Source organism: Emydura macquarii, unplaced genomic scaffold (genome assembly GCF_026122565.2).
Source record: "Emydura macquarii macquarii isolate MOO-44397 ecotype Brisbane River unplaced genomic scaffold, CSIRO-AGI_Emac_v2 contig_67, whole genome shotgun sequence".
Lineage (NCBI taxonomy): Eukaryota > Metazoa > Chordata > Testudines > Chelidae > Emydura > Emydura macquarii.
This window is the reverse complement of record NW_027130204.1, coordinates 7,378,793-8,532,225: the sequence shown is the minus strand read 5'-3', so window position 1 is coordinate 8,532,225 and position 1,153,433 is coordinate 7,378,793. Positions and strand designations below refer to the sequence as shown.

General features: G+C 41.1%; 10 protein-coding genes, 2 long non-coding RNA genes and 1 pseudogene across 32 annotated transcripts; 7 read left to right on the top strand and 6 right to left on the bottom strand.

Annotated features, from left to right (window-relative positions):
• Positions 1-8,945: 8,945 nt before the first annotated feature.
• Positions 8,946-19,933, top strand: COMTD1 (catechol-O-methyltransferase domain containing 1). Its single transcript, XM_067539430.1, has 7 exons — positions 8,946-9,083; positions 11,816-11,949; positions 13,959-14,064; positions 15,074-15,192; positions 15,592-15,646; positions 17,611-17,744; positions 19,510-19,933. Exons 1-7 carry the CDS (start codon positions 9,002-9,004, stop codon positions 19,657-19,659), a joined length of 780 nt encoding a protein of 259 aa, XP_067395531.1. The 5' UTR covers positions 8,946-9,001; the 3' UTR covers positions 19,660-19,933.
• Positions 19,934-46,246: 26,313 nt separating this feature from the next.
• On the bottom strand, positions 46,247-68,007 carry VDAC2 (voltage dependent anion channel 2). Of its 2 annotated transcripts, XM_067539418.1 has the most exons (10): positions 63,471-63,624; positions 63,039-63,099; positions 59,045-59,116; positions 57,079-57,128; positions 53,433-53,585; positions 53,295-53,347; positions 52,496-52,723; positions 52,213-52,363; positions 51,088-51,145; positions 46,247-48,062 (listed from the first exon to the last, which is right to left on the bottom strand). In XM_067539418.1, the coding sequence occupies exons 2-10, from the start codon at positions 63,076-63,078 to the stop codon at positions 47,971-47,973; spliced, it is 897 nt and encodes a 298-aa protein (XP_067395519.1). In that variant the 5' UTR covers positions 63,079-63,099; positions 63,471-63,624; the 3' UTR covers positions 46,247-47,970. The 2 variants fall into 2 exon arrangements, with proteins under 2 accessions (XP_067395519.1, XP_067395509.1); XM_067539408.1 differs by lacking the exons at positions 63,039-63,099; positions 63,471-63,624 and adding an exon at positions 67,893-68,007.
• A 15,823-nt stretch (positions 68,008-83,830) lies between these two features.
• SAMD8 (sterile alpha motif domain containing 8) lies at positions 83,831-119,977 on the bottom strand. 2 transcript variants are annotated; one of them, XM_067539395.1, is made up of 6 exons: positions 119,816-119,977; positions 101,622-102,211; positions 95,796-95,891; positions 94,102-94,219; positions 93,083-93,233; positions 83,831-89,920 (listed from the first exon to the last, which is right to left on the bottom strand). In XM_067539395.1, the coding sequence occupies exons 2-6, from the start codon at positions 102,194-102,196 to the stop codon at positions 89,616-89,618; spliced, it is 1,245 nt and encodes a 414-aa protein (XP_067395496.1). In that variant the 5' UTR covers positions 102,197-102,211; positions 119,816-119,977; the 3' UTR covers positions 83,831-89,615. The 2 variants fall into 2 exon arrangements, with proteins under 2 accessions (XP_067395496.1, XP_067395488.1); XM_067539387.1 differs by having other exon boundaries at positions 101,622-102,207; positions 119,816-119,944.
• A 5,052-nt stretch (positions 119,978-125,029) lies between these two features.
• LOC137147329 (dual specificity protein phosphatase 13A-like) lies at positions 125,030-130,987 on the top strand. 2 transcript variants are annotated; one of them, XM_067539355.1, is made up of 4 exons: positions 125,030-125,565; positions 125,902-126,119; positions 126,941-127,052; positions 130,701-130,834. In XM_067539355.1, the coding sequence occupies exons 1-4, from the start codon at positions 125,399-125,401 to the stop codon at positions 130,702-130,704; spliced, it is 501 nt and encodes a 166-aa protein (XP_067395456.1). In that variant the 5' UTR covers positions 125,030-125,398; the 3' UTR covers positions 130,705-130,834. The 2 variants fall into 2 exon arrangements, with proteins under 2 accessions (XP_067395456.1, XP_067395451.1); XM_067539350.1 differs by lacking the exon at positions 126,941-127,052 and having other exon boundaries at positions 125,034-125,565; positions 130,701-130,987.
• A 4,391-nt stretch (positions 130,988-135,378) lies between these two features.
• LOC137147349 (dual specificity protein phosphatase 26-like) lies at positions 135,379-142,349 on the top strand. The gene is made up of 3 exons (XM_067539365.1): positions 135,379-135,527; positions 139,710-139,933; positions 142,141-142,349. The coding sequence occupies exons 1-3, from the start codon at positions 135,379-135,381 to the stop codon at positions 142,347-142,349; spliced, it is 582 nt and encodes a 193-aa protein (XP_067395466.1).
• Positions 142,350-146,459: 4,110 nt separating this feature from the next.
• LOC137147368 (uncharacterized) lies at positions 146,460-151,199 on the bottom strand. The gene is made up of 3 exons (XR_010918198.1): positions 151,161-151,199; positions 147,403-147,458; positions 146,460-146,595 (listed from the first exon to the last, which is right to left on the bottom strand). It is a non-coding gene; the product is annotated as an uncharacterized lncRNA (long non-coding RNA).
• Positions 151,200-168,013: 16,814 nt separating this feature from the next.
• Positions 168,014-174,543, top strand: LOC137147360 (dual specificity protein phosphatase 13B-like; annotated as a pseudogene).
• A 51,674-nt stretch (positions 174,544-226,217) lies between these two features.
• DUSP29 (dual specificity phosphatase 29) lies at positions 226,218-257,832 on the top strand. Of its 2 annotated transcripts, XM_067539335.1 has the most exons (4): positions 226,218-226,256; positions 240,543-240,769; positions 252,677-252,897; positions 257,585-257,832. In XM_067539335.1, the coding sequence occupies exons 2-4, from the start codon at positions 240,594-240,596 to the stop codon at positions 257,830-257,832; spliced, it is 645 nt and encodes a 214-aa protein (XP_067395436.1). In that variant the 5' UTR covers positions 226,218-226,256; positions 240,543-240,593. The 2 variants fall into 2 exon arrangements, 1 of the variants encoding a protein (XP_067395436.1); XR_010918179.1 differs by lacking the exons at positions 226,218-226,256; positions 252,677-252,897; positions 257,585-257,832 and adding exons at positions 243,742-243,829; positions 245,893-246,210 and having other exon boundaries at positions 240,646-240,769.
• Positions 257,833-268,825: 10,993 nt separating this feature from the next.
• On the bottom strand, positions 268,826-446,564 carry KAT6B (lysine acetyltransferase 6B). Of its 7 annotated transcripts, none has more exons than XM_067539326.1 (18): positions 445,019-445,052; positions 440,085-440,164; positions 437,961-438,838; positions 361,817-361,925; positions 357,077-357,192; positions 356,739-356,820; positions 353,927-354,059; positions 346,631-347,562; positions 345,550-345,671; positions 343,616-343,731; positions 341,971-342,112; positions 337,961-338,122; positions 328,657-328,750; positions 289,818-290,049; positions 286,908-287,067; positions 286,010-286,276; positions 284,291-284,588; positions 268,826-271,581 (listed from the first exon to the last, which is right to left on the bottom strand). In XM_067539326.1, the coding sequence occupies exons 3-18, from the start codon at positions 438,579-438,581 to the stop codon at positions 269,099-269,101; spliced, it is 6,069 nt and encodes a 2,022-aa protein (XP_067395427.1). In that variant the 5' UTR covers positions 438,582-438,838; positions 440,085-440,164; positions 445,019-445,052; the 3' UTR covers positions 268,826-269,098. The 7 variants fall into 7 exon arrangements, with proteins under 7 accessions (XP_067395427.1, XP_067395376.1, XP_067395411.1 ...); XM_067539275.1 differs by having other exon boundaries at positions 347,180-347,562; XM_067539310.1 differs by having other exon boundaries at positions 347,507-347,562.
• A 32,898-nt stretch (positions 446,565-479,462) lies between these two features.
• Positions 479,463-968,235, bottom strand: ADK (adenosine kinase). 4 transcript variants are annotated; one of them, XM_067539239.1, is made up of 11 exons: positions 968,002-968,235; positions 950,285-950,359; positions 920,873-920,926; positions 804,986-805,064; positions 719,254-719,426; positions 714,688-714,796; positions 613,363-613,533; positions 557,930-557,965; positions 549,689-549,803; positions 510,002-510,088; positions 479,463-480,577 (listed from the first exon to the last, which is right to left on the bottom strand). In XM_067539239.1, the coding sequence occupies exons 1-11, from the start codon at positions 968,061-968,063 to the stop codon at positions 480,453-480,455; spliced, it is 1,086 nt and encodes a 361-aa protein (XP_067395340.1). In that variant the 5' UTR covers positions 968,064-968,235; the 3' UTR covers positions 479,463-480,452. The 4 variants fall into 4 exon arrangements, with proteins under 4 accessions (XP_067395340.1, XP_067395361.1, XP_067395351.1 ...); XM_067539260.1 differs by lacking the exon at positions 968,002-968,235 and adding an exon at positions 967,745-967,787; XM_067539250.1 differs by lacking the exon at positions 968,002-968,235 and adding an exon at positions 961,195-961,246.
• A 300-nt stretch (positions 968,236-968,535) lies between these two features.
• Positions 968,536-1,002,229, top strand: AP3M1 (adaptor related protein complex 3 subunit mu 1). 5 transcript variants are annotated; one of them, XM_067539191.1, is made up of 11 exons: positions 968,547-968,692; positions 974,491-974,577; positions 975,531-975,628; positions 991,204-991,479; positions 992,084-992,255; positions 993,677-993,814; positions 996,550-996,635; positions 997,306-997,439; positions 998,346-998,550; positions 999,526-999,670; positions 1,001,202-1,002,229. In XM_067539191.1, the coding sequence occupies exons 4-11, from the start codon at positions 991,207-991,209 to the stop codon at positions 1,001,300-1,001,302; spliced, it is 1,254 nt and encodes a 417-aa protein (XP_067395292.1). In that variant the 5' UTR covers positions 968,547-968,692; positions 974,491-974,577; positions 975,531-975,628; positions 991,204-991,206; the 3' UTR covers positions 1,001,303-1,002,229. The 5 variants fall into 5 exon arrangements, with proteins under 5 accessions (XP_067395310.1, XP_067395292.1, XP_067395275.1 ...); XM_067539174.1 differs by having other exon boundaries at positions 974,404-974,577; XM_067539183.1 differs by lacking the exon at positions 968,547-968,692 and adding an exon at positions 970,626-971,417 and having other exon boundaries at positions 974,404-974,577.
• Positions 1,002,230-1,002,598: 369 nt separating this feature from the next.
• Positions 1,002,599-1,095,826, bottom strand: VCL (vinculin). 4 transcript variants are annotated; one of them, XM_067539160.1, is made up of 22 exons: positions 1,095,480-1,095,826; positions 1,065,929-1,065,999; positions 1,055,900-1,056,050; positions 1,053,939-1,054,047; positions 1,046,281-1,046,403; positions 1,043,527-1,043,687; positions 1,036,111-1,036,201; positions 1,034,063-1,034,210; positions 1,031,163-1,031,316; positions 1,028,914-1,029,089; positions 1,027,661-1,027,851; positions 1,024,295-1,024,494; positions 1,023,522-1,023,650; positions 1,022,728-1,022,877; positions 1,021,919-1,022,027; positions 1,019,140-1,019,442; positions 1,018,402-1,018,526; positions 1,016,996-1,017,181; positions 1,012,974-1,013,183; positions 1,010,560-1,010,763; positions 1,009,283-1,009,387; positions 1,002,599-1,005,221 (listed from the first exon to the last, which is right to left on the bottom strand). In XM_067539160.1, the coding sequence occupies exons 1-22, from the start codon at positions 1,095,645-1,095,647 to the stop codon at positions 1,005,075-1,005,077; spliced, it is 3,411 nt and encodes a 1,136-aa protein (XP_067395261.1). In that variant the 5' UTR covers positions 1,095,648-1,095,826; the 3' UTR covers positions 1,002,599-1,005,074. The 4 variants fall into 4 exon arrangements, with proteins under 4 accessions (XP_067395261.1, XP_067395232.1, XP_067395241.1 ...); XM_067539131.1 differs by lacking the exon at positions 1,012,974-1,013,183 and having other exon boundaries at positions 1,036,111-1,036,204; XM_067539140.1 differs by lacking the exon at positions 1,012,974-1,013,183.
• A 19,602-nt stretch (positions 1,095,827-1,115,428) lies between these two features.
• On the top strand, positions 1,115,429-1,152,546 carry LOC137147268 (uncharacterized). The gene is made up of 4 exons (XR_010918173.1): positions 1,115,429-1,115,547; positions 1,115,627-1,115,695; positions 1,150,578-1,150,695; positions 1,151,551-1,152,546. It is a non-coding gene; the product is annotated as an uncharacterized lncRNA (long non-coding RNA).
• The last annotated feature ends 887 nt before the right edge of the window (positions 1,152,547-1,153,433 follow it).

Genomic DNA, 1,153,433 nt, shown 5'->3' with positions numbered 1-1,153,433 from the left:
CCCAAGCATGCCAGTAAGTGTGTTCAGGACCCAGCCAGGAGCAGGCACCACCAAGATTAATTTCCTTCTACTGTACATAAAAGGACTGCGACAGAGGGATGGGTAGAGGATTCCCACCTATCCATCACCACCACTGGGCTACTCGGGATCTCCTTTTCTGTTGACAACATCAGGCGCACTGACATACTGGCCTGTGTTGCCTGTTCCCAAGTAACCCAGAAAGAGAGGGAGGGTTATACCAGATCAAGCCTCTGTTTTCAAATATGAGCGTCAAAGGCCACATTTGAGTATTTAAGTAAGAGATGGGCCTAAACAAATCTCCCTGCCCTGCCCACTCTCGATTTCACCACCACCCAAACGCCAAAAAGCCCTGAATCTTTTGGCTACTCAGAATTCACATCTGAATTTTGCAGCTTAAGAACTTCTTTAATTTAAATGACACTTATGTGTCTAAAACAGGCGCTTTACAGACCTAAATGCTTATTTGAGCCTGTAACTCTACAGAGACCTAAATGTGCTCACAAACCTCTCATGCTCTTATTGGCCTGGGACCTAATTAGCTGTGAAGCCCTCCTCCCCCATTTCCTCTCCCTGCCCTTGCGATGCTGCTGCATTTGTGACCTGTGGTGCCTTGCTAGTAGGAATCCTCTCAGCTCACACAGAAGAAGGAAGGCTATCTGGTTTTTTCCAAGAGTGGCCCTCATCTTGGGAATTCAGTCCCTTGCTTGATGTGAAACAGACACTGCCTGGAGGGTTCATTGAAAAGCGCATGTGTTTTCTCTGGGATGGAGGTGAGAGGTAATGGGAAGGGTACAGTCTTTAGTGAGGATGAGTTGTTCTTACATGTGATTGCTTGGCTGGGTGGTTAGTTTTACTGTGAATATCAGGGTTGTTTGGGGCTGGATTTGTCACTTTTTGCCTCCACACTGTGCATTCTCAGCTTAAACTGGAATACTTAGAACTTCACAGAAAGTTTTGTAGGAATCTAAATAAGACACCTGATTCTGCCAGGTATGAATTTGGCCCTGTGAGTGGTCCAAAACTGCATTTTGCTCATCATCATAGCAGTCATACCTGTGTGCAATGGCTCCAAAGCCCTACCACAAGCAGGATGCTGATGACTCATGGCAGTCTCATCAGCTGCTTTGAGTAATTAAAAAAAAAGTTCTTGACTCATATCCTTCAGCAACAAACCCTCTTTGTCAGGAGAGCTGCATTTAACAACAGATCTGCCAAGCTGACCCCTCAAACAAATTTTTTGTCTGTATTTCCCCTGTGAAGCTCCATTTGTGGGTTTCAGTCCTTGATAGTTGTAGGTTGGTTTCAGAGGATCCATTAGCTTATTTTGCACTCAGAATTATGCTGGTTAGCAGTAGCTCTCTCCCCTTACTATACCTGCACATCCACAGTGGAAACCAAGTCTTATAATGAGATGGCATAAAGTAGTCGTATATATTCAAAATGTTGGCCTCTAAACATGTAAAACCTGAAAATATTTACCAATATGTCAAAGTGCTTCTAGCTGAAAACTGTTTCTAAAGTATTCACTGTTTGCAAGTTTAATGGCTTTAGGCAAACGGATTCATGAATCCCCAGTTTTGTTAGGCAAGAGCATTTGAAATGTTGATATACTTTCATATCTATTTCAAGGCTAAGATAACACCCTTTACATGTTGTTAGTGAAAGACATACTTTAAAAGCTCCTCCAGAAGCATGAATGCAACAGACAGTGCTGGACCAGATGGAAGTAACAGAACCAGCTTAGTTTGAGTCATTGTTCACATCCAAAGTCTATGTTAGGAATGACATTTCAGCTGGGTAAGGAAACATATTAAGGAAGCTCTGATAAACTTAGAGTTTGTCTGATAATCCCAGATTCCTTTGCAAGTCATGATGAGCATTTGGGGAAAGTATCAGGACTTACTCCAAATTAGTGAATTCAACTACCAGATGAATGCTTTCTCAGCAACTCTATTTAGTACAGATTGGAAAGATCATAACATTCCCACTGTTAAGCACTCAGAAGGCAAAATGTTGACCCTCCAATGAACAGCCATTTCTAAAAATTTAGATGAAAGAGAGCGTGAAATGAGCATTTAAGAGGAAGATAGTTGTATGTAGATATATACCAGTAAATGACACACACTGCATGATAAAGTAAAACATATATGCACAGCACCTTTGACCAGAAGAACTGCTGAGTGTACTTCCTGCTGTAAATGATAGTACTCGACAGTTCCATCTGCATTAAGACAACACACACTGCAACAGAGATAGAAAACAGGTTCTCTCATCTTGTCTTTTTTACATAAAAAAGTTTTTAAAAAAATACAGACTTCGTATGCTACCAAACTCTTATATAAGTTTTCCAGAGCAGTGCAAGAAATGTTATGATATACATGCATCATATAGAATATATTATACCAACAGTACTTGAAATACTGATTAATACAAAAAATAAAAAAATAAAAACCTACTACATTAATTTCAACCAGCCAGAACCTTCTATGAAAGTCTGCCACAGCAAAGATAATAGAACAGCTAAAACAAGAAGAGTCCTGTAGCACCTTAAAGACTAACAAATTTCTGGGGGCATAAGCTTTCATGGGCGGCAACCCACTTCCTCAGATGCATCTGACGCGTCAAATGCATCTGAGGAAGTGGGTTGCCGCCCATGAAAGCTTATGCCCCCAGAAATGTGTTAGTCTTTATGGTGCTACAGGACTCTCGTTGTTTTTGCTGTATACAGACTAACACAGCTACCCCTCTAGAACAGCTAAAGCAGGGGTGTCAAACTAACTTGCAATAGTGGGCCACACTGCAAGAAGATTAACTTAAAGGGGGCCATACCATGGCGGTTTCTTACTGTCCGCTGAAATATCGTGCTGTGTCCTCCCTTTCAGTGGCTGCTCGCAGCCTCCCCCGCCACTGAAAAACCTCTTATCCTAACTTTCGGCAGCAGCCCCCCCTGGTATTCCCAGAGGCAGCCACTAGGGGGCCGAAACTAAGAGGTTGTCAGGCCCTATCCAGGACACAGGGGCCAGACTAAAAAAAGAGCATGGGCTGTATCCGGCCACCTGTGTGCCAGACCAAAAAGGTTCTGCATCCAGCCCACGGGCTGCATGTTTGACACCCTTGAGCTAAAGTCTTCTGGCGTATATATGCCTTATATTTTACGTGAATTTATTATAATTTTCTGAATGGAACATGTCTCTATCCTTCATCTCCTTTTTCCTCTGCACCTTCTCTCACAAACATAGTTCAACCACTATTTCTATGCTGGTAACTCAAAGATCTCTCTCTCTCTCTACTCCAGGCCCGTTTTCCTCTGTCCAAATTAAAATCTTGGCCTGTCTCTCTGACATCTCCTTCTGGCTGTCTAGCCATCAACTCAAGGTCAACATGGCTAAAACAGAGCTCCTTCCCACCAATCACCATGGACACCACCACTACCCCACCTGTCACTAAGGCCTGTAAACTGCACATCACCATCTTTGACTGGGACCTCTCTCTAAATTCTCACTTCCAGACTGTCTAACTGCTACATTTTTTTTCTGCAGAGCATCTCTAGGATATGGCCTTACCTATCCAGCCACACAGGTAAAATTCTTGTCTAGGCTCTCATCTGGTGTCTGACTTACTGCATCATCCTTCTCTCTGGCCTTGGCAAATGCGGTTGTGTTCCGCTCATATCCATTCAGGATGCTGCTCCAAAGATCACTTCGCTCACCCATCACCCCTCTCTGTGAATCCCTCCACTGTCTTCCCCTCCTGCTTCTCTACTGTGCCAAACTTAAGCCACTAGTCTTCACTTTCAAGACCCTTCATGTCCTGTCCCCACCCCCTCTATCCATCATCTCTCATTCACTACCAAGACGCTGGCTGTCACCTCCAATTGGAAGCTGACATCTGGCCATCAGCCACCCGTTAGATTTTCAGACGGGCACCTATCACGCATGGGAGAAGCTTGTAAACATCCACAACCCTGCCCTCTTATCCTCCTTCAAATCCCCTCTTAGAACTCTCCTCTTCTATCGTGCCTATGGAAAAGCTTGACCACGGTTAAGCTGCAGGTGTGCTGAGATCACTGCCTATCAAGCTGACAAACATTGTCTCATTATTTCCTTGTACTCCATCAGTCTGTCTGTATCCACTGGCTGTCTCTAGTCTTATACTTAGTACTGTTATTGGGAAAAATTTTGCAGAAGCAGTGTTCTATTAGAAAATGATGTTTCAACAAAACCAAGAATGTTTAGGAAATCTCATTAATTTAATGAAATGTCCTGGGGGAGGGGGAGGGGAAACTCTAAATGAATTTTTTGTTTTGTTTTGGAAAAGTTTCAAAGTTTGTTTCAAGATTAAATTTGTAGTTTCATTTTTATATTTCTTTTATTAATTCTTCCAGTATTTCATGACATGCCAGTAGTAGTGGTGCACAATGCGACATCTTTATCAGAGGGCATAGGCTTTTCCCAGTCCTATCTGCAAGGGTGCATGGATGGTGGTCTCTGAGGCAGTCAAGCAGCCCATGCTCCCACACAGATGGATGGTTGTATTCACTACATGTGGAGGATTTCATGATTAACAAAGACATGATCGGCTACCCCCAGACAAAGCAGCCCTATGCCTAATTAAGAAGAGAGGCCCCCCCATCCAAAAAAAGAGGTACAAACTCTACTGTTGACCACTGATTGGCCAGCCTTTGACTCCTGCTCCCCAGGCTCCAGGAAGGTGAGCTCTTCATGGCTTCCAGTAGCTTCATGGCTTCCTGGGGAAGTCCCCAGGCTTCCTTGTGCTTCAGGGACCGGGTTCCAGGGAAAAGGGACCTTCCTGAACCGCTGTTACATGCCTTGGAACACTATGTCCACTGACCTAAGCACACAGGGGAACAATCCTGCCCTCACTTACAACCTGTGCAACCCTACATCCTTCATGGGGAAGTCAGCTAACTGAGGTAGTGTTGCATGTAAACAAGGGCAGATTTTGCTTCCAAGTCTAATTCAGGCAGGCTAGGGTATTTATCTGAACATAACAGCCAGCCTTAGTTCAGCTGCCTATTCCCCCATTCACTACTCTCCTGCTAAACTTCTACCAAAACATTAGAGTGCTCAGATAATCACAGGCACATGACATGCCTGCATCCAAACTAATTCACCTGACAGCCAACGTTTCCTGTTCAGTTAGCCTGTCACTGAGGTATGTAAAATGGAAACAAGGGCTCAGAAAAGTGACTGGCTGCTCTCTATTCATTTTAGGAACTCTAACTTTTTACTGATTCTGAGTTATATCCCAAACTTCTATACTTCAGTGACTGCCAAGAATAGTTCAGACACATATACATCAGACAGTTAACCAAAGGAAAAACTACTAGACCTAGTAGATTAGAGTAATTACTGCTTAGCAAGAACATTCAGGTTCCAGTTCAGGAAGGTACTTTAGCACAAGCCTAACTTAAAGCATGCAAGTAGTCCCGTTACATGTATGGTCCCATTGACTTCAATCAAACTACTCACAAACTTAAAGTCAGACACATGATTAAGTACCTTGCTGAAATGGAGCCTGAAATCGTAACGCAAAGTGTGCTCATATACAGAAATGTACAGAAAGGGTTGAAATTTACAGACTGTTCTATGGAAACACAAGTATATCCGGGACGTAGTAAATCTCTCACCAGAATTATTCAGAATAACCACTGGATGGAGCTACACGGTCACAAATCTGATTTATAGCCTGTAGGAGAGTTAGTTGCATGGTGATTTCTCACACACTTTTGTTTGTCTTGAAAAGGATGTCTTTCCGCTTCCTTGATAAGTCAGCTATTTAAAAGGAGGACTGAAATGCCTTCATTTACAAAAGCAAATGAACACAGAGAAAGTGGTGAGATCCCAAATCCAATATTCACTTATGTAGTCTTAAAAAACCAAATACATTTTTAAAAAAGTGAGCTGAAAGATTTTGTTTGCCAAGACCTAAGATCAGATTTCTTGTGTTACTCATACAACGGGTGAAGCAGAGCAGATTGTTTGGTGTTTGATATAATCAGCTGTTGTAAGAGAATGCAGAGCTCTGAACTTAAGTCTTTGTAAGTAAGGTCTAGTCTACACCAGATAGCTATAACGGCAAATGCTCCTAGTGAAGACATAGCTCCCTGGCAATAACATGCTTTTGCTGGCATAGTTTATACAGTTCCCTGAATGAAAGGAGCTGTACTAGCAAAAGTACTCTTTTGCCAGTATAAATAATGTCATTAAAAAACACCACCACACCCCTAACCGATATTATACTGCCAAAAGCTTCTAGGCCAGTTCTAAGGAACTGATTTTTAATTATCTTGCTCTTATGAGTTAGGGATGTGCCAAAAACTGGAACCTTTTACCAACTTCCATCCCATCCCATGTCAGCCCTTCCCTATCCTGCAGCAAATTCTATGTGAGCAACATCCTGTTCCATTTCAGTTCACCTTAAAACATGAAGTTCTCCTCTTGGGGGAGAAGTGTAATACAGGCTCAGCTTTCATCCAGGCTCGTGCCCCTTCTTGAGGCAGTGAGGCCTACTGCACCTCAGTAGGAGCAACTGACCCTGACAGGAAAGGGTAGGTAGCATTTCCAGTGTGACTCTCGAGGGCTGTGCTGGGGAGAACAGCTTTAGTTCCCACTGGGAGGGGAGGGGTACACTGGGAGCCCCTCCACAGAGTCTGGCACCAGGATGCAGTGAATCAGCGTGCATTTAGAAACCACCACCCAAACCCTCTCAATGCACACACACATCTCTCCTCGTGAGGGGATGAGAGAGGATGAACCACGTACAACAGAAGTTAGTCATGATGCTTCATACACTAGTGGCAGATGCTCAGGTAGCATGGTGAGGAGGGTGGGCTAAGAACCTGACTAGAACAGAATCAGAGCATTTCTCTGGCACCTTGGCCAACCCTACTGCTTACTCAATCTTGGCCAGTCCTCAGGCAGTGGGCAGCCCCTCCCTGCAGAAGGAAGTTGAGGTTGCCATACACCATCAGACCCTCCCCCAAGTGGCATACACTAGCTTCTGCTAGCGCAAACCAGTTCACCTGGCTCTTGGGCACTCACTCCTTTGCCTTTCCTTTCCGGTTTGGTCCCTTTCCCTGCTTCTGCTGACGTCCCATGAGCAGAACCCTGCCTGCAGACTTGAGCTTTTGCTTATAAGGGACAATAATTTTGTTAAACAGTGGTACGGGACTGGCTTTTTCTCTGCACTGCCTGCCTCAAAGATAAAGTCACCTCTCCTCTCCTTCTCTGAGGGACAACAGCTTGTCCCTTCCACCTTATTTCCCCCTCCCCCCGGGTGTTACAATGATTTGCCTTCAAAGATGGGCATCTAGAGTCTCTGCACCCAGCTGATACAGGGCAGAAAACAGAGAACCTAAAGGAACTGGGGATTTTAAGATCACATTGTGGGGACCATGGGACTGGGAATCAGGAGACCTGATTTCTGTTCCTGACTCAGGCTGACTTTGGACAAATCACACCACCTCTCTGTGCTTCAACTTCCCCACTTGTAAAATGGGATCATAAGGGTATGTAACGGCATACCTCTCCACCCAGGAGCACACCCAACTGGCCACACGTGGCACTCCCTGCCTCAGTTTGCCCTCAGCAGGGTTTTCTGTCTCTCCCAGGGATTCCTGTGGCTCAGCCCTCTGGGCGGGTTACTCTCAGCATTCAGTCCCCTGCCACGGTAACAGAAGTCCCACACAAACAAAAGATTCTTCCACCCTCAATTCCTAGCCCCTCCTGGGTTACTTCTAAGTCTCTGTGGCTCCAGGATGGAGCCCTGAATTCCAGGTTATTCTCAGACCCAGCCACTCTGGGACAAAGCCCTGACTAGCAAGTTCCTTCCCTGGAGTCTTGCCAGGCTTTCCAGAAGAGCCCAGCTTGTTCCCTGTAGCTCCACCCCCAAGTAGACTTTTCAGAGCCCTGTTATGAGGCCCAGGAGAGTCAGGCTGTCACCTGACCCCAATTAGTCCAGTCCCCTTAGAATGGGAGGAAGCTAAGAACTGCACAGGTGGGGCTGATTGAAGAGGGCTGGACAGTCCCTGCCCTCACAGAGCAGGCCTGGGCACCCTATTACAGAGTACTTAACTTCTTGATACAGTTGGAGTTCCTCAGAAGAAAGATGCTGCATTGTTTATTATTTTTACATGTACTGCATTAGCACTTCCAGCTGAGCCTGCTTACTATCAAAATAGACTACACAGACACAGAGTGGGAGGGGAAAGAGAGAGAAGCGCTTTGTGCACGGTCACATAGCAGGTCCGCGGTAGAGCTGGGACTAAACCCAATATCTCCCGAGTCCCAGTCCAATGCCCCTACATAACTGAACACTATTACGTCACAGCTACAATAAGCGATAGCTTGCAGTCCTTGACAGCATTTTACACCATCTTGTTTAATTTTGAGAACCTCCAGGTGCAAAGTTGTTTGTTCATCTTAACAGAAACAAACACCTTGTCTATAAAACAACAAATATTGCAGACCGCTATAGACACGCTGCTAACTATTTTTACACCTCCCAGAGCCCGAGGCTGCTGCAAGCCAAAGCAGAGACTTCCCAGTAATTGCAGAAATTAGATTCCACTATTGCCTTGGAGATTGCTTTGGATTCCCTTAGAACATTTAAATGCTAATTTTGCAAGCACTGATTTGTAACTTGAGTTTATTAGGATTTCATGCCTCATGTGGAGTGCCTCACTTTTCTACTGTAAGATGCTAACGCTCATAAATAAAAATAACTACAGCAAGGCTTATTTTTTCTTGCCTGTAGATGTTGCTCTTCCCCCACTGTTGTTTGTGATCATCACGTGGGTGGGACTTGTGCCCGGGTGGCAGGCCCTGGGAAACACGTGAGGTTAGATAAGGAACCCTAATGTACTCAGTGAGTTAGTGTCATTGTCCTTAAAGCTGCAGCACCTAACAACATCCATTTTGAATCTTGCTGTTATTTCCTTCTTCCTCCATTACTCAAAATGCCCTTTTTCAGTATAACTAAAGAAATGGCCATTGGAACCGCAGTCCTGGGGGTTGCTTTTGCTACTGGAGTCTTAGCAGGTAAGTACTGCTTTATTCTCGGATCTATAAAATCTAGCACGCCTTCTCCATTCCCAAGCACATGGCCAGGAGTTAGTTCGCTCTCCTTGGAAAAGAAGGAAGCAGCAGTCTGATTCAACCTGCAATTACCAGCTGTGCTCAAGCCAGCTGCATTTTACCACCCATTAAAAAAAGGTGTGTGGATGTGTGTTTGAATGTAATTTACTAGGTGCTGGGAGAGGGGCAGAGGAAAAAGGGATGGAATTAACTCTTGGAGCGCTGCTGGCTTCTTAGCCACAGGAATACTTAGGTGAAGATGCACTATATTGTATAGGGAGAGAGAGCAGCTCTCTTTAGACGTCAGTGTTGTGGTTAAATGTTTCAAAAGACCTGGAGAACAACAGTAGCCTTTGTAATCAGGCTAATGGAATCTTATGCCTCAGGTCACAGGCCAACAGCTCACAGGAGTTCCCCTAACACTTGTCCCCAAGCTCACTCTACCCCATAAAGCACCGGCCAGATGCATGCTGGCTGGTTCCTCTTCCGATGTCAGAAACTGGCCATTGCCAGAGACAGGATACCAGATAAAGTCCTGTTCCCGCAAGGAGGGTGGCTGGTGTGGACTCCTTTGCCTGTCCTAGGGCTCTGCATGGGTCTACACTAGCAGAGCTCACTGTAGGATTAGCGCTTATAGGAATCCCTGGCAAATCCTGTTCACATTGGAAAAGAGTGTGCTGCACCTTCTGCAGTATTGCTAGCCCCAAGCATTCAAAAAGATCTCTACAGGAGATTCATGAGATTTCTACAAATCTGATTATTTGTAAGCCAAAATAAAATTTGGGTTCTATTTGCTTTCTGGGTTCTGATCCTTTGAGGTCCCCATGTTCCAAGTTTTTTCTCTGCAACCATAAGGGTGAAATTTTTTTTTTTTTTTTTTAAATGAAACTTGAGATTCTCTTGAAAACATCTGACTGCAACTGGGACAAAGACTTATGGGAGTTGGCAACTCGTTCCTATTTCATAATAGCGTGAACCACAGTCCAGGATCCAAACATCCCCAGTATAAGGAAATCAGGATCTGGGCTTCAGCTTTGCAGTTTGTACTTTTGTCTGTCCTCAATAAGCTGAACAACAAAAGCAAACTTCTACCCCAGGGGTTCTCAAACTAGGGTTCAGGACCCCTCAAGGGGTCACAAAGTTAGTGTGGGGGGTCACGAGCTGTCTGCCCCTGGGCATGCCGGGACTGTGGCTGTCAGCTGTGCATGGCTGACAGCCAGGAGCCTTTCAGAGCTGGGTGGCCAGAGAACAGCAGCTGCTGGCCCAGTGCTCTGAAGGCAGTACCACCCCAGCAGCAATGCAGAAGTAAGGGTGGCATCACCTGAGGGGGGTCATCACAGACTGCAATATTTTCAAAGGGGGTCCCAGCAAAAAAAAAGTTTGAGAACCCCTGTTCTACTTTATTTTGTAGTTTTTTTGTTGTTGTTGATGTTATTTATGCATGGGACCCTGCTCACAGTGAATAGCGAAATGGATCACCACCTCTGAAGATCTCTTCCTGAAAGAAGAAGCACAAGCAATGGGTTATAGACCAGGATTTGACTGAGCTCTGGCATTAAATCTATGAATGCTATTAAGGTCCCAGTCTGCCTGCATAATCCACTACACCACCGTACTGCAATAGGCTAGAAAGCACACCTACCAATAGCTCTTCTGCTTAGGATTAAAAAGCCAGTGTCTTAGGAAAGCTGCTGAGAGTCGTCCCAGCCCTCCCCTTTGTGGCGTGACTGCAGACAGTCATGTATCATCCTAAGCATGTTTGAAATTGCCAGCTTAGTGTCTAGGTCACAGCTTTTTCTTTTAGTAGAAAAGGAGCAGGTTTACACCCATCAGCTGGGGTGAGAGGAAGCACAGTCTGAGGAGATGAGGGGGGGACTAGGATGCTCGAGTTCTATTCCTCGCCCTGTCACTGACTCATGTGGGGACCTTGGCAAGTCACCAAACCCCTCTGTGCCTCAGTCTTCCCCTCTGTAAAATGGGGATAGTGTTAGAAAAATGCTTTAAGATCCTTGAATTAAATATGGTATCTCATGGCAAAATAGTATAATTAGGGAAGCTGACTTGCCCATCATTCAAATATCTGCAGCATAGTTTGCCAGCCCCTTGATAACAAAAGAATTAGGTTTCAGGGCTTCTGTAGCTCTACATTTAAATAGACACACAATTTTCCCTAAACTCCAGCCTGCAAGATGGGCAGTCCCCTCTTACTGGCTCTACAATAATAAATCCACTGGATGATGTAAAGCTATTCCCGGTGAGGGATCAGGATCAAACTCCTGTTCCAAAATGAATTTCGGGTTTGGTGAGAGATGCCATCAGACCGGCAACCCTGCAGACCTCTCCCCTTTTTGTCAGCCGGGCCAACAATGCTGGTTTCCTACACTGCCACGGCAATGTGTTCCAACCCCGTCCTAGAGATACCACCTATCAGGTAGGAATCTGATACCTAATACCCTTTGTATCAGCCACTGAACGACATCAGTGTCAACTTTCAGTCCCTGCAGAAAATGGCCTGGATTTGAACAGAGGTGAATAAACTCTAATCCCATCGCCAGTCCCCCGAGCTGTCTAGCCCCTTAAGCTTCATTTTCATTTGGGTTTTTGCAGAACAAGCCTTCAATGCCCGTTTTCTTGGGCTTTATTTACTCAAGGCACTGCAAACTTTTTACCTTTTAATATCTTAATTTTTTTTATAGGTAAAAAATATCCATCTTTAGCTTTTGGAATTCCCAAGTCATCCAAGGCTCTTCTTGGAAAAGGGAGCCCACTATTGCAATACGTATTGGATCACTCTCTGCGGGAGCATCCAGTCCTAAAGAAGCTGCGACTGGTCAGTGTTTTTCTCAAAATACATTTGGTGGAGCATGGTGTGTATGTGATACTCCTATCAATGTCCCATGATTCATAGAGTCCATGGCCAGAAGGAGCCACTGTGATCAGAGTCTGACCTCCTGTATAACACAGGCCAGAGAACTGCCCCGAAGCAATTCTTGGACCAGCGGTTTTAGAAAAAGCATCCAATCTTAATTTTAAAATGATCACTGATGGAGAATCCACCATGACCCTCGGTAAATAATTCTGATGGTTAACAACTCTCACTGTCAGAAATGTATGCGTTGTTATACTTGTAAAAGAAGAGACTAGTAGGATCTTATTTAGGGGGACAAGCCAATACACCCCATTTATTGTAAATGTAAGAATATCAAAAAGCAGTCACATTCACACACACATTCACAACCAAGTAGTTCTGCAAGCTGGTGTGATACAAGTACCAGTCCTTTTATGCGTTGCTCGAGCCAGCCTAGTGGCCAACTAGACTGGGCACGAGGAGGGAGCTAGGCCTCTGTCGGTCACGAATCCAATGCTCCAGATGACAATTGCAGAACAAGACCCAAAGTTTCCATGTTCTTACCCCATCTTTTATACTTGCTGGCTCTCATGTAAGTCTATGGGCCTTGCTGTGTCATGCTGCCTCTAGGTTCAATATGGTTGTTAATCACCAGCTCATTGCAAGCATGACTATTCTCTTAATTCTGTACTGTTTGTTCCCAGGGTGGATCCTTCTGTATTTTAGGATTGTTTATTTGCACTTTAGAGTCGTTGATATGCATTCTTCATCCTTCAGGGTCAGGATGGTGGTCTGAGTCTTTACTCCCTTTCTGTTGTTAGAGCAGTTTAGGTTGGGTCTTTTTATGCCCTGCACATACATTCCCCCCTCCCTCTCTCCCTCCCTCCCTCTCCCTCTCCCCCTCTCTCCCACACACACACACACACACACACACACACACACACTTTTAGGTTTGATAGTAGAAGTTTCAGGAAAGAGTTCACTTCAAGAAACTAACAAGTCCACTTATGCCACACGCAACAGAACTATACCATTATAACGGTAAAGGAAAAATCTCTACCTCTATCTCACTTACACAATAAAAATGAGGAGTCTACATCTGATTTGTTTGCACAGCTCCTGGGGATGACTCACATTGTTTCCTGTCTGAATTTGTCTAGCTTCAACTTACAGCCATTGGCTCGCATTATACATTTCTCTGCTAGATTGACGAGCCCATAATTAAATATTTATTCCCCGCCAGGTACTTACAGACTGTAAACAAGTCACCCCTTAACCTTTTCTTTGTTAAGCTAAATAGATTGAGCTCCTTGAGTCTATCACTATAAGGCATTTCAATGTTGTCTGTGCTCAGTACACTGATCTGTTAGTCCCTAAAGGACTGCCCAGATCCTCAGAGGTATTGCGATTTCCACTAGTGAAGTGCTTGACCCAGTATCACCCAGTGGGCCAGTGACATAACCCAGAATGAACCCAGGTCCCCTGAGCCCTAGGGCAGGGTAGTGCCTGCCTTATCCACTGTGCCAAACTACCCCCTCCATAGTCATTGCATATGCATAAAAATATTTAAATCTAAAAAAATGTATTGATGTTAAAGCCAGAAAGAACCATTATGATCCTCTAGTGATAGAGGACCATAGAATTCCAGCCAGTGATTCTTACATCAAGCCCATAGCTTTTGATTGAGCTAGAGCATGACTTGTAGAAAGACAGCAATCTTGATTTCAAGACTAAGTGGCAGAGCATCCCCTATGTCCCTACGCAAGTTGCTCCTGTGGTTACTCACCCGCACTGTTAAATTTGCCTACACCCATGGTAGCTGCTTATAAATGTAGCACCTTTGATAAATTAACAAAATTTGCTTCTCTCGACCAACAACAATAAAACCCAACCCTGAGGATCACATTGAGTTCTTGGAGTCTGCCTGAAAGAGCAGCTTAACCGTAGTTTTTCTTTTCCTGTTTCATTTCAGTTTTACTGTTCTTTTCTAGCTCACCTTAGACCATCCCTGGAGTAGAATGATGGTGTCTTGTGATCAGGCTCAGCTTATGGCAAACTTGGCCAAACTCATCAAAGCCAAGAAAGCTATTGAAATAGGTAAGAATACATGTTTCCTAGGGCATCACCCAACACCAATCATTTGGAAGCTGAATAAAGATAGTTCCCTGCATCACCAAGCCTACCAAAGAGCACTGAGGGTGATAGGAGGTTGTCAGAGCAGGACTCCTCAGTTACCTTCCTGTCTCTGACTTTGGCAGGCTGCATGACCTTGAGCAAGTCAAATTTTCAAAAGTGGCCACTGATATTGGGTACCCACACTGAGACACCCTTTCCTGATTCTCAGAGGTGCTGAAAATCCCCACCCCCCGCTGACATTAACTGCAGTGGTGAGGGCTCAGTGCTTCTGTAAATCAGGCCCCAGGGGCCACAGTTTTGGAATTTAAAATCAGTGGCTACTCCTGAAAGTGTTGGCCCTGCCTCACTCCCTGCCTCAGTTTCCTCATCTGTACAATGGGGAGAAAACCAACCTCTCGGGGGTGTGGTAAAGCCTAATTCAGCACTGACAGTATAGCAGTGTGAGCCGCTTACATGAAAATCCCCATGGAACTAAAGCAGAAGAAAGAAGGCTTCTCAAACCCCTGTTTTTTAGGGCTAGGGAACCCACAGCACAATCCAGCTAGTCAGGTGGAGAACAACAGACACGGCCCACCATTCCCTTTATAGGGCAGTTCAGGACACAAGGATTTAGCGGGCCATGCTGGCCATGCCCTCCCCACTTTCCTCTTCCTGTTTCCCTTAGACACACCTAAAGTCAAATTCATGCCATACAAGGTGGTACTCTTGAGTCCAGGACTAAAGAAAGCTGTTAATTACTTGACAGACAAACTGTGAATTTAGCTAGAGGACTAAGAGTCCACAGCCACTATTCTCTTGGGCTTCAGCAGCGACATAATGCTACCATGGTAACAGGGACAGACAGCATTAATTCTTCAGTGATTTGGGATCTTCAGCTCTTTTAATTCTTTAACCCAAAAATCCTCCTTGTCCACATTAAATCACTTTTTAGGGTAGAAAAAGTCTTACTTCTTTCTCTCATCTTTTCTAGGTGTTTTTACAGGCTATAATACCTTAAACATGGCACTAGTCTTGCCAGATGATGGCAAAGTTGTCGCTTGCGATATAAATGAAGATTATGTCAATATTGGAAAGCCACTGTGGAAAGAGGTAGGTAATCTCTGCCCATCCCAAAGCGTGGTATGCTCTGAATGGGAGTGCTCAGAATTGTATGAGCATGTTCCAGGGAGGCTGACCTCTGTTTCCTTCTAAGTCTTAAACGTGTGCTTGCGGCAGTTACAGGAAAGAATCAGGTCGTTAGAGGGTTACCCAATTTAACCATCCAAATCCAGGTGCCACAGAACTTGAGCATTCACTTTTATATAGGCTGGGTTGAGGCAACTTGGTAAAGTTGGCCTGTAAATTTGATCAAATGTTATATGCATTCTGGAAGTAACAGGGAGAATAGGTATGGGATTCCCCAACTTTATTTATGCGTTTTCTGAGTGCATCCCAATTTAAGATACATAATGACTACTTCCATTGAATCCCTTTCCTCTTTCATTTCAGGCAGGAGTGGAGCACAAAATAGACTTGCGGATTAAACCAGCAATTCAAACACTTGGTAGGTAACTAAATATGAAAAGTAGAGGCTGAAGATTAGGCTGGAGAGGAGTCTCTCATGTGAAGTCTGAGATTAGGAGTTATATAGCAAAGGTGAACATGCAGTTTCATCAGTCAAGGTGGGTGGATTTTCTGTTACATAAAAGGAAATTTAGGAAGACTTCAACAGTTCACCTGTTTCCAGATACTGTTAGAGAGAGGGATGATAATTGTTCCTCCACCATCCATTGTTACATTGGTCACTTACCTACACAGCCCATTGCTTTGTTTAATATAAAAAGAGCTATTGTCTTGCTGCTTCTACCATATGGAAAGCTGCTTAAGATGGATTTAAATTGGATGAAGCCCAATTTCTCTCCCATGTAGTGTCCATTTTAAGCGAGTATCTGTTTATTCTAGGCCAGCAAAGTCTTCTCCAAGGAGCGAAAGATTCAGAGGGACTCGAGAAGCTAGTATACAATCATCAGAGGCAGGAAACTTCCGATCTGGGAACATGCAGTTTGGCATTCATAGTCAGGAGGAAGCAAAGCCTTTCAAGAGCATGGAAAAGGCAGATGCAGAACAAGTTCGTATAATAGGAAGCACTGTCTAACAGGGGAACAGCATTAAGGAGGGAAAGTTGGTGTCAGAAAGGCTATTTATTCCCATTGCTAATGTCACTGATCCATTCCACCAGCTTATGCTCCTTCTCAGCCCACACGCTGCTTTTCAGAAGCAGTGTTTTTAAGAGAAATAACTGTTCTGAAGCAGCCTATCCCAATCACACTGTAGTACCCACGGTGCCGTGTCTTCTTAGTTTGACCAACGCTGCTGTCCTGCCTGGTAGCTAGACTAATGCAGCACGTCACCCATTCTCTTCTGTCACAAACATTAGCCCTGCCTGGGTCACATTCTGCCCTCCAGCAGACCTATACAAATTCTTTGATAACAGTGGGGCTGTGTGGCACAACAAAAGGCAGAATCTGACTTGCTGACTACAGCCCCATGCAGAAAAGGCCTCATAAGGTGGTCTCCAAACCAAGAGGGTACAAAGCAATTTGAGAGGGGGAGATAGTTTGCTTGAGCTCCTTGCTCCTTCATAGTAGCCCTCTCAACACCCTACCTCTGTGTGGAGGTCACTACGGAGATGCTGCAATGAGGAGTGAGATTCCAGATTCGAGCCCCTCCAAAAACACATGGTAGTGGTGGGTGGGATTGTAAGCAGCCAAGGACTTCTCTCTCAGCGTCTAGTGCCCAGGGGAGGATTAGAGAACCAACAGATTCAACCTGTTTGCAGCTGACAGTTCCAATTTGGAGCTGTCAGCCAGAGTGTGGTGTAAGAAGGTTTTAATAGATCCACTTCCCCCTGTTATGGCCTAAAAAGGGGAAATGAAATAAGAGAAGCCTGAGAAAAGCCCACTGGGTGACCACCACTTGCTACCCTCTGTGATTACACTAAGGATATGCATTCTTCGGCAAAGTCTGCCAAAGGCCTTCTGTGTAAGAATTCTGCATGACCCAAGTTACAGCATATTGGTCAGCAGTTGATTGATTGACTTGAAAATTCATTTAACATCTAGGGTCTCTCTACAGTTGACAAATTTCTAACCAGCTTTATAACCAGTTCAGCTAAGCCGATTTTAAAATTAACTGGATAAGTAGCATAAACCCTGTTTAAAGGAGCCTGACCTGCTCTTACCGAGCCAAATTTAGGAGTACCATGTCTACAATCTACACTATGGCTCTGGCGGCTTTTAAAATTGGATAGTAAGCTTCTCCAGACCCTTGTAGACTATGAGCCTTCAGAGGTGTTCATTACCTTCACTAGAAGAGAAAATTTTCCAGTAGCTAACCACATGGGTAAAAAATGTATTATAAGGATATCAAAACACTAAACAATAGCAAAGCCTTGACACACATGGATTGTCTCATCCCTTTATTCAGCATTAAATCAGGGCATCACAACATGCTTTGTTTCCTGTCCAGATGAACTACTGGCAGATGGTGAAGCTGGGACCTATGACTTCGCTTTCATAGATGCAGATAAGGAGAGTTACAACGAGTACTATGAAAAATGTTTACGTCTCATAAGGAAGGGGGGAATAATAGCTATTGATAATGTAAGTATTAAAATGGGGGTGATTGCCTCTGGGAAAAGTCACATTAGGTAGTTCCAATAACAACCTTAATTCTGACTGAGGGGACATATATCCCAAACACAGCATTCAGCTTCCAGGTCATCTAAATGTGATTTAAAAAAAAAAAAAAAAAAAAAAAAAAAAGATTGTTCTATTTACTTATTAGTGATAGCTAATATCTGCAGTATGTGTAACTAAATGACCCTGTACCAACCTGTATATACCTACACTTCTACATCTATTTTGCCCGCTCCCCCTCCTTCCCCCCCCCCAAACTGCAGAATACCAACATCTTCTCAAACTAATCAGGCATTACACAAGGAATGTTTTATATAGGATATTGATATTTGACAGTCATATCCTCCTACATTGCGTCTGCTACTATGTAAACTGTTCATAATACCTAAAACCCCATTTGTTTTATTCATCATCTGTTAAAAGTGACTTCCAAATACTTTAGATAAACTATTGAACTGTATTACTCAAAAAAAAAAAAAAAAAGAAGAAGGGTCAGAGTTACAGTTGTTTTAGGAATGTGTCTACATTTTCCTATGTATCCCTGTTTCTCTTATGTTTAACTTATAAATAAGGGCTGCTCTTTGCAAAACTGAGATATGTTGCATTTCTCTAGAGCTTCTGTCCAAAGATGTCAAAGTACACTATAAAAGTAGGGAGGTATATAGTTGCCCCCCAGTAAATAGATGTGACAACTTAGACAGAGGCCTAAATTAAGCAAAGCATTTAAACGTGTACTGGAGTCTAGCCCTATTCAGTCTAACACTTAAGCATGAGCTTAAGCTCCATTGAAGCTAATAAGATTCAAGCACATGCCTAAAGTTAAGCGTATGCTTAAGTGATCGGCTGAATAGGGATTGACTGCTGAATCAGGGCCAGAAAGATAAGTGACTTGCCAAAGGTCACAAAGTCAGGGAATAGATCCTGGACTCCCAGTCTCTCTGCAGTATGCTGCCTCCATGTGGTGGAGTATTATTCATATAAATGCAAAATATGATAATGCTGTTCAGCCAAACACCTGATTTATCAAACTAGTTCTGTGGTCTGATGCACTGTGATAACCAAGGGGTTGTCTACACTACCACAGTCTTGACTGGTATAGCTATGTCAGCCAAGCCCCCTAGTGGAGACACAGTGTAAGGCAACAGAAGGAGTTCAGCCTCCTCCCTGTACGACAACATTAGCTAAGCCAACAAAAGCACTTTTTCTGTTGGCATACTTATGTCTCAGGCTAACTGTATGGGCTGGGGTTGTGCTTTTTTCTAATGCTCCTAGCCAAAAGAGCTAAACCGGCAAAACTTTGTAGCATAGACAAGGCCTAACAAAAGACATTTAAAGGGGTTGTCAACACATGCTTGCACTGGTTGAGTTAGACCAGTGTGAAAAGCTGTGTGGACAGACTTATGTGAATTTAAATCAGGCTTATATTGATTTAGCTCTAACCTGTTTTGATTGGCCTTAAAATAAGCTGAAATAAGTCTGGATGAAACTGCAGTGTGTCCACACAGCCTTTGGACTGGTCTAACTTAGTCAATTTAAAAATCATACCGTTAGTTAAACAGTTAGAACTCTGTCTGAGACAAGTCCATAGTCTTGTAAACTGTAATGAGAAAGTTCTCTCCTGAGTCTACATTTGCCTTCGGACCATCGGCACAATCCACAGCCTAGTCAGATGTAGTGTGCACCTTGCACATGAGGGTGATTGTGTCCGTGTGATTCTTTTTTACACAAGGTTTTATGGGGCGGGAAAGTATGTAAGTCAAGCAAGGACAACATAACCCAGAGCCTCCACCACCTCAATGAGAAGATCCTCCGAGACGTCCGAGTCAATATAAGCATGATCCCAACGTGGGATGGAGTGACACTAGCATTCAAGCTATAATGAGAGAAAAACCCTGAGCAGTGGAAAGGAGACAGAGAAGCACCAAATCATCAGGCAAAACTAAGGTGAAACACTACCAAGAGTAGCCTCAGTAATTTGAATCAGAGTCTCAGCAGAATAGCATAACGCTATAAAGGGGGGAAACAGTCCTTAAATCAACCAGAACAACTACAGGGATCGAAATACAATGTTAGAAAAGGGATTTATAATCAGATGTATTTTAATTTTGTATCATAATAAAAAAAGAAAAAGCTGTGGTACGTTGTCTTTGTAAGAGACAGGTATAGAAGGTAGTAATCTCCTTAAAGGCCCACTCCTTCAAGGTGCTGAATGACTTTCCTATTATTTGTATTATGAGATACGGACATTACGCACTGTAAAGAGCTTACATCTAAACAGGCCAGACAGACAAGGGGTGGGCACTGAAGTACTGAAAGATTAAGGTGACTTACTCAAGATCCCACAGGGAATCTGTAGCATTGCCAGGAATGGAGCCCTGATGTCTTCAGGCCCAGTCCAGTGTATTAATGAAAAGACCATCTTTCCTTGGAGTTCATTGACTTGAAGGGGAGTTAACAGTACTCACCACCTCCTAGGAATGAGCCCTTAAATCACACTAGAAATGGAGCCACAAAGCAGCATGAGTAACCTGGAGAGGAAAGCAGCTGTAACCTAGCACAACGAAATTTATGCATCACTGACAGAAGAGCGAAAAGGCCATGCTCCCGACAGAGCTGAGGATGGGCAGTAGCATAAATTAGCATTGCCAGGAGACTGGTGGGGTGGGAGGATATGTACTTTAGTTAGCATGGCCAGTCCACAGTTGTGTTACTGTTTCTGATTTAATCCAGGCAGAGGACATAGCAAGATGCATGCTGCTGTTCCTCTTCATCTTAGTTATTGAAGAAGTGGTGGGGGGTACACAATGACGGCTGCCAATGATATTTAAGATTGGGAAGACTAAGGAAAACAAGAGATGAGTACTGTGTGATCAGGCTGTGAAGTCCTGTAAGATCAATTTCTCAAACAGCATGGAGCCTGTAGCATAGCTGTGCATGCCCAGTGCTTGATAGACTATCTCCTTCTACAGCTTGTGTTTTCTGAGCTGCTAAGAAGCCATGCAAATAAGGGTGTTCGTATCACGCATATTGTGATAGAAACTGTTTCCTCCCCTCCCATCTGTTCCAAAACATCTGTCTCAATTTGTGACAATGGCAACTTGCGGATGGGGTAGGATAAGACTTTTTCCCCTTTACTCAAGAGCTGTGAGGATTCTACATGCTTCCAGCAAAGCTGGTCTAGTGACATTCTAGCTATCTAGGTCCTGATTGCTGTTGGCTGAGTTTGTCATTTGATTTGTCTTACATGAGTCAAGAGAGACTTCTGTGTGACTTGTCGACTATGACCCTTCCTCAAGAGACAGTCTACAATCCCAAATAGAAAAAACTCAAAGCAAACGCTGCTTGACAAGTATTGAGGTTTTTGGGGTGCTGAAATTGAAGTCCTCCTCCAAAGAGGAGCATTAACAAGTGGTTACAATTATTGCTGGACAGCGTGAGGTGCTTTGGAGCTGCATTGGATCTAGCTATGAATGACAGTTCAGTAAGGAAAACTCTACAGCTTCCAATGTAATTAGAAAGTGACTCACAGGAACTCCCTCTGCTTATTCACAGCATTCAGTAGGTTAGGAGTCCGAGCGCTCAGAGCCCACTACTCTGTTGATCCAAGAGCTTGTGTACTGTTCACCAGAACCCTTCATTCCACCTTTGCCAGAATTTACAGAAATGTGTCAGAAATTTCTGATTTACAGAAAGCACGGCGCACATCTGCCCTCTGGAAAACAGGCCCCTTTAAGAAACATCCTCCGAGGCACTCAAAAAAATCATTAACCACTCTTGAAAATCTTAGCCCAGGTTCTTTTCTGCTTTTCACTGTGAGTGATGACTTGACTGGCAAGGACCCTGCTATCTGAACCCTACATTTTTGTGAAGGGGGACTGTTTCAGAGGTCCTACCATAGAATCCTAGAATGTAGGGCTGGAAGGAACCTTCTAGGAATCGAGAAGTCATCTAATCCAGCCCCCTGTGCTGACTAAACATGCCCTGTGTTTTGACCTTTCCTCAGAGGTCAGGTTTTCTAAACCTTATACTTTTGTTGGTCTCCTCTGGACTCTCTCCAGTTTATCTATATCTTTCCTAAAGTGTGGTGCCAAGAATTTGATACAATATTCCAGCTGAGGCCTCACCACACCTAAATAGAGCAGAATAATTATCTTGCGTGTCTTATGACACCCCAGAACAAAACTAGCCTCTCTCATAACTGCATCACATTGTTGATCCACTGTAACCCTAAATCTTTTTCTGCAGTACTACCACCTAGCCAGTCATTCCCCCCATTTTGTAGTTGTCCATTTGATTTTCCCCTTCATAAGTGTAGTACTTTGCACTGGTCTTTACTGAATTTCATCTTATTAAATTCAGACAAGTTGTCCAGTACATCAAGGTAGTTGTGAATTCTAATCCTGTCCTCCAAAATGTTTGCAACACCTCCTCGCTTGGTATCATCCATAAATCTAAGTAGTATACTCCATTATCCAATCATTAATGAAAATATTGACTAGTATCAGACCAAGGCCACACCTCAGCAGGATCTCACTAGATACATCCTCCCAGCCTGACAGCAAACAGATGATAATTACTCTGAGTACATTTTTTCAATTCACCTTATAGTAAGCCACATTCCCCTGGTTTGCTTATGAGAATGTCACATGGGACTGTGTCAAAAACCTCATTAAAAATCAAGATATATCATGTCTATATCTTCCCCCCCATCTGGGCCAGTAACACTATCAAAGAAAATTAGCATGGTTTGGCATGATTTGTTCTTGACAAATCCATTTTGGCTATTACGTATCACCCTGTTACTCTCTTGTTGCTTACAGATTGACTGATTATGTGATCTGCCTGTCTGGTATCACAATCACAGACAATGAAATTATTGTCCTTGGATAGTCTATTATCTGATGTTTCCAAGGCTGGCTAGCCCTCTGCTATTGATAAAATGATGTGGGGGTAAGAGTGAAAGACAAATCATCATAAAATAAAAAAAACCAGGGTTCCCTTCTCTCAGAAGGGACATGATTTGTGGTCACCAGAGGTGCCACTTGATTACAGAGAACTCAGCTGGCTATTAGTTATGGCAGCCGTTCCGGCTGAAAGGATCATGTGGAATGCTGGATGAGACGTGCATTTTTCCGGCCACTGGATGAACTGCTAGCCTATTGGACTATGGAGGTGGATCTCTCTAGACCACATTGGGATCCAAGTAGCTTGTAAACAGCAACTCAGATTCAGGTAAATTAATATTCTCAATGGGCACGTTGGCCACTTTACTCGCTATAAAGGTTCATATGTTTTCTGAGGGAGTCTGTTTCAACTCCAGGAAAACAGGATTAGATCAAGCACAATAACGCACAGCATGGTAGGAAAAAAATAGAGCTGCTAATAACTTACCTGTCATTCAAGAAATTACTATAAACAGGAACTCATTTCTCTGGAGAGTATGCACCAAGTGATTTTTCATTGCTTGCCACATCGTACTTTAATCAGCATTTAATTTCCCATGTTGCTGTCTATGGGCCTTCCATTAATACTCTGTTTTCCACTCTGTGCTTCCAACACTGCACAGTAAACGAGTCTCCCTGGGCTGCTGCCTGGACTATCTTAGGGACAGCCCATCCAGATTCTGAATAGGGCCCCCAGTTCAGCTACGCACATCTAGCATAGGAGAACGCCCATTGACCTTAGTAACAACCAAAGAAGAAATCTAAGTGCCATATACCATCCTACGTTGGGAATTCATTCTGTGCTGTGCGGGTACCCATATGCTACAGGCATGGTCAATAAAGCTCATAGCAATGTGTCTTGCTGTTACATTTCAGTGCTTTGATTTAAGGCAGCATATCTCAGCCTTTTCAGGTGAGTGACTCCTCCTCTCAAATCAAACATTTTCACATTCTCTTTACATTTGCTATAAGAGAGTAAAGAAAGTATTGATAACACAGATACATCTGTAGAAGTTATGCACATGTGTTTCAAGAGGTTCACAGAGAACGCTAGCCCTTGATGAGTAAGGTGTAGAGGAAGTGGGGCGGGAGGACAAGATTTTTTTTGCTTTAGATTGCACTAGTATTTTCAAGGTCTCTGACTGCCACCCCTCAGACTGCCTTTCATGAACCCCAGGGGTTGCAACCCACTGACTGAGAAATCCTGATGGAAGGAACTCCCCCTAACTGGGGACTCAACCATGAGGGAGATAAATGTTGTGGGAATTAGACAGAGTTCAGCTGTAGAAAATTTACACAATGTTTAAGAGCATTTTGTAACTTTGCAGTACAAGTCTTACTTTTTAATCAATCTCAGATACAGTGATACTGGATTTGCAAGGCTCTCCATTTCTGTCTAAAGGCATCTGGAAGCATCTAGCAAATAAAATCCTTAATCCAAGCAGCCCAATCCATTTCAAAACAAGCAAAGAGAAACCCCTCCCATGAGCCCAGAAGTAAACGCTCCAGCCACCCACCAAACTACAAGGGTTACTAACATTTGAACTTCAGTTGGAAGGCTGTCATGGATGTATATGGAGGGAGGAGGGCATTGCAGACATGCCTCTTCAAAGCAACAGAATCTCAGTTCTACGACATGTTGAAAGCTTCCCATGCACTCAAATGAATCCTGGAGGTAAAGCTTTAAAAAAAGTCAACAAATATCACGAGACTCATGGTAGAAGTGCCAGAGTCGACAACACAGCTCTGACTGCCAAACTTTTAGAACCACAATGAGGTCTGACAAGGGACAATTGTTCAAAACATGGGTCTTAGCCAGTTTCCCCAGTGCCCCTACTGTTTGCTCACATGATAGGTCTGTTTAAAGAAGAGGTAGTATTGTCTGGTAATTAGAGCATGGAACTGTGACGCAGAAGATCTCAGGTTCTGTTCCTGGTGCTGCACCCTGATTCAGCAAAGCACTTTTGCCGCTGCTTAAGTGCTTTCCTGAACTGAGGAGTAATTGCTGTGGGTGAAAGTCAGGCCTGGAAGATAGCTGGGACAAGCTATATACACAACTTAAGTGGGATGTAAATTGGGTATAGACTTAAGTCCTAGCCCTCTTTCATGTGTGTCCCTCAGCAAGTCTCTTCACCATGCTGTGCCTCAGATTCCCCATCTGCACCAAGGAAATGATACCACTTTCCTCACAGGTACGTTGTAAGGATTAGCCCTTAATGTCTATAAAGCCCTCAGCTGGAAGATACTAAATGAATGCAAACAATGATTATATAGCTGCATGCTGTTCTTTCCACATTCTGTATTAGTGACTTTATTTTTTCTAAAAGCAAAATATGTATAATAAAATGAAATAAAGTTTGCAGACACCCCATCTCTGGCTGAGAGCCAGGACATGCCAGCACATATTCTTGCTGCAAGTGACTGAAGGAAAAGCCCTTTAGGAGATATTAACAATCTAGTTTTCTCACTGACTATGCTTCACTGGCTGAATACCCTATATGTAATTTATTTCAATGAAGAACAGATATTAGATTTGGACACTTTGGAGTCAGATTTCTTTGTCAGGTGAAATATCAGTCCCTGTTTACTGTCAATGTTAACAACATCAGGTCATCCCCTTGGGGTAAAAGCAAGCATCTCACTTACCTCTTACATCACTCTCTGGGCTGTTGCAACCTGGTGAGCTGGTTCTGGCCCTCAAGCTGTGCCTTTTAGTGATTCCACCCCTTTCAGGGGGAGACAAAGCAGTCCAAACAAGAGGAAATTACTTCCTGCCCATGCAAGGGAGAGGGAAGCAATCCTTCAGTTTCAGCAGCAACCTCAGTTCCTACTCCTCAGTGCGAATGAAGGTCAGGGCTTGATCCAGTTGGCATTTCAACAAAGAAAACCATCTTCTTCCTCAAAGAGCTCAGACAGGCAGCATTTGTAAGCTCTAGGGTCAGTGAGTACCAGGGGGTCCCCAGCATAGGAGCTCTGAGCCCCTGGCTTTGCTTCTGAGTCCCACCCCTATTGTAACAAGGCCAACAAGCTTGTAACCAAAGGCCACTCTGTGGTACCCTGCTCCCAGTTTCTCCCATCTTCACAGTCCCTTAACAACTCTCTCTCCAGCAGTAATAAAAACATTCCTGGGGTCCCACTTACTGAGTCCTTCACACTGGCCCTCCAGGCCCCAACCCCAGTTCAGTCCCCCTTCTTCCCAGAGCTACATCCCAGATGAAAGTCTCTTACATGACCAGAGCTCAGCCCCCTTCAGTCCTCTGGATTCTAGACCCCCAAATCCTTCTCTCAGTTAGGGGCCTCCAGCTCCTCTCTGACAGAGCTCCCTTGCTCACAAAGGCTTCCCTGCAGGACCCTGCACTCACTGTACAATTTCCTGGCCCTATCCAGAGCCACAGGAAATCACCCTTCTCTCTCTCAGCTGTGGCTCATTCTGTAATCAGGGTTGGCAGGGGCAAGTGACCCTGTTACACCTCACAGCTGCCACTGGTTGGGGCTAATTGTGATCAGAGCTGTCGGGGGAGGGTCATCTGCCCCACCAGCCGGAGGCATAATGAGAAGTGTGACACTAATCCCCACAACACCTTTTGGATAACAAATTCATTGGAAGCTTCTAGAAACTTCTAGGTTTTCCACCTAGAAACCTGAAGGGTTAACACACCTCATTATAAGTAAAGTCCTTGTCTTGGATAAATAACATTCATCCTCACATTGCCTTCTGTGGTGCTCTCACTTGATGCTTGATCTGCAACTGTGAATTCTCTTTTTCAGTTCCTCCTGAGTTGGGGACTCGAAGTATGAACAGCCAGAAGCCAACTCTTCGAGCAAGATTTTTGAAAGGGAGTAATGATTTTGAGTGCCCAAGATGAGACACCTTAAAGAGGCCCAATTTTAAGTAAATGCTGACACCCCCGCTCTGAAAATCAGGGACTGTTAAGGGGTCACACCCAAAACACTAGATAATTTTGAAAATCTTGGCCCAGAGCAGTTATGTGACATGATCTTGACTGGTCATCAGACAGCTCAATTTCCCTAGATTGGTAGTAAGATCTCAGATATAACCTTTAGCCTTAGTATTACTAATGATGATGATAATTAGTGTGATGTTTGCATGCTAAGTGCTGTCAGCAGAAGTGCTTGTCCCTGTAGTAAATCAAAGGATGGAAGACTGGCTGCCTTGAGGAACTTACAACTGAAGGTCCCAAACATGCAATAGGGTCCATGTAGCAGCTGCATAAAGCCTCACTGACTTCAGTTGGGTACTGCGAGGATGCCGGCATTCCCACAGAAGCCTCACTGAGACCTAAATAATTTGGGGCTTTTTCATCTACACTGGCCCTGAATCGGTGCCTGCGCTAGTTGGAAGGGACATTAATGTGTGTTTAATCATTTGCATTAGGGTAGCACCTCAAAGCCCAAACTGAGATCAAGGCTACACTGTGCAAACAGATCGTGAGAGACGATCCCTGCCCCAAACAGCTCGGACTCTGAACGGACATGACATTCATCCTTTTTCTCAGGGTATCATTCTCCCCATGTTACAGATCGGGGAGCTAACATACGGAAAGACTGAGGCCCAGATACTCAAAGAACCTTTCGGGAGCTGGGCCTAAAGTGCCAAGTAACTGAACCAAAATCTTCAGAGTCCCTGTCAAGTTCCCGTCTTTTCTTTTCTCCCAGAAATGATACAAGTTTCCTTCTGTTCCCTTCATGCATTTGCATATAATCTGTGAAAAGTTTTCTGTGAAAAAATTAATTTTTGATAACCAGCTAGTTAAAAAAATAATTTCAAGTGAACATTTTCCACTAGCTCTACTTTTCAGCAGGCCCCATAGTTTCTCTTTATAACCTAAGAACTGTCTCATTTCACCCACAAGGTCCCTCCCCCGTGCTATAGACAGACACTCATTTTGCTCAGATGGAGTCTGCTGCGTGGATGAGGCTAAATTTGCATGCACAAGGCTAGCGCTTTGCTTCTGCTCTGGACGCTGCTCCATTTTAAATATGCAGAGCATCATGCCAGTGTTTAATCAAACCTGTCTCCATCCTGATCACATAATTACCATTAGAAAGAACAGCGGTGTGTCCCTGAACTATAGATTGATGAGCCATCTGTAAACTGAAACAAAGACCAGAAGGAAGCTTAATTGAATCAAATATTTAGAATACATTACACTCTATCTTCCAGTTATTCAGAGCCTGGCCTTCTCCTCAGACTTCTGTCTTGTGTGTCTGGAATTCATCACAGTTAGCTGCGTTTAATCCTGAAACCTTACTACAAAGTGATGGCTGATAACATAGAATTATGGTTTAATTCAAGTGGTGAATCAGCTTTGGGGAACGTGTGGGGGCAATGAGGATTTATGCTTTGATTAGGAGGTAAAAAGCATGGTTCTTATGTCCAACACTAGTGGCAAGACCTGACATCGAACCTGCTACGGCCCCTAAAGTAACAGCCCTGATCCTTTAGTTCAGGCAGTCAAAAGCACATGCTCTTAGGTGAAGAGGTCCTGAGTTCAGATGACTTCACCAAGGGCATCATTACCCAAGCAAAGAGCCCAACGTTTATGAGTTATGTCCTTGGCATCAACGGGCACAAGAGCAGACTGTGATTTTAGAGGTTTGGCACCCAAGAGTAAAAAGTGATGCAAAAATGGAGCTAAGCCTGCAATCCTTCCTCAGGTGAGTTGAGGTGGCAGGATTATGCCCAATTTAAGTGCAACAATGTATATGTTACTGCTCTTTATTATTAATAGAACCGTAGGACTGGAAGGGAACTCAAGAGATCTTCTAGTCTAGTGCCCTGCACTCAAGACAGGACCAAGCATTATCTAGACCATCCCTGAGAGGTGTCTGTCCAACCTACTCTTAAAAATCTCCAATGATGGAGATTCCACAACCTCACTAGGCAATTTATTCCAGTGCTTAACTATCCTGACAGTTAGGAAGTTTTTCCTAATGTCCAACTTAAACCGCCCTTGCTGCAGTTTGACCCCATTGCCTCTCCTCAGAGATTAATGAGAACAATTTTTCTCCCTCCTCCTTCTAACAACCTTTTATGCACTTGAAAACTTATCATTTCACCCTCAGTCTTCTTTTCTCCAAACTAAACAAACCCAATTTTTCAATCTTCCCTCATAGATCATGTTTTAATCATTTTTAATTATTTTTTTTTGCTCTTCTCTGGACTTCCTCCAATTTGTCCACATCTTTTCTGAAATGTGGTGCACAGAACTGGACACAATACTCCAGTTGAGACCAATCAGCACAGAGCAGAGAGGACGAATTACTTCTTGTGTGTCGCTTACAACACTCCTGCTAATACATCCCAGAATGATGTTTGCTTTTTTGCAACAATGTTACACTGTTGACTCACCTTTAGCTTGTGATCCACTATAACCCCCAGCTCCCTTTCTACAATACTCCTTCCTAGGCAGTTATTTCCCATTTTGTATGTGTGTTCCTTCCTAAGTGGAGTACTTTGCATTTGTCCTTGTTGAATTTCATCCTACTTACTTCAGACCATTTCTCCAGTTTGTCCAGATCATTTTGAATTTACTTCTATCCTCCAAAGCACTTTCATCCCCTCCCAGCTTGGTATCATCCACAAACTTTATAAGTGTGCTCACTATGCCATTATCTAAATCATGGATGAAAATACTGAACAGAACTGGATGTAAAACTGATCCCTGCAGGAACCCACTCAATATGCCCTTCCAGCTTGACTGTGACCCACTAATCTCTGGGAACAGTTTTTCAACCAGTTATGCAACCACTTTATAGTACTTCTTGCATTCTCTCCAGCATTGGGAAGAAATCCACAGCCCTATTGCCTGCAGCAGCAATGGACAGGGGAAGTGTGTTATAGAATAGAACTCCTTTCCTAGTCTAGAAAAACTCAGTCAGGATCTCATCCAATATCCAAGACTCCCATTGACTTCCATGACTACTGAATATGGCTCTGCATTCTTCCTGTTCTCTTCCACCACACCTGTACCACAGAGGGCAAGGTTGGACCCTTACTGTGGTATTTCCAAGGAAGCAGTCTCAGCTTGAAGTCAAACCTCAACTAATATGAAGAACCCTACATGTCCCAAGCTCAGGACTCCAAGGGCTGGCCCCCAAAATAAATGCTTTTCTCTCCCTTGCATACTCTTCACCCCAACACTCTAGCTACCTAAATAAACAGCAGCATCAAGTGTCAACCAATGGGTGAGCAAACCGGGTTAGATGAAGTTAGAACTCACTCATGTCCCAGAGCTCTAACCCAGTCTCACAAAGGTTTGCTTTCACTGTTTTTCATTATCTTTGTGGCTGCTGAACTGCTCAGAGGCAGAAGGGCTGACAATGCTACCAGTTCGGCTGCTTTTCATGAGATTTCCAGCCCCATCACAAGCAGCCACATCATCAAACAGTAGCTGACCAAGTCTGTGCTCACCAGATTTTCAGATGCAAGAACAGTGGACATGGTTGAGATTAGCATCAGGGGGCCATGGACTTTGATGGAATTAGTCATGCTGGCATAAATCTGGACTGAGATCGCAAACTGGGCATTGTTAATAAAACAGGGAGATGGGGAATAAATCAAAGCACTGGTGGAAAGATTTATTCTGTCTTGTCTCTGAACAATCAGACAACATCAAATACACAGTGAATTCACTTCCAAATGAAATGCTATGCTGGATTTGTTCCAGATCATCCAATTCACAGCAAGTTATATGCAGGAGTTAAGGTAAAATATTATCTGCCGCATTTTCACATTACCCATGGCATAGTAGTTTGCTTGTGTCATAAGTACAAACAGGTGCATCCCTGCCATAGCAAACACAGGAGCTTCTGTGGAGCTGTTTGGCTGATTTCCACTACAACATTAGGGAAACTAAAAGTGGAAATTCCCTTTCTTCTCTTGTTGCATAAGGTGTTCCCCAGCCTGCTGTGTGCCACCCCAGAGCTAGCTGCATTTCATTAGGGCTGTATGTACTGCACTGTATGTTCTTTGTGATTTGATTCAGGATGAAAGTTACTGTATAAATACAAAGCATTCACCCTATGTAACTCCAATCACACAGAAATTGATCCCATGCATTTGCAGCTACTCATGGGTTCTAAATCGCCTGTTTTATTGTAATAATTTTAAAGGTGACACTTTGAAAGGGGAAATGAACAAACATAAAACATGTAAAAGACGGAAATGAATGTATGATTTCAAACAAGCAGTTTATCTACCTTTTTGCCTCAGCACAATACTACAGGGAAAAGCACATAACTAGCTGCTTTAATATTTATTCCTATTATATGAAAAGTAAATATTGCTGATAAGTCACTGCTTTCCATGATAAGATTTCATATTTTAGACGGCTTTAAATTAATATAGAAGCAAACATTATCTTTTCCTCTTATTCATATATTTCCCTAATGAGTTCCAAGCAAATTGTGCCTACTTATATTTTATGATTTTAAATAATTAAAACATTTTATGAAAACAACTAAAATTCTCCCCAGTGTTAGCAGAAAGATTATTGATTGAGCAGGTCTCAAGCTACATGAAAAACCTTATTTTTTTAGCTCAAAGGCTCATAATTCTACTTCTACTTACCTACTAAAAACAAAGAAATTCAGTGTTTTTCTTACAACAGTCGTACGAGTTATGCTGGGTCGGGATTTTTGGACCATCAGAAACTTGCAACATTTTTTGACATTGCAACATTAGATTTGCAGAAGACAGTTAATGTGTCTTACCACCGATGTTACCAGTCCAGGGTATGTGTGGAGTGTAAACTTACAACAGTGTGGTGTTCATTAACCAGATTAACAATCTGCAGTATGTTAAAAGTGTTGAGTTTGACCAAAATCCCACCTCTTGGGCCTAAGTCTCTGTCCATTAAAATCACCAGGCACATTGTCCGTGACTTCAGCAGGAACAAGATTGGGCCCTAAAATCAGTACTTAGGTATGTAAATGCCTGACAGTGTGCACCAATGGATAGGGCACTGGACTGGGAATCAGGAGACCTAGGACTATTCTGCCACTGACTTGGTCAAGTCACTTCACTTCTCTGTTCCCTCTCCTACTCTTTTCTTTCTTGTTTATTTATATTAGAGGCTTTTTAGGATAGGGACTGTCTCTTACTAGGTCTCTATAGAGCATCTAACACAATGGGGCATTGATCTGAGTGGGGCTTGGTATAGGAGAACCTGTAATACAAACAAACAATACAGCATCATTTGTATTGCAGTAGCACCTAAAGGCCCCAGCAGAGATCAGGACCAAACAGTGCCAGGCGCTGTACAATTAGAGAGAAAAGGTGGTCCCTGCTCGATAGAGTTTACACTCAGTCTGACTGAAATTCTCCTCTCAGGAGTTTAGGGGAAAGAATCCTTAGACCCCAACCAGGGAAGGCTACTGGGCTACAAGAGACCCCCAATTAGAGGTCCCTGCCCTCCTCCCCTATGGAAAAGCCCAGTAGAGTTTAATAGAAAATTAGAATCTTTCTACAGGCTTTTGATTTAACTACTTCCAGTCTGAATTTTGTCTACCTTCAGCTTCCAGCTATTGGATCATGTTATATCTCCCTCTACCAGACTGATGAGCCCATTCTCAAATATTTATATTTGTTCCCTGAATAGCTACTTATGGACTGCAGTCGAGTCACCCCTTAGCTGACTCTTTTAAGCTAAATTGGCTGAGCTCCTTGAGTTTATCGCGGTCCCATAAGGCAGGGTTTCTAATTCTGTATTTATTCTTGTGGCTCCTCCCTGAACTCTCCAATTTATCAACATCCCTCTTGAATTGTGGGCACCACAACTGGACACAGCAGTGATCACACCAGTGCCAAATACAGAGGTAAAATAACCTTTCTATTCCTACTGGAGACTCCCCTGTTGCTGCATCCAATTATTATTGAATCAGATTGTCCCTCTTGGCTCATAGTGTTGCACTGAGAGCTCATCTTCAGCTGATTATCCACCAAGACTCCAGATCTTTTCAGTATCCCCCATCCCCTAGGGTCCAGCAGAGAGCCTACTTCCATGGTACGTGCCCCGCCATGTCCCCTTTGTCCATAATTCACTCCACAGAGGACATGGATTTTGAAAACTTGTCCTGGAAAATGCATACAGCCTTCACTTTCTCCCTGTGGATAAGGTATTGGAAAAGGATGGTTTCCCCTGCTATTCACAATGCCATGACAGCCACTGCCTACATTAGAGAAGTGCATAAAGTATGCCTAGTTTTCTTTTCATGCCATTTAAGCAGTTGCATGTATGGAGACGAAGCCAGCATCATGCAGTCACCCAGCTCTGCTGATGGCTGGTGATTCATGGATTTGCTGTGGACCAGCTGGGGTCCATGGACCAAAAATTGGGAACCAGTGGTCAAAGGGCCTGATCAAAATCCCAATGAGGTCAATTCAAAGGCTCCTGTTGACTTTATTGAACTTTAAATTATGGGACCACTGTTACTCTGCTGTCTCCTGGAGCATGCTTGCCTTGCAAAGATATCTTTGAACTCCTTAGTCTCTAGCATCAGAAAATAATGATTCCCCAGGTAAGTTATATGGAGAGCTAGGGGAGAAATGTCCTGTGTCCTTGTTCCTCCTCTCGGAAACGGTCTAGCTGGTGAGACTCAACAGACAGCAGGAGATAAGGCTGGGCATGAATCTGCTCTCTGGTGTTCTTTAGTAAGGAAGGTCCCTACCGAGGGACTTTATGGCAAGTTTTGTACAATGAAAACAGCCCACCTTGTCACCGTAAAGTTAAACTAGAAAAAGCCCCTAGGTTGGACCCCCAAACTACTCACATGAAGCCTGGTGAAGGCTCCATGTGCTTTGGTGAGAGATGGCTTTGCGATAGAAGGTGGGATGCTGCTAGTCATGGAATACCAAGATCTCCCTCCTAGCTCTCACCTCAGCTTTATCATTCCTAATTTTGAACTACACTGGGGTTGAGGGGCCAGTGGGGAGATTAAGATCTGTCCAAAGTGCTGAAATAAGAACTAATGGAATTTTTAGTGGCTCCGGACTTCCATTTGGCTGACTTCTTGGTAACTAATTAGTTCTTGGAATGAAGCCATTACGCTTTATAAAGCTCTTCTTTGTGTGTGGAGAGAAAGACATGGGCTTTCACTAGGGGAAGGAAGAAAACCAACCACATTCCAGACACAGAGAAATCTCTTCCTTAGATACAAATCAGAGGCTCACATGTCTAACAACCTGGAGGATCTTCTAAAAGCACTGAGTGAGATATGTATATTTTAAGCACTGTTTCCTGTTGCATTTTTATCTCTCTCACTTTTGAAACAGAGGGAAGTCCCATGATTCTGACAAACATGACCTCAGTTAGTTTCATCAGACTAAGAATGGCATTTCCTAATATACCAGAGATTTATCTGGCTGCTTCTCGCACCCCAGCTCCCTAAATCAAAGTGTCCACTCAACAAGTGACTTTGTAGGTACCTAACTATGCGCTTTGCTCATGTTGTCTGCACCAATAGGAGGAACCAGGGAGGGAGTCTGGGGTTATTCCAGAGTCCTGGTCAGGAATGTGGAGGGAGACGTCTCCAGGATATTACACACCTCTGGCTGCTTTCCTCTCTCCGGGACTATGGAGCTGGGGTCATGGTGAGTGGTTCTGGGAACTGCTCAGGAAAGTACTTTGTGTTTCCAGAAAGAAAGAGCAAGTAGGGAGGCCTCAGACTGACCTTAGGAAAGAAAATCTCCCCAAAGACATAAAAATTAAATTGGAAAGTGGATTTATTTTGAGAACAAGAAAGAAGGGGCAGGGGATTTATTTTAGCCTTGCCCCCTCACAATTATGTCTTCTTTCTCTGCAACTGTGGACAGCCTTGGGGCTGCCTCTCTGCCACAGCTGGGATTGTCTGCAAAGAGCAGTTCAGTCTGCCAGATCCCCGTGGGAAGGGGACCCTCTCTGCATGTTGATCTCCTCTGCCCCATGGAGAGGGGAGTCAGCAGTCTCTACGGCCCCACTCCCACTTCCCAGGCGGGTCTCCATGCAGTCCAGGATCCACATACAAGTAGGAGGCTGGGGCAGTGGGTGAGCACAGTCTCCCCCACAACCCCCTGAGGAATCCAGCTTTCCATGGAGCACCTCCATGCTGTCTGGCTCCTGGCCCCCATTCAAGGGAGGGCTCCAGACACAACTATAGTATGTCAGTGTGGCGCCAACAAATGGCATTAGGGTTCCATGTCCTGCCTCCATTGTGGAAGCACAGGGGCTCCATGAATAGATCCACCAGGGTCTGCAGACACTATCGCCATACACGCGCTGTGTTCAAAACAGGGGGACTTAGCACCATTCTAGCCACCTGCAGTTTTTATCTGATTATTGACACCACTTCAGCCTTCTGGGCACATCCACAGACTGTTAGCATGCCATTTGCACAGCATTTGCCTTCAGTGTCCTCTAGTTGTCTGCATGTCAGGCACCGTAAAATACCTCTGCCAAGATACTTCATCCATCTTTTCAATGGAGTATACTTATTAGGGTCATTCCAAAACAGAAAGCCATAGCTAACCGTGCGGCTACTGTGCCATCATATGCTTTAGATCAAAGAGATTAATAGAACCAGAGAGAAATTGCAGGGCCTTATGTAATTTTCTTTGCAATAGCTGAACTAGATTATATTGCAATGTGCCTCAATGAGATTCCCAATCCACAGCAGCATTAATGCTGTAATCAAGTGTAGTTTGACTGTTATGCTCCACAGGTCAAACTTACTTCAAAATGATCTGTGCGCAAATAGCTCAAGTTACAGTATAGACTGGGAAAGACAAATCATGTGCTGTCTTCCAGACTGTACCTAGCTAGACTTTCACCACAACCACTTCCCAAGATCCCATTGGGAACTACTCCAGCCAATGGGCAGAGCCTCCATATCACCCATCTGGCTCATAGGGCCACCGGATCTATGTAAATAAGTGTCCAAAGGCTCGTCCTCATCATCTGCCGTGATTGCTGTTTGCTAAAATAACTTAGTAAATGGCATGGTTTAATTCAATTCGCGACCTGTCATCCATTGACTACCATTCTGTTCTTCTCTTTTACAGATAAGAGATTTACCTCTGGTTTCTCCAGTGAAAGCCCAGGTTTTTTGCCTGTGCAACCTTAATTGGGCCTCTTGTGCAGACCCATTAGGAACGGCCTTTCATGACATGATCCCACGCTACATTTTCCAGAGGACTCCTGCCTCATTCCGTGCACAGGATGGACGATGCTCAGCTCATGAGCATCTATTCAATATTTTGTTTTCTCCTCCAGGTTCAAAGCATGGCCCCAGGCCTTGTTTACTGCACACAATTCGAACCTGGCTCTGACGACAGAATTATCCGCTGCTTCATGCGCTCCTGCGTGTTGCTCATCCTTACAGTCTCAGAGCGCTCCCCAGACATTAATGCATTTATTTGCCCAACCCCCTATGAGATGGGGTGCATGTTATTATCGCCATTTGACAGATGGGGAACTGAGGCACAGGGATTAACGTAAAAAATATCCAGTAATTCTGGGTGCCCGATTTGAGACACCCACGCCCTAATTTAGTGGAGCACTTCACATTATAAAGCCCTTTATATGTTCAAAGCATAGGTCTCATTGGCTTCAGCTGTGAGCGCTCCGAACATCTGTCAATCATAGTTGAGAGGCTCAAGTCAGGCACCCAGAAAATGAAGAACACATAGTTGGAGTACATCCACACTATGGAGCTGGGGGAGTCGCTGATTCCCAGACATACTCAGCAAGCTCTCAGTGAGCTAGTGCACTAAGAATAGAATGCAGATGCAGTAGCACGGTCAGCGAGAAGCAGTAGCAGGAGTTAGCTCCCTTTCTCCAGTCTCTTTGCCCAGCTAGTCCCAATTCTTCTCCTCCTGGTTCCTCATACAATCTGCTTCTCCCCTCCACCCTGCCTCCAGTTGCCCCTCTATCCATAATCCTTCCCCACTGGTTCCCAGCCCCAATCTCCATCCCCGGCTTCCTCATACAATCTCAGTACATCCTCCTTTATCCTCCCAGTCTTTGCCCAGCCACTCCCAGTCTCCCCACTGGCTCCTCATCCAATCTCATTTCCCTACCACCACCTACTGACTTCCAGACCCCACCCCAGGTCCCAGTTCCCCCTCCACCCTGATTCCTCGTCCCAGTTTCCCTCTCTCCAATTCTCACTGGTGGTAAATGACAGAACTAGAAGCAATGGTCTCAAGTTGCCATGGGGCAGGTCTAGTTGCATATTAGGAAAAACTTTTTCACTGGGAGGGTGGTGAAGCTCTGCAATGGGTTTCCTAGGGAGGTGGTGGAATCTCCATCCTTAGAGGTTTTAAGGCCTGGCTTGACAAAGCCCAGGATGTGATGATTTAGTTGGGGTTGGTCCTGCTCTGAGCAGGGGGTTGGACTAGATGACCTCCTGAAGTCCCTTCCAACCCTAACATTCTATGATTCTATGATTTCCACCAGCCTCAAGTCACAGTATTTTAATGGCAAGTCTCGTATTAAGAATGTTAAACAGAAAAAAACAAAAACAAAAATATGAAAGGGCCATTTTTAGACCAAAATATAGGGTGTGTAACTACAGATTGAGAAGGGGGGTTTACAAAATCTAACAGCATATTTTTTTAAATATCAATGAAAACAAATGTAGAAGCCAAGATTCAAACCCGAGTCTGCAAACACATCAATACCTGAATAAGTTTGCTCACATGAATGGGTCTAGTCTGTGCAATGCCACTACTCTGGCGAGTAACGTTACTCACGTGGTGAAGTGTTTGCAGGACCTAGCCCTTAAACAGTGCCCTGCAGTGATGTGAACACAGTCTCAGAAGCAAGGGGCTGGTGCATGAGAACCTGAAGGTGAATCTGACAGGTTCATGAAAATGAAGCTGACCATCCAGTTGTACTGCTCAAGCTGAATTAAATGCAAAAACAGCAGAAAGTGCATTTGATTATTTAAAAAGGTGATGTTAATTATATAGATTAGGTAACTTACAACATTTATGTTAGTTTTATATTGAGAAGGGCCTTTAATTTTTATGAACTACTAAATAACAGTGCAAAATAGACACCTGGAAGATTCAGGACTGGGTTATTCATCAGACCAAATCAGGAAATTTTCTGTATATTTATTTCATATCCTTTCAAAGGTCACTGACAACTTACGCTCTGCAGTAAAATGCTCTCTCATTCTCCCTCAGTCAGGGAGCTTCTCAGCTACAGACTGAAGATGCACTTTCAGTAGGGAGGAATTATCAGGGGAGAGGTTTTAGGTGCCGCAGGCAGTGTTGCCATGCACAGAGGTTACAGGAGAGTGAATTTCTGCTGGACAATATTTACATAGTAAGGACCAGATCCTACATCCCTCACTCACATAAGCCGAAGTCAATGAGACAACTCACATGAGGAAGAACTGCAGGATCAGGCCCTTGAGTGATTACAAAGAACTCAGCTACACCTTATTACAGCATTCATTTTAGCTTCCATCTCACAGATATACATAATTACATCATTTACGTTAATTCTAGGCACCAGTAGCCTTCTGCTGTTCTCTCACGGTTACTGCCAAGCCCCAACATTCGTAATGCTGATTTCATCACACTGGGGTTCTCGAAAACTTTCTACCAGCTAAAGAAACTGACCCCACAGAATTCCGAGTTTCTTCCCTTCTGTTTCAGATGAGCACCCCAGTCTGAGTTGATGGCACATAATTTAAAAACACGGGTCGTACATTTGGGTCTTCGAAGGTTGAGAGCTACTGTGTGAAAAGGAGCTAAAATTCCCTCTATGATTTAAAAAATATACCATCACCAGCAGAAATAGAGCTGGCAGCTTTGGAGGCCCAACTTGGGAAGGTCAGACTTACTTTCATTTCATCCCTCTGGGATGCAGAGGGACAGCAAATATCCCAGGGACCCCCACAGCCACCAATGTCCTAAGATGGACTGAGAAATGCCATAGTTTCAGGGTACCCGCATGAGTCCAACAGTTCTCCCTTAGGCCTCCTCCTCCATACCATGGCAGCCCAGCTTCCACAGGAGTCATGTTCCCACTGCTTTCCTGACTGCCCCGGACTAACTAACCGCTGCCCTGTGTCAGAGATGTTCTGAGGGTTAAAAGCGTGAAGCAGGATCCTGCCAAGATAACACCAATGATGTGAGCTTCCCCTTACACAAAGGTTGCAGATTCCAGAGGGTGTCCTTCCCTGGCCCAAACTCCCCCCACCCTCAACCCTCCACGGACACACACAGTCACCTTCACCCTGAAAACCTGGAATACATGCACAATGCCTATGTGCCTACAGATCAGGGCATGTGTGTGATGATGTTACTTAGTCTCAACCATTCCTCATCCACCATAGCCACCAATACTGGAAGAGGGGGTGGGCTACATGATTTCCAGCCCCTCTGTGCATAAGCGAAGAGCATGATTTTTTCTTAAAAAAAAAATAAAATCCCAAATTCCCCCTGCTCTATCAGAACAGATGATCTTGGCAGATTCTGGGTAGCAAATACAGTGACTGACTGACAGATTTTGAAAGGAAATCTTAAACATTTGTAGTGTGTCATCCAGCATGGTTGCAGTACATCTGCTTGCGGGCTAAGGTGGATCCGGTACTGCATTTATGGTCTCACTCCCATTCTGTGCTTGAGGAAGAAATTCAGGCAGCAGGAGCGGAGAGGACTGTGGAAGGGGGAGGAAGTATTTGGAGAAAAATTACACTGACTGCCCTCTGGCGGCTAAGATCTTAACTGGCAATTTGGATGTATGATTTTAATGGGCCAGACTGTCTGCAGCAATGGTGCTGAGCCTTTCCAGACAACTCTCCCTCTGAAGCCTGAGCCACACTGCCTAGGACTGAAGCATGTAACTTAGCTTCGCGGGGCCCCCTGTGACATGTGACCCCGAGGCAATTGCCCTGCTTGCCATCTCTTAATGCCAGTCCTGTACTTGTAACCCCCCAGGTTGAGAAACACTGATCTAGCTGAGCTGATGTACCCCCTGGAAGATGTCTGCGTACCCCTGGTGGAGAACCATGGTTCTATAGGACTCAGCACCCTCTTGGCATTTTTGCTGGACTGTCAAGATTTTCACCCTATGTACTGCACTTTTTGGAAAATCTAGCCATGTATTTTGGGTCCTCATTGGAGCTGAGCCATTCTGAGAATTCAACCCCCACCGGGGCTTCAGAGATCATTTGAAGATCTGGCCCTGCATGGCAAACTGAGTGTAAGAAGAAGCTGCCTGAACCTCACTCTCTTTCAGTGCAGTATGCTCACTCCTCGTACAGTATGCACTCCTTACAGCTTGCCATACACTGGGGTACAAAGAGAAATTACAAGACTCCAGCAATGCCTTTGTGCTCTCCCACTGTTATTCTCCTGCCAGTCAAGACAGGCTGTGACGCCAGTGTTGAGAAAGGCACTACATTTAGAAATTAAGTGCCAAGGAAGAATGTGATATGAGCTCACACTCTTACCTGCACTGTTTCTCTATGTAAAGGGCTAGGAGAAGAAGGCCGCATCAGGAGAAGCTACAACTTCCGAGAAGAATTGCCCCAGTGAGGGACGTGAGTTTGAGGAAGAGGATACAATAGTTATGGCTGCAATGTACCAATAGCTAAGCCAACCTAGTCACCAAGGCCCCAAGTGTTGATCACTACTATGAACTAGCGCTAGGAAGAAGAATAAAAGGGAATGATCAAACATACGAACTCCAGCCAAACTACACGTAAAAGCCAGCTGCAAACCAGTTTGAACGCCAAACAATCCAAACCTAAAGAGGACCCTGTGCTGAAAAAGCTTAAGCCTCAGCTAAAAATGAAAGATACTGCACCTCTTGCAAGACAAAATGCTCTGCCAGATTTCCCATGGCCTCTCTCATACACACAGAAAGGTCCTAGTTGCCAATACTGGGTCAAGAGCATACAGCCAGCTAGCGCCAACAGCATCACTGCTATGTTTATGGCTTGTTGTTAGTTAAATACACTCTCCTAAAAGCTGCCTCAGTCACAGTGGAAACACAAATGACCCATCCGGACACCCCATCAACCTTACCTGGTGCTGTCTTCTGCCAAGGAAGGACCAGTGACATGCCACCTCTTTTCATAAAGCCGGATATTTACAGCCCACAGACACCTCCTGGCACATTTGTGTAGCCAACTGTCCTGCTCACTATTTTCATGGTGAAAAGGCAGAACTACTGCTCCCTAAAATCTTGAATGACTTTCATGGGGTGCAATATGAAATCGCCCCTCCACACGCACCAGCACAGCAAGCAGCAACAAGCCATTCGATGCTGCAGCCAGCTTTTGTCCTACACAGAGAAAGCAACCACTCCTGCTGAGGAAAAAAAACAGAATGGCTTCAGCTGCTAGCCCCCATTGACCACGTGGGGTAATCTCAGCCAACCAGAGAACCAGAAATGACACCATGTGACTTTCATGGGCCATCATAACCAACCTACTGCACTCAATTCAGAAAAGCAATGCTAAACATTGTCAAACTTGCAAATTTGACCGTACCAACAAACATGCTTTGTGAAATTTTGTGGCTACATTTTAAAAATGTAGTATGATCACTTCCATTTTGTGAATGTAAAGAGTAATTTTAATTAAAAAAATTATTTATGACTCTGGGGCTAGTGCCTATTTAAGAGCCCATTTCTGGAAGGAGAAGGCCCATGACATTGAAAACTCAGGGCACGTTTGACTGATAGAAGTGTGAGCAAAGATTACTACCTCATAAAAAAATCCCAGGTCATGCAGGCAGACTCTTGCACCCAAGAGGATCTGATTGCTAGATTAGGACCTAAATTGGTCACTGCTGAGAATTTTTCCAGACAAGGACAGCTGCGCTGTGAGAAGGGTCTGTTGCAATGCCATCATGTTGCAATGTCACACAGACTTTTGTGATACAACAGTAAAGTACTGTGGCAACACCATCATGTTGTGATGCAATGCCACAACTTTTGAGATAACCCCACCCCAAATGCACTTATATGAGAGTGAGACCAAGATTTCTGTCATGCAGTATTACCGACCCAAGCATTCAAAACTCAGGAGTCAGGCCTCGCACATCACTAGCTTGACAGAAATCTTTTTTAAAGTAATAAATGTTGGGTTCTGGTTTCTGAGTCTTTAGGGTATATGCGCTTCACATCTGCAAGCTTTTCACCGCACCCCTGAAGGCTAGAACTTGAATGAAAGCTGATTCTTGTGCAATCTCTTGATTTCAGCCTCTGGAGTGTCAAGAAAACCACCAAATATCACAGGATTCGCAATGAAATACGCGCAACGGCAATAGTAGCTCATGTTGCCATGCAGCATCGCAACGCAATATCGTCAAGGACCCCAAGACTTCTTGGCACGACCCAAACCAGAGCCCCAGTTCTTCAGTGAGCGCTGCGTGGGCCGGGGTCCCTTCAGGCTCAGGAATCCAATCATATACAGGGAGCTCATTTCAAGAGCAAGCCCTTGGTGAGGTATCAGCTTATGTGACCAGCATCAGGCCCAGAAATACTGGGTGGGATGGCATCGCTGAGCGTCATGGCCTCCTGCACTAACCAAGAAAGAAGATGGGGTGATATGAACGCTCCAAAAAATGGGCACTAAAAGCAAAAAACCTCTCCAAAATACAGTTGCTGGAAGTGTTTGTTCTAGAGCAGGGTTTTTCAAACGGGGCTACGCGAGCTCTCGACGGGGGGGGGTAGGCAAGAAAAAGCCTATAATGGCAGATGGTGCATCATGTTAGCCGTGACAGACATTTTCTCCCTGTTTTCAGAAGTATATTCTGACCCAATCTCAGATGGGAGTCTGTGGTAGACCACATTATTTGGAGAGGGGGGGGGGGGGTGCAAACTAAACCATTTGAAAATGGCTGTTCTAGGGTAATATTCCCTCCTTCTGTGTTAAAAACTGATTCGACTGGTTCAAAATCGGGCGTAATGGTGTGGAAAAATGTTTGTTTAAAAATAAATCCACGCACTCATGTACTAAGGAAATGGTCTGAGCAATAGCAAAGTGCCACAGAAAGCAGGAAGCTGCTTCGGTACTTTAGCATATTCCTGAGGGAGAGGCGAAGGGGAAAGCGATCGGCCAGCAGATGGCACAACTGTTCCATACTGGAAGGTTGTGCAACTTGTAGCAGCCAGCTTTACTCCTAAATAAAGAAAGACCCGTTCCCAAGCCTTGAAAGCGTGTCACATTCCCAAGAGTGCGCAGCTGGGCCCAGATCCTGCAATCGGACCTGTACAAGTGCCCACTCATTCCCACACAAATGCCTATCGACCTCAACGGGGGGGAGGGGCTCCCACCCATGGAGTAACTTGGAGGGGCTCCCACCCACGGAATAACTTGCAGGACTGGGGCATGAGCAATCACTGACTAGTCCAGTCAGCTAACGCTGCTTTAGCCAGGAGCAGATAAAAGGTGCCATAGCCCTCCCCCGCTCGCCCCCCCAACTTCCTGCAGAAAAATATATCAGCTTAGTACCTCTTCCTTAAGCATGGCATATAGCCGTCAATATGAGTCTGCTTGCACAAATACATGTGGCAAATGAAGATGTGATTAGCATTGTTTTTTAATAGCACTCCTATGGCAACCTAGGGGGATAAAGTTCATTAGGTATGTGCAAGCTGCTGCCTCCACCCAGCTCCTGTTAACAGTCTTGGTTTCAGACTGCCACATGCCCAGAGTCATTCAGTGTTGCACATCCAGTCAGGGCACTGAGCTTTTATAAGACTTGGACTAGCATGTGATTATTGGAAGGCTAACTTGCGTATACTCAAGTATGTAAAACCATCACACAATTGCAAAAAACAGCACAGAAACTCAGAGATGAGTCCACACAGGAGTCTGTTGGTCATGCCCACAGATCCAGGCACCTGTTAAAAGTATCTAGTGACTTCTGTGGCTATTGAGTATTTAGGCTACAATCCTCAGGCCACAGATTTTTTTAGAGCAGTGTGCCCTGTTGAGTTCAGTGGAGAATTCTGCTGTAAAAAACATGGCTGGGTAAGATATGGCCCATAAACAGTAAAGCTCAGATGTTAGGAGGGGAGCCACATCCTAACCACGCATGGGCTTTAAAGAGCCCGCTGTACTTTTCATAAGGAAAATGGCTAAAGGTATAGGTGAAGCCAGGGCATCCTAGCCAAATTCTAATTTATGAAACTACATTCCGGCAGCCTAAAGTTTTCATTGACTTGTGTTCTTCATCTTCTAAAGTGTTGGGTATAGTGTTGCTGAGTACGGTTCCTTTCCAGCCCAGAGGTGGCTGCATTTCAGCAGTAAGTGTCATGAGGGTGCTCTTAACCAGTAGGTGAAATAAGCGCTTGAGTCTCTGGAAAGCACTTGGGCACTTTTCAGGATGACAGCAATTCTCCAAAACGCAAGTCCCGCATCATGCAAAGAGAGTCACACGCACAGCTGCCTAACTCCACGCACTGTTGAGTAGGTCCCGCTCATACAGTAAGGCTTTGCAGAAGCAGGACCTGTCTGTATTTCTAAAACTGCCCCTGCCTGACATCAAAGATGAAATTGCAGCTGTATAATTCAGTTTGCTTCTTTATGCTCCATGGAGAAAACAGGGAGGGTCGCTGCCATACCGAGATAAAGCAGCATTCCTGCACCATCCCTAGCCGCAAGCACCAATGCTGGTTCACTCAGAAATGGGAGCAAGCAACACCTGCAGGCGCTTCGTGATTGTTTCTGTGCCTGCTTCTTGGAGCAGCTACTGACTGGGGCTCTGCACATCCTAGATCTCCAGCTCAGCACCAGAAAGTCATACAGACAAGACCATAAAACCGAGCTATTACTTTTCAATCCAAAATCATACTGTTAAGCAGCTAGTCCCGGGAGAAAACCAAGCAAGCCTGAAATCACATTTTAAGGTGTGTGTCAATAGTGCCACTGCAATTGCTAGCAGGTACATTTTTACCCACACTTGGGAAGGAAGTGTGCTTTAGTGGTTAGAGTAGCAAATTGGACCTTTGAAGTCTTCCTTCCATTCCACCGGGTGTTTGAGGTTGGAGAATCAGGGCCGTACACAGGAATAAAAATTTGACCCCTTTTGGAGGGGCACATTCAGTACCCACACCACAGTCCCAGGACCCATGGGGCTCCCTCTCCTCACTGCAGCCCTGGGGCCAAAATAGCTCACCCTCTCCCTTCCTCCCCCCTGGGCCTGGAGGAGTGCTGTGCCCCCACTTACCCACCCCCATGCACCCCCCTGCTCAGAATTCATCAAATGCTCAGAGATGGCTGCTGAAAGGAGCTGCACGTAGGCAGTATTACGTCCAATTCAAGTGTAGGGTGCTCAGAAAAGAGCAAATGCCAGAGTTCACCAAGATCGACATTCATAGTCATAGACATTCATCCTGGAGTGGCAATGGCTTTTGTATATTAAAACAATAATGAGAAGAAATTAGCCAGCAAGGACTGACCGACCCATAGGGAGTGTGTGTGTATAAAGCTTTTAGATCCTCTAAAAAAGGGAATTTACTATACTTACTACTCCCCTCCCCCTACCCCCAGAAGAACTGTTAATCTAGAATACTGACTCAGGTGATACACATGAATATTTTTGCAGGCCAGCCCTGCAGAGGAGATGCAGCAAAGATGTGAAGAACTGTGGCTACAGTTACACTGCAGAATAAGAAACCCCACAGCTGCGTCTCAGGGTCCAAGGCAGCTGATTGGGGCGCACAGCACAGGGCAAAAATAGCAGTGTAGAGGTTCCCACCCAGGCTGGAGGCCTGCCTCTGAGACCCTGGGCTCCAGCCCCACCAAGAACCTCTACACTGCTATATTTTGCCCAATTGCATGAGATGGACTCAGTTAATCCAGGCTCCGAGACTTGCTTCTTCATGGGTTTCTTGTTGCTTTTTTGTTTAATTGGGGTTTTTGGCGCATTGTGCACCTACCCTGAGTCTGAACTGTGCCTGCTCCTGGCTGCAGCAATGCCAAGGCTGGTTGAATAGCTACAGTACTTGTACTTCCAGGTTTGCCATTCAGGAAAAATACTTTCTAGCACCATTAATATTCATTTGCTAGGAGAAAAATGTTGAAGTTGAAAGATATAAAGTGATTCACATAAAGTGGAAGAAAAACAATGGCTGCAAGGTTTCCTCTACTCACTTTCACACAGCAAAAAAACAAAAAAGCAGTGGGAACAGCTCAACAGATGCACTTTTCAAAAAGATAGCTTGAATATTTGCAGTGAAGAGTTGCCCTCAGTGTGCATTGGGTTCCCTGCTCCACACATGGTGTTAGGAGTACAGCAACTGAGATCCTTCATGAAGGCAAATGGTTTTCAGGTGCTTTCCACTACATATATGTAAAGCTTGCAGAGATTTCATAAGCCAAGTCTTAGTGCAACCCAAAAGATTCTAGGCACACTTCTAGCTGTACTGCAGCAGACTAACTAGCAAATACATATGACTATTTGTGAGAGTGAATGCAGGCAGATGGTTGGTTTTGGCATTTAGAGTATTTCTGTACATTGGTCTATAGCTGAAAGAATTACTGCAAAAGTCAGTCTTTAAACCAATTTAATGAAAATACAAGGTTTAAGTATCATCTTAAAGTCACCAAGGTGATTGGGGACGAGTATAACAAGTTGTGTGCCTTAGTTCAGCTCAAATCCAATGTCTTATCTCCCCTTTTATATGACCTGAATACTCAGTGTAAAATCTCTTATCACAGGAAGGGTAAACATATAAAAAAAACAGTAAGCCACCCTAATGACAATGGCGACTAGTAGGAAATGCTAGTAAATAGTTAAATAGCTTAAGTCTACACATTACTCTAATATCCCGGAAGAGATGCTGTCTTCCAGGCTGCTCTTCTCATTTACACCAATTTAATAACATCTTTAAGGGAAGGCTAGATAGGGCAAAGCACATAAAACGTGTACAAGGGGAAGAATTTCCCTGAGACAGCCCCTGAATGGGGGTGTCTATTATAGCAGCATGTGACTGCACAGCCCACTGTATATATTTACTGTATTTATAAGTCCCCCAATTCAAAACTAGAAATGTTGTGACCATCAAATCAGGCTGTGTCTCCATGGTAGGAGGATCACTGCCCCTTAAACTGCTGCACTTGCATTTCCAATACTCTCCTCTAGCAAGGTGCTCACTCTTCCAGGTGGAGCTGTATTCTAATACACATGAAATCGTTTTAGCACTTGCATTACTGCAACAGCTTCAGGAGTTACCTCATTTAAATCACCAGATACTTGAAAAGAACTAACATTATCAAAAGAAAAACGCAAACTTAATCTTCTATTTCTCACTTGAAAGATTAAAGTAAAATCACTGTTCTCTTTCACACACAATGAGCAGAAGCTTAGCAGTCCTGCCGTAAATGGACTAAGCAGGGGCTCTCATGGCCAGTCGACTGGCTGCAGAGTGGAGGCTCCACCCAGTACACACACCAGTGGGAGAAGTAGGGGCCATTTTTCAGGTCAGATGATGCAGTGAGTTTATTGTTCTCTCCACAGCAGCAGGCACCGAGTACCGGCCAAGTGCACTTTGTCCACAGAGGGATGGAGAACTGAAGAATAGGGAAAGAGGGCCTTGTCAGGCCACAGGCTCCTAAGGGAGTTCCCATCCATTCCTCAACAGAAACCTGCCTGCTTCAACATGTGGTCAAAAGGACTGGGCCCATAATGGAAGCTCATAATCATTGATGACTGAGGTGTGTGGCACTACAACAATTTTTATAAGTAAACTGAAGTTCACTGAGCCCTATCAATATCTAAACTCTTAAAATATTTGGAGGCACAAGTATGTGTGTGTGTATTCGTTTTATTCATAATTTGAGTTGTCTTGGGATACCAAAAGTATTTCTAATTAAGGTGATTTAACAAAATTGCTGACCTCATTTCATAACATCCACTGATCCATTTCTCATTCAATGGCAATATCAAAATGTTAAAAGGAACATAAAAACAAACATGCACACAATTGTACAGTTTTCATAAAGGTCTATTTCATTATTTGTGGGTAGCGCATTAAACAGTTAAATACATTTAAATAATGTATAAGTGACTGCACTAATGCAGAATTGATAACTAGATAGGTAACCAATTGAACTAGAAACCAGCTAACAAGTAACTGTCTAAAATACTTTGAATACAGCTCTTGTTCTAGGTCATCCCTCTTGGAAAAAAAGCCTGCTGATCACATTGGAAATACATTTTTAAGGCCAAATTCTTCTGATATCCCTCCCCTGCAGCAGTTTCTTTAGCTGTTTTAAGCTTCCAACTCCAGGCCAAGACCAAGTTTATGACCTCCAGAATTGATGCTCTTTCCATCTACCAGGGCGGAGAGTGTAAGCTTCACACCTGTAAGATTAAAACAATCCTGTGTTAACATGTAATCTCAAAGTGCTAACTACTGTGTCAATCAACAGTTCTTAGTTTCATCACAAATCCAAGTTAAATTACAATTACTTTCCAAGGTAGTAATTAATTAGTAAACCACATTCTAAAGCAATTTCCACTTACTTACATCAAGTCCATTAAGCTTTTAAAGGAAGTTATACAAAACTAAGATCAACAATGACACATAGGCACCAAATGACTATTTGAGGACTTTTAAAATGAACTAAAAAAAATGCAAATTTTATATAAGTAGCACATTTGATATAGTGGACTTATGAGATTATTTATTGACAAACTAATACGGAAGTAAACTGTTTTATATATTATGGCTCACACAAAGAATATGCCATGTATGTGAGATTTTCATTTATTTATTGTAAGATAGAGGAAGGTTTAGAGATACTGCGCAAGAATATTTTTGCCCAAACAGAACACCAACTTCCATGAACTTGGGAAAAAATGTGCAATTTTAGGAATGAAGCTACCTTAATCCTGGCTGTTTAAAGAGCTATCAGCAACCATTAAAATCAGACACAAGACCCTTGGAGGAAGACTGAAGAAATTCGCATCAACTTAATTAAAACTAACCCCCTCACAGATACATACACAGAATCTGGAAGTGAAGTATTCTTTTGTCTGAGCCCACAAGTGTCTCAGCAGAAAAAGAGGCCAGGTTCAGTAAGCTAGGGTCCCTTTCTGGCTATCCTAATCAAATCAAATGTCAATTGAAGATCCTGTATACTGAAAGTGATTTAGGCTATGACTACCCTACAGAAGTTACAGCTAGTGCAAATGATCTAAGCCGATGGCAGAATTACTCCAGCTCCCGCAAGCGGTGGTAGCAATGTCAGCAGGAGACATAGCGCTGTCCCACTGGTGCATGGGTTTGTATAACTTATGTTGCTCAGGGGTGCTTATTCACACCTCTGAGCGAAATAACTTATAATCGACATCAGCTGTAATTCATAGATAGCTGTAGACTCCACTTCCTTCCCCCCAAACCTCCATCCGAACAAAGGAATGCTGGCACAAAGGGGTCCATTTATAACTCTAATTTGACATCCAGAAAGCATTTTGAAGCAAGCTAGAAAACATTAAAAACCAAACACTTTTCTGGCCTTCTTAATGCATAATAAAGCAGCTAACAGGAAAAAGCCCAATTTTTCAAAAGTCAATTGCAGGTGTAAGGTTAAATCTACAAGAAACTCAAATAATTGGAAATGCAGAAGTTACATACTAAGTTACATTAACTCTGTCCCCCACTTGACAATTTCATCTTCCCTGGTTTCCTCCTGCTTTTTTCCAAGGGGTGGGGGTGTTTTGGATCAAAGATATAGAAAAAAAAATCCTCCAGCCTGTGCACTACAATATGAACAGCCAACGTACTTACAGAATTTACAAAGGGAAAGTGTGCCCTATGCAGCACTGGTTTATACTTGACTTCATGTCTCCATTGTACACATGCTATATCTGTCATTTGGATCATACACTTGCACATGGAACTATAAGGAATGCTCAATATTAGATAGACTATTAGATAGAATCAGGCCCTTAACAAGGAGTGGAGGATTGACTACCAGTTCCTGATTAGACAAATAGTATGAAGATAGTAAAATAGTTTGCTGAGTAAAGAAAGCACAACCAGGAGACAATTAAGAATAAAGTATTCTATTTTTAGTAGCATAACAAAGTGTTTCTAAATTGATGGATAAAGCAATCAGTTTTTCAGTGCACTGATATAGAAACTAAGAACAGCTCAGCTACCTTTAACTGGGTGTATAAAGGATTTGGAAATTCTCAGTTTTTAATCCTAACGTTAAAATTTTCTTATTGTGTGTTTTTGCAAACTACAACTGTCCTGAAAGGATTTCTATCTTTAAGTTAAGAATACGAACAGACTTTTATCTGGGAATTTCCTTAGTTTTTACAACAGAAAGAGCCATCTTCCTCCTTCCGCCCATGCACTTGTCCTATGATTTCCTCCTCCTACCCCCCCAAAAGCAGTAGCTGCAATCATCCGTATGCAATTGAAATTGATAGGCATCTCTTTTTGTCAACCGTGAAGTCAAGACAGGATCTATATCCTAGTCAGAGAGATGAATCCCAACATGATTTAATACACTAGCTGTTAAACTCTGTTGTCTATACCAAAGTTGCTTAGTTTTTTAAGCAAAACTATGCTGAATGAGTCCGCTCCACGAGACAGCCACATCTTGTACGTGGTGTTAGTGCTATTTGGACAGAAGCTACTCAACTCAAAACCAAAAAGAGGTCAGGTTTCTCTCATGTAAGTTTCATGTTTTAATGGTTTAGTTATTCATCATCATGTTTTATACCCAGAAGTCATGAAAACTAGCAGCGCAAATGGACAATCATTGAGAACAATATTGTTATGAAGGTATTAACTGAACACAGATAAACTACGTTGGCCGGTGATCAAAGGAAGTGTAAGTTACTGCACTTGCTTAATAACTTCATAATAGTTTTAACCTGAACTAGATCTTCAAAAAAAAAACATTTTTCACTCTGCTGTAAGAAGCTGATTAATGGATACTAGCAAGATGACAAGCTGCCATTTTCTATGAATGATAGTTAGACCTTCCAGAATACTACCAACAAAAATGTTCTTGTTATATTAAGATTGCTATATCTTGTTTGTTGTCATAGCAGCGTAACACTGCATTGAAAGTTTGGAACACATGTAAAAATCAATCTCCCTGGAAAATGAAATGAGGACACACTTAGCCCTAAATATTCTAGAAGTACCATTGGATTTAACCAAGCAGAACTCAAACTCAATAGGAGATTCTCCCTTTCAATCTATATTGGAGGCAAACAGATTGCAGATTGCTTCTCTTTCCCCTCTTCAGAATGGCTATCAGCTTTAACTGGCATATATGAGTGGTAGATATTTCAACAGCAGTTCCATGCACAACACATAGGAATGCATTACTGTGGCAATAGGATTCATTTATGTAACATTTACCTGGCCTCAAGGTCTGGGTGTAACCCACTCCAACTAAACTAGAGTTGTTCACTTTTGCCTGCAACAAAATGAAAAGCTGGGTAAGAAGTGGCAATTCAAAGAAAACCATAAAACAACATTCTCTGCTATAATCTTGTGGTAACTAGAACAGTGTCACCATCAACAAACACCACAAATTTAAACCAGAGTTTATAATTCTGCAGTATCTTTGTACCTACAGGATATACTTCTTATTTCCAGTATACCAACCAGTATCACATCACTACCACAGTCACCACCCTTCTTATCCCAGAGGGAAAGTAATATAATTTGTGAGAGGGCATGCCAAAAATTCACCTTTCGAACCATATTCCAACATAATCTGTTATCTGAAACCTTTGTGTAGGACTTTTCTAGGAAGTGAGCCAATTCAACCTTTTTGATGCCTCTGAGATGAATTTTATCAGAACAATCCACATCATCATCTAATGGCCTCCATTGAGGAAACAGAATGTCATCATTTCACTGAATCAAGGAGTAACCACTTAGTTGCTGGGCTGGTATATTCCCATACTGACCATGACTGTAATATTCTTAATCAATAGTATGTGCAACAGCACGAGAAGTTCAAGTTTGCAAGACTCTTATTTAGACCCAGTGATATCTCTTGCCTGACACTACCCAATTCAAAATTGAAATTACATTGGAGCAAGCCAAGCTCTATTGTGGATGTGTGTATGCACAACTGACTATGGGATGGGGTGCTAACTGGTGCAATAGAATTCTCAGCATGGGAACCTGCTGCAGTTACCTGAAAAACTGCTCTAGAGTGATTGAATTTAATGTGTAGAGCACTGAATTGTGTTACTTTAGGCATAGTTAGGAGGCCTTCTATAGAAAAAGTAAATCAGATACTTAAGGGGACTCTGTTGTATATAGCTAAAGTCACATACTTAACCAGGTATAGTAGTTAACATCTGGGCTATCAAAGACTTTTACATTAGTGATACAGAAGAGTAAATGGCATACTTCTTGACTGTTCCATATCAATATTTATACCACAATAAAAAGACATCCAGTTGTATATTTATACAGATTGGGGGAACAAGAGCAGGGCTTAAATCTTTTCCTTAAAGCCATACTTACAGAGATAGAAGCAGAGGAATCCAACTGGTATTTAGCGGCAATGCCGAAACGAGTGCTGTTGCTGCCTGCTGTCCAAGCTAGATTTACAGCAGTATCAAGATTGTCACTCACTTTCTGGTAAATTGAGCCACCAAATTCTGACCCATCATTGCTGCAAGGCATTTTCAAGTGAAATTAAATTACATGTATCTAAAGATATAATATAAAGCCTTACAATTACATTTAGCTTTTACAGTTTTGCCTGTTACTACAAGCTTCGCAAATACAATTCTTTAATACTCACACGTTAGTGTGCAGTTGGAAGTCTCCAGTCTTGTAACCCACAGAGAAGTTATTCCTTGTCAGCTTTGATTTGGCACTATCGAAAGTCATCTGATAACCAGCAAGCCAACCCTCGTAACCAACAACAGCGGAAGCATGGATTGCAGGTCCAGCAAAATCAAAGTCAACATCACAACCAAGGTTTACGCATTCACGTTTATAAGATGACTTAATTTTGCCACTTTTCTTTCTGAAACAAAAATTATTTAAAAAAAAAAAAAAGACTTCATTCTTCCTCTAAGTAGTAAAAATTAGATTTACAGTTACTGGCAGTAGGCACACAAAGGCCATTACAGATCAAGTGTCAAGTATGGGCAAGACATAACTGACCAGCCATGGAACCAAATACAACAACCCATTAGAAAGCTTTGGAAAAAAACAAGAATTATACATCTGGAGATTAATGAATGAAGAGACCTCCTCGCTCCTTTATTTCCCTCCTCCCCCAAATTCTCTCAATAAAGTATTTTCTTATATTTGGGCAAGTAGAGCCCTGACTACTGTTCTAATAAATCCAATCCTCTCAGAGAACAAACTATCATGGTGGGAGCAAAACATTTTATATCAATCCACCAAAGAGCCACATTCAAATAGATGTAGCAGCCTGTGTTAACAGCAGTAATTTTGGTTCACCAATTTCAAGCCATATACATACTCTTCATTCAGTTACATTAACCTATTAAATATTCATTTACATGCAAAGTTATTCCCCTAAACACATCCAAAAGTACTATCTAACAAAAACAAAACAAAACTCTTACCCCGTGTTTGGTGAGAAGGTCGTGTCAAATGTCAGCTTCAAACCTTTGGCAATCTAATGAGGGGAACAAAAGCTATTAACTTAGATCTCTACTGGTTAAATGAAAAAATTAAATATAAGTAGTATGTCAATTTGTTACCTGGTCTTCAATCGCAATTTCTGTTCCCAGAGTGTTATCTGTGTTCCATTTTTCTGTGAAAGTCAGACCATACTCAGCCCATTTGTATTTGGTCTCCAAGCTCCCATTCACTTTCCCTGTGTCTGTGTTTGATGAACCAGATGTTGTGAATTCCTAATAAGACAGCATAGGTTACTCCAGAGTTGCACACACACCAGAAAGTCACACATCATAAAGGTATCTTTTTTCAAACTTAAAAAACCCCCAAAACCTAAACATTACACAGCCATAAGGTAACATTATCCTCTTCAACCAGTTTGAGTTAAATAAAAGAGAGTGAGAAACGACTTGCTAGAAAGGATCTTCCAGATTTTCAAACTTGACTAAGAAATTGCAGTGTGTGCGCTGATACTTCAAAGTTCAGAAATATAAAACCCAATTCCAAGTGCAATGGACTTCCTTGCCTACACTTGTTTCTGAATCAATTTGTTTCAAGTCATTGTTTCCTTAAAAAGCAGAAAAATATATTTTTACAAGTACAAAGGTGAGTTTGGTGCTCATGTTAGCAAAGCTATATTAATAGCACTGATTAAAACCAAGCACAGCTCAGACAGCATCCCAGACAACTCTGCCAACGTGCTGCAATCCTCATATAATACTATTCCCGTCCTTCGTGCCCAAAAGACTATCATGCTACAATTGTGAGATGGCTCTACGCAGATATTGTAATTAAATAAATGTCCAGGGACTAGAGAAGAAATGTTATAGTTGTAATTGAGAAATGATTTGAACATAAGTCTCTCAGTGAAAGGGCAGCACTAGTCTGCTGGTTCTTAAGCAGGGATATTCATAACCACACAAGTGAATCATGTCTCCAAAGTAAAAATATAATTACATAGGGAGACCATTTATGTTTGAGACTGACATTAACTGATAGTAAGTTTATTAACAGACTCCATTCCTTACACAGAATTATGTATTTTAGATTCAGAACTCTAAATATATAACTGCTACACTAAGTTATTTTAAATAAACATAGTCTTTATATTAAACATCACCCTAGTTATTAAAACTGAAGTTTATAAACATTAGTTGCCTCTCACTATTTATGCTCTTTACTTTTTGCATCTGTCTTCTTGAGAGAATGAAAAGACTAGTCAATATCTACTTTCCAAACTTGAGCACAATGCTGTTGGCTAGCAAATGCTGGAGGGAATGTTTAACAACCAGTCTTTCCACTGCGATTTTATTAAGGATATGGAAAAATTTCTAATGGTCTTAGATTTGTAAATGGTTTTTAAAACGTCAAAATTTTGACCCAAGATATATCTGACTGGGTTTGTCTACATGGTGCAGCAATGTACACTAAATGGGTGTGAATTCTAAAGCACACCATAGTGTAGCACACTAACCGGCCCATGTCAACCCTTCTGGCATGCAGTAAAAGTTCCCTACTGCAAATGTACTAGGGAACTTTTACTGCATGCCAGCAGGCTCTACCAGGTCCAGTTAGTGCGCTCCTCTAGTTCACACCCCTCTAGTGTACAGTGCTGCACCATATAGACAAGCCCTGTGTTTCCCCCTATGCCCACTATAATCAGCTATGTAGTCCTTAAGGTACAACATGTATTTTTATTATTAGAGGGTGCATTAGGTTTTATTAAAAGAGTATGTTTAAACCAAGCATTTCTGGAGTATTGTATCAATCCCACCATACACTAAAGGAATATTTTAATATTCCTGTAGACAAAACATATATGAATCCCAGAATTAGATGCTAAAGATCTATCTTAGCTAAAACAAAAAACTTAAAATTGATGAAATGAGGTAGCTTTATATGAAACAAATTTACTTTGGCTAAAATGATGTTTACTTGCAGCATATTATTTAGCCACTAGATGTAGCAAAACACAGAGTTTCAGACAGGGTGCAGTCCTTAGTAAACAAGGGAAGAAAAAGCTGGAATTCAAGTTGTGTTGAAGCCTGTTTCCCTGTAGCTGTCGCCTTTTTCTTTAAGGAATACCTACTGTTTAAGGCAGGCTGCAATTCCATAAAACAAGTCTTCAGCCTTTAGTTTCTCTCTATTATAGTGATAATAGTCACTACAGGGTTTGCTGATATATCTATACCAGGAGAACACTTCCTGAAACCACACCCCTAGTGCAGAGAAAACGTCTACCGGCAATGGTTCTTTTGGGGGAACAGGTTCAAGCTGTACCAGCAAAAGGAATATCTTCTATGCCAAATCACTTTTTCTGCGGATATAACTGTATCTATCTTAAAATAACTATGTTAGTCAGGGGTGTGATTTTTCTCCCACCTCCCACCAACAAAGCAATGTTGGCAAAACTTTTTAGTGTAGACCAGGCATTACTAAGATGTTTCAAAGGCTAGACATTTTCAAGAAATATTAGTATGACATAAGGGCCATCAGCCTTTATTCTTCAGTTTGTAAACTTATCATGGGCTGATTCAGAAAGAAACATCCCCTGAGAGTACAATACTGAACGTGTCTCCTGCTCAAGGATCCAGTATGTCAGTGTCAGGACCAGAGTGACTGGTCAAACTATTGTTTCAATGTTCAATAGTATGGAATCAGATTTATAGAAATGTAGGGTTGGAAGGAACCTCAAGAAGTCATCAAGTCCAGCCCCCTGCACTGTGGCAGGACCAAGTAATCACAGACCATCCCTGACAGGTGTTTGTCCAACCTGTTTTTATAAACCTCTAATGATGGAGATGCCACAGTCTCCCTTGGAAGCCTATTCAGAGCTCAACTACCTTTATAGTTAGAAAGTTCTTCCTAATATCTATCTTAAATCTCCCTTGCTGCAGATTAAGCCCCCTATTTCTTTTCCTACCTTCAGTGGACATGGAGAACAATTGATCACCATCCTCTTTAAAACAGACCTTAACATATCTGAAAACTTATCAGGTGCCCCCCTCAGTTTTCTCAAGACTAAACATGCCCAGTTTTTTTTTTTTTGTTTTTTTAAAAACCTTTCCACATAGGTCAGGTTTTCTTAACATCTTATTTTTGTTGCTCTCCTCTGGACTCTTTCCAGTTTGTCCACATCTTTAAGTGTGGCCACCAGAACTGGCCACAGTACTCTACTGAGGCCTCACCAATGACAAGTAGTGCAGTCACTTCCCATGTCTTACATACACTCCTGCTAATACACCCCAGAATAGAAGCTGTTTTCACAGATGCATCACATTGTTGACACATTCAATTTGTGATCCACTATAACCCCTAGATCCTTTTTGGCAGTACTATAATGGTCTGAGATATTTACAATGAGCACAAGTAGTACCAATAAATATTTGCAGAAAACAAAATGAAATTTCTATATTGTCTGATATCAATCTTACCTCTAAAAATGGTTCTGCTGTTCAGTCATTTTCACACACAAAATGAATGACAGCCAACATATACCCTATCTAGCACCTTTACAAAGACAACAAAACAACTACTTCTGATTACTGCATGTCAGCATACAGGGCAATGAGACTTACATTTGGAGTTGCAGACCTCTATTGCCCTCTGAAGTGTACTGTGAAGCAAAGACTTATCAAAGGATTCTGTCAACTAGTTACCTTTGTCCATAAAAGCTCCCTTTGATAAGCAGGAAAGATTAACAAAAAATATTGTGAATTTAAAACTCACCACCCCGCTTGCAGACTTTGTTTTCACGTCCAGTTTCACCAGCCCAAAGCCTTAGGAAGAAATTAAAAAGTGCACTGTAATAATTTCATAAAGTGTGTGTATTTTTCTAAGTAATAAATTTTAAAAAAATACTTCAACCATTGGCCAGAGGACTATAAATCCTATGAACATTGAAACATCCATAATCAGTATTGAACTGACTAATTTTCTCTCAAACTTTAAAGTGAAAAAGAGAGAGCAGAGGCCAGTTTATCGAACACCAATGATTACTAGGAGATATTTTTTCAGTTAACTAAATGGAAGTTTTTTGCTTCTGTTCTCCACAAATTCAAAATTTGTGCTCTTTCTGGCTTTTATGCTGCCACCAGTAAAAGTCTGCAATCAGAATTTATCTTAAAGTTAAGTTGATGTGTGAACCAGAATAGAATCAGTTCATTCTATAGCACCGTTGAGTCAACAGAGCTAACAAAGGTTAGTGACTCAAATAAGCTAGGAAATAACTCCAAATACACAAAGGGAATAGATTTAAGTAGGTGCCATTTTTATATAGTCACCCTTCTGACAATTAGATGTACTTTATAATATATTAAGAAAATAACTCAATTTATGGGTTTTTTTTCAGAAATGTCACTCTTACATGACAGGATAAGCATTACAAATACAGTCACTCCCACCCATTCTCCTAAAGGATGCTCAATACAAGAATCCACACCAGACAAGTCAGTTGACTTATTCAACTTTAAAATAATCAGGAATTACACACACAAGGGAACCAGTCATATCCTCTACCTCTCTGCCACTGTAAGGCTGCTCCCGATCATCGTCTAGTCAAGTCCAATTAAGTGTCTCATGCAGCAGGCTTCCACCACTAAGTTACTTTAGAGATCTGTTAGACTGTTTTTAAATTTGATATTACTCCTAGTTAATTTGTATTACAGTGACAACCTGAGGCCTCAGCCAAGACTAGGGTCTCACTGTGATAGATGCTGTCCATATGAATAGTAAAAGCCAGTGCCTACCCTGAAGAGCTACACAGAACTATAGTCTAAATAAATAAGTGTGAGGGGAAAAAAAAGAGATCATATAAGCAGAAGATTGGGAATTGAAGCACACAGATTACGATCCCTATCCTGCAATACACTCTGGCAGACTTCTGTGCTCTGCAAAGCCCCAATGAAGTCCATGAGGTTCCTAGAGTCTGCCTCGCAGGAGCTCATTGAAGGATTCTGACCTGCAATGTAATCCCCCAAGGTCACACAGGCATTTTAATACCAGAAAGTCATGTTGCTTTAACTATATCTGCATAACTAAAGCAGCACAACCCCACAAGTATGAATGCAGTTATACAAGTATAAAAAGTACTTTACACTAGTATTAGTTCTTCCAATACAGGAAGGGGAACCACCACCAGTATATGGCACCTTTACACCATAACAATTGTGTCCACACTAGGGGTCATAAGTATAATGGGGTGGAGAGGGTTGTGTAAAACAGATACAGCTGAAGTCCCAATAACCAAGTTATTCCAGTATAACTTTCAATTGTAGACCAGACCACAGGAGAGCTGGGAGTTGAGACCCAGTTCTTGATTCCCAGTCAACTGCCTTAAGTGCAAGACCACACCTTCCTAGTAGTACTTCTATAAAACCCATTCCTTCCTTGTTGTTTACATCCTTCAGATATTTACCTACTTGTTTCCCATCTATTAACTTCTAACTAGCCAACACGTGCATGTCTGTCTCTCTAATTTTTCTTCAATGTCAGTTCCACAAGGCCTCCAATCATTTTGCTGCTCTTGGCGTGAACTACCTCCAATTTGATTAAATCCATGAGTTTATCCCAGCGTATATAGGTGCACACAAATTAACATTCCAGAATACATGCAAACTAAAAATGTTAGCTTCATGTGCTTCAGCAAAGTGACATTTCTTTTAAAAAAAAATTCAATATAAAGTATTATTCCTACCATATCCTTTGTTGAAGATATCTCTGGCAGATTTGCCAAGGTCTGCGTATGATGGAGGGATTGCCATTGGAGCTGGAAAGACAGAGTAACAGGCAAATTAATATTGAAACGTGTAATATAAAGATAGACAAACTATCCTTAATTAATTTTAAGCCCACTGTCTTCCAGCCAAAATTTATATATAAACAATTAAAAACAGATAGCTCAAACTAAAACAGTACATAATGATATTATTCTGTGATACACCTACAGCTTTTCATAGAAATATTATTTCAAAGTGGCATGGGTTTACCAAAGTGTAGCCTGTTCCTCCCCAAGTGAATTCCAAGATGGATTTCCCAGTGTTTAGTTAAAAAGTGAATTGCTCCATATTTCCAAATACCAGAAATTGTAAAAGTTTTCAGAGGAGAAAGATGCTTTTCTAAACCGGAGCACTGGACAGTTGTAGGAAATTGTGGTGAAGTCAACAGACTCTCTATACTCAACAGGATTCCCAGAAGATATTTTTGTCAAAACCCCACCAGATTTCCCCTCCCCCTTCCATTTTTTCAAGGGGGCATACAGGACTGTGTATCTAGTTTACATCTCCACTTGGCTCTGTATTTTAATACTAGATATCCAACTCAAGGAGAGAGATTCAAAAACACTAATAAGGTTAATAAATTCAACAACTGTTCTGATAACTGTTTTGATAGAAATCCTATACCCCCACAATGTGCAATGAGAAAGCCAAATCTTTTGTAGCTGACAACACCTCATCATTTCTATCACAATTTTTTGTGAAATTTGCAGATGTCAGTTATTTTAAAAAGTATCTAATGACCAATACAGTTACTATAGTTAATACATCCCATTACTATAAAAAAGCTGCATTTATTTTCTGGTCCAGCCTCTCATTCACTCATGCTGGCAAGAGTTGGGAGCAGTGCAGAGGAAATGTGCTCAGGACTTGCTGAAGAAAGAACTCACCATGTTGCTCTGAAGCAACTTCTGTAACAGAAGCTAGGTTGATGGAATCTAAGTTGAGCTCCCCAAAATCAATGAGAGCTATTAGGAAAGTGAAAGTCAAATAAGAGCTTTTATTGGGGAATGTAAGGAAGTTTGAGCCTTTACAAGCCTGTGGGGGAGCAATTGAGGTCCGATCAAACGGGTGGAGAAGCACAAAGTTGGGAGGGAGCCTTAGGCAGGTTAGGGATGTCTAAAACACTTCTCAATTTAACATGATTACCACCCACTCCTTTCAGACACCCACCACCACCCAACTCCTCATGTTGGCCTTCAGGACTATCTTTCTCTGCAGACATTCAACAACTCATCATAATGCAAGGCTGTTATCTCCTTCAATGGGAGCTTTCCCATAGACTTCAGCCAGAAAAGAATCAGACCCTTAAAAGGGTCATTGTCAATTTGAAGTGTACATTTTCATATTTCCACATTTTAAGTGTTTGTGTATTCCCTGGTCTGGTGTAAAAGTGCCAAAAACAAAAAAGGAAACTACACAGGGGAAACAGTTGAACTGACCAGACTAGACAAAAAGCACAAAGTATACAAACTCTATTCTCTTTCAGTTGTAGTGATCTTGCATTACAAGTTAAAAATTACAGTTGTCTAAAATTGTACCTTTTAAGTACATGGTGTCTCTAATGAGGAACTAACACACAGCTGCCTTCAACATGCCACCTGTTTGCCTCCTTATTGAGTCAAGTGTACAAAGGAATTTGCTTCCTTATTAATCTGTGTGCCAGAATATTCTATGCCTCCATTTTGTTTTGTAGGAGAGGGCACTAAATTGTCATTAATTAGGTTTCAAAGATTAACACCCTATTGAAATGAACAGGGCATATCACACTTTATTTTTTAAAAATGGGTAAATTAAGTCCTGCAGAAAACAATGGGAATTCCATAGTCTTTTGGATTTTTGGAAACCTCTACATGCCTTAAAGCACATGGGATCAAAGCAATGGTGCAAGCATCCACACTTTTTCAGAATGTTTCTTTCAAATTTTAAAGTTCCAGAAATTGCTATTGTACAGAGAAATCTCAATATTCAAGAACAATTAACAGCCATAATAATACTTTGTTTTGGAACGTAACATTACCTTTCTATGGTGCTAGCACATTTGTCAAGTGTACCTGTGCCCATCTTTCTAATTTAAGCAAATAAATCTCATTTTGGTAGATCCACCTACAGCCCAGCTATCCCTTAGGTAAGTGTTCTAAACTCTAGGCCAGCTCTTTACTCTGCAAAATAGTTGGATGTCCTTAATAAAGAATGGAATCATCTTGCCCTTGCATGAAGTTTTTTTTTTGTTTTTTGTTTTTTTTTAAAAGGCAGGTACAAACTAAGTCATTAATATTTATAGATTAAACAGTAGATCAGATAAATACGGAAGAATGTTTTAAGAGCTCGTTTGAAACTGCTTTGACTAAGAAGTTACAAGTTGTAATACACAACCAAAACAGTTTAAAAAGCTGCATTAGCAGACTAGTTACCACCTTTAAAGAAAGTTAGAATATGGTTTCAATTGTTTATAACTGTACTGCTGTTGCTCTGATTGAGGTATACAAACAATAAAAGATGTTGCTATTTTTCATCCTACTGTCTACTGTGCAGCCAGACTTACAAGAACAGTTCTTGCTGGTGATTAGTATTTCTTCCAAACACCACCACCCAAGGAAAAGCTACTTCTGATTTAATTTTTATAGTAATCTTCAGCATCAAAACATTTTGGCAGTGATAAAATAAATAAGACTTTTATTTTTAGTAGTACAACTTAAATTCAAAAGCACAGTCTCATACTATAGCAGCAGATGACTTATGCTAAACAATGAAGATGCCATGGAGGGTTATTAGCGGAGGTAGCAAAAAATTTATAATATTACAGGTTAGAAAGGTAATATGAAAATGATAATGCTAATTACATTACTGTAATAAGCATTTGCATGGGGACATACAAGTTGCTGAATATTTGTTGCATGTCCTACCTGCAAATAAAAGGTGAATCTAATTGTATGAATATCACCATAATTATTGCTCAGGTCTTAAAATGCAATCTAATCTGCATGCCTGTCACTTTTTGTTTTAGGTTAGTATAGATCAAATGAGGGACCAATAGTTAACTTGTGTCCTTGATGCTTTTATAGCCATCTTTCCTGTACTGGCACATTCAATAAAAGAATTGTGCTCATCAAGCCTATACTTCCCCACCCTCCATTCCAATTACCAAACCAACCCAAGTGAAGACAGAAGCAGTTTTTTCAATCCAGCCTTAAACTGTCAGTTTCTTTAATTAAAATTTATATTAGCCATGTAGATTTCAAAACATTATACTTCTAAATCCTGGATACTTATGAAGGGTAAGTTTATTGAGAGAAAGCAACCATTTGAATGAGCTTCCTGAATGTGACTGATGCAAACAGCAGCTCCACCCTGGTCTGTGGTTTCAAGGGATCTCTTTTCCCCTGTGCTTTCCTGGAAACACGGGGTCACAATCCTTGCTTGCAAGAAACCCCAATTAAGTTTTTCCCTTTACCAAAGAAGGAAGATAATTGGTGATTGAATCACCAGATAAGAAAAGACTCTGAAGGTGCCATAAAGAAATACAATTAGTGTGCAATGTTACCACAGTACACCTTTCCCTCAAGGTATTCTGTTTCCTGTCTAACTCCTTCACACCCTCGTACTAAAGACGCCTTGAGGAATTCTTAGAGGACAGATGGAAATTTAAGACAGCGGGAGGTGGATCGCGATGAAGAGCAGATTGAATCAAAACGTATTTTTAAGCAGATAAAAAAGTGTCTGGCCCCCAATTTTAGGAAGCAGGGATCCTGGTTTTCATTCCAAAAGGTTGGACCCATCAAGAGCGGGCGCCTTTTTCAGGAGAACGCTGGGCTGACCTTAGCCCTCGGTGGTCGGTCTGAATCTTAACACGGCTACTCAACTTATCCCAACCTGACTTAGCCATAGTCTTGCTGCAGTTCTTTCCCTACTTACGTCTCGGAGCCGGAGGGGGACATGACGGAGGATAAGTCATAGCTAGGCCAAGCTAACGAATCTACAAAGAGGGGGGGAAACCAACATCCAAGGGTGAGCGGGGTGTGTCTGCGCACACTGGGCTGCCCCGCTACGGCCCCGGCAGGGGACGGGCTCCCCCCTCTCCCCGGCGCAGAGGCCCGGCCAGACACGCCGCGGCTGCAAGGAGAACGCGGCCATCTTAGGGCGTCCGCCCGCCCGCCCGCCCCTCCCGCCGGCCCGGCCCGGCCCGGCCCGGCTCGCCCTGCTCTGAACTCGCCTCGCGCCCCTCCCCCACTCCCCAGCCCGGGCTCCCTTCCCAGGGGAGCGGCCCGCTACCCTCCAGGGCAGGGCTCGATCCCCATCCCGGGGAGGGGGGCGCGCCCCCACTCAGCCCCTCCCCAGCCCCGTCACCTGGCCGGCCGGCGAGCGGGGGCTGTCGGAGCAGAGCCGGGAGGGTCTTGCCGTGGGGAGGCCGCGCTGGCTGCGGCCGCTCGAAAGGCTGGAGGGCGAAGTGAAGGAGACAGTGAGAGTGACCGACGACCCGCCCGCCGCCGCCGCGCGCGCGCAGGACCCCAACGAGCCGGGGCCGCCCCACCAACCGCCTGCCCCCCCGCGGACCCGGGCAGCGCCCCACCCGCAACCGGGACACACACCCCTCACCTCACCCCACCCCCTCGGGGCGAAGCGGGGAGCCCGGCGGCGGAGGGCGAAGAAGGGAGGCGGCCGCCGCTGAGCAGGCACCGCGAAGGCAGCCCCAGGCAAAGGGGGGGGGTCCTGTGGACCATGCGGGGCGGAACGCCGAAAGGGAGGGGCCTGTAGGGGCGGTGCGAAGGTGGGGTGGGCGGGGCCTCCAGGGGCAGAGAGCTGAGAGGAGGAGGGGGGGGGAAGGGAAGGACGAGCAGGTTGTAGGGGCTGGTGCTTGGAGGATGCTGCATGGAGGATGCCCAGAGACGGGAGAGGGAGGCTGGGGGAGGAGAAAGAAAGGGCTGTAAGTGGGCATGGGTAGTATGAGCCCCTCACAGCCGCATCTCCCGCTCCCACTGCCCCCAGACTGGGAGGGGAAGACCGTTTTTGGGTAGGGATATGTGCGGAGTGTGGACAGCTCTTGTATTCATGCGCCCTCGAACGTTTTCTCCTCCATGCATGCAGCCACCCCTGCACCAGGCCTTCCAGTTCAAGTCGCTCGCTTAAACACCCGCACTTTCTTTCCAACGGACTATGAAGCTTTCTGCCATTTCTGTATTGCTGCATTACTGCAAACGGACTTATCAAAAACCAGAGGAGCGGCTTTGTCCACACTAGCACTTATGTCGGTCAAGGGTGTGAAAAAAACACTCCCACCCCCCCATAGCTCCTGTCACTCCTTGGGAGTGGTTTAATTATGCTAGCAGGAGAGCTGTCTCGCATCAGCATAGAGCCGTGACAGGGGAGACCTTATAGTGGCACAGCTGCAGCGGTACATCTGTGCTGCTGTAAAGTCTGTAGTGTAGACAGAAAACACTGGATTTTTTTTTAAATGCACCACCCACTGCAACACATCAAACCCCAGTCTCTGATTTTTATTTATTTATTTATTTATTTTTTATTGGTGAGACAAGGGGGCAGTTGCATGCTTTCAAAGGCCTGTGTCTTATTTTCCCATCCCTTGTTCTGGGAAGCTTTGCATCTGTGATGCACATTAGCAAGGGAAGTTAATCTGACTGTGTAGTGGAGACCAGCTCTAAGTAGGGAATCTAGCGTCAATTTTAACTCACCAAAACAAGAGGCCTTTGGTGTGTCTGGCATGGTACAGACCCTAGGAGTATATGCTCTAAAACATAGGACGTTCAGGGTGACAAATGTATTGCTATTTAAATAAAGAATCAAATGAAGTCAGCAACACCCCCCATTGGGATTTGGGGGACATGAGAATAAAGGTAAGTGTGCCATTATGGTGCTATTTTTGTAAGGGCATATGATCAGAGTGGCTACTTATCCCTGAAAAACAGGAAATTGTTGGACTTGGTTTCAGGGCCTGTCCTTGCTTCCAATTTACTACACACACACAAAAAGTCACTGCATTTTGTCCTGCTTTCGTAACTCTTTAATATGCTATAAGCAACATAAAGGTACCACCAGGTAGCTAAGCAAATGAATCTGACATGTACCTCAAGGATTGCACTCCCACCCCACATCTGGTGGACTGCCACCCTTTCTTTTCCACTGTCCCTGGTGCACAAATCCTCCCCACCACAGCTGCTGAAGCCTTTTCATGCACACCTCCCTGACACTCCACCAAAACCATCCCCTGTGCTGCCCTCCTCCCCTGCTATAGTGGTCCTGGCTTTTCCACTTTGAAAATGTGGGCACCCTATACATAATGTAAGAACACAAAAATAACGAGGCAACTGTCCTGTAATTGTTTCTGGAATATGTATTAGCTACGATTCCTCCCCTCCAACCAGTGATCCAGAAGTACTGTGGTCTAAAATGTTAAAAAGCATCAGTTAGGTCATTGGCACCAATAGCCCAGCCAGAAATCTCTGTTTACCGTGCTCATCGGATCACAGAGGAGATGCCTTTCTAAGAATGGAAAGCAGAGCTAGACTGAGTCACATGACTGTTCTGCAGCAATCCTTGTAATCGTGCCCTATGACAAACCCCACAGCAGAAATCGCTTAGTCACCAATACAATATTTTGCTGGGCAGAGGAACTGTCTGTATAGCACAGCTGGTTCCTAAGGTTTCTATTCCCCTCTAATAATACTGCCTTTTTAATTTATTTGGGACACAAAATGAGGTTCCCACAAGAGAATATAATTAATTCACTATGATATAATAACATGATTCATAATTTATCAGAATATATGGCACTAAAATAATATTCTGGATTATAGAAAATAGAGCCGTTTAGGAGCTGGGTCCAACATATTCCTGTCTGATATCCATAAATGATGTACAGAGCTGAACAACTGGATAAAATTTTCAGGTCCAACAAATTCATTCATGCAGGAGGAGCGATCAAGCTAATACAATTAAATAAAGAAAATGAGCATTTTACTGGAAAATCTATTAATGAGTTAATACTGAAAACACACACCAAAAGAGTGAACAACAATTAGGGAGAAGCATGGGAGGAGGAAATCAGTGTACTGGAACATTAATTAGAAATAAATAGATGTCTTGTTAAATACAAAATGGATTGTGGCATTAATTGTAAAGTAGTCCATTATTTAAAGCCACTTGGGGCACCAATCAGCCAGTCTCAACAAACTTCTAATCCACCTACCTGAAATCAGGCTTTTTTTTTTTTTTTTTTTTTTAAACTATGATATTATTTGGTTTTATTCTTAGAAAGCCAAGGATGTAAGAAATAACTGCCCTACCCTTAGGAAATGATGATGAATCACCTCTCTTTCACGAGCAACATAAAGACCAAATCTGAAGCAAGACCTCCTCCCCTTTGTATCAGCATTCTATTAAGGGTATAAAAACCCTGCATCCATGCCTCAGTTCCGCTCTAACTACAGACCCATCCTTTATGCCTTCAAAGTATTGTGGAAGGAGAGTCACTGTGAATCTGCAGAGATGATGTATTTGGAAAATAAAGTTACTATGGTAGGTAACTTCCTATTTCTTCATAACATTACCACTGCAAGGTCTGAGCCATTGTCACAACATACCGCCTATTCCCTTCTCTCTAAATTGGCTTTCCTCCACTATCTGTACCATTCAGCCAGTTCCTCCAGCTTATATTTCTTAACCACCACCACTTTGTGTGGCTCCAGGCACCAGACTCTATGATAATGCACATATCTGATATCAGTGAACTGAGCATGGGGTTAGTTGGAGGCAATTGTAGAGTTGTCATGAAAATGTACCAGCTCATGCATAAACTCTTTTGAGCCATTACCATGTTGATGATATTGAAAAATATTAAAAAGTGATGTACTTGCACATTAAAAAAAGAAAGAAGCAGGTAGAATTCATATCTATGCCATCAAATAGCTTGGCTAATCTGGAGATAGTGCTGAACGTTCGTACAAATAATTTAGGGCTAAAAACTGTAAGGACTTTGCAGATAGCAATTATCAAGTGTTTGACAGCCAGGAAATGCAGAGTTGAGGATAAACTAAAAAGAAAGTCAATCATAACAATTCAGCTAGGGTACCCAAATGACCAGAACTCTGCCAAGCACTTGCCCGCACGTTGAATTGTCCTGGTTTACCTAACAGTGTGATTTTAAACTGATTTCATTAAGCTGGTGCAAAAACTACCCATTCTTATTTCACTTTAATCCAGGCTTCTTTTGGTTTAGTTTAAGTCAATTAGGAAAAGGTTTAAATTAAACCAAAATAAATCACTCTTCAAACTAAAGCAGAGTGAACATGTAGGGTGTTGCACCAGTTGATTTAAACTTGCACAAATGCACATATAGGGATTGGCTATGCGCACACTAGTGCCAGTGGTTGGCTCTTGTGGGAGGGGGAGCAGGAAGGAAGATGATTCAGGGATTCCAGCTGGGAAGCTAGAATGGCAGCAGGAGGCTAAAGGGAGAGCTGGAGCACTTTGCAGTTCTGTAGCCAACCTGAGCTGGGGGAAGCATAGGTGCCCTTAGTGCTACCTATAGGATCATTGGGGCCGAAGGAAGTTGGACTCCCTTTGCTTGTATTAGGCTTTACAAAGGGCAGCACTGCTGGTGGGTGCAGGTTCTCCATTATCCACACATATACAGTCAATCCAAAAGCTCTCTATTCTTTCATAAACAATAAGAAAAAAGGAGGTGGGGGAAAAACTTCTGGTGCAAGAGAGATTAGACATCTAAGGGAAGGGGATGCCTGAGCTTGTACTTACTTCTGCTTTTGTGTTTTTCTTTGCCTGACAAATCCTTTCTCTTCTTTTTCTTTTTTCTTTTTTCTGGGGTCGCCATTTCCCTGGAGGTTTTCCCCTGTGCCTCAGGGAGTAGGTTCTGATCTGACATAGGTAAACATTGCTCTGCTTTAACTCCTGCACGTAGTCTGTTTTACTAAGGCTTTAAGGTGGCTAAATTGGTGGGCTTTTCCCCCTTGTAGGAGGAGCCATTTTAGGGGGAGCTGCCAGGGGGAGGGGTACTTTGAGTTTTCTGTTTTCAAAGGGAGCACAAGATTCTGGTAAAAGCACAGTCTAAGAACATTAAACTTGCTAAATGTTAATAAAAAAAAACTATAATTATCCTTTCAGTGGTAAGGCTCATAGGAATGCTGGTTCAGCTTAAGCACCCAGTTTCCCTAATTCACTGACATGAAGTAATGAAATCTGTATGATGTAAATAACGTGTGTAGCTGTTTGCACCTGATGTAGCAGTCAGTAAACATGCGTAGAAGTATTAACCCCTGCTGATTGGTGGTGTTTTTCCTTCTCTCATTTCTACTTGGATTCTATACAGCACTAATCATACTCAGTGCTTTACAAACATTTGCTATTTAATCCACACATCATAGTCATGAGATACTATTATCCCCATTTTACAGCTAAGGAAAACTGAAGAAGAGCGCTTAAGTAGCTTCTCCAAGGTCGCAGAAAGGATCAATCAGTATGAAAGGCAGGCCGGAATTTAGGATTTCCAAATTTCCATTCATGTATTTAGCCAACACGTCATAACCTGTTACTATTTTTTCTATTACATTTGTGGATACTGTTTAGAAGGTATTATTCTTTATATTGCCTCTATGGATCCAAGTGCACATGGGATAGCAGTTGGATTTATAGCAGGTAGACTTGCTAATGGGCTCTAATTGAGGTGCAATTAACATTTAAGACCAATGTACTGGAATATGTCCCCCAGTTAACAAAAGAGGGGAAATATTTTAACAAATGAGGGAAAGTATGTGGCATGAGTACGTGTTAGGACCTGAGATCTCTGTACAGCCCTATAGAGCAGGACCACAGAAGGAGGGATAGTTTTCTGGCCTACTGAGGCAAGTCCTTCATAAACTTCCAGGCATGTAGGGAGAGGAGGGGGTTGTTTTCTAGTTTCCTGGTAGGGTCACTAGTTATGATGGGAGGGTTAAAGCTTCCTTTTCCCTACTACATGCCGCTGCAGGGTGCAGCCTTTAAGAGGTTGCTACTTCAACAAGCTTTCCCCCTACTTTGTACTATGCTAAGGGCCTGTAAAGGGTTAATTTGGCGGTGGACTAGTATTTGAATGAATGGCTTTCATTTGACTATATTCTTCCCAGTCACCCACCCTGTTACTACACTTATTCACCTGCTAGCTGGTGGTTTCCAGCTGAAAGTCTGTTAGGGCACCTTGGTCCTGCAAACACTGAAGCATGTCATTTTACGCATGTGAAACTATTCCCAGCAGTAGAGTTGCACATGTGTTTTCAGGGTTGAGGTGTTGGAATCTAAGGGAGCTGAGCCAGACTCTCCCCAAATCCTCTAATAGTCCCAGGAGAAAAATGAGGCTTTCCTAGCCATCTCATGCATGTTTATTTGATTCAGTTGTGTTGCCATGGTGTAAAAGACATCAGTGGGAAGTTTGTACACAACCCTTAGAGATTCTAATGAAAACTGCACACAGATCAGTGAGGAGGGGGGTGGTTATGATTCTTGTTAATCAACTACTCCAGTTTAAAACATTTCCTTTTAATCAATAGGTTTAAATCCCTGGCGTTGTGTGAAAAATAGTAGGTGTATAACAAAAATTGAAGGGAAACTTCTGACCTTTACAGCTTTAGGCCCTGGTCTTGCAAACATTTACATATGCAAAGTCACACATGAGAGAAGCCCCATTGAATTGTGTGTGTTTGCCAAATGAGGGTCTTTGATTGTAAGCTCCTTGGGGTGCCTGCAATACGTTACCCTTAAGTCAGGCTACCAAGTATTGTATCAGAACAAAGGATGGTGGCTCATACTACTCTAACACCCCTCACCCAGGGAGACGATTAATGAATTTACAACATCAAGCAGAAGCCATAAAATTGGTCTGAGAAATGTCAGACTTTTCACTTGTCTAAAGTTTTTCCTGGAAGTTGTAAGAGGATAGATACCCTGCCTCAGAAAAAGCTCCATGGGCTAAATGAATCCTTAATGTAACGCTAATGAAATTCCACCATAGCTGAATAAGCTAAGGTTTTCTAATCCTTTGTCTTGGAGCCTGATCCGGTCAGATGCATAGTCCTGCAAGATGATGAATGGTCTTGCAATGCACACACCCACTGAAATCAGGAGATGTTGAGGGTGCTCAGCACCTTGCAGAGCCAGGACACGGTTCCCTGGACATACATCAGGGCTTGTCCTGGTTGAAAATGCTGCAAGGAAGCTTTATGTGAGAAGTTACTTTAGACAAGTATTTTAGCCTGTTAAAGTTAAGTTTAGACTTTAAGAAGTGTGTTATACTTGTATTTATATGTAATAATTTCTGTTTCCATTGTTAGTCTTGCTCAGTATCTTTGACAGTAAACTATTGTTTCACTATGACTATATCTCCCTCATGGGGTAGTATAAAGGACCTGATCCTAAGTGGTACCAGTCAAGCTGTGTGTATATTGTTCCCTTGGTAGTTACTATGAGTGTCCAGTGATGTGGGCTGGACACTGGAGGAGGACTGTACTGTTCAGGGTCACTCGGAAACTGAGGGACACCAAAAGTTAGCCTGCAAGGCAAAATGAAGGCAGGCAGAGTCCTGAGGAGATGGGTTGGATGGCTAAGAGACTGAAGGTCTCAGGGGGCTGACACCCAGTTTAGCACTAGCAAGTTTCTGTCTTGCTGAAACAGGAGTTAACACAGTGACTCACAGTCCTGGGCACCCCAAGAAAGTGATCATTAGGACACTACAATTTATACATACAGGAAATCAAGGACCAACAGGTAAGAATAAACAATCTTTTATTTCCAGAAAGGTAGGGTTGAGAGAGAGAGAGAGAGAGAGAGAGTGTGTGTATATGAGAGGAATGCATCGACTCTGTGTGTGTGTCTGTGAGAGCAAGGGTTATTGGAGAGCCCTCACTCTGTGCGTGTGTGTGAGCGCATGTGTGCGCACACATGCCTGTGCCCAAAGTGCCTCAACTGTGGCCGGCTACTCACTGCAGCTCTTATGAGAGGAGGTTACTCAATGCTTCCCATTACAAGACCCACGTACCTTTATTTGTAGCTTTTCCAAAAATTCAGGCTGAACTTTCCCAGCCTAGGTGTCTGCCTCAGGCTTAATTTTTTAGAGAGAGAAGCAGCAAGTTTCAGTAAAGATGGTTCAGCCATTACCAAGCACAAAATTATGACAAAACACATTGTTTTGCCTATATTAAAAAAAAATTCTTACAGCTGCAACATTGAGACGCTCCCTACTTTGGAGCAAAGGCCTGGCCTTTGGTAAGGGGGGGGGGTTGCCTGGTGTTAGGAATGTGCCTTTTGCTATTCCTGTGAAAATCCACCCACATTAAGACAAATTATAATCCTTGAAAAAAGCTCAGTTAGTAAATGGTCAGGAGAGCCTTTGCTAGAGTTTGGCAATAAAATCTCTGATTATTCAGTCTGCATGGAAGGTACTCCATCATCTCATAGCTTCTACAGAGCACCAAATAGCATGTGCACCATCCTCCCAGAGCAACTTTCCCATACTCTCTATGCTCCACCTACACTGAGGAGGAGAAGAATCAGCTTGACAAAAAAGCAAATGGGTGAGGAGCCAGGCCTGTTGAGGGTGTGGGCTGAAGCCAAGGAGTCTGGGGGGGAGAGGGGAAACTGGGGTCTTTAGTGGTGTAGGGAGTGGGGGACTACTAGGACTGGCTGAGTATGGGATTGGGAGCCAAGGGTGAAAACTGGGACAGTGAGGAAAGGAGCCTGGGACCTGGAGGAGTCAGAGGCAACTTGAGATTGAATGATCACATACTGTGTTTTCCACAGGACCCTTGCCTCTTTCAATGCAAAGGATAGACATGCTCAGAGGATGAATCAGGGCTGCATAGCAAAGGGGGCTGCTGTCTGCAGGGCACCAGCTTCGTTAGCTGCCAAAACTGGAAGATGTGACGTGCATGAGGCAGGGGCTGGCACTAAGAGATAATGACAGCCTCATGGTTAAGGCAGTTGAAGGCCGCTCCTGGAGAACTGGATTCTAATCCTGCCTCTGTGGAAAAAACAATATGTGGTCATTGAGTTAAAGACTCTCTCATAATGTATAAACACAAGGGGATGAATTAAAGTTGCACAGATTACCTTAATTTTCTTATTTCCTAACTTTTGAGTGCTTGACTTTGCAACCTTAAAAGTATTTTAATGTACTATTTTTGTGCATAACATACATTTAAAACTTGATTTTTTTCTTATAGCAGTATAAATAAAATTATACAGAAGAGTCAAGGAATATGCCAATTACTCTTCTGTATTACCCATGTACAGGTCTTTGATAGTCCACATGTTAAAAACTAAAACTAAACCTGTTGACCTATGTGATGTTATGTACATACAACAGAGTCCCCTTAAGTATCTGAATTAGACTGTCTAGAAATCATGTCCTCAGTATGCCTACAGTAACACAAATCAGAGACCTATACATTACATTCATTCCCTTTAGAGAGAGGTGACTCCTCAATTTTTCAGGTGCCTGCATCGAATTTCCCTGTTAAGAACTCTGCTCTGCCAGTGAGCACCTACATCTAATATTCAGCTGTGCACAAGCTGTGTACAAGTATCCATAATAGAGCTTGGCTTGCTGCAGTTTAACTCCAATTTTGAAGTGAGCAGTGTCTGTGTAACAGATGTCATGCAGGTCTGGCATAAGAGTCTTGCAAACCCGAACTTCTAATGCGGATGCACTTACTATTGACTGAAGTTTAGTTTACACTACAAAATTTTGCTGTCGTACATATGTTGGCTAGGAGTGTAAAAAAAAAAAAATCACACCCCCTAGTCAGCATAGATATGTTGCTCTGGTGTAGATGCACTTATGCGCTTCTGTTGGCTTAGCTAATGCCATTCAGGGAAGCAGTATAGCTATTCCAGCAGAACTCCTGTTGACTTATTCTCTCTCTCCACTTGGGGGCTCTGCCAGCACAGCAGCGGAGGCTCTGTAGTGTAGACAAGCTCTTGGCTTCAACAATTATGATGGTGGTCAATATAGAAATGTAGCATCCTAGTAATTAAATGGCTACTCTTTGATTGAATGAATCGATCAAATACTGTTTCTTTAACAAATACCATTAGATGTTGTGGCTTGTTCTGATACACTTCATCTCAGAAGTATCAAAGGTTGAATTGGCTCCCTTCCTAGAAAAGGCCAAAACAAACATTTCAGGTGACAGGGATTTTGTTGGAATGTGGTTTGGAAGGAGAATTTATACCCGCCCACTCGAATTATATTCTCTTCCCTCTCTCGTAAGGAGTGTGTGGTATTGTGATGGCTGTGGAAGAAATGAGAGAAGTGTACCTAATAAGTACAAAGATACTGAAACTAGAAAATATAAACTGTCTTAAGTTTGTGATAGCTGTTCTTGGTGGCTGCTATTCTAATTATTACAGGATAATAGCAAATAACTTTGCTTGGTGGTTTTCTTTCCGCTGCAGCTTTACTCAGCTTTTCACTTTGTTGTAGGCAAAAGTGAACAACTCTAGTATAAGTGGAGAGGCTTACATCCTTTTTGACAATTGCACAGACTGTCACCCCAAAACGCCTACTGAATTTTAGAGTTTTGTTTGGTTAAATCCAATGGCACTTCTGACATATTTAGGGTTAAATACATCCTTAAGTATTTTCCAGTAGGATGGGTTACAAATTCATGTTACAAACTTACAATGCAGTATTGTGCTGCTACGACACAAACAAGCTTAATGCTGTAGTAATTTTGATTTAATCAAGACTATTTCTGTGGACAGGATCCTGGAAGTTCTAGTCATCATTCACAGAAAACGCCCACTTGTTGTCTGGCTGGTATCCATTATTCAGCTTCTAATAGTAGAATAAAATAACTACAGTCTTTCAAACTCTAGTCCTTACATTTACCAATATTTTCAAGCATCCAAATGGATCACTGCCACACAGCAGGCTTATGTTTTTGCACATATTTATCATTTCATACATCCAGCATTTTGACCAGGGTTCATTCAGCTTACAAGGCAAAATACCAAAGAATACTGTACATTCTATACCGCCTCTAGATCTTAAGATGCTCATAGATTATGACCATCTACTCTGGCCCCACACCATCTATCTGTCCTGGCCCCACAGGAGAAATTGTAAGAAATGGAGGACTATCAGTGTTCAAGTTACTTAGCCTGCATCCTCACTTCAAATTGGGCACGTTACAAGCCTGAGTGAAACCAGCACATGAGCACCAACTCATAACCCAGTTGGGCAGTTAGCCCAGGCTTAAAGCAGTGGTTCTCAATCAGGGGTACTCATACCCATGGGAATACACAGAGTTCTTTCAGGGGGGTACATCAACTCATCTAGATATTTGCCTAGTTTTACGATAGGCTACATAAAAAGCACTAGCAAAATCAGTACAAACTAAAGTTTCACACAATGACTTGTTTATACTGCTCTATATATTATATACTGAAATGAAAGTACAATATTTATATTCCAGTTGATTTATTTTATAATTATATGGTAAAAATGAGAAAGTAAGCAATTTTTCAGTGTGCTGAGATGCTTTTGTATTTTATGTCTGATTTTGTAAGCAAGTAATTTTTAAGTGAGGTGAAATTTGGGGGTATGCAAGACAAATCAGACTCCTGAAAGAGGTACAGTAGTTTGGAATGGTTGAGAACCACTGGTTTAAAGCACTGCTAAATTTGGATGAGAGGGTTTTGTGTGTGGTTGGACAGGGGGTTAGAAGCAAGGAATTGTCTACACGGGGAAAATGACCAACATAACTTCCGCCTGTGAACACTCTATTCTGAAATAAAAGTGAGACTTTGCTTCCAATTTATTCCAGAATAGACTGTTTATATGTGGGAGTTATACCAGTATAGCTGTAGGGGAAAGTTAATCCACTGTAACTATGCCAGTCATTTCCCTTTGTAGACAAGCTAACTCTGTAGTGAAGACACCTCCTAAAAGAAGCAGAGTGAGAGCGGGAAGGTGTAATTCCCAGCTTGAATAGACATGCTTGCAGTAGCTCTGATCCAGCTAGTGCACTAAAAATAGCAGCATAGCTGCAGCAATGCTAGCAGGAGCTGCTCCAGCATTTAACATTGGAGCTAAACACAGATATAAATGTTTGTTTTATACTTAGCAATTGAGATCAAAGGGGGCCATTCAAATGAGTGAACTATCTAGTCACAGAAGCTCATATTTTATTGCTTTTTTATTTAAGATGAATGGTCAATGCATTCATCTTTAAAAGGAGACTATTTTGTATGCACAGTAACTGGATTCCAAAAGGTTTCATGAGGATTTTCTATGTGATAATGTGTATATACAAGAGATTGCAAAAGCTGGTAAAAGTCTTGACATTCAAGAATACAATTTTTAAGCACCTTTGTATTTATAAAATAGGCATTCTAATTAGAGATATCTGATTGACTGGTGAAGATTTTACATGAGTCAAGATTAATACAAACAGTCCACTGAATATCCCAGAGCAGTTGCTGGTTCCAATCCAGCCTTAACAGGGACTAGAGTATTTAGCATTTTATAGTTATTTTGCATAGATGTGGAATTGGTGGCTTAACCCCTGTTCATGGTGGCTTGCTGTCCACATAAAAAAAACACAATCATAGCCTGCCAGCTCAACTTAAATGTCAAGAGAGAGATGATGGAGATTTAACACCACTGTCACCAAAAGCGATTATCCCTCCAGATCCCAGTTGAAGCTCATCTACCAGATTGGCTGCCTTAGACTGAATTCAGAGTAAATATTACAATTCCGTAATGCACACTCTCTCCTGCTATCATTTTCCTAATATTACTCCCCTCTAGAACCAGGAACAGAGTCCATGATTCTTGTGCAAGGAATGAATGGTTGTGAGAAGTAGAGGGGTGAGGGAGGAGGTCAACAAGCATGTGGAGAAAGGTAATCCAGCGGATATAGTGTACTAGGACTTTCCAATAGTCATTGACAAGGTCCCTCACCAAAGGCTCTTAAGCAAAGTAAGCAGTCATGGGATAAGAAGGAAAGTAACTGGTTAAAAGATAGGAAACAAAGGATAGAAATAAATGGTCAGTTTTCACAATGGAGAGAGGTAAATAATAGGGTCCCTGTGACATACCAGGGTAAAATCCAGACTAATGAGTAGCTGTTTCACCCCTGCAAAAACCTGGGTGCCCTTTACAATGCCTTGCAGCTGTAGCCTCCAGCCTGGACAGCTCACAAATAGTCTCCAGCTAGCTATGTCTGTGTGCGTGCTGCAGCCAGCCAGCCAGACCTTGGCTCTTACGAATTTTGGTTATACTGCAGGGTGACCGCAACACACTCCCAGTCTTAGATTTCCCCCCAGAAATGTATGGACTGTACTGCCCAATTCTCACCTAGACAATACAAGTTTATATAAAGCCCATTATTTCTTTAATAGAAATGATATGCACATAATTTGCCACCCCAAATGGAGTTTCCTAAACACTTCAATTTAAACATGCTGGATTAAATAAAACAAGTTGATTAACCACAAAGAGATCGATTTTAAGTGAGTGCATGTAATGAGGCATAAGAGTCAGAAATAGTAACAAGAAAATGAAGTTTAAATGCTACTGGTGCCTAACTATATCAGATTCAAGCAAAGTTTCTCACCATGCACTTTCAGCAGTTTTACTGACCAAACTCTCTAGGTCAGGACCCCTCCTCCAAGAGATCAACAAATGATTCCTTTGTCGCTTCTGGTGCCATGAATGCGATGGGCAGGGAGAGAGGGGGGACAAGCCTTAGGATATTTATTCCTCTTTTTTATAGTGTCAGTCCCTCTCTTAAAAACATTTCCAGCTGAGATTCAAGAGACAAAGAGTCTATATAAAAGGATGTTCACTTCTGCTTTTTCCTCATCTGTTTGAATGTCCCGTTTCCCTTCCTGCTTAACGAGTCCGTTTACTGCTTAAATGCAAATTAAGCAGAACACACACTCCCTGGTTTGAGACAGACCTGTTTGCCAACCTCAGTTGGGAACATGTGCTAATAATACCATACAGTGGAATCTTGTAATTTCACATACAATGTTGCCACACACATTTTAATCAGGATAATAATGACCAGCTAATTATGAGTTTTCAAATGATACTTCATAAGAAATACTTCATACAAAGATTACTACAGTCGTGTCTGGGGTGTGAACACTGAGATACATTCTATCATAGACCTCCAAGGAACAGTACTGGGATCTGTTCTGCTCAACATATTAAGAATGACCTGGAAAAGAGGAAGAACAGTCAGGTGGCAAAATCAGCAACAGATACAAAATTACTCAAGATAGGCAAGTCCAAAGCTGACTGCGAAGAGTTACAAAAGGATATCACAAAACTGGGTGACTGGGCAATGAAATGGCAGATGAAATTCATTGTTGATAAATGCAAAGTAATGCACATTGGGAAACATAATCCCAATGATACATACAAAACAATGGAGGCTATGTTATCAGTTACCACTCAAGAAAGATCTTGGAGGAATGGCAGCTAGCTGTCTGAAAATATCTGCTCAATGTGCAGGAGGAATCAAACCAGTTAACAGAATGTTAGGAACCATTAGGAAAGAGATAAGACAGAAAATATCATAATAGCACTTCATAAATTCATGCTATGCCCACATGTTGAATACTTCATGCAGTTCTGGTCACACTGCCTCACATCACAACCCATCCAATGTGGAAATACTTCTGTCATAATTGCTACATCTTGCACAGGCTGTTCACTCAGAGACCCAAACGCCTGCTGGTGAAAGCAAAGGATCTCTGTTGAGTTCAATGGAGTTAATCCCATATATGCTGTATTTGGCTCACTGGGCAAAATTCAGTGGTGATGTATCTGACAGTATAAATATGTTACACATTAGTAAGTATGCGTTACATCGACTTACACCTTGAGAGGGCAAAAAAGGAAGGTGTAGCAGGAAAAGCAACTAACCAACTTGTATTGAAACCTGACATGGTTGCTACTGTAGTGTTTGAAAGGAGTTTATGAAATAGCTACATCGAGGAACGGAATAAATCATGGCTTCATCCAATATGCAGACAACTAGGAAATCACCTCCTTTGCTAAATAAAACTATGTGTTTATTTCTACATCACTTTTGGGTTATGGAAATGCACAGGTCAAGCAATAGCAAAAATAATTTTAAGAGGATGCACTGAGTCTGAACATTATCTGTGAGCAGCATAAGAGAAGAGGAAGAAGGCTGTCTACTAAAACCATTATGAACGAAATCAGTAGAAAAGGTCCTGGGAGCCTTGAAGTTCAGAGATGTGATTCAGTTCAGCCCCTTACAGTGATAGAAATCAGCTATGAAGTTTGGATTCAAAGCTGAATTCAAAGGTGTTAGGATCAGAGGTGGTGTTTCATATCCATATGTCATTTTTAGGGTCATTTTCAGAAGCAGTCTGTGCATTTCTATCCCCCAGTTGGCGCACATGATTTTAGTCCACAGATCCCCAGATTTGTACCTCCAACTACCTGATTTCCATGCACAAGTGTCATTGCTATTCATAAACACATGTATATACCCACACACAAAAATATCGTTCATGCAAAGTTGCAGGCATAGACCTAGAGGCCTAAATCTAATTTGGGGGATTGGATTTAACCACCTGTAACCCAATATTGTAGCTGGGTTTGGACAGGATGATCTCACCAGTATTTTATTTTATTGTATTTTATTTACATGTATAGCCAACTGAGTTTAAATAATCTATAAAAAGTGACAGCTAAGTGATCTAAGAGCCTAGACAACTAGGATATATTGCTAATATTAAACAATTCAAAAAATGAAAATTAAATTAAAGTCTATGTACAAGCAATACACACTATTCAAAGTGATAGCCACAAGCAGATTTAAAGCACATATACAGAGTATTTCAAAATAAGTAGGTAGGTTTCCTCCGGATGGATTGTTGTAACAGTCCATACACAGAACTAACCCAAAAGTTGCCTGAAAGGCAACTAAACAGTGAGGAGATGACATTAAAGATGCATGCGAAACCTTAAGTGCACATAGTTTTTCACATAGCCCTCTTCTGGTTCATGGAAAAAACTTTTATAAAAGCAAGAGCCACAGTGGCCAGTACAGTTAAGCATAAGCATTTCCACTCTAAGCTCATATTTTTCAGTTGATCGTAACTTCCTGTATCTTTCATATTCTGGTCTGAAATTTTCCAGACTTGCTCAAAGGGGATTTTCTTCTCATAAAATCTGAGCCTAAATGGTTCAGTTGTTTGTTATAAGAGGGGATGGGGGAAGAGAACTTTCCCCCACTATTATTAAAAAACTCTTCCAGTCTTTTTTTGAACGACTCTGTAGCAGAAACGGATGGGGTTTGCGAGCAGGACCCTGCCATGGGAATAGCCTTGAGAGGAAATGCCTTCGAATGTTGTGATGAGATCTGGTCTTGTTTTGAGCCATTGAAAATTTGAAACAATAAATTTCTTTTGGTAACCTCATACAGTGCGCCAACAAAGAAAGCATTTTATACACATGCTTGACTAATTTAGCTGCATGATGAAACGTCTAGTCAAGAGTATCATGGCTACTGCACACCATTTAAAATAGAGAGAAAGGATGGTTTTCCAGACTGGAACTAGTTTGGGTTCAATACCCCGATATGCCATAGTCTTCATGTGCGACTTTAGTCTACAGTAGAACCTCAGCGTTACAAACACCAGAGTTACTAACTGACCAGTCAACCATACGCCTCATTTTGATCCAGAAGAACACAATCAGGCATTGTGCCTGTTTCATTTAAATGAAGATGGTTAAAAGCAGCAGTTTTCTTCTCCATAATAGTCTCAAATCTGTATTAAGTCAATGATCAGTTGTAAACTTTTGAAAAAATACCTGTGTTTTATTCAGAGTTACGAACAACCCCTATTCCTGAGTTGTTTGTAACTGAGGTTCTACTATAGTTTAATTCCTTTGCACCTCATCATTAAAATGGGGTGTGACATTTCCCGAAGTGCAATCCAGGACTGGTGAATTGCTGTGCGTTCCTGGAACCCTTCTTATGCTGCTCTACTATGAGAACTCCCACTCCTGGGCTCTTTGTGCACAGCCTCCAGCAAACAAGTAGCTCCCAACTAAGTGAGTGTTTTTAGCCAGCCACGCTTTGGCTTATACAACAGAATGACCCCAGCTAATACCCCAGCCCCAGCTGCAACCCTAGGAACCTCCATCTTACACTGTTCAGTGCTGCTCACTGAACAATGCAAGCTCATACTAGTTCATCAATTTAACAAAGAAAGGGGTATGCACCAGCCTTGTTACTCTCAGTGAAGTCTTCAACACACTTCAAATCAAATGCGCTGCTTTAAGTAAAACAAATTTATTAATTACAGAAGGATTTTAAGTGATTATCTGTCAAAGGGTAACACCTCAGATTTGGTCAGGATAAACAAAAGCAAAACGCATTCTAACTTAAGCTTAACATTTTCAGCAACCTTACAAACTTAGATGATTCTCACCACAAACTGGCTGATGATTCCCTTCAGCCAGGCTCTACCCTGTGGTCAGCACTTCAGTTGCTTGGTGGTGTTTATAGATGGAGGTGGAAGAGAGAGCATGGCAAAAATCTCCCCTTTTTAAAATGTTCCTTTGCCGTTCTGGGGCTTTGCTGTCCCACTTCAGGGTCAGGTGACAAACGTCTTTGTATGGTTTCATCCATGTCCCAAGTCAGTGAGCATTACCTTATCCTGGCTTGTTTGTTGATGCCAAGGCCAGTTCTTTGTTCTTGGAATGCTGAGCTGGGTTTGTTCTATACACGCCTTAATGAGGTACAAACTGCCTCTCTGCTCCTGGAGAGTTTTGCCTGGATTTGTTTCAAGCCATGAGGACACATCTTTGGGAATTTTACATAGTGGAGCATCTTAACCACACACAAAAGTGCAACAAATATATTACTATGACAATAATGCTCAGTAAGTCATAAGCATTCCAAAAACATCTTATATGACACACTTTGCATTAAACACTACACAATTACAATATAAGGGTGACGATGGCGGTGCAGGGTGTCACATGGGGACAATACTTCCTTGCTCCAGGCTTTGTCTGTCTTGTCCATTAAGATTGTAAGCACTCGGGGGCAGGGACTCTCTCTTACCATGTGCCTGTGCAGACTCTAATACAAGGAAGACTTGATCTTGGCTTGGGCTTCTAGATGCTACTGGAACCTAAATAATAATACGAAGGTGCAAACTGTTAGAGAAAGGTTTCTTGCAGACCTCCTAAACAAGAAAGATTGAGGGAGGGTTTCTGGGCCTTTGTTAAGATCTCTAGAAAGAAGCATGTACTGTTTCTTTAAATCTAGCTTTTAGAAGAAAGCCAGGCAGAAAGGAACTGGGGAAAGTTCTAGGCAGAATTCCACTGCGAAAAGGGGAGACAGAGGATTTGTTTGGCTAGTACCATTTTCTTATTATAATTGACCTTGTTCAGTATAAAAGGGAAAATGACCCTCTCCCATAGCAGGAAGGCTGGAATAGGGGTTTATATTAGTCTCCCTGCAACAGATTGCTTTACCAGCCTTCTTTAGTTTTCTCTTCTCAGTTTCCTGTCTCTGTTATTGTGCATGAAGCCATTCACAGAGGACTGATCACCCACCGCCGGTGTTTAAACTGCTCACATGTCCCCTCTGTTGGCTCCTGTAATTGCAAACATTGTCTCATTAGCTTGAGTAGGCTACCCTGAATGTATTTGTGCTCTGCCTCGAGGGGCCAAAAGCTCACACTCAGAATGGATGTACTGTTTCCCAGCTGCAGACACTGAACCATTCTTTATGCCAGTTCCTGGCTTACCCTCCTGGAGTACCTCCACCATATTCCAGTAGCAGAACTGGCAACCCCACCACTGCAAAAATCACAAGTCAGACCTCCAAATACCACGTTTTCTTTAAAAAACACAAAACATGTTGTAAGCGGTTTGATTTTTTAAAACTCTCCCTGCTTCCAACTCCCTCCCTCCCATGTGTGTGAGAGACAATGAGCGTTGGCAATTTAGAGCGAGAAATACAACTTTGGCCCCCACAGAGATTAAACTGGGGCCCCAGCCCCCACACTGACTTTGCACCAGGTGCCCCAAACCAATTCATGTTGAGCTCCTCCCCGCCCCCCACCACACACACCTGCCCCTCCCCTCCCAGCATATGCAAGGTCTTCATCCTGTCCCAGGCCTGGGGAGGGAAAGCCAGCTTCAGCGAATCTTCACTGTCCGCTCCTGGGATGGTGGTGTAGGGACAGAGAGGAGAAGCACAAAGCAGAGTGGCCCATTATTCATAAAGCTGGGAGAAGGGAGCAAAGTCACCCTCAGCTCTTTCTGCTCCCTCTTCTTGTCCTTGTGCAAAGGGCTTGGGCTGTTCTCTCCCCCACAGCTGTTTCCTGCAGCAGCTCTGGCTTCTCTTCCCCAGGAGGCAGGGCCAGCAGAGGGGCAGTCTGGAAATCCTGAGCCTATCTCCAGCAGGGGCCAAAATCTGCTTTACTTGTGTAAGTTCATGAGAGTTGCAGACATGTTTCCCTGCTGAAGACCTGAGGATTGCTGCCCATAAGGCTATACCATGAGTGTGTGTGTGTGTGTGGTGGGGGGTGGGGGGGGGGAGGGGAGAGGAGAGGACTCTCTGCAAAGAAGGCATTCCAGCTCCTTGTGGCTATTATTTCAAAGTCAGCCTAGTTCAATCTGCAACATTTGAGAGCTTGCAACATCAGCTAGACAGCAACAAGCTCAGACATTTTGGGGGTCCCCCTCCATTTATATAAGCAGCTGTATAGAATAAGGAAGGCTTACATTTGTGACTATTGGCATACAAAAGCTGCTGCAGCTGACTTGCTGGACTTACCTGGTTCACCCTTGTTTTCAACTGAACCTGATGCACTGTGCCATGCATGGAGCATACTTACAGGGGGAGCTGAGAGCAACCATCTCATTGAGAAGTACTAGTGCCATTCTACCATGCTTTGGCATACATTTAAAATTTGGTATGCAGTGGGGTGTCACCTGCCATAGACGTGCCTTTTCCTGACCCAGTGAAAATTCACCCAAATTCAACCAGCTCATAATTGTAAAATCTGAGTTTGCACATGCTCAGTAGAGCCTTGTTGGATTTTTGCAGCTAAATTCTCCAAAGATTGTCTGCACTGAGCATGCTCCATCCTAGGGTTTCAGGAACAGAGCAGGAATTACCCTGCAATTCCTCCTCCCTGAAACTAGGTTGGGGGACACTGACACCATGCACAGGAAATGAGGGCATAAAGACTCTCTCTCCTGTGCTCTGTGTCCCTCCACCCTCATTTGTATCCAGGCAGCAAAGATGAGGGGGAAGCAGCTACACTGGAATGCAGAGGAATTAGAAATTGGGATGTGGAAAGACAGGAAGAGGAGGTTGCAGAAGCCAGAGGGTGGGAATAAGCAGAGGAGGAAGGGTTAGGTGCTAATAAAGGGAAGTGCAGATGGGGTTGACATGAGTAAGCAGACAGAGGTCAAGTGACTCATCCTTTATGACATTTCAAGTCTGACTGTACTGGGGCTAGGTGTTGAGTCCTGACACCCAGTCCCCCATCCTAGCCACCAGGCCAGGACATTTTATACTTTTACCAATGTAATATACAGCTTTGGGGCCCATCACCAATACTCACTAGACACTTAACCAGCCACTGAAATTTAAAATAAAATTAAAAAAAAAAAAGCAGTCTTCAACCATCTTTCAAAGATTTTATTTTTAATACTTTTAAATATTTGTTTTATTACAAGATAAAAATAATATATTAAATAAATCTGGGTTTAATTTTAGAGTCAAAATAATATATACTTATTTACATTACTGTGCTTCAAACTTCACTGCCACAGGAACTTTCAAACCTTCAAGTAACACTATTTTTTCTGTGAGGGTGGGAGGGGGAATACTTAACTAGAAGATTCATGTTCAGTGCAAAGAAATGTTTTCCTCAAAATTCTTTAAGTACTAGTTTTTATATACATTGTTATACTAAGCACAGTATATTAATGTACTTTGTAATTCCTCTGTAGAATAAATCACTTACAACTGAATGAAAGTGGACAGTAAAACTAAATTACAATGAAGTTGCTACTTAAATCATGGGGCTAATACATGAATTCAAAATGCTCTACTTTTCAAAGCTTATCTTAAATTCTTACACAACTACCACAACTCTGTTTTGAAAATGTATATGAACTAGAACAATGTATAGTCCATTCCCTTGTAGCATACTTGTGGCTCAAACGACGAGCATTTTCAGGAATTACAAAATGGAAAATGGATTTAAATTAGTGTTAAGATGCACATTTACAATGAAGGAGAACTATTTTATAGGTTAATTCCATGTCAATTTTGCCAACATCAAAGCACTGTTTTGATCAAATTATCATAAAAATCAGACAATCTTTCAAAATCCCTCTATGTCTCAAAGGAACGTCGGAAAATACATGTATATGGATTATTAGTGGTCTAGTGATTAATCCTTGATGCAAAAAGGCTTCTGTGCTGGCAAGGTAATTCAGAGTTCATGTTAGGTCATTGCTGGGGTATCTACCAATTACAAACTGCCAACCCTACAAAGTTTTGTTGGTTTTATGATTACCATGGGTCAAACTTTCTTTTAAAGAATCCTAAAATTGTTCAGCATAAAGCAAAAATATGGCAAAAGCCTTTGACAAATATTTTAGAAATAGAAATAAAAATAGAAAAAAAGAATACAGGAAGGACAAATGACTAATTATTCATTACTTTTATCCTGTGGTACTTGAAGTCTACAAAAGGACATTCATTAAACTCAGACAATTCCAAGTAACTTGATTTTGCTGTACTAATAAGAAATTGTGTAACTAGTAATGAAAATGTAGCACTGTAGTTTGCAAGTACCTAATACTGCTGTTCTAATAAAAAAGTTATGACTAAGAATACTGTTTTAAATGTTGATTATTGTTTAACACCACAGTAAATTCCACTAATACCATTCCCTCAAGTGTTATTCTTTTTTGCACCATATGAAAAAATAGTGTTAGCCATATGGGAAAACAGAACAATTATGTTACACCAAACAATCTACACATTTATAAAATAGCCAAGTTTTGGGGTTTGAACCTTGTAAAACAAGTTTTTATTTACTATATTAACATGGGCAGTTGGGATTTCCAGCTCATTTTCACTGAGCTCTGCTTCTTAGAATATCGAACTACCAATACCAAGACCCTAAATTTGATGCTATCACTACAGAAATGTCTTCATTTTGAGCATGTGTTTATCCTAGATAGTCTACTTGAACATATTTTCTATCTGGTGCATGCAGATTTAATGCGACCTAAAAACGGGAACAAACTCATGTGCCCTCATAAATAAGAGGGCTCCGTTCTACAAGGTGCTGAGTGCACTAATCCAGATCCAGGAAAGCACTTAAAGCATGAGTAATCTCACTGAAGCTAATGGTCTACTCCTGTGCTTAAAGTTAACCATGTGCTTTGCTGGCTCATGCTGCTTGCTTAACACCTTGCAAGATGTGTCTCGAAGTCAGTCCTGAAAGTTTGAGGACTTGGGGGCCTACTTAAATGTTTCTGCTTATTTGATTAGAAATTTCAGAACTACGGAGTTGTCCTGTTTTTGCTGAAAGACTCCTTAATAGGAATAGAGAAGTGGAGTGGAAGCTGAGAGTCCTCATTTGAAAAGCAGAGGTGTTGAAGCTTTGTTAAAAAGATTCTCTCCAAAAGACTGTCAGGAGTCTGCATAAAATGGTTTTAAAGAGTCTGATTAAAAATCCTTTTATTTATGTTCAGTCTCTAGTAGTGTCATAATCCCACTAATTTTCCAGTCCTCCAAGAAATCCTCCAGCAAAAAAAATAAAAATCAAGGCCTGATATTTTGCGCACATGAGAATTCACATGTAGCTTTCAGCCTTCCGAGAAAGGGTACTTTTCCCTTTGCGTGTCACCTTTATTACATATGCCAAAAAATCTAAGCCTGAATTTACACCTTTGCCTCAAGTATTCAGCCAGAGAGAGTCCCCTCAAGGCCTCAAATTAGTACTACAGCCAAGTTAAAAAGGACAATCAGTTTTTTGGGGAAAAAAATTACTTCCATCTGTAAATCTGACTCTATTGTTTCAGTAATCTCAGGTATGCCTTGTAATTGAAAGATTAGAGAAATGTTCCTCTATTTGGTTCAGTTTATTTACTTTGTGTGTTTGCAAGTACATTTATTAGTCCATTTCCTGAATTTATTCATCATTTGTATTTCCTGTATAAAGCATGAACCTGATGACATCACACATCCTGTTTTGAGAGGGAACTCATGAACGGTTCTGCCCCAGGTTCTGTAAGAGGACATTTGCCAGAAACAGCTGCAGATAAGCTGAAACAGAAGAGGCAGAAGGCAGGTGTGTGGAGTCATAAAAAGGGAGGCATAGCGAGCCTGAGCATGTTTAGCATTATTGCTCAAGTCCACCCATTGTGCTGCAAAAACAAACACCAAGTCTTGTTAACAGCAGGGAACAGAAAAAACTGTATAAAACATTTTTAAAATTATGTACCTCACTTTAAAGAGTTAGCTATCAGACACCTGACATTGCTCCCCAATTAATTTCAAATAATTCAAGTTGCTAGTATCCCTTTAAGGGCCAACTCTTGTTTTAAAACTCAGAATAAAAGCACCTGAAATATTTTGTCTTCTCTTTATAGTCAGAAATTGATATGAGCTACTACATTTGTGTCTATTGGCTGATATGCCTAACCACCAAGAGACAAAAGGATTGGCAGTGTTTTAATATCCTTCCCCAGTTCTCAGGAAATCAACCCTGCACGCTACCAATATTGGAAAGATTCTTAGCAGCAAGAGGATCAGTGTGTGAACAGGTAAAGCAACGGTGTATCAAAACACCCTATTTTTGTAAAAATATTCAAAAAAAACCAAACAGCAATACTGACTTCACTATACTTTAGATGTAAACAGCAGCTGAAAAATAAAGCTGGAGGCAAAACAAAAGGAAGGTTATGCTTCAGAAACAAAGATTTGAATTTTAAGTATTACATGTAAAAACTTTGAGATGTCATTTTAGTTTATGTAAACACTTACGATAAATTATAGAATGTTTTGCTTTACTAGACATGACGAAATACAAGAATGAAAAACATTTTACAATTCAGACACAGCGAAGCTGGTCAGTAGTCTGGAGCTACTTTCAGAGTCAACAGCTTTGCATTTTTAATTTTTTTCCCCCTAAAGTATCAAAAACCTCGAAGAATACAAACCTGGACACATTTTGGAAACACATTCAAGTGTTACAGAAATAACACTGTTAAACAATGGCCCAATGAATTATTGGGCCGTGCAAAAGCAAGTGTGTGTCCATAACTGAGGATTGTTTTATACCAAAGTGCCAGAGAGGAATGTTCAAATTGCCTCTTCCAATCAGGAAGGCAAGGGCTGCAAACAAACATCTTTTATCATAAAAACCTAAGTCCTTGGAGACTAAAGATTCTTTTGTGCAAAGTGTCAGCGCATTTCCCTAGTTTAGGTGCTGGGATCATTCAGCAGGTTTAAATGCTTTAACATTATAGCAAGTTTGTTAGAGAATAGATAGGAATGTAACAGATATTAAAGTCTGTAGAGCAATATAACTTACACTAGGGGTGCTCATGCATTTGGTACAGATACTCTAGGATCTGGAATTCATCCAAGGAAATGGAACTAAATTAAGTTGCAAACTTTTAAAAGAAACATTATGAAGAGTGGGTAATATATCCTCTGGTTAATTATTGGTTCTAATTCCAAGGTCAAAGTAGCTTTGTAAAGGCCCATGAATGTAGAGATGGAAGACCATACTAGACTGTGGAGCTTCTAATACCTATCTCAGTCTTGAAAAATTCTACTTGACTGGGTAAATTTTTTGTCCTTCTTGACAAGCAAGTATGTATTTCAGTTTTGTTATAGTCACTGTGAAGTGGAAGTGAATAGTTTGTATCAGGATGGCAAATTTTCATGGACATTTTTCAGTGCTGACATTACACTACTACTTCCCATACACTAGCCATTCTGAAATTATGTGAATTGAAGTGATAATCACTAACATTTATACTCTCAAATTAACTACTATCCTCCATTAAATCTGAGTAACTACAGTTAAAGCTACCTTCTTGCACAGAAAAATATATGGATAACGTTTGTAAGATCACTAACAGGTGTGTGCTTTGCTTGCACACAATACTTCAGGCTCCAATTCTAATCACTAGTCTTTTCACAAGCACAAAACAGGATCACTCAAAAAAGTGATACTTATCAGAGAAGTTAAATCACTTAAGATACTTTAACTTCTAGTGTCATAAACAAGCAGCTTATTTGTAACAACCAGTCTATTTTCATAATTGCTAAGACTTAAGTATAAAGCATTTACCATATATGCAGTTTGTCAAAAAACCTTTAGGCATCCCAAATATATGCAACATTTGCTGATACCAGATGGATTGGGACAAGAAATTAAAAAAAAAAAAAAGATTAACATTAGCATTATTTCTGAAACTTGCTATTAAACTTTTCCTGAAAGTAAAAAAAAAATCACTACATGCATTTCCCCATTTATTTATAAGATAATTTAACTGTTCTATTCTTCTAGTGGTTAAAGAGTTGCTCATAAAAAGCATGCATAGGGTAAAGTGTTTGATAAACCATACAGAAGGAGTTATGATGTGACTCTTAAACACTAAAGCTATGTCACCTTCATTTTCAAGAGATGTAGTTTTTATTTCTAACCCATTTATTGAAATGCAACAAGGATACTTCCAAGTGCTGGGACAATGGCATAAACCGTTTATTCTGACCAAATAAATCATGTTCAAACACAATATTAATAGCTGGCAACCGCCAAATCAAAAAAGCCGGTGGTTTCATTTTTGGCATTCTGTACACACCCCCCACATATATTGTCTATTATACCTTTTTCGAAGTTCTTATTTAAGATTTCTAGGAAACCCTTAGTAAGGAACTATACTACTTTCCTCATTCTGAGGAATTACTCTTCAGAATCTTGATTTTGTATGTGTACACACCTCAACTAAAAATTATTTAATATTATTTTTACAAGAAAGTCAGTGGATAATGAATTAGTACTTGGTATTATTTGTATAGGCAGACATTCAAGGTACCAGAGATCATCTGGGCCTCAAAGTAAAAATCAGGTTATCAAACATTAAAAGTAAATTATTCCCAACCCTAAAGCATTTTTGTAGAACCATCCAAGGAGAAGTCATTATTACATTTCAGATTCAGAATGATTTATGGGCAACCCCTATCCTCCTAGCCTTATATTCTACCACCATCTTGGGAAGTACGGAAACCCAAACTTTGTGACTCAGAATCTAAGAAGTGAGGTATGAGGAAACCACAGGATGGAAAAAGTGATTTTCTTATTTTTCCAGCTAGTTCTGTAGAGATTTAATTATGGATACTTCACGCTAACTTGGATTAAACCAGGTACTCTTCATCCAATTAACCTTCTCATTAGTGTAGGCTTTGAAAAGGGCCAGCAATACTCATTAGGAACTGTACCATTAACATTGCATTCAAAAAAAGAAAACATTGGAAACCAGATTCTTGCTCTCCTACTCTGCTGATATGCTCTGGTATTAGCCAATGTGTGGTAGTACAAAAAGAGTCTTGTGGTGATGTAGAAGGCAATGAAGACATCTATAGAGTAATGTTCATGTGCAGCCAAAATGAAGAAGATTCCAAAAAGATTCAGGACCCAGGATAAAGTATGCAAGAAGTTCCAGCTTCTTGGTGTATCTAGCAAAGGACAAAGTATCAAGTTAAAAGATTCACCTAGAATGTTTCACAAACCAAGGTTCTTAGCAGTTTACTACACCCACTCCTATCAGACACCAAAGGACTGAACAAATAATGGGTTGGATCCCGTACTCATATGCACAACCTAAATGAATTTATGAGAATACTTAATTCAGAGTTATGAAAATTAATCATTTCACTGATCACTGAAGTGCAACAACCACAAGGATGAAAGGTAGCATCCGTTTAACAGTTCATACAAATATTATACAGACGAGCCCTTTGTGGCACCATTCTTAATCCCACTCTCACCTGCTCCTGCTATTAGGGACAGGACCCGTGGCATCCCAGTCCTACTGCAGGGCTCTATTACACAGTAACTTACGGAATGACTATCATCAGAATACCTTCTCCAGTGGCAACTATACAGAATATAGATAGGTATAGCATACTTCTAAGAGAAGTAAGTTTCCAGGTTCGCCCATATAACCAATTTTGAAGTAATTAAACTACAATTCCTAGTCAAGTTAATTCTCTTAATTTGTTGTTTAATGCATTTAAAAAAAAAATCACATTTTGAATTACTAACATTACTTAATCAAGTATACCCATCTATAGCAGAGCTTTAGTACTTCAGTATGCATTAAGTTCTATTTTTAAATGTTGCCTCTTAAATCCATTGCACAACTTAGTCTTTGTAGCCAGCATTTTGATTTGTACTCAAAGGAATTAAACACAAAAGTTCAATATTTGTGTTTCATGACCATCAATCTCAATTCAAAGTAATACTAAAACATTTATTTAGAGTCTTGTATTATACAAGACAGAAGGCTATATGTTCTATACACATTGCAAGCAACAAACATGATTAGAAGTGTTTAGGACAAAGTGGATATTAACTCAATTCATAGTAAGTAAAGTATTAAGATTACTAATTTAGGGCAACAGTCTGTTTTGCTAACAGTGCTGCTATGGATAAATGGTGGAAACAAACATACTATGGCCATCAGATCTGCTGTGTTTTAGCTCTGATTTGTGCATATATTTTAAGAATCTAGTGACTAATAATTAAGGACAGCATCAAGTACTGCATGAAGAACAGTCAAAAACCTTGTATCTTTGTCAAGTTTTATTTTCTAAATACTAGACTCATGCTAATACTATAGCAGTTTATTGTATCTATTACATAACCATGGTTTAGTATAAAATTAATAAATTCTTAAACAGTGAGATACTGTGCTATTGCTCTGCTATTCAGTAAAAATAAAAGCATCTATGTCTAATTATGCCTCAGTAAACCCTCCTAGAACTACAAATTAAGACATTACAGCTGCTTCGTTTAGAGAGGCAGTTGTGAGACATGCATGTAATAAAAATCCTGGATGAATGTTTACCGTGTCACCATTTATTCCAGTCCATCTGAGTAATGGTATTCTTTTGTGTAGCCATTAACAAGATTTTCTCCCACCTTAGGTTTGTCAGTTGCCTATCAAAGTGATATCTAAGCACCATAGTATAGTAAAAGGACTATAGTCTTGTTCTCTCCTGAACAAATAGTATGTGGGGGTTTTTTTAATTGCAAACAAAGGTCAATACTTTTTACTCACCCCGAGGTCCTGACATACCAAAGTTGTTTTTTTTAAATCTACTTTGCATTTTCAAAACACACTTGGGTATCCCTTTTGTCAATCCTCTTTACACATCTTTAACATTCATAATGTGCTTTTTACTTGTATATTAGACCATTTTAATATGCACATGCAAGGAGTTTGACTAGTTCATTATAAACTTTATTTTAATTTAAAAGTTTAAACAAATGCAACTAAACTGAAGTGAGAAATATTACTTAAAAGGGTCCCACAGCACAAGGCAGTGTCTGTCATATAGCTAAATGTATACAGTGTACTCTTTCAAAACAGTACATTAAGAAAATGCCAAGAGGTACCAGCCCACAGTTAGAGGGCTGCTATTCAGACACACCTTGTAAGAATAGAATAATGGCCATGTACCTACCATGCTGTTTCTCAATATACTCTTATTCCCCTCTGGCTCTGAAGTTGCTCTCCACTGACCTTCCGCTCAATTTTGCGTGCCTTAGCAGCACAGAAAATTCTACTTGAATCCCAATCACAGAGTATGCCCCTGCTTTAAAGATCAGGATTTAAATCTACTGCTGGTGCACACAGAGCAAAGAGGCAAGAGAAGACAATGCAGGAAAGAGGTATGCAACACAAGAAGGGAGTGGGAACTGGATGGGAATAACACAAAGTGAAGGCGACTTCTAAAACAAAATTGAGAACACACTGGGGAAGCAAGAGACAGGGAAAATAGGAGCATGGGTAAGGACAGTCGAAGAAGAATGGAAGACCATGCTCTACAAGAAAGCATCTTGAACACCAAGTTCTAATCTATGTTTAGTTCTTTTAAAAAGGTCTTAAATTAAGAACACTTAAAAAGCATGGCAGTGACACTGTAGTTGAAGCTGATACAACACTTCCATTCTTCACCCCAGTCTTCATTTGTTCAGATCTTTTTAGAAAGTTGCCTTTTGGGCTGAGGTTACCAATACCCCACCCAATTGCTTCTGTGCCCGAAGGTACTAAGAAATCAATTTAATCAGCTCCCATATGGAATGTATGCTCAGGCTCCCCCTCTGTAAACACCTTTGCAAGGAGGGCTGGAAGACAAGTAGGAAGTGTTTGGGGGCCATGAAAAGCAGCTGTGTGCATCCTGAAAACCACATGTTTCACTTTCCAGTTATTACAGGTCAGATCCTTCATTAATTATCCCACTGCAGTTTTTCATTTCTGGCACCCAAAATGCGCTAGGTACTGTAGATGCTCAAGTGCTTGTATAGAAAAAAGTCTAAAGCTAATCTTATCAAACACCTTTACATGCTAATCTTTCAGGACACTTAAGATTCTGCAATGATTGGCACATACTGGCTAAGATTGGTTCAACTGCTCAGGGACAGTTCTTCTTAAGTAACTTCCATCTCCAGCTCAATACTTATCATGAAAGCTTTCAGTCATAAAAAGAGAAAATTTTGAGAATGGAAGAAATAAAACAGGGAGGGAGTATGCTTCTTGTTTCCTTAATTACAGTCACGGTCACGTCTCCATGATACTCATGCGTGTTTAGACATTGTCATTGCGTACTTACATTCAGTGACAAAGAAGTTCAGCATTGTCAGGACAACAGTATGGCCACTGAACATGTAGTCTCCACACGTATGTACTCCAGTGAGTGTCATTCCAAAACCACTCCATATTGCAAATGCTCGCTGAAGTTTTGCCCACACGTTGCCATATAACTAAAATTAAAATAGCAACATTAATATTTACAAGCCATTGCTAAGAATACTTTTTACTATAGTCCAAACACATCTAACAGAAACTCAGCTTCTGCCTCGCACTATATATATTTAATTCACACTCCCAGTCCATTTTTAACTTTTACTGCAAATACAGATGATCAGAGCAGCCCATGGATTCTGTTTTGGCATAACCAGTCACATTAGCATTTATAAACTATAATTATAGAGGTACATCAAGTACCTCTGATAAGTACTTTATCTTAATTCTATGGTTTATTTAATCCATAACTATAAATGATTCAAATAATGGAGTTTCCACCAGTTCCCTTGAGGATTTGTTCCACAGCCTAATAAGTCAGTCAAAGTTTTTCCTGATATTCAGCCTAAACATTTTTCATAGTTTCATTTCTAGTTTTAGTCTTATGCCATACACAAATCTTCTCTCCTTGGTGTTTCCATCCTTCAAATACTTGGCAGCTGTGTTTAATTTTGGTAAGCTAGATGAGGTATAAATATTTACTTTTCAGTCATTCCTCATAAATCATTCCCTTCAGTCACTCAAATGTGTTCCTCTGACGAATTCTCGTCTGTTTGCCTAGTATACTACCCTGAAAGCCTCAAAACAAATTTTAAGCCCTTTCTAACAAAAGCCCTATAGACGCGACTAACAACTTCATGACCCTTGATGTGATGATGCCTCTGTACATCAGGGAGTCGATATTTAACAAGCAGAAATTTGCTGCTGACTACCTGTCTGCTTACAAGTACACCCCAAATATGACTCTACTTATCACAAAAATGTTAACCTAATTGAGAAGGTTAAACCAAAACCAGCAGAAAACAAAATTTAAGAATATTCTTTTACCTTTCCAGAACACTGCAGATGCTGGCCTGGCACAGAGAGTGAGGTAACAAACATTGTAAAGCAACGCAACAAGAACACTGTCCCCATTAGGCTACACAATCTGCGTAAAAGTATAGACCTGGGAAAACACAAAGGGATGCAAAAGTTGTACAAGAATTCAAATACTTTTGCACATTTGGTTTTGAATGTAAGATAATTATGAGAGATTTATAGCTTTTTTTCCTAACTTATCCCCATGACATCATTTGGATAGTTGTATCCAAGATTTTTAACGGGATACTTATTTCTTCAATTACAACTATTACTTCAAAAGTTAGTTTAACACCATATTAATTTTTAATCTTTCTTTCAACTAGCAATGCTGTTTTATGTTCTGGCATCTTACTAAAATACTCACTTTTTTAAGGAAATTGTGTGTCATGGTGAAAGTCTGACCGACAGAGATAGTAAGGTCACTGCATAAAAGGTTCAGAAACCAACATGCCTCTGAATATAGTATTTAAATCCACAAATTTGTCCATAATAAAAAGTGACAAAGTCAAGGCTCAGTAATGCCAGCCCCCATTTCACAAGCCTATTAAAAAAACATGATTCTTCATCCATGTCTGGTATGCTTTTGGGGTTTTCCTCTCAGACTTAGCGAACATTTACTCTATCTCCGATTCAGTAAAGAGACAAAACAAATTCTTCTCTTTTGGAACAACAATCTTAAATGGAGGTCCTACAAACTAATAGGTTCTTCAACCACAAGCTGTCCAGTTAACTCCTTAGTGCTGAGATGAAATTTTTCAAAACACTAACACAGAATACAGCAATACTAAAATTAGTTTGACCCTCCCAAATTTATGATCACTTAATATTTATCTGTTTAAGACTGGCAAGCCAATGACTCCTTTGTCCTGCTCATGATCCAAAAAGGAGCAAAAGTGGTTTTTGTCTGCCTTGCCTCTTGGGGAATAGTTAAAGTTCTGCTTCTCTAGAAGACAATAAAAATCATTTCAAATCATCAAGTCTAACCCAACTACAATGATATTGTTTATTCTAAGTATAAGGTATGTAAAGCTATGTTTCTTAGTTATCTAATGAGAACTAAGTCTGCTCTCAACCAGGTATCTGCTAAACATTTAGAGAAGAAGTTCAGAAGCTTCTGGAAAAGAATCCTGCAGAAGGACACACTGAAATCCTTGGATAAAGAGAATGTAATAGTTGGAAGAAATGTCTGCATTCCCTGCAAGCATAGAGCCAGTCATGGCTAACAAATATCACTCATCTCTCAGTCTGGGGACATATACACCTTCCTATAAAAAGGTTGGTCATTTAGAAATTGTGGACATTCCAGGGCTCAGGCGGGGGGAGGGGAGGGAGGATTGGTTTTGATGGAGTCCCAATTCAACCAACATTGAAAAACAAAGTGGCAACAAACAAACACTGATGGAAGTAAAGTAGCACAAAATAGTGGTATCCTCAAGGTACAAAAAAGGAAAAAACAAAAAGGAATTCTTCCCGGGAGGTGGACGGAAGAATTAAACCTTGACCTCCTCGTGACATCTTAATGATGTAAGTAACAGAATCATGTTTAAAGGTAAATCTTTAATACAGTTATTATGGTGGACTCCAGTCACAAATCGATCTTTGAATTAGGTTGCCAACAGATGTTTCTGAATTAAGAGTTATTTTAATTGAAAACACCGTACCTGTGTCTGTGAAGGAGGAGAACCAGGAGCCAAATATAGCAGAGAATCACGCCACACACTTCAGTCATGGCAAAGGCCCAAGGTATCCTAGGAACACTAAAGCAGAGGGAAAAAGTTAACCTACATAACAGAAGCTAACTTTTTTGAATATGGGTGTCTTAAGGTAGGCACCTGAATTAATGACCTATTTTTCAAAAATGTTGGGCACCTGCTGCTCCCACTGAGGTATACGGAAGCTGCAGGTGCTCAGCACCTTTTGAAAATGAAACCATTTAGATGTGTGTAAGTACCTTCACAGGGAGAAAATTACTAAAGAGCTCTTTAACCTAGCAAAGAAAGGTGCAACAAGAACTGATCACTGGAAATAGAAGGCAGAAACTCAAATTGGAAATTAAGTACAAATTTGTAACAATGAAGGTGACTAACGGCTGAAAGAAAACACCAGTGTAAGTGGGGAATTTTATTTATTTATTTATTTATTTATTTTTGAAGTCTTCAAATGAAGATTGGATATTTTTCTGAAAAATATGCTTTAGTCAAACAAGTTATTGGGCTCAATGCAGGTGTAACTGGGTAAAGTTCTATGGCATATTATACAGGAGGTCAGATTAGATAATCTAATGGTCCCTTTTTGCTCTTAAATATATGAATCTACAGACACTGAAGTTTTAAAGTTTTAGCCATAGTTTCTTTGATACTATGATCTTGTATTGCATTCCTCTGAAACCGGTAAAAGCTAACACTCAAGACTTCCACGGCACAAAACATTATTTCAACAGTAATTCATTATTAATTCCTTAGGCTTTAGTGCGTTTTTTGTTTTTTTTTTTTTTTACCCCTCTCCCAACCTCTTCTAAAACATTTTTAAGAGGACATATGAAATGAAACTGATCAATGGCCAAAACCCTATTGTAAAACTCAATATTTTACATGGATTTCCTACCAGAATTTCTTTATTTATCTTAAGGTTTTAGTATTTTCTTTTTACTGAGTTTCCAAAACAGTATCACCCTCATCTTGACATATTAACTTACATCATGGATCGCTTATATTGTAACAGCAATAAAAATCTAGTCAGTACAAAGTTCTTAAAACGCTTCCATTTCAACTTACAGTTTAAAACATAGTAAATCTCTTCAGTGCAGGACAGGACTATCAAACTAATTATGTGATAAATGCTAAGTTAAATTTGTAATTAGGGTTCATAGGCCAGGACTTTTAAAGTTAGGATTTAATACACTAATCATGGCAAAAAAACACCCATGCTGTGCTATCTTCTCTCAAAACTAAGACCTTGTACTGCTTATTCTACACTTAACTATATTTATATTTAAGCACACTGTCAGCTTTTTATTTAATACCTCTTACAAGGTCTCCTCTGCTTTCTTTTATAACTCCTTTTCCTTCACTTCATGCCATTTTCAGTTTTTGGGTTTTTTTTAAATCAATGCTAATAGTGCATTTTTACCTGCATCACTATCTTTTCCCCTTGTCCCTTAAATACTTTTTGATATTTCCCCACACTTGGTTTTCTGCCTCATTCTTCCCTTCCCCACAGTATCCCCCCAATCTCCTATTTCTTATCTGCTTGATCTCTGATTTACTCAACCCATCAGCACAATGTGTGTTCCTCACCTAGGGCAATCATTCCCCAACTTCTTCCTCTCCTCAGAAAGGAGGCAGCAGCTCCACAGCCTTCTGCAACTCATGGACACATTCACTCGGACTGAAAAGTTTTTTTAGACCTAAAATTTAGATATATACTGGGATTTTCAGAGAAGTTTAAGTGAGTTAGGTGTCCAATTTCCACAGAATTTCAATTGGAGTTAGGTGCCTAAATCTCTAAGCTCCTTTGAAAATCCCAATCAAAGACGTATGCAGTAGGAGAGAGATACTAGAAGAACTTAATTTCTGTCTCCATGCATTCTTACACAAGTCCTCACTCAGACGGCACAGTCCTGAATGTGATGTACATATACCTAGATGAGATAGGAGGGAGACACCTATTAGATGCAAAAACTTAATCCCTTGGAAAGGGTAGAGAAGCCTAAAACGCCTAGAAACCCCAAAACTGTTCGAGTCCTTGCATGATCAAAACTTTTTGGTACAGGTTTTAATTTAATATTTAGTAAACCAGTACTTTGCACTTGTAATTCATTGAATATTTACATTAATGAAATGTCACACCACCCAGATGAGGTAGGTAAACTGAAGCTTAGAAGTTAATCAACTTTTCCAAAGTCACAAACAATGAGTAGAACATGAAATAAAACTCAAGAATACTACCTATTCCCATGCTTTAACTAACAGGAAAATTTCACATTTTAAAAGCTATCATTTTACAAGCACTTAAAACATGCTCAACACCATATAAAATGCAAGGACCACAGTCCCTGTGCTGTAGTATTGTGCTGAAAAATGTGGAGGGTAGAACAGTTTGCACAGTTGGTAAACACCTACCACAATCCCAGATATAGGAGAAAAACCACCAAGGGTATGTCTTCACAACAAAATACCCCTGGCACTAAGAACAACCAGGTAGAGGTTCAGGCTATTCTTAGCACCATAGTCTGAGCCCAAATCTGCACACCCCAGTGCACTGCTTACCATGTTAATGGGGTTTTTTGGTTGTATAGACATACAACAGTAGTACTGATTAGAGCATCAGTTAAAAAAAAATTAGAGAGCTAAAGGTAAGCTATTGCTGGCTGCAGAATAAAACCTTTCCAAGACAGGCCAACTTTTCACTTGTCCTCTTGGTGTCCCAGCTATTGTATCCCAGTAAACTGTTGAGAAGATACAAAGCATTTTTGAAAATTAGATTTCAATTACAGAATGATTGTGTATGAACCTCTTTAACCTTGCTTGTCAAAGTGTTACAGACGTTCTTTTCCCAGAGAGCTGGTACTGCCAGTAATTTGCACTTCACAATCTCATCAGAACAGAATTTCAGTGGTTTCTCACAGTCACATGTCCCCTTTGCTACACAAAGGTATAAAAAGCAATTACTCAGACACTGGCTCTGTTGTAATCCTATGACAGTGTTTTGGTTGTTTCTGCTCTCAAACATTCTCCACCGTACCTCCTTCCAATACTGTGATTACAGTGCTTCTGTCCTGGGAATAGACTCTAGTATTCAGTATTGTCATAAATCTCGTTCTCCTTCACCCATCACTTGCTGAGTAATGTCTAAATTAAATTTCAGGTTTTGCAGCCTTTACTGATTAGTCTATTGACTTTGATGAGACTAACTGTGGAATATAGACTATGTGCATGAATAAAGGCTGCAGGACCGAGCTCCTCCTGATAGAGATCAAGTTTTATTTCTGTGCACTTTCTAATAAGTTTGTAGCATAGTGTGTGTGAATTATTTATTCTACATCAAACACACATGGCTGAACAGAAACTAAGTAGCTCTAGCAGTTGCACACTAATTTAAAGGAAAAACTTAATATCTTGTGGCATTAATATGAGTACTATAGAATCTACAACATTGCAACTTTTACTACGTAAGTATTCATTGCACCAGGGACAGCCTACCGGCCAATTTTGTTTCACAAAGTTGTTCTAAACCAATTTTCAAAAAATGAGCTATCAAAGAGAGAGACATGATTACAGCCTGAATGTCACTCCCTATAATTAATGGCGCTTTCACTAGCATTCAATCCACCAATGTAACAAACCCATCTATGCATATACTCCAGACATTCAGCCATCAGTGGGATGTTGGGACTAGGAGCGTTGAGAGAAATAAAACTACATAAATAAGCGTTCTCCAAAAACTTCCTCACTCAAAACAAGTGAGACTTTATGGCAGCACCCATGTTTAAGAAAAGTGTGGGCTGTTTATAAACAGCAGTTTACCATAACCATTTACCACCAAATGCAGAATCAGAATATGCAGACACATCCAGGCAGAGTAATTATACCTTCTGGCTAAGGTGGAAAGTGTATGACAGATGATTGCTAAAGTGTGGTAATGGAAAGCCTGGAAGCGATTTCTACATCAGTGGACCTGAAGTTTCTCATTACATCCGGGTGAGCAGTCAGTCACAAAAAATAATTTCCAGTGTAAACAATCTCTTTGAAGCTTCCCTCGGCTCCTTTTAAAATCCCAGTCTAATTGTATTATTGTACTTCATTACTCTTAAGTACCCCGGTCTCTACCTAGTGATAAAGGGAGTAAAATACCAGTTGGCTCAACTAATCTAGGATGAAGGAAGTTGGAGAAACAAGTTATATATTAGCAACGCAGTTTAAGCATTTTAGAAATCACAACTCTGTATTTGGTCTTCAGTGATAGCAGATGAAGAGTCAATTAGCCTCCTCCACATTTGTGACTTTCTTACAGTAAGTCTTTAATCTCCAATTTTCACCACAAACTTTATCCAATTCAAAGGATAACTGAGAATAAAAGAATATTATTTGGTTACAATAAAGTTTCTTCCACTACCGTTGTGTGGTTTGGCAGGAAGCAGTTCAGTTTTATCCTACACAGAAATAAAAGAGAGCTAGTAGTATCAAATACAAATAAACTGAACCTGATATTAACACTTAATTACTTTATTTCTCCAGCATGCCAGTTCATCAGTTGTCAAGGACTGCCACATTTTTCAGCATGTTGTACACATTGCATAGCTACTTCAAAGATTATCACAAAGTGGCCGAAAATCGCATGGGAGAAAATGTTTTAAACGGCAAAGTTTGCCATTTACTTTAGTGCATGAAGGTGACTAATCTTGTTCAAAAAGCAGCATGCCTCAAAGAATGAGATTCAAAAAACAAAATTCTGCAATTCTGAAAATTGAGCTGAACATATACTGAATATCACAACTTGTAATGTGTGTCCCTAGAACTATACTGGTACTGTTTTGGCCCAGCCTATTTAAAAAGATTTTTAAAATATCTCATCGCAAAGATTTGCCTATCCATCCCACAATTCATATCATACTGTGTTCCAGTAACACTCACAATATGCTGATACTGTTCAAACACAAAGGAGTAGACAATTCCTACCTCAAAGCACTTGCAGTCTAAAACACAATCTCTTCCACTACCCCAGTTCAGTGCCTTGCTTTTTCTCCATGCTCATGCTCTGCTCTCATGTTTGCAATACAAATGTGCCATCAAATGCAATTTACTTGCAATTCTGTTTTGTGTAGCACCAGCACAAACTAAATTAAATTTCACAGCTAATACACAGAATGGAAGAAAGGGCAACACAGTGGGAAAGAAGAACACAATAAATCACCTGAAAGTGAAGCATCCCAAGGGGAACAGGTTTTTAAAACATGACCTAAGCAGTACTCAGGCAGAAGGAGATCTCATACCTCAGGTTAATGGAAGCTCTGTCTGCTATGTGATAAATTACAACAACTTGATATGATAAATTACAATAACTAGTGTCACTTACAAGACTTCAGCAAACATGGGAGAAGGGAGTTATGATTCTTTAAAACTCAATTTACTTGGAGTGTGGGAGGAAGGGACAGTCAATACAGGTAGTGTGCACGCCTTTTAAGTAACTATTTAGCTAAGCAAATATAACTAATCACAGCAGTTTTCCTTTAAAATCCAGCTGTATAGTAGTAACAGCGACACAAAGTCAACTGCTCAATTTCCTTCTTCATGAAAGCCTATTAAAATTATAATCCTTTAAACTCTTGTGAATTGGAGTACATTACAACCTAGACAGAAATGTGATATCCCAATGACATGTTAGATACTGAAAGTTTATGAAAAACATTAAAATTCAAATATTGTCTATAAAAAGTATGAGACCTTTGTGATTTAACACCATCTTTCTGTTTCCGAACAAGTACTTACCTGTCTAGAAATATGTCTGGTAGCGGTGGATATGTCTGCATGTCAGGTACTCGCTCATGTACTATAACCATGACAAATGATGTAAAGCCAAACACTATAAAAACATATATACAACTTATGACTGTTTTCCAGTACTCAGGGTCCAGTCTTCGCATAGAATGTTTGTTTTTCCCATTTGTGTATTGGTACTGATCAGCATTCAGGTCAGTAATTGGTCCACAGTCCCGTGATACTTCACCATTACAAAACCAATCCGTACCTTGAAGGGAGCCAATGGTAGGAGACATTGTGCCAATGGGATTATCGCTGTTGTAACCCAACTCTTCTAAAACCTCAATATGCTGTTTCTGCAATTTGCGGATTGACAACATTAGCCTTTTGATATCCCCCAGGACTTTGATTTCCAAAGGAGGGGACCGCAAATCATATTCAGTCAGTGTCAATAAGGTAATTCCATCCAGTCTGTGTCTATTGCACAAAATGTCCACATACTCGCAGAAGCCTTCTTCCTTCAGCCATTTGGCTACGTTTTTAGTAGTCCAACGTCGAATGCAAAGCTGGTTATTTCCTGCCATTGTCTTGCTCTCTACCTGCCAATAAAAAACATTAATTATATTCTGGAGAGAGATAAGGCTCAAATGTCCAAAAAAAATTCCTAAAGAACTAATTTATACACATAAACCACACTGTGTACTCATAATTATTGAAGAAAAGATTTTATTAAAATTATTTCCCTTGGGTATTATTAGGATGTAGATCCACTATTAAATGAATAGTAAAGGTCTAATACTTATTTTGAAATACTTCATGATATTCTCTGAGCCTACCTACTACTTTGGATTCAAAAGGACTTTTTAGATTCATTTCCTGAATCCTTGAGGTATTTTGTAGAATTCTAACTATTCAAAAAAGTTAACTAAAATCACAAACACAACAGGTTGTACTGAACTACTGCTAAGCAGAAGATAATTATTCCTTAATCAGATTCCTTAATCCTTTCTGTATTCTAAAGCATAATTTAGTTCTTACATAAGGGCATCAGTCAGTTTGTTTGATTTGTTTTCCAATGGCAAAAACTTTTCTGTTTAGATACCTATTTCATCACTGCACTCTTCTGCAGGGTGCAACTTGTAAGCCAGGTAAAAACATAGGCAGACACAATGCAAACTTCCTGACACAACTTTACCATTGACTTCTCAGTCCTGTCCTGTAACAGAGTTATTTCAGTCCTGATCTGACTCATTAAGACAGTGCAGTGTCCAGTCACATTCTGCTTGTGATGTACAGACAGAAAATAGGATGAGATCAGCTGGCTTTAATTTATGCCCCTTTCAGAGGTGAACACAGATATCTCAAACTATATACCACTGTTAACCCACTGCACTATCTAAGCTACTTTCCTTTTTCATTGTCTGCCACTACTGCCTGTATCTCAGAACTCCCCCAATGCCTGACAGCACTGATTAAGATCACTTGAGCTCAGTTTCTCCCCGGAGATTCCAGATCATTCCTACTTTCACAAGATTGTTCTTGACGTTTATTCCTCTCCCTTAAACTTGATTGAAAGAAAAGTCTCATTTCAACATTTTATGTAACAAGAATGTGACAGGGTATTTTTCCTTGTCGATAACAGAGCATCTCGACCAGAAAAAACTTCATTTTCTGTCCAGCTGTTCACAGCTATGAACTGCCATTTCCAAGAAGAAATCCACAATTCTTGGAGCATCCTATTGCAACATAAAGAGAGAGCCTCTGTATCAACATATTTCACTGTTTCATGGAGAAGATATATACTGTAATTATATAATATATAGGGCATAAGAGCTATCAACAAGGATAAGGCTAAATATCTATAATGCCTAAGGATGCCTCATGCTAATATTTTGCACATTCAGAGTAAGCACATTTTAATTTATCCATTTCAACTACAGTAACAAAGTGACAGAAACGTCAAATTGTTTTATATTGCTGCAACAATCATTTATGTTCAATTATCTTAAATATTGCTGTGAAATGTGTTACATCTAGCTCCAAAAGAATCCAAATCTTCTTTTAAAAAATGATGCAGTACTGCGTTAATGATATTACAAAAAGGAAAAGAAGATTTATGCTGTTGAGAAAATTTCCAGTAATCACCGAGATCTTTTTGGACTATGGAATATTACTCAAAGGAAACGTAGATGTCCCAATGCCTCTGACCTGTAGAACTAATTACTCATCACACTACACAATTTTTCTATAATGAGTAATTCTGTATTGGCTGATTAGGTGAGCAACTATTATCCCATCATCTGTACTTTTATCAACATAAAATAGTAAAAGCCCTCCAAGAAGTTGAAATATTTATTTTTGAAGGCTTATCTAGCAAATCACATAACTAATCTAAAAAGTTAAGGAAAAGAAATTCAGACACAAATTCCTAGGAAAAAGTGAACAGATTAAAAAAAACAGGAAAAAAGCTTTTCAAATATTTAAGAACTCTCAAAATCAGTAGTATGCCTTTTCATCTAAAACATACTTGTGTACACTTTGCATTTGAGAGGTTCTGTACAGTACATGGCCCAACACTGTACAAAAACAAAAGTAACAGGTGCCATCAATGAGTAAGCAAGAGCTATAAAAGTGGGAAAATTAATGTGAATAACTCAACCATGGAGAAACCAAAGAGATATATATTAAGCTATTCATCTAACACATTTGCAGAGTACTAGAGAACTCAAGATGTATTTTAGTTTGAAAATAGAAGCAACAAACTAAATCTATTTCTATCAAATAAGAAACCAATACTAAACTGCTGACATTTAGTGACCTGGGAGACAGTCAATGGAAAAGGAATGAATACTTAAACACAAATTTTCACGTAACTTCTTTGGATTACACTCCCCATGAGATTTTGGTTCATGTCATTTTTCCATTTAAAGGGTCCCTGTAAACGTAATCACATTACTTCCTGAAAAATTTATTTCTAGTATTGTCACACACAGCATTCATGATTACTGTAAGATGTCAAAATTTTCTGTATTTTTGATTTGCATCTAATAGCACTGTGACCCTGTATAATCAGGCAATTTTCTCTTTTTCTTGAGTGGGTCTCACTTAGCAACAGGAGAGAGAAAAACATTTTATAGGAAAATATGACCATATAACTAGAAGCACCATTCTTTGACCAGGTGTAGCATCTGAAACTACTTGTGTGTTAGATTGCAAGTTGACAGTATCTCTAACGCAAAGAGATAATATCACAAATGAAATACTGCACGTACAGTTAATACTGACACAAACCTAATTAAATACTTTGATTCAAATGGTGGCCAGGGCATCCATAATCCATTGCTGGCAGTTTTTTTGCCATGCAATTTGACTCCCTATATCCAGTGGTAGAACAATGGGATTTATGTACTTCAAACCTTTTATACACCATTTTGAAGAGTGACATCATCAAGTAATGAGGCTGATCTGCATACTGATTAATTAAAATAGGTGCACTATGATTCTGGTTTGCTTTATCAGTGGTAGATATGTTAGTTCATCTGACATCCCTAAAACCATTTTTTTTTTTTAAATATAGTAAGAGTTAACTATATGCCGTGTAATGTAGGTCTAACTTTTTCTAATTTAAACTGATTTGAGTAAAGTAATTTACACAGATCATTATAAGAACAGCTCATTCCAGTTATTGACAGTCTCTTTCACTGCCTTTATTCACTATAAAGAAGTTGCAATATTTTCCCATCAAAATAACCTTACTTTTTCTACTTCAATACACAGCTATTAGCAGCAGGCTGCATTATGTGGATCACTAATTCCAAATTAACTACTGTATTACAGGATTTTTGTTTTGTACCAAAAACATCTTGCATTAATACCTACAAATTGTTTTTCTATCAGTCACTAACCTGCACTTCTAATTGTTCCTGCTCAGACACAGAGGCAACACAAGAAAGTAAAGGACTGAAGTAGCTTCTTCCAATACCTCTTCTAGCAGATACTGTGTACAGCCTGAGGCTTTGAGAAACAGTAAAAACTTAGACTCACCAAGAATTCACTCAAAAATCCACGGATTTTCCTTGTCAGAAAGCAATTCCTCAGGATGAACTCAGAAAATTTTGCTGAATCGCAGAGAATTCAGTTAAAAATTATCACCACATGTTATAACACTAGACAGTAACATCTCTCCCTCTGATGTTGCAGGACAAATGTAACCCCTCAAACTACTTGTAATAAGAGTGATTTTATAATGCTGAGCAAGCACACACCGATACATCAAAGGTCAGTACTGGCAGGGCTGTGCCTGGGAAAAGTCTACATCTAAAGTACGATGCAACTGATAGGAGCTACTTACTAATTTCAAATGCATAGGAGAAGGGAAAACTGAGCCAGGGTATAGGAAGATAAAAAACGGCTAGAGAAACAAATCCTTATGTGATGATGTGGAATTAATATTTTTTCCCCCTACAGCTTTTACCCAATTTCAACAGTTGCAGTTAATTTTGGTTCAGTTATCTTGCCCAGTTTGTTTGTTTGAATGAAAAAAGCTCCTTTTCCCCTTTTGATTTATTATTCACAAAGCCATTTTAGTATGCACAATAAAAATAATTCTGCTAATGTAATATAGCCTACTTCTAGCTTCTGGAATCCAAAGTAAAAAAAATGTCAATATCCAACTGCCAAGAATTTGGTCATCCACATCTTTTATTTTTACAATAATTTAAATTGTGAATTTGTAGCTTAATGAAAATTGCCCGATTGGAAACCCTGACGGCACAATTCCTCTAGCCACACAATGGTCGGCATCAGCCACAAGCTTCCCTTGCTCTCATGCCTCAATCTGTCCTGAGAGATGCACTCATTTTGCCTGAGCATTCAATAACTGCCACTCTGCTCAGTCCACCAACAAAATGGCCAATTAAGTGGTTGTGACAGTCTCTAACTTCGACACTTATATGCAAGGAGCTGAGCCAAAAATCACCACACTTGCTTTCACAAGAGCCTAACAACCAGCATATGGCAATAATTTTTTATCACTACGGATACAGTCTGGATTCCAAAAACCAGCGGTGAAAAGCCTCTATATTCCATTACCTAGCCTCCTCCCCTGCAGTAAGCTTTCACAAGAAAAAAGTTTGAAAAACTATTTAAAGAGTGATTGTTTCCAATAATGTTTTTGCTATTCCTGACAGCCTACATGTTCACGCACACACCGAAGAGCATATAAAGAAGTTCTGCATCCAGAACATCAACTTCAACAGTTTAGAGCCTAATAGCAAGCAGAGTGAACAAAGGCAGCATATTCCACACAAGACTAGTTTTGGATATCAATCCAGTCCTCATACACAATGGAAAAACAATGTACAAATATTTACAATACAAAACAGATAAGTAAAGGCAATACAATAGAAGACAGCAGAGGAAAGAGAGAGAGAAGGGAAATTTACTTAATCCCATATTTATGAAGCAAATTGGATTTATATATAAACCTGATTTTGGTAGCTAGATCCTTAGACACTTTCTAAATTCATGTTAATAAATATTTTTAAAAAGACTAAATTTGCAAGGAAAGCTTCAGAATGACAATAGATAACAATTAGTCATGGATATTTATCCATCCTGGAGCCCTGTTTTTATTTAAAAAAAAAATAAGATTTTTAAAATTTTTAGAAAGAAAAATATTTAATTTAAAACTATTTACAATTTAATCTGAAATTATGAAAACTTATGTTAAAGTCTAAATTTACATCAATCTATTAAGATCATTTTCATTAAACAAATAGAAATAAGCAGGACATGTTTGTTGTTCAAGTTTTAAAAAGTCAAACCACTGAACTGGGGGAAGTTATTACCTAAGCACCTGGAACCAGAACTGACTGAAGTGCTAAACCAGCTTTTGACAGCCTTTCATTTCAGTTTGTTCAACTAGTTCTGTTCAATAAGTAATCAACTGAAAGTTAAGAATCCAATTGGAAGTTAAAAAGCAGGAAAACTTGTTTTCCTCTTCCAATCTATTAATAAAAATTAGGTGCCAGATAATGAGCTCTACTAGTTCTAAAGTCTTGAAGGACATGACGACTAGAAACAATCTGTCCAATTCATTAACTAATTCCTTTGTTTAATACATCAGTTGATTTTAAATGAAAACTGTGTTTTGATAAACCTTTTATAATGTATCCAGCACAATTTAGGGTAGTTTTAGTTTAAAATGTTTTAATTAGTTATTTTTGTAGATTTTTAATTTAAATTTCAAATTCCAAGCACAGATTGACACAAATCATAAGTAAAACACACTAGTAAATAAGAAATGCAACAAACACTATTTTCTAACAAAATGGAAAAAATAATCTGAATAAATGTATCAAGCAATTATCTCACTTAAATAAATATAGCCTATCCTCCTAGTTAACAAGTACCAACTTTAGCATAAAGGCTCCTTTAGGTGCAAATCAACACGTTTTAATTGATACCAAACAATGAGAATCAACCTTTTAGAAAATAACTAAAAAATACAAATGCAAAACAAGATTAATATCAATGATTTAAATAAGTTTTAATAATGATTTAAATCACCAAGCAGAAAGCATTAATTATTTAAATCCACCCTGTAAGGCTCAAACTCTTCTTTAACCCACTCCTACTGATTTTCATAGTTTTATTCCTCACTCAAAAAATCAGGTTCTTTATATCATGATCCATTTGAGTGTTAAACTAACGAGTAACATTTTAAAGCTTTTGCAAAGATGGAATGATTTTTCTGATATGCAAGTATAGTGTAAAAAGTAATCCAGGAAAAATTCCTGGCCTTCTCTTGAACTCTATTTGATGTACATAATACTAAAATGTAATTAAGGCAAGGCAGACTTCAACTTATGTCTGAAACTGAAAATCTTAAGTAATACAGAAAATCCTATCACCATGTTATTTGTGTGCTCCCCAAGAAAATCAGGTCTGCAATATGATTCCTGAAGGAATTAATGAGTTTTACTCTTCTCCCTTCACCGATAGAAAGCATCTCTGACCGGGAATGTGTGTGTACATGTGTTTTCCTTTTCATTCTTATCTCCTTCCCACCAAAAACTGACTAATTAATGGGGAATCCTTCAAGGGAACTCCTTAATATATTGGTTAGACTATAGCAGGCACCTAAAGAATTTTCTACTGTTTAACTGCACAGAGAATGGATCTCCTTGGCATTAAACATTGAGCTTACCCGGACTTTGCCTTCCAAATGTCACCACATACAGTATATTGTAAAAATCCCAACCTATTGTGCTTGCACAGTCAATAGCCGATTTTAATTTTATCAAACAATGTGTGCCACTGTACGTATGAGCATGATCAAGCATCTGGTGGTGGACACAAACTGGAAAGGGGAAGCACATGCTCTTGTGCATAACAAAATTATAAGTTACACCCTTATTTTCTTAGTAAAACCTTGCTATTGTACAGTTACTACAAAACTGCTGATCTGACAGTCAATGGCATTGTCAGCAACACTGATTTAGGTTATGCTAAGCAAGCAGTACTTTATATATACACTTTATGAAAAAAAGCTAAGTGACCTTGTATCTAATGTAGTAACCCACCTTGTGCCCTAAATTTTGAACTAGAAAGGAGAAATTGCCTTTTTTGCACTACTCTTCAAAAAGTTTCAGTGCTGAAAATAAATGAGTTTTCAATAGATTTTACTTCCTAAACTACTTGATGTTTTACAGAGGAGTTATACCGCTAATTCCAAAGTTCAATTATGTTTAAAGAAAGCTTCTTTAGTTGGTAATGTCTGTACATAAAATGGACAAGAAAGTATTAAAAAATTACTCAAAGCAATGTAAGTTGGCTTCACAACCAGCAGAAAGTGAGTATGTTTTGCATAAGCTGAATAGCATACTAACCTCTACTTTATTTTTACACCTTGTTAAATTACATGGGTTGGCCAGTGCTCATTTGATCACTGAAATGCTTGACCTCTAACCTATAAACCAACTAAGACAACACTTTTCATTTAGGTATAACTGGAGGCACAAGCAGTGACAAATGACTTCGAAACCAACTGAGTACCCTACTTCCCTTGTCAGAGTGTAACTGACATGTATGTGTTTGAATTGTATTGTACCATTCTATTAATGTTTGTACAAACACTTAGTCATTTAAAGCACTACCTAAGTGCCAAATAATTATATTCATACTTCAAAAAAAAAAAAAATTACTTAAGGTAACTACTTTTCTGTAACTGCTGTTCTTTGAGATGAGTTGCACATGTCCATTCCACTATAGGTGTGTGCGCCCCTCACACACAGTTGTTGGTTTTTTCCTCAGCAGTACCCATCGGGGCGACCCTCCAGTGCCTTGTGCCACTGCATGCAGGTATAAAGGGCCACGCTGCCCCAGCCTCCCACAATTCCTTCCTACTGGAAAAGATCTGAGAGAGAGGGGAAGGAGGGCAGATTGTAGAAGGGACATGTGCAACAAATCTTTAAGAACTACAAATATGGAAAGGTAGGTAACCGATTTTTCTTTTTCAAATGATTGTACATGTTCATTCCTCTGTAGGTGACTCACAAGCTGTTTGAATTGGAGGTGGGCTTGGTGTCTACTTGAACAGGGATTGTAGGACACCCATCCAAATCTGACAGTCTCTAGATAGATGAGAGATGGCATAGTGAGAGGCAAAGGTACAGACTGAACAACAGGTTGCTGTCTTACAAATATCCAGGATGGGCACACAAAAACCACAAAAACTGTGGAAGCCACCTGTGACTTGGTTGAGTGAGCTACCACTTTACTTGGAGGTGCAATATCAGCTAATTGGTAGTACAAACCAATACAGTCAGAAAACCAGGAAGAGATTCTCTGGGTGTATACTGAGTGGCCATTTACTCTGTTTGAAAACAACAACAAAGGCTTAGTCCAGTCCAGGTAAAAAGCCAAAACTAACATTTAGAGTACGGAGCTTTTCTTCCCATTTATTTGAATGAGGTTTGGAAAGAAAGTTGGTAAATAAATTGCTTGATTAGTGTGAAAACCAGAACCCAGTAGTCAGGAATTTTGGGTGAGGTCAAAGGAAAACCTTCTCCATAAAGATAAAGGTATAGGAAGCTCTGCTACTAAAGCTTGCAGCAACCATCTCATGGCTGATGTTATAGCAATCAAGAAAGCCATCTTCATAGACAGGTGTAACAGAGAACAAGTTACTAGCAGCTCAAAGGCAGGGGGCCATCAACTTTGATAGAACTAAATTTGAATTCCACTGGGGAACCAGGCTGTGAACCTGTGGGCATAATCTGCGCAAACCCTTTAGAAATCAGATAGACACAGGGTTTGAAAAAAATAGATTGGTTATGCACAGGAGGGTGAAAAGCCAAGAGAGCCACCAGATGGACTCTGATGGAACTAAGAGCTAACCTTTGTTGTTTCAGAAGCAAGATTAGTAAATCGGAGCCTGAGTTTAAGGGATGCCTCTTATGAACCAAAAGAGGTCCTTCCATTTAGCAAGGTAAGCAGACCTAGTTGAAGGCTACCTACTAATTAGCAGAACATCCTGCACTCCCTTAGAGTAATCTCACACTGAGGTTGTAAACCATTAGGTATCCACTTTGCCAGGGCAAACTCCAGAGGGCCTGGAGTTTGGGATGAAAAGGCAGCCATGATCTTGGGAGATCACAGCTACATCTCTCAGGAGTGACGGCAGATCAATAGGGCTAGTAGAGTCAAAAAACAAATATTGATGGGCCCATGCAGGGGTTATTTGTATAAGGTGACTGGAATCTTGCCTGACTTTGGACAAGACTTTGGCAGGGAGTAGAACTGGAAGGAAGGCATACAGCAGGCTTTTTGATCAGGGTAAGAGGAAAGCCTCTGTCGGAGAACCCAAGCTGCAACCTATTCAGGAACTAAATAAGATGACTTTTTTTCTGCTCTTGTTGCAAAAAGATCCACTTGGGGAGTCCCCCATAACTGGAAAATGGACTTGGACACATCTGGGTGAAGAGATGACCTGTGAATGACCTGCTCAGGAGGTCTACCAGAGTGTTTTGAACTCCAGGAAGGTAAGCAGCTTTCAGGTTGATGGAACTGGTGATGCAGAAATTCCAAAGGAGGATTATCTCCTGACACAGTTTTGTTGTTCAGGCCCCCCCCCATTGTTTACACAGAACATGGCTGCTATGTCATCTATGAGCACCAACAAATTCTGCCCCTTGATATGCAGAAAGAATGCCATGCAAGCCTAACGGATGGTCTGATGCTCCCTGATATGTATATGGAGACTTAGATCCTGGGGAGACAAAAGACACAGAGTCTGAAGAGAACCTAAGTGAGGTCCCCAACCCAGATCTGATGCATCTGTGACTAGAGGGAGTGATTGTTGTAGAAGGGCAAAGGGAACTCCCTCAAACATTTGCAGGTTTTACCCATCAGTCCAGGGAGGACAAGACCTGAGTAGGTACTTAAAATCACCATGTCCATATGACAACAGGATGGTGAATACATTGAGGCCAGCCAACCCTATAGTTCTGAGGTGCAACCTGGCATGCTGCACCATGTAAGTGCATGCCACCATGTGTCCCAGAAGTTTGAGCAGTTTCGAACCATAGTGACAGGGTATGCCTTTAGATCTAGAACAATAACCTGCGTTGTTTGGAATATTGGCTCCAGCAGAAAAGCCTTGGACTTTATAGAAGACAGGACCGCCCCCAATAAATAATATTCTTTGAACTGAAGTCAGGAGAGATTTCTCAGTAGTGATCAGGAGTCCCACGACTTCGAAAGTGGACTGAACGTTAGCTACACTGGAGAGTACCTGAGACCTGGATTGGTCTCTTACTGGCCAGTCGTCTGGGTAAGCATGGACACCAAACCTTCATATGAATGCTGCTACCACAGCCGTGCACTATGTGAATACACAAGGGGCTGTTGATAGTCCAAAAGGCAGTACTGCGAATTGGTAGTGGGGATTCATTGACCACAAATCTGAGAATCTTTCGGTGGCTTTGGTGAATCGCCACGTGAAAATAAGTGCCTTTTGAGAGCAGCATACCAATTCCTGGGATCTAAGGAAGGGATGACAGATGAAAGTATTGGGAATAAAATCCTTTCCCTCTGAATGACAAGGAAACTCCTCATGAGGGCCATACAGGAAGGAAAAACTGGACTTCCCGAAGTAACATGCTCTCGTGACAGTAGTCCCTGAAGACCGACAGAGAAGATGGGAAAGGGGGGGGAAATAAATTGAAGGGTGTATCCCACTTTCAACATGCTTAGGACCCACTGATCCATAGTGAGGTGAGTCCCAGCACTTAGGAAGCGGAACAGGTGGCTGGAAAAATTGGGGTGGGGACAGATGGTACTCTGTGAAGTGGCAGACAGCTCATGACCAAAAGGTCAGAATGATTTTTTAGAGGACCCTGTCTGCCTACCAATATTTTGAAGAAATTCCTTCCCTGGATAAAAAAGGAAAACATGTCATATGTAAGCAGTGCAAGATGACGACACCCAGTGGCAACTGGCAACTCTGGATTTCTCTTACTGCAGCTTTCTGTGCCGTATACTTGGGTGATAGATTCTAAACCTAGTTACCTAATTAAACAAGATATAAAGATTAGCTAAGCTAAAACTTTTTTTTCCTAGCAACATCCAACATAGCCAACAGCTTGGGAATTTACTGGTTAAATCACATTTATACTAAAAGGTGCAGAGAGAGTCTTGAAGAAAGATGCATTGCCAAGTGAATTATTTAAGTTACTAACCAGTTGATCCACATTGTTCTTCAGACATATCCACATCTTCATCAACATTTTCCCCCAATAAGCATTTCTTATTATGATGTTTCATTCTTGCAACTAGGACCTGCATTTCCTTATTTTATTTTACATAATACATGCCCCTTATTTTGGAACATCATGGCCACAGACCATAATAGTGATACCATAAATCTATTCCCTATTTTACTTCAGCATAACTCAGCTTTCCCAAAGGAACCCCATCCTATACTTGTTCTCTCAAAAAAACAGAAGTGCCAGTGAGTTCTATGGGGCTTACTCCAAAATTAAGTGCACTCTCAGTGCCGTCACTCTTAGCTTTATTGGTAATTTGGAATCGGATCTGCATCCTTGCTGAAAAAATGTAAATGAGTAACTGAATAATAGTGAGAAGAACTGAGAAGAATGACTATTCAAAATCATTTTTGAATTTTGTTTCAGGATCCCATTTAAGCATAAGAAATTTTGACTTTCACTGTCTAGCTGCAACAACTTCAGAGTCATCCGTTGGTACTTTTAGCAGCAGCGCTGCAACTAAAAGTATTTCAGAAAACAGAATCAGTAGCAAGCAAAAGATTTCAATCATCGTTTCAATCAGTAAACCCACCACCATGGATGGGTTTGTAGTAAGGACCAGCAAATACCAACAAGACACCATAGATTAAAAGATTGCTCGGTTCATTTATGCCACAAATTCTCCTTTGCGCATTGTTAACAATCAACACTTCATTGACATATTTGAGTCCTTACGACCAGGCTACACTCTATCGGGTAGAGCAGACATTGGTGGAAGGTTGCTAGATAGTGTATGAGAAGGAACTGGAACACCATGCAAGAAACACTGAGGGGAAATTTGCCAGTGTAAGCCTTGATGGATGGAGCAATGTACACAATGATCCAGTAATATGAGCCTGTGAGACAACAGAAGATAGGGTTGCATATCTTTCAGAAACAACAGATACATCGGGAAATGCCCACACAACAGAATATTTAAAACAAGTAGCAGTGAAAGCTGTAATCAACTGTGAACAAAAATTCAATTGTCACGTGCACAGTTTTGTTACAGACAATGCTGCTAATGTGGCAAAGATGAGAAGATACTTAGAAGAAGAAACGAAAGGATGCTCCTTAATATATGGCTGCAGTGCCCATTTAATGCATCTTTTAGCCAAAGTCTTAAGTACATCTTCTCCAGGAATAAAAGAAAATGTCACTGAAGTCGCGAAATACTTCTGTAACAACCATTTTGCTTCAGCTTCACTGAAGAGAGCAGGAGGATCCAAACTAATTCTCCCTCAAGATGTTCAATGGAATTCTGTGGTTGATTGTTTTGAACAAATTTATTAAGAACTGGCCTGTTCTCATAAAACTTTGTGACAAAAACCGTGATAAAATAGATGGAAATATCTCATCTAAAGTATCTAACATTGGATTAAAGAGGAATGTAGAATATCTCCATAGCCTTAAACAAACTTCAGAGAAATTGTTGCTGCATTGCTGATGCTGTTGAAATTTGGAAGGCACTTCGAGACATTGAAGAAATACCTCACCAGAAAGTTAAACTGCAGGCAATAAAGAAACAAATGGAGCAAGCACTAACTTCATTTAATTTTCTTGCTAACATTCTCAACCCCAGATATACAGGTAGATGCCTAACTTCTGAAGAAGATTATGCTGCCGTGGCAAGGGCATCTCAAAAATCACTCCTCAGTTATGCCAGGCATAATAAATTTCAGGGTTGGAGCGGAACCATTTAAACAGGACATGTTTACTGATGTTTTGAACAAAGTCACTCTCCTGAATTGGTGGAAATCATTAGTCAGGCACCTAGAAACAGAGATCCTTCAGTTGCTAAGCCAACTTTTCACTGCAGTAGCTTCCACTGCAGGCACAGAGAGAATATTTTCATCATTTGGTATTATTCACTCAAAGCTAAGAAATCGACTGGGAGTTGAAAAAGCAGGAAAACTCATTTCTGTTTCACTCTGAATGGGAGTGGGAAAGATGAGAGCTAGTTGTAGAAGTTTTAATGACAGCATACGTTTAGTGTTGTGATGACTTGTCTGTTAGAGTTAATAAAATTTGAAAATTAAAAAAGTTTAAGGACAGCCATCAGCCGGCAACTCAAGAGACTACTGCAATTGACATGTAAAATATTTATGTAACATTTAAGATTTAGTTTAATAAAATATAAGTGCTATTGTGTTTGTGTGTGTGTGATTTAGTTCTTACCATTCCTAATGTACTGCTGCTGCATTTGCAACTTGACACAGGTAATGAATATTATGTATTTCCTAAATTAATAAAAATCAAGTTATCTAAAAAATTACACAAAATATACCCTCCGAGCTGTTGTAAAATGCTGTATTGAGTTATAAATTAACATGTTTTAGTGATCAGATTTGCAGCATTGAAGAAATATGTGAAGTATCAGTGGGAATCTTGGTTTAAATCAATGATTTTCTCTTGGTGATTTAAATTCATGATTTATTTATTTAAATCACCTTGTTTTAAATCAATCTACCCTGCTACAAGGACTCCAAGATAATTAAATATGGAGAACAGTTTAGGTAATTTTTAAAAATACATATTCCATACTGAGCAGAATGAAGCAATTCCTTTGGAGATGTTCCCTGCTAGTAGGAAAATACATACCAACTATTGTAGCTACTTGTGTATCCAAAGGGCAGATTTTTAGGAACCAGTTATAACTTGTATTTATTCCTGTAAACATAACTTGGTGCTTCACTGGAGCTAATTATTTTGCTAGGTACAATGGTTATCCTGTGCAGAAGGTACCATCTTTCAGAGAAGTAGAACAGAGATCCTAACCACTTACGTGTGACCTAAGATCACATGTCATTTTTTGCAAGAGCAGAGGTGAATAGTCTCAACATGTGAATACTGTTGCTACAATTTTTTCACATGTTGAGACTATTTCATTCTCCTGAAGTCTCACTGTTCTTCACTTCCTACCCCAAAACATTGTTAGCCAACTGGAAAATGTGTGCTACCCAGATTATGTGGCATTAGCATAATAAGTGAAAAAGTCCCTTACACTATCTGACCCAGGCAGTGGCTCACAGCAGCCACTAACTTCAATGAGGTTCACCTGTGCAGTCCTCAGGGCAGGGTCAAGGCCCACATACGTAAGAGAATTTCAGAATCAGCTTCAGATGTATGAATTTCACATAATGCTGTCAATGATAATTATGAATTGAGAAAGAGCTGCACATAAAGGAATTCTAATATGAATGTCGGCATGTAAACAAATAGACACTGATCTGTGTCAAATAAGAAAAAGATTGTCACACCCAAATGCAGAGGGTCCTTTAAAAGGCTGGAAAGAAAATAAATCAAACTGAGCACATATAAAGGAGAAAACAACTTTGTTAGAATCTTAAGCAAATTTAATATTTGTCCATTCATTCTGCCAGCACCTAAACTGTCCTAAGGGAGTACATGCTTATGAGGATAAATAAAAGATCTACCTGTAACCTATGGACAAACAAGAACAGCAGCGTTTTCATCCTGTTTTTGAACAGGATTTTAAGAAGTTGTCAAAGTCAGAAGACCATTCACTATATTCTCAGACATAAGAAAACAAAAGTGTAAGTTTTTCAGTGTAATTTCCTACGCTTTTAAAAACACACACACACACACACACACACACACACACACACACACACACACACACACACACACACACACACACACAATATTCCATCATGTAGAACTACATTGATCTCCCTGTGGCTCATCAGTAGGGTTGGGACCTTTAGATTCAGAGCACAGACCTCTAGTACTTGAGCTATGGAGTAACTGGTAAGGAACAGGCTGTTATCCCCCAGGTGGACCAGCCTCTATAGGGGAATGAAGCATTTTGCCAGTGTGCTTCACAGCTATCCGTTAGACAGCAGAAGCAGCGTTGAGACTCTGGAATCTTGGGCTTATAATTCCAGGTTCTGGAAGGGAGTGTACTCTAGTTACATAATCATGAATCCTTCTGCCCCTGCCCCATCTTCGGTTTCTATTCTCCTTTTCACCCTGGCTCCTACCCCCATCCTCAGATCATATCTCCAGTTCCCTTCCTACCCCTGTTTCTCTGCTACTCCTATTCCACCTTCCTCCTGATTCCTTCCTCTGTCCTCTCTCATCCTTTGCTCCTCCCTCCGGCTCTGTATGCTCTTCTCCCTGCTTCGCTCCTGCCCCCTCCTATTGTCACCAGTACCCCCCTCCCCCACCTCCTTTCCATGTTCTTCTCCTGAGTCTGGCTGCTTCCTCCTCCACATTTCTAGGAACTTGGGGGATGAAGGAGGGTGTTAATGAGAGCAAATGAAGCTCCTTACTCTCAGATTTTGTGCTTGTCACTACAGCAGGCCCTGCCTACTGTGAGGAGCAAGACTAAGAAAAGCTCTGTTCAGCTCTTGCCACCCAGGGTTGGACCATGCTTGATACAAGGGGGCCGTGCATGTGCCATCTAGCTACACGAAGGAGCTCTGTGGGTATTGAGTACACTCAGTGCAGATCGAATCGTCCGAGAATTTAGCAGATAGCTTTTAGCAAAGCTGAGCATGAGTGAGTTGCTAATTTTCTGAAATTTATAAGCAGGAATTAAAAAAATTTAAAATTGGCTTAACTATTTGTAAAACAATAAAAGAGGGAGATGGGACACTAAGGCTCCCTCTAACAGTGGCTTTTTCTTCCATTTGTTTATAAAGTTGGGAAAAAATAGCCACTTTTGAGATACAATTTCAAGAGTTAGAAATTAGCAAATTAAGATGCTTGTACATGACTTCAAAGGAAACTCAACTCCTCCATTTAATCACAGAACCAAAACAGTATAGGCAGAATTAGCACAAGCTTCTCCACAGCATCTTTCTTGCTATGTTATTCAAACATGACCTTCAGATGAAAGGACCAAGCTGTTCCAATTTTTTAATTTTCTCTTAAGTATGTGAAAGGAGAACCCAACTGGTACCAACTAACAGTGTTTTCAGAAAAAATTGGAATATCACATCATCACAGTAATTATTCTTGGTCATGCAAATAATGACATCCTATGTTATCAGAATGATACTTCTTTTTCATTAGAAATAATTTGATATAAAGAAGCCCAGTGACAATAATAAAACCAAATTAGGTCAGCTATCTTTATAAAGTCTAAGGATTCCTATTGACTGTAGCATCATAACTGTCAAACATTCACGTTTGTTTGCATGTATGTATGACACAAGTCAGTTAATTAAAGATTTTGCCACCTCTGTGGTAAATATATATCAAAATTTTCCAGGAAAGATTTTTCCTTCTGACCAGTGTTAACATAAAACTGGAACAAAGTAATTTAAAATAAAATTAACATGACAAGTCACCAAAAACTAGGAACATTTAAAGTTAAGATTGCTATGACAATCTTCCTCTTGTACACAAAGCAGCATATGTTACAAATAACTTGTGCAACTAATTTGGAATTTCCTTGACAGACTTTTTTTTTCAATTTTTAAAAAAATATTTAAAAGTTTGTCAAAACTTTGGTGCTACACCAATGGATAAACTGGCTGCACTTAGTATGCAATGAAACTCTGACCTTGAAACCAAATCTTTTGTGGATATAGCATCTCCTGCATCTTATTCACAATAGATTATCCATGTGGATCTGCATGCAAAGAAGGCAACAAAAAGTGCAACAGACCAACAAACCTCCACACAACTGTACTATGTATCCTAAAATAGGCACACTCCAAAACAGATATTTCATTTAAAAATATTTTGCCATTTTTAATTAAAAATACATGACCATACACGGTAAACAGAGAAATTAATTTTTATTGGTTTGAATTTTGTAATTATTTTTCAAGTGTCCGGGATTGCGTTTTAAATTTTTGTTCTTAGGGTCATAGTATTGGGCAATAAGGACTATAATATTACACCACCAAATTCATATCGCCCCACCGCAGAGAGGGGAAGTACCGGGTGTTAATCTGATCCTACACACACAATCTCAGCCAGATCAACAGCCTGCGAATAGTGACCACATCGCTCCCAGAGAGGGGGTTTCACACGGAGACTAAGGGGCCAAGCGCTGTGCTGCTGGGGGGGAACGTGGCTTGTACATTAAGTGAATAAATACAGAGAAACCTGTCCCCAGCACAGAGCACAGGAGAGCAGCAGGCATCTACCACACACAGGTGAGAAGATGGAGGGAAGAGACTCCCCCCCCCCCCCAAGGGATGACTAACTGATTCAGACTCCCCCCCGAGAGAAGCCCCTTCCCCCAGGCCAGCCCTCCTCCACCATCCTCCCCCAGCGAAGCCCCCTCCCCAGGCCAGCCCTCCCGGAGCCGAGCCAAGCCCCGTCCCAGCGCAACCCTCCTCAACCCCCCCGGAGCCGAGCCGAGCCGAGCCGAGCCGACCCCTCCATTCTTCCTCCGCGTAGCCCCGCCCTTACCTCCCCGCGGGCCCGTCGGCGCTCTGCGGCGATGTGGGGACGGCAGGCCCCGCTGGCGGGGCGGCGGCGGCAGCTGGCTGCCCCATCAGACAGAGCAGAGGGACGGAAGTGCCGCCAGCGAAGACCGAGCGCTGCAGCCCCGCCCCCGTCCCGAGCGGAAGGGGAGGGAGTGAGCCAGGGAGGGGGCAGAGCCTAGCTGCGGTTCCCGCCCTATCAGCAGCGCTCGAGCGGGGGGCGGGGCCGTGGCGCGCTGTCCGTTAGCCCTGCATGGGCGGGGCCGTGAGAGCAGCAAGGCGGGGGAAGGCTCCGACAGGGGCCCTTGCCCTGCAAAGGCTCGTGGCTCCTCCCCCCCCACGGTCAATGACAGCCTGCGGCCCCCCTCCCTGGCTGCAGTGACCCTTCCTGGGGCACCTCATGGGGCGCTGCCCCTGGCGGGACCCGCTCAGGCAAGGCAAAGCAGGAGGTGGGCATGCTGCAGCCCTAGATGCTTCCCCACACTCTGTGCTGGTGAGGCCTGGTCTAATGCCAGCTGGGGTCCCTACACCCCGCCAGACAACCTCTGTGATGTCCCCAGGGCACGGATTCTTCTTCACTTCCTGCCCTAAACCACCTGTCCTCAATACCCCTGAGCAGCTGCCGCCTTCCACGCCCAGAGGTGGCTGCCTCTGCTGGGAGGTGCGGAGGAATCAGCTGTGCAGCAGCTGCGTAAGAAAGGTGCTATCTAGAGGGATGCTTTTATTATTACTTGAAGTGTCAATCTGCATGAGAAACTGCTGCCTCATGCTATGGCACAGCTGGGGCGCCAGACAGGAGTAAAAGTAACCCCCACTGGCCCTTTAAAAAAAAAAAAAAACTTTTAAAAAACATTAAACTGACCCTGGAGATCACGCTAAACAAAACACCCTTGAAATTAAAGAGTCCATTAGTTTTAAGAAGGCTCCACTTCACTACACATTGTAGGCGTGACACTGTCAAGTGACTGAGTCTGCTTTATAGCTCCTTTGATCTGTGAAAGGGCATGCAAAACCCAGAGATGGGATAGCAGTATCTTTTCTGCAGGTTGAGGGCATGTTTACACTACAAACTAAAGTCGACTATGTTAGGTTGGCTTATAGCCACCACTGTACATAGTGCAGTGGTTCATGTCCACACTGCCCTCCTTCTGTCAGTGGTGCATGTCCTCACCAGAAGCCCTTCCACAGAGTTAAGAGGGGCAATGTGCAGAGCTCAGAGCCCAGGCTCTCAGCTCTGCACAGCTCCAGTAGCATGGCTGCCATCTGGGCTTTTGGGGAGACAGGCGGGCATAGCCCTGCTGGGAACAGGGAGCCCAGGCAGCAGCACAGTGGGGAGCCGGGTGCAGGGAGCCCCTGAGCAGTAGCCTCCCACCCATCAGGGATGACATTCCCACCAGTGAGCAGCTCCACCGTGAAATTGACAAGAGTGACAGCCAAAAGCTGAGATAAGTCACCCACAGTGTCTACAAACACGGACACTACATCGCCCTAACCAGGGTCGGATTTGGGGCAGACGGCCCAGGTGACCGGCTGGGATACCAAGCTCGAGGGGGTGCCAGGCTCGCGATGTTGTTTTTGTTGTTAGCGACAAAAAGGAAAATAGAATGGTTGAAGTAAAATGTTTCAGGTATTCTGTGAAATGGGCTACAACTGCAATAAAAACAAGGTATTCAAAAGTTAAACAAATGGGGGGGGGGCCACCATTTGGTCTAGGGCTGGCCTGAACTACCCCATCATGAGCCCTACGCCGCTCGTGGAGGTGAAGTTATTATGTGGGTGTAGCAGGGCACTTACATCAGCAGGAGCAAGGCTGTAGGGTGCACACTGACATAATTAGGTCGATGTAAGCTGCCTTACAACCACCTAACTGTAGTGTAGGCAAGATATGTATGATGAGAAAGGGCTCTTACAAATCTTGAGCTGATGCAATGGAAAAGCTAAGTGAGAAGCATTGGTTTCTCCCTTTCATAACCTGGAGGAGCACCAGCAGAGCAGGACTGTACAGAAAGTGTATAGTAGGGATAAGAGAGTAAAGGAAAAGGCCCTGCAGGAAAATATGAAGGGTTTTCATCCTATTTGTATTTCATTATAACAAATACAGACACTCCTGCCTGTTCTCACTTTTGTAAAATCAATTTTGATAATCCAGTTTGATATTTTTGACTCTCCCCTATACATTATCTAAAATTAAAAAAACCCAGATTGGAGACAACGGAAGTGCTGAAGATTTCTGACAAGCATTGAGTAGAATTTTCCTCAGTCCCACAAACCTGCATAAGAATAATCTTATTAAACTCTGTAATACATGTATATGTATTAGAAAGAAAAAGAAATATCAATAAACTGGTCAATAAATATATCAGCCCTCGTCCCAGGGCATGCTTTCTGGATACATTTGCTGAAAACACTTGCTGTTTCATCTAACCCTATTGTCCACTTTCACATCATGGAAACAATTACAAAAGATTTCTTTATCTTTGAGGTGTGTCATTTTAGCTGAATTACTCTTCCTGGCACCTACATAAGAAGAAATGAGTAAACTGGCAGGTAGCCAAGAGCTCTCAGTCAGATGTTTATTTGAAATGGTTCAAAGAGCAGGGGTGTACAGCTCAGATAACCTGTGAGATCCTCATGAAGTATCATAACTTTAGGGGCCTTCAAAGTTATAAATAATCTGAGAAAAGGGACACCAAGGCAAAGTTATGTAAGAGGGAAGACTTTTTGGAAGCATAAGTTGTCCAAGAAAGAAATTACTTTTGCCGATCAGTCTTGTTGCTAATATATATTCATATATGTTAATGTGTTCTAGGGAACATCCACAGCTTTCCTGTATTGGTTATATAGTCACCACCACACTTAACAGAAGCTTAATAAATTCTAGCTTCTGTAGTAATAACAAGCTTTGGTGCTAATATAATTCCATTGAAGTTAATGGAATTACACCCGCAGAGAGACTGGTCTGTATCCTTGAAGCCTTTCTTTTCTGAGACCTTTCATTTATAACAGTGAATCTGATTCTGCAATCCTTACATATGCGCAAATCCCAGTGAAATCAAAGGGAATTTGGCATTGCATAAAGACGGCAGAATTAGACCAAGGTGTTAAGTCACTGAACATTCCAATCAAAATTGTTCAATTACTTTTAATTGAATTAATGTTTGTTCTGGAACAAAGTGTAAGTATTTTGTCTGCTCATTATTTTATGTCCTGATCTCAGTTCAGTGACATTGTTGCTACACAATTTTGCTATTCTCTCTCATCCATGTCCTCCAGTCCCTCTTTACTATCTATGCTGCTATCATCCTTTCCATGTAGCTCCTTATCTTTTTCTCTGATCAATTTTAATGATTTAGTTTCCACAATGAGCTACTACAGTCTCCTGAGTTTTGAGGGGATACCTCCTCTTTCCCTGCAGAGTCTTATCAACCTCTGCTAACACTATAGGAATTAGACACTGTTTAGTCATCATGGTGGTTCTGTTTCGTATGGATACCAGGACTAAGCTGGGAGAGGATGGCGGGTGCATTTTGTGTGCGACTTCTTGGCAAAGACAAATGACAATGAATGAGGCAGCCTGGATTCTAGGATAAAGAGCCTAAAAGTCCATGGTTCAAATCTTGCCCAGGACACTGGTGACCAGAAAGTCAGTGCTGTCTGACAGCTCTTTGGTCTCCGTCCAATTGCTACTGGACAGGTCTCTAAGTCCTAGGAATGTTCTGGATGATAAACTCACAGGACCAAATTCATCAATTGCTTACACTGTGCTGAAGGTTACATATGTGTGTGAATTTGCAAAAAGAGATGTGTGTGTAAATTGGTGGAACTAAGTAATTTAACTCACAGCAATTTCATATGCAGTAGGTATTCAACACGACCATAGTTTACATGCCAAAAGAAGGGGTGTAGAAGGAAAAGAAATTCACAGGAAAGTGTAAGATAAAGCAGGACAGGATGCTTTCTTACACCACCTAATGGTTGCATTTTCTGCCAAAGCACTCTTCATGCTCACGCTATTTTTTTGCACACACCACCCTTTAGTGCTAAGCTGGTGCAATTTACACTACTTTGCCACTTGCTCTTGTTTTCTGACCCATTTATTGCTCCATGCATAACTTATAGCACTGCATAAGACACTCAGTGTATGGGGCCTAGAGACTTCTATAGCTGTTGCACTCACTCACACCAAGTCTGAATTTGGCCCACTGTATTTTGTAGCTTTAAAATAAAAAGTTGCTCATTTATGACCAAAGTACAGTTTTGGGGATCCTTTTCCCTCTACATTAATTGATTGATAGTAGTAATAGTTTCCCCCTCTGTGGTACAATCTGGGACCTTAATTTGCTTCGGTCTCCCCCAAGCAATTGAGCAGGTGGTGGCCTACAGGTAACCCTCAAAGCCAGATATCATCTTGTAAAAAAACTCTTATGGTAAGTGTGCCTCAAAAACTTTTCTGAAGCAGCCAGCTCTGGAGCTGAGAGGTTACTTCAGCCACTAGGTGGTTCAGACCGTTGACTTCCCTACTGCAGATGCTAACAAAGGTGCCTTTCTAGTAATACTGCCAACCCATTAAAGATGCCAATTAGTTCCAGTTGTAACAGTGATTTTTTTGGAAACTGGACTGAAACCACTAATTTACATAAGGCCTCTGAACAACCTTCAGATACTAATTTCAGTCCTTTTGTCCACATTTCAGTTTAGGTACCCAAAAAATTCCAGTCTCCCACAGCCAGCCCTGAGCCTTCCAGTTCCCTACAGATTTTAAATACTTTCAGACTATTTCCAGTTGAAGTTGATATTTCTTGTGGTTTCCAGGGGTTCGTACTTAGGGTTTAATTCTATTCACTGTTCTCTCCCTCCTCCCCCCTTTACTTTTGTTTGTCAGCAAGGGATTGTTCATACATATGTTATGTTCTTTCATGCCTATTTTTTTTTAAAACAGCCTGTGGGCAAAAACTTGTACGGATGGTCTAAGGAAATTATCACTCATTTGAATTTATGAGGTTTCCACAGCACCCAGAGGATGTTGTGATAACCAACAGGCATAGGCAGATTGCATCAGAAGTTCCAAGACTGTTGTGGGGAAAACTGTCATAGAGCCCACAGAGTGGCTGTACAAAAAGCTGGGGGAGGGTTGAGGAGAATGACGCCAGCAGCCCACTGGGAGGAGTGGGTTGCTGACTCCTCATTCTGTTGTGGGAAAGGAGAGCAAGACAGCCAGGAGGGAAGTGGTGCTCCAGCTGCAGAGAACAGACGAAACACTGAAGACAAATACACTCTTCTTTAGCTCACTGTGTCTTAAAACATTTTCCCTCCTTTAAATGATAATTGCACTGATTAAGCTTTGCCTTTTAGTGCTGTTGATCATTTAATCGCTGTCTCGGTGATGCCAGCACTACTGCATTTCTTTTATAGTGTGTTGAACTGGATGCGTACCATGCTGCAGACCAGCACCTGTTGCCACCAGTCTCCATGAGTGAAAAATGACAGCTGGGAATGTTGGCAAAATTCAAGTAAACAAGGCAGTGTTGGTTCAGTTTCTCAGATTTCTGAGAGCAAAATTTCTCTTTTAATGACAATGGCTGAAGGGGATGTGTTGCTCTCAAAGGACCCTGAAGCTTCTGAGTCATGCACAGCTGAGGTGCCTACAGTTAAAGACCTAGAGCAGCTTTTGAATACTGGGCAATCATCTTGTAACCACACTGATGAAGTATGGCCTAACCTCTTCTTAGGAGACCTGTAAGTATAACTTTATGGAATTGCTTGGTAGAATTTAAGAGCAAGACAGTCCTTTTTACCTCTTTCAGATTGCTTCAGTTCTTGTACTCCTGTTTATTATGAGCATAGCTTATGAATATTGCATTGAGGCAGTTCTTGGTTCTGCTCTTTGATGAAGGTTTGAATAATGCAGTCCTTTGAATCTATTTTGGATAAAATTACAATTGGGTAGTTAATTGTTGTGCAGTCTGGAGAAATAATGCCTTAATTTGTGCCCTAGAAAATGCAACCACAAAAGATGTCCTACTTTGTAAACATCTCTGCAAATCTATTTGTTTATGTTTGTTTTTTCCTTAGAGTTACAGCTCACAACAGATTTGGTTTATGGAAGATGGGCATTACCCATGTTTTAAATGCTGCCCATGGCACAATGTTCTGCCAAGGAGGCCAAGACTTTTACGGCACTACCATTGATTACTATGGCGTGCCAGCCTATGACCTTCCAGACTTCGACATCAGCCAATATTTTTTCTCTGCAGCAGAGTTTATACATAAAGCCTTGAACACACCAGGAGGTATGAAAACATTGCTGTTCAGTTTGGTTTTAGATTTCATGCTGTTTTGACAGACTAGTCCCACAAGTGTGGTCAACTCAGCTCCATTTGGAGGGTGATACTCAGGAGCACCCATCACCCACTCTTTGGAGGGGGAGTGCAACCTGTGCTCAGCACCCCGCCCTCCCCCTGCTCTCCAGTATCTCAAAAGAACCAGGGGAGAATGCAGAGAAGTGAAGGGGAGATAAAACACTAGTAGAAAGACAGATTGGGGGAGGGAAAAAAAGGAGAGAAAATCAAGGTGAAAATAGCTGGGAAGAAAAGCTGAATCTAAAAGAGGAAAAATGAATATTTAAAATGGATACAAGTTACTGATACCATGAATCCTGATGAGAGCAAAGAATGAATTTACAGGATCTAGAAAGAACCTATGAGGCTAGGACAAGAAAGAGGAAAGGGGGGAAAGTATAATGATGCATAGTTAAAAGATCTTTACAAAGATAGCCCTGTTTTAAACCTATTTTATAATGTGATTTGGCCTGATGCTATTTGTTTTCTGTATAAAATGCTCATAGACATGATCCAAGAGTGATAAGAACGGCCCTACCGGGTCAGACCAATAGCCCATTTAGCCCAGTATCTGGCTTCCAACAGCAGCCAATGCCAGGTGCTTCAGAGGGAATGAACAGAACAGGCAATCATTGAGTGATCCATCCCCTTTAATCCACCCCCAGTTTCTAACAATCAAAGGCACCCAGACACCCAGAGTGTGGGGTTGCATCCCTGACCATGTTGGCTAATAGCCAGTGAACTAATCTATTCTTTTTTGAACCCTGTTATAGTTTTGGACTTCATAACATCTCCTGACAATGAGTTCCACAGGTTGGCTGTGCAGTGTGTGACAAAGTTCTTCCTTTTGTTTGTTTTAAACCTGCTGCCTGTTAATGTCATTGGGTGAGCCATGGTTCTTGTGTTATGTAAAGGAGTAAATAAAATGCCTTATTCACTTTCTGCATACCAGTCGTGATTTTATAGACCTTGATCATATCCCCTCTTATCATATTCCAAGATAAAAATTGCAGTCTCTAATCTCTCCTCATCGGGAAGCTGTTCCATACCCGTAATCATTATTGTTACCCTTCTCTGTACCTTTTCCAATTTTAATACATCTTTTTTGAGATGGGGTGACCAGAACTGCATGCAGTATTCAAGGTATGGGGGTACATGAATTTCTATAGTGGCATTATTATATTTTCTGTTTTATTATCTATCCCTTTCCTAATGGTTCCTAACATTTTGTTTGCTTTTCTGACTGCCGCTGCACATTGAGTGGATGTTTTCAGAGAACTATCCACAATGACTCTAAGATCTCTTTCTTGAGTGGTAACAGCTAGTTTAGACCCCATCATTTTATATGTTTAGTTGGGATTATGTTTTCCAATGTGCATTACTTTGCATTTATCAACATTGAATTTCATCAGCCATTTTGTTACTCGGTAACCCAGTTGCGTGAGATCCCTTTAATTCTTCACAGTCTGCTTTGGACTTATCTTGAATAATTTTGTATCATCTGCAAATTTTGCTATCTCACTGTTTACCCCTTTTTCCAGATCATTTATGAATATGTTAAACAGCACTTTCCCAATACAGATCCCTGAGGGACATGACTAATCACCTCCCTCCATTCTGAAAACTGACCATTTATTCCTGCCCTTTGTTTTCTGTCTTTTAACCAGGTACTGATCCATGAGAGGACCTTTCCTCCTATCCCATGACTCCTTATTTTACTTAAGAGCCTTTGGTGAGAGACCTTGTCAAAGGCTTTCTGAAAGTCCAAGTACACTTTATCCACTGGCGCACCCTTGTCCACATGTTTGTTGATCCTGATCAAAAAATTCTAATAGAATGGTGAGGCACAATTTTCCTTTACAAAAGCCATGTTGACTCTTCCTCAACAAATCGTGTTCATCCATATGTCTGATAATTCTGTTCTTTGCTATAGTTTCAACCACTTCGCCTAATATTGAAATTAGGTTTACCGGCCTGTAATTGTCAGAATTAGCTCTGGCCTTTTTTAAAAATTGGCATCACATTAGGTATCCTCCAGTCATCTGGTACAGAAGCTGATTTAAATGATAGGTTACATACCACAGTTAGTAGTTCTGCAATGTCATATGTGAATTTCTTCAGAACTCTTGAGTGATACCATCTGGTCCTGATGACTTATTACTATTTAATTTATCAATTTGTTCCAAAGCCTCCTCTATTGACGGCTCAGTCTGGTACAGTTCCTCAGATCTGCCACCTAAAAAGAATGGCTGAGATATGGGAATCTCCCTCACATCCTCTAGAGTGAAGACCAATACAAGGAATTCATTTAGCTTCTCCACAATGACCTTATCATCTTCCTTGAGTGCTCCTCTGGCACCTCAGTGGTGGAAATGAGCATTTTACCACCACTGGATGCAGCTATACCATGGCTGAAATAAATTAACTCATAATGCTGATCAATACTAAGCTAGATGAACCAGATTCTGTGTCGCACCTGTGTTTTGTTTGTTTATTCATTTTTCCTCTTCATGCTTGTATACTGCCTTAGCTGGTCTGTTGTCTCAGTGTTATTATATATTGTGTAAAAAAAATAAAATAAAATAAATAAATAAACAAACATAAATGTGTAAAAGGATAGACAGCCTTATCTGACAGTCCTTACTCATGTGAGGAGTATCATTCATTGCTAAGGAATTCCCCCAACACGAGTAAGGGCTACAGGACTGGGCCATGAACAATAAAACTCAGCACTACAGCAATCTTCAATGCCTTGTATAAAATCTGTGAATAACTTCTTTGTTCAGTGCCTAGCATAAATGGGCTGAGTCCCTAGGCACTACCACACTAAAATAACAATTAACAATGGTCCACAAAGGGCAGATCCTCAGCTGCTGTTAATTGGCATTTCTCCATTTACATCGGTCTGGCCCAAAAAGAAAATCACCCTGGGTGTCAAGGCAAATTGCTTTACTTTACAGTGGCAATAAGTCTCTTATTTATCTTGTTACTTAGCTTAAGTTTGTTCCATCCATCCAGGCCCAACCCTACAACCCTTATTTACAGGGGTAGTCCCCTTGAAATCAATGAGCCTGATTCTCCTCTCACTCATACTAGTGTAACTTCATTGACTTCAAAGGGGTTGTTCGTGGTTTACACCAATGTAACTGAGCTCAGACTCTGTCCTGATTGGAGTTCTCATGTGATTTCATAGATTCCAAGGCCAGAAGGGACCATTGTGATCACCCAGTCTGACCTCCTCTATAACAGGCCAGAGAACTTCCCCAAAATAATTCCTAGAGCAGATCTTTCAGTAGAACATCCAATCTTGATTTAAAAATTGTCATCAATGGAGAATCCACCACGACCCTTGGTAAATTGTTCCAATGGTTAATTACTCTCACTGCTAATAATTTACATCTTATTTCCAATCTGAATTTTTCTAGCTTCAACTTCCAGCCATTGGATCATGTTATACCTTTCTCTGTTAGACTGAAGAGCCCATTATTAAATATTTATTAACTAATTAGATTGAGCTTTTTGAGTGTATCACTAAAAGGCATATTTTCCAATCCTTTAATCATTCTCATGGCTCCTCTCTGAACCCCCTCCAATTTGTCAACATCCTTCTTGAATTGTGAGCACCAGCATGGACACAATATTATAGCAGTGGTCACACCAGTGCCAAATATAGAGGTAAAATAAACTCTCTACTCCTACTTGAGATTTCCCTGCTTATGCATCCCATGCAGGATCACATTAGATCTTTTAGCCACAGCATCACACTGGCAGTACATGTTCAGCTGATTGTCCACCAGGACCCCAAAATCATTTTCAAAGTCACTGCTTCCCAGGAGAGAATCCCCCATCTTGTAAGTATGAGCTACATTCTTTGTTCCTAGATGTATACATTTATATTTAGCCATATTAAAATGCATATTGTTGGCTTAAGCCCAATTTACCACGTGATCCAGATCGCCCTGAATCAGTGACCTGTCTTCTTCATTATTTACCACTCCAATTTTTATATCATCTGCAAACTTCTTCAGTGATGATTTTATGTTTTCTTCCGGGTCATTGATAAAAAATGTTAAATAGCATAGAGCCAAGAACTGATGCCACTGGACTATGACAGTTTCCCATTTACAATTATATTTTGAGAGCTATCAGTTAGCCAGTTTTTAATTCGTTCACTGGGTGCCATATTAATTTTATATCATTTTTGGTTTTTAATCAAAATATCATGTGATATCAAGTCAAACCTCTTACAGAAATCTAAGTATATTACATCAACACTATTACCTTTATCAACCAAACCTGTAATCTCATCAAAAAGAAGTATCAAGAATGAATCAGTATTACTTATGTGAGCAGGACTGGATGCCAGATTATTAGCAGTTCATATGATGTATCTACCAGGGTTAGAAATCAGGCTTGTTAACCTAACTACTTTGTTCAGCATCTTGAGGATTTTTCCTCCCCTTTAATTTAAACTTCATTGGATATATTGCTGATCTTCCATGGCCATAACTTGTTTTCATTTTTTCTTACCAGCTAAAATTTTGGTGCATTGTGCAGTTGGAATAAGCAGGTCAGCTTCCTTGGTGTTGGCATACCTCATGATAAATCACCACCTCTCATTGGTCCAAGCCATCAAAGCAGTGAAGGAACATCGATGGATTTCACCCAATCGAGGGTTTCTGAAACAGTTGCGAAATTTGGACATTCAACTATGTCAAACAAGAAACTGTTGATCAGTGAATGGATCCAAAATATATTTAAGTCACTTTTTAAATGTCTTGGAATGTTTTCATGAACATTTGGTCTTCAAAACCATTGCACTTATTAAATGTATCTAATAACAATACATATTGGCAACAAATAAAATAAAAACACATACTAGAAAAACTAATGATAATAAGAAATAGTACTTTAAGTGATTTTTTTTGGTACGTCAGGCCCTCTAAGAAGGGCACAGGGTCTTCCTAACTTATGCCTCATCTACTCTAGTAGATGAATAAATTAAACTGGAGCAAAACCTTGTGTAGCAACTCTTAATTTCATTTAAACCTGGCTTACGTCAATGTAGCCTAAAAAGGAACCGAGTTCATTTGACTCATTAGTTAAGCTAAACTGGTACAAACCAGGTTTAAATCAAAGTAAGTGTATCTACATAGCATTTGATACCATTAGTTTTTAAAAATCAAAACAAACTATACCACTTTTAATATAGAAAAAGTATTCACATTCGGCACCACTGATCTATCTGGAAATTAGCCAGTTACCTTGTGGTGAACTGTGAAACAAAGCTAAATCTGTTTTTGCCCTTCATTTCTTCAGAATGATTTATTGATTAGATGACCTTATAATAACTTTTCCCCACCAGATTAAGTAAATACATTTCTCCTTGGTTTTTTTTACATTTGAAATATCAGGACCGATCAGTTCCCTATCTTTGCTGGAGGTGATTTACAAGGTCTTTGGAGGGCTTGAATAATGATAACTAAGCACCTGCGTCTCTTCTATCCCACAGTTTTGAGACTTGATTCATGGAGAGTCTAAGAACTCTGGAACACTGCCCGAGAGTTCGGACAGCAGGAGTGTAAATAGCAGTGTGCACCAAAGTGCTATGTTATAACTCCCGTGTGTGGATGCTGCAGGTGCAAACTAAAAGGTACCTAGTTCACATTAATGGAATCCTCTTCAAAACAGGACTACATGAACGCAAACTAGACACCTTTTCGTTTGAACCTTCACCATCTACATGTGGGAGTTACAGCGCTGTTGTACTTGGGGCTCTCTGCTATTCACATTCTCATGGTCCAAACTGTGGGGCAGTGAGGCTTGGATCTTGATTCAATGCAGCACTACAAATGTGCTTAAAACTATGCCTAGGTTCAACATGAGCTTAAGAGCATTGCTGAGTCAGGGTGTGAACTCAGATCACAGCTTTGTGACAAGACGATTCAGGTTCTCCAAAATCTTGCTAAGGAGCTCCATGGAAGAGAGGCAGGGGACACTTTGTAATGTTAAAAAAAAAACAACACCACACAAGCAGAAAATGTTTTGAAAAGCAGCAACTGCCTTAAACCAGTCTTTTCATACATCAGAAAGGTGCGGGGGATGGGGGAGGGGTGGTGACGGATGGTGTGGAAATTTGTTTGCTTTGAAGTTCTCCATTAGGGTTAAAGGGGATTTGTGTGAGTCAGTGTTTCATTATAATTTATCACTCATTCACATTACAATAGAATTCAGCCTTTGGAAAAGAAAGCATCAAAAATATAAAATATATATGAGTGGAATAATGTATCTTAATGGCTTTCGGCTGGGCAAAATGACCCACGTGATTGAGATTAATGGAATTCCCTGTCAGGATAATGCTTTGCATGCGCCCTAACATCTGTCCCAAGGAGGAACAGCTGCAGAAGCTGTTCCTGTTATAAATTAATATTTACTGTCCCGGATAGCTCTTATCCTAGGAGAGCACTATTTCATGAGCAGCATGGATGAAAGTACAATGTGAAGCTGAGCAGGACTGGCATCCATAGCAGAAATAACACAACAATGTTCTCCTGTCAGAAGAGCTACCCCTGATGGAGGGTCAGGTCAGTTAGAAATCATTATTTTGTATTTGCAGAGTCAGCATTTTCTGCATTTACTATTTGCTCATACAGGGCCCCATCCTTACAGACACTGAGCATTACCTTATTCTGGGAGTAGCTCTATTTATTATAATGGCACATCTTGTGGAATAAGGCACCAATCAACAGGAATAAGGAAGGTAGAATTAGACCCATCTTATTTTAAGGGGAGAACACCTTTCTGCAACCTACCAGGAAGAAAACAAATTTCCTCACTACCAGTCATGGCTACTCAAGAGTCAAGAAGTGATCCTACATTACCATCCTACACTCACTATTTTCCTCTAGTAACTGGGAGACCTATTATTATTGCCAGTGACTGAGTTTTGCAAATTAGCAGGCAAGTGAACAAGACCATATATACCAAGTGTACTGCACCACAACTTGTACTCTGTTCATAGTGGGTACCATTTTTAAAAGCATCTAAATGACTGAGGACCCTAAGGCCCATTGAAAGTTAATGGCACATAAACTCTTAAGTCACTCAGGGAGATATTTTTAAAGGTACCTAAAGATGCAGATATATGCCTAGTGGTGTTTTCAAAAGCACTTAATTGCCATTGATTTCAATGAGAGTTAGGTGCCTAGGTGCTTTTGAAAATCTCACTGGATGCCTATTTGCATCTTTAGGTGCCTAAATACCTCTAAAAATCTGACCCTTAGGCACTTCTGATAATTTTATACATAAGGCCCAATCTTATGAGGTGCTGACAACCATCTGCTCCACTAAAATTAACGGGCAACTGCACTCCCTGTTCCAGCACTTACAGTCACACAGTCATAGAGTTTAAGGCTAGAAGGGGCCATCAGATCATCTAGTCTCAGCTCTTGTATATCACAGGCCACCCAGCACACACACACACACACACACACACACACACACACACACACACACCCACCCACTAATCCTAATAACCAAAATGAGACCAAAGTATTACAGCCCAGAGGAGATTAAACTAGTATGCGACACAGGCAAAGAGTAGGAGGGACCAATCTGACTCAGGGGAAAATTCCTTCCTGACCCCACATATGGGCATCAGTTAGATCCTGAGCATATGAGCAAAAAATAGCCAGCTAAGCGCCCAAGAGAAATAACACTCAGTGCCACTGCTGAGCCCTGGCCCTCCCTGTCCAATGTCCCATCTCCAGCCACGGCAATCTTTGATGCTTCAGAGGAAGTAGACCAAAAAACCAAAACCAAAACCCAACATTGCTGGGGTATATGTGTGGAAAATCCCTTTCTGATGTCTGCAGGTGTCCAGCTGACACCCTGAAGCATGAGCTTTTAGAAACATAGGACATAACCAGAAGGGACCTCCAGGACTGCCGAGCCCTGCCCCCAGCATCACAAACAATCTTTTTATACAGTCCCACTCATAGGTTCTCTGCCCAGCCCTGCCCCAATCTGTTCTTTCTTTCCAGATCTTTCTTTATTCCCTTTCTTTTATTGAAATGTACCTACTCCTTACTGCCCCAGGATGTGCTTGGAGAAAAGAATCCAAATCCAAAGCATACATTTATAACTGAGCCTCTCCAACAGATGGGGCTATGCCATGTCCTATATAAAGTATATATAGGGGAAAATTCTCACCATCCCACACAAAACTCTGATAAACAGTCTCTGTGTGGGCATCCTGCAGATGGGGTCTCTGGCTATATAGGATCCCACAGTGAAAGAGGTTAGGTTGGCTCCTGCATTAGACAAGAGCTGGTGATACGAAGGCGGTTTTCCTTGTGCTCACCAAAACATTTTCCCCATCTTATACAGTAGGTAAGTTCAGGACTGGCTAGACTCCCTGGTCTTTAGGGACTTTGGAAGTTCCTTGAAGGAAGCCTGGCCGATTTCCGTTATGATGGGAGCAAGCTGTGCTTTGTTAAACTTCACTAGCCATGAGTGACAGGAGGTCAGATACACAGGTGATGGCCTGGACATTCCTGAGTTTCCTGGGTTTCCATTTGGGTGATCAAAGGGAGTGGGTGTCATTCCTGGTTCTGGTTACTTCAATCTCAGCAAAGCTCATTCTGATCATATATTATTATTTTGTAGTTAAAGATAGAGAAACTTGTAAGCATAGTGGTGACTATTCCTTATTAATTGTATTTAGCCTAGATAGAGTCACATAAATCTCCAGTGGACGCTTATTGAAGTTTGTTTATTTTGGACCTCTCTCTAAAATAACAGTCTCTCTGTTTCCTGTTTCAATTGACTTCCACTAATGCTAGAACACTCCCATATGGACATAGCACTTGGTGCTGGAAGAAATAACATTTCTTTTGCAGATAGATCTGGTGTCTCCTCTAACTTACAGTAACTTTATTTACTTCAGAAATGCAGTGCAATATTTTGATTAACACTTGTTTATTGCATAATTTGGCATTGTGTCAGTTAGGTTTCCATTCCAGCAGTGACATGGTGCCAAGTCGATCTGAGGGGCTGGAATAAGGCATGCCATATTTAAGGACATCCAGCTGTTTGGAAACATCAAGTGTCAGAAAAGAAAGCATAGTTTTGCAAGAGCTCCACTGTCAATTCCTTAACAACATCTGACTGGGTCTCAGATAATCTAAATCAATACATAACCAAAGGGTCAATGTCTGAAGATGGTCAGAAGCTTTCAAACAATCAACGTTTCCAATCTGCCACTCCTTCCATCAAAGAGCTGGAGTACGTTTTGGATAACTGCAGGATAGAATTAAACCATGGAGATGAAGTGTGGCCTAACCTGTATATAGGTGACATGTAAGTGTTATTTGAAACGGAGCCATTCTTTATGACTGGTGTATGTAATATTTGTCAATGTAAGCTGTCTCACTATTTTACTTGGTGAGATCTGTTAAACAATTAGTAGTCTTAAAATTGACTTAGATTAGAACTGGAGAATTCATTACACATTAAAGAAAGGATTTACAAAACCCAGGAATACAGTTAGAAAACTATTCTCATCTGCAATATTTTCTCTATTATTTTACATTATTTAACTATTATAATTTTTTTTAAATGTATTTTACAAATACTCCAAACTGTACCTTCTCAAATTGTGTACATAGCGGTGGCACAGAGAGCTCTCTAGATTTGGTATAGAATATTTCTCATTTCATAAGCCATGTTTTGTTTTTCCCCAGATTTCTGTGACATGGATATTTTCACATTAAAACAATTTAACATTCTAAAATTTGTTTTTAGAGCAAACATATTCAGGGGAATTTTTTTTGCTCAGAAATATGACCATTTTTTAATTAAACTAGACCCATTACAGTACTAACTTTTGGTTAATAGGTTTTTGAGGAAGCAAAGAAACTACCTGCCAGCATGGCAGGAGTTAAGGATAGTGTTTGGGCCCAACTAGCCCCACCTTGTTATACCAAGGGATAGAAAAAGAGACACCCTGGCCCAAATCAGGGCTGACTGGTGAAGAGGCAGGAGCTAGCTACCACCCTACCTGAAAGGAAGGATCACTAGTCTGCCAGCCACGGCTGCTATTCGGTCTCCCAGCCAAGGGAGACTGCAGAGGAGACCTCGGAGCCTCCATTGACTGGCTGAGTGAAGCCCAGTGACATTGTGGCGTTTGGCTTCACGAAACTTATGGCTGCCCCACCCGAAGGAGCCTAGGACTGTGGCAGGATGTGGCCCAAGATCAATGAGAGGGCGTCACAGGAGGCAAGCCACCCCAGCAAAATAGACTATAGGAGCCATGCCCCAAACTGAAGGGTTGTTAAGAGGCGGTAGCCCAGGGTGGTGGATATTGACTCCCTGCTTGGATTTAGATTCCTGTTCAGGAGTCAACTCTCACAAGGCCCTGGGTTGGGACCTGGTGGAGTGGGAGGGCCCAGGTTCCCCTACAACCCACTGTCTGAAAGACTGAGGCACCTTGACCAGGGAAACAAGGAGCTCAAACTCAGGCATGCCAATCACTACGCTAGCCGGCCCTCCAAGCACCCTCTTACAAAGTTAATATTTTTGCTCTAATTTGGAGCTGTGATAGGTACACCATTCTTAGCTCTTGACTCAGCAAAGCACTTAAGCACATGATTAACTTTAGCTATGTTCTCAAGTACCATTGAAGTCAACAAGATGTAAGAATGTGCTTAAAGTTATACGCGTGCTTAAATGCTTTGCTGAATCAAGGCCTTAAGATAGAAGATGAACTTTTTCTTTTAAGTCCAATTTTAACCCTTCCCTCCAGCTCCCACAGAAGACTCTAACCTTCCTGACATTTTCTGTACTGCTTCTCACTTCTGAGTGGAGTTTTTCTGGGAACTTTGGTAACATTGAAAAAAGGAAACAACTGTTTACAGCTAGACTTTCCAACTCTTAGATTTTTCAAAATTGCAGAATTTCTGTAAAGCAAGGGAAATTTTTGGAGGGTATCAGCTGAACTCAAGTGAAACTTGTTTAAACCTTAAAGTCATTTGTTAGGAATGTACTCAAACTAATCTTCCTTCTGTTATAATGTGTGATTATATAGTTCAAATTTTGTTCCTATAATCCCTTGTGGTTTTGTTCAAAGCTAGACTCTAGTCCTTTAGAAATGTGATATTGTTCACTAGGGCCCTGATCTAGCAAGGTATGTAAGTGTGCGCTTAACTTCATGCTTAGTCCTAGTGGGACCATTCCCTTGCTTAATATTTGCTAGCTCAAGCCATTTGTTAAGTTTCAAAGGTGGATAATTAGGCCCTGAGCAGAAAGCCCTTTGCATGCAGAACTCCCACTGGAATTTATTAAAATTCCACACTTGGAGGGCTTTCTGATCTGGAATCCTAATAGTGAAGTGTCATTAGGGGCTGTGCAGCTGGAAGAGAAGGGTTTTATTCCTGCCCGACAGAAGTCACCTGCATAAAGCTCTTTGACCGAATTTTGTGCAGGGTGGCTAGGCTTTCTCTTTGTGTTTGCTTCTTTCTGGTGCATAAAGGAAACATTTATTTTGCCAACTGTGCAAGTCTAGAACCCTGTTTTTATACCAAACAGGTTCTCCTGCACCAACAACAGGCTGAAATAGCTGGAAACAACAATCATGATAATTACCATAAGAGAAGAAAAAGACCTACTAGTGATTCTTTGGCCACATTTCCCTTTGGTTATATTCTGAACATAGGAAGTCAGAGCATAAAATAATGAGCAAGCATGTGCTGGGGAAACAAGACCATATGTTTTAAAAATTATAACAATACTTTACATTTCAAACTCTGCACGTCCGAATCATGAGTTCTAACCTGCTTTCCAAACCTGTTGAGTTTGAGGCCAGTGATCGTGCAATAGTGTAACTGAGGCTTTGTCCATGCTGACGATATGCCACAGTTAGTCATTGGTGGCCATTTTTGTCACATTTTTATTTGAAAATGCATTTATTTTGTTGAAGAGTTTAATAATGTCAGGGGAAATCTTTATTCTTTCAAGAGTGAGACAAACTAATCCTTCTGAAACCCCAGGTTTCTATTCACAGTGGAGAACAGTGACTACATATGCTCTGCAAAGATCCATTGGATGAAAGTGCTGCTGCTGCTGCTGCAGTAAAAAACTGATCCGCTGAACAAGACAGCAGATCTTGAATACTGAAACAAAGCACAGGAGAGTTTTATTTAAAAATTGAAATGAGTATAAAAGCAAAGCTACAGGGCTTAATTGGAATTTATCAAGAACTGCAGACAGGATTTTCCCCTCTATTGAAATCAGTAGGACCATTTGCACCAGCATCAACTACTCTCTGGAGTAGGCATCTTCCTAGGAGGTGGGGAGCGAGGAGTGGAAGGGAAAGAAATAGGGGCTCTGAATTTGGAGCCCAATCCAAAGTCCACTGAAGTCAATGGAAGTTGTTCCATTGAATTCAATAGGCTCTGGCTCAGGCCCTTTCTGAGCAAGCCTGTGCCAATAGAGCTTAATTAGCATCAGAACTGCACCATATGGTACAGTAGTCCGTAGCACTACTGTAGATTTACAATTTTGACGGCCTGTTTCCTGGGAATTAGCCCTGTATAATCACTAAGGAGGCTTCATGGCAAGCTGAAATGAAAAAACAATCCAGAGTTAAGATTATATTTTGCTAATAAAGCATTTTTCATCTTGAGTTCAAAGGAAATTTGGTGGCTAGCCTATATCATACTGTGCAAACAACCTGCACCTCTCGCCTTTAAATCCGAATACTAATGACCAACTACTGTATGCTGCCCTTCATCACAGAGGATCCTTAAGTGCTCAACAAACGGACAATTACATTGATGTACCGGCATCACCCATTATGAAAAGCGGTGCCCTTTGGGGTGGAAGGTGGAAGCCTTTGAACAGGGCAGAGCAATGCAGCATAACAGTTCAGGGGAAGATGCCCTATGCAAATGAAGCTCAGTGCCGCATTTTAAGCAGGCAGAATGTAATTATCCATTGGAAGTTAGCCAGGTTCCGTGGGCCTCTTGTCCTACAGAAATGCTGTCTGATGAGATTGCAGATCAAGGCAGAATGGCGGCGGACCAAATTAAAAGCTTGTCTATGTTCTTTCAATCTTGGGAGGTGCTGAGCTCACTCATGAATGGAACCTCCTTGTAACGTGCCCAGAGCCAACAAGTCCCTTTGATTTCAGTGGGAATGGAGGGGGATTGGTCTTTCACAGGACTCGTCTTATAATTCTCATTGAAACTCATAGGGACTCACACACAGAGAGAGGAGGCTATTTTCATCCACACGAAATCTTGTTCCACATTTACATGCCATTGTATATTTTCCACCTGCAGCAACTATGTGATCAGACTAGAAATCACAACTTTCTGGCTCAGCCTTGGTGTAATACCATGCACACAACAGATCTCAAAAGTGTAACAGACCCTGAATGGCTTGGTGACATTCAGGGATAATAATGGGCATCAGGAACTTGCCACATTAGACTCTTTCATTTAATACTTTCCCTTGTGAGCTTTTATACCTCATTCTTGGCAGCTCGGTTGCACATGACAAGGAAAAACGGAGGAAACTTGACATTACCTCAGTGCTGAATGCTACACATTCCACATGGGAAAGTAAAGGAGACCACGCCTTCTATGGCCAGGAAATCCATTATTATGGAATCGCTGCAGAAGATTCGACCGATTTTAACCTGGGTGTGCATTTCCACCCTACCTCAGACTACGTCAACAAAGCACTGACTGCTCTGAATGGTAAATGCCTCTCGATGATAATACTCTGTGCTTATGTAGTTCTTTTATCCCAGGCTCACCAGCTACTATACAAACATTACCCAACACCTCTGGGAGCTCGACTGTGACAGGGCACTCACCTCTGGAGCGCCTCCAAGTGGCAGGGTGTGGTATCACAGTTCTTTTCTTGCCCCAGCTGTGCCCACAGGCCAGCCTTGGTGTGTCTTCAGTGGCTTGGCCCTCTGGCCAAGTCACAAAGTCTGAATGAATGCCCTTCAGAGAATTCGAGTCCAATATATAAATGGTCTATTTTGCCTTCACTAGGGTCTTCAACCATGGCTCTGGGCCCTTTAAATTCAGCCCTTTGTTCCAACTACCATGTAAGCTCTGTCCCTGTCTTGGGGTTTACACCACTTTACCTGTAGACAGTAGAGGAAACCTGGGCCTGCCCGTTACTCTGGGTTTCCAGACCAGGAACCCAATAAACAGCAGCCATGTACTGCTCAATCCAGTTAATTGCTGCTTCTACCCTGAGTGTCTTTCTACCTTGAGCTTCACCCTTAGCTCAGGGGTTAGGTTCTCACGTCCTCTCTCCCGCTGCAAACCTAGCTGTCCACAATGCAGCCAGAACTCAATACTCTGGTTATCCCGTGACCTCCTGAGGCCAGAGATGCGCACCTTTCCTCACCCCTCTGGTCCCAGCCAGAAACTGGCCAATTACAGTCCAGCAGCTCCTTTGATCTGGGCTAGCAGGGCCCTGATTGGCTGCCTCCCTTTGGGAGGAAAATGGGACACCAAGAGGTTAAATAACACACCCAAAGTCACACAGCAAATCCGTGGCAAAGCGAGGCATCCAGACGCCACATGTCCCCTTGTAACCACTTCACCACATTCCCTTTTTTTTTTTTTTTTTTTGAACAGAAGGAAAAAGCCCTCTGGAGGATGATGTAGTTCAGAGAGTGGTCAATATATAAGAGCCAGAATATGAGGGCACCACTGTTTTTTAAAATCACCCTGTGTTGATTCATTAGAACACACGTGCACATGAATCATTACTTCTCAGTCTACAAAACAGCCAAGAGCAGATGTTGCAATGAGGTGAGGTTGTGATACCAGCTATCAGAGCCATTGACAGGGTCCAGGGTCATGCTGTTTCCTTCTGTTATAAATACATAAGGACACAGGCCAACAGTGATAACAATTACTGCTCATTTATGGAAAGGATCACTAGTAATTAGAGGGTTAGTTGTGGAGCTGTACTTCAGAGCAGATTCAACCCAAAGGAGAGGGCAGGCAGTGTCCCCCCGTGACTTCCCTCGAAAGGATCCACAAGGGAAGATGGTTATAGAAGTGGGGGATATGCTGAATAAGCCTGCAAGCCTAGACATACCCCATCCCCAAGCAGCACAGCTTATTTTTGGGCCATGATAATTCCTTCTAGGCCCCTTAGTGGAAGGAAGGTTGGAGCCACTTTCTGCTGCTGCCTCCCATGCCATCTGAATGGACTTTCTACCTCAGGGGCCATTCACCAGCAGAAGATGGTTTGAACCTGAAGGGAATATAGCTCAGAGATGGCCAATATCTAGTGGACTGTGAAGTCTGACCCCCTCCATTTACTGCAAGTCTTCTTGCAGGCTGCGATTTGTGCACTAGCTGTCTAGCACTAGCACTAGCACTAGCTGAACAACACTGGGCCAGGTAAAGCCAGGATAAGAACCGATGTGACACAGTTGCAGCTTGGGTGCCATACTTATTTTAACACTCAGGAAAGGTGCCGGATGCTGAGCACTGGTCTCTAGTTATCCACAGGAAATGGCTGGCACAGGCAACAGCAGTAGCACAAACGCCTCCCACAATACCCCTTCAATATGCCTCAGTGCCTTTACTGAGGGAGTTTTTCTGGGTCAGAGAGCATTGTTTAGTCTCTGTGGCCCATTAGTACTTGGCCTCTCTGCCAAGACAGCCAATGGTGCTGCAGACTAGCACTGCATTGTGAGCAGGGGATACATGTCCACAGTTAACTTTCCTCAGACCCCACCCCCCAACCTATTTCGTATGCTGGAGGATGAACAATTGTCACATTAGAATGTTTTTTGGTCATTGATCTGGGCTCTACACAAAGCAGGGCCCAAGCAAGACAAAACAGGGTAGTCCCTTCTTAGTACCCACTGTGACACTTCTGAGCAGACTGGAGCAGCACAATTCATCTTTGTAGTCTCTCTTTTTCAGGAAAGATATTGTGTCACTTTGTGTTCTTTGTGAAAGCAGATCCATCGCCTTGGTGCTGGCTTACTTTATGATCTACCATTACTTCTCGCTGGCTGACGCTGTCCAAAGTGTTGTCCAGCACCGAGCCGTTTTACCAAACCCAGGGTTCCTGAAACAGCTACAGGATTTAGATGTTGAACTGCAATACAAGACAAACCGGTGTGAGTTCATATAATATGGGGGAAGAAAAAGATCAACAGTGACTAAAAAACATGAAGTGTCCCAGAGCATTAATGGAAGTAAAAAGAAGATGAAATGAATATGAACCAAAGCTCTGGTACCAAAGTCTACCTCTCCCCCAAATTTTGTGGATGGGAGGATTTCAGAATCTGAACCCAGATCTGGTTCTGAATTTCACATCTGGCTCTTCACTCTCTCTGTAACAGGCTTAACCCTAACCTTGATCTGAACAATCCTGAGCTTTGGGCCATTCAAAATCAGGATCCAAATTTGTGGTGTGGGCTTGTCTCCAAGAAGCAGTGAGCTATCTATCATCTGTTGAGTCTCCATTTGTATCCTCTGCCCTTCTGGGATTGATCCCATATTTCACAGTAATCCTGGTTGAAGAGAACTCTGCAACAACCCTAACTCTTTGTTACGGTGCAGTTTGCTTTAGCTGATAGTATGGATGGGTAACCCTCATGGAGTCCGAGGATGCGCCACTATTTGTGTGTGTGTGTGTGTGTGTGTGTGTGTGAATGTTTGGTTTTTCTATAATTTAAACCCATGGCTTCCCCATCGCCCAACGCTGATTCCAAAAGGGAGAGTCAATTCAAATGGGTGGGTGGGTGGGAGGGGGGAATAAATTTCTCCGTAAATTTCAGAATTTATGCTGTATATGAGGGACAGAAAATCTATCAAACGATAGGCTGGCCTGAGTGGATGCCTTGCCTGCTACAAGTGCACTGTAGTTATAGCTTTTACAAATCACACACTCTTTCCCCCCCCCCTCCTTTTTTTTTTTTTTTTAAACACACTCTTGCTATATTTTCTTGTTGCTCCGTCCATTCTCTGTTCCATTTTCCCCCAGGGATTTTTTTCCTCTCTTCCATTTTCCACTCTTTTTCCAGCCTCTCCTTCCCTGAAAGCAAACCTCATCACATTCAAGTCTGAACCAAACTTGCAAACTCACAGGGTTCCCAGGGATTTGAAATATCAGACAACTTGACTCATCCCTGGTTAATATGGACCTGGAACATCCCTGCACGTACTCACCTGGGGGTGTCTCCAGGGGTAGTTCTGCCAGCAGTGTCTTGGCTTGGCACTGCCCCAACACCTTTATAGAATCTCTTTCATTGTGGCTTGATGGAGTTTTAGGCTGGAGCAGGGGCCTGGCCACCAGCTCCGCAGCACCATCCACAGAAGCCTGCCCAGATTTCTGCATTGAACTGTATTAACTCTCTATCTCAGCTACTCAGCAGCTGCAGGGAGATGCTGCCTGCACCAGTGCTGTGATGTCACAGAAAACCACAGGAGAATACAAAGATGGATGGGAGTCTCTTTCCTATGCATTACTAGGATCTATGAGGTTGGGCTGCCTCTCCCACACCCCATTAGGAACCACTGGCAGGAAACTCTGCACGTAGAACCTTAGGGAATTTTCTCTCTTCTCTTGTGGACTTCTCCATGGAAGAGGCTGGTCTGGTCCACAGATATCTTGGAGCTCACCCCTTCTGATTGTTCATCAAAGTCTGACATTGGTGGGGTCTGCACTGTGCAACTACTCTGGCTCTGTGTCTAGTTTTGGTTTTGTTGGATATATTTTGTTGCTCAGGGTGTTTTTGTTTTTCAAAGCCGGACTTTCTTGTGTAATTCCGCATTGTGCGTGTGTTAATACCAGCATAGACCAACTAAGTGCATTTGTTGGGGTGCTCTGAAAAATATATATATTGTCACTTTAATGTGGAAACTTCATTTATTTGGAATGTGTATACAATTACACTGTGGTTTGGAAAGCTTTGCTTTTGACAGTTTATCTGAGTGACTCACATTTTTTCTCATTCAGCAAATATCCTGGGTGGTGCTGTTGGGTGTGGTTGTGGTTTTTTTTTTTTTTTTTTTTTTTTTTTTAAAGAAACAGGTGAAAAGGCATCTATTTTCATTTGCTGGGGATCAGGACAGTGTCAGGCTTGCTGCAAACACAGCTGGTTATTGCAGGAGCATCTCTTAGATGCAGGAAAAAAAGTTTAAGACAGAAATCTGGGGTTACTGACTCCTGACATTTATCAAGGCTTGCTTGAAGAACGACCTGACAGCTGCGTATGGCAAAACCTGCTTTCCTGTATGCCCTGTAATCAGTTTTCAGACTCCTGCATTAATTCACATTAAAACTGAAGTGAATTGATGAGCCAGTTACACATCTACGCTTTCAGATGGGTTACATTTCCCATCCACTGCAAGCCGTGGCAGCCATGTACAGCCTAGTACAGATTCATCAGCAATGATAACATGACTGTCCAGATGCCAACTGTTCCCCAGCCAATTCCATTCCATGGAGCTGTCTGTCCCAGCCTGTAGCCATTCCTCCCCACATATTAAAAATAGGTGTACATTTTATTATGTTAAAAAACAAACATCAAAAAAGCAATCACTGGTTGCTGCCTCTGGGAGTCTGTATCCTCCAAGGACTGTTCTCCCTTGCCCTAACCCCTTTGTTCCCCTACCCTCCTTGTCAGCTGTCCTACTGTTCCATCTAACGTTAGCTCACAAGACATAAGTCCCTTAAGACAGAGGTTTCCTCTTTCTATTATCACCTATAAAGCACCAGACACACCTATGGTTCTATATAAACAAATAATAATCCTCAGACCTTCCACTGATCCCAGCCCTTTTACCACCCCATCTCAGTTTCCTTGACCATTTTCCTTGATCCCATATTTTGTGGAGCTACCTCAGCTAAGAGGCACCACAAAAATGCATCGTTATGATAGTCAGGGTCCAGACACACTAAGAGGAGAACAGAGGGACAGAACCCCAAAGAGTAAGCAATTGAATGATATGGGTTTTTTTGTGTATAAGACTATGTCGAATAAGGTCCTTGATGAAAGCTTGTAATATTCGGAACTTGGTCATTATGAGATATTATACCCAGGAACCGACAAATGATGGGCCACTAGGGTTAATGGGAAAACACAGACATCCTGGCTAGAATTTCCACACCCTAAATAATCATGAATCATCATGGTAGGAGAAAAGTGGGGGGGGGGGAGGGGGAAAGAGGCAGCGGGGGAGGGGGGTAGCTTAAACTTTTTATCCAGAAACTGAGGTGCAGAAAGCTTTCCATGAAACTCAGGATTCCCTCTGACCAGTGGCACACTGGGAAACTCTTCAAAGACAATAGCATATTAGAAAAGAGCCTGAAGTTGTGTCTTTATATTTATTTTCTGAGTAACTTGTCTGTGTTTGCTTTTCTTTACAATTTCATCTTTAAATCTGTGATATTTCCATTACATTAACCTTTTGGTTTTGGTTTTTAACCCCAAGCAGGCCTCGGGTGTGCAAACTGTGTGGAGTGTATGTGCCAAAGGGAACGGATAACTGGGGAGCTGGTTTCATGTCTTCAGGGGTGATGAACCAGAGGGAAAAAATCTGAGGGTCTGATATTAAGAACTTGGGATAGATGGCTTTGGGGAAACTTGGGACCAGAAATGCTGTTGGAGTCACCCTCCGCAGAGTAGCTAGGCTGGGGGGAACCAGGGTGAGACCTTTATGCTTGTGGGCTGGCTAATGGTGTCTGGGCTCTAAGTCACAGCAGCCTAGCATGAAGGGACCCAAGATTACAGGGCAGACAGTGGCAGAATCCCTTACTGGTCTGGGTGATCCCCAAAACATCCCAGTTAACAGAGCATCCTGAAGAAATGGAACATGGGTTTAGAGAGCATGAGGCCACTCCCGCCACAGTACAGCAGCAGCAGAGGCAGCGCTGAGCTGTGGGGAGGATCTGTGGAAGGGGAAAGCAGGAGGGGGGGGAGGAAAAGAGGAAAAGACTAGGCGAGGATGAAGAGCCAGTTGCCTTTTGGAGAAGGGCCAAGCATCTGTCTATAAGGATGGAAGGACAGGAGGGCAGGAGGTAAAGGGCATTTTTAATGTTTAATTAGGGGTTGCGATACCGAGCCATCCTCCTCCCTGTTGCCATTTCAAGGTGGTAGCAATCAGTGGTTGTTACCATTCAGTGGCTGCGGGGTGGCCCGTGTGAAATAAGGCAAGGGGGCTCCAGTTCCTACCGAGCAAGCATCCATATCACTGAAACCAGCACTAGTGCTAGAGCTTAAACATTCACCTTTGTTGGCAGTTCCCAGAGGACAGGCCCAGGACCAGCGGTCTGTGGAGACTGAACTCCCCTCTAGCCCCAAAAGGTGGTCATGGAGGCGCTTTGGCCGGGTGACATGGGGAAGAACGCATTGCCACTGCCCCGGCTGTACCTGTTCTGGGAGGAAACATAGGACTTCAGTCTCCAGCACTGCCAGTTCTGCATCATTCATCAAAACAAATAGTAGTTTATGTTAGATAAACCAGTGGGGGATGGGGGAGATTAAATTTGTTTTCTGTACAAAATCAAACCTTACAATATATTCGGACTCAGCTCAGTTAAAGGGGAGTCTGGTTTGCGTCTTTCCCCAACCACTTGTCCATCCTCACTTCTCAACATGCATGAGATACGCCTTCAAATTAAAGTCTGAGGCCCCAGTTCAATAGTCCCCATCAGCCCAGCATCTAAGCATTGACTTCAGTGGGAACTGGACCTTTGTTCCATGTTAGGTCCGTGTTTCAGTGCTTGGACAGATCATGCTGAATTTAAGCATGTGCTGAACTGGGGTCTGGGAATGAAAGCTGAAAAGGGAGCCAAAAAATTAGTAAAACCAAGTGGAACAATCACAAAATATGATGCCGCTACAGATCGTGGCTGGCAGATCAAAGCAGAGTTGAGTGTCCAGGTCCCAGGAATTAGGCACCTAATTCCCACTGGCTCCTTTGAAAATCCCACCCCAACACTATTACAGCTTTTTAGCTACTGAGCATCCTACTTAGAATTGCCAAAAAATTTTCTTCTTTTTATGCCAAAGATTCACGCTTTCAGCCCCCCACGCCTCTCAAGCATATTGGCACAAGTGCCTGGGACCCAGCACTGCAAGAAAATCTGGAGTCTGAGTGGTTTAATTTGCATTTTTTGTTTTACAGGTACCACCACACAAAGCAAGACTAGCATTTTGCCCAGCTCCGCTACTTACCCAGCAGACAGGCATCTCTCATTTCATTTGTCAGCCCCTTGTACAGACATGGGGAACTGCAGTGACAAAGAAAATTCAAATGAACTCTTGGAAATGATGCCTCAAATTCACAGGATCAGCTACATTCCCCATTCTCTCTCCCAGCTCCCTGCCCCTCACCCAATAGTTCTCTTCTCAGAATGGGAATGGGGAAAATGTAGTCACAGATCCAGATTTTTAAAAGTGTTTTGGCGTTGTGCTCAATGATGCAACATCTAACTGATTTAGGAGCCTACATCTAAGTTTCAAAAGGGATTTACGACTTAGGAGTCTAATTCCTATTGACTGGCGATGGAATTTAGACTCCCAAATGACAGGAAGCTCAGCAACACCTAAACACCTATAAAAATCTGGGCCACCATGTTGAGACAGTGCAAGCAGGCTACCAGGTTGTCCTTTTACCTCTGCTGATTACAACTGAAATCCTGGAAGACCAACGTTGGAACAGTTGGAAGGAGTTATAGGTCAGGATTGTAGAACCTTAGCAAAGCTATATAAAGAAGCACCCATCCACACTGTGTGCGCCTCTCTACAGATGGAAACTAGCTAGGGTGACCAGCTAGCAAGCAAGAGAAATTGGGATGGAGGTGGGGGTGTAATGGGTGACTATATAAGAAAAAGCCCTGAATATCAGAACTGTCCCTATAAAATCAGGACACCTGGTCACCCTAAAACTGGCTAAAGTATGAATTTAAACTCACGGGTCAAATTCATCCCTGGCGTAAACCCACCCAACCCCATGGATGAATCAGGCCCACTGTATCTGAACTGATCCCTTATTCAAGGGCAGTACGGCCTCAGAGACGCACATAGTTGGCAGCTTGTCACAAATTAAAACAGAACAAGAACTGCAAGCCATGCATGACCTCTGGCTCAGAGACAAGCCTCAAACAAGACACAATATCCAGTTGTCTGGTGGAAAAGAAACTTCCCAGGATTGGTCTAACCAAGAGATAATTGCAATCTATCAACTGGCAGGTACTAGTTTTCCATACATGTTATACCTACTGCAGATTGCCTGCTGAGAGCCGTGTGGGCAGACTTATGCCTGCTTGTTATTGGCAGGGTAAATATCTCTGCCTTGTGTCACTGTGGCACAAAGCAGCTGGACCATTTTGAAATCATTTAAAAAGCACTATAAAATTAGGGCTCCGGTGTGCTTATTTTATGATTTGCACGAGCAGCCATTGCCTAGAGAGAAATTATCCTCTTTATTTCCAAGGCTAAAGGTTCTTTTAGCATTCATCAAAATCAAAGTGCACCCCTGATAACACAATGGGCTGTTTTTATCTACTGCAGCCTCTTTCCCTTCTGCATAATTTCACATTTGAGATCTCAGCACTTCCCATGTAACTCATTTCATTGTGTCTGAGATTGTTTTCACCAGCTGGACTTGTATAGTTACAAGAGAGATTTACTTATGCTCGGAAACATATTCTTTCCAAAATTCTTGCTTCTTGTATTCTTATAAAAACAACTCTGAGTAGGCTTGTTATCCCATCCTTCCTGGAAGCCTGTTAAACTCTTGGCCTCAGTGATCCGCAAAGCCACTTCATTATTGGCCTTCAAATCCTTCCATAAAACTCTCCTTTGCCACAAGGGCTACGGAAACACTTGACAATGGTTAGGCTGTTAGTGTGCTCAGACCACTGCATCATGTGAACCAGTATTGTCTCATTGCATCATTGTTCTCCCTTATGGGTCTCTCTCTGAATCATCTGTTGGCTTATATTTAGATTATAAGCTGTTTGGAGCAGGAACTGACTTTTGTTCTGTATTTGTACAGCACCTCGTACAGTGGGGTCATGGTCCATGGTGGGGACTCCTATTCATTACGTTAATACAAAAATATCTTGTGGCAATCAGTTCCCCCAGGCTAATTAAGCGGTGTGGGTGGGTGGGGATATTTTTCAAAAGTATCAAGTCATTAGGTGCCAAATCTCCATAGGCTTCCATTTGTGCCTTTGACAAATCTTCCCCCATTAGGGAAAAACATTCCTTGGATCAATTTTAAATTTGACATCTTTCATTTTAATTGAATGTCCCTTTGTTCCTGTTATGGAAATGAGTGAATAGAAGTTCCCAATCAATCTTCTCTATATTACTATATTATATTTATACAGAGTGATACCAAAGAAGTGCAAGAAAATGTGGAAGGTAGAAAATGAGTTGTTTGGTTGCTTAAAAACAAAAGGTGTTAACTATAGCAAGCAGGCACTGCCATAATTTAAAGTTCCATTAGGAAGCATAGTCTTTATGGGATTACCGTTTTACTGTGAACACGTAGCCCATACTTGAAACTCTCAGCTACAAATGTGATTGGGGGGGGGGGGGAGGGAATGGAGAGATCTTGCATGTCCATGTTGGAGCTCAAAAGCACCCTCCATTTCTCTTCTGGCACCCTTCAATATAGTCATTTTGCTTACGTATTTATAGGGCACCAATCACCATAAAATCTAGATATGAAATACAGATTTAAGATAAGAATTAACACCTTGACTATAAATCTATAGACTATAACTTTCAGCTCAGCCTCTTAAATCTTGGCACCTGTCTAGACGAACACAGAACACAGCTGGCTAGGAAGGGGAGATTTACCCACCTTGTAGTGAGAATTAAGGGTCCGTGTGGACCCTGCTGTGATGCACTAAAAGTTCTTTGGTGTGCTTTAATCTACTCCTGTTTTAAAGCAGAAGCAGGGTCCACATGAACAGTTTATGTGCGGCAGGCTAGTTTGAGGTAGATTTACACCCCAGCTTGCTGTGAACTAAATTTTCATATAAACAAAAAAGAAAAAGGTCGTCCAGTGGAGGCAAACTGTACACAGAGTCCAAATGGTGCCAATGGTGATCATCAGGAGTTACAGGCGTGCTCTGCTATATGGAGTTAGTAGATAAGGTGCCAGCAGAAAACAATCCAGAATATGTAACAGAGCATGGCTACACTGCAAGGGAAGATGTGACTGTTGCATGGGTAGGATTTTGTCTAGATAACATGGGTAACAACAAAAACGTAGATGTGGTGGCACAGACTTTAGCAAGGGCTAGCTACTCTACAGGCTTGGCAACAGTATTTGATACTGCTGGTGCCAAAGAGAGACCAAAGAACGCAACTTTAGCAGAACCAGCACTGAACTCCCTGCTTTTGGAACAGATTTGCCCTTCTGGATCAATGCACTGGTCCCTCTAGCCTGAGATTCTGCCTTTGGCACTGGTCACTTGCAAGGTTGTCAGAGAGGAAGGGAACAGAGAGAATCCACAGTGTACCCAACACAGTCTCTGATCCAGGAACGCACTTAAGTGTGTACTTAAATTTTAGCATATAAGCATTACCATTGAAGCCAGTGGGACTATTCACATAATTAAGTTAAGCACATGCTTAAGTACTTTGCTGGATCAGGTTTTAATTGTTCAGTGCTGCATAGGAGGGATGAGCAGGTTGATTCTAGACCCGAACAAGTAACCTAACACAATCCCTGAATGGGAGGCTGAGAGTGAGTAGGAAATCTGTAAAATGTGGACTACACTGTAGTACAGTAGCAAGGGCAATCACCGTACAAGAATAGTTCCGCCCTCCAGAAGACAAACTGGGCTCCTATTGATGAACTCAATGGTACTGCTGCTTGATGAGTCATTAGCAATATATGCCATAAGCTTATAAAATGCTAGCAGATCCTGGGCGGAGCAGGGGGGTAGATTCATTCAACAGAAAGAAAGCACCTTGGCATGCAGAAACACCCTTTTCTTCTTGCTTCTCTCTGGCTGAGGCTGTCCTCCACCTTCTTGCTACCACTGTGAAATGAATCATGAAAAGACCCAGAGTAATTAATTTGCTGCAAGCCTGAAAAGCATACATTGATTGTTCAAGGCGTGAGTTATAGACTCAGGAATATACTGCCATGGCATATATTTTGGAACTACCTATTCATAAGAACTGTACAGACCTCTAGTTACTAGAGATGGGACAGAGGTTGGAAGTTCCGATCCTGGTATGAAATTCCCCAGCATTCAGGCACTTTCAGATCCAGGGATTCGGTTCAGCTTGTTTTAGAGAGGCCAGACGAGAAGCTTGGAAGTAGAGCTGAACGCTGCCCGAGTTCAATTACATCTAGGGGTGGGATTTTGGTTCAGGCCCATCTCTGGCTCTCTCTTTATCTATCCTTTACAGGCACAGAGTATTTAAAATTTCAATGTTGAAGACAGCTGTAGATTTTAATTCACATATATATACGTGAGTGTCATCTGCAAAACTGCAGCAATTAAGAACATACGAACAGCCATACTGAGTCAGACCACTGGTCAATCTAGCCAAGTACCCTGTGGCCAATGCCTGGTGCTTTAGAGGGAATGAACAGAACAGGTAATCGAGTATTCCCCTGACTTCCGTGAGACCTTTCACGTACTTGGAGCTGAGTTTGATACCTTGGCTGAATATAAGTACTATACTCCGGAATCTGTTGTCTGCTTTTTCCTTCTGTGGTCCTACAGCGACACCTAATGGTTGACATTGTAAATCTCTAGCATTTATTCTTACCACCTGCCTTACATAGACATGCAGGTTTCTGTAGTACAGCAACGTCTGATTCATTCAGAGGAGAAGTCCAAATTCTGTTTTACATAATGGTTCATGGATTGGGTTGTACATTTAGGACTCCATACTCCCCTCCATCCACAATGGAATCCTCACAGGTGTCAAAGGGAGGTTTGCACCATGATTAAGGGTGAAATACAGCTCTTATGTAGTAACTAAGGCCCCACGTTTTCAATGATAACTAGTGATTTTGCATGCCCGTGACAGGCTTCCTTCCCTGAAACAGTCTCTCCCTCTCTTTTGAGGAAGATCCTTCAAGTTTCTCTCATCCATCTCCCCTGGGGCTGGCTGCAAACTAGAGTTACCTCAGACACAAAATCTTAACAGCAAAAGTCCTCTCTGCCACTTTTCTTCTGGGAGTGGTTTTCCATCCCTCTTCTGCAGCCTGGGAAGGGCACTCCAGGTCATTCCTTTCTCTCTGCAGGTAGAGGCCACTGGCAAACAGGCCCTCTCTGTTTTCCCCTCCTCACAGGGAGCTTTTTGTGCTGTTTCCAGGGTTTTGTCTTGATTGGTTGGGTGACTGATTGACTGGGAGAAAGAGGGGGGGTCCTCCCCCACCCTACACCACAAGGCTTTGTTGCCCCAGAACCTTTGAAAGTAGTATCTACTTCCTGAGACTCAGTCTTCTTCCAGAACCATCTTCTCTCTCCCCTTGTCTACCCCAACTGTGCCCAACATCATCATTCACTGGAGACTACTCAAACAGAGACACCTGGACCCCATCCCTCCGTAATTACTCTTTTCCCTTAAGGGTCAGTATACCCTATTATAATGCCCAACACAACATAGGTTAACAGGGCCTGAATTTCAGAAAATGCTGAGCATTCACCATCTGAAAATCAGGCACCTTTAAGGTTCCTGAAGTTGAGCACGTGGAAACTGAGGCATCCAAAATCACTAGTCACTTGAAAGTTTGGACCTAAACTTTTAGATTAGATTTTATCATTATTATATGCCTCCTTGCTGCACCGGGAATCATTCAGTGGGAAAGCCTTGCACCTGTAGGACCATGGCTATTTCTGCCTTTTTTTCTCAGTCTCCCTTTCCCTTCCTTCCCTATATTTGTGTCTCTCCTTTCTTCTCCCCTTCCAACAACTTCTAGTCTCCTCCACCACCCACTGGCTTCACGCCCATCTGCCAAAATGATTGGAATGCTGGTCAAAAGACAGTAGGAGTGAGCAGAATCACAAAACATTTCAGAAATGCTTCTTCTTAATAAAATGTTCCAACTAGCTGTAGTGGGCAGTAGTGGAATAGTCCTTTCTGGTCATACACCTTGGATCCAAACTTTATAGGACCAAGAATCCACTCCTTGACAATGGTCTAGCTTGGTGGATCCATGGAGCTTGTCTTAATCCACCCTGGTCTTGACAATTTTAATTTACCCTTTCATCCTTGGCCATCCATTCTCCAGCAAGGAGGCTTGTACACAACTTAAGTTTGAGATTTCCTTAACTTGTAAATAATGAGAATACAAACACGTGACTCAGAACATTTGAGGAAAGCATTTTCTTCCCTTAACTCCAAGCAGCTGACCTGATTTTGCTCAAACCTTCCAAATCAAATTTCAATCCTGGGCTGTGACCTGGCATGGAAAATATCAGCCTCCAAAAGCAGTTTTTCTTCTAAGAATGTTAGGGACAACGGAAGAAGTGAAAGGGAAGGAGGAAGAATGGAAACTGGAATTCAACCTCATCTATAGTTTCTGTTACCACGGAAGCTATTTATAGTACATTTATCTTCAGTACACATACAATACGGGGGCATTTTAGCTTCTCTCCATAGTTAAGGATATAGCCCTGAACCTGATTTTGACCATCCCCTAACTTCACCACAGTTAAAGCAACCTACCTGAAATGCCACAATTGCTCTCTTCTATCTCTCTAGTCCTTAAATTGCATCTGGGCATCTCATGAATTCAATACATTTATCTTCAAAATATCTATGTGAGGTAGGAAAGGATTAGTATCCCCATTGTACAGCTGGGGAACTGAGTCACAGAGAGACTAAATGACATGGCCAAAATCACAGAGGACCTTTGGGTCAGAGCTGGGAAAGGAACCCAGATCTCATGACTCAGTTTAGGGCCTTAAGCGATCCTTACTCCATCATATTCAGAAAAAAATTCTGAGGTAAATCATACAAGATATTTGGGAGCTATATGAGCTTTTAATTCCATCCTAGACCACACAGGCATTATATGGTGGTAAGAATCGTAGAATAGGAAATTAGTAGATTTGGTGCTTGACTTGTCCTTCACCCTCTACTTTTGCCAAATAGCACCTGCTATAGAAGTCTTTAAAACTATTGTCTGAGATTTTCAGAGCAGCCTAAATCCAATTCCCATAAACAATTAAGTAAGATTAGGCATCCAAATCCCCTAGCCAGCTTTGGAACCTGTCCCGTAACGTTCTGCAGTGTAATGTGTGCACATGAGCTACTGTTAAAACTATTGTCGAGGGCTGGCTTGAGGCAATGCTAGCTGGCCCAATGTCATTGGTAGGTTAGATAAAACTAGTTTCCTAGCTCATGCACAGCAAAAAAGAGGCAGGAAATGAAATGCCATCAACAGGTTGAAATTAAATAGTGAAGACCTGTGGGGGAGCTACTGTATATCTGCTTGACTGTCTCTTCCAACATCTGGAGATAGCTTCAGTGGGAAGTTGCAGCTCTGAGATGCCAGAACTGCTCAATTAATTTTTTTTATAGCCACATACACAAGAGAAAGTTCCAAGAAAAAGGGGCTTAATGGGGTGAAAAACCCAAACATTTGACAGTGCAATCAAACTCGAGGAGGAAAATTTATCTATGCTTCCCTGAATATTTCCTTTCCTTGAGTAATGAGATCCACAGGTCCAGCTCTCCCTGGAGACAAACAGATCATCCAGTACTGATATGGAAATGGACATTCAAGGATTTGGGTTTGTTGTCATTAGAGGGAATTTACCATGCTCTGCAATAGGAGAAATTGCTTTAAACATACATTGAGTAAAAAACCTCAATAATCTGTAATTTAAGAAAGTAGAGTTCATTTAACCTGGCTGTGGAAGTTCTCTCGACTGGCGGGACCTTCAGTAGGCGGGGCATTCCTCTCCTAGCATTGACAGACAGATCTGGTGTTGCCCCCAGACAGCAAGCAGGCTGAAGTACCCATTGTAACGGATCTGTTGATTTTGGCACCGAGTGGAATCGGCGTTCTCAGTTACCTTGTGCATCTTGCTTTGTATGTCAGATGACCATGAAAAGATGCATTTTAGGAACCCTATTTAAATCTAAAGCTTCCTTGATGGTAAAGAAGCATTCGGCTAAACCATCAAATCATAGATAACTTATTTTGCCATCTCCCTGGCAGTACCAACTGTGACGCTCCAGAAATGTGGTTAGTGTCTGGGAATCCTCTGAACAAGCATTTTCTGTATAAGGAGCTAAGGAAGGCTCCTGTATTTTATACTTCGTCTTGTTGCCTCCTGCATTCATGGTGTAATGTGATGTCAGTCTGACTACTTGTGTCTGATGTACCAAAAGTTTACACCTAAATTCTCTGTCTAGGTTTTCATACCATGACAGTTACCGTGGTAAGTAGGATTCCTGTGGTGGCATTTGGACATAGGGCTACATGGACAAAAGAAATAATACTGATCCTGGTACCAACACAACAAAAAATAATGTTTTCCAGTGACTGCCTTATTTCTGACAGAGAATGAAATGCAGCTATTCATTCTTGCAACCATAGGGTCCCATTGAAACTGATTTCAGCCTGTTACGGCCTGGCTGGCCTTTTGAGGCAAGCTGGCCTCAGCCTTGGCCATGACTTAGCAGCCATCCCTCAGCCTCTCTGATGAGCTGGCAACATAATAGCTAATTAGTGACCTGCTGGGTGTAATGAGGCTTAATTAGAAACCAGCCCCAATGAGCCATGCTGTACACCTGGGCGGCAACTGATTAATTGCCTTCTGGTAGATGGGGAAGATCCTGGAGAAAGGAACAAGGGGAGTTCTCCTCTGGGAAGAACTTGAGGAAGCCAGGATGAGACGCCCAGAGAAAGCAAAGTAGGTTTTGGTGGGGGAGCCAAGATAGTGGAGCTCAAGAGGGGCAGAAGTACTACTACTTTGGATACTTGATTTTTGGACTTGGAGTTGAACCTTTAGTTACCACGGAAGGGGTTTGAACTTCATGTGATTTGGCCTGAGGGCTGAGTCACAGAAGCCCTGGAATCAGAGGCAGACAGCCTGCAGTAGGTGCTGGAGCTGAAGATACTGGTGACATCACACTAGGCGCTCCGAGGGGTATGCAGAAGGCAGAATCAGAAAATGGACCCCTTTTTGGTTTTAGATTTGACTTAGAAATAAAATCATAAAAGTGAGCTCTGATTGGAGGATTTGAATCCAGACTATGCAAATGGATTTAGACACAAAATCCTGTTTGGGTCATCTCCAGTAACCACCCGTATTTTTCTCTTCCTCTGGGAAAGAAAGCACCTTCCCTTAAGCTTTTTTCCAAATGGCTTAATTCCAATTGCTAAACATCTTACAGATTCTGTTTATGACCCAAAGACAACTGCAACCACAGACAGATGCTGAAGCTATTGATGCATTCTCAGTGGAATGAGCCAAGCCTGACTGGTAGAGCAGAAGTCTTCCTTCCCCCACTAGCAGAAGCTAAGGAATAAACTTTTAACTATCCAAGTGAAAGCGGACACTTGGAAGTAACAAAGAGCAGCTTCCATTCTAGACAAACTTAATGCAAGTCTTAAAAAGGTATTCAATGCACAGGTGACGGATATATTAGAAAGACAGGTTTCACCAACTGATTTCAATTTATGCAGTTTAGTGAAGTTGTCAGAAACAAACACATCCAATCTTTCTGGGAACCAGTCTGTAATACAAGACTGGGAATATTGCAACTTTCTTGGCCATCAGATACAAATATCTCTGTTGGAATACATTTAAGGAATGGATTAATAAAAACAGAAAAAATCATATTCCTTTTTATTTTGGCTAATTATATTATGTCCTTGACTATTGAATAGTCTGCCCTGGTACAATGGATTTCATTCACCAAGGATTTTCACCACCAAAGGAAGAACCAGGCTGAATTGCAGCAGTCATTGCTTCATCTAAGAGAAATAAGCACCATTGCAAAACTTCTCTATGACAGATCATTACTTTCCACATTCATTTTATGACTATATAGTTTATCAGAATTAATCCCATGTGTTTCTCTCACCCAATAAATGCTGTCTTTTGTGTGTCAATAATACCTTTCTTTTAAAAATCTAATCATGATTTTACTCTATCATTCCTTTTTAAATCTTTCAAAATTATTTCTTCCTGCCATCTCCTGGCCAAATGAAGTATTACAGTGTTTCAGCCAAGTGTGCACTATTCATAATAGTGCAAAACTTCCTGTTTTACAGGCCTTGCATTTCTTAAATTTTTTTTTTTTAAACAGAAAAAGAGCTCCAGGTGAAATGTTGATAATCTAAATTTTCCATATAATACAAATGTGTTACATTCCAGTGCAACATAAATACCTTTAAGAGAAGTTCCTCTTGCTAACATTTCTGCTTTCAAGAACACACAGCTCATCAGCATAAAACATCTTTGATATCTGTAGTTATAATTCCTGCCCGTATGCAGAGCTATGAATCAAACTGGGGATCTTGCACTATGAACATACAGAAGCTGATTTTTTGTTTAGGAACTCCCTATGTAATCATGGCACAACCTGTGTGCTGCCTTAGACCAAAAACCACAACAAACCTATATTTCAAATATATACTGTTATAGATAATATACCACACCTCACTCGAATGCACAATTATGTACTGTTGCTTAGATGTTCTAAGGTGTGAGGAGTAAGAAATCAGCAAAACACCCATGATCAGCTGTCTGAAAGACATATGTATATTACTATGCGGCAGTTTTTATTTATTAGAGCTAGGGAAATTATTTCAGCAAAAAGACTTTCAGTGAAAAATTGCCTTTTTTCAAAAGTGAAATATTTTGCAACAAACAGACATTGTTGAAAAGTTTTGGTTTTTGCAAAAGACATTTTTTTAAATTAAAAGCTTTATTGAAAACATCCCCAAATATGCACTGGTCTCCCCCACGTCAGCATCCTCTCTGTGCAGTTGCCTGCCTGCTATCTCTTCAACTTCACTTTCAAGTTTGTTGCTTTTCCTGGTAAACACCCCCTTGTATGTGTGTGTTCTGCCCAGAGCAGTCCATGCAAATAACAGCAGAACCTGACTATAACATCTGAATACATCAAGAACACAGGGAAAAAAGATATTTGTTCTTCCAATGCCACATCACTGATTTCTCCTCCACTTCTCAACAGAAGAGCGAAACTATTCAGATTATTTTAAAATTCATATTCTGCAATGATTCTGACACACTGAATGCCGCTTCCAAAGTGCTAAGTGCCATCATCACCTACAGCTACCAATGGAGCTGAGAGAATCCTGCATCTCACAGAACTGGGCACTTAAATTACAGACTGATTAGATATATAAATATATATAGTTCACTATCTGTTGTCCATAACACGTGAATATGGATTTATTCTTCTAAATAATAGGCCAAACCCTCTCACCTCTGAACTTTGGGGGAGTTCAGATTTTGATTTGGAAATCTCATTCTCAGGAATTCAACATCCAAGGTTTTGGTTCAGCCCATTATAAAGCTATGTAGTTAGGGCCATGTTTTTAAGCATCTAACTCCCATTGGTGTCTAACTCCCTTTAAAAAAAATCTTGTGCTTAGTTCTGTAACTCATGCTGTGCTGGAAGACTGAGGGTTCAAGGTGCAAACAATGATGCTTATAACATGATGGGAAGTTGTTAGTTGTACATCATAGATTTTGAGAGGAAGGATGGCCCAATGGTAAGCGATCTAGCCTGTGACTTGAGAAACCAGAGTTCAATTCCCTGTTTGTCTGCAGCCTTGGTGTGACCTTGGCCAAGATGCTTTTTTCTCTCTATGCCTCTAAGATTTATATTCTGATAGCTCCTAGAGGCCCTAACTAAGATCAGGACTCCATTGAATTGGGTGCTATATTGCTAAACATACACACAGTGACAGAGAGTCCCTGTCCCAATGAACTTGCAACCTAAACAGACAAGCACAGAGAGATACAGTGTTTTGCTCAAGGTCACACTGCAGGTCAGTGGCAGAGGAGGGTATAAAAACCAAGTCTCCTGATTTCCAATTCAGTGCCCTAGCTAGTATACAATGCTGCCTCCCTTATTAACATCAGCAGGAAAACAGAAACACCCTTATTAAAAATTTTTTTAAAGGATTTAAAAAAAAAAAAATCTGTAATCCTATTTAAAGACTGTGATATCAGAAACCTGCTTTAAAAAAAATACTCAATTAAAAAAAACCCCAAGTAAAATCCAAGTTGAGAGTGTTCCTTGAAGGATGTATTTTGTCCCAACATTTTCACTGCCAGGATACTTCTCAGAGTAGAGGTTTTTGGAGTCTTTTCATTTGAAATGCCAGCCCAGAGAGTTAACAAAACTGTGCACACTTTAAGAAGACTGTCTTTCTCATGCTCATCCTTTCAAGCAGCAAAGGAGGGAAGGGCACTTTGAGCTGTCGCTCCCAGCTCCTTTAAAGTAAGCAGTAGAGAATGCATTCGCCGTACTGCTGAGCAATATCAAAAGCCTTTACCTGTGCCTTCAAATATTCTGAAATCCTGCAAGCTTGACATTGTTGTCATCTTTTTATTGACAGCATCAGCCGGAGGAAATCGGTCAAGGAGTAAATCAAGTAGAAGTAAAAGACCCTTTAATCCACAGTCTCACACATCTGCACTGCCTGAAGAAGGGTAAGTGCTTTAGAACCTTTTTGAATGGCAGGATATTAACATGCTTATTTGTCTTTCCTTCTGCTTGCCAGACTTTTCCTTTCAATCTTTTCTCCCCAATCGACATTTGTATCAGAACTGATGTACCTTATGCCTATTGACAGTTTTTGACACTGATGAAATCTGAAAGCTGTGACAGCACTTGGTGGGCTGTTAGCAATATCAAGGTCCCTTTATTTCTCTTGCTTTAGCTCTAATTCTTCCAGCCTGGGGAGTACTTTGTCTTAAGGGTATCCTCCTTCTTGAGCATGTCGTGTTTTGTTCCATTACTGTAGTTATATAAAACCAGAGTGAAGTTCCTACAGTAAATAAACTATTAGCTTGATGGTGCTGTTGTGCTTTCCTAATTATAGAGTGTAGCACAGCTCTGACTGCTGGCTGCAAAACTTCAAACCACAGCTATTTCAAATCAGGGAGAATCAACAACTTAATCCAGTAGTACACAGCAAAGCTGTAGGTTTTATCCAAAGCAATGGTGCATTGGTCGTGACTACGAAAAGAACTAGAGGTGGGAAAAAAACACTCTGGACTGGACGCGTGATGAGTTATCAGCAGCCGAGTCAGAGGGGATGCCAAGGGTTTGTGGCACGGCCAGGCATTGCACTAGTGACAGATTATTACATAGCACACAAGTACGAGTTGCTGAGGTATAACTATTTTTTCTTCTTTTAATTGCAAATTGAAAAGTTGCTCCCCTGTTAAACTCTCAGCCTTGCATTTGTCAAAAACAGGATAAACCGCTAAGTCCCCATTTTTCAAAGTCTTCCATGCTGCATTTCAAAACTTTTTCACTAGAGTCTGCCATGTTGCTGTTCAACAGAAATGTCCATTAACTCTGATGCAAATCCCTCTGATCTGAACCCCAATAGAGTTCTAGAGGAATATTCTTAAATCCTACAGACTTTAGTAGAGACTTTCTTTTCTTTAAACGTCATCATTGTAGTGGTCATCAGGAAGGGCTGGTTTGCTGAGTGAGCCAGCTCAATCGTGTTTCACTACCTGCTCCTCTGGAGGCAACTAAAGTGTGCAAGAATCACAAGAACCTTCCAATTGTTCTCCAGAAGCCTCTTCCCAATTATCCATCCCTTGTGACCAGCGCTCACGCATTCATTGAGTGTATGGCAGTAATGGTGGAAAGAGGGGCCTTCCCAGGGGAGAGAACACAGGTGTTAACATATCCACTATCAAGTGTTTCCTACTAGCAGTGAAAGATACAGCTAGGATGGGCTCTTCTCTGCCAGGCAGGAGATGCTGTAATTCCATGGGTGAAATCCTGGCCCCAGTGAAGTCAACAGCAAAACTCCCTTTAGCTTCAGTGGGGCCAGGATTTCATTCGAAGGGCTTGGTACATGAACAAATCCTCTTGAAAGGAGACTAGCTCAAAGCACTATAAATGAACTGTTAACGTGCATTAGCAGGTTGCAGATGGACAGTCAGAACACAGCAGGCATGTGCAGGGTAGAGTCACACCCCAGCTTGCCCTTAGTGTCACATGGCCAAGACATGGGCATTCATGCCTAGTGATCAGAGGAGAGTCATGCCTAGTGACAGAGTAGATGTTGCTAGTCAGGAGTCAGAGCCCAGGGTCAGAACCAGAGTCAGAGGTCAGGAATTGGATCCCAGGGTCCGTACCAAATTACCTGGAGTGAGGCACGACGGGGCAGGAGCAATCACAGCCCTCGCCAAATGTCTTGAGCAGCCATTGAGACGCTGTGGCAGGAGCCAGTCTGCTGACTTGTCCCATCAGTCAGGTGGTGTTGTCACTCAGGAACCTTGCTACAGGTCAACTCTGTTCATTAGGTTGCCTGGAGACTGACTCTGCTGCAGGCCCTGGTTCCTGACACTTAGGGGATGTCTACACTGCATTTAGACACACACGAGGCTCAGACTGCAAGGCTGTTTCACGGCGGTGTAGACTTCCGGACACTGCAGCCCCGTGAGCCCAAGCCAGATGGCACGGTGTCTAATTGCAGTGTAGACCTACCCACAATCTCTTCCTCCCTTGGGTACATGTAGCTGTGGCTGGGGATTGGAGGAGTGTCTCCATCACACCGAGCAACCCTTCTGGCTGAGTAAGGAGTAGTGTAAAAGGAAATAGGCAGCCCAGGAGGATTAGTAAGAGGGCAAAGAGTCGTTCACCTCTTGGGTCCCGATTCAAATCTAGACCAGGGCCAGTTATGACCATGCTACCTCTCAGTCTAATTAACAAAGGACAGGGGTCCACATCAGAGCTGCACCGGTTCTGGCATTAACTGGCAAGTCTCAGCAGAGACATCAAGAAGGTAATGGATAGGAAGACTCAGATATTCTCCCACTCAGAAAGGGGGCTTAGGTGCATTTGGAGGACAATTGGGATGCGTGTGTCATGAGAAAAAGCTTGCAGTGTGGTTCCCTGTTTTGTCCGTAAACTGTGATTAAAGGGGGAGACTGTATTCTCCAGATGCATCAATCTGACACCTTTCCTAAGAACTAAGTTCACTTTGAATAATTAAAGCACTGTTTGTTTTTTATTCTGTTTTTCTCTTCACTCAAAAATAATTAAAACAGCATTAACACAGCACTGTATTAAAGAGATTCTCAAAGAGTCTGAGGGACAGATTCTGCTCTCTGTTACTCTGGTGCAACAGAGAGGAGAATCAGGCCCGAAATATTCAGTGAGAGCAATGAACTTCTATTGTCCCTACTGTCTGAGCGTTGGCAAAATACAAGCCTATAAAATATGATGCAGTCAGGCAAGAAAACAATATTGCTCTGCCAAGTGCATGGGCTATACAAGGGTGAGTGCAGGATCTTATTTCAAAATCCCTGTAGGTGCCTCATTTAACCATCAGCCATAACTTGCTTCTTGCTTTCAATATCACTCGGTATTAGAGCTGCAGTGAACTGCTGGTGAGAGATTCTAATTCCTGCAAACAAGCCCCTGTAGGCTTGCATGGAAAATACAGTGTTCCTCTTTCAGTCGCCTGCTAGGTTCCCATCTGGCTGCTTTAACTTTGCTATTGCTTTTAAATGTGCCTGTTTCTGCACATGTGGCTCTGGGTCCTGCCTCAAGAGGCTTTTGGATTCCCTGAGCTCTGGATTCTGGCCAAAATTTCAAGAGAGAGAGATTGGGCCTTCTCTTGAGGAAAAAAAAATAGTTCAGATTCCAGGTTACAGTCAATGACTAATTCCACTGACATGATCATTTTCCTTGGTTCTTTCCCTGACTGGGCTCTTCCATAACGAAGACAAGGCATCACAGGACGTATTACCTGAGAGCAAAGGGCAGGCAGTGGAAAAGGTGAGTGCAGAATGAAAAGATGCTCAGGTAGGAAAAAAGAGGAAGAAGAAGAAGAAGGAGGCGACCAATGTCCAAGTGCTGAAACAGTAAAAAGAGCCAGGCTCATTAAGTGATGATTTCAGGCTTGGTGTTACCGTTTTAATCTTTCATGTTTTTAGCTATTTGTATTGGTTTTACTGTCCAACTTCTGTTTTATATTATTTAATATTTGTATTAGGCTTCGATCAAGGGCTCCACCGTGTTGTCTATCGTTTGCTATGACAAATTTACAATCTAATTTAAGACATTGTTAACTAAAGACACCTGTGCCTGGTCTCTGTTACTTATTCCACCTGTGTTATCACCAGTGGAGCTGCACCACTGAGGAAAGTGCTAGTAAAAGGAGAGGGAAAGGATGCTCCAGTAGTTAGGATGTTAGCCTGGGACCTGCTAAAGCCAGCTGCAATTTCCTGCTCCACCACACTCTCCTTGGGCAAGTCACTTAGTTCTCCAATCGGATGATGGAAATAATAATACTTACTTGTCACAGGACTGTTGAGGACAAAGACACTCAAAAGTTGTGAGACACCAAAATACCTTAGACAGATAATACACTTGGGAAGATAAGGCCCTGTAGTCACCTATATGTGCTGATTGCTTGGGAAATGAACTAGCACCTGGCTTGCTAATTTAGTATTTCCCACCTCAGCAAGCGACAGACTTGGAGTCTGGAATAAAATTAGAGGTGCTGGCACCACTTCCTGAATACCTACCACAGGGACAGGGCTTTGCCCTCAGGTCACAGGGTGGCTCCATAGCTACTGCAGAATGGATCAAATATCACTGCTCTGCAGACACAGGGCTCAGCCAAGGCACGACCAGTTAGGATCAGTGCTTTGTGCATTTGTAAACTAATGCTTAATAAAATCGTATATCTATATTTAAAGTGCTCTCATGCTCTCTGTGAAGCCAGGAAATAAATCCATCTGGGTTGCATTTAAGATTTCCACCCTGCCTCAATCCTCTCCTAAAGGCACAAGCTTGTTAAAAAAAAAAAAAAAAAAACAACCCATGCAGTAATACAATCCTAAAATGTTCCCAGCTTCAGCCTAGTTTTGGAATTAAAATTAATCCTCCCTAATTTACCTTGGGCTAGATCTTTGCAAAACCAAAGTTTCCTATTTAAAGTCTTCTAAGATTGAGCAGCTACATTTTTCTCTCCAGAACTTTAATTACAAGGGACGATACCTTCTCACAGTTGCGGACTGTCACCAAAAAATGGACCAATTTCAATTAGCCATGCATGGCGGTTGACAAAAATGTAACCAGCAGCAGCACTTCTGCCAGCTTTGCAGCTCAGTCTTTTAGTATCTTAAAAAAAAAAAACCCCAAAAGCAAACCCACACACCTCATCAAAATCCCAGGTCTTCAATTAACATTTTCATATTATTTTCCTCATTAGTGCAATCATCTGGTATAATTATTTCAGAGTTTACCCTACAGGCCACACAGACGAATTCATATCAAGGTCAATGCAGCACAAAACAGAGCGGAATGGTTAGGAGTTACACTCCATGTTGATATGAGGAGCTTGCTTGTTTCATATTAGTCATGTGGAGCAAATGATGTTGCAGACTTCCTGGGAACAGACGAACTGTATGAAAGGGCACTTTGTAACAGAATGTGTGACAGGCCACGAAATGGTGAAGCAACCATTCAGCACCAAGGGCCCAGTCCTGCAAGGTGCAGAGAGCTCCTCGGATGTCAGGCCCTGACCCATGATCATGGGAGAGGGGAGAAAAATGTAAAAAACAGACTGTAGCAGAAGACTAAAATCACACAAGAGAGATAGGACAAAAAGCTGACCAAAAGAGACCCCTTTTAGATTCCATCTCATTTGTGCCTTGTAGTTTTTGCTGGACATCTCCCTACAATATGTTCCAGAGTGCTTGATCCAATCTGCTTTAAAATATCTTAAAGTGATTGAGATTCCTTGGAAAGTCTAATGGAACAACCAGCCTTGCCACTAGGGAATTTCTCCTAACCTACATTTTCCCTTTGCTTAATTTCATCTTATTACATATTAAATGGTCTCCCCCATGAGATCTCCTTTCCAGAGGAAGGCGAAAAAAGTTGTCAGTGCTCTTGAAATTAGCAAGAGAGAGAGAGGGGAAAAAATCAAATGTAGGCTAAAATCTCACAAAGAAATATACCTGGAGTATTCAAAAGCCTGACATATTGTCTGCATTTTCCCCCCACAGGTGACAATGAGCTTTTCTCAAAATAAATCCCTTCTGCTATTGTTTTTTATATGCCCCAAAGCGGTCTATGTTGTTGAAAAAAAGAGTATGGTGCAAAACCTGGAAAATTATAGCGATGAGTGTAAACTTCAACCCTGGGCTCAGGTGTCCAGATACTATAAAAATGAGCAAGGTATAAGAATCTATGCAGAACAGAATAGATTCAAAGTGCTCCTAGATTTGGGCAAAATTTAGCTTTGGCTCTCTATTATATCTAAACCAGACTCCTCAATCCAAATAGCCCTGCGCTTTGGGAAAAGTTTGGATCTGAATCAGAACGTCATGAGCTGATCACTGGTAAAAGTTCAGCGTTTTTTGGAGGTGAGAATTATAATGATTCCGTTGGGACAGATAGTTTTGGCATGACAAGCTGTGCAACTGTTGCCAAAGTATATAATAAAAGAGACATGCCTCAGGTATCTTTCGGAGGTAGGGAAGATCCAGCCACAAGAGGGCCACTGTCTGCTAGGGTTTATCCCCTATGTCATTACTGATCTGGCCACAGGTTGCTGAATAGCATGGTGCTGTTCTCTTTTCCCACATTCTCCTTTACCATGTGCATTGCTGTGGCACTCACCACATGGTAGCAGTTTTCCAAACACAGAGAAAGACATGGCCCCTACTGCAAATAACTCACAATCTAAGCAACCACATGATTGCCACCTTTGCCATGAGTAATAGAAATGAAAGAGTTTTGTAGTAGGCAAAAACGAATGAACTTAAATGAATGTATTTCTTCAGGGAGCCTGACTGCACGCCGGACTCAAGGGCATCAGGTGGATGTGTTCTGAAATGTTAGTTTGTCACTAGCATCACTTGGTTGAGGGAATCATCACCCCTGACCAAGATGACCTCATCATCCCAGAAATTATTTAAGACATAGCAAAGACAATTGGGAATGAAATTTGTGCAATCATAATCGTAGATAGATATAAAAGTCCAGTCTAGTGCAGTGTTAACTAATAAAGTTTTCTCTTGCGTACTCATCTGAAACCTCACAGCTCAGTGGGACATCGAGACCCCCGGGAGAGACTTTTGCACTACAACAGCAGCAAATGTCATTGCGAAAGAGATGTTGATACTTAATTGCTTCCTCAATGTGTGTCAAGGAAGACGGGACAGGGTGTAACAAACCTCATACCAGGCAAGAAGGGTGGTAAAGAGCATGTTTGGGCTCAGGCAGTCCTGTTCCCACCCCACCCCCACACCTGCAAGGCATGCCAATCTTGGAAAAGAAGCCTTAAAAATGGAGAGGCTCAGTTCAGAAGACCTCAGCCCAATGAGTTCACAAACCTCTCACCCTCAGCTCCCAGAGGCCTTTGGTTGACTGTGAACACAGAGCAACAGGACATATGGCTGGAGGCTCCAGGCCAGGCAGAGAAGCTGGAGCCATTTATTTCTGTGAATTTCTTTTCTTTTCTTTTTTTTTTTTTGGTTACCTCAAGGGTGGAGACTAAGGGCTGGGCCCCCGGGCAGACCCTTGCTGAGAATACGAGCCCCTTGAGGAGAAGGTACAGACATTGTAGGAAGTAGCCCAGGGAAGGATTAAGAGGTCTGAGCAGACAGACCTTAATCACTTGCCACATGGCTGGAAGCCGGAGTCAAGGGAGGAAGTTCCCCTGTGCAGCCTCACCAGGAGGACTAGCCACATAGAAGAGACCAGAAGGACTACTGAACCTGGACCAGGGCCATCAAGGTTCACAATCCTCCTCAACTTCAAGTGAGCTTTCCCCCAGCTTGGATGATGTTTCCCCTCTGTGTGGAACATAATGAGGTGTCTCTGGGCCACAGTATTTAAGGGGCCTGTGATGGAACAGACATAGAAACTGAACTACTCCCTTGCGTCTAAAAACGCCACCTCCAGCGTAGGGTTTTGATCCATTGCCGCTGCCCATACTGTACATGGTCTGTGGATACATTATCCTTACATAAATTTCAAGCCGCCTCCCCAGCCCCCTTCTCAGCCCAGGTGGCAATGTTTGGGAAGATGCCAGGTAGGGAAGTTGACACTGACACTTTTCACCACAGCTGAATTCATTTTCCGCACTATATAACGCAGCAGAACACCAGTGCATAAAGCATCACGTGGGTATAGAGATATTTACCCGGAGCCCTTGGACAGGTGTGGTGTTGGTAGCTTTATCTTTATACCCGTGTTCATCACAGTGAATGATATACTAAGGCAGGATGCTGTTGCTGAGGATTACCTGGGAGATTTAATCCCCAGTGCATTTGGAAGAGGCTGGGCTTTTCCCCTCCACAGCATTATTTGACAAGAAATTACTGTACTGTTTTATGACATTGCTTTCCTGAAGGACAAAATCCATACCCATATAGTGACAGTGCAGAGGGCAACCCTGGTGTCTGGCTGCCTTTAGCAACCCCTTCGGGTTCAGCTGTACACACTGGTAATAATAATGCACTATTATTTGGAGGGCAAAGAAGAGGACTACCTTATAGAGAATATTAGTTATATATGAAAAGCTTCTCTTGATTTATTTCAGAAAGGCTGCATGCGATGCCACTTGCGTGAGTGAAACAGAAGAGCAGGCATGGTTCACACCAAGCACTATTCCCCTGCAACAAGTAGCCAGGCAGCATGTGAAATGCCAGCACTATCTGACCTTCAGAAGTTGTCCTGGTCTGACAATCATTTGGACCAAGTCTGGTCAAACCTGTTCCTGGGAGACGCGTAAGGGGTTATTGTAAGCTTGACATACACACATGCAACTTATTCATAGTCTGCCTGAGCTGTGCTTTCTGTATTCCATGGACCACAATGGATTTTAGCAAAATAAATAAAGTTTATTTATTATTTGTATCATGAACATTGACAACTGGGTCTTGAGGGGCTTCATCTGCTCTCCAAATTGAGGGATTGAATTAATAAAGGAAACAGTTTAGAACAGACGCTCATTTATCTCACTTTATTAAAAGTGGACTCATTTAGTTATGGTATAAAACTACTCACTAAAGTGACATTCAACAGCTATTATTTTATCTTTTAAATCTAGCCACCCCAAATAAAAACACGTGTCTATTCCCCTCTGTATACAATACTGCCTAGAAGGCCCCAACTGAGATCGCTGCCTCATTATGCTAGGCATTGTACATATATGTGTCAAGAGACAGTCCCTGCCTTTAGGACCTTATGCTCTAAATAAGACAGACAACGGGTGAGAAAGGAAGTATTATTATGCCCACTTTACAGATGCATAACTGAGGTTCAGAGCGATCCAGCCTCAGGAGTCAGAATGAAAGGAGGACAAATTACCCTAATTAGATGGTAGGGAAGCCTGCAGCTGCAAACACAGAATTTGTCTGACCAGCTTATAACTAAATATCACAACATATTATAAAATTACTTTGTACTTGTGGCAAAAGAGACCTTTCTATGCTGAGTTACTTTGCCTCTCTCTATCAATCACCAGACGGACACTTCTGTCTATTTATCTAAATCACTTTTCAGCCGAGAATCTTAAAGTGCTTTAAAGACATCATTTAAGCATCACCATTTTATGTGATAAATTTTATCCCCATTTTGCAGATGGGAAATCAGGGAGGCCTGGAGCTGGGAAATGACTTGTTCAAGGTCACCCAGTGAGTCAGTGTCAGAAACAGGAACGAAACCCAAGAAAGAATGGCTATTTTCAAAAACTGCAGCTCTTTAAGGTATTTTGTTCACATGGATCCTACCTCATGGGGCACATGTGTACCAGAAGTGGGATCTGTGTGGACAAAGGAGAATCTTAAATAATACCCCTGCTCTAGCCACTGAACCACATTCCCAGTGATTAACTACAAGGAAGGAGTTACCTGAACAACTGGTATCTCACAGACAGGTCAGTACTCACATCTCCCCTTCTTCCCTGATATGCAGCTTAAGCCTTCTCTCCTCTCTCCATGCTCCTTGCCATCACCAGTATTACGAGTTGCTTCTCCCTTCTCCTGGCCTGGGGTGTATCCTCACTGCCCTGTGCACAGGGGGGCTGTCCTTTAAGAAAAAAATCACTACAACTAGCTGGCAAGGAGTGTGAAGCCCAGTACATGAAAGACAAGTACATAAACAGAAACCCCAGCAAAGGAACACCACACCTAAAAAAGCAACATAAAGGGAGACTTTACCGAAACAGAAAAATAGGATATAGGGTACAGGAGAGAAAAGAGTTAAAAGCTGGACAAGTGGTCAGGCCTAAATTACAGGGAACGGGGCAAACCTTGTTTCTGTTAATTGGTGTGAATTTTAGTTAGACTGTTATCTTTTTCTTCTTTTCCTCCCTTCCTGGCCATCTGTGCTGGGAATGAGGCACTATCACCATTTCTGAGTAAGGCCTTGGTGGGAAAAAAGCATTATCTTCCTTCTCCCCCTGGCACGCCTTTACTTCAAAGAATGTTAGTGTAAAATGTATAGGTTTTAAGGTGATGTGCCTGACCTCTGTATGGTAATCCTGTGAACAACAAACAGGGGCGGGTATAATTGTATTCATCATGTAGTTGTTAATATTCATTTTATAGGTGTCAATGTAACCAACTAAGGGTCTATGGGGAGTTGCTGAAAATGTATACATTTACATACTGTTATGGATAAAAGAACTGTAAAGTAACCCCCTCGTTGCTCACTCGTGGCGGCGAGGTGGAACAAACAGGCAATACAAAGTTCCGTCTCCCCAATCCACCCCCAGGACAACCTGTTTGGTTATTTCTAACATAGGGAAGGAAAGGGTTAAGGTTAGCTAAGAAGAATTAAACAAATCCCTCACCTCCCAACATTCAACTCATCCCCGCCTCCAGCTCCCTCCCTACCATCTTCCCCAGGCAGATGGCATACTGAGGTTGAATGCTAAGATGGAGTGTTGTAGCACTCGGCTTACTTTATTTTTCACCCCTGGGTGGGTCAGGGATTTCCCCAGACTCCTTCCAGGCTTGCTGGTTCCATGGTCTAGAATCTGGTGAGAGTCTTGGCTGGCTTTTGATGCCAGGTTGGATCTCGGTCTCTGCTGCATGTTGGTTACCTGGTGCTGGAACTGCCCGATCAATGCAGCTAGATCTCACAGCAGAGCAAACACTCGCTTTTGGGGGAGTGGGAGCTGTGTTTTCTCTTCCCGTTTCCAAGCTCAAAACAGAAACTAAACCTATCATCTTGTGGAGTCAAGCTGTCCCCTGGCTTGTCACTGGCCCAGTGGACTGCCTCTGTATTAGCCTCACCAGGAATTTCTAGTTCCTTCTGTCCCCACCCCGACTCCATAGATACTGGGAAATGGGATCTCAGGCTCTGGTAGCAGTTTCAATTGTAGTCCTTTTGGTAGGACCCCCCTACAGCAGCGGTTCTCAAACTGGGAAGCAAGTCCCCTTGGAAGGGGCATGGAATGTATTCAGGGAGGGCATGAGAAGCTTTAGGAAAGAGAAAACTTACTGCACACATTTTACCCAAAGCAATGAATAAGTAGCAAAGCTGATTCCTCCAGACATACCAGGTCCTCAGATGGTGCTGTGCATTTTGATGGATTTCTGTTAAGCTTGCATAGTCGTTGCCATCTGTATGTTAATCCGTTTGCTATGACGTGATGTGCACATTTAATTGTAAGCATCGACCACAATGGCAGTTTTGCTTTTGCTCTTGTTACAGTGGATCATTGGCTGTGTTTGAATCAATGCCTGACTGTTTTTAATAGTTAGGGAGAGTTGCATGTTGATTTAAAAAAAAAAAAAAAATCAGTGTATGTACTTGTGTGGTGAGAAAGGGCGCAATCAAATAAGTTTGAGAACCACTGCCCTAGAGGTTGTCTAGTGCTCCAGGAGCAGGCAAATTCCAAGTGGGGGTTACAATACTGTATCACATTATGCAGGAGCCATCTCTCTAAGACCAAGGCAATATGGACTAACAGTTGTCTGTTAGTCATTCGCCGCCCTGGAAAGCGAGCTACAGGACCTGCATTCTTCCCCAGGTGCGTGGCAGTAACATTAATTTGCGCTGTTTTAATGCAGAATGTCAGCAATGATCTCAGTGAAACCGTCATCATCTTTCAACAGATGGGCTACTCAAAGTAAAGCAACTCTTCAAAGCCTTGATATAACTCATCCTTAATCCAGCCGATGGCCATACAGTATCAACACAGGAGCCAGATATTACAAAGATCTGCAAGTTACATACTATGGAGTAGGAGCGTTCAATGACCCTTCCCTTTATGTATCTTTTTCTATGATGCTGCTAATTTCAAAAGCCTTACTCACACCAGGAGGTAAGGAAGGTGTTTGATATTATGGGGAATGAAATTCAATAAACAGTGTCAAATGTCTTCTTCTTGTACCAACCTCGTTAGTAAGGCCCTGATTCAGCAAAGCCCATGCTTAACTTTAAATGTGCCCTTAAGTGTTTTGCTGAATAGGATTTAAGCACTTGCCTAAAGCTAGGCATGTGCTTAAGTACTTTGTTGAACGGGACCTATAGCTCTAATTCAGACTATTTCAGTCAGTTAAGCATGAGAGGCAACATCAACTAGTGGACTGAGTCAAAGATGGGGGGCCTGATCCAACGCCCATTGAAGTCACTGGGATTCTTTCCAATCAACACCAGCATCATGGCCTAGTTGCTAGGAATTTTTTAGGTCTAGTGTTCTCTCTAATCCAGATGGGCTGTGTGGCCTTTGGCAATTAGTCACTAAGGATCTGATCCTGTGCTCCACTTCCTCCTTCTGGAAAATAATGGCTCAGCACCTCACAGGCCTGGGCCATCAACCTCTTTGCATCGCAGAGTCTCCACAAGTAAAACAGGGATAACAGTCACCTACCCCTTGCAAAGGTGCTGAGAGAGTTAATATTCATACAGTACTTTGGAAAAGTAATGTGCTCTCTCAGTGCTAAGTATAAATAAAAAAAGAAAGAAGGTGGTGTAGTAACATGGGGAAAATAAAGGTTTGTGCTTGACTGATACTTGGAAATAGTCATTACTGGGATTATGAAATGTTAAGGTGTTAAATTTCATGTTCTGGGAGATGCAATATTTGTAATCTTTCCCCCATTTCAAAAGAGTAAGAGTTAAAGATTTTTTGTTTGCAGCAACAGTTGGGAGCACAAATTTCAATCATGAGTCAGAGGGTTTGATCCTCAATGGCTTGGCTAAGGGCTCCAAAGCACCATGGGAAGAGAAAGTCCTCCACTGTATTGTTCTGGTGAGGGCACACCTTGATTACTGTATTCAGTTCTGAGGTATCTCAGTACCAGAAAGCTTATCAGAGGGGTTTCAGAGCAGACAAACAGAATACATAACAGGACAGCAGGATTTGACTTCAGAGGAAAGATGAATAAATAGTTTGACTGAACAACAGCTAAGAGAGGGAACATGATAGGGTCTCACAAGTACATGAAGGTTGTAAACCTCAAGAGGAGTGGAATTGTCTTACAGGGATAATAAAGGTACAACCTTGGAGTAATGAGGTGACAGTGAGAGAGAAAAAGGTTAAGCAGTATTAGGATAAACTTCCTGTCCTGAGAGCTATTAGTCTGCAGGATAGTGTCCCAAGGAAATTGATGGACTCCCCCCCCATATCTGGTAGAGTTAACGCTATTCTGGAAAAAGCTGTTGACTAGACTAGGTAGACCATAAGTTTTTTTTTCTAAGTCTCTGTAAGTCTAAAAGCCTTGGTTCGAGGAACATTTGAACCACTTTGCCTACAAAATGAAGGCAGAGACTTTTACTGTGAGATTAGAGGTGATTCCAAGTTTAAAGGTTTCATATCCCATTATCAACCTTCTGATGGTTTCACCTAACGAGGTGCCAGGCAAGGACAACATGGAGGTCAAAAATACCTATCAAGATGTTACTTCCTTTAAGCCCAGTGTGAAAACCACAGATGCGGGAAGAGTTGAGCACAGGAAAAAATAATGGTGGTAACATTGTACTTCTCAGTGGAGCACTTTTAAAATATTCAGTCATTAAGCCGCACAGCATACTTGTTGATGTACACTAGGTAACATGGACATCTTACAGCCAGGTGATATATAATCTTTCTGCACATCAATGTAACTTTCTGAAGGTCACCGTTAGGGCTGGTTGAAAATTTTCTATCAAAACTGTTTACATGGAAAACAACATTTTTTACAAAAAGCACCTGCCTTCTGCAGAAAGTTTCAATTTTGTGTCAAAAAAACAAATTCCAGAAAACAAAGTAGTTTGATTTGGAAATGACAATGGAAATTGTAGTTTGTTTTCTTTACGTCCCTATTGTCCTCTATAGGTCATGCTTCCCGATGGACAACATCTCCCATGATGCACCATGGCCAGGAAGTCTCACGATGCACACCTTTCCTCGCCAAGATGGGAGACCCTGATGTATCATGGGAGATGTAAGGGGAAAATGGGAGCACAAGGCACTCAAACTATAACTCCCATGAGGAACTGTGGCACCATTTCCCAATTGAAATATTTTATTTTGGGGGCAAAATATTTCTGTTTTTGGCCAAAATATTTCAGCATTCAATTTTTTTCCAAAAGATTCCAAATTTTCCATAGACAAAAAAACCCCATTTTTCAAGCAGCTCCAATCACAGGGAGTCCATAACAGAACCAAGAATAGTATCAAGGAATCCTGGTGGCCAAGTCCTTGATGTAAGACCTAGATCCCACTCCCTTCCAGTATATGCTTAGTAGTATAGCTATTGCTGTTAATTATCTGCGGATGACCAGAGAGCTTCAGTGGCCAGAACCAGCAGCATTTCAGGATGTGCTAATAGTGAAAAATCTAGCTATTTATTATAATAATTGGTTTTCAAACCTCCTTCTGGTTGTTTTGACCCTTCTTTTTCTGTCTTATCTTGCGAGATCTAAAGTCTCCTGGGGCATGGGTTGTCTCATTTATTTGCAGGTAAAATGTTTGTTCACTGTGCCATGTGGATAAGATGCTCTACATCTTTAGGGCTTGCTTTCTTTTTTAATGATCCATGAAAACAAGACGCTTGTGAAGGCTTTAAAAATGGTGGATTCTCACAGAGATCCTGAGGATTTCTAAGCCAGTTCCAAGACCTGGACATCAAATTAAATGGAGAGAAGAAAGGAATTAGAGAATCTGCCAGCAGAGAACCATAATACAGAACTGCAGAGAGAGGATGCAACATTATCAGTATCTCATGTATCTCTTTTTAAATGCCTTGTGTTTTGCAAACTAAGGGCATAAACTGAAAATGCCGCATAACACATTCTATATGTAAATGCTTATTTGACTTTATTATCTTTACATTTTATGAAGCCTATCTAAATTCTACCTGCAGCTCAGTTGGCTATGGCATTATTCACTCCCTGTCCTCAGCTGTTGTGAGAGATTGCTGCAAACTGTTAAACAGCTGCCAAGCTCCACCCCAGAGGTGGCTGCATTTCAGCAATGTATGACATTTATATTAGTCTGCAAAGCGTTAGGATCCTTTGGGGGGTAAAAAGTGCTTTATTATTATATTATTTCCACTGCAGTAATGCCTACGGGCCCCAATCAGGGCCCCCATGGTGCTATATTGTAAAGTAAGATTGTTACTGTTTTGAGGTTTTAATGTTAGCATCTGTTTGTTATAGGGTATAACATTTTGTGCAGCAGTCTAAGCCCCTTGGCTGGGGCATGGAGGCTGTTTAGATACAGAACAGCTGGGAAATGTTGAAGCCACTCTCTTAAGAAACAATTCCAGTCTGTTTTCTGTACTCTTGCCCCTGGGTCTTCATCAGTAGGGGATTTTCATGAGAAGATCTTAACTTGAATGGATTTTCATCTGCTCTGGCTGCTCCCCACCAAAAGTCAAGCAGTTGATGTAGAAAATGATTATGCTGTTATAAAGGAGGAAGCTTGGAAATGGGCTAAGGGTCTCTCATTAGGTCTGAAAAGATGATCCAACTTTGCAACTTTAGTTTCTGTTCCTTTAGTTACAGTTTCCCCGCTCAATATCAATATTACTTTTGCAGAAAGATCATGTTGTGCAGTAGTTGCCCATCTGTACTGAGGAAACACAAAGAGAAGGCAATGGGGCCCTAGATGGCTAAGGGGAGTGCTCATAGGCGCACAACCTTTAGTCTCTAGATCCCTGGAGAAAGTCTGGGCCAGCATAGCTGTGACCCACTGTCACTGTCATCTGATGGCTGCATGCTGGCTTGTCATTATGTGAAATGAATCTTGCCGTCTCAGTCCAGTCCCCAGTAGACAGGCTTCCCCATCACAAAGCCAGCACCAGAACTGGCACTGATAAACACCTTTGTTGCCAGTTTCAGGAATGAAAAGGCATGGATACCAGACTACCCTGAGCTGGTTGCTCAGGGACAGGGCTGTGGCAGATTAGTAGGGCAGCATGAAGGAGCATGCACGGCTACTCTCCGTGCGGTCCATGAAACAGATTTCAGCCTCCTGGGCAGTCAGTGCAGAGCTACCCACAATTACAGAGTTTTCTGTGATTACCATCCCATCTGCCTTAGCCTACTGAATGGATAAGGAACTTTGAAGTAAACCAGACTTCTTTTCTGAGCATTCAAGCATGATCCTGTTCCTATGAAAGTCTATAGCAAAAGTTCTTATTGACTTCAGTGGAGGAAGGACGGAGTCTTTCAGGCAATGTTTTCCTCCCAGGTGAACACTGCCATTGAACCCTGAAGGAAGTTGCTGAATAGCAAGATTTTGCCCTTTGCTCGGAAAAAGGTGTGGTAAGATCTTTTCCACAGGACATTCCTTGCTCTGCCCAGCACCAGAACCTAAGGAGATTAATTCATGTACAAAATTTAATATCTTTGTTGTTGCATGTTTACATACCAGCACAAAACAGCACTGTAAAGAGAACCAATATTTTAATACCTTTCCAATTAATCCCCAATTCTTAAGAAACTGGTTGGTGTGATGGACATATCGGTGTGTCACAGCTGCTGTGGTTATTCATTGCTGTGATGGAAAAATTCTACATGGACTATAAAGCGTCGTTGATATTATAGCCGTGATGATTTACTATAAGGCAGTTCATTCTTTTCCATTGAAGAAAGTCTGGTGCATTTTCCCAGCATTGCTGATTTGTTGGGAAAAAAAAATCACTAGAATGGTATTTACCCCGTCTCTCTATTAACGAATTCCAACCCGAGGATTTGCAGACTTCCTATAAAAGTTCCCGCAATAAGTATACTCTGTGGGAGCAGGATGAGAAAATCTGTTAGGAGCTCTGTAGATGGCAGTATAAACCTGAGACTCAGCAAACTAAACACTGGATAACATCTACACAGCACATTGAAAATCCTATATACAGCCCACAAGTTTTCCCATCACTCTTTCAAGGAAGCGAATGCGCCTTACTGAATGTGCTCCATTAGAGCCAGAATTACCACATCTCAAGATCATTAGGAAAGCTTTCTGTCTCCACCCTGAAAATCTTAATACAAAATGTCTTCCTGTGCACCGTAATAAGCTGTACACACGGTTTTATATATATCTAAAGCAAGCAATAATACAACCAGATTGGGACAGATTTGTTGCACACCAAACACAGAGAAAAATTAATTAATTAATAACTTTTATTCCCTATGCGAGATGAATTTTACTCCATATTGAGGCACAGGGCTCATCTCAGGATTAATGACCAGCTGGAAGGAACAGATTGGCCCAGTCTGCACCTCTGGCTATTAATTCCATCTGCTCATTAATCCTCAGGAAATTCCCTGCATTGAACACTTTTCTGCTATTTTTATCTAGAATTCTTTGAAAAAAAGCGGTAGGTGGATGGGATATTTTATGGCACTGATAGATTTACTCAACAGCACGTGGAGTCCTACATGAAAAGCTCAGATTCTTAGGTGATGTAAAATCAGTGTAGCTACACTGGCATTAGCAGAGATATAACCATTTGCACCAGCTGAGAATCTGATCCCATTTAAACCTTAGTTTCTGTCTGCTATTGTCTCAGCTGCCTTTCACAGGATGATGCTTGTAGATCCAAAGGTGGAATGAGATCATGATTTATAATTAACTTAATTAAAAATAGAAGTTGAATACCCTGAAAGTAGCAGGCAGGCTGGAAATCTGCTCTGTAAGTAACATCTTAGGAGGAAGCTAAACGACACCATTTAAACAAAATTAATCCAAAACAGCACAGTGAAGGAGCTGCAACTTCAAGGCAAGTACTTTTAAGTTTGTTTACAAACCAATAACACTAAACTTAATACATGCACTGGGCAGCATGAAATTAATCATAGGCAATTATGTGAGCGGTGGAACAACTGCAGCTTTTCGCCATATTATGATTTGCATTGTCATTCTCAAAAACTGAAACATTTGTGAAGCTTTAGATTGCTTTCCAGTTGGATTCCCAGGAGAAGTAACTTGCACTGAAAAGGATGATTAAAACTTAACATTGCTTTTCATTTTAGTCCAGAGAGGGCATTCCTAATTTAAATAGTATGTCCTGTAATAATATCCTTCACAACATTTTATAAGGTTTTCCTGATCTGTGTTGATGTTTATAAGAGATCTTTTCAGTGACTGACTGAATATACAGGGAAAAAGGGATACTGATTATACACAAAATGCTGTCAAATTCACAAAGTAAATTGAAAAAAGAGAGTGAAAAAAATTTGGTAACTCCTTTCAATTATAATGATCTTAGGGGTTACTTAAAACCAAAGCAGAATTTTCAGAGAGAAATGTGATTTTTGCAATGACAGAATCCCTTGTAAATTGCAATCATTGAGGACATGCACATTATAGGGCTGGGAATGTGCAATTGAGAGCAAACAGCACAGAACTAGGAAACATTTAAATTAATTCCTGCTCAATACAGACCAGCAGACATTACTGTCTGGGCTAAGGGGACACTGTCTATCTAGGTATTTATAGCATGGCCCTCACTATGTAAGAATTTAAAGGACAACGCCAACTGAGCACACAAGACATCATCTGCTTCTGTCAAGATAAAATCCTGGGGGAGATCATCCCCCTCGCCCCGATCTATGCATGGAGGGCTCCTTTATATACAGATCTACTATCTTCTGTGTAGAAGGGAACTCTGACACTTTCGTGGTATTGCTCACTCTGCGCCACTCAGGTCTTTCAGAGCTCTCTCCATGCAGCCCTCACTGGGATAGGAGGAGGAGACGGAGCCACAGGCAGGGCCAGGGAGATGTAAATCATTCCCCCTCTAGCTCTGCGGAGTTTACTCATAGAACCTGAAGCTGTTTTACCTTTACTGTTACCCTCCTTGACCCTCACCAGGTGTCCCGGGGCACCCACGGATGAGGGCATGCCTGGTAGCAAGGCTCCAATGCAGCCAGACTGCTAGGGGCCACAGCAGGTGAAAAGGAACAGGTCTCGATGCAGAAAGCTTTGGCCTCTGTCCTCACCATCTTCCACCTGTGGGATCTGCCCCTCTGGCTTTTTCCATGGAGGCCAAACTCCAAACCTGACCAGCCATAAGAGGGCAATCGCTGAGAGGGAAATGGGTCCTGTAGAGCACATTTGTTTTCATTTCTAATAACCTCGGGTTATTAAAGTGACAAGCAAAGGCAGCCTTTAAAACGTAGGTGTAAACACATGACTGCCCTTTTAAAAATAGAGATGGCTGCTGCTTCACTCCTCCCCTCTTCTCTTAGCTTCATGCTCTCTCTGATCTTTCTTTCACATCTTCCACCTGAAGGTTTCTCTTCAGTGTGGCTGCTTGCCTTTCTTTCAGAAGCAATATCCACTCTCCTTACTCAATGCCCCTGTTTAATGATTCCATTCTCCTGCTGTCTGCTAGGCAGGGAGCAAAAGTTGCAGGACTGGAGCTGCCTTTGAGGTGCAGGTAATTATTATGTGCATCTGTTATATTGTGATCTGTGTCTCAACAGGTGGAAAGCATGCTGCTGCTCTGATAGATTTGCAGTGCTCTGCGTTCTTGGCTTCTCTTTATTGTGAAGCTAGTTGTGTGCGGTTTCTAAAATAATAAACAGCCTTTCCACTACCACAAAACCCCCTGGTAAATATATTTTATCAGAATGAAATATTAAGGATTTGAAGAGTTATTCATTGAAAGAAAAATATGAGCAGTAAGATTGGGGAAGGAATGGAAGACTGGTTTGCTTCCTCTCCCTGGGGCCTATCAAGGCAGCAGTGCCTGTACTTTAGAGTTGGATAGTGGGGAATTACTTAACCCAAAATGATGGAAACAATTCAATCTATCATAATATAGCATGAATGTTTCTCACATTACATATGTTTCCCATTCTACAGGCTATATTCTGCACAACTACATATGCACAACTCTCATCAACTTCAGGGCAAATTGTATCGGAGACCAAGTTATGTCAGGCTGTCCTTCGAAAGCATCTCTACGGTTTAGCTGATGAGCACTCACACCTCTGTGCTAAGGACTGTGCACAGAGCTTGTCTGATTCCCAGTGGTGTAGTTCTCAGGGGTCCATACAAACATTTTGTTTTCTGAGTTTTGCTTTGTGTTTCATCTACTAACTTGCCCAAAAACTCAGAATAAAACAGACAGAATTGCCAATTTTCATTTGGTTTGGGGCTCATAAGCCATTGAGTTTCCCATGGTTTGGTGCAGAGCTGATTAAGAATTTTCAGAGAGAATGTTTTTCATCATAAAATGCTGTTTCGACAAATCTCCTGATTTTTTTGGGGGGGGGGCGGGGGAGGGAGGAGGGGATTGAAAAGAGAAGTTTTGAAATTGTTAGAATATCCTCTGCTGACATTTTTTTTTTAAAGAAAATTTTAATATTCTGATTTAAAATAGCATTTTGTTTAGAAATGTCAGATAATTTATAGTCAAAGTTAAAATAAAAAAGGCTTAATCGAAATGCAACTTTTACAGGTTATTGAAATGAAATGTTTCAGTTGGCCCACTCAATTTTTTGGATTACCCATTCACAAAAATGTTCAAGATTTCAACTTCTTGTCTTGATTTGGGATGGGAAAATTTTTTGATATCTTGAAAACTCTTGTGGGGCAAGAAGGTTGTTCCCATCGAGCAGTAGTTTGTTCCTGATATCATAAAATCAACCCACGCTTGTCTAAAAATGCTGTGATCTCTCTCTCTCTCTCTTTTTTTTTTTTTTTTTTTTGGGGGGGGGGGGCAAATCAGGTCCATGATTCAGGCTGTTAAGGAGACCCCCAAGAGGCTCCATATTCCATTTCCTGACTCCCAGAAATTTCACGTGGCTTTGGGATTCATTATGAAAGATTGACACTACTCTAATCCTAGCCCTAGATTCCCTGCAAGACTTCAGTTCATCCCCAGTCCTCACACTACAGAGTACCAGTAGGGGGCAATTTGACCAGGGAGGTTTAAATTCTTCCATATTCTCCAAAAAGATATGCGATAACACAGCTAAAAGAGGAGACCCTTTGCCCTGTGAGAAAATTAACTTGGTCTGAATATCACTGTTGGCCTACAGATCTACATGAAGTCCCAAAATGAAGCTATGCTACAACTCTACTTGTAGTATATATTGGTAAATGAGATCATTGCCTTTCCATTCTCATTCCAACTATTTCCCCCATAATCCCAGTTTTAAAAATATTTCAAATCAAGGGATGGACATATGCTTTAGTTGTTTTTTATCAACATTGTTCCACTTAAGATATTGATATATCTATTTATTTCTACATATGTATAGCTATTACAGGGGGCCAAATTCTGCTCTGTTACACCCTAGCAGTGCAACCCAACTGGCTTCAATAAGATTACATCGGTGTCACTGAGAGCCAGATTTGCCCAGAACATACAGTACCATACCTTGATTGTCCCCAGAGTTTAGAACAATTCCAGTCCTGACTTAGACCCTAATTCTACAAGTTGCTTTACATGGGCAGACTCATCAGGCCCTTCTCTTGCTCACCAGATTGTTTAATAGCCTAATTCTTACTTGATTTATTATTAGTCACTAACATTTTATGATTACTTTTTTCACTGCTTTGCAATGGAAGTGATAGGCCTAGTGACCGTGTTGTTCAGTGCTATGCTCTGCCATGAAAAAGACTCTGGGCCAATTCCTTGGATCTTTCTCTGGTGCCTCAAGTTGCGAGCCTTGAGGAGGCACAACAATGAGCTCCAAGATTGGATAAATTTATGGTTTACACACAGAGTTAGAAACAAAAAACAATTCTCAAATGCTCTCCCTGAAAGATTGCAATGTCACACTACTTTATATCTTAGAATGCAGAACCCTAGCACACAAGAACCAACAAACAGTGAGAAATAAAGCAGGCTGCTCCCCATGGCAGAGGGACAATTCAAGTCACCTTGCTCCAGGCTGGCTCTTTGCAGACTGAACACTGAAGAACCAGGTCACACACTTCACTACAGAGCCCCTAGACTGTCAGCAGGACCAGGAAACCCCTGACTCAAAGTGATAGCTTGTCATTTTAACATAGTTTTCAATACACCACAATAAGCAGCTGACATCTCTTTGCTGTGATGCCTGTAGCCAGTCTAACAGCAGTCTCAATAGGCTCAGAACAAAGTCTCATCCAGCCCTCTGTGACTGAAGGGAGGTTACTGCAATGGGGGCCACAGGGACAAAGGGTACAAATGGAAGAGCAGCTTGAAGAGAACTCGCACAGAGCATCACTAAAAGGAAACAACACTGAAAAAAATCAGGAGGGGTTTCTCTGTCAAACCACTTGTAAATACAGTTATAAAATGCATGGTCTAGGCTAACACTGCCTCCTCCAAATGTTAGAATGTCACAGGGGATCTAGTTATTATTTATTATATGTTCTGAGGTAGCTCCCAGGAGCCTCAGTCATAGCTCACGACCCCACTGTGCTAGGCACTGTACTTAACAGTCCTTGTGCCCACAGAACCTATCAGCTAAGTAAAGACAAGAGAGAAGAACAAATGGGTACAGACAGTTGGAAGTACAAGACGACAATTTGAAGTTAGTCTTTGAGATCATTCTGTAACCACATAAAACCTTGCTGTCATCAGTTTAACCACAGTCCCAGGCCACTTAGACCATTTATATCTCACACAGAGACCACATAACATTCACTCTCATACACCACTGTAAGTGTGGTCAGAATTCAGATCCTTTTGCTCCAAAAACAGAGGTCCCTACCATTTACGTTTACAGAGAATTTCCTTCAACTAAAGCAGCATTAGGGACTGTAGCCTCCTTAGGCCTCCAGTCACTAGAGGGAGACATGCCCTTCAGACAGTTGGTCATTGCATCCATTCGAATACAGTGGAACACTATCATATTAGCTGATACATTGCCCCCAGCCTAATGATGCCTTTTTTTAAAAAAATGGCCAACTACTGTAGCTCTTAACACAGCTCTTTCAATAGGTATCATTCCTTTCCAGGGTAAATATTGTTCTTTTCTCCCTTTTGCTTGTACGTCTGTTATGTTTTGGATCATTTTTATTTTTAACTGTTAGTTATTTTAGAAATGTGGTAAGAATTAATCTATAATCAGGCTGATCTAAAACAGAAATATTTTGAATCCAGAGAACTAGCACAAATGCTGGGATGAAAGTAACCCACAAGGCAAAAATCTGATCAGTTCCTACAACAGGCTTAAAAGTGAGATTTTACCATGATGGCAAAACAATTTGCATAGGTAGACTGGGATTTCATTTATTTCCTCTGTATTTTTTAGACAGAGAACCAGCAAATCCCAGTCTGTTCAAGCTCAGTTTGACCTTTGTACTAAATTACTGTATTATTTTTAGTTCTCAAATGGTGCATTACTCTATACCCAGGCATCGGATTATAACCGGCCAGTATTTTAATGATTTAGGAGTGGTATCTTGGATTGCATGGGTAGCATGTGCATTTGGTCACTGTTATCAGAGAAGCCTTTATTGCTCCATACCAGTGAGCACTGAGACTGAAGAGTCTCAAATTCCAATAAGCTTTAGCTCATAAACCTGATTTAACAGGCGGTCAGGTTGGCACTCAGGCTCAGATCATAGCCCTTACTGTGGGAATAAAACAAAACAGCTGAATTGCTTCTGTCTGTTATAAGTCTCCCATAGTAAGAGGATTTCCATTCCTCTCTACTGTTCCGTTTCTACCTCACAATGGGCAGGGAGGTATCAACCTTTGCCATTCATCCATCCAGAAACCTGAATGACAGGATGTTGCTACAAGTGGGGAGCTCATCTCCTTGCCAGAAGAGGCCGGTGGAAGAAACGCACTGCTGGAACCACACTTCTGAAGGCTCTCTGCTATGCTGAATCTTGGCCTTTGCGAGGGACACATGCTGTTCGGATTAGCGGGAAGAGCGGTGAAGAGCCACTGAGAAAGCAAACTCAGAGGCAGTCACTGCATTGACTGCAGGCACATGCCTACTTTATGATGAGGTCCCACAGCAGCGGCAGCAGGAAAGAACAGAGAAGTTTCCCCAATTCTGTCTGGGAAGGAGCCAGGAATCTTTGAGAGCAACACGTGGAGCTATGAGGTTTCAGTGCTCAAGGGGGGGGGGGGGGAGGTGTCACATCTTCTTTGGTTTGAGTTTGGGTTTGCAAAACCCCAATTTCTTTCTGAACTTCAGGGTTAAATGAACCCAAAAACTCAAACCAAACCTCAGCCCAAAGCACCGTTTTGGCATGGGGGTCATACAGAAGCACCAACTTTCCCACAATTTGCACCTCAGACCCTAAACTGGCCAGGGTCCCTGGGAGATTGATGCAGCTTTGGACAAATCTGTCCCAAGTTTTGGACTTTGCCTGGATTCAGGTTTTACTACAAACATTTTGCAGCGCTCTGCCCTTGGCTCAGCTAATAACCTGTGGTCACATAACTGCTCATTGGCTCAGTTTCCTCATCTGTAAAATGGCAATAAAGCCTACCTCATAGGCTAAATTTAGTGATGACTGCCATAAAATGCCAATTCTTAACCTACTCACTGTCAACCTCCCGCAGTTTCCTTTAATTCCTCCTACCCCCCAACACACTACATTTAAAAACCTCCCTTCCGTGTCAATACAGAGATACCCAAGTCATCCTTTTCCTGAAGCTCATAGCACAGAACTACGGGTACACTACAATTCACAGCAAAGGCTATGGGTCAGGAACTGAGGGCAGCAATGCTGAAGATAGCCCTAAAGAAACAGACAAGGCAGGAAGCAACTTGCTGAGTGTCTCTCACCTGCTAGTAATGACCTTAACAGACAGGACAGTTAGCCCCTTGTCTTTTGGCAATTTTTACAGGGCTTCTCTGCAAGAATACCCAAAACAAACACTGTCTGCTAATAAGATGGTGTACATCCTGGGTTCTCCAACTGGGGGTCACAACTCCCAGCAGGGATGCAAATAAATGTCATGTGAACAAGCAACCAGTGGTCACAACACTTACTAATTGAGACAGCGGGAGGTCCCAGCTAGATAAGAGAGAGACCTATCTAGGGGCAGAGGATACATCAACCCATCTAGATATTTGCTTAGCTTTACTACAGGCTACATAAAAAGCACTAGGGAAGTCAATACAAACTAAAATTTCATACAGACAATGACTTGTTTATATTGCTCTATATACTATACACTGAAATGTCAGTAGAATATTTATATTCCTATTGATGTATTTTATAATTCTATGGTAAAAATGAGAAAGTCAGCAATTTTTCAATAATAGTGTGCTGTGACACTTTTCTATTTTTATATCCGATTTTTGTAAGCAAGTAGTTTTTATGCAAGGTGGAACTTGGGATACACAAGAAAATCAGACTCCTGAAAGAGGTACAGTGGTCTGGAAAGGTTGAGAGCCACTGGTGCAAGTGAAACGAAGCCATCTAGTCACTTGCAGTTCAAAACAAAAATCAAAATGACACATTTCTTCTACGAGGTAAGAGTAGTTGTATTCCTTACAGGAGGCCAATGGAAATTTATTCTAGCATTACACTCACAAGATTGACGCACTGGATGAGAGAATCACTTTGGAAAATAGCAAGGGCCTGATTTTGACCCTGCTCATGCTTATGTAAATTGGAAGTAATGCCATCAGAGACACTATAGTTACCCATGTAAAACCTGCGTACAGGAGGTGAGTTCAGAATCTGACTCTACAGGGAGAGCCAAATATGAAGCAAGCATCTCTTCAAGTGGAAGTCTTGAAAGCAGGAAGAGTAAATGTTCTAGCTGAATTGTACAGTTTCAAACTATTTGGCTCATTGAGATAAGCATTCTATATTTGGGGGAGCATCTAAATTAGAGGTGAGCCTCAATGAACTGAGATCCAAACCTTCTCCAAGCGTGGGGATATTTACATGTTTGGAGTCAGTAGTAGGAGGACATACTAGCCATGACATTTGGATATGGATGCAAATTTCCCAAAGTTCAAGGAGATGGAACTGGAGCTGGGATGCCAAACCACAACTCTCAATCTTTTCAGGCTTTTGCCACTCTAGGGGCAATGTGTAAAATGTCAGCTTGGACAAGGACTGATTTGCCTTGCAAAAACAGTGAAAACAGAGGCTCTCCCACTTCTGACAGAGTGTGAGTATTCCTCAGGTTTCACCTCCATGAGGTTGTGACCCATAATTCACCAATGGCATCACTCCAGTAATGGAAGAAGATGTAGGGTAGGCAGGACCTGGGCAGGCATTCACCATCATGACCTCCTACAGATTTAAAGAAACAGTGCACCACACATCCTTACAGCATCCATGCGTTTTTTCCTGCAAGAGAGGCCAATAACACTAACTGGACAATTCAATGAAATTCTCAGAGATTACTCAGTTGTAGTCTAAATATTTAATGCAACAATGTGGCAGCCCACACAGGGGTCATATTATCCATTTTATCAGGGTCCAAAACCAAGACCCACAGAAAACTCAGAGCAGAGTAGCAGAGCAAGCAAAACTCTGGGTTTTAAACTTAAAATGGCAGCACATACCTCTACTAACCCCACAATCGCACAGAAGTCAGCCTTCCTAAATACACAAAGTTTGTCTGGAGGGCCAATTTAGGTGAAGGGCATGAATTATGGACTATAGCTATGATCAAACCTATGAAAGGTAGCTCCTCACTTTTAGTCGTTTGAGATACCAGCATCTGAGCTGGGCAGGGTAGACGTCGTTCACTGTCACACTTTTCATGCAGACTGAAGTGCTGTGCAGATAAAATGTTTGTGATTCCTGAATCACTAACAGTTTCTATTTGGAGTTTTGTGCTGCTGTGCGTGACTACAGTATCTGATCACCTTCCACATAAAGCTGACTTCCAGGAATATCTGGTTCCTCTCCCACTTCAGGTAAAGCTAGGCTGGGCTAGGATTTTTTAAATTTAATTTAGTTTTTAAAGAAGGGTGGTTTGAAGTTGTGAATGTCACTCTGGATGTGGTATAAAAGTTTTCTTAAAGAGGAAGCAAGTACAGCATTTCCTAAATGTGAGCAGACTACATTCATCTACTCTCCTCCAGAAGCTCATTCCAAAGCCAGATCCTCTGAACCAAGGATACGTTTTCACCCGGTTCTCACACGCTTCCGCCTGGGCATGGTCCCTGAGGGGTACAACTGTCCTGGGGGTTGAGGGAAAGAAAGGCAGTGTGTAACATGGCTGGGTGCTGATCCATTCCTGGCTTCGAAGACTGTGACCAAAGCCTTAAACTGTGAGCAGAAGCTGACGGGGAGCCTGTGGGGTGTCTGGAGCATGGGCTTGATGTGCTCATGGTGACCTAAATCACAGAGGAGGTGGCAGATGGATTTTGGACCAGCTGGAGCCTTTGGATGGTTTCACATTCACAATCACCACATCTGAAGCTGTGCCAGAGCCGAATCAGTTCACTTTGCTGTTCAGATTGATGGGAGTGGAGGGAGCTAAGCAGGTCCCTGAATCAGGGCCCTGTTGGGATGCATGTGCAGTCATAACAGTTTCTTACAGAGTGCAATCCTGCAGCCGTTCTCCTGTACTTGCTTTGCCAAAAATCCAACCGTCTTCAATGGGCTGAGGGGGGATTGACTGCAGGATTTGGCCCAGGCTGCTTCCTTCATTTGCCTGCCAAGAGCTAAGTTCAGGCCCTCGGGGTTCTGTGTTTCTTGTACTCCAGCTGATGACCTCATGAACACCTAGCACAGGGGAGGAACACAGCTCCCTGCACAGCTTTAAATGTTTGTGTTTCCCTGCAAATGCCAATGGCATCATTGACACCTAAGGGCCTGACCTCCGGTCTTGGCAGGTAAAAGCCTTTCGGGTCACTTTACATTGGGGTTCCTGCTCTTGATGAATATTTATTTAATGATAGCTCGATGGCTGTAATTAAAGTTACTGTAAAGCACAGTCTAAAATGCACTAGTAATAAATTCTTAATAGCTGATGCTATAACAAGCCGTTACAAAAAATACATCGTAATGTGCAGATTGTTAACACAAAGTCTGGGCCTGTTTAATACAGGGCTTTAAATAGTTACAATGCACGCTATTAAAGTGACACATAAAATTCGTAACTAGTAAATAAAGGGCCCAATTCAGCAACAAAATATTTCCAGGTTGCAGGGGTGCATAAGCCGTGGAAAATTGAGTTGTCTGTGTTCGCCTTCTGCCATGCTCCCCATGGCTATCTACTGCAGTGAACTGGGCCCAAATGAGCTACTCTTATAAGAAAGGGAAGTGTTCCTACCACTTCTAAGTAACAGATCAGACACCTGATTCTGCAAACCCTTGCTCACATGTAGGCTTTGCACAAGGCGTCTCACTGAAGTCTGTGGGAATGCTCACAAGAGTAAGGATTTGCAGGACTGGGCCCTATTACGCTTAGCATACCCATATAAATCATCTTAATTCAATGCCTCAGCAAAGAGGGTCTGGTGTCCTTTTCCAACCCAGTTCACTCATGTACAGTAGAACCTCAGAGTTATGAACATCAGAGTTACGATCTGACCAGTCGACCACACACCACATTTGGAACCACAAGTACACAAGCAGGCAGCCGCAGAGAGAGAGAAATAAAGAGCAAATAAGTACGGTACCGTGTTAAATGTAAACACTAAAAAAAAGGGAAAGCAGCATTTTTCTTCTGCATATAGTAGTGTTTCAAAGCTGTATTAAGTCAATGTTCAGGTGTAAACTTTTGAAAGAACACCCATAACGTTTTATTCATAGTTATCAACATTTAATAGTTACAAACAACCTCCATTCCCGAGCTGATCGTCATTCTGAGGTTCAACTGTATTCATCAGACACCAGCCCAAAAACACACCCCTGAGCGACAGAAGTTACACCACCAGAAGCACTGGCGTGGAAGCTCTCCCGCCAACATAGCTACCACCTCTTGTGGAGGTGGTTTTATCATACCGGGAGAGCTCTCTCCCGTCAGCATAGAGCAGCTACACGAGCGGTCTTACAGTGGCACAGCTGCATTGGTACAGCTGTAGCACTCTAAACTCTGTAGTGTGGACCTGGCCATAGTTTCAATCCCACCTACATTACCTAATGAAACCATGTTTTAACAGTGGCAGGCAACAGCATTTTGTAGCCATGCCAACAGATGGAATGCTCACCATGGCAGGTAAGAAGGAAATGGCGCTGTGATTGGAACATTGCTCTCCCAAGCCAGAAAAGGTCAGGGGGAGGAGAAGTTCCATCTGCTTTTAGCAGAAAAGCAAGAGCTGTGTCCCCCAAATTTTAATCCCTGACCGTGCCCTTCAGTGCAGTCAGAGCTGCAGTGCAGGCAACATCTTTGCTCAGCCCATTTCCACTTAAAAAAGCAGGGAGATCAACAGTCGCAGCCAGCCTTTGCAATTTACCACACTATTACCGCACATTAGAGTGAATTCTCTCCACATCTCCCCTTCAGTGACTACATCTAATACTCATCAGTAGAAATACAGCAACTAGCTGCTCTCAGCAGAACATTTGATACTGTATCTATAGAACAACATAGACCCATCTGAAAGCACTTGCTGTCTTATCTCTTGCAACATTCAAGATCCCTGGGTATGATCCCAGCTGACTGGCCCACAGAATCATTGGGAGGGGGAGTCAGGTCGGGGACAGGTCATACGAGAGGCATGGTTTACAGAAGGGCTGTGAATCCACAACTCCAGCTAAAGTCAATGTGAGCTGTGGTGAGCTCAGCACCTCTGGAAATCAGGCCAGATAATGATGCCCTTATTGACATTCAGGTAGTGCCTTACTCCATCAATGCTTCCACTGCATTCAGCAGGACGTCACATGGAGTAAGGCAGTGATACTCAGCCTAAGACTCGGGAGCCACAAGTGGCTCTTTAATATGCCTCGTGAGGCTCTTTGCAACACAAGATATTAAAACATGGTGTGATTTAATTATTAACCATTCTAAGCTATTAACCAATCAGGAGGCTTTTACTATGTTATTAACCAATTGTAGAATACTTGGTCATTTTGTCATTTTGCTGTGAGAATTTTAGAGAGAGTAAATGAAACAACAAATTCGTGCTGCTATGGCTCTTTTGGGTAATTTTGATCGCTAATTTGGCTCCTGAGCTCTGAATAACACTGAAGTAAGGGCTACTCAGTGTGAGTAAGGGTCTTCCAATCTAGCCCTGTATTGGGACAGGTCACTTGGTACAACTACAGTATCCAAGGAGAAGACAGGCAAATGTTTCACTCTCAACTAAGCAACTCAAAAGTATGTTGGGTGAAGATGGATCTAGCTCACATCCCTCCAAACATAGGTACCACATTGTACTGTGAAGAACAGGCCACGGAACCGGATTCTGCAGACACACCGGAACATGTGGTCACCTTACACACAACATACAGCTGGTGCTAAATTTGTCAATCTGGGAGTCCCTGCTAAATTTGGAAATGCTATTCAGATTACATCGTCCAGCTGCTGGAGAGATTTTCTTACAGACAGTTGGCTGCTCAAATACCTTGTGCATCTCTGGAAACTGCCGGTGTCTCAGCTTTCAAATACAGCCAGTCCTACCTCAATCATCACTGTCGTTGATTCACACTGTGTCTATCCCATAGCACTCCCAGCAATCGATAAATTATGGCTCCAGAGAGACTATCCGGTTAAACAGCAAGAAGGAAGAATGATGACTGTAATACTTGTCATGCGGAGACATAACAGACGAAGTACAAAAACTTTCCTCAAACATATGTTATCATGGAATAATCTTTCCAGGGGATAGGTTTTCTGAAAAGCATTTGTGACTTTCCAAGACATAATTGTTAGCAGTGTTGTTGTAGCCCTGTTGGTCCCAGGATATTAGAGAGACAAAAAGGATGAAGCCGTGTCATTTACTGTACCAACTTCTGTTGGTGAGAGAGAGAGACACTTTTGAGCTACCTAGAGCTCTTGTTCAGGTCTTCAGGTCTGGGAAAGATACTTAGAGCATCACAGCTAAATACAAGGTGGAGCAGATTGTTTAGCATAAATTAACACATGTTGCAAGAGACAGTTCAAGGTGAAGTAGGCATGTGCAGGACCCATGGTGTCTGCAGGTTTTGCATCTGTGTGGCACCAGATTCTGTCATAACAGATGCAAAACCTGCAGACATATCTCCACTGCTATAATGATCGATACCCCCACAACACACTTTTCAAGATCCATGGGTGCTACACATGCCTATCACAACATGTGCAGTACCCTCATCCAGTGCACTAAATGCCCCATCAACAATTTAGGTGCGTGAAACCAGACTCTCACTATGTTCGTGAATGAACTCTCACAGAAAAATGCTAAAAAAGACAAAAGCACTGTGTCAACCATCGGCGAGCACTTTTCACGAAACGATCACTCCATATTGGACCTTTCAGTCCTCACCCTCAAAGGAAACCTGCACAACACATTCCAAAGACAAGCCTGGGAGCTTAAATTCATATCTCTGCTAGACCCTAAAAATCATGGACTCAGTAAAGACATTGGATTTATGACTTATTACAACAATCTGTAACCCACTAACCCTCCTTTGTCCTACAACTGCAGAGATGTGAACTGCCTACTTTACCTTGAATGATCTGTTGCAATGTGTGTTAATTACTTATACTAAACAATCTGTTCCACCTTGTATTTAGCTGTGACACTCTGAGTATCTTTCCCAGACTTGAAAAAGAGCTCTATGCATAAGTTCTAAAGCTTGTCTCTTTCACTAACAGAATTTGGTCCAATAAAAAAAAAATATCACCCATCTTGTCTCTCTGAAGACATGACCTGTACAAACCTGACATGCCCAACTTTGGCCAAGCTCAGAGCTTCATCCTGCTCTTTTACAATCACATGTCAAATATAGTCCATCTGAAGTGCATTCAAGTTGACTTTTTAACTAAAATGATAGGGTTACAACATGTCCGAGTCAAAAACACATGAGTAATATCTTTGCAGGATGAACATTAAAGTGTTTATTAAGTTGGGGAAAATATAGTATTCTACAAATGCATAGACTAACAACTACTGATGCGATTAAAACACTTAAGCAAGGATGCTGATGTCCTGATATTTTACCAAAATTTCTCCTCTATCTCACCAGGAAAAAAAAAGCACAGTGAAGGACCGATGAGAACTCTGTGCCGGGGCATTGGCTTCACATGCATTCAAAGAACACAGTACCACCTACTGAAACACCAACACCATTTTGTGCAGCACAGTGTCCTCTGCTAGCCTTAATCTGATACAGCAGTTTGTTTCAGTGCTGACTCAAAAGGATCAGTGCCACTTAGTCACTAGTCACCCTGCCCTATTATTTCCTTCCTATTTAGCCAAGTATTATGGCTACAGATAAATTGGGGGGAAAGTAATATGAGTTTCAAAAGGAGTGGGATCTATGTTAGGGGACCTTACCTCAAAGGCCACTCCTTATTGTGGCACCGAACTGTGCTAGTTACACCACCATGCTTCGGGGCATCCCAAGGGTATGGCTACACTACAAAATTATGTTGACTTAAGTTACGTCAGCATACAGTAATTAAATCACTTTTGCGTGTCCTTGTGTCAGCGGCACCTGTCCCCATTAGGAGCGCTTGTACCAACTGTACTGCCAGCATGGGGCACTGTGGGATGGCTTCTGAAAGCCAGGAACAGTCGTAAGCAACACAGTGTCTACACTGATACTGCGTCTACCTAACTACGTCAACACTGACTCTACAGCTCTTGTGGAGGTGGAGTTATTAAGTCAGTGTAGCAGGGCAGTTATGTTGGCAAAAGCAAAATTTTAGTGTGGACACTTACAGAATTAGGTCAACATAAGCTGCCTTGCATCGACCCAACTCCATAGTGTAGACCAGGTCTGAGTTAATGAAAATGGTACTGGAGAATCCACAACAAAGGCAGTCCAAAAGGACATTCTTTGTTGCTTGTCTGCATGGGAAGAGGGAAAAGGCCATCCCACCCACCCAAATGGTGCTGAAGAGACAGACTCCACTTGGGCATTCCCATGAGGGGAATGAAGGAAAACACATGAAATGACTTCAAGACCTAGCATCAAATGAAGCTGTTTTCCTGTGCCTATTACAAATCAACTGTTTTCTTGTGCCTATTACTTTTGTTACTCAATCTTCCCCCTCCATTCCATCCAGACTCCCTTGTTTGCCTGTAAGCAATGTGGGGCAGGGACTGTTGTTTACTATATGTTTGTATGTCTATACAATATACTATATGTATATGTCTAGCACAATGGGCCTCGGAACTGGTTGGCCTTTAGATACTACCATAATGCCAATGCTAAATAACATCAATAATTCTCCAGGAGTTGTTGGGCTAGATGCTGGAATCATTGGTGACATCTATGGCCTGTGTTCTGCAGGAGGTCAGACTAGATGATCATAATGTTTCTTTCTAGCCTTCAGATCTACTAAAGGCTTGCCTGATTGCAATTCTCCAGCTAATATATATTAAGTAGATTTATATTTAATTAAATTATATTATACAGTTCAGTTAAAATTACTAGCTCTAGCATAAAGTGATGCAAAATTAATTTAAATACAGTGCTAAAATCTCTCTTACATGGTTGAATAATTACTGTGATACAATTTCAATAGGGCAAAGATCAGAAATGTTTCACATGAAAATCATTAAGAGCATCCCAACTGGATAGGCATTTAAGACAACATAGCTCAATACGTATAAAGTTAACCACAAAAGCCCACTACAGAAATAGAGTAAAAAGATTTAAAAAAGCGAAGTGAGATAAGTTACACAAGCCAGTCATTAAATATATATTTTAAAAATTATTTTACAATAGTTTTGGATAACCCACATTATTTATAATCCATGTTTTCTCATATTAATGTACAACCATGCTCTAAGCAATATGCCTGGCTTATTTCAGCTAGACACAATAACTTTATGCATTTCATTTTATTTAAAGTGTGCATTAAACAAACTGACAAAATTAATTTGCATGTGTGAATTTAGTGTGTGAAAAAGTGCTAGACTGAAAGCTAGAGCTAAAATAGTTTGGAGTGAATAGTTTATTCAGTAAATCTTGTCTTGTTTTTTGTTTGTAAATTTTCTCTTGGAAAATTACTTATTCTCTTGAACGTGTTCATTCTTTATCATTATACATGGAATGATTTCTACAAACAATTTTCTATCTATAGATCATTTGTGATCAATTTGCTACAAGTATTCTGTTTTTGAAATTTGAGCAATGATAGCTAGCTTTGATTGGACACAAAAGTCACATGACATGATTCTATTCCCTGACTGGATAAACATGAGTCAGAATCAGGTTGCAGGTGGGAATATTTGTTTGCATGAATTCAAGATTTGATTTCTATGAATTTACTGTAATACTCACTGTTTCAGTGAACATCCCTGCTGGTAAACTTGTTTGCTGGAATACAAAGTGGGTGTGATTACAGCTGGAGCTTATTTGAGCACAGTTGTGGAGGGATTCAGCCATCTTGTACTGAAAGTCTTGGAGACAAACAATCCATAGGGTAGGTACAGCACAAATTTCCCTGTACTGCCTGGTCAACATGCCTCTGCTCTCTTCTGGAACGATCACCTCTCCATCAGCCTTTTTCCAACATTTGCCTAGCACTGGTGCAGCTCCATCAGTCATAGCATTGGTGGAACTGCTAGGGAATGTAGGACTGCAGGTGTTTTCACCATTCTGTCATGCTCTGATCAGAGTTAGACAATGGGGTGATAAATAAAAGCTCATGCTTGCTCTGTTTTAGTGCTCACAACACCAACAACGCAGTTGTAGACAAGGCCCCGGGGCAGAAAAGTCTCCATGACCCATTCAATCTTTGGTCTCGCTGTTTGTGATATAGGTGCCTCTGCACTGACATCCAAGCAGGATTTTTCAGAAAATACTCTATTTGTATTTTGAAAAACTACCTTCACCTAATATAATTTAACAGTCCAATTCCTGGAGGGGCAGTATAGATGAATTTCAAGCCACCCTGTTCCCAGATCTCATACACCAACACAATCCCCACACAGCTACCCGGAATGCTCACAGGACAGCCTATCATTCATCACAACTCTATGGCTCAGAGAGGCAAGGTTGATAGGTCCTCCTTTGGCTCTCAAAGGCTTCACAATATTAATTAAAGTCAACAGAGAATTTTATGCACTGGAGAGAGAAGTGGGGTGGGGGGGGAGGGGAGGGAAGGATGACAGGAAGCAGTAAATAAACAGAGGCCAAAACAGCTGAAAGAAGCTTACAGAGAAGTGCCCTAGGGTGCTCATCAGCCTCTCTGCAAGGGATGGGATATGTCAAAGGCAGGGAAGGTTAGCTGCAGCTATTATGAAGTAGGAGGGACTGGGGGAGCTGCTATTATTTAACGGAATGACAGATGGTCTGGTGGTTAAGACACAGGAAATGTTTTGTTCTGTTTCTGCTGCAGACTTCCTTTGTGACATCGGGCAAGTCATGTATATGTTTGAGATCACCGTCTGGATTTAGGGGATGAACTGACACACATACACGCCTGTGTGCATGCACGTTCTGCACATTACAGATCACAGCTTCTTTACTCTACCTCTGGCCATTGGAAAAAAAGGCAAATTTGAAAGATGTGATATTATGGGTGGGAATAAACATCATTAGCCCTGGAAAAAAAATCTCAGAAGCCTCTCACGAGAAAAAAAGAGATACAAGACTTGCTTTTAAACCCACAGTCTACTTCAGTGCCAGCAAGCCAGCAGTCTGAAATATTATACAGCACAGAGGAATTAAGGGCCAGATTTCTCAAATAAATCAGGTATGCAGTTGTACATTCAGTGTTCAAAGTAATTAGCATGAGAGTGAGGGAGGGGGAAAAGGGTTGCCACTTCTTGAGCTGTGTCAGCTCCTTCAGGCCCCCTTAGGGGAGGGTAAGTTGCACCTGCTTTCTGCCAGTACAATGTGTGTGTGTGTGTGTGTGGACTCCCTCTGTGGTCAGGAGGCATAGACCCTGTGGTGCAAATCTTTAACAGGAGGGTTTTCCATAGCACCACAAAGTTAAGTGATTGCAGACTTACACAAAGGGTAATTTGCACCTAAGGGTCTGTTCTGTTTCAACAGTTGCAAGTTTGCACAGCGACATTGGCCCTAAACAGCAGAGTAATTATTAAAGTAGGATGTATTTGACACAAAGGTCCATAGATACTACACCCTAGGGTTAGTCCCAAGCTGCAAAGTTTGGACCTGGATTCGGAACACCCAGAAGTTTAGAGGCTATTGGGAAGATTTGATCTGGCCCATCATAAAGATTTACTTGGGCTTTGAAAAAATGAGGTCTGTGTTCGACTTTCAAAACCATCCCCAGAGTTCAGGGAGTTTGATCTGGACCCATTTCTACTACAGTGTGTGCTATTTACAATTAAAGTCAGCACTGGTCGTGCCCCAGAGAAGATAGAATCCATTGTAAATTCTAGCATGGAGAATGTACAAAGGAATAAAATAGGAGAACCAAGTTGATTTACAGGCCTTCTTTCCCCCGGATGATGATAGTACAACTTTGCCCACAAAGGAAATAAAAAGCCTTTGTGGGTACATTCCGGAATACTGAAAGTGGAACAGTTAAGAAAATACACTATATTATTGCTGCCCCATGGAACTACAGTATGGGCATAAGGTAATCACAGATGAACTAATCACAGCTAGAATTGATATCAAGTCCTACTATTACAGCGATAGAGATCTGAATCCATGTGCCAGCAGGATTGCTGGGAATGGAGAAAGGGCCAAATTCAAAAACACATGATTTTTTTTTTTTTTTTTTTAAAGTAACAGAGTTTGGTACGTATACAAACAAGACGTCCTGGAAGCACAATTCCCTGAGCTACACCAACTTAGCAGCTAAATATCCAGAGCCTGCGCAGGAAAGAAAGGAGGGAGGGGTGTGTCATCCACATCTTTTAGAAGAGGAGGAGAGGGGAAGTAGCTGCATTTATTTAAAACTAGTGATGCACAGCAACATATATGTTCCAGGGCCATTCATTTTAAAGTCAGGATATACCATGGTATTTTTGTTTGAGCGAGAAACTGTTTAGTAGAACTGCCCCTTCTTATGACTAGTTAGTTCCATACAGCTTTTTACAAGGGATTTTCATTAACTTGTTCATCCAGGAGGATACTGAATCACATTTAAGAATATATGACACACAAACACACTGGTTTTTTTAAACTGCGAATCCAATACTTTATCTTTAGAATTACTCTTGAAACCAAATTCTGCTTTGTTACACCACTGTAAATCCAAGTAATGCCACTGAAATCAGAGTTGCTCCAGATTTACGCTAGTGTAACTGAGCAGGAGACGCTCCCAGAGGTGTAGGTTTGGTTTTGTTTGACTTCAGTAGGAGCTGTATTGTGTCCTTAAGTGGGAACTGTTTTTTTAGTTAGGGAGCATCCTTGAACTCCTCCCCACCAATACTATTCTGGAGCATAGATAAGTACAGTAGCAGCCATCACCATCAATGTGCAGCCTTTTAGATCTTCACTGTCTTAGAGAGCAGGTATCCAGAGGCTGCTGCTATAGCCAAGCCATGTGAGCACCAGTTAATGAGGTGTCACCATTTCAGCTTCTTTGGCTTGTGCCCTGCTTGAAAACTAGCCACTCCATACTTGCATGGCCCTATGACACACAGTCAGTACGACTTTTGGTTCAATTGACAATGTAACTACCATTGTAGTTTGAGAATCCCCATTCACGGGTCAGCAAGTGAGATGAGCTTCCTCCAAGCCAGCTAATCCATGCAGCCAGAAACGTTTCCAGCTGATCCTTTACTGAACTTGTTTACTTCAGATAGGAGAAGGCGCTAAAGGAGAACACCACCATGAATATCAATTTTGCATGGGAACGTGTTCAATTTGCATTTTTTCAGACTATAACTAAATGCGGATGCAAATCTGCAGGTTTTGATAAAGTCTGCAAAAGGAGAAAAATAATCTGTGGCCATAGATGAGAGAAGTCCATGGAAAATTATTAGACTACATGCAGAGAGAAAGGTTTGCAAATACAGGATTTTACTTTTATTGATCTGTGCTCTTATTTTGAACAGGCAGATGAAAACCATCAATTAACTCATTGAAATTATGATTGCTCACAGAAGACCATTTTTCCAACATCAAGCTGGTGCAAATGATTTAACAAGGATTTTCCTCCTTGAATCTGCCACAGGCTCATAAGGCATGTCACTTACCTCCCACTTTCCCCACCTGATCACAATTCTTGTCTACGTTTGTGGAGCATTTTCAAATCTGCAAATAAAAAGCACTATACTGTATGAGTTTGTCTACACACCACAGCAATGTGCGCAAGAGGGATGTGATTTCTAAAGCACATCAACGTGTTGTGTACTAACTGTCCTGTGTAGACCTTGCTGGCATGAACTAAAAGTTCCCTAGGGTGCATTAATGTAGAAATCACATCCCTCAAGTGAGCATTGCTGTGTCACGTAGACAAGCCTAAACACAACATGGTGAGTAGACCTTTGCTGTTATTCAGCAGATAGTAAAGAAATAGAGCATTGATTCTCCTCATGGCTTTATGGTACCGGGTAAAATGAAACAAGTGATGAGAAAAACAAGGGTAAGTGAGACAATTCACAGATGCGTAGAGTAGGCCAGGTCCTCAGCCGTTGTACATTGGTGTTACTCCACTGAAGTCAATGGAGCAAGGCCCATTTACACTGCCCAAGGAGCTGGTTCACGCTCTTAACCCAAGTGAACTCTATCCTATAAGGAAGCCAAAGCTAGCTCAAGGCAGTTAGCTCAGTTAATGATGGGCAACAAAAAAGGACAATAAGATCTTATGTGCTGTAATGGTCTAATTTGTTTAACAACATTCAATTTTCCAACTTGAATTTAGCCAACAAAGTTGAAATTTGCAAAACTGATCCCTGGTGTAAGCCCTGCCAAATCAGCAGAGTTACATCAGGGATGACTTTGATACAATAGCCATAATCCGTGGTTAGAAAGGAAGTGTTATTGTTCCATGCAAATCCCAGCCAGATGACAAGTTATTGTCTGCTTCTGCTAAGAACAGCCAGTTTGTGAGAGACATGCTGTACAACATTTCAAACATGAAATACAATATTTAATAACATTAGAAGCAAAGTACCCCCACTTGTCTTTGGCTGATTCCCACTGCACCAAAGGGAACTGCTGTTTGAAAGAAGACTGCACTATATCTCTCTCTCATTACAAATCAGGCCAACTGCTTTCTGGAGCGCATGTTAAAAACTAGGGTTGAGCAAAACTGGAGAACTTCAGCATGGGATGTGGGTTCGTCTGTGGATCAAAAAGTTCTGCCAAAAGCCAGAACACAAAACACTCCTCCTTAATATGGGGGAAAAAAACAACAAACCCAAACACTAACACTAGCCAGTGCCTAATGAAGCAAGTGCCCTTCCACCCAACCCCACCTACCAGGTCTTTATCCACCCCTGGCAAGTCTTGCTTTCTCATCATTATGCTGTGGGAGGCATGGATACCAGATGCCAAGGTGTCTTTGCTAGCTGTTTCCCTGATAGAGGGCTAGGTTATATTCTGCCTTCAAGAGTGCTCAACTCTGCCATCATACCATTTCAGGTTCTATTCAACAAAACAAGTACAATACATCACGGTGAGTTCAGATTGCACTTACCCCATTTATATCAACTGCTATCAAACAAGGATCAGAGCCTGTGAGAAGAGCTAAATAAGAAACATGGCTTTTGTTTCCATACTCAAGTTTAACATTCATTTGTTTGCTGCAAAATAATCACATAGTAAATTAAAATCCTCTTTCATTAGAGCAATTTTACACTAATTAAATTTTTTCATGTGCATGATTTATCTGCATCAAACAGTCACTTTATTGTCAGCATACAGCATTCATCCTAATCTCTGTGCAACAAAGGATAACAGCCTGGAATAAAGACTGAAAATATGAAGGATGTAAAATACCTTAATCTACATGATGAGTGCTTCAGAAAACTAGGCAGATTGGATCTAAAGCCAATCATAGGCTGGCCTAGTATCTTGGTGGGACACCTTCAAAAACTAATAATTGAGATACAAAGGAGTAATTTAAAAAGTGCAGATATATTCAGAGAAGCAAGTATGAAAAAGCAGCACTTACTTATGGCCTCCTTCTTCTCTTTGTTTTTGAGATATATCTACTCATTCACTGATAAAAATCTAGTTTTAGCCCTTAGCTCTCAGCCCTGCATAGGAGAGTCAAGTATGGGAGAGGGAGCTCTGGATGTATCCTTCTTCTGCATTCCTAACAAAAAAATGTGTTAAGTAAGTTCCAGTGGTGGAAACTTTCATGGTGCATGAGAAGGAAAAACTACAGCTTGATCTCCAGATCCCAGATTGACCAGGCATATTTGAGATGGAAGTGTCACTGAGAGAGAATAAATATGGAACCCAACATTTTTTTTTTAAACACAGAGTCGCTTTGCTGATTGCAGTGTCAAACTCCAACGGCAGACTAGCACGTGGCAAGCCAGGGGATGAATCTACAGCTGCAGAAAAGCTACTTCGCCACATGGACCCTGCTATCATACACTACAAGTTCCACGTGGGAATTTTTAGTCAAAGTCAAAGCACACTATGGATCTTTCAGCACATGGAGGCAGGGTGCACACAGCACAGCAAGTTAGTGCACCGTAGATTCACACCTTGGCTTGCTGCTGGCTAACTCGCCGTGTACACAAGCCTAAGATAAAAAATGGAGTTCTGCCTGACAAGTATGAGCAGAACCAAGTACAAAGAGACTCAGAAGTGTCTCCTATTCTAATCATTCTGAATTTCAGGAACAGACCTAAACTATTCCAAACCAATAGGACCTTCTTTCTTGGATGCAGCTCAAACATGGACTTTTTTATTATTATTTCTAGAACTTCATAAACATGCACAGTGTTTTTCAGACACCTAAAAGAAAGTGTTCCCAGTTCCTTCCAGGAACATCCGTTCTTCGAAGATTTCCATCATTTGGGGCTGGGGTCTGGAAGAATTCCAGGAGTTTCCCAATGCCACTAACTCGATGGTTGACCTTGTGCAAGCAACTTAAGCTTGGATTTTAAAGGAACAAATGGGAGTTAGGCACCTGATTCCCACTTAAAAATAACAGGAGTTGTGTGCTTAACTCCTTTAGTCTCCTTTGAAAATCCCAGTCCAAACTTACCTTGGTCTTAACTGCCCCATCTGTAAAATGGGGAGAGCAATGCAACACCCATCTACCTTCCAGAGGTATTGTGAGGATTAATGGTTGCAGAGAACTTTGAAAATGAAGCACTCAGAAGTGCAAGGAATTATCTTTTAAAGGCCATTCCCTTTACTCATATCAAATATTGCCCTACTTTGCAAATACTCCCATTGATTTCAATGGAGCTACTCATAATGTAAAATACAATTGAGCATGAGAAAGGATATCATGATTTGGCTCACAATAATTGCCTAAATCCATATATGGAAAGGAAAAATGATAATACAAGCAGCAGCTGTCTTTTTTAAATTGTAAGATCAATATAAGAGACTTTTTAAAAAAGTTTTTAAGCCTAGTCCATATCTGCTCTCGACAGAGCTGAGTTTTTGTTACTTCCTGGTAATCTATATTTGTCCTTTTCTTTCTATTGAAGACATGTCTATATTTAGGGGCAGGGCTCAGGTTTCTCATGCCAGGATAATGAAAGGTGGCTGTGTCATCACATACAGGTCATTGTGAAATTAAACCTTCTCTGACCCTGCTGACAAGAAGAGGTTTTAAACTACATACTCACTCTCTCTGAGCATGTGACTATGTGACTATAGGAACCGTTGCTATAAACTCCTTAAATAAAACTCTGTCACACAAGAAATGGAATATGAGATGAAAGCCAATGCACAAAGTACAGGCTATTAACAGCCAGGGAGATGGACACAGCAAACAAGTTTTTTTGGCCAGACAAATTGATATCATTCAGACAGGGGTATTTTTGGCCTGCTGTACACCAAAAAATTAAGTTGGCTTACCTACATCACTTGAGTGTGTGAAAAATCCACACCCCGGAGTATCGTAATTAAGCCAACTTAACCTCCAGCATAGACAGTGCTAGATCGACCTAGCTACTGCCTCTCAGGGAGGTGGATTACCTACATCAACGGGAAAACCTTTCCCATCAACACAGGTTGTGTCTACAGGAAAGCACTGCAGAAATGCAGCTATAGTATAGCCCTTTGCATTGGTCCTTGAGAAGCTAAGATGCTCAAACTAACCAAGGACATAAACCCTGATGAGCTCTAGGCTCCACAATGACAACATCATCAAATATGCCTGCATTTTAGAGGTTTACAATAACCAGGATGGTTATATTCTGCATCCCAGGGACAACAAAATGGGATATTTTCTACTCCATTGGGATCAGTTCTCACTTTCTTGTGGACATAAGTTGTAATATATTTTAACAGTTTCTGGCTGAGCTGGATGAATAGTATTTCATATGTAGGAAATTTGATTAAAGTTTAAAACAAATTAAAACGCTCGTCAAGAACGATCATTTTGGATTCTTTTAAAAAGCAAAATTTTTTCACAAAACAAAATTGTTTTGTTTAAAAAATTTCTACTGCAAATTTTCTAACTAAAGCATTTCAAGAATTTTTGCAAGGGGAAAACAATTCCAAACAAAATTTCAACCATCTCTACTAGCAACAGAATACAGGGGTCAAGAGTTCCAATCTGACCCTGGTCAGCAGTGACAAAGAGGTGGTTCTTAGCCAGCTGCTGATTAGTGGCTGTTGGAAAATGAGTTGGTCTCAGTCCAGCTTCTATAAAACTCCCATTCCCCATTTGTTTGGGCTGGATCCTGAATGGTGGTGAGTGCTGAGTTGTGTTCCCACTAGTTTAAAGAGCAGAGAACTAGCCCTTTGTTAACAATTACAGCTGGTTGGAATATTTTTGATTGGGTATATTTTGTAAAAATACGCTGTTTTGTCAAAGCCAAAATACTTCACAGACGCGTACTGACTTCATCGAAGTTTTCAACAGGTCTAGGACGTACTCTCCAGTCACTTCCAGAAAGAGTGCGAGAGCAAGAGAGGATCAGCCACCTAACCTTTGCAATCCAAAACGGCTGTTTTGACACAATTTATTTTCAGGAAAACATCTGAAACGTTTCAGTTTTGCTCCACTGTGGACTGAAAACCAGTTTCGAAACTTTGATATTTGTCTTGAAACAGAATGGTCATTCCCTGGCAGCTCCGTTAGCAATCTCAGCAGAGAAATCAAGTACAGAACAGCTGTGGAAAGTGAACTACCCAACCATGCCTAGAGAAGGTCTTTCCGGGGCAGGGTGGTGACACACGGGGGATTTTGCTATACGGTTCTTCCCATAGTTTGCACATTTCATATTAAAATCTGTGGCATATTTGAGAGATTCAATTATCCATTTTTAAAGTTGGAAGGAAGGAACTGGATGTCATAGGAATAGCAGCAATCGCTAAACCCTTGTTGTAAAAGGAAAAAGTGAAAAGAAGTGTCGGGAATTTTTGAAATTCAGAGTTTTTCAGCCAGCTCTACTAGGTAATACTGCATCTTTCCACACCCACTTTCACAAAAAGGTTCTCTGCCCACACGGGCAGACCTGTGATCCAAAGAGCCTTGCAGAAAGATAAGTGTTGTTCCCACTGCTACGGATGAGAGAACAGAAACACAGAGAGTGAAGGGCTGGATCGGCACCTTGCAATTAGTCATGAGTACGTGATAGCATGTAGCTGCTCTGTTGCTGAAGCAGGGCAGGGACCAAATGGTAACTCAGTCACAGTTCAGTCTCTACTTCCTCATTTCATGGTCGACGTAAGCTGTTCCAGCCCTTCTTCTGGCATGTCTCACTTCCCCCACCATGCTAGCTTGCTTATTGGGGGAGGATCCACCACCACTCCTTGCCCACTTGCACAGGATGGGGAGTAGGGTCAGGTAATGTGGGGTCAGGCACAGGTCCTTACACCTCCTTACTCCTAGCGTGAGCCAAGTCTGTGCATCTGGGCTGGCAGACTTGCTCACAGATGCAGTGTAGACATATCCTAAATTTGTCAGTCCCCAGTCATCAGTCTATGCTCCCTCAGATACTAGGCCTGGTCTGATCATGAAAGCCTAGAGGCTGCTGTCTGCAGTGAGTTTGCCAGCCGTAGCCCACCATGCTCAGGCTGTATGAACTCCATCTGCAGATACGGTGTATAATAGTGACACTCACTTTCTCTTTTTTAATTTTCAGGCAGAGTATTAGTTCACTGTGCAATGGGGATCAGCCAATCAGCAATGCTTGTACTTGCTTTCTTAACAACCTGTGAAAACAAGACCCTTGTTGATGCAATTCAGGCTGTGTGTAAACATCGAGGGGTCTGTCCCAACTCTGGCTTCCTCAAGCAGCTTCAGGAGCTAGACATGCAATTAGTGAGGGAGAGAGGAAGAGGAGCAGATCCGCTCAGACTTTAGACGGGGGACGTCTTCCGATTACAGACCAAGAGATACAGGTTGCCTCCAGGCAAGATTTCTCTCTGCAAGATAGAGGAACCCGGACTACGCTGCAATTGACTGGAGAACTCCATACGGAGTGAGCAGGGAGAGGTTTGATGAGGTGCCTGCCAATCCAAAAGAAATTGGAAATAAAAAAAAGTGTTCAAAATATCCCGGCTTTGCAGCCTGGAACTGATGCTTTACTTGCACACTGCATAAGATATAGGAAACTGTTGGGTCTCAATTCAAAAGTGAAGGGACGCTGTCAACTTGGAATAGGTGCTTTTTATGAAAGTACAAACGAAAGAGAGAGGGAGAAAAGAAAAACTAACTTATGAAAGAGGGATGCGTTTTCTGTAGTGGAGTTTAAAATTTCACCTCCTGCAGAAATACAAGCCAGATCCTCAACTGGTGCCCCACATCCCATTGGCAAATGCAAACAATACAGAATTTTCAGTCGACGGCAAATTAATTTGATGTGATGTTTTTCTGTGAGAGTTCTTAGAGGCTTGCAGTTGTGAAAGCGCCGTGCGGCTTGTCTTTATAGCACTGTGGATTCCGAGCAGGAATAGAGGGGCTGTCTCCACTCACCCAGAACTGCAGGGTTTTTTAACCTCCACGCAGTAATATTTTTACTGAGCACAGCCCACTTCCTCTGTGTGTTTCTCACAAAGTAATGTGAAAACGAGACTTCCCAGCAGAGCTGGTGGATAAACTCAGGGGATGTTTTCCTTTTTCTAAGCATTAGTAAGTCTTTGCCTCTGATGCTAAAGATTCGTATCCTCAAAGGGATCAGTTGATAGAGTCGATTTTGTTTCCACTGTTCAGATAGGCTAGCTGGAAGAGGATCTATCCACGGGGGAACTCCAAGGAAATGGAGTAAGTGGCTGGTAAGGAGGTCACCATTAATGATGAAAAAAATCCCTGTTGTATGTGCACTGGTTCTCAAATAGGGGACGATCCCTCAGGGGGTTGCAACATGATTATGTGGGTGTTGCAAGCTGTCAGCCCCAAGCAATAGGCGCAAGGCTGTGAGCCTCCTTGCTTCATCCCAGCAAAGGAACACGGGGGGTGAGCAGTTACACACAGATACTGCTCAACCCCCTGCCAGTATTCCTCCGGGTGCCCCCTATGGGGTTGTGAGTTGGGAAGAGAAGCGAAGAGCTATGTCAGGGCTCCCTGCATCCTGGTCACTTTCCCCACCTGGCTGTGCTGTGAGGCGAGCATCAGGAGCAGCTGTTCTCTGCTCACCTCTTGTGCAAACCAGGTGAAGAAAGTTTCTAGATTCTCTCTCTTAGCATGCAAGCAAGTACTGACTCTCGGGCAGACATGCTGCGCTGTTCGCAATTTTGGTTATGGAAGGCATTTGATTAGAATCAATTCCTGAAGCAGAGTTCCCCCTTGGGAAGTAGGCGTTGGAGTTGGGTGAAGATACCTGGAAGAAAGAGTTGCCTGCATGCTGTTTGACCATCTCAGGACAGGACTGGTGCACGTGTGTAAATAAAGCAAGTTACAGAGACTTTAACCAGACTCTGCGTCACCGATTGAGCCCCCACAGGGAAGCTGACCTGCAACATCTCAGACATCTCCCATCACTTGACAGGTGACACCATGGGCACCAGTACAAAGTATTCCTGGATAACATTCAAAAAAACACACACAGAGTTGATTTACCCTTTGGCAGAAGGACCCAGAGAACTAAAGGAGGCCAAACTGCAGGAGCTAAAAGTGCGTCAATAGCATCTCACGGAGAAGAAAAAGATAGGGAAAGCTTTTCCTCTCCCATAGTAGTCAGGCTGGCTCCTAGCTACTCCCCTGGAGTCACTAGTCCCCATTCTGCCATAACTTCCAGGTGCTGGCAGGCAGCTAGTCTCCCTCTTCCTCACTTTGAACTTGGTGGTATCACATCACACTTCCCCCTGTTTCAGGTATTTTTATGGGTATAAAAGGTGCTTGTCCACCTGCTGAACACACACAGCAGCCAGGAGGGTATCTACTAAAATAAAGGCTGCAGCACAGGTGCATCTTGGAATTAATATTTTATGAAGATTAAGCAATCATAACCCTTGACCCACATGCGTTACACACACTGGTGGCTTGTTGCCACTGAGCTTAATTACGATGCAGGAATCCATTAAAGTGCCCTTAGCGTCAGGGCAAAAGTAAAAGAGGCGCTAGGGTGTGGTTCCATATTTATTATCACTCCATGGCTTCCAGATCCCGTGTGCAAAGCTTGCTAGGTTAGGCAGCTTTTCAAGCTGCCGGCTCTGCAAAAGCAACTTGGGAATCCGAGAAATCCAGCTGTTATTTCTGTCAATTCTCACCAGTAACAGGGAATCTGATGCTAGAACCTAGCTGGCAATTTTGCTGATCATACACCTGGGGGAATAGAATCCCACTCACTCTGCCATAGGTGAACTGGCTCTGTTATGCCAGGTCCAGCAAAACTTGTCTGCAAATTTACTAAATGTTACTTGTGAGACACACAGGCAGCAGATACCATAGGCTGAGTAAGGAGGTAGCATTTTTCTGTCCATAATGGCAATTGCACAGCTCTTCTTCCCACCCACATTTAACATGGCACTATGTGAGCAGTAAGGATGATTTCATCAACATCTGTTCATCCTAGGTACTTATATGACCCACCACAATTATTTCAGTATGACAGCCTTGTGATCTTCAATGTATATATCCTCAAAATGCCTCAGAGGAAGAGAAGTACTATTATTCCCATTGTACCAGGGGGAACTGCGGCACAGAGAGGCCAAATCACTTGCCCAAAGTCACACAGGATGTCTGTGGTAGAGCAGGGAATTGAGCACGTCTCCCAAAAACCTAAGGCAGCTCCCCAGTCCCTGAACCATCTTTTCTCCCCTTATGAAGATATGTAAACAACCTCTCTTGCTCTCCCTCCCAGACATATGTCAATGAGAGTAAGTATAGAAAGGGTTGCAGCAGACATGTCTGTGCTGCATTATTCATTCTCTGTTCTGCACTTCGGGTTTTATTTGTAAAAGAAAAGAGATTATAAATCTGCCCTGTGAAGAGCCAAGGAGGAGAGGCTAGTGACTCCAAATAAGTAACATGAAAGGATCAAGGATAGGGGCTTCACACGGGGGTGATTCCCCAAAGAGCAATTAAGGGCATTGCACAGATGTACACCATCTGGGGAGATGAACATGTGACTGAGGCAATCATGACTGCTATGTCCATTGGTCTCTTCACACCCAGGTACACTAATCCATATCATCTCTTCAGAACTACAGATGCAAAACTTGCAGACATATCTCCAGTGCTACCATGATCTATATCCCCAACATCACACCTTTCAAGATCCATGGGTCCTACACATGCTTATCTCATCCAGGGCATTAAATGCCCCAACAAACAACTGTGTGGGTGAAACCAAGCAACCACTATGCTCTCGAAGGAACTCGCACAGACAAATGATAAAAGACAATCACTCCATATCTAACCTGTCAGTTGTCATCCTCAAAGGAAACCTGCACACCACCTTCAAAAGACGAGCCTGGGAATTAAATTCATAACTCTGCTGGACACCAGAAAACAAGAACTTAACAGAGACACTGGTTCTACAGCTCATTTACAGCAATTTGTAACACCTGCTGATGCTTAGATGTATGCTTCATTTTAAGGAATCTCCTACAACATGTGTGAAGCCCTTATGTCTAACATGTCCCAACCTTGTGTTTAGCTGTGAGGCTCCAGTTACCTTCTCCAGACTGGAGGAAGAGCTCTGTGAAGACTGGAACCTTGTCCCTTCCACCAAGAGAAGTTGGTCCAAAAAATTATATTACCCTCTCCTCCCACCTTGTCTCTCTCACATCCTGGGACCAACACGGCTACAACAACACTGCAAACATCCATCTCTCTAGGGTAGTTTCAGGGCTGTTGTCACAAGGAGAACCCCTCTGTAGGGTTTTTCTTTGTATATGTGGTGGTTGCTTTTGCTATTCCTCTTCTGCAAACTGCCTGCGCTCTGACACCAGAACATATCACACTACTAGAACACTAAATATGACCAAACCCTGTAATGCCTCAGCATGGGAAGGACCCGCAGAACAGGCTTAATTTGAGCACTCCCCAGTATAATTCTTTGGCATGCAACTTGCTACAAAAAGCTACATTTGCTCTTTGAATATAATACCCCAAGAACACAACATCCTTGAGCAGTGATTTATTTAACAAATAGAACTCCCATCTCCCCACATGTACTGAACTTATTGCTCTGGTTTAACAAAAGGAGCCAGGGTGACTATTCTTCTATTTGACAGAAATAACAGCCTGTACCAGATCTGAGTTGCATTCCCCTTGTGCTACCAACTGCTCTTTCCAGGATTTAAAAGCATGCCAAAGCTCATTTGCTCATTGTTAATTTGCCCCCATTGTTGCTTTTCATTCCATGTGTACCAGAGATAGCTCTGCTTTTGAGGAGTGCCATGCTTTGGTATGAAGAGCTCACATGCAGGATATTCTCATACTTTGCAAGATCACTTGAGTTTTGTTCACAGTTAGGAATGTACATGCATCTATTAGAATCATGTCAAGCTGGGGTCTTGGTCCCAAAAGGCTTTGGCCAGTAAAACTTCCTTCAAACGTCTCCGGTTTCATTGCACCTTATGGACTGGATCCACAGCTGGTGTAAAAATGAGTGTAGCTCCACTGAATTTGCTATTTGCAATGCACAATGAGAAGTTATATTGGTTCTAAAGAAACAATAAGCACCAGCACCTGACACCGTCTCAATTAACTATTTTTAATTTTGCACGTACGCACTCACCACTCGCGCACACAACTCTATTTTATAGAGCTCTCCTGTAAAAATGCTGTGGATCTGGTCCTACATCATCTCCTTTTACTTATGACACCACAACATTCTTCTGCTATCATCTGTACATGGAACAGTCACATTCCTTCAGTTTGCCAAACAGTCTCATTTCTCTTCCTTTCCTCCTAAAAATATCACTTCTTTTAAAAGATGGTTATTGGCAGAAGGGCAGCTATCACACAGAGGCCTGCTTCAACAAAGTTTTCACGTGTTACCCCAATCTTCAATAAGGCTCAGGTAGTCTCAGTTGAAAGCGGGGCTCATATCTGAGTCTAGAATTCCCCTAACCATATCCTTGCCTGCATTTCCATAGCTCTGCCTCAGTTTTCAGGCAGCAGGAAGATGTGGTTTCCAACAGGGAAGAGAGAATATTCAGAAAGAGAATAAAAACTATTGATTAAAATATTTAAAATCAAATTGGTATATAAGGATGACAAATTGAATGCATTCGTAGATTTCAAATCTGTTTTTGGCAAAATTACTTGGGAGAGTAAACATCTCACGCCAATACAAGCCCCCAAGGGAAAATAAAAATATTCCCATAATAATAAAAATTGAAAATCTGCACAAACTCTCATTAATCAACCAGGTATTAAAACAGGTACAAGTTTCAATTCATATTTCTTCACAGTTGATTTAAAAGATAATTCCTAACTAGTGCCCAAAATAGCCTGACTCTCTTAGAGTACTGCCAGTCTGCAGTGGACAAAATCTCCCACAAGCTACAGGATCAGGCCCTGACAAAGGTGGGTAAGGTGCTTAGAATTCTCAATGCCCATTGAAACCAACAGGTCTTGATGGCACTCGGGGGCACTTAGCACCAGAGAGGATCAGCCCTAGGCGGGGAGCACCCAAGTTATGAGACGCCAGAGATACAGGATCCCCATAGCTGCTGTGGTTCTGAGCTATTCATGCTGTACGATATGTAAATCAATACTTCGGCAGATAAAAGCTAGAGCTGAGTTAACATATATTTGGATTCATCAGAAGTGTTTACTCAAATAAAAAGCTCAAGTTGCTTCAGCTGTGTTTGCTCTCTTTTGGCATTGCTCCCCATTAATATTTGAGCAAAGGAGCTTGATTCCAGGACTGCTCATTGATGCAGCCAGTTTTAAGTAAACATGATCAGGCAGCATTCTTTTGACTCTCACTGGAAAACTAATTATAAGAGGTACACTTATCCAATCAGAGAACAGAGGCAGCACCATGTGACCTCCATGTCCAATCCAATGAAAGCTAGCCAAAACACCTCACTTTTTAGATACAGAGTATCTTCAAAAGGCCACTCTAATAATTTTCAGACCAAAATTATTGACCAAATCCTTTTCTATGCATATTTCCTGAATAGCAGTAATGTTTGCAATAACCATTTCAAAAAGAGGAGGGTTGGGATTTTTAAATGAAAAAGTTCAAACAATTTTTCATAAAATTGTTTTTTAAAAAACATGCAATTTTTCTTTTAACCAAAATCCACCTTTTATTTAAAAAAAAAAAAAAAAAAAAAAAACCAACCAGCTTGAGCTACAAATTATGTGTTCAGCTCTACTGACAACTGACTGATACTAGAATTATTCTGACACACTGTTCAAGAGAACATCTGTTTCCACTCTGACTCCTTTAACTTTCAGATGTAAATAACAAAAGCTTATTGTCATGCTATGTCTTCCATCTCCAGTTGGCAACAGCCTCGTTATTATGAAATTATTGTTACGCTGGATGTTCTGTTTGTCAGTTTATATTTTCCTTTCGTATCTATTTTTAGGTGCTCATTAGCATTCCTTGGGCCCTCTCCTATAAATCTTAAACCTTTATAGCACATCTTGACAATTCATCCCATGAAGCCAACCTCCAAGGAGAGGAAACCCAAACCACTTCCCCCTGCTTAGCTGAATAAGATTCATATTCATGTCTTTTAAACTTCAAACTCAACATTTTCCCATCTGCTCTTTATATACAACAGCCCTTTTGCGCTACCAATATTTTATTCTCCATTCATAACTCTTTATTTCTCCCAAGAGGTTTCCAGATGCTTTTTAGTCTGCTGTGCTCATGGAAGACTTGGATTTTAAGTTCACTTTTCTCTCCCTGCACCCCGGCCCCCTTCAGGAAAAAAAGGTACTGAGGTGGCTGAGTGGCCATTACGCCCTCAAAACATAGCAAAGTCCAAGTGCCACACTTTGTTCTTAATGCAATTTTTATCTTTCCAGAGTTATTAACCAACACCACAGACTATCTAAATTAATTTTTTAAAAATGTATTTCATTTACTTTTCACTATTTATGCTGTTTGTTGACTTCCATTTCAGTCAGCTTGGAGAAAGTTGGGGGGAAAAAGGTTCCACTGCACAATTTCAACAACTATTGGCTGTACATTGTTGGGGCACGGACACAACTTACATCGGAGGCAGCTGAACAAACAGTACAGGGAGCACTTCAAAAGACTTTGCTCTGTAAATTAACTCAGAACTGCTCCAGGATCATCTTGACCTGTTGACCTGGTGGTAATGCTGGTGGCTTTCTGACAATTCATTGCCATCTACCTGTCTGTATGGGCAGTCATATCTAGATCACCCTGTTCATAATGATGGTCAGGTGGTGCTCAGTGGTGCTTCCTCCATACTGCCTGACAGAAATTTGAGAAAGTGCTAGCCTGCTAAAATCAGAAGAATTATAGGATACCAGGAAAGGAATCATGGGAGTTTGACCCCAAGTCCCAGGGTTCCAGTAGGTATCCCACCGATGTATCACAAGAAAAACTGAGCTAGCAGCAGAACATTGCATCATAGTATACCTGGCCAGAAAGCAGAGTGGTTATTTTCAAAAAAACACAGAGCTGCCTAGTCACAATGTCTCACAAAGGAGGCAGACTAAGCCAACATAAACAACACAGTGTGGACACATTGTTTTAGTGTCGTTATACTGGTAAAATGATAGCGGGAAAAATGATATTGGAAAAACGTTTCCATCTAGACAAGCTTCAAGAATGGCACGTGGAATCCCTTGCTGTGCCTTCATATTAACACTTCATTTTAATTCAAGATGGGCACGAATCACAAAATACAGATCCTAATCCAGATTTCAAATGCCCTGAATGCTGAGGTTCTTTGGACCTGAGGATTTTGATTCAGCCTACTCTGGTAATAGCAGCAAATTGAAAATGGATCTGGAATCATATTTGGAATCAGATACACACATATAAAACACCACTAAGTTTTGTGATCAAGAACTGCAGCGTTGCCAGCCCCAAGTGTTCAGAAATCATGGGAAAGGACTCCCCAAATCATGATATCGGTTTATAAGTCATGATATTTGGGGTTCTCTTGATTTACCTTTAAGGTTCACTGTTTAGTGCTTTCCTCTACAAGAGAAACTGACTTCTTTTACAAAAATGAAAGCTGAGTGTCTCTCATAATAGAAAAGAAGATTTAAGAAATACCCCAATATGAGGTGCAATAAAATTGCAAGGGTTGGAATGTTGACAACTGGCATGTCACAAAGATATACTGGTGCTAACACAGATAGGAACACAGGCTGTTTAAGTTACTTGGCTCTGCCCTAAAATTAGAAGCTCTCAGGCAGGAATACATATATATCAACATTATTGACTTCTAGAATGCTGGGACATTTATAGTCTATTCTTTAATTAGCTACCCTGAGCTTTGCTCAGGAAGCTTTCAGGATGGGACAACCTTTGATATCAGTAAGGTTGAGGTTGCTGGTTGTATCCAAGATGATTCCCAGCAGAAAGTGGAAATCTGATCAGCCCCCATGTCACAGCAAATAAATTGATGGAACAGATTTTTGTGTCAATTTACAAACAAACAGGGGCATATCTAATCAAGTTTTTGACCTCTAGAAAGACCATATAATAATAATACGTATACAAGGCATTAGGCTTTCCTAGGGAGATTTTGATACTTTAGCCCATCAGTTCTTGTGTGAATTGCCTGGTGTTGAAGCCATCTTCTCAAAAACATATGCACACTTATAAATGAATCTTCTGTTGTAAAACTGGGAGAAAATGACTTAGAACAATGTTTTGATTGTAGCAAATGGATTCCTTTGAAACATACAGTTCTTAGTTTCATACACTGAACTAATGGTTGTTTTTGTAACTAATATCATTAATATTTTATAGCATCAAAAAATCTAATTCAGAGAAATAAAAAAGGTGTTAATATTGTCAAATACAAGAGATGAACCTGAAGCCACATACTTCACAGATGGATTTGAACTTCCAGAGGTTGGAAGGACACATGATTTGGTGTTCCAATTCACTTCCACCTCTAACCGCTACCTTCTTCGATTTGAAACATATTCAAATCGTACTACTTTACTGGTATTGCTCATCTCTGAAGTATCTGCAGTATTCATCAGTAACTAAAAACTCCATTAGCACCATTGTATGATTTGGTGGGCTAGACCAGAAGTTCTCAAACTGATTGGCGGCCAAGTAGCTATCTCCCTGCTTTAAAAAACAGATGACTTTGGGGACCAGCAAGAGATGAAATGAAGAGCAGAAAGAATCATCAATGTAATCAACTTGTGTTTGTGTTTAAAACACAAAACAAAACAACACAACACCCATCACCTCAAAGTCAACTAAATATATATGTTTATTTTCGGAAATTCTATGGCCTGTGTTCTACAGAAGATCAGATTAGATGATCACAGAGGTACCTTCTGGCCTTGGAATGAATGAATGCATAAATATTTTCCTAATATTTCATCTGAGCAAGTGTGGCAGTTGCCACAGGGATGTTACATGATCATGTATGTGAGGGGAGCAGTCCCTGAGACAGCCTCCACTAGGGAATGCAGGCCACACTATGAAAAAGTGTGAAACTTCTCCTATAAAACATTACTCCCGAAAGCTGCAGTGTCTTCATAAAGGTTTCGAATGTTACACAAGCTGTAATAGACTGTTGCCAAAGTCTTTATTGTCTAGCACTGACCATGGTGGAAGAACTAGGATTCTGAGCCCCCAAGTGGAAGAACCATTTATGGTCACCATAGATTACTGCTGCAAGATCAGTATCAACATTGGAATCTTTTTGAAAAATGCATTCAGATGTCTTTTGAAAATATGTGGTCTGGCTCAACCAGACAATACTGGGTTTGAAACAGAAATGATTGGGCAACGTTCTCTGGCCTGTGTTACACAAGAGGTCAGTCTAGCTGATGATAATGATCCCTTCTGTCCTTAAAATCTATTAAATATCCTGATATTTCCTCTAGATATATGTCCCAAACTGGATAGCCTTCTCCCCCAACCCCCAACTTCCCCTAGTCAAATTGATACATGTTCCTTCTAATGCACCATTGGTTATATCATAAATAATGATTCCTTCTCATTCCACAAATCCTTCCCCAAATAAACAAACTCCTTACAGTTGTTGAAATACAGAACAAAAATAATCCTGCCGTCATTTTCAGGTTAAAATTGGTAACGTCTCTTTATGGATACATTATAGAATGGAGCTGAGAGTTCACAGATATAGATCATTTAGTATTATTATATACCACAGAAGTAGAAGAATAGTGAATGAGATTGTCAGCCTTCCAGGTATAATTAATCAGCCACACTTATGCACTGTACACTGCTCTATAATTCTTATGCAATGTTAAAATCTTCACATTTGTGAAGCAGGCCAGTCTCTCTGTAGCCCTTCCAAACGAATACATTAGTACTTAAGGACTTTAGGAATATCCTTCTGTCATACCATTGCATTTCCATTAATGCTACAAAGCATCTGCATTTTTCAAAAAATCTATTCAGCACATTTTATTTCAGTGGATACAGAAGGATGCTAATTTTGATACTGATGGTTGTCTTTGTCTCTCCTGCAGCTCATCATTTATAAAGGTAACAATACAATTATAATGGTGGTAATAATTTTACAAATGGAAAGCCTTTCATTGAAAGAACTCAATGTGATTTACAAATCTTAAGGCTCATAACGCTCCTGTGAGATGACTCAATATTATACCTAAATTACAGATGGATAAAATGGGGCAATCAGATGGGTAACAGAGAGATTAAATGAGTTTCCCAATATCAAAGAGAGAGTAGCAGAGATAAGAACAGAATCCAGGAGTCATGACACCAGACTATGCTATGATCAGTAGACCACATTAGCTCCCACCCAAATGGCTTCACAATCCCTATAAAAACATATTTGAGTGGAAAAAGTACAGTAACAAACCTCAAACTATTTGTCTTTAGTTTTTTTATAACACATTTCTGGAAGCTAAGATGCGTGATGCATTTCATGGTCTAGCAATGCAGTCTCTTAGAGATTTCCATTCTGCAAAGGAAAAGCATTATCTAGCTCATTTGTATCTCAACCAAAGTCACCCATCCCTGGTACTAAATAGATCCAGTCAAGCCTCAATGAATCAAATGCTTTATTTGATGTCACCGAAACTAAGATGCAACTGCTGTTTTGCTCAAGGTTGTCAGAAAGCTTTTCAGTAATCACTTTCAGACAGAATAGATGCTTAATTGTTCTTATTTCCCTCCAAGAAAAAAGTCAGCTTGCTCTTCTTTAATAATTCTCTCAGATTTCATTTTTAATCTCTTTAGAAAATTACTAGGAAAGACCTTTGATGTATGTGCCAACCAAACTCACTCATTCCTCAGTAGTGGATGGAGTTGAGAGGATCTCCCGTTCTTATGTCTGAGGATGATAATTATTACTTCAAAGCCCTTAGGCATTTTTTAGCTTTTCCTGATTTCTTTACAGAGTATGTATTCTGTGGGCCACCACCACTAAGACCCATAACCAACTGTATCTAGATGCCAACTATTAAGACAGCCTTGACATCTTTCACAGTACAACTCCTCTTTCTACTTCACAGCTTCAGAACAGCTCAGTCTGAACTGTGTATTTTCCCATGCAAGGGTGTACCCTATATCCGATGTTTATGGTGTATAGCTCTTCAAAGTGTTCTCATCTCAGGCTATGTACACACTGACTGCGGCAAATTCACTGCCGTTGGATCGATTTTTCTGGATCACTTGAGCGGCAGTGAAAGCACGTTCAATCGATCCAGAAGTCGATCTACTTAAACCACCTCCAAAACAAGCATAGCGTTGCGTTGACAGGAATGCATTTCTTGTCAGCGCAGCACAGTGGAGACGGTGCACTAAAGGGAAGAAATGAAGTCGACGGGAGTTACGCAAGCTACTCTGTATAGAGCTCCCCTGAGACTTAGGAAACTGACTGCCCTCAGGCTACAAGTCTACATTACAGTTTTGCCAGCATGCCTATGTTGACTAGAATTGCGGGGGGAGGGGAGGAGGAGGAGGAAGGAGGGGGGAAATCCACACACCACCCAGGAGCCATAGCTATGCCAGCAAAACCTCTAGTATAGACACAACTACAGCAACACAAGATAGCCAGCTTAGCAAATATTGTTCAGGGAAGTGGTGTAGCTATGCTGGCAGAAGAATTCCTGCCACCGGCTTATGATGCATCTCCAGTAGGGCGCTCTGTTGGCACAACTATATCAGCAAAGGCTCTGTAGTGTAGGCAAGCCCTCAGAGAGAGAAGCAACTGTAAGGCTTGCTCACCCTAAGGCAGCTTGGCTATTATGCTGTTGAGACTCAAAAGTGTCCTTGATAAGTTTTGATGTGTTGTTTAACTGTTTTCTTTTATTACATTACATATATTTTGTTAATTCTGAACTGAGTAGAGATCCCAGCCTGACGGTGCTGCAGATTATGTAATCACAGGCCAATTACAATATGAGTAACAGCTGGGGACAGGTATAACCTCACACTTCAGGGTTGCTTGTATCTTCCTCTCAAGCATCTAGGAGTGGCCACTTTTGATGGCAGGACACAGGACTATATGGACCAGTCTGGCAATTTCCACGTTCCCTTATAATTCTCTGCCAATGAGCCTGAAATCTGCACTGAAGGGATAACCAACAGCAATATAATTCCTAGCCATTTACTTTGCGTTTGACTCAATTTTGGCATTCAGAGCATCACAAGAGGTTACTTTGACATGAAATGTGCACTCAGCATGCCTGGACAAAACTTTTAAATTAGAGAGTTACATTCAAAATATCAATTTCTTTTTTTTTTTTTTTTTTACATTGTGTTGAGGGAATAGATTGGCCAGTGTTTCTGAAATGAAAACCTCCCTGTCCTGATGCACAGTGAGAGGAAACAGACTGTGGCAATCTACCAATTTCTCACCCAGAGGATTGATCAAGCACAGTGATATGTGTAATGTTAAGGGGGAGGCCATCCTACTGGTGACAACAAGATGTATTTTACTAACCATACAATTCAAATGCTACACAACATTGGTTTCAGCAGTGAGAGGTACGCAGGGCATCCGGATATAAATAGTTTAGTCATTGGTCAATGCTCCCCTCTTTCAGGGTCCATTCAACAGCAGCTCCTCTCTTGGAGTTGTCCTCCTGAACACCGACTAAGGCTAGATCTACACTGATGGCAGCAAATTCGCCGCCATCAGATCAATTTATTCCAATTGACTGCATGGAAGTCGAGACCCGCTCAACTGACCCGGAAATCAACACTACTAATCCACCTCTGCCAGGTGGAGTAACGCTGCGGTTAGTGCAAGTTAGGAAGTCGACGGGAGATATACAAGCTACTCTATGTAGCTTGTGTATCTCGCATCGACTGCCTTCAAATTTCACGGCAAGTGTAGACATAGTCTAAGAGATAGATAAGCCTGTATTATAACCCCCAGCCCACCCCACCCCTCCCCCGGCACTCCTCCTGTTCCTAGAATGCTTTGTTAAGAGGTGATTGACAGGCAGTCCTCTTTCCCCAGTCTGCTTTATACCATGACCTGAGAGTCTATTCTCCATGTAAGGTCAAATCTCCCGAGGCCTTGTAACACTGGGAGAAAAGAAGAGCCCTAATGGCCCTTCCCTCAGGGCTCTAGACTAGAGGCCCTACCAAACAAATGGCGAATACCATAAATTCAATTTATTAAAAGGCATGGTCTTTTCTTCCTAATCCTTCCTAATCCCCAGAAACCATTTGCTCTGTCCCAGAGCCCAGGTACTGCCTTACAAATGCAACCATCATTACAAGGTTACTTGCATTATGCTGTAGACAGATGCAATGTACAGCCTAGACACTCTATCCACTAAAGCCCACAATAGTAGAATCATAGAAGTGTCAGGCTGGAAGGGACCTCAAGAAGTCATCAAATCCAGTCTGTGCTCTGAGGCATGACCTAGTAAACCTAGGCCATCCCTGACAGGTATGTGTCAAATCTGTTCTTAAACACCTCCAATGACGACGATTCCACAACCTCTCTTGGAAGGCTATTCCACAGCTTAACTACCCATACAGTTAGAAAGTTTTTCCTAATATATACACTAATCTCCCTTGCTGCAGATTAAGTCCATTACTTCTTGTCCTACTTCAGTGGACATGGGGAACAATTGATCATCATTCTCTTTATAACAGTCCTCAAAAACGTTAATGACAATCATGTCCATGTCCCCCCCCCGGTCTTCTGTTTTCAAGACTAAACATGCCTATTTTGTCCAAAAAAGCTTTTCCTCAGAAATCAGGTTTTCTAAACCTTTTATCATTTTTCTTGCTCTCCTCTGGGCTCTCTCCCGTTTGTCCACATCTTTCTTAAAGTGTGGCATACAGAACTGGACACAGTACTCAATCAGGCCTCACTAGGGCCGAGGACACATAAATCCCTTCATGATAATATCAGAAGTTGACAAGAAGCTCATAAATCCTTATCAGCTTTCTGTCTGTTACGTTACGTGGATAAATAATACCTATAGCTATATACCAGAACATTTGGCTCATGATTGGCTGAAAAAAGCAATGGAACAAGAGTTTGTCCAATAAAAGGTATTACCTCACCCACTTTGTAGCTCATGTAATGAGAGAGGGAGGGAATACTTTTGTCGAAGGTTTCCACAATTCTAAGATCAGGTGCACTGATTGCCAGTCAGGTACCATCTGTAGGAAATGAATGCTGATTATTTAACTCTGAGGAGTTCAACTAACAGAAATTTGCATACACCTCCTGTGTGGCTCAGAAATTTTTTTTTTTTTTTTTTTTTTTTTTAAACGGTACTTTTCATTTCATATCCCCTTTAGAACATTATGAGTTGGTTTATTTTGTTTTTAATTTATCCTTAAAATTATGGTCATAATGAAGAGCTTTCCAATAAATTTCCAATCAAAACATTCAACAGGTATCTAACAATGTGTGTATACACACACACGCACACCCCCCTCATGTTTCAACAAATACCCTGAAACATTATCCTTTAGGAAGATATTCACATCTGCTTTGCCTTGGTCAAGTATTTTCAGTTCTTGATTCAATACAATTTTGATTTCTACCTTCATATAAGTCAATGCCAGCTATCACAGTGCTCATGGTACCCATTTCTCATTGGGATAACGACTTGACCCTCCTTAGAGAAAGATCTTTATTACAAGTGTCTATCAGTGTTAGACTATTGTAATTACTGAGGCTACTTTATACCATAATCCCCTAGCGTGTCAGCAGCATGCCAGGTATACCGCAACTCATAGGCAAGCACTGTGGGACTTCAGCAGCTAGGCTTTCTTGGTGCTAGCCTTTATCCTCTCTCTCTTCAGCCTTTGAAAGAAATAACCTTTAAAAGACAACAACTAAAGGGTTGAATTTTTTTAATTAAAATAAATTATTTTGGTAGTGATTACAATGTGGGAGAGAAGGAACAAATTAAAACTTAGACAGTAAGCAATGTAGAGCAAGGACTGTCTTTTTGTTACACATCTATATAAGCTCATAGCACAACAGTGCCCAGAACTCTGACTGGCAATGCCTCCATACAAATAATCAAACTGTGTCCTTATACACGTGAAATATTGTCATACAAATTCTAGGCACCACTGTGTCTGCTTTAGTTGACTTCAGTGAGTGTCAAGGGCACTCAGCATTTTACAGAACTGGGCCATTTGTTTTGAACATGACTGTCTCAATCTGCAATAATCAAAGAAGTTGTAGCTGTGCCATAGCTATACGTCTAGTTTAAAGACTGCTTGTCTGTGCAAAAGGAGACCATCTGGATTTGCTTTATGGTTAACTTAAAAAAAAAAAAGTATGTATATATAAAGTTTCTTAACTTTTGCCAAAACAACTTGAAGCATAATGGTTCCTGCATGCTGTTCGCATTGCAGTACAGCTGCAAATTTCCATTAGGATAATCTTATATAATTATATATGTAATCTCCCTATACAATTGTTTAAAACCCTGCTTCTCCAAACAACAGCGTATTTTGTAATAAAAAAGGAAATCTTCCAGTTAGGAGGAAAGAAATCTTTTCAACCAGGACTTCATTCAGAGTTTTTATTTTAAAATTCAATAATATTAAATTTTCAAAATGTCAGATTTTTCCAACTATACCTCTGGTGTGGTCTGGCCAAAAAAATCACTGTGTTGTCTCTCCCTTCTTTCTTCCTTACCCAGTTGATTTAAGGGGGGAAACGCCGTGCTTCTAAGAATTTTGTCACATTTCAGCTTTTACACAGGTACTAAGTTTAAAAAAACATGCACTAAAATTTTACATTGTTGGCTGCTATTTCAAAAGAGCCTCCCTGCCAAAGACATGACTAAGATCATGGCGAAGAAGTGGAACAAACCGCTAGGCCCAGGGGGGCAGGAACAATTTGTATAGTGGGGGTGCTGAGAGCCATTGAACCAAACTGTAAACCCTGGATATGATGGAATCCAATTCAAGCCACAGGATGCAGCAGCATCCCATATCCCTAGATCCTGCCCCTCAGAACTAGTCAATACAACATTCACTTCCCAGATAGTTAAAGACACAGAAGAGAACAATACGGACCACGTCAACTCCATTCTTCCCCTTCCATATCTCAAAGCCTGGACACATGGGATGTAAATCCTGAAGTAAGAGGCAAAACTTCCTCTAACTTCAATGGGGACAGGATTTCCCTCCACGGTCCCCATGTGAAGCAGACCCACAGATTAAATTTGCATAGTTGTTATGAACCCAAGACAAGTGAGAGTTCATAATGTAAATTGAAGTGGTGGTAGCATGAAAAGAAGTTACTGGCGTTTGGGTAGATTTACATCTGTTTTAGAGGAGGGAACATCATCACTCTTCTCTTTGGATGTTAGGAAGCCAGCACAACAGCTGCAGAAAGCAGTTCAAGGTAGGACTGATGGACACCGAGGATGCTATCAGTGTGTTCTGCAGTTTTCACTCTGAACATTCTCTCCTCTTTGCACAAATTCCTCCTTACCACTCCCTCCCAGTCTCCAGCCCCCTCTTCCTTAGTCTTTCCATCTATTCAAGTCCCTCCTAACAACCTCACTTAAAGAAATTAAGCAAACAAACAAAAATTGCAGAACTAACAGGACATTTGCTGCTACTGCACTGTTTCCTCTGCTTGTATGTTCCCCTTTCCCCATACCTATTTCTGTCTTGTCTATTTGGACTGTATGCTCTTCAAGGCAAGAATTGTTTCTTATTGTAGTTTGTACAGTGCCTTGCATAATAGGGCATCATTTCTTGGGTGGCTCCTAGCCACTATTATAATAAAAATGATAAATAATAATAGGAAGTGTTGCATAATTTAGTGTTTTGGGTACTAGAGCTGACCTGGCTGCTTTGGTAAGGAATGTCAATGTGTCCAACTACCAGCTTTTTCAGAGAACAGAGAAAATCTGTGAAACTAGGTAAGACCAGAACAGAGCACTAGATCATCTAGCCTGACCTCCTGTATTATACAGGCCATTGCATTTTACCTAGTTACCCCTGTATTGAGCCCAATAACTTGTGATCTGAAGGCATCAAGAGATGCAAAATCCTGCCATTCTCTTAGTAGTTTGTTCCCATAGTTAATCACCTTCTTGATAAAAAGGTGCCTAATTCCCAGTTTGAGTTTGTTGCGCTTCAGATACCTAACTGTGAGAACAAAGGAAATATTGGCTACGTACAGGGCTATACCCATCATGATAAAGCATGGTTTAGGTGGTCACTTGGAGAGTCTAGCCAAGACTAGTTCAAAACTAGATCTGGGGTGTCCCAGCTTCTGGGTTCCCAGTCTGAGATGCTTTAAAAGGCCCTGGTTTTCAGAGATTGGGCGCTCAGTGCTTTCTGAAAAAAATCAGGTTATCCCTTTATGCTCTTTCAGCTTGGTGACCCAGAAGACGAAGTACCCAAAAATCACTAGTCACTTCTGAAAAATCTTGTCCACAAAAGTTGCTGAATAAAAAAACAAAGCTAACAAGAACACACAACTGGCCCCCAAAAGAGAACCCAGGATCCTGGGAATTGAAATCCACTTCCAAACACTTGTTTTGATTCTAGAGAGTTGCAGCAAGAGCTTGTATTGTTTTGACAGACAGGGAGACAAATAAATACATCTGTTTCAGTTTAATATTCTTGGCCCTAAAGAAAAAAAGAACTATAGCACAAAACTGTCATGCCATCACTCTGACATCGAAAGGTCAAACTTGCTGAGTTACAGTTTAAGAATGGAAACATCCCACCACCCATAGGTTCAACGGTACCCACGTTACATAACCTACTCTAGTGAACACGGCCTGTTATATCACTTTACCTCCATTCCCCCACACTAGGTTGGTTGCCGGGATAAAAATGAAATGACCAGAGCAGTACTTTCTGTCACATACAACATATATTGCCTTCTCCCCAGAAGGGAGTTAATTGGTTCAACAACCTTCTGAGGTAACTTGGAAGGCCCAGCAGGTTTAAACATCTAAGATGTTTTGTATTTTAAAGGCCACTATCTGAATAATTGAATAGGAAGCTTGATTGCTTTGTTGCAGTACTCCCCAAACTGCCATGTCCAGGGGCTGGAGGGAGCGCTACCCAGCCATGCTCTGCCCCCAGCTCCGCTCCAGCCTCAGCCCTGCTCCTGATACCCACTCTAGGCTCTAGCCACCAGCTCCCGCTCCTGGCCCCCCATCTCAGCTCCTAGATGAGGGGAGGGCACAGACACATTCTATTACTGGTAAGGGGGGGGCATAAGAGGAAAAGCTTGAGGACCTCTGCTCTATTGCATAGTAACTAAGTTTGAATAACCTGTTCGGCTAAAACAGAAGCAGATCCATTGCCCAGAACTCAAACAGAAACTCTCTATTATTGCAGTAGCACCCAAAGGCATGAGTCAAGTCCAAGGTTCCATTGTGCTAGGCAGGGAGCTAGATAAAAGTATGCAAAGACCCACTCCCCCCTCAAAGGGCGTTTGTAATCTAGAAAGAATAGTGCTGCTGCTCCTTCACTGATAGCAGTGCCCAAACTAATTAGATGAAGGCTAGTTCAGGGATGCCTAAAGCACATGGTGCAGTTGAACCCCGTAACTGCAGTGTAAACCTAACCTGAATCTCAATGAAAAAAGTCAATGGGACTTAGCTGCCTAACTTGGGACTTGGATACTTCTGAAAATTGGACTTGGTTAAAATTTTCCAGAAGTGTCAAAATCAAATCTATACAGTTTTTAATATAATTTGCAGGGTGTGTTTTCCCTACAAAAAGGATAAAGAGTCCACTTTTGCTGTTTATCTCCCTCCTTCCATGAACTATCACTAACTGGCTGAATTCCTGCAGGCACTGTGGCAAAAGTGAGCCTTGAGGAGGGCCAGGGAGGAGGAATGTGCGCCCTCTATGGATTAGTTCAGGGAGGACGTTCCTGCATACAAGGCAGTGGTGGAACATTTGTGAGGGAAGATGAGAAAAGGGTGGCTGAAGCTGGCACAGTTGATGGAGAAGAGGAGAAGGGAAGCAAAGCAACGCACAATAATAGCTATTAATTTACAGAGAGCCCAGCAAAACCTAGAGCCTGACCTCTTCTGCAGCCCCACTGATTGCCCTGGAGAACTCTATTAGCTATAGAAACAAAGGTCTGTGCTTTTGGGGTTGCAAGTCCTGGGCTCAACCTCTGCTAATGACTGTGGTGCACGTATGTGGTCGTCAGTATTGCCAGCTCCCAAAATTCAAAAACATGTGTCAGACGTCAAAAAAAACCCAATGAGATTCTTTTAAAATGGGTTTTTGAACTCCCCCTGCCCACCTTCAGGGTATGCACTTGTGGGGGATGAGGGGAAGGCAGTTCATGTTGCCAACTCTCCCACATTTATGTAGTGAGGAAATTCTGGCTGCAGGAGTTCTCACTGACACCTCCAATAGTGCGGGGCCTCTAACCCCAAAATCCTACTTCATTAATTTTATTCCCCCTCCCTCAGCTCCACATCCTTTAGCCTAGCAATTATCTAACGGCTGAGCTGCATATCAACTTTGCCCACCATACAACTCCACACCTGCCCCTTTCCCCTCCACAGGTTTCTGCTCCTATTGCAGCTCCAGGGGTTATTTACCTCCCATTCCAAGGCTTCATGGGGGAGGCAGCTGGAATAAGTTCCTCTTCTTCCTTTCCTAGAACTGGGGCGGGGCAAAAAGGTGAAATTCCAGGAATTCTTCACACCATCTCTCCCGTTCCCAGGCCCAGTGCTGCAGGGACGGAAAAGAACAGAGACCAGTGTGGTGCCTTGTGGGGAGAATTCTGTTGACCTCCTGCATTAGCCATGATTAGCTGCTCCTCCTTCAGAGGTGGGGAAAGCAGCCAGTAAGAAGTGGTTTTCCCTTGGGCCCAGCTTGACATCGCGTGAAGGCTGGAGCATTTGATATTGTAGTGAGACTGGCTACAACACAGGCCAAAACCGTCATTACTCACAATGAAATTGCACAGTTGGGAACAGTTTATTACCAAACTTGTCTAACAAGCTGAGCATATCATGTACTAACCTAGTGCACGTGATCATAACTACCTCCAGGAGCTGGTTCCAGTGACAGCTACTTGTACAGTTCTCCTTTTGCTCAAGTGGCAGAGAGCTGAAGTGATGGCTTCGAAGATCCCAGGTTCGACCCCCATTGACCACCACGCAGTCATACGTGTATATGGTCACAGTTCATTACACAAGGTTTTAAGCTTGGCTCATAGAGGGGAAAATGGTGATCTTGTCAACAGTGAAAGAATGGTGCTTGGAAAGGGTTTCAGAAGAAAGATACGGAATTTGGCTTTGGCCGTGTTACATTGAAGCTGACAGTAAGACAGAAGGAATTGTAAGACAGAAAGAAAGAGGGGGCTGAAGTGTGGGATTGTGATGAGACAACTGTGGAAAGGTAGATCCACAAGTCCTGCCCATCACTAACTACACTCCCTCTGAAATCATAGAAGATGAGAGTTGAAAGGGACCTCAGGAGGTCATCTAGTCCAACGCCCTGCTCAAAGCAGGGGCAACTCCAACTCAATCACTGACATGTAACTATTCTGTACCTAGGTGATAAGAAGACACTGCACTATGGGCAGGCCCTAGATATGGCTTCGTCCTGTGCTAAGGAACGTCCAGTGCCATCTCCGCTTATAATTACTTGCTTCTCCCATAGCACCCCCAACACCCTTCTGCCTTTGCCCGCACCCCTTCAGGCTGTTTGGGAGACTTTGGGACTCCTGTCCACATGGACTGGGAAGGCTGCAAATGGAGCTGATGTTCATCCTTCCAAGCAGGGAATGGTCTTTAAGGAATTGGATATCTACTGTGGGTGTCAGTGCGGGAGCAAGACAGAACAGCTGATGAGAAAAATCTGTTTAACAAGTCAAGTGGGCGCACGTGGTGAGGAGCTCCGGAGATCCAGGAGACCTGCACGGGTGCAAGGCCACCTCTGCTCTTGTGGTCCATTATCTTGCAGGCATAAAGCCATTAGAAGCATCGTGACTACAAACAGCTGTTAATTACTTGTAAAATAAAGCCAGGACTAAATTTAGCATCAGGACTGAAAGGGGAATGGGAAGGTAAAAGCTGCCTTCTTGTTTATTATTATAGCCCACATGTAGACGTCACATTATCTTATTCATACTGTGACTGACCACAGACTATATAACTAAATGGCAGGTTTAAGGTTTCAGGTCACATCAGGGAATAGTTTTACAAGCAGATGTAAAGCTTCTCCCCATAGAGTGGGTAGCACACAAGGTCAGAGTCAGCAAATCCTACCCTAAAAATAGACTCTGGTTTCAAAGTTAGTAAGATTTCCTGTGTCATCCTGCCACACTTCATAGAACCAAGCTACTTAGAGTGCCTGCCTAAACCTTACAGGTAAGCCTAACCAATATCAACTTTGAACCATGTTTCTTATGCTACCACTCTTCCTTTTAAAAACTCTCTCAGCAAATCATGGCAAGAACTGAGAGCTGGCAAATCTTTCAAGGTAACTGATAGCTTCATAAAATTGTTATAGAGCAAAGGCATGAAGAAGTTTAGAATACATTTTTGGAATAATAATAATATAGGGCCAGTGTCTTTTCAAAATTCTAATATGAAGAGACTTATAAAAGGAAAATTAGCTAAAATAAATGTGTTTACCCTAGAGATACAAATCCCTTTTAAACCTGGATTTAAATTAGATTAAAAAGATACCAGAGAAAATCCCGCTTCAGTTTTACAGGTTAATGTTTTGTGACACTCCGTCCTCCCCCCACTTGAATATTTTGTTCATTCTCTGATGATCGCTGCTCAAATATGACTTTTCCAGTTCAGTTACAGAGTCTATGAAATGAGAATGTGGTTTTAAGTTTCTTGGGCACTCTCAAGACATTCAATGAAACCGCAACTTGACCTGTTTTAAATGAACCAGTTCAGTCAACAAAGAATGAGAGCAAATTTTATTTTTTAAAAAGGCATCAGAGGTTTAGAGATTCATTGAAATAGCTGGTTAGTTCAGAATGTACACAGCAGGAGGGTTTGGGAAATACAACTCTATCTAGCTTGAAATTGTTTAAAAACAACTACATTCGACGAACTATTTTACAACCTCAAAATTCTTCAAACTTGAGGATATCTGCGTGATACAAAGGAGCTGAATTAAATGACAATTTCTGGTGAAGGTTGGAGGGGATAATAAATATGGATCATATTCTCATGAGTGCCTCCATTTAATATAAAGTGGGAATCCTAGGATTAGTAGTTATGTACTTACAGTCCTTGTCTGCATTCTTTCTGGGCTCCCAGCTGAAGAGGAGGAAACCAGCTTTTATAGGGGCTTCAGAGGGGTAAAAAAAGTTTTCCTCCTGCCTGGAAATATTTTTTAATAAATTCTAAATCTCAAATATATTTTAATCAGATGTTAAAAAAAAAAAAACCCCCGAAAATCCCAAACCACAGTTCTTTGCATTACTGCTGCAGGGTTCGGTAAGCGCCAGACTGACACAGGGTGGCATGAAGTTCTTTGAGGCTGTTGCTCAAGCAAATCGTCATGAGGACGATATAACTGGGAGCAGCATTTTTCAGCTTGCAATACACTTAGCGAAGTAACCCATCCCAAAGGGTTTTTCTTTTTGTAATTTACGTACTGTTCGCTCTTTGTGCCAAGTACAATCTTTGAACCTAGAAAGCAAAGTGCTGCTTACATTTTCAGCCTAAAGTAGACAGTGCACTTCAGAGATGCACACTGAATTCTGAAATGAGAGCACTCTGCCATGTAACCACCCTCTGCTTAGCAAAATGAGCTGCACTGACATTGATCAAAGAGGGTAAGTGCTTGTCTGCCCAGACCAGAAGTATGGAGGGGTAACATCCCAACTACTGCCTGGAAAGGAAAGTACAGAATATTAGCCAAGAAATCAGGGAACATACTACACTACCTTTCATTATTCCTAAAGAAAGAAACTTGGCTTATTTAGGACCATGATTGTGTTTCCCTTTAGCATATCGCTAAATTAAATCCAGATCTGTTGCATACCCTTGAATACATGAGAACTTGTCATTCTGATCACTTGATCTCAGATATTTCTCTCTCTCTCTCTCTCTGACACACATTCAGAATGTTTGCAGCAATATTTTTTCCCTTTATGTAGATGTTATATTAAGCAGAATTAAATAAGAAGCCCTCATGTTGCATTTATATGGAGCGTGATAGGGCGAGCATTTTACTCATCAAGCCAATGGCAAAACTTCAGAGTTTTCAATTGTAAGGCCACAATGGACCTCAGTGGGGCAGGATGATATGCAATGAACAGGGGGAAAATCCATATTTTAATCCTCTACAGTAGACAAGGTACAGACATGAATGATTTATCATAATGTTCACTTCATGCGTGGAAATGTTTCTACAAAAAACTCCTCGGTTTTCACTGTTTTCATCATTCTGCCTAAGTACAAATGGTAGTAAATAAATTCACACCCTGGACTCTTGGGGTGAAATCTTGACTCCATGGACATCAATGGGATTTTTGCCACTGATTTCAGCGGGTCCAGGATTTCACTCCATGTGCATTGTCCTGGCCCTGAAGTCCACAAGGGACCTTTCACTTTTGCTATTTGATTTTACATGGAAGGCACCCAGATACCATGGTGATGGACAGCAATATAAAATCTTAATGGACTGAAAAATGCCTGTCTTCTCTCCTGAATTGTTTCGCTATTTTCTTTCCTTCACACAGTGCCTTGAAGATCTTTACACACGCACACGCACGCACGCACTGATTCTAGGCATTTCCAGAGGAAAAAAATGGAGTAATACTGAGGATGTAATGTCCTCAGAAGTCAAGCCATCACTTTCACATTTGGGTGAAGTAAGTTAGGCATCATCAGTCTCCATATTTAAGCACCTCGATAAAAGTGGCCTGGCTATCAGAGATGCTGAACAATTAAACCTCCAGGTCCTTGGAATTTCTGAAAGCACAGCTGCTTTTACTAGGCATTTAAATAAGAGGTAGGTGCCCAACCTAATTATAGCATCTAAAACTACAGTCATGCAAACACTTTTGTACATGTATAACTTTGATGATAGATTTTAAGGGCAGAAGGGGCAAGGGTGATCATCTAGTCTGATCTTGTGTGACCTGTTGAAATCAGACATGTACATTTGCAGGATTAACCCCCAAGTTTGAAAAATCTGGTCTCAGTACCAGATTGTTGAATTCCATTGTATAAACATCCATCACTGCACTGTTTTACTGTCCTGCCTTCATGAGTAAGGGATTGTCTTCACTGCAGTGTTAACTCACATGCAGATAACTTAGCCAAACTCCTCTTGAGTTAGCCTAGCTCAAGAGGTCACATTGCAAAACACTCAAGCAGTGCAGTGTTTGTATTAACAGGACAGAATCAGAGAGTCCCCACTGCATTACTGGGTTCATGGTCAGCAGTACTTGTGCTTTAATCCTCACCTGGGATGGGAGCTCAGGCTTGAGGCTTCTGTGTATGGATGGGAGCCAAGTTCGGGACAAAACTCAAGTTTTAACTCAAGCTAACACTGCAGTGACAACAAGCCCTAAGTGTCCTCACTCGTACAAGTCAATGCGGCTACCCATGCGAGGAAGGTGACCAGATCTCATTTGGGAAAAGCCTGATTAGTTCGCTGTGGACCTTCCCCAAGCTGGTTTGACTGATTATTCCCACACCAACACTGCCCATGAACTAGGAGCCACATATCTAGTCACCTGCTTTATATTTTGGAGACTTTGGGAAAAGCTGACAACATGCCAGGCCTTGTCTCAGAAAGGAAAGGAACATAATTATGGGCTTATCCCCCACTCATGTTGCTATCTTCCTCTTGGGCCCTAGCTTGACATTTAGTCACACAGGGTGAAATTCATGTCTGATACAAGGTCTAGGCACCACTTAATGCCTCCCCAAAAGGGCTGAGTTTTGCCCATGGAGCGCACTTGTGGGGTACATCACTACACCTTGAAGAAGAGGTCCTCTAACCTCATCTCTGCATCACACTCTCATATCAATCAATTCTTCATTAAAAAAAAAAGTACCAGGTCCGCCTCTTTCAGCCTGTAGCCAAATGGAAGAAATAAAATAATGGAGCATTACTATTTTTATTTGTATTACCGTAGCACCTAGCAGCCCCCATCATAGACCTGTTCTACAAACACAGAACAAAAAGACAACCCTACTCATCAAAGTGCCTTACAAACAACCATGTTTCCCAATACCGTTGTGAAGTGGGCAGTATTAACCCCATTTTACAGCCCTGGAAAGAGTCAGACAGCACAGCTGCCCACAGCAGAACCAGAATTAGAACTCAGGAGTATCTGGTACACAATCCTGTGCTCAAGACCACTAGACAGAGCAACATTCTTCTTTACAGCCCACAAGCATCATGAGAGAGGTGCTGGTGTCCACTAAATCCATGGCATATGACTATAAAAGCTACCAGCCTTTACTGCTTTGAACCAATGTCTATCAGAATCAGCTGATGTCTCTTTAGTCTTTAGAAAACTGTTGCTGTTAAAGACTGGAGCTGTGTCTACATGACAGGGTTATGCTACGGCACCTTAACTATGCTGCTACAGACCTTGTGCTATAGACATGGCCTAATTGTGCCCCTGACAGAAGGGAAATTGGCAGGAATTCTTGCTGTTTAGCCATGGACTGGGAAGCCGAAATGGCTGCATGTCTGTGGACCCTTAAAGAGAATGAGGAACTAGACAGAGTAGAAGGCCAGATGGAAAAGATTCCTTGCAGCTAGGGAAGCCGTGTGGTGTAGTGGATAAAGCATTGGAATCTGAGTCAGGAGCTTTGGGTATTATTTTTGGCTCTCCCATTGAATGGCTGTGTGATCGTAAGTAACTCATTTCCCCTTTCTGTGCCTCAGTTTCCCTCCCACCTTTTGTCTTGTTTATTTAGATTTTAATTTCTTTGGGGCAGTGGTCATCTCACCATGTGTTTCTACAGCAGCTAGCACAATGGGTCCCTGATTTTAGCTGGGGTCTCTAGACTCTTTCACATAGATAACACAGGCAGAGAACTAGCAACAAGGGTGCAATGTGTCAGACAGCGGTAGGCTTGAGAAGGTTTTGTCACTATGTAAGGGCAATGAAGAGGAATCAGTTGCAGAGATGGGGTGGTTGGGTTTTTTTTGAGAGAGCTGAGGACACTTTTTTTTTTCCCCCCCCCTTGCATGAGTCCTATTTTCTCTGTATCACAGATGTCTGAACATGAATCTCACTGAACAAATTGTCTGGCATCTTAGCGTGCAGCAGTAAAATTTATACAGTATGGCGAGCCAAAAGTATTTAGAAACAATAATACTTTGCACTTACAGAATGTCTTGTATCCATGGAAGTATCAAAATGCTTTAGAAACATTCAGCAGGGCATGTAAAACAAGGGTGAGGTATCTACACGTCATGACTCGAGATCACCAATCTACAACTTTCGCATCCAGATCTGAGCTCTAGCGTTCAGGGATGTTTTGTTCCCCTTTATAGATGGGGCAACTGACACACACAGAGGTATTAAGGGTACAATTTCCAAAAAAGGCCACTTATTTTGGGACATACATGACCTGATTTTCAGAGGTGTTGAGCACCCACAACTCAGTGGAAGCTGCAACTGTTCAGCACCTCTGAAAATCAGGCCTCGGGTGTCTCAGATTGGATACTTTTGGAAATGTTGGCATTTGTGACTAGCGCAAGGCCACACAAGTGAGTCAGTTGCAGACACAAGACTAAAAATTCCTGACTCCCATTCCCCTGCTCCACCCACTAGACCACACTCTCTCTCTGAAACAGACATCAGATAGCCCGGCAGACTGGCTATAACAATACTGCAGACCTGCAGACTTCCCTCAAATAAACAACAACAAAAGATGAACTACAAGCAATTCCATTTGGCAACTGTGGAGTGGAGAGTGAGCGTAAAGAAGCGATTCCTTTGCATAGCCTAATGCATGCTGCTTATCCAAATTAGCTGCACAATTACTTCTATCAATGCAAAAATAGTTGAATGTTTTTTCTAGTGCACAGCACTTGAGAGAGACTTAAAATGCAGTGTAATTTGCCACAGTGTATGTCCTGAAGTGGTTTGCTAATGAAAAGAAGATTAAGCCTCCATTATTCTGAATTACCATTTTGTGAAATCACTAACAATATTTTCATTTATATACATATAACCCAAGCGGGGGGAAATATTCCTTCCAATCAAATGCTTAATAAATAAAATTCATTAGCTAATGTGCACTTTGCTCTTATTTATGCAAAGAAAGATTAGGGTATAGAAATTCTGGCATCTGCAATTTTATCACCTTGTGTCTAACAATAAGTTCCTCACAGTGTAATTCATAAGCAACAGTTTTTGAACCTAATGCTTATGTGCTGGTTTGCAGAAGGGGTGAACCCCGCAAATGACTCAGGGTAGATAGGGGAAATCATTTAGGACCTGATCTCATGCAAGGAGCACCAGCCTCTCCTCCCACTGAGCGTTGGTACTGAGTAAAGACTAACTACTGATTAAAGAACTCGTGGCTTGACTCTAAGGGACTAGATGGCACTCGGCATCTCAGGCCCTTCACGTACAGCCATATGTTCGACTCTTCAAGACAAGGGGCAGGAGGGCAGCACAAGAAAAATAATAATACTTGACTCTTCCATAGCACTTTTTTTTCCTCCATACCCATTTTTCTTTTCTCTGCACCCATTTTGCAGTTGGGGAAACAGAGGCACAGGGAGATGACGTGACTAGCCCAAAGTCGTACAGCAAGTCAGTGACAGAGCTAGTCCAGTACTCTCTCCACCCAGTAAATAGCAAACTGGGCTCAAAGCATACTGCTCAATGTAAAGGAACTTACTTAGTACAGTGACACAGCAATTTCTTCTCCCTGGAGCATACCCTAGTTTCCCCTCTATAAAATGGGGATGATTATTATTTAATATTCGTACTGCAGAGGCAACTAGGCACACCAGTCATGGATGAGGGTCCCATTATGCTAGACACTGTACATAAATGATGGTCCCACCCCAAAGATAAGAGTGTTCCCCTTCCCCCCCCAAAAAAAAATCTATTGGCGAAAACTGACATAAAAGTAGCAAGTATTGTTATTCACTATTAATAGGAGAAGAACACAGGTCAGAGACACATTCCAAGTCTGTCCTATAAAATAGTCCTAGTTCTTTTTTAAAAAAAAATAAACTGACTTTTCCTGCTACAATTTCTGATTTGTCTTAGACATAACTTATCTTTATATTTGAGACAGTATCAAGGGGCAAGAGAAGGAAAAGAAATCCAACCAGTTTTTAACCTCTAATCTAAATTTAGAGTGTTGATTTGGGAAGCAATCCTCCCTTAGTTTTGTCTGTCTGTCTGTCATACATGGAGAAACCAGTAAAGGAGTAGATTAGACTTGTTTATTTCTTTGAAGGACACTAACCTTTCTTCCCAAACAAGTAGTTGGCAGTAATTAATTCCAGAGCTTGTGTAGCAAGCCAACTTTTTACAACTGAAACGACATTATTTCCTACTTAGTCTAGAATCAAATCTGAAATATATATTTTATTAGGGGAGTTTCAATGGATGCTTCCTTGTATTGTAATTTAATTTAAATCTCCCCACAGCAGAGAGCATTGGCAGGGGATGAAAGCGCATAGTTTGCTTGAGAGTTCATGAAGGAATATGGCTTCCCAAGATAACCAGCAGAACGGAGTGCGTCTCAGAAAAGGTTCCATTTTCAGAGCGCTAACAAAGCTTAAAACCGAAACAGTATGTTGCAGTACCACAGATGATCATTTGCAGATGTAACTATCCAGTTTTAAGGCCTGCACTTTAAGTGCAAGACTCTTGATGTAACAAATCCATATTCTGTGGCCACCAGATATAATTAGTAGGGACATCTCTCTCTCACACACTCACACAGGGAGCCGGGTCTAGAATCTTGCTCAGGCCCCTCAACAGCAAAATTACAGGCTTCCTCCACTTGAGAGCTCTCTCTCCTCACTAGCACCAGCAATAGGTCCTTTACCCTCAGAATCTGCCACTAGCCAGGCACAACACTCCTCTCTCGCACACAGAGCTAGAACACATATTGGGATCTCTGTAAATAGCGTTAGATGGCGATTAGACTGGTAGCGTTAGTGTGCTTTAGCCACTGGAAGAAAGCGTTCTTTTCTTAAATTATTACGGAAGGTGTAGAAATAGAACTCCATTCTACTAAGGGCTGCAAAATACAGTGGAAGGCAGATTTGCCAGACATGTGAGTCCCTACATTTCCTTACAAAACTCAAGAGGCCCATTTAGCCAAACAACTAGGGCCAGTCTTAAGGGCGGGTGGGCAACCAGGACAAAAGGCCTGGGCACCGACTTCCTAGAGTACCAAATCAGCAGCAGAGGCCAGGAGGTGGGGGGCACATTGCTCAGACTTCCCCCCGCCCTCCTGCCTTCTCAGCTGGTTAGCCCTGGATGCTGAAGGGATGCGGGGGGAGGGGGAAAGGACAAAAATGTGTTCCATCTTGGGTGGCAAAATTCCTAGGGCTGGCCTTGCAAACATCGTAATCAAATTTAGGAAGTTTGGCTGAAAATTGGTGTCAGTTTCCAAAGTCGGTGCACCTCTGATCCCTTTGGGCCCTCCCTGAGAGTTCCCCACATAAGTCTCAGGTCTCTAGCCATCAGCTTTCTCAGGTCAGGGTCCAATGTTCCTCTCCTTCCATACTGGGAACTTAGACTGCAGATCCTTGCAGTTCTCTGTGATCACCTCAGCAGCCTGACCGTAGCTCAGAACCTGCAGTCCTGTTCTGGCTTCAGGCTAGCCGCTGCCTCATTTTCCTGTCTCTGAGGCTGTATCTCCCCACCTTCCCAGGAAGGACGCACTGCCTGTCCCAGCCTCTTTCCAGGCAGAGTTTTATTCTTCAAACATTGCAAAAATATCGAACACAAAAAGCAGTTCCTGTGCCCACTCCTTCCTGCTCCCAAATACTTTCCCCCTCGCTCTCTCACAGCTGAAAGGAAGACACACCATTCCCTTCAGGGCTTATCACAGGAGCCAGTCTTCCTCCTGGAACTCCTCTCAGCTGAGCCCTTTATAGGTATCACCTGACACCTTCACAGCTGGACTGTTAATTGAACAAGACTGACTGGCCTCAGGTCCTCAGGGGTGACCAGCCAGCTTTCATAAAGCAAAGCACTATTTAATCAAACAAAAGCATTACAAAATATACTTAATAATAAACAGCTTATATTACATGATGTCCCCCATCTTCTCTATGGAGAGCCTGGCAAAGGATTTCAGGTGCTCTCACAGGGCCTGCACTTCTTGGTCAGTCTCATGCCAGTTCTTGGATCAGGTGAGAGTGACCTTCCTCCCTACATCAGAGTGGGCACTTTTGAGACAGTTTTCCATTCTCTGGAACCAGGTGAGACCAGTCCATGCAATTTCCCCCAGTGCAATGAGGCTTCTCCTGCCTAAGGACAGAAGAGTTTGCATTCATCATTTCCCCTCTCTCCTCACAGTGATAATTCCCACAGGAAACCCTTTAGCTCTCTAAGAACCCAGACTACAATCCTAGCCACCTACAAAGATACAGATCACCTTTATAAAGCCGATGCCATAGTCTTTGGACAGTCCATGTGTCCATAATTTCTGTCACAGCTGGATCCCAGGGCTAGTGAAAACGAGCTGATTTCTGAACAAAGGTGCACACATGCCAAGCAAAGAGTGGCTTCACAATCCTGCATGTGCGTCAATAGAAAATAGCCTTTTTGTTGAATTTTGTGGAAAAGCAACATTTCATAGGCACCGTTCCCCTCCCCCCAAAAATATCAGTGAAAAAATCCAATGGCTAATCTAGAGGAATTTGGGGGAGCCAGTCCAGGATAGTTTGCCTGCAAGGAGGGTGGGTTTCTAGCCCTGTGAGGCACAGTAGGCTGACACTCCTGGGAAGATGGAGTCCTATTCCACCACCTCCCTCTGTTACGAACCTCCTTCTCTAACTAAACTGCCATCACTGCTGCCTATTGCTTGGCTCATGGCCAGCAGTGAGGTCTACTGGTTGTAGGAGGAGAACTGGTGGGTTTACGGTCATGGCTCACACACAGAGAACCGTGCAGACTGCTCCCAAAACCAGAGGCACAATTCATTCCACTGTACTCTAGGTGGGCTGCAGACTGGCTCGGGTTGAACACTTCTCTACAGAACCTCCACATTTGATGTGGAGATCAGCTGCACAGTCAGTGTAACATTCTGCAGGCAACCCACAGAACAAAGGCTCTCTCTGCCTTTGGTAACCTTAGGGTCCATGAAAGAAGAACAAGAGACACGTTACAATCCCTATGTCCTTTGCAAGAACCTGCCTATGACATGCTGCCTGGATCTATGGGACACTCATCCTTTTTGTAGTGTGCAATGTCTTGGAGGCAGCATGGGTATGAAGCTAAAATTGTGTCAATTTGGACTGAATGCGACAAATATATATTTACCACCTGCCAATTACTCCCCTGCTTTACCGGGAATGTATCAGGTCAATAAAGAGGTTGCTCTTTAAAACATGTTCTACCTAATTAATAGCTTCATCCCAGTATAGTCCAGATGGAAATTACTGCACCATGAAATTTCCCAGGAAATGTTTTGTTTTTTCTTAATGTGACTAGACTAGTTTGAAAGCAGTGGGAATCAGAGAGCCAGACGTTCAGCTGGTGTAAACTGGCACTATTGCGTTGTAAGAGTGGCTCAAGCTTCTGACAGACAAAGATTTCTGCTTGCTGCACAGGCTTTGGCTAGGTCAGGATTGAAATAGGTTTATTTAGATCACATTAACTAACATATGCTAACTAACACATTCGAAGGGTGTGTCTTCACTAGGAAAAAGGCATGTTCTTACCAGCAGTTTGTAGTTTTCACGTGCGTTAGCAGGTCAGGTTAAAGGCTAGGCTCATAGGGTACATCTACACTGCAGTGAAAAAGAATCTGCAGCACGGCACAGTTGCCTGTGTCAGCTGATTCAGACTCGTGGGGCTCAAGCTGCAGGGCTATAAAATTGCAGTGTGGACATTCAGGCTCAGGCTGGAGCCCAGGCAGTGAGATCGAGGCTCTCAGACCCTGGGTTCCAGCCGGAGCACGAAGGTCTACATTGTGATGTTATAGCCCCGCGAGCCCAAGTGCCTGGGGCTCTGAGACTCAGTGCCCCTGGTGTTTTATCGCTGTGTAGACGTCCCCTTGGGACTCCACTGTGCTCATTAAGATTTTACCTTGAGTTCACTAACGCACATTTTAAGAACACATCTTTTCTCCTAGAGAAGACACAGCCCTAGTAAAAGTAGGGGAAGGAGAGAGAGAGGGAGGAGGGGGAGAGAGATGGCAGTCTGCTGCTGAAGTACCACCACAGTAATTGTTGAGTCAACGCATGACGGCAGTCAGGCAAATTATATGGGAAAAGAGTGATTTTTAAAATCACCCAGCTCAGGAGGGTGGGACAGAGTAACCAAAAACTTCAGTCCTCTACGAAGGGAGAAGGAAGAGGAGGAACTGGAGTCTGAAGAGATACAAGAGGCTGATTTTCCAGAGGGTAACTTGCACATGCTGGATGTTAAAGCTGTCAGCACTGAGGAACGCAACTCTGCAAGGATCCCTAAGACTAGAGCGCTTATTACCCAGCTTGTTTTCTTCTGCAATAAGAGCTTTGCAGTTCCACAACCTCTACTAAATTGTTTTAGTGAGGGGGGTTATCTCATTCTGACTGTTCCTCCCTCTTCATGCCTTCCATAACTCATAGTCATTATTGCCTTCTTCCACCATCAGAGTGTGAGTGAGTGAGAGAGAGAGTAAGTGAGTGTGTGTGTAAAGAGGGAGAGACCCTGAGGGGAAGTGAGAGCCCTTGAGCTCTTTATTACCCCTCACCCCTCACAACAAAGTGGCACTGAAAGGAACTAGGAGGAAGGGGGAGCTCTGACATAACACCCCCGTTTGAGTGCCTCTCCTAACCCCAGCTGGGAGCATTGGAGGGCAGGCGCACAGCTTAAGGGAAGCTCTGGTCTTGGACATATCTATGGCCACCCATTACCGTAGCATCTATTATTGGAAAGATCACTAACGACTTCTCTTTTCCCATCCTGCAGGGGAAATAAGCCAGTTCATTCGTAGGGAAGGTTTACCATAGAGCTGATCTAAAATTTCCTGCATAAATGTTTTTTCAGTGGAAAATGGCTCCTCGACTATATAGAAATGTTTGCAAAAAAATTATTATAGGAGACTTTTGGGTTTTCATTAAAAATCTGTTGCTGAAAAGTGGCACCCTTGGTTTTGGGGGCAAGGAGGTTATGAAAACTCAGATTTTCAATGAAAACTTTTGACATATGAAAAATATCTGGCTTTTAACAACTTTTTTTGCAGGGAAATTTCCCAACCAGCTCAAGATGAGTTTTCATCTGCTAGCATTGCTTTGCAAATGTGTGTTGAAAAGGAGGGAAAGCTAAGTTAAAGCTACAGAATAACCTGAGCTAGGTCCAGTGGCATAAGTACTAAGTATCCCCTCTCAGAAGCCAAGCTAGAGACAAAATACCCTGAGGAGAACCCATGTACTATAAACAGAACTGTCTGTGTCTATTAGCTGGCAGAGAAGAGAGTGTATGAAAAAACCCAGACCACAGGGAAGCCATTTCTTCATTCTAAGAAAAACTGGGGCAACAGCAACAGCTCTTTCTTAGCCCTTTTAACTGCATGACAGGGCAGGTGGTGTATAGATGCTGACCAAAGCTAAAGGAGAGCAGTCTTGTGATCCTACATCATTGGAAAACTAACAACAGACTGGTGATTAATATCATGATGATGTGTGTATTAATACTATGTAAGGAAATACGGCTACTTAATGACATGATACTTTGCAGTCCATTAACAAACATAGTGAGAACCAAGTTTCCCCCAGACAGAGCTATCTACCTGTCTCTAATGAAATTAAGCAAGGCGTGACAAAGACTATGGAAGCACTATTTACATATGAATCAGGAGGGGGATGGGAAATCCACAAAAAGAAAAGAACAACATGAGGTCATCCTGAGTCGGGGGACAAAACAATGAGTTTGGGAAGATATAAGAAAAGAGATGAAGCCATCGCAGCATCCATCGCTGGTCAGACACAAGAGGCCAGTTTGCAAACTAAGCTGGGTCCTTCAACTAAGGGGTTGGAAACTCTGAGAACAAAAGATTGGTAAGAAATCTACCTTGAACCAAAGCTGTGCCTTGTTAAGTCTTAGCCATTAGAAAGCATATTTCTACATTTTTGGTAACCCTTTCTTCCTTTATTTAATTTATTTGGCATCCCTTAACCTATGCCCTTTTGTTAATAAACCTGTTTTACCTTTAATCTAAACCAACTCAGTGCTGTGTTTGAATGGAAGTGATTGTTAACTCCAGTAAATATGGCAAGCAGCCTGGGTACTGTCTTTTTCAAGGAGCAAACAAACCTTATTATTCCTCTAAATGGTCTGGAAAAGGGCTAGACATTGCAGACTGCGTGATTTGGGGAAAATTTGGGGGAGCTGGGGTCATCTTGCTAGGTATAACCAAACTCAGTGGAAGCTAGTGGGGGACTGTTATGTTGTAGGCAAGCTGCTGAGGTCAGAGTGCTGAACCAGGATTGCACAACACACAGAATATTCATCTGATAGCTTTTGGTGTCTGGGCTAAAGTCACAGCAGCAGAGCAGTTAAGGCACCCAGGGTTAAAGGGCAGGCAGTGACACAACCCGTTACTGGTCTAGGTTGCCCCCTAGAACATGGTGGTCTATGATCACAGATGAGAATTAACGCTCCTCTTTGGCTGAAAATTGCTCTATTTGTTTAGCACGCAGCTTTTGCAAGCATGCAGGCTGCAGCCACTCTTGCACTCATGGCTGAAGAGAAGGTTCAGTTAGTCACACCAGTTATTAGTGCCCTGCAGCAAAAAGGCAAACTAGCATTCCTGGAAACATTCACTTCTATGTTCGGTATGCAGAGTTGTGTTAAGATTTTGAAAGAGTGAAAGAGGGGCACCCAAAGGCCAGCATAAGGGACAAACTCGGCCGCTCTCTAGTTTGCCGTATGTTAGATAAAAGTGCATTCCGGGGTGACTAACACCCTGGAGCCCAAATCTTACAGATTATAAAACCAGAAGGGTCCATTGTGATCATCTAGTGTGATCTCCTGAGAAACCATAGAACTTCCCTAATTTAATTCCTGTTTGGACTAGAGCAGATGGTTCAGAAATAAATCACATCTTGATTTAAAATTTCCACTGACAGAGAAAATTCCCTTTCATGGCTCTTTGGAGACTTGGGGGTGGGGTTTTCAGAAGCACTTAAGGTTGGCTGAATTCCGCTCCTATGAAAGTCTGGGAGGAGAATTGGGCCAACACTGAGTGCTTTGGAAAGTCCCACCCTTTATTTGTCTTCACTGCCAGCAAGTTTATCCAATGAGCTACTTCTAATTCCTCTCTCAAGGAAGCCAGCAGGACAAACTAATTCCGATTGTGGGTCTGTGTCTGCCAGAGTATGTCTATCCATTTAGACATCTCCAAATCCAGGCACATTGGTTGTGCTGCTCTCACAAAGCATGGGGGCCCCTTTGCTGGAGTGGACCTGGCTTGCTTTGACATTTCACCCAGCTTCATATATTTTTTGTGATTACATTTTAGTCACTGTCCTGTTCCAAGTATCAAACGTAAGATAATCCTCTGGGGAAAAAGATGTCTTCAGCGGGTTTGAACATCAGGAAGAGAAGCGCGTACATGGCAGTCAAAGTGGACCCTGATGGAGATTACTGTACACCCGGCGCGTTTGAACTGGAGCGGATCTTCTGGAAAGGCAGCCCAAAATATGCTCATGTCAATGAAGTCTGGCCCAATCTCTACATTGGAGATGAGTAAGTGATTGACACAACATACCAATAGAGCCATATGGCACAGGAGTTCCTACCTCCACTCTCCTTTAGCCAGCACAGAAGCCACGGATGGCAGTCCAAACCAGTGCTTAGTATAGAAATAAGGGCACCCCAGCTCTTTCAAGACACTCGAAAGCCAAGATTTCCCCTTCTTGTTTTCAAGCACCACAGCCCAAGGAAAAGCCATGCAGGTGTCTCCCATTATCAAGGGCAACAGGAATGGTGCAGCAGTGACAGCAGGACAGGCTGCAGCATTTGGTGGGTAGGCAGATACTATGTTTAGATGGTTAATTTCAAGGAGTAATTTATCATTTATTACCAAGTGAAAGGCCCTGGATTCATGCTGAGTGAAGGGTGCACAGGTTGGGAGCACAGGACCATGGTGGCTCTGGGTGGCTTTATCCTGAAATGAATGGTTGGAAGCGATTGAAGAGTCTTCCCAAAAACTGGAAACATTTCAATGTTTATAAGTCAGAGCCTGGCCAGAAGGAACTCCTGTGCGTTAAAAGTGTCCAGAGTATAAACAAATATGTCCTTATTCATAGGGCTAGGATACTTTGAAATCATTTTCAGCTGCAGGATGCATCTCAACTGATCTTAGCAAATAAATTTGAAAGCACAGGATTAATCTGGAAAGGGCTATATTACAGAACTGGCTCCATACAACAAGGAAAACAATCAAACCTGTCTGCAGAGCAGGAGAACTTTTCTTAACCCTTAGGCACTATTGGTCGTATTCCCATTTTCCCCCTACTCCCTTTCCTAATGAGATATTTATTTTACATCACTACTAAAAGGCACAAGCTGCAGCCCCACCAACTCCAAAGTATTCATAATATTTTCAAAAGGTCCTAAAATTCATCTGCGGCCAGCTTATAAAAATGGAAAGATAAACATCTTTTTAAAAATGTTATTAGAGTCCCAATATCGTTGACCAATTAATTCCATGGTGCCAGAGGCAACAGAAAGACCCACGAGAGACCTGAGCTATAAGCATCCAGGGGCTAACACTTTACAGAAGAAAAATCATTTTTGCAAGTGTGGGGATAATCTGGCCAACAAGCTCAGGGACAAAGGGGAGAAGTGATTACGCATTTCTTGCTAGATCTTTGTTAACCCAAGATTCAGCAAAAACTGAAAGGGCTCCATTGCATTCACGTGGCATTTTCTTTCCCTTTCCTTGTTTAAAATCATCAGAGAATTATTTTTAATGTAATAGGTGGAAGGATTCTCCACTTTTCTTTGTGATGTGGCTTCTTCAGCTCTGGCCCTTTAAGCTGCTGCAGAAAGGCCCAACTGGCCAGTCAGAACAAGACTTGGAACAAACAGGGTCCCTAGAAACAGGCCACCATCTACCAACAGTTATTTTTCCAATTACAATTGTTTTTGTAATTCTGCCTTGTTACCCCTCGGATTTGAACAACATCCATAAGATATATACTAAGAATAAAACACTTCACCACTAGAGCAATTAATCAGGGAAACAAAAAGACAGACGCCCCACCACCTTACATGAGAATATTCAGAGATATGTTTTTCACTTAGCTAGGGTTGGCTGTTGAGAGTGTATCCTTTGGGGGGCCGATCATGCTAACTACTAAGAAAATGGGGTGAGCTTTGAAGAATAGGTGGGAAAGGGTGACATGATGGTAGCACTCCAGGTAAAAGCCATAGTCAGAAGAACTTGCTAGCCCATACCTGAAGCGTGGGCTTCACAATGAGATAAATACCCCCCGCATTAGAAGGGGGGAAAGAAAGCCATATGGGAAGGAGAGATTATTGGGGATAGGGAGGAAAGGAAAGAAATAAGGGAGTGATGGAAACATAAGGATTGGCTTCACTAGGCATATGGCCCACAAAAAATTAATTCTTTAGGTAGAGCTCCAGGTCACATAGGGCTCTCCCCAAAGACTTGAGGTGCTGGCCAGCTCAGCCTCCAGTCCCCAAGGATTTGGGACATGAACTGATCACCAGGCAAGACTCTGGCTCCATTACTGGGGGAAGCTGGCAGTAAAGCATTTCATTTTAAGCAAGTGAAGTCGAGGCTGCAGAGAGGATAATGGGGCAATATAATCCATTTATACACAACTCCACATCCTGGCACATTGGCAGTGCTCCTTTCGGTGTCAAAATGTGGATGCTCCTTTATTAGAATGGAGCTGGTTTTCTTTGACACTTATGTTCCCTTTTAGTTACTTTCACGTCCCAAGTATTGAACACAAGATAAGTCCCTGGGGACAAGATGACCTTGTCAAGGTTCACAAACTTTTTTGACCCAGTCTCCTCCTCTTATTTTTGATCAACAGCTTCCACCCTCAACTCATCGGTGTGCCTCTGTTTAGGGCCTGGTTGAAGCACTGGTCGCCAAATAGCTACTGTGGAAATGGCAACAGACGTCAAGTTCATTTCGCATCCTTATCAACCATGCTAAATTATGGCCCCTTAGAAGAATTTAGTGGCACGCTCATCACAAATCAAGTACATACACATAGAGTTTATCTTCCAAGCCGCCACATCTGGGCCTCATTCCTGCCTTCTGCATTTACAAGGTTAACAGCGACTGCTTATGGAAATGCCAATTAATTATCCTGACTACATAACCAAAGCATTGTCCTAATACAACGCAAGCTATCCTGGAGCCCTGGGAGGCCACTCTTTCCTTTTGTTACCGGACTTCACTGCAGCTGTTTCACAGAGGCACTGAAATCCCCATGAGGCCTAGCAGGCCCAGAGTAATCAAAGCCTTAAGTTTAACATCCTGTGCTCAGCTCCAATTGAAAATTTCCTCCAACAAGTTCCAGAAATTTTAAAGACCAGACCTTGGAAATGATAGGCGCCATCCCAGTGACAGGAACAGAAACAGCCTTTTGGTTCCTCCATGACCAGAATTAGTAACATGTAAATCATCTTCAATAGGGTAGGGAGCTGCTTCATTTTGTTTCCTTCTTTTACAGACCACTGTTTGATTCAAGGCAGGAGTCTTCTTCAAGTGGCCTGGTTGACTGATCCCTAGCCATGGAACACAAAGCATAAATAAAACAGGTGCTCAAAGGGAAACCCAGCTCCTAGAACAGAGCCAGAAAGTAGAGATGGTAACTGCCAAATTACCCATTACTCTGGCTGTGATTGTGGGTTCCATCCAAAACTAAAGAAGGGCCTATTTTGTGGTTCCAAAGTACCACTCACAAGATTTCAGCTAAAGATGATAGTGGTCTCCTAAGATCTTGGCCTCACCTCACTTCATCCCTACCTCTGATTAGGCCTCAGCTCTGAACCCTAGCCAAAACCTAATCCATATCTGAACACTGTCTCCTTGGCCTGTCTCTACCAAAAAGAGAAACTAATCAAGAGATCCCCTCTTACATAATACATTGTAAGACTAACTTCCAGCTGCGAAGCTCAGCCAAACTCCTCTAGTTTTGGTGAAAGAGATATTTCATTATAGTTCATCTGGTAGAGCTGACAACCATGCTTGCTACAAGGGCTGTGGTTTGAGAACTTACTATGGCAATTAAGCTCGCAGGTAGCACACACAGAGAAATCATCTAGAAGATAGGGGACTGTTAATTAAGCACACACTGAGTGTTTAGCCACCCATTAATTGACTCCCTCCTCTTCATCCCCCATTCCTTAAGGATTTTGTCTGGCAAAGTGATGTCTTTAGGTATTTCAAAATGGCTATGTTTAAAGAGAAAGGCAATTTGGATTAGTTCAGAAGAAACCAGATGGGATTGGCTCATTGCAATGGATAGCTACATAACACTGTTTAGAACATACGACCTCTTAGGACAACCACTGGTCTTAATCACATAAGAATAGAAATGTTCCAGGTCACGTTGATAGTGACCCAGGCATTAGAAATTTGTCCACAAAAAAAGTGTGTGTAGGGATTATTTTATTTTAAAAAGAAAAAGAGACACGTGAAAAGGTTTCACTGTGTATTGGCATAGTCGTCTGCCGGTCCTAGCAGAGGCTTTGTGAGCCAGAAGTTAAATACATAACTCTATACAAAAAAATATCTCGGGGAGAAAAAGTGATGATGTGGACTTTAGCTTTAAATGCCAAGATACAAGCGACACTGGCAGTTTACCATTCCAGTCCTCACAAATCATTTTGGTCTGCAGCTGATTTGTAGCAGTTGAAGCAATAAGGAAGAGCGTCAAAGTCTGAAATTAATTGTCTATGTCAAAAATGTTTCAAAACTCTGATGCTTTTGATGTGGGGAAGATTAAGAGGAGTTTCTTTGCCTAACACAGCATCTACAACATTTCAGTCAGCAGATTTGCTTTGGGCACTGGATTGCTCAGTGAACCCTGGCTTTCTCCACTCAGCAGCTGATATGAGTTATTCTGATTGTGAAGAACTTGCTAGCTAGTTTGCTGAGGGGAAAAATTGCTCCAGTTTGTGCATCCATGGAGACAAGGCAATGCTACATTATCTCTATTTAAGCTTCAGCCAGCAGTTGTTCTCTAGATGCGGGAGATGTTGCAGGAACGGTAGGCCCAGTATTAGTGAAGATTGTCAACACCTGCCTTAGCAATGGCAGGTTGCCCACTACTCTTAAGGAAACAGAGGTATTGTCTGTATTCAGGAATTCCTCATTTGACACTGAACATCTGGCAAATTATTGCCCTGCCCTTAGTCTTCCCTTGGTGGTTAAAAATACTTGAATGTTTGTGAAGAGAAACTCCTTGCACAGTACCTCATTGCCTCAGATTTCCTTGACTCTTGTCAGTCTGAGTATTAACCTGAGTATGATATAAAGAAAGCGGCTGTTTGTGATGCTCAATGATCTCCTTCAGGTGATGGATAAAGATGAGTGTCCATAATGATATTAGATACACCTAGTCAGATATCACTGACTATGAAATGCTGTTGACTTATCTGTTGGCCACAGGAGTAGACAGTGTTGCTCTGTGCATTTCTTGTTGAGAGACCTCAGAAAGTAGAGTTGCTTTGCTCTCCGCAGGGCACTCAGAAGATTTAACAGGGTTCCAACTTGTCCCTCCCCCTTTAACACACATGTGAGGTCATTAGGCACATGGGTAGTGGTGTCTTCAGTATGTGGATGACACCCGGCTTGTGTTTCTGTCTCTTCTGACCAGATGGCGTGGTTGAGTGTCTTCCCCAGTGTCTAGCTGAGACTGAAGCATGAATGAAGGCTGGCTTGTTGGTGCTCAAGAGAAAGATGCCAATGAGAGAGGTGATGTTGGTGGATTGGGAAAAAGAATTGAATGTGAAGAGCGGTAGTTATTTTATTTTGCAGCATGGGTTAGTTAAGTGTTGCTGGGATGAAATGGAATTCTCTTTGCTATGAATTTTTATTTTAAATGAAGATCACAGGAAGCTAGAGCCTTGTATAAGGCACCATCTTTTTGTCCTTGTAGAAATCTTCAAGAAATAAATACTATTCTTCAAGGAAATGACTGAAATGGAATTATATTTTTTGATTGCCTAGTGCTGAGTTGGGGGAAATGACCCAATGTGTTCTGATGTGTGCATATAATCCAACATAAAAAAGGAATCTCATCTTCTATTTCCCCCATATAAGGATCATTCCTATATCAAGTTCTCCTTTTTGTCTCAGAACTTTACAAACATAGATCTGCCTTATGTTCCACTATAAAGGCCTTGATTTTGTAAAGAGCTGAGCCCTGCTTAAATGCTTTGCTGCATAGGGATGGACTTGAGCACATGTTTGACTTTTAGCATGCACTTAAGTGCTTTGCTGAATCAAGGCCACTGTACCTAGCCTATCTCTTTTTATTAAAAGGCCTGGGTTTTTACTCAGGGACCCAAACTTTGCTCAATTCATCCCTTCACAGACTGAGATGTAATGTTATTTTCCTAATGATCTCCCAGCACAGTACTTCAGCTTCCCTGCTTTGAAGTGCATTCATGGCAGACATTGAAGATCATAACAGCTTATGCCACAGAAAAAGAAATCAAGAACTAAAACACAGCTAGTCCAGAAGCATAAAATAAAAGCAATTGAAGGATAAGTCAAATGCCCAGTTTCACCTACACCAGGCATTTAGAGCGAACTTTTCCTGGCATTGTGGCTTTATGTTCAATTATTGCCAGAGAAATAAAAATATCTGTCACATTTACAAGGCAATAGCAGCATCTATGGAGAGAGGGAGACAGAAAACTCTTAGCTGGACTATTAAACTCTAGTTGTGAACTAATTATAAGAGGGAGAACGTCTATGGCATGTTCTAGCTCAAAACGAACTAAGGATTGAATTATAAATCCTTGCACAGGGTTTATAATTCACACTAACAGCCTTTGTGTTAGGTCACTAGCTGCCTTACCCAACTGGCAGCTATTCATGTTTTATGTATTCTTTCCTTCCATCTAAGATGCTAATACTACAGTAGTGCTGAAAGAAGTAAAGGGAACAAAAGGAAACCCCCCTTTGTGATATACCCAAGAGTTCCAATGATTTTGAAATACAAAGGAGCTAAACTATGAACTGAGATTTTCACAAGTCACTCATGACTATGAGTGCTTCCCCAGATCCGTCTACACGAGAGTAGTTGTGCTGTAAATCAACGTAACTCCTTGCCAGTTATCTGGAGTTAATTGAGATGCTTGTAAATTCTAATGTGGGCGCTGCACAATTGTTTGTTCCTGGTCATGGTTGTGTGAACTCTGACCAGGAACAAAACATGTGCATTCACAAATGTACGTGAGCTTTTATTTCAGAATTTACAATCATGTTAGTTACAGTAGAACCTCAGAGTTATTAGCACCAGAGTTACGAACTGACTGGTCAACCGCACACCACATTTGGAACTGGAATATGCAACCAGGCAGCAGCAGAGACACTCCCCGCCCCCAAAAAAGCAGGATTATGGCCTAGATACATCACAGGATGTCTCTTCTCTATTGCATATCTATGATTTAATTCAGAGGAGAAGAGGGACTTGCAATGATAACAGATTTTGTTTCTCTCACTGTAAGCATCTGTAATGTTTAAGATGGATCAGTTACTTCTCTTCATCCAATCTCAGTAGAAGAATGGCTACATAAATAAATACATATTCAATATGCCTCTGCTAATATAAGGGGTTAGTCCAAACTGATCAAGAAAAATTACACCAACGCTTCAGTCCATAAGATAGGTAACAGCAGGCGTCAGGAAGGAACTCCATCTTCTACCCCCAGCCTCAAAATATGCTTACCCAGGAGGCCCTGGGCAATAAGGAAGGGCAAAGAGGATTGCTTTACACTGAAACTTCAGGGATAGCATATTGCCAGGACACTGCACTAAGTGGGCTTAGTTCCAATAGCTTAGGCCTCCAGGCCCCTCAATCTAAAGAGCCCTGGGAGGTTTCATTTAAATACTGTAAGGAAGTGATTATGCAGATATGATACCATGCTAATTTGGGAGCGACTATGCTAAGGCCTATTTTAAGCCTTTTGTTTGCCTCAGCACACACTAAATGTTTCCAGGAGCCTAAGTAGACTGACTTAGCTGAGTGCTGATGCAGTTAATAAAAAACACTGCCTTCTGACAAAGGTGACTCCTGTGTGCTCACTAACCAGTACGGCCACTTAAACACGAGATCTCAGAGACATGCAGCACACTATAATCAAGGTTCTCTCTTGATATACTATCTGCTTCTAAGTTGACTGCAGTGTTGTTGTAGCTGTGTTGGTACGAGGACACAAGCTTTCGAGCTACACAAAGCTCTTCTTAAGGTTCTTTGTCATTCGAAAGTTTGTCTCTCTTACCAACAGACGGGGCATGTACAGGAATTTAAATTGGACTGCTTTTGGAGGGGCACATTAAACAATCATCTTTATACACATTAAGCCATATTAACATATGCACAACATCTCATGCATAGAAATAAACAGCAGTACACTTACCATTTCAATGAAAATCCATGTGCCATGGAGCCATCTGAATAAATGTATTCACAGCATCTTCTGTGTTAGCACTGTTGGTTAAGTCAGTCTCTACTGCAAAAATTAACAGATGCTGAAGACGAGCTTCTGTCAGGTTGCTATGAAGTCAACTAAGGATGTGTTTTTTAATGCTAAAACATCTTTCTGTAGTTGCAACAGTAATAGGTAGAATTGCCAAAAGCACCAATAGGTCAAATACATAGGATACAGAAGTTCCAGGTCATGTTCTTTACAGACTTTCATGAGTTCCGGAAAAGATATTGCACAGTCCGATCCCGGAGCATTTAAAATAGGCTCAGTTTGGTGTGCAAATAAATCATACTGCATTTCAGGAACTCTGCACTGAAATTCTTCATTCAGTTTCACAAGTGCTTCTTTTCCTTTTGATATATTAAGTTTCCAGGTTTTTTGCAGTGAGATAGGCCACAGATTTGAGTATTACTGTACTTTTCTGATTAAATCATCTGTTGATTTCACTTATTGCAGCATTGAGTGCAGGGAAAAAGAAACTGACTTTATATTTCTCTTCTAAAGATTAAAAAGGTAGGATTCTGTACGACTCCCGTAAAAATGACACAGAGTTTTTGCCGGTTGCCTTTTCCTGGCATTTGCAGGTTCAGTTCAGTAGCCCAACGTTCAGCTTTTATGAAGTATTCATGGAACTTTTTATCTGCCCTCAGATTGCGCAAAACTTGTAAACAACTCCCTATTGAATTTACTGGACTGCAACTGAACTCTACCATTAATCCACCGCGAATACATGCACATACTTAACGTTATGAGGGGAACATGTGCAAACCAAGTACACATGCATCCATAACCTCACATTATGGAGGTATATGTATGATCTAACTGAGTTTATGCACACTCATAATGGCATGCTCTGAGGAAAAACATTCACTTCACTCTGTGAATGCCAGTGATAGAAAGCACAAAAGGCAGTGAATTGATCCAGAGACATACATATTTTTAAAAATGATTATTGGTGCTTGCCTCCACTTGAGCACGCCCCTGCCAACAGAAGTTGGACCAATAAAAGATATTACCTCCCCCACCTTGTTTCTCTAAAATCAGTATCTAAGGCATTAATATCTGACAATCTCGGGACAACCCAGTCAAGGAATCAGGGAAATTAGATTGCAGATGAATGTTGCAGTGTCAAATGTTAATATGTCTGTCATGTGATCCATTGTTTGGCACTGTGTCTGTTCAGAACAACGACGACAATGAACATTGTTAATTCAACTGCTTTTCATTAGATTGAGCTGCATTTGCAGAATCCAAATGTGAACATACTTTTCATGGACAGTTAATCTTTATTTTTCCATTGACCCTAACTACAATGTGGTCCTACTTGCTATTCAGCAAGGATTCCACTTGCAGGGGTTCTAACTGAGCACAGATCTGTGAGCTGAAAGCATTATTTTTTTCCACGTTTCCTGGGCCAAGTCCGAAGAATGGAAAACAGATTTTTTAATGGAACCATCACCGCAAAACAAAACCTGAAAGCAGAATCTGTGTTTCACCTCAAGCGTGGCAGAATCAAGAGAGTAGGCTAATTCACCTACCTCTGCCTTCTACCTAGGAAATTATGTCATCTGTTTTTAAAGTATCAATCTTTTTAATAGTATTGTAGCTAAGTTACATCCACACACAATCCCTAAAGAGTGGGTCTCTAAAGTTGTGTGAATAACTGATTTTTCGGTTCACTGGCAATTCTGGGGAAAAAAAATTAAACCATCTCGGGTTGTCCCAAAAACAAATTTAAAAAAAAATTTTCAGCAAATCGAGTAGTAAGAAAAAAACGGTTTGGGGTCAAATGAAACATTTTGTTCGACCTCAAATGAAATGCTTTGTTTTGATTTTGAGCTTTTAAAATGTTTTTTCATTTGTAACAATAAAACTGGAGTAAATTTTGATAGTCATTTTGAATCGAAAAACTGAAAGTTAGTATAGAAATAAAATGTTTTGATATGTTTGCAATTTTGTAAAAGTTTTTTTCCCCCTCTAAAACAATTCGACATATTCTACACAAAGGCACAAAATGTTTCAGTCAACCCAAATCTGCATCCCTCCGCCCCAAAATATTCAATCAAAAAATTTCACCCTGCTCTCTCTGGCTCCTCCCAGACAGGAAAGACCTGGCCGTCTCAGGAAGTAGTGCTGAGAGGAAGCTCGGGAGTGAGCATACTTCCTGCCTGGGGAAGTAGGTGAAAGTGTGTTTGAGCTTTACTGACAGTAAGAGGCACCGCTGACGCTGGGCTCTCTTCCAATAATAATGCCTTGTCTCTATTGCTCACTGAGCTCGTGTCTATGTAACTGTTATGGGAACTCTGCGTGTTTGTGCTAAGCCACCAAAACAGAGAGCCCATGGTAATGCAACATTAGAAACGGACACGGCTGCCTTACCTTGTGTAAAGCACCCAGCTTATCAGACACGGCTGCTAAACAATAGTCTTGGGCGGGAGCAATTGGAGCGACATGCCTTGATACAGCAGCAGTTCTTCTGCATCTCTTAAGGATTTCTGAACAGTTCTCAATCACACTGAGTGCTTTGGTACAGTGAAGAGCAACTGAATTTCCTTTTTCTATCTGCCAGCCAACAGGGTTAGGAAGAAAGGATAAAGAATTCATATTAAGCATACAGGCTGCATCATGGTGACCAGTATTGTCTCAGTGTTTCCTTGTAGTACCCTATCTGTCTGTCTGTATTCATCTGTACTTTACTGTCTTATATGTAAGCTATGTCTACACTACAGAGCCTATGGCAGCATAGCTATGCTGGCATAATCCCCTAACTTAGATGCAGTGTACGCCGACAGAAGTTTTTCTGCCACTGTAATGACCCAAACAACATTAACTAAGCCAACAGAAGCCCTTTTCCACCGACATATCTGCCTCTACACTGGGGGTTAGCTTAACATGGCTATGTCATGAGGGGATGTGGTTTTTCACACCCTAACCAATATAGCTATGTCAGTATATGCTTTTAATGTAGATCAGACCTTTGACTGTGAGTTCCTTGGGACAGGGAACCATCTTTTTTTTTCTGTGTTTGTACAGCGCCTAGCACAATGGTGCCGTGGTCCATGACTGGCACTCCTAGGCACTAGGGCAACATTAATAATAATAATAATCAACAACAGGCTATTCTCATTAACAGGTTTACTGGAGGTCAGATAACCACTTGTCCTCTCCTCAGCATGTCTGGCTGCTCTGAGCATGGATAGGGCATTGCACATTGGCATTGCACATCCTGACCACTTTAAGAGGCTTGAATATTCTCAGTTTCATTTCTCCCTCCCCGCCCAAACACCCTCCTCATCCCAGGAGCCAATTCCTCTTCACTCCAGAGGCTGATAGCTGACCTCCAGGTATAGTGCATTTATCTTGAGACAACTTAATGTGATCCATTAGTACATGGCAGTAAGGAGGAAACTGATAGGCTTCTAGGCCTCCCCTGGACACATGATCACGAACAAGTTTTTCTTCAAGTGTAGAGGGGGAAAAAGCTCAGTGGTTGCATTTATTTCAGAGGTGGTAAGAGCAACACGAACCCTAGCAGAATTTAATTCTCACTTGTAACTGACTGTTGGATTAGTTCTGTAATATTGAATGATGGGAGAGAGAGTGTCAGATGGTTAAAGGCAGGTCTGGAAGGAAGGATTCATGCATTCTGTTTCTAGCTCTGCCACCTATTCAGTTTGTGAGCTTGGACAAGTCAACAACCTTTCTGTAGCTCAGATTTCCCATCTGTAAAATGTGTAGAATCAATAACTGCGAGGCGGCTCAGTTTGTTTGTGACATCCTAGGATGAAAGGTATTTTATAAAGGCGGGGAATCAGTCTGTTTCTTTGAAGTATTGTCAGTGTTGCAGTAATTTATCACTTACAAAATAAGAGAAATATTTCTGACCTGCTGCAGCGGGAGGGAATGCCATTCAAATAGCTGACGGTGACGTTTGTTTAACAGGAAAACTGCATTAGATCGCTACAGTCTTGAAAAAGCTGGCTTCACCCACATCCTCAATGCAGCCCATGGTCGGTGGAATGTGGACACAGGACCAGATTACTACAGTGACATAGCCATCGAGTATCATGGGGTAGAAGCAGATGATCTCCCCAGCTTCAACCTCAGCGAGTTCTTTTATTCAGCTGCTGAATTCATTGAAGCTGCACTCCAAGATCAGAGAAGTAAGGAGGGGGTAGAGTATGGGAAGAAAAACCTTGTTTGCTATGATTGATCTCAGTGTACATGAGGATTATTCAAAAGCAGCCAACTCCCCAGGGGCGAAAGAGGCAGAGAAAGCACAGGAAAACAAGCAATGGCTAATAATGGAGCTGGTCATTTCAGGGAAGTCAGTGCTGATAGGGGGTTCAGGGCGTCTCTCCGCTGTGTCAGCCATTCAAATGCAGTGGGACTTGGTAGCAATCTAGATCCATTTTTCCGGATCGATCAAGCGGAAGTCGATCTATTAAAACCACCTCCAAAAAAAGCGTAGCGCTGCGTCGACGGGAACACATTGCCCATCGGCGCAGCACAGTGGAGACAGCGAACTAAAGGGAAGTAACTCCCGTTGACTGCAGCCGAATTTTGCCAGCAGTGTAGACCTGCCCCAAGAGTCCTTGCCCTCTGATGGGCCATTATTATGCAGCTATTGATCTCCCTAGAAGACAGGTGTCCCTAGTGCAAACCGCACTCCTTTGAAGCAAACAGTCTCAGGAAGAAAGTCATGAACTCAAAGGGTCACTGAGCTGGTCTGTCATTCCTAGAGGTGATCCCTCTCCAGTTAGCCAAGGCCCATTAGCAGGGCATCTGCCCAGGCTGTATGTATCCTGTGTATCTAGGATTCCAGTCTCCAAGGCTGTCACTTCAACATTTCTTACACTAAAAGCATTATATTTGCTATATAGACATATAAAAGCACTTTAGTACTTTTGCCATCAGATCATCTCCAAGCTGTAACAGGGATTTATTTTTGCCATCTTCCAAGCAGTAGGAGACTGAAATCACTTTGACAGCAAAGATCTGGAAACATTAGTTAAAGCCTTTGTAATTTCCCAGCTTGATTACTACAATTCATTATTTGCTGACCTCCAGCAGTGTTGTAGTGAAGAGTTTAAGCTGATGTGAAGCACCACAGCCTCGACCCCACACTGTCTTTCAACATTTACTCCCGTTATTTTTTTTTTTTTTTAAATCTCAACAGGGTGTTTTACCAGGAGCCAGCAGAGAAACTTAAGATTCTCCTGCTGACCTACAAAGCTCTTCATATCAGAGGGCCACATATCAAGTTTCCAATCTCTTGTCAACTTTTGTTCTTGGCTTTTTCTATCAGCAGCCGCTGGTTACCTGGCATGCCCCCAATAAGCAGCCAGGTCTTAAGCTTTCAAAAAGTACAGTCCTCAGCTACAGAATCTGCCTCTTAATAAGGCAGGAAAATGATAAATCATCTCCATTTTAAAACCCAAGTGCCAATAACATGGTGTGCTTCTTTAAGATTTTATATTCTTAGAAGGAAGAGAGGCCCATTTGTGAAGGAAACTGCCTAAAACTGGCAAGACTACACCCAAGTATTGGTTCTAGAAAGGGTGGGGAATAGTTAGATTTTCTGCATGGCTGAAAGCATCTGATCTCTAGCTTCACTTCCCCTAGAGATGGAATTAGGCACAAGGGGCTTGTCTATACAAACATTTAGTTCCTGGCAAGCTGTGGTGTGAATCTACCCCACAGAACCCAGCATAGTGTTAAAGACATGGTAAACACATAGAAGTCATGCGAGAGAGACACCGTTTCAAACAGCACTACATTACTAGGGAACTTTTAATGTACACCAGCAGGGTCTGCATGGACCCATTCGTGCACAGCACGTTACTGCACTTTAGAAATCAAACCCTGGCAGTGAGCATTGAGGCTCCATGTAGACAAGCCCTGAGAAGTCTGGCGAATTCTCGTGTGCTGATAAACAGTAGGGGAAGATACTTGGTGCAGTTTGCAAGGCTCAAGCATCAAAGCTTCTGGTTTCAAGGCTGTATCAAACATCCACGAAGCTTTGAGGCTTACCCAAGCCTAGACGCAGCAATGAAGCAGAAGCCTGACTCAGGGAATGGAGTAATTAATTTATTAAAAATACTTCTGAATTCAAGAGTAACCAAATGTGTAGCAATGACACTTCAGTATATAGCTGTTCTTCTGGTGGCTGCATTGATAAGGTGTTTTAACAACAGGGATACACAGTTGTGTTTTTTTCTTATGTGGGCTTGCGAAATAAAGATAACCTGTAATAGCCATGGAGAAGAAGAGGACGACAAAAAAGCTCAGAAACTCGTGTGGGCAAAGGGCACTGAATACATGTTACTCACACCACAGCCAAGTATGCTACCAGTAAGCCTCTCCTGCCTGTCCACATCAACATATGTGAATGGTCATTTTAACATATTCAGCCAAACTCGCACTTGCAGTAGATTAAGGGCCCTTTTTTTTTTTTTTTGCTGGTACAGTGGCTTCAGAAGTATTCCAGCGGGCATTTTTCCCATTCAAATAGCGAGCTGCAGTAGTAGGACATGTGAAGAGATGAGAGAATGCTAGCCAGGCAGTACATACTCCCGTCAGTGCAAGGAATCAGCCTTAAAGAAAGTGTAGGCAAGAGTATGTAACTACACTGTTCTATAAAGATCAGTGTCTGTTTAGCCACCTGGCACAGCAAGCTGCCACCTTTCCATGTGCCTAAATTAATTCCAGGCACCCTAAGAGTATAATAATCCAGAAGGTTTGTCTTGCTAATGCTCTCAAGGTTCCTAACCCAGACTTTGGAATCAATAGTAGAGGAAAGATGGTACAGTGGTTAGGGCACCAGTTAGGTTTGATTCTCTGCTCTGCCACAGACTTTCTGTGTGACCTTGGGCAAATCACTTACTTTTTCTGTGTCCTGGTTCCCGATCTGTATGATGGGGATAACAGCACTTCCTGACATCACAGAGGTGTTGTGAGGATAAATACAGTAAGATTGTGAGGCTTCCAGATACTACGGCCATACAAGGAGCTTAGTTAAATAGATTAGCACCCCAAAGCATTTGACCAGCTACACACAAGCAGGCATCACTTCACCCACCAACACACTGTACTACTGGGCCCTATAGGACAGGGCAAACCCCTGCCTTTATGAAAAGTCCTCTTGGATTTTTAATGTCCATGCACAGCAGACAGGATCTCCATCCTTGCCATTTCCAAAAGAGAACCATCCAGTGAATTGCATGGGCAATTCGTTAACATGGCAGAAAATGCAGGTTCTCCTCTTGCCACTGATGCCCAGAATTTCTTCTGTTTCCCAGCTCCCTAAGCAAAACCTTCATTCCTCTGTCTTTCCTCCCATCCGTCATTTATTCCACCTTTCTGCCTCGGCCCTTTTACAAACAGGAGACTGTAACGAGAAGAGTGAAGGGGTGAACAAATGGGAGTTTTCATCCATTTGAAATATTTAGAGTCATGATGGAAGGGATTTTCCTTTTCTGTTATCAGCAAGGCTGGAAATTGGCCAAGATGCCTCTCAAACGTTCGGATGGGATTAGGATGCAAGCTGTGACCATGAATCCCCTAGCACTGAGAGTTCTCGCTGGGTCCGAGACACAGCAGTGCTGCTCCTGCCAGGACCCCCCCCGCCACTCCCAACAGCATGGAGAGAATTGCTAGGAGTCCAAGGCTGGCACCCCACAGTTCACAAAGGGGAAACACTGCAGGCCTTGTCATGGTATTATTTGACCATAGCAGGTTGTAGCAGACAAAGCTTCAGGTGCTGCCTCTATCAGGGTACATCTACACTGCAAAAAAAAAAAAAAACCCCAATCAGCCTTGGCAGTGAGTCTCAAAGCCTGGGTTTACAGATTTGGTACAAGTCCCTGTCTGTCAACCTGGGCTCTGAGGCTTGCTGCCATGACTTTTAAAACGCAGCGTAGATGTACCCCCAGTGTGCCACCCTTCTCCTTCCATGACACAAAATTCAACTCCAGCTTTTCTCCTCCCAGGACTTTGCATCCCAGAATCCTTTGCATCAGTTCCTGCAGCAGCTCAAAGGATTCCTGATTGGACCCCATACCACTCACTCTCCTCCTCTGGCCCCCAGCTGCTGCTAGTGGGGGATGTTCCATGTTTATACGTTCATGTTACAACAGCACTGAGAGGCTCCAATGGAGATTGCCACCTCGTCGTGCTAGGGATGCATGTACACAGTAAGACACAGCCTGGATCTGAAGAGCTAAAATCTAAACAGACAAACAGGGTGGGATGAAAGGAATCATCATCCCCTGCTGAGGCACACAGGAAGTCTGCAACAGAGCAGGGAATTGAAGAACTACTGGGCCATCCTTCCTCTCTGGCCCCTGGTACTGGGGGTGAGCACTCCACACCTTTTCTTCCTCCGGGAGGGAATGAGTATATGGGCCATCAGCACTCCGCAGGTGCTGCCCCATCCCCCGATAGCAAATACTCCTGTGCTTCGCTCATTCTGCCCAAGACCATGGATCAGGGGGAGTCCAGTAAAGGGGAGGCCTGCAGCGTGACCATTCTGGTTATGTACTGCAGCATTGCAGCCCATCCTGCCTGGCTGTAAATTGACAATCCTCCAGGTGTTAAAGCACAGGACTAAGTGTGAGGAGATCCAGATTCTATAATGGGACTCACTGGGTGACCTTGGGCAAGTCACTTGACCTCTCTGTGCTTCAATGTCCCTGCCTGTACAAGAGGATATTTACCCGCCTTGCAGGAAGGCTGTATAGCATAATCATTAACTGAGCTATAAAACACCCAGGTCTCTGGGCAGAAGGCACCAGAGAAGGGGAAAGTGTTTATTATTTGTAAATCTGAAAGCCTTCTCTGTATTTGCAGACAAGATTTTGGTTCATTGTGCCATGGGACGCAGCCGATCTGCCACCTTGGTCTTGGCTTACCTGATGATTTACAAGAACATGACAGTGGTTGATGCCATTGAGCAAGTGCTGAAGCACCGATGCATCCTTCCAAACCGCGGCTTCCTGAAACAGCTGAGAGAATTGGACATAAAGCTGGCTCTGGAGAGGACAAACGCCAAGAACGGCATCCAAGCCAATGGAGAGAAGCATGGCACAGACATCTAGCATTCTTCACTCCCTGGAAAAAAACCTTGCAAGTGAAAAGTGGACTTGGAAAACAATACTGTCAAATGTTATTTGTTACCAGTACAGAGGAAAGAATCAACGGCATTTGAAATGCCTTAATGGGAATCTCAGGTGTGAGATAAATGGAGAGGGGAAGCAATCTTGTTGGGGAGTGTAACACTTGTTTTAGTGTGGTTCTTCAAAGCTCCGCTGTGCAGAAGAGAACAAGGAGGGACTTATGATGGAGGTCAGTGGCTCTATATGAACTACAGGAGTGTGCCCAGCATGTATGGGATGGGATAAGTGTGCAAGACCATGAACTGTGATTCAGACCCAACTGCAAATAGTTACTGCTGCCCTATTACAATAAATGTTGAGCAGCCGTTATTTTAATAACGCTTGGGAGGGGCTACTTTATCCCACGGAAAACCCATGTGTAAAACATAACACATTTACTTAAGTATCCCCACCCCATGGCCTAACACACATTTCATAAGGTGTTTGATGAATAAGGAAGCATGAGCTTTATTTGCATTGCCATGGATTAGCAGAACCTTTCCACATGGTCATGTATCCTACAAGAAGAGCCAATTCAGCATGCAGTAGCTTGTGAGTACATGCAGTAGGATCCAGAGAGAGGGACAGGAGACCTATGCACACATGCAAAGCCTGTGTCAGAGCCCATAGCTGCAATCCTCCTTTAAACTGACTGAATGAACTGAGGCGGGGTAGAAAAAGGGACTTTGGGTTTAGCTCCTTGTACACAAGAACGAGCTCCTTTCAGACCCCAAACTCCTATTTCCAGTCCTGCTGGAAATAAACCAGAGCTATAACACCAGTCCTTACTGAAGTTGCATCTTTGGAGTCTATTTGATAAGGCCAAAAGCAAACGTTCATGGAAAGGGTCAGATATATGATTTGTATCTAATCCAGAAAAAATAAAACTCTGCTTTTCACAGTCTGCTTCTCTGAAGATGCCCAGATTTTACTCTGTTCCCACCTTCCCAGCTACTACCACATCCCTGTACTGTTTGATTTGCCAGAATATAGTTGACTATAACCACTCAGAACAGTTTAGGGGCTGGCCCCCATCTCTTCTCCCCAGCCTCTCAGCCCCCAATGATGGCAGTTCTGGGGACACGTCTTCTGTTTGGCTCTCTGGATTCTACCCCACCTCTATGCTAGTCTGCATAGGTTCCCATTCCACATTCATCGCTGCAGCATCTGAGCCCCTTCCAGGGATCCATTAAGCAACAGACTAACATCTGTCACATCTGCCGGGGGGGGGGGGGGGAGGGGGCTGTGCAGGCAGAGGACTCTGCTTCATTCCAGATTTTTTTTTTTTAAATATACACACACAGTCCATGGTATGTTTAGATTAGAAAAGGCAAGGTCAAAGAAATACACTTTGCGCTGAGAGGTGGTCAGGTTTGGAATGATCCTTGGCTCCTGCAGGAGCTCATTCTGCAGTCTCAGCCCAGCTCCCGAGAAGCTCTGTCTCCTGCACAGATGAGCTTTACCCTTATGGTAGAAGCTTCCAGAGAACACAATTGCTCAGCAGCTCCTGTGGTCCCCTGCATTACTTCTCTTCCCCAACAATTCCTGCATCGCTAAGCACCTGATTCCTCGCTCTCTGCCACCCCTCACCCCATTACTCTAGCACCAGACACGTGTTTCCCCTTCCCGTAGGGAAGTTGCACTGTCCAATGAAATAATCACAAGGCAGGAGCCAGGAACCCTGAGTTCTATCCCCAGCTTTGCCACTGGCACAGTCTGTGACCTCTGGGACACATCACCAGCCAGAGTGCACTGATGAGCTGGGGGAGAAGAAAGGGTTCCAGGAGACTCTTCCCCTCCAGCACGCAGCTGTCATTTGGCTGGCTGTGCAGTGGAGAGGGGACATGGATATTGCCAGCCAGGCAGCAGGCCCCAAGAGAGGCATCTCTGGGCAGGCCTGGGAACTTAGTCTATCCATCCCCAGCCCCCTCAGTTTCTGAGAGGTGTAATCCAGCTCCCAACTTCTCTGCCTAGGTTTCCCCCTTTTATACACTGGGGGGATAACACCTGCTTCGCAAGGTGCTTGAACATGAACGTTTGCACAGCACTTTAAACAGGAGGTGGGGGAACTGCCTTGGGTGCCATTAACTAGCTCTCTTCCCTCTGAACTACTGCAGTATTAGGTACCCATTTCTCCCTCACTGGGCACCTTTTTTTATCCCTCCATTAACCCCCACCCCATTAATGCAGTTCTAGGGCATTTTATATTCCGGGCTCCGTACCCGAGGCCTTCCTCCCATTTCCTGCTGAAGCGAAGCTGTTTGGCAGAGTGATGCTTTGAAGAACTAGCAGGGAGAATCCCGCCTGCCCCTTGAATGCACACTGCCCCATTTGTCACAGTGGCATGAAGTCTTGGGATCCTGACTGACTCATCAATGTGGCTAGATGACATGCCAATCCCAATAACTAAAATCCCTTTTCCACCTCCAGATCGCTGTGAACCTTTGCTTTTCCCTCCGGGATAGGCTCACCAGATATCAAGTGTGAAAAATTAGGACAGGGGCTGGGAGATCATAAGAGCATATATAAGACAAAGCCCCAAATATCAGGACTGTCCCTATAAAATCTGGGGACATCTGGTCACCCTACTCTGGGACTTGGAACAAACTTCTGGAGGAAAGGAGATGATTCCAGAGTCCAAGTCTTTAGGAAATGCTGCACTTGCTTCTTCTTTAAAGACTTTGCTTCCATAACTGACAGACACAACTTCAAACCACCCCCTCTTCCACCATCCACTCCCACCCAAAATCCTACCCCAGCAGAGCTTACTATGACCTTAAAAGAGAGAAGGAGCCAGAAACTTCAGGAAGTACAGAATCTATTTCACATGAAAGGGGCTCAGATGCTACAGAGATGAGCAACAGCACAAAATCCTAAAATAGATAAATTAAATGACACAAAGTGAGTGCTGGAGGGTTTCCTGACTTGGAAGCTGCTAGCCAGCCAGCCATCTCATTTGTGCCACCTCCTGCCTTCTCCGTTTCTACTCTCCTAACATGACAAGCTCCAGCAGAGCAGAATTCAGAAAACACACAGATGAAGAGAGTCACGGTCCAATTCTGCAGAGCAGCTTTTGGAGTAGGGCACAAAAAATAAAATAAAATAAAAACCAACAGCAACAAAACCACACGTGCACAACATCCCCTGAGCAGGTCAGGAGTGCAGGCAATTACAGCAAAAATATGAAATACAAATACTCTATACACAACTGCCAAAATAACACACAGCACATCTCTTGTATATTTTACCATCTAGTTTTAATAGGCTCTTGCTAAATGTTCAAAATGTCCAAAACTCATCAGATATGAGCCTTCTGAAATTAAAGATTCTGTCTACCACACAATTGACCAGGATACAAAATACCTGAAGAACTTAAGAGAGAAATTATTGCTATGGGCTTAGTTCTCCTGGAGCAGCCCTGGAAACAAATGAACTGCTTAAATAATATATGCTCTTCCTCATGCGCAAACTGCAATTTCCTGTGGGCTGCTAAGGAGTGGTTTATGCTTAACATTACAAATAACCGTGCTTCAAATAAAAACAGTTTTAATGAGGTTCTGCATGTTTGCTTTATTAAAGAAAAACACACACTATAGAGAGAGACAGGGTAGGTTAACCTGAGAATGGAAAAATTTACAAACTACCATGTTGTTTTCATTATCCAAGACAGAGCTGTTGCTATGCTCTCAGTCATAACTGTATATATTCACGAACAAGGAGCTGGGCTTAGGCCACGCTACAAAACATTCCTGTGCTCAAACGTGGCTGCCAACAATTGTGTTAAGATACAACAGGCGCCCATCTACTCTGCCCACTAAACCCTATTCAGCACGGGGTCACCTAATACTAGCTTTGGCAACTACATTCAGACATGGTGACATCTTCCAGGTCTTGCTGGTCTTCCATGTAGTCAATACAAAAGACTAAAACCAACCACATGACTTCCTTGCCTTATTTACACCCTCAACAGGACACTGTCCCCAGAAGTTTGCTCTTGTAACTCAACATCTCAATTAGAGAGCAACAGAGCTTCATGGGCCAGGGAAATTATTGCCTCACAGCACAGGAAACCAGGGCGCTTTCTTGTTCTCTATCAGGTGAACTACAAATTAGGATGCTATAGGGAGACTATGGAATCAAAGTGGGGAGAGAGCTGAAAGTGGGACACAGCATCTCAAGCAGATGGGGGAGCCTCTGTCTTTGAAGGCACTGAGAAGCTGCTCTTTTGGGGTGTCTCAGAGGAGAGGCAGGGTCATACCACGTTCCTGAGCATCCTTATCTCATGCTGTGTTCATGTAAGTATCGCTCATGGACTTTACAAACTGCCGGTTGCTAAGTGCATTTCAAAGATGTATTTTTGGATACTATTGTTTGTGCCTATATGGTACCTGCCCTCAGAACCCTCATTTGCTGCATCACAGATGCTAAACTAAACACAAACCAAATTACCAACAAGCAATGGGTAGGCACCATCTGCAATCAACTGCATTCATGAGACTACTGATCCTGGGGAGTGGGGCAATTTTGGTTTTTAGGCACTAGGCAAGTATACCAGGCCGACACTGATGGGGTTTGCAAGATTTCTATCGCTTCTGTGTTTTTCAGCAATACACAAACTGGCTTCAGGATGAATCTCACATACCATGAGGCCTTTAAAGCTCGAAATTATTCAGTTTTGGGACCATCGACTTTGGAACCACATACGGTAGATGTTACAGCCACTGTGAACCTCTTTCTCGAGTAAAGAGCATTTCTGTTGACCCTGGGACAGTGGAAGGGCAAGATGAACTGGCTTTGAAATACTGCACTCCCCCCCCATTCATGTTTGTATTGTTAGTGGGGGAAAATACACTTCCACCACCCTCCCATGGGGCACAGAGGGCTTTTGACAACAGCAGAACTGGTCTGTATTCACAGTACGGGGTTGGGCGTTGGCAGGATTCCAGAAGCTGGCACTCGGAACCCCAAGGCACAGGTGTGTTTCTGCAGGGGAAGGTACACGGGCTGGTGGCTCTTCTACTAGGCACATTCTCTGGTGTTTCTTCCCAGAAGCCCATGGAGGGGTGCTGTGGCGCAGAGGCAGTGGTGGCAACCATGCATCCTATTGATGCTCAGTAGCTTGGGAGAAAGGGAAGGTTTTTTTTTCCCCCGCAGCAGGCCTCCCTAGCTCACAGCTGGACTACTCTGACCGGGCAATTGGAACAGTACAGGGCCACACTGCGGAAATCTTGAGGGCACAAGAGTACAGTATAGACAGGAGCAGAACAAGCTTCTCCACGAATGGGAACACCAAGGGCCTGCCATGGTGGTGGTTTACATGACACGGACACCTGACTTCTGGGACAACACTAAACTCATTACACAGCGGCCACCAAAAAGCCACCAGAGATAGGGCAGCATTTCTTACCTGTTATGATAAGTCAGGTGACCAACCATCAGGTTCATGACCAATCCCCCAAGGTCTCAAAATCTAGCTAATGGGTGCACCTGGGCTTTTTGGAGCTCAGTCAGGAGAGCCACCAACCACCTCAGAAAGAAACTTCTGGGTCTAAAGCATTCACAAAGGCTTTTTGCAGGAGATAGTTTCCTTCATTCCTCCCTCTCAAAGGCCTCCAGACTAATTCCTTGGCGCACCTCCCTTTTGACTGTGTGCTGGGGCAATGAATCAATTTGGGACAGCTGACCCAGTCCTACTATTCTGACAACCTTTGCACATAAGGGACAGCTGTAGACTTTGCTCTCTTCTGAGGAAGAGTTAAACCCTTCTCCTTGCCAATCAGGCCTATACATCCCACCACACCTTCTCATGGGTCCTCGTGTCGACCGACCATGAAGACAGATGGAATGCATCATCGTCTCACTTTCACACTGGTAGGTGGCAGCCAGTGAGGGTCAAACAAAACCCCTTCTTCCCTCAGCCAGGGTACCAGCTGGGTCAATTCCTGTCCTCTGCCAATTTGGAGGCTGCCATAGCTCAAAGTGGATTTGTAGCTGGTTTGTTAGTAGGTTCCTTATTGTGAAAAAACAGACTTGAAATTATATTAAAACAAAGCTCTCTTGGGTCTGAGGGATGAGTGAGTGTCTGCACAAGTCTTACTGGATTACACCAAGGAACAGACAGGTAAAAAATTCCATTTCCTGTGATCTGTTTGCTACTGATGGAGATCGATTGGGTTTTTAAACAGGGATTTCCACCAGGGATAGGCAGCAAATGCTGAAATTACTAAATGTTTTAATCTGGTACTACAATGGATCATGTGCTTCTAAGACTACAGGCCTGAAGGCTCACTAGCTGCAAGCTGTATCCAGTAACTAGAGCATCCCTTTTGTGCAGTGGTTCTCAACTGGGTGTGCACCACACACTGGCTCTTCCTTATTTCTAGCAGTGTGTTGCATTTAAAGAAACTTTAAAATATTTCCATAGGTTACTTTTCAACATAAGCAAGTGCTGTACTTGCATGCGGGATGTTCTTTCATAGTCAATGGGAAAAGTGTCCACGTATTAAAATGTGGCCCATGCTATGAATACAGCTGAGTACCCCTGCTATCCTGTTTGTTAATAGTGGGAAGGGACTGCCACGTGGCAGTCTTGGAGACAGATTCTCTGTTCTCTCCACAGCACAGAAAGAAGTTTAATGGCTTTTCAACTTAGATGAAGATGGCCTATTAGCAAACTTATCAGCTCGCAAAACACAGGATCTGAGTCATTTGGCTATTAGGAATCTGCAAGTTGCCATTGCACCATAAAGATAAAAAAAAAATTAACAGGACACTAATTTTCCTGAAAGGAACTGACGGAGTCCAATACCTGAGAGCTCTAAAAGCATCATAGGAAGGGCCAAGTTCGTTGGTCTCCATGTAAGGCTGGAAAACTCTTCTGGCTGCTGCCCCTAACTATAGATCTAGGAAATCAGTACTTGATCCACTGAGTAAAATCAACACAACATTCTGCACAAAAAGAATGAAAATTAATCATCATCATCATCATCATCATAAGGGTGTGGGAAAGGGAAGGAAATATAAAAAATGGTGCCTGAAGAGGCAAACTCAGATGTCACATGGTCCTGGGGGAAAATGGCAGAGAGCAGCCAGCCAGAGACTCTTGCTGGCACAAGCAGGAACAGGAGCAGCCAATGCAGAGACCTCCAGACACTCCAATCAAACCTGTAGAAGTTCTGTCTCTATCCCAGCTGTTCACTCCAACTCCTCCCCCCACAGCCTTTCCCCCTATTCCAGACTTGTCCCTTCTTATCCTCACCTCTACTCCCCCTTTCCCTTTTCTTTCCATTCAGCTCAGTCCCTCCTATGTAAACCCACCCATTAAAAACCCCAAAACCCTAAAAACCGTGGAACTAACATGTTTGTCGCCATCACGTTGATCACTCTGTTGGTGTGTTATTGTTTTTTCCCCATCTGTCTTGTCCAATTAGACGATATTGTCTCACTGTTTCCACGTACTCTCCATCTGTCTGTCCCCATCTGCTGTCTCTTGTCTTATACTTTAGATTGTAAGCTCTTTGGGGCAGGTACTGTCTTTCTGTTCTGTGTTTGTAAAGCGTCTCGCAGAACAGGGTCCTGGGCCACTATGATAATACATACAAATAAATAATAAATAATAATAATAATAAATAAGAGGTAGGAAGCAAATTGGCTGAGAAAGAAACAAACACCCGACTCAAGACAGGTGTTTTGCTGTATCCTGATTCGTTGCCATCTGCCTGACAATGAAAAATGACTATGCCAATGGTCTGCAGGAGTGGCAAACAAGCAACAGAAAGTACTTTTTCTATAGCACCTTCCATCAGAATATCTCAATGTGCTTTTACAAGCATGAGTTAATTAAGCATCTCTCTCATTATCTGTATTTTAGTCGGGGGAAATGAGACACAAAGAGGTTAAGTGATATGCCAAGGTAACATACAAAGGCATTCTGGCACAGCCAGAGATAAAACCTCGTCTTGCACATTAGCCACCAAACCCTCCCCCTTCATGACCTCTTTGATGATTACTGATCATTTGTACTGAGAGAGGGAAAGTCTTCACCCGCCATTACCAATCCCCTGAGCCATCCTGTCCCCAATAATCACTATAATAACTGATTTACTAGTCATGAGTATGCTTCCTATGTGTAAAAACAATCAAAAGACCTTTGGCTGCATCAATTATCTATTTCTGTATGCTTAGCATGTACATTTGTGTTCCCTCCATTACTATGGCATTTTGCTGGATTATGCCACTGCCACCATTCTCATTATCTATATATGCATAATATACCAAATGGAGTTTTGTATCAGCCACTCTGAGAGCTGGTTAATTTACTGGTAAAAACTCATTATGTGCAGACATTGGGGACAGTGGCCTTATTAAAGCTTTTTGCATCTGGGAGTGATTACACTATATATGCTTTTTGTTGATATTACATTCCTTCCAACAGGATTAGCTCCCAGGTTGGGTCTGCTTTATTTGGTAAAGCTAATCCAAACTTAATGTGAAGTGTTAATCACTTACTATTGATTGACTGACAATGGATGGACTGAGCAAAACTGGCATCTTGGGGAGAGTGGTGTTTCAGCGCACTGGGACTCAATGGCTTGCATGTCAAGTGGGCTCAGTTTACAAATGAATATTTGGCCACAGCAGGAGAGTTTTGCCTATGTAGTTTATTTCAGTCCTCACTCCCAAAGCAAAATAAGCTACACTGGCAAAAGCACAGTTTTGCCAGTATAACTGCATCTACACTATGGTTTTTGCTCCACAGCTATGTCAATCAGTGATCACGCCTTACCATGCTCCTGATCAAAATAGCTTTTCAAGCACAAGGTGATAGTGTAGGTCTGGTCTAAGTGCCAGCCATACAAACTTGCTGGAGGTTCAGACTCAGGCAGTTTCTTTCCATCTTGCACACTACCAGCCATAATAAAAGGTTCTGCTGTCCTCAACAGGCCCTCTTTACATTCTAGCAACCCCATATTCTTCTAATTATTCCTACAGTAGCATCTGTGCAACTCACGGTCTCCACAGGTAACACTGATTACAAGTCAGCAAATAATTCTGTTGATGCACTAGATAGAAGAGACTCCAGCTGATACTCTCTTTGCTATGTTGGTTCTGCAGGGATAACAGGAGTAAAAAAGAAGTCAACATTTCTTTGTTACTATAGTGAGAAGAGGTGAGAATATGGCTGATGCTTTTATTACATCTACCATGTTTTTCAACTGAAACTATGGAAAAAATCAATATATCAATATCAGCTTTAAGTGTAGAAACATCTTTAGAAATTCTCATAAAGATATTCTTTTTTTGTGGTTTTGTTTCACGTGCATCTGAGCTTGATTTTGACAGACACACATTTCATGATGATTACATTTATGAGACAACATTTTCAATTTTTATGCATCTACAATTGCCAGGACAAAGTTGTTTAAATATGGAAAATTGCGAGGAAAGTACAATTCTGGACATTCAGAACATCTCAGAATCTGGATAACTCTCCACTGTAACTGAAGATAATGGTCAAAAGGACAAAGGGAATGCAATTTTAATATTGAGAGATAGCTCAGCACAAACACTGTATACACTACAAAACATCCTTGTAACAAAGTAATTTTTTGGAAAGAAAACCACTTTACATTAATTAAATATTAAAATTCTGTCATTTTTATATATGTAATTATTCAATATTTTGTTTTATTCAAGTTTTTAAAATTATCCTAGATATTTTTATATTCACAAAGTATATGCAATTGTGAAGCATAATCTACATTTAGCCTTTAAAGGCCTAATCCAAAATCCATCGACTTTAAGGGGCTTTGGATCAGGCCCTCTAGTCCGAAAGATCTGTAAAGAACACCGTAAGGCAAAGTGATAATTCCCCATGCAACATCAGACTATGACAAGACACAAGAGGCTAAAAATGGCTCATCATAATTTATTTTATGTTAAAATGTACAGCTTGGGTTTTGTTTTGTTTTTTAAGTGACTGACTAAAAAGATAACAGATAAATACAAGAGTGTCACTGAGTCCTATTTTACACATGTATGAAGCCTCTTCTGCTCGGCCCTTACAGTCACTCTGTACAGGTACAAAGGCTACAAAAAAAGGAAGCAATATAAACAGACACATAACTTTTGCCTTTTTACATGCGATCTGTAAGCTTAGTTTGAACTATTCACACGCTACTGCTCTATTTTTTTCCCTTTAAAAATAACTTCAATATTTTATAAAGATAGAAAAATCTACAGATGGAATGAAAATGTAAAGTTAGAGGCATTTCCATAAAATAGCAACTTTACACCAAATTCACTATTTTTTTAAAATCTTGCCAAGTATTTGGACATAAGTGAAAATGTTTCAAAACATGACAAATAAACACTGATATGCTTCATTCAGTCAACAGAAGTCTGCATTTATAAAACAGAAAGCTGCCTTTTTATTCCACCCCCCAAAGAAATCAGTCACCAAAAATGGAAAAGAGTCTCAACTTTACACCAAACATTTAGCAATAAAACCCTTTGAACTAACCAAAATGTAAATAGCTTTTACAGCTTTTTTTTACTTTTACAAGTTTTATAATTAACAAAAATATAGTTTTGTTTTTTTACCCTCAAACAGGGTAACCTAATCAAGGCAAAAAACTTAAGAAATGGCTTACTGTTAAGCACAACACTTGTACAGTACTACAAAATGCACTGTCACTAACAAAGACATTAGCGGCATGCGGAAGTGTCACCTTAAGAAACAAAATGTACAATAAATGAAATGCTAAAAGGCATTTACATGTGGGGGAAAGGGGAGAGAAAGCTCCAGGTCCAGTACTAAGTTTTGGAGTCTATGTATCCACATTTTTAATGGGAGCAGGCACATAAAATGGCTCTGAACCATTGGCTGCCGTGTAATTGCAGTTCTCTGGAAGGGAAGAATTCTTTCTACGAACTTCAGTTAAAAATTAAAAAAACAAAACAAAAACCAAGACAAGCCCCACCCCCTCAAACAAAATCAACAAAAAAAGAGGTACAAAAAGAAGAAAAAAAAAAGAAAAAAAAGAAAAAAAATTGTATAAGGCTTTCTGCTGCATACAGCTTTTAACATGGTGCCAACAAATGTTTTTGCATTCACACCAATTGCTGGTTTTGAAATCATACTCGCCAAAAAGATATTTGTGCAGATCAATCCAGTATGCCAATTTGGTAATCTGACTCTCCGAAGAGCCTACCTTCTCATGTAGGATCCATTAAGAGATTGTTTAGACATGCCAGTATTCATGTAGCCATGATGTGCTGGAGGAGTGTACATCATGTTACTGTGTGGTGTTGTCTGCATTGGTTGTTGTGCATATGGCTGAGTTCCCATCATTCCCATCTGCATCTGCATAGGGTATTGGGGTGTTTGATTCATATATCCGTGGTTACTATGATATCCACTGTTCATCATGGGCTGGGACATACTATATCCATTCATAGCATTAAGGGTGTTCATATTCATGTTCACTGAATTGACATTATAAGCTGGGGCTGGCATCAAATTTACACTCATATTCATACCACGTTGCATCGTTAAGGTCCGTGCAGGTCCTTGCATGGCCACGGTCTGTGAAGTACGCCCATAGATTTGTGACTGGTGGGCTGCTGCCGCTGGGGGCAGAGGGGCTGATTTGGTTCTCACAGACACATGGCCTTTGCTGGCCATCTGAGTTTGCAGTCTTTGGGTGTGGGATATTCCAATATTTGATGCTGCCATGTTACGCTGCAAAAGGGGAGGAGGCAAATTCATGGGAGGTGGAGTAAGATTAGGGGGTGGGGTCATAGTAGCCTGTGCTTGGGGTCCTCCAGGAACAGTGTGTGGAGACTGAGAAAGCTGAACAAGCCCTGTGTTACTTAAAGGTGTGGATAAAGAGGCACTGTTTGCATAGGAAGTTACAGCAGCGGAATGGCTGTAAGGCAATGAATGATCCATAAGTGTGTTAGTTAACTGTTGCAGTTTGGCAAGGCTAAAGGTGGCAGAGGGCTGTGGGTAATGCCCTGCTCCAAATTCACTCTGACCCATTCTTTCATATAGGCCAATGTTGGCGTTGCCAGTCTCTGGGATTTCAGTTAACTGCATAGGAGGTGTAAAATTAGCAGCCATGCTGCACTGAGATAACTGTTGGTTGCTGCTCGGTGGTCTTTCAACAACACAGCCTTGAGGAGATTTTACATTACAAGGAGGAGGAGAATTGATGTTGGTCTGTTGCATCATACTGCAGCTTCCATTAATATTAGACATTTGCTGCGTCACTGCACAGCTACTCTGTGTTAGGTTACTAGATGTAAGGTTGCTATATGAGCAACTGTTTTGTGAAGTGTTGTTACCACAAATACTACTTCCCATTGTAGAATCGTAACTACTTGGGTTTTCATAATTTTCCGTTGTGCTCTCAATGCTTCCTAGATCACTAAACCCACTATCCACAACTTGTTGTGAATGATCAGAAACTGACGGGACATCCATCATTGGGCTGGTCTCCATGTTCTGTAAAGATGGCACAGAGATGGCACTTTGATCTGGGCTTATTTGAGCATAACTGTTCTCTAACGGAGGAACGTTTGGACTATTAACGGAACGAACTGACTGGCTAGGATGAGAATGGACAGATGACACAGGGCTACTGTGGTCAGACTGTTGGCAATCATCCAGTGTTGCTATTTGTGGACTTTGGTCAGTACGAGTATAATTCTGCAGGCTTCTACATGCCTCTTGTGTCTCTGAACAGTCCTGAAATGCATCTTCCTGTTCACTTGTTTCCTGGGTTAGAGACTGAACTGCTTGTACTGTCTCTGAATCTATCTCCATGGTTTCAGTATTTTCTTCCTTGAAATCAGAATTTAATTCTTCACTTTCCTTTTGGTCCTGATTATTATCTGTATGATCCTCACCAGATTCAGGCACAGGCCCCGAATCTGCAGTGAGCTCCTTATTTTCACCTTCACACTCAGCTGCAAGGTCAACACCACCACAGTCCATTAAGTCCTCCTGACTGGAATTACCAGTTTGTACATTTATGTCTAAAAAAGATTCCTGGTTCTCTAGCACTTCTTTGAAGGCTTCTCCTGGTAACTCCTCTTTCTCCACTTCTGCTGAACCCATATGGCTATCATCCTCATCATCTGCATCATGATCCTCATTGTGAGACGCTTCTTCCTCTTCCTCCTCCTCCTCCTCTTCATGATCATCCAAATGCTCGTGCTCATCTTTTTGCACATACATTTCCTCTTGTGGGTCTTTACCTTGATTTTTGTCACTAACATCGTCCTCTACATTTCTTTCTTCTTCCTCTACTTTCATTAGATCATTTTCTGTGACTTCAAAGGGTTTGTTGGGTGGCTTTAGAGGCTCAGGTTCCAACTCTTTTACCTCGTCTTGAGGCTGAAAGTTCTTAATAGGTTCTTTAATCTCCTCCTCTGCAACGGCAGGAACTTGACAGGGCTTGTCTTCAGATACTTCCTTTTGTTCCTCTATCATTACCTGGTAGTCAGGCTCCATCGGAGTCTCAGGTGGCGTGTATAAATTAAGTTTAAAACCAGGCTTTCTTTCTTTGTTCTGCCTCCATTTAGATGGACCACGCTTCAGTCCTTTGGGCCAGCCCTGTTTACACCTCAAAGGTTCAGGATTGTCTTTAGTGCTTTCTTCCAAGACAGATACATCCTCTGTGTTGTCTTTGGGAAGCAGAGAAGAGAGAAAAGAAAAAAAGGTCTTAGTTTGCATAAACAAATCCATTTCCATCAATAGTCAAAATTTATTAATCTAAAATTAATGTATACATTCTTTTAAAATACTCTGGATTATTAAACAAAAGTTATACTGCTAGTAAATAGATACTTTTAATCTAACCACATATGATAGCGAGCAGGGGCAATATTAACTATACACACACACTTCTTCCCATTCAGTAAAACTGCACAAGAGTTTTTTACACATTAGAACATATTAGCTGAATAAATGTAGTTAGGCACCTTATTGGTAGCTTTGTGCAGCCTCATAACTATATATGCATTTAAAATGCCATCTGATACTTCTTGAAAGTATTATAAGCAAAAAACATTTTTAAACTAGAGGAAATGTACCCTACAAACCTTTGATTAATATAAACTGTTTCCTCACCTTGTGGTATTTATAACATGAGGTGGGACAAATATAATACAGAGCTAATGTGCATAGTAAAACAGAATGCTACAAAGTTTGCAATTGTTAATCTCTCCCACTAGCATGATAAGTCAGCCCCCATATGATTTTACATACAAGAGCTCACATACGTGCACTCCTCTATACAGTAATACGTACCTTCATAACAGATATGGAAAGCATGACTACATCCCTTTTTGTTATTGCAAAAATGATACCGAGCCTGGATATACAAAGATGCTCTAACTCTAGGGAAAGAACAGCTACTGACCTTCACAATTGTTGTTCCTCAAGATGTGTTGCTCATGTCCATTCCATATTGTGTGTTTATGTGCGTGCCACATGCATTGGTGCCAGAGATTTTTCCCTCAGTGATATCCGTAGGATTGGCTCTAGTGCCCTCTGCGGTCACGCACATATGTGCCGGTACAGAGAGCGTCATCTGCCCCCATGCCTCAGTTCCTTCTTGTTGGAACTCAGACAGAGTGGAAGGAGGGTGGGTTGTGGAATGCACATGAGCAACATATCTCAAAGAACAACAGTTACAAAGGTCAGTAACTGTCCTTTCTTCTTCGAGTGCTTGCTCATGTCCATTCCATATTAGGTCACTCACCAGCAGTGTCTCTAGAGGTGGGGCTAGGAGTTCATGGACATGCCACCTGCAATACTGCTCTGCCAAAGCCCACATCGTCTTGGGCCTGTTGAGTGAGACTGTAATGGGCTGCAAAGGTATGGACTGAAGACCAAGTTGTGGCTCTACAGATGTCCTGTATCGGGACCTGAGCCAGGAAGATCACCGCTGATGCTTGGGCTCTTGTAAAGTGGGGAGTCAGCAAAGCTGGAGGCATGACTCCTGCCTGCTCATAGCAGTCTCGGATGCAGGCAGTGATCCAGGATGATATTCTCTGGGATGATACCAGTAGATCCTTCATCCATTTGGCAATCACAATGAACAGCTGTGTGGATCTGAGGAAAGGCTTAGTCCTATCAATGTACAAAGTCAGTGCTCGCCTGACATTGAGCATACGGAGACACCTTTCTTCGCTGGAGTTGGGGGGCTTCGGAAAGAAGACAGGTGGGAAAATAGCCTGGTTGACATGGAATTGCGAGATCATCTTTGGCAAGAATGCCGGGTGACGGCGCAGCTGGACTGTGTCGTTCTAGAACACCATGTAAGGGGATTCGGAAGTCAGGGCTTTGATTTCCAAGACTTGCCTTGCTGAAGTAATTGCCACCAAGAAGTCAACTTTCCAAGACAGGTGTAGAAGATAGCAAGATGTCTGGGGCTTAAAAGGGGGCCCAGTGAGGCTTGATAGGACTAGGTTGAGGTCCCACTGAGGAATCGGGTCTAGTACCGGTGGAAAGAACCTCTCCAGGCCTTTGAAGAATCTGGATGTCATCTCATGTGAGAAGACGAATCCGCCCTGATTAGAAGGGTGATAGGCTGATATGGCCACCAGGTGTACCTTAGTTGACAATAAGGCTAGACCTCGTTGGTTCAGGTGGTTCAAGTAATCCAGAATGGCTTGAAAAGATTATTTAGTCGGGGAGATGTTCCAATCAGATGCCCAGAAGGTAAAGCGCTTCCACTTGGCTAGGTATGAAGCTCTGGTGGAGGGTTCCCAACAGGACTTGTTGGACTTGAGTGGAGCAGGCTCGTTCCTCCACACTTGGCCATGGGGCATCCATGCCATTAGGTGTGGGGAGGCTAGGTCTGGGTGCAGTAGTCGACAGTGATCTTGAGAGATCAGGTCTGGTTGGGAAAGAAGGGCCCACGGGGGGGGACACTCATAGATCTAGCAGCATCCAGAACCGGGGCTGGAGAGGCCATGCTGGGGCTAACATTATGACTTGCGCTTTGTCCCTCTTGATCTTTATGAGGACTTCAGGCATGAAGGGAATTGGTGGGAAGGCGTTCATCAGGTTGCCCGACCATGGTAGGAGAAAGGCATCAGAAATGGAGTTGCCGTTGAGCCCTTGTAAGGAACAGAAATGATGACACATCCTGTTCCATTTGGTAGCAAAGAGGTCCATTTGGAGAATACCCCACTTCTGGAAGATGGACTTGGCAACCTCTGGGCATAAGGACCACTTGCGGTGAGAAGAAAAAGACCTGCTGAAGTGATCTGCCCATGTATTCCCGGAAGATACACCGCCTCTATGTAGATGGCGTGACCCATCAGGAGGGCCTCTTGGGAAAGGGCTAGGGACCGGGCTCCCCCTTGTTTGTTGATGTAGTACATTGAGACCATATTTTCCATCAATATTTGCGCTACCTTGCCAGACAGCTGGGGAAGGAACACCTTGCAGGCCCCTCAGATCGCTCTGAGCTCCCTGACGTTTATGTGCAACACCAGCTCCTCCTTGGACCATAGGCCCTGGGTCCTGAGGGTTCCGAAGTGGGCCTCCCACACTAGATCCGAAGCATCTGACACCAGTGATACCAGTGTTGATTTTGTTCATTTATTAACAGTCCCAGCACTTGACAGGTGGCTCGGACGACCCCGATGCTTTGTTAGACTTGCACCTTCAAGCGGCCCTTGATAAGCCAGTTGTCTAGGTAGCGGAAGACCTCTATACCCGGCCGTCTGAGGTACGCTGTAACTTCCACCATGCATTTTGTGAATACGCATGGCACTGTCGACAGGCCAAAGGGAAGCAACATGAATTGGTAGTGCTGCTTTCTGACCACAAAAACTGCAAGAATCTTCTGTGGCCTGGAAAGATAGAGATATGGAAGTATGTATCTTTTAGGTTGAAGGCGGCATACCAGTTTCTCAAGATCCAGAGAGAGAATGATGGGGCCAGAAAGACCATACGAAACTTCAACTTCTTGAGATACTTGTTGAGGCCACGCAGATCCAGGAAGGGCTGCAAGCCCCTTTAGCTTTTGGGATCAGAAAGTAGCAGAGGAAGAACCCTCTTCCTCTACACTCTCGAGAAATTTCCTCTATGGCACCTACCCATAGGAGGGCGTGCACCTCCTGAGTAAGAAGTTGCTTGTGAGAAGGGTATCTGAAGAGGGACAGGGTTGGAGGGGTGGAAATGAAATAAACTGAAGGATGTACCCAGCTGTCACTGTATTTAGCACCCACTGGTCCGATGTTACAGCAGCCCAGACCAGGAGGAAGGATGCAAGGCAGTGCAAAAATAAAAGGGAGGCTGGATCCTGGGTAAGGGTTAGTAGGTCGCCCCTGGGCACACCTTCAAAAGGCCTGTCTGCCTCCAGAGGTGTAATGGATAGAGAAGTACTGGGGGGCAAAAGCCGGAGGTTGGCCCTGGCATCTTTTATAACCCATTTTTCTTTTTGTATCGTTCACATCTGGATTGGCCCCCGAATCTCTGTGGCTGTTGAGGCTTGAAGTTCCTCCTGGCGGATGACAGGGTGCATAGACCCAAAAAGCCACGCTGCTTGTCTCATTGACACAGCCAACGCCACTGTCCTGGTCACCGAATCGGCCATGTCAGAAGCTGCTTGGAGGGAGGCCCTGGCCACAAACTGCCGCTCCTCCAGTATAGTCTTAAATTCCTGTCTGGAGTCCTGAGGCAGGGAGTTGAACAAAGTGAAAGAGTGCCAGATATTAAAAAACATGGTTACTTACTAGTAACTGTTGTTCTTCGAGATGTGTTGGTCATATGCATTCCAATATAGGTGTGTGGGCGCCCCGGGCCCAGATTCCCCGAACTTTTTTCTCTTAGCAAGCCCCGTAGGGTTGGCTCAGGTGCCCCCTGGAGTGCCGCACTCATGCCACAGTACATAGGGCGCTGCCAACCCCGCGGGCCCTCAGTCCCTTCTTTCTGCCAACTCCGACAGCGGGGAAGGAGGGTGGGTGTGGAATGGATATGAGCAACACATCTCGAACAACAACAGTTACTGGTAAGTAACCTTGTTTTCTCTCTTTGAGTGATTGCTCACATCCATTCCAATATAGGTGATTAAATAGCCATACCTTGGAGGCGGGTAGGAGTCAACGGTGAGTTGCTCTCAAAAGCATGGATCTGCCGACGCCCGCGTCCTCTCTCACCTGCTACACGATGGCATAGTGGGACGTGAAGGTGTGGACCGATGCCCAGGTCGCTGCTTTGCAGATGTCCTGGAGCGGCACTCGCTCCAAGAAGGCCGCGGATGAGGCCTGGGCCCTGGTTGAGTGCGTTGTCACGGGTCCTGGAAGCGGCACCTTCGCCCGCTCGTAGCAGGTTTTAATACAGGCGGTGATCCATGTGGAGATGCACTGGGTGAAGACAGGTGAGCCTTTCATCCGGTCTGCCACTGCCACAAACAGCTGTGTTGACTTCTGGAACGGCTTGGTCCGCTCAGTGTAATAGGCCAGGGCTCGTCTGACATCCAGCGAGTGCCATCTCCGCTCCTCCTCCAACCCGTGCAATTTAGGAAAGAACACGGGAAGGAAGATATCTTGGTTATAATGAAACTGGGACACCACCTTAGGCAGGAAGGCTGGGTGGGGTCTCAGTCGCACCTTGTCTTTGTAGAAGACAGTATGGGGGGCTCCGAGGTCAAGGCCCTAATTTCAGAGACCCTCCTAGCCAATGTAATGGCCACCAGGAAGGCTACCTTCCAAGAGAGGACAAGCAGCGGGCATGTAGCTATGGGCTTGAAGGGGAGTCCTGTCAACATGGCGAGAACCAGGTTCAAATCCCAGGGAGGCACTGGGTCACGGACCTGCGGATACAGCCTCTCCACCCCCTTGAGGAACCTGACTGACATGGGGTGGGAGAACAGGGATCGCCCTTCCATTGGCTGGTGGAAGGCTGAGAAGGCCAGCAGGTGTACCCCGAGGGAGGCCAGCACCAGGCCCTGGAGCTTCAGATGGAGCAAGTACTCCAAAATCGCCTGTATGGGCAAACAGCTCGATGGGATACCCTGGGACTCCGCCCAACAGGTAAAACGCTTCCACTTGGCCCAGTACACCACCTGAGTGGAAGGTTTTCTGCTACCGAGCAGAACCTGCTGGACCTGTATGGAGCAGGCTCTCTCTCCCTCCATCAGCCAGAGAGTCTCCATGCCATCAGGTGGAGGGATTCCAGGTCCGGGTGCAGCAGGCGATCCTGGTCCTGGGAGAGCAGGTCGTAGTGCCGCAGGAGCGGCGTGTCGATGTACAGGTCGAGCAGCATGCTGTACCAGTGCTGCCTCGGCCAAGCTGGCACAATCAGTATGATGTCCGCTCTGTCCCTCTTGATCTTCAAGAGGACTTTGGGCAGCAGAGGAATGGAGGGAAATGCATACGTGAGGGTCCCCATCCAGTCTAGCAGGAACGCGTCGGAGAGGGAGCCTGGCTTGCGACCCCAGAGCGAGCAGAACCTCGGGCACTTCCTGTTCCAGGACGACGCAAACAGGTCCAGTTGGGGAACCTCCCACTTTTGGAAAATGAAAGTCACCACCTTGAGGTGCAGTGACCAGTCATGGCGGGGTAAGAACGACCTGCTGAGGCAAGAGGTGAGAGGCAGCTAAATGAAAATTGTGCCTCACTGCTAAGTCCCATAGTCGAATGACCTCCTGGCACAGAGCCGAGGAGCGCGCCCCCCCCGCCTGTTCACCTAGAACCTGGCCGTCAAGTAGTCCATGAGGACCTGAACCACCCTGCCCCTCAGGACACTGAGGAAGACCTTGCAGGCCAGACAGATCGCTCTGAGCTCTCTGACATTGATATGGAGAGCCCTCTTGTCTGGCGACCAGAGCCCTTGAGTACTCAGGTCCTTGCTGATATGGGCCCCCCACCCCACATCTGAGGCATCCGTTATTAGAGTCACTGAAGGAGCCAAGTCTCTGAAGGGAACCCCTTTCAGAACCATCCTTGGGTCCCGCCACTAGTCCAGGGAGGACAGTACCTGGGTTGGAACCGTGACAACCCTGTTTAGCGAGTGCCTGGCAGGTATATATACTAAGGCCAGCCACCCTTGGAGAGGTCTGAGCTTGAGGCGAGCCAGCCTCACCACATATGTACACGCCGCCATATGTCCCAGCAGCTGAAGGCAATGCCTGGCTGTCATCGTGGGGGACCTGTGCAACTCGTCAATTATGGTGGCTATGGTCTCGAACCGAGGCCGTGGGAGGAAGACCCCGGCCTGGGTGGCATCTAGGGTGGCCTCTATAAACTCTATGTGCTGCACTGGGGTGAGCGTGGACTTCTGCTCGTTGATGAGCAGCTTCAGTTTGGTGCATGTGGCGCAGGTGAGAGTCAGGCTGTTCTTCACATGGGCCTTGGACCGATCAGCCAATCGTCCAAGTATGGAAATATCTGAACTGCCCTGTGGCGCAGATGGGCCGCTACCACTGCCATACATTTCATGAAGACCCTGGGGGCAGACGAGAGGCCAAAGGGCAGGGCTTCAAATTGGTAATGTCAGCCCGCTACCACAAATCTGAGGAACCTTCTGTGGCCGGGGAGGCTAGTAATGTGGAAATATGCATCCTTGAGGTCGAGGGCAGCATACCAGTCCCCTGAATCTAGAGCGGGAATGATGGAGGTTAGGGAAACCATGTGGAACGTGGTGCGTCTGATAAACCTGTTCAGACGGTGGAGGTCTAAGATTGGCCTTAGGCCCCCCTTGGCCTTGGGGATTAAGAAGTACCGTGAGTAGAATCCCCTCTCCCGTTCCTGTGGAGGAACTTCTTCTATCGCTCCGAGCAAAAGCAGAGAGTTGATCTCTTGCATGAGGAGCTGCTTGTGAGCGGAGTCCCTGAAGAGGGGTTGGATAGGTGGAGAGTTTGGGGGACAGGCCATAAGCTGGAGGGCATAGCCCCTGAGGACTACCCCGAGGACCCAACGGTCCGTGGTGATGGTTTCCCATTCTGCGTAGTACGGCCCTAGCCTGTGGGCAAAGGGTCGGGATAGATCCAGGGGGAAGAGAGGAGTGCCACCCTCATGCACACCGTAAAAATAATTTATTATTGTTATTGCCCTTACTTGGGCCTTGCTGAGGCCCCGCCGAGGACCCCTGGCGGTCGCGGCGGTTGGGGGCCCTATAACGGTCCTGACCCCTCCGCAGTGGAGTACATTTTGCGGCCGAACATGTCTAGCTTCTTACCATCCTTGTCTTTAGGGGTGTTACCCTGGCCACCCGGTGGTCTCGCTGATTAGCGGCCTCCACCACGAGTGTCCCCGGGGCGGGGTGATTATAAAGAAAGTCGAACCCTTCCTTGGGAACGTAATATTTTCGTTCTGCACCCTTACAGGTGGGGGCCACCGAAGAAGGGGTCTGCCAGAGGGTCCTGGCAATCTTCATCACCCTCTTGTGAGCAAGCAAGGCAACTCGAGAGGGACCTGCTGACCCGGATACCCCAAAGAGGGGGTCCTCCTCCTCCGACATCTCTAAGTTCCAGGTTTAAATTTCCTGCCACCCTTATTAGCAGGTCCTGGTGGGCCCGGAAATCAAAAAGGGGGGCCTTGCGGTCCCGGGCAGCCACCTCTTCAGGGGATGAGGACAACGACTGTGGAAGGGGTCCTGTGGAGGGGCCTTCCTCAGGGTCTGACCCCTCATCTGAGGGGTGGCCCTGTTCCAGGTGGGTTGGTGGTGGGGGCACTGGTTGGGCCACTGAGGAATGAACAGAAGTGGTCCCTTGGCCCATCTGGGCACCCTAGGGCCCCCAGTACGGCCACTGCCAGGGGCCCTGGGGCCACGCCGGTGCCGGCATCTGCACCTGCTGCGTCGTGCCCGGTTGGTGAGTCTGGGACCCAGAGCCACTGGACCGCCGTTTGTGGCACTGGGGTGGTGAATGGCCCCGGGACGATGAAGATGACGACTGGCGGTGCCGACATCTCCGGTGCCATTGAGGGGACCGACTACTAGAGGAGCCGGATGACTTCCTGCTGTGCCTCAAACTCTTTCGGTGACGTTTTCCACCTCGGGAGTAGTAGCGGCATCGCCTGTATCTGTGTGACGATGAATTGGAGCGCGATCACCTCCTCGGTACCGAGGCGATCAGTGCCGGTGCCGAGGCAAGCTGTGTCAGCACAAGCGGTGCTGAGGCAGACGGTGCCGGTGCCGAGGCAAGCTGTGTCAGCACAAGCGGTGCTGAGGCAGACGGTGCCGAGGTTGTCAGTGCCGGAGTCAGCGGCGGAGCCAAAGTGGCCGTTTCCGAAGCAACCGGTGCCGAGGCGCTTGATGGAGTTGCCAGCACTATGATCCGCACCGGTGTCAGGGATCGGTGCCGAGCCAGGCTCTGTACCGAAGTACCGGAGCCGCGACCCCTGCGCGAGGTGGAGCTGAAACGACATTGCCTCTCACGTTTGCCTCTCGACCGCCCTCGGTGCTGTGGTGTCGAGGAGCTCGACGACTCAGAGTCAGAGCTAGGAGGGGAGCGCGCACTCTCTACCCTCCTCGACCGTCTGGGGGGAGACCTCAACTCCTGTCTCCTACACCCACCGGGGCAACCCAGCGCGGGTTTACCCCGAGACGCCAGTCCCGGAGCCCTCGGCCGAGGGGGGGATGGAGGCGTGGGCAGGCCCATGAGGGCGCGTGCCGCTGCGAAAGCCTCTGGCATCGACGGCCCTTGCAGGGGTGCTCTCCCACCCCCAGGAGTCGTGGGAAGCTCCCTGAGAGGAGATGCCGGTGCCACAGTAACCTCCACTGCACGTGGTTGGGGCATCTCCTGTGCTGCTCCCTGCTGTACCGGTCGCAGAGAGGAGTTCACGTGTGCGGCCTCGGGCCGCTGCTTCTTCTTCGGCACCACAGGTGTCGGTGCCGGTAGAGCGCTCTGCACTGAGGAGACGCTTGGTGCCGCCGGTGAACGTGATGGCTCGGAGTCTGGGCGGAGCGCGGACTCCATTAGGATGGCCTTTAGCCTGGCGTCCCGTGCCTTTTGGGTCCGCAGCTTGAAGGCCTTGCAGATCTTGCATTTCTCACATCTATGCTGCTCTCCGAGGCATCGGAGGCAGCGATCGTGAGGATCACTTATAGCAAAAAGCTTTGCACACATAGTGCAGGCTTTAAAGCCAGTGGAGCCAGGCATGGCTCAGCTACAGCCCCTGAGGGCTGCTATCTAATTACTTAACTTGTCTAACTTAACACTAATCTATCACAATCAACTGTAACAAAGAACACTAAGTACTAAGGGAGGCTACTTGAGGTATGCAAGAGGCCAACGTTCCAGCAACCGTCACAGGCGGAAAGAAGGAACTGAGCGGGGTCAGCAGTGCCCTATGTACCGCGGCATGAGTGCGGCACTCCAGTGGGCGCCTGAGCCGACCCTACGGGGAGTGCTAAGGGAAAAAAGTTCCGGGAATCTGTGCACGGGGTGCGTACAGACCTATATTGTAATAGATATGAGCAATCACTCAAAGAGAGAATCATATCTTCCCAACAGGGCTTGTTGGTTTGATATACACAGCTGCAGACTTGCTGTCGAATAAACCTTTCTTCCAAAAGGTCTAACTTTTTTGCCTCTTTATTCTTTGGGATGGAACTCGCCTGCCCCTGCCTGTCCCTTTTGTTGGCCACTTTTACCACCACCGACAGGGCATCGGTGGCCCGCACTTGGCCGTGACTGATGTCTTCGTGTTGGGGATTGTTGCGGGGGCCTCATCGCAGGCTTGCCTATGGATGGCACCACAGTTGATGGTACTAGTACCATGTCGCGGTGTGGGGCCCTTTCCTCCCGAGGCATCAGAGGCATGGGAATTGTCAGGAGGTCCTTCACTCCAGATTGATCGGTACCATAAGATTCTGGGGGCCCTTGCTGCTCCCAGAAGCCAGTGGTGGTACAGGGTTGGGCTTGGGGCCCGAACGGGTGAGGCTGATGCCACCCCAAGCCTGGTGGGGACAAGTGGCCCAGCACTGGTCTCACCTGGTCACCTGTGCTCTTCCTGTCCCTCCTTGGATTTCTTCCTTTGGCACCGGGGATGCTAATTGGTGCTGAAAGGAAGTCAGCACCTAGGGGTGCTCCGCACCGAAGCCGATGTACTAGGGGCTGAGTCACACTGGCTCGGCTCTGAGGCCAATCTAAGTACCGACTCCTTTAGGAGAGCTCTCAGTCTGATATTTCAACCTTTTTTGGTGCGAGGCTTGAACTCTTTACAGATTCTGCATTTGCCTTGCACGTGAGCTTCTCCCAGCCACTTTAGGCAACTCTGGTGAGGGTCGTTGACCAGCACAGGTTTCTTACATGAAGCGCACGGCTTGAAGCCCAGAGACTGGGGCATGCCCCGCGTTTGTCAACTGACAATATGTTTAAGAAAACTAACGCTTAGCAAACTAACTAACTTAAACTACATACACTAATATAACTAAGGAAAACCACTGGTTTGTAAGAGTTTGCTGGAGCCAGAGAACGTTCCAGCACTATTACGGGTGGTAAGAAGGAACTGAGAGGTAGAGGGCCAGTGGCACTCTATATACCAGTGCATATGCGTGCAATCCCAGGGGGCGCTAGAGCTGGTCCTATGGATACAACTAAGGGAAAAATCTCTGGCACCAGTGCATGTGGCGCACACACACACCTAATATGGAATGGACATGAGCAAGCACTCAAAGAAGAAGTACTATGCTGAGTCTGATGCACAGAAATTGTTGCTCCAATGCTGAAAAAAGGAAAATATTTTTTCCTCTTCACAAGTGTTTTACAATATAAACTAAAAAGGAGGGGGGGGGGGGGGAGATTCCACATAAACACACATTCTGAAACAGACCTAAATAAAACAAAGCACAAACAAATTAAAAAAAAAAAATCAATTAATCACAAAAACAATGAGAAAAATATACATCAGTGTTGAATACTGCTGCCTTCAAAGACACAATTTTATAAAAAGCGTTTCACTCTTAAATTCCCACTGAAAGGGTTACTCCAAAAGCACTCCAACAGTTGGCTAATGCAATAACAAGACTCTTAGGTCTCATCTACACAGAAATACCAGTACAGTGAAAGCAGTACAACCCCAATTCTGGGGATGCAGTTTTATCAAGATAAGTGTGCTTATACCAGCACAGTTTATTTCTGTACAGGAAGGGGGAACTATACCAATTTAAGGCACCTTTACACTGGTAAAACAGCATCCACACTAGGGGTTGTACTGGTTTAACTACTGGCAGACTATCACACCCTTAAGCAACATAGTTTTACTGGTATAAAAGCTGCGTGCAACCCAGGCAGCAGATCTCTCAGTTGAACACAAAAATAAAACTTCCTGGTATGTCCTGCAAACTACTGCTTCTCCAATACCAAAGAGACATCTGCAGCTTCTGAGAAAAAGGTGTTTATATGTAGGAATCCATATTTCATTCCAAAGTTGGAATTAAACTAATGTTTCATCTAAGAGTTAAGAGTGAGAGAGATGAGGATTCTCCCAAAACTGCTCAATGGTGAATTCACTTTACATCCATTAGCTTTCCAGCTGGGCAGTATTCTTGAAATCAAACTTGGTGAGCAGCTGTTAAACGTACATTAAATAAATTGTTGTGCACTTTTTAGGGAAGACCTGGGACCCTAGAGCCAAACATCTCTGTACAAATCAACAGAAGAACCCAGGACTCTGGCAGTCGTGCCAAGGCTTAAACAGCTCCAGGCTATTTTGAAAAATGGAAAGGGAATCTCTGGGTGCTCATGGTGGAAAAATGCGAGGTCTCAGAGTTTATTAATATAGCACTACAGGATTGCCAAACCAAAGTGAAGAGGGCACATTGTTCCTGGGGAATGATGTAAATCTCAGTAATTCTCATAACTAAATTGCTGTCAATGCTGAGTGCAAAAAAAGTCATTGGTATAAACTACCTCTCGCTTTTCGTAGATAAAGGTTTCACGAAACAGAAACTAAAGAGAAAGAAGCCCCTGGTTTTCCTTGGAAAAATATGACGAGGCCTGTTGTAGATATACAAAAAAAAAATTTTTCTCTTTCCCAAATGGTCAAAACACAAATGTATCCCAAACTGAAACAAAACCTCCTAATTTTCTCCTGAACAAGAATAATGAAGTGAGGTTAATGTACTGAACAAGCTATAACAGGCCAGAGAGAGCAGAAAAATGAAACGTTACAAATACTGAAAAAAGAGCAACATGCCTCAAGCTGTTACACAAAGCAAGCAGATAAAATGGGACTAATAGCATGAAGCGTATCTCACAGGGATGGAGCATTAAAAATGCACGTTATTTTGATCTTGAAATATAAAAATTTCAAGAGCTCTGAAAAGCTGGTCACAAACCTGCTGGTTAACTACAAAAGCAAGTGTTGCCCTTGAAAGCCCAAGGGACAAGTTAACTTTAACACAGTTTTAAAATAACGTTCAACTTACTTCTACACTGAATATCACTTTTATAACCATGATTGTCTTTCTCCTCCTTGTCCTCCTCTTCCTCCGGGTTCTGCCTACCAGGTTGATACTGGAATACTTTTCTGATCACAGGCTTTAAGTCATCATCTTCCCCATCTATCTCACAAGTAGGTTCCAGCTGTGGCATGGGCCGCTCTTCATCTGAGTGATCAAAGGGCTCATTCAACACCTCTGTGGTTTCAGAAATTGTCTCTGTTGTAACACTGCTATTAACCCTCCTGCGTTTACGACCCCTTTTCTTTTTCAAGATGAAAGGTCTCTAAAAAATAATTCCAGAAATATAACAATGAACTGTTAAAAGTCTAGGAGAAGTTACTTAACTTGGTACACAGAGAATGAGTACATTTTTGTAAAGTGAGTTAACGATGGTCTAATCCATTCATCAATTTAAAAGTTACCTTATGCTACACTTTTAAATCTACGTTACTGCTATATACTAAATCCGTACAGTTAAGCAATGAGCTTGTACCGTATGAGACAGAATGCACAGTGTGGTCTTTCTTTTATGAAGGTAAAAATTAACATATACAGTTTATTGTGGCTTACAACCTTTACTCTGGTTAAATAAATAAATTCACAGTTGTAGTATGTAAAATATTTATAATTACCAACACCTGGTTATACGCTTATAGGCTCATAATTCTACTAACAACATTTGCAAGAATCAAATGTACATCTTACGCTTTTAGATTTCAGATTCCAGAAAATTGTGAAGCTGCTTATAAACAAACAAGCAGAAAATGATAAATAGACCAGTGCCAAGAAAAATAGTCCAAGTCTCACACTTGGTGTAAACAACAACAATATGGTACGGAATGTTACAGTTCAGCAGCTGTAGAAAAGAAGGGTCTGAACAAGGTTCAGCTAAAATTTCAATGACTTATATTTCCATTGTCACTTATTCATGTCAAAGATTCACATTAACTTATAGTTCTCTAACCCAAAATATACACAACGGGACACGTTCATCTATAAATTCTCACCAAAGCAATGTAAATACATGCATTAAGCCAAGTAGCTTAATGGTCTTAAAGGGTTCTTAAATTATTAAGCTAATAAACATTCAATGTGATCACGTAATTTTCAGCAAAATTAAATTAAATACTCAAGTTTAAGCAGAATTTAGGGGATTATATTTCTTGGAATAAAGAGGCTTTGTATAATAAAATAGAAATGTAATATTTTGAGAAAAGTTTTTCTTAAAAAATACATTTGCTTCATAAACATATCTTGCAAAAGACATTCTTATCCTACTAATCTTGTAACAGGAGAAAACACGTAATAGATTTGACTCCATCCCAAAGGGGAGGGGGGAAAAACCCAAGTGAGGGTATGGAAGAACCAATTGAAATGTTTAATCAGTACCAACCCTGAACAGCAGAGGGCAGTCAGTAATTTCAAAATAAAATCTAATTCTGACGGTTAGTACCATCCATTTTTTCATAATACGGAAAAAGCCAAAAGGAAAGCCAAATTGCAGAGAAGAGAGAAAACAGCTATGAACTAGGAAGAGTTCACTGTGCAAACCCAGTTTAGATAAAGAATCAACAGTGACCAATGCTGGTGAACAGAAAAAAACTGCCTTTTTTTTTTTTTTTTTTTTTTTTTTACATCTTTTTGACGAACATAGTTCGATCATAATGGGTTCTGAACAATTTGAAGTGCTAAAAGGTAACATACCTTCCTTTTTATGGCCAGCGACTGTGGTTTTGTCAGCCGGGGAGGTGAACTTTGATGATTCTCATCCCCATCATCATCCTCACTGCTTTCTTTAGATTGCTCTGTGGATTGCCCTCGCTCCCCAACCACTGCCACACTCTCTGGAGATCGCAAGTATTTATTTTTAGATTGTACTTTTGCAGGTGATTGCCTACTATTAGCTCTTGTGCAGAATATTTCTTGCTCTTCCTTTTCCCAGCAGCTAGCTTGTTCCATCAGACGCTCAGCCTGAAGGGTTGGGGTTAAAATAATGGGTCACTGAAACAGTATTAGCCATATCCTTAAGTTTAGCTCTAAAGAGTTACAGTAAGTCAACCTTGATTAGCACTCCTGCCTAACCAAGCAACACCATTTCAGCTCAATCATCTAGTAGCTCCTTTACAACAGTTAGGATAACAAACCAAAGAAGATTGCATTTCATGGGATATTTAGCACTATTAATGATGCAGCAAATTGATTTAAGTCCGTTAGCACTACATTACATGCCCGCTGACATGGATCATTTTGAGCAAATTCATAAACACAAAGAATCGATTGACACTGCAGCCTTTGAGCTCTGCAGCAAATCTGATCAGATTCCATGCCCCAAGACTACTTCAAGAGCAGTAAGTACAACTTCAAGACAAGTGAGACCACATTTTAAGTTCTCATATTCATTTTTCAAAATTTACTGTACAGCCTGCAAAAACCCTGAGTTATAATAAATTAGTGCTAAAGTGTTTCACAAGCAGTTTTCCCCATAAGTAAGTATCTGACAATGTTAAACAATGCTATATTTAAGACGGGCTAGTACTGAATTGTAAAGACTGGAGAAGAAATCCAAAGGAAAGGAATTCAGATTGACCATGTCTGTTATTACCTCTTTTTCAGCTTCCCTCTCTTCTTCAGAAACTGCAGCGTTAGAAACAAGCAGTGGAGTCCAGCTCAAACTTTCAGGGTCTACTTCGTTGACACGTGGATTAGCTTTCAATTTCTCCATGTGGCTTGAGATCAACTTTTCCCTTCTAATGATTACAAATCTACAATTCAAAAAGGACTTTTGATTTTAGGAAAAACATCAAGATAAAGCAAAACAATCTAACAGCTTAAATCTCCTGAATAACTGCTTTGGAAAATAGAGGAATGGGTAAAAAATAAAGAAGGAGATGGAGCCAACTAGATACATATTAATATACCTTACATGCATGCTGAAGAAACTCATTCTGGTGTTTTTATTAGAAAAAAAAATAAGCATAATAATTTACAAGGTAAAAGACAGGTATTTAAACTGGATTTAATAGGAAAAGAGAATGCTCCGGCATCAGCTGATTTTTACAGACATGTGGAAAATGTCTGAGCATGGACCCCAGAGCTACCTTGCCCATTCCTGCTGTAACTCTCCAATTTTGATTCAAAATATATTAGGATAATGCAGAATATACATGGCGCCATAGATCTTAAAACTGGGAAAGTTAGTGACCAGAGTATCAGTCCTGTAAACAGGCGGGAAAGCAAATTACAAATACAGGTATTTTAATAAAAAAACAAAGAAGAAATAATACATAAGAACAGCCATTTTGTGTTAGACCAATGGTCTATCTAGGCCAGTATCGTGTCTTCTTACAATGGCTGGTGCCAAACACTTTAGAGTGAATAAATAGAACAGGGCAATTTCGAGAGATCCATCCCGTCATCCAGTCACAGCTTCTGACAGCTGGAGGTTTAGGGAAGTATGTGGTTGCATCCCTGCCCATCTTGGCTAAATAGCCATTGATGGACCTATCCTCCATTAACTTATCTAATTCTCTTTTGAACTCAATTTTACTTTTGGCCTTCACCATAACCTATAGCAATAAGTTCCACAGGTTGACTGTGCCTTGTTTTAAACCTGCTGCCTATTAATTTCATTGGGTAACCTCTAGACTTCTTGTGTCATGTGAAGGAGTAAATAACATTTCCCTTTTCACTTTCCCCATACCAGCGATGATTTTATAGAACTGTCATATCCTCCATCCTCTTTTCTAAGATGAACAACTTAAAAAGCAAGGCAATCCTTTAGTTTTCCTTGAGACCCACTTCTATCATAACACCTGTAAGAAACTTAATGAACTGAAGGGCATAGCTGGCACCTTGTATTATTTCATATCTATCTTGTTATGTAGAATTATTTGGGGAAGGGGAGAAATTGCACAGGTAGATGTATATAAAAACCACATGTATTTGATTTAATTCCTGTCTCCCACCCTTTGTGGGCCACTTTTTAAGTTTGGACGTTGTTTGGGGCAGTAACTGTGGGCCAAATTCTCTGCTGTTGTAAACTTGCACAGACCCAGTGAAGGCAACAGAGAGCATCAAACGTATACCAACAAAGAACTTGGCTTTGTGCTTTCATATCTGTTCATGCCAGTGCAACAGGGCTCTGATTGTGGCTGTTGCCTATGGATGCTTCTCTCATGGTGCAGGGGATTCTAGAAGGAGGGCACACTGCTGTACAGACAACAGAACTATGGTTTCAACATCAAAAGTCTGGAACCTGACACAGAAAACACAACACTCTAATCCTGCAAACACATACACATGTGACTATCTTAATGCACCCGAGCACACAACTGTTCACAGGCATGAAGTTATTCATGGTGCTGAAGTGTTTGTAGGATTGGGCCCTGGTGAGATTATTTCGTTTATCAAGAAGCATCTATTTATAAACTACAGGCATATACTATTATTTTTAACACCACATCAAAAACCAACCCTGGAAAAATAACACTTAAGGATTTTCCCAACTCCTTATATAGAGAGTCTCCCTCATTATCCTACTCATTCCACCCAATCAGGAAATTTTATCTCATGGTTTGTTTTCATATATGTTATATTTTAATTTGCTGTATGGCTAGTGGAGGCTGTGTGGCCTAAAATACAAAACAATGCACTGAACGCAAAATATAAACCAACACAGTGTTTGGGGATTGTCATGGTTCCCTTCCCCAGCACAAGCCGACTCTTAACTTTCTTTAACAAACCTTCTCTCCAAAGCACTCACATGCTATGTCACTCTGCTTGTTACTGGCTGCCAGCTAGACATCGAGCCACTGATCACTACCGGCTGAGCCTGATGATCTAGCCAGCTCTCTATCCATTTTATAGTCCATTCATCTAACCCATACCTCTTTAACTTGCTGATAAGAATACTGTGGGAGACTGTATCAAAAGCTTTGCTAAAGTCAAGGTATATCACATCCACCGCTTTTCCCCACATCCACAGAGCCAGTCACCTCTTCACAGAAGGCCATCAGGTTGGTCAGGCATGACTTGCCCTTGATGAATCCATGTTGACTGTTTCTGATCACCTTCCTCTCTTTCCAGTGCCTTAAAAGGGATTCCTTGAGGACCTGCTCCATGATTTTTCCAGTGATTGAGGTGAGGCTGACCGTATCTAGTTCCCTGGATCCTCTTTTCTTCCCTTTCTTGAAGATGGGCACTATGTTTGCCTTTTTCCAATCATTAGGGACCTCCCCCAATTGCCATGAGCTTTCAAAGATAACAGCCAATGGCTCTGAAATCACATCAGCCAACTCCCTCAGCACCCTGGGATACACTGCATTGTTTTGCTTTCTCTGTGCATCTGATTAAACTTGTGTATAGTCAGTTAGGTTCTCTGGTTTGTGTTTCTTTCACATGGTAGTGAGAGGAGAAAAACTTGAGGTTTTTTGAACTAGGAAAACATGATTGTAAAACAATAATAATCAGTGACATCATAAGTACCCTCCAAGTAGTATATGGCTTTACTGACCTGTCTTCCCTCCTGTCTATCATGCTGTGCTGCTGTAGGGTAGTGGCAATATCATGTGGACACATTCCAGTGGCTCGGCTCATTCCCTTGATGCTGATCTGTTTTTCATGGTGGCAATAAAGGTATTCTAATATGACACTTTTCCAGTAGGCCAAGTACGAGAGACGACCCAGATCAGACAGTGGCTTTTCAGGGGACCCTGCTTGTCCCTCTCTTCTAGAAAGTAAATAACCTAACAGAGGGAAGAGAAAGAACATTTTATTGAAGCAACTCACTTTGAGAATTTAGGACATGTCCTATTAGAGAGACAATGCATAACAGAAATGTCAATGTGACCCCATGCTATCAAAATAAGAGAAAAATTCAGAAAAGTCAGAAAGGCTGTCTTTCTCTGTTCCAGTAGCTTCTAAGAAGGTTTTATGGAACTTAGTTTTATGAATTTGTTATAGCAAACCTCAGATTCATTTGTGTGAATTAATTTCAAACCTGCATCAAAAATGTTTTTAAATCACAGAAAAAATAAATTTGCAGGACAATAACTTGAACATACACACTATCACTTAGACCATTTCATGCAAATAGTGGAAATCAGGAGCTTAAATGGAAGTCCTTACATGGGACCATCACAGGGAGTAACAGTCAATTCACTTTTCCTTGGAAAATCCTACTGACAGATGTGTATTGTCAAAAAGTCACCTTGATTGAAATGGAATAAGCAATGCACAATATAACTTGTGAGTTAACCTGAACTTGTGTGAAATATTTTTTTAAATGCCATCTCCTTTAAGTCAGCTGTAAGAACTTTCAGTTTGCTACAGTTTTACAGCAATTAGCTTATTTTGCTGTATAATAAATAAATAAACAAACAAACAATCCTATTCAAAACTGTCTTCCTCAATATATACCATGTAGGTCTCAATGGGATAATCTAGGCTACTCCACTAGCCCCCTCCTCAATTTCAAGAAGCTTTAAATTATTAAACAGAGCAAACCTGCTTAAATATAGTGAAAAAAATCTGGAAGCTATTATTGTAATTAAAAACTACTTAAGAAGAGAGAAGAAATGGTATAAACTAATGATGTCTAACTTTCCCTGATTAAGTACTCGTTTTAGTTTCACATTTATGAACACTATTCAAATGTAGACCTTAAACAGCAGATACTTATTTTTGAGATTACATTGCTCAGAGAGTGTCAAACTACAGTCCAGCACTACCTCTAGTTTTCTCTCCTACAAATAACTTTCTAAAATGGCTTGATGCTTTAAACTTCAGGATCCAATTTCTTTAATTCTCAAAGCTCCCTGCAAATGCCCTTTACCACAGCCAACTTTGCATATCCCAAGACAAAATCTACATTTTCTCCATTACATTTCTGATTTCCCCCCCACACTACATTTAATTAGAATGTTTTTGGCTCTAAATTAAAAGCCAGGTGGTTAACATTTTGGTTACTGAACGCAGTCATTCTTATGGACTTACTTCCTCACTTTTCTGCATACTTCACGCTATACAAATTAATATTTTAGAGTGTGAAACAATAGTCTTTGTTTTTCTTCTGTTATGAGCCCCATCAGGGCTTGCCAACTAGAAACTGTATGTACACTGACCACTCTCTCACCTCTGCACTGCAAAATATCCATAATACAGAAAGGCAGACATGTCATTATACACATGATGATCAATAACATCATAGGTGCCATTTAGGGTGACCAGATGTCCCGATTTTATAGGGACAGTCCCGATATTTGGGGGTTTTTCTTATATAGGTGCCTATTACCCCCCATCCTCTGTCCCGATTTTTCACACTTGCTAGCTGGTCACCCTAGTGTCATTAAATATTTATGTAGATATCTACTAGTGTGTTAATAAAAGGATTTATGAATAATGAAGCCTACTAGTCCATTCTGAGAATTTCACACCACAGGAAATGTAAAACCTGCCTCTACCTATGGAAACCATCAAGAAACTTGAGTCAATACAATCTGTTCTATTTATCGCGCAACTGCCTTCTCATATAGTGCTACTTACGTCTTATTGCAGTGAGGTAGCCTATAACAATATTCCCATTATATACAGTAGTGCCTTACAACTTCTGTTGACTAAGGAACATTTCCTAACAAGCTGAAGCCACTGTGCATACAGAAGACACCAGTTCGGAGACTGATTGTATTTGGTCGTTGTGTATTGGCTAGATTGAAGACCAAGAATAAATATCTTGCTTCAGACTTGCTATAGCACATCCTCTCTTTAGAGCCAATACATTCTGTACAACATTGGGGAAATTTTTAGCTGTAACTGATAAGAACTCTAAACCAGCTTACTTATGCTGTAAAGTAAGATGAGCTTTGTATTTAATGTGCACTAGATGTCACCGCTAATCAGACAGGGTGTGAACTTGCAGTGCAAGAAATGATTAGATGGTTTTATATACATGCAGAAGGAGAATCTGGGTTTGGATCTGGATCTGGATATGAAGTATCCCATAATGCAGAGATTGAAGCTGGTTAAATTACAAAGTTATTTGAAGTTGCCAGCTAATGCATAATAACTTAAAAAGATACTCAGACACTACGTATTATGTTGTTTTGCTTTTACTAACATCAAGCCTTGTATTATAGTGTTACTGCTCTGTGTATATTGCCCCAAAGTATCTTTGCATATCATTATGGTTGTATAGCCTAGTGAATAAGAGCACTAGACTGGGACTCAGGAAACTCAGTTTCCATTCCCAGCTGTGCCATAGGCTTGCTGGTTGACCTTGGGTAAGTTAATTAACCTCTATCTCCATTTCCCCCACCTGTAAAATGGGGATAATGAAAATACTTCCTTTATAAAAGCACTTTGAGAACTACTGATGCACAGTGCTACATCAGAGTGAGGTAGTACTTATTATTATTAGATCACTGAAAATAACTTTACAATTTCACCAATTTATACTCTGGAGCACAGGATCCTTCTGTTTGCTACATACACATACTCCCAGAACCTTTTACTACAGCCTCGTCTACATTAGGAATTTGTTAATTACACCCATTCCAGTATAAGTAACATGGAGGTAGCATCGGTGTGAATTTTCTCCCTAAGATTTTGCAGTATACACATAATAAAATGATAAAAAGTTTAGAAAACCTGACCTATGGGAAAGATTAAAAAAACTGGGTATAATTAGTCTTAAGAAAAGATGACTGGGGGTGGGGCAACCTGATAAATATGGTAAGGACTGTTATAAAAGAAGACAGTGATTAACTGCTCTCCATGTCCACTGAAAGTAGGACGAGAAGCAAGTGACTTAATCTGCAGCAAGGGAGATTTAGGGTAGGTATTAGGAAACCTTTCTAACTATAAGGCTATTTAAATATTGGAGTAGGTTTCCAAAAGAGGTTGTGGAATCCTCACCACTCTAAGTTTTTAAGAATATGTTAGGCAAACACTTGTCAAGAATGGTCTAGGTATACTAGGTACTGCCTGTGCACAGGGAAATAGACTAGATGACCTCTCAAGGTCCCTTCTAGCCCTACATTTCTATGATTCAATGGCCTACCTGTATCCAAGATGCTCACATCTCATTACTGTAAAAATAATTTGACCTTGCACTGTAAATAGTGCCAATTAAATACTAAGTTCATCTTACTTACAGCATACACAATTTAATTGGTTCTGTGATTTAAATTACATCTATTAAATTAAACTTACCAAACAGATGCCAAATAATTGATCTAAGTTGCAGGTAAATAAAAAACATTGATCTTGGTAGCTCGTGTTTTTATCCTGAAGCATCTGAAATGAGTACAACATGCCCCTGTTAAACAGATAGCCCCAGTGCTGTTATCTCCATCTAGTCCTAATAATGGATATCCTCAAAATGACGACCTAACAGATTCTTTAAGGATATATCCCATGATTTGAGACTAGGAATGCTGGCAATGTTTGGAGGAAAAAAGCACAATAAATGAAGTATAATCAGCCATTAGTAGATACTGTTCGACAGTGAAGCAAAAGTAATACTAGGTCTAATTTAGTTAAGAAAAGAGTCCCTTTGCTCTCTTCACAGGGATGTATGGTGTCAATTAAAGTCTATCAGACCCATGCACAGTAAAATGAATATCCACAACAATATTGATATTTAGCACTTCTAGTCCCGTCACCAGTTTTGAGAAACCATTTGTCCATGCACATTGAGGGCCCCTAGTTTTGTTTTATCTATCTCCCCATTACTACTATACTTCATCAACGGAGGAGAGTAAGATTCTATACTGGATGGGGGGAAAAAGCTGTATAATCCTTTTTAATTAGGAAAACTCTACTCCCCAAATTTAAGAGCAGAGATGACTAGCTCCTAAGGATTCCCATTAAAGAAATTATCGCAAATGCTAAAGTCCTCTTTCAATTTGTTGCAATCCTCAGTTTTAGATACTTAATTCCTTTGGGATCCATCTGAATAAGAACTTATCTAAGAAAGATTCTGTAGAATGATTATTTAAAGCAATTAATTATACATGTAAGTAATTTATTCTATACCAACACAATTCTGCCAAAAGCAATCCTTTTAATATTTATACCACCGTTATACAACTTAAGAACACAATCTCTCTTCTCTGGCCTCCATGCTTAAACTCATAATTATAGAAGGGCTGATATTGCAATGGTCCAGATTTTGAACACTATAAATTTTGAGGCAGTCTCGGATTCAGTTTGGCTGAATCTTGACTCGCCAAGCAAGTGACTCAGTGGCTTACAAACATTGTATGAAAAAGGCAACCCTGATCCATCATTTTTGGATCGAATTCACACATGAATATAAGTTTTTTTCATAGAATGTTTCAATATCCCAAGCTAGGAAAGTATTAAGCCAATCGTACCAAGTCTCTTCACTGACAGGGTCATAAATCTGAGCTCATATATATATATACAAGTGTGGTCGATTCTATTTCTTTCAGAGATTGTGTATGGTCTCAGGGAAACAACACACCACATTCAGCAAACTGAAGCAAATTTTCATTTGATTTGATTGGAAAATCATTCATTCTTTCTGGAATTGAGACATTTTGCCTTGCACCTTTCTCTCTACAAATGCCAGATGCAGTTCACACTTATTCACAGTGTTCCAGGGCCTGGTCACGCCTTTTCTGCCCAGTTACCATTCAAATACTTTCAAAGCTATATTGAAGTAATGAAATCTTACTACATATTTAAATAAAAGTAAAGTAAAAACTACGATTGCTGTCTACATGGATTCAAAATGAGACTATCATAGAGATGCCCAAACAATTTTTTAGATTGCGTGGGACTGGGGGAGATCAGTCCCAAAAAGCAAATCAAGTGACAAGTAGTACAGAAAAAAAAAAAAAAGTAAAACAGACAGAAGACCGTTCCCCTCTACAAAAATTAGTAGTATCTATTTGGGGACCATAGTTATGAGCGTTGTTCTATCAAAGGGTGCTTCTGCAGAGGAATGAAGTTCAAGCCAGTAGGGCTTTATAAAGATGTCCATGCACTAAGAAAGACAACCAGGTAGCAATCTTGCAGATGTTCTTCATGTGGGGGCTGACCCCCTTTCTGCCCAGAAGACTGTCGTGGAACATGTAAAGTGGGCTTTGATCCCTTCAGGAATCTGTTTATCTGTCATTGAATAGGTATTTCAGCATACATCACCCAATCAACCTACCTATGTAGACTTTAATTCCGTAAGCATTTAGGGTGAAAGGAAACAAATATATGTACCAAGATAAATTTCTACTGCTCATTAGCACATGCCATGGTTTTCCTATAGTGTTAAGGGAACAAGGCTCTCCTCTGATGTGTGGAAAAGTTAACCTTAGCAATGAATTAATTAGGAGTATGATCAACACCTTGTACAGGAGAAAGATGAAATAATCCTTGGGTCTTCTAAATGCAGAGGTTTCAAAATTTTTGAAAAAAAGTGATAGTAACCAGGAAGCATGTCTTTATGCAGAGGAAACCTGGGGAAATAGATGTGACTGGCTTGAAGGGATACAAGGATTGTAGCACTTTAGAAAGATCTCAGGTCAAGAAGATAGAACTAGCTGCTGTTAAAATCAAGGAAGGAAGGAGGTACCTGAAGCTCCCTTGTTCCCTTAATACTGTACAAAAAACATCCTTCTCCTTGTACCTGCTAATTTGAACAAAACATCCTTATCCTGTCATCCCATTCTTATCTTACGAGGTGTCGGTATGTTCTTGTACCGTCTCTTAGGAATGCATTTACACAGTTACTTGAGAGATTTGTTTTGTGCTATCCTCGACTGTCAAGAGTATGCTTACATGGTATTAGCTAATACCTAGTGTGTTATTTTGCCAAGGCCAGGCCTACTCTGGTTCACAGCCTTTGGTTCATACTGTTAGCTATACCTAGCGCTCCAGCAAGGCCTACGAAAGGTAGAGTCTCCATCCTGAATTTCATCTTCTTCACTGAATTGTTCAGTTCCTCTTGAGGTCTAAGATGGCCAGGATATCATGATCCCTTGTGCTCCTCATCCCGTATGCAGTTAGAGAGGAAATGCATGCCTCAAGGGGGCCAGACCTTCCTCTTGGGAATACCCAAAGAATGGATACCTGATTCCTTGCCAGGTTACTATTATTCAACTGAGACCAGCTATTCAGGTAATTCTGAAGCTGTTTTTCCCTTTTGTTGTGGACTTGAGTAAGGAGAGATTGGGGGGCAGGATTTTTGGACTTACCTATGAGGAATCCCTGATTGGTGAAAATGATCTGGCATGCTACATCTCAAAGTAACGAGAAATTATTTGCTCTAAAAAAGAGGTCTCTAGGCAAATCTTGGCTGCTGTGGGGGATGGATGCAGAGGCCTCCCTTCCCCCCCCAAACAACCCATCCACACTCTAAAGTCCTTCTCTTGGCAGAGCATGACTCCGTAGGCTGACAGCAGTTGCAGCAGAGCTTGCTTTCTGAAATTCCTGAGGTCTCCTCACAGACGGAGACCTCTTACCTTTCTGTTAGCTCTGCCGTTATGGGGGAAGGAAGGACAAATAGGAGAAGGAGCTTCAAGATGGTCCAATTTGGTGTTCAAAACCCCAGGAATTTGCTCCTGGAATGCTATTGCCTAAGGCAAGAATGCTGACCACCCCACTCTGTCTGCAGTGTTGAGGCAAAAAATGTGGGTATGTGGAATGAAGGAGCATGGCCAAAACCTAAAGCCATGTCTGAACTGCTGCTGGTATCTGCAGGAAGAGAGGAACAAAACAGAAACTGCTTTCAGGAAGAGGCCAGAATCTAGAATGCATGTTTTAGATCAATCACCATCTAAACCAGTCCCTAAGTATGACGGTATTTTTAACTAGCCATTTGATGCACTCAGCACACTATACTGAGGCGCATATTCTGGAAAGCGTCTCCTAGCACATACTGTAACGCTGGACTCAGCAGACTTACAAACTGGCATCTACTGAGAGACTTGCAGGAGTGCTCGAGGGAAAACACTGATTTTAAACAGGGCTGGCGTTCTTTCTTCAACAATGCCAGGACAGATTAACTGGACTATGTGAATACTCATTTATTAATAGACTTTAAATGTATCACTCTTTTCAACAGTATCCATTGTGTTTAGTTAAATATATAATATAAATATATAGTCTTGTGGAGAAAGAGGTCTCTTCCAAGCCATCGCATCTTCTTGTTAAACTGAGATTTTGAGGGTTTTATGGAATTTTATGTAAGGCTACCTATTGGTGGAGTGAGGTAGGCCATCACAGTTGCTCCCTCTCCAAACTTTATATAATACTCCCAAACTTTCTGATAATATGCTGGACATAGATTGCTTTTCAAATTTTAAAATTAAATATAAAAAAGGGAGGCCCCTAATTCAGGACAATCTCACTGAGCTTCACCAAGATCAACAGATGGAACTGTAAAGTTTGCTCCTCTACGCCTCTTTTCCAATATTGCCAACCAGTCTCACCAGCTGCATTCCTTACAGAGCCAACAGGAGCCAAGAACATAGGCTGTGCAGTGGGGGCAACAGAGGTGGAAGAGACTAAAAAAGTCAGCCAGGGTGTGCATTGAGGTTTTGAGAGAGCAAGGTTTACACAATATGTAAAGTGGCCAAATTAAGGTTTATTGATGCCATGGTGGTGTACCTTTGAGGGTTGCCCTGTGATCCATCTATGTAGTTTAGGGTCCTTTGGGATAAAAGATGCCATTTCAAGTAAAATATGAATTTATATTACTCCAAACAAAAGTCTTGGTTGAAAGAACAGTAGTGGTTCCTTGAGTGCCTTTACCACCAAACACACTCAGAAAAAACAGGAAACCAAAAGGCTAAGACTCCACACAACTTTCACAACCTACAATCATGATTTTACCTTCTCCATATTGCCTCATTCACATTCAGCACAACCATGCCTCTTCCCTACACCTGCATCCAAAAAGTGTGACCCCAGTACTTATAATTACAGTTAAGGCTGCACTTTGCATGTGCCGGGAGAAGGCAGAGACATGCATGACTGGGGGGCGTGGGTGAGACTGAATAGGCTGAGTAAATGCAGAGAATGTGAAATCACAGATTGTAGGTTGCATGGGTTGTATGCTTCACTAGTGTTTCCTGTTTGTTTGTTTTATAGTTGTGCTGATGGTAAATGCACTTGAACAACCTTACCTGAACTTCAACAAATATTTTTGAAGAGAGAATATATTAAACAATCATTTCTACTTGTAGGCCACTTTTTAATCCCAGCAAATCCTATCAGTATTAGATTTATAGTAATATATTAAATTAAACATATGGATCACTTTTATCTGGCCCAGAAATAGTCAGCTTCTAGATGGGTCAGTGGCAGATGGTTAACAGCAACACTAAATATTTAGAACAAGACTATTGTGTCCAATTGCAATTAATTACAATTTAGGAAGGAAGGACATAAGACTGTATTTGACCATGACACCAGATTTAACAGCTCTTCTCTCATGAAAGTGCCACAAGATATTTAACTATCACAAATTGCTAGAACAAATGATTAAACAATCAATTTATAAGCCCCTAGAGGCTAAAAGGGTTATAAGCAATAGCCAACATGGATTTGTCATGAACAAAGCATGCCAAACCAACCTAATTTCCTTCTTTGACAGGGTTCCTGGCTTGGACAGGGGGAAGCTATAGACTTGATAGATCTTCGTTTTAATAAGTTTTCACTGTTTCACATGACATTCTCATAAGAAAACTAGGGAAATGTGGTCTAGACCACTGTTTCTCAACCTTTTAAGAAGCAAGTAGCCCCTAACTTCTGAAAATTGTAATAAGTACCCCAACACTCAATTTTCCATGGGATTTTATATTAACAGACTAATATGAACCATATGTTGGAAGAAGGGCTGAGTATATAAGGCCGTGATATGACAGATGTCAGATCTAGTGTGGGTAAGGTTACCACCTTTACACCACAGGTGCACAACTCAAGTATGTACCTGGGCTAGAGGTGATGTTGGTCAAAGCTAGGAGACTTTGAGCGGTATGCCGATGCTGAGGAATATAAAGCGCCATGCCAAATTCTTTGCCATAGATTTGAGGAGGAAGGGGTGAAAGAGAGACAGGAAAGGAGGGCGAGAGAGAGAGAGAGACACACACACACACACACACACACACACAGGAAAGAGGATAACTGATCAAATATGGGGCTGTCACAGAGCAGTGAAATTGACAAGTTTTCTGGGCACTACGCTTTGAGCCAGGTAGGGGGGCTGCCACCTGGGCAAGTTGCAGGCGGCTGCTGCCTGGCTGCTAGCCCAGGAGGTGGGCGACTGCTACCTAATCCAAGCTGGGGTAGAGGAGGCTTCCGCGTTGTCTAGGACCTAGGGATGTGGGCAGGCAGCTGCTGCCCATCTTCAAGCCGGGGTGCTGGAGGCTGTCCCTCGGCTTGGAGCCAGGGCACAGGTAGCTGCCACCCATCTCACGAGGCACAGGAGGCTGCCGCCGGACTCCCACTTGGGACCTGGGACCCAGCAGGAAGTGGGTGGCTGCCACCTGCCCCCCTCAGAAGCCGGCGGCTGCCACTCACTTCCCATCTGGGAGCTGCGAACGGATGGGAAGCGGGCTGCTGCTGCCTGGCTTCCCCAGAAGTTGGCAGCTGCTGCCCGCCTCCCCTTCACTCTGTTTTTCCCTGGGTACCCCCTGCCAGTGTCTTGCGTACCCCCAGGAGTATGTGTACCACAGCTTGAAAAACTATGGTCTAGATGAAATAACTAATAAGGGGCGTGCAAAACTGGTTGAAAGACTGTACTTAAGGAGTAGTTATCAGTAGTTTGCTATCAAACTGGTGGGGGGGATGTATATAATAGGGTCTCAGAGAGGTCGGTCCTAAGTCCAATACTATTCAATATTTTCATTAATGACTTGAATAATGGATTGGGGAGTATGCTTATAAAGTTCACAAATGACACCAAGCTAGGAGGGGTTGCAAGCACTTTGGAGGAGAGGACTAGAATTCAAAACGACCTTAAACTGAAGAATTGGTCTGAAATCAACAAAATGAAATTCAGCAAAGACAAGTGTAAAGTACTTCACTTAGGTAGGAACAATCAAATGGACAACTACAAAATGGGAAATAACTGGCTAGGTGGTAGTACTACAGAAAGACTTAAGGGTTATAGTGGATCACAAATTGACTATAAGCCAACAGTGTGATGTAATGGAGAAAAAGGCTAATACCATTCTGTGGTGTACTAACAGGAATGTCACATGTAAGACACAGGAGATAAGTGTCCTGCTCTATTCAGCACTGCTGAGGCCTCGGCTGCAGTACTGGGTCCAGTTCTGGGTCCCACACTTTAGGGAAGAAATAGACTAATTGGAGAGAGTCAGGAGAAGATCAACAAAAATGACAGAAGTTTAAGAAACCTGACTTATGAGAAAGATTAAATAACTGAGCAGCATGCTTAGTCTTGAGAAAAGAAGATTGAGGGGAGGGCAGGAGAACAGTCTTCAAATATGTTAAAGGGCTGTTATAAAGAGAACAGTGATCAATTGTTCTCCATGTGAGTTGGAGGTAAGACAAGAAGTAATAGGCTTAATCTGGGAAGATTTAAGTTAGATATTAGGAAAAACTTTCTAACTATAAGGGTAGTTAAACTCTGGCATAGGCTTCTAAGAGAGATTGTGGAATCCCAGTCATTGGAGATTTTTAAGAATAGGTCAGGGATGGTCTGGGTTTACTTGGTCCTGCTCAGTGAAGGGGGTCCCTTCCAGCCCTATATTTTATGATTCTATAAGTGGCTAGGACCCAGGTTGCATCTCATGTGAAAAAGAGCACTTCCAGAAATATAATGCACCCTAAAACCAGTCTTGGCCAGTGTTTCAATATAAATTCTCAGGGTGCATCCTGCCATTGAATCACTAAAGCCACCTCCTGTGGCATCTTGAACTTCGCTCATACATATACTAATCCAGCCCAGCCTTGCTTAGTTTGCTGCATCCGACAGTATCATAGCCCAAAGCATGACTGCAGGCTATTCATTTTATGTGGTAAATGAAGGATATGGCTCTGATCCAGTACAGCCATTCCTAGCTTCCTATAATGTGAATATTTACATTTATGCTGTTCCTTTTAGGATGACAACATAGAAGACTGTTTCTTCATTCTTATGGAGGACCTTAAATGTGACATTTTAAAATCTGTTCTGACATTCTCTTTCATTGCATGTCACACAGTACATGGGAGCATCTGGCTCTCAGATAAGAGAAAGTTTGGTTATGATACTTATCTGAGTCTAAAGAGGGTATAGCTTGTTCACCAAGACTACTGCTTTACATCTGCCACTCAAATCCTCATGTTAAAAGGGTTCTATGTTATTCAAGGTCATTTCCTGAAAGAATGCTACATCACAGATCATATGTTTCAGATATTTCATTATGCAATTCTAACGAGTAACCAAATAACTTAGACATTCCATGAAATGTAAAATAAGAGACAAAATACAGGCAATCCAGAGAAAACTAACACACATTTCCTCACATGACCTTTGGGTTTTTCTAAATATTTAAGGTCCTGTTTTCATTGTAAAATAAATTTAGTTGGACATGTCTCCTAAAGGAGTACACAGTGATAAAGTTAATATGTTGATATCTAAATTGCCGTCATAATGTTGCTATGATGAATGGGACCAGTTCCCATTTCTCAGAGCTACTGTTTCTGACTGGCTTTCTGCAGATTTTGCTTGACTGCAGTACACTGGTTCACATTCAAAAGAGTCTCTTTTCATTCATCAAGGCTAGAAACTTTAAAAATTAAATAACATATAAATTCTGCAGAATCTGATGGAGCCACCAGAGAAATGTATACAGTGTGGCAAGCCGTCGGCTCCCCTCTAGCGGGTCCCACGCTTGTACTGTCTGTAGTGGGCCAGGGCGTCTCCAGTCATCCCGTCTTCCCTAAGGAGGGGAGTAGGGACCCGGGCCCACCTGCTCCTCCGGGTCCCAGCCCAGGGGCCCTATGAGAAGCAGCTATGTGAGCTGGCACCGTGGTCCCAGCTGCACTATCTTCCCCTGGGCTAATTTTCCCCCTCCTTTTGGCTCCTTGAGCTGCGTACCTTCCTTTGTCCACAGAACTCTGCACTCTGGTCTGCTCCTCCACTTAAGTCAGCACTCCTATCCACTCGACAGCACGGCACTCCTACTCCTCCAGCTCGCACCCTGACTGTTTGGGGCAGAGGGCTTTTATGAAGCACCTGGCTGGTCCTTCATTGGCCCCAGCTGCTCCTAATTGCCCCCTAATGGCTCTTAGTCAGCAGGGAACAGAGCCCTGAGCATTCTGGGGCTCACATACCTCCCTTCCACCACACTCCTACTGTCCTCGCTATATCACAACAGTCAATACCAACTCAGACTGAACCTTGGCAAAAACTTACAGCTTGCAGCATTTTGTTTTGATAAAAACACGTTTGTTTTTCAGTTAGGCAAGAACAAAAAAAGCATTTAAAAAATGAGCCCTCTGGGCTGAGACTCATGTCATCTGCCTTTCAGCTGGGATGGAATTCTCATGTCAGAATTATAAAACCCTGGAAACCAGAGATTACAGTGGAAAAGTCAGCACAACCTTAACTCTGCCTCTGTCACTGGGAAGCAATTTAATATATTAAGCAAATTAATTCCCTCAAAATATATTAATAGCATTCAGCAAATATTCGCCTCTTTGTAATGTTTAGATTACAGTAATTGTCCCCTTCTGGGAAACCTAATGTTACTCTGAATAATAAAAAAAAACAACAAACGCCAACATTCCCAGTCTTTCAAGTAAAGAAATAAATAGTTAATAAAACTCTGGGAACTAAGAGGGGGTTGAGTAGCTTAAAGTTCACAAATAAAGTGTCCTCTGCAACAGCTGGCCATCAGAAACATTTTGAGAGAGGGAATTGCAGGCCTCCATGTTGAGAATACCCCCTATGCTTTTTTAAAAACAGGGTTCTCTCTTTAGACTTGCACAGGCTCAACAAATGGATCTAATAAGTAGCTTGAGAATAAATCAGTACAAACCAGTTACATTGCAACCACCACCCTGTACTGCAAATAAGTATTTCAAATGGAGCCTGACATAGGAAATCAGATTATTATTATGGCCCTGGCTAAATGCTGGGACAGACCTAGAACGACTGTGTCCTAGGACATAATAAAGTAACTATTTCACAGGTTAGATGTTCTAACATTTTTTTATATCATCCAGATTTCAAATTTTGAAGTTCAGCCAGTGAAGTCCAGGCCTGAAAACAAAACAAAACGTAGAAATGTGTGACTAAAGATAAATAGATATTTTGAATTTAAATCCTTATTTTGCTCTGCTAATTACTTGTGGATTGAAGCTAGATAGCATCCTGCACAGCTCTGTTAAAGACAGATGGTGTAATTGTTTGACATACACTCCATTTAAATGTTAAACTCTTCACTTTATTTAGCTAAGCCCATTACTTATGGAGGCATGTGTGATTACATCAAAGAAAATTGATACTTAATCTCTCAAGTATCAGTTTAGAATTCCACTGATGTCAATCATCCAGATATGATAGCAATAAAGTAGTGGATGATGCAATAGCATGACTACATCCACAGTTCCATCTCTCTGTGTTCAGGCTTTGCGTCTCATCATGCTATCTGAGGCCCTAATCTGTAACAGTGTTTGATTTTCAAATGGGTGTAGCCAGAGAATTTTATTTGGGGTCTTAGATATAATAGGAAACTGAACCCTTTGTTCCTTTTGCGGCATGCTTACATATCCTTTTTGGTATATTCTATATGGCCGGGACTTAACTACTGTTCACTGGATGCCAAACCATGGTTTCAAGCCTCTCACTAATCTGTTATGATTCACATCTCATGGAGCAATAGCAATAGAGAACAATAATTATTTCTTCTTTAAATAGGAAGATGGAAGGAATGGAAGTTCTGGGAGTCTAATAGAAGAGAAGTGCAGGAGTCTCATAGCAGGGTTGATGAGAGGAGTTTTAAAGAAACTCGTGTTTCACTGGGGAATTTTTCCTTCCTGCATGTTTCTGCCTGTAATCAGTTTACTGGAGACCAGCTTTCGAGCCACACAGAACTCTTCTTCAGGTCTGGGGAAAAAAGAACGGTGTGTGGCTCAAAAGCTTGTCTCTCTCACCAACAAAAGTTGGTCCAGTAAAAGATATTACCTCCCACACAGTCTCTCTAATATCCTCGGGCCAACACGGCGACCACAACGCTGCATGTAATCAGGCTGTCAAAGATCACCTCCCACTTTCCCCTCTGAGTGTTCTGAAAACTCACACGCTCCTCTCACAGATGCCATTTCTCTTTGGATCCCAGCCCACTTTCTGCTGCAAATGATTCTAATGGTATCTTGATGGAGACACCACATGTAAGCATGGTCAAATTAATGTCATTTTTTCTTACCGGGCTGGAGAATGATAGTTAAAGCTTATCATGGTTTGAAATTTTCAAATTTATTTATTTAAAAACAAACAAACAAAAAAAAGAAATATCAGGGGAAAATTTCACAAACATTTTCAGTATTCTCCGCTCCTCATTTTTTAAATACCTCTTTGCACGAGGAAAGAAAATATGATGAAAGACCTAAGCTTCCAGACTCCCAAAAGGCTTTTCATTGTTTTTCTGAGGGCAATTTAGAGAACTGTACACAAGTCAGTAGCACAAATGTAACCCATTATTCTCTAGAACCAGAGGAATTGCTCCTACAGGAGACAGTAGTAATTTCTAGGGCAGTGGTTTTCACACTGGAGTACGCTTACCCCTAGGGGTACACAATCTCTGGTCAGGGAGTATGCAAGAAAAATCCTGTCATGGTAGACAACGCATTTTATTTAATAAGATTTGGCGATCTAATCAGATATTTTATGACCCTATCTCAGATGGGGGTACGTAGTACACTACATTATTTGGAAAGGGGAAGCAGCCTAAAAAGGTTGAAAGCCACTGTTCTAGGTAAATTAAAAGAACAAAACACAACTGATGTGTGATTGCACATTTTTTGCTATCCAAAATGTAAGACTTACAGGTGTCACTGCTTCCAGGTACTTTAGTTGACTTCACTGAAAACGAATCAGGAACACACTCTAGTGGGCTATTTCACAGAAAGCATCATGGTGAAGTTGTCACTTGGGAGGAAGACACATGTTCTCCTCTAGGGCACAAAAGGAGGCAGGGAAGGCTTAGCTGCATTTCCCAGAATTATCTCATATTTATATAACACTACTGACTGGAAGAGGAATTCAGATTCTGAGTTGTCAAGATCAGTCCAAGCCAACTGTGATTTGAAGTAAGAGAGAGAGTCACAGGAGGAATACCCTGAACTGATACAAACTGGGAAGTCTGACACGAGGGAGTATTCAGAAAGTAAATTTAACCAGTACAGGTCTGTTCAAGGCACCTGCAAGTGGAGACCCCTGGATTGTGGGTGAGGGTGCACTGAAGAATCTTCACGCTGACAAGTTAGCAGTAACCCTACAACACTGGGTGCTGCAGCTTAGCAACAAGGCCCAGAATCTTGATGGCGCGAAGCCTGTTAGCTCACAGAGCAGCCACAGATGGAGGGTTCGGGAGAATATCACAAATTACGGCATATTCGAGTCAAAGACTACTTTTCTGGGTTGACAAAAATAAAAAAAGGAAGACGACACATACCAGAAGAAGGTTATGGATCCTGCCTAAACAACTGTGGCTAGCAGTAGGCACAAACCACCTTTTTGTATATACATATTTATTCTATTTTTCTCGATTTATACGTGCCTCTCTCAAACTCAATGCAAAACCAGCTAGGCACTTTGTTAAAAACAAGACAAAGAAAACATGAAATCACCTCTTCATCTTGCTTCCACACATCACAAATTGTGTCAACAGCCAAGCTACTGGGGAGCTTCTGAAAGGAGCTGTTGAGATAACTGGATAACATTAAAATGGCTTTCTATAAATACATCATAATTGGGTCAGACTGATGCCAGACACACAACGTACAGGTCCTTTTATAAAACAAGAACAGAAGGTTGCACTCAAGTTTTGAAGAAAGCTTTTTAAAAATTCATAAGGGCACTCAACTCCCTAGAAGCTGGAAAAGAACATGCCCTCTTACTGACTGGTGTTTGAGGATGTGCATCTCTTATTAAAGAGAGAGTAGGAAGGGTTAATGCCTAAGAATCTTTGTTGCTCACTACACATGTCCCTCGAAATAAATTAATTTTTTTTAAAAAATAAATTAGCATCACCACTGATTCCCTGAGTTATGGTCTTAACTATGGCAAGATCATCCATACTGGAGAGAAGCACAGAGCTACTCCATTACCCAAAAGGTGCAGCAATGTGCTTGTGAAGCAAAAGGAAGTCTGTAACAGAGAACAAGGCTACATGAACGATGGCTTGCCATTCCATGAGAAATGTATAATTGTCTCCTAATGTTTCTTTTATTCCCTTCAGCATAGTCTCATCAACGTAGCTCTGAACACTCCCCCTCCAAGTCCTAGGTTCTTTCCCCTGATCTATCTCTGGGAATTGCTCTTTTCTTACTCATCTCTGCTTCTGCAGCATTTCTTCCATAAACTGCCTCCTAGGCAATATGGTGTTGCTCACTTTTCAAAGGCCAGTCTCTGGCCTTCTTCCCTATAAGCAATAAAGTGAAATTTACAAGTCTCTCTCTCTCTCTCTGAGGCACCAAGGAACAGGATTGATTTCCCAAAGCAGAAGTCTTGTAAATTTCAATTTACTGCTTGCATATAAAAACAGAACAGAAAGGCATGCTATACAAAAGCTCCCATCACATCTCGAAAGGCTTCCTATCAGAGGAACTGTGCACCAGTTTTTTTTAAAAGGCTATTTTAAAACCCCATAATAATTAAGTCAGGATTGCAATGACATTTAAAAACTGGAAAATGTAAGTAACCGGGAAGATCCTAGAAAAAGGTACACACACATTAAGAAAGATCCAGATTTGGGCCTATTAACCCTGACAGCATCTCCTAAAAAAGCTTATTTAATTCTTCTCACTCCTAATACGATAAAATCCTACTGTATTGGGGGACCAAGTTACAACACAGCAGAGCCCTGACACGGTTAAAGAATTGTTCAGTCTTGCCTGCATAAACAAGACCAAAGCATGTTTTAACTATGTTATCACACTACGTTGGAGACCTGGGGATGTGGCATGATTCAGTTCTGTCTACACAGAACAACTAGTTTCACAGAACTAATCCCTGTTTAAAATTCTGTCAGGGTATTATGGTGTTGTAAATCAGATCTTGTCAAACTAGTAATTTATTTCATTTTGCAGACATGGAGCTAACGTTTCCCAACATTGCTAGTACTGGTTCAATTCCGCCAGCAGAAGCAATAGGAGGATCACGGATATAGACAGGCCTTCAGGTTACTGGCAGGGTTGTAGTTGCATGTCATCTAACCCTGCTCATAACACAATATGCTGGTTAAATGCCAACCTGCTGATGGCAGCTTTCGTACGCTCGTGCTCCCACTGGTGGAACTGGTGGTAGCAATGGTGAGAAATTTTAGCAGCCGAATCCTAGATTGGACAGGACTTTTGAAAGTCTGATGCCATTTACAACTTGTATTGTTTCCCTGAGATAAAAATCAAAAGCTTTGTATCATCTTTTATAGCACATTGGTGTCTCAAATCAATTTACTCCATTAACTGCTCATGCTGCAAAATGAACAAAAGTAGTTACACATAACTGAATTTCTCTTAACCCAGCACAGTAAATTTCCAATAGCTCTATTTTATTTTGAAAAAAGATTCGCTGATGTGACAAGATACTGCACTTCAGCAATATTCATCTAAGCAGTATTCAATATAAGTAGTCAATAAATTTCTCCTACTGAATTTATCTTCAATCTTACTAAGTTCAGTGTAAGGAACATTTAAACTTTGCTGTCTGTGCAATACATCAAAAATCCTTTTAAACATAACACTTTCTGTCAAGAGCACAAAATAGACAAAGGAAAGACTTCACCAAGGGGCACTCCACTTTCATACATTGACATCACCTCCTGAATATGAATACTATTTGAAACTGGACATTTGGAGAACTAAACAGTTTTATGCTTTTCCTGCTAACATCTTAAATGTTGTTCACACTTTAACGCCATAAATAGGTTTCAGACATAAAACTGATATCCTCTTACCTTGAACAAGGTTTACTAACAGCTGTTTAAACAAAACTGATGAATGGACAAAATGTCTCATGAGTATTCTGACTGATCACTTGTCCAGGGTGATTACAATGTAAAGGGAAACATTTGGACTTCAATTTAGTATGCAATTAGCCAATTTATAAAGCTAGCCAATATTCAATTAATTAGTACAACAAGGGCCATGTGATTCTTATGCACCGAAGCTGATTTTGTAGGTAAGCAAAGCAATATACTCTGAAGTTCACTGTGCTTAATCTATCTGCCACTGCAGTCACAAATCAGATTTCTGCTACTGATAGGAGTCTGACTGAGGAATAAATGTCTGTCCAGGAAGTGAATTGCACCAGGCACTATGCAAGGAAAATAGGTTTGGAAGAAGAATCTAAAGCTTTGAGGCACACGAGTATTCAGTCCGTTAAGAACTGCAAAAATTAACCTCTCAAAAATTTAAGCAATTAAAAATAGCTTTAATATTGAAACTTATTTCTGCTGTAAAGGTCATATACCCTGTATTTCATTGTCCTAGTTTGCTTAATACAACTACCTAAGTCTGCTATTTGTACAGCACAAACAACAATAGCATTCAGATGCTAACATGTTAGTAAAATCATAAATTCACAACGCACAATTACACAGCACTTAGAGCTGATCTAGAAAGATTATTAATAAAACTTTTGTAATACCCTCAACAACTCAAACCTGCCAATCCCAGCTTCAGGTGTGTCTGCCTATTATATACACATACAGAAGTACTAGTACACTTATACACACAGCATCAGAGCAGACCTGTGTCATTTGAAATGGTTCTCACAATGAAGATGGAGTTCAATTACTTATGAAAGCTTTTCAGATACACACACTACAGATGCCATCAAATTGCTGAAAACCCTGAGCACACAAAAGAGCTGCAACAAAACCAACTGCTGCCAAAACTTGGGAACAGCTTGAGATCTGAAACTTTCTCACACAGAGAGGCTTCTCACAGACTAGAATTCGGCCTTTCTGAAAAATAAAAAGTCAGCACTATTTTGCGTTCAGAAGATTGCTCTTAAATAGTCTTCTGAACTCTTATTTTCTTTCCAACATTTGATTTTTTAAAAACTTGTATCATAGCAGTAGAAAGTATTAAAAAGAATCCATCTAAAACAAAGGAAGAGAGGATTAGTGAATTTTTCTCAAAAGCACGTTCTGAGCTCTTATACATCCCTTTTAAAGATTCCCAGTAAGTGAATAACCAGTCACAGAAAGTTTAATAAAAACCTGCATGATCTGAACCTAAGTTTTGTCTACAATACAACCTGGTAAAATAAATCCTTAATGTGCAAAGTAAGAACTGAAGGCATTTGGTGGAACATGCTATATCAAACAAGAGCTTTGAAAGCAAAATAGCCAACACTGGTAACAATTTTTATGATGTCTTTCATTTAGATGCTAGTGTAAGATATTTTCACAGCATTTTAAATTATACTAAGAGTCAGCTTTCAATCCTGTGCCCTAACAAATAGTTGTTTTTAAAATGAAACCAATAGTTTTAAGTTGCTGATGCAAGAGATGATTAGAAAAGCAAACAATAAGAAAATAGGTAGATAGCACAGTGCACTCTATATTGATGTTTCAGCACAGAATTTCAAGCTCAAAGTAGGAAATAGTGAGGAAAAGAAATAATAGAGAAAAATTCAGAAAGGCCAAAAATGTGATATTAATAAGAACAAACTCCCCAAAAATATGACTTGTTACCATTTTATTTTTCATAAATATTCTGTCATATTTATAGCAATATTTTACATGTGTGTGTATCCACACCTCCCATTTGTGTCAATGGGGGGGACTGTCAAAGATTGAGGATCTTAAATAGGCGTTGGTATCCTTTTTGAAGCTGCCGTAAGAATGCTTTGAAAAGGCCCACAATGCCAGGGTCCTTGTAAACACTGCTACTGAGAAAAAGATAGGTCAGCTGTAACTTGAGATCCTGAGGTAAGTGAACAACCTGCTACATTCTCTTTTCTTCTTTGTCTGGTTAAAGAAAAAGCTTTACTTACTTTGAACAGAGGAAAGCCAAAGTTTCTCTCATTATTGTTACAAGGAAGAATGGTAGCTATCACTCCCTTCTACATTCTCAACTAAATGCAGCACAGGGGGGGCTGAAACCTTTGGTTCCTTTATAGAAAGTTTCATAGAAGAGGCTAAACAAACTCTCTCAACTAAGGGAAGAAAGGGTAATGAAGACAGCATTAAAGTCAGAACAACAAAAAGCTCCCTTTGAAAAATTAATTGGCTAACATTCACTTCACCTGTGCCAGTTGCCAGTAAATCCTTCACTTTTTTTTTTTTTTTTGGTCTACACAAAGTGGACTAATTAGAATTGTAGTGAGAGAGTAAGTGAGAGGGGAGGAATTACAGCACCTTTGAAACCAAGACCACAGTGCATGGAGGAAATCCTTCTCTCTCTGCCACCAGGAGGAACAGATTTGTCAGAAGGTTAAGCAGTTCAAAAGATCATTACTGAGGCTTAATTCTTGTCCTGGATTTTATGCCATTTTAGAAATCCATTAATGACTTCAAACACTGAGATGTTTCTAAATAATATATGTAATTGTAACAGTTGAATACATGTCATTAAGAACTGCCTTACATTCTGGTGCTCTCATGATGTCCAGGGCTCAGCACAACATCTGTGACAAAATATACCAGATTGTTGATTTGAAGATGATGGACAATGTGTCATATTTTTAACAAACTCTGGGGACTACAGAAGGTAACAGGGCACTTACTATTAGATAACCCATATTTCCAGGTAAGCTTTTTATAATCATTTCAACTGATAAGCCTGTCATTCCAAGACAGAGAGAGTGTCTCTAGCACTACTGAAAAACATTCAAAGAGTGGCGGTGGGGGCTCGTGACAACTCTGTAACCAAAAGTCACATCATGGTGGGGAGAAAGGGGCAAATACCCTATGTGATGCAACTTCTGGGTCTCACAAATCCTATATAAAACTTCCAATGGCTTTTGTACCTGAAGAAGTTAGAACTGGGAACCACGCAGGGTTGCATGAGGTCAGTTGCAAAATCCTTGCACTCCAGTCTGGCATTATCTGTCTGCTAAACAAAGATTAAACCAAATTGCAGTGTATAATTATGAGTGCCAGGTAAGAAGCAGGAGTAAAGCAAAGAGTTGAGGGCACAGAGGCCTCACCATGGATTCTCACTGTGGCACCCAACTAGCTAGCAAATACTGTAATCAATACGAGAGCTGTGTGTTAATTTGCCACACAACTACCGTCATGCAGAGAAACAGCAAACTATGAAACACACTCTGGAGGGCTTAGTCTCAAGGTGTGGTGCATCTGACCTGCCAAAGGAATACAGATGCTCAACAGCAGCCTGCAGGGTACAAAAACACCAGACTCCAGAAACTAGACCCACCTGATGAAAGTGATTAGGAACCTGGAGGAAAAGTGAAGCAGCTAGGGAGGAGAAACCAATTTTCCAAATTAGCCTTTTCTTCCTAACTATCATTTGTGAAGGGCAGAAAGTCTTGACTCCAAGGGCTTACCTACATGGGGACATTCAAGTTCTCAGAAGTCAAGTGGCCTTAAGTTTGCTCTATCTTAATCCACCTTCACTGCAAACTAAGGCCATTTCACTTCTGAATGAAATCATCCACAGAGGAGTTTAATGCACTTTTACTATGTGCATTAACCTTACAGCTTTAGCTAATTTATCTTAACTTTCTTGAGTGTTGCCATGTACACAAGCCTTTAATCCATCTAAGGAAGGAGATCAACAGACAGATGTGTTTGAATTTCTTTTGCACCTTTATAGAAATGTACACAGAGAAATGGGTTCTGATACAGGCCTTCTGTGCACCTTGCTGGCTGGCCTGATGAACAGAGTGCAGCTGAGCAGGAGCTTATGGCTCATGTAACTGCAGTGCACAAGGTGTGCTTCCTTCACTCTCCCTGTGGGCAGGGAGAGAAAGAAAAACCCAGCTGGAAGCTCCCAGTTCTATCTGTATCCTGATGGCTTCTTCCCCTGAGGCTAGAGTGGGGACATGTGACGATCCTAGGATGGCTTCTCCTTCCCACTCAGACCTGCATGGAGATAGGGAGCGATTCTGGCCTAGAGGTCGTGGAACAAAGCTAGGAGCAGAGAGCAACCCATTGCTCCTTTAAAAAGGGAGAGGTAGACTGAAAGTAGAATGGCCTATGTGCCTATAGATAAGAGGAAGGGAAGGAGCTGGGTGGCTTAACTGGAGCAAGGCATGCAGGAGAAGGACCTCTAAATGTCTCTGATATATGAATGGATACATGTGCACATGTGTGTGATGAAAGAAAAACAAAGTGACAGGGAGAACATGAACACAGTGAGTGATTAGGTGGAGAATGCAATGGGTGAGGGGGAATAGGGAGAGGAAGGAGAATGAGGAGCAGGAATTGGAGAGAGAGAGAAGAGTGAGGGAATGAGAAAGGAAAGGATGAATCAGAGAGAGAGTGTGTGTGTGAATGAATGGGGACAGGTAGACTGAATGTAGGTGAGTGCTTAAGTGAAGGAGAATGTATATGTGGTGACACGAAGGACTAAGAATTAAACCTGCATACAGAAAGGCATTCTACACACAGACAAAAAAAATCAGAAGGAACATAGTTGAATGGGAACAATCCCTTGATCCCTCTGAAACCCAAACTGAGGACAGTGTCTAGAACAACAAATGTCACAGAACATTATTTAGGAAAATTTATATAACAGTCTAGTTTCATCTGTCTGACCCAATCCTCATTGTTAGGAAAAATACTTTTATACACCATAGCATAATATGCTTTCCTGTTTTTCGGTCTGAAACCGATGAAGATATTTAAACAAAAACAAAACAAAAAACAACTTTTAAAAGGTAAAACCAATTGAATGAAAGGAGTTCAGTTTGAGGTTTGCTTGGCGGGACCTGGGAACAAGGTATCAGAACAAAAACAGCATGTAGTCGGTATGGAACACAAACATCTGTATGAGTTCCAGAGGTGTAGCTGTGTTAGTCTGTTTTTAGCAAAACAACAAGAGTCCTGTGGCACCTTAAAGACTGACAAATTCATTTGGGCATAAGCTTTCATCAGATCTGACAAAGCGGGTTTCTGCCCACGAAAGCTTATGCCCAAATAAATTTGTTAGTCTTTAAGGTGCCACAAAACATCTTTATGCCATTTTCCCAAATTCTTAAATCCTCTATTAAAACCTGGAAATAGCAGACTTGCTGCATTCATATGGAATTCTTATCGTTTCAATAAGTTTCTTAAGGATCTTTCAGGAGTCATGCTGACAGAGGAAGGGACTCAGAGTTTTTATTCGAGGTAATCAAATACCAAAGGTAACACGTTGATAATTTCTACAATAGTCTGTTAAGGGAGGAATAAGTTATTTTAGTGAGGGTGCTGTCTTGTTGAAATGTCTCCAGCAACACGGAAATTAATTCAAAGTGCTAGATTACATACAGAATCATAGACACAGAGGATTGGAAGGGACCTTGCAAGGTCATCTAGTCCAGTCCCCTGCACTTATGGCAGGACCAAGCACTATCTAGACCAGCGGTTCTCAACCTCTTCCCTTCCCCCCTCCCTCCCCCGAGTACCACTCGGGGAAAAAAAGGGGGGGAGGGACTTTCGGCGGCGGCGGGGTTTCGCGGCGGGGGGTTACATGGAGGGAACAATGCCCTCCGCCAAAATCCGTCCGCCGTTTGCCCCTTTTCGGCGGCAGGGTTTCGCGGGGATGGGTGGGTGGGCACTTCCGCCGGCGGATTTGGTGGCGCGGTACGGCTCACGTACTACCCAGCCTTCTTTGAAGTACTGGTTGAGAACCGCTGATCTAGACCATCCCTGACAGGTGATTGTCTAACCTGCTCTTAAAAATCTCCAATGATGGAGATTCCACAACCTTCCTAGGCAATTTATTCCAGTGCTTAACTACCCTGACACTCAGGAAGTTTTTCCCTAATGTACAAACTAAACACCCTTGCTGCAATTTAAGCCTATTGCTTCTTGTCCTATCCTCAGAGGTTAACAAGAAAAATTTCTCTCTCTCCTCCTTGTAACAACTTTTTATGTACTTGAAAACTGTTGTGTCTCCCCTCAGTCTTCTCTTCTCCAGACTAAACAAACACAATTTTTTCACTTTTCCCTCATAGATCATATTTTCTAGACCTTTAATTATTTTTATTGTTCTTCTCTGGGACTCTCTCTAATTTGTCCACATCTTTCCTGAAATGTGGCACCCAGAACTGGACACAATACTCCATTTGAGATCTAATCAGCATGGAGTAATTACTTCTTGTGTCTTGCTTAAACACTTCTGCTAATACATTACAGAATGATGTTGCTTTTTTTTGCAACTGTTACACTATTGATTCATATTTAGCTTGTGATCCACTATGAACCCCAGATCCTTTTCTGCAGTACTCCTTCCTAGGCAGTCATTTCCCATTTTGTATGTGAATAACTGATTATTCTTTCATATGTGGAGCACTTTGTATTTGTCCTTACTGAATTTCATCCCATTTACTTCAGACCATTTCTCCAGTTTGTCAAGATCATTTTGAATTTTAATCCTATTCTCCAAAGCACTTGCATCCCCTCCCAGCTTGGTATTGTCCACAAACTTTATAAGTGTACTCATTATGCTATTATCTAAATCATCGATGAGGACACTGAACAGAACTGGACCCAGACCTGATCCCTGTGGGACCCCACTCGGTATGCCCTTCCAGTTTGACTGTGAACCAGTGATGACTACTCTCTGGGAATGATTTTCCAACCAGTTATGCATCCAACTTACAGTACTTCCCTCTAAGATGTATTTCCCTAGTTTGTTTATGAGAAGGCCACGCAAGACAGTATCAAAAGCCTTACTAAAGTTCAGATATACTACATCTCTATCTACATCTACCGCTTCCGCGTCCCCCCCCCGAGGCACAAGCCTTGTTACCCTGTCAAAGAACACTATCAGGGTGGTTTGACAAGATTTGCCAAATGCCTGCTGTTTTCATGAAAACACTGCAGTATAACTGGACTGTGTGATTGACTATAGAAGCATATATGTAGGTCCATAGAGAGGTTTTTTGTTTTTTTTGTTTTTTTTTTTAAATTAAAATCTGTAACCTTTCTAGGTCAAGCCTGCCTACTCATCCAGTCTACTGTAAAGCCAACTTTGCCTATCAAATGCCCTGTCTTTACTGTTATCATGTGTTCAGCCTTCCTTCTGGTTGCTTTGAATGCCAGCAAAGTCAGCACTGAGACATAGATGCTCTTGGATTAGAACAGTCTTCTTCATGATGTCTGAAGTGACATACTGGATTTCTTTTACCATTCTGATAAATGCACAGTGTCTTGAAGCTACATAAAATGATGCTGAGAAATCCCCAGAGGCTTATTTTCTTGGAATAATCATAAATCAATAAAACTTGTTTCAAAATTCATCTTTAAAAGAAGTTACTCTCATCTATATCTCAGCTTGACAGGATGCTTATTACTGGTTCCTTCGGGAAGCCATGCTCTTGCCTTTGGGTCAGCAACATCATCTGTTTTTGTAAAGGGACATGAAAGCAAAACAGGCATTTAGTACTACCAGGGCTCCCACATAAACTCTCAGCCCTTCCACACATTCATCTCTCCCTCAAAGAGGAGGCAGATAACCACCCATTTGGAAGTTATAAGCCTGTCATCATCTTATCAATAAGAATGACCAGTATATGGCTAATAATGTCCTTTATTAGGATGCATGAATAAGAAAGCAGGAAGAAGGTCAACAAAAACTACGGGAAGATGCTTCTGTTTAGATGACCACACACAATTTGAAACATGAACCAGAACATCAACTGTTTCCTTATTCAAATCATTCAGTCATTAAATCAGATTCCTGTTCATATACCAAGACAGAGGCAAAGCATGTTTTGCAAGCAACTTTTCAACTGCTGTCTGTTCCAAGCAGAGGTTGTGTCCATGCTGTATTTCCAGTCTTTGCTATGCAGACCAGTGAAGCCTCTGCACTACACTGCACAAATTCCCCTCTCAATGCTTGCTTTTTAGTAAAAATTCATCAGGTAATATCTGCACTCAAAGGCAGATTTATTCCCATTCCCCACCTAAATCTGATGCTGGAAATAATAAAGAATAAAAGTTAAGTGTTTTCTTTTATTTCTTTTTAAGATAAAATATCCAAAAATCAGAATCCCACATACTATACAGAGTTATTTTCCAAAGCCAAAATCTCACATAATGTACAGTGGGTTGTTTTCCATGGCCAGATTAAGGGCTTCAAGGTGTATCTTTTCAAAAAACTAAGAGATGGACAAAAACAAAGCCCCACATCCAAACACCATAAAACTTTGTAGCTCGAGGCTCACTCTAAACAGCAATTGGATATTAAAAGTCAGTGCCTTCTGGAGGCTCCACAACTCTGCAATAGCTAGTTTATCAGACACATATAAACCTTTCATATATGTTTTCTCCTTAGGAAAGTGCTGTATTGCAGAATCTACTTTTAATGACTATTTTTCTGAAATCTGCCTTGGTTTTCAGGAGAGACACTGGATGTGAATTTATTCAATTACAAAACCCATACTTGTGTCCAACTGCATTTTATCAGCACTGTTTTCAACCAACATTTGCAGCGAGACGAGCACCAGCTGTGCAGAAGAATTATACAGTGCAGCACTGTATGTAACAAATCACTTGCCTCTGTCTTAAGGAAGTCATTCACTGCTGCTGTCTCCTCTGTCCTTTCAGTGTTTCTCCTGATATTTCGGTATCTTCATTGGTTATGCTGACACAACAAAACCAAAGTACTCTGTGGACTCCCCACACTGGCCCTGACTAGGGTGACCAGACGTCCCAATATTAGGGGGCTTTGTTTTATATATGCAACTAAACTCCCACCCAAGAAAAAAAAGCTTCCCAAATTTTCAAACTTGCTATCTGGTCACCTTAACCCTGACAGAGCTGAATTAGGCTAGGCAGGCCCAATCAGCCAATTAATCTGCAAATAGGGGAGATGCAGACTGAGTGGAGGGTGCTAATTAAAAGAAAGTTGACTGTGAGGAAACAGGTGGGATTTCTATAAAGCCAGGAGGTTGGGGGAAGGGGAGGGCAGGGAGGAAGCCTGCAGTCTCTCTCCCTGAGGTAAAGGAGAAGAAAGGGGAGTTAGGAACCCATGAGGAAGGGTTTACCTAGTACACCTAAGAGAAAGAAGATCTGACTAGGAAGAATGAGGAAGGAGAAGCTTAAGGAATCATAGTAGGAAGTAGTCTAGGGAAGACAGCAGTAGGGTTGGTGAAGTCCCAGATCTGAACTGCTCTCCGTAGGGCCTGGCCTGGAACCCAGAGTAGGGGCTGGGCCTGGATTCCCCTACTATCCATTGCACAGTGCTGTTGTTTGGGGCAGTGAATGGGAGAAGTGTCTGAGCCACAGTGGAAGTGACATAGTCAGGGCAGTGTGTGTGTGAAGACTTCCTGATGCTGCATGTGCAGAGGGACATTAAAAGGCTCCCCCAAAAGGGGAAATCACAGTGTGGTCTGGCAGGAGGGCTGAGTCACAAAGCAGCTGAAGTGTGACTCTTGAGCAGATGGAAAACTGCAACAGTGAAAGAGAAGAAAGGGGGCGCTGACTTGGGTGGAGCTAATCCCCAGAATCAGCAAAAGGAGGTGCCAGCCAGCAGTGAGTAGGAGCACCCCATGACAAACTCTCAAAGCATGAAACAAAGTTCATTGCCACTCAACTTCTACATTGTACTGCTTTGTTCATTTTGTGGCATTCCAACATCTTCCCATTGAAGTGAACCCTTCATGGGGGAAGGACCTGGTTGACCTGCACACCCCTCATCTATACAAGCGCTATGTACCCCTATGACGCTGTGCACATAAATAAAAATAAAAACTAGGGGGTCAGAATTTGCTGATTATTAGAGGGCTGCTAATCCCTAGACACCAAGCATACATTCATATGAGTGCTATGTATGATTAGTCTTACATTTTAGTTGCTGGGTTTCACACTCCTATGGTATTTTATCTGCCTTTTTCGGAGTCACCGTAGCAATCTTTGGACAACATTTTCTCTGTTCTGCCTCTAACTATAAGGCAATTGGTGATCCTCCCTAGGAAGATTTATAAAAACTTATTGTATATTTGGAATGGGAATGGTGATTTGTCAACTGCTTTCAAATCATTCTTCGGTCATATGCTGTCCTAAGCAATGGGAAGACAGTTAGTCCATTGCTAATTTCAATTGGTATTGTTCAGGTTAGTTCATTTCACTTATTGTGAGTATAAAAATCAATTATTGCTTTGTAACAGGGATAACAATCAGAGTTACCTGGTATGCAGTTAAACAAGACAAGAGTTATAAGTGGGCAGCTAAAGGCAGGGTGGGCTGGGGAACAAAACTGCAGAAGGAGAAGAGAAAAGGAGGGAGGGCAATATACAAGAAGAGAAATCAGACTTAACTCTGGAGAGCTTATCATTTCTCTATAATGAATCAGATATCTCCAAAGCCAGGACTTAATTTTCAGTGTGCAGTCACAGAATATTTTGAGCAGCACCTGCTCTGCTTTTCCACCCAAATGGCAGGATGACATAGCAAAAGTTGAGAATGGATCCCGGACCCAATCATATTCCTCCATGTTTATAATTGTAAAGTAAACATTGAAGTAGTCTGATAAAGTTGAAACTTGAGCAACAATCCTGTCTCTCACACAGCAAATTGTCATGCTGTTAGGATCCAGAAATTCTGTTAGTAGCAGAAACATATCTAAGATTCCACTGCTCAGTCTAGCTTTCCAAATCTCCACTTTCTTCTGAAATGCTGCAGTCTTGTCATTCACCTCAAGTACGGTTGTAACGCCCCCTTGTGTGGACATGTTTAGCGCATTCATCAAGTAAAAAATGTCTGCGAGGCATGTAAGCTTCGCCATTCATATCGGGTCAGAAAAGTTTGCGGCGATCTTGCACAGATGTGCACAGAAAGAAAACCTAGCAGCTCTTTGCAAAGCTCAAAAACTTATTCCAACACTCTGCTGCAAGACAGCCAATGCACTTCCATATGAAACAATAATTTGTCATGTCCTGCACTCATTTCTAAACACAGCTTTGCAAAAAAGCATGAATTCAAAAGCCAGGACGTTACAAAATTCATCAGAGTCATAACTGTATTTAACACATCATGTAATTCGGGTTCCTTTTTTTTTTTTTTTTTTTTTTTTTTTTTTTAAACGCAAGGGCTTGGCAATGCAACATACAGTGTGTTAAAATTAGCTGTGGGTTTATGGTTGCTATTTTTGCTACACCATCACTCCTATTGTCTGTCGTAGCGGCAGCACCATCCATTGCAAACAGCAACACACTTCTCGCAATTCAGCGATTCAACGTTCATGAAATCCTCCAATAATTTGAACATTTCCTGACCTGTTGTCTGTTCTAAATTCTAAAAAAATAAAATCTTCCAAAATTTCCTCCAGCCAAACATAATGAACAAAAACAAATAATTGTGCTGCATTACCAAAACCAGTTGTCTCATCAAGCTGAATTACAAACTGTTCACATGTACATAGCCTTTCAGTAAGCTGGCATTTTACATCATTTGTAAGCTCTTCAATTCTCCTACTAATTGTGTAATTAGAAATTGGTATGGCCTTAAGTTTCTTTGTTGGATCTTTGCCTACCATCACCTTACACATTTGATTCTGGAAGAATCAAACCTGATGCATGACATGAAGATGGTGGCGCATTCCCCAAGTATGTGTAATCACAATGGTGCTAGCAATGCTATTGCACTATTGCCAATGTTCAAGCATGGATGCAAAGTACTTGCAATGCAAAATTCTCTAGTGTAGAGAAGGCTGGAATGAGTTCCACACAAACAGAACTTTGAAAAAGCTCTGCCCTAGGCCACTTCTGGCTGAACTTGGTGAGCTACAGCCAGCTTGTTGCCCACAGGGCTCGATTAGCACAAAATGCTCAGCTCACACATATGACTGCCCCTCCACCCCTCCAGCTGAGGTCACAACATGATGTCGTCATCATGTACAGCCTAGAACCCTGCTCCATGTGACCACAATTTGTTCAACACCATATGCTCCTGTGGATCCACCCTAGGATCTCAGGTACATAGCTGTGCCTGGAAGGTTCTCCTGCTGCCAGGGAGGAGGGGGGAAATCAGCTACCCCAAACCCTTGCAGCCAAGGGCCCTGGGCAGACCCCAACAACCCTAACAAAGGGCCGTAAATCCAGCCCTGCACCTGCCATCCTGTAACGGTTTAGTAGTGGACACCATGGTACAGCAGTTTGAAGCAAGATCAACTTAATCAGCTGAAACAATGTGGTATTTTTCTTTTTAGGCAATCTAATAATAAATCAAGTTAAAATTTAACCAGATTGCGCAGGAAATGGCTAGGGTTTATAATGTACATAAGCAGAGCATAGGCTATAAACGTCATCAGAAAGACAGCATCACAGCAATCTGGAACAAGGATCAGTTCTAACTCAGAAAAATACCACCTACCAAATGATTATCACTTCATGTACCAGCTGGGATTTTACCTGATGGTCTCCCATCCAAGTACTGACTCAGCCAAGTCCTGCTTAACTTATTGTTCTGCGGGAAGGTGGTACTGGCTGCCATCAAGTAGGTCTGATCTATAGACAATCCCAATCACAAAAACTGATTGATAATATATATATATATATATATATATATATATATATATATATATATATATATATATAATAAATAAATAAAAGGAAGAAGGGAGCTCCTGCCACAAATATTCAGGACTTCATCTTTCAGGAATTGTTTTAAAAAGAATATAAAAGTGAAAATTGTGTGTGTGTTTTTTCCTTCCGCTTGGGGGCATGGTTATAGAGGTTTAAGCTCTTGCAACAAGCCATCATATAAAAGACAAAGGCATTGTTTAACTTAGGAAGACTATTAGAAGCACCTGTATGAATTAATGGTCAGTGAGACTGTCTAGTCCTACATTCTTTATATTGGCTCGTCCCTAGTTATTTTCATTTCTGCTTTTCTAATTAGGTTTGCTCACACTGCTCCATATGCATTCTTGTCAATTTTCCTGTTAAAATAAAGTTATGGTCTGCAACCATACCACTTCTGTTGCAATACCATGCTGCACAGTGGTTAGCCAATACTCGAGGTCTGGGCAGGTTGTCTCTGTTGGGAGTGTAGCCGGGAGGGATGGTTCCCCTCTGAAAGAGACCCAGAGGGAGAACCAAACCCACCCTGGCTGCTAGAGCCCAAGAGAAGATCACCTGACCGGAAGCAGGGAGGCGGGGCCAGGCCTTTAGAAGTCAGGCGGACACCATCTGGCCGGAAGCTGGGAGGCGGGGCCAGGCCTTTAAAACACCGGCCTGTGAGCTCAGTCAGGCGGGGCCGGCCGAGGGAGAAGGATGCCTCTCCCTGGAGGCTCCATGCTAGAGCCGGGCCCGAGGCCCCCGCTGAAAGGGAAAGGCGGTCTCAACCCCCGACTGGGGACTGACGGAGAGCCTGCCTGAGTCCCCTGTTGCCGGGGAATCGGATGGGAATCCACCGGAGTCACCTGCTGCCCGGGAGCCAGAGGAGGACCCGCCCAGGCCGCCTGCTGCCAGGGAACCGACGAGGATCGACCCGAGCAGCACCGAGCCTGGGACTCAGAGACCCTACCAGCCCTACTGGGGGCCGCAGGACCTGGAGGAACTCCCATCCGAGGAGGAGCCCATGGAGTTGCCCGAGCTGCCACCGGTGGACAAAGAGGGCCTGATCGGACTACCACATCCCGGCAGCCTGGAGGAATCAGGTACCTGTGGATACGGGGAGGAAGAAGCCCAGGGACAGCCCTAAACAGAGGCTGAGTACGAGCACCTGGTTGGCGTGTTGCGGCCGGAGCCCCGCCAACACAGTGACGGGTACCCCTGCCACTGCTAGGGCCCTGGGCTGGGACGCAGTGGAGACGGGTGGGCCTGCGTCCCCCTCCCCCCTTCCCGAGCCACCCCGGGAGACCCTCACCCTCCTCACCATCCCAAACGCTAGACTGTGTGTTGCCTCGCCAGTCCTGCCTATAGGCCGGGCACTGGACTGTTTGTTGCTTCGCCAGCCCTGCCTAGGGGCCGGGCGCTAGACTGCTGTTTTCCAGCCCTGCCTAGGGGCCGGGGCGACGGACTATTGGCTCGCCTGCCCTGCCTAGGGGCCGGGGCGACGGACTAGACTCCCACACCAGGGAGAGTGTGGAAGAGTGGTCCCCCTCCAGAGAGGACTCGGAGGGGAAACCCCGACGCTGGCCCCAGAAGGGCACATTTACAGGAGGAGAAATCAATGATGCAAATCAAGTATTTCTTTTGTGCGATCCTGTTTACATATGAAGAATGTAGACAAATACATGTTTCCCTGAATCCACTAGAAACAAACAGCAGGCAGTTTCCTTGCGTAGAAATCCAAGCCTGCCTTTTCAGCAAGTACTGTGCCCATTAGAAGCTATGTATCTTGGCTTCCTCCTAGGTCTACACACATCATTGCTCCTCTCACTGGCTTTTGCAGCTTCCTGCTTCTTTCATACACAGACGCACATCGCTGCAACCATTCAGTCCCCTGATCGCCTGTGTTTAACAACTGGTCCCAGGAAAACCCGTCAGCCTACATGGCTTAGCTTTTGATTGATATTGCCATCCATCCAGTGGCTTCGGGTGATTGTTTCATATTATTCCAGATATCACTACATAAAGGTGATTGCTCCTCCCCATCTATCCTGAAAAAACACACCCATCAGTTTTTGTGATTGGGATTGTATAGAAAGAAAAGAAAGAAAAGAAAAAGGAAGCTTCTGCCTCATGAATATTCAGGATTTGCTCTTTCAGAAACCTGCCTTCACTTACCACCACACCAAACTCATCTCTTTCAATTCTCTAAAACACACGATTTGACAAATAACCCTACCCCTGTAGACTAGAACACCATCACAATTCAGGGACAACATCATTACCCAAATTAAACACAAACATCTATATTTGTTGGCCCAAATTTTGAAACACGTGTTTGAAGTTAGGCACCTAAATAAAAGTAGTCTGGTTTTTGTTATGTGCTGAGCACCTAACAGTTCCCAAAGAAGTCAATGGGAGATAACATGAACATCCCATCTAAAAAATTAGCTACCTACATTTGGATTTGGATGCCTAATTATAACTATTCTATTTTGAAAAGTTTGGTCATTGGTTTTCCCAAAACAAAATAGCATACGACAATGAGTAACAATTTTATATTTGTAAACTGATATTCTTCTAATGGCACAAGTTGGAACAACAAGTAATATTGTTGGAATTATTCCAAATAAAAGTGGAAAACACTATCTGGAAACTAACACATGTAATATACTGTAATATAGGAATATTTAGTAAAGTATACTGTGCATAATAAAAAAAAGTCACCCAAATCTTCTTCATAGTTAATAACGTTTTCCAAAAGTCTTACTTTTAGAAGATAAAACAAGTTAATCTCAGAGTAAGCAAATTAAAGATAGTCAAACCAAATCTGAGTTTATATATGAGCAGTTTTTCGATCTCAACAAACAGCTTTGAAGTGTATATTGCATTTCCTGGGCCACACCAAACCTGCTGCAGTCAAGGATCAGACCCTTATTCTGTAAACATACATCTTACCAGGCTTTCAAAAACCAGAATGGACAAAGTGCATACTGTCTTTTTATAGAACACTTCCATTGAATTTAATTATCACATCCAGTAAGACGTGAAAAGAGATGTTGGCTGAAGGCATATTCTTGATTTACCTTTTCATCCATGTCATTTAATGTTTTAATATAAAACTTCTTCCTCCTTCATAATTTGGTCTGCCTCACCTCAAAACATACTTTTTCACCTAAGAGAAATATTTTTCTCTGTGGGAACCTAGGAGCTTGAACATAGTATTATACTAATAGTTATAATCAGGTTTAGGAACAATAGTCATTTCAGCTCCACTCTCTCACTCCAGAAACAGTTTATTCCAGGTAATCTAACTGAAAAATGCAGCATGGAATAGCCATACAAATAGGCTACTTACACATAGCCAGCTGTACATTAACAGATGTTGAGAAGGAAGGGACAGATAGTAAAAAGACAAATATAGATCCTTTATATAATTTTAAAATTTATTTTTGTAGTTAAAAACCTAAGCCATTTTCCTTTGGGAATCACATGGCAAAAATCAACCTGATCTTTTGCTAAAGACAAACTTACTCGATGAAATCTAAGGGCTTGTCTATACCATCATGAAGTTTGGACACAAGGAGTGTGTCTAGCAGTGCGCACCATAGTGATATGCTCTAATTCCCCAGGATGGATGCTGTGGGAGCAAATTATAAAATTCCTAATTCATGTGAATTAAGTCGTCTTCAAACAGGACTATATAATTGGTAAGTAGGAACCTTTTACTTCACAGCCCAGCATCCACATGGAAGAGTTACAGAACATCACTTTGGCACGCCCTGCTATTCATGCATCCGCAGTCAGAACTGCGGGACATTGTAAACACAGCCTAAATAAAAAGGTCTCCTAGACATCAGCTGCTGCACAATTCAAACTATATGTGATTAGCATGTATTTTAAAAAAACTAATACGATGCAATCAAACTATTACAGCAGAATGGTTGTAAAATGACAGCAGTCCAGTGATTTACTGTCTCCTGAGAAAGTTTAACATCAACAACAAAAAAAGGTCACCTCAGTAGAAGCCCAGGCAAATATGAACAGACAGAAAGTTATACGTGCAATGTTAATGTTTATAAAATGATCTACATAAACCATGAAAGACATTTCTGCTGTTTGTAAGCAATAATCTGCTCATTGTTTTGAGATAATTATCTGATATGTCTGTAAACTCCAAAGCTGTGCAGCTGTTTCTGAACAGCATGATTCAGTGAGCTCAATTTTTATTATTTTGGGCTACCAACTCTGCTGGTTGTCTTCATGAAGTCAACAGATATCAATTATCACTTCACAGAATCAAAGTATAGGGAAATACTATGGTGCGACAATGTGGTAAATTAAGACTTTTTAGTAATAATCGCTATGTCAGAATTATAACCCCTTTGAAAAAGGTACATTAGAATGAAACATTCTGCAGAGCAATGTTTCAGGTAAGTGCTGCTTCTAGTATTCTAAACTTCAACAGTCATTTTGTGCTGATAGATTAGGAATGTGGGGGGTTAATTTTACCCCACTCAGCAGAATATTAATTGGGCCACTCTACTCCTGCTAGTTGTGAAACAGCATGTTTCTCTTCAGAGTATGTGATAATTAAACCCCTTATTCCCAGAATATGTGGCAAGTTAACAGAAGGGGGATATGGAGAAAGATGGCAATCACTCCTGGACATTTCAAGGAGGGATAGGAGTAGGAAGAAACTTGTAGAAAGGTCAGGTAAAATTAAGAAATAAGAAGAGAGAATAATATAAGTCAGTTTGTTCCTTCTTTTAAGAATACTCTCATGATCCATCAGTCCAGATGAGGGTATGGCCATACCAGAGGAGACCCCTACTCTGTGGAGAATGAAAAACAAACATGAGATAAGAGAGCTTCTCTGAGAGCATGTCTATACTGCAGTTAGCCCCAGTGATTTGGCACCTCCATTAGCCTCGGTGTGAACAGCCGCACTGCCAAGACATACTCGAGTTACCTTGTGTCCCTCTCACTGATATTCTACACCTCCATGTGCGTCTCACTAGAACTTCTGGGGACCTATCCTATGGTTCTTGGTGATGCAGTAAGCTGAGCTGCTCTGTGATTCTTCCCCAATGAAGTGTCCTTCTTGGCACAAAGGGAAAATTGTGGGAAGGCTTTAGAGGACTATCAGCACTAGAGCGATTTAGCCTGCATCCTCACCGCAAAAAGGGTGGCAGTTACCACGAAGTGAAAATGAATCATAGACTGTGCTTGTTCAACTGGGTAGAAGGTACCACATAACTCATGTGAGAGGGTTGTGTGTGTGGATGGGGGAAGATAAGGGCAACACTTGAATAAGAGCCTGGGCTAATTCTTCAGTGAAGTCATACCCTAAATAATCTCTGAGAATGAGAAAAATTCCAGGGATCTGATGTGCTGCAGGTTCTTTACAGAAAGAGAATTTGAACACAAACTTCAGCAGGGCTACCTCCAAAACCTCACTGGTATCTCCAGATTAACAAATACAGGAAAGTAATCAGGAGGCAGGTGGAAGAGAGATCCCATAAAATATATAGTGCATTGAGTTCCTGTGCATGTCACACTCTCCTGGACTGAATTAAATGAGAAAAAACTCCCTTGTGCTGTGATCCAACTAGAGCTCACCAGCTAAGCAAGGTTGTGCCATGTCAAGGCTCAGCTAAGCGAATGCCAGGAAACACCTAAGTTTTGAGGTGGTGTTGGCAATTCAGTAGGAGTCACTCTACCTTTTTTATCAGTGTGAAATAAAAAAGCCAGCATGGTGTTATTTGAGGGTGTGGGTGTTTTACTATATGTACCGTCTTTCAGATAAGGCACAAAACTGAGGTTTTGACCACCTATGATGATTGAAAGTTCAAACATCCCTTTTCATCAGAGTAGAGGTATTAATCCTCATGCCTGGGCCCAATTCCAACTCAAGTAACCACCCTCCTAAATCCCCCCTGCAGTTCAACAGTATATGGTATTCTTCACTTCCTGCCCTAAAATGTTGTTTAATCTAACTGCACAGTTAGACAGCTGTTATGTTCCACTCCACTGGTGGCTGCCTGTCAATGGTGAATGAAGTGATCAGTATCTATCTCACTGGGGTGTTGTGAAGCTTAATTGTTTGTAAAGCTACTGGATGAAAGGCACTGTAGACACAGTATTTTTATTAATCCTAATCTTTTTTTTAAAAGCAGTGTGGTCATGAAGTGTAGAATGTTTCAAGACTGAGAATGCCAAAACTTTATAGTCAAACTATTGTCTTAGTCCTGCTGTTATACCATAATGTATTTTATTTACACTTTCATCCACTTGTATACCCCTTTGAGGTAGGAACCCTATTATTAGAGCCCTGTGAAATTTTTTTATTTATACATTTTTCATTTTATATTTTAGGAATTTTGTTTTATTTTGATTTATCGTGGGCGGCCCATTGGGAAAAGGGATTGGATCCTGCCCCTGGGGTGGGAGGCCACTGCAGAGCAAGCCCGCCCTACATTCACTCTGCAACAGCAGATCCTGTCCTACCAGGCTGAGCCCAGCTCCCCCACTCCAGGCATCCAGGCACATGGGGTCGCATTGCCACTTAGGTCTGGTCCAACTGCCTCTCCAAATTTGAGTGACCATTTGCTAAAAACACAGGGATTTACCTATTATCTTAACTGCCTATGGTGCCATGTACTCATACAGTGCTTTGAAATCACAGTGAAATCTCTATTTCCCAACATATGCTAACCGGGCTTCTCTAATCTCTCTCTAAATGACATTACAAAGTCAGATTTAAAAGCACAGAAGGCATTTAGCTGAAACATTTATCTACAGAATTTAGTTTTAAATTATACTACGATTTAAAACTGAGAGGTTTTGGGAGATACACGGATACATTTAAACAAATGATTTTTAGGCTTTTCAAACAGGTCAGAGGTACAAATTTGCATAATAAAGCAGCAAGCAAGGATAGAACCATGAATATCAGTTTATATATTTGCTATAAAGAGCAGAGTTTTCACAAGAAAAGATAGGTAATGAATTTCCTTTCCCCTGTGCCTTTTTTTTTTTTTTTTGAAGAAAAATTGAAATATGTTCTCTATTCATAAGAATTGTTCGGCTAAAAATATATTACAAGTTAAAAAATATAGAAAGGGGAGAATGCCTTGGACTAACACCTTCTTTAGCTTTAATCACAAATAATTGCCTCTTTTTGTACTAATGAGCAGCGCAAAATGGAATGTAATTTAGACATTCATTCAGCGTAATAGCTTTGTAAGCTAATATTACTGCAGAGAGATCTATTCTCAATTTCCTAGAGTACAACAACAGAGCAGCAGTAAGTTTTTCACTTCAGGGAGCTTTTCCACCCTATGTAAATATAAACAGAAATCCCATTATCTATTGATAAAAACAACAAAGCAGGTTAAATAAAGTTTTATATGTTACTGTTTCCCATAACAACCATCGGCTCTGTGGCTCATGAACGTAAATAAAGCACTTCACTTACTGAAATCAATGAGAAACCTTCCAAATCCTTGCCTTTGATATTGGGGCATGATCATTATGCAGGAGACATTGTACTTCTGCTGGCAAAGCTTTTCCTGAGGGAAGGAGAAACAGATCAAGTATGTCAAAGCACTGCTGAAGTGGGCAATTCCCTGCACCTGCCACTGTCCTTGTAAATATTCCAGAATGGTTAACAGACATATCCAGTCAATACCAATGCAGAATAATTCTAAGGTATTCATTAATTATAAGTGGAAAAATATCAATCAAATGCACCCACTAAAATAATTCTTTTTTTTTTTAATTTAACTAGTCAGCACCTTAAAAATTAAACATAAAATCCCAAAGGACTTGCATAAACAATATAATGAAGGTTAAGTGCAGAAAGGAGGGAAAAAAATTTCATGCCTCACTGATTATTGTGTCAGGGATATATACAAGGGGAAATAATATACACACACTTGAAGAAAAAGTTAGGTTTGCAGCAATTGCCATGTAAAATAACTCAATGCTTTTCACCTACATTTTGTCTTCTACCTTTTAGCAAATACTTTAAATGCTAGTACAATTGTGTAATTGAAATGATATAGTTTTTTCAAAAGCCAAATGCATTCTCCTCTGAATACAAAGCGAAGGCAAAATGCTTGGGCCATCAGAACTCAGCATTTCAGACAAGACGAAATCACATGACTATGAACATGATAGAGACAAAGATTACACTGATTGCCTAAGACAAAGGGGAAAGTATGCAAACAAACTAAACTAGGAAGCAGTTCTTGTAATATAGCCTGACAGATCTTTGTTTTTTAAAAATTGGATGCAAATTGGATGTAGGGGCAGTAAAGCTTTAGCAGAAGTATCCAAAAAAAAAAAAAAAAAAAAAAAAAAAAAGCCAAAAACATCCAAACAGAACAGTTCTGAGACAGGCCTCTTCCTGTATTTTGTAGTATTGCAATTAAATATAAGTAACTTTTTTTAAATTAAGACAACTGCATCAAAGACCTAAATCAGACCCCTGAAGACATATTCAAGAGAAAGCTACAGCAAGCACAGATTTGACAGGAAGCTATTAAGGGTAATACATCTACGTAGATGTCAGAATAGTATGGGAATCGTCATGGTCACAAGTGGCAAAAAGTCTCAAACCACGCTCCTTCTCTTACGAAATTTGACTGCTCCTTTGCGACATTTCACAGAAGTATCCCAGCTAATATGCAGATGTGTGCAGAAGGTGCTCCTTAGTCTTTAGCATGGCCCCAAACCCCTTGAACTGACTGCCATAATATGTACTGTGCAATATTACTTTTTGCCCACAAAAGGACACTAGCTACAGAAGACTGAAAAGAAAGGGATCCGATTCAGGAGAGCACTCCAACATGTGCTAAGTCCCACTGAAGTCAATGGGATTCAAGTACATGTTTCAGTGCTTTCCTGAACTGGTGCCAGGAACAATATGACAAAGATAAGAGACTGGGCAAGCTATTGAGAAGAAGGGGATGAAAAACCAATGGGGTTTTTGTGGGGGCGGGAGGGGGTTGGGCAGGGGTTGGGCAGGGGGAATGGGAGGCGACACGAAGACTAACAAATTCCAGTCTTCATTTTGAATGCTAATGCACCTCCAGCAGGTCCTTGTGCCTAATAACGTTAGGAATGATGCCTCAGACAGACAATGAATGTACTAGAAGGTATGTGCCAACCTCAGAAATGGCAGTATCATTTTATGTCATCTGCATACTTAGAATAATCTGAACTATGATCGATGAATAGGCCTACAAGGAAATAGATCAAAGGCATATGAAATTCCAGGGTCTGAGGCAGTGCAAATTATATTTGTCAATCTCGCTACTATTTAGGGAATGTTCCCACTCTAGCGTTTGTAGTGTATTTTTCCATTGCTGTAGTAAATTCATCCCCCCCGAGACATGGTAGCTAAATTAAAGATTTCTTCTGTCGACCTAACCGGCTTAGGTCGGCTTAATTGCATTGCAAAGGAAAACGACAGCCCTGAGCGATGTAGCCCTGAGCGATGTAGCTTGGTCAACCTATGTTTTAGGTGCAGACCAGGCCTTATATTCTCTTCAAGCCCTATATTTGAGGAAAAATATATCCATCCAAAAATACCTCAGCAAACTGTGCTCCTACTCTGACTTTAACGCTTTCAACAGATCTCTTAAAAAAAATATTTTTTTCATATCATTTTTTGTTATTAAGAGCAATCTGAAGGAAAATAAAAAAAATCATCTGATTTCGAAAGATAAACACAACTGCATGACACGTTAGTTTGGAAGCCATTGATATACCTCTTATTTGAAAGTTGACAAAAGCAAATGTAGGCTTTTTCTATTCTAGACAGTCTTCTTTTACCTTGCAATTAATTTTCTATAGCTTCTGTCAAGGCAATACTGAGAAATTTCCTCTTGGCAATAATGGGGATTGTTGTTTTAAAATTCAAAGCAACACCACAAGTCATAAAGACATTCACTATAAAAATTAGTAACTTAGGGCTAATGTGCAATAAATAACTGCAAAATAAAAATCAGGTGTTTATGCACACAAGCGACCAAAGATGCACAGAAAAACAGGGTTACTTACCAGTAACTGTTGTTCTTTCAGATGTGTTGCTCATATCCATTCCAATATAGGTGAGTGCACTGGTTCCCGGAACGTTTTTCCCCCTTAGGAAGCCCTGTAGGGCCAGCTCAGGCACCCCCTGGAGTGCTGGGCCCATGCCGCGATATATCAGGAACCGCCGGCCCTGCGGGCCCTCAGTCCCTTCTTTCTGCCGACTCCGGCAGTGGGGACGGAGGGTGGGTGTGGAATGGATATGAGCAACACATCTCGAAGAACACCAGTTACTGGTAAGTAATCCTGTTTTCTACTTCGAGTGATTGCTCATATCCATTCCAATATAGGTGATTAAATAGCCATACCCTGGAGGTGGATAGGAGTCAGCGTCGAGCTACTCTCATGAGTATGGTCCTAACGAAGCCTACATCCTCTCTCGCCTGTTGCACGATGGCGTAGTGGGACATGAAGGTGTGGACCGACGATCAGGTTGCTGCCTTGCAGATGTCCTGCAGGGGCACTCTTTCCAGGAAGGCCACCGACGAGGCCTGGGCTCTGGTTGAGTGCACTGACACAGCTCCTGGAAGCGGCACCTTCACCTACTCGATCCAGGCGGAGATGTGCTGGGTGGAGACAGGTGTGCCCTTCATCCGGTCGGCCGCTGCCACAAACAGCTGTGTTGACTTCCAGAACGGCCTCATCCGTTCGATGTAGTAAGGCAGGGTTCGTCTCACGTCCAGTGAGTGCCATCTCTGCTCCTCCTCCGAACCGTGCAGTTTAGGAAAGAACAAGGGGAGGAAGATATCCTGGTTATAATGAAACTGGGACACCACCTTAGGCAGAAAGGCCGGGTGGGGTCTAAGTCGCACCTGGTCTTTGTAAAAGACAGTATGGGGGGCTCCGAGGTCAAAGCCCTTATCTCAGAGACCCTCCTAGCCAATGTAATGGCTACCAGGAAGGCCACCTTCCAGGAGAGAACGAGCGGCGGGCATGTAGCCATGGGCTCGAAGGGGGATCCCGTCAGAGCGGCGAGGACCAGGTTCAAATCCCAGGGAGGCACCGGGTCACAGATCTGCAGATACAGCCTCTCCACCCCTTTGAGGAACCTAACTGACATGGGGTGTGAGAATAATGACCTCCCTTCTGCCAGCTGGTGGAAGGCCGAGATGGCCGCCAGATGCACCTTCAGGGAGGCCAGTGCTAGACCCTGTAGCTTCAGATGGAGCAGGTACTCCAAAATCACCTGTATAGGGTGAACAGCTCGGTGGGATACCCCAGGACTCCGCCCAACAGGTAAAGCGCTTCCACTTGGCCCGGTACACCAGCTGAGCGGAAGGTTTTCTGCTACTCAGCAGAACCTGTTGGACCTGCACTGAGCAGGCTCTCTCTCCCTCTGTCAGCCAGAGAATCTCCATGCCGTCAGGTGGAGGGAGTCCAGGTCCGGGTGCAGCAGGCAACCCTGGCCCTGGGAGAGCAGGTTGTAACGCCTCGGGAGCAGCATCAGTGTGGCGATGGACAGGTCCAGCAACATGTTGAACCAATGCTGTCTTGGCCACGCTGGGGCGATTGGAATGATGTCCACTTTGTCCCTCTTGATCTTCAAGAGGACCTTGGGCAGCAGCGGAATGGGGGGAAACGCATACATGAGGGTCCCCATCCAATCTATGAGGAACACATCAGAGATGGAGCCCAGCTCACGACCCTGGAGCGATCAGAACCTCGGGCACTTCCTGTTCCGGGACGACGTGAACAGGTCCAGCTGGGGAACACCCCACTTGCGGAAAATGGAAATCACCACCTCTGGGTGCTCTGACCAGTCGTGGCGGGGTAGAAACGACCTCCTGAGGCATCTGCCTCGTCGTTCCTGACCCCCAGGAGGTGAGAGGTAGATATATGGAAGTCGTACCTCACTGCAAAGTTCCAAAGTCGAATGGCCTCCTGGCAAAGGGCCGAGGAGCGCACTCCCCCTTCCTGTTCATGTAAAACATGGCTGCTGTGTTGTCCGTGAGGACCTGCACTATCCTGCCCCTCAGGAATCTGAGGAACACCTTGCAGGCTAGGCAGACTGCCCTGAGATTCCGGACATTGATGTGGAGATACCTCCTCTGCCAACCAGAGCCCCTGGGTGCTGAGGTCGCTGCTGCTATGGGCCCCCCAGCCATCCAAGGCATCTGTGATAAGGGTTATTGATGGTGCTAAGTCTCTGAAGAGAACTCCGCTCAGTACTTCCCCTGGGTCCCTCCACCAATCCAGGGAGGTCAGTACCTGAGTGGGAACCATGACTACTCTGTTCAAAGAGTTCCTGGCTGGTGCATATACCGAGGCCAACCACGCTTGGAGGGGTCTGAGTTTGAGGCGAGCCAGCCTCACAACATATGTACAGGCTGCCATGTGTCCCAACAGCTGAAGGCAGTGCCTGGCTGTCATCGTGGGGGACCTGTGGAGGTTGTCGATTATGGCAGCATCTCCTCAAAGTGAGGCTGTGGGAGGAAGGCTCTGGCCTGGATGGCGTCCAGGGTGGCCCCGATAAAGTCTGTGCACTGCACCGGGGTGAGAGTGGACTTCTGCTCGTTGATGAGCAGCCCCAGTCTGGTGCATGTCGCACAGATGAATGCCAGGCTGTTCCTCATGTGGGCCTGGACTTGCCCTGAATCAGCCAATTGTCCAGACAGGGGAAGATCTGAACCCCTCTGCAGCGCCGGTGTGCTGCCACCACCGCCATACACTTCGTGAATACCTTGGGGGTGGACAAGAGGCCAAAGGGTAGGGCTGAAAACTGGTAGTGGCAGCCAGCTACCACAAACCAGAGGAAACGTCTGTGACCGGGAAGGACGGTAATATGAAAAAAAGCATCCTTTAAGTCGAGGGCAGCGTACCAGTCCCCTGGATCCAGAGCGGGAATGATGGACGCTAGGGAAACCATATGGAACCTGAGGCATCTGATAAATCTGTTCAGGCGGCGGCGGCGGTCTAATATAGGCCTCAGGCCCCCCTTTGCCTTGGGAATGAGGAAATATCGTGAGTAGAACCCCTTTCCTGTGGTGGAACCTCTTCCACAGCCCCGAGGAGAAGGAAAGTTCACCTCCTGTATGAGGAGTTGCTCGTGAGAAGGGTCCCTGAAGAGGGATGGGATTGGGGGAGAGTCCGGGGGGAAGGCCATGAGTTGAAGGGTGTAGCCCCTGCGGACTACACCGAAGACCCAGCGGTCTGAGGTGATGTTTTGCCACTCTGTGTAGTACGGCCTGAGTCTGTGGGTGAATGGTAGGGTCAGATCCAGGGGAACGGTCAAAGTGCCACCCTCAGGGGCACCATCAAAATTGCCGCTTGTTATTACGCCCCTTGGCTGGGCCTTGTTAGGGGGCCCACCGAGGACCCCGAGCGGTCGTGCCAGTTAGGCGGTCTATATCTGTCCCGACCCCTCCTGGGTTGGGTGGGTCTGGGAGGCGGCCTATGGGCAGGTTGGGGCTGGCATTGGGCTTGTGGCTGAGACTGACGCCTCGAGGCCTGTGGGGTGTATAGCCCTAATGATTTCAATGTAGCCCTTGAGTCTTTTAGGGGGTGCAGTTTGTCATCGGTCTTTTCGGAAAAGAGACCAGTGCCATCGAAAGGAAGGTCCTGGATGAACTGCTGGACCTCTTGAGACAGTCCCGATGACAGTAGCCAGGAAAAGCGCTGCATCACAATACCCGACACCATGGCCCTGCTAGCAGCGTCTGCTGCATCACTAGCCATTTGTAAGGCTGCCCCTGCCACCACAGCACCTTCGTCCATGACCGTGGTGAAGTCCGCTGCTTGGTCCTGTAGCAATCCCTGCACGAACCTCCATAAGGAGGACCAGAGGTTCAAATTGTAACAGCCGAGGAGCGCCTGGTGGTTGGCGATCCTCAGCTGCAGGGCCCCTGTAGAACAGACCTTGCGGCCGAAAAGGTCTAGTGTCTTATCTTTATTTTTGGGGGTATTGCCCTGGGCCCCCTGCCTGTCTCGTTGGTTGGCGGCATCAACCATGAGAGTCCCCGGAGCAGAGTGGTTGTATAAAAATTCAAACCCCTCTGCAGGAACATAGTATTTCTTCTCGGCGCCCTTGGATGTAGGGGCAACCGAGGCAGGGGTTTGCCAGAGGGCCTTGGCCAGCTTCAAAACCCTGTCGTGTACTGGCAGGGTGACTCTGGATGGCCCTGCTGACCCTGACACACCAAAGAGGGGGTCCTCCTCCTCAGAGAGCTCCTTGAGCTCCAGGTTTAAATTACTGGCCACCCCCTTAAGCAGTTCCTGGTGTGCCTTGAAGTCTGGCAGGGGTGCCCTATGGTCCCTGGCGGCCGCATCATCAGGGAAAGACGAGGACGATTGTGGGAGCGGCCCCGTGGAGGGACCTTCCTGAGGGTCCGATTCCTCCTCTGAGGAATGGCCCTTGTCCGGCTGGCTCGGGGGGGATAAAGGGGTGGTGGTGCTGGTTGGGCCACTGAGAAGTGGACCGAGACCATACCCTTTCCCGTCTGGGTCCCCCAAGGCTCCCAGTATGGCCACTGCCAAGGACCTTGTGGCCACGCCGGTGCCAGCAATGGTGCCGACTGGGGAGCCTCCCGATGGTGGGCACAGGACCCCGAGGTGCTGGACTGGTGCCCACGATGCTTATGGCTCTGGCCAGCCCTCGTCGACGACCTGCCCCAAGATGACGAGGGGGAGGATAGTTGGTGCCGACACTTGCAGTGCTGGTGGGGGGGGCGAGCGGCTGGAGGAGCTGGAATAGAATCTCTGCCTTGGCGCTAAGGTCTTGCTATGGCGCTTGCCCCTTGGAGATTGGGAGCGGTGCCGGCCGTGACGTCTCCACACCGGCTCCAAATCCGAGGACCTTGACCGGTGGTGCGGTGCCGTCAGTGCAGAGTCTTTTGGTACCAAGATCCTCCCTGGACTACGACCTGGGGATCGGGACTGGTGCCGTTGAGTCTCTACTAGTGCCAGGAGTCACACTGGGGATCTGGACTGCATTGCTTGGTTGTGTCGTCGGGCACTGGGATCCGCGCCGGGCTGCGTGCCAGGGATCTGGACCAGTGCCAAGCACATTTGGTCTCCACAGGTGCCAGGATCTGCGCCGGGCTGTGTGCCAGGGATTGGGACCGATGCCAAGCGTGTCGGGTCTTGTCAGGCACCGGGATCCACACCAGGCTGCGTGCCGGGGATTGAGACCAGTGCTGCACTGGACTCAGTGCTGGGGTGCAAGGTCCCAAACTAGGCGGAACTGTAGTGGCGTCGCCTCACACGTGAACCTGTACACCACCGTTGGTGCCGCGGAGCTCGACGACTCAAGAGTCGGAGCTGGGAGAGGAGCCCGCACTCTCTACCCTCCGCAACCATCAGGGGGGAGACCTGGACTCCTGTCTCAACCACCTACTGGGGCTACCCAGCGTGGGTTTTCCCCGAGACACCGGTCCCTGTGCCCTCGGCCAAGGGGGGGGACAGAGGTGTGGGCATGCCCATGAGGGCGTGTGCCACAGCAAACACCTCCGGTGTCGACGACCCTTGCAGTGGCGCTCCCCCACCACCAGGAGTCGGGGAGATGCTGGTGCTGGAGTATTCTCCATGGCACGTGGCCGGGGCATCTCCTGACTGGCCCCCGGCCAGACAGGCGGTGCGGGGGAGTCTTTGTGGGAGGCTTCCTGCTGCTTCTTTTTCAGCACCGAAGGTTGCTGATGGGATGACTCTGGTGCCGGTGGGGTGCTCCGCACCGAGGAGATGCTTGGTGCAGTAGAGGATCGCACTGGTTCGGAGTCCAGCCAGAGTGCGGACTCCATCAGGATGACCTTCAAGCATGCGTCTCTCTCCTTTTGGGTCCGCGGCTTGAAGGACTTGCAAATTTTACACTTGTCCTTGCAGTGCTGCTCCCCAAGACAATGGAGGCACCAGTCGTGAGGGTCGCTCATTGGAAATGCCTTGCTGCAAACGGCACAGGATTTGAAACCGGTTGAGGCAGGCATAGCCCAATTTTAAGCCCCTGAGGGCTAACAAACACTTAACTACTATTCAAACTTAAGTACTATACTTAACTAATAAACAACTGTAGAACAACGGGGAAGCTCCTTACTGTTAGCAAGAGGCAGAAGTTCCAGCAACCGTCAACGGGCAGAAAGAAGGAACTGAGGGCCCATAGGGCCGGTGGCGCCTGATATACTGCGGCATGAGCGCGGAACTCCAGGGGGTGCCTGAGCCGGCCCTACAGGGTTTGCTAAGAGGAAAAAGGTTCCAGGAACCAGTGCACGGAGCGCGCACTCATCTATATTGGAATGGATATGAGCAATCACTCGAAGTAGAATGGCCATATTTTGTATGTGTAAATAGCTAGTTTTGTAAATAGTACACATTTTGTAGATCTAAGGCTTTTGAAAGTCAGGCCTAGTATATCTGTGCAGAATCTGTAACTAAGTGAATTATATAGAAAAAGATTTCATGTGAAACTGAACAATTGAGAGTCACCAGATAACCAATAAAAACAGATTTAACTGAATACACATAGACCTTTTCTCAGTTAATGTAAGTCGGGGAGGAGGGAGAGAGATTGTTAGCGTCTATGACACAGCAAACAAGTTTATGAGAATTGCAGATGGGATTTCAAATGTTAAATTGCCTTCATTAGTTATTGAAATTACATATGCGAAATAAAAATTATGCTTTTTATTCAAGTAATGTAACAGTGGAAAAAATTACAAATTGTTAATATTAAAAAACATATAGAGATATTGCTTTACCTTAGAGAAATATCCAACTAAATGACAGCCTTTTTCATCATTTTTTGTAAGAACATAGAAAAGGAATGGCTCAACATCATAATACAAGGTTTTGTGGTCCAGAAACAGCTTGGCTAACAAGCAAAGATTTTGGCAATAAATTTTGCTCACATTTCCATCAACCTAAAAAAAATCATATAGATAAATTTACTTCCCACACAACCATTATTTCCCACACCACCATCATTTTAGTATAAAATGGTATTTTATACCTCTAGTGTCCTCTAAGAAAGCACATTTTTCAAGTTAAGGAAAAAATATTAACTTCAGAATAGAAATTCTCTGGCCTCTAGTAAGACTTAGAATTTCACTATTAGTGCTAATTGTTTACATTAGCAAGAATTTTCAGAAGATCTAGACTTATCAAGCAATCAAGTTAATTTGATCTGATAATTGTTCCAGATAGACTTGGTTACATCTCTTTCATTTATTCCCCGATAATCAAACAGATATGATTAGCAGATAATGCAAACATTATTAAAGCTATCTTAAGGTCTGGATCATTATTGAAGGAGCTGCCCTATAAAAGCAGTACAGATTGAACTCTATTGTTCTAAGTCCCTGAAATGTAGGGCCAGCAAATGGGAAGTCAGTTTGGTATTATACAAACAGTATTTTAGATATAATTAGAGAAGATAAAAATTCTACACTGGAGCAAAGACGCTACTGAGCAAGAGAAGTACATTTTCAAGCTAAGTACCATAATTAGTCTACTTCTGTTATAAGTATAAAGAATCAAGCTGTGATACTGATGGTTGCAGACAGGCTAGGCACAAATGCAGATTTCTTTGATCACTATCAGTTTCTCCCTGAAATGGAGAGCATAGTCAATATAAGCAGCAGAGTCCTTCCTCAAGATTCTTCTTCAGGGAAATGATTACTTTGCAACTAGAGTTCTTTGATGATGGGACTATCTGCATTTTATTTACACAGAGAGCCTACTGGTCTGTGCAGAGCACCAGGAAGCAATTCCTTTATTCTAATCCACTTCCAGAGTCAGCTCCTGGTGTGGCTTGGGGAAGCCTCAGCTTTACCTGCTGTACAAGCACTAATCTCAGAGTGTGTGGGTGTCTGGGTGTGGATCAGACAATATCTGTAAATTATCTTTAAAAAAATTAAGTTATGAGCTAAGAATTACTGGTGTAAATACTAATATGTATAATCTCACAGACAGCACCTAACAATTTCTGAACTATTTTAAGCACACTCATGCAACTGACTCCCTTGAACGAAACTGGGGATTTTTTTGCTCTTTTTATACATACGCAAATAAGTGATAAAAACAAATGATGAAGACTGCCTTGTTAGATTTTTTAAAAAACTTGTGATGGTTAACTAACAACACTTCAGTTCCTCTAAAAATACTGGCAATGAACATTAGATTTTGTTTTTCAATTGTCCTAAAATAGGAAATGTCCAATTGTTATGTTGTTTCAATGGAAGACTTCCTAGCCATTAAAAAATATCCTAGAAACAGCTAACCCTTAAAAACATTTTATAAGCTATTTTGTGAAAAAGCATTAATTGGAAAATGGAAAGGCATCCCCTAACTTTCTGATAAGACCAGCTTGTTCAGCAGTTCAATGGGGAAAAAATGAACTACAATCTCAATTAGGCGCAGACACCAATGGTTGCTAGACTAGAATGGAGTAATAAATTATGACTATGAGTCTCCTCTTAGATCTGTCAAAGTTTTGACTGGAGGGAAGGCATACATAAACATAAGATGCCCTGGGGCATTTTCTGCTTCTTGGAGAAACAGAAGGAGAATAAGAGCCCATCCCCTTTCTCTGTCCTGTCATGTAAGGAATGAATGGGTGCAGTCACTGTATCCTGTTGGAAGCCTGCAGGACTTCTATCAACTCCTCATTGAGTTTCTGCAGCTATCTAAATTAGAAGTAATGGCCCTACTCAACACTTCAACCAAACTGGAAAAATTTATCTCCAAGAGTCTCAATAACACTTTCCAAGTGCCTCAAGTACAGAAGGAAAAAAAAGGGCCATCTGATGAGTCTGGATTTGCCTTCCACAAAATACTCTCTCTTCCAGGGCTCTCTTTGAGAGACTCTTAAGAATGCTTAAAAAAGAAAAATGAAGGACTGAATAAGTTTTGATGTATGGGTTTGATGGCCACTAATAGAACAGTAACATGGTGGCAGATTCGTCTGTTGCTCTCCTCTGTTAGCAGGTGTTAGAACAATCCAGTACAAGGGAACAAGTTAATCATGTTCACTGCTGACTCACTGGGGTATGGCTTTTTATGTTCTGGGAAAGTTTAAGGGAGATGGGAGTAGCTCTCTGGATGAGAGAACTAGGTGTGTCTCACCAACGTCACGGGAAAATCATACGAGCAGCAAAATCTGGGAGGAAACACAAACTGGGGTTGGTGCACTTTTAATTCAGAATTATCTTTTAGTTCAGAAAATGAGACCCGTGACTAATTCTAGAACGAGTGTTAAGGTTTGGTTCAGTTGCATGGGGACACATCAATATTTCAAGACACAGAACAGACAAGCATACCTGCATAGGTAACAAATATATTTACACAGTATGAAAATTTTAGATAGTGGCATCTGTGACATCCACATCACTTTGATTTTAAGCATTTTTTTTAAATTCAGAATTACTTTTCAGTATTGCTATTCAGAAAAACTTGTGCCATTCTTCTGAGAGAATTAGGACAGTCTGAAGACTCTGGAAGTCTTTTCTGCTTAAGAAATATGACTAAGCAGATTAAGGTAATTGGGTGCAGCTAGGACACTTGAAGCCATGATATAGAATACTTATTAGTTAAGCTCCAGGGTCTTTACACGACAGAGCCATGTGGTCAAAAGTCCTTAAAAGGTTAGCTCAAAAAATGTCACCAAGGATTATATTCTATTTGGCTTAATTTCTGAACTAACTAAATTAAAGGCAGTTTACCTTGGCCAGACTTGTAACAGGCTGTGAAAGTAATACTGATAGCTAACAAGTTTGGTCTGGGACCCAAGACACTCCGGCAAAATGCCTCAGGAGATATTTCTTATGCTTTCTGTAGGGGAGATAACTTCAGTGTCAAAATTTAGTCCTTCTGGACTCCTAAATCAGCCATGTCAACATGCAGAAAATTTAACTGTAAAATTAAATGTAGAAAATGTTATTTTTGCACTAACTACACAGCCAATGATCATGCTCATTGTTCTCTTCCTTCCCAAAATAATCAGTGTCACAACTGAATGTCTATAAATCATCTATAAAATCATGAAGGGTATGGAGAAAAAGTGCTATTTACCCCTTCACATAACACAAGAACTAGGGACACCCAAAGAAGTACTTCTTCACACAACATAGTCAACCTGTGGAAGTCGTTGCCATGGGATGTTGTGAAGGCCAAAAGTATAATGGGTCCAAAAAAAATTAGATAAGTTCATGGAGGATAGGTCTATCAATGGCTAATAGCCAACATGGTCAGGGACCATGCTCTGGCTGTCCCTAAACCTCTGACTGTCATAAGCTGGGATTGGATGACACGGGATGATGGATCACTCAGAATTGTCCTGTTTGCTTCATTCCCTCTGAAGCATCTGGCACCGGTCACTGTCAGAGACAGGATACTGGACTAGATGGATCATTGGTCCGACCCAGCATGGCTGTTCTTATGTAATGGGTAGAAAGAGAAAAAGGAGAGTGGCTTTATCATCTGACCAAAAGGAAAATAACGTAGTTGGAGGATACAGTTTCAATATACATCTAAAAGCATGCTGTACTAGAAGGCTAGAAAGCTCTTAAGTTCTACATAACTTATGAGTACGCAGGATAAAAAAGATGGGGAAAAGAGAGAGAAGGCTTACTTTTTTAGTACAATATGAATCTTAGTGGAAAAATATTTAATACATTTTTATCTTTTTCTACTCTTGGCCGTCAATTGTTACATTATCAACTAATACATTTAAGTTTTTCTTTTTAAACAATATGGAATTTGATATACCTACCTCAAATACCGAAAGGTCATTTCTTCTGTAAATTTCATTGGCTGGAGGGTGGAACCAACCACACTTCTTTGAGTGTCTTAGCAAAATGTTTTTACTTTTCATATATTTAAGACAGAATTCACACAGGTAAAGCTTTGGTAGTCTGTTGAAGTATAAAAACCATGAAGAGTTTGAGAGTGCTGTTACAGTTCTAAACACTTGATCAAAAAATCACATATTCTACCTTTCCTCCACACATTTTCAAAATATTGGAACATATCTGAATTAAACTGTACTTTTGTGTGCACCAAAAATGCACTACTATATTAAACTATACTATATTAAAATATATCCATCCATTTTTTGAAAGTAATATATATTAGAGAGTCATGCAAGACTTTCTCCAAAATGAGATGAGAGGCTTTATTACATGGTGGAGTTGATTCAGCTGAGTCAGAAGTGAAGATGCCTCATCTTGACTGATCCATGGCCTGGACTGTCATTAGCTGCCTCACCAAATCACAGAAATTAGAGAAAGAGAAGCCCTACTCGATCACCTGGTCTATCCCATACTGCCAGAACAAAACTGTTTCCTGCAGTAAATTTTCTAGCACTAGGTTTATCCTCATTTTAAAACTAGAGAAACAGCAGGACACTGTTGCACAAACTAATTATATTCTATGCGCTGTCCACACTGGCGCTGTTGGTGGGAGACGCCCTTCCACTGACATAGCTTCCGACTCTCGTGGAGGTGGAGTGATTATGCTGATGGGAGAGTGCTCTTCCGCCAGCATACTGCATCTTCACCAGACACGCTACAGTGCACCAATGTAGTTGTAGACCTGCTCCGAATCTCTTTGGAGCAGAGGCCAATTTACATGTGCTCTAAAAGCAACTAGCACATCCTGGGATCATATATAGGTGATTATAATGGCTTACTTCCTTCAAGTATTTGTAGACACTTATGTCCATGCCTCCATCATCATTTTGCCAATGTATGCACATATTTAGTTCTTAATCTTTCCTGGTAAATAATCCCTGAAGACTTGTAATTATTTGTGGGGATAGCTTCATTTTTTTGGTAATTTGATGCCTAAAACTGAACCTATTCTAGAGAGAACTGCCTCCATCACCATACAGAGGAATGATCAATTCTCTGTTCCATAACGTAATGTCTCTGGCAACTGCAGCCCAGAATCACAATGCCCTTTTTAATTTAATCCCTGTGGGATTACATTAGCTGTTTGCTCAGACTCCAGTGTGGTAGAAATTAGGAAAATTTACAAATAAGTGAAGTAGGCTGTTGCCAATACAAAGTCCTATAGTTAATAAGATGAATTGGTCAAATCAAGTATACTTCTGTTCCCTTGATTTCAGTGTATTCTGTTCACAATATACACTTCATTCTCAGTGGAAGAGGGAATTACCAGCTGGGGAAAAAATAAAGTCAGGATTTACAGCATGTTTGTAACAAAGGGACAACTAGGAACTCGTATAAAATTAATAAGACTGCAAAGAAGGGCTGGAGAAGTAATAGTTTTGGGTGCTGCCTCAATGTGTTGGTGAAATTTAATCTCAGCTGAAATACTATGAAACAAAAGAACAAAATGAAGCCCCTTCCTCTCCATAACATTAGAACACACTGTAATCCCAATCACTCTACTACCTTGCATATTCCTGTGGATAAGGCGAAGAGTACCAGGTCTGGATCTCATATTTTCCAAATTCTATCACTGAAGGGTACCGGCCATTTGTTTCACTGCTATTTTTACATCCGATTTTCTGTCAGGTATAACAAAACAAAAAGTTCCAGTTATAGGGAATGAGAACAGAATCAATTAACACTTTCATTTTCATTTGGTTAAGATTAGACAACCGTCAAGCTTCTCAGATGTGATTAGTTGTCAAAGGTCTCTAGAAATGGCCAAACATGGGGGCTAGAACCCAGGCTGCGGAAAGCCTGCCAGGTTTGGAGTGCAGCAGTAAAAGCTGGCTGTAACCTCCATTCCACTGGAGGTCCTGGCACTAGGTGATGCTACCCACAAAACAGGCAGGGCTGGCAGATGTTGGGCACAGCCAAATAGGTTTCCTGATTCAGTAAATCTCACAGGCAGTTGGTAGAGCCTGTCTGGAGACCTGGCTCAAATTCTAAGAGATCTTTCCCAGCAGAATCAAATGGAGAAGGATGGTGACAAAGGAAACACCTGCTTTACCCCAGAAGTGGACTCACTCCTCCTGCAAGTAGGCACTGTGGGTACAGAGGGTTCAATTTGCAACCTCCAGGGCCCACAGGGTGTTAAAATAAGTTAACTAACTGAGATGACAGTATTCCATTCACTTCCAATGACCTCTGGGTGCCACAGAGGAGATTATATGGGGACTTGGTGGGGGGAAGGTTACCTTAATCAAATAAATCCAACAGTATATACTCTGAATTGTGGGAGAGGGATGAGAATGTATTTATAAAGAGAAGTAGCTAGTAGCAAACGAAGAGGTAAAATCTTCAAACTAATTTCAAAGTAGGCCTAAACACTTAGGGCTAAGATTGTGCCTAACCTACACTTTGTGTCTATGCCAGACAGTCTCAGTACTTGCACTGCTGGGCTGCAAGGGGGAGTTTATTACTGAAAGCCAGGCTAGGCTACCCTAAAAAAGACTGATGGGGTGGAACAGGGCTTGCACAAGAGAGCACAAATCTAGTTCATAACACAATCCTGTAAAACATTGTAGTAGCAGGTGCTGTCATGTGCACCCCCATACTCTCAGAGACACAGTTTTGCCTGATGCACAAGGTCTCCTTGAGTTCTACCTGTGAAAAGCCCATTCACAGTGAGGCTTAAAGGAAAAATGTTGTCCTTTTACACTGGCACAGTGTAAAGTAAAAGTTCCTTTTGCTAGAGGAAATTTTAGTTTGTACATTTGGGGCTCTCTTACCCAAGGCAAGTGTACAAGGAGCAAGGGAAGCAATACAGCCTCAGCAGGATATATATTTACAACACACACTGTAAATGAGAGCATGTAAGCACTAGCTAGTGCAGTAGTTTTAGGCACATCCAGTTCAAACATTTCAACCATAATAATCTTATAGAATTTTAAATAAGTATTTTAATAACCAGGCAAGGTAAAGCAGTAAAGTTATGGACTGATCATAAAACCCGGTTTAGCATGCCTCTCACAAGAGCGATAAGACACTGATATTATCTGGTGGCTTTTCTGACTGGTTCATTTCAGCATAGAGGGAAAAAAGGGTATAAATGCACAGCCTCTAATGACCAACACCTACAATTTCAAAGGGCTGATAAGGATTTTAGCCTTTCATTCTTTCAATAGCCCACAGGAGTCAGATACCTAAAATCCACAAGTATCACTCATCTGGTTCACCACTGGGATGACAGGGCTCCAATCTAAGGCAATATTACTGTATATAGAACATCTCCACTCAACATACACCAAGTATGAAACACTAGATCAAAGGAGAGTATCAAAAATACCATGAGGCTGAATGAACATCTGAAATAAATAATTCAGTGTTTATTTATAAAGGTAATTGCATTGACCACAACACACTTCATTAATGAAGTGATTTTCAGCCAGTCTTACCTCCAGAGAAAGTTCCCGTGCCTGCTTAAAAACTTCCACATCATCCTCTGTAACAATTTCCTTGCTCCCCACCAGAATTACATCGGTATTTTCTTGTTTGATGCTTATTTTGATTTCTGTATCTGTTATTTAAAACCAGCAGAAGGTTTATTCACAGACATGAAGACAACATGCCTTACAGTTCCTGAGTGGTGCTCCTAAATAGCACTGCAGGCAATGATGGCTTTTTGAAACTCCCATTCTAGTTCAGATCTGGAATCCTTTATACAACTAACCCTCCTCCCCACCCTCTAGTTTTTAAAACTGCAGCTGCATGAGCAATTTTCAGTATTTTCTTGCCTCTCTCTTACAGGCCTTTATAGGCTAGTTCAACTATACAAAATGAATTCTGAACACAACCCTCCTGAAACTCTTTAGGGGATACTAGTATATGTATAACGTATTCTAAGTCTGCAAAGCTATCGCTCTATAAAAATAAAAATCCTGTTCCCCCTTAAGTGCTAATTTACACAAATAATCCTTTAAAAAAATTAGGAGACTAGTGCTATGCTAAATGTACATTCAGACATTATAAATATATTTCCTCTTACGTAAAATAATCAGAAAAAGGACATTTTACAGCAGTATAGTTCAAGTGTCGTGGAGACTGCAGCAGGATGGAACTGGTCATGAAAAAGCAATGGAGCAGAGGGAAATGAAGAATTGAAATGTCCATCATCATAAGCATTGACAGCACACAATCATAATGACAGCACTACTGCCAGAGAAAGGGCAGGGTAACGAACAAGGAAGTAGCATGAAAGTGGCTACTCATGCGGTACTACAAAGCCATAAGCAACGTTATAAAGGCATTTGGGGCACCTACTGCCACTACAGATGCAAAAATAATAATAATGGTACAGTATTAGTCAGAAAAAACATTTTAGAGGTTTAGTCAGCATTAGATAAAAGGTCAAAGTTTCATTGCTTTTGTATGAGAGTGAAGTAAGAATAAGAGAAATAGCTAAGACCTATGTGACAAAATAAGAATTTTGGTTTTGGACGGGACGCAGGTTTGGTTGGAGCTTTGACCTTTGCTTACCATCATCCTGATCAGGTTTAATCCTTCCGTCTGCCAAGCTCCCCTTCCCTGGTGAGGGGGTCCCCATCTGAGGGGTCACTTTATACTTTAATCTGCCTAGAATCCTGTGCTTTTTAAGGAAAGTTGTTCGCTTGAAGTGAGCAATTGCTTTAAAAGCACGTCCTCTAGACATACCCCATCCAGAGGTGGAGGAATGAGAAATAAACCTACTTCTAATCTCTTTCTTTCCATAGAAATGGGTATTAGATTTTGATGTGGAAGATAACTCTGGCTTACGACGCATACGTTTGGGTGGTGCATAACTTGGGTGTCCCTTTTTTCGAGACTGTCCCTGGGTGGTATAAATATGAGAAAGTCCATCAAAGAGTCCCTTTAGCTGACTGTTATTAGGAAGGCTGCTAACGGAGGGTGCACTTGACTGACTGGAAGAACTTTGGGGAGAGTTAGAAGAGGTGGAAGTGCAGGATTTTTGTGAACTGGGGCTCTGACCAGAGATGGGAGTTGGGGGTGGAAGTGAAGAAGGTGGAGGTTTTAGCTTTTGTGTGGTACCTGTAGCCAACACATGAGAAGTGCATGACTGTTTCTGAGAGACCTTTTTCCTTGGACGATAGTGCTTTGAAAAGTCTATTATTTCACCTCGTGATCTGCGACCATCGGGTGATGGTGTAAAAAACTTAGTAAGGCCATCAATGAGCCCTTTGGTTTTCTTGTTAACTTTAAGTGTAGAGGCAGATATGTAGGTGGAGGTGGTGGTGATTTTGGTGGTGGCACCAGGCCGAGTGGGGTCTGTAACAGGCAATCTGCTGCTTGAATCCTTCACAGATGCAGCATGACCAGATGAAGGTGTGGTACAGACTTTAGTCTTTTGACCCCTACCAGGTGACCCCCTTCCTGTGAATGCATTCATGGATCCTTCATCACTGGTTACAGACCTATGCAAAAATTTGGAAAATAAAATCAGCATTAAAAAAAAACTACAAAAACTGCTGACAAACAATTCTATGTAAATTATATATGCTATTGCACTTAAAAGTCAAGAGTGGAACAGTGACCCTTCAAAATACTTATGCACCAGCGACATATGATTCACTGAATGAAAGAAAGCAGCTGATACCTATCAGATGTCATTGGGTAGTCCATAGCATGTATCAATACTAAGGAACTGGGATGGAAAAGTCTTCAGTATATATACACACAACACTTTTTTTTTTTTTTTTTTAAAGGAAAATATGCTTTCTTTCAAGAGAGAAAAATCGTTAATATACTGTTTTTGTTCACATCAACCACTTCACTGCTGTGAAACCTGTGACATACATCCAGGAGATGTGCATGTCTTGTGCTACAAAGGACACACAGCACATCAAAACATTTTATTGATTTCAGCAGAATGTTCACTGAAAGACTGCAGAGGTCTTCTACCAGCATGGGGAAATAATACAGCCAACCTTCAGTAAACTGATATTTTGTATGATTTTATTAGATTACACTGCTGAAATTAGTACTTTTTATCAGAGCATAAAAATATCCCTTTTAAAAAATAAATGAAGATCTGAAGGCGGAATGATGAGGCAGTTGATGCACAGCACTACCATACAGGTAAAGTGACCTCTCTATTTAAAAAAAATAGTAGTTAAAGCAAAAATTAGAGAGAGAGAGAGAGAGAGAGAGAGAGAAACAGCAAAAAGCATAAATAAAATAATGATCAAAGAAAAGCCATAACTGGGTTGGGCATGACATGGAAGAGCTTGAGGAAAAGTAGTGAATTTTACTAAGAATGAGCAGAGGGCATGCTCCAGGCCAAAGCTTGCATTTAAAAAATGCTGATTTAGCTGCTGGCTAATGACTGAATGAGAAGACAGAACACTGAAGGAAATATTGAAGAATGGTATTTTCTTGAAGTAAATACAAACTGAACAGCTAAGGTTATTCATAGTAAAGAAATATATGTCATCAGGAAGTGTCATACTGCAAACCCAAACAAAGCTGCAAAATTACATCAAATTATTCCACTCCTCCTCCTCTCCCTCAAATGCAGCCTTACATTTATTTAAAAATTAGTTGGTGTATTTTGCAGAGGAAGGTTTCCTTCCACAGATTTTTGCCTGCTTAATTGTGAAGCTGAAACAATTAATTCCAACAGATTACTTTTAGTTAGAGATGGAACAGCCTGGGGCTACCATCTGGTACCTGAACTCCCAAGAGCCCACCAGCCATAAAACTCACCCTTGCTCTACTCCCACACATCACTGAATTTGGGTAGTTCAAGAGCTCTTAAAATTCCCAATCTTGTTTAAAAATACTATAACTTATTCTAAAGTCTTCTGAATTTGTTAATGCCAGAAATTAATATCTCTAGCTACACAACATATTGTCAGTACCAGATGTGCTAATAACCATCAGTACCCAGAGGTTAACAAGCACCTGGTGTTATTTAATCACCTGCAGTAACTTGCCTACTCAGGGTTCCATACAGAAGTCCTTTAAGCCACTCCATTGCTACAGGATAGGTTTCCATTCACTACATCAAGAAGGGCTAAGATGCTTCATGAACATAGTACACATTAAGGTCCCGTGCCATAAGAAAGATAGTGTATCTAGCCATCTCCCATACCCCATTGCTGATTTTATTTCTGGGATTATTTCTTATTTTTATTATTATTAAATATGTTATTATTTTTATGTCTATTTTTATTATTAAAATTATTATTATACCTTATTATTTTTATGTCTGGAATTATTTCTACAGAGATTCTACCTAGGGAATTATTCTTCTCTAGTCTTCTTACATGTCCTTGTAAATGAAGATATAAACCTGTTTTTAAGGAATATTGTTCAATGGGAAACCATTCAAGTTTTAGTGACAAACACATACATGGAATTAAGAAGATGGGGAATTTATTCTTGCACAAATACTACAAATCAGTCTCTAGGATTAGGAAAGAATCCTCAGACAAGTGGGGAATGATATTTTTATAGTCAAAATCATCATGCAAGCTCTTTCAAAGGAGTGGCATATTTTTAAATGTAGTGTTTACTATATGGTTGTAGCATAGTGCCCCAAATAGCTAAAGGTAACAGTGATACCTCGTCATTCGAAATGTTTCTGTTTTGTTTTAGCAGAAGTGAAATCAACATGCACCATGCTTGAGTGATCAGATTTCAGCATCCCAAAACTTGGACCAAAGTTCTCTCTAGGGACTAGATAGTAAGTAGGATAGATAGTGGGGCAGTAGCACTACTGTAGTGAGGTTGAGATGGGCTCTTATTGTTTAACAGCTACTTTTTTAACAACAACAAAAAAAGCCTATGGATACTCCGATTGTCTTGTAAACTGCTGTGCCTCATCAAGGTGAGGCATAGACTTAATGGTCCAAATGTAGTTACGTGACTAAAAGGTTCTCAAGATACAGAGCCCCTATAAAAAGTCTTGCAAGTAAAATTTTCTAATTCTTACAACATTTCTGAATACAGCTGATGCTCAAAGCATTGCACTCATCAGCCCCAAACTGACCCCGCCCAAATCAATGAGGTTTGAAATCAGCTACTACTTCATTGAAGCAACATTTAAAAAGTCACTAGAGGTTCAAGTTAGCGCTACAATGTGGCTCAACCTTGGCTGACGAGCTAACCCCAGTGAACTCCGTATGCGCCACAAGACTGATGCTTGGGGTGAGAAGAGTATGTCCAAGCACACCTGATGTCAGTCACTGAGTCACTCTGGGCAACATGCTGTAGCCACTGAACCAAAGTGATGCTTCAGGACTGAATCGGATTCCTACTCTTGGCAAATTTCTGAGAACACTTGCTGTGGACATTACCCACTTTCTGCCTTCATTCTGCTGCAGGTGAAGGGCTGCAAAGGGGATTCCTTTTGGAAGTTTTGCTCCAAAAAACAAGCTTTTTTTGATTAAGAGGTGACATTTCAAAATGCTCTAAAATCCACATACAGAGACAAATCGTTGTGAAAACTGGTAAATTCATATTCCACGGCAGGGACTGGGGTAGATGGGGAAGGAGAACACCCACTGAGAAATGAGGCAAGTTCACATGTCTCAGAGTTACTGTCAGGCTGTATTCATCTCCACTGTGTTCTCATTTAGCTGAGGTGAATGTGACATTCATATCTCTGTGATCCGCCTATGCTGCAGAGTGTTGAACAGAACCCCAACCCCGATACTAGCCCTCAAAGTGAAATAGGGAGTCGAGGATTTACCCTTCCCATTTCCTTGCTCATGTGCTTCTTATAGTCCACTGGATAATACCTTAATTTTCTCTCAAAGGCTCCTCCAGGCCTGCCAGGAACATTGAGAAGCCAGGAGGGCAGAGCTGGTATTCCTAAGAAAATCCCTCACTTCCTCAAAAACAAAGGGAAATTCACTGCCCAAAAACTTTGTTAATGCAGAGTTAAGATTGCCAGTAGTGCCTCATACCCTTCCAGAACCTTAAATTCACCTATACTTTAAATCTCTGAAAATCAGGAAATACAGGTTAAGGTGATGGCTCCCTTACCACTGACTCTCCTGCAAATGGCAATAGGCACTGGAACAAATCAAAACCAAAATCAGTACTTTTCTGCGCTGCATTCTGTCCAACTCAATGCTACATCATTACTCCTCTTCACACGTTCTTACTGACCCTCAATGGACTCCTAGCTCATTGATACAGAAGTTAGTTGCACTGCCATCCGAGGAGAGGTGCAGCTGATGCTAGAAGAATCAGGCATCTTTTTTTTTCCTCTGCGATACACAGGAGGTCCAAGTAGACAAATGTTGTTAAAACATCTGTAGAGTTTTAGTTTACAATGTTATTGTATCTATGTCGGTCCCAGATATTAGAGAGACCAGGTGAGTGAGGTAATACCTTTTACTGAACCAACTTCTGTTGGTGAGAAAGACAGGCTTTCAAACTACAGAGCAATTCTTCAAGTCTTAAAGCTGCTGTAACAGCTGTCATGGACACCTCCAAATACTGACATTCCACTCTGCATGGTAATAAGATGGGAATATAAGAGTGCTTCATCCATTTCTAACACACCCTTGCATATTTTTAGTGCCCACTAGAACTCCACAGTATCTGCACCAGCTTTCACAAAGTGCCATGCACCTGGTATGTCCTGCTCTATTGCCTTGGGGAACAGTTTGGTGGCACACATCACAGCGCACTGCCAGTCTCAGTCAGGGCGAGGTGAAGATAATGTCTCACAGGGAATGCCTAGGCCAAGAATGAGCAGGTGTTAGCCTCTGGCAACTCTTTGGTGGTTTGTCTAGAGTAATGAAGTGGTTGAATGTAGGTCATGCCTAGCTAGTTTATGTTTGCTAAGCCTGACCTAAACTTGACCTAATAGTTTCCATCACATTATTCTTGTGCATTTTTCACAGCGCCCTCCAGCTGCTCAGGAAGGATACAGTCCTATGTATGTTCTCTCACAGAGATCTGCTGACACATTGCCAAAGGGGGCGGCGTTAAGGTTTTGTGGGAGACTTCCTCTAACAATATATATCCCAGTTATCAAAGGTTTAAGTTTGTTTTACCATAACTCTTTATTTCCAGGGTTCAGAGGTTTAAGTATAGGTGCATCTGACATTCTGGAGAGGTATGAGACACTGCCAGTCAACTTTAACTCTGCGTTAACAAAGATTTTAGGCAGTGAATAGGAGATTTTGATAATGTGGAGTGAAACAACCTTAGGAAGGTTTTGAGTGTGTAGAGAACAGTTTGACAGGGGCCACAGGACTGGGGCCCGTAGTAGAGTTCATTAATGATTGTGAAGCTCTCCTACATTACAGTGATGAGGGCCATAAAGTACAAATAAATAGCAGTGGAGGAAAGGGTTGAGAGGCACATGCAGGGTCAAAGGCAGGAACATGTGGTAGACAGTGGCATGCTGCTATCCTTATCATGCTTTTCAGATTCAAATAACTCATTCCTCACATTCAACATTAATGCAATAGTCAGACTCAGCTTCTGAGCTGGGCCCGATGTGCTACTCATCAACATGCCTCTCAGATGGTCACCTCTCTCTTTGATTTTGCCAGAGTACTGGGGATATCCAGGGTACAACCTGAATCACTATAGCACAGCAATAAAGAATTGGGGTAAGTGGATGGAAGAGGAAGTTCACTGTGAAATGGAAGCGTCAGCTGAGTGGATATCAAGCTCTAGTTTCACTAAAACCTAGTAATACAGTTGCCATAAAAATAGAACAATCATAGAGAACCAGGAGATCTGATCACTCTAACTATGGAGCAGTGTTTGCACAGTCATCTTCTCCTTCTAGCATCATAATGTGGGATGGAAGATCACTGGGCTCCCCTCAAGGATGCTACAAATCAATTTACCTTCCAACATTCGCACCTGGCTCCTGATTAGTAACGGTCATTATTAGATAAGCAAAATCTAGACCTTGCAAGCTGATGCTATAGTGTCTAGAAGTAGCTATCAGTGGTGTGCGTACATCACTGAACCTCACTGTTGCAACCAGGAATGTATGAATGATCTCCACAGATGTGCTTATTGCAAAGTTGATGAAATGAGTCAATGAGATGGCTTTCAATTTTGCCTCTCTTTTTGGTGGTTTTATTTTAAAGACGAGAGACGTAACCTACAACAGCCCTCCCTCCAGCTTAACATGTCCAACAAGTCTGTGTTCAGTTCCATAAACATTCGCTGGGAAGGCAGGTCTCAAAGGAGCTCCAGCACCCTCTTCTCTCAGACAGCTAAATATCCGATTGGCTAGAGAGAAGCATGGGGGGCTGCAGCCCACTCTCCTCCTGACTAGAGTCTGCTTAACAGCAGCAAAGATAAAAAAAAAAAGTGTTTCCCATGTAACTCTAGACTCAATAGCTTGGTCTCAATACTTGGTCTCAATAGCTTGGTCTTAATACTTCTGAGGCTTGAACTGAGCACTGACTCATTATGGAGCTTGTGTTGTAGAAAGGGGTTTTATACACAGTAGGAGGGAGTTTGTACCAATATTAGGAAGTGGCAAACCACACTTCTGAAGTAGCATATTCTTGCAAATAAATATTCAGAACAGAATATTTTTTTAAGTGATGCAGACTTTTAGGATAACTTTTTGCTGCTAACAGAAGACTCAGAAATACCAACAGTAGTTAATTATTTTCCCTCACATTGAAGTTTGTGCATAATGGGTGCTTCTCATCATGTGATTTTTTTTCCCCCCCAGATTGTAGTCCTCAGCAAAAGTAGTAGTAAAATTTTAAATAAACTGTCACCTAAAATCTCATTGTATTACATTTCAAGAACACTATAGGCAATAGAAAAAAGGGAACCTACAACATTCGTTGCTTTAGTTTATTTTTCGGTCGTCCAATAGGTTTTGCATATCGTCGTCTTATTTGCGCAGCTTTCTCGTGAAGTAGTTTTCTTCCCTTCTTCTTTGGTCTGCAGACCTGGCAAATCCACATCCCTATATTGATTAAGAAAAAATAACTTAACTGTACATGCATGTGGTGTGTGTCCAATTTGTACTCAATGTATTGAAAGCTACACCTCAGGTGCATTATGCCAAGTTCTACTCCAGCAGAAAGGATGCTTGGGGGAGAGGAAGAGAAAGTCACACTATAGTTCAGGAGGACAATTTTCCGCTTCCTGTAGCAACAAGGATCATGGAAGAGTGGCACTAGCAGAAGGATTCCTATTCTAACATGTTCCTCCTTTCTACTGCCAAACCGACCTCTCCCCAACCAGGAAGCACTAGACCAAGCTTCTAATTGAAAACAAAATGATTCATGTGAAGAGTTTTATTGCATCTTCAGCATCAATGTTCTCTGTTTCGTATTGTTAATTACCCTCATTTAGGTTTTCTGGACCAGTCAATGTAAGGCTGAGGAAGAACACTACAGAAAGCAATGAAAGGCTTCTCACAGTACAAACCCCTCTGCTGAGAGCATAACAAAAGCTCTGTTGCACTAGCACAGTGGAACCTTAGTATGGTTTTCACACAACAAGATATCTTAATTCAGCATTCATCAAGCTACGGTTACAATCTGCCTTGTGGGACACTAACAGTTTCCTGGGCACCAAGCATTCCAATGTGTGGCAGGTTGTCCTGATTTAGAGGGAAAGCTCCACTACACTCTGCCTCCTTGTAACCCATTTCCTCCAGTGTAGGTTTAACATTGTAGACAGGATTTCAACACGGTGGTGTCTCTGCACAAATATTTGGTCTTACAGTGTAGATAAGACAAAATTGTGTTCTGTATCATACTTAAGTCTTGCTAAGGTTCAAAGGTTCAGCACAGTTAAAACATGTTTTGGTTCCATCCATGATGTAAGATGACCAGTATTTTAACCCTGTCAGGAGGACTGCTAGGTTTTAACAATGTCCCCCAACTCATTACATTCTGCAGTGTAGATAGATCAGCCTGCTAAAATCAACACCCCAGCTGGTTATTGCACTTGGACACACTTTCAAATAGCTATGACCAAATATAACTGTAATATGACTATGAAATATGACTCTGTATTAAAGTGTATTTGGAAGCCACAGAAATTTGTAACAGGTTTAAGTTACTGCATGCCTGTGGTGGTGGGGAAGTGCTCACATTGGTAATTGAAATTGTGGTAGTTACAACCATATCTATTTGTGAAAATCACGCATGATGACAATTGTTTGCAAACATGGTTTTAACTAGTATCGTTCTGCTGTCAGAATGGACAAAATTTAAATGTCCTACTCACTCAAAATGCTTTGTAGCTTGCCCTTTGGGTTTCTTCCTGTAGCACCTGGCATTTTTTTCTCCTCCTTACTCCCAATTCCCGCCACTCCCACTTCCTTCTCTTAAAGTATTTTGTTCTTTTGAAAACATGTGTGTTCAACTGGAACTTCCAGGTTCTAGATATGCTCAGTGTACTTTATACTAGCTGCAGTGCTACTACCAGGTACTTGTGGAACCTGAAAATTCCTCATGCCTCCTTTATTTTCTTTGGGCCCTTTAGACATTTTCCACGCCCTTCAATTCCTAGATCCTGAAATGGTTCTGAAGATAGTTTTTGAAAGCCACTTCAGGTAACATGGTTTTGCCACATGATGCAAACACTGGTGGATGGAGAAAAACTTAGTTGTTGACAACTGTTCAAGCCTAGGTTGGGAAACAGTTTAGAAACACTTAGCAGCAGCAGCAGGATTTTCCCAACCACTGTGTCCCAAAATTTTTTCTGGAGGAGGCTAAACCATGTCACTATCTCCAAGTGGCAGCAGACTATAGCATGGTTTCTGCTTGCAGTGTTCTCAGAAAATAATGCTGATCCCTATTACTAAGGCAAATTGTTTTAGAATCTTGTCAAAGTAATGATGTTTTTAAAAAGCTGCACAGTCTATTTTCAACGTTCTCCAACTCCCTTCCAAAACATTAACGAGCTTATAAATTTTAAAAAACGTAAGGAGGCACTACAAACCCACCTACATCAATGGTGCTTGAAAGAAAATGTCAGATCACCCTCTAGCTGTAATTTCAAAGATATGGTGACTCAGATATGCTCACAAGAACCTAACCTTACCTGGCGAAGCCTAAAGATAGATAAATGAATACAAAAATATTGATCATTTAAGAAAAAAAAGTGCTATAAAACCTTTGTTTCTGGAGCAATTTTTATAACGAAATACAAGGAAAACCAGTAAGATCTCAGCTGTGATGCAACACAAATGGAGGGGAGATGAGATATGACGTGCGGCACACACAATCCTAGATGAAGAGAGATTCTTTTAGAGAAGAGAGGAACTCTGAAGACATGATTGTCAAATGGCTTTTTACAATGATATCCTCTGGAAGACACAAAGGAGACTTTCTCCATGTGTCCTGAAATGTTCTAGTGTGTATATCCCATATGCTGTCAACTATGGCCTTGCCCAACAGCTTCACTCTGAATAAATAGTTCAGTGACTCAACTCAGGTTATAAAATTAATCAATAGGAACGTCATTCATTTTGCAGAAATTAATCTTAGGAACAGTCAAGCTCAAGAGGCTTCACTTTTCATGGTCAGGACCATACTGCTAAGCAATCCATAAATGCTGAAACTCTAACTTTGCACTTGAACATCTGGTCTAATTAATACATTAGTACAAGAAAGGTTCTCAATATCACCTTTAGGCATTCGGGAAAGTGGTGGGTCACAGCATTCCATGTGGAACCCTCTATCGCAAGAATCACAGAAGAGCATGTTATCCTGAAATTGAAAAAAGGCTTAATACAAAGTTACTAGAGATCCTGCATCAATACTTTTTGTATTTTTAATCTGACAGTAAAAGAAAAAAAAAATCTGAAAACAGTGATTCTAAAGTTTACTACATTATATGGGCTTATATTTTAGCTCTTTCTAAAGTAGCCTGAAATCGCAACACTCAAGTGCCTAGCCCACAGAATATGGGTGAATATGCAAACACAAACTCCAAATACACTGTGCTATTAAAATATTAACTTACTGCATTTTTGCCTTGGATTCTACATGCACTGCACGTCTTGCATTCGATACACTGCCATCTTAAGGCCTTTACGTTTGTTGTTAACTCAGGACAAAATTTCAAACATGATGGATGCCCTGCAAAATAGAATATTTAAAATGCCTTGAGGTTTAACAGAACTCCAACTCCTATGTTATACAACAGCTATGACACCACTGCACCTTCCATCAACAGAACCCTGCCAACGTCAACTATTCTCATAACATTACACTATATTATTCCACTTATTTTTCTTCTTCCAGAGAGGATATGAAATAGCTGCTGAAATGCTTTAGTACGAGGAGATCTGGAAAGTTTACATTTACTCTATTTGTAATGTCTGAATAAGTCCATAAGCACCTGAAATTGAATGATAGCCCAGACAAGACATCTCCAAAGCATATTAAACTACCACTGAATACATATGAATTCATCCCTTTCATAATAGTCACAATGAGCCATAGCTCATTAAAGAGTTTAATATAATAGCATTAATAAATTTCTAAATTTTAGAACTAGGTTATAGTATTTTTTTTTTTTTTTTTTTTTTTTTTTTTTAAGTATCCCCAATGGAAAACCTAATAAAATATATTCAATGAGCTATATAAATATATTCTTTTCATTTTAGTTACTTTATTACTGACTTTAACTGTCCTATAACACATACATTTTATGGCAACAGTAAGAGGAAAAAATGTAGTAAGACATTTATATGTAAAAAAATTTTTTAAAAAAATGTTTGGCTTAAAACAAAAATAAGGAGTGTCTGACCCACGACCTCCTATGAAATGGATCCCTGTCCTTCACGGTGGGTGAAGTCTGGTGAGAACACACGGCTCTCATGGTAAAGATAGTCAATTCCTTTTTAAAAGAATGTGAATTATAGCCACATTAGCAAATACAGTGGTATGCTTCTTTAGGATTGGTTGAACAGTTATTGCCCATGACCTTACCGTTATCATCATTAATTCAGACAAAACCGAAGTGATATTAATAGGAAAGGACAAACCTTTAAAGGAAGAAGAATTTGCCAATTCTTTACCCCCACTCATGATCAAGGCCATCAAACTACAAATTGACAGGGTGGTAAGAAGATTTGGAGCAACGTTCTAGACAAGTGCACTATCATAGCCACAAGGAAAGCTTTCGTCCATATTTATCAGGCTAGGAAACAGTGCACTTTTAAAGGAGAGCCTCGCCATGGTGATCCAGGCTCTCTTCCTCCACGTTAGACTGTGGTAAATCTCTCTACCTGATGATGAGCTAACCCATCACAAAAAGGTATATTGGATAAAGCATAAAAATTTCCTAACTTTATCCTAATCTCTAAAATTCTTTAACAAGCAGGGACATGGCTACCTCAGGGATGACCTCACCATTCCATGACCCTTCATGAAGCTTTGCTCCAAAGTAGCAATGCAGTTGGAAAAACCCAATTTTAAACTATCAGGTACTGGAGAAGAAGATTCATTAGACAGAAGTTTTTATTTTAGATGAAAGCAGAAGGAAGAATAAAATCTCAAATTTTAATTTAGGCTTTGACTCTTGACCACATATGGCAAGTGTCTTAACCTGTTTGCCTCAATCTCCCCATCTCTAAATTTGGGAGACTTAAGTTTATTGTTGAGTGGTTTTGTGACTAATCAATTAATGATTCTAAAGAACTATGAAAATAATAGCATTATGCAAGTGACAAGCAATTATTATCCTGCATACTCTGCTAATCTAGAGATATTAATATCTAGAGTTTCCAAGTTTTTGAGATCTTCTATTTCCATGCTATGCACTTCAGACATATCACTTGTTTCCGATGGCCTTCTCCGTGGAAGAGAATTATTCATTAGGTTGCCCTTATTTTTTAAAGAGAAAGGATCAGGACACCTGTCACAGTTAGGATGCAATTAAAAATGTTTTAATAGCTGGAGGTTTCTTAGCTGTTCATTCCTCTTTCCAAACCAGCCAACCTCTCCCTGTATTTTGGAATAAAAGAAATGGGAAATGGGCTAGAAAATGAGCAGAGAGGGGGCAGCAGCCCTCCTTATGTCCTTACTTGTGGCTCCAATTCCCAGTCTCTTAACTGAAGTTATATGTCCCATATCCCAGGTCTGCAAACCCAAATTCTCTTTCTCCTTTCTCTCTGTCCTGTCCCCTACTGTTCTTGGTTTGTTCTTCTGTTCTCTGTCCCATACACCCCCATGCCTCTGACTCCTTGCCCTTTGCCTTCTCAATCTAACCTAGATTTGTACGCATTTGCTAGTTCCCACCTTTCCCCTCACTTCAGAGGGAGAATTTGCTACCTCAGCCCTACATGATTGGGAAATGGAGATGAAGCCTGGCTCCCAACAAACCCCAGGGCAGGACCCCTTCCTTTAAGGAGTTTTCTCCCTCCCATGCATGAGGGTCTCACCTATTTCCATGTCACCCTTCACTTCACCACTTTTCCCAGTAGCCATGACAGAAGCAGAGAGATACTAACAAGGTTTGCATAAATCTAGGGTTTCCCTCTGTTCTTGCTTGAGTCAGAGAAACACAGTGACAGAAACAAAGAATGCAGGGGAGCACAGGAAAACATGCACTGATAATGGGCATTGCAACTTAAATCCTGAACACCAGTTTAACAAATAAACTTGCTTTGTGCAGCAAGAATGCAGATTATTCCTATAGTTTTTTTACCCCTGTGCACAGGAACCTGCTTTTTCTATTTACATGGAGATCGGTTTTTATTTTAATAAGTTATCAGTAGCTAAACTTTAGCCATCTGGCAATCTGATTGGCAGTCTCAACATTTCATTTTGTATATCTAATACATCTGAGGAACTAATTAAAGATAATTTAGTCTTAATGAGGCAGAGAGAATGTATCAGTGTTAATTCAAATGGAAGCTGATCCATGAAAGTCAAGGCTTCCAATTCTAATGCTCCCTAGAACTGCCAGAGATTGTTTTATAATGGAAGAATAGCTGATATTTATTACATCCTGATTAATGCAAACCATGTTTGCAAAAACCCAGACTGTAGCAAATTAAGCACCAATCCATTTAATTTCTAAGGAATATTAGATTTGGGTATTAGATATTTGACTTCGACAGAAAGTACAGAGAATTTGGTAAGTCACAAATAAAACAGCTAAAGAAAACATGAACTTGCTAATATAGAAAATACAGCAATTTGCTTTACTTATGGAGTAAATACATTAGGATACATGCTTATGGAAGCATACTGCAAGGTGACATAAATCAACCCAGAAGTGGATAATGACAAAAATGCATCCTACTTAAATGAAAATTTCCCTTTTTTCAGTTATGGAAGTCCACATTCTATTCTGTTCTGTCCTGTTTTATCCAGATACTTATATGACGCCCGTGACTGTGGTAATTTGAGCACCTCACAATCTTTAATGTATTTAACGTCACAACATCCCAATAAGACAGGAAAGTGCTATTATCCCCATTTTACAGATGCGGAACCAAGGCAGAAAGAGGTATTAAGGGCTTGTCTACACTTAGAATGCGACATTCGCACAGATGAATTACTGTAGTGCGTCAATGTTGACATTATCTGTGCTAAAGGACAGATTCTCCCATCAGGATAGGTAACCCACTTCCCAGAGAAGTAGTAGCTAGGTCGAAGAAAGAATTCTTCCATCAACCTGGTACATGGGAATTTATAATGATTTAACTACAGCGCTCAGAATGTGGTTTTCACACCTCTGATCAATGTAGTTAAATCAACCTAAATTTCTAGTGTACACCAGGCTTAAGTGACTTGCCTATGGTCACATAGGAAGTCTGCAGCAGAGCAAGGAAACATCAAAGCCAAAAGGAAGAGGAAGAGCTGGGTATCATCTGCCTACTTGACCAGCCAATCTCATTAATACTACTAATGACCTCGTATCGTATACATGTTGACCAAGAGATGACAAAATAGAATCCTATGGGAAAGCCCACTGAGAAAACGACCAGCTATCTAGAAGTCCCTTTTGGGTCTATTCAAAAATTACTTGCTATAAAAACTAACTTGTCACAATACTGTACAAGATTAGGTTAATTTGAGGAAGAACTTCTAAACTCATACTCTGGATTATACACATACAAAGCCAAAATTATGAAAATTGAGTACTTTAAGAAAGGTGCTATGCTAAGAAATTGAATGCTAATGGAAGCTTAAAGCAAACTTTGAAAGAAGAGTAACCGCCATGGAGCCAGCAGTATGGGAGTGTGTGGTGACCAGGATGAAGCTGTCTGGGAGCTGGTTAGAAGAGAAAGGTGAGTTACTGTACAGCTGAGAGGAGGGAGGGAAAGAATGAGCAGTTTAAGCAACATCTCTTAAAATCATATGACATTGGGGGAAGATTTTCAACGGTGCAAAGGACAAACTTTCCATGAAAGTTAGATGCCTAACTGCACTTGTGCTTTAGAAAGTCTCCCCTCTGCCCCCCGATCTGCAGGGTTGCACTCCACAGTATTTATATAATTAATATTAAAAAAAAAGTTGTAATCCTCATGCACTATTGTCAGTGAATAGTCAGTGGAAGCTGAAGTTCGTTCCTTTGAAAGTCAGGCCCAAATGAATAATACGAATTTAAGTGTTTAATTTTTAGCTATCCAGGTTTGAAAATCTTGGCCTAAGAGTATTTTTGACTTCAACAGGAAATTTACATACTGAGTTAAAAAGACAGATTTACTGATGGCTCTTGTACAATTTGCCAATAGAACTAACTTACCGCTGCTGCCACAGTCTGCACAGGAGAGCAGTTCTTCTGGCTTTTTTTCACGATTTGATTCTTTAGTCCCCAAACAGAAGCTACATATTGGAATGGGATCAGCTCGTGGCTAGGGCAAAAATAAATACAAAATTGTTGTTACTTCCCTTATACAAAAAGTGGTATTCCAATCCTCTTTCCTGAAAATCAAAAGACAATTTACATTATTTTTATTTTCTAAGTGTTAGTTTCTTGGTTTACCAGACACTTACTCCGCTGTATGAAGTTAATTTTTCCTAATGGATATTATATTATAGCCATCTCCCTCATGTTACATTTGACACAAATATATACTTTGTGCCTCTATAGCATCATTCATCATCGTAGTATCAAAGTGTTTTATAAATGTTCATTTAGCCCCAAACACAGTCCAGTTAAGGAGGTTTATTATCCTGTTTTACAGATGGGGATAACTGTAGCATAAGAGGTAAAATGACTTGCTCAAGGTTGCTTCACATCATTGGGAAATCCAGGAGCAACTACCTAACCTATGCTCAGTTGCATCAATTCAGCTGGAATACATGGGCCAAATGTGTTAACGTAATCCAGTCACCATCTAATACTAAACAGAGTTAAACAAGGTCTGGGCTTTCGTATACATAGACCTCACTCTGCTTAGTACCATGGCAAACACACCATTAAAAATCTTTTTAACCTTTCATTAAAGATACAGAGAAGGAAAAACAGTTAAAGCATTTGAAATGTAAACCACTGAATGAGCCTTTTATTTTAACAACATCCCTTGTTCCCTTCCCCATTATGTGGAGAGAGTTTTAAAAGGAAAGGCCCCTTGTTTGACAGTCTCTTCAATGGTATTCCAGACGAGAAGAGAGAAGTTAGTTGAGATGGGTGGGAGCTGTTGTTGCTGCTGCTGTTAAAGTCTAATCCCATTTCGTCTCAGGTGGTGTTCGGGATTCCACTAGAGCTGACAGGGGTGGTGATTTCATCTGGGTCTCTCTCTCTGGCCCCATCTCGTTGGGACATCCCTCAGGATTAAGGCAAACAAGATCCAGGGTCTGAAGAGAGGTTGGGGGTGGCAGCCATCATGGTGATGTTTGCTCCATTAGCTTCCATCTGTTCTTTTTGTATTTTCCCCCCCAAAGTTTCTTTAATGACCCAAAAAGGGAGTGACGGGTGGAAAAGCCCATCCCCTCATTATTTTGTCCACCAATCAGGCACAATATCCAACACACCAATTTTGGTTCATTAATTTCCAGTTTCACATCTTCTGTTGTTACCAAGCATGATGTTAACATAGTCCTTGAACCAACTCAAGTGGGTTTTTTGTTTGGACTAATTCAGTTTTTCTGTCTAATTTTCTTGCACCTCTTCCCACCAACATTTGCTATTATAGGTTGTTGTGACATCTTACAAACTTTTATATACCTTTTACAATGGAGCTTACAACTAGAGCAGTGTTTCTTAACCTGGAGTTTTAGAGGGGTCGCAAGTGCAGAGCTGGTATTGGGGGTGGCAAGAAAGGTAATTGCCTGGAGCCACAGGGGCGCCATGAAACTAAGTTACATGCCTCAGCCCCGTGGGGGTGGGACTCAGGCTTCAGGGGTACAGTAGTTTGGAAAGGTTAAGAACCACTGAACTAGAGTATATTTGTAAGCCCAATGATCACAACACCTCTCATCCATGCTTACTCCAACTTAATACACCATTTCTAATGAGACAAGAGCAAGGGAATGCTAAATTAAATTGAAGGTGGAAAAACTCAAAATTGGTAACAGGAAATGACTATTCTACAACTAGATTGTGGAACTCATGGACAATAGATACAACTGAGGCTAAGAGCTCAGCAAAGTTCAAATAAAGATTGGGCATTTGTAGAGAAAACAAGATCATCACAAGCAATAATAGTAATTATGACAAAAATAAACAAGAACTTTGGAAGAGACAGAAACACTCAAGCCTCAGGGCATAAGTCAACCTCTAACTATTAGGCAGGAGGAAACTCTCTCCGAGGACATGTTATCACGTAACTATCCACAAGAGGAGTTTCTTGCACCTTCTGCTGAAGCAGCTGGTACCATACTGGCAACCGTTGGAGAAAGGATACTGAAATAAATGGAGCAGTGATCTGATCCAGACTGGCAATTCCTATGTCCCTATTAAATCAACATATTGTATGGGAATAAATTAGACAAACACAAATTTTAACCTAAGAAGTCTGAGCCTTTCAACAAAGATCATTTTTCTGATCAGGTATTCACTTAAGGGGCGTCTCACTGTTCTTGCTTTTCTTCATCTGCTGTACGACAACATCAACATATTAAAATACTTCAAAATAATTTGTGTAATAGTCTAGATTTCAATCTGTTAAAAAAACCCAATCACACTCATCACCTAGAAAAGGCTTACTTACGGTGCTTCTGGGCCTGATCCTGCAGACACAACCAGGCATAGCTCTTTCTTCAAACTGAACGTCACAGTAGAAAGTACTAAGTGTTTGTACAATTATATTCTAACAGAATTTTTAAGTGTCATAATAATTAGAAGATAGCAGAGAAACAATTAAAAATTCATTTGAAAGATCTGGAACGCAGCAGAACTGTAATATTAGTTTAGATACCAAATTGAAAAATGATATTTTAAAAAGTTACACAACCTCAATCTCAAAATTTTGGCATTCCCAATCTGAAACCACTGGCAGGCATTATATGACATTACTATAGAAATCCCTTTTAAAATCCCACTTTACTACTCCCAGTAATACTACGGCCCATACATTTCTTTATGTATACACTCCTGAATGCAGAGAGGTAGCAGTTTTCATAACTGTTAACATACTGCATTAAATAAAAACTTCTCCAATAACTCAGTACTACAAATTTGTTATTTGCTGGTATGCCCCTTAAAAATATAATTAAGAGGATTTTGATTTTCACCCACACACACACAAAATCCACCCTCAGCAAAATACTTTTGATTCTAGCAGAAATAATAGACTTATTAGTCTTAATCGGCCATAAGCATATTAAAAGAGATTGAAACATCATCTTACATTGTGTCAAATATAACTGCAGACACTACACATACTGATTGGTTTTATTAATGCCACAAATTGTTACAAATTATGTGCACTGCTGAAAAATCAAATCGCCACCTTGAGAGAAATAATTAGGAAACTGATAGCATTGTGTCATTTCTAATTCAATCATGTTTCCAAAACAATGAAAATGAATTTCAATAATTTATTTTAAATTGTTGCAGTGTGACCTTCAATAGCATCATTCCCCTCATTGGTGGAAGCATTCTTCATTTAGACGTTTAAAAAACAATGCAAGAAGTGAGAGAATTAAAAAAGAGCTGGGTTGACTGTTCTTGTTCAACAGTAGCCTTTTAAATTCAGTAAGCCCGTCCCTCCTCCCACTTCAAACACGCTGCAATTTTTGTCTATGCAAATGTAATTTCCAAAAATGGGAGGAATATTTCTCCACCACAGAAATCTTTAAAGATTTTGCAAAAACAACTACAAATTGGTTACTGACCCTGTCATCATTTTAAAAAATCAGTGCTACATACTAGTGGATCAGTTATTACCTGCAACTACTCAAATGCAGCATCTTGGGAACACGTTTGGCCCCTTAAATAACAATTAAAAGAACAATCTAATTTTAAAAGCAACATTATTCCCTCAACAGAGTCCAGTGAAAATCCTGTCTTAGCAGTCATAGTATTCTTTTTCCTTCATTTGATTTAACAATGCTTTACTGTGATAAATAATTCACAAAATGTCACATATCATTCATGTAATGAAACAAATCCAGGTCTGAAATCTCATTTGTCTTTCCCAGATGAATTTTTTTTCTGAGAGACATGGCCATCAGCCAGCATTCATATTCTTTTTTGTTTTTAACTAAAGGTAACATAAAGGACAAAGGTTGTTGGTAGTTCAGAGCTAGAAAGACTGATGTCCCTATAACAAACCTAATAATAGAAAGCTTACAGATCCTATCACTACATGCTACGTTTTCTAGAACCCTACAGCGCTGATGTACGCCTTCAACCATTTATATTAATGATAACTATCTCAGTGCACCAGTGCATTATAATACAGAAATAATATCTGCTGTGCTACTGATCACTGAAAATTCAAAACACTAAGACTCCTTCCCAATACACTAACTTAATTATCCAAAATCATGCAACTAGGATTTTAAATGAAATGGCATATAAACTGTCTGTAGGATTATTTGGCTCACAGTTGTCTCAACTGGGATATGTAAAACAAAGCATTTGTTTTACTGGATCGAGATATGATCCAATGAAGACTAAAAATAGCACATTAGGTACTTTGCATACCTTCTACCTGTACCTGTGTTTTCAAGTCATATCCATTAGTTTAACTGCCCCAACCCAAGTAATTAAGTACCACCGTCATCATCTCAGAGGTAACAGGTAAAGAGAACAAAAAGTGTAATTCCACACTACATCTGACATGAACAAGAACTGCCAGGTAAGCTTAGACCCTACAATCTTTGTAGTTGGCAATAACTGCAGGAAGCAAAAAAAGACACAGCTTGACTTTCATCTTGAACTCACAATACGAGTATCATTTAAGAAATCTTGTTGTGTCTTGTAAACTGAAATGATTTGATAGAAAAGATGTTGATCGTGAATAAATCTGGAACTTCAACGTATTTTCTGATTGTAGAAGATAGTCATTCAACTAATAATTTTGCTACTAACTTTAAATTATTATTTTAAAAACTCATTTTTTAAAGAATGCAGTTACTAATTATGTTAAAAACATGTCTAGTTGGATGAGCTATTAGAGGCTGTATGCCACCTGTCCAAACAATGTGCCGTTGTTTCTTCAATACACCTAATTAATCAAGGGCCATTTTTTTCCCACTCATTTACTTTGAGAGCCAGAGAAAATATTGTGATATACAGAATAATGTTATATTGTTTTTAAATATAGTAATTTAATATTTCTAAGTAGTATTTTCTCTTCAAGAGATGCTGGCTTATCAGATGATGCAGAGTGATCACTACCAGTAACATTTCCAAGGTTAAAAATTGCCCTCCTCTCCCCCATGTTGAGAATTGTGTGCTACTGACAACAGCAGTAAAAGCAAATCTGCAGAGATTTTACATGCTAAAACAGGAGAGGAGGAGACTTCCAACATGCTCTCCTAATGTATGTTAAAACAAAAAACAAAAACAGCAGGAGTGAGGCATTTTCTATTATTTGTTAATGTGAGAATATCATGATAGGACATCTGTAATTCATTTGTATTTTAACATCTTCCTAGGTATCAAACTGCAGTTATTTGTGTATATATCAGACTACTGTAGTCAATCAACCCCTTGAATGGCACAAAAATACTAGAATGCCACAGCGATAGTAATTTTACGGCCATCAATAGTTCTGAGTTATGCCCACAGGAACGCAAGTGCCCTCTAGTTGCATATTTCATAACCTGGAGCTGCCCAGGGGCAGCAAGCTGTCTCTCCTACAGTACTTACCAAAACCAAGACTGAGCTATAAAATAATACAAATATTTTATATAACCACTGAACTAGTTTATATATAATGCTCAGCAGTTCACGTAATTTTAAACTTTCATAAAAAGAACTATTACTATTTGTTAAGAGGTATTTTTTCATTAACATTACAAATATAGTACTAGTGTCAAAGAGGGCTCTAGTCTCAACACCCACAATCACAGAATCATAGAATATTAGAGTTGGAAGGGACCTCAGGAGGTCATCTAGTCCAACCCCCTGTTCAATATCAAAGTATGATGTTGTAATGTTAGTTAAACCAGTGTAAGTTGTGTTTAGACAAGCCTTAAGTACCACTGTCACGGAGCTTGTTATCTGCCCTATGTAACTAATGCTTATCGCTTTGATAAAGCGCAGGTATATGTCACAAGAAATTAATGAGCTTCTCCTAGCAGGCCAAACTAACAGCTGGTGTAAATCCACTGGATTTGAATTAATTTACACTAAGACAAATTTGACCAAATGTGTCAAAAGAGTTTGTGCTTCTCCTTCTCTGTTGTTAATGATTTTATGGAAGTTGCATATTCTTCAGACACTCTCCGTGTTACTTAGGTTGGGACAGGGTGTTGGTGTTCAGAGGTAAAACATCAAACCTCTTAGAGATCTTCCAGAAGTTCTAAATTCCCAATCCTGTGAACTTTTATGTTTGTGAGTAGCTTCACACATTGGTGCAGATCCACTGAATTCCATTAGACTATCTTATTTGTACAGCGGCAGCTCCTAGATGCTCCAAACAAGGGTTAAGACCACATTGTGCTAGACAGACTCCTAATATGCTCAAAGTTACTTATGTTCTTAAGGAGAGTCCACATTACCTGGTACACATGTGCATTAAAGCATTTAAATTTTTAAACCTCTGCTTTTCTTTAAAAAAAAAAAAAAAAAAGTTTCTAAAGAAAAGTTGCAAATCTTTTCAAAAAGTTAAGCTCACTATTGTCCCACAAACTCCCTTATCTCAAAACTTCACCTCTACTAGAAAGGAGTGAAGTATTTTATATACACAGACATTATTTATCTATATTGTGTGGATAGAGATAGCATGTGAGTAATTTCAGGCTGAAAGGAGATTTTACAGAAAGTTAGAGGCTGGGGTCAAAACTGCTTAAAATGGAAATTGCCACGACCTTAACTGTGGATCCCCTGCCATGATCCCATAATCTTTATCCCTTTGCAGACTGCTAAACTCTATTGACAACCTCATGAAACAATTCTAAGAACATTCCAATTAGAAGCATAAATCTCCTTCTCTGACATTTTCTATATTTCCATAATGTTATTAAAATGGCCCCTGAAGATTCTGCTTTTAATTTCAGTTCCTACTGAGACAGGGGTCTGCATATACAGACCACCATCAGAGCCAACACTAACTGGCACCCTTTTTCAGCTGCCTCAGAAGACAGGCCAAGGACTGAATGGGCTAGCACATTGGCATGGTATTTATGCGTTCTTTTAACTGCAATTCCCTTACTGCACCTGTTCTGTTGGTAAAAAGTAGACTTCGTTCTCTAGAAAGGACAACTCATCTCCTTACACAGTTTCTGCTCATGGCTGTTTGTCATCTAAAGGCAAACTGTCTTTGTGACATCACAATTGATTGAAAGGGTGATTATGATGTCTCAGTTAGGATTTAGGCTTCAGGTGTATAATAAAGAGAAGCAGGTGCTTGGAAATACTTCTACAAAAAACTCTTTAAACACATTCATAGTACCATTAACAGCTCTTTATCTAAGTATCACAAAGTGCTTTAAAAACAATCAACTGCCTGAGCCTCCAACACCCTTGTGAAGTAGTAAAATGGGGAAAACACTTTTTACATTTGGGAATCTGAGGCAGACACACACTAAGGGACTTGCTCAAGGTCACACAGCACAGTGACGACAGAGCCAGGTTATATAATTTCTAGCCCTATGCATTACCCTCGAGTCCATTTTTCTTTTTAGCTTAAAAGTGCCAGAATGCACCTAAAGCTTAAAATAGACAGGCTAATAAGTATCGTTCACATAGCACTTGCATTTTAGAGCAGATTTTCACGCAGAGATCTTGTTAATTACTGTACAAGCATCTCTCTTACACACCACTGACATGTACCAAACTCTGGAAGGAACACATTTCTCAGCAATGCTCCTTTCTCCTTAATGTTTTAAATCAATACAAAATGCTCCCTTGCAACATTCACCAATTACTATTACAGTTGATGGAATTTTGTATAAAAGGTCCATCTTTATGAAAAAAAATCTGTGTTTACATGCATAACATTTTAATGAGGAAAGAAATGCAGAAAATAGCATACACTATATAGGTTTCTAAATGGGATATTTTTCAAGATTTCTATGAGGCAGCACTAGCTGTGTCAAACAGGAAGGCAATGTTTCAATTTATACTAGTGCAGGTGAGCTCACAAGAGCTACTGCTTAGACAACAGTATCCAATTTGCAGCTTTGGATGTCTAGAATATGAAAGATGCTATAAAAAGCCAAATTCCAGTCTATTTCAAATAAAGCTGTCCATGTTCTACACATGATTCAAAAGATTAAAAATAAAACCCCAAACTAATCTCTAATAATGTATTTCATCTACCACAGTAGCATTTAAATGCCCCAATCAGGACCAGTGCCCCATTGCACTCAGCACAGTACAATACATATATACACACAGAAAATTAAGATTAAAATTCACCCTTTGAGCAGGGGGACCTCCCCAAAACCTAGGCACCAACTAAATGCAATTTAAGCCCTCAAAATAAGGCTTAAGTTATGCAGAGGCCTTGGGTTGGTCTCCTACAAAGTCCACTATCTCTATCTGGTTGCATTTTATAGCCACATGGACTTAAACCTAAACGATCTCCTGCCACTGTAAATCAGCATTTCCCAAAGCGTGAGGCATACCACCCAAGGAAAGATGCAGATGAGTAACAGAGGTACAGATATATCCCTCAGTTGTTCTCCAGTGTCTCAGCTTTCTTTTTTTTTTTTTTTAAAGTCAGCCTCAAGCTGTTATGGTGTGGAGAAAACCATGAGTGTGAGAGGCAGAGAAATCTCCCCGAGTCTGCAGAGGGCCTGAAACAGTAGCTCTGAGATGTGAACTCCCTTAATCATTTCAATGGGCTCAGATGCCAATGATGATAATTTACCTGTCAACATTGCTGCTCATCAGAACATGAAAAAAAGGCATAAAATTAGCATATTACGAAGAATACTGCATGGCAACATTTAAGGGCGTTTGATTGATTTTAATTTCTTGAACAGGGACTCACTTTTCAAAATGTTGTAACTTCAGTAACTTGTCCCCACACAGCCCTTTCAAATTACACCATCAAACTGAAATTTAAGTAATTTCTTAAAAATTCGAGTTCCTGAACAGAGCAACCTCCTTTAAACAAATGTGCCATTTTTCTTAAATTCACTTTTAAAATATATGCTTATGAGCATCATTTGAGTGAAGGAAAGAGAGCTTCTTTCAATTACAGTAATCTTAGGAGTTCTTTCTAACTACTTTATGTACAAAATTTTCTCACAGGAAGAAGGACTTTAAAGTTGACAGAGTACCTTTAAATTGTTCAGGTTTGGAAGGCATCAAAACTAAACACAAGTAGCATTAGTTATAGTCCCTGTCCAGGCATCTCTTTACAGCATTTTAATTACTCCAATGATGACATGCAATTTCTAGCTCTACCATGACTAGAAACTACCAATTGTGCCTAAATTACATAATAGTTTGGTGATATAAACAAATTAAAAGTTGGATCAACTCACCTTAACTTATGACTACAAGCTTTTAGTTTGAAGAAACTATAGCTTAATACCTTACATAGATTCATAGGTTCTAAAATGAGGAGGAACCACCAAGGTTATCTAGTCCAGTGGTTCTCAACCCTCAGCCAGCAGCCACTTGCAGCACAACCAGCATACAAATGTGGCCCATGTAACATTCTTAAGGGCCATACAGGTAGTATGTATATTATGTGTATGCGGCCCACAACACACAAAGAGCTGCATATGCAGCCCACAATGGTAAATAGGTTGAGAACCACTGATGTAGTCTGACCTCCTGTGTAATAAAGACCACAGAACTTCCACAAAATAATGCCTCTAGAACAGATCTTTCAGAAAAACATCCAATCTTGATTTTTAAAATGGTCAGTGACGGAGAATTCACCACGCCGCTTGGTAAAGTGTTCCAATGGTTAATCACTCTCCTTTTTAAAATTTTACAGTTTATTTCCAATCTGATTTTGTTTAGCTTCAACTCCCAACCAGTGGATCATGTTATACTTTTCTCTGTTAGAATGAAGAGCCCATTATTAAATATTTGTTCTCCATGTAGGTCCTTGCAGACTGCAATCAAATCACCCTTTAACCTTCTCTTTGTTAAGTTAAATAGATTGTACTCTTTGAGTCTATCATTTCAGGGCAGGTTTCCTCATCCTTTAATCATTCTTGTGGCTCTTTACATGACCTATATCTGTAATGGAAATTACTGTCCCACTACATAACTGACAGACAAATAACACCGTGACATTTTAAAGACTGCTTTGTTAGGCTGGCCTCTCTTCAGAATAGCGTGGCCTAGTGGATAGAGCACTGGACTGGGACTTGGGAAGCCTGGGCTCTAGTCCCACCTCTGCCACTAGCCTGCAACATGAACTTGGGCAAGTCATTTCACCTTGCTGTGCCTCAGTTTCTAATAATATTGACTTCTTTGTAAAGCACTTTGAGATCTACTGATGAAAAGTGCTATATAAAGAGCTAAGTGTTATTATAAAAGTATAAACAAATGAATCCAGTGGAATGCTATAGATCATCACAAGGGAGTGGGAGAGGATTTTCTATTTAAAAGGAAAGGCTAACTAAATTTAATGACAGACGGGTGGAAGCCAGGGATGTAGCCAAACCTGGAGAAGAAAACCTAGTAACAGACAAAAAAGAGCAGTCTCAAAATCCATTCAGGGACCAGCTGCCAAGGACGAAAGCAGAGAACAAACACTCCTTCAGTGTTTTCTTTAGAGGATTCCCCTCAGCTTCACTCCAACTTTCAGTGGGGCTGCATTCTCAAGTCCCACATCGCTAAGGGATCTTATTCAAAAACACAGCTTCACCTTTACAATAATGACTTGCAGATCTACCTGTCTAATCTGAATAGGTCAACTTCTGTCCAAATTAATATTGTAGCCTCTTTCTGGCCTCTTTGTTGAGGTGCAGCTACCAACCTAAGTTCAACATGGCCAAAACGATGCTAACGATCTTTTCCTCCCTAAGATGTCTCTCTAGTCTCAGTCACGAGGGACACCACCATCCTCCCTGTAACTCAGATTTGTAATCTGGACCTCATCTTTGACTCAGACTTCTCTCTACAGCCAAACAATCAGGTTGCATTCCAAACTTATTGCTGCTTCCTGTGCAAGGTCCTCAAGATCTGGCTACTCACAGAAATACCACGTTTGCTATCCCCTTGGGGTCAGTGTACGCACCAGTCTGTTTGAGTCAACTGAGGATCAATTCCTATATAACATCACAGCACTGATATCTTTTATAATGATAAGTTTATTATCAAATGTTAAGACTTAAGAGACAGTGAGTAACGATAATGGAAACAAAAAGTTACATACCCAACAAATCAATACACACTTTCTAGACACCAAACATAACTTTAACAGGCTAACCATCTGTCTAAAAACTGTCTTATCTCACCTCAATGTCCTTTACAGTTCTTCCAACCAGGGCAAGATGGGTTCCCCTTTTCATGAATTCTTTATGGATAAATACTATGAAACCAGTGTCAGACCTCTCAGGAGTTAATGTTACAGAACAGTAAATCCTTTGCCATTGACGGGGTTCTTATGATCTCATACTTGTCTTCACTTATAGGGCTGAACACCATCCTCTCTCTTGAACACTATAAACCACTGTTTCTGCTGTACTAACATGCCACCCCCTTATGCTTGGGAAGGGCACCTTTAAAATTCCAAAGAGACAGTATATTATCCTTCTTCAAATCTCATCTGACACCTCGCCTCTGCCATGATGCCTACAAAACACTTGACAACGGGCAGGCAGCTGGTTTGCTGTGATGCTGCTTATGCAGTTCTTAACACACTTCCTGTTTTTTTGTGCACCCATGAGTTGAACAGTTGTCTCTCCTCTCGTCCTTTGATTATTTATAAGCTCTTTGGGGCAGGGCCTGTCCTTTTGTTATACATGTGTACAGTGCCTTGCACAATAGGGTCACTAACTGCTCTTGCAAAACTAATAATAAATACGAAGATAAAGCAGGATGTCAGGGATACAGATGTGACCATAAGCCAATGATCAGATAGAGGTACAGTTTAAAGCATAGAGACCTAGTAAACATGCCTGTTTTCAAAGCCTTTGCGAAAGCATTGTTTCAAGGGGATTGATACAACTTATTTCTTCAGTATTTAAATTACTTTATTACTATAATTCTGTGCTTGCTCAGATTTTCACAAATACGTATTTTCTATTCATAACTTATTATCAAAGTCATCCTACATTAATGTTGATAATATGTTTGCAGTGTAGCACAAGGTAATTATTAATTGTTTTGATGCTAATTGCTCTGGGAAAATGTTTAACTGCATATTAAATTGATCACATACATGTTTTTTTAATGTACTCTTTCAGGGCAAGTTTGCTATCAGTACTATCCTGATGTGAATTGCCTTGGAATAAACAGCAATAAAGGCTTCATGGGTCCAGACTACACACCAGAAGTGACATCTTAATCAGAACAAGAAGAACTCTAGTCATTGTGCTTCAGCAGTAAATTGTTTTATTTCAATACGCCAAAGCAAATCACACAACAAATAAATACCCTGACCCTCAAACAGAAAACCAACAACTGGCCTGTTTGCCTTTGAGACTTGAAAGGACTAGAAAAGGGAGGCCAAGGTGAAGTGATTTCAAGTCTGAAACCAGACACAGAATGTCAAATGTAATGCAGAAAGTCTAATCAAACAACATTCATTCCTCAATACATTCACTACCTATACAAGGATCTCTACAGTATTATTCTATTATAACTCTGACACTATGGAATCTCACACACTGATGAAAACAGACAAATTTTTTCTTAATCAGACATTCTGCTGAATCTGTTTTTGTGTAATTAATTAGTTTAAATCACATTTCATCTGTATTAAAAAGGCATTCAACTCTTACACAGCTACACTCCACGGAATTTACAATACCAAATGCCAATTCACCATGTAAAAGTAGTGTGAAGAGGCTTCCAGGCATGCCATTTATCCATTATTGAGAGTCACTGACTTGTCTCTGGTAAATATCCCAAGTAAGTACCATGCCATTTAACAAGAGTGTCATTTAGGTGGACTATGCTGTATTTACATAAATGCCTTGTACATTATGCAACAATACAGATAATGAAACCAGCTGACAGCTATGAAAACAGATTCCTGATCTCCCTGAAAAAAAATTGCACAAATGTCCAATGGAACAAGTGAGAGACCATTTAACTTCTAATGCAACAGAAACTGAACTCTACTCTCAAGTGTATTATTATTTAACAGCTAAGGGTATGTCTATACTGACGGCGGCAAAGTCGCCGCCGTCAAATCAATCTTTCTGGATCGACTGAGAGGTCAGTGTAGACCTGCTCAATCGATCAGGAAGTCAAAGCAGTAAATCCACCCCCTCAAGTGGCAGTTCCCGTCAGCGCAGTACAGTGAAGACAGCACACAGAAGGGAAGCCCAGCAGTCAACGGGAGTTACGCAAGCTACTCTGAATAGCTGCCACCAAATTTAAAGGTAAATGTAGACCAGGGCTAAGACACTATCATAGATAGTAAATTTAATATATATGATTAACATGCTAGTTATTATTATTTAGAACCAAATTCTCAAAAAATTTGAAAATCCTGATTTTGACCCTCTAAATAAGCTGGCTGATTTTCAAAAGCGCTGGGTTCCCAGCAGTTCCTACTAAAGTCAGGAAGCCCGTCCTCTGCACAGAGAGTGAAATTAAAGCCTGGTTCTATAAGGCCAAAAGGTAAGGATCTCGCCACCATAATGTTTTGAGGGATTCTTAAAACAGCAGAGCAGACAACCTGTACTTTACAAATAAGACTTTAGAGTAGGGTCTATCAGGGTACATCTGGCTACTACTCTGCTTACTGTAACTTTTGATTATACCTTGAGCATGTTCAGGTGTACATCAGGAGAGGTGACAACACGGCAAGAGGATTGCTAGTAGCTGCTGGTGGGAAAGCTCCACTCCCTCCGAACAGCAAGGCTTTAGCAATGAAGAGAGTGCAAAAGAATTACCATTTGGGAAACTAATCACATGCTAAGATTAAAATGACAAAAAGATTATTGGATCCCGAGGCCTCATCTACAATAGAAAGTTTTACCGCTGTTATTAAACTTAAAGCTATACACACGTTCCTTATATATTTGTATATCTTATTTCCATACAAGAAGGGGAATGAGCTAGATAAAGTACCTTTATACCGGTATAACTGTATCCATACCAGAGCTTTTACCACGATAAATATATCGTATAACATGAATAAATAACTGAAACAAATTCCTAGCCAAAATAGTTATACTGGTAAAGCTTTCAAGTATAGACCAGGCCTAAAGATTCAATAAAATCTGTGAGTATATATCCCATATATTGTAAGGGATCAGAGATCAGATACACTGAAGTAAGAGCTGTTGCAGGGGTCTACTTTTAGGGATGACCTTGAAAAACACTGATTTTTTTCTTGTACAGAATTATACCACATTTCCTTCACAAAAGCAGAAGTAAAAGGGGGGTAAACCTGGGTGCTTCTAGAGGAACAGCATGAAAGAAACTACCAAAGAGCATACAGGGAAACCCTCAGTGTGTTTTCTGGAACAACATCTAGCCACTTTGTTTGTGCTGGGTTAAGATGGCCACAAGTATAGATAGGCAGGCCCAAGTCTTCCGTTTAAGATTTTTATAGGCACACTCTTTGGGCTCTGATTTTTCTAGAACACAGCCTGTTCAGATCTTGCGCTCTTTCAAGACAGATCATGCTATCTGGTAGGCTCTAAAGACTCTCCACGTGCCTCTACGTTCTCTACAACTAATTTAGTTTAGGAATCACTTCCTCAAGAAACAGAAGTGTGGTGTGGACACAGTGGTTCTCACAGCATGTAATTAGACACGACAACATAGGCCCCGTTAAAAATTAACCACTTTGGTTCTATTTCAGACCTTTTGGTGGACAAAGCATTTGCTCTCTAGTTGCAGTGTCTATAAGAAGGCCCTGAAAGCAACACCCTGGCAAGGAGATCCTTGATCTCTTTACTAGTGCTCTTTGAAGTGAGCATCTTCTCTAGCAAAAGTAGTAGAGAATGATCAGGTAATTGTCTTTTGAAGAGGTTTCTCTATTTATGTATTTCCTTCCTTACCTTGTGTTTTGATCTTTAACTGTGTCAGAAGGGCAGACAATCCAGTAAAATAATTAAAAACGCACAAAACAGAAATTAAAGTTTTCCCGACAGGAGCTGTTAAAACTAACTAGAGAAGCAGAAGAAAGTCTGGAGAAATAGTCTATTTATGTCAATCTAAAGTACTTATTTGATCCCCATCACTGCAGCATTTCAACACTTCGCAATCTTTAGTGTATTCATACTCACAACACCTGTGAAACAGGGCAGTGCTATTATCCCCATTTTATAGATGGGGAATTGATGTACTGCGAGGCTAAGTGACTTGCCAAGGTCACACAGGAAGTCTGTGGTGGAACAGAAAACTGAATCCAAGTCTTCCTCATATCCTAGGCTATGATCTAACCACTAGACAATCCTTCCTCTCGATTTACTTGTGATGGTACCCCAAAAATGCTCCCAACATACTGCACAAAACCAGTGTCCAAACAAAGTAGACCTCTTTCAGTACTGAGATCTTTATTTGTTTGCTTCTTTTTAACTTTACTAGGTTGATTATAGAAATCTTGTTTTTAAAAGCCCAATAAACTTAAAATGTCTATAAAATTAAGACAGCAATAAATAACGTTAGGGCTGTCAAATGATTTTAAAAAATAATCGCGATTAATTGCAGCTCTAATTAAACAATAAAAAAATACCATTTATTTAAATATTTTTTGTGTTGGGGGGTGCGGGAGTGTATGTGCTGGGGGAGCGCTACCTCTTTAAGAAGAGCACTAAGGAGCTTGAACACTTTTTCAGCCAACAGCAGCTGCTGTCCACAGCACTCATTCCTGAGCTAGCAGCAGACAGGCCCCCCCCCCGGTCCTGACCCCAGCTCAGCACCAACCAGGTACACAGGCTAGAAGAGGGGGACACCACGACATCAGTCCCCTCTCCTCTGTTCTGCGCAGCAGATAGAAAGCAGGATCCTAGTCTGGAGAAACTTGGCCAGAGATGGATCCATGGGAGGCAGGGGATGCAGGAGCAGCAGTGGAGCAGGGTGCGGGAGGAGAGGCACCCCTACTACAGAGGCATGCAGTGGCACCCCCGAGCACAGCGCTCTGGTGTGCGATTAACTCATTAAAAAAATCAACACGTTCATTTATTTCGAGTTAATTGCACATGTTAACTGTGATTGACAGCCCTCATTTTATTTCTGATTATAAATATTTGGATTGTGAAAAAGATAAAAAAGATACTGCAATCTACAAGTCAAAGCATGAAAGAGCATACAAATCTTTAGCATATCTGGCATGTAGCTACCTTGCAACGCCAGCTACAACAGTGCCATACGAACACTTGTTCTCACTTTTAGATGACATTGTAAATAAGGGGGCAGCATTATCTCCCATAAATGTAAACAGACTTGCTTGGTCTTAGAGATTGGCTGCACAAGAAGTAGGACTGAGTGGACTTGTAGGTTCTAAAGTTTTACATTGTTTTGTTTTTGAATACAGTTATGTAAAAAACAATTCTACATCTGTAAATTGCACTTTCACAATCAAGAGATTGTACTACAGTACTTGTATGAAGTGAACTCAAAAATACTGTGTCATTTAACAGGTCCTGGGCTTTACAAAAAGCAATTATGTGTTTTACCATTAAAACACACTTACAATTCAAGCCATTTTCTTTTAAAGTTTATCTGAACCTTACTTTCAGGGCCAAATAAACTGGCTGATAATAAATCCAATGTATGTTTCATGTTAGAAAAACGATCAAGCAAGGCATACAGGACTAAGAAAGAAAGCACTCTAAAGTAACCTGATCTGAGCAGAGTGCCTTAGACCACTGCCAAATAAATAAAAAGTATGATCTAGTTATTCCACACACATGAAAAACATTTTGATAGACTAATTAATCATAAACATAACTTTTCAGACATTACATAATTTCACACAGACTTGCTTCTAGCTCCTGCCAAAGAAAACAATCATTTGTATGAGAAGTAAATCAATACTTTAAAAGAAGTGACAGCGACAAAACAAGAAAAAGGGAGGAAAAGAAAGGGAAGGGGGAAAGGGATGAGCACAAATATTGCAAAAAACATCAATCTGTTTCATTTTACTACTCAAAGCACAGTAAAACCCCGAGTTCAAAAGTGAGACATTAGTTCAAATATATGTATAAAGTGAAACCATTGACTCAAAACAATTTCTCCCTCTGATGACATCCATCACAAAGTCAACAAGAGCCTATCTAATTGTGGTTTCCACACTTGGATGTAAAGGGAAGCCATCAAACACAGGTACTCAATCTCTGACACTCCTGTTTGGGGAAGTTAATACCCCCCAATGATAAAATATGTTCCGTTTATCATCTAGGATAAATTGTTACTTGTAAACCCACTAGAGTTGAATTATTAGTATTTTATATTGGCACAATATTATCTAAAGGTTTTATATTTTGACAGCATGTCACCATCTGCCTTCAATAAGGCAGTACATGATCAACATGATCTGTTCAAAACAGATGCAAAACTAATTTTAAAAAAGCTAGTAAGTTTTTTAAAATTCCCTTTAAAGTATACATTGAAATAAAAACAATTAACAAGACATTTAAATTGCTGTAATCATTATTACAGTCAGGACAGGGTGGGAAGGATAGTCTAGTGGTAGGGTACTACACTGACTCCAGACTTCTTCTGACATGGATTCATTTCCCAGCTCATCCAGTGTCTTCCCACGTAACCTCGTAAAGCACTTAATCTACTCTGCAGATCAGTTCCCTATCTGTGAAAGGATTTTTACCTCACAAAAGGTGCTGTGAAAATAAAATCCATACATAAATACATCCTGACACTATGGAGATGAAGGTCACGTAAGTGCTAGATAGATAGGACAAAGTAATGCATCATACAAGTCTAGATTTCCATTTCTGAATACTAGATCAGTTGTTACGCAGATGCCACTATGATATTTGGTGTTGTCTGGAATATTTAATTCATCTGCTAATTCTAGTATACAAATCTTGCCAGAATTCATATGCACAACAATAAAAATCAGGAAATTAAAAAATTTTGGTTGACACATCAATGAAAATGTGCATAAAGAGCCAGGGTTAACTACTTTGCATCACTGTAAGTGGCTGCTCCCTTTAAAGTCTAACAAAGAGCTTGAAAAACTAACTTGCCAAAGGCAATAAGCAGCACCAGTTAATTTAGATGGTGGTAGCGCACATAATGTGCTGCTTGCTAAACACTAAGGAAAAATGTCCTTGACCTGAAATGCATAGTCTGAGAAAGGAATTTCCCTTGGAAAATGAGGTATGGGTGGGTTATAACTAAAATTCTGCGGAAATTGATGTTATCATGGTTGTGAAATAAGTTCACATTGGGAAGGCTATGTGGGCAGATCGCAATAATGTCACTGCTACTATTTGGGATAGCTAACAAACAGTGAAAAAGAAAAGAATCACGTTAATTTCACATCTCCTTCTGCTTGGGCAAGTTGTGGTTGGTAGCAGCAGCAGAAGCAACTGGAGCTACTGACTAGACAGGACAAACCACCTCATCTCCCCACCCCAAAAAAATGGTCTGGAATGATACAGAGCACTGAAGACGAGTACCCACAAAATCCCACTCCAGAACTGTCAGGAGCCTCTAGAGTTGGCAGGCATAGTCTCCTAATTTTAGTCCCAAAGTTAACTATGGTCCACACAACCTACACAAATTTGGTGTCCCTTTTCTTTTATTGTTGCAAATTGATTTACATATGCAGGATCATGGAACATAAGTTACAGGGAGTTATTTGCAGCACAAGAATGAATCCCTCAGCATTTTAAGTTTTCTAAATGTCTACTTGTGTGTCCCCCTAACTTTGAGCCTTGACAGGTTGAATGGTAAGGGGGGGGAAGGAAAAGAGGGGTGGCAAACAAGCTTCTCCCTTAGAATAGCCACTAGGGTCCCATTGCTTCTAATTTATTCAACACCCATTAGAAAGACTAAAATGAAAGATTGCACTCCTGAGCAGGGGTTAGGGATAGCACCCTGATACTGTAGGATTCCAAATCACTCTCCCGATAGCTTAAGGGCCAGGGTGCTATGTTTCTCCCGGTGCCCCAGTGGTGAAATTCCCATTGGTCTTTTCTTTTCTTCTAGGTACAAGCTTTAGTCCTCTGGCTAATAGGGGTCTAGTATATTTTCCCCCCAAGTACTCCCCTATATATTTCAATTTTTAAGTTACTATTTTAAAAGAGCACCTAAGCTTAAGCAAAAAAGCCTCAGGCTTTAGGTAATTTTGAAAGTTCTTTAAAAATACAAGCCATATAATAAGACAAGTCCAACAAGAAAGCCTCAACTATTCTAGAAACAACAAAAAATACCTCCCTCACATTCTACCCCACCTCTAGAAGCCCAGATAAAGAGATCAGCAAACTTTTCTCCCTTGACAGACAAAAATCAGGACCTTAGCACAAGTTTACATCTGCTTGACTTTGCCGTGCCTTGTCTCCCCTGTCTAATGCTATCAGAAACAAGAGGCACATGCTATTACAATCCTGCCTCCTGGGACTCGGATTCCTTGCATGACAACTTGTTCAATCCTTCTGCTCACCCCATGGTGGCCACTGAAGTGACACAGCTAAGCATCCTAATGAGGACCCCAGGAGAGTCTAAAAAACCTCTCTCTCTCATCCACTTGTTATCAAAGGACACACTCTCAATGCCCTAAAACCTCTCAAACTTTCCAAAATAAGACAGCCTCCTCCCCCTATAGAGTTGCTCTACGCCATCTAACCATAAACTTCCTACAACTATTATCATCCCTCCAACTCTACTCTCTCCTATTTTCAATGGACCACATAGAAGATTAGGGTTGGAAGGGACCTCAGGAGGTCATATAGTCCAACCCCCTGCTCAAAGCAGGGCCAATCACAACTAAATCATCCCAGCCAGGACTTTGACAAGGAAGCACACAACAAGAATCTTACCCAAGCACCAGAAGACAAATGCTCTGAAATGTAACTTACTCCATTACCGAGGCCAAACTGAATGACGTGATACAGACAGGGTGGAAGAACCAACTAATACCCTGACTCTGGGGGACAATCAACTACCACAAACATACCCTCTGTGCATGCTTCAAAATCCTGATCTCCAATAGCACTGAAAACTGGGAAGGGGGCAGTAATGGTGGTGAAGAATTGATGGAGACTTTCTTTTTTTTCCATCAATCCTCCAAAGACTGGTCCAGCAACTGCAATGAAACCAAACAACTGAAAGCTTTAATGCTCTGAACTGAAACTACATGAATAGTGGGTTACACTCCCCAATGCACACAAGATTCGGATGGCATGGGTGTCATGGGCCAGCAGACTGACGGGCTGGTCCCTGCAATGAGATCCATAAAAGTTAAGGAATGGGCAAGCCTGCAGCACTGTTTTAATCAAAATAAATCAACTATTGGGAATGTACATACTGCAGTAAGTGATTAATAGTCAACTTGATATTTGCGCAAGCTCTATTTTAATTCAAAGATTGAATAATTGGGCAAGGATCATAACTGCAGTCACTACAAATGTATCTGATCAGATAAACCAACTAAAGAGCAAAGGGGAAGCAAATGCCAAATATTTTTACAACATTGTCATAACTGTGGAAGTGGTGTGTTTCAGGGCCATGCATAATGCAAAGCAATTTAGAAATGATTGTCAGTCTTCATTCAATGCTTTAAATTTAGTAACAAGTTAATGCCATTCAAGTAGAGCTGGTGAACATGTACACTCAATCTGCTCACAGATCAAAACAGGCCATGCTATATAATCTCTCTCAAGTGCTCTCTCACACTGGAGGAACTTCATCACACCCCCTGGACGTCCACTGATGCCTATTTTAAACAAATCTGTTCTCCAAAAATCACGAGATTCAGCTATTCAAAAATTTTAGACTATTCTTTTGCTTTGGTTGGGATGCTGTATGGCAAAATAAAACTTCTGAAGTTCTCTGGGAGCAAACATGTCACAAAGAAGAACATTATACTAGCAGACATTTTGAAACATCAGATGTAAAAGGTACTGGCCTACATTTTCAAGAAGTTTAATGATTTGGGTGCTCTACTTAAGGTATTTTAGAATCTGAAGACAGGTGCTCAAACTTTCTGACAATCAGGCCCCATTAAGATGTCCAACTCGGCTCCCAAATATCAAGGCATGTAAAAATCACTTTTGAAATTTAGCCTATTAGCTACTTCAAGAGTTGCTCCCATATCAACCTGCCTACTCCAATTAATGAATAGGTTAGCCAATCACAACCTCAGCTTGAAGGGCGTCTGTTTGTTTTTTAAGACTGAGAAAGGAATAAGATCCAGTTTAAAGTACCACACGCTCTACCTTTTATTTTTCTAAATATGATTACTATTCAACAAACCGTGGCTGTTATACACAACCCATTAACATTTTCTCTCTCATCTTTTCAAATGTAATTTTCCATGCATTTCAACTCAAAATTTTAGATCAGAGATAATTTCAAACAAAATACTAACTGGTATCACAACCAGCATTTCTATGTATCACAAATGTCATCCAAAAGGGGAAAAAGTAAGTACATTTTGTTGCATTATTCCCCCTCATCTCAAAGTATTTAAGAAAAACCTTCAGTAACAAATGACAGACATCAAGGACTTCACCCAAATTTTAAGCAAGACCTTTCACTCAAAATGCGTCACTTCTCCCTCTTTAATTTTCTTCATTGCAAAGCAGTTGTCTGTGGTATTCATCCAAAGACAGATGGCAGGCTGCACAAGCATCACTTCCAGAGTGGGGAATACAAAGGTTTCAGCTCTCTTCTTAGCGATTAAGAAGAAAAACGCACATTTTATACCTATATGGCTCCTTACAGCACCTTTCTTGGTATATTCATTTTGTTTTCAGCGGGGTCACTCAACAACCAAGTCTTCTTCACAGGCTTGCAATGATGAGTTTTCATTGAATTAATAACAAGACATACTACCGTCTGTGGTCATGAATCAACCCACTCACAAGATCAAAAAATATTGGTCACAAATGAAGAATGGCCAACACAAAGTTACCTATTGCAAACCATGAAGAAACGAAATTTCACACAGACGTTTTGAAAACTGGGGAGAAGATAAGCCAGCCCTCATAACTGTGAAACAGTAAAAAGTTTTTTTTCCCTCCACTGCATAGGCTTGGAAGAATTAGATTTTTATCTGCAAATATTGGTAAAAATCAATTTCTCCATACACAAAACAACAAAAAAATGCTTCAGTCAATGATAATCAAATTTTAAAGGTAGGCAAAGTAAGAAAATGCTGCTTGAGAAGTTGGAGTCAAAATCCAGTGATTTAGACTTTTGAATTATGCTTGTTACAAGTGGACTAGCAAATTAATAGTAAAATAAGGTACTATCTGTTGATTTAAAGACATTTGGCATATTTTGTCATGTGATGTTGACAATGTGTTTTAATGGTTTATAAAGCTTTACACCTTTCTGAATCTGTAAGTCTACTATCAATCAATAGTTGTCTCCCCCTCCCCAACTTCCCACATCTGTAAAAATTTAAACTGATAAACATAAAATAAAAAAATCCTTAAAACACAATTTTGTACAACTGTCCACATTTAAATGACTAAAAATCTAAAACAGCTTAAACATCCAACAAAATTAAAAAAAAAAAAAAAAATCAAATTCTCAAAGAGTGTTTTGTTTGTGTTTTGAAGAACACAGAACCTATTTCTTTGGAAGATTTTTCTTATCGTGTGAAGGTAGAAGAGCAACAGAGGATGAGATAAAAAGGAAATAAAGAGGTCCCTAAGGGAAAAGAATTCTGAAACAAAAAAGGGCTTTTTAGCCCTTCAGAGTATAATTGCCATGAATATATTTTTAAAACTGACAAACAACGTATTTGGGAAAAATGAAGACAAATCACAATTTAACTATAGCTGCCCCAACACAAAATTAAACTATGATAACAGTTAAAAATAGTATACAGTCCTTGATGGATATTTTAATGTTTTTATTTATATCTATCAAACCAGTATATTTTGGGTGAGCTTTTCTTCCTTCATTTGTTTTTGAACAAGCTGTAGCAAATTAAATTTATCTCCAGAAGTCATGCTGACATGAGAAAGCTAATGATTTCAATTCAGAGCACCAAGGCCTATGGATCTTAGCCCATAAAGCTGGTTGTTGTATATAATACAGGAAGTTACCACAGCGCACAGAAATATATATATTTTTTGCACCCCATGTTCCTCCTATCAGCCAGATATCAGTTTTCCCTACCCCAAAGAGACCTGAAACATAAACGCAAAGAACCACCCTCACACTTACACAATAGTAATAATGAAACATCATGGTTTCCTCCCCCCCACACACACCCACCCTTACCTTATAGTTACTGGACTTCTTCAAGATACGTGGTCCCTATGACTATTCACTCTTGTTGCACAGGCTTGCCATGAATCTGGGACTGGAAATTCTTCAGTAGCAGTGCCCATTGGTCTGCACCTGCACTATGCCTCCTTGTGCTGCACACCAAGTGTATAAGTGGTGGCATGTGCACACCCACAGTGAGTACTTATGTGAACCAACACCCAAAGTAGGTGAGCAGATGGTGAAAGTTGCCAAAGCAGATTGTGAGCAGGAATACAGAATATCAGAGCAGGAAAAGGTTGTTAAAGTGATTCCAAGGTGCCACCTCCCAGATCCTATTCAATGCCAACTGCTACTGAAGAAACACTAAGGTAAGCACCCTCCTCTCAGATCTCTTTTGGAGAAGGCAGAGGAGGTGGTGCAAGTGCGCTGTGATCAGTGGCTGGCATCACATAAGCAGGACTCTGCATTTGGGGAAGGCTTTTCCCCTGTTTCATAGGTTCCAGGGCCAGAAGGGACCATTGTGACCTTGTGTGACCTATATACAGGCCACAGAACATCCCTAAAACAATTCCTTTTGAACAACAGCATATCTATTAAAAAACATATATCCAATCTTGATTTAAAAATTGCCAGTAATAGAGAATCCATCACAACCCTTGATAAGTTGATCCAATGGTTATTTACCCTTCAATGTTTCGTACAGTGCTCTCCTCAGAGTCACTTGTCACTGCCTTTAGTTTCCCCTTTAGAGGTGGGGGATTAGGTTGGTAGCTTCCTGCAGATTGCATTAGGGAGCAAGTTCAGTGGGGACTAGTCCACTCTACTAAATAACCAGGGTGCAAGGGGAGCTTCTCCCAGTTATCAGCTAGTCATCCTTGAATTGAGAAAATAACGGTAAACCCTTTACAAACAACAGAAATAACACCAGATAAGATACCGATAGATATGAACATCTGAAGCCATGTTACTCTACAACCTATTGATATATACATAAGGTCACTGTCATTCACAGCAGTCTCCAAAGGAGAGCAGCATTAAGTGTAAGCATCTACAAAGTGATTGATTGTAAGACAATAATGATACAGCAGAATGAAGCCTAACACCAGACAATGTTATAAGCCCAAGAAATATATTGTAATAATTCATTACTTTAAACTGGCTCCTTTCCAGAAATAGTCTTTCTATAAATTTCACTTTGTGTAAAAGTAAAATTCTAACTAGGCTTTATCATTCATTTTCCGCCCCCCCCCCTTCCCCCCCCCCCTTTTTTTTTTAAGGAACTTAAAACAACCCAGCTGATGTATAGGAAGGCTAGTCACACACAAACAATCCTGAGAAGTGCAGAAGTCATTTAAGCAGCTCTTCTGGTCCTACAAGATTCAGCCAGTTTACTTCTCCCAACAAGGGCCAGTTTTACAGCCTCCTACATCTGCACCGTGTAACTAATTTGGGGGAAAGGGGTGAATTTGTTCTTGTGACCTTTTGTCTTATGGCCAAACTACTGAACAATGTTCACTAGTAACAGTAGTGTATTCTGAGCATGCTTCTGATAGATTAATATACTCTTTGTCAATATACGGTAGTCCACTTTTACTTCATGTAAAGTGCCAAAAGATTCAGTTATTCACCAACACCAGTGAAATAACTGCACAAAACAATGTTAGAGTCACATAATGTGTCCTCCCTTGGGCCAATTCCAGTCACATACTGACCTCTAAAGGATGATGAAGCCTGTCTCAAATTAGTGACCCCCATTCATTCTCCCAAGTGAGCTGGGTGGATGGTAATTTGTGATCTTTTAACACTGCAGAGAAAAATGGTACAAATGGCAAAGCACCAAACTACACTAAATTTACAGCCACACATACTTCAGCAATAACATCAGGACTATTTGTTTACTCCATGTTTTAGCTTGGTGAGATCTGAAACAATCAAGCATAATCTTGAGAAAGTCTGAGTTTAAAATGAAATAGTCTTAACCACAGCATTGCTTCAGGAGTACTAGATCAATATCCTGCTGATCCTTCATTTCACCAACTGCTAACCGAAGGTAGCTTTACAGAAAGAAAAAGACCAAATCACCAAACAGGTTCATAAATTGTATTCCAACACGTATGAACTGAGATCGAAAGTCTCAAGAGAATATAGAAGTCCTAAACACGTCTTTTCTGAGTACCTCATTAGTGCAGAGCAGGTCAGCAAGTCCAATTATGTTAATTTTGTAAATCACTTAAAAAACCTAAATACTAGAAAATTAATATTCACTTAGCCTAGTTGAAGATATCAGACAATTATTGTATCCTCAGACTAGTGTTATGTATTTCAACATAGTTTTGTTCTCTATGTATACTTTCTGGAGTGAGGAGAAGGAAGCAACATAGGTTCTCTAAACCCTATTAACAGCTATAGTGTGGTTAAGGATCTATTTCATATTGTATTAGCTGTATTTCTAATTGAGTTGCAGATGTATATAATAAAACATCTATTTTTAAAGAATCATTAGTACATTATTAACTACATACAACAACAGTGTATTTGATTTTTTTCCCTGCAATACTTCACTTGATACTCATTCATCTCCAGGATTATCATATAACTACCAGTTTAAGGCTGAATCAATGTTTTTTCACTTGACTGAAAACCCAATCAATAGCAACAAGGACATTCTGCTGTCAAAAGCAAACTGCTGTTCATGCTGCTAGTTCCCCCGTGGGCTTGGCGTTATAGGACCATGTTAGATAGATCCCACCACACAGTGCTCAGTGTGATACTGATCACTCTGTACGCACGGTACAGAGTATCAATATCACTGATACAGCTAAATCAACAGATAATTACTTGCATCTTCAGAAAATTAAACAGTTGTTAGGGCAAATGAGTTGAAAACTATTTGTATATTGACCTGTTAAGAAAAAAAAATAATTAACCCACCATTTCTATACACAATAAACTTACACTTAAGATACATAATTAAAACAAAATAGAGCTGACTATGTTAAAAACAGATAAAGGCTTTTATATTATTTGAAAGTATTTGTAAATACAAAAATCAACTTCTTCATGCCAACTTCTGGAATCAACAAAGTTCCCTTTTCAACCCATAATGTCAAAGACTTTCCAAAAGTTACACAAATCACAATTTCACTATGTACGTGGCATACTGGAATCATGTTTTGTAATTTGTACATTACTTAACACATTTTCAGTTTAATACATGAATTACCAAGTGGATAAGGAAAAAAAGAAATAGGAAATGGCTACAATATTTCACTCTTTAAATCCTTAGTAGTATTTGTTTAAAATATATTCCCAGAAATCTTTAGTGTGCAAATTAGGTTTACCCACTGGCCAGTCCAACATGTGATCTGATCATTTGTGAATTTTCCCTAAGTGCTTACTCTCCTTTTAAAGCACCAAGTATGTGGATTCTGTAGAATTCAGTGATACTAATATAGTTCTGTTCCAATAAAGTGTTACCTGTATATCATGCAGCAAAGTAATAGCTACTACCAACGTACCCATTATGCTACAAGCCAAGAACTTCCACAAACACGAAGGCAACAGATTCGTATCCTGAAAAAAATAAGTCTCTTCATGTGCTGTGTTTGGGATATTCCAACTAACTGAATCCATACCATGTGCATTTAGTTGAGAGGCAGACTCATTTTTTAGTTATATTTAGCATTAACTTTTATCTTTGCAAGGGTTTATATAAATTACTGAATAAGCACATATGTTGCTCTACTATGGGTAACAAAAATGTCATTTAGACAACTAGAGTTTTCGTCAATTATTTAGATTTATAACAGAACATATACAAAAATGTTCCTAGCCAAGGCTCTGAATGCCTTTGCCAAAAATTTAAAAAATGACATAAAAAATAAAGCTAGCAGCTACCACCACCTCGAATCAAAAAGCCCAAAAATACCCGCTTCCAAAAACAGGGGTAAATTAGATGGGCCTCATAGAATACCCTGAAGGATACCAAATTTGGCTACTCCATATGAAGGCACAGTGAGAGTGTACAGATTCCAAAGCTAAATAGAGACTCTCATAGAGAACAACCTACTAGCAGTTCCTTCTTTTCTATACCAAAGGAGCTTCATCTTGAGCAACTGTGATGATTCCAACAGCAGTTGGCACTCTATTTCAAGTCAATGCAGTGCTGTTGAAAGATACTTGTAAACTGGTGAGTCCTCATCCAGCTCCAAAAAATAGCTGTGCATGTGTTGTAGAAACAAAGTCAGTCTTCCTGGGATCTACTTTTATTGATAAAGGGATTATTCTAAAATATACTATATAGTCCACAGTCCAAGCTTTCATCCAAGGCCTTGCTGCTCCTCGAGTTGATTGGTAGATTGATTCAAGAGCCATGTACCAAGCCCAAGGTCTCTCTGCCAAAGGCCTAAGCCCATCTCTCTCATATTCACAATGAAATGGAATGTAGCACACCTATCCCAACAAGTCACCAGTAATAAATATGCAGTCCCTTTGCAAGGTTTCAACACCTAGTATCAAGGTGAAGAAACAAAAGAAACCTACCAACCTATTACACTGGCATATAGATTCCTTGTTTCTAGGGCTGTCAATTTTTAAAATCCAAAGAACAGATATATCATAGGAAACATCAATGAAGGTTTGCTTATCAAAATGTCTCAACTGTATTCTGAAGATACTCAACTAGTGTGAATGAACATAGAGATGCATTTACTTTAATGTAACAACACTATTTTACACCAACTAAGCATCTGGCTCTGTGACCATCTCAGTGATCAGTAAATCCTTGGAGTCTCTAATGAAACTGCTAGTTAAGGATGTGAAATTTTATTGATAGGTATAATGTGCAATCTTATTCACTAAGAACTAGACTGAGACTCCATCTTATTTACATAAACCTCTGAACAGTCAAGAGAGGGTATTGACCTCCAGTAATTACTGACCTGAACTAGATTTAAAACAGTCATCTAGAGGTGAAAGGCTTCGTATCCCATTACTAATCTCTTGAGGAGAAAAGATATGAATGGACTGCAAAAACCCTTTCAGTAGGTTCTTACCCTAAGAGCAAAGTCTGCAGAAACTCCACAAAACTGATTTGAACATGGTACATTTAAACACTGAGAATGTGTTGCATTGACATCTTTTGACATAAGCTTCCAATGAAATTTCACTCATGTCTCCATGCACTTCTGCAAGACTATTAGTCTATGTGTAAGCCTTTTGTGAAACAAGCCACTGCATGGAACAAGGGGGTGTCAGTCTAAAATATCAACATCAATAAAATAAAACACTAAGCAAGTTCACATAGAAGATTGAAATTTATTATACTAAACCTCACACTACAACAACAGCTGAAAGCAGCAAATGCACGGTAGAAATAAGCCAACTAGCTGTGGAAGACAGACAGAAGAATGCCATTTTCTCCAATAACCTACATGTGATAAACGAAATGTCAAAAAGATTATGACTAAGTAAACAAAAATCTTCATCAAAGTTTTTTCAGTGGTGTTCCATAAGCACCCAAAACTGGCATTTCTCTTTGTTTACAACAACATTTCTACAGTCCTCTTCAAAAAGAGAATGTCTGAAAATTGCCACTCACTGCTCTTACTCTCAGTTTACACGGCCCACCAAACTTAATTTTGCCCCCTTGCTCTGTTCTGCAATGGAAATACACTGTTGGAGGTACAAACTTGATGTTGATTAAATGTGCAGTCAAAAGTGATATTGTCCCAGAACAGTACATTTAAGTTACACCAGAAGCTCATTCTCCTAGTTTAATGTTTTGATGGACTGGAAGATTATTATGATGACTCATTGGTTTGTTTGGCATTATGAGGTGTGTTTGCTGTAATTGTTGTAAATTTCTGTAAGTGAACATAGACCTTGTACTTTTAACTGTATTAACAATATTGTTTAGAAACCAACGTATGTTTCATAGTAACACTGAGGCATAATGAAGAGTTCCAGTATTTTGGGCAAAATGCATCTCTTAAATAGGAAATGGGTTTATATAACTTCATGATTTGTTATTTTGATCTTGGTGCTTATTTGTGCAACTCTTATCGGACAATAATAAGCTGGGTAAGTCAGGCGGGGGCAACAAGGAACAATGAAGTATTATATGGCACAGGGAAACTAGCTAGTTTCTACAGGTGTGCACAGCTTCAGCTGATTTTAGGAAGCCCATCAAAAGCCATATGCACACTTTATTAAGTCTGTAGTATGTATATGTGGAGTGGGATGCAGTGATAGTACAATACCTAGATAGGATACGAGGTAATTAACAGAGGTGAACGAAGGGGGAAGACCTCATCTACTTACATTTTTGATCTAGCACGTAAGAATTTACCTTTAAAAAAAAAAAATTCTTTGCCTTTTCCTGTCCTCCTCGATGTCCCTATTCTCTGTACCCCTTGCAGTCCCCTACACTCATCCTCCACACCTCCCCCAATCCGCAGTATCTCCCTTCCATGTCCCCTTCATCTGCTCTCCCCATCCACTTTTCTTTTGTCTCCTCCACAGCCTCATGCCACTCAGGCCCCACTTGCAAATTCACCTCCCTCTCAGTCCACTGTCTCTCTCTCTAAACTGAATTTTCTTCGTCCAACTCCCCCAAACTTCCTTATCTCCCAGCCTTCCATCCAAGCTTGGAGTTAGAAGTAAGACAATGACATTTTATTTTTAAAATGTTTATTAGCATACTACTCTGTATACATGGAAAATAGCTTTGTACAGATGCAGGTAACAGAAAAAGGTGGAAAAACAAGGGGAAAGAAAGATACACCAGATAGTATTTCTCCACCCTTGACAGCGTGTACACAGAGTCAGGGATAGAGCTTATATCAGCCTCCCTGGGAAAAAAGGGGCTAACAACAAAAAGGCAAAGCGTCCTTAACTTAAAAAACTGCATTAAGCAGCAGAGCAAGATTGCCAGTTTCCTAGTTCTTCCTTCTCTCCTAGCTTGGTGTCTAGGGCTTCATAACTGAGACTGAGAATACCTCCTCTTCCGTCTTTCTTTCCTTCACTTTCTATACATATCCCTGCTCTCAATTACTGCTTCCCTGCTTTCCTTATTTTGGTATTTATTCCATCTCTTTATAAATAATTTCCCCACTAACTTAACTCCCTCCTCCTACAAAAGCCAAACCCATAAAGCACTTCTTCTCTGCACAGTGAGCAATACCAAAAAACTAAATTTGGATTTTCCCAGGATAAGCCAGTTTGGAGAAACAAGTCAGAAAAACTTAGGAAAATGTTATATGTTAACAATAACATTTTTATAACAACATTATGGGTTAGATTTTCACCTGGTTTAAACTGATGTAGAAGCCAAATTGATTTATAGCAGTTGAGAATCTGGCCTCAAATTATTTTTTCCCTGATTTTTTCAAAAGCCCCCCAGAAAAATTCCAACCAGAGATGAGATATGGCATGTGAAATTTCAGAGGACTTAGTTTCTTTAGGAGATGTTAGGAACAGGATGAAAAGTTAGTCTTATAGTGTGAAGCTAGCTTTAATCTTAACTTTGGAGTGGCTAACACCACTCCACGACTCTTGCACTTTTTATTTGCTTTATTACCTCAACAGATTACAATCTCCTCTAACAAGGAAAGGAGAAGTTTTTTTCCTGGCCAACACAGGATCTGCCCATTAGCCACGCTATCTCCACAAAGACAGCAGCCTTATTAAATTACAACTGTTTGAACAAGGTCAAGCACTCGGGGTTTAATTCAAAGTGTTTCCAGGTATAATGCTGTCAGGTCAACTTAAACAAGCCAACAGAGGCTTTGAGCCTGATTAAATATTAAAACACAATCTTTCACATCTGTTTTTACCCAAGGATGAAATTACTGTACATCACTCCAACCAGCTCATTAATACACTGTACACATATCTTGCCTCAAAGGTTACAGGAATATCAATGCTTTCAGAGCGTATGCAGTGAAACCTACACAACATAGCTAGAAGTGAGGTCACTTTATACTTTAGCAGGATGTCAGTATTTCTTTATAAATGTGAAGTAATCAGTTAGACATAGATTAATTTTAAATTAAAGGATGGAAACCTTCAGTGAAGCTCAGTCAGCTGCTTTTGAGCTGAACCTTTTAATCATGTATCTTGTTTTCTTTGATAGATAACTTGATAACAGACATTGCAACAGAAAGTTTGATCCAACAGTAATTATTTTTCAAGCTGGAGGGCTGTCATGTCCACCTAGAAATCTATGGTTTGGTTCTTTTTAAATTTACAAAGCATATTTTTTATTGAAACATTAAAAAGTCCATCAGGATTGTCTGTTTAAGCACCTACCAGTTCTAATGATACTTTCATGCTAGATTAGGGGAGAGAAGATGTTTGAAGAGATGTTTTCTTTGACAATGATACATACTGCATTAATGTAGTCAGTGAAATATCTGTAGTATTCTAACCACCAAAAACTTCTCCACTATGACCTTTGTGAGACAAATTCAAAATTAATCATATCATTGTTTTGAATAAAATCTATAAAAAAAAAACAAACAGTGCCAATTTAAAGACTTTGATCTGATATGGACAGTGTAGGGCTTGGGGGAAAGATGCAGGAGAGAATCTAATCTCTAGCTCAGAAGAGAGTGACTGTGATCCACAAGCCAAATAATTGCCTACTGAAGTGGAGTCTAAATATATATATCAAGTGACGACAAAAATACTCTTAGTGAATCTACCACAAACATTTTACCTTATGATGCAGTCTTAACAGATCAACACTGTGAAAGAAAAATACTCCTTGAACACCAACAGGCTTATGTAATGAATAAGAGAAACCTAAAAGAAACTTTCAGAAGATCTTGGCATCTACACTGTGAGTCAAAACTACGCATTTTAAGCACTGTTAGTTAATAACGCATGAGAATTTGCTTAAAACAAAATAAAATTCCAATACAACAGTCTTTTACCAGCCACTAACTTATACTTGAATGATATAATCGAGACCAAACTATACTTAATATAAAGTCAATAAATACTTTTTTTGGCTATTGACACAAAAACCTACTGGGAATTTAACACTTGAGGAAATTAATCATTATAACACTTGGTTGGGCTCAATGCACATCTACATTGAAATAATTTGGTCTTTAATCCACTTTGTAGTTGGGTCAAAAGCAGTATATTCAATAGAGGCTGGTCTCATTAAACTGGATCCAATTCAAAACTGGTCTTCCATCAATACTGGTATATTTGAACTGAATCAAAATATTCATTTCCCATAACATGTACGATTTTTCATTATACAACAACCCAAATAAATCAGCACCAATAGAGCGTAATAGGATAAAAGCATTTAAATGTGATTTGATCAAGAGTCTACAGAAATATATTTTCTTCAGGCATTATAGGAGTCATCAATTCTTATGCTCACCAAATAAATCCAGAGCCGCCTAAGTTTCTCCAAATAAAACACCTACAGGCCCCATATCTACTATGACAAAATCTTTGTTAACTGAACTTTTCTTTACAAAATTAGTTCATCTAACAGGGATTTGGGATGCTTTGCAGAGATACTACAGACTAAACTAAATCATGCTGAACATATTCTAATAGATCTTAAGAGCACAGGCTCCCTCTCCACTATCTCGCTACCCTCACTGTCAGCTGCATTGCAGTTTATACCAATTGAGGATCTATGCCCCACATCCCTTCCGTTCCCTCCTCTTCCTTAAAAGAAGAATTTGCTTCCATTTAAAATGGAAGCCAGGATGTTTACATTTGGTTTTGAGAGAAAAGTTCCCCCCAGTTTGTGATTCTGTTTTCCCCATCTCATTTGGAAAGACAGATAAGCCAAGAATTTTGGCCCTCACTATAAGATACATACCTGCTTTCACACCAAGTTTAGCCCTGCAGCAGTCCTGTGTATGCTTGAGAAGTGTGTTTCAGGATGGAGGATGCCTCATCTGGGATGCAAAAGGTGTTTCATCAATTAAAAGAGCAGAACTGGCACTTGATAAATGGGGCTCCAATTCTGAAAGCAGCTAGCCCACTGCCAGTCCAGGTCAACTAGTGAGATTAGCCCTACGTAATCCCTGCTACCCTGGTTGGCAATAAGCAGGGATCATAGCTGGATAATGTAATTATGGTGTCTGATATAGTGAACCCAGCAGTGGGGCAGTGCAGGTGGCAAGGAAGAGAAGTGGTAGAACGGGCAGTTCAGAAAACACATTGATAGGCACAAATTAATCCCTGCAGCTGGGAAACTGGCTCAGATACAGCAGTTTCCATCAGACAGTAGAGCACAGCAAAAACTGATCATCACTTTCAGCACCAAGACACTAATTTTCATGTTCAAAGCTTGTCTTTATGGGAGACAGCCTGTACACCTCCATTTCAAGCAGACTCCATCTGCCCAATGCTTCCCAATCGTCAGCGGCATAAGGCAGAAAGAGAGAGCATGTTAGCAGAGACCTCGCATTGCACAACCGTGGGGTCTCTCTCTGATTAACAGGATTCTCTACAGAGAGCAGGGAAATGCCACGTTACCTGTCATTTTGGTATTTCGTGAAATGGATCCACTGCTCTGGACCAGAATCATAGTTCCTAGGTATTTCAGTCCCATTTAGCAGAAGGGAGGCAGAGTTGTTAGTTACAAGTGCCTCCTGCTGGTATGTTAGCTGAACCCATAACGCCCTCCCCAAACAAATGCTTCCAAAGCCAGGGAGACAATACTAAATCATTACAGCTTAAACTGAAGGAAAAGAAAATTACCGTATTGATGTCATGATTGTGACAAGTTAGCCCCACTTAACAGCTCATCTTGCCCTGAATTGAAATTAGACATAAAAGAAGGTTAGGCAAAAACTAAGCCCACACAGAATACTACATATAAATGTACGAGGGGAAACCAAAACAAACTGGTAATGCAAAACCAGTCCTTTCTCTTACAGCAGATCTATTGCTGAGGACAGAAGCCATAGCTAATGAGAAGTAACAATCAGACACTATCATCTAGCCATATCCAGAGGGTAATAAAATAGTGGAGAAATGCAAAATTTCACTACAAATAAAAGAAATAAGGAAGTGGTTGTGGGCAGGACATTATGGGTTCAGCTAACATACCAGCTATCCAGACTAATAAGAAACCCTCCATAAAATAATAATAGCCTCAGATCCACAAACTACTGCAAAGCCTATTGAATTAGCTTTGAATTCAAAAATAACTAGCTTGCAGAAGGAATAATTATCGCTATACATTTATATATAATCTGTTTTAATATAAATATACACATTAAAACTATTTTTACTGGTATCTCTTGGTCATGAAATGCATTGACAGAGTAAAGGATCTACTGGCTCAAAGTTTTTTTTACTTGATGAACATAATTCAATTTTGAAATCTTTAGAAAATGAATGAAGGTTCTGGTGACCAGTTAGCCTTGCAGGTTTCCTTCAGACAGGGTTGGTATTTTTCCACCAAACATATGACACATCTTCTCTTCTGTGGCATAAGCCCTAAAAATGCCAACGGTGGTTTCCAGACTGTCCTTTACCTGGAAAAAGGCTTTCACTGATCCTTCTGGGAATGTAGAATGTTTAGGATTACATATTCTTTTTATGTGACTGCCACCTCCATGAAGAAGGCATCTGATTTCCTCCACAGATCAATTGTTGTAGACCTGGAAGGAAGGTGCAACATGGGAATGTTGAAAAAGGAGCAAAAAATTAACTAGTCCCATTGCACGGGAAGCCATCAGTTAGAGAATCACCAGGATGGGATCCAACAAATGGACAGAATTTTATTAATTAACCTGTTTCCTAGGAAAAAAAATGACCTGTACATAGTTCAAAAAGGGAGAGATCTCTATCTGTGTGGTCAGAAATAAACAGTCTCTCCGTATGCGATGGGTTCTAAGCCTTGAGGATTTCTTCCAGGGGACTTCAACCAATAGCTTAATCTGCTTGAACAAAAGGCAGTTTGCTGGTATACTAGCTTTTAACTCACTAACACACACACCCCCACTTTAATACTCCAGAGCTCCTTTTGTATCAACAATAATTGATGCTGGACCTTGGTTCTTTGGAAGTAAAACCTCATTATCCACTTCAGAACCCATTTGCAATGCAGAAAAGAATTGCAGGTTTCACGCAACTTCAGGGATAGGACTTTAGACATTTCTACTGCTAATGTCCACTCATCTGGACTACAACTATGTAGAAAGCACAGAGGAAGTTTGTCCTTCAACAAGCTGAAAAATGACCCTGGGACAAATCAGTTGGACTAGAGATAAACACTCATATTTTGGGACCTTCTCCAGTTTTATACTGAATGCCACATTGCTGCAGAGGCATTCAAGCACTTGGGGGGAGGGCGGAGGGAGAAGGAGTTAAATCAATTCTGAGCTTTATTGCCAAATTATGGTCTGGGGGGGAAAGAGGAAACTGTCATTAGCAGGCTGGTGGTAAGAACTACTGTCCACCATTTCAGTGGAGCATCCTGGGTAGGTAGCAAAAAGATAAAGAAACTAGGCTAACCTAGGCTCTCTCAAAGGGAGAAATAAACAATTTGCTGTTAGAAGTCACACTGATTCACCATTTCAGAACTGAGCTGTGGGGAAACAAAGTTATCCATGTATTTGTTAAAGGCAGGTGTGGGACTCAAGAGGAGAAAAGGACAGTGGTACTAAGATCTTCCCCTGTTTATAAGAGAACCAGAACCAGCTTCCACTGTGCTAACCAGTGAGGGCCCAAACACTAAACGACCTTGCAAATCATCTCATTCAGGAGTACTGAGCTACACTAAGAATGAAAATGAAAAAAAGGAGGGCTAGTTCTCAGATATTTTCTGGCCCTGCTTTTTTTGTTTTTATTAACTTTGTCCCTAAAAAAAGTTTTGATTTGGGAGAGTCCTGTAGCTTTGAGAGTTCTGTGCTTGTGTGCATGCATCAGAAAGTTCTCGCTTTTTCCTCAATTGAGCAGATTACAGCCAATTAGCTATCTGACCATCCAGTAGAAGGAGAGCATGGAATGAAAGAATAATTAGCCTCCTAAATTAGATGTACTCTGGAAATTATTTGGGGTAAGTTCTATGGCCTGTATTATACAGGACTTTAGACTAGGATCACGATGGTCCATTCTGGCCTTGGAATCTATTAAGTGCAGGGACCGTAAATGCAGGCACAGAGAAAGTGATGCTAAGGCCCTCCCCTGAAGCCCTTAAGACAAAAAGAAAACTGCTCTAGTCATCATCCGCATGGGGCTCCTACAGAGTCTTCCTTCCCTTACCTGGACTTGCTTGCAGGCTTTGTGACATGGTGGGAACAGACTTCTCCACTACTGACCTCAAGAGAATCCCAAACTCTATACCAGTGAAGTGGAAGCTGGCTCACACTCTAGGCATGATGCTATAGGGCTGGATACACAAGTTTTACAACACCTGAGAATGCCCCCATGCCACAGGAAAACCAGTATCTGCAAAATAAGCTATTTATCTAACTTGAAATGCAACCAAAGAATGTCTAGTTGGCAGAATGGTTGCCAAAACTTCCCAGAAAGGAAGTGCCTCAACCAAAAATCACCATTCCAAAATTAATAATGCAGAGAGTCACTTTCCCATCCTTCAGCTTCACATTCCACTATCCTACCTTCATAAAGCTTCACTTTAAATTCCCCCCCCCCCCCCCACACACACACACACCTCTTCCTCACTGAGTCCTGCACCCTATTTTTCTGTTTACCAACCATCCTCACATGACAGCAAGGGTGGTAAATCACTGTTCCAATGTGCACAAATGAGAGGACATTGAAATTGGCAAATGCCGGGGGCAGACAAGAAGAAAATATTGTTTTGAAGATAAACAGCTTACTGCACCACAGGAAAATTCTAGAAAAAAAAAATTCACTTCACCTCTTTGCATAAATATCTGAAGCTCTGCTGCAAAGCAGCATTGAACGCAAGATCTCAATGCATCCCACAATTTTCCTGTGAGATTTACAGTTAAAATTCTAACAAATATTTACTGGTTAAGTTAGACAGAATGAGATATACCTTTTATCAGACCAGCAAATACGTTATAGTACACAAGCTTCTGGGCCTAAGATTTTCTTCGGGTGCTGACAATTTATAAATTAAATTATTTGTAATGTAAAAAAAGCTTTATAATTAGTATTTATATTATCATAACCTTGCAATTCACTGCTATGATGTCCCAGACTAATGTGTTTGCTTTTCTCTTTCTATTAATTTACACAGTATCTTCTTGCATCTAGCTGCAGTCAATTCCATTATTTTCTATAACTGACCAACTACAACAGCCACAATCCTTTCCCCATAAATACGGTACACTAAATGACCTATGGATCTTAGTTACCACTCTGCAAATAATTCCACAATGTACACTAGGCTCAGTTTACATTCTGACAAGGCTTAACATGCTTCACCCTGCAGCCAACAAAAGTTTGGTCTAAAAAGCACTGTACAGTAATTAAATTTAAGGAACAGAATTACTTAAAGCAATACACTCATTGACTAGTAGAGCTTTTACAGTAATAGATTAGACTCATTACCTAAAGAGACTGAAAAGCAGCAGGAGCTTCATTTACCTCCTATAACAGAAATTTACACATTTATTTCCAGTGACAGCGGTCGATGGGAACATGCAGATATGAGTCCTCTAGGTTTACCAGTGCCAGATAATCACCTGGACTGATGGAGAGAGGAAACGTCTTGGCTGATTCAATCTTAAAGCACTGGCGAACTTGTTTAGTACTCCTAATCTTCTGGAAAATCCTGGAATACACTCACCTAGAAACCCTTCTACCCAGAAAACTAAAATGACAACTCCTGTACAGCAATCAGATGCAAGACAGTGGATAGCATTCTTCAGTAATACTTTTATCACTTAACATAAGATACTGAACTATCTGCATGTTATTATTTCGTTCTTATGCAAAAAACAAACATACAGATTTGGGAAAATACAAGTTTCATGCTATGAAAGCTGAGAAACAAACATTTCTTTCTGAACAGCCTGTGGTCTAAATTTAGGATTGTCCCTGACTGGAGAGGATAGGGAATAAGAGGACAGAAATAAGAAAATGGCAGATGTCAGCAGGCTGGAGCTGTACTTTGTGTGTCCCCCAAATTGTTAACACTGAACATGTGACCCTAAAGCCTGTATTTAAGCACCCATTGGTGTGATTTTTCAATAATACTTAAGTGACTTAGCAGTACAACTCCCATTGATTTCAGACTGCGAATTCTGATGGAGGAGTATAGCCTGGTCAAAGCAATTCAGTTCTCAACTTGTGGAAGCACAATATATTCGAAGTGATGTTGGTTGAAAACAGCAATTTTATGTCTGAGTTTCTGTTCTAATGGGAAGGATGTTAATGAGGGACTGGACTTGTCTTTCAGCACAGACGAACAGTTAGTTAAATTGTGAAATTCTGCAGAAAAGAAGTCTTTGTAAAATCTAAAATTGTATTAACAATTAGAAAACTAAAGAAAAGTACAAAACACCCACATTAGTAATTAAAATCCATAAAATGGGAAATGAACTTATATTTTTTTAAATAGTGATTTTTATCCATTCTGCTTCCACAGTGTCACTCACTCTTTCTAGCTGGTTGCAGTCTTCTATGATAGAATTGACGGTAATATCCCAATCAATTAACTTCATAAATGTATATTGAAAACACCACTGATTTAATTGTTCTAGTTTCATAGCAACACTAAGGATCATACTATTGCAATTTCTGTTCCAGTATTTTACCATCTCTGTTCTTTATATGCGGGGTGGTGGTTACAGTAGTAATTCTGATGCTTTTTCTTCTGGATGGCTTTTCAGTGTCTCACTTTTGGCTTCTGTATCAAGATACTGTACACTCCAACGTGCCCAATCAGCTTGGGAGGGTCCCAGAGCTCAGGCTGCAACTGGACCACAAATGTCTACGCTGCAATTAAATAGCCCCTTAGCCCAAGCCCTGTAAGCCCAAGTCATATGGCACAGGCCAGCCACGGTTTTTTAATTGCAGTGTAAACGCACCCTTATATACAGTGAGAAATCTAGCCCTCTACCCTGCTCCTGCCCACCCCCCATACAGCCTGTATTCCCCATGCAGAAAAAGCCCAACCTTACTATTTAAGGATTATGGATACTGGAAGAATATTCAAGTTTCTTCCAAGTAGCATAAAGAAAATTCCAACAGAATAACGCAAATCTGTAATGTTGAATAAGTCAGCAGCAAAGAACGTAGTTTTGGCACCCAAGCAGAGGTTGCCTGAGGTCTCAGGTGCTCAAGAAGGGACAAGAGCTGGTTTGGGGGTTTGCACACCTTTTGGTTAAGGCTTGGACACAACGCATCTCCAATTTCTCTCCCCCCTTGTGGGCAGAGGTGGGAAGTGAAATGTGTCACTGAGGGTATGTCTACATTGACTGTGGCACTGTCGGCACCGCTGGATCGATTCTGCAGGATCGATTGAGCAGCACTGGAGACCTGCTCAATCAATCCATAAGTCAACAGCCTTAATCCACCCCCACAAAAAGATTAACACTGCATTGATTGGAGGGCATTTCTGTAGGTCGGTGCAGTGTAGTGGGGATGCCACGGTAAATAAAAGGTCAGAAAGTCAACAGGAGATACACAAGCTCCGTAGAGTAGCTTGTGTATCTCCCGTAGACTGTCGCCGAATTTCGCCGGCAGTGTAGACCAAGCCTGAATTAGAAATCCAAATCAGTTCAGTTTACAATCAAGTAAAATGTAATTGCTTTCAGGACACCTGTGGTTTAGTTTATATAACCAAAAATACTGAAATGAAAGCATCTTAAAATTTGGCTGACATCTCTGTTGGCAACAGGGATATAAATGAAATCCAGAAAGCCACAACATTACTAGCTCTTGATAACAGTCTTAATTAGTTATTTGAGCATAAAGAGACAACAAGTCAGCAATAACTTAGAGGAAGGTTTGGAGTTTTGGTCAGATATTCAGTTGATCTTATCCTTTCTAGTCAAAGAGCCCTGGCTGGAGGGATCAAGTATGCCTAAAGAAAATGTCACAGACTAAAAAAAACTCTTTAAGACAAGACCATCTATTGTTTTTAGGTCACATTTGCATGGTGCATTCACTTTGCAGGGGAAAAGACTACCAATAAGTTGAGGGAAACAGCTGGATTATCTTTAAGGAAGTACTGCTGCATAACCTGTCACATCTTGAGATTTATTTATTTTTAAATCAGAACTATTTCCAGGTAAAATGACTTTAGAAGTTAATAGAAAATTTTATGACACGCTTTGTAAGGTTAACAGTACCATTTTGTCCTGAAAGTATTTATAGAATGTGTTCCTGCTTTTGATTCGGGAGTCTGAGGCCATATCTACACTACAAACTTTGGTTGATGCAAACTGTGTCAGCATAAAGCCCCTGCAGTTAAAACATGACGTGTTTGCGTGCGTACTTGGTTCCTTGTGCGTCAATGCTGTGCATGCTCACCAGGAGTGCTTTTGTTGATGCAGAGCACGGTGCACAATGGTAGATATCCCAGTGCACAACCTGCCACCGCCCAGTGCAGTGTCTTTTGAGAGGTTTTGGCAATGCATGGTGGGGCAGAAACAAATTGCACAGGGGTAACTGGGAGCAAAAGGTCAACTTTCCAGCATGTAGCTGTCTCCATCTTATAAGGTCATCTACACTCCATAATTTTTGCACCTTTTTAAAAAAAAAAATCCCATGAACCCACACGGCCATCCTAGCTGTTCACCATCTCTTAAAGAAGCATAGAACCTGCACAGCTCTGCGCTATTGTCATAAGTGCTGAAAGCACAGGATGCACGATCCTCCAGTATTTGCAGAGCTGTAAGAAGAACCCAATCTGCAGGGAACATGATGATTTCTTAGAGAACAAATTGCTGTGGGAAATGGTGAGAACCAATTCAAGGTGGTGGCACTCCTGGAGTAACTGCAGATGGTGGAGCGCTGCTTCTGGGCCTGAGAAATGAGCACTGACTGATGGCATCGCATTGTAATACAGGTTTGGGATGATGAGCAGTGGCTGCAGTACCTCCAGGTGTGCCACATTCCTATATCTCTGTGTGCTGAGCTCACCCCAGCCCTGCAGCACAGGAACACCAAAATGAGAGCAACACTGACAGCGGAGAATCAAATGGCGATCACGCTCTGGAAACTCGCAATGCCGGATTGATCCCGGTCATTGGGAAATCATTTTGGAGTTGGAAAATCCACTGCAGGGGTCGTTGTTATGCAAGCGTGTAGGGCCATTAATCATCACCTGCTATGCAGGACTGTGATTCTCAGCAATATGCAGGATGCAGTGGATGGATTTGCATCAATGCCATTCTCCAACTGTAGAGCAGCAAAAGATGGTACTCATATCCCTGTTTTGGTACCAGACCACCTTGCCACAGAGTTCATCAACAGACAACAGTGCTATTTTTCTATAGTTACACAAGGGTTGGTGGACCACTTTGCTGATATCAGCGTTAACTGATCAGGGAAGGGGCATGACACACACATCTTTAGGAACATGGGACTGTTTAGAAAGCTACAAGCAGGGATTCTCTTTCTTGAGTGGCTGATTACCTACCGTTGGCAATGCTGAAAACGCCAATAGAGAGCCTGGAGGACCCAGCCTACCCCTTGTTTCCCTGGCTCGTGAAGCTGTACAACGGTCACCTTGACAGCACCAAGGAAAGACTGAACTACAGGCTCAGCAGGTGCAGAATAAAAATTGAATGTCCTTTTGGTAGATTTAAAGGACAATGACATTGTTCACTCACAAGATTGGATATCAGTATAAAAACATCCCAATGGTTATAGCTGCCTGCTGTGTCCTGCATAATATATGTGAAGCAAAAACGGTGGGGGAGTTGCCGATGGGGTGGAGGGCAGAGTCGGAGCGGTCTGCTGTGTTTGAACAGCCAGACACAAGGGCTACTAGAAGAGCTCAGCACGCAGCTATACAGCTCAGAGAGGCTTTAAAAGAGCACTTTAATAGTGAGCCACAGTAATGCTTTGTAGTGTACTGTGCTCTACCTGGGCCTGCTGTTTTGGGGCTTGACAGGAGTTCTGTAGTGTATGGCGTACATCTATGAATATAACACTGTCAATGCACCTATTAATTTAGCAGTGCTTGCTGTATGTTTATGGATTATTATACTGTATTCACTACTGATCCTATGAGTTATGTCACACTATACAGTAACAAGTAAGTGGGTGCTTTGAGAACTTCACAGTACTCTCAAGCATATGTCGTGAACTAATAAAGATCTGAATAAAATTCTATTATTTGGAAAATAATGTAACAAAACTAGTGCAAAGAAAAAATCTGTGCAATTAAAAGCAAATACCTTAAGAACTTAATAAATTAATAGAACAAAACTTAAAGGGAAAGAGCATTCACGTCCATTTTATCTACACATACAGCAACCATGTGTGTCAGCGTATGTGAAGCTGTAGTTGTCCTTAATGTCTCACAGGGTGGAATGGTAAGGATAGGGACGCAGTCCTAGCACTACACGGAATGTTGAGGAGGGGGATGTAGGCAGATACTATAAAGGAGTTCTCCCTGCACTGCAAAAGGGAGGTGAGTCCAGGATTGTTGAACCTTCAGGTTCACAACAATTTGCAGCATCTGTGTTTGCTACCAGAGAAGCCTCATTATGTCCCAGTACATCTCCCTCTCCTTTTCCTCCTAGAACTCCTGAACCTCTCTCCTTCTCCAGGGTTATCTGCAATGGTCATCCTCCAAAACCTTTGCTCACAATCTGTTGCAGCACTGGCTTGCAGGATCTCACTGAACATTTCATCCCAAGCCCTCTTCTTTCTCCTCCTAATCTTACTGAGGTGCTTTGTGCATGTCGAGGAGGAACCCATCAAGCTTTCAACAGCTACAGCTGCAGATAAAAACACACAGTACCATTGTCCATACTGTCCCAACAGAAAATGAAAGTTAAGATTCAGAACTCCCTTTCCTTGCCTTCTTGAAGTTTTAAACAAGACATGTTTATTGACACTTCTGCTTTAGAGTGCATGTCAACACCCACAGCACCAGGCACGGTGAACATAGCCCAAGAGGGGCAAGAGAAACAAGGGAGGCATTGCTTAGTTACATGAAACTATGAGTGTAGTGCAATGGCAGTGAATATTGGCACCATTTTCCACAAACGGTGGTGATTTTAGCTAATATCTCACTCCTGAGGATAACAAAGGCGCAGAATGCATAAAGCGGCCCGGCCCGTACGCTACTTTCCTGTGTACTGCAATGGTGCCTGCCAAAAAGTTATCACTGACTGGCATGGGAAAGCATCCTACCATACCTAGAAACCTGCAGTAGAGGATTGCAAAAGTATCTCCATGAAAGTTTCACTGAAACTTCAGGCCAATTCAAGGGACATCCCTGTGTACGTGAAACTGCTCTCTATGGCCCTCCCCCACCTAACTATGGGGGGAATAAAAACAGATAACATGATCTCTGTTCGTTGTACTGCTTTCTCTTCTAGTACAAGTAAATCAATGAAGAGTTGATAGCTGTATCCTATTAAATTGGTGGCACCAACAGTAAATCATTGTAATAGGAAACACTTACCTGAAGTTCCTTCCCCTGACTCAGGCTTGCCTGTGCTAGCCTGCCAGGACTGATTGGACTGCAGGAGAGTCTCAAACAAGTCCTGGCTCACAGCATAGCTGGACACCCCCCGATCACATTTCCCCCATCCTCCTGCTGTTCCTCGCTGTTCATGCCAGGGATCTGCAACCCAGGCTCCTCAGAGCTATCCATGGTGGTCTGCGCTGTAGTGGTGGCTAAGGATAGCATGCAGCTCTTTGTAAAAGAAGCAAGTCTGTGGCTTGGCACCAGATCGACTGTTGGCCTCCCGATATGCCTGATGCAGTTCTTTCACTTTCACACGGCATTGTGCTGGTCCCTGTCGTACCCCTTGTACTGCAACGCTCATGCAATCTGCTCCTGGATGTCCACATTTCTACAGCTGATCCCTGGCTGTACCTGCACAGCCTCTTCTCCCCACAGGTGCAGGAGATCCAATATCTCCTCACTACTCCAAGCTGGAGTGCATCTGGAACCTGTAGTTGGCATGGTCACCTAGGCAATTGCATACAACAACGAAGAGCTGCTAGGTGTGCTCGCCAAAATGGACAAACAGGAAACATTTCAGAAATTTGATGGCCTTTAAAGAGGAGGTGGGCCTTCCAGTCTCTGTGGCCCCTGGACAGTGGAGTTCACAATTGTGCCCAGAGAAGTCAGTATCACGCATTGTGGGAAAGCTTCTGGAGGATTGTTAGGGTCAACATAAGTAATTCAGTGTCTACACTTGTGCTGTGTCAACCTCAATATTTTGACCAAGGGTCAACACCTGTCAGGGAGGTGGTGTAACTGCATCACTGTAATGGGGCACTTATATTGTTGGAAGACAAATTTAAGTGTAGACACACACAAAAATAAGGTGATGCAAAGCAGCTTATATTGACCAAACTTTGCAATGTAGACAAGGCCTGAGAAAGGGCTAACTTAAAAGCCTATAACTCTGTAGTTTGGAGAGGAAAGCCCTATTTTCCCATATAAGTTTCCTGGGGACTTCTTTGCAGAATCCTTTATTGAGGCAGAAAAAACTTCCACGCTCTTAAGATAATTCCTGCTACTCATTTGGGTGCTTAGTCCTTTTATTAAGGACCTGTCTACTCAAGAACGATTGTTGTAACTCATGCACGAAAGAATTATTTTCCTCCAGTTGTGGAAATCGGAGATATTTTGCTAAGAGTCCACCTAAAAGAAAAGGCCTTGTGCTAAAGCCCATCATTCTACAGCTGTAACAGTGACAAGACACCCACTTACAACATAGTTAATATTTGTAATGTGGATGGGACCACAACCTGATAAAGCCTTGTAAGTTACATCATGGATAGGTACTGCCCACTCTGCTAATTTTAGTCATGTCATGCCCAAGTCAGAAGATAATTGTGCTGTAAACAATCCGAGCCAGCTATCTTTTTAGTAAACATCTTTTTAGTAGACCTGAATGGATGAAAAGAAAAAAAGGTAATGTTAATTGGGGCAGGGGTATTAAAAGAGATAAAAGTGAAGCAGACAGCACAGAGAGTTAGTTTTTTCACCCCAATAGATAAGCAGGATTTGAAGCACTCTAAATTTTGTGCTATTACTCCCAAACAACAATTTCATGTTTTCCTGTAGTATTTTATGTAAAAACAATTTGTTTTTATTTTTAAATTGCTAGTGAATTGAAATACAAATCTGAGAAAGGGCAGGAAACAGTCTATGATGCTATATCCTACACTAGGATGTGAAATGAACTCAGACTGTGGTTGGATAAATGGAACACCTGCAGAGACATTGTGAGGGTTCTTCCACCAATTCAGGGACTCTTATATTTGATAACGGATTGATACAAGTCTGTCAAGACTGTCTGTTCAGCGTGTAAACCGTCCTTTGCCACCACTTGAAGCAGCAAAGGCGTAACCTAGTATAGCACAATACAAAGATACAAGCTACCCTGTATCCCAGTAGTTGCAGACAATTTCTTGTCCATGGCTGTAGACTTATTTGTTTTTTTTAAGTGAAGTCTGAAATCATAGTGAACCTGTCCATGGGAAGATAAGCTCTGACTGTTATTGTGTATAAGGTGTCCCCTATGAATCAAACTGGACTTATCGATGTTGAGCTGGAGATCAAACCTGTGAAACAGGGACAATGCTATGTTTATGGTAGAGAGAACCTCATAAGACCAGCCCTTGAGAGCCAATCATCAAGGTATAGAAAAACTACGATCCCCAGTTGAAAAAAAAACAGACGACGACCATTGCCAAAACTGTCAAGGAACATCCTCAGAGCAAGGGAAAGGAAAAAGGAAGTACCTGATACAATCAACCAAAAACTGAAGGATTCTCTTTATGAGCAGGATGCATCTCATGAAAGGATGCATTCTGAAGGTAGGAAGGCCAAAAACCAATTACCTGCATCCAATGATAGAATTATAGCTGCAAACATCATCATCCTGAATTATTGTATCCACAAAGTTGTTTAGGAGTCTTGGATGTAGCATCTTTTCTGGGACCAGAAAATCCTTGTAGTAAAATCCCTTCCCCTGTGCTGAACTGCTCTATAGCTCCTAAATGTAAAAGGGAGGAAATTTCCTGTCTCAGCAAGTGTTCATGAGCAGGGTCCCTGAACAGGGAAGGGATGTGGGGGAGAGAAATAAATTGGTTGGAGCAACTTGAACTTATAAACCTCCAAAACCCATTTGTCAAATGGATCTCCGAGCCTAGATCCAAGGCAGTGCAAAGGGAACTCTACATCATGGAGGAGTTTAAATCTAATCTCCAGGTTCATTCTAGCTGTGCTTTTAAAGATGGAGCACATATTGCAATTCTGCAGAACTGTGTTTGTCCCCCAAACAACAAATACACTGGGAATGGCTGTCGCTGACTGAGATAGAGCCCCAGCAGGTGAGGTAATGCTTGAATACTAGAGATCTTCACATACCTCCTCTTGCCCAGAGAACAAGAAAATCCTAACAATGGTATTGGTCCATTACTAGCTGGAAATGGTAGAATTATCAATAATAATGCAGAAAAGGCAGAAGTGTTCATTAAGTATTTCTGTTCTTTATTTGGGGTTAAAAAGCAGATGATGTAGTCATATCACATGACTAGTAGAATGGAAAGAATATTATCTCAGGAGGATGTTAAGCAGCAGCTACTAAAATCAGACATTTTTAAATCAACACATCTGGCTAACTTGAAATCAAGGGTTTTAAAAAGAACTGACTCAGGAGGCTCGCTGGACACAATGTTAGTTTTCAATAAGCCTGGGAATACTGGGAAAGTTACAGAAGTCTAAAAAAAAAGTTAATGTTGTGCCAACTTTTAAAAGGGGTAAATGGGATGACCCAAGTCATTATGGGCCTGTCAGTCTGAAATCAATCCTGAGCAAGATAATGTAGTGGCCGACAGACACTCGATTAATAAAGAATTAAACAAGGGTAATATATTTAAAGCCAATGAACACAGTTTTATGGAAAATGTACCCTGTCAAACTAGCTTTGTTTTCTCAAAAAACAGAAGTGCCAGTGAATTCTATGGAGCTTCCTCCAAAATTAAATGCACTCTAAGGACAGTCACTCTTAGCTTTTTTGGTAATTTGGAATCAGAGCTGCATCCTTGCTGGAAAAAATGTAAATAATTAACTGAATAATAGAGTGAGAAGAACAACTATTCAAAATCATTTTTTAATTTTGTTTCAGGATCCCATTTAAGCACAAGAGACTTTGACTGTGACTGTCTACCTGCAACAACTTCAGAGTCATCCATTCGTACTTTTAGCAGCAGTGCTGCAACTAAATGCATTTTAGACAACAAAATATCAATAGCAAACAAAAAATTTCAATCATCCAGTAAAACCACCACTATAGTAGTAAAGACCAGCAAATACCAACAAGACACCACAGATGAAAAAGATTGCTCGGTTCATTTATGCCACAAATTCTTCTTTGCACATTGTTAACGATCAACACTTCATTGACATATTTGAGTCCTTACGACCAGGCTACACTCCACCTGGTAGAGCAGACATTGGTGGAAGGCTGCTAGATACAGTGTCTGAGAAGGAACTGGAACACCATGCAAGAAACACTGAGGGGAAATTTGCCAGTGTAAGCCTTGATGGGTGGAGCAATGTTCACAATGATCCAGTAATATGTGCCTGTGAGACAACAGAAGACAGGGTTGCATATCTTTCCGAAACAACAGATACATCGGGAAATGCCCACACAACAGAATATTTAAAACAAGTAGCAGTGAAAGCTGTAATCAACTGTGAACAAAAATTCAATTGTCACGTGCGCAGTTTTGTTACAGACAATGCTGCTAACGTGGCACAGATGAGAAGATACTTAGAAGAAGAAATGAAAGGATGCTCCTTAATAACATATGGCTGCAGTGCCCATTTAATGCATCTTTTAGCCAAAGCCTTAAGTACGTCTTCTCCAGGAATAAAAGAAAATGTCACTGAAGTCGCAAAATACTTCCATAACAACCATTTTGCTTCAGCTTCACTGAAGACAGGAGGAGGATCAAAACCAATTCTCCCTCAAGATGTTCGACGGAATTCTGTGGTTGATTGTTTTGAACAAATGTATTAAGAACTGGCCTGTTCTCATAAAACTTTGTGAAGAAAACCGTGATAATATAGATGGAAATATCTCATCAAAAGTATCTAACATGGAATTAAAGAGAAATGTAGAGGATATGCTCAGTATACTGAAATCTATCTCCATAGCCTTAAACAAACTTCAGAGAAATTGTTGCTGCATTGTTGATGTTGTCGAAATTTGGAAGGCACTTCAAGAGACATTGACAAAAGAAATACCTCACCAGAAAGTTAAACTGCAGGCAATAAAGAAGCGAATGGATCAAGCACTAACTTCACTTCATTTTCTTGCTAACATTCTCAACCCCAGATATACAGGTAGATGCCTAACTTCTGAAGAAGATGATGCTGCCATGGCAAGGGCATCTAAAAAATCACTCCTCAGTTATGCCAGGCATAATAAATTTTAGGGCTGGAGTGGAACCATTTAAACAGGGCATGTTTACTGATGATGTTTTGAACAAAGTCATTCCCCTGAATTGGTGGAAATCATTAGCCAGGCACCTAGAAACAGAGTTCCTTCAGTTGCTAAGCCAACTTTTCACAGCAGTAGCTTCCTCTGCAGGCACAGAGAAAATATTTTCATCGTTTTGGTATTATTCACTCAAAGCTAAGAAATCGATGGCAAGCTGAAAAAAACAGGAAAACTCATATTTCTGTTTCAGTCTATGAATAAAAATGACAGTGGGAAAGATGAGAACTAGTTGTCGAAGTTTAAGGGCAGCATACGTTTAGTGTTGTGATGACTTGTCTGTTAGAGTTAATAAAATTTGAAAATTAAAAGAAAAGAGTTTAAGGACAGTCGTCAGCCAGCAACTCAGGAGACTACTGCAATTGCAAATGTGAAACATTTATGTAACATTTAAGATTTAGTTTAATAAAATATAAGTGCTAGTGTGAGAGTGTGAGTGATTTAGTTCTTACCATTCCTAATGTAGTGCTGCTGCATCTGCAGCTTGACACAGGTAATGAGTATGTACTATTTCCTAAATTAATAAAAATCAAGTTATCTAAAAAAATTACACAAAGTGTACCCTCCTAGATGTTGTAAAATGCTGTATTGAGTTGTAAATTAACATTTTAGTGATCAGATTTGCACCATTGTTTAAGAAATATGTGAAGAAGTATCAGTGGGAAACTTGATTTAAATCAATTCACCCTGCTGCTGCTGGCATATACTATGTCCAGTTCTGGCGTCCAAAATTCAAGAAGGATTCTGGTAAATTAGAGAGGATTCAGAGAAGAACCATGTGAATGATTCAAGGACTAGAAAAAATACCTTGGTCACAGACTAGAGGAGCTCAATTTATTTAGCTTAACAAAGAGAAAGTTAAGGAGTGTCTTGATTACAGTGTATAAGTACCAATATGAAGAACAAATATTTAATAATGGGCTCAAGCAGAGAAAGAGATATAACACAATCCAATGGCTGGAAACTGAAGCTAGACAATTCAGACTGTAAATAAGGCACCCATTTTTAACAGTGAGTAATTAACCCTGGAACAATTTACCGGGGGTCCTGGTAGATTACGCCTCATTGGTGATCTTTAAATCAAGATTGGATTTATTTATGTTAAATAAAAGAGCTGCTCTAGTAATTATTTTGGGGAAGTTCTATGGCCTGTTACAGAGGTGGTTAGAGTCAGACCAGATCATCACAATGGTCCCTTCTGGCCGTAGAACCTATGAAACTACAAGAGAGAATATCGATAAATAAATTATATAAAACAGACCTAATCTACTTTTAGATTAACATTCCTACTACTACAGTAGCTAAAAAGTTGTTATTCTGTTCCTATTAAAACACAGTATTTATAATTAAGTTAACACGCCTAGAAGTGTGTTTAACAAACTTCAATCAAGAAAAATTGCCCAAGTGTGAATTTATGCCTATTATAAAAAGTTCTCTACAGCCTCATCCATTTTCTTCCTCAGTGGATGTTTTGTTTTTATTACTGTATAGCAGCCAATTGCAGGCTTTGACTTGATGGACTGCACATCACTGTAGCCTTAAATGTCAGCACATGTAGGTACAATGACAATTAGCTATGAGAGTATAAAACCTGAAATTAATAAAATCAGAGGAAAGCGGTGAGGGAGGGGTGTCAAAGCAAAAAACATATTCCCTCACATTATCCTGGAAACAAATGCCCCTTTGGAAGCTTTTTTAAAGGAAAAATAGCTTGGAAAAGATTCAAAATCCCAGGCCTAGGCAGCAAAAAGCCTCTTCACTAGGAATAAGCAATAAGGGAATTAAGTACCAGTTGCAAAACCTCTGCCACTCTACCTGATGAACAGTCTCCAGAGCATTACAGGGCTCTAGGGAACCACTTGCAGGCAAAGCAAAGTAGATTTCCTTTCCTTCTTGCATTTGGCAAGAGTTTGTTTCCTATTCTATATAACCACAACAACAAAGAGTATTTTAGAAAGTATTACACGGGACATTAGGATGCTTATGCACATAGGTGCAATTTCAAAATATCAACAAAAGACAAACTCATTTGACGTTACTAGTGAACAGAGAGATCTCTCTCACACAAACTTTACAACCAAATTCTACAATGACAGCTTGCGGTGCAGCTAGCAATCAATTTCTGAACTGTTGTTGTGCAACTGCTTGCATAAAAACTGCAAAAGATTTCTACCTACATATTACTTGCTTCTGTGAAATTGGTCCCAATTATGGGTCCAATTCTCCTCACATGCTATTTTACACTGGTTTAATGCCACTATCCTCAGTGGAGTCGCTCCTGATTTACACTGGAGTAAGTGAAGAGAGACAAACCCAATATTCCTGAAGTTTATTCATGACAAAATGAGCTATTAACTCCAGAACGCTGATAATTAACTTAAAAAAGTACCAGCTTTTTTCCTTCCATCATACAGCCTGAATATCTTAGTTTTTACATATTAACCTATAGTCCCCCTTGCCATTACAAGTACTTTTGCAATGAGCTATTAGACTCCTGTATGTTTTGCCCAAAGAAAGCATTAATATATGCATAATTTTGCCTTTGTTTAAAAAGTGTCTTTGTATAACCTAGCAAAGATTACCAAAAAGTGAATGACTGTTTGTAATAGATTCAAGTGCTCATTTCCATATGGGTAACAGGATATGGTTACATTATAATCTGTATACTCTATGTAAACACACACAGGCACCACTCCCAAAGCAGGGGATCTTAATGGCTGAATAAAACACATTCTTTGTTTTCAAACTGGCATTTATACAGTAGACTTTATTCCACAACACTGTGATGAGAGTTCTAGAACTTAGATCATAGACCAGAAAAGATCTCAGGTTACATATTTATTTGATAAAAAGGAGAAGAATAATGATACCCATGGGAAAGGAACTGGAATTAGATTAAGACACTTCACCGAAGAAATAAAAAAAAAAAAAAAAAAAAAAAAAACCACTATGAAGAAATTCCACTGGGAACAAGAGAAAAATCCATTTGTTAAGCCTAAAAAGCTGCTTCAAATATCAATTTATGATGAGATGCAACCCACGGTTAAATGTAACATTTTACTTAGAAGTGGAGACTGACTTGATACACGATAATGAAATCTGGCAATTGGGATAATCAAACAAAGTAGAAACCTATTTCTCTCTTATTCAGAGGTTAGAAATATTATTTGACTAAAACATCTTGGATAGATCTGGCAAAATGTCTTGCTGCCCAGGTCTCGTTTAAATGTCTCTCCTGAGTAGCATATTAATATCTTAGTGTAACTATATGAAGTGTATTATTTATTTGTCACACAGGCCTTAAAAGGATAATGTAAAATGTAAATTTCACTTGAAAATTCTATCAATTCCTTCTGTACCAAAAGCAGACTTTATGTTTGCCCTTGTATGCATTTAAAATATATGAAGTCAGATATTTCATTACAATCTTCATATCAAAAGAGGCATTTCAAGCGCTGCACTAATCCAGTTTTAACAGGAAACTTTAACAAAGAAACTTTCTGGTGTGGGGTAGAAGGTGATGGATGGTTAGTAGTAGGAACCTGATCAGTATAAAAAGGTGCAAGTAAGAAACTATAGATTTATCAGTTGGACAATTACTTTTATGAAGACATTAGGGAGGTGTGCTATTTTAAGTGTGAAGAGGCATGAGAAAAATCAGACCAACAGTAAGTAAGCTGAATAATTATTCAGCTCTTGAAACACTTTCCTTCCTTAAACTATACCTAGTCAGGACTCTAAATTATACCTTTCACCTAAAAATACATAGTGACACTTCAGACAACACTTTACACATTTCTACTGGAAGGAAATTCTTGTTGAGTGGACTATGATGTCTAAAAGAAGCTACTCTCCATGAACAAACACTTCAAAATCTTGATATTCTGTTATGAAAGGGAAAAGATGGCCGTATGATACACAGCAAGTTAGTGTGAATATATCCCTTTACATATTCAAAATCACTACACAACTCATCTAATTCAAATGCATCTTAAAAGGTTGTGACAGCTGGGTTTAAAAAAAGTCATCTTTGGAATTAAGTTTTAAATGATCTCTTGATATTTATAGAACTTCGTTTATCTTTGAAAAAAAATGTATAGTTCTGAAGACTATATGAAATTGTAGGAAGCCTCAAACATTGTGAAACTTGATTTACCTTGACTTGCAAGTTGACAATATCAATGCTCAGAAGTTTTAAATTTAGGATTTTTTGTTTTGTTTTGTAATTTGTCAAGACTGTGGTATCAGGAAACAAGGTCTTCATTCCTTAAAGAGTCAAATCACCATCCAAGAGGTACTACACATATATTCCAAATGCTGGTGAACCAGACTCACTTTTAGGGCTTGGATTTCTTATCTTTTAATTATGCTCTCTCATGACATCCGTGGCAAATCTTGAATCCTAATATAACCATATTCTTTAGAAGACAGACTAGGTAACTGTGGCGAATGTCCATAATAGATGCTGTTTGGATACAAAGCGAATCCTTTACGCTGTAAACTCATGGGGGCAGGGACTATCTTTTTGTTGTGGAAGCTAGTCACTATACATCTGCATGATGCCTTAAGTCTCTGATGAGAGCCTCTTAATACTAAAGACATCACTCACATATTAGTAGCATCTTCAGGGAACACTGGAAACCAAATCTCAAATTTCAACCTCTGAATAAAGCCAATTTCCCATGTAAGAACAACCTATATGAAAGTCTAATTCCACCTGAACTCTAGTGAACACACACACGATTCTAAAATTTAAACATGGATGGTAAAATAATTACAGTGATCAAGTATTAACAAACAGATTAGCAACACTACTAAGCAGGTACACTTGCCAGTACTGTCAAAAGAAGGCAGAAACCTACAGACAGCCTAGACAGAACCCATAAAACTAAACAGATACCCAGAACCACCACCTCATCATTGTCTCCATTAACATCTAAGGATTTTAAATTTCTCTGACAGTCACCATTTGATTTATACTTTAACAAGTTAGCCTGCTCTTACTTCATAGGAATCTTTCTAAAAATTAAGTAAACCATAAGTCTGAGCAATACATTCAGCTTCCTAAATAAACCTCTGGTTGCTAATCCATCTCTATCCAAATTTCAGTTTATTAGGTGCTAAGAGAAAAAATTAAAACAAAATTAAAAAAAGAATAGCATTTAGTCAAACATTTGAGAAACCATTATTTGAATAGATTTAGTTAACTGCATGAATATTAGAGCAATTTCTTGTTTGTTCATTTTTTATTTAAAATATTGGAAGTAGTGTTAAATAAAAAATTCTTGTGGTGTTGCTATGCTATATACCCAGAACCAGGCTGAACACCCTTTAGCATAGTCTTTGTCCACTCCAAATCCGGAATTAAACAACACTAGAGCAGCTGCTCAGTGACTGGTCTGCAGAATTCAATGAATGACAAAAGGTTACCTTAATTCAACGAGATAATCAGCACACATTTAACCCACTACCAAGAGTTTCCTAACCATCTGCAAGGCGGCAGAGCTAACTGCCTATAAAACAACTGGCAGCATGCTGACATGTCCTCACGTCCCTCATGTCAATAAAAATTTATCTCTTAGCAACAACTAAAAAGAAGCTATACTTACAGAAATTTTAGAAGCATCATGAGCCAATGACTTCTTAGCAAGTGATGTCGATTGTTACTGATCCCTAAACAGATGTCTAATCTCATTGGTAAAAATCTATTTAATACATAAAAAAAAGTTAAGTAGTTTATGGAAGAGATAACTGAGGGGCACTATAGCTGTACTTAAAAAGGCAGAGCCAAGCTTATTTAAAGCTGCTATCTGAAACAATGAGGCCAAATAAAAATGCATATGACCTATTGAACAAAAAAAATTAATGATTGGTGCTGTAATTTCTAACACCCTTACATTCAGCTGCAACATAGGCTTGCGTTAACCCAAACTGAAATGCCATGTTAAAAATACATATTTTTTCTGTGCAGTTTATGCTCCAACATTTTTTCTTCCAAAATATTTTAAAAGGGGAATTGGTAAATTAAAAGCTATTTTAAGACGAAACAAATGTGTTATTAGATTTAAAATTAGGTCATCCCCCCCAAAAAAAATCTGATTTCTTATGCCTATAAAAATAATAATAGAAGTGTTTCTATTAGATGCAAGACATTTAAAACAACAAAATCTGGAATCCAAACTGAGTGTTCCTTTTAAAAATAGGAAACTTCTGAAAATCACTGTGCCCTTCACTAGCATCAAAATAGTCAATGAATTTAAAAAAGAAGTGAACTACCTATAATACCAAGTATAGATCCTGAGGAAACTATAATATGGCTCAAGATACACAAATTTCTTCCCTTCAGCCATGTTAGTTCTCAGTATCTGTACCGAGTTTATCTTTGCTTAAGAATTCCCTTTAAAATGTAAGTACATTTAAGTGTAGCTCTGGGAAAAACATTTTTTCCTCCGGAAGTTAGGTATAGAAATATTCCCCTTTTACCAGACTGCAAACACTTTCTCCCTTTAGAAGCTGCATAAAACAACTTCACACAATGAAGACTGAGCATCCAGTGATTTTTGCCTTAACAGAACAGAACTCCAGGCTGTGTCAGTCAGTCAGTGTCATTTTCTAAAATAAAATGACTTTAGAGCAAGTTTACTAACATAAAACAGATCTGCACTCAAAGCCTCATTTTAAAAATTATCTAGACAAATCTACTTTTATCATCCTAGTCTGTGGTTGCATACCAGCCACACTGAACATTGGTTTTCCCCCTTTTGGTCATTTCTCTGTATCAAATGGTATTTGCAATCATGGTGTTGTTAAATCTCTTTGCAAACAGATTCATGGCCAGATTTTACCAGACTTACTCATGTTCAATAGCCCCATTGATTACACAGAATATGGTGTTATTCACCATGAGTGCAGGTAAGAGGACAGAATCTGACTCATTTTTTGTTATTTAAAAAAAAAAAACAAATTTATTTCAATAGCCTCAGAATTGTGTTCTAGGCGGCAATCACTTTTGAACATTTTTTACAGCAAATCTTTGAAACAGTGATATGATACATGAACATATGTTGTACACAAACTGAATGCTGTCCCAAGCACACATATTTCCCAATAGACCAAATCTGGGATGACACTCGCTTACCAATGAGGGTAATCTTCCAAAAGAAATTATTCCTATTCCTAATGTCTATGATTTTATTATATAGGACTGTAGGTTATAAGACGAACAGAAAACAAAGTTAAAATTCATTATAGATACTTTCAGGTAAAGCTCCTCGGAAAAAGTAATCTGGAAATAAAATAAAATAAATAAAGTGGGTACTATGGAATCTGGGAAGCAGTACAATATAACCTTCATTATCCAAACTCCATGTTATCCAAACTTCATGAGAGATGATCAGGTACCCAGAGGCTTTCAGGTATGCAAGGATAACAGAATGGAGGAACTAGAACTATTGGTGCAGGAAGTGAAACCAGATATTATAGGGATAACAGCAACATGGTGGAATTGTAGTCATGACTAGAGCATAGTTTCTCAACCTGTTGTACGCATACACCCAGGGGTACGCAAGGCAAAGGCAGGAGGTACCAGGGAAAAACAGAATGAAGGGGAGGCAGGCAGCAGCCACTAGCTTCTGGGGGAGGCGGACAGCAGCCCCCCGGCTTCCCGCCGGGTCCCAGCTCCCAGGGGGGAAGCCTGGTGGCAGCCTCCCGCATCTCGTGAGCTGGGCTGGCAGCTGGATGGCAGCCACCTGCGCCCCAGCTCCGAGCCAAGGAACAGCCTTTGGCACCCCTGCTTGAAGACGGGCCGCAGCCACCTGCCCACATCCCTGGGTCCCAGCCAGTGCGGAAGCCTCCTCTGTCCCAGCTTGGATTGTGTGGCAGTCGACCACCTCCCGGGCTGGCAGCCAGGCGGCAGCCGCCTGCAACTTGCTCAGGTGGCAGCCCCCTCCCAGGCTCAAATCCCAGTGCCCAGAAAACTTGTCATTTTCATTGCTCTAGCTGAACAGTGAAATTGACAACTATGACATCCCCAGATTTTACCAGTTACCCTTTTTTCCTGTCTTTCCCTCTCTCACACTCCTTCCCTGTCTCTCTCTCTCGCCCCTTCCTCCTCTCACATCTATGGCAAAAAATTTGGCGTGGCACTTTATGTTCCCCAGCATTGGCATGCCGCTCAAAGCCTCCTAGCTTTGGCCAACATCCCCTCTAGCCCAGGTACGTACTAGAGTTGTGCACCCCTGGTGTAAAGGTGATAACCCTACCCACACTAGATCTGACATCTGTCATATCATGGCCTTACATACTCAGCCCTTCTTCCAACATATGGCTCACATTAGTCTGTAAATATAAAATCCTGTGGAAAATTGAGTGTTGGGGTACTTATTAAAATTTTCAGAAGTTAGGGGGTACTTGCTACTTAAAAGGTTGAGAAACACTGGACTAGAGAACAGATACTGATGGGTAAGCAAGAAAAGCTTCATCTTGGAGGTCAGAAAGTGTAGGGATAAAGTGAGAAATGCCAAAAGCCAAGCAGAATTGGACCTTGCAAAGGGAATTAAAACCAATAGTAAAAGGTTCTATAGCCATATAAGTAAGAAGAAAATAAGGAAAGAAGCAGCACTGAGGATGGGGTGGACATTAAAGATCATCTAAGCATGGCCCAACACCTCAACAAATACATTGCCTCAGTTTTTAATGAGGCTAATGAAGAGCTTAGGGTCAGTGGCAGGGTGGCTAATGCAAACGAGAATGTGGAAGCAGAAATTATGACATCCGAGGTGGAAGTCAAACTCAAACAACAGATTAATGGGACTATACCAAGAGGCCTGGAAAATCTCAATCCAAGAATATTAAAGGAACTGGCACAAGAAATTGCAAGTCCAATAGTAAGGATTTTTAATCAATCTGTAAACTCAAGGGTCTTACACTATGACTGGAGAATTGTTAATATAGTTCCTATTTTTAAGAAAAGGGGAAAAAATGATCTGGGAAACTATAGGCCAGTTAGTTTGACTTCAACTGTATGCCAGGTCTTGGAAAAAAATTTTGAAAGAGAAAGTAGTTAAGGACATTGAGGTGAATGGTAAATGAAATAAATACAACATGGTTTTACAAAACGTAGATCGTGCCAGACCAAACCAAACCAATCTCCTTCTTTGAGGGGATAACTGATTTTTAGACAAAGGAAATGCAGTAGATCTAATCTACCCGTATTTCAATAAAGCATTTGATACAGTTGTACCTGGGAAATTAGTTAAATATGAGAAAATGGGGAGTTATATTAGAATTGAAAGGTGGGCAAGGAACTGGTTAAAGGGGAGGACTAAAATGGGTAATACCAAAAGGTGAACTATCAGGCTGGAGGGAGGTTACTAGTGGAGTTCCTCTGGTATAAGTCTTAGGACTAATCTTATTTAACATTCAGACTATACGATCATGATTGTCCCTTCTCACCTTAAAAGTTTGTCTCTGAGATAGCTGACTGGACAACATGAAAATAGCTGCAGTCAGTCCAGTAAGGATGGCATGCATGGGGTGGGTCATCACAGCCTGAAATATTTTCAAAGGGGGTCCCAGCAAAAAAATGTTTGCTCCTAGCCAACCTGGCAGAATGGGGTCTCTGCATCACCAAGGTAAGAAATGAGCAAGGGGAGCGAGGGGGGTAGTCAAATACCCAAGCTACAGCAGAGATCGATCCTCTAACTTGGGGACAGCTGATCAAGGAGGAAGCAGGACGCCGCTGTCCAAATTTGTGAGAGTCAGCCAACCAGACAAGAGGTTTCAGAAACTGTTCATATTCAGAGAGCAAATTGCCAAGTCTATTGGCCAGCCTCCCATATTATCCAAGGGATTCTAGAAATTCACTTTCTTGCTCATTAAAATTGAGTAAAACTAAGTTACTTAATTTCTCAGTCTAAATACACAAATGCCATCTCTCAACAGTGTTTACGGAGTTCAATATTTAATGACTTTAAAAAAAAAAAACCCACTTCAGTTATATAAGGTTACACAAATTTAATCCATAGCAGATAGAGCCCTGACCCTGCAAATTCCCACTTCCTTAAATAAAGGTTACGTGTGTGAATAGTCCAAATGCCTTTAACTGAAGTACTTGTGTGAGAGAGTTCTGCAGGATCCGATTTTAAAGGTATATGTACTTCAAGAATGGGAAAAAGTACTTTGTCACAGAGAATCAAACTTTTTCAGGCCAAATTCTGCTCTGTTATGCAGGTGTAAACCATGTAATGGGGTGGAATGAAATCCAGCATGTGCAGTTACTTGAGAAGATCACACTAATTTTGTTCATGCAAGCTATCTAATACTCACACTAGAACAAAGTAAAGTGTATACAGAAAGTAACCGATGAGCTTGTCCTCAATGGTTTCACACAGGTGCAACTCCTGCATTAGATCAACATCACTAATTACAGCCAACTAGCACATGCAGGGCCTATACAAAAGCCCTCCCCTTCCTCACAAGTTCTGGACCTGCAAGTCCTTGATTTCCATAGTTTTTTTTTTTTTTTTGGTAGGCTCACATCGTTAGTGAGCCAATAACTCACTCCAGTTTTGGCCTGCAAGAAAGGCTTGTGATGGACTTCATCCTACTGTTAAGCAAAAACTTCAACTTCTGCCAGGTTGTGTGATGGCTGTGTGATATGGACAAATGTTCTGGCTTTGAGATCACCAGATTCACTTCATGTGTCTCATGATGGCTGATGCAATTGAGACTGTGGACCAAACAGGATTCCACAGAGTTACAGTGGGGAGAATCTGGATTTAAAATTCAGATTTTATTCAGGAGTGCTGAGGAAGCAGTGAAGTACAAGCCACAGAAAAGCACTACTAATTTAGAGTTATATCAACAAATAGTGTTTTTAACTTGAAAGTAATCCCATTACATTAAACCATGACATTTAGTTGCATCTACCAGCTATAGATTACACACAAACTAACCAAATTCCAGTCTTCCCTCAAAGCCTCTTGTTCTGCTCAATCCTACTTCTCCAAAACAATAAAACACTGTGCGTAATAAGCAGCTGCATCCCCTGTACCACAATGCACACTGAAAACTTTGTTTACTTTTTTACTTGGGAAAAGTAGCATGAAAATGACGACACCTGAAACAAGGTGTAAGAAAGATGTATACGGAATCTATTTATGTTTGAAACTAGTATAATTTAATTGAGCATCATGTGTATAAACCCTGGGGGTGCATAAACCCTGCACTGCAACTAAAGCGGGTAAGGGGCAACTCTAGGCCCAGACACACCTGCAGAGCATGCTCCAGTTAGAAGTGGAGCTTAAAAAGGAAGTCAGAAGGGGCCTGAGGGGACAGGGAGAGAGACCTACCCCTGAGAGAAGAAGGGTTCAGCAGATACCTTCTCCCGGAGGGAAAGAGCCTGCCTACTAAGCCACAGGACTGAAGGTTCAATTATCTTTTTTATTACTACTCTGAGGCAAAATGTAAGAAGTTGGCAAGAGTGGGTGGTAGGAAGTGGCCCAGAGAGGCAGCCATAAGGGACTCTTGGGTGCTGGACATTGGTAGCTCTTACAGGGCCCTGGGCTCAAGACCGATTGAGAAGAAGGGCTACCAACCCACCTCATTAAGAAGGGCATGAAAATCCTCACTTCTAGACTCTCCATGGGGTAAGGATGGAAAGGGTAAAAACCTTTGGAAACCCCCAGCTGGAACTGGAAATTCACATATATCAGACAGACAGACCACCATATCTTCCTTGGAACCCCATCACCCCAGGAAGAGAGAAGAGTGATTGGTGGGTGACCTGACCAGAGGGTCAAGTCTGCAACCCACAAAAAACAGATTACCTCAGAGGGTGAAAGTGGCCTGGTAGTAAGATTAGAGGTGTGGTAAAATAGTGGCTGAACCCAGCCCCAATCACGAGGAATGCCACCTGCAAACACCATCCATCAGGAAAAATCTACACATTATTTCTTTTTAGCTCAGTTGCATCTCTTAGTGTTAGGACCAGACAACTCCGCTTTTAGGTAGGCCAGCTTAAGAATAGATTGCAGAGGTTTTTAAAAAACAAAAAAACAAAAATATCTGTTTACAGTGTGTATTTGGGTGTCAGATAGCCAATGGATAGGAGAGAAAAAAAAAAGCACGCAGAGAAATGGCTTTCCATCCAATCTCTCTCTACAGGTTTGTAATTTATTGGGGTTTTCCTAAAAAGCAGCTGCCAAGATATTTTCAAATAAGGCTGAATTCCTCACACGGGTTATTTTGCCTAATAAACTAATAATAATATTTATTTATTTATATATTTAACATTTCATATTTAATATTAATACTTTCTTAACATACATGCCAGGCTCTCAGCATTCTTTTTAATCCATTAAAGAAAGACACACAATGTTCCTGTGAGGGGCAAAAACTGTCCCCTTCCAAAGAAGAATAGGAGGCATGCAGAAATTAAAATAACTTGCCCATTACTACAGATAGACAGCCAGTAATAGAATATTTCTAGACTCCTAATCCTTAAAAACAGTTTCCAACTAACCTGAGATACTAGTTTCCTCAGTAGCTATACTATTATATTCTTTCTAGAAGAGAATGTCTTTAACTGTAAAAAAACACCAATAGAAATTAATAATGCAAATCTTTGGTGTTCAGTAGGCAGAAGACATCTACTTGCTCTTGTGGGAGGAGGTAAAAAAGGTCATGTCTTTCTGAAAGAATATTTAAGTTATCATGAAGAGCTAAAAATACCACTCGCAGAATACACCCCCCCCTTAAAATGTGCAGCATATAGAAATGTCAAGTGCCTTGACACAAGGCATTTTATGCTGCATGTCACAGAAGCAATGGGAAACTAGATTTAAAATGGCCACAGAAGAGCAAATCACTAAGACACACTGCATCAGCTCTAACACTGCAGCAGTGTTAAATACACTGCACATACGCAAGTGCTGTAGCAGATCCTTCAACAATAAATAGTAATGCAACAGATTAGAATCTGCCCCAATAACTTGTTTTCTTCAGTCATTATTTCTTACTTCATTTCCCCTATAAAAAATGGTAAGTGTTCACAAAATGCCTGATTTGCACCTGATCATTTTCCAAAACTGCCTGAAGGTTTGCATTCATAAGCCAGCAAGATTTATTGCCAAGCAACATGCCATGATAAATTGGAATTATTCCTATTACACGATTTTTCAATGTAAAAAAAATAAATATTTCTAAATTTGTATAAATGGTTTTTAGGAACACAAGTTATTGGCAGTGGTACTAAATTTCAGTAGCTAGTGGGAAAATTTGGAGAAGTTAGAAGGTTTGTAGCAGGTCAAAGCTAATTAGATCAGAAGATTCCATTCCTGTTTATCAGCTCTAAAGAGTATGTTTATAGACTGACTGATGAACACTTGTTCTTCACAGACCATTTTTCCCCAAGCATCCCTGTTAATTGGCTCCTGCAGCAGGTCTGCTGGAGCACACAAGATAAAAGCAAGAGGAATAAAGTCGGAAATCAAAGCAAAACATCTTTCTTCTACATTTTGAGGACCTGGCAGTCTATATAAAGTGGATCTTCCTTAACTAGCCATTGTTAAATAAGTTAGCCAAGCAAAGAAAAATATAATTGTTACATGAAAATGTTTTTAAAAAAAACAAAACAAATTGTTTTGACAAAAGTATTACTATTTTAAAAGAGGCATTACAAAAAGAGACAAGGATTACTTTGAACGCTATTTCTCTGTAGCCATTTTTATGGAGTTTGCTTTAATTACCTTCATATCCTAACATTTGAATGAATTTAGCCCCAGAACATGCATGTAAACTAGATGGTATCCACATTTTTACAGACGAAGAAATTGAGAGAGGACTGGCGAAAATAAAAAAAGGTATCCACCTATCAACTCAAGGGCTATGCCTAATCACCAGGATGAAATACACAGATGGTTTCAGAAGCCTTGGTTTCACACTGAGCAAACTTTGCACTCCCAATTAATCCTGCCTCCCACCATAAAGACACCACATTTAAAAAAAAAAAAAATGTAAATTAATTCCAGGCCATCCCCAAACAAGACATTGTTGGAGTACAGCAAATTAATGCCATTAACACTGCCAACTCCACTACATTTATGCTGGCCCTTCAAACAGAGGGCTCTGCTGCATGGCAAGAGAGCAGCTCTCCCCAGCTCCACCTCCAAAATGCAGCACTTCATGCAGTAGTGAGGTTTCCCCTCTCCTGGACCAGATCCGAGCTCTCCCAAAAACCAAGGAACCATTAGGCTCCACCCAGCAGGCAGCAGTGCTAGAGTTGGCCCCCTGCCTACCACCTCAGCAGACAGGAATAAGTGTGGTGGGGGGCCATAGTTCCAGATCAAAGAACTCTGTGCTAGGGTGGCAAGAACCTTCAACCCCCCACACCCACTTTTTGCTGGGGTGGCAGGATACAACAGCAGTGACCCTACACATTCACAAGACTCTCTTCCAGGGTGGTTGAGTGCAGCAATACCTCCCGCTGCAGAGGATACAACTCTCAAGGCACTCAAACAAGAACAGCTGGACTCTTCCCCTGCCACACACCCTAACACCAATTAAGTTCCCAGGGCTTGCACGCCCACATCTGAAGGCTCCTCCCCCATTCTAAGGGGAGGAGCCACTGAACCACAGACAAATGAATTCTGGGGACAAGAAATGATAAAACAGGGACAGGAATGATGGTCATATGTTCAAAATCATGGATTCAGTAGGGAACACCAAGCACAGAACTCTGAAAAGGGCCCACTGCTCCTCAAAGAGATTCTTTCTGGTTACCAGCAGTTTACAGGTAAATGTTTTTTTGCACCTTAACTGGTTACTGCCCTGGAAATAACTGTACATTAAATGGTGCTCAGACTCAAAGCATCACCAATCTCAAAATTCTGCAACTGAAATACTGTAAATTCTTCTTACGATCTACAGGGCAAAACGGAACCCCTCACTCAGTTATGCTAGTACTCATTTTTGCATGCCCTACAGCATTAGCAGGTTATTTGTTATAAGAAGAATTCCAGTGCTAAAGAGCTCAATTTGGCATTGCAGTGCTCACAAGTAGAATGTCCCTCTCCACACCCAAGCAAATATAACTCTGAATACAGAAATGGAACAAGAAGATGCCTTTTAAAAAATTAACAGGTTAAGTTGCCAAGAAGGGGTTTTCAAAACCACTTTACTTCCAAGCTCTCCTCTCTCAGGAAGAGATTCTTTACTGGAATTTTGAGATGTCAAATTAGGAAGCTATGGCTGATCAGCAGTTGATTTATACTCAAAGGATCTTAAACATAAAGGGAGGAAATCAGTCAAGAAAAATGCAAACAGTTCCTAGTTTTTCGACCACATGCTGTACAACTGAGCTCCTGCAATATCAAGGAACAATAGCACGTATAAGCAGTTGGAATCTCATAAGCATCAACAAATCCCAACTGTACTATAATGAGCAAACATTAGCCAAACAGAGGAGTTGAAAAGAACTACTTAATTTTATTAAGGCTGCTCTCGGGGGACCAGCTTTGAGAAACTAGACTAGAGACTGTTAAAGAGAGAATTTACTTTGGTTACTAAAGTAGAACACCTATTGCTTGTAACATATAGAAATAATCTAGACAGAGCAAACATTTGTAAATCAGTTACATTTGCTAATGAAACTAAATTTAGGCAGTTAGAGCGCAAAACAGAGAAAACCTGAATACTTTTCAATTTGCAAGGCAACTGGGATGACACCTGGTGCCCTGCAAAATAAGAGGCCATAAAAAGACTATAGAGGAGCGTCTATGAACAAAAAAAAACCTGTTAAAATTATCACTTTAATTCACTGCTATCAACTTCAATACAAACACTTCCTTTAAACCAGAAGATCATTTCTTTTTGAAGCAGCATTGTTTTCAAAAGATTAACTAAAAGGACTTCCTTTGTAAATTTAAGAGCTATGCTTGATATTCCATAATTTCTCCCAGTCAACAAAGAAGATAACCCATTTGTGGTTGATGGACATAATGCAGGGGAACAAAAACTTTGCTTTCCAGAATGCAATTTCTGCTTAGCAACAGCATGACAGCACAGGAGAAGAGTTCTTGTGGCTCTAGAACCAGACTGCAATGGTAAGGGGAGGGGCAAAGACACTGGCTAGGTTCTAATGGCATGAGTATTAGGGCCTTCACCATCAGCAAGGTGAAGAGAAGAGGAGCAGTACTGGAAAAACAGCTACTCCCACATCCAAATGCTACACTGGCTGAGGAAGTAAAATCCAAAGACTTACAAATGAAGTGTCAGCTCAATAGAGGTCATGCATAGAGACTTCTCTCTTATACACTGCTCTGGCAGAATGGGCATAAATACATTCCAGCCAGGGGAGGTCAGCTTCTGAATAGCTCCGGAAACCAATAATGGATCCAGGTGTGATGGACTGCACCCCTGTACTCACATCCTGAACACCACTGTAATAATCTTTGAACAAGGCATGCCTTGTGAGGTATCAATTGAAAACTCATGACTTGCTGATCAGTAATATCATGGTAAAATGCACATAGCAACATTATATGTGTATTTATGAACATGAGCTAAAATTATGACTCAGGTGTGTTTCCCAGATAAATGCAGGAAGTGGCTAAACCAGTTTCTCAAAGACAAAAGGCAAGCTGACACCCCAGTCAGGTGTCAACAAAGTTGATGGGCCATTACCTATCAAGTAGCCATTTTTTGGCAACAAAAGGGGCCGGGACAAAGATCTGCATCTTAGCAAAGAAACAGCATGAGGTCTCCTTCCTCCACCAGCGGCCCCCCACCAAATCTCTTGGTTCACTGCTAGAAATGCTTTTAAAAAGAGGGACAAATTACAAAATGGAGGGGCAAACACCCCAAGAGACCCCCTCCCCCCCCCTCTCTTCCTGCCCATCTCGTTCTCAGCATCTGAGAAGACAAGGGAAACAGCCATTGGAGTCTGGGGAAGGGGTCCTGACCTGAGGAGTTTGGCCAGTAATGCTGTTGAAAGCATGTGGTGAGAAACTGCTTGAATGTAATATAGTTTGTTAGGCATTAGAAAATGGTTTTTCTTTTTCTTTTAACTATTTCTTACTTTTATGCCCCATTACTTGTACTCACCTAAAATCTCTTTTTGTAGTTAAACTTCTTTTATTGTTTTATCTAATACAATGTGTTTAAATTGAAGTGTCTGGGTAACACCATTTAATATGGTAAACTGGTATATTTTATTCCCTTAAAGGAACAACAGACTTAATATATTTGGACTGCCCAGGAGAGGGCTGGGCAGTATGAGACATACATTTCTGGGAAAAAAATCTGGGACTTGGAGTGTGTTGGGGTCACCCAGCAGTATAACCAAGGCTGGTGAGAACCAGAGTGTAACGCAAGTGTGACTGGCAGGCTGCAGATAGACAGGCACACTCAGGGTGCGGCTTGCATGCTGGAAGGCTGTTTCTGAGCAGCCCAGATGGGAGCTATTACCAGCAAGGTATTGTAAGGCACCCACAGTTGCAGAGCAGGTGGACACAGCCCCTCACTGGTCTGGCTTGCACTCTGGTATGTCACACCCTGATGACAGCATACATGGGGAAGAAATCTTCCCTTCACATGAACTCTCGAAAAAGGAAGATTTGTAAGAGGAATTAAAGTTAATTCTTCAAAGCTCATGCACACAGAGAACGCCAGATTATCATCTTAGGGTTCTTGTGATTGAGATGAGAGTTAAGAAGGGAGATATTTATATAAACTAAAAGAATAAACATTTCCCCGAGGGAGAAAAAGATGGGACGTTCAGAGGACTACCTTCTCTTTTTGAAAGATTAAATTGGGCTTTCAACTCCCTACTGCATCAGGCCAAAGTGATGACCACCAAAACCACCACAGCTTTCCATGGAGATTAATATCTGGTTCAGTGACTAGAAAAGGATTAGAAGAAAGAACTGCAGGGACTAGGTTAGAGGATTCATGAACCACCCAAGGATTTTTTTTTTTTTTTTTTGGGGGGGGGGGGGGGGTTCGGGAAAGGAGGGACGCGCGCTTAGGTAGAATGCCAACCCTAGGTCACAAGATTTCTCAAGCAAGTGTCCAACGAAGAAGCCATTTACTGAACCCCTCATAATGCTTGGTATGAAGGCCTCGAGATAACTAACAGTCCTTTTCTTGAGCCCATGCTGAAAGAGATGAAGGACAAAGGAAAAAAGTTTCTGTCCTTATCCCCCGCAAGACCTGCACCAGATCAGGCAATATGTGTTAGCAGAGGAGAAATTTTGGTAAACTTTGAAACTCTCTGGGATTTTTAGAAGGACTATTCAAGAGTCAGACCCTGAGTTTGCAGATTGGAAGTACAAGGGTTCGGCACTGGACCTGGACCTGGACCCAGGAGGTGGCCTATTTGGAAGCAAGAGGTCCAATCCCCCCCATCCTCAACCACCTCTCCCCAATCAAGTGGAACAGGTCCATGAAGTAAATCCACTCTGGGCCTACCAGCACTAAGAGGCACCCTCCTCTTTTGCGGTTCTTGAAGATTTTTCAGAGGAGCAAGTGGCGTTGAAGGGAATGTCTAAGATTTCATGTTTAATCACCTGATCATGAATGCATTCTGTGCCAGAGCTCCCTAGATTTGATGTCTGTTGCAGTGGTTGGGGAATCTGATCGTTCTGGAGGAGACGGCAAATAGGTCTCATGATCATGACCTACTCTGTTGATACCTACTGGAAAACGTCTCTGTAGAGTTTATATTTGCCTGGGTGGCTAAGCATGCTTGAGCCAATGGCCATAACTATTAAAATGGCTGGACTCATGGAGGGCCTTCAGAGATCCAGATTTCCCCTCTACTTAATGTAAAAGCAGGACAAACTTACACATGAAGCACCAGTTCTTGGTTCAGGTTGGCTATCCCTGGTGTAGTCTCCAACCTGATCAGGATTTGCCAGATTGGATGGTATTTTAGAGAAATCAGAGCAAACCTGACAACACTAAATTCTAGTACACTGACATGAACTGCCTCTCCCTCGGAAAACTAAACCTTCTGAACTTATCCCAAGGGGGAAAGGAGCATCAGCGCCACTGGCATCAGTGAGGGAGAGGGGGAGGAAATCCTACAATGAGGATTGTTACAGAGAAACTGACCCATCCATTCACTAGGTCAGAGACAGCTTCCCTCACAGGAGAGATTACAGTTTGAATTCCAGGTGACCCTGGTAGGTGAAAGACTAAAAAACATACCAGGTGTTGGCAGGATGGCCACAGGGTCACCTGTAAGGATATACAGCTCCCGATGGATACTTTCTGTAATGCAACTCCAGGCCTGAAAGCAACTCCAGCTTTTAACCTTACAGAAGGAAGAGATTTCCTCCTCCTTTTCATCTACAACTTCAAAATGGGGAAAGGGAGCTTTTCTCCTGGTTCACAACAAGCCCCCGAGTTTCAAATGCGAGGAGGTACCTATCTGGATACTGCTTATTTAGCGCATTTGGATACAAATCCCTCCAGGAGTCCAGTCAGACATATAAGGCATTAAACAGACACAGTCTGTCTGAGAGCAGCAGTTAATTACCATCACCATTTTGCTGGAAGCTCCCAAGGACAGAGGCAAGCACAAATGTCAGCAAGGTGTACCACACTATATAGCCAGCCTGCTGAAAACCTCATGAACTTCTGGTAAGATGGAATAACAAACAGATTTAGAGACAATTGCTGAGGTCAGTGAACAACAGGAAGTCAATTAGTCATTTGCTCCTGGGGAGAGAGTGTAACACTATCTTTAACTGTTGTATTTAATAAATTGGTTCAGTTATGATAGGACTAGGATCAGCCTTACTCCCCAGATCATTCACAGACATGGAAGTATCTTGAGAAGACCCTGCAAGCCTGTTAGGTCCAAGGGATTGACAAGATGGCCCCTAGTAGACAGGAGAGGGTTTTGACCACAGCAGGCCTAGTCTGACAAAACGGAGATGGAATGGTGAGAAACACCACTAAATAGTTTGCAAGAGCTACTTTGAGGACTCAGGAGATTCTAGAACACAACCATGCAGACAACAACCAATTTTTCCTCTTGCCACCTCTGACTCAGGAGGATCAGAGGAAAAGAAATAAAGCTGATTACGTCTTCTTTAAGTTAAGACTTAGGCTTGAAGTCTGTTGCTAGAACTTGTTAACATTAAACTTGTACCTGACTACATGCTAGCAGAGGGAGAAAATAGGCTTGCTCCTTTGGAATGAGGAAGATGAAGAGGTGACAGACTTGCTCTTGCTTTCAAAAGGTGCAGGAGTAGAGGGATTTTTCTATCTGAAAAACCTTTACAAGCAAAAGTTTGGGCCACCCTTTAATATTTTGGGGCCATTGAAGGAAGAGAGTCAGTAACCTTTTTTGAGAATATAGTCTCTCCCCAGAAATGCACCCAGATGGGGTTGGAACCAAGGAAGCCAGGTTGTTGTCTGGTAGATGAATGGAGCCCGGGACTATGTGTCTTAGTTTGTTCACTACCAGAAGACATATGGAGTTTCCTACAGACTAACTCTGCGAATGGAGCAGAAAGTTCTGGATAATTTAAATGTCAGCTATGATATGTGTCTGTAGACAGATGTCAATGGGTGTGGAACGCTGCCCTCATTATGGGACAAGTACGGTGGGCAGAAGCAAGAGAGAGAGCTTCCTTTTTGCCGGGCTTTTCGGCTTCTGCGCTCTGGTAAATCTGGAGGCCAGATAGGTAAGGTGGATCAATTAGCAAAACCTTTAGCCAGCAGGCTCCAGTTGCCTTCCCACAGGGAAGGAGCAGAGAGGGGAGGAGCCTAGAAGAGGGGGGCTGGGTGCCAGAATCTTCTCTATACATTGGCTCCCTGCCTGACAGACAGAAGGAGGAACACCCAGTGTCTGCACTGGCAGAAGCAGCATCCTGGAAAATTGAAATTCAACCAATGCCAAGTTATAATTTGAAAAGCAAGTTAGGTCTACATAGGCCAGTAAAAACATTAAATAGGAGTTCAAAGTATGAAAAATTAATAAAACAGCTTGTTTTTGCAATAAGATCAATTCGCAGAGACAAATTGAAAGTGAAAAAGAAAAACCATACAAAGAATTATTCTTGGCATGAAAATCTAATGCAGAGAACTATTATTCAACTGTTGTTTTTTGTTTTGTTTTTAAAGGCATTCAAGAGGCCTAAGAAAATGTTAAAAATAAATACATATCAGATGACATATACTGTCTCTTCTGATTAAAGTTTGAAATATTTTAAACCCACAGAACATAGGAAAGCGCAATAACTACACCTGTGCTAGACACCCACTATTTGTCACAAACCACTGCCATCTGTGTGTACACACAATAAGCTCTTGCAAATGCTCCACATACCTTGTTCTTATACAGCCCCTCTTTATTAGTACATGGGGGGAGGGCAGATGAGTGAGGGTCATATGCTAGAACCCAGCAATCTGTGCTTCTACAGCTCCAACAAGGAGGCTTTTAATTGGATTCATACAAGTTATATCACAAAATCTTTTAAAATAATATTTATCAAACAATCACTTAGGGAAGGAAATACAAAAATAAAAAAATGGTTCTAACACACTTAAAGGGGCACCATCAGCTTGAATGTTTTGAAGTTGACCAATTAAAAAATTATCAATTACCCAACAGAGGACCTTTTAAATAGTAGGTCCTGAAACGGACACTTTAAAAAAAAAAGTTGCATGCAGTTTTCTGCTCTCCTGATCTGCTTATGTAGGTTAACTTCTAAATGTCTCTTGGTGAGCCTTAGGCCTTGTCTACACTAGCACTTACGCACTTTTGTCGCTCAAGTGTGTGTGGGAGGGGAGGGGGAGGAGGACGGGGAGAGAGAGGGGAGGGAGGAGAACCATCCCTGAGCGACATAAATTGTGCTGGCATAAGTGCTTGTGAAGCCACATCGTGTCGACAGGAGAGAGCTCTCCCGCTGATGTAATAAAACCACCTAAACGAGAGGTTGTCAGTGGGAGAACATCTCCTGATGACATAACGCTGTCCACACAAGTGCTTATGCTGGCAAATCGGGGTGTTTTTTTCCACAGCCCTGAACAACAAAAATTTTGCCAGCTTAAGTGCTAGTGTAGACAAAGTCTAAACATGTTCAGGCTGTCCTTCTCTTTCCTCACACACCTCCTGGCTACCTCCTCAACTTTTAATACTACTGTTACTGGTGAACAGCCTCTTGCTGAGCCTTTGGGAAGAGAGGGGTGCACGTGAGATCCTCCTTGAGGCAGCAGAGCATAAGGAGGATAAAGCTGGACAAACTGACTATTCATTATTCACAAAGTACAGTGAAGTACAAGATCAACAAACAGGAAAACAAAGAAGTTTTTCCTTCTAATCTCTCTCTCTGCTCTAGTAATTTTAGGAGTTACTTATAAACACTAGGTTCAAATTTTTCAGACTGAAGTAGAATTTTTAGTTGATAGCATTCCTTTGACATTAGGCCGCCTCTAAAAAAGATCCAAACCAAACAGGTATTGTCAGTTTGGTTTGTTCATTCTTCAAGACTAGACATCCACTGTCCATTAACTTTTAAAGGTACGCCTCATAACATCTCTCTATGACACAAACCTTTTCATTCTTACTCCTCCCCTTTCAGCAGGACACACTGTGATTTGGTCTGTTCCTCTAATAGAGGGGCTCTCAACCAGGGGTACGCAAAGATTTTCCCGGGGGTACATCAACTCATCTAGATATTTACTTAGTTTTACAATGGACTACATAAAAAGCACTAGCAAAGTCAGTAAAAACTAAAATTTCAGAGAGACACTGACTTGTTTATACTGCTCTTTATGTTATACACTGAAAGTACAGTATTTATATTCCAATTGATTTATTTCATAATTATATGGTACACATTTTTCAGTAATAGTGTGCTGTGATACTTTTGTATTTTTATGTCTGATTTTGTAAGCAAGTAGTTTTTAAGTGACGTGAAATTTGGGGCAGGCAAGACAAATAGGACTCCTGAAAGGGATACAGTAGTCTGGAAAGGTTGAGAGCCACTGCTCTAATATACCCATCCAAACATGATTTTAATTATACTCTGACTAATTTGAGTTAATTCATCTGTCCTCCTCAGCTATGCAAGTGTAAGCCATCACACTACTCCCAAAATAGCTGTTTGTGATGTCTTTTAGAAGCTTAATTCACTTAGCTCTAATCACACTTTCTGCCGTCCAGCCTAGAAAGCTTATTATTGACACGTAGGAGACCTTTCTAGTAGAATACATTCTGCCTATGGGCCAAGTGCTTCCATCACCTCATGCAGATGGAGAGGAGCAAAAGGATATGGAGAAATAAGTGGCTGCATTGCACATTTCTCTTCCTATATTGCTGGGAGCCCTTGAAAGCCCCTCCATATGTTTTAGTACAGTCATAAAAACGTATGTGCTGCCACACTTGGTCAGACCACAGTCCATTTTGCCTAGTATCTTGTCTCCAACAGTGGCCGTATCAGAGCTCCAGGGGGAGTGTGCAGAACAGAGCAATTATGGAGAAATCCAGTCTTATTTTCCAGTACCCAGAGGTTTAGGGTCACCACAAGCATGGGCTGCATCCCTGACCATCTTGGCCATTTATAGACCTGTCCTCCATGAACTTACCTAGTTCTTTTGGAAATCCAGCTATATTTTGGTCATCACAACACCCCATGGCAATGAATTCCACAGGTTAGCTGCCCGTTTTGTGAGTAAGTATTTCCTCTTGTTTGGATTAAATCTCTGCCTGTTTATTTTATTTAGCGACAGCTGGTTTTTTTATTACGTGAAAGGATAAATCTCTCTTCTCTATTCACTTTCTCCACACCATTCATGATTTTATAAACCTCTATCATATCCCCTTTTAGTCAGCTCTTTTCTAAACTGATCAGCCCTAAATCTTTTTAGTCTGCCTTCATACGGTAGCTGTTCCATATCCTTGACCACCTTTTTCCACTACTCTGAAACTTTGCAAGAAGTGGAACTGAAATTCAAACACATGCTCTCCTTTGGACTCATGCTGACTGTCTTTGGGAAATACACATGGTAGTCAAAGCTTGCAGAAGCAGTATTAACTCTACTCTGTGGCTTCTACTCCCATTGGAGCAGAGAGTAATGCACAGCTGTGATGGAGTACCAGTGAACTACATCGCTCCTATCATTAGCCCTGATGCCAGAAGAAAAAGGATCCAAACAGCATCATGGCAAAGGCTAGCCTACCCAGGATCCACACAGCAGTGCTCTAACATCTCTCTGGATCCTTGGGATTTGCATGTAGCACACCTCCTCTGTGGGGTCACAACCCCCACCCCCCAACATTTAAAGGGACTATGCAACTCCAGTTTTGCAAGGCACACTTCAGCATTCCCACAGCATTATTTTATTGTTTATTACAGCAGCACTTAGAAGCCCCAACTGAGATCAGACCCCCAGTGTGCAGGACACTATATAAACGTAATAAAAAAGACAGTACATCATGCTGGGTTCCCTCCAAGTCCTCTTACAAGAGGGGAATTTCAAGGTCGGCATCAAGGTTTGCAAGTTCAGTTTGCGTCAACCAACCTTTTATATAGATGCATAGAATTCAAGGGTGTGCATGCACACAGAGAGCTTCTCAGTTATCCCTCCAGGATGTGTTACTACTTGTGTTAAGTACAGCTTGTGTGAACAAGATTTTACAAGATCAAACCAAATGTCCATAAAGCACTGAGATCTTTTAATGTAAGATGCTATTCTAATCATCATTTCTACAGAATCACCATGACCATTAAGCTGAAAAAATAAAACATTGCCCCCTTTTCTGACATACTTTCTTTGTCTCCAGTATAAAAAAATCACACTTCAGTAAGGTGTATATACCACCACCAGACTTAGATCAAAGAGGGACCTTTAAAATATACTAGTCCTATCAAAGGCTACCTTTGAGTGTGAAAGGCCAGTTGGCTACATTTTAGTAAATCAAATTCAAGGGATAATCTTGGACACACCTTGTACAACCATTTTGTGAACTAATCCTATTTTTTGTTTGGTAAAAAGCTGCACATTTTTTTTCTTCAGTACTAACCAGTTCCCTTATGGCAAGCAAGTGCAGCAGCAAGATGAACAATATAAGATGCATTTAAAGAATGTATAGGAACTGATTCATTTAAAATAAAGTCATGAAATTGGTAGTTACACACAGGATATTGCCACATTAAGCTATATTGTAAGAATTCACCTATAATTATTATGGGGCCAGTTCCTCAGCTGGACATGTCAGCCTATTATTTCAGTGAAGCTACACTGGTTTCCAGCAGCTGATGGGAAAAAAAAAACAACAACTTTGAAACTGAATAAAATCTAAGCAGGATATTAGAAATGTGTCTTTACACCTGAATTTGCTTCATTTCATATAATGAAAGCTCAAGTCTTGTAACACTTGACATCAGAGAACGGATTTGTTGGGCAAACTTTCAAAAATCAGATTTAGATCTATATCAGCATTTCTTAATGGTACAATAAAGGCTAACTTTTCCAGCACTATGACCTATTTGACCATTTTCGAGCCCTGAATGCGAATTACTATTCTTACATTACCAGTGGAGATTTCCTCCTGAGAACACATGTGAAGATCTCATATATTAATGTGTTTTTGGTGCTTGGTGTTCCTAGTCTTCATATGATTCACTTCAGTGTATGTAGAACACTGGAATTACAGCAAGGATTCCTAAAGGTACTTGTAATGATGAAGCTCTCAGTTGTTTGCATAATTAAATCTATGTAGTGTATGGATATAGCAATAACAACATGGTAAGCAAGACTGCTGAATTCCTATTCCAATTCTAGGGCCTGGTGTGCCACACATTTTACATACATGAGCAGTCCCACTGAAATAAATGGGTAACTTTGCTTGAGTGTTCCCTTATACACACATTTGCAGGCTCAGGCCTTTAGTAAGTGTCCCTCTGCCATAAGTTCCACAGGTGAATAACTTCTGTACTAGCCAATTGATATAACAATGTAGGACAAAACACAGGCGATGCTGAGAGGAGGAAGGAATGAAAGAAATGAGTGTGAAAACTGCTAAGAGGAGGATATGGTAGAGATGCTGGTTGCAGTTCCCATAATTGTGAAAAGAAATGTTTACATTATTCAAAATTAGAAGTAAGCACAACCATAATGCATCTTAAGTTCAAAAGCCACTCTGCAATTAATCCATTTAAAAAAAAAAAAAGCCACTGAGATAAATAATTCAAGCAGAGTGGGATAGCAGGTGGCAAAACAGGAAAAATTCTATTGAAGTTTCAAAAAGCACCCCACAACCTCTAAGTGAGGAATGACCACTCCCTTTAGATATCTTCTCACACCATTGACGCTTCTCTCATCCTTTAAAATCTTGGGATGAAAACACTGGGATAGGTTTTAAAAAGAAGTCAGGCCCATTAAACTTCTCTGCTGGAAGTTTAAGGGCTTCATGGTAACAGAACAGATTTCTGATGGCCAAGAGTATTAAAATGGGCTGAGGAAATTCTTCAGGACACAGAGCCCCAAAGGATCCCAGGGGAGAAGGAAGAGGAAGCAATACATTGATCTGACATCTTTAGTTCAGTTCCTGGAATGCACATTATTTAAAAAAAGGTATTTTAATAATTCTCAGCCTGAGAACTGTGGTTATTGTGAGCAGGAGTTAATAAAGGACTTAAGACTACATTAGAAACATATCAACATAAATCTACTAATTAGAGTTACTACAGTTGTGAAACAAATTCATGCATTGATCCATGCATTGTAGTAAAACACTACACACAAAAAGAAGTGAACTGCTTGAATTCCACTTATTTAATGCCAGGATTCTAGCAACATCATAATATAATTTTTACCAAGCTGGTGGAATAGGTGACAAAAAGAAATAACATTATTTTTGGAGATTACATTATCTCCTTGCGCACACATACCCCTTTTCCACATACGTCTTCTTCCTTATCTTAGAAGAAAACCAAATCAGACCAGGAAAAGCCAACACTTCACAACAGCATATCCAGCAATGCAGGCAACACCTTTCAAAATGTGTTAGTCAAAGCTTCATGCCCAATAATTAAAGTAATCCAAACTATGCCAGAATATAACAAGCAACTTCATATAAAATCAAAGGAAACTGCAACAGTGGTTTATTTTTATTCTGTTTTTACATATCTAGATTTGCCTCCATTTTCCACACTTACCTGGTCTTTTTCATGGGGTAAAAGGCTTACAGGTGGGAGAGAAGCTGGGAAAGCACTGGAATATTTTGGAGATCCTTTGCTGTCCAAACTACCATAATTCACCTTATACTGAGGTCCATCCTTCAGTAACCTCCCATTATTTACAGCACGTTTGGCCCCCAGCCGTAATCTCTGCTGAAAGACAGGATTGTTGAAAATACTTGCTAGATCATTTTGACTTCTCAAATATTTCTCTATGTTTTTCAAAGAAGAGCCATTTGGTTCCTGAAGGCCTTCGATTGCTCTTCTCAATAGTTTATTCCAATCCACATTACGAAGCTCATTAGAGACTCCTCTAGATCCCTTAACAGATTTAGGAAGAGTGCCAGGTTTAACAGAGGAAAAACGCCCAGGATTATCTGGGTCCTTGTAGGATGCAAGGCCTTTGTTGGTAACTTTAAGAATAGAGCCATCTTGAACACTTAGTTCCAACTGTTCTGAAACAGTTTTCTTATCTAATCCATGTGAAGCGCACACAGCGTGACAAATTCTTTCTTCAGATGGCCTTTGCTTTTGCTTTTTAACCTTTTGTATAGCCTCAAGAATCCATTCTGTATAAAGTGGGTTAGCAAGTTTTACCATGGTTGACCAAGAATATCTTCCAGCCAAAAGTTACCCATAGAGGTTCCTCCTTATTCTTTTAACAAACCTTTCAGAAGTTATTCACAGTTCAAAAAACAATCAGAGCATTCCACATGTTGTTTAGCAGCTTCTCATAAAGATCCATCCTTCAGGAATCAGAAGAGACATGGAAACATTTGCTGACTGAAATTCCCTATTTTACCAACATGGAAGTCTAGAAACACTCTTCCTGGTGGCCTGGGTACATCTTTATCAAGCTTTAGAAAGAGAGGAAAACAAACAGTTAGTGTGGAATTAGATACAGATTAGCAATAAAAAAATTGTAAACTTCTGGTTGTCATTTTTTTTTTTTTTTTTTTTTTTTAGCTTGGAGATGCTCCAGTGATGAAGCCTCCATGTGACTTTTAAAAATGGCACTTTATTTGCAAAGTGTGTTTGAGAATTCCATATTTCCCTCTCCTTTTAGAAAGCGGTCCACAGAATGCAGAAATTTCTACTCATACCCAGTGCAATTGTAATTTTCAGAGTCCCAATTCCCCAAACAATAACTCACTGCTTAGTTCTTAACAGGATTCAATTCAGTAAACTACAAGGAAAGATTTCCTGGTGGAACACTAGTGGTCAATAGACCTTATTGAGGCCCAGTACTGCAAACAAGTAATACAATATCATACATTTGCACCATGGCCTTGTAATTAAAGAAAAAGAGGATTAGGTGACCTGAATTCTTTGATAAAGTGCCCTTTGTCAAGCATTCCCTTCTTTCCAACAGGCTACAGAAATTAAAAGTGACCTGTTTTGTTTAATGAGTTTATATATTGTTTAATCATAAGAACCACAAAACAACGTGAACACTATGTTACCGAGATCGTGCCCAAAACAAGTATCAAAATGCCATAGTATGTACAAGGATAATCATACACCACAGAAATACCACCACCTCTGGGGCTGAAAACACAGGCTTATCTGTGCCAGTAACATCAGAGTGTCTTAGGAGGGAGCAACTTTGCCAATGGAGTGACAGGACGTGTCTAACACAGGCATAACGTAATTACATTTATAATTCCTATTTTCAGTAGGAAGGTACGTAACACATCTGACTTAAGTGTACCATGAGCCATTTATCTGTGGCATTTGTCTCAAGACACAAATTTCCTCCAGTTTCTTGTAATAAATGAGTGATTACATGGCCTCCGAAGTTAGCTGAAGTTTTCAATACCATAAATAGTTTCTTGGTCAGGTGTGCACTCATTCTGTGGCACAAGATGTTAAGCAAATAAATATTCTCATACACTAAAATGAAAATACACTTTTTGAGACAGACAAGAACTCACCAGTGATAAAGTAATCTTCTCATCTTAAAAACTTTTTTTTTTTTTTTTTTAGAAGATGACCGACCAGTTTTGAAGACATGCCCTTTTATATGCCAACTTCAAGCAACAAAAACCAGTTGATAGAGTTATTACTTCAATAAGAGATAAAGCAGAAAATAATAAATAATACCACATGGAATGGAACTCCTCAGCATTTAGACTGATTGTTCTCTTGAAAAGTAGAAGATTCTCCAGTTCTTTTAAAAACATCTAAATTTAAACAAATGTACGTATGTGTCAGCTGTTAAGGCAGCACACAATGACTCAACAATATGAAGTGCTAAGACAATATTAATATCTCCTGTAAAAAAGTGGCTTTTGCAATCAGATCTGTCTATCCAATAATAATGAGCTCACCTTGCTCTTTTATATAAAAAGATTCTTGAACTACAATACAAGTGAGAATTGAGTATATGGCATATTATATTACCAGAAAATTAGAATTGCAATTCCACAAGTCACACTTATTTAGTAGTCAGAACTATTCTCATGTTCCGAGAAGGTTGTAAGTATATCTGAAGAGGACAACTGCAAATTGGCAAGTGTTGGGTCCTATATTTTTCTTCTTCCTTTAAGTTTAAACTCCAGATCAGGTCTCACATGCTACTGCCTAGCAGGATTAAATAGTGGAAGTGCAGTCAGTTACTGATGAATTTAAATGGTTCTAGACCTAAGCAGGAGATCAGTAAGTCAGTTTTTAATGAATGTGTCATCCTTTAGGTTTGATTGGGCTTAAGCAATTTGGGGATCACAAACACAGAAATTCAACAGGAAGCCAGGAAAAAAAAAAAAAAAAGACATTCTAAATAAAAAAATATAGGATTTGGATATTGCACTTGCTCCTATACTGAAGCTTTTTGAGCTAAACAGACTGGCTAGTGAAAAGGTAGCCCCACCCTTTCACATCTTAATACAAGTTCATACTGGCATACAAGCCACACTACTAACCACTGTTTGAAAACTGTTTCGCACATTTCAGAGCAGTTTTCAGATTGCTGTAGCTAAAAGGGTTTAAACATAAACTAATATTCGATTGTGGACAGACAGTCAATCTTAAACTTAATAGTGGGAGTCATGCTCTGGTTGACCACCCGAGAAAGATTCTAGCACAATTTCATTTTGGAACCAAGTAGTATATGGATGAAAACTGTGGGTGAATACCATTTCAGGCATAGTTGCAATGCTCAAATAGGGAGAGAGCTTTAGGCTGAAAACAGCCCACACTTGAATTTCTGAGGCATTCTGAACCCTGGAAACTATCTAAAAAAGAAAACTAAATATACCTTAGAAGTTACACCATTTTATAGGGCTTGCCCATATCCTGAGACAGAATCTTGGGGGAATTCCTTGCAGTGGCAAGAGATTCGTATACAGCTAAATTTCTTTAAAAACAAAAAAACCGAGAAAGTTAATTAGTTGCGTGACTTTACCATAGATTTTCATGGAGATAAAAATCAGTGCCTCAATTAAGCCCTTAAAACCATAATTGCTAAGTCATACAAATTTGCCACATTTTAAACTTATTCAAGTTTATACTGTTTATTAACTTCATATGAATAACCACATCACTTCCATTAAGCTCCAAACCACACAGTATAGGGTCTGTTCCAAGCTCCAAGGATACTGATGAAGCATATCAATATAAATGCTATAACCTGTGGGTTACAGGAATTTTTATTAGCCAATGGCCATAGCAGAGGTGTATGTAAGCTATAGGCTACTGCTAATTCTGACTGTACACTGCTACGAAACTCTTGCAGTGAGCAGCAGAGTCACATTTTTACCTGTTTACTTTAAATTCCCTCTGCGTCATATACAACCTCCTGTATGCTAGCACCTACTAAATCAATACTGGTGGAGTGTATCACCAAAAGTAGAGGAGAATTTCCACTGCATATGGCAAATTATTCTCAAATGGAGAAGCAAAAACTGAACTTTGCTCCTTCCAGAGGTCCACCAGAGCCCGGATTTGTTAAGCTTCAAGGCACAGTGCAATACTTGTGCTGTCAGGTTTTTTAATGACTTTTTTTAAAAAAGTTCACATATAATGAGTTTGTTATTCCATTGCTTTGTCATGGAGTGTATTTAATGAGGCAAAAGCACCCAGGTGCCTTCACAATGGGCACCAAAAAAGTCTACTGTAAATGAAATACTTAATAGCAAACCATTCTCCCCAGAACATAGCCAAGTTCAGTGCTTCTGTGTCTAGCTTGCCTTACTTTGTAGAAGTTTTAACTTAAAAATAAATTTATTACAAATTTTCAGAAACCTGAAAACACTGGTCACAGTTATTGTGCCAAGTCTAAGACAACTAAAATCAGATATGGTCTTTCAGATTCACTCCCCCAGAACACACTCAGCAAAATGTGAGTCCAAGAGTGTTTTCAAAGTTGTATATAAAATTATACAAGTGAATACTGCAAGCTTCTAAATAAAACTACTATTTCTAATTTTGTGAACTATGTCACTCTAACACTGCTAAATCTAGATCAAAGTCACACACATATTTAAAAAATCAAAAGTGCAAATTTTATCTGGCCAAAAGTTTGTTGACTATTTCATTTGATTATATATAATAGTGTTCTTTACTAGTTTACAATATTCTTGGTGTCCACATTAATCTTCCAAAAATAATTCAGTAGACATTACCATTAAGTAATATTCTATTAATACTTTCATAAGCTCCAGCAAATCAAGGATTACTTTCACCACCATAATCTTAAATTGGGAGGGACCAGTTCCAAGTATCTTGCTGGTAGGCTTTAACTTAGTGGGTTTAGCTGCCTCACACTGTGTTTTATGGTTTCAGTGTCTCAAATGCTCAATTATGGCTTGATTTGAAAGTCATAGCAACTTTGATCACTTTTAAAATGCACCATTTTAGCAGCCAAGTGGTTAGGAGTCAGTAATCCTTTGGCTACATTTTGTTAACATAGAGACATTAATACAGAGCATGCAGATACAGGAGGTCTGGAAAGCTTTGCAGTATAAGAAAATACATCCCTGTTCAATGGTAGGCCTACTGTTTAAGTCATAAACTAGCCTAGATCCAAAAAAGTTGCAAAATCATAATGTTTAGCATGAAGCTAAGCAACCCAGTTATAAAAACATCTCTACTCAGGGCTGGTGCTAATTAAAGAATAACTTGACTGAACATGTCATTCTTGAGTGTAGTCACTAATCCTATAATCCTGTAATGACATCTTCCTTTAGACTCAACTAGTATCTGGATCATTAAGAAACAATTCCAGTTTCAGGAAAAAAAAGCTATTTGCTTAGAGGAAAATAAGTTTTAATTTAGTTGTTCTTTTTAATAAGGAAAACAACAAGCTAATCACATAGAAATCTGAAAAAAAAATTTAAGAGCTCAAAGTTATCTTCAGTTGCATTAAACATTATGCATAAATAACATTTTTAAATACTATTCCACAATACCTTTGGGGGTGTGGGAAAGAATTAGAACAGAAAAGACAGCTAATTGTGCAACCAGCTGGTGACCTGTAAAGTACCAATTCATTCAGCCCCTTCCTACCTGCTCTGTTCACAGACAGCAGGAGCAGCAGCAGGCCAGCTCTCTGCTGCAGCATCAGGGTCAGGTAAGGATTGCAGCAGGAGGTGGTGAAAGAAGAGAGAACTGCCATTGCATTAAACAAACTCTCTTGACCACACCACACTCCTTTCATGCAGCCCATTATTTAGAATTATGCAGCCCATCAATTCTAATTCTTCCTTACTATACCCTCAATTAAAGATTCAAGACATTAGTTTCCTTCTCAAAATAAATACAACCAAAGAGAAAAATCAGACAGGGACTCCCAGTGAATAAGACACTCTTTAAATTAGAATTATTCAGATCATGGAGCCAGTGATTTTCCTTTCTCCTCACACAGTATATACCTTTAGTTATGGCAAGTGAATGAATTAGAACCTGTCTAAATCATTGCTGACTGCAAAGGTAGAGGCACTAGCAACTTTAGCTGCAAGGAACAGATGAAGGGATTATTTAATTTCTTGGAGAGCAGCAGCATGTGTAAACCAGGATCTGATTAAGTATTTGTACACTGGAATGCCCCACAAACCAGTTTAAGATCACACACTAAAACAGCAACAACATGACAGCAACTAGCAGCAGCAGCAAGCAGCACCACCACAACATGACAGCAACGAAACTAAACATTTGTCTTTCTCACCTTTCCCCCCTGAATATTTTTAAAGCACTGAATGTGCTACTACTGTGACAGAAATTGGAAGTCATCAGCAACTGCAAGGCAAGGATATTTTGACTCTTGGTTAGTATTGGGGTGGATGCTTTTGTTGGAGATTTATTTTGGAGGGTCTGGGGAGGGGGGGTGGAATTTAAGACAAAGTTTTTTGGGGAGGTTATTTGTAATTCTTAGTGACTGAAGCAGCAAGTTTTGAGGGGATCAGCTACGTGTTTTTAAAGTATTTTCAAAGCAGCATGGGGGGGGGCACATTTATTTTGAAATTCACAATATTTATGCAACCTGGAGGGGAGGGGAAGAGAGGATTTATTTGGCAAGTCGCAGTTGCTAGCACCAGGGGGATGATTTTATTGAAGGGGGCGAGTCATTTTATTTTTTTTTAAATCCTCCCTGCCTCCCCATTTTTATGCACAAACCTTCTACTGCACCTTTTGGCTGCAGGACCCGATGGGTGGGGAGGGCAGCATCACTGTGCAGCTGGCCCCACATGAGGTGGGGTGGGGTGGTGTATGTGTGTGAGTGAGAGAGAGAGACAGAGCGCGAGAGAGCGATGCCATCCCCGCCCAGCCCCTGGGGGAGGGATGCTGTGGGGACCGCTCTCCCCTCCCCCTCTCAGGGTACCACTCACCTCTGCTGGGATCAGGCTGAGAGGGGGAGGAGCAACCTCCAGGTGCCGCTGCTGCTGCTGCTGCTGCTGCTCCCCCTGCTGCTGGCTCTTCCCCCTGCTGCTGCTAGGCTGAGGCTGCTGCCTCTGCAGCGGCTGGCTCCCCCCGCCCCCAGCTAATGCTGCTGCTGCTGCTGCTGCTGCTGCTGCTCCCCCTGCTGCTGCTGCTGGGCTCACCTAAGCCGCCGCCGCCGCCGCCATTTTGTTTCACCCTGTTGTAGTTAACGTGAATCCGACATGACACTGATTACAGCCCAATGGAGTCTCATTAAAACCTTACCTACCCCCCCCCGCGGCCCGCCCACAGCCGTCCGGCATTGGGCCGCGCCGCGCACAGCTCATTGGCCGCTCCTCGCTGTCCATCACCCGCCCATAAGGGCGGCGCAGCCCGCCCAGCAGCCAGCCAGGCTCCCCATTGGAAGGCGGGGAGTGCCAATCATGGGGCACGCCCCCCGCCATCCACGAGGAACCCCGCCTAGCTGTCAAGGGGGGGCAACGCGGCCAAACACCCGCGGGGACCGGGTTAGCCCCAGACCCAGCCTTGAACTCTACCGATTGGCGGCCGATTACTAGTTGGAGGCCAAGAGTTTCGCAGCCCTGCCCTTCTATTGACTGCGGCAGCCGTCAATCTCGCCTGCTTCCCACCCCTTTCTCCTCTTCCTCCTCCCCCCCCCGGCTCCTGAAGTTTGTTCGAGAGGTGAGCGCGCTGGTAAAAGACAGCGACGGCCGCCGAGCCAGTGCTACAGGGCGGGCGCGCAACACACACTAATACACAGCGTTAAATATTGAGCTTCATGGGCGTGCCGCGGATCGTGCCACTCGTATGGGCGGGCGAGACGGACCCTGCAGCATAAGATGCCTGGCACTCGCGGCGGCTTAGCGTTCACACAGATGCAGCCCGCCCCGCAGCATGGAGGGGGTGAGGGGGACAATGACTCCCAGCTCCAACGCCACATGCAGGTCCCTGCAACTTTCCCCATGCAAAACGCAAGGACTTCACTGTCACCCCTTCTGCTAAAGAACAATTGCATGCTAGCAGTACAGGATGGGCGCATGCAACACACAAAAAAGCCAGCCACCCCTTGCCGCCCTCCCCCACCCAACCCAACCATCCCCTCCTCTGCAAAATGCACAGGGACGCTGCAATGCTTTGCTTTACCGAGCACAAGTGCCTGCAAACACGTGCATCAGCCTCCAATGCAAAAAGGGGGGGGGAGTACCCAGTTTAGCGACGAGCCCCCTGCACAGAGATAGAGGAGGGAAAGGGGGTTATTATGGTAAATTGCAGCCTGTCACCTAATGCAAAACAAAAACCACCGCATGCTCCCTGTTATCCCCCCACATAAACTCCTATGAGTCTAACCTCTGGTGCAGGTTTCCCCCCTTGGCTTGCAATGACCTCCTTTCTCTGGCTGTGTGTGTTTCTGCAGCAGCGGTTCCTTCCTGCGGAATGTGCTGCCCCTGAAACGCGACGCGAACGCGGCTCTCTCTCTCTCTCTCTCTCTCTCTCCTGGCTGCAACCAGACTCCAGAGCCATGAACACAACAACAACACAACCTCCCCCTCACAAATACACAGTGAGGAGAGGAGACGCAGCCAGGAGAGATAGACCAGGGGAGGGGGAATCCCAAGCTAACGGATTGATTACATCAGTTACCTTTTCTAAACCCCTTTGCAAAAAAATAGAATAATATATAGAGAATACCTTGTTTCCCCTCCTCCTCTGTGGGGCTCCTCTTCTCACATGCACACACACACAAAAAGAGGGGTGGGAGAGAAATCAGACACGCAAAAATGGGTTGCAAACGTTCACATCAGGATGTGGGGAAGCAAAGGAAAAACATTAGAACAAATAATTACTATTATTTTTTTAAAAAACCCACCCTAATCCTCAAACCTTCATGATGCTAAATGGACGCAGATTGGGAGGACTGGTGCTAAAACACAGAACCTGATAACAGCTAATTGAAAGGTTAATCTGCATAGGCTGTGACAGATGAGGTCCCTCCCCACTTTTCTGTCTGCTGCTGGAAAGTAGGAAATCGAGCTTTTTCAAAATAAGAGGAAAAAAATTGGGGAAGGTTGAAGGGGTTGTTTGTTTCTAATCATCCCTACCAATCTGGTTAGGTCTGGGTTACATGCAAGGTATAAGAAGGGCTAGGTTCGGGGTTTTTTGGTTGGAGTGGGTTGTGGAACATGGGTATCATAAACCACTTTGGTGATTTTAAAGCATTCTGCATTGGCTCTCAAGCTGCTGAGATCATTTGAATGAGGGGGGAAATGTGTGTATATATATATATATATATATATATATATATATATATGGGGAGATTTTAAATGTTTCAATAGAAAAAACCACACAGAAACTGCAAAATCCATCAGAAAATGCTTTAAAAATTGCTTCAATCCGTAAGTCTCCTGCACCCCACTTTCCTCACTCTGGGTAGGTATGTATTAGAGGCAATCATAATTACCCATGGGACAGAAAGAGGATGAGCAAACTGGATATTTCCCTCCTCTCAAATCTGATGTTTATCTGGTGAGGTTAGTATAAGGACTTATTTTAGGGGACAGAGTGTCCTGATTTCTAGGTGTATTGGGGTTACGGGACCCTGTGTTGGGTCATGTTTCCCATCGCCCTTTATTATGCTTCATTATTGAGTGACATTGCCAAGAGCCAGACATCAGGTCAAAGCTTTCATACCTTCAGATGTTTGCTCAGCTATGGTTAGCAAACATCACACTTCACCGTAGTCTAATAAAATAGAATGTTGCCTGCTGTGATAGCATGTGATAGGGTGAAAGGTAACTTACTCCAGCATGTTTTCAAAAAGATCCTCCCTGTTTCAGACACCCAATTTGGAATTTGATCCTGCAAACACATACATGCTTAATATTACTCACGATTAGGCCCATTGACTTCCTTTTCCACACATTGTGGGTGAAATGCTGCCCACAGGTCCCTCTGTAACCACACAGCCTCCAAGTTTTGTGAAGTTTAGCTCTGGTTGTATACAGGTACCTCAGAGGAAAAAAAGAAAATAAAGGGACCTCTGCCTTAAGAGGGTAGATGGGAAATGACCTGCTCCTATAAATCAAGAAGGTCTTTCCCAAAGAGTAGATGCTCATCACATATTTTGTGTAGACCAGCAGGGGATCTAGACTTCCATATTAATGCTAAATGTTAAGATTTATTACAACTATTTCCAAATGTCAGTCATTTCAAATTGTGTATTAAGCTTTGTGATGTTTTAGAACCCTGTAAAATTGAGTGGGCTATTCACAGAAAGCCACTGGGTGAAAATTTTATTCCAGTCTATATCTATGGAAAAACACATCTGTTGAGTGAGGATTTTTCGTTAATGTTTTATCTACCTAAGTGCAATATTATAAACACATTGTGGAAATTGTATGTTGATCTAGCATTTGTTGGAGAATCTTGCTTTCAGCATGCACCACATTCATGTAGTATGCAGGATTGGTGATGTTTTAAAAATTGTTTTAAAATTATTGGGAAATAATATAAATCATGATGACAAGGGCTGTAGCACAGCATCATATTTGCAATACTGTTCAGAATGTTGTGTCAACATTTCTGTTGGAAACCCCTTTTTATGGGAGGTTTACAGCTTGGTTGGTGGTAAAAGAGGGGGAAAAAATCTCTTGAGACTGAAAGTTGGCAGGAGATGTCTCAGTCCAGGAAACAAAACTCTGTGGAAAACTTGACAATGTGTTTGGCCATTTGGATTTAAAAGGGTATTCAAGACATAAATTACAGGACTGCTAGAAATAATAAAAGTTATTTTTTTCAGATATTCCTCCATCCAACTCCCACCTCACCACAAATTCTTCTCTATGTAAAAGGGCTTATCTAAAAGGAAATTTTACAGGCTGCTAGACCATTCAATGTTCTGTTCTAGTTTTTTAGCGTTCAAAACTATTTAATAAAAATATCCATCTCCAGGAATCTTTAATTGGTCAGAAGTTCCTAAAGGCCTCAGATTCTGCGAATGTTTATTCATGTTCCTAACTTTATGTACATGAGTATGATTCACATGGTTCGTAAGTGTTGGAAGGGTTGGGGCCTAACTTAGTGTGTTTACTGTCTTGTTATTTTTCATGTAATTTTTTTCCACCCAGATGTATTTTAGTCTGTGAGCTAAATATGGGATCCCTGTGTTATACTTTATTTCAAAGCAATATATATAATTTATATATTTCTATAATCAAAGCAAACCATATCTTAATTAAAACAAAAAAATTTAAATGTATATACACAAACTCCAAGGACATTAAGAATGTGACAGAAGCCAGTAAAAGCAAATAAATGTTTTTACCCATCTAACTGTGTGGGATTTACATGCTTACAACTGCTATTTACTGTGTAGTTGTTGCTGCTGTTGGTCCCAGGATATGAGAGAGACAAGGTAGATGGGATAATATCTTTTATTGGACCAACTTCTGTGGGTGAAAGAGACAAGCTTTTGAGTTCCAGAGAGGAGAAGAGCTTGAAAGCTTGTCTCTTTCACCCACAAAAGTTAGTCCAATAAAAGATATTATCCCACCCTTTGACTTATAACTATTAACAATAATGATGAGTTACAATACCAGATAATGCTCCTAAGCACTGAGAGATGTCTAGACACCTTAGGGAAATTTGTACTATATTATTCCCTCTACTTACAAGAGGGCCTCTAATAAATACTTTCCAAGATCAGAAGCATACCATTGCACTTGCATCTACAAGGAAATATTATGGTCCGGTTCACCGTACCCTGTCAGTTTCTTTCCCTTAATCATGCCTCTGATAATCCTAATACTTTTGTTTTTCTGTAAGAAAATAAGGTGAAATTTCACATTTGTACTGTTAGACACAATTGTTTACACATATCTACATGTTATAAGTACTGTATGTCTTTAGGGTTACTGCAGAAATGCAGACACACTGCCCACTTTGGGACACAAGTCAGTGCAAACAAGGGTGTAGGGCATGATGGTCAGAAGTGCTTAGCCCTCTCAGCTGCCACATATTTCAGTGGAGTTGTGGATGCTCAGCACTTCTGACAATCAGGCCCTTCAGGCTGAGATATTATCCTTATAACCATAATATAACAGAAGTTGGAGATCAGTGCTTAACATGAAGTGCTACAATACTTGTGTTCATATCTGTCTGTGAAGCACACTTTGGGCATTATACCAAAAATAATAATAAATTTGGGCCTGATCCTGAAAATGTTTGAAGTCAGTCGGTCTGCTCCTGTGTGTAAAGTTATTCCCATATGTAAGTAGGATCAGGACCTTAATCTGGGGTGTAACTCCATTAAGATCAGTGGGGTTACACAGGGATGGATTGGGCAACATTTGTGTAACAGGGCTCAGAGAATCAGAAAAACAAGATGAAGCTGAAGTTTCAACCTTCTTTATAAACCTCCTCACCTTATTTGTGTCAAACAAACAAGCATCAGTGGAGGGCTAACAAATTAGCAGCGGGTCTGAAATGTGAGATCTCTATCATCTAAATACACAGACCATCCGTTTTCAAAATGCATGTCCTTCACCTAATGAGTTTCCCTTCCTTGGAGTCATTATTGTCCATTATTTTTTATATGTATTTAGAAAAAAAAAGTTGACATTTTAACGATAGACCCCAATTTATCTCTTCTGAAGCTGTTAAGGGGTAAAATCCTGAACCCACTAAAGTAAATGGCAAAAGTCCCATTGACTTAAATTCAGCCACCATGTCACCCAAGATTTATTATACACATATAAACAAATTCCACCAGAAACTCTCCTCTCCCTGCCTCAGAACACTGGCTATAGTGGCCTTGGGGATAAAGGGGGTTGTAAGAGCTCAGTAAATTACCTTTCCGTCCAGGAGTCTTGTGAATGGGTCTCCATTGATCTGTCAGGTACACAGATTCTCTAGCTTCATCTCTTTTTCTAGTCTGCTTCAGTGCCCGAACTCAGCAGCTAGGCTGTGGCTCTCACTGTGGCATTGAGCTCTCACATAGGTTTCTTTCTGGCCTGGAATAACTCATCCCTTCTTCATCTCTCTTCTGCAGCTTGTTACTTGCATTGTAATTGAATCTGAAAGAGTGATCCATATAGGTGAGCTAATCCCTTTGAATATGGATTTTATATTTCTTGTCTTATGTATGAGAATATATGGTATGTTTTATTATATGTACTATAGTGTAATGGAACCCCGATCCCAGCCTTTAGGTCTCACTTCGCACAAGTAATTTATAAATTATAATAAATATGCATAGTGAAATATTTATGAAAGTATTTTCTAGGCATGTGCAGGACTCACTATTCAACATCAGCTACCTCAGCCATTATACTTAAAGTAATTAGATGATGATATAAAATAATCACCTGCTGATACCTCATTTAGTTGTTTTGTTTTGTTTCTAAATCCCTCAGATTAAGGGTTTACAGGAGAAATGCTGACATAGCCTTAGCTCAAGAATTATAATTGATGTGATTCTATAATATGAGAATAACAATGTTTGTGCTGAATCAATTGCCATCCTATTGGGACAAAGTGAATTTTAATAATAAATCACACTTCTGTAACATATTTAATCCAAAAATTGCATTTACAAACATTAATTAATTAAGCCTCACAACAGCCCTCTTAGATGAGTGCATATTATTATCCATGTTTTACAGATGGGGAAACTGAGGCACAGAGTAGCGTGGCTTGCAGTGAGTGCCAGAGCTGGGACTAGAACCCAGCCATTCTGACAGTTAGTCTCCTGTTCCAACCCCTTAAGGTATGTCTACACTGCAATAAAAGACCCAGGGCTGGCTTATGGCAGCTGACTTTGACTTGTGGGGCTCAGGCTACCGGGCTATAAAATTGCAGTGTAGACATTCAGGCTCAGGCTGGAGCCCGGGCTCTGGGACCTTGGAGACCTCCTAGCCAGAGCCTGAACATAATACACTGCAATTTTATTGCCCTGTAGCCTATACCCTGCAATCCCGAGTCAGCTGGCATGGGCTAGCCATGGGTATGTGATTGCAGTATAGACATACCCTTAGAGCAGTGGTTCCCAACCTGTGGTCCACAAAACCCTGGTGGTCCGCAACGCCACAACAGGAAGTCCGCAGAAAAGAAAAATAACAACATCCTCACCAAGGAAAAGTATAATTTCAAATAAAACTAGTAGCACATGGTGGTCCGTGAAATATTTGGAGGTTGAAAAGGGGCTTGCACACTCAAGAAGGTTGGGAACCACTGCCTTAGAGAACACAACTTTCCATTTCCAGTTAGCAAATAACATGCTAGACAAGGAGAGCAAAACCACTTGCTTGTAAATACACATTTTGACACCTTTCAAGGGCCTTATTCTTTTGCCATAATAACTACAGTTCAAGGCAGATATACCTCATTAGAAGGAATGGATTTCCAGGCTTTTTAAGAAACAGGCCTCCCACAAAACAAACAAGTAAACAAACAAAAATTCCCTAAAACAAAGCAGAAGAATAAAATGTGGGGTTTATATTATATAGTGCCTTCTTATGCACACTATCCCAAAGCCCTGCGCAATCCATAACCAAATCAAGCTCAGAGTCATTTTAACAGAATCTTTTTATAAATAGTTAATAAAGGGTTAATAAGGGATTAATAGATGTTTTAACAAATGGCTAATCAATTGTTATGCGTCCAACAGGTCAATAGATTGCTTATAACCTTGGCTCATAATCATCTATAACATCTTCTACATATGTGCTTATAAACCTCTATAACACATATTGCTCATGTCTGCAACATCTGTTAATCATTTATTAACCCTTTATAAATGGACCTGTAATATAAAGTGTGACACAAAACACTTCTGATAAAGAAAAAACACTAGCCTCCGGTTTTGCAATCTGCAGTAAGATTTATCATATTTATATTGGTTTTAAGGGATTCCCCCTGCCCCCGTAAAATGTATGTATACGGCAGATGGAGTTTGACTGCTGGGTGCAAAAGTAGTATTTTCCCATCTAATCCCAAGAGGAAAGGCTGGGCTTTTAAATTCCAGCTCTCTGTGTCAGACAGTGTCATCAAACTTGGCACAGCTTTGTGTTTTTAGACATATTTATCATAATACTTTGTTAAGGCAGATGATGAGATGAAGGATGGCACTGAAAATGAATAGAGATCTATTTTCTCAGAGCTAGTGAAAGCAGCTGTAATCAGGGCTCTGTACAGGCCCTTCATCCACAAATCATGCTGGGTTTTGTTAGTCTAGGTGAAAGAGAAGGAGGGTGGTGTGTGTAGGAACCATTTGAACACCTCAGCTTGTCTTTGTTAGCGTTAAAGTAATTAACTCTCCAATCGTTATCGGTTGACTTGCCCACAGGTTCAGGTTTCCCTCCTGCTGTTCCCTTGGGGGATATTGAGTTGTCACTTCTTGAGAGGATGGGATTCTCTTTAGAGTTCACATAAAATCCCTTTCATGGCTTCCCAGCAGCTTTTTCGGTGCTCTCAAAGCTGCTGGAGCGCTCTTGCTTTCTCTTTTAATGGGCTTTACATTCACAATCTTCTCCAGATCCATCTGGAGAGGTTGAGGGAGAATATACCTCTCCTCAGCAACCCCCTTGCTGAGCTCACCAGGTGAAAACAAGACCATCCTCACCCCCAGCTGAGCCACTGGGAGAAACTGCATAGGCAGGTTTAATAAATAACGATACTTTGAGCTTCTGAAGCAACTTAAATCTGAGGATCCCAATGGTTAATGAAAGAAACTTCGCAACCTCCCACTGGGAGGTAGCTATAAAATATTGTCACCCAGTTACTTCTAGGTGAAATTTTCCAGATTTTGATTTTTCAAATAGTTTTGGGGGGTTTTTTGGTCAAATGTCAAGAAAAATAGAATGTGTGGGAAGGGATTTTCGACCACATTTTCATCAATTCCATTCCCCTCTCATCGCTCCTGCATTTTTTGACTAGCTGTATCCCCATTACCACACGAGGAAACCGAAATGACCCCATGGGGGCTTTACGGGCCAGCACAGTTTAGAGGAGGCCTGAGTCTGCTCTAAGTTACTCTGGGAGCTGAAGCACTTCCTTTGTGAACTCTCCCCTTTGTGTTTTGTGAAAATGTGCCATGCAGAGCTCAGCCAGACACAGTATCATGGCTGCTGTCTCCTGCTGTGATTTTAACTGAGTATATTTACTTCTTTATTGTTATTTGTATATTTAATGTTTTATTTAAAATGCATTGATTGCTTTAGCTGTGGATGCCCCTGGTCTACACTAGGGGAATCTTTCAACCAATTCCCAGTGCTGCTAACACCATCTCAGCTCTACCCATGTTAGCTACACAGGGAGCGCTGGCATAGATGGGAAGTCCACTGCCCAGACCATTTCAAGCACCATGTGTTCTAACCTGCCCAGAGCTGATCTAATCAGCATGGTGTCATCAGTCAGCAGCCTGTCTACACTACACTACACTGCTGAAGCTGAAGAAATGTTATAAAAAGAGAGCTATATTTTTAAAATGCCTCTTGTATAGGAAAAAGAATTTTTTGAAAGGTACCTGATGGATCGATCAATCAATTGATCGATTGATTTGCCTCAAGTATTTGAAAGCGTTAATGACCAGAGGAGCTAAGAATTGCTATAAAACTAAAGTAAATTATCAGTGCTGGAAACATAAAGTAATCCTCTTTAAATATTCAGCTGCAGAGCCCTGTGGCACAAGCTATCCCTTATGTTCTCTGTCATGGGTTGGTAGATGGTGACTCATCAGGATGCTGGGGTGGAGGACTCATTGTCTGGCATCATTAAGCCTTTTGTTTAATTCATAGAAGAAATATTGTTTTATTTTAAAAAGGGGAAAATTTCCAACTCTCTCAGCTGATAGAAGCACAAGCAGGATCAGGGCAGGCAGTGCTGTTGTCGCATGTATTTTTGTGGTACTAGCCATCATCTCCTCACTATCCTGATGTTTTTTCCCTTTGTTATTTTGTATCCCACCGTGCCAGCTAAGTCAATGAGTTGTCACACTCAGCACTGGTGCAGCAGGATATGAAATAGCTGAGGGGGAAAAAATCAGAATGGTTGGAAGGTGGAAGGAAAGGCCTTTTTTTTTTTTTTTTTTTAAATGAAAACAGTAGCACCAGCTGCATCCTGCAAGTTCCTAAATTAGCCAATCAGTTGTTTTTCTTTTAATTTTTGTGTGAATTCAAGAATAGGTCGTGGATGTCTTGGCAACTCATGAATGAGGCCCTTTATGAAAGAATTCACCTTGCAGAGGGGCTGCTGTCAGACGCTCAGGCCTTTTTCCATTAATTAAGCTACAGAACATCCCCTCTCATTTTTGATCCCCCTTGATGCCTGGGTAAATCAGGCACTGAATTTTTCCTCAACATCCATCCCTGTTTCATTTGCTTTTTGCAGGATTTTCACATTTGCTTTTTGCAGGATTTTCACCCATCCCACTTGGGCGCCAGAAATTTTTGTTTAATACCTTTTCATGTTGCTTATTTTCTCTCATGTGGCTACAAGGAACACGAATATCTTGCTGCGATGCAAACACCGGTGTTCTCCATATCAGTAACTGAAGGTGCCTTGAGAGCAAGGGGGGATATTTTCAAAGCACAGATAAGAGCTAGACAATTAATTGACTTTCAGTGGGAATTGGGTGCCGAACTCCCATCTGTGCCAATCAAAATCTCCTCTTAATTCTAGCTCGTCTTAGCCACATGAGCAATTCCATTGAAGGTAATGGGAGTTTGCAAGCATCATTGCTAGCAAATTCTAATGCAGAATTGGGGCCTGTAACAACTTAGATTTACATTGTATCCTGAAGGATTCCAATGGTCTGTGTAACTGTATAGTAAAAGCACAATTAAAGAACTGAAGCATCTACCTCACAACAACTCCTTACTGTATTTAATACAGCCTTGCAAAACCGCCATAAGACTTTACCTGCTCAGATTCAAACTCTATTCACCATTCTTTTATTTGATGATGATAAAATGAAAATACGTACTATCAATATATATATTCTCCCTGAGAGAATATCGGCCTCAATCCTGCAAACTCTTAAGGACGTGTTATTTTACTCCTCTGAGTAGTCTTAAAGATTTCAATGGCATTACTCATGTGAACAAAGTTATGCATCTACTTAAGAGCCTGATCCAAAGACCACTGAAATCAACAAAAAGACTGCCATTGAGTCTCTCGTGACCAGGGCCTAATTTTGTGAGGCTGAATTAATATAACTATAAAATAAGAATATAAAAGTACAGTGTGGAACAATACAGTGTAAGATAGAGGTTTTAAAATTTTGTGTATTCATTGTTCCACATAAAGGTCAAAATTAAAAAAAAAATGACTAATGATTTTGTGTGTCCAACCTGAGACACCTTAATGGGGCCTGATTTTCTGAAGGGGATGAAAATTTGCCTTTTGATAATCAAGCACTTTTATGGTGTGTAAGATTGGACACCCAAAATCAGTCATATTTAAAAATTTTGGCCAAAATGAACTCTATTAAAAAATAAGAAGCACATCTGTACATCTGTGTCGGCTGGCTCTTGCTCTTGCTGGGAGACAAAGGGTACATTTGGGGATCATAAAAAAACCAGTTACCGAGTTACCTAACAGGAAGGAAATCTACAAACATATGTAATAAATTCCCACATGACATCATAAATAGAATTACCTTACAAATGCCACTGTGAATGCCAAGAAGCATGAGAGAACATTCAATCAATGTTAAAAACTGATAAATAAATTAAAAAGCATTTACATTGAACATATTCATTTTCCTTGTACCATGGTTGTCATTAAAAAGTCAGCATATTCCAACAATTATCAAATTCTTTGACATACCATAGGTTTGCCCTATATTAAAACTTGGATCAGGCAGAATTGGAAAGCTTTTCCGGGCAGAGACCATCCTTTCATTATATTGTAGACAGTGTCTTGGACAAAAAGGCTTTACAATCCTTGACTGGAGTCTTTAGGCGCAACCAAAATAAAAAATAATAATATTTAATAAACCATGTGGTATCTATTAGCAAATGTTGACTCCCCCAGCAGCTGCGAAGAGTGGCAATACTATACGATGCCACCGTTACCTCTCTGCTGCTGGGTGTGGCACTGCCTTCAGAGCTGGGCAGCGGGAGAGCGGCGGCTGCTGGCCAGGCACCCTGCTCTGAAGGAAGCGCCGAAATAAGGGTGGCATGGAACATCAACGAAATTTACTCTTTATGCCCTGACCAATCTGTGAGCAGTGTGTGATTTCACTGCAATGTAAGTAGACCCCTATTAATTGCTGTGGGTAAAATGTGCGCCGTAGGTTTTTTTCCCCGAAAGCTTCTCTTGTCCCCGTCAGAATACATTCCGTGCTCCCCACTTTGAGAACCTCTGAACTAGCTGACCCTTGTGGTCCCTTCTAACCCTATGATTCTATGATTTACTTTCCACAGTGGGATGTGGTGAACTCCAATCCACTGATATTTGTAATGTGCTTTGACATGAAAGATGCTAGGTCAGGACAAATTATTAGTCTGAACAAGCCATTCAAGAGAGGATCCCATTTCTCCACCACCCCGTTCAAAACAATCCCATAATCATCAAAGACCTATGGAATAATGGAAAGTAGCAGAGCCTAGTGGTCTGAACACAGTACCTGGCAGCAAGAAATCCTGAGTTCTAAACATAGCTCTGACACAGAAACCCCTCAATAATATTTCCTTAAACTCCTTGCCTCAGTTTCCCCATTTGTTAAATAGGGACAGTATTAACCTACCTCACAGTGAAACAAGTTGAAGCTAAAAAGTACTATTCTCTATGTAAGTGCTGAGTATTATTACACAGAACATGATCAGCAAAGGATAAGCATAAAAACTACCCCACTCTATTTCAATTGCTTCATACATTTTTCTATTATAACAATTAACCTCTATTAAAAGAATCAGCAGTGAGTTTACATGTTGAATTTATAAACAATGGATAATTGCTTCAAAAAAATCTACAGTCCAGGAAATTGCATTTCTCCTTTTGCTTCTAAAATTACAATCTTCTGACTTCCCAGCTGGTAGGTAACACAAGCAATCAGAGTATGGTCCCTTGAGCACAGTTGTACGACACACATGAAAACCAATCTCATTTTATAAAGAATTAACCCACAGCCATCCATGTTTAATGACCACTAATTTGTGACTCAAGCCCACCCTCCCCCCAATCAAGAAGATGCACATCTATTGTGCTTAGGTTGCAATGAATTTGTCAGGTAACTTCACAACCACTCAGAGGCCTACAAAAACAAGAAACACTGTTAGAAAGGAAAGATAATTTTGGTGTTAAGGCACTGAACTGGAACTCAGGAGATCTGGCTTCATCTCCTGGCTCTGCCACAGACTCTCTGCATGACCTGGGGCCGGTCACCTGATCTCTCAGGGCCTCAGTTTCCCATCTGTAAAATGGGGACATTAATACTCCCTTCATCTGTCTTGTCTGTTTAGTCTGAAAAATAAGGGAGCCCCAATCTCAGTTGAGGCTTTTAAGTGTTACTGTAACAAATAAATAAGAACAGTAGCTGTTAAAGGTGGTGGGCCTGCTTTCATTTTGAATGTCTTTGGCTTTGTCAGTTTAAAAATCTTGTTTTTTCTTTCCCCTGCCTCCCCTCCTCCTCCTCTCTAAGCTGTTTTAAAAAATTCAAAACCCTCCCCAGTGTTGAATCATAGAAATGAACAATGGAAAATGGATTGTCATGTCCATTGTCCCGAGGGTGGGGTGGGCAAAGCATTTTGCTTATTTACTCAGGATAGCTCCCTGTAGTGTATTTGTGCTTTGTACAGCCTAGCTTTAAAGGTGACTTGCAAATGAAAATTCAGAATTAAGTAAGGACCGCTTAACTCAATTGTGAGCTTTCCTCTACAAGTCACCTTAATTTGACCGAAGCAGTGGGGCTCCTACCACTCCCCTGAGAGATCATTCCACAGTCAGTGGAACATGCCATTAGGACATTTTTCCTTATATTCAGCTTACATTTTTTCTTTGCTTTTCTTTTCACCTTATTATGCCCTTAATTATAGCCCCTAAACAATTCCTCTCCTTTCCTCGTGTTTATCTGTAGACAGTTATCGTATGCAAGCAGGTGCCACATCCCTCCCCGTGCATCATTTAACCTAGCTATAACCACTTATTTCTTTTCCTCAGAAGCAGATCATGTTAACCCCATTTTAAACTTACTTTATACTGGAAAATTCCAAGGTCCAGCACATTCAGTTATTCCAAAATCTAAAGCTCAGTGGCTGTTGTGCTTAGTATAAAACATATTGCATGAAAAGGTTACATTCTATTAGCATATTCAGAAGACTGACGTGTGTATGTGCATGTGCACATTTAAAGGTGTTAGATTGAGAGGCGTGGAGACTGAGCTGCTCGGAGTTGAACATGGCACCTGAACATTGATTTCCTCTGATTTGAGAGCTAGCAAAATATAGAAATCCAGAATTACGGTATTACCACTGACTTTATTTACTCTCTGATTTTATTGTGAGTCTAGAAATATTTGGCAATTTATTTTCCCTAAAGCCTCAACTCCTGGATGCAAGTGATTACATGAGAAACTCAGCTTTCATTTTAAAAAAAGTAAGTTTCTAGTCTTCATAGTTGCAAGGAAAAGCTTGAAAAACATGACCTGAATGCGCCTTAAAATCTCATACACCAGAAAGGAAATAAAAAGAATTCAAAGTGTATTATTTTTAAGCTAGTCTCATGATTTGTTGAGACCTGTCTGTTTAGTTCTGAACTCTTGCTGTTGGCCATACTGGAATTATGAATAAAAATATGGCATGACCCAGCAATTACTGAATTGCCCCAAACATGCTACAAAGAAATGACATCATCCACCCAACAACTGCCATCAAAACCACACACCAAAAAAAGGTGTCTTTAGTCTGGGCCCGTGTTTGTGCCTATGAGAAGTCAGCAATTCTGCGCCTATTGATAAGAGATGGGACGTTGGGTTGCAAATGGCCTTGAATCAATAGTTCTAGACTGTGAGCCCTTCACTTGAGGGGGGGAGGGGGTCATGACCACGTCTCTTTTCTTTATAACTAGATATGAGGAGGCAAGTTTTTCTCTGTTGTAACATGCTATCCTTATCTGGGAAAGACCGAGATTCTCAGAACTTCATGGATTGTTTTAAAGCCCTATTGAGGGAGAATGTAAAGAGAAGTCAAGCCCAATTCGGAGACAAATTCCAGCACCCTTGTCGAAGACGTATGAATTATATCCATTCACTGAAAGAAAAATAATTATAGCATGCAATGTAATTGTTTCTAATTAATTTATGATCAATATTTCATTTTGCAAAAGAAGAATCTGCAGCAATTTGGAAACAGTCTTTCATATGAAACACACTTCATACTGATAGCCTGGGTGCTGATTTGCGATTTCGATGGTAAACAAGATTACTTGGTGGTTTGTAACTCATCTCCTTAACCTCATCATGTTGCCACCAGACACACACAGTATTTGTCAGATTAGATACGTTTTTTTAAAAAAAACATGTCTTTACTGAAATGAGTACACAAGGAGTGTCATAGCAAGGGCTGCTACATGGACATTGATGTTACAGTGCTGACCCTATCTGGCAAACACATATACATATGAATAAGGCTTTGTGTACACAGAGGTAGGGTTTTTTGCACTGACGATGCTACTATATCAATATGGTTTCAAATCAGCATATGCCACACCAGTTCAAGCCCCATTTTACATTGGTGCAACTCATCTGCACGTTTTGCTCTGATGTAGTGCAAAAAAAAAAAAAAAATTTTTTTTAAATAGCTGCATGGCCATGGCCTATCTTTACACACATTAGAAGTCCCATTAAACTCAAAGTTATACTACTAAAGCGCCAATTCTGCACATGCTTATGCCTTTGAGTAGTCCTACAGAAGTCACGACTCACCTCTGAGCCTGCTGGAGCAGTGTTAGAGGGAGCACCATTATTTCTCAGGTTATAACCCAGTTGTTCATTGGGTGCTCACTGTGAAATCCTCTTATGTACCATCCAGACCCTTTCTGGTTCCCATTGCTGTTTGATACACAGAACGGTACAAAAAAAACCCAAAAACATTTTTGGTTGTGAGAAGTAGAATCGTCTTAAAGGGACTCCTTGAATGAACCAGCCTTGAATTCAGTACAATGTTTTCGTTTTCTTCTGTTGCATTCCCTGTTTCAGCAGGTCTCAAACTTCATTGCACTGCAACCCCTTCTGACAACAAAAATTACTACATGACTCCAGGAAAGGGGACTGAAACCTTAGTCTGAGGCTTGTTGCCCCAGGCATGGAGGATGGGGGCAAAGCCAAAGCCTGAGGGCTTCAGCCCTGGGGGAAGGGTGGCTGTAACCTGGGCTCTGGGCCCCAACAAGTCTAACGCCAGCCCTGGCGACCCCATTAAAACAGGGTTGTGACACACTTTGGGGTCCCGACCCAGAGTTTGAGAACCGCTGCCTTATTTGTTGTGTCCTTTCCCCGTCTTTTTATAACACTCCCCTGTTCTGCATGTTTACAGTGATTGTTTTCTGCAGGGTAGCTCCAACCTGTGCCAATCTCAGCTACACATATGTTTCAGTTCTTTCTGAAAGCCCAATAAAGGTCACGCACCAAGACACCGTACTGGATCTTAGGTAACCCCCACAGTGCTCACCGAGTCCCCGGGGCTCTGCGTGCGGGTAGCTCCAGGAGAGGAGCGAAGGGCAGGCTCGGAGCCTGCTAGGCAACAGGGAAGGAGAGAAGCGAGCCACTCGTCAGAATGATAGCGGCCTTGTTGGCTGGGGGAAGGATTACACTGCAGGTGTGCCTGCTTGGAGGAGGGGTTGAATCAAATGACTGACAAGGGAAAGCCCGGGAAGTAGAGTTAGCCTGACCAATAGTATGTGAGATGCCCTCCCCTGGGGAGCTGGGAGAGAAGCCACTTTGGAGCAGTCTGGAGCCAGCCACAGAAAGGGCAGGGCTGGCTGTGCAGGGGCTAGGGAGGGCCAGGCCTGCATGCTGGGTTCCTCCTGCGAACTGGCCTCTGGGGACCTGGCAACAAGATCCCTCAGCTTGGCCCTTTCCCTCTCCAAGGCAACTCCCAGTTTAGAGAGGTTTGTTAGGAAAACTCCCTCCTCATGTGGCGGAGTTAACCCTCCAGCGCCCGGAGAAAATCAGTCACCACATGGCCAGCTCGGCTCTGCCTGCTTGTCCAGGACTGCTGCCTGCTGGCCGTGTGTCTGAGCGCGGGGGCGGGAGACTAAGATTTGGAGTTTAGTATAGTTTTGTAATCGGCACCTCGAGCCCTGCACCCTGTGGTGGTGAGGGGAAAACCCAGCATCATTAGTGGCCTGACGCCTGTGTGAAAAGGAGACCTGCCAAAAGCTGTCTTCAGCCGTCGGCAGTGACTCAGGAGTCCAGAACTGTCTCTGAACCTGAGGATCCGTTGCAGTTTTGTGAGTCACCATCTTTTAGTTAGCCACTTGGGGGAATTGTTTGGGAGACCTTCTACTCCCTGAACTGTGTCCTCAAGCCATGGGGTCCAGGTTTGGGCATTTTATTACCCTCTGCTTGTTGAACTTGTGGAGGGACTTCCCACCTTATCTCACTTGTGAGTCGCTGGGGCTGTACTGAACCCCGTCAACCACATTGCTAACTGCTGCCCAGAAGATCTCATGGTCACAGGTCATCAGGGGGCCCCTACAGAGTGCGTGTACCAACGGGTCACTAATGTTTACGTTTCAGGTCATGCAACTGGAGAAATTCACAGGTATTATCAGTGTGGGCACCGGTGACCCTGTGAATAGGGTTTTACCCTGTTATATTTATCTCCTGTGTAATATAATTACAGTATTAAATATATTTTGTGTTTGTGTTACTTCTGGGAAGTCTCCAAATATCTGGCAAGTAAGTGTGGGGGGGTTACGCTGTGTTTAGAATTTTCCTCCCAAACTTCCCTAGTGACTTTGATAGGAAGGAGCAAGGGGTGGAGGAGGCACCACCAGATAAATTCATATGGTAAGACGACAAAGAAGTTACACCGTGCTGAGTGAGTGGTGGGATCCAGAAGAACCCAGGGAAGTCCATCAAAACCCATAAGAAGATTGGCGCTAAATGAGGTAACAGAGTGAATAGGGGGTGCTACACTTACATTTTTCATTGTTTGCTATATTTTGTTAATGCGCAAGAATTTTTCCGTATTTTCAACTCAACATTTTTCCTACATTTACTAAACTAGTTAAGCCATTATTTAAGAGCTAAGGCAGCTCTCTCTCTCTCTCTCTCTCTCTCTCTCTCTATATATATATATATATTAATGATTCAAGGTTGTTTATATTTTCTTTCATCCCATAAGTAGTACAGGTTAAATTTTTCAGATGCTAAGGACTCACTCAGCAAAGCACTTCAGCTGGAATTTTCAAAGGAGCTTAAGGAAGCATCCAACTTTAATTGATACATTGATGTTCAGTGGGGACTGGGTTCATAACGCTGGTAAATGCCTTCAGAAATCCCAGCACATGATCAAGGTGCATTGCTGAACTGGATCCTAAAGGCCAAATTCTGTTCTCAATTCCACATTTATGCAACCCCACTGATGTCAGAACAATTGTTTACAAATGAGTAAGGCAAGAGGACTGTTGCCTTAAGTGATAGCACACAGAAGCACCTCAAAGAAAAACGGAAGGGATTCAGGCTCTGAGTTAGAAAAGTACTTAAGAATGTGCTTTCCTAAATTGGAGCAACAGATAGTAGTCTTCTAAATAGAGAGGTAAAGGAATTAAATACTTTGCCTTTTTTCTCCCTCTTTCAAAGACAGAGAGCATTCATTCATTCAGCTGATATTTTTTTTAAACATACAACCAACAAGGGATATAACATACAAAAACTCTAGCTAAGGAAAAGGTCTAGACCATAATCAAAGCCTCAAGGAAGTTGAGAATACAGCTTTAATGCTAATGTCTCCCTATTAAACAGACCTTTCAACAGCATCTCATTATAGACCCGGTACTACCTCCACCCAATGTGAACCTGAGGTGCTTTCAGTTATTCTGCTACATATAATTTAGGTTTCAAATGCAGAATCATGAAATGGAACGTGTTGGAAAATGTTACTAGGTAAAAGCATTAATGGCTCATTGTACTAACCTTCTTATTCTGGTATTTTTTCTTGTGTTGCCCATTTTGGGTCTTTGACTCATAGTTGGTCCTTGGCAGGCTGAGAGTTGCAGTGGAATACACCGACAATGCAAAAGGCTTTCAGAGTACAGCAAAGCAGGGATTGTACCCTAAGTGCTGCAATACCTCTGATAGGTAAAATGAGGTAAATACAGATCTCAACCTGCTTAGATCCATGTGTGGACTGAGGAGCACCAAATGAGGAGTCACAAGAAAAACAGTAGTGCAGAAAATGAGGTGGAATTAATTTCTTTAGTTCATACAGCATTTTAGCTTTCACGCTGCAGTCCTGTGTTCACAGTTGACAATATGCTGTGAGAGGCTTTTTGTTTGTTTGTTTGCTTTAAATATCTGCTTTCCAATTTCAGAACAAGCAGAGTGGCTTTACCCTGTTTGAAAGACAATTTGTTCTGGTCCTTCAAAATTTAGGTTATTCCATTATTTTGTATGTGAAAGTAATTTTCTTATTAACACATATTAATGACCATGGATAATTTCTAATCCAATCAAATGCATGCTGGATCTAGTTGGCTGGGGTGGGAAGCAAATTTTGTACAAGTGTCTATTTTTCTTACTTCATCTGCATGTGGGACAAGGAGTTAAGAACACCTAAATTAAAATAACTGTTCCAATAATAACTCCTTCTGTGGGCCTGGGCAAGTCACTATGTATGCCTACACTTTGAGCTGCGAGTGTGATTCCCTGCTCGAGAAGACATAGCTGCGCTAGCTCTGATCATGCTAGTGGGCTAAAAAAAGGAAGTGTAATTGTAGGATGGCCTAGTCTTCCCAAATACATGTTTGTACAGCAAGTACTAGTCCCTCCCACTGCCATGGCTTCATTCTATTTTTAGTGCACTAACTCCATTAGAGGCAGCAGGGGTATGTCTCTTTGAGCTGCGAGGGTGTAATTCCCAGTTCAAAGTGTAGGCATACCCTAAAGCTATGTCTACTCTGCATAGTTTATCGGGTGAGTGGCACCCAGGTCTCAGCATGTGGATTAGTCTTGCCTGGATGTGAGAATTGCCACTGCAAATCCCTACCCATGTGGCTTTGTCCTCACTCATTCTAGACTTCTTTCTCAGTCAATTGCAGGAAAACTAGTCTGTCCTTGTAGGGGAATTGTGGGAAGGATTGGAAGACTATCAGTACTTGAGTGGTTTAGCCTGCTTCCTCACTGCAAAGTGGGCAGGTTCCAGCCCAAGTTAAAATGAAATCTGTGCTCAAACCCATACCCCCCTACCCAAGTAAAGTAATTTGCGCTTAAAGTACCTCCAAACCAGCGTCAGAGGATTTTCTGTGTGGACGGTAGTGGGGATAAGGCTAAAATCTGGGTAAAGGCCCAGATTAACTGTGCAGCATTGACATACCCTTAGGGACATGTTGTGTCACTGACTGTTGGCAGAACTACCCATTTAAAGTGATGGCATGCAATGGCTATTAAGCTCTCTATGTCTCAGTTTTCCCATCTGTAAAATAGGGATGATGACTGATCTTCCTCCCAGGAACATTGCAAGGTCAATGAGGCAGTGTTTGTATAGAGCTAAGCAGTATCAATGCTCTAGTTTTAAATTTCTTTAGGCAAACCAGCAGGAAGTGATTAATACAAATGCACAAGGTCATAATGCAACACCGCCAGAAATGAAAGCAACTGTGCTAATGCATGGATAACTAATGCAGTAACGAGAACAGAGAAGATAGATAAAATGTTCCTTTTTGTGAAGAGTGTGAAAAGCCTGACAGCTATTGGTGTCACATACATCCTTTGTAGCTTCATAGCTGTATTTTACAGTACACAAATCAAAAGAAAAGTGCAGGACTCCCCAGTGGAAAGACTGTTTGCTGTGCTACTTGGCTTGATGAGTTTTCCCAGTAGTTTGTTTTACTGGGCACACTTTGGGCCGAATGCTATGCAGTGCTGAGCTCCCAGTTTGGGCCCTGATTCAGCTACATACTCAAGTTTGTGTGGAACTTTAAGTGCACGAGTAGCCCCGTTGGAGCCAACACATCAACTCTCAAGCTTAAAGCTTGCTTTCTCCATAAGTACGTTTCTGAACTGGGGCCTGAGTCAATGGACACTGAGTGTGCTCAGCATCTCAGCAACCCACAGGTTTGGGTCTTGGTTGAAAGCAGAGATTGGGTTTAAAAACTTAAACCCATTTCCAAGATTCGGGAAAGAGCCTTTTTGGCCCATGAAACAAACTAATACATAAAGCCCTACAAATCCGCGGATGCAGATATCCGCAGAACCTTTCTTGCGGATCGGAACTCTGTGACTTCTGGGGCAGGGCTGGAGCAGCAGCCAACCAGGGGAACCGCTGTTAGGTGGAGGGGAGGGACTGATCAGCTGTTAGGCTGCCAGCAGGGCTCAACAGCTAATCAGCTGTGAGGCGGGTGGGTGGGGCTCATCAGTAGTTTGGAAGGCAGGGGCTCAACAGCTGATGGGGGCTGCTGGCTTCAAAACAGCTGATGTGCGGATGCGGTTAAATCTAAAAGAAGGAGGGCAGATTGTGGGTCGGGTAAAAGTTTATTCCAGAGGATGCAGATCGGATGCGGATCCATGTATTTGTATCTGCGGAAGGTTCTATGCCAATACCTAGGCAGTAAATGGCATATACATTGGCACGACTGAAATCAGAACAGAGGAATTCGTTGATTATAAAACCAGAAGAGACACTGTGCTTTTCAAGCCTGACCTCTTCCATCCTTTGGCCAGAGAATTCCAACGGGTGAGTCCGCTATTGAGGCCAATTGCTTTGTGGCTGAGCTATAGCATATCTTTTAGACAAATGCAGAGATGGACCATTGGTCTAGAAAGTTCCAAAACGTTCAGAGACCCTCCCTTCCAGGCTCCAAGCACGGACATCTGCCTTTGTGGGAACGATAATGACAAAGGCTTTGCATTGGCCAGGACTTTAACCCAGACCTCCCAAATGGCAGGTGAGGATTCTACCCGACGCATCCAGGCTGCATTTTTTGTTACTTTTTCCATGCCAGCAATAAAGGGATGGCACAAGAAACCCTGGCTGCCTTTCTTTTATCCCTATAGCCCACACATGCCTGCATGTGCCCTCTACACAGAGATATCGTCCCTCCAGCTAAACACAAGCCTTCTTTTTCTCCCAACACCACTAAATCATGAAGTTGGGGGGTGGGGAGGAAGGGGGGAGAGACTAGAGCTGGTTGTCAGCGATTAATCCATTAACACTCTTAATTAAAAATGGAAACAAGTGTCTGCTAATTACAACACACTTCCCTCTGTCTTGGAAAGTAGAGACTTAATATGACACTACACCTGTACATGTGTTTATTTCCTCAGGTTGCTGCTCACTTACTCAGTGGCACAAATACCATCTCATGTAACAGCTGCCATAGTAAAAATGTTTGTTCATTATTAATGGCAGAATCGTTCATGCGAATTGTTACTCACTGTTGCCAGCTGAGATAGGGAAAAGGGGCCTGGTGAAAAGTGGGATATAACAGTATGCAAATAAGCAGGGTCCATGTTCTGTTTGTCATAAGAACAAATACAGATGGACTCTCCTAACACTTAGAGCTGGTTTAGAGCCAGGATTCTCTTATACTGAACATTAAAAGGAAAAACCTACGGGCTCAGTCTTTAAAACATATGTATGATAGCTTTTCTCAAGTGAGTAAATCTGAGTTCAGTGGGACTACTCACATGGGTAATGTTGCTCATGTACAAAATGTGTTTCCAGATGATGGTCCTAGCGTATGAAAATCACTGCTCCCTGTTAGTTAACCATCAGTAAAAATCCCCAGGCTAGGGACCAAATCCTCAGCTGGTGTAAATGGGCATGGCTTCACTGACTTTCCATCAACTGAGGATTTGACCCTTGAAGCCATCTTTTGTTCACTGCCTAGGATAGCAGACACCTATTTAACAAGGCTTGTTAGTGTTTAATTTAATGCCAGGTTAATCTGTCAGCAAAACTGCAGCCAGTAGTGAAAGCACATGGTGGAAATGGATCTTCTGCCTTCTACCAAAACGTATGGAATGACCATTCTGCAGGTCTTCTGTAGTTTACCACAAGAACGGATGTAACATGGGCTGGGTCACCTGTTTGTCCACATACCCATCTATAGTGACCTTTAGCAAACAGTGCTCCCACATATACCTTATACAGCTCTTCCTCTCAAGCCCTTACAAATAACTCCTAATACCAGGAATAGCATATACACAAGGGCAGCTGATATGGTGGCTTCATCCAGGATGCAGGTGCATGTCAGTGCTGCTTTTGCAATATATTAGTGCTGCTGATTAGATTGTTCCCACACACCAGCTAGTATCTGGCCTGAGAGTCGAACAAATGTATCATGATAGAATAATTCAAGCCAGCATTGAAAACTATCTAACATATGTTGACTATTCAATATGTTTTCAGATTGTGCACAATATTTACTAATAGGTTAGATGGAAGAGATTAAAAAGGCCGCTACACCACGTCTGCAAAGAAATCTTTAAAATTTAGTTAGAGTTTAATAGGTAATGCCATAGCATGTCATTGATCTGTTGGCAAACCTCTATACTGAGTTCACCACAGGCTTCTATTTAAAATGTGATGGCACAATATGGCTTTAGCTACAATACTCTGCAGAATATGTTCCCTCTCTCCTCCTTTAAAAGTGAATTTGCTGTTAATTAAATTTACAGTGTTGGGAGATGAAGACCGCTGTTTAGCCAGTGTAAATTTCCCCACAGCGCTCCATCAATGTGCTTTGACCCTGCACGTGCCAGGGGTGAAGGGTTATCTGATCATACTTTCTCCTTTCAGTTGCGGGCCGTTCTGCTGAAATGACCAGTAAAGGAGCGAATTGTGGCGGTGGTTTTTGCAATGTGAGTGCATTAAGAACCAGACTGAGCCCCATCAAACTCGTTTCACAGATAACTCACCAAAGAGCCATCACGTCTTACTTAGCTCTGGACAGAGTCTAATTCCTGTCGCCAGTTGACTGAAATTCCCTCAGGTGTATTTACTTTACTGCAATAAAACAACTCACCCAAAATTTCAAACCAACCCCGAACAATTATCTTGGGAATGGTATTTTCTTAGTTTTAAACTGGGTAAATGGCTCCCTAATGAAAACATACTATGGATGACTTCATTGTTCTCAGTGGCACTAATAAGGAAATGTCCTCCCTAAATTTGAGCTTGTCCACCATGATTCTGTATTATGGCATCACATACATCTAAACCAGATGCGATCAGGTTACACTATTGTCCAAGGGCTGCCAGAATTTCTGAATGATTTTCAGGTGAGTTGAGGCATCTGTTATTACAGTGTAAACAATGTAGCTGTTCTTTCCTTTTAAAATAATGTTAATATGCTATGTGCCTACATTGACCAGCACAGAGGAAAGCAAGGAGCAGTTCTACTCAGATCAACCCCTGCATATGACAAGCTCATCCTGCTGCTTCATTGCTAGAGTTGGTAGAGACAGCAGTGACTGGAAAGGGACATAGAGTAGGAAAAATGAACAGCAGTGGACTGCTCTTTGGTAAATGTGTAGAACGTAGTCTGCTCATCACTAACACAATCTTTAGGCAAAATGATAAATATAAAACAACATGGATGCACCCATGGTTCAAACAATGGCACCTGATCAACTGTTATCACCCGCCAACGAGACATCCACGATGTCAGAATTACCAGAGTCATGTGTGTCGCGGAATACTGGACAGACCACAGATGGATAAGAGCAGTGCTCAACCTGCATTTAGTCCCCTCATAGCACAAGCATCCCAAGCTCAACAGAACAGCCTTCAACACAGGAAAGCTCAAGGACATAGACTATCATGTGAAATTTCAGCAGTCACTTGATAAGACTTTTTCATGCCCACCAATCACTGGCAACCCAACAGAAAAATGGGACCAATTCAAAGATGTTTTTATTGATGCAGATAAATCAGTTCTGTGTCCAAAGAAAAGGATACACCAGGATTGGTTTGATGAGAATGAGAATATTTTCAAACTAAGTGACAAGCAGAAAGCATTTGTTGAATGGCAGAATGATCTTACTTCCATCTCAAAGAAAGATGGGTTTAAGTGCTTACAGAGCAAGGCCCAGTTTGAACTGAGAATGCAGGATGAGTGCTGGGAGAGGAAAGCTACATAAGTTCAGTATTATGCGGATACGAACAATGCAAAGATGTTCTTTGACTCTCAAAGCAGTCTAACTCTGACACAACTCCCCTGAAATCAGCAGATGGCCTAACTCTCATCAAAGACAAGGAGGGAATCATACAGAGATGGGCTGAACACTTCAATAATCTACTCAATAGACCATCCACAGTCCATCAGCAGGTCCTTAATCAGTTACTTGAGAAACCCATCAGAGGATCTTGATCTCCCTCCATCAGTTGATGAGGTCATGAAAGCCATTGAACAATTGAACGCTGGCAAAGCATTCAGAAAGGATGATATTCCAGCAGAACTGTACAAAGTAGCAGGCCCAAAGGCTATTGAGGTATCTGAGTAGCATTTGGGAGGAAGAAGAAATGCCACAAGACTTCCAAGATGCTATTATTGGTGCATTGTCCCAAAATAAAGGCCACAAAGCTGACTGTAGAAACTACAGAGGCATCTTTCTCCTCTGTTCAGCAGGAAAATACTAGCTCACATTCTACTGAATAGATTCATTACAAACATATCTGAGGAAAATCTGCCAGAAGTGCAGTGTGGGTTCAGACTAGGTAATAGTAGTATGGACATGATTCTTGTTATAAGGTGGGTCCAGTAAAATGTTTAGAGCAGGACATGGACCTGTATGCAGTCTTCATCAACTTGACTAAAACTTTTGCTACAGTCAACAGAGAGGGTCTATGGGCTAATCTACATAAACTGGGCTGCCCAAGAAGGTTCATACAAATCATCCATCTGTTCCATGACTACATGACAGTGCAAGTGCTTTCCAATGGTGTCTTTTCTGATGCATTCAAAATCTCGAATGGCGTGAAGCAAGGCTGCATACTTGCTCCAGTGCTGTTCAATTTGTTCTTTGCCTGTATTCTCAGCCATAACACGAAGGACTTGGATCAGGGCATATAATCTGCTACCTACTCGATGACTCCCTCTCTGATCTTGAAGACTCACTGCTAAGACCAAGATGCTGGAGAGACTTCTGAGTGAGGCACTTTTTGCAGATGACTGCGTCTTGATGGCCCATAGACATGAAAATCTTCAGGTCATCGTTGACAGCTTTTCTAAAGCATCCTAGCTCTTTGGCCTCACCATCAGCCTTGGTAAGACAGAGTTCTTATTCCAACTAGCACCTCAGTCCAATGCCCCAGCACCAGCCATCTTCATCCAAGGCATACAGCTGAAAAATATGGATCAGTTCAAGTATTTGGGCAGCACCATCTCAAGTGACGGTTCCCTTGATAAGGAAATTGCCTCCAGAATCAGGAAAGCCTGCCAGGCCCTAGGCTGACTCTGAACAAAAGTCCTTAACCAACACAACATTAATCTCTTCACCAAATTGAAGATCTACATGCAGTGGTTCTAACATCTCTCCTGCATGGATCCGAGACATGGGCTCTTTATAGACAACACATTAAACAACTTGAGCAATTTCACACGCACACTTTCTGCTTACTAATGAGCATTTGCTGGCAGGACAGAGTGGTCCTTGAGAGAGAGAGAGAGAGCGAACACAACCAGCATTGAGGAAATGCTATTGAAAGCACAACTTAGGTGGACCAGACAGGCCATCGGAATGGAAGACTACTGTCTCCCAAAACATATTTTGTATGGGGCGCTAAGGCAGGGCAAAAGAAAGAAGCGTCGTCCATATAAGCACTTCAAAGATGACCTGAAGAATAGTCTTCATCGGACTTGCATCAATCTCAAAGAACTCCAGCAAATGGCTCAAAACAGGAGTCACTGGTGGTCTCTGACAAGATCAGCATGTAACAGAGTTGAGCAGGATCAACTAAATCATCTCCAGGCTGCACATGAAAGGTGTTGCATCATCAAACATCGTAGATACGGACTTCCCATGCCTTCAGTGCAGCTTACTCTGTGCAGTGGGGTTCGGACATCAGAGTCACGGGTGTAGCCATAGATGAGAATTGCAACAATATCGTCATCATCGTCAGGAATGGCCTACCACCAACATGTTCAAATCCTCAGTTATATTAATACAGTTTAGGAGACCACACGCCAAATCCCTGGCCCTCTTCCAGTGATGGTGCCATAGACAAGCCATAGGTAGGGAGACAGACGGATAAGGTAGATTAATAGGCCCAAATCAAAACCATGGATCCAAACAACAATTAACTTTATAGATACCTTAATCCAGATCCAGACCAAAGTTAGCAAATGGGCCCTATCTTAACACTTGGTCAAACCAATATACTGGATCTGAACTGCTCCCCCGGTTGTTAAAAATCCATAGCTCATCTCTACTTCCTTTCAATTTCTTTCATTGGCCAGGAAGGTGATATCTATGCCTCTGTCTGGTTTGGTAACAGGGCATTGCTACATTGTGCTTCCCTGCTGCATAGCTGCTACAATGGCAGCTGCAGAGAGAGAAATTTGCTCTGAGCGCTCATTTAGCTATGCAAACGAAAAGTGGGACAATGCATCAACATACCACTCATCTACTAGGGAAAGTGCATGCAGGTCAATGTATGATAAGTAAAACTGACTCAGATGGGGGGATCCCATGCAAAGCCTTCCGTATCACTTGTGCTCAGCGGGACAACATATAGGCAGAAAAGCCATTCAGGGAGGGGAGGCTGATGCACCCACACCTTGTGCTCTGTAGAGGTCTCAATTGCAGATAAGGAGGCATAAAGACCACTTAGGAGACAATGGACCAGGGCAGCTCCTAGCCCTGTCGCTTCACCACTATTTTTAGCCATGCTCGGTAGATGAAAGCTCGCTCGGGTGTGCCTCAGCAAGCTGTAATCACATCTTCAATTGCAGGGTGGCCAGACCTGTCGGTTGGCACAATGACGGCAGGTGGCTTACAATGTAGCACTGTGACCTGTGTGAGTTTGGGTGAGGAGCAGTTGCCTCTGCTCACCCATACTAAGTGCCTCAGACTAAGCCCAATTACCAGGCCTTTCTGAAGGGAAGAGGTGAATTTAATTCAGAATGAGCAGCCATTCATTAAGTTGCACAATCATCTGACACTTAAGACTAACTAGAACTGTTTACAAAATGTTTTCACACTTCAGCAAGGAAGAGCCTGGATATTTCTGGCTTGTGGAGCAGAAGGCAATCCTCTAATAATGCCTCATCTTTACCCAATCATTCCAAATTATTCACATGGAAGATCCTGTTTTCTCCCTTGGACTTTAATGAAGTTCCTATTGAACCAATTTATTTCCTGCTATTCATGTATTAGCTAAAAGAAATTTGCAGAAGTTTTGTCATTAGGAATAATAGTTGATTGGTGAGGAGCATGGGTGCTGGTTGTTGGTTTTTTGTTTTTTGTTTTTTTTGGGGGGGGGGGGGAGGAGGGGGCGTTTTTTGCTCTAAAGTCCTAGCTTTTAGCTGGCAATTTCCAATGCTATAAGCTGAAGAAAAGTGATAAAAGACATCAGACTGCAGTACTCAAATGAGAAAACACTTCAGATTAGTAGGAATATAATTATGTTTTTCATGACATTGATTTTTTTATTTTCTAACTGATAAAAGTAAACAACTGAGGGGAAGGGGGGGGGGGGCGAATGCTGAAAAACAACATTTAGACTTTAGTGAGATAATTAACTCAGCAATTAACCATACTTTGTATTCCGCATTTGTCCTCCATAGCACACAGCATATGTGACGTTTGTCCTTTATTCCAAATCTTGACTCTTGCCATCTTTTCTGTCAGCAGGAACGGCAGCCGGTAAGAGTCCTGTGCGAAGGCCCAATTCTCATGTGGCTCGCTTTTAAAAATGAATATTAATCGCTATGGTTTTATAGAGAGGAGGCAAGTAAAAAAGGAAATAAAATGTTCAGCCTGGTTATTAGCAGAACTGGAAGGTGTAAGATTTGTGCATAGCTGTCTGTTGTTTCATCAGCAGAATTATGGGGGAAATAGGTGACCCTCTCTTCCGCTTGTACTGCACAACATCATCAGGCTGTAAAACAGGGATATAGGGACACATCCCTTGTGCTCTGATCCCATTAGACGCCACGGTGTTAGGCTGGCTCAGTACATGACCTTGAAGGGACAATTAAATACTACAGGAAGCGAGGCTAGCAATTTGTGGGGTTGCACTCTGACAGTACTGAGCCAATGGACCACTATAAGGGCATTGTGTGATAGTGCATGTGTGGTCATTAAAAATCTCATTGGCCTTTTTCCAAGGACTGCAGAGTTTAGTCTAATTCCAGCATCCCTTGACAGTCTAGTAAGATACATGGACCAGTAAAGAATGAAATGCAGACAGTGTCAAGGTAAGTTAGTTAAGTGCCGAGAAGGTAGTTCGTGGGACTGGAAAGACAGCTCCACTGTCAATGTCTGGATAGACCAGAGCTTCTCAGGGCTTGTCTCTAGAAAATGAGATCCTGTTAACACACCCACTGGATAGTGCACCAAATGGTCTAGTCTATCCTTAAGCTGTTATTTAGGCAGCAATGGAAGAGAACCACCCTCAATTTCCAATCCAATTGATTTTAAAAAAAGATTTCAGAATAGGTGCTACTCCTGCCCTTGAGTCCCTCGGACAATGTTTGTGCATTTACAGTTGCATTTACCTACTTGTTTTTAATGTTTCTCTCTTCATTGTTGCTATGTGAAAATCCTATTGAAAACCAAACAGGAACCTAAGTGACTATATAGGGAAAATAGTGACATTCACTCTCCACCAAGTGAGGTAAATGTGCAAAGTAATATATTCAAAATATAAAACTTTTTTCTCAATCTTTTTCTTTTACATACAATTCCCTATTACTTGTAGCAACAGTAGGCAAAATAATGTTCATAATGAAGTGTGATTTTTTTCAAGTTGGTGTCCCTTTAAACACTCCATCATGTGTCATTTTTATTTCACTGTAGTCATACACTTGGGATGTTTAGAACTATCATGACAATTGGTGTTTGTTTACAGCCTTTAATCAGAAGATCTTGAAGGGCTTGACAAACATCACTATGAGGCAAGTAGTATTACCCCTCTTTTACAGATGGGGAAACCGAGGCACAGAGCAGTGAAGTGTTTTGCCAAAGTGTGTACAACAGTCCATGGCAAAGCTGGGAATGAAAGCCAGGTGTGACCGATTCCCAGCTCTCTGTCTCTGAGTTGAGCTGCAGCTCAGGTTGACAACAGGCTGAACTTTGGAGATGATGTGCCTGCTAAGCTATAGCACATTTCTGATTTGTAGGTTTCTGGGCTGACTTGGCTTCATTTTTAACTTTTCATTTTCTTTGTAGGGAACTGAACTGTTCAGCGGGTTGGCAGCTGATGGCTATTAACTGTCACACTCCAATAACCAGGGGATAGTTAGAACACCATTAAATATTTGGACAGTGCAACAGGGCTATACTTCATCTCTACACACAGGACTCCCATGCTCTAGGCAACCTGAAAGGAAACCCATCTTACTGCAATTCATATATATCTGCCCATCTTTCTTCCCATCCTGTCATTAGGCCTATCAAGGCCATTGACACAAACAGAAGCTTTCCTTTTATGCCAACTCTGGGGAGATCTGACAAAAACAGGACACAAAAGACTTGCTACTTTCTAAAAGAGTGTTTATTTGGTTTTCATTTCATAATGAGCCTGCTTATTACATGTCTTTATAAGAGAATATTTCTCTTCCATCTCTGTATCACTGACATGCAATACTATCGTGTGTCTAACAGGAACAGGGTGTGTGTAACATTCACTGTTATTAACACAATTAACTCTGTTGGTGAGGTGGTTTTCAGTTACAGACTTCTGCCCACTTTCTGTGGCCCTCAAGGTTAGATGGTGCAGCTTTTTTTAAAAACACAGATTTTCAGCATTTTAACTGTCATTTTGTTCTAATCTTTTAAAAAAGATCCTACAAAAGGGGCACCCAGTGGTCTGCGTTTAAAAAGCAGAATTTCTTTTGGCCTCTGCAGGAAATATTTAAAGCATAACATGAATAATGTTTGCCCTAGAAGTCAGTCAGCATTCTTTTTAGATTAACTTTGGCCAGGTCTGCACTCACCTGAGAATTCGGTGGCAGTCACCGGGAGTTACGCAAGCTACTCCCGTTGACTTCTTAAGTTCGGCTGTGCATGGCGTCTGCACTGCACTGTGCTGACGGGAAATATGTTCCTGGCAACGCAGTGCTACGTCACTTGAGGAGGTGGTTTTAGTGCGTCGACTTCCTGATCAGTTAAGTGGGTCTTTACCAATCACTCAATTCAGAAAGATAGGTCTGACGGCGGTGAATTTGCCACCATCAGTGTGTATATTGCCAATGTCACTCAGAGAAGCTCTTGCAGAGGATTAGACTGAGGAAGATGCTTTAGGCACTAACCTCTGAGCCATTTGGTTGCTGAACTAGTCACAATAGAAGTAACTATCTCAAAAATCTTCAGTGTGAGAATTATCTCCAGGAAGTGCACAGTGAGTTAGAGATAAAACAATTGGCTCATGTCCTGATACATGCAGTTAGTACTGCATATGTTCATTTTCCATTTCATCTGTAAAATGCTCAGACAGTAGCAGTCAGTACCCAAATTAAGATATTCTTTCCCTTTGATCTTTTGTAAAGACTAATGAATTGTATAATCTCTAACACCTCTGAAATCCGTCTGATTAAAGGGAAGTATTCCTACCTTTCCCCTGCCTGTCAATTCACTACATGGGAGCTATATTTAACAACAGGCCAATCACATGATCACTGAAAAGAAACAGCTCAAGAATCCATAATCCTAATGCTCTGGAGCTTTGATTGCTATAAATCCTCTGCAGGATGATTTCCTTTAAATCCTTAACATGTCATCACACTTTTAATTAACATTTCTCTGCTAAAACTGTGGCTAAAATGCTCTAAATTAAACATTGGTCCCAAACTCGTCACATTTCAATAGCTTGTATTTCTATTGTAATTTCTACCTAGGCTATTTCAAGATGAAGCTTTATTCTTTTCTGTCTCCTTCCTCCAAAACACGGAGTAACAATTAGCACTATCCTCTTTTTAAAAATATATGGGTCAAATAGCTCCTACAAGAAAAGGCAATTACAACTATAAAAGGGAAGTCAGGAAAAAGATATAATTAATGATATTGACAATACAATTGTACTCAAGGGTGTATTACTTTCATCCATTGAGCTTAATATATTTCTTTATGGGTGGGGGACACTGGGGTACAGAGCGGTGAAGTGACTTGTCCAAGGTCACGGTGAATCAATGGTAGAGATGGGAACAGTACCCAGGTCTCATGATTCCCAGTCCCACTCCCAGCTACTGGAGTACATGGATTATGCTGCTTCTCTAAATAATGGGCCATTTACCCCCATTAACAAGATGAAGCTCAAACTATGTAATGCTGAGTAAAATTATTCCCTGCTCTGATAAAACCCTTACTGCAGTCAATGGGAGTTTTAGCTGGGTAAGGATGGAAGCATTAGGGCTAATAGTTAAGTGATGGGTTTCCAAGAGCTACCTCCCTGAAACTGCCTGATCTGAAGATTCTGGCTTTGAATGATGGTTCAAGCTCAGCGTCTAACTCACCTGAGTTCATATGGCAGGTCTGGGATTTCAGACAACAGGACATGTCACAGGTTGACAAGTCTTTGATGGCATGTGTTTCAGGAAGCCCATTCTTACATGGAGTTGGTCAGTAGAGGACAAAAAGAAAATAAATAATATTTATGGAGTCAGGCCAGGGATGGCACCAGTAACCATTATATGGACAAAAATATTCCAGCAGAGGGAAGCAAAAAAAGAAACTGATGCTGAAAGGAATTCTGAAGGAAATCATCACTCAGCTGACAGTACGTTTGGACGTTACTTAGCATGGCTTGGCAAACTATTTCTAAGTATTCATGCATCTTCCTAGGATTTCTATCAACAAATATTGGGAAAATAAGGAATGGCTAAACATACTGGGTCAGAGTCTGATGCCCTTCCTCAAGTTGTTTAGTAGGCTTAGTCCTCAAGTAGTCCCATCGACTTCAATCTCGCTAGCTGGACTGACATAAAGAGCTAAAGTGTCAACAGCCCAAGCTCCACAGTACCTTAGTGCCAGAACTGGGACGAGAACCTAACAGCCCTGACTCCCTCCTCTGCTCTTTGTACCAAAGGGAAGAAACTCGTGCTATATAAATCACATGTAAAATATATTCCATATCCTGTGGATCTTAAGAGACCAGATCTCTTTCACCATGGAAATAGAATTGAAACAATGTAATTAATATGAAATAGAGAACATATCATTGTAAATCCTATTATTTTAAATGAATCATGCTTCTCTGTGTGGAACAGGAAGAACATGGAATGAAAGTGTTACAAAAGGGAATGGAACATGTCACTGAGTGCAGAGTAAAAGAAATGTCATCTTGTAAGCTATGGTTAAATCTGACATCTGTGTTAATCTACATAGCAACAAGGTATTCTTATTCCGGAATAAGAGTGTCCGCTCATGGAGTTATTTAAGAATAGCACCACATGTAGACAAGCCCTAAATGTGAAACCTTCAGAGTTAATAGTGGGAGGTTAGAAACTATGAGGTCAGAAGGTTTCTACTGTAAATGCACACAGCCATATTAACAGAAATGAAGAGTGCGCGCACAGTACCCTAGCCACCTCTCAAGCCTCACAAATCCTTTCAGGATAGACTGTGTTTATTTGGCACTGGCTCATTGGGGATGGTGAAATCATATGGTTGCAGAGGGTGCTTTGTACTGTGCCTCCTGGAACTCCCTGGTGTGTAGGTAGAAGTGCCCTTTGTACCCCCTCTTCTGAAGGTGGAGCCTGCTCTCCTCTGCAGCCAGCCAGATCTATTGGCTCATGCACAGGCCCACAGTCTTGCCTCCTCCCCACTCCCTTTAGAGTTGGTAGCACCCCAGTGTGTGCTAGCAGAAAATAGTCTCTGGGCTCAGGAGAATGCAAGACTGCAACTGTTTGATGCTCTTTGGTGGTTCCTTGAACCTTAGCTACTAACTCACATCTCTTCTGTGGTGAGAACACCACACTGATGAGAAAATGCACAACCACTTCCTTCCTTCCTTAATGCTGAGCGTATTCCTGAGACCGAACCCAATGTCAGCCTGGACACAAAGTTGCAATTAAAATCTCAAGCTCCATCATATAACGTGGGTTGAGCAACTTCTTGCTGGCCTGTGGTTTAATAAGGTCTTTGCAGGAAGGCTGAGCACTCTGCACTATTCTCACCATGCTCTTGGCAACAAAAGGCCAGGGAATTACTGTATGACAATTTTTTATTCATCAATATCAAATTACATAGCAAAGTAATGAATGCAAGTGTCAGTCTCTTTTGAATACTGTAATACAAATAAAATCCGGCATATTGTTTAATTATCCAAAGAAAATTACAAGTTTAAAAGTGTGCGTTTAAGAGAATCCGTTTGGCATATTCTGACAAGACAGCCTGCATAAATATTTCTGTACCTCATTTTCACTATGTGTATGTATCTTAATTAAATACAGCCTTTAAAAATCTTACATTGAGATAGATATAAAATGTACAGCTAGAGCCTATCATGAAATCATGTATCTGCCTTGAAACCACTGAGAGGGCCTGCCTTACTGACCAGTCTAATAGATGCACATAAATTTACAAATTAAGGGGCAGATAATGCTCTAAAGTAGCATCTGATTCAAACCCACTAACATAAATGGAAAGATTCTCAATAACTTCAATGGACTTTGGAGGAGGCCTTTGAATGACTGGCAAAACATCAATTAACTTAACTGTGGGCAGGACTGAGCCCTTCAGGCCAGATCTTTCACGTTGTATTTATGCAAGTAGATCCTTTGGGCCTGATTCTCTTCACACTTGCACTGCTTTTAACACTGAAGTACCACCATTGATTTAGGAGGAGTTGTTATTGATTTGCACCATTGTGAGATGGATGTCCGGCCTGCTGATTTCACATATGAGCAAGATGGGCAGGATTTGGCATGGTGAAACACAAACTAGAGGTTTCTCTAGAAGTATTTTAACAGAGTTAATCAGCTGTGGCATCTACATGGGACTTCCCTTATAAACTGTGTAAATAACTTTTCCAGGTTGATGAGAGAATAAGCTTCACTTACCACTGTAATCCCTAAATTAAGACTAGTGAGACATTGTAGTGGTATGAATAGGAAAATACCAGAGCAATATACATTTTGTATAGCGTAAAGTGAATAGAAGTACAGAAGCCTTGATGCAGGTAACTGGGAGGGTGAGGAATGGGAAGTAGGAAAAATTTAGACAGCGATCCCATATACATAGGAGTTTCTCTTGATCCCTCTGATTCATTGGTATCAATGGAAGTCAGGCTTTTCTGGGAAAGTACAACCAGAACGCTTTATGATCACGCTGGCTGCATAATGTCCGGCTCGGATGCACTCTGTCAGCAGTCGGTCATAAACAAGCTGAGAGAGAAAGCCTACAGGACAAAAAAAAGGAGAGTGAAGAAAATAGTTAGATTTTGAGTACATCATATAGTCCCTGATTTGGCAAAGCACTTAATATACGCCTCACTCTAAACATATTAGTAGTCCTACTGACGTTAAATTTAAATTCAGGACCATGCTTAAGTAACTTGCTGAACTGGGGCTTTACTTGTTTTTATTTAAAGCTTCCATCTGGTGGCTTCAAGTAAATGGTTCAACTATCAAGGTTGCTTTTTATTAGTGACTTCAAACAAAAAGACCTCACTAACTCCCTAGTTCTTTTCTTCTTCCAGAGGGAGCTGCTGGTACCTCTAATCCCATTTAAAAAAGTAGAAGCAACTCTTCCTGTTGGAGAGAGTTCCTGCTTTTCATATTGGCTACATTTACAGGCCCACCAACTGACCACTGGAAATTCTGTTCCTTGTGAGAAAGCACACTGCTTAAGAACATAAATGTTAACTTTTCCTAGATGTAGATATTCAAAGCAAAATCAAGTGAGAAATTTTAAACTGATCAGACAATTCAAATGGCAACTGTTGTTCTCTACGCATTAGGGAAAGACAAACCAAGATTTTAAAAACTGAGTGCCTTAAATTGAGCTCTATAGTCCATACTTAGGCATCTAAATAAATGGCCTAATTTTCCAGAATGTTGACCAGTCAGCACTTTTGAAAAATCACTACACTGATCTAGTTACCAGTGGCTACCAAATACCATAACAATCACTGCCTACAAAACCTGAAAGCAATTGGAGTTCAACACTTTTAAAAATCAGGCCCACATATTTAGGTGCCTCTATGTGGACTCAGAAGCTTAATTTTAATCTCCATGGTGAGGGTTTTTGAAAGGAGTCTAAAGAACTAGACACCAATGGAGTTGGGTGAATAGCTCCCTTAGGTCCTTTGAATATCCCAGCTTCATTTCAGAAAGGGGAAATTACTGTAACTGATGGTTCTTCGAGAGGTGTGGTCCCTATCTGGATTCCATATGTGGGTGCGCATACACGCCATGCACTGGAGGCGGAACTGTTTGTAGTGGTCTCCATCGACCAGCACACCATGCGTGGTCCATGTGGTTGCATCTGAGGTCTTGTGAGGCTGGGCAGGTCGACGCCCCCTCAGTTACCTCTTACCTACAGGTTTGAAGCCCATAGCAGGGGGATTGGAATGCAGATAGGGACCACATCTCTCAAAGAACTTTCAGTTACAGTAAGTGACCTCCCCTTCTTCTTCAAGTGCTTGGCCCTATGTGGATTCCATATGTGGACAGCATAGCAAGCAGTAGTCAGTTTGGAGGCGGGGGCGAGGGCTTAGCAGAGGTAAGAGTTCATAGTACTTCTCAGCCAACTGCCATGTCTGCTGCTGCTGAATGGGGCAGGGTGTAATGAGTGGTGAAAGTGTGGATGGAGGACCATGTTACTGCTTTACAAATGTCCTACCATGGGATGTCTGCGAGTAGGGCTGCTGTGGTAGCCTGTGACCTTGTGGATAGGCAGTGATGCTCGGTGGAGGAGAGACTTGTGAAAGGAAGTAGCACTCTGTAATGCACCGGGAGATCCATTTAGAGATGCACTGGGAAGAAAGAGTGCAGCCCTTGCAGTGTTGTGCTATAGCAATAAAGAGTCTGGGTGAGGTTCAGAAAGCGTGGGTGCGTTCAGGGTGGAAGGCTAGCATACAGTGGAATCAAGGGAATGTAGAGAACATGTTCTGGTGGAAGTGTGCGGTTTAAGATAAAAGGTCAGAAGATGAACAACCTGATTTGAGGTGGAACGGCAAAGCCACCTTGGGGAGAAATTTGGGGTGGAGGCATAGGGAGACTTTATCCCTAGGGTGAATGATGGCTCCACAATCATGGCTGCCAATTCACTGACTCGTTGGGCAGAAGTGATAGCCATTAAGAAAATGACCTTCAGTGATAGGTGGGTGAGTGAGCAAGTGGCCAGAGGCTTGAAGGGTGGTTTGGTGAATGTCGACAGTACAAGGTTAAGGCCCCACGGGGAAATAAGCTACCTGATTGAGGGGGAGGTATTCAGGAGGTTGCAGAGGAAGCAGGCTGTAGTTTGATAGTTGAAGACTGGGATGCCATCCACAAGGGGGAGAAAAACACTGATCATCACCAGTTGTACTCATATGAAGGAGTGGGTGGGGCCTGAACAGCGACAGTTAAGTAAATAGCTGAGGATCGTCAGTATGGGTATTATGTTCAAGGGAGTGGCAGTTGTGCGCGGCCCACTCCATGAAGCATCACCACTTGGCTTGGTAACATGCCTTGGTGGAGGGGCATCGACTATTGGTAAGCACGTCCCTTACTTGATGGAGCGTACGTGAGCCCCATCCAAATACCAGGTCATGAGGTGAAGACTGGTTGGGTTGGGGAGGCAGATTTGACCCTGTTGCTGAGTGAGGAGGTTTGGGAGACATGGACAACGTATTTGTGGGCAGTGTGAAAAGTGAAGAAGCTCGGTGAACCAGTACTGGTGGGGTCAGAAAGGGGCTATGAGTATGAGGGTTGTCTGGCCTTGCTTCAACTTGCAGAGTACTTGCGGTAGAGGTAGTATGGGTCAGAAAGCATAATGCAGCTCTATTGTCCAGGGGAGGAGAGCATCCCCTTGTGAGCCCTGTCTGATGGTGCCCCTGGAGCAGAAGAGGGGGAGTTTGTGGTTGGTGGCAGTTGCAAAGAAATCCCATCCTGGTGTGCCCGAAAGCCAGAAGATGTATCGGAGATGTATCGGAGAGTGGGGTCGTGAAGTTCCCACTCATGGTTGCGGTGAAAGGAGCGGCTGAGAATGTCTGCAAGGTTGTTGTCTGCTCCTGGTAAATGTGTCACATGAAGTATGACATGGTATCATTGGCACCAATTCCACAGTTGCACAGCCTCTCGACAAAGTGTGGATGATCTGGCACCTCCCTGTTTGCTGATGTAAATGACTGACTGCGGTCATGTTGTCCGAAAGCAGTTGTACGTGTCTGGATTTTACAAAGGCAGAAGAGCCTGGCAGGTGCATTGGACTGCAAGAAGTTCTAGGAGGTTGATGTGCATTCATGCCTCTCTGGGGGACCTGAGACCCTGTGCTGTATGGCCTTGTATGCAGGTGCCCCAGCCTACGAGAGAGGTGTCCATGGTCAAAGTATGGTGCGGGGTGAAATAGTTAAAGGGGATGCCCACCATGACTTTGGAGAGGTCGCATTACCAGGACTAGGATGCTCGTATCATGGACGGAAGGAGGACCCGTTTGTTGAAGTGGTCCCTCAGTGGGTTGTACACCGAACAAAGCCATAATTGCAGACACCTCATATGTAGGGAGGTGTGTGGTGTGACTGCAGTGCATGCTGCCAGATATCCTAGAAGTGACAGGCAGTGACAGAGACATGTACAGGGATGGCTTTAGAGTCTCATGATGAGGGCCATAAGTGTGGCAAATCAGTTTTTTGGGAGGAACGCCCTGGCTACATGGGAGTCCAGGTGGGCTCCAATAAAGGTGAGGGTTTGGGTTGGTATCAGGATGGACTTTGCTTTGCTGACGCATATGCCCAGACTGGCAAGGATTTTCCGTAGTGTGTGGATAGTGGCAAGGAGGTGGTCACGTGATGTCACCACCAGGAGTCAGTCGTCCAGATAAGGAAAAAGTGAACGTCTCCAGCATCTCATCTGTGCTGCCACAGCGAAGAAGACTTTTGTGAACACACGAGGGGCAATGGCAATTCCAAAGAGGAGTACCTGGAATTGATAATGGGAGTATCCCACTGTAAACTGGAGATATTTGCAGTGGACGGAATGGATGTGCACATGAAGTGAGAGCATACTGGAGAGCAGGGATAGGATACAGAGTGACCTAGACAAATTGGAGGATTGGGCCAAAAAAAATCTGATGAGATTCAACAAGGACAAGTGCAGAGTCCTGCATTTAAGAAGGAAGAATCCCATGCACTGCTAAAGACTGGTGACTGATTGGCTAGGCAGCTGTTCTGCAGAAAAGGACCTGGGGGTTACAGTGGACAAGAAGCTGGATATGAGTCAACAGTGTGCCCTTATTGTCAAAAAGGCTAACAGCATATTGGACTGCATTAGTAGGAGCATTGCCAGCATTTTGAGGGAAGTGATTATTTTCCTCTATTCGGCACTGGCGAGGCCACATTTGCAGTATTGTGTCCAGTTTTGGGCCCCCCACTACAAAAAGGATGTGAAGAAATTGGAGAAAGTCAAGCAGAGGGTAACAAAAATTATTAGGGGGCTGGAGCACGTGACTTATGAGAAGAGGCTGAGGGAACTAGGCTTCTTTAGTCTGCAGTAGAGAACAGCGAGGGGGAATTTGATAGCAGCCTTTAACTACCTGAAAGGGGGTTCCAGGGAGGATGGAGCTAGGCTGTTCTCAGTGGTAGTAGATGACAGAACTAGGAACAATGGTCTCAAGTTGCAGTGGGGAAGGTCTAAATTGGATATTAGGAAAACTTTCACTAGAAGGGTGGTGAAGCACTGGAATGGGTTATCTAGGGAGGTGGTGGAATCTCCATCCATAGGGGTTTTTAAGGCCCAGCTTGACAAAGCCCTGGCTGGGATGATTTAGTTGGGGTTGGTCCTGCTCTGAGCGGGGGGTTGGACTAAATGACCCTCCTGAGGTCCCTTCCAACTCTAATCATCTATGATTCCCTTCTAAGCATGACCCGTGAGGCAAGGTCCCGCACCACTGTGTCTGCTGCATCCACTGCTGCCTGGAGTGCAGCTTTAGCTACCAGCTTGCCCTTGTCGATAAGGTCAAACTGTCGTCAAATTGTATTTGTTTGTCCTCTGGTAGGGAGGCTTGTAACTCTGCTAACTTTGTGTATGACTTAAAGTTGTACTTTGCCAGAATGGCCTGATAAGTGGCTATGTGGAACTGCAGGCCTACGGAGGAATATGCTTTCCTCCCAATGAGGTCCAATTTTTTTTGCCGCCCATTTGGTGTAGTGGACCGGAAGTGCTGCTGCCTGGTTTTGTTCATGGCCCCCTGTACCACTAAGGTTTTGGGTGGATAAAAAGGAAATCCATGTCTTTAGCTGGGATGAAGTAGCACCTCTCTGTGCGCTTTGGTGTTGGGATGCAGGTGTGCTGGAGTGCATCGGATTGTCTGATCTGGCTGTAGGATTGCCTTGTGGATAGGGAGTGCAATTTGTCATGGTCCTATAGGTTGTAAAATATCCAGTAATTCGTACTGGGGATCATTGACAGCTTCTGCCGTGAGGATGAGGACCGTCACCATGTGTCAAAGCAGGTCTTGGTATTGCCTTTGATCATCTGGTGGAGAGAGAGCAGGAGGAATGAGTGCCTCGTCTACAGATGACAACGCTCCAGTTGGTACCAACAGTTACCCCGGTTCCGTCGTTGCCAGGGGCATATCAGTCCCACGTGGGTCATCACAGACTGAGGAAATGAATTCCAAGGGGGGCCCAAATTGAGGTGGAGGTGCTCCTTTGCCTTGGTATGGGTCCCAGAGGTGTCAACAGGGTCAGGCATGTTGGCCTTGTTGTGAGGGCAAGCTACTTGGGTACCGAAACCATTGTTCCTGCTGGAGGTCCGTACAATGGCTGGTATGTCTGGTGATGGTACCATGGGCTGTGCTCAGGTGAGAAAGAAGGTCCCAGATTTGATGACCACTCTGAGTCTGAGTGTTGCTCTGAGAAGAGTGGAGCCGTCGGGGCTGCTGGAATCAATAGTGCTGAAACCGTTTGTGTCAGTTCTCTCAGTCTTGTCTGAGGTGGTGCATGGAAGAACAGCAGTTCACCCACCGAAAAAGGAGGCTGCCAGTCTCCAGCACTCCATACTGTGATGGGGAGCTATCCCGCAGTCGAAGCAATTCTGCTGTGAGTGTCAGTGGTGACACCCTGCCCGGTGTGCGAGGCAGCAGGGGCACATGTGGCGCTGGCTAGAAAGGGCCCAATGGACCCGGCGGCGTGAAGTGCTGACTGTGGCCTGTCCAAGTGCCTGGTTTTCCATTCCGTCTTGGATCTTTTCAGAATGGGTGCTTTGAGGTCAACACGCAACTTCTCGCCTGGCTTATCCCGGCTCAGGGAAGGAATGCTGTACTTGAGAGCCATCTGGTTCGGACAGCCTCCCTTATGCCCATGGCCTGGCTTTTTATGGGCCTTATGGGTTTTCTCTGGGGCTGTTGGTACTGCCAGTGACATACAGGAGGGGGACGAACACACTGCAGGTGCAGCTGGGCCTGTCGGTGCCACTCCAGTGTATGAACGCGGACACATTGCCTCTTCCATGAGGTGTTTGTGGAGTCTCAACTCCCTAGCTTCACGGGTCTGCGTGGGGAAAGATTGGCTGATTGAGCACCTAGCAACAACATGGGTCTCACCAAGACAGTAGAGTAAGCATTGATGGTCATTGCTGACTGAAAAGGAACATGTGCAAACATACAGTTCTTGAACGTGACCAGTCGGGGGCATAGTCTCCCGGAACGGGTGGGACTCCCAGCTAAAATCCAACAATGTTGGCTAACTATACTAACGAACTTTCTAATCAACGAGCACAATGAACTATATACATTATGACTACAAACTTTTTTTTTTTAAAAAAGGAGGAAACCGAGGAGTGCGTAAACCTGTGCAGCCTCACAGGACCTCGGACACAACCATACGGACCATGCATGTAATGCGGATCAATGGAGACTAGTACGAACAGTTCTGGCTCTGGCGCATGGCATGCGTGTGCACCCACGTATGAAATCCACAGAGGGACCAGCACTCAAAGAATCCTTGTTCTTTATCTAAATGCATGTGTCTGCACAAAGCAACACCGGGAATAACAGACTGGCAATTTTACTGCAGATAGGAATTAAAACATATTTTAAAATTAGAGTTCAACGTGGCTTGAAATAGGAAGAAATAAATTCAGTAATTAATCTGAACCAACCCCCCAGTATTTGAAAGGTAAACATTTTCTATTCTTACCAAGTAGTTTAACCATTTTTTTAAATGCATCTGAGGTGTCACAGCTTGGCTTCTCCCTTCCCCCATCCAACCACAGGAGCAAAACCAGCCTTAGCCAGTGAAGTCCAGAATTAAGGAAAGCCCAACCGATTTTGTAAGGCTTTTACCCATCTTTTCATTCTGGACCCTTTAAAATCCCCATGTTGTGTTCAAGGTGCCTCTGTGTTTTGACAGTGCAAGATTAGTCTCAAACCATATCTCATAAAAATAGCTCAAATCTACCATCTGAATTATCAGAAGTTCTGGTTCAAAGACAATGACACATTCCACTAGTTTTCTTTTGACAGAGCCCTTTATATTCAGCTTTGTTACAATTAAAATAAACAATCTACATTTTACTGCAATACTCTAAAGCTGTAGAAAAAGATTATTTTCATTTAACCTGTATTCCTTCTTTAAATATTTACTCCTCATGGGATGTTCAACCTTATTTTTAGAACACAATAAAAACATTCTATCCTGTGTATTAATGCCTGTTCGTAATTTAGAAACCAATTTATAATATAAAAATCACATAAAACATGAAAAGCAAAAAATCTCAAGAACAGTGGACAATACCGATGAGCCAAAAAGACCACTGTCAGTGACTAAGTAGGTTTTAACCTCTCCCAGTCATAAACAACAGCGGAAAAAGGCTTAACTGATACTCAGTGTCATCTCTAAATTCCACTGACATGCAGAAAAGCAGGGCTTTCTATATATAAACCAGTAGTTTCTATTAGTCAAATACCATAGATTGTCCAGTGAGATGCTGAAAAGTATTTTCGTTGACAGCCTGACAACCATGAAAGGTTCAGGATGTATTTTAACATCAGTTTTTCTAGGGAAACCTGAACCATAACTATAACCATAACAGCAACTATCTACAGTTTCATAGATATGACTTCACTGACAAACTCTGAGGCCATAAACATAAGTGAAAGTCAGAAGTCTTCAATACACAAGGATGAGAGCCCTAAGTGAAAAGGAGCTGTGCCATGAGGCACTGTCAGTGATGGTAGTCTGAGGCTGACATACTCCCTTCCTGGCAGCAGAAGGGTCCATCTACCAGATTTACATAAAACTTCTGAAATTCAAAAAACTTGTCTGGTAGAAATCAGATGGTTTCTGAACAAGATGAAAACAGTCTGTTCTCCACGAAATTATCTTGCGTTCTTAGAGGAACCCTCCCTGGATACATAGAGAATGTCAGTCACGACATCTGAACTGTCTGGGAGTGATGAGCTTGTCAGTGAATTCCTGGGTGGTTACAACTTGAGTGCTAGTAGTGTCCATATGTAAAATCAGGCAGGTAAGAATGTCCATTTCTAAATCAGTAAGTCTAAGAGAAGGCCTCAAAAAACACAAATCTCAGCTTTGCAAAGGGTCCAGAAAGGGCTTTATATAAAGAAGAAAATCATGCTCTTTGTTGTTGGCCAATACTCTGAATATTGATGAAAATAAGGAAATTAAGGTATTTGAAGGACGTTAAGAAATGAAATATCATTTAATATGAACTACCTCTAGGGCCTGACTGCCTTTCAGCTCACCAGAGTTTTAGGCCAGTATACATCCATTGACTTCAATGGAGCTATTCCTGATTTACACTGATATAAGTGAGAGCAGATTCAATGTCCTAGTTCAGCAGCTACTTGTGTGATGTGTGGAATCTGCTGTGAAAAGTTTACCCCAGATCAATATCTAATCTTGAAAGTTTGTTTTAAAAATTATTTATTTTTTACAGGACTGGCAAAGGAGACTGTAGCGGCATCAGCCATAATATTGCATCAAATAACAATGCAAACACATAAATCACAAACTTAACTATAGCACATACTAAACACAGGCAGTTAACAAAGTAGACCCTAGGGAAACACCAGAAACGCTCTCGGTTAGTAGAAAAATAAAGAATGCAGTCAGGCAGATTGCTTTAGTTGCACAATATCCTTTTAAATATACTCAATAAAAGGCAATCAAATTCAAATATAATTCTGGATTTGGGTTCTCCAGTGTGCATTGCAAACACTGTGGGACCTATTCAGCACTGCAATCCTAGAAAAAGAAGTGCAAGAACTTACTGCCAGTTTGTGACAATACTGGAACTCCATTACCTCCCCAAAAAAGTGCCAACACAGCATTCTGGAGCATTCCAGCAGGATTCCAGCCTTGACCCGTATCCTCAGCCGCACTCAATCCCCTTTGTACTGACTGTGTGTCACCTGCTCCTAGTCCCACATGGTCAAAATGGGCATGATTATCCTTCTGTGAATCTGGGTCAGGGGACTGGCCTCTAAGGGGCTAGAGGCTATTCTAACTTATGCTGGGGCAGAACCAGTTTCCTGGCTGCCCTCATGATCAGTGGAGTGCAAAGGTGGCACAAGTCCTTAATTAAAAGAAGCTCAGCTAGACCTGAGAATCTGGCCTTGCATATTCTGTCAAATCAGTCTTAGGGAATATAGTGTATCTTTGTCTAAATATTGTTTAGACCTTTTTTCTAATTGCAGACGATGTTCTGGTAGCATTTTTCCTCAGTCCAAACAGATGATACGTCGCATGCTTTAATACAAACCTCTGCTGGTCAGAGTGTTTGTTATCAAGGGAACTCCCACTTACCCAAAAGAAAGGGTGATTTTTTGTAAGGACCCCTCCCTCCCTCAGGTTCTTTCCCCCTCATCCCATATCTATACACCAGGCAGGACTATAATAATAGCTTGACAGGATGTAAAGAGCACAAATAACAAGCGTTTATTATTTACAAATAAATAATAAAATAACTCAGGGGTTGAATCAAAGAAGAGGCCTGAAGACAAGGCTCATTACCACACAAACATAAACCCGTGGGTACATAGATATCAATAAACGGAATACATCACCCCCGTCTCTCTCTCTAGGAATGGATCAGTAGGTGAATCGGGAACGTAGTGGAATGGATAGTCAGGAACAATGGAAGAAACTGGAACCAGGGGATCAGGAACACAGGAATAAGTAAGTCTTTTACTTGGTCTTCTTGCTAGATCTTCTTCATGTGTACCACTGGGACTGCTGCCACCATGAAGGACAGTACTGATGTAAACTGTCCACAGTCTTAAGTACAGTCTATACCATCAATAGGATGCTCTTATTTTTTCCACCTTAAGCTTTTGCACCCATCACTCTCTTTAGAGCACATGGCACATAGATCTTTGCACACGACCTCTAAATTTATGCACTCAGCACTTAGAATTCCACTCGGTACCAAATATTCATTCATAAATTTCATTACAGATCAAACCAAGTGTAACTTTTGCAGGATGATAAGATGCTTTCAGGATCAAACCAAGTTTCTACCTTACATGTTGGGGTAGGACTCAGAATCAAGGTCCCACTCATTGCCTGTCCCCTGCTCCACCACCTATTTGGAGTGCATGTGGATGAAGTGAGAATAGTAGATCTATGGTACTTGCTTTGCCTCCTGTACTATAACTAGGGATCTGGACAGCAGGTGCAGGGGAGCAAGAGGTGCCTTTTCTTCCTGTACCCCTCCCTCCCCACCACACACACAGACGTGTTGAACAAGTAACAATTTTGCCCTAATTCATTACAATAACTGAGTTGGAATTGTGTCCAATAAAATGTTGTTTGCAAAGTCAAATGTTGTACCTCAGAAGAGTATAAAACAAGAAGAAGACATGTCCAAATTCTCAGCCAATGAAAACAGTTATAGGAAAACATCAACAGCTATTATCAGCCCAGTTTTATTTCCTGAACAGAATTGAAGGGCTTCTATCTACCCAGAAGCTAAAATGCAGTTTGGCTCTGAAAAGTGTCTCTGGTATCATTGAGAACTATCTTTATTGTCTCTCAACAATTTCCATACTGTCTGCACTCAGTTTTACAAGTATTAAGACCGTTTTTTTAACTGCAAGCCCTGAAGACTCGGCATCGGATATGAAAGTCAAGTTGGTTTCTTTCCTCCTGGCACATCGTCATCAGACAAAGATTCTGCAGGCCAAATTAGGCCCTCAATGGAACTTGCATGATATTATTGTCTGCCAATTATGCCTTCAGTGACACCTGTGAAGTCATAGTCCCACTGCTGTCAAATAGTTTTGCATGGGCATAGCTGACTGGAACCTAGAAAACAATGCTCTTGATGATCACAAGAAGGAATAAAATTCAGTTCACTCTCTCACAGCTTCATTAATACAACTCTGAATACACGGAGAGAGTAGGAGCTGTTTTTACTTAGTTACTTTTGAGAACAGACTTGCACTTCAGCATCATTAAAGAAAAACTGCATTAATTTTGCTGTGGTCAGCAATATGGAAGTTCAGAGTTACAGAATCAGGACCACTTGCCACTATAATCAATGTATTTTAAAAAGTTTTTGTTCCAAAATTACCATTGACATCTCTGAATGAGGGCCTAGTCTTAGTGCAATGACATCAGCAATAGCTGAGATTTTAACAGTTTCTGCTGTTTAGTAATAGTTTCACAACACTTAAAAACAGCTCATACTGAAAGCCAAATGGTTCATTTTAAATTGTACACTTGACAATTAATTTTAATGACTGTTAATTACTAAAGGTGGCTGGAAACTGGTTTAAAGCCTCTGACAAAGAGCTCCTGGGCTGTCAGTCTTATATGAACACAATTTTTTTTCAAGACGGGTTCCCCCACCAGAACATGTCATATTTTATTCCTCCTTGTATCCTGAAAACTTCAATAAAACACTCAAAGCACAGTGAATTTTTTCTCTTTAAATACAGAAAACAGAAAAAGCAGTTGTCAAATGTGTCAATTGGAAGACAAAGAAACCGTAAGCCAGAGCAACAAGCTCCTTACAAAATTTCTGCATTCTGATCCTCCCAGACCAGAGGTTCCCAACCTTTTTGGCTCAAGGGCCACAGATATCATTTGTACAACCCTGAAGGGCCACCAGTCTCTGCCAGCAGCGCCCCCACCCACCCACCAACTGCAGCCAGACAAAAGGAGTTCAGTGAGGAGGCTGCCTCCCACCCCATTGATCTCCTGTCCCGCTGGCTACAGCGGGGACCCCAGCACCAGGGACCCCAGTGCCTGTGGACTCAGGCAGAGTGCTTTGCCATGCTTCCTGCTACAGCCAGGGGGAGGGGAGCGCTGATTTCACATCCCCTTGGCTGCAGCAAGGAGCCTGCACTGGTTTTGTAGCCCCATGGCAGCACACTCTACCTGGGTCCTTAGGCAGCGGATCTCTTCTGCAGCCAGCGGGAGGGGAGTGGTGGGCCACTTTGAAAGTCCCTTTGGATGGGCCACAGGTTGGGAACCACTATCACAGATGTTTCCCCATCTCCAAATCAATCTAAAATAAAAATCTATTCTTATAGGATTATAAATATATCCACTAGCCATCCAGGCCAGCAATGGTAAAACCAAATAGGGAGGATGTAGTTTTAAGGAAGTAGTGCTCTAGCATCAAACCATTTAAAATCTTTTAGTTAATACTGCTGTGTGTTTCTGTAAGTCTTTTAGTGCTACTGGTGTGGGTTAATGTCATGGTAACACATAGGGCCCTGAATGGAGGGGAAAAAGGGTATACTTTACTGGAGCCTGGAGGCCCTGGGCCAGGTTGCAACCCCCATTACCATGAGGAAAAAATGTTTCGTGGCTCATGAGATTGTATATATGGGATGAGGGATTGTGGGAGGGGGTCTGTGTTACAAGTTTGTACTGGGCCCAAAAAAATTATGCTTGGGCCCTGCTAACACAAATCTAGTCAATTGTGATCAGGTGGTTAGCAAAGCTGGTGCCAAGAGATCAGCCAGCCAACCTTAATTCTGTAAAAGATGTTGGCATCAGATGATTCTGCAACAGTCACTGAACAACTGTACTTAGACATGCTGCGGTTCCTCCTTTTTTTTAATTTCTGTGGCAGATGGTGGATACTACAGCCAAGAATTGGGGTAAGACAGAAGCCCTGCCCATCTCTCAAGCTGATGGCTGGCTATTCTAAATAGAAACATTTTTGATTGAAGATGTATAGAGTATAAGTGAAGTACAAAGTTAACTTTTAAGCCAAAAAGTAAGATATACGTATAAGGAAGTAATGCAAGAAGCTTCCAGGCCCAAGCCTGTAAGATACTAGTTTAAGCATTTAGTAAAAGGAAGTTAGGCCTATAAGCCTTAGCATAAATAATTGACCAGCAGTGACCCTAAGTCACAAGATGGCATAAGATAAAATTTTGCAATAAACAATTCTACTGGAAGTCTGTATAACATGCTGACAGGTAACCGCAAAAAGTCAGTTGATACCAGTTTGGGTATTTTAGGATAGGAACATCAGCAGACGCTTAACCGCAGGATTGCTATAGTAACCAAGTGACATATATGTTTAAGGTAATTCATATACTAACATATAGAATAAGTACACTCCAACACTATAAAGGTGAGGAAGTTATTTACAGGCAAAGGAGCCCAAATGCTTGTATAAATATTCATGGCAGCCATCAGATACTTCAACAGGGCTAACCATGGCTTAGACCAGCGAGACCTTGACCACTATAGTTGTCTGGCATGCCACAGATAGTTTAGTATCTCATGAACCCCCACCTGTCTCTCTGCCCTAAGTTTCCAGAAGTGTGAACATGCATGTTACATGATGCAGAATATAAAGTTAATATTGGTTTACTGTTACATTCTTGTCTGGCTGAAAACTTTTGTGTGTGTTTAATAGGGTTAATAAAACTATTTCAAATTCAAATGCTTTTTCCTAAGTGTGAGTGTTGCAACTGTGCATATTGTGGTTTCCAATTTAACATTAACTCTAATAACTCTGGGTCCAGTCTTGGAACTGAAATCTCTCAAACCTCAGAGTGTTAATCTGTCAATTGGGAATTCTTAAACAATAAATGCACAATCATCAGATCAGGCAACAAAGTTGGAATTTTAGCAATGGAGGAGTGTGGCACATTGTTACAATGCTTAAGACAAACCAAATATATGCATCTTAAAATCTCTTATTTACGTCCTCCAGCCTTCACGAACCATAGCACTTTCTGTCTCAAAATGTACTTAAAAATATACACATATACACAATTTTATATTTATTATATATCAGTGTATATACATATATCCATTTAGTATGTGAATCTCTCTCTTTTTAAATTGGATGCTCTGTACTTTAGCTGTGCTGCAGTGCTAGGCTAATTACAAGTGAAAGAATAAAAAAGTTACTCATCCCTCTCAACAAAATCTTTTGTTTAAAACATATATCTAACAAGTGGCAATCTTGAGTGTAGCTGAAAAGCAGATTAGAAATGACTGACTATATCACTAGAGGATGATTTTTAATAAAAACTAATTAAACTACAAAAAGCCCAAGTGGTTAACTGATTTTAGGGGCTAAATTTCTAGCAATTCTAATTATCCTCTGGTGGCTTTACTTAGCATTTCACAACCATGACAGATGACAATGAAAAACTGCAGTTAAATTCATCCACCCTGACACCATGCTAAGCACTAGCTTCTTCCTCTCCAAGTAAAATCAATACCATGTTTGAGTAAACATGTTTACAGCTTTATTAGGATGCCTTGCTTGTTCCGTAACAGCTACTTGAAGCCGTGGTAACAAATGGACTCAACTCAGTTAAACCTAGAGAGCTGGGTAAGAGGCCCATCAATAAGGCTGTTATAAAAATAAACTGCAGGAGATCAGAAAGCTGGAACAAACAGCCTGGTAAATGTCAATATTTTTACTTCCAGAGAATGACAAAACCATGAGATCATGAATAAAAGGTTTGGGAAATCTATTTTCACTGTGTTTATAAAATGTTTCATGTGCTAAATGGTGAATACTTTTCACTGACTATACACAACCTTGTTACAAAGCTTCTTATTTTCTAATCACGGCATGCAAGCTGAAACAAGTATGCAGTCAAGAGTAGCAGTTAGTGCTGTTATTGCTATCTCCACTCCTCTTGTTTTCTTTATATTTATGGATGCATTTTTAGTGCGCTTAATTTCTTTAACAATCACTCATTTGTGTGCCTTTTCCTCAGCATGAGTTTATACAATCATTTATGGACACTCACACAAACAATGCAACATTGCATTGACTGGATCAATGTAGGTAAGTGATGGGGGTGGTTTCAGACTGCTTTAGTAGTCATTTCCTGCTGAAATGAAGGTGTTGAGTGCAGCTATGCTCTCGAGCAAAATATAAAAAAGCTGTAAGAAAGTACCTCTGAAACAAGTCTACTTCCAGCTCGCAAAAACAGAATAAACCTCCATATCATCTGTTATCTCAGCAATGAATCAGTTAATGTTTCTAAGTATTTTTTTTTTATTGCAAAGCATGTTTGTACGATTAACACCACCACTATGTTTATTGAGCAGTTCACTAATGGTGGTGGAGTGAGGGGTAATCATACTTAGAAACATAGAATATTAGAGTTGGAAGGGACCTCAGGAGGTCATCTAGTCCAACCCCCTGCTCAAAGCAGGACTAACCTCAGCTATATCATCCCAGCCAGGGCTTTGTCAAGCCTCAGCTTAAAAACCTCTAAAGATGGAGATTCCACCACCTCCCTAGGTAACCCATTCCAGTGCTTCACCACCCTCCTAGTGAAAAACTTTTTCCTAATGTCCAACCTAGACCTCCCCAACTGCAACTTGAGACCGTTGCTCCTTGTTCTGTCATCTGCCACCACTGAGAACAGCCTAGCCCCATCCTCTCTGGAACCCCCTTTCAGGTAGTTAAAAGGCTGCTATCAAATCCTCCCTCATTCTTCTCTTTTGCAGACTAAACAAGCCCAGTTCCCTCAGTCTCTCCTCATAAATCCTGTGCTCCAGCCCCCTAATCATTTTTGTTGCCCTCCGCTGTACTCTCTCCAACTTGTCCACATCCTCTAGACACAATACTCTAAATGCGGCCTTAACAATGCCGAATAGAGGGGAATAATCACTTCCCGTGACCTGCTGGCAATGCTTCTCCTAATGCAGCCCAATATGCCATTAGCCTTCTTGACAACCAGGGCACACTGCTGACTCATATCCAGCTTTTTATCCACTGTTACCCCCAGGTCCTTTTCTGCAGAACTGCTGCCTAGCTCGTCGGTCCCCAGTCTGTAGCTGTGCATGGGATTCTTCCGTCCTAAGTGGAGGACTCTGCACTTTTCTTTGTTGAACTTCATTAGATTTCTTTTGGCCCAATCCTCCAGTTTGTTTAGGTCCTTCTGTATCCTATCCCTACCTTCCAGGGTATCTACCACTCCCCCCCAGCTTACTTGCTGAGGGTGCAATCTACCCCATTTTTCAGATCATTAATGAAGATGTTGAACAAAACTGGCCCCAGGACCGACCCCTGGGGAACTCCGCTAGTGACTGGTTGCCAGCTAGACATGGAGCCTTTGATCACTACTCACTGAGCTCTATGCTCTAGCCAGTTCTCTATCCATTTTATAGTCCATTCATCCAACCCATACTACTTTAACCTGCTGATAAGAATACTGTGTGAGACAGTATCAAAAGCTTTGCTAAAGTCAAGGTATATCACATCCACTGCCTTCCCTACATCCACAGAGCCAGTCACCTCATCATAGGAAGCAATCAGGTTGGTCAGGCATGACTTTCCCTTGGTGAATCCGTGTTGACTGTTCCTGATCACCTTCCTCTCTTCCAAGTGCCTTAAAATGGATTCCTTAAGGACCTGCTCCATGATTTTTCCAGGGATTGAGGTGAGGCTGACCGGTCTATAGTTCCCTGGATCCTCTTTCCTCCCTTTTTTGAAGATGGACAATATATTTGCTTTTTTCCAGTCCTCAGGGACCTCCCCATTGCCACGAGCTTTCAAAGATAATAGCCAATGCCTCTGAAATCACCTCAGCCAACTCCCTCAGCACCCTCGGGTGCATTGCATCCGGCCCCATGGACTTGTGTATGTCCAATTCTGGATGCTTGTGCCCTTCAGAGATTCTTTTTGAAGGAGGGCTGCCCCTGGGTGTTGCCACATCATTTCCCATCTTGGTGCTTGTGCTGTGGGCTGGCAAGTGTAAACTACAGCTGGAACTCTACAGGAGCTCTGCTGCTGAAAGTTGTTCAAAGGATGCACATATGGCCTCATTCAAAGCCCAGTGAAGTCAATGGGAGTCCTTTCATTAACTTCAAGGTGCTTTGCATGAGTCCCTTGCATGAGCCCCTTGCATGAGCTCATACCTTAGCTGCCCTGCACGTGCCTAGGGATAACCATCCACCTCTGTGATTAGCAAAAGCACTATATGAAACCCAGGGTGGAGGGGAGGGTGCAGCATTTTCCCATGATATAGTCTCCTCTCCTGGTAAAGTTTCCATAATCAGAAGACTTTGCTAGAGTCTGTGCTGTATTATGCTAGTGTAGAGACCCAGTAGTGAATCTAGCCACTTAGGTTATGTCTACACTGCGTTTTAAAACCATGACAGCAAGTCTCGGAGCCTGCATCTACAGATCTGGGCTCACACTACAATGTTCAGGTTTGGGCTGATCTTGGAATCTGAAACCCATCCCCCTCCCTGGGTTTCACAGTCCAAGCTCACACAGTTATTCTCAGCACTGAAGTGGGAGCCCAAGTCTAGATCCAGGCTCCAAGACTCACTGTCATGAGTTATTCAGTGTAAATGTACCCTTAGGTTAAGAATCACTGATGTGGGAAAACGCCTTACATTTTGCAATGTACAAAAACCAAACGAACCTAAAATCTTCAAGAAATGTGTGATGTGGAAGGGTATTGATAACAAGTCCTATATGGTGATGGCCCCATCAAACTTTTCTTTTCTACGTACTGATCTTTGAAGAAGTTCACGTTTGGATCTGGCCCTGTTTAACAATAACAAGGATGAAGGAAAACAATTTGATAATGAACATATTTTACAGTCTTCAGGCTTCCAAAAGGTAATCTGAGCATTGCATCAGTTAAGTTAAAACTTGAACACTTTCACTGGAAGTATCTTTTCTGGCTATCTGAAAAAAATTACTCTCCAGGCTGATATTTCTCTGACTTTTTCTTAGCACACAAGTGAATTGTTTCTGGTAAGTTGGATAAAGTTCTCTTTCACCACTTTTGAGATCAGAATGAAGACAAGTGGATTTTAACAGTTCAGAAAATTTTCAGATGATATTTATCTGCTTCCATAACCCAAATGTGGCACCTGGGTCAAGATACCAGGCGATGGGCATGCTATAAAAATAATGACGAGAAGAGAATTTGATTCATTTAATGTAAAAAAGATAAAATTATAAATATTACAAAATAGAGTGCAAAATGCTACTTTCTATTAAGTTTTTAACACTGTTTGGAGAAGTGATGCTCCTATCATCTGCCTGAGAAAATTAAATGCAAAGAGATTGCATGCATGTAACGTTATGGTTGAGATTTCACATGCATAAAAGCCAGGAAATTCAAAGTTATAGTTCCCACAGCAACCATAAGACAGCCACACTGTACTTTGCAAACACATTGCCAGGCATTAAAGCATGCAGAGCGAAACAAAATAAAACCTTTGTGCAAATGGGATGACTTTTGTGGGCTGAAATTCTCTACCGCAGCACTATATTAATAGAGCTTCTATGCAATGAATTAAAAAAGGGTGATATTTAATGTCTCTTTCTTTTTTAAATAACTACTGACACGGTTAGGAAAAGCCTCTTGTCAATTACCAAGAAGTTTCAATGACAGTATTGTTTATTAAGTACAGTAGAAAACCAAAGTAAGGCAACCTCTCAACTGGACACAGTATTTTTACTCTTTGTGGCCCTGATCCTGCAAACATTTTTGCATATGCTTAACTTTGCTAATGTGAGTAGCTCTACTGATTTCAATGACACTACCCACAGTAGTGCTAAGCATGTGCATAGAAATATTTGCAGAGTTGGGGCCTATGTGTTTAAATATTTTGTAGTGACATGTGCATCTCCTGGGTGAAATCCGAGTCCCACTGAAATCAATTGGAGTTTTTCTATCAACTTCACTGGTGCCAGGATTTCACCCCAGCTGTGTTTGCACCCAAGAAGTGGCTGCATTTCAATGCTGGGGGAGGTGATACACACTATATAGTAGTCAGAATACCTCATAGATCATCCAGTCAAGCCACTTAGTGTGAGGGCAGGATAAAGGTCCCCATTAGAGGGCCTATCAGATATGAAATAATTAATACATTTTATAGAGAACATGTGAAATCTCACTATGTTTTATATTATATTTTATGCTAATATAGTATCATCTTAATCTGATGCATCATCTCTCAGGAGATTATATCCTGCCCTGTCTCCCAAAGGAATCTGTTTGATGATCCAGTTTGACTATTGCCTGTATTTCTACTCAGAATACATTAAAACGGTGCAAAAATATTACTAATATTCTGAGTGAGAGATAATAATAACTCATTAAAGTCACTTCTCTAACCTTCCATACAACATTTTCTTCATCATTACGTGATTTTTCTAATGGATGCCACATTAACATAAAATAAAATGTTACAGTGACAGTAGGCGTGACAAAATATTTTTAAACAGTGATGATTTGCTTTCAGGCTTTAAGTCAGATTAACAGAACTAACGGAGCAAAAATTGGAACCTTATAATTTGTTATAAAAATCTGCTTCTAATGCAAAATATTTTTAAATGTACATAACACATATTCAGTTTTCGTTTTCCATCAAGTCTGGCCAGAAAGTTGTTAAGAATGATCTCTCTCCTTTAAGGCCCAATTTTGCAAAATAATGAGCATTCTACAGTGCTGCTCATGTCAAGGAGAGCTGAAAATGCTCAGCACCTTAACAGAGCAGACCCTAATTCTGCCAAACCAAGAACTGTGGAGCATTTTACTCCATTCACACATCCCTTTTAATGCATTAAAAAATGAAATGTTACTTTCAAAATGAGAGCAGATGAATTAGCATTTTGTTTCTTGTACTTATTTCTTTACATTGTTTTCTAAGGCATGTGTGTTTTGTCTAATTGGATATTTAAAATTTTAACTTACTGTATTTTAATAAGATGAAAAACAGAAAAGACAATGAAAACAGACAGCTGAATATCTGGATCCCAGTGGAAAGGTGGTAAGAAAAACAGATAGGATTGCACTGAAATTGCATTTGGAGCATAGTTCATGATCCTATACATATACTAATACAGTATAACCTATTACTTCCAAATAAAGCTTTGATGATTGTAAACATGTCTGATGAGTTTTCATTATAAATAATATTTAGGAATGTGTACAGTGTGAAACAATGAGGTAAATGGAAAAAAGAAATATTCAGTGTTTTTTCTGAGTGATGTGTTTATTTTTATACTCTTTTTTTTTTTAAGGTGGTGGCAATTCAAACAGTATGTCAAATTTCTAACTTGTGCCAGTTCCAATGTGGAAGTTGAATATTGGTGGCTTACTACAACATTTATCGGAATAATGGTGTACCTCCAGCAGTGACAGAAAAATCCGCTATGAAGGTATAATCTGACAATATTCTAGTTTACAGAAGGTCAGCTATAGAGACAGAGGGGGCATCTAATAACCTAGTTTTAGATGTGGCATTTATCTTTGTGAGTTAAGCATGACATCAGAACACCCGAGCAGTAAAGTCATGAACATGTTGAGTGTTCTGACAAGTCATCCCCTAGGAAGTGAAGACTGATGCCTTATCTACAGCTCAGCTATTATACTGGTATGTGCTGTTTATACAACAGCAGCATTAAAGATGTGGAAAATGGATTGTCAGTCAAAATGCTCATAATATTAAAAAGGTATTTTTATTTCAACACTTTATACATCATCAGCTATGATTTCAGGAACAGGATTGCTTAGAGGCAATTAGCTGCTGATGTTGTATAAATGGAGACAACATGAACAGTGATCTCTGTTAGAACATTTATCTTCACTTGGAAGGAAAAACTGAATAACTCACAAGTAGTATCCCCTTGCCTCTTTCCTCATGAAGATAAATTTTATAACAGAAATAAGCCATTGTGTGTTACATATTCATATATATTTAATTGATATCACAACAATCATACTGCCAGCTGGCAAATAAAGTTGTATCTCAGGGCTATGGTATCATCAGAGGGCTGTATTTTAAGGTTCTGACATTATATCCGTGAAATGTGTCTTTTTAAAATGTGATTGAAAAAATTGTGACAACTTTCCATGGTATTTTAACCAATTAAAATAGCTATATACATATGAACTAAATGTCATTGTATGGGGATTAAGTAGTCTCTGATGTCACAGTCCTACCACTCAACAATCAATTGTTCCTAGTTTCTGGAACTTTGATTTCAAGACATCTAGAATTTTTTTCTTGTCTGTCTCTGTCTACATTTCTGTGAGATCCTTACTGAAACAAATACATAAGAAGCAAAGGTATATTTTGTGCCCCTGCTACAATTTCAGTAAAAACATGTTTTTGTCTATAACTTTGTAATATCATACAAATAGAGTAAGTAAAGGAACTTTTGAATAAGGCCGCAAACTCATTCATCTCAGAGTTTTAATATCATAAAGCACTGAAACTACTCGTGTATGTTGACCATGTTAAAAGAACTTTCTGCTGTGTAATCCCACAGCTGTTTTGCGTAGCATTCTTTATTTATATCTACAATATATGTGCATATGCATGCACATAAAATGCCATCACTTTAAAAGCAGGAAGGACTTGTGGGTCTCTTCAAGACGGTGCACATTCATGAACAATGTTTAATTTACTATGAGAAGAGAAAATTTCCATAGCTGCTTATGGAAGTTTCACTTTTTGTTCAGTCAGTTTCTTTAACCATCCTAAGAGCTCTCAAAAAATGGAGGAGGGTGGGATTTTCTAAGGAGCCTAAAGGAGTTAGGTTCCCAACTTCCATTGACTTTCAGTAAGACTTGCACCCCTAAGTTCCTTATGCTCCTTTGAAAATCCCGCTGAAAGCCAAAAAACCTAACAAAAAACCAGTTACTAACCTACCCTAACTGTTGTTCTTCGAGATGTGTTGCTCATGTCCATTCCAATGTAGATGTGTGCTTGCCACGAGCACTGCCAGCAGAAAGTTTTACCTTCAGTGGTAACTGTCGGGTTGGCTCTGGTGCCTCCTGGAGTCATGCTCTCATAGCACTGGTATAAAAGGCCATGCCAACTCGCCGTCCCCTTCGTTCCTTCTTGCCGGCTAACTCCAACAGAAGGGTAGGAGCGGGGATTTTTGGAATAGATATGAGCAACACATATGGAAGAACAACAGCTACAAAGGGTTAGTAACCATTTCTTCTTCGAGTTCTTGCTCGTGGCCATTCCAATGTAGGTGACTCCCAAGCAGTTGCACAGGTGGAGAGTTTGGAGTTCATTGACAAACAAATTGTAGCACTGCTCTGCCAAATCCAGCATTGTCCCTAGCCTGCTGAGTGATGGCACAGTGAGACGCGAATGTGTGGCCAGAAAGGCCATGTTGCTGCTCTACAAACATCCTGCTAGGGACCTGTGCCATGAATGCAGCACAGCCAAAGATGCTTGGGCACTTGTGGAATGTGCTGTCAGGGCAGGAGCAGGGACTTTCACCAGGTCATAGTGTGTGCGGATACAGGAAGTGATTTACGATGAAATTCTCTGGGCTGAGACTGGAAGACCCTTCATCCTGTCTGCAATAACCACAAAAAGTTGAGTAGTTTTCCAAACTGATTTAGTCCTTTCGATGTAGAAGGCAAGCGTACGTCTGACATCTAATTAGTGAAGTCTCTGCTTTTGTTTGTTGGCATGTGTTTTCGGATAGAAAACCAGAAGGAATATGTCCTGGATTACTAAGCAATTGTGAAACTATCTTCAGGATGAAGGCTGGGTAATGATACAGATGGACCTTGTCCTTGAAGAATACCATGAATGGAGGTTCTGAAGTAAGGGCTTTAATCTCTGAGACCCTTTTGGTCGAAGGGGGATGTTTGACGATGCTGTGATCCTTAGACACAGTTGGAAAGTCTCACCTTGGTGCTAATGCTCGGGAATGACATCGGGTGTGCCGAAGTGTAGCCAGGGTGCTCCTTACCGAGGCCAAAGTACTCGGTGCTGAGTCCAAGTGACCCAGCTCCCACAGAGGTCAGAATGCTGCCTCCATTAGGATCAACCAGAGTCTAATGTCTCTATCCTTTTTGGTGCAGGGCTTGAACTCCCTACAAATTCTGCATTGCTCCTGCATGTGAGCTTCCCCCCCGACACTTGAGGCAACTGGAAAGAGAGCCACTCACAGGCATACCCTTGTGACAAGACTCATAAGGCTTGAAACCTGGAGAACGAGGCATCCTCTGGTGCCGGGAGGGTTACTCCCATTCACTAACTTTAAATCAACTATTAATAACTAAAACTTAACTACTACATTCAATCAACTATATACAATAAGACAGAAAAAGTCCACTAAAGAAGTATGCAGAAGCAAGAATGAGTCGTAGTTCCAGCGACTGTCATGAGTGGTAAGAAGGAACTGAGGGAATGGCAGGTTGGCAGTGCCCTTTATACAGGTGCTATGAGAGTGTGACTGCATTGGAATGGACATGAGCAAGCACCTGAAGAACAAAATTTTTCAAGTTTCTTGAATTCTCTGTGCAGGAGGCATTCCCCAGAGACATGGACAATAAAGGGGAAGAGATGCCGATTGGGATAAGTAAAGAGCATGTCAGAGATTTTCTGACTAATTTGAATGAATTCAAGTCAGCGGGGCCTGATGTTATTCACCCCAGGGTGCTGAAGGAATTAGCTGAAGAAATCTTGGAGCCATTGGGGATAATATGTGCAAACTCATGGTTGACAGGAGAGGTCCCAGAAAACTAGAGAAGGGCTAACATAGTGCCTATCTTTAAAAAGAAGAAAAAGGAGGAGCCAAGAAACTATAGACCAGTCAGCCTGGCAAGCTACTAGAGCAGCAAATACCTGGAGGATAAAGGGGTGATCATTAGCAGCCAGCATGGATTTACCAAGAACAGATCATGCCAAACCAGCTTGATTTCCTTCCTTGGCAAAGAAACTGGTTTGATACATAGGGGGAATGTGGTGGACATAACACACCTGGACTCTAGCAAGGCTTTTGACATAGTCCCACATGACATTCCCATAAATAAGCTGGAGAAATGTGGGCTCAGTGGAACTACCATTAAGTGGATACATAATTGGTTAAACAATCACAAACAAAGAGCAACTATTAATGGAATGATGTCAGAGTTGAAGGAGGTCTCAAGTGGGGTTCCACAGGGATCTGTTTTGGGTCCAGTATTATTTAACATCTTTATTGATGACCTGGATGTAGGAATAGAGTGCATACTGATCTAATTTGCAGATGACACAAAGCTGGGGGGGGAGGGGGTGTTGCAAACACTTTGGAGGATAGAGCTAAAATTCAAAGGGATCCTGAAAAAATTAGAAAACTGGGCTCTAGACAACAAAATGAAATTCAGCTAAGATAAATGTAAGGCTCTACATGTCGGGAAGAAAAACCAAATACACGAATACAGAATGGGGGTAACTGGCTTGGCAATAGCACTGCTGAGAGGGATCTGGGTGTTGTGGTGGATCACAACCTCAACACGAATCAACAATGCAATGCTGTTGCAAAAAAAGCAAAAGCTATTTTGGGTTGCATGAACATAGGTATAGCATACAAGTCATGGGAGGTGATAGTATTTCTCTACTTGGCACTAGTTGGGCCTCAGCTGGAGCAGTGTGTCCAATTTTGGTCACCGCTGTATAGAAAGGATGTAAATAAACTGGAAAGGATCCAGAAGCAAGCAACAAAATTGATCAGAGGGATGGAATGGAAGTCATATGAGCAAAGGCTGAAGGAACTGGGTATGTTTAGTTTGGAAAAGAGGAGATTAAGGAGGGAACATGATAGTGGTTTTCAAATACTTGAAAAGCTGCCATAAGAAAGATGGAGAAAAATTGTTCTTTCTTGCCACAGAGGGCAAGACAAGCAGCAATGGGTTCTAACTACAGTTTAGCAGATTTAGATTAAATCTCAGGAAAATCTTATCCTAACTGTAAGAACAAAAAGACAATGGCACAGACTACCTAGGGAAGTCATAGAATCTCCTTCACTGGAGGTTTTCAAAAAGAGTCTGGATAGCCATCTGTCTTGAATGGTTTAGAAGCAACGAATCCTGCATACTGACAGGGGGTTAGACTAGATGGCCCTTGCGGTCCCTTCTAAACCTATGGTCTATGATTCTATGGCAGCAGCTATAAAAATGTTGGATTTCATTCTGCTTTCACTTACACCAATGTTACACTGGTGAAACTATTGGTTTCAGTGAAGTTATCCTTGATTTACACTGATTTAATATAATCAAGCCCTTTGGTTTTATGTTAAACAATTTTCTGGAGAAAAACCTACATCATTGAAGTAATGATGTGCTAAAGCTATCCTGTTGAAAGAATTATGGGGTCTGCATAAGCCTATTTATACATGTCCTGTGTTGCATTTTATAGATTTGAAGAATTTTACGCATTCAGAAATGAAAAAAAAAAAAATTCAGTAATGTACAAATATACAAAATATATTATTCTGAAATCATATATGAATGTCAACCCAACAGAGAATTTTTGCATTAGTCACAAGAAAGAAGGCCAATCTTTGCACAGTTGAGGGACACTTGGCAACTTGCCAGCTGTTCAGAAGGCAAATGTAGTTTGTAAAGGCATTCAGATCACGGTGAAGAATCACAAACTGGGACCTGCATTCTCCATAGGCCTTACCTCCATATTAAAGATGAGGGCTTTGGCTTTATTTTGGTCCATGTGGCAACAAGAATATAACAGAAGACAGGAAAACATATCCAGTAAATCCTGTGTATTTTAAGATGATACGCTAATACAAAATTCAATGAGGCACACAGAGAGAGGATACGTAGGAAGGCAGACTATTCCTGTTGTGTCAAGTACTAACTTCTATATGAACTGTGTTCTGATGGCTGATACAGTAGCTGTCACTGAGCAAGGCTGATGCTATGTTTCTTTAAAAAAGAAGAGATAATTGTTTATTCTGCGAGTATATACATAAAAGAAATATTTCTTTTTGTAGTTTTTAAACTATAATTATGTAACTTCATCCTGGGATCCCTCCCTATGTTAAAAAATGTCAATGGGATTTTGAAAATGACAACTGGTTTGGCTGGTGACTGCAGCTTTGATACTGACAGAAGTAAAATGTTCTGGGCTAGTACTTGGCGCCTCACAGCACTTAATGAGGAGTTACTTTTATCTCAAGAATTTTGGCCCTTGTGAGTGGTATAAGATTTTTTTATCACATGGCTATAACATTACTGCACATATTCTGTCACCGCTGCATTACGCTACTAAAAAATCATTTGCAGTTACAGTTCATACTCTAGCATTTTTCATGCAGCATACAATGAAATCACATTAGATTAGCTATGACATTTGTTGAGAGACCCTGTAGAACATCTTGATTTTGCACTTTTTCCTGTTCATTTGTTATGATTTTTCTTCCCAGTTCCATTTAGTGGACAGACACTAAGAGAGATTTTTGCAGGGAACAAGGATAGTGACTGTCACAAAATAGTCTCACTGTTTTCATGTGTTACAGCGGCAATGGCAAAGAGGATTCCAAATGGCAGACAGACCTACTATGAAAAAACAGCAGGACAGCAGAGCGGAATGTTCTCTTAATCTAGGAAATTAGGAAAGCACATTGAGCTCAAAATGATATAACTTTCCCTATTTCCAATGTGCACTGCCATTACATGGTCTTTGCAACACATGATTAGGGTGGTTCAAGATGGGACTGGCTATATAATAAGGAAACCCTCTCTAAACTCTGCAGAATCAGGCTGTAATTCCATTATGAGGGCCCTGGTGACATAACTATGTTAGCAAAGCTCAAGTGATTTGTCAGTGTTACCAGAACCCTGAGGTGGAATTACAGCTTTAATTTATGGGTGTTTCAGGGATTCATTTCATACTATAAATGGAAATCTGACATGCTGCTGAAAACCACTAGAGGCGCTGAACTGCTGTAAGCAGCTTGTTGTTGCTTAAGCTGATAAAAGGATGTGGTGCTGCTGAAAACCAGCAGAGGCAGCAGAACTGATGGTAGTGTTCAGAAAAGTGTTTCAAAATAATGAAATATTGTATTAAGTTAGTAACTTTTAAAATTCAATTTCTTATGGGTCAATCTGAACAAAGGGTAAGGTGGTTTCCTGCCTGCAGGTGGAAGCAGGGAATTCAAAGACATTTCTGAAGTCAAACCCTATCAAGCCAAGTTCCCGCTGAAGAATCCAGTTAATTTTTTTGTCTTCAGCTGCTTACCTGAGCAGAGCTTTGATTTTGAGGCCTAATTTTTAGAGGTGCTGAACATCCATAAATCCAGTTGAAGCCAATTGTGAGCTACAGGTGCTCAGAAACATGTTAAAAATCTTTCATTTCAATTATTTTTAAATGTATTGAACTTTAGTAGTTGGATTCTCTCTGGACAAGAAATACATTTCTTATTTTTGGCTTCTCACACCTTTATTGCCCCTGAAGCTATTTGCACAGAACAGTCTGCCAACCTGGCATTTGCTATTACTCACAGAGGCTGATTTTTTCCACCAATCCTGTGGACCCCAGAACTAGGTTCCACTTCAGTTTCCCATGCCCATGGATATGAGTGGTTCAGCTTAAGGGTTTCAAGATATATGATACATTCTAACACCCTGATGGTTTGAGGGGAAAAAACAGACTCCCTGAATGCAATCTTTAGTTTCCACTAGGATGTGTCGTTGTCTCAGACACTAGCTGAAGCAAAGGCCTTTGACCCAGCAGCCCACAGCTCATTTACTATGCTATGCTAATTTACCACTCCAAGAAAAGTAAGATGAGCTCTGCTGAGAGGACTTTGTTTCCTTTACTTTCCAAAAATAGCTATGTTCTTCAGTCTCTAATACAACCATGATTGCATTTTATGAGTCAACAGATGGAATTTGAAGCATTTTGCTGTAAGGAAATTAAAAGCTGAATCAAAATCTTATATTGGTAAGAGGGGTATCAATAGACTCAACCTTTTAAAGTGAGGAGTGTCGAAAAGATAGAGAAAAGATTTTCCATTATAAAAAAATTGGGTAGGACAGTAATTTGACATCTGGCTCCAATTCCATGGCTGGAGTAGGCACTATAAATGTCAAATAATACAATCACTGCCACCACCACAATATAGGATCATCTCTTGTGAATAGATCATAAAAGGCTGCATCTTCCACAAATATATTTTTAAAGGGGATGGAAGAAAATCTGGTATAAGATAGCACAGAGATTGTTTCCAGCGGAACACAGATCAGATCAGTCCTATGGTCAATATAGTCCGGTTTCCAGTCTCGTAGAGCGGCCAGTACCAGAGACTTCAGATGAAAGTGAAAGAATGTTGTGGACAATTATAGTGTAATTGCCAAGAGCGGAAGTTTCTTTCTAATCCCCATTAATGAGTGGTTGGCTTATGCCTGGAAGAGGGAAGGACTCTTCTTAATTCGTTTTATCCTATCTAATGTGAATGTGAATATTCTCATTATCCATATAAAAGTTTAGTTCACTTTTGAACCTACTAAGGGCTCAGTCTCAATATCTTGTGGCAATAAGTTCCATTAAGTAAAAAGTACATATTGCTATGTAATTGCCAGCATCAACCCTAGTGTTGCCTTTAAATATAGGTATAACGTTTGGAGAGCTGGATTTACTACCATGATGGAAGAACTCTTTCCATCACTGTAGTGTCTACACTATAGCCGCACAGCTGTAGCATTTCTAATATAGATGTAACCTTAGTGGATATTAGAGCCTTCAAGATGCAATAGTATGTCCTGAACTGCATAAAGGCTACAATCAACGAGGGAACTTTTGGATTGGATTTTTTCTTGGCTTATGCAAAGTCATTTTGAAAACAGGCATAGACATGACATCCTCTTTTTTTGAGGGTTTATGCCAAAATATAGTAAGTTTGCAAATAGATATTAAACAATGCCAGATAATATTCTAGTCTAGTTTTAAAAAGTTATCCCCTTTGTATTATTTTCTGATCGCCAAACAACTGTATTGGAAACAGATGTTCTAGAAAAAAATGACATGATCAGAAGACTCAATTATTAACATGCTATTTAATATTCACCACAACCTGTTTTAAAGAACAACAGCGTGTTAACATTTAAACCAGGAGGGATCTGAGTACACTATATAATGTATTTGATGCAGCTCGTTTATGCAACATTCTGACAGATACAATTAATCTCGCGAAAACAACCACGGTATAACATAATCGCATATTATCTTTAAAGTCATAGAGCACATTTTTTCCTGTGAGAATTAGCACTTAATTAAAACACAATCTCAGGATGTAAATGAAAACTGAAAAAGAACAAAATTACCTTAAAGAACAATTTCAAATTCTAGACTGAAAAATGCATATTATGTAAAGAATTGGGGTGGGGGTGGGGGGGTGTCTAACCTCCAAATAAGAGCAAAGAAAGCAATAAGTACCTCCAACAAATGCATCACCAGCTCCATTGGTATCAATGATTTCACTCTGGTCACTATCTAAGACTGGGAAAGCAGTCACTTCATTTTCTACATGAGAAGGGGAAAAGAAAACATAAGTTATTTGCAAACAGAATTGGAAACACCTCAGTGCAAAATAAAACAACATGTGAATGTCTGTGCTCAACAACTCAACTTGGATGAAAAAGGTCACACATTCATTTACAAGTCAGTTTATACACCACATGGACACATGAGTATAACTGGTCAAACTAAGTGACAGAAAAACACAAGAAGATGTAGAGACAGATGAAAAGGGTGATGAAGAAAAATCCATCCTGACAAAACCAGGACCTACTGTCAGCCACAGATAGCTGATGCAACCTTTAAAATAGCCAATGCAGGTCTTACGAAGTATCAAGCACAGTAGGGAAGACCTACAACTATCTGAGTTAGAAAAGCTAAAATAAATGTGAAATAATTGAATAATAAAAATGTAAGGTAAATGGGAAAACTGATACATTTTAAGGGCAGTAAAACGCTTTGAAACTGCATCTCTTTTAAATATGTATCTGAGAATGGACCCTAAGAACACTCAGCCAAAGTATATTTTGTTTCAAAACCTTCAGTGACTTCAGCCTCTTTTCTTAGTGGTTTTTTTTTTTTTTAAAAGTATCTCTCCTCTGCAACTCACTACCTACTGGCACCCATAAAAACTATTTCAACAGATGGATCTAGAGCATCTGCACCTCCAATTCACCACCACACTATATCTTACTATAATTACACCACTTATGTATGATAACTTCAGAGTTCTAGGGTTATAAATTTAATATATGCCACTAATTAATCAGCTAGGGCTTTCCAGGTGGTAATGTCATAATGACGTGATAAAAATATAATGACTACCTTGTCACAATACCTTGTTAAAGTGTAAATTACCCCTGCCTCTGGTACTAAGTATGCATTAAAATGGTCTCAGAAAACAGATTTCCTTTGGCAGACAGTTAAAAAAAAATTGCCTGTCAGCCAGCAAAACTGAAAAATATCAGAGCTATCTTCACCCTTTAATTTTTGATAAAAATAGAAGTAAGTGACAAATAGTCCTTGCAATAAGTACAAATTGCAGGTATTTAGTCTTTTCACTACCCAGCTACACAGCAGATCACAAGATGGTTCATACATACAGTACTTGGCCAATACACAGTCACAAAAAAGAATCCCACTTTGGGAAGCAATCGAATTAACAATCTCAAGTCAGGAGTATGTATGTTGCAGAGGTACCAGAAGGATTCTGATTTCTGTGAAGTGCAATATATCAGCTCTACTGCTCTTCACCATCTGCTACTAAGTGAACCAGGCAAATATAATGATACTGCCTCCGGAGAGAACTGTTGGCTGCCCCATCAGGAAAGGAGGGGAGCGTTAGCAACAACCATGAATGAGAAGCAAAGGAAAAAAGAAAAGGGTATTAAAAAAATAAATAAAGAAGATGAATATTCCAGTTAAAGAGCAAGATTTAGTCAATACTCAGTGCATTCTCTCTATCCCATTAATAAAGCCATTTAGAAACCCACTTAAATGTTGCTGCCTCATGGTCTTCAAGAGCCAAGCATTTCACACCTTACACTACTTTAACAGATTTATTTGAACTGAAAATCAAGGAGTATAGATCTTGTATTGAACTCTGCCAGGACAGCAGAGCACATTCAACCATCTGATAAGGAAATATAACATATTTTGCTCACATTATGCAAAAACAATCCATAAAGCCAAAAACCTATTAAAGACAAATTGCAATGAAGAGGTTTGTTTTGTTGTTGTGGCCTTCTGTAGATTTCCCTTCCCCTAATATATACTTACACACAGATGTTCCACATAAAGTATATATGCATATATACCCGGATGACCTTATGTCTTGTTTTAGCCAGGACAGTCCACTTTTTAAGCCTTGTCCCAGATGTCCTAACTTTTTTGGCAAACCTGGGCATTTGTCCTGTTTGCTCTTGCCAATTGATCATCAGTTGGCAAGAACAAATGGGAAAAATGCCCAGATTTGCCAAAAGAAGTGGGGTGTGCCCCCCTAGGTGCGGAGGAACATTCGCGGGCAAGCTGCAATGTTTGGGGAGGAGGAGGTCTCCACTACCTCCGGGGGCAGCTAAAGGTCCATGCCCTGCATCCCAGCGGGAGGCTGCGCAGAAGCCTGGTCAATGTATCTTCGCTATGCCCTGCTCTTCTAATCAGGGAGTGATTGGGTGTCACGTGCTCACTCTGCAGCCCAATCAGAGGGCAGCACTGGTCAGGGCCTTAATTCAAATTCTTCTCTGGTTTCCATAGACTTCTGGGCCAGCTGGGCCATGGAGCCATGACTTGTGGCCCTGGGCCCAACCTGGCAATCCAGCTGGTAAGTGCCAATCTGCTTGTACTGGGGCATGGAACGCAACACAGCCTCCATCCCCCCACAGTGGCCTCATGTCCTACCGACCCCCTCTCCAGTCTACCTCCCACTTCTGGCATATCCCGGCCTCCCTTTACCTCCCCAGCACTGCTATCTGGAGTCTCTTGGGTCCCTACCACTATCTGGAGCCTTCTTCCTGCCTCTCTGCTACCCCAGCCCCTAAAAGGGTATTGCACCACTAGCTACATCATAGTCCAATAGCTTCACCTCCTGGCTCTGAGCCCAAAAGTATTCACATATTTGCACCTCACACTCTTTTCCTCCTGCTCCCGTCTTTGCTACTTGGCTCAATTGGGGGTGTGGTGGACTGTGGGGGAGTGTGTGCAGTGTCGACACCAGGCCTGCGAGTCATGTTTTTAGTTTAGGGAAATATGGCCACCCTACTACACACTTATATGCGTATATGTACATGGATGTGTGGGTATGATGTGTATAGAGAAGAAATAATGCACAAATGTTGCACTTTGAATAAGCTAAACAAAGAGTAATTGAGATTAAACAGGATTCTATATTCAAACAAACTCACATGAATGAAAGAGCTCCCACCACCATCTTCTCTTTCTCCTTACTTCTCCACCTGAGTCTTTCCCTAAGCTCCCTGTCGTACTCTCAAGTATGTACTGCACTATTCATTCTGTGTTAGATACAACAGTAGAAAACTCTGAATTATTTTAAAAAATAAATGCACCAATGACTTCAGCTGATATGATACAAACCTGCTTTATTGTCACAATTTTTCAGTTTTGTATGGGTCATCCAGTCTGTTCTTCCTGCTTCTATAACTTTATATATTTTTAACTGGAATAAGTCGGGTTTAGAAACCGTTTGTCTGGTTTTGCAGCATGTCCTATTTTGAAAAGTTGTCACTATTCCTACACATTGTACATGTTCAATACAGCAAATTATAAAACTGTTTTCTTTAAGCAAATGCCTATTACCATGATAGAACCTAATCACTTCTTTGGGCCTACAGTATTAGACTATTTCCCTTTTGTTTCAGCCTGCAGTTAACAACATACGTTTAAAATACACTGAAGTATTATTAAGGCTCTATCTTTAACCCACACAAAAGTCAATAGAGTTAAGGCTGCCCTTAATTCACTTTGCTATGCCCATGCAGCAGGATATGTGATATCTAACATCACCCACCAATATGAGGGCCCTGTAATAGCCAGGAATAACGGGGTGAATTAAGGATGAAGCAGAAGCCTCCACTTTGAATTTCCTTGCTATTGTGAGTTTAATGTTACTTTAATTTCATTTTCATGTGTGATATATTATATTATAAACCCCTCAAATCCATCATAGTGAACACAGAAGCACCTTGCTTAAGTGAACCGGTCATCAAATGACCTTGCTTTTCAAAGTCAGTTCTGATTTCATTTATCAGTCTGACAGCTTATGAAATAAAGAATAATTACATAAGTATCTTGAAATCCAAGTACTGGTCTCCTGGGCATAAAATACAGTGTGCTATTTTTAAGCAACAAATCTCTTCTATGATAAGCAGGTTCAAATGCAAGATGCCCTCTCTTTATGTTGCTCCTTGGAAGTTAGGGATTGTGAGTGAGAGTTACAGAGCAAGGTATAAATAATTAAGCAAAATTTGGTAATGAATATCACTGGAATCTGTAATCTTAGGGCTTGACCTTACACTAGTTTCACACTGATAAAACTCCATTGACTTCAACACCTGATTTACACTGAAGTTAAGTATGACCAGAATCAGGCCCTCAGTGGAGCGGCCTCCTATGCTGAAGACACCTTTATACCACAAACAGCCTTAATCCAAAAACAGTTTAGTGGTAAATCCTAGTTACTATTAATTGTTGCATTATGCATGCAGGGAGGTAGAACCTATCTTTTTTCCTTAGGAAAAATGCACTAATATATCTACCCAAACAATATTTTTGCAGGTAAAACAGAGCCTGGAGGTAATGCTGCAGAACAATATTGGTAAAAAAATATCCTTCCTCCCACCCTAATACACACAGAAATTAAAAGTTCCCAAATAAATATAGCCAGTTTCATGATGCTAGCTGAAACACTGATGGTAGCTTCAAGTACTACAGGTCTGCTGCTAAACCAAATTAGAATCACAGATTAAGGGTCTACTTGTAGTACAGTAATAAACACTAGCAAACAATCATTACATCCAATTAGGCTGAGTACTTTTTCCTTAACTGGGTCATTTACTAGTCTCTCGCTCTCAGAAGTAAATTAAATGTGTAAACTTACATTTAATTACCTGTAACAGAATTCATAAAGGCAACTCATTCAATGAATGCCCTTGATTTCAAATTTTTTTAAAAAGGGAGTTTAAAATGCAAAAGTATTGTCTAGCTGCTTCCTAAAATAATAATCTTTTGATCTCTGGATAGATATTGATCATACAGAGCTGACAAGCTGGGACACATTCATTTTTCATTTGAGAGCCTGAACTTTTTATAAAACAACTACTGTGAAACACCTCGCAACCTCCCATGCAATTTTCTTTAGATCAGGGGCCAAATCCAGATGGAAAGAAAAGGAAAGGAGAGGAAAAGAAAGGACAGAAAAAAATAGAAAGGAGATGTTAGCTTAAGCCCAGAAACATATAAATGGCTTTGGGCAGCTGTTGTGGGAATAAATGAGAGGAATATTTAGAATAAACTCCAATCAACTGTGCAGAACCTGAATTCTTAACCCTCTCCAAAGGGGGAAAAAGACCCCTATGGTCTTTAGGCTTCCACATCATCTTTACACCTAGGTAATTAAAAAAATCTTTTAAATGAGTAGAGAGATAATGTTTTTTCTTGTTTTTACTGCTGCAGGCACCAATGTCACTGATGTACCCCATAAAAAGAAAAAAGGAAACTAGTATCATGTATATTAAGTAGATAATGTCATACCGACATCAATATTAGCACAGTGAAGCCCCAAGCTATAAAGGATCCAGAGAAATGGTGTAGTGTTCTAAGCCTCTGGTTAGAAATATCTAGTTTTCCTATAAGGATGGATTTCAAACCTGGCAGTGTTGACTCAAGTCTATCATTCCAAATGGTTCCATGCCATATACTGTCTGGGTTTTTCATATGTCTGCTCTGCATAGATGTTACAGACCCCATGGCACTTTTGTTGAGGGTAGGAGTTTGCCTCGTTTCCTTGCCTATATTTTTCCTCTCCCAAACCCACTTTTGTGCAGTGCAAGGACTGGTGCTGTAGCTATATTTGGCTGATTCTCCTCTCACATCAGTGTAAATTAGGAGTACGTTTATTGAAGTCAACAATATTAAACAGCGCAAGCAAGAGGATAATCAGGCTCATATTTTGGGAAGCGCTTTGGGATTCCTCCAATTAACAATCACTACACAAAAATATAAAATAAATATATTAAGAACACATGATAACAGATGCTTTATTGTAACTTACTATATATTCAGCTAAGATACTTCTTTTGAGTATGTGTAAAGAAGTTAAATCTGATATCATAATTCATAGTGTTGCCAAACTGTCATTGAGTCATCTTGTTCAATACTTGGATCTTTATTATTGAAAACTGTGATGCATGTCTCTGGAACTCTATAAAGGATAACTAGATAATTAATAATGACATCATACAACAATAATGCATGATAATTCAATACAAAATTACCCCAATGATGCTATAGGGCTAAATTTCCCATTTACTGCTAGTCTAGCAGAATGGATAGCACACAGCTGCATTGCCCCAGGAACAGCCATGGGGAGGAAATTTCACCTCTGAAGCAGCTGTGCTGGTGCCCTGTTGAGAGGGGGTAGGGGGGAATGGAGCCAAGGCTCTGCCCATTCCATGGTCCTTTTCACCTATCTGCATGGGAGAAAGTACTGGGTGTGCAGACTCCATTTCTCCCCCATCCAATCCATGCAGAGGGGATACAGGAAAGATATAAAAGGGCAATCTTCCTTCTCTGTATGCTCTGCACAGCCACATATGCTGGCCCATTATCCAGTCCATAGTATTTTACTTCATGGTTAAAACTGAAGCAGTATTCTGGTACCTAGTGTTTGACCATTGGACCAAAGCCTGTTCCCGGACACATTCATAACAGTTTAACACCACTGGCTTGAATTAACTCTTGGTTTATATCACTGTGAGAGCTGAATCAGACTCTCTGTATCTAGTTGCAACAACTGTAATACTTAACAGCACAAATGAATGACTCATTCTTGTATGGTTTTTATGGACCCCAAAATGTTTTCTTTACTTTACAGAAAGTGTGGGAGCACCTTCCTCTTTGGCATTTTCTGTCCAGTTCACTGCCAATGCCATCAGCTGAACTTCTGTTTCACTTTTTAATTTTTTTTATTTTTTGTTTAGACTAGTATACAAAACACTATAATTATGTATATTTGATAAAGGAGCAGGGGAGGTTAACAGAAGATGCTAAAGTTTTGTCTTGAGTCTGGCTCTGCTGAAATATATACGTATATAAATACATATATTCCTAAGAAAAAGTGCCCTTAAGAACTGGCTGCTGAATTTTTCTGGCATCTGTCACAATGTTTAAAGTTTAGAACTGCAGTGAATTCTGTTGAAAAAGCCCTTCCAAACTCACAAGAGATCTACCATTTGCCTGCTAGGCATGCTTTTCAGTGGGAGCTGAAATTGCGCCCACTGAACTGCCAGAAAATTAACTACTCTGATTCAACATGGCTGCTAAAGACATAAGGTAGCATTCAGAATTAAATCCCTTTCCTGTGATCTCTGTCTGAGCCAGCAAAGGGGTTGAAGGCTAAGGAAAGGCAAAGGGTGTTTAGTTTGCAGGATCAGACATGAAAAAAGAAGAGCCTGATTCTGCACTTGTGCAGTTTTTAGACTGGAGTAACTCAAATGACTATAATGGAGTTACTCCTGAATTATATCCGTGTATGATCATAATCAGGCTCGAAGAGAAAACGGATGGGTCAGAGCAACCCATTTTGAATTTTGAAAAGGAAGAGAATTATGTTTTCCCCTCATATTTTCACCAGATTACTCCCATTTATACATAGCTTCCTTTCTTATGGGGTATGTGGCAGACCTCCACCAGGCAATGTGCAAATTTCATCAGTTATACCTGAGTGGAGTGGAGATATACAGAAATCACATAATTTAAATAATACTTTCCCAAGCCCTGCTCAGACCTGTAGGGCCTGCTTTCCCACTGCATTACTCCAGTTTTACCTCAGTGTAGTTTCACTGAAATCAATCAAGTAACACCAGCATAAAACTAGTGTAATACTGTGGTGAATCTGGCCTTGGACATTTGTAAATATGCACACATGGAGACTTCAGAGACACGAAGATTTCAGATACCATAAATGATAACGAAACTTCCCATTTTTACCTTTTAGTTTTAAAAAAAATATCAGATTTATTTAGTTAGTTATTTGTTATCTACAAAACTGGAGTCAGTTTGTTTCAGATGTGTGGAGGTGCAAGCCAGGAGAAGAAAAGACAGCTGACAGCCAGGAAAGAATTAATGTTTACTAAGAAGAAAAACAAAATCTTTGTTTGTTTTTAAATGACTAGTTTAGTCTTTTTGCCAGTCTTTCTTTTGTTTATATTTGTAAGTGTGCCTGATTGCTGGTATGTGTGTAGGAGACTATGTGTTGGTATGTATGTATAAGAGTACATGTGACTGATGGACAAAATCTGGAGAACTGTTGCTCAGTATTAGTGACACGCAGAGGAATTCCTATTGATTCAATTCACTAATAGTTTATGTATTTCATAATAATGTTATCCTCTCATCCAAGGATCTCAAAGTCCTTAAAGAATATTAGTTAATTTTATCCCCACTTTAGAGTTGGGAAAACAGAGGCAGAGAAATTAAAGCCACCGTGTTCAAACACTGGGTGACTAAATCCAGATTTGGGCACTTAAATAAAACTGGCCAGATTTTTCAAAGTTGCTGAGCATCCTGACTCCCACCAATGTCACTGGGAGTTCCCCAGAGCCATCTGAGGATAAAATTCACTCAGATGAATTGGACCAACAAAAGGCTTTGTACACTAACGACCCATGGTAGAGCTGTAAGTGTGTCAGGAGCCATGAAGCAGGCAGCCACACAGACAAGCATTTGGATCCCCTGTATGCATCTGGAGATTTTCTCTTTGCTGGACCCAGGTGTGTGGAGGGAGGGACCATAGGTTCTGCAATTACCAGGTTCCAGCAACTTAAGACTCTGCAAAAGTGTTGCAGGCCACTATTCTTGACTTATGGGGTTGGGTGCCTGTCCTTCAACCCGTTCTTAGCCACAGTGAGGATGTACATTCCATCCCCCACATGCCCCACCCACTTAAAGCTTGATTATTGGGGCATTAAGCAGATGCAGTAAATTTCACCTTATGAAATGTACTTGCTTGCATCTCTTGTTTGCACTGGGCCACACACTATGAGAAATGGATATATTTTATTTCCCATTTCAGGATACTGAAAGACAGATATTTAAAAACACTATATTGCTTGTACTATTAAGATGTTACAACATGGAAGAATTTTCAAGGAAATACTAGTCAATATTTAATGGAAAAAACCCTCAAAAACATAAAGTGGACATATGCAAAAAAGATGGAGTGTAATTTAATTTTTGAAAAGGAAGGAAAGTATGTTTTTCCTCATATTTTCACCAGGTTGCTCCCATTTATATATAGCTTCCTTTTCCTATGGGATATGTGTAGACCTCCACCATACAACTTGTAAGTTTTCTCAGCTACACCTCAAATTTCACAGTGGAGAGTACAGAAACTGCATCATTTAAATGAGTGCCATATTTTACGACAGTTTTGTTTGTGTTACATGATAATCTGAGAAACACAGGTCATCAGAAGAGGCAGAAATGGGCCCAAGGCATTTCTGTTTTACTTGAGCATTGCTGAGACTAAACAGAGAAGAAGTGAGCACTAGGAACACTACAGAGACAGACTTCCTCAGCACATGACTAATAATAACCCAATATATGTATATTTCTCACCCCATTTTTTTATTCATTGGATTTTATTCTCTTGGACAATGTTCAGGAAGAGGAGAGAAAAACTTGAGTGACCCTATTTTAGCACCTTTAAATACCTAATTTCTTTGTAGAAATTTTCATTTCTCCTAGTTTTGTTTAGAAGCTAGATCTAGGGTTTTTAATTATTATTTTTGTTGCTCTCATTCTGTATTTGTAAATTCTCTGTTGCTTTTAATTAAGATCTCTCTCCATTGGTTATTTATTTATTTATTTACAGAATAGGAGTTTGTTTATTAACTGGATTCTCCTAGTCTTTCAAAGCTTTTATATATCTATTAGAAGATGTAAGTGCAGTGTGCGCTGAGATTTGTGTTAATCTCAAGGGCCAAATTCTGCTTTTAGGTACATCCAGTAAAAATCAGGAGCAACTCCATTATCATCAATGGAAATATTCTAGATTTACACCAGAGTAACTAAAAACAGAATCTGGCACAAAATGGAGGAGGTTTTTTCACCCTAAATTAATTGTTTATTGTTCCTTTGATAATTAAATACACAGAACTATGATCAGGATCACCTAAATCAGTATCAAAATTATTTTACTTAATTACTGCTCTAAATGGAATGTATAGGATTTACTTCAGTTCAAAATAATTACACGTACATTTTAATGTAAATCATGCAACGCTAATATTTAGTTTATAGATTATTTCCTACATAGTGAACAGGACTCATTAGGATGCAGTTATTATAACAATAGTTTTGACAAATTCTAGCAAGAGCACTTGAATTGTATGCTTGCATAGCTTTAAAGCATGGCTGTAGGATATAGGCACTCATAAAGGTAACACAACAGGTTTTATAGTGTACACACCACTGTCATTTACAGTAAAACCTAAAACTATAAAAACAGGCTGCTTGACAAAATCACAATAATCAGGCTAGAAGGCATAAATTAAAAATCTCCATCCTCCACATTTACAGAACCTTCTCAAGTTTGTACCACAGCCTGTCATTTTTAATCACTCTTCCTTCAAGGTTTTACTACCATACGATTAATGGCATCCTACATTTTATACTTTTAAAAAAAATCTCTTTTTTAACTTTGATCATGTATTTTCAGCATTAAAAATATCCAGAATTAAAACTTTAACTAGCATATTAAAGAAAGCTCAAATTATGACCATTCTAGCAAAAAATGATAAAAATAAATACTTTGTACAATTGTTTTTGGACTATGGACCCTGTTCTGTTGCAGCTACTAGTTTTTCTGAATAAAAAGGAAAAAGGATAGGAAGCAAAGTCTGCTGTTTAAAGCAGAATAGTATTTAATGCAGAACTATAGGGCCAAAATCTCTGCTCTCTTACCTGTGTGAGGGAAACACACCATAACACATACATCTTGAGGTAAGGAAAGGATGGTGGAAAAAGACAGTTACTTGTTGCATTTTAATCCATCCATTCGAGAGAATTTATTTGATTTTTTATGCATAATGTCTAACTTAAAAGCACAACTGAAATGAACCCTGAATTTTTTAATTTAAATATGTCAAACACACACTTTAGAATAATAAAAACTGTCCTTTGGGATATGGAAACAAAAAGAAAAGAAATAACTATCAAATTGCCAAGTTTACATCTGCACACAGTTTTCATCCATCCCTGTTGTTTATTGTCATTTGACTCACCTTGATTTTTCTAACATATTTCTTTCCCCCTTCTTGGCCACCAGCTGATTCCTACTGACCGCAGAGACAACTCTGTTGAGCTCTGCATTCATCTGTAGGTTTCCCTGCAGCTGAATGTAGCTGGCATTTTTAGAACATATTTTGGATCTTTATGCCAACAGAAACTTAGAAGACTTTTTTCTTTTTCCATTTAAAAAGCAAAAGCAAGCATGGTCAGATTCAGGACCCTGCTATTCACAGTGAGCAGTAACTTAGTGCTAGTACAAGGTGTCAAGAATGAACAATGCTTCCTGGAAACAGGATAAGTTTAGAGCTTTTTCCTGTTGAGAGAACTTGTCAGACCTGATCTTTGACCTTGTATTACTTTACTTCTCCATTCACCAGCTTCCTTTTTCTGATTTTACTGGTTAAATATTTGTTTAGTTTGCAGTGGAATGCAGGGCAAAACTGGAAGAGGTGTACTTCCACCCACCTCTACGTTTTTATGGGCAGCCCCTTTGTCACCTGGCTTACCAATTCCAGCACTTGTAAGAAGCATAGGGAACTCACCATTCTAACAAATCAGGGCAAGTCATCTGTCACTGTTGTGCCAGCTAGGCCTTGCAATCTGGGTTTAAGAGGCCAATTTCTTTCCCCTTCTTTACTGTACTCTTTAATCGCTAATAGATTTTAATTGCTATACCAGTTTCCACCAAGTCATTTGGGGCCACAGCCTGACTTGCTTTCATTTTTTATCCCAGGCATTCCCTATCCTAAAAACCTTCCCTAAATCTATAGATTTCTAGTAGAAACATTTGACACTTTTTGTTTCATGTTTCCAAACATCTATTTTGGGTATACACACACACACACAGAAGAACTACTTACTGGCTTCTCTCATTCCCACCTTTATAAAACCTTAAATAAAACTCCTTGTATGATTTTTGAAGTTTCTAAGATGCCTCGGCTAACAAGACATCCAGGAAACAATCTTCATGCATTAGCTTGAAAAATGTCAATGTAAGAGACAGAAATACTTCCATCCCACAAGACAAGGAACATTGAAACAGGATTACACTATTAGTGCAACTGATGTGTTTAAGTGCTCATAGATGGAAGTTCATATTTGTGTAATGATTAACAGTGAGCAATAGGTACTGTAATCTAGCCTACTATAATTACATAATTATTGATGAACATGCTGTTGATAAACAACGCAAGCATTAGGATATTAAATTTCTTACAATTAAGTGCCTAAGAAAGCTGTTTATCACCTTCCGCTGTACCCTCTGTTAATAAGATCGACATTGCAGATGTTCATGTATGCTGCATTGATGTTTAATGATGCATGATGCTCTAGGTGGTTCCCATAACCTTGCTTTGTCTACTATGAGTTGCCTTGATTGATATGATAATAGAGAAAAGAGGTCTGAAACAAGCTGGGCTGTACCGGCACAATTTGCATAACCTTTAAATTTGCCATTATTTGATAGCCAACTGCTCCTAAAACTTCTTGTTCCGTTGTCACTGACAACAATATATTATACAAACACTATTCTGCAACTGGCAAGGCAGGGAGGTGGGGGGGGGGGGGGGAGGAGGGAAGAGGAGTAGATTTTGCTTGTGGCACTTGTTTTATTTCATCAGAAAAAGGTACTCATTATCAAATTGCTAAAGCCAACAATTTGGAATGAGTTCTGCAGTTTCAGCCTGTGATCAATTGCTATTAGCCACAATGCATGGCCCAGCATCAATTCAGGTTCACAGTGCTATACCACAGTGTCAGATTTCAAGTGCTACAAATATTTAGCTTCACAGAACATCTTTTTGATGCCCTCCCCCACACCCAATTAATGGGCAGTTAATAAAACTAAAAATATCAAGTTAAGTAAACTCAACATGAATATGTCTGTGAACTTTAAATCTTGTCAGGATAATTGAATGTATTTTTTAAACAAACAGTATTATTATTGTTATATTACTTTGTATGCCTGGCCATAAATCTAACTCTATACCAACAGTTGTTTGCAGTGTTGTGGTAGCTGCGTTGGTTCTAGGCTATGTGAGAGACAAGGTAGGTAAGGTAATTGTTTTTATTGGACCGACTTCTATTGGTGAAAGAAACAAGAGACAATATGTGTTAACTACTTATGCTAAATAATCTGTTTCACCTTGTATTTAGCCGTGACACACTCAGTACCTTTCCCAGACCTGAAGAGCAGCTCTGTGGAGCTCGAAAACTTCACAAATGGAAGTTGGTCCAATAAAAAGATATTATCTCACCCACCTTGTCTATTTTACTTCTTATTTAACAGATCTGCTCTCGATGTGCATTTCAAGTCATACAAGAGTTTACTTTGGCTCAACTAAATTGTTAAGTAAGTACCAATTGCAGAATCTTTATCTCGTGGTATTCAGGTGTCTACACCTAAATTGTACTTTAAATATACCTCATCAGTGTCAAGGTTACTGATGATACTGTGTGAACAACAAAAGTCACAGTTTGATTTCCAAATATTAGAGTTAAAGTCATTCCCACACTTTTATTTGTAAAACGGGCAAATTTACTATGGAAACTTTTGAGTCACAATAGCCACAGAATCTCACCTGTCCACTTTTAGACAATTTTCACTTTTTGGAGTGGACCCTCACTTGACTATATTTACACTCGTCCCAACTCTAGGTATGTTGGTGCCCTGTACAAAGAATTATCTCCATTCCCCTGCCCAAAAATCAGTCAAGCAGGTCCCCTCCAGCCATTTCCTTTCTCTATTTCCTCCATCTTTTTCATTTTTTTCTACCAGCCATCCATCTCTCTCTTGTCCTTCCTGGAACTACAAATCCTTCGTGTGTCTGGGCACCTTCCTTCCACAGCCTGCACTTCCTGGGAATGGGCCCCACAGCACAGAAACATCTGATCAGATGGCTACTTCCTGTAGCAGGTTTCCTCTAAGAGTCACAAACATGCCTCCCACTCACACATCCTTACTTTGTACAATAATTTTATAGTGACTATTTTAACTTGTGAAGATTAGAAGACTGACAATCTAAGTTCTGTCTACAGCAAAAGTATGACACAGATAGCTACAATTTAAACTTTCCTACAATGCTCACTCAACTGTAATCACAAGTTGGCATCTAAAGTCTCTACGTTAAATATGATAGACTATCAGAGTCTGTAGGGCACCTTCCGAGCAGAGACTATGCTGTTCAAACTCCTTTGTGATGATTTGGTATGAAGTGAACTGCTATTGAATATAACAAAGCTAAGACTTCCAAAATACTGGAAAAAAGTCCTCTACATAAAATGTACTACCAGGGTGCCACTAGTGTAAGTGTCCACTTCTCTCAGCATTTCATTTATAAGCGACTACAAAGAATATACCCTAAGGTAAAATGTGTTACCAAACCTTTCAACTGATGAACCTGCTGGTGAATCTGAGAAGTGAACCAGAGAATGCAGACAAGGTACAATACATACAAAGATGAATGCAGTAATAGCAATAATTAAGTACTCATGAATGTTTTCTTGTAAGTTCTTTACTACCATTAACAAGCTCCATTGAAGTTAATGGGATTTCCATGGATTTCAGCGGACACTGGGTTGGGCCCCAGAAGGCTTCAAAGAATTTCAAATTTTTGTGTGTATTCCAGCCTACATTTTAAACGTCAACAGCATGCTATTAGTCCTCACCCCCTGATTTCTACAGACTGGCTTGAAAAAATGAGCAAAAGGTGTCAGTCACCTTATTCCAAAAAAGTCTTGGAAAATGCATAGTATAATGTCACAAGATGTCACTGTGGAAAGTTTAATATCCTTATTTAATTGAAAAGTGGTTAAGGCTGCAGTAGTTACTTGGGTGTTATCAGCAGTACTAGCGTAGCAGACCAATAGAATTTGTAAAAATCTAATTTGCCATCCTTCCAAAAGGTTTTTAACTTCGAGCTAAAGAGTGCACTGCTTCATGATATGTTTAGTCTCATGTCTTCTTACACACCTAAGTCCAGCCAACAGATTTAATCACTGATACTAGAGTTATAAATTCAAATTGGCCTTGATCTTCAGCAGTATGCCATTATCAGAAAGCCATTAATGGTCTGAAACTGAAACACAAGCTCATTAATAAAAGCAAAACCATACAAAGGTAAAAAAAGGAAGTTATATTAAAAGTATTGATCATGACCTAGGGCACCACAGACATTGATCATTCTGTATCCCCACAAGAAAAATGTTAAAGCCAATATATTATTATGAACTATTATGAAACTTGCTAAACTATTTGGCTCTTTAATCCCATAAAAAGGAAAAAATCACCACAAATAATTAGGATAAAACAAAAAGATTTCTTAAAAATTTGTAGTAGAATTTAGGTAATAAGCATTACATCAGATAAACATAATAAAATAATCACCATTTTAATTTATGTGATATAAAAATGGATACCCTCTAAAAGGTTTTCATTTGTTACTTGAGCTTTAATTTGAACCCAAAGGTTGGGAGGTAAAAGACTAGTGCATTATAACCCTCTTAATCACTTGCCTTGTGTATCACTTATTAAACAGCCTGGACTGTTTAAGGAGAAATGGGCTGTATCGAACTCTGATTGTTACAGCAGAATAAAATAAGCATATGAATTCATTATAACACTGAACTTTAAGTTTGAAATACACATTTAATGAAAAGTTTATAAAAGAATTATTGTATATTAAATATATGTCAAATAAATTATTTTCTTCTGAAGAAAGATTTTGTGGAGGCATACAGAAAAGCTATGACTGAGGCCCAAATATGTACTTGTCCTAAGCCAAAAATATGGTGAAGAACCATTCAGCTGAACTCTATTGGGCTGTGCACTTCTGAATCATGTAGATTGTCTCTCCTCATTAAGAGTCTTTCCAAATAAACTTTGTAATTACTGTGTTACGTTTTTATAAGAAAGAGAGATCAGTTCCAGAATGATCTCTATGGATCTTTCAACCACAAGAGCTGTGGGTTCCTGATGTGCCATCCCCTCAACTGAATTCATGTTGGTTCATTTTGAGGATGTCTAAAGGGAGTCGGTTGATAGTGGTTGACAATTGTGTCATCAGTAATGTTACTGATTTATTATACAATTTGAAAAATGGCACCTTTAATGATCTATCCCATCCACCATATTGTTCAGTTATAAGCAGAACTGCCAGTGGCACTTATAGCTAAGGTTGCCTGACATTTTCCATTATGAGATTTTGTTTTCAGTTGCTTATAATTTTTCCAAAGTTTAACCATTCAGGCTGAAATTTTCCATTCCAGAAAACAATTCAACCATTTCCAAGAACAATGTTAGAGAACAGTATGCTGTTTTGGCAATTTTAAAACAATTCTTACAACTATTTCACTATGAAGCTTTTGTATCCCCATGCTTTGGAGCAGGGAATTAATATTTAGCAAGGGATTTTGCCATAGGGTCAGACAGATGCCTTTTGCTATTTCTATGAAAATTCCCCCGTCCCCCCAATTTGGGAAAGTTATAAGCCTCTGAAATCCATTTCAGTATTACCGGCCTCAAGAGCTCTAACATCATGATTTTCTGAGGCTTAACACGTGAAATTCATGAGAACTTTAAAAAACAATACTGTTTTATAGTTGCCTTCTGGTTTCTGACACTTTGGGGTATCCTTAAATCATGTTTTCAAGCTTTTCTCTGCAACCACATAGGGTAGAAAGTTACTTTTTTTTTTAAATGTAAGCTGAGATTTCCACGTAATCACATGCCTCTAGGCACATGGGCTTTACAAACCAACACTAAATATCATAAGACTCTTGATAAAATCATGAGAGTTGGCAACACTGCTTTTGCACATGCTCAGGTAAAGGTTTATTAAAGATGGCAGCTAATTTCGTAGAATCGGAGGACTGGAAGGGACCTTGAGAGGTCATCTAATACAGTCCCCTGCAGTTATGGCAGGACTAAGTATTATCTAAACCAGTGTTTCTCAAACTGGGGGTCCCAACTCAAAAGGGGGTTGCAAGACTATTGTAGGGGGTTGAGAGAGCAGTTGCTGTTGGCTAGGCGCCCAGCTCTGAAAGCAGCACCGCCATCAGCAAGAGTGCAGAAGTAAGGGTGGAATGGAATGGGGGGATCATCACTTTTTGGAGAGGAGTCATCACAGCTTGAAATATTTTCAAAGGAGGGCCCAGAAAAAAAAGATGAGAATCCCTGATATAGACCATCCCTGACAGGTGTTTGTCTAACCTGTTCTTAAAAATCTCCAATGATAGAGATTCCACAACCTCCCTAGGTAATTTATTCCAGTGCTTAACTACCCTGATACTTAGGAAGCTTTTCCTAATATCCAACCTAAGCTGCCCTTGCTGCAATTTAAACCCATTTTTTCTTGTCCTGTCCTCAGAGGCTAGGAGAATAATTTTTCTCCCTCCTTTTTGTAACAACCTTTTATGTACTTAAGAAATGTTATCATGTCCCCTCTCAGTCTTCTCTTCTCTGGACTAAACAAACCCATTTTTTCCCCAATCTTCCCTCACAGATCATGTTTTCCTAGACTTTTAATCATTTTTGTTGCTCTTCTCTGGACTGTCTCCAATTTCTCTACATCTTTCCTGAAATGTGGCGCCCAGAACTGGACACAATACTCCAGTTGAGGCCTAAAATCAGCCTGGAGAAGAGAGAAAGAATTACTTCTTGTGTCTTGCTTATAACATTCCTGCTAAAACATCCCAAAATGATGTTTGCTTTTTTTGCAAACAGTTACACTGCTAAATCATATTTAGCTTATGATCCACTATGACCCCCAGATCCCTTTCTGCAGTACTCCTTCCTAGGCAGTCATTTCCCATTTTGCTCCTTCCTAAGTGAAGTATTTTGCATTTGTCCTTGTTGAATTTCATCTTATTTACCTCAGACAATTTCTCCAGTTTGTCCAGATCATTTTGAATTTTACTCCTCTTCTCCAAAGCACTTGCATCACCTCCCAGCTTAGTATCATCTGCAAACTTTGTAAGTGGACTCTCTATGCCATTATCTAAATCATTCATGAAGATATTGAATAGAACTGGACCCAGAACTGATCCATGTGGGATCCCGCTTATTATGCCCTTCCAGCTTGACTGTAAACCACTAATAGCTACTCTCTGGGAACAGTTTTCCAACAGTTATGCACCCATCTAGATTTTATTTCCCTAGTTTGTTTATGAGGTCATGCACAGCAGTGTCAAAAGCCATACTAAAGTCAAGATATATCACATCTACCGCTGCGTCCCATCCACAAGGTTTGTTACCCTGTCAAAGAAAGCTATCAGGTTGGTTTGATATGATTTGTTCTTGACAAATCCATGTTGACTGTTACTTATCACCTTATTATCTTCTAGGTGTTTGTTTGCACATTGATTGCTTAATTATTTGCTCCATTATTTTACCAGGTACTGAAGTTAAGCTGACTGGTCTTTAATTTCCCGTGTTGTCCTTATTCCCCTTTTTATAGATTGGCACTATATTTGCCTTTCGCAGTCCTCTGGAATCTCTCTGGTCTTCCATGACATTTTGAAGATAATCGCTAATGGCTCAGATATCTCCTCAGTCAGCTCCGTGAGTATTCTAGGAGGTAGTTCATCAGGCCTGGATGACTTAAAGACATTTTTCCAAAAATTCTGTCTGCACTGAGCATGCTCCAGCTCAGGGCTTCCAGGGTTTAACAGGATTTTCCCTACAATTGCGCCTCCTGCTTCTCAGGGGCCCATATGGCACCTGACACCAGAGCTGGGAGGAGATTGCATCTTCTCGAGTTTCAATCCTTTCCCTGCAGGAGCCCAGGCAGAATGGAAGATGCAGCAGTAGGAGGATGCAGCCAAACTCAAACGTCGAGTGGTGAGAACTGGAAAGGGGATAGGCCAGGGCATGCTGGGGGATGGAGAGAAGCAGACTGGATTAGAAACAGAGGGAGACAGGCTAGCAGAAACATGCTGGGGCAGGGGCAAAAGTGGAGGAAAAGGACAGAAAGATCTGTAATCATTAGAGAACACTCCTCTCCAGAACCAGTAACAGAACTCAGGATTCCTGATTCCTAATATTCCTCTGCTGACAAGCAAATAGTTTTGAAACCCACTGGCAGAAAGCATCTCTTATCCCCCTATAATGGCAGGGCTACATAAAGGATAACATCTTATTGTTACCAATTACTGTTAACCAGTTCAGCTAAGATCTGTTCTGTACACCTAAAGGTTCCAATCCCAATAACCAGTGTGATTCCACTTAATGGAATTTCTGGTTTTTTTCAGTTTGCTTAAAAACTTGCACAAGAGGCTTAAATTAAAGTTGCAAGATTGCAATTAACTGAGGCATTTAATAACTTTTGAGAGCTTGCTTGACTTTGCACACTTTGAATTCTTTAACCTGGGCTTTTATAAAAAATATCACATTACAGAGTGAGACTTTGGAGAAATCATTTCCATGCTGATGATACAGCGCCAAGAGATTTAGTGTTGTGTATCTTTCAGCTTTGATCTTTGGTTTGCTGGCATGACTGTACAATACTGCCATATGCATACGTTCCTCTCAACCTTGTGACTATGGAAGTCTTGATGCTGTGCAATTGTTGTAAATAAGAGGAGGTTCATTCCTCCATGTCTCAGCTAATAAAGAATAATTTGTTTTGAAGTAATTAGCCAGGTTAGGAATCTTGGGATCATTTTCAACTAAAGTTCTTTTCTATGGAAAGCCACATGTACAATGTGCCCAGGCTCCACCCTTATATTTTCTGTGATGGTCTCACAACTGCAGTACATGTCTTTATAACTACAAAGCTTGGTTGCTGAAATTCCCTTTTCTCAGGGCTTCTAGAGGTAGCTCCATCGCTCCTTAAGAATGGTCTGGAACAGTTGCTCACTATCGGATTGTGCCTGCCCTATATTTTCTACACTGGCTGCACAACATGTAGTGGGTTGTACTTAAACTGGCATAATCTTTAAAGCAATAAGTGATTCAGAAGCGGGCTATATTCAAGACTTCGTGCTTGAGCCTAGTTTTGATGGGTAACTGTGCTCTGATGCCTGTCTTTTAGTGAGCTCATCACTTCCTCTAAACTTGGGCAAGACAGCATGCCACTGCTGTGGTGGGCCTCTTGTGTGCAACTTGTCCCCTTCTTGACATTCATTTCAATTCATCTGCTCCAACTCTTTTTATATCAGATCTCCAATATACCAATCTGATATCTACTACAGAAATGATACAGCTGAACTTTAACAGTTATGATTCTAGTGATTATTTTATTATGTTACAATATTTGACTTACTAAATCTAAATGAAATTTGTATATCGGAAACAATCATAAGTGTTGCTAGGTGTATTTCATGAGAAGAAACACTATCCAGTGGGGAAAGAATGGGTAAGGTAGTCTGAGTTCTAACTCCCAGCTTTGCTGCAGACTTGCTGTATTCATAGAATCACAGAATTATAGAAGATTAGGGTTGGAAAGGACCTCAGAAGGTCATCTAATCCAACCTCCTGCTCAAAGCAGAAACCCCCTGTTCAAAGCAGGATAACAGGGTTACTTACCAGTAACTGTTGTTCTTCGAGATGTGTTGCTCATATCCATTCCCATTTAGGTGTGTGTGTGCTCCGTGAACAGTTTCCCGGAACTTTTTTGCCCTTAGCAGTCCCGGTAGAGTCGGCTCAGGCTCCCCCTGGAGTCCCGCGCCCATGTCGCGGTACATAGGGCGCTGCCGACCTCACCGGCCCCCAGTCCCTTCTTTCTGCCGACTCCGACAGTGGGGACGGAGGGTGGGTGCGGAATGGATATGAGCAACTCATCTCGAAGAACAACAGTTACTGGTAAGTAACCCTGTTTTCTATCTTCGAGTGATTGCTCATATCCATTCCAATATAGGTGATTAAATAGCCATACCTTGGAGGTGGGTAGGAGTTAGCGTTGCGCCGCCCTGGCCAGGACGGCTCTGCCAAACCCCACGTCCTCTCTCGCCTATTGCACGACGGCGTAGTGGGATGTAAAGGTATGCACCGTCGACCAGGTCGCTGCTCTGCAGATGTCCTGCAGGGGCACTCTCCCCAGGAAGGCCGCAGATGAGGCCTGGGCCCTGGTCTGGTGTGCCGTTACGCCCCTGGAAGCAGTACTTTTGCCTGCTCATAACAGGTCTTGATGCAGGTAGTGATCCAGGTGGAGATGCACTGGGTGGAGACAGGTGAGCCTTTCATCTGGTCCGCCACTGCCACGAACAGCCGCGTCGACTTCCGGAAGGGCTTGGTCCTCTTGAGATAGAAGGCCAAGGCTCATCTGACATCCAGGGAGTGCCATCTCCGAAGTGTGTGGTTTGGGAAAAAACACAGGGAGGAAGATATCCTGGTTATAATGAAACTGGGACACCACCTTCGGCAGGAAGGCCGGGTGGGGTCTCAGTCGGACCTTATCTTTGTAAAAGATCGTATAGGGAGGTTCTGAGGTTAAGGCCCTTATCTCAGAGACCCTTCTGGCCGATGTAATGGCCACCAGGAAGGATACCTTCCATGAGAGAACAAGCAGCGAGCATGTAGCCATGGGCTCGAAGGGGGGTCTCGTCAACATGGCGAGGACCAGCTTCAGATCCCAGGGAGGCACCGGATTGCGGACCTGGGGATATAGCCTCTCCACCCCTTTGAGGAACCTAGATGACATGGGGTGTGAGAACAGAGATCTGCCCTCCATTGGCTGGTGGAAGACCGAGATGGCCGCCAGGTGTACCTTGAGAGAGGCCAGGGCTAGGCCCTGTAGCTTTAGGTGAAGGAGGTACTCCAAAATTGCCTGAATTGGCGAGGAGCTCGGTAAGATGCCCCGGGACTGAGCCCAACCTGTAAAACACTTCCACTTGGCCCTGTATACCAACTGTGTGGAAGGTTTCCTGCTGTTAAGTAAGACCTGATGCACTTGTATGGAGCAGGATCTCTCTCCCTCTGTTAGCCACAGAGACTCCACGCTGTCAGGTGGAGGGAGTCCAGGTCCGGGTGGAGCAGGTGACCCTGGTCCTGGGAAAGTAGGTCGTGTCACCTCGGGAGCGGTAGGGGCGGGGCTATGGATAGGTCCAGCAACATACTGAACCAGTGCTGTCTCGGCCAGGCTGGGGCGATCAGTATGATATCTGCCCTGTCTCTCTTGATTTTCAAGAGGACTCTGGATAGCAAGGGGACGGGGGGAAAGGCATACATGAGGGTCCCCGTCCATTCTATCAGAAACTCATCGGAAAAGGAGCCTGGTTCGCGCCCTCGGAGCGAGTAGAACCTTGGGCATTTCCTGTTCCAGGCCGATGCGAAGAGGTCCAGATGGGGAACCCCCCACCTGTGGAAGATAGAACCCACCACCTCTTGGTGTAGCGACCAATCATGTCGGGGAAGGAACGACCTGCTGAGGCGGTCCGCCTCGTCGTTCCTGACCCCCGGGAGGTGAGAGGCAGCTATGTGGAAGTCGTGCCTCACCGCCAATTCCCAGAGCAACGCGGCTTCCTGGCACAAGGCCGAGGAGTGTGCTCCCCCGTGCCTGTTCATATAGAACATGGCTGCCGTGTCGTCCGTTAGGACCTGTACCACTCTGCCCCTGAGGAACCGGAGGAAGACCTTGCAAGCCAGGCGGACTGCCCTGAGTTCCCTGACGTTGATGTGCAGGGAGATCTCGCTTGGTGACCAGCGCCCTTGGGTACTGAGGTTGCCCGTGATGTGCGCTCCCCACCCCACATCCGAGGCGTTGGTGATCAAGGTTACCGACGGAACCATCTCCCTGAAGGGAACTCCCTTCAGCACCTCCCTCGGGTCCTTCCACCAAAGTAGGGAAGTCAGAACCGGGGTGGGTAAGGTGACTATCCTGTTGAGAGGATGTCTGATTGGGGCGTACACAGAAGCTAGCCACCTTTGAAGGGGTCTGAGTCTGAGGCGAACTAACCGCACCACGTATATGCAGGCTGCCATGTGTCCCAACAGCTGCAGGCAGCGCCTGGCTGTCGTCGTGGGGGACCTGTGAAGGTCGTCTATCAGGGCTGCCATCGCATCGAAGCGAGGTCTCGGAAGGAAGGCCCTGGCCTGGGTGGCGTCTAGCGTGGCCCCAATGAACTCTATGCGCTGCACCGTGGTGAGAATGGATTTCTGCTCGTTGATGAGCAGACCCAGGTCGGTGCAAGCTGTGCACGTGAGTTCCAGGCTGTTCCTGACATGGGCCCTGGACCTGCCCCGAATCAGCCAATCGTCCAGGTATGGGAATATCTGGACCCCTCTGCGGCGCAGGTGCACTGCCATACATTTCGTAAAGACCCTGGGGGCAGACGAAAGACCAAATGGCAGGGCTGTAAATTGGTAGTGGGCACCAGCCACCATTAACCTTAGGAACCTTCTGTGTCCCGGGAGGATAGAAATGTGGAAGTATGCGTCCTTGAGATCGAGGGCCGCATACCAGTCCCCTGGGTCTAGGGTAGGAATGATCGAGGCCAGGGAGACCATCCGGAACTTTAGGCGTCTGATAAACTTGTTCAGATGGCGGAGATCTAGAATGAGGCCCCCCTTGGCTTTGGGGACTAAGAAGTACTGGGAATAAAACCCTTGACCCTTTTCCCCTGGAGGGACTTCCTCCACCGCCCCCAGCTGGAGGAGGGAGCAGACTTCTTGAGTGAGGAGTTGCTCGTGCGATGGGTCCCTGGAAAGGGACTGGACAGGAGGGGAGTCCGGGGGAAAGGCCGTGAGCTGTAGGGCATAGCCCCTGCGGACTATACCAAGGACCCATTGGTCCGAAGTGACACTTTGCCAGTGAGCGTAGTACGGCCACAACCTGTGGGCAAAGGGTCGGTCGAGAGGCAGAGGGTAAGTAAGAGTACCACCCCCTTGTGCACCGTCAAAAGGACTTTTTATTATTCTGGCCCTTATTCGAGCCACGGGTCCCCACCGAAGACCCTGAACGGTTACGGTGGTTAGGGCCTCTGAATCTCTCCCGACCCCTCCTGGGTTGAGCGGGTCTGGGGGGCTGCCTCGGTAGTGGTTGAGGCTGCCGCTGGCCCTGAGGGCGAGATTGACACCTTGCAGCCTGAGGGGTGTAAATCCCCAGGGAGCGTAGCGTGGCCCTTGAGTGCGTGTAATTTGTCATCGGTCCTGTCCGAAAAAAGTCCAGCTCCATCAAAAGGAAGATCCTGGATGGTGCGCTGGGCTTCTTGGGACAGCCCTGATGCCTGGAGCCAGGAGGCCCTCCTCATGGCGATGGCCGATGCTATGGCCCGACTAGCGGCGTCCGCCGCATCGCTGGAAGAGTTCAGGGCTGCTCCTGCCACTGCAGCCCCTTCCTCTATTACCGCCATGAAGTCCGCGGTCGTGTCCTGGGGCAGGACCTGCGGAAGGACCCCGGCAAGCCTCTGCAGCGAGGACCATAGGTTGAGGTTGTACCTCCCTAGGAGCGCCTGATGGTTGGCGATCCTCAGCTGCAGAGACGCCATTGTATAGACCTTGCGGCCAAAGAGGTCCAGTTTTTTTGCGTCCTTATTCTTTGGGGTGTTGGCTTGACCCCCTTGTCTCTCTCTCTGGTTGACAGCATCAACAACCAGAGAGCATGGTGCCGGATGGATGTATAAGTACTCCACCCCCTCCACGGGGACGTAGTACTTCTTCTCGGCTCCCTTGGCAGTGGGAGGAACCGAGGCTGGAGTCTGCCAAAGGGACTTGGCCACCTTGAGTACCCTCTCGTGGATCGGGAGGGCTACCCTAGATGGACCTACCATCCCCGAGGTTCCGAATAGGGGGTCCTCCTCCTCGGAGAGCTCTTTGAGGTCTAATCCCAGGTTGCCAGCTACTCTCTTTAGCATGTCCTGGTGAGCTCGAAAGTCCGGCCATGGACCTTTGCGACCCCGGGAGGTGACGTCATCGGGAGATGAGGAGGAGGACTGAGGAAGGAGCCCTGTGGAGGGGCCTTCCTCCGGATCAGATCCCTCGTCCGAGAGGTGATCCCTGTCCCTGTGGGACGCTGGAGGCGGAGGTGGTGGTGCCCCAGATGATTTGAGGGAGACCGTCGCCTGTCCCACCTGTGTACCCCAGGGGCCCCAATAAGGCCACTGCCAAGGTCCCTGGGGCCATTGCGGAGCCTGCATCGGCGCCGAGTGGGTCACCCGGTGCCGTGATCTAGACCCGGATCCACTGGAGCGGCGCTTGCTCCTGGAACTAGAGAACGACGGCGAATGTCGGTGCCGTCGTGAGTGGTGCCGGCGGGAGGAGGAGCTGCTCGAGCCCGAGCGTCTCCTTCCTCTTTAGGACTTCCAACGGCGTTTGCCCCCTTTAGGTGACCGGGAGCGGTGCTGTCGGTGCCGGCGAGAAGATTGGGACCGGGATCGGTGCCAAGATGCAGAACGGGACCAAGCACAGGAAGCAGCGGTGCCGATGATGCCGGTGCCGCATGTAACGGTGCCGATGACGCCAGTGCCGCGCGTAGCGGTGCCGTAGTCGGCAACAGTGCAGCCGGCTATGCCGCAGACGGTGATGACGGGGTCTGCAGCGGCGGCGCCGGTGACTCTGGCCGTGCAGTCATGGAGGGCACTGGGACCCACTCCGGACTAGGTGCCGGGGATCTGGACCGGTGCCGGGCGCTGCGGTGCCGAGCCGGGCCGTCGAGGGATGATGGTGTCGTCGCCCCTCGAGAGCTCCTCGACCGTCCACGGTCCCGTGGTGTCGAGGAGCTGGACTCGGTGCCGGAGCTGGGACGGGAGCCCTCACTCTCGACTCTCCTCAACCGTCTGGGGGGAGACTTCGACTCCTGTCTCCTCCACCCACCGGGTCCACCCATTACGGGCTTACCCCGAGACGCAGGTCCCATCCTCAGCCGAGGGTGGGACGGAGGCGTGGGCAGGCCCATGAGTGTGCGTGCCGCGGCGAACACCTCGGGCGTCGACGGTCCCTGCAAGGGCTCTGCCCCACTCCGAGGAGTCGGGGAGGACTCCTTGCGTGGAGATACCGGTGCCGGAGTCCTCTCAACGGCACGTGGCTGGGGTATCTCCGGACTCCCCCAGTGCCGGGTCACCAGTGCAGAGGAGTCCCGGTGCGCTGTCTCCTTGCGGCGCTTCGGTGCCGGCCCCTTGGATGACGACGTCGGTGCCGGCGGAGCGCTCCGCACCGAGGAGACGCTCGGTGCCGCAGATGACCGCGCTGGTACGGGGTCCGGGCGTAGAGCGGACTCCATCAAAATCGCCTTCAGCCGCGCCTCTCTCTCCTTCTGGGTCCGCGGCTTGAAGGCCTTACAGATCTTACACTTGTCCCTGCGGTGCTGCTCCCCGAGGCATCGGAGGCAGTGTGAGTGAGGGTCACTCACAGGGACCGGCTTAGCACATTCGGTGCACGACTTAAATCCAGTTGAGCCAGGCATGACTCAACAGAGAAAGGAAACCCCTGAGGGTTTATCTAAAGTATCTACTAAATGTACTTGCTATAAATGACAAAAGAGCTAAGGGTTTGCGACTTGCAAGCAAGAGGCAATGTTCCAGCAACCGTCAACAGGCGGAAAGAAGGAACTGGGGGCCGGTGGGGTCGGCAGCGCCCTATGTACCGCGACATGGGCGCAGGACTCCAGGGGGCGCCTGAGCCGACCCTACCGGGACTGCTAAGGGCAAAAAAGTTCCGGGAAACTGTTCACGGAGCGCACACACACCTAAATGGGAATGGATATGAGCAATCACTCGAAGATAGAACCTCCAGTTCTTGAAGCGTTGACTCTGAACAAGTATCTTAAGTGGGAAACAACTATAAAAATGGTGTTTGTGGAGTCACATGTTTATTGTCTCTCATTGACTGAATATAAAATTTACTCATTTTAAAAGTGTACTTTTTCCTAAATGCCAGCCTAGCAAATTCACCCTGGGATCTGAAAGTCAAGGAAGGTTTATTTGAGGGCATAGTTTGCCTTGTAGGTTCCTTATTACTAGTGATGATGTGTGAAAAGGAAAGTTCCCAATTTGATTCTCAGTTGTTAGGTTAAATACGCAAGGCAGACAGAAAAAGATATCGTTACTTTAACCTGAATGTAACTAAATTTGATATGGAATTCAGAGACAACTAATATGGGTGGTCCCACCAAGCCTTTTTTCAGGGCAAGAATATTCTATTCTATATAGGTGCTTAAGCTGCACTCCTCACCATAGTATCTGAATGCCTTCCAGCAGTGCTTTAAATAACATGCCTAATATCTGTCAGGTCATTTATTCTCTTATCCTCTCTGCAAGTGGAGAACTACACTTGAACATTTCTGTGCTTCAGTTTCTAGCTTTGGTAAAATGGGGCTAATAATACCTTTCCTACCTCACAAGCTTGTTTTGATGCCTAATTTGTGGCTTTAAACCTCTGAATTCTTTGGAAGGTGCTAGAAAAAGTCAAAGTCTTATTAAGTATTATGCATTCTTTGAAACATAACTATGAATGAACTTTTTAGTTCAAGAAGACATCAGTATCTAGAAACTTACATTTTAATAACATCAGTTTGTGCTTTCTAAAATTCTCAAACAGCCTCTCTCATATAGAATGATACCATGCTGCTAGCATCCTGGTGAGTGCCAGTCACACAGATACTGCCAGCCTTGTCATTCATTAACTCATAATTGCTGACTTTCATCATTAACTTATGCTTGATATTCTCCTAACCAACAGTATTTTAAAACAACTGAAAGACAAAGTAACTCAAATAAAATTAGATTAGAACCTCTGAAGCATTGATGGTGTTTTATGTTTCTTTGCAAACTATTCACTGTATGCTCAAACTTCTGTTTTTCAAATCAATTAACTAGATTTTTTTTTTTTTTTTTGCTTCTCTATACAGAAAGTATTGGAAACTTGTCACTGTATTTGTGAATAGGCAAAAAAAAATTCCTCTAGATAAAAAGGCACACTGTAATATAATCTTAAACACGACACTTTGAACACCCAACATATCTTAGGACCAACAGATCTCCCCCATTTGTGTCTAACCCAAATTCAGCAAGACTGAATGGTATACTGGTTAATTGGGGTTTTCCTGTCTTGTGAAGGCCAAGCCTGAAATCCACCATAACTGAAGAAAAAAAGTTTGGTTCGCTATCTGAATTCAAACACCAAATCCATAGTAACCTATAGAAGGATGGGCTAAAAACAGACCCAGCAGCACAAAATGCCAATAATGTCAACAGTGATAAACACCTCTGTGTTTTATAGATAAGCTTACAAGCAATAAGCAGGGCAATGTTTATAGTATTACCTGTGAAACAAAACCTATTGATCTCTAGTAAGAGCTAATTGCATGCTTGAGCACCAACAACTCCTCTTGATTCCCAACCAAAGCTTATTGTATCATACCATTGTGATCAGGTAAAAGCTATTCCTTTAATTGTCTAACTTGCAAAACTTCTGTAACAGTTCTAAGAAATTACGTTAAAATTTAAAAAATAAATCTTCTGAAAATATTTAAGGACACATTCTTGTAAAATGGAGGGAGCTCCATGATTCTTAAGTTAATACTATCCATATTTGTGATTGACTTCAAATAGGATCAGACACTAACTAAATATATATGTAGACTTACAAATTATAAACACAATTATGCTTTAAAACTAAATTTTTAGTTTCAATTCCTTATTTTCTTGCCTATATTAACTCAGTGAGACTACTAGCATATATAAAAGTTATTTATGCGGATAAATGGTTCAGGATTGGGGCCTACATGTAAAATCTAGTTTTACTGCAACATTAACTATTGGTAAAGCAAGCACTCAAATCAGGAAATGCTGAAGGGTTTACAGCCAAAATGTTAACCTGGCCAAATAGCACATCCGGCTTCTTTTATGGTATAGATTAAATAACAAGTACTTATATAAAGGGTCACATTTAACAAGGAAAACAGGAATAGAAATTATTACATATTTACAATGGGATAGAGTTAGATGGAATTTCCTGACTTTGGAACGCTTGATACCTTAATCTTAATGTGACATAAATACTAGCTTTTCCGTTTAATTTTCATAGTTTTTTTTAAAGAGGAAAAAGCTCTATTAAATTGCTTTAAAGATGCCTTAGCGCACCTATCAAAATTTAAATACTCCTTGGCATTGCTAAAGCATTTGGCAACACATTCTTAACTGATGCATCCAGCCCAAGATGAAGCATCATTAACTTGGTAAGGCCAGGTCTTCAATCACCTGGAAATTTGGTGGCAGTCGACGGGAGTTATGCAAGCTACGCGGAGTAGCTTGCATAAGTCCCGTAAACTTTGTAACTCCTCTTCTACGTGGCGTCTTCACTACATTGCACTGATGGGAAATGCATTCCCGTCGATGCAGTGGTACGCCACTTGAGGGGGTGGTCGTACTGCGTCGACTTCCGGATCGATCGAGTGGGTCTTCACTGACCTCTCAATCAATCCGGATAGATAGATCTGATGGCGGCGAATTTGCCGCCATCAGTGAAGACATACCCTAAAAGGCTTAACTAAGGTGGTCCAAATGCTTGACTCTTTAACACATCCATCCTTAACTGCAGCATTCCTAATAAAGGAGCCCATAAGCAACATGCCCTTAACAGAGGTGGTCTTAAAAACATTGGGAAAAATGAATGGAAAATTCTAATATTCATGCCTGAACATGCCAAATTTCATCATTCATAACTTTAAGAATATTGCAGTGACTTTCTTCCAACTGGGATTATTTTTCTTTCCTCTATTAAAATCATAAAACAAGCCAAGTTTAAAGTTTGTAGCTTCAGCTGTTTTTTAATTATGCAAATATTTCAACTGAAAAGTGTGTTTTTCCACCGCTGAACTGATTGTACTCAGATTTTCCAAAAGATTTTCCCCTGGGCCAAGACCAGACATAAAATGTATCTGATCAAAAGCAATTTGTTTAAAAGGTATATTTCACAGCATTTGATACTGACAAATGTTACCATACACATATATCCATACCTATGTGTAATCACTGTACATACACAAATCATGTCACCCTCCAGTGAACTACTCGGGATAATGTGATAGTTGTTTAAACAGGACACAGGAACAATACATAATGTCAAAATACTACTGCTAAAAAGTCCCCTCACCTGCTTCAGCTACTTCGATACATCTAATTAAAGCCCCTATACAACCCTGTTCTGCCTACTCATTTTTTCATAAACCTCTCCCAGACCCTATATCCCAATCTGATCCTTACTTCTTAGTTCTCCCTTTGTTTCTTTCTATTTCTCTTGGCCCTCTGCTTTTCCTTCAGACTGCTCTCTATCATTAAATAATCTTTTTCTTATAGACCATCCCTACTTTAAAATCTCTCTTAAAACACCCTTTTGCCTAGCTTTCCATTGATGACCAACAAAAACTGCCTACTTGTACTCTCTGGACACTTCTTTTAATTGTTGTATTGCAACCATCCAATGTCAATTGTAAACTTTTTGAGGGATGGATCTTAAATCGTAAGATTCTCACGGCAAGGACCTGTCTGAAGCTCTTGTAAGTGCTATACACACTTACCACATGGTATGTTATAAGTAAGAATAAACATGATAAATAATAATGATAAACAACCATTTTAGGACAGGAAGTGAAGAATAACCAATCCAGTGGAATTGCAGGGAGAATTTCATCGTTTGATAGATGTTCCACGGATTTTAAGGCTAGAAGTTACCATTAGATCATCTAGTCTGACTTCCTCCATATCACAGGCCATTAATTTTCATACAGATGCCCCTATAGTAAACTCAAAGACCTCAGTTAGACTAGAGCATTTCAGTACTCAGGAGACTAAACTGCATACCTCAGGGAGAGAATGGGAGAGACCAAGGTGCCAGCAATGGCCAAGGCCCCTGCATTGGCAGGGAATTGATTAGGTGAAATATGCCCAGATGATCCCTGCAGGCGAGCAATGCCCCAAACTCAGAAGAAGGTGAAAGCCCCTCAAAGTCCCAGCCAATCTGACCTGGGGGAAAATTATTTCCTAACCCCAAATCTGGCAGTCACTGTGAACTTGAGCATGTGAGCAAGACACACCAGCCAAGCATCTAGAAAGAGCATTCTCTGTACCACTTCACAGTACCAGTCCATCCTATCTAGTGTCCCGTTTCCAGCTACAGCCAATCTCTGATGTGTTAGAGAAAGACAAATAAACGAACAAAAAAATGACACAAAATACATATAGCCAATTGTACATCAGCAGGAAAAAGTTACATTTAGGCAAACATCATGTAATTAATTCCCCAAGCTGGAAGTGCTACAGAATCTTTAATGAGCACAAAGAGTCATGCCTTATTTTTACTATTCAATTAAAAGATGTGGTACCAAAACCTGCAGCTGATGTAGACATTGACTTCAGTGAAGCTGGGTCATTTTACACCAACTGTACCACAATGTAAAAACATTTCCAGGAGCAAAGGAGCAAAGGAGCAGAGAAGACGTTTTGGTTAGAGGAGGGGAGAAGAAACAGCTGATACCATTTTTACAACAGGGGAGGGGACAGAAGGAGACCAGTCACTTGGAGTGGCTCTGTTCTCCCTTCCCCTTTTGTGAAAAATGGGTCAAGCTCCTCCCCTCTCCAACCCTGCAACATCAGACCTTGAAACAAAAAGAAGACCCTGTTACAGTTGATCCCCCAGACCTGGGAGAGGAGAATGAAGAACTGTGGGCTGCAAGAGGGGCAGAAGTGTACTGATGTGTGGAGGGCAATCAAAGTTGATGAGATGACTGCAGGGGGGACACATAATTAAGTGCTGAACTGAAGGACAGGCATATGTGGGGACACAGTTCATTAGAATTTTGGGGCTTGGGGAGAAGCTGGAAGTTCCATACTATTAGGTAGCATTTAATAGAAATCTCTGTAATTTGAGCGAAGTTGGATCTTCCAGCAAAAGCCCAAATCACTGTGAACAGTCTTTTTTGTTCTGTGTTTGTACAAAGCCTAGCACCATGACTGAGCCTCTTAGACATTACAATAATACAAATAATAAATAATGATAATACTACTCCATAAATTTGGGAGAGATGGCAAGTAATGGTTACTAACTTGTTCTATAACTGTTGTGCTTCAAGATGTGTTGCACATGTGCATTCCACTCTTGGTGTTGGTGTGCCCAGTGCATGGCCATTGGAAACTTTTTCCCTCAGTGGTACCTGTTGGGAAGCTTGAGCTCTGCCTGCTGCTGCTGCGGACCACTGCCCTTTATACCTGCAAGCAGAGCTGCCCTTAGTCCCCCTCAGTTTCTTCTTGCCAGAACTCCTAAGTAGAGGGGCAGGAGGGCAGATCGTGGAGTGGACATGTACAACATCTCATGAAACAACAATTATGGAACAGTAACTGGTTTTAATTCTTTGAGTGATTGCACATGTGTATTCCACTCTTGGTAACTCACAAGCTGAAATAACAGGAGGTGCGATCAGAGTCTATTTCAATAAAAATAGGAAAACAACTTGTCCAACCCTAGCTTCGTCTCTGGAGTCTTGAGCCACAGCATAATGGGAGGCAAACGTGTGGACCAAGGACCAGGGTGCTGCTCTACAAACATATGCAATTGGAACTTGTGTCAGAAAGGCTGCCGAGGCTAACTGCAACCTTGCTGAATGAGCTGTGACTCTGTCAGATGGAGCAACATTAGCCAAGTCATAGCACATGCTTATACAGGATACAATCCAGAAAAAAATCCTTTGGGTAGAGACTGATTGAGCTCTTTTTCTGTCCACCACTGCTATGACCAGCTAGGAGGATATACAAAAGTGCCTGATTTTGTCTAAGTAAAACATTAAGACTCTTCTGATGTCCAAGGTATGCAAGCACTCTTCTTTCCTGCTCATATATGGCTTTTGGTAAAGTACACGCAAATAAATTGACTGGTTGATGTGGAAAGAAAAAATACACCTTTGGGATGAACTTCAGATGAGATACAAGTAAACTGTGTCCTTAGAAAAGATTGTATATGGAGGCCCCAACATTAATGCCTGCGGTTCCCCATCTCTTTTGGCTGAGGTAATGGCCACCAAAAATGTAACCTTCACTGACAGATATAGCACAGTGTAGGCAGCCAACGGTTCAATCAGGAAACCCATAAGTCTTGACAATACTAAGTTTAGATCCCATGAGGGAACTAAGTCTTGCACTTGAGGGTATAATTTAACTAAGCCTTTTAAAAACCTTATGGACATATCATTGGAGAAAATAGAGCAATTGTCCATTTTAGGGTGGAATGCTGAAATAGATGTATGGAATGCCAGATGTACCTTGATGGAACTAATCGCCAAACCTTGGTGTTTTGGGTATAATAAGTATTCCAGAATATGTTGAACTGAAGAACTGGTCAGTTATACTCTATCCTAGTAAGATGTGATGGAAAAAATGTTTCCATTTAGAGAGGTAAGTAGCTCTTGTAGAAGGTTTTTTGCTATTTAGCAAGATCTCTTGAACGTCTTTCGAGCAGGCTTGCTCTCTAGTGTCTAGCCATGGAGCACCCATAGAGCTAAGTGAAAGGACTGTAGGCTTGGGTGGAGTAGGTAACCATGATCCTGAGAGATTAGGTCAAAATCTAGTGGAAGTGAAATTGGAAGAATCACTGACAGTACTAGGAAAGTGAAGAACCAATGCTGATGGGCCCATGCTGGGGCTATATGTATGATTTTGGCCCGGTCCTGTCTTAACTTTAGTAACATCCTATGAATGAGCAGAATTAGGGGGAAAGCATAGAGGAGCCGGCCTGACCACATCATTAAAAAGGCATCTATTATGGATCCTTGGCTGTGACCCCATAGGGAGCAGAACAGCTAACATTTTCTGTTGGACTTTGTCCCAAATAGGTCTACTTGGGGAAACTTCCACCCCTGGAAGACGTATCTGGCCACATCTGGGCAAAGAGACCACTCATGGTGACTCATGAATGATCCGCTCAGGTAGTCTGCTAGGTCATTCTCTACTGGGTAGATAAGATGCTTCTAGATCTATCGAGCTGGCAATTGGCGCTCCCAGAGTAGTCACTTCTTGACAGAGCGGAGAAAAGCAAGGTTCCCCCTGCTTGTTAAGGTAGAACATTGTCGCCGTGTTGTCTGTGAGGACTAACAAGCTACTTCCCCTGATCTGTGATAGAAATACTTGGCACACTAGTCTGAGTGTGTTCAGTTCTCTGACTCTGATGTGTAAAGCTAAGTCCTTTGAGGACCATAGACCCTGCACCTGTTGAAAACCCAGGTGGGCTACCCATCCCAGAGCAGCAGCATCTGTCACTAGCCTGAGAGTCAGTTGTGGGCAGGCAAACGGAACGCCTACATGTATATTGGCTGGATTTGTCCACCAATCTAGGGAGGTGAGGACAAGAAAGGGCACTCTTACACAAGAGTCCAACTGATGGTTGCATGGCAAGTTGACTGATGACTGCGAGCCCTGCAGAGTTCTGAGGCCCTGTCTGGTATATTGAAGCATGTAGGTGCAAGAGGCCATATTACCCAGAAGCCTCAAAGAGTTTTGTGTTGTTGTGACCGAGTGAGCCTTCAAGACTACAACAATTGAAAAGATTGCCTGGAACCTGTACTCCAGATGAAAGGCCCTGGCTTGAGATGAGTCAAGTATAGCCCCTATAAACTCTATCCTCTGGGCCAGGAAGAGGAGAGATTTTTCTGTGTAGATTAACAACCCCAGAGAATTGACCATTGGGTGGATAAAGGCAACACCGTTCTGTACTTTCAGTTTGGACCAGCCCCTTACAAGCCAGTTTTTTAGGTAGGGGTAAACCTGATTTTTGGAGGAATGCAACTATTATGGCATGACTTTTGTAAAGACTCTGGAAACTGCTGACAGGCCAAAAGGCAGTACAGTGAACTGGTAAGGATTTTGATTTACCAGAAATCAGAAGTACTTCTTGTGAGCTTGATTGATTGCCACGTGGAAGTAGGAATCTTTTAAGTCAAGGGTGGCATACCAATTCCCAGGATCCAAGGAGGGGTAACAGAAGCTAGAGTGACCATGAGAAACTTTATCGTTTAATAATTTGTTGAGCTGATGCAGGTCTAAAATTGGTCTGAGACCCCTCTTCACTTTTCGGATTAGGAAATAACAGGAACAAAACACCTTCCCTCTGAGACCAGATGGAACCTCCTCTATGGTTCCCATGCTAAGGAGTGACTGAATTTCCTGGACAAGAGTTTCTCATGAGAGTGGTCCCTGAAGAAGGGCAGGGAGGGAGAGAGGGAGGGTGGGAGGAAGCGGCAGAAGCAAACTGGAGAGTATAGCCCACTTCCACAGTGTTCAAGACTTAGTTGTCTGAAGTGTCTTGGGATCAAACACTATGGGAGAGGAACAGATGGTTTGTGAAGGTGAGGGAGTTTGGGTCTGGAGAGATGGAAACTAGTATGTTGACCTTGACTGGTACATCAAAATGACTGCTTTTCACTTCTCGGGTGTCTTGAAAGGCCCAGAGCTGAAGCCAAAGCAGTAGGAGGGGGAGACCTATGCCTATAACCCCCAACTATATGGAAGACTAGACTAAATATACATATACACACACCACATTGACAAAGGTTGAGAGTGAGAGAGAGAGAGAGAGAGAGAGAGAAAACTGTTCTAGTATTCAGCAGAGTTCCAGCAACTGTCACAGGCAGTCAGAAGGAACTGAGGCTACTCTGCCCTTTATGCCTGCATGCAGTGGCATGTGGCAGCAGGAAGAGCTCAAGCTGCCCAGTGGGTACTGCTGAGGAAAAGGCTGTGTGCACTGACACCAAGAGTAGAATGCACACGTGTAATCACTCAAAGAACAGTAACTGTCATGCGTACAGTAGGGCACGCACAGGAAGTACAGAAATCAAAAGAGACCCAAACATTTTTATTTTTTTTTTTAAATCCCAGGATTTTTTTAACTTTTTGGTTTGGCAAAACTGGCTCATCCCATACCCACTGATGTTGAAGGTGGCATGCTTCACTTCACGAGTATCTTTGTCACTTTTTCTGACATGGAGGAACAGAGCTAGCAGTGTGAAACAACTCACTGAATATGGGCATTGGTCACTACTAAGTCCTTCCCCTGCACTAGTATATTGTAGGACTCGCTGAGCATCATTTCTAAGAACATATATACTGATTAGGCTGGGAGAGGTCTGATGGTTGCCCCCCGCAAAAAGGCCTATATATATAGATAGATATATAAATATATAAAGTAGCATTTCTTCAGTCAATAAGGCAACCTCCACAGCTGCGGAGCTTCCATTGAGCAACAAATAAAATTATCATTTTGATTGGATTAGGCATACTTCTGGGTCAATACCTGCTTTAGCAAACTGAGGCAACCTGGACATTTTAAACTGTCAGGATTGCTGCCACTAGCTGATATGACAGTGTGTACAAAAAGTATTAAACTATGTATTAATGGATGCAATCTGCTATCTCTTAGCTGAATCAAGAGCATTGCCTCGTCTGTTGTCAGGTGAGAGAACTTTCAAATAAACCAAATGTTGAAAAAACATCAAACCATCCCCACAAATATTTATGATAAAAAACCCAAAACACCACATTGTACAAATACCTTCAGAGAAATGCCTAGTAAAGCCATTTGTATATCCCCAACTTTTATTATTTATGGACAGCAAATAGTGACAATGTACAACTTTATTTTCCTAGAGGACACAATTTTGTTTATCCAACTTTCTGCTTTAATTTTGATCTATTTTTCATAGTGTGATCACTACTGAAAAGTATCACAGAATGTCTTGTTATTATGAGTCGAGCTTGCAGTAACACCTATAGTTAAGGTTGCCTAACATTTTTCAATATAAGGGCTTTTCTAACATGATGAAATTTACTGGCAGAACTATGCTGGTATAATATAGTTGTGCTGGTAAATGTTCCCAAGTACACAAGTCCTAAATCCCTGTGTTTACTTGCTTATAACTTTGCCTAACTTTAACCATTTTGGCTGAAATTTTTCATGCCAGATGTTTGCCTCTGGCTATTTTTGTTTTCCTTTGAAGTTTCAACAAAAATGGTTCAATAGTTTCTGAGAACAATGTTAGGGGGAAATGTGGTGTTTTGCCAAGGTTAATTCTTACATTCATTATGCTGGAAGCTGCACTGAGCATGCTGAAGGCCAAAGCTAAACAGGACTTTCCTGACAATTGCTCCTGCCAGCTGGAGTCCATTGTGGCAAAGGAGATCTGAACTGACAGCAGGTGCTTCCAATGCTGCTCAGGATGGACATGGTAAATTTTTCCCATTTTAGCATAAAGAGAATTCAAGGACACTTTAAGTGATATGCCCAGTAACTGTTTCAGGATGGTTAAGGAAAAAAGGAACAGAAGTAGTAGCGTGTATTGCATGAATGTTGAGGCCCTGAGTTTGGGACAGAGTGGGAGAAATACATTTTTTCATGTTTATATTGCTTTTAGGCATCTCTCTTTGACCCAATAACCAGAAAGTCCCTTTTGTCATGCTCAGCTGGTCAAAACCTGACAAAAGGTTATTTAATTGCAGTCTAAAATAGGAGCTCTCCAAAAACATGTTCAAACTCATGGCTGGCTAACTATCTCCTTTCCCTTGCAAGTATTCTTTTAACCTCAGACCAAACTCTTCCTGAGGCTCTTTCGAAAGGCATTAGAATAAACTGCACCATAACCAGTCCCTGTGAATATATATTGTCTCTTATGCATTAAAGAAGAGAGGCTTGATTTGTACACTCACAGATATTGTTTAGTGCAGCAATCTTCCCAATGATCATTTACAAACATTCTACAATGCAGGGTTTAAAGCACAAGTCCTAATTAGTGTTGAAATAACTGTGTTAGCACTGCCCTGTGCCATTCTGTGGTGTCACTATATGCTAAATCAAGGGACACATTATCCTTCTATCCTTCATTAGTATTTTAAAGCTAGGAGGTGGGAAAAGGCTGATCCATATTCAAGAAGAGAGGAGGGGGGAAAACAATAACAAATTGGTATCTCTTTTGAGAATTGCCCCACAGGCCAAGCATTTTTATGTTCTTAATCATTATTAAATGACTTAACATGACACACAGAGCCTGGCAAATGATTGCATCCTGACATGAGAACGAATTACAAATGAAATGAAAGATCAAGCTGTATTAGAGGACTGCCTCTGGGAAATGAAAATCTTTAATTCTCTTTTATTATTGACATTTATTTGGCTGCCATGAATAACAACATAGCAAAGAGATTCAGCTATGCTTGTGCGCTGAATAGCTTATCCCAGGGCTCAAAACTGCCTTAACATTTATCATATTTGCTTTTGTAGCTGACACAACTGCATACCCTCTCTATCCATCTTGCATTTATCATGCATATAAAGTGCATTCTCTAATTTAAGTTCATTTTCATAGGGAACAAACAGCTAAGATTAGCAAGTGTCAGTTCTCAAATAAGCTCTCAGTTGTAAAAATATCAAAGAATGGATTTGTTAACAACTCCAGTTAAAGAATAAAATAAATACACAATGAAAATTAAATAAGAGCACAGGACAGCTACATGTAAGATTTAGGTTTAGCACCATTATTACTACTCATGTGTAAAAACATTTTTACTGCTATTTTTCAGCCAACCGTACAAAGCTCAAGTAGAGCACCTCCATATGGGCCATTCAAATACTGCAGTGATTTTCTGGAAGCAAAGCTGTCATGCTTGCAAGGCAAGTCAGACATATCCAACTCTGAACCTGTGTTGTTTGAAAATAGTTCACGGCTAACAAATTATGGGAAGAAATAATCTAAAAAACAGAGATAATTTATACTTCCCCTGAGAACAAACGATAAGGTAGTGACAATCTAGTTGGAGCCCAGTCCTGCAATTTCTGATTCCAAAAGGAATTTTGTGAAAGTAAGGACTGGTCCCTAACAGTCCAATCCTGCAAAGTGCTCTGCACCCTAAAATCTCATATTGAATTCCATGGGTGGTATTTGGCTCCTCATCGGAGGCACTCAACACCTAACAGAAGCAGGCCCTTAATTAATACCTTACCTTGTACAGGAATTAATGACTAAAATGTCTTGCAACAGCACACAGCAATAATTATATTATTTAATCTAGGAAGTATAGGTGGACAAATCAAAGAGCTTGTTAAAAGGCGGGCAGTCATGTTTGTAATGCTTAAATTTGTGTGTCACACATCATTATTTCAGACAGCAGAAATCACTCGTATCCCAGCTAGAACACCTTTTATCCACCTATTCCTTTGAGAATAGAAGAGCAGACAGCTGAGAAAAGCTAGAAGTGAGACTTTCTGCTCAAAGCAAAAAAGACTGGAAATTCACTTAGTGCTGGATTTTACTTCCTCATTTTCACAAATGCTTAAATGTACTATACTGTTGCAGCAGCTGTTCCCGACAAGTATAGTGTGTTCTTGTTTGCAGCAAAGATGGCTTTGCAGATAAAATCTGAAGTCATAAAAACCAGAGTAAAACCAACTGGAGCAATGTTTTAGATCTCTGTTATAAAAATAATTTAACATATCCATAACTGAAATGTTAACTTCTGACATTTAGGACATTTAAGGGGTTCAAAAGATGAGAAACACTTATTGAGATAAAGTCAGGGAAAGACAAGTACTTTGAATACCATTTGACAGTTATAATTTGTAAAACACATGATTAACCCCTGTATGTATTCTGTATAACAATACAGCTTAAAAAAAGGTACCTGTAGCCATTATAGTGTCGTCTTTCCCTTGGGTAAAGACTACAATTCGTTGCCTTTTAAGGTTCACCTTTGGCAGGGCTTGTGTTTTCCGGGCAATCTCTTTAATATCTTCCGTCTATTAATAGCAAGCGAGAAAAATTCTTGTAACCAGCATAGCAGAGCAGTGAAAGATTAGGGCTCTATTAGCAGATCAAAGATTTATCTTCTTATGACTAGATAATAAAATACACTTTATTGTCTGTTGAGAAAGATTTTCAAGAAGAAGAATACTTCATTCTCTTAAAAGGTTTATGTACTATCAAGAGGCCATTGGCTATATAATCTTGGAAGTGATACTGCAGCCATACCAATTGCTATAATGCAGAGCCTAATGAAAGAATTATACAGCATTTCCTAATTGACAATTTCTATTGATTTTCCCTGCTTTTGGCTAAATTCTAACCTTATCCCCAATAAAATTAAAAATAAAATGAGAAAGAGAATTACTCAAGAAATCTCAGAGCTTGATTCTCTTCCCACTTACAGAGGTTTTATACTGGTGTAACACCACTGATTTCAATGGAATTACTGCTGATTTACACCAGTGTAACTCAAGGAGAATCAGGTCCTCGGTGTTTCTCTGCACACTTTCAAGGGACTACAGAGCTCTACACAATATTGTATATAAATAGGAACATAGAAATTGCCATATTTAATCAGGATATTCCAGTATCCTGTCTCTGATAGCGGCCAGTATAAGATGCTTCATTTAGATGCAAGAAACCCAATAACTGATAATTATTTAATGACCTGCCTTTAGGAGATTATCCTTCCTAATCCCATGTGTTGGTGGCTCTCCTATGGTCTGAGGCACAAGAGTTTCTATTCCTACTTTTTATAATCTTATCTAACATAAATGTAGATGTTCTCATTATCCCTATAAATGTCCAATCTTTTTTTAATACTACACACTACTGAGCTTTTGGTCTCAAAGGTATCCCATGTCAATGAGTTCCACAAGTTAATGTGTTAAAAGTATTTTCTTTCATCAGTTACAAATATGTTGCCTTTCAATTTCATAAAATGCCCCTTTGTATCTAAATTATGAGAGTTAATAAAAAAAATGAACATACTTTCTCTGGGCCATTCATTATATCTCTTCTTATTTATATCTAGACTTGCAATATTTAATTTCTATCAGTAAATGTCAATTTCACTGCACACACACAAACAAATGAAAAGTTATTGCCATTAATAATAATGGAAATTTACAGGTAGGCAAGGTAAGAAAAATGCTGCTTGAGAACTTATTAGATTTGATTTAAGGATATGTACTATACTATATTATATGGCATATGTATTATAAAATCATGAATGGTGAGGAAAAAGTGAATAAGGAACTGTTATTTGTTCCTTCACGTAACTCAAGAACTAGGGGTCAGCCAATGAATTAACAGGCATCAGATTTAAAACAAACAAAAGGAAGAACTTCTTCAGACAATGCATAGTCTGTGGAACTTATTGCCAGAGGATGTTGTGAAGGCCAAAACTATAACGAGGTTCAAAAAAAAATTAGATGAGTTCATGGAGGATAGGTCCATCAATGGCTATTAGCCAAGATGGTCAAAGATGCAATTCCACGCTCTTGCTGTCCTTAGCCTCTGACTGCCAGAAGCTAGGAGTGGATGACAAGAGATGGATCACTCAATGATTGCCTATTCTGTTCATTCCCTCTGAAGCACCTGCCATTGGCCACTGTTGGAAGACAGGATATTGAACTTGATGGACCATTGGTCTGACCCAGAATGTCTGATCTTACGTACTTTGTATATTTTGACATGTGATATTGACAGTTTTTGTTTTAATAATTAAAGAGCTCTAACTTTTTTAATATCAACATATGTTATCTGACGACCCCCTCCAAATAATTTTCAGCAACTGTGAAAATTTAAATCGATAATAAGAAAAAAATGCTTCCCAACCCCAAATATGGTGATCAGTTAGACTCTGAGCATGTGGGCAAGATCCAGCAGCCAGACACCTTGGAAGGAATTTTCTGTGAGATGACCCCTGAAGATGCCAGAGAAGGAAGTGGGCCTGCTCTTCTGTAAAGATGCTTTAGGACCTCTCCTTAAGAAAATAACTGCAGGTAGAAGGCAGCAAGTGGTGGAAAGGGAATGTTTGCGGTCAGAGAATAGCAGGTCTGCATTGGTTGAGACAAGTACCCAAGCCCTCTAGATGTTTCTATCTGAAACCTGAATCTTTAGAGGACATTAAGAGAGCCATGAAGGAGGAGAGAATAAAGTATCAGAGAGCTCAAGAAACATAAGTCTAGAGAAGAAGCTATTAGATTTAACTAGGAGGTGGTCCCTAGTGACAATAGCTAGAGAGCTCACAGTAAAGAGGATGAAGGAATCAAAGAGAGAATTTGAAGACACTGGTAGTAAACTAAATTGCTCAGACTTTAGAGTCAAAGGAGAGGAGAAAATGGTGTCATCAAGAAAGAATTTCTTCAGGGTGAGGGATTACAAGGTGTCCTTGAAAGCAGAGAGGAAAGACCCAAGGGAAAAAAGATTAGTTGAAGATGAGAGTAAAGAAGGAAATGGAAGACAGTAAGAGGAAACATGTAAGTTTCAAGTAGATCTAAACTATATGGGAAGCTTGAAGTAGGAGTAATAAGCTGGTTTTAAGTTACATAGAAACAAAAAAACATTGTACAAAAGTCAGAATTTCAAACCAGGGTAATTTTGTGTCTTGTAACTGTTGCTATGACCTCCGAAGAACATTGGATATTATCTTTTGCCTTGAGAATAAATCAGTTAATTTTCAGGCCAAAGTAATCTTCCACACCAAAGTTACTGAGGATGAGAAGGGAACTAAAATGGTGGTGGTTATAATATTAATGTTTGAGAGTCCTTCACCTCTTCACAATCTAGCTTAGACTGACCATTATGTACTGCAATATTTTGAAGTGCGGTTGTGGTATTTTGTGTCACGTGGTTCAGTGAAATGAAAGATGAATTACAAGTAACGGTTTCAGCTGTGGCACTCCTTTCACTTCCCTGTAAGATGCTGCCTTCCCTCAAGTTTGTATAAATAATTTCTATTCAGCAAAATGATTCTATACATAATGTTTTGAAATACCTGTAGCAAAGACAATTTCCAATTTTTATTGGTAACTTGCATTGGATTATATTTTAATTCTTATCAAGGGCACTGTTTTGAATTCCTTACATATATGGGTGAGTGCAAATCTATCACTGTTTTATAGTCCCTAAGTATCTAAAAGAGTGTCTTAAATCCACATGATGTCCCCGAATGCTGGATTTTACATTAGGATTTGGCTCTGATTTAGCTAGGGAGGTATAAAAATCAGGCCTAAGAGTAAGTTTGGGAGAAGCACTTGTGGCTATGCAGAACTTGTGGTGCACTATTGTGGATGAAGCATTGACTACAGAGAAAGCACACACTACTCAGTTAGCACCCCCCCTTAGCAAAAAATTAATGCAGTAAACAGATAATGACATGCCACTGGAGGAGGCCATGCATTAGAGGTAAAGTTCCACCTACAATTAATATAGCTGAATATGGGGCAGGAGATAAAGGCAGAAAATGGTGGCCTTAGAATGCAGTGGTGGATGAAAACTCCTTGATGTCTCCTTCAAGCAAGACAGAAAAATGTCTAACTCGATAAACTGGAGCTGGAGGATATCCAAAGAGTCCTTCAAAAGTGGTCTTTTTTCTCAAATTTTGGTGATTTTTCTCATAGAGCTAAAGATCTTCCCCTACCTCTGGCACAAAGACACATGGTATTTCCATGTAAAATTATAACTTTATTGAAAATGACTTCATTGCGTTTTCTCTTTCTTTAAACCTGATCCTTTAAAATCTTTACAGACATCTGTAATTGAATATATATTTAAAGAAGCATTTTGTCTAATACAAGTCCTAAAAGTATAAAGCTGCTTTAATAATTTGTAGCTAGAAATGCAGTAGATATGAAAAACTATGGTTATAACTCATTTCCTATGCTAAAATACCCTTTTGAAATATTTAAGTAAATGTATCTTCATTTTAAGTTCTTAGCAGTACTGTCATTAAATCAGGTACCAACAATATGTAGGAATAAAGCATCTAGAAACAAAATCAGAAAGGCTAAGGCACAAAATTAGTTACCTTTTATGTCCCTTACTAGGTGTAACAAGAAGAGGTTTTTAAATACATTAGGAACAAGAGAAAGACAAAGGACAGTGTAGTAGGAAAGGAGAGTTAATAAACTGATGACATCAAGAAAGCTGAGGTGTTTCATGCCTATTGTGCTTCAGTCTTTACTAAAAAGGTTAATGGTGACGAGATACTCAACACAGTTAATATTAACAAGGGGGAAAGAATGCAAGCCAAAACAGGGAAAGAAGAGGTTAAATACTATTTAGATAGGTTAGATGTATTCAAGTTGGCAGCACCTGATGAAATTAGTCACAGGGTACATACGGAACTAGCTGAAGCAATCTTGGAATCATTAGCAACTATCTTTCAGAACTCCTGGAGGACAGGTGAGGCCCCAGAATACTGGAGAAGAGCAAACATAGCACCTATCTTTAAAAAGTGGAACTAAGAGGACCCAGGGAAACATAGACCGGCCAGCCTAAAACTTTGGTATCTGGAAAGATACTGACACAAATTATTAAACAATCAACTTGTAAGCACCTGGAGGATAATAGGGATATAAGAAATAGACAGCAAGGACTTCTCAAGAACAAATCATACCAAAACAACCTAATTTCCTTTTTTGACAGGCCTAGTGGATAAGGGGGAAGAAGTAGATGTGATATATCTGAATTTAGGTAGGCTTTTGACTGAGTTCCACATGATATTCTCATAGGCAAACTAGGGAAATGTGGTCTAGAAGAAATTACTATAAGATGGGTGCACAATTGGTTGAAAGACCAAAGAATACTGATCAATGGTTAGCTGTCAAACTGGGAGGGCATATCTAGTGGGGTCCCACAGGGGTCAGTCCAAGATCTGGTGCTATTCAATATTTTCATTAATGATTTGGATAATGGAGTTGATAGCATGCTTATAAAATTTGCGGAGGACCCCAAAATTGGAGGGGTTCCAAGCACTTTGGAAGACAGGATTAGAATTCAAAATAACTTTGAAAAATTGGTCTGAAATCAACTAAATGAAATTCAGTAAAGACAAGCGCAAAGCACTTCACTTAGAAAGGAAAAATAAAATGCACAACTACAAAATGGGGAATTAACAACTCAGGGTATTACTGCTGGAAAGGATCCGGGGGTTACAGTGGATCACAAACTGAATATGAGTAAACAATCTGATGCTGTTGCAAAAAAGGCTAATATCATTCTAGGATGTATTAACAGGAGTGTTGTATATAAGACAAGGGAAGTAATTATCCCATTCTACTTGGCAGTTGTGAGACCTCTACTGGAGTACTGTGGCCAATTCTGGGTGCCACACTTTAGGGAAGACAACTTGGAGAGAGTCCAGAGGAGAGCAACAAAAATGAGAAAAGGTTTAGAAAATTTGACATATGAGGAAAAGTTAAAAAAAAAACAAAAACTGGGCATGTTTAGTCTTGAGAAAAGAAAACTGAGGGGGGCCTGATAACAGTCCTCCAATAGGTTGCTATAAAGAAGAATGTGATCAATTGTTCTCCATGTCCACTGAAGATAGGACAAGAAAGGGCTTAATCTGCACCCAGGGAGATTTAGGTTAGCTATTTGGCAACACTTTGTAACTATAAGAGTAGTTTAGCTCTGGAATAGGCTTCCAAGGGAGGCTGTTGAATCCTGATCACTGGAGGTTTTAAAAACTGTTTGGACAAACACCTGTCAGGGATAGGCTAGGTTTACTTGGTCCTGCCACAGCACAGGGGGCTGGACCTGATGACTTCTCGAGGTCCCTTTCAGCCCTCCACTTCTATCATTCTAGTATTCCATTACCTACTTGAGAAATACTCTACGCTTTTTGCTCTGCCCAGCTCCAGTTCTTATCTTACTCTCCACTACTCTTCAAGCTGTCTCATCTCACTGCAAATTACTGAATCCATTTTAGGGATTGATTTCTTCTTTAAAAAACGTTATTCAAAATTTACAATTAAATAAAAAAATTAGAATGTCATGTGTAATAGTTGACTCAGGATTGACCTTTCCTCACAGCTAAACAATTTTTATTGCTCCACACATTCTGGTATGCTTATAAACAGATAGTCTATCCATTGCTTTTTACATTAGACTTGTTTTTAAGCCTGGTTAGTTTACATTGTGGCTTTATTCACAGAAGTACAAAACTCTCCAGCAGACATTTCCAAATTACTCTGTGCTGTCCAAATCAAGCTCTGAAAATATTCTCAAATAGCAGTGGTTTGGCTCAGGTTTTTCCAACTTGATTCTCACATATGCATTATGTGATATTATTTATGAAACACCTAACTGAGATTTTTCTACTTTCCCTTAATGTCCCTTTTTGGTGGTGGGATATCTTTTTTTCAAACCATGAAGGGAAAACAATACAGCAGACACTTATCAAATTTTATACATAACTGTCAGCAAATTTGACATGTCAGTTATTGCCAAGCAAGGGGCCAATAAAGAGATAAGATCATAATCATTGTGCACTTTACGGATGTGCTGTAATCAAATGTGGCAGATTTAGGATATTCAGAAAAACCCATGCTAGAATCTCTAAGCAATTGCTAATGGAAAGATGAATATGATGGTGGTTAGCAGACACCAGCTAAAGTGGTTAGTCACTAGGACTGAATTTAAACCAGGCACATTCAAAGTCTTTAGCTTAAGGTGGCAATAAAAATATAGAATGGGTAGGCTTACTACACTACTTCCTTTTTTTTTAAACTGTCTAGCTTCCACTGGGTCCCAGTAATTTGTTACGTTACATGTTGTATTTGGAAGCATCTGCAAAATTCTTTTATATGACAGAATAAATGGAAAATGTATTTTATGCTAACAATACAGATTATACAAAAAGAAACCAGACAGTGATAAAAAGTCTAGATTTCTATAAAACAATTTCAAGAATTTATGATACACTCATTGAAATGGGACAGCTCACAGTTTTAATATCCCAAACATTGATATACCTGCTATTTAATGAACCTAAAGAAATCTAAATTGGGGAACAAAAGGTGTAAATCTTTCCCTCTTCTTTTTTACATAATTAGACCCACACAAAAGTGGCATGTTCTCAAATTAACCTATGGGGTCCTGACTGTGCTGCTCTTATTAATGCAAATAGGAGTTGAAGAGTCAAAGCTCAATCTATACATTTGAACATATTACTTTAAGTGGGGCTGATTCCCATTAAAAGTGCTGAAAGAGATTTACATGTGCTCTTTTCAGCAATTTAGATTTCAGTAGGCTCACTTAACTTAAAATTAGTACAGTTGTTGTCGCAATAATTATAGTGTTTAAGAAACTTCACATTTGGAGATGGCACTATAGTCCTGATAGCTGATAACTCTCCTGATCAAGTTATCTGAATTTAGTCAATAAGAAACTATAAAAAAAAGCTTAGCCATTCAAATAAATATATCAAGACGATAAAGTAGACATCAAAAGCTCTGAAAATCACTGTAAAATCAACAGTGTTTACTTCAAGAGAGTGAATGTTACTGAGGGATCATACATGTTGGAGCACACAGATGGAAAACACCAACTTGTGTGTGCGCAGAAACAAAAACTTCTACCACCATTCTAAAAGAGGCTGTTTGTTGAAGCAGGGTTCACATTAATCCTAGCAATTTTATTTAAATCTTCCTAAAATTCATTTGCATAATGATAATCTGCATGTGGCAGGGTTTAAGTTATTTAAACGGTGTTATATTTCACTTTTTAGTCTTGCTTCACCACTGCTTTAGCAGTGAATCCTTATGCAGTGTAATGCAGCTAATGAGGTAGCTTTTTAACTGAACAAACTGACAGGTCCCATATCTGCAGAGGCAGCTTGAAACCGTGCCCAACCTCTCGGCTTCCCAAGAGGCTTTTCAAAATTCAATAAATAACATCTGTAGGCGATGTTGGGTGCAGACCTAGCAGAGTGCGTCATAACACTGAGCTGGCAGAACAAAGAAACCATGACGACTGCCAAGTTTCCATGACAACCGCTGCGAGGCTTGGAGAGTATAATAGCACATCAATCACTGTCCAAAAGAACTTCATTATCAGCAAGAAAAAAACCTTTAGGATCTGTTTAGTGTGCAAGTGTGGGTTAACTCACCTCAAAGCCTTGCTCTCTACCAAAAGTGGCAGCTTCCTGAAATAATAAAAAAAGAACAGTTCATTATAAAGCGCTAGATAATGAAGAAATAACACATTTTGAAACTCATTCAGGCAGTCTTCCTTTTTACACAGTTATATCAATATATGCATATACAGTTGCTCAATTTTGATACTTGCCCTAAAAGGCTCCCCTCCACCTCCACCCCAGAAAGACAGCAGCATATTATCAACAGACTTCACAAGTTCAAATGAAGAAGGTGAAAGGTATGTTTTTCTCCAAGTTGGCAAAGTAACTTCTGATTATAGTAACTTTAACAACAAATCCAGGCATATGGCTTTAAGATACATTCTTAATTAAAAAACCTCATGTCCCTATTTGTGTACTACACTTCAGGATATAGGTTATTAAGCTTTTTAAAATATCATTTGTCATCTACTGTGGATTAAAAAACATAGGATTACATATTATTTAAACAAAATGCGATCAAACCTTTGTGGCAGAATCAGATGAGCATATTTAAATACTCTGAAGTCTTAATCACAGCGTCAGGCACTCTAACTATGTTCCCTTCCTCAAAGAACAGAAGAAACATCAGGGTACCACAATGTCCTTGTTTCTTACTTATGTTAATTGCTCCAATCATATCTTTTGTTTTTCAGTGAAAGCGGAGACAGAGAGGATGATAGCAATGTTATTTCTTTATCCAGTTTCCAGCTTAGCATAAGCAAATATTGCAGATAATTGTCAAGAGTCTTTACACTTTAACTTGTCTTCTTCCAAATTAACTTTGCCAAATGATATTAATAGATGGATGGGTATTGAGCTGGAATAGCAAGTTGATCCAACTAAACTAAAACAATCATATCAAACCATTTAAGGCAGTGTGCCTAGACATACTGTCAGTATCCCTAGGACAGCTTTTGGTAACGCTTCACTTTTAAGCAGTACACTGGGGAGGGAAAATACCTATTTGTGAACCTATACAATCTGCCAATTTTTTGACAATTTAAAAACTTGAAGTGGATGCAACTGATTATTACAAAAGTAAGGTCAGGTTAATAAAATGTGATAAGCTGAAAAGCACAATTCCTCAGGCCTCTCACTGCCGGAACGTAAGGCTGCTCAGGTTAGTCTTAGCTGATGTTGACAGAAAAACTGAATCATGGTCCTGACAATTGGGTGCAGGCAAGGTTAGCCACTTTGACAATTTACTTACAATAGAATTCCTTCCTGTACATCACATAGTCAATGACATTTGCTAGCTTGGCTGTCAAAGAAGGGTGTAGGGTTCAAAGATATCATGCAGTGTTTCCTAAACCAGCATGTCATTAACAAAGCCTATGCTCATATGAAAAAAGGAGTCTGCAGGCCTCCACTGTAAAGTGATGCACTTACAATGAACTGCAATACAATCCGGAAAGGCTTAGATGGGACTAGAACACAGAAAAAGCAAAAATGAGAAAAATAGAGGAGTGATAAGCAGCACAGAGAATATGAAAACGAATTAAACAGCATGTATTGTAGCCAGATTACATTTTTAACCTTGGTTTTTAGACATAAAATTGATATAGGAAATTATACTGATCTATCCCAAGGGGCCTTCTTTAAGGCCCCAGAGCAAGAAGACATTAACATCTGTATTAAACTATTGTTTGGACAGGAAAGTGGATACCAGTACACTTACATCTGTGAAGTGCAAACTATTCCAGTTAACAATATTTTTATTTCCTTGTATGGGAGAGAAACTTTTAGGAAATTCATCTTAGTTTTCTGGAGTTGGGCATTCTCACATAACATACGCAGTTTGAAATCCCTGGCCTGTCCACAAAAATGTGTAAGCATTTGGACAATACTTTAAAAATATCTTATATTCTGATTTTCCCTCTTATAGCTAAGTGATGGGAGCCAGTTTATACAACCACAGATTTTCCTACCATGGACCTCAGATCTAAAGATGTTTGAAAGCACCACAGAGCAACAGCAATATTTCTCTCTCCCCCGCACAGACCCTCAGCATCCAATCAACAAAACCATCAAAGCAACACTTGAACAGTTTGTCTCAAGAATTGTGGGCTTGATCCTGAGATATGCTTAAGCACATGCAACTCCCTATGAAGTATCACACCCATTTAAAAATAACCTTAACATTAAAACCCTCATAGTAGAGAAGATAGTAAGGCTCAAAACACAGTCTTGAAGATTTTCAGTTTGGGTTTGCAGAAGAGTGAGAAATATTAGGCAGGTCCAAAATATCAGGGACAGTTCAAAGTAAATTAACCTAACAAAAGTGAGGAGGATGAGCACACTGCATCTTAAGCGGGGAGAAAATGGGGAGATGCATTGTCCAGCTTGCTGAGGGAAGGAGAATAACACTTTATGGGTGGAGGGTAGGAGAGGGGCTCAGAAGCTGCTGCAAAAAGGGGGAGTGGATCAGTATGGTGATGCTGACTCATCCCCAGGGACAGAAGGGCTGGGGAGTCGAAAAGGGGCAAGCCCGGTAGGAGAAGCTCATTTTCCCCAGACCTGAAAGAGCAGCACCCACCCTCCCTCCCTCCCCTAGAGGTGGCAAAATGCCAGGTTTGGTCAGGACCTGCTGTGGACTTCAGGCTAGCTTTTCCTTTCTAGGAGGGCTGGGGGAAAATGTTTCCCTCACCACCAGATTGGCCTCGGTGGAGTGGGGGTTTCTTCACTTTCCCCACAGCAGGTTCAGGGGGGCTTTGTTACAGCTAGTGGGGAAGGGACTTAGGCTATGATGTTGCAGTGTAAGTGTGGGGTGGATGCATAGGGAAGGGATACAGTGACAGAAAAGTGGCTTGGTAAAGGACTTAAAAAGGAGGTGTTTAAGGTCCCAGCAATGAATTGACTGGGGGACCCGTATGGAAAAAGGGAGGGGGGTGGCTGGCGGAAGCCTCCGGGAAGTAGATATTGAATGATCATGGAGTTACCTACACTGTACACTTCTATCTGCTGGGTAGTCCCAGACATCTAATAATAAAGTTGCAGCCTGATTAAAACCATATCAAGTGTCTCCTGGCCTTCTTTTGGTATAGCCGTACAATCTTTAGTGACAATCTATTCACAATAAGAGTGGAAAAGGAAACAAGCAGTCCCCATCTGTGCTGCCTCAGGGTACCTCATACTGAGCTTCACATATCTAATAAAGTAGTCAAGTTAAAATCTAACCTTAGTGTGGCTGTAACATGTGGAGTCAACTAGGGTTATGATAGCCAGTCAGGGTTCCCTAATGCAGGTGATAATCAGTATGATAATCACTATATTTACAGGCTTTCCATTTTATATCTGACATCAGGCGTCACAAAGAAGGAGGGATTAAGGAAATAAACAACCTACACAGAGACTTTACTGCTCCCTGGAGAATGCAGCATTTTCATTCATGCATGACATGCGACAACAGCAAAGCAAAACAGCAACAGAACAGAATTTTCTGAGAAGACTGGATAGTTTTTTCACTTTTGATAAACTTTCACTAACTAATATTTTCATAGTACAACATTTACTTCATAAAAACCTTTTACTTTAATAAAAGCACCATTTTGTGCCCATTCAAATTATGATATATATATATTTGTAATCATCATACTCTCACCTATACCGTCTTTGTACTCCCTGTCACAGTAGATTTGTTAGTGTACAGCCCAAACTAGAAATGGAATTGGTTTAACAATAATGCTTCATCAAATTGGGAAAAAACATTCCTTAGTAGTATGTGGAAATTCACACTGTAAAACTGTGTGTACAGAGTAGTTTAACTTGGGTAACGTTATATCACTAAAATTAACACACACCCTTTCTTTTGGCATAACACTAAGCAGTTTACACAGGAAAGGGGAGATAAACTAAAGAGAGCAATAAAAAGGACAACTTCCTTTAGTACCTATCACTGCTATTATGCTACAACTCTTTTGCTATCTTAAAACCATTTACACTTTTGCATGTATTTTATTGCTGTTAGTTTCCCAGTATTTATTAAGTGGAGCTGTCTATAATCAAGACTGAGGCTAATTGTATCATGGCTTGTTAAAATTCTGAAGTCCTTTCTAATCAGTAATATAAAACTATTTGTTGATGTGTAAAGAATCCTCCAAACACAGGATTCATTAAACTCTATGTTGCTATGGGTATTTGTTAACCCCCTGATCAGCAAGAATTTTATGATTACAGAGATAGATGGTTCAGCCATTAATGATTGTATGTTCTCTTTGCCATAACATACGATAGGTAAACTACATATTAAATTTTCTTGGCACATTGAATTTGTGTTTTATTGGTAACAAGGTTATATGGTGGCTTGATTAAATTATACCCAAAGCAGTAACAAAATGCATGCTGGGTTAAATTTAATTCATTTAAGCCAATATAAAACTCATAAAATTATCTTCAACAGCATTTAAAACTATGTATTGCTGAAATCAACGGACAGACCTTCCAAAAAGTGCCAGCGATGGCATTATCTGCAATATGCATTTTAACCTTTTAGCCCACAAAAATCACAGTAAATCAAATTTGCATTTTATAGCTAATAGCAACACTATGTCATAAATAAATGATAAAACAGCAGGAAAGCAACAATAACATTGCACATGAATGTGTTTTCAATAATTATACAAGATAGCAAGTGCAGGGGATGCACAACCTAACCTTTCCTCCAAAATCCTTCTTGAAGGAAGGAATATCTCACTGAACACTATAAAATCCAGTCACTTTTTGCAACGTTCCTCTCAGAAATTTGCCATGGTAACAAAAAGTGGGATATTGATTACCTATGAGGGAGTTGTCATTGCCACACCTATAAGCCTGCATACCTGCCACGGAAACCCACGTCATGTTCACAGCATTTTCTGCCTTCATTTGCTGAAAGTTTTGTAAGTGGTACCCTCCATTTCCTTTGGTAAGGCAAAACAGCAGTGTATCAATGGATTCTGGAACGTGAATAATTTTAAAGCCTCCTCTGCAGCACCACCGCACACAATGGTTTTACTGTATTAAAATGCTTTTCCGAAATCCAAGTGGATTATGAGCAACAACATTTTAATGGATCCTTCAGACCACTAAGATCATGCAGTTTGAGTCTGCATTTGGCAGAACCACTCACTCACTATTTTATTCCCACAAATATCTTATTTAACCACTTCTTGAATGATGTTTCCACCATATCCTCTAGCAATCTACAGCATAGCCAAATTGTTCTTATTTTTACAAACTTATAAAATCTAATCTACACTTTACCTTCCTTAGCTTCAGGCTATTGCTCCTTGCATTATCAGCTTCTGAGAGTTGTAAATTATTATTTTCTATAATTTATATTGTTTCCTTGAAGGTATTAAAGACTATGATCACCTTTTCAGAGACTTTTTTTTTTTTTTTTTTTTTTTTTAACACTATAATCATTTAGTCTTCTCAGTCTCTCCTACTAATTCTCCTCCAATCCTTGTGGAACTTCCTCTTTTTTGAATTCTCTCTTGTTTTTCTACATCTCACCTTGTTTGGCATGAGGAAACACTGTATGAAGTTCTATAAAGTGAAACCCTAATTATCTAAATGGAAAGGAGGACAAGAAAGTAATATAGATAAATAAGGATGCCGTTAAGAGGGAGAGTTTTTAACATAAATGATGCACTTTTGAAGTTGGATACAACATCATTTTCTGAGAGGGGTTTTCTGATAGACTTGAGTCAGATAATCTAAGTTTTACTGGAGTAATGATATCCTGCCCTTGAGCTGAGTTGTTAAAAAGTATATCCATGATATAGACACTTTCATTTATTTCACTCAATCTGTGTACATTGTTTTTAAAAAATAAATAAATAGAAGAAATCAAACACATTTGTGTATGCTTTGTGGTCACCCTGCAGAGATGTCAGACATGTAGCTTTACTCAAGAATGAGTGTACGCAGAAAGATCTGTCCCTCCTGGATTCTGTGAACTATCATAGGAAAAAAATAGCCCACCTTCTTCCCTCCTACTTCATTCTTTGGCCCTTGCTAGCAGCCCCCTTCCACATGGATTAATGCTCATATGCACACAGCATTGCTTTCTCTTCCCTCATTCCATGAATTCGAGTAAGATACACATAAATAACAAACCCTCTGCTTTCCAGTTTGCAATCTGGCTGGCTGCTCCCTTTGAGTGTATTGCAAACTTCAACGGTGCTGAGCTCCCTTTGACTTCAGTGGGATATCTGGGCGCTCAGCACTTCTGAAAATCAGGCCCCATTTTGCTTAAGGCTTTTCCCCCTTTATGGAAGTGGTAACTTTCCTTACACTTATGTAGAAACCTGGTCACTAAGGATATTGCTATCAAGAGCACCATGTGTCCTTTACACGCGCCTCCCTTGTAACAGACTCATCACTGCGTGGGAGTTAAACTTGTCTTTGAGTAGGGGTTGAAGATTTTATTAAATGCTTCAGTAAGTTGTGCCACATTTTCCACTCTTTCAACTGCTGGCCAGGTCACATTATTAAATATGATCCTGGAAATAGCATCTGTCTTAATGCATAGAGAGGACAGCTTCCTGATAGCCATGTTTTGGAATAAAACAAAGGCATCATACATACATCACTAGCTCCAAGACATATGTCTTGGTAGGGGTTTTCTTATACCAAACCTGACTATTCTATGCAGCACAGAAAGCCTTCATAATATGATCTGTCCTTACAACTCTCTTCAGCGTATTCGTTATCGTGTACTACATATAATATGTATGATGTCTTCATTTTATTACCTGTCCTGCTCTCAAATGAGGAGCAGTAGCAGCAGACCACATACTTTATGATGATGAATTAGTAACACGTAAGAGCCACGATGAACCTTACGTCATGTAGTTAGGAATGATGCCATGACTGCAGAAAGAGCAGGCAAGAAGTATAAGCAAGTAGATACATGTTTGATTATTTGAGCCCTAGGGAAAGTAGATATTATTGAAGTGTGGCTGATGTTTCAAATAAAAATGGCTTTAAAGCTTACTAATGATATTAGAACACTTAAGATGAGCATTGTGATGACTTGGCATCTGTACAGTTATTTTAAAACAAGATTTCTATGAAGTGGCCACCACCAGCGTCCATACAGCACCAGGACATTTAAGAAGGGATAGATGTACAGTTTATATGGCAGATCCTCAGTTCATGTAAATTGTCATAATTCTATTGACTTCAATGAAGCTATTAAAATTTACATGACCTGAGGAACTGCCCCTATATGCTTTCTTTAATGGCAGCAGTATGCTTGTTGTGGATAGTGACAAAGACATATATTTTCACATCAATCCAGTTTAATGCAATTACCAATAGTTATCTACAGTTCAGAATATTGGTCTACCCAGACTTTTACATGGCTGCAGTTTGGTTTAGACAGACATTCCTTTTAGGTTAGATAGTATCACATTCCATTGTGTCAAAACAGTACATCCTCCTACACCTTTATAAAAAAGCTGCCCATTTACAATGGGTACTCAGAGCTCAGCAGCAGAGAAATATTGTTCCGGAATTTTTTTAAAATTTCTGTAGAAGGGGAGACATGGGGACACTTGTGAGCAGCAGCGAAAAGAAAGTAAAGGAAAAACAAGGTTACTTACCAGTAACTGATGTTTTTCGAGATGCATTGCTCATGTCCATTCCACTATAGGTGTGTGCATGCCTCTGTGCACGGCTACCGGAACTTTTTTCCCCTTAGCAGATCCCGTAGGGCCGGCTCTGGTGCCCCCTGGAGTCCCACGAACATGCTGCGGTATATGAGGCACTGCCAGCCCTACGCCCCCTCAGTACCTTCTTTCCGCCAACTCCGGCGGCGGGGATGGGGGGTGGGTTGTGGAATGGACATGAGCAACACATCTCAACGAACATCAGTTACTGGTAAGTGACCTTGTTTTCTTCTTCGAGTGATTGCTCACGTCCATTCCACTATAGGTGATTAAAAAGCAGTACTTTGGAGGTGGGCCACAATTAGCGGTGAGCTGCTTGCAGCCCAGCTCTGCTGAAGTCCACTACTTCCCGTGCCTTGGACAGAGGTGTGGTGGGAAGTGAAGGTCTGTACCGCCAGCTGCTTTGCAGATGCCCTGCCCTGGCACTTCTGCTAGGAAGGCTGTAGATGGAGCTTGAGTCCTGTTGGGTGAGCTGTGGTGGCGCCCAGAAGCGGCACCTTCACCTGCTCGTAGCCGAACACGATGCAGGGAGTTATTCACAAGGAAAATGTGCTGGCGGAGGCCAGTGAACCTTTCATCTGGTCGGATGCTGTGAGGAAGAGCTGCATCGCTCTTCGTAATGGCCTCGTACATTTGATGTAGAAGCCAGGGCCCCACTTGCTCTCTAACGAGTGCTGCCTTCTCCTCTCCTCCGAGCCATGTGGTTCAGGGAAACCTGGGGAGAATATATGATTTGTCCAATGAGACTGGGCAACCCGTTGGGCCGGAGGGCCCGGTGAGGTCTCACTGAACTTTATCTTATAGACTACAGTATGAGGAAAGAGCTCTGGGGTCAGAGGTCTGATCCTGGAGACCTTCCTTGCCAAGGTAAACACCCCCAGGAAGGCCACCTTCCTGGACAGCCAGAATAGAGGGCATGACACCATGGTTTTTTGAGGGGGAGGAAAGGTGGAGCATGGCCCGGGAAGGACCAGGTCGAGGTCCCAGGAAAGCCCTGGGTCGCGGGCCTACGGAGAGAGCCTCCCACCCCCTTCAGGGGCTGAACCGCCATCTGAGGGAGGGCCACGATTCCCCCTCGAGCAGCTGATGGAAGGTTGATATGGCTGCTAGGTGGGCCTTCAGGGAGGTCAGTCAGTCCCTGAAGCTTTAGCTGCAGCAGGTATTTCCTGGCTCGCCTATACTGGTGAGAGGCCGGGCAGAGTATCTTGGGACTGCTCCTGGCAGGCAACAGCCATTTCCACTTAACCTGGTACACAGCCTGCGTGGAGGGTTTCCTGCTACCCATTGGTACACACTGGGCTTGTTCTGAATGGCTCGCTCATTGCCTCTCGGCCACCGATCTATCACTCCTCGAGGTGTCAGGCATCTAGGTCTGGGCACCACAGGTGACCGTGATCGTGGGAGCTGGAATCGCACTGGCTTGGGGGCTCCCGAGGTGGGCGATCGAGAAATCTAGCAGCATGCTGAACCCGTGCTGGCGTGGCCAGCTGGAACAAATGGGATTTCATTTGTTTAGCCCCTCCTAGTTGAGCAGGACTCTATGCAGGAGGGGAGGGCGGGACAGTGAATATAAAGGTCTCTGATCGCTACGGATGAATGGCATGGCGAGCGCCCCTGCCCCTTGACCATGGAGAGAGCAGCACCGTGGACACTTCGTGCTGCAGGCCGATACAGCCTGATTCTCTTTGGGAAACCCCTCCTCCCGATGGTCGTAGACGCCCTTAGTAGGCGCAGCGATCCCTTGTGGTGAGGAAGAGCAACCCCTTGATGCAGTCCGCCTCGCCATTCCTTGCCCCTGGGAGGTGATCACTGCCAGATCCCAAGGACCGATATGTTCCCTTCATAAGGCTGATGAATGGGCTCCTGCCACCTATCAATGTAGTACGTGGTCGCTACACTGACTGACACTCCCTGCTTTCGATAAAGCGGAGGGACCTTCCGCAAGCCTGTGAGCATTTTGCGGGTCTTCTCCACAGTGTACCAATGCCTGTCCTTTCTTGGCCAGACGCCTTGTAAGCTGAGGTGAGCGCTGATATGGCACTGTACTCTTTGCTCGAGGTGACCGCTATCAGGGTAACTGAAGGAGCCTGTTCCTTGAATGGAATGCTCCTTCACACATCCCGAGGAGCTGTTCACCACACTCAGGAGGCTCAGGCTTGCTGCCGTCGGGTTGTTACTATTTTTTTGGGGGCGGTGGGGAGGAGGGAAGGAGAGGGGATCGTAGCCCCTCGGTGTATGAGCTGCCTGCTCAGACTGTATCCTAGGGCTGTGACTGAAGCGGCCTATGCGTCAGGCTAGCTATCCTCACCGCATAGGTGCAGGCCATCCTTTGCCCTATCCGCTGTCGGCAAGCTTTGGCTGTTGTCGTAGGTGTTTGTATATGTGGCCCATCCTGAGGGAATCCGTCCCACAGCAGGGCGAGGGCAAGAAGGTCTGGTCTGGGAAGCAACTGGTCACACCCATGCATTCCATAGGCTGCACCTGAGTTAACGTGGACTTTGTGCATTTACCAGACTTGGGGCTTGGGCCTATCTGGGCAGACCAAGCCCATCAAGCACGCAGCTACCCCTGCCTGGCCTTCAGTAAATACCGTCCGCCAAGTAACAGACGGGTAAGCCGTAAAGCATTAGAGGGGGTCACCCTTACAAAGTGGGGGAACCTTTGAGGATGTGCGTCCCTGACATCCGGGGCGGCATATAGGGCTCCTCATGTTCCCACTACTGGAGCTGGGGGGATCATGCGATACTTGAGCCCCTTGTTTGGTATTTGTGCAATGACATAGGTCTGTCACTGTCCTCAAATGCCCCCCCCCTTTTTTTGAGGGGGAGAGGGATGAGGAAGTACCTGGAGAAGGACCTCTTCTGCCATCGCCTGCGGGCCCTCTCCCGCTGCTTCTGCCTGAGGTGGCCTCGACCTCCTGCCCTAGCTCGCCGAGCTACCTCAGGGGCCCAGTGGGCTGAATTCTGGCTCATCCAAGCCTAAAGGAGGGTATAGGCTAGGGCACTGCCCTTATGTTCACCAGTAGGAGGGCCTTTCCAATTGCCCCATAGCTGAGAGGGCCTTTACTGAGGGCCTAAGGAGCCAGTCAGGGTGGGTGGTATCTCGTAGACCCCCTGACTCTGTCCCATTGCCCGTAAGTCATGCTGCTATCCCTGAAGACCTGCCTGACACCTGAAGGTCTGTGGTGCATAGTGGCCCAGGGAACAGAGCATGGTGTAGGTCCCTGAGACTATGCAGCTCCGCCTCCGTGCGAATGAAGAGAAGGCTGACCTGTTGACAGAAGACCCCTGATGTGCTGCTGGACTTTTTTGGGATAGCCCGGGGCTGCAGCCACCAACCTCCGGGCATGCTGATGGCAGAGGGAATGGCTCTGCCCACCTAATAGGCAGCAACTGAGGGTGGCAAGAGCGCTGCTCTAGCTCCTGCGATACTGTGCTTTGCAATGGCCTACAGGCTTAGTGTCTGCCGCCAGGCAGAGCCCCAGCAAAGTGGCTCACTGAGTCCCCCAAGGGGCTCACCTTCCATTTGCTGGTAGTGCTAAAGAATAAAGTTTTCCCAAAACAAGTCTGGTTTGCAGCTGCCTTTGTTGTCTAGGGTAGAGCCCATCTGACCCACCTATCCCTGTGGCTGGTGGCAACCAACACCAGGGACCTGGGGCGGGGTGGCGAACAGTATTCAAACCCCTTGGCTGGGCGTAATACTTTTCATGGCTCGTTTAGGCATCAGGGTACGGAGGAGAGGGTTTTGCCACGAGACCCTCACTATGTTGGGCGCCCCTCTGTGGGCCAAGGCGGCTAGCACTCTGTGGAGGCCCTTGGTAACATATTAAAGGTTGTCCAACGTCCCTTTTGCTCCTTCGCTGTAGCCCCTCTTCCCGCCGACAGGCGGTCCCCACAGAAGTCGATGCCTGTGGGGCTGAGTCGTCGTCCAAGGGTGCATGGTGTCCTTGTACTTGAGGCACTGAGTGCATCCCTGAGGGGTTGATGGACTGTGGTCCCATGCCCCCTTGGGAAACCCCTTAGGCCCTCACCTTGGGGTGACCATTGCCTTTGAGACCACCTGCCTGCGGCTCTGGCACCTTCGTTGACGGTAGCTCCCCCATGTATTGCATCCCCAAAGGGACAGTGAGGCACTGTTGACAGACCACTGCTCAGGCTGCCCAAAGCCTCTTACTGTGCGGTACTGTAGTTCCAGAGAGCGACCCTTGGGCGATCACCACCTCGACTACCAGGTTCGTCATGGGTGCCGCGGCTGGAGCAGGGGTACAGACCATGCTCCAGCAAGCTGGGATGACCTAGGCATCATCCCTGCACTGAGGACTTTTGCACTCTGCATGTGTCTCGGCGCTGAGTCAAGCACCAGCGACCAGCTCTGCCAGGCCTCGGTGCAGGGTCAACTCCTCGGTGCCAAGTCTGTCTTCGGCCACCGGGCTTGGCGCAGCCTCGGTACAGGGACAAAACCTCAGTGCTGAGGCTGTCTCGCATCTGGGCTTGCCTTGGCCCCGGGTGAACTCCTCGGTACCGGTTTTGTCTCTGGCATCCGAGTAGGCACAGCCTCGGTACGGGGGGCAAGACCTCGGTGCCGAGTCTGTCTCCAGCGTCTGGGCTTTGCCTTGGTGCGGGGGTCAAACTCCTTGGTGCCGAGTCCATCTCCAGCATCCAGGGTTCATCGTTGCCTCGGCGTGGGGGGCGAACTCCTCGGTGCCGAGACTGTCTCCGGTGACCAGGATCAGCGCCGTGTACTTGCTGGCAAACTCTTTGGTGCCAGAGCAGTGGGATGGACCTCACCTGGTGCCGGGGGGTCAAGACTGGTGTCAGGCGGGCGACTTTGCTCTCTGCCTCGATGTAGGTCGGTCTGGCAACGGCAACCTGGGAAGACTTCTAGGGAGCGATCCTGCTCTATCTTAGGAAACCAGTCTGCAGGAGATCTTCTGAGCCATTCAGGGGTCCCAACGTGGGCTTCCCCTTAACGCCAGCCCTTTCTCTCTCATGGATGTATGGGCGGCAACGGCGTATGCAAGGCCAACAACGCTCTTGCTGCCCTTCGGCTACCAAAGCCGGTAAGTGCCGAGGGACTCCCCCACTCCTCGCGTCAGGGGAGGTTCCCTGGCTGGAGACACTGGTTCTGGCAGCGGATCTCCACGATCCAACCTCGGTGCGGATTGGTGCTCCACCCCGTCTGCTCCAACGGTGCAGGGGAGTCCGAGTGCTTCAGTCTCCACAGTGCTGAGTCGGGTCGGTGCTGATGGTGCTCTCTGTACTGGCAGTGCGCTGGATACTGCAGCGAAGCGGTTGGCTTGGAGCCAGCTCGGGGCTCCATGAGCTGGGCTTTCATGTGGATTTTCCGGAGGTCAGAAAGCCTTACGATCAATTCTCTTACTTACGGAGAGCTTCCCCCCTGCTTTAGGCAGTGGGGGTTAGTTAGCAGGAAAGCCTTCCCGCCAGAGTACATAGCTTGAAGCCATGACACCGGAGCATACTCGCTCCCGGTAAAAAACTAAGCTAGACTATTCTTCAAGTGTCTAACTACCACTACAGCAGTTACTAATCTAACTAACTAGTTAACACAAAAAACTAGTTTAAAGTGTAAACACGGGGAATAAAGCGCTTGCAATGGAAGCACAGGCAGTTCCAGTAACCACCACGGGCGGAAAGAAGGAACTGAGGGGGCGTAGGGCTGGCAGTGCCTCATATACCGCAGCATGTGCGTGGGACTCCAGGGGGCACCAGAACCGGCCCTACGAGATCTGCTAAGGGGAAAAAAGTTCTGGTAGCCGTGCACGCAGGCGTGCACACACTTATTTGGTTTATGAGCAATCATTCGAAGAAGAACTTCAAGCATATCTTCTGAAGCAGATGTGTATCTGGTAAAATTCTCATTCAGTTGGGAAAGTTTGATCCATACTTGGAGATGCTTCATGGGAATTCAATGCTTAAAAATATTTTGCCCCTTGACAAACATGAGAGATTTATCTAAAAGATGACTGGTCAGGAGCGTACAATGGTTCAAATGTTTAGACAAGGGATCAATAAAAGCTGGTCACAGACTGAGCAGCCTCTTCAGAAAGCCTAAGAATCATCACTGTAATTTCTGAAAAAGTGTATATACACTACTATTTATTACAGAATAAAGCACATCTGGCATCAACAGGATGAAATACAGAACACTTTTATTTTTCCTGTGAGCAGTGTCAGATCCCAAAATTGTCTTAATTCATAGAGACTAGTAAGGACGCACATTATGCCCTAGGGTGGCCAAACTGGCTCATGAGCTGCATCTTTGTCTTTCACAGTTAAAATGCAGCTCCAAGAGTCCCCTATGCCCCCCCACTTCACAGATTGGGGTGGGGAGCTTGGACCTTCTGCCCTGCAGCAGGTGGTGGGGCTAGAGGATTCTGCCCATCGGGGAGGAGCATCTCGGGTGGGGATGTGGGGGGTCGGTCAGTAAGTTTGACCACTTCTGCCCTATATTGTTGTCTCAAGTTGTCCCAGTGCTGCTACAGAAGCTAATCAATTTATAAAGTACATGGGTTTCACCAAATGGGGAAAAAGAAAAAAAAATCAGTTCAGAACAAGTGAAAACGCTGTTGGAGAAGAGTTGCAGTGTACACATTAGCTCATGGTGTTCTATCAGAGTGTGTTATTTGTGAGGGCCCATTTAGAAAAGAATTAAAACTTTGTTTCCTATATCATCTTGGGTCCATGCTCAAGCATCTTTATTACCTATACATCATTATCAACTGTTTTCTTATTCAGATTATTACTAGAATTGTAGATGCTGCCAGAATCTTCTGGCAAAAAAAAATCACTCAGAGTAAGAGGCTTAATGCCATTACAAGGTCTGTAACAGCTGCAGCAGTGATATGCCTCTGAGCCATTTTGAAATTTTATGATGAATAAAGAGCTATTACTTATATCTCCACCCTAACCTAAGAAACTGCACTTCTCATGCCTCTCTACACCGTATCTCAACTCACATGCTTCTGGTATCAAATTAACTACACTATATTAACCTAAATTGTCCATTTGTCTATATGAACGTGTCTGCCGCTATATTAAAAATAAAGGCAGTGTGATGAGAAAAGGAGGAAAAAAGATAAAAGCCTCCTTGTTTACTCCACAGATCAAGTGAACAAAACAAAGATGGAAACAAATATGTTAAAATAAAGTGGATAGCCGCGTGGGGGAAGATAAGGATTTTATACATGTATAAAAATGAAAGATGTCCAGTATCTTTTGAAATCTATAATGCTGGCCCTTGTATTCTCTCAGCTTGTAATCTGAAACCTCCTGTATTACTTTCCTGACTGAGGGATGCCAAACAGAAATAAAGGACTGCATCACTTTCAACAAGTCCTTCTGTGATTGCAGCCACTCAAACTATCCTGAAATCACTGACAAAGACATTCTCATTCAGCAATCTCAGCTGAAGAGAATGATTAGGTATTTCTAAAACTGCTGTGATGTGGCAGGACTTGCAGATTACATACTGTCAACTGAACAGTTAAAAGGTAATAGATTTTAGCAGTAAAAGCAAGATGTTTGATATACTTTGTGTTGTCATGTGCAGCCATTTAGAATTATAACTAATGCCTATGGCATCAGAAACCCTATAAAGAACAGTGGGTGAATGATCACATAACTCTTTTCATGTGCTAGGTTTAACTGCTCAGCTAACTCCTAATCAAAGAAAAAACTGACTGCCCCATCTGTCAGCAACAGTACTGACTTTTTACTGATATTAATATTACTGATTTTACCTTTTTAAAGTTAGTTTGAACTCAGTTGACTTAGACATTGTTATTATAGAGAATTTGTTATGCCGGTGCCTCTTAACTTAGTACATTTTTGCAGCTCTTTCTGAAAACTCCACTTCAGGTTCATGGCTGCTGTTTCACATTAAAGTTTTGGCTAATACAGTTGCCCCATGCAAGGAACAGCTAAGCTCTGAGTTCCCACTACAAGTTAATTCTTGAGCAACAGCAATCCCGTGGAATGACAAATCTCAGTCTGAACACAGGATTGACAGCCATGTGTCCTGAGTTCTAATCCCAGTTCTGAAACACATTCCTTTTGTCATCTTGGGCAAGTCACTTAACTTCTGCCTCAGTTTCTTCATCTGTAAAACAGAGAGAATAATTCTAATTTAACTGCATGAAAAGCACCTTGCAAGTCTTTAATAATCCTCAACCGCCTTTTCATGCAGCTAAATTAGAATAAGATTTGCAAGGTGCTTGTAAAGAACTATAAACCAATTGAGTATTTTTTCAAAAAGAAGGTAACTTGAACTTGAGATGGGCCCAGGCTTCTAGATTTGGCTCTGGACCTGATGTCTGCCAAAGCTCAGGGTTGTTCTTGGATCTAGGCCCACTTCTAATTTGCATTATTTTGAAATTCAATAAAAATACATTGATTGAACCAAGGGATTACTTGCATTTTCCCTGTAAACTTTTTAGTTTGCAGAGGCTGAGACTTGTGAAGGATGAACTAGAGTGTCTGTGACCTGGGAGACCTCATGGCATTTAATGTTCCAAATGGAGACATTCAGCTCCTGCTAAACTGGGATTAAGGTTTCCAATGGAATCTGACAGAAGAATGAAGTAAATCTGACATGCTTTAAAGAGGTGTAGTTCTTAAGGAAAAGTCATAGAGATAAGCCAGTTGAGAGTCTCTGGGTTAAGCTTAGAAGCAAGAACAATAAGGGTGATGTCGTGGTGGGTGTCTGTTATAGACCACCAAACCAGGAGGATGAGGTAGATGAGGCTTTCTTTGGTCAACTAGGGAAAGTTTCCAGTTCACAAGACCTGATTCTCATGGGAGACTTCAATCACCCTGACATCTGCTGGAAGAGCAATACAGCATAGCACAAACAATCCAGGAAGTTTTTGGAAAGTGTTGCGGACAACTTCCTGGTGCAAGTGGTGGAGCAGCCAACTAGGGGCCATGCTTCTCTTGACCTGCTGCTCACAAACAGGGAAGATTTGGTAGGGGAAGTAGAAGTGGGTGGCAACCGAGGCAGCAGTGACCATGAGATGGTCGAGTTCAGGATCCTGACAAAAGGGAAGAAAGGAGAACAGCAGGATACGGACCCTGGACTTCAAAAAAGCAGACTTTGACTCCCTCAGGGAGCTGATGGGCAGGATCCCCTGGGAGGCTAATATGAGGGGAAAAGGAATCCAAGAGAGCTGGTTGTATTTTAAAGAAACCTTATTGAGGGCACAGGAACAAACCATCCCGATGTGCAGAAAGAATAGCAAATATGGTAGGCGTCCAGCTTGGCTTAACAAAGAAGTCTTTGGTGAACTTAAACACAAAAAAGAAGCTTACAAGAAGTGGAAGCTTGGTCAGATGACTAGGGAGGATTATAAAAATACTGCTCGAACGTGCAGGAATGAAATCAGGAAGGCCAAAGCACAATTAGAGTTGCAGCTAGCAAGGGACGTGAAAGGGAACAAGAAGGGTTTCTACAGGTATGTTACCATCAAGAGGAAGATTAGGGAAAGTGTGTGCCCCTTAGAGAATGAGGGAGGCAACCTAGTGACAGAGGATGTGGAGAAAGCTGAGGTACTCAATGCCTTTTTTGCCTCTGTCTTCGCAGACAAGGTCAGCTCCCAGACTACTGTACTGGGTGGCACAGAATGGGAAGGAGGCGAACATTCCGCAGTGCTGAAGGAACAGGTCCAAGACTATTTAGAAGGACTGGACATACACAGGTCCCTGGGGCCGGATGCAATGCACCCGAGGGTGCTGAGGGAGTTGGCTGAGGTGATTTCAGAGCCATTGGCTATTATCTTTGAAAGCTCGTGGCAACAGGGGGAGGTCCCTGAGGACTGGAAAAAAGCAAATATAGTGCCCATCTTCAAGAAAGGGAGGAAAGAGGATCCAGGGAACTACAGACCGGTCAGCCTCACCTCAATCCCTGGAAAAATCATGGAGCAGGTCCTCAAGGAATCCATTTTAAGGCACTTGGAAGAGAGGAAGGTGATCAGAAACAGGGGAAAGCGGTGGACGTTATATACCTTGACTTTAGCAAAGCTTTTGATACAGTCTCTCACAGTATTCTTATCAGCAAGTTAAGGAAGTATGGGTTGGATGAATGGACTATAAAATGGATAGAGAACTGGCTAGAGCATAGGGCTCAACGAGTAGTGATCAATGGCTCCAAGTCTAGCTGGTAGCCGGTCACAAGCGGAGTGCCCCAGGGGTCGGTCCTGGGGCCAGTTTTGTTCAACATCTTCATCAATGATCTGGAGGATGGGGTAGATTGCATCCTCAGCAAGTTTGCAGATGACACTAAGCTAGGGGAGTGGTAGATACCCTGGAAGATAGGGATAGGATACAGAAGGACCTAAACAAACTGGAGGATTGGGCCAAAAGAAATCTGGTGAGGTTCAACAAGGACAAGTGCAGAGTCCTCCACTTAGGACGGAAGAATCCCATGCACAGCTACAGACTGGGGACCGACGAGCTAGGCAGCAGTTCTGCAGAAAAGGACCTGGGGGTAACAGTGGATAAGAAGCTGATATGAGTCAGCAGTGTGTCCTGGTTGCCAAGAAGGCTAATAGCATATTGAGCTGCATTAGTAGGAGCATTGCCAGCAGATCACAGGAATTGATCATTCCCCTCTATTCGGCATTGGTGAGGCCGCATTTGGAGTATTGTGTCCAGTTTTGGGCCCCCCACTACAACAAGGATGTTGAGAAGTTAGAGATAGTCCAACGGAGGGCAACAAAAATGATTAGGGGGCTGGAGCACAAGACTTATGAGGAGAGGCTGAAGGAACTAGGCTTGTTCAGTCTACAGAAGAGAAGAATGAGGGGTGATTTGATAGCAGCCTTTAACTACCTGAAAGGGGGTTCCAGGGAGGATGGAGGTAGGCTGTTCTCAGTGGTGGCAGATAACAGAAGAAGGAGCAACGGTCTCAAGTTGCAGGGGGGGAGGTCTAGGCTGGACATTAGGAAAAGGTTTTTCATTAGGAGGGTGTTGAAGCACTGGAATGGGTTACCTAGGGAGGTGGTGGAATCTCCATCTTTAGAGGTTTTTAAGATGCGGCTTGACAAAACCCTCGCTGGGATTATTTAGCTGAGGTTAGTCCTGCTTTGAGCAGGGGGTTGGACTCGATGACCTATTGAGGTCCCTTCCAACTCTATGATTCTATGATTCTACAGGGGAGGGAACTGAGAGATGGAGATTTGAAATGACTTCCCCGTGAGTAGAGGAGGAGGAGTCAATGGCAGAGCTAGGACTATAACCAGGTCTCCCAATTCCACAGACTCGACACACTGAGACTAGGTCATTCTGTAAATATGCCCGGTTAACTATTTATAAATGTGAGGATATTAATGTCATTGAAAAAAAATGGCTTATGGTGTGAAAAATTCAGAACAGCAAGGAATTAATAAACATGTGCTTAGGTGCTTTGCTGCATCAGGGCCTAAAGCTGCTGTTTTGATCAACTGAGCCAGTTGTGAGTAGCACTGTAGCAAGCAACAATTACACATCAGTCCCAGTATTTAAAAAGAATATTAAGTCTATGACTGAAAAAAATTATATGATGGAAATTTGCATTTGAGGGTAAAACATTATGTGGCACAAGCACCTGCTTTCAGTAAATTAAAATGGCACCCTGTTTTGTTTAAGTATTGTGATGTAAGGTAAATTCTGCCTTAACAGAGCAATGTATGGATTGCACATTTTATTGCTGACACCAGTGGCATACTAGCAAATCTGCATCTTAGGGAAGATCATGAGCTAAACCTGGTCCTAATATTTTTATTAGTAGTAGCATGACAGTAGTCCCTAGAAAGCCTAACCAAGTTCAGATCCCTCCATTGTGCTAGACACACAGTGTATGTCCACACTGCAATATAAGCCCCAGTTAGTAGAATTTGAGTTAGCAGACCCTGAACTTGTTAACCTAGGGTTTGAATGTTGCAGTCATTTGGAACCCCAGGTTAGGAATTGATGAACCATAGGTCCCAAACTGGGGCTCCAGGGTCTACTCTGCATCATGCAGGCCTGAGTCTAAACACCCATGTCCCAGACATCCTAGCACCCTCCCAAAATGTGGCTGCTCTACCTCTTTGTTCATGGTGCAGTGCAGGAGAATTTGACTGTCTAGAGGATACAGAAAGCTGGCCTGTGGAATACTTTTGGTGAACTCCCAGAGCATGAGACCAGTGTGGCTACACCTACATTTCAAAGCAATAGGGTTTTGGGTTCCGGCTTGGACTCTCCATCCCTGGGGTTTCCTGAGACCCTAGGTCTGAATCCTGGGTTAGCGCAATTTGTAGATGGAAAAGGGGCTAGGTCTGAGCCCAAGTTCAAACTCTGGGCTTACACTGCAGTGTAGACATACCCACAGTGAGAAACAGCTCTACTGCATACAACTTATAGTGTACATGGACAAGACAGATAAAGGGTGAAAGGTGAAACTGAGGCATGGAGAGGAGAAGTGATTTGCCCAAGGTCACATGGCAAGTGGGTGCTGAGAGAGCCAGGGACTGCTGCAAAGAAAATTTCTCCTGTCAAATAAAGAGTCTTGAAGGGAATTCCACCCAGTTTTTTTTAGCTGGAAGAATAGCAGCAGCACACAGCAGCCACATGTATTACTAAAGGTGAACTGGACTTAGTCTACAGATTTATTTCACATGGGCCAGTAAGGATATGTCTACACTGCAATTAAAAACCCACAGCTGGCCCATGCCAGCTGACTCAGGCTCGCAGACCTTGGGTTCCGAGGCTGTTTAACTGCAGTGTAGATGTTTGGACTTGGGCTGGAGCCCGGGCTCGAGGACCCTGTGAGGTGGGAGGGTCCCAGAGAACAGGCTGCAGCCGCAGCCAGAAAGTCTACACTGCAATTAAACAGCCCCACAGCGTGGGTTTTTAGTTGCAGTGTAGACATAACTTAAGTTCCTGGGGCAGATCTGAACAAGAAACAAAAGGCTCTGTATCCCATTACCAGTTTCTTTAGATACCCAGTCCCCTTTTCATATGATTTAAATGTAATTATCTTTTTTGAAAAATTGGCTGAGATAAAAAGATAAAAAGATAATGTCTATCCTGCGAGCTGTTTTCTGCTCTCAAATGCAAAAGTGGGATATGTTAAGGAGAAAACGGGGTTCAGCATTCCAAAACGGAAATGAGGAGACTTCTCACCACCCTCTATTTTCAAGGTACATCTCTCTCACAGGCACAAACAGATTGTAAACGGTAGAAGGCGAAAAAGCTGAACCATTGTCTGGAAGGAAAAAAATACTAATTAAATTGCTTTAGGTTTCAAAAATAAAACAATCATGTTAAAATTACAGTCCTATATCAATAAGCACATGATGTTTCACCTAATACTTGATAATATAATTCACATGGCAAACAAAATGTGCACAATTTATCAAAGATATGGGTAGTTACAGGCACATAGTCTTGAAGTGTGTCACATTGATGATTTCTTGCAATGTATATTCCTTCCCTTAGTGAGATCTTTTCAGGAACTCTGCTCAGAATTGTATTGGATTTTTAAAGATATATGGCAATATGCATAAATATATCTGACATAAGAATCCAGTACATCATGTTTTTGCATGTCAGTGCTTTGATTATCTCCTAAAATAAACATTTGATATCCTTCTCTTTACTTTTCCAAATGCAGTGTTTCTAGTAGCTAAACAAAGTGAAAACAATGAGAGTCCTGTAGCACTTTAAAGACTAACAAATTTAATTTCTGCAGCCATAAGCTTTCCTGGGCTGTAACCCACTTCATCAGATGTAAGGAATAGAAATCAGATAGGAGGTAAATATATACTTCCCAAGGTAAGAAACAACAATGGGGAAGGTAGGGATAAGCAAAGTCCATTCAGTTAGAGTAGTTGAGGCCTATTCACAACCATTGATTAGAAGGTGAGAATGTGTGAACAGTGACAATTACTTCTTGTAATGAGAGAACCATTCCAAGTCCCCATTCAGACCCAGTTTAATTGTGTCAAGTTTGCAGATGAGTTCCAGCTCTGCAGTTTCTCGCTGAAGTCTGTTTTTGAAGTTTTTTTGTAGAAATATGGCAACTTTCAAGTCAGCTACAGAGTGTCCTGGGAGATTGAAGTGTTCTCCGACTGGTTTATGGATGTTACCATTTTTATGTCTGATTTGTGTCCATTTATTCTTTTGTGTAGTGACAGTCCGGTTTGGCCAATGAACATGGCAGAGGGGCATTGCTGGCACATGATGGCATATATGACATTAGTAGATGTGCAGGTGAATGAGCTCCTTATGGTGTGGCTGATGGTGTCACTAGAGTCGATGTGTGGGCAGAGCTGGCAACTCTCTTTCTGCCCTACCACCCCCACAAACATGATACAATTCTGCGGTGACCTGGAATCCTACTTTCGCCGTCTCCGACTCAAATAATATTTCCACCACACCACTGAACAACACACTAACCCACAGATACCTTCTTACCAACGCTACAAGAAGAAGAATTCTGCATGGACTCCTCCTGATGGTCGAAACAACAGACTAGACCAGTGTTTCTCAATTGGTGTTGGAACACTGTTAGGGTTCCGCGAGCAGCCATTCTCCGCGCCGCCGAGAGCAGCTGTTCTCCACGCTGCTGAAAAAGGGAAGATGTCTCGGCAGAGGGTATCCAGTGTAAGTGTAATTTAAGTGAGAAATGCTGTCCTTTGCTTATTTCGACATTTGAAGACTGCTAAGAGTTTGGGGGGTTCCACAATTATTTATGGAGTTCAAAAGGGTTCCATGGCCAAATTTAATTGAGAAACATTGGACTAGACTTTTACATAGAGTGTTTCCGCTGACGTGCACAAGCTGAGATTGTCGACAAGCAACATCGCTTGCCCCGTAATCTCAGCCATGCAGAACACAATGCCATCCACAGCCTCAATAATAACTCTGACATTATAATCAAAGAAGCAGACAAAGGAGGTGCCGTTGTCATCATGAATAGATTGGATTACGAACAGGAGGCTGCCAGACAACCCTCCAACACCACATTCTACAAGCCACTACTGTCCGATCCCACAGAGGAATACAAAAGAAACAACATCTACTTAAGAAGCTCCCTAAAGAAACACAGGAACAAATCTACACAGACACACCCCATGAGCACCGACCAGGGTTATTCTATTTGCTACCCGAGATCCACAAAATTGGGAATCCTGGACGCCCCATCATCTCAGGCATTGCACTCCCACAGCAGGACAGTCAGGCTACATGAACTCTCTTCTCAGGCCCTATGCCACCAGCACTCCTAGCTATCTTTGTGATACCACTGACTTCCTGAGAAAACTACAATCCATCGGTGATCTTCCAGAAAACACCATCCTAGCTTACTATGGATGTAGAAGCTCTCTACACCAACATTCCACACAAAGATGGATTACAAGCCATCAGGAACATTTTCCCTGATGATGATATATCACATCTGGTAGCTGAACTTTGTGACTTTGTCCTGACCCACAACTACTTCAGATTTGGAGCCAATCTATACCTTCAAGTCAGTGGCAGAGCTATGGGCACCCGCAGGGCCCCACAGTATGCCAACATTTTTATGGCTGACCTAGAACGTTTCCTCAACACATGTCCCCAAGCACCTCTCCTTTACCTATGCTACATTGATGACATTTTCATCATCTGGACCCACGGGAAAGAGTCCCTTGAAGAATTCCATCAGGATTTCAATAATTTCCACCCCACCATCAACCTCAGCCTGGACCAGTCCACACAAGAAATCCACTTCCTGGACACTACAATACAAATAAAGGATGGTCACATTAATACCAGCCTATACTAAAAACCAACTGACTGCAATACATATCTTCATGCCTTCAGCTTCCACCCTGGACACATCACATGATCCATTGTCTACAGCCAAGCCTTAAGATACAACCGGATTTGCTCTGATCCCTCAGACAGAGACAAACACTTACAGGATCTCCATAAAACATTCTTAAAACTACAATACCCACCTGGAGAGGTGAAGAAACAAATTGACAGAGCCAGACGGGTACCCAGAAGTCACCTACTACAGGACAGATCCAACAAAGAAAACAAACAGAACAACATTGGGTATCACTTACAGTCCCCAATTAAAATCTCTCCAACACATCATTAAGGATCCACAACCTATCCTAGCAGATGATCCCTCACTCGCTCAAGCTGTGAGAGGCAGGCCTATCCTTGCTTAAAGACAGACCCCCAACCTGAAGCAAATACTCAGCAGCAACCATACACCATACAAAAAGAACACTAACCCAGGAACCTATCCCTGCAACAAATCCTGTTGCCAGCTCTGCCCACACATCGACTCTAGTGACACCATCAGCCACACCATAAGGAGCTCATTCACCTGCACATCTACTAATATCATATATGCCATCATGTGCCAGCAATGCCCCTCTGCCATGTACACTGGCCAAACCGGACTGTCACTACGCAAAAGAATAAATGGACACAAATCAGACATAAAAATGGTAACATCCATAAACCAGTAGGAGAGCACTTCAGTCTCCCAGGACACTCTGTAGCTGACTTGAAAGTTGCCATATTTCTACAAAAAAACCTTCAAAAACAGACTTCAAAGAGAAATTGCAGAGCTGGAACTCATTTGCAAACTTGACACAATTAAACTGGGTCTGAATGGGGACTTGGAATGGTTCTCTCATTACAAGAAGTAATTGTCACTGTTCACACATTCTCACCTCCTAATCAATGGTTGTGAATAGGCCTCAACTACTCTAACTGAATGGACTTTGCTTATACCTACCCTCCCCATTGTTGTTCCTTACCCTTGGATGTATATATATATACCTCCTATCTGATTTCTATTCCTTACATCTGATGAAGTGGGTTACAGCCCATGAAATCTTATGCCTACAGAAATTAAATTTGTTAGTCTTTAAAGTGCTACAGGACTCTCATTGTTTTTGCTGTATACAGACTAACGTGGCTACTCCTCTGGAACTTTAAACAAAGTGAGTACTTCAGGTAGTTTTATATGAGGGTGTCACATCGCTCCCTTTCCTATAGGATGTGTTCATTACTCTTATTTTCATGCCCACATCCCCTCCACCAAATTCTTACTGGTTAAATCAGTGGATTTTCATTCTGCAGACCACTTCTTAGGAGAAAGATCAGACCTACTTTATAAAAAAAGATTTTTTGCTGCTGAGCGACCATCAGGAAGAATTCTGCAGACCACTGGTTCTCTATAGACTATTGTTAGAGACCAATGGTTAAAACATGATTCATCTTAGACAGTGTTTACCTAACTAACTCTAGCTATGAAATGGCTTTGTTAATATAGTTTTAATTGATTAGTTTACATTTTCTGTTGAAAATACCATTTCATGTATTACCTGATCATAAAAATTTAAAGTTCAAATATATTTTTCCTATAGTTTAATGAATATGAATATTGCACTAAGTGATTCCACAGATTGTAAGTCTATGTGGTTAACTTTTGACTCCAGACTGAAAATGAAAGGTTTGGGCCCAATTCATATAAAAATATTAAGGATGACTTAGTTATGGGCACAAACGTGCTACAAAGGGGGAGACTAATTTTGGGATGTAACAAGGACAGCAATAAATATTACTAAGCCTCTACTAAGTAAGGAAACAACTACAGGAACAACATTTGTTTGAAATTGTCAATTGCATTGCTTTCTTTGTACCAGTGTAACACATTCACAGAGCACCAGGGTTTCTGACATTTTGGTACATGCATCTTCAGCTTGCCTGTCACTTATGATAATATCAGATAACAGATTTGATCCAGCACTACGAGTTTGAACCAATTACCGATATGGTTTCTTCCCTCTCATCTTTAAAATCTTCCGTTTATTTTACACTGTGTCATACTATAACCATTTTCTTTTTCTTTCTTTAATTATTGGGATTTATAGATTAGTACTCCAGTATGTGTGTATATATATATATATATGAATGAATGACATGCTTATACTGTTCCAGATTTATCCCCCACTAGGTGATATGATAACTGAAAGTCTATAAATCCTCTTCAAACTGAAATTAAATTTTTAGTTTAGTTTTGGATTTAATTGCTCCTTCAGTCTCTCTACATACTTATATAGCCCCATCATCATTGCAGCTGAGCACATCCCAAGTATTTGAAAATGGAAATAATCTCTTTTCTTTTCTTGTTTGTAGTATAAATAACTTAATTCGTATATTTGCTTTTTATATATTATAGGGGGTGCTGATAGCAACACCTCTATTTATGATACCTAACACTTTCCATTATAAAAGATTTGTGTGACCTTTTATTAAGAAGCTTTTTTTTGCATTTTTTTCCATTTTTTGCAGCAGATCTTTCAAATTTATCAGGGAGAAAGTCTTGGGGCCTATTCTTTGTCCCATGAAACCACATTCAGGTTTGGTTGATATATGAAAATTTTGAAAATCACCATTTCCCTTCTTTCACTTGTATTGTCAGCAAAATTTTGGCAACATTCCACAATAGTAACTATGAACATTCTTAAAGGACAGTCCCATGGTGCCAAAGCAGCAGCACCGCTACCGCCACACTGCCTTGCATATTGAAAGAGAAAAGGGCCTCATTTGTGGTGGTGAGGCGGGAGAGCCAGGCTGGGATCTCTTTGTCTCCTTTATAAGAGTGGCACAGATTTATAGAAATTCCTGCTGCTTGCATTTCTCTTTTCTATAACTGTCTTAATTCAGACTCACTAAAAACATCTGCAAAAAATTTTGGAGCTTACACAATACAAAAATATATTATAAATACCTAGTCATGTCATGAACACCAAGACAAAATAGAAAAGCAGAACTTGCATAGGTGGGTGCATCTGCATTAAAGTCAAGAATATGGCCCTCCCATTTTCCTAAATATCTGTTAGAGTTTCAATCTTTTCTTCTTTTTTATTTTGTGTGTGTGCTTATACTGAGAAGTAGATTATTTTCCCTCTCAATTATGCTTTAAGAGAGTTTTGTATGATGTCTGCTGTGCCATGTTTTTCTAGAAGGCACCTTGATCACAGATTTATATTATATAAAAGAAACACCCAAGCTCCTGCCCTATATTTTACCGATAACTTGGCTGGCTCAGATGGTCAACAGCTGGACATTACACAGAAGATACTGTACTGAAAGTGCCATTTTTTATAAACCATATTGAACCAGAACTTTTCAAACCTGGCATCTGTCCAAAGCACATATGGAACATTAAACATAATCATAAAATTTTACGTGCCAGATTTGACTAGGGTCCTAGGCTCTCGCTTATATTTTCTGCATTTTGATGGAAGACTAGCTACATTTGATAAAGCTACGTCATAAGGACCCTGTTTTCCTAACACTTACACCCTGGCCAGCTGGACTTGGAAAGCAATTTTTAAATACAAGAGCCAAATAATTCAGTAATTATTCTTGTGTTGTGAATCCCTCAGGGATATTGGCATGCACTGAAGACACTAGAGGAAGATCTATATCCAACAAAAGAGTGAGAACCTGGGTGTTCCCATCCCTATCAATGAGCCTGTTATATATGGTCTTCAAGGAACTTAATACTATAGCAGTCTCCAATAATATTCCATAGTATTTTAGTAAGTATTTGTATGCAATTAGAGCTGCCCCCGATGTCTGAATATATCTCAGTTTGGATTGTTTTTCTCCTACCACTTACTCACAGCAGCCAGGGAACTAAGTGATGGCAATTGCAACACACAGTTCAGTTACATAAACACATCTTCCTTGCCAGATTCCCCTGCAGTGCTCCCACTTCATGATATGAATCTCTAGCATTTGGTGATGTACTGTACCAGCAGTTTTCTTTCATGTGACAGAAACTTATGTCCTCTGTTCCTGGCTGTGGAGGAGCAGGTGTGTGAACATGTCCTTGGAATCCATCCCAAATACTGTGGCTGGACCAGCAGCAGAGAGTAAGGAAGAAATACTATATTCAAGTAGCAGCAGAGCAAGAATACAAAAACCAGAATTTTAGTAGCACTCAGGGCCGTATTATCCATTAGGCACAACAGGCACAGTGCTTAGGGCCTACGAAACTTTCAGAGCCTACGAAAAGAAAATTTATATATAATTTTTTATTTTTATTTAAAAAACTATTTATTAATAGCTTAAAATCAAATTAGTTATTTTGGTCAGGGGGCCTACAAAGGCAAGTGTTCCTAAGGCCTACAAAGGTCTTAAAACGGTCCTGGTAGCACTAGCATAGCCTTCATTTACAAAATGTATCAAGTTCATTCCTTCCAAGTCTGTTGCTTATTTAGTAAGGGCTAGGGTATATTGCACCTTCACTTTCTGTAGTGTTAGTTTCTGCTTTCCTATGTTCATATTTGGCAACAATGAAAAAATATACTAGGACCAAACATTCCTATAGGTCAGTGTGTGGCTGTCTATTTTAAAATCATCAGTTAGAATGTACACACATGGGTAAGGCTAAGATTTAGTCATGGGTATTTTTAGTAAAAGTCAGGGACAGGTCACAGACAATAAACAAAAAGTCACAGAAGCCTGTAACCTGCCCACAACTTTTATACTAAAAATAACAATGGGTCTGAGAGGATGAGAGCTGGAGCCTTGCTGTGGGAAAGGAGTAGATGAGGGTGGAGTCCTCACTCCTGCCATGGGGGCTTCCAATTCTGGGGTCCCCCACTGCCCATAGCAGCTCAGAGCTGAGAGGGCCCTGGCACCTGGGATCTGCGGGACCTGGCTTGGAGGTTTGGGCTGCCCCTATCAACCACGGCAGGAGGGAACTGTGGTGGATTGGAGTTCCAGGGTCCCTGCTGCCGGGGGTCGTTCAGAGCTGGGGTGGAGGGCACTGCCTGCAGCAGATCGGAGCTCTGGGCTCCATCTGCTGCCCGTGGCTCAGCTCAGAACTCCAGGGTCTCCCCACTGCCCAGGGTCCCCTGCCACCCAAAGCGACTCAGAGCTGCAGGGGCCCCCAGTACCTGGGATCTGTGGGGAACTAGTTTGGAGCCGCAGGATCCTTCCACTGTCCACAGCAACTTGGAGCCCAAGGTGCACACTGCCACATGGGGTCCCCCTTGCCACGTAGGGCCACTCAGTGCTGCAGGGGACACCTGCCACCCCCTGCTGCTTGGAGCTCTGGGCTCCCTCCACTGCCAGTGGAAGAGAGATGCGGGGTCCCCCTGCCACCCATGGCAGCTCAGCACTCCAGGTGCACCCCACTGCCCAAAGTCCCCCTCCTGCCTTGTGCTGCTTGGAGCGGTGGGTGGCCTTTGCCATCCATGGCAGCTCAGACATCTGGGCTTCCTCAGCCGCCTGGGACTATTCGGAACTGGCATTAGGTCAGCTCTACCATCTGGAGCTCGGGATGGTGGGGGGGCCACTGCCTAAGGCCAGTCAGGGTGGAGTGGGGGGGCCTCTGCTGCAGCTTGGAGCTCTGGGTCCCCATCAGCTGACATCTCCAGCCCTGCCCCATGAGGCTGAAGAGAAAAATGTCACAGAAGTCTCTGGAAGTCATGGAATCCGTGACTTCCACAACCTCCATGACAGACTCGCAGCCTTAACCATGGGCTGTAAAAGCAACAAGTGGCAAAAGGAGGAACGCATGCATGTAATAAGTAGGAATTAGATAAAGGCCCAATGAGATTTGATACACTAGGCTAGAAAATCCAATAAAACAACCATATACCTGACCTATCACTGATTATCCTTAGAGAAGATTGCAAGGTGCACACCAGTCTGAGCCAGCCAACTCAGCTGGTCAGTGAGATGAAAAACATGTGTGGTCACTGCCTTTCCTCACCTAGGCCTACCTTCTCCAGACTTATTGTGGCTAGCCCATGTGTGGTATGTAAGTGATGTGAGACTGCTTCCATCCTGTGCTGTTTATACACCTATGCAGAGAGTGGATACAATATGGTGCTCAGAAAGCAATGAAACACAACCCCCTCCCTTGGACAGGATGAGCTTTTTGCCTTTTGCACAGAAAAGAATATAGCAGAGAAAAAACGAGTGTATCCAAAACTAATTAAAATTAACGATGAACTGTAAAACAGAGAAAAAACTTGTCAGTTCCTTTGATACAGTACGTAGGCAGCCTCGGAGTTATGATAAACAACGTTTTTAAGAAATTAAAAATATCTTGTCCTCACTTCACTCATTTTACTGGAGCATTTTGGTCATCATTAGAGGGTCTGGAGAGTGACATCAGAGCATGAAGCTGAAACCTGAGGCATGCAATCTCTGTCCCTCATTGAAGGGTTAAGTGATGCTGAGTCCCACTTTGTAGTCCCACTTTCTACAACTAAACAGCCCCTAACCTTTCAATGTAGGATTGTTTTTAGCTCCTTCTGCCAGTTTCCTTACCTATCAAAAGATTAGATTGTCCACATGAGGCTGGGTGACGTGCTCTTGCATCTTAGGTATGTGTTAAAGGTGAGGAACTTGAGTAAGAATACTGCTGCGTGAGCCCATAACCCTGTATACATGAACTGCTTCTGCACACAACTATATATATGAGCAGAGAGGTAAGACAGAAGGGAAGACTCATGAAGATTTACACAGATCTCTAAAAACATATTTGCAGAGCCAAGGGAGGGGAAAGAGCAGAGCTGTGGTAATATAACTTTCCTGCCCTCTATTCACTTTCTTCTGTTGGCTTGTGCACCATTGGGCTAGTCTGCCCCCCACCTGTGGGGTAATAGTGATTTAGGAAAATCTAAGATTTGACATTAATAATCCCACACCTTAGGGCTAGGTGAGCTGCAGCTCATGTTTCAGCCCTGAGTTGTTTTAAGTCACCCCCTAGGTCTACCAGAAGATTATTGAAGTCCTCCTGTAAATATAGGGAAAGACAGGAATAGATATATGCTCATGTAGAAAAACAAACAAAGGGGGAAAACCATTGTGAGGCCATCTTTACATATTATAAAGGAGCAGTAAGAGAACCAAAATATGTTTCTGCTTGACAATTCACCTTTACAGTCAGAGAAAATGTCTTCCTGAATGCTACACATTTTTCTCTTGGAATACTGCAGATAAGTACTGATATTCTGCACAAGATACTGGGTTAAATTTACAGCAGTAGATTCCCTGATGATAAGCAAAGCTTTTCTTTCAGCTCAGAGCATAGGTTTTACAGTACTAGTGATACTAGAGACATGAGATCTACTCAGACCAATTATTTTTCACCATAAAATGTTTTGTAAATCAATAAATGTTGCTATTTATTTAGGAACATGCGTGACAAGTTATCAAGTTCTACCTGCAGTATTTGTGTAGAAAACAATCACAGTTCAGGTGGCATATGGGTGTTATGCATTTCAAAACTAGTATAGGAATCAGGCGATAAGGCCATTGCTATGGTAACTTCATTTCTGTAGTGAAGACTGAAGTAAACAGGTACATAAAACTCGTATAATTTGTCACTATGTAAGTTACTGCTGCCCTGGAGCTGCAATAATTTAATTTCTTTAAAATAGTTAAATCTAGCCATAAGTAATTGGTGTCTCCCCACATACCTTTATTTTACTAAGATGACAAACTTCCTGTCTCCTATAGTGCATAAATGTGAGCTGATCATTTACCTAAGAAGGTCCGATGAACTTTTCAGAAGAGTAATTTATGCTATTAGGGGTCTAGTCAGCTGAAAATATTCACAGCCTCATGGCTCTTACAAAACTCAGAAAGCCACTCACATGAGCTGACTTAACTTGGGAAAAGTTGGAAAGGGTGGGGAAATTGTTCCACACCTGGGAAGCATAGAGCTGCTTGGGACTGTAGAGCTTCTGTAAATGAGCTGCCTGCTTCCTGTGTGCCATAACTCTTTACCCTGGATGCTGGATGCTTCTGCAGTGGGAGTAGTTTTCATGCAAAAACCATCAATGGCTGGGGTATAGGTTTAGGACAGGGAGAATACAGATGGATTCTGGGCCCCATCCTACTTTTATTTTAAAAAAGGGATATGTTTTATGGAGTGGGGATTTTTGCCTACTTTCACATTATTTATCATTAGAACGGGGGATGAACAGAACGTTTGGTCCAATGAGTCTCTTCTCTTTTCATCAGCTGATTTGCAAAATGCAACTGTCAGCCCAGTAACAGCTCATTTTTTAACTTTTCTTAATTATGTACATAGTGGTCAGAAACACAGTTATGGAAAGCCATTGATAGACAAAGAGAAAGAAAGCAAAGGTAACGTCCAGTTCATATTGTGCAACCCTTTCATTTTTTATTTCCTGGCTTAGCATTGACTAACCTGCCAGGGAAGAACCAAGCTCCATGTTAGAACATAACTGGTTGAATTGAGCATGTTAGGTGGATCCCCCAACATCATTTCAATGTGCTAGGTTGTATGCATGGCTGGGGGAAATTTGTGTCTGTGATATTGGAATGGGAGGTGGGTTTTGGTGACAGAATTATGTCATCACATCAAACGGTAAAGATCAATGTGTAGATAGGGAACCTAAAAGAGTTACTGAAGATCAGAAGCCACAGAGGCATAAAGTTTTCATACACTCATCTACTTGTACATGATCAGTAATAGGTCATTTGACTGGATGAACACAGAGTTCTTTTTTAAATTAAAAAAATCACATGCAAGGAAAAACATTTGACAAACTTTTAGATAAATTTATATTTTATGTACTGGGAAAAATGTGAGTCAATGTATTATACAAGTGCTGGTTATGACTTCATAGTTAACTATGAGTTCTGTTTTGTACTCAAAGCAGGGATCTGACCTCTTTGTTCTGTATGCATATTGGCTCCAAATTTACAGCACTTACTCTTTGAGTACAGAATGAATTTTTTTGCAGATTTACAAGTAAATCGGTTAATTAGTTTCTGACACAAGATTAATTAAAAACTGGGTCCTTTATGAAATTTAACATCTGTGTCAGCCTTTTCTTTTTCCCAAATTATTTTAACAATAAAATAATGCAGACACTTCAAAAGCACTGTCCATATTTTTAATATTAATTGAACTCTTGCTCTCAGACACTATTTGAAGAGATTAGTTTGTCATTAAGCAAAGGTATTAACTATTAGTTTATCTAACTGTTATAATTACATAAACTACAGACAGACTCAGGTGAACAGCTCAGGTAATTTATGTGGGCCAATGTGACAGCAGTAATCCAACCAATTATCACCTTTCCACTCCACCTTTCCACTCCACAATGTTATCGGTTGTAATGACTCAGTTGTATGACAGTTGAAATAGATCAAGCATTTTCATTTGTAGATTAACTTGTCCAACTGACATTGCTCTACAAAGGTTCCATGGCTTCATGCTAACTTTCGCTTGGTGTCTGAGAGGTTCCCCATGATACTGCTCCCTCAGTTCCACTGCACATTGAGGTAACACTCCTTGGGAAAAAGATGCAGGAGCTCTGGAAGAACACAGACTTGGGACTCAGGGACTGGGCTCTTCCACTTCACAGAGCACCAGTCTCACTAACACAACCTCCTAAACCAGTAAAACAATTGTAATTTCAGGGACAGATTCACTAGAATGCTTTGGCTGCTTTGCATTGCTCTGATGAGGCAAAAGAGTTGTACACTCATTTTAACTGGTCAATGCAACCTGGCCTTAAAAGTAAACTGTTTTTTGTAAAATTTTGAGGGTTGATATTCCAAATCTTCAAATCTTTAAAAATGTCACAATGTAGCTGTGATGCTGGCCTCTAGGGAAGCCATGCTGAGATAGCTTTAACAGGGCAAAATTGCAAAGAACAGGGCACGCAGACTCCCAGTACTTGTGGTTTTCCCTTCCATAAGATATACCAAACCAGCAAACAGCTTCTAATTATCTCACTGGTTATTCAAAAGACAAAACACAGTTCCCTTAAACTCCCAAATGTCAACATTAATTTTTGACAAGCGTGTGGTTCTGATCCAACACTCAATTAATCTGTGCTAATGTAACTAGTTACCCGTGCATAGAAAATAGGAGATGTTACTTCAAAGCCACAAGTAATTATCTATTATGCCCAAGGATTACCTGCTGTAATGTCTGCTGTCAAGTGGCTCTCATAGCCTGCTAAAAGACTACAAAGGAAGCCTCGGACCCAATCCTTTTTATCTTAGGACAGCTTAAGCCTGCACAGAGAAGGTTTAAGTCATAAGTCTAAAGATACCAGCTTGTTCTGGTCCACTTGTCCTCATGGAAGAAATCATACAGATTCTCTACATGGACTATTTGGTCTATAACTATACAACTGATCCTGAAAGAACATTTGCAACACAGTTTATCATCTCTACTTTGGAACTGACCTATGGACTTTATTCTCATCTGTATGTAGATGAACTTTTAACCCATACTTTTTCTTTGTTTTTTTTTACTAAATGTTAGTTTAATTAATTAGCATTGGCTTAAGCATGTATCGGGGTAAGATACAAAATATTAATTGACCTGGTTGGTAAATTGCCCAGTCCTTTGGGATTGGTAGAATTTTTTTTTTACATATGATGGATAAATATTTTCAGTAATCCTCATCATATTTGACTTGACTGTGGGTGGAGGCCAGAAGGCTGGATGACTTTAAGGGAACCGTATTTTTATTCTCTGATTAACTGAAGAAGTGATCAGAAGCTGTTTGTTGCTGGCTTGGTACATCTTATGGGAGAAACACCACCAGTACTGAGAGTATGCCTGCCCCATTCTTCACAGTTTTGCCCTAAATAAGCTATCTCAGCGTGGCTCCCCTAGAGGCCAACATCACAGGTAGCATTCTCCTTGGGTTTCTCATTTAGTGCTCATGTGTGACATTTTAAATAATTTTAAAAAGCTAAAGAAATTCCAAGAAAAACACTGATTTTAAGGTGGGGTTAAGGTTGAAGGTATGTACCACTTAATTAAGTGTCAAAAACATTACAAGGATGTTGTATCCCAAAACTAAGCATTATAAACCCAAGAAATTCAGGGTCAAATCTGCACTTAAAAGAAATCCAGGCATAATAAGGTAAGAAATGTACAGGTAATGTACCCAATCAACCTTAAGAGGAAAAAATATATGAAAAAACCCTACTGTGTTTTTAAAAATCACTCATATCTAACCTGGGACCATAAGCATTACAATCTTTAAAACATAACTGTATGGTTGTTACATGGCACTGCTAGAGGGCAAAATACTATTACTACTATTGATGGTAGACATAGTAGAGTGTAGGCACCCCTTTGTGGCACAATTCCTCTGTGGACCTCTCTTGAATTGGTGGGGAATTAAGTTGCTACAGACCTTAAAGGAGATCACTTTCCCCCAGCACATTCAGCAAGCTCTGCTGACCAACACATGGTGGGGGTAAAGCCACAGCTCTCTCTGCCAGACCACCTTATACTTGCTTGCAGGGCCATTTTAAGACCTTCGTAGGCCCTAGGCACACTTGCCTTCATAGGCCCCCCCAACCAAAATAACTAATTTGATTTTAAGCTATTAATAAATAGCTTTTTAAATAAAAATAAAAAATTATATATAAAAAATGTTTTCGTAGGCCCTGAAAGTTTCGTAGACCCTAGGCACTGTGCCTATTGTGCCTAATGGATAATACGGCCCTGCTTGCTTGCAGGGAAAGGAACAGCTAGCACATAGCCCCTGCTCTTCCCAGAATTCCCAGAGCCATGACAAAGGCAGTGCTAATATGATGAGGCAGGAAGTTGGAGTCTTGCTTTCCAATGCTCTCCAACATGACTGGGCTAGACCAAGTCACAATCTCAGCCATAAAAGCACATATTTCTTAGCACACCACCTCTTCCAGTTCTTTAACTGATGTTCAACAGCTGGTTTAAAACGTGGTGCCTACTTTGGAACTATTTGTGCAGAAAGGAAACTAAAATGATTGACAGTAAATTTTTACTTATATAGCAAAGACTAATTTGCATTTTATGTTGTTTCAGCAGTCTGACTGTTTTCTTCAAAATCACTGGCTCAGTGGCACCATATGGAGCATGTTGAACTTAAGATACCAAGAATGTGTCCAAGATATATCTCACTCCAGTGTGTTAAAACATTCCACCCTGCAGCTGCCATATTAAGAATAATTCATACCCTAAAGTTTAAAGAAAAACAGAGTAGCTTACTATGCGTACAAAAACACTAGAATTTTTTGTTTCCAAGTAACCGTCACTAGATTCTACTGAGGAATGATTCTCAGTTAATACTCAGCATTGCTATTTTAAAACATTTGGTGTTTGATTGCTAATAAGCCACACTAGAAGGAACTATTCCAAAAGATAAGTAACATGTCTTATGGATTCGATTTAATTTGGCATCCAGAGTAACACAGGGAACCATGGATAAAATCAGTTCCATTTCTAATAGCTTTTAAGATGAATGGGGATGTTTTCTTTTTACACTTGGGAACCCTACATATAAAAGTACAGTCTCTCCCTCTTGTTCATTATCCTCAACAAGCACTTACAGCAAGAAGGTAACCAGTTTATCATCGTCCTACTTCAACTACTTTCTTTACTTTTTCTACTAGCAGACACTAAACTGGAATTTTTCCAAAGGTTGGCAGGTGCTGGTGGTATACTGCATGCTCCCAATGAACCTGAACATATGTTTGGAGCCCAGGGAATAGTCAGCACTCTTTGTTACCCACACATAAATCCTCTGGTCAGTGATTCTCAACCTGTGGGCTGCTTACAGCCCAATCAGCACACAGCTGAAGCCCATGAGACCTCCTCAGGGCCATACAGGTAATATATATATTGTATGGCTGCAGCCAACATAACAAACACAGAGCTGCATATGCAGCCCACAATGGCAAATACATTGAGAACCACTGCTCTTGAGTGCTCTGTGGCTGAACACTACAAGAGGGCAGGTCTAGGGTAGAATTAAGAGGCTGACCACTCAGGTAAGATTTTTAGAAGTAGTTGGATGCCCACATGTAGTTAGCCAGGACCTGCTGACCTAGTCATGTCAGCAGTAAGTGTGTGGTACAAGTTAAACCACTGGGGCCCAGCTCCTCAAAAGCATTTAAGCAACTAACTCCCACTGTTCTTAGTAGGAGTTAGATGCCTAAATACCTTTGAGGATCTGGGCCTAAGGCACCAGCCACTCATTGGTTGCTTTGCACTCCACACAGCTAAAATGCTCACTCCAAACCAATTAAACACCCTATCCTTTCTCCCTGAAAAATACTCAGGAGAATATGGGTGACAGAGAGAACATGCAAGTAGTTTTCAAGTGGTTCTTGGCTTGTTTATTTGAGAGAGGAATCCAATTAGACTGGTCAGATATAGGACAGAGAGAGAAAAAGAAAGAAAAAGCCTTAGTCAAGGTGCTTGCCAGTTCTGGATAGTAGGTGTAGCAATCTTTGGCTATAGCACGACACCCAACCATGCTAGTACATGTTGAGCCAAATAAGGGAAAGAAGAGCAAAACTTTCCCTGGTTCACAGATGCTCTTCACACAGGCTCTACAAGCCAAGGAGGAATTTCCTTGATGTCACCAAAGCATAGATAGTCTAGCAACATAGGTTCATCCGATAAGTCATCATTCACCTTATATAGTGACATAAGGGGTGACCTGGAGAAAGCAACAAACAGGGGATACACCTTTTCTGTACCAGTCAGTGTTATCACTGCCCTGGATTTACTTACCATGGAGTCCTTCCAGAGGACCATTGAGGTCACTGGCCTTAGCTAATCTGCCATCTAGTGCTGCCTGGAAGATTTCCTTAATGCAATGGTGAGAAAGGGGTTATACAGTATATAACCTTCCTACAGAAAGAAAAAGGCAGCTTGAAACCTGCTAAGATTCTCTGAGATAGCCCCTGTTCCTTCTGTGATAATCACAGTTGACTCCAATAATCAAAAGAGGGTCAGACCCTACCAGCAGTAACTGACTTTCTCCCCTGAAAATTAACATACCACTTCCACAACACTCCATTAAGCCCCAAGAAATTAAGACCCTATGTTTGGCTCTGAAGTTAAATGTCCTACATAATAGAGACAAGGTGGATGAGGTAATATCTTTTATTGGAGCAATTTCTACTGGTAGGAGAGAGAAAGTTTCCGACTACACAGAGGTATTACACCTCATCCACCTTGTCTCTCTAATATCCTGGGACCAACACAACTACAATTACACTGCATACTATCTAGTGCCACATAGTGCCAGTCAAGCCTGCACTGATGGGTTAAGTTTAGGTACACTGCTTCTTCTACAACAGGGAATGTATCAATACCAGAATCTCCTTTTGGTCCAAATGAAAAGTACTGCCAGAGAAATTATTTTAAATTTTTTGTTTGTTTACTTGAGAAAGGCTATTGGGCCAGGTGGATGAGATATATATGTATTAATTCACATGCCTCTGTGTGCATCACAAAGGGACTCAAACTCACATGTTGCAGAGATTCAGTCTCATAATAAACAACACTTGTTATTTATATAGCACATTATATTTCCCTAGTGCTGTAAAAAAAATTACCCCGCTCTCCCAACACCCCATATGTTTGTGAAGTATTATTCCCATTCACATGAGGAAATTTGGAGAGAGTGAGGTTAAGTCACTTGCCCAAAGCAGACAGTATTCATGCTCAGGAGACTTTATAGATCCTATCTCTGTATTCAATCCATTACAGCACAGTGTGATCGCAAACATGTATAGCAAGGCAGGAGTGAGATGTGAAGCTTAGCTCCTAGAATAAAGCATACATTTTCTCTGTGAGAAAGATTTTACAGTGTCTCCTCAAGGCTCAGACTGACCACATTCATCGTATGCACATCTTATATGGATTTATTCTTCTGGAAAGGATGTTGTCTGCCAGCTTCTCCTGAATCCATGGAGGCCAGAGAAAGGCTCTGAGACCCGTCCTTGCCTAGGGCAGCCACCTGAAAACGCCAAGGTCAGGACAGGCTGTAAAAGGAGAGCAGATTCTCCCGGCACTGGTGGGTGACACTGAACTCAGGCTTCCCAACCAGCCACAAACAGTGCTTCTGATTCCCCACACTGGTTATCAAGAAGCCAGTATACAAATACACACAGCCCCCTTTACTGCATTTCAGTCTTTGGCTCCCAATAAGCCACTAGGTCCAGTAAAGAGACAAGTTATTTAAACTCTATGCTCTTTACCAAAAAGGTTTCTCCTGACCCCAAAGGGTCAACCACAGTACCAGATCAATATACGTTTGGATCTTACCCAAAATATCACGCTGCCAGCCAATCCTTTAGTAACTAAAACTAAAGGTTTATTATAAAAAGAAAGAAACAAACTATAAGAGAAATGTTAAAGGATTAAAGCAATCAGATACATACAAATTATTTGAAAGTCCATATATATCAGGTTTCTAGAAGAGTTGTGGAGTTTGCAGGCTTGTATAATCCCTCTGGTGTACATCCAGTACCTGGATGGGTCTCAGTCCTTTGTTTCACAGCTTCAGTTCAGTTGTACATGAATTGGTCCAGAGGCAGGCTGAAAGACTGAATGACCAAAAGACAGACTGAGAACAAAATGGATCCCGGGCTTCTCCCTTTTATGTCCTCTGCCTTTTTTTCCATGCTGCTTGTGGAATTTTACAGGAACCAAAATGGAGTCCAGAGTCACATGAGTAAGTCCTGGTGACTCATCAGGTATATCCCTGGCTTCTCCCCCTGAGCCCCTTGTACCTGTGAATTTCTTAATGGGCCATCAAGCCGGCTTTTGTTCTGCAGCCATCCTGTTTGGGGTGTGACCCAGGCACAGCACAATTTGAAATACAGATATAGCAACCATATCCATAACTTCCATTACACATATAACACATGAACATAATCATTATCTTACTTAGCACATTATAGCCTTTGTAACAGTACCTGGCATGGCATATCTCACATGAATTATTATGATTTTGACATACTGATGTCAAACAATATAATATATGCTCCCCCTCCTGCCCCCAAATCCAGCCAGCGTGACAGGCTCATCAATAACAGAAGCCATAAATCCAGCTACTGCAGAGAACACTAATCTCCTGATCTCATGAAGTTTTGACTGCAATCTAGAGAACCTTACTCCGTGCCTGATCCAGCTCCCATTGAAGTTGACAGGAGTCTTTCCTTTGACTTTAATAGGAGTTGGACTGGGGTCTATACTAGAAGCATGCTTGATTTCTTCTCTGTCCCAACTTAATCATGTTCCTTATATTGACTTCATCCTGTAGAGCAGTAAGTGTGGCATTTACTTCCAAAGACACCAGGACAGGGAGAAAGGAATGGGTAGAGGAAGAACTATCAAGGTACCTTCTTTGTGCCACAGCAGCCCCAATATTTTCACATTGAGGCCTTGTGGGAACCAGCAAAATGTTATAAATGAACATGACTTGGGGGGAAAGAACCAAAATATGCTGTCTTCGGGTATACCAACATTACTCTGAGAAATATGGACACTTTCATGGCAATGTTTCTTCCTTGTTGTGGAGCAAGGTATGTGGGAGAAAGAGTAAACAACCACCCTTGAAAGTATGTCCTCCCCTTCCCCTATTCTTATACCAATCCTTCTAGAAGGCCCTGATCATGCACAAAGCTCCAGGCATGCATTTCCCTAAGCCCACACTGAGCTCCCATAAAAGTCAAAAGATAAAAATGGATGGCAAATGCCAATCTACCTTTTCCCCCAGGAAGACAGAATTTTTCTTTGGTAAAGGGGCCTCCTAATTCTCACACAATGCTACTATCTTTCTTTCAGATAGAGGTGAGAGTTTTTTCTCAAGAGTCATTTAGAAGGCTTAATTAACTGCCTTCAAATAAGTGAAATTGAGGATAAAATCCGTGGCACCATAAACAGTTGTCCAATTCTAATTTTTAAAAAATGCAATTGAAAAAGTCATAACATTACATAAATTTTGATGGGAACAACTCTGATTACATAGCTATGAGTTCTCTATTCTTGAAAGAAAAATAATTATAAAAGAAACATAGGAATTGCCCATATTGGAATAGATTAGTGATCTATCTACTCCCGTATCTTCTGTCTGAGAGTTCAGCATCAGATTCTTCAGAAGAAATTGGAAGAAACCCTGTATTGGTCAATTATAGAATAAGTCTGCTCATATAAGATATTTCTGTCGAATTGTCAGCAGATGGTGGCTGGCTTATGCCCTGAAGAATCAGAGTTTATATCCCTTAAATGTGGATGTTCTCATTATCAATCTAAAAGTCCAATCCTCTCCACCCATCCAGCACATACAATCATTTTTATACCAATAAAATTATATAGTCTAAAATGGAAAACTTAAGCTTTTTAATTTGCATGATGAAATTAAACAGCTTTAAAAAATAAAATAAAAATGCATATCAATATATCTTCCATTTCTTCTGCAATTTGTTATTTTTAAAATAGTGAGAGGAAGGAATCCCTGCAGAATTTACTCCTGAATTAAGCACCTTCCTGGTGTAATAACATCCCTCTCTAATCTATTACACATTCCTCTCTCACTCCGGATCCATCTAAATGCCTTTCGAAACAACCAATGTTTCTGATAATTTATGTTGTAGTATTCCACATGGCTCACTTTTAGGTTCCAAATAAATAAGATTGTATCCTCCATGTTAAGAATTTTAGAGGTAAAGGTTAATTAAAAAGAAGTAATTGACATTTATCTCCTGACAAAAATAGCTCCAGAAGAGAAAATAGGAATTGACTAGGTAGCCTCTGAATTAAGATTGTGTTATAAGGAAGAAAAATGATTTATATTATTTTCCATGTGTGAAAAGATTACTTATTTAGGTTTGTCACTTCCACTATGGCCTAAAAAGGATTCCAAAGACACAGCGAATACTGTGATCTTAATTTGAGTTTGATTTAAATGAAACAGAGCAATATCTCAGTTTGACACGCATCCCATTTCCTGTTTAAATGTTTTGCTTAAATATGTCAGGGACTGATAGAGTATAGAATATACATCTTAATGTATCTGAGGAGTTAAGTCTCCCTAAAATGAATGATGGTGTGTGTATTTGTTATGTTTTGGTAGATCATGTCTACACAGAATTCCAAGTCAGTTTAATGACTTATACATAAGTACTGAGGAATCTGCAGGTCATAGTGGATCACAAGCTAAATATGAGTGAAGAGTATAACACTGTTGCAAAAAAAGCAAACATAATTCAGGAATGTATTAGCAGTAATGTTGTAAGCAAGACAAGAAGTAATTCTTCCTCTCTACTCTATGCTTATTAAGCCTCAACTGGAGCATTGCGTTCAGTTCTGGATGCCAAATTTCAGGACAGATGTGGACAAATTGGAAAAAGTCCAGAGAAGAATAACAAAAATGATTAAAGGTCTAGAAAACATGTCCTATGAGGGAAGATTGAAAAAATGAGTTTGTTTAGTCTGGAGAAGAAAAGACTGAGGGGGGGACATGATAACAGTTTTCAAGTACATAAAAGGTTGTTAAAAAGAAGACGGTAAATTGTTCTCCTTAACCTCTGAGGATAGGACAAGAAGCAATGGGCTTAAATTGCAGCAAGGACAGTTTAAGTTGAACATTAGGAAAAAAGTAATAACTGTCAGGGTAGTTAAGCACTAGAATAAATTGCCTAGCGAGGCTGTGGAATCTCTGTCATAGGAGATTTTTAAGAGCAGTTTAGACAAACACCTCTCAGGGATGGTCTAGATAATACTTAGTCCTGCCATGAGTGCCGGAGACTGGACTAAAAGACCTCTCAAGATCCCTTCCCGTCTTATACTTCTATGATTCTATAAGGCCCTATTTAACTTGCGATATTGCGGATTCCGCAATATTAGGCTTCCCCCACAATTTTGACAGTGGGAGCCCCACCATCTATGGGCTGACAACGGGAGCCCTGGGCAGCCAACAGCGGGAGTCCCCGCTCTGAGCCCAGGCGGCCAACAGCAGAAAATCAAAGAAAAGTAATAATGGACTTTATTACTGCAAATAATAAGCTCCATTATTACTTTTCCACAATTTTCCATGTCTTGTCCACAAGTCAGCCTCAATTCTTTGACAATCATTCCACAATTCAAGTAGGGCCTTACTTATACAGAAGTTATATTAAATTAATAGCAAACTGATGCAGCTACAGTATAGCTATTCCCCCACTGCAGTTTTCAGACAATGTTAGTATTTGATCAAACAATACTGTGGAAAAGCCAAAATTTGACCACCAACCCCAAAAATATGCAATTAGGGATGCACATTCATGAAGCTATAGAATTATACCTGACATTCAGATGGCCGATCAGCTGTTTAGATTATTCAGATTTTCCCCATCCCATTTTCCAACAACTGATTTCCTCAAGTTGTGGTGCTATTTTGAGAAAGATTGTCAAAAACACTTTCTCAGCTGTTCATATGATATTTTATGAACCCAGAGAGCTTGCTTATGTTGTGCTGTGCCATGAAGGCTTAGCCTTCCTTTGAATCCCTTTATATGTTTACAAATGCAATTGATAGAATGGGCTAATGGCAATGTACTGTACTGCAACTCTGATGACCAGCATTCAAGTACAGACTTCAGTGCTTGAACCATGGTTTAGCAGAGGTCAATGCATGGTTCTTAAACAATACACTGTCTTACAGGAAGGAAAAGAATTGATGAATCTCTACATTATTAATAAGATCTCTTGGGCAGTCTTTATGAAACAGCCTCAATGCTGTCATTGACAGTTTCTATTTCTTCCTACCAGTATAAGAATGCTAGTTACAGAGCAGATTACATAAATGGAAGAGGGAGAGAGGGGGAAAGGACATCACGGGTGATACAGCCTGCCTAGGTTTGCTCTCGCTCACTGTATAGTTTCAAAAAATGAAACAGTTGTTGCAGAGTTTGGAATCTGGATGTGCAACACTCTTCACTGGGGTAAGAATATTCTATGAGCTAAATGTAGAAATTGAGACAGACTGTATGTGGGTGGTGGATTGTGGGGCAGGGGAGAGAGAATGCTGGGTGTGTGATTTGAGAGAAATGGTACTACATGACGGTGTGGGAATATATGACATATAATACAGAAATTGTCAGTACTATTTCTAAACCATATTGAAGTAACCTTCAAGGTTATTTTCCAAAAAGAAAGGTATATTCCTTACACAAGTTATGAAAACCCGAACAGACTTTGTGATCTGTTTCCAACATATTTCCATACAATTAGAACTATACAGAAGAAAAAAGTACCTATTTCCCTCAAGTAAGGTAGATACTAAAATAACTTTCTATAACATTTAAATTGGAATAGAATGGCTGTACTGAAAACCACATCTATTTGAATTCCTTGGATTTATAAGATTTCCCCGGTAACACGAAGAAATTCTGAAGATTTGCTGTAGGGTACAGTTATAAAACATTGTCCCTCTGGGACTGTCAAAGTGGGAGCATATTTTGGACTCAAGCATAATTCTAGCAGCAGGAGGATGGCAACTGATGGTTAATCCCAGGAGTGGAATTGATAGTGTTCTCTGCGGAACTACTCATTCTAGCCAACAAAAAGGTGCCCTAGTGATGCCAGTACCTGCAGCAGTAGAGGACAGGCAGATACATTAGGAATATTTGGGGTTGTGGAGAGATGGGAAGACTTAATACGACACAAAAACTGTGTTAAAGAATGTTGACGTTGCAATGACAAGTACACAAAAATTAGGAAACACTAGAATTAAGAGCATCCATGCAATCTTAATTTGGCCCTATTGCATGTATGCATTAAAAAACAGTCATTAATTACACGATCACAAACTATTTTTTCATAAAAACTTAAGACTGGCCATCCTAGGTCAGACCAATGGTCCATCTAGCCCTGTATCATGTCTTTCAATAATGGCCAGTGCCACTGGGGAAGTCTTGGGGAGGGACAATGGCAAAAGGATCTGTAACCAGTAGAAAACACTAACTACTAAACAATGTGTAACCAGTAGAGAACACTCCCTACTTATTTCATTAACTCAAGTGACAGAGAGGTCTATGTTGTGGAGCTAAAGGTTCTGACCCTGCAGATGACCCATGGTTCCAGATGGCAGAATTTTTTTTCCATTTAAGAAATTACACATACAAAAAACATTATGTCAAAAGAACATTAAGGTTTAAAAGCTGAGCACTCAGAAGTTAGGAAATGCCAGAATTAAGGTTGTCCATGCAACCTTAATTTGACCCACTTAGGCACACATTTTATTAAATTGTGGTGTATAGGAACTGGGGAATATCTCTTTAAATAGTTTCTGGGCTGTCTATTGCCCTTCTCTATTTTCCATTTTAGAAGCTGCTAGAAGCCTACCAAGGCAGCAGTGGATGGGCCTTGCATGTTGCATGTAGTTAATCAACATGATTATTTGGACCCCATTGTGCATGTGTAGTTGCTTCAGATTACATAAATTGTGTAAAAAGTAAAAGACACAGTATATAGAGTCTTCAATTACATGATCACATACTATTTTTTTCACAGGAGCCCTGCCTCATTCAGTGTACAATGTTCAGGAAATTAATCAGGGTTGTTCCAGGAACAAGGCTGTTTATAGGACTCCTGCCTCAATTGTTGTAGAAGTTGGAAAGTGTGTAGTGAATTAATCTAGAGACTGCTAAAAGAGAAAAGATGGTGTCAAAGTTAAGGAAGTTGAATGTCACTCTTGAGAAATGAATTCTATCCCTGCCTTTGCCACAATGTTTGAATATGACTTTGCACAAGTCACTTAAAGCAGAATTATCACAGGTGCTTATAATTGTACTATTTAGTTTTATTAGTATTCTGACTGATCATAACTCTTTTATGATATAAGTGCCCTGCTTTTTGTCTACATTTTTCTCTCTATTTAGTTTCATTTATTTTGTCTACATTTAGTTTTATTAGTATTCTGACTGATCACAGCTCTTTTATGATGTAAGTGCCCTGCTTTGGGTTTACTGAAACTGCATGTACTTTACCTTTAAAAGGCCTTAAAGCAAAACTTTAAAATAACAAATTAAAAAACAAAAGCTAAATTCTGCATATCTTATACCCTTGGCTAACAGAGTTTGGGCCAAATCAGATTCAGTGTGGAGGCAGCATCTATCTAGACGATAGACAAGGGGAAAGAGAACCAGAAATCCATGATTCTCTTTGTTCCTGATTCTGCTACTTACTTGCTGCATTACCTTGGGCAAAATAACTTAACTTCTCAGTCTGTGCATTTGTAAATCAGGGCCAATAATTATACCGCTACCCCACTTTTGTAATCTGGGGTTTAATGTTTGTAAAGTGTTTTGAGATGCTCTGAAAACTAAGTGCTACACAGTGCAAAGAATTGTCATCATTATTGAGATAAAATGGAATCTGCCTTCTCTTCTAGACTCTCACAAGTATATAAAACCTGGACAGTTTAATGAAGACTCTGCCTCCTCCTCCTCTTTCAGAGAGACTACTGGAAAATGTCATTAGCTTTAAGAAGTAAAGCTTGTTGTAAAGTGTAGTTCCCTTTTTTATATGCTCATTCATTTTCCACATGGGGGGAAAACATTTTGAGGTAAGATTCCCAAATTATTTAAATAGCTAATGATTAGTTAAAAGAAGCCCTAAAATATCAACTTGGCTCTCAATTTTTCTTTCATTCATAATGTACTAGGTAAACTATACTAAAATAATGACTTGCTTGTTACTCCTGAATTTGTACTGCAGCAACTGAGACAATGTAGATAAACAGGAAGATTAACTGAAACAGAATTAATCCCATTGAAAGATGATGCTGAATAAGGTATGATTAACTCCACTGTGATTGAAATCATTTTAAATAACAGGGCTTTTATCAATGATGGCTGAAAGGTTGGGAAATTATTTAAAAGCATTTCATCTTAAGACAACCACTGCAGTTCTCTCTCTCTCTCTCTGTCTCTCTCTGTCTCTCTCTCTCTCTCTCTCACACACACACACACACACACACACACACACACACACACACACACACACACACACAGGGTGTGGGGTGGGAGGAGGAGAGAGAGAGAGAAGGAGATTCAGTGTCTGCAGCTGAAATAGCCATGGGCTTTTTCGGAATCTTTCCCACATCACATCTTTACAACATGCCATTGACATTATAAACCTCCCTTGTGCTACAGAACACCTCATTTTTCTGTGGAGCACAATTTATTAAATGCTCAGACACTGAGGAAGAAGTTAATTCTGTGAATTTAGCAGTAATATTATGATGCTATAGCTCTCTTATAATTGAAGATTCAATACCTTCACCAGAAAATAAGTGTCAAAATTCTACAAAGAAACAGAAGAGCTTTTAAAAACCCAATATTTATTTTTCCTCCATTGAAAGTTATCTTCTTTAAATGTCCGTCCATTCCCTCCTTGCCCGCCCCCCTCCCCCAGTTATAGATTTGATAAAAAATTAAAATCTAGCCTTTAGAACACAGGCTGCTATTTGCTTACAGGATCAGAGGAATAAACATCAGCATCTATGGACCTTAAATGTCTGTTCCTGTTAGAGTGAAAGAGAAGATGAGATATCTTCTTACAAAGGTTTTTGTTGTATGTGTTTAATAAGAATACAGAACAAAGAGTCAGGAGAACTGGGTATTAGTCTTAGCTCTGCCAAAGACTTACAGTGAATTTGGACAAGCCTGAATTTTTCTCTGATTCATTCCCTACCCCATCCATAAAGCAGGGATAATAATACTTAACTTGACCCAAAGAGTAGGTGTTGGTAAAGCATTTTGAGATCCTTTGATTACGGGAGGCATTAGTGAACTGCAAAGTATTGGCCTGATGTAATTGTAAATTAAAAACTGAAATTAAGATTGTTAGTATTGCTGAACAAATCCTTCAAGATGAATCAGAATTTATCAAGTGAATTTAGAGACAGACAGATTACCAACAATCAATGAGTGGAAATAATCCCTCAACATATATAGGAGCAGTCCTCCTAAGACCAATAAAGAAAAAAATTATTTTTCTTTCTCTCCATACACTATATTAAGTGTCAGACCAAAATGAGATTTCACTGAGGAACTCAGCTTTATTCCAAATACAGTTCTAATAGTTGGCTTCAACTAAATAATTTGAAATACTGATGTGAGTCCAACTAGTCAGGAAGAGGAAATGCTTCCACCTGTGATGTTTATGGCATGACCAACCACCCTCTATTTGCCTCTCCTCTCTTATTGACCCAACATGATTTAGAAGAGAAGAGACTGATGAGGCTCTGTTCCCTTCTCATTTTTTATTGTAGCTCCAACTACATTTTCCTTCCTCCATATGGCCAGTTTATGTCAGAGACTCCCACCAGCAACTCCTCACACTCAGCAACCACTCCCCAGTATCACACATTCATCAAGCAAAGGAACAAACACAGGAAGACCAGAATATATCTTTAAAATGCACCTACTAGGTCTTAGTCTTGTCATAGTTACCCTGGTGTAAATCCAGAGTAACTGCACTGAAGATAACAATTATTCTGGATTTACAGTGGTGTAATCAAAATCAGAACATGGCTGACTTACTTTAGGAATGTCATTTGTTTCATTCCTCATTTGCAATTTGTGGGCCAAAATTACAGCAGCTAATTCAGAAACTGGACTGCAGTTTGACCTAAATATTCAATGCATTTTACACAGAAATGTGTTCAAAATGAAAATGGTTAACATAATACTACATCACAAGTTATAGAAATATATGGCAGGATCTATTTATACTGCAAAACTTAAAGAATTTGTATCCATTTTTGCAGTTAAAACAAGCACAAAGACACAAACCAGCAAATCAGCTTCAGTGTGCAAAAGCAAGTTCAAAGTCAGGACAACTGCAACCATTATAAAAGCACTGACGTTAAATCTTTTCCTTGTCATTGAAAGAGGAGTAACAAGAGAAGGTACGATGTAAACATGTATTAAACAAGATGGACAGGATCAAAATAAATAGAATCATTGAGTAATACACTTTTCAGTATGCTGTCTGTACAAACTGTGTCCAAATAGTATCTTTTTATGAGGATTTTTATGTTGTTATTTGATACTTTATAAGATTTGTAAGCATTTTAAATTAAGGACACACAATATGCCATTTTGGTACAAATGTTAAATACAGTGATGACAAGGCCTGTTTGTTTTATTGTTTTTTTTATGCAGATGTACCCATCTTTCTAAAGCTCAGGATACATGACTCCAGAACCATTATTAAAGCTATTGTTATTGCTTTTCAAAATGTACAAGTCTTTCATACGTCCTCCTTTCGTAACAGCACTTTTGTTGTTGCACCCACATCACTTTCCCAATCTGGTTGCAACAGTACTCTGTAATTTCAGAACTTCAATTTAAAATCCTGTAATTAATTTGTTCACAGACCACACCTTTAGAAGTAACAACATCACACACTGCAGAAAACAAGGTTCTTATTTCCAAGGGAGCTTGTTAAATTTATTTTCTATATTATTGTATTGCTTTAAAAACTGTGGTTTTGCCCTCATGACTGGGAGCTACACATTGTACACACCCTCCTTGTAACTTGGACTAATTTGTGAACTAGGAGCCATATTTGTTTGCCTGTATAGTTTTATTACTAGAAAACTGACAGGGCACTCAAAACTTTATTCTAAATCAAAAGAAAATAAATAAATGTTCTACTTTTCCCATGGAAAAATCCTACAGGAATAGACATAGGACTCCAGAAACCTGGCAAGTTTCACTATGCCGACTTCCCAACAAATGGTCCTCTCCACCCTCCTTTCACCCAAAACAGGCCTATCCGAGTTGTGGAACACTCACCATGAGAAGCAGGAAAAATGGGGCTTCCAAGGAAATGAAAGAACAAGCATGCAGTTCTGGCACTGCTTATCCCCTTGTGTGTTACTATGCTTGCATAGCAACTATCGTGCAAGAAGAAATCACCTGCCCATTAGGTGAGTTTACATTGGATGTAATTTTTAAGGCCTTAATCTCTTTTACAACCCAAACCACTCCTGTTGAGATTGAAAGTCAGCTTGAGTTGTAGAAGTATGTATTCTGAGGTGAGTTTTTACAGATGAATTAGGCAGCAACTCCTAACAAAGCAGTTATCAGAAGATAATTGACCTTATTTGAGAGTTAAGCATCCTGAGGCAAAGTAGAATAGTGCTTAATCCTGGCAGGTTAATTATCCAGTGATTATGGTAGTTTTGGAAGGTATTATTGCTAAGAACCATTTGCAAAATGACACTATTAAAAAAAACTTATTTTAATAAAAATTAAGAGCAATGACAATAATCAGATTCTCTAGTCATGTATTGCCAGATAATGACTTCAGAATGGCCTTAATTGGTTAGTAGCACTGGCTTTATTTTTATATTGAATGTTTTGTATTAAATTTATTATGTGAAGTCTAGTTAATAAGTGTCAAATATACAAGCCAAAATGTTTTGGATAGGTATGAAAGAGATTTCAAAAGAAAAATTATCAACATATCAATGGCCATTGAGCTACTGTTGTAGCTGATAACTACAAGAGGTTATTATAGCTGTGTTCAGCACCACCACTGCAGTTAAGGATATGCTGGCATCCTAAATTAGAGCATTCTAAATTAGAGCATTTATTTTGTGAGGTTTATAACTTGCCCATTTTAATTATCATCTAGCTGAATCTTGGAATAACCAATCTCCATTCAGATGTAAATTTTTAAGTACAAGATGTAATTTCAAATCACTTTGCCAATTGTTTTTAGTTTAGGAATGGCATCAGTTTGGGTATTCTGCTGCTCTTTGATGCTTTTTGCATTACTCTAAAAAATAAACAGCTCAGTGTTTAACAGTAAAATTGTGTTGGTCTATAATGTGAAGTGAAGATAAATATACAGAAGAGTAAAATCATGTGAGAGGCTACTCTCTGTTCTAGTAAAGTAACAATTATACCATCTATAATGCATTTTCTAGCTTACGTGCTTAACTTATGTATGTCCTTTTACTGTTTATGATAAATTAGCAAAACTCAATGAAAACAAAATATAAAGACAGAAGGAAAGATCAAAATAGATGAGGTATACATTGGCTCAGCCTCCTGAAGTGATTCACTTCACATCAAGACATACACAGACTGACAACTAAACGTTATTATACATTACTCAAAATCAGGGAAATGAACCCAGAGAAGAAACAAGAAAAGGAGCATTCAAAAGGTTAAACCTGTGTGAGAGAAAACTTTTCTTGTTAAAAGGGTTTTTTGCATGCCAAGCCAAGACACATGGAACAGAAACACTGGTAGCCACAGGATACAGCCCAAGTTAATAATTAGGAAGAACATGGAAAGAGAAAGGGTTTCAAATCACAGAGTAACAGGAGAATATACCACAGTGAAAGGCATTCTGAAGAAAGAAAAATCTAAAGTGGCAATGAGCAGGTTACATAGCAAGAAGCAAAGATGAAAGATGGCCTTTGCTTACAATGAACTGGAAATCCCAGTACAGCAGGGCTGCAAATAACATAGATCAAGAGGTCTGGTACTCTTTGAAGTGTGTAAACAGTATGGTCACATTTAATGATGATAGCTTACATTTAAAATAGTGTCTTTTACCCCAAAAGAAAACAAACTGCTTCAAAAACTATATACAATAAATGCAGAGAGCATTTTACACTCCACTATGCATTGCAGCATTATACAATATGTTATGACAAGAAGTAAGTAATACCATATCCTATTGAAACAGCAGGGGGAATTAAAGTAGGCACAATGCAGTTTCCAGTGAGGCTGTTGCATCTAGTCTTGTGAAGTGTTATTGTATGTCTAATGGCAAGTGGTCACAACCTATGTTTTATATCTCATCTGAAAAATGGTACCTTACACACCACAGTGATTCATTATGTTAGAACAGGTTAGGGGGGCAGTACCTACACAAAAGGAGGAGGAACACAACACTGTTTTTCTTGGAGGTCTCCCATTCAAGAATCGACCTGGCCTGACTCTGCTCAACTTGTGAGATCTGACAAGATCAGCATTGAGATGGTATGGCTCCTGAAAAGCAATACTCAGTAGCACATCAGTGAGGTCTTTGCAGTGCAAATGATAGAATGAGGTGGGCATAGTGACAAAGTTAGAAATTTTTTTTTACCCACCTGTAGTGTAACTGTTGTCCTTCGAGATGTGGGCACAGTTCTGTATTCCACTCAGATGTGCATGTGCTCAGTGCACTGAAGCCAGAGAACATGGCCTAGCAGTACCAATATGGTCAGCACCCATGCTCTCTGGCCCGTAGCCCCTCTCCTGGCTATTTAAGAGCAGTGCTGCCGACTCTCTTCAGTTCCTTCACACCCAATGCCAAGAGTAGAGACTCTGAGCTGAGGAGATGGAGGGTGGGTCGTGGAATACTCATCTGCACCCATATCTTGAAGAACAACAGTTACAGTACAGGTAGGTAACTGTTTTATCTTCTTTGAGTGGTTGCAGACATGTATGCCACACAGGTGATTCACAAGCAGTAGTCATCGGAGGTGGGATTCAGAGTCTATTTAGCAAAAACAACGAGAGTTCTGTGGCACTTTAAAGACTAAAAAATTTAATTTTAGCAGGCATAAGCTTTCGTGAGGCTCAGCTTACTTCGTCAGATGCAGAGGTAGAAATGAGAAACATAGGATCATCATATGCATATACAAGTGCATAGAGAACAATGGGGGAAGTGGATGAAAGCCAGGTACTTGAGGTCTAATGACAGTCATTGAGTAGGAGGTGAGAATGGGTGAGCAAAGCAATTTACCTCTTGTAATGAGAAAGTCATTCCAAATCTCTGTTTAAACCCAGTTTGAATGTGTCAAGTTTGCAGATCATTTCTAACTCAGCAGTTTCTCTTTGAAGTCTGTTTTTGGAGGTTTTTTTTGGAAAGTCTATTTAAACAGCCACTGCAAAATAGCCTTCCCAAAGTTTGCACTAGGCTGGTAACAGATAATGCTTGGTAAACCTATGTATAGAAGACGAGATAGCAGTCCTGCAAATGCCCTTAAATCAAAACATCACTGAGAAATGCTATTGATGTTGCTTGAGCTCTAGTTGAATGAGCCCACAATCTTTGTGGAGGCATGGTCTGAGCTACTTCTACTTGTAATGAAGGAAGTTATCCACCTGGAAATAGTCTGCACAGAAACCGCCTGATCCTTCATTCAATCGGCATAGGAGACAAAATGAGGAGGTGCTGAACAGAAAGGCTTTGCCTTCTCCAGGTAAAACACCAAGTACCGTTTCATATTGAATGTATGAAGTGTCTCTGGTCATCATTGAGTGTGGTTTAGGAAAGAACACTAGTAGGTATATTACTTGGTTAAGGTGGAAATAGGGAACTACTTTCGACAAAAATGTAGGATGTGGTCATAGGGCAACTTTGTCTTTGAAAAACTGTGTATATGAGAACTTCCACAGGGGTAGCCATGTTAGTCTGTATACAGCAAAAACAATGAGAAATTAAATGTGTTACCCTTTAAAGTGCTACAGGACTCTCGTTGTTTTTGTGTATATGAGGGCTCTGCCATTAAAGCCCATAGCTCAGTTACTCTCCTTGCAGATGCTATAGCAACAAGGAAAGTTGTCTTTTGGCACAGGAGGGATAAAGAGCAGGTCACCAGGGGCTCAAATGGAGGCCTCACAACAGCAGTTAGCACAGTATTAAGGTCCCTCAAGGGAACTGGCTCTTCCACTGCTGGAACAAAATGAATGACTCCTCTCAGAAATCTCACTACCATGGAACTTGAGAAAATGACTTCCCTCGGATGGGCGGATGGAATGCTGAGATCACTGCAAAGTGGACCCTCAATGAGCTGAGACACAAACCAAATCATTGAAGATGTAGCAGATACTCCAAAATGTCCTGAATATAAACTAGCTTTCATTGAATGCCCAGGGCCAGTGACCAAATCAAAAACCACTTCCACTTGGCCAAATAGGTAATTCTAGTGGATGGTTTTCTACTATTGAGAGGTATTTGTCTAACATCTTCTGAACAGAATTCCTCTTCCTCATCTAGCCATGCAGCATCCATGCAATAAGATGCAAACTGCTTAGTGTTGGATGCAAAACTCTACCATGGTGCTGAGTCAGGAGACTGAGACAAAAAGGAAGAGATGGGAGGTTGAACTGATAGACTTAGTAGGTCAGAGAACCAACATTGTCTCAGCCAAATTGTTGCAATAAGAATTAGTCTGGTATGATTCAGTTTTAGTTTGAGAATATGCTGAAGAATCAGTCAGACCGGGAGAAAGGTATAAATCACTACTGATTCCCAATTCAGGTGGAAGGTATCTGTTACGGATCCTGGACTAAGACCCACTTGAGAGCAAAACTGATGGCACTTCTTGTCTCTTGTTGCAAACAGGTCAATAGCTGGGGATGCCCCGTTCTGTGAAGATGGACCTGAAGATAGCCCACTGAAACTTCAGAGACCACTCATGATTCTGGGAGAAAATCCTGCTGAAGTGATCTACCAAGTGATTGTGTACCCCAGGTAAATGAGAGTGCTCCAGAAAGTGCTGCTTCACAGGCAAGTCATTCAACACCTGCATTCTCTTATAGATGCAACACCTTTGTTTAAAGTGCCCCTCTCCGAGGCACAACAAACAGTATGTGTGTCGGAGAGTGTCACTGTTGGGGACAGTCATCCCACACAAAGGATAACATTTAAACCCTGGTGAAGGCATCATCCAGGATAGATTCTATAAATTAACCTCAGAGTACTGCTAACAATACTAGTTATTAACTATATACCATAAAATCCCAAACAGACTAAGATAGAGCAGCATGAGGTAAAATACCATACAAAACATTCTGACTCTAGCCGCAAGCAGTAAGAAGGAACTGAGGGAGTTGCGGCAGAGCTGCCCTTAAATAGTCAGTAGAAGAGCTAAGGGCCAGAAGGCATGGGAACCTGTGTACCCTGTGGGTACTGATAGGCCAAGTTCTCTGGCTTTGGTGTGCTGAACACACACACCTGAGTGGAATACATGTCTGCAACCATTCAAAGAAGAGCTGTCAATTTTAAATACTTCTCCCATCCAACTACCCATGGTTAGTAGAATCTTACTATTTTACTGCACAATAAGTTATTTTCTAATCTTTAAAAAAGTATTCAGGGCTGGTCTATGCTGGTTTTTGCACTGGTGTATCTGCACCAATGTATGCCCCAAGTGCAGACATGCTGCATCAGTGTAAAAAGTCACTTGCACAGTGCCGTTTACTCTGATCAGAAACTTTGATAAGCTGCAATAATGCATGTAACTTTTTACACCAACGTAGCTATGCTGGTGAAAAAATTTCAAGTGTAGACAAGTCCTCATGCAGTTTGTTTATTTATGTGACTTTCTTTAGCAGTTCACCACTTTTATTCATAAGAAGCAAACATATAAATACCTATGAGGGAATCCTGTGAATTAAGAAACTGCAAAGTGATATCAAAACAATGAATAAAATGTTATCCCTCATTGAGGTCAATGGCTATTTCACCATTGAGTCCAGTAGGCACAGGATTTCACCCAATCTGTTTATCCCACTACTGCACAGAAAAGCATAACAAAAGTGAATTTCCTTAGATGGATTGCCAGTCTATTTTCCATAGAGATCAATGAGAAATTTATAAACTGTGCTTCCCTAGTGTCCTCCTCCTCCTGTTCAAAGAAGGTATCTACTTTATTGCAGAAAGTGCCATCAAGACTAAGACTATCAAGATGAAAGCTTTTAACAGGTCAACACATTACCAGTCCATTGAACTGCTGCACTAGTTTAGATTTTTTTCTTTAACGTAGACTGTAAATTATATATTATAGTGTCATGTTGTTACACAAAGTTCCTTAATATATATGTTAATGGAGAAAGCAAATCAGAGGAGATTATTCTCGACATAAACATCTGTGTAAATACAAATATTTTTAGTAGGACTCACCGTCTCATTTCCAAAAAGGATGTCAACATAAGGCATAACTTTCATCAGAGGCTCTTTATAGAACTGGCTAATAAATGGTGCAGAAAGATTCAAACTGAAGATCTTGTTGTCTGCAGAAGAATGACTGGCCACTTTTAATATTGCTTCTGGTGAAACTGTAAGGAAAAATCCCTGCAAACAAGCAAACATACATATATTACTAATCTCAAATTAGGAATCATATTAAATATGTTGTTTGCAGGCCAGAGAAAAAAATGAAACACACATCGAATGTGAAACTGTGTGTAAATGCTACCCTTTGATTTAACTAAATCAGTGGCTCCCAACCTGTGGCCCAGAGACCAATAGTGGCCTGTGGGGGCTTTCAAAGTGGCCAGCAGCTCCCCTCCTGCTGGCTGCAGAAGGAAGCCGCTGCCTAAGGACCCAGGCGGACCATGTTTCCACAAGGCTAAAAGACTGGTGCAGGCTCCTTGCTGCAGCCAAAGGGGTGGGAGATCAGCACTCCCCTCGCCCTGGCTGTAGCAAGGAGCACAGCAAAGCTCTCCACCTACGTCCATAGGTGCTGGAGTCCCTGCTGGAGCCAGAAAGAGGAGAGCACTGATCTCCCATCCCCCTGGCTGCAGAAGGGAGCCTCTACCTAGGGACCCAAGTGGAGCGTGCGGGGCTACAGGATGCATGCCGTTTCCCTGCTGCACCCAGGGGGAAGGGAGATCAGCAAGGAGGCAGCCTCCTCACTGAACTCCTGCTGGCAGAGACTGGTGGCCCTTCAGGGTTGTAAAAATGATATCCGTGGCCCCTGAACCAAAAAGGTTGGGAACTGTTGAATTAGATTAATCCATTATGCCTGATCTCTTAATAATGCAGCATAATATGTAAACAATGAAAAAGGATGTAATCCTTCATAACTGTTAATATTTATATCTGTGAAGCCGTGACATCAGTATTCAAAATTCATAGTTATGTGTCATTGCCAATCATGCTACTTTTCCAAATCTTCTTGAGCTCATAAAAGTTGTTTGCTGCTTTTGATATTCATTGCCTGACATCTAGCATGGTGTCACTATCACCGTGTATCTCACTCCCTAGATAGGTAAAATGACTTACTTCTTCTAGTACGTCGACGTCAAAATGTGAATGTAAATGAAAAGATGTGATTGCTTCTATTTTCAGCTCAACGTTCTGAATCTTTGTCACTAAAATGTAACCTACAATGTTGCACTGCACATACACCAACCATCATTTCAAAACCAATTGCAACTTAGTAGAACCAATAATTAAAAGCAGGCAAAATGATCGAGTCTTCATAAAGGAGCAATCACTTGCCAAATCTAGTTATGCAAGTAAATAAAATTGGTTTTATTCCTACAAGTGAAAAAATCTGTGACCTCAAATCTGCCATATGAACTGGCAGACTTTGTCCCCACTCAAAATTACCGATCTCAGTCTGTATACCCAATATGTTGTCATGATTGATATATTGCCCATCTTTTATACATTGTCAAATAAAAAAGGGACATTTTCTTTACTGGTGATACGTTGACTTTACCATGGTAAAATGTGACATTTTTCAGTTCCATAAAGTTTAATATTACAGTGGGATACCAAGTTAAACATACTCTAAGATGCTTCACTTATTAAAAATAGTACCTTTGTATCTGCTCAATCAGTTATAGTAGTTTTGTATTTCTGTAACCTAAAAGAGTTCACTAAATATTCTCAAATTTGATTAAATATGCTGGATCACTGGCAGCAATCACATGTGATGCAAAGTAACAAGCAACTTGCATGTAGGGTTTTGTAACTGAAGCGCCATCTCAGTCTTACCTATAGCATCACTACTGCAACACTCTAAAAAGCATAATGATGAAACAGTTCTATTTTCCAGTTCTCATCACCTTATTATTCTGTCTTCACATCAGAATACATCCGTATTTTTATTCAGAATAATTCAGCTAAAGATCATCTTAGAAGTTCTATTCCTAGAAAACTTTAGACTAACAAGTTTACAAATTAAAAATAATTTTGAAAACATTGTCTAAATATTTCCCTTTGTTCCACACTTCCCAGTTTAGCAAATACACGATCACTTCCAAAATCTGGGTTTGATCTTCAAAAGAGCTGAGCACCCCATTATGCATCTCCTAGAGTTGCTCAGCACCTTTCAGGAACAGACTATCCAAGTATCCAAGCTACCTCCTTTCTATTTTTGTATCCTAAAGAAGTAAAATGAACAGTTTATATAACATCTTGTCTCCATAGCAATCTCTTCTGTCTTTTAGTGTTTCATTTAATGAGCTGAGTTAGAATTTTTTTTTAAATTTGTTCCAAGCACAAAATAAAAACCTTTCATGCTAGCATGTTGCCAGCTGTGGATAAACCACACAGTGGTCTGCATAAATAGTAACCTGGTCAAATAATTAGGCTTCTTACCAATTTCAGGCTGAAAACTTGATCTGAATTAAAATACATCTGATTGTAATTTAAGGTGCAGAACAGTATCCCTTGAGATCTAAGTCAGGCTTAGGTCCAACTTTTTCCCCTCCTCTTTTGAAATGCAACATAAGGGTATTTGAGATGCACGAAGTATAACTTGCATTTCAGTCCCTGCAGAAGTAAAGGCCATGAACTCACTAAAGCTACAAGTTTGACTTTTGCTTTTCTTTAAAATAAAGTCCTCAATTTAATTTAATTCCACTCTTCAAAAGGTTTCTTTCCCTCATATTTTTCTTAAAATGAATATTTGGTATTAAAACATTTAGGGATTGCAGCTGTACTATAGAGAAGACAATTCTTTTTAAAACTCTGTCAACCATAATTTTTCTTTGTAGAAATAATTTTTTGCTGTTTGTTCCAGGCAACAGAGCAAAGGTGCTGAAAAAGAAAGTAGGGGAAAATATGACTGGTCTTGAACCAGAGATCTGGGTTTAAGAAAGCCAACCAGAGTTTGCATTCCAAGTACTGAAGTGGTCGTTAACTGGGGCTCCAATTACAGCCATCACTGGCCAGTCATCAGCGTACTTGCACCAATGCAACCCGCTTGTAAACACACTAAAAAGCTATAAGCTGTGATTTGCACCACTATAGCTTACTATAGCTTCAAGCAGGAGTAAGTTCCACCAGTTCAAATAACAAGGAAAACTGTGTATATTAGAGGTTTTCACCAGTGTTGCTACAAGAATGTCTGGCCACAATAGCTGTGAACAGGACAAATCACCACTGTAGACAAAGCCTTTGAAATCCCATTTGCAAATTTCTCTCTAATATTTAAGACAAGTGGCTTGCAGCATTTTCAAATTGGGATGCTACAACCAACATCTAGTAATAATTTAAGGTCAACAAAAGTATATTTGTCGGTCCAAGGAGTGAACATTTAATATTAAAAATATAATATTAGTTTCTTGAAAAGCAGAGACATAACAGGACAAATTAACATCAAATTACCCCTCTGATTCCCATATCCTAGAGCAGTGGTTCTCAACCAGGGAGATGCATACCCTGGGGGTACGCAGGTTTTTCAGGGGGTACATCAACTCATTTTTGCCTAGTTTTATGACAGGCTACATAAAAAATACTAGCAAAGTCAGGACAAACTGAAATTTCATACAGACAATGACTTGTTTATACTGCTCTATATACTGAAATGTAAGTACAATATTTATATTCCAATTGATTTATTTTATAATTATATGGTAAAAATGAGAAAGTAAGCAATTTTTCAGAAATAGTGTGCTGTAACACTTTTGTATTTGTATTGATTGATTTGTATTTTGTATTGATTTTATAGGCAAATAGTTTTTAAGTGAGGTAAAACTTGGGAATAGGCAAGACAAATCAGACTCCTGAAAGGGGTACAGTAGTCTGGAAAGGTTGAGAGCCACTGCCTAGAGCATTGCCAATTTCCTAAGTGGCTTGAAGTTATATTTCATAGTTACACATTAACCAATGTTAAAAAACACAGTTATTGCCCTAAACCTCTCTTGTTATTGTACAGTTTAATCCAAACTTATTTTATGGGAAACATTTTCAATTATTTTATGGGAAACAATTTCAGTTACACCACCGTCATCCTTCAAAAGGATGGAAATTTTCCTGTACATACAGACAATTGGATATTGCTGCAACCTGATATAAGCCCTGATTCAGTAAAGTATTTAAGAAATCGCTTATCTTGGGGCTGTCTACACTGAAATTGGGTTGGCTTAACTATATTGCTCAGGGCTGTGAAAAATTTCACACCCTATGTGATGTAGTTAAACTGCCCTAAACCCCAGTTTAGACACCACTAGGTCAATGGAAGAGGCAGATTTACTACAGTGATGGAAGAACCCCTTCTGACACTGCAGCAGCATTGCAGCTGTGCACCTGTAGCATTTCTAGTGTAGACATAACCTAAGTATGTGAGTCGCCCCACTGAAATCTGTGGGACTACTTAGGTGCTTAAAGTTAAGCACATGCTTAAATCCTTTAATGAACTGGAGTCATAACTCATGGGACCTGATCTTTTGCCCACGTTAATTAAATCTCCTTTGTGCTCCAGAGCCACAAAGGGGATTTAAAGCTACTTTAATAGGTAGATGAGCATTCCCTTATTATAGTGTAGCTTTGCACCATCCATTCCTCTCTTTGTAACCTAGCGAACATATCAGGGCATGCATGATGGGGTAAAGCTGGCAAACAATGCACTCTGGCAATCCTAGGCCCGCAGAATGATTTCCTCTGGGAATCATCCTAGCTAGAATAGATTAGAGCAAGCCCCTATGAGTATCTTCCCCCATGACTGGAGAAGGTAAAAAAGTGGTTGTCACGACGCGGCCCTGCCTGGAGCACTTTCCTGTGGAAGGCTGTGGCAGAATAGGCACGTCTGCCTCAATTTCCCTCCTTCAGAGTCCCCAGTAAATCCATTGGAAGATTTCTTAACTCACTAATACCTTCCTTGGGCCAGTTCATTACTGAAACAAAGTTTAAATAAGCCATAACAAAAGTCCCAAACATAGTTCATGTTCACTTCCTGTATATATACTCCTTAAAAACACACATCTTCTCATCTATCAGCATAGCACATAGCATGCACCAGCATCTTCCACCACTCCTTGGCTCTTCTTTGGTCTTGTCCTGGCCTTTTACCAGGACAGCCACCCCAACCATTCCAGTTGGAGTGAAACCCTTCTTCAGACCTCCAGCCCTGGCTCTCTGGCTTAGGGAGGTCATCTGACAAACCACTCCTTCTGATCTTCTGCCTTCCGCCCAGGAACTACCTACAGCTTTCTCCAGGAACACCCTGGTTTTTCACCTGCCAATCCTTCCCCCCCCCCCCCACCCGCCCCGCAGGCAGCTCTTACTTATCTTTTCCTGCTGACTTTACCTCTGTCCTGATCAATTCCTCCCTTCTAGGGCCCAGATTTTGTCTTTTCAGCCGAAGTGAGGTCAGCACTGATCTCCTCCCTCTTAAATGGCCAGTGGCACCCTGCTTCCCATCATTTGAGCTGCATGGAGCATGAGCTTGGTGCAGCCCAGGATCTATCAAATGTGCAGCATTGCTCATAGCTCTAAAACATTATTCCTTTGAGTTAAACTTCCATGCTAGCACTGAGGCAGACAGTGACTTTTCTTTTAAAGTTAATGCAAAATCCTTTTACTGGTTTTTGAACTGTGTGTGTGGATGTAGAGGGAGAGGGAAAACTATTTGAAAAATTTAATCTTTAAAACTTGAAATGTCAGGGTACAGTACTACTCAGGACATGCAATACTGTCAGACAAATGGGTTTAATAGACCAGATAACATTTTCCTCAGTTTTGAGCATATACATTCATAACCTAACAATACATTAATCTATTTTTTTATATAATAATTATACTGGATATCAGGTAAGGCAGGTATCCATATGATTTAGGTATTAAAATACTGTTGTAAAAAAAGTTTAAAAAACCCCAAACAAACCTAAAATATAAAACAAACAAAACAATGTAAAAAGCGTCAACTTTCTTTAATGAAGGTCTTTGTTTTTTTTTTTTTAAATCTTGTACTTCACCTAGGAGAAGAAAATAATCTACATGGAACATCCACAGATAAAGTGGTTAGGTAGTAAATGGGTGTAGTACATGATAGCTGTTCAAACTCCATACCCCTTTTCCTCAAGAACACTAAGTACCTACATAGTGCTCATTGTACTTTGAAATTACATTTCATCTTGTAGTCATCAGCAAATGGCTATTTAATGAAATATAAACCACTGGTTTCCGCTAGTTCCTACTGGAGACAGTTGTTTTAAATCAGAAAGCAAAGATGGCAAAAATGCAACAATTTCTCTAAGTAATAGTTTTGGCTCGCTGCAGTTTGTATTGTTTATTTTTATGAAAGTATCTCTTTATAACTGGAAAATGACTAAGCTGTAAGCTATTGTTTTATCATTCTGAATGGTCAATGTTTCTGTTTTTGATAAAAGCCAAGTTTCAAACAGTTTTCAGTAACATAGGGAAAAGCTGAACGATCAGTAAATGTGCTTATATTAACCCTGACATTTTCTTCTAAAATGGTGCCAACATGTCAAAAGGAAAGGATTGCTTTCAGACTTGAACAGCTTTTTTGTTGCTGAAGCAAACTCTGATTGCTGCCATATTAGTATCTATCAGATTGCAACAGTAGCATAAAAACTCTTACAAAGTATTGACATTAGATTAATAGAATTATTTTGTGTAAATTTTAGCAACTTTTTAATTCTTTAAACAAGTTAGAAATGCATTTCAGTTAAAATTACTGTAGAAGTTAAGCTACGCATTCTTCAGAAATTTTTACCAGCCAAATCTAGGACAAAACAGCAACATGATTTTACATATGAAATCTGTTAAATTATTGTGTATGCGCACATGCCATTACAGAGCAAAGAGACAGACAGAGACACAATAGATTGGTAAGGGAAAAAAGACTGGTGAAGGGAAGTCCTTTACACTTCCCAGTCCACCTATCAGTTTTTTCTCTTTTCATTCTCCCCAGCCAAAGAGCTTCAGTATAACAGTGGCCCTCATTTTGGTAAGGAGGGCTAGCTCCATAAGTCTGTCTATGAGTTAGCTACAGAAGGTCTCCACCATCCCCAAAAGTTTGAATGCAGAGGTTTACCAGGTGCAGGAACTGGAATCCCTGTTTTGTTCTGGCTCCAGGCTGGATCTTGTAATGATTCCAAGATTTTTCCCCCTAGTCTCCACATGTTCAACATTTGTATTGTCATCAATAAACTGATTAAGATTTTTGTGTATTCCTTGACTGAATGAACCTCTGATGCTCAGAGCAATAGAAAGCAGGTTATTATGCCATAGGAGGGGTATATATATTCAAGAACTAAGCATACATCAACTACTAATGAAATAAATGGGAGTAAAAGTCATATACAATAAATTGTAAGGTCTAAAATACCATGTGTCATCTGCATGTGAATTTGACCACTTTCAGCAGACACAATTCCAGTGGGACAAGAGAAATGCAATTAAATCCTTCAGAGTGTTTCAGACAGACAGCATATAATTCACAGGAGTCCCTGGGCATTGCCCTCTGGACATATTTTGCTTATATTGAGTAACTAAGGCTCATAGGTAAATTATTGAAGAGTAGAGCGTTTCATAGAGATGCCCTTCCTACATACAATATGCAGACATCTATTCACGAATGTAGTAGATCAGAGAAGAGAGCATGTTATGGGAGTCTTGAAGCCCACAATGAAACTGCCTGGTTTTCCCACATCAATACAGTTTTATATAGCAAGTTTGCTATGCAAAAGTTAAGCGTCTATCATTGTTTTCATTATAAACCAAGTTACAAATTTATTTGGGATGAATTTAGCATACAAAAGGTAAAACAGTACAGTAAAAAAATAAATATATTTCCTGTTAAGTATGTTTCTACTCTGAAAAATAACTATAAAAATAGCAATGTGGATTAGTTTCTCTCAATTATTCCAATATCAAATGTGCTCAATTTACATGTAAAATCTTTTTCTGTCACTTTGTACATTGAGACTTGGCAAAGCCAGGTACTTATTCACTGTGAGTAAAGGTGGAAGAACTGAGCACTATATAGTGAAACTACTACATCTTGTATTGAAAAAGTAAGCAATAGAGCTGATATTGCCAGCACTTTCTCTACTTTCTTTTCACATTGATTCTCCTTCATAATAGCTGCTGCCTCTTATATTTACACTTATTTCTGAGTTTGAACCTAACCTTCAGTCTTAAGCCATATATAGAACAAAGATCTAAATATTTCCATGGGTGACTTATAGTAGGGTCATATCATTACTAATACGCTTCAAAAGATCTTTCTTTGAAGTTACTTTCATTCATATCACTGAGGAGCTGTTCCAGTATTAGACGTTTTGGTTGGCCACTGAAAGTAAAACAAAATCCCCTCTGAAACCTGATATCTGCTATCAACCCATTGACCACTTTCTGAAAATTCAGTATCTTTCTGATCTTTCATTGAGTCAACAAAGTCAGTTTCACAGAAAAAGTATTAATGGCCAATATCTAAATATTGTAAACATGGAAATTATTATGTCCTGTAGCATCAACAATATGCTATGTGCTCTACGGACAAAAAATTAGGAATGGTCCTTGCCCCAAAGATTTATACTCTCAATCCTTTTGGGTACTACAGTTAACAACTATCTCAATGAATTCAGTGAGCTAGCAGTTCTAGAGTTACATACAAAAGATTAAAATACATTTGTTCAATAAATGAGGTCTTTACACACTGAAAATAATAACTTTGACATGCTCTTTACCGCAATACTGTAAATTTTTCATTCAAAACGTATTTTGTGGTTACAAATGCATTTTGCCTGCATCAGTAATTTCAACATTGTACTTTTCCTAATATTTTTCAGTATGCAGAATTTGTGAGGGAATGTTGCTAGGGCATAAGTCAGGGTCAGAATTCATGAGTTTTATTTTCTGCCAAACCTTGGTCAAATCATTTAATCTTTTGGTGCCTCTGTTTACGCAACCAAAAAAAATCAATATAATCATATAGTTACCCCTTTTGCAACATTGTTGTGAGGTTTAATTAATTAATGTTAGTAAAATGATTTGAGATGCCATGTTGAAAGGTATTGCAGAATGCAGAGTATCATCATCAATAAAATATTAGCTGAAAATCAAACAAGCTAAGATAAAAGGCAATCTGCTTTTTCTTCCTCACTTTTACACCCAAAAACACTGTACACTTTACTTGCTTGTTTAAATCAAATTTTTTATTCCTGCCTTGGGATAAAAATAGTCTAGATCCTGGATAGCAATGAGAAAACAGTTTTTTCTTAATCTCTGAAACAATTTTTGTGGGTTAAAAAGAGAGAGAAGATGCCTCTTTCTCCCTCCCCTCTCCATCTATCACTTCAAAAAAATCTTTACTCAGTTTAGGGAAGCTCAACGTATACATATAAAAAAAGGAGGACAGATGTCATTAAGACTAAACTCAGGACTATACACTCTGTGTTTCATTTTGGATGAAACTTTCTATGTGCAGTTAAAAATACCATTCATGAGGACTAGGAACCTTAGGCTGGATTTTGATCTTCAATTTCCTCTATTTTGAGCTTTATCCTAGAGTCATTGTTCTGGCAATTGGTATTTTATTCAGTCAGTAATACAGGATAAGAGTTTGTATGGTTAAACTGGACCCTTGATGTCAGTGCAATTTTTTTTTTTTTTAGGTGTGGTTTGTAACATCAATATAATTTGGCATCTCATTAATTATGTAAACATCAACCATATGTTGAGTTCATTGAGGTTGGGTGTGTACAGAATATTTACAGTACAGTATTAACAGCACATTGATACAATCAATATTATCTTTAATATAGAAAGAAAAATTTCAAATTCTTTGGAAGTTTTAAAATATCTAATCTGCAAGATCTATAAGGGAACATTTAAAACAAACCTATTTTATTGTTTATTTAAACAGCCCAGAATAAGAAAAGAAGGAATGTGAATAGTTTTAATTTATTTAGATTTAGAATGATACAATGGTTCATTTTATAGATTTAGGTTAAATCTTAAAGATTAAAAAAAATGGCTTGTCCATACATTATTGCATTACTAGATAAAATTACTATTGGCTGTCTATATATCAAAATAGCTTGTAAAATTTTGAATCGTTTTTACATGAGTTTAAAGGGACTTGGAGAGCTATTCAAAACTAGAATATTATTCTTGCTTACACAAGATTTTTTTGTCCATGCCATTCTGATGGCTTGAAAAGCTGAAAAATTCTTTTGTACTGTACATTAAAGAAGCTTCTGGACATGTGACTATGTATGCATTTAAACATTTTTCTTTTGGGGGGGGGGGGGGGGCGAGTAAGAAGGAAGGGTAAACTGATCTGAAACTATCCTCCTATTTACCAAAGAGATCGTGACAGAGAGAGAAGAGACATTCTATTCTATGCAGAGCATATTAGTTGGGCACTTTCAGTGTTGGGATTCCCTGACGCTTCTGAAGAATGCTGAGAAATGGCACCAGCTCAAGGCAAAAACAATTGATCCATATGAACAAATAAGGGAATGAATAAAATACGATAGAAAAATAAATCAAGTTCATGTGGACACCATTCCGTTTATCATATGCATTTCCATATATACAACATATATAAAATATACTATACCTGGATTCAGTTTATAAAACATATATTGAGTGTACTAAAATATCATGTATAGTTTCCAATGATGTAGACACTGAAAATGTTTAGTTAAAAAAAAGACACACCTTTGAGATCTTGAAGTCATAAGCATGTAGCAGCATGGGGATTAAATATTAATCAAAGTTGATTGTCATTATCTTTAGAACATATTTCAAGAGCCCTGAAGAAAGAGCATATTATTTCACTAATAATGATCACATAAACAAAAGGACTGCACTCTGATAATGGAGCATAGTAGGTGTTAAAAAATGAATAGGTAACAAAAAATTTCTGAAGCTCACCGTACTGTACAAAAGAAAGCCATATGCTAAGTGAATTTGTGCCTAAGTAAAGCAAACTCGCAAGGGACAAAACAGTTATCTATATATAACCACAGAAATGCGCTATATATTTTAAAAAGTAATTTTGCAAAACAAAACATAAAAAAACCATGTTACACCAGTGAAAATTCAGAATAGTTCCAATGGCTTCAGTGGAGCTCTTCTAAACTGATGTCAATTGGAGTAGCTGAGACCATAATATGGCCAACAGTCTCTATTTTTTTTTTTTTTTAAAGTACTTTTTACAGCTGTAAGTACAGAATGGTTCATACATTTATTAATCACAGTTTTTGGTGTCAACCTCTAGAGCTGATGCTCAGTTTGGGTGAGCTGTTTCACCTTAAGCAGTTAACTACTAGCTAATCACCAAGGGCAGGACCCATGTGCACAGATACTCCTAGAAGAAAGAATGGTTGATTACTTTACTTACAGTAACTGATTCTTAGAGATGGTCTATCAATGTGTATCTCACTCTTGTTGCACGTGAAACCCATGTGAAGGAGATCAGAATCTTTTAACAATCAGTGCTCACTGAAGCTGTGCATGTACCTACATGTTCTCATGCCACTTCTCCTAAGGGCAGAGTGACTCCAACTGCCATTCAGTACCTTTGCCACCCAGAATCCTGATTAAAGGACTCTGTAACTGCAGGGAAAGACGGAGAGGGTGGTGTCATGGGATCCACAGGGATGAAACATACCGAAGAATCACAGTCTCCCCTGAAAGAATGTGAGACAAAGTCTAACATGCAGTGTTAAAAAAGTTCAGAAGGCCATATGACCAAGTAACTGGAGACAGATTTTACCAAGTTAATGGATGAGGCTGAAGCTTGGCTATGAAGTGTTCAACAGTATAAAACCTTTCCTGGGAAAGATAGGCCCCTGAATTGAGAATTGTTTCTATGAACTCTGTCCATTAGGTAGGAGTAAGAACAGATTTGCTGTGGCTGTCCCTGAGACCCAGTGAGGTAAAGAAAGGAAGAATTAAGCCTTGGTCACTTGATGAGCTGGCCTTCCCTGTATCAGCCAATCACAGAGGTAAGGGTAAACAAAGACCATATCTCCTTAGATGAGCAGCTACAAAAAAGAAACATTTTGTGAATACCTGAAGGTAGTAGAGAGACCAAGAGGTAGCATTCCTGTTGCCACAAACATATGAGCTGGATGGACAAACATAGAAGTAAGAGTCCTGTAAGCTGAGAGTTCTGAACCAATCCATAGGACCTACGGAAAGTATAATGAAGTAAATGTCACCATGTTGAGTATGAGGCTATTAATAAACCTTTTGACATGCCTGAGGTCCAGGATAGATCACAAAACTCCATTCTTCTTCAGAATTTGGAATTACAGCGAATAGAACCCTTTTCCCTGGAACTCAGGATGCATGGCTTCTACTGCACCCAGGTGAATTACAGAATCCACCTCTTGTTATAGCAGATTCTCTTGAGAATGGTTACTGAAGAAGGATGCAGGTGGGCAGGAAGTAGAGACTGGAACTGGATGACACAACTTTCTTGAATGACTTTGAGGACCCACTGGTCCCTCACTGCAATCTAAACATCCTCAAAAAAACATAAGGTGAGTACCAAAAGGAAGGGAGAAGGGGTAGAGATCCTTGCAGTTTAGTCTAGAACCCTTGAGTGAGGCATCAAATTTGCTGCATCTAGCTAAGTCCGGGCTGTGATGTCATGGTGGAAGAAGCAACACACTTCCTTTTCTGGAAGTGTGGTCTCTTCTAGACAATTTGGTAGGTTTTTTAATGTAGAAATGCAGCTCTTCTCCCAAGGTGTGGCGTAAGCCTCCTCCCTAGTGCTTGCTACTTGGGTTGGCTTCTCACCTGTCCTTGCATTGGTTGGATCCTGAGCTCTTTTTCAGACACCTGTGCCTCCACCCAAGGTGATTCTTCACCGTGCCTCAGACACAAGGAGAGCTTGGTCCCTTGAGAAAATGAATAATGCTACTAATGGGCAAGGAGTATCAAAAGCCAACACACAAGAAACAGTGAAGCAACATAAACTCCAGCAAATAAATGGCATATCCAAAAAGAACAATATAACAAAGGCAGACTTTTATTAGGAGCAGGAAAATAGGATCTGGGGAAGGAAACGGTTAGGATTAACTAATAAGTACTAAACATCAACCAACGTCCACCTTCCAACATTCACAACCCCCAGCTTCCTCCCAGGCACCTTCTCAAGCAGCTGGTGTGCTAAGGTCTATGGGTCTATTACAGGAATGGTAGGATGAGGTTCTGTGGCCTGCAGTGTACAGAAGGTCAGATTAGATGACCATGATGGTTCCTTCTGGCCTTAAAGTCTATGAAGTTGAGCCCTGAGACAAGTGCTGCAGAACTGTGATCGCTGTCCAGATTAAATGAAAAGGCTTCCCTTATTGTGTCTTCACTCTGCGTGGGGCAGAGTCCCCTCCTGGGTCCTACCAGGCTGTCTGGTCTGGAGTCCTGCAAAGGTCTCAACTGGCTCTCAGTAGCAGGCACCAGGTCGGATCTCTGCCACTGTGGATGCTAGTCTCCACAGGGCTGGAACTGCCTAATCCATGTAACTTTCCCACAACAGTTTAAAGACTCCCCTTGTGGGGAGAGGAGTTAATCAGAGTTACCCTGAACTGGTCTGCTTCTCTCTCTCTCTCTCCCAGCTCCCCAGCTCAAAAGTGAAAGAGGAAGTTATTTACTGTTAACAGGAGGTTCTTTGAGATGTGTGATCCTTTTCTATATTCCATATATAGATGTGCATGTGCTCAGTCTGAAAGTTTTCTCCAAGCTGTGTTTGTTCACCTGCACATGCGCAATGTTTCTCCTCAGGCTCCCAAGAGCATAAGGGGTTGTGCGGTCAATACCACTCCAGTTCCTCCTCTTACCACAGAACAACCAAATCTGAAGCAGAGGGGAAGGAGGGTAGGTAGTGGAATACAGACAGGACCACACATCTCAAAGAATATCTAGTTACAGTAACCAACCTCCTCCTCTTCTTTGAGTGATGATTTGTATGTGTTTTCATGACTGCAAGCAGACACTTGCAAGCAGTAATCAGTGTGGAGGCGGGTGAGAGGAGTCCGATGGCATAGCCACTTGTGAGTCAGCTCGTTTTATTGTTGTCACATGAGTCAGGGAATAGCATGCTGTACATGTGCGAAAGATCAGCATGTTGTAGCTTTGCAGATGTCCTGACATGGAAAGTCAACTAACGCCAAGGATATGGCCTATGCGCACGTAGTGAGCTGTTACATCCCTGGAAGGGGGGAGGTTTTGATATCTTATAGAATTCCAGTATGCAGTCCGAGACATACTTAGATACCCTATGTGAGGATCCCTTTCTCCCTCCACTATGGCAACAAAGAGTCTCAGAGACTTTCTAAAGGGTTTAGTTCTTTGTAGGTAGAACACTGAGGGCATGTCTGACGTCGAGGGAGTGTAGCTTCTTGTCTTCAGGAAAGGCATGTGGTTTTGGACAGAATACAGGTAAGTGGATGATGAACTGAGATGGAATTTGGACACAACTTTGAGGAGGAAGTTGGGGTGTAGCCTCAGTGAAACCTACTCCTTGTGAAAGATGATGTAGGGAGGGTCTACCCTCATGGCCGCTTGCTCACTGACCTGCCTCGCTGAAGTGATGGCAATTAAGAATGCCACTTTCATGGAAAAATAGGTCATGGCATAGGTTGCCAGAGGTTCGAAGGCTTGCCCTGTGAGAGCCAAGAGGACAAGGTTAAGATCGCACTGGGATGTGGGTTTGACATGATGAGAAGGTTGTGACCAAGCCTTTCATGAAGTATACCGTTGTTGGCGTGTGAAGACAGAGTGTCCCTCCACTTGGGGAAGGAAGGCACTAAGTGCCACAATATACACACAGAGGGAGCTGAGAACTATGCCCAATATTTTCAGGGTGAAGAAATAATCGAGGATGGTTACCATGTCAGGAGAATGGTGATGGCAGTATGCCCACTGCATGAAGCAAGGTCACGTCATGTGGTACCATGTTTCTGTGGACTCGCTCCTGCTCTGGTTAAGGATCTGTTGAACTGGGGCTGAACATGCACGCTCTGTTAGACGCTCATCCAAACATCAAGCCGCGAGGTGAAGGGAGCGCAGGTTGGGATGCCTGACCCTCCCTTAGTCCTGTGAGAGAAGATCTGTGAATGACTGGAGCCTGACGGATAGAGAGCTTCAGGAGGTCTGTGAACCAGAACTGTCAGAGCCAATACTATCAGAACGATGGTGGTCCCGTCTTGGCAAACTTTCCAGAAAACTTGAGGGAGAAGGAGAATTGGAGGAAAAGTATATCAGAGATCTCCAGTCCAGGAAAGGAGGAGGGCATTGCCATGGAAGTCACTGCCTATGGCCCCCCTCAAGCAGTACATGGGTAACTTCTGATCTGTTTGTGATGCAAAGAGGTCCCACTGGGGGGTACTGTATCGTGTGAAGAGGTAAGTCAGGACTGCATCATGGTGTTCCCATTTATGGTCTGTGCAGGGAATCATGGTCAGTGTGTCTGCCAAGGAATTCTGAACACCTGGGAGGCACACAGCCTATATGGTCACCTGGTTTCTGATGCACCAATTTCACAGCCCAACTGACTTGGAGCAGAGCGAATGAGACATTGTCCTCCCACCCCCTGCTTGTTGATATAGACCACTGTGGTGTTTCAGGATGTTTATGTGTAGCCTGGCTTCCTGTGGCATCCATTCAACTTGTGCCATGTGGCACCCTATCCCGTAAGAGAGGCGTCCATCACAATAGTGGTCCTCAGTACGGGAGGGCTGAAAGAGGTCCTGATCATGACCTTGGATGGATCAGATCACCAAATGAGAGGCCATGTCCGAGGGAATGGTGACTCTGGAGTCAATGTCGCCCTTGGTTGTCTCGTAGGTCAAGCGGAGCCAAGTCTGTAGGCAATACAGGTAGAGTCTCACAAAGGGCCTCATGTAGGTGCAGGCTGCCATGTGCCCCAAGAGAGACAGATACAGGCAAACTGTGATGAGGGGCTTGCGGTGAATAAAGGCAATCAGGGCACTCATCATGGAGAACCTGTCTGCTGGAAGAAAGGCTCATGCAGAGACCAAGTCTAGTCTTGCCCCTGTAAAGTTTATCGTCTGCTTGGGTGACAAAATGAGCTTGCCTTTGTTCATGCAGACCCCTAGAGAGGCAAGGAGGTGCAAGACAGACTGGATCACGAAGACAGTTTTTTTGTCGTGATTGCCCTACTGGAAGCCAGTTGTCCAGGTAAGGGAATACCATATGTCCCTGGTGTCTTGTTTAGGCCTCTATGACTGTGAACATCTTCGTAAAAACCCTTGGTGCTGTTGCAAGGCTGAAGGGAAGGACACAAAACTGGCAGTTTTTGTGTCCCACCTTGAAGCAGAGGAACTTCCTACAAGATGGGTGGATGTCCACACAGAAGTATGAATTTTTTACGTTGAGAGCCACAAATCATGCTCCCTCCTAGAGTAAGGGAATCATCAACGCCAATGTAACCATCTGCTTTCAAATTAGTATATTTAACTGACAAACATCCACCATGAATCTCTGCCCTCCACCATTTTTGGGGATGAAAAATATGGTGAGTAGAACTCTCTTCCCTGGTAGTAAGGTGGAATGCCTTCTATTGCACTTTTTAGGAGCAGGGAATCAACTTCCTGCTGAAGAATCAATTTGTGGGAGGGTGATGAGGCAGGAAGGAAAGAAACTCTGTGGAGTGATGGATGATCTCCAGTATCCAATTGTCTCTGTTGATCTTGTCCCAACTGTGAGCAAAGAGGGCAAGACGGCCGCCAAAGATGATGGGCACCTAGGATTTTAATTCTTCCTTAAATTCCAGTGGAAGTTAATCAAAAATTGCGAAACTCTGTCTCCTTGTAAATAGTCAGACTTGACTAGTAAAGCCCGACAATAGGCTATTTTGACTTGTAAACTAGCTGAAGGATATATTTTTCTCCTGAAAAGATCTTATCTCTTTGATGCCTTGTCTTTTGGGGTAGACTTTGATGGACCAGATTGTCTCAATTCTTCATTTCAGCCATCATAACCAGTGATTCTGGAATAGAATCCTTTTGATGTGACTTGGTGTCTGAATGCTACAGAAATGGATGCTGGGGTCTTCCAAAGATCTCTGGATAAGTCTAAAATACCTTCATTAATAGGCACTATTAAATGGCCCAGTGTGGCAGACTGTAACATATCAACAGTTTATATAATTTTTTTTGAACCACTTCTAATGCTCTTTCCAGAGTTTGGTTATCTTCTTAAGTAGGTCCTGAAATGCCTTGAAACCATCCACTATAGATGGAACTGCTGCGATCATTGTTTCATCTTGGAAGGAGAGAGAAAAGGCCAAAGGTGCCGAAGGATCTGCCTGCTGGTTGAATCTACCATCTCCTTCACACTACAACTCCTGCTCTTCTGTGCCAACTTCTTCCTTACATTAACAACTATGAGAGTTTCAGTTTATGTTTAACTTACTCAAAGGGAACATTCATTCACAAAACTAAAATAATAGGAAAACAACTCATAAAAATCAGAATACAACAAACAAAATAATAAAGGGAATAATTTTAATAATTGGTCTGAGACTTCTTCTACTATTACAAAAGTTAAGCATAAATGCTATAATTTGAATCCTCTCTCTTGTAACTATCATTTTTCTCACAACTCTATTCCTTGAACTGCAAATCCGCAAAGTCTTATTTCACAGTAAATATTACATTTACTATGAACAAGCAATTAGGTCCTAATCACTTGGATTAATTAGCACAGCAGGGTTTACTATAAAACTTGCTAACACTTCTCCACATTAAAATTCATTATTTGAGTGAACATTAGTGTTTTTGTTTGGGCTTTTTATTTTCATTATGTAAAGACAGCTATTGCATTGTTTGTGAACACACAAACAATGGGAGCAGAGACCAGCACTAAATCTAATAAATTATCGTGAAATACAATTGAAAGGTGAACAGTTGCTAAATTCTAAAGATAGATACTTGCACAAATTAATTTTGGGAATATAATGATAATTAATGTCTTCATTATGACATATAGCCACTGTAAGTGCCAAGCATTAATATTATAATCCACATACACCCTTTCTTCAGGCTCAGGGGAAGGGAGAGAGGGAATCTAACTACTAGCTTTTTACAACCAGATGACACTTATAGTGAGTACCTACTTCCAAAATATCTGTGAGCTCATACTTTTTTTATTTTAATCTTGGGGCTTCTGCTCTAATCCAAGAGAGTAGTGTCAAGATTTTTATTTCCAACAACTATTATAAACTGATTGAAAAGTTATCTAGTTTCTAAGATACTATTTGTTACAATATCATATTATTGCAGAAGTGGCAGGTTGCATAATGGTTTCCATTCTAAGCTGCCATGTTAGATGCCCAATTTTGCAAGACTGACATTTTCCATATTTCTTCTCTGCTCAGGTCTGAGTCTCTGCTCCCCTACCTGCATCCCAAAAAGAAGTTGAACAGAAACATATTCAACTTTATGTGCACAGAAGAGTATAAAAACATTTTTCCCATTAAAAAGATCACTTTTTTTTCACGGCAGTTCTACATCCATAAAAGGTGGAGATAGAAAGTGAAAATTGGACAAACAACTAATATATGCTAAGAAAAAGAGTTTCTAAGTTTTCCCATAAAATCTAGTTTTGATTTGAGAGAACTCTGAGCCTTTGAAAATGCAGAGTAAATTTCAAATTATATTGCTAACCTAAAGATTCAGCTAGTTAAACTTAGATATAAACTACAGAATGAGTATAGGTTGAGGCAAAGATTCTATTGTGCACTTTTAGATAATGCCCTGCCTGGGTGGCCATTACAGTTCACTGTGGAGAAGTACAGATTAAAGAATTTCCCCCCCTACAAAAAACCCAAACCATCGAAAACCTAGGAAATTCCACTTAAAAAACAAATTTAGTATTGCATAGCTAAGCCCTCAGAACTCAGGAAATGCCAAACTATGCCTCCCTGTGTGTATACATTATGATGCAGTTTTTAATTACAAGATCACATATTATTTCTCTTACAAATACTATATAATATTATACACATTTTTCTACAACTGTAGAAACATATGGGTATTATTTTATACTATTATATATGACAAAGTCATGAAAGTCACAAACAAGAAGTCACAATAAATGGCACTTACCCATCAATTTACAAATTAAGAATAATAATATAGACTAATAGTGAAAATTAGGTATTTTACTGATAACCTAACATTGTGGTTGCATGGACAACATTTAAGGCTCCACAATTGTTATTTGTATGGAATTGTAGTTACATTCAAAAAGACACTTCCAACACATGACTCTTCAGAAGTTTAGCACTTAAAACACCTTTTTACCCCCCAGGTGAATTTATTGTTTGATATTCCATTTAGTTGTTTTTAAAATGTTGGAGCCAAAAAAAAAAAAAAAAAGAAAGAAAAAAGAGTAGTTTATGAAAACTAAGACATCTTTCAAGTACTTTTGTTCGCACTTGTATAGTTTGCACATTACTTGTTTTTGAAAGTTCAAACTCATCGTTTTAAAACTTGCTTGTAACATACTTGAAATTTAATGGAGTTATCAATATTTCAAAAATTACATAGCATGTGGGCTCAATAGATGTTCTCTTACTATTTTCTATTAACTTCACAACATTCTGAAGTGCAACGCTCCAGATACGTAAAATTTTCAATGTCTAACCAATTATAAACAGAAAAACACTACTGTTTGTTTATACTGTCTGTTTATACCTTACAGATGAAACAAATGCATTCAGGTTGAAACAGCCCCCCTGTGTACAGGTCCCTCCTGAGATCCTGTGCACCACTTTAGGCCCTCCTGAGCTCCACATTAAGAACTTAAATGAGATCCATGTAATGTACTGAGCCTTGTGTACAAGAGGGGTGAATTTCATTCGAGACCATGGATTATGAAAGCAAATTCTCTGCTCTCTCTCCCCTTGCCTCCCCCCCCCCCCCGGCCCCTTTTCTGGCTATGATTTTCCCATTTTTGTCTTTGCAAATAAAACAAAACGAGGAAATTAAACAAAAGCCATGTTAATTCAGTATTACTGTTGAGATTTTAAACATAGAAGTGGCAGGAAATTCAAGGCCATAGTTCCCATAAAACTATAATTTAGCCATACTGGACATATATAAAGGCATCAATGTTATTGTATTGGATAAAAGGAAAGCAGACATATCCAGGACAGCACTTAAGAACATGTTTATCTGCTTTCCTGAAATGGGTCCATAACATATATATGAAATTTGGAGTCTTTCATAATCATTTATCTTTGCTTTTTTTGGACGTAAATCAATTCTTTATGTTGACATCATTTTCCATACTGCATAACCAAATCAGGATCTGTTTGAATTGTATAGCCACATTCTCATTGCAGGGAGTGAAAGTAACGGGGGCTACTTGGAAGTGTTGCATGACTTGCATATTTTCATAATAAATATGTAAAACCACAGCAGGACATAGTAGTGGAATAATTTAAGTCTTACGGTATCCATGAGACAACAACAATCTACTCCTTCAAGATTTAAAAACAGTTTTTATTTTGATGGGATTCTCCCAGGCTAAAGCCCTTTCCAATTTTTAGATATTGGCTTGATCCTTCTATTGAGGATGATAGCGTCCTTTCAACACAGATAACTTGGAGAATAAAGATGGAGAATTGTGGGGCTCTCAACCTCAGATTCATTTGTGCATTACCTGCTTTTGCCTCCATTTATTATCCCAATAAATCAGTGGATCCCATTAAAAAGTCAAAAGTTAGCCACAGTTACCATATGGTGTTAACAGAGATAATACAGTTTTCCCCTAACAAGAAGAACAGGAAATAATTGAGGAATCTCAGATGTGTGATAACTATGGGTAAATACTGACTTTTTATGACAAAGCTTTTCATTTTATGCTTCTACACTTTCAAGTTGCTCCTCTGATTGTCTCAAGAGAGAGCACGAGTCAGTTGTAGTAACAACAATTTCCATGAGGTAGACACTGGTATCTGTACATTGATGCTAAACCACATCCATAATAAAGACTAAGTGTCCTACAGGTCAAGACCAAACTAAGATGGCACCGTTTTTGACATAGAAGTGCAAATACTGCTACTAAACTACCAAAGAACATACTGCTGCTGCTGTTAATCTTTCACCCTCTACAGCTTCCTGTTAAAGTTGTTGCGCTTCCCCATAATAATTATTATTGTGAATAAAAGAGTTAACCAGTTAGCACTGACATGAATAAAAAAATTGCTTGAGGAAATTCTACCCTTCTTCCAATCTCTACCAAAAGCTTCAAATGTAATTATAAATTTTAACCAAAGATGTCAGATTCTTATGTTAATCTTCATATGGTCTGACACTGCCATTCTTCAACTTTTACAGATGTGAACAGTTATCACTTTGTTTGTATGTCACCACAGACAACATAATCAATAGTTTTCATATCTTGCTGTTCATACTTTTTGTTATGGTGAATTTTGTGAGTGCTGCCTACTTTTGTTCCACTATGAAACTTGTTACTGCTTGAATAGAGAGCATTTTATCTCAACAATAAACATTTTAATACAAGATAAAGCCATATGGGAAAAAAAAAGTTCAAAATCTGTTCAGTCCCCATTTTAAGATACTTTGCCCTTATCAAATTAATATCTAACTGCCATATGAAAACAACACAATGGATGTCTTTGTTCTCTTTAGATGTGCTAATTTAAGGTGCAAACTCCATTTCCCTCCTCTATCCTTTACTCTCTGTGTTTCTGTAGTAAGGGAATCTTATTCCTTAAATATGAATGGAGAAAAAAATAACTAAAAAGGCATATAAAATGACACTGACTTCCTTTGTCCACATCCATAATTTAACAGAACTGGTTACAGATAGAGAAATAGTATTTTACCTGCAAATTGGGTTTTTTTGTGGTCAGATGCTACCCGCTAGGCAAATGAGGCATTACTTCTGACCCGTCACTCAGGTGGAAGCACCCTATTGACACATTCAAAACTTTCCACAAAAATATAGTAATATTCTATCCTATCTTTTGGGTGCTATTAGAATTATTCTGTTGTGCAAACATGTACATTACAAATCGCAGAACAGAATAAAAAATGAAAATTAGATTGTCTCCTTGAGAAGAAGGTAGTGGCTCTTAGACAGGTAAAATTATTCACATTGTGCTTAGATGTGCACCCATGCATGAGTGGATGCTATGCGACAGTACCGCTCAAGGCAGAAAGGATATCTTATGAACCAACAACTTAGATATGTTATTGACTACAGAACTCTGCAACTTAAAAAAGAACCTACTGAGGAATGTTGGGGCACATGAAGGCCAAATTCACTGCAAGCATAAACATGTGTGACATTCGCATCTATGGATTTCTACCCATTTATGCCAGCAGTGAATTTGGCCTTGAATTTGTAATGTTTCATGAATGGGTGGATGGAACTTCATTTAGTTTCTTTACATACAGCCTTAGCAGGAAGCCTTCCCTCAGGCCACCCAAAGAGAAAACTGCTTTGACAGAATGAACATTTTACTTTTAAAAATTTAATACATTTCTCTAGTATAGACAACAAGCCATTTTGACTGAAGAAATCATAATGCTTTAAAGATTTCGAGGCCCTTCTATCATGATTAAAAGAATACATCCATCAGATATTTAGTACATATGTCAGGATTCTTCTTTGAGGCAGCAAGTGAAGTAATTTCTCCATGTCTGAGCTAAGGCAGACACAAGGGAGCGCAATTTCTTGGAAAAATCTTCAGGGGAACAAGTTTAGGAGTGTGTTTTTCAGTACCACATCTTCCTTGCTGAAACCAGATATGAAGAATTACAAAGGAGGATGTTTTGCATCACCTTTTCATGCCTTCAATGAATAAGAATAAATAGAACCACCACTGGGGTTAGACAGAAGTAGGAAAAGACATCTGAGCACCAGATTAAAACTTCAAGGAAGAGAAACTTCTTTCATCCTAGGTTTAATTTCAGGGTGGTCCAACCTTTTCAATGCTATGGGCCAGATGCTGTTTCTGTAGCCACATACAGAAACAATTCCAGATTCTAGAATCAGATCATTTTTAGGATTTAAGTTTTAACCATTAAGCCATTAAAGGGATTAAGAAATAATTAAACAACAGAATAGCTCATCTCTTACTTGAACTTCAATGTCTTATCAAGGTAGAAGCTATCCCCTAGAAATTTTTCAAATACTAGGCTTATGTCCTTCCAGCTTCTGACTCAGGGCAGAGACTAGCAGCAGCCTCACTATGGTCACTGTGCATGCTCAGATCCTTTGTCCTGTGAAGCAATAAAGATTTTCCACCCACACACCCACACCTTTGGGAAGGAGGTGCCAGTTGGCCTCCCTTCTCGACCATGCCTGAGACAGCAGTGTGGGCAGCCCTGTGACCAGGAACTTGCCGCCCACACAAAAGATGACAGACTCAGGTGCCCACATCCCTACCCAACATGGGAGTCTCTAGCTGTTAGGGTTAGGGAGCTAGGGGCTAGTTCCATGGGGAGCAGGGACAGAAAGGGCCTGAGTGGCTGCATGCTACTGGCTCCCCCTGCACTGGCACCAAGGCACATCCCAGCACAGCTGCAAAAGTCTTACACCAAGGGGATTCTAAGGCAATGTCTACACTACAAGGTAGGGGTGTTATTCTACTACTTGTGTACACACATGCTCACTAGCTGTTATCAAGCTAGTAGGAGTATAAATAGCAGTGTAGATACAGTAGCACTGTAGTGGCAGCAGGGCCACAGCTGAGCCATGCAGAGTACATACCCACCGGTTTCCTGTAGGTTTGTACTCAGTGTGGATCAGCCAAGCCTCTCCTGCCATTACCAGTGCTACTATGGCTACACTGCTATTTATACTCATGGTAGCTCAATGAGAGTTAATGTGCGCATGTGTACATGAGTAGGGGAATCACATCCCTAACTCGTAGTGCAGATGTAACTTAAGAAAGCTGACTGTCTGTGTCTCATATACACCACCCTATCCCTGTCTGTTCTGATCCCACAGTAAAGGAACTTTAGAAAGTTCACTATGAATGATATCCCTGTGGAAAACTTTTGTCTTCTCAAGATGTTCTTGGATTTAATAATGAATATTAGAATTGAGATGATGGATAGTGTTGATGAGTAGCAAATCTCCATTACATCATTATACTCCTATATTCCAAGAGGAAGATGCAGATGGCAAAGAACAATTTGAAAAATTAGATAAATGTAACATCTCTTGAGATGCTGGCACTTTGAGAAAACACAAAAAGGCTAGACCAGATGTAGATCTACCCACAGGAAAAGTAAATGGATTCTTCCAATAAATTCCAATTTCTTTCCCTGCCTGGTGGTTAATATGGTAAAACTGCACATGTATCTTATTTTATTAAAAGATGCCCTATTAGCTGCACTGTGAAGGGCAGGAGAACTTTGAAAACTACCCTGAGGTGATGAAAGTTTTTGTGATACCTTCTTTCTGAGCCCAATAACAAGTCTCAGACTATTTTTTAGTTCAGATAGGCTTCCTGCCTGGACAGAGTAGCATCTGTGCCCCCGGTCTCAAGAGATTGTCCCTATAGCTGTATCTCACTTAAAGTTTTGGATGCTTGAATCCCTAATTTAGGGCTAACTTAGGGCTGAAGATGGAATCGTGACATCAACTGTGAATTGGGTTTGAGAAGCATTATAAATGCCAGCAGAGTTCAGGCATGAAACTTTCCCATGGTAATAACTACTTGCAAGAGATAAAGAGCCTCACCAAAGCCAGCCATACATGTCCTGACAGAAGCTTTGCTGTAGAACTCAATCAGGATAAGATCCTTCAGTTTCTATACTTTTCTATTGAAAGAAAAGCTTCTCTTAACTGAAAGACTATTAATGCTCCTAGAAGATGTATTCTTTGAGATGGATATTAGTAAAGTTTTGCCCCTCGGGCTACGTGATTTGGCTGTTAAAAGGGAAGATATTTTCCCATTATCTCCTCAAGCACATTGTCTAATAATTCATCACTACAGAAGAGACTGCCTTAAAAAGATTTATGCAATAAATCTCATCTTTCAGAGCCAATACAGTGGCCCAAGACCCTCATTATATGTGATATCAATGTGGTTTTGAAGCAGTTTACTGAAAACAATGTCCCTGAAAATTATCACATAAAAATTAAGCATGTCACAGTATATTTCTTATTTTATTAGGAAGTATAAAAAAAGTAAATCCAAAGTGTTTTCCAAAACCCATTCTAGTTTAACTTAGGGTACAAATGTGTGCACATGTGCATTTATGTATACAAATACATACAAGTCGCAATGCCTATTTGTTCATGCTTATTCTGATGGAGTGTATTGGGACGGTAAGGTTATAATTTTGTGAAATGAAAAATGTAGAGTGTTGACACTGTGCTAACGCTGAATGATCTTGTAATATGGAAATATTCAGACTCTTAGGCTTGGTCTACATTATAAACTTATGTTGGTATAACTACATGGCTCGTGGGTGTGGATTTTCCACACTCCTCAGTGATGTAGTTATACCGATCTAACCACCAGTGTAGACAGTGCTATGCTGACAAGACAGCTTCTCCCACTAACATAGCTACCACCTCTCTCAGGATGGTAGGGTACCTATGCTGACGGGTGAAGTTCTCCTATAGGTGTAGGCAGTGTCTTCACTAAGCACTACAGTGGTGCAGCTGCATAATAACTTATACCAACATGCTAATTGTTCAAATCTTTATGTATGGCAATCTGCATTTTGAATTCAATTTGTCTTTGTGTAAAATGTATTCAATGGAACAGAGAAGATTTTTTTTAAAAACAGTTTGAAGCAGAAGGATCTATCGTATTTTGAGCTATAGGTCCAATTTTGTTTGCACTCTATAGACGTCATTTTTAATCACTGGTTTGCCTACCAGCATTGCACTTCATTTTCTTGTGATTGGTAATCTAGAGAGTGCCCATACATGATGAGTTTCTGAACCCTTGCTTCTTATTCAACTGTGTAAGCGCTAACATTTGTTCTACTTACATTTGAGGAAGCCTGGCATTTAAAACTCAGTGGAGTTCCCAAAGGGATGCCTTTCTGCTCTGAGATAAAGAAGGAAAAGCATTGTGAGAGAAATGAGGATCACTATTCCAACATGATCATGAAGACAAAATGATGCTAGAATATTTACACCATTGAGGCATGTTGGGAGAGATGACCCATCAGTCTGAATGGAAGACACAGACAGACATGAAAAACATTTCTCACTAGAAATTATTGACTACTTCACAAAGAACTATGTATCTCGGATTGATGACAGATGTTATTAATAGCGTGGAAGATGTGTAAACATTAAATGATTGCATTTCTCATGTAAGGCAAATTTAGTGAAGACACTACATATTTCACTTCTCTTATGTAGAAAAACTACTTCAAAAGTATAGGGGGTTTTCTGTAGAAAAAGAACATTTTTAAATGGGGCCTTTTAAAGTGGGTAAAAATCAGCAAACTTAATCTATCCACTTTCTTTTGACCTTTAAACCTGACCTGGAAAAAAGTGTTCAGCAACATAAATTTGATCTCTAAAGGCCTGCTACAGATCTCATTTTTTGCTGTTTTTCCATTAGGCATTTATGGGACTTGCTGGTGTTACAGGGGACTAGTAAAATGTCGAAGTAATCCTGAAGTTCCTGTGTATGAATTCAGTTTTTCCCTGTGAGATGATAACGTTTTTTTTCTGCCAAGGCTTTTACAGATACTGGACTATAGGCCTAATACCATAGGTGTGATGGATTTTTTTCCTTTGGTAACATTAACCAGATCTAGCAGTTCAAGTGTTGAAACAAAAGAATTCTTTTTTGAGCCAATAAGGTGGCTTGGTGCACATCTGCACTAATTGAAATCACAGCATGGCTTTTCAGGATTGGAACTGTATCCAAAGCATACACAGGAACTGAAGATCTCAGTTGTGTGTATGCATTCTCTTAAGTGCTGAGGAAACCAGCTGCTTCCGTTTATGTAGTGTGCCTCGGTGACATAATATAGAACATTGCAACTTAAAGATTTGCCAACTGATTAAAAGAAGAGAGGGGTATATAAATGTACAGAAAAGGAAAGAGTAAATGATAACAAAAGAAAGTATTCCTAAGGTTTAAGCAGCATTTTCTAAAACATATATTACAATTTAACAGGACTGAAATTAGATGATAAATATAATAGAAAGAAATCTGTTATGTTATACTGTCCTTCCTACCATTAACAAGGTCATTGATTCTCTCCATGCTTTACTCTCCTGTACCCTTGCCTCTTTTGCCCCTCTCTCCCACTGCAAGGTCTATCTGCCTTGGCTCACTCCGAACATCTGCTTCTTCTGTTCCTACTCCCACTCGGTGGAGAGTCTTTAGTGGAAAAACCATGACCAGGCTGACTTCCACCACTACAAATATGTTGTCTCCTCTTTCAGGACTGCCATCTTCCTAAGATGAACTACTCTACTTCTTTAACTTAACCGAGTCCCATTCCTGGAATCCTGGGTGCCTTTTTGCAACTTTTGACTCACTCCTCAAACCCTTCCCTCCTCCTGCCTCCAATTCTTTCTCCACACAGGATTTCACTGATTTGTTTCAAAAGAAAATTGACAAAATATGATGTGACCTTTCCCCTTTCTCTCTTACAACTCTCTTCCTCCTCCTCCCCTTTGCAAATGTTGACATTTCTCATCTGCTCTCCTCTGCTGGCCCCTCCACTTACAGCAGTGACCCCATCCCATCTCCTGATCTCCCTCGTGTCAACTCTCATCCCTTCCCTTACTCTTCTCCTTATTCTCTCATTCTCCACTGGCTCTTTCCGCTCACAATATAAATATGCTTTCGTATCTCCCATATTTCAAAATAATGGCCTTGACCCCACTTGCCTCTCCTTTTCATCTCTAAGCTCATAGAATACAACACTGTCTATAGTCCTCTCTCAAATTCCATCCTAGACCCCCTCCAATTGGGTTTCTGCTCCTAGCACTTAATTGAAATGATTCCCACTGAAGTTTCTAATTACCTCTTCCTAGTTAAAGCTCAGAACCAGTTCTCAATCCTCCTCCTCCTTGACATGTCAGTCAGCTAGACTCAACTGATCATACTCTTTTCCTTGAAATCTTGTCCTCCCTTAGCTTTTGTGACTCTGGCCCTCTCCAACCTCTCAAATTAGTCCTTCAGCATGTTCTTTGGAAGATACTCTTCATTGCCACACAACTTTCTGTGAAGGTTCGAACAAGGCTCTTTCCTTGGTTCTCTTCTCTTTTCCGTCTACCCACCTTATCATCGGGTAATCTCACCCACAAACAAAAATTCCACTGCCATTTTTATGCATACTACTCCAAATCTGTCCATACTAAAATTTCAGCCTGTCCTAAACTATCATGTAATGCTGTTGTATGCTATTAAACAACTACTGCATTCCAGTCTAGTGGAAGAAGTTTTTCTTACAGAATATACTGGTTCATAAAGTTTAGAGAGTGCTTTGAGATCCTCCAAGATAAATGTCATCGGAGATATACAGTTATATAACTGACAAATAATGCAAACTGTATGAAATTACAGCTTTTCTATAACAAATAGATGTACAGACTAAGATATCGGTAGTTTATTTTGGTTTACATTATGCAGAGGTCAGTGAAGAATGAAGACCACATAAAACAGTTTCAGAAAGGCTACCTTAATTTCTCTCACCTAGGTTGCAGTTTTTACCTGGACATTAGAAAAAAGTGACATTTCCAATTAACAGACTTTAAACCAAAATGGAACTGACACTGCTGACAAATGCACTTCCCTATACTCTTTTTCCTCAATACTTACTCTTCTCTACAATTTTTTTTAACAGTAGATGACAAAAACACAAGTATGTTCTGCATATCAGTGTCAATCCCTCTGTAAAGCTCTCATCCTCTAGCAGCACACACTGGAATGAAAAAACTGGATCCTCAAACACCACCAAAAGGATTTAAAAAACCCCAAACCAATGTATAAACACAAGGGAATGCAAATCTCTTTTATTCCTCAGTATGAGGACAGCAATAGAAGTGCTTGATTGTCCAAGTATTTACTGCCAGCTCCCACAAAAGTGGTAAGAATACTGTAAATCTGGGTTATTGCTATTTAAATTTCCAGATTTGGAGCCAGACAGGCAACCAGGGTAACCCAGTAACTGTTTATATTATTATCCTATTGCAAAGAAAAGTCATGCTGACTGACATCTTCGTGAATTCAACTTAAAAAAGCCAGGCCATTCTGAAATGTAGAGCAACAGACTCTGTTCATAATCTAGCCTATAAATCATTTCTTTTTATGAGAGAAAAAAGACAGACACCAGTCATAATAAGTGTGCAAAGAAAAATTAAAGAATTGTCTATACTAGAGAAAAACGATCAAATGCCTAATTCAGGGATACCCATTTTATTATTATACAGGACGGTACAGTACAATATGCATAATTGCATACAGGCTGACATGAGAAAATGTAATAATTAAGTGTAACCCTTTTGCCTCATGTTGTTAACAGCAATAAGGGCTGTGTTCAAATAGCTATATGGGGTACCTCTAATAACTATCAGACTACCAGCTTTAGTCCCCACCCAGAATTTCTGGGATCACTAAATACCTTCCCTGGATCCCCTTAATGAGCAACACTTCCCCACTGTCAAGTACTGAATCTATGCATGAAACAAGGCACACTTAATTAAGGAAAAGGGAGCACAACATCAACTTGGGAAAACACAGCAACTGTATATCTAAATGAATGATAAGTAAAACACTTCCTCGTGATAACTTTGGCAGTAGTCCTTTAACTTGGTTCCCCACCCAGGAGTGTTAATATTCAATGCACAAATGTCCCTTTATCAAGTCATTTCTCCCTACTCCATCCATTAAACTTCCACACGTGGTTTGGTGTCAGTGGGTGGCACAGACTAAAAGTCCTATGATGCACTCAGACAGATCTACATCTAGTCCCTTGGGAGACGCTGCCTGGTCCTGTCCTGAAGTTCCACCAGCTAACCCAGAGATAGCAATTTCAGCTTCATTTAGTGTCTGGGCAAAAGGGGCTTCACTGAAGTTCATTCAGCTCTGCTGCTGTCTGAAGCTTCAGCAAAGAGCCCTCTCTGTGTTGCACCCTGTTGAGGAGCTGCTTCTGTGTTGTCTCAGCCAAAGTGCTGCCTCTGCATCATGTACTGTCACAAAGTCCTCTGCAACAACTCTTGCAGTGAAGCCCTCAATCCATGTCATCCCTTTCAACAGTGCAGAATCCTCATGGGAGGGGAACCAGTTACATATAGGACCCTTGAACAAACCCCTTGCCACTGAGGATACACACTTTGCAACAAAGTAGGAGCCCTTTTCCCTTCTATCCTATCTCAATTTAATTCCACTACCCAACCGAGTGTCCAGTTATGGAGGCTCTCAAAGAGTCACTGGAGGAATTCTGGGTAGAAAGTTTATGTAAATGAAGCCCTCGCTGTAGCTGTACTTCCCCTGTTTACCAGTAGATAGCGACAGAGAGATCCTTCCCCTCTGAAATGACTGTCCATCTGGAATTCTGGGTAAACAGCTTATAAAGCAGTTCTCTGGCCCTTCTACCCTGTTTACCAGCAGATGGGAGCAGGAAGCTCCTTACTTTCTATGGCTTCAAGCCAGATGGGTTACATATGGCCTGCTTACACTGCAAATACAACTTTGTTAGGAGACCCAGCTAGAACATGGCTATCCCTTGACTCTGTTAAACAGTTTAGTCTTTTAGCACAGATGACACCAAACAATGTTTTATGTGTATGCAGACATCCATGGCTTACTACAATTTGGGGACAGAGTGAAAATACAGCTATGTTCCACCTCCAATACAATGTTTTACCAGTGTCAGAGGACCAATCATGTTTTACTAGTGTTAGGAGACAAATGTGTTATAAAGGGTCCCCCATCACAAATGCATTGATAGTATAGACAAGCTTTAAATGTTTGAAAAAACTCTTTAAAATCCTTTAGGCATAAACCAGACTGATGATCTTAAATGGTAAAATTAAAACAGCCATCTTTTTTTTTTTTTTTTACACACACATTTATACATATATATACACAATGCAGATCAATACTTATAAACACTGAATATCTCCACCATACCTTCCATACATCAATTACAGATTCCTGTATGAAGTTCTAAGTTATTGTGGAAAAATGGTAACAGAACAGGCAATGTAAATGTAACTTCTCTTTTATTGTTAATTATATCACAATTATTGAATACTAATTTTTTTTCCTTGTTGCTGAGTCAGAAGGTAAGAGGGGAAATCAATATAGTATTTATCTCCCCAGTTTAATAAAAATCAAAAAAAATTTTGTGTGTTCACGCACACACAAATATATGTATAAATATACACACAAATGTGCATGCACACACACTGCATGCATAGTAGCACACCAATATACAAATAGATCATTTATCTGTTTTTCATATGTAACATGGATGTAATCCTTTAGGTATTTGTCATTTGAAAGAAATACAATCAACATGATTTGAAATGAAGTGCACTTCATTCTTCCTTAATGTAGCTGCTGATGTATGGAACCATTACCAAACAATGGGTTCCCATTCAGTGATGGAAACACACAAATGGTATTTGATTTTTTTTTTTTTTATTAAAACAACATATGAAAACTGTATTACGGATTGAACTTCCTTTTGAAAACTTTAGTGGCCCTGTGAGACAACACAGTCTATAACTTTCCTTACTAGGATAAATCTGTATAGTTTTGGAAAGGTCTTAAAAGAAACCTAAAATATGCATTAAAAAGCGAATGTTTTAAAAGAACTTTTGTTTTGTTTTTTCTGTGAGCTCTAAAATGAAAAGTTTTGTTTTAATATTTAATTCAATTCAGTTTGTCTTTCTACTATTTGTCTTGTGCAACAAACTAAAAAAAAAGATTGAAAAGTTAAAGAAAGGGCATTTATCTAATTAAAAAGAATTTTTAAAATGATATTATGAAACCATTCAAAGCAGTATTTTAGATTTGCTCCTGCTGTTGGCTTGAAGCTATGGTGTTAAAAAATGTCCCGGTTAAAGTTACAGACTGTTCTAAAAAACTGTGAGGAATTTATGTAGGATTTAAAACAGACACATGCTTTTAAAGTCGAGAACCTTCAAATGCTAGGGCTAATCCACACAATAATTCAACAACCAACCCAAGCTCCAATTCCTAACAGATACCATATGCAACCTGTAATAAAAACTGCATCAAGGTATTTCAGGCAATGGGATAATTTCATTTTCCACTTAAGAATCCTGTTTACTTTTAATTAACAAACTATTATAAGGTGCAGGAAGACTATTCCACCATTTTGCACACAATGCTTATACTGAAATAGATCATGAAGATACTTCAGGGTGTCAAGAGATTGAGCTTTACTTCAGCAAGATGCATTTAATAAAATCAGATACTGGTTTTCTAAATGAACTTGACAAGCAGCACCACAATGGCTATTTCCATGTATGTCATTTCTTTCTATTTATTTACTTACAAGAGAGAACAGAACTGGTCAAGATAACCGAAGAGGTCCTTTATAGCTAAAACTCAGAATCTTTATTTTTGGGAGAGGGAAGGGAGGGACTTTTTTTTTTTTTTTTTTTTTAAAGATACAAACTACTAAAAAATGAAGATGTTAGAAATTAAATGGAACACTGTGATTTAACTTAAATATAACATTTCCCTTAAGCTCCCTCCAGAATGTTTTATTTTGCAGGAACAACTACTAACAATTATTTGAACTTCTACTCGACAGTTTCTTCTATTTGAAGATTAAAGGCTTTTAAGATACAGCAATGAATTCAACCTCACTACAGTTCTGTAACGGATATACGCTTTATACCCATTTTGCAGATTGGAAACTGCAGCAGAGAGAGGTTAAACATCTTGCAGCCAGGAACAAAGTCCATCTGTCTTATCTATCTTAGGTATTTACATAGCCCCAGCATTGAGGTATGTGAGTGCCTCACAATCTTTAATGTATTTATGCTCAGAATATTCCCATGAGATAATCTAGTATTTCCCTATCTCCATTTTATAGATGGGGAACTGAGACACTGAGAAACTAAATGACTTGTCCAGGATCTCAAGGATGTTTGCGGCAGAGCAGGAAATTGAAAGCTGATCTCCCATGGCACAGGCTAGTGCTCTAACCACTGGACATTCTTCCACCAGCTTCCCACTTACTCTCATAACAAAATGTTCTACTGAAGTTTAGCCAAATTATATTTGAAGTTGAAAAATGTTTGTTCATGAAAAGACACTGTACCTAATTAAAAATATTTTCTTTATGTAACGATCAATTTGAACAACTTTTGGATTTGGAAGAAGGACATTTCTTCTCCATCTGGCGAAGAAAGGAGAGAGGTCTCTGTAAATATAATTTATGTGCTTGATCCTGCAAGTCTATTTATGTGCCTATGTGCTTTGCTGAATCAGCACCAGTGATCTCAAAACCTTACAGGATCGTTTTCTATAATTTTTGAAGATTTAAAAATAATACCCTTGATCTTTTTCCACTGCTAATAGAATCCTAAAGGAAGAACAGCTATTTGTGCTTAAAAAATTAGTCACTCCACTTGGCTATAAAAATGTGTATTGCATCATGTCCTAAAACTGTTATAATATAAAAAAGGTAACTGCCAAAAGAAAGAGGCATCTGCCATCTTGCCTCTCTACTGAGGCAGTCGTTTATAGCAAATGAAGTGCTCCCAACCAATGGACATGTCTATGAAACGATTAGGCTCAGATTCTTATACCCCTTACTCCTGATTTACCTTACTTCGTAACAGTAGTCCCAGTGAATTATATTCAGCATGAGTTAGAGTATCAAAATCTGATGTATGTGTTAATATGGTAAACTATTATTAACTCAGATATTTTCTATAGTCTTAGTGATTTAATCTAAGCAATAATTAATTATTTTAGATAGAGGGGTTCTTCATAAGAAAATAAAAGAAATCGTTCTCTATAATGTTTTAACATCACAATAAGGTTTTTCTTTACAAGCCCAGTTTCTTGTATTCCTTCATCCTCACTCATTAAGATCCATATCAAACCATATTCTTTTAAGTCCAGATGTTACAGTATTATGGCAGCTACTGGAACTAGTACCAAGCCTCTTCATAAACACTACTTTGTCAAGAATTACAAATTATGAAAAATGTAATAAAACATGGCTGATTTATAGAACATGTAGCCAAACAAAAAGAAAAAACAACAAGTATGTGATTTGCAACCACAAGTTGAATCAGCTCTGGTGTATAGAGTATTATTTTCTATAAAGACTGCCTGAAATTCATATACAGGAAGCCTGGGAAGTATTATCTTCTCCTTTTGGCTGATGTGGCAGTCCCTGAATAGAACATCCAAAGACATTTCAAACATTTCACAAAAAGGAAAACTGCACTTGAACATGTAATTCTCAATTAACAACAGCAATTCTATTTAGAAGACTTAACATTGTCAATTAGTGTTTGTGATATCTGCAACTTTTTAAGCCTTTGTAACAAGTCATTTTTAAAGGCAATGATATGTGGAATAGAAATTCCAGCAAAGATTATGAAACTTCAGGTGGAATACAGGTGTAACTGTAAAAAGCCAAACATAACTCTGTGATGATATTCTATTGAAAAAGTCTATTGGGACAATGCAAGAACCAAATGCAGTGATCTATCCAAGAAGTATCCCTTATTTAGTAGTTGGGTTTTTCACATTTTCTCTTGGATTTGGGTTGTCTCGAACAGAAAAATAATTTTGGTAAATGATGTTGACCCCACAATCTTGCAACAGTTAAAACTCATACTTTATACAAATAACAGGTTTTAACTTCTCTTTTGATTGTCTCTTAGGGTTAAGCAATGCATTATGTTGCCCACATAAATTAGGCCCTTACTAATTTTGAAGACTTTTCACAGATGAATCCAATTAGCCTAAATAAAGAAGGCTTTCCATGGGAATATCTTTTGTTTTCTCCAAGCAGATGATCCTCTACCTGTGTCAATGGTTTCATCTCAAGAATTGCTTGTCTGGTGTAGATCCTGAATGATTCGCTCAAGTCTTTTGTTCTTTTGCTCAATGCCAGTAATGGTAAACAAGATTCATAAAATAAAATTATGGGTTAAAACACTGTAAATTGAAAATGCCAAACCTAGGATAGCATGAGATTTAATTTAATCCTCAAATTTGTGCTGTGGCACAAGTAAGTGCCCCTGAAATTACTCCTGGGCATATTGGTCTTGTACTAAAACTTTCTGCAGCTCTTTGAAACTACTATAGTACATCATTAAATCTATTTAACACATATGGTATACACTGAGCATGAGGCATCTAAACTGTTCTGTGAGGCACCAAATACATTGCAGTCATTTCTAAAGTAAAAACCATCAGACGATATACGAGATAGTATTAAATTCCCACATCCTTCTTAACATTTCTATAATTCAAATGAATCAATTCCCACACAAGACAGCACAGGCAAAGAACAAGAAAATACAAACTAATCAGAGGCAAATCAGATTAAATAAATGGGATTTATCTAGTCCTACATCCTGATTCAGTCACTTCAGTTTATGGCCTGCCTGGATTATGGGTTGTTGACTATTTCCAATTTCTAACCTAGCATGCTCTGTAGAAGTTCATAAGATTATTTTGCTATCTAGAAAACCATCTAGTAACATTTTTACTCCGACGAGAAAAAGATTTGCACAGTGGACAGCAGATAATCTCTTCTCCCCTATTGTTTATTCTGGAATATTTACTACACCATACAAATAACCTATGATCAACTAATGTGGAGATTGAAAAGTGAAGAACTTAAAAGCTAGGAAATGCCAAAATTTAGATTTCCCTGTGCTCCCTTAATTCTTTTCCCTTGTTCATATGCATTATGATACAGTCTTTAAGTATGAAAACTACTTCTTTCAGAGGACCTCAACCTAATTCAGAGTACAGGATGAAGTGTACTGGGAAATTTTGTATGTAATTCGCTTTATTTTTTTGAAAGAAAAAACAAATTCTATTATGTGCTTATGAAATGTGCATGTGCATCTTCATCAGCAGTCGTTTTACTTGGGTCTCTTCCACAGGTTCAGTTTTGTGTGGTATGATGTCAGGACAATGCTTGTGCAGTACTAATAGGATGGTGAGAGGTTTCAATGGTTAAATTCTAGTAAGTGCTTTTAAGCAAACCTGACATGGGAACTTGTGATTTTGGACAATTTAAAATTCCACTCAGTCCGAATGGATTTTCCTGGAAATGGGAAAGAGCTGTCCTGACCGAAGGACAATCCCACCGATAAATTTCCAATTTCTGTTGCAAGCCACGGATGTGTTAGAGAGAGCTCTTAATAAACCAGTCATTTTTGTAGTGTTAGGGAACAAAATATAGAGGCTCCTATTGCTCTGCTACTTAAGATCTCTCAGCCTCCCATCACTTTCTGTCACGTTGCACCTACCCGAAATCTCAGCCAATCATCCTTCAGAAAACAGTTCTACCATTGTCAGTCATCCTTACATCACAAAACTCTTTAAAGGATGGATTAATATCTTTTCACCAGTGATCTTACTCTTTATTTTACCTGTCATAGACAACATTTTTAATTGAAGTGACACCTGCAAGAAAAATTGTTTTAATGTTGGCAGATTCTGTAATCCACCGTGACAAAGCTGTCTCAAAACCTCAATGCAAATTTTTACTAAAAGTATTGTCCGAGTTCTACCTGTAGCTGACCATTAACCGCTTGGTTTTCTTTTCCATATACAGACATCAAATGGAATTCAATAATTCACTAAGAGTATTAGGTTACGTATTTAGACATGTTATATTTCCAGCTTGGATGGCAATATCTGAGTCTTCAAAAAGGCATTATGGAGCTGCATAGCATATTCCATTATTTAAACAGGGTGTCCCATTTAATTAGACTAACTAGTCAAAAGCTTCTGAGCAGCCGTAAAATATATACTGAATTCCGTTTCCAAGAACCATCTCACCGTACGGTGTACAAGCCTTAAGCCTTAAAAATCTCTCAGAACAGTCTAACAGAGAGGAAACCTTGTACTAATAAAATAGTTAATGATCACAAAAATATCAAAAACTGAATTCCTTTATTCTTTATCATTGTTGCATATGAGCATTTTATAGGATTATCAGAGCTGTTCTTAAAATCATCTCCTGTTTCATCATCTATATATTTTACACTACAGGTAAAATAGCTACCTTTTCAATCATCATCCAAAACTTACTCTTCAAAATTAAATTATCAATTTAAATATTTCTAAAATGTCATTAAATTGCAACTCTAAAAGCTGTAAGATCTCTTACATAAACCAGTCAATGAAATGGCTGTTTTTTCCCTTTCTTCTGAAGTTGTTTCATGGACAGATGAGGGGAAAGAAAATGATGAAGTAATTTTTAAGTGCAAAATTATTGAACAACCAATAATAACGTTAAGTGCAATCCTTTATAAAGGCTTTTAATTGCCTTAAATTTGTGAAAAACTATGCAGGAGATTGACAAATTCACATGAATGAACTGCATTATACTAGTGAGAGAACCCTTGGCCTGAAGCCAAAAAGAACAAATAGAATGGACCATTCTCACTTGGCTGCAAATTATCAAAAAGCTAAGAGAAAGCTATAGAGTTAAAGTGACATGTTTGCATGGTGGGAAAAAGATCAAATATTGATCATCCAAGCTGAGGTAATTAGAGCGGTTGTCAAGGAGATGGGATGCATGTCGTTAGTCCTACAGAAATGCGTCTTTGTTTTACACTGAGTGAATTAGTGGTTCACCAGTTGGTAGTGCTTTTATTTTTTTTAAAAAGGTTTGTATGCTGTCTGGGAGTTGCCCATTCTTGTGATTTAATTATTTTTAACAAACAGAGATGCTTATACACTTTAAAAAAGATTATTGCAAATATTGAAGGTTTTCCAGATTGGCTTTTCTGGATACTTTTTGTTTGAAATGGAATCGCATAGCATGCATCTTATTATTATTGTAAGGGTATACAGATGCAGAGTTCCAGACTGCAAATGAAGCAAGATGAATGGTGTAGAATCAAACTGGCTGCAGCTTTATTAAAACTGAGCAACCTACCTCCAGGTAGTAAATCCTTGCAGATTAGAATCAGACCAGTGGGGATTGGAAACTCGTACCATTACGGGAACCACAGGGACCCATATGCTGGGGCTGGTGACACTAGTGAATTCCATCCAGTGTCTAGCTGCTTATGCCTCATTAATGCTCCAACCTGCTATGCTGAGATTTCACACAGTGACTCCTCTCCTCCATTAGCTATACTGAGAAGGCCTTATATTTATAGTAAGCATCTCTTCCCATGGATGAGGAGCCTAGGGAGGGAGACCGGGATCGGGAAGCCAGTGGGGCCAGAGAATATGGGCAGAGGTAGGGGTGAGCAGAAGTCAGGTGTAGACAAAATGTAGTATAGACAGCCTTTTAACCACCATGTCCTCCAGTCCTGTTCTGAGCAATGTTAGATAGCATAAGCTACACTAGCAAATGAGTAGTAACAGTGGGAATGTAAAGGGGAAAAAAAAGCTAATGTAGCACAGACTATCAGTGCTACTTTAGCCACATACTAGCAGAAGAGGAGCATATTTGTAACAGATGAATATGCTTTCCCAGCCTTTTCAGTATTTTATATACTGTGGAAATAATAATAAGCAACCTGGAAAAGCATTCTTCTACATACAATATTAGCATATGTCTTGCCAAATGCGGTTTAATTTACATGAAGTTTCTGCAATATCGACTAAAGATAAATAAAAGACTCCTTCCTGTCCTACTCCCATTTCACACCTGCAAGTACTGTACATAGTTTCAAGCATACTGCATAAAATTTCCAGAGTTTTCTACCAAAAATCAGCCGCAGCTGCTCCATCAAATTAATAAAAAACCCAGGAAATTAAAACGTGTAATGAGAGAGTTTGCCTCTGATGTATTGGCCTTTGTTTCGTTTTTATCAGGTGATTCAACTCAAAGCACCAACCTCAGCAGTGGGAAAACTTGGGGATTGTAATTATTACTACTTCACGAGTCCACACTTCTTTTAAAAAAAAAAAAAAAAAAAGAAAGAAAAAAAAAGTGGTATGTTACACATGGCTCCTGAAGGCTTTTTTGTCCATTCACTCTTCCCTACAGTTTACTCTTTGACTCCTGGCATTGTTTTATGGTAGCGCACATCACAGTTCCAGGGAAAGCAACACACTACAGTTACCTGGGCTTAAATTCTAATACTACTGAATAGTAGTATTGAGAGACAGAATACATGGAAAACTCTAGTTGAGTACAGTTTTCCCACTACCTAGGTGCTTATATGGCTCTCATCACCATAGTATTTTATGAATGGCTGCTAATAGACTAGAGCAGGGAATGGGGGAAAATAGCCCTCAATCTGTACATTATCTCTGAAATACTTCAACATGTAGTGCATATCTACATTTGTTATTTCCAAGCTGAGAAATCAATTTTCTCTTTCTACATTAAATGTTTCCCATCATCAGAATGTGGTTGAAAACCCCAGTGCTTCAAAATAAAAACTGTAATTCAGACTATAACAGGGGTTATAAACCTAAAAGGGGTCTGCTCTTAATCACATTGCGGTCATCATCACATTCACCCACCATGATGGAAGAGGAAAAATAAAGTTTTTTTGTTTATATACTCCCCAAAACGTCACTTATTCTCATCTGTTAAATAAACAAAATATACAACCCCTCCACACCAACAGCACTATATGATTCAGAGATTCCAAGGGCAGAAGGGATCATTGGGATCATCTAGTCTGACCTCATCTGTAACACAGGACAGAGAACTTCCCCAAAATAATTCGCAGAGAAGACCTTTTAGAAAAACATACAATCTTATTTTAAAAATTGTCAGTGATGGAGAATCTACCACAAGCCTCGGTAAGGTGTTCCAGTGGTTAATTACTCCCATTGTTAAAAACGTATGCCTTATTTCCAGTTTGAATTTGTCTAGCAGTCTTACTACTAATTACTTATAAGATTTAACAGCACAGTGATATAGTGAGGTCTGGTATTAGTAGGACTTAATTATTTTTACATAATACACTATTATTACAGTTGTTTACATTAAAAAGGCAACATTTGCCAACAGATACAACATAGTATTATAAACAAGGGAGAACACAGTGATATCTCAAAAGTCACTGTGTGGCACCTGTTGTCTGAGACTGAAAGCTGCTGAATTTTACAGCAACACTTGTGTATTTATTCTAATGCTATTATGATGAATAATTAAAGCTAAACTGCACTTGTCAAAATACATGAACAAGGTACATGCTGTGAAGTACAAATGATCCTGGTTTATCATGCGTGTTCATTTATTTGTTAATTCACAACATTTCATATTTTTTCATTAGTGCAACTGTCCCCAATTCAAGTTAGAACTTAATGGCAGAATCCAACCCTATAGGTCTTATGTAACTTGGCTGTACAAATCCTCATCAGTCAAACAAGTGGCAGCTAATCAAGAAGAGGAATGTTATGTGTCCTGCTTTTCTCTCTTTTTTGGAAGGCTCCCAAGGAATTTTCTAAAGCTACTTCACATTTCTTAGTGACTATGACTTTGGCCTCTAGGGGAGCCATGCTGAGATAGTTTAAACAGGGAAAACTGAAAAGAATGGGGTAGGCAAAGCCCTAAATACTGGTAGTTTTTCTTTCATAAGATATACCAAGCCAGCAACAAACAGGTTCTGATGACTTCACTGGTCATTCAATAGACAAAACACAGTTCCCTTAAAACTATCCAGACCTTTGGTTAGCACCCAGACAGCCAAGTCAAATATGATGGGGATTACTGAAAATCTTTATTCATCATCATATGTAAAAATGTTCTACCAATCCCAAAGGATCGAACACATTACCAAACAGGTCAATGAATAGTTCAGATCTTACCCAACTACACACTTAAAGCCAATGCTTATTAACTAAACTAACATTTATTTTAAACAAGGAAAGAGAGTAATGGTTAAAAGGTCAGTATACATATACAGATGAAAATAAAGCTCTTATGTTAGTTTCAAAGTAGAGATGATAACTGAATTGCAAAGTTCTCAAATTGCAAAATCTCTTAAATTACCCAAACAGCTTGGAGGTCATCAGTCCTTGTTTAGAGCTTCTTCGTTAGAAATCCAGTCCAGAGAAATGAAGATTAAACAATCCACGTGCAGAGTTTGTTCAAATTCTCCCATGAGAATTAGAAGGGTGATTCCAGGCTAGTGCTGGGATCTCAGTCTTGCGATCCAAACTTTCTCTGACAAGCTTGTACAGATTTGAGATAAAAAAGATCAGTCCACTAGAGTCTTTTATAGATCCATGCAGGCTGACCGAGATTTTCTTGACAGCAGGTGTCTCCTTGAACAATTAATAGATGATTACTTGGGACTCTGAAGTATCATCTCCGATGTCCTGTGCACACCGGTAACTAGTTACTTTAGCACAAGGCAATTGGCCATTTACAACCATTTACAGGTATTTACTAATTAAACTACAACAAGAAATACAAACAATAGTACCGTTACATTCAAAGTACCATCTAAATGTTCATAGGTTCGTTTTGAACCCTTAAGCAATAGAACAGTGATAGACAAGAAAGCAGTTTATCTACATTGCTAACCTCTAACAAGAGATACATAAACAAGATCAAACAACTACCAACAATACACTTGCATATCAAAGCTCTAGTCTACTTATAAAGAATGACCCTCACTACCATTGTATTTTCCTATAATATATCTTGAGTTTGGCCATGCAACTTGCAAAGTTGCTTGGCTTTTTCGGGCCTAGAGTCACAGTGACATAAAAACTTTTAGCCACACCTTAGCACAGGACAATGCTGTAGTGGGTGGATACCTACACCTGTAACCAAGTTATGGGGAAAAATTGGCAGAAGAAATGCTTCATTTAGGTGGGTCTGCATTTGGTTCCTCTCTGATGACTTTAATAAGCCACTGTCAATCTGCTATCTGACTATAACAAGATAGGTGATGTCTGGATGCTTCTCCTACAATTATTTGCATTGTTCACAATTCCAGGATATTTATTGGGCCTGGAGATATGGCAGAATAAAGCAGCAAGACAGCTCAAGAACCTTTGCCTGAACTTTGTTAAGTCCATTGTTCTCTATAAATTATGATATAAAGCACGATTCAGTGTCTGAATGTTAGTATTGAAAACTACAGATAATTGAGAACCTATGGGCTTAATTCTGACCCCGCTATCTAATTGGACAAGTAAACTGAGTAAGTAGTTTATTTGTGATAAATCATCCAGAGACCTTCAGGTGTTGAAGCCCAAAAATTCTCCCTGGTGGACCATTTTCTCTGCACTAATTTCAGTGGAGCATGTGCTACCAACCCAAACAGGCTCATGTCCACAGTAATGCATATGCGGAATAGGTCTTAGATGAAGCATCTGCTGAAGAAATGGGGCCTGCAAGCTATGGTTCCTCAAGGTCTTCACCTTTAGTGAATATTCACATGAATGCTTTTGTTTTCTATGCCTTCAGTGGGTATTGTAGTAGGAGCCTTAAACAGCCCTGGGGCTGATGATCAGATCTAGAGTAAGATTGCCAAGGTGGGAAACACTGCTTTATCCACCCTGTAGGTTGGAGGCAGAATAGCCAAATGGATAGAGCATTGGACTGGGATTTGGGAGATTTGGACTCTATTCCCAGTTTTGATTCTGCTGGGGATCTTGGCTCTGTCATTTCACTTCTATGCATCTCAGTTTCCTTAACTGTAAAATAGAGATAATGATACTGACTTCCTTTTTTAAAGTGCTTTGAGATCTAGTAATGAAAAGCCCTACAAAGAGCGAGGCATTATTATGATTATTGAACGCAGTTAGGGTTAGGCAGGATAATTTTCCAATTCTTTCTGAGAATGAGCCCCTTTTTTTCCCCTCCGTTAACTATCTACTTTAGAGAGTAAGACATTACTAGGTGCTTGGTAACTGCCAATTTGACCTCCACAGATGATTTACTTGTAACAAACCAATCATAGGACATACACTAGCCCATCCTTCCTCTAGTTCTGCACACCAGCACCTGATGGCAGACTCTGATATGTTGGGGAAGGAGGGTGAGTTGTGTAATAGATAAATGCAACACATCTGTCCTCCACTCACTACATTCCCACAGAAAAATGTATTACAGTCAAGGTGTCAATCCTTAACTACAAAGTTCAGAATGGTTTGGACCCATAATGTCTGAAAGATCACCTCATGCTGCAGCATCAAGACCATAGTCTTTAGCTCTGCCCCATCGAATTACGCACCCCAAGGCTGAAGCTTGTCCATGCAGGAGACAGAGCATTCTAAGGGATTGACAGATAACAGTGAAACTCAGTCCTGTAGAAACCAAGAACTATTTCAAACCTCACCACTTTTTGTTTCAATGCACAATACCCTTCAACACAGTCACCAAAAAAAAAGAAGGACCTAGCATATTATATTAAAAAACAAAACATAAGGGACATTAAAAACAGCAAACAAAACAAAGACTACACGTGATTTTCCCCCTGAAGAGAAAAGTGGAAAAGGAACCACATGTCACATTGCTTAATGCACTGTTGGAAGATGCTCCATTACCCTAGTGATAAGGATGGTATAATAAAATAAATTATGATACTATTACTATTACTACTACTAATACCCAGTTCTTATATAGCTCTTTCCATCAGTAGATCTCAAAGTGTTTTACAAGCTTTAGTGCTTTTATCCTCACACACTCCTATGAGGTGGAGGGAGGGAGAACTGAGACACAGAGAAGCTGAGAGATTCGCCTAAGGTTACACGGGAAGTCTTTGGGACAGTGGGAATTGAACCCAAAGTTAATCAAATCTGTAAAGAATCCAGGGATCCTTCTTGATCACTCTCCATGTAGAACCACTTATTATGAAGAAATAAATCTATGTTCTACTGGTTTATAACCTGCAAGAATTTGCCCTTCTCTCTACCTGATATTTCACCATTTTTGCCTAGAGTCTTGTAATACTGATTTGATTACTAGAAGTACAAGATGGCATTTCCACCTGCACTGCCTACTGCATATGAATCTCTTGAAAAACAAATGTCGACTCAAAAGCCTGTGGGAAAATACATTTGTAGAGAAGAGCCAAAGCCCCCTGTCCTTCACACACATCTACCATGGAAAGAGTGGACAATACCTGTCACAATCAAGTCACAGAAAAGTCATGAAATTAGTTATCTTGTCCACTTTTTCTCAAGGGCTAAAAGTGATGAAAATGTTTTAGAGTTCATTTAAAAAAAAAAATTCAATCCTGCACTGCTACAGTATGTTAAACTGTCTTGAGTACCAGAAAAGTGCTATATAAATGCAAGGTGGTATTACATTCATTCTCCCGCAAGCATGAAAGTGCAACTTTTGTTCCAGCAAGGGAGCTTTCATTTGATAGGACTTGAATTTTGTCTATTGTTCTTGCAAGCCAATAAAGCAACCCCCCTCCAAACATATACAGCAGTTTCAAAAAAGGAAGGCAGGTTTGTAACATCATAACCCTTGAAAAAAGGTAGAAAGGAAGTCCACTTGCTTTTTCTCATTTGACATCTTCTAGATGCTTAATTAGAAGTGGTAATAAAGCAATTTTCATGCATTAAGAGGCCAATGACCTACTGATAAGTTAAGATAATAAGATAGCATTGTTAATTAGTCTTTGAAACATTTATCTCAACCTCTAATCCTAAAACAAATATTTGTGCTGAAAAGGATAAAATATAGAAACATTATATATTAAGTTGTTTTTACTTGTCTCACAGAGGTACCATTATGATGTTTGGTAAGGAACTCAGCCTGCCTGAAGAATACCAAGGATTTACTGTTTCAGAGTGTGTGACTTCCAATATTTGAGTACATGACTCAGATTTCACTTCTAGCTCAATCCCCCAACGCTGTATCAGTTTAATTCAGTTGAATTAGAAATTCTCATCTACAATTAAATCAAGAACTGTTTTATAAACTGCCAAAAAATTAATTTGCAACTGATGAGAGATGGTAAAATCAATAATGTCTTGCAGCAATTCTACATCTGTATTAGCTTTATTAGCTGTATTAGCTTCTGCTGGATGCTGAAATATCAGAATTGATAAAAAATATCTGTCATACTGTTCTCTTAGTCAGATATTGTACATTATCACTGACTTTTCTTATCTATACCTACACCATGTTAGTTATGTAACTAGGAGATAAAAGTTCCAAGTTCATTTCTGCAAGACTGCTGTAAGGCCTCAGAGGGCTTCTTTTCACCCTATTCAAAAGCAAACAGAGCCATCTTAAAAAGGATTTGATTTTGCTATTTACTTTTGATCAAATTGATATTGAAAATCCTAAAGAATGACCATTGCCAGTTCTGGCTTTACAGGGAGCAAAATTTTAGGATTGCAGAAAAAAGTATGTAAAGGCACAAATCAATTTTGAAAATATCCCTATGAAAGACAAGTGAAACAAAATGTAATCCCAATTTTGTAACATCATAAATTCATAATCATGTTTCAAAATAGGAAATTCAAGACAGTTTCATTTTCTTAAAACATGCTTCTTATTTCTCCAGAAGCACAAATTTCCTCACTGATTACATCACCATCATAATGGATACAGATGGGACCCATAGATATACTCTACATATACTTATTAGTGATTGCAGAAGAAAATATTGTAAAAAGATATTATACCATAAGCAAGTAGTCAACAACAAGGCTAATAATATTATTTTGTGCTTATACCACCGAAGAAATTCAAAACACTTTACAACCATTAATGAATTAAGCCAAACAGCATTTCCATAACCCAAGGTTATTCAAGAAGTCTGTGGCACAGCCAGGAATAGAACCATTTCTCATGGCTCCAGATCCTGTGTCTTAACCACGAGTACCCTTCCTTCCCTGATACAGGCTTGGAAGAGTCTGGTTAATTCTAAAGTTCTTGGAGGATCTAGAAAATTGATTACATGGGTCTGATTCTGCCACTCTTTCTCACATTAAGTGCTTGTCTACACCAGGAAGTTATTGCACAATGAAGTAGAGTATGAATTTAATGCACACTAGCTGCTCCGCAATAAGTGCAGACACTCTTCCTGTACATTAATGCTACGTCCGAACTATGAGCTAGTGGTGTGATTCCCCGGCTGGTGTACACATATTCCTGCTAACTCTCATTGGGCTAGTAAAACTATAAATAGCAGGGTTGCTGTGGAAGCATGGGAAGTGGTAGTGGAGGCACGTCTGAGCTTTGTCAAGTACAAACCTGCCTAAAACCTTTGGGTATGTTGCACTATGGGTGATGGCCTGGCCTAACCACTCAAACTTGGACGCAGGTGGTCAGGCAGGCTTGGACTCAAGTGATTTGCTTGAGCTGCCACTAGTGCCACAACATCAACTAATCCTTACTCTGAGGCAGGTGTCCACAAAAAGCACAAAGGACTCTGTTTTTTAAATAGAGGGCACTGACATTCTCTCTCTCTAAAGGATGAAGTGGTGAATTGACACTGTCAGAATTAAAATATGTGGTTCTAAGGAACGTATCTGTTTCAAAATCTGTACCTTAGACCACTAAAGCAAGCTCCTTATGTACAAAACAGTAGTCTGATATTGATGAAGTCAAATAAAAGTTTGGCCAACTTCAAGAGGAGCAGGATTGAACTCTAAGATATTTGCTAATTTGGCACAACCAGTTCTAAAATAAAGAGATGTTGTAGTTGGCTGTTTTATTCCTCTTATGAACTATGCAGTGGTGTCCTGATTGGCAGGTTTCTGCAACATATGCACAAGGGATGTATTACTCATTTGTTTACAAATATACAGAGCTGCACAAATGAAAGCACAAACATTAGATTATGAAACAAGAACATCACTTGCATGGTCAAGAATGGACTCCTATTTTGCAATCTGTTTTGCATTATCTTTCCAAAAGAGAAAATATACTTAAACACATTGTTAATAGCTCTAATGCAGCTATGCAAATAGGTTGGAAAGAAAACCGGGAGAAGTTTAATTAATTTCCAAGCTGAATGAGAGAAGCAGGTTGCACTTACACAGTTAAAATTCATTTTAGTCAATTTAATTATAATTACTCAGCAATCACCACTTATTTATAAACATGTAAATGCTTGCTTTAGTGACAGAATTAATCATAAGACATATAAGGTATTTAATATTGTAATTAAATATAGATCTATTAATAACACCAAACATTTGTTACTAATTAATACATACCTTAATCATTAAGTATCTTACTAAGTGCTTATTAGGATGTCTATGTCCATGAACAGCTGATTTTCCTTTGTCATCTGCCTGATATTGCTGCACATCAGTTCAACAGGAAAGAGGAGGAGTGGAAAGGGAGGTGCAATTATTTATATCAATAATGTGAAATTCTGCTAGACTTGTACCTCACAAAACATTTCAGAAACAATTTTGCTTACAGAACATTTTCATTTATATCTCTTACTACTTTAAACAAGTGACCCTTGCATTTAAAAGTGGCTCTTACTCAGTGAATGGGAGTTTTGCTTGAGTAAGTATATTTCCTCCATAGAAGAGATTTGCATTACCCCAAGAAAGCCAAAGTTAGCAGGCTATGTGAAGCTGATTAATTGGGGAGCAAGGGGACAGGGAGAGGAATCCTGGAGACTGCGTACGCCTGTGCATCTGAGCTGTTACTGCTGCTCATTATTAATAAGATTTTATTATTTATTCATATTGTGGTGGAACCCATTCCAAAGCCCCAATCAATCAGGACTGGGATTTCATTATGTTAGGTGCTTTATGCACAAAGGGAGAGAGTCTCTATCCGCAAAGAGCTTACAACTTAAAAAAAAAAAAAAAAAAAAAGAGAGAGAATGGGGAAAGGGATGCAACACACAAGCAAAGCGACTGAAGGTTTGATAGGCAAACATCTTATTAGATTCATGATGTTTTTGTATCCTCCTTAGTAAACTCTCAGCTGTCCCTCCAAATTACTTAGCCATTGTTTTTACATTTAAAATAAAAATTTCTATCCGCTGTTTAGTTACCCTTTTGTACTTGGCAAGCCCACTGCCAGTAACTAACCTGAGTTACTTCACTAACTTTTCATTATCCTGCCTATTTGCCAAATGTCTCCATCCTCCACCCCTAACTAGCATCTTAATGGAGGATTGGGGGGACAGAGAAAGAGAGAGGGGAGGAAAGATAGAGAGGAACAAAAAGGAAAAAGCCAGTAAGAAGAACCCTTGGACAATTATTCAGCTCAACTAGTGAAAGTCCCCTTGCATGATTGCCCAGCTGTTCCACAGAGTTTCAATGGCTGCAGGAGTAGGAGTGGTAGCCAATGTCCAGTGTAAGGTCATCAGGGTGCTGAGCTGTGGCGTTATGTCAGTGGGGAGTTCTGATATCTCCTTTGGGTAGTTCTGCATCTGGCAGGAGCTTGCCCCAACCTAAGTGGCTGATCAGCTGGAGTGGGGGAGGCTTCTGCTTGATGCCATGTACCCAGAAAGGGCCATAGTGAGCTACTGTTCTCCATTATAAACCATGTTTAGCCACTGAATCTGTATAGTTGTTGGAACTAGCCATGAGCTGCCACTCCTATACCTGCCCACCTGTATGTCCTTGAACAGCACCAATGCAAAGCATTATGCATTCAACTATCGGGCTCTTCGTGGGCACTCTCCCTCCTAAGCAGTGGGGAACATTTACCTACTACACTTAAGTTGTACTATTTAAAAAAGCTCTAAGGAATTCTGAACAAAGGTTTTTAAAAGGTTAGAAGTTTGGGCCTCTTTGTCATAGGTGTCCCTGGTATGGCTAATTGTTTAAATATAAAAAAGTGCTCTCCTTACATTTTCCCTTCTTGCACTCCCCACCATCCTTGCCACCCAATCTCCTCTTCTCTTCCCTATGTTTAATTTTAAATTAGTTAACATTTACTAAACAATGGGGCTGTTTGCAAAAGGCACAAATGAGGCAACAGAAGTAGAAATACAAGAGACAAGTATAAAGGGAAACATTCAATTTTGAGCACTGCTGGAAGTTTGCCTGGGCTGTGAAACTGCTGCGAACTCCAGGGCTTACATGAGATTTTTCTCCATAAAAGGCAATATGTAATTAAGCAAGTGTCATCATGAGCTAATGGGTCTTCACTAATACTTTTAAACTTTAGGGGATTACGTTCTGGAGATTATATTTCCTCTTCTCCATTGGTGGATTACAAATGTGAGAAGACACAGCGCTCTGACACATCAGGATGATCTGTTTCTATCTTCTTGTTTTAAAGTAATTATTTATTCTTTTTATGCTTCCATATGAACTGTTATATGGTTTCTATGATGATGAGAATTTTTTTAATGGACAGGTACTATAATATAGTATTCACTTTGACAGCAGGATTTATTGGGATTCCTTTATATGTAAATAGAATGGTTAGTACTGCAAATGCTGGGGTAAATGTAGTTACTGATGATGGAGTTGAAATGATGCTTACTTTTGTTCTATATAATAAGTGTTCAGGAAGTCTGAGTGATCAAAATATTATTGATTTAATGTGCATATTTGTAATTACTTAAACAGGGGAATAGCTTGTCCCTTTTCCTATTTTTGAGAAATAGAAAAATTAGTTCAGTTAAATATTTTGTGAAATTTCACATAAAATAATCAAGATGCTTTTCCATTACAGGAGAGAGAACAAGCAATTAAAAGTAGTTAATGTATTATATATTAATTTTTAAGTATTTTTTTCACTCATGATTGAGCAAAGAGCTAACAGATGGCTAATTGTGTTCAAATTTTCAAGAGAAATGTTGACCTGTGACTTGTAGAGATGATATTTACATTAAATTTATCCTCCCCTGAAAAAGCTGTATATAATGAAAACAAAAACACAAACTTAAGTTGAGCATTGTGAATGTAACACTATAACATGTGCATACATGCAATAAACACTAGTGTATGTACAAACAGCATTAAAATATTCTAAAAGGAGCTAGCAGCTGTGCTAGGCAAAAGACATTATGAATTGTTGAGAACAGACGTGAGCATGCGGGACTACCAATCCTGTCTTCCCCAAAGTCTGGCTGCAAGATCCAAACATATAAAATATTCTCAAACAATCAACAGTGACTCACCCAGTCTCTCCTCCACACTTTAAATGACTTGGCAGCCTTGAAATGGCATGAAAAAAGACTAGAGTGATCCAAGTGCTAGTGACTCAAAAACACTGAACTGATATAAGGTATACCCCCACCCTCTCAGTAAGCAATGAAAACTTTGCATACACATAAATGAAATCCTGGTGTGGGATTGCTAGTGAAAATATATTTTTCAAAACCTTCCTTATTCTTAGTTTTTGGAGTATTTTATCATCATTTTGGCCACTATAGATGGTCTTTATTACAGAATAGCCAAAGCAGATGAAGGCAAGCCACTAGCAGATATAGTAGTGGTGACTTGCTTCCCTGTTTGTGAAATAGCCCAAGGATGCACAGACACATTTTTAGAATGACGATTATGGTACAGTGAAAGAGGAATGCCAATTGTCACAGTTGAGGAAAACTGCACCTGCCTTTCCTCTTTATGGTGTAGGAAAGATGCCCACTCTACGGTCCACAGCCATCATCTTTCTTGGATGGAGACACACATCTCTCCCTCTCCTGGCTGGGGTATTTCTAGGCTGAACAGTTCCCTGCCTTCACTGTGCTATTCCCTAGCAAAAAACAGACTATCTAAACAGGCCTGCTTTGCTTCTTCTCAGAGATGGTTCACAGTGTAATTGCCACAGTTAAGATACCACACAGCCCTTTATAACAAGTACATTTATTCTGAAGGTGAAAAGCCTTATAGAGAAAACATATTAAAACAATAAAATAACTTAAACACATGCTAGCAAAATAATCAGATATCACCGACTCTCTCCAAAAAGGGTTCTGAGTTGGTGATTAGTCCATCAATCTTCATATAGGGGTTTTTGGTCTCCTTTCCTGTCATTTTTCTTATTACATCCATAAGAACACAATGTATGAATTTTAGCCAACATTTTCTCAGAACCTAGGGGTCATAGGAGTTCCCATTTCAGTGATCCTTCTAGTCTAGTTTCTTGTTTCTGACATTGGCTAGCACCAGTTGCTTCAGAGGAAGGTGCAAGAAACTTCATAGATTATAGATTAACTTGAGGACTGATGAAGTTTTTTCCTAATTCTCTGTCAGCTAATAGTTGGCTCATGCCCTTGAAATATGAGAGTTTATATCTCTAACAAAAAAATGTGGTTAACTCTGTAGATGTTCGCATTCTCCACAGATACGTTCAGAGGAAATATGAATATCCATAATAATCATATCAACAAACCAAATGTTTAGATTTTAAATATTACAATATATAGAGTTGAAGACTAAAATACACTGGGAAATTAAAAGGAATTTAGATTTAAAAGCAAAGTATTACTTTTACCTCATGATACCATAAAGTTAAGAGAGTCACAGTTAATAATCATGATTCTTAAAAATGGCTTAAATTTGAATAATTTTTGTATCAAATTTTACTTACAACATATTTTTGCCTGTGGATACTCCACTATAACACACAAAAATGGTAATTTTTGAAAAAAAGTCATGATAGCACATGACAAGTGATTCCATAGATCCAAGCAATTCAAAATTATACTGTACAAATTTATTGGTAATATGCATAGCATTGGATAAGTATGCACCATATCCATCTATTTTTTATGCATTACCTATACATTTAGCTGTGGTCAGCTTCATAAGGTAAACTTGCTGGAAAGTATAAATAATTTTGAGGATAATATTGTATTATTTATCTAACAGACTTTAACTACTGTTTTGGAGCCAGTATGGCTTGTCTTGTAAATCCATTAAGTGCTTTTTTAAAAGTTCAATTGACACTCTATTAATGCTTAGTCACACTGAACAGTCTCATGTTTTTCCCCAAAACATCAAAAGCAATCCAGGCCTTGTCCATAATTTAGGCCCTGACCCTGCAATTGATCAACACAGGCAGACTGGTGCACTGATATAGAATTCACTGAAGGTAAAGGCACTGTGCGGGCACAAAGGCTCCACCTATGCACATACAATTGAAGGACTGGACTCTAAGCGGAAGTAGCAAGATAGTTAGGGGTCAAATTGTACCTATTTTAAAGATTGATGATATGAAAATCTCGCAGTCATAATTCTAAGGGACTGAAATAAGCTTGGTATATAAAACTTTTCACTAGTATACTGACATTAAATGCTAAAGTGTCAGGTCAGAATTGTTTTTTATAGACAAGTTTAAGCATTGTCCCCAAAATACCAGTTGATAATGTAAGTACTAAAATTATTATTTTTATTACTATTACTATTTATTTGTATATAAAACACAATGTTACAATTAAGCAATAAGACAGGACAGGCTGTGAATTTTTAGGTAACTGCTGTATGCTTTGGCACTGTTATGTTTTGGCACTTGAGCCATCTTTTTTAAAAAATGTGTAATAATTGCCATGAAATACACAGTCTAGAGTGCCTGGGTGCCACTAAGTAATAGAACTTGCAGTATACATAAAATTAAGCAAAATAGATTTACTGCACAATATCATTGATGCTAGTCAGAAAGCTCTGGTAGTAAGCCAGAATTCTAAAGCTATTTTGTAATATTGAAATCAGCACTACAGAGTATGTATGAAATACTTTCTCAAACAGTATTCGTTGTTTCCCTAGGTATCAGTAGTTTTACTTTACAAATGAGTTTATAATTTGTTATGGATACAATGTTATTTCAAGTCAACATTTTCAACATGAACTCATATTGTCTTCAAGAAGTAAAGAAATATTATAATTCATTAATATCTCTTTCAATAAAAAGGATGAAATCTTCCACTGGTTAGACTGATAAACACTTTGGTGTCAAAACTAAGCTTCTTTATCATGATAACCCAGAGTAATGGTCTGCTGCTCTAGGCAGTTATCTACTTTACAGATGAAAAATCAGTTCTACTTTCATGGAATTAGATTAATGCCATAACAGGAAATACTTCTGGGGCTGAACTTATTTCATACCTTCAAAGCTGGCTGTAAATTTAAAGTACTTCCTGAACTCAAAAGATAAGACAGGAGAGAAGGAAAAAGAAAAACAGTGGAGTGACCCTTTTTTTGAAGAAAAATATTGCTTCCTGAAAAAGCTGTCGAAAGCTACTTGCTAAGGGCATTGTGCTCCCGAAGGCGTAGGGCAAGTCTGGTTTAGTTGAACATGAGGATTCTGGGTATATATCAGACACTTGCCATAAATCTGTTCCTTCCATAATCCTTTCTGATAAACTTTTTCTTTTTAAAGTCATCTTACTTGGCAAAAGCTAAAGTAATAACTTTCTCAGCTTTTAGCAAATACAAAACAGCTTGCTATTTTATATACAATATTTTTTTAAAGGATTACAGTTCTACAAACTTTGAAAAATGCAGACCCCAAGCCCTAGAATTAAATTTCAACTCTGAAAACGGACATCAAGCAGAAAATCCAGTAACATCTTTACAGTACTATATAATACCCTATAATAAAAGATGTAAGGCACTCTTAAGAGTAATTCCACATGTCCAGAAACAGAACCCTTCTTTGAATATGTACAAAATTCAAATATTAATGCCATATGTTCAGGAATTCTGAGTGAATATCAACAGCATGGTGAAAGTTAGCTGAATGCTCTCATGCTCCCTGTTCCATAAAACAATACCAAGAATTCACTCCAAGATACCTTTTTTTATGCAATGTATATTTAATTTTTGAAATTTATTGCCACAAAATATTATTTAATCAAATAGTTAAGTAAGCTTTTAAATACACACAAGTAACAATAGCATATGCATAATTATAATTGCTAGGTTATAATTATAAGGGATAGAGTCTAAAAAACATTTGCTTACCTGTAGTAACTGTTGTTCTTCAAGATGTGTTGCTCATGTCCATTCCATTCTAGGTGTGTGTGCACCAACATGCATCGTTATTGGAACGTTCTTCCCTTTAGTAGTACCTGTAGGGCCAGCTCCTGTGCTCTCTGGCGTCGCATGCTTACGCTGCAGTATAAGAGAGGTAGCCAGTCCTGAACCCTTCCCAGTTCCTTCTTGCCATCAACTCCAATGGTGAGGACTGAGGGCGGGTCATGTAATGGACATGAGCAATACATCTCGAAGAACAATGGTTACTATAGGTAAGCAACCATTTTTTCTTCAAGTGCTTGCTCATGTCAATTCCATTCTAGGTGACTCCCAGCAGAGCCTTCGGAGGTGGGCTCGGAGTTCATGGATGCACTGTCTGCAGCACTGCAGAAGCTGGCGTCACCGTGACCCTGTTGCACTATAGCATAGGGGGACGTAAAGGTGTGTACTGAGGACCAGGTAGCAATTTTACAAATATCCTGCACTAGCACCTGCACCAGAAAAGCCACCGATGAGGCTTGTGCTCTGATGGAATTAGCTGTGATAGACGGGGAAGGCGACACTCCTTCCTGCTCATAGCATAGTCTGATACAGGAGGATAGACGGAGTCAGCAAAGGTCCGTTTGGTCGGAGAAGAGCAGATCAGAACAGAAGATCCTGGATGGAGTTTTGCACCTCTTGTGATAGACCCGAGGACTGTAGCCATGATGACCTGTGCATAGATACAGCGCAGGCCATTGATTGTGCTGCCAAATCCGCCGTATTCAGGGACACCTGAAGGGTTGCCCTTGCCACTGCCTTCCCTTCTTCCAGGATGGTGGTGAAATCCTGGGAATGTTCCTTGGAAGGAGTTCGGTGAACTTAGTCAACGAGTTCCAAATATTAAAGTTGTATCTCCCAAGGAGGGCCTACTGGTTGGCTATTTGGAACTGCAGGCTTGCCGTAGAATAAACTTTGCGGCTGAACAAGTCTAAGCACTCTGCTTCCTTATTTTTTGGGGTGGAGCTCGGTTGTCCCTATCTGTCCCTCTCATTGGCTGCAGCCACTATGAGAGACGCTGGAGAAGGGTGGGTGAAAAGGTATTCAAACCCCTTAGCGAGGACGTAATACTTTTTCTTGGCCCTTTTCGAGGCTGGAGGCAGTGACAATGGAGCTTGCCACAGGGCCTTAACCAACCTTAACACACTGTCGTGTACGGGTAGCGCAACCCAGGCCAGCGCTGCTGCAGCCAACACATGGAACAAGGTGTCCAAGGTGTCATGGAGCTCCTCAATCGCTAAGCTCAGGTTGGAGCCATCTTCTTCAGGAGCTCCTGGTGTGCCCTGAAATCACGCAAGGGCACGGAGGGTTCCACCAACTCCACCCCATCTGGGGACAACAAGGATGAAGGCAAAACTGGTGGTGGAGGCGGTGGTCACTGATTTTGGTTCTGGGCTCAGGGGAATGCACGAGGCTCCAAATCACTTTCAGATTCCGAGTCCTGCAACCCTTCAACAGTAGGCGGCACTGCGGACTGTTTCGCTGAGGAGTGGAACAAGCATGGCCCTGGTGTCATGGGGATCTCCATGGAGTCAGCCATTGTCCCTGGGGCCAGACTGATGTTGAAGACACCGCTCCTCCCGTAACCCTTGTAACAGTGCTGGTGCTGGCTCAGCTCAAGGCTATGCTCCCCCCTCTCCAATGCTGAGGAATGGGAGTCTGTTCCCAATGACCAAGGTGGGGCTGCCAACTCCTCCATCCGACCCCTCCGCAGTACCGGGGAGCGACTGCACAGGGAGGGGGACCAGTGCCTGGAACTGTTTATCTACAACACAATGCTTTGCAGTTGCAAGCGAGAAAGGAATTCCAGCAACCGTCACTAATGGAAAGAAGGAACTAAGAGGGTGCAGGGCCAGCTACCCCTCTTACACCACAGCATAAGTGTGCGATGCCAGAGGGTGCATGAGCCAGCCCTACGCATACCGCTAAAGGGGAAAAAGTTCCAGTAATCGTGCACGTTGGCACGCACACACCTAGAATGGAATCAACATGAGGAAGCACTCGAAGAAGAACTGGTTTGCTGCACTCCAGAGGCTCACCAAAGGGGATCAGGAATATTTTTTTCACTTCTCCCAACCCACCATTGTACTGAAAACCTGACCAGGTAATTTGTTACAGGATTTTATTTTTTGGTTTCTTTCATCTCTAGAATACCAGGAATAGAATCCCAGACTAGTTGGATGGGTCATGAGAGAATTACATAAGAATTGCCTTATTAAAACAAACTAATCTTGAAAGCCTTTACTTGAGTAAGTAGTCCCATTAAAGGGTCCCTAGAGACAGGCTTCTTCAGCTCTGTGGATGTCATGTTAAATCAAAAGATAGGTTTACAGTGTCCCTTTAGTGCATTTTTTAAAATTAGACTAGATAACATTTTCCTAATACATCCTTTCAGTGACATATTCTAACTTTTTATGTTTTTTTCCAGTAAGTATTTTTTAAACCAGGTAGTATTCACACAAGAGTTCTGAAGGAACTCAAATATGAAATTGCAGAACTGCTAACCGTAACATGTAACTTGTCACTTAAATCAGTTCTATAACCAGATGACAGGAGGATAGTTAACGTGACACCAATTTTTTTAAGTCTCCAGAGGCGATCCTGGCAATTACAGGCTGGTAAGCCTAACTTCAGTACCACACAAATTGGCTGAAATTATAGTAAAGAACAGAATTATTAGACACTTTAGCTGACTACTGTCCTGACACAGTATGGCTATTCTTATGTTCTTAACTTTCCTGCTGTGTTTAAAATCAACTTTTGGGTGGCCCTGAGAGCAACACTGTCAAATAGGCACAGGCCCATGCCTTATTCCTTCCACCCTCCTCTCTGTGAACATGCTTCCTGCTGCCTCTTCATTATCATTAGCATCTTTACAGCTGTTATGCCTGGTAAATACTGTCTTTCAAGGCCTGGGGAAAAGTATGCATGTACCTTCCACCCCCTCCTTTCTACAGATGTAGTGGCTCTATATTAAACATTACTCTTTAGGATTTCAACTGCTCATTTATTCTGGGCCAATATTTTTATGCTTTGTAAGCCCATTTCCTTCTCTTTCTTGTTTTTGTTACGCTCTCAGTATGTTTCCGCTGTAAGCTACAGATGTATCTGGAGTGAAACTAACCAACTCTACATTCACCCTGGTGATAGAACATCACTCCTGTAATGCTATTAGCCCTGAAGATGAAAAAGTCCAAGAGTTCATTCCTAGCTCTGATCTTGTGTGCTGAGCCATTATTTCTACACTTCACTTGGACATTAAGCAAAAAATAGGTTTTAGAACAGTAAACAAGAATGGTAACTTACATTTATCCAAAAACGTTTATAACACAACTATCCAACTGGCATAATTATCCACAGAAGGAATAGTATGGTTGATTGCCTGCTTGTAAATGTTCTCGTTCATTCCATCTGCCAGAGCCATACATTGTTTCTATATGTGAACTTTATTTCGAGGATTAAACAGGTAAATAAAAAAATGTCCACAAGTTACTGTCATTCTTCAAAAGGTGGACAATGTCAGAGCCATAAGAGGCATAGACTGCAGAAATAAGCTCTGTACTCACTGGTAAGCACCAATTTAATCAGTGGGAATAACTATAGAGGTTTTCTAAAGATGAGTGGGAGGTGATAGAGTGCTGTGAAAAAGGCATAAAAGAAATGAGACTAACTGTATTTAAAAAAAAAACTGCTTAAAGCATGCTTTTCACATTTCAAAGCAACCAGCTGAAACTGAAATGTACGTACAGTTGTTTAACTGTCTACAAAGGCTGCAACAAATCACATTTTTTCTTTGTTTGCCTAATTTAGATTTTTACAAAGATCAGTGAAAAATTATGGTTAGCTATTGCATTCTACTGTTTTTTCTAGGAAATATCATAGAATCATACAATATTAGGGTTGGAAGGGACCCCAGGAGGTCATCTAGTCCAACCCCCTTCTCAAAGCAGGACAGACCCCAACTAAATCATCCCAGCCAGGGCTTTGTCAAGACGGGCCTTAAAAACCTCTAAGGATGGAGATTCCACCATGTTCCTAGGTGACCCATTCCAGTGCTTCACCACTCTCCTAGGCCTGGTCTACACTAACAGGCAAATTCAGCAGCAGTCCATGGGAGTTACGCAAGCTATGTAGACTAGCTTGTGTAACTTACGTCGACTTTCTAAATTCTCTTCTGTGCGCCATCTCCACTACGCTGCACCGACGGGAAATGCGTACCCGTCGACGCAGTGCTATGCTTTTGGGGGAGGTGGTTTATTAAATCGACTTCCAGATCAATTGAGCAGGTCTTCACTTCCGCTCTATCGATCCGGATAAATTGATCTGACAGCGGTGTATTTGTCACCATCAGTGAAGACATACTCGCAGTGAAAAAGATGTTCCTAATATCCAACCTAGACCTCCCTCAATGCAAATTGAGACCATTCCTCTTTGTTCTGTCATCTGCCGCCACTGAGAACAGCCTAGCTCCATCCTCCTTGGAACCCCCTTTAAGGTAGTTAAAGGCTGCTATCAAATTTCCCCTCATTCTTCTCTTCTGCAGACTAAACAAGCCCAGTTCCCTCAGCCTCCCCTCATAAGTCATGTGTTCCAACCCCCTAATCATTTTTGTTGCCCTTCACTGGTCTCTCTCCAATTTGTCCACATGCTTCCTGTAATGGGGGGGGAGGGGTGGGGGTGGCAGTCTGCTAGCAATGCTCCTACTAATGCAGCCCAATATGCCGTTAGCCTTCTTGGCAATAAGGGCACACTGTTGACTCATATCCAGCTTCTTGTCCACTGTAACCCCCAGGTCCTTTTCTGCAGAACTGCTGCTAGCCCATTGGTCCCTAGTCTGTAGCTCTGCATGGTCACCAGTCTGTAGCAGTGGAGGAGATTCTTCTGTCCTAAGTGGAGGATTCTGCGGTTGTCTTTGTTGAACCTCATGAGATTTCTTTTGGCCCAATCCTCCAATTTGTCTAGGTCACACTGTATCCTAACATTCCCTCCAGTGTATCTACCAAACCATGGTATACCAAACCAAACGAGTCTGTGCTATTGACTGGCAACATCTAAATTATCTAAATTATGATTATGTAGTACTAAAAAAACTGGTAGATAAAAACTTGAAAAATCACTCAACTTTTAATATGATCAGTCAATAGGTCTATTTTCAGATCTCATCTTTGAAAATACTCAGAACTAGAGCTGGAAAATACTGGATTTTTTTGTTTCACTGGCAATTTTGAAAAGTCAGCAACAAATTCATTTTCAGGTAGGATAGGAAAGTTAACGTTTTCAAAAGTTTAGAAAAATGTTGTTTCAGTGCAAATGAAATGTTTCAATAAAATCATAATGTTTCAATTTCAACCATTTTAAAATACTTTTGAATTAAAAAAATAAGGAAATTTTAAAACAAAAAGTCATGTCAAACTGAAAAAAACATTTCATTTAGAAAGCACTGAAATGAAATGTTTAATTTTTTCAGATTTTTTTCACAAAACAAACAGTTCAGCAAAATTGACATGAATTTACAAAATGTTTCAGCGTTCGTGAATCTGCATTGTTTCTGAAAAAAACTTTTGGGCAAAAAATGTTACTCAGCTTTACTCTGAATTTCATAGCTGTTAACTGCACATATCAAAATCCTTCTGTAAGCAGTAGCTATTTTCAGGGATTTCATCATAACGATCATAATATTTTTGGTTGAGATTCTTTAGGACAGGGTACTATATTTTGACCACCTTATGCCTTTCCCGATATGTAATGTGATTTGCAGGTGGACCACCTTACCTGCTTAGTCCCTTTTGTACCTAACCTATGAAACACTCTGGGGGCACCACCTTTACTCACAGTAAGTAATACCTTAATTCCACAATTAGTCTCATTGGGCTGGATTGTCCTTTTACATTCAGCCCTCTGTAACAAACAGCATGGTAAGTGTGCCACCCCAAGAGCAGCAATTCCTTCCTGCTCGCCACTTACTCCTGGAAAAAGTAATCACTGCAGATCCTTAACAGTAGCAGTTACTAACTATCCATGCCAGCTCAGCTGTACTGACCAGCACATTGAGAAGGCAGAGCCCAGGGTCCACTCATTCCCTTTTCCACACCAACCCTCGCCCACATATGCTGAGAGAGGTGAGGAACTCAGGCATGCAACCTCCTGCTTGCCACCCATGCCTGTGACGGAGATGCAGAAAGACCACACAAAGGAGGGAGGATTAGGGGTATTGTTCCCCCCTTATGCCTCTGCATTGCCACAAAAGGCCAAACCACAATTTATGTCATTGCCTTCTAGAGGACAACTCACAGAGTAAGGTACTATTCAATGTGAGTAAGGGTCACAGAAAGGTAACTGTAATTTAAAATAAACAGATGCATTTATTTATCTACAGCTATGAAAAGAACAAGCACTAATACGTTAATAATAAACATTTTATAAACAAAATAGAAATATCATGCAATATTCAGGAATATACAATAAATAATAAATCAGAAAGAAAACTTTCCTCTAATAATACTTAAAATACCACTAGGAGAGAGTAAATCCCCTTCACAGAGTTCAAGATGTCTCAGCTAATCTAGTCTTCTCAACTGTTACCTATTTCTCAGACCTTCCCTACAAGACTTATTGTTAGCAAATGGCACCAAACTGTCTCTTCATGCATTAACAAATTTACACTGCTTCCATTGAGCTCTCTCACTAAGCTGCTGGCCCCCCAAACAAACTACCTTACTACCAGTCGCCCTGATATGACAGCTTATACCCAGTCTTCATTCTAGAATGTAATGCAAAAGGTACCACAACTGTGTCCTGGTGAGCTACTTCAGCAACTCCAAGCCCTCAGGCAGTTCTGAATTTTATTTGAGGAGGGAAGAAAGAAAATAATAGGATTCCATCTAATAAACGTACTTGGAAGTATACTGATAAGGGAGTATGATACATTAATGATCTGGAGGATGGGGCGGATAGCACCCTCAGCAAATTTGTGGATGACACTAAGTAAGCTGGGGGAGTGGGTAAATATGCTGCACAGTAGGGATAGGATACAGAGTAGTGTAGACAAATTGGAGGATTGGGCCAAAAGAAATCTGATTAGATTCAACAAGGACAACTGCAGACTCCTGCACTTCGGATGGAAGAATCCCATGCACTGCTACAGACGGGACTGACTGGCTAAGCAGCAGTTTAAATCCACTGGTTTGTCCAAAGGAGGGCAACAAAAATTATTAGAGGACTGGAGCACATGATTTATGAGGAGAGGCTGAGGGAACTGGGTTTGTTTAGTCTGCAGAAGAGAAAGAGTGAGAGGTGATTTGATAGCGACCTTCAACTACCTGATGGCGGGGTCCAGGGAGGATGGAACTAGGCTTTTCTCAGTGGCGGCAGATGACAGAACAAGAAGCAATGGTCTCAAGTTGCAGTGGGGGAGGTCTAGGCTGGATATTAGGAAAATCTTTTTCACTAGGAGGATGGTGAATAACTGGAATGAGTTACCTAGGGAGGTGGTGGAATCTCCATCCTTAGAGGATTTTAAGGCCCATCTTGACAAAGCCCTGGCTGGGATGATTTAGTCGGGGTTTGTCCTGCTTTGAGTAGGGGTTGGATTAGATGACATGTTGAGGTCCTCTTCTAACCCTAATTTCTATGATTCTATAACAAGGAGTATTGTTGAGAAGGTTTGACTATGCACTGTTTGTAAATTTAAAGAAAAACATTCATGTTAGTTATACTAAGACCAAAAATATTCAAATCATGTTTCAAAATATCTCAGAGCACAATGTAAGAGACACCACTGCAAACAATGGACTTTTTACTCAAAAGTCATATTGCAGTTACTTAATTTTCTATAAAAAACAATCTGAGGGATACACTACAATTTACACAGTCATATTCTGTTCAGTGTTTGTAAGGAAATGTATAGTATATAACAAACGTTTCTTGGTAGCAGCACAATTATTTGTATAAACTAAATTATTTAAAATCATTACAGTAGAAGTCCATGAAACTGCATTCAGATATTAGAGCAACATAGGTTTGTGCAGGCTTCAGAAAAACTACAATTTGCTTTCTTTTAAGCTGGACTGGGTTCTTTTTGGTTCAGGAATAGTGGACAGAGTTTGAAGTGCTACTTTTTTCTTTGTACTGTAATTTGCCTTCCAGAGAAAATATTTGCTAATTGAATCGTTAAATTATGCTTTAAAAACAATGTTAATGTAATGTTAGCAATGCAGTTTAATTCACATAGAAATCAGGAACTTCACAGTTAAGGTTCTGCAGCAACTTGTACTCAAACTGTCTGAGGTTACACTTTATCTATGGAGTCTTTCATTACAGGATCAAACATCATGCGTACATCCATTAATATCAAATACTAGCTAACAGGAGTGCTTCCTGGAATTTTTTTAAAAACACTATTTTCATCATTCCCAACACAGCTGTTGGAAGCAGGAATCCGGATGCTTTCTAAGATGGTTGTCCCTACCTAATGAAGTGATGTAGGAACTTTGTCCCAACAATAAGCATAATGTGGGATTTTCAGATCCTTGGAAAACAATATCCAAAGACACTATGTTTTTCCTTTAGTTCTTCAAACCAGTTACAATTTTTCAACCTTAAAGCCCAGCAGTTATTACACTCAAACTTGTTACCTCATTTTTCAGACTACTGAACCTCACTCACCCTCTCCATTTACTTGCATGGGAGTTGTAGGTGCTCAGCACCTTTGAGAAGCAGGCAATTCGTACCTTAGGCTTGAAGTTGTGAGGGTTGATAAAAAGCATCTCCTAAATGGATGGTCATAATACTTTGGAATGCAACTATCAGCTGAACACTGCACATAATATGTGGAACTATATCTTTCACTTCTTTAACCTTTCACTGTAATACTTATTCCTTCAGCCATGTTAATACACTAATCCGTCTTTTAAGCCTTGAGTAAAGCAACGCTGGAGCACATGATCATGGCAGGCTCCAGAGATCTCACCCATTCACCTACTCCTATCAGTATTTATTACAAAAGGAGTTGGTCCTTTCTGTCCCACATAGGCTGAGGATCCGTCCACATTAGTATTTACATTCATGATGGACTAGTCTTTAGATTTGTTAGTGAAGGATTCATCTCAAAAGAAGATCAATGGGATATTCAATATATTGGGTTAATTTGTTGAATACAACAAAATCCACATCTTCTATTTAAAAAGTTATCTATGTCTCACTTTCCTAGAGAAGACATGCCTAATATTTATAGGGAGGATTTTTGAGCTTATTAGGAATATTGACACTGGTTGAACTGCATGGGCCACCCTGAAAACAGATGCTGATTTAATTGTATTGCACTCCCCTCCTAAAAGAGAAGCTACTTCTTGAAGTCTGAATGAAACCACAGTTAATTATTTCTCATTGCTCTTGTTCAGCTTTATATTTTGATGTTGTTCCTTGTTTAAGTATTCCATTAGGAATACATATATAACCTTTCATTGTGTTTGTGGATCAGCACAGCCCTGGAACAAGATGGCAGACTCTAAGGACTTGTCTTCACTACAAGTTTAACTCAAGTTGTAACAAGTGTTGCCCCTACCTGGAGTCCCAACCACACATAAAAACCTTTAACCAGAACATGGAGGAGTTTTTAAGTTGGATAGACTAGTCCGGGGGGGGGGGGGGGGGAGGGAGGGAGGGGTGTCTAGGATAAAATTCATTTTAATTTAACTCGGCAGTTGTTAATATGGCTTTATTAAGCTTGACTTAACAAAGAAGTCTTTAGTGATCTTAAACACAAAAAAGAAGCTTACAAGAAGTGGAAGCTTGGTCAGATGACTAGGGAGGATTATAAAAATACTGCATGAACACGCAGGAATGAAATCAGGAAGGCCAAAGCACAATTGGAGTTGCAGCTAGCAAGGGACATGAAAGGAAACAAGTAGGGTTTCTACTGGTATGTTACCAACAAGAGGAAGATTAGGGAAAGTTTGGGCCCCTTACAGAATGTGGGAGGCAACCTAGTGACAGAGAATGTGGAGAAAGCTGAGGTACTCAATGCCTTTTTTGCCTCTGTCTTCACAGACAAGGTCAGCTCCCAGACTACTGCACTGGGCGGCACAGAATGGGGAGGAGGTGAACATCCCTCAGTGGGGAAGGAACAGGTTCAGGCTTATTTAGAAAGTTTTGACATACAGAAGCCCATGGGGCCAGATACAATGTATATAAGGGTGCTGAGGGAGTTGGCTGATGTGATTTCAGAACCATCGGCTATCATCTTTGAAAGCTCATGGCAACTGGGGGAGATCCCTGATGATTGGAAAAATGCAAATATAGTGCCCATCTTCAAGAAAGGTAAGAAAAGAGGATCCAGGGAACTACAGACCGGTCAGCCTCACCTCAGTCCCTGGAAAAATCATGGAGCAGGTCCTCAAGGAATCCATTTTAAGGCACTTGGAAGAGAGGAAGGTGATCAGGAACAGTCAACATGGATCCACCAAGGGCAACTCATGCCTGACCAACCTGATTGCCTTCTATGAAGAGGTGACTGGCTTTGTGGATGTGGAGGTGGTTTTACTAAATGGACTTCCAGATTAATCAAGCTGAGAGCGGTGAATTTGCCACCACCAGTGAAGACATACCTTTAAAGTGCTTTGTGTACAATTGTAAAATTAACTGTACAAATTATGAGTGGTCTGCACAACAGACTGTGGGAACAGGAACGTTTGCTGCTATGAAGACGTGTTATAATTTACAGGGTAAATTTTATAATCTTTTCACTCTGTGCAGAGTGCACTCTATGCAACAGTCAGGGTTAGGTGTAGGAGGACATCATCGGTGCACAATGATATCTAGTGACAAACCTACTTTCATGACATTATTCAACCTTTAGAAATCATTAACTGTTCTGGCATTAAGCCACACGTAGCAACCCACACTTGGTAATTATGTGTTCATACCTTGTTTTATTATAATTTCATTCTTGAATCTACTCCCAATGGGTATATGATCATCTCAGTTTGCTAAAGGCACTAGACTTTATAGTATTTTGAGAGAAATGGGAAAATCAAAGACCGATAGACCATCTGGGCATAAGACTTACAAATAAGTGCATGACAACTCTGTATTCTAAACAAACATGTACTTCAACTTTGATCTTACATGCCCATACCAGAATTATCAATTGTGGGTACAAATCATGTGGATACATAAAGACTGACATGAATATCTAACTGTTAGCCTAAATCCTACAATTCTGACTGTCAATCACATGCACTTGGTGTTCCCCATGTATTCAAAAGACCACAAACCTGATCATAACAGCCGTTATAGTAGATGCTCTTTTAGACAGAAACACCCAACAGGGGTCCTCTCCATATCACCTTTCTTCATTGCCTCCCCATAAAAGTTTGAACATTTTTTTCACATGCTTTGAACATAAAATTCCGAAATAGTTTAAAACACATCTAGTAATAGAACAAGTTATTTAGAGAGAAAGTCATAGTAAATAAATGTTGTTTATACCATACTGAGCCTTAAAACCTTTAGAGGATTTTTTTAAAATTGGACTTGTGCTCTCATTTGCTTCTTTATGGCATATAAGGAATATTTCAGGTTTTTTAGCTTATAAATAACAATCAGGTCTTTCCTGGTTTTGCAGGAAGACTTTCTCGATTTCTCAGTGCATGTGAACTGTGATCTTAGATCTTAACTGAAAGTTCAGAGCTATTGAACCTTTAAGAAAGATTTCTTTTCTCCAAAATGCTAGCTAGGCAATTCAAGTTAAACAGAAGTTAATAAAAACAAAATAACACAAAAAGTTTTGAATGGTCTGACTAAAAGTTCTTTCTTCTCTCAACAGCTCAGCTTTCTCTCTCTTGATTCATGATCGCAATATAGTTTGCCAGTTACTCAGGAGCCTTTGAGAGCAGGCAAGACTTGAATGTTTAACATAATAAAGAAACAGAAAACAGCAATTTTTTCAAAAAGCCTTTCATCTTATACACCTTAAAGGGCGGTGGTGGTGACTGATTCCCAGTACTTTGCTCTAATCACTAGACCACAAAACAACTGTACACAACGGTGCAATACAATCATCAGATCAATATAATGAATGGTATAGTCAACAATACAAGTGTAATAATATATAACAATTAAACTTATCTTAACAGGACACCTGAGAGAGGAATACAAGGTGACACAGATATTTACCATACATTAGATTATACATTAATTTTCCATTGGCTCCACACATCAAACAAAAACCAAGACACACAACTGTCATTTGACATCAGCTAAATTAATCAACTTCACTAACTGTTCAGTACAGTATTATATAATTAATGACATGAAGAGAAGGAGAACAAATGAAATTAACAGGAAAAAAAAGAACAGTTACTTACCTTTGTAACTGTTATTCTTTGAGATGTGTTGCTCATGTCCAATCTCGAATTAGTTGTGCGCCACATGGACTGGTGCTGGAAACTTTTCCTCTAGTGGTATCCATAGGGCCAGCTCTAGCGACTCTGCAGTGGCACGCACATGCACCTGTATATAGGGTGCTGCTGGCTCCTCTCAGTTCCTTCTTACTAAAACTTCAACATGAGGGAAAGGAGGGTGGGTTGTAGAATGGACGTGAGCAACACATCTCGAAGAACAGTTACGAAGGTAAATAACTGTTCTTTCTTCTTTGAATGGTTGCTCATGTCCATTCTCAAATTAGGTGACTTACCAGCAATATCCTTGGAGGCAGGCAGGAGTTCACAGACTTGTTGACTGTAACACAGCTCTGCCAAAGCTGGCATCATCCCAGGCCTTCTGATTAATAGCATAGTGGGCTGCAAAGGTGTGCACTGAGGACCAGGTAGCTGCCCGACATATGTTCTGGATAGGGACCTGGGCCAGGAAGGACACTGAAGACGCCTGCACTCTGGTCAAATGAGCTGTGAGCACTGTCGGAGGAGCGATTCCTGCCTGCTCGTAGCAGATACGGATGAGATGATACCGGCTGTCCTTTCACCCGCTCTGTCACTGTGATACAGAGCTGCATAGATCTGAGGAAAGCTTAAGTCCTATCGATGCCTGACATCAAGTGTGGTGAACCTCCTTTCCTCATTAGAACCATGAGGCTTTAGATAGAAGACTGAAAGGAAGATAGATTGATTCATATGGAAAGATGAAATCACCTTTGGCAGAAAAGCCGGAAGAGGACATAGCTGGACCTTTTCCTTGTAAAAGATTGTGTAAGGGGTCTCAAGAGTCTGAGTTCCGAAACTTGTCTAGCCGACATAATAGCCACCAGAAATGCCACCTTCTAGGACAGGTGCAGCAGAGAGCAGGAGGCTAATGGTTCAAACGGTGGCCCAGTGAGTCTGGACAAGCCTAAGTTAAGGTTCCACTGGGGAATTGAGTCCTGCACTGACAGAAAGAGATGCTCCAGCCCCTTGAGGAATTTGCTTGTCATCTCGTGAGAAAATACCATCCTACCTTGTATATGTGGGTGGAAGGCCAAGATAGCTGCCAGTGCACCTTGATCGAAGAGAATGCCAACCCTTCTTGGTTCAGATGTAACAAGTAATCCAAGATGACCTGGATGGGTGCTTCTGATGAGGAAACATGAGAAGAGCTGCCCAGCAGGAAAAGCATTTCCACTTCACCTGGTAAGACAGTTTAGTGGAAGGTTTCCTACTTTCCAACAGGACTTTCTGGACTTGCTCTGAGCAAGAGCTTTCCTCTAAGCTTAACCACAGAGCAACCACGCTGTCAGGTGCAAGGAGACCAGATCCGAGTGAAGTAGCCAGCCTTGGTCCTGAGAGAGGAGGTCTGGCCATGATGGGAGTGTCCAAGGGTGAGCGATCGATAGGCTGGGCAGCATGCTGGGGCCACCAGAATGGCCCGTAGCTTGTCCCTCCTGATCTTTACAATGACCTTGTGCATTAACAGTATCAGCAGAAAGGCATACATAAGATGGTCCGTCCATGGGAAAAGGAAGGCGTCTGTTAGGGAGCCTCTGTCCCAGGCTTACAGGGAGCAGAACTGTTTGCACTTCTTGTTTTACTTGCTGGTGAATAGCTCCACTCAAGGAGAACCCCATTACTAGAAGATTTCCATGGCCACGTCCTGGTGTAAAGACCACTCTTGGTGAAAGAAGAAGGACCTGTTGAGGTGATCCGCTATAGAATCTCTGACCCCGGGAAGGTGAACAGCCTCCAGGAGAACACTGTGAGCTACACACAAGTTCCACAGACAAATGGCCTCTTGGCAAAGGGCGGAGGACCTGGCCCCCTCTTGTCTCTTGATGTAGTACATTGAGGCTGTATCGTCCATCAGCACTTGGACTACCTTGCCAGACAGCTGTGGCAGGAACACTCTGCAGGCCAACCAAATTGCTCTGAGTTCTCTGATGCTGCAACCTGCCATGTGATCCAGCAGTCTGAGATACACCCTTGCTGTGGTAATCGGGTGGGCGGGCACTTACGTAATAAAGTCCAATGTACCAGTGCTCTGCCCCAGTTGGAGTCTAGGACCATGTCTATGAATTCTATCTTCTGGACCAGTATAAGTGTCTACTTTTGTGTGTTTATTAACAGGCCCAACATTCAGCAGGTGGACTGGACAATCTCGATGAGTCGGTTTGGTTGGCAAACAGGGCTGTTCCATCAAAGGGGAGGTCCTAAATGGACTGCTGGACTTCTGATGAGAGGCTGGACGATTGGAGCCATGATGCCCTCCTCATTGACACCACAGACGCCATGATCCGAGCTGCCGAATCCACTGTATCTGAGGCTGCCTGCAGGGAAGCCATGGCTACAGTCATCTCTTCAGCCATGACAGCTTCAAACTCCTGCCTGGATGTTTGTGGCAGGGAATCTTCAACCACTGCCAGATGTTATAGTCATATCTACTGAGCAGCATCTGCTGGTTTGATATTCATAATTATAAGCTTGCCATGGAATAAACTTTGTACCCAAAAAGATCTAGCTCCTTGGTGTCATTTTTTGGGGTAGAGCCCATCTGCCCCACTCATTGGCTGCTGTTACTACCAGTGACTAGGGGAGGGATGCGCGTAGAGATACTCAAAACCTTTAGCAGGGATGTAATATTTCTTTTCCACCCGCTTAGACGTTGGTGGCAAGGAGGCTGGGGGCTGCCACATGGTTTTTTGCTGTTTTACCACATCCTCTTGGACTGGGAGGGCTATCCTAGATGGAACTGCTGCCACCAGGCTGCCGAACAGGTCATCCACAGGCTCTTTTAGTTCTTCCACCTTGAGCCCTAGGTTGGAGGCCACCCATTTGAGGAACTCTTGTGGGGCTCTAAAGTCATTGAGGGGGCAGCCATAGAAGGTCCTGCTACAGCCTTGTTGAGTGAGGAGGAGGAAATAAGTAAGTGCTGGGGGGCTGGGCCATCTTCCCTTGCCAGGGTAACCTCACGCTGTTCTGACAACTGGCCTTCCTTCTGGTTTGACTCCACGTCCAAGGGCGGTGCCAGGCAAACTGCTGCAGATGCCCTTGGTATTGAGGTCATGGAAAGGGAATGTAGTTGTGAAACCACAGTTGGGTGGAAAAACCATGGCTTCCAGTACTGCCAAGGAATGGTGCATTGACCTTACAGCCATGCCCCCACCGAAGGAGTTAAGGGATAGCCCACGGCTGCGGCAGTAAATTGTCCTTTTGGCATGGCAACCTCCCCTGCCTCCGAGTCCGAGATGCTCCTCCATGACCATGGGGAAGCTAAGTTTGATCGTCCTTCTGCACCAAAGAGGGATTGTGAACTTCCCGGTGACGGGGAATGATGTCAGGAACTTGAGTGCCTTGTCTCACATGAGCGGCTCTTGTCCTTGGGCTTCTTATAACGGCTCAATGACTGGGTCCAGGAAGCCCAGGACCTGTGCCGGAATCCCAAACGTTGGCGCTGGGTGTCAGGAGAGTGTCGGCACTCTAGGGATTTGTGCTGTCAGTCTGCATCCTGGTGCCGAGGTTGGATATCAGTGGCTAAAAATCAACTGTTCATGTCACTAATCCTTGTGTCGGTATCACTGGTCCGGAGACTGCTGGTGTATGGGAGATTGGCGTCCCAGTGATGGAGAGCACTGCAAGGGCTTCATTGCAGGCTTCCCTTGCGATAGTACAATAGATGAGGGTAATGCCCGGACCCATTGTGGTGTCCTCCCGTCTCGGGGAGTCTGTGGCACCAGCATAGACAAGAGGTTTCCATAGCCCGAAACGCCTCTAGTGTTGTGGGAACTGCCAGGTACCGTGGACCCTTGCTCTCCCAGGAGTTGGCGGTGGATCCAGGGTGGGGCTTTATGCCTGGGCGGGTGGCCCCACAGACATTTGTGGAGACCAGCAGCCAGACTCTGGACCCACTTGGCTCCACAAGCCCTTGCCTTTTTTCGGTGGTGGTTAGCATTCTGCATGGGACTTCCTCAGTTTCTTCTTTGGCACCAGAGACGCTGATTGGTGCCAGAAGGAAGGCAGTGCTGGGTGGCGGTGGGGAGGAGGGGGCACTTCATACTGAGGCCAATGTGCTCGGTGCCGAGTCCAGTCATCCCGGCTCCGATGCCGGTTTGAGCGCCAACTCCAACACCTTTAGTCATGCGTCCTGGTCCTTTTTGGTTCAGGGCCAAAAACTCTTGCAAATTTTGCACTTTTCCTGCACATGGGCCTCACCCAGGCACTTAAGAAAACTCTGGTGTGGGTTGCTGATTAGCATAAGCTTTTTACAGGTAGTACGGGGCTTAAACTCCAGAAAAGAGGGCATGCTCTGTCTCTGGGTAGCAAGATTAAACTCCAACTAAGTTGAAAAACCAAGTTAAACAGTAACTGAACTGCAGAACTATGTACACTAAGAAAAAACAAGTCCACTAGGTTGACAGAAGAAGCAACTTGTGAAGTAAGAGGGCGTTGCTGAGAGGGAGAGGGGCTGGCAGTGCTCCATATACTGACGCATGAGCCGGCCCTATGGATACCACTAAAGGAAAAGTTTCTGGGACAATGCATATGGCGCACACACACCTAATTTGAGAATAGACACGAGCAAGCACTCAAAGAAGAACCACTGATAATTTAAATTGTTTTTCACTTGATCTGCTGCCAAACATTCAATATTGAGTTCTTACAACATAACAAAACTATAATCTTCCTCTGATTCACTAGTTAGCAGAGCCTAGGAATGAAATTTTCTTATTTGGACTTAAAAAAATAAAAATTAATGACAGTAAATTTAGCATACCACTGCCCAACTTTTACTTGAACATTTTTTGGTATAAAATATCCTTGGTGCAATTTTGGAGAGCATCCTAAACTATCAGATCAATCAGAGCACAAAGTAGTGCTAAACAAAGTATTACTGGACATGGCTTGGCTTTCATTTAGCTGTAACAACTGTCAATACTCCTGTTACATCACCACTGGAACATTCTGGCTGTATCTGGAAGAAGACTAATTCTATTTCTTTCAAGCCCATTGCAAAGTAATGAACTTCTAATATCAGCTTGCAGAATGATGATGAACTGCCATCACTGCACCTCCCTCAGTAAGTTAAGTTGTCTCCTTCCTGTTTCCTTGCCTAAAACTGTAGGAATTTCACATATCTAAATAAATCTTGATAAAAGAGTAAGTTGGAATTGTACTTAGCTTAACATCTGGATTGCAATTAACGTAGAAAACAAAATCTGAAACCAAGTTACCTATAGTGTTATTGCCTTTTTAAAACATCCTTGCTTAAATAGGATGACAAATTCTGCAATCTTCTGACTAGGTTTAAGGAAGAATGAACTGTAACAATAATATTTAAAAAAACAAAAAACACATACTATAGTACACAGAATATTTTTACCTATTTAATTCCACACTTGACATACTAAGTTATTTAGCAGCTTTTACTGTGAAGCGCTTGCTATGGTCAATATACTACATAATATACTTAAGGTTATGGTATTCTGAATATATAGTGTGGTGTTACTGGCATGTAATAATCTCTTATAACCACCCATGCAGTATATACTGGAAAAAAACCAAGACGACTTGCATTTCATGTTAAATTTGAGCCCCAATACCATACATTAATTCAAGGCAAATCAACTGTGCTAGGGATCTGAACAGTAAATATTCACTGTATTTTAACCACACGTCTGGGGATTTTATTTTGTTTTTTTTACTGTGTGTAACCAATTCTATGCTTTCAGCATGATCACACTATAAATCAAATGGGCCATTCCACATTCTGATAAAATATCTTAAACATGTTCAATATAAACACCAGCTATATTACCTATACTGTGCTAAACTGTGTCATAACATTCCCTTCATCCTACATACCCTTTAGTTTCATTTCTATATTGTGAATAAAGTTATATGTTCTTCAACAACAATTTTGGGCTGCACCACTTCCTTCTTTGGATGATTTATGAAGTTCATAACTCAACCTACAGAGGTCCAAATGTGTGACAGTGGGCTTTAAAATATTGTATATCATTAAACAGGAGGGACTTTCAAATGATTAGGGTTTAATTTGTATTTTTCATGTCAAATTCCTTCAACAAACCAAAAATAAGTGTGCGTGAAGTAAATTTAGCTGTAAAATAAGTGACACTGTGTAGAACCCTGTCCGAAGATACAGCAGAAGTATAGGGAGATTAAATAAGCATCTCTCTCTGGAGGCTAAAGCAATCACATTTATAGCCTAAATGCTCCACTTCCACAAATTCAACATCTTGAAGTTACTCACTGATATGTCAGCACTCCTTTTAATATATCTGACTCTCTCCAGCTTGTCAAACAAAATCTGTTTTTGCTCGCCTAACATGACCAAAGGGAAAAGTTTATTTTGGGATTGGAACACATTGTGTGCTATTTGCTTATTAGAAATACCGTGCCAAATAAGACTATACAAAGTCTAAAGTCTGTCTATAAGACAGACCCACAGTAAAGGGTCTTCTTAATGTATTTAGTTTCAACACTTGATATTATGTTCTTGATATTACAAGCACAGTGCTTTCAGAAACAATACTGCCTATCTATTCAAAATCGCCAATAGAGCAATTAGACGATAAAAATAAGAAAGAGATCAAGTCCAATACAAAAAACAGACATCAATGTTAAAAAAAATCCTTCTCAGAGGCTTTGGAAATGAAACATAAAAATTATGGCAATCATATAGCAGAATGAGAAGTGGTCATAACCCTTAACATCTACAGTGCTAAGTAGTCTACTGTAATATAGTCTCAGCAATTGTAACCCTTTTTTGGGCAATGGTACTATTGACATGGAGAAAGAACCTACAGTGTTTCATAGCTTTTAATTCTTTAAAGGCTTTTAATTCTTTTTACTCAAGAGAGATTAATTTGAGAACTGCTTTTATGTCTGCTCTAGATCTTATAACTAATTTGCAAGATCTGGTGAATATTAAAGTTCCTTTTTTTTTACACAAGGCTTGCTTTTGAACCATCAACCATTTCAAGGGCAATCATCATTTCCAAGTATTGCTAGACAAACATATCAATGAAGGCAAGTAAAACTCTAAAGCAAACATTTCTCCTGTAGATTTTACAGCCACTGCATACTTCATGCATTTCATCAAAACTTTTATATTCAGCCAGAGCTCTTCAGCTTGAGGGAGTTATAAAAATCCCCTTGACTTTAAGTAACCTTATGAAGATTTCTAGGTTAAAAATTTATCTAATTCACAATGCTTACTGTCTATAGTCAGTAACTGTACTATTGTCACAAAGTATTTAATCGTATTTCCATTAAAATAACCAAAAACACATATGCAAAGCATCAAATCACATGCAGTGTAACTCCATTTTTTCTTTGTCTTTAGCTGCAAGCTATTGCCCTTCTAATATAGATGAGTACACCTATTATACACTGATTGTGTGCCAGTGGCTGTATCAACAAATCATGGTTCATATTAAGTCAGTCCTCCTTTTCTTGTTATACTAAAAACATAAATTGATTTCTATTGGAAGTTTTGAATTTGTAAAAATGCGAACACACAATTGCTATCTAGGGGGCATATTCAGTACTTTTTACTCCTGCAAAACTGTGTTTTGCTTCAATGTGAGTTTTGCCTGAGTAAAAAATGATAAATAAGACCATACATATTGTGCTATTTTACAAAAAATACAAACCTTTTTATTGTTACCACTTTTAAATTAAAAACCATGCTGACTCATAACAAAGAACAGACAATGCTTTCTATAGTTGACATGGTAAAAGTATATTATTTTAACAAGAGGAACTATTTACAAACAAAATAGTATTTTTAACACCACCCTATAGAACGTACTAACAAGAAGGAAAAAACTGATATGTGAAAGGTGATTTAATCAAATATTTTGGACCAAACTGTAATTGGTCCTCACAATGTCACTCAGGGAAATAAAGGCCAAAAGTTTGCTTAGTTTATGTGTGGGGAAGATATGGGGGGGTAGGGGGGGGAGGGAGGAGAGGGAGAAGAAAGGGGGAGAGAGCAAGCTCTGCAGGGCTGCTACTCCATACACTAAAGTGGATGGAGAATGAATAGAGAGGAGTGGGGAGCAGGCAGTTCCCTGTACAATGTGCTAGCCAGCACAGGAACATGATGTGCCCTGTAAAATATTATACAAATTACTCCCCCACCTTAGGAAGCAAAAGGGGAATATAGGAAAGAAATATTACTCTCTGTGATAAATCCTTATTGACTTCAATGGAGCTATGACAATTTACACCAGCAGAGGATCTGCCCCAAGCCACAATTTCGTTTGTGAGCTGCTCTGGGGGTACTTCCCCTTACATAGAGCAAGACAAAAGTCTAATTCTAATCTATTACATCTTATTAGAATCTAGAAGCATAAGAGAAGATTATTCACTTGTGCAATAACTGAGATTCTTTGAGATGTGTGTTCCTGTGGGTGCTCCACTTCAGGTGTCTGGCATGCCCTCGCGTCCAGATTGGAGACTTTCGTCAGCAGTGTCCACTCGGGTCATGCATGCGCAGCTTATCTTGCGGCACCGTTGGTGCCCTGCGTGACTTGAGTCGGACATCCGTTCCTTCCCAACCATTGAGCAATAATGGGCACGGGCTCCAAAGTAGACAGGAGGAAGGAGGGTAATGGAGCATCCACAGAGACATACATCTCAAAGAATCTCAGTTATTGCACAGGTGAGTAACCTTCTCTTTTTCATTGAGTAGCATTCCTGTGCGTGCTCCACTTCAGATGAATATGGAGCAGTATCCCTCATTTGGCAAAGGTTTCTGCGTGTTGGAAGGACTACTGATGTGCACGTTGACTTCTGGAGTAGGTAAGGATATCACACTTGTCTCGGCCATGCAGGAGCTATAAGGATCACTCTGGAACTGTGTTTTGTATAGGACTTTTAGGATCGTCGGTTTGGGGGGGGAAACGCGTAGAGTAAACCTCTGTTCCAGCCAATAGGTAAGGCGTTGCCCCTGGACCTGACATCCAAACCCCCTTTGGAATAGAATAGTTGGCATTTCTGATTCTGTGAGGTTGCAAAGAAGTTGGTGGTTAGACGGCCTCATTGTCGAAAAATGTTTTGCAGCACTGCGTCATTTAGTTCCCAATCGTGTTTGTGTGTGAAGTTTCTGCTGAGGGTATCCACCATTATATTCTGGCAACCCGGGAAATGTGAAGCTGAGATATTGATGCCATGATAGATGCACCATGTCCATAGTTTCATTGCCTCTCTGCATAGAAAGTATGATCGGGCTCTCTCGACGGTTTATATAGTGCATGCACGCAATATTGTCTGTCATGACTTTTATTGTTTCATTCCTTATAAGAGGAAGAAAGTGTAAGCATACGTTGCATACCACCCAAAGTTCTAGCAGGTTTATGTGTAGGGACATTTCCAGTTGAGACCACCTGCCCTGTACAGTGTGGTGTAACAGATGTGCTCCCCATCCAATAAGGGATGCGTCCATTGTGAGTATAATCGAAGGCGGTTCCTGGTTGAATGGGATGCTGGCTAACACGTTGGAAGGGTAAGTCCACCACAGTAGCGAGTGCTTGACATGGTTGGGCATTGTTAACACTTTGAGGGAGTGCTTGTGGGATATGTACATGGTGGAAAGCCGTGCTTGTAGGCAGCACATGTGCAGACGTGCGTGACTTATACATACGTCGTGGCTGCCATGTGGCCTAGAAGTTGGAGGCATGTGTGGGCCGTGAGAGTAGGACTGTTTCTTATAGATGGTATCGAATCTGTTCTCTGGCAGTGATGCCTTTGCTGAAATTGAGTCAAGGTGCGCACTATCTGTTGTACTGGGACCAGTGTAGATTTTTGGTGGTTTATCATAAGTCCCAGTGCTTGGAATAACGATGTTGTTCGCATCTCTATTTGAGTACTTGCTTTTAATAGGCAATCGTCCATGTATGGAAATATAATTATTCCCTCCCTGTGGAGGTATGCAGTCACCACAGCTAGTATCTTTGAGAATACCTTGGTGCTGTGGAGAGGCCAAAGGGAAGTCCTCTGTACTAGTAGTGTCTGTCTCCCAGGACATACTGAGAAATCGTCTGTGTACATGGTGTATGGTCATGTGAAAGTAGGTGTCCTGAAGGTGAAGGGCTGAAAACCAGGTCCCCTTGTTCCAGTGCTGGTATGATGGTCGATAGTGTGACCATTTTGAACCTTTGTACTCTTATGAACTTGTTTAGCCTTCTGAGATCTAATATAGGTCTCAATCCTCCATTTTTCTTCTGGGTTAAAAAGCATCAGGTATAGAAACCTTTCCCCATGTACTGTTGAGGTACCTGTTCTATTGCACCAAGGGATACTAGACAATCTATTTCTTGTTGAAGGAGTTGCTTATGAGTTGGATCCCTGAAGAGGGACGGGGAAGGGGATTGGGTAGTAGATATGTAGGTGAAGGGGATGGAATACCCCGAGTGTATAATTTCTAGTACCCATTTGTCCGATGTTATGGATGCCCAGATATTTTGGAACAGGCAGAGACGAATATTCGGGTTGCCAAATATCATGGTGGGTAATCTTTTCACTGGAACCCGAAGGAGGCTGTTCAGGCCCTCAACCAAACGTTCAAAATTGTTGTTTCAAAGACATCATCTGAGATGTTGATTGCTGCTGTTGCCGACTATTTTGCCGTCTTCTCTGAGACCTTTGCCTTGCTCGGTTCATGTCGTATTGTCTCTGTTGATATGAATATTGAGGGTATCTTCTTTGATAAGGCTGATATCTATTTAGTCTCCTTCTCGTTGCAGGCATGTATATACTGAGGGTTCGCAACGTCGCTTGTGAATCCTTCACTGTATGTAGGACTTCATCTGTTTTCTTGCCGAATAATTTGGCTTTATCAAATGGTAAATCGTCTATGGTTGACTGAAGATCCCTGGGTATGGCGGCCAAATGAAGCCAGAAAGATTTCCTCATGACTATCGCCATGGCCGTGGTTCTGGCCACTGTGTCTGCTGCATCAAGGGTGGCCTGCAGGGCTGTTCTAGATATGAGCTGACCCTCTGTGACAAGAGACTGGAATTGCTCTCTTCTTTCCTGTGGGATGACATCAATAAAATCCATGAATTTTGAATGTGTCATGGTCATAGTTTGAAAGTAGAGAGGCGTAGTTGGCTATGTGTAATTGTAGAGTGGTGGAGGAGTAGACTTTCCATCCGAATAAATTGACTCTCTTCCAGTTTTTGTCTGGGGGTGGGGATTTTTGGTAAATCTGCTTGCCCCTTTGTTGTGCTGCTTCCACTACCAGCGAATTGAAAGGGGGACGGGTGAACAGGAATTCAGCTCCCTTTGAGTGAACATAATGTTTTTTATCAGCTCATTTGCACGGGGGTGCGATGATGGCTGGAGTTTGCCACCTGGTATCTTCTGGTTCCATTAGTGCTTCATCCATTGGCAAAGGTATCTTAAATGGTGTAGTGGTGTGCAGGAGCTTAAGGTGTTTCTCCGATACCTCTTCCAGGGGTATCACCAAGCTCTATGCCACTCTTGAACAACTCTTGAAACTATCTGTAGTCATCCGTGCTAGTAAGTGGGGGCAACATTATGGTATCGTCAGGTGAGTAGGAAGAGTTCTGTGTTGTTGGTGATGCTTGTGGTTCGAATGCATCGTCTACCTGTTCAGTGACTTCTGATGGGGGGTTTATGGCCGACTGTACTGATCGCTGGGGGGACATGTCTCTGTCCCAATGGGAAGTAGAGGGTCTTCTATAGTCCCTGGCACAGTGAGGCCATGCTTCACAGTTACACCACTGCATGGAGTATGTCATTGGAGGGGCAAACCCTGGTGGTGCATACCATGGTTGTCCTGGGTAACCTCCATATCCTGTGACCAGGGGGAAAAGACATGGGTCTATGCAGTGAGGAGTGTTGAGAAGACTCCTTCCTTGATATCATCATCTTTTCCACTGGATGATAGTACTGGGGACGTTGGTGGTGATGCGCTGGTGCCATATACTGGAGAATCCTCCTGTTCCTGGTGTTTCGTCTTCGATTTGTTTTTTCTACCTGGTACAGGACTAGGTGCCATGGAGTCAGTCGGTGCCGACATCTGAGGCGGTGCTGATGCAGTGGCCATTGCGATTGTGTGTGTAACTGTCTGTCTTGGTGCCACAGTTGCATTCAGTGCTGGGGCTGCAGTCCGCACCGTTGTGCAAGTCAGTGCCAAGGTTAACGTCAGGGCCACTTTAGCGGTCGGAGCCGCTTTCGGCGCCGTGGCTGCTGGTGCCGGCAGGGATTTCATTGATGCCGGATTGGAGGAGGTCTTTAGTGTTTTGACTCTCGACTCCGTTCCATTGCTATGACGCTCTTTTGGTGTCATTGAGGCTGCAGGCACCAAAGGGGTCTAGGCGACCATCAGTTTGGTCAGTGCCGGCTTCTTTTTTGGCGGGCTTTTAGATGGTGTTCAAGCCCTCTTTCTGCCTTGTCTGTCAGATGTAATGGTGAAGGCTCCTGCCCAGGTCACTGAGGCAGGTCTCAGGGAGCTCTCCATTAGAGTTAATTTTAACCTGAGTTCTCTGTCCTTCCTGGCCCTTGCCTTGAGGTTCTTACAGTGGGGTCATTTTTGCATGCGATGTCCCTCACCGAGGCATCTAATGCACTCTGCATGTCTGTCAGACGCCGGCATGGCGTGTCTGCATGAAGTGCATCTCTTGAAGCCTGAGGAACCAGTCACGGTAGCAGAATAACTACTATCTACGCTAAAGGGTAGAGGAGAGGAGTTTAAAGAAAAAAGTTTTTTTTGTATTTTATTTATTTATTTTTTTTAGGAGTGAGGGAAGGAAATATTAACTAACTAAACTAACTAACAACTTATTTTCTAATCAAACTTTTCTGTCAGAACGAGCGATTGAAAGGAACTGCTGCAGCTCTGTCTTGAACTGTGGACGGTTGAGAAGGAACTGAGGGACTCAAGTCGCATGTGCATGGCTTGAGGCACCAATGGCATTGCAAGACAGGCCGCGCATACGCGACCCGAGCAGTCCATGCTGACAAAGCTCTCTGATCCGGACATGAGGGCGTGCCAGGCATCTGAAGTGGAACACCCACAGGGACACCACTTGATGAAGAACTGTTCCTTCCGGCTTTGGAATCTGTGACTTGATCAGAGTTTGTTTAAAGATTGTAAATTTTCATATAGATGAGATTGTTATAATCTAATGTTGTACAGAAACTTGTTCTGTTGAGTAGACATCTTTCGCAAAATATTCTCATTTCACACCCAGAAGACAGCAGTAAGTCTGTAAACCTATATTCTATAATATAAGAAATCTGGTTAGGAAATATGGCTGAGATTAAAGTGGTTCCTTGCAGATGATATGATCATATGAACTGAAAAAAGCAAATTATGCACCTTGAATTACAGGGCACTTAAAAATATTCTTTTCCAGCATGCACCTAAGAGCTGATATTGCTGAATGTTTCTGTGTCACCCCCCTTCCCTGGTGTACAGTCATTTCACAAAGATGAAAGTATGAATTGACAACTATGCAATTGAAAACAATACTATAGCAGTTTTGCTTGAAGAAAAAAATGCCAACCGCTTTTCAATCTACTAACATTATCTGTTAATTACTATAGCAGACGGTGAAACAAAGCAGCATAGAAATTAACTTCATACTCTGATTTTTTCAGGGCTTTCTAATAAGAAATGTTTCAGTATTTTCAAAATTACTAAAAGTTTAAGGTCTGAACACTGACCAATATAACACCTTTTTTCTTATTAAAATTACACTATGAAACGCTTCAGACAATTGTCTTCATTGTTTCAATGCCACCCTCAAATTATTTCACATCCTAGGCCACTATGAACATTCTAATAACATTTCTATTAGCATTACCTTTACATGAGCTACATTCTAGCCTTCAGCTGTTAGAGAGAAATGCATTAAGGCAAGTCACATGATTTCAACTCTTGTCAACAAATGATGGCTCAATTAGGCAGATAAGAATCTACAGCCCTCAGCAGAGTATCTCTTCAGCCCATTCTCAGCAGCTGAAAGAAGCACTTAGGGACAGCACTAGTTCTGAGGAATGAACGCTTGCTATCCTTTATCAAGCCTCATTGAAAATTTCTTTTTTTTTCTTAAAAGAAAATTGGACCTACAGATGAATATTTCCAATCCTGTGCAGTTTGTAATTCTTTTTCTACAGTGGGTCCCCACTCTAAAATTCAATTAATGTGTAAAAATCAATGAAATGATGAGGAATTTCAGTTTCTACACACTGCTTTCTTTTCTAGTTCTCTACATAAAGTACAGAATACGCAGCTTGAAGTAAAATATATTAAAAAACCCAAAGAAAATTGCATTCAGATTTTGATCCGAACCCAGAAAACGCACTAAAATTAATACCTAAGGATTAAACCAATTCTTACCTTACCCTACTGTAATTAGGTATTACAGGAACTACAAGCACAAAGAGTGCCAAAGTTAATGGTTTTAAGCATTGCCATGAATGCTGCTCTCATTTTGTGTGCCCCCAGTGGAAGAAACTGCTTCTGCTCCCACTACACTGGCACAATTTAACACACCATCTTCCAAGCCCACAATCAGTGTGCCTTTATTTTGCTGAGTTGCCCATCAGTACTAATACCAATTTGCAGAGAAATCTCTTCAGAATATTGTGCTCCCTCTCCCAAGTTTTTTCACCATGATCACACACTGCGTAGGTTCAGAGAGCAAAAGTGTGGGTGTCTAACCTATGCCTTATGCCGCTTGCCTGCCTTTTTTTCTTTCTATCTGTCTCACTCTTTATGCCCTTCACTCCTTGATAACTCCTAGCTCTTGCCTTTGCCCTCCACAAACACTCACTTCCATGATGTTCCACCTGAGCACAGTGTACACAGACACTCTTAGAAAGACATACCTAGAATAAGGAGCCACATTACATGCTGGATAGCATCAGCTACTGCTACCCCCACTTTCTAGATCTCAAAGGGGGAAGGGATTATTACACTGCATCAGGTAATTCCACTGATAAATCTCAGAACTAACTCCAAAGAATAGCAACATTTGCCTTTACAACATATCATACTTTCAACGTCCTTGTTATAAAACACAACACCACTTACAACTTATATAGCCATTTTCATCCACAGATCTCTAACTGTGTAGGTGTCTAAGTAGTATTTCAGCATTTCACCAATACAGAAACAGAGGCATAAATGTACAACAAACAGTACTTAGGGTGAACAACAGCTGGAGTGTCAGGATGAAGTCTAAGTCTGATCTTTGCATACAAAATTTGCAGGCATCCCAATATCAACAGGAATTCTTTTGCTGGCTTTAGCTGCATCTCCATTAGGAAGATTTTGCTGGTATCTTCTGGTTTAAATTAGATCCTTGCTAGCATTACATCTATGTGTTTTTCTTGTTCTTTAATATTTTGTTTAATCAGTGAAGACTTACTTACTACTGTGGTGGGCTATAATTCTTCAGATAGGTTAATGAGTGTCAGAGTCTCGCTGAATGGTAATCAATCCCATTAATACATTCATTATTTATTTAGCAAAGTTAGCATTTGCTGGTATACAATACATAAAAAAATAAATGGTCTCTTTCTTTCAGGGTTTACAATCCTGATAGTCCAGAGGAAATGCGCTGAATGGAGCATATGAAAGTCCAATGACAAAATGGTATAGATTTTGTTGATTAACATATGGTTTTGGTGTACTATCGTTTAAAATTTTTGCAGAAGTGTCTTTGCAGAATTTTTATAACCATCCTACTCTAACATGGAATTGCTACTTATGTCATCATACACTAGTTCTGCATGCCACAAATCTTCATGATGTTGATGTAGAATCATCTAGTTTTCTAAATGAGAATTATGTATCATATCAAAAAGTGTCCTTGGCATTTCTACGTTACCCCAATCTTTCCCACTCCCTCAGATAACACAAAATGCCACTAGTCTACAATGTGGACTAATGCCATTCTAAAATTCTTTGTTCATGTGATGTAGAAGCCAAGAAAGGAACAGTTTCTGAGTTACAAAGGAATATGTGCAAAATATCTGAGACCACTAATATCAATTTTTCTTTCTATAAAACCAAGAAAACTATTTTGTCCTTTAATTTTGTTAAAGGCAAATCCATAGCCTTTGAGATACCAAGTACATAAATTTCCATGAATTTTAGAAGATTTTAAAACATTTCAAATTGTGGCTCAAAGCCATAGTTCATGGCACCAGACTGCTTCACTTCCATCTATGTCCATCTAGCATTGCTGCATTATTTCCTTCTTATGCATTATCACCAGTATCAACTTTTCACCAGCATAAATTATACTCTCATTTACATCTGCAACTCCACTTTTTCCTAATATGGTTGCTCATGTATAAATAAAGTTATGATTTGGTCTCCAGACTTCACTACTTTTCAGCCAGCTTGCCTCTCAGCTCTCAAGTTGAATGTGCAGGTACTGCTGTTAGAAAATTATCTTTTTGTTTGTAAAACAGAGCACATTTGATCTGAAAGTTATTGAAAACACAGAGGTCCATAATGCCAATTTACGGTAATTTTCCAGAGCAGAACAACATTTTAAAATTGCACTCTAGAAGGCCTTTTTCCTGTCAAAGCCTGAATTCAGGACTGCATATTTTACTGCAGCAGTTAATGATAAACACAAAGAAAGCAGTTTTTAGCATTACAGAGACTTCCACAGCTTTATGTGTAATTCAGGTTAACTCTTGCAGAAGAAACACAAAACCATGAACTTGGATCAACTGTGTTTAATTAAGAATTGAGTATTTATTAGTTGTATTTATTTTTTTAAATTATCTTTTAATTTAAAAAAAATCCCAAACTGAGGGGATAATGTCCATGTCAAATTTCAGTGTTGGGTCTTTAAGTTTTTAAAAGAGTAGTTAAAATATTTTGGGAATAAATGAATTATTTTTCAAGCCTTGTGTATTAGGGAAATACTGACATCCTCAAATATTGCATAATACAGCAGCAATAGCAATGCCACTCACAGCAGAAAACATCTAAATTTGTCTGTGCTTTGTTTTTGAGATCTTGTTCTAAGAAATGTGACATGGTAAGAGTCTAAAGTTTACATCCTCATAAGAATAGCATCTAATAAGACTGACAAGCAAAAGGACAGTAGTAAAAATCTCCTTCAGATTGACTCCCACCATTCCCCTGAATATAGAGGCTTCTCTTTTTAATTTACATTTAAATAGCGTGTTAAGTCTGCCCAGAGTTTACATACAATTTGAGACTCAATGTCCCTAAAGGCAGAGTCACCTGGGAGGGCAGGATAAGTACCCTTGCATGCCTCTGCTGCAAAATTTGCTTGCAGACAGTCAGATCAATGTGTATTTTTTATGCTCTAACTGGTTTCCTCCCCCTGGTGGTAGCGTTCGGGCTGATGAATATCTGTTTTTACTCACTCCGTCTTGCACAAAGGCTGTGATTCAGGCTTTGCAGTTCAAGCGGCTCATTACCAGTAGACTAGTTTAGTATTCTAGCAGATTTACAATTTCTGCTAATGAAATAAAAGCATGCCCTTTTCCCTCCTCCCATTTTTTTCTAAAAAGCAATATATTTTTAAAAGGGAAATACAATTACAACCATTATGTCGACGAAAATTACATGCTGGGTTTATCTCTGTAAGTATCTGTCAAATGCAAAATGTACACAATATCTTCGGAGTAATAATGATGTTTTATCATTTTAATTACAAACACTTTAAAAAAAATCCCTAAAGTGTATCAATTGGGGTGGTCTAAATTAACAGTAGCTTGATAGCCCAAGGGTAGCAAAAATAGATTGAGCTACCAAATTTCATAGTAGTTATAGCAGCTGTCTTCTTGCCTCTGGGAACCTGGGTATTTATCATAGCAGACAGCCTGGCATTGGCATCTGATTAGCAATGTGCGTATTGTTGGATATAATATTTGCAGTTTTTTTGTTTCAGATTAGGAATTTGGTGAGTTGTGACATCAAGTAGCGTTCACTTACAGGTACTGTAAGTATATCATAATAATTTCTCAGTTACTAGCAGTTGTATAAGATCGGAAACAGCCCTTTCTGTAGAATTGAAAATGATCAATGAAACAGGAGAGGATTTAAATGCCAGATTAATTTTCCTGCCCCTTCCTTGCCAAAAATCTAATTGAATTTGCTGGATGAGCTTTTTTTAATTGGGAGAGGAAAGAGAGTAAAGAATAGCATGGGAGAATAAATTTTTCTTTATAAAAAGATCTGCTTACATTAAATGCAAATTTGGGAGAGAGACTATCTCCAGGAAGGATGGCCCAAAACAAGGAGTCAAACTGTTGGGTTTTTTGTTTTTTGTTTTTAACCATTTTAAATAAATAAATCTGAATTATGGTACAAACTGTGTTAGTTAACAGGCTTTATCTAAAAGTACTCATCTTGGGGAACATCCTTAATGTGAATAGCAATATTACTTTGAGATCACTGTCTAAATTTCATACTTCCAAAAAGACCCCCCATATGGCTCCCCTCCCCACCTCATGCTTTAAGTACCTATCACAAATTATTGGTGCTTGTTGGCAGAGTTCAATCACTGAACTCAATGCAAATAGTCTACTTCAGCTAGAAGTACATTCTTTTACTCTATCAAATCCATCTGAGGTAATAAGACTTGATGTTTTATTCAACAGAGCTGAGGAAAATTGTTGCACAATAGGTTAATTCAAAATGGCAGCATAGAAAATGCATCTGTCAGTGGGGATCAAATTACAGGGCAAGCTCCTCTCAATGCTTAGAAAAACAAGTCTGCAGTTCTACAGATTATGTACATGTGTGTGTTTAAAGGGGTGGGAAAGGAGCTAAATATCTGAGCTAACCTCCAATTAAAGTCAATCATAAAAACAGCCAATTTAATGAGTGCGGATTTCTTTGGGTAATTATAACACCAACCACTTTTTTCTCTTTTAAATCTGTAATTCTGCCTTCTTGTTATTGCTTGCTTTGTCATTAATCGCCTCAGGAACTTGATTTCCTAGCAACAGATTCTGCCACCAAACATTTGGCTCCTGTTCAACATTTTCTTTGTGAAAAATGGCACTGCTGTTGCTGTCTGGCTGTTGCAGCTAGATTGGCTGTGTAAGTGCTCTAATAATGCATTCTTAAAAATCACATGATAAGAGGAGCAGCAATGACAGAGCTTCATTAATTACTGTGCTGACTGTTCTGAGGAACTTTATCTACAATTTAAAGGCTACTGGGGTGCAGGGAGGCTGAGGGAAGAGTGTGCATACTCCACATATAAAAAAATATCATTGATAACTTAAAGGTACATTACAAATAAACATTTGTATTCTCTTTGTTACATGGGCTCCTGTTAATTTGCTATTTGGGAAAAGGGCGGGTTATATTTCTGAAATGTTGCTTGATGGATTTTTTTTTCCCACGAGGTATAAAGCAATAATTTTCATATGCTGGGCCACTATGGATCTCAATTTGCAAAAATCCCCAAAAAGCAAACAAATAAAGAACCCAGCCCATCTTTTTTCAAGTTAAATTATTTGAAAAGACAACAACAAAGACATCTGTGTATAAAATCACATTTTGAAATGGCAGGGGGAGACTTCATTGTGTATCTTCACAATATGCAGTATGTATCATGGCATTAACTCAATACATTGTGCTGAAAATTTATTAGACTGTTTGTTCACATTTTCATCAAGTTTTCCTTCCTTTAAAGAAAGGGAAAATAAGTTGCTATTTCTCAATTACTTATGAGACAGGAAATATTTGGGCACTGTGCAAGGAAGCCAGTGAATGATTTTCCCTTCTGCACAACCACAAGACCTGCTCGTAGTATTTAGCATCCTGTTTCTTCCATAATTCCCAGAAGTACAACCCTACAAAATGGTGGTTTTGGAAGTGACAAGATACAATAGCCAGTGATATAACATTATAAACCTTCCACTGCTAGCTGTGGCCTCCTCTTTGAGGTCAGATTAGATAATCAGAATTGTCCCTTTCCAGCCTGCAAATCTATGAATTATTCCCAGAAATGCCATTTGGCAGATGTAGCTGTTTAAGAAATATTGTTGGAGCATTATGGTTAAGAATACCAGTGGAGACACATAGACTTAGACTTTAATGTCAGAAGGGACCAATATGATCATCTATTCTGACCTCCTGCACAATGCAGGCCACAGAATCTCATCCACCCACTCCTGTAATAGACCCCTAACCTATGACTAAGTTATTGAAGTCCTCAAATCATGGTTTAAAGACTTCAAAGTACAGAGAATCCACCAGCAAGTGACCTATGCCCCATGCTACAGAGGCACGAGTATTGTGAAACTATCCACAGCAACAAATGCTTAGTGGATATTTTGATTTCTGCTAGTCTCTGTGAGTGCCACTAATTTCCCATGATGTATAAGGAAGCACCACCATATCTCAAAATACCAATCACAATCCATCTTAAATTAATCATAATCATGATATTACTAAATTACAATAAAACCAGCATCACTGAACATACCTCTGAAAGGAGGAGACGGCACAAAAGACATTTAATTTATACTTACATTGTTATAACCACCATTTTTTTGTAAAGCAGAATAGCCAAAAACCATGTAAAAAGTACAAAATGCTGTGCAGTATTGTTTAAACTGTGCTACATGTTGCTGACATCAAATTAATGTTTTGACAGATTCAAGTTGAAACCAGATAATTCTACCATCAAGCCCACTATACTACCACAGTATTTCTCTGCTTAGACAAGTAGGCATTGTAGGAAAATAAATATAAAAATGACTATTTATGTGTAAATAAATATACCATGGACTTTAGAGATTGAAGAACTATTTCTCCAATATGTAGCCATATATTTTACACACACACACACAACGTTGATTATCACCCATTGCAAATATGTGACATTCTGGCCTTCAAACAGAAACAATGAAACACAATATGTAATCTTGACAAGAAGTGATTGCCATTACAAATTCTACATTTGCCATAGTTTTATAAGTATATAGAGATATTAAAGTATTAAATTGTAATTTTATTTAATTTAACTTAGTGGGTATTTTTTTTTAAACATTACATATCATGCACTCCAAAATGGTCAAAACTCAAAAGCTACCTTTTTCTTCAGCGTAGTACAAGATATATTTTGCTCCATTCTTTTCTAAGTGCATGCATATAATCGAAACAGATTTAGAAGATTTTATCCTAAATACAATGCCACTGAAGGCCATCATCATATGCCACCAATAGCAGTGAATGACTTATGTGATAGACAAACCAAAGCACAATAGCAGTCATGGGAACCTGTTTCTACAGTTTGCTTGCAGAGCAAAGAGTTAATACCTTTTGAACTGTTCTAAGAACCCCAATCCATTTCAGTTAAATATTTTGTGTTATCCAGAGTCCAGAAGTATCAAAATTCTAAGCATCAAAATAATGAAATAGTGTGTGTGTAAGCAACAAAGCTTACTGAAAATTTTCTTTCAAATTTTTTTATTTTTCATAAATGAAAAATGCCTTTTTAACCAAAACAATTTTGTTTGCAGAATTTTATTTTGGCTGAAGTTTTTGTTTGTTGTTGATATAAAATTTCAAAATGAAAAATTGTGCATGTTTTAAACAAACTTTGTTTTCATTGGAGGGGGGGAAAGTAAAGTAAACTTGCGCCCTATACCCTATCACCCTCCCTCCCACCTGCCCACAATGAAACAAGAAGGGAAAAGTAAAAATATTCAAGTTAGGGAGAAAATAATCCCTCACTTTTTTCCTTCAGCCTTTTACAAATGGGAGGGAGGAAGATAAGATGAACAAGTGTTTTTTCCCCAAAATAAAACAAATTTTTTGTTGAAAAAATGAGAAATTCAAAGATAATGTAAACAATCTTTTCTTCAAAATATACGTATTTCTTTTTCCAAACAGCTTTAGTAATCAGTGTACAATGCTAGCACATTCCCAAGGAGCATGTGGTGCCATATGGTGGCATATCGTCCTTCAAACAAAACAGTTGGGATTACTGAATATCTTTTAGATTCATTCGAGTGTTGTAAAATTTGAATGATTAGTTTAGACTCTCAGATTACGGTGAAGTAGCATTTTACGAATAAATAGGTTGACTGAAATATGATACTGTACTGAGGTCTAGGCACTGTTACTTCACGAGGTCAGGATGTTACCTTGCGTTTCTGAAGTGAACAAACCAAAAATTCAGCTGTGCACAATTACACCTTACCGGAAGAAAACCCCACTGTTCTATGTCTCCTTTCTTACAAATCCATAGGTAATGAGGAACATGAAATTTTCAAGTACTGCCAGTGCAAAGAACTGAGCATCAAAGGCAGCAAGCAAGCACACATGCTAAAGGAGATGCAAATGTTGGTCCTGTTGCTCCTTCATGCAAGGAACTGAGCTGCATGATGACATATCCTTTCACTGCCAATTGGCTTCTCAAAAAAGTCCTTGAAGACACTAAAATAGTAAAGATTTTAAAGAGACATTACTGAGATATATAAATATGTTAACTACTTATATTAAACAATCTTTTCCATCTTGTATTTAGCTGTGACACTCTGAGTAAATTTCTTAGAACTGAAGGGATCTGCGTAAACTTGAAAGCTTGTCTCTCTCACCAAGAGAAGCTGGTCCAAAAAAAGATATTACCTAACTCATGTTGTCTCTCTCTCTCTGTCAAGCACTAACAGATTAAAAAGTTGGGTTTTTGTTTTGTTTTGGTTTTTTTGCTTATAAGCCTTAACTTTAAAAAGTAATTCAAAGACATATGCTCACTGACAATCTGTTACTTTCCCTTTTATGAAAAGAGGCATTTGGATATTCTATTAATAGAGTGATCTGATTGGTTTAATATTCTTAAGAGCTGTGCAATTGGTGAACATTAAAAGCGACCACATTAACATGTGAGTTACTAAATAGAACAGTAATAGCAATCAATCATGCAATTTCAACATGCTCGGTAAGAGGCAGCTGTTTATTAGCACAAGAGAAACTAAAGCGAAGAAGACATTTCTAACACTACAAAGATATAAGGTACAAATACAAGAACTGCAACAAATTACTGTTCTTTACCTACTCAATGCCTCCAACAGCAAACGTTATATTAATATGGGTATAGTACTGAAAAGCAAATTGAGCAAGACTAACTGGGGAAAATGGGAATGGCTAACTGGGACACAAGGAAAACTAAATCCAAGAAATATTACCTTTATGGCAACAGCATGCAATATGTTGGGAAAAGTTTAAATTATTCCGTCTGTATGAGAAAGCAGACTCAATCATCAGAACTGAATTTAAATCCCACCTGGTTAACTGCATCTTTTCATAAAGACAAGCACGTCCTCCTTTCTTAATTTTTTCCTTGTTGTCATTTGGTTAAGCAGAAAATTCCATGTCAATATATAACAATATTTAGTGGATAACAGAGTCAAATAAAAAGTAAAACATCCAAATAAGACCATTCCTTTTCTGCTCTCCTAAACAGCTTTCTTCAACAGGCAGCCCTTTTTCAAAGGAGATATTAAAGATTTTATTATATCAAATTCCAAATGTTTGGAATTTTTTTCAAATACAAGTGTCTAAAGCTAGGCACCTAATTAAGTACTCTGACTTTCAGAAGTGCTGAGCACCTGCAGCTCCCAACAGGAGTTGCAGATAGTCATCACCTCTGACAATCAGAACTCCTATTTAGATGCCTAAATAATCACAATAATGGTAGCTGCAGGTATTCAGTATCTCTGAAAAAATCAGACCATTTAGGAGCCTAAATATAGATTTAGGTAACTCAAATTTGAATATTTTTACCATAATGTGCAAGAGTCTAAAAATCAAATCCCAAAAGAATGTACATATTAATAGAAGAAAACCACTAAGAAATTTAAGTCTTACACAAATAAAATCTGAATAAGGACTTGAGGATATGGCCCATTAATGACTATAGAAACAGACAGTGGTGTGATGTCTAGAGTTGGCAGTACTCTTCACTTTCTTTTGAAATTAAACAGGTACTTTGAGAAAGACAAAGAGATGCTAAGTGCCCCATTGTGAGCCAACATTAAAGCCCTGGCAGTGAACTGTAATTAGCCACTAGCAATACAGCTAATCCAAAATGAAATGAGGATAAACACAAGAGGGTTACTCACTTTGTGCAGTAACTGAGGCTCTTCAAAATGTGTATCTCCATGGCTGCTCCACTATAGGTGCAACAGCGCTTTTGCATCTGGAGTCAAAGATCTTCAATAGTAGTGCCCGTCAGACCGCACATGCTCGCCTCCGCTGCCTCACACAGCACGTAGGAAGTATATATAGCGCTGTGCAGTCTGACCACTCTCAGTTCTTTCTCTACCGTAAAGCCCATATATTATGCCCTGAAACAGAGGGGAGGAGGTCGAGTAGTGGAGCACCCATGGGGACACACATCTCGAACAACCTCATTTACTGCACAAAGTAAGTAACCCTCTCTTCTTTTTTGAGTGGTGTCCCCATGGGTGCTCCACTACAGGTGACTACAAAGCAAAGCACCTAGCTGAAAGGTTGGGAATTTGGAGCAACTTGTATACTCAAGGATAGGACTGTACATCCAAGGAGGGTGTCTGAAGAGGAACCCTGCACAATGGCATAGTGTTGGGCTAATGTATCTGAGGATGCCCATGTGGCTGCCCTGCACATGTCAATAACTGGAACATTGTTAAGAAATGCAATGGAGGTGGACAGTGCTCAAAGAGAGCGTGTTCTTATCGAGTAGGAGCTTGTTCATTGTGGAGTTCATATGAGAGGCGTAGCACTGTGAAATCCATTTAGAGAGGCGCTGTCTCGATATAGCATCATCCTTGGACCTCTGGATTAGATGAGGTGATTTTCTGAATGGTCTCATTCTAGCCAAGTAGAATAATAATGCATGCCTTACGTCCAGTGTATGGAGGCCTGCACCTCATTGGCTACTATGTGGTTCGGCAAAAAAGGTGGGGAGGTGTATTGGTTGGTTCAAATGAAAAGATGTGATGACTTTGGATAGAAATTTGGAATGTGGACAAAGTGTCACTGTCTTTATGAAACACAGCATATGGTGGGTGTGCCATGAAGTCCGAGATTTCTCCCATCTGTTGGGCAATGAGAAAGGCAGTTTTCATAACTAGATGTGGGTATAGATTTTGCATGCCCTTTATGAAATGCTTAACAAGTGGTATGTGATACCGAGTATCCTTCAATAGGATAGTGAAAAGTAGTGATGGTAAGGTGAAAAGTAGCTGTACTCTAACCGAGCTGTTGGCTAGTCTACCCTGTTTGAGTTGGAGGAGGTAGTCCAGTATGTGCGGTATTGGGGATTGAGTTGCCTCGATACGCCTACGGTACACCAATGTTGGAATCTATTCCATTTATGTTTGTACATGCATCCAGTGGTGTCATATCTATCATGTAATAAGATGTGTTTTACAGGGCCAGAGCAAGATACATCTGGACTCCTGAACCAAGAAGGAGCCATGCTTTCAGATGGAGTGTTTGTGGGCTGCAGTGACAAATACATCCAGACTTCCATGAAAGGAGCCATGATGCCAGAGGAAGGTTGATAGGCCTGCATAGCATCATACAAAGTAGGGAGTTGTACCATACTTGTTGAAGCCATGTTGGGGTTATTAATATGAGGTGAGACTGGTCTCCCTGTATTTTGTGTAAGATTCAGAACAGGAGGAGAAAAGGGGGGAATGCATACAGTACTGGTCCATTCCAAGTCATGAGGAAAGCGTTCCCCATTGATTCTCATCCCCACCCGCCCGGGAACAAAACTGGGGACAATGCGTATTCTGTTGGGTGGCAAATAGGTCTGAGGTAGGATGACCCCATTGACGGAATATGGGCCAGAGTGCTGTTATGCTTATTTCCCATTTGTGTTCGTGAGAAATGTTCTTGCTCACTACATCTGCTGTGATGTTCTGATGCCCAGGAAAGTACATAGCTGAAATGGAGATGTTGTTTGGGATATAAAAGTCCCATAACTCGATTACTTCCGAACACAGATAATTGGATCTTGCTCCCCCTTCTGTTGACATAGTACATGCAGGCGACATTGTCTGTCATCACTCATATCGTCTGATGTTTGAAGAGTACTAAAAAATGTCGACAGGCATTGTGAACAGCTCTTAGTTCTAAAAGTTTGATGTAAAGATTGGATGTGGGGGGGAGCCCCATTGGATGGCGGGGAGCCCTGTATCTTGTGTTCAAGCAAATGTGCTCCCCAGCTGATGAGGGAGTCATTGGTGATTAAAATCATGCTAGGTGAGGGTTGGAGAAAGAGAACCCTCACACAAACGTTGTTGGGATGTGTTCTACCAGAACAGAGAGTCCTTGACTTGTCTCAGCATGGACAATAGCTTCCTCATGCTGTGTTTGTGAGGCAGGTACACAGTGCAGAGCCAGCCCTGGATACATCTCAAATGTAACCTTGCGTGTCTGACAACGAAAGTGGCTGCTGCCATATGTCTCAGGAGCTGGAGGCATGTGCATGTGTTGTAATCTGGGGTCACACTCATGTGTGGGAGATCAGGTCTGTGAGGTGGCACAAATGCACTTGCTTGTATGGTATCAAGTCGAGTGCCAATGAATTCCAATGTTTGCACCAGTCTCAAGGTGGATTTTTCGAGTTTGATAAGAAGACCTAAGTTTTTGAAAACATTCATTGTTGTGTGAACCACTCAGAGTGCTTTGGCCTCCTATGGACCTTTGAGGGGGCAATCGTCCAAGTACGGGAAGATCGTGATTCCTCTCTTTCTTACGTGACCCACAAGTACTGCAAGTACTTTGAAAAAAACTCTTGGTGCCATTGATAGACTGAAAGATAGTACTTCATACTGGAAATGGTTGTTGATAACTGTGAATCGTAGGGAGCGTCTGTGAGTGGGACATATAGTGATATAAAAGTACACATCCTGTAGGTTGAGGGCCAAGAACAGCCCCGTTTCAGTGAAATGATGGTGGAAAGGGTGACCATCCTGACTGTTGTAGTTTGACAAACTTGTTTAGGTTACAAAGATCCAGAATGGGATGCCAACCACCGGATTTCTTCTGAATCAGGCAGTAGTGGGAGTAGAATCCTCGTCCCCTGTGCTGTACAGGGACCTGTTCTATGGCTCCCAATTGTAGAAGATTGTTTACTTCCTCCCTGAGGATGGGTTTGTGAGAGGGGTCCCTGAAGAGGGATGGGGTGGGGGTTGCAGGATGGCATAGTTAGGAAAGGGATGGAATATCCTTCCTTGATTATTTCCAGGACCCATTTGTCCGAAGTGATAACATCCAAGATGATAGGAATGGAGCTAATTGGTTGCCAAACTGGTGGTCTGTTTGTGATGTCATAGATGGTGGAGACAGATGGAATAGAGGGGGTGTTCTTGGGCCCTTGACCACACCTGCAAAATTGTTGTTTGTTTGATGGTGGCGTTGATTATCAAACTGCTGCTGTGGGTAATAAGGTTGAAGCCAGAATCTTGGGGGGAGTTGGTATTTCCTTCATCTCTTTGGCTGCGGAGTGTATATACTCAGAGATATGATTGTAACTCGTTAATCCTTTAGCAAGGGTAGTGCGTTGTCGGTATGCATGGAGAACAATTTTTGTCCCTCAAAGAGTAGGTCTTCAACCATGATTTGTACCTCCTTGGGGAATCCTGAGAGATGTAACCAGGAGGCTCATTACTACCATGGCAGCAACGGATCGGGCTACCATGTTGGCTGAGTCCAAGAAGGCTTGGAGAGCAGCAAAGGCTATAAGATGGCTTTCCACTATTATGGGCAAGAATTGCTTCTTTTTAGAGTCTGGGAGGTCTTGACATAACTCCTTCGATTTGGAATAGTCAATATAATTGTATTTCACCCTAAAGGCCTCGTAGTTCAAAATTCTAAACTGGATGGTGGTGGTGGAGTATGATTTTCTCCCGAATAAATCTAATTGTTTCCAATCCCTCTCAGGATGGGCAGATCGGGATTGGTACTGGCGGTTCTTCTCTTGTACGCGTTAACAACAAGGGAGTTCAGAGAAGTGTGTGAAAATAAAAACTCCATGTTCTTTGCTGGTATGTAGTATTTTCTATCTACCCATTTGCACATAAGTGGGATAGAGGATGGGGTCTGCCATAAAAGATTGGCCAGTTCGAATAATGCACTATTGATAGGCAGTGCAATGTTTGCTATTGAGGAGATATGGAGAATGTCAATCAGCTCATGTTGCTTTTCTTTAACCTCCTCCAGTTGGATGTGTAGAGCGTCTGCCATTCTGCCAAACAAGATTCAGTCAGAGGATGTTTTTCTCTTATTTGGGTGTTGAGAATGAGGGTCAGCAGTCGATCTTGATGATTGTGTGGGCCTCTCCGGGAAGGAGTGTGAGCCGGGGTCGGAGGCTGGACAAAGACTTCTCCATCAGGAGCAATTTAAGTCTCAGGCGGTGGGAGCACTTCTGAAGAACATGTTCATCTCCCAAACAATGAATGCACTCTACTTGGCTGTTTGTTATCAGGAAGGTGGTCCCGCAAGAGACATGCCTCATAAAACCAGGGAAACCGGGCATAAGGCTGAGGTAATAGCTTCCCGACTGGGAAGGGAACAAAGTGAGAAGAATGGAAACCTACACTATGCTAAAGACTGTAGGGTTGTAGAAAATAAAATAAAATAGTAGGAAAAAATTAACACTAATTAATTTTTTTAAGGAAGAAAGAGGAGAAAAGAAGAATTAACTATCTAAGGGGGAGTTTACTACAGAATTATCTAAGGAGAAAACAAAAATGGGCTTTGCTAAGTGTTCCATTCCAGACCGCAGGTGGAAGAGAAGGAAATGAAGATGGTCAGACCACACACTGCAAAGCAGGGGAGGTGCGCGTGTACGGTCCAACGGTCACTGCTATTGAAGATCTCCGACTCCAGATGCAAAGGCACTGCTGCACCTACAGTGAAGCACCCAGGGGGACACCACTTGAAGAAAAACAGTAGGATATGATTCCAGTGGAAGAAACTCCTGTGTTGAATTTTGACTGGAGAGTGGAAGAGAGGGGTTTGAAGATACTCACCTGTAAAATATTATGAAAATTGCTAAAATATGGAATTATTTTAATACTAAAAGAATGGATTATTCTTCTGTTTTCTTCTTTCATTCCTTGACATCTCTTTCAGTTTTCCTACCTTAAGAGAATTGTTCAGCCTGCCCTATATCTTTCTTCAATCTATGATTTTCAGGGTTCTCTTCTTTGGTAGTTTCTCTCCAATCTCTCTAGATGATCTTTTCACCAGATGCATAAAATGGACTTATTGTGTTCATACACGGCAACACAAGTTAACTCTCAGGGTTCTGTCATGGGTCCATTGTTTTTTTTCTTTGTTCCTGTTCCCCCTCTGTAAATTGATTAGATTTCAGGGCTGAGTTTCATCTGAATGTTGTTCTGTTGAATGCTGCATTGGAAAGGCATATGTATCAAACCTGGTAAGTATGTATAGTAGACAACACAATATTGTCCTAAGGAAGCATTGCCCATCTGAACCTAGAAGATGGAATTGCTTGATAAAGGTTTTCATGAGTAAACCTCAGTAAAACATCTTAATACATTTAAATGTTTATTGGCTTTATGTCTTTTATTTGGCCTATACCAGTATTTGAACAGATTCTAAAGCTCCGAGGCCTTGTGTTCAATTCAATAGAAATGTACAGCATTTTTTATATCTAAGTTTTTTAGATGTCTTAGTTTTTTTGGAAGGAAATGGGCATTAAGGGAGGAGATCCAGAATATCCTGATTCTGGTGAAAAAACAATGGAGTGTTTGGGCATAAAAGATAGCATGGTGTGCAGACTAAATTGTTTTTATGGATAACTGAAAAGAGAGAGTGTTCTGTAAGCAAAGGCTGCTAACCTCAGAAATCTAACAAAGACAACAGCTATCTGCAAAATTGTCTTCAAGGTTAAGAACTTTAAAGAGATATGTTCACAGAGTATTACAAAGAGTTTGCAGACTAGAGTAACTGTTGAATGGATACTATGCCTAATAAAGTCAAAAGTCTTCTAGAAACCTTGAGAAGTGCCTTGTATGGAGGATAAAAAAAGCTCTCAGTAAGTCATTCAGTAAGAATTCTAATATATACAGCTGTTGAACAGACAACGTGAGGTGGGAAAAGGACAATTTTAGACTCTCTTTAAAAGTCTATCTAATCTTTCCAGGAAGTAGGGAGCGAGTTAGTTTCACCTCTAATGATAGGGGAAAGACTTCTTAGACCATTTAGGGGCCACTGAGTCTACTTTAAAATAATAAGTAATGCTAAATATAACACTTTTCATAAACTAATATTAAAATGCTTTACAAAGGAAGCTAAGTGTCACTATTCCGATTTTACAGACGGTAAACTAAGGCACATAGAGATGAAATTACTTACCAAAAGTCATACTTTGGGTCAGTGGCAGAGCTAGGATCAGAAACCCGGTCTCCAGACTTCCTTTCCAGTGCCCTATCCACTGGGCCATGCTGCTCTTTAGGGGCAATACCTACCTCCATGTCTTCTTAATTACAATCAGGCTTAGGATAATTACCAGCAAGCCTGAACTGATAATTCAGTTGAAGCCTAATTATTATGAATTAATTCATGTACATGTTCGTGTATAGCATCAACCATCTTATTTTCAAAGCTTGATGATATACTCCTGACTTTAGTGGGAGTAGAGTAGGCATTAGCCTTAGCACTTCAGGATTGTTTCCACATAATACACAAAAGAGACAGTCATTATGGGGAGTAGGAAGACCTGGCCAGACTAGATGCAAAACTTTACCACATGTAGAGCAACTATTCAATTTCTAGTTAGCTCTCCCATTAGGACAGGAAAAAACTGAAAGGAATAAGAGGAAAGGTGTTCAAGAAATATACCAGGAACGAGAATTATACACCTGTGTGTGACATTACCTAGGGTATAATCTAGACCGATGAACAACTGTCCCCGCTCAGTTCACCAGTCTGAGTTGCCTTTTATACTTGGTTGCTGAGAGAGCTACCATTCCTGGTCTCCTCACACACTGCTTTCAGTATGTAAAAAATTCCAAGTTATATTGTATGAGTGCTATAGCCAGCTACTCATGAATTATACTGCAGATCAACACCAACAAACTCCTAGTCCCAGACTTTTCCCAGAAACATACGTCCTGCATTGCCCAGCATTCTTGGACAATACAAGCTCATATAAAGTCCATCATTTTATTAATAAAAAATGATATGCACAAATCCTATTATCCCAAATGGAGCTCCCAAACACTTCAATCCAAGCACACTGACTTAGATAAAACAATAAAACAAGTTAACTACAGAAGGATAGATTTTAAGTTACTACAATTAATGAGGCATAAGAGTCAGAATTGGTAAGAAAAGTAATACGCTACTAATGCCTAACTTAACAAGCTAACTGAATTCAAAACAAAGGTCTCTGCCAGCACATGTTCTAGCAGACTTAATGACTGAATTCTTTCAGTCAGGATCCCTTCCCCAGACCAATGCTGTGTCCTTTGTTGTTGTTGATGCCGTGGGTAAAGAGAAAGGGAGAGATAATTTGGGGCATCTGCTCTCCCTTCTTATAGTTCTTTCTCTTCTTTGAGAATCATCTCCAGCTAAGATTCAGGAGACAAAGTCTGTGTGGATGGGAACCCCAACCTGTTTCTTTGTCAAGATGTAGATTTTTCACTCACACTCTCTCTCCTACCAAAAAATGGCCACTTAACCAAGTGATGGTCCATTTGATTTTGTTGACACCTGGCTGAGATGTCAGCTAGTCTTTTTTCTCAGGGGAACTGGTTTGTGACTGCTCCTCAAATTTAGAACATGTCTTAGTAATATCATACAATAGATTTTATACCTTTACGCACAATGTTGCCACACATTTTACCAGGATAATAATGGTCAGCAAATTATGAGTTTTCAAATGATACCTCATCAGGCATATTTTGTACAAAATTTATCATAGTCCTGTAAAAGGGGTGAACATAGGGGTACAGACTGTCACACTCTGTTATTCACTCTGTACTTGGCAGAACGTAACTGAGGCAACTAGTGGTCCTTGAGACAACGTGCATAAGTGCTCAAAATTATCTTGTTCCACTGGTCATTTGTGCCTGTGTAAGTGTGAACTACTGTAAGTGAAATGTTATCTAGGTAGAAATTTAACTTGTCTGCTCAGAGTATGGAACGCCTTTAAGGCTGGGAAAACAGACACACAAAACGATAGGCTAGTGATACTTTATGCTATATACAGTATAAGGTTAGGTACCATCCTGCATATTTAATATTAAAAAAAATGAATAAACAAAGAGTAGGTGTCACTAATCTTTTCCTCCAAATTTACTGCCTGTTGTTCCTGGGCTTGTGCAGCCAGCCATATGCACACCCTAAAGTGGAGACATGTAGAGATTATGGCAGACCGGACAAAGAGAAACACATTTCAAAACAAACCGTCAGTTCAGTAAATAGTGAACATCATCCAATCCCAAAAAATGTAAAATAATTTTGACAATCACTAAGCCCTTTAAAAACACCAAAACAATTCCAGGCAGTTATCTGGATATAATTTTGGACACACAAAAACAATTACTATTTTAAGAAATGTATTTCTTGCACCACCAAGAGCTGCATATTCCAAAAGAACAAATGAAATTTTACTGAATTGGCCTATCCAGAAATAATGTACATCTCAATATATTGCACTGTTTCAGTTAACCACCATTATAATACAGTCAGAAATGAATGATCTAGTCCTAGTGGTCCCAATCAATCATCAAAGTTTGAGCTCAAATTCTGTGTTTCAGTCCCAATGACAGCAGAAGATAGAAGAGTCCCAAGGAGACTATTAAAGAAGCAGTGCTGGCAGGGCTCCAGAAGGAATGCCAAGTGATAAACCTTGTCAAGTACTGGGATGCAGAGTAAAACTTGCAACCATCAATAAAAAAGGATTGGGTTAAAACTCCATTTTTCAGACTTTTACAAGTTTACTGTTTACAAGTTTACAAGTTTACTGGCTTGAGTGATGGCAGCACTGCACCTTTGCAGCAGTCATATGCAATGGAGAACTGGATTGAGGGAAGAATGCAACGAAGAGGAGAAAATGATGCTTGGCCTCTTCTTGTCAGAATATTCCCAAGATCCCACTATCAATTTGGTGATCCCAAATCTGAGTTTCATTTTCAAATATCCAATATAATTTCCCAGCTCTTCACAGTTGTTTGTTTCTCCATTGAAATATCAGTATCTTCAGTTTTATTCTTGGTTTTGCAAGCTTATTCCCTAACCCTTGTACTTCTTGGTCAATGAGGGTAATAAAGTCTGGATGGTGATCAGACTTCAGGAATTACTCTTTAATATAAACACAAATCTATATAGTAAATCAGCTCTTCACCATGTGGCTGAGCTAAGGACTTGAGCACAGAAGATGTTCAAAAAACAAAATTAAGTGTAGAATGGAATGCTTCTATACAACAAAATCACTTTGCTCCCCTCTTATGTGACCTTCTCAACTTTCCCTGAACCATCTCAACTGAGAATCATTATTCCAAATCACACATTACAAGATTCAGTGGTAATTATATGCAAGTATAAAATATAGAAAACAGACACTTTAGTGCAGTATAGCGTTGGCTAACACTTGTCATTCTTCTTCATTTAACAATATTCTTAGTCTTGTTGCAATTTTTAGCCCTACATCATTTATCCCTAAGTCTAGCATTCAGAACAGACTACAGAATAGTAATCTGAAATTGAAAGCACAGTCCATTTTTAAAAGCATAAATTAAAAATGAGCAGACTATTGAAGAACTATATATTCTTGACATGTATCTCAAATATGTGGCAGAAACAGTGGGACGTCTTTCTCTTGTATAATCTTCTCAGTGTAAGTATTTGTTTGACAGTTATAAAGGGGCAGCCTTGGCCATACACAAGAATCAATAACAACCATGTAAAGCCTACAGCAGTGCATGGTAACAGGCTGTAGGAGACATTAACACTAGCTGAAAGAAATAACTATTTTCAATGGACTTGTTCCTTGTAGATAATCAATTTTTTACACCTCTTACCAGCTGTTCTCACATAGCTCAGATTGTGGAATGGCAGCAGCTGTCATACAGAAACCATATATTATATGCATATGATGTGTTTTTAATCTATCATAGATGTTTTATACATTTGCTAATTGTCATATCAACAGAGCAAGATGAAAACAAATTCACCACTTATATTTAGGCGAAATGCAGTCTACAGTAATACACTAATATGATTTGAATAATTCTGAAATGAAAAAAATCAAATAAAATTTATTCTGAAAACTAATTGTGAACCTACCATTTTTCATTTTCCCCCCAAAGCTTGGTACCAGAAGTAACATTTAGTCATTGAAATCATAACCTGCCTCCTCTGCCCATATTCAAGAGACTTGTCATGATCATTATTTCCAAAATATTGAGTTATAAGGTGCCGTAGTAATTACTACGGAATAAATAGCAATTAAGATTGTTCACACAAATAAACTGAAACCGTTTGCAGGGAATAATTAGTCTATTAGTGTTTTTCTACATAATGTGTGCATCAAACTATTTTCGTGTTCACTTTCTTATGGTTTCCTGCCCTCATTTTAAGAATGCATACAACTAAATGTACTTACAAGGATGTAAGCTTCAAGGTAAACAAATCAGATCATATTTCAACAGAAACAGACATTTTCTTTCTCAACATTTACAAAAGTTATCATGCACCATATGCAAAATGGACACTGTAGTAGATCAGCGTTGCAGAAATTGAGCATAGCAACACACAATTTTCACAACTTTAAAATAAGCCATACTTACTGCTATGTAATAAACATTGGCCTTTTCCACCAATTTCCAGTTCTTCTCCAGATCAAGATGTTTTTCCTTATTATAACAATTGGCAGCAGCAAGGTTAGCTACAAGAGACCTAAAATGACCAAAGAAACAGATATAAATTAAATTAATTATTTTTCTTAACACTAGTGCTATTCTGCCCACCAGATACAAAGATTCTTTAAAAAGAATTATATCTAAGGCTATGAATGCTACCATAATGCAAAATATGTTTGCAGAGAACAGACAAGTAAATTTTTTTTAATTGACCATTTAACAACATCTACTTTTAAAATATAATTTATTTGAAATCCAGATAAATAGTACATGTAAAATACATCTATATAATATGTATAAATATATAGGGAGAGAGAAATCATACCAACTTAAGAAACATTTTTTAAAATCCACATTTGCAGAGAAACTTATAAATGTATGTCATATACATACACGATCATTAATATTCAATTCCACTATGAAAAGATTTCACACAACTTCGGTGTCACTGTACACACTGGCAGAGTTCTGGTCCCCAGTTCCCATTCTGCATTTTTTAAAATAAAAATCGTTGTAAAGGAGAGAAAAAGCAAAAACTTCCTTTCTATGGAAAGGAGAAATCATCAACAGTGCGTGCATGATAATTTTTTTATATCATGTATTTATGATAGCTAGGGACCACCTCTAATAATATGAATTAATTTGACATGAAATGATCCAAAACTCCAAAATCTACAAGGCAATAGAAGAAAGAATTGAGATGAATATATTCTGTCAGATCATCATTCACTAAAGTAGAGGTATAATTTAAGAGGATAAGGAAGCCTAAATAATCTTTTTCTCCGCCTTTTAGTGGATTTGATTCAACCAAACTCCTAAAAATAGTTCTTGGATAAATAAGCTGAAAAGTCAAATCCACTTCTGTCTGCTGCTGAACAAACTATTAGTACCACTGTGAGAAAGAGTTGAATGAAGGAAGAATGAAAAAATGGCTCAAGAATACTTTTAAATGTGTTTTTTGAATTTTTGTGATGATAAAAGGAGCAAGATTAACAGATTTTAAAAGTGCAGTTTTCTATTTAGCCACAGAACATGGAGCAGGAGTAGCACAAGCTTCCTCACACAGCCCTCCCCAGTGTGTAAACCATGACCTGGTAGGATCACTTCCAGAGACAGAGAAACTCACTTTCCAGGTCCTGTCAATCACTGGCCTATCTGCTGATATTACCAGTTATTGCTAATTATAGATTTTGTGTGTCTGGATATGTCTACACTGCAATGTAAGCCTATGTTTGCGCCCAGGCTCAAGGCTAACCCCCTTTCTTGTTCACACTGCAACTGTGCTAACCCAGGGCTCGGACCTAGGGACCCATGACCCTATAGGGCTGGAGGGTCCGAGCTTGAGACAATCTGGGACGCAAGGGCAGAGCCCTATTGCTTTGCACTGTAGACGCAGCCCCGCTTGACTCAGGTCCTGGGAGACATCCGGAAGTATTCCACAATTCCATGGGAGAACTTCCTTAGTCCTCTCTATTTCAACAATCTACAATTCATTCTATTGAAAATGGAAGCCACACACCCTTTGCAAATGGCAGCAGCCCAGATCAACATTAAGCCATTCTCTTTTGATCACCAATCTGCAAGACCACTATCAGAGAGCCTCCCAGGTTTGCAATAGACAGCAAACCGATCAAACTTTTTGCAAAGCAAGCTGCTTCCTGGTAATGAGCAGGATGGGCAGTAAAGTTTTCCCACAGTGTGCCATGGTCCTAGGGTTAGAACAGTCATGTTTTTTCCAGGGGGTGGAGTGTGTTAGGGAATCTGGGTCTGCACAACAATGTGGGTGCCAGAGCCCTAGGTTTGAACATGTGTCAGAAAATTCTTAACCTAGAGTTAAAATAAAACAAACACTCAAACCCAGGGTTCCCTAACATGGGTAAGTTGACTGGAGTCCTATTAACCCTGGGCTTATATTGCAGTGTAGACATACCCTGAAAGAGAGAGAGACAAACAGACAGTTCATGAGGCCACATAACAGAAAGGCAACTAATTTTACATAGGTGGCAGCCAACTCACTAGTTGGTGAAAGGCTTTGAATTTCATTACCAATCCACTCCTCATTGAAGACTACCATTTTCCTGTAATCTAAGTATTTATAACTCATCTCTTCTTCATCAGACCTGCATGAACTCTAGTGTTCATTAAAAGCAATTTTCCATTCTGGAACACACACATTATTGTTTGGTACTTATTCTTTCAGTATCAATAGACAAGCTATTTTGCTAAAATATCACATTGAAATTTAATGCTAAGAAAATTTTTGGTTTGTAAACTCAATTATTGTGTGTTCAACAGAGTCCACTGAAGCTAACTAATGCCACTGAATGAAAATTTAAGTTTCAAAAAAATGTCAGTTGCTATTCCAGATGATCAAATATAGAAATTATTCTGCCTAGTTATGCATTAAAGTATGAACTAAATTATACTGGTCTTTTTTCTATAAAATTATAGCATAAGATATAATTGTGATGATGGCAGACCAGGTGGCAGCTCTTGCCAAGGCTTCAGGCCTCAGCCGAGCATTGACAAATTCATTGCTGGAAATCAATCTGTTTCACCAGTCTATTAGTATGATTAAGATGGTTATTGAACTTAAAACAATCTATTTAGTTTTTAGGCTATAGGAAATGCTTGTAAGTTGCTGCATGCATTAATTTCACTTATAATATCTTTATCACATTCTATAAAGTAATATTTAAGTTTTTGCTTTATAACTGTACAAAATGTTTATTCTGAAACCGTGAACCCTGTCAGGAGGGATTGTCTCTTGCTCATCAAGAAGTTCTAGCAAAACCAAATGGGCCATTGTGGGACACCACCTATTTGTTAATTGCCCCTTCACACCCATGAAGAAGCTATGTGCAAAAGGGCTCATCCCATCAGCTTGAATTCTTGAAGAAGGAAATGGATATAGTTGATAAGAAAAATTTTTATCTTGTGCTGTTTGGACTCTCTCGTGTCTGAAGCTATGAAACACAAGCAGGATCAACCTGGGTTAGCCCTAAAAGCATCAGGAGCTGACAGATTAGGAGCTGTCATTTTTTAATACATTTGACTGTAATTCATTTGTGTACACACGTGCCTACTTTAACCTTGTAATAATGCTCTCATTTCTTTTTCCTAGTTAATCAACCTTTAGTTAGTTTATTTTAGGAGTGTCTACAAGCATTATCTTTAGTGAGTGATCTAGGGTACAAATGGACCTGGGATAAGTAACTGGTCTCTTGGGACTCGAAGCAACCTGAATCTTTTGTGATCTTTGGTGTATAGCAACCATCACTAATTCCAGCTTGCCAGGGTGGCAAGATAGACTGAAATGGCCCAGGGGACAGTCTGTGACTCCATGATAAGACTGTGATAGTGCTTTAGGAGTTCATATTTGTTACAGGGTTGGTGAAATCTAATTACAGGATGTACAACCAGTTTAGTGTTTCTGCCCTGCTTCTTAACAGTCTGCCCTGAGGTTGGCACTCATGGTCATGAGCTACTCCAGACAGCACGATGGACAACTCAAATCTTTAGCAACCAACATCAAAAATCATCATGTGTCAACAACAGTAAACAAGAAAACCTTTTTGTGCAGAGGAAAAAAAGAAGGAATATGTTCAGTATGAGCGACTGTATCTTCATTCTCCTCTTCAAACTCTTTGTTTTTATTAGCTGTGTTGCAGTAGCACCCAAAATGCTCCACTCAGGAAGAGTCCATAGCCCTATGTTGTGTACAACCAAACTGGAATTTATGATCCCTGTCATGAAGCACTAACTATTTAATTTAAGATAAGATGAGACAAATGAGTGTGTCATGAGTGTGAAACTTTGATGATATGCAGATCAGTTAAAAATAATAACTAACAAATAAAAGTCTCAAATACAAATAAAATACATAGCAGTGGATAGTTCAATGTTACACTTATTTGAACTATTCAGTAACAAAGTCAGGCCACCATTCATTCATTGCTTCACTCACCTCTATTGAGTTACAGTTCTTATATGAATATGTGAACATCAGTGACAAAAAAAATCTCACTTCTCATCCTTCCATATAATAACAGCACAGAACTCATTAAGTGATATCTTCCCTCTTTAAATACATTAATATTTTTCTTCACTCATAGTGGCAATCAACTTTCATCTACAATGAACATGTGAACTTTGAGATTAACCCCGACTCCCAAGGATTTCACATATATGGTCCTTCGTGTAGAACAACTGAGAGTTTAAGGCTCAGTAACAAGAAACTACTGTAGATTATTATATCCTTCCATTGTTATGCACCTTATATACTTAAGACATGAAACAAAAATACAAGAGCAAGCAAGCCAGCCAGCCTCAACTCCCCAAACAAACATTGTTAACGCTGCATCTTTATTGTATATATTAATTTTTAAAGGTCAAATATTCCAAACATATTCCAAACCAAAAGGCAGACTTCTATTTTATCTGCACTTATTTCTTTAGAAAACAAAAAAAAACTCCTAAAGAAAGGCATCTGACCTGTTGTCACCAGTGATGCAGGCAGCACAAGTTCCTGTTGGCTCATCACTCTGCTCATAATAATGAGCATCCACATGAGCTTCCTCAGCTTTCTTCTTCAGGATCTCACCAAATTTATCTGTTCCAATGCACCCAAAGAAAGTTGCTGCTTTGTAAGGGCTCTGGATCATCCACTGCCGATGGAAAGAAAAAATACAAATCTCTGAGAATGCTTGATATATTTTTTCACCTTTTTTCTGTCTCCTTAATTGTTCTAATAAAGATTGTATTGAAGATTCTAAGACAGGTCACATGCTCTCTGTGCCATAGGTTTTTAAAAAAGTATTATCTACACTAACTCAGAAAAAGTCAATAAAGGGTTCACAGAATAATGTTGAAGGTTTAATAGTTCAAAATTAAAGTAAAACTCACAAGTCCCTCTGATAGTGTATTCAAATAAAGTAGAACTAGAGATTCAGTGGGCCTAAAACGCATTTTAATGACCAGCTGTAAAAAAAATCACTTGCCTCTGAGATATGAGACATCAGTAAAGCTGTGTTCCCTCAAAAGAACTAAGAGGGATTTTGTGTGTGTTTTTTAAAAGGGAATTGCAAAAAAGAAGAAAACAAAACAGACATACAAGAAAAGCAAAACAGAAGACGACAGTATATTTGAAAAACAATAGCAAGAAAGTCTACAATGTTCACAATATAGATTTAAAAATGCAACTAGCATTGAAAATAACCCTTTTGTATGTAACAGTTTTACAGAAAATAAGGGAATTATCCTATCCACACTGGTAAATTATATGTAAATGTGTCTGTCCTGAACTTTACTCAGCAATTCTGCAAACTGATTTTAAAATAAAGAGTATAGTTGCATAGTGCTGCTAAGCTGTTGGGTTATTTAGTAAAGCTTCTCTTTTATTAAAACAAAAGGAGGACAGATTATAATATCAGTCAAATGTAATTGATTCTGTATTGTGTGTTAAAAAGGAAAAATACATTTCAACCATGAGGTAAAACTGGTAAAATAAAATACTGGTAAAAAATACTGGTAAAAATAATAAATGTCAGGAAGAAACAATATGAGACTCTTACCCTGCCAGTAATGAGTCAACCAACTGAAGTCATTATAATTCCCCCTAATTAAAATCAGTAAATTCATCCACTCAATATATAGTAAAAATTAAAGGCAACATGAATTCACTGCCATGCTAAAACCCTACTTATAATTGTTTCCTAATCGAGATTTAAATAGATGATAATGTCTCCATTACAAATCAGCATTAGTGGTATCTGTGGGTTGTAGAAAGTTCAAGTAACTGAGCTGGAAATACATTCTTAGTCATGTCTCCATTATTATTCAGTTCCAGAGGAAAAAAGGGCTTTATTCACAAAAAAGTCTTCACTAATAAGGAAAAAAAGGACAAAACTGAAAATATATGTTTATTATAGCAACAGAAGATATATGATGTTTCAGTTAAAAAAGCCATTTCTTCAGATGGTGGCACTATTCAGTCTTTCACACACAAAAATGTATATTTGATAGGCTAACCAGTGATCATCACTATTTTTCAAGTGGGGGCCTCTTCAGCAAAAAACCTTCAATGTGAGAGCCACACCAACTACTAAATTAACATATTACATCATTAAGGAGTAGCAAGCAATGTTACAGAGCGACTCTTGTAACTAAAACTTTTGTTTGTTCGTTTCATTAATATCCATATTTATGTTCTTATCTGCTTTTACTCCTGTTTCACTTTCCGATTTTCTCTTCAATGGAATTAAGAATCTATCCATTCTTTCCAGTAACTCACCGGGACCAGAAAATAATATACGACACAAATGGTTGAAAACTCCGAGTTCTACGTTGGTTGCTATGGTAATATTATGGTTATTATACAATGGATATACTTAGATGTACTTATTGGCACACATCGTACCATGTAATCAATGTGATGTGTAAAGAAGGTGAACTTTGATAGGCTCGGTACATAGTCTAATGTTAAAAATAAAATAAATTGGAATATAAACAATTAATCAGGGAGTTGCACTTAGGGTTGATGAGAGCCACCACTGGTTCCTGGGCCTTGTAATGAAGAACACCAGGCTATGCAGACTATTTGTTGTTATTCTAAATTAATTTTAAAAAAGGAACTAACAACCTCTACAGAATAAGGAATTTTTTTATGCAACAGATTGAAGTATTACAGAGAATACTATATAAAATCCATATTCAAACTCTTTCAGATAGATTAGTCAACTGCCTTTGAAGGCAACAGGAAGTGGAATAGATCATTTTATAAGATTAAGAATACCATACACTCCTTTATGGTGCCAGTTTCAATGTTGAGAAGAAGAGACATGTTCAAATCTTGCATCCTCCACCAAAAACTGCGACTTATAGAAAATTGGACTTTACAGGAAATACTATGGACAGCATTTAAAGCATCAGCTCTACAAGAGCCCTACCAATTCCTCAAAAATTCCTGTAGGATTTCACAAACTGCACCCTGGGGATCTAACACATTTTACATATGACATATCTTTTTTCATCCTTATATACCATCTGACCAAAATCAGAGCATTAATAACACTTCATGTATTATAATGCTACAGATCTTTATGAAGACAGATTTATGCTACAATGCCACAGTTTTGACTATGTCCCAGTAGGTCAACTGAGTTTAAACCTGCAACTTGTCATCAGTAAATATTCAAGTCAAGGCCAGCCTTGACAAGCAAGCGAACAGAGTGGTCGCCCTAAGGGCCAATTGGATGTCAAATCTGCATTTGGAGAATGCCACATCACCCCATTCCCCCCCCAACTGATCCACTCAGGGGGGGATGGGAGGACATCAAAAACGTTTTCCACCCTGGGTGGCAAAACACCTATGTCTGTGACTGATTCAAATCTACACCAATCTTCATTTTCAGTTTAAGTATAGGTGTCCTGATGTATCAGAAATAAAGATTACTTACTGGACTTCCTTGACATGAGCCTCTGAACGTTCCTGTTACTGGGAGATGTGCCTATGATACAGCACACAGAGATGCTCTGGGTAGCACTGCCTACTGAGGTGCCTGTGTGCACACCTCTGAACATTCCAGATGCATGCATATGAAAAGAGGGTGAGGCTTGCTCACTGCTTCAGTTCCTTCCACCTGAATTTCAAAGCCTAGCACAGCAACAGAACTCTGAGGAAGAGAGGACAGCGGACTGGCAGCATGAATGTGCAAAGGCTTTTCTCTGAAAGGTTTCTTCAAGTGACCTCTGATATTCCTCCCCAGAATGGTGGGTTGAGGAATGCTAGTTAAATAAGGATTACAGTATTACTTTGCCTTTGTGTAAGATTTTACACAAGTTGAAACAGTAAACCTTAGTAAATGTATGTACTGAGTGCTATGTCATAGGTCTGCAAGAATATGTCTATGGCAGTGTTTCTCAATTAGATTTGGCCACGGAACCCTTTTGAACTCCATAAATAATTGCGGAACCCCCCAAACTCTTAGCAGTCTTCAAATGTTGAAATAAGCAAAGGTCAGCATTTCTCACTTAAATTACACTTACACTGGATACCCTCCGCCGGAAAATCCGAGGCATCTTCCCTTTTTCGGCAGTGCGGAGAACAGCTGCTCTCGGCGGTGCGGAGAACAGCTGCTTGCGGAACCCTAACAGTGTTCCCATAGAACCCCAGGGTTCCGCGGAACATCAATTGAGAAACACTGGTCTATGGCATGCAATTAAGGTGATCTTGCCCCTAAGGGAATGAGCCAGAATTAGAACATTGCTAAATTATAACACTCTTCCAATGCCTTATGCATTTGGATGGGTGCTGGACAGTGATGACATTTCCCTAAGTTATCCCTACAGGCAAGAAAAAGCATGGGTGATTTTCTGGATTCTTTGGATCTATTTAAGTAGAAAGCTAATTCTTTATTCACATGTAATGAACATAACTGATCTTTTTTTCAATGAAAAGTGGTCTTGGAAAGAACACTGACAGATTTATTGCCGGATTCATAATCGTTTAACACTTTGTTAAGGATGAAGGTGAAGGAAAGTTTCATGTTTACAAATCACTGTAAAATGAAAGTCAGCCATAACTGCCTGAAGATCACTGACCCTTCCTGCAAATGTTATGACAATAACGACAGCTGTCTTCACAGAGAAATTAAACAGAAAGCAATCTTCCACTGGTTCCAAACCCTATGAGAACTAAGTTCAGGTCCCAAGCTGGTGTTGGGTCTTTCACTGTAGAATCACTAAACAACATAGTTCTGGAGCAGTCAAAGTCCCATGGCCTAAGCTGCAAAGTGAATACATTCTGGGTTGGATGCTAGATCTGTCTGTTCTTCTCAGTCAATAATTCCTGTGAGATTGGTAGGTAGACTGACATTTGAAGCAACAGTGAATGTCTCATGCTGATGCAATAAGTATTATTCTGGCATTGGCTCCCCTGATTTTCCAAAGACTGATATTAAGGAAATGGGAGAAAAGGTCCAGAGGTGGTCTCTTCTGCAGACCAGGAGAAAAGCGTTTGTTATGGAATGATTTTACAGGCCTCCTGCTGAACATTTGCATTTGGTGTTGAGACTAAACTCTCTCTTTGGACATCCCCACCGTGGAAAATCCAGCCTATTAAACAGACCACTCATGTTGGTTTTGAAGATTTTGGCTGAACAAGCACATAAAAGTATTGTCTTTTTCTGCAAGATGGAAAACCACCTACTAAACACAGTTCCTAGAGAACTACTGCAGCTTTGCAGAGTTGCTTTGAATCAGCTCCTTCCTTGCTTGTTAGTACATATGACCACAGACTGTGTGAAATCTTCTTGAATTTTGAGGAAGAAGGATTGAGGACACATCTCACTATCCTCTGCTCCAAGATGTTGATGTGTAACTTTCCCAAACATCTCTGGATCCTGCACCCTTTATTATTCCCCTGAATTCCATAAAAACTTCTTCTGTTGCTTCCAACTGCAGGAAGGATTACACTTTGGCTTTCACCACTGTCTTGTAAGAAGGATCCTTGAAGACAAATGGGGAAGCGGCACAGAGTCAAATTAGGTTACACAGTCTTTTTGAATGACCTTTAGAGCCCAATGAGCCATAGTAATTCCACTTCATGACACATGCAAAAGAGACCATTAGTCTCTAAGTGTAGGGGAAAGGGAAACAAAAGCTGTGTTTAAGACTGGTTTGCAACTCTCAAATATTCCATATGACCTGAGTTCTCCAGGATGAGGATGTTGGATTGCAGGATGAACCAGATCGCCTTTGTTTAGCCTTAGTTTGAAAGGCTCTCTTCTACTGTTGTTGGTATGGTCACCTTACAGAAGGGTACAAAGAGCACAGGGTACTACTGTCTGATACTGGTCGTGGAGAGCAGTACCATCATTTCTGGGGCTAAGAAGGACCCAGAGATTGAGTAATTGAACTGGTTTTACTCAGCGTCTCCATTTTGAAAAGAACTTTGCCTGCAAAAGAAAGAATGTCTTCTTCTCTTGGGTCTCAGCAGATAATCTTAAAAATCTTAAACAGGAATGTCATCTTGAGGAGACAGCTCTAGAAACAGGTCTAAACTAGTCAACTAGTGCTCTCAGAGTACACCAACAGTTCTTACAGCATTAGCATGTTTATTCTGATCCTCAGACAGTTTCTGAGGAAGTAGCCATGTTGTCCTTTAGGTGGCATTGCTATCTGGAAAATATTAATATTGGCAATCCTGACGACCAAAGAGGCTGATAAATATATCTTTCTGTTCAATGCTATTCATCTTTTGCTCTTTATCAGTCAATGGAGATTGAACTCTTGAAACTTTCTGAAGCTGCAACTTCTAGCATACTTACATATCAAAGTTGAAGAGAGAGGCCTGAAAGTCTTCTCATCCTAGCAACATTACCATCAAGCATCTGCAGCCTGCTCCTTAGTGTGATGCTCCTTCTAAGCAGAAAGGGTTTCAGTGCTGCACCTTGGCATTCTGAGATCTTAGAAGCTGATGGGGATCAATAAGCATGTGGACGGGGTGATCCAGTGGCTATAGTGTATTTAGATTTTTGGAAAGCCTTTGACAAGGTCCCTCACCAAAGGCTCTTAAACAAAGTAAGCTGTCATGGGATAAGAGCGAAGATCCTTTCATGGATCATTAACTTGTTAAAAGACAGGAAATGAAAGGTAGGAATAAATGGTTTGTTTTCAGAATGCAGAGTAGTAAATAGTGGTGTTCCCCAGGGGTCTGTACTAGGACTAGTACTGTTCAACATATTCATAAATGATCTGGAAAAAGGGATAAACAGTGAGGTGGCAAAATTTCCAGATGATACAAAACTGCTCAAGATAGTGAAGTCCAAAGCATACTGTGAAAAGTTACATAGGGTTCTCACAAAAGTGGGTGACTGGGCAACAAAATGGCAGATGAAATTCACTGTTGAGAAAAGCAAAGTAATGCACATTGGAAAAATCCCTATACATATGATAGCATTATTAATATTCTAAACAACCTAACATTTATATTTCTGGTCAGTGATGCAAGAGTACATCTGAAACATAATCTGAACTCAACATGTGTTAATATTGTACCATTTTTTCAGATCTTTATTTAGAAAGTTTTATTACAAGAAGCTGCAATATACAATACTGAGATCCAAGCAAACAGGAGGGACTGGAAGTTTTGTAGCCATCTAAAAAAATTGCACATTATACTATGTTTTTGCTCCCTACCTTTACACTAAACCACATTCCTAGACTATTATGGTCTGACATCATGTGATGGTCAGTATATATTTATAAGTGAGATTATAGATGCAATGCAGGGAAAATGATGTTTCTATATGCATTAAGTGTCATGGAAAGTTTTCACTTTACTGTGCTCTAAACTTTGCCAGTAGGTAGTGGCCTCTAAGGGGCTATCTTTTGGCCAGAGATACTCTCAGTAAAGTATGTTCTGGGCATGCCACTTCATCACCTATAGTGGGAATTGTGGAAGGTGTGGCATATCAGCTGACTACCAACTCTATGTCCATTTTGGTCTCCTCCATACTGGAGAAATTTGCACAGAGAGATGAGCTGCTGTCCCATCCCTTTGTGCCACCAGAGCACAGAAAACGGGCTAGATTGCACTTCAGAATGTCTTTGGTTTACCTTTTCACATATGACTATTGATTTTGGGAATCTCAGGTTTTATTTGCCCAGCATCAAACATCTTAAAGGAGTACAACATTCAAAGGGCATGTGCTCCGAACTTTCTGAAAATCAGTCCCCTTTTCGCCAGACATCCAACCCCCTTTGTAGAGCAGGGACCAGACTACAAATCTTATACTGTATACCACTGTTCAGTAAGGAAAACTGAAAGAGCTTTATTAACTTTAACTAAGCTACTTGAGAGACAATTAAGTTTTAGACTTTAATTGATAGATTAAGATGGGGTAGGCAAACTTTTTGGCCTCAAGGCCACATCTGCATATAGAAATTGTATGGCAGGCCATACAGAGGGGTGGGGTAAGGGGTGGGGCTGGGGGGGGGAGCAGCCATTGCGCTCAGGCCAGGGTGCCATTGGGCCCATGAGGGAGGGCCTGGGAGTGGGAGCGGCCACCGCACTCCAGTCAGGGCGCCACTGGGCCCACGTGGTGGGAGAGGGATGGGGGGAAGGGGCAGGGCGAGTGGCTGTCTCTGCGCCACAACCACCGATTGAGCAGGAGGGCCTGATTAAAAGCTCGAATGGGCTGTAGTTTGCCCACCCCTGGAATAAGAGATGCAAAGAGGTTAAGTGACATGCCCAAAGTCACACTGGAAGTGTTTGGCAAAGCAGTGAATAGAAGACAGGAATAAAGTTAGTCTTGTGGTGTAACTGGAAACTATAGAATGTATCTGCTGTTACTGAAAAAAAGTGTGGTATAGAGGTGAGAGGACCAAGCGACACTTTGAAGTTCAAAGGTTTATTACCAGTTCTGCCATTGATTCGCTATTTGACCATCGGCATGTTGCAACCTGTGCGTGCCTCAGCTCACCCCCTGTGCAAAGGGTATAATACTGCTCCACAGGGGCATTGTGAGGCATGGTAAATGTTTGCAAAATGCTTTCAAATTCTCCAGTGAAAGGCACTGTGTAAGTATGAAGTATTTAAATGACTCTTAACTTGTCAGCATAGGTACTGCTGCTGCCAAATGCAATTACAGAACATTTAACGTACGATTTATTTGTGACAGATAAAAATGATGCAAAGTATATGAAAAAGCACACCTACCACCCTAGAAAAGTCTTCTTTACTTTTCAGAATGTGCCACACTTTCACCTCCACTAAAATGCTGTGCAGTCTGAATGAACACGCATCAACACCTGAATCACAACAAAAGAGTCTAGGAGTGAAAAGATCTCCATTGCTCTTTGCAGCATACATTTCATAAAGAGCAATACTCCCTCATACTGTAAGCATCTGCCTCTCAACTTCTACCAGTAACAGTATCAAAAACAGATGGCAAAGGTCAAGTCAAAGTTTATTGACACTGATGAACTTTGACAGTCTCTATTAAATTACTTCTTCCCTTAAGGTGTATGTGATCAAAGCAGCAGAGAGATTTTCACTCAGTCACATAACAAGCTATTTGTTAAGACTGAAATATCTGGTCAATATCTCCTAACACTGCAATTTCATGCACAGTTAGCAATAGGGTACATTTCTTCTCTTCTTCTTAGAGGGTCCATAAGGGTGGCACATATGGCTGATCATTTCATTCAAAACAGATTCCATTCGAGACATTACATACAACTGTCTCTATGCTTTATGGTGTTTTAAGTCTACCTGCCATCGTTTTCCATCATCATTGCCGTTTGCTGCACACTTCTGGTATAAAAGCCTGCAAGTATGACAGAGCACTTAAAGCTTAACAGCTTTTGACTACTAGAGTTAGAAAGCATTTAAGGCAATGGAGCCTTTAAAGTGGCTGGTCTTCATCTGTTGTCAAGAACTCCCAATACATTAAACTATTTACCATTTAGCAAAGCTCAAGTAACAGTTTGTAAAAGTAATTTTTGTTGTCAAATCAAAGTCCTTTCTTATGCATGCTTGAACTATTAGAGATCAATCTTTTGATTAATTTTTAAGTTATACATTTTCATAAACAACAATTTAACACAATTTACATTTCATTTAGAAAGAATATGAGACAATTATAATAACTTGGCAAATGATAATCCTACTCCTGAATCTGAAAGAGCAGAAAGACACTGCAATTTTATCAATCCCATATGCTGAAGATGTTCTTCTTTAAATTCATGTATCTTTGTTGCCACAGCAACAAGTTGCAGATCATAGATATAACATTTTACTGTAGTAAGTCTGAACTCACAATCCAGCTCTTCTTCTGCAATTGCACACAGACTAACCATTTTTAAAAAAATGGTTTTGTTGGGTCGGAAGGGACTATAGAAAAGCTAGTTTCTAATTTCTGGTGTTCTTTTCCAGTTTAAGCATTTGTCTAATCACTACTTAACAGTAAATATATTTTAAAATAATCAGTCTCCTTTAAGAAAGTCATTTTTTTATACATACAGTTTACAATAAAACAAGATTTAGAAGATATTGTGAAAAACTGATATATGTTTAATCCTCTGGGCATCTGACACCTTTGACAAGCATTTTATTTGCATATTTAAAAACTAATGCTGACCTCCCTCAATTGTGCTCCACCTACAAGAACTTACCATCTCAAATTGATGATTTACGATATCTTATGTTACCTAAATAAACAAAAAAGTAATGTGTGACTGGTTGTACACCTAACAGTAAACCAAATGGTCCAATGTTGCCCTCATTCTTATCAGTGCAAGAATGCACTGGTTTGTTTATTTTTAGATTACCAGTCAGACATCTTTTTTGTAAAACTGCCAGATGAAACATGGATGGTTTAGGAAAATAAGTAAAATATTGGATTCCACACAATAAAGATTCTCCAGATGGCACATCAGTTTTGAGGCCTTCAGTATAACTGGCCATTTTTAAAAAAATGCACATTATACTACAGAGCTTCTGTGGTTAGCAATCTATTGTGTAGCTATTTTGAAAAAAACAAGCCTGACCAAATAGATAGGCACTGGATTTACATTCTGATCCAGTATTTCAATATATCATCAATATTAAAATATTTTTCTATTTCTATTTTTCTATGCAGACATAATAAACCTTCACACAGATGAGACGGAATTAATTCTCAATAATCGTATAAATTAAACTTCAAAATAAGATGCTAAAATCATGACCGATAATAGGTAGTTAGGAAAACAATTTCAGTCTTTCCCCAACTAATCAAAAAACAGATCAACTGGAATTAAGTGAATAACCTCTGAACCAGAATTGTAACAATGTCTCTTAAGTTGCAAGTGCAGTATTCCAAAAGAGTGAACAAGACATAGTAATTACATAATTCTCAACTTCTTGACTAATTAACATTTGCATTGACTAGTGATCATAGAAAATTGAGAGATTATTTGCTGGCCTACCAGTTCTACAAGAATTTGTATTAGTATTGTTAGTGATTTCAACATACATAATTTACCCATGCCATAGTTGTTTTCTTCTTTACTAAGTATACCATACTTAGCTGAGGAGTTTTGGTCTGAACTGGAAATATAGATGGGGCATGATAATTTGACATTTGAGTGAAGGGGATTTCTTTAGATACCAAGTCATGTTTTTGCTGCCCACTTAGGAGATAGGAGGAAAGGTGGAATGCACCCCCTGAGCCAGACAAAGGTGGTTAGTACCATTCATGCACATAAAAAACAAATACCATTTTGTATTTCAGTTAACAATTTACAAAAGGTAGATTGTGCCAGAGCAATCTTATCTCCTTCTTTGAGAGGAGAACTCATTTTTTTAGACAAAGGAAATGCAATGGTCTAATTTACATGGATTTCAGTATGGCATTTGATACAATTCCACATGGGAAATTATCAGTTAAATTGGAGAAGATAGGGATTAATATGAGAATTGAAAGCTGAGTAAGGAACTGGTTAAACGGGAAACTATACTGGGTCATACTGAAAAGTGAACTGTCAGGCTGGATGGAAGTTATTAGTGGCATTCCTTAGGGATCAGTCTTAGGAACAATCTTATTTAACATTTTTATTACTGATATTGGCATAAAAAGTGAGACTGCACTAATAAAATTTGCAGATGACACAAAGTTGGTAGATGTAGCTAATATGGAGGATGACCGGAATATCATACAAGAACTGGATGACCTCGTAAAATGGAGTAATAGAAATAGGAAGAAATTTAATAGTGCAAAGTGCAAGTTGTGCATTAACAACAAGAATTTTTGTTATAAACTGGGGATGTATCAATTGGAAGCGACAGAGGAGGAGAAAGACCAGGGTGAATTGGTTGATCACAGGATGACTATGAGCCATCAGTGTGATGCAGCAATGAAAAAGGTTAATGCAGTCCTAAGATGCATCAGGTGAGGTATTTCCAGTAGAGACAGGGAAGTGTTAGTAGCATTATACAAGGCACTGGTAAGACCTCATCTGGAATACTGTTTGCAGTTCTGGTCTCCCATGGTTAAGAAACATGAATTCAGACTGGAACATGTGCAGAGAAGGGCTACTAGTATGATCCAAGGATGGAAAATCTACCTTATGAGAAGAGAGGCAAAGAGCTTGCCTTTTTTAGTTTAACCAAAAGAAGGCTATGGGGAGATATGATTGCTCTCTCTAAGTACATCAGAGGGATAAATATCAGGGAGGGAGAGGAGTTATTTAAGTGTCAATGTGTACACAAAACAAATGGATATAAACTGGTCATCAACAAGTTTAGGCTCAAAATTAGGCAAAGGTTTCTAACTATCAGAGGAGTGAAGTTCAGGAATAGCCTTCAAAGGGGAAAATGGGGGCAAAAAGCCTAACTGGCTTCAAGATTGAGCTTGATAAGTTTATGGAGGGGATGGTATGATGGAACTCCCTACAATGGCGTGTGGCACATTGGCGACTGACAGTAGCAAAAATCTCCAATGGCTGGAGATGGGACATTAGATGGGAAGCGCTCTGAATTACTATACAGAATCCTTTCCCAGGTGCTCCCAGGTAGAGATCCTGGGGCTTTTTTGCCTGCCTCTGCAGCAAGGGGCACAGGTCACTTGCAAGTTTAAACTAATATAAATGGTGAGTTCTCTGCAACTTGAAGTCTTTAAACCATGATTTGAAGACTTCCGTAACTCAGCCAGAGGCTAGGGGTCGATTTCAGGAGTGAGTGGTTCTGTGGCCTGTAATATGCAGGAGATGACTAGATGATCACGATGGTCCCTTTTCACCTTAGACTTTATTTGATTTTTTAAAGGTATCTGGTTTGATGGGCAGAATTGGGTAAGGCCTAGTTCATTTATGCAGAATTGAAGGATGACAACTGTATTTATCTATTTATTCCATAGTTATATGTCTAATTATTGAGATGTGTTATAGTTAACTAGATAACTGTTAATGAGGATTTACATTTTATCTCACTTTCCCCCACTGCCCACCTCAACTCTAACATCTCCAAAAATGGACAGACAAAACCAATATCTTCTGTGAGAATCCTTTATTTGAAAATGCTTCTGTTTGCCATAAACTATAAAGATACTTTATTCTGTTTCTAAAGATACTCAAGAAAAGACCAGACTATAAGTGTTTAGTATATTAGAATTATTTATGCTTGTACTGTTAACTGATGTTATTCTTTCAAAAGACTAATTATATTTGTTTGTTTAAAAATTAATTAAAAGGGTTTTTTTTAACAAAATTGACATGCCATCTATAATTATGTACTATTGAAAGGATTAGGACTCTCAAAATTCCTTGGCATACAGATCAAATCTCTATGACACGTTCAAACAATTTTCACAGAAAGAATAACTAAACTGTTAAGGGAAAAAATCAGCAGGAATCTGTCCTCTTTCTCAGTTGATTCCTGTGCATTGCTGAGGAATTCTGTGAACTGCTGATTGCTCATAGTTAGAAACTGATTTCATTGGGAGCTGAAGATGCTCAGTACTTCACATGATCAAGCCCTACATTGTGACAGGCCTGATCCTGCATTGAAGGAAATTATGGGCCTAATCCAGCTCCTAGTGAAGTAAATAGCGACTCACACTGAATTCAATAGGAGTTGGATCAGACATTTTGCCACAGATTACAGTGACAGCAAGATCAGGCCTGATCCGATTCATCTTACCTCTGCAAAAAGAGAAATATTAACAAAAGCCCATTTCAAAATAAAGATAAACAAATATGGGAAAGAAACACAGGACACAAAGTATTTTTGTGGACATTTTATATTGCTAATCTAATTAGTACTCTTGAAAAGTTTATGAAATTCAGCAAGGTGAGCTAAACATTTGAAGTTAGATTCTTTTTAAGACATTCTGTAGTTCTGAGTTTTGCCTGAAAAGTTGGAATGTATAGCAGACCTGACTGGGATCTAAATTAGTCCAATTTTATATTGGCGTAAATCTATTTATTTCAGTAAAGTTACTCTTGAGTAATACAGGGTGTGAATAAGATATGAATTAGACCCCAGTAGCTGACCTTACATATTTAATCTTTTTCTATTTGGCACATAATTTATTTCTAGTGATCTTAAAGGATTATATTTCGATAGGGCTCCATTGTTTTTTAGATTGCAAATTCTCTGGGTACAGGACTGTCATCAAGTATATTTTTTAACAGAACCTGGCACATGAGGCCCTCAATCTGGATGGTCTCTAGGCACAACCACAGTGTGAATGTTAAATAATTGTAATTGATAAGACACAGGAAAACTATGTCATGGTCATTGAAGAAGTTATGTATTAGACGTTTATTACAGGTTACACTCATGAAAAAGTATTATACATGTTGGAGAATAAAGCTGAAGAATTCATTAAAATATGGAAAAAAGGTTTAACCTATATTAAAATAAAAGACATCAATAAAATACCAAACTTCCAGAAATTATCCAGTTGTGAAATTCAAAGGGGAGTATTTCAACTAACTTTCTATTTCCCTCCCTCCCTTTTTCCAGGAAGGTAGTAAAATAGGGATAAGTACAAGGATAACAACCTGTATTGCAATTCAATGTAGAATTTAATTTTTAAAAATGTTAATTCATTTGAACCCCCCAACAACAAAAACAATAATCTGGTGAGAACCATCTTCCAGGTTTTCTCTTTTTGGTATTCCAAGGTGCTAGAGCGCTAAGTGAGTTTCAGATCACTGAACAGCAAAACTTGCTATGTGATCCTAAGTAACATTTATAGAACCTTAATTTACACAGAATGATTTCAGTTAAGTCTTCTAAATCATACAATGGCGTGGCTAACAAAAGTCCTTTTAAAAAGGAGGAAAAGGGCCTTGATGGAAAGGCAGTCTTATCCTATACTCCCCTACTTCACAAACCTGAGGTTTCCTGATACGACTATTTTTACTCTAGCTGGGTAGCATCAGTTTTGAGAAAAGTACTACAAGAGTTAAGTATCAGGCCTGGTTTACAGTGCCAATGGCGTTGACGGGAGATATGCAAGCTATGTACTGAAACTTGTGTGTCTCCCATCGACTTACTAACGTTCCCTTTCTGCAGCATCTCCACTACACTGTATCGACAGGAAATGCCCTCTGGTCAACACAGCATTACTCTTTTTGGGGGGTAGATTTACTGCGTTGGCTGGAGAGCACTTCCGGGATCAAATGTGCGGGTCTCCACTGCCCGCTCAGTCAATCCCGTTGCATTGATTCGTGGAACCCGATGCTGCCACGGCAGTGTAGATGTACCCTCAAATAGTGGCTGCATGGAGAGGAGACAAAATAAGAATTGGGCTGACACAAAAATAGAAAAAAAAACAAGAAAAAGAAAAACCCATCACACAAAGAAAATACCAAGAAAGAATTAATTCCCAAAGCTTTGCAAATTCCTGTGGGCCAACAGAATCAGTGGCAGTCCACAAACAATGCACTAAATAAAATGATAATCCCGGTTGCCAAAAATCTGTTTAACTGCATGATATCCATTTGACCTGTGTTTACACTGGAAGATGTCCAATACTTTTAAATAATAAGCCCAAATACCTTGGGTTGATGCAGAAGTACTATTCTAATTGCATTACCTGTCATTAGATGTCTCATCTGAGAATTTCTCTCTTCTTGGGCAATTACAAAGTATACAGATAGCCTCCTATCCTTTTGAGTAATTCCATCATAGATTATCTCAATCCTAATATGTACAATACACATTTAATTGTTTGAGAAATATATTTGATCTATTATATAATGAAATGAAATTTTAACATAGTATGATCAACAATTTAATTTAATGACTTCTGATAGTAATTGCTTTCAGCAATACTGGGAAAGCCAAAGACCCCATATCTTATTTTCACTGACTATAAAACACACTATTTGTGAATCTAGGAAATTCACTATTTTGTGCAATGTGTACTCAGTCTGAATCTTTAATCAGATCTGTGTTAATTAATTTGGTTCTAAAATCATAATAGTAGGTCTTTGGCTCTCCATACAGTCATCTTCTAAACTGCACATAGTCTGTTGCAATAAAAATTTGCACGGATATTTCAATTAAAATTTAAAAGCAAAGAAAAAACATTTAAACACAAGATACTAAAATATTAAACTAAAATAAAATGATAAAGGTCTAGAAATGTTAGTGTTTTTTCTTAATAGTTAAAAGCAGAAACATAATTTTATGTAATGTTTTTTGTTAACCACTCTACTAATACATTAATTATATCATTACATGATTTTCCAAGGATAACATGTAATTCCATTTATTTATTCTCAATAGAGGCAGAGGAAAGAAGTAGATTAAGAAGCTGTCAAGATGAAGAAATGACAGCCAATGCAAATTTATTTTTGCAATACAGGATGCAAGATTTGTAAATGTTGTTATACAACAGAAGCAGCAAAGTAGCTTCAGGCACTGAATGTATGCTTCAGGCTCTGAATGAATGAAATAATACTAAGACATTAGGATGTCTGAAGCAACTGAGGAAAAAAAAGTTAAAGGCTCCATCTAAACTGCATTAAAAAGAGAACCTGACAGTAAGACAAGCCAACGATAAGCAGATTTACCAGTATTAAAGCACTCAAATTGTCATAAAAGTTAGCAGGTAAAATGGAAGCAGACTGCTAAAGAAATTTTTGCTATGCCAGTGTGTTGGATTGAAGAACTACCCACCTGTTTACAAAGACAATTGTTAGCAAGTTGGAACCTTATCTTCAGTTTTCCAGAAGAAACCTAAAAGTATTCTGTTTGTATATAATTTAAACACTGAATTTTCTTCTCATATACACTGGTGGTATCTCACTGATTTAAATGGAGATGTAACCAGAGACTATGACATGATAATTTGGCCCTATACCTTTCTATCTTTAAGTTAGTGGGTTATGCTATTTAGTAGGTAACCAGTGAAGTTTTCAAGACTTGGGAATATAAAAACATTCCTATATCAAAGGGCTATGGTGAAGTTAACTAATGCTTGCAAAGCAGTTTGAAGTTAAAAAGCATTATATAAATGCTAAGCATTATTATTACGATGGCATTACTCCATATCATATATATAATCTAATCTTTTTTTTATTATTTGTAAGGAAGCATGAAAATTCTGTATTTATCAAGATTTTAGGCAGTAATAGTGTTCATGTAGAAACAATGCAGTTAAACCATTACGGTAAATGTTTTCTTTGTAATTCATGCAATAGGATCTCAAGAAAAACAGGTAGAAATTAAGCCAAATCCTTCAGATATCAAGTCTTAACTAAACTATGTCTACAAATTGATACATTAATTATTTTAAAAATGCTGAAAAGATTCATCTCATATTAACATGACATAACCCATATTCAGGAAAAGGCTGCTGGGACTTGATATATTATTTCACAACTATCTTTTCCCCTCTACAAACCTGGTGACGAAGAAGAACAAATTAAATTTTAAAATTATATGAAAATGTGACCATCTCAATTTTAAGTCAGGCTAACAAACTTGGACAAGCTGTTTCTAAGGGCCAAATGAATGCACCCTCTGGAGCCTACAACTATTTTAATATTTGATATGCATGTGTGGTGTATGAGAACTGCATTAAAGTATGATGGGCACTAATAACCTGGGATCTATATAAAGGTCATTCAAATACTTCTCTGTCTTCTCTCTCTAATGAGTGACTATGTTTGGAGGATACGGAGGAGGTAGCCCTCACTACAATATCTAACCAGTGGCTATTCAGCATCTCATCATTCTAACTTCTGCCAGGGTCCCCCAGATTAACCCTTTCATTTCACCATCATTTTGTAACAACAAACTTAACTTAGGAAAGACATTAGGATCAAATCTGGATCATAACAGACTTTTATCTCAAAGGAGGGACAAAAGCAGAAAGTCTAAGCCAAAAAATTAGTTAAATCAAGCAAAAGACATAAAAGGGAATAAAAAGAAGTTCTTTAAATACATTAGGAACAAAGGAAAGATGAAAGAAAGTGTAGTTCCTCTATTTAGCAAAAGAGGAGAGCTAATAATTCAGGGCATCAAGAAGAATGAGGTGTTTAATGCCTATACTGCTTCAGTCTTCATACAAATAGGTTAATTGTGACTGGATATTCAACACAATTAATATAAACAAGGGAATGCAAGCAAAAAAAGGGAAGAACAGGTTAAATAATATTTAGATAAGTTAGATACATTCAAGTTGGCAGAGCTTGATGAAATTGTGTACTTAAGAATCTAGCTGATGCCATCTCATAACTGTTAGCAGTTATGTTCAAGAACTCAGACGATGGGTGTGGTCCCAGAAGATTAGAGAAGGAACAACATAGTACCTATTTTTAAAAAGGGGAACACAGAGGACCTGGGGAACTATAGAACCATCAGCCTAACTTTGATACCTGGGAAGATACAGGAACCATTAATTAATTCCTACGCACTTAGAGGATAATAGGGCTACAAGGAATAGCAAGCATGCATTTGTCAAGAGCAAATTATGCCAAACCACCCTAATTTCCTTCTTTGACAGGGTTGCTGGCCTAATAAATGGGGGGAAGCAGTAGATGTGATTTTATCTTGATTTTAGTAAGGCTTTTGACAGTCTCACATGACATTTTCATAAGCAAACTAGGGAAATGCACTCTAAATGAATTTGCTATAATGTGGGTGGGCAACTTGTTGATTTGTACTCAAAGAGTAGTTATCAGTGGTTCATTGTTAAACTGGGAGGGTCTATCTAGTGGGGTTCTGCAAGCATCAGTCCAAAGTCTGGTAATAGTCAATATTTTCATTAATGATTTGGATAATGGAGTGGAGAGTACACTTATAAAATTTGCAGATGACACCAAGCAGGGAGGTGTTGCAAGCATTTTGGAGGACAGGATTGGAATTCAGAAGAACCTTGACCAATTAGAGAATTGGTCTGAATTCAACAAGATGAAATTCAAGAAAGACAAGTGTAGAATATTTAAGAAGGCAAAATCAAATGCAAAAAATGGGGAAGAACCAGCTAGGTGGTAGTACTGCTGAAAAGGATCTGCGGGCTATTGTGGATCTCAAATTGAATATGGGTCAACAATGTGATGCAGTTGTGAAATAGGCTAATATCATTCTGGGGTGTATGTAAGATACGGAAGGTAATTGTACCACTCTACTCAGCACTGGTGAGGCCTCAGTTGGAGTACTGTGTCCAAATCTGGGCACCATACTTTAGGAAAGATGTGGACAAACTGGAGAGAGTCCAGAGGACAGCAGCAAAAAACGATAAAAGGCTTAGAAAACCTGACTTATGAGGAAAGGTCTTGAGAAACGACAACTGAAGGGGGACCTAATAATAGTCTTCAAAAATGCTAAGGACAGTTATAAAGAGGACTGCGATCAATTGTTCTCCATATCCCCTGAAGTTAGGACAAGAAGTAATGGGCTTAATCTGCAGCAAGGGAGATTTAGATTAGATATCAGGAACAGCTTTCTATCTATAAGGGTAGTTAAGTACTAGAATAAACTTCCAAGGGAGGTTGTGGCATTCCCATCATAGGAGGTTTTTAAGAACAGGCTGGACAAACATGTCAGGGATGGTTTAAGTTTATTTGATCCTGTCTCAATGCAGTGGGCTGGATTTTATGAGTTGTCAAGATCCCTTCCAGCCCTACATATCTGAGATTCTTTTCTTACTGTTATATTACCACATTTGCCACCTTACTATGTGTCTGATATCTTAGACAGTCCCCCAAGCAGCCACAACCCCAAACATACTCCTGAATCCAGTTTTGCCACATCTGTAGGCTGACCCTCATCTGATGTCCAGAGGTAGAGAAACAGCTGCTCAGAGTGAGGATTCATTCCAGAATCAGTGATATTAAAAGTTCATACTTTGATTGCAACCATTTCTGTGCTATGCCTCAATACAGCTGAGCCAACATTATGGCACAGTCTTCCAGGTTGTTGTTTGGAGGGGAGAGGGGAGGGAGGAGTAGTGTTTGTTCCACAAGCCAAAATAAATACCTTACTTTCCAAAATGTATTTGTTAAAATCCCACTCTAAACTAGTACTGTATTTTAATATTTTTGAAAGCTTATGGAGACATATGTAGGAAAACAATGTGGTTACAATCATTCCTACAATTAAATATGACTTGCAATAAAATAACTTTTTTTTTTTTTAAGTTTTCCTTTCCTTAAAGCCAAAAGTAGCATTCTTTAATCCAAGAATTGTACTTAATTTCCTCGTTAATACATTAACCATTGAAATAAATTACTGTAATTTCAACAAGGGATAGCAGTATTAAAAACTTAGAAAAACATCAGCATGGATATCTTGAACTTTCAGAAACAAGTAAATAAAAGGAGGATAGCTTTACAATACTTCAGACTGCACATTTAGGAAGGTATCTGCATAGTAATTTCAGCTGCGGGAATCCCTATAACCCACACAGGGATCATATACAGTACACAGTATATACCAGATGTTAGAAAGTTAGAGTGCTAAAAGCAAAAGTATCAAATACAGGAGTCTCAGTTTATTCCTAAAGTTTCTTCAGTTCCCTAAAAAAAATTCTAAATACTGCTTGACTGCCCAGTCTATACCACAGCCAACAGTATATTGAAAAATGAGGCTCAGTAGCTTGCATTCCAGTGTATGCAGAAAGAACAAAAATAGCATTTCAAACAGGACCTTAGAGCACAGTGATGAATTCTGGCAAATCATGTCATGTAAAGATGAACGCCAGTCGTAGTAGAATAGTAGCTTTTATCAGAGTTATTGAAATCAGCTGATTTGTGGAACTCACTTTTCTAATGAATATAGAACTCCTTTTCATGTAAGAAAATGGTGTGGTAAGATGTAAACTACCTTCAAATAGTGAGGGCAAACAACTATAAATATCCTGCACATATGATTAAGTCTCACTGAAGATATCACGTGATCACTTTGCTGATATAATGACCCTAAAGTATTCTCAGGTATATCTTGCATATTGTGATAAACAGTCCTTGCAAGACAATGCCATTCTGGAAGGAGGAAAGCTGCCCCCCTGAATAACATGCTACTTGTGGAGGGAGTTCAGTCAGCTGGTCTCCCAGTTAAAAGCCTGAACTTCTGTCTGGGCAGAGCATCACTGGAACTTCCTCAAGAAATACCTGTGACTACTTTGGCAGTAACCACAGGTGGTCCTTCCTTGAACATCCTAAGACTTCCTTGAACTAGATATGAGCCCTTCAACTGCAGAAACTAAACGTATGTAGTTGGAGACAAATCAAGCTATTGTTTTCAGCATATGGGTACACTGTGCATGTTCAGTGAATAAAAAATAAATAAAAATCAACCTCCATTGAAGCCTGCAAAAGCGCTTTCTTCAGTATACCCAGGAAATTTGAGATAAAAGAGGCTCAACAGAAGGTGTAGATATGAAGTAATAAATAATAAAAGATCATGATGGTAGAGTTCTTACTGAATGTGATTTTATCAAATCAGGTGGAGTGATTACTTGCCATTTACATGCCATATACAATACAGTACAACAGAAAAGAGAGTACAGGCTGGAGCCATCAATTCTGCAAGAGGATGCATGCTAATATGATAACGAAGCCTGGAAAAAGCACCAGGGATAGAAAACACACTAGCAGAACTGCCAAAATAAATTGGTGACCTGCGGTACTGATCTCATGTGGAAAATTTGCCACAATGTAGAGCTGACTAGAAATTGGCTGAACTGGAAGAAGGGACTCTTTAACCTTACCAAAGAAAGAGAATATAACAGAGTGCAATAACTACTGTATCATCTCCCTGATAATGCTGCACTACATAATTCAGGATCACATTAAGTAAATGACAGAAGCAGAACTACCACCAGAATAGCTAGTTTCAAAGAGGAATGAGGCACACATGATCAAATCACAAGTATCTGTCATATAATTGAAAAATGCAAGGCGTATCACCACCCCTGACGTGTATCACTGAATGCTCCAAAGTGTATGATACCATTTGACATGACTCTCTCTGGAGGATACGGGCAGACATGGAGATTCCAAAGCATCTCATTGAGCTCATTGCAAGTCTCTACTGTCAACAATAGACCATGGTGCAAATGACAGTAGTGTGACAGTGAGTGGTTTTCCACTGGGCACAGTGCGAGACAAGGATGTGTTCTGTTTCCAAGTCTTTTCCATGTACACAGAATTTATTATGCGACAAACTCAGGAAGGTTTTGATAAAGTGGAATGAGGTGGGATTTCCATTGGTGGACACCTCTTAACTGACTTCAGAAATACTAATGACACAACTGTGACACAGAGACCCACTGGGGCCAACTGGCGGAGGGTTCACTGTTCTTTACAAGTGTAACCCCCTTCTTTTTCTGGGTTACTTGGGAGCAGGCAACACTCACCTGTGTGCAAGGGCACCTAAGGTTGCTGACAACAAAGGAGTTCCTGAGTATCCCAGTGATGATGTAGGATAGATGGGAATCCTCTATCCACTCCTCTGCTGCAGTCCCTTTACTTTTGAAGGAATTTAAAATTGGCGGTGCCTCCACCTGCCTGGCCCCTGTACACGCTATTGCCTTGGGAGCTTCCAGGACTAAACCTAGTCTAATAATTATAATAATATGTGACATAGCTCTAATTCAAAAATTGCAATTATGCAAACTAAACATCCAATATACTTAAATTAGAATTAACACACCTTTACTTAACAAATTAAGGAAATATGGCATAACAGACTTAAATTAAACATCACTACTATTTTAAATCCACAGGAGCAGTTGAATAAATCAATTAATAAAAATAGTATACAGAAATAAATTAAACTTGTCTAGCTGGCATTTACACTGCCACTATTTACCCCACCTCCTGAGTGTACACTCCCCTAGAGTTTAGAGCCCTGACCCCTTGCTGGCATGGGTGTGCTTGAAGATCTGAAGGAGACAGCACTCTGTTGGTTCAGTATATCAGTTCAACCAAGGCATCAAGCTGAAGATTTGGAGCTGGCCCAACCAAATGTCAGCAGTCCTGGCCCTGACTCAAAGAGACTCTCTCTGCCTCTTCTCAGACCCAATCAAAGTCTCTCTGCTATGCCCCTTCCTTTACAAGCCCTGCCCCAAACAAAAGGGGGGGAGGGGCACTCACACCAACTTCACTGCAGGCCCACCTCAGTCAACTCCAGGCTCAGTCCCTGCCCTGGCTTGGGCAATGCCACCAACCTCCAAAGCTCCTTGCTCGATCAAAACTCCAACAGGCTCTCAGCAGCAACTTCGAGACCCCAGCAGCAGGCAGCAGCCAGCCAGCAGCTTCTAGCCTCCTCGGCACTCCACCCCAGCACCAAAAATGGAGTCCCCCACATGCTTTTCTCTGACTCCCAGGAAGGGGAAGAGTCTCTCTTCTTTTTCCCCAAGGCATCATGGGAGTTGTAGTCTCCAAGGATCGTCCCCAATTGTAAAACTCCCAGTTAAGTTCCAAGGCCCCTGAGGTACAGGGTGCCTACAACAAGCAACTCCTGTCTCAGGTCTGGCAAACTCACCACATAAAATACACTGTTTTCCTGGTATTTATCCAGACATGGTAGGTAGCATGTGAGGTCTATACTGAAAGCTTGTACCTTATTGATATTCAATCATTGCAGGATACGTGTGTGTGAATAATATTTAAGGAATAACGTAACTATATTGAAAATTAAGCCCTTACTGTCTTGGAGTGCAAGTGAGTCACAAGGGAATCATATGTTTCAGCAATGGCCCATTCGAGTGAGAGGGAGTTGTCACCCCTCCTTAGCGAGCTAATGATGCAATGTATTGCTCAATTGTCCATCTTTGCACCAACCCACAAAAGTCAATGAAAAACCATCCAAGACACACATTGAAACCACTTGGAAGTGAAAAAGAATGATACAACAGTGCAAGGATTGCCCTATCTGTGAATAAAGACGAAAGACCTATTCAATACATCACAGGGTAGAGAAAAACACACTGGATCCATTCACTGGGAACGTACCTTGATGAGCTGTGGGGCTTCATGACAGAGTGGATTCTAGCTCCATGGGGCTTGTAAGTTCTGCAAAAGACTGAACTTTGGAGTGAAAACCTACTTTATTAGATAGGTAAGGTAACTATTAATAAGGGTAGTCCCTAGTTTGCATTTTATGATATTGTTTTGTTTATAACAATTTGTTTCCATCACTCTCACTTGTTTCTCTTTGAATCTCTTTTTTTTTTTTTTTTTTTTTTTAACAAAACTTCCTTTTGTTTTACTATAATTGAACTGAAGTGCTGTGTGTGATACAGGAGCAGTAGGCGAAGGTAAACCTTGTAAACTGGAGTACACTGTTTCTTTAGGAAAAGAGGATTTGGATTTCTGTGGGTAGCCAGTCATCTAAGGCATATTTTGTAGGGACTCAGGAGCTAGGGTGCATCCATTGTCAATCTATTGCATCTCAGGGAAAAGGAAGAGCTGGTATAGCCCAGATCACAGAATCATAGAAGATTAGGGTTGGAAGGGACTTCAGGAAGTCATCTAGTCCAACCCCCGGTTATCTAATCCAACCCCTCATCTGGGTTGAGTGGGTGACAAGCTTGTTGTGTTAGGAAGCTTTCACCCAGCTGGCAAAGGCAAGACTCCCTCATGCTGGAAGCAGGTGGCAACGGGATGACTCACAGCCATGGGTGCCCTGAGAAGCATTAGAAAGATACTTTTTGCCGCAAACATCAATGCAGTGCAATGAATGTTGGAATCCATAAAAATAGTGAGGAATATGGACTATGCCTGAACTTGTCAAAAACAAAATGCATGTATGTTGACACAATCAATTATAATAGGATGCAAGTGGACATTGCAATTAATGGTCAAGTTATAGACACAGTAGATGAATTTAATTATCTGGGATCTTACATATTCAACCAATGAAGCTGTTTCAAATAAATTAGAGGATGACTAGGGATGGCTCCTTCAGCCATGAGCTGTCTTACAAAAGTGTGGAATCATCGTGGCATCTCAAAATGTATCAAAGGTTTGATTGGTGACAAGCTTAATTTTTTTCCATAGTGACTTACAGATGTGAATCCTGGGAAATTAATGCTTCTGAGAAGAGGAAAATTGGAGTCTTTCATATGTGGTGCTGGCAAAGACTCTTGTGCAGCTCTTGGACAGAGAAGAAGATTACTACTTACATTAGAAATATTACGGGAGAGAAACAGATTGTGTTTATAAATCAGTAGATGCAAACGTTTGTACTTTGGTCACATCAGGTGTACAGATGGAAATAACCTCAAGAAAAGTATCATAGAAGGAATGGTGGCAGGTCATCCGAGTAGGGGACAAGTAGTGAAGAGATGGAGTGTGGCAGGTAACTGGAAGATCAGCTGCCAAGTATCAGTGATTGGGATGTGGGTGGTTGTGCTTAGTAGTTAGAGCAGGAACCAAGCATAGTGCTTACAGCTGGAGTCAGTAGCCAGGCACAGGAGCCGAAGGTCAGATCTAGAATCAGAAGTCAGGAATCTGAGCTGAGGGTCAGAACCAGAACCAGAGCCAGAGGCCAGATGACAGAGACAAGTGTCTGAGTCCAAGTCAGAGCCCATGAATCAGAGCCGAGGTGCAGAGCCAGGTTACCTGGAGAGAGGCAAGGCAGGGCCAAGGTTAGGGGCCAAGGCAGGAACAGGACAAAATATTGTGGGAGCAAGGCTTGGAACAAGTAGGTGCAGGAGCTATTGAAGCCATAGACAAATGCTTTAAGCAGCTGCTGACTCTTCCAACCAATCAGACCATGTAGACAGTCAGCAGAGGTGGTGCAAGCCCATTAGAGACCCTAAACAGGAATATCTGGGGGGGGGCCCTAACACACCACATAATAAAAAGCACATATAAAGAGCTTACTCCACTTATGTCTAGCACTGGCTCTGCCAATCAGGCAGCTCACTATAGGTCAGCTGCGCCCATTAAGTTGCCCAGATACTGGCTTTGCTGCAGGCCCTTCTTCCAGACTAGCTCTGCTGCAGGCCCTGGTTCCTGATACTGAGCTTGCAAAGTTAGCAATGGTTCGAGAATGCTTCCAAAAATTCTGCTAGGATGTCACCAATATTCAGACATGAATAAATTGACTTTACTCACGAAATAATTCTCCATTTTGGAAAATATTTGTATAAAAATCCCATCAAATTCTAAGTATTCGGAGCCAATGTTTTCTAAACAGAAAAGAATATCAGACAAACTAAACTTTATAATTTATTTCATTTATTGTAGGTACCTAACAAATAAAATATAAAAAATATGCTCAGCCAAAACTATTTTAACTAGAGTAATATTCCCCACAATAAGTAATAACTGTAATATTCAATCAGTCAAAACTATCTATAATAGTATTTATAAGGCCCTGATAAGCTTACTATCTCAGTACCTCTCAATCCATTTCTTTATCAAAAACCTCAGAAAAAGATGAGCTATGCAGTGTACTTGTAAGGGTTGAATAACGCAGACAAATGTGTGAGGATTGAGATACAGAGTCAAGGATCACTCAGAGAATATTCCTAGCCACTGACCTCCTCCCTTTACACAGGGTGTTAGCAAGAATGCCTCTGCTGATCACAGCTGTGGTGGTGTAGTCCAACATCAGGCGCTCCTCCCCCTCTGGGTCAGAGGGAGTTCACACCACCTCAGTAGCCTCTCTCTTGACAGGTGGAATTAGCCAACAGGCCTTTAGGAGAGCTCCACCTCTCAGACAGGGCAGAGCAGTTACACATCCAGCGCTCCTAGCCCTCAGGCAGGGCAGGGCAAGTACAGAGTCTGTAGCCCCTGACTCTCATGGAGGATGGGGCAGGCAAACAGTCTGTAGCCCCTGGCCCTCAGGCAGGGCGCAAGTGAAGCAGTCTATGAACCCAGGCGCTCAGGCAGGGCGGGGCAGGCAAGCAGTCTATAGTTCATGGCAGGGGTTTGAGCACCTCTGCAGTCTAAGGCTCAGTTATGGGGTGGTTGCCACCCCAGGAGGGCGGGGTACAGGGACACTGGCTCACCCGACTCCACTGCATCCCAGCCCAGGGCCCTAACAGTGGGGAGTGCTCCACCACTGGGTGAGTAGGGGATCCCACCAGAATGCACTGAGCGGGCACAGGCCCCAACACAGGTGAATTGCAGTTGGCCGCCTCTGGGCTACTTCCTGCCCTATACCCAGGTTGTACCTGAGTCCACAGAGCATCCTCATTTACCTTAGAGTAGGTGGCCAGCAGCAGTCCCAGTGATTCCCCTGCAGACACGGGCCCCTCAGCAGGCAGGGCGCCTTTGGGCATATCAGTGAAGGTGGTGGCCTGGGTCTACGGAGCGTCCTCAGGTACCCTGGGGCAGGGGGCCAGCAGCTGTCCTGATGGTTACGCTGCAGACATGGACGCCTCAGCAGGCAGGGCACCTCTGTGTGTGTGCATGAAGACAGCAGCCTTGAGTGAGCCGATGCCTCTACCTCCCTCATTGCCCCAGTTGAGCTGGAGGCCCTGGCTTTGTCTACTTCCTGTGCCACTGACCTACTTCCGGTAGGAGGGGTGAGATTGGTCTAGCTCCGCCCATTTGGGTAGGGAGGGTGGCTCCTCCCCCTCTGGCTCAGGGGGAGGCCATACTGCCTCACTACAGGTGATATCACAGAGAGAGACAGCGATCTCTCAAATGTCAGTTTCCAAATGATTGAAGCTTTTCCAACTCAAAACCAGACCCCTAAAATCTACTTAAACAACAAGGCAGTCAGTGAGAACAAGAAGGCAGGTGTATTGTGCTGTTCGAGTAAGGTACCATTTAATAGAAGGGACAGCTGTGCTCTGCACCAACTTGCGATTTTGAATGGCTCTGTAGCAGTGCGCCACCAGGGGCTCCTCTGCCCCTGCCTCCTCTTGGCTCACAAACCACTCAAAGACCCTCCAGTTCAGCAATCACTAGTGAAGTCTATTTACAGCGTGCAGTCCCACCACCTTCTTACTGTACATAGCTTGGGCTACCTGCCTCAGGGACTTCGCAGCTTCTGCCTCCAGGCAGGAAGAGCCTCTGCTCACCTTCCACTCTCTGGCTCCTCCCTTACTTCCTTCACTTGGGCCTGGCTAATTAGGTTGACAGCTGCTTCGCATTCACAAGTCAGGTACAGGTGTCTCTAGCCAGCTCCAATTTACATCATCTAATTGGGGCTGGTGTGACAGAGGACTGGTTAAGAAGTTCCTGCCCAGCATCCTGTCACAGGTACAAAAGCGTAGCCCTATAAAAAGAGCGCATTATGGTAGTCTAGTGATTAAAAAAAAAAAAGATAACTGTAGCAAGATACGCAAGTGAAAGAAATGTGTCTTTCTTTTTGCCAATCGTAAATGGAAAAATCAAGTTTTGCTCTCAGTTGCTAAACAAGAATCCAGGAATAATACAGGATAGAAGATGACCCATAATGTGACATTTGACCACCTATGCATGGCCAGAAACTTATGCTCATTTGAATGCAGATGTTGCTACTTTCATCTATGCAACTTCATGGTTGGACTACTGCAATGCCCAGGAGCACTGGTTTTCTCTCCCAGACAGATTTTAAAGTGTTTTTTTTCACCTATAAAGTCCTACATAGCCTGAGACCAATCTACCTATTAGCCCCTCTCCCTTTCTCAGGCACAGGGCTACAGTTGTAATCAGTAGAAGCATTTACGCTTTCCTCACATCCTCCTCAATATAATAGAAATGGGGCTGTTGGCAGAGCATTTTGTTAAAGGAACCCAGGACAAGGAAAATTATTAGTACAGTTTCTACTCCATATGCAAGTCTGAAAGCAGGCTGACTGAAAACAAGGAAATCTGAGGATTCCAGATACTCCATCACAAATATATCAATAAACCTACACAGAAAAACAAGGTTACTTACCAGTAAATGTTGTTCTTCGAGATGTGTTGCTTATATCCATTCCAATTTAGGTGTGTGCGCGTCCCGTGCACAGATTCCTGGAACCTTTTTCCCTAGCAAGCCCCGCAGGGCCAGCTCAGGCGCTCCCTGGAGTGCCGCGCTCATGTCGCGGTATAAAGGGCGCTGCTGGCCCCGCGGGTCCCCAGTCCCTTCTTTCTGCCGACTCAGACAGCAGGGATGGAGGATGGGTTTGGAATGGATATGAGCAACACATCTCGAAGAACAACAGTTACTGGTAAGTAACCTTGTTTTCTCTCTTCGAGTGATTGCTCATATGCATTCCAATTTAGATGATTGAGTAGCCATACCCTTGGAGGCAGGTAGGAGTCACTGACGTGAGGCTCTACTCAGCACGGCCCTGCCAACTGCTGCGTTGTCTCTCGCCTGTTGAACAATGGCATAGTGGGTCGTGAAAGTGTGAACTGATGACCAGGTGGCTGCCCTGCAGATGTCCTGCAGTGGCACGTTCTCTAGGAAGGCCGCCGATGAGGCGGCCGCCTGGTAGTGGCACTTTCGGTTGCTCGTAACAGAGCTTAATACATGATGTGATCCAAGAGGAGATTCGCTGGGTGGAGACGGGAGAGCCCTTCATCCGGTCAGCCACTGCTACGAACAGATGAGTCGATTTCCGGAAGGGCCTGGTTCTCTCCACGTAGTGTGCCAGGGCCCGCCTGACATCCAGCGAATGCCATCTCCGTTCCTCATACGAACCGTGTGGTTTTGGGAAAAACACAGGGAGGAAAATATCTTGGTTACAGTGGAAATGGGACACCACCTTAGGAAGGAAGGCTGGGTGGGGCCTCATCCTGACCTTATCCTTGTAAAAAACCGTATGGGGGGCTCCGAAGTTAGTGCTCTTAACTCAGAGACCCTCCTGGCTGAAGTAATGGCCACCAGGAACGCTACCTTCCAAGAGAGGAGGAGCAGGGAGCATGTAGCCATGGGCTCAAAGGGGGGTCCTGTTAACATGGTGAGGACGAGGTTTAAATCCCAGGGAGGGACAGGGTCTCGAACCTGCAGGAACACCCTCTCCACCCCTTTCAGGAATCTAACTGACATGGGGTGGGAAAACAACGACCGTCCCTCCATTGGCTGGTGAAAAGCTGAGATAGCCGCCAGGTGTATCTTCAAAGAGGCCAAGGCCAGGCCTTGGAGTTTAAGATTTAGAAGGTATTCTAGGATCACCTGTACAGGAGAGCAGGTAGGTGTAATACCCCTGGTCTCCGCCCAACTCGTAAAGCGCCTCCACTTCGCCCGGTATGTAACCTGCGTGGAGGGTTTTCTACTACCAAGCAGAATCTGTTGGACCTGCAAGGAACAGGCCCTTTCACCCTCCGTTAGCCAGAGTCTCTCCAAGCTGTCAGATGGAGGGAGTCCAGGTGCGGGTGCAGGAGGCGCCCCTGGTCCTGGGAGAGCAAGTCGTACCGGTTGGGAAGTGTGACCGGCGTAGCAATGGATAGGTCGAGCAGTGTACTGTACCAAAACTGCCTCGGCCATGCTGGGGCGATCAAGATGACATTCGCCCTGTCCCTCTTGATCTTCAGGAGGACTTGAGGGAGGAGTGGGATGGGGGGAAAGGCGTACATCAGGGACCCCAACCATTCTATTAAGAACACGTCGGATAGGGAGCCTGGCTCGCGACCTCTGAGTGAGCAGTATCTCGGGCACTTCTTGTTGCATGAGGACACAAAGAGGTCCAGAAGGGGAGTGCCCCACACACGGAAGATTGAAGTCGCTACTTCGTGGTGAAGTGACCACTCGTGCCGGGGAGAGAACGACCTGCTGAGGTGGTCCGCCTCGTCGTTCCTGATCCCCGAGAGGTGAGAGGCAAATATATGAAAATCATGCCTCACTGCAAAATCCCATAGACTCATAGCCTCCTGGCACAGGGCTGAGGAGCGCGCTCCCCCCTGACTGTTCATGGAGAACATGGCTGCTGTGTTGTCCGTAAGGACCCGAACCCCCTTGCCCTTCAGGAATCTGAGGAAGGTTTTGCAGGCCAACCGGACCGCTCTGAGCTCTCGAACGTTGATATGTAGAGCTCTCTCTTCCTGTGACCATAACCCTTGGGTGCTCAGGTCTCCGCTGATGTGGGCTCCTCATCCCATATCCGAGGCATCTGTGATAAGGGTCACAGATGGAGTCAGGTCTCTGAACGGAACTCCCTTGAGCACCTCTCTCGGATCCCTCCACCAATTGAGGGAGGACAGCACCTGTGGGGGAACCGTGACCACCTTAGTCAGTGAGTGTCTAGAGGGTGCATAGACCGACGCTAGCCATGCTTGTAAGGGCCTTAGTTTAAGACAGGCCAGCCTTACCACATACGTGGAGGCTGCCATATGCCCCAACAGCTGCAGACAGCGTCTGGCTGTCGTCATGGGTGACGTCTGTAAGTCTGTGATAAGGGATCCCATCGCCTCAAACCGCGGCCGAGGTAGGAAGGCTCTGGCCTGTATGGCATCCAGGGTGGCCCCTATAAAGTCTATGTGCTGCATCGGGGCAAGCGTGGAGTTCTGCTCATTAATGAGCAGGCCCAGTTTGGTGCATGTGGTGCAAACCAGCTCCAGGCTGTTCTGCACATGCTCCCATGATCTACCTTTGATGAGCCAGTCATCCAAATAAGGGAAGATCTGAACCCCCCTGCAGCGCAAGTGGGCCGCCACTACCGCCATACACTTAGTGAAGACTCTCGGGGCTGAGGACAGGCCAAATGGTAGTGCCGCAAATTGGTAGTGGCCTCCCTGTATCCTGAACCTCAAGAACCTCCTATATCCGGGCAAAATGGAGATATGGAAATAGGCATCTTTCAAATCGAGGGCAGCGTACCAGTCCCCTGGGTCTAGGGCCGGAATTATGGAAGCAAGGGAAACCAAGCGGAACCTAGTCCGTCTGATATATTTGTTCAGCCGACGGAGGTCCAAGATCGGTCTCAGTCCCCCCTTGGCCTTGGGGATCAGGAAGTATCTAGAATAAAACTCTTTTCCCCTTTCCGTCTGCAGAACCTCCTCTTCCGCTCCAAGCTCCAGGAGTGAGTGGACCTCCTGCAGTAGGAGCTGTTGGTGTGCAGGGTCCCCCATATGGGACGGGGTGGGAGGTGACTCCGGAGGAGAAGTCGTAAGCTGTAGGGCGTATCCCCTGAGGACAACTCCCAGGACCCAACGGTCCGTAGTGATTGCTTCCCAAGCATGATAGAATGGCCAAAGCCTATTCGCGAAGGGCTGGTTGTGGCCCAAGGGGAAGGAAAAAGCGCCACCCTCATAATCGCTGTCAAAAGCGTTTATTACCATTCGCGCCGCCGGTTTTTCCACCCTGCTGTGCCCGCGCTGAGGAGCCTTGCCGATCCCGGCGGTTAGGCCCTCGAAAGCGGTCCCGCCCCCTCCTCTGCTGAGCGGGTCTAGGGGCTGGCCTGGGCGGGGGAGGTGGCTGGCGCTGAGGTTGTGGGCGAGACTGGCGTCTTGCTGCCTGAGGGGTGTACAGCCCCAAGGTTCTTAAGGTGGATCTCGAATCTTTGAGGGCATGCAGCTTCTCATCCGTCCTCTCCGAAAAGAGGGTGGACCCCTCAAAGGGGAGGTCCTGAATGGCTTGCTGGACCTCCACTAATAGCCAAGAACAGCGGCGCATGACGATGGCCGAAGCCATCGCCCTTGCTGGCGGTATCAGCCGCATCACTGGCCACCTGCAACGCTGCCTGGGCCACGGCCTCTCCATCCTGTGCCACCGTGGCCAGGTCTGCTGCCTGATCTGGGGGAAGGGCGGCAATCAACCACTGTAGCGAGGCCCATAAATTTTGATTATATTTGCCCAAGAGGGCCTGGTGGTTAGTCACCCTCAATTGTAATGCCGCTGTAGAATAGACTTTGCGGCCAAACAAATCTAACTTCCTCCCCTCCTTATCTTTAGGGGTACTCCCCTGGCCACCCTGGCGATCCCTCTGATTCGCCGCATCGACCACCAGTGTTCCTGGAGCTGGGTGGCTATAGAGGAATTCGAAGTTTTCCTTGGGCACATAATATTTCCTCTCTGTTCCCTTGGATGTTGCAGGAACAGAGGAGGGAGTTTGCCATAGGGCCTTGGCAATACTCATGACCCTGTCATGGACGGGGAGGGCCACCCGTGAAGGGCCTGAGGACCTTGAAGAGCCAAACAGCGGGTCGTCCTCCTCAGACATCTCCTTAAGCGGTATCCCTAAATTAGTAGCCACCCGCTTAAGGAGTTCTTGGTGCGCCCTAAAATAAAAAAGCGGCGTCTGGAAGTGCCTTCATCAGGGGATGAAGAGGAGGACAGAGGGAGGGGCCCTGTGGAGGGACCTTCCTCCGGGTCTGATTCCCCATCAGAGGGAATGTGCTGTGGCAGCTGTGAAGGGGGAGGGGGAGGCTGCGCCACCCCAGAGTGGAGCGAATCAGCTCCCTGAGCTGGCTGAGCTGCCCACGGACCCCAGTACGGCCAGTGCCAAGGTCCTTGCTGCCACCCTGGCACAGGCAACTGCAGGGCATCCCCTTTGCGATCTCGGCGCCCTGAGTCCCAAGACCGTCTCTTACGACGCCTTTGCGGGGAGCAGCTCCGAGAAGAGGAGGAAGAGTAGCGTCGATGCCTACGATGCCTCCTGGAGGATGACCAACTAGACGAACTAGTGGATCTCCTTCGTCTGCGGCCGGACCGCTTATGTCTACGTTTCCCACCACGGGAGCGGTGGCTTCTGCGGCTGCGTGTCGAGGACCGCGACCGTGGACGTTGCGCTGCTCCCAGCGCGAAGCTTGGTGCCAAAGCCGCTGAGACAAGCGCGTGCCTCGGTGCCAATAGGCTCGGTGCCGTGTACGATGGTGCCGACGAGCTCGGTGCCGCGTACGACGGTGCCGACGAGCTCGGAGCCGGTGCCATCAGAGCCGGTACCGTCGGTGCCGGTGCCAGAAGCTCTGGAGCCGTCGACAGCTGGATCGTCGCTGGTTGGGACCCCAGGGGAGCCAGAGGTATGGACGGCATCGACCACATCATGGAAGTCTGCTGCCCCATTGGATCTGGCAGCGTTGACAGTCCCGGTGCCGGTGCCTCCACGGTAGCGAACGGTGCCGAAGCGGTTGGTGCCGTCTGGGGGGGGTGTCTCTCGAACATCGCTACGGCGTCGCAATGTTCCATGCTCGAGAGAGCTCGAGTCTGACCCCGGGGTGGTGCTGGAATTCACTCTAGCACCCGTGCCCCGGCTCTTTGTGCCTCTGGACCGCCCCCGGTGCCATGGTGCCGAGGCGCTCGACGACCTAGAATCGGAGGGGATGCGCTCTCCACCCTCCGTGACCGTCTGGGTGAGGGTTGAGAACGTTGGTCCCTCCACCCACCGGGGCCACCCAGCGCGGGTTTGCCCCGAGACGCCAGTCCCGCTCCCCTCGGCCGAGGGGGAGACGGAGGCGTGGGCAAGGCCATGAGGGCCCTTGCAGCATCCAACGCCTCTGGCATCGACGGCCCTTGTAGAGGCACTCCCCCACCTTTTAGAGTCGGGGGAGGCTCCCTACGAGGAGACACCGGTGCCAGAGGGACCTCCACGGCACATGGCTGGGGTGTCTCCTGCTCCTCTCCTTGGTTCTGTGGATGGGAGGAGTCTCTGGAGGCGGTGCCGACTGTCTTGATCTTCTTCGGCACCGAAGCCTTTGGTGCCGCAGCCGGTGCTGGCAGTGCACTCTGCACCGAGCGTACACTCGGTGCCGGTGACCGGGACGGCTCGGACGCCGGTCGGAGCGCAGCCTCCATGAGGAGTGACTTCAGCCTCGCGTCCCGTTCTTTCTGGGTGCGGGGCTTGAAGGACTTGCAGATCCTGCATTTCTCCTTTCGATGCTGCTCTCCGAGGCAATGGAGGCAGCGATCATGGGGGTCACTAACCGGAAGCTGCTTAGCGCAGAGGGAACAGCTCTTGAAGCCCGCGGAGCCAGGCATGGCTCCAGTTAAAAGCCCCTAAGGGCCCTTGAACACAAAGTCAGTGGCTTCAACTAACTGTCCTTGTGTTTGAATAACAATAGTCTCTTTCTTTTTAACAACTGATCTCTAATCTTCTAATAGATGCAAATAGCTAGGGACTGCTGCTTGCAACGGCAAGTGGCAGAAGTTCCAGCAACCGTCAGAGGCAAAAAGAAGGAACTGGGGACCCGCGGGGCCAGCAGCGCCCTTTATACTGCAACATGAGCACGGCACTCCAGGGGGCGCCTGAGCTGGCCCTGCGGGGCTTGCTAGGGAAAAAGGTTCCAGGAATCTGTGCACAGGGCGCGCACACACCTAAATTGGAATGCATATGAGCAATCACTCGAAGAGAGAAAGGAAAACTGGATGCAAGGTTAACAGTTAGCAAGATCTTTAGAATCAAGAATTTGGAGTGGGGGGGGGAGCAGAAGGGGTTAAGCAGAAGCTTCACAGTGGCTCTCTTCTGGCACCCTAACCCAGTAAAATAAAGATGATGACATTGATGAGTACTTCTCCATTAGACTGACATGATAATCTTGGATGCCAAAAATAGTTGGCAGAAAGAATTGCTATTTTTCTTTGGAGACTTCGATAAAACTCACATCTAATCTTTTTAACTGTACAAATTACATTTGTCCCTTTAAATCAGTTCTTTCAGAATTACTACATTTTTATTTTTTTCATACATATACACTCATCACACTCCTTACATTAAATATTCAAAAATTACCTGTTCTCCTAATCACCTCTGCCTTGAAGTGAGCAGTACAATGTCCACTAGTATGTGACAGCTACTCTTTCTTCTACTGACCACTTTTCAGTAATTAATGAACCAAACACAACTCAATTAATCACATTACTGCATTAAGGATCTATTCTCCTCTTGATGTGCCTGCATAATTCCTATTAACATTAGTGGAAGTTATGCATGTTTATCATAGTGATAATAAGCTCTTTTGAATGTACAGTGCACAACCTGGGGATGTGAAATGGTTCTATTATGATATATTGTATTCCTTGCTGCAACATCATAGAAAAAAAAGATTGTGCACACCTCTGTTGAGCACAATGGGTCTGAAAGCGTCATCATATTGGAGGAGATAGATAGAATGACTAAATATGAGTATCTGTCACAACTGGTGTGCACTGCATATTTTCTTTTAAAAGCAGTATCAGATTTTTGATTTTTTAGGATTTGTATATGCTGTCCTAATTTTGAGAGTCTTAAGAGAACAAGTTATAGAACTACACTGGATATTACTACAGTACAAAGCATCAAATGATGGGACAAAAATGATCAGATCAGTGGGCTCATAATGAAATTCCAAGGAATATTTCAACAAGGCAGTACACTACTGATGAATAAAGAAAGAAAGAAAGAAAAAGAAGAGTAGCAGGGTCCTCTAAAGTGAAGTCATTTTGGGAAAGAAAGCCATAGCCTACAAGAATGGCCATATTAAAAGGAAAGGGACAGTAGCTAAGTACCTAGAGAATGAGGCCAGGTCTACACTTACCATGAAATTTGGCAGCAGTCGACAGGAGTTACACAAACTACGCAGAGTAGCTTGCATAACTCCCGTTGACTTCGTAACTCCTCCTCTATGTGGTGTCTTCACTGCGCTGCACCGATGGGAAATGTGTTCCCATCGATGCAGCGCTATGCCACTTGAGCGGGTGGTTTTAATGCGTCGACTTCCGGATCGATTGAGCAGGTCTTCACTGCTACCACCAGTGAAGACATACCCTAAGAGATCATAGGATTTCTTTCCACACTAAAACAAAAATTAAATTTAGAGGCCTAGCGTTGCAAAATTCATTTGATTAATACAAAACAGGCCTGCAACTCTTATCTTTGTCTTGTGATATTGTTACCTCATGAAATCTGGAGTCCTAGTTATAAAAGGCTGAATTAAGCAAAATGAACATAGCCAAAGTAAAGGGATTTGATTCTGGATCTATCAAATTTATATTTCAGTTTTCAAATATAAATTAACACCTGGAGTGTTTTTAAAATACTCCAGAACGCTGATACCTATGTTCAATTTTAGAAATATATTTTGTGTACTCTATGCATGAAATATTTTAAAACACTGGCTATAACTCAAAATTCTTTCAGACACAAAAGAAAAGTTTATTTGAAAGATTGCCAAAATTACTTTTATAGCTGGCATGCAATTGACACATTAACCTGCTAAATATTTGTGCAAGTACTAACAACCAAGCAAAGAACATCAGAGACAGTGACTAAAAGAACAAACAGCTGCCAGTACTTCGCATTCCATTCTATTAGGATAGCTAATATGATTGGCAAAGGAAGTTATACCCACTTTATAATACTACTCCTATATTTGGCAAGTAGATGTTCTAAATGGAAATATTCCAGCACTGAATTTTCCTAAAGGTTTTATATGATTCATTAAAAAAAGATCAAAACTAAATAAACTGACTTTCATTGCAAGAGAGCTTGAGAATTATTAAAATTATGCATATACATATAATATGTGCATATACAGTACATGACTATTTAAGATTAATACCATTCAGTTGGATTCAGAAATAAGTGTTCATAAATCAAAAGGTTCTTTTTACTATGAGTACACTGTGAAATATAGTTCGGCCCAAGAATGCACCTACACATTCTTATGCACTGTGCCGAGGTTATATGGGGCTGCATGAGGAAAGACCTAAAAGACCGACACTGAAGCAGAAGGGAAAGATGGTGGGTAGTGTAGCATCTACAGGTGGATACATCTCAAAGAACTCTAGTTACTACACAAGATGAATAATTTCTCCTTATTCTTAGATTAGTGTCCCTGTGGGGCTCCATTTCAGGTGACTTCTAAGCATGAAGGAGGTGGAAGGTTCAGAGCAGAGTCCAGAAGAGAGAACTGCATTGCCGCAAGTACCAAAGCATTATGATTAGAAAAAGTATGAACAGATGACCAAGTTACTGCTTCTTGAGTAGTCCTATGCAGTTTTGGGGAAAAAATGGGAGATGAAAGGTTTGATTAATATGAGATTCTGAGGACACCTTAGGTAAAAGTCTTGGACGTCCTGTAAGTGTAGTGAGCTATCTTTATACACGCAGTAGCCATCCCAAACACATCACGTAATCTGTAATCTACAGCCAGGCACTCAGATGCCACAGAATATACTCAGAGGAGAAAGTCAGGGATATACACCTTAACACATTAAAATCTGCCTTCACCAAACAAGGACACTTCACCAGAAAAGCAGATCTCCATCATGGAACAGGCCACGCAAATACTCCAGGAGAACTTGCTTCAATACATAAATAAAACCCCCTCTAACTTATTTGTCACTTACTACCTCACACTGGAACCCATATGGGGTATCATGAAACAACTACAACCCTAACTCAGTGTGAGCTCCCATACTGAAAGAAATCTTTCCTGAGCCCCCTCTTCTGGCCTTTGAAACAACTCCCCAACCTCACCATCTGAAGCAAGCGCCCCACAGATCAGGACACATCAACTTAAAACTGCACCAGATCTGAACAACAGATGTAAAACCTACAGATAGTTCTCCACTGCTAGGATGATCAATGCTTTCCACAACACACCTTTCAAGATCCATGGTCCTATATACAACTATCACAACATGTGGTGTACACCTCATCCAGTGCATCAAATGCCCCAACAACTACGTAGGTGAAACCAGATGATCATTACATTTTTGAATGAACCCACACAGAAAAATGATAAAAGACAAAAACATCATATGACCTATGGTTGAACAATTTTCACAAAGTGATCACTCATATCTGATCTCTCAGTCCTCATCCTCAAAGAAAACCTGCATAATATCTTCAAAAGATAAGTCTGGGAAGGTAAACTCATTACTCTACTGGAAATTAAAAATTATGGTCTTAACAGAGACACTAGTTTTATAGCTCATTACAACAATTTATAACACACCCTACTGCCTTGCTAACTCAATTGCTCACAGGACAAACATTTTTTACAGTTATAAAGCAAAAACTTAAACATTATCCTGTAGCATGTGATAAAGATATTATAAGTGAGATTAATACATGCAGCAACTTACTAGCTTCATAAAGTCTAAACACTAAAGACTGTTATAAGTTCAATATCCATCTTAACCATACCAACATTAGGTGAAACAGACTGATTTCTAGCAATGAATTGGTCAGGGCTTGGCTGCCAGCATTAGATGTTCAAATTGGGGAGACTGAATAATTTCTTTCCCAGAACTGACAGAACTGGCACAGGAAACTGCTAATCCAGTAGCAAGGATTTTTAATAGATCTATCTATGTGAGGATAGTACTGTATGACTGGAGAATAGATAATGTCATACCCATATTTAAAAAAGGGAAAAAAGTGATCTTGGCAATTATTGACCTATTAAGTCTACCCTCAGTGGTATGCAAGACTTTGGAACAAATGGTGAAGGAAAGAATAATTAAATGCACAAAAGTAAATGAAAAAGGGGGTGTAATTCAACATAGGTTTACCAAACATAGATCATGCCAGACTAACCTCATTTCCTCCTCTGAGAAAATAAATGATGTTTGAGATAAGGGAAATGAAATAGATCTAATATCCTTGATTCTCAGTAAAGAAATTTACAAGGTACAACAAGGGAAATTATTAGTTAAATCAGAGAACATGGGGATGAACATAAGCATTGTAAGATGGATAAGGAATTGGCTAAATGGGAAAAGGCAACGTGTTGTGCTAAAAGATGAAATATCGGACTGCAGGGAGGTTACTAGTGGAATTCCTGAAAGATAGGTCTTGGGGCCAGTCATTCAATATTTTTATAAAATGATCTTGGCACAAGAAGCAGGAGTGTACTAATGAGATTTGTCAGTGATAAAAAGTTGGGAGGCTTCATCAATATAGTGAAGGACTGGAATATTAAGCAGAAAGATCTGGATGAACTTGAAGACTGGAGTAAGAGAAATGGGATGAAATTCAGTAGTACACAGTGTAAAGTCATGCATTTTGGTTCTAATTGTAAGAATTTCTGATGCAAGCTGGGGGCTCATCATTTGGAAGCAACAGAGGTTGAGAGAGACCTGGGTGTGTTGGTCAATCACAGGATGATGATAAATAAGGCCATGATTTTGGCATGGAAATTTGTAGTAACTTTCACAGCAGAGATGCGGAAAAAATAACATGTCACAGAAAGTGGGGTGGTGGTGGAGTGACTACCCCGACATTCGCTACAGTGCTGACTTGTGTTCCATGGGGCTGGGCCCAGCTCCCTGATACAAGTGTTGCAATCTGGTGCATGGGGTCACAGCGCCACTCAGGAAGGGGTCCACACATCTCTAGTGTATTCTAGGATTAGTTATTTTTGGTCTCCTAGAATCATAGAATCATAGAATATTAGAGTTGGAAGGGACCTCAGGAGGTCATCTAGTCCAACCCCCTGCTCAAAGCAGGACTAACCTCTGCTATATCATCCCAACCAGGGCTTTGTCAAGCCGCAGCTTAAAAACCTCTAAGGATGGAGATTCCACCACCTCCCTAGGTAACCTCTAAGGATGGAGATTCCACCAACTCATCAGATTCCTCTAACTCATCAGATATAGCCATGGATAGAGATGGAACATTGAGTGGGGAGAGCCAGTCCACTGAGGTGGCGCAGAGCAGTCTCTCTCACTCACTCTCACACGGCTGTCTGGTTCTTACTCACATGCTCAAGGATGAACACCATATGTTTGGTCATGAAGGAATTTCCTCCAATTCATATTGGCAGTGACCTTGGACGGGGAGGAAGTTTGCCTTCCTCTGTAGCATTGAGTGTCCCTTGTTGGGATTATCTGGGTACACCTCATAATCAATTCTCTGCCATTGGAAGGGCCTCATGCATTGATGCACGTGGCCCCACCTATTCTTTACCTATGGCATATAGTTTATTCTCCTGTGGCTGTAATACATTTGTCTAATTTTGGTCATTGTGTTTACTGTGTCGGTGCTGGGTGGGTGGTTTTGGTGGCCTGTATTCTATAGGAGGTCAAACTAGATGATTGGGTGATCACTTCTGGTGTAAAACTCTATAGATGTAACTGGGGGTTCTTCGAGATGTGTGGTCCCTATTTGGATTCCATGTGTTGGAGCTGGAACTGTTTGTAGTAGTTTCCATTGACCTGCACGTACATCAGGAGTCGTCCACATGGTGCATCTAAGGCCTTATGACGTTGCGTGGGTCAGCGCCCCTCCAGGTCCGTTACCGACAGGCATAGAGCCCGCAGCAAAGGGGATGGGATTGGAATCCAGTTTCACACATCTCGAAGAACCTCCAGTTACAGTAACTAACCTCCATTTCTTCTTCGAATGCTGCCTCCTATGTGGATTCCATATGTGGGTACTATAGTGAGCAGTACTCAGTGTGGAGGTGGAAGCAAGGGCTTGCTGGAAGTGAGTGCTCGGCCAACTGCTACATCTGCTGCTACTGCCGAGGCAATGGCATACTGAGTGATGAAAGTGTGGACAGAGGACCACATGACTGCCCTACAAATGTCTTGCCATGGGACGTCTGCAAGAAAGGCAAATGTGGTGGCTTGCATCCGTGTGGAGGGGTAGTGATGCCAGGCGGCGGAGAGACGTGGGAAAGGGAGTACCACTCCACGATACAACAGGAGATCCCTTTGGAAAAGTGCTGTGAGAAAAGAGCACAGCCTCAGTAGCTCTCCACAATGGCGAGGAAAAAAGGCTCGCCCCACAAGGGAATCCAGGCATGCTCCTATGAAGGTGAGTGTGTGGGTAGGCTCATGGCATGCGTAGACCAATGGACATTACTATTTTCAAATTCTCAGGCTCCACATGCATGGTGCACATGCATAAACTCTCATTGGAATACAATAGGGACTATGATTCAAAGAAGAACCATACCTTTAGCTCTGGTACTGAGAGGAAGTCCTGAACAACCAGGGAAACTGAGATCAACAGGTTCAACAACTCTCTACCTGCCTAATAAGTCTCAGGAATACCTGGCACTGGGAAAGACTCTTGATCTCATGGTACAGATATCTGAGCCAAGAACACTGAGGCAGAAACTTTGGGAAGTCGATCTTGACAGGCTTCACCTGGGCTCTGGAGTCAATGACCTCCCAAGACTTGAGGACTGCACCGGAGAGTGCCTCTTCTTTAAGCATATCTCAGTGTCCTTGCATGAGCTTGACCTCCACGCTGAAGATTTTGAAATATCCAGTACTGAATCCTTAGAAGATTTGTGGTGCTTTCATTCAGTGCTGGTGATGCCAATCTGTCTCTCGAAGTACAGCCAAACTAGGAAGAACACTACTGACTAATGTGGATGTGCTCAGCACCCACACTAAGCAGGAAGGCTCCAGTGGTGGATGCACCAGTAAATACTTAAGTCTGACCTCCCTGTCCTTTTAGGAGTGGCACTTAAACCCCTCACTGACATGAACTTCACCCAAGCACTTAATAATTTAATATAGCTGGGGTGTGGGTTACTGAAGGCAGTGATTAGCTATAAGAGCAACAGGGCGAGAAACCGGGAGACCAAGGCATGACTTTGGTACTGGCACCCGTATTCAGATAGGGACTGATAAGTCCAAACTATCAAATACTCATCTAATTGTAATATTAAATCTAAACTATGCTAAAAAACTTCAAAACTAATCTGTAATTAACCAACGGGTACTATACACAAGGAAAAGACAAAGGATTTGCAAAGGCAAGAAAGCAGCTCCAACAACTGTCACAAGCAATAAGAAGGAGGAGGCTCTGTCATTTACACCCATGCACAGTAGCACAAGGCAGCAGAGACCATTTGGGATGCCCCAACGGGTACCACCAAGGGAAAATCTCCAACAACTGTCCACTGGGTGCACACATACCTGCAATGGAACAGACATGTACAATCACTAGAAGAAACTATAGGGCCTTTCAGAAAGAGATGAGTGTCCCTTTAAAATGAATATTAACAATTTCAGCCATCTCTAACATGGGTCAAATGACGAGATTTCAAAACTTCCTGTCCACGTACCAAAAAAAAAAAAAAAAAGTGGCTGCCCACATGCAACCATACCAGCATACCTTTCACATGGGTTTGTTCTATTAAGCTCTTCTGGGAGAATATTTCATATTTTTCTAAATGATCTCCATGGAGACAGAGCTATCGATATATGAACTACTGAATAACTTGTTTTCAAGGTCAAGTATATTACTGGAATAACAGAAGTGTAAGTGAACCAGAAAAACAAGTAGGGAATTTAAGATTGTGAGATATTTAGTTCACTAAAAATATGGATAAAATTAAACAGGGAGAAGCTTGTGTTACACTGGCTGGATTTAAGGGGACCATTTATGCTTTATCTAACATCAATATTTCAACATTACAATTATTCATATGAGATAGGCCATGTCAGTTACCAATAGAAAGGTTATAATTTGCTAGATATGATGATATTGTTTGTGTGTGTGTGTCATATCTATATTGGAAGTTATGGATATGTTTGATGTATCTGTAGTTCAATTTGTACTTTGTTTATGGGCAACACCCCAGGCAGTATTGTAGCAGCACTAGCTACTTAATGGCCCCTTAAGGGAACTCAAGGGTACAATAAACCCAGGGAAAGAGACAATGGGCTACACCTTATGAGCCACCAGGACATATTCATGTTGCTCTGGACTCCATCTTTTTTCTGTACATTTCCACAAGCAGCACGGAAAAGGGACATAAAAGGTAGCTGCATCACATATTGTCTTTAGTCTGCAGTGCAATCTTCAGTCCTGCTTCCTACCTCTGTACTCATCAGTTACTCATCTGTAACTGAAGCTGTGAAACAAAGGACTGAGTCCCATCCAGATACTGGATGTACAACACAATAGGGACTATACAAACCTGCAAACTCTACAATTCTAATGAAAACCTGATATATATGGACTTTCAAATCATTTGTATGTATCTAATTGTTTTAATCCTTTAACATTTCTCTTATAGTTTGTTTCTTTCCTTTTATAATAACCCTTTCATTTTAGTTATTAAAGGATTGGCTGGCAGCATAGTATTTTGGTAAGATCCAAACTTACATTGATTGGGTAATATGGTTGACTCTTTGGGGATCAGGAGAACCTTTTTGGTAAAGAGCATATAGTTTTAAATAACTTATCTCTTTATTGAACCTAGTGGCTGATTGGGAGACTGAGGCTAAAATACAATAAAGGGGCATGTGTATATTTTGTTTTAGCTTCTTTACAACCAGTGTGGGGAAACAGAAGCATTGTTTGCGGTTGGTTGTGAAGTCTGACTTCAGTGTCACACACCAGTGCTGGGAGAATCTGATCTCCTTTTGCAGCCTGCCCTGAATTTGGCATTTTAGGTGGTATACTGTAGGCATGGATGGATCACAGCTAGTATTCCAGATTACTGACAGTAATGCTATCAGTGTTTTAACTGAAATAAAAGAGAATCTGAACAGAACTTTAGGACCTTAAATTGGTATTGGTTTAAACTACTTTATCTAAAGCCTTTCTACAAATATTACCAATGACAATTCTTTCTTTGTCAGACCACCAGAACTTGGACCATTTAAGGGGGGTTTATTTAATCTAATAATAAAGTTAAAAATTTAAGAAGGGAAAACTAAGTAATTAGAGTAATATTTTAATACATTTTACAACTGAACAGTTCATGAGGATTGGAAAAATCGTAAATCTAATCTTGCTAAGGAAAAAGGGCTGCAAGCACTAATGGGCCTGTAGTAACTTAACTTTGATTTGTAATGGGAAAGGCAGACGCTCTGATGAATGGATGAAGGTTATCTTGTTCCACTGTAGCATTTCAATGTACATTATCTATGAATGCCTCATTAATTTTTGTTTTGTAACCTCCTGCAGGAATATTTCTCAATGAATTAAAACAGGATACCCTATACCTACAACAATGGCACATTCCCAGAAAAACGTATGTTACATTGGAGTTAAGGTTAAGTGCATATCAGAAATAAAGGTATAAACATTTTAGAGACATTGTAATTATCCCCAAAGCAAGCATTACAAACCTAGGGAATTCAGAGTAAAAGTTAAACTTAAAAGAAATATCAGTATGTTAAGGTATGAAAATGAACAGTTATAACAAATCAAACAGATTTAACACTCTAATAACACCATGAAATAACCATACATGATTAGCACCAAGGGACACCATCTTCTATGAGAGCAGCTTGGCTTCACCTCCACTGAGTATGATAGGAGGCAATGGCCATTCTGAAGGAGAACATCATTTCTAAGGATATTTTTATCCTCAAAATCACAGATGACTGCCATTTTGGAAGAGGACAGTCCCTCATAGAATTCTCTGGAGTAGAACATATTCTTCAGCTTCCACTGAAGGAAAAAAAAACCTTTCAGTTATGACCATAATGGCAAAAAATGACCACTAATTCCCCCTTCCCCCAAAAATCTTCACAAATAGTTAGTATATTCGATTTCAGTGAGTTTCAACTATCTGTGAAGTATGGAGAGCCTGTGTTATTACATTATTAAAGTCACTTGGGACAAAAAATGGTCTGACACAGAACTCTAAGATTAACTTAAACTGCTGCAGAAGTGGGGAAATGGGTCAACATGGTGACGCTGACTCATCCCTTGGGACCGGAAAGGCAGAAGGATTGAAAGAAGCCCTTTTCCATGCAGCAGGTGAGGCAGCATGCCCCCTTCCCTCCCGTTTAGGTGGCAAAATATAGGTTTAGTCAGGACCTGCTGTGGACATTGTGCTAGCCACCTCTTTTTAAGGGTACTGGGAAGGAATTTTCCTCTTATCATGAGATTGGCCTAGATGGAGAGTGTGTGTGGGGGGGGAAGGGGGGAGTTTCACCTTCCCCACAACATGTTCAGGGTGTGAGTTTTGTTCAAGTGTGTAGGGGAGGGAGGTAGTCTATGATGTAGCACTGATTATGCAAATGTGGGGCGGATGTCCAGTGCTGTACTCCATAGCGAAGGGATACTGACAGATGAATAGCTTGGTAAAGGACTTAAAAAGGAAGTGCTGGTTAAAGGAATGGAAGTGGGGGAGTGGGGTGGAGTTCAGGGTTCCTATGAATGATGTGGCAGGGAGCCAACCCCCTTTTCTTATAGCCCACTTTAACCTTGCAACAAGGGGGGTTGAATGGCAAGGTCCCAGCAATGGGGTGGCTGGGGAACCTGGATGAAAAAAGAGTGGCTGCCGGAAGCCCCCACGTAGTTATTGAATGAACGTGGGGTTACCTGCACTGTACACTTACCTTCCAGATAGTCCCAAACATCTAATAATAAAGTTGAGGTCTGATTAAAACCATATCAAGTGTTTCCTGTCCTTCTTTTGGTATAGCCAGAAAATAGTTTAAGTTAGGCTTCTAACCCTTTTACTAGGACACTCAAGAGGCAGAGCCCTTAACTCTAATTCAACGGCCACTGAAGTGAATGGAAAGATTTCTATTGATTTAAATGGACTTTCGATTAGTCATTAGTGCAGAGCTAAATATGAATAAAATATGTAATAGCACAACTGTAGGATGTTTACTTCAATATAATTGATATAAAAACATTAAAATCATTAGTGGGATTTACTTAGTGTACAAACTTTGAAAAAGAGAAAAGAATCCTTGGTTAGAGACATGGGATTTGATGGAAAGTGCTTGATAAACTAATTTGTAGAAATTTTTTGCAGATAAGACACCCACAGTAGTCTGAAGAAATGCCATTTAGTGTTTAATATATTTTGTAAGCGCTCATTTAGCCCCTAAATACAAGATTATTAGCTAAATGAGAGAAATGTGGTGTGTAGAAAAGTTATTGTACAGAGTGTTCCATAATAGTGAATAGTGTCACACTATCTGGAGTGGCTCACAACTGAGAGTGCCTATCTCAGGGCAGACTGTCAGAAAACAGGACAGACACCCCAAACTGGTGGCATGTTCTATAATTAGATTTCACCAAGCCAGTACCAAATGTTAATTCCTGGATCACTATACCACTGTTACCATGGAATCACAGACAGTCCCCTTACATGCTCCAGTCTACCTTGCCACTCAGACAAACTGGACTTAGTGATAAATGGTCACTTATACCAAAGATCACATCACATTTAGGCTGCTTCCAGTCCCAAGAGACCAGTCACTTACCTTAGATCAATTAGTACTCTAAGTCTTACACCAAAGACAATGCTGGTAGCCAATTCTATAGTAAACTAACTAAAGATTTATAAGCTAAGAAAAGGGGATGAGAATTATTGAGAAGTTAAAGCAGGTAAAATATATGTTCAAGTGAGTTACAGTCTATAATTCCAAATGGTAGAAGAGATATAGTAATCTGCTAATTTCCTAAAAGTCTCTTAGGGCTACCCAGAATCATTCTGGGGATCTCTGTCTTCTCATTTAGTTATTCTGCCCTGTTAGAATCCAAACAGTCCAGAGTACAAGAACTTTCCTTAAATCCATATTTATAGCTTTTTCTCACAGAAAACAAGCAGACAAAATCACTACCCACTGGGCTTTTCCTTTGACAACTGAGAGTGAGGAAGGCATTTAGAGTCTTTGACCTCTGATTGTCACACACAATGACCATTTGCTTTGAAGTTTAAACACCAAATACACCCTTATATATTTAACAATTACTTTGATCTATATTAATACATAAGTTAATTGACTTGGGACTTCAGGATGAGCTTGCACCTTGCCTACCAGTGTCACAAATAGCTTTAAATGACACCATTATTTATTGCCAGTTTAGAAACCAAGGTCAATATCTTTTTATTAATACAGTATTTTCCATCATATAGGATCCCAGAATTGGTTTACAACACATGTATGTAGAGTAATACTATACTATAGTTTAAGACAGGAAGTGAAGAATTTCTCATGAACAGCTTTTGCTAGTTTTCACTTCAAACAACGGAACTCTGTTCACCAGAGGAAAAATAAGTTGCATTTCAATTGCTCAGTTAGTAATAACATTTAATACAATTAGCTTTCACTGCTGTATTTTGTAAACAACATTAAACACATCCTTAATGTAGCAAAATCCTGTTACTTTATTTTTTAAATTGAGTGTTGTTTGTTTTTGAGAAGTTGGAGAGTTACCTACTCAGAAAGGAGTCTTTCTAGGAAAGTCATTTGCTGAAGAATGCCAAGGTATTTTTTATGATGCTATGAATACTACTACTGTTAGACATTACAAAACTAACCTTTCATGAGAGGATATAGAAGTACTATATGTAATGAGTAATTAAACTAGACATGTCTAATCTCTTCATCATAATAAAACTTGAACTTGTCATTTCAAGACTGAAAAAAAAATTTCAAAGAAAGCAAATATCAACAAATAAACCTTCCACAGCGGCTTTGCTGGCTTATTAAAGCTCTATAGCCTATTTGCTAAGTATAGCAAAGTAGCACTTAAGGCTGTGGTTGAAATTTGAGTAGGCAAACATAGAAGAAACTATTAAAAAAATTGAATGATCAACCGCATACACATTTAAGAAAAATAAAAGTAGGCAATTCCTAAGACTGCTAATTAACTTCACAATATCAATAAAATCAAGAATTGAAAGATTTGTTTTAATAAACTGTAATACAGACCTGTAAAAATATGACTGTTTTCAGAATAAAAATTATTTAATATGCACAAATGATAAACGTGTTCCTGAGACTTGCGATGCTCTTTCAGGCCCATCCTTACTCCTTAAACAAAACAACAAAAAGCAGGATAAAATCTTGGAACACTTAAGTCAACTAGTTTTTCAGAGATTTTGGTCAATGACAGTTCAACACATTATAATACTGTTGCTACAAGAAGTAAATTGGTTCAGCAGAACGAAGTATATTTCAATTAATTATATAATATTCATGATATTTGGAGAAACACTGGTTGAGAATCCTATTTTTCTCAAACTACTCAGGCATGTAATAAAATCAGGCTAAACCAATTCAACTTCATTCACAGAATTTATTTTGTAACTAGAAGTTACAACAAATGAATCTAAATTTATCTCATAATTGTAGCAGATGCAGAATTAGTGAAAGCTCCTTTTATTTGTTATGGGACTGTCCTCATATTCATAAATACTGGTCTCAAGTGACAGTTATATTATGTAAAATACTGGGTATTAAGAATACTGATAGAAGCTTCACTGTTTATTGGGTAATAAACTGTAATTCACTCTAGTGGAACCTTCTGAGGAAATTCCTTAATATATCATTAACACTAGCTCACAAAACAAATTGTTGATTTGGAAGGAGCAGGAGGAAAATTCCATTAATTTCCCATTGCATAATTTACACCTAAGAAAAACAGAAATATGGTTGATAGTGATGAATCTGCCAATCCTCTTTTAATGTAACAAACTTCATTAAATACTATAGCCAAACTCCAAGAAAAAAAAAAGGTATCTTAACAACATAATAACAGCAAATTAATTTTAATCACGTAAATTAAGATAATGGATGTTAGAAAATGTTACATAGAGTACATTCCTAAATCTGTAAAGATACAGGGAAAACTCTTTTGTATGTAACCATTGTTACAGTATGAAGTTATCAAAAAAAACTAATTATCAAAATAACTAAGTAGAAATAAACAGGATTTTAAGAGATTACGAGAGAGCCACAAAGTAGCTGATTGTGTCTCCAGGATCCTGGGGGAAGACAGAAGCCAAACTAGCCCCCAGCAAAGTTTAGATCAATCCTGAGGCTGCTCTAAACAAACATCCTGACCACAAGAGCCTGTAAGGAGTTGACAAACAGCTGGAGATTGCTGGATCATGCTTCAGCTAAGCCCTTGCATATTTTCCATACCATAGTCTTTGGGTACATCTACACTTTAATCAGTAGTGTGACTGCAGCAAGTGTGCACATGCCCAAGATACCTTTGAACTAGCTTGTTCAAACAACAATAGCAGTGAATAGCAGTGGATTGCACCCTCAGCAAGTTTGCAGATGACACTAAGCTGGAGGGAGTGGTAGATATGCTGGTAGATAGGGATAGGATACAGTGACAGACAAATTGGAGGATTGGGCCAAAGGAAATCTGATGAGGTTCAACAAGGACAAGTGCAGAGTCGTGCACTTAGGATGGAAGAATCCCATGCACTGCTACAGACGGGGGACCATCTGGATAGGCAGCAGTTCTGCAGAAAAGGACCTGGGGGTTACAGTGGATAAGAAGTTGGATATGAGTCAACAGTGTGCCCTTATTGCTAAGAAGGCTAACGGCATATTGGGCTGCTTTAGTAGAATTGCCAGCAGCTCGAGGTAAGTGATTATTTCCCTCTATTCGGCATTGGTGAGGCCGCATTTGGATTATTGTGTCCAGTTTTGGGCCCCCCCAGTACAGAAAGGATGTGGACAATTTGGACAGAGTCCAGAGGAGGGCAACAAAAATGATGAGGGGGCTGGATCACATGACTTATGAGGAGAGGCTGAGGGAACTAGGCTTGTTTAGTCTGCAGAAGAGAAGAGTGAGGGGAGATTTGATAGTGCTTTCAAACTTGAACCTGAAGGGAGGTTCCAGGGAGGATGGAGCTAGGCTGTTCTCAGTGATGGCAGATGACAGAACAAGGAGCAATGGTCTCAAATTGCAGTGGGGAAGGTCTAAATTGGATGTTAGAAAAAAAATTTTCAAGAGGATGGTGGTGAAGCACTGGAATGTGTTACCTAGGGAGGTGGCGGAATCCCCATCCTAAGAGGTCTTTAAGGCCCAGCTTGATAAAGCCCTGGCTGGGATGATTTAGTTGGGTTTGGTCCTCCTTTGAGCAGTGGGTTGGATTAGATGACCTTCTGAGATCCCTTCCAACCCTAATATTCTATGATTCTGTGAATCAGTGAAGCCACATCAGCACTAGCTTTAAACCTGCCCTCAATCTTGGATATATAATCAAGCTGCTAGCCCATGCTGCTGTGGCTTCACAGCTATTGTTACTCAAATCAGCTAGATCAAAGCTAGCTCAGGGTAGGTCTATACATTCTGCAGCCACAACTATGATTGCAGTATAGATATACCATGTGCAGTGCTATAGGGACACCAATCTAGTTTCATGCCTCTCAAGGATTCCCCCTATATTGGAGAAACCTGCAACTGGAAGTTTAAAGACACACAGGCGGCAAAGTGGGGCTCAGCACTGAGTTTTCTATGAGTATGTCTACACTGCAATTAGACATCTATGGATAGCCTGAACCATCTGACTTGCAATCACAGGGCTCAGGATAAGGAGCTGCTTAATTACAGTGTAGATGTTCACAGCCCGAGCTCTGGGACCCTCTACCTTGAAGGGTCCTAGAGTCCAAGCTCCAGCCCGAGCCTCTACACTGCAATTAAACAGACCCTTAGCCAAAGCCAGTTGGCATGGGCAAACCACAGGTTTTTAACTGCTGTGTAGACATACCCTGCATGTTAAACTATGGAGGTGTCACAGCAGTTCTATTGTTAAAATCACAAGGAGGTTTAATTCCTCCTATGAATGTAAACAGTATAGTATGGCCATCTCAATTTTACAGTATTTATTTTGAGTACAGAATACATTTTTCTGAGAATTTAGAAAAAAATCTCACTTATTTTATTCATTATAATCAATTAAAATGGGCATTTTAAGAATACTAGTTCATTTTAACATCCCTCTTCAGTAAATTTTTAATTTTTAAGATTGAAATATTAACTCATTTGTAAATAACAGTAAAATCTAAGATAGACTAATTTTAATATTATTCATGTTATTTTTATTTAACCAGACTTTTACTCATAATATTATTTGTTTTCTAATGATTGATGAACATTTTCATTAAATGTCTGCTTCAGAATAAAAAAAAATAATTTCCATTCCTCAGTGTTCTGAAGACAATAACCCTAACCCATGGGGCTGGGGGGAGGCACAGGATATGGGGGGGATGGAATGCAGGGCACACGGGGCTGCTGGGGGTCAAACAGACAGGTTCATAAGGGCTAGTTGATGGATACAGAATGGGGCAGAGGCACAGGAGCTAGTGGAGTGACAACATTGATCCAGGGGCTGAATGGGAGTGGTGATGTGGTGCCACATAGGTACAGGGGGGTGCAGGGACACATGGAGATGGGCAGATATGCCTAGTCTAAATGGGGGTGCAAGGACACACGGGGATAAGGGGCAGATGTGCCTGACTGAATGGGGAGGCTCCCCAACTCCCTAACAATCCCTCCCCCCCAAAAAACTGTTCCATACTTCTCACGCCCTCACCCAACAACTCTCCACGTTCACTCCCAGGCTCCTTCCCAGCAATTACTTCCCTTTCCCTCAGTTCTTTCCCTGAACTCCCCCAATCCTTTGCACTACTTCTGAGGGGTACAGGAAATAAGTTTCTGTATTGTAGCTTAAATGAATTATTACTCAAAGTTCTGTATTAATATGCCTAGTAAGGAATCTATTTTTCAAAAAATATTTCCTGAATCTTTCTTGTTGTCTCTCCTGTTACAGACATACTTGCTGACAGGTTTTTTAAATAAATTATGAAAATAATTGAAACTGGGTTAATTATAATAGATTGTGTTATTTTGACAAATAAAATATGCAGAATTTTAAAATATTGTGCACAGAATTTATAATTTATTGGAGCAGAATTCCCCCAAGAGTAACTACTTAAGCGTGCTAGTTGAGATGAGAGTTAGCACGAGTATGTTCATGTGAACTGGGAATCATACCCCTAACTCATAATGTAGACAATGCCACAGAAGGCCATTACAAACTATAATAATTTACAGCAGCACTAGGGTAGGCAATATACTTCAAATTTAATATTAATTTTAACTGCATCAAAATAATCTGAAATACTGGTTCATTTTCCAGAAGTCTTTTAAAAATACCGTTTTTATCAACATGCAGACTATCAAATCAATTATTAAATTCTAGTTACCCAAACACTTTTCAGTGGCCTTTTTAACTTATGATCCATTTTCATTAAATACATCTATTTTTGGTTAAATTGAGACAAAGCAAAGTTCTACTCTACTGGTTGGATTATTGATGCTCAGACCTTCCATGGGATTTAATGCTCAGTTTTTATCCCCTCACTGGCTCTCTTTGTATGTAAGGTTTCCTGTTGACAATGCACTCTAGTAGAGGCCACATTTTTAATATGCAACACAGATTATAATACTTTTATGACTGGAAATGCAGTTATCCTCAATGCTACATTTTTTCTACACTTCCTATAAATTCCCAAGTTCCCTATAGAAGTTATGTGAAGAATAACACCACTGAACGTCAATAAACTGATTTCAATTTTGGATTTGTCAGTTGACTATCCTTCCCAAACAATGTTCCAAGTCATCTCTCAAACTGGTAAATTTAAAGTTAGGACAAATTCCCAACCCCTATGTTGCTTACATGGACTAATTAAAGTTCCTTCAAAAATCCATACAGTATATACTACCTTTATTGATAATGGAGAAAAAGTTGGATTCTGACAGTCAAATTTTATTTTGTTTAATTCCTAACTTCCACATCACCCTCCAGAATCATGCTCACTATTTCTCATTAACTGGTTTACTGAATATCTGCCTTATTCCCCAGTATCTTGAGCTTATTATACATCTGCCCACAATGCACATTTTATTTCCTCAGTGTTGTCTCATTTCTAACACTGGGCTTACAATTTTGTAACACAATACAGTGCATTGGTTATTAAGGCAGAAAGTGCTTTTATCTTATTGCCTATCCTTTATAGTTGCACTCTGAATATTCTGAAATTACTGTTCTATGCTATGGCATTGATATTGTAATGATTTCACATCATTGCCCCCAAGGAACACCACAAATCAGACTTCAGTTTTGTCACACTCTCAGTAATATGATCTCTCTAACACATGTACACATTTATAGATGCATATTAAATGTTGGAATCTTCTCCTGTTTGCCAATACTAATATTGTGCTTACTGCGTGGAAAAATTTACCATTAATAATTACAGTATTCCCAAAAGAAATCACATGGTGACAGATGCAGTATATATCCAGAAGCTAATCATAAATTTGTCTGTTCTTTGTCTCACCATAATGCGCTTAGTTCTGTGTTATTATAAACATTGTTTATAGCAGCATACAATAAAGTCTGTGTGATGGGGGACTGTCTCCTCAGATCAAGCCCCCTAGCAGTGAGAGCACTGGCTATCCATAACACCCACTGATGCAAGTCTGGAGGTTTGGCGATAGTGGAACCCAAGCCCTCCTGCTTCCACACTTTCCAACTCAGGGGTCTTGGGCAGGCAGTTCAGGTGTGCGACTTGGGCTACGGTATCGCCCAGCCTACTCCCTGGGTTACTTCAAAATGCATCCTGGCCTCTCCATAGGAATGATGAAGGCCTGGCTTATGGTCTGCTAAGTGTCTGTCCCAGAAGGTGCCCATGAGACTACCTTCTGCACTCACAAGCAGCTACTCCACTGTCTCTTCTGCACTGGCTTGCAGTTGTAAATTGAGGTTGGCTTCAGGGAGTTGTGGGGCCATCTGCTGGATTCCAGCAGGAACTACTAGTGCAAGTCCGCTTCCTTGCGCTGACCACCCTGACTTCATTAAGCTGCCCGCTTTTAAGCTCCACCTCCATTGAGAGCACACCCAGCAGGCATAGCTGGGTGGAGCCTCCCATTACCAGAGCAGCTCCTTAAACCCGTTCCCCAGTGTGGGGTTTGTATACTCCATCACAGTCTGTCAAGCAATTAAAAAATAAAAAGACTCCAAAGTCACATTCATAACTTTCTCTCATTACCATATTAGAAATCATTATCACAAACACACTATTTAATCTAATGCTGAATTCATACGGTGGGAAATTGCTAACCACACATTATACAATCTGATTTTTTACCACATTAATAAAAATGAACAAGAAAACGCTGTACATTTTTTAAAAAGTCAATGGAGTAAATTACAAATCAAACGCCAGCAATAAGAACCGTGCTGCTTGCAATACTATACCTATGAATAAGAGGAGGTTACTTACCTGTAACTAGAGATTCTTTGAGATGTGTGATCCTTATTTAGATTTCAAACATGAGTGCACAAGTGCACCATAATGATTTGTAGTAGCGTCCACTGACCTGCACATGCATCATTCTCATGTCCGTAGCCAAGTGTCTAGGAGGCCTTGCGGGTTGATGCTGCTCCAGTATCCCTATTACCACTAAGAAGTGTAGTCTGCAGCAGAGGGGATGGAGGCAGGTATTGGAATAGCAATAGGGACCACACATCTTGAAGAAATTCCAGTTTCTCCAGTAAGTAACCTCCTCTTCTTCATTGAGTGATGGTTCCTATATGGATTTCAAATGTGGGTGAGTAGCGAGCAGTGATCAGCATAGAGGTGGGTGCCAGAACTCACAAGAAGCTATAGTTTGAGGTATGGAATGGTCTACGGTTGCATCTGCAGCTGCTGCTGGGGCAATGGCATAGTGAGAAATGAAGGTACGTACAGAGCTCCATGTGGCCGCCCTGCAAATGTCCTGCCACAGTATGTCAGCAAGGCAGGCAGCTGTAGCCATGTATGCCCACATGGAATGATCCATGACTCCAGGAGGTGGAGATACATTAGAGAGAGTGTAGCATTTATGAATGCAACAGGAGATTCACTTGGAGATGCACTGCGAGGAGAGGGCCTGTCCCTTGCAACATTTGACAATGGCGACAGAGTTTGGGCAAAACATGGAAGGTAAAGATGCACTGGAGGTAGGAGGCCAGTGCACATTGGACGTTGAGAGAATGCAATGTTCTTTCCCTGTGGGAGACCACCAATTTGCTAACGCATTGCACCAATGTGATGGCCACAAAGATCACCTTCAATGAGAAGGGGGAAGAGAGAGCACGTGGCAAGTGGTTCGAAGGGAGGCCTGGTGAGGGCAGAGAGAGATATAAAAGTTCCAAGAAGGGGAGATTGGAACACAGATAGAAAGGTGTTGAGCAGACCTTTGTGGAAGCGAACAGTAGTTGGGTGTGTGAAGACAAAGGTACTGTCCAGCAGGGGAAGGAAGGCACTGAGTGCTGCCAGGTGGACCTGCATGGAGCTTTGGGTGAGGCCCAACGTTCTGAATTGGAGAAGGTAGTCTAGTAGAATAAGAATGGATACAGAATCCAGTGGGTAATGATGACAGTGAGCCCAGGTGATGAATCATTTCCATTTCATCTGATAGCAGGCCCTGGTGTATGACCTCCCGCTGTGCATGAGGACATCGCACACTGGATTGGAGCACACCCTGTCTACGTGCAACCTCCATCCAAATACCAAACCATGAGGTGGAGTGGGCTCAGGTTGGAGTGATGAAATCAGCCCACCACCTGCGTGAGAAGATCCAGGTGTGTGTGGAGGCAAAGTGGGGTTGAGTGGAGAAGCAAAGGAGGTCTGTGAAGCAACATTGGCAAGGCCAAAAGGGGGCTATCAGTATGACTGATGCTTGGTCCCAATTAGTCTTGTGCAGGACTTGTGGGAGGAGGGGAATGGGCGGAAAAGCAAAGCACAGGTCTCCAGTACAGGAGAGGAAAAATGCATCAGCCCGTGATTCCGCCCCCATGGTCCCCCTGGAGCAATAAAGGGGGAGTTTGTGGTTCTTACTGGTCACAAAGAGGTCCCTTCGCAGGGGACCCTACATGAGGAAGATAGATTGGAGGATGAGATCATGCAGTTCCCACTCGTGATTCGCATAGAAGGACAGGCTGAACATGTCCACGAAGGAAATGTGGGCACCTGAGAGGTATGCTGCCTGGAGCATGACATGGTGTTTGATGCACCAGTTCCAGAGGTAGACAGCCTCCACACATAGGAGGGGAGATCTGGTGCCACCTGCTTCTTGTTATAGACTACCGCTGCCATGTTGTCACATAGCATTTTAATATGATGGGATTGTATGAGGGGAGAACGAAAGGAATTCTATGGAATACCCCAATGGATAAAATTCAGTACTCGACAGTCCATGGTAATCTTGCCCCAATGGTGGGTAAACAGGACAAGATAGCCCCCAATGATGACTTGGGGGAGGGGTAGGAGAAGGTTCACAGTTCTCAACCTGGGAGCGAAAACTGCTATTTGGACTGGTGGTGTGCCAGGATTGACGAAGCGGAAGCAGCAGTGGGGTAGTGTGGTCATTGAGATCACTGGTGATGGTGGAGTGGCTCCTGCTGGAAGTCAAAGTAGGATAGATGGGAGTGCGGGGATGGGGCCAGAAGGACTGGCTTTGCTGCCGACACCTGGAAGTCAGAGTGTAAATTCTGAGCAATCTCAGAGTGGCATGAGAATCCTTGAGTGAATGGAGGGATTCATCCATCTTTTCATTAAAAAGTTTATCGTTGTCAAAGGGAGAGGTCCTCAAGAGTGGTTTGGACCTCCTTAGGGAATCCAGATGATCACAGCCAGGAGTCCTGACAGAGTACAACACTGGTCAGCAAGGAGTGGGAAGCAGTGTTGGTGGCATCAACCACTGCTTGAAGGCCCACCTTGGCCACCAGCTTCCCTTCGTCCAACACCACATAGAACTTCTGTTACTTGTTCAGTGGCAGAAAATCTTTAAACACCAAGAATTTGGAGTAGGTGTGCAAATTGTATTTCACAGGGCTTGGTAGTTGGTGATAGGAAACAGAAGCCCTGCAGAAGAGAATACCATCCTGCCCAAAAGGTCTGTTTTTTTTCACTGTCTGAAGGATTGGACTTGAGGTGTTGTTGGCGAGCACGCTCCATCACCACTGGGATCACCAGCGAGTTAAGGGGCGATGCATTAATAAGTCCGCTCCCTTCGAAGGGACAAAGTATCACCTCTCCACTCATTTGGGGTAAGGGACATAGGAAGCTGGTGTATACAAGACGGTCTTCAAGATGGTCCCATGGATGACAAGGGCAGTCCAGGAGGATCCATGCAGTTGGAGGATGTCCAGGAATTGGTGTTGTGTGTCCTGGAACTCCTCCACTGGGAGCCTGAGATCTGCTGCTATGCGCTGGAGCAACTCATGGTACTGCTCATAGTCTTTGGGAGGGGAAAGAGAGGTTGGGATCAGCGCATCCCTCTACTGATGATGAGGCTCTGGTGGGGACCGGTGGAACAACCTGAATTCCTTCTTCCTCCCCTTCTTCATAAACCAAAGGAGCTGTGGGCCAAACAGGGCCAGTATGGTATAACTGGTATGAAGTCACTGACGGTGCACCACAATCCCAGTATGGGTCCCAAGAGGGCCAAATATAAGGGTCCCAGACAGCAGGGTGCACCACAGTATCGGTACCATGGCTCTGCAGTAGGTTGTATACCGGAAGATAGGTCAGTTTGTGCTGACGATCCAAACCGCGACTTAAGGCAGGCGAGAAGGAGAGTTCCAGCTCTGATAAGCCCTCGGACTCAAGGAATGGGTCTGGCAGGAAGGAATGTGCCTATCTGGCAGGCGCAGCAAGGGTTCATCTGCCGGGAATGGCAGGACCGAGGTGCCCGGCGGTCTGGAAAGTAGAGGGGAACCTGGGTATGGCAGCAGAAGCTCCTCATTAGGCAGCAGCAGTTCCAGATGGAGGTGCTTGTGGGGGACCGCACATGGTAAATAAGCAGGACCAGCCAGTGTTGACTGTGGTGGTGGTGCAGGCGGCGGACGTGGTAGTGATGGTGCTGGAGTGGTGATCAAGGCTGATGGTGGCACCGGCGGATAGTGCCAGTGCTTCTCCTTGCCCTCTGTCTGGGGCTTTTCAGGAGCTAGAGCAGCCAGATCGAGGCACGACTTCTCACCTAATCTGACTCGGAGAGGCAATGCTGCATTTGTGGGTAATCTCTGTCTTATGCCCACGGGCATGCTTATGTTCATGGTGGGGCTTGTCGGACATCGGTGGTACAGCCACATTCAGTATCCAGAAGGTAGATGGAGGGGCGCTTGTTGGCAGTGACGGATGCCACTTTGATGTTTCCGCTGATCCCAGAACCAATTGTGCATGTGGGTGCATAGCCTCTTCCACAAGGAATTTGCAGAGATGAAGCTCCCTAACTTCCTGGGTGCGGGGTGGGAACGAGCAGCAGATGGTGCAGAACGAGGGGTTCTGACACAGTCCATGTGGCAGTAAAAGGGAACTGGAGTGGCACTGACCCTCATGCCTCTTACAGTCTCGGCTGCTGACAAGAGGATGATGCACAAAGCACATGTGGGTAAACAAACACTGCTATGAATCGTTCCCATGCATGCTTACCCATTTGAAATTCATATAGGGACCAACACTTGAAGAAGAATATTGTGCTTCTATGGCTCAATTTTAAAAAACAGAGACATATTTAGAAGTTACATTTTGACTCAATATCCATAAAACCCAACACATGAATAAGGCCCACTTTCTGTTAACAACCAAGGCTATGTCTACACTACTCTCAGTTTGGATTATGGAGCTGTTAATAGCAGGGCATACCGAAGTGCTGCACTGTAACTCCTCCATGAGGATGTTGAGGGCATAAACCAAAATGTTCGTAAATTCATGTTAATGCAATCCTGTTTCAAGTCTACATTAATGCGAAACAGGAACTTTTAAATTTGCACCCACAATGTCCACACAGGAGAGTTAAAGGACAGCATTTTGATGAGTACTGCTATTCACACCCCCCAGTCCAAACCGCAGGGCACTGTAGGCAAGCCTTAAGTAGTTTTTTCCAGCAGCTTCAAGTGTCCATGAATACTATCTTCCTTCCACTCACTTTTTGTCACATACAAATGTGAAACATTCCCCAGCACTAGCTTCAGTGTGCACACAAATGGTAAACTATGAAAGAATTATTGTACAATGTTTAACTATTAATCTAAATATTCAGAACTATATATAAATCTAAAAAAGATCAAGTCTGGTATGTTTGGGATATTTGTGCAATTTCTGTTTAAGTTTAGTTCAGAATATACCTTTTCACATTTCTCAAAACTGGGGAATTTGTAACACCAGCAGAATAAATAATAGTACTATTATTTCGCACTGGTATGGTGTGATTAGATTACAACCTAATGCAAGGAAAAAAGAATTTGAAGCAGTTTTGAGTTATTGGCAAGACAAGGCTATATTAATTATAAACATAACTAACTGGTAATCAAATTTAATGCTAGGTTAGAACTTTATTGTGTTTTACTGTTTACCTATTTTGTCAGCTACTCAAAGGAAATGAGCATTATAAAATGTTTTGATTGGTTCCCAGAGGCACAGGCAGTAGGGTTGGTAAGGGAATGAAAGTGAGGTCTTGCAATCCCTGCTGGGTCTAACAAAACTTTTTTTTTTTTTTTAATTACAGTACTATTTAGGTTTATAACTGCATGATTATGTATCAGACATGTAGTTTAAATGAAACACTGTCAAGTAAATTACCAATAAATAACAATTTATTAACAAAGTTCCCACCAAATGTGGGAATTAGTTTTAAGCTGCTCCCAGTTGTTGAGCTTGCATTTAAAACCTTCTAACTGGTGCACGTCAATTTCACACTGAGGAAGAACATGGGATGCGAACATCACCAATGCTTGCCACAAAATCCCTCAACCACCATTTATGACATGATGTAAGGTGAAAATACTCCTTTTCTTTCCCACACCCAGATGCACTTTTTCCCCCAAGGAAAAAATCATCACACAGCGTTTCAGTGCTAGATACACTAGTAATTCCTGCTCCCCTACTGCAAAAGCTGTATTAAAGCCCCAGGTATTATATCAATAGGAAACTCAGAAAGGTGCACAAAGAGACTGAGAAAGTCATAGACAAAGGAAAGTGTACTACTGTTAAAATAATCTGTAAAGAACTACACATAATATGTACCTTTCCCCAGGCACTGGAAACCTCTAGAATAGATCATCATATTTGCCATACTGTCTAGGCAAAACAGAGTTAGAATATGGGATCTGTAGTAGCCTTAACTTAGAATTCCATTGCATTGGAAGGATTATATTTCAAATTTATGATTAAAGTCATTATTTTCAGTAAGATATTTAAATCCTTGATAATCCTGTTGTTTCTGTTCTATCAACTTGCTGGTTCAATCTTAGATTTTTATAGAAATATTGAATCTGAATGTAAAATAGAAACAGGCTGAAAAAATTGGCCTGGCATTCAACAAATATAAAAAAATTTCCCTAAAATACAGACAAGCATGTTCTTAACTATCTTGGATTCATTACTTTCTTCAACAGATGTTGGAGTAATTATAAGCATTTTATTTTTTACCTATAAGACTCCTATTTGGAATACATAATTTTACTGTTTGCTGGATTTGTTTCTGAACTACAATCCCAAAACACTATTTCTGTGAAGGTCTTTTTTCCTAAAATTTATGACTAGAGCTGATAGCATATGCATAATGACTCATGTCATATTACAGAATATATTTGTAAACCAGTAATTTTATATTTATCCACATACTAACAACCACAAAGTTTTTAGAGCATAAAATTCCCTGCATCCTGCAAAATTGTTTTCAATCCCTATAATTTACTTTCCCAGAGGAATCTCAAGAATTTCCAATAATGCTGATTTATTGTTATGATTAGAAAAACATTACTCAAATCCAGAATGTCCATATAAGCTGCTCTGGATACTATTACTTTTAAGTCACAGAGGGTTAATGATTTTGTTTTATGAAGAATTTTTTTAAAGTTAATTTATTCACACACAGGAAAACTACATAAAAATAAACTTTAAAGGTCTGAGTTTTACCCACAAAAGTAAAGAAATCCCAGCTGGAGGCCTTATCTTAACCTGCTGGGTATCTAGGTAATGCACCACATGTCACATACAAGATCAGTCACTGCTGTCAGACTGCTGCAATACCTAGACACAATAGGGTACAATGAGGACAGCATGCAAGCCAACACTAAAAACCTCTTATGTGGTGTCAAGACCTTACACTGTATTTTAAACAACTTTTTTTTTTTTTTTTTTTTTTTTTTTTTTAAAAGAAAAGGCAGCAAGGAGAACGAACAAAGGGCATATAAAATTGTAAAAAAAAATCTGCTCCATCTCTATTAGGTCTTCCATTTCATCTCCCAAAACTGCATAAATTATAAACATGCAGATGGAAGAGTTGATTTAACTGGTTTTATCATAATCTATACTAAAAACAGAAAACTCACTGTAGTCAGTGGGATTTCACCAGTATAAGTGAACAGAGACTCAGACCAGCGTCTTCTTTCAGACTCTTTACATCATTGTGTGCCACTACCCAATTGTAATCACAGTTTTAGGTGACAGAATAGTGTCATCTAATTGAATTGGAAGATCTTGTCTAATAACCGCTTCCTAATTCAGCTTTTAAGATTTTAGCTCAGTTAGAAGCTGAACATCAAGTTCTGAAATCCAGATAAGAACCAACATTACGTTCAAAGGAGAAGTAAAAAGAAGGCAATGCCTCATGGAGTAACAGCAGAAACTCTTTTATGAGAATCAACTACTTTATCTTCCAACCCAATTATAGGGTTCAGCAGTAACGGAGGCAGACAAGCCCTTCTCCTATGACCGGGTGGCCAAGCTTACTGACCACGTGAGACCCCTCATCCCTGCTAGACAGAATCCTCTAGTCCCACCACTCCATCACAGGGCAGAAGCTCCGAGCTCCCCACCCCAGTCTGGTAGGTGGAGAATGGGGGGGAGCAGAGGGAGCTCCACGAATAGCATTTTAACAGTAAAAGAGCCACAGGAAGCTCACGAGCCAGTTTGGCCACCCCTGCCTGACGAGATCAGTTGTTTTTTATGCAGCCATTGGTGGCCACTTGACCACTTTCAACTTACTTTAAGTTTAACATGTGAAATTATCTAAGATCCCCATATTAGTTTACTTAATAGAAAGTAAGAGTTGAAAATGGGCATTGATCACAAATTGTTTCTGAAATGGTACTGAGATTCATGGAGTCTGAGAAGGAGAAACAGCCATAACAATCCAGACTAGTGGGAAAGAGAGTTAAAGCAAGTTATTTTAACAAATATATATGATTGTTCTAATGAAATAAGGGTGTTTATCACCTCATAGCTACTATTTCCTCTTGCTCTACCATTATTTTTCATTGTGGAAAGACACACTGCATAGTCTTTCTTTTCATCACAACGTGGTTTAAAATATTTTCTTAATGAAATTTAAACTTAATAACTGTAATAGCCATTAGTCAGGACAAGGTGTACATTAGTGTGCTTAAGTGAAGTCTTAACATATCTGAAGGCACAGCACACCCCAAGAGTCCACCAACAGCCTACTAATGCACAGCTCACTGAGGCCTATTGCTATATTATCCTTCATTATATAACCAAGGATTTACACCCACATTCCACTCTGATATATAAATAAAATAAGTAGTTCTTCCTAGATGGGTGGCTTTCTCTCCCCTCTTACTGTGTCACCTCTCTCTCTCTCCCCCCCCAACATGTTTTATTATTGTTGTTGAAGGAACGCTAAGGAAAAGAGGAGGATCTTGCAGATGAGTCTGAAGATAGGAAGATTTGAAGTTATTGGTCTCTCCAGGAATGAGAAAGGAAACTCTGGACCACTGTCACGCTAGCTGGATTGTCTGCAAGATCCAAACTTATACTGAACTAGTACTGTGACTGACCCTTTGGGGTCAGAGGGAACATTTTTAGTAAAGAGCATAGAGTTTAAATAACTGGTCTCTTTACTGGACCTAGTGGCTGATTGGGAGCCGGAGACTGAAATGCAGTAAAGGGGGCTTTGTGTATTTTGTGTACTGGCTTCTTGATAACCAGTTTGGGGAAATCAGAAGCACAGTTTGTGGCTGGTTGGGAAGTTTGACTTCAGTGTCACCCACCAGCACTGGGAGAATCTGCTTTCTTTTTACAGCCTGCCCTGACCTTGGCGTTTTCAGGTGGCTGCCCTAGGCATGGAAGAGTCACAACCACATTCAGCAATTATGTGAAATAGTCATAAGACAGATCCCCTTACACTAAATTTGATTCCCTAGTCCTCTGTTAAATGGAACATAAGTTACATAAGAAAATTAATTTATTACACATCATCTCTGAATTCAGCCCTGTTTCTAGCTTTCACAGCTCTAACTCTTGTTTTTAATAGATCCATGGAGCTAAGCTGTTGTGAAAAGAGAGGAAATCTCTCAGGTAGCTCAGTCTCAACACACGGAGGACTCTGAAGACTCATACCATTACCTAGAGCTGGTTCTGGAATATAATGGGGAACCAATGTAGTGGTCAGAGTATTAAGATAATGTGCTCCCACTTGTCAGTGTTGTTTACCAAGCCAAGTTCCATATTCTAGACCAGTTGTAATCATTTTAGGGATTGTGTACTTTCCAGATATTGGGGTGTTACAGTGATCATGACCATGACAAGGGCTACATTTGCCAGAATAAAGTGCAGACTCCAGAAGTGCTTCTGACATCCACCTCCAAGATTGGTGAGATGTCCAGGACTACAAGACTGCATCATTTTAACTGAGGACCAGTTCTCTTGATGATTTGTCTTAAGCTGCTAATTAATTCATCACAGTAGCTTCATCTTTCCACCAGCATCACTTCTGTATTGACTGAGTTCAGCTTCAGTCAGCTACTTCTCTTATATGCACCGATTTCACGTTGTTGGAGGCCCAGTGCAATTTGAGTTGACTGACCATGGTTTTGAGCCCTAGCAGCCTGATGTTTCTGGTTGGCAGAGACAAATAGGAATACTGAGTAACCTTGCAGATGTCTCAGTTTCTGCATACCACGGTACATAAGATGAATACATAACATGTATGCTTGCAGCAGCAAATAGATAACAGTGATGGAAATAAGTTATCCTCGAACCACTGGGGGTACATTTTCCACTGCCAAGCAGCCTATTTTCTCACCGCCCTTAATGCAATTAAGGGTGAGAAGTTGATGTAGGTAACATAATATGTAATAATTAATAGATAGATGAGGTGAAAGTTGTGTATAGAAAGGTATAAAAAGTCATCACTTAGACAAAGGGGCACGCTCCATCAATACCTGATTCTGCAGGAGGTGCTGCCAGTCAGACCAGAGGATCCACTGACTCCCTGGTGGGGCCCCTGAAGAAAGCCGTTCCTGTATACAGCCTTCTGAATGACTGCTTAGCTCTCCAGGTTTAGTGAGCATGATATTTTAGTTGATTTTAGGCTTTTTATTTAGCTAGTATATTTATTGAAAACCTTGCACATTAAACTTTATTGATCTTCAAATTGGGTGTACCGTGTCTCACTGGTATCCACACTGATCATTAAGTGTCCAATATCAACACACATAAGCTTTGATATGGCTAGGAGATGGTATGTTCTGCACTTGATGTGAAGAAAAATGCACAACTATTTGATGTCTGCACATTGCTGGCATTTGATAGCATACATTGTGTCTTGTGATCTCCCCTAGTGGTTTCTCATAAATGTTAGTTAGCACAGGGAAGAAGACAGGACTCTGAAAAACTCCATATGCAACATCTCAGTAAGCAGAAATACAGTTGCCCCTCACAACTTTCTAGGTTTAGGTCTGAAACAAAGGAGCACAGCCATCTCACTGTACTTTGATTTACCCTTGCAAGATCCTTAAGGCAAGTCAGCAGCAACTCATGATTAACAATGTCCAATTCAGCACGTAAGGCAGTAGTGGAGTGGATGTCCATTGTGCATAGGTAAGAGGAGATGATCCACCACTATTACCAAAGTCATTTTTGGGCTGCGGCCCAACTGGAAAAAGCCAGACTGGCAGATATTGTTGGAAGTTGGTCCTTTTCACCAACTTCTCAGTAACTTTCCTCAGAAAACAGAAGCTAGACAGTTGGTGGTACTTGGAGAGGCCAATAATGTCAAGTGACTTTTTTTTTTTTTTTTAATTTTAAGTACTGTTCAGGCTACTGCATGTTTTGGGGTAGGCAGTACAGATGCTCTCCTTAAAAGAGATGTGGATAATGTCTGTGATTACAGGCAGTCCTACATCCATCTCCATGATAAGATGGACCAACATTCTGCTGTAGTGATCCTGGATTCTGTGACACCCCAGTGAAAATTCTGTACCAGTTTAAAAACAAAATTTTAAAAGTGCAGTTTTGAATAATTAAATATAGAACATTAATCCAATCAGTACAGTGGCCCATGTTGTTTAATATTCAATTTAATTTATTTTAACTGGTCCCCCTATTTTCATTGTCAACATGTAAAATGTTTGTATTGACAATGCCTAATTGCATCATAGACATCATAAGGGGCTGGGGAGGAGGGAACTGGAAGATTTCAGAGCTGGGTGTGGAGGAACTGGAACTTTTGGCCCATGGCAAGTCATCTGAAGCTGTCTGAAGTGTATTAACTGGACATTTCAGCAAAAGTGAACAACAATGAAAGTTAATGTTTACTTTTATACATAGGATTGTAAATCAAGAGGAGTTGGGCCTTGAAAATATCAGCTATTGTCAGTTGGCTTGTGTGCACATTCATGTGTGTTCTTTCAGTGTGCTGTCCTGTTCTGTGCAGACTACTGGTTCAGCAGACCTGAATAGTACTACACAGTGTTGTTAAGTGCTGAAGGTTAGAATGTCAATACCTCAGTAACACTGTTTAAGCTGCTTAGTGCTTCTATTCTTGAAGATAGCAAAGCATGTTAACTTGTAGACCTTGATGTTACTCAAAGAAAGACCACAGGTACAGTTCAGTGTCAAAGACGCTCAGCTAGGTTTACTGTCAATGGAGCACGGTCATGGTGCCCTGGCTCTGTGGTTACAGATACACTAACACATGTATGCCCGTTACAATGGACACAGTTCAGTCAGCGGTGGGACTTTCCACTACCCCCTTCGCTGGACAAAGGGTTAAGGCAAAATACCCCATTATTTATGGAAATGGAAACAAATGGAATATACAATTTACACCCAATTTATGTATTTTATTACCTCTATATGTTACCTCTCTTCATACCTGATATCTTGAACAAAACATCTCTATTCATTATTTTGTTAAACCATCTTATCTTGTACTAGCTGGAATATATTTACATAAATACTTAGTGCCTAATACACTATCAACAACTTTGTCAAGTGTCTGTACTGAAGAGTGAACTTGTAAGCATTTGCTTTAATACATGGCCTGACTTTGGTTCACTGCCTCTGGTTCAGGCCTCAAATCCTGCACCAGGTCCAGTGTTCCAGGCTTCCTCTACTACACCAGCACAAAGTGTCATCTTTGTGTTGCAGAGTTAGCATCCTATCGAGATGAATGGGGAAGTTCACACATCTCAGGACTGTTGTTTCAGCTGTCTGCATATTCAGCAAGATAACACTGTATTGGTTTACACTTGGTTTGTGTTTAAGGTTTTCTTTGAAATCAAGAAGGCTAAAAAAATTTTAAATAGAAGTTCATTTTCTGGAGACAATTCTGGGGCAAGGGACAAATTCCACAGCAAATTCTGCAGCCAGGACAAACAGAGCCCTGATTACAAAAACAAGAGTTTTCAGCTATTTTTCACTAGCCAATGAATGCAGGAGTCACATGGGGTGTCTTGGAGTGACTCTAGGACTTCATCCTGAGAGCACATCCTGAAATCTGAGAGGGAGAGAACAATTGCTCTCTACAACAGTGATAACAGATAGGAGGAAGAGGAGTACAAGATTTGTCCATGCTTGCAAGTGTTTTTCACCAGCATATGAAACTCTCTTCGTGCTTCAGCTGCTGCCAGTTATTTAAGAACCAATGTAATTTCAGGGGAAGTAAAGGAAAAGGAGGTATTTTGGTGGCAGTAGCAGCTGAGATCATGTGGTCATGCTATCTGACCAAACCTTTCATGCCTTGGCTCCTTGGTTGAACAATAGTTGGTGTCAGGAGTCTTCACAGTAGGATCATTAAATCTGTATTCTTCTGATGCTGAGAGAGAGAAGTGAAGATCGGATTTTAGTATGAATAAAGTGAGGGTTTTACTTCCTGTCATGGCCAAATTTCTCACTTTTATGGTAAGTTGGAAGGAGACCTATGCTTTCTTTGGGACTTGGACATCATAAAGCTGACCTCAACTGAGGCTCACAGAATGTGAATTGCCAATATGTTGGGGGGGGTTTCCCTTAAAAGGGTGGGTTGAGAAAGTTTGAGAGGGGAAGAAATTGAGAACCAAGTACATCATAACTACAAAAATGCCATTCATTCCCTAGTGAAGTAATTAAAATATAGAACTAAATTCTATGAGTGCAGATGGGGTTGATGGGAAGACTTTGGCTTCATCAACAGTGGGATGCTGCTTTGGGAAGGAAGTCTGCTGGGAAGAAATAGGGTCCACCTGACCAAGAAGTGGAAGATCATCATCATAGACCAACTTGCTAACCTAATGAGAAGCACTTTAAACTGGATTTAAAGGGTGCAGATAAGAAAAACTCACAGGTAAGCATAAAAAGGTGACCTTACAGAGATGTTGGGGAACATGGAAAATTATAATAAGGTGACAGGAGCAACAAGAATGAAATCAGTGGGGGAATTTGCTCAACCTCTTAGATTCCTATACAGAAATGAAAGAGTACAGGGAATAAACAGGAAGAACTGGAAGAATTAGTACTTAAGTTAAATTATGACAGTCGGCACCACAGAAACTTAGTGGGATAAATCTCATGACTGAAGTACTTGTATAAAGCGATATAGCTTGTTTACGATGGACAGGCAGGGGAAAGAGGAGCAGGGTTGTTGCATTATACATCAAGAATATATACTCTTGTTCTAAGGGCAGACCAGCTGAAACTATCTGGATAAAGATGAAACAGTGAAAAAACAGGGTTGACATTATGATAGGGGTCTACTTTAGACCACTAAATCAGGAAGTAGTCTATAGCAGGATGAGGAATTTCTAGAAAAAATAACAAATAACCAAAACAATACCAAGTAGTAATGGGGGATTTTAACTACATAGACATCTGTTGGAACAATAATACAGTATAACACAAAATTTCCAGTAAGTTCTTGGGATGTATTGGGAACAACTTTTTGATTCAGAAAGTGGAAGTAGTAATCAGGAGGACAACTGTTTTACACTTGATTCTAACCAACAAGGAGGAATTGGTTATAAATCTGAAAGTGGAAGGCAATTTGGGTGAAAGTGATCATGAAATGAGGACTTCATGATTCTAAGGAGGAAGAGAAGCAACAGCAGCAGAATAAGGACAGTGGACTTCAAAAAAGCAGACTAATAAATTCAAAGAACTGGAAAGAAAATCTAAGAGAAAGGAATTCAGGAGAGCTTGTAGTTTCTCAAGGCGACAATATTAAAGGCAGAAGTGCAAACCATCCCAATGTAAAAGAAAGATAGGAAGAATAGTAAGAGATCAACATGGCTCCATTAAGAGCTCTTGAATGACCTGAAAAATCAAAAAAGATCCAACAAAAAGAAACGTAGAATTGCTAAGAAGGGTACAAAAGAATAGCATAGCCACACAGGGACAAAAACAGAAAGGTTAAGGCACAAAGTGAGTTACACCTAGCAAGAGACAATAAGAAGAGGTTCTTTAAATATATTAGGAGCAAGAGATAGACAAAGGACTGTATTGGGGCTTTACTTAGTGGGGAAGGAGAGCTAATAATTGATGAGATCAAGTCAGCTGAGGTGCTGAATGTCTCTTTTGCTTCAGTTTTCACTAAAAAGTTTAATGATGACCAGATACTCAACACAATTAATATAATCAACAAAGGTAAGAAACACATGCGAAAACAACTACAAAATGGGGAATAATCAGCTAGGTGGTGGTACTACTGAAAAGAATCTGGAAAGAACAGGATAAAGAACATTTAGATAAGTTACATGCATTCACGTAGGCAGAGCCTGAGGAATTTCATCCTAGGGTACTTAAGGAACTATCTGAAGCCACCTCAAAATCATTAGTAATTATCTTCAAGAACTCATGGAGGATTCATGAAGTCCTAGAAGACAGGAAAGGACAAACATAGTAGTTATCTTTAAAAAGGGGAATTAAGAGAACCCAGGGAATTATAGATGAGTCAGCCTAACTTCAATACCTGGAAAGATACTGTAACACATTATTAAACAATCAGTTTGTAAGCACCCGGAGAAGCATAGAATAATAAGGAATAGTCAGCATGGTTTTGTCAAAAAGAAATCATGCCAAGCCAACCTAATTTCCTTCTTTGACAGGGTTACTGGCCTAGGGGGTAGGGGAGAAGCAGCAGACATGATATAACTTGATTTTAGTAAGGCTTTTGCCACACGCCCACATGACATTCTCATAAGCAAACTAAAGAAATGCAGTCTAGATTAAATTACCATGAGGTCAGTTCATAACAGGTTGAAAGACTGTACTCAAAGGTTACATGTACAGTGCACACTCGTTTCAGCAGCATGTAGAGCACGCACACTACACACATTCCTAGGACACCTATGAATTGCAGTGCAGATGGTGAAGCAGTGCTTAGGCGAGTAAAGACACTCCTGAACCCTGTGGGTATGTACTCTACTCACTCAAGCAGTCTCTCCCTGTCTACACTGCTATTTTTAGCAGTGTAGCCTACTGCTGCCTCCCAGCTGGAGTCTTCTCCCACCATAGAGAAAGGCTCCAGCAGCAGGGAAAGACTGTCAGTGGAGAGCTGCCAGAACTTTTCCCCAGAACAGTGAAAGACTCCGGCATTGGGGAAGCAGTGGAAAAAGGTTGCTTCCCCCTTGCTAGAGAATCTTTCACTGAAATGCATAGCTATGCACCGCAGTATGGATGCTGCCTGCTTTTCACTGTGATGTGTAGCTACTTGTATCCTACACCCCAATGCAAGAGATGTGCAGGGAAAACATAGTCAAAGAGTAGTTAGCAATGGTTCTCTGTCAAACAGAGGATATATCTAGTGGAGTCTCGCAGGGGGTCAGTCCTGTGTCTAGAACAATTCAATATTTTCAATGATTTGGATAATGGTGTGGAGAGCATTCTTATAAAATTTGCAGATACCAAGTTGAGAGAGATGCAAGCACTCTGGAGGAAGGATTAGAATTCAAAACAACATTGACAAATTAAAGAATTTGTCTAAAAAAACCAAGATGAAATTCAGTAAAGACAAGTGCAAAGCATTTCACTTAGGAAGGAAAAATCAAATGCACAATTACAAAATGGGGAATAATCAGCTAGGTAGTAGTAATGCTGAAAAGGATATGGAGGTTACTATGGATCACAAATTGAATATGAGTCAACAGTGTGATGCAGCTGCAAAAAAGGCTAATATCTTACTGGGATGTATTAATATGAGTGTTGTATGAAAGACACGAGAGGTAATTGTCCCACTCTACTTGGCACTGGGGAGGCCTCTACTGGAGTATTGTGTCCAATTCTGTGCACCACATTTTAGTAAAGATAGGGATAAATTGGAGGGAGTCCAGAGGATAGCAACAATGATAAAAGATTTAGAAAACCTGACCTATCAGGAAACATTAAAAAGACCATAATGCTCAGTTCCAAGAAAAGAAAACTGAGGGGCGACCTAATAACAGTCTTCAAATATGTTAAGGACTGTTATAAAGAGGACTGCGATCAATTTTTCTCCATGTACACTGAAGGTAGGGCTTAATCTTCAGAAAGGGATATTTAGGTTAGATATTAGGAACAACTTTCTAACATAAAATAAGCTCTGGAATAGGATTCCAAGGGAGATTGTGGATTCATTGGAGGTTTTTAAAAGGAGGTTGGACAAACACTTCAGGGATGGTCTTCGTTTACTTGGTTCTGCCCCAGCACATGGGGCTGGATTTGACCTCTTTATGCCCCTTCCAGTCCTACATTTCTGTGACCCTATGAGTCTATACTCCTGACTGCTTGAGTTAGCACATCTTCAGCTATTGTACATGGAAATTTTAGACATAGTATTCAATGTTATTCTTCTCTTTGTAAGACAAGCTGCTTGGAATTAATCTTTAATCTTAAAATTGCTGCTAAAAATCATCTTCCCCACATCACACAGTGTTTAATGACAGGAAAGTCTGATGTGAACTCTGTATTGTATCACCATCTGCCACATCTTGCTCTGATATTTATAAAATAGTTGTGTTGCTGACATTTCCACAATTGCTCCAGATGTAAGCCATAGGGACAGATAGCTCCTTATGATCACCTCGGTGGCATTTCTTCCTTCAACATCCAAGCAGAGTTGGCCTTCTCACAGTTTCCCAGAGCAACACCTACTAAACGACATTTTAACCTTTAACCTATTTCTCCAGGTAAATACGTCATCCAAAAGGATCAGCATGGTCAGAGTTTTTATTTTATATATGTATATATTTATTTTATATATACACACTCCCACGAACAAAGATCAAATTCTGAGATTTTTTTAAAGCTTTTGATTTTCACAAGTTTGAGTCGTTTCTCCTAAAATTCTAGTGTTAGACTGTTACAAAGGTCATGTTTTCTCCAGTTCACTATTCCTTGCATAATTACTATAATATACCATTCTCTCAAGTATTTAAAGGCATTTTAGTTCTTTTGAGAGGCAAGATTTAGAGTCCTGGATTCTAAAATCCATTCTTGACCCACACTTCTGGTCCGGCACAGACAGCAATTGAGCAAGCTTCCCTTCTACCTTGTTCCCCTATGTCCTGTCAATTTGCTTCATCCGTGAAGTACCACCTTTAGAAAAGAAAAAGGAGTAGGGTTTTCATGCTCATTTAGTCCTTAACCAGTAAAGAAGCTACCTTTGGACCCACTCCAGCAAGTTGCATTATACAAGATTCTTGCAGGGAGTATGAGAATAGTTGATTTGGAAGCTGGTGTCTAGCTGCCTGGGCTGGAATGGCTCAGTGGATAAAAGGATTCCTTCCTACAATATCCCTGTAATGTAACTCTTAATAAGTGGTCTCTGAGGATCTCCCTTTACTTGTTTCTATGATTTATGCCCCTTCCCCATAGCAATTGGTGAGTGTTTGGCTCTTCCTCCCCCTTGCTCATCTCACTTGCACTAGTCTACACTCCTTGACAGGAATGTTTTTTCTCCATCAAGCATACTACCCTCTAGAAGGAACAAAGTAGGATCTTATTACTTTTTTGGGATACAACTCTAACTTCAGTATCATTACCAGAGCACCACCAGGCCCTGCCTTCAATCAGGTGGTGGGAGTAAAGCTGGGAAACAGAAAATACAATAAAAAACGAAGCTGCTAATCCTCAAATTTAAAAGAAAATTATTGAGTATTTACTCTAATGCACCTAACTATTTAAGAACTGTGGCCAGTGGTACAACCAAACAGTTTACTTTTTTCCCACATATTTTTAACTTAAGTCTGTCCCAGTATTCTGTTAATTTAGGATCTTAAGCATTTTTATACTTTGATATAAATTATTTCAGTTCACTTAAGGAGATTTCAGAAAAATATTTCAAAACAGTTTTAACATGATGACTTTCACCTGCACTAGTACTTGAACAAAACTAATATTTGATGCTCTAAAGTAGATACATTGCTAAATGTTTACGATTACCAGTAAATCTCACTTATAAAAAAGTGCCTTGTAATAAGAAAATCTCCTTAATGGGTTTACATAATACCATGAAAAAACAAAAAAGTACATAAGACTGGGTAGCAGCTGAAATTAGTTAACATCTGAATGTGTTTCACTGTATCTCATGAAATCAATTTGTGGAATCAGTGCATCTTCCACTTGATCCATATGCATACCCAAAATAATTTTATAATTGGGACCTAACTAGTTATTGTTAGTACTCTCATCAGAAAAGCCAAAGATTTAATAGTCAAAGAATGAACTACCCTCTTACCAGCTGATATGATCTCTTACAAACCAGAGTTGAAGTACAGTGCTAGGAGTATGCAGGGAAATTTGTACACCACAGCCTCTAGAAACAGGGACGGGCCTCTAGCGCTCACAGCTAAGACTTTTTCTTTTTTTTTTTTTAAACTAATACTGAAGACTCTCAAAGAAATTAAAATAGAGTAAAAAAGAAAAATCAGCTTCCATTTAATTTTTAAACCTGTATTTTCTAGGAAAGGAAAGAAGAAAATTTGCCTAATAAATGGATAAAGAATGAGAGACAAGATGGGTGAATTAATATATTTTATTGGACCAACTTCTGATGGAGAGAGAGACAAGCTTTCCAGCTACACAGAACTCTTCCTCAGAACAGAAAGGTACTAAAAGTGTCACAGCTAAATACAAGATCAAACAGTTAGTTTAGCATAAGTAATTAGCACATATGTTAATGGACCATTCAAGGTGAAGTGGCCTGTCAACACTCCTGTAGTTATAGGACAAAAAGGAGGGAGGGGTTAGTGGGTTACAGATTGTTGTAATAAGCCATAAATCCAGTGTCTTTATTAAGACCATGATATTTAGTGTCTGGCAAAAGTTATGAATTTAAGCTCGTAGGGTCATCTTCTGAAAGTGCTATGCAGGTTTCCTTTGAGGATGAAGATTGATAGGTTAGATATGAAGTGATCGCTTTGTGAAAAGTGTTCACCCACAGATGATATGGTGTTTTTCTCTTTTATCAATTTCCTGTGAGAGTGTAGTGATTGTCAGGGTTTCACCCACATAGTTGTTATTGGGGCACTTAGTTGGTCCAGTAAAATATATTACCTCACCCACCTTGCCTCTCTGATATCCTAAGAGCAACTCAGGCATAGCATACATGGCACCATGGAATACAGATAAAAACTGGAAAGTCAGTCAGTCTGATGATTAATTTTAAAAAAACGAAGACTCTTAAAACACCGTAATCAAGGTTACTGATCTGTTTATACAGTAACAGCAAGCGGTGTCTTCTCAACAAAAGTATTTGTGGCCACAACTAAATTAAAGCATTCCCATGTAATAAACAAAGAACACACTGAATACATACACTTGAGTTCATTACAAAGAACCACACAGGGATATTTATAAATGACTGCACTGGTAAAGAAAGCCCTTCTGTCTTATATCATACACTGAACATCAATGTTATTGAAAAATACTACAGCAATCGTGTAATTGAAAGTTACATTTCAATTTCTCCTTAAGCAATTAATCATTCCCACTTTTATTATATTCTTTTCAAACACTTTATATGTTTAGCTTCTAACATGTTTATGCTAAAGATGAATAATCTGCACATTAAGCAAGCAGGAGGGGGAATCATTTTTTCTTGATGAAAATTGATAATCAAAACAGACATTATGCTAATGTTAAAAAAAATCAATTTGAAAATTGATTCAATACCTACTAAATATGGTTTCTATATTTATCCTACGTCTTTTAAAGCTAATACAGTAGCATAAAAGGGGATGAACTTAGTATCGGTTATGTTTCTAAAAGATCGAAAAAGGCAAAGGCAAACTATCAAGTATCTGCAGTTGCTTTCTGAGCACAGAGAGGTGGGTAGGACGAAACCCAGTGGGAAGCAAAATCCCTGGGATCCTGTCCCTGACAGAAGGGTTACTCAGAGGAGTTGCAGGGAAAGAAAGCCTGTGGAAGGCAGAGCAACAAGGGTTGAAACTGTGTACGCTGCAATTATGAATCCAGACTAGCGTGCAGGCCTGGGTTTCCTAATCAGCCACTGGGAAGTGGTGCAGGACTGGTAAAGGCAGCATCCCCACAGTTGGTCCAGTGAGACTTTGATACCCCAGAAGGGGAAGACCATATAGTGACTTAGCCGGAGGCCTAAATCACATAGAGAGAGCACCCTAAGTCCAGGAAAGTGAGAAGGGCCACGAGTCGAGCAAGCAATGATAGGAGGCCCCACACTGGATAAGAGCTGATCCCCAGACGCAGCCACAAGGCACTACCCCATCAACATGTAGTCACAAGATCTCAACTGTATTTCAACTTCAAACACTACTTTTACAGTGAATCCACCAAATCTTACATGGAGAGGTTCAGATCTTCTGTAGAACAATCAGTTCTGATTAGCAATGTTGCTTCCAGTTACACAGAAAGAGGCATAATCCCAATATCCCATGTGATCTTCCTAGCGTGGGGAATTGTTTTATCCCCTGCGGCTAGAATCACCAGGTGCACAGGTGAGACTGGGCTAGAAGTTGTGATACTGCTACATGAAGCAATTATTGTTGAGCATACCCTGAGCAACAAAAAAGAAAAAGGAACATTAGGAAATTAGCATTTCATATTGTAACACTAATATATGTGCAAAAAAGCACACTATACCTCAACCGAGAATAGATCAAAAGTTTCTGGCTACAAGAGGAGCAAGAGAAACTATTTCTGATTCAATTTAAAGGACAAACCTAAAACCAAAAAGCTGGGTTGGATTAGTTAATAGTAGTCCTCCGCAAGAACACGTCCTTCTGCATAGCCACAAGCAATAGAAACATTGCTCCATCCAGAAGGCCAAAGCTAATTATGCTTACTGGCTTGGAAAAATTGGATAACATTCATCTTGTAATCATGATATTGCCCATGCTTTCAGCCATCATTCAGCTTTAAAGGGAAAACTGTTTTCTTCAAACTTGTGACGTCATATGTGATAGAATGTTGGACTACTTCAGGCATGGAAGCAAATAAGATTTCAGACTGTCTGCTGCTCATAAAAATCCATATGTTTGCTGAATAAGTATATCTACATATTCTACCACACCCCTTTAAAGTGAATACCTTCTGGTCTGAAAAGAGACTCCATAAAAATGAGAGTTTATTATGTCTCACTGATTCAAAATCAAATGAAATCCATTTACAAATAAAGAAAGTTGTTCTATGTGCCAGGCTCACAAGTTCTACCTGGCATCTGAGTCAATCAGAGTTCTTTTCCTTTCATGCATCATTGCTAGTAATGAAAGATTACATGGAACAAATGATTTCCTCAATTACATCTATAAAACCTCATTGAAAGTAATGAGGTTTCACAGGTGTAACTGAGGGCATCAACTGGCCTGCAGAATCTTTACTATGGTGATGATGTTGAAGAGAGAAGCCATCTTGACTGAGAGTCCAGGCTGGGTGTGCAAGATGGCCCATTTAAAAAAAATAAGAACTGAACAAATTATATGGAATCATTAAGACAATAAACAAAAACTCCCTCGTGTGCTTTTAAAGGGCAGTGGATATATCCTTCTACTATAAATGTTTGCTCAACTGTCAACCTTCTCTATATGCCACCTGGCAGTTGTGCATGCTGCTAAAATGAAAAGGAGAAAAAGATTATCTGACTTTAAGGTTGACAAATTCAGCTTCATTGAATATTGCTGAATTTGACTGAACAATTGCAAAAGGACTAAAAATTCAAAGATGTAAATTAGATCAACTGTAAGGTCATGAAGAAATATATATAGTGTAGATGAGTACAGTAGGTTCTGCCTACTATGATAGCCAATTTCAATTCCCCTTACTCTTCCCTTACAAGGAAGTGTTTGTATCAAAGTTCTTTTTGATAGAGCTGGAAGCCATAACAGATTCTGCATATGTCAATGTGGTCTCAGCATTGGAAGCATTGAAGAAGAAGAAAATCCCTTCTGGAAGTGCCCAGGTTCAGCTATTTAAGGAGATTTTCTTTTCCAATCCATAGATAATCTCCCATGAAAATAACTGAAATTGTCAGAGGAATCTCTTCTCAAAATTTCCTGGAGATTCATTTGTTAGCCCTAAAACTGTAGAAAAATCTCATATATAGACTATGCATAGATAATGAATTATTCAATTTGTGTAAGTAAAAAGACCAATAGGTACTGTTGTACATATCATATGATACCTTTTCTCACCTGGGAATAGACACCTCAAAATTCAGAGCAGAATGCAGGAGTGGTATTTATCGATGCCATCATGATGTCTACTTTCAATGCTTAGTTTCATTTGGCACAGCATAACAGAAAAGGAACTAGAATTGCTGCACTGACAAATTCAGAGTGATGTAATAGAGAACAAAATTTTTAAAAACAATCGCTATGGCATACGCAACAGGACACCTGAAACACACATCTAATAAACTTTTTAATGCAACTACTTAGTTTAGAGAGGAAATAATATGAAACAACACGATAGACAAATGTAAAATAATGAATGATAAATAAAAGGTCAATAAAGCATTCCTTTTACCCTTCATCTAATACAAGCAGAAGGAGAAATCAAAATTAAAAAGCATAACGGGCAATTAATCTATGAAACTCATTGTCCCAAGATATCATGGAAGCCAAGAGCTTAATAAATTTCAGAAAAGGATTATACATATATATGAAAAAGATCAACAGACAGAATAAATAATATATAACAGATTTAAACACTCATGTTGCAGGTTATAAAAGTCATTTATTAGCTGCCTGGAGTTCAGGAAAAAACTTCTCTATTGGCATATTATTCCATAACTGCCTTTAACAAGATTTCTTGCACTTTCCTCTAAAACATCTAATACTGAAACAGATGATCACGGATCTGACTGGTATGGCAATCCCACATTCCTGTGAGATTATCATCAATGTCTCCACAGAGATCTGTTTTTTTTTTTTAATAGGAATGCAATTGCAGCTTTTTAAATTCTCATCATATTAATAATACTTAGTAATTATACATTTACCATTTTCAAAACATTATGAAAACTTTAATATAATACTCCTGTGACATAAGCAAGTATTTATCTCCATTTACAAATGAGGAAAGAGAAAGATTAAGTGACTTATCTTAAGGCCATAAAGCAAGTTAGTAGCAAAGCTAGTTTCAGCACTAAAGATTACAGAATTTGACAAGTCTACCTGGATGGAGTGCAAACTAGAGAAACATTTCTACAGATAAAATAATGACTTCAGGCAACAAACCTTTAAAACTATCTTGAGCCCTTCTAGCACATGTGCAATAAGGAAAGTTAGAAGACTACTGTATCTAAACTTTTGCCAAAAGTACAATATATCCAAGGAAAACCATATACATCTTGTAACCTGCACAAGAACCCTGCTTAGCCAAAATTAAGATTTTTGGTGTAGCCGTTAATGAGAAAGATTTACATTGCAAACAAAAAAATTCTAGAGCCATGCAAAAATACCTGCAGGTTGGTATTTCAGATTTTCAAGGAAGTGAACTCTTCAGAGGAACATATTACTTAAGATTTATAGCTGACCACTCTACTGGAAGTTGAGCCTGTTATCATCGCACCTGGTTTGATAACAAAGTCTTCTTCAGCTTGATCAGCCTTACATATATATAATGTCTACTTCCAATATTGAAATAAATTGGTAGAGATTACTTTCTGCTTTTCTAATAAGAGCCAAGGATTTTGTTGGAATGAACAAAATGAGTAATACGACCTACCAAAATGTCCCTAGTCTTCTCAGCACGGGGGGTGGGGAGGACTGAACTGGCAAGAGGAAAGTTGCCCCTGGGGCACTCTTACTGCACAACATGCCTCTCCTGTGGTTGTGGTCATAGTGGTAGGCAGGCATCTCCTGCCCATTGACTGCTTTGAAGAGCACCACAACAATGAATTAGCTTCTGCATACTTTAGCAAGGGCATAAAAGCCTTCAACTGCTCCTGCCATTTAGTGTCCTATTAGAGCTGCTGACACCATGTCTGCCCAAGTGATCACACAGGTCATTCTCTGAACCAGAGGGTGCAGTGGTGTGGGTAAAATACCCCCTCCAGAGAGCTCCCACCCACAGTATTTGCTAATCCAAGACAACCACACAGCTACCACTCAGGTGAGAGGAAAGAGCACTATCAGCAAGCTCGCAATGAAAAATTCAGAAAGATATTGATGAGTAGTGAAATACTGTATTCACAAATCTGAATTTAGGTAGCTGGCAGAACTCAACCAATAATACATTATTCATGATCTGTATACAGCTACACACACACCTTATAGATTGAATGTAATGGATCCAATTGTTTGGAGGTATTGCATGGACCTCCTATCAGAGCAAGATGTCATAAATCATGAGAGATATAAAGCCAAGTTTTAATGAGATGATCTCATTTTAATTTAACAGCACACTGCAATCCTAACAAATTCTTCTTCTTATTTTGTAAGTGTGCATCATAACTTCAATGTTTAAGACAAAAAGAAAAAAATTCTACATAAAAAGGACAAACCCAAAAATCTAGAATCTACCAAAGGATGTAGTGTTAAAGTTAAATTTGAGATTTTCATCTGGAACATCCTTCCTATGTACCATCATGCATTAGATCATGCAGTTTTCAGTGATGTTTATGATCTAGGCAAACTAGGGTCTAATCCAGTGCAGTCAATGGGACTCTCCTCATTTGACTTTCATAAAGTGCTGGATTTGAATTCCTTCAAAAACCAAAACACCCACTGAAGCCAGTGGGACTTTTAGGTACATGTAGAACACAGGTTCAAGTATTTCAAATCTGAATTTTTTTTTGCTCTAGAAAAAGATTGCAATATATATCCTTATTTTAAAAAAAATAAGAACCCAAATGAAGCAAAGCTCTTTTATTAAGTATCACAAGTGGATTGGCTCCCTTCAGTTGAAGTTCAAGATACTTCATATGTTATGTTATTATTCAATCTCTCAAGTGAATAGCTGTTGTAAATTGACTCCCGATGAATTAAAAAAGTTATTGATGAAAATGTTAGGGCAAATGCTGCATACACTTTTATGGTTGACATTTTCTAAACACCACAAGGCATTTACCATAGATCTTCCACTACATTAAATTAAAAGGTATGTGGCTAAATCCTCTGCATTATTTGAAAATCTCAGTCTCAGTCTCTCTCTATTGTACCAAAATCATATTGTGTCAAAATCATCATAATTTCATTTTTCAAAATATTTAAGTCAAACTGTTTAGTTAAGGTTTACAAAATAAGAATAATTTTAAAAATTAGAGAAGATGGGTGAGCTAATCTCTTTTATTGGACCAACTTCTGTTGGTGAGAGAAACAAGCTCAGGGCTTTTCTTCAGTTCTGCATAAACACAAAACTTTGTTTCTCTCACCAATAAAGGATGGTGCAATAAAATATTTTACCTCACCCATCTTGTGTCTCTAATATCCTGAGATCAACACAGATAAAATATCACTGCATTAAAAAAACTGGCAGCTTTGTCACGTGATGGGAATTTTTTCCAAAAATTTAAAAATAATTTTCAAAAACCTTTAAAAACAAAATTAAATATTACAATTAAAAATAAAACAAAAAGTTCACAAACAAATTTTCAAAAAAATAATTAATATCTACAAAGGGCACTAAAAATGTTGACCAGCTCCATTAAGAATAATTTCTAACCTATCTCATGGCCATATTTTTAGAAAGCAGCTATGTTTAAGGAAACTTTCCATTAGAGTTTGCCTGAAATTACATGCACATGTATGGAAATTGTGGAGCCTCTCCCTTTTCTGTGCTCAAGTATACCACACAAATCCCTCCAAATTTCTTCTCTTTTCATTGACTCAAGTCAACTTTCTCTTTTACTCTTGTGTGAACTTGTTCAATCTTTATGCTTTGCCAGTTTTCACATCCAGTAATTAGGGCCTAAAGGAAGATGTATTCTAAATATGTACACATTTTCCTTCTGTGTTAAAAGTGCCCAGTTTGTTCTGTATTCTAACCTTTGATTTTCAATCCTGCATAATATATACCTCATGAGATGGAAGACTGACATATTCTGTGTAAAGAAAGAGAAATAAAATGTTTCTTTCCCCATTCCCTTGTTAGTCAAGCAAGTATTCCTCATTCTAAAACATCCCCAGCCAAAAAACCTTCCCCTGATTTAAGAAAAAATAGTGCCAAAACATTTGTTAGAATTTATTTTCTAAAGTTTTTGTACATGTTATTAATTTGCCAATTTCAAGCCTCCCTTCACACCATTTCCTCCATTATCCCCATTAGTCAGGCTTTCACCCTCTCCAGTTTTTTGTTCCTAAGTACCTTCAGTCTTCTAAAGGTATGTCTACACTGTCAAAAAAAGACTCATGGCAGTGAGTCTTTGGGTTGATCTACTTTGCCAAAAAAAAAAAAAAAAAAAAAAAACACAAAACCCGTGACGAGTCTCAGAGGCCAGGTAAACTGACTTGGACTCGTGGGACTCCGGCTACAGGGCTACAAATAGTAGTGTAGACATTCCTGCTCAGGCTGGAGTCTGGGTTCTGATACCCACCCCCTCACCAAGTTTTAGAACCCAGGCAGGAATGCCTACACTGCCATTTTTAGCCCTATAGCATGAGCCTGAGTCAGCTCACCTGAGTTCTGAAACTCGCTGCTGTGGGTTCTCTTTTGCAGAGTAGACTAAGCCTCAGAGCAGAGGTGAACTGACTGAAATCACTCTACGGGACTAGAAATAGCAACACAGACAAATCAGCTCCAGCTGGAGTCCAGGCTCTGAAACCCAATGAAGGGGGCGGGACTCAGAACCTGAGGTCCAGCCCCAGTGGGAATATCTACATTGCGATATTTAGCCCCATACCCCCGAGTCAGTTGACCTGGGCTCTGAGACTTGTTATGAATTTTTTAATACGCTTTTCTCTCATTTTCTCTTTATTCTCATTGACTTTTTTGATGATGAAAAACTGCTTATCACACACTTTTCCCGTCTACACTTTTCTCTGGGTTCCCTCCCTACCATTATAAATATTCCTTATATATTCCATGTGTAGAGTTATACCTTGTCTTAAAATGTATAGGATCCATCTCCCTCTCTTCATTTAAGCTATTGTTATCTTCTGCCTTGATTTCTAGCTTATCTTCCTACCTCTTTTTATATATGATAAAAAGCTTGTTGACACTTCTGTTGCCCACCTAATTTATCAAACATTTCAGCTCTGTCTCCACACCCCACCCAATCACCTGCGTACCAACCGTCCACCACACTAAGTTTAAAATGCTTGTTCTAATCTTCTTAGTCCTACATCTAACTGATCTGTTTTGGTTGGCCTGGTACATTGCATGACACTGGCCTATCTCCAGTCTCTCGTAATTGTATATATTCCCTCTCTATAGCTCCTATCCATCATTTTACTTCTTATTTTTGTTCTGTCGTCCTATTCCAATCTTGCTGGTGAAATAAATTCTCTCTTTTGATTCATTCTACAGCTTTGTCCGTCTTCAAATCCCTTCTTTAAAAAAAAAAAAAAAAAAAAAAAAATCACATTCCTTCTTATTACTTAGCATCATCTAGAAAAAAAACCAAACACTTCCAAAATATGCTTCTAGGGACAAATGTAAAATATGAGCTTTTTTTTAAATAGAATTCTGATGCAACAATTCAAAAGGTGCATCCGGAAACACGCTTGAATAATATCCCTCTGGATGCACCCAAGCTGCTCCTATTTTTCTTTTTGGGAAAGGCAAGTCTCATAGCTAGAGACATCATTATGAGAGGGCTTGCTCTTTTTCCATAGTTCCACAGATTTGGAAAGAATCTTCAGAAGTAGTTAGCCAAGAGTTATGGAATTTTTTCAGCAACAAGCTTTTCCCAAAAAGCAGATTTTTGGAGGGCATTCAAAAATGTATTTTTGTTTGTTATGACCATGTGGCTCAGTTACGGTCACTCTTTCTTTGGCCTTGTCTTTACTGCTTAAAAAAAGTGTTTTTTTAATCTTAGGATAACTTAGACACATAAGTAATCCCAAAATAAAAAGAGTGAAAACAAGTCAATTTAGTTATATCATGATATAAACTAGAGGTCAGCACTATTTCACTGTGTGGGGTTTCCAAGTTTACCACACAGTAAAACTAACGTGATTTGTCTTCACACTCTTTTTACTTCGGGATAGCTCACATGCATTAGTTAACCTGAGGTAAAACGTATGTGTTTTAGCACTGAAGACAAGGCCTCAGAAAAGCTTCCTGCAGTGCTGCTCTGTTACTTAGTTAATCGGTAAAGCATGCCTATTCAGTGTAGCGAGCATCCATAATGGTTTTACACATTTTGATTATAAACTTACAGACTGATTGATCTATCTCCAGTCAGCAGACCTCTGTTGGTTTTCAAAGCCCTTATGGAGAAAGAACCATGACAATATTCTGCATCAACTCAACAAGCCTCATTCTGATGGGTGTATGTGTCTCTTCATTATGTACCTTTCAAATGTTACAATATTTCATTTTAGTCAGCAAATAAAGCATTTGCTGTTGTAGTTTCTCAAGTATGCACTTATGTCCAGGATCGGCTACCTTAACTCATCTAACATCGCTCTAATTTGCATGTAAATAACGTAGAGCAGGGTCCTTTTTCCTATTTTTACATTATGAAACAGCACATAATTTATATAGTGCTATTCAAGTATCTAAATAAAGACCCTTTAAAAAGAGATTAAGAACGTTTAAGGTGTGACATTCCACCAACTCAAAACCAAGAAAGCAAGCAAAAGTCCAGTTATGGGACACTTCTAATGCCCACAAAGGGCATATTTCCACTGATGGTGACCACATCCACCACCAAAAGGATGATACATAACATTTATTTCCCTCACAGCATAATGCAAAATTTTAATTAGAATGCTCCCAAAACTCCTGGGGTGGAGAGAAAGGGAATCTGTCAAGTGTCATTTTTGCTCCAGTTGGCCAGCTACAGCTGTCTGGATTGGAGGACCCTATGTCGAAGGTGCAGCACTTCAACTAAAGTTGAAAATCTTCCAGCACTGGAAATCATAGAAAGCTCTCATTTGGCAACCATGGGGTTTGACCGCTAGACTGAATCATGATTTGTGGGATAGACAACCGTCTCAGTTTCCTAACCATACAGAATAGGAGGGAGAGGATCGAGGGAAACTTCACTGAGGGCAGCCTGTAGCTTCAATACCATTGGAAAGAAGAGCTAAGGAGGAGGCCATCAATTTCAGATGACAATCAAAGCTCTCAAGTCTACTGCATTTCAACTCAATCAAAGTTCCAGTTCAACATGTGAAGGACAAATTCCCTAACAAAATATCCTTTCACATAGTGGAAGGTCCACTGAGATGGGAGACAGGACACCATGAGTTCAAGTTTCATCTCTTTTGGTCGCTCTTGTTTATATTTCTTTATATTTCTGTGCATTTCACAGACCTATTATTGAGCAACCCCTATATTAAGAGGCAGACTTAAGTATCAGTTAATTTATTTGTAAAACTGAGTGACTAAGAGGTTGCACAAGGTCATTGCTACAAGAGATGAAAATAGAACCAATGTAGTTCTGGGTTAACTTCAGTTTCAACCACTTACAGAAAGAATCTGTCAAACCTATACAGTGGTTATAATCTGCAAATCACTGTTCCAGAGCTAGAAACAAGGCCAGGGTTTCTGACTTTCAGCATGTCTTGCAAATGGTTGCAAAATCCATTCAAAAAGTGTATTCTGTCCCCGTCAGGTGGTTGAACCACGTAGAGAATAGATACCTATGCTACTACCATCACCTCCTATAGCTCAAGAGGTAGTGATATGGACTCAAGATCTGAATGCCTTGAGTCAAACTCTACTGATGATTCACGTGCTGGTTGTTAAAATTGCATGTGATAAAATTCCTATTTTTCCCGTTCATTTTCTATTTTTTAAAATGTTTCATCGAATTTACAGGGGAAGACCTCTCTTAAAACAGGTGTTATATCTAAAAACGATTATAATCTGTAAATTTTGATGTGATACACAACAAAACAGAGAGGTTCATATTTCAGTCATTGGTCATACCTTTCAACTGCTTGTGTCAAAGATTAGGTTTAAGGTCCAAAAAGTGTAATTGCCTTAGTGAAATGGCAGCCACATTTTCTGATGGTTGTCTGTGGCTTGAAAGTCCATTTGGAAACATTAGGAGATGGCCGCTATCTTTACTAAGGGCATTCCTCTCAGTAATGAAGAAGTGGCCCTTTACTTAGGACAAACACCTTCAATCCCATTTCGTAGCTATTGTCCCACTGTAAATTATGAGAGATGGCAGCCATTCTGAGTAAGAGAAAATCGTGATTATAACTGTAAAGCAAAACCAAGTTTAATAACTTTGCTGAATTACAACCTAACTTCTTCAAAATATTCATTTGAAGGTATCTGGCAGTACGTTTTATCTACATAGGATAAACAAACCAGCCACTGAGGGTAAACAAACCAGCCATTAGTTAGTAAGAGGGTTCTATATAAAAGTTGCACATTTTAAATTATGGGATTTATATAACACACCCACCACACAATCTGAAAGTGTATCTACCAGTGTACACACAAAATGTATTACTAGAATAGTTTTCATTCACTAGTATTGTGACAAAATACATTCCCAGTCATGATAGTGCACAAAACCTACCTTGGATCAGTGCAAGCCCAACTTTATGATATTCATACTTCCAAAATTGTCTTCATATAATAAGTGTTTCACTTCAATATTTTATGCATAAGTTATAAACCCGTAACAAATAAATGTGGTTATAAATGAACTGTTGCAACCTTAACAAGAACAGTTAAGAGAATTTAAAAAAAAAAAAAAAAAAGAGAAAACGTTATAAAGTCACTTTTAGAGTATAAAGCTCAACTTATTTTAGGCAATAGACTAAAATGCACCCACTGAGTAATGCTCCTGGGCAACATGATAAGCAACTTATAACAACAAGAAGTTGTTTAACAGTCAACACCGCTAGAATATTTTACAGTCAATTTCTTTTAAGGAGGAACAAACCTGGGCCACTTTAACAGAATTTTGAGTAGAGCCACCAGCATGATATTCTACTTTGAACTTTTTCACAAGTTCTTCAAACCTGTAAGAAACCACAGGGAGGGGGAAAAAAGTCAGATTCTGCAATTTTTCACAATGTAAAACTATATAAGTATCTAGATTAGAAATGTTTGAGATCATGTTATTTGTAAACAGGAAATTCAGATATATTAGTTCTTTTACAAGGTGCTAGCTGAGAAAAAACAGACTAAAATAGCATGCATGCATGCGTAGTATGTGCACTAAGTAACTGGCTAAATGACAAAGCAAGCAAGTGATATCAACTTGATTTCACTCCCTTATAGTTGTATAAGTCTAACATTCAACGAATGTCTCAGGAAAACAGCATCTGGATCTTATGCATGATAATTAACTTTCAATCTTATAGAGTATATGCTCACATATATAAGAAAATAAAGCATTTAAAGGAAACCAATGAGGAGTACTGATTCACATTTCCTTTAGCCAAATACATAACAAAGTTAAACAGTAATAATAAAATCCTGTATCTGCTTTAAAACATCAGTGAAACAGCGTGCACTCAACATTTAAAAAATATTTTAAAGCATGAAGTTTTAACTTGTTTGTTAGGTGTTGAAACATCATAAATAGATCTATTGTTAGTTTGAGAAAATCTGGATATAAAAGATAGGAATTGTAAAATGTAGATGTTAATTGCGGCAGACCAATTCTCTGTCTTTCAGTTTTCTAGGTCTCTAAGTTAGATAACCATGCAAAAATAAAGAAACTAATAAAAAAGTTACACTGTCAGAACATTTTGAAACAACACTTGGTTTCACTAGCAAAACCTATTTTCACAATACAAAAATATGTACAAAACTTGATTACTTTAAAAAGAAAAGTCACTGTTTTTAATGAAGCATACATAACAATTGTAAGTTAATGTCTGTTGCAACCAGTTAGCTCCAGTGCATAGCTATCACTGAAATAATGAAAGGGACTTTGTTTTTAAAAAAAAAAAAAAAAAAATGCAGTGCAAGTTTAGTTGTTTTCCAGAAAGGTCGATAAATGGTCAGTGCAAAAGTAATGTAAAAGTTTAATTAAGTTTGGACTAACATCAAGAAAAATCCCAGTATTCAAAAGAAATATAGTGAACCTTGTTTTAAGAGACTACTCAAGGGACCAACTAAAACAGTTTAACAGAAGTGGTCTTCTAATAAGGAGAAGAACAGTACTCTATCCATTTGTGGATTCATTGTGATAATCTCTTAAAAAAGGAGGTTGAATAATAAAGTTGACTAATTCTCTTGTGTAAATTTAATTGAAATAATTTTCAGAGAGTCAGCATATTACTTTTCATGTATCACAGTCCGGGTAGCTTTTTCATTACTGTTTCTTTGTTCATATACCAACAGAAAACACTTTTTCCTCATTTTCATGAACCTAATTCTCAAATAAGTTAGGCAACCATCTAACCTTACTATAAACACAAGTAGCAAAAGCCTGTGCTTGTCACAAGGATGTAATTTGTAAAGTTGTGTGTAAAAAACCTGAAAATGGCTGAAAATTTAAAAATTGAATGGCAACACACCATGAATCCCAGGAATGATTGAACCTGGTGATATTATAAACAAAAAGAACTCTCAACTATCCCTGTAGCTGTTTCTATTGTTTCACACTGACTCAACAGACATTCTAGACTACAAAATGATTTTGGGGGTTATTACTTATGCTGATTGTGTTGATTTGTGTAGTCTTCCTCATACAACCAATGAAACTGTTGCATGCACATTAGCTGCAAAGTAAGGGTGGTGACTGGTTGAGTTAAATCTAATATCACAATGGTTTAGGATCTTGGCATGGCATAAATACATGCCTAGTGTAGCGATACGCTGCATGGGGGTAATTTGTGAAGTCAAATGGCAGAAAACTTTAAAATTTGATCACAACAGACCCCACAACCAGTCATGAGTCAACCTGGTGATAGTCTGAACACAAAGAGCTCTCAACCATGCTTGTAGCTGCTTCCATCGCTTCATATTGACCCAATGGACATTATAGACTTCAGAGTGGCACAGAAACTTATTATATAAATACAGATCACCTCTAATACAACAATGAAAAAGAGATAATCATTAGCCAGAAAAGTAACTATTAAAAAAGGCATCTTCTTTCAATATATCTGCTAATACCAAAGCACAAATGGCAATGACTATATATCTATCCGAAAGAGTCAGATTCCATTCTGCCTTGTGCTCAATAACTGAAGTGAAAGATAAATTCTAATTGAAAAATTTTATTATCTATGATGTCAGAAGCCGAAAATATTGCCTGATTTTCAGATCTCAGGCTGAATTTGCATTTTGAATGGTCATCTAAGTAATCTGTTGTATAAGTGGTTAATCAATAAATATGGAACCCACAATGCAATTTTCAAAGTCAATTATTTTATCATAGTGATACTAATACAAAAGTTACTCTTCCTGATATTCATTAAATTTGTTTTCTTGGGTTGATGCTTTCCTATTAGCAGATGGAAACCTTGTTGCAAGTACTTTTATTATACAATATCTGGAATATACACTTCCTGTTCTATAACAAAGGCTCATGTCACCTTAAATAAATAAATTATCATCAACCAATAGGGTTTCTTGACTATTAGCATTTGTGCTGCAAGAAGGCTGGTGCTTCTTTTATGAAAGCCATTCACCCACTACTTTTATAAGTGGTAATACCTTAGTGACTCTACAAAAGTTTCCTTTTTAAGTCATGTTTGCAAAGTACTTTGAAGATATAAAGCAATAGTATGGTGGCAGCAACAATGACTAGATAAGGTTGTGTTGAGACGTACATTGACATTAGGGCTAAAACCCAAGGCTTATTTTTAAAAGAATAAATTTAGTATCGAAATTTGGTACATTGTCTTTTCATAGAACAATTTAATTTTCTATTTTTTTTTTAATTATACACACACACAAATAGAAGTTATCAATGAGGGCATAAGAAATATCTAAAAATGCTCACCTACACCTTTTGTCCTGTTTTCCTTATATTTCTTTAAGTAACTTATCTCTTCAATATCTAATACATAGGTTAAATACTAGAATTTAAAATATTAAAATATTAAAATTTCTTGCTATTGTTTACCTTGTTTGGGGTTGGAGGACTACAACAAGAGAAAGGCAAAAGAGAGTGATAGCACAGTTCAGTTCAACATTTTTGCCATTGTACTGAGCACTGAAAGAGTTGTCGGGAGGATGGGGTAGTGAGAGACTGAGCACAAATTTCTATATGACAAAGTATCTGCTATTACACATTTCAGTTTGCAGATTTATACACCTTCTAGAGGAGTGCCGGAAGGGAACCATTATATTATAAGGAAGATGCTGAAAATGGAAAGTTCCCATTAATATTCAAGTAGTCAAAACTATAGCCTCCACCACCCTTCACTCAAGAAGCATACTATCTACATGTACAATACTTATATCCAGTTGTATAGTACTTACCATTAAGTACTGATGATGTAATGATGAAATTTAATCATCATAATCAAATAGTAGATCATGTACTGGAGTTAAATTTCAACACCAAGTTGAATAAACATTAAGCAACTACGAAAATCCACTAATTGTGTCCAAGTTTACATGTAACTTTGCAATATTATATATTTACACTCAAAAGCCTCTACTAGTTAAGTTGAAATTTAGCAACTGATCTACAGTTATTTTGTTTCAGTTTTAAAGTCTGTTAAAATACTTACCAAGACAATATTTTTCAGAATTAGAGGGGGAAAAAACCTGTCTGAACCATATCACCTATCCTGCACATCCACACATACCTCCCTATAGCATATGACAACAGACATAACTGTCCAATAATTACTCATGTACTTCAATACTCTGTTAAAGGTGAGAGTTATGAGTTTACTTCTACAATAATTCTCCCTTTAAGAAGTTTGAACAATGAAATACTCATCCTAGCAAACTAACAATAGGCAGGCAATTAGAAAGAATCAAGAACCAAATTACTACATATGCTTTTCACAGCTATCCACACTACTAATTATCTACCAATTATATGCCAAGCAACTGCAACCGCTACTGATAGCAAGTTGCTGAGGGGAAAAAACAAACAACATGTCTCATAACAACCACTTCTCAAGTAAAGAAATGCAATAAACAACAACATGAACTAACAATGTTTTGGCAAGATTTGTAACATTAAATTGGCATTTTACATTTTCTATCAGCTTAAATGCTTGATACCTAATTCATATGGTTAATTTTTGTTATTCGTGTATCTATGAGCATAGCAATTAAAATATTAACTCCTTTACCTGAAAATACACACTACTACAACTTCCTTGATGACTGAGGGGTAAATCAAGAACTATTTTTATTAACATACAATACTAGATGCCCTACTGTGTTTCTTTATTTGGAGCTGTGACTTCTAGTGCATTTAATTACTTTACACTGTGGTCTGTGTGATGAAACTTTGGCTACTATAATGAGGATGGCTTCAAAACTAAAATAAATATGCAGTAATTGGTATCAGATAAAATACTGTCTTTAATATCTCAATCTCAAGATGACAGCCAGTGTGTGGATGAAGGGTATTTCTCAACAAGAGATTCACTTTTTAGGAGATTTGGAAAGCACATGGAAAGGTGGTTTTATTGGGAAGGTATTGCAATTATTCAGATTTAATTTTTATATTGCAGTAGCTAGAACTTGGAAGCCAACCAGATCAGAGCCCCATTTTGCCAGGTATTGTAAAAACATTTGGGAAATGCTAGTCCTTGCCACAAAGGTCTTACAATCTAAAAATCTACTTGAGGCAAAACGAAAAAGCAGAGATCAGCCAAAGTTGGTATCCATTTATTGTCATTCTCAGAGGGAAGTGACAGACTCAACTAAAAGGGAGTGTTCTTGTTGAGTTTAAAGTGCATTAACATTCTGGAGTGCAATGTCCAAACAAGACTAAGGGTAAAATTTACAAAAGGTCCTAAGTGACTTTGGAATCCAAGTCCCATTTTCAAAAGTGACTTGAGGTCCTTAGGAGCTTAGGTCTCATTGACTTCCCAAAGTCTCTTTTGAAAATGGGACTTGAAGTTATAGACACAGTGTATCTGCCAACATTACTACACAAATTTTAATATTTGTTTCAATATGGCACTGATTTTGTTACGCTAGTGTCAGTCCATTGACCTTAATACAATTACTCCTGATTTACACTATTGTAACTGAGACCAAAAAAATCAAGTCCTGTAAATCTAACATGGCAAATTCACTTATGTATGAATTCCAATCATTTATTTGTGGATTAGAAGAGTTAAATTAGTGTTTAACCACGAGTAAAACAATTTAACCATCCCTCCTTTATTCACATATATTGTAAACATGGAATAAATGATGGGTCTCCTACTGCATGTAGATTTATATCCCACTGGATATTTATGTATAAGGCTACATTTTTCAAAAGTGCTTAAATTCCATTTCAAAAGTGATTTAGGCACTTTGAAGCCTATGTCTCATTGACTTCTGAAGTTCTTTTAGAAAATGGAGCCATAAATGAGTATAAAAAACAGATCTCAATACCATTCTCCAGAAGGTACACACTGAGAAAAAAGGCCTGGGAGAAAGATGCTGTTGATGCAGATGTCAAAGGCCATTTTAAAAGGTTAAAAAAAATATGCAGTTCCTTGTTTTTCAGCAATATGGGTTTTCTTGGCTATTTTTTTAAGTATCTACTTGTTACCCAGGATGATTCTATAGCACACACCAGCAGGGAGCCACATTTTAAATATCAGCTGCCTAAAAGCAGCTGCAGAAGAGGAGGGGAAAAGCATATTATGTCTAAGGGTTTTTTTTTTTTGGTTGTTGTTGTTATTCATTTGTTTTTTCCTGTTTATTTTGTTATATTAGAAATTCAGGTCCTGTCTAACCTATTTTTCCCCAGAGATTTTTAGGCAGATTATTTAAATTCTTTTGTTTATTTTTGTTAACTCAAAATGCCTGACAAGCAGTTAGGAGGAAAGATCTTTATTAAAGGTTCAACATCCTTGCAACTTGCAGCTTTAATAAGATTGTTTTACCATATTGAGGTTTTTTGTGTGTAATCTATATTACATTTACTGGACTTATTTAATCAAAGGTAGTTACGTTACCTTCTCCAATTCCCTAACATTTTCAGCTGCAAAAACAGGTCATGCTAGACACGGATCTTAGTTTACTGTACAGCAGGAAGGAGAACCAGACAAACATCTCAATGTCCTCGTGCCTAATCTTAACATTTACACTTAAAAAAAAAAATCCATTTAAATCTTTAAATGAAGCAACGAATGACAGAAATTCTAACAAATTAGCAAAGTAAATCAAAGAAAAATTTCTTGAGAGCATGATCACATTCCTACAGGAGTTATTTAAGTGTTAGTAGAAACCCAGTATTCTGTAGTTTTTAGATAGTGTTACCATTTCTAGTTAACAATCCCAAAATCTAATCTTTTTATTTTTCAGGCCAAAAGCAATGTAAGGTATTTTCAGTTTACTCATACATTTGGATGACCCTGTCATCATTCATGTTCCAAGTTTAATCATTTCAGGGGAAGTAGGTCCAATTCAGACAGAGACTCTCATATACTATATAATTTATATACTATACATGAGGCAGACGTAATCTTCCACTTCTATGAGAAAAGTAAATCAATAATTTGTAGTAACTGGAAATAAAATTTACTGATACAGTATTTCAGTAACAAGAATTTTAAAATGCTGTTGAACATATGAATACACAGTATGCAGAGGAATGAAGTGTCATCATAACTTATTACTAAGAAAATAACTAAGACAGTTTTCCATTTTGGCATTCATGAATAGTAATGGACCAAAACTAGTCCTCTGATTCAGGGCAACAATTTACCACCTTAACTGCAAGGTAATTATTAAAAACATTTTTCTTCTTTTTTCTCCCGTTTCTTTCTTTTTTAAAAGTAAAATATTATCATGAAAGATACAGAATATAAAGAAAATTAAGTAAGTGGAGAAGTTGTCGATTATATTAAACTCTCAGTTTTGAGGTTAAATTTTTAAATCCTGTTTAAGACAAAAAGGTAAAACACATTCAATGAGTTCAGCTCTAATCCTCTCTGGACTTTGTTCACATCTCTAAATGATCCCAAAGATTGTCACAATTGGCAGTTGCTGCTCAAGGAGAGGCCTGAAACAGCAAAAGTGTTGCATTTCAGAACTGAGGTGCAATGGCAGAGCTACATGGGAAAGCTTACATAGTAAGTAGCTAGCTGGCTTTGACTCGCTCTGTCCAGTGCAACTAATTCCTGATTTTCCTATACATTAGATTGATCCAGAGTTAAAGGGAAAAAACCTCAGATTCATGTTGCAGGAGAACAAGCAAACATACAAAAAAGAATTACCAGTACGTATAGCTAGCAGCATAGAAGAGTTAACGTATCAATCATATTCCTAAAATTTGTTGCAGTTGAATATAGCTGATTATGATCTTTTTAAGTCCAAAAACCAATGACTCTTCGTGGAAGTATTTACTACTGCAAACTAGAATTTCACATTAAATATTTTCCTAACCACCTCACCCAAACAATCAAATAAAAATAAATAAATAAATAAATAAATAAATAAATAAACAGAATCAGTAATTCCAAACAGGTTAGTTTATGAGTACCAAATGTTAATAGAAGAAAGAGGGGGAAAAAACACATAGGCAAATTGTATGATTAGTAGCTTTGAAATATTTTTCCACAAATGCTAGTGAGGATGAAAAAAATGCACTTAAATGTCAGTTTGATAAAAGCCAAAAGAACATTTCCCACATGTGTTTGCATTTAGGCATAGTGAAACAAGATGAAAAAAGTAACAGTCATTCAAAAGTAAGGTTAAAACATCAGCTCTTAAGGATCATGATTTAAAGGCATTTCTCCAAGTTAATTTTTTTTTTCTTTCTTTAGAAGAGTCAGGCAGCTTTACACAAGTGTGCCTTGAAAAGCCCTAAAATATGAAGGCCCCTCTTATTCCAAATTATTTGAATGTTTCTCTCTCTCTCTCTCTCTCTCTCTCTCTCTCACTCACACACACACACACACGATTTTGACTCTATTCAAGACGAAAAATTAAATAGTAAATCGATGTTTCCAGGTTATTAGAAAACAATCAAAATATTACATTTCTGCTTCTATTTATTGCAAAAGACACTACTAATATATACTGCCTATACATAGAGTACACGGACATATGTGTACACTTATACACCCTGAATTTCCATCTACTATATATTTAGATTAATAATTTGCATTCCATAGTAGTAACATTTGACTTTCCCCCTCTTAAATCTTTAAACAAATAGTTAAAAGGGATAGATGTTTATTAAAAAAAAAAACCCTTTGTTGTAGCTGATGCCCTATACAATTAAGAAGCATCTAAGTAACATCGAAGTGGTCTAAGGGAATGCTGTTGGACATGAACATTAAGAACCTATCATCTTTACTGCGTATAACAAGTACAGATTTACTCACCTGTGCATGTCATACAGAACTGAGAAAGAGATATACATGAAATAAAGGGAATGACAAATTAATTTTGTGAAAAATAATGAAAAACACAGTGAACATAGTGATGAAGTCTTCACCTGAGTAATAAACAAATTAAACATTTCCTTGTGTCTAAAATCATTTCACTGCCATCTTAAAATCCTATAGTTAGCATCTACACTTTCTTCTCTCTTGGAGGTCTTCCAAATGCTTTTCAGTCTTCTCTAACAGATCCAGTGTTATAACAGTTATCATTCCAATAATGGGAAGCCATCAACAAAATCCTTAAATCTGTCAGAGATGCTGCTTGCGCTAAAGCAATGCACAACACTGACATGTGCCCTTTCCCTCTTACACAAGCACTACCTTTCCTAAAATCAAAGAACGGAGACAGAACAGATTAGAACAGAAACAGCTTCTATACAGTATACCCAAATTAGTATCTAACTTGTCATTTCAGGATCATGTACACTGGTCATAAACAAGTTAAATTGCAGAACCCTGGGGAATACCAGTCTAAATTGCCCTTTCCCCTCAAATTGTAAGGGGTGCTTACTACAACAAAGAATGGTTAAGTAAAAGCTTTAGTTAATCAAAACATTTCCTCCAACATGGCTATAATTTTCAAGTATTAAAATAAAAGGCTACGGCAAGTTACAACAGTAAAATAACTGCACTATATTAAATATAGGCGGTGTGTGAAATGTTGAAGTCAAACGTCAAGTGTATTTGCAATAAGCCTTGGTTCAAGTTAAACCTACATTCATGAATCAACAGTAATTTGTTCAACTCTTGTTGGAGTCTAAGAGTCAACATTAGATATGAATGTTTTTGTTCTATCTGGATGGCTATGAATACTCTTATGCTGCTTTTCTCTGGTGCATTAAGTATGAACCATGTTCACTAGAAAAAGTTATTTGAGTACTTCTAATATGGCTACTAGTTCCTTTTTTCGTTTCTTGCCCACCCCATGCAAACATGCACAAACACAAACCATGTGAACTAGTTCCCAATGACATTAGGCCATGGAAGAATTAGGTTAATTTGACCTTGGGTCAAAGAATAGGGTTAAGGTAAACTCTAAGCTTCTCTAATTTAAGGGCTTGCAAACAAGTTTGACACAAAGCAAAGAGAATAGTTGGCAGTGGTACACAGAACTCTAGAAAAATACATTTGGGCATAGAACAACGCATAGTGCCAGGTTCTCAGTCCTGCCATTCTTGGTAGCACAAAGAGGGCTTAAAGCTGCTTTAGGTGAATAGGTAGGAATTCTTCCAGAGTAAAGCAATCCCTAGGCATCATAAAGTATGAACTGTCTCTTTCCTGGTCCCCAAGCCCAGGTTGCAGGTGTGCTGGAGGCAGGGATGATTGTTGCCTACAAAACTATTGCAAGCAAACAAATTAACCGTAAGGTAGTCCTACATTGTATCAGTGCTCTGTAGCCATAGGAATCGGGTTGATGGAAGTAATATTTGCCTATCCCACCCTTCCAGATGTGTCAAATTCTGTTCTGATGCCCCTGAGGATAAAAGCAATCATTTACTTTATCATTCCTATTTCTCATTTGTAATACAAACATTTGCACATATGCCTGCTATCATCGTTGGCAGTGGTTTTCCACTTGTGCATTAAAACCATTGGAGAAAAGGCTTTCCTACTTCAGAATTCTCTATACTATGGGCACATAATAGGAAAGGAAAGAACACAAGCATTCTAAAATTCAGATATATCTGTGGATTTTCTTTGCTCACCACAGGTTGTATTGAAAAGAATAAGCAGAAGGACAGGCTATTTATCTGATCGAAGAGTTAAAGTGTACTTATTAATCTTTTCAAAACTGGTAACTTTATCTGTTCTTCAGTAAAGATGCAGGACGAAAAGTGATTTTGAACGTTTTAGAAAATAATATTTGTTTACAAAATAAAATTAGAGATCATAACCCTAATTATGTAATAATCATATGAGACCACGAGATGTTTCCCACTTAGCATAGTAGAGACCAAGAGTTGCAGATAGACAGTCACAGTCCCTTTTGCTTAAATAGAATCCTGAAAGAAAATTCAAAAATGATTTTGAATAGTAGTAGTTCTCAGTTCTTCTCACTCTATTACTCAGTTAATCATTTACATTTTTTTTTTAACAAGGATGCAGATCCAATTCCAAATTACCAATAAGGCTAAGAGTGACTGCACTTAGAGTGCACTTAATTTTGGAGTAAGCCACACAGAACTCACTGGCACTCCTGTTTTTTTGAGAAAACAAGTATAGGATGGGGTTCCCTTGGGAAGGCTGAGTTATGCTGAAGTAAAATAGGGAATAGATTTATGGTATTACCATTATGGTCTGTGGCCATGATGTTCCAAAATAAGGGGCATGTATTACATAATATAAAATAAGAAAATGACACCCAGTGGCAACTGGCAACTCTAGATTTCTCTTACTGCAGCTTTCTGTACTGTATACTTGGGTGATAGATTCTAAACCTACTTACCGAATTAAACAAGCTATAAGGATTAGCTAAGCTAAACTTTTTTTTCTAGCAACATCCAACTTAGCCAACAGCTTGGGAATTTACTGGTTAAATCACACTTATACTAAAAGGCATAGAGAGAGTCTTGAAGAATGATGTATTGCCAAGTGAATTATTTAAGTTACTAACCAGTTGATCCACATTATTCTTCAGACACATCAACATCTTCATCCACATCATTTTCTCCCAATAAGCAGTTTTCATTATGATATTTCATTCTTGCAACTAGGCCTTGCATCTCCTTCTTGCACTGCTTACACTTGACATGTTTTCCTTTTTTACCCAGGGAAGGAATTTCTTCAAAAGATTCCCAGATAGGGTCTCTCTTATGCCTAGAAGTCATTACAGTTTTTCTGTGGCAAAAGTGTGGAGGAATATAGGAAGCTGTGTGTGTACTGAATAATGTCTTCCCTTTTTCTTTCCAGTCCACTCCACTGTTCCTTTCTACTCTGCCTCTGTCTCTCTGTCTTTAAGACAGTGTCTTAACTAACTTCTCTTCCTTGCTTGGCCCAGCTCCACCACAACATAAGCATAGAACAACAACAATCCTATCCAGCCTGTGTCTTTCTTTGCACATGTGACTTTAGTCTGCTGAGAAACAGAAACTGAAAGCCCAGCAAGAGCTGGTAGTTAAGGCTGGACCGACTAGAGCCATTAATTTATTTTTATGAGACTGTAAGTGTAGGTTTAGCATGTTTGTGGTGACATTTAATTGTAACTTATTTTTTAAACGAGAGAGAAATTTAGTATTTTATTGATTTAAAAAAAATCTTATTTAAATAATAAAATCTGATTTAAATAACAAATTGAATTTTTTTTATTTTTTAAAAAAAATCATTGATTTTTATCCACTTGGAGTAATAACTACATTGCTGCAATATTTTTACTATTACAAACGGGTACACCACTACTAGCAAATATTTGGTTTGCAGTAAACTGGATCAATACAATGGTAAATCTCAGAAACAATCAATTAAAATAAGTACAGCAATACTTAGTTTTAGTGAGCACCACCACCATGAGATAAAGACCAATGTTACTTCATATTTACTAAGGTCTAAGATTGCCAATAAAATTTTGCTAGTTAAAAATTATGATTTAGGACAAGGGATCACCTACTGATGATGGTTCTGAGCACAGGTTTCACTATTCCATAACAAAATGCAATACTCATTGTGACAGATGGCTATTTTGAAACATCTAATTATTCATTCTTTTTCTGAACGTTTGTGTACTTACTTTATGCGGATCTTGGATAAATAGCTCCCAAAAGGCACCTAATCAATATGTCCAAACTTGTATTTTCATTGAAGGGTACTTGGAGTTACACAGGAAACAAAGTCCCCTCAAAGGTATTAATGGTGAATCATTTAAAATAATACCTTTGCATGTTAGGTTGCAAGAGCATATTAGCAAAGACACTGTTTATAGTCCATACCTGTAGGGGAAAAGGGGAGGGCGGGGGCTGAGATGATGCATAAATCAGATCCAGACTGATTTGGGAGATGATGTAATGAGGAACCAGAGCACGTGGGCTTTTGGGAAAGATAGAACACCTGGCTCTCCTCTAAAGCAAAACTATTAATCCTAGCACAAAGAGTTCCTGAATCTGGATACATACACAGCTACTTGAGGGACCATGTCACAAACTGCCTGCTGGAGAGAAAACAAAACTTAAGTGTAAGGTATTTATCTTACTTAACCCAAATCCTACAACTAAATCTTGAGGTTAACTTAGCAAGAATTTTCATAGTGACATACAAGCTAACCTACATTTTCTCTACCAATAAATTTGGTTTTAGCTTCAACAATCTGAATTGGAGAAACAGACTCAAACTAGGGTATGCACCGTTTGGACATCTTATAAAGAAGGTGTTTGAACAATGACCTTGAAGTGATGGTGTCAAGACTGATATAACTATCTGAGTACTTTGTCACTCACCAAACAGTGATGTGAGAAAAATGACTTAGGACAATATGGATACAGGAAGAATCAATTAACCTCAGAAATATTAGGCTTTGTTATACTTGTATCTGATAGAAGGTATCTTATATTTCAACAAATCCACTATACCTGCATGTCTTTAATTGTTCAATTACTAGCCATCAGCCTAATTCTACAGATTTACAAAAAAGCTCTATTGTTTAGTATTGTGACAATTACTCACTGAAATAAACTCTAATCAGTTTTAGAGTTCAAGTCACCTTATATAACAAAATGCACGCCAATAATCCCAAAGAACACTGACCAAACTAAACAGTGCAAAAGAAAGTAGATACCCTCTCACCCTAAGAACCAGGAGATCTCTCGTGTCACTTCCTAATAAAAAGCAGCATTAAAAGTCTCCACGTGACAACAATTTGACAATTTGCCACTATTCTTTCTATTCATCTCATTTACAGAATCCTCTTTCATGCAGTCCTCAAGGTTCTATATTTTTATAAACCAATCATTCACATTATTGAATTTCAGGAACTCAACAAATGAGGTAAATGAAGCAATTGATTTAACACCTTTGACCAATTACCACCCAAGCAGAGGCTGTAAAGTCATTTTTACACCAAGGAGATACAGCATACTCCTACATCAATAGCCATCAAACAGAACAAATTTTATACAGTCAAACTTCTAAAAGCCTGGTGAAAGGGAAGAAAACAAAGGCAGAAAGTGTAGATTCTCCTGTAGAAGATAAATTATTTTTAAAATGTAAATTTTACAGTCGGTTATCAAAACAAAAATGTTATAAAAGCCTTAGATAAAATAGCATGAAGAATTTTGATTTCGGTCAATGATAGAAACTTACACTTAACATTCAGTATAGGGAAAACTACTGCCAGCTTCTGAACCAAGTGCTTTTTGCTAAATCAGATCCTTTGTGTATCAACTGTATTTGGAATTACATGCTGAGTATTTGATTCTCTTGTGTTTGTAAAAAGTGTGCTGGGCATCAATTAAGCTTTTCTAAACAGTGTTTATCACTAGAATAGTCACTGGATTTTTCATCAGACTTTTACTATTTGAGATTTTCATATATATTACAATAAAGACATTCTTTTTTCATGTACAATGTTTACATGTGGGTGATAAATCTCTATTTCAAATATATTTTATATTTGAATATTCACTTACTTGACAGAATGTATCCTGGAAAGATTAGCCTATTATTATTTGCTGCAGACCCTTTCTGAAAGCAAGAAGAGGCCCAGTTCTCTCCAGATGACTCATTAACAGGCAAGACAGAATGAAGTGTTCCAGCTTGAAATGCCAAGAGCTAAAAATAACTCAGTCCCACAGCCTAGGACAATTCAGTCCATCTCTTTATTCTATCAGCACAATCTCACAGGGTCGCCCTCTGTAAAAGGATATATTTAACGTATTTGATGAATAGCAAAAAAAATCCTAAAGAAACAAAAAAGCTACAGTGGAATAGTACTGTATAAGTCACAGAAATGTGATATTCCAGATTCCTCAGTACTAAAGAGCCAGGTCTAAAGCATAATAGATAATCTTGTATTGCGGGGCCCGGGGGGGGGGAGAGAGGGGAACCCAAACCATTCGGCTATGACAAGTCAGAGGCTTTACCTGAAGTGTGAAGCCACCCAAAGTCAATTTCTGCATAATTTAGCTTTCTTTTAAAAGAAATATATTTTAAATGCTTAATGTAGTTGCAAAGATCACACTTGGAAAATTAACTAAGTCAATGCACATTTGCCTTCCTGATTCTGCAGATACCTAGCCACAGTGACTGCAAGCAGCAGCTGAGCACACTTAACTAGCCTCCCTATCAGTTTCAGAATTCGTATTATGAACCCTGTAGCCAGGAGACAAACTGTCAAGAACTTCTTGCTGATACTACTTGGGAAAATTATGAAGATCAGCAGATTCAGCCAGAAGAGTTGGCTATGAGGGAGAAAGACCAACAAAAATGGAGGCTAGGCTAAAAATAGAGTAGTAGAAACTTCTTTACTTTCTCTTCTCAACTCCCAACAACGATGTAGAAGGAATGGTGAATCTGGACCTAAGAACAAAGAAAAACATCAGCTAACTAACTTTCCCACTTCTCTCTCACTTCCAGGCTTGCCATTCCTGGAACCGTATTTCAACAGCAGTGTGAATCCATTCATAGGTAGGGAATTTAAACTTGGTACCTATTTGCATAAGTGTATGGTAATAAGACAAAGTAGATGGGGTACTACAGTTTGCAGCATCTATTTGCCAAAGGAGGCCAACTCAAAACTTGAATATCTCATTTACAGTGTTATTTTACAAAATTTCCTAGGGAGCAAATGATTTTTCTGGATCTTTGGGTAACTTTTTGTTCTCTTCTTGATAAGAGAAAGAGGCCTTTTGTAGACTTATATACTACTTTGATACAGTACTTAAACTCATCAAGCTTTTGACGAGTTTGATGCTGATCACCATAATATAGCACAAAGATTGCATACAGCTTTTTTCTGTTTAGATGTCTTTTGTATTAGTATGCAGTATACCCAGGGTATGCCACTCCTTTCTCTTTGATGAGTGGGGTTTAGGCAGAAAGAGAGGCAACTTTGGGTATGAATACAGGTTCTAGGTGAAAGGCCCCCTTGCCTTTATGGAATAGATAAAGGCTGAGATTACACAGAAAGCATCCCCAGTTCCAAGATTAAAAGAAAAGCAACGACAACTAGAAAGATGATTTCTGGAGCTACACATCTATGAAGTTTAAGTCCTTCCTGAAGAGAGAGAGAGACAGTGAGAGGAAATTGCATCTTCCCTATGATACCCCTCACTTGTCATCTCCCACAAGGATCTCTCTCTCGTCCAATTCAACATCCACATGCAGGTGAACTAGTCAGACAACATGAACTCAAGTGCCAGCAATATGCAGATGACACAGCCTCTACCTATCCACCACATATGACCACACCATTACCACCAAGATGAATCAGTACTTTGATGAGATCAGCTGATGGATGTAGAACAGCTGGCTGAATCTGAATCGAAGTACAACAGAGGGTATGCTGGTGAGTGCAGGAAAACATTCTGAAGAGACCAAAACCACAGTACAATCTTAATTGACGGTATACACTCACAACTGATCAATTCAGTTCATAATTTAGGAATGCACCAGGATTCCTCACTAACCTAACCTTTCACAAAGTATCATCCATGAATAATGCCTTCCATCACCTCTGGTTAGTCAGGGTACTCCATTCCATCACAGCAAACAATGACCTGGCTTCAGGTATTCACACCTTTACCACCTCACTAGAATGCAGCAATGCAATATACCTGTGCGTGAAACCTTCAGTTCTTTGGAAACTCCAACTGATTCTGAACCCTGCAGCACATGATCTCAGCAACACTGGCTTTTAAGGACATATTAAATCTGAATCATTGCAATTACCCCAAATATGCCCCGTCAGGGGTTCTGTGCACCTACGCACCCCATCTCCCTCTGCTCCACTCCCTATGCTAGCTTTCGAAAGAACATTGAATTATTTCGATATTCAAGGTCTCAGTCCTTATCTTCAAGGTACTCAATGCCCTGGGCTGGGGATATCTAAAAGATTGACTAAAGCTCTGGGATGAAGGCTGTGGTGAACAATTTCACTTCTCTGTCACAACAGAACTGTCTACAATAAGGGTAAAGCTAATCTGTGCAGGAGACAGATTTCCCAGGAGCTGGTCACAACTGTGGAATGAATGCCTGCAGAAATGAAGGATTATCATGAACCACATCACCTTCCTCTCTCGGTGCAAAGTACAGTTCTTTGACCTTACTTCTCGAACAAAACATATAATGATGTGTAGATACTGCTAGTGGGTTGTACACTTTATAGCTTCTATAGTCCAAGTTTATAGCATGCACCAGGGGCTCCTTGAGTCCTTCCTCCATTCTATCCTACAAGCTCCCTGTGCTCCACCCTCCCATCCCCCTCCATTTCAGGGACTGCCTGCAACTCCCCCAAATATCCCCATTGCTTGGGTTTTGTGTGACCCCCATTCCTCCATCCTCCTGTACCAGGGTTCCTCATTTTTCCTCCCTATCAGCAGCACTATGTGCCCCTCCATTTCTCCCTTGTACTCCATAGCTGTGGGCCCCGTCCCCTCCCTCTAGACTAGGTTTCTCCAGTCTCCCTCTCTATGGCAGAGATTCCGGGTTTGCACCCATTCCCCTCATTCCTCCCATACACTTCCATCTATTCCACGGTTCCCGATTCTCTCCTTCCTCTACACCATGGGGAATGTCAACACATGTCCAGTTTACCCAATGCTATGGGCTCTACTATATCCCTTTTCCCTGTACAAGAGTACTTCTATCTTTACATCCATGGCAGGGGTTGTGTGTGCACCCCCATTCCTCTTTTCTCCCATGCCCCCCATTATCCATTGCCCCATACCAGGACCTCTGTCTACCCTTATTTCCCCAACCATGCTAGGAGCTCTGTATGCCCCATATACCAGATTCTCCGATTTCCCTCAAGGGTTCTGTTTGCTGCCCTAGCCCCCCCCCCCCCCCCCGGTACCAGGTTTACTCCATTCTCTTCTTCATCGCTCATTATTATTTGTCTAGGAGATAAGTCATTTGGGGTGTCAACAAATTAAATTCTGTTGAAAGGATCAGCAGGGATATTGTTATGCTAAAACACATTAATGCCTTACGTCAACCAGTTTTTTTTAACTATAGACAACTGCAGAAGTGCTTTACGCTGTAGTCATGCTAAACAGATGGAAGGGGCTACGCATATCCCATGCTTTCCCCAAATTCAAAAGGATTCTGGACATTGATGCCTAAAACATTTCCTGACATTTTGGAATTGATTGGATACAGCATTCAAAAGTAACCACACTGCATACAGACAGTTACAGAAATGCCATCCATTTGAGCGTTAGGCCTCACAAACTCAGTTAATAAAAACAACTCCAACACAAAACACTCCATTGCACACACTTCTAGCCTTGGGACAGGGTAGGAGAACGAACAAGTGACACATTAATCATGTTGTTTAATGCACTATTGATTGGAAGCTGCTCAGATACTACTGTGATGAACACAATATAAGAAACTAATGGAATGCTGATAGAACAGTGGTTCAAAAAGTGGTCTCATAAGTGGATCAGAACTAGATTATGTTTTCATGGGCAAATCTGAATTTCTTGTGGGCTAATGCACACTGATTTTAGATATCTTTTTATACAAAAATGGAAGGAGTTAATTCTGGGATTATCAATTCCTACAATATGTGTATGCATAGGGTATTGGCTTTAAGCTTCAAAGTCAGTGGGTCTTAAGGAATTCCAACATGTAGCCAAATTTTAACTGGTCTGGTTTGGGACCTCATTTTCAGTTCTCTCCATCAGTGAATAAGATCTGGTGTATTCCAAATTGGTGGATCTCTTACTGGAAACCAGAAGAGCACACATTACTATTATTCGGAATAGCCTTATATCTTCAACTGCCTCTTCTCAATATCAGAGAACCAGAGTTAACCAGAGTCTCCCTAGTCTAAAGGAATTCAGAAATCCTTGTTTAAGTAGGTTCTGTCGGTTTGGTAGTTGAGAGGTTGAAAGGATAGGTTTGTTATATCAGACACCAGAATGTAATTCCAAAGCCAGAATGAAGCAAAGAGAATTACTTGTGCCTTCTCCCATTCGATCTTCTGTAATATGTTGGGTTTTGGAGAAGGAAAAAAGAGGGTTAGAAGACATACAGGATTACCCCAAGACCAAAGATGGAGATAACACCCAAAGCTAGGGCTAGAGTTTCCTAATATGTGTCTCCATTGAAAAGAATCCACTGACCATGGCATTTCTCTTGGAGACGAAAACAGTCCACTGTTACAATCCAAATTTCTCTATTAGATGCCAAAAGGCTGACAGGCGGAGGGAAGCTTCACTCTACCAGGTCCACTGTCCTGACTACTCAATCAACCTGAGACTTTAGCTCTCCTAATTGTTAAGTGAATGAACAATTTTGCATTCTTCTCTATCTAAAGCAGTGTTTCTCAATTATATTTCGCCGTGGAACCCTTGCGCGGCCATGCGATACTCTCCACCGACAAGTCCAGGAAATTTTCCCCTTTTCGGCAGCGCGGCGTAGGCTGGTTTCAACGGTGCGCTCTGTAAGCAGTTTGCGGTGGCGTGTTCACATCAGTTCGGCGCCACTCACAGCTGTTCCGCGGCGCGCTATTTGTGTTGATTTCGGCGGTGCGGTTCCGCTTTTTTGCGGAACCCTTCAACTCAGCCCGTGGAACCCCCGGGTTCCGCGGAACACTATTTGAGAAACACTGATCTAAAGCATAAGGGGACATTGCTTCCTTGTGTGTGCTTGATAACTGCATATCCCCTTGCTTGTTCATTAATGACATACTCCTCCCATCACCTGTTATCACACATGGAAAAGGGAAACAGAAAAGAGGAGGAATTATCTAAACAGGCATTAGGAGAAAAGGGACACCAGGAAATATCAGAGGGGGATGCGCTATCCTCAGAAGGTTTGCTATCAGGGCCTCAAGAAGAGGAGCACCGAAATAAGTGGGTAGGGCTAGGAAAGCAAGAGTCCATAGAAGAACATCATGGGGTGGGGACAGGACAGGCCTTACCTCAAAGCAAAGAGGGTGAGAGGGAAGACATTAAACTCTCAAGTTGCCTTGGGCATGAAGACCAGTGGGCTGAAACAGAATTATCGGGATAGCCCCTGCCCGCAAGATGTGACTTCTGAGGATGGAGGGGAGATCATTTCCCTTGGGGTGAACATAGGAAACTGATTCCTGGCACCTCCTCTGGAGAGGGGAGAGCCAGACGGAAAAGGAATGTCAACAGCAGGCAAGGCGGGGGGTGTATGTGACAGAGTGCAGGGTGAAAACAGGTGAGTCTGAACTCTGATCACTCATATATTAATTAGTTTCCGTGCAGTTTCTATGGGGAGAAGGCAGGAAAAGACTGACCATGACACTACGTCAAGAGATCTTGACAAGAGGCCATCATTCCGAGGACCCTGAATAGCAATTTGAAGTAAGATAATGGCTGACAGAAGATTTGCTATATGTAATTTAGGGTTTTGGAGCATGATTTCTGAGGAAAACAAACAAACATGCTCCATAGTTTTCTATTGATTGTAACTCCCAACTGTTGAATGCTCCATGAAGTAATGGACTGGCTTTTTTGCAATTTGATCAGACAACTGTGGATATGAAGAAATTCAATAATGAATTCCATAACATGTAGGCTTTTTCTCTGGATGGAACTGTGATGAAGATATCGTCTAATAGGTAGATACATTTACCCTTTTGTCTGAAAGCAGGTACCCAAACTTCGCTCTTCATGGATTCTGAAAGGCTGAAGGGTAGCACACTGTATTAAAAATGGTCCTGAGTGTCTTTGTGAGATGATCTGTTAGGAACATATTGATAAGCTTCTTTTAGATCCATTGAGGTCAAGAAAATCATTCTTGAAAGTTGCTGTTAGGATAGACAAACATTTTCATCTTGAGTTCTATTTCCTTAACTGACTTTTTCTGGACCTTCAGATCTAACGGAGCTCTGATTTTGCAGCAAGGAAAAATATAAAATGAGTTCTTTATCCCTGATTCTATTTTGGAACTAGTTCAATAGCCCCCATTTCTAGTAAATGGGATATTGTTTTCATCATCTGAGCAAGCTTAGAGATGTTCACCGATAAAACATTTAGCAAAAAAACAAATCTAGTGATGGGCAATTTTGAACTCCATTATATATTCTTTGGTGACCTAGCCATCTGAAGATGTGGAAGCCCCAGGATGGATTGAATTAGATCAAAGCAATTTAAAAAAAAGACAGTTACTTATCTTGTAACTGTTGTTCTTCGAGATGTGTTGCTCATGTCCATTCCATTCTAGGTGTGTGCGTGCCTCGGTGCACGGTTACCGGAATATTTTTCCCCCTCAGCAGTAACCGTAGGGCTGGCTTCGGCACCCCAGGAAGCCCCGTGCACATGCCGTGGTATCTGAGGTGCCACCAGCCCTACACCCCCTCAGATCCTTCTTGACATCAACTCCAACAGCAGGGACGGGTTATGGAATGGACATGAGCAACACATCTTGAAGAACAACAGTTACAAGGTAAGTAACTGTCTTTTCTTCTTCGAGTGCTTGATCATGTCAATTCCATTCTAAAGTGACTCCCAAGTAATACTTTGGAGGTGGGTTCAGAGTTCATCGGTAAGCCATCTGCAGCACTGCCTCGCTGAAGCTGGCGTCATCTTGCGCTTGTTGAACAATGACGTAATGGGAAGTGAATGTGTGCACCGAGAACCAGAGAGCAGCTTTGCATATGTCCTAAATGTGCACCTGTGCCAGAAACGCTGCCACCAAAGCCTGCACCTTGGGGGAATGGGCTGTGACCGCCTCAAGGGAAGGGAACTTCGCCTGCTCATAATACAGGAAGTTACCCATGAGAAAATTTGCTGCGCTGAAACAGATGAGTCTTTCATCCTATCATCCACTGCCACGAAGAGTTGTGTGGACTTACAGAACTACTTCATCCACTTTATGTAAAACAATAAGGCCCTCCGTACATCGAGAGTATGCCAACGACGTTCCTGTTCTGAGGCATGGGATTTCGGAAAGAAAACAGGCAGTAAAATATCCTGATTAAAATGAAATTGGGACACTACCTTAGGCAAGAAGGCCAGGTGAGGCTGCAACTGGACCTTATCCTTATGGAAAACCATATACAGTGGTTCTGAGATAAGTGCCCTAATCTTGGACACCCTTCTAGCCAAGGTGATTGCTACCAGGAAGGCCACCTTCCAGGACAGCAACAACAAGGGACAGGTAGCTGAAGGCTCAAATGGGGGCCCCATGAGCCTAGAGAGCACTAAATCTAGGTCCCAGGGAGGTAGTGGATCCCTCACCTGAGGGTAGAGCCTTTCTATGCCCTTCAGGAGCCTGAATTCCACATCATGGGGAAAAAACGATTTCCTATGGATCAGGATGTGAAAGGCGGAAATAGCTACCAGATGCACCCTTAGTGAGGCAATAGCTAGGCTCTGCAGCTTAAGGTGTAGCAGGTAGTCCAAAATCGTTTGGATCGAGGCCTGCTGGGCCGAGACTCCCCAGGACACCGCCCAGCAGGTGAACTGTATCCATTTGGCTAGGTATGATGTTCCATTGGAAGGTTTCCTACTACCCCTTAGAACCTGCTGCACCTAAGACGAACAGGTTTGTTCCTCCAGGTTTAACCACTGAGCCTCCACACCGTCAGGTGCAGACACTCCAGGTCCAGATGCGGTAACCGTCCCTGGTCCTGAGAGAGGAGATTGTGCCAGTGTGGTAACTCTAGCGGGAGGGCAAGTGACAACTCCAGCAGTGTCATAAACCAATGGCCAGGCAGGCACTATGAGAATGACATCTGCCTTCTCCCTCTTGATTTTCAACAGAAACTTGTGGATTAATGGTATGAGTGGGAAGGTGTACGTAAGGACCCCTGACCATGAAAGGAAAGAAGGCATCAGACAGAGCCCCTCTGTCCAGCCCACGAATGCAGCAGAACTGATGGCACTTCTTATTCAGCTCAAACGTGAAGAGGTCCACTTGGGGACACATGTTGACCACTTTCAGGTGGAGCGACCATTCGTGGCAAGGTGAGAAGGACTTCGCTAGGCTGAAGCTGGTCTGGACCTGAGACCGGGACCTGCCTTTGATTAACCAATTGTCCAGGTACGAGTAGATTTGCATGCCATCATCTGAGATGTGCGGCTACAACTGCCACGCACTTTGTGAATACCGGTGGGGCGGAAGAGAAGCCAAACAGGAGGGCCGTAAACTGGAAATGGAAACGGCCCACTATAAATCAGAGAAACCTTCTGTGGCCAGGAAATATTGCAATATGAAAATATGCGTCCTTCAGATGGAGGGCAGCCTACCAATCTCCAGGAGCCAGGGATGGAATAATGGAGGTTAGGGAGACCATGCAGAACTTGAGCCTTTTGAGGTACTTGTTCAATCCCTCACAGGTCTAAAACAGGTCTGAGGCCCCCCTTGGCCTTGGGGATGAGGAAGTACCGGAGTAAAACCTTTCCCCCTCCTGTCCAATGGAACTTCCCCCACCTCCCCCAATCCGAGGAGGCTCTCCATCTCTTGCCCAAGAAGTTACTTGTGAGAGGGGTCCCTGAAGAGGGACAGAGAAGCAGGGGAAGAAAACTGCAAGGCATAGCCCCTTGAGATGATCCCAAGGACCCAGCAGTCTGATGTAACATGAGCCCACTCGGAAAGGAAGGGGACGAGGTGGTTTTATGAACTGCAGAGGAGGAGGATCCTGATTGGAAATTATTAAGCCATTCTTGGACGCACCATTAAAATGGCTGGGGCTGTCTGCCGGAATGCCGCGAGGGGCCCTGCTGTTGGGCTGAAGCTCGTTTCTGTCCCTTCTCCTATAGGCACTGAAACGTGGGGCTTGATATCTGGGCTGCTGCTGTTGAGGGCGGAACAGCTGTCTTGAGGCCTGAAGCGTGTCTTGAGACTCAGCGAACAGAGGATGGCCCTAGAGTCCTTCAGCCTGTACAATTTTGCAACCATCTGGTCTGACAAAAGTGCACTCCCATCAAAAGGCAGGTCCTGGATGGATTGCTGCACTTCTTAGGACAGACCAGATAACTGCAGCCACGAACACTACCATATGGCCACCACCGAATCAGGTGTGTCTGAGGCTGCCTGCAGGGCCGCCCTGGCCACTGTCCTACCTTCCTCCAGGAGCATTGTAAGATCCATTGCCTGGCTCCTGGCACAATGCCTAACTAAAGCGCTTCAGGGAGTCCCAGAAATTGTAATTATATTTCCCTAACAGCGCTTGCTGGTTAACAATTCTAAATTGTAGGCTAGCCGTAGAATAAATCTTTCCATCAAATAAGTCTAGCTTTTTGTCATCCTTATTCTTCGGCGCGGAGCTGGACTGGCCTTGCCTGTCCTGCTCATTTGCGGGCTGCCACTACTAAGGAGCCTGGTGATGGGTGCATGAAAAGATACTCAAATCCCTTTGCCAGGACATAGTATTTCTTTTCCGCCCTTTTGGAGGTTGGTGGCAACAATGATGGGGTTTGCCGCAGGCCCTTAAAACAGCTTGAGAACCCCTTTGTGAACGAGCAGGCTGCCAGGACATTGAAGCGGTTGTCTGAGGTTTCTTTGAGCTCCTCCGCCTCTAATCCCAGATTAGAGGCCACCCTCTTAAAGAGCTTCTGGTGAGCTCTGAAGACGTCCAGTGGGACGAACAGGCTCACAACAGTCGCCTCGTCCGGAGATGAGGACGACGGCTGCATCGGATCAGTGGGCAGCTGCATTCCTTCCTGCGGAGCCACCGATGCTGACATCCTCTCCAGGGAGTTTGAAGCTGCATCTGACCTCAAGTCTCAGGCCCCTTCCGGTGCCACTGATCTTTCCCAATGACTGGAAGGAATGAGGGCCTGCAACCACGGGGAACCCCCATGGTTTCCAATATGGCCATTACGTGGGCCACTGCCCTTGGTGCCAACCCGACGGTGAGGGTCCTGGTCCTTGGTCCCAGGTTTTTGGGACACGACAGCGACTGGAGCGGGCAGCACATCTGTCCTCCTCTGAGGAGTAAGAGTCAGTAGTTGAGGACCAAGGTTGGGATCCTTCTGTCTCTCTCCTACTTCCTGTGGTAATTCTTGACAGCATCTGGGGGACAGTGACCGGTGCCTTGACCCATTGGACCTATCATGGTCAGCAGCATGGCAGCTTGCACGGAGAGTTGGGGAATGCGACCTTGAGGATGGGAGCTGGGACTGTCCAGTGTGGCAGTGCAGGGACTCCCACAGGGAGGCCAAAGAGCGCCTTGGTGCCAGCCATGTCTGGGTGAGCCCATTGTGACTGGCTTCCATGCCTCGCCATTGAGAGGGAGTCTCTCCCAGTAGGACGTGCCCAGTATAGTTCCAAAGGAAGCCTACCAGTGGGCATCCTTATCAAGTGTCCAAACCAACTCAGCTGACTCCACTCGATGCAGGGGAGAAGCAGCTCTACTCCAAGGCTCTCCTGAATGGCTGAGCCCCACATCCTATCTCGGAGAGTCACCCCAGTCATCCTGCAGAGAAACCTCATTTCTGCCACTTGTACCCGCGACCGCGTCCTTTTGGTCATTACCGACATAGATAGGTCAATCTAACTTTTAAATGCAAACCATGTCTTAGAGTCGGAGTTACTCAGTCCTCAGACAGCAGCGGTCCCTGACTGCTCCTATGGACCTTTCTGAGTCTCTTTTGTCTTTTTAATTGCTCCTAAATTAGGTGTCACATTTCCAGTCACAGGAGCACTGGAGAGATAAATTGTGAAAACAGATACCTCTGTTTCAGGTCTGTATTCTGAGTCCAATGTAGCTCTCATGGACCTTTCCATAAGAAAGAACTTCAGTCTGGACTGCTTCTCCTTTCGTGTGCACTTCTTGAAAGATTTAATTATTAAAATCACACATTGTGCTATGCTATGTTCCTCACCCTGACAGTAAAGGCATATGTCGGGGATATCAGTCAGAGGAATAATCCCCGCATACAAGAGGAACATGGATTGAATCCTGGAGATCTGGGATCTGCCATAAACTGCTGCTTTTCTTTTCCTCCCATTTTCTTTTTTCACCTACAGCTAACAAGTTAACTGAAACAGTAATGAGTCCACTAAATACTATGTATAAGCAAATTAAGTACCAACTAGAAATCTAAATATTAAGGCCTGCTCTACACTGAAAATTAGTTCAAACTAACTGTGTTGCTCAGGAATGTGATAAAAACTTCATGCCGAGTAGTTAGGTTAACCTAACCCCTAGCATAAGGATTAACGCAGCATAGGGGTTAACCACCAGCGTAGGGGGTCGGTCAATGAAAGAAGCCACTGGCTCTTGGAAAGGTGGATTACCTACTTCCACAGAAGAACCCATTGTCAATATGGGGAGCATCTACACTATGGTTCTACATCGGCACAGCTGTAGTGCCACTGTAGCATAGACATGCCCTCAGTAACAAGATTAGTACAGAATGACACTATGTTTATCAAGCTCTCTACCTAAGACAGCTCTTGAAGGAACTGAGGGGAGATTGGGGTTGCTGGGTCCTTTATGCCACTGGGGTTGCAGGGTGCATGCACAACTCCTACTGCACATGGCTACTGAAACCTTTCTCAACTCCTGTGCTGGGGCACATAGACACCATAGAGGGGATCCACATGTGCAATAACTCAGAGAAGAAAGTTAAGTTTCATGAAATCAATTGAGTGTACTTCCAAACTCCTTATAACAACAGTTTATTCAGTTTATTGTTAGTATGAAGGCCAACGTTCCTGACAGTTTTCAGTATAATTTCCCCAACATCCATATGTGACCCCTGACTAGCTGTCACTTTGTCAGCATGTACGATTTTATTGCCTACTTAAATCAGTTTCATAATATAGATGCTGCTGAATAATCTGCCTTAATCCATTTTCACTCATTGATTGGGGGAAGTATGAAGAAGCCATCCTCAAGTTTCTTCTTCAGCCTAGACAAGACAACCAGAAGACAGAGAACATAGAAAGCCTCATTCTAAGCTTGTGGTTAGGAATGATCTGTCAGCATTTGTGAAGATATACAGCTATTTGAGGTGTTTCATAAATAAAGTCCAAAACTATTTTATACATACAGTACTGGGTTGTAAACAACTCAGTGGAAACAGAAATGTGGTCAAGTAAATTATTTTAGATTGAATTAGTAGCTATTCTTACTTTTTATTAACATGCTTAGTATCATTAGGTGTTGGCTGTGTGTGTGTTCTCCCAGTGTATATGCTGTCCCAGCTCTGCGCAGACAGCCGATACAGCAGGCCACAACTGGATTACCCAATAAGACCAGAGATCTGTTTCAATAACAAAGGCATCAGGCTAGGATTATTGTTAACGAAGCATGGTAAAAAGCACCCTAGACTTGCTACAAGTACACCCTTTACTTTGTACAGAACGGTTCACTCAAAACATCTCTATCATATTGCAATCTTGACTTTGAAGGGGGCAGTATGTCCTTGTTATCTTTGAGGAATGCACTTGTACCATTGCTGGTATCAGGATGTTTTGGCATGTGTTTGTCTGTTCAGTGTCTACCATTTATTTAGGAATGAGTATTTCTACAATACCAGCTATGTTTCGCTGATTTCTGGTAACTGTTTTATAAAAACAGGGTTTAACCACTGCCTTGGCTCAAGCCTCAGGCTCAGACCTCAGGCCCTGGCTCATCATATTAGGCCTTGTGTCTTAGGTTCTCACTTTTTACTATACTTAGTTTCATGAGCAAGAGAATACAATTTCGACTATGGTGGCTAAACATGACAATAAAACGAAATAAATAAATAATAAAAATGAAATAAAACGTTGGGTCTCTTATTCATTCCTTAAAAATTTAAGCTTAACGAAATGTTTACATTTTATAGCTATTTATAATATTATAGCACACTAAGTGATTCAAACAATGTTTTCATTACTATATAGTTATTATGATACAATTTTCATTTGTTAGCTTGAACCTGTTCTTTCCCTAGTTTGCAGAAACAAAGCAACTCACAAACAATGCCCTGCAGTCAGTAAAGCTCATGAGGTATTAATTTACAGCTTCATCTGTGATCAGTTAAATTTTATGTGAAATCTTAAACATCTTTTAAAAAAACACCACGAATAGTTCAATAAAAGATTTTTTCAGTAACACTGCTTTAACAGAAACCATAAGATTAATCTCTATTGTTAAAATAGAACCAAATGCAAGTTGCAAATGCAAGCCTGCATTCTAGTAACCAGACAATACTAAGATGTTATCTTTTAGTAACATCTAAAGCACTAGGTAAAAATAAAAAGGACAGGATTCAGAAGTAACAAAATATACCCCATAAAACCTCTTTCCTCTTTATTTATGTTAAGGCTTTAGAAAATCAAGGCACAGAACCAAAAAATGGAAGTTTATATAAGGAACTAATTATACACACACACACACAACATACATAGTTTTTTAATCTAGGATATGCATTCAATATAATATATGGCCGTTAAATTCAACTAAGTCTTCAGAAAACATTTTAGTCTGGAGGCAGAATCTTCTCAACTGAGGATATTTCATTCTGGAATTTACTCCCTCTTTTGATTTAATGGAGCTCAAGTTGTGTTGTTTTTTCAGGGCACATAGCAAGGCACACCTATTTTTGCAGATTTTTTTATTTATTTTTTATTTATTTATTTTTTTTTACAGGGGATAAGTTAACATGGAGATTTTATTTTGGTTGATCTTTGAAGTAGCTACTGGAACAGCTAGAACATTTTTTATTTTTTCAATTGATATCCGTTATTAATGTATTTAGATGTTTTAAGTGTGCATATATGTAAGGGTGCATTTTACAAATCTTGCAACTTCATTTTTTAACAAAATTTCTTTCCATTTACCAAGGCAGACTATTGAGTGAAGTTTTAAAATTAAGTCTGCTTGGGGTATCAAGGTTCAAAGAAAGCATTTGAAAATATTATAAAACTTTCTCCAGAGCATGGTAACTAAAAAATGGCTTATCCCCTGTCCTTTACATTTTCTATATAAATATTCTTAACTGTAACCATTAGACCAGGAGTAATGAAGATAAACTGAAATCTCAAATACAGTTTTTAGAAAAAGTTACAAGCACAGAAAATAGAAACTTAGCAAATAATTGCCAATAGAGCCTTACCCATGCATCACTACCATACTGATATAAATACATGCTCGGAAATAATGTGTCATACATTGTTTTTACATATCCTTTCAATGATTGGCACTGCAAGTCATAAGAATGCTGTACTCAATAACCTCCTCATATGCAATAATTCATGTTTATCTTTCTTTTAGTAAAGAATTTTTTACCACCACCTCTTAAGGAATTAGTTGCATCTGTGAACATCTGTACACAAAGAATGTTTATATAATACATACACTATGAATATAAGTAAAATGTCCTTGGTAAGAAATACTGTTTTAATTTTCACTCTGTAGAGTGACCTATACTCCAACTGGCAGCTCTGTTCCACTTCACTTGTTAGTACTGTAGTCATTCTAATGTATGAAAATATACAATATGTATTATGACACAATAGGACATATTACACAATCATCGGATGTGCCAAATTTCAACTATAAATACATAATCCAGATAGTGAGCTCTATGCTATTAAGAGCAGAAAGAATGAACTATTGATACCACCAGTTTACACTCCAGGAATTACACCTCTTAGACTGATAGATTTTAATGCCAGAGGGACCACTGTGATCATCTACAGGCCATAGAACCTCACCCACCCACTACTGTAATAGACCCATAACTTCTGGCTGAGTTACTGAAGTCCTCAAATCATGATTTAAAGACTTCAAGTTATTGAGAATCCACCATTTACCCTAGTTTAAAGCTGCAAGTGATCTGTGCCCCATGCTGCAAAGGAAGACCAAAAAAAACCCACGGGCTCTGCCAATTGGACCTGGGTGACAATGCCTTCCCGACCCCAATTATGGCAACACTGCCCAACAGCCAGACACCTGGGAAATAATTCTCTGTAGTAACTCAGAGCTCTCTCTATCTAGTGTCCCATCACTGGCCATTGGGGATATTTGCTACTAAGAGTCGTAGACCAGCTACATGCCATTGTAGGCAGTTTCATCATATAATCCCCTCCATAAACTTAACAAGTTCAATCTTGAAGCCAGTTAGGTTTTTTGCCCCCACTGCTCCTCCTTGGAGGACTGTTCCAGATCTTCCCTTCTCTAATGGTTAGAAACCTTTGTCTAATTTCAAAGTTAAACTTGTTGATGGCCAGTTTATATCCATTTGTTCTTGTGTCAATATTTATGCTTAACTTAAATAACTCCTCTCTAATCTCTGGTATTTATTCCTCTGATGTATTTATTAGGGCTGCCAATTAAACGCAGTTAACTCACATGAATAATTGGTTTTGAGTCAACTCCATTAAAAACATTAATCAAGAATAATCATAGTTTTAACTGTACTGTTAAATAATAATAGAATACCAATTTAAATTTATTATAAACATTTTTGGATTTTTTTACATTTTCCAATATATTGATTTCAATTACAACACAGAATACAAAGTGTACAGTGCTCACTTTGTATTATTTTTATTACAAATATTTGCATTGTAAAAAACAAAAGAAATAGTATTTTTCAATTCACCTCATACAAGTACTGTAGTGCAATCTTCTTATCATGAAAATGCAACTTACAAATGTAGATTTTTTTGTGACCATAACTGCATTCAAAAACAAAACAATGTAAATCTTTAGAGCCTACAGGTCCACTCAGTTTTACCTCTTCTTCAGCCAATCGCTAAGACAAGTTTGTTTACATTCATGGGAGATAATGCTGCCCGCTTGTTATTTACAGTGTCACCTGAATGTGAGAACAGGCATTCACATAGCACTGTTGTAGCCATTGTTGCAAGATATTTATGTGCCAGATATGCTAAACATTCGTATGCCTCGTCATGCTTTGGCCACCATTCCAGAGGACATGCTTCCATGCTGATGATGCTCATTAAAAAAAGAATGTGTAAATTAGATTTATGACTGAACTCCTAGGGTGAGAATGTGTCTCCTGCCCTGTGGTTTTACCCACATTCTTCCATATATTTTATGTTATGGCAGTCCCGGATGATGACCCAGCACCTGTTGATCGATTTAAGAACACTTTCATTGACAAAACACAATGAACATACCAATGTGAGGCTTCTAAAGATAGCTACAACACTCAGTCCAAGGTTTAAGAATCTGAAGTGCCTTCCAAAACCTGATAGGGACAAGGTTTAGAACATGTTGTCAGAAGTCTTTAAAAAAAGCAATACTATGATACAGAAACTACAAAAATCAAACCATCAAAAAAGGAAATCAACCTTCTGCTGGTGATATCTGACTCAAATGATGAAAATGAACAAGAGTCAGGGTCGGCACTGCTTTGGATCATTAACGAGCAGAACCCACCATTAGCATGGAAGCATGTCCTCTGAAATGGTGGTCGAAGTATAACGGGGCTTACGAATGTTTAGCACATCTGACACACATATCTTGAGATGCTGGCTACAACAGTGCCATGCAAACGCCTGTTCTCATTTTCAAGAGACACTGTAAATAAGAAGTGGGCAACATTATCTCCCGTACATGTAAACTAACTTGTTTGTCTTAGCAATTGGTTGAAGAAGAAGCCGGGGTGAGTGGACTTGTAGACTCTAAAGTTTTACATTTTTTTATTTTTTAATGCAGTTTTTTTTTTTTAACGTAATTCTACATGTGTAAATTCAACTTTCATTATAAATACATTGCACTACAGTACTTGTATGAGGCGAATTGAAATATTATTTCTTTTATTTGTTTTTAGAGTACAAATATTTGTAATAAAAGTGAGCACTGTACACTTTGTATTGTGTTGTAATTGAACTCAATATTTTTGAAAATGTAGAAAAACATCCAAAATATTTATAAAAAATTTAAATTGATATTCTATTATTGTTTAACAGTGAAATTAATTAATCATGATTATTTTTTTCATCAATTGACAGCCCTAGTATTTATACAGAACAATCATATCTCCCCTCAGCTTTCGCTTGGTTAGGCTAAACAAGCCAAGCTCTTTGAGGTGCCTCAGGTCATCGTAATAGCCCTCTTCTGCACCTGTTTCAATTTGAGTTAATCTTTCTTAAACATGGGAGACCAGAATTGCACACAGTATTCCCAATGTAAAAGTTATTGTAAAAGTTGTCAATCGACAAAACTGACCTATACGACATCCACCTTGTCTCTCTAATAACCTGGGACCAACATGGCTATAAAACCATTGCGTGCAATATACTACTATAGAAATCCTCCAGCTCACTTGTGTTTAAACTGGATTGCTAAAGTTTCAAATTACAGCACAAACAAAAAAAGCCTTAGTTTATATGAAGAAAAACAGATCACAAAAATAAAACTTTTGAGTGCTTGAGTTTGCAAACTTACTCATTCTTTTAAAATAGTTTTTGCATGTGCAATTGCATAGGTTTTTAAAAAGGCAAGCCTAAAAGAACAGAAATTCCATCACATAGCAACAGATCAACACCCACCCACCGATAGATAATCAGCAAGGTTGTATCCTTTAGGTCTACCTTACAAGCCTCTGCCACCTGAATTGAGTAACTGATTGCAATAGTCGTTATCTTCTATATGAACCAGCGCTAAATGGAAATGTAAGACACTTTACGAGGGGGTTTCACAGATACTTGCTGATAGCAGAGGAATGAGACTTAAGAATCTTGGGTTCCATTCCAGTCTTTGGAAGAAAGTATGTTCTAGTTGGAACAGTCTCTTCTGCCTGTTTCTCATCCCATCACCTGCCCAAGTGTTGACTCCCATCCCCTCAAATCTCTCCCAGTCTTGTGTTTTCACCCCTGGCTCCTTGTTCCAGCCCCATTCCCCTCACCTATCCAGTCCCAATTTCCACTCCTCAGGCTCCCCATTCCAGCTCCAGTCCGCTTGTCTGCCCAGTCCCAGTTTCCCTCTCCCCTCTGCAAATTTCAAGACCCAGTCTACTTCACAGGTTTCTTATTTCAATCTTCCCACTCACCCTCAGGCCAGGATCTTGTTACCTATACTTTCCAAACAGTAAGCTTCCTCCTCCCTGCTGCCTGGGCCTAGCAGGAGAGTATTAATAGAAAAGGACAGACAGGCTCCCTGCTCTCAGTTCTGGTAACTGAGCACGATGCAGCTTACAGCAGCCAAGAGCTGCAAATTGAAAGGAAACACCTGCTCAGCCCTAGGAGGCTGGAGCATGTCCAGTACAAATGGAATCTTCAGGAAGTTAGTTGCAAAAGTCTAGCAAGTCTCTACCGATCATGTGGAAAATGATTTTTCAAAGGTCAAATTTGGGCAGATTTTTACATAGAATCATAGAATATTAGAGTTGGAAGGGACCTCAGGAGGTCATCTAGTCCAATCCCCTGCTCAAAGCAGGACTAACCTCAGCTAAATCATCCAAGCCAGGGCTTTGTCAAGCTGCAGCTTAAAAACCTCTCAAGATAGAGATTCCACCATCTCCCAAGGTAACCCATTCCAGTGCTTCCCCACTCTCCTAGTGAAATTTTTTTTTCCTAATATCCAACCTAGACCTCCCCCACTGCAACTTGAGACCATTACTCCTTGTTCTGTCATCTAGTATCATTGAGAACAGCCTAGCTCCATCCTCCCAGGAACCCCCTTTCTGGTAGTTACACGCTGCTATCATGGACAGCAAAAGGCATGTCCTTTACACAAAGGCCACTCCTCAACCAAATTTCAAGACCCTGCTCCCAAGAAGAGGGCACCAGAATCTTTTTAAATGGACAAAAAAATTTCCTAGCCTCATTTTTTGGAAATGGCTGGGTTTTTTTAAATTAGCCTGAAGCAGACACCTGATATGGATAATTTCAGCCCAACCAGTTAAAAGTTAGTTAAAGTTATAAGCAAATGAAAAACTGGATCTTTTAATAGGAAGTATTGGGCAGCCTTAATAATAGGTGGGACTAGCACAGTGACTATTTTTTAATATTACTCACACACATACACACACTCAACATTTATCGTTAAATCAGTACAGAAATGCTACACACAGGTCTTAAAAAAAGAATAAATGGACAGCAACTCATCACTAACTTTGCCATGTTCGCACCTATTCTAATTGCTCTCTTAAGAACAAGATTTTGTAAGTACTACTTTTCACCTAAGATAAATACCACAATAGATCTCCACTCTTGGAGAATAAGAAGCATCAAGATGCCTTTAAATAACTAAATACATAAGAAAATTAATTATAAATGTAACTTATTACAGTTTATAAGCAAAACCCATCACAACAGATTGGAGAAAAACTTTTTGGTATAGGAAGGATAAGATACCTCTTCACAAACAATACAAAACATCACAAAAACAGCCTCTCCTGGTGGAGAGAAACGGAACAAACACAACATGTGGGAAAGTTCAAGCTTTTTTCCCCTTCCCCCATCCAGAAATAGATTCTCTATCAGTGAGAAGCCAAATTTGATTGATGATGAGCTATCCAATCAAATCAATGACTTTAAAATAAAAAAAAGATTGAGAGCAGCCTGGAAACAGCTCTGAAAATCTCCTCTAAAGGAACAGATCTGAGATTGCTGACATGCCTCTGACCTTATATGACTAAGCAGGTCCTTGTACAGCCAGAACAGCTAAGGGATAAAAATGACAAATGCAAAAAACTATTAAGACATCGATCACTTAAAGCTAGTTTAACTTAACATACCGGTAGCAAATGAAACAAAAAATTAGGTGGACTTTTTAAGGCCTTCAGTCCATTTCAGATAAAGGACTTTTTGAATATATAAGTTATAGATAAAGGTCTTATCAGCATGGACCCAGAACAATGGGGCAAATATTTTGAGGATGACTGAAGAGAAATTCTGACACTATCTTTGAAAAGAATTTGGGAGAAGAGAAAGAACAGTCCAGGGGGTGGGGCACTAACCAAGGACTTGCAAGACCTGGGTTCAATTTTCTACTCTGCCACAGACCTCCAATGTGACCTTGGGAAAGTCACAAGTCATTCTATTGCTGTCCCTAAGTGGACCCCAAACAGGTCACCAGCAAAATGGTGAAACTAGCTTGCACTGGAGGCATGACAGTGATCTTGAAAGAGAGGATAAGTAAGTATAGGGACTAAAACTGCCTCGCAGAATATGGTAGCATACACATTACGGTCTACTCGAAAAAGTGTTGTACTGGAGTTTAGTAGGTGCAGTTATGATATGAAGATTTTACAATATACTGAAACCAATTATTGCACTTCCATCTGTAATGCTTTCATTCTTCAGCTGCAAAAACAAAAAAACTTTTTCAAGATTGGATGTTTTGCTAAAAGATCTGCTTTAGGAATTATTTTTAAGACATTCTATGGCCTGTGTTATACATGAGGGCAGACTAGATGATTACAATGGCCTCTACTGATCTTGGAATCTATGAATCTGTGAGTCCAAAGCTAATATGCAAGGTCCCTATCTTCTCCCTCTTTAAATATTAGCTCTGCAATTTTACTCAAATTTAGTTCATACAATGAAGAAAGTAAATATCACTTTATCATTACTACTAGAACAATTAGACAAAAATGTGCAACTGCTCTAAGGTAAATATATATATATATATATATATATATATATATATATATAATTAAAAAAGACATTAACAATTCAACACTGACGTTCCCTCTGCAATGTTTACATTATCTAGCAAATAGTAACTTGTTAACTCAGAGTTCTTCAGTTAAATCTGAATTTGCCACCCATAATACAATGAACAATCTTTGCACTAAAATATATAGCTTTCATTTTCAGGCTGAAACATATCTGGATTCTTGACAATGCCATAAATTACTCCATCAGATTTTCACATGGATTAAACTAGTATTTTTCTCCAATCTGTGTTTTTCTTTCATCTGTCCTTGGCATTCAAATACTAGAGACTTGCAGAAATTATTTTTTCCCTTTATTAAAAGCTGTGGTTTTCAGATACACTGCACTTACTTCTAACTGATTAGATCATCTGCCAAAGTTAGTCTCAATAAATGGATTTTCAGTGCAGTAATTCAACTCCTATGAAAAATACTAACTACATGTGTTATCTGAAGTGTTCTCAGTTTACTTGTACTTTTCAAAAAGAAAGAAAAGGAACATCTGAAATGTCTAAACACAGCCAAAAATTTAAATTCTCAGACTGTAATCTACTAGAATTTTAAGAAGCAACATTCTATCAAAAGCTAGCCTAAACTAAGCAAATAATGCCCAGCTACTTATAAATATCTCTTGTAGAAAATAAACAAACCTCCACAGATTCACATAAGAGTCCTAGTCTTATTTCCACTGCAAGTTGTCTATGAATAAGACAGAAAATTATTATTCTTAATATATTTGGATTATTATGACAATGCAATACTGAACTTTGGAAATACATTCATTTCTCACAAAGAAATGTGTAATATTTAAAAATGGGAAGGGGACAGGAGATTTAATGATAAACATAGTGTGAAGTAGCAGAATGGCTGTAAAAGAAAATGTATGACAAAATTATCAGATTTAATGGCCAGCATTTAAGTATGGATCATTCATAATAATACCTTGCAAGAGCACTGGTGATGATTACCCATGTAAGTGTGATCACTAGCTAAGTCTACTTACCCCCAAAGAACTGCAGAGCAAGATAGTGGCTCAATCGCTGCACTGTAAATGCATGTGGGGAGCTGCACACACAGAAAACAGCAGAAGTCTTTCTAGCTTGAAAATGGCTTATATTAATTCCAGTAAAAAACAAATATTATCACAACTAAAGCTCCTGAAGAACTAAATCTACCTTCCATTACTCCATATGTCTTTCAGGGAGGATGTACAAGGTTTCCCTGATTGAAATTGAGCCCTCAGTCCAAATTAGTGGGAGAAAAACTAAGCATCAATGCCAGACTGTCAAGTATAAAGTTATTTAGGCTGAGAGACATCAGCTTTTGTTTCCCCAACTTACCAATATCACACCTCTTTTCATGAACAAATGGAGGAGATACAGATTTAAGAATAAATTATACGTTACTTGATTTATGTTCACAGTTTCTATTCAAACAGGATAGCTGGTACGGGTGTGAGACCACTGAAATATTACTTCACTTCATGTTGCATATTTGTTAAATTTGGACCATTTCTTTACATATCCTCAGTGTTTAATACTAATACTAATGATTTACAATACTTTGCCCATCAGATCAAGAAGATCTTTATCACCTGAGTTGGAGCCCATTATCTACAACCTGATTTCTAATCTCTATCATTTGTGCTGTAAAATTAAGTGTTGATTACGTAAGGACAAATGGAAATTTTCATAATACCAGCTTTCACACAAAATTGCCATATGAGTAGTACTATTTGGAAAAATCTTTTCAATATATAAAGTACTACACATTGATAAAAAGATATAGCAACGTTGGAGCCACATAAAATATAGCAGATTACTTGGACATCATGACACAAAAGCAAGTATATTCTGAACAACAAGAGCCCCCTCATATTATTTTCTGTAAGTAATTCAATCTAAACGGGGCTACACTGGTCCTGCTTTCTGTAGAGCAGCACAGGTATTTTTCGTTGTTTGGCTAATTAACATTCAGGCAGCTCAAACTAAGGTGACAAGAAGTCAAGTTGTTTTTATACGAAGGAACTACAATTTTTCTATTTAGTACACACAGGAATAAGTTAAAGTACAATATTTTTTAAAACAACACTATTATAAAGAATATATTTTAACTATTTTGAGCAGCAGCCCATCATGCAGATTCATGCCTTTTCAGAAAAGATTTTTATTTTTAATGGATCAGAGAAGTTTAACAATTTTCAGAGTACAGTGGATCTTAGAAATGACACACTCATATGCTCCAGTAAATGCAAAAGGAACAACATGTTTCCATGGCTAATACAAATAACATATCTCCATAAAGATGAATGGTAAATGAAAAACAAGGTTACTTACCAATAACTGTTGCTCTTCGAGATGTGTTGCTCGTATCCATTCCAATATAGGTGTGTGTGCGCCCTGTGCACAGATTCCCGGAACTTTTTTCCCTTAGCAAGCCCCGTAGGGTTGGCTCAGGCGCCCCCTGGAGTGCCATGCTCATGCCGCAGTACATAGGGCGCTGCCGACCCCACGGGCCCTCAGTCCCTTCTTTCTGCTGACTCCGACAGCGGGGAAGGAGGGTGGGCGTGGAATGGATATGAGCAACACATCTCGAAGAACAACAGTTACTGGTAAGTAACCTTGTTTTCTCTCTTCGAGTGATTGCTCATATCCATTCCAATATAGGTGATTAAATAGCCATACCTTGGAGGTGGGTAGGAGTCAACGGAGAGCTGCTCTCATGAGCACGGCCCTGCCGATGCCCGCGTCCTCTCTCGCCTGCTGCACGATGGTGTAGTGGGACATGGAGGTGTGGACCAATGCCCAGGTCGCTGCTCTGCAGATGTCCTGGAGGGGGACTCGCTCCAAGAAGGCAGCGGATGAGGCCTGGGCTCTGGTTGGGTGCGCTGTCACAGCTCCTGGAAACGGCATCTTCATCCGCTCGTAGCAGGTTTTAATACAGGCGGTGATCCAGGTGGAGATTCACTGGGTGGAGACAGGTGAGCCTTTCATCCGGTCTGCAACTGCCACAAACAGCTGCGTTGACTTCTGGAACAGGTTGGTCCACTCCATGTAGTAGGCCAGGGCTCGTCTGACATCCAGCGAGTGCCATCTCCGCTCCTCCTCCGAACCGTGAGGTTTAGGAAAGAACACAGGGAGGAAGATAACCTGGTTATAATGAAACTGGGACACCACCTTAGGCAGAAACGCCGGGTGGGGTCTCAGTCGCACCTTGTCTTTGTAGAAGACAGTATGGGGGGCTCCGAGGTCAAGGCCCTAATTTCAGAGACCCTCCTAGCCAATGTAATGGCCACCAGGAAGGCTACCTTCCAAGAGAAGACGAGCAGCGGGCATGTAGCCATGGGCTCGAAGGGGGGTCCAGTCAACATGGCGAGGACCAGGTTCAAATCCCAGGGAGGCACTGGGTCACGGACCTGCGGATACAGCCTCTCCACCCCCTTGAGGAACCTGACTGACATGGGGTGGGAGAACAGGGATCACCCTTCCATTGGCTGGTGGAAGGCTGAGAAGGCCAGCAGGTGTACCCCGAGGGAGGCCAGCACCAGGCCCTGGAGCTTCAGATGGAGCAAGTACTCCAAAATCGCCTGTATGGGCAAACAGCTCGATGGGATACCCTGGGACTCCGCCCAACAGGTAAAACGCTTCCACTTGGCCCAGTACACCACCTGAGTGGAAGGTTTTCTGCTACCGAGCAGAACCTGCTGGACCTGTATGGAGCAGGCTCTCTCTCCCTCCGTCAGCCAGAGAGTCTCCATGCCATCAGGTGGAGGGATTCCAGGTCCGGGTGCAGCAGGCGACCCTGGTCCTGGGAGAGCAGGTCATAGTGCCGCGGGAGCGGCGTGTCGATGTACAGGTCGAGCAGCATGCTGTACCAGTGCTGCCTCGGCCAAGCTGGCACAATCAGTATGATGTCCGCTCTGTCCCTCTTGATCTTCAAGAGGACTTTGGGCAGCAGAGGAATGGAGGGAAATGCATACGTGAGGGTCCCCATCCAGTATAGCAGGAACGCGTTGGAGAGGAAGCCCGGCTCGCGACCTTGGAGCGAGCAGAACCTCGGGCACTTCCTCTTCCATGACAACGCGAGCAGCTCCAGTTAGGGAACCCCCACTTTCAGAAAACTGAAGTCACCACCTCAGGGTGCCGTGACCAGTCGTGGCGGGGTAAGAACAACCTGCTGAGGTGGTCCGCCTCATCATTCCTGACCCCCGGGAGGTGAGAGGCAGAGATGTGGAAGTCGTGCCTCACTGCGAAGTCCCGCAGTCGAGTAGCCTCCTGACAAAGAGCCGAGGAGCACGCCACTCCCTGCCTGTTCACACAGAACATGACCGCCTTATTGTCCGTGAGGACCTGAACCATCCTGCCCCTCAGGAACCTGAGGAAGACCTTTTAGGTTAAACGGACTGCTCTGAGCTCCCTGACATTGATATGGAGAGCCCTTTCATCTGGTGACCAGAGCCTCTGGGTGCACAGGTCCTTGCTGATGTTGGCCCCCCACCCCACGTCTGAGGCATCCGTTATTAGAGTCACTGAAGGAGCCAGGTCTCTGAAAGGAACCCCTTTCAGAACCTCTCTTGTGTTCCGCCACCAGTCCAGGGAGGACAGTACCTGGGTGGGAACTGTGACCACCCTGTTTAACGAGTATCTGGCAGGTATATATACCGAGGCCAGCCACCCTTGGAGAGGCCTGAACTTGAGACGAGCCAGCCTCACCCCATACGTACATGCCGCTATATGTCCCAACAGCTGAAGGCAGTGCCTGGCTGTCATCGTGGGGGACCTGTGCAGATCGGCGATTATGGCGGCCATCGTCTCGAACTGAGGCCGTGGGAGGAAAGCTCTGGCCTGGGTGGCATCCAGGGTGGCCCCTATAAACTCTATGCACTGCACCAGGGTGAGCGTGGACTTCTGCTCATTGATGAGCAGCCCCAGTCTGGTGCATGTCATGCAGGTGAGTGCTAGGCTGTTCCTCACGTGAGCCCTGGACCTGCCCCGGATCAGCCAGTCGTCCAGGTATGGGAAGATCTGGACCCCCTTGCGGTGGAGATGGGCCGCCACCACCGCCATACACTTTGTAAAGACTCTGGGGGGTGACGAGAGGCCAAAGGGCAGGGCCAAGAACTGGTAGTGGCAGCCAGCTACCATGAACCTAAGGAACCTTCTGTGACCGGGGAAGATATTAACATGGAAATACGCATCTTTGAGGTTGACGGCAGCATACCAGCCCCCTGGATCTAGAGTGGGAATGATGGAGGCTAGAGAAACCATGTGAAGCCTGATGTGTCTGATGAACCTGTTCAGACGGCGGAGGTCTAATATGGGCCTCAGGACCTCCTTGGCCTTAGGGATGAGGAAGTATCGTGAGTAAAATCCCCTTCCCCTTTCCTGTGGAGGAACCTCTTCCACAGCTCCGAGCAGGAGGGAGTTGACCTCCTGTACGAGGAGTTGCTCGTGAGAGGGGTCCCTGAAGCGGGACGGGGTGGGGGGCGGCGTCCGGGGGGAAGGCCGTGAGCTGGAGGGCATAGCCCCTGAGGACTACTCTGAGGACCCAGCGGTCCGTGGTGATGGTTTCCCACTCGGCATAGTACGGCCGGAGCCTGTGGGCAAAGGGCCAGGAGAGATCCAGGGGCAAGGAAGGAGTGCCACCCTCGTGCACATCATCAAAACCTTTTATTTCCGTTGTTGCCCTTGCTTGGGCCTTGTTGGGGCCCCACCGAGGACCCCGGGTGGTCACAGCGACTGGGCACCCGGTAGCAATCCCAACCCCTCCTGGGTTGAGCGGGTCTGGGGGCTGGCCTGGGTGGAGGTGGTGGCTGCCTCTGGGCCTGAGGCCGAGATTGGTGTCTCACGACCTACGGGGTGTAGAGCCCTAGGGACCTTAGGGTGGCTCGCGAGTCTTTCAGGGCATAGAGCTTCTCATCTGTTTTATCTGAGAAGAGCCCAGCCCCATTGAATGGGAGGTCCTGTATGGCTTGCTGGACCTCCTGGGATAAGCCTGAGGACTGCAGCCAGGAGCAGCAGCACATGACAATGGCCAAAGCCAGGATGCCGCATCACTGGCTGACTGTAATGCCGCGTTTGCCACTGCCACTCCTTCCTGGGTCACAGTGGCAAAGTCCGCGGCCTAGTCTGGTGTCAAAACCAATTGGAACCTCTGTAGCGAGGACCACAGACTGAGGTTATACCTCCACAGGAGCGCCTGGTGGTTAGCGACGCGTAGCTGCAGTGCCACGGTGGAGTACACCTTACGGCCAAAGAGGTCCAGCTTTTTGCTGTCTATCTTTAGGGGTGTTGCCCTGGTTGCCCTGCCGGTCGCGCTGGTTGATAGTGTCCACAACCAATGTCCGCGGGGTAGGATAACTGTATAGGAAGTCAAATCCTTCTTTGGGGATATAGTACTTCCTTTCCACGGCCTTGGAGGTGGGGGCCACAGAAGAGGGAGTCTGCCAGAGGGCCTTTGCAAGCTTCATAACCCTCTCGTGCATCGGCAGGGCGACGCGTGATGGCCCTGCCAACCCAGATGACCCAAAGAGGAGGTCCTCCTCCTCTGACATTTCTTTGAGGTCCATGTTCAGATTGCCTGCCACCCGCTTTAGCAGGTCCTGGTGGACCTGGAAGTGAAAGAGGGGGGCCTTACAGTCCCTGGCCACTGCCTCATCTGGGGAGGAGGAGGACTGTGGGAGCGGCCCCGTGGAGGGACCCTCCTCAGGGTCTGAACCCTCATTAGAGGGGTGACCCTGGTTCGGTTGACCCGGAGGCGGGGGTGCTGGCTGGGCCATCGAAGAGTGGATGGACATGGTGCCCTGGCCCATCTGGGTACCCTACGGCCCCCAGTACGGCCACTGCCAGGGGCCTTGGGGCCACGCCGTTGCCTGCATCGGTTCCTGCAGTATGTCTCGCTGGCGTGCCTGGGATCCGGAGCCGCTAGACTGACGTTTGTGGCCCCGGGGTGGTGAACGGCCCCAAGACGATGACGAGGAGCGCCGGTGCAGACGTCTCCGGTGCCGTCGGGGGGATGAGCTGCTGGAAGAGCTGGATGTGGATCTCCTCCTGCGCTTCGACCTCTTGTGGTGACGCTTCCCACCTTGGGATTGGGAGCGATGATTCCTATGTCTCCGTGAACCCGAGCGAGAGCGCCATCGACTCCGCGGTGCCGAGATGACCGGTACTGGAGCAGGCGGTGCCGGAACACTCGATGCAGGGGTGAGCACAGTCACCCATTTCAGAAACGCGGGCTGTGCACCAGGGTTAGGGATCGGTGCCGAGGGAGGCTCCATACTGAGGTGCCGGAGCTATGACCCCTGCGCAAGGCGGAACTGGAATGGCATCGCCTCACATGTTTGCCTCTTGACCGCCCGCGGTGTTGAGGAGCTCGATGACTCAGAGTCGGAGCTAGGAGGGGAGCCAGCACTCTGGACCCTCTGAGGGGAGACCTCGACTCCTGCCTCCTCCACTCACCGGGGCAACCCAGTGCGGGTTTACCCCAAGACGCCCGTCCCAGAACCCTCGGCCTGGGGGGGGGACGGAGGCGTGGGCAGGCCCATAAGGGCGCGTGCCGCCGCGAAAGCCTCCGGCGTTGATGGCCCTTGCAGGGGCGCTCCCCCACCCCCAGGAGTCAGGGGAGGCTCCCTGCAAGGAGATGCCGGTGCCCGAGTAACCTCCACAGCACGTGGCTGGGGCATCTTCTGTGTTGCTCCCTGCTGTACTGGTCGCAGGGAGGAGTCCATGAGTCCGGCCTCAGGCCACTTCTTTTTCTTTGGCACCGCAGACTTCGGTGCCGGTGCCGTCGGAACGCTCCGCACCGAGGAGACGCTCGGTGCCGCCAGTGATTGCGATGGCTCTGAGTCCAGGCAGAGCGCGTACTCCATCAGGATAGCCTTCAGTCGGGCGTTCCGCTCTTTTTCGGTGCGTGGCTTGAAGGCCTTGCAGATTTTACATTTTTCTCTTCTGTGCTGCTCTCCGAGGCATCGGAGGCAGCGATCGTGAGGATCACTCACAGGGAAGACTTTTGCACACACGGTGCAGGCTTTGAAGCCAGTGGAGCCAGGAATGGCTCTAATGTAGCCCCTAAGGGCACTATCTATTTTAACTTATCTACTGTTGACTTGTAAACTATAAACAATCAACAAACAAAGAAACGCACTAGAATGCTAAGGGAGGCTACTTGCGATATGCAAGAGGCAGACGTTCCAGCAACTGTCACAGGCGGAAAGAAGGAACTGAGGGCCCGCAGGGTCGGCAGTGCTCTATGTACTGCGGCATGAGCGCGGCAGTCCAGGGGGCGCCTGAGCCGACCCTACGAGACTTGCTAAGGGAAAAAAGTTCCAGGAATCTGTGCACGGGGCACGCACACACCTATATTGGAATGGATATGAGCAATCACTCCACTAGAGAACATAATTATATACACATATATACTATATTTAAAGGCTTCTAATGTTAAGTTTTAATCAATAAACATCAGTAACACCCCCACAGTACAAAAAATGAAATTGGTGCTTATCCAATAAACATGGGAAAACAGATGGGCGTAATCTGGAGTGGGAGATGCCACCTCATCCCCACACAGCTCCGTTGGCCTAACTGGAGCTGCCCCTCCCAAATACAAGTTAAACTATGCTTATGGGGAAACACTTGAAATGTTACTGTATCTAAGGGCTTTTCTACACAGAGCAGTAAAGCAGACTATGGGCAAGAGCGTTCTAAACCACATTTAGTCCTGGTCCACACTGCTGGCGAAATTCATAGATTGTGTAACTCTTGTCGACTTCATAACTTTTGTTTAACATGCCATTGACGCAGCGCTACGCTTTTTGGCGAATCTGCCGCTGTCAATGTAGACAGTCTAACATGATGTACATTCACTGGTCTGCATAGATCCTCAGCTGTTGTGCATTAAAGGTTCACTAGTGCATTTGAACATAGTGCTGTTTGAAACAGTACCACTTTAAAGCACACTAAGGAACATTACAAAAAGATTACTCACTACACAGTATGTACAAAGAGAAAGCCCTGAAAAACCTGGATTTCTGGACATCTACACAGAACTGAAAAACTGCTAAAAATAAGCCCCGAAAAACAAAAGCCTTAGCTATATTGTGTTGCTGTATCTGTTCCTCAGCAGTAAAGTCATTCTCTCCTCCTTCCTTCGGAAAAAACTGAACAAAAACAATGTATTTGTTATCGTCATTCTTCTTCCTGTCAATTTTTTTCCATTTTTCACAAAAACCTGCAGCATTTTATCTTTTGCTACCAAACAAACAATAGAATCATTTATCATTGCAATGTACTTATTACTTCCCTTTTCAAGGTAATTTGTATTCCCCAGTGCAGATTAATTATGAAAATATTGAATGAGTGAAATCCACTAATTATGGATAAGAACAAATATTTCTATTATCTATCAATCATTATTTCAAACAACAAAAGAAGAATCAGTATAAAAATGCAGATAACTACAGAACTAAATCACTAAACCCTTCCAAGATGTTTGTACATTTTAGAAAGCTTAGCACAATTCAGGTAAAGAAAAAAAATCCCCAAAAATAAACTAGAAGTACCTAATACAACCAATCATGATGCTGCTCAATGTATCTCAATTTTCCTGAATTAAAATCACCTATATTTAAACTTAACTTTATTTCCTTCCAACAGAACTGCTCTTATCTCACTTTTAATTACTGAAAATGGACAAACACAAAATTAAGAAACATAAGTCAGAGTGTTGATGGTCAGGAAAAAAGACTATATAATATAGATTTAAATGTTTTAATTTCTAGATTCCATCTCATGTGTCCTTCGTTTTGGATTTATTATGCTGATTTTGGCTCCTCCTGGTGACTACAGTGTGGTACTGGGGGGCGGTGCCAAGAGGACGGTGACCTTCAGTTAGATTCCCCTTAACATTGCCTCATCAGAAGGGAATGGCGCCTGCTTGACAATTTTTGGCTGCGCCATGGTCTATGCAGTTCCATGGTACGGAGCAGGATTTCCGGAGATCGGTGCCGCTCTGGTGAACAGTGCTGAGAAGGCGGCGACCGGCATCAAGGCGATTGCAAATTATATGCCCGTGAGCCTCCGCTCCAGGACCAGGAAAGTGGAGCTGGGGATCGGGGTCGAGATGGCGGGGATCTTCGGTGCAGTGCCAGAAATCGTGATTGTGGAGTCATGGACCAGTAGATGGATGGAGATTGGCGCTGACTGACTGCCCACTAGGGTGGCCCCATAGTGGGTTTGCCTCTGGAGATAGATGCCCTTGCTTGCTCTCATGCCAAGGATAACCCCATTGGAGTAGGAAGCACTGGCAGGGTCATCAAGTCCCTGGCCGCTGGGAAGCCCTCCAGGATTGACAATACCATTAGGCTGAGGGGTCCTCTTCCACTCCCAGGAGTTGGGGGTGCTCCCTTGGGGGGTTCCTGGCCCTAAGCGGGGAGGCTAAGTCTAGCAGGTCAGAGGTTGGTCTGGCACAGGTCCTTTGCTGACTCTGCCTTTTGGTCTTTTTTCGCTGCAGGAGAGCAGCCCTGTTTTTTCTATCACTTTTTCAGCACTGGCAACAGTGAACGGCATCGCAAAGAGTTCGGTGCTGGTGAGACACTCTGTACCGACAGTGACGTGCTTGGTGCCAAGTCTGAGAAGGAAGGCTCCAAGGAAGGTCTTGAGTGCTGCCTCCGTCAACAGGGTTTTCAGGCTCTTGCAGATCTTACACCTATCCCTCACGTGTGTTTCTCCCAGACAGTAGGCACTTATTATGAGGGTCACTAAGCAGTGTGAAGCCCGGGGACTGGGGCATACCCCGCCGGGCAAACGTCCTCAAAGGGACCATTACTTTTAACCTAAAACTCATCTAAACTAGAATAATAACTATTTGCAAGGATATCTATCGGACTAACGAGAAAACCACTAGGCCCTTGCAAACGCAAGAGAGAAGAGCCATTCCAACAATGATCACGGGCAGAAAAAAGGAACTGAAGGGGTGTAGGGCCGGCATTGCCTCATATACTACGGCATAAGTGCGAGGCTCCAGAGTGCGCCAGAGTCAGTCCTATGGATACCACTAAGGCAAAAAAATCTCCTAGCTACACTTCTCAGACTCTGAAATTTAATAATCAGTTATACTTTGTACTTGTAGACATACTTTTTTTTTTTAATATATAAAATCAGGAGCTCAAAGCACTTTTACAAACATTAATTAACCCTGATAATACCTCTGAGATAAATATGATTAGAACCTTTATAAGAGACGGTTTCATGTTGTGGGGTGCAATCCAGACCAGTGAGGGATTGTTTCACTACCTGCCATGTACTTTTGAATGCCTCAAAATGCTCTACTCCTGTAGCTCTCTTGACTGGACATTTCCAGTCAGCATACAGGCATGCACTGAGTTTCTGTGTGTTAAGCAACCCTGGTTCAGTGCCATGATTCCAGCAGATCACTTGTTACTCCACTACCACACTGTGGCTTCCACCAGCCTTGGTTACACCTGGCCAGTCCCAAATTTTCCCAAAACTGTGTGCTCTGTAATGTCCAGCCCTCTTCTGGAACATTCAGAGAGATAAGGTTTATTTATTCCTTTAAAGATAACAACACCAGTAGGTTGCCACATAAACTGGAATTAACTTTAACTTTAAATCAAACACAGCACTGGGTTGTCTTAGCTTAAAAGTAAAACAAATTTATTAACAAAAGGAGACAGGACTTTAAGTGAATTCAACTACAAAGCAAATAAAAGTGAAACACACTCTATAGGGTAAGATTTAACAAAATATTTGTTCAAAGTAGTTCTTCCTTACTAATCTACCTTCCAGAGAAATGGCTGACTATCCTTCTGGTTAGAATCTCCCACAAAGTCCAAAGTGCTCAATTCCTTTGTCTTCTTAGGTGAAAGATAACTTGGGGTTCTTTGCCCCGTTCTTTTATAGCCCAAGGAACCTTTGAAATGGATTCGTTTGAATATTATCCCCACAGTAAAGTTCACTCAAGCTGTGAGGAAAGCAACATGGAGTCTGGTGAAGGAAGTTCCATGTTGGTTTCTTCCCCTGCTGGTGTGTGCTAAAATGCAAATTGGTCTGTTTCCTGCAATGTCCATTCCCCACTCCCCCCTTCCCCCGCCGTGATGCCTCCTCCTCCCCTTGTTGGCTTGATTGTCATATTTACTTTATATGTAACCTACATTCCCATTGTCTCTTAATATACCTTGGAAATACCTTCCAGATGGTAGAACCACATTCCTTTGTCTAGGATTGGGCAACTTCAGCCCTGCTCTGCAGACGCACTTGGATAACAATTTCCAGTAGGTTGGTAATTTTGAATTTGTCCTCCATACTGATCATTAATATTATTGTGTGGTATATGTATATCAGCTTTCTATTGATATCTTACATGACACCTTCTAGATACAGGTTATGACGTTAGTGAGTTTGGGGAACATTGAACTGGTCAGCACAGCAGAAACTTACCATCAAATATCAGTGAGCCCCTTGCCTTTTTGCACTGGGATACTTTCAGGTTCACAGATCGGTAAATTGAGGCTTGGAGAAGTTCGTGGATTTGTCCAACTTGATATAAGTCATGAACAAGCTTCATCTGTTTTTTACCACAATCAAGGATTTCACTAGAAAATGTTTGCAGCATTTTATATCTAAATTACTACTTAAATCATACTGGCAGCACTGTTATATATATTTAATTGAGCCAAATGACATACATCTAGACAGCCATTTCATTTTTGCTAAGAGAAAAATAGCTGTCACCTCTCTAGGACATACACAAGAACAAGTTTCCATTACACTACTATATTTTTTTAAAATGAAGTATCCCTGAAAATATGAATGATAGACACATGACCCTCAACACATTACTTTCAGAAACTAAACCTTGAGAGAGAAAATTTGTAGGCCAGGATAACTAGGGGCACAGGATAATGTTTTTTTGAAAAAATATATAATCAGTGGGTCTGATTGTGTTCAATCCAGTGTAAATCAGGAGTAATTCCGTTAAGATCAACAGTTATGCCATTGTAAAAGGAGAGAGAATAATCAAAGTGAATATATTTAGAATGTAAAATGATTTGGCCTGTAGCAAACTAAGGCCCCAACACAGCATTCCCTTATACACATGGTTAAATTTTAAGAACATGATTAATCCCATTGAATGAGACCCTAACTGACTGCTTCTCTCCCCATGCACCACGTGATGGTGTGGAGGTCACTCCAGTGCACCCCCTTTCAGTCAGGTGCAGCACCACAGGTAAGCCCTGCCTCACTTCCCTTCACTCAGGTGATAAGCAAATCCAGACTGACCTTAAAAAGCACCCTTTTTACAAGTCTCATATATAAACAAGAGCCATAAACATAATTAGGAGATTCTTCTTTCCTGTGCCTATAAACAGTCTCTATTTCTAGAGACTATGCATCTCTATTCCTTCTTTGGGCTACTCCTGTCAGTCCTCCTTTAAGGAGTAATCCCCAGCTCTCCTCTCTGGAACTGGGCTATATTAGTTAGCCCCCTCACTTTCCCCTTAAACTGCAGTCACCCCAGCTCTCCTCTTTGCAGCTGGGTTCTGTTAGTAAGACTTCCTGGTCCTTCTGAAGCAGGAGCCCTCAATTCTCCTCTCTGAAGCTCAGTTGTGTTTTAGCCAACTGTAAGACCTTTGCCAGCTTTTCCCTCAGCTGGCTCTTTTTCTTCAATCACACTTCAGGGTGCCCAATAGGACAGTCTTTCTTCTGTCTGCTATGAATGAGGAAGCAGCATTTATGCTGGTCCTCTTCTTCCAGCTCATCCCCAATTTACTAGGGGATGGGAGAGCCTTGCCTCATGTTCTCTGCAAGGCTCCTGGCCCCAGCCCTTAAAGAAACAGTAATGGGATTTCCTCCCAAACACTTCTTACTCCTAGGACTACTTCCTCTCACTGAATATCCCCCAGTTCCTTGTATATATAGTTGGACCTTACAAACTCTTAAAGGCCCATGCCACACCACATGACAGGATGGGCTTACCATTAAGCACCACTGCTCTAAAGGGGCAGGCTATTCAGTTGCACACCATCATGGCAAATGAGGTAGATTGCTGTGCTATCATTAATAGTCTCTAGATTTTAATGTTGGTAGGACAATTCAGTGATTATAGTAGATAGTCAAATCTCACTTCTCCATTCCAAAAGAGCCTAATTCAAAACCCATTCAAGCCCATGTTCAGAGTATGGTGCAAGAAAACTGAAAGAACCCTCCTCTCCTAAAATGACCAAATAATTTCTTTAAGAACTTGGATGAGAGTTTTGATGACATTGTCTGACAGGCCAGAAACCTCTCATCCATAATGCTGTTTTTGACCCTTTATAATATTATTGATACCAGTATTACAAAATTGCAATGAATCTTGTAAGATATGCTATGTAAGGGATCAGTGGAAAAGTTAAGATTTTCATATTTAGCAAATCGTATTTATTTGTATCTCAAACTTGTGCTGTGTTTCTGGGTGACACCCCCAGACAGGTTGGCATCAGCACTACCCAGCTTGCTTGGTGACTCATGAAGGGCAACCAGCTGTACAATGAACACATTCAGAGAAGCCAGGGGCTATTCCTATGAGTCAGCAGGACATGTAGGGTCATCCCTGTGGACGGGGGACTCCCAAGTGCTTTTCCTTGCCCATGTGCTGTGAGTTGTGTTTAGGACAAAGGATGTAGAAGCCATATGGCAAAGGATATAAAAAGGTAGCTGCATCTTCTCCATTTTGCCTTTAATTCTGCTCCTCACCTCTGGAGTAACTTCTCTACAAACTGAAGCTTTGAACAAAGAACTAATAGACACATCCAAGTTTTGGATGTGTTCCAGAGGTACTTTACAAACTAGCAAACTCACCAATGCTGATAAAAACCTGATATATGGACTCGGAAGTCATATGAACATATCTGATTGTTTTGACCATTTGACAATTCTCTTCTCTTTTCGTTTATAATAAAGACTTTGGTTTTAGATACTAAAGGATTGGCTGGCAGCATGGTATTTTGGGTAAGATCCAAACTAGTATTGATCTGATAATGTGGCTTGTCCTTTAGGAATCAGAAGAACATTTTGTATAGTGAACAGAGTTTTAAGTAATTTCTCTCTGTACAGGACCTACACAGTGATTGGGAGGCAGAGACTAGAATGCAGTAAAGGAAGCTGTGTGATTTCTTTTTTCTAGCTTCTTGATAACCAGTGTGGGGGATTCAAGAGAACAGTTTTGTGACTGGTCAATGAATCTAACTATCATGTTAACCACCAATTTGGGGAGAACCTGCTCTTCTTTTGTAGTCTGCCCTTGGCATTTTCAGTGTAGGCTACCCTAGACACTCTAGGTCACACATGCTTCTAAAGGAAGCCCCAGAAACATGCTTCTCTATATCAAGGATTAAGAAGTTTCTTACCTGATTTTTTTTGTAAGCAGCTTCTCTACTCATTCACAACAAATGAGTAAAGCCCCTCACTTGTGGAATTTGGAGGTGCTCCAATATTGTTGCTACAGGAACTAAGCCCTGTCTTCCCACAGTCATAGAAACACACTAGCAAAAGATTATTAGCATTACAACATTAACTTGAAATTATATTAACTAAGACTATTTTATGTTAAGTATTCCTTTTAGAGAAAAACTTCAATTTACTACAAATTGTACTCAAATCATTTGCCAGACTACTAGTGCAGGTTGAATGAGGAAAGAAGCTAATAACAGAACGAAAATCATCAGGTAAGAAAATTCTTTTTCTGCTGCACTGCTTCTCTCCCCATTCAGAAGAAGTAGAAAGTAGAAAGCAGAGATTCCCACAAGTAGAGGAGGAAAGGATAAAGCAAGATTTTAATTAATAAGTAGAAGACAACATTAATACATGTCTCCTCCTTAAATTCAAAGCTTTTGCTTTCTAAGGACTTATTTGGGAACCATTCCAGTAGCAATTTCCAAGTAAAGGGTGCCTTTATGAAGGAATGTAAACCTACTTTGTGAATTTTCCTCAGATGACTAACACTTTCTTCCCACAATGTCACTAGGGACCTAGCAGAAGGAGCTTTGATTACTTCCATGAATAGTTTCCCAGATGTTTAACACACCAACTACTGCAGGATTCTAACATCTTGCCCACAACAACTTGAAAGCCCTAAAACCCTGGCATTCTGGATGGAATGAGATGAGTAGTGTATGATTGGTGTGTGTATGCATGAGATAGCTTTAGAGCTCTAGGAATGCCAATTTATTCCACAGCCTTTCCAAAGGCATGCTAAAGACTGAAACAAAATGAGAGGAGAACTATTTCCCAGGAAGGATGGAAAGAATAGCTTACCTTGGGCAAAAAGGTTTCTGCAGCCAGTCTGATGGGTCTTGATTTCTAGATGAACAACTTACTGTATTATGCTCAAAAAGCTCTTGATTCTGAACAACTGGTGGATTTGAATTCTTTCCAAGAGCTGACAAATTATGAGTGGTCTCTTTCTTGACAGGGCATGGACTGCGATAGTATCCACAAATGGCATATATGGGACCTGAGCCTTGCGGTGACTATCATCAACCACTGAACAAGCTGGGTGCAGAGTGTAGATCAAAAGGAAAAGTCTTGTATAAAAACAATAAGCTCTCATTCACAAAATTTCATTTTGCCTATGTGAAACTGAGGATTTTGTTGGATTGGGAAGAAAAATTTATCTAGGTTTCATTGGTGGTATAGATTACTATCCTGGATAGGACAGTGAAAACTGAGGTCCTTTTGCTTTCTAAGGTAATTGCTCTGGTGTTTCCCAAAACAGACTCAGACCTTTAAGTCTGGATTCATGGAGTCCTTATTCATGGGTGCAAATATGGCTTCCACATAGCCACTGAATTAGGAGCTACTGTTCTTGTCACAAATTACATCAAGTCCTAAGAAGAGTTGTCAAGTAATAATTTGCACACTGCTTCAAGGATTTGACCATAATGTGAACCTGAGACCTCTCACACACAAAGCAAGGCTCATTCTCCTAAATAATGAGTCACATCCTTGCCACCAACTAGCATTTCTTTACTAATGACAGGTAATACTTTTGGTCAGAATGGCAACAGTTGAGGCTTTGAAATTTTAGTGTAGTGTCCTTGTATTTATGGTCTATTGGATCTTTTGGAAGCAAAAGATGTGGTATGTCTTTCACTGGCCAAGCTACAGCTGAGCCAATAGTAATCCCAAAACTTATATTTATATATCATTTTAGTTTAACATTTAGTTTTAACCAGAAATTCTAATTTGGGCCTATGACATCTTCAAAGGACGAGAGTAAGGGAAACATTTTCTGTATCTAATTTTGCTAAAAGGAGAAGAGGTTTATGACTGAGTTCTGTCCAGGTAGAATCCAGAGGATTTATTCATTTAGGGGAAGGGGTAAGTCTACCTCTGATGGTGTCTCTGTATGTGTACTTCCCCTCTACCTGGAGGCCCCTGGCCAAAAATCTGCACACAGGCCATAGACGCATGATGGTCGTTAGGCACCTGTGTCGGGACAGGGGTGTACTTCGGCAGCTACATCTGTGACTGAGCAGCCCTCTTCAGGACACCCTCTGCTCACTCCACATGGGGAGGGGTCTAGAAAATGTGCCCCATAAAAAGGCTGTCCCATCTCTCCTGGCTGGGAAACTGCACCCATCAGGATCACCATTCCTGCAGTCGAAACAAGAAAGTTAAACTAAGGAACTTGGAATGTGAGAACGCTCATCAACAACCCAAAGAGCAATCACCCAGGAAGATGAACTGCTATCATGGCCTGGGAGTTAGCGAGACACAACATTGACATCATTGCTCTCAGCGAAACCCAGCTCATTGAGAGGGACAGCTGAGAGAGGTCGGAGGAGGGTACACCTTCGTCTGGAACGGGAAATCAGACTGCAATCTCCACATGCATGGAGTCAGCTTCACCGTGAGGAACAAGATTGCTGACATGCTTTCCGAACTCCCTTCAGGTGTCAATGAAAGGCTAATGACCCTCCGCTTGCACCTCAGCCAAAACCAATGTGCCACTATCATCAGCGCATATGCCTCGACTCTGGATTCTGATGATTTAGTCAAGGAAAAGTTCTGCTCCGATCTTGACAACATCCTTACCTCCATCCCCAGGGACAAAAAGGTCATTTTCCTGGGCGACTTCAATGCCCGGGTTGCACATGACCATGAAATCTGGAGTGAAGCTATTGGTAAGAATGGCATGAGAAAGACCAACACCAACAGTCTCCTGCTCCTCACCAAGTGTGCCCAATATGGCCTGATTGTGATGAACACGGTTTTCTGCCAGAAAGACCGGTTCAAGACCACATGGAGGCATCGGAGGTTAGAGCAATGGCACCTCTTGGACTACATCATTGTCTGAGGCAGAGATCTGAGGGATGTGTTCATGACGAGGGCCATGAAGGGATCTGAAGACTGGATAGACCATCGACTTGTGCGCTCGGTGATAAACATCTGCCTGGCGTCAAGACATCGGAAGACCCTGAAGGCTGCCTGAAGACAGCTGAATGTTGCAGTCCTGAAGGATCAGGGACAATGGGAGGAGTTCCAGGCCCAGCTGCACAGTGCACTGGAGCAAGTCCCTACCGCTGATGCCTCCTCCATCCAGGTACACTGGGAGCAACTCAAGTCCGCTGTCCAAGACACCTGCATCCAGATTACTGGGTTTACATCACGACGGGACCAGGACTGGCTTGACGCCAATGATGCTCAGATCTGCGATCTCCTTGAGTGGAAGCGAGCAGCCTTCATCGCCTGGCAAAGCCATCCACAAACTTGGCAAAAGATGCCAGATAAAGGCTGAGGTCCAGCGACGCATCTGCGATGGGAACAACTGGTGGGTGGAGAAGGCGAGAAAGATCCAGGGCTATGCTGACCAGCACAACATACATAACTTCTTTCAAGCTACCAAGACAACCTATGGACCCCACTCCACTGGGCAAAACCCTTCTGAACACAGGACGGCTCACGGCTTCTTAAGGACAGTGACACCATCCATCAGCATTAGAAGGAGCACTTTGAACTCCTCATCAATCAGGAGTCCACTGTATCGGAGGAAACCCTCCAAGCTGTCCCACAATGCCCTATGGAGGATTTCCTTGGCAATCCACTAATTATTGGAGAGCTGAAGCAGGCCATTCAACAGATGAAAACCAAAAAAGTCTGTGGACCAGATAGTATACCCACAGAGGTTTACAATGCCAGTGGCTTCTAGCTCACATCACGACTCCACCAGCTCATCCTCTGCCTCTGGGATGAAGAGGACATCCCCAGTGATCGTGACCATCTACAAGAAGGGGGACAAATCTGACTACAAGAGGACTTCCCTGCTGTTCATCACAGGTAAGATCCTGGCCCATATCCTCCTAAACCGTCTTCATCTTGTGGCTGAGAAGATCCTCCCAGAAACCAAGTGTGGCTTCTAACCATCCCGAGGCACTGCGGATATGGTCTTTGTTGTCAGGCAGACCCAAGATAAATGTTGGGAGCAAAATCAAGAACTTTCCTCGCCTTCACTGACCTGAACAAAGCGTTCGATTCCTTAAATCATGAAACGCTGTGGACTGTCCTCCAACTCCTGGGTTGCCCGCTGAAGTTTGTTACCATGCTGAGACTCCTGCACGATGACATGACTGCCACCATCCTGAGCGGAACATCTGAAACCAATGCCTTCCGCATTTGGACCGTTGTGTGATCGTTTCCACCTTGTTTACCATCTACCTGATCGTCATCTATCTTATCCAAGATGACCTACCACATGGTGTCAGTATCCAACATCGACAGAAGGGGAAGCTCTTCAAACTTGGTCACTTTCGGGCAAAAACAAAACGCGCAACGAAGGACATCCAAGACCTTCAGTTTGCAGACAACTGCTGCATGATGGCTTGCTCTGCACAAGACATGCAAGCAATGCTAGATCTCTTCAACGCTTCGTATAAGAGTCTTGTCCCTGTCCTTGAACATCTCCAAGACAAAGGTCCTCCACCAACCTCCCCCAGGCCAGCTGAACATTCCTTGCACTATCTACGTAAACAAAGTCCCTGGAGTACGTGGAACACTTCCCATATCTTGGCAGCCATCTCTCCCAACGGGCTGTCATAGGTGAAGTCCAGCACCTGGTCAACTGCGCCAGTGCCACCTTCTTCAATCTGCAACAACATGTCTTTGAAAACAGAGACCTTCAGAAGTTGATGAAGGTCCTGGTTTATAAGGCCGTCACATGCTGACCTTCTACCTCTACTGTAGCGAAACCTGGACTGTCAACCGATGCCACATCAAGACCCTTGAGAGTTTCCACCAGCGACGCTTGTGTCAAATCTTGGGAATCAAATGGGAGGACTGCGAGACTAGTGCAAGCTGTGTTCACTAGCACTGAAGCCTTGCTCTTGAGGAATCAACTCCAATGGACAGGCCATTACGTCTGGATGCCCAAGAACCACTTCCCTCACCAGGTTCTCTTTTTCCAGCTCTCTGTTGGCCAATGCTCAATGGGTGGCCAAAGGAAACAGTATAAAGACACATGTAAGGTCTCCCTTGAGCACAGAGGCACAGACCGTAACAACTGAGAGGAGCAAGTTGCTGACCACTCTGTGTGGCGCCACCTGGTTCATCAAGGCGTGTGCCATTTTGAGGCCCAGAGACTCGACATCAAGGCAGAATGACGGCGGTGGTGGAAGGAGAAGGAGACTAACCCAAGGCTGCAAATTCCACTTCCCCACACAACAACATGCCCTCACTGCCAAAGAATGTGTGCATCTAAAATCGGGCTCCTTAGTCATCTGAAGACCCAACAAGCCTGAACGATGTCATCCTCGACTCGAGGGACTGCCAACAACGACAACTTCCCCTAGTTGTTTAAAGAAGGGAGGGTAGCATGCTATTTATCCTGGCCTGGGAACAACTCAGCCAAGGAAAAGTTCTGGAACAAATACCCTGACACTGGCATTTGCTAGATAGCCCTGGGAGCTTGAAAGCAGACCTGTCTGCTTCCCAAGCTGACTAGAACCATGTAACTACTTTAGAAGCAAACTAATATCATTTTGGACATTCTACAGTAAGTCAGGATCCATTTTGAACATGGGAAGGGATTCCTCACTTACCCCCACATTTTGCTTCGGTTAAGGGCACAGACTGCCTGAACTGTACCTTTTGTTTCTGCCTGAACTGTACCTTTGGAGTCAAACTATGGAGAGAGATGGAGACACACCCCACCCTGCCTTTCAGACTTCAATCAATTCCTTTTCGTTGGCAGAGGAAGGGTTCATGAGCTCAAATTAGACAGGCACAGTTCCCATTCTACTACTGTGTGACACTGGGCTTAACAGAATTAAGAGGATTTCCATGTATGCAACATAGTTGTAGCCATGTCAGTCCCAGAATATTAGCTAAACAAGGTGGGTGTGGTACTATCTTTTATTGGACAAATGTCTGCTGGTAAGAGAGACAAGCTTTCAAGCTAACACAGAGCTCTTCTTCAGGTCCAGAAAAGGTAATCCAAGCATCAAAGCTAAAGGCAAGGTGGAACAGATTGTTTAGCATAAGCAGTCAGCACATGCTCTAAGGGGCCATTGAAGATAGAGTGACCTGTTAACACCTCTGCAGTCATAGGACAAAGTGGGTAACAGATTATTGTAATAAACCATAAATCCAGTGTCTTTATTAAGACCATGATTTGTAATGTCTAGCAGAATTACGAAATTAAGTTTCCAGGCTCATCTTTTGAAAATGGTGAGCAGGCTTCCTCTGAGGATGAGGACTGATAGATCAGATATAGAGTGATCACTTTGTGAAAAATATTCACCCATGGGATCTGTTTGGGTTTTTTTGGTCTTTTATCATTTTCCTATGAGAGTTCATTTGAGAGCATAGTAACTGTCTGGCTTCACCCACAAAGTTATTCACCCACAGAGTTACTGGAGCATTTAGTGCACTGAATGACGTACATCACATGTTGCGATAAGCATGTGCAGGACCCATGGATCTTAAAAGGTGTGATGTGGGGGGTGTTGACTATTGTAGCCATGGAGATATGCCTCAAGGTTTTGCATCGGTTGTGATGGCAGTGTTTGGTGCTGCTTTCAGTGGTGTGTCCTGGTCTGTGGGAAGCTTGCATCTGATGATGAGCTTGGAGAGGCTGTGGGGTTGTTTGAAGGCAAGAAGTGGGGCTCTCCATGCTCAAACATGCCACAGTATTGGAAAAGAGCTGAAAACCAGATACAAAGGAGGGAGAACCCTGGTTATAGGGGAAAACACCAGCAAACATTCCCTCAAAGTGGGAAGGCAAAAGAGGAGAAAAGAAATGGGTTACTCACCCTGTGGCCCTTCGAGATGTGTCCCCCTACAGTGCTCTACTTTAGGTGCACTAGCAACCCCAAACCTTTGATCAGAGATTTCTCAGCAGGAATGCATACAGGAGAGTTGACAATCAATGAAGGTGAAAAGTATCCCCCAAGGATTTGCAACCCAGTCTGCCTCTCGAGCAGAAATGGGTGGATTTCTTGTTTAACTTTGTGGCGAACAAGTCTATCTGAGTAATGCATCGACAGAATATGTGGAGTAATATGCTGGGGTCTGTTTGCCACTCGTGGTCTTGGAAGAAATGCCTACTGAGTGCATCTGCAGTCACATTCTGAACCCCTGGGAGATAGGCCACTGTGATGATGATGCAGTTGTGTAAACACCAGTTCCAAAGTTTGATAGCCTTGGCACAAAGGGAGGAGGGTCTTGCCCCTCCTTGGCGATTGTTGTAAATCATGCATGATCTATTGTCCATCGTGAGTTTATGACCTTTATGTGTTTGCTTCTGATTAGTGATAGGAACTGGAGACAGGCATATCTGACCTATCTGAAATTCATTTGTAGCATGGCCTCTTGCAATGTCCACTTGCCCTGGGTTGTGTGAGTGTCTAGATGCACTCCCACCCTAGCAGAGACACATCCATCTTTATGATGACCATTGGGGAAGGATGTGCAAATGAAACATGTATGTACACATTGTGATGGTCTTTCCAACAGTTGAGGAATTGGTATGGAAAGGCAAGTATGGAAAGAAGCATATTTAAACTATCTGTTTGATGAATAAACAGTTCTGAGCCACCCTTGAAAGCAGCACATTCAAAGCCTCATGTGTTCTGTGATGAATGTTGTGGCTGCCAAGTGCCCCAGTAATTCTCTATGTACTTTAAGTTATGTACAGAGATCAAAGTGCATTTTTGTATGTTTAATAGCAGGCCCAATTTGGGGAAGAGATCTATGGCCCCAGAAATTGCCTGAGACATCAGTTCCAGGGAGTGGCCTTTAGCAGTCAATCATCCACATCAGGAAATACCAAGATAACAGCACAGCTCTGGAGGAAAGGTATTACCAACATGACTTTTGAGAAGTCCCTTGGGCAGATGACAGGCTGAAGGGGTGTATTCGGTATTGAAAGTGGGCCTGACTGATTATGAAATGTGGGAATTATTTGTGGTATGGGTGGATAGCAATATGGAAATATGCATCTTGAAGGACAAGGGCTGAGAACCAATCCCTGTGCTATAGTGACAGAATTATCGCTGCAAGTGACACCATTTTGCATTTTTGTGCCTTCACATATGCGTTCAATAGTCTCAAATGCAGGATGGATCTCCAACCACCACTCCTTTTTGGTACCAGGAAGTACCTTGAGTAAAATTCCTTCCCTCTGTGCTATATGGGAACTGACTCTACAGCTGCCAAGCATAAGAGTGTGTCCATTTTTTGACAAAGCAAGCTCTCGTGAACAGGGCCGCTGAAGAGGGAAGGGGATGGAGGGGTTGTTGGTGGAGGGTAGTAAACTGGATGCTGTATCCTGTCCATAGTGATTGACTCCCAAGCCCACCTGAAGTGAAGTGGTGAAGGTGGTTACCGAAGGGAGGAAAGCTGGTGAATCAATGTAGCTAAACAGGATGAGAATGGCAATTCAAACCCTCAACCAAGCAGTCAAAATTGATGCTTGGAGGTGGATGGGTGCAAGGTGGGAGGATGAGAAGTGGACTGTTTCCTTCTCTGGAATCTCTGCGTGTGTGTGGTTCATATGGCCTCTGGGTGGTAAGGAATTGGGCGGCAGGATCTCTAGGCCATCAGGGGCTTGCTGACTTCTTGTAGATGGGTATATGAATACAAAGAGAATGTAAAAAGTAGCTCGAGTCCTTTAATGTTCGCAGAGACTCATCTTTGCTATCAGTGAATAACTTAGGCACGTTAAAAAGAAGGTCCTCTGATGTATTCTGGATCTCTTTTGGGAATCCAGAGAGTTGGAGTCAGGAAACCCTTCTCCTAACTACTACTGTAGCAATCAAATGGGCGGCAATATCAACAGCATCAAGGGAGGCTTTTAGTTAGCCCTTCGTAATAATTGCCTACAGCTGTTCCCTGTGCACTGGTCCAACTCAAAGCCCTATGCCTTGGCAGAATGATGGTCAGTGGCTTATAGCAGCAGGGCACAACTTGTCCTTTGAAGCCCCATACCCTGAGAAAGTAAACAGGGCACAGATCACCTTCTGAGGCTTCTGAAAACCTGTCTATAGCACTTCTTGAACTTGAATGAGCTTCAATGCTTGCAGGACTTATTCACTGCTATAGTGAGCTACACAGGAAGCCCATTTGAGAGGTGCTGCACCCTCAAAATTTCAGAGCCTAATGCTCTGGTAACTTCTCAGCTGAAAAGAGAGAGTAGAGCTAGAGGTTAAAAATGAAGTTGCTACTGCACAAAAATGAAGAAAAATACTTTTATAAAACAAAACGGTCAGAGGAAATCTAAGCACCAAGTTGTTCCACCAGAGGAGCCAGAAATTCAGGTGACATGAATTGAAGGCTGGGCTTAGTCTTGGAGCCTACAGCAACAATATTGGATCATCTCTGAATTCCATAGCTGGGAGACACATTTATTATGAATAAGGAGAGAAGCTGTGCCACAGAAACACTGGTAGTCAAATAACATAGAGAAGGATTCTGGAACTGAATTCTGGACTACTATTAGGTATCTCATTTAACATCCATTGTAGACACAACCCTCTCCAAAAGCAGGTGCCTAGCACAGGGTGTAATTTAAGACCCTTGTTTGTTTGAACCTTCACTGGAAACTTTTACAAATTTAGAAAGTCTGTTTGTCTAGGGTTGCTTATGGAAACCCTTGTGATATTTTTTATCATCATTATGTCCTACCAGAGAATTCAGACTCACCAAGTACTTAGCACTTAGGTAAGTACATACATATTTTATTGAAGTGGGCTTGTGAGAGTAAAATTCTCAATCAGGTTGTTAAAAGGAAACAGGAACCCTATTAAGTTTGCCTATTCACTGTGGAAAGATCTGTATGATGCAAGAGAGCCAGAGAAATAGCAGTATCAAACACTTCCTCTCTCACATGTGTTTGCACAGTAATATCATTACAAATCATTATGTGATTTACTCACCATCTTTGCTGTCCCCTCCTCACCTCCTACGACCTATTGTGACATCCACAGAGTTACAACATAATCTGAGTGTAAGAAAAGGCTACAGAGCAGACTATTCTCTCTGACCAAGTAATACTTGACCGGAGTTAAAGATAGCTAACATTTTTCTTTTTTCGGTTCCATGATCACCTATTGAGTTGTAGTAGTGTAACAGAGCAAGACAAACTGATTTCAACTGTGACTGTTCTTTCTAAGCAAAAGACATAGTGGGAAACTCATCAATTCAAAGAGGGAAGTGGATTAATGGAGCCACAAAGTCTCATCTCTGTTTTTCTGTGCTTTCTGACAGATTACCATGATGTAGCACCAGTTAATTCTAGATTGTCACACCGGGGTGCAGAAACATTTTTGTGGTTTAGTTTTAAAGCAGAGCAATGTTTGGTGCTTATTAGTTTGTGGACTTGTTATTTCATGATTATCCAACCTTCATTTGAAATTTCTTCCTCCTAAATTCAAACAAGCATGCTGATGAAACACTTTCTCATATGTTTTTGCACCCTGAATACTTTACTTATTTTACAATTGGAACCAAGTTAAATTGGAGCCCCTAATTAGAGTAGGTAAGAGTTATGTGCAAAATTCTACAAAAAGGCATATGGGAAAAAAGCTTTGCTAAAGTACTAATAGCACAAAGTCTAATTGGTCACTGTCTTATTACTGCTCAACTGCCCAGGGCAGTGTAACTTTTGGTATATTTCATTTACAACTGCTCACTTGAATATTGTTAAGAGCCAATTTTCAATACTAGATAATTAAGAATAGGGCATTTAATAAGAACTACAAGCTGCTTGAATGTATTATATCATCAGTGGTTTCAGCCCATAGCATTAATCTTCTTGAGAAGGAGGAACAGGTTTCAGTTATTCTTCTCAGATGAAGAATGAAACCTTTTGTAGCATATTGTTGATAAGAACGTATTTATGTGCACTATTTGGCATTATGATTTCCTTTATTTTTCCTCCATTTGAATGCTTCAAACTTTTAATACAATAAATCTGTTGTATTAAGTCTGAACCTGATTAATGATGTGCTGTATCTAGCTAAGTAGAATTAAATTAGTGTGCAACTGATTAGTGTATAATTGGAGCAGTGTTGTAGATTTACCAACTTTAATTAGGATGGCTTATTACAGATAATTTACGTTATCATAATAGAAAATAGAAGCATGATGAGGTTCATCAAAAGCTTAACATAAGATCAGTTGGACAATCTTATAGATTAGAAAAGCATATAAACTAGCGCCTTGCCAAGTTCTTTAAGACTAGTAAATCATATGAGTTTAAGTCCTTTAAGAATGGCAAATTGCTGATTAACCTGCTGATTAACACTGGATTTTCTAAGCAATTAGACTGTTTATACTAATTTACTGTAATTGACTTTTCTAACAGACATGGATAAATCTATGCTACTACAATTAAACACCAAATCAATTTAGCCTGAACACAGTACAGTAATCATACCAAAAATAGGAGAAGTCAATGTACAATTAAAGTATTATTACTCTCTAAAAAAGCTAAAAAACCCACCCAAAAAACCGCTTTAAAACTGAAATTTATTGCAGAGAACTTTCAAAGAATATGTATTTTATTAGAGGCATCCAAAAAGGAGAAACAGCATCTCAGCTACAAGACACTGTGGCAGTATCTGCCATTTTCTCAATAGTCCTGTAGTGGTAACTACACCCCAGAACACTGGACACAAATTCCACACTCCCATGAGTACATCATTGTAGTAATTACATTCATAACCATTCACACTAATGACACAGAGATAATAAGCTTGCAGTGAATAATTCATGCATTGCCAGTTTTCACTATGATGTTCACTGCTAAGAGTTTATTTACAGTATAAATTATACTGGATTTTTTTACAGCTTAAATTTACTGCATAAACATACAGAAACTACTTAGGTTAGTCAATTCTAATTTAATATACTTAACCACTAATGAAGTTACTGTAAAATAATTTCATACTAGAATTCTAAATTGGAGCAAACCAGCAACGTTGAAACCACCAATGGGCCAGCTTTACTGATGCAATACATATAACCAGTATAATCAGAAATTATAGTAAAACCTGATAGTAAATTAACAACATAAAGGACGAGTCAAGATGGATTGAGAGTTATATATAACTGGACCATCTATACATTTTTCTGTATGGATTGGTTTGGGTTTTCTTAAATACGATCGAGATATAAGGAGTACATCCCCCACCTATTTTTACTACATACTTCATAAGTGTATAAAATCTGAAAATTAAAAAATACACCCAAATGAATATAACTGTTGCAAGATAAACTTTTAATTCACTTCTCTTTTAGAAATGATTTTTGCCAAGCAGGGTAAATTTTTCTGAGCTAATCAGTGCTTAAGTGCAAAAAAGAGTGCTATGCGATTTGTACTATTGTTTGAGATATTGAAATAAAGGTAATCTAGTTGTGTATTGACACAGAGGATGTAGTAATATGTGTCGGTTGTAAGACAAGTTATGGCAGTTTTCCAGTGGAAACAATCATTTTAAAATGGATTAAAATGCATTCATCTCAAATTTGCCAAAATAAATGCAGATTGTGTAATGAAGGAAAATTATAGAAGTGGGTGAAGATTGGAAACGACTGCAAATTGAGAAATTGTACTGGATCTGAATTTGATAATAAAAACGTATTGTGGATATTTAATGTATTAGTAACTTGGGTATGGATGAGAGCTAATATTGTTTCTCAACAGACATGAAAGGTTGGTATGTGTTCAATTATTAGACAGGAGGACGGTGGGGAGTCCTCAGAAATAAACTCTCTCTAATGAAGAATCTCACCATCATTTCTTCACACTATAGCCATGTACTTCTTTTATTTTCATATGTTAGTAAGGTCTCTCAATGAATATACTAACTTCAATAAATTATAAGATATATTGTCAAATCTACATTATAAAAGCCTTGAAAGATCAAGGCTAATTAATCAGTTTTATTTGTTCACATATATTGATATCAAATATTTGGGTCTTATCTCAACAAAATGAGGCTTCACTGCAACCACAGAGATTACTCTTCATTCTGTTTAATGATGAAGCATAGCTCTGGCCTCTGAAGTATCCAGAAGTTGCTGACCTCTTTGGGTGTGTCTTCACTACAGCTGGGAAATCTCTGGGATGTTCTTCGAGATGTGTTGATCATGTCCATTCCACTACAGGTGTGTGCACACCTCTGTGCATGGTTACCCGGAACTTTTTTCCCCTTAGCAGATCCCGTAGGGCCGGCTTCAGCACCCATTGCAGCCCCGCACACATGCCGCAGTATATGAGGCTCTGCCAGCCCTACATCCCCTCAGTGCCTTCTTTCTGCCAACTCCAGCAGCGAGGACAGGGGACTGGGTTGTGGAATGGACATGAGCAACACATCTCAAAGAACATCAGTTACGGGTAAGTAACCTTGTTTTCTTCTTCGAGTGCTTGCTCATGTCCATTCCACTATAGGTGACTAACAAGCAATACCTTTGGAGGTGCGTCCGAGTCACCAGTGAGCTGCCCTCAGCATTGCTTTGCCAAATCCCACGTCCTCTCGCCTGATGGACAATGGCTTAGTGGGACGTGAAGGTATGAACTGAGGACCAGGTGGTGGTTTTACAGATGTCCTGCAGGGGCACTCTCTCCAGGAAGGCTGTAGACGAGGCTTAAGCTCTGGTTGAGTGCGCTCTGATGGTTCCCGGAAGCGGCGCCCTCTCCTGCTTGTAGCAGAACTTGATGCATGATGTAATCCACGACGAGATGCAGTGGGTGGAGACAGGTGAGCCTTTCATCCGGTCAGCCACTGTGACGAAGAGCTGCATCAATTTCTGGAACGGCTTTGTACGCTCGATGTAGAAGGCCAGAGCTTGTCTCACATCCAGCAAGTGCCATCTCCTCTCTTCCTCCGAACTGTGAGGTTTGGGGAAAAACACAGAGAGAAAAATACCCTGATTACAATGAAATTGGAAACCCACCTTGGGCAGGAAGGCCGGATGCTGCCTCATCTGAACTTTGTCCTTATAAAATACTGTATAAGGGGGCTCCGAGGTCAAGGCCCTAATCTCAGAGACCCTCCTAGCTGAGGTTATGGCCACCAGGAAGGCTACCTTCCACGAAAGCAGGAACAGAGAGCATGAAGCCATGGGTTCCGAAGAGGGGCCCCCGTGAGTCTCGAGAGGACCAGGTTGAGATCCCAGGGAGCCACTGGGTCACGGACCTGCAGATAAAGCCTCTCCACCTCTTTGAGGAACCTGACCGACATGGGATGGGAGAACAGGGATCTCCCCTCTAGCAGCTGATGGAAGGCCGAAATGGCCGCCAGGTGAATCTTCAACAAGGCCAGCGCCAGACCCTGGAGCTTTTGCTGGAGCAGGTACTCCAGGATCGCCTGTATAGGCGAGAGGCTGGGTGGGATACCCCGGGACTCAGCCCAACAGATAAACCACCTCCACTTAGCCCGATACACTACCTATGTAGTGGGCTTCCTGCTGCCAAGCAGGACTTGCTGGACCTGCACTGAGCAAGCTCTCTCTCCCTCCATCAGCCACAGAGCCTCCAGGTCCAGGTCCAGATGCAACAGGCGACCATGGTCCTGAGATAGAAGGTCGTGCCACCACGGGAGCTCCAGGGGTGGGGCGATAAAAAGGTCCAACAGCATGCTGAACCAGTGCTGGCTCGGCCAGGCCAGAGCGATCAGTATAACATCCGATCTGTTCCTCCTTATTTTCAGCAGGACCCTGAGCAGGAGTGGAATGGGCAGGAACACGTACATGAGGGTCCCCATCCAGTCCATGAAGAATGCGTTGGAAATCGACCCAGTCTCACGATCCAAGAGCGAGAAGAACCTCGGACACATCGTGTTCCAGACCAATGCGAATAGGTCCAGTTGGGGAACACGCCACTTCTGGAAGATCATAGTTACCACCTCTGGGTGTAACGACCAGTTGTTGTGGGGTAGAAATGACCTGCTGAGGTGATCCGCCTCGTCGTTCCTCACTCCCGGGAGGTGAGAGGCCGTCTGATGGAAATCGTGCCTCACAGCAAGGTCCCACAGACGGATAGTTTCCTCGCAGAGGACTGAGGACCGCGTACCCCCCGCCTGTTTATTTAAAACATGGCCCTCAGCTCCTTCATGTTGATGTGCAGACACCTCTCCGCCCCCAAGTGCCTAGGTTGGTGCTGATGTGGGCTGCCCATCCTACGTCCGAAGCATCAGAAATTAGGGTGACCGATGGGACCAGTTCCCTGAACGGAACACCCTTCATCACTGTCCGGGAAGTCCACCACCAGTTTAGAGAGGCTAGAACGGGTGGGGGAAACTGTGACCACCCACTTCAATGGGTGTCTGCTCGACACATATACTGAGGCCAACCATGCCTGAAGCGGTCTAAGCCTCAGGCGAGCTAGTCTCACTATGTACGTGCAGGCCACCATGTAGCCTAACAGCTGTAGGCACTGCCTGGCTGTTGTTGTGGGCCATCAGCAAAGCTGGAAGATGATAGAGACCATTGCCTCGAAACATAGCTGAGGCAGGAAGGCTCTGGCCTGGAAAGCATCCAGGGTAGCCCCAATTAATTCTATTCATTGCACTGGAGTTAGTGTGGACTTCTGTTTGTTTATGAGAAGTCCCAGCCTGCTGCGCATGGAGCAAGTGAGGGTCACGCTTTCCTGCACTTGGGACCTGGACCCGCACCTGATCAACCAATGGTCTAGGTAAGGAAAACTTTGCACAACCTTTCATCTCAGGTGGGCAGCCACTACCGCCATGCACTTGGCGAACACCCTTGGAGCCGAAGATAGGCCAAAAGGCAGGGCTGTAAACTGTTAGTGGAAGCCAGACACTGTGAAACGGAGGAAACGCCTGTGGCTGGGGAGGATAGACACATGAAAGTATGCAACCTTGAGATCGAGGGTGGCATACCAGTCTCCTGGATCCAGGGAAGGAATTATGGAGGCTAGGAAAACCTGAGTCATTTGACATATTTGTTCAGACGACGCAGGTCTAATGTGGGTCTCAGACCCGCATTCGCCTTGGGGATGAGGAAGTACCTTGAATACAACCCCTTCCCCCTTCTGCTTTGAGGGACCACTTCCACCGCTCCCAGGTTGAGGAGGGTGTCCACCTCCTGCAAGAGAAGTTGCTCATGAGAGGTGTTCCTGAAGAGGTACGTAGGAGGATGGTTGTTGGGGGAAGGGGAGTAGATGTAAACTGCAGGGCATAGCCCCCAGAGACTATCCCAAGGTCCCAACGGTCCCAAGTGACTTTTGCCCATTTGGGATAGAAAGGCCTTAACTGGTTTAGCAAGGGGCAGGGCAGATCCAGGAGAGCAGTCAGGGCACCACCCTCGGGCGCACCATCAAAATTATCTCCTTTGGTTCCCCGACCTCTTGGGGGCCCTTGCTGGGGAGCTGAGGATGAGCAAGGGGGCTGATTTCTTCTTCTAAACCCCCTACTTCTATCCCTATTCCTATAGGGTTGGAAAGGCCTGAGCTGAGGCCTTGGTTGCTGCTGCGCCTGGGGCCATGACTGACGGCTGGAAAACTGAGGCATGTAAAGGCCCAGGGAGTGAAGCGTGGCCCTGGAGTCCTTCAGACCGTGCAACTTCACATCAGTCTGGTCCAAACATAGGGTTGACCCATCAAAAGGGAGGTCCAGGATAGACTGTTGCACCTCCTGGGACAGGCCTGAGGATTGCAGCCACGAGCACCTTCGCATACAGATGGCGGAGGCGATGGCCCTGCCCGCCAAGTCAGCAGCGTCACAGGACATCTGGAGCACTGCCTTAGCTACCACGGTTCCTTCCTCCACAATGGTGATAAAGTCTGCAGCCTGGTCCTGGGGCAGGGCCTCAGCGAACCGCCTGAGGGAGTCCCACAGGTTGAAATTATATCTGCCCAGGAGGGCCTGATGTTGGCAATCCTGAACTGCAGGCTTGCCATAGAATAAATCTCTCCCCAAAACAAGTCCATCTTCTTATTGCCCTTGTTCTTGGGAGTCGACTCTGGCTGACCTTGCCTGTCTCGCTGGTTAGCTGCGTCTACTACCAGGGTTCCCGGAGCGGGGTGTTTGAACAAATACTCAAACCCCTCGGCTGGGACGTAATATTTCTTCTCGGCCACCTTTGACATAGAGGCAACCGAGGAAGGGGTTTTACCACAGGGCCTTTACAATCTCAAGGACCCCTTTGTGGACTGGGAGGGCTACTCGTGCTGGGGCAGCTGCCGCCAGCACATTAAAGAGGCTATCTGCAGCGTCTTTTAGTTCCTTCACCCGCAGCCCCAAGTTGGAGGCCACCCTCTTGAGCAGCTCCCGGTGCATCCTGAAATCCTCCAGTGGCGCAGAATGGTTCCGGGAGACTGCCTCGTCAGGTGAGGAGGAAGAGGACTGCAGAGGTGCAGCCTGTGGGTGCGCCCCCTCCTGGTGAAGGGTTGTACCCACTGAGGTTCCCTCCAGGGGGTCCAACTCCTCATCTGAGGAGTGGTGCCTATGGGCCTTCTCCTGTACCGGAGGCATGGACTGCACCCGACGACTTAACGGATTGGGGCCCCGACCCCACCTGGATACCCCGTGGGGCCCAATAAAGCCATTGTTGTGGCCATTGTCCCTGGGGCCAACCCGGGACAGATTGCGCCACAGGCTCTGACGTTTTGTGGGGGCATCAGATCGACCGACAACTGTCCCCCCGGGAGACCCCAAGTCATCGTAGTAGTCGGAGGCCCCGGACCGGCGGTGCCGTGGTCGTCCTCGGTCCCAGGTACCCTTTCGTGATGACAACTGCCCTCTTGATGCCTCCGACCTGGAGGACAATGAGGACTGCCTCTGTCACCACAAGCAGTGCCGACGAGCCGGGGTGCGCTCTGAAGCTCTAGAGGTACCGGAGCATTGTCTCGGTACCGATGACTTCCACTGCCGCTTGCCTTGCAGCTCTGCAGACACCTTCGATGACGGAGGTCGGTGCCATCCCGAACTCCCCGGTACTGAGCCAGACTCAGGCAACCGGGTTCCACGCCACCTCGGTGCGGGTGAACTCCTCGGTGCCGGGGAGCTGGAATGGGAGCTGTCCGAGTGCCGCCTAACAGACCTCGACCGGTGCTGCCTCCTGGCATGTGCTGCCTCCGGTGCAGGGGATCAACGTCGGCGCCGAGACGGAGACTCCACGTCCCGTGCCGGAGTAGGTTGGCTCGACGACGCTGACCTGGAGCAACTACTAGTGGAGTGCCTCTGCTTTACCTTCGGAGACCATCCAGCAAGAGATTTTCCTCCCTGTACCAGAGATCTCCACCATTCCAGGGGAACCAACGCGGTTTTCCCGTGACACAGGCTCCTTCTCCCTCGGCGGAGGGGGGGGGACGGAGGTGGCTCTTGCCGCCTGAAAAGCCTCCAATGTCGATGACATCAGCAGGAGCACTCTCCCACTCCCAGGAGTCGGGAGAGGCTCCCTGACCAGAGATGCAGGCACCGGAGAAGTCTCGAGGGGCCAGTTCCGGTGCATCTCCATACTCGATCCTGCCCATACCGCAGGAGACTGCCGAGTCAAGGGCGGCGCCAATGGTGCACTCTGTACCGAAGTCACGCTCGGTACTGAGGCGAAGCGGGTCAGCTTGAATGCCAGGCAGAGCGCTGCCCTCCATCAACAGGGCTTTCAACTGGATTTCTCGGTCCCTTTGAGTCCTCGGTTTGAAAGTCCTACAGATCTTGCACTTCTCTTTTCTGTGGGCTTTCCCCAAGCACTTAAGGCAGCAGTCGTAGGGATCACTGAGTGGGAAGTCCTTCCCGCAGGAGGCAAACAGCTTGAAGCCCAGCAACTGGGGCATGGCCCGGCCGCTCGAAGTCCCCACAGGACTTGCCTTATCTCTAACTACTCTTAACAACGCTTAACTACCTAGCTAAATAGAACCAACTTAGAATATCAAACAAGTCCAAACAAGGGGAATAGTACTTGCTGAGAGCAAGGCTAGTTTCAGCAACCATCACAGGTGGAAAGAAGGAACTGAGTGTCCAGCAGCGCCTCATATACCGCGGCATGTGCACGAGGCTCCAGGGGGCGCTGGAGCCAGCCCTACAGGATCTGCTAAGGGGAGAAAAGTTCAGGGTAACCGTGCATGGAGGCATGCACAAACCTATAGTGGAATGGACATGAGCAAGCACTCGAAATTGCTTGTTCTTCTTCAAGGGATAGTTCAAACCTGATCACTATTTATATTATACCAAATCCCATCAAAGATACTAGGGGACACACACAAGATTCAAATAGATAAATAATTTGTGAAAATTGCACTAAAGTGTTTCACATAATTCAAGGGAAAAATATGTTAGAAAAATGGACTTTTGCTTTCCTCTTACATAAGGTTATTAAAAACAAAACAAAACAAAAAAACAGAAGGCAATTCTCCAAACAGCTAAGGAAGTTATGAGGAAAAAAATAGGAAAATTATAGGTACATATTTCTACAGAAGTACAGGACACTACTAACAAGCGCAAGGTGAGATAAGGTTGTGAAGAGAGAATGAACCAACAAGTCTCTACAGGTTATTAGAAGGATATATTGCAAATTCTGATTAGATATTATCAGTCTTATGACAGTCTCAAAACAAAATACACATACTGTTCATAACAAAAAGTTGGAGGAAATGCCATTATATGGGGGAATAATTTTTACATGATCTGGGAAATTATCAAAATGAAAGACTTCTGCTCTGAAGTTAGAAAATCAATGTAAGAGTTATTCAAAGCTCTCTATATACCCCAAATTCTTATTATGGTGTTAGGGAAATATTCTGATATAGTGACCTTGAACAATATTTCTACCTCCTTACAATACCATAGTGAAATCCTGACCCCACTGAAGTCAATGTGAGTATTGCAATTGTCTTTACAGGGAACAGGATTTCATCCTTGGTGTCTGCAGTCAACAATTTAAACTATTATAGGCCCAATCCTACAAACCATTACTCAATGGGACAACTCATGTCAGTCAGTTCGTAAGGTTTTGGAGTGTCAAGCATGATTTAGTATTACTTAATGTTTATTTTATTATAGTGTCCAGAGACCCCAGTTAAGAAGGGTCCCGCTTCTGGTTAGATTTGTAAAAAATACACACACAGACTAAGTCTCAGTTTTCAAAAGTTCACAATCTAAGGAGACAAGTGAAGAAACAATTAAATATGCGTATTTACAAATGCATATTTACAATCTGGGGGAGAGGTTTACAGGACAGAGACTATTACTTCCCCTCCCACCCCCCCATAAGAATATAGATGATAAAAATTAGTTGAGAAATAGAATGACTAACTCACTGTAATCAATTAGTAAATGAACTGCTGGAGGAAATAAAGATCAAATTGGCTGAACTGGTTAAAATATACCATTGACATTATATTTGTAATATCATATATACTTTCTGTAAGTCCTAATACTGCTTTACTTTACTGTGTCCTAAATTTATGTACTTTCACTGTTTACATAAGAATACATACACAATTGTTTATCTTTAATAAAACATTTAGTAATAAATTTATACTTGTATATATACAGTAAAATAAAAAAAAAGTTACCTCTGCACCAAAAGGATGAATTATAGTTGTGGTGAGAACATTAATGCTCAATTTCCTAATTATCATTCATTTAAATTCCCATCTTTAAATGTTTCATTAATGTAAGAGTGCACCACATACAGATATGGGCCCTAAACAATGAGTGGTTTGTCTAAATAAAAAGATATATTTATAAAGGAATTCATCACTAAGGTCTTCTTTAGACTTCTCATTGAAATTAATATGAAAATTGGGGAAAAAACAGAAATGTGCAAACACTTTCAACTTCAGTTAGAAATGTTTCCAATTTCTTTGTTTCAGAGCTATTCACAGAACCCCTGAAGTTCAAAAACATTCATGTTAAAATAAACCCGATTTCTCCATGATTTCAGTTTCACTGGGAATATACAGACAACATTGGATTCAATAGTTTAGTGCATGTTCACACAGGATTTCAGATTCCATGGAACTAGAAGTGGGATTTGTATTACACAGGCATTTGAAGTTATGTGAGCAGAGAAGCTTAATAGCAAGAACAGAGACTTGAAAGTTCCCTTCTTTCAAACGACTGCTTTTCAATACAACTTCAGCATTTTTTTATACCTCCCCACTCTTTCCAGCATATTCATCTTTTGGAATCTCCCAGTCCACAACTTCAGCAACTTTTCTGAATACAGTATAGAAGCACACCACTTCATCCATTACAATTGAAAAGCTTTTTATTCAAAAATATTTATTAAGTAGACATGATACTTGCTAACTGAATCTTCAAAATAATATAAAATAGGTAATGAAAGAAAAAACAGTGTTCAAAATGTGATGCTATGGACATAGAAGTTTTGACAAGAAATATCAAGGATGTGTTTGGTTTTCATTGGATTACAATGAAAGTACTCTATAAACACACTGTGACTGCACTCTTAGACCTACCCCAGCAACTGTTGTATCTCCATTATCTACTTTACTATCCACATATTCATGCTCCAGTTGGTCCCTAAATAAATCATCCTCTCATAAGAAAGAGAAACTGTTTCCAATCTTAAAATTATTAAATTTAGATCAATTTTCTGGCACTTTAAATCAATGTAACTAATGGACCAATTTCCAATCAATTTGATGCATGTAATTTACGATAAGCATTCAAGTCTTTCAACTGCAAGGCTAACAAATGAGTTTTACAATTACCACGAATACTATAGGAATTTAAACAAATTTAGAACATCCAGCTATAAAGTAAAAACAACCGAACCTTAGGGAAATACTGCCCACAAGCAGAGACAAAGAAAGTCAAAACGCTGGACTTCACCAAAGAGATCAAAATAAACGATCAACCTTTCCAGCTACATAAAAGTAGGTTAGTTTTCCATTGCTTAGTCTTTTGACTTTTTGATATATGGTGGTCCTTTTTCAAAAGTTTAGGAATTTAACTGATTTCTTTCTCAAGTTTAAACACATATTACAGAACCCACCACAGATTCAAACACTCTAATGACTTTATAAAGAGATTTGCTGAATGGACATGATGAGTCTGAAAGTTTAAAGTTCAAAGATAACATTTCTAAAAAGTTTAAAAACAAATAGACCAGATTTTTAGCACCCCTGACCCATTCCCTCCATTCCAGTCCCTAAACTCCCACTGCAAATATGAGGCTGCTTTCCAGCCTAACAGGGCACCTCAGGAATTCCTGAGCTGAAACAGAAGGCTCTACAACAGCCCTTTCTCCCCACTCCATCCTCAGACATATTGTGGAGGACTTAGGTAAAGTGGCATATGCTTTGGTGATTCTCTGTCAAAGCAATGATACATTGGGATTGTTGTGGCCAGTAGAATTAGAGTCTCTCTCCTAAGGCTTCTGGAAGTGACTTTGGGACAAAACAGGCCCATGACTGTCTTAGGGGAGCACAAAAGTGACCTCCTTTTCACCCATTCCCTCAAGTCTTGTGAAAAACATAGCCTGGTCACATCAAAGGATCTGATCCATGTAGTCAATCATATCATCATAACCACACAATCATGTCTAATGCAAAACATTGCTTCTGATCAACAATGCAATGTAAAATAGACCAAACTGAAAGAGGTTAAAAAAAAAAAACAAAAAAAAAAACCCCACAAAACAAAAGATCTCAGGGTCCCAAAATCAAAAACCACCCCAGCTCACCCCAAGAAACCCACTCGAATTGGAGCAGATACGCTTACGCCCTCATTCCCTTGTGTTCTCCACTTGATGAGGAAATGATTCTAAAACGCACCTCAGAAAGGGAAAAGGGTAATGTCTGCAAAGCACTGGGGTCACTTTCATGGATCTCCACACTTAATTTTAAGAAGGCTGCATGGAGAAGGTAGACAGAGAAAGATAAATAGTACCTCTATTCAAGTCAGTCAAAAGCATACTAACTTGAGGATCCACAATGTAGTCCAATTTACCAGTTATGTGTACACCATAAGAAAAAGTAATTTGTATTGCCACTAGGAAATGAGTTAGATTTTGAATTACCTACAATAAGGAGTCAATGATATAGGATTGAGACAAAGCTCTTACTCTACCTCAGTGGGTCCAACTCTTCCTTCTAGTGGTACATCAGGGAGCTGCTCCACCCTTTAGTGTTCTTGCACACTCTAGTGGTGGGGGAGGGTAATACAGCCTCTCTAAGATGGCCACTCCCTGCTGACTCTCAGTCCTGTCTCTGGTTCTCACAGGCCCTTGCCTCTTCGCTAGGGCTCTTGTCCCTCCAGTGAATGGCAGGTGGGACTCTGGGCCCCAACCCAGGGACCCTACAAGTAGCAGCCTCACGCTGCGGCTTCAGGAAAGCTACTAGCTTCCCTGGGTTACTTCTCCGTGCCCCTTAACTAAATTCCGTACCCTGCTCGGACAGGGGCCTTCCTGGCCTCCTTGCCAGGAAAGGCTCTTGACCCAACAGCCCCGCTGGGTGTGGTAGTACCCAAACCAAATGTCCAGTTCAATCTTCCCCTTCTGGCAGGGTCTCTTCCCTTAGGCCTCCGGGACTGGGAAAGGTCAGGTTTTTCCCTCCCCCAATCTTTGCACCTGCAGGGTTCTCTTCTTCCAGCGTTCTGCTCCTTCTCCTAAACTCTCCCGGTTCTTGACAGCATCTTGCCTGCTCTCACACCCTGGTAGCTCGCCTCACTCCAACAACTCCAGCCACACCCTTTCTCTGGAGGGGAGGCTTTTTAACAACTCTTGGGTGGGGCCTTGATTGGCTCCAGGTGTATTAATTAACATAGAATAACCCCTGCTCAGTTACCAGGGGAAAAGGAACTTGCTGAGCCTGGGGCTGATATATTGGCCTTCTAGCACTCTCCGGTAGCCATCTAGTCTGACCGTGTCACACAAAGATAAAAAGATAAAGTCACTTGAAGTAGAAGACCTAACAAATGTTTAAGTTATAAGATACTCTGCATAGCCACATTCTAGGTGCAACAGAAAGAAGTCTGCACTTTTTCCTTGCCTACACTGGGCTTCAATAGTGTGCATCTAGTATTCCAAATTACTTTGCATCACGTGTGTCAAAAAAGTTTTAAATGTTATAGTTCCACTACTGAGCTGTTAATATCCATTTCACACAGATTTTGGGTGAGAGAAATCAGGAACAATTTGTATTTACTACTTCTACTCATACCAAGAAAATTTTGATTTATGTACCACCACTTTTTAATTTTTCAAACACCCATCAGTGAGACATTCAGGTTCTGTAAGCAAAATTTTAAAAATGAATGATACGGGCAATCTGCAGTAATATTACGGCTATTTAAAAATATCAGTGCTGTGGTTGCCATCATACATGACATGACTGAAATCTTGGTTGCAATATACTGGTCATACACCATGTTCCACAGTAAAGGAAATTTTATTTAAATTGCTTTAGCGTTAAAATCCCCTTTACTCCTGTAGCTAACAATAACCAAAACCAAAAATGAACATAAAAGAACCAAATAAATATATCCTACATTCTTCTCCAGAGGCTGTCACACAGCCTCTGTTCAAATTCAGGAACCAATAAGGGCATTGCAGCCTCTCTTATCTGCTGCATCAAGGTACCACAGAAGGTGAAAAGTGGTTTCTGAGGTTGCCAGAACCAATGTAACTAACACCTTAAACTGCAGAATGGGGGAGCCATCCAGAAGCCAACTGAAAGCCAGTGCACATTCAGAAACTGCATTATATGTATGTTTCAAAGAACATTGTGATTTCACTTCCTCTAGATTTGTTTGTGTTTTTTCTTTTCTTTTAATCCTCTCATAAAATCTTATCAGTGCTCAGAGACTTCATAATTAATAGATAGGCATTATTATCAGCTAGAACAGGTACTCAAGTCCTGCAAAGATACTTAATATCTTCAAATCCCTCTTTAAGGGTTATTCTTTTCCAAGAGTGCAGTGTTGAACTCTTCACCATGTCTTCAATTGCTTATTCTTAGGAGACAAAAGTTGACTATACATTAGCTATAACCACCGTGAGTTTCAGACACAGAACTTCCACATTTCAAGGTTTACCACCACCACCATAGCCACCCAGATAGTTTGATGGACAGTACTTTGCCTTACCCCCAGCAGTTCCAGTTTTGTGGGTCATTTCATACTCTCACATACACAGCCAACATAAATGGTTACACATTTTGGTAGTGGCAAAAGGGAGGATAATACAGAGTGAGCAAATTCAGAGTGAGGAATGAAGTGGCGCATCCTTTAGTCCTCTAAATACAGAGAGTTTACATCGTTATTTACAGTCTCAGGAGAGAGGGTCATCTCTCTCTGGCATGAGATTAGGACTGCAAAGTTAGCTATGGCTTATCTACAGGACAAAATAAAGAAAACTGCACAGACAAAATGGCAACCAAGATTGAAATAGTGAGCCGCACAAACCACATTTGGATTAGCTATAGTAATTATCGAGTCCTTGTGTTGGGGGCCTGTTTAACATATAGCTCAGACAGAGCTTCATGAAGGGCATAAAAACCTCATCTTCCCCAGCACTATCACCACAAATCCAGGATATATAGCTAATCAATTTTTAACAGCAGCCTTCCTTTTCTTTATCAGAGTTGTAGCAATACCAGTGACCTTTATTTTTAGCTGTTTCTGAGGACAATATAAAGTCCACATAAATCAAGAACCAGACTCTGTGTGAAAGGTACTGACCCATATAATGGGTGGTCCACAGCTACCCCATAGAAGTGGCAGCTATGAAGAATTGTGCATCAAAGAAGCCTTAATTTCTGGTTTGTGCTTCCAAGCATGGAAAGAGAGTGCTTCCACTGCACTTTGACAGTGCAAAGAGAGGATGCGGGGCCATGGCTCTACCCCAGTAGTGTAGTCACAGGTTAAACACATTTCTTATTTACGCAATATGGAGTTTAGTTTAGGTTAGTTTATCCATTTCTTTTCTTTCTTTCTTTTTTTTTAAACCACTGCACCACTGCTCATGAGACTATAAATATCAATGCAAATTCACTACATTTAGAGGACTGAAGAAAATCCAATCTGCTAGCTGGGTGTTGTATTTTGAACACAGTAACTGCAACCATTTCTGCCCCAGATTGGGGCAGGCTCCCTGCACTCAATTTATGAGGAAATTAAAAAGGTAACACTTCATAAGCCTCATATAATCTGACCCCAAATAAGTACTAATATGATAGAGGTGGGTCTGGAAAGCAAATAACTTCAGTTTTGCTAGAATAAGATGAAGCAATTGTAGAAATCTAAAATATTTAACAAGTTTCTGCTTTCCAAATTGTTCTCTTTAATAACTACATTCTTTAGTTTAATATTAATATGAATATCAACCCAAAGATTATCTCAGTTTTTACTCCATAGGAATCAGTGGTTTAAGATGTTTTCATACACAATGCTTACTTGCAAACAACTTCTCCTCAAGATACAAGATGTGTTAAATCTCAATACAGTACAATCAAGCATTCTTCATTATGATCAAAGTTCATCCAGTTGAACTAAACAGTTTTAAACAACTTCAAGTATTTGGAAAGAAGTCATGATGTAATAGGATATATTTAAATATAAAAGGTTATGTCATATTGCGGTTTTGGGGGGTTAACTCAAAAATAAACCTTTGCATGTGCTTCTTACACATTTAATGAGGATGTAACAAAAACGAGCTTGCCTCGTAAATCTGCTATTCCCAAGACATTATCTTGTAGAGTTCTCATTCTTAAATATCATCTCCTTAGAACAAGGCCCGAAAAACATCCTTAACACAAAAGTTTTTTCACACCCCAGTAGCAGCACAGAGCATGAGAAAAGTCTTTACTAGCTATTGCACATTACCCCTGCTGTGTATAAATGCTGCCCTCCACAGCAAAAAGCAGAGCTCTCCCAGAGAGAAGCCAATCCCCAAATGAACAAGATGAGATCAAATATAATTGTGCCTCAAAGGTAACTCAAAAAAACAAATTGCAAAGTGAAAGACACCTCAAAAAGTAAACATCTAAACTATGATGGGAGGTGGATGAGGGCAGGGGGAGGCGGCAGAAAACATGCAACCTGAAAAAGAAGGAGATCATCATACAAGTAGGATTACAAGGTTGCAATGTTCCTCTTTACAAATATATCAGCTGTGCAGATTCTCACGCCTAGAGAGCAAAAAGTCTGAAGGATGTCTCTAAAGAAAAATGAAAGCTCAGCTACAACATGCAACAAGGCCAATGCCAAAAAATGTGAGCTGGGAAGACTTTTATCTAAAGATATCAGAATGAATCAACATTCAAGTCTGTAGAAAAAAGGAGTAATTGGGAAGAAAAGAAGTTGTCCAATGGAAAATAACGTACATCCAAAATCGAAGATTTTGGGGGTTGGAAAGTTTGAACTCCACAACCCTGGAAATGTGTTCAGGAGTAGAGAGAGACCAAATAGAATTCTGTCCAGGAGAATCCAAGCAATAATGGCTTGTAAATGTGTAGATAGAGGACCATGTAGTTACCTTTGGACGCTTGTGATGAAAATATCCTTGAGATAGGGCATGATGATTGCCTTTCCTTGCCTTTGATTGAGAAAACCTAGTTCATGACAGGCTGTAACAATTAAACCCAGGCAAGTGAAGTGAAGTGAAGTGAAGTGAAGTGCTACGAAGAGAGGACGGATCCATTATCAAAATTGCACTCCACTGGAAACCAGATGGGAAGAGAAAGAGAGGAAGACCAAAGACAACCTGGCGCCGAACGGTAGAACAAGAATTAAAAGACCATCACTACACCTGGGGAACAATAGGCGCTCTGGCCCGCAACCGGCAGAAGTGGAAGGACTTTGTTGCTGCCCTATGCGCCACTGGCGTCACGGGCAGTAAGTAAGTAAGTAAGTGAAGATAAACATATCAGTTTTCGGGCAGAAGTCCATATTGACTTATTTACTACACTGCAAACTGCTTCCATTTGTAAGTGTATGTCCTTCTGGTAAACGGCTTTTGAAATATTAAGAGACCACCTGCTTAAAGATCTCTATCCTGCCTGCGGCTAAAGCTCTTAAGGAGATTGTCATAATGGTGCCAAATATGGAGAAAGAAAAGTTTGGTGTTGTAGTATTGAGCCCAGAACCACATTCCAAAGGGCACTAGCACCAGTCACAGGGTACTGAAACCCCCAAAAACTTTGGCAATGAAGCACACAAAGTCAGCCATTGATGGGGTGAGAAATACAAACTACCATTCATATATTGAGAAAATACTGACATTGAAGCATTATGGTAATGCCTAGGCACGACCATGCAGAATGCAGCAAGAACCAAAGAGCAGATACCAAATCACCAAAACTAGCTGTGCTGAAAAAAGCAGATACTGGAGCACAACTGATGCATGTCAAAAATCATTGGAGACAAAGACCTCCAAAAACTGGAAAAACAAAAACATTAACTATCAGGGGAGTTTCATCAAGCTCATAATATGGAGATAAAACCCAAGAATGAAAATCCTGAACAGATGGTATCTTTAAATAATTTTCTTATTCATCACATTTGAAGTAGGATGCTCTGAAACAAATTTGTTATAAGAAATCTATCACGACTACTGTACATTACAGATTTAAAAGCATATGCTACACAGCCACTGCTGCAATTTGACAATATTGCTAGATCTTGATTATTGAACACCCTGTCTATATTCAATCACACTGACTAAAACATGAGTATGTGATGTGTTGCTTCATAACAGTTAAAAAATAAAGCTATAGTAAAAAGAACTTAAGTGAGTATGGCCCATCATCCAATGAACATGTGAGAATTCCATTTGGGGTTCATGCTATTTTAAACAGCTAAGACTGGATATGCAATTTAGGTATTGATTTCTAGAGAGGAAGGGGCTGGGCATCTACCGCTTTCAAGATTATCCACACCATTCTTTCTTTAAACCGAAAAGCTGGAAGATTTAATATCAACCATACAATAGAGTGCTCATCCTATCTCCATTCAGGACGGTGTTCATGAATAATGGGAAAGGAAAACAAAAGAAAAAGGATATCATGAATCATTTATCTAGTAATTTAACTTAAAATTTTCAGTCCAATTAGTGGGGAGTTTTAAATGCATTTCATTTTTAGTTCATTCATAGGGCATAAAAAAAGTTCTGTAGATATTTTAGCTCCTTTCTTTTAAAGAAACTGGGAGAACGTCACCTTGGAAAAATCCTACAAAAAGTTGTAAAACAAAACATGCCCACGGAAACCATGACACTTATTCATTGATCAATCTCATCACCTCAATATAAAAAGAAAAAGTGATTTCCTGCAAAATAAATTCTATTCTGATTAAGATAAATTATCAAAATACTTCTGACCCCCCAATAGGAAATTTTAGCATCCTACATCTTATAAATATATATTATTGATCAAAAGTGTATTTATTGGGAGGCAAATATCCCCGGCCTGTATTTTGAAGGCCAGCCTATGATCAAAAACATGGAGTGCTTCACATGAGTGCTTCAAGCCTGGGTTGCTGACACCCACACAGATTTCCTAGAAGATCATAGGTATATAATCTTAGGTAGATCTTATAAAATAAATAATGAAAAATGGTGAAATTGCAAAGTTGTTTTCATTTTGTATATTTCAAATTAGAATATTTGGGAGGTTTATAGAAATTTTTCAAATATTTTAAAATGTTTTTTCCCATTTAAATTTGCTTTCCCGTCCATGTCTTTCTCTTCCTCTCTTTTTGCCAAAGTGCAATAAAATGAATAATGTCGATGGGGGCATGGGAGGGTGGACATGAGAGTATCAGAGGGGAATAAATACATAATAGGAAACTAATTATTGTAAAAGGGATATCAAGTTAGTATTATCAATTATTTGTATTACACTAGTCCTAGACACCCCAACCAAAACTGAAACTTCACTGTGCTAGGCACTGTACCTAAACACAGTGGGTATGTCTACATTGCAATTAAAAACCCACAACTGGCCCATACCAGTTGACTCAGGCTCACAGGGTTCAGGCTAAGGGACTGTAATTGTGGTGTAGCTGTTCAGGTTCAGGCTGGAGGCCCAGCTCTACAACCTTGCTAGGTCGTGGGTCCCAGAGCTTGGGTTGCAGTCAAAGCCCAAACGTGTAGGCTGCAATTCAACAGCCCTTTAGCCCAAGCCCCACAAGCCTAAGTCATCTGGCACAGGTCTTTTATTGCAGTATAGATGTTGGACGGTTCAAGCAATTAAAAAAATTAATCATGCTGTTAAACAATAATTGAATACCATTTATGTAGGTATTTTGTATGTTGCTACATTTTTAAAAATATTTTTCTATTACAACACAATACAAAATGTACAGTGCTCACTTTATATTTATTTTTATTACAAATTTTTGCACTGTAAAAAAATTAAACAAGACAATTTCAATTCACCTCATACAAGTATTGTAGTGCAATCTCTGTCATGAAAGTTGAACTTACAAATGTAGAATTATGTAAAAAAATAACTGCACTCAAAAATAAAACAATGAAAAACTTCAGAGCCTACAAGCCCACTCAGTACTACTACTTATTGAGCCAATCGCTAAGACAAACAAGTTTGTTTACATTTACGGGAGATAATGCTGCCTGCTTCTTGTTTACAATGTTACCTGAAAGTGAGAACAGGCATTCACCTGGCACTGATGTAGTCGGCGTTGCAAGGCAGTGCCAGATGTATTAAACATTCGTATGTCCCTTCATGCTTCAACCACCACTCCAGAGGACATGCTTCCATGCTGATGACGGGTTCTGCTCAATAACAATCCAAAGCAGTGCAGACTGACATGTTCATTTTCCTCATCTGAGTCAGATGCCACCAACAGACTGATTTTCTTTTTTGGTGGTTTGGTTTCTGTAGTTTCTGCATTGGAGTATTGCTCTTTTAAGACTTCTTGTCCCTCTCAGATTTTGGAAGGCACTTCAGATTCTTAAACTTTGGGTCGTGTGTTGGAGTTATCTTTAGAAATCTCAGATTGGTACATTCTTTGTGTTTTGTTAAATCTTCAGTGAAACTGTTCTTAAATCGAACAATGTGCTGGGTTGTCATCCAAGACTTCCATAACACAAAATATATTGTAGAATGCAGGTAAAATGACAGAGCAGGAGACCTACAATTCTCATCCAGGAAGTTAAGTCACAAATTTAATTTAAACAAGCATCATCAGCATGGAAGCATGCTCTCTGGAATGGTGGCCGAAGCATGAAGGGGCATACAACTGTTTAGCATATCTGCCACATAATACCTTGCAAAGACAACTACAACAGTGCCATGTGAATGCCTGTTCTCACTTTCAGGTGACATTGTAAATAAGAAGCGGGCAGCATTATCTCCCATGAATATAAACAAATGTTTGTTTTAGCAACTGGCTGAACAAGAAGTAGGACTGAGTGGACTTGCAGACCCTAAAGATTTACATTTTGTTTTGTTTTTGAGTGCAGTTATGGTCACAAAAAAAATCTAAATTTGTAAGTTGCAATTTCATGATAAGAAGATTGCACTACAGTACTTGTATGAGGTGAATTGAAAAATACTACTTTTGTTAATCTTTTTTACAGTGCAAAAATTTGTAATAAAAAATAAAGTGAGCACTATACACTTTGTATTCTGTGTTGTAATTGAAAACAATATTTGAAAATGTAGAAAAATATCCAAAAATATTTATAATAAATTTAAATTGGTATCCTATTATTTTTTAACAGTGTGATTAAAACTGATTCATCGTGATACATTTTTAATTGAGTGAAGCAATTAATTTGTTTTTAGTTGAGTTAACTGCAATTAATTGACAGACCTGATCCACTATGACAAAATCTCATCCTGAAGTTTTAGGAACAATACTGCCCTATCTATGTAAGAACACACATACATAGCACAGCATTGTTTTATACAAGAATTTATTTATTGTTTCCTCAAATCTAGCCACTGTCCATAATTTGCTTGTACTAGATCAAGCCAAAAGCTATACCAGCGATTGAAACATTTGTTTCTGTAATAAGAAGTTAATGATTTGTGGGCTCAGGGTTTAAGGGCAAAAACTGCACACTAATAATACAGAAGACCATACCACATAGCAACATTAATAGTAAGTAATTATACAGGAAAGCTTGCCTGTTAAAGAAGAGGGCTTGGGACACACTGTATTTCCCAATTTTCTTTACAAGGGGTACTGTTTCTTTTCAGAACTAACAAACAAAAGAAGCACTGCTATATATATTTACCAGTAAATGTACACAAAAAATAACCAAGCAAATGCAAGTTTAAATTCACAGGACAGATTTAGTGGGCACATGGTAAACAAAATAAAGGGCTGTCCTACTGTGAGCGGAGCCAACAAGCAGCTTTGGTTTCGGTAAGAGATGAGCGAGTACATCAAGCAAGTAAGACTCTTCTGAAACATGCATCTCATAAAAAAAAATATAGAAGGGAGGTTTAAAAGATCACCTTCTTTGCTAATTCCATGCATGCCACTAAATTAAAGACTGGCATTGGTAGCACTCAATTTCTAAGGTTTTTTGTTTTGTTTTTTTTTTTAAATTGAACATATGTTTTACGCTACAACTTCTGTGGGCAGATCCAAACAAATGAAATAAGTACAGATGAAAGGGGAGCAAGGAAGAGAGAAAGAAGAAAGTCTAAAAATCATATTTATAACTTCAGCATATCTGAAAAATTGGAGTGCATCTTCAATTCTTCATACAGTAACTGAAGATAAATTTCAAAACATTCTAGATACTTTAACTCTCCATCTCTAGACTAATCATTAAACTGCAAAAGCGTGTGCACTTTTTCAAGCAATTGCTTACTGCTTGAAATGCAAATTTATATGGAAGACTCATTTTTCCCACCTCAAAAAAAATATGAAGGGCTTTCAAAAGCTGATTTACCTTCTCGTTTATATGGGGTAATATACTGTATTTGCATAAAGCAGTCAAAACTTTTTTTTTTTAAATGTATTAGGTAGCTAACTATGTAACCCCTGCCGTTTTAAAAGACAGTCTCCTTGTTAGAAAAGCAATCCAAGTGACAATTTCAGTAACTCAGCATCTCTTTACGGATAATTAGACTTTTTATGAATATGTAGATTATACAGAGCTGATTGGCTTATATGTCTCCTTCTTCAAGATCATCTACAATAAAAACAATTGTATTATCAAACAGTGGGCTCCCTGTCAAGTTTATATTAGACATTAATCGGCAAAGCTCAAATACAAGTCATGCCAGACAGAATTTCCCTCTGCTCAACCTTTTCAAAAGATATAGGTTAAGGATGAATATTTCCACACGACTATTGTGACCCGGTAACACCACATTTTCTTTTAACAAGGAACACCTTTGGGGTAAGGGGGGAGAGCTTATGGTTCCCATGTTATTAAAGAGCAGAAGTCAAATACCATAACAATAGCACCATCTAGTGGCAATCTCTTCATTTAAAGAAAGAACCATTTGCTTTTCTGATGGTATCTGAGAAACAATGAAAAATGAAACAGGATGAGCCTCCAAGGAATCTACATTCTGAGAGTAGAGGGATCCAAGTGGAGAAGGTAGTACAAACAATTCAGTTGAACAGAGACATTACATCTTAAAATTATTAAATAAAGAGCATTTAAAACCAGCTACAGAACATTTACAGGCTCGATAGTATAGAACTATTTTAGTACTAAAAATCCAGCTACCAATGTAGACACTGGATTGCAAGAACCTTCTGCTAAACCAGCAGTCCCGTTTTGTTTTGACTGGAGGCTGAACCCAGTTTCTACTCAGTGCATGAGCCAACACACTTTTGAAGTCTGCTCATTGATATACTTTTCTGTCTGTTTTCCCTCAATCTCTTTCATTTCTATTGTTGGTCAGTTTTTGCCTATTCTTCTGATCGCCATACTTTCTTATTACCTTTGTAGGCTACAAGCTATTGGGGATCAATGTGGGGGCCTCCATTCAGGGCACCCAGCTGCATGACCTCATGGCAGAGGTTAATACCAGGCAAGAAGAAAAGAGAAGCTTGGGATGCATAGCTCCTGCCTGAGGCTCTCCATGTGAGTTCCTCCCATGTACATCATCATCAAGGAGCACTTCAGGAGTACGGAAAGAAGTTGACTTTAAAACATGTTTGCAGAGGATAAGTGGGGACAGGACAAAGGATGTAGATCTGAGAGTCATGCAGTTTACCTCTACTCTACAGCTCCTCCCTGCCTCAACCATTTAGACTAGTTTGGCACCTATCCTGTGGTTCACATCCCTCCACATTAGGGAACATTGTTTTAGAGATTGATAACTTAATGGCAGAGATTTGGACTACCATGACAGCATGAATTTCTCTGCATTGTTAACTGGGGTGTTCACACAGTAAAGGTCAAGATGATGCTTCAAGGCTCATTCTTAATCACCAGAAATGAACAAAGTCATTTTCAATTTCATAAGAACATAAGGATGGTTTTACTGGGTCAGACCAATGGTCCATCTAGCCCAGTATCCTGGGCTTCCAACAGCAGTCAGTGTCAGATGCTTCAAAGGGAATGAACAGAACAGGGTAATCATCAAGTGAGCCATCATCCCCTGTTGTACAGTCCCAGTTTCTGACAGTCGGGGGTTTAAGGTCACCCAGAACATGGGTGAATCACTGACCATCCTGGCTAACAGCCACTGATGGACCTATCCTCATGAACTTATCTAATTCTTTTTTGAACTCAGTTATTCTTCTGGCGTTTCCAACATCCCCTAGCAATGAATTCCACAGACAGTCTGTGCGTTGTGTGAAGTAGTACTTCCTCATGTTTGTTTTAAACCTATTAATTAATTAACCTGCCACCTATTAATTTCATTGGGTAATACCTTGTTCTTGTGTTATGTGAAGGGGCAAACAACAACACTTCCATATTCAGGTTTTCCACACCATTCATGATTTTATAAACCTCTATCTCACGCAATGCTCAAGGTGTGGGTATACCATATATTTATATAGTGGCACTATGCTATTTTCTATTTTATCTATCCCTTTCCTAATGGCTCCTAATGTTTGTTAGCTTTTTTTGACTGCCGCTGCAGGTTGAGAAGATGTTTTCAGAGAACTATCCACAATGATTCCAAGATGTTTCGTTTCATCATCCTGTTTTGCACTGTTTTGGCAAAACAAAGCAGAAAACACTACTTAGCTGGCCACTATTGCTTTTGTACTGGTCAATTCCCCAAAGCTCCCCTCACTCGTATGCCCTACATAGCCCTGCAAACATACCTCCCTCAAGTTTCCCTCTCCCTCTCTCATCTCCTACATGCAGTCAACAGTGTGGACTCTCACTAGTTTCTCCCTCCTTCCTGATTAGCTTTGATACAATGGGTAGCTTTTGATAAGTAATATTTAGTACTAATGGATATTTTTTGCATCTACTTATTATAACTGAAAGTTTCTGTCACCAGAGACTGAATTATAAAATCTCCTTCAAAGAAACTCAAAGAATTGCCCTTTTTCAAAATGGGCAGCACTTTCCATCATTCCTAATGAAACTAAATCTAAGATGTTCTCATCTGGTGGTCCCCTGCTATTAGTAGACAGAGAAGAACATTGATCCCAATTTCTTTTTCAAATGTAGCCTATGCTCAAGATTTCACTGACCTAATTATATGGGCAGTCTGAAGCATCTGCTTTATTCTGTTAAGACCATCTGGGACCCCCACCCCCTCAAAAAAAGACCATCACCAGATGCTAAAGGAACTCCTGTAAAATATATTTGTGCTCCAAAACTAGTTAGTGGATTTACCTGCAACTTTCCAGAAAAATCATTCTATATTCGGAGTAAATGCCATAATTTTGAGGATCACTATATTTTTCTGTACGTTTAAAAAAAAAAATAAAACAAGGAATAACCTTTTTTATCACATAAGTTAGTGTTAACTATGGGGCTACCACTGCTGTCTTCGTAATAATGAAGGAGTGGAAATTTAAGGTAACATATTTAGAATAACATTCTACAACAGACTGTAGTTCTATAAACATTTGGGTTAATAAACTTTAGTTTGATGCCTGTGGAGTTCTCACCAAAATAAGGAAGGAAAGGCAATGGTCTGAAAACTATTCAATTGTTTTTACACTAGTTTATGGTTTTATTGTAAGGGTGACTGGGGGGTGGGGAGCGCGAATGTGCATATCATGCTGGGAGAATGTGTTGATTCGTGCAGATAATGACTGAAGGGGGTTTGCCGCCTGAGGGCCTATGTGTGTTTGGGATTATTGTTTGGGTTGTGGTGTGGGTGGTTTTGAAGAATGTGGCAGTTGGGTGAAATAATCCACCATCTGCAACGTCTCCATATAACCAATGAAAATGTCACATGCAAATTAGCTGTAGAGTAAGGGTGGTGACTGGTTCATATCACAATGGTCTAGCACTTTTGGCATGGTATAAGCTATATGCCTTGCTGTTGCATTGGTGTAACTTGTAAAGTCAAAATGGATGAGAACGTATATTGAATGGTAACAAAATTGGACGGCAACAGACTCCATATCCCAGTGATGACTGAACCTGGTGATTTTCTGAACAAACCATGCCTGTAGCCGTTTCCATCACTTCACATTGACTCAGACATTCTAAGCTTCAGAATGACACAAACAGGTGACAATCCTGGAATCTTATTATATAGATAGGCTACTGGTCTTAATTGCATCCCTAATAGATGGCCATCTGTTTAAAATAAAGAAACCCACCATACTGAACACTAATTAATACCCTTGTGGCCAGGCTTAGCTGAGGAAATAAAGACCGAATGGGCCATGAAGACTAACCTATCCTCTCTGATGCAGGGATGGTCTTACCACCGAAAAAAATCGAGGTATTTTAGTGGGACAGGGTGCAGAAATTTTTATGACTGTCTACGATCAGAACAAATTCAGCTGAGCAAAGAGTATAAGATTTTAAATGAGAATTTTTAAGTGAATTTAGTACAGGTGAACATCTGCTTTCATGCCAGTATAAACTAGGAGTAATTTAAATGCAATCAAATCCACAAAGTTACACCAAAATAATATAGGTGTGACTAGATCAGGCTTTTACTCTCTAAACTTATTAATATGGCACTTTCTTTTGCACTAAATTTGCTTAAAAAATAGCCTAATTTAAAATTTTAAGATTTTCATATTTCACATTTTTAATTAACAGGCAACGGAAAAATCTCTACTATCTTGTGCATTGAAAAGTGCATAAACCCTAATGACAGTATGACCACACAGACATACATCTCTTATTGCTAAAATGCCAATACATTTACAAGTAACATACTGGGAAAAACAGGAGGATTATACCTTGACAACTCATCTACCTAGAGATTAGGAAAGAACTATTAATTAGACATAAAATAAATGTATATATACAGGTACCTGTATCAAATAGCTCAGTGGGTTTACTTCAAAATGCCACCCAGCAATTTAGGATTTACTCATCTATGAAACCAAAAGTCATGGAAGGAAAGTTTGTACTATAAAGTCCAGTTTCAGTATGCCTATTTCATTAAAATGGGATATGCAGAAAATCTAAATGCAGTTTTTACATTCTCCTCCTCTCCATCTATTTCTTCGTGTTTGTGCAAAACACAGGTATGAATGTCAAGTTCATGACTTAGTTCCACTAAGCTGGTCACACATATATACTATTTATTATGCAGAAGCCTGTTTCTCATTAATCATATTATCTGTAATCAGTGTAAAAGATGTTAAAATCATAGCACCTGAACCAGGTCGTACTAATAACAGAAAAATAACTTGTGTTCAGAGATGGTGATCTAACCACCTTCATACATTTTATTACTTTGAATATAGAAGTACTTATCTAAAGAATTCCAACACCAAAAGGTGTGTATCGTCTTTATAGAAATAAATATGAAACCTGCTTGTTTTATATGGCTGCATATGTAATGCTCAGCATAAAACAAAACTTACTTCTTGAACTTAACTTGTCATGGAATACATACTTCTGCATCTACTCCCATTTTAAAAAATCTTCATTAAAGCAGCATCCTATATTCAAATGCAGGGACTTGGGGGGAGGAGACAGACTTATTGGGTGCAGGACAAAGCACTTTACAATGATTGGAGGCTCTGGATTTTAAGGTAGCCTTTAGTGTTTCATTCGTTTACAAACAAAAATGCATAACAAGCGCCACCTTGTGGCAAAATTATATTAATAGCAAACATAAGGGTATTTGAATTTTGTAGGGTATAACAAAGCTGACTTCTCCATTGTTAGTTTCTCTCATTTTTTCTGACCATAGGGAAGAAAAGGGTGATGGTGTCTTTTAAGAAACCACCCCCCCACCCACCCACACACACACACACACACCCACCCACCCCCTTTGGTTTAAAAGGGGAAGGCAGAGGAACTGACACAGGGACCACCACCCAAGACAGGCACCCTATTCCTGCCAGACAGAGCAGTCTTTTCATCCTGGAGCATCAGCACTCTTTGAGGGACTGCCAGCAAAAATACACCCTGTGAAATCGCTACCTTTTGAAGTGAAGAGAAAGATACAATAGACAAATTGGAGCCACAGCCCTATGACTAGAGCCCCATTCCTTCCTTCATGTTCAAGCCAAACACACTAGAAAAATTTCAGAATGAGTTGTACTGATGGGCAGAAAAAGGCAAGGCACAGAACCATCTTGTAGAAAAATCAAACATCCTTTACGCATTTCTGCAAATTGAAATTTTAAGAAGGGTGGTGTCATGTGAAGTAATTATTAATTAGCAATTGAATTAGTAATTAATTTCTAAACTAACTTTGAAGTGTGTGCCAGACTGCTTGTCAAACAAATGCTTAAAATTCACAAATATTAAATCTAAACACTCCAAAGTAAAATCTAATCTGGGCATTTTTAAATGGAGCATTTGATAATTAAGAACAGTAGAGTTGGACAAATAAGATAGACAATTTCACTTGCTAAAGCAACCAACATTCATTACATTTTAGAATGATCTGAAGGTTACTACCTAAATTATGAAAGTCTATGCTAGACTGATTTGCAGACTTTGTGCACTCTGTGAAAGAGGCAGTCAAATTAAAAAATTCCTTTGTATAACAATCTTAAAATAGAAAACTTTAAAAATCTAGTTTCCGCTCCCCCCCACACACTATTTTTTCTCTTCACCTTGAATAGCTAGAGAAATTGCTTCAAATTTGTTAAGTCATTTTTCTAGTCAATTCCACTTTTTGATGTTCATGCACTAGCAAAATGCCTCCATGTTTTCGTTTGTGAATACCATAAGGGGATGTTTATGAAGATTGATAATTTTTTGCTTAATTCATTAAAAAAAAAAACCCATTGGTGTTAGATTTCAAAGACAGTTTTTATAAAAATTCAGGGACATTTGGTCAAATGTTGACCTGACATGTTCCTTTAGCTGAGGAGACAATGACCTTATGTAGAATTTGTGAGATCCACAGTACAAGACCAGGCAAGACCACAGAATTCATCTCACTAGTTTACCAGGTGTAAGGAGCTCCATGCTCCCAAGGTAATGATTGGGTCAATGCTACAGGGACAGGTTTCCAGAGTATAGAATCTTCTTGCGCAGCCACTTCCTTGCAAATCTTTAAATAATTTTTTATATAAGTCTACTAGACCATTTGTGACTTTAGATGGATAAGAAGGGGAGCAAAGGGTAAAGGTAGCTGCAAAACCTCTGGGGGGTGGGGGAAACAGAGGGAATGAAATAGCTAACCAGACTCAGTGGGAGGTTAGTTCTTTTGTCAGTGAGGTTACACAGGAAGGAGATAATTTACACCAAACTAAGTTAAATTGTCACCCTACAGTATATACCAATTGAAGGTAAGGTCTATTTTCCTCCCTGCCTGAGGTTTCCAACAGACAAAATCTTGATCTAATCTGAGTTTAGCTATTCTCAGGGATTTTCCCTAAAGGGTCCCCCTGATCTCAGAGAAGTTCAGACACCTTTTTTTACTCCTGGATTGGAACTAACCATATCCATTCAATCTCACATGAGAATGAATAGGCAAAAAGTTCTTCTGTATATCTGTGAAAGATACGCTAGACCCTACCCTCTATATACATTGGCTCTTCTGAACCAGCTCCAAGAAAATTATCCAGCACCGCTCTGAAACCCATGTCCAAAGGATGCGGTCTTGATGCATAGACTCTCCTAGAAAGACTAGCAAAACTGTAAATCAATTAATTATCTCTTCTCCATGTACTGGCAATGCATTCCTGGTTCTTCACTAGCCATTTCTTGTACTACGAAGCTTAATACCAAACTACGCCTGAGTGGTCTGCATGGGATAGCACAATATTAACAATTAAGCCAACTAATTGATCCAGTACCTTCAGAGAACTGAGGTTTTATTTTTGTTTTTTTGAGGCAGATAGCTAAATTCACAAAATATACCATTCATCTATGAATCAATATCATCATAAGAATCCTCAAAACATGTTTTCTTAAAAATAACTTTTATGTTCCTTTACCAATAGTTGTATCACTTCAGATAACAGAATTTAAACTGAATTACTTTAATGGTAAACCATTGTACTCAGTGTTTCAGATGTCCCAAATCCCTTCCTAACTTTGGTATTTCATAAAGACAATTTAAAAAAAACCAAAACATTATTATTCAGAGAAGCCTTTGTTTACCCTAACACCATCAGGGGTTTGGTATTACTTTACTACTTTCATTTCACTTAGACTGCAGGGCAAAACAAGACTGGTCTTTTTCAGTTTTTACACTATGGGATCACGTTTTTGTGTTTGACTTCACAGCGGGACTGCTGGAGAACAGTTTAACAAAATTACATATTTTTAATGTATACTATGTTCAAAATGTACATTTTAAAATGCATACTATGTTAATGAGAATACCAAGTCAGATGGCCTGGTAAAAAAAGGTTATTTATATATGTAGTCAATCTGCAATATTTGACCTCTTTATAAATGAGCTATGAATTAGATTTACCATACAATATGTAAAACAGATAAAGATTTCATGAGTACATTTAAATATTCATATTGGATCGAGACCAAAATATTTTTTTTTAAATGGGTGCCTCACATTCAACTAGGATTTAGGAACCTAACCTGAGGCACCTACTTTTGGAAAACTTACAAGTCTTGGGTCCTGTCTCTCCCTCTCACTCGCTGCTATGACCAGCAAAGACCTGTGAGGGGGTGAATATAAAGATACTCATAGTTTTTAGAGAATACAAAGTACTTCTCCTCGCCCTTCTTGGCAGTCAGGGTAATCAAGGCAAGGGTTTGACACATCGCCTTTATGTTCTTGTCAATTGTCTTTATCAGGTGCAAAGCAATCCTGGCTGGTCCTGACGGAGACAGAATATCTGTCATAGGGTTCAGCCCCCCTTTGGAGACTTCCTCACCCTGGATTCCCAGGTTTTGGGCAACTCTATGGAGACGGTCCTGGTTAGACCTCCCATCTTCTGCTGCCGGTGCCAGAGAGGCATCAGCAACTGCCTTGTCAGGTAATGAGGAAGAAAATTCTCTTACTGGGACAATTTCCTGTTTCTTGGTGCCCTGTGGATCTTGCAGTACCAGGTGCTCTATATCCACATTGGTTCCTGCAGCAGCAAGCTCAGTGCCAGTACCAGTGCCATATTCGGTACTGTGTCTGGGTTCAAGGTCACACTCAGTGTCGGTGTCAGCTTCAGGTTGTGAAAAAGTCTCTGACCAGGTTTGATGGTACTTGCTCCCTGCTGCCAGAGACAGGGACCAACTTGACTGGGGCTCATGAGCTTGGTGAAAGGCCCATGGGGTCCAAAAAGGCCACTAAGTTGGGACTTGATATTGTGGGGGCCATGGCATGGAGAAGGAGTGAGCCATCTCTTGGCTTTGGTAGCCCTCTCTGTCCTGGTGCCAACTACTCCATGAGGTATGGGACTCTGCCTCGGAGTTGGATCCAGAGCATTCGCTCCTAGGGTGACCTTCAGTGCTGGTGAGATGGCTGGTGGGACTTGATTGCCAGCTTCCCTTTTAAAGGTATCACCCACTGTCTTGGCACCAGGGCTTCTATCTCCATTGGCCTTGCATGGATTTGTGGCGGTAGTGCTTTTAAGGAGTTCCCTGGCCACTTCAAAGGTCTCCCGAGTGGAGGTCCTCCTCCTCCAATTCCCTGGTTGGGGAGCTCATCGGCACCAGACTCAACATATCCTTCTCCAGGATCAGAGTCGACAGTGCCTCAGCCCTGGGAACAGTGCCTGAGTGGCCCGGCATGGGTTGCACTCCACCAGCACTCTTATGCCCCAATGTCTAGGCATGGGCGAGTGACCCTTGTTTCTTCCTAAGGACAGGGCAGTGATAGTAGTGCCATGCACTCGCCATGGCCTTCGGTGCCTTTTTTGTTCAGGGACGAAAGTCTGCAAATTTTGCAATGGTCCCTCTGGTGTGTCTCGCCAAGACACTTAAGGCACGTAGCGTGCGGGTCACTCTTAGGCATGGGATTTTTACAAGCCCCACACAGTTTGAATCCAGGGAACTGAGGCATGCCCTGACCCCTGGAGGAGAAGTAATGATCCCTTAAGGGGGGGGTCTGCCTAACATTACTACTCTATTCTAATTCTAATTACTTAACATCTAATGATTAACCTTATTCTAACTATTTACAGGAACAGAGGTGGATTACACAGTAGGAAGGACCCTTGCAGAGCAAGATGCAACAGATTCCAGCTGACTGTCACAGGAGGTAAGAAGGAACTGAAGAGACAGGAGGTGGCAGAGCCCTATATAGGGTGCCATGAAGGCGTGACTCGGACCCTATGGGTACCACTGGGGGAAAAACCTTCCAGTGACTGTGCATGTGGCACGCACACACCTAATTGGAATCAACATGAGCAAGCACTCTAAGAAGAATCAGTAGTTATTGTTATGATGTGAAAACTGACAATTAAAGATATCGATAATTCTATTTTACAGTTTATTCATTTAGAAATAGTGTAGAATTAGTATAACCTGAAAAGGTAAAAATTAAGATTAAAACATGGTTACTTACCAGTAACTGTTTTTCTTCAAGATGGGTTGCTCATGTCCATTCCAATATAGGTGAGTGCATGCCAGCATGCACGGTTCCCGGAACTTTTTTCCCCTTAGCGGACCCCATAGGGTCGGCTCTAGTGCACCCTAGAGCCCCGCGCACATGCCGTGGTATACGAGGCACTACTGACCTTATGGCCCCTCAGACCCTTCTTTCTGCCAACTCCGAAAGTGGTGGCGGAGAATGGGTGTGGATAGGGAAAAACACAGGGAGAAAAATATCTTGGTTACAATGAAAGTGGGAAACCAACTGGCCTCAACTGCACCTTATCTTTATAGAATACTGTATAAGGGGGCTTTGAGGTCAAGGCCCTAATCTCGGAGACCCTCCCGGCTGAGGTAATGACCACCAGGAAGGCTACCTTCCATGAAAGCATGAGCAGGGGGCATGAAGCCATGCGTTCAAAGGGGCCCCCGTGAGTCTTGAGAGGACCAGGTTGAGATCCCAGGGAAGCACCAGGTCACAGACCTGCGGATAAAGACTTTTCATCCCCTTGAGGAACCTGACCGCCATGGGATGGGAGAACACGGATTTCCCCTCTAGCGTCTGATGGAAGGCCAAAATGGCGGCCAAGTGAACCTTCAACGAGGTCAGCGCCAGACCGTGGAGCCTTAAGTGGAGCAGGTACTCCAGGATCACCTGCAGAGGCGAGAGACTAGGCAGAATGCCCCGGGACTCCGCCCGAGAGGTAAACCGTCCCAACTTAGGCCAATACATGACCTGTGTAGAAGGTTTCCTGCTGCCCAGCAGGAGTTGCTGGGCCTACCCTGAGCAGGCTCTCTCTCCCATCGTCAGCCAAAGGGCCTCTGGGCCATGAGGTGCAGGGAGTCCAGGTCCAGGTGCAACAGGCGAACATGGTCCTGGGTGAGAAGGTCATACTGCCTAGGGAGCTCCATGAGCGGGGCGATCGAGAGGTCCAGCAGCATGCTGAACCAGTGCTGTCTTGGCCAGGCCAAAGCGATGAGTGTGACATCTGCCCTGTTCCTCTCCATTTCCAGTAGGACCTTGGGCAGGAGCGGAATAGGCGGGAACGCGTATATGAGGGTCCCCACCCAATTGGTGAGGAACACGTCAGAAATCGACCCGGTCTCGCGACCCCGGAGCGAGTACAACGTTGGGCACATCGCGTTCCAGGCCAACACAAATAGGTCCTGTTGAGGAATATTCCACTTTTGGAGGATTGTAGTCACTACCTCTGGGTGCTGCGACCAGTCGTGGCGGGGTAGAAACGACCTGCTGAGGTGATTCGGATTCACTCCCAGGAGGTGAGGCAGTCAAGTGGAAGTCGTGCCTCATGGCAAAGTCCCACAGACGGGTAGCTTCCTCGCAGAGAGCCAAGGAGCACGCCCCTCCCTGCCCATTTATATAAACACAGCTGCGGTGTTGTCCGTCAGCACCTGCACCACCCTGCCTGTCAGGAATCGGAGGAACACCCTGCATGCTAGGTGAATAGCCCTCAGCTCCTTCACATTGATGTGCAAGCGCCTGTCCTCCCTCGACCACAGCCCTTGTGTGCTCAGATTGGCTGACGTGAGCTCCCCATCCCACATCCGAGGCGTCAGAGATTAGGATGACTGACGGGACCAGTTCCCTGAATGGGACGCCCTTCAACACTGCCCTGGGAGATCTCCACCCATCTCGGGAGGCTAGGACGGGTGGGGGAACTGTGACCACCCAATTCAGTGTGTGTCTGCTCGGCACATACACCGAGGCCAACCACTACATGCAGGCCACCATGTGGCCTAACAGCTCTAGGCGGCTCCTGGCTGTTGTCGTGAGGCATCGGTGTAGCTGGGAGATGATAGAGACCATTTGCCTCAAAACGTGGCTGAGGCAGGAAGGCTGTGATCTGGGAAGCGTCCATTGTGCCCCCAATTAATTCTATGCGTTAGTGTGGACTTCTGCTCGTTTATGAGTAGTCCCAGCCTGCTGCACGTGGAGCAAAAGAGGGGCATGCTCTCCTGAACGTGGAACCTGGACCTACCCCTGATCAGCCAATCGCCCAGGTAAGGAAAGATTTGCACATCCTTTCGCCTCACGTGGGCCACCAATACTGCCATGCATTTGGTGAACACCCTCGGAGCCAAAGATAGGTCAAAGGGCAGGGCTCTAAATTGGTAGTGGGAGCCAGCCACTGTGAAGCAGGAGAAGCTCCTGTGGCTGGGGAGGATAGACCCGTGAAAGTATGTGTCCTTGAGGTCGAGGGCTGCATACCAGTCTCCTGGATCCTGGGAAGGGATTATGGGGCTAGGGAAACCATGCGAAACCCGAGTCGTTTGACATATTTATTTAGACGAGGCAGGTCTAATATGGGTCTCAGACCCCCCCTTTGCCTTGGTAAACCATAACCACCACTCCTATGTTGAGGAGAGTGTCCACCTCCTGCAACCGCAAGAGGAGTTGCTCTTGGGAGGTGGGGGAGAGATAAACTGTATGGCATAGCCCCCAGAGACTATCCCGAGGACCCAACGGTCCAATGTAATCTTTGCCCATTCAGGATAGAAGGGCCTTAACCTGTTCAGTACAGGGCGGGGTGGGTACAGGAGAGCAGTAGGGCGCCACCCTCGGGCGCACCATCAAACTGTCTCCTAAGATTGCCCGACCCCCTGGGGGGCCCCTGCTAAGGGGCTGAGGACGATCTGGGCGGCTGATTCCATCTTCTAAACCCCCTATTTCTGTAGGGTTGAAAGGGCCTAGGCGGAGACCTTGGTCACTGCTGTGCCTGGGGCCGTGACCGCCATCTGGAAGCCTGGGGCATGTACCGGCCCAGGGTGAAATGCGGCCCTGGAGTCCTTCCGACTGTGCTGCTTTGCATCGGTCTTATTGGAGAAGAGGGCCGACCCATCGAGGGGGCTTGATTGCTGCACCTCCTGCGATAGGCATGAGGGTTGCAGCCACGAGCACCTCCTCGTGGAAATGGTGGAGGCTATGGCCCTACCCACCGAGTCAGCAGCGTCACTGGACGTCTGGAGTGCTACCCTAGCCACTGTGATTTCTTCATCCAGGATGGTGGTGAAGTCTGCGGCCTGGTCCTGGGGCAGGGCCACAGCAAACCGCCTGAGGGAGTCCCACAATTTAAAATTATATCTCCCCCGGAGAGCCTGATAGTTGACAATCCTGAACTGCAGGGCTGCCGTGGAATAATTTTTTTCTTCAAACAAATCCACAACTTTTTGTTGTCTTTGTTCTTGAGAATGAAACCAGGCTGACCTTTTCTGTCCTGCAGGTTGGTTGCATCCACCACCAAGGTTCCCGGAGCCGGGTGAATGAACAGATACTCGAACCCTTCGGCCGGGCATAATACTTTTTCACAGCGATCTCAATGTGTGGGTGACCTAGGAAGGGGTTTGCCACACGGCCGTAACAATTTTGGGGACCCTATCATGGACTGGTACGGCTACTCTTGCTGGGACAGCTGCCACCAGCACATTGAAGAGGGTATCAGCAGCCTCCACTAACACCTTGACCTCTGGTCCCAAGTCAGAAGCCACCCTCTTGAGCAGCTCCTGGTGCACCATGAAACCCTCCAGATGCGCCATGTGGTCCCAGGAGACTGCCTCGTCTGGGGAGGTGGAAGAGGACTGCCGAGGCACATCCTGCAGGTGCTTCCCTGCCTGCCGAAGGGATGCACCATAGAGGGCCCTCCATGGGGTCCAACTCCTCGTTGAGCGGTGTCAATGGGCCTTCTCCTGTACTGGGGGCACGGACTGCACCCCTGCTGATCGGATGGATTGGGGCCCTGGTCCCATCTGGCTGCCCCATTTGAGGCCAAACCGGAGCTGATTGTGCCACCTGCTATAACACCTTGTGGGGGTGTCAGCTGTCCCGACGACTGTCCCTCCGTGGGACCCCGAGCCACTAGACGGCGGTGCCATGGCCATCCTTGGTCCTGGGTGCCATGCCGTGCCGGGGACCATCTTCTTGCTGCCTCCGACGTGGAGGACGACAAGGACCACCTCTGTCACCGCGAGTAGTGCTGATAGACGGAGGCGCGCTCCGCAGAGCTCTTGGTACCAGAGCCTTGGTACTGAGGACTTGCAGCGCCGCTTACCCCTTTGGTGATCGAGACCGGTGCCACTCCGAACTCCGCGGTGCCAAGCCTGACTCCGGCAACCGGGTTCTGTGTCGGGGACTGCGCGGTGCGGTCCTCGAATGGTGACCGGGTTCTACGCTGCCTAGATGCAGGATGAGTCCCTCGGTGCCGAGTTCTCCGACGGTGACCGGGTTCTGTGCCGCCTCAGTGCAGGTGAACTTCCCGGTGCCGGGGATCTGGGACAGGAGCCGCCCGAGCGCCACCTGGCGGACCTCAACTGGTGCCGCCTCTTGGTCTGCGCTGCTCTGGTGCTGGGTATTGACGTCGGCACCGAGAGGGAGACTCCGCATTCTAAGTCGAAGCAGGCCGGTTTGACGTCGCCGACCTGGAGCGACTGCTAGGGGAGCCTCTTGTTCTACCCTGGTGGCCGTCCGGCAGGAGATCTTCCTCCCCATACCAGGATCTCCAATGCCCTTCAGGGGACCCCACACAGGCTTGCCCCAGGACACTGGCCCCGTCTCCCTCGGCAGGGGGCGGAGGCAGCATAGGCAGGCAAACAAGGCTCTTGCCGCCAGAAAGCCTTAGGTATCAACGGCATCGGCAGGGGCACTCTCCCACTCCCAGGAGTCGGGAGAGGCTCCCTACTCAGAGATGCAAGCACCAGAAAAGACTCAACGGGCCGTGGCTGGTGCATCTCCGCACTCGACCCTACCCATACCAATGGCGCAGGGGAGTGTCTATGATCCACGCGCTCTCTTCTTCTTCGGCACCAGGGGTGTTGCTCAGTGCCGAGTCGAGCCCAGTGCTGGCAGCGCACTCTGCACCAAGAAGACACTCGGTGTCGAGGCGGAGCAGGACGCTCGGACGCCGGGCGGAGCGCTGCCTCCATGAGCAGGGCTTTAACCTGATCTTTCAGTCCTTCTGAGTCCACAGTTTAAAAGTCCTGCATATCTTACAGTTATCTTTCCTGTGCCCTTCCCCCAGGCGCTTAAGGCACCGGTCGTGGGGGGGGAGGAAGGAAGGGACTTGAGCTAGGCGACCAGGGCATGACCCAGCCGCTCCAAGTCCCTCAGGGACTTTTTATCTAACTAAACTTAACAACTACTTAACAACTACTTAAAACTAACTAACTCAAATAACAAAGAGTTCAAACAAAGGGGAATGGTACTTGCAGAGAGCAAGGCTAGTTCCATGCAATGTCAGGGGCAGAAAGAAGGAACTGAGGGGCCGTAGGGTCAGCAGTGCCTCATATACTGCAGCACGTGTGCAGGGCTCCAGGGGGCACTAGAGCCGACCCTACAGGGTCTGCTAAGGGGAAAAAAGTTCCAGGAACCATGCATGCTGGCATGCACTCACCTATATTGGAATGGACATGAGCAATCACTCGAAGGAGAACAAAAAATTGTCACACTAGATATTAAATAAAAAGGGTATTTTTCTAATGAGGCTTCTATATATAGCAGTTATTTCAATGAACAGGAGAGTATGACAGTCTAATCCAGAAGCACGAGATGCAAATCAAGATTATTAAAACGTATGTGGTAAAAATGAAAGAATTAACATGCTCTTTAAATGCAAAGAAAATAGCTTGTGAGAAAAATGTAGATATTTTCTAATATTTTTATGAAAGTATGTGAGACTCAGTTTACCCACTCACTTTTTATTGTTACCCACTGGCTGGTAAAGGAGCTAATTTCACCTTTGGTATAGGGGAATAAATGATAGGGTGTTCACAGACGAATGAACTGTCTAGATATTAATGAAGTTGCCTGGGAGATACAACTGGACATTAAATGTTAATGACTGGCAGCCAAGAGAAGCAGAATGGATGGAATCAACCAGATGGCAACTTGAAACAAGGCAGCTGGGGTCTCATGACTCTGATAAGAACTCAGCTGGCCAGTGGAAGGAACTGTGTGACTAGAACCCCACTCTGAGGAGCCTGAGATGGCTGACCTTGCCACCAGGAGGGCAGGCAGAGTCATGTCCAGGGAACTTTGTGGAGATTAAGAACCACAGGAAGTCCGCTTGAAGTGTAAGGTCTGAGGCCTTGTTTTTTTGGCTAAGCAGTAGCAGCCATATTAGCAGAGGCAGCAACCATAAGCTAAAAAGTATGTAGTCACATCTTCACATTCCTGAAATTACATCAAGACAATGCAATATCGGGCTGTTAAGAAGGTGCTACTGTCCTAACAGTTCCTACCACCAACAGTTAAAAAGAAACAGATCTTAAAGAAAAACTTTGATAGCATTCTGTTTGGCAAGGAATCTCTTATCAACAGTTGTGGTTGTAAAATCTACACTTATTTTGTCTTTATGGTACCCACTTCTCTGTTGTTTATCTGAATGAGTTCTGTCTGGTTCTTTGTTTTTGTCTGTTTCATAACTAAGTGTGCACTATTTAAATCAATTAAGGTGGTTGGGTATGATTGGTTAAACAACTGTTTTGTAATGGGGTAAAGATTGTGCTTTTAGTTTAAAATGATTGTTTAAGGTATAGCTAAGCAGGACCCAAGTTTTAACTACATAAATTGATATTCAAAAGGAAGTTCTTTGGAATCTAACTCCAGGACACAGTCCAAGATCAGAGCTGGCAGACCGAACACCCTGCTAACCATATCATGCAACTGGAGTCCCCCAGATGATCTAATCCTGAATGGCCAACAGGAGAAGTTTGTCTACCTTATTACAAATGGTGAGCATTGTATGCTCAGCATGTGTATTCTGTTTTGGTAATTGTTAATAAAGAATAAAAATGTTACTATATAAAGGCTACTTCACTGTTAAAAGTCCCCGCAAGCCTGCAGAAAATTGTGGCCAGAGTCCTACAAACTGGGAAAGGGTGACCCTGAGCCCTAGGGTGTGAATTGGGTACGAGTAGGTGCCTTTCCGCAGAACCCTACAGATTGGGAAATGGTGGGGGTGCCTTAACTGGGTTATGCCTTGAGCCCTACGGATGGGGTAAAGGTGGGATGCCCCAGCGTCCAGGTAATAAAAGGATTCAGAGTTACAGTACCCTTAGGCCCTCTGAGTGCTCAAGTACATTACCGAACCTTGGAGGGGGCCCCAGAAAGTTGTCGACTTCTGGTCTACTGTAACTTCCGTCCATACCTTGTCTTCTGATTTCCAATCTCCGACCCCAGCCTGACTCTTGCCTTCTGATTCCAGCCTGGTACTATCTCTGATCTCCGGTCTCTGACCCCATCCTGACTCTTACTTATTGAATTCTGCTCTAGCAATTCCTCCAATCCCTACTCATGAGCTACTGTCTTGTGGCCGTTCTTGACATGTGGACCCCAATCCAGTTGTGACCATTAAGCCAGATTGCCCTACAGCCCAGTCCCTTACATCCAGTGCAGAGGATGAAATCCAAGTAGCTTTGGAAAAGAGGGGTGGGCGATGCTGCCAACATGAACTGTAAGTTAAGATTTGCCTTTCCATACTAACTTAAGATCCCTGAAGCACTGTAATCCAGTTGATTAATAAATGCTGGCTTGTCTTGAAAAAAGCTGTCTTGCATTGCTACAAATACCTACTAATTACACTGCACCTAAAGGGGCCAAGTGTCTCACAGGGAACTAAACTCATTTGGACCCACTGGAGAGCCACACTGAGCAATAGAGGTGCTGAAGCCCAAATACCCAGTTCCGTAGTAGCAGAATCATAGGACTTTCCCTTGCAAAAAGTGGAGGCCTCAGGCCTAGCTCAATACAGAGGATATTCCAACAGATACTGTATAAAGGCTGGGGGCATAGAACAGGCCCCATCTGTTAATTCTTTGCACGTCACCTTTAACACGTCCCAAAAACATAGGGTATCAGGAAAGACTACAAAAAAATCAATGGGACACATTGATACCTGGTTGCAAACTCTATGGAAGAATTTGCAAGCAATGTGCAATTTAAGTGTAGGCAGTGCCCTCTGGTGGCATTGTCTATGTACTGTAGCTTGTTGGTTTCAATGTGAACATTAAGGTAGTTGAATACTTCCTATCCTCTACCTGCCCCCAAGTCACTTCCTTCAATCACTGTACATGTTGGACAGTCAGTGACAAAAGGCTGTGTGGCAAATTGGTCTAGGGTCCAAAGTACCCTGTCTTATTCATTCACAAGTTTTATGAAACACAGTAAGGCGGAGATACACAGGAAGAAAAAAGTATACAGTGGTCCTGTGATAATGACACTGGACTGGATGCTAGGCACACTGATTCTATTCCTCTTTGTCAAAGGTTTCTGTGTAATATTAACCAAGGATCTTCGTTTCTGTTTGCCTCCGTTCTATATCTCTAAAGAAGAGGCAGTTCTTTCACCAAGGTGTTACAATAATAAAGTCATCAAGGTTGGTGGAGATATACAAAACAAATATTATTTATTGCATCTTTTAGTTGGTGCACAAATGAACAAGACTTGGGCCCAGCACTGAACAATGGTTTTTGTTTGTTTCTTAAAGAATGGAGTGGTGAAATAGGCATCTACCATCTATCTTGTCCGCTGAATGAAGCAGGGGTCGGTACTACAGAAAGACTAGTGTATGATCATGTAATTAGAAGACTATCATAATACACTCACAAATAAAGGCAGAGTTCCAGTTGTGCAGATAATCTTTACTTTGTGACTTTCAGACTTTGAAGTGCTTCAACTCTGCGATCCTGACATTCTTTAACAGCCGGGGTTTTGTATAGTGTGTAGTATATCAAGCACAAACATAAGAAACAGCAGGATAGAGGGAGATGCTACATATTCGACTTTTTAAAAATCTGATCGTCTGGAAAAGGCAACTGAGTACAGATTAAAGAAGCAAACAAATCAAGTGAATAGCCTAGACTTTTTTTTTTTTTTTAAATATGCCCAAGCATAGCATTCTACTGAAGTAATGCTTTTAAGAAGCATTTTAAGATCACCACAGGTCCTATTTATCTTTCCTTATGCGTCAACTAAGACCCAAAACACCATAATTAAAAGTGGCTTAAGAACAGAGAGTTAATACTGTGTGACAAACAGCCAAATATATTAAACTATCACTTTAAAGCACTGTTACAGATTAGCAGTACCAAATTTCAAACAATGCTTTTAACACACTCATTTATAAGCTTTGCTACAACCGTTTTAGCAATGTCTGAACATTAAAAAATGTTCTTTGGCCCATGAAGGTAGAGTCTACATTTTTAGCCATAAGTACATTTGGAAACAGTAAAGTTTCTCCTTTAACTTCAAAGACAGGCTGAACCAGGCTACTATCATTACTAGCTGCAATGTGTTTAAATTTCTCCTTCCTAACAAAAAGATGTTTGATCTTGCACCATAGTCAGAAAAGCAGACTACATAAGGGAAATTAAAAAAAAACCTTACGTGACTATTTGGTCAAATTGACTTATGTTAGTGTCACTAGCAAATAGTGCAGTTCTAAGAATTTAAAATGGGAATAATTGCAGTCCAGAGAAGGATTATATAAAGGGACACTATCAAGATAAACTTTATGAAAAAAGAAAAGATTATTTAATAAAAGCAAGGTGTCATGTCACTACTTTAAGTAAAAAGCTTTTACAGTCTTTCTTGGAAGAGAGAAAATATTTGTTAAGATAAATATAATGTAAATTAGATGAACACTCATTTCCACATTTCTAGAGTGAGCTTGTGAGGTGGAGTTCCTGCTTTTCCTCAAAGTTCTAGGTGTTAGGCTACAGAGGGCATTACACACCAGCCCCCCGACCTCCCTTAGCACCTGAACTATGACCAATTCCATTTGGCTAGGAGACAGAAAACTCATATGTCACAAAAGTTAAAGGCCACTGAACTCTTAGGCGGTGGAGATGCAGTGACTGGTGATCTGTTATAGCTTATATCTTCAGATAATTAAAGGCTGTTTGCAGTGCCAGGGCTGAGAGTCCAATCTCCAAGCTGGCTCCAGCCCAGTCCACTATGCGTTGTTGTCCAAATGAGTCTCAGAGACAGCAAGATAAAAACTGGGGAAAAATTCACCCACTTCGGTTTGGGAATGGGCAGAGTTGTGCACCTCTGTGAGGAATATCCTTCAAGGTTCCTCATCCCCCACCGGTAAGAGGAGATTGGGAGGAGAGGTGTTTTGGGGAGTTTATGGCGAAGAGGATTAACTTAATATACTCCATGTGAGATAAGGTGCTATAGGAGTTGCCTGTGCCTGGTGCACTTGTGGTTAGAAACTTTTGTATCGAGTGGATTATGCCTTGAAATATTAGATGTAGAAACACAGACCTTTCCCTACGTAGTCAGCGTCAGTTTAGTGTCAGCACTCTGCTTTGTCTGGCTCTCTAAAAGACCTTCTTGGAAAAAACTTTGTTCTGGACTTATGGATGGCTTTGGGGCAGGTCTGGCAATGCCTTTAGTCACCCTACCTGGGATCTGGCAATCCACAGCAACATCTGGGTGTTGATCCACAACTAAGCTAATAATAATCCACCATTACCCACACAAGGGGACATAGGTTTTGCATCTTCTCCTACAATTGGCATTTAAAAAAAAAAAAAAAAAAAAAATAGCAGTGCTCCATCTGCCAAACCAAAAGGGTTGGGGAGGCAAAGTGGGGATAAATAGATGAGCACAATCAGATAACTTAGCAAGAACTGAAGTGCTTTGAGGCAGGGAGCGTCTCAGAGCTAAATAAATTTAGTTATTCAAGTGACAAATTGTTCTGTGCAGTGCATGTAACACAGGTAGCACAGAGTTTCACTGGAAGTCTATTTAAGAATAGCAGAAGTTAGGAAGATAGCAGAAAAGACTTTAAATAGGATATTCTTAAGTTGAACAAGTGTTTTTCCAAAAATATAAATCAATTACAACGACCAAGATGAGCAGGCTTGCATTGCACTGGACCAGCCTGTCACTGATCCATGAGAGTTCCTCCACTGAGCAGGGTCAGATATGAACAGAGAGTTGAGGCACTGGGGAACATCTCATTTCCACAGCAGGGAGCAATGTACTTTATTTAGCTGTTCAAGCCAATGGCTTATAAATCTGCACTTTTGGAGCTCCTGACCTACCTCCTGGTATCACCAGAGAGCCAAGAGTAGGGTTCTGTTGCAGCAGATGGCTACAGGGAAAAAATTACAACTTTTGTACTGAACAATTAAAAAGTTAAATTTTAAGCAATGCCCTGAATTGTATACAAAGCATGTCTTATCTGGTACAGAAAATAGCAAAGTTGGACTTCATTTCATTGCTTACGAATGTACTGACGTTTAAATTTTGACCCCAACTATTTGGCACTGTTACAGTAACAAGTTGCCTGTAACAAACTATTGTGCAACCCACATTTAAAAAGGGCAGGAGAAGGTGAAGGAAGGCTTTAGTATAAAGTTTGAACTATTTCAAAAGGAAAATTTTATATCAAATGTTAAGTTTGGTAAATATCAATTAATTAAAAGTTGTGTACGCAGTACAATGTGTACTGACCAAGATAAAGACCTGTGTTTATGTAAACATGAAATATTGCCTTTTAACTTGGGCTTAACCCCTTCAAATAGTGGCACTTATTTTTAAACCCTGAAGTCTGTGGCCTTTTTGAAAAATAGCCAAGCCTATAACATGTAATTAAACTGACAGGTAGAACTATCAACTTGGCCAGGATAGTTATTTTAATTTATATGCAGACACACTGTTGAACACTTTAGGCTGATGTAATGTTTTGAGTGATAAGGAAGATGGTAAATTCTGTGCAAGAACTAAACTTAGAAAAGAGAAAGTTTTAATATTCATAACTCAATTTTAGTGAAAGATATAAACAAACAAACATACACAGAGGATCAATTCACCATCATCATCCTTATGCTAAAAGAGTATATGATCCAATACTCCTTTATGTTCTTTTATTTCCTTTTAGATGAATCATTGTTACATAATTTTTCTATGTACACTTATGGAATGAAAGCAGGATCGTTCCAGCGCACACATTTAAGTAATGTGTGACAAATGAAACATTTTGTCCAGTCTTTAATATGAGCCAAAAATTAACCCACTTCAGAATTACATAATAATATAAGGGGGAAAGGGCCCTGAATTATTGAGAGAAAAAGTACGGCTGAAAGAGAAAAATTATCAGGCAATATTTGAAAACTGATTGAGTGGATGAGGTCAGAACAGCCACATGTTGCACAAGACATTTGTGCCAGTGGTAGAAACGTGTGATAGAACAAAGAAGGTCAGTAGTGAAAGAGATGGAAAAAGCACCAAGGATAATGAGTTAGCATTACTTCATACTATGAATCATTTATTAAAAACCAAAAGGGAAAATTTTAACTAGAACCTGAAGGGAACAGTGATCTTATGCTTTTTTTGTATATGTGAGATGGCAGTTATAAGCAGAATTCTGTACATACTTACATATACAAAGAAAGGAGCTGAAACATCTCCCACTTCACCGCCCCATTGGGCTGTTCTTTGTTTTTCTCACACTGCTACTATTTATTATTAAAACACTATGCTGACAAAGTGAAGATGTGACCTTAAGTACTCCTAAATGCCAAGTGGCAATTGCATCACTGTTCTGAAACAGCAACTCCTTTCAGGCCTGACAAATTCATTACACCTAACATACTGTTTTCATAGCATTTACTCAAAAAGGGTCATGTGAGGTATCAAATGGAATTATACATCATACTGATTGTCAGTCATTGTGTGATGTACATATGGGTGACATTTAAGAAGTTATATGTATGTATTGAAAATAGGGTTTAGAATCTGGGTTCCAGGCAGGGTTAGCAAGCTGGTTTTGCCAGACAGAAAGGATGTGGCATCACTCATCATTCATATGTAAATTAAGCATTATAAAACAAACACAAAGGAAGCCCAATTTACATGTAAAAGTCAACAGGAAAAACAGGTAGACAATGGGAGCAGGGACAGGCAGGGACTTGAAACAAACAGGAGTATGGGAGGACACTTCAGAGTCAGCAACCCAGGAAGGAAACCACAAGGAATCATCCCGACTCTGGTGACAAAAACAATGGATTTTGGGGTGTACGGATCCCTCCCCTTTATCTTGCACTTGAGAGGGTAACCGGGCTATGCTGTTACACTCGTGAAAACAGGATTTCAAACAACCTTGGATAAAATGCTGCAAGAAACCGCTTTAGGTGAGAAATTACTTTAGAGAAAGTTAGGCGGTTAGATTTAGGTTTTAGTCTAGTAGAAGCATTATATTTTTGTTTTATTTGTAACCTGTTGTTCTTCGCTTGCTCACTGTCTCCTAAATCTTTACTGTTGTTAATAAACCTCACATTTGTTTTCACTATAAATAGATTAGTGGTATGTTGTTATATCGGAGCTGATATTCAGTTCACTCAAACAAGCTGGTGTGCATATACTATTGCCCTGTCTGGGGACTGTGTACCTGAAAGACATAAGTAAGGCTGGCAGAGGCCAGAGGAGAATGTTTGAGTGGCTGAAGAGCTGTCAGTGTCATAGAGCTGACATATAATGATCACAAGAAAGACTCATTCTTGCTGGACGCAGCAAGGTACATGATGACTCGCAGCATTGGACACTGCCAGAAAGCATCGCAGAAGATTATAGTGAAGTTAAGATGAAGATACCATTGTACACTATTTTCTGAATACATTTCTTCTCTCACTACACTGATTCTGACTGTATCAACAATTCAGTCAGAGACAAGATACCAAAGCTTTAAGAAGGCTCCTGCATCCTCAAAACTACACATAATTCAGTAACTCAAGAAATAGTTAAGAACTTCTGAAGAAAACTCTTTGTTTAGAAGTATGTTATTAATGTCCCAAAAGAAATCAACAGATGTTTAAAGCACTCGAAAAAAGATGATTAAGAACAGCAAGGCTTCATGCATTTTCAAAATTCATTTTGCAAAATAAGAAAAATTTGCCTTGCTAATAAATAAAGATATGATCAAATAGATTTTAAAAAAGAGAAAATCCTTCAGTTATGAACCAAAGAAGATATATCCCATGCTGGGGTATCACAACTGACAAAAAGAATTCTGCTGCAACGCAGAGCAGGCCTATTGAAAGGAGCGGTTGGTTTCAAGTCATTGGTATTTAAGTTTCGGGCATGGTTTCAGAAAGGTATTATATAACTTTTGAAATGTTATATTAATGCTTACAACCTGTCAGTAACTAATTTCATTCTTAGCTTAACCTCCAGGCAAAATGTGTACACATTTGCCTGTATGTATTATTGTCCAAATATGGATGGCATTGTGAAAACAATCACAAATATTTTATAGACTGCCTTTTGGTAATGAAGGAACCTTTTTTCTAAACAGTTTCACCAACATTGCAAAATTCAATTTAATCAGAATCTGATATTTATCTCCAACTTCCACAACCTTCCAATTTAAAATGTCAATATCACAACACATCAACATCACAAACGTTCACCAAAAGAGTCACCCCAAAGTAGGTGACTAGACATGCTCATAGGGTTTGGGTTAGGGCTAACAGCTTTTTTTTTAAAAGTGGATTTTCCCGTCTCTCTCCTGTTTTTATGTTCCAACTTCTCCAGAACACCTTCTCTCTAGCCAGAACAGCAGACTACCAGTGTCCAATAAGAGATGTTTGTAGTCATGTCATTTGTAATCAAGCCTTCCTATTATTAGGATGGAAGACCAACAAATTACATAGCATGTTCACCAAGGAATGTTGCTAAATGGCTGGCAATCACGTGGTCACCAAAAGCTCTGTGGCTATGGCATGATAAGATCAACACTGAGGGACGAACTGAATACCCAGCTAGACAACCTTAAGGACCTAACTAAAGGTTGATATGGGTAGCACTCAATCTGCAAGGGGGCTATGTCCGTTTGGATTTACCATGATGATTGTGGAACAGTCTCCCTTTGTAGTACGGGCTCCTGCCCGGCCTGGTCGTTGCGGCCCTTCCTCAGGCCCAGGCTCTGAGGAAGGCCCCTGCAGCGTCCAAAAAAAAGGGGAATGTTAGCTTCAGGTACAGCCTCTCGCCCCGGCCCTGAGGCAGGGCGGGCGAGCAAGCAGTCTCTCGCCCCGGCCCTGAGGCCACTGAGTCGGCTGGGTTCCTGCCACAACACGCCGACAGGGTCTTGCCCCTGTCTCAGCCACGGCTATGGCTGCCCCTGGGCCACTTTCTCCCCGTATCCCCAGGTACTTGTATCGGTGGGATCCTCGGTGTCACTGGGGTACACAGCACGCGGCAGGCTCTCTGGTTACTGAGCAGACTGGGCTGCCGGCCCTTTCAGTGTCTGCTCTGGATGTTGCAGCCCTTCCTCAGGCCCAGGCTCTGAGGAAGGCCACTGCACCTTCCTACACCCTTGTTCTCTCACACTGCCTCAATGAATTTTTATTGGGCCCTGCAGTAGTCTTAATGCCACTACAAGGAATGTTAGTTTAAAAATAGTTTTTATCCAAAGTAAGATACTGCTTTCTGAATAAGTTTTGTCAAACTAAGGAATATAATACTTCACTGATTTATATTTCAGAGTACTAGTCACCCTAAAAAAAAAAAGTGTAGCGCCTGTTCTATTCTTTCTAAACTCCATTTCAATATTCAGAACTCTAATGGCTCATATCAAACACCAGGCTTTTTTGTACTGAATTGGCAGTATTCTTGTGTAATGCAAACCACTGGAGATTAGCAATGCACTCCTGTACTTTACTTGAAATATCAGACCTCTGATTACTATGCCTGCATCTGCAGGCGTCAAAATCTGCATACTATCTCCAACAGTCAAGGTCCTTAGGAAATACATTACAACTTATTCTTGGTGTTTTAGCACCACAAAAAACACATTCCTTTTTAGATTGTTGCAAGTGAATAAATTTTTCTTCTTTTAGGCTTGACAAAAACAGAACCTCTTCTGAAGTAATTTACCCTGTTGCATAAATGTTAGTATTCAGTTTCCTTTACCATTCAGTTATCCATAACAGACCTCTACTAAATTAACTTCCCATATTTAACAATACATCCATAAAGTGGAAAATATATTTTGGGGAAGAGTAGGGGTAGAGACTTCAAGCCACTACGAACTGTTAAAAAGTTCCTGAGGTCTAATTTATTTTAAATAATTCTGGTGAACCTTTCAAAGACCTATCCACTAAAGATACAACGCCTAGGAACAAAAATCTATTTCTGCCATTTTTCAGACAACTTACTTGGTAAATGTTCCTTTATTTCAGTCAAGTGTCAAACAGAGACTCAGCTTATCTAGTGCATTAAAATACAGATATTTTGGACAAAGCTACATCTGTTGGCAAATTTCAGAAATAAAACTGTCTCTTAAATCACAAGTTCATACCCAACATCTTTCTCAACCCCAAGCTCCATATATCCTTATATTAAAAACTGACATCCAAAAAACAAGTTCAAATTCATTTGTTTAATATTTGTACTTCACTAACTTCAGATGTTACAATTAGGATGTGAACAATAAACTAACAATCAGATTGTAACTAAATCTGTCATGCCTTCCAAATTATACTTACTGGATGCAGGCAGGGACACAATTGTTAGGGCAAATTGGACTTTTGTTAGTATGCATTTAAAATGAAGCCCAGAGAAAGTAAGGTAGAAGAGGAAAATACTTTTAGAAACATAGGACAATTGATATGCATACTGATATAATGACAAAGCCAAATGCTAATCATCTAAGATAGCGCACAAAAAAACCCAAACAAACAAACAAACAAAAAACCCAGAAAAACTTGGAGGGGAGAAAAGAAATGTATTTATGTAGTACCCTCTATGTCTGAAGTTACTAGAATAATCTATCTTCTCTCAGTCTATATCTTTCACATACTATCAGAATATTTATGATTAGCCTTAATAATTTAAAATTATAGGGCTCCTCCCACTCCACATTTAAAAAGCTCCTTTGAAATCACACAGACATCAATTACGTGCAACATTTCTTTGCATACAGCTTGGTCAGCATAAAGATCATTGGCATCGTAATGGGTTTTATTAAGGGATTTATGGACTGTCTTTTCCCAACTTGGAATGACTGGTTTAATGTCTGACATTTTTTTGTCTCAGTATTCACTGTAAACTGACATGTTTCTATCACACTCAATATTATTAATTTATACCAAGAAGGCATTTTGCTATTAATAGTAACTACTCTATCAGACATAGCTTTGCTAAGCACTAAATTAAGTGGCACCTACTTTAGTAAAACATTAAGTCTTTTGAACAGGCTTGCAGAACATATGGGTCTCCACTCAGACAGTGTAGTCCAGTGGATAGGACACTGGAGAGGAAATCAGTAGACTTGCATTTTATTCTTGACTCTGCCACAGTTGTACTGCTTGACCTTGGCAAGCCACTTGACCTCTCTGGTTCAGTTTCCCCATCTATAAAATGAGAATAACTTCAGCTCTCTTTGGTTCTTATAAAGAGCTTGAGATTTATGGTTGAAAAGCACCTAAGAACTCCTCATTTTAACGTTTATATTTTCTAAACCCTATGCAAACACTCAACTAATACTCAACATTCTGTGAAGGAGGTACTAGTTTACTATTCAGATTCAACATATAATAGCAGCTTTCAATATGCCAAGTTTTGCTTGTTTATATAGGCACAATGCTGTTGTACGAGCATAGTTTTAAAAGACTGAAGTGTCTAAACTATTTTAATAATACAGTTTAGCCTCCTGCTTTCTTAAAACAAATCTTCTGGACAACCACAAAAGATAATAGTATATTATGAACTTCAGTGTTTATATATAGTTAGAATTCCAGGGTGGAGGCTGTTCTTGAGACTGGAAAGGATGAGCAGCAGATTAAATAAAAATATTATTTTATGTATCATATTTAAAGGAAAAAACAGTACTTGCACTCTTCAGTCAAAATAAAGCTTTCCATTAGCTGTACACTGCATCCAATAAAAAAAGTATTTATTTTACAGAGCAAAAAAGTTGTACACCAATACTGAAATCATAATGTAGTAATCGATTTTGACCAGAAAAAAAAATCACAAACAGGATGAAAGTTTGAATAAATGTAAATTGGTGAGCAATGCAGAAAGGGAGTGGGTAGTACTATCCCAAGTGACCAGGAAGCAGGCTTACTGTCAGCATTCCTGAAATATATACAGCGTTCTTTTGAACCCAAATGTGCACATAAATTTATTCCTAAATCAATTTAACAGTAAGGATTATTATAATATTTGAAATCCAGAACACACTTGTTTTAGACTTAGAGGAAAGACTGTATGGAATTAAGCATTTTCTTTTATGGCTTCAAATTCACTATTACATATGTATCAACTCTAAGCAATAGACATGCAATGAAAAAAAGTGGGTAGAGACAACAAACTCTGGTTATTAGAAACTGTTTACCCAATAACTTCTCAGGCCCTGGCATCTTGTCTCTTTCCTCCCACAAGATCTCACATTCTTTCTAACAAGGATTTAAGTAACTGAGTATGCCAAAGCTGCAGATGATAATTTTTAATGATTTTGTTTATACTGGGAAAGTGACCAAATCACTATAAAAGCTATGGTTTTGTATATAAAAGATAAACTTCGTAGTTCATTTGGAATTATAGGTAGCAGGATATTTCTTGTAAGGTGATCATCACTCCTTCTATTTCTTCTGCTTTGTCCTGTGTCAACTGGACAAACTCGGGAGAGAACTCAGGATTTTAGGTTCAGAGCAGCAAGGAACTGGGGCTTTACTTATGAGTATTCGCAGAAGTCTGCCAGATTTTCTATTTAGACCTCAATTGTACTTAGTCCTCTGCCTTTATCAAGTTGCATATGCTGGTGCTTTCTCACACTCATGACCCAATATTACTCACTGACTCCTTTTCTCATGAGCAAAGAAGCAGAGTATCATGGCATACTTAAGCAGAGGACACAGATACTTCAGCAGAAAAAGCTCACCTATCCAAAAGTTTTGAGCAGTATGCAATGATATACCCTTAGCCATTTGCACTTCTCAGACTGACCCCAATTCCTTGTATATAGACCACCAAGCTAACGTCATGAGTTTTGAAAAGACATTTCTTCATTACTGTGAACTGAAGTTTTATACTAGTTATACTCATTACTAGTTTTAAACTTTAGGGTAGCCAATGGAGAATAAATTCCAGAATGGCCCTGCTTTGCAAAGTACATTCAGCTTTAGAGTTTCATTCTCTCCTTTTACTTCCTAATCTTAATGTCCCTCCAGAAACTCACCCTCTATTGACCTAAGTGTGATAATGAAAGCAATTACAGCCAAACCTCCAAAAACAGACAGCAGTTCTTTAACATTGCTTTGTAGCTACTTTTAAAAGGCAGCAAACACTTACTAGCAGATCCTAATCCTTTTTCAGTTGCCCTATATTTCTTACAGATCCCCCTTAGGCTAAAATATTCCATCCCTGGTCTCAGCACAATGTTGATTCTTCTTTTTCTTCTAAATTAGAGCTGAATTCGTTCAGACATTTTTAAGTAACTCAAGCATGAAGAATTTGCACTCAAAAAGCTCTAAAGGCTTAAGCCAGAATTTTCTGACTTTGGGCGTTTTATAAACCCGCACGAAGGAAGGGAAAACAATTAGTTTGAAGAAAGTTATTAGCATGTCAACATAGAATTTTATGCACATGCAACTTAGAATTCCGGGTGCACACAGATTTATTGTAAGCTTTAGGTTGTCTTAAGAGATGTTATACCTGTAGATATTTTTAAATTATATATGAAGTTACTATTATTGCAATATAAAGGTTGAGAAGTCAGGCATACAAAGATAAGAAAATTCAGAAACTTAGTCATTCCACATAGTTTGTGTTGATGTTTTAACAACATTTTATGTATTTTGGAAGCAGACGGGTATCATCTACACATGGGAAGATTCAGTACCTGCTGTAAGTTAAAAGTAAACCTCTCACATTACTGTTTATATTTGGCAGGGCGGAGGGAAGGCAATGTTATTCTGGCTGAAAAAGGATTCTCCATATATTAAGTGATTCATGTGAATGAAGGTGTGACCTTAAGAGTGAGCCCCTTTATGCCAACTGGCAAAGGGCACATCTAACACACTGTTGTCAGAATATTTACACAAAATGTATAGGTATCATGTAATAACACACAGGTCAAATATCATTGTGTGATGTATGTACAGGATGTATATAAAGAGTTACGTACGTGTGCTGGAAATATGTTCTTAAAATATATTTTGGAAGCAGTTAATAAATAAATCTGCCCTACACAAAGGAATGTGGCTATGACTGTCTGCATAGCTTGATTACAGGCAAAGGGCAACTGAAGTACATTTACATCTAAGGTAAATATGGTGATTGAGCCAAACAAAAAAGCAAAATTGACCAGAGGACAAGGAAGACAGCATGGCATCTGCACACCAGCAGGGGAAAAGAACTCTATCTGAGGTATCTATTTCAAAGGAATACTTTTCAAAGGTTTACTGGACTATAAAAAGCAGAGAGAACCCCTTAGTTATCCATCACTTAAGGGACAAAGGGGCCAGAGCTCTCGAGATCTGTGAAAGGTGGATCCTTCAGCTATGTGAACTGAGGACACTGAGAACTGACTGTAGGTAACAAACTGCCTGATACCCAGTTTATAATCTGTTAAATTTAAGACGCTAAAAGTGTGCTTTATTTTGTTTTATTTGCTACCATTTCTGTGTCTATTTTCTCTGCTTAATATCACTTAAATGTGCTGTTATATTAGAATAAAGTATGCGTCCTCAATTGAGCCAAGAGGCTACTTCTTTGGAGACAGTGGATTTAGTTAATTTATTTGAGTGTCCAGTGAGAAGGACGGGGTGCTGCAGAAGGAGGGAACTCAGGAGCTGGGTTTCACTGAATGTTACCTGCAAGGCAAGGTTTAGACTGGCAGAGTCTCGAGGAGTTTGCTGGTGAGGTGGACAGACTGGTGTGGTAGGGTGCTGTCACACAATTTAAGCTCCAGCAAAGCTCTCCCTTGCTGAGGTGAAGTAGTACTGTAACACAGTGGCTTATGGTTCTGGACTCCCTGAGAAGAGCATCAAAGAAGAGTTATGCTGATTTGCAGAGGAAGTATTCTTAATAAGCTTTTCAAGAAGTTGACTGATGGCTCTACAGGTGCCTCTAGGGTTCTCAAGCACTGCTTTGAGATTTATTTGGAACAATTATCTGGATTTCAAGCGTTTTTTTAAAAATAAAAACAAAAATATTCAAGATAGATATTGTAATCAAATTAACAATTTCCAGTTGGGCTTCAAGACAATGAATTAATAATTTTGTAGATAAAGAAAAGCTTCCACAGGTTAGTTCATAAGTTCTCAGTGTATATGTAAAAAGAGTAATGAAGTCAGCTCAGCTAAAATAGGCAACATTTCAAGAACACAAAAGTTAGGAAGTTGACAACAAATAACAGCATTCAAAAGCACTGTGAAGCATTATCAGTCTAAATAAAATGGACATTAACTGAAATATTCTTTTTTTCCCCCGTTTTCAGTAAATATGAGTAATGTTTTTATCTCAAAACACTTCATATGGACATTCAATAATTAGATCATCATTATTATACCTTAGCTCAAGTTACCACAATCAGCTGGGAGCAGAGGGCGAAGCATGTTTCTACTCTGCTTTCAGCTACATTATGGTATTCTTTAACCATGTAGCTACTGATAACAGTAAAGTAAAACGCAGCAGATACTACTGAACTTAGAGGGCTTGTCTACATGAAGCAGCAATGTACACTACAGGAGATGTGATTTCTAAAGCACATTGACGTGTTGAGCTTTCACTGGTCTGTGCAAGCTCTGGCGGTGCTCACTATAGATTCCCTAGTGCACTTTAATGTAGTACTGTATGTTAAAATGCTCGAGGACACATTTGTGTAGACCCTAGTGATGTGCATTGATGAATCCAAGTGTGACACACATCAGTGTGCCTTAGAAATAACACCCAGGGTGCTTTACCCCACCATGTAGACAAGTCCTAAGAAAAAATATTGTCTTGATAACAGCAAAAATTTGCATAGAGTAACTGTTTAAAACCTTTTTTTAAAAGGGGGAGGGAAGCAAATCCACATGCACATGTGTGTCTGTCATCCTAAATACAAGGATATATATAGATATATAAACTTACAGTTCTTTGTGTTTGTCCTCTGCCAAGATTTGGTCATTTGGCTTCAGCCCATACCTTAATATAGGGAGGGGGTGGGGGAGGAGGAGAAAAAAACAAACAAACAAATTTACTTGAGTTGTTAAACAGAAAATTTGTTTTCAGTTTAAACCTGAAAAGTAGATAATCTTACAATCGTCTACTGAAAGGCATTTCATGTATTTTTAAATCAGAGAGCAATACCTGTTAAAATGTGTAGCATTTTAGAGTTAACACAGCTAACATCAAAGTCTTTATCTTGCATGAAATCTTCACTGCCAACAAGTAATTCCTGTTTGTATTGTGAAGTATTGTATTCTACTGTATTGTATTGTGAAGTATACAGAAATTTTGAGAACCCATAGCTATTAAAAGCTTCAGAAGAGAAGTGGAGGGAGATGTGAAGAAAGTACCAGCATGTAAATTCAGGTTAATTTAAGTTTTTCATTTCTTCATGCTTTTCTGGAAGAAGGAAAGCTCCAACTGATCCATAGGGCATGTCTACACAGAGCAACAATGCACACTACAGGAGTGAGATTTCAAAAGTGCACTAGCTGGTCTATGTAGACCATGCTGGTGTGCATTAGAAGTCCCCTAGTGGGTTACATTATGCATGTACTCTGATTAGTGCAATGTGTAGCATATGCAATATGTAGTACTTTTGGCTATGTTGCATGCTACAACCACATTTTGGACTGCTGACCCTAATCAATTATAGTGGTACATTATGGCACAGTCACTCATTTCAAATAGTAATTATATGCTAATCTGTGATAGTACAACAGAATTACTTTGACAGCCTGCATCACTGATCATGGTCAGCAGTCCTCAATATGGTTGCAGCAACAAAATATAGATGTGCAAAGTTCTAGTAAGAGCTTATAGGTGAACAGGAAAACAAATTATGCAATTCACCTTCCAGCATGTGTGTTTACACTTTTTTGCCCTATTTTCACAGGCATTCCACCCACTATAAAAATGAACATATGAAAATAGGCCAACAATCAAGTGTTCCATTTCTTACAGAAGCCAATTGCTCCCAATTTGCAATACTTAACAGGGTGAGAAAAAGTGTCTTAACTGTAACAGTTATTAGTTTATGCTCTGAAGTTTGAATCATAATCTAGCTAGTTAAACTGCAAGTGTTATTCAGATAAGCAGGTCATCTATTTTTAGAAACTAAGCCATTTGTTTTAAGATCCTTTAACTTTAAATTTTGTAAGACTTGTTCAAATTTGAACTGTTCTTCCTTTTGATTTTAAGTGTTTTCTTATTGTTAATCAAGAGACAGAAAAAAAAATCACTGAATTAGCCTTCATTTTACTTCAAGAAAGTGAATTTATCATCCCTCTCTTAATACAATATATATTCCATCATTTTCCACAGTGTGGGTTTTGGCTTTATGGGCAATTTAAAACTTCGCCATCACCACCATCACACTTCAACCTAAACTTTCTTCTCAGGCTTGGTTCTTCAGACCATTTTCCTGTGCAGAACCTCCTCTGCCCTAGTCCCTAGGTCCCACTGCCAGTCCAAACACAGCCTATCTAGGTTAAAGTTAACAAGGCCTATTTATCAACTTTAGTCAGCAGAGGAGAATACAACTGCAGGGATCTAGCACCTGAGCCTTAGGTGACCAAACAGAAGTTTTGCATTCCTATGATGTTGCATTTTGAAGTTTTCAGTGAATCTTTTAAAAAGCAGTATTTATTCAACATTACTTGAGTCACAAGTGATGCTCTGTGATAAATCATCAAGTACAAATCACATTTAAAGTATAAATACATTTAAAATATAAAATGTATAAAAGTTACATTTAAAATACGTTTAAATGTATGTCATACAGTATTTTCTCCTTTCCAAGCTACGCTTTTCTGATACTGAAGTCCTTTGAACATCTCATCTTTTCATTATCCTTTCTTGAACACTGTATTTCACAGAGAGGTTGTAACAAAACACTTAACTCATGTTGAAAACTAAAGCGTATTGCTTCTCTCTACCAGAAAACCCTGACAAACTGGCCTCATTAAGACACTGCTATAGTGTATGGCTTCGAGTTGGAAAAGTCTCTGTTCCTTGTGACCAATAATCTCACTACAATCTTTTTCTCTCTTGCCAATTTTTGTGTTTCCAGAGACAAGGTTCTTATGCACACACACAGACATTAATAAAAATACTGAAATTACTTTTCGCCATAATACACTAAATTATTATATACAGCAACATTAACTGGTTATTAATTTCATGTTCGTTTCCTATAAACCTGAACACAGAGGCAAGGTAGCTTAGCAGTGGAGTCAAACAATTCTCAAAACTCAAACTCTGATTTTATTCCCAATAGAAATTATGGGAAAGCAAACCTAATGGGCTGTCAGAATAGCATTATGGAAGTTTGATAGCATACACAGTTAAATCTTCTTTGCCAACCAAATCCTATGCTACTGTAGGAGATTTATATAATAATGGCCCATAGTAACTACAGATATAATTATCTAGCAATCAATAGTTGATTATATTTCCCACCATGAAGAGATATAGAATCCCTTGCAAGTTTCTATCTAGGTGTTTATATGGCCCTCCATCACCATAGTAATTTACTCTAATAACCTGTGAGATAAGGAACTGTATTTTAGTTTACACATGACCAATCATCTAGTATACTAGTTTCTTTACATACTAGAAGCTGCAAGCTATCTCAGCAATGATTACACCAGTTTACTTACAAGATACTCCTAAAATGCAAAGGTTATGACTAAGGCCCTACTTAACTTACGATATTGCAGAAATTGTGGATTCCACAGTATTAGGCTTCTTCCACAATTTTGACAGTGGAAGACCTGGGTGCCCCAGGTCTGGGAGCAAGACCCCACTGTCAGTTCCAAGCCCCCGCTGTGAGCCCCTGGTGGCAGACAGCAGAAAGTCACTGAAAAGTAATCATAGACTTTATTACTTCAATAGGGTCCATTATTACTTTTCCGCAATTTTCTATAGCTTGTCTGCAACTCAGCTGCAATTTTTTGACAATCATCCCACAATTCAAGTAGGGCCTTAATTATAACTCTTCTCTTTGTTATTTCCCAGTACCGAGAGCAAGAGAGACTATGAAAACTAGTGGACCTTGACTGAAGTTAGTATTTTGGTAATAATGCTCTTAATGAAAACAAATGGCACAGAATACTTTAGACAGTGTCTCATTTTACAAAGCTCATCACTTAGTACATTTTAAAAACATTAAGTATGTATTAGAGAATTAACTCCAGGTTAGTGTCAAGCCCAGACCTGTTCCACAAACCCAAGTTTCCTGAAAAGCTGGTAAGAAAAAACATAATAGCTTGAAGGTCCAAGATACATAAGTGTCATTTGGAGATATGGGCCAACAGATAAAAACTGAGTTGAGTGGAGTAACTAGTAAAACGGATTTCTCTTTTATGACTTTCTGTGAATTGCATTAACTAGTCGAAACAAAATCAGCTTCAACTTCATGATGTTATAGTAGTCAATTATATACCCTTTCTTTTTGATTACATAGTATGTTTTAAATTCTTTATTTATTAACTTACAAATACAGACATTGTCCCATCCGGAGAGAACAACAGTGATAATAGTCATTACATACATGCAGAGACACTTTTAATCACTTTACTTAAATCAGGGATGCTAGGGTTACACTCGGTGGAGGGTAGGGTGGAGGAAGAAGGGGGGAATCCTTACAGATAGGTGGCAGACAGGAATTTCTAAAAGCAAATGTGCTGTTCTCATTGGAATTAGAATCACTAAGAGGACATCTGGCTACCTTAGTCATCGGATGTTTGCACTAGCCATTTACATGAGTTTTAATGTACAGCTTGTTAGCTGAAAACAGTCTCAAGCCTTACACATCATACCATTGACTCACTTGCTCATCAGTATAACTGACCTCACTGTACTAACTACTGCTTTAGGTTTCTCAGAGCGCATCAAAAAGCGACTTTCATGGCACCTCCTTGAGGTGGTTTTTTTCTACTAAGATGGAAGAAACTCTTTCTGATAAATCTTATCCTTCTCCCCACATGATTTTTAAATCAATTTGAATAATGTAGTTGATATGCTTATTATGGATACAATTTTGTCACAGTAAAATTAAGCAAAATTAATGGAACAGTCCTGGAGGAAAAAGGACACAAAGTCAGAGTATGGTCACGATGGGACTGAAGCCAAAGCCAGAACCCCACCCCCTGGAGCTGACAGCTGGAGTCCAAGAAGTCACAGAGGTCTGTTAAAGTCATAGAATCTGTGGCTTCTGTGACCATATACTTACTATTTATTCTTGCCAGACAGTGCAATAGTTACTGTTTTTAAACAAAGCCCACTGTGCCAGTATGTATAATGTGGAGCTGACTTGGTCAGCTATAGCAGGGGAACCTGTATGTAACATGGTGTTCACATCCATATGAACATCAAACAAGGGGGAAAATGACTGCATGGGTGCAATATATGCATTACTTCATTCACTCATAGCTTTATTGCCCCATAGTGTCTATTCCACATTATGAACCAAGTTTTTTAAAACTTCTTTTTTTGCACTAATGGCACTTACTTTGCTTCAGAGCCTTATTTCTTCATGATCCTTTTTTCTGAAACGTATAACTTAAATTCAAGTTTTATACAACTTTTTCTACTTCTGTGCAAGTTGGATGATGGACATTTAGACTTAATCACATGCCCCCAAGAAGCATGCATGCATGCATATATATATATATATATAATTTTAACTTTGATTTCTGCAGTGGCTTCATATGCTGTTTAGGGTTCCGTGGGCTGAGTGGAAGGGTTCCGCGAAGAAGACGTACCGCACCACCGAAAGTTAAAAAAATCTGGTGCCGCCAATTGGCGGCTCGCGCGCCGCCGATCGGCTGATGGGGCCACAGAAAACGGCCTTGAAAGTGTGCCGCCGAATCCAGCAAATACCGCGCCGCCAAAAAGAGGAAGATTTCCTTGTCTTTTCGGCGGACGGTATGTCATGTGTGGGCAAGGGTTCCGAGGGCATGGTGTGGTTGGGCAAGGGTTCCGAGGGCATGGCATGGGTGCGCAAGGGTTCCGTGGGTGGAAAGAAATTGAGAATCACTGGTTTAGAATGTTCTTTTGTTTAAAAAAAAAAAAAAAAGGGGGGGGGGGGAAGGAGTGGAAGAACCTGAAACTGTTGCTATGGAGAGTGGAGGAGGAGATCTTGAACTCCAAGGATTCTGGGAAGTTGAAATGGATAAGCTCAAGCCCAGGACAATTTTGTGGGGAAAAAGAAAAAACAGTAGGGGAAAGTAGGTGGCAGCTTTTCCCTCCATAGCACTGCTTAGAGCAGGCCAAACAGGCAGCAGTGAAATTGGCTGATGGGGTCTGGAAGAAAGCTGCCCCACATGGAAAAAGAGGTCAATTACAAGTGAGGCAGCACCTGGCACCAGAGAAGAGGGGAGACAGTAAGTGGGGAGCAAGCAGCCTCAGTGACCAAGTTGCATCATCATAGGGGCACCAGGAACACAGCTAAAAGGGAGAAAGTCCAGTTCAGAGGGGACAGGAAAGACAGATAGTAGAAACAAAAGGGATAGCCACAAAAGGGGCATACTAGAAAGAGGAAAGAGTGGTATATGGGGGAAAAGGAAATGTTAAAAGGAATAGTACAATTAAACCAGAAGAAAAATAACTAAAGAGTCTCTAACCTAAGAAAAACGTTGTTCGAAAACTGTGAGAAAAGTAAAGCAAGAATGAAATGGAAGGAAAATGGAAAGGAAGTAAGGTATAATAAAAGATGTCTGTTCTCTCTAACTATAATTTAAGAAATAAGGAGGAAGTGAGCTGTAGCGAAAACAAGAGTAAGGACTATAAGACAGGCATCATCTCAAGGTGCATAAGATGAATTGACAGGAATAGAGAAATTGTCAAAAGAGCAGAGACTGTAAACCAAAAAAGAGTGGAGGGATAATTGTTCAATCAAGAAACTGACATATCACATCAAGGAATATATGTCTTTATTTAAATTGGAACTCAAAAGTTAACAAAAGTATTGCTCAAGCTATAATTAAACATCCTAAGAACTTTTCCTTCAAACTCTGAGCCTTCCAGAGGCTGAAAACTGAGCAACTGAAAAGGGAACATATAATGGTGAGGGTTATGTTCTAGTATATTCTATTTTCTAATTCCAAATTCTGTATTTCATAAATGTAAACTGTTACCAATAAAGTGAGTTTAATTAAAGTAATAGTAGTTAATATGTAGTAGATAACAGTAATAGTTTACAGTCGTTTACAGTGTAAGCTTAAGTAGTAATTCCTGCTACAACTAACTCACTGATTTGCTTGTGATTATTTCCCATTTAATTCATTTCTACTTTACCCCAACCAACTGAGATAAAACATATTTTGGCCTCTAGATTGCCTCTGCCTCTCCTTATTACTCTGATCCAGAACACCACACTATTAGGCTTGTTACACATGTTTTCAAAAATTAATCTAAAAAGACTAGGACAGCAAGCATGTGATTGCTTGTCCATTTTTTCCCCACAGTGCGTCAACTGCTCTTTAACAGAGCCAGTTAAAAACCCCCAGAGGATCTTGGATGCTAAAAAGCCCCATCTGAGGCATACTGAAAACCTGCTGCAAAGGTGCATTCTCCTTTGCATTTGCTGAGGAGTATTACCAGTATATGGGGTTAAACCCAATAGAGATATTCAAAAATAATGACAGTTAGGAGGTCCAGAAAAAATAAAGAGTTTAGACTTATCAGACACAAAGGTTAACTAAAATATTATTTTAATCACACTACTTAACATCACAGAGCTTGGTAATTCCGTTTATCCATTGCTTTAGATCAGTTTTACCCAAATAGGTACCAGACAGAGTAACTGAATTGCTTTAACAGCAGTGAAAGTGTTGTCTTGTTTCAAGTAAAATTTCTGCACTCTCTGTTACCACTAGTCACTTGCAAATTCTGAAAGTCTGTTACAATTTATATTGCAGATTGTTCAAGAGAGGGTGAGAATGAGATAAACAGAACACTAGCATAAAGCTAAACATCTAGGACCATGCATTTTATTTTTAGCACTATAAAAGAAATAAGAAGCCTGTCCTAGGCTCTAAATGCCAGATATTTCTTTAAACAACAACACCAACTTAAACGTCATAAATATAAATCCAGTAGACAAACCTCCATCATAAATCAGACATTAAAAAAATTATATTGGTTTAACTGGTAATCATACACACATCATTCACACCAGACACCAGAGCTCAGACATCACTTCTGTTCATAAAAGCCCCGTAAAAAGAGGAGCTCTGCAACATACCCTGAACGTCACACAATCTCTGGCCTCACTCACTTTCCGCCTTCATGCTCTCAATTTTCTGTCAACCATTTGCACCTGTGCTTTCCCCTCACACTCTCCCTCTCTGCTACCTTATTTCTCTACAACCTTAACCTCCTTCAGCACCTCTTTTAAACTGCTTCCTGAATACTACATTTCTATCTCTCCCTTCCCCTCACTGCTTCCCAGAATCCTTTCAGTGTCCTTCTTGCCCCCCACACCTCTGCATGTCCCCTTATTCTGCCTCTCTGCAGCCCCTTCCCACCTTCCTCCAACCTCTGATGGTTTGAAAAATTGACAGGAAATTATAGAGCACAGAAGGAATAGCCATTTGACTCGATGACACCCTGGCTTCAGTACCATTGGAAACAATAGGAGACCTATTGTCTTTGCAGTAAAGACAGTAAAGGTAGGTGAAATGACAGCCATCTTAAATGAAAGTAACCTATGGCTTTACTCCCACTGAGAATAAATGAGAAAAGGCAACCATTTTGACTCTCTGGAAATTCAAAAGTATGTCAGTATTGTAAAGCACGAAGGATTCTTTCTCCAAGAATCAGGCAGCATAGACAATACTGAAGAGGTTTATTCACAATACCGGGAAGTCTGATAAATCAGCTTCAACTTCATGGTGTTACAGTGGTCAAATATATACACTTTCTTATCGATTACATAGTATGTTTTAAATTCTTTATCTATTCACTTACAAATACAGACATTGTCTCATGCGGAGAGAACAACAGTGATAATGGTCATTACATACATGCAGAGACCCTTTAATCACCCTACTTAAATCAAGGATGCTAGGGTTACACTTGGGGTGGGGGTAGAGGAAGAAAGGGGAGGGGGGTCCTTACAGATACATGGCAGATGAGATAGAAATTCTAAAAGCAAATGTGCTGTTCTCATTCGAATTAGAATCGCTAAGAGGACATCTGGCTTCCTGAGCCATCAGATGCTTCCACTAGCCATTATCCTTCAGGCTCAGGTTGCTTGTTAGTCATTTAAATGAGTTTCAATTTACAACTTGTTAGCTGAAAACAACCTCAAGCCTTACAGTTTACAGGTGGTTATTTTTTAAGAAAAAATCCCATTTACTAGATAATTTTAGGACTCCAATAAAGTCAGAAGAGTTTGTAACTCTGAGGTCAACAGATTCAGGCTAGGAGAGTTAAAAGAAAAAAACAAGAGTAAACCCCCTAAAATGCATGGTTTTTAAAAATCAGAAGAGACGCGGTTTTTTATCTGTATCCTTTTTGGAAACAAACAAACAAAAAAACCCACATTTTCACAGACAAGTGAAGATCACTTTGTTGGTTGTCAGAGAGAGAGACCACTCTCTGCCTCATAACTTCTGGGATGAAGAAGATGCTATACCTTCCTTTATCATCTTGTTCCACCATCCAAGACCTTGGCCCCACAGCCTCTTGCCCAAATCTCCCCATCTCTCATCCCTCAAATTCTCCCCCACTTCTTCTCAAAGGTTGTCTACACCATGAAAACTACCTATTGTTCACTAATGCAGCTGAACCAGTGCTGAATATGATTAAAACTTGATAGTATAGGCATGATTAAAACCTGCTAATATAATCAGGGTTTCATTATCCTGTACTCCAAAAAGTCTCGCCTGTCCTACTACATACCTATGTGCAATCATCTAGTCTCTTTGCCCCATCATATTCCCACCCATAAGTCACCATACCCTCCCACATCCTTCCTTTCTTCTCCCCCTTCCAGCTGCTTATTTCATCTCATTTCCTGCACCTCTACATTCTCCTGTCTCCTGACTGGCCCACACTAACAGATCACCACCTCCCTCAAGAGCAGCATGGCTTCAAATCTACTGAAAATGGGAGACAGTCTGCCCCTCAAAGATGGTGACACTTCATAGAACTTTTATAGATAAAAATGGCAGCTATCTCAACTAAGGACAGCTTGTGTGACACAGGAGAACAACTGTGGCTTTAGTCCCATACTGTTAATGAGAAAGACATTTTGAAGACCTTTACCAGCTGGAAGCCTGAAATCAAACCATTATGAGAATCCTTTAACAACTGAACCAAAGTATCAAGATTCTGGTTCCAAAGCTGAGGGGTCCTCATACAATATTGTCTCAACGGCACCTCTCTTAAATCTGGAGCTAACCACAACTGTGTAAGGATTATACAAATAATACAGCCAGGCTCTCCTTAGAATTCACCTCGAAAGCCACAATGAGCTAGTGCAGCTCATCAAGTAATTGTGCATTGTGTTCACAATGATACACCCAGGTCAACAAATTTATTTAATTCAATTTTAAAAAATCATTTCCACATGATGACATATTTAATAAAGGGAAGCTATTATATTCTTCAATAAATATTCACTAAACTTCTTAGCCAAAGATGATGTTAAGTCCAGGAGCTAGTATTTTTTTCCATTAAACTCAAAGATTCAGGACAATTTATACATTAGAGAGATAAAAGGCCCAACAAGGAAGCTTTACTTTCCACAGATGCAAAACTTGCAACAGTAAACCTGCTATAGCTGCTGGCAACCTACAGCAGAGGAGTCAGTGTCCAGCAAAGACAAGGCAGCCAAGCATTCATCTATGGAAAAGTTATGGCTGCTTCTAGATAGATTTCACAGGGATCAGTATCAGGCCCGATGCTATTTAACGTTTTTATGAGGTAAATCTCTACTGATGAAATTGATAGGAGACTCAAAGACTGGTAGAATGGTAAATAATAAGGCTGATGGCGACCCAGAGAACTGGGTCGCTTGGTAACCTGGGCCCAATCAAATAAAATGCCTTTTAATACAGCTAAACGCAAAGTTACATCTGATACAAAAAATGCAAGTCATAGCTCTAGAAAGCGAAAAGGAGTGTACCCCAGAAAGCAGTGACTCTGAAAAGGATTTAAAGGTCACAATGGATAAGAAACAACATGTGCTCCCAGTGTGAGATTGTGATAGAACAGTCCAATGTGATCCTTGGATATGTAAACAAGGGAGAAGCAAGTAGGTAGTCAGATTAGATGATCTTATGTTCCCTTCTAGCCTTAAAAATCTATGAAACAGAACCAGGTAGCTGAATAATATGTCCAACAGAGAACAAAGCTATGTTGTAGGGAAACATGCTGGGGGAGAAGGAGCAATGAGTGACAGAAAGGAAATATGAAATTAAGAGCAAAAGGAGAGAACGTGCTAGCTTGATCTTCTTTGAAAAAAGCTGTCATGTTGAAGAGGTTTGAAAATTTATGCTTTTCCACGTTACCAATTGCTGTAGCTACCACAGGCAAGTTATGCAATTGTGAATGTGAAGGATAGGGGATCCATGAAGTTGATAATGTCTTTATTAAGATGTGGTCCACACTAGGAAAAAATGGAGCACTCCTACTATCCCTGACAGCGAGTTGGGTTGCATACACTAAGTGGAACCATATCTTCAAGTAGTGTTTGCGCTTGTCAGTAAAAGGTACCTTCTTAAATAAAGACATTTAGACTCAATCCAGAGTCTGTCAGAAATCCAGAGCAAGGTAGTTTTACTTAAGTAAATTCGTACACTTTAAACGTTGCTTCTAGGGATATAAACATTTTTAGTATTTGAGAAATTGTAGCTACACCTCTTAGTACTTGAGCTGGAGGAATTTCTCATATTTTGATTTTATCAGCACCAAATTTTTCATAACTCTTATGTGCCAGTATGGGTGGAGGCTTATTTAAGTGTTCTTAAAAATAACTTAAAATTCCCCTCAGAGAAAAAGGCCAGCAAATATTTTCAGCTCATGTCCTTTGCATTTTTTTTTCCCAGTGGGATATTAGTTTCAACATAAAAATCACTAATTCTGACTTTCAATGTAGTAGTAGTCTAAGGAATATAAAGCTAGGCCATCTGTTATCTTAAAAACAGGGTTGCTTACCAGTAACTGTTGTTCTTCGAGATGTGTTGCTCATATCCATTCCAATATAGGTGAGTGCACGCCACTGTGCACTGGTTCCCGGAACTTTTTTCCCCTTAGCAGACCCCATAGGGTCGGCTTAGGTGCCCCCTGGAGTACCACGCTCATGCCGCAGTATATGAGGCACCGCCGACCCTACGGGCCCTCAGTCCCTTCTTTCTGCCGACTCTGACAGCGGGGACGGGGGGTGGGTGTGGAATGGATATGAGCAACACATCTCAAAGAACAACTATTTCTGATAAGTAACCCTGTTTTCTACTTCGAGTGATTGCTCATATCCATTCCAATATAGGTGATTAAATAGCCATACTTTGGAGGTGGGTAGGAGTTACCAGTGAGCTGCTCTCATTAGCATGGCTCTGCTGAATCCCGCGTCCTCTCTCACCTGCTGCACAATGGCATAGTGGGATGTGAAGGTGTGCACCAACAACCAGGTAGCGGCTTTGCAGGTGTCCTGCAGGGGCACTCTCTCTAGGAACGCTGCGGACGAGGCCTGGGTTCTGGTTGAGTGCGCTGAAACAGCCCCTGGAAGCGGTACATTCACCTGTTCATAGCAGCACTTGCTGCAGGTGGTGATCCACGCGGAGATGCGCTGGGTGGAGACAGGTGAGCCTTTCATCCGGTCTGCCACTGCAACGAACAGCTGCGTCGACTTCCGGAACAGCCGTGTGCTATCGATGTAGTAGGCCAGGGCTCGTCTCAGTCTAGCGAGTGCCATCTCCGCTCCTCCTCCGACCCGTGCGGTTTTGGAAAAAACACGGGGAGGAAGATACCTTGGTTATAGTGGAACTGGGACAGCACCTTAGGCAGGAAGGCTGGATGGGGTCTCAACCGCACCTTGTCCTTATAAAACATGGTGTAGGGGGGCTCCGAGGTCAAAGCTCTTATCTCGGAAACCCTCCTAGCCGAGGTAATGGCCACCAGAAAGGCTACCTTCCATGAAAGCATGAGCAGGGGGCATGAAGCCATGCATTCAAAGGGGGCCCTGTGAGTCTTGAGAGGACCAGGTTGAGATCCCAGGGAGGCACCGGGTCACACACCTGTGGGTGAAGCCTCTCCACCCCCTTGAGGAACCTGACTGACATGGGGTGGGAAAACAGGGACCTCCCCTCTAGCGGCTGGTGGAAAGCTGAGATAGCCGCCAGGTGGACTTTTAGGGAGGCTAGTGCCAAACCCTGGAGTTTCAGGTGGAGCAGATACTCCAGGAATGCCTGAATAGGTGAGCAGCTCGGCGGGATGCCCCGGGACTCCGCCCAGCAGGTAAACCGTCTCCACTTGGCCCGGTACACGACCTGTATGGAAGGTTTTCTGCTGCCCAACAGAATTTGTTGGACCTGCTCCAGGCCGTCAGGTGGAGGGAGTCCATGACCGGGTGGAGCAGGCGACCCTGGTCCTGGGAGAGCAGGTCATGATGCCTCGGGAGTTCCACTGGCAGGGCGATCAAAAGGTCCAGCAGCCTACTGTACCAGTGCTGTCTCGACCAGGCTGGGGCAATGAGTATTATGTCCACTCAGTCCCTCTTGATTTTCAAGAGGACCTTGGGCAGGAGCGGGACAGGGGGAAATGCATACATGAGGGTCCTCTTCCACTTGATGAGGAACACACTGGAGATGGAGCCCGGCTTGCAAACTCAGAATGAGCAGAACCTTAGGAACTTCCTGTTCCAGGACGATGCGAACAAGTCCCATTGGGGAACACCCCACTTGTGAAAAATAAAAGTCATCACCTCCGGGTGTAGTGACCAGTCGTGGCAGGGTAGAAACGACGTGCTGAGGCAGTCTGCCTCATCATTCCTGAACCCCGGGAGGTGAGAGGGAGATAAGTGAAAGTCATGCCTCACTGTGAAGTCCCACAGTCAAATAGCCTCCTGGCAGAGAGCCAAAGAGTGCTCTTACCCCCTGCCTGTTCATGTAAAACATGGCTGCTATATTGTCAGTCAGAACCTGAACCATCCTGCCCCTCAGGAATCTGAGGAACACCTTGCAGGCCAACCAGACTGCCCTGAGCTCTCTTACATTGATGTGGAGGCTCTTCTCCTCCGCCGACCACAGCCCCTGGATGCTCAGGTTGGTACTGATGTGGGCTCCCCACCCCACGTCCAAAGCATCTGTGATGAGGGTGATCGATGGGGCCAGATCCCTGAAAGGAACTCCTTTCAACACCTCCCCGGGAGTCCTCCCACCAGTTCAGTGAGGCTAGGACCCCTGGGGGTACCGTAACCACCCTGTTCAAGGGGTGTCTGCTCGGAGCATACGCTGAGTCTAACCATGCCTGTAGAGGCCTGAGTTCGAGGTGAGCCAGCCTCACCACATAAGTACAGGCTGCCATGTGCCCTAACAACTGTAGACAGTGCCTGGCTGTCATCGTGGGGCACCTGTGTAGCTGAGCGATAATTGTGGCCATGGCTTCGAACTGAGGCTGCGGGAGGAAGGCTCTGGCCTGGGTAGCATCCAAGGTGGCCCCAATGAAATCTATACGTTGCACTGGGGTAAGAGTGGACTTCTGCTCATTTATGAGCAGCCCCAGTTTGGTACATGTCGCACAGGTGAGGGATATACTGTTCTGAACGTGGGACCTGGACCTGCCCCTGATTAGCCAGTCTTCCAGGTATGGGAAGATCTGCACCCCTCTGCGGCGCAAGTGGGCCGCCACTACCACCACACACTTGGTAAATACCCTGGGGGCAGAGGAGAGGTCAAAGGGCAGGGCCATGAACTGGTAATGGCAGCCAGCTACCATAAACCGGAGGAAGCGCCTGTGGCTGGGAAGGATGGAAATATGGAAATACGCAGCCTTCAAATCGAGGGCGGCATACCAATCTCCTGGATCCAGAGCTGGGATATTGGGGTCCTCCTCCTCCTCCCCATAATGGGGTCCTCCTCCTCTGATAGCTCCATGAGTTCTAAGTTCAGGTTAGAGTCCACCCTTTTCAGGAGTTCCTGGTGCGCCCTGAAGTCTGGGAGGGGCGCCCTGTGGTCTCTAGCGGCCGCCTGATCTGGGGAAGAGGAGGAGGACTGTTGAGGGGGCCCCGCAGAGGGTCCCTCCTCAGGGCTTGAGTCATCCTCCGAGGAATGGCCTTTAGCCTGTTGGCTTGGTGGGGGGGCACCGGCTGCACCACTGAAGATGGGACTGACAGTTCCTTGTCCCATCTGCACCCCCCATGGGTCCCAATAAGGCCAGTGCCAGGGCCCTTGCAGTCACCCCGGTGCCAGCATCGGTACTAGCTATGGAGCGTCTTGTAGGTGGCGGGTGCCCTTGTCTTTCTGGGACCCGGAGCCGCTGAACCGGTGCTGACAATGTCTTCTCCAGCTTTTGCTGCTTTTAGTTGGGGACTGGCCTCTAGACGATCCCGAAGAGGTGGAAGAGTGTCAGTGCCGCTGCGAGCGGTGCCGACGGGAGGATGCACACCCTGACGAGCTGGACGACAACATCCTCCACCTCGGCACCAAGGACTTCCGGTGCCGCTTGCCCTTCGGGGACTGGGAACGGTGCCGTCTGTGGCATCTTGATGCCAAACCCGACTCCAAAGACTGAGATCTATGATGGGCCGGAGCGGCTGGGTCTTTCGGTGCTGGGCTCCATGCCAGAGATCGGGACCAGTGCCGTGCTGGTGAAGGGCTCGGTGCCGGAGTGCGGGAGCGGCGCCCACTGCGCGAGGCGGCCTTGGAGCGGTGCCGCCTCGAGCGCGATGCCTCCAGTGCCAGGGACTGACCTCAGTGCCGTGGGGAGGACAAGCTCGACGACTGAGTCGGAGCTGCAAGGGGGGCCGCCGCGCTCTACCCTCCGTGGCCGTCTGGTGGGAGACTTCTCCCCTGACGGGGGGTCTCGACCATCCCTCGGGGGCACCCAGCGCGTGTTTACCCTGGGACACCAGTCCCCTCTCCCTCAGCCGAGGGGAGGACAGAGACATGGGCATGGCCATCAAGGCCTGTGCCGCGTGAAAAGCCTCTGGTGTTGATGGGCCTTGCAGGGGCGCTCCCCCAACCCCAGGAGTCAGGGGAGGTTCCCTGCGTGGAGATGCAGGCTCCGGAACAAACTCAACGGGCTGTGGCTGGTGCATCTCCTGGCTCGACCCCGGCCACGCAGGCAGTGCGGGGGAGCATGGATGCTCCATGCCCTGGCACCATTTCTTCTTGGGCACCAGGGATGGGCGGCGGCGAGTAGACTCCAGTGCCAGTGGAGCACTCCACACTGAGACGCTCGGTGCTGAGGTGAAACGCGGCAGTTCAGAGGCCGGTCGGAGCGCTGCCTCCATCAGAATAGTCTTCAGCCGGATATCCCGCTCCTTCTGAGTCCTCGGCTTGAAAGCTTTACAAATCTTACACTTGTCCCTCCGATGCTGCTCTCCCATGCACTTGAGACAGCGATCGTGAGGGTCACTCACTGGAAGAGGCTCGCCGCAAGCGGCGCAAGACATGAAACCAGGTGAGCTGGGCATGGGCCAGCCCTAAGCCCCTAAGGGCTTCTATTCTAATTCTAACTAACTTTAACTACTTAACACTACACTATTCAACAACGATAAAGTCAGTAAGGGGAATGCTACTTGTGATAGGCAAGAGACGTTCCAGCAACCATCACGGCGGAAAGAAGGAACTGAGGGCCCGTAGGGTTGGTGGTGCTTCATATACCATGGCATAAGCGCGGTACTCCAGGGGGCGCCTAAGCCAACCCTACAGGGTCTGCTAAGGGGAAAAAAGTTCCAGGAATCAGTGCACGTTGGCGTGCACTCACCTATATTGGAATGGATACGAGCAATCACTCAAAGTAGAAGTTATATGTTCCTTAGGTTTGCACTAAGGTCTCTGAAGTCTTGAACCATGGATAGTTTTGGCATAATTAGGATACCAAGTCTTCGCATGAGTGTGGCCATTAGTAAATATTAGCACTACTAGGGGGTAGCCTTTTATTGATCCAACATTCTCTTGCATAGCTGTGTTTCTCAATGGCCCATTCAACCAAATTTTCAGTGGGGAGTCAGTGTTTGGAAATCAGGATTTTAAGCAGCCATTAATATTGTATAACAGATTTAAAGGGCTTTGGAAATTAAGTCAAAACAATAATAGGTTTAAATGATTAAAATGGATTACAAAAAAAAAAGTGTTCACAGATTGTTAATCATCACACTGAGGCAAGCTATAATACATTTAATAAGGTCTGCCCTATCACTCTGGACTGAAGTATACAGCTTGTCAAAACAGTTTCTTATAACTAAACTAAGAGGTCAGAAATTACAATACGACACGTAAGTACTTAAGAAGTATTTGACAAAGAAAGTGTGCCAAAAAAATTGAACTATTAGCTTTCACAACTGTACAAGATCCTTCCCCTTCTAAGAATCATTCTTAGAAAGTTATATCTAATGCACATTATATTTAGCACAAACACATTCACTATGTCTACCACAATTTTTGACAGATGCTCTGGATTCTATGCTCTCCTCACTTCTAGACCTTACTTCAAGTTATGCCTTTCATATGCTCAAATTGTGCAACAGTTGTTTAAATGTACTTATCAAAAATTAAACATTTTATGCGAACCAATTTCAGCCTATGGATAGCTCGACTGTTTTGCTTTGCATATTCTTTTGAATATTATTCCTTGGAGTGTTTGATATCTGAACTGTGTCATTAGTCACTTCAGTTATGTTGTATTGTTTCTGTTCCAGAATAATCTAAACTTTATACATGGCTTCTGCTTCCACCAGCAACAAACGTGTTTCGAGATTAAAGGATTTTCAACTATAGATGCAAAGTTAGTTTTAGAACCATCAATACCAAAACAAAACAAAACCCATAACACACACTTTGCTCTCCTAAATATTCACAGTGAAGTACACACAAGCTAAATAAGAGTCTATTTAGAAGTAACTGAAGGGTTCATAAACCTTCTCTCTCTGTTTACTCAGATCTACTTGCCAGCATCATTTGCAAAAATGTTTTGTTGGGCTCTATCTATTAACACAAATGGCCAGCTAGCTTCAGATTTTTCAACCATTCCTAGAGAGAAACGTGATAGTGATCCTCCCCAGCTAGATATCCTGCTCCTCCATAAGAATTCAGACGATAACATACCTTACCTTAGCTCACCTCCCCTCCCCTCCCTTCAAGATCATGTTCCATTAAAGCCTACATGTCAAAAAATGTGGTTAGAGTTCCCAGGATACAATTTTGAAAATCCTCCAGCTAGATTTGTAGAGTATTTTGAATGGCTGTTCCTTTAAATAAAGTTTCTTTACCTGCCATAATTGAATTAACCCTTCAAGTCAATACATGCAGACCCTTGAGGCTTGGGATACCATCCTTTACCATTAACTTGGCATATATGTTTTTCTTAAAAGCAATGTCATAACGTATTAGATGAAGCTCAATATATACACTATAGCTCTATAGTTAAAGTCAAGAGTTTATGCCAGCAGTCAACTAGGAATGGCAGTGATGCTGTAGTACAGTAAGTTACAATATTTTTCATAATCAGAAGAAGACTTAGAAATGGAGTTAAATCCTTCTCAAGATATAAACTACTGCTTTTTCCCCATCCACCAAAACAGGAAAATTAAAGTAGAGTTCCTGAATGCATGACTAACAGTCTCCACTACAAGTCCAGTGACAAATATAAATAAGTCAGTTTGGAATAGGAGAAAACCCAATAGTTACTCCCTAAACAGGAACTGGTCTGCCACAAGTCAGTCTAAAATGTTGGTTTTTTCCAGCACTAAAACCTTGTGAGGTTGCATAAGGGAAGCTGACACTGTACTACTGTGAACATTACAATGTAACATGTTGGTATTGCCTTGCTATAAATAGTTGTTTTTTTGGTTTCTGTTCATTTTTCAAAACCAAAAAACAGACTTTTCCATTATTTATAGTTATAGAGAAGAAAACTATCTTGAGCTATGTATTTGTCAATTCTAAAGGCTTGTCTACATATAAAAATTAACCTGGAGTAAGGTAAAGTGTGACTTTAAAGCAGATAAACTATTCCTGATTAATCCATTTTAGAAGTGGTTTAATCTAATTCAGAATAAGGTACTTTTCTTCTGGAATAAGAGCATCCACACATGGAGTTATTTGTGCTTAATTCCAAGTGTGGACAAGCCCTTACTAAGATTCACTTGCCAGATAGCAGGACATGTTTCAAGGTTTAAAAAGCCTAAAATTTAATCCATTTTACTGTTACACAATTTAAAGCAGATTTTCTTGTTTGTGCTAGTCAGTGATATCTAGTGTAGTGATATCACTAATCACGTTATTACCATTTAAGTAACAACCCTGAGGCTGTAGAAAACCCAATCTTGTCATCTGTCATAAGCATGTTAATCATAAGAAGTTAGGTCAAGCATACATTTTTCACTTTTAAAGGGAAACTGATTTAACTTTAAAGCAACACTGTCTAGCAGTTGATGGGTATTTATTTCCCTCTCTAAAAAAATATTTCCCCTTTGATGTAGGCAAGTGAGCATCTCTCCAAACACAAGGGTTTTATCTGTCCTGAAATTCCAGCTATGCTGAGTGAACTTAATAAAGCTACTGTAGGACGTTGTGCTTGTTGGGACACTAAGCATGCAGGGAATGAAATCTATATTTAACTGTTCCCAGAAGTTTTGTTCTTGTGAGTTGGCAGACGTTTGAAATAGATGATATCCTTCTGGTTTGGAAGGATGGCAGGTTTCTCTTTGTATTTGTTGAGATTATGATCTTTTACCTAGCCATATTAAATCTTTTTTGAATTTACACACTTCACATGGAGATTTTAAAATGAGTGACTAAAGGTCAGGAAGGAATTTTCCTCCAGGTCAGATTAGCAGATGCGAGGGCTCGGGTTGGGATGATCACCTTCTTTCATAGTGTGAGGCACAGATAACTTGGTAGTTTGAACTAGAGTAAATGGTAGACTCTCTCTAACTTGAAGTCCTCAAATCAAGATTTGAGGACTTCAGTAACTCAGCCAGTTATGGACCTATTGCAGGAGTGGGTGAGGTGAGATTTTGTGGCCTGTGATGTACAGGAGGTCAGACTAGATAATCATGCTGGTCCCTTCTGGCTTTAAAGTCAGTGTGTCTAATGTTTCATATTGGATTAACTGGAAACTCATATTGCAGTTTTCATTTTTAAGATAACCACATTGTCAGAACACAATGTTTTTCTACAGTTAGAACGCTATCATCAGTTTTTTCAGGATATTAAAATAAAATTTGAAAATTTAGTATAGAGTTTGAGACTCTACAAGCAGTAAAGGAAGATAAGGCCATTGTGAAGAAACTAAATTAATACTTTGCTTCGGTCTTCACGGCTGAGAGATTCTTTTTAGATGAACTGTCCCAGACTGAGGTGTCAATAGAACAAATTGATCAATTAAACAGTAATAAGTCACCAGGACCAGATGAATTCTGAAGGAACTCAAATGTGAAATTGCAGTACTACTAATTGTGGTATGTAACCTATTATTTAATTCAGTTTCTGTACCAGATGACCCGAGGATAGCTAATGTGATGCCAATCTTTTTTAAAAGGCTCCAGAAGCAATCCAAGCACTTACAGGCTAGTAAGTCTAACTTCAGTACCAGGCATATTGGTTGAAACTATAGTAAAGAACAGAATTATCAGACACATAGATGAACACGGTTTGTTGGGGAAGAGTCAACATGGTTTCTGTAAAAGGAAATCATGCCTCATCAATTTACTAGAATTCTTTGAGGGGTGTCAACAAGCATGTGGACAAGGGTGGTCCAGTGGATATAGTGTACTTAGATTTTCAGAAAGCCTTTGACACGGTCCTTATGCAAAGTAAGCAGTCATGGGATAAGAGGGAAGGTCCTCTCCTGGATCAGTAACTGGTTAAAAGATAGGAAACAAAGGGTGGGAATAAATGGTCAGTTTCAAAATGGGGAAAAGGAAATAATGGTGTCCCTCAGGAGTCTGTTCTGGGACCAGTACTGTTCAACATATCCATAAATGATCTGGGAAAAGAGAAACAGTGAGATGGCAAAATTTCCAGATGATACAAAACTACTCAAGATTGCTTTGGACTTCACTGACTGTGAAGAGTTACAAAGGGATCATACAAAACTGGGTGACTGGTTAACAAAAAGACAGATAAAATTCACTTTTGAGAAATGCAAAGTAATGGCACATTGGAAAACATAATCCCAACTATACATATAAAACAATGCGGTCTAAATTAGCTGTTAGCACTCACGAAAGAAATCTTGGAGTCATTGTGGATAGTTCTCTGGAAACATCCACTTAATGTGCAGCGGCAGTCAAAAAAGCTAACAGAATGTTGGGAATCTTTAGGAAAGGGATAGGTAAGAAGACAGAAAATATCATATTGCTTCTATATAAATCCATGGTACACCCACATCCTGAATACTCATGTATCTCTGGTCTCCCCATCTCAATAAAGATATATTGGAATTAGAAAAGGTACAGAAAAGGGCAAAAAAAGTTATTAGGGCTATGGAACAGATTCCATATGAGAAGAGATCAATAAGACTGGGATTTTTCAGCTTGGGAAAGAGACTTCTAAGGGGGAGATATGACAGAAGTCTATAAAATCATGACTGGTGTGGAGAAAATAATTAAGAAATGTTAATTACTTCTGAAAACAGAGAAACTAAGGGTCACCAAATGAAATTAATAGGCAGCAGGTTTAAAACAAACAAAAGGAAGTATTTCTTCATACAACACACAGGCAACCTGTGGAAATCTTTGCCATAAGTTGTTGTGAAGGCCAACACTATAACACGGTTCAAAAAAGGACTAGATAAATTCATGGAGGATAGGTCCCATCAATGGCAATTAGACAGGGTGGGCAGGCATGCAAAACCATGCTCTGAAATGTCCCTAGCCTCTGTTTGCCAAAAGCTGGGAATGGATGACAGGGGATGGATCACTTGATGATTACTTGTTCTATTCATTGTCTGTGAAGCATATGGCATGGGTCACTGTCGGAAAACAGGATACTGGACTAGATGGGCCACTGGTCTGACCCAATATGGCCATTCTTATGTTCTTAAACCTTATTCATAATGCTTTAATTTTAAACACGAGCTTTCAATCGTTTGCATTTTGTCTGAGCAAAGAAATTCCTCCAGGCATAATCCTTACATAAAAAGGTCAGTTGAAATAAGTAATAAAAGTGAATTAAAAGCACATTTTTTTCTCTCCCCCATTCTATTCCTAATACCACAGACACATAAGCACCTAACTGATGACACTATTTCCAAATTCAACTTTTAACAAGATATGAATTCTAATAATGCTGAACATGAATGTTTTTAGCTAATGACAGGTGGGACTCAACACAGTCTTTCACAGGCTGTTGTCCCAAGCTGCAGTGTGCTTGCAATATACGAGTACAATTCCTCTACAGTTTGTCATCAGGGTAAGGCCAAACCATAAGCCAACACAATCATCTATATTACCCAAGATATAAGTGCATTTCTACTATTGAAGTCATTCTTTTATATGTTTCAAGTAAATTTGAAGAAAATTAACATTACTTGATCTGTCTGTGTGTCTGACTTCCTCTGCTGATTTATGCAACTGAATCCACATTTTAAATAAGATTTCTCTGGAGCAGGACTGAAGAACTTAGTCTTCTTTCACAACAGACCCAAGTTAGATTCCCAGGTTCAATTTTTTACTTCGAGGCCAGGAACACTCAAGAGGCATCACCCAAATGAAGATCAAGCTAAACTATTCAAAGAATTTTTTTTTTAGCTTGGAATTTACCTGTGTTAGAGTTGGCAAAATCTGTTTGAAAGATCACAGATTTTACTAACAATTTTCCCCACAGTTTCTTGCAAAATGTTTTTCACTTTGAGTGTTGGCGAGAAAAAAGGCAAAGACCCTAAAAGAAAATTACTTGCATTTTTTATTCAAACCTTTTGATTTTTAGAACAGCTGCCAGATGTGATATTATCCTTGTAATCACCAAGTTCTAGTGGACAAAGCTAAGGGCTAGAATTTGAGATCTCCTGGCTTCTATTGCCACCTCTGCAACCAACTAGCTGTAACATTTTGCATCCCGTGTTTTCCAAACCATAAATTTATTTCAAGTGTCAACTCAATTTTGACCCCAGTCCCTCTTCCTCAGATTGCTGCATCTCTCTGGATGCTTAATAGGCAGAGTCTGAGAACACGCAGAATCAAGACTTAGCAGCTCTTCTGAAAAAATAGGGAAAGGTGTAGCCTAGCTATTCTGAAACGAACACTTTGGAAAGCTGTTGCCTCATGAGGGGACAGTAAGAAATACTAGTTTAGGAGAATAAGAGCTGAAGCCATTAAGATGAAAGCATTTGAATCACCATCAAGTGCTATCCTTGATGGGCTGCAGAGTCTTAATAGCCAGGAAGGAAGCAGTGGCTGTGCTCCTTGATCTTATGAAATGCACTAATTTGGACATGCTGCAACTCCTAACAAAGGCGGCTGAACTAGTGTCTCTTGGCTGGACTGGCCACATAGCTCTGTAATTATTTTTGCGTGCCTTGCTACCAAGAGAGAATCCCAGTTTAAGGGAAGGGATTCTCCACACCATTAAGGCCAAAAGGAGCACACAATAGGGTAAGTCAATGTTAACACTTCATGGCTCTAGAGCCCATCCTGCTGCAGGTGGCCCCATTAGGCATTCTTATGTCCACTCAGATATTAAGTGCAACAGAGGAACCCTAAATCCTTCTGTTCCTTCTTAAAGTTGAATGGATTTTGCTCGGAGAGGGAAGGGAGGGTCACAGGGAAGAGAATGGTATCATTTCGTCATGCGAGTGACAAAGTAATTTAGGATTCTGGGATAGCAAGCCCCTTGCTTCCATCAGCTGACAAGAAGAAAATATACCAGTCAAAATGCCTGTGAATTAAAGAATGGATAGACCTACTTTGTTTATTATCATCATCTTACTACTACCACCACCACCAATCAGAGAATTTACAGGAATGCAGATGATTTGTTCCAAGGATGCAATTATTTAAACTACAGCAACAAAATAATGTATTTAAGGACAGAGGAAGATAAAGTCACAAGACAGATTCCATGTATATCTTTATATTAACATTGTGCTAGATCTTCCAAAGGTATCCAGTCAGAATTAATGATATACTGGTACATACAATTGCTGCAATATCTCGACATAAAAGGTCAGCTCAAATAAGGTAGTACATTCCAGAGTTTATCCATCTTAGAAACCACGGAGGGAAAACACCAAATTTCTTCTTCGCTTTTCTCCTTCACAATGTATGCATCAAGAAAACACAGGATTAGTGTGTCTAAACTGTAATCAAAATACAATCCACCAGATTAACTAAGGAGTAGTGTCACATTGTTCCATCTGATAACACTTCAAAAAGACCTTCAAAAATGTAAGTAAGTGAATTCAAAAAATAAAAACAAAAAACCACCCGAAAACAACAAAACAAAAAACACAAACAAAAGAGCGACCAAAAAAAAAAAAAAAAAAAGAAGCTTCTTTTCCTAAAAATTACTTCAATTACAAATCATATGTATAAAAATGAGAAACCAGGAACATGACAAAATTTGTATGCTTCTTTATTGTTGGATTGCTATCTGCTGTGTAATTCTTGAGCAATTAGACTGTTTTACTTCATTACTATGGTAACTAGAAACATCTCTCTGTCTTTCCTATTCGTTGTTGTCATTGTCAATACTGATTTTAGAAAGGGGACAGGGAAAAGGAACACAAAACCGCAGTCTTAAACAGCAGGAAATGTCTGCAACCATAGCCAAACTAAAGTCATGATTTTATATAGCGGATTCAGACTAAAAATAAACCCCACATTCTTGATATACTGGGATATGACAATCCATCTTTTAAGTGGGGAACAAGCCATCCTAATTCACAGTGAATTGAATGTGAATATAGATTAAGACTCTCTCTTGTTTAGGGCCAAGTCCCATGCTATAGAAGCTGGTTTGTTGACCAAAAGTCTCAAACTATCTCCTTAGTATTGCTCAATTAAGAGGGAAGAAAAAAGGTCTTATAATAGTTTGAAGTCAGTTTTGAAACAACTATTTTACTACTTGTATTGCTAATTTCAGTTGACATGATAACATTCTGTTATTTCATTTAGAATAATTTTTGCTCTTTGTTCCACTGAACTAGGAAAATAGACTTTTCGGTTTAAAATTCCAATGCTCCATCCTTTGTTTTTCAAATAATACTGGAAAAGAACAGAGGAAAAACATGACTTTTAAATAACATTTTTATAAGTTTGTGAAAACAATTCTTATCTAAAGTAAGTTGTGAGCCTAGATTACCCATGTGATGCTTTAGATTTCATGTAAAAAAAAAAAAAATTCAAACCATCAGCCTAAGAACAGTCATTTTCTACTTTGACAAGTGGTATAACCAAGTGCTCTCACCTCACATGAGCACCCCTTGGCCTAGTGTGTGCATGCCTGAAGTTTTTTCTCGATTTCTCTGTTCACAGTGCTCCGTCGGCTGCTGCTCTCATCAGGCGGGTCTTCAATGACTCAGGCCTCCAGCCTAGTCTCACACAGTCCGTGTGCAAAAACAAAAACAGACCCCTTCCAGGGTATACAACTGGGACTGTCTCAATGTCCTGCAGCCCTCCCTGGGCTCAATCTCATAGACTTTAAGATCAAAAGGGACCATTATGATCATCTAGTGTGATCTCCTGCACAACACAGACCACAGAACCTCACCCACCCACAGTATCCTTCTGTTGGCAACATCTCTGTATCCCCCCAGGGGTCAGTCCTTCGTCAGTCCACACAAAAGGGCCCATCATGGTACCCTCAGTTGGAGTCTGGCTACCTGGCAAAGGTTCCTGCTCTGGGATGGAGCAGCACCCCCAAGGCTCCTCCCTGGACTCTCTGCCATTACTTGAGTCCTCGGAGACCCCAGCTTTCCCACTGAGACACTACTCTCAAACTCAGTTCACTGGCCCAGCTCTCCAGCTGAGACACGATCTCAGTTTAGCCCCCTTCTAGGGGTATAACAGTTGCAGATACAGCCCTTCCTTGGGCCTGTTTAAACTCCCTTGGCTCAGGAAGCCACTTCCCCAGTAGCTATATGGGGGCCAAATGAGGGACCCTCTAAGAAGCAGTTACCGTATTTCCCCATGTATAAGACGCACCTTAATTTTGGGGCCCGAAATTTGAAAAACAATGTTATTGAACTCAAGTTTTATTCATCATAAATGGAAGTAAAAAAATCTACAACCACTGTATAAGACGCACCCAGTTTTTAGACCCCAAATTTTTCGAAAAAAGGTGCGTCTTATACATGGGGAAATACGGTACATGCCATGTCCCTTTAACTAATTGCATCCCTAGGCCACTTCCTCACAGTCCTTGTCTTCTTTGAGTCCCAGCAGCCAGCCAAGAGCACTTTCCTTGCTCTCCTGCCAGCAGAATAAATTCTGCCAGCAGAATGAACTCACTCTGTCCCTGCAGCTCCCTTTATATGAGCCTGTAGGACCCGGATTGGCTGCTTCCCTGCAGCCTCTTTCTGATTGGCTGCATCCACGCAGCCACTCTAGGGAGCCGAGAGGACTCACTTTCTCTGCTCTTTCCTGGGCTGGGGTGTATTAAAACCACAAGGGCTCCAGCAGGGGACTTCAGGGCCTGGTACACTCAATCACACACACAGTTAGGTTGGCAAATTTTATGCAGCATTAAATGAAAAAAATCTTTAAAATTCTACTATTTACAGTATATTTACTAGGTAAACATTCGGATAAAAATAACTAAGACAACAGTGGTAAAGAGGACAGGTAATAATACAGGACAGAGCATTTCATATTCATGAACATTCTATCATCCCAACTTCAAAGTGCATACAGTTCTATACAAGCTTTCCCAGAACGATTACTCAGTAACCTCAGGGTGACCTTACAGATTTAATGGAGGCAAAAAACTTTATCTTAGCAGAGGATGATTTTCCATATATCCCTTTACAGAGAATTTATTTTAAGCCCTTACATCATTTATTACTACCACAGTTCAGCTAATGCACCAGTGATGAGAATCAAGCTTGGAGCCTGCAATTAGTTTTGACAGCTCTAATTGTGCTCTAGTATGTATGTGATTGAAGTTTACAAAGTCATTGGTGCTGAAGGATTCTCTCATTCAAAGTCACATACAACACTGCTTTAACTCTTTGAGCAGATATTAAAATTTGTGCCAAACTGCATCATCCAATATTTAATGTTATAAAGGGTGTCATTAACTTCGGTCTAGTTTACACTCACCCAGAAATTCGGCGGCGGTCAACGGGAGTTACACAAGTACACAGAGTGGCTTGTGTAACTCCCGTCGACTTCATAACTTCCCTCTAGCACACTGTCTCCACTGCGCTGTGCCTTTTGAGCAGGTGGTTTAATTGAATCTATTTCTGGATCGATTGAGTGGGTCTTCACTTCAGCTCAGTCGACCCGGATAGATCCATCTGACTGGCAGTGAATTTGCCATGGTCAGGGCATACATACCCTTAGTGTTGTCTGCTTAGTTGCTAAAAAAATTAGTTTAGCACAGCGGATGCAATTCAAAACAAAAGGTTATAATAAGAGCTTTACCAGTTAAGATACTCAGTTCCTAGACCGAGTCAAGTGACCCAGGGGAGTGTCTTTGGGATCCAGTAGTCTGCCTTTGGATTTATGGAGGCAATGGATTATTGTATCCAAGTTGCCTTCAAAAAGGGCCTCAACTTTTATGCTGCCTGTAATCAAGTTTTCCTTTTTTACTGAGCACTGTTGGCTTGTTCTGCACCATACAGAAAGAGGAAGATAGTCCAAGACATAAATCTACATTGGAGGCTGCTGTCTTGTCTCTCCAGCCCAGGAAGGATTAAAACCACACCTAGAGTCTGGTTCAGGCGTTTCCTCAGACATTCAAGCTTTATTTTCTTCCATATAAATCTCGTAACAAATTCCACATCTCAAGCCAGTCTCTTCCCCTGACTCAGGGACTTCCTGCTGCACCCTCCTTGTTCCTGGCAGCTCTTCCCCAGTCTTCTCATCTGCCTTGAGAGTTACCATATCCAGGGCCTACCATAGGAGCCAACTTGCTTTCTTGTAGCTCTCCCCCGTCTCAGGGTCGTCTTCCTGCTCCCTGCAGCTATCTTCCCAGCTGAGCTATTTGCTGTTTTTAAAATCAGTTGATCCCTAGCTGATCAGTCTCTGCTAGGAGGTAGCTTAAAAAGTCAGGGGTAAGGCTGGGCTCCAACTTTTCTTAAATGTCAGCCCCCCTGGGACATGACAAAATATTATTTGAATTATTTAATAAACATTTTTAAATAGCACTGTTTGGATGAACTGATGAAGTCTTATCTGCTCAAGATCACAAATATTTGGGTTGTGGAAAATATTTACAAATTTAGGACTTAATTTGAACAAGCTGTTCTTCATTCATAATCATAGGTCCTGCACTAAAAAGTAGCGAGGTCCACATAGGCCAGTTAGTGAGCATCATGCTGGTGCCCATTAGAATTTGCACCCCAACTGCTGTGAACTAACACAACACCTAGATGAGCCTGAAGTTCTCTTACAGCCCAACAAGCAGCTCAGTTAACCTCTTGTAATAGTGCTGCTTTTCCAATGCAAGACACAGTGCAATGCTCTCCCATCACTTCACTGCTGTAGTGTATATCCCAAGATAATTCTTACCATCTCAATTTTAATAGAAAATTTTAAAAAATAATTTCTTGAAATTTTCAGAATGGTTTTCCAAGTATTGCAATGGAAACTTTATTGCATGCACTAAATGAGAACGTAGCAGGTTTTAATTATTTTACATTTATAAGAGTTTCATAACCCGTTATGACAATTCAAAAACGTTCATATGCTTTATCAGTGATTCACTTCCAATTCTATTGCAGTCTTGTCTCCAAGTTATGTCATTCAGGCTCCTTATCAAACTTACCTTTAAAATATAAAAGCTTCAAATACTTATTGTCATATTTGTTTTCTATCATTGAGATCATTTTTTTTTTAAATCTTAGGGGACCAAACAAATACAAGTATAAAACAGGCAGAAGAGTTTCAGAGGAAAACAAAAGAAATAGGAGTTAGATAGATGAAGATCAGAAGTCAATGATAAATTGTAATTGTTCTTTCCCCCCCCCCCACTTTTGAGGAATTGATTTGGAATCCAATACTTCCATTAACAACTGAGGGGAAGGAATGGATATAATATTAAATGTTAATCATATTTAAACAAGAAGTCAAAAATGAACTGTTACTACATTGAAGGATGAGACTAACCCGTTCACTACTCTCTAAAAACAAAAGAAAAAAAGAAGTGAGAAACAGTAACAGTTGTAAGGAGCTGAATTTATGTGGAAGGAACCAGGAAGGCAGTTGGGTGACTGAAGCACTATTAACAGCTGAAGCTTTCTGAGCCAAGCAATGGGGAAGCTGCAATTGCATCTGCTACTTCTCAGCATGAGGAAGTTTGATGCCACCAATAGGATCATAGATGGTGGCACTGATGGTAGAGTGGCAGGCCTGTTTGGAGCAGTTGCATAAGGGCTGCAGAATCAGTCAACAGGACACCCTATGTGATCAAACAGTTTCTGCTCACAAGTAGTACATCAGAAGTTAAATACCACACACCAGAAACTTAAAAAAATGGGACAAACAAAAACCCATTAAAGACATGAACTGATTCCTGAAGGGGGTGGGGAAGTGGAATCAATGAAAATGCTATACTGGATTGTATAAGTATATCATGTGAAGCAAGACAAATATTTGCTGTACATGGAGCTATCTACTTAGGTTAATTAGAAGAATTCAGAAGGGAGCAACAAATAGTGGCAATGTCTGGAAAACAGAAAAAATGTAAAGGCTAAGGGAAGAGAGCACGTTCAGCCAATATTAGATAACTGATAGATACCTCCAAATATGTAAACGGATGTTATAAAGGACACTGCAATTGTTCTCAGTCAGTGAAGGCTGAAGTAAGCCTTGCAACAGTGCTGGGAGAATCAACTTAATGATGCACTAGGGATTTCTTCCAGCATGCAACCACAATCCTGAAAACACTAAAGTTAAGTACTTGCGTTAAGCAAGTACTTAGTTTCTTATTGCATTTTTAGAATTAACCATCAGCAATATTTAGGAAGTTAATGTGAAGAAATCTTCATACTTACTTGTCAAGGAAATCCTTGTCCACTACTGCACAGATATCAAGAAGAGGATTTCCCATTCCAAAGAGGACATTTTCACTACAAAAGAACCAAAGTGTTTCAAATTTAGTTTACATTTTCTAGTTTAACATTATATTGCAGCGACAAACAGGATTAGAAAGACAAAACTCATTCTGGCCAATCAAGGGCTGCACAGTCAATTTACTTGGAATCCAGACATCACATTTAATTTGAACAAAATGCAAACTTGTAATAACTCTCAGTGGATTTTGTAGAATACAAATCTTGAACATATAAGACTGTACATACATTTAAGCAAGCTTCACTCAGAGAATGAGCCTTGCATGCTACAATCTGTAGTTTCTATGAGCGACACTTCGGTGGCATTCCCAGGTAATACAAAGAGGGCAACAATGGACCAGGCTGCAGACTTCCATGAGCCAGATTTTGTTGTGTATATGAGCAGCCACAAATTAAAAAACTTATAAAAATAATTATTAAGAATAGTATTTAATTCTGCACAGTCCCTCAGCTAGCCTTACAAACAGTATTTGTTTACAGATAAAATATTGATTTTTTATGCAGAAAAAAATTACTTAACATACAGCAGTATGAGGCAAAGCAGTAAGTCATGACTAGTGATCTTTTACCAAAAGGCATTATCTAATGATCAAATATTTTTATAACAATTTCAAAAATTATTCAGTCAGTTATCTTATATACTTCGGTGAGAGTAATAATGAAAAACTAGATAATACATGACACAGAAGCAAACCACAGTGAATGTGACCATTCCCACTAGACTTTCTAATACTAGATTCAAATCCATCACATTCCTTAGCAAGCCAACACTTGAGGAATCCAATTGGCAGACAAACACCAATAGCAGCTAGCTACTGAAATCACTGATGTTAAATTTTTCAGAAAAATATACACCTTCCTCCCCACCAAGTGCTCATTTTTCAAGGGTTTTCATTAGGGCAATATTCTCTAAAGCACTACCGCAGTATTTCAATCTTAAAATCTGAATGCTCAGACAAAGCCAGGCAACAAAGTAACTTAACATGGCTGTCTTTAACTTTGAGACCCTTCTTCAACTCTGGGTTAGGTCTCAAGCGAATGAGTTTCCACGACATTTTGACAGTTTGTCAGATTTTAGTTCCCCGCATGGAGGTACAGCTGTTCTGTTGACTCATCAGGTGGATTTCACTACCTCCTACTCAGGAGAATAAAAAGCTAGCAAAACTAAGATGGGAGCAGCTAGAAAGTGAAATGGGACATCCTAGAAGAAAAACCCTAAAAAGAGCAAGCCCAGGAAGCAGCTCAGGCAGCTAATGCTTCTCTTCTCTCCTCTCCCACTCACCCTTACTTTCTCAGTTATCTCCCATCACAAAATTCATGCTACCCAACCCACTCCTTCCTTACTCACCCAAAAACCATCTTCCTTTGGTCTTGCCCCATACTGCTAAGTGCTTCCAAAAGTTCATGAACATATGGTCTCTTTCCCCAAAAAGACTCACTCTTTCCTTATATTTTTGCCATATTCCTGATCAATCACCACCACTTTTCCACCTTCATTAACACCAACAAATGCAGTGTCAGTTGCCTATTTGCCACTTGTGACTTTCTCCTCAAAAAAAATTAAAAAAAAAAAAACCTCTTCCACCAGACTTCCCACTCAACACAAGATTTTACTGACCATTCAAAGACAACATTGCCAACATCTGCCACAATCTCCCTTTTTCCCATCAAATTCTCTCTTCTAGCTCCATTAGTAACATCTAGATCTTGCACTTAGGATAAGACTTTGTTACAAAATTTGCCAGCACAGCTATGTTGTCTGGGGTGTAATGAGGTGCTATGCCAACAAAAGTCCCGTGTAACTGCTTTTATAATGGTAAAAATCACACATTTGCTGGTATAATTTACTTTGCTGGGGGAGGGAAGAGAGCACACGCTGGAATAAGCTATACTAACAAAAGAGCAGCTTTGTCAGTATACAGAAACGGTTAAGGACCAAAAGTTGTGAACTTTCCTTATGTCATCAGTGGAGCATGAACATTAAAGCCTAGCTTTGACCATTTAAATCTTAACACTTTAAAGCCGATATAGTGCGAACAATATTCAGCTGAAGTAATTAAAAATGAAATATAGATGTCTTTATTAATCCTAAAAAGTCAGTGTCAATCTCTTCGAACACTAGCTTTCTATTTTGGCAAATAAGATGTCACTATTTAAGCAGCAGTGGCTTCTAAACAGTTCACATATTTCTCTCTTCACTCCTTATGATTGTATAATCATAAGACCACTGTGAAAGCTAATAAGATAAGATATACAAAGTCTCAAGGTATTTGAAAATGAAGAGCCAAATGCTGCTCTGTTGTAACTAGCTCTTTATGGAATAACTAAATTAAAGACAATAGGAACAGTGTTTGTTCCAGTTGGCATTCCTGAACCTACTCTTGCAGGAAGGTGTCAGCTACCTTGACAAAAGCAGGAATACTACGGATTATACCCACATTCCAGGCTTTTTTGTATATAGCCAAATACAAATATACTTCACAGCACAACACACTTAATCTTGGGTCCTATTAAAAACACAAGATTTGTCAACATTTGAAAAACTCTATATTTAAACATATATATTCATAAAAAAAAGATGTTATGGTCCACTGAATGGGGCACAGGACGGAGAGTCAGGAGTTCTAGGTTCTGTTCCAGCTCTGCTATTTGACTTCTGTGTGACCTTGTGAAAAAGTCATTTCTCTCTGCTTATATTTTCCTTCCTACCCCTTTTTGTCTTGTTTCCTTGCATTGTAACCTCTTTGGTGTCAGGACTGTGTGGCTGTGCAGCACCTATTGCAATGTGGATCTCATTTTGGTGGAGTCCTTTTGGTGCTACTGTAATACAAATAATAACTTACAACCGTGATTGTAGATGACACATTCAGAAGTTTATAGTTGAAGAAGGATGGGGTAGCTGGAGAAGTATTTGGGGTCAGGGTGGTTTTTGGGGAAGGTAGAAAGCTTGTATTAGGAGACAGCCAGAGCAGAGAGAGAGATGTTAAGGAGTGTGAGGACAAGGCCAAGAGACTAGGAGGTATTAGAATTGCTGGACCAGGTGGAGAGCCAAGCAGGATCTACACTTGGAAGGTTTTGCCAGGATAGCTAATCTGGTATACTCTACCAGACAAGTACTCCGAGTGAGGACACAGTTTGTACCAGGGGTAGCCAAACTGTGGCTTGTGATCTTTTACAGTTAAAGTGTGGCTCGCAGAGCCCCACATGCTCCTTCCCACCCCCATTCTCTGCATACCAGACTGGGGTGGGGAACTCAGAGCTTCTGCCCTGCAGCAGGGTGGTGGGGCTAGAGGATTCTGCCCACTGGGGAGGAGAGTCTTGGGGGGTGGGGGTCAGTAAGTTTGGCCACCCCAACATATATGCTAGTTTTTGCTTTTTAGTCACGTTGGACAGCAAAACCGGACTGGTCAATTTCACATATCAGTTGTCGATTATTTAGATTCAAGAAGGAAAAGTTAAAGATTGAATAAGATATTAAATAGAAAGTGCAGACTGGTGAACCAAAGGTGTGTGTGTTCCACAATTTTTTTCCTTTAAAGTCTAAATATTGACTAAGAATAATCTCAATTGTTCACCAGAGAGATTATTTTTCCACAAACAGCCAATGATCTTTGCAAAACATTTTGCATAGTACGCTCTCATTATCACAAGTGATAGAAGTAATGAGGTGCAACCAACATATAAAAAAAAACCAAAACCACCTCTCTCTCTCACTTCAGGATTGACTTACCACTTCAAAAAATTTTTATTATAAATGTCCAATTAACCTTAACTGACCATGCTTTGCAAATAATATGCATAAAGAAAATTAAATGCAACCTTAAGTACATATTAATATTATTTGTTTTCAAAATTAAATACCTAGAAAGAAGAAATATTTAACTCCAAAATTGGTAGTCTGACACTAACAGCACTGATTTTAATCCAGGCATGTCATCTTCTCACACATCTGCACTTTAGAACAACAGCATTGTGGAAGAGTGACATCAGAAGGGGAACGGAAGTGTATCAGTGTCCAATAACGTACAGGCGGGGGAAAAACGTCAGTCCTTATAAAATGAGAGCTCTTGCTTAATGAAATATTTGAAAAATGCACAGATTATTTTTGCAGCAGTTATGACATCTGGAAAAGCCAAATCCAAGCAGTGATCTGAGTTGCTTGTTAGCAAGACTACGTTATCTAGACAATAGCAGCAGATAACTTATTTTACTATCAATTGATAATTGTGTTATATAAGTCTACAAAAACAGATTTTTGGTTATTGTGAAGTACGTATATGATGGTAAATTTTCTTGGGTAGATGGACACTCACTTTACCGTGTCCAGATAGCTTTACAAGAAAGCTAATGTTTGCAGTGTTGTTGTAGCCATGTTAGTCCCCAGATACCAGAGAGCCAAAGTGGGTGAGTTAATATCTTTTATAGAACCAAATTATTTTAGTGAAAGAGACACACTTTTGAGCTCCACAGAGCAGACCTGAAGAAAAGTTCCCCAGAGCTCAAAAGCTTCTCTCTTTCGCCACGAGAAGTTGGTCCAATAAAAGTATTACTTCACCCACCCTCTCAAAAAAAAAAAAAAAAAAAAAAAAAAAAAAAAAAAAGTATAAAACTTACAACATTGTTTGGACTTTCCTGTGTGAATCCAATCAAGATTATACTACTACCTTGTTGCTGAACCACATTATATAGCAAGTCTTAAATTTATGAAGAGATAGCATACTTCATGAAAAGACTTGTGGTGTAACATTTCTACAACATTGTTAGACAGGTTGGTCCTGTCCTCAAAAGCAAGGCCAAACAAGCCATACTCTAACATGGTTAACCTACCTATAGAGACAGACTTGTACAAAGTTTGGAAAGGACAAGGTTTCAGGTATAATAAAACATCTATGCATATTGGTCATGGAAACTCCCTTTTAAAACCTTGCTAGCAACTACACTGCTGAAAGCTTTTGACCAATGCAGTTCTGTTCCCAGCGCAATTACTTCTGCAACACAAAGATAGTTTATCCTTCACCGTAGCTAGTCTGAGACCAGAGACACCTCAAGTGCTAATACTCCATAGTTTTACATAGCTGAAAGGCTATTTCACTTACATCCTTATTCAGTTAAGCACATGCCTAACTTTTGAAGGGATTATTCATCACATGCTTTGCTGAATTGGGGCTTTAAAGAAATGAAGTTAACATTTGGCTAAAACACTGCATGTTTACATACAGGTTTAATGCAGTATCCTCAATACACATTTCACAATCGTTTGAAAGACCTTCATAATTTATTTTAGATTCCAAGCACCTTAAAGCCAAGGTCGGTAGGAACTAAGTGTCATACTGAACACTGTTCTAAGGCAGTTGCATTAGCTCAACATAACCTGGCAGTTAAATAGCATGATGTTGTCAAAGAGTCACTGGTCTATACTCCTTAAATGGAGACAGGGTGACATCTGATATAGTGCACTTTGGGGAGTGGGGAGAAAGGAAGGGAGAGTGATAATTAAATTCAGAGGCTGTAACTTTAGACAGCTCTTCAGAAACTATGGGACTGATCAGAATACATATATGATAAAGGTCACCAGTTCATTTCACAGTACAAGTCCATTTAAAGGAGGAGGATTTTTAAGAAACAAAACAAGTTTTACAAAAAGAATTCACCCCACCACATGTTAAGCTATAGATTTTAGATCTAGTCACTTTAATTATTACCCATCTCTGATGCTGGCATAATAATGCTTCAGAACCACCCCAACTACTGTATTGAGGGTCTTAATTTTATCATCCTCCTCAGCATTTGGGATTGATCTAAATTGAGTTTAAAAATGTAACAAATATTAAGACTATCTTAATGTTCATCTATTACTGCAACATTATGCAAGTTATTGCCATATTACTGTAGTTGCTCTTTCCCCACAGTTAAAGGTGTAGCATGCAGGAAAAAAAAAGACTTCGCTCCAAACTTAACTTTAGAACAGATAGTCCTGCCAACATTATACAGTAAGACTGATTTTAAAACTGTCACAGATATATGCATCTGCTTCTTGCCCTTCATCAATTTCACATCGCCCCACATGGCAACAGTTCTAAAGCCCATCACTTTAAAGTCAACATATTATCAAATGATTTTCTTGGAAATGCTTATCACAGCCGGTCAATGACAGACAGATCCCTCCCTACATCCTAATTTGAGATTTGCATTTCAACCTAGATGCCCACATGCCTCCCATGTTAGTGCCACAGATTAGTTATTACATCCTGCAATGATTTAGAGCAATTTCAAACAAAACCCACTTTACTTTGCCAGCTAGTGTCCAAGAAAAGAGGCATGTAGTTTGCTTTCATATTGGAGTGTCTTAATTTTGTTTCAACCAAACCCAGTTTATCCATAGGTTGGGAGTTTAATAGACAAGGAAGCACCTCAGGGCAGGGTACTTGTCTAAGGCATCTAGCAGGCTCTTGGTGCCACATAAATAATAAGTATCCATAATATTAGTATATTTTGGCAACATACAGATAATTGCCACATGATTTAAAGACAGCACATACACAGATAAGGGGCGGGGGGTTTCCCCAGCGGGAGGAGGGGATGTCAAGCACCAAATTAACTGATTAACTGGTAATGGAGTGAGGGGGAAAGGGTGGTGAAATAGAGCCATTCCCGTCCACAACCCGAGGGAAGGGAATGGGGAAACTGAGACACCCCAAGCCCAAACCCACCGGGGAAGGCAGTAAAACGAAGCCACCCCAAGTCCAGGCAGCTGCAGTAAGTCAATGCACTCTCAGACAGCAGCCCCGTTGCCCTAGGGGCTGCGCTAGGGAGGGGAGGCGAGGCGAGGCGAGTCACAGGCAACGCCTGTGCACTACCTGAGAACTGGCATGGTTCCCTCCGCGCCCTCCTGGAAGCAGGCGTCCCCACTCGCAGAGCGGCCGTAGACAGCACCCAGCAGCAGCAGCGTAGCCGCCGCCTCGCTCCTCTCCTCAGCTCTCTCTATCACTCCACTGGGCATTGGCAACCCTGTCACTTGGCCGCGCTCACCCAGCCCTGCAGCCCCGCCGCCTCCTCGGCCCCCCTCGCACGCAGCGATTGGCTGAGCGCGAGCCGGCGGGCGTGTACGCCAGCGAGAAGAAGAGACGGAGGCCGGCTGCGCCGGCAGATCGCGGGGACCGATGCGCTCCTCAGGGCAGTTAGCAAGTGGAGCGTTCGCGCTGTCGCCACGGAGGCGCACGAGCCAAGGCAGTTACAGCGCCGGGAACGGGCTCGCTCGCTCTATCCGCCATCTTTGCTATGGGCAGACACACCTCCCACCTACACCGCCACCCACCTTTAAAACCCACAGCAATGCACCCTGTGAAAGGGGTTGTTTTACAGCTATCTTTCTGCCCACATGGAAGATGGCCGCCAGGTGTATGGGAGCCTGCGGGAGGACACACAACCCTTCGGTGGGTGACCCTCACAAGTTCTGTACCTCGAGACATTCACAGAGCCTGATCACGCCTCTTCCGCCAGGGGGCTGCCCTGCCCTACCGCAGCAAGCGCGCACACAACCTGCTGTGGCGGAGGAAGTCATGGCGGTGGCCTGACCTGCGCCCATTGTTGAGGTCCTGCCCTTGCTCCCAAAAGCTATTCATGCCCCACTACCACAGTACTGGCAAGCCCAAGCGTTGGATAATCATGAGGCAGGTCCATCCCACAACTCATCAGAGTGGCCTTAAAATAATCAGATGGCTTCCCCCCCCCCCCCCAAATACAACGGGTGATTTTAATGTAGTGGGTGGGTTTTGACCCTTGAAGATGCACTTAAGTCACAGTATCCAGCTTTCCTCGGCAACGGTGACCGCAAGGGACATTCATTTCTTTCAACAAAAAGTAGGTAATCAAGAAGTGTGACATGCATGCAACTGCAGGAGCTGGGGCTCTAAGAAACTACACCACATACTGGAAAAGTTGGCAAGCCTGTCCCTCCCAGGCTCATTTTCAGAGATGGAGGTATTGTAGTCACAGGTTGCTGAGGCCATTAACATTCTCCCCCAAGATGAAACAAAGGCCAACCTATTGCCCCCACCTCCAGCCCCCAATAACAACTCTGGAGGTGGTAGCTACTTGAAACCTTGTTTGGCCCCTGGGACCCTGCAAATGTTAAGGTTGACACCACCCTGGGGGATGCAAAAGATTATCTAAATAACTTGTGCCCCCCCCTCATACATGTGATGAAGCTAGATAAGTGATATTTCATTTTATTGTTCCTCACACACACACACACACACACACACACACACACACACACACACACACACACACACACACACACACACACACACACACACACACCCCTACCTCTCAAATTGTTCCGCAGTTTCAGCTAAAAGTTGCCGGTACTTCACACAGATTTGGCATTGAATTTTTTTGTGAAGTTATTGCCACCATAAATACCGAGTCCTGAACCTCATGTCACACACAATGTTGTTTATGGCAAAAAAAATGTCCTGTTTAGTATTTCTGCAGTATTTTCCATTCAAGGGTGACAAAAATCATTTCTCCTCAACCTTCCTTCCATCAAACAGGGAGAGGAACTCAGACTACCCCCTTCCCTCTTAGAATAAGGTGTGTGTGTGTGTGTGCGCGTTTCCATTTGCTACTTGTAAAATTACCTCCTACAGGGAGAAGTTCATATATCTTATTCCAGAGATAATTTTATAATATTTATAATCATCTGCCAGTAATTCTGTATTAGAGTAATAAAAGATTTCCATTGTAATTCTACCAGCACTGCTTCTCTGACAATTTTATGGACTGTATGCTGTACGAATATAAGGCAATGATACAACCAGTTATACTGAGTTTTCAATCAAATTGCCGACAGTAGTCTACACTATTTTCATCATTCAGCTCTTCCTTCTGGAAGTCAAAGCGCCAAATCCTTGAGCCCACTTTGTACCTCTGACTATGCAAGGCAGCCAGAAAACCAGCCATTGGAGGACTTCCTTTGTGTAAATAGTATCCTGAGGTGGCATATAGCCACCTTTGCAACTCTACACCACTACTTCCTTCCTGGCATAGGACCCAGATAAAGTCTGCTGTCCCATCTAAAATAGCTGACAGGTGGCTGCATACAATTTATAAAGTTAGATAAGGTAACTATGAGTAGGTAAGAAGTGATCATACAAAGTCTGCATTACTTGAAATGGAAAGTTTTTCTGTTTAGAATTGCAACTATTCTGTGTTTTCCTTCTAAAAAAAAAAAATGCATATCTCTAATTCATCTTTTTTAATTTAGCTGGCTCTTTCTGAAAAGATGAGTTGCTTATATACATCTTGGATACAACTTTGTAAAGTTAGTTCAGTATTTCTCTCTTAGTTGAGTTATTAAATCTATTAAACACCAAGAGAAGGGTTTTGGATGGGAATGGCTCTGTTTCACCATCCTTTCCCCCCCTCACTTCATTACCAGTTCATTTGGTGTTTGACAGCTCCTCCTCCCACTGGAAGACACCCTCCTTCCCTCCCTGCCAACTTTATATATTTCTTAGGTAAACTCAATAAAGGGGAGAGGAATAGAGAGAAGGTCACCTGTCTCTCTTTCTTTTTTCAGGAATAAATTGAACAGTCTCTCTCAACTAAAATTGTGCAAACAGATTTTTTTGGTTTGCTGGCAATTCAAAAAAAATAATAATAATGGTTTTAGGTTAAAGGAAATATTTTGTTTGACAAAAAATGAAAAGTTTTTATTTTACTGAGCATTTTTTAAATAAAGAAAGAAAATTAGTTTTGAAACAAAGATATTTCAGAATGTGAAAGTCTTGCCAAATCTGTATTTTTTGCTGAAAAAGTTTTGTACGAAATATTTCACCCAGCTCTCTTCTCCGCCTTCATAGTTAGTCTTTATCTGGGATAACACAAACAAATAAAAATGCAAAATTTGATCTTACAGAAAAGATAACCCACAACAATTCTAAAGGATACTATGGTGATGAGGGTCAAGTAAGTATCAGTCTCCAAAGCCCTCACTTAAGTCCTGACCCTCTAAAAGATACACACACAAATAGTCCCTTTGAACTCAGGGGGGCTAGTCACATACATAAAGTTAAGCAAGTGCACCAGTTTTGCATACCAGGGACCTTAGGAAAGAATTTTCTTCATATAATCAGCTTGCTATCTGGTTCCATGCAAGTATAGAGGAAAAAGATGACACCCCCCCCCAACCACTAAAAAAAATTGGAAGCATACCTAACCATGCATATCCTTATATCAACATTTGTAAAGATATAAATTACTCAATATCAAAAGTATCTAATTTATTATTTTCATAAACAATGAAACTATGCAAGTGAGTTGGGGGGGGGGGAGGGGGGAAGCACCTTCTAAAATTCATAAACCCCTAGTGAGGTTAATATTAATCTATTTCAATAGGATACAGTTTTCCTATACTTCTGCTAGAAATGTCAGTTAGCCACTTTTTGTTAGCAATACATTCCCCAGTCCTGGAATTGGATCCACACAGCAGACCCTTACACAAGGGCAGATCAGAACAATGGTGTGGAAGGTTCTGAGCACAGTTGTAGACACCTGTGAACCATCTCTGTATAAGTGGAAAAAAAACCCCACAAACATTATTTGTTTCCTCCTAATCCCCAACAACTCCAATTCAGCATTACAATTCTGAACCACAAGCTATAGCTCTCCATCATACAGTTATGCACATTGTATAAGGAAATAAATAGATGAGAATTGCAACATCATTATCACCAGCAACGGTGGATCATCTACCAACATAAGCAAATAATAAAAAACAGAGTAAACGAAAAGTAAGCCCTAGATCCAGCAGCTGCTTTTAGACTCACTACTTCTTCCATTGACTCTCCTTCAACAACTTTCACACGAGAGAGAGAGAGAGAGAGAGAGAGAGAAAATTTCCTCCTCCACTTTCCATTTACCTTACAAGTTTATCTGTAGGTAAAGTCAGCTGACCTGACTAGATGAGTAATGCCACCCAGCTGCCTTCTGTCCCAGACCAGCTGGATAAAAAGGAACTCTCAAAATACCTGGGAAGAATCCAATTGAGTTTCAGAATTCATTATCAAACTTGCATATTTGCTGGGAACAGTGGATCCAATCCCACAGAGACAATGTAGACAATAAGGGGAAATGCAGTTGGTTCTAGCCCAAGAGAATTCTTCTCAGTGACCCCAAAGTCCTCGTACACCCCTTCACACAAAGCATGAAAAGAATGTATTATTTAAACAAACAACAAAATAAATAAGCCTCTGCTCCAATCTGATAATGGAGAAGAATAAAAATTGCAATGGATAATTTATTGTTCTGGCACCTCAAGGACTGATTACTCCAAGTTTTGGGCAATGACATGTAGGCTCTAACTACTAATTCTAGAATTAAATAACTGTGTAAGGTGAAACAGAATCTTAATCATTATAATACTGTCATTTTTCAGCTGACTAGTCAACTAACTGCTTAGAAGGACATATATTTATGTCCACACAGCCGCCAGAGGAAAGTTTGTTGCTCATGTACCCTCATAGAATGAAATCTTTGAAAGTGTGCTATGCTCATCTTTCTAAAAAGAGAGTTCTGTACAATACTGCTCCCTTAATCTCCACCTGTCAACAATATGTTTGTTGGTTTTATCCTTCTTTCAGGACACAATACTACAAGCTAATACGTACAGTTACACCTCTCCATAGAACCACACTAAAGTCAATTCCCATAAGGCTAATGAGAATGCTCATATGAGCAAAGTTATGCACCTGCTTACCTGTTGTCAGAATTGGGGCCTAGAAGGGGAACTGGGAAGGAAAAAATGCATAGATCTGAGGGGGTGAAAGCAAAGGACAAATATAAAGGAAGGTAGGGTGTAATGAAAAAAGCAAGAGAAATGAAGAGAGAAAGTGAATTGCTCACTTCTAGGTGGGAAGTTATTGGCGTTTATTTAAGACACCAATCTAGTTTACAGTTTTATTTATTTGGATTGGTAGCAAAAAGCAAGCAGAATAAAACCTCTCCCTTAATAATCTGCCATCTTCCTTCACTTGAAAGAAGTCTCATAGACTCAGACTGTAAGGCCAGAAGGGACCATTACAATCATCTAGTCTCATCTCCTGCACAACGCAGGCCACAGAACTTCACCCACCCACTTCTGTAATAGACCCCTAACCTAAGACTGAGTTATTGGAGTCCTCAAATTATGATTTAAAGACTTCAAGGTACAGAGAATCCACCAGCCAGGGGAAGGGGATAATTTTAAAGTCAGGGAAGGGAATAACTTTAAAATGCACAAAATACTAGTAAATTAGCAAAGAAGCCGACTGTAAAATAACACTAATAAAAAAATTTTGAATTTTCTTATACATATCAAATAATTCAACTTTAATTATGAGCAACAACTCTTCCTAAAAATCCATTAACAATTGTGTGCTTGATAATTTTGTCTAAGGAGAATAAGTTGCCTAATACTAATAGAGAAAGGAGGATATTGTGCTTTGTATTTTTAGTTTAAAACATCTGCCAAAAATTCAATACTTACCTTTTCTGTATGTAGACAAATCAATTTGTTCAAACTGCCAACTACATCGTGACCATCCAATCAATATGAGAGATGCAGAGCATCTACAGGAGAATGATAATGTAACGGACATGACTTTATCACAGGAAAGGATGGCATTTGCTAGGAAGAGCTCCCAAGGAAGTTGTTCATTTGTCTGTTCCATATACACAGATATAGAGAGAATTTTTAAAGGAATTTTCAAATGTTTTATAATCTCAGCAGCAATGGCATAAATTGCAATTTATGCAATAGCAATGGCATAACATTTTCTGTATGATTCTCCATCATCCCTATCCTTACGCAACCTAACATTTTGTTTGTTTGAGGTTTTTTTACCGCAGCTGCACACTGAGCAGAGATCTTCACTGAGCTGTCCACAGTGATGCCCAGGTCCTTTTCCTGAGTTGATAAAGTTAATTTAGACCTCAATAAGGTGTATGAGTCATGTACATTACTTCACATTTATCAACATGGAGTTTCATCTGCCACCATGTTGCCCAGTCACCTAGCTTGGTTAGGTCTTTCTGAAGTTCTTCACAGTCTTCTGTAGACTTGTCTAATCCACATAATTTTTTGTCATCTGCAAATCTTACCACCTGATTGCTCAGTCCTTTTCCCAGATCATTGATAAATATATTAAGCTAGACTGGTCCTAGAACGGAATCATGTGGCACCACACCATTCACTTTCTGCCATGATGACAATGGGCCATTTATTTATTTTCTGTTTCCTAGCCAATTTTTGATCCCTGACAACATTTTGCCTCTCACACCATGACTGCTGTGTTTCTTTTAATAATCTGATATGGAGGGATTTGATCAGAGATCAGCTCATTTGAAGTCCAAATAAATAATGTTATCCATTTTGGGGGCATCAGCTATTTACTGACAAGTTCAAAACATTCTAAAGTTTAATGAGGCATGATTTTCCTTTGCAGCAACCAATTCTGATTAGATCCAAGAAACTGCATATAGTTTTGTTTGTTGTGTGTTTTCTTTAAAAACTCTCTCTTTTCTTCCCTCCAAAGACAACTTAAATCATAATCAATCCCAGGCCCTGGGTATCCCAAAACCAGTTAAAAGCACAATGTAGAAACAACAACAACAACAAAAACGAACCACCACCCCAACAATTAAAACAAAACTAACAAACAGCAGTGCTTTTCTTCTCCCCATCTCCTACGTAACAATCATCAATCAGCAGCCCTGTTAAAACTCCAATTCTACGCAGACAGCGGTTCCAGACCCGTCTACGGATCACAATGGAAGCAGTATATCACAGGGAAAGAGGTGATCTCTCAAGTATGTCCCAGATCATTTAATACTTTATAGGTTATAAACAATGCCTTACCCACAACTGAGAAGTCAATCGGAACCCAGTGTAAATTCTAGGGCAAGAGTGCAATATCCTTATCACTAGATACTGTCTGTCAAGCAAGCTGCTGTTTTATGTAAATAACTTCAGCTTCTGGTTAAGTTTAAGGTATAATCACTCCATGTATAGCATGTCACAGTTCGGTCTATAGCCGCTCTTTAATTTCCTGTGTAAATAATGGAACTATTATGGACTTTATACCTTGTTTTGGGACAGCATTAACGATGGTCCACATAATTTCATTACTAGGCTTATTCCGTAGTTTCTTTTTGTGTCTCTCTTGAATTATTTTGTTTTTGAAGATTAAGGACAGCAAAAATAGTGACTGACTGAGAATGGAAAATCTAAGTTTGATAGACAACAACTAGCCACAGATGGATGTTAAAGGGAAAGGTGAGGGGGCACTGAGTCCCAGCAAAGCCCCATTTGGGAAGAAAAGCATGCATTTTGAACTTCCAACCAGATAGTGTCCTTGGACTGTGCTGGGAGTGGCCTCCCATCTTTCCTGCTGTCCTCCAGCTAGTAGCTGCCTGGTAAATTTTCAGACCTTCTTGATTCTGTGTTACACCTTTTGATTCTCAGTGACAATGGGCTGCCCCCTCAGTTTTTTAATATACTTTATAACTGATGTGTTGGATTACATGTAGTATAGTTAATTTTAAAATATAAAATGTACCTGATTTAACTTTTTTCTGTCTAAATTTTTGAGGTGGAACTTCATCTGATTAAAATGCAGTTTGCCATGTTTGACTATATGAGGAGGATAGTTGGATTCCTGGGCTCTCCTCATGCTAACAGCAACTTTTAGGACACTGGCATTAACTGTAGTTTTTTAAATACAGATGTAGATTTTTGCTTTTAATGTTTTTTTGTCGGTTTTGGTGGGTTCTTTTCAGTGCAGTTATTTTTTCCTCTTCCATTATCTGCATCACCTATTATTAGACTTGAAACAGTCATTCATCTGCCAAAGGAAGTACTGAAGTACACTGATTTCTGTACTGACACAAAAAATGCCAAGATTAATTTAGGAGGCATGGTTCATCTGTGACTTATCATGACTGTTCTCATCCCAGTAAAGTACCTTTGCTTAACACTGCATTTTAAAGAAAGCATTAGTTACCATTGAACTCTAAGCCCTGTATTTCAAATTGTTCATTGCTTATGATGTTCACTTATGCAATACAGTAACTAAATCAAATTCCAAGATGATTCTATTTATATGTGGTTATCTACATTCTCCTTTTCTGAACATGCTTCCTCCTTTGAACTAACATCTTTTCCCTCACATAGCATAAAAAGTATGTTAGGTATCATGTAACAATGCTCAGTGTGATGATACTAAATTTTAACACATTGAAATCTAGCTAATGTCATAGTTCTCTCATTATGGATGAGTTTTTTGTTTGTTTATATAAAAAAAACCTACAAAATATTTTAAATGTCCTACGATAAACTTTGCACCTATCAATTAGAATTTTAAATCACTTCAAAATACTATTTAAACAACAAGTAGGAAACCTGAATGCATACCAACTTGTTACTTCATCCTTATCTTTTCCTCATTTTTTTTAAACACCTGAGGAAAATAAGCTTTATTTTATAATCAAAATATCCAGCACAAGAAACTGAGAATAACAAGTATTCAGAGCTACATGCATACTTATAAAATTACAAGAAAAATATCTGTTACCTTGGCTTTCTGATTTCCCAAACAAAAGGAAGAATTATACTCAACCACTGACACCTGTATTTCAAAAGCAATAAGGAGTTGAGTGTTTGGCCTGTGTTCTGCCAATGATAATAGTTTCCAGGGCCTGCTTCTATGTCAAGCATCTCCATGCTTTCTCCCACACCACCCCTAATGCATGGGAAAAATTCCCCACCAAAATTTGCAAAGTTGCCATCTTATCTTTTTTAAATCCTTCTTTATACTTCTCTCTGCCTTGATGCCTACAATTGATTAAGCACATGCCAAGCCGAGACTTCTATTTTCTATTAAAAGTTACCAGTTTTGTTACCTCCTTCCCAACCCAGCCCCACCCTGTTTATTTTGACCAACTACTGTTCATACTATCTGATACCTAGAGTGCAATCCCAACCCTATTCAAGTCAATGGGAGTTTTTCCACTGACTTCAGTAGCACCATGATTTTATCCCTGAAGTCTGTAAACTTTGGGTTAGGGGCTTGCCTTCTTAATTATTTATCTGTACAGTTCCTAGTACTATCGGGCTCTGTCCAAGGTTCCTAGGTGGGACCATAGCAAAGTAATGAATTATAATACAAAATAAAGGCTGTGATTATATTGGATAGTTTTGTTCCCTTTTAAAATATATTTCCTCCTAAAACATCTTATCAATAATTGTCATGATACTTTCTACTTCTATATAGTGCCTGCTAGTCCGGGATCTCTATTCTAAGCCCTTTTTAAAGGGCTACTCAAATGCCTCCCTGTCGCTGTGAGGAAGTTAGTTACCTGGGGCTGGCCTCTCCTTACTGGCACCAGCTGTGTACAGAACTGTTATTGAATGAATTAGCTTGGACTGGCATTTTTCTCTCCCCTCCGGTTCCTACTATCAACTTCCTCAAGAGGACACTGTTTCTTTCACTGCTGTCTGCTGGCTTCTTAGTACTCTCTGATCTACAGTTTGCAACCATCCCATTTTCTCTCTGTTCCCAATTTTGATTGTCCTGAAATGATAGGAAGAACTTAGGTGCCCTTACTAAAGGTCTAGGTAGGTACTCACTCCTAAAAGGTGTGACAGAGAGACATCATCTGATTCTAGATCAAATCCAGAAGAAAAAAGTGTAACGATCCTCTTCCACTTACGGTAGATGACATTTACTTCCTATTCTCCGCCACATGCACGGAGTTCAGAGCCAGATCCCAGGCAGCAACAACCACGTGTATGAAGAGATATTGCAAGCCTACAACCCCTATGTACAGAAAGATCAAACCGACTGCTTAAAAAACCAACCAATTCTCATTGTCCTTTGTGATGAGATGAGATTTGCAACTGACTGATATTTGCTTCCTGAACTGGAATACTTTGATTTGCAGTGGTGATAAAATGAAGGACTGCGGGTTTGGCAGAAGCAACACCCCCAAATAGCTACCCAAACAATCCAGCAATGTACGCTATGCACAGGGGAGAAGAAAGGTAAATAAATATTTTACCAACAACACATTAATTACAGAACCCCTCATCCCTTCGACTATCTCAGGGTCAAAGTACCCTAGTCCCCAGCCACAGGTGTAATAAATAATCCTACAGAAACACGCAAATCCTCTAGCAACATATTCAACTGTTACAAACTATCTGTGCCAACCCCACTGCTGAAGTGCCTGCGCCGGGTATACTGCATTTTACAGAAAGGAATCCAGGCATTGACAACGCGCGGCGGCTAGATCCATACATTAAATGGTTACATTGTGTCGTCGCAAGGGCGGTCAACCTACCCCAGCTACACGGTAACACAATATCCCTGGTAATACAACACCGTTCTGTTATACTGTGTCTGTACATGCCTGGGGATGACTTTGAGGCTGCACTTCTGTTTAACAGCACGTGTTAACCTTTAGCCAGGGGCAGAATGACATTTACTAAATAATCCTTTCCTAGCAGACACTCTTTGCTGCCCATTTGCATGCAGGCTCTCGGGGCAAAGCTGATTTTTTCTCTCTCTCTCTCTCTTTTTTTTATTTTATTTTTTTACCTAAGTTGGTTTTGTTCCAGCCTGGGCTTCTTGGCTTGTGGCTCCTCCGCTGCCATCTTCATGCTCAGTGTATCTAGCAAGCGCGCAGCCCAACCCGGCTCGGATCTCGTCACGAACCCTAGGATTGCGGATCCGAATCTTCTTGCAGAAGCAGCTCAGCTACCAACCAGAGCATGAGCAACAAGCAGCGCGGGCCGGCTGGCCGGTCAGCAGCAGCGGGAGGTGGTGGTGGGGGGAGCAGAGTAGACTACGGAGCGCCTGATGTAATTATTGGTCAGTAGCGGGGTGCCCAATTTTAAAATAATGTAGCCATTGCCGAATAGGTGCAACAGCTGTCATTGCTGGAGAATCACTATCGACTTTGGCATTTAATACACATCCCCTCGCTCTTCGTAATGAAAAAACCCGAAATGACTTAAATTAACTAGTCACTGAGGCCAGATGCCAATAAATAGGTTGCCAAACTCCAAGTGTCTCCAACGTGGCACGACTTCTTAAAGAGTCACAGGAGACTCAAACATGAAGTCTTGCAAGGATGGTGAAGGCAGTCACATAGTCAGCTGTGTGTGTGGCTGGGGGAGGAGGCCTGGGTGTGTTTGGGTCCTCACAGCCATATTTGCCACGGTGCCTCTGGACTCTGGAGAAGTGGGGTCGCTGTTCTGAATGTGAGCGGGGGTTCAGGGATTTGCAGGTGACTATGTGTTAGCCTCAAAAGTTGGGCGATAGTTTGCAGTCTTTGCGGGGGTTTTTAAAGTTAAAATGTTATTGTGATAGCTGGAAGATCTGATGTTTTTGGAAATGATGTTAATGCTTCTTTGTCTTGCATACATTTCTGTGATCGTGAAAGTCCCAGCCACTCATCCCATTCCTGTTCATCAGAATTGATTGCCTTATTGGTTAATCTTTGTAAAATGTGCGGAGGCTATGGAGTGCTAAGAGTTTATGTTTAACAACAGAATCTTCTCTGTTTTCAAGCCAAATAAAATGTACTGAGGTGGGGATTTTTTTTTTCCTTTTTGTTGTCTTTTTTTGTGTGGGGAGAGAGGATTCAGGAGAAATTGAAGGCATGTTATCTTTTGTGTGTAAATTTCTAGTTCTTCTATGGTAATATCTGCTGTTTAGTTAAGCTTGTAATGAAAAATTCTTAAAAATCCAAAGTCTGACAGAGACCTGGTTAAAGTTTTGTTAAGCAACTCTTTTAACTTTAAAAATAATACATTTTCAGTTGTTCCCTTCTCCTTTCCCTAATTGTGCTGTAATGAGATCTAAGGTCTGATTCTGTTTTGATTTGTAGTCTTCTGAGCCTTTGGCTTTCAGGCTGGCTTTGACTCAAAAGAACTGGCTTTACTATTGCAAATGATTTAGTTTTGGATCCTGGATACTTTGTGCTGCAAGAGAAAATGAGTTGCTAGTGTTCTCCTACTTCCTAGCTCTTACTATTTAATCATTGTATGAAAACTCTTCCTTGGTGACTAGGTTTGTTTTGGAGTTTAATTGTGAGACCCTCACAATTCTTATAATATTTTTAAAAAACTATGAAAATGAGATGATATATGAGAACTCAAATTTGGAGTTAATTTTCTCAATAGATCTTACTGCTGCATTTCTGACGATAACTTTTAGAAATAAACACTAGACTTGTATGGGACAAGTACATTTTGACTTACACTATTTGCTTAAGTTCATTTGAGAGTTTTGTGCTGTGTGTTTTTGTCTGAAGTGAGTGAGGAGTAAATGTGCATAGAAAAGCAGATGTTCAGTTTTAATAGTCTGTGTCAGAATTCAAGTAAGGACTTTCTTGAAAGTCTTTAAACTGACCCTTTCTCTAACAGTCACACCGACATGTATTTCATAGAAGCAGTCACATAAGTTATTCTTGCAAGAACAGTGCAATCTAGAAGCTTGATAGTAAGAAAATGTGGCAAAATTAAGCAATGTGGTCTATTATGTCAAGATCTGTGGTGAAAATTTACTTTATCATTTATTTATAAAGCACCTAGGTTTGCTAGGCATGTGACAGATATGCCCTGGAAAGGTTTTAGTCTAAATTTTATATATATCTGAATATGTGCTATGATCAATGGCTTGGGAACAGGAAGATGGGAGAAGGGTTACAACAGTAAGGTTATGGGGTAAGTTAGCTTTGTTACATTGTGGTTCTATGTCTAACTCTTTGGCTTTCCCTTTAGTTGTTTGTAAACCGTCAGGGGAACAGTATCTTGTTAGAAAATTTAACAGTTGCTGATAACTTGTAAACAATCAGTGCAGTTGAACCAGTATTAAAAGTAGCTTAACTGCAAGTGGATCTTGTATATGCTTGGGAAACTTTCTGAATATTTCCCATCCTTACTAACACCTGTTTATTTGCACTGATGCTGGGAGCATTCCTATACACAGCTCAGTCCTTAACAGTTCTTTTTAGGACTATGTGAGGCTTGCTCTGAGCAGATTTGATTAATGGAAGTAAAAAAGCTCCTAGCACCTTGCCTGTTGTTAGTGTTCCCATTGAGAAATGGTTGGAGGGCCCTGTAAGACTGATGGGTGACTCCTGTTGTGCTTAGTGTGTGTGTGTTTCAATCTGTTTGTATTGTATCAGTAACTTTTTAAACTTAAGAGTAAATGTGCTTGCTTAGAGATATTGGTGTAGTAAATGGTAACTGCTGGCAATCGCACTCAGAGAAAAAGCAAAGCATAGGTGCTGGCCTTTATGCAGGCTGGGGAGAACTCCCTGTCAGGAGGGAGTGGGACACAAGTGACTGCCTGGAGCCAGGTGACAGCTTGAGACCTAAGTGGGCCACAGTTGGGGAAAACAGGTGCAGTTATCCTAGAATATTAGAGTTGGACTTTATGCTCTCTTGAGGTCCCTTCTAATGCCCTGTTCAGGGCAGGACAACCTAGAGGTACTGGGGATTGAACCCACAGCCTTATACATGCGAAGCATACACTGGAACCACTAAGCTATCTTGAAACCGTGGCTGATATTATTTGACTTTTCATTCTTACAAATAGCTCTCTGTTAAGCAACTACACATCCTTATTGTAAAATTCCATTTTATGGCAGAGAAGGGGGGGGTCATACACATGGAGAATTATGAATGGCAGGTAGTAAGTACAGATGTGGCAAGTGTCATTCATAGGAGCAATATCTGGTAGAAACCAGCATTAAAACTTGCCCATTAAAATGTTGCAATTTTCCCTCTTTTTCATCCTTTACCCCATTCTTCCCCATTTAATAGGATATGCAGGAAGATTTAATTTTCATACACAAAGCAAATGGAACCTGTTCAATACAGAATAGGTTTTGGATCAACAGACTTAGTGGGAAAAGGTGCATGAGGCAATATCTTTTACTGGACCAAATTCTACTGTGAGAGACAAACGTTTGAACTCCACGGAGTTCTTCAGGTCTGAGAAAGGTAATCAATGTTTCATGGCTAAATATAAGATAGAACAGAGTGTTAAGCATAGGGAGTTAACACATTGCAAGAAATGATTCAAAATGAAGTAGGCAATTACATCTGCAGTTGTAAGATAAAGGAGAGTTAGTGGGTTACAGGTTATTGTAATAAGACATAAAATCATTCTCTATTGAGTCCATGATATTTGGATAGGAATTTAAGCTCCCAGGCTTACGTTTGAAGATGTTGCACAGGTTTCCTTTGATGCTGAGGACAGAGGTCAGATATAGAGTGCTCATTTACAGTGGCTCATTTTAAAGGCTTGAAACTGGCATGCAGGGGGGAAAGCTTTAATTAATTTTAAAAAAAATTGAGGCAGCATAGCTCTAGAAAAAGACACTAAAAGTGAACCAAATGGATATTGGAATTCATGTTAGTCTTGGGAAGTTGACATACTTGATATTTAATTTGATTTACAATTAAAAATCCTGTAGACAATCTTTACCTGTTTGCAACTCAGTGGATTTTAAATACCAGTCAATTTAATATGCAAGAACATTTTCCTTCCTCAGAAAACAAGCAACCCGGATCACCTTTGAGAACTACTTATTCCTTTATTTTCTATTTTTCATCTTGCATATGCCATAGCAATCTACTTTTTCCTTTGTTTGGAGAAATAAAGGGAAGAAATTGGCTAGACTTCTGCATATTGTGCTCAAAATCATCCCATTCTATCCTCCATCCAAACATGACTCATGCATACAGCTCTATCTTTGCCACATCCATCACCAATTCTTTCATAGATGTATCGTTCCTATCCTTCCAGTGCCTGAGAATATCTTTTAGGATTTAATAAACACTGTAAAGTAACTTAACTGTTTCTTTCTGCTTGGACTTGTTTCTATGATGTATTTATGAAATGTTACCAAAAATTCACTTTTCTTGTATTTACAGACCTATCCTGAGTGCCTCTCAGTCACAATCTAGAAACTTGGTTTGTGGAAAGCCAACTTTAAATCAGCATCTCCTATTATCCCTTGATTGCTTTTCCCCACCCCGTCCAGCTGGAATATTTCTTTTCCAATCACTTCATGTCCCTGCCAACCCACTTATACTTCTCTTCACTTAAAAAACAAAACCCCCCAACACTTCTAATATAAATCTCTTCCAGGCATTGTATCCTTCTTCTAAAATCTTTTTTAAAGTAAAGATTCTGTAGCTATCTCCTTTGGATATCTGAAGTCTTTTACCAGGCAGTTTCATGGCAATTAATATTGTTGGTATTCAAACTTGATTTCAGGCTCAGTCTTTCTGCCTCTGTTCATGTGAACAGCAGTCCCATTGAAACTGGTGGGATTAAAGGGTCCAACTGTGTGCTGTGCCTCTTCGAGGGGGGTGGAAGTGGTTTTATTCCACCTTTGCATCGCTCAGATTCTGGGTTGGCTGCAAGCCAGTGTTATTTCCAGGCATCAATTAGAGAAGCTTTGGGAGTTGCTCTAACTTACAACAGCCTCCCAATGGCTGCACTTTAGCACTTTGCAGCTCTTTGGCACTGTGCAAACACGTCCCTTCCTGCTCACAGAATGTCTTTTATGATACGGCTTGTGAAGGGAGCAGCGAGGGGCTGAGTAATCAGCTCTACACAGCTCTAGTGCTTTTCCAGCCCCAATGTGTTTGGCAAGGCAGTGGGGAGACTCTCCCAAGGGCCACAAGACCAGATTTCTAGCTTCCTAATGGCCAAATCTTGCCAAGTGATGAGCCCTTTAAACTCTCAGTGGTACTGATGCAATTTGAGACTACTTGGCACACTGCATGATTGGCCCTCAATTTTGCAAAGCTGATGAAAATCCCTTTTGATAGTCAAGATACAGGATCTTAAGGATACCACTGTCTATTCAGTTCTGCCAGTACAGTATGACCTATTTTTTAACAGTGAATTTCCTCAGATATTCCTCCAGATTTCTTCACCAGACTTCCTTGGATGTGACTTCTATTTTAACATGCAGGTTCATCCAGATTTTCCAGACATGTGGTATTAGACATCGGGTGGCTTGTTTGTTTGTTTTGGTTTTTTTTTTTATTCTGTTTCTAAGTGAATCTCTTGGATTTCCAGCTTTCATGATGAAACTTTCTATCTTCTGCCTCCAAAAGGAAGTGTGATAATTCAGCAACTAACACTATAATGTTAGTAAAGTTTGGGCATATTTGACATCCAGTGATGGAGAGAATCAGGTTTGAAAACAGATTGAGGCTGCATGTAAATACATTATGAAAGGTCTGTCAAGTTGATAGCCTATATTTGAGAGATTTATACAGTATTTCAGCTATGATTTCCATTCTGGAAGAAAATGAAAAATTCCTGATTTAAAAACAACTTCAAAGCATCCTTAAAGGACAATATATTAAAACTAATAAAAATACCAGGAGTTGATTATCAATGGGTAGAAGTTACTAAGGCTAATTAGATATATGTTGAGGAGCACAAGGGAATCAGACAAACTCTTTTTTAAAATAGATATTAGTATGCTGGTTAAACATATGACAGATCTATTGCAGAGGCCAAAAAAAAAAAAGTCATTCATGCAAAAGCCTGTTAGTTTCATTTATAACCATTCTCTGGCTCTGAGAGTTTCAGCTGGATAAAGGGTTACCAGACACCAGGCAGTTATGAATTGACTGCATAATATATTTTTGTTTTTTAATAATGACACTTGAATTCTGGGTGTTTACAAATGTCTGAATATCAACAATCCTGTTTTGAAATAAGAAATGTTAATTAAAATGACAATCCTACAAAGACAAGGGTAATTACACAAGAATGAGTCTTGGAAAAAGAATGGCTACTTACCTTGTAGTAACTGTGCTTCTTTGAGACATTCTGCATATGTGGCTCCTACTTAGGATATCCATGTACCCTAGCGTAGGAGTTCAGAATTTTTTCATTAGTACTGTCAGTAGGAGTTGTGTATGCATCTTTTTTTATGTCCTTGCACTTCCCCTACAGCCCCAGTGGCTTAAATAGCACAGCAACCCTAACTGTCACTCGGTTCCTTTGTTGTCCCCTCATCCTCTCCCGAATCCTCTTTAAAAGACCAAGCAGACTTCAAGGTGTTGGGACAGAGGGCAGGTCACATGGGCTCTACATGTGCAGAACATCTTAAACCAAATTTATGATAAGGTAAGTAACCTTATGATGTTTGTTCTTCTTCACTGTATATTGTGGATCTCACTTACAGTGATTAGCCAGCAGTTACTCTCGAGGAGGTGGGGGCTAGGAATTATCTGAAAAGATTACAGAACTTTCCTTTAGAACAAGGTGTTGAATCTTGAAGTAATCACTAAAATGTTTGCTAAATGTATGAGCTGAAGACCAGATAGCTGCTTTAGATTTCCAGTACTGGACCTTGACATCAGACATGCTACTAATGTGACTTGTGCTCTGGTGGAACAGGTTCAGGTGTTTGAAAGAACTTATTGTCATAAGCATTTCTAGTACAATTGATATCCAGTTTGAGATGAAATAGCCATCCCCGTGGATTCATTACCGTAAGCAATGAGAAGTCTAAGTTTAATGAAAAAATGTAGTTCTGTCTAGGTAATGAAATAGCAATCTTCTTATGAGGTTTTGGAAGAAAGGTTAGTAGGTTAATAAACTGATTGAAAGTCTGACAATACTCTTGGAATGAAAGATGGGTCTGGTCTCATACTTACTCTATCCACATGAAACTGTGCAGGGAGGATTTTTCAGTAAGGTTTGCAATTTACTTATTTCACTAGCTGATGTAACTGCCACCAAGAATGCCAACTTTGTTGACAGTAGATGAATTTGGACAGTTTGATTATGGCTCAAAGAAAGCACTTGATTTCAGTTTCATGTTGGGGCTGCCTTTTTCACAGGAGGAAAAGTATGAACAAGCCCTCAAATCTATTCACTGACTGACTAGGAAAATTGAATTTCACTCTATTTGAGGATGGACTACAGATATAGCAGCCAAGTGGACTTTGACTGAAGCAGTAGATGTATTTAAAGTTCTCTGGTCTAAGTAATCTAAAATAACTGGAATAAAACACCTATGTGCAATGTAACCCCCTAAGATCTAATCCATAATGAAAAATGTTTCCAATTTGCAGTTTATGTAGTCCTAGTGGATAACTTCCTGTTCTGAAGAATACTCTGCTCCTCTGAAGAACACACTTTTTACCAAGGACATCCAAATATCATCCAAACGGTGAGACACAATGAAGCTGGGTTTGGGTAAAGAATTATCCCATGATTCTGGAATAGCACACTTCCAATTCATAAAGGATATGATAAATTGGTGATGTGACAGTAGCAGTGGGTTTGAGAACCAAAACTGATGGGTAAAATAGGAGCGATGAGTACAACTCAATCTTTTTCTTTCCTTATTTTCCAAAACTCTCTTGGAATTAGTGGAAACAGAGGGAAAGCATCCCTCAGATGGTTTGACCAACAAGTCAGGAAGGCAACTGATAGTGATCCTGGACTCTTTTTCTGCTTGAGAACAAAATATCAGACACTTTTCTCTTTTGATCTGACATGAGTAAGGCTATATGGGGAAACCCCCACTCTTGGAAAACTTAATTTAGAAATCAATTTAATTCCCTCTCATGGGACCAGGTTATTTTCCTCCTTAGTAAATCCGCTTGATTCCTGGGAGGTGAAGAGATGTCTGGCATTCAGAATTGCATTATTCTCAAAACCTATGGCTTCTCGACAAAGGAGGTCTGATCTCATGCCTCCCTGCCTGTTTATATAATAGGCCTCTTCCAAATTGTCTGTGAGAATTTGGATTGAAGTATCCTTGAGTATAGTTAGAAACACTTCTTGCAAGCTAATCTCAGTGCACGCCCACACAAGGCAGTCAAACAGGTCGGGATAATTGTCCAACCTTTGTCTGCGTCGATGAGCTACTATTACTGATAGGCACATTGTAAATACTCTCGAGGCTGATGAAATTCTGAAAGGAAGAACTGATAGTGATGCCCTGGAGCCATAAAGTTTAGATATTTTCTCTGTGTGGGAGGCATGTATTGACACATGAAAATGAGCATCCTACAAGTTGAGGGTAATGAACCTTTTATGGGATCTACAGCAGGGATAACTGAAGTGAGGTACCATACAAAATTTGACATACTGTATATATTTGAGGTTCTGGAAATGTGGAATTGGACACAAGACCTCTGTCTTTTGTTGTGATGAAACTGAGAACAGAAACCTTTCCCAATGTGCTCCTAAAACATCTAGCTTGATTAGATAGTCTGTCTTCTAAAACAAAGTGGATGGGAAGGAGGCAAGGTTTCAGACTGAATGGCATAGCTGTCCCTGATACAAAAGACTCATCAATGTGTGCTGATTGCCATCCAAGCCTCCTGGAAATAAAACCAATGGTTAACCAAAGGGTGGAGTAGAAGGGGATCATTGTAGATTAGTCCAAGGGTAGTGGAACTGACTTTTTCTAGTATCTGGATTGCTCAGTTGTGAGTTTTTTGTCTCTTCATAGAGAGTGTTCCTCTATCTATTCTAGAGAATGAAGATTGAGAATGAAATTTTCTTTATGAATATAGGATTATATAAATATAATTGAGCATAGATCTCGAGTTTTAATTAATGTGGAGATTCATCAGTCTTAGTGCTAAATAGATTCTGACCACTGAATGGTAACTCTTCAATGGTTGCTTGCACTTCTCTTGGGAAACCTGATGTAGATAATCATGATGAGCATTGCATCATCACACCTGGAGACATTGAACAAACACCAGAATCAGCAGCAATGCAGCTTGGAGAGGTTTTAGCAGTCAGGTGAACCTCTTCACAGATTGACTTTAAACTTGTTCAAATTATTTATGCAGGGTATTACCATGACACTAACCATAAATGCCTTAATTAAATCCAAAGGCAAAATGGTATTTATGCAATTGTTCTAAACATACCTAAAAGGCCTAAATCAATTTACTATGTCCAACAGTGAGAAACATTTATAAGCATTTGATCGAGATACTTACAAATGGGCTAAACCCAGGGGTGCTTAGAACACATGTTGGTCAGCCTCAACCTGGTCAGGCTGGTATTAGCTACAAACCCTTCAAGAGTTTAATTTTTATACCTTTTAACAAACTAGTGATGTCATTACCAATTACTGACTTCAGTTAAAAATCAATTTGACAGTTCACCCTTATTTCCCATCTTAATCTGCATAAGATTTACAACTTCCTTTCTCACCAGGGCTATTCCTTCCTCCTTGCTGACCAACAGGTTTTCATGCTTATGTGAATCCATGTGCATTTACTTTTAAGGTAACACTGGTATGTGGGGTGGGAAGGGTCCTGCTGGGTCATTTGCAGATGGTTTTAAACAAAGAATCTCTTAGACTCCCCTGTTGGCAAGAGACTTCTTTAAGATTTTTTTTTTTTTTTTTTGGGGGACCAGACATCGTCCGTACTCCATTCCTGCTGGCTTTAAAACTTCTTTTCAAGGTCTCCCTTCTACTTGCTAGTCCAGGCCTTTCTTTACAACACATTTCCTTCAGATAACACTAATTATTTAATTTCATGTTTATTCTACCCTTGTCTCTAAACTGAGGGTAATTTGTCTTTAATCTGACAGTTTATTCCATTACAGATGATCCTTATTTAGGTAGCCTGGCTCGATAGTTCTCTATCCTGATATGCAAAGAGACTTGAGTAGATTTTTTTTTCCTCAGAGATCCAGTCTCTTGAGTTCTTTCTCCTTGGGAGTTATTTCCTTGAATGTGTTGATTTCTCACAGGTGGCAACACCACCAGTGAAGATGGAGCCAGAGTATAAAAATACTCAGCCTTTTGATAATACTTGATATCTATGATCTGCACATTTTGAAGTAGCTGAAATGGAGGCAGGATCACTAAGGAATTTTGCTGGCTCCAATATCCCTTCACTAATAGGTAGTACAACTCTGCTTTGGGAAGTTGGTTGTAGAATAACTTTTTCTGAACTGTCTCCAATGAAACGTCCAGGGTTTTTTTTTTCCCCTCCATGCACTTTATTTTCAGACAGGTTTTTAAATCATTGGCTGACTATAGCCTGTGAAAGAGTTTCATTGGGCAACAAAGTGGAAGATTGAAGGATTCTCCTGATGAACAGATTTCTCCAGGATTTGGAACTTCTTGCACCTCTGCTTGTTGAACTTGATGAGGAGAGTGATAAGAGATGAATCATGAGAATTTGTAATGGGTGACTTGCATATAGATACTGTATATTGCAGGAGAACTTGTCCTTGATATTGTGACCTGGGGGCCAATATGGCCATGTTGCAGACCCATATGGGAAAGGGACATTTGACCAAATCAGAGGAAACCAAGCACTATTGTGAGAATTAACATCCAGAGGTCCAATAGGAGGTTCTTTCCCCTATCCCTCCTTTGTCCATTTTGTTCCATCAATGATTTCCCTTTTGGTGGAGGAAATTCCTAACACAGGAGCCATAATAGGAGATGGAAGGGTTTGTGTTGGACTCCCATCCATAATTGTACTGATGTGGTGATTGAGAGGCATTTTCATCACAAGAACCCTTGCTTCTTTCAGAGGAGGGCGTCTGCCTGGAGCTGAAATTGGGGTAACTTCCAGGATTGGTGACTCTGGTTCTGGAATGACCCTGAGGTCTGCAGAAGACACTAAAGAACCTCTTGGTGCTGTTGTGCTGAAGTGCGAGTTTTCTGTAATAATTTTGATTCCCATATGTACCTTAATTGCCATCTGTATTGTGTATTGCTACCCAATGGAGGCAACAGAGTTAACACTGCTTCTGGAACAGTGCAGGATATAGGAGGTATGTGGGTTACCTAGCTGTCTGGGTTGAATGGTTGAGTCATTAAAGAACTGTCTTGAAATGAACCCAAATCAACAGAGGATCCAGTAAGACAAAATGACACCCCCTCTGTCCTGCTCAGTGACTGACGAATCATTACCAAAAAGCAGGAAACCCTGGCAAGTGGGATATGCGAACGGAGCTGGGAAAAAATTACCTTGCTTTGAAAACATTGTCCCTGTAAATATTCACTGAGAGCATTGCACCCCGACGGTGGATAACACAGGTCTCCCACAAGAGTCTGACTTGATTTGCCATTGGGAGTCAGAGAGGGACTGGGATCTCTGGTGCAGAAGGCCTAGTCTTAGAGCCTGCCCTAATGAAATGTGTGGGGTCTAGGGGCACAGCTGGAGGCAGTGCTAGCCCACTGAGGACCCTAAGCAGGAATATTTTTGGGGGGACCCAACGTACAACACATACTAAAAAAGTGAATGGCGGTGGGGGCTTGAGCTGCTTGGGGCCTAAGAAATTGCATAGTGTGCTTATGCCTAGTGCAAGCTGTTGGCCAAGCACATTAAAGGAGTCATTCCCAAGAGACTTGTCATAAGCTGAGGCATAGACCAGACCCTGGGGATCTGTGACTGCTATACATTTTAAGCAACATCTTTGCTGAAGATGTTGTAGCTGTGTCCCTCCACACTAACAGTTCTTCAGTGGCTGCAACTGCTGATGCAGATTGCAGTGTGAGAGCTGATAAAGGAGGTGCTGAGGTAGTTTCCTGACCACACTGGTGCTGAGAGGGATTGTGCTGGTCAATCTGGTACTGAAATAGATGCACCTTTGGACTCTTATGCCCTAGAGCTCTTCTTGCTAAAGCAGATATCTGTACTGGTTTCTTACTGTGGTGCAATACAGGATTCCACTCCTACTTTTTCCTTTGCAGGCAGAAAGAGCTCCTCCTTGCACCTGGCACTGGAGATATGGCTCAGTGCTAGGGAACTGAATTGGAGTCTGAGCCTATGTCCTTGGACAGTAGGGATCTGTAACTGTCCTGTTGGATTTGAGTCTGTCTAGGCATCCTGATTGTTCTTGAGCTTGATATTACATGTGTGGTGACAGGAGCACTGCCAGGATGAATCAGGCATGAAGCAGTCTCTGTACCAGTAGGGCATCTCAGGGCATAATCCAGAGTAGAGAGGGCTATGTCACCCCTGCCCTGCCTTAGAATTCCTTGTTGCCTTAGAATTCCTTGTTGAATGAGTTCTCACTTGGGCCAGTCAGAAACAGGCTTCCTGCATGCAAGCCACACCCTGAGTGTCTGTGCGTAACTGCAGCCTGCCAGCTATACCCTGGCTCTCACCAGCCTTGGTTATACTGCAGCGTGATCTCAACACCCCCCAGTCCTGGATCTTCCCTCAGAAATGAATGTTCTGTATGGCCCAGCCCTCTTGAACAGTACAAATGTATTGTCTGTTGTTCCTTTAAGGGACTAATATGCCAGTTGTTTACCTTAAAGACACTAGATAAAATCATACAACTGCAGAAATTTGAGTATAAGTAATGAAGCATAAAGGTCTGAGATGGTTACAAGAAAAATAAGACAAGCTAGTTTAGTCACAAAGCAAATGCACACCTTATGTTTCAGCAGATTACTGACCAAGTTTTTGGGTCAGGACTCACTCCCCTCCCCCTGAGTCCAATGGCTGTTTCCTTTTGTCTTCTCAGGTGCAGAGAATGAGGTAGACAGGGAGAGAGTGAGAGGGGTCCATTGGGGTGTTTGTCCCTCCTTTTTGTAGTTTCAGTTCCCCTCTTGCAAAACCCCTTCAGCTGAGACCCAGGAGACAAAACATCTATTTGGAAGGATAGTTCCTCCCGGTGTTTTTCCTTCATCTTTCTGAACTTCCTTTGTTTTCCTTTCCTGCTTGATAACTGTTTACTGTTTTAAATGCAAATTAAAGCAAGCACCCATTCTTTCCTTTGTTTAGGACAGACTTAACTTCTGCTCGGGCAGGGCTGTGGGGTTTCGAACATGTTAATATCACACAAGGGAATCTTATAACATCACATACTATGTTACCACACATTTGATCAGGATAATGCTGACCAGCAAATTGTTTTCAAATGGCACCTTGCAATAATTCTTCTCCAAAGATTGTTGTAATAGTGGGTAGGGTGTGAATACAATGGCATATTCTGTCCCCACCAGTCTGTGTTTAGAGTTTATCAAAGCTGTTATGGATTTTTTTTTTCTTTTCCATCGGGGGGAAAAAGCTTCAGTCTGGACTATCTCTTCTTATGTGGTTGCTTTTTGGTGGACTTGCATGTTCCTCCCCCAAACAACCATGATGGATGCCTTCACTATCAGTCAGAGGAATAACCCCCTTGCAGAGATGGGCATGGCTTGAAGCCATGGAGATCTAGGCTCTGCCATAAGCCCTGCTCTGGGCTTTTTCTTCCTATTTCAAGCTGTCCTACTGCTAGTAAGCTAAATGAAACAATAATAATTACACCAACTATAAACAAATTAACTTTTAGTCTAATTACTAAGTAACAAAAATAACAGGAAAAAAACATTCCAGACATTCAACGGCACTGGGGTTGGGATTGCTGTGCCCTTTATGCCCTCTGGGGAGAGGGGCAGCGAGGGAACACAGGGCTCATGTTTCCAATTCTGGTGCTGGGACACACTCCCACGTGTGCAGTAACACTAAGAGGCAGCAGTTAAACTTTTAGTAATGTCCGAAGTTCAATTCCAAATGGCATGAGTACCAATGTATGTTGGTTATGTTATGATATGGGTGATAATTCAGAGGCGCTGTTACTCTGGCTCCAATATCAAAAAAATCAAAAGCTGTATGGTAGGATTTTGTGTCATGTCTGCTTGTGAGAAGTAGTGTATTCCTCATGTGTAAGTACTGTAGGGTATTGAGTGAAAAAATTAGGAGTCAGACTAGTAAACAGGAATGATGTGGGGGTAGTTTGTGCCATGGAGTTAAAGTATGTCCAGGCTTCAAAAGGAAAAAATAACTTTGCCATGACCAGCCACCCTGCAATTTAACATTAAAAACTCCTCTAAGACAGAAAAAGCACAAAGAGGACAATTTTTCCCCCCAGGTAAGGATCTGTTATAGGGGTTCACTCACCACTAGGGTGCCTCCTCCTGGCTGCTTGGGGGATTAGTTCTTTCCAGACCCAATGTCCCCTTCTGCAGATCATTGCGCACCTTATCGCCTCTTTCCCCCACTCTCTGACTTGGTGCGTTCTTTCTTTGTGGCTTGGCCCTCTGGCCAGGTCAGTATCGTCCTCACCATGAAAGGGGGAATCAGTCTTTCTGTACAAACTGTCTTTGGTAGTCTCTTCATTCACAGCCCAGACAGTGCTACTTCACCTGGAGCTGGCAGGGGGAACCTGAGTCAGCCATCTACTCTTAAGGTCTCTTTCAGGGAACTTTTAATCACCTGCTAAGGTCTGCACCATCTTAAACCTTCCTACCATTTCTGAGTCTTTTCCTACAGCCTTTCTGATAGGTTGGGTGGTTGGGGTTTTTTTTCCCCTCCCCCCTCTCTAATGCCCAGAGAGTGGCTACAATCTCCCTCACTGCCCCTCAATGCTAGCTTCCTGGCTCTATGCTAGCCCTGGCTGTTCCTTTGCAGCTGGGCTCCATCATCATTCAGGGGATTACTTAGGTCACATCTGAGGAGAATTAGGTGGCCTGTCTGGTTAATTGACCCCATCACAGGCTTATTTGGTAAAACTTCACCACAGAGGCTTTGTGAGCTTCTGCAGCTGCGCCCTTACTGAGCCAAATCTGATCTGGGATATAAATAAAATCAGAAGGCCACATATGGCCAGATCTTAACATCCCTCCAATGAAGCCCCAGTCAGGATTGTTGGAACTGAGACGTCACTGACCATGTTCATAAACCCTCTGCTGTTAGTAAGGGAAAGGAGGTGTTCTCTATGTGTAGCAAGTTAGTAGTCAGACTGCTTCCACATTCAGAGGAAATGTGGGATTTTCAAAGGAACCTAAGGGAATTCAGCACCCAAATCCCACCAATCAGTCAGAGTTGGGAACCTAACTCAAACTCCTGTGAAAATACCAGCCCTCTTGCTTAAAAGCACAGGATTGGGTGGGAGCAGATCCTAGCTCTACCACTGACTGCTGAGGTGCTGGACGAGTCAGTCTTGTGATTTGTAAACTGAAGAGTTTTTCAGCTTCACTTGTGGCCTGAACCACAAGACTGAGCAAGTCTCTGGGTCACTTTGTCAAGGGATTAATTGACACAGTACCCAACCCATCCTACATAGCTCATAACATGTCCAGATTCTGAACTTTTTTGCTCTAAGGAAGATTGGGAGGGGGAGGAGTGGTCCGAGCAGTGAGGAGAGATGTGGAAGGTGTTGGAGCAGTGTAGGGGGTGGATGGGGACCCTACGACTTTGCTAACCATCACTGCTGAGGGCTGGGCCTTGGTGGGTCAGCAGACCCTTAAACCACAACCCTTATTTAAGTGTAAGGGATCATCCAACCACTTTTTTTTTTTTTTTTTTTTTTTTTTTTTTTTTTTTTTTGAAAGCCCGATTCAGTGACTAAAGCATTGATAGAAAAACTGGTTTTCCAAAGATGTAGCTCTTCTACAATCCCTCTGTGAATAAGGGGAATCATCTTCCAATGGATCTTTGATTTCTGGGAGCTCAGAAGCACTGACAGAGCAGAACTACAGGGTCGAGGGTTATGGGCACCTTTCCTTTGAGTGATATATTTGGAAAGAAAGGGAAACTGAGCCATCTGTCCCCTCCCCTCTTGGCCTACAATTACCTCTCTCCATCCCATCCTTCAACATTTTCTCCCATGGCTGCTCAACCAGGGCAAAGGAGGAAGCTTAAGGCCCTCTCTTGCCTCCATGAGTCCTTTATCCAAGAGAATGAACCCAAAACTTCCTTCCCCATGCTGCCCCCAGTAATAAGGAGGAACACTAGCCTCACCCTTCCCCTTGCTGTTTCTAGGGCGAAAGGGCAGGTGGGTGTGGGGAAGGAGAAGAGGTTCAGTCAGCTGCATCCTCACTGGCTCAATGTCAATCTCTGCACTGTTTCCACATCCTCTTCCCCAGCTTTTCAACCCTTGAGGAAGAGGGCAAGGGAGGGAGGTCCAGGCTTCTAGACAGACACAGATGATATGGGGGCAGTGAAGGGGCTGACATGCAGCCAGTAACTTCTGTGGCTGGGATAATTGCTGTGAAGGAGCAGAGGTAGTGAAGGTGAATGAGGTAGGCTGTGGAATATGGGGATGCAGAGAGAGAGAGAGAGTGTGTGTGTGTGTGGGGGGGGGTTTAAAACAAGGAAATCATATTCCCCCCTACCTTCATAACACAGAGTTAAGGTTGTTTGGTGATACCTGTTGTCAAATCAGCTACACTCAAACATCCAAATACTAGGAACTATAGAGTTAAAAAACACCCCACAACACAACTTTAGCTTTTCCCTCTTCAAGTAGTGCCCCAACATGTCAAGCACACACATACTAGCACTCTGGCCTCGGGGATGGTGCAGAGCACCTTGGACACAGTCTAACACCATCTTTTTGCTAAGGCAAAAACCTAGGTTTAGGTTAGGTGTAGCAAAGAGGAAATACCTCTACCTGACCAACACTGATTCAATTTTGTAAAATGTTACCACCCTTTCACCTGAAGATTCCTTCTGAGAGATTGCCTTTGCTTTCCCTTCACTGATCTCTAGGGAACATATGCATACATGCTACCAGACTACTGCCACTCCCTAAGAAGTCTCCTGTGTCCTGCTACTGACATGCCTTCAGAACTCATCACTGACACACTACCTGTTCCCTTGAGATCCTTGTTCAACAATACTTGTTCCCTTGAGATACCCATGCATCTTTCCTCATATGACGATGAAAGCTTTGCCACCTAATCCCACCATTCAGTAGCTACACCTGCTACTGTAAATGCAGGTGGAGTGTGCAAATCCACAGATTTGCATTACAGTGTGTAACACAGGACAAACATGGATGACTAAAGGAATGTGCCTGTGTACTTCTTACGGCACACCCCTTGATGAAACCTTCCCAGTGGTTGGTGCCAACTGCAGAGGGAGGCCTTATGGTTGCACTGTTGGGTGGTGATGTGTACCTTAACTCTTGGTTTCCTGCTTTGAGTGTAACTGAACTCCATGTTCTGGAAGGACACAAGGCATCACTGGGTAACACTAAAACTATACTAAATAAATTTTGGGGCAGAAACTTCTAGCAAAAGATAGGCATGCACCCTGAATAATTGCCCCTTCTTTACTCCTTTACCAATAAGCACCACTTCAGTCTGGTGAACGTGCTGGGATTTTCTTCTAGTGTTCTTTTGTTTTGTTTTTTTTAATGGCCGGGCAGCAAAAAAGGAGTGACACTGTAGAATCTGGCTTTGAGCAAAAGAGATGTAGAGCTATCGTTAGCATGTTGAAGACACATTGAACAAAGCCACCTCAGTTTCCCTTGTGGAGGATGGGGCAGGCTCACATTCCCTTGGCATAGGAAAGATGATCAGAAAGAACCCAGTGGGATCCCACATAGCAGAGCTTTTGACAAAAATGAGCATGTAGTTTCTTGGAAAAGGAGTAAATAAACCTACTGAAGGACTGCTCCCCAACCTTTGTATGATCCATGACAACCAGGTCAACAATTCCTCAATCGCTGGTATTTAAGGCTGCCAGTTTATTAAAATAAGCATGAATGATTTGCCCTGGTCTATTGTCATGAGTTAATCATCCATGAATGTCCATAGTCTGTTCCTTTATAAAGGTCTGAAAGCAGAGATCCAGGAGATCTGTGCAATCTAATTGTTGCCAGACACACCCTCTTCACGCTTTTACACATAGCAATCAAAGGCAATAGTAAAGTGCAATCTCCAACTGTTTTACAACTTGCTTTTTGGGAAGATTATCCACAAACTACTATGGAGGAACTCGCATGATTATCTGGTGGGGTGGATGGCTGAGAGAATAATTTTTAGGCTTTGATCCAGGAACTCTACGCTCAATGTCCCAGTTCTAAAAATACTTTGCACTGTGATGACTAATGTCATTTACTTGACCTGTTGGTGTAAGGAATAATTCAGTCTTGCATTTTTTTAGTGGCTTCACTTATGTTCTGATGTTAAGAAATACTTTCATAAGTGTAGTGGGCCTGTTCTTAGTCCTTTTCCCTGCAGAATTTGAGATCTGACTCAAGACAGATCAATAACTAATTAGAGGTGAGGGTGCAGCAATTAAATGGTGATTGCATGGCCTAATCAGGCCTGGTGATAAACTTGATTAGCTGGAGATTCTTATATACTGGAAAATAGTGTAAATTTCTGCTAAATAAGATCCGAAACTAGCAAACAGTAAAATAACAATCCAATGATTGGTGGAGTAAATATTTAATGAAGGAAGCACTTAAGTTGCTAAATTATTTTTAACCTACGATGATCAAGAGAAGTCACTGCCAGCTGTTCAATACCCTATGTGAAATAAATTGGCAGTCTCACACCAGTTCTTTGTAGATAGGTGTCCACATTACAACTAGGTCTCCTTTGTTGACAGAAATAGCAGAGATACCAAGGATTGAATGGAAGATTGAACTGCCATTTTATTGATAGAGTGGCTCTTCCAGATGAGGGGTATGGCACAGGAGTGTGTGGTCACAACTGCCTATGCACCTCTCACCAGCACTAAACTGGAGAGGGAGGGAGGTGTTTGTGTGCGAGAGAGAATGTGTCTTTGAAGATTGGGATTGAAATACAAAGCTATTTTGGGAAGTCAGAGGAATTTAAGTTTAGACATTTGCAAAAGCTGTCATGAAACTCAACCATTATTTATGGAATAAAATAAACTCCTAACCTGTTAGCAATTGTATAGTCATAAATAGGGTTTATTATATCAGCTGTGACTGCAAATTAAAACGTTTTATTAGCAAATGTTTAAGCACAAAACAATAAAGCGATAGTCAAGGTTCAAAAAGCACAGCAATACAGCATCCGGGGATGACACGCAGTGGGGGGAGTGGGGGCTGATCGAGGATGAGCTGTGGCCCGTGGGAGGGGCTGAGGGTGTGGGGCTTGAGGGTTGCAGGAGGGTGTGGGGGGAACGCTATCCAGCGTGGAGGGACCGTCTCTGGGAGGCATTGCCAGGGAAGGCGAGTGAGTCCATGCGTGGGGGTGGAGGTCTGGGGAGTACAGTGGCGTACGGGGGGATATGTGGGTTGGGGGATGCTATCCATGGTGGAGGGGATCCCTGGGAGGTTGAGGAGGGAGGGTCCCTGGGGGGTATTTGTCAGGGAAGGCAAGTGGTCCATGTGTGGGGGTGGAGGTCTGGGGGTACAGTGGCATGCCACCGCGAGGGGGGGTCCCTGGGTGGCGTTGCTAGGGAGGGCGAGTGAGGCCCTGTGTGGGGGTGAGAGTGGAGGTCGGGGGAGAGGCGATAGGAGATACATATGTGGGCATGAGGGCACATTTCAATGCAATGCATCGTAAAGTCATTGGGGGCAGGATCCAGCAGGAAAGAGAATATATAGGTCCATATGGGGTGAAATGACTCTCATTAGTCCAGTGTTCCTTATAGTCGACTGTACAATCAGCTTGAAGCATGATCCAGTAGAACTTGCTAGGGTCAGAATTTAAACAAATCAGTGTTTAGGTAGCAGTTCAGCATTTCAGTATAAGTGATATATGTGCATAAAACATACAGCACATGCTGATCCATAGACTCTGTGGGCTTTAACAGCAGGACAACTTCTAGAATTTAAAAGTGATCCATGATTCAGACATCTGATCCAAAGCCCTTTTGCCATTGAAGGGAATCTCTCCATGGACTACAATGGGATTTGAATCAGGCCCTTGTAAAAATGTGCTTATCTCTGTAGCCAGATCCATTGCTGCTTGTACTGAATTCTCCTGTGCAGCTTTGGTTGCATTTTCTGTGAATTGGGGTTTGTCTTTTTGTTAACAAATAGGCTATTGTATCCATATTAAAATGTATGCAAGAACTATTTTAAGCTTTCATAGCTGATAACTTTCTTATGTGTGTCCTGTGTTGGTGTGGAACAGAACTAACCGTGGTTGATTAGACTTATCATACTCGTGTGACCATCTCAAGAGACTTGGCAGAGGTTTAACATGCAATGTCTGCTAAAATCAGGACAGGTTTGGTCAAACAGAATTAAAGCAGTTATATCAAGGCTGCTGTGTTTAACACTTCACTCACCTTAAAAGTTGCCCAGTTTTTTCAAATTCTATTGCTGTTCTAGTAACGAACTAAATGTAGGATGGATTTAATCCTATATATGCTCAATGGAGACTTGCAATAGTGTTAATTTCCAGGATGGATTGATTTAAATCAAGGGGATGTAAATCCCCAAGTAAGAGAGCCTTGATTTTTAAAATCTGATTTAAATAAACTTTTCCATTTATACTTCTTGTTTCCTAATGAGAATGTACCTTTCTTTGGTTGATATAACCATTAAAACATGTTGATTTACAATTAAATAGAGCCTTTACACTAGATTTGGTACATCTTTTTGCTACCTAGGAGGTTACACTGTAACTAGATGTTTTATTTAAGCAATATATAGCTTAATATTTTCAAATTCTTATTAAACTTCTCACATACTAAAAATATACTTTATCTAGTAAGTATCATGCATCAACTTTCTGTTCATGTATTGTCAAGCAGCATTATGATGGTAGCTAAAATTTAAACACACACAGTATATACAACTTATTTTTATTAAACTAACCTTATATTCTGGATATAAACTTCTCTTATCAAAACATGTTTCACATTTACTACCAATTGATTTATTAAACAAATAGATTAACTATAGTCAGTGAATTAAACTGATTATTTCATGTCAGCCTGGGAAAATTTCTAGCTTTAGTATCTTCATCTTCTGCAGCTAAGTAGCATAGATGATTACTATATATCCTTTTCTAAAGTGCTATCTTGGGCCAGTGGGACTCTTAGCCTGTGTAAGAGCCACAAGATGCGGCCTTTTTGTGCTGCTCTTGGCATCTTCGCTAGGAAAACAAGATGTATTTGTAACTCCAGTTAGCTAAGTCGAGGTAAAATCCTAGTAAAGACAAGGCTGAGGGGGGTGTGTGGTTTTGTTTTCTTTTGACTTTTTTCCTTCCTTAGTTGGGGAACATCAATCAACATTTACTCAATTATTTTACTCAATAAAATAAATCTTACAGAATATCAACCTTCTCTTTTTTAAAATAAAAAATAGTGGCTGTTTAACACACCTCTTCAAACTACTTCAGGTACAGAAGCGTTTGTCTGTACATGTCACATCATCATCTTGTTTTTGGGGAGTGTTGGTGAAGACAGCTCTTCTGGCATAAGAGTAACCCTACAGAAACCAGGGTTATGCACACACTTACCCCAGTGCAAATGTAAGCTTTTTTTTTTTTTTTTTTAATATATATAAAGGACAAACAAGTCAATGTTCACGCGTTTGTGCTTATTATTATTATTGAAGCTTGCACTTTACTTTAGAAAACTACTGCACTCTTTTCTCCCCAATTTAATAAATGAACCGATTTTGCTTTCATTTTTTTTGGTCAGTACCTAAAAGCCACGTTAAAGCATTGCAAGTGACTTGGAAACTCAACAACATGATCAGGCACTTGAGTTTAAAGAACAGCCGAAAGTGTCTGGGGCTAAACCCTTTTGCCAGTAGACTGACAAGTCTCAAGCATGGGGTATATTGAGGGAGGGAAGATGGAGGGTTAAACTTTTTATGAGTGTGCCATTAAGCCTGGAGTTTCAGGCCTATATAAATATTTTTGTGGCTGAGTTGTGTTCATTAAGGAATAAGATGTTGCCATTTCAGAGCCATCTTGGCCGTTCTACCCACCTTAATGGAAACGATGCTGTTTTTCAGTGGCTTTTCCTGTATATATGAAGCTGCTGTTCTCCCCATTCCCCCATACACTAGAAACTGATACAGATTTACTATGTTGGTTCTTCATAACTAAGTACTATTGTAAAACTAGATACAGAAGAACCAATGGTTTGTTGTAATCAAGACACACAAAGTAATTCTTCCACTCGGCACTAATAAGACCTTAACTTCAGAATTGTGTCAAGCTCCGAGCACCATGCTTTGGGAAAGATGTGGACAAATTGGAGAGCAACAAAAATTATTAAAAGGTCTAGAAAACCTGACCTACAAGGAAATACAGGGGGGAATGGGTTTGGCTCATCTGAAGAAGAGAGGATTGAGGGAAGACATAACAGCCTTCAAGTACGAAACAGGTTGTTATAAAGAGGAGGGTGATAAATTGTTCTCCTTAGCCACTGAGGAGAGAACAAGAAGTAATGGACTTAAATTGCAGCAACGGAGATTTAGTTTAGACATTAGGAAAACTTCTTAACTGTCAGGATAGTTAAGCACTGGAACAAATTTCCAAGGGAGCTTGTGGAATCTGTCATTAAAAATTTTTAAGAACAGGTTCAACAAACACCTGTCGGGGTGGTCTAGATTATACTTAATCCCAGCTCAGTGTGGAGCCAGAACTAATTGACCTATCAAGGACCTTTCCAGTCCTACATTTCAATGATTCTATGTTTTGAGGTTTGAACTTAAAACTGCACTTTATCATGGAATTATGTTTTTATCAGTTGACCGTTTTGCTGCTGGACAGGGTAAATAGTTTTAATACTTTGAACTTGCTTAGCTATTCTTAAAGGGTGGATGCCTTCAATTAAAAAAAAAATCCTAAGTACTTACTCCAGTAAGTTTACTGTCTTTGTGGGTATTTCCTTTATAAAGCAAAGGAATTGTTGCAAATACTGCAATAAAGCAAAATATATGGTGTGGTAACTTCAAAAAAAAAATTCACAGTGCATGTTGGTACAAAGCCAACACCAGAGTGAAGGGGAGGTGGGAGGAGAAGTAATGTCAATCTTCAAATCACTTCCATCTGTGTAACATGTGTGAATGTGTCTCCAACAGAAAATGATCCACAGTCTGTTTCTTATAAACTGTTCTGGTGATATATTCTTGGAGAAGCACTGGAAGAGAGTTGTGAGCCAATCTGTGTGTGATTATTTCTTTGAAGCTCAAGAGAAAGCGGCCGATGTTGAGAATGTGCCTCCTGTCATTTCAACGCCCCACCACTACCTCATCAGCATCTACCGGGAAAAAATCTTCTTTGTGTCTGTTATACAGACAGAAGTGCCACCACTCTTTGTAATTGAATTTCTGCACCGAATAGCAGATACATTCCAGGTCTGTAACCGATTAAATTATTTGAATTTTCAAATTGGCCAAGTGTATGTCTGTTGCACAAGTTTAAAAAAAAAAAAAAAATTCTCCCTGTCAATCTGATTCTCCTGATGACCCATGGTGGCTTTTTTTAAGCCGAGTTTTGCTTAATAAAGCACAAAGTCACAAAAGGTTTGCTTTGTTTCTTCAAATCCAAACAAATACTGATTTACAAAAACTTCTTCCACCTTTTGGTAAGATTTTCTGTTGTTCGTATTATACTGATGCATCTGATGTAATAAAACTAACAGTTAGTTACAGCTGTAATATATTTTTGTAACACAGTTTACCATGACGCATCTTAAAGCTACTTGACAGATACAATGAATAGCACTGAAGAACATGTGGTGGTGTATTTAGAGTATTCCCAGGAGAACTGAAAACTGAACAATGACCAGAGACTGTTCCCATAATTGCACTGGACTCTATAATAATCCTATGATTCAAGACAGTTCCAGAAATGCCCTTGTTAGCATTATTATTATTATTATTATTATAAGCAAGGTAAACTTGAAAGCATTTTTAATATGAATAAAAATCCTTTCCCTTCTTAATCTGATTTATTTAGGATTACTTCGGAGAGTGCTCTGAGACTGCAATTAAAGACAATGTAGTCATTGTGTATGAGCTTCTAGAAGAAATGTTAGACAATGGCTTTCCATTGGCAACGGAATCAAATATCTTAAAAGAGTTAATTAAGCCTCCTACAATTCTGCGCTCTGTTGTCAATTCCATCACAGGTATGATTTAAAACAGATTTGAAGTTTTTTAAATAAAATGATTTCATTGATATTCCCAGAGAGTAGTTAGTTATCAGTGGTTCACAGTTGAGTTGCAAGGACATAGCGAGTGGGGTCCAACAGGGATGCGTCCAATTATGTTCAATATCTCCATAAATGATTTAGATAACGGCATAGAATACACTTACAAAGTTTGCAGATGATACCAAGCAGGGAAGTGTTGCAAGTGCTTTGGAATTTAGAATTAAAATTCAAATAATATGGACAAAAACTGGAGAAATGATCTGAAGTAAATAGGATGAAATTCAAGAAGGACAAATTCAAAGTACTCCGCTTAAGAAGGACCAATCAATTACACGCATACAAAATGGGAAATGACTGCCTAGAGCGGAGTACTGCAGAAAGAGATCTGGGGTAATAGTGAATCACAAGCTAAATATGAGTCAACTGTGTAACACTGTTGCCCCCCCCAAAAAAAATGGCAAACCTTTTAGGATGTATTAGCAGGAGTGTTGTAAGCAAGATATGGCAAGTAATTCTTCCATGCGACTCCGTACTGATAAGGTCTCAGCTGGAGTATTGTGTCCAGTTCTGGGTACCACATTTCAGGAATCATGTGGACAAACTGAAGAAAGTCCAGAGGTGAGCAACAAAAATGATGAAAGGTTATAAAAAAACACAACCTGTAAAGAAAGATTTGAATAAACTGGGTTTGTTTAGTCTGGAGAAGAGAAGACTGAGGGGGGAAACATACCTTTTCAAATACATAAAAGGTTATTACAAGGACAAAGGTGAACAATAGTTCTCATTAACGTCCTGAGATTAGGACAAGCAGCAATGAATTTAAATTGCAGCAAGGGAGGTTTAGGTTGGATATTAGGAAAAACTTCTTAACTGCCAGGGTCGTTAAGCACTGGAACATATTGCCTAAGGAAGTTGTGGAATCCCTGTCATTGGAGGTTTTTAAGAACAAGTTAGACAAACACCTGTCAGAAATGGTCTAGTTATTACTTAGTCCTGCAGACTGGATTAGATAACCAATTGAGGTCCCTTCCAGTCCCACGCTTCTGTTGTTCTATATTTCATGTTTAAGGTTAAGAACCATTTTTCTATCCAAATTTTGACTATCGAGGGTAAAATTTTCAAATATGCCATAAATGACTTTGGCTCCTAAAATCATTAATCCTGCATTCTTAGCACCCTAAAAGCTCCTGCTGACTCAAGTCAAATGTTTAGAGATGCAAAGAACGCAGAGTAGAGCTCTGACAATGTGACTCTAGGATTTCCTTAATTAAGTAATCTAGTGTGTTAACTTATAGTTCTGGGTTAATTTCATTTTGGTGCGTAACTATGGGATCTGGAACAAACCCCTTATAAATGGATTGTTGGTGTTTGTTTTTTGAATTATCTGCATTTCCCAGGCAGCAGCAATATGGGCGACACACTTCCCACTGGCCAGCTGTCCAACATTCCTTGGCGCAGAGCAGGGGTAAAATACACAAACAACGAAGCCTATTTTGATGTCATTGAAGAAATAGATGCAATTATAGACAAATCAGGTACAATGCCATGTCAGCTTGGGTTTGCGTGATGTTTCAACATTCTATTCAGCTAATGCTGTTTAGAGAGAATTCAAGCAATCTAACTGGCTGCCTTACACATAACAATTAAAAGTATGCTTCCCATTTGAAACACCATGCACAAATGTATTTCTTTCATCTCCTAATACCAATATGGCATAGACCACTTACCCAGCAAGCTTTTGATTTGCAAGAAGTACTCTGCATCTATGTAATTATCACTTATCTATTGGTATCTTTTTACAATTACTAACAAACATTTTTCTTGAAGGCTAAAGCTTTAAAAGTAGTCTCTTATCTGTACGTCCCGTTCTTTCATGCCACCAACTGATCCTTGCATTCTCAGGACAAAATGTATGAACAGGACAAAAGCTCTCACCTGCCACCCCTCAAACTTCCCCATTATCTGCCTCTGTGTAATACTGAGAGAATGCTCTTTTCCAAGTAGCCAGCCAGTATGAATGCTGAAAATTGATTTCCCTTAGGAGATTGGCAGGGGGAGGGGGAAACAACATGTCAGTCAGAGTATCTTGATACATAACATGGACTACACCTAACGTGCTCAATACCTTATAAAAATATAATAAGTATGCCTAGTTAGTAATGGTATAACACAATTGCCATCTGTGTTTGGCTCCCTCTTCCAGCAAAATATGAAGCTATTTGAATCCTAGGTTAGTGCCCTAGTTGTAAATAGTTGATATTTTCCCCTAAGAAATTTGAGGAATTGAAATAAAAGAATCTCATTTCCTTTCTTGAGAGACTCCTAGACTTCATTAGAAATGTATGCAACTGATAAGGTCCCTTTCATAGCATAGGATGTTGCCTCGTTTAACATGGATTCTCTCAAATCGTGTCTATTTGAAATAGTCTCTCTTCCTCTTCAGACACTTTACTGAAGTAAATATTAGCCTATAGTTTCCTCTTCTGGCCCCTTTCAAATAGTGAACAGTAACTTCTGCATCTTTTTTTTTTTCCCCCTCCCCCAAGTAATTCTTCTGTTGTATGAGTCCATAAGCCCAGAATTCCATGCAAGATCCAAGACCTTTTTGTTCCCTTGGGGCATTTAAGGCAGCAGTTGCTTGCTAGACAGGAAATCTCATGGTCTTGCCTTGTCTGTCAAGACATGACAGATATAAGAGACTTGCATCTCTAACATCTTGACACGTATTTAACTAAACAATGAGAATAACCCCCAGCATTTCAAACTATGAAAGCCAAGGAAAATCCAGTCAAGTGTTTCATGACATGAGCTGATCACCTGTGGGCATCACATGTTTTGTTGTGATATACAACACTGCGCAGCTTCTGGGTGTCTAAGGGTGGGGTAAGGAACTTTCATATTTGTGACTTTGCCCAGAGTACAGTCTGGTCTGTTGAAGAGCTGTGTCCCCTCTGTTCCCAGCCTGGGGTGCCTTTTACCCTGCTTCACTGAGAGAGCAACCACTCCTGGTCTGCTCTCACACAGCCTTAAGCATGTAAATCAAATACAGCTAAACTATGAGTGCTATTGCGAGCCACTCTTGAATTGCACTGCAAAGCAACACTAGCAAATTCCCAGTCCCAGACTTTCCCCCAGAAATGTGCATTTTGTACTGCCCAGCCCTCTTCTGGACAACACAGCTTTATATGAACTTCATCATTTTATTATTAGAAAATGATATGCACAAATCCTGTTATCCCAAATGGAGTTTCCCAAACACACTGGTTTCATATAAAACAAGTTTTATACAGAAAGATAGATTTTAAGTGATTAAGTAATGAGGCATAAGTCAGAATTGGTTACAAAGAAATAAAATATAAGAATACAACTAATACCTAACTTAACAAGCTAAGTGAATTCAAAGCAAAAGGTCTCTCTCAGCACATGTTCTATCAGTCCTACTGGCTGAATCTCATTCAGACATGATTCCTCCCCTCAGTCCAGAGCTTGTTCCTCTGGTGTTGTGATTACCGTAGGCAAAGAGAAAGGGAGGAATGACTTGGGGTGTCTGTTCACCATTCTTTATGCTGTTGTCTTTTCTTTGAGAATCATCCCCAGCGGGGGCTCAGGAGACAATCTTTGGGGACAGGAACCTCTAGCTGTTTCTTTGCCAAGATGTAAATTTCTTGCTCACACCCTTTTTCCTGCCAAATGGCCACTTAATCAGACACTGATCTATTTGATTTTGTTGACGCCTGGCTGAGGTGTCAGTTTGCCTTTTGTCTCTGAGAAACTGGTTTGTGACTGATCTTAGATTCCACTGTATATTACTAACTTTACATACAATGTTGCCACACATATTTTAGCAAATTGAGTTTTCAAATGGTAAATCACAAGGCATACTTTGTACAGAATTTATCATAGGCTTGTAAAGGGGTGAATACAGGGTGACAAACTGTCAATATTTTCAAACATATATTGGCCACTGCTAGTGACAGGATGGCAGTTTAGACACAGCAGTATTCAATGTAGCAAATCCTGTGATTAAGCAAAAATCAGTTGGGTTGGGACCTGAACAATTGTTTGTAATAGCTGACATAGCTCAGCCAGCCTTCTGTGACATACGTAAGGAGAATGACACTTTCTGTTCAATGCATAGCTGGGTGCTAGATAAAGTGATATATGCATCATTGTATATGATGCATTTATGTCCTCTTACTGCACATTGTCTTGTATTTGGTAAGCTATTCACAGTATGCTATATCATGTCTCTCTCTCACTACTTTTCCAGGTTCGACAGTCTTTGCAGAAATTCAAGGCGTCATTGATTCCTGCATTAAGTTGTCAGGAATGCCAGATCTTTCTCTCTCTTTCATGGTAAACTAGCAATGCAATCAGCCATCCAGCTGTAACTGTTTGTGTTGTATTTCTAGCAGATTATGCAGAAATGATTGAAATGGTGCCATCAACCCATAATACACAGAGAAAAGACTCCAGCTGCTTCATGAATGAGCAGAATGCTCTTTATGTAGTCTTCAACCCTGTTACACGTTTTAAAATAGTGCATGAAATTTTGCATGACTGTCGCTGTTGTTAGGGTGGCTGCACGATTCAATAATTGGTAATGGGGATGTAAAGCCTTTTGTCTCTAGATCAGGAATAACCGAAAGCTGCCATTATCTGATTGTGGTTCAGTGGCCTAACGACAGGTGACCACATCAAAATCAGCACTCCTCACTTGGCTTCCTGGTGGGCAGCCTCTCCACAAAGGGCAAAATAGTGAATGCACATGAAGACTAAATTGGCTTCTCTCCCTTAAAGCCAATTCCTACAAGTCACAGCTGAGGCACCGTGATGGGATAGTGAGGGGAAACTGGCATTTCTACTGTCTGGCTGTACCTGGTCTGCTGCTATCCTAGTCAGGACTGTCAATCTGGCACCTCTAGCAGCAAAGCTAGGTGGAGGATTGTGAGGAAGGAATAAGCCAAACTGATACCAAACCCTCAACAGAAGTGAGAGAAGCTTACATGTGTCTCGCTTTCTGCAGAACCCGAGGCTTCTGGATGATGTCAGCTTCCATCCCTGTATTCGGTTCAAGCGATGGGAGTCTGAAAGAGTTCTGTCATTTATTCCTCCAGATGGAAACTTCAGATTGATATCCTACCGTGTGAGCTCCCAGAAGTAAGTTTGTGTTAGTTATCCAATCTTCACGTGGGACTTCTCTGTACAGTGCATTAATCTGCATGAGAGGGCAGTAAATTCTAGTGCACACTATAATTATTGCACACTAAATGGCCTGTACAGACCATGCTGGCGTGCACTTACATTTTCAAACAGGATTTATTAACATGCCCCAGGAAACTTTTTAGTATGCCACTAGCAGGGTCTATATGGGCCATTTAGTGCACACTGGAATCCACACCCTAGTCACATGGACTAATGCACCCTGTAGACAAACGCTGGAATAATATGAATGTTGCCATTTGTTCTGACTTATGATTTAATCACTGGAATTCTCATTATTGCTAAAATGCATGTTCTTGGGTAGCTGTCTCAGATTTATTTAATCTGATGCTCTGAGCCCACTTTTTCTAACCCCCCAAAAAACCAAACCTCACCTTCTTGGCAGAGATGCTGATCTCATCTCAGCCGTGATTGTTCAGCTGGGCAGATCACTAGCTTCTAACGGAACATTTCACTTCAGATGTTTCTATTGCTTGAAACCGCTCTGTAATGTAATTAAGACACTCTCTCTCTGTAGTCCATTGATCTTCACTGGTTTAACACCCCCCCCCCCAAACTGCAAATATCTTCAAGCTCAGTTTCATTTTAACATAGGCAAAAATTTCTCCAGATTGCCTTTAAGTACCTTTTTGTATTGATAGTTAAACTGTTCACCGATAGAACTTGCTACTATAGAGTATTATTGCCTTATGAACCCCTAACTTAAGGACTTTGATTTTTGTCCCATTTTGGATTTTTTTTAGGATCGATATAAGAGATCCTTGTAAACTACTTTATTTTCACTAATTTATCTGCAGTCTTATTTTCTGCTGAGTGCATTTAACTCCCAGTTTCTATCTTTAGCTTGGTAGCAATTCCTGTGTATGTGAAACACCTCATCAGTTTTAAGGAGAACTCTTCAGGGAGGTTTGATGTTACAATTGGACCTAAACAGAATATGGGGAAGACAGTGGAAGGAGTCATTGTGACAGTTCATATGCCAAAAGCTGTACTAAACATGAACCTTACTTCCACACAAGGCAGCTATACATTTGATCCTGTCATTAAAGTAAGTCTTGTGGTTTTTATTTGTCATTAAATCCACTGCAGACAAAATTAAAGAAACGAAGAGAACTTCACATCCTAGAACACTGTGTACCCTAGCAACAATCTAAACATAACCATTCAGCATAGTTTTATGATGAACTAAAAAGCTTACGTTTTTTTTTCTTGTAAGTTTTTTAAAGGGCCATAGTGATCTTTGAGTTGTTTCCAGAACCCTAAAAAGGACCACAGCAACCCTCTTTCTCACTTTTTGTCTGATGCACGTAACAGCATTTTGTCAATTTCATTTATGGTGCATGCCCTGATATTTACTTGTAACTGCTGCAGCAGAACTTTAAACTCAGACAGCAAGTAGCAGGCAGGTATAAGCTGTAACAGACACAAGAGCCAGCAAGTAGAAGAATGGGGATGGATTTGGCCATGTTTGCTGTTGATCTCATGTCTGCCCAAAAAACCCTTCTAAGAAAACAGGGAGCAGAATGGAAAACAATTGATATATAACTTTGCTTCTCTGAATATATTGTTCCAACACAATTCTCACTTCTGCCATTTGCATGCAGAAGAAAAAACTGATGAGTCTTCCAGCTGTCTCGGAACTGCAGTACCCTTCTCTTCCTTCTCTCTCTTGCAAAAGAGCCATTGTCTCTAACCCAATTGTCTCTTAGCCAGATACCTGCCAGCTTTCTGCTGCTTCCCCTCCTAACTCATGTGCTTTGTTGACTTGTCCGAGTTATTGATCAGGAATCATTGCTAAGGAAGTGGGTCCTGTTCAGGGTTCCTGATGCCTGGTCATTGCTGTTAGCTGGCAGCAGAAAGGCAGGTCCACTTTGGACTCAACCCAGGCAAGGAGCCTGACCAGACTTGGTGTCCAGCTGCCAGAATTCTTGTAACTGCCCTGCCCAGCTCACAAACTAGCAGCTTGATATTGATTGGACTTAATTCTTGCTAAAATCCACTCACCACTATTTTTTTTTTCCAGGTGTTAACTTGGGATGTTGGCAAAATTACCCCTCAAAAGCTACCAAATCTTAAGGGCATAGTGAATCTACAGTCTGGAGCCCCCAAGCCAGAGGAGAATCCCAGCCTAAATATTCAGTTTAAAATACAGCAACTAACTATTTCAGGTGAGATGGTTGCATTAACCAGAGCTAATACCTTTGGAGGAGATGGGGCAACTGTAGGAAAAGAGGTCTCCTATTGTTGAATTGAAACTGCTGAACTAGAGGATCTGCAGAGATCAGTTCAAACGGAAGTATTAGTTACCTTGAAACACTAACAGTTTCATGTAGAAGATAGTGAAATCTTGATTATTTGGGACATTTTTCATGGCCTTCCTACAGCAAAATAATGGGCATTTTGTTCTTTGACTACTGTAGGCCTACCACAGGAAAAACCCATCCTGATCATCAGTGAAACAATTATTTTGGGAAACTATTTTCCTCCTGATGTTCAGAATCATAGAAAGCTCTTAACTGTCTCCCCCAGCTCCAAAATAACTAGTTTCAGAGTATGAAATTAAACCTGAAATAGTGTTAATACAACCATGGATTTGAGAGATTATGCCTAAAGGCCCCAATCCTGCAAACATGTGAATACCACTGAAATCATAAGGTCCTGATCCTTCAAACGCTTGCTTAACAGTTAACCTTAACTCAGACACACATTCTATGTAATGGATTATACACTTGTAGAAAATACTCTTTACAACCTAATGAGGTGGGAGCAAGAATCACTAAGGGCAATGGATTAGCAAGGGCAGAAGGCAGTGTTAGTGCAAGCAAGGTTGCTGTTGGGCTCTTCTGCGTTGGGGTCAGGTGTGGCAAATAACCACACCGAGAGATTCACTGAAACGCTGCTCATTTTGTGCTGTCCTCTCCAGAGGACTTTCTAGACTCCACACAGCAGACCCAACAGCTTATTGGCTAGAATTTGATGCCAGCTGAAGTCCCTTTGATAGATACATCTGTTTTCTATTTTGAACTTTTTTCCTTTTCTATTGTACCTGTACTAATGTGTATTTTGACAGTATGCTGTATAGGTGCCTACAAAAATAACTAGAGACTTGAACAAATCAGGATTAATTACCTCAGTTTTAAGGAAAGATTCTCAAAAAGGTGTGATTAACTTCAGCTAGCAGACAAAGGTATAGCAAGAATCCCTAAAATTACCCAGATTGGAAATAAGTGCAAACGAATAACCATGAGGGTAACTAACCATAGCTGGAGTTGAACAAGGGTTACAATAGCTTTCAGTCACTTGAAAACTTTCAGTGACTGGCTATCTTTGTAAAAGTTCTGCTAGAGTCCAGCCAACCATTTGGCACGGTTGGAATAAGCATGTGTGATGCAGCAGGTAGGATGAGATCAGTGATCCTCTCTCTTGTGTATGCCAGAAACACTCCCACTTAGTAATATAGAAAAGGCAGAGTGGTCACAATGCCAGGTTGAGAACCCCTAGCCTACCTAGAGGGTTACAGTCATCTCTTCTGTCACTAAAATCTATCAACAGAGAGGTTAGAGAAACAAGTTCAACTTTACCAGGAGTGCTTGCTAGCTGAAGAAGTAAACTCTTCTGCAGACTTCAAGGGGAGGGAGTGTAAAAATGTAAAAGGCTCTGCCTTTTTAACTCTTGCTCTTCATTTCCCCCTTTCTGTAGGATTGAAAGTAAATCGCCTTGACATGTATGGAGAGAAATATAAGCCTTTTAAAGGTGTCAAGTACATCACAAAAGCAGGAAAATTCCAAGTCAGGACATGAGAAGATGCTCTATTTACTAGAGTGAGGTGGTTTGGTTTTTTTTTTTTTTTTTTTTTTTAAAGATTTGGAAATTGCAACCGCTTAGTAACTTGTTGGTATTAGGTGCCAGTTGAGTAATAACACACTGATTAGTATGGGATCAAAACATTTCTGTTCACAGCAGCTATTCAAATGAAAATGTAGTCTAAGAAAAAACATTAAACATGACTTTAACCTAGGTTTTTTTTTTCCTAACACAATTTCACACTTAATAAATCCTTTTGAGTACGAATTGTTTCAGGATTGGGTGGTTCACAAAGCCATTAATGACACACTGCCAAAAAGATACCAAAGCCCAAGATTGCAGGTGGCTAAGCACATTGACAAAGGCCATGCAACCCAGCAAGACCCTCTTGTGGCAGGCCTTACTGGTGCAGGGGTGAGAGAACACTGCACTATTCTCAGAGCCTGCCACAAGTTACATTCCACAGTGCAGCATGGCATCACCTCAGAATGAGAAGGGGTAGGCTTCTAGGTGCACATGGGACATGTCATTTGTCACTCACCTAGAGAGCCTTTCTGATGAAGAGAAATGTTTACAGGATACTGCCTTAGGAAGTGTTTGTTTGCCTTACTCAGCTTTCAGTTGTTCCATCAGCAGCTGAGCTGATAAAATAACCTTCTGCATGCAAACCTGGAAGTGATTGTTGCTTCAGAACTCCATTTTCCACATCTCAACTTACTTTGTACTTTTTTATGAATTAAGTAAGAGACTCTGTGATGTAAAGCCTTAGCTTTGTTTTAGAGGTGCTTCCTCTTTGAAGCGAATCCCTCCAGACTTGTGTGCCATGTGTATCTCTTAAGTAGCAGAGTAGAAAATGTCAAATCTATTTCAAGGTTGTATGCTTTATCATGATTGATTAAAATAAAAGGGAACTCTACTGCCAATATATCCACTTGTAAAAATGTCAGTACTTTCACTCTTTGCACGACAGATAATAGCTATCTATGTCAGTGTCCTCTGCATGTATTAACTTGTCTTAAAACTTTCTTGTCTTAAGGCTTTCAGATAACTCATACCAACTCAGAACCCCATATAATTGATAGTAAGGATTCTATCTTTCTATGCTGAATGTACAGAAATTGTTAGGGTACCTATTTAAGCACATTGGAGGTGCATAACTGTAACTCAGACAATTATTTTATAAATCTTGTGGAAGATAACTAACCCTCCAAACTGATTTCTATTGTGCCGACTATTCATTCTGCCAGTTAAAGATATTTTTACTATTCAATTCCTGTAAATATTCAGAAAAGGACATTTATACAAATGCATTTATTTTGTTTTAACAGAACAAAAAGAAAAGGTTGAAACTATTAGAATATACAACAAATTTTGGTTTATAAACAAAGTATTAGTGGTAAAACCAACATTCACGGTCTTTTTAAATTTTTGCTTCATTTTAGGTCTGAAGACCACTCGTGTTCAAAAAAGCACAAATTGCATAAGGTGTACAGTATTTCAGCTCCTACAAAAGTTAAAGAACTTATATAGCAAACATTCTGAAGAAACATCACAGGCAAACATGATTCATAACTTTCCCAAACATTCCTTAATAAAACAAAGTGATCTTTGGCATAAACAATCATGTATTAAAGGCATTAGTAATATTGCATTAATAGCAGTCAAGCAACTAAACCGTGATGCTAAAAGTTTCATAAGGTGTGTCTACATAGCAACTAGAGACCCACAGCTGGCCCTTGCCCACTCATAGGGGCAGAGCCTGGGCACCAGTTTGAGCCCCAGTGTCTACACAGCAACAAAATGGCCCTGCAGCCCAAGCCCCACCCACCAGAATTGGCTGGCTTGGCCACGCGCAGGGGTCCAGTTACTATCTAGACCTATCCATAGAAAAGCCTGAACTATTTTTAAAGCAAATACAGGAAGACTAGTCAGAAGACGCTCAAGAGTCTTCTCCTATTCAGTGTTGTTTACTATTAAACAGAAATCACTACATTACAATAGTGTTAAGGGTCTGATAGAAACCAACCAAGGGAAGACATTCTGGTTAAGGCTCTGACTCCCTCCTTCATCCTTCCTGTTGTGGGTAATTAAATTGCAGGAGTCTGAAAAAATATCCTACGTACCTACACTGTGTTTTGCAATATCAGGACTCCAGGAGTGAATTAAGGATGAACAAGTGCTTTCTTTTGCTAAAGTCAGTTTGAGGCAGATTATAATAATGTAGTTTAAATATATAATTTCCCTTTTAGGTAACCAAACAGAAGAGAAAAAACAGTAAGTGTACAGTAACTGTAGTCTGACACTATTACACAGCCCAACTTTTCTGTTACTGGTACGTGATCATTGTGTGAATCCTTAGCAAAGGGGAAACGCCACAGCCACTGTGATGTCAATGATGGGATAGGCAAGTTAGCAAATGACTTTTGCACCCAGTGGCCTTTTCTAAGATGTTCTCACCTAATTGTTTTTCATTTTAAATGCCAAAAAACATTATGGAAAAGCTACCATAAGCATGTTAAAAACAAAGGTATGTAGAATTATGGAAATACAAAAGCCATCCCAAGTCTCTTAACAGGGTTGGGGGAAAAATTTAACATCTAATTCAGTTAATTGCTACTAAGCCTTGGATGTCTAGATAGAATTTCAGTCTAGAAATAATTTTCATGGCTCATTAAAAGTTAGCTGAACAGCCAACAGACTCAATAAATCAAGTGCCTCTACTTTTCCCCCACGCTGAGGTTGGAGAATGCCTTCACAGGGCTATTCCATCATTAGAATCCAGGGCAGTGAGGCACAAGTAGCATTAAAGAGTATAATTTTCCTCTAAAATAACAGTGAAGAAAGTGTGCAATGGCTGCCTGTGCATGTGCATGCTGTCAAGGGACAAGAGTTGGAGCTTGACTGTGTTCTATTTGAGTATTTTGTTCATACCAAGAGTAGTTTTGAACATGACTGACTGACACATGCAGCTAACTCAGTGGAGTCTGTTTTTAGCTCAGTATTCCTCCAAACTTTCATGGGGGATGGGGGGAGTTCAATGCTTTTCTAAGGCCTCTGAAACTTGTCAAGCTGTCACTCTTTGTTACAAACATCCATAGTCAACCCTTTCAATACAGCACGAAAATTCAGATTCTGGAATGACTCCTGGTGGCAATGGGAAGTAAATGAAGACAGAGTTTTTGTTAACCTAGGATATCACTGCCAGGCAAAGTAACAGCAGCATAAGAGACTATTTTAGCAATGGGTTTCCCCCTCGCTCCACCCTACAACGAGGGTCACTTCTGGTGTACATGAATTTTATTACACACACCTTGTAACACTTTTTAAACACTAGCTTGTAACACTAGCTGAAAACTTACTGAAAAGGTGAACTGTTTTTAGTTGTCGCTGATTGTCTCCCCCAAAACAGCTAAGTAACACAGTTAATGTTCCAGACCTCCAATTCAAGCTTAAGTAAAGTCCATGTATCATACCACATGGAAACTACTATAATATACAGTGCATGAATGAGAAGTATGTCTCTGGGATTACAGAATTCATTAAAAGAATTTTCAAAAGCAAAAAATAAAAATGGAAGCAATTGTGAGATGGATACCAAATGCTTTCCGAAGACCTCAAATGCATATTTTTATAATTAATGCCCTTAGAATGGGACATTAGCATAAGCTAATTTTAAGCTTGTGTACAGCTTTTGCTGTTAAAAAAAATTCTCTTCTGCTTCAAAAAGGCATTTTACATTACAGAAGATAAACAACTGTCAAAATAAGGTTATTGATACCAAGGAGTCTTTCTAACCCAGCGAAGGGTGAATCCAGCATCTGTTCTAATCTTAATAGATGCTGCTTCCGCTTCTCTCACAGTCTCCTTTACAGACTGCATAAGGTTCTGGGCATTGTGAACCAACATCTCAGTAGCCTGTAGAGAAAGGAAAGGTGTTAGTCTTTCAAGTTCTTAAAATAACATCTAGTGGTAGAACAGTGTTCACATTCAGATGAGCAACTATTCAACACAGAAGCATAAAATCCCACCCTGCCTGGAGACTCACAACAGGAACACGTTACATTATTCTTCCTCATGTTTGTTTCATGATAGAGTCAAATGTAAAAAATTGCCAGTTCCAAAATTTGGAAGGCTTCTCCCTCCATGCAGCAAGTGATTCTCTGATTCACAAGGTGAGGTTACTCACCTTGTACCCTAACTGGAGCTCTCCAAGATGTGTCACCCTGGGGCTGCTCCACTGCAGCTGTGCCTGGGCCTTGCACCTTTGACCGGAGATTTTTGGTAGCGGTGCCAGTTCAGCCTGGCATGGGCCCCTCATATCCTTGTGCCTCGCAACAAGGTTACATGGGGCTGCGTGGGCACACTGCCCTCTGTTCCTTCTCCACCACCAAATCCCACGAGGGAGACTCTGAAGCAGAGGAAAAGGAGGGCGGTAGTAGAGCACTCCCAGGGATACACATCTTGAAGAACTCCAGTTACTGCACAAGATGAGGAACCTCTTCTTCAAGTAGTCTCCCTGTGAGCACTCAGCTTGTGATGGCTCCCAAGCAGCATCCCCGTTAAGGAGGTGGGAGGTTCAGACCAGAGTCCAATACAGAAGAAAACTGCACTGCCTACAGTAGCATCTGATCTGGCTGCAGGCACTGTGGCAATAATGTTTAGAGAACACATGAACAAAGGACCAAGTGGCCCTTCTACAGATCTCTGCAATTGGTACACCCTTAAGTAAGGCTATAGATGTAGATTGTGCTCTTGTGGAATGTGCCATCACCCTCGAAGGGGGCTGAACAAATTTTAACACATCCAGAGATCCACTTAGAAAACATTTCTTTTGAAGCTGCCAAACCCTTGCTTTGGTCTGCAGTGCATACAAATAGTCAAGGGGGTCTCCTTAGTGTTTTGGAGTTGGGTAAGAAAATAGAAACTCTGATTGCGTGGAAGGGACATATGTTTTATCCGCCCTCTTGCAGGTAGGCACTGTGGTTTGCCAGTCAGTCAGTCTCAGCGGACTCAATAAGAGTTCACTGACCGGAATGGCCATTGTCATAGATGTCAAAGTTTGCAATATATCTAAAAGTTTATGATGGGACACCTGAACCACGTCACAGAAAGTCTGTAGCATGCCCACAAGTTCTTGAAATTGCTTCAAGTCATCTGCCATAGAAGATGACAGAAGCATCCCAGCTTCATCAGGTGATGAGAAGGAAATATTGTTAAGAGGAGTCACCTCCTTATCCACTCTTCTTCCTGCTCCTCCCGGTCTCTTCCTCTGGCATAGATGGTGATATAGGAGGTTGAGGAGACTGGGTCCCTTTTTCTGCTCCCTCCTGTGCTGTGGCAATTTCGTTGTAAATTGTTGAGCACAGAATGCCCCACAGCACTCAATAAGACCATGGAGGAGGGCCAAATGGCCTAGGTGGGGGCATCCACAGGTATTCCTGCCATGTGGGTGTCACTTGAGGTCTATGCTGCATCATGTCATTGCAGGAGGGACAGTGATGTCCCCTAGAATAGATAGGGGAACCCTGCACTGGTATTTGAGAGTCTGAAAAATCCTCTTCCACATATTCCAATTGGGGAAAAGTTGAGGAGAGGGCAATGGCATAGCTGTTTGGCTTGCAAAGATGATGAGGGCAAGTATCGTACTCTAAGTGATATAGGAGTTGGTGACCAAGAGACTCTTGATGCTGACAAACCCCCTGTGCTCATTAACAGAGGAGGAGACTGGCTCCCAAGGTACTAGCAGGTCTTTAGAGTACCTAAATTCTTGCAGTACTGATGGTATCAAAGATAGGATTGAGCAAGCCCTTGTAGATGACAGCTTTAGTACAGATGCAGCTGATACCAAACATGTGGCACAGGAGTGAGTCAACTCAGATGCCACTGGGACCACAGGTAGCTGAGTGGTCTTTGGTACTGCTGACTTTCATGCTATTGGTACCCAGGGCTGCTCAGGCTTAGAACTTTTTTCACCAGCGTCTCTGCAGCTCTGGGTACGGATAATTGAACTGAGTCGGCCTTAGACGACTGACTCCTCTTCGTCTTTGTGGTACCAGCATCACTCGGAGCCTGCATGGAGCGCCACTTGGGATCCCGGGTCTTCATAGTCATCTGCCTTGATGACAGAGATTTTCTTGGAGATTTACTCACCACCTCCTGCTTAGAGGCAGATGTTGAGGCTACCTCTAGAGAGGACTTCTGTACTGTATACATACTCTATGCTGCCTCTCTAGAGGAGACCTACCTCTCTAGGGTCTCCGGTGACAGATCTTGATGTGGATGGGCACTAACAGTACTGGAGGTCTACGTACATAGGGGGTCTCCACTCCTGCATCCGAAGCGGATTGTAAAGCCTGCTCCACCAGGGGGAGTTTGAACTTGATTTCCTTGTTTTTTGGGGATTTCCCCTTGAAGGAAGTGCAGATCTTGCACTTCCTGGTGATATGTCTATCTCCCAAACAGCAGAGGCATTGAGTGTGTCAGTTATTGATGGGAATCGCCTCATGAAAGGAGAGACACCTTTTGAATCCCAGGGAGTCTGGCATTCCTGCGTAATATAACAAAAAGTGACCCCTAGAAAGGGAAAAGCTCTTAGTGACTACCTAATTATATTTAGCAATAAAATGTTGGGGTTAGTTAGTTAGTTAAAGGGGAAAAAAAAAAAGGGAATGGTTCCAACAACTATGCACACTCTACAGTAACTAACTAACTATAGAATACTATGGCAAACGGGCACATAGTGGACTCTGTCTCTGGCCAAAGGCGGTTGAGAAGGAACAGATGGCAGTTCGGGCACACAGTCCACATAGCTTTGGCACAGGGCACGAGGACGTGTAGGCTGCATGCACAGGCCAAATAGGCATTGGTACCATAAAGCTCTGATCAAAGACACAGGCGGACCTGAAGAGGAGCACACACAGGGACACTACTTGAAGAACAGCACTGACTCCCATTCCTCACAGCCGACTTTTTGAAAAGCCAAGTGAAAGCTCATGTCCGAACACAAGCTAGATAGTTCACTATTCCTAACTTGTCCATCTACCAGAGTGAGTTTTTGGAGAACCTATAAGAGTTCTACACAAAAAATTTAACTAAGTATACACAGAGCCAATGAAAGTAGCTGCAAGGTGAAGTTTCACAAAACAAACGATGAAGTTGCTGGTTAATGAAGCAGGAAGAGCTGAAAATGAAGTGTTTAAAATCAGTGGTTCTCAACCAAGGCCATGTGTACCTCTGGATGCATCACTCATCTAGATATTTGCCTAAATTTTACAACAGGCTACTTAAAAACCGCTAGTGAAGTCAGTACAAACTAAAATTCCATTCACACGACTGCTCTATATACTGTACACTGAAATGTCAGTACAGTATTTATATTCCAATTGGTTTGTTTTATAATTGTATGGTAAAAATGAGAAAGTATGCAAGTTTTCAGTAATAGTGAGCTGTGACACTTATGTCAGATTGTGTAACAAGTACTTTTTAAATGAGGTGAAACTCAGGGGTATGCAAGAATAATCTGACCCCTGAAAAAGGTACAGTCGTCTGGAAAGGTTGAGAGTCACTGTTTTAAATGACTGGCCAGTTTAGTTACAATATTCTTAAACTAGTATTAATTGTTAGCCACCAGAGGGCACCAGTGAACAGTCTCCTGTGCCAAAAAACCCAACTCTTATCCTTTTGTTTTGGAGTGTGGATTGTTTTGAAGAAAGAGGCAATGTCAGGTTGATAACCTGTTTGATATCACTTAAGAGCTGAAGCAAATTAAATCTTCTCAATGAGACAGAGGAATGCCCTATTGGTAACTGCAAAATGTATATCAAGAAATATTAAAATTAACACCTTTACTGGATGCGGGTCAAATTTACTAACTAACTCTTAGTATCTTGGGCACATCTGATTATATACAGGACCCACACCTGCCCTCATAAGTTATGATCAGGAATTTACATTATAATCAATTCTGCAGCTCTTACCTGTTCTGACTCCTCATCACTGATGTTAGTCCTGCCCAACATGGTAGCTTTAACAGTGGAGAGGATTTTGAGTTGCGTACTGATGGTTGGGATTCGCTCACAGACCTAAGAAGTCAGGAAGGTGCACCGTTTTAGTTTTTAACTTGAACCAAACCGACATCCCCTTTTTAAAGTATAACCCTAAGTTTTTGCCTCACACTACACAGTTTCTCTTTACTGATAGCTCAGGTACAAGCATACATTGTACAGGCAAACAATGCCACCGAGGACATGTCTACATGCACACTTACTGCATGGCAAGCTAGGTTGGAAATCCGCAGCACTGCAGCATGCTATGCACTAACCATTCGGACCCTGCTTCCGCACACTAAAAGTTCCCTAGAGTGCACTGATGTAGTGTGGTTTGAAACCACATTATGTCAAAGTGTACGCGGGAGCTTTCAGTGATCAGCAGCAGGAACCAGATGGACAGTTAGTACACAGCACACTGGAGCACTATAGATTTACATCCCACTTTGCTGCACCCTATGTTCATGTAGACATGACCTAAGGGACTGCAACTTAATTCCCATTCTCTCCTGCTAAGCTTGGGTGACCATTTTAGCAATGTAGAACTTCACTACAGCAGAATTCACTTTTCCTTTGCCACAAATATTCCTTCAAAGGTCTGTTTCATCAGCAATAGAGGATAGGATTTGGGGCTGTATTGGTTTATACTATTGCAATATCCTATGATTTGATACGGGTGACTATATGGACGTCCAAGGTGATAGATTCCAGAAGGGTAGCCATATTAGTCTGTATACAGCAAAAACAACAAGAGTCCTGTAACACCATAAAGACTAACAAATTTCTGTAGGCATAAGCTTTCATGGGCTACAACCCACTTCATCAGATGCATGAAGTGGAAATCACAGATAGGAAGTATATATATACATCCAAGGGTAAGAAACAACAATGGGGAGAGCAAGGTGATAGACATTGCTAGACTTGTCTCGACATTCAGTTATTTTCAAAGTCTCTCTACTGGACACTGACATGTCTTCTCCCATCGGAATAAAAGGGCCTGATCTTGTAAGTGGGAGGTTGAAAAAATTCAATATTTCAAACGCTTGGGCCTTAAGACTCACAAAAGCTGGAATAGGGAGCCAAGGGGATTCACAGATGACTCAGCCAAAAATAAACAGACTCTCCAGCCTTGAGCCATAACTAAGGAGCAGGACAGAGGAAGAGAAGTGGTTTATGTGCATTATTTTAAAGTTAGCTCAGGTTATTACCTGCAAGAGGTTTGTTCTAATGCGCTTGTCGGTGCACTGCTTTGCCACCTCTTTGGCCAATCGAGTCACTTCATCTGACGCTTTAGCGATATCCTTCGCACACTGAATAAGGGCACGCTTGTTTCCACTGCCACCTCTCACCAGGCGGGACATCTCTGCCATGAGCAGGGCCATTCGCTTCGCTGCAGCAATGATATCATTACCCTGCAGGGAATAAATACAACAATGAATGTTAGACACTGCAGGGCTAAGCCAGCAGTCCCAAAAAGGTAATAGCACCACACCAGAACTGTAATCTACACTCCCTAGCAAACCCTTTCATTAAGTCAAGGAAGGAAGAAAAATTAAGTCCATTTAAAAAAAGCTTCTTCATAAGGAGTACTGAAGATTTGTACAAAGGTTTGTGAAATGCTTTCCTCTCCAACACTCAATGAAAAAGAATTTTAAAAAACTGAAATAAGAATGGTGACCAAAATGTTAGTTTGTCCATGAAGTGGAAGTGACTATTCTGCATCTGGATTTTAAGACAAAGTGTGTCGAAGTGTTAAACATTCTAGGTTTCCCCAGTAAAAGCAGCATTACTTAAAACAGAAGTGCCAATAAAAAAGGAAGTTAAACCAACAGTACCAATTCTCTGAAGTTAAATAATCTACTATGAACAGCTGAACATAAAATTTTTAATGGTATCTGAAACTAAGTCATGAAAGTCTGTCAACTACAGTACCACTTTATAGTATCCATAGAAGACAATGGGAAAGGAATTTATAACATACATAAGATATGCCACTTAAGTGGACATTTTAAAGTGGAAACCATTTGTTAAAATATTTTTCCTTCCAAATATCTATCTTTGCTAGTTTTTTCATGAATACCAATATATGTATCTGATTTTTAACCGAAGAGGAGCTCCAATAGATGACCTTTTAATGTTTAAACAACTCTTCTCCTCGAGATGTTATTTTAAAGGGGAGTTTATTTTTCAAGTGAAATTATAGTAAAATACTTGAGAAATATTTGTCACTGAAGCAAAAATTATTTTGTCCTCAGTTCCAAAGTCAATACCAACTGCAAGAGAAGTCAGATCATTGTGATGAACTGTTAGTATATTCTGTCTCACTTTTATAATAAATTCTAGACACATGAAGTATTCACATATGTGGATGAAGTGAAGCATGGGAATTGAATGAGAACAAAAATACAACTCCCTATGTACAATTCTCTTTTGAGAATAAAGGTGTTCATCCTAGAGTTAGTAATGTGAAGAAATTCAGTCACAAAAAGAACACACTGAAAACCTGATTCAGTGAATTTGTTTCTTATGCCCATAGACACACCCTCCAAGGTTTGGTGCTATTAAATTTAAAGATATCCCAAATATCTCATTACAGGTTGCACAGATGTGAGATCATATAAAATGATTTACTTGTTATCATAAACTGAAACAGTTTGCTAATCCACCATGCCATTTCTAATCCACTCAAGAAAGTAGTGACAGAACACAATTTTTCAATTCATTCATAAAGAGGGATAAAGTAGTTAGGAATATTCAATAACATCATTTATGAAACCCTATAATTGTCCAGCACCATAATCTGAAAAGGACAGGAATTTTTTTGAAAACCCTTTATTAAAAAAGAATAATTGACCACTTATGCGCACGCGCAGACAGACACACACAGACACTCTCTCTCTCCATCACTGGAGAGCAACAACCTTATATAACTTAAGCATGCCGGCTCCACAATTAAATAAGTGACCAGCCCTTGCAAAAACTTTTGTACTTGTGAATGTCTGCACTGCAGCTTAGCTCTCCATTGGTACCATATAAACAGTTTGAGCTCAGCCACTAATGCATTCAGTGCAGCTTCTTTAAGAAGAGTTCTCTCATCCCAGTCAGCATTTGCAATACAGCCAAGTGCAAGTCAGATGACAATCTTCCTTGGTAACATTGCCATACAAAGCCATTCCTTGTCATACAGATTTTAGTTGAAGCCATCAATAGAGGCAAAGCATAATAGACATGTTAAATGACTTCTTGAATGATGTATGTTCTGTTATTATCTGGAAGTCATTGAGAAACCAACAATAGTGTGACAGGTGATCAGAAAAACTCCTTTTACAATTTTGAATACTGCCATACACAGAAAGACAAGCAGATGCAATCAAAGGGAAAGGAAGCTTTTTTATACTAAAAAGTGACACCCCCCCAAAAAAAAAAAATCAAGCTGAAATTTGGCATTGACAGTCCTCCCAAACATGTGAAGCCACTCTCAATCCTTAAAACGAAGTGCAGACAAACGTTTATTCACTCAGATTCAGGGGACCCAGCAAGTATCAAGAGTGATGCAAATGTGCCAACGTTCCAAATGGCTGGATGCACACAGATCAGTTGCCAGTGGGAAACTGAGGAGTACCTTACTAGACCACTTGGTTGCTTCCTGATGCAGAGACTGAGCAGCGGCCAGAATGGGCTGGTTAACGGGCTGACTGGTTGGCATTAACAGCAGCTCAGGCTCGTAATCATCTTCAGTGTCAGAGGGGAGAGTGAATTCAACATCATCTGCATCCTCCTCATCTACATCTACATCAGCCTCAGCGGCTTCATTAACCTCAGTCACTTCAGGCTTTGAAGGTGGCAGGGAGATTGGAGAAACAGGGACAGTTAGTATTAGAAGCAGGATTTGGTAAAAGAGCTGAGCTGGTTTAGTAATCAAACATCCTCTTGGTCTCTAAGGAAATGAAAGGAATCCAAGTATCAGCAGAAAGAGGGCCAAACCTTTCACCTGTGAACCAATACTATTACTAAGCAGTTAAGGAGAGAAAATGGGCATTAAAAGATGTAGAAAGAAATACTGTTCAGATGAATATAAATGATTTATCTTACGTATTTCAAGGGAATCTGAATTTGAGAACAACATTTTTCTGGCAAGACAATGGCGGTATAATGTTTAAAAAATATATATATATAAGCCAATGAGACTAGAAAAGCATGCATAGCAGGCAAGGACTTGTTACTGGTGAAGACAAACTTTGCTTGTAGATGTGGTTTCACATAAGGGTGTCTGGATGAGATAAGAATAGACTCAGGTAATGCAGCTGCCAGATACTGCTTTCTGTTCCCTTAGAGAAGGGAAGCAGAGACTTAACAAGAGCGAAGGAATAGCAGAATTGGAAATGAAGGGCTATCAGAGTACATAGAGAAGAAAAAAGATTAAAGGGAAAGGAGATACTGCTTGGTAAATTAAGTTATTAGTGTTTTTTAACAGACTGAAAATGGAATTAGTAAAACAAATCACTGTGAATAAGAATGTTTAGCATAGAAAAGGATTATGAAGAGGACTATATTGCTTTGCCATAATGTTGCAATTACTGCCATTTCTTTGTTTATTTTGTGAAAAATGACAATTTAAGCCATTACAAATAATGTCTACATCACAGAGTGTGGGGGGAGATATCTAACAAAACAATAGCACAGCATATTTTACATGGGACATTAGCCAATACTTCCAGGACCATTTTATTATACAAAATTACTAATCATATTCTTTCTACCAGCATGTAAAGAGGGTGAAACAAGCCAAACAATCCTTAACAAGAAGATATGTATTTTCTATTAATGTGCCCTGTTTTTAAGGCAAGGCCTTTTATGGACAAAATGTACACCAGAAAAATATTGAAAGGGAAAACCTATTATTTATACTCTGCAAGTGACTCCTCTTAAAAAAAAGTATTAGTCTGATGCAGAACATCTTACAGACATTACACAATATAAGCCCCTTTTGAAAATGGGCTTTATAATTCTTTATGCTGAAGCCTCATTTAATTCACAAACCCTAATGCCAAACCTATCCTGATACAAATAATGCAGTGGCAGAAACTGTATATTTGGGGAAACTGACCCCCTGGGCTTGTGCTCCATAAGAAGGTACGGAGCTGGGAGGAGAGAAGCCCAGGGTTTGTCCCGTGAAAAACGACATTTGTAAAAAGAGAAAACTGGTAACTTTTGAGTGTTATACAGACAGAGCATTAAAAATCTGGTTAAAAAGATATTAACCATCACCCCTCCCCTCCTCGCATATGCAAAAAGTGTTTGGTTGGGACAATGAAATGCCAGGAAAACACAAAAGTGAAAGATTGGCTTTGTGCACGGAGAGCCTGCCTCAACCTGAAGTCTGGCAGGCTTGAGATGAGCTCGATCATGAACTATCAAGTCCCACATGCGCGGCTCAGTGCCGCCTGCCATGATAGATTTTCTCCATAAGAGAATGCAACCTCCTGTGATTACAGTAGAAAGTTTAGAGGACCTCATCTTTTAAATAGCTTCTCTGAGAATCATTACTACTCAAGAAAGCATTTTAAAACTAAATCCAGAGGAAATCCAAAACGATAACTACAATCTGCATGAGGGATGGGGGGTGGGGGGGGGAGAGACACGCCATGGGACATTGCCATTTCCTGCAGCTGTACTCATGAGACCAGCTTGCTTTGCAGCTGGTGCAACTTTACATTTTACAAGAATGAACGAAAGATGAAAGGTTAGACTTCAATTTCTTGGTTTTGTTGGTAAGAGTCACTTTTCTTGAAAGGTTATGAAAATATTGTTTTCATAACCCAGAGCCCCCAGAGTTGAGGCTCATGCTAAATACAAGAGAATTTTATGTTATTTTTTTAAGCTGTATTGGTGTTTTGCTCTGGTAGGTAAATATTTTAGTAGGCGTATTACTTAACATATAAACTACATATGGTTAACAAATATTTCAGTACTTATTGTATTTACTATCCAAACCACTGAACGCTTTTTGAAAAGTAAAAATTACAACACTCTGTTCCTCAGAGTTACCTTTTAAGATGATTACCAAGGTAAAGGAATATTCCTTTTGGGACAGAACCATACACAGGTAACAATAAAGCAAGCAGAAAATATACTGAACCTCTCTTGTAAAACACAATTGTAATCTGAAAAGTGACTCCAAAATGGATTTGCAGGGTTCCATGTTTATTACATCAGTGATTTCCAGATCAATTTTCCTCATTTTACAGGTAAGGCGTCCTTTTCCGACTCAGTGCTCCTAACGCATTAGCATCTGTTTTCTGGTAATTCACAGACCAAATTCCAGCCTACAAATTATACCTGTGGAAGCCTGCGCCCACTGGCTAGAACGGGCTTTGTACAGCTGCCGCCGAGGGCAGAATTTGTCTCTATAATAGTAACATAGCTAAAATAATTACATTTACACATAGTGTAAGGTGCACTATAGTATCTCTCCACATAAGAATGAGCCTGAGACAGCTGTTCAGCTATTTTATGTTTTGAAGGTAAAAAAGCTTCTAATTTCTCCTGCTGCCATGATTCAATAGGTATCCTTTGGATGGGTATGCCATTCAAACCAAGTCGCTTCACTAATTCAGGGATGCTATGACCAAGGCCCTGTCTACTTCACAAAAAGCTTGGCCTAACAAGCTGCGACAATACTCTTGCATTCTGTAGCCACATTGTTATAGCACAGAGATTTTGTCTTCCAGTTGTATATTCATATTTAATTTTAAAAACCTAATTATAATTATATCCTCTGTTTCATGTGATATTAAAGTCCATTGATTTTATTCTCCCCTAACATTTACATTTTCAGCACACTCCAGAATTTAGGGCACCTCTACACTACAAATGTTACACAAGTCACTACGCAACAGAAGGGATTTATTCCATCGACCTTGCTGCACCGACAGTGGGGGTAAGTCAGCCTAACTACATCCACAGGGTACAAAATTTTTCATAACCTTGAGTGATGTAGCTATGTCGACTTATGTTTTAAGACAGAGCTTAACAGTACAAATGGATAAATCTATTATAAATGGAGAGGGGAGTCAGGAGAAAGTAGGAGGCTCTGGAGTGGGGGAAATAGGTGGCGGCTCCAGCATCTGAGTTGTAGAAGACACTTTGGGATTGTGGGATAAGCACATTAATTTGAGTGTTAACTAGTTCACTAGCATTTAATGATACTGCCACTGAAATCTGCATAATTAATTTTCAAAATTAACACCCCACGGAGGTATATGGAGCACGTCATGTCTCAGAGCCATTTTTGGGGGATTTGCATACATCACTGCTTTGATTCCTAGACAGACATATATAATTTTTCTTCACAGACAGAATAGCTAGAAAAATAAAAGCTTGTCATCTTCTGCATAATGCTGTGACAAATATCCAGCTTCATTGTATTCCAGGATATGAAAGAAATGGCAACCACTGACTTTGGACAGCCAAGCTAATCATTGGTCCTGGACAATGATTCTGATTTCTTTCCATTCTAGATGTTGACTGTTGACTTTTATACTATTATAGACTAGTATTTCTAGTTTCCAGAGATAAACAAACATCTTTCTTACATTATGTGTTAGAGAAATAGAAACAAGCCCTTTTATACACTTCACTCACCTTGCTAGACCATTTTCGGGCTTCATCATGTAGCTGCCTAGCAGCCATCATCATGGGCTGATTAATCACCTCTCCTGCTTTCTGCTCTGGGAACTCTTCATCCTTCTCTTCGGGAGGAGGGGGTCTGGGTGGGGGAACTTCACCCTCTGGAAGGGGTGGTTTTGGAGGAGCAAGTTCATCAGTCAGCTAGGCAAGAAAGGAATATATTCAGTGACTTGAAAATATACCAATACAAACCATGGAACTGGGTTGTTAGACATCTGCAGGACAATGAGAAGCTCATGCTACTTCACGTTTAAAGGACTCTCCATGACAAGAAAAATACTCTCACAGTCATTTACGCCTTCACACATTGAAGGCTAGCCTGCTAAGCTTGTGGTGCCATCTGGCCAAGTACAACTGACTTTTTTATTTAAAGAATCAAACTAATGTTTTCCCCAACCAAATTATTTCAGTTTGGTCAAAATCAACATTACTCCTTTACTTTAAACTCAAGTGGTTGCCCTGGACTTATGGCAGCTGTTTAATGGCAAGGGTAAGCCACTTCCATATAGATTCCCAGGGGTCTCTTCTCTCCCTAAGGCATGTTGTGTGATCCATGTAACCAGAGATATAAATGGATCCAAAGGATTCATTTTAGAGGGGCAGAGGAAGAGCAGTGGGATGAAAAGCCTGTGCTATTTCCTTGCCTCGTAGTTAAAATATGTTCTGTGGTTTACTTCTTGGAGAGCTGTCTGTTTTACACCAGCTGAGGCTTAAACTAACCATATCACAGGGGAAGTATAAGAGATCATAACTAACATGAACTAGTGGGTAGACTTTGAGGCTTTCCCTCTCCCCACTCTGTGAGAGAAATCATAAAAGAGTGAAGTCACGATACTTCTAATAATTTTACTTGCTAAGACAAAAATTACAACCATTCCGCTGAAGGACATTCTCTTGGGAAGATGTAGTAAGCTTCTGTATTTCCTGTTTGAAAGTTCTCATTTAAAAAACAGATTAACATGTCAACTAGATCCTCCTCAAGAGAACCAGATCCAGAGCCACTTAAAAGATCAGGGTGCTGATCTATAAAGCAAACCATGTTTTTGGGTCTAGCTGTCTCAAAGGTTGCCTCTCTTGATATTTGCACCTAATTCAAAATCCACTGAAGTCAATGGGAATCTTCCATTGACTTCAGTGGTCTTTCTAACAGGCTCTGTGATTAAGTTCTTCAATCCTAAATAAAGTAATTAAACTAACTTCTAATAAAGGACTATCACAGCTATTTAAAGTGAAAACTCAAGTCCAGTACATTGCAACATGACTACCTGAAAAAGTGTCTCTGATAAAAGTTTTATTGTCACTGAATGCAATCAGTGCCACTCAGCTATGCCATTACTGAGAAGAAAGTGAACCCCACTTACATGAAGCTGCTCAATGTCAGGGGGAGGAGGCGGGAAATCAGGTTCTTGAGGCTGGAAGGCTTCTCTGACTTTTGCCACAGCTCCCAGAATCCTATATCCTGAATCCAGAAAGCTCTTCTGCAAACCTGAACAGAAGATCCAATGCTTAATTTAATATACCCTTGCCACCCTTTATGCTTAGAAAAAAGCATATTTGTAGTTTGCATAATACCTGGTTCAAATTATTTAGGTACCTTCAAAACTTAGCTGCAAAATATAGGGGTATTTAACAACAGCTAGGATGTTATACAGTGAGTTTTATTTTTCTGGAATGTTAAATGTAGAATAGCCAATGTGTTTAAAATAATGCCATAGCTAGAGTAAGAATCCACTATGAATAGCCAAGGTAGACTCGGGCACAAAACCACAACATTTTGCCATTTTACAGAAAATGGTCCTCTTGCCAGCACGTTTCAAATATTCACCTGGCACAAAGATCATAAAGATACAAGTTCCTTCATAGTGGTAACAAAAGACGTAACAAACTAAGGGCTGACCCTGTTTCCTTGAACTGACTGGAGGTTTTCCCAATGAATTTAATGGAAGCATTAAGTGGTGTGCATCTTCACTTCACAATACTGGGATTTCTGAAGTCATGATATACAAATTAGAATAAAAACTAATAGTTTGAAATCTGCAAAAGCTTCTAGCATCAAAGGGGAAAAAATACTCAAGACAAGCTCTTTGTTCAATGCTTACCAGGGTCTGAAATATTTCCTGCCACAGCTTTAGCATCCATTACCATGGGCGATATAGTTTTGCTTAGGTCATCAGAGGCTGCCTTAACAGCTTCACGGAATTTGGGATCCTCTGAATTTTCAACCTCTTTTTTCGCCACCAACAGAATCCGGTTTGCTCGCCGAGCAATGCTGGTGGCACCAGCTACAAGCATCTGAGGTTGGATATTGGCCATTGCAACTTTACATTTATCTAGGTCTTTCTTAATTGCTTCTTCCGATGCATCCAACAGAGACTTGGTATCAATTGCTTCATCTACCAACCCTATGATAAAAATTGAACAATGTAACATTCCACTTCCTTGTATGGAAAAGCAAATAGATATAGGGCTCTGGAGATTGTTCCCATTTGGAAGTATTTACTCTCCTGGATGTTTGGTTCCTTAGGTACAGATTCTAGATTGTTAATCAAGAAGGACAAAAGTATGCCAGAAGAAGTTACATACAGTAGCACAAAGACACAGCATTATCTTCATCCTTTGTATTAACTTAAACAAGTTTTCTAGCCACTGTCATAGGTCACCTTGGAACAAGGAACGCCACATCTAGAACTGCTATTGCAAGAACAGCACATATAATCTGTTTCAAACACTCTTGCCTTAACCATTCCTGACTTATAGGCAGTTTGTTTTGGACAAAATGGGGCTGCTTTAATGTTTGTCACACCATCCAACAAGACTGTCCATCATAGCTCACTTCTTGTTTCTGTTACCTCATCAGCTCCATTTTTAATCATTGGCTACTGTAATATCACCACCATACTAGACTCTAGTGGTAGGTGTGATGAAATCCTCTTGCATATCCCCTGTTCCCATGAGTTGGGCAGTCTGCTGTGGGTAGTCCAAAAAACAGAGTCTCTTAGGAATATCAGGCCCTGATAGTAAAAATCTGGTATCTGAATATACAGCGGACAGAATGGAAGAAAACTGAAATAAACTATTAAACATAAATATTGTGGGATGTCAGTCAGCTATTTCAACACAATTCATTTGAAAAATGTAAAAGCAGCAAAGAGGATGTAAATGTCTTAAAAATACACTAGTCACAACAGACAAACACGTCTCACCAGTACATATGAAGGGCCACGAGACTTGAATTCATGCCCATACAACGGCTACTGTTACAAAATTAATCAAAGAGGAGACAGACTGGCTCTGTTAGATATTATCCTTACCGCCTCAAACTGAACCTAAAATTCCTTAACTAAGGACTTCTTGGTTAGACTCAAGGTCTTCACTTTTTAAGTCATAAAATATTTTTATATTGCAGTGATAAAATTAGCCTCTCAACAGTTTAGATTTATGTAAATGCTCCTGACTTGTACCTTTCTTGTGTACTGTCACAAAGGAAGGCATGTAGACTGAACAAATATGCATAAAGGTCCCTTTGGTATTTTGTCTATTACAGTGCATTTCTATAGGAATACAGACTTGAGTATTACATAGCATAAAATGCTTTAAAGGTGAGAGGCAAAAGTAAAGTATCAAAGTGCTCTACTTAGCCAATAGATATGTGCTGAATGTTCTGACAGTCAGGCAACAGATTGGTACCTAACAACGTTATTTTTCTTCTTTCAGCTCCTGTGATGTCTACTCTCCTAGACAGAAATTTATCTAACTATATGGTCCTCATCACTAAGGTTAAGATTTAGTCATGGGTATTTTTAGTAAAAGTCATGGACAGGTCACGGGCTATAAACAAATATTCATGGCCTGTGACTTGTCCGTAACTTCCACTAAAAATACCTCTGACTAAATCTTAGCTGCTGCCGCAACGCCAATGCTCTGTCGCTGCCCCCAGGGCCACTGCAAACCCTGGTGATCCCTGGATCCACCCCTGGGGCCACTGAGGTCCCGGTGGCCACTGCTCTGGCCACCCATGGGAACACTGCTATGGCTATCCCTGGGCCAGCCACACCAGTTGCTGCAACAGCAGCCGGCTCGGCTGGCGCCAGGGCTACTGTAGCTGCAGAAGTTATGGAGATCGTGGAAAGTCACGGAATCCATGACCTCCATGACAGACTCGCAGCCTTACTCATCACCATAGTATCTTAGGCCCTACCATTGACTCAGGCCTGATCCTACTATGATGGAATGCTCTAGTTCGCACAATCCTGGATTATCATAGTTACCATGGAATGCAACTGGAGCAAAGAACTAGCTCACAAAACAAAAAGTACATGTCCCCACAGAGTTTCTTTATATATAATTTTATCCTTTTGCTGTTCACTCCCTATGACAGACAGTTCCTGCTAACAGAGAATTTAGATAGGAAGAATGAAGTTGTCACCTCATTTCCAACACCTCTCAACCCACTCATGCCTGTCCTTCATCGACAGAATGCCAGCAGCAACATGCACAGAGGAACACAGCCCAATAGCAGTCTGCTGCTCTGTAGTGGCAAGACAGAAAGGTTAGCTTTTAGAAGAAGTTTGTTTAGAATGACAAGATATCCAAGTGTGGAAATACCATGTTGAAAGTGCACTAGAAATGCCTAGCTAAGTCTGAACTAGAGAATACTATGTGGGTTTAGTTTAGCACCTATATAACAAGAAACCAGCATTGTTTGTACTATGCAACATAGGTGTTTTCCTCGGTCACAAATGGCAGGCCTGCTATTTATTTCAGATACAAAAATCTAGTTGTGTAGTCATTATTTTCTGCACATTTCATCAACCATAACAGGATAAAAATACTAAGATTTAGCAATGAGTAACAAAGCTTTCAACAAGAATTCTTTACCTGTCATCTTTTCTACATTATCAATCCATTGGTTTTTCATGGTCTCAAAATGTTCATAAGCAGCTTGATTTCCAGGGTTTCTTAAGAGGATACGAGCAGCTGATATTACCTGTCAAATGTCAAATATTTAATACAAAAATATTGTTACACAGGGACTCTATATATGTTCTGGAAAATACACTATTGTTTTACACAACTACATATTTAGCTTCTCACTTTTAACACTTGTCAGTTTCAGTCCCACTATGAAAAGCCTTCAGCTGCATAAAGACTTCCCCAGTGTGAAGAGGATTTAAAATTACCCTTAGATACTGGGGATTTCAAATTGCAATTCATGTGTCACACTAAAAATGATAAAGTTTTGCTCAAAGGAGCTAAAGCAAATGAACAGTATATATCAAATGTACATCTATATGACTGCACAAAATTATGCTTTTACATAAAGTTAGAAAATTACTTTGAAAGAAAATACATTCTTTTCTACTCAAATGTTTTGTTGCATCATTTTGTTATGACGAAAATTCACTGAAATGACTGTCAAAAATTTGGAAGGCATGAGACTGTCTGTATCTGTTCAGTCTCTTGCATTTAGCTTTTACACATAACATCCGCATTTTTATAGCTCTATTTTAAAGTGAGAGTCACCACACACATACGTATAGTGTTCCTCATGTTAGATGCATCTTAACACAAATGCTAATGGTAATACCACCAATTTCTTGCTTCGGTAAACAGGATCATACAGAAAATTCCTTTGGAGATTAACAATGCCAACTAATTTATTGTAATTCTGAGATGAGTAAAGAGACCTGCGGTGTGAGTTCTCTTGCTGATTTCACAGTTGCCTGAATGCCTTCCACGGTAGTTTTATTAGCAGTTCCAACAGCAGCTGCTTTTTCTGCTGTTGCTCCAAGTCTAGCAGCATGGTTTTCAAAGTTTGCTGCTCTTTCATCAAACAACTGGGAGAGTGGGAGAAAATGCATTAGTAGCAGTTTATCTTCTCACTTATGCACTTATTTTCCGAATAAAAGCTCTAGTCCTGGTAAAAATCAATCCTGCTGTGAAGCCAAATTCTCAGGCATCCAGAATTGTTTTGACCAGGTGCCAACCAGCTGGCCAACTACAACTTACAAGTACAGCATTTAGAACACTTTGCATAAAGCTAGCGGTCAGAAACATAGAAAGTGGGTTTCACAGTGAAAAAAATTAGGTCTAACATTGATTGATGAGTCCTTGCATGAATATGATCAGCATCTATTACATGTAAAGATATAAAAATGAATTACTAGTGTAGTGTAGTGTAGTGTAGTGTAGTGTACCATCGGTCATACAAGTATCTTAAGAATGTCAGCGGCATCATGAGAGGAAGATCTCTGGTAAGATTCTGGATTTTTTTGAATGTTTAGGTACCAACAACATTTCCAGTGTATCATAACAACCTTCAACTCCCAGTAGTTCAGAAGTTTGCATCAGACTGCTCGTATATTCCTTATTAGCAATTATGGATCAGAAGACTGAGGGCAAAATCTTGTCTTGTAAAACTCTGTAGTGAAGTATTAGACGCCAAACGTAAGAAAATATTGCTTGCTTCTACCACACTTACCTCGTCCCTATTGGGTGCATCAGGAGGTGCAGTGGCTGCTACTGCCAACAGTTTAATTGGGGTTGTAGTGTCACTAAAAACATCAGAAACCTCCTGGGTCATAGCTTCCTGCATCCTTGTTTTCAGATCCTTAAAAACATGGTATGAAAATCATAAGATTTGATAGGACCTTTGAATTCCAGGAATAGCATTCTTGCAAAATCAAAGCTCATGGGGACACATGAAATGGCAATCAACTAACAAATATCTTCCACAGGTATTTTTAAAGACTCCTTCTTAAAACCACTTGTAACATTAAACCTTTGGCTACTAGTGATTATAGACTAAATTACCACTGAGGTAATGAATGGTAGAGTGTGAGACCCTAGATGGTCCTCAAATCAGTAGCTGCTGACATGGTATCTTAGTTAAGTGAAAAAGAAAAAACTTTAAGTACTTGGTCAGTTTTCTGAGCATTCCCTTCCATGTACAAACCCATCCTGCTGCCCATCAGGAATTGTAGCTAGAATAGACTCTTTAGTCTGTCAATCCAGAGCATACCAAGAATTGATCCCTAAAGTTTGAAATCAAGTGATTTAAGTCTCACTCAATCAGTAGAGTGCCCTATAGGTCCAGTAAAAGCTGCTTCCACAGCCAAGTATTCAGTGTAGGTTTTCCTACGCGACTTCATAATGAGTTCAGTATCTATAACCCACCCAACCAACATAGACAAAAACTTCCTCATACTTCATGTGCTATAAAATGGTGCAGTTCTACCGATAGTGAAGTTTTACCTTTAAAGAATCCTGGAGCTGAGTGGCAATTGCCCGAGCTTGAGGAGACTCTCCTTCTCCTCTTGCTGCCAGATCAGCAAGCTGGGCAGCCAGCTGTTCCACACGATCACATTTGGCAAGGAGGTCTTGACGATAAGGTCCTATCATGACATTGGCTAAACGGCGACCTTCAGCCACCAGTCCCCGGATTGCAGCCTGGCCTACAACAGAACGAAGCATCTCAGTAATTCACAGATCCCCAAGGTTGAAGGAGTAACTCAATTATAGTGTCAGGTGAATAGCAATTAAGGATTCCTTTTATTTTTTGGGTTCAACACATTTAACTTTCTGGTTATTCAGCTGCATTTGAAGAAAGATTTGCACTCAGCAGCAATTCAAACCCAATGGAGAGTTGAAGTTTCTTCAAGCTCTCCTCCTTTTGTGCAATATGCTGATGCTTGCTAGAGCCTTACCATCCTTGGCTGGGAGGGGATTGGCAAGAACAGAATAGTTAATTGTGTTCCCATTGACCTATCGCCATGAACATGATACCAACTTTGGTTCTTAATACTCACCGATTCTGATTACTGTAAACTGGCCTCCATCCCCCAAAAAATTCATTTTGGAAAAAGAAAGCAAGGTGCAGTAACTAAATGCAAATGCAACAAGCAACAAACAAGGAAGAAGAGACAAAAGGTAGAAGGGACAGACAGAGTAGACAAGCAGTACTGAGGTGTATCATATCCCCTTTTCTTCAGTCAACCTAGGTGAGAGAGATTTATCAGCTGTGATGTGAGATTTAAGTTTTCAAGCGTTGGGGCAGTGGAGGGGAATGACATCCATTTTTTTTCTTGCAAATCATCTCCATATTTAGTTTTGACCATCTGTTGGGTCCATTTGTTTAGAGATGGGTGTTCTTTGTTTTTCTAATAGCATAGCAGAGTTCTTTTAAAGAGAGTTATTACATTTAAGTCTTAAGGATAAATGAAGACAGCCATATTCAATGTAAGTCTAACACACGCCAATTTGGCTGACTGCAACAGAGAAGTTTAGAGCTCAGGAGGTAAATTTACAGATTTGGTTACAAAGAAAGGGGGGTAATTTTGTCACAGCCTCAGAATATACAAGATGCAACATAGAGCCCTGACAGCAACATTTTGTGAAGTCTCTTAGTTTAGCCAAGTAGAGTCTTGTTTGAATCCAGTAATATATATTTAGGATGTTGTTTTGGAGTAAACAAAGAGTGGGTGATGAATACATTCATTTGATAATTCATCCTATCCTGCCCAATTGTTAATCTGGCAGTGAGAATTAAAGATTTCATTCCATTTATTGCTCAGTAGGGGCAGATTACAATAAAGCTGTTTACAAAGCCAACAGCAGCAAATGTCAGCAAAATGACCCACACAATTATAGAATAACATTGGTTTTATGGTTCAGAACTTAAATCTATCAATACCATAGCGCCAAGCATTACACTAGGAGAAGTGTAAACATGCAAAGTTTGTGACATGGTCAACTCCCGGTTCAGAGAACAGTGCAGAAATATTTTCATAAGGCTACATTAACATGCCATATTCTTCCAATAGTAGTGTACAGATCTAACAGCACTGTTTGAGGCGCTGTGTTCTCAATGAATCCATCATATGGGAATCTTAACTGTAACAAATGCAATAGATTTAAAATAAAAGTGAAAACCACACACATTAAAAATTTCTGTTATTACAATGCATTAAGCACTTAAGAAATTCAGAAGTTAAGGTTCCCACAACTACTTATTCTGGCCCTTTCACACATTTTTTGGCATTATATATTATTGTACCTATTGACTAAAGCCTTAACATATTTCCAGTGCAGGAGAGTTCCAGGTCCTATGGAAATTACCCACTTTGCATGTAAAATTTCAAATGAGACTATACATTTATATATCTTTTTTGCATCTAAACTTTTATTGTTTCTTTTGAACAATCATATCTCTTTACATTTCATGCTTCCAGGAGCGAAATGCCCCAGAATCCATTGCATCCTATAGTTTGCATCCTATATCAGCAGCCTGAAATTGGAGAAGCCCCCACCAAGGCAACCAGACCTCCTAGGACTCTTTCACAGCTTCCAGAAGGACTGGATGTGTAGTTCCTACATCAGAAAATGGCTAAGACTGCATGGTGTAGTTCCATGTTTATTGTCAATGTCTAGAGAAAATTTGCAAAGTTCAAAAATAAGAAGCTCTCTTTAGCTGCCAGTCTTGCAAACTCTACCTGTGATCAAAAAAAATCAGGCTGTGTACTTTGTTGTTCATGCACCAACAGAAGTAATTCTGACCGCACTGAAAAGTGGTAGGGAGCAGGCATTGAAGGTCTACAGCTGCACTAACTGGGACAGAGTGGGGATTCCTTATGGTATTACCAACTCTGTTGCATGGACCTCACTAATATGATACAGGAGATCATAAAATGAAGATTTCATAGGAATCTTTATTAAAACTATTTTCTTTTTGGACAAAAGCCCTCCAGAAAACAAGAAAACCACCACAAATGTGGGGGGTAGGGTTGGGGAGGAATCGTTTGTCTTCGTAAAAAGGTTTAATTAATTTTCCCACCAATTCCAATAATTAACAATAAAGCAACTTCTGAATCATTGCTATATGCCTGCAAGTGACATACCATGACAATTTGATCACTTTCTCCATTGCTTACTGGTTACAAAATGATATTGCTGTACAATAAGTTTGTGCAAAAACTGTACTAGGTGAAGACATATCTTTAAGACAAGCATTACAGAATGAAACATCTACTTTCTATTTATATGGGAGTTAGTTTCCTAATTTGCCAGACAACATACAAATGTGTGTTTTAGGCATTGTACTTGAATTACAAACAATATAAAGCAGTGTAAAAAAATTGCATTGTGTTTTGTTCCTTCTTACATGAATGGATATTAGAAAGTAACTATAAAGGCATGTATGGCACTGCTTGTTAACTAATCAAGATTTTTGTGAACACAGTGTTGTGGGGGGGTTTTTCGGTTTTTTTAAAACCAATTTTTGTTTAGGACAGTGAACGTATGTTAAATTCACAAATCTAGTTGATCTGATAATCACCTTGGAAAGGTCCTGAAAGTTTCTTAGCCTTTGTGCGCATTCTACAATGCAAGCTCTCCTATCTCTGTTATGATGCTCATTTTCCTCTGCTTAAGTTCAAGCAGAGGATCCATCATCACACTTCACTAGTAGGAAAAGCACAGAATGCTGTTTTGAGCCATAGGCTATGAACTACACACCTCAACATAACCCAAAAGTTTCAGATGTGCTAAACAAAATCTCAAGAGAAGTAGTTTGATTGTTCTGATTTATTGTGAAGCCAAACAGTGATTCAGCAAATAGCTCACCTACTCCACGGTCATCAACTGTAGGATTGTCAATCCACCTTTGAGCTTGCTCAATCTTGCCCTCCAAATGAACAGCTGCCTTCACTGGCCTGCTGTTTGCTACAGCCCTGTTTGTTTTAGACTGTAAATTCTGCAGTGCTGTAGCTACTTGCTTAGCCAGTACACGGGCCTCTGGAGAGTCTCCTTTCCCACTGAAAATCCAAGAAAGGGAATTGCAGTCACAAGCTCAACTGAAATCAATACAAGATATTTAATCATTTTGAAAACAGATTTAACTGTGATACTGCTCCGTGAATCACTTCACTATTGCTATGTTCACTTTTAATGATCAAATCTGACAAAGATATACAGATTATATGCACAAATACAGTAATTAAGAATGACGACAGACACAGGGCTTTATTTACAAGGTTAGAAAGACATCAGTGCTTTATAGTGGTAGCAAAATCTGAAGAAAATCCTATGTTAAAAGCACTAACTAGGAGTGAAAAGTGTCAGATTTAATATTAAAGACCACTGTTGAGACATGCAGAAGTGTAGCCTTCCTCTTCCATCATGGACCTTCTTTTCAGATCTGATACTGAAACACTGTCTTTAGCTAAGCATTGAACTAAATCAGACAGATCCTAGAGGGACCATTTTAATGGTATGCTTTTCTAAGATTTATCTATATTAGAATTTAGGCATATGGATTAATGATCAAAGTGCCTGAAAGATCATTTGATAATTTACTAACTTTCTGAACAAAGGATCAGAAGTATCCTTTGAGAAGGCATTTGTGTAAGTAAATGCTTATGTGCACCTCAGTTAGTATTACAAACTGGGGGCCAAATTCTGTGTAATTATGCAGCTCCTTTGGTGGTGAAAGAGGCCAGTTTCTGGCTATAACTTGCCTGTGGGGAATTCTATAGCTGAGGAGACAGATTTTTTTTTTTTTTTAAACAGAGGGACGTCAAGCCATCTAATCTTCTACAGTAGAGATATGGCACAGAAAGGAATCCCTTGCTAGAAGCCATTAGTCAATCTGAAGTGTAAGGCTATGATGTTCTCTGTCTCATACAATTGTTTTGCTACATGCATGAGGGAAACCCACAATATGAGACATGCATTCTCAACAGAACAGCTAATTATACTTTAAAGATGGAAATGTCTCTGTGTTACTATTCTGAATTTCCTGATCCATCTAATTCATGCACTCAAACTACAATTACAAGATACTCAGACACCACAATGTGTGCTATATAGATACATACTGTCTTCGTAGATCTGACAGTTTAGCTGTCAGAGCAGAGATTTCTCCCAGGGAACGCAGAATGTCATCTCTTTCCTTGGGGTCCTCACACAGTTCTGCAATTTTCCTGGCTTCGGCCATAATTCCCCGAATATGTTCTTCCCCTTCACTTCCTCCATTAGGGTCTGCTAGCCAGTTCTTCATATAAAGGTATAGGTACAAATAAAGATGAAATCATCTACTTACATAAAATCTTTTAAAAACGGGCATTTCACAAAAGGTTGTTATATTGATTACATATCCTGATATTCCAGTAGCAACCAGGTGTTTTGTTATATACATCTTTGAACCAAGTCGCTCAATATATAAACTGTTGCTTCTTGCTGCTACAGGCAGGGATTCATCCTGAGCTAATTCAATCAATTCACTTCCACACCCTTCAGTTTTAGCAAATTGCTCACAAAAGCTACTATGAGGTTTTATTCCTTCAGGAGGATTGTTAAGCAACAAATCGTTTTTCACAGAAATTTGCCCTTACTCTTTTCATCCAGGGCCTGCTCTAAAGAAACATCTTCCTGAGCCCTAACAGACTCTTTCTGGGTTTCAGTTAAGTCCAGAACCAACACTGAGACAACTGGCACATCCTCAGTCAGCATAAGCTGAGAGGCACATTCTGTCTGCTCCTCAGACAGTAGATTGAAGACAAACTTTCCCCCAGCAGATAAACTGCTATTCTTACCAGAGGAATACTTTGAAATTTCCTGCCCCTTGCCCCAACCCTCATGGCTGTTCAAAGAAACACTGGAAGAGTGGGATGGCTTCCTTAACAGGCAAAGTGCCACTCCCAACAGACAAGCATTTGGAGACAATTTCTCCCTCAGCAGATTAACTGCTTTTCTGAACAGACAAGCCACTATTTTCCACAATCCCAAGGCTAGAGACACTCTTCCTTGTCACAGTACACCTGGCTAGACACAGATAACTTCAAGTCATGCACCTCCCCTTCACAAACTTGCCTGTTGATTACAGGTAACACAGAATATTTACATTTATACTCTCTCTGGGACTGAATTATGACTTCTATCTGGTTACACATATTTGCCATATTATCATCAAACATATCAAAATTGTTATAAATTGGACAGATTCTCTCCCAATCTTTGCTATTGAAAGAAGCTGGATTTCCAGGTGAGATCAGACCTTTTTTCTCTTCCATGATCTGGAGTTGGATTCTGGCTGCTTTCATCTGTCTTTGATGAGCCCTTTCCTCAGTAGCCATCCACCTCTTATGATCGTCTTTGTCTCTCTCTGCAGCTTGCTTGGCTCTTTCTATAGCTCGCTGGACTCTCTCCTCAGCTTCTTTTTTCAGCTGGGCGAAGGCTAGTTTCTCTTGCATTATAAAGTCTGCCAGCACCTTTACTGCTTCCACTGTGACTAGCTTTAACCTTTAACACTCTTAGTATTCAATTTTAAAATTTGGAATTGCGTGGGGTCCTGATCCAAAACCCAAATGATCTGGTTCTGTGGATCCTGCCATTTTTCACAAGTGCACTTTAAGTGGTTTAAATATTCAAAATGTATTGTTATATACCTATATTTCTCAAGGTTGAATTTTTTTGTTTTGACAAGATAGAGTTCTTTTTAAGAATCTTTCTAAAACTGTTGTACAGTAAGATGTTGAATAATAGTTCTTCCAATGTTGAACGAATGAAGCGCATGACCTAACAATTGAAGATCAAGTTTTGCTGTTGTGAAGAAGATACTACATATCCTTCCTCTATTATAAAGCTTAATAAACTATCCTCTTGGTCAGCAGTGTACTGTTTTACCATTTGCATAAACACAGCAGCACTCGATCTGCATTTGTACTTCCCACAAAGAGCCCAAAGGAGTTCAGCTTGCGAAACTTTCATAGGATTGGCTCTGGAATTCTTTCACAAAAAAGAGTCATGTCCAAAATTATACTGTACCTCCCCCTCTATTTTCAGAAATGTATCAGTTTACATCGGAGGTAAAGAATTTCTCTCTCTCTCCATTTTAGAGAGGGGGGGGGGGACGGGAGGACAGGGGGGACTTTGTGATAAACCACAGCAGAACTCCTGTAGGCTCCCACTACATAGTGACATCAGAAAGACGAGATTAATGTGCATCCCCAGTATATACCTTGTGTAAGGTAAGCACCCTGTGTTTGGGGACACCTGTAACAGTTCAGCACAGTAACTTAAAGGCACAATTTGAGAGATTTTTGGAATCCAAAAAATTAGTAGGTACCTGAGCAGCATCAATTTTTTTAGCAATCGCCTGCTTGGAGTTGGTCATGGCTTCCAGTTTGCGGGCTGCATTTTCCACTTTTGCTGTAAGCAAATCCAGACCTTGAGACACCTGCTGTGCTTTCTGCATGGCCATTGGTGTAGCACCTTGTCCTCTACTCCAAAAAGACAAAGATCATCATAGGAATACCATGCAAAGAGCATTTTTTAATTACAAAAGGGACTAACATCTGTTTTTGAACTTTTCATCAATTCTTATCACAATGATGGTATTGCAAAGGTATTCAGGAGACTCGTTTAAAAAGTATTCTGGAAAGTGGGAAGAAGGCAAGAGTACACCTGAACACTGGCTAAGACAGGTGCCTCTTAAAAGAATACACAAATGGTGCCTGTCTCTTTCTAAAGTTTCAGCATAAAAATTGATTTTTTTAAGGTTCCATAGTATAATGACAAGAGGAGGAAAGAGCATTATGGGGGTGTAGTTCAACTGAATTACTCGTGGCAGGGCCCTTTGTCCACTTGCTCTGTTCATTCCTCAGAGGCATCCCAACACTCCTAGAACAGTTTAAACAGTGGCACTTAGGAGAAATAATGCTTTGCCACATTTTATGTTGCATACAGACCTGGACTAAATGAGCTCTTTACTGCAATTCAAAGGGAGACTCTTCCTTGGTTCCCATATTTACACCAGTTCAAAATACAGAATACTGAAAAACACATGGACTCTTGATAGGACATCTTATTAAATTGGAACCTGAAGGAAGGTTATTGAAATACATGTAGGAGCTCAGCAGGACTATGCAGGAGAAGAACTGAAACCATTACAGTGACTGTTCAAACACTTAGAAACCAAGAATTTTCCTCTTCAGTTGTACTTTAAAGTAGAAGTCCAAGAATCTGACAGCTTTTTAGATCTAGTAGGAATATCAGGTTATAATCAAGTGTCTAAAGTACTTAAGTTCATAAAAGAGATTTTTCCTCTTCTTATAAAAGAATACTTTTTAAATTTAATAGAACAGACATTGATGAAAGGGGGGGGGGAACCCCACTAAATGAGGAGGTTGTGGATCTTCATGTAATAGTAGGTCTGAAGGTCCCCACTCCTGAGTCAGCCCAGATCTCCTTCTTCATACCTTATTCTCAGAGGTTAGGGTTAAGGACCTTTAACTATTTAGCCAACACAGAAATTGAGTGATGAGGAAAAAAATTATCTTCCCAAACAACTCAAGCCAGTACAAGCCTAGCACCAACTATTGCTTTGTGAAAGCAAGAAAGCTCAACCTTGAGACTGAATTTGTCCTTGATACCCTGCAAAAAACAGGTAACATTTCAAGGCAATTCCTGCATTATTGCTTTATCAATCTGCTAGAAGCTTTTAGAGTAAAGTTTTAACTCTTTTCTTCCATTGTTCCCATGAAGATTGAAATGAATCAACTCCTTGAGACTGATTTCGAGGACAATATAACTAATAATTTGGAGACTGCTTCAGGTTTAAGAATTTAGCACAAATGGAATCATGAAGCCAGTAAGTTAATATTCTGAATGTTGGAACAAACTCCAGATTTGTGCCTTTTTATGTACAAGGACTGTGAACTAATGATGACTGTTTATGAACATAAGTGCTTATTTAGCTTAATATAAAAAAGCATTCCAAGCATATGGGTATACCATTAGAACGTTTTATGGTTTGTACATTATGGATTTAAATAGTTTTATTTTAAAGAGAGCTCAAAATAAATATATTTTAACTAATTTCTGGCTTTGTTCATTTCTCACTCATATTTCATTAGGAGGCTTATGCCACAAGAGGCCATTTGTCTCACCCAAGCATGAAAAACATGATATTTATGTTTTGTTTTACATGCCTTCCTATGACCAAATTTCTGTTGCCACTCCTGGCAAAGTGCAAAATGCATTAATATTTCAAAAGAAAATAATTGTGCCAGGGATCCACCACATATCTAGCTAACGGATCACTGGACTACTTTATTTTGTTGAAGTAAGATCAAGGCCAGAGCAAACCAAGGAGACGGTCTTCAATTGCACATCCATTTTATGTGCTCAGCCACCAAAATTTGATTATAAAATTTGTACTACAAGGTATTTTGTAACCCTCATGGCCTTTCACTTTCACAAAGTAACACAAGGCCCCCCCTAACTTTTGAGAGACTAATAAAAGTTCTTAGTGCCTAGGCAATGTCTTTCCTGTTCAAAGGGCTTCACAAAACATGATCTAATTGATCCCATTAGGCTGCCATACACTGAACTCCTACAAAACTGCTCTTCCAGCCCAGAACCAGAATTTCATTATGGGACACAGAGCCCGATTCTCCTCTCACAACAGTGTAAATCTGAAGTAACTATTGCAGTCAATGTAGTTACACAGATGGAAGACTGGTGTAAGCAAAAGAATCAGGCTCATCAAGGCCAAATGTAAATAGAAACAAAAAAATGTAGGTGAAGAAAACTTCTACATCATTTATCAGGGTGATGAGCAACTGCTGTCTTCTGGTACATCACCCCTGGCAATCCAAAGGACTAGGGTACCATGAATCATAAGAGATGTGTTGATTTATACAAAGCACCTGTGTTTGTGGAATGATTTATACTGAGCTGAAGATCCCATTTCTTTTGTTGATTTTTCAAAGCAAATCAGATTGCTATATGTTTGCAATTAAGTGAAGTCTGAATGATCTAATTCAACTTTTTTTTTTTCTGCTTTGTCCCAAGAACACTTGTGAATATTAATTCACATTGCCATGTGTTTTATGCTTCTGGAAGAGATGGGTAGAAAAAACAAGATAACGCATATACTCCTACACGATTAGCTTGTTGTACCTCAGTGATTAACATCACAGCCTATATAGTTCAGAGACACCGTTTTATTAATAATAGGTTTACCTGGTTCGGAGATCAGCCACTTGATCAGTCATCTGGCCTAGCATTTTACAGGTTCCCAGAATCTCTCTGCGTTCTTTGCCTGCACACAGTTCTCCCACTTTTCCAGCTTCATCAAGGATCTGCCTTATAGCTTGCTCACCAACATCCCCTAATATGCAGAAGATAGTCAATATGTATACTAAAAGACACTCATTACTTATTAAGAGGAAACTGCTAGTGCCACCATGATCTGCTGCACTAATCACACTTCATTCATCGAGTAAAGTACGTTAATTGAAATGATTGGACAGGCACAGAGAGTACAAGAAATCGAATACTTTATAATAAGATAATGTTCCTGCACCAGTATAGTGTTGCTTTAACACCACATATCTTGTCCCATGGATTAGGCATGAAATAAGTCCCCAAAGCTGGTTTCATTTCTACTGATGAAGCATCTAAATAAACGTTTAGGAATTTAAAAACATTTTTAGAAGAACATTACTTTGGATTGTGGAGTTTCTGGATGGGAGCAAGGAAAGAGGGACTAACTTTTTAAGTCTTAGCTATAGCCTGGAGCAAAGCTTTCCTGGTGTTCAGCAAAGAGCAGAGTAGTTCTAGATATTAGATTCTTTGTTTTTTAAAAAGGAAAACATCCAGGCAGCTCAAGCACTCACAGAACAACATCCATATGCTAAAGAGATTACAATTTAGGAATGACTCAATTAAAGGGGCAACAATACAATTGGAACAGTGCATTTGGGATTAATGAGGTGGCCCAATGAAACCTAGCGTGCTACATGATGAATTTATATTTTTAATCTAGAAAAAACTAACAACTTGTGTGACTTGCTTCTTAAAATTAGATTATGGCTTTATTATAATGCTGTACAACTAGTTCATACAACAGTTAAAACAGAAGTGTAAAATACAAAAATTCTTTTAAAAGTAAGGTATCCAATCCAGTTAAACTTGGATTAAACATTCATTAAAATGTTATTTTTAGGGTGCATTTGAAGGACTTTTAATGACAATCAGAAAGAGATGGAAAAGTAACTTTCTGAAGTTGTTAAGATTGACTGTGTGGAGGGAGATACAAAGAAAGATGTTTAAAACAGCTGCACCATACACAGCCAAAATAAACACTTCCAATGCTGCCGCTTTGGTGTACATTGACCTCCACCTTAAAAACAACAAATTTGTTTAGATCTCTGATGCCCAAATGAAAAAATATTCAGCCACAGTAAAGTCTTCTGGGAATTTTTAAAAAGATGGGATGTCATAAATAGTTTTATTTGTTAAAAAGGTATTTGTGATAAGGGGGGGAAAAGAGAGGTTACTACTTACTATAACTGATGGTCCTTCAAGATGTGTGGTCCCTATCTGGATTCCAATGCCACCCCCATCCCCTCTGCTGTGGGCTTAGGACCTGTCGGTAAGAGGGAACTGAGGGGGCATCAACCTGTGCAGTCCCATAGGATCTTGGACGCACTACATGGACAATGCTCAATGCACACGTGGGTTGATGGAGACTATTTCAAACAGTTCCGGCTCCGGCGCATGGTGCAAATGCGCAGCCACGTGTAGAATACACATAGGGACTAGCACTCAAACAAGAATATATATAAATAAAAATGGAAATATTGTCTCATCAATACGATATAGAAATGAAGGTATCAAGTAGAAGGCATTTTTTATTCTCTGGACTGCTGAGCTACCTTTTCCCATATTAATTGTAATATAGTGCACTTTTACTAGCAAAGGAAGGTAGATACAGTATTAAATATTCAATACATTTTCTGGCAGAAGACAAAGGAGAAGATTCATTTACATGCAGTTTAAACGGTATCATTTGGACAACATGAAAAAACAAAGCTTTCCGAAGCACTTCGCATTTTACATTAATATTTGAAGGAAAGAACATTTAAGCATTTCTTTTCAGAATATCTCACTTGTTATTTAGCAATGTACCAGAATTATTTTGTCTGTTTTTGTTTTGTTTTTTTTAAACACAGAATCATTTAGACAGTAAGGGTCTGAATGCTGGATGGGTGGAGTATGAATATTACCTGGTGGTGCATGGGGATCCCTTAGCCAGCCCTTTGCCTGGTTCATCTTGGAATCTATTAAGGCCAAGGCTCTCTTCATAGCTTCAGTGTCCTTTACAAAAGAGAAACCTTCATAATCATTCTCTCTACCCAAGCACAGCTAGTAAACACTGTCAAAGCCAACAGAAAATGAAGCTTAACGCAAGTCAATTTTAAACTCCTATAAAAACAGCTCAAAAATGTATTGACAGCAACAAGTCACAGGCTTTTCTTGAGAATTAAAACCAACGGACATGTTTTCGTCTCACTCAAAATGCAAAGAACTTTTACATGCAAGTTTTTAGTTACTTTTTCTATTCAGTTATTTTTCCGGTGCTACAACTCCTGGAGAGAAAAAAACCACAATAATTCTCAAACATAGTATCGTGGAAGTCAGTAAATTTTTAAGTATTTACCGAGACTCTGTAGCAACTACAGTAAACTTAGCAACGAGAGTATGATTTATAAGTCTTTTCAGAAGTGACTTAATACTACTGGAGGTGGTATCTTAGAGACAACAGGCCAATGACAATTATATGCACCTTTCTGGATAATCTGTTGAACAGCTACATTTTTTTGGAATTCATCTGCCCTTTAAAGTCAGAGACTAGCTGAGTGTCACTTTTGAGAAAACAACAAGAAGGATAGAAGAAGATATAGTTTTACTGTCAACTAGTAGGATTCAGAGAATAATCAGAACTTTAAATCAATAGAGACTTAAGATAAAAAGGACCTAAAATACATGTGTAATACATAAAATCTTATATACCCATGGCAGCGAGCCTCTGCCTGAGATGCTCTATTCCAACAGTGAGCTGCTGAGTCTTAGTAGCAAAACACTTTGCCCAGAAAAAGCTGAAAACATTGAGTCCTTTCTCTGCGTACATTTACCCGTGTTGATTTGTTAACTCTCCACTAGAGGCCACTGTGAGCTTTCTAGCCAATACAATAGGAGAGTACAAGGACAATCAAATGCAAGAAGTCTGGGACAGGGACAGAATAAAAGCTCTTCAAAAAGCATGTGAAACTAAAATGTGTTTATTCTAGATAGTGTTAATGAGCTGCACCTGCCACAGAGTCATCAGACTTCAGCAACTTTATGCAGAGTTTTGGTACTTAACACAATATGTCAGCAGAACCCTGGCCCACCCATTACACAACCCCAAATGCATTCATGTCAGATCTTATTTAGACTGCAAGATCCTTGGGATAGGATTCTGTGTCTTGTACACTTGTCTGTATCTTGTACAATGAGGGATACACTGACAGCACTAATGAGGTTGAAACCCTTCTTTGAAGTGAACCTGTATATCCCTACCGTGGTAACCCCAAAACTAGATTTCTGCAGTATGTTGTATTCAGGGCTAAACACAGGAACTTCACTTGGTGCAGTACGCCACTACTCTTTTCTTAGGATGAGCTCTTTTCAACAGACTATAACCCTGCTCCATGACCTGCACCAGCTACCTATTCACTTTTGAGCACAGTTTAAGGGGCTGGTTTCAATTAGGCAGTCCTATATTGTGGGACCCAGCTCTTTAAAGATCACCTCATGCCACACTGCAATTTCTAGGGGGCTCTTGGAGTCAAGGACTGGGTTTGAACTGTCCAGGTCCAGCGGCAGAGCATGGTCATTAGAAGGCCTACGTCTCAGAACCTGCTTCCTTCTACAGTCTGTGAGAACTGGAGATTGATGAGCTTCAAGGCTAAATGCCAGATCTGTACTTGGAGTGGCTTTTAAACAACTTCAAACCTTATAGGGCAGGATATACTGTTTTTTAACAACTTTAGAGCTCTATAATTTGTGAATTCTGTATTTAAAAGTGATAAGACAATAAAGTACCATGCCAAAAACTATTAAAACATTTAACTAAGCTGATAAACTCTTATTTGTGATGGTTGCAGCTTTCAGTTATTGCATATGCAGACTAAAGGAGTTTTAGCTCTGAATGGATAGTGAACAGTAAGCCAGCCACTCCATAAACAATCCAAAAAGAAAAGCATTAACGGAAGCTTCAAAAGGTATACATATTCGTCACTAGTCTCTGTATTAATGCTCTGACCCTGTGAAGACTTAATAGGATCACTCACAGAGCCTAAAGTTAAGCCTGTGCATAAATCTTTGCAAAATCAGGGCCTTATGGAGAAATGGGTTCATAAATGAAAGGAATTTTACAATTGTGTTTGTCCATCACATAAACATCTCTGATGTATTCAATATAACACTGCACTTTCAAGCTTTAGATTTATACTGTGCATTGAAGAGGTTTCAAGGGAACAGACTGAAAATCCCCCATCAATTTTTAAGTCTACTTAAAGATTATTTTAAAAACCCTTATCTTCCTCCTACATAATATGCACTGATCATGCCCAAGTATTATATTTAATCATGCTAATTGCAGTCTTCTTCACTGATTTGTGTAATTATAGTCAGTAAAATGGCACTGAAGATTTCCTATATTTTACTGGATTTCTCATTTGGTTAATGAAAGTCCGCATGATTTTATTTTATGGGGTTTTTTTTAGCTTTTAACACCCAGCACTACATATTCAACCTGGGATCTAAAAAAGCCAAGTTGTCTTCTGTCACCTTTCCCATCAACACCAGGGCTCCACTTCTGATCATTCTGTGGTCTAAGTCTTGTCATTTTGTGTATTAAATACATCAATTCTTGGGGCTCCCTAGAAGCTACAGACATAATGGAGCACAGATTGGAATAGCTCCCCATTTTTTAAAATTTATTTATTGTAGTCAGTCAAGGTCTGTCCATTTTAGATATTTGAGATTTCTGCTAGGGAACTCATTCTGGTAGCCAATAAATTGTTTCATCCAATTCAAGAACATCACTTCTTTAAAAGCACAGGTTACCAAGCGTCACATCAACCCCTGGACTGTCTAGATAGGCTACAACTGTGGTGCTATCAAAATCACTGCTGTATGGTATTCGAGAATATGCTTTTGAACAAGCAATGCATAAGATTGGTCCAAGCTTTTAGCCTGTTTCGGCATTTTTGTTCATTTCTACTGGACACAGTCCATCAGAACAGGCTCCTTAACAGGACACATTGATTCCGTACTTGTTGTATGCTTCATCCCTTTGGCTCTGACAGAGTCTTGTCCAATGTCAGATTTTTGGAGAGAGTTGGGAGTGCAGATATCCTTGTAACCTACAGTCCTATTGATTGATAAAGTTTGGCAAGCAGGGACAGGGGAACTAAAATCTTGTCCAGGAAAACCAGTTTAAAACATCTTGCTTAATATTTTTTGTATTAAGTTTCTAGGCTTTGATTTTCCTGGAGTTCTGAAAGTGTTGCACTGTTTTGTCTCCCTTCTGACTCAACTAAATTTATGGTGTCTAAAATTTTCTCAGACAAAAGAGGTGGAATAACAGAAACAGAACTGGTTTTTCAAAGAACCTAGACAAAACTGGCAAAACAATCAGGGTTACCACTGCCTGAGTGAGGAAGAGACAACGGGCATTTACAAGCCAATCCTCCAGGAAGGGTACCTCCTAGAGCTATTTTCCTCTTTTTGCCACTTCCATCGTCACTAGTAATTTTGTGAACAGCCATGGAGCTAGTCCAGATGGGAAAAATGATACTCATAATGCTACTACCAGAGAGAATCTCTGAAATCTGACACTATCGCTTGTTGCTGAATATTAAATATAACCTCTGAATCATTAAGTACTTTATGTCTAGAGAAGTTGTTTGATATCTGATTTTCTTTACCAAAGAAGGGAATGTTGAAGAAAGTACAGCAAGTCAAGTTTTCTGGCATATTAACTAGCTCAGCCAAACAGGGTTCAATCCTGAGAAGCTTCCAACAAAATTGCTGGATGCTTCCCAACAGCCCTCAACTCTCAAGAAATGCTCAGAATCTTGCACAATCCATTCCATATTCACTACAAGCTCTCTCTTCTTCAGCCGCTGTGGGAATTATATTAATTTAGCACTGCAGCAGCAGCAGATCCTTGCTTTTCCTAGTCTTGTAGCCTGTAGGCATTTGAATGAATAAAAAAAAAAAAATCTAACGTTTATATACTCAAATGTATTCCATATGTAGTTTCATCCCACTTTCATCAAGATTTTTCATTTAACTGCTTATTCAAAAACCTGCACATTAAAAAAAATCTTGTTGCAGCCAGACAATTCAACTATTAAGATTTGCTTAAGAAAAATGTCAACATTTGTTCAGTATTTAAATTGTAAACACTCAAATTATGTTTAATCAAAAAACTACATTAAAGCAAATTCATGCTTTGCCAGAACCATAAATATTGTCTAAATTTGAAATTAACACTCAGTCTAAGAAACAGTGTTTGAATTATCTTAATGATGAAGTTAATAATAGTGTGCACTTGATAGGAAAAACAGTTCTGCTCCAGATTTTTTCCTCCACTTACTTTATTCCCCTCTCCTTTCTGTAGGAATCATCTCTCTCCATTGGACGTCTCCATCAGTAAGGAGAAGCATGCAACAGGTACAGCAAATATAAATAAATTAATAGTTCCTCTCTCCCCAAATCAAACATTTGCCATATGTACCAATAGAGGAATATCTACTATGTGGGACCACTGGCAAGACAACCAATACAAGGATTTATTTCCTCTTACAAATGTTCAGTTGTAACATTTACTGTCTTTTGTATCATGAACAGCTCAGCACACAAGCAATGCCCAATGTTACATTTCTAAAAAGCAGGCAGACTATCATAATCCTGCATGCTGAAATATAATTTATAATTAAAATATTATTCTAAATTTACTTAGAGTGCACAGTGATGTACTTGGAATATTGACCACAAAGCATACTTATGTATTATGCACACTGGCCAAAATTTTCCACTTAAAGTTAGTCAAAATGTGAGCATTTATATAAAAGTTCCTTAACTTGTGTTACTAACAGAACTGTTTCACATTTCAAGAATTTAAAAAATCTACTTTCTGCTTCTTACTGCATTCATCTTAGGACAATGAAAGTTTCCTGGTTTCCCATGCACTAGAACAGTGAAGTTGTATATGTTTCAAACAAAATGGGGGAATGTTTAAATCCATAAGGAAAAGCTAATTAAAAAAACTAACAAGTTATGAGTGTAAACCACATGCCCTTTATAGAAGGGGCTTATGCTCTCCAATGCGACTTATTTATTGAGGAGATGTGCTAGTAAAAAAGCAAGAGATTCTTCCCACAAACTATGGGACAGGCAAAATTACTTAAAGAAACTGTATAAAGCTTTCCAATAGACAAAAAGTCTGCTTCTGCATAATTGGACTCTACAATCATGAGCACCAGAAGCTAGTAACATAGGTAAATCAAAAACATTCAACAAGAACCTGTCCTAAAAACTTGGAAAGACTCCCATCAAATTCTGAAAGGCAGTCTTCACATAGGTGAAGATAATGACAACTCAATCTAACAAGCTGCTCCAAACTTCAGATAGAGCAGCCTAGCTACTGCTGCATTAAGATAATTTTAAAACCTCCATTAGACCTATATACATAAGTATGGTGTTACAACTGGCACACAGAAAAAATACACAGCACACAGTCTGCACACAGCACAAAATCCCACAGACATGCTTTTTTGTTTTAGTACAAAAGTACACGTGTGGGGTGTGGAAGAAAGCTTACCTTCTAAAGGTGAGAAAAGATAAGAAACAGGAGAATAAAAACAAAGATGCATAGAGTAGTCATAATAAGGAAATGGTAGAGTGATAAAATACTTTAAAGGCAAAATAAGAATAAAACACCAATATATAGGCTGAAGTGCTTTTAATGTCTAGATCAAAACAGGTTTTCTGCCACAACTTGTAAGTGGGAACTGGTCTTTCTTTAGGTCTAGACTTTTTTTTTTTTTTTTTAAATGTAGTTTTTCAATTCTTTGCTACTGTGCCACTGATTCTAAAAGTCCCATTAGCAGCATACTTTAAAAGCTCTCCAAACATGGTTGGCACCCTAATCACTCATCATGCTGCTGTATTTGCTGGTAACTGCAGCTACACAGAATATGACTGCACACAGCAGTATCTCTCCGTTCCGCCTGTGCTCCATCCTTGTGAGCAGGCAGGCACTGATATATGTAGCAGTCTTCCTGTACTAAATGGCAAAGTGACAGTTAGGCAAAGCAGAGCAATGGCATCACTTGCCAGCAGCTGCAAACAAGCCCAAATACGCTTAGGTTGATGGGGAGTAATTTTTGTAAAAATGACAACTTCTCAGATCTCATTTCACACCTCTTCCGTTCCAGAAAGGTTGCTCAGAACACAGAGCCTTTTTGGAGGTGAAGGATAAGGAGAACATATACTGACATTAGTCCCAGGTTAGAACAAAAAGATTTGCTCAGTTAAACATCACATGTGGAGCTCTTCACCTAGTCTTTACATCAAGAAACAACTTCGGGTTTCTAGAGAGAATATGAATGCAAACTAACTTGCCTGCTAAACCCATACCTAAAGGCGCTTCCCATAATACTGGTTTGGATACTTAAGTTCTGTACTGAGCTAGCCATATTTTGTATGGAACACAAGGGATAACTTGTGCACGCAACTTACACCACACAGTGTAAATTTTGGCCACCAAGTGACTGAGATTAAAGATACAATTTCCTTGAAAGGAATATACTACATTCTGGCACTTTCCTGTCAAACCAAAAAGCATGATCAGAAATGAACACAAGCCCAGGTCTCTTGCATAGCAGTACAGAGCATTTCCAATAAGCCACTAAGCCAACCCCGTGGGCCATGTTCTTTTTAATCTACTTGTTACTATTATAGAAATTAGCAAAAAATAACCAATGGGATAGGCAAACTATTTTTAAAAACTAGCCTTAAGGGAGACCAAATTACCTCCAAAGATATTCTTTGTACTTTGGGATCTTGTTATTAGCTTAGCAGAACTCAATTTTTAATTTTTTAAAATTTTGATGGACAATATTGATGTTTATTTTAAGCATTTTTTATTTTTATTGATTTAAACTTTCACAGTTATGGAAAAGTATGGGGGGCAGACAACTATTTAATAACTATAGACACAGATTTAAAAAGTTAAAGCTTTAACTGTTAAAACACATATTTCCCATATGTCAAAATATATAAAGTAAATTGCCTTAAGTCCAACTCTGATAAGTTCTCAAGCAGCAATTTTCTTACATTGCCTATATGTACATTTTGATCATCAATGGAAACATTTTCATTGTTTGTGTGTATACAGTAAAATCAACCTTTTCTGAAAAATCTAATTCTTTCAAGTCTACTTATGATCTAATACTATATCATGTTACAAGATAAAGTTGTGTACACACTAATCAAATATTCTTGAAAGCCTCAATTTATAGTTAGTTGCTGTGAGAAGCTAAGTTGAATCTGACTTCTATTTCTAGAAGCAACAGTGAACATACCTTGCTGGCCCAGGCGTCCTCATCCCAGGAAGTGAGCTGTAACACACGGATAATCTCATTTATTTCAGCACTCATCTTCTCTACTGTGAAATTGCGGTTTTTCAAGGCCTCTTCTATTCCTTGACTTCTGGAACTTTTAGTAGTAACAAAAATCTTCATAGCTGTGAACATTGCACTCTAGATTAGAGAAACTATCTAGAAGATACAACTGACATAGAAGATATTCTCTTATTGCATAAACTCAGGGGTAGTAAACTGTATGTTTTGAACAGGAGAAGAAAACACCATGAAGACTGATGACACTTAAATTTTACTGGTATAACTATGTTGATTAAGAGTAACTTTTTGCTGACAGTTATAAATATGCCAGAAGCTGGGAATGGGTGACAGGGGATGGATCACTTGATGATTACCTGTTCTGTTCATTCCCTCTGACGCACCTGGCATTGGCCACTGTCGGAAGACAGGATACTGGGCTAGATGGACCGTTAGTCTGACCCAGTATGGCCGTTCTTACATTCTTAAACAAGAATAAGCTATATTAGTATAAGAACGTTGATACCAGTGTAACTGTCACTACACTAGAGAGGGTTTTTTGCCACTATAACTACTGTTTGTTTATGAAAAGGGCTAGACATTTTTCTTGTCAGGCTGTAACCAAATTATAAGTTTTCTCATCTACAGATAGGACCATCAAACTGCATCTCATGCTTGGTTAGCTAGTCCCTCAGTTACTCCCCATTTGTGAGGAATGATACCTAGAGCATTCACTCTGCAAAACACACCCAGAACCCTCTGCCCTTGAGGTGGAGCCTATGCAGCAGATGAGGCAATGTAAGAGTTGCCCAGGTTTTCACAAAATGCACAGATGCAAAACATGGTATGCAAAACATTGTGCAGTATAGCTATCCACACGCCACTACAGTTAGTGAAGTTTTTGCTGGGAAATGGTGCTGCTTTCAAGCAGGCTCTGAGATGGTTACACAACAGTCCCATTCATAGACTAGATGGATTTTGTCACCACATGCCTCATTTAAAGAGAAAATGGAAGTTTTCCTAATGCTTTTTTACATCAATGTATAATACATTCAACAAAAATACAGGGGAGGTTATTAGCTTGTTTTGGTATTTGTATGGTGGTGTCCTCCCCTCCATTAAAATCCACCTCAAGGCAACAGTAATTAAAAAGCCCCATTTGAATTACAAAAACTATTGTATTTAAACACTGGCCTTAAACGCAGACATGGACATATGTATTACAAGTTGGTTTATCTTGCCTGCCAGAATCAAAGCCACATTATAAATTAAGCTTTTATGCTGATTTGGTCTTGTTTAAACACTGAACTATCCTCCAACCCCTTACAGTCTCCTTAGTCCACAGATTAAGACAAAGGCATGTTGGCAGGGCATTGCCACTGCTGTAGGTGCATCTGGAGAAAGGACAAAATCTGAATGGCCTCATGACAGTAAATTCACTTAAAAAAACCAAAGGGAGGACAAAAGTAGGGTTTTTAAGAGGAATTACATGTGGAACAGATGCAGCAAATTCTGGGAAGCCTTCCTACACAGCTTTGCTCAAAATCTTTCACCCTCTATCCTGATATGTAACACTCATGGCTACTCCAGACTGAGTAGGTAATTTATTTAAATGTGCTTTATGGTGTACAAGATGATACCCACTTAGGAGCAAGAGGAAACTGTCAAATTCATGTTCAGTTTCTATGGGATTTTATAGTCAGTTCTTAAAATAAAAGCAACAGAGTAACATACAATACCATCTCTATGCCACTAGGCAAAATCCAGCTCAGTGTGTGGAGAGGAAGGTGAATCTGTACACAAATGTGAAAACCCTGAAATGGTAAGTTGTGCCTAGTCGTATTATGTGCTTCCCTCTCCTCCAAACCCCTTTTCACCCTTGTCTTGGGGAAGATATTCTGCCTCCCTGTGGTTTATCAGACCAGCACTCCCTCTTGGCTAACCACATGAATTTTGCTAGAGGGAGAAGCTATTTCAGTTATAGGACTGGCAGTTCTGCTGCTGAAGAACCTTCAGCAGTTAAGCCTTCTTCTCTTCTTACCCATTCCCAGGATAAAACACCCTATATATCATGGCAGACAAAAGCGTGAGAAATATAGCAGGACTGTGCCCTATTTATGGTATACTTTTCAAGGCCACCCACCCCATAGAAGAGTTTGTTTAGATCCTTCCCTTAATCCTTCCATGGTGGCAACTAGATGGTATTAATGTGAGATGTATTATAAACAGATACTAAAAGGACAGGACAACCATAGGAGAGTTTATCCATATGAATGCACACGTTAACTGCCATTTAAAAATACTCATTAAACCCTGTACACTGTGACAGGCATGCATGACACAAATGTATCTGGGATAAATAGTACATCATTAGTTTGTGTAGCTCACTTTAAGTCTGATGTGCACAGAACTTAAAATAGGCAAATACCCAGAATATGCATATGGAGAGTTGGCATTACAACTTGCCATCCCCCTTTAGCTTGTTACAAATCAAACATCTAAATATTTGCAGTCAGCCCAAGAGGCATGTCAAAGCTTCCATTTTAATGGCTATAACATACATGCATCCAAATACAACAAGAGTCCTGTAGAATCTTTCATTGTTTTTTTTTTGTCGTCATTGTTTTTACTGTATACAGACTAACATGGCTACCCCTATGCAACTATGCATCCAAATGCAGATCATGCATTTGCATCTATTAGTACAAAAGAAACTACCTGAAATAAGGACTGGCAACAGCTCCTTCACAGTATTCATGGAGTTCACCAACATAACTCTGTGCTCCTGATGAGTCAATTCCTGCTGTCTTTCATCAATCATTTTGGCCATCTTTGTCATTCCTAGGAAATTAAGTTCAAGTGATGAAACTATTAATATTGAATTTCCCCAGATTTATGAATATTTTACAAAGAATGTCTAGCTTCAGTTATTTATTTAGCTTTCCAAACAAGAACCCAAAAATGTAATGAGTTTTGACACTACTCAAGAAGTTTAATATCATCTACTTTTAATTACATCATACTTCAATAGTTTCAGGGAAACCATAGATCCGGTTTCTAGTGGCTAATGTCATAATTTTGAAGTTTATTTATCATGAAGTTTAAGAAAAGAGCTATACAAATACAAAAGTAATGAATAGCCTACTTCATGAAAATCTGTCAGCTCAGCAATGTATGACAAGGTAGTTTAGTGCTCTTTCCTCCTCTAGCTTTGATCAGCTCTCACCTAAACAATGGTGTGGATAACATGAATAGGAAAATATCACTGATACGGTTTAGGTTTGTTGGCTTCAAAGACTTTCATTGTCTGGAAATATTAGTAGTATTATGTGATTGTATTAATTTACACTGTCCTAGAAAAACTAAATAAAAATACCTTAATTCTCTAAAAACAATTATATTGGTGATGAAAGGAAAAGAATCAAAGCATGTTACACTCAGGATTTCTGAAGTAAAAGCACTTTCAAGACTTACATGAGGAACAGAGTGGAACATACATATATAATCACACTTTCAAGTAGCCAGAAACTATTGAGGGAACCATGTATTCCTCCTCCCCTCCAACTTAAATACAACGTGCAATCTGCTGGTCTTAAAAGATATATGTTACTCATGTTTGCATATGTTCATGATGGGAATAAAATAAAGTTGCATATTGGTTTAGCTGAAGGAGAGCCAGATTTTTGCCTTGAAAAAGCTAACAAGGTTTTGAGGGGTTATTTAAACTAAAACTCAGGGAAAGACATATGCTGAGGAGCACATATACAGAAGAACATCTCTGAGGAATACCAGTAATATCAAAGTAACACTGTAACCAATAAAGAACAGGACAGACTGAGTTTAAAAAGATATACTCCAGAAGGAAAGAAAATTCTCAGGTTAAGGTGTTCGAGAAATGAAACAGTTGTGGGATACTTTACTACTGGACTATAAACCACACAACAACTGCTGATGTCACAGAGGTGGAGTAGCAGCGTTATGCCTAAGATTCCATAAAACTTGCCATCATTATAATGCTTTAAGGATTTAGTGATTATTTGGAGCCAAACAAGTGTTCTTCCTAAATCAAAATCCAGCCCAAATGAAGCCAAAGAGAAGGAGCATAACTTAAGACATGTAAAAAATTAGAAGGGCTAAGAGAAATTTTGAAGATAAATAGCCAGAGATGCAAAATAAGTAGTCATGGCAGGATTTGATTTTAAGTCGATAGATATTGGTAAACGTCGATTTCAGCTGATTGACAGAACTAGACAGAAAAAAAATCCATTGGTAACAGTGGGTGAGAGTGCACGCTACCTCCCAAACCTTGCGCCTGCAGCAATCAGTGTCACCAGCCTTGTGGCAGAGCAGAAAGCCCTATGTAAACGGGGTATGACAGCAGAGCTGTAAAGGGGACTCCCTGCATGGCTGGTGACATCCAGTACCCGCAAGTGCAAGGTTCAGGGAAGGCTGCTGTGTTGGCAGAGTCCCCTGGTCAGGACGGCAAGGAGGAAGAGCCTCCTGGCCACAGAAGCCACCCCACTATTGAATGGCTGTGTCCTCAGGCAAGAATTGTTCAGCAGTGGGGCAGAACCACAGCCTTCCCTGCACCTTTGGATGAGCAGGGAGCTCTCTGCAGCCTCATTATCAGTACTAGGGACCCACTGCAGACCTGCTGTCAGTGCTACCCTGACCCTAATTTCCCACAATGGTAAAAATAAAAATAGTTAAAAAGTTAAAAATTAAAAACAACAATGGTCAGATGCATCTGACGAAGTGGGTTGCAGCCCACAAAAACTTATGCCTGCAGAAATTAAATTTGTTAGTCTTTAAAGTGCTACAGGACTCTTGTTATTTCTGCTCTTTTTCAGGTAATAGAGACAAGGGACTGTCAACGACTGAGGTCTCAAAGGCCCTGTCTAAACTTGCAGTGGCATGTAGGGTATGTATAGTTACACGCGGCAGTGAAAAGCAGGTAGTGTCCACACTGCAGCGTGTATGAAAGGCTCTGGCAGGGCGAGGCAGCAGGGAAAGGCTCAAGGACACTACACTGCCAAGCAGTGTAGCACAGAAAGCACTGCTTGGGTGTGCAAAGAGCAGTATAGGGTACATACCCTAAGGTTCTGACATGTCTTTACTCACCCCTAAGCAGTGACTCACCATTTATAGCTATTTATACCCATGCTAGCTGGGCATGCAGTGCCAATACCCTACACACAGTCATCAGTGTAGACATAGACAAAGAGAAAAGATGTGAAGTGATTACATAGTGTGGTAAAGTCAGGCCAGATGGCCACAAAAGGGTATACCAGGGCCGGGGTGTGAATCCAAGAATGCCAAAAGCCCATTTTCCTGCAAGCAGAGGAGAGATTGTTGCAGGGCAATTAGAGACACCTGGACCCAATGAAGGGCTACTCCAGGGGTACTTAAACCCTGCCCTCCCTAAGGGGGGGGGAGGGGAGCAAAGGAGGAGGAAGCTGCCAGAAGGTTTGGGGCAGGTGGAGGAGAAACTTCCCCCAGGCTAGGAGACAGTGCTTCTCTGCAGCCAGAGGAACAGAGAAGGAGAGAACCCTTGGCCCCAGCTGGCAGGAGAGAGCCACAGCAAGGTACCTCCCTGGGGAGACAGGGTAACTGGCAACTCCCTGACTCACAATAAGGGGCAGAAGCGTGAGACCCACTAGGGGGAAGCCGGCTGTTTGCCACAATAGCAATAAGTCAGCCAGATAGATGCTATTTATCCAAGAGTTAAGAGCAAAGTGGGAGAGATTCCAACAACAAACCAACAACAACAAAAGAGAAGGTTACTCACCTTGTGCAGTAACTGAGGTTCTTTCAGATAGTTGTCCCTGTGGGTGCTCCATTTTTGCTGTCCGGGCACCCTGCACATGAGATCGGAGATTTATGGTAGCAATGCCTGTTTGGGTCGCACATGCGCTGTCACCATCTCATGCTGTGCGACCAACCGTCCCTCTGTTCCTTCTCTACCACAGAGCAGAATTTGTATATACATACTCCAAAGTAGAGGGGAGGAAAGAAGGTAGTGGAGCACCCACAGGGACAACCATCTCGAAGAACCTCAGTTACTGCACAAGGTGAGTAACCTTCTCTTCTTCTTAAAGGAGTGTCCCTGTGGGTGCTCCACTTTAGGTGACTGTTGAACAGCGCCCCTCAATAGACAGAAGAGACTTCGGAGATGTGTTATGTACCGTTGATATACTGTCAGCCAGAATAGGGCATCTGAGGCAGATTGTTTTTCTATTGCGTAATGTTTTGAGAAAGTATGTATTGATGCCCAAGTAGCTGCTTTGCAAATGTCTAATAGACAAGCCATTCTTGAAGGCTTCTCATATGAAGTCTGGCATGTTTGACCACGAAAGTTGTTGCAGACATGTGGCCTAACAGTTGCAGGCACATTCTGGTGGATATCTGTGGGCTGTCTATTACCATTGTTATGAGATTGGTTAGGGTGATAAATCGTTGTTGAGGAAGTATGGCTCTGGCCTCTAGGGTATTGAGGTAGGCTCTGATAAATTCTAGAACATGTATCATTGACTTCTGTTCATTTATTTGTAACCCTAATTTTGTGAACAGAGTTATCGCTCCTGGAGTAGCCTCCATTGCATCTTTTAGTATTGTTGCCTTTATCAGACAGTCGTCTAAGTATTGAAATACCATGATTCTGTGTTTTCATAAGTATGCTGCCTCCACCGATAGAACCTTTGACAAGACCTTCAGAACAGTTGATAGGCCAAATGGAAGCACCTTGTACAGAAAGTGAATCTCAGGAATCTCCTGTGAGATGGGTGTATTGTAATATGAAAATATGCATCCTGGAGGTCGAGAGTAGAGCACCAATCACCCTTTTCTAATGCTGCGATTATTGTTGCTAATACCATCTTGAAATGTTTGATGAAATCTGATGAATTTGTTGAGTTTTCTTACATCTAAGATGGGTCTCCATCCACCTGTTTTATTCTGTGTCAGAAAATAACATGAGTAGAAACCCTTCCCTCTGAACTGCAATGGTACCGGTTCTACTGCGCTCAGTTGTATGAGGCGCTGTACTTCCTGTTGTAACAGGTTCTCGTGAGAGGTGTCCCTGAAGAGGGACGGGGAAGGGGGGGTGGGTGGATGGGATAGACATAAATGGGATGGAATAACCATTCTCTGTCACTTCTAGAACTCATCAGTGTGATGTGATGTTTCTCCAGATGTTCTGAAATGGTGACAGGCAGTCTCCAAATGGTGTGGAGATTATAAGTATTTCCCGCGTTAGTATGTTGTGTGTGTGTGTGTGTGTGTGTGTGTGTGTGTGTGTGTGTGTGTGTGTGTGTGTGTGTGTGTGTGTGTGTGTGTGTGTGTGTGTGTGTGTGTGTGGTGCTCTCAACTGGACCTTCAAAATTGTTGTCTGGATGTGGGTTCCTGGTTTGTTGAAGATTGATTTGATGTTGGGCGTCCTCTGGTCTGACGCTGTTTATGCCTCTGGCTGAACTATCTATGAGGTTGGGCGTAAGGTGATTGGAATTTCTGAGTGTAAAACTTGCCTTGTTTCTTTTTGTTTGGAGGTGTGTAGATTCCCAAGGATTTGAGAGTTGCCTGGGAGTCTTTGAGGGAGTGAAGAGACTCATCTGTTTTCTCTGCAACTAGCTTCTGGCCTTTGAATGGCAGATCTTCTACTACTGACTGTATTTCTTTTGGGAAACCCAAAAGATGAAGTCATGATGCCCGGCACATGACTACTGATGTGGCCATGGAGTGAGCCACTGTATTGGCCAAGACAAGTGAGGTCTATAATGCTGTGCGCATGAGGAGATGGCCCTCAGAGATATTGGCTCTAAACTGTTTTCTAAGGTGGCAATTTTTATTGATGATTTACCAGAGGAAAAGAAAAGATTGTCTGGGTATATTTTGACAATAACACCTCATAATTGGCTATGCGGAATTGAAATGTAGCAGATGAGAACGCCTTGCGTCCGAAGAGGTCTATTCTCTCCCACTCTTTACCATAAGGTGTTGCTTTGCTGTGGTATTTGAGGACACTCCTCAAAGAAGTAGTATTTTTTTCAGTAAGTCATCTGTTTCAGAGACAATTCTTAAGTTTGCTGAGTTGCAGCTCAGGAAATGAAATCTCCAAAGAATGAGCCAGGACACTAAAAGGTTCACATTTTTAGTACTACCTGGGGAAAAACCACTCTGATTGGCTGCTCATCCTCAGAAAGTGGGCAACCAGAGAAACAGCCAATTAGGACAAAAGCTGGTAGAGCTTTCTCGCCTTCCCCCTTGGGAACCAACACCATTCTCACTGAAGGGAGAGGGTAAGAGGGAGCAGAAATACCCAGCAGCTCAGGATGGCTCCACTCCCTCCTCCCATCCTGCGAGCAATGGAATGGCTTTTCTGCTCCTCCCTCCCCCGCTGCAACTAGGCCGAAAGATCCTCACTGTAGCCCCCTCAGCCCACAGGCCTGGAGAGGAAAGAGAAAGAAAGAACTGCAGGTGCTGCAAAGGTGAGGCTAGAGGGATAGGAATGATTGGGGCTGGGGACAGAATTGATTTCTGGGCAGTGGATGAGCAGACGTGGGGTGAGGACAGATTCCCCCCCCCCACACACACACACTTCTTTGGAGACCACTAAGCACTAACCATTTGACTAGTAGATTGCAAATATTGCACCTGGCTGTATGAAAAACACCAGGCACTAATGTGGGAATGACAGACCCGTGAGCCTTGCTTTAGTGACAGGTGAACTGCCTGAAAAATTAGAGTTATAAAATACTGAAATAAACATGAAAGGGACAATCCAGCATAATTCCTGCACAGCAAAATCATGTCTCTCCAATCCACTCTAAGTTTCAGCCTATCAACAAAGTAGACAATAGAAATAGATATTTTGTTTGATAGTCTCTCACAACGGGGCATAAGGTAACTTTAGTTCCGGGTGGCAAGAGTTAAGGATTGTCATAGATTAGAAACTGAGTAAGGGACAGACAGAAGGAAGTCGGTTTTCAGCATGGCAAAAAAGATTAACAGTGAAAGGTACCGCACCACCAGTGATCTGTACTAGGACAGGAGTTTAGCACGTGCTAATGTTAACACATTAATATTCTGGAGATGGGGATTGATGACAAAGTGGAAAGTTATGGAGATAACATTTATTATACTACACCAACAAGTGAAGACTGAAGAACTTTAGAGGAATCTAACAAAACTAGATAAATACACAATATCATAGCAGATGTAATTCAGGGTTTAAGTAAGGTTTCTAAACACTAATAGGTATAATTTGAACTACTCATACACATTGTTGGGTTTGAAATTAATTGTAACCATTCAAGGAAACTGAGCTGTGCTTATTGTGCACAGTTCAATGAATATCCTCTTATTAAGTCATTGCAGTCATAACAAAAATGTTAGGATGTATAAAGAACAACTTGTTCTTATAATATAGTGCTTTTCATCATATAGGTCTCAAATTGCTTTACTAAGGAGGTAAATATTATCCCCATTTTTAAAATCAATGATGTGTCCTCACCTGAAATAGGGAGTTCAGTTTTCGTAACCTTAGCTCAAAAATAAATAATTTACATATCGGAAACAAAGGAAGTCGAGAGAAAACCAATGGAAACAATTAGAGCCAACATAAATCCATATGGAGAAACTGGCAAGACATTTGATTAAGAGATGATGAGTAAGTGGATACATGAAAGAAATATATAAAATAATGAATGGTTCTTATTTCTTGAAACATAGCAAGGGGATGACAAATATATTGCCTTCAATTTTATTACTTCTCACAAGATTATTTTTAACCACAATGCATAACCCACGTGTGGAATTTAACACTGAGGCCAAGAGCTTATGAGGATTAAAAAGATTAGCCTTTGTGGCAAGGCACCTCCTCCATTTCACAAGAAGATGTCAAACTCATACTGTGGTTTAAATGTATACCATCCCAAGAGATGCCTTTAAGATAGAACCATCCGAATCAGCACAGACTGTCCATTTCCACAAATGGGATTCAGCTCTGTGTTAGTGAGTGCACATCTTCCACAACTGTATTTTATGTTGTATTTTTGCTGTACATCAGCAAATGCAAACTTTTAAACATATTACTTCATCGTAATAAGACATTATAATACATACCATTAATCTCTCCTATGGATACCCTGATGTGAATAACCCAACATGGTCAATTAAGTCCTGATGCACAGTTTTTTTTATATAGAACTATCATATATGCAGAAGAGAATATTTGTCAAGCAGAAAGAGGTAAAAAACAGTTGGTCTCTAGTTTCCAAAGCACCAGCCTTAGCTCTCTCCAAAAAAATCTTGCCTCTGAACTACTGCGGAAATAAAGCTGCATACAAGAATATATTCACAGAGAACTGGAAAGGTCTAACCTGGCCCCAGATTCTTTGTATACGTCACCAAATCCTCCATAGTTTCTACCACTTCTGCCACAGTTAGATATTCCAAAATTCCTTTGCAGACGCGGATAATTTTACGGACCTATAAAGAAACATTCCAGCATTTATTACAGCAAGCTACAATACAATTAATTAGAAATGCTTGTTTATTACTGAAAGAGAACAGGTAAAGCATTTGGGAGCATAATTTATAGATAATTATGTGGTTTGGAATGCTGAATAAGCTGCTCACCATTTCATTACTCAAGAAAGCCTCATTAGCCAAAATCAACATATCTGTTCTTAGAAATGCAAATCCTGCTTCTAATAATTTCCAATTGCATGAAGACAAAAGATATTAATGAAGAAGTAGTAAAATTGTGAGTGTATTTAGCTATTATTGCATTAGAGAAAATGCTGTCAGTTTGAAGAAAGCATAGTTTAAAATTTATTATTGCTATTCAACTGGTAAAAAGAAATAACCTAAGCCAAGCTATATCAGAGTAGCAGGCTCCAAAGTTTTCGCTATGTAAGGTTCTCCATTAGGCAGTTTTGCTCATGCAGAACACATTAGATAATATCCCTTTTGGAAGGGCAGATCCAATTTCTTAAGTCTTCTAAAAAAAAACAAAACAATGAGCATGTGAAGAGAGGTACTTAATCTCCTTTTACTTCACTACAGATTCTGTACACTTTTTGTTCAATACTCTGTTAATCCGCATTAGGCTTTTAACTACTTTTTATAAAACATTCACACCAACATGTATAAATATTCTCTTCAATTCTTCCACCACATGCTTCAAAACATGGCAAAACAGTCAGATCCCATGGACCATCAAATCTGTTTTTTAGAGATTGTAAATTGGAAAGTACTACTTGTGGTGGATTCAAATCACAAACTGCAAGTGTTGCTAAGTCTGAAATTATGCTTCTAGTAACTGTCCTCAGAAACAGCAGCTCAGAACTACCCCTAAAACTAAGTTAGATAAATCAACATTAAAACAAGGGCTCTCTTGAAAAATACTAATAGGAGAAGTTGGGAACATGCTAGATTTGTATATCTGTGAGAATCAAATCCAGAGTCAAATATATGAATCTTATTGAATTGGGGTATGCCACAACTGAGGTTTTGAGCTTTTAAAAAAGTTTAACTTTAAACCAACTGAATTCTTTCCTTGAGCATTGCATCTGTAGTTGGAATAGTACAAATATTTTAAGATGAACATGCACAGAACTCTTTGTGGCACTGATTACGAACCCTTGCAAGAATATATGTGATTTCTAGCGTCACACAGTAATTCCAAGCACTAGCCTCATCTCAGGATGACATGATAAGAGAACAGTATCAGTAATCAGTGAGTTAACAGAGCAGCAGCAACACCGGTACTGGAGTGCTCACATACCATGGGAAGGAAAGCATATGGAAAACTTTGCAGGCTGAAAGGTGTGACATAGGTAAACATAGTAAGCAGCATCAGTTTTTCCTCAACCAAATGGGATATGTTTATGTTAATTTCTTTCCCTCTTAAAGGCATGATGCTAGTCACTAGGTAATAGGAGATACCATATTCCTAAGAACGGGAAACATGATCACAAAAGTGAAGCAACCCAAATGTTTCCATTACTAATAGCATACACACAAAAATACATAAAATGAAGCATAAGCCTTAATCTCACATTTCTTTGCATCTATGGGTTTACATAAGGTCTTGAGTGCCATTTTGTAAAAAAACAAAATTAAGAAATATGCAAAAAACTGAACAAGGCAGTATGAAAAGGTTTTTCTTGGGAGGAAGATTGAAAGCATTTTGTGCTCATCTATCCAAATAGAGTCCTTGTCAAGTATAATGAATTTTGGGAAGCACTATAAATTAGCAAATATAAATTCAGTGGGTATTTGAGATAACATGATGCTGCTGTATAGAAGCAGATGTTACTGTTACTTGGACACCTACCTCAGCCTCATCAAAAGTCAGAAGCAAGTCTGATGTTCCAGAGAGGATGCCTCTTGATCCATCAATGAGATAATCACGAGCAGGTACTGAATAAGGATCTGCTTGCAGCATCTGGGCTGCCTGGACAAGTTTAGTGCAGGCATTCTCCACTCTGTACGTAACAATAAGATACAGCAATTAACACTTACTTTGCATACTCTGCCAGGAAGGCAACAGATGTATAAACTTGCTGGGGATTGAAATCTCATTATTTGTAACTATCAAAACACAGCAAACAAACTGTTTATCTGTCCCAACAAACACATACCTATTTATGGTTTACATGTACAAATGTAAATATTTACATCACCGGTGATGTCAGCCATTCTCTTTAGAGCAAGAGGCAGTTCTTTGGAGCCTTACTAATCTCAGGTCTGGTCTACACTACAGAATTAGGTCGACATAAGTCATCTTACGTTGACCTAATTATGTCAGTGTACACCCTACAGCCTTGCTCCTGCTGTTGTAAGTGCCCTACTACACCGACATAATAACCCCATCTCCACAAGAGCCTTCTCACATGCCATTCTACTGAGACAGCTATCAAAAGGAGCTAATTATGCACTTTATGTATTTGTGCTCCTTATGGGTACCTGAGTCCCATCAATAGCACTGCCACAGTTCAGGAAAGAGGGTGGGCAGTATCCATTTCCCACAGTGCATCACATTCTTAGGGCTAGGCTGGCGACACTGGAGGAAAGGGGAGGCCTAGGTACTCTGGGATAGGGTTACTTTTGACTCAGGTCTGTGCATTGCAGTGTGGACACCAGAGCCCTAGGTTCAAGCATGGGTCAAAAAAATCATCTAGGGTGAAAATGCAGTGTAGATGCTCAAACCCAGGGTTCCTTGATACGAGTCAGCTGACTTAAGTCCCAATAACCCTCATTTTACACTGCTGTGTAGAAATATCCTCACACACCCAATGGACACTACTGGCCAAAAGTATACGAACGGGAATGCATGAGGTGCACGTGCACCAATGATGGAATACATTTGGACGAGTATTTGAAGAACAACAGATCCCTTTTGTGTTTAAAGCTCACAAAAAGAAAAAGACATCAAGATTAAAAGACAAACGCCCCAACTATGCCTTTTTGGGGGTTTATAAAAAGCTTCAAAGTTAAGTGACACATTCTAGCTTTTTGGGTAATCATTGCTGGCCTACTAAGAGATACAAATCCAAATGCATACCTCTGCATTCAGTTGTAGTAGAGATTTGTGGTACTTTGTAGGGAGGGAACAGTTTTAAACTGTTAACACTACTCTTTCAGCCTCCTTATTTTCCACCCCACTACACCCAATGTCTTCTGCTTTCTTCTCTCCCCATGCCCCAACTTCAGGATGTCTGTATTAGCTTCACCCCCCTTCTGCAAATCTAATATAAATTCTTAACTTGTTGTGTTCATTGACAAGTAACTCAGAGTTGCACGGTTTGGTGTTGGTGCCTAGCTATAATATCTAAAAGGACAATTAGTACGGAGAAAGAGGAAGGTGGAAGATAGTTTAAGCTGTTTAGAAAATTTTACAATGGATTTTTTGTAAAATCAGATTTTCTGACCTTCCTGGAGACACGACACTGATTATGCTGATCAAAGGTTTCCCTCCATTTTCTGTCCTCCTCTCAATAATAGTTAAGTACAGCTCAATATACAGATTCTCCTTACACTGATCTTAATGTCATCATCCACCAATTCGATCTTAAACTATCCCTGAATCAAGTTCAATCAAACATGAAATTCTTACTACACCAGTTTGGAGATAAACCAAATTTACTACATTGAGAAACTGGATTGTGACACCTAGCGTTCTTCATGCTGACCAGAGTTCCTCCTAATAGGCTTTTAGGCATAGTGCTGAGAGCACTGAAATGACTGAAAATTGACCAATCCATCCTATATTCCTGACCATACTAAGAAATAAAATACATAATACTCGAAAAAGCTGTGTCAGCACATTACACAATTTTCAGCTAACAGTCTGAGTAGACTCAAAAGGGGCAACAAACAGACCCTGACACAAACGGTAGTCTACAATGAAACATCACACCAGCTTATCGGGGGTAATAATTCACAATTGAGTTAGAGAATCCATTAAGACTAACAAGAGAGTCAAAACAGGAATGATCTGGTATATACTATATAAAACATAATTAATTGCAGCTTCAAGTCCAACTTACTTCACTGAAGTTAGTTTCCCACTGCTGAAAGTAGTTGAACCACAGTATATTTCTTCTTTCCAGCCACACTAAGAAAGGCATTAAACAGGTCACCTATCCACCCAACTCAAAATCATAGGCTCAAAACTACTGAATTTGCACAGCCCAATGTCATGGTTATTCATATACTAATGACACTGCAGCTAGGGCTGTATTTCCCATTTGTGAACAATTGATGTAAAAGTAAAAACTCTAAGTCTTCAAGATTCAGCAAGTGAATGAAATTTATTAGCTGCAATGTAGTTTTACTTTAAAAAATATTTAGATTTAGGGGTGATTTTGTGTTTTAATTGTATAAAGCCCAGTTTAGTGAAATGTTCCATAACAGCATTCTCTCTCTAAATACTGCAACTTTGGAATATGTGCCTCTGCAGGAGTGCAGGATTTTGTAAAAGAACAAAATAATTTATTGCACAATAAAAAAAACCAGTCCAAGTTGCAAGACACGCAAATAACACAATCACAGCACTCAATTACTTTCTTCCTCCAACAGGAACTATATATGGTATGTTTAAAAAAATTGAACAAAAGTTAATTTCTAGGTTTGGATTCAACCAGAGAACACAAAGCTTTTAAGATACAAAATCATTCAATTGTTACAGGCTTAAGACAACTCTCTTATATCTTAGGGTTTTATCTTGTAAAAAGACAAATAGGAACCATAATTATATAGACAAGATTAACTACTAGGCCAACAAAAATTTCAGGTAGGTAAATTGTGGGTGAATGCAAAGGAAAGAAAAACTTTTAGAAAGTCATCTTATTTTATACTTCATTACTTAACTATTCTATAGAATTAACACTAATTACAACTTGTGGTTCAATTTATGTTCTTCCGCCCACTAAAATTATTGGGGAAATAGAGGAAAGACAATATGCTAAGATTTTGTGAACACCAATCCTATGGGAGGTTGGGGGGAAATCTGTTTTTTCATCTAGTGTTTAGGTTTCTTATTCGCTTCTGAAAGATTCTGAGAGCCGTTTCCCCTCAACCAATATTAATGTCAGTTCATACATTCTGTAAAGCAAAAATACTAATCTGACACTTCTCTGTTAACATCAATGCTATTTTTAAGGGGCTTGGGGGGGGGGGGGGCGGGGGGCTTCATTTTAACAGACAGAATGTATGCTAATGACTTATAATTTGAAATGGAAAAGCCACTAGACAGAAAATAGTAGCTCTACAAATGTGACTGCCAGACTTGTCAATTCACATGTGCTGTAACACCAAGTAGCACCACCACATTTATAGGCCAAAGTTTAGTCATCAAGATTAATTATATATAAATATATTTTGATATTCTTGTTTTTAGACATGAGCAGAATATTATGTTGACTTGCAATATAATCGGATTCGTATGTGTCAAAACATGTATATTTTTAAACAAAAGATCTCATCCTTAATTTTAAATGCGACACAAAAACTCAGTTGCTAAAGATGAAGTTTAATTTTTGTAGATGTCCTGATAGATCCTTCTCCTGCTTTATTTTGTGCTGTGCTTCCCTTCTGGTACAATTATTTTGCATGACATTTCATTACAATCAATGACATTTGCATCATTCTATTGGAATTACTGGAGGTATGTCTTCACTGATGGCAGCAAATTCACCGCCATCAGATCGATCTATCTGGATTGATTGAATGGTCAGTGAAGACCCGCTCAATCGATCACGAAGTCGACGTGTTAAAACCACGCCCTCAAGTGACGCAGTGCAGTGAAGATGCCACATAGGAGTTATGAAGTCGACTGGCGTCATGTAAGCTACTCTGCGTAGCTTGCATAACTCCCATCGACTGCCGCCGAATTTGAAGGTAAGTGTAGACTAGGCCTGACAGAGCAGCTTCAAGCTTTTGCCATAATTACAAAGATGTTAAAGGACTCTTGGCAATCAATTATCATTTCTTCAGAAAACTAGTTTCCATAAGTGCTCAGGGTACAGTTTCAATTTATAGAAACAGTGACATTTTCCACAAGGAACACAAAATGTTAGGTTGACCAACGATAATAGAGCGGAGGTTTTATTGTCAAATTTGTCGTTAGTGATAAATTTAAAATGACATTCAAATATTTTAAATAGACTACCCCATACTGAACAGCTATTTAAACCTAAAATCAAGGACACAAGCTAAGAAATTAAAATTCCATTTGTTAAATGCTAGATTACTCTTCAATATTTCTCAAGTGCTCTATAAAAATGCTGCATAAAAGTAAAAGTATCTTGTGAATCCTTTCCAGATTTTGTAGTTATATGGGAAACATGCACATGCACAGATGTCCAATGAAATTCTGTAATCACTTGCATGTTTGCTCAAATTTTCCAATTCACATTCTGTAACATGACCTCAAATAACTGATCAAACTTTATTTCCCACAGGCGCCTACTCTGAAGTGTTTTATTTGCAAACTACTCATTATAGCAGCAAGAGTTAGTCTTAATATATCATTTTACAGTGGCTCTCATCCCAAATGATCCCATGTGAAACTTAAATTATACCCAAAGATCTGTTTATCCATCTCCGAGATGGAATAGGGCAACTGGTTGACACTCTGTAGAAACAAAACAGGCAGGGCAGGAAGTTAACACTCAGGTGGTTTTTGAAAGCTTTATCCAAAATGACTTACGCTGCTAAATCTCACTTTCAAAAGTACCTTTTGGCACTTAGGAATCTTTGAAAATTCTACCCTTTGTCCAAATGAAACTAATCACGTAAGTGACATTCAACTATGACACAGGGTTCAGATACTCTTCTTTTTCAGTCACTAAGATTCCCATGGCTCTCCTCATAAGAAGTCATGACCTTTTTAGGTCTCATGAAAAATACAACACCACCTCCAACAAGATGGATCCTTTTAACATCATAAAAACCATTACGCAATATCAACTAAGATGGAAGTGTGCCACCTATCTAATTCACTAATAGCACTCTCTACAACAGGCTGAGGGTATATACACACAGACAGTGGTAAATCTGCCACTGTCAGATTGATCTATCCGGATTGATTGAGCAGCAGTGAAGACCCACCTCCTCAAAATGCACAGCGTAGTGGAGACGGCACACTAAAGGGAAGTTAGGAAGTCGATGGGAGTTACGCAAGCTACTGTGCTTAGCTTGCGTAATTCCTGTCAACTGCTGCCGAATTTCCTGATCAATGTATACTAAGCCACAGGGTATATCTACACTGCTGGCTCCACGGTGATCGATGCAGTGGGATTGTGACCCACTCAAATCAATCCCAGATGGGCTCACTGTTCAACGCTAGTAATCTACTTTCCCGAAAGAAATAAGGCTGCATCAACGGGAGGGCATCTTACGTAGCTTGCGTATCTCCCGTTGACCAGTGGCTGCAATGTAGACCAAGCCTGAGCCGGAGACCTGCAAGGAATACCTCCAGTTCAATTATAGACCTGGCCTGACAAATCTGATAGGGTCAGAGCCCAAGGTAGAATGGCTACACATTTTCCACAGAAAAATTCCGAGTTTCCTGAAATGAACTGAATGATTATCCCCGACACTCTGATGATGAGCTACAGCATAGAACCTTAAGATAAATCATTAAGACAATAAAGATATTTAACAAGTGAAAGATACTGTATTTTAGAGACAAATGTTGCTGCAATAAACTCATGACAGGGAGCATTTCTTCATTCTGTAAATTATCTAACATACTTTCAACATTGTTTAACTGACAGCAACGCAATTTCTTGCAAGTTTTTACATTTTTACAATTTTGTCATATCACACAAAAATCAGGTCACTTTACTGATAAAAGCATTTTTGTTATTAACAGAGAATAAGAGTACTGTTTGCTCCAAATTCTGGGGCACACAGTAGTAAAAACTAATTTTTCAGTAGATGGTTTTAGTATAAGTACTTAAGATAAAGTTATTTAAATAAATAGGTATCTTTGTGAAAAACTATATTATATTACCATTAATAAAGTGTGCCAAAGCAAAGCCCGCCATGTGAAAAGATATTAAAATAGTTCATAACCCATCACATGGATGTCATTTGTGGTAGCTGGTTTGTAACCCAAGAAAAATAACCCAAATTACATGACTGATATTTTTCTACTTCTCTTTTTATACTGCATACCAGTGCTTATCAAAATGGTGGTTCTATGAGAGTCTGCATATTTATAATGACAATTTTTATATTCAGACATTAAATTCTTTAGATTCTGTCAAGAATCAGGAACAACATACATGTAGCAGAGTAATTAATAGTCTGGAGAGCTTACATATCACCCCAATATTCAATCTCAGACATGTATAACAATCATGTACTCCTGTTACCAAGGTTTTACTTTTGGTCTTATAATAGAATAAGGTGTATAATAAAAACCATAAATATACTTTTAGACATTGCTATGATCTAATCAAAACAAATGCACAAAAGAACTTGTGACATCCTGACTGACTCTTAAAGAAATGTGATTTAATGGTGCACATTTCACCAGCAAAAGTAAACTTTGCATTCTAGACATCAGCATATGCAGTTACTAACTTTTGCGGGCAGAACATGTTATTTTCTTACATAAAAAGAGGTGACAAGCAAAAGAGAAGGGAATACAGCAGAGCTGAGGCAGCGCAAGTTAAGTTACAGCAGGTATACATCATTATGAAGATTATGTGTTTCATTATTTTAAAATCACCATCCATTTTGCTCATTTTTCCTCAATTCTTCAGATATTTAAGACACAGGCAATAAATAGTTTAATTTCTCTTAACTTTTATTCTAGTAAACCATATTTTCATGGACAGCATTTGTTTTTCCCCACAGTGATGAATTTATTGGCTTCAGTCACAAATATCTATTCAGTATTACTTTGTTTAATGTCAGCAAATTTGTTTTCAAATTGAGCCACATAGATCACTATAATCATGTTTCCAGAATGACCAAAGCTAAATGACAACTCTAAAATTTTGAAGAAAGCTACGGATATACAAAACATATTGTACAATACGAAGTCATGTTATCGTTTATCTGTCAAAAGAACATGTAAAACAGGAAAAGCTACACCTTATTCATGTACTTTGCAAGCAAATTTTAAGACAAGGGAACAAGATTAGTCACATGTATTGCTTTATTTTGTGCTCCCAATTAGAAGAAAGTGACCGTATTCTATTTTATCTATGTATTGATGCCATTTCTATTTCCTCCCCCTGCTTGGCAGTCTCCCAAAATGCTGAAACATCAAAATGCAGAGGACATACCAAAATCATTAAAATACACAAAGAAAGGATCTGACAGGAAAATTTTACTGAAATCATTACTGTGTAATACTTTATATTTTAGCACTAGTATGTACTGACAACACACAAATAATCTCTCCAATCACCACCTGTTGGAGAAAGCCAAGTTTACCTATGTGGGCAGGGATCCACTATTTGTACAGCTTTATTCGGTGCACTGACAGCTTAGGCCCCTTTCCCAAATATACAGATTTTTTTAATGTCCATTTAAAAAAAAAAAAAAAAGACATGAGTAAGTCTGATACCTGATTTGAGTCAATTTTTTACTTCTATTCCCAGCTGGAATCATCATCTACATGAACAATCATTTCAGAGAGAAAATATAAAAACCTAATCTTGTATAAGAACACTGTTTTGCTACCCAAACTAAGTGTTACTAGTTTATCTTCTAGTAGATCTCAAATTAAATATTTCGAATTTATTCTGAGTGCAAAGAGACCAGGCCATGTTATCCTGCTACTTGTCCAGCGTTTCCAACTCACCTCCTCTTTGCTTCTCTCAGAGTATTTCTCATTTTCACTAAAAATTAAGCAAGTCATATGAACTGATTTCAGAACATGAGATTTAAATTATAGGTATTAGTCATGGCCCCAATGGCAGACACACTTAAGTAATAGGATAGGATTTTTAACTACAAGGTCAATCGTTCCGATCTGAATTATCTCAGTAGTCAATGAAAGATGTCACCATGTGATGGCTGCCGAGTGACCTATGTGAAATGAATTTGCTGGTCTCAGGCCCACTCCTACTGGAAAGCTTCACAAAGCCACCAGGACAGGTTATTCTAATTTGCAATGTTGGAGACAGTTTCATAGAAGCCAAAGCCTTTTTTTGGTTTGGTTAAAGAGGCTGAACTAATCTTCTCACCTCTAACAGTGGTCCCAATCCCTCCAAGTCAAGGTTGAAGTATATTGGCTGGTTGGGGATGAGCGGGAAGAGTTTGGTGTGAGGTTGGATGATGGAGCACACATTGCACTGCTGCCACCCGCACCCTACTTATTCTGTGATCAGATCACTAACACCAGGGCTGTCGGAGAACTGTTAAACGCTGATTCATTTAGAATGAAAGTCTAAATAAAAGCTTTTGATAATACAGGCTGTTATTAGCTCCAAGATTGCGCTAGAACATTTATATCCCTGGAAACTCAGAAAGTTTGGTTTTTTTAAATAAGTGTTATGTGGAGTAAGTTTTATCAATGAAACAAGTAGGTGTGATTCTCATTTTTCAATACGAAACATAAATCCAAACAGTCAAAGACAAATACTGTTGAATTTAATATTTTGATACTTAGCAAAACATTTATTTTTAAAAATTAATTTGTTCAGTGTTGATCCAATATCTACTGCTTAGATATTCTTCATAAAACTTCCAGCACAATTCCACTGCAGTCTTACATATACTGACTTAATGACTGATACGTGAAAGTTTCCACAAAGCAGTGCTGGCTCACTAATTCCAGTAAATTTATTAATTTCTTCCATCTGCTTCTCCCATCACCCACCAAAACAAAGGGCATCAATTAAAACATGGCTTTACTTTATTATCTATACAGCCTGCACAGCAAAGGGCAACCAAATAAGACTTCTGTATAATGCTAAAGGAGCAATACAAAATGTAAGCCTCCAAAAGCGCAAGCGCGCGCACACGCACGCACAGAGTACTCTTTTGTTTATTATTTTAGAATTTGGTTCAGTAGTTTCCTGTTCTGGTTTCTGAGCATCTTGTCTCTCTCTCAAAAATACAGTAAGATATTCAGTGACTTAGCATGTGCCAGCAGAAAATGCTAATAAAGAAAATACTGAGTTTGCCGGGAGGGGTGGGGGGGGGGGTAGTAAGTAATTGGGGAAGGGAAGTCTTTTCAATGAGAATTTGTCATTTGACAGTGACAGGTGTGGCAGTTTAATGACAGCTAAAAAGTGATGTTTCATTTTTAAGACTCAAGGTTAGAGAGGAGAAAATCATTTGTCTTCAATGCTTAGCCATGAACTTAATTAGAAGTGCCAGTCAATTAGTCTTTAGGTGACTTGAAAATATTTCCAAGTAATGTTATACAGCAGCAACTGGCTATGCTGTCACTGACATACTTCTCCTCCAGCAAAAAAGAACGGAAAAGACTTATGAGGAGAACAGCACTAAATGTTACAAAGTTCTTTAGCATATCTTAATACCGATGCATGGAGAAATATCGTTATTTCACCCACACAACATCAGTATCCCTCCAGAGAGTAAGAAAGGTACCATGAGGAAAAAAACCAAACAAACCTACCCATACAAGCAAGGCTGACAAAGTGGTTATGTCTGGTGGAGATTTGGCATCTGGCTACTCCTGTTAGCAAAAGCCTACAACCTTTTCTGTCTTTTAAAAAAGGGAGGCCAGGGAAGCAAAGCGAATATTAGGAGAATCTCTGCCATTAAAAAGAAGCCCCCCTCCGCCCCCCTTCACAGTAAAGAAACATTTTCTTCTAGATATAAGTACCTGTAGCTATGGCAGACATTTTGAATATTTAGATAAACTTACTTGATAAAGGCTGGTGCCATGTCCCTTTTTAAAATCTGGTCATCAGTTGTCTGCACAGTTTCTTTTCCAACCTGCATGAAAAATCCAAGAGTCATATTTAACCCCTCAGCTTTGGAGTTTCAGTTTAATACTGCAATCAATCCGATCAGATATCAACAAAAGGAAAACTAGTAATTTTTGTGAAGAATAATGGACAATCTCCTTAATTAGTTTTGATAATGTCTGTACAGAGTTTTGAATATGTAAAGCATTCTATAGATGCTAAATATTAGAACTTTCGAAGTTTACTCTTTTTGTAGTGTTAAATTCATGGACAATAAGCTGCTCGTTAATCACGGTACAAATTTTCTGGAATGCAGTATTCTAATGTGGTTCCCTGTGCAGATCTGGTCAAATTAATAATACTAATACAAACACTGATTTCCGATATTGCTAGTCAAGATTTGAGAAAACGATTCTTGCTACTGTACAATTTTTTTATTTTATTTTTTTTTAAACAGGTAACATGCATTTCAAGAACACCAACTGCAGCACTGAGTCATAAAAATAAAATGTTATCCAATTATTTTTAGAAAGCAAAGAACGTGGTTTGAACATTTAGTCTTATAAGCAGTCTTATTTATGGGTTTTAGTGATTCCACTTATGTGAGCATGAGTATATACTAAATGAGATCACTTTTAAGAAGTGCACATTAAATAGCCAATACACTATAAAAAGAGGCAACAGCAAGTCTTAAGTACACCAAGGTTATTTTGGTGCTAGTCACATTATCATGTATTAGAAATAAATACATTTTATGTCTAGTGTAACTTATCTACTAAACCTCAATGCAGAAACAAAGAAGCTAGTTTGTTTTTTCTTCCTACAGAAATAGTAAGAAAAAAAATTAGCATTACACAATTATGAAAGAAAACAGAAGCAACTTTATATCGCCAATAAGTTTGACAGACTTGCCAATAAAATTGGAAACAGAAAGCAGGCTCCTCCAAGGTAAAAAAACAAACAAAAAAAATCTGTTCTACCGAAAGACCCATGTAGCCTATTAGAAAATGTAATTAACTACAGGAAGTAAACACACCCACCCACAAAATGGGTAACTTCAGGCAAAAATAATCACACAAAAGTTTCCCCTGGAAGTTAATAATAAAGGAACTAAACTAAAATCAGGGTAACATTCACTGCTTTCATACACAATAGCTCTTGTGTTATACAAATCTTTCAAATCGCCAGCTGGTTCTCTGTGGTCTATGAGATCATAAACTTGACAGAATATTTCCAGTTGCATTGTTCACTGCATTTTCCAGCTGAATAAGCCATTCAGGAAGGCCCTGAGAAGCAGAAGGTCTTTAACCCAGAGACTAGTTTGTATTAAGTGCTTCCTGGGCTGCCCCAGCAACAGACAAGACAACATTGTATCCTAACTTTTACTGCACCAATAAATATGTTTTAATATGTAACCTTTTAAAATGCAAAGGTTCGCCTGTATTACACTCCCAGACCAGGGAGATGTTTAAAGCCAGAGTAGTTTATCTAAACTTTTGTCAGAATCCAACAGACATACACAGAGTTTGCATAAGCCTCAACGCTCGAGTATTTTCTAGTACAAACTATAGTCTGTTCACTAGCACTGTCCCCCTTTGACCTAGTCAGAACAGTTCCCAACTTTACAGAGAGAAGGCATAGGAAAATGCAGCCCTGACATTTTCTAGTTCTTACACCAAAAAGCAGCTTACATTTACCACTAACATACATACTGTAACTTAGGTGTGCTACACTTGCAAGGTATAGGTGTCATTTCTGCCCTTGGATACACTTCAGGAACTCCCCCTCAAGTCCATGTGAGCTGTCTGCATATTTGAGAACAGAATATCCAGACTTCATGTGGAGGCAGGTTCTCCATCTGTTTTTTTGCATATATACAGAGCATAACAAGTCAAGATAAATTATAAAAAAACTCTGTCTGTTGCATTCTAAGTTTGTATAATAGAGCGGAGCAGTTAATCAGTTTACCCATCCCATGAAAATTTGAGATTTTGAAAATTTTTCCCAACCGTAGCTGGGATGAGAAAAGTAGAAATCTCAAATTGTTGCAAACCAAAAACAAGTCTGTTTGTGTCAACAGAAATTTGGATAATTTCAAAACATTTCAGTTTGATTTTGACCTTTTAAAAATGGTTCTCACTCAGAATGACAGTAGAATTGGAATTTTCTGTTTAGAAAATGTCAAAAAATGTTTAAGTCAAGAAGTTTGTTGAAACCAGCCTTCTCCTACAAACTGTTTCAACAAATCAGCATTTTCCTGACAAAAAGTGTTGCCAAAAAATTCCCAAATAGCTCTACTGTATAACTGAGTTGGTGGTCTAACATAAAAGGAGTATCTAGGTTTACTAATTTTTCAAGAACTTCTAGTTTGATATTTTTTGCACATGTTTTAAATCAAACATGAAAGCAAAGTAGGTGATCTTAACCTGGACTTGAAAAAGTCACTCTCACTCTGGGGGGGGAAGCTTGACCTGGCAAGTGAGGGAGACCAACCCAATTTCTGAAGAATCCAAGCTTTCATTTTAAAACAAAATTAAGTGTCAACACTTATGGTTCCAAAGAAGGCCTCTCAAAGGTGACTGGAGTATAAAGATATGAGTGTATCAACAGTTTCAGGGACTCTGTTGCAGTTCATAGTTTGACCATCAACAACAGGGTGAAATGAAAAGTCTGGCTATTGCTGGGCAAATCAATAGCTAGCATGAGAGGCAAACACACTTTGGGGTGGAAGGAAGGGGAATGAAAAAAAAGCAAGGAACGGTACCTAAGAGAGATTCAGGGAGGTATATAGTAGTAGAAACTTCTTTCATCCTACTATCCCCTTCTCCCAGTAGCCGCTAGACTCAAGGACGGGAGGAAAGATTGACATCACCTCCCTTTCAGAAGCTGAAGGAGAGTGGCATTTCAAGCTTATCAGACACCCACTAACCAGAGGCAAATGTGAAGAATAGATTCTCCTGCACAAAGGTAATGGTCAAGGTCAGTAGGCTGGTAGGAACCCTCAGCAGCGACGGAAGGCAGTAGGCTGGACTTTTCAATCAGGCTATAGCTCTTTGACCTTGTTGGTGGGCCCTTATTCCCTCTTATCTACCTGTGACTAGTAGCAGTGTAGTATCTTTTAAAATTCCCTCCCATGGCTAGCAACTGTTTCTCCTGGCTGCTGCTAGGGGGAAGGAGACAGTTTGGAAAGAGTCATGGCCCTGTTTAAAAGGTGCCATATCTGGTGCCTTTGTTCCCAAGACAAAGATTGAGACGCCAGTGTTGCAACACTAATAATTTTATCACGAGTCTTGATATATATTGGATATTTTTCCTGAAATCCCAGCTCCTTGATTAAACTTTCACCTAAAAAAGTAAAAGCAAGTTTCTAGCTCTCATAGTTGCAGAGAAAAGCTTGAAAATATGAACTGAGTGCACTCTAAAGTTTAATACAAAGAATACAAAAAAATTATTTATTTAATTTTTAAAATCTCAAGATTTTGGAATGCTCATGGCTGGCAATACTGAGGTACTGAGGACCTGCTGAACATTAGGAAAAAAAGCATCAGAGTCCAAAGTCAGAAATGAAATTTTTTACTTATAGCTCCCCTATCTTCCCACTTCAATTAGAAAGGAAGACATTTTAGTGCTTTCTAGAATATTCTAGAAGCTTGTTTAAAACAGATGTTTTTCACAAAATTTTTCACTAGCATCAAGACCAAAAAAAAAAAAGGTAGTCATAGTCCTAGACTTTCATCTTCACTATTAGATACCAGAACAAATAAATAAAGCCATTGTAGCTGAACTCCAGTGTGGCAATGAAACGGTCAACTGAATAACTGATAAAAGCGAAGAGGTGAACAAACAAACAAATACTAGGAATTGCTCAAGCAGAAAATGGCCTTATGTACCTAGTTTATACACTAGAAATGTATCATCACTCACCCAAGCCATTGCATATACATTAAGTGAGCAACAGAATTTAAAAATGTACCCACATTTTAAAGCAAGCCTGTAAGAAATACAGACTGTAAAAAAGATGTTTTAGCAATTGTGTGTTAAAACTCATGTCAGAAAATTATCTACCTATATATGCAACTCCATCAAATCCTCTGCAGCTTCTGCAATTTCTCATATTCCCCATCTCTGAGGAATCTGTCTTGAAAACAAACACTAATGACCTACTGAAGCATTAAAGGGCAAATGCAGAACAATTTCCTGATTACACACTTACCAGGACCCACATTAATGTCAAACTGCAATATCCAGAGGAAAATATTTAGGCTGTAGGAACTGATGGTCAATATCATTTCTGTCAGCCCTAAAACAATAAAAATGGCCTAGGCTATAGGGCTAAAAGTATCTGCCAAACGTTAGTGGAATCAGCCAGCAATTATGATAAATTATGCCTGCCTCCTGTTTGTACAGAACAGCTAAATTTGAGGTCAGGTAAGAGAAAATATTTACTACACTGGGTAGAGATTACCAGATGTTTTATTCAAATCACCCTCATTTCAAGCTGCAAACTCAGTGTTTAATTTGCAGTTGAGTATTTTTTTTTTAATTTATATTTAGCACATAAATATCAGAATCAAATTTTGCAACCACACACAGTAACAGCTGCTGAAATGGGACACAACATTTGGCTCCTGGACTGTAGGCAATCAAAAGCATTTTTTAATATGGCTCAAGTTTAAAGTTGCTCTATGGGGCTTGGTCCTCAGTTATTGCCACCCAGTAGGATTTAATTTAAAAAATTACCAAAAAATACCTAGGTTAACTCTGCTTTACACACTCTGGTTCAGCAATAAACTGAATTTTCAGAATAAAGATAGAGTTCGGCTGGCTCATGAAAGCTGTCAAATTTAATTCAGGTTTTACTTGTCACTCCTCAACCCCCATAGATATTCTGATGGGATGATTCCCTCAGCATCCTATAGAGAAGATGTCATACATTTTACAAGCAAGAATGAATGAAGAATATGGAGGACTCGTGAACAGGCTAACGCCAGTTTCATAGGTTACTCCCTGCAGTCCAGCCCAGTGGGACTACTCACTCATTTAAAAGTAACTTGCTGAATCAGGGCCCTAATAAGGCAAATGGAAACATGATGCTATTTTACAATATATTTATCCAAGTTAATAAATAATCTAGAAATAATAAGGGAAAACACAGCTTAACAGCTTTATTCTAGTGCATGTCTCTTATTCAAAATTCATCCCGATAGTATTTAGCACCTTGAACTTTAATGTGTTCCACTTCCAAATTTCAGTCAGTTGCACCGGCTCTAAAAAGGAGATTAAAATGTGTCACTGACAGATGTTTAAAAGGCATACTCTAGCACTATTTTCTGAAAGCCCACACTGCACTTCATCTGTGAAAAGTAGCCAGATCTGCTTAAGTGCTGCAAGATAAATCCATAAGTAAAGCAACAAGAAACTAAGCTTTTCCTTTCAACTTGTAGTCCATATCAAGTACCTTGAGCTCTTCTGACATAACAAATCTTTATCACTGCAAAATTAACATTTAACCCAATCTCACTATTGCCTGATTCAGCAAGGTACCTAAGCACACACCTAACGTTAAGCACGTGAGTATCTTCAATGAAGTCAACAGGATTATTCATGCTGTAAATCAGGCATGTGCTTAAATATCCTGCTGAATTGGTTCCATCTATAGTCCTATCTTTCATTTATATGGAAGTTGTATGCTTTGTGCTGGTTTTCTCATGATTACACTAGAGACTGAATTCCAGAAGTCTCAAGGTACTAATCCAAAAATCCTCCAGCAATCAATCAAGAAAATTAAAGCTCAGCCATCTGTCCCTAACATCAGGAAACTAGCCTACATGTGGCAGTGAAATATTTAACACCAGTTCCAATTGCCCAGAGGCCAAGGAAATCCTAGAATGAAAACCTACAATCCAACTACAATAGTTCTATTACAGAAAAAGACTATGCAGAAACCAAAGTGAGTGACATCATTTGGACAGCAAAACTGATTTTTATTGATTCTGCAGAGCCAATAACCCTGTGCAGATAATGAGGCCACTGTCTAAGTGTTATGATTAAAGGCAGGGTACATAAATCAACATGAAGGAATTACAAAAGCAAATATTAGATATGCCACAGTGACCTGTTCAATATAAAATATTTTAATTGGAGAACTTTTCCGGCACTATTATGAAAAGTTTCTCTCCTGCAATACTTCTGAGACTAGAACTACTTCAAGATTATAATATGCTAGCCCCACTCTAATCAGGCCCATACAATGATTAATTCTTTCCTTCTAGATTTTCCAGATGAAGTTTATATGTGCACAAGAAAAATGGCAACTGTCTAACTGGTAAAAAGGCCAAATGCAATATGTCACCTCTGCCTCACATGGAACAGGCACAGGAAAACCTTTCATGGCAGACACCCAAATAAAAAAAAATTCTGTGACCCATTTTTAAGACATCTATGGCTGTCAGAGATCCCCAAGTCTCAAAGTGGCTCCATTAGGTGATACGGAAGGCTACAGAAGTACATAACATTTGGAAAAAGACAACATGTGAATTGAAGCATGCCACCAGTGAGGTTCACAATAAGTAAGGCAATTGTGATATTGGAGGGCTAAACCCCTCTCCATATCTAACAGAAACAAACTAGTCTGAACAGCAGAGCAGAGCAAAGTATATTGCACACCAACAATACATGGGTTGTATCACTGTTAGTGACAGCCTAATGTGGGTTCAACATCCCCTACTCCAACTCAAAAATAAAAGTTAAGCTGTCTTTTTCCAGAGGGAAGCCGAGATGGGAATATTTGGAAAGTATTAATAGGAACATTTTAGAGGAGAGGAAAGATAGGAACTTCTGTTTAGCCCTCTAAAATGTAGTAGGTTAGACAACTGCATCATGAAATATTCACACTTCTGCTAATGGGGGAGAAGAGATTTCCCAGCCTGAAAAGGAGACATGGCCTGTATGAACTTGTGCTCCCAGTCCCAATAGCTCATTTATTCATGTGTGAAAAATGACCCTTAAACCAGTAAGATTTATGGCTGGTTTTCCCCCTTCAGCAGGATGACAAACTCAAGTGACACAGATCTCAGTACTCTAAATACAAACTGTAAGTTATGTATTTATATAGCATCATAGGTTTTGACAGCACTTAGTAAGTTGATAAAGAAAAAAGGGGCCTGAATTCTCCACCACACTTTGTGTAGTCATTTACAAACCAGAATGGTAGCATTTTATACCCAGTTTGCCCTTACTCCGTACAGGTGTAATTGCCTAAGCAAAGTGCCAGGTAAGTGGCAATTGACGCCCAAGGTCTCTCCCTTGGAGCTCATAAGGGAAGTTAGAACAAGAAACACTGAAATGGCAGGACATGTTGAATAAGGAGCTGTTGGCAAGCATACCTGAATGAATGACCATTTTCATTATCCTATTTTCTCCATACCCCAAAACTTACTAGTTTTACCTTGAAAATATTGCGAAGAAAAAAACACAAATTGCTCTTTTAGCTTATCCTTTTTTACAGGAAAATGATTTTAGCCAAAACAGAGCCTGGAGAGGGAGGGGGGAAATGACCAAAAAGCAGAAGGCCAAACACTACCCAACCAGGACCAAACTCTTAGTGATGTTTTATACACACATGCCACTATTAGGTGAGCAAGACCCACAGATAGTCAGAGGCACATTAGACTTAAGTGGTGAAACCCACTGGATAGGTTGGAAATTTGTCCTTTTCTAAATCCCTTTTTGAAACTCACATCAATCTTTTCTACATCAATGTCTCATCGGTATCTTCTCTACACCCCAACTGTTGCCTTCCAGTTTTTTAAATCTGTTTAATTTTAAACTCTTGGGAGCAGAGGCTTTGCATTTATTTAGCAACGGTCATGTACATTTATGACATTAAATAATTTGATGAACAGAGATAGAGAAAGATGCTTCATTTTGTAGAAAAGGCTACAGGCAGGACACAAAGAATGATCTCTCTCAGATTCTAAGATGTCCCCCACACTAAAATACTTTCTCATTTTAAAACGGTCGTCTATAGTCTTACTTGACCACAATAAACAGCTTTGTTTTTTTTTTTTTTTTATCTAAAGATTCACTTCAGCATTTAATTATTGCAAAAATCTGAATTGCTTTCTGTACTCCATTGCCATTGACATCAATCAGCCTTGAAACATACTGCTAACTTTTAACAGTAATTGTGAGTTGCATAAAGAGTTCTAATGTATCCAAATAAAAATGCAGCTTAGCTGCCAAGTACTGAATTTTAAGGTCTTATATTCATCATGTGCAAATACTTGCACTGGACTTTCTGAATACTAGATTGCTTAAAACACAGATCTCCTTTTCAGTGGCAGAAGCGAAGCCAGCCCTGCCCTCTCAGGAGGGCCAGTATTTTAATAGTATCATGGTGATAATTCCAGTACATCTCAGGCTTCTTTCTTTTGAAGATCAAGGTAATAGCAGTTCTGTGCCTGAAGACAGGATTGAGAATTGTGGGGAGAGTAGGAAGAGAATACATTGGTGCAATTAATTTACTTTGAATTATGAGTTTATTTTGAGGTATAACTGCAGTAACATAAGAGAAAATTAGATTAGTCACTATGAACTCCAAGTCATGGCAAATATGGATGAAGAACTGCTTCTTCCACACATACAGATTTTTTTTCCAGAGGAGATTTATATCCATTGTTATTCACACACACACATTGTATATTCTGTCAGTTTTCAAATGTAATAATTTAACCTCACCATCCTTTAAAGATACTTTTACTTCAAGATTATTTTTTTAATGCTTATCTTAACATTGTTTCAAGGAGATGAAGTTGACTTTCTTGGTGCCTGCAGGACTTACTGCTCCGTCACAAATACCCCAACCTGCAATATTCTGGTGGATTACCAGCATCTGTGTGGATCAGTAAGGGGAGAAGTCTGTCCACAGTCAAAAAAAAGTAATTTTTTTTTCCAATTCTGAGCAGATTTGGGTGGGAGGGTTAAAATCTGATTGTTAAAGAATATTGTGAGCCAGGGAAACTACTACAGAAATGCTACATTAGCCTTTTATTTAAATGAGTCAACTTGCAAAGGAAGAATCTAAACCCAGTTTATTCCTTCACTGTGTCTAAGGTTTAACAAAAATGTATTTCTCTATCAGGTAATCTTGTCAAATCAAAAATTAATTTGAAACTTTCCATGTATGTAATCTGGTTTTGGTTTTTGTTGGTTTCTCTCTCTTTCCCTCCCCCCCTTTTTAATATGGGCTATAATGGATGTGATTGCTGTGAAGTTGGCTCATGTTGCACACAGGCCTTCATTTCAGATGGCATTAATCACAGTATAGTCCTGCAACAATGTATTTCACCAGTGTACAGAAGAGAGATTTACTCATCCTCTGTAAAAACAGAATAATTTTCATGCAACCTAAACCCATGTCCACATTAAGAAGTTAATGTAAACCATTGCTCATATGAAGTTTAGATTCACTGCAACATTATTTATGTTGTATGAAACAGAATAAGGTATCAAACAATGTGTTCAAGGGACAATGTTCACTTAAGGCAACTTCATAAGAGCTCAAACATGGATTTCATTTTGGATTTGCACTATAATGAATTCTGTATATCTGCTGTACAGTGTACTTAAGCACAGAGTCAGCCACAGATTTTCTCCACATGGTCACTGCATAAGAATAGCTTGGCAGCATGCATGAGGTGACTGCTCAACACAGAAAGCTTACAGATGCCATTGTGATTAAGTTGCTGCTTAGGGTATTTAAAGAATAAATAAGACACTTGTGGCCTTGCATTGATTTTTAAATTAGATACATCTTTTTATTTAAATGCTCGTGTGTGAAATGGTGTGTTTTTTACAGCATCATAGTCCTATTAAATGTATCAAAATTTATCCAGGTGCCAGTTAAAATTGTATCATTTTTTCCTTCAACACCAAGAAAAGGGCTGAATAAGGAAGGGTTATTCACTCCTTCACTAACACAAGAACCAGAGGTCACCCAATGAGGTTAATAGGCAGCAGGTTTAAAAACAAACAAAAGGAAGTATTTCACACAACCTATGGAACCTGTTGCCAGGGGATGCCGTGAAGGCCAAAACTACAATAGAGTTTAAAAAGGAACTAGGTAAGTTCATGGAGTATAGGTCCATAAATGGCTATTAGCCAAGATGGTCAGGGATGCAAACCCATGTTCTGGGTGTCCCCAGCTTTTGACTGCCAGAAACTGGGAGTGGACAACAGGGAATGGATTACTCGGTTACTGCCCGTTCTGTTCATTCCCTCTGAAGCACCTGGCACTGGCCACTGTCAAAAGACAGGATACTGGGCTAGATGAACCATTGGTCTGACCAGTACGGCAGTGCTTGTGTTCTTAGGTAGAATCTATAGTAATTATCACCAACATTAGGCTGAAAAATCAGGTTAACATCAAAATTAAGTTTCCTTTGGAACAGCTTAATGCTAGGATCTGCAATGGGTAATTTTATTCCAACCCACTAGGAAGTCAAACAGGAGGATGGAATATAGAGCCACAATGTGTTGCCCCAGACCACTTTCAATCTCTTTGAGGAAGTACAGGGTCACTGATGCAGTAGCAGGTTAAGAACAGGACACACCTGTCAGGAACAGTCTAGTTATTACATCAGTCTCTAGATGACCTACTCCTCCAAGCTGGTTCTTCCAGATGTGAGCTGAGGTACATGGAAGTGTGGAAACTTGGACTGTCATTGCCAACTGAGTTTTCCCTGAATAACTAGGACTTGACTTTCCAGTGCTGTCAGGCTAATAGCTCTTTCACCAGCATCTGATTCTTTAAGAAGATACTTAAGAAGATAAAGATTACTTTACTTAGTGAAAATACTGTTTTTATTCAAAGAGAGCTTTGAATACCAGACAGATCAAAGATTCACACAGGCTGCTCATTGTGTTTTTAATAAGAGGAACTTTTCACACTTTTAGCAAGAAGGCTTGTAATGCATCAGTTGGTGTAACAAGTCCGTGTTTGGCAGATGCTGGCATTTTGCAGTCAAAACCCTTTCTGTAAATCTGAATCAGGATTCACTAAATAAAAAGTGACCTTTTCATCCATTTAGATTCACATCTTGAATATTCACCATAACCAAAATGCTCTACAAGTTACATGAGTCTAACTATATTTGTAATTGATATTCAAATTGTGCCTAACATTGTACATGCCTACTGTCTAGAATTCAATCTAGGTCAACTACATATACTAACCTCTGCGTACAAACTTGTTTTTCCTTCTTAAGAAGTTTCCTAAATTATGCAGCAATAGAAACCAAATGTACTTCCCAGAGCCTGAGTTTTGCAACTGTATTAGTTGGGGAACATTTAACTTCATTTTTGGGTACATTAAATTATTTCACTCTGTTGATTAAAAGTAAGAAAAAATTAGAAGGGGAGAGGAGAAAGTATTGTCTTAAATTCAAACAGGCAAGACTAAAACACAGAACCCTTATTTCTATTATTTTTTAAGTGAATAGACTGTATTCCAGGAAAAAATATCACTGGAAAGTAACATTGTTTCTAACTTCGGATCCGTCTGCTTAAAGCATTGTTTTTAAATACGCATACCACTTGAAGGTATGCGTTCAGTAAATTTCACATTTTCGCATAAAAGCGTCAATAAAAGAATGCTATTATTAAACCTAGATGATTCACTGGATGGATGGCTATAACAACTGTCAATTTAACAAGACTCCTGATGGGCATTCTAAGGGGAGCAGGATGGTTATATGCTATTGTGTAAAATATTTACCAGCTAGTACGCAAGTTTTACTGCATTATGCCCCTGGGCCATATTTGTGATTTTAAGTTTAACTATTGTCAGGATGTCAAGAGCCTGTGTACAAGCTTTAAGAATTTTCTTCATAAAAAAAGTGAGCCCTTCATTTTAGATCACTGATTCATATCCTTTCCAGATAATGGTGACCAAGAAGTATTATCATCTAATATCTGATCAGTAATTTGTGTAAACTGATTCTCTGAAGTACTGATTAGTGTACTGGTTAAGAATTTCAGAGCTCATGCTGCATCCTAAAAAAAGTGATAGCACAGGCAAATAAAACAAGACATGCATGGGAAAGACAAGTTTTACAGTCCAGTCCTAAAGGGAGAAACTGTAATATGCTGCTGTGATGTTGTATGATTAAAATATGACCATGCATATAATTGTTGCTACATAAGTACTTTGTACAAGATTTGTCGCATGTCATGTAAGGTGTCGTTGGAAAAGCTATGATTTCCTAAGTATCATTATTCTGTTTATATGCATATATATATATATATATATATATATATATATATATATATATATATCATAATTTTGTATCTGAAGTATATAATTTTGTATCTGAACTTATAGCTATTGTCTATGTCTTGGCATCCTGCATATATGCTGCACATGCATTCCTAAGTAACACTCACCAGGTCTACATTGAAGCCAGAAGGCCCATTGTGAATGGACTACGCAAGTTAAAGGACACTTGTTTCGCACAACAAACCACAGAAGAAGCCTCTCACTACCTGGTGAGCCTTCCTGTGAACGTTTTAGCCAGAATATGGACAATGACTGCTCCTATGACTCAAAGCATGCAAGTGCATGTGACTTGCTCAGGTGACCCTGGACTCCATTTTGTGCCTTCCACAAGGTAAGGCTAAAAGCATCCACGCACATGGGAGAAGGTATATAAGGCAGCTTCACCATCTCCATTTTGTTTTCATTTCCTGCTTCATTTCTCTGGACTGGATTTCCAAAAGAGAAGCACTGAACAAGAACTGATGACCCCTAAACTGTCTGGGTAATTTCCAGAGACTTTAGCAAATTGGCAGTTTATTCCACCACTGCAACAAACCTGACTCAAGAACTTTGCAATGAGTGTATGTATATGATTCTTTGACCATTTTAACTCTCTCTTCTTTCTTTTTCCCTGTGAATGAACCTTTAGATATTAGATACTAAATGATTGGCAGCAGAGTGATTATTGGATAAGATCTGAGTTATATATTGACCTGGCTGATCTCTTGGGATCAGAAGAACTCTTTGGTTGAGTAAATTGTTTTTAAATAATCACTCATCATAAAGTCTAGTGTCTGGGTGGTGAAACCAGGGCTGGGATATCTAAGGAGACTGATTTTCTGACTTATTTATTAACCAGTGTGGTAAGACAGAAGTTTACTTTCGTTGCTGGCTTGGTATATCTTATGGAAGAATAACCACCGGTCTGGGGAAGGTCTGCCCCATTTCTCAGTGGTTTGTCCTGAATCTGGTATCCTGAGCTGCGACCCACTGATGAACAGTGACAGCTGCCTCTCTCAAACAAAGAAGGAGAAAGAACAGTAAAAAGTTGAATTAGACTAGCTGAAGGACCCTAAATGACAGGTTCTCATTAGCTGTTCTCCTGCCTAACCTGTAGAGCCCTGAAAATTTGCGGATATCCGCTAACTTGCAGATGGTGGATCAGATGCAGATCTTAAAGGTGGGGAAGCAGCTGTCTAAAGCTCATAGCCTTTGAGGCCGCTTCCCCGCTTTTGAGATCCAGAGGCAGTCCCACCACCCACCGGCTGTTCGGTGGTTGCCTGGCAGGGCTGGCCGCCAAGCAGCTAATTGGTGGCAGGGGGCTGGCCTCCAAACAGCTGGCTGGAGGCCATGGGGCTGCAGGTGCCCTGCAGGTGTGGATGCAACAGCAAAGATTGACCCGCCATGCACAGCCTGTCAGATATAAATTGATTCTCACGGATGTGGATCGGATGCAGATCCACAATTTTGTATCTGTGCAGGGCTCTACTAATCTGCACAGGAGTCTGTTTTGCAACAGAGGAACTGAGACCCAACAAATGGTTTTATGACTAAAAGAGGGAGGGGAAAATTGGAACAAAAGCTTCACTATCCTGTATTTAATATACTTCTTGATTTGTTACCACAAGCTTCCCACATTAGAGAGGCTCTGTTTGAGCATGATGAAGTAACTAAATAGTAGCAAGTACTATACAGAAGTTCTTGCTGGCCACCACCGTCATCAGTGGTCTCAACTAAGGGCACATCTAGGACTCACTCCTGCAAGGTGCTGAGCACTCTGGCCAATTCAGAAAAATATTTAAGCACATAAGTAGGCCCACAGACTCAGGAATTGACATTTAGTCACCTTTCATTAAGATCCTTAAATGTTATCTTGTTTGCACTGAAGATTTTTAGAAAGTGTCACAGGACTATTTCCATACTTCATATGAAGACTTGACTTTGCAAATACCATTCTAGGACACAAGTAAAACTGCATTTGAAGTCAACTTGTTGATCTGATTAAGCATTATTTTAGCCCTCTAAATTAATGTACATTTATGAAACAGGAGTAGAGTCATTACTTGCCTTAAACTTAGCAAAAAGTTATTGAGAACTTGATGCATCAAGCAGTTTTAAAAAACTATTTATAAATAAAGATTTTTAAACTTATTCTCAAACCTTTCTTGCATAACCTGTTGATCTTATATACATTTGTGCTGTTGCTGATCTTGTGCATTGCAACAGATTTCTGTACTCAGTGGCCCTGTACACTACTGCAAACTGTCTCAAAGATTAGCATTCATCACCCTGCAACAATGCTTTAGACAAGCCAACAACGTGGTGTCAAACTGCTTAATGTATTGTAGACTCTGGGACTATATTCAAGGTGGAACCTATATCACTAAAATAAAGATTTCACAGCAGACATTAAAGTTCTTTAAAGAATGAGATATTAATTTATGGCATAAGACACTGTTTTCTTGACATGAGATTCATAATACATTAGTTCAATTTCTAATGTGCAGTCCAAAACAACCTAAACCTACGCAATAAAATTCAACATGAAAGAGTGGCGTAAGCTTAATTCAAGGCTGAATTCATTTAGTGATTGATGATTTTTCACATAAACCCAATAATATGTTTTTTAATGTACCATTTACATATCACATCTGGAAGATTGGCTTGGTTTACTGGTTTAAAGATGCGTTAAATATTGATGCAGAGGTCAGAAAAACACTTCCAGTTAATTCAAGAGCACCTTCTTCCACTATGATCGACGTAAAGAATGAATATAGGAGATTAAACTGCTAAAAGTGACTAATTAAAGCTGGCCCTGCATTCTTGGGACTGTTATTTGACAAGGGGTTGAGGATAACCAAATGTATAGATAGGCACTAGCAACAATGGAGAACAGTTCTACACAAGTTAGAAAAAGAAATTTTTACCTTTAAGCAGAACTATTCCATCTCTCATTACTAGCTCAACATGTCCATTTCATAACAAAATCAAGTTTTTCCATAGATTCCTTTTTAAAAACTAGGTGAATCTGATCAGAAATATCCTGTAGCTGCAGAGTGATATTTTGTGTTTTTACAATGACTTCCATTCAATGATCTCAAAGTGCTTTACAGAGACTAGTGAATTAATCTTCAATACCCCTGCAAGGCAGGTAAGACTCTCTATTTTACAGAGAGGAAATGAAAGTCAGAGAGAAGTTAAGTGACTTTCCAGGAGAGTTGGGGAAACAGAAGCAGGAATGAAAACATGGCTGTTAAAACTCAACACAGAAAAAGATAATGCTATGTTGAACTAACATTGAGAAATTACATAGCCAATGATTCATACTAAAACAATCACCTCTTGATATGGAAGGCAACTTAACTGATGGACATCAAATTTGGTGCATCTGCGGGTCAGTACTGGAACCTACAGGCGGTTCTAAGCAATGAAAGAGAAACTGAGTTGATTGGCCTGCAGTTGGCAACCAGTCTCACATGAGACATATAAATACATTCACCTGAATGCCACAGAGTTCTTCAGCTGCCCTTCCGAAACTGCTAGCTGCTGCTGGTTTTGCCAGAGCCTTGGCAGGCAACAGGTCTGGTAGGACGGTGTGATGAAGTGGGAATTTTTTGTAATATTTTTATTAATTGCACGTGTGCCTCAGCTTCCTCCATACGTTGCATTACTATTGGGGGCATAGGGGAACAAGATTAGGTCTGCTCTCAGGGCATATAAACAGACACAGGTGTGTGGTGTATATCACCTAGCTTTCTGAGCACACTGAATGGGTCATTAAAAAAAAGACTGCCCAAGGCCTACCAACATCAATGGAAAATCCGAGAAGCCAATGTAAACCCGATCACCAGGGCACTGACACCTACCAACCAATGACCCAGAGGGAGGCAGATTTCCTTGCCTCTCAGCAGAGAAGCTAAGCAGAGACCCCCCAGCTCGAGAACAAAGGAGCAGGAGGTGGGAGAATCAAGATTTGGCTTCTGGAAGAAGCATGAAGGCGCTCTCACCTCGGAACTGACTAAGTCAGTCAGTAAGACACAGAGCCTGAAAATGGAGTTCACTACAGCTTGACTGGTGAATTGTTCTGGACAGACCAGACTGGCCTACTCTTTATTTCTCTGTGCTAACCTAAGGACTTCCAGTGCTGTGTTCCAGCTAACTAATAAACCCTACTGTTTTGAAAAATGCTGCTTCAGTGTCACTGCAAATACTGGATGAGGTGCACTAGTCCTGAAGATTGTGCAAGCCTCTAGCAGGAGTATCTCAGGCCTGGTCTATACTACAGAGTTAGGCTGATGTAAGGCAGCTTAGGTTGGCTTAACTCTGTAAGCGTCTATACTACAATGTTGCTTCCGCCGATTTAAGTCGCCCACTATACCAAACTAATAACTGCATCTCCGTGCAAGGCTTGGCGCATAGGTCGATGTAGTTAGCTCTGACACTGCATTGTGTCCCACATTATCAGTTAAATTGGTGGAAGCGCTTCTGGTGAGGACACACTGCTGAGAGAAAGAAGGCAGCGTGGACATGAAAAATCAGTGTAATTACTGCAGTGGCTGTATATCAACATAACTTAAGTCAACTTAATTTTGTACTGTAGACTTGCCCTCAGCTGGAGACACTGAGCAGCACTTACGGTGTGAAGCAGGAGTACGGAAGTCCCCAAGGTTCAGTCTCAGGACGTGGTGAGGCCACGTGGCCCACTCTGAAGGAAGCTTGAAACTTCTTGGAGGTCTGGTACATTGAACAGGATCCCCCAGGAGACTCTTCCAAAGATGGGGACATAGCACTAATCCCGTGGATCTGTGACAGATGGACTACCAATGAATACCTGCCCTGCTCTTGCCCCCTATACAGCACTCATGGGGGAAATGTATTGCCAGAGTGAGGAAATTTAAAAATACCCTCTGTTAAGAGCAGATTAGTCCTAATCACAACCCAACCCAAACCAATCCACATGGATCTGTTCTTATTGAAGCTTTACCCATTTTCTCTGGATGCTCAGAATGCCTGGCAGTATCTACTCCATCAGGTCTTGAATCTTCAACAGGTAACAAAACCATTTGAGGGTAGGAGTGGTGGTTTTGGTCCAAAGCTGACAATTTGTGATACCTGTGGTGTCAGGTGCCAGTTTCCAAGTAAGAGCAGGGTGAGGCAGAAGACAAGGGTGGGAGGGAGGAACCTGAAATGGCTTCTCTTCTAGTCCTGCTAGAGGGAGTTATCGAGTCAGGAATTTCATCTTCATTAGAGAATCTCCTTCAGTTACTATTGATCTATCCTAAATTCTGAACAGTGACAAAGGAAAAACCCTTCCATACCCCACCCAACCCCAGAAAACGGGTCATTTTTCTGACCATAGCTGCATTTATACTATTTGCCAGCCACAGTCTGGACTATTAAATAGGGCTTCTGTTTTCCAGTGTTTATTTCTGAGTGTTAAATAAATGTCCAAAAATCAGGGGGTTTCAGGGCTCTTTGTATATATACTGTAGTAAGTAACATACTGTCTATCCATTACTCATTACAGTAGTATATATTGTAAATATATGTTGTAATGAGTAATCTCTCTGTAAGATTCCTTAGGTGTGCCTTAACCAGGTACTGTTTCAAACAGCACTACATTAAAGCGCACTAGGGAACCTTTAGTGAACACCAGCAGGGTCTGCACGAACAAATTACTGTGCAACTGTGTGCTTTAAAAATCACCCCTCATATAGTCTGCATTACTGCTTTGTGTAGACCAGACCTTAGATACAAGTAGTCATTTCCAGTGTTTGTTAGATAAAAACTCCCCCCACCCCACCCCCCCTTTTTTTTTTTTGGCACTGGAGTTTTTTATCAGTGTTTATTAGTTAAAACTGAAAATTAGAAGCTCTACAATTAAAATATTGATGTCAGTCTAGTTGGAGTACCAATCATAATTCACTATTTTCACAACCAGAAGTTAAATCTGGAGAACAGATCATCTGCTACTGCCATCAGTGTTGTCACCATTAAAAAGCTTCCTATCATCTCTTTGAAAGCTCATTGCAGGATAACACCATACAAAAATACCAAGTACTTTTAATATCTCATTGAATAGCAAATGGATTTTGCAAAACTTTACTAGCCCCAGAGAACAAAGCTTTTTACTGTTTGGCTAGTACCAAGCTGAACTGAAGATTGCCTCGAACCACTCTGTGCCTTTTTGAACTGCTAAGGAGTCAAGACAACTTTGGAATTACCATACACAATTTTCTGTCTCCTAATTATCTGAACTGAAGGCTGACCTGCTGAACAGTGAAACAAGAGAACAGCTGCTGTGTCTCCACACAATTTAAACTGGCATACACAAAGATGTTCAAGTATAAAGAAATTGTAAACCAGCCAAAGCAATATTTTGCTGTCTCAATCCTCACTTATTGATATTCACTGTAGCACAATGTTTACTTCAGAACACTGAGATTAACCCCCCCCCCCTCCATTTGCTCACATCAAATCTTGTTAGATTGTGTTACACTACCTTTTTAACTAATTAGCAAATGCTTCCCCTCGGCAACAAAAAGCAGTACATATGGATATGGAATGAGAAATATTGGATTGTTCTTCTAGTAAAGAGCAAGTTCACAACCCATGAGATATTTAAATGACATTGTACTAGTTTTAAAACCTTTTTTGTTCATCCAAGGCAGAGCTTATTAGTTTTTTTGTGCATAGAAGTCTCAATTATTTTAAGGCCAGTGTCTAAGCTCCAGTAGACATTAAAAGGAAAGGGAAAAGCTACTAGAATTGGAATTCTATCATAAAGTAAAAATGGAGTGATCCCTAAGGGTTTATATACCATTCAATATTTCTTAAATTTTTGTAGGTTGCTAGCATGTTCACTACAAATAGTTCACAGAAAAAGACTGAGATACTAGAAAAAGAAATCAATGTTCTGAGTCTGATTTCAAAGAAAGTTTGTATTTAAAACAATACTCTTAGTAGTAAAAATAATATACTTTAGCAATAATGTAAGGATGTGTACTCAACGACAAGGAATATAGAATGCATTCAGTATAGTGTCTCTCTAAAGGAATTTGAAGCCCAGTGCAAACCACTTATATATTTTTAAAGACTCTTTAAGACTGAACCATCTCTTAATTTGAGACCAGTACATGAATCAGAATATTCACTCCTACCATCAAGTTATTTGATGTTTGTTGTGTGCAAAATGAACACTCTTGTGATAACTGGGCCTACAAACTTAACCTAATTGTGAGTTTAACTGTAAAAGTTATTAAAATGTCAACCCATAACAATAAATATTGATGGGAAAAGGTCTGAAAGGGAGACAGAAAAACTGAATTAGTCCAAACAAGAAGGCCTATTGATATAATTCAAGAACTGTGTTAAAATCATGCCTGGTAAACAATAGAAGTGTGAGATCAAATCAGTGAGATCAAATCAAAGTCAGGAAAAAATCAGTCAGTAAAAAAAATGTACAATTTTAACACCGTCTGTAAACCCGTAAATAAATGAAAATGTCCGTGAAATTGGGTAGAAATAAAACATTGTATTTTGACATTAATTAGCCTTTTGCAGCTTTTAAATTCCCTGGCAGCAGAAGTGAACTCTATATCAAAATGGATTGCTTACTAGTGTCTGAATGAGCATATGAGAGAAACTATCTATCTATCAGTGATGGCTTTTTTAAACTTCATTCGTATGTCAGCAGAAAAATTTTAATTAGATAGGGGGAGCTTTTTAAATAAATAAATAAATAAATAAAGCTTTCAGTTTCTCAACTGGACAATATATTTATTTGGCTTTCTCCATCCCTTTTTGAGGCAGGGGAGGTGGTGCTGCAGAAGATTAACACTGGCAACCAGCATTAAACTTTTATAGTCCTCATGCTTCCACTTCAACACAAATCAAAGACTATTGTATAATAAGACCCTGATTCAGCAACAACTTAAGCATATGAATAGTCTCACTGGACTTAAGCACTATGTATAAATTCTTCATCAAATCAGGATCTTAACACATTAATTAAATGTCAGTTAACACATTAAAGTCAGAAAAAAAAAAAAAAAACCAGTTTCTTCAGTTAATTTCCCTTCCCCTTCAAAAAAAACTTTACTATTCAGAGTCATTTTGATGAATAAGTCCCTATGTGCTTTTGAATATTTGAAGCTTGGTAACAAAAAACCCAAGTAACTGGCTCTACATCAACTGTGCTGCATTATATTCCAAGACTTGAAGCTGTGTAGCAACTGGGGCTTTGTGAAAGAAATGCATATAGCCGAAACGAAGTTGTATTATACTTACTAGGACATTCTAAACTGAAGCTGTTCCATATGTAAAAAGTGACTATCCCTAAGTCAGAGGGGAAATGACCCAAACCATCTCTCTACATATATTCGTAATTTAGAAGCAGCATCTGTGGTATAACTTCAACATCATAACTGCAGTGGCTATACGCCAAGAAGAATGAAGCATCAAGGTTATGTGGAAGGAAATTCACTATAAAATGAAAATGACTTACAAATATCCACCTCAACAGAACAAGGGGTCTGAGGAAGAATGATACAATGTTTGAGATATATAAAAGTTTGGGATGACAAGAAGTGAGGCTTTCTGTTCAATGTTTGAGATAAGGCTCAGTCTATTTCTGGTTCTCTGTTCCAGCTGTCATTTCAACTATGAATGTTATTAATATAGTGAGTGCCATAAGACATACAGTGTTCCCTGACTAAAAGCGTTCTTAAGGACAGTGATTGTGCATGTAATAATGAGGTATATGTTAAAGAGAAAATTTACAATGAACTTCAATGCAACTGGAAGCAAGAGTTTAGAAACATCACATAAAAAGCTTTGTAATAGGGAAGGAGATGACAAGCAAGCAAATCATATAACTACATAAAATACAGATAACATTAAACTAGATACCTATAGACATGAGGCAAGGTAAGATGAAAGTGGATGGCCAGAAACTTTCATTCACAAGCAGATGAGAGCTATAAACTGTTCTCCCCTCCTTGAAGAGGTGGACATTTTAAAATCAAGCAAGTTAACAACACATTTGGAAGACAACAGAACTAGAAAAGTACTACAATTCACCAGAACCAACTAAAATGTTTTTAAATGCAAGTCTCTAGTAATTAAGTGCTAAGTGGTGTTTAAAAACCTTAATACATGTTGGCCAACATGTTTTTAAAAACAGCATTTGTTTCCCAGACTACATGATCTTCCAAAGAGGAGCAGCTACACACATTCCAAATTCCAGCCATAAGGAGAAAAATATCTGTAAACAAACTGCTACATCTTGGCTAGTTGATGTAGTACATTGGTAGTCTATAGTTTCCAAGACATTCTGAAGAGTTTTCTGTTTGGTCCAGCATAGTGAACTCACTAAATTCTTTTTAAAAAAGTAATGCAGCAAAAGCCTGATGGCTCTTCAGAATTAAAAAACTTACACTTTTTCTACAAACCACATCTCTCACGCTGACACTACATAAGTTATCAAACCACATCAATCCACACTCAAATCCTCAACCCCTCTCAATTCGCCAGCAACCACAGAAATAACCTGGATCTAATAACTCAACGTTCACTACAGTGGTTCAATTATAAATTAAGTATAGGTATCTGCTTCTACAAATTGCATCAGACATGCAGCAAGCTATCGGCCTGGTTGTCATACTGAAAATGGTCTCCCCACAATATAGTAAAGCTACAAGAAAGAAATAAAATGTTTTAAAAGAAAGCTTCTCAAATGACTACTTGGACTAGCTGCAAGGTATAGATTTTTCTGTCCTATGGGTAATATGTAGCAGTTCAGAATGCTGACAATATGCTATGTCCAGTCAATCGCATTCAGGATACCAATCACCGATGATCTCAATTTTTCTGCCTACAAGAAAGTTGAGGGGAAAAAAAATCACTCATTGTTTAGCTAATTGAAACAGAGTTAAAAGCAGTTAGGGCTGGTCTACACTAGAGCGTGGTCAACAAAAGTCAGTTTCTGTCAACAAAACAGTGGAGGTGTACACACTGAAATGCTCCTCTCACGGATGTAACTTCCCTGCTAGGTTGATATAATTAAGCCACCTCAATGAGAAGTGTAGGGCTTATGTCAGTGTAGTTAAAGCAGCAAGAGCCTACCCAGCAGTCCCGTTCCCCCCTCTAGCTCCCCTGGAGAGCTGAGTGGCTTACCCTAGCTCCCGGAGGGAAAGGGAAAACCCCGGAGTGGCCAGGAGGGGAGAAACTCTGGGCAGCTTCCCCCAGCTCCCAGCAGGAAGGGGCAGCCCGCTGAGAGCCCTGGAACCTATGGGACAGCAGGGATCCTGGCAGGGAGCTGCCAGCAAAGCTGAGAGACTAGGCTCTCAGCTCCCCAAATTGCCCCTCTTAGGTCGGTGTAAGTGCTCCTGGTGATGACACACACCACCAACCCAAGGAAGGTAGTGTGGACATCAGCTGCCACAGTAAATAATTCGGTGGCTGTAAGTCAACTTAACATGGATCGACTGATTTTTTTTAGTGTAGACAAGGCCTTAGTCAAAAATAAGAAATGGAAGACTCCTTTCAGAAAAGGTGGCAGAGAATAATAATAAACAAGTCACAGAATATAATAGCAAAACAAAATCTTCCATTCAAATGAAGGACTGATTCATCTCCTTTAGCAATCACTCAATTGATGTATGCCTGCATTATCACAAAGCTGCTTTCTTTTTTTGACCATCCATCTAAAAATCTAATCAACTGGAACTATCAACTTACTTGATCAGAACAGCTGTCCGCTGTTTACAGAGAATGCCTAAAAAAAAAAATCACTGAATTATCAAGTAATTGCAGGTTCACTGAAGTAAAACAGATGTTCCAACTCCTTTCTGAACAGGAAACAAACACACAGTTGCATCTTTAAAAATTCTCTCTTTAAGTATGATTATTAGATCATATTTTTTTCCCCACACACGTCATCTATATAAACCTACAGTGAAAATTTTTTATCTTCTCATTAGCTAGTCAGGACTTCACCAGCATGATGTTATTTTTCATTTGACAGTAGCTTTTGGAATACAACAGAATCCAGATGGGCTCACATAAGAATTGATTTCTTTGATCCTAATGGGATGTTCCAGTACCAGAGATTCATCAGGGCCCTACTTTTTAAAGTAAGAAATATTTTTAACCTGCAGGTGTACAAAGTCAAGAACATTAAGCATTGATGGGCTGGAAGGGGCACACACAAGCTCCTTTTTAACAAAGGATGTTTGGGGTAAGACCTACAAAGGAGAACCTCTATTTTTAAAAAAGTTTCAAGGCCTTTTCCTTGGAAATATAACCATTGCAAACTCATTGCTAGCCCAATGAATCATCTCACAAAGTCTCCCCAAAAAACCTTAAGCTTGCCTTGTGCATACTGGAGTTATAACCACACAAATCAATTAAATTGCAAGAGACGGGGGACAGATAGAAAACAAACTGTTTTGCAATCAATCCTTTAAAACGCTGAAGTAATTTCAGTTTTTTAATAAAGTATTCAGTCCTGAGCATGCCCACTATTGCTATTAACTGTGACAATGGTTGCAGCTCCCTGCTTGTGTTCCCCACCAATGCCTGTAGGCATACATAAGTACACACCATATAGTCCTCACAACCCACACTACCAAACTTCTCCAGAAGCACATGCTTCTGCACTGAAAGGGAGTCTCACAGCCACTGAATCTCCTCATCTCTCCTTACTCCTGTCTGCTAAGCCACAGTACAGAGTCTGAAGAGTTGTGACTGGGAAGGAGCTCTGTGCATCCACCAAGAAGTCAAGCGAATGCGGGTTTATGAACGTAATGAGACACTCCCCACACAAACACAGCAGACATGCTGAAGGAGACTTTTTTTTGCCAGTCAGGAACAATCTGCTCACCCCGAGAACCAAAGGGTAACCCCATTGCCCAACTAACAACCCAGCACATTAGAGTGGGCCTGCTCCCTCTACATTTCTCCCCCCCCCAAATAATCACAGAATACCAAAAGACCAAGTAACAGCTGCCAGGCAGAGGAACTCGGAAAGGGAAAGCATGATAATTTGAAAGATAGTGGGTGAGAGGCTGAAAGTACAGAGGCAGCAGGAAGAATGGATGACTTTTTGTGGGGGAGAGGGCATTTTACCCAGAGAATATCAGTTTTATCCAGAGATGGTTATTTTTATTAAACTATTAAGGGCTTATAGCGTGAGCAATGTCTCATGAGCAATAACAGAAACAGTCATTCTTTCACACATTTTACTCATTTTACACACACACACACACACACACACACACACACACACACACACAGTCCTGTTTACTGAAGAAACCCAACTGATCTCCATTGGTCTATGGATTAATAATTTGTGGCAAGATCTAGTTTAATCAGTTTTAGATAATTACTCCTTTGCTATTCAGTAAGTACGTGGAGAAAGTATTCGAATTACCATGGCTGCAGGCCAAGATATCTACAACCTCATGAGACTCTTAATGATGAATAACCACCTTCTCTGTTCATTTGGGGTTGTTGCTGAAAGGCTAAAAGATATTCCCTCAATTCTGCAAAACAATTATTTTATCTCTAAAAACCGCTGTGTTTAAATACTAACAGAAATCCAGAACCCAGCACAAACTAGTAGTTTAATGCAGTTATAAACAAAATTCAGTCTGAGCATATGATTTATTTCTTACTTTTTCTTAGCTCTGAGGGATACATTTATAGATTCATAGCCTACAGTAATTCTGTTGATGTAATTATGAAGTCCATGGCAAAAGACTTCCCAGCAAGACACTTCACAAAGCTTATTTTTTTAAACTATTTCCTAATTACAGGTAGTTTTTCACAGTACTATAACTTCTCTTAACATGTAGATTAACTAGTAACTCAGGCTTAGAAACTCATTTTATTCATCACCATTAGGCTAAACTTTTTCCAGTCGAGTTTGATCCTGACCTTCATTTCACAAAGCAACTACATTCAATGGGGCTGTCAAATCCATTCTCGCCTGCTTGCCGCATAAGTTACTATTGAGGTTAAGCTTTCTGTATTACAGTTATTAGTAGAGATCCAAAATAAAAAAAATCCAGTGATTAAATCAACATGAAATAGAAAACTCATCCCGCAGCAGCGGCTCCTATCCCATGGGTTCCACTCAGGTTTGGCCCAGTCATCATGACAGGAATAGCTGGGCCAAACTTGGGCAGTGCTGTGACCTCAACAAGCCTGGTCACAATACCTGGAGTGGGGAGCTGGGCCCAGCTGTATGGGATAGCAGCCACACCTGCTGGGTGAGTTTGGGGCAGGCTCATTCTGCACTATCACCATCACCGCAGCCTTCCACACACACCCCACTGGAGCAGGATCCCACCCTAGATGATTAAGGAAGATGGATAAAACCAAACAAGAAATTCCTAAAAAATAAAATGAAAAATTATTTAAAAAAATTAAAAGAATTTCATAAGACTCTAGTTATTAGCCCTCTGGCAGCAAAATAAACCATCTAACATAAAACTACCTATAGCACTGACTTCTCCAATCTACAAAGAGACTGCTTAAAATAGAGAGGTGTGCCTTGCCTCTATTCTTGTCAGTCGTGCTAAAAACTGAAGCCTCTCCATCATTATCTTAGTTTTACACCACAAAAATACAACATTTGTGCAAGAAGCTTCAGCTATGCACCTTTCCCTCCAAACACTCTGCATGGGCTTTGAGCACTGACAGTACCTAGCATAAATCTTCCAGCTAGTGACCCGCTGGATGTTCTGTCAAAGGTTGACTTCAAGGTCATTTCTTTATGACTGTTGCACTACAGAGGTCCTCAAAATGTGGGGCATGCTCGGGGGGGGGGGGGGGGGGGGAGAAAGGAACAGAGGAACATTCAGGTGGCGCAGCCGAGCCAGGCCAGCTCCCCCGGGGCAACGGGGAGAGAATACCACCTAGCCCCGCAGGGAGGCACGGACAGGGATAAGGGGGGGCGTGGGGTAAAAAAGGTAGAAAAAGTTTGGGGACCATTGCACTACACTTAGAACTTTTACAAAAAATGTTGACATTAGCAAGGGTAGAAGTTATTTATATTAATTCCTGAGTGTGGACAAGTGGCACAATCTGCCCCTTCCCGGCCTCACACATTATTCAACTTCAGTATCACCAGTACTGCCTTTTTAGCCCTCCTTCTTCCCAGGACATTTGCCTGTAAACATCGATCAGGCAATCTTCACTGCTTTTCTTAACTATTTTAAGGGTCCTGCAGGTCTCTTCAATACCTACCAACTGACTATGTATCTAACATCTGGGTTTGACAAAACACTAAACTTTAATTTAACTTGAGTAAACAACACAAACAGATCAATAAACTTTCAGTAACCTTCCTAGTTCTTACTGTAATAGGGCCAGTGTAAGTTTACAAGAGCTTCCTCTCTCTTCACAGGAGCCAACCAACAAATTTGCTCCCTGTTTCTCAGAGCCAACTGCTGCGCCTTCAAATTCAAAACTGCAAACTCCTAAAGAGCAGTCTGGGTGGAGCTTCCATCCAGGAGTCCATGCCTCTGTCTCCATGAGCCCTCTGGCGTGTGTTCTTTTTGATCTCTGTCCCAGAATATACCCATCATACAATTTCACTTAACATTTACCCTTTTACAGCATCTCATATCAAGCAGTTTTCAAACCAGCTTTGTTCCTTCTCCATAACTGGGTTTGGTAGAACATTGAAAAGGCACCTTCTTTTCAGGAACATTTCTGACTCAACACCACCTCTCATTGCTCTGTATTTTTGAAGCAAGTCAAAACCAGATGGTCACAGGGAAGACACATTACTTATTACACCACATAGAGCTAATAGGCAAATATTTATTAATTGAAGCTGGGATGCCTCCCATAGACACAGCCCAAAATGGAAGACAGACTTAGTGGTGTTAATAGACAAGAATAAGAGAATCTCATTTTGTAATAGCTTTTCACCAACAGAATCTACTTTTATCCCGTTAAAACTCTTTCCGTAATAAAATGATTGCACAGTGAAGTGATATCAAACTAGCTTAATATAGTGAACAACATAAAACTTCAATACAAAATTCTCCTTGAAAGGAAAATTTGGGTCTAACTGCCTCATACACCTAGAGTTCACCTCCTTAGAACCTAAATGCTAAATTCCTTTGTCCACAGGGAGCTAAGCAAAAAGCACAAATATTCCAGACAGTACATCCCTATTGTTAAAACTCTGTGGCCCAGATTCTTTCCCTAACAAATACTGCTACGATGTAATAAAGTTAGGGAAAACTTCCAAGTTACAAGTGAGTACAAATACCACAGTAATAAGTAGTGTATGGCACTGCTAAGGGGCTACCATGGTCAGTAATCACATAATCACAAAATCCACATATCCTTCCTGCTATATTTTTCCCCCATATCTCCCAACAGACCATGGTCTCAGCCTGGAGGTCAGTCCTGTTTGTCATGATATTTAATCTAAATAACAATTTTTGTTTTATTTTATGAAGCATTAGTATATCAGTCAATTAACAGTCATTCAATATTTATTTGAGTTAACTTTCCCAGAGTAAATGTTATGTCCTGCTAGTACCACATTCAAAGTAGTATAAAAATATTTTATTAAAATGGACCGCAATAGGATATTTTTGTGAAGATTAATGCTTAGAAGGTGGGAAAGATTAATGACCAAAATGAAGAATTTAATGTGATATGGGCGTAATTAATCTTTTCTAAAAAGGAAGCCAAGATGTACATGGAAAAGATACAGGAGATCTCTCGGGAGTTGTTGTGGATATAGGAAATGATACAGCAACCTAATGATTTACAAAGCAAAACATGCATGTTTGTTTCCTGTCTGTAGTTTGTTATTCTTTAGATGTAATTTAGTATACTTGTTTTAAATTCAATGAAAACATTTTAATGCTTTCCAGTCTTTTAGACTTCCCAGACACAAGTCAGTCAGTTATCAACTAAGACACTGCAAACTGTGAAAGGGATGCTCTAAGGCAATGTTTAAAAAATCAGAGATTAAAATTGACTTTTAATTGTCTCTAGGTATGGTTAGCATTTTAGGAAGCATTGTTGAAAAAACACAATCCCAGCTTTTTTATCTGAAACAAACAAGAAGTCCTGACTCCACACATACCAGTGGCTATGCTAACTGTGCAACCCTCTTCACTACAAACGAACACTAAAATCATTACTGATTTACAGACTTCAAAAAAACCCCAACAGTTTATCACATCAAAGCAGCACCTGGACTCACAGAGAAAGCAAAGCAATTTACAAAGAGATAAAGACTTTATTGATAAAAATAATAGACTTGAAGATGCATCATAAGGTCAAAGATATTTGTCAGCAGTTTCAAAAAGTATCCTTCACTATACGGAGAGCATGATGCAGATACCAATAATTATGGTGCATTACTGCCTCTGAACAGAGTGCATAAAATAAAAGAATATATTTTAAAGCCATTAAGATCTCAAGCAACTGTTGCATTTGGAGCTATTGCACAAACAGCAGAACTCACAAAACACTCAAGTGTCAAATGATATTTAAACAAGCGGATGTATTTTTAACATAAAAACAGAAGGAAAGCTTTTTGACATTAGTCCCCCTTACGTCTGAATTGAAAGACCTTCAGCCAAGCAGAAAGGGTCTAGTCATTGGGAGTTCATGTCATATAGATGCAAAGTGTTATCGGAGGGAGGCATTTTATAAACCCTGATTACAGAACATAAGAGAGCTGGGGATTGCATCTGTCCCCCAGACCGAGAGCGCGCTGCACTCGAGTGCCTCTGACAGGGAGGGATTGGAAGTGCAGGATCAGAGCGAGTGGCACTGGCTCTGCTCTCCTCGCTCGGTTGTTGCCAGCCCTTTTCGCCTCACCTTCCCTGAGGAGAGAGACTGGAGTCGCTGAGGAGGGGGGTGCAGGCAGGTTATGACTTTACCCCACCCCCGGCACTGCTCCCTACAGGAGGCGGGAACTGGACAGTGTCTGGGGCACACGGAGTATCCTTTGGCCGCTCGGCTCCAGTCCCAGTCCCCTCGCTGGGCGGGGAAGAAGTACAGGGCGGGAGCTGAGGAGAGCGGCAGGGACGGTGAGACTCTGAGGGGACGGAGACCAGGCACAGGCTTGGCCAGGGGAGCGGAGCCGGGCCCGGGAGCGGTTCGCGCGGGGAGCCCTTTCCGGGCGGCCCCCCTCGCCCCACACTCACCCGGACCAGGTTGCTGACGGCGGCCTGCACGGCGGCCACGGGGGCAGTGAGGTCCGGGATGGCCTTGCCGTCCACCTCCCCCTCTTCATGCATGATGACCAGGTGGGAGATCTGCTGCGCCACGGGCTCCAGGATGCTCTCGATGGTGCGGGTGTGGAAGACGGGCATGGCGGCGGCGGGCTAGGGGCCGGGGCCCGGACTCGGGACAAACTCCTGGCGAACTCGCTCCGCCACCTACCCCGCGGAAAAACCACAGCGGTCTGATAGGAACTCCCGGGCGCCTCAGGCAGCCGCAGGACTCGAACTCGCCACGCGCTGGACTCCTCACGCAGCAGCCCCTACCCCGCACTGACTGGCTCGCGCTGCGCTCCCGCAACCAGGTGGGGGGCTTTCAACCGGCGCAACCTACCCCTCCCCACCCCTGCATATTCCCCCGCCTGTTCGCCTCTCCCGCCCAATGGCGGAGCCCTGCCTGCTGTTCTCAATGGCTGCGGCTTCGCGTTCATCAACATTCCAACGCCTCCTCTCCGCTTTTCCCAACCAAGTTTGGTTGCATAGGCGCTGGTTTCCCAGAGTTGGGGTGACGTCAGACATTCTAGTGTCCATATAAGGAGATGGTTGAAGCAGGGGAGTTGCTGGACTAATGGGGGAGGTTCACAGGATTCCAAAGTTAGGGGGAAAAGAATGCCCTAGTCCATGGGTGGCCAACCAGTCAGAGAAGAAGAGCCAAAAAATAGCTATTGATAATGCTAAGAGCCACATTTTCCTTACCCTCCCCCGACAATTAGCGCTGATCCCTCATTTTTGGTGGCAGTCTGTCAATTTTACTTCTCAATTGACAAACTCCCCTCCTCCCCTACCCTCTGGCCGCCGCTTGTCAATTTCACTTTCCCCTCCACAGCTGCTTGTCAATTTCGGAGCAAAGAGCCACATGCGGCTGGCGAGCCGCGGGTTGGCCACCCCTGCCCTAGTCACTTGGCTTTAGTCTTTCCATCTGACGGCCTGATAGGTGCAGTGTCTGGTGCTCCCAGGCTCAATGCACCAGATGACCTTACCACCAGCTTTGTAGTTTAAGGAGCTGGTTTTCCAAGGGTGCCGGGGGGGTGCCTTAATCCCTTGCTCCTTGCGGGAAGGAAGGTGTTTCAACTGTACCAATTTCTTCTCAGATTCCTGTGTGTTGCTGTGGAAAGCTGGAATTTCATCGCCAGGTACAGCTTGTAAGAGTTAGTGGCTTTTTCCCCTCTTCCCAAAATAGCTTTAAAAACTATTATATACAGCGCTAGCTGACTTGTACACCGAGTCGAGTGTTTACACACAGGCATAGTAACCACATCCCCACCCAGCGCTAGCTGGCAAAATGACTGCCGATTGGGTGTGGTTAGCAATTTACTTCCACTTCTTGCTTTCTCTCGTGAAGAATTTTCATCTGAAGAAATGACTTGCGACAGTGTTTTCTGAGAGACAGGCAGAACTTTACCTGTGATGTTCCTACCGTGGAAAACTTTTGTCTTGCAAATTGTTTTGCAGATAAAAGTTGTACTAACATAGTTTTCCATCCTTGTTCTAAAGATTCCAGCTACATCTTTCATTTGTGATCCAGGATCCTTTTTGAGTTTTTTTTTAAAGGACTACATATTCCACCCTTTCTGGCTGATAGGATATTTACAACAAACATTTCTGCTGTTTGAGTTTCCTTTTATTCAAATCAAAGGTCATGTTTATTTGCCTAAATAGTGTCCTACACTATTTGGAACTTTAGCACTGTTGGGCATCTGAAAATGGAATTGACTCTGCTTTTCCTTGTCCTGAAATCCAAAAATTAAACAGCATGATAAGTAAATTGGACTTCCAAAACTATGACCACTTCATAACCATCTATCTAAGGTGGTGGTAGTAAGACAGGATGCAAATTTGTTTAAAAATATCCTTTAGTGTGTTGGAGGGAAAAATACACACTACAGCTAGGGCACCCAAAAAGAATTACTGCTCTCTCTTTCTTCCTCTGTTACATTTTTTAACAAGACTCCTAGCTCCTATCGGTGCTTATCATATTATGAATAAAATGTTTCAAAACGTGGATTCCAATATAATAGCTTATGATAATTATTCCAGTATAATAGCTTAACTTCTTGACCAAAATGTATCATGCCCATATAGGCAAATAGCATCCCAGAAAAGGTCAGCAACATACTGCCACACTTCATGTGAAAGCATTGTTATTTATGAGATTGCTCTATGAGAGCCTCTGATACTATTCTGAGCCCTAATAAACTATTGTGTTCTCTTATAGATGTGAAACTATATACCCCTTCGCCCCCCTCCCTCAGGTTTTGCCTTTACTATGCTTTGCCTGTATACTGTCTCTTGGGACAGTGAGACTACTCACAGTAGTAAAGTTAAACAAGTATATAAATTTTTGAGGATTTGAGTCTTTGATACCCTTCCTCCTCAACACATGTAATGAAATTTGGACATTAGTGGATTTTTGTGTCCTTTATTCCTTGTCCTGATAGTGTTACTTTGTGCTGTGAATCAATGGTTCTAAGACAGAGCTCTTAAGTACTTCAGTACAAAAAGGATGAGTTCTTTATTTTAATTTTTTTCTGCAATACATGAGCAAAGAATCCATTAGAAAACCCTGATCCCACAGTGGAATGTGCAGAGATGGGTCACTGCACCTTTACAGAATCCCACTGAAATCAGTAGGCTCCTGGTGTAGTCAGTGGTCTGCCTGTATGTATCTTATTGCCAAATTAGAGTGTAAGGATGCAATTTCACTATTAGCTCTGAATTTCTCCCCTTTTGTGTTTTTCTTTTTCCCTTTTGTGGTTTCATTTCCTTTTAGTTTGGTGGGATTGGGGGGGGGGGATGTCAGACAGTTTATTTCCATGTTTTGGGATCCAGTACAGTTTGGGAGCAGATATGTTAACAGACTTTGATAAAGTTTAGTTGAGTTTTCTATTAACATTCAAAATGTTCTCAATGGCCCCCTGACAGTTGTTCTTGCACGTGTGCTGTAAATGCACATTAACTATTGAATCTTATTGAAATTTAAGCTACAGTACGCTTTGAATATAATTCTGTGACATACCTGGGGATAAGCCAGACTAGTGGGGACTCTATCAGCCCTGCCCTGCAACCTTGGATGCTTTACAATACTTTGCTGTAGTAGTTCCCACCTGGGCTGCTCACAGTCTTCAAGCATGCAAGTGTCTGTGTGTAACTACAGCCAGCCAGCTATATCCTGGCTCTCACCAGCCTTGATTATATTTCAGGTTGACCCCAACACATCCCCAGTTCTGGATTTTCTCTCAGATATGTATGTCCTATACTGCCCAGGCATCTCCTGGACAGTACAAATATATTAAGTGCATTATTCCTTTAAGGGAATATGCCATTGTATTACCTTAAATAGTTACTAAAACACTCCAATTTAAACATACTGGATTAGATGAAACAGTAAAACAAGTTTATTAACTAATAAGAGAGATTTTTAAGTGAGTGTAAGTAATGAGGCATAACACTCAGAAATGGTTACAAGAAAAATACAGAAAAAATGCTTACTAGCATTTATTTAAGAAACTGTCTCACCATATGCTCCAGCGGATTACTGACCAAACTCTCAGGTCAGGGCAGTGGCATACGGAAGGGGAGAGGGGTCAGGCCCCCAGGCACCAGCATGCAGGGGCACTCGGCAAGCACTTCATGACGTGCAGAAGGCTCTGAGGGACACAGGAGGCTCTGAGGGGCGCAAAGCCTCCTGTGCCCTCCGCCTGTTGTGAAGGGCTGGTCCAGGGCCGGAGTGCATTTACCCGCCACTTCAGCCCCACAGTTCGGCACCAGCTCAGATGGGGCAGCCTCACCCGTTGGCCTGGGAGAGGATGGGGAGCCAGGCAGGCCCTTCATGACACGTGGGGGCCACAGGTGCGGAAGCAGAAGCAGCTGCCCCTCAGCCTCCTGCACCCCCCCACCCTCTGCCTGTTGTGAAGGACTGACCCAGTGCACCCCATTCCCCCAGGCTCGGGGGATGAGACCACTCCCATCCAAGAGGGTGCCAGGCTGTGGGGCTGGAGCGGTAGGTAAGTGCAGGGGGTGGGTGCACTGGGCTGGCTATTTACGATGGGCGGGGGGCACAGGAGCCTCTGGGAGATGCCCCTCGGTGCCCTCCCCCTGTGCGTTGTGAAGGGCCGGCCCAGCCTCCCTCCCCAGGCCAGGCGGTGAGGCTGCCCCACCCAAGCCAGTGGTGGACTGTGGGGCTGCAGTGGGAGAGGCAGGTGCCGCGTGCCAGGTAAGTGCAGGGAGCGGGGGGGGACGCGGCAGAGCCAAGCCTGCATTTGCGTACCTCCCCTGTGCCTCACTTCACCACCACCGTCCCCCACCCCACCCTTGCAGACTTCCCCCTCCTCGGAGCAGCTGGGGGCAGTGCCAGGACCATTCCTGCCCTGGGCTGGGGGTGGTGGGTGGGGGGGCATGAGGCCTGGGGGGCGCAAATGTAGGCTTGGCCCCTGGGCACCAGAGACCCTATGTACGCCACTGGGTTAGGGCACCTCTCCCAGTGTCCAAAGCTGTTTCCCTTTATCTTCTCAGGTGCAAACAATGAGGGGAGTTCTTGAGGTGTCTGCCGCTTCTTTTTATCATCTGGTCTCCCTTTTGAGAAGCATTTCCAGCTGGGACCAAAGTGACAGGCAATCTGGTGAAGAAAGTAAATGCCATGCTGTTTCTTTGCTAAGATGGAGATTTTTGGTTTTGCTGCTTCTTTGCCAAAAAATGGCCACTTAGCAGGTAATGGTCCATCAGCCTTGTTGACACAAGTCTGAGACATCAGCTTGCCATTTATGTTGGAAGAACTGGTTCAGCCACTCAGCAAACGTATCTCGGAAACATAACTCTGTCATGATTTCAGATTATGATCAGAACTTAACATAAAATGTTGCTATGTGCATTTTGCCATGATAATGATCTGCAAGTTATGAGTTTGTGTTGCTAATACACTCCATTAGCCACTGTATAGCAATGCCAAACAGTGAAGATAAAATGCAGCACTGTTTCATGCTAGTGTCCACATTGAACCACTATGTTATCTGGTTGTCCATCCTTACAGAGCACTTTACAGCTCTGAACATAGCCTTGATGATGATGATGATGATGATGACTTTAGCTGGAATTCCGTGGGACTGAAGAATATTCTACAATGTATGTCTGTGCAGGCTGTCAAATGCCTTTTGAAAACCAGTGAAATTGATGAAGAGGGGAGCTTGCCATTCTGTTCATTCTTCTTTGATGGTGTGACTATCTGATTTGCACAGGTTCTACTGGGCTGGACTTGTCTAAACTTTGCATCTACTACATCTTTCATCCTGTGTAGTATCATAATGCAGAAGCTTTCCCTGTAACAGAGATTAATGTAACTCCTCTATAGTGGTTACAGTCAGTAAGGTCACCCCAGACAATGACTCCATGTTTCCACTGGTGAGGACGAGTCTCTTTTTCCCAAACTTCATCAAACAGTTCTGTCAGTTTAATTAGGATTGTGATATTAATAATTTCTGCTGTAATTTGATTATCTCCCGCTGCTTTATTTTTCAGCTTTTTGATTGCAGCCCAAAGTTCTAACACCAGAGTTAATGTCCAGTTGATGAGGTTCATGTTTCATCAAAATCTGATGCTGAGGTGGGGTTGGGCCTACTGGGGAGTTTTCTGAAATGCTCTGCCCATCTGTTTTTCTGTTCTCCCTCAGTTGTAAGCGTTTTTCCATCTCTGTTTTTTATTGGCCCATGTCCTGTTTTGAAATTTCCACACAGGGTTTGTCACTTGGTAAATGGCTCTGTGGTTTCCTCTCATAGCAGCAGTTGTAGCTGCTAGCTCTTCAACTTATTTCAGTTTGCCTTTCCTTTATGTTTCTTTTCACTGCTTTGTCTGCTTTCTTATACTCCTTTTCATTTTCCAGTGCTCATTGGCCTTAGGAAAACTCTTGAATACCATCAGTACTTTTCTTTCCTCAATGAGATGCCATGTCTCTTGGCTTATCCAGTTGCTGCCTTGTCTGTCGATACCCAGCTATGATTGCTGCAGCTTGAATCACATTGTGTCTGAGCAGTATCCATTTTTCTTCAGGGCCGGTCTGTTTCTCACCTTCCTTTGCTTCTGACAGGGCTTTAGATCTGTTCCGTACTTCAAGTTGGAATTTCTTACAGTACTCATTTGTTTCAGTTTTATACTGTTGATTTTCTTTATTGTTTTCTGTTTAAACTTGCTCTTTCTCTATTTTAATTTCAGTTTAGCAATGCAAAGATTGTGGTCAGTGCTGATATCTGCTGCTCAATATGCCCTTATGTTTTTCGACAGATGACCTGAGTCTTAAGCTAATACACATGGGGTCAATCTGATTTTTTTTCTCTTGCCACCTAGAGAATTCCAGGTTTCTTTGTGTATGTTTTTGTGAGGGAACAGGGTACTTGCAAGAACTAGGCTGAACACCAAGCACAATTCAGTGCGTCTCTTGCCATTTTCACCCATGCTTCCCCATAGCTCTTTCCACTCCTTATTGTCAAACTACATTAGCATTAAAGTCACAAGGAATAAGTCATGTTTCATTATTTTGTCAGTCCCACTTTGGAAAAAGTTGTAGAACTCGTCTTTGTTGTTGTTCCTGTGTTGTAGCATAGCATTGGCACACTGACATCTTATGAATGTGGCTTGTAGTCTGGCATATATGACTGTTGGTTAATAGGTTCCCAGTTGATGAGGATTTTTTCACAGAATCTGTCATAATGAGTGCTGAATGTGCTGAATACTTCCTCTGAATGTTTGTCACTATGACCTGAATAAATGAGATTTCTTTCCTTGCTGTATCACTTATCCACACACATCTATCCGCTTTCACTGATGCCCCAGACTCCAAGTCTATAGTTGTCCATCTCCCTCATGGTCTGCAAGATCTTTGATGTTTGAAACAGCGTTCTCACATTCCAGTAACCAACTCTGGAGTGTTTTTTTGCTGAAAGCATCAAACTTTTCAGGATCCTAGCTTCCGGAGACTGACTTTTTCCAGGAGCCTTCGTGCAATACAAGGAGTTGGCAGTGTTGTTTTTTCTGGAATGGGTAGCCTGGTTCCATTTCTACAACCAGTGAAGTGTTTTATGAGGTTAGCTAGTTGGCCTTGTGCTCAACCCTCCCTGCTTTATCTGTGCTTGGGACTGGCAGCCACATCAAGGCGCAGCAGGTGGGGTTTTACGTATTATGAATTGGTAATAATAAGCGCGCAGTAAAAATTCTTCTGGAAATAAATGTGCAGCAGCTGCGAATTACAAAGAGCAATTAGACCATGTTATGAAATAATCATCTGCTAAATTCCATTTTGCAGAAGTATGCAAACCTGATAAATTGCTAATTTTATCTCTTGTAGAAATTAAAAATGGGTTAAACTCTGATTTAAAAACAAACAAGCAAACAATTGTGTTCAGGATTTTTTACTGAGTTCTAGCCCAGATATGCATACCTGTATATGTTTCAAAGGACAGAAAAGAGATGCTATTTGGCAGTTGTAAACCACTACTTTACAGAGGCTCCAATAGGTACTGCTACTGTATGCATAATAAAATATAAAAGAACAGATGGCCATTTTAGCAGCCTTCCAAAATTATGCTCACCTAAAAGGTCAGAGTGATTGGTTGTGTGGTGGTGGTGGTGTTTTAAGGGCTGAGTAAGTTGCTTCATGTTGGTCATGGTAATAGTGGGTGTAGAGTTTTTTTGCCTGGGTCGGTCCATTTTCAGGACTATGTTAGAAAGCTGCATTATATAGCCATCATTTAAATGCGCTGCTAGTTAGCACTATGGGCAACTGTAATTTTGAGACTAAACTCTAACATATATACCAAAAGATCAGCTAGTAATATACAGAGTGCTCCTTATAATGTTAAACAGCAGTTACCTTTAAATTGTTTTTCCTTTACTTTGCAATGTTCAAGTGTCTCCTTGATTCCAAATGAGTAATAGTTTTGCAGTTGTCTCTTGTTGTTGTTTAAATCAGATTCTTTTGCTTGCTCTAACATTCCATATTTGTCATTGTAAATTAATTATGCTCCTCCTGTCAGATTCTTTCTCCAGCATATGTGGCTTTATTAATTCATCAGCTCCTAGCTGGCTAGAATATTATGGATTTTGTTCATAATATTTTCTGGTTATTGAGTGCATGGCAGGAAGTATGAGTTATTTTATTTGTGTCTGCACTTGGTCTGGTATTACAGACCAATTATTCCCAGACAAAAAAGAAAAAAAGAAATGATGAAGTTTTCTCCCCACCTCAAAAAAATTGTATATAGTCTAGAAGCAGTACCAATTATGATTTGCATTACAGTAGTACTTAGCAGCCCAAGATCCTAGTGGTTAGAGAGTGAAGGGACTAAGAGTCAGAAAACCTCTATTCCGTTCCCAGCTCTGCTACATGGTGAGTGTCACAGTTCCTGAAGTAACTTACTCCTCTGACCCCCTTCTTAGCCTCTTTGAGGGCACCTCACTTAGATCTCAGGCATTGAGTTGTTACCTTTCTCAGGCCAGGAGATTTTGCTTCCAGATTGGAGATTTAGGATATGGTTACTCCTGCAATTCACTGTGATCACCTTTGCAAGTACATCAGCACCTGCCCTCCTGTTCTCAGAAGCAACGACAGGGTCAATCAGATGACAGGCAACCATCATAAAGCAAAGTATTATTTATTCAGAACAAAAGCATTGCAGAGAAAAGGTAGCTTGAAAACAATAAGTAGCTTATTTATGCAGATCTTAGCTTACCAGACAACCATTCGTCTTCCACAAAGAGATCTTGATAGAAACAAGGTACTTCAAACCCTTTTGTCACAGTCTCATGTCAATTCTTGGTCTGGGTGAGAGTGAAGCCTCATCCTATATAATGCTGGTTGCTTTTATATAGTTTTCAGTTCTTTGCTTACCAGTCTTTTCTATCCAGATAAAACTAGTCTATGCTGTTTCCCAAAGGGGGTGAGGTTTCTCCAGGCTTGTTTACCTGCCTAGGCATTTACATTTATTACCCCCCAGTGATTTTAGTTCCTGCAAGAAACTATGATAACTCCCCCATGTACACAAAATAGAAATGCTAGCCCATATAAATAGGTATGACATTTATAAAGTTGATATGATGGTCTTTGAGTATTTCATGATTCTATAGCTCAGTTCTCAGGCTGACAGTTCTGGGTAGTTTGTTCATGCTTACATGATGTCCCTGCAGTCACTGCTTTGCTTGTCCTGTTTCAAGAAGGCAATTAACCCCTTTGCACCTAGTAGTTAACAGTACTGCACAAGGTGAGAGGGGAAACTGAGTCCCATTTTTCCATAAAAATAAATCGAAGTTTCTATGTATTCATAATATCTGTCACAGTGAAAACTTGAGTAAGTCATTTAAGACTTCCAGGAGCTCAACGCAACCAGACCTTTGTACTTGTATGGAGCCCCATTGTTTTCAAGGCCATAACCTCTCTCTCTTTATTACATACAGTATTGCAGTCTACTCTTCTGTAAAATTGGGATAATATGGAGTCTCCCGTCGATATCAACGAATGAGTTGTATCAGCAACCCTTTGTGACTAAGTTTATTTGTGTGCATTTGTGTGAAATGATGCCAATCCTTGATCCGCAGATGCAACCACAGATGCTGCAGGTACAACCTGCAGTTGATGGAGTTACTGATATCGCCTTTCTCCTTTCTCTCTTTTCCTCCCTTATACTTGCTTGTTTGATTCCAAAGTTTTTTATAGCTAAATGGCAGTACTGCCTCCAGCTAGCCCTGTCCTCGGCCAAATCCTCCCAATTATTGTATTGATGTTACAGGCCTTAAGATTTTGTTTCAGGGTGTCCTTGTATCTTACATGTGGCCTTTCCTGTGATATTTGTCCATTTTTCAATTGGCTGTAATGCACAGCTTTAGGGATTCTGGTGTCCTCCATACTCTTGATGTGTTCAGCCCACCAAAACTGGGCTGTCAGCACCATGCTTTCCACATTTGAAATTTGGCACCTTTCAAGGACGTCTGTATTGGTGATTCTGTCATGCCATTGAATGTTACAAATGGATCTCAGGGAGCGCTGGTGGAACTGCTCAAGTTGCTTGAGGTGTCTATGGTGGAGCATCAATAACTCACATCCGTACAACAGTGTGGGCAGCACCTCTGCCTGATACACCTTGATCTTTGTGAGCAGTCTGACCCCTCTCTCATTCCACAGATGATGATGAAGTCTCCCGAAGGAGGAACTTACCTTGGCAATGTGATGAATGGCCTCAGCATCAACGCTGGCAGTGTTGGAGAGTAGACTTTAAGATAACAGAATTGTTCGAGTGCTCTAAGTTGTGTGCTTTCAATAACAACAGCAGGCTCTGCATAGTCCTTGATTGGAGATGGCTGGCACGTGACCTGTTTTTTTCAACCTGATAGTGAGTCCAAAGCTGCCTGTGCAAACCAATCAGTGATAAATTGGATGTCCTCTAATAAGTGAGCTACCAGTGCGCAATCATCTGCGAACAACAGGTCCCTAATCACTAGTTCCAGCACCTTAGTTGGGCCTGCAGATGTCTCAGATTGAACAGTCCTTCATCTGTATGTAGACTTCGACTGGATGTAGACACCATGGTCCATATCATGGAAGGCATCCAGGAGCATCATGGAGAAAATGATAGAAAAGAGTGTTGGTGCTAATACACAGTCTTGTTTTGTGCCATTTGAGACTGTGAAGAGGTCAGAGGATTTCCCACAGTCCTGTACCTTGGCCATCATCCCATCATCAGGTCTATAAAGACCAGGTATAGATCTTGGTTTTGCTCCAGGCACTTCTGAATCTTTCTGGCTTTGAATATCATGTCTATAGTTCCTCAGCCAGCTCTGAATCCATGCTGTGATTCTGGTAATACATTGTCTGAGTTGTTTGATCATTCTGTTGAGCACTACTGTAGTCAGTATCTTCCCAGCAAAAGATCGGAGGGAAATCCCATGGTAATTGTCACAACTAGCTCTGTGGCCCTTCCTTTTATACAAGTGGATAACTGATGCATCTTTGAAATCCTGGGCACTGAGCCCTGTTTCCAAATACACTGGAAGAGTTGTGTAAGTTTTCTGAGCAAGTAATAAGAACCTTAATAAAGGCAGAGCTTCTTGGATGAAAGGTGGTATGTTGCTTAAAGTATCAACATAGACACACTTTTTTTTAAAAATAAACAACACGAGATCAGACATAGAGAGTGACCAACACCTGTCCTAGGGCCTGATCCATTTGGAGTAAAGTCATTGGAAGTCTTTGGAGTTGAAGTCAATGGGAGTTGGATCAGGCCTGTTATGAAGTAAGGAAATACTAATGAATCTCTGTCCCACCATCTTAACCCTAAAGATCCCAATGTACCCAGAATGTTACTCAGTTCTATCTTGTACTGATCTGTTACTTATTTCTATTGCTTATTTTGGCTAAGCAGTTGTAGGCCTGAATTTTGTTGCAAATGTATTATGGGTCAGTGGTTTGTATACTGGTGCCCTCTTTACCCTCCACCAGTCATTTTCTTTAGGAATCTTTTAATAAGTAATAACAAATTCTCTTGTACTGAAAGTAGAATAAGTTTGGTGTGAGAATTCACACTTAATTTGTTTGTGGTGGAACAGAAAGAACTTTGCACATTTACAAACCATATAGCCACAATGCAGTCTCTCTAGTGATACTTAGCAATGACCACTGTACTCAGCTGTTCACATTGCATACTGCTATGTAGGGATGCAGTGTACTGCAATAGCAATAGCCATGGTCAGTGGAACAGAATCTCAAAGAGCTTGATGAGCCAAAAGTTTACTGTAAAGGAATGTTCTTGCTATCATGAAGTCCAACTGAAGACAGTTTGCCTGCTTACAGTAGGTAGTAAGTTCTGCCCTACACTTGACAGTAAATGCTTTTAATGATTGGACCATAAGTGTCCATACTGCATGTGCAGGATTGCACGAAGGCCCTGGTCCTCCAAAGATGCATAACTGTAAGCATGTGAGAGACAAGGTGGGTGAAGTAATATCTTTTATTAGATCGTCTGTTGGTGAGAGACACAAGCTTTTGAGCTTGCACAGAGCTCTTCTTCAGGTCTGGGAAATGTATACAGAGTGTCACAGCTAAATCCAAGGTGGAACAGATTGTTTAGCATAAGTAGTTGAATCTGCACAACACTTTCAAAAGATGAGCCTGGGAGCTTAAATTCATAATTTTGCTAGATACTAAAAATCATGGTCTTAATAAAGACACTAGATTTATGGCTTATTACAACAACCTGTAACCCACTAACTCCCATTTTTGTCCTATAATTACAGGAGTGTTAACAGGCCACTTCACCTTGAATAAGCCCATGTAAAATGTGTTAACTACTTATTCTAAATAATCTGTTCCATCTTTTTTCTCTCACCAACAGAAGTTGGTCCAATAAAATATATTATCTCACCCATCTTATCTCTTGAATATCTTCAGACCAGCATAGTTACAACAACACTGCATGTAAGCATGTGAGTAATTTAATAATACATGTATAAATCTTTGCAGGGTTGGAGGCTAGCTGGTTACTACTGAGTATCTTGACTACAATGGTACCATCTCCTATTATGTTGTAGTCACCTCTCACTTTATTAATCTAAAGATTAGTGAAACACTGAATGATCCTAATGGATGTACAAACTTTAATAAACAAAACTAAGAAGCTATGTCAGTCCTTTTTTTTTTTTTTTCTTTTTTTTTTCTTTTTTTTTTTTCTTTTCTTGTAACCATATGTGCCTTTGAAAATCAAATAGTAATTTTGTAGTGAGTTTGCTCTTGTAGAGAAGTGCTGGATTGTTATCCTCAATTTATAGGTGGCTTAAATAGAGGCACAGAGAGGATAAGTCCCATGGATGAGGCCAGATGGCCAGCAGAAAGAAGTCTTCTGTCTTCAGAACAAATTAATCAGAGGCAATAGCAGTATCAACCTGAGCCTTGTCATCAGAACTAATGTGCTTAGATCTGTACAGGACACAAATTCAGTCCCTACCTGAAGGAGTTTGCTTTCTTGAAGATAGACCCAGCAATGGCAACATTCACTGGGAAGCCCAAACGAGTGCAAGTTGAAGGGTTTTTCCCCCCCCTACTGAGTTTTTGTGCCAACTACTCTGCCTCCAAAACACTTTATTAACCACATTGTGTTCTTCAGCAGTTTATGTTGGAGTATTATAAAGACTGTAACAGCAAAGATATCAGCATGAGTATTGGTTAGAGGAATGTTTTGAAGGACAGAAAACAGATGCTGTGCGGAAAAAAAGAGACTAGCACATTTTGAAGCCAAATATAAACTTGGGTAGAGACTCTGGTGACTAAGCATGATCTAATGCAATCTCCCTTGTTTTGAACAATTCCAAACAAATATATTTTATCTTCACTTTTCTCATGTGTGCAAATCTATAAAACAGGGGCTGTGATGTGTATATACTGTTTAAAAATACACAGACTATAGGCAAAGAAAATGCCTTACTCTTCTTGGTTGTAACATTATTACTGTTAATACACAACACAGTTTGACTTTCAACATACTGTAGGCAACATGCAATTGGTTTGACTTCATGATCAAATGTACAGTTACCCTGCAGCCAAAAGGAATGGCAACAAAGGTCAGCAAATTGTTTCTACACATCGTACAAAGCATAAGTATTTCTGTCGTTTCTGTGTGCTCTCCAATAAATGTGTTGAGTACTGATAAGATAGTCAGTCTGTCTCCCCATATGTTTTTACTCTATACACAGGTATTCTTGTTTAGAGCCGGTCATTTTAAATGTTTTATAATTGATGTAAAAGACTTTCTGAACTGGCTTGTATTTATAAGAAGTGAGTACTTTACTGACCTAATTACATATAAGTTTATTCTACTAGTAATCTAATAGCCTAAATCTCTAGCTTTGTTAGATATGTAACAAAGAACTGCTCAATTTTTGAAAGTCCCAGGATATATGCATGTCACTTGTGAATTACAACTGGGATCTCACACTAACTGCATTTGTGTCTTATCTAAGTTTACTTGAGGGATTCCTCCTTCTGAAAATTAGCCTATGTAACAGCCAACCCATGGAATATCCAAGTCTTTCTGGGCCATGCATTTGTGGGAGTTCATTGCAGCTGAAAGGGCAAATATATCTTTGGTGTGGCATTGTGTATGCTTGTCTATCACAGCTCCTTTCCCAGGACCTCGCCAGTCTGACCTTCATTCACCAAACCATTTAAGCTTATGTTTAAGTACATGAGTAGTTGTGCTGGTCTGAGGCAGTGGTGTTGGAACAATTTGTATAGTGGAGGTACTGAAAGCTCTTTGACAAAAGTGTAAACGTTGTATCTGATGGAAACCATGTCAAGCCAGGGAGTGCTGATGCACCCCCAGCACCCCTCATTCCGGCACCTCTGCTTTGGGGTCTCTGTGGTACATCACCCTGCTCAGGAGTTAGAAGGTTTGGGGTTTTCTGGCCCTTTGTGAATGTAGTGGTTCACCACACAGCCAGCACTTGTAACTGTGGCACACTAGTTCACTGCCAAAGACTAACCGACAGACCATATTAGGAAAAACAAAGTGTGTGGGGATGGGGATGGGGTGGGTGTGACCCGTCCGTGCCTAGGGCAGCCACCTGAAAATGCCAAGGTCAGGGCAGGCTGTAAAAGGAGAGCAGGTTTTCTCAGCACTGGTGGGTAACACTGAAATTAGACTTCCCAACCAGCCACAAACAGGGCTTCTGATTCCCCGCATTGGTTATCAAGAAGCCAAAATAAAAATATACACAGCCCCCTTTACTGCATTTTGGTCTGTGGCTCCCAATCAGTCACTAGGTCCAGTAAAGAGATCAGTTATTTAAAACTCTATGCTCTTTACTAAAAAAGTTCCCTCTGACCCCAAAGGGTCAGCCACAGTACCAGATCAATATAAGTTTGGATCTTACCCAAAATACCATGCTGCCAGCCAATCCTTTAGTAACTAAAACTAAAGGTTTATTATAAAAAGGAAGAAACAACCTATAAGAAATGTTAAAGGATTAAAGCAATCAGATACATACAAATGATCTGAAAGTCCATATATATCAGGTTTCTAGAAGAATTGTGGAGTTTGCAGGCTTGTATAATCCCTCTGGTATACATCCAGTACCTGGATGGGTCTCAGTCCTTTGTTTCACAGCTTCAGTTCAGTTCAGTTGTAGATGAGTTGATCCAGAGGTACGTAGGTGGCTGAAGGCTGGTGATGACTGAAAACAAAATGGATCTCAGGCAGCTGCCTTTTATGTCCTTTGGTCTTTGCCAGGCTGCTTGTGGAATTTTGCAAGAATAAGATGGAGTCCAGAGTCACACATGAGTAAGTCCTGGTGACTCATCAGGTATATCCTTGGCTTCTCCTCCTAGGCCCATTGTACCTGTGAATTTCCTTAATGGGCCATTAAGCAGGCTAGTGCTGCAGCCATATCCATAACTTCTATTACACATATAACACATGAACATAAACATCATCATCTTACTTAGCACATTATAGCCTTTCTAATAGTACCTGACATGGCATATCTCATATGAATTATTATGATTTTGACATACTGATGTTAAACAATATAATAAATGCCCCCCCGACCCCCTCAAATCTAGCCAGCGTGACAGTGGGGAGGGGGGAAGGTATCACTTCTCTTTACCAGCTAGACTCAGGACTCTTTAACTCTCTCATAGATCCTATGTGATTCTAAGTAATTCTCCTTTAGCTCATATACCAAGGGTCTGTGATTTTGGAGCATCAGGATCTGAGATCTCTGCCTACTGTTACCATGAAGTTCCAAGTGGCCATGTTGGGCAATACAGAAACAAGAATTAAGTTCATGGGTAGCCATATATTCTTTATATAAAAACACCCCATATCAGTGGTACAGATATAAATCCATGTGATAGATTGATTTGAACATGCACTTTTGATGGCCTTATCTACACTCTGCTCATTAATTCATCTTCAGAAGGACTATTTCCGACACTAAATCTCAGAGCAGCTTCAAACATCCGCATTAAACAATAACAAAATAGCCTAGTACAACAATATTGCCTTCTTTCAACCCTGAGGCCTTGGTCCTGCTGTTAGCTCTACATAACTGAACCCTGCATTCACACAGAGTAGGGCAGGAGGCTCTGCACAGTGGAGCGCACTGCACAATCACATCCTTAATGTATCATTTTCCTTCCCCAGCCCTTGTCAGCTTACATTGATCTAAAGCCCAAAACAGTCAATATTCAACTCTGCACTACTGACAGGGGTAAAATATGCAAGACATTGAACCATCAGGGCTACATGTGGGAGTTTTACATCACTGCAAAGGGGGAATCCCAGATTTGCATTGGGGCATGCAGCATGTCCTTCTAGACCTGGAAAATTTTGCACTTATCATGACATTTTTATGTCTACAAGAGCTATGGTAAGTTATTTGATAGGATTTTTTTTAAATGTACATGTCACATTCTTTTCTCTCCTTCAACAGCCTGTTCAGTTGAACTTATGGTTAGTAAGGGTCAGATTGGGAACCCCTTACCCATGCTGAAACTCACTTCACTCTGCCTTACTGCACTCCTGGAAATAGGTATTTGGTACAGGATAGATATCAATGGCTTAGACTGGTGAGCAGTTATGGAATAACAACATAACTTCTACTTCTATCTAGTTCAGGGGCAATACTCATCTGAGTAACTGTTCAATGCTGGGAGTGACACATTCACAATTTGTCACTAAAGGAGGTTGGCTTTTCAGATAGAAGAATTAAACAAATTAGTCCCAGTAAAATGTTTTAGAACCATTTCTAAACTGCTTTATTCTGTTAAAAGTGAAGCATATGCATGATTGGTGTTTATGTGGGACGTACTCACTTGTGGTTTCACCATGGCTGAGTACTGTGGCCATCCCAAACTCATGCTGAGAAAGACTTTAAGCCACCGTGTGACACATACAACATGTAGGCAGGACTGTATGTGGCAAAAACTATACATGTAACAAAGGAGGGAATGTGCTTTTCTACAATAATTAGAATAATTTTATTTTCAAAAGGACACTCAAGGCTGTAATGCTTAGCACTTAAGTTATGCAGAGCTTTTCATCCCTCAGCATTCTATAAACATAAGCTAATCTTTACCAAACCCTGGGAGAAGGCAAGTAATGTGAACATTTTGCAGATGGAAAAAAGACAAGTGAAGTGATTTTCCCAATGCTAGGGAAGGAGTAATTGGCACTCTTGGGAACAGAACTTGACAATTGCCCTAGGGCAGGGGTGTCAAACTCATTTGCTATGGTGGGCCAGATTTGAGTTAAATGTACTACAAGTGGGCCATACATACCATACATTGAAATACTAGGCACTTTTGGAGCGCTATGTCTCATGCACACAGCGCTCCACGCGCTGCCACCAGAGTACACAGATCTCATGGCAGCACGCGACACTGCAACATCTCGTGGCATCGTACTCTATGGCAGCAGCGCATGCTGCCACGAGGGGCCGGAGTAAACAGGTTGGTGGGCTGTATCCAGCCCGCGGACCAGATATTTTACGCCCCTGCCCTTGGGTATGTCTACAATGCAAAAAAACAACCTTGCAGCACCAAGTTTCAGAGTCTGATTCAGCTGACCCAGACCAGCCCAGGGCTATGCTGTGAATCTGTTATTGCAGTGTAGACATACCCTTACTGTTTATGTCACCGTTGTCTGTTAGTGGCCTTACTCCGACTTCTATTGCAGTCAATAGTGGTTTTATTTGGTGGATCTCCCTGTTGGCCTGTGAGTTAATATTGCATTTTCAGAGAGGAGAACAATAATAAGGTTGGGCTGTTACAGTGCTTTTTATCTGTAGATCTCAAAGAGTTTTACAAAGTTTGGTAAACATTACTATCTGCATTTTACAAGTGGAGAAACTGAAGTACAGACAGCCTAAGGGTGTCTACACAGTAACTAGATACTTGCCGCTGGCCTGTGCCAGCTGACTCGGGGCTGGCAGGGCTCAGGCTGCAGGGCTGTTTCACTGCTGTGTAAACTTCCAGGCTCAGGTGGGAGCCCAAGCTCTGGGACCCTCCCACCTTGTAGGGTCCTAGAGCCCAGGCTCCAGCTGAGCCTGGAAGTCTACATAGCAATGAAACAGCCCTGTGAGCCCAAGTTGGATGGTATGGACCAGCTGTGGGTGTCTAGTAGCTGTGTAGACAGACCCTAAGTAGCTTGCCTGAGGTCACGCAACAGCATGGTGGAAGTTAGAAATAGAACCCAGGTTTCCTGACTCCCAGATGTATGTCCTCAGTCCACTGGATCACTCTGCCTGTATTGCCACATCATATTACATAACTGTGGAGAGGGAACTGAAAATAACTTCGCAGATGGATGAAAGCAGTAGGAAGAGGGGGAGAAGTGTATTAGGACTGGCTCTCTGTGCAGATGCTCGAGGTCTGTAGGGATGGAATTGGGTTTCCATATAGATCGTTGTGCTCCCTCTGGTTGCAGATGCCCCCTGGGCATAGCACAAACACCTTCCCAATCCATGGAGAATAGGATAGCAACTCTATACCTTCATAGGCAGGGCATGATCCTCCAAGGCTCTGCACCTTGTGTTGTTACTGACACCTATGCAAAGGGGGGCCAAAATTGTACCATATCAGAATCACAGGCAACAAGTTTTGGAAATACATTCTCCTTTACTGCAAGTTTCTGCATTACATACAATTTTCCTAGTGAAGGAGTTAGTCAAGGCTGGACTCACATTTTTCCTTCATGCTGTATTTGATTTATATTTGTTCAAGGAAATGGTAATGTGTAACAGTGACTTTGGAATTTAAACAGCAACCCACAAGGGATTTCCAAACTGCAGGCCAACTTCCAAATATGGGAGCATATAAGCAGCAGCAGAAGCAGTAGTGCAGGGAGCCATCCTTAGTACGACAGGAGGCAAAATTCAGAGCTTGCCAATACTTGGATATATGGACCACTATGACCTAGCTCAGAAAGGTGACTGCTGTAATGCATTAGTCAAAATAAGAGGATGAAATAAATATACTGCTGCAGCTGGAAAGGAAAATAGCATGGAGGTTTAATACTATTGGGACTAGCATTAGAGCAGCAAAATCAACGTTTCCCCACTATCACCCCAGTTTTAGTGTGTTAATGGTGCATGTACCCCAAGAGTTCAGATGCTGATACCGGCTCCAACCAAAGTATCCTAATCTATTGGGTCTGCAAACTTGCCTTGAGGTCTTAAGAGTTTCTCTTCTCATGTGGAAAAGAAAACTGGTGATACTAACATCCCTGGCCAGAAATTCTATCAGAACAGACTTTCTGATCCAGGCTGTATTAATCAATAGGCCCATGAGGTTTAGGTTTAGGTGTCTTGCAAACACTTGTTCAAGGGCTTAACAGAATTAGGGCCATAAGGCACAGCAACCTTCAGGGGCGCTGTTTTAGAAAAATAGCCAGGAAAGTGAAGGAGTAACAGCAGCAAAGAGTCCTAAGAAGCAGTGGGCTGATTAACATGTATTTAGCTAGTTTCAGCTATACCAGCCTTGTGGCCTTGAAAAGCAGTGGTAGCTCTGTGTCAGGCAGATGCAGCAGAATGGTGGAACATAGGCCAGTGGAGTATAGTCAGACAAAGCAAGCCCGCTCTGAGAGGAAAGGGCTGCAGAGTGGCAGCTGTTTTTAATGTGCCACTCGTGCTGTTTGCAAAAACAACCAACCAACTCTGGCACCCTTGTTGACTGCCTCCCAGGAAGGGGTTAAACCCTTTAACTGGGCTGAGAGGATAAACCCAGCCCATAGAAACTGCCTGCAGCTGTTGCCAATTAGGCTGCTGGGCTATGGAGCTAACAACTGTGCCCTCCTAAATTGAGAAGCCATAAAAAAGCAGACCTGGAATAGAAACCCTTTAGAAGAAGAAACAATCTCTATTTGTCTTTTCTGTTTGAGAGGGAATAGAGGTAGACATCTTCTGGTGTCAGGCCAGAGCCTTTCAGGATGAGATGTGGGACTTCCTGCTTAAAGGAACTGCAGTAGCTGTAAGTTGGACTGTTTTATCTTTGGGTTTCCCTTGGGATTGGTTTGAAGGAAGCTGTCCTATTTATATTTTGTTCTTAGGTGGACCAGGATAATAGAAGCTTATTTTGGGATGACTCTCCTTTGGACCGTGGTGTTTCCAAATCTAGGGTATGAGGCATTGGCCCTTTTATTGTGTTGAACTTGAATTAACTATTTTTTTTTTTAAAAGGGGATGTAAGATTGTTAATTTGTTGTTGCATAGGTGTAAATGTTTCTCCAGCAAGAGAACTTTTCTCTTTTACTATCTTAGTTTCCATCTAGCCCAGATTCAGAACAAAGATATAAGAGCTCTACATGCTAAAATAAGCAGGATTAAGAAATAGCCTGTGTCCTGGGTTTCTATCTTCTGACTTTGTCCTAGGACCAGGTTAGTTATCTTGATGTCAGGATATCACACTGTATATTACTGAATCACAGTGTTATTTCACAGCAAAATATACCAATGTGCTTATGTTTTAGAGGATTTGGAAGTGATTTTTCAGGATCTAGCAATATCCTACAGAGAGACTGATTGATTGCCAGACACTAGGGAAAACTGGGAATGTGTCCCATATCCTTTGGAAATAGTAGTATATGATCATAATGCATAGCTACAAGGAGGCTGATTTTAAAGTTGCATGGTAACCTTAATTCTGGCATGTCCTAACATTGAGTGCTTGAGTTTGCAATCTTAACATTCTTAAAGATAAGATTTTTGTGGAAGTAATTTATATAATGGTGGGTAGGTGCATCAAGATTTTCCTCCTCCGATTCCAGGGTTCTCTTGTTCACCTATCTCTTTGTGTCTATAGGTATTTGCTATGCTATCAAAAACAAAAGCAACTGATGATGTAGGCAAGAGGCAAATGGGAAGAAATTGTGGTGGTTTGCTCCTATCCACAGCCCAAGGGCTACTCAAGCTCCATGTACTCCCTCAAACCAAGCTCCTAATTCCAAAGTAGACAAGTGATTCAGCTGAAGTGTTCAGCTGCTAAATATTTAGTAGTGTTGACATTAAATTGTAGTCATTAAGTTTCAAAGCTAACTGTGTTAAATGGGCTGTTTGCATCTCTGTTAAAGCGATTGTTACTGTCCAGACTCCGTGAGAGAGTAATTTGGAAGACTTTTGTTAAAACCACAAGGGCTTGAAACATGGTGTATGATTCTCCACTGCCTTGCACCTTCCACCTCTGCAGAGTTTGATGTGAAACGCCCAAATCATAATCTGATAGTGTGGTAGTCTGATGCCCATTTTGCAAAGATGTAAATGACACTTCTCTTGCACCTTGTGTAGAGAATTGGAGCCTTAACTTTTTAAAACAAAACCTCTATGTTCTGCACAGAATGATGCCTCTGGAAGTGCTGGCATGACATTGATGGAACGGGATCCATTTGACCTGTGGCTGTAATGAAGACTGAAGGGCTTTTTTGTTGGGGGTGGGTTTTTGTTTTTTGTTTTTTAATTGTGTTCTGTATCATCCTCAGTTTCAGACAATGGTTGTAGAACAGGAGTAGAACAAATTGAGTGAAATACAGCACAGATGACGCTTCCTAGTCTCCCGGACTGTTAGTGTTAAGCTCAAGGTAATGAGTCCAGTCCCCTCTGCTGTCTTTTGCCTGCCTTTTATTCCAGGTGTCCGGTGGCTCTTGTGCAGTGGCTTATCTGTCTGATTGGAGTTCTATCAATTGTTGTACCTTTTGGAAAGCTTTATAACTCTGAGGCCTGATCTAAACACCAAGCTGGGTTGGTATAGCTATGGTGCCAAGCACTGTTGCTATGCTGACCTGACACTCGGTGTAACTATAGCTGTGTTGATGGAAGAATACTCAAGTAGGCAGAGTCCCCGCAGTGATGACTGAACCCCTTCTGTCACTGTAGTCTGTATCTCCATGATGGGGTTATGTCCACATAGTTATGTTGCTGTAGCTCTGGCCATCTCTACACTGCAAAATTAAGTCAACCTAATTTACGCTGGCATACAGCCACCACAGTAATTACATCACTTGATATTTTGATTGCATTATGACAGCGTCAGTTGCTAGGACACTGTATAAAGATACAGAAGTAGCTCTGCTGACTCACTAGACCAGCTGATCCTCATTAGTGCCAACAGAGGCATAAAAAGGATGTGAGCCTCTCTGAGGAGGCCCTGTAGAACCTGGGCCCTGGACTAGAGTCGGGGTTTTAATCCTGGTTCTGTTACTGACTTGCTGTGTGACTTCACTTCTCTCTCTGTTTCTTCTCAAACCCTTTGGCCCAGATCTTCAAAGGTATTTAGACTGAAACTCTTCAGGACAGGATCTGTGTCTGGTTGTGTATGTACAACATTCTCTTTGGAGTCTTCAAGTGCTGCTGTAATGTAACTAATAGGCTCAGAGAGGAGAGTATGTTTTGTTGTTTTAACAATTGAAGGCACACTCAGTGGCCGGGTGAATTTTGGCCACTGTGTGTGCACACTGTACCGAGAGAGCAGGATGTGGACAGTGTCCCTTCACAGGCATGTTTTTTAATTCAAATGCAAATGTAAGGGGACTGTGGGCCCCTCACTGACACTCAGTGGGGTTTTTGGTTGGCCTCTCCCAGTACCAATAGAGAGGGAAGGGTCAATGAGAAATCAGGACTCTGAGACTGACAGACCCCAGGACCAGTGGGGAGAGGCCAGTGCTCCTGCTCGTCCTGATTGACAGGGCAGACAGGCCAATGAGGGAGTCAGGAGGCCGGGGGTCCCGTCCTCTGTGAGCTGGAGCTGCTGGGCCAGAGCGTGGGGCCTTGCTCAGGAGAGAGCCATGGCAGCCAGAGCCAGAGAAGCAGCTCAGGAAGCCAAGCCAAGCTGCGCTGGGAGCAGAGCCAGAGCAGCAGCAGCCAGAACCAAAGGGGCCCGAGGGGCCACCCAGGGCGCTAAGCTGGAGGCAGAGCAGCAGCCATGCTGAGGCAGGCTGGAGCTGGAGCCAGGTGTGGTGAGCAGCTGGGGAGAGCCGGGGGGCCCTGGGTGGAGGGCCCAGCGCTGGGAGATGCCACCAGCCAAGAGGCTTCGCAGGCCAGACTGAGAGAGGGATTGCGACCCCAATGGGGGTGGGGTGACACTTGGGAAAAGGGCCCTAGCGACTGCGGGCGAGTGGCCACCGCCAGAGCACGTCTGACCTGCTGTATCCCTGTCGCACAGCCAGGGCCTGGGCAGGAGGCCTGGGACGTGTGAGGAATGGACTGAGTGTGCCTTACACCCCAGGGACGCAATGTGTGGGGTCCCCAGGCCCACGGGGCGACGTGAGGTGTTTTCCTTTAACCTTTCCCATTTTTTCCTTAGTTTCTAATTGGTGGCTGTTTAATAAATTGTTTTACTTTGAACTATATGCAGTGATCAGTGGGTCAGGGAGGCGTCCGGTGCAGAGAGAACACCTTGGAGTGGGAACATCCTAGCTCCTGTCCTAAGAAACCATGACAAGAAGGGGGTTTGAGCCCCCAGGGATCCTGGGCCCAGCTTTGTCAGGCTTACAGGGACTCTGCCACACAGGAGAGTGTGAGGGGGTCCTCAAGCTCAGGCAGGCCTCTGAGTAACTGGAGTAGGAGCAAGGACTCAGATCCTTTCCTGGCTCATACACTACCCCAGTGGAGCTGGAAAATGAAAGTTCCCCACAATAGTGGGACCATTCCTCTGCTTAAACAAACAGTGTTATACTGTGTATCTTTAACAGTCTCTGTTAGTAACCTCCCTTTCCCCATGTAAACCACTGGGGGGAAATAATTACACGTAATGGTAGCTGCTGTTGTTTTGACCTGTCCTAGATTTAAAGCTGCAGGGGAAAGCAATGAAACTAAACGGAAGCTGTAGCTTAAAAACTAAGATACAGGATGTGGCATTTTTGACCAGTTAAAGACCTTTGGATTAACACCTTCAATGAGTACACAAATCTGCATGTGCAGAGGCCAAGCAAGCTTTCCTGACTCTTTGCTTCAGCACAGAGAGCTCCAGGGTATGTGGCATGGTGGTCAGCTGGCACATTATATGGTTGGTTATGTTGCCTGCATTCATGCAGGCCACAACCTTTAAACATAACTGCAGCAACTAGTTTCAAGAAACAGGTACAAAACAATTTCTTGTGAAAAGCTCCAGATATATCTTTCTAGCCCCAGAAAGCAATTTGCCTTGCGCTTATCAGTAGTGCTCTAGCCCAGAATGGAAATGGAGGCTTCAGCACAGGTCAGGGGTTGTAGCCTCCTCTATACCAAGCTGGTGTAGCTGGGTCTAGGACCAGAAGAAAGCTTTGTGTTGATGAGATGAACTCCACCCTCAACTCACTCCTGGTCCCAGCTTGCAAAGCAGCAGTGGGGACAGGGCTGCAGTAACATACAAAGCATGTGAAAAATAATCAAACTTTCTGCACTATACAGATGTTTTTTTTATGGATCTCTTAAGTGCTTTATGAAGGGGGGTAACTGTTATCACCCCCATTATACAAATGGGAATACTGAGGCACAGAGAATTTAAATAACTTACTGAATGCAAGTCAGTGCAGAGAGCTGGGTACAGAATTGAGTCTCTTGACCCCTAATCTGATGCCCTATTGTCTAGACTACACTTGTGCCCCTTTATGTGGGAAAGAATGACATCAAGTCCTTGTCCCAGGCTTCCATCTACAGCGGAAGACCCCTGTGGAACTGAGCTCCACAGTATGCATGGCTACAGTATGGACACACTCCGATTTCTCAAATCCTGCCCATCAGAACCACATTGTTTCCACTGCAGCCAGTGCCTTCCATGAATGCAGAGGGGATAGGAGTTGCCCCCTGGTACAGACAGAGCACTGAAACTTCAGCCCTTAAGCAATTTTATATTTTCTGGTATAAAATGATCCTGCCTCAACAGAAGGATGAGCTAAATGTGGTGGTTTTTTTTTTTTTTTTTTTTTTTTTTTTTAAGCTGCTTATCTGTCAGGGCAACAAGACACCCTAGGGAGATACTGTGTGACATGAAAATAACTAATTATTATTTCCTGTTGCTGCTGTTCCCTTTTCCATATGTGATCAAGCTTTTCTTCTGCTCACTCGAATGCACTTGGGTAACTGTTAGTTTTTGTTATAGCTGAGATGAGAGCTTATAAACCAAAAGCTGTTTATACTTAATTAGTACTAGTATGTAAATAAATGACAAGATAAACCTGAAACATGACACCATGCCCTGCCCTAGGGAATATTTGTAAGGGGAGACTTTAAATAAAATGATCAGGAGAGGAAGGCTGCTGTCTCCTTTCCTAGTGACACCTTTTGTTCACCCACCCCAACCCTGCTAGAATTACATACATTCACCCCATGGATTTCTCCCGAGGGCTACTCCCTTAAGAAACTACTCTCCACCCACATAACAGCTTGAGACACAAAATTGCTGCTAGACAGCTTAGCACTGGTTGTTTTGTGGGTTTTTTGGTGTGGGGAAGGAGGGTTTTATTCCATCCATGGAGCAATAGAGAGTACAGAGTTTCTTTTAGCTACAGCAGCATGGTGTGTGCTTCAATTTTAAACTCCACATAGTTCATGCATCTACAGCACCAAGTCCACCAGGTACTTAGCTACCTTGAGCTTGCATAGGAAGCCAGTGCTCAAAGAGTGACTCTCTTGCTGCTTGCTAGGAAGTGTCAAAAATAAGATTACTAAGAGCATTTCCATACTTGATTATCAGCAGTAAGAGCCACATATGTCACTAACTAATATCAAGAGCTCTGCAGATGGGACATGCTTTCTGAGAGTTGAGATCATGGGGTTAACACACTCCTTCACCTCTGGAGACTTGTTCTATTGGTGTGAAGTGGGAATTACTCCACTAGCAGCAGTATGGGGATAAAAGAGAGAAGAACTTTGATTCATGAGTTCAAGTCTGATTCACATTGCATAAGTGAGCAAACTTCAACCTAGTGCCTGTTTTGTCCAAATCACAAAACCATCACAAGCTTTGTCCCGGAACAGTGCCTTTGACAATAAAGGCAGGGAGTGGGGAAGACTGAAAAATCCACACCCCTGAGAGTCAGCTATGCCAACCTATCCCCTGGTGTAGATCGTGCTAGGCCACTGGAAGAATTCTGTTGACTTAGATACCACCCCTTGGTCAGATGGATTCCTTATGCTGATGGGAGAACCCTTTTGTTGGTATAGGTAGTGTCTAGTGAAGTGCCACAGCTGCTCTGCTGTAGCAATTTAAGTGTAGACATACCCTTTGAAAGTCTCTGTTCAGGAAAGCCCAGGGATGGTAAGTGATGCTTAAAATCCAGAGTGATAGGTTATTAGCAGAGCTTTAGGAGCCTAGGACTGGAAAAACAGATGCAATGGCAGAACTCCATGGGGAATCCACAAACAAAATAGCAAAGGATGATGCAGGTCAAGGATTAAGGTGCATTGTCATAGAAGAGCTATGTCAGGCATCTTACCCAGCACCTGTCCACAATATCCCAGGCTTCATTCTGATGCAGAGAAATTCAGGCTATCAATTTACCACACACCCACAAAAGTTTTAGCTTTTTAAAAAAAAAAAAAAAATCAAAAAAAAAAATCAACTCTACGTTTAGCCTGAATAAGAAGAGGAAAAAAGTCAGCAGAGAAAGTCATTATGATACAATCATTGCTGTCCTACTGAGTGTGAAATAATGCACTGGCTCTGCAGAAGCACTCCAGGGAATTAGAAACGTGCAGCTGATACTGGGGGTGGGGGAATTGTGACCCCTTCCTCCAGATCCACACGGTATCTCAGTATGTGGATCTCCCTGCTCCTGAACAGAAGGGGATGGTGAGGGCTGATTGCCTTTCCACTGGACCTTACAGCTGGCTCTTTTTGGGTGAGGATTCACTGAGGGCATGTGCTCGGGTACTTCTTTACTTTGGCCCTGGGGTCCTCCTTTTTAGTCTCTGGTAGCATGGTACCAGTTGAGGAGATCTGGCCCTTTGTGTATAAACAAACTATGTGATGCCATTGCATGTATTTTCATGTACATTCAGAGCTCCAAGTATTTATGAAAATCTCTGTGCATGGTACCTGTTCTTTTTTGCATACAAATCTCCATATAACGTAGCAGGTCAGGTCTTCCTAATGCTTTAGATTTAGACATATCTATTGATTAGAGATTAAACTGATACAGGATAAATGTTTGATACTATATTTCCTTTGTTTACAAACCTATCCTATGTTTTTACTTACTAGGCAATCTAATAAGTAGCAAATACTCACTAGTTACCAAGCCTTTTTATGGGAATGTAGCAAATGCCATAGTGGATTAGTCCATCCAGTGTAGCATCCAGTCTCTGAAGCCTGGTGTATACACTTACCTGGTGATTCGACGGGAGTTACACAAGCTACCAGAGCAGCTTGCATAACTCCCGTCGACTGCTGTGCTTCCCTTCTGCGTGGCATCTTCACTACACTGCGCCGATGGGAAGACACAGCAAAATCACGTCCTCAAGAGGTGCAGCACTATGTTGGCTTCCTGTTCGATTGAGTGGGTCTACATTGACTGCTCAATCAATCCAGAAAGATGGATCTGAAGGTGGCAACTTTACTCCTATCAGTATAGACATACCCTGACAGTGGCAAGAACCTGCTTCTTCAGAGGAAAGTGCAAGACATTTCAGTTCTGGAATTACATATCAGAGGAGAAGCTGGTTTCTTCCTTACTTGTGAGTTAATGGGTGGTGCATGTAAACTTTTATATTCCACAATTGTATTTATTATCTAATGTAACCGATAATCTTGTTATCCATATAAATATCTAATTGTTTTAAAATCCTACTGTTCTGGCCTCAGTTCTGTCTTGTGGCCATGAGTTTCACAGGTAAACTATGCATAGCTTAAAAACAACTAAAATCTGTTTTAATGTTGATGCCTTTCATTTCCATTGACACTCTTCCTGCATTAAAGAGGCATGTCTGATTTACCATCTGTATACCAGTAATTATTTTCTGTATATCTACACCTTTTGTGACCTCTCTAAATGAGTCCTCATCTTTTCATCCTTTCTTCACACAAGTCTGTCTCTGATCACTTTGTCTCCTATTTCTGAAACCCTTTGTTTTGTTCCCTTTCTCTCAGGGCAGGTGGATCAGAATTCTGTATATTACATGTTTTCAGTATTACTTTCTGTCTTATTCTTTAAACATTCTAACATTTTGTTTGCCTTTGTCTGTTGCTGCCCTATGAACAGAGGTTGTCCTGAGCTCCCCATAATGATGCAGAGATCTGCTTCCTGAGTGGATAGCCAATTTAGAATCAGCAAAATGCATTACTTTACATTTGTCACTATTGCATTTCATCTGCCATTGTGTCACCCATTCACCCTAGGGCTTGTCTACGTGGGGTGGATGGCTTTTTGTTTGGTTTTTTTTTTTTTTGTTTTTTGTTTTGAATTCACCTTTTATTTAAAATAATTTTGCTTCCATACAACACATTTTTTCCCAAAATTTTTTTTTCTTGCAAATTGGCTACTCCACTTTGAAAGAGGAGTAAGTCTTTTTTGGGATGAGTTAGCCCCTAACCTCCCTGCCATCCACACACACAACCCTCTTGTGATGCTGGCAGGCCAGGTGCCAGTTCATGCCAACGCCACTGAACACTGACAAATGCATAGCTGGAAACCACTCTGTCTAGCCTGTGTTAGTATCTTTAAAATAGATATTAAATATAAGAATGTGTTCAGTGTTTAGACTTTATTAAAGGCCATCCCTTTGTAAACACCACTTTACGGGCATAATTCACATGGCAACACCAGTAATGAAGTTGGAGAGTCATTCGGTATTAGTCTGAATTACAGAGCTACTGAGCACGTACACCTCCCACTAAAGTCTGTGTGAGATGTAGGAAGTCAAGACTGACTACAAACACCTATCAGCATTAAACAAGCTTCTCCATTTTATGAGCAATATGTCCTAATATTTAGTGACAAAGTATTTATTTTTACCATGAATTCAAACACTTCTCTATTGGGTGACCACCTTCCTGGTATTTGAGTGTTCTCTTTATTTCCAAGTATATTTTAATTTTTTTCTACAAATAAGTCCTTATCTATATTAGCATTTTATATTTTTCCGAGTACAGTTCAGACATTAACTAGCTAATCCTCAGTCTCCCACCTTTTGGCTTAAGTCAGAGGTTCCCAAACTTGTATGCATACCACTGTTGCTACGCAGGCCACCTCCCGCTGGTACACATCCTCCTGCTGCTGGGGGGTTGGCCAGGAGCCACTCCAGCGCTGGCCCCTTCCCCAAGCAGCACGGTAGTCCGGCTGTTTTGCCCCCCCACCTCCTGGACGCAGAGCGGCTGGCCAGGACCTGCTCCAACATCAGCCCCGCCCCCACGCAGCACGGCGGCCGCTGCCCCTACAGGTGATGGCGTTTTATGTGGGTAGTATGCAACGTGGTAGTATTTGGGAACTGCTGGCTTAGGTGATTAAGCCTTTCTCCATTTTACAAATAATGAAACAGAGAGAGAGTAGAAGTTAAAATAAATGCAAACTAGCAATTCTTACTCTGTATCAGTAAATGGAAATTATCAAGTCATTTGAGTGCAATAGTAAATTGGGTTCTCTGGTATGAAAAAAGCTGCTTTTTTTTAACCATTTCCTTTTATTGGTATTTTTACAACGACTCAGTGTTTGCTATGCACACAATTGTGCACAGCACATCAGAATTTGGTTTGTATTATTATTTGTGCATTCTCAGCTGTGTTGGGAGCTGGTCACATGTAAGGGGAGCTTGTCCATTGTTAATGCTATTGGATCTCTTTTGTATAAATCTCTACTAGCTATATAATAAACAGTGTAGTCCAGCGGACAAGGGACTGAATAGGAGATGAAACCTGAGTTCTATTTCTAGTTGTGCCATTGACTCTTGGTGATCTTGGGTAGCTCTCATAGCTCCACTGGCTTCAGTAACGTATACCACCAGAGGTTCTGCCCGATTGAGTTCTATTAGTTTTGGGTGGGAGCCATGTGATATTACTGAGGTCTTGTTTAAACACAAGTTGTACTGTTTAACTGTACTGATATAGTTGAGGTGATAAAACCTGAGTATGGATAGTTACAACAATATAAATGTGCTTATGTTGGCATTGCTTATTCCATTTCCCATATAGCAATAAGCTATACCAAAGGTGCCTCTATGCTCGTATAACTGCGTCCACACAAGGGGTTGTACCAGTGTGCCTATATCTGTGAGAAGTCACACCCCTAACAGAGTTATAACAGTGGAAAAAACTGTGTAGGCCAGACCAAGTCTCCCATAGTTTTTGCCTAAAACTGACTTGGGCTGAGTTCTGAGGAAGTCTGGGCCAATTTTCCACAAACTTGGCCCGAGTTCTGTGTGTGTAAGGAAATCCCAAACTGAGGAGGTTCACTTCTGGCTTCATTCTGATTGTCTTCTACTACCCAAATTACCAGCTTTGTTCTGGTATGTTACTGTTTTGATTGCATAGGGTCTTTTAATCCACTACAAGTGTCAACTGTAATGGAAAGAGCAATATGAAGAGAGTAGCAATCTGAAGGGGGTAATGAATGCTATAAAACATTTGCTAATTTGTGTGGGAATACTGCAGTTGGAATGACTTTTGCTTGAAAGGTAAAGTGGAAAACATTTTTTTAAAGTTCTCATTTAATAAAAATGTTATCTAAACAAAATTTGCTTTAGGAATGAGAATACACTTAATATATATGGCTTATGTAATCAGAAAGGGTGAGCCACATATGTGTATTTGATTGCAGCTTCTTGATAAACAAGATGTAAGAAAAGGTTGACATATTTCCTGAGCAGTTGTCAGAAGATCACGAACTAACCTGAATGTAAATTGCCAAATTAGTTTGCATGGCTGGGTTGGAGTGCAGAAGCAGGGTTGGCTTTGCTGATTGTGTGGAAGGTGGAAATACATTTAATGCCTGGTCAGAAATGGAGTAGGCAAGTTTTAATTTTGTTGGCCTGCCTCCCCAGGGATGCTTCAAAATATGTTCACAATATTCTGCAAACAAATTCAGCTGAGGTACTCAGTAGAACTGGTCAAAATTAGAATGTCCTGTAGGAAATTTCAGTTTGTTTATTTTTGGTTCCAAAATCAGAATACAGTGCCAAAATATTGGGGGAAGGGTTTGTTTTTCAAAACAAAGTTCAAAAAAATTTCAGATTGGAAATATCAAAACATATCATTTAGATGTTTGTTTGAAATGAAACTTTTCTACATTTCTGAATGGAAATGTTTCATTTTGCTTTGTCAAACCAAATTTAAAAAAAAAAAACTTTAAACTTATTTTGACATAAATCTGTGTTCCCTTCCCTGAGCTGCCCCAGTGCCTCATGGGAATTGTAGTCTGACAGTTTCATGCCCCATTCTCCTCTATGGCAGTGTTTCTCAACCTTTTAAGAAGCAATTTTCACTCAATTTTCCATGGGATTTTATATTAACAGACTAATGTGAGCCATATGTTGGAAGAAGGGCTGAGTATGTAAGGCCATGATATGACAGATGTCAGATCTAGTGTGGGTAGGGTTACTACCTTTATACTTGAGTTGTGCACCTCTGGTGTATACCTGGGCTAGGGGTGATGTTGGCCAAAGCTAGGAGGCTTTGAGCGGCATGCCAATGCTGGGGAATATAAAGTGCCATGCCAATTTTTTTTGCCATAGATTTGAGAAGAGGGAAGAGAGAGACAGAGAAAGAGGGTGAGTGAGAGAGAGAGACAGGAAAAGAGGATAACTGGTCAAATCTGGGGCTGTCATAGAGCAGTGAAATTGACAAGTTTTCTGGGCACTGGGCTTTGAGCCAGGTAGGGGGGCTGCCACCTGGGCAAGTAGCAAGTGGCTGCTGCCTGGCTGCTAGCCTGGGAGGTAGGTGACTGCCACCCAATCCGAGCTGGGGCAGAGGAGGCTTCCGTGTTGGCTGGGATCCAGGGATGTGGGCAGGTGGCTGCTGCCCACCTTCAAGCTGGGGCGCTGGAGGCTGTCCCTCAGCTTGGAGCCAGGGCACGATTAGCTGCCACCCAGCTGCAAGTCCAGCTCACGAGGTGCAGGAGGCTACCACTGGGCTCCCACCTGGGAGCTGGGACCCAGCAGGAAGCGGGGGGCTGCTGTCTGCCTTCCCCAGAAGCTGGTGGCTGCCACCTGCCTCCCAGCTTGGAGCTGGGGCCTGACAGGAAGCAGGTGGCTGCCACCTGCCTCCCCCAAGAGCCGATGGCTGCCACTCACTTCCCAGCTGGGACCAGATGGGAAGTGGGTGGCTGCTGCCTGGCTTCCCCAGAAGTTGGCAGCTGCTGCCTGCCTCCCCTTCACTCTATGGTTTTTCCCCAGGTACCCCCTGCCTGTGTCTCTCATACCCCCAGGGATATGCGTACCACAGGTTGAGAAACTATGCTTTATGGGCTTGGCTTCCTGGTTGATTAAATTGCCCATGATGCTCCAGGGCTATGAGACTACTATGCTGCATCCAGAGCCAACCCAAAACTAATTATACAAATTTTGTGGGGGGTTTTTTGTGGAAAATTTGTGTTTTTCCAGAAACTACAGTTATCAAAATATTTTGATGGAAACTTCCCAACCAGCCTTAGTGTTCAAGCAGAGTTGTGTGAGGAAGCTTGTATCATTGTTGCCTGTACTGTATTGTACTGTGGATAGTGATCTTCAATTTCCAAGGCTGTCAATGTAGTCCTGAGCTCTCACTAGCACTGAATTCATGCTAAAACTTGGTTTTAAAAAAACTCTGCGTAGGGACACTGGTTTAGATAAACTAAGGTCTAGCACCAATTTTTAATCAAAACTCAAGTTGTTTTGGAGGCTATAAATCTCTTAATCTCTTTACCTCGGCTTCATTCTCCATTTGTCCCTCTCACTCTTTCTCCCTGCCATCACACTGTTCACTCTGCTGTGTTATACCTTCCTCTACACCACCCCCCCCCCCCCTCCCCAAACGCTGTGTCTGTCTTGTCTATTTAGACTGTAAGCTGTTGTGGAAGGGACCATCTACTACTGTGTTTGAACAGCACCTAGCACAATGGGGTCTCAATCTTGATTGGTTCTTGGGTATGACTGTAATAAACATGATTAATAACAGTAATACCACCAGTCGGTCTAACTTTGATTTTTCTGTGCAGCTGAGACCAATAGTGAATATACTAAAATACTATGGGAAGCTGTTCATGATGAGGCTGATTTTTAATAAGCAAAACAGGTATTAGGCTGACCAAATGGAAGCGGAACATGGAAATCTCATGAGACTATTATTTCTAGTTTTGATTTTTGTGGACTTGAGGTTTGCGTTAAACTTTGGGTGTAGTCCTGGCCACACTGAGTCAATAGCAAAATCCCATTGACTTTAACAGGGCTAGGATTTCTCCCCTAGCCTTTTTAGGTGCTCCTTTAACAGGAATAAGAACCTTCCTAAGAGTCAACTGTCTTCACTTTCACAAGAACTGAAATTCACAAAACTTATGGAAAAAAATGTGTGCACATATACTTAAACTCTGGCAACACAATTGAAATCAATGGTATTGTATAGGGAATGTGGGAGTGAAAGGCCTTGTTCATAAAACACACTATGAACATAAAAATATTACTTCATCTACTTAAAATGAAGCCTGACTCACTACAGTGGACAAATAACGCTTACAAAACATGTTCAGGCTACCAGGTCAGCTATGAATCTGAGCAAAAATGTCCGTCCAGAATAAAGTGCACAGTATCCACTGGCTTATGTCTTATGTATTGAAGTGATTATTGTAACAAATGGCACAAAGGCTGCAGCCTACCAGCATAAGGTATCTCTGCAAAAAGCAGTGGAATGGGAAGTTTTATTGAGGCTGTCATTTTTGTGATTTAAAAATCAAGAGAAAAATTCATCAAGTCATAAGGCTCTTGGAAGCATAAGATATTTTTTTTTTTTTTTTTTTTTTTCCACAGCTTCCCAAACAGCTCTGGTTACACAGGAGGATATTGGCCATGGTAACTCAGACTGGAATCTTCTAGTCACTCAGACAAGCCTCAGAGGCACAGTCAATGTTGTTTGGGATATTTCTATAAACATTTTGATAGCAAGGGGCAGAAATGCTATTAATGTCTTCCTGAGAGGCAGAACATGCCCTTGATCGGTTTAAAACCATTGCTATGAAGCGCTTCTACTGTTATGCCACTGCGGGCCATCTGCTAACAATTTAGAGGCTTGTCACTGTCCATAAAGTAGGGCTGTCAACTTTTCTCCAGTGAAACACCCCCACCTCCTCCGGCAATGCTATGAAAGAGAGCTGCCAAGGAATACAGCTATAATTAACTCTAGCTGCTCATCTCTGCTTTAGCTTCTTTGGAAGCAGCATTTGGCAACATCTTTCAAGGGTCAGCGTTCCATTAGCTTGTGGACGTGTCTAGTAGATGGGGCAGCACTAAATGTCTTTGATGTACCAAGTATGCCAGGCAGCACTCAGAAAGCTAGCAATATGAAAAGTTCTCCTGCTTCTTATGGTAGTGTGTAAGTGGCTACAGGAGGAGAGAGAAGTAGACAAGTAATTGTAAGTACTGTAATGTAATTTAGCAATGATTGCATCTGTTGGTGTAGCTGCAACAGTACAAACCCCGAGTGTAGGCAAGGAAAACAGCCATTTGCACTTTGCTCAATGATGGCCTAATCTCCACTGATTCAAATATCTGCTTCCTTTCTGTGTACCAGGGGTTTGCATCAATGTAACTACACCCAAGGCTGAAAGCAAAGTTAATTCTAAAACAGACAAGGCTAATGTGCACTGAGAACAGACCAGCACAGCTCCTTTGATTTCAGTAGTGGTGTAATGATGCAACGCGGGAGACCTTGATGCAAAGTCAAGTATTTGAAGAGCACAAACACTAATGTGGGAAAATGTGCTAGAATGTGACCTAGACAGATAGAATAGCTTTTTTTCAGTAAAAGGTACTTAATATTGTGCAAAGGTGTCTGAGAAGATTAGAGAAGATCTGCATAAGCAAGAAAGCCATTACAAAACTTCCTTTAAAAACATGATCTCCTTCGATTCTGGATTACTCAAATGGTCCTTAAGTATAATTCCTGGCTCCTTAGCAGGTGATCAAAACCAGCTCCTTTGATGGTGCTTGTAATATTGCTCTGGATCAATGCATTAGCTAGTGTGGCTTTTTGCAGGTCAATCTCTGAAACTTGTATCCTCCCTCTTGCAAATACCCAAACTTCTGGAGTCCAGTCTAAGAAAAAGAACAATACAAAGCACAGCCAGAACAGGTGCAGTCAGCTTTCTAATCATAGCCCCTTGCCTACCTGTCAGCTAATTACCCTTGAAAGGGTTCAGCTGAGGTGGTATTGGTCTAAGACAGGCCAGAGTGCCCTCCACAGAACTTCTAGTGCTCTTGCTGGCCTGTTAAAGAAAGGTGTTTTCTCTCTCTCCACAATGGAAGAGAATCCACAGTGCTCTGCTAATTACCAAGTAACTGAGGCTGTTCAGTCAGTTTCAAACTCATCTGTATCTCCTCAATTCAGGGCTTTCTCTGATGTTCGCAAGCAAAGTTGCCAGTTCGCAAGATTTTCTTAAAGCTCTGTTTCCTTCAGTCTTGTGACATGAGCATCTCGCCTTACTTTTTTAAAATGTAAGTTTCTTGCCTTCATAGTTGTGGAGAAATGTTGAAAATGTGACCCCTAAATGCTCAAAACTTAAGTGATGCAAAGCTTATTTTAAAAAAAAAAACTCATGATTTTTAAGTCAAGCCTTACTTTTTAGGGGCCTGACTTTTTTTTTGAACCCCTGGTATTGACACATACAAATGGCCTGTTCGGACCATGCTAAAATTTGCTTTGTGGCCTAAACCTATAACTAAGCCCTGGCCTACACTTACCTGGAGATTCGGCGGCAGTCGACAGGAGTTACGCAAACTACGCAGAGTAGCTTGCATAACTCTCATCGACTGCTCTGCTTCCCGTCTGCGTGCTGTCTACACTGCGCTGTGCCTGTTCCCGTCGACACAGCATTACGCTACTGGAGGGGGTGGTTTTCTAGTGTCGACTTCCTGATCGATTGAGCGGGTCTACACTGACCGCTCAATCGATCCAGAAAGATCGATCTGGCGGCAGCAAATTTGCCGCCCTCAATATAGACATGGCCTAAGAGTAAAGGGATGAAATTCAGCCAGAATTTTCAATTGCTTAACCTCAAACATTTCTGAACTCTGACAATGCCTACAAACTGTAAGAAGTACTTGAAAAACTCATTGCTTTAGTGACTTCGTATGCCTAAATGTAGCACTTAATAGGTAGCACCTCTATTATGTAGGTTGAATGGCAGGGATTGGTTTATTGTGTATATACAGCACCTAGCACAATGGGCCCCAATCCTGGTTAAGGACTCTGGGTGCTATGTTTACATTAATTACAATAATTAGTAGTGGATATAAATCATCACCTTTATTTCTATTAAATTGGGAGGGGAAGAAAAAGGGTTTCTTTTTTACTATGAGCAGTTTTCTGGAAACTTTAAAATTATGGGGGACACTGTCATTTGAACTGTTGGATCATTTGGTTATTTAAGGCAATCTATTATGTAAAAGCTGATATTAGACAATTTTTAAAGTGCTGTTCTACTTTCAGAAGTGACTGTAAAATGGCTTTGGAGGGCTTTTGTTTGTGTCTGAGTGTTCATCTCAGTCTGATCTGTTTACAAGTTAAAATGTTTGTTTTGACTGCTAGAGCTGTAAACTCTGATTAGAATGTGAAAACCAAGCTGAGTACTGTTTCTGGCTCGCTCATTGTCTGTAATGAGGAGCTCTTGTACCTTGGTGACGAATGTGGAATAAAAACCTACATAAAGCCATCTAAAACTGAACATCAGCAACAAAGAGGCTGTTGGTAACTTAAATCCCATACGACAATTGGATCAATGTACAGAGTGAAGATTATTGGAATGTTTAGAACTAGCAGCTTTAACAAAGGCTCTGTTCCATCCAGATGTATGCAGAGAATTAACTTAGTCTCCTAAATTACTTGTTACAGGTTTCAACCCAGTGTGTTGTAGGCATTATGTACTGGTCCTGGTCAGGATCACTGGATAGTGCAGCACCATTGCAGGACATGGTTACATAGTTATAGGTGATATCCTACATAACCACGTTTGTTAGCAACAGAAAATGAAAAGGAATCGAAAGTAGCAAGTCTGCAGAAGGCTAGTAAATAATAAAATTAACTTTGAAGGTGACTCAAGCATCTCAACTCCCATTGGCTTCAGAGGGAGCTGAAGACATTTCATATCTTGCAGGGTCAGAGCCTAAATGCCCAAGAAACAACCTGTGAAATTGTTTTTCTTAATTAGAAGTATGACCATCTATAGAAAACCTAATGGAAAATAAACCCAGTTTATAGTTCCCCTGGGTCTGCCTCTTTGCCATGCTTATCTGTAGAGACCTGCATTTCTTTTGTTGTGTTACTAGTTGGGCATACAAGTAGAAAGAGCATCCAAGCTTGAAAGCTGCATGTAAGAGAGCTCTTCCTTTTACTATCCCATCATTAGCTGCATAATCAGCACATGCATAAGCAAATCTACCCTGACAAAGGCCTGTGGGGAATAGCTGCTAGATATACTAAAGGGGGAAGGTCTATTTACCATCTCAGTTCACTCCTATCATCTTTCTTCTGTTGACAGGAATATGAGCTTGCATCTCTGTCTAATTACAGGAGCTTCCCCAAGGCATGGTGTGCAGACCATGCTCTGTCACAGCACTTGGGTGTGAAAGATTAGAGAGTCTTAGCATATTCTCTTCAAAGTGTCACACTTGTTAACCTTTGTCGTCTTATGATAAAAGCCCAGTTTGGTGACAGGGCTAATTATTAGGACAGGTTGGAAAGGAACAGATATGTTTTACCAAAAGAGTAGAGGTCTTGAAATTTTGTCTTTGGCCTGATGCAGGAGACCTTGTTTTTGTTTAGTTTTTTGTTTTGTTTGCAACATATTTTGAGAGTGACCCACTCACAAGCTCTTACAGGGCACTGAGTCAGGCAAGTGTAGGTGTAGTCCTATGACCAATGAGTGTAGAAAAATGTATGCCCATAAGAGGCAGAGTTAAGACAGGGTGTGTGGGTGCAAGCATGTGTGTGCACAACCTTCATTTGGGCACACTGTGACTTTGAGTTTCTAACAAAGCTGTACGGAGAACAGGACTCTTCTCCCCTCCCCCTCCCCAAAAAAATGATCCACAGATGAATTTTGTACTATCTAATAGTTTCCTTCATTCTGATTTGTGTTGCTAGAATGCTCTTGAGCTACCTCACCTTCAAGTTAGGGGTGTGTGTGTGTTGTGGGAACATGTATATCTTGAAACCCAAAATATTTTCAGCCACATTGCACAAACACTTTTCAGTAACCCTGTGATTCTATTGTTGCCCTTTTGTATGTTTGGAGTTTGACTGTAAGATCTTCAGAGTGGGGATTTGACTTGTGCCATTTATTTCTAGGGCAGTGTTCCCTCTGGCTGCTGTAAAATAATCAACAGGTGTATATCATCTAGTCTGCCTCACATCTGTATTTGTATTAGCTGTGTGTAAATGGCAGCTGTTGTCTGCTGAAGAGTTATTGATGTTAATATGCTCCCCAGCAGATGCAAGTGTTTCATACCTAATAATGAAATGTTTTGATTAAAATTACTTTACACCAGGGGATTCTAGAAGAGCATGTAATCATAGGACCAAGAGAATTTTGGGTGAAAATATTACATATGTAAGCCAATAAATAAAATACCAATTAAAAGAGAACCTACCAGCTAACAAAATGATGAGGTATCAAAAGAGGCCTGAACTGCATGCAGTTTAAAGGGTATAATTGGACATGAATGCTTTCAGAGATGCTGTAAAGTTTTATTACTGCTTCAGTAACATCTCCCCGCCCTGCCCAATATCTGACTAAAATAGCTGAGTAATGTGGTGGTGGTGAGGGCAATAGCAATTCCTCTAAGTAAATAACTCCTTGGTGAAGTGTGCACCCTACCAGTGTGGCCATCTCACTACTTCACCTCTCTTCAGTTATTCCAACTTTAATGAATAAAAACATAAAAACAACCATACCGTATCAGACCACTGGTCCATCTAGCCCAGAATCCGGTCTTCCAGTAGTGGCTAATACCAGATGCTTCAAAGGGAAGGAACAGAAAAGGGCAACCTTCAAGTGATCTATTTCCCTGTTGTCCAGTCCCAGCATTTGACTCTCAAAGGCCTAGGGACACCCAGAGCATGAGGTTGCATCCCTGACCATCTTGGCTAATAGTCGTTGATGGGCCTATCCTCTATGAACTTATCCAATTCTTTTTTTAATCCAGTTATACTTTTGGCCTTCAAAACATCCCCTGGCAGTGAGTTCCACAGGTAGACTCTGCATTGTGTGAAGAAATACTTCCTTTTGTTTTTTTTAAACTGCTGCCTATTAATTTCATTGGGTAAAACCTGGTCCTTGTGGTATGTGAAGGAGTAAATAATGCTTTTCTATTCCCTTTCTCTGTACCATTCATGATTTTATAGATCTCTATTTTATCTCCTTTGAGTCATCTTTTTTCCATTCTGAACAGTCCCAGTTTTAATCTCTCCTCATACAGAAGCTGTTCTATACCCCTAATAACTTTTATTGCCCTTCTTTGCACTTTTTTCCATTTCTAAAAGTTTTTTGAGATGGGGTGACCAGAATGGCACACAGTATTCCAGGTGTGGGCGTACCATTGATTTAGATAGAAAAATATCAGAATGCTGCTGTCTTATTATCTCTCCCTTTCCTAATGGTTCCTAACCTTCTGTTAGCTTTTTGACTGTGGCTGCACATTGAATGGTTGTTTTTCAACTATCCACAATGACTCTAATATCTTTCATAAGTGATAAAAGCTAGTTTAAACCCCATCATTGTATATGAATAGCTGGGAATATGTTTTCCAGTGTGCATTTCTTTGCATTTACCAATATTGAATTTCATCTGCTATTCTGTTGCTAGTAACCCAGTTTTGTGAGATACAGTAGAACCTCAGAGCTACAAACACCAGAGTTACGAACTGACCAGTCAAAACCACACACCTTATTTGAAGCCAGAAGTACAAAATCAGGCAGCTGCAGAGAAGAAAAGAAGACAAGCAAATACTATACAATACTGTGCTTAAATGTAAACTACTAAAGAAAAGGAAAATGGCATTTTTTTCTGCATGATAATGTTTCAAAGCAGTATTAAGTTAATGTTCAGTTATAAACTTTTGAAAGAACAACCACAACATTTTGTTCTGTTACAACATTTCAGAGTTACGAACAACCTCCATTCCTGAGGTGTTTAACTCTGAGGGTCTATTGTACCTTTGTAACAATTAAGTCCAAAGCTGACTGCAATCTTCAATAACTTTGTATCATCTTCAGACTTTGCCACCTCACATTACTTTTTCCAAATCATTTATGAATATATTCAACAGCACTGTTCCCTGTGCTGAGGGATACCATTATTTATCTCTCTCCATTGTGAAAACTGACCATTTATTCCTATCCTTTGTTTCCTGGTTTTTAACCAGTTAATGATCCCTGAGAGGCTCTTCCCTTTTATCCCATGACTGCTTACTTTGCTTAAGAGCCTTTGAGATGAGAGACCTTGTCAAAAGCTTGCTGAAAGTCCAAGTACACTATGTCCACTGGTTTACCCTTGTTAACATGTTTATTTGACCCTGCTCAAAGAATTCTAATAGATTGGTGAGGCATGATTTCCCTTTACAAAAACCATGTTGACTCTTCCCCAACAAATTGTGTTCATCCATGTGCCTGATGATTCCGTTCTTTACTATAGTTTCAACCAGTCTGCCTGGTACTGAAGTTAGGTTTACCAGCCTGTAATTGCCAGGATCACCTCTGAAGCCTTTTTAAATAATAATAATTTAAAACAAACAAACAAAAACTTCATGTTAGCTAGCCTCTAGTCATCTGGTACAGAAGCTGATTTAAATGATAGGTTACATGCTATAGTAAGTAGTTCTGCAATTTCCTATTTGAGTTCCTTCAGAACTCTTGGGTGAATACAATCTGGTCCTGGTGACTTATTGCTATTTAATGTATCAGTTTTTTTCCAAAACCTTCTCTATTGACAACTCCAATCTGGGACAGTTGCTCACATTTGTTACCTAAATAGAATGACTTAGGCATGGGAATCTCCCTCACATCATCTGCAGTGAAGACTGATGCAAATAGTTCATTTAGCTTCTCCAGAATGACCTTCTCTTCCTTGAGTGCTTCTTTAGCACTTGAGTTGTCCAGTGGTCCCACAGATTTTGGCAGGCTTCCTGTTTCTGATTAACTTAAATTTTTTTATTTTTTTGCTGTTGCTCTTCAAATTTTCTTTTTTGGCCTGTCTAATTATGTTTTTACATAAACTCTGGAAAGTCTCCTTTCTATTTTTCCTCAGTAGGATTTGGATAATTTTTTTAAAAGATGCCTTTTTGCATCTAACCACTTTTTACTCTGTTTAGCCATGATGGCATTTTTGATCCTCTTACTCTTTTTGATTTAGGGTATACATTTAATTTAAGCCTCTATGGTGATTTTTAAAAAGTTTCCATGCAGTTTGCAGGCCTTTCACTCTTGTGATTGTTCCTTTTAATTTCTGTTTAACTAGCTTCCCTTATTTTTTGTATATTTCCTCTTTTTCTGAAGTTAAATGCTACTGTGATGGGCTTCTTTGGTATTCTGTCTCCGCCCCCACCCCCAAAAGGTTGTTTAAATTTAAGTATATTATGGGTGCTACCACTGAGTAGTTCAGGTATAATCACCTCTTTGGACCAGATCCTATGTTCCACTTAAGACTAAATCAGGAAATATACTCCCCATTTCCCCCCGCCCCCCCCCCCCCCCCCCCCCCCCCCGCCCAAGAAGCAGCCATTAATAGTGTACAGAAACTTTTATTTCTGCATCCCATCCTGAGGTGACCTGTACCCAGTCAATATGAGGATAGTTGAAATCCCCCATTATTTTTGAGTTTTCTATTTTTATAGCCTCTGTAATTTTTCTGAGCATTTCAGTCATGGTCACCATCACCATCCTGGTTGGGTGATTTGGTAGTATATTACTACTGCTATACTTTTATTATTCAAGAATGGAATTTCTATCCACAGAGATTCGATGGTACAGTTTGATTCAGTTAAGATTTTTTTACTATATTTGACAGTCTGCTTTCTTTCACAAATAGTGCCACTCCCCCACCAACATGACCTGTCATTCTTGTATATTTTGTATCCTAATATTAGTGTCCCATTGACTGTCATGATTCCATCAGGTTTCTGGGATGCCTTTACTTATTCTATCAATATCCTCATTTAATACCAGGCACTCAGGTTCATCCATCTTAGTATTTAGACTTCTAGCATTTGTATAAAAGTACTTACAATGTTTTCAATATTTACTTGTCTGCCTTCATGTGATGTAATTGAATGGGACTTTTTTTTTTGTCATTTGACTGTTTCTCTTCAGTTCCTACCTGTATTTTATCAACTCCTATCCTCTCCTCTTGACTGGGTTATAGAATATCCCCTTTAATAAATCCTGCCTTAAGGAATGTCTGAGTTCGAACAGTATGCTTCTCTGCCCCGTTGGCTTTCCCCCATTCCTTAGTTTAAAAACTTTTTTCTAAGATTTTAATTCTATAGGTCAGTGACCTGTTTCCATTTTCGTTTAAGTGGAGCCCATTCTTCCTGCATAGGTACCTCCTTTCCCAAAATATTCCCCAGTTCCAAGTAAACCTAAAAACCACCTCCCTACACCATTGTCTCATCCACACATTGAGACCCTGCAGTTCTGCCTGTCTGACTGGCCCTGCACATGAAACAGGCGGCATTTGTTCAAAGTTACTAAGGGCAACTTGCATGCAGTGTAGTTGTAACCATGTTGGTCCCAGGATATTAGCGAGAGACTTCAATCACCCTGACATCTGCTGGAAGAGCAATACAGCAGAGCACAAACAATCCAGGAAGTTTTTGGAGAGTGTCGCAGACAATTTCCTGGTGCAAGTGCTGGAGCAACCAACTAGGGGCCGTGCTTTTCTTGACCTGCTGCTCACAAACAGGGAAGATTTGGTAGGGGAAGTACAAGTGGGTGGCAACCTAGGCAGCAATGACCATGAGATGGTCAAGTTCAGGATCCTGACACAAGGAAGAAAGGAGAGCAGCAGGATACGGACCATGGACTTCAGAAAAGCGGACTTTGACTCCCTCAGGGAACTGATGGGCAGGATTCCCTGGGAGGCTAATATGAGGGGGAAAGGAACCCAAGAGAGCTGGCTGTATTTTAAAGAGACCTTATTGAGGGCACAAGAGCAAACCATCCCGATGTGCAGAAAGAATAGCAAATATGGTAGGCGTCCAGCTTGGCTTAACAAAGATGTCCTTGGCGAACTTAAACACAAAAAAGAAGCTTACAAGAAGTGGAAGCTTGGTCAGATGACTAGGGAGGATTATATAAACACTGCTCGAATGTGCAGGAATGAAATCAGGAAGGCCAAAGCACAATTGGAGTTGCAGCTAGCAAGGGACGTGAAAGGGAACAAGAAGGGTTTCTACAGGCATGTTGCCAACAAGAGGAAGATTAGGAAAGTGTGGGCCCCTTAGAGAATGAGGGAGGCGACCTAGTGACGGAGGATGTGGAGAAAGCTGAGGTACTCAATGCCTTTTTTGCCTCTGTCTTCACAGACAAGATCAGCACCCAGACTGCTGCACTGGGTGGCACAGAATGGGAAGGAGGCGAACATCCCGCAGTGCTGAAGGAACGGGTCCAAGACTATTTAGAAGGATTGGACATTCACAAGTCCCTGGGGCCGGATGCAATGCACCCGAGGGTGCTGAGGGAGTTGGCTGAGGTGATTTCAGAGCCATTGGCTATTATCTTTGAAAGCTCGTGGGAACAGGGGGAGGTCCTTGAGGACTGGAAAAAAGCAAATATAGTGTCCATCTTCAAAAAAGGGAGGAAAGAGGATCCAGGGAACTACAGACCGGTCAGCCTCACCTCAATCCCTGGAAAAATCATGGAGCAGGTCCTTAAGAAATCCATTTTAAGGCACTTGGAGGAGAGGAAGGTGATCAGGAACAGTCAACACGGATTCACTAAGGGAAAGTGATGCCTGGCCAACCTGATTGCTTTCTATGATGAGGTGACTGGCTCTGTGGATGTAGGGAAGGCGGTGGATGTGATATACCTTGACTTTAGCAAAGCTTTTGATACTGTCTCACACAGTATTCTTATCAGCAAGTTAAAGAAGTATGTGTTGGATGAATGGACTATAAAATGGATAGAGAACTGGCTAGAGCATAGGGCTCAACGAGTAGTGATCAATGGCTCCATGTCTAGCTGGCAACTGGTCACAAGCGGAGTGCCCCAGGGGTCGGTCCTGGGGCCGGTTTTGTTCAACATCTTTATTAATGATCTGGAGGATGGGGTAGATTGCACCCTCAGCAAGTTTGCGGACGACACTAAGCTGGGGGGAGTGGTAGATACCCTGGAGGGTAGGGATAGGATACAGAGTGACCTAAACAAACTGGAGGATTGGGCCAAAAGAAATCTAATGAGGTTCAACAAGGACAAGTGCAGAGTCCTCCACTTAGGAAGGAAGAATCCCATGCACAGCTATAGACTGGGGACCGACGAGCTGGGCAGCAGCTCTGCAGAAAAGGACCGGGGGGTAACAGTGGATAAAAAGCTGGATATGAGTCAGCAGTGTGCCCTGGTTGTCAAGAAGGCTAATGGCATATTGGGCTGCATTAGGAGGGGCATTGCCAGCAGGTCACGGGAAGTGATTATTCCCCTCCATTCGGCATTGGTGAGGCCGCATTTAGAATATTGTGTCCAGTTTTGGGCCCCCCACTACAAAAAGGATGTGGACAAGTTAGAGAGAGTGCAGCGGAGGGCAACCAAAATGATTAGGGGGCTGGAGCACAGGACTTATGAGGAGAGGCTGAGGGAACTGGGCTTGTTTAGTCTGCAAAAGAGAAGATTGAGGGGGGATTTGATAGCGGCCTTTAACTACCTGAAAGGGGATTCCAGGGAGGATGGGGCTAGGCTGTTCTCAGTGGTGGCAGATACAGAACAAGGAGCAACGGTCTCAAGTTGCAGGGCAGGAGGTCTAGGTTGGACATTAGGAAAACGTTTTTCACTAGGAGGGTGGTGAAGCACTGGAATGGGTTACCTAGGGAGGTGGTGGAATCTCCATCCTTAGAGGTTTTTAAGCTGAGGCTTGACAAAGCCCTGGCTGGGATGACATAGCTGAGGTTAGCCCTGCTTTGAGCAGGGAGTTGGACTAGATGACCTCCTGAGGTCCCTTCCAACTCTAATATTCTATGATTCTATGAAACAAGGGCAACTTGCACAGTCAATGTCCATGTGAGTCATTGAGTGACCAAACTTTTAGTACTTGAGAATGTTGACATTCAGTAAAGACAAGTGGAAAAGTACTGCACTCAGTAAGGAAATGAGATGAAGAAATACAAAATGAGGAATAACTGATGAGGCAGTAATACTGAAGGAAAGGATCTAGGGGGTCATAGTGGATCACAAATTGAATGAGTCAACAGTGTGGTGCTGTCTTGAAAATGGCTTGTCACCTGAATGTCTCTTCAGAACATAAATCGCTTTTCAGAGTTGTTTAGTGGCTAGACTAAAGGATTGGGAGTTGGGATGTTTGATCTCATCCCAGCTCTACCACCGAGCCGATGTCTGATATCGGGCAAGTCAGTTAGTTGATATAGCAGGGTGTGAAAGCCAGGCCATAAAAGTATGGAGCCCAAAAGATCTGTATTGTACAGTTGCAGAAAGCACCGACCTAAGGAGAGACCTAGAAATCCTCAGCTGTGGGGGGAAAAAAATTTCCCGTTTATGTGGGACCACTGATCAAAATGCAACTTGTTTCAGGTGCATCTAGGTAGCTGCCTGTGGCCAATTCACCATTGTATTAGGTGGCCTCTGATGAGGAAAATAACATTCCTTCCTTCCTTTCTTAGCAAAATTTTTCACCTGAAGCCTCTTTGAAACCCCCTGTCCTTTGACCCTGTGTGGGACTTTGCCTATCAGCCATGGAGAAACACTCACTTGTAGAAACAGGAAAATTTTGCTCTTGGAGATAGTCCTGGGAACTGGGCAAAATATCTCTTCTCAGGTTAATCTTTAGAGCAAGAACAAGACCTGGTAGTTCATAGAATTCAACGTATTTCCAGTTGGGCTAAGTATCCGAGCTTAGGCCTCTGCTGTATCCTCTATGGTATGGCCATGCTTGGAGGTAGGCCTGAGTGATTTCAGCTTCACTGTCTGCAAAAGCAGCTTCGGCTTGGTGTCTTTGGAGCGTGTACAGAGCTGAGATTTCATGGTAAGGCACACTTGCATGTGTCTAATACCACTGTCTAAAAGGGATCTGGTTTTATACCAGAAATTTATTTGGCAAAGTTACATGGGGAAATATTGTGCAAAGGGAAAGCTTTTGATTATGTTGAGTGATAGCAATCACAAAGTGCTACAAATGGGGTTACAGGTAAGAAACCTATGTGATGAGAGGTTTACTTGTGAATCTCTGAAATTGTCCTCAGTGAATTAATTAAACCTTTTGAAAGGTTCTATAGTGCTATAAATGCATCCTCCTTTTTTTTTTTTTTTTTTTTTTTTTTTTTAAATCCACAGAACAAGCAGTGACAGCGCAACCTTCACCTACGTTATCTTAGCTACTGTGTCTTGTTCCAGTGGGTTCACTCACATCTAGGGGGTGACAGGGTAGCTCAGTATCTGTTCAATCCTTGGTCTGTCTTCTGTGAGCCCCAAAATGTGTGCCAAATATACCAGGGGTTTTTGTGATGTGGACAGTTGTCCTCAGGAACTGGACTGAGATCCACAAACTCCCTTCCAGATTAAAAGGTTATTCAGTTGCTACTGAAGTTGGATGGATTCACAGTAGAGCCGAGAAGTGAAAATGTCTGTCTTACTGCTGATCTCCCCCACCCCAGCTGTCCAGTCCCATGTGTTTGGGGTTTATTAGGCTCCATGTCTAACTGGGCACCTCATTGTGGGCTAGTTCTTTTCAGAGATGAAATGCAAATATGGTTTACATGCAGTCTTGCTGTCTTTTGAGAAGCTATAAATAAACATAAAACTCTGCTCCAGGACCTGCTGAGAAACCCTTCCAATGACTGATGTAGAGAACATCTTCAGGACTGTGTTTTCTGCTAGTGCTTGGATTGGTATAATTCATTGAATTACTTTGTATAAATGTGAGTACTGTCTCTTCAAACAAAGAAATCTGTCTCCATTGTAGCCAATTATCTCGTATCTTTTTTTTTTTTTTCTTTTTTCCCCCCCTTTCCCATTCTAAACTATGGGCACCATAGTCAGAACATGATCTTGCACTGGTCTGAAAGGCATGCTAGGACACAGGGCTGCCCTGTTGAAGCAGGATAATCCCTCAGATTTCAGGATAGGTGATGCCTTATATAATAGCAAACTGCCAGGTCTGCTCTAGTTAAGGTTAAGATCAGTTTCTGTTTAAAGCTTGACTCTAAGTGCTCTATAATCCCTACAGTTACTTGGATTGCCTTGAAATTTGGTATGCCTCATAAACAGATCATCATCTGACCTGGCTATTTTATTTGAATAAGAACTCTCTGGCTTTTTCTCTTCCACTACCTAGTTGCTTCATTACCTCACTTTGCTGCTCTCCCAGCCAAGTGTAGCCTGCAGCTCATCATTCAAGCCTCCTGTCCAAGGCTTGAGCACTTTGGGTGGTATTATGCTGGGAGAAGTAGATTCTCAAGCAGATGGGAGCCAAGCCTTCTTTGGGCTTTCTTGGTCACAACCAACACTTTGAAATTTACCATTATGTATTTGCTGGTAGCAATCAAGATCTGATTTACACCAGATGCTGTAAAGACCGCCTTGCCGCAAAGCTTCCTTAGTGTGTGGTGTGTGGTTTGAAAAGCATAGTGGAAAACATAAACAAAGGGGAAACAAGGTTACAATGCAATGAGCAAGCATTGTACTTTCAGCTGTAGTTTTCTGTGTTCCTAGTTATGGTTAGCTGGTAGCTTTTTGGAGCCATTGCAGTGAAGTTGAGTCTAAGGAGGTGTGACCCATCCTGTACCCAGGGCAGCCACCTGATAATGCCAAGGTCAGGGCAGGCTGTAAAAAGAGCAGATTCTCCCAGCACTGGTGGGTGACACTGAAGTCAGGCTTCCCAACCAGCTGCAAACTGTGCTTCTGATTCCCCACAGAAACTAGTACACAAATACACACAGCCCCCTTTACTGCATTTCAGCTTCTGGCTCCCAAATCAGCACTGGGTCCAGTAAAGAGACCAGTTATTTAAACTCTATGCAAAGGTTCCCTCTGACCCCAAGGAGTCAGCCACAGTACCAGATCAATATAAGTTTGGATCTTACCTAAAATACCATGCTGCCAGCCAATCCTTTAGTAACTAAAACTAATGGTTTATTTCTTTTTTACAATAAACCTTAAGAGAAATGTTAAAGGCTTAAAGCAATTAGATACATACAAATGATAGAAACCTGATGTATATAGGCTTTCAAGGAGAATTGTGGAGTTGCAGGCTTGTACAGTTCCTCTAGTATACATCCAGTACCTGGATGGGTCTTAGTCCTTCAGTTCAGTTGCAAGTGAATTGATCCAGAGGTAGGTAAGAGAATTACTGGAACCAATGTGTTCCAGCTAACTTTCATGCAATGTCCTGTGCTTAATATGCAGTTTTTCTTCACCAACAGATAAAAACAGTATAAGAATTTAATTCGAATTAGTGTCAATGTAGACACAATAGGACTTAATTTGAATTAATTGACCTCCGGAAGTATCCCATAATGCCCTATTTTAAAGTCCCCTCCCCTCAAGCAGCCCTGGGAAGATTTGAATCTTCATTTCCTATGCTTGCTGCCAGCGTGGAGAAAGCTTTCCCACTGTTATCAGCATGGCTACTGCAAAGCCCAAATGTGCTCCAGCATGAGTCGAGCAGAGGTCTTAGACCTCATCGGGCTGTGCGGGGAAGAGTCAGTTCTGGCTCAGCTCCAACCCAGGAAAAGGAATCTGGAAATTTATGGGAAGATATCCCAGGGCATGCTGGAGAAGAGACACAAGACGAACACTCAGCAGTGTGGAGTGAAGATCAAGGAGCTGCGCCAGACGTATCAGAAAGCCAGGGAAGCTAACAGCCGCTCTGGCTCCTCCCAAAACATGCAGGCTCTATGATGAGGTGCATGCTATTCTGTGGGGTGATCCCACCACGATGCCTCCCCACAGCATCAATACCTCTGCTTGTTCACAGTCCATGAACAATGAGGAGGATTCCGTGGACGAGGAAGCTGTGGAAAGCAGGGAGCATGAGACCGGGGTGTCCATTCTCCAAGAAACCCAGGATTTATTCTTGACCCCAGAGCAGTCCACCAGCACACGGGACAGCACAAATGATCCTGTGGAAGGCACATCTGGTGAGTTTTTCTCTTATTAGCATTTCTGTCCTTGTACATTGGGTGAGGGGGATCTTGGGCGTTTCGTTGCCTGTACTGGGTGGTAACCCAGGGCTCATTTGATTTGTGTTGAGAAACGCTACATTTCTCATCAGTTATCACCTGAGAAATTTACTGTATGTAATCTGTTATCCCTCCCTCACCTGGAAAAACTTTTCAGGGGAAGGCTGTCATGTTCCTCCCCCCAATGCAGGAATCTTCTCTGCACTCAAGGTAGCCAGCGTCATGGCTTCTTGTGTTTTTAAGCATTCCCCCCGCCCACACACACAACAAGCCTTACGCAGTTGGTCTCTGTAAGGGTTTGAAATCCGAGCTGAGATTTTCCCCTCCACCCAACAAGCCCTATGCAGCTGATCTCTGTAAGGGTTTGAAATACAAGCAGAGAGAGGAAATCATTTTAGCTACATTGTTTCATGGTCTAATTATTTACATAGTAACATTTGTATCACTTTCCTCACTATGCTAACTCTCACTCCCTTGTTTTTTCTTTCATTCTGTAGACCCCTTGGCAGTGTTCCGACCCTTAAGAAATGCTGCGGAAAGACTGTCTCAGATTAGAAAAAGGAAAAAAAGAAACAGATAACATGTTTCCTGAGCTCATGAACGCCTCAACATCTGCAGAGAGAGAGAGCAAAGAGCGTGGAGGCTGACCTTGTCCAAGAGCATGGACAGGGTCACGGACACACACACAAACAAATGCAGGAGACTGATCGCAGCACCATGCATGAGATGCTGCAACTCCTGCGGGACCAGTCAGACATGCTCTGGCATCTTGTGGACCTTCAGGAGCGGAGGCAGGACAGAGTCCTGCTGCAGCCCCTCCACAATGCTCCTGAAACCAGGGCTATATCACCCTCCACCTCTTCTGCCACCACAAGGTCTTGGAGGAAATTGTCCAGGATGCAGTACGTGCTCGCCACCACCCTACCCCTGAAGACAGTGAATGAACCCTCACCCTGCTCTTCCCCCATGACATGATGCAAAACTTTATTTTTTAACATTCATTCAAAAACGTTTTTAATGTGCTCTTGATCAGGAGGGATTTGTCGGGCACAGTGTCAAAGGGGGATTGGGGGGTGGGGGCAGGGGCAGGGATCATCAAAGACAAACACCATACTTGAACAGAAATCCCTCCTGCATCTCATTGCAGAACCTGGTTTTCAAAGCTTCTCTAATGCAAAGCGCTCCACGGTTAGCTCTTCGTGTAGTGCTGGCATCGGGCTGATCATAATTGACGGCCAGTCTTTCTGCCTCCACAGCCCAACCCTGGGAGAACCTCTCACCCTTCGCTTCACACACATTATGAAGAACACAGCAAGCAGATATCACAGAAGGGAGGTACTTCTCACTCATATCCAGCCTAGTGAGGAGACCCCTCCATCTACCCTTTAAATGCCCAAAGGCACATTCTACAACCATTCTGCAACTGCTTAACTTCTTAAAAGACTCCTTGTCACTGTCAAGGGGGCCAGTGTAGGGCTTCGTTAGCCAAGGGAGCAAGGGAAAAGCAGGCTTCCCCAGGATCACTATGGGCATTTCCACACCCCTGATGTCAATTTTTTTTGGTCAGGGAAGAAAGTGCCCACCTGCATCTTACAGAACAGCCTCGAGTTACGAAATATACAAGCGTCATGCACCTTCCCAGACCACCCCACATTGATGTCTGTGAAACGACCCCTATAATCCACAAGCCCCTGCAGACCATGGAAAAGTACTCTTTGCAGCTTATGTACTCGGGCGCCAGGTGTGCAGGTGCTAAGATGGGGATGTGCGTCCTATCAATGCCCCCCTCCGCCCCACAGTTCGGGAAGCCCATCATGGCAAACCCCTCCACTATGTCCTGCACATTTCCCAAAGTCACTAGCCTTCGTAGCAGAAATCTATCGATGGCCTTGCATACTTGAATCACGGCAGCTCCCACTGTAGATTTATCAACTCCAAATTGATTTCCAACCAAGCAGGCTAGGGTTGCCAGCTTCCAAAGAGTGATGGTGACTCTCTTCTCCACTGTCATGGCTTGTCTCAAGTGAGTGTTCACACGCTTCAGGGATGGTGACAGGGCCGAGCACAGTCCGAGGAAAGTTGCCTTTTGCATATGAAAGTTTTGCAGCCACTGCTTATCATCCTGCAGCTGCATAACTGTGCAGTCCCACTAGTCTATGCTTGTTTCCCCGTAACAGAACCTGCGGTCCACGGACTGCAGATGAAACGTTACAGCCTGCAGCCATTGGGAATTGTTCTGCTCAGTTGCCTGTAGCAGGGCAGCCATGGTGGCATAGGTGTGGTACCTGCTTCGCCTTCTTGCTCTATTTCTAAAGTACTCCATGATAAGCCGCATTGTATTTGTCACAATCAGAATTACAGTCCAGAGTTCAGCTGTCTCCATGTCTCTGCAGTAAGCCATATGAGACACGTGTCTGGGGATATGACGTAGCAGAGTTTCATATCTGCACATGTGACATTGCAGGAAACATGCTACCATAACAATAATGTTCAGTATGTCATGAGTGTGACCCTTCCGTGCCTCGGGCAGCCACCTGAGCATGCCAAGGTCAGGGCAGGCTGCAAAAGGAGAACAGATTCTCCCAGTGCTGGTGGGTGACACTGAATCCAGACTTCCCAACTAGCCACAAACTGTACTTCTGATTCCCCCAAACCGGTTATCAAGAAGCCAGTACACTAATGCACACAGCCCCTTTTACTGCATTCCAGTCTCCGGCACCCAATCAGCCACTAGGTCCAGTAGAGAGACCAGTTATTTAAACTCTGTGCTCTTTACTAAAAAGGTTCCCTCTGACCCCAAAGGGTCAGCCACAGTACCAGTTCAATATAAGTTTGGATCTTACCCAAAATATCACGCTGCCAGCCAATCCTTTAGAAACTAAAACTAAAGGTTTATTATAAAAAGAAAGAAAAAAACCATAAGAAAAATGTTAAAGGCTTAAAGTAATCAGATACATATAAATGATTAAAAGTCCATATACATAAAGTTTCTGGGAGAATTGTGGAGTTGCAGGCTTGTACCGTTCCTCTGGCATACATCCAGTATCTGGATGGGTTTTAGTCCTGCAGTTCAGTTGCAAGTGAATTGATCCATAGGTAGGTATGTATCTGTAGCTGAACAGGAAAAAAAACAAAATGGTTTCCCAGGCCACCGCCTTATATATCCCCTCGCCCTGCTGTCTTGTGGACCTTTACAGGAACCAAAATGGAGTCCAGAGTCACATGGGCCAGTCTTGGTGACTCATCAGGTATATCCCTGGCTTCTGCCCCTGGGCCCCTTGCACCTGTGAGTGTCTCAATGGGCCATTAAGCAGGCTATTGTTCTGCAGCCATCCTGTCTGAGATGCCACTCAGACAGTACAATTTGAAATCCTGATATACCAAACATATCTATAACTTCCATTACACATATAACACATGAACATAAGTATTATCATCTTACTTAGCACATTATAGCCTTTCTAACAGTACCTGACATGGCATATCTCACATGAATTATTATGATTTTGACACACTGATGTCAAACAATATACTAAATGCCCCCCTCACCAATCCAGCCAGCGTGACACCCCCAACCCGAGACTGGTGTAGAAGGGAGTAATCAGAGCTCCTGAATATACCTCAAGGACCCCCCGATCCAGCTAGCGTGATAATGAGCATTTCAAAAACAACTCATATGGCATACTTTGCATTAGACAATGCACAGTTACAGTACAAGTGAATATGAATGGTACACCATCACACTATAAGGATGTACATTGGGGTACAGTGTGTCACAATGTAATAGTTGCTATTTATGATTTTTTTTTGTGATTTCTGTGTATTAAACTTTAATACAAAGAGCTGGTTTACACCAGTATCTTAAACAATTCTCCTGCAAGAGGAAGCCGGACACAAGGTATAAGATAGTGGTTCAGATTCTTAAAGGTACTTAGGTCTTCTTGTGTTCAGCACTGCAACACCAAAGTCTTTTCAAAAGGGGTTTAGGAGCCTACATTGCACTGTCACTTTCTGGAAAAGATGTAAGCTCCTAAATCAGTTAGGCATTGCAGCACTCAGCCCAGCAATGTCTAAATACCTTTAAAAATCTGGGCCAGTTACCTCCTGTGTCTTACATACAATGCTCCTGTTAATACACCCCAGAATATTAGCTTTTTTGCAGCTACATCATGTTGACTCATATTCAATTTGTGATCCACTATAACTCCCAGATTTTAGCAGTACTACTATCTACCCAGTTATTCCCCATTTTGTAGTCATCAGTTTGATTTTTTTTTCCTTCCAAACTGAAGTACTCTGCACTTGTCATTACTGAATTTCATTTTGTTTAATTCAGACCAGTTCTCCAATTTGTCAAGGTCATTTTGAATTCTAATCCTGTCCTCCAAAGTGCTTCCAGCCCTGCCCAGCTTGGTGTTGTCTGCAAATTTTATGAGCATATCCTCCACTCCATTATCCAAGTCACTTAATGAAAATATTGAATAGTATCAGACCCAGGAATGACTCCTGCAGGGCTCCAAAAGATACGTCCTCGCAGTTGAGCATTGCTAACTACTCCGAGTATGGTCTTTCAACCAGTTGTGCATCTACCTTATAGTAATTTCATGTAGATACATTTTCCTAGTTTGCTTCTGAGACTGTCATGTGGGACCGTGTCAAAAATCTCACTAAAATTCTGTGAGTGTCCAGCGGATCAGGGGCTGGATGCTGCAGATGGACACTTGAGGAGGGATGAGGTCAGAGTGTGCCTATCTCTAATCTGTAGAGGGATATCTGAGCCTGTGTAGGCTGAGAGGGGAGTGTTTGTGGTGCCAGTGGCTGGTGGTATCCAGCAGTTGACCCTGGCAAGTACAGATAAGGCATCCTTATGCTAAGGATAGAACATAACGAGGCGCCTTGGTACCCCTGGGAAGCATCACTCACACTGGTCAATGGAGGGCACAAAGCACAGGTGTTAAGTGATGAGACCTAAGTGAGCCAAGCACCAAGACAAGGTTCTGGTCCTACAGACCTTGCAGTGTAGGTTGGGGAACAGGATGTGACAAAAACCAAGGAGCTGAACTAATATTTTAGAAACATCCTGGTTATTTCATTGTTTTTCTGTTGCCGTTAGATTGACAGCAGAGCTGAGTGAAACTCTTTAGCTGAATCTTTTTGGTGAAAAAGGCAGATTTGGCAACACCAGAATGTTTTGCAAGTTTGTCAGTTTCACCAAGTTGTTTAGGCCACAAACCTTTTTTTTAAAAAAAAAGAAAAACCTGAAAAAAAAAGTTATTTTACTCCTTTCCAAATGAAATGTTTGAAGTTTTTGGTTTGAAACAACTTTGTTCAGAAATCTTCAACTTTATTTTTTAAAAAACCCCAAAAGGCTTGAAATCCAAAACAAAATATTTCCCATTGAACAAAATGTTTAATTTAACCCCTAACAATTTCTTGATTCTTCAGTTCAGTGAAAACTTTGAAAATGTTCATTGTTGAGTTGACCTGAAACAACTGGATTTCTATTTTTTCTTTTTTCAGAATTGCTGGCCAATTGAAAAACCCTTTGTTCAAACAACTCTAATTGGTTCCTTTTCTGAAGAACTGCCAGGCCTCGTCTGCTTGGAAAGCCTCTAGCACATTGCGGGCACCAATAGTAGTAAGTACTATATCTGCATCTAGCTTGTTAGCAGTTGTGCTTATAAGACTGTTGGAAAAGTGTGTTTGCAGAAAGAAAAGGTGGAGACATGGTAGACTGGGCCAGGGAGGAGGTTCTGGGTGCAGGGGCTACACTGAAGAAGAGCTACAGATGAGTGAAAGAGGGCATTTAGATGTACTGCTTAGATGAGTGAAACTAAGAGAGGTAGGTACTAAATTATTCAGAGTCTTGAAAGCAAGAATGAGGAGACTCAAATCTGGGGAAGCCTGTGTCTACACTGTGTTTTAAAACCCACAGCAGTGAGTCTGGGTCTGCAGACCCGGATTTGTGCTACAGCGCTAAAAACAGCCATGTAGACGTTGCGGCTCAGGCTGGAGCTCAAACTCTGGAGCTTAGCCCCCTCCTTAAGCTTCAGAGTCGAAGGTGTTCAGACTAGGGCTGGAGCTGAGACAATTGTTTTTAGTGCCATAGCGCAGCCCCGTGAGCCTACTCTCTAGACCAGACTTGCTGTAGATCCTAGACTCGCTGCCACAGGTTTTAAAACTCAATGTAGTTGCTCCAAAATGGCATGTTGGAAGCAGCAGGCAAAGTGTTTCCAGAGACCAGTGTTTCTGCTCCAAGATCCAAGTGCTATAGAACAGAAACCTGTGATGGCATGGATAGAAACTGTGGCAGAGGCTATGTTCCTAAGGAGTGGTCTTGATCTCCTGGCCAGCAGTAGATGGGAAATTGCTTTATGGGGCCTCAGCAGCAAGGGATCTAAGTCTGTATATTACAAAAGAGGAACATCACCCAGCCAGCTGCATGTTCAGACACAATCCCCTCACCTACCAGAATCATTTCTGTCTTGTCTAGCTCACTTGCATGCGGCTCTGAACTTCAGTTAATCCAGAAACAGCAGAATCCAGGTTGACAGGAAACAGACATGGAGCTGTATTATGTGCACGCCAGAGACACTGCAGCCACAGAGACCAAGTTGATGCCCAGAGCCAAACTTTAGTTTTTCGGACTCTGCTCCTTATTTTAATCTTACTAGATATAATTCTGATACAGCTGTGAAACCATCACACTTTGTAGTTCCAGACTGTATTGGCAGGTAATGTTGTATAAACACACAGTACAGAGATGGGGGCAAAATAAGTATTAGCAGGTTAAGTTTAAAGCCACTGTGAATTAAGCTGTCTAACATCACTGGAATATGTAACTGACCATAAACTTGCTCTTGGTTCCACAACTTCCCCTTCCCCCTCCTTCCCCCATGAAATCTCCAGCTTTAATGCTAGGAGGGAAGTAGTGGTTCTTTCTTTAGCCAATATTAAATTGAGCCATGAGCTCAGTATATCTCTTCCAGCAGGGGACAAAGCTTTGTTACGGTATGAATATAATGTTTTTTTAAAGCGTCTGCATTGTTCCAGTTAAGTTACTATCTACTGCTTAATTTCAGCAATCAAGTGTGATTTGCTCATCAGTATGCATCTTCTAGTGTCCCCACAGTTCATAGAGTATAATTCCAAGTCTTGTGATGTATCTTAACACTTGGAGGTCTAATGAAGTGCCAACAAGTCGGTGATTATGATCAACTTGATGATTTCTTCAGTAAATTTTAATATTTTGTATTCAAGTTGCTTCCCCCATCATTGGGATAACATTCAGTTCATCTTAAGATTGTGGCTGAGAGGCTTGCTGCTGGTGACAAATAGTGGAGCAATTCTTTCCTTTTTGCTGAAAAAATTCGACCTGAACCACTGTGCCACCACACATACCTCTGGCCTTCTTGGGTGCCCTTTATTACTGGAATGCTGACCACCTAAGGGGGTGGGAGAGCCCGTGGGGAAAGGGGAGAAACATAGAGGTTTGATTGTGCTTGCTCAGGTGCATCTTTTTCCTTTGTAAGGGCAGACTTTCCCCTGCCTTATTCCTCGGTTGTTCTCTAGTGGTGTAAGTGACAGGCAACTCTGCCTAAGTAGGCAGGCTTTCAAGGAGGTGGAGAGATGGTTCCTCTTTACTGAGATCATTCTCAAACTCCTATAAATGACATCTAGTTGCCAGTGAGGGTGTTACCAGACTTGCCTGTCACCTTGGGGTATGCTCATTTATTAGGGCTAACTTCCTGGAAGGGGTGTATGTGTGTCTATTAATGTACTGCTTGTGTTACTTGTGTGTTCATATGGCTACAAGTCCCCTCCCAATGGAGCTATCCTGCAGGACCTAAGGTTTTCGGAGCTGGATTTCTCCAGCCCCAGATTCAAATAAACCTCCTCACAGATATACACACACACATTCCAGATTAACCAAGTGCATCTGAGCGGACCGGGCTATCAGCACTTTTAGCTGACCCCTTATGTCCCTGAACTCAGCAGGCTGGGTGACATAGCACTTTCAGTGGCCACCCTTATATTCCCCTTTGCACCGCACCAGAATAGAGCACACTTCTGAGCAGGCTGGGTCAAACAGCACTTTCAGCTGCCACCCTTATATGCCCCTGGACTCCATAGGCTAGGCAGAGCAGCACTTCTCAGCTGCCCCCTTTATATGCCCCTTTACACCACATCAGAAGAGAGTGCACTTCTGAGCAGGCTGGATCCAAACAGCACTTTCAGTTGCCCCCCTTATATGTCCCTGGACTCAATCAGGCTAGGCAGAGCAGCACTTCTCAGCTGCCTTCCCCCTCACTCTATAATTGTTCTAGCAGTAACCCCCTTGATGAGCAAACCCCATAGGATTTTGGGGCATTCCAT

Excerpts from the sequence above, each read along its gene's own strand:
- COMTD1 (XM_067539430.1), top strand. The coding sequence starts at position 9,002 with ATGCCCTTTTTCAGTATAACTAAAGAAATGGCCATTGGAACCGCAGTC. Across the intron at positions 15,193-15,591 it reads GAAAGCCACTGTGGAAAGAG|GCAGGAGTGGAGCACAAAAT; the intron begins GTAGGTAATCTC and ends CTTTCATTTCAG. Across the intron at positions 15,647-17,610 it reads ACCAGCAATTCAAACACTTG|ATGAACTACTGGCAGATGGT; the intron begins GTAGGTAACTAA and ends TTTCCTGTCCAG.
- VDAC2 (XM_067539408.1), bottom strand. The coding sequence starts at position 67,968 with ATGGCGACCCCAGAAAAAAGAAAAAAGAAAAAGAAGAGAAAGGATTTG. Across the intron at positions 57,129-59,044 it reads TATCTTCAACAAAGGATATG|GCTTTGGGCTGGTGAAACTG; the intron begins GTAGGAATAATA and ends TTTCTTCCTAAG. Across the intron at positions 53,348-53,432 it reads AAATTGCGATTGAAGACCAG|ATTGCCAAAGGTTTGAAGCT; the intron begins GTAACAAATTGA and ends TCCCCTCATTAG.
- SAMD8 (XM_067539395.1), bottom strand. The coding sequence starts at position 102,196 with ATGGCAGGAAATAACCAGCTTTGCATTCGACGTTGGACTACTAAAAAC. Across the intron at positions 94,220-95,795 it reads CTCCTCCTTCACAGACACAG|GTCTATACTTTTACGCAGAT; the intron begins GTACGGTGTTTT and ends GTGTTTTCCCAG. Across the intron at positions 89,921-93,082 it reads GAACTTCTTTGTCACTGAAT|ATACACCAAGAAGCTGGAAC; the intron begins GTAAGTACGCAA and ends GTCCTTTGCTAG.
- LOC137147329 (XM_067539350.1), top strand. The coding sequence starts at position 125,399 with ATGACAATGGCTGAAGGGGATGTGTTGCTCTCAAAGGACCCTGAAGCT. Across the intron at positions 125,566-125,901 it reads AACCTCTTCTTAGGAGACCT|AGTTACAGCTCACAACAGAT; the intron begins GTAAGTATAACT and ends TTTTTTCCTTAG. Across the intron at positions 126,120-130,700 it reads AGCCTTGAACACACCAGGAG|CTAAAATTTTGGTGCATTGT; the intron begins GTATGAAAACAT and ends TTTTCTTACCAG.
- LOC137147349 (XM_067539365.1), top strand. The coding sequence starts at position 135,379 with ATGTCTGAAGATGGTCAGAAGCTTTCAAACAATCAACGTTTCCAATCT. Across the intron at positions 135,528-139,709 it reads AACCTGTATATAGGTGACAT|CTCGGTTGCACATGACAAGG; the intron begins GTAAGTGTTATT and ends CATTCTTGGCAG. Across the intron at positions 139,934-142,140 it reads GACTGCTCTGAATGGTAAAT|ATATTGTGTCACTTTGTGTT; the intron begins GCCTCTCGATGA and ends TTTTCAGGAAAG.
- DUSP29 (XM_067539335.1), top strand. The coding sequence starts at position 240,594 with ATGTCTTCAGCGGGTTTGAACATCAGGAAGAGAAGCGCGTACATGGCA. Across the intron at positions 240,770-252,676 it reads AATCTCTACATTGGAGATGA|GAAAACTGCATTAGATCGCT; the intron begins GTAAGTGATTGA and ends TTTGTTTAACAG. Across the intron at positions 252,898-257,584 it reads TGCACTCCAAGATCAGAGAA|ACAAGATTTTGGTTCATTGT; the intron begins GTAAGGAGGGGG and ends CTGTATTTGCAG.
- KAT6B (XM_067539326.1), bottom strand. The coding sequence starts at position 438,581 with ATGGTAAAACTTGCTAACCCACTTTATACAGAATGGATTCTTGAGGCT. Across the intron at positions 356,821-357,076 it reads GAATCCAAGGCAAAAATGCA|GATAACATGCTCTTCTGTGA; the intron begins GTAAGTTAATAT and ends TTTCAATTTCAG. Across the intron at positions 343,732-345,549 it reads CACGGGAACTTTCTCTGGAG|AAAATCGGATGTAAAAATAG; the intron begins GTAAGACTGGCT and ends TATACCTGACAG.
- ADK (XM_067539230.1), bottom strand. The coding sequence starts at position 957,362 with ATGCCCAGTGGAGTGATAGAGAGAGCTGAGGAGAGGAGCGAGGCGGCG. Across the intron at positions 950,360-957,219 it reads GGAACCATGCCAGTTCTCAG|TGAAAATGTCCTCTTTGGAA; the intron begins GTAGTGCACAGG and ends GTTCTTTTGTAG. Across the intron at positions 719,427-804,985 it reads ATTCTGTTAAAGTGGCCCAG|TGGATGATCCAGAGCCCTTA; the intron begins GTTTGTTCCTCC and ends TTCCATCGGCAG.
- AP3M1 (XM_067539209.1), top strand. The coding sequence starts at position 991,207 with ATGATCCACAGTCTGTTTCTTATAAACTGTTCTGGTGATATATTCTTG. Across the intron at positions 991,480-992,083 it reads GAATAGCAGATACATTCCAG|GATTACTTCGGAGAGTGCTC; the intron begins GTCTGTAACCGA and ends TGATTTATTTAG. Across the intron at positions 993,815-996,549 it reads TGCAATTATAGACAAATCAG|GTTCGACAGTCTTTGCAGAA; the intron begins GTACAATGCCAT and ends CTACTTTTCCAG.
- VCL (XM_067539160.1), bottom strand. The coding sequence starts at position 1,095,647 with ATGCCCGTCTTCCACACCCGCACCATCGAGAGCATCCTGGAGCCCGTG. Across the intron at positions 1,054,048-1,055,899 it reads TGACTTTTGATGAGGCTGAG|GTCCGTAAAATTATCCGCGT; the intron begins GTAGGTGTCCAA and ends GTTTCTTTATAG. Across the intron at positions 1,043,688-1,046,280 it reads GTTGCCAGTCCTTATTTCAG|CTATGAAGATTTTTGTTACT; the intron begins GTAGTTTCTTTT and ends CAATGTTCACAG.